This window comes from Symphalangus syndactylus, chromosome 24, assembly GCF_028878055.3.
Source record: "Symphalangus syndactylus isolate Jambi chromosome 24, NHGRI_mSymSyn1-v2.1_pri, whole genome shotgun sequence".
Taxonomy (NCBI): Eukaryota; Metazoa; Chordata; class Mammalia; order Primates; family Hylobatidae; genus Symphalangus; species Symphalangus syndactylus.
This window is the reverse complement of record NC_072446.2, coordinates 66,963,201-68,068,858: the sequence shown is the minus strand read 5'-3', so window position 1 is coordinate 68,068,858 and position 1,105,658 is coordinate 66,963,201. Positions and strand designations below refer to the sequence as shown.

Here is a 1,105,658-nt window from a genome sequence, read left to right as displayed (position 1 = left end):
CAATAAAAACTTCACATCCTCAACTGGATTTTTTCAGTATTTGTCATAGATGTAATTTATACTATTACGTCTATTACTATTACATTGTTTAGAGAAATGACATATTTCCTGTTTTTATCCTTTTAAGAGGCATTTTATTTTAAATGAGGGATAGAGTTTGGTTGAGTCTTAGTTATTTCCATACTTCCAGATATTAGAAGAGGTTAAGTTGTCTCAAGCACTAATGGCTGGGGAGAAACAGGTATCCTGGACAGCTGGAAAGAGTGCCCCTTACAAGTATAAAAACTATTTCATTGTGGTTTTACTTTACATCTTTTTTTTTTAATACATATGCACAACCTGCAGGTTTGTTACATATGTATACATGCGCCATGTTGGTGTGCTGCACCCATTAACTCATCATTTACATTAGGTATATTTCCTAATGCTATCCCTCCCCTCTCACCACACCCCATGACAGGCCCCAGTGTGTGATGTTCCCCACCCTGTGTCCAAGTGTTCTCATTGTTCAATTCCCACCTGTGAGTGAGAACATGCGGTGGTTGGTTTTTTGTCCTTGTGATAGTTTGCTCAGAATGATGGTTTCCAGCTTCATCCATGTCCCTGCAAAGGACATGAACTCATCCTTTTTTATGGCTGCATAGTATTCCATGATGTATATGTGCCACGTTTTCTTAATCCAGTCTATCATTGATGGACATTTGCGTTGGTTCCAAGTCTTTGCTATTGTGAATACTGCTGCAATAAACAGACGTGTGCATGTTTCTTTATAGCAGCATGATTTATAATCCTTTGGGTATATACCCAGTAATGAGATGGCTGGGTCAAATGGTATTTCTAGTTCTAGATCCTTGAGGAATCGCCACACTGTCTTCCACAATGATTGAACTAGTTTACACTTCCACAAACAGTGTAAAAGTTTTCCTATTTCTCCACATCCTCTCTGGCACCTGTTGTTTCCTGACTTTTTAATGATCGCCATTCTAACTGGTGTGAGATGGTATCTCATTTGTGGTTTTGATTTGTATTTCTCTGATGGCCAGTGATGAGGAGCATTTTTTCATGTGTCTGTTGGCTGCATAAATGTCTTCTTTTGAGAAGCGTCTGTTGATATCCTTTGCCCACTTTTTGATGAGGTTGTTTGATTTTTTCTTGTAAATTTGTTTAAATTCTTTGTAGATTCTGGATATTAGCCCTTTGTCAGATGGGTAGATTGCAAAAATTTTCTCCTATTCTGTAGGTTGCCTGTTCACTCTGATGGTAGTTTCTTTTGCTGTGCGGAAGCTCTTCAGTTTAATTAGATTCCATTTGTCGATTTTGGCTTTTGTTGCCATTGCTTTTGGTGTTTTAGACATGAAGTCCGTGCCCATGCCTATGTCCTGAATGGTATTGCCTAGCTTTTCTTCTAGGGTTTTTATGGTTTTAGGTCTAATATTTAAGTCTTTAATCCATCTTGAATTAATTTTTGTATAAGGTGTAAAGAAGGGATCCAGTTTCAGCTTTCTACATATGGCTAGCCAGTTTTCCCAGCACCATTTATTAAATAGGGAATCCTTTCCCCATTTCTTGTTTTTGTCAGGTTTGTCAAAGATCAGATGGCTGTAGATGTGTGGTATTATTTCTGAGGGCTCTGTTCTGTTCCATTGTTCTGTATCTCTGTTTTGGTACCAGTGCCATGCTGTTTTGCTTACTGTAGCCTTGTAATATAGTTTGAAGCCAGGTAGTGTGATGCCTCCAGCTTTGTTCTTTTGGCTTAGGATTGTCTTGGCAATGAGGGCTGTTTATCAGTTCCATATGAACTTTAAAGTAGTTTTTTCCAATTCTGTGAAGAAAGTCATTGGTAGCTTGCTGGGGATGGCATTGAATCTATAAATTACCTTGGGCAGTATGGCCATTTTCAAGATATTGATTCTTCGTATCCATGAGCATGGAATTTTCTTCCATTTGTTTGGGTCCTCTTTTATTTCATTGAGCCATGGTTTGTAGTTCTCCTTGAAGAGATCCTTCACATCCCGTGTAAGTTGGTTTCCTCTGTATTTTATTCTCTTTTTAGCAATTGTGAATGAGAGTTCACTCATGATTTGGCTCTCTGTTTGTCTGTTATTGGTGTACAGGAATGCTTGTGATTTTTGCACATTGATTTTGTATCCTGAGACTTTGCTGAAGTTGCTTATCAACTTAAGGAGATTTTGGGCTGAGACGATGGGGTTTTCTAAACATACTGTCATGTCATCTGCAAACAGGGACAATTTGACTTCCTTTTTTCCTAATTGAATACCCTTTATTTCTTTCTCCTGCCTGATTGCCCTGGCCAGAATTTCCAACCCTATGTTGAATAGGAGTGGTGAGAGAGGGCATCCCTGTCTTGTGCCAGTTTTCAAAAGGAATGCTTCCCGTTTTTGCCCATTCAGTATGATATTGTCTGTGGGTTTGTCATAAATAGCTCTTATTATTTTGAGATATGTCCCATCAATACCTAGTTTATTGAGAGTTTTTAGCATGAAGGGCTGTTGAATTTTGTCAAAGGCCTTTTCTGCATCTATTGAGATAATCATGTGGTTTTTGTCTTTGGTTCTGTTTATATGATGGATTACATTTATTGATTTGCATATGTTCAACAAGCCTTGCATCCCAGGGATTAAGCCAACTTGATTGTGGTGGATAAGCTTTTTGATGTGCTGCTGGATTCAGTTTGCCAGTATTTTATTAAGGATTTTTGCATCGATGTTCATCAGGGATATTGGTCTAAAATTCTCTTTTTTTGTTGTGTCTCTGCCAGGCTTTGGTATCACGATGATGCTGTCCTCATAAAATGAGTTAGGGAGAATTCCCTCTTTTTCTATTGATTGGAATAGTTTCAGAAGGAATGGTACCAGCTCCTCTTTGTACCTCTGGTAGAATTCGGCTGTGAATCTGTCTGGTCCTGGACTTTTTTTGGTTGGTACCTATTAATTATTGCTTCAATTTCAGAGCCTGTTATTGGTCTATTCAGGGATTCAACTTCTTCCTGGTTTAGTCTTGGGAGGGTGTAAGTGTCCAGGAATTTATCCATTTCTTCTAGATTGTTTAGTTTATTTGCGTAGAGGTGTTTATAGTATTCTCTGATGGTAGTTTGCATTTCTGTGGGATCGGTGGTGATATCCCCTTTATCATTTTTTATTGCGTCTATTTGATTCTTCTCTCTTTTCTTCTATATTAGTCTTGCTATAGGTCTACCAATTTTGTTGATCTTTTCAAAAAACCAGCTCCTGGATTCATGGATTTTTTGAAGGGTCTTTTTGTGTCTCTATCTCCTTCAGTTCTGCTCTGATCTTAGTTATTTCTTGCCTTCTGCTAGCTTTTGAATGTATTTTCTCTTGCTTCTCTAGTTCTTTTAATTGTGATGTTAGGGTGTCGAATTTAGATCTTTCCCACTTTCTTTTGTGGGCATTTAGTGCTATAAATTTCCCTCTACACACCGCTTTAAATGTGTCCCAGAAATTCTGGTATGTTGTGCCTTTGTTCTCATTGGTTTCAAAGAACATCTTTATTTCTGCCTTCATTTCATTATGTAGCCAGTAGTCATTCAGGAGCAGGTTGTTCAGTTTCCATGTAGTTGTGCGGTTTTGAGTGAGTTTCTTAATCCTGAGTTCTAATTTGATTGCACTGTGGTCTGAGAGACACTTTGTTATGATTTGTTTTCTTTTACATTTGCTGAAGAGTGCTTCCAACTATGTGGTCAATTTTGGAAAAAGTGCAATGTGGTGCTGAGAAGAATGTATATTCTGTTGATTTGGGGTGGAGAGTTCTGTAGATGTCTATTAGGTCTGCTTTGTGCAGAGCTGAGTTCAAGTCCTGGATATCCTTGTTAACTTTCTATCTCGTTGATCTGTCTGATGTTGATAGTAGGGTGTTAAAGTCTCCCATTATTATCATGTGGGAGTCTAAGTCTCTTTGTAGGTCTCTAAGGACTTGCTTTATGAATCTGGGTGCTCCCGTATTGGGTACATATATATTTAGGATAGTTAGCTCTCCTTGTTGAATTGATCCCTTTACCATTATGTAATGGCTTTCTTTGTCTCTTTTGACCTTTGTTGGTTTAAAGTCAGGTTTATCAGAGACTAGGATTGCAACCCGTGCCTTTTTTTGTTTTCCATTTCCTTGGTAGATCTTCTTCCATCTCTTTATTTTGAGCCTATGTGTGTCTCTGCACATGATATGGGTCTCCGGAATACAGCACACATGGGTCTTGACTCTTTATCCAATTTGCCAGGCTGTGTCTTTTAATTGGGGCATTTAGCCCATTTACATTTAAGGTAAATATTGTTATGTGTGAATTTGATCCTGTCCTTATGATGTTAGCTGGTTATTTTGCTCGTTAGTTGATGCAGTTTCCTCCGAGCATCGATGGTCTTTACAATTTGGCATGTTTTTGCAGTGGCTGGTACTGGTTGTTCCTTTCTATGTTTAGTGCTTCCTTCAGGAGCTCTTGTAAGGCAGACCTGATGGTGACAAAATCTCTCAGCATTTGCTTGTCTGTAAAGGATTTTATTTCTCCTTCACTTATGAAGCTTAGTTTGGCTGGATATGAAATTCTGGATTGAAAATTATTTTCTTTAAGAATGTTGAATATTGGCCCCCACTCTCTTCTGGCTTGTAGAGTTTCTGCCAAGAGATCTGCTGTTAGTCTGATGGGCTTCCCTTTGTGGGTAACCCGACCTTTCTCTCTGGCTGCCCTTAACATTTTTTCCTTCATTTCAACCTTGGTGAATCTGACAATTATATGTCTTGGGGTTGCTCTTCTCAAGGACTATCTTTGTGGTGTTCTCTGTATTTCCTGAATTTGCATGTTGGCCTGCCTTGCTAGGTTGGGGAAGTTCTCCTGGATAATATCCTGAAGAGTGTTTTCCAACTTGGTTCCATTCTCCTTGTCACTTTCAGGTACACCAGTCAAATGTAGATTTGGTCTTTTCACATAGTCCCATATTTCTTGTAGGCTTTGTTCATTTCTTTTTACTCTTTTTTCTCTAAACTTCTCTTCTCACTTCATTTTATTAATTTGATCTTCAATCACTGATACCCTTCTTCCACTTGATCGAATCAGCTACTGAAACTTGTGCATGCATCACATAGTTCTCGTGCCATGGTTTTCAGCTCTGTCAGGTCATTTAAGGTCTTCTCTATGCTGTTTATTCTAGTTAGCCATTCGTCTAATCTTTTTTCTAGGTTTTTAGCTTCCTTGCAATAGGTTCAACTATCCTCCTTTAGCTCAGAGAAGTTTGTTATTACCGATCTTCTGAAACCAACTTCTGTCAACTCATCAAAGTCATTCTCCATCCAGCTTTGTTCCATTGCTGGGAAGGAGCTGCGATCCTTTGGAGGAAAGGAGGCACTCTGGTTTTTAGAATTTTCAACTTCTCTGCTCTGATTTCTCCCCATCTTTGTGTTTTTATCTACCTTTGGTCTTTGATGTTGGTGACCTACAGATGGGGTTTTGGTGTGGATGTCCTTTTTGTTGATGTTGATGCTATTCCTTTCTGTTTGTTAGTTTTCCTTCTAACAGTTACGACCCTCAGCTGCAGGCCTGTTGGCGTTTGCTGGAGGTCCACTCCAAATGCTGTTTTCCTGGGTATTAAAAGCGGAGGCTGCGGAACAGCAAATATTGCAGAACAGCTAATATTGCTGCCTGTTCCTTCCTCTGGAAGCTTCGTCTCAGAGGGGCACCTGGCTGTATGAGGTGTCAGTCAGCTCCTACTGGGAGGTGTCTCCCAGTTAGGCTACTCAGGGGTAAGGGACCCATTTGAGGAGGCAGTCTATCCATTCTCAGATCTCAAACTCCATGCTGGAAGAACCACTGCTCTCTTCCAAGCTGTCAGACAGGGACGTTTAAGCCTGCAGAAGTTTCTGCTGCCTTTTGTTCAGCTATACCCTGCCCCCAGAGGTGGAGCCTACAGAGGCAGGCAGGCCTCCTTGAGCTGCCGTGGGATCCACCCAGTTTGAGCTTCCCAGCTGCTTTGTTTACCTAGTCAAGCCTCAGCAATCGCAGACGCCCATACCCTAGCCTCACTGCCACCTCACTGCTGCCTCCCAGTTCAATCTCAGACTGCTGTGCTAGCAGTGAGCAAGGCTCCATGGGCGTGGGACCCACCAAGCCAGGTGCGGGATATAATCTCTTGGTGTGCCGTTTGCTAAGACCTTTGGAAAAGCACAGTATTAGGGTGGGAGTGTCCCGATTTTCCAGGTACTGTGTGTCATGGCATCCCTTAGCTAGGAAAGGGAATTCTCCAACCCCTTGCACTTCCTGGTTGAGGTGATGCCCCACCCTGCTTCAGCTCACACTCTGTGGGCAGCACCCACTGTCCAACCAGTTCCAGTGAGATGAACCTGGTACCTCAGTTGGAAATGCAGAAATCACCTGTCTTCTGTGTTGCTCATGCTGGGAGCTGTAGACTGGAGCTGTTCTTATTCGGCCATCTTGGAAGGATCCTCACTTTATATCTTTTTATATGTTTATTGGCCTTAAATTTTTTCACCTTTTTGAAATGTCTTTAGCCTTTAGCCTTTTTTTATATTAGAGTTTTTGTTGTTGTTATTGATTGGTAGGCTTTCTTTATGCTTTTTTGGCCATAGATCTTTGAGATTATATGTGTATGAGTTACATTTTTCCTAGGTTTACTTGTTTTCACATATGAATAATGCCAATGTCAGCCTCAAACCTGCATAATTGAGAGCATGTGGTAGGATATTCTGGTTTTTTTCTCTTTCTTCCTCTCTCTCCCTCCCTCCCTTCCCTTCTATTTCTTTCTTTCCTTACTTTTTCTCTCCTTGTTTTCATATTTACTTATTCACTCATTTATTTTTAAAACGGGGTCTCATACTGTCACCCAGGTGGGAATGCAGTAGTAGCACAATCGAAGCTCACTACAGCCTCAAACTCCTTTGTTCAAGCCACTCTCCCACCTCAGCCTCCTGCATAGCTAGGAATAAAGGCACATGCTACCACACTTGGCTTGAATTTTTTTTTTTTCTGGTAGACACAGGGTCTTGCTATGTTGCCTGGCCTACCTGGTCTCAAACGCCTTGAGAGATCTTCCCACCTCTGCCTCCCAAAGTACTGGGATTACAAGCATGTACCACTGTGCCACCCACTCTTCATCTTTAACTTAATGTTCTTTGTCTTCTTTTATTTCTTCTTCCCTTTTCTCTCCCTCCTCACCTTTATTTTCTTCTTCTTGTTCCTCTTTCTCTCTCACTCTGTCTTTCCATGTTGCAATTATAACCTAGTCCTAGATAGGCAAGTGGCCTTTAGATAGATTTTTTAGGGTTTTGTTTTTGTTTTTGTTTTGTTTTTCTGGTTCACACTGTAAATGTGTTGCCCTTTGAGGTCCTGAATTTAAGCTAGGCTGAATAGGTATGCCAGTGGTTACAAGCTTCTGGGAAAGAACCCCCTCTTGTATGCTCTATGACAACAATACAACTTGGCAAGCTGTTGCCTGGGGGGTGGAGTGAAGAAAGAAATCAGAGTGAGAAGTGTTTCATGTACTGCTCAATTAGCTCGAATTAACAACCTTTTCAGTACTCACCTTTAAAGTAATGTGGTTTGCCTGCACCTCCCCCAACACCCACGAGGCCATTAGAAATAGAGCTCCAATACAGGATTGGGTTCAGCACATGCTCTTGGGGGTAAAGCAGCTTTAGGACTCTGCTTACTTCTCCAGGTTCTTACTCTCACAGATTTTGGTCTGTTTATTCATTATTATTTTATGAGCATTTTGATATCTTCAGAAATATAATTTGTTATATCTAAAATAACTGTTTTTAGCAGGATGATTGAACTGGTATATTTTAGATCCCTCAGTATGAATATGGGAAACCATTTCACTACTAACTACTGGTCATAAATTACTAGTTTTGTGTGTGTGTGTGTGTGTGTGTGCAATAAAGCTGTTTATTTCACCTGCGTGCAGGTGGGCTGAGTCCGAAAACAGAGTCAGCAAAGGGAGATAAGGGTGGGGCCGTTTTATAGGATTTGGGTAGGTAAAGGAAAATTACAGTCAAAGGGGGTTTGTTCTCTGGTGGGCAGGAGTGGGGGTCGCAAGGTGCTCAGTGGGGGCAATTTTTGAGCCAGGATGAGCCAGGAAAAGGACTTTCACAAGGTAATGTCATCACTTAAGGCAAGGACCGGCCATTTACACTTCTTTTGTGGTGGAATGTCATCAGTTAAGGTGGGGCAGGGCATATTCACTTCTTTTGTGATTCTTCAGTTACTTCAGGCCATCTGGGTGTATACCTGCAAGTCACAGGGGATGCGATGGCTTGGCTTGGGCTCAGAGGCCTGACATTCCTGCCTTCTTATATTAGTAAGAAAAATAAAACAAAATAGTGTTGAAGTCTTGGGGCGGTGAAAATTTTTCAGGGGTGGTATGGAGAGAGGATGGGCGATGTTTCTCAGGGCTGCTTCAAGCGGGATTAGGGGTGGTGTGGGAACCTAGAGTGGGAGAGATTAAGCTGAAGGAAGATTTTGTGGTAAGGGGTGATATCGTGGGGATGTTAGAAGAAACATTTGTCATATAGAATGATTGGCGATGCCCTGGATACGGTTTTGGATGAATTGAGAAACTAAATGGAATAAGAGAAGGAGAAAAACAGGTATTAAAAGTCTAAGAATTGGCAGGACCTAGGACATCTGATTAGAGAGTGCCTAAGGAGATTCAGCATAGTCCTGCCAGCAAAGATTATTTATTTACTTCAAGAGCTAAGAGTGGCAGTTTGGGGAGAGCACTAGGAGATATCAGCTGTGATGGCTTGGAGAAACAGTGTAAACCCACAGTGTAAACAAGAGCAGGGCATGTATGAGTAGTTGAGAACGGTGAATAGGAGTATGACTTGACAGAAAATAGTAGGGATGACAAGTTTTTTGGGGGCACATTCTAAGTTGGTCCGGTGTCTGGAATGAGACTGGGGCCTAATAAAAAGGAGTGTCTATACAGGAGCTTAAATGGGCTGTATCTTGTAGCATTCCAAGGACAGGCCTGAATTCTGAGAAGCGAAAGTGGTAAAAGTATTGTCCAGTCCTTTTTAAGTTGATGGCTGAGCTTGGTGAGGTGTGTTTTTAATAGACCATTAGTCTGTCACTGAATACTAAGAGCCTGAAAAAATGCTTGGCTGATTTGACTAATAAAGGCTGGTCTGTTATCAGACTGTATAGAGGTGGGAAGGCTAAACTGAGGAATTATGTCTGACAGAAGGGAATGACAAGGCTAAACTGAAGAATTATGTCTGACAGAAGGGAAGAAAGGACTGCGGTGGCCTTCTCAGACCCTGTAGGAAAGGCCTCTACCTATCCAGTGAAAGTGTCTACCTAGACTAAGAGGTATTTTAGTTTTCTGACTCGGGGCATGTTGAGTAAAGCTAATTTGCCAGTCCTAGGTGGGGGCAAATCCTCGAGCTTGATGTGTAGGGAAGGGAGGGGGCCTGAAAAATCCATGAGGAGTAGTAGAATAGCAGATGGAACACTGAGAAGTTATTTCTTTGAGGATAGATTTCCACGATGGAAAGGAAATGAGAGGTTCTAAGAGGCAGGATAGTGGCTTGTACTATAGCATAGCCTGCCTTTGCTGGTGTGTGGCGATTAGACCTGGTGGAACTGCTATCAATAAACTAAGTGTGATCAGGGTGAGAAACAGGGAAGAAGGAAATGTGGGGAAATGGGATGAACGTCAGGTGGATCAGAGCGATGTAGTCATGAGGGTCAGGTGTGGTATCTGGAATAATGTGGGAGCCCAGATTGAAGTCTGGGGCAGGAACAATGGTAATTGTGGAGACTTAACAAAGAGTGAGTACAGCTGAAGGAGCCGGGGAGCAGAAAGTATATGCGTCAGGTGTGAGGAAGAAAATAGATTTTGGAAATTATGAGAGCTGTAGAGAGTGAGTTGAGCATAGTTTGTGATTTTGAGGGCCTCTAAAAGTATTAAAGCAGCAGCAGCTGCTGCACGCAGACATGAGGGCTAGGCTAAAACAGTAAGGTCAAGTTGTTTAGACAGAAAGGCTGCAGGGTGAGATCCTGGCTTTTGTGTAAGAATTCTGACCGCACTAACCACGCCTAGGAAGGAAAGGAGTTGTTGTTTTGTAAGGGATTGAGGTTTGGGAGATTAATTGGACACGATCAGCAGGGAGAGCCCGTGTGTTTTTATGAGAATTATGCTGAGATAGGTAACAGATGAGGATGAAATTTGGGCTTGACTGAAGTAATGGGAGCTGTCTGTGAAACCTTGCAGCAGTACAGCCCAGATAATTTGCTGAGCCTAATGGGTGTCAGGGTCAGTCTAAGTGAAAGCAAAGAGAGGCTGGGATGAGGGGTGCAGGGGAATAGTGAAAAAAGCATCTTCAAGATCGAGAACGGAATAGTGAGTTGTGGAGGAAGGTATTGAGGACAAAAGAGTGTACGGGTTGGGCACCACAGGATGGAGAGGCAAAACAATTTGGTTGATAAGGTGCAGATCCTGAACTAATCTGTAAGACTTGTCTGGTTTTTGGACAGGTAAAATGGGGGAATTGTAAGGGGAGTTTATAGGTTTTAGAAGCCCATGCTGTAGCAGGTGAGTGATAACAGGCTTTAATCCTTTTAAAGCGTGCTATGGGATGGGATATTGGCGTTGAGCGGGGTAAGGGTGATTAGGTTTTAATGGGATGGTAACGGGCATGTGATTGGTTGCCAGGGAAGGAGTAGAGATGTCCTATACTTGTGGGTTAAGGTGGGGGGATATGAGAGGAAGACACAAAGGAGGCTTTGGGTTGGGGAGAAGGGCGGCAATGAGATGCAGCTGTAGTCCAGGAATAGTCAGGGAAGCAGATAATTTGGTTAAAATATCTCGGCCTAATAAGGGAACTGGGCAGGTGGGAATAACTAAAAAAGAGTGCATAAAAGAGTGTTGTCTAAATTGGCACCAGATTGGGGGAGTTTTCAGGGGTTTAGAAGCCTGGCTGTCAATACCCACAACAGTTATGGAGGCAAGGGAAACAGGCCCTTGAAAAGAAGGTAATGCGGAGTGGGCAGCCTCCGTATTGACTAAGGAGATGGACTTACCTTCCACTGTGAGAGCTACCCGAAGCTCGGCGTCCGTGATGGTCTACGGGGCTTCTGAGGCGGATCCGGCAGTGTCAGTCTTCAGGCGCTAAGCTGAGAAGGAGTCTGTCAGAGGGCCTTGGGCCAGAGTTCCAGGGGCTCTGGGAGTGGCTGCCAGGTGAGTTGAACAGTCCGATTTCCAGTGGGGTCCCGCACAGATGGGACACGGCTTAGGAGGAATCCTGGGCTGCAGGCATTCCTTGGCCTGGTGGTCAGATTTCTGGCACTTGTAGCAAGCTCCTGGGGGAGGAGGTTCTGGAGGAACGCCTGGCCACTGCGGTTCAGGCGTTTGGAAGTTCTTGTGTGCTGGAGATGTGGCTGGGGTTTGTCTCACAGTGGAGGCAAGGAATTGCAACTTTTTTTCTATTATTGTACACCTTGAAGGCGACGTTAATTAAATCCTGTTGTGGGGTTTGAGGGCCAGAATTTAATTTTTGAAGTTTTTTCCTAATGTCAGGAGTGGATTGGGTGATAAAATGCATATTAAGAATAAGGCGGCCTTCTGGCCCTTTAGGGTCTAGGGCTGTAAAGTGTCTCAGGGTTGCTGCCGAACGAGTCATGAACTGGGCTGGATTTTTATATTTGATGAAAAAGAGCCTCAACGCTATCTGATTTGGGATAAAGAAAAAGAAGCATTAACCTTGACTATGCCTTTAGCTCCAGCCACGTTTTTAAGAGGAAATTGCTGGGCAGGTGGGGAAGAGCTAGTCGTGGAACTAAACTGTAAGCCGGACCGGGTGTGAGGAGGGGAGGTAATAAAAGGATTATATGGTGGAGGAGCGGAGGCTGAGGAAGAATTGGGACCTAGCTCGGCCTGGCGAGGAGCAGCCTGGGGAGGAGGGGAGAGGTCAGATGGGTCTGTAGAAAAGGAAGACTGGAAAGACTCAGTGACGCTTGGGGTTGGGACTGAGGGGACAGGAGGGAGGGAAAGAAGGAGGATCTGGGAGGAATCGCATTGGGAACAGAGACTAGGAAGGGAACGAAGTGTGAAAAATGCCTGGATGTAAGGCACCTCAGACCATTTGCCCATTTTTCGACAAAAATTATTTAGGTCTTGTAGGATGGAGAAATCGAAAGTGCCGTTTTCTGGCCATTTAGAGCCATTGTCAAGTTTGTATTGGGGCCAAGCGGTGTTGCAGAAGAAAATAAGGCATTTAGGTTTTAGGTCAGGCGTGAGTTGAAGAGGTTTTAAGTTCTTGAGAACACAGGCTAAGGCAGAAAAAGGAGGAATGGACGGTGGAAGGTTGCCCATAGTGAAGGAGGCAAACCTAGAGAGAAGAGAGTGTAGAGACACGGAGGGAAGGGGTTCGGAGGTTCGTACCCTCCAGAAAAGCGGGAAAGGGGTTGGGGCACGGAAATAAGGGATCGGGGCGCAGAGATAAGAGGTCGGGGTGCGGAAATAAGCGATTGGGGGTCCTTGCCCCCTAGAAAAGTGGGACTTGCTGCTAAGGGTGAAGGAGAAGGGGTTGAGGGGTAGTTGCCCCTGCCCCAGAAAAGCGGGACTTGCCGCTAAGGGTGAAGGCCCAAGGCAGGCGTCCCTGCGTGGTCTGACACCTCTGAAACATGGGTGAATAATCAGAGAGGCATCCCTGCAATGATTAAACACCAAGGGAAGGCTGCCTTCCCAGTCCGTGACCGGCGCCGGAGTTTTAGGTCCACGGATAAAATGTGTCTCCTTTGTCTCTACCAGAAAATGAAAGGAATTGAAATTAAGAGAAGGGAGAGATTGAAGAGTGGAAAGGAGAAAGTGGTTGAGGGATAGTGAGAGAGGTTGGAGAAGAGAGTAAGAAGAGGCCGCTTACCCGATTTAAAATTGGTGAGATGTTCCTTGGGCTGGTCAGTCTGAGGACCTGAGGTCGTAGGTGGATCTTTCTCACTGAGCAAAGAGCAGGAGGACGGGGGATTGATCTCCCAAGGGAGGTCCCCCGATCCGAGTCATGGCACCAAATTTCATGTGCGTCCGTGTGAAGAGACCACCAAACAGGCTGTGTGAGCAATAAAGCTGTTTATTTCACCTGGGTGCAGGTGGGCTGAGTCCAAAAGAGAATCAGCTACTAGTTTTATTTTGTTGTATTTCATTATCCCATACCCAGTATGGAAATTTTCCCTTGGATCGCCACCTGCATTGAAGGATTTTCCCCTACTATCCTTCTGCTGAGGATGTCGTCTTTCAGGTTCCCATCGTTATATACTAGTCTCCACATCCACATGTAGCTACACACAGGTGCTCTATAAGGGCTTAGTAGATGATCTTGAGGAAATCGTATGCTTCAGTGCCATTTACCTGCCTGTTGAGGTTGTACTTGTTTTTGGTAGTTCTTTTTGTTTTATTTTATATTTGGGTTCTTCAGAATATCCATTACTTTCTTGCCATTTCAGCCACACATTGTAAAATACGCTTATAACATTTTATCTCACATCTGTAGATGTTTTGTAAAAGACTTTACTTCAGTAAAGCTAGTCCACGTATTTCTAAACATTTTAATTATGGTTTTAATTGTGTACCTGTTGTACAGAAATTTAAATGTTTATTATAGTCAAATATATCAATAGTGCTACCGAGGATCTGGGCTTTTTAGTCTCATTTGGAAAATCCTTCTGCAGTCTTAAAAACATTTCTCATGTTTTCTTCCATCTGGAGCTGATCTTTGTGCACTGTGGAATCACTATTTTATTTCTGTTAGCAAAGTGGGCCAAATATTTGGTTTAACAAATATATCCAGCTGTTTCCTTCAAGGCACATAGTGAAATTGCATGTTCTGGTTTCCTTGTGGATAGGGCCATGCTGGTTCTGGGCCATATGACCAGTTCTGGCCAATGAATTGTTAATGTCTGATGATCATCAAATTGGAGTTGAAGCATTTAGTTGCCCGTGCAAGACCTGTCTTAGCTCTCTTTTCCTTGGCAGATCAGCAAGCTCTATTCTAATGGTAGCTGCTTTGTCAGCCTGGGTGAAGATGAGAAGAGCCCCAGGCAATACATGACTGGAAAATAGTATGTGACTTTGAATGCCAAAAATTATATCTTTGATATCCAAAGTCACATAATGTATCCTAGTCTTACTGATATACATAAGGTCCAAAATAAGAATTAATTTATTTTTCCAATTAAGTAACAAATTATCTCACCCTTACTGAGTGAATAGCCCCTCTTTCTCCATTCATTTAATGACACTTGTTAAGACAGAATATTTCATACCATGGATATAACCAAAAACTAATTTTCTGTTTAATCAAAAAAACATTTCCCATGTAGACATAAACATATTTTCAAGGTTAATGATGAAATAAGATGGATAATGGATGCTAGAAATTGTGTTTTCTGTAAGCAGCATGTAGAAATCTCCAAAGGAGGCGATTTCTAAAATACAGTTGTAACCGGAACCAGTGAGTGAGAGTAGGCTGCTAATGGAATGTCAGGCTTTGATTTTAGAGACCAGGAATCCAAATTGAAATGACCTTAAACAGTACAGTTTTGTTTAAACTATAGTCTTCTGCTAGGACGAAAAGTTCCCAATATTTAAAATTCGACAATTTCTTCAGGTAGATAATTTGAATTTAGAGAGGAAGGATAGCTTTACCTGAAAGGTGATGCTGAAAGGAAATCACTGCACTTGGAGGCACATCCTGGAATAGATTCTCATCCTGCAGGCTGCTTGTCTTAGAGGATGAGACACAGATGTGTGTGGTCTTCCTAGAGGTATTGAATTATTTAACCCTTTTATGAATTTTATTGACGACTTTTTTTTTTTTTTTTTGAGACAGGGTCTCACTCTGTCATCTAGGCTGCAGTGCAGTGGTATGATCATAGCTAGCAGCCTTGAACTCCTGGGCTCAAGTGATCATCCAGCCTCAGCCTCCCAAGTATCTAGGACCACATCACACCTCTGCCCCCCAACATGCCCACTGCCCAGCTAACTTAAAAAAATATTGTAGAGACTGACTCTGAGTCTCACTGTGTTGCCCAGGCTGGTCTGAACTCCTGGCCTCAAGCAGTCCTCTCACCTCAGCCTCTACAGATGACTATTAATAGCATATTTATAAATATAACACTTAAAAATATATGTAAATTATTTCTGATCACTAAATGCTGAGTCATATTGAAGCATATTAGAAAACTAGAAAATAGTTAGGACCAATTTCTTTTGGAAATCACTAAAAAAGAGTATATTGTTATGTGAAATATGTGTGGGAGCCATGCAAATGTATTATAAGCAAATGGACTTGGGAAAAGTAGCACACTGAATGAATTTTTAGCCCTCCTCTCTTCATTTTGTCCATAAGTGTAAAAAATTAAAAACTCGTTCTTTTTAAGACATGTAAAATGGTTTTAAAAACATTCTGTTTCTCCACATCCTCTCCAGCACCTGTTGTTTCCTGATTTTTTAATGATGGCCATTCTAACTGGTGTGTTCAACCATTGTGGAAGTCAGTGTGGCAATTCCTCAGGGATCTAGAACTAGAAATACCATTTGACCCAGCCATCCCATTACTGGGTATATACCCAAAGGACTATCAATCATGCTGCTATAAAGACACATGCACACGTATGTTTATTGCGGCACTATTCACAATAGCAAAGACTTGGAACCAACCCAAATGTCCAACAACAATAGACTGGATTAAGAAAATGTGGCACATATACACCATGGAATACTATGCAGCCATAAAAAATGATGAGTTCATGTCCTTTGTAGGGACATGGATGAAACTGGAAAACATCATTTTCAGTAAACTATCGCAAGGACAAAAAACCAAACACTGCATGTTCTCACTCATAGGTAGGAATTGAACAATGAGAACTCATGGACACAGGAAGGGGAACATGACACTCCGGGGACTGTTGTGGGGTTGGGGAAGGGGGGAGGGACAGCATTAGGAGATATACCTAATGCTAAATGACGAGTTAATAGGTGCAGGAAATCAACATGGCACATGGATACATATGTAACAAACCTGCACATTGTGCACATGTACCCTAAAACCTAAAGTATAATAATAAAAAAAAAAAATTCTGATACTTCAACTCAATTCCTGGAAATATCCTTTGTCGTAAGCAAAGATGGTTGCCTATTCACAAAAGATAGCATAATAAGAAAACAATATTTGGCCAGGTGTGGTGGCTCATGCCTGTAATCCCAGCACTTTGGGAGGCCGAGGCGGGTGGATCACCTGAGGTCAGGAGTTCAAAACTAGCCTAGCCAACATGGTGAAACCCTGTCTCTACTAAAAATACAAAAAATTAGCTGGGCATCATGGTGGGTGCCTGTAATCCCAGGTACTCGGGAGGCTGAGGCTGGAGAATCGCTTGAACCTGGGAGGCAGAGGTTGCAGTGAGCCCAGATCATGCCATTCTACTCCAGCCTGGGCAACAGAGTGAGACTCCGTCTCAAGAAAAAAAAAAAAAGAAAGAAAGAAAACAATGTTCATCTTCTACTTTATTATTATGAAGGGATGGTTTGGCAGGACGGTTTCTTTTATCTGCTTTCGTACCATTAGTAGCAAATGTTCAGTGTGACCAACATAAGTTAATGATGTGAGGACTGATACTAATAATTTTTTAAAACTCTCAGTGGAAATCATGAGTTTACCCAGCATTAGGTTTCATAAGCTGTAATAATATAGTCTCTTTGCTTTTCACTGTAAATATATTCATTGAACATTATATTGGTATATATTATATAATATGATTATGCATTCATTGTCATTATAATATATACAATTAATATGTAAACTCACTCAACAAAAGATATACAGATCTTAGGCTAAGGCAAAATTGGAAAACATTAATTTTTCTTATGAAAGGCAATTTCTGTGGTTGTCCCTTCTTTAGAAACATTGGGTCCAGTGGCGTGAAGGGTGATGGAAATAATAAATAAAGTCTTCATTCCTCAGTGGCAAACAGTGGAACTACCACCCTGATCTATGCAGAGAATGTTTCAGTATCATTCTCTGCCAGTTAAGTCCAGCATTCATATATTACCAAGTGGCTTTTTTTTTTTGTGAATTAATATTAAATCTAGGTACATCGAGTATCTTCCAAATTTTATATTGTCAGGTCCTAGGAAATAGAAACTATGGTTAAATCTCATATTAGTACACTAGACTACCCAACTGGCATGTGTTTTGTTAATAAATAAAATTTTAAAAATGCTCTCCAGCTTCCACAGGTCCCCTTGTCACTCCCCTAAATAATTTAAGAGGGCTGGCTTGGCTGGGAGGCCCACTCTTTGCCCTTCCCTTCCTCTTTCCCTTCAGAATGCGGAAAGATCCAGCGGCGTCTTGGGATGATAAGATGCCACGAGAGTGGGGCCCAGAGATAAACATGACACGGCAGAAAGAGACAGTATCCTGGGTCCTGAGGCCCACAAAGATGCCATACAAACCCCCAACCGCTTGCCTCCTGACTTCTTTCACACAGCAGAACATGACCTCCCATATGTTTGGAGTGTCTTTTTTTTTTTTTTTTGAGATGGAGTCTCGCTCCTGTCACCCAGGCTGGAGTGCAGTGGCACGATCTTGGCTCAACGCAAGCTCCGCCTCCTGAGTTCACACCATTCTCCTGCCTCAGGCTCCGTAATAGCTGGGACTACAGGCTCCCGCCACCACGCCTGGCTAATTTTTTTGTATTTTTAGTAGAAACGGGGTTTCACCGTGTTAGCCAGGATGGTCTTGATCTCCTGACCTCATGATCCGCCCACCTTGGCTTCCCCAAGTGCCGGGATTACAGGCGTGAGCCACCGCAACCGGCCTGGGGTGTCTTTTACTAGCATCCAAACGCAGCTCCTCAGTGACCCAGATCTCAGTTCACTGTGATGCCCAAAACAGGATGTAATAAGGTTAACAAGAAGATATATATTATATACACATACATAGATACACGCACATATACTATACACACAATGTTTTATATATACCAATAAATGAAATTGCAGTTTACCTTACATATAAACGAAGCTGTAATTTATGGTTAGCTGAAAGTTAATTGTAGCAATAGTCTAATATGGTATCTGTAAGACCAGAGACGCTAGAAGTCACTGAAATTAGTCTCATGGAGTAAAATCCCAGAAATACGCGTTAAAAGTGATTCTCGTTTTGTTTTCTCTAGCATGGGTGTGTGTATATGTGTGCATATTCTGTGATTTTTATACTCAATATTATAAGAAAAATATTGATTTGACAATTCTATTCTGGTTCTTATCAACTGAAATATTTTCTCAAACTCCTGGCCTCAAGTAATCTTCTTGCCTCGGCCTCCCAAAGTGCTAGGATTACAGGCATGAGCCACCGTGCCCAGCCTCAAGTGAAATTTTCTAAAGCAATCAAACACTGTCAGTGAGGGTGGAACAGAAACTCTGAGAATATTCGAAGTGCCCAAGAATGTAGCTTCTGATGCCAAAAGAGTAGAATGATGGATTGCCCTCCAGTTTCCTTGTAAAATCCTATTATAAAACCATGTGCCAAAAAAATGGAGGACCTCATAGTTTGTTAACCAACTGCTAAGACAGGTCACTTTGCATTTTGAAATCCTAACTGAAGAAGTTATCTGCTCTACACAAAAAGATAGATACAAGACAAATATTCTAACCTTGAACCCCAGCATCTAAGTGGATATTAACCCTAACAGTTGTGTCAGGGTACTGCCAATGGGATTCTGTCCTGAGTAATGGGCCTTATTTCTTAATGAACCCATTTAACAGCTGTCAAGTTCAAAGAAAGACTCAGTGTGTTAAATGAGACCATCACTATCCCAGATCTCTCCTGGATAATAAAAAACAAAAGAATGTTCCCAAGGTTCTGTAAGCTATTATGAATTTGCCTTATGTGAATAGCCTCATTATAATAAGGAAAACAAAGACTGCCTGTCAACTTCTATGTAGCACCTAGGGAAGTATACCTAATTTCATTATAGAAAATAAAAACAGACCATTTTTCAGGTGTTCCATTTTTTATGTCTCTGTAAAGCCCCAGCAATGGGTAACTCAGAGGCACATCATAGGTTTTTCCATGGTTGGCTTTCTTTCCAAGTTGCAATGAGACAATGTTATAATAAAACCTTGTTGGTGGGCCAGGTGTGGTAGCTCACACCTGTAATCCCGATACTTTGGGAGACTGAGGCTGGAGGATCCCTTGAGGCTAGGAGTTCGAGACCAGCCTGGGAAACACAGCAAGACCCTATCTATTCAATTAGAAAAAAAAAAGAGAGGCCTCGCGCTGTGGCTTATGCCTGTAAACCCAGCACTTTGGGAGGCCGAGGCGGGCAGATCACGAGGTCAGGAGATGGAGACCATCCCAGCTAACACAGTGAAACCCCGTCTCTGACTAAAAATACAAAAAAAAATTAGCTGGGCGTGGTGTCGGGCGCCTGTAGTCCCAGCTACTCAGGAGGCTAAGGCAGGAGAATGGCATGAACCCAGGAGGCAGAGCTTGCAGTGAGCCAAGATTATGCCACTGCACTCCAGCCTGGGCAACAGAGCAACACTCTGTCTCAAGAAAAAAAAAAAAAAAAAGAGAGAGAGAAAGAAAGAAAAAGAAATCTTGCAGCTGCAGCTCTTTTATTTTCTCAGCCTGTGGAATAACTCGTGAAATTTAAATGAACAGAGATTTAAGAATTCTACCTTACCCCTTCCTTAAGAGAGAAAAATCACACACAAAATAGATTGAAACATTGAAAATAATACAGTGAATTTACTGCAGAAAGAGAATTAGAAAAAAAAATCTATCCGAACATTTTCAATATCAAGCGACTGTCAAATATTATCTAAGTCAATTGTTGCCTCTGACCTCTTATGTCACTTCTAGAAACGATAACATTAGCCTCGTTTTCACACAAGTCCTCAGCACACACACTTCTAGCTTTTTCTCCACTTTAGTATCTGCATTTATCTCTTTAGTTAGACAGTTGTTAGACAACATTGGGAAGCAGGCCAGCTCACAGTTCTTACCCCTTTTATCTTAATAGGATTTTCCAGAAATCATGTGGATAGATATGATACAAATTATTCTGCCTCTTCAGCTTTCAGTAACAGGAAAGTTTCTGTTAATAAGGTTTCAGTATTGATAGGCATCAGTATTTTCCAGAAAAGAGATAGCATCATTTCCAATTTACAGGAAACAATTTCTCAATGGACAGTTGTAAAAGCACAGAAATATAAAATGATGGACTTAAAAATTACGGTCATATAGTCAGATTTTTATTTTAGTCAACATTTCTAAGTAGAAAGAAAATGCATTTTTATGATTCTTCTAGTCTGGAGTTATCTACTGCTGAAAAAATCTAATAATATTATTAATAAATGGTTCCTGCACATAGAGGATACGTAAGGTCTCAAAATGTTTCGATACAAATAAAATGAGCCATACTTGGAATTCAAATTCGACTAGTGAGGCACATAATCTATCTGTCTATCTGCCTTTTTTTACCTCTTCTGTTTGGCACACTTATAGAAAAGCAACAACTTCCAAAGTAGTTTCCCAAACTAGGTTCCACAGATTTCTAATAAATATTCCTTCACAGAGAGTATCTATATGTAGGAAAAAAATATATGTGATTCAATGGAAAATTACGATTGTTTAGATCACAGCACTCCAGATTATCTGATACTTATCTGCCATTATCTTTGAGCTATTTTACAACTCTATCAGTTGTAGATGTCTGATGGAAATACAAAATAAGATATTCAGTTCTAACAGTAGCTGAATCCAATAATTTCATCTTTCATGATCATTCACCCATGATGCACAGACCAAAACCTAGGAAACGTTACTAATTATTTTCCCTTTCATCATCTACATCTAATTCAGTAACAAGTCCTATTTGTTTTAACATGAAATTATATCCCAATTCCCACCATTAAATAGCGTGTGAATTTCAACCATCCTCATCCAAGCGTCATCCTCTCTCAATTGAACTGATGACCAGATGATGAAACTTAAAAACTTAAGTCAGCCAGGCATGGTGGCTCATGCCTGTAATCTTGGCAGTACAAGAGGTCAAGGCAGGAGGATCCCTTAATGCCTTAAAATTCGACACCAGCCGGGGCAAGAAAATGAGACCTCCTGTCTCTTAAAAAAAAAAAAAAAATTTAGCCGGGCATGGTGGCATGTGCCTGTAGTCACAGCTACTCAGCAGGGTGAGGCATGAGCCCAGGATGTGATGTAATGGTGAAAGTAAAGATTGGAATGATAGAACACAAGCACAGAATGCTGGCAGTCTCTAGAAGCTGGAAGAGCCAATTTCTTCCCTGAAGCCTCCAGAGGGAATACAATTTATTGACACTCTGATTTTAGCTGCCTAAGACTCATAACTTCTGACTTCCAGAACTGTAAGATAATAAATTTGGGTTGTTTTAAGCCACTAAACTTGTGAAAATTTGTTACTGCAGCAATAGCAAATCAATATAGATGCATTCAGTAGATATTGGCTTAAGGAATCCATTCCTCAACAGAGGCAATATATAGTCAGGTGCTGCAAAACAATGTTTTGGTCAGCACATATACAGACAGACCTCATATATGACAGTGGTCCCGTAAGATTATACTACTATATTTTTACAGAATCTTTTCTATGTTTTGACGCATTTAAATAAACAAATACCATTGTGTTACAATTGCCTACAGTATTGAGCACGTTAATATGGTGTGCAGGTTTGTAGACTAGGAGTAATAGGCTACATATAGCCTAAGTGTGTAGTAGGGTCTACCATATAGATTCGTACACTCTGATGTTCTTAACAATAAAATTGCCTAATGACATAGTTCTCAGAATGTGTCTTCATCATTAAGCAATGTGTGACTGCAATAATGATTTGGCACACAGATTGAGAACTAAGACTTTTGGGGTTCAAATCTCATCTCTTAATGAGACAGTGCATGTAAAACACTCAATAAATGCCAGCTGTATTACTGTTGTGTTTTATAGCTAAATGAGAAGTCCTCGTCCTGTTTCTTAACCCTGGCTGCACATTAAAATCACTTGAAGAGGTAAAAAATGTTCGTGCTTTTATCTCCGGAAAGCAGGGCCAGCTACATAATTTGCAAGCTCCATGCAAAGTGAAAATGCAGGGCATGGCGGCTCGTGCCTGTAACCCCAATATTTTGGGAGGCCAAGGTGGGAGAATCGCTGAAACCCAGGAATTCAAGACCAGCCTGGGCAACATAGCGAGCCCCCATCTCTACCAAAAAATACAAAAATTAGCCGAGCATGGTGGCAAGTGCCTGTAGTCCCAATTACTCAGGAGGCTGAGGCAGGAGGGTTACTGCTTGAGCCCAGGAGGTCAAGGCTACAGTGAGCCACAATTATACCACTGCAATTCAGCCTGGGTGACAAAATGAGATCTTGTCTCAATAATACTAATAAAATATAATAACATCAACAACATAGCATCTAAGCACAGCTCTGGGCCCTTCTGGGCATGGAATCCTATGGGACTGCAGTCACATCCTTAGAGGCCCACCTTGCTCAAGGGATTCTGAAATAATTCTGAAATAAATGATCTGTAACATTTAAAAGCCAAGTTATTCTAGTATAAAATCCCAACTGAGAACCACCAGTGTAGTCCAATAATATCATTTAATAAGTAAAAAATACTGAGCCCCATGTCCAATGCTGGCTTCCCAGAATCTCCCTAAAACAACCTATTGATAGGACAAAGTTGAGCTTATTGCTTACTATGGTATCACAGCACTACCTCAACTGTCTTGATTGTATCTCAGAGGGAGGAACAGCAAAATCGGGAGATTTACTGATATTTGGAAGTTTCCTTTAAGTATTTCTTTGAGAGTGGCAGGAGGATTGGTTAGGCCTGGGTAAGGATCAGAGTACAACAGCGTCAGTGAACACTGTAAGGCAAAAAAACTTGAACCCTATCATTTGATGCCTTCTATTGAAGAGTCTGATGAGTCTTTTAGAAAGTTTCTGGAGAAAACACAGTATAGTTATTTGTAACTTTCATCTTTCTGGGCAAGTGTTTTCTGGAATAAAAAAATTTTGTTGATGAAGACTGTGGAATAATCAAGTCAGATTGTTTTGGATACTAAACCATAGATAGTTTGTATTCTGAACAGAAGGGTTAAATGATTTACGTAGTATTATGCAAGTAGTGGGTAAGTCGAGGGAGATCTTAAGTGTTCTGACTCAAAGGTAGTGCTCACACCAGGCTGCTTCTATAGAACACATGAATCTAAATCAAACCACTCACGTTATCATAATTTTCACAAAAGACAGTATCCTCAATTGCCATTACACTTCCAAAAGAATTGTTAAGTAGCAACTTTCAATTGGATTATTATAACAGAAAAGCTCAAAGTATTCATTTTTCATCATTAAAGAGCTATTTTCCAGTCCAAAGGTAAATTATGAGAGTTTCTGAGGATTTTGAAATGGTGCCACACTTAGGTAACAACAAATCTGTAAATCTCATGGTTAAGTTTATAGCAGAAAACACTGAGTTGGTTCAGGAAATCAGAATTCAGAAGGCTTCATAAATTATTATTTTATGGCGGTTACTATAAATTGAAACATATTCTAATCTTTCAGCCTAAGTGCTTTCTTTCTTTCTTTTTTTTTTGGTCAAATGATGCAACAATGCATGTTTTAGAAATTTTTACAAGAACTCTCAATCTTTCTGTGTTCACTGAGTTATGTCAAGAATAGAAGTCTTTGTTGAATTTTAGCTAAACTAGAGAAGTTGTAGTTCTAAAGAATCAGCCCACACTTGTGCAAACTTTCACAATAAGTTTTGTCGAATTTCCCTTTGGCTTTAGATTTTTTTTCTTTTACAAAAAAGAAAACTAATTAATAATGATCTCTGTGACTAGAAGATTATTTCCTTGAGTAGACAAGAATGAAATGAGACGAACGAATTCCTCTGGATAAATTTTTACATATAAAATTAAATAGCTTTCAGAATTAAATACTTTAGCCATTCCATACTCTTGTTTGGTAACATTATGACAGTGACATGGAGAGGAAAAACAGTGGCAGAAGGACAATTCTTTTCCTATGCTGGAGCAGCAAGTGTGAGATTTTCTTTTTCTACACCCTCAAGGCTAACTCACTTCTGGGCATACAGGAAAAACTGAATGGGATTAATGTCACTAACTTGGAAACACAATATAACATCTTTCACTCAAATGTGAACTTGCTATAAGTAAATGTTGGGGAAGGAAGGAAGAACAATTGTCTTACTTCTGGTTTTAGATCAAAGACCCAAAGATGGTGATAGTGAGGCGGTAGTCAGTAAAAATATAGTCCACAGAGGTAACAAATTATATCAGCTTTAATTTGTAAGTGTTTGATGACTTCCTCCTGGCCTCAGCAAGGAATAACATAGCTTTCTCCTGTTTCTTCCTTCGTCCGCTCCACCTACCCTTAGACCCTATTATACAAACTCAGGGCAGTCAGGTAAAGAGGAAAGAGGAAAGAGAAAAATAGAAATATTTGTAGTGGAAAAGGTTGAGACTTGCAAAAGGAGAAAAATTGAGGCTTGAAAGGGAAGGAGAAGGAGAAGGAAAAAAGCAAGAGCTTATGCAAAAAGCATGGAAGGGAAGGTTTGTGAGGGAAGAAAATGGAGAATGGGAAAGAAGATAGAAGTCGAAGAGTAGCCCCAGGGACCCCTGTATGAGAGAGTAGAATAATAAAAGAAATGCATGGAGCTTTTAAGAAATGTTAGTCTAGATAATAAATTAGGCTCTCTTTATTTTTTCCAGAGATAAAATAATTTATGTTTCTGGCTCCTCGGCTGAGTTTCATGGGCTAGAAATACTGGGCCATGAAGAGTCATGGAATTTAGATGGGTTACATTCTAGACGTGAATCTCCAGGTCTTTGAGTGTATGTTGTGATACCCAATTGCACCTTGATTTAAATTATTGCCTGAGTCAATAGTGTATACTTGGCATGAAAACCAGACTCTTGGAACAATGGAATAAATAAATGAGAAATTAAGAGTGAGTTCTTATAACTCCAGAAAGCCCAAGCAATGTGGTTGAGGCTTTGATAAAATAAAAACTGTAATTTGGTAGGGAGGAGGACAGATGCATGGTTCCAATTTAAAAATCAGACTTATGAAACAAATATAATGCAGTAAAATTGAAATTATCTTTAAAAGAAAAATATCCCTTGTGAAACTGCAAACTGGATATTAAGTTTAAGACAGCTTCAGTGGCCCTCTCATTTCTCAAGAACATACACTCTGCATTCTTAAGAGAGGCAGACAGCCCATGTCAATCCTGCTTGGAGCAGTCAAATCTGCTGCCTGCCCTACTGTGCTGAGCACATTCATTCCAAAGGCATCTGGCTGCTGCCATGGAAGTCAACTTCAACCAGGCTTTGGAACTGTTGCAACAGGCTAATAGCTCCCAGAAACTTGAGAAATTTGTGGAAAATAACAGGCCAAGGAAGGGCCAAATCAAAAAACCTTGAGTTGTGATTTGAGCATTGCACTAAAATGTTATAAGATGTATGGACACAAAAATAAGAAATGCAGCACCTACTATCCTAAACCAGGGGCAATTTATAAAGTTAAAGCTAGAAAAGCTGCCATTCATGTTATAGATGTTTTTGAGAGGATGTACCCATAAGAAGTAAGTGGCTAAAACAATTCCTAAGGTGGAATGTCTGCCAGGAGTGATGGAATGGGGCTTGGCAAATGTCCTGGTTGGAGCAGATGAGTGAGCAAGCCATGATTTTCTGGGTTTTAATCCTGAAGCAAGAGTCATATGACCTCTCATTATTGGTAAAGATGACCTAACCTGAGGAGGAAAATGAATGAAATGTAACAGCCTCCAAGACCATCTAACGGGGCTCACACTGGAGGCCTTGAGCAGATTTAGGGAGCTAGAAGTCATAGTAAAGACACTCATCTTCATTAGTCTTTTTATAAGGGTGAACATAAGCAGGATCCAAATCCCAAGCATGGGCCCACAGAGAGCTCTTCTTGGCGACTGGGCACCAATTTGCCTCCAGGGCAAGCAGGTTTCCTGCAATGAGAGATTTTAAGAACTCAGCATGGATGAGTCCACATGAGGATCACCCCAGTCTGCCTAGCCAAACTTGGAGGACTGGACATGATCAGTGTTTACTTCTATCATGGAGAAGAGGAGCATCTAGTGGTAGTTTCCACCCTGAGGGTATTTAATACTGAATCATCTTTCCTTACTCGAGAAATGGGGACTGGAGGAGAGGACTAGAGAGTCTCCAAATGGGGAAAGGGGAAGGAGAGTGTCATTAAATCCTAAATGTAATATGTTGGCCATCAGGGAGTTCTCCCATTCTCTGCCTCCAATGTTTGCAGAGAGGACAATGAATTTTGGTGGAGGAAGCTAAGCTGGAACTTCTTTGCGAAGTGCCTGACAGGAATTTTGATCTACCCAGTATACATTAGAGAAGTTGGGGGGCAGCAGATGTAAAGTGTAATAGACACATAGGCATAGCTCCTTTTGACACATGGATATTCATGGCCTCCCACCCACCTCCTCCCCAATCAAGGAAAATTCTGGCAATGCCATTTGGTATTTACTACTTTCCTGGAGCTCCATGGCTTTATTATGCGGTGAGAAGAATCTTATAAGCAGAGATGGGATATCTATGTTAGAAGGGAACTGTGGAGAAAGGAGCTTTCTCTCAGGAGTAAAGACGGAGAAGTAGTAGGTAAGAGGAGAGTGGCTAGGAAAAGAGAAATATTAGTGTTTGCACTTTGGAAACACCCTAGAGAAGTTTCAGGCATAAAGACAAAAAGAGGGGAAGTGGAGCAGGGGGATAGCTTTGGGGACTAAGAGAGGCAAAGAATGAAAGAAAAATAAAGAGTCAATTTCACTTTTGATAGCTAGATTACAGTCATTTGAATGCAATAGTCCACAATGATAAAGCTTTATGAACCTTGGGATTTATTGAAACTATGGCTTTCTATCTCATAGCAAAAAAAGGTAGAAAACCCGCCATCCAACCTAGGAACTCAACCTCTACCAGTTAACTTCCCCCAGCATTTACACTTACTTCCAGGATTGCATCATCCTGATTTCAGAAGTTGGATAGACCAAGGCTGAGTTTCAGTGTCTATGGGGTCTGCTGACTTATGGTTCATCCTTATTCCTAATGTGAGTCCTTCACAGGCCCTCCCATCCTTAGCCAATCCCTGCCCCTCAGAAGAGAAAGCCCTCATAACCATCACTCAGCCTCTCAACACACCCCTTACCCCTACTCCAGGAACAGTAAATGCCCTCAAAAGAAAAACAGCCCCAAACAACAGGATCACATTCCTGACCTTACAATTGCTCCTAGATCTTGGCCTGATATTCTTCATCATCTTGTAAACTTTGATGCCTTCAAGTGTGTAGCTATACATATATTTTAAAATCAGCTTTCCTAGTTGTCTTCATTGGGAGGGGTGGTTAAAATTGTCTAGACCTTCATTAGTGGATGTGGAAGTCTTTTATTATCCCCACTGCAAATATGAGGCACAGAGAAGTTGGGTAACTTACTCAAGTTCACACCGTTGGCAAGTGGCAGATCCCAGAGTCTTCCTGGGATCCAACCCCAGGAAGACTCGCTCCAGTGTTTGTGTTCTCAAACATCTGCTCCTTGCTAGGGTAATATATGTTGCTTTCTGGTGATACAAGAACAAATCTTGGAAAATCCTGAGGAATATATTTCTAACATTCTGGCATTTCTCCCAAAGATTATTACTAAAATAGTCCAGGGAATGTCTCACAATCAAAATATTCAAAGGACCAGCTAAGAAATAGAAACTCTCTATATGTCTGTCAATAGTGGAAGGTATAAGCAACACATTGAATATTTATACAATGAAATACTATACACCAGTAAAAAGAATTGAACTACTGATACATGCAAGATGGATGAACCTAAAATACATTATTTTGAGGGGAAAAAAAGTGCCTAATTCTTTTGTGTTATGTGTTACGTGCTTATTTTTATTTTAATTTAAAGCTTCTATTTAACAATTTTATCCCAGGGATTTAGGCAAGTCTCACCTTGCTATCTGATAAACAGTTTCCTTGTGTGATTTGTAATTTTGCATTATGAGTTTAAGTGAGACTTTATCTATGGGAATCTTTAAGCCAGACTGAGGGTGTTTTCAAGAGCAGCTCTGTGCTTGCTTCTGCTGGTATATCCACCCTGCCGCCCCACCATGTACACATCCCGCCAACCCCATTAGCCTTTTTATGAGAATTGTTTTGGTTTAGGTCCTTTTGAGACTATGAAGTTGCTGTAAATTCAAACTCCAAGTTGTGTAAGGTCAGACCACTCATTGTGATTTCTTAGGGAAGTCTATTATTTTTCAACACATAGACCAGGCCAAGACAGAAAAGGTTTCTTCAAGTGTCTATGTTCTAGTGAGATTTTTCTATTTCACCAAGGATGTAGCTGGGAATTTTATGTAGTTTCAGTTCCAGCTTTCTAACTTGGCTATAGTCAAGACTTTGCATCCTATACCTACATGGACAATAAAATGTACTCTTTCTGGTTACCTAAGGGAGCAGCTGCTCTCTCCACCACTACTGGTCGCAGTTCCGATATCAGATCATATTTATTGACCTCTTGGTTTTTGGCTTTGTGAATTTTTCTTACTCTCTTTTGAGCTCAGTTCTATCTTTAAAAAGATACTGGTTATATTTTAGCCTGCATTTCTAGTTTTTGTAGTGGGATGGTTTTCAAATATATTTCACAATATCACTTTTCAAGTAAGTTTGGAAATGCTAGAAACTAAACTTATCCTTGGAGATTCACATGATTAGCCTATTAAAGGTCAGGCACCACCAAGCCCGGCTAATTTTTGTATCCCTTGTAGAGACGGAGTATTGTCACGCTGCCCAGGCTGATCTCAGACTCCTGAGCTCAAACAATCCACCCACCTTGGCCTTCCAAAGTGCTGGGATCACAGGGGTAAGCCACTGCCCAGCCTACTGACTGGGATATCAAAGATATTGAAATGAGAAAAAGCTCATGCAAAGATTAGTAAGAAACTGTGCCTCCATCACTCCCTCATAAAAAAGAAAATGAGGGCAAGAATCTACCATGATGGCTTAGTAACAACATTCTCTTTGAGATAAATGTTATCCTCTGTTTCCACACATGCTGCTTAAAGGTTGCTTGTGTGTGCCTAAGGGGTCCCGCACCACTTCAGCCTCCAGTCCCTCATGTAGCCCTCCTGGTCACACATACCATCTACACCCTCAGCCTAGGTCAGGTTCCTTTTTATAAACTCATACAGCATTTGTTAACTTTTCCACTTGTAACTGTTTTCCTGCTAATACTCACCTTCCCAAGTAAAATACAAACTCCATGAAATGACAATCCTTGGTTTGAAAACTCTGGTACCTTGAAGACCCACAGTGGTCAAGTCCAGCAGGAAGACCCCCAGCACTGGGGCCGTATGTACTGTGTCCTCTCCTGCCATATGTGCATTCATACTAAGTCCCAGGAGCTTACTCTATAGAAGGTCCTAGGCTTACAAAGGTGGGCAAGAAAAAGTCATTGTGGCAAGAGATTGCTAGCTCTCAAGTTCCCTTTGTTCTTAAGCACACAGCAAGATTACACATCCTAGTCTTCCTTTAAGTTAGGTATGACCCTGTGACTCTGTCCTCTCACAGGAAATGTGAACATAAATGACGCATGCGCGGCAGCCTCGCTTTAAAATCTCTCAGCAGTGTTCCTCTATCTCGTACTCCTGACTGACTGGGATGGAAATGATCACAGCCACCTTAGCAGCCACGTTTTTTTGGTTGGTTGTTTTGAGATGGAGTCTCGCACTGTCACCAAGGCTGGTGTGCAGTGTCATCATCTCAGCTCACTGTAATCTCCGCCTCCTGAGTTCAATCAATTCTCCTGCCTCAGCTTCCTGAGTAGCTGGAATTATAGGCACCTGCCATTACGCCTGGCTAATTTTTGTATTTTTAGTAGAGACAGGGTTTCACCATGTTACTAAGGCTGGTCTCGAACTCCTGATCTCAGGTGATCCACCTCCCTCGGCCTCCCAAAGTGCTGGGATTACAGGCGTGAGCCACCATGCCTGGCCCAGCAGCCACATGTTAAACAGCAAAGCCTCCCTTGCTTGACCTTGGGGCCCAGAAAAACCTGCATGGGACAGAGCCTGCCTGGGATGCCTGGCCTGGGCTATGTGAATCAGTAATACAATTCTTGTTCTTAAAGCCCCCGAGATTTGGGGGTCTGTTAGCACAGGCTGGACTATCGTAATACATTTATCAATCTCAAGAAGCTCACATGTTCTAAGAAAGAATTTCTATTACTGTGAAATATGTTCCAAAGAGCATTCAAGACTAGAGCAAAGCAGGGTGTTAAGTTTGTAATTCAGTGTTGTTGACTTGAAAGCTGTGTTTTGCTATAGGCAAGGATGAATAACCAAAGTCATCTAGGCAGACAGCATGACAGACATTCTTCTCTGTATAGGCAAATAAGCGTTCCAAGCCTTGGTGGTATGCAGGTTTAATAACTGTCTTCTCACTACACACATCCTCCACCATCTTCCAAAAGACAAAAATCAAATCTCCATTGTTTCAGTCTCTGAGGGTGTCTCAAGGACCCACCTTACCTCCTTGATGCTTTTCCACTATAGTGGTGGGGAGAGTTAGGTGTAGAAGGGAGTTTTCTGAAAGCCCCAAAGACAAGGCCAATCCACAGTGTCTTGGGGGATTAGTAGCATCCCATGCCATCTGGCTACCCCAAGACCTCAGGACAGAGGGAGACCCCAGAGGTTTCTGAAGGCAACACACTGGCTGGAAGGGCCTTGGATCTTTGGACCTGGCCTTGGTTTTGTGCACTTTCCAGAGCAACTAAAGGGCATGTGGTCTGAGTTTCACTGAGTCAGGAAGGGAGAAAGAGAGAGAATGAATGAATGAACAGACTAGATGGAGGATGGACACGAAGGAAAATTTTTTTTAACAAATTAATATTTTTTGCTGCCTAAGCAAATGGCTTTTGTGAAAACACTTGTATGAAAAGCAATACATCATTTGTTTTTACTTACCAATCACTATCATTAGGTTTTGATGCAAATGGGAATTTACAATAAAATGAGACAAATAGGATCAGGGATTATATACAATACTGTGATCAAGTGATTTGTGATTCAGGCAATGTACTACTTGAAACACATATCTGGATTTCTCATTCCAATTGCTGCAGATGCTATGTGAGGAAGCAAAGAATACAGAAAGAAAAATAATTAGGTTCATTAGGCTAAGACTAATACAAATGATATAAACAACAAATTTATAACAGACTACATTGCAAATAAGCAATGCTTTTAGTATAAAAATTGCATTTCCACAAAGAAGCTAATAACAAATACGATTAAACTACCTCAGAAACACGTCAAAGTTGTATGAGTCACACATACACAGTGTCACAGTCTACATAAAGCTTTACTGAGAATACGCCATCTGAAGGCCATGTCCCGGGCTGAAGCAATCAAAGGGCTTTTCCACTGAAGTTCTTGCTTCCAGAAAGCTGTTCAAAAAGCTGCCCCATCAGGTTCAGCGCAGGCTTGATGACTCCAAATTTGGCTTTTTAAGACAAGCTAAAATCTCCTCCAGAGAATCAAAATGTAGGACTGAGGTAAAGAGATATTACACAAGAAGGAACTTTTCTGTTGGCATAAGAGATTTGAATCAATTCTTTCGAAAATGTTGGTACATTTGACAGGATGGGTCAACCACATATTTATAATACTGACAAATAACACTGCAACACCAAGATGAAGGAAACAGATAGCCTATTGATATGAGCAAGAGAACCAGCCTCCCTCTTCTTTCTCTCACTTCATACTCAAGATTTTATGCTGAAATCTCAGGTTTACCCTATCTTTTCCATCTTTTTTTAAAATTTATTTTTCTCTGGACTTTTAATGTTTCCATCCTATAAAACAACATACCAGCTCCACTACTGATGCATTTGGTAATAAAAAGTTACATGGTAAGTACTTGCCTTAAAAATGACTTTTATCATCTACCCCAAAGGAGTTTTTACAGGATACAGGTTCTGTAGACTGACATATTCCCAAATCGTATCAGAATATCACAGCTGTCAACAAGGAATTTTGGCCATAAAAAGTCAAATTTTGTTTTTTTCCACAATCAAAAGCTAACTCAGCTGAAGCTTATCTATTTTCTACTACAGTAGTTATTTTGAATGTATAGCGTTAAAGAGGCCTGTGGCTAACAGACAGGGATTCCATGCACAAGAAGAGCTTTTAAGTATGTGCCCATGCAGTGCAAGGCCCTGTGAACCCAACAGGCCCTGTCCCTCATCCCATCCGATGACTGTACTTCAAAGGGAAAGAAAGATGTGGATTGCCTGTATGTTGCTTCAATATGAGATCTCTGAGCAAGCTGGGTTGGTTTAGCAGATCTAGCAAGAGATAAATAATAAGAGAAACCAACATAAAGGTAATCAGAAGTTTCAAACTTTCCTTCTAATTGATGAAAAGGTACCCTGCTCCAACTCCCCAGACATAAAGCACTGCACATTCCCATTCCAAAACCAGTTACCTGCATTGCATTCACCTAATTTGTATTTACATAAAATACCATTCTGTGACTACATAACTGATATTGCAATAGAGGGAAACATGATTTTAATTTTTTTTTTTTAGATTTAAAAAATCAAAATCATGTTTCCATGCACTTGAGTTCTGGATCAAATATATTATCTACAGAAAAAATCCACAAACTCTTATTGAAATGTTCATGTAATTTTAAGTTTAAATGATTTTAGGTTGACTTTTCTCCTTTAGTTTTATATTAATTAAGTATTGAAAACAAACCTAAAATCTTCAAGTGGAAAGAAATTAAATTAGTTATGTACTTATCAGGTCATTTGGAAAAAAAACCATCTTTGCCATGATGTTAAAAAAGGGAAAATCAGGAAAAATGGTTCCCACAGATATTTAAAGTTTTAATGGGTCCTCTTCTCCAAGATGTTTTTTCCTCACCCTTCAATTTTTTTAAAGTATTGCTGAGAAAGAAAGTACATTTTCTGCCAGGTGTGGTGGCTCACGCCTGTAATCCTAGCACTTTGGGAGGCCAAGGCGGGCGGATCACCTGAGGTCAGGAGTTCAAGGCCCGTCTGACCAACATGGTGAAACCCCGTCTCTACTAAAAATACAAAATTAGCCAGGCATGGTGGTACATGCCTGTAATCCCAGCTACCTGGGAGGCTGAAGCAGGAGAATCCCTTGAACTAGGGAGGCGGAGGTTGCAGTAAGCCAAGATTGTGCCATTGCAGCTTGGGCGACAAGAGTGAAACTCCATCTCAAAAAAAAAAAGAGAATACATTTTTCTTATTATATAATTAGATATAGGTCAAATATCCCTTATCCAAAATGTGTGAGACCAGAAGGGTTACAAATGTTTTTGGATTTGGGGATTTTTGTATATATAATGAGGTATCTTGGGAGTAGACCCAAATCTAAACACAAAATTCATTTGTTTTATATACACCTTATGCAACATAGCTTGAAGGTAATTTTATCCAATATTTTTAATAATCTTGTGCATGGAACAAAGTTTTGATTGCATTGTAACTGCCACCTGTCAAATGAGGTCAGGTGTAAAATTTTCCTCTTCTGAAGAATGTTGGAACTCAGTTTAAGATTTTGGAGCATTTGGGGTTTTGGACTGTTGGAACAGGAATGTTCAACCTGTACTATTTGGGGTCCAGTTGGAAATTGGCTTTACATTTGTAAAAGCCAGTGTAGACTGTATTTCTGCCTTTCCTCCCCTCTAGTCAAATACTCCACTAAAAAAATGAATATTTCAGTTTGAAGGGGAGGCATCATATAGAAAAGCCAAACTATAAAACCATTCTTATTCCATAATACCTCTGAACCTGAGTTTACTATTCTTTGAAAACTCTGTTTCAGCTGATTATAAGAGAAAGAAATCCAGTGACACGAGGGCAGGCAGGCTCCGCTCTGCTCTGATCCAGAAAAGCTTCCTGATGTCAGGGAGATGGAACTGCCACCATCAGAACCATGGCACTTTGGGTGAAGGTGTGTCAGCGACCAAGGGGGCAGGAAATGGGCAGTGACTAAGGGGGCAGAAAATAGGCAGGTACATGGCAAGGTTCTCCCAGTCCATCAGCCCAGTGATGGCCTCGATCTTGAAGCTGCACTACTGTCTGAGAAGCACAATTACTGGTGACTCTTAACAAACTTTAGCATACTGGGGAAGGAGACTGTCAAGTAACTGAATTGGAAAGATGAAAAAGAACCATCTCTAAAAGTTGATGCTGTCAGAAGAATAACCTCCTTTGTGCAAGTCTTGCAACATATCCTCATTCAACCACAGGAGGGCAGAGAGTTTCAGAACCTCCCCCACCAGTGAGCTCCCTGCTCACAATTAATAAAAGGAAAAGGTTATCTAAACAGCCAGATAAAAATATACCACATGTGCTTTTTTAAAGATGACAGAAACTTTTAGAATTTCATAAACCTCTACTCATTATTCTGTCTGGATCCAAGGGGCATAGAATCAACTTTAGGCATCTTTCGTATGCTTGGAATCTAATTTCATGAATTTATTCTAACTTTTAGGCATCTTTCGTATGCTTGGAATCTAATTTCATGGATTTATTCTAACACATAAATCAGGTAAGAGAGAAGTAGATGGATAGATTTTTTCTTTTTTTAAAAGAAATTAGCCTCCCTGGGTACTCACAATAGATTGAGTATTGAGAGATTTACAAAGATATAATTCTTTGGAAGATTACAGAAGATGGAAACAAAATCAAATCTTTCACTTTCAGGTACTGGAGTTCATTAATTCTTTCACCAAAAGCACATCACTGAAGGAAAATCAGAAGTGGTTTTTTAGTTATTATTAAAGTAGTTCAAGACCCAGGGAACCCCTTGAGATGAAAACAAAACAAAACAGTATTCACCTTTCCTTCACAAGATTACCTTGTACTGGCAAGACTTAGAGGACTTCTGGCTTGAAAAATATTGCTAAGAAAACTTAAAAAAAAATCAACAACAACAACTATATTTTGGACAAAACAATTTTTTTTTTATCTGTCTTGTAAAATCCTTACTTCCTTTTGAGTCTCTGATGGCTGCAACATTTCATTTGAGATGTTTGGCAGTCATGGCTTCAGGGTTTTTGGTTACTGATTATCTAAACCCCTTAGGTCAGAATAAACAAACACAGTTCATGTAAACCTGGCTGCTATTGGAGTCCTCTGACCAAGAGATAATAGTGAAGAGTGGAGAGCCTGAATGCCCGTGGTGGAAAAGTTGGAAAAATTAAAGGTAAGAAATAAAACATAACACAGGAGATTCAGAGGGCTGGGATGACTTCTGAGCTGCTCTCTATACCCAAGGCCCTTTCAATTTCAAGCTGTAAAAGATTTTTCATGCACTGTGGTGCCTGATGTTTCTTGCAATTTGACGAAAATAAATACTTTACACAAGAAAAGGAAGCAAGGCTTCTACGTTACACTTTGAGGACGCTCAGGAGCCAAGGCTCCTGCTTGGCTTTCATTTCACAGGGCCTGCAGCCTTGTCTCTGGAAGGTGCTGATTAGGACTGGAAGTGGACTCCTCTGGTCAAGACTCTCTGACCCCTAAGTAAATGAACTTGTTTCCCATCCCAGTCTCCAAAGATCCCAACACTACATTTGTTTTTCTATATCCTGATTGTCACACCTGAAACACTCTCCTTAGTATACATGAGGCTTACTGCCATGAGACCAAATGACTAGACAGCATCTTTTAAGAGAGAAGCTTGCTCATTCAGGAAAAATTAAGGATTTGGTACAAACTGCAGGCCAGAGGGAAGCTGACATACTGTTTTGGTGCATATTCTTGAAAACGCGTCATTAAATCTACAGTCCCTTGTCAGCATGCTGACTTTTACGCTGCCTCAAGGAGTCTTCCACCACCTCTGTGTCAGCTGGGCAGGGTTGCTCAGAGATGCCTTCTTCAGCCTCTTCAGGCTCTACTTCCTCACGGGTCGCAATGTCCTCTCCTGGGGGCCCCTGGTCATTGGCCTCACTTCTCTCCTCATCCACACCAGCAGCCAGGTTGTCCTCCTCCTCTTCTTCCTCTGCTTCATCCTCATCGCCAAGATCTTCTTTTTCTTCTTCCTCATCTACAAGGCTGTCTTTGTTTTCTTCTTCATTTGAATCATCTTTTTCTTCCTCTGCATCCTGCAACTGTTCAGCCCTATGAGCCTCCTCTGACCTCCGATTCTGCTCTGTGGAGGGAAGAGGAATATCCTCTGAATAAACAATGGTAATTCAGTAATCAATTGAGTGTGTTTAGCTGTGAAATAAAAATAGAGGGTAAGTGACAGTTTTTTCTATCTTGAAGCTATGGTCACACAGGACAGATTCTCTGGTTGGCACCCTAGCCCCATTTAGGGCTTCTCCATCTGTCTCTGGAGATTTCATGGACCATAATGACTTCAGCAGGGCATGTGGGCAGCAAGGGCAAAGTTTCCTTTACGCTCTGTATTTTGTGTCCTGTAGAAAGCTCAGTGACCCTATTGGTCATGGTGATTGGTTCAGAAATTTGACAAGCTAAGCCACTCAAAGTACTCCCCAGGGGTTCTGGGCCAGAGTCAGGAGAAAAAGCCTGTTTTTCTTCAGGGATTTTTAAACAGAGAAAATGCGCAAGGACTATCAACAGCTCTTATGAAAAAGCCACAGAGAAAGAGAAATCTAACATCACTCGGGCCGCTCTTGAAGCTAGAATGTCCCTGGGCTTTTCAGTTATGTGAGCTAATAAATTTTCATTTGTTTTCCTAAAATGCTTGATATTGGGTTTCTATTACTTTTAAGAATTCTAAGAATCATATTTTCAAATTATCAATGGAAGTCTCAAAGCCTCAAAAGCTTCAAGAACTAAAAAGAAACATGAGCTTATTTAAACTCCCACATAAAATTCAACAATTAGAAAGTCTCATGAACATCTTTATGCAGTCTCAAAAATAGTCTGGAATAAAGACATGCAAATCCAGGGGCACCTGGCCCCAGAAGAAGTGTGGAGCAGTGCAAGGATTTGGGAAGACTGCTTTTAAAGGACTTAGGAGAGTTACTAGTACACAGCAGACTCAATATATATTGAGTTTCCCTTCTTCCCTTCTAGTTCTAGTTAGAATAAAGGAAAATATGACACTGATTAATGAAGAGCACATACTTAAAAAGAAAAAGCAATTGCCAAAATGAAATATTTCCTAATTTAAGAAAGGGAGAAAAATAATTTTGTTCAAATCTACCTAGAAAACATATTTTAAGAAATTTGGTAGTGATGATTTGGTCACCTAGTAAATCACAGAGAAAACCCACTATCTGTATGAGCACAAAAAGGCACATCACAGAATTCCAAAAACACTCTAGATCACAGGAGCTTATCATACTTACCAGAACGTTCAGATAAATGCCTTGGAAGTGGCACATAGAAACATTCTGATATTACCACCAAGACCTGGAAGGAAAAAAGTGATTTTACAGTGAATAGATAGGACATTTATTACCAAAGGGCCTCAAAATTAGGCCTTGCTTCTATAATCAGATATTCTTAGACTAATAATTAGCAGCTAGTCAAAAGTCTTCACAAGAGACAAGGATATAATTAAGAATTTCCTACTTTTCAAATGTGACATAATACAGGAAAATATTAATTTAGAAAGTGGTCACAAAGCCAAAAGTCTACAGAGAACCCACTATAAATAGATGAACCAAGCAGGTATAAGAAGATAGACACTATGAACCAAGTCTTTTAAAATACACTATTCGGGACAACCAAACCACTCTGTATATAGGCTGCCCCTCACCAATGCCCCTGATTGAATGCAAGAACGTTTCACAAATGTTACAGCCAGCTGTGGGTGGGGAAGGATTGAGGATGACTTTGAAGGAGGAGGCATTTAATGCCCTGGGAAGTCAGGAGAGAACAGCAGCACCGCCTGGCTGCTCTAAGCTAAACTAAGCTGGGTCTCCATAGGGCCTCTTGGATCCAGAGAAAGCCCTGAATGTCAAACTGAGGAGACCCAGGAGGTGGGGCAATGAGTTGCAGGAAGGCTTGGTGGGTTGGGGAACAATAAGCTCTAAGCCATTAAATCAATTTGAACAACAAAGAAAAAAAAAACATTCCATCTGATATCATTCAGGTTTGAAAACCTTACCTTTTAATGTGATAGTTATATGTTTGCTGGCTATTCCAGGACATAATGTTTTTTTCTGACTTTTCTTTTTTATTTATAATTGACATACAGTAACTATATATATACTGATGGGGTACAATGTGATGTTTCAATGCATGTATATACAGTATAATGATCAAATCAGGGTAATTACCATATCCATCACCTTAATTTATCCTATTCTTCTATTCTGGAAAATTGTACACTCAACAATTTTATCTCAGGTTTAATCTATCTAACTTACTCATTTAATTTTGACTCAGTTGGTGAGGTTACAAAAAAAAAAAAAAACACAAAATTTAGATCCTAGCTTCCCAACAGACATGTCATCCTTCAAGGAGTCTGGGCCATTCAGAGCCAGCCTCAGGCAGCTTTGTCCCTCAGTATACCTTTACCCTGGCATGCTACACAAATATTCTCTATGTGGCTAAGATATGAAGACAATTGAGAAACACTTTTCTATCATCCTACAAGTTAATAAAAATGTCATTCTGGAATAGATGATTTAACATGGAATAACAATGCAGCTGTTTCAAATTGTATAACTCACAAAACAGAAGTTGAAAGTACATAAGAAATTAAAGGTTACTAAAGGCAAAAATTCTAGCAGTTGTGTGTTTAATATACTTAACAGTTATAGAAAAGGCATTCTGTGTGTGTGTGTGTGTGTATATATATATATATATATATATATATATATATATTTTTTTTTTTTTTTTTTTTTTTTTTGAGACAGGGTCTAGCTCTGTCACCCAGGCTGGAGTACAGTGGCAAGATTATGGCTCACAGCAGCCTCGAACTCCTGGGCTCAAGTGATCCTCCCCTCTCAGCCTCCCGAGTAGCTGGGACTACAGGTGTGTGCCACCATGCCAGGCTAATTTTTGTATTTTTTGTAGAGACAGGGTTTTACCATGTTGCCGAGGCTAGTCTCAAACTCCTGGGCTCAAATGATCCACCTGCCTTGGCCTCCCAGAGTGCCAGGATTACAGGCCTGAGCCACTGTGCCCAGCCTAAAACAGGCACTTTGAACACAGATATGTGTTTTGTTATTTTTTGGAAACTCATCAACAATAAATGTATGAATCTTTTTAAATTTATGATTCATATGCTTTCAAATTATTATTTTGTTAATAAAGTTAATAATATTTTATTAAATAAAGTTACTTTCTTATTAAGGAAGGGTAGTCTATCTCACTTAATCACTTGAACAGGCTAGAATCACTCTCTCCTTTCTTCAGGCCAAGCCTCCAATAACCTGTCTGCACTGGTTATCTGAATCTAGGTTTCCAAAGGAATCTAAGGCGTAGGCAGGCAGGCCTGACTCAATTTCATGGACTTAAAGTCAACATCAAAAATAATATTCTAAAATTCTAAGCATTTTCACTAGTCTTCCAACAGGTTCACACACAACCTACATTCCCTAGAACTCCATCACTGACTCACCTAAGACCTCATACTGTTCCCCTACAAGAACCTCACACTATGGTAGCCCCAAAATATATTCCTATAAAATCTAGCACCAGACAACAGATGGGAGAAGCACAGACAATCACATTCTATTTATATCCGGTGTTGAATCCCTTTAGATGAGAGCAATGGGGACATGTTAATTAGCAAAAAGATTAATGCAACAGAACAGAACATACCCAGGACCTAATGAAGGACATATACAGATATCTAAGTAAGTCCCATTCCTATCCCTGAAGTTAACATCAGGAGCCAAGTTTCAAAGATAAGCCATGATATGTATTAAGCATGTTCATGGAAAAGTCAAATCCAGCCTCCTTGGCCTCTTGGGGTTATGACTTACTATAAGTCAATTGTTAACATTCTTAAGAAGAACTTGCTAAAGAGCCAAAATTCATTATAAAATATAAGGAGAGACTTTAAGATAATCTTATCTTAAAGTCTGTTCTTGGACATAAATTTTTAGTAATCGTCAATTATTCCCATTATAGTGTTTAGGAACTATGTGATTAGTATACAATATAAAGGTTTTTAAAAACTTTTTGGTGTAGTTAGGGTTTAAAATGCAATCAAACTCATCAAGACTAGGTTAAGAGAAATAAAAAAATAACAAAGTACAACGTGCTGAACATTTATAGTTGCCTATATAGTTAGATAAATAAATTTATTATTCAACTCTTGCCTGAAATACCAGGGGAGAAAATACACAGATATATACTGCATACTGATTTTCATGCCCAAAGAATAATTGTGTTGTTTTAACTACATTATCTGTCTCAGGAAAACCAGAGTGTATGCATAAGCAGCTAGTCAGGATTAGTTTAACTGGAGGATAAGAACAACAACAACAAAAATCTTGCATCTACCCAAGGAATGAATTCAAAACATTGGCCTTATCACTACAGTGTTTTAATTAAGTAGGTAATGTGTGAAATCACAGCTGACTCAGTTGTCTTAGAAACTATCAATTCAAGTACGGTCTCTTTTTTTTTTTTTTTTTCTTTATCACTGTCTATAGTCTAGGCAGCACACATCTTCAAAATACTTAAGGGATAAGATTAGGGGATAAGAATTTAATAAATTTTCTATTATATTTCACATTACCATTGAAAGCAGTCTCAAATAAGCAAATGCTATTTTTAGATTACACAAAATACTATTTTTTTATGTGCTTTTTCTTTCTTGGCTGCCATTTAGTTGTACACGAAATCCATTTTGCCTTAAAGATAGAAAAAGGTTTGGTATTATCTCTTACCAGACCCATAAAAAGGCCAAAAACCAAGGTGGCTATGACGAAAAAGACGTAAGAACACCAAGCAGGAATTCCAAGGGTCACTGTGAAATAGTTGTGAAGATGCTGGAATCAGAAGAAAAAAAATAAAATATTAATTTTTAAGAGAACCAAAAATATTTCAATCTCCCTCTCTAGCTGCTGTTTCTATATACACAGGTTCCCACAAAGGTTTATATATCTAAATGATTCTTAAAGAACAAGTCAATTTTATAATATTGGGAAACTGAGAGTAGTAATTAAGGTCATTACTAAAAAAAAAGTTAGACTTGCTTAGAGTTCATAATCTGGATAGAATTCTGGTAGAATCGTTTTGATAGTCCTTTCTTCCATCATGATGGATGCTTTTGGCCCTCCTCCCCTAATAAGTATATATATCTCAATGGTTACTTATAATAGGGCATTCATTAAAAAAGTAAACTTTTTGGGCCTCTGACTTTTTAGTAAAACTAAATTATGACTTACAGAATGTCAACCATTTAAAATGTCTCCATACCTCTTTTTTCTAATTAGACTCTCATTGCTCTACACCTATTTATCCTTTCAAAGTTTAGTAAATTACCGGAAAACATAAAATGTAACAGTAGACAAAAGAAACAGTTTTTCTGGTTAATTATGAGCAAATGAGATTCCAGCAGTCTTTGAATAGAGTGTATATCCCATCACTTCATGCTTAGTGTTCCCTAAGACTCTATTTGATGACAAACACTCTAAAAATGAGTGAAGGGACATAATCACAGCTAGAAAGTATTTACATGCTAAATCATAAAGAAATTAACAGATATGAACTTGCTATTTCAAAGTTAAAACCTACTTAGATGTAGAGTTGCAGGAGCCATGCTTCCTCACAATGACTTAGTCATTTGTTTAAGACCCTGACAGCTTCAAAAATGGCCATTAAAATTTAAGCAACTACTGGACACAGGATGACATGGCTCCAAATATCAGCAAGTGAGGTAATGACAATGACTTCCCTAGAACCAGTAAGGCTGATGAAAATGAGTCCAAGTTTCTATTTTAATTTCCTATTTCTCAAAATCTAAATCACTCCCATTGGTTCTTAGTTTATGTCAATGCAATTAAATAACATTTTATTCTGGCTTAATTTGGAATGATAAAGAAAAAAGCTTATAAACTGATTTAGCAAAATCTGAAGTATCTCTCTACAATTTCTTATTCAGCATTAGAGATACAGCTAAAGACGCAGCCAGTATTTTAAACACTGACACGCAGAATCAAAGTGTTCAATCAGTATTTGTTAAATAAGGAAAAGATGCATCAAATGCCTGAGCTATTTATTCATAGGAAAGGCAAACACACTCTCAAATTGTAAAGCTGGCATCTGTCCTCTGTTGATGGCACTGGTCATCAGTGTGTGTTTAGCCAGGACAACTGTTTATTAACAGTAACTTGGCTGGACACGGTGACTCATGCCTGTAATCCCAGCACTTTGGGAGGCCGAGGTGGGTGGATCACGAGGTCAGGAGTTCGAGACCAGCCTGACTAACATGGTGAAACCCTGTCTCTACTAAAAATACAAAAATTAGCTGGGCGTAGTGGCAAGCGCCTGTAATCCTAGCTACTCAGGGGACTGAGGCAGGAGAATTGCTTGAACCCGGGAGGCGGAGGGAGTGGGCTGAGATTGCGCCACTGCACTCCAGCCTGGGCGACAGAGCAAGACTCCATCTCAAGGAAAAAAAAAAAAAAAAAGTAGCGTAGCATTTTACAACTCAGCAAGCAAAAGGCGTATTTGAGATATCAAAACATCATTTCATTCAAACTCTTTTCGAAGGAAGTTTTAAAATTTACTGTATAGTTTCCTACTTTAGAAAATACTGTGTATTATGCTTTTCTCGGAGGACTCAGTATCGTCAAGATTAAACCCTGAAATGTGCCAAAGAATTAGAAGATGGTCAAAGTCAATCTGCCTCTGTGCCAATCCATGAATGTATTCTAGAACTTGCTTTATAAGTATCTGCTGATTTATCTTACTCATATGGTTAGGAAAAATAATGTGCAGTTTTAAGTCCTTCTATACAGTATCTCATGCCCTTTCCGCAAAATAAATGATTAATGCAACTCTCAAGAAACTTTCTAAATTATTTTTTAATTTCATTAAATCATTTGCTTTTGAAGCACTGCATTCTGACTCAAACAGTACTTTCAAAACATTCTCTTATTTTAATAAGCTGCACTTCAATTTTCTTGTATCAATTTCCTCTTGAAAGGGATTTGAGTTTCTTGGAGAAACTCTGCCATCTTCTGGTCTTTTACGTCATTATTAGTAACTATTCATTAATCAGGTTGTGCCTTCACAACTCCAGATATAAATACTTATCTGTTTGCTTTGTCTGAGTCCACAATGGCTTTAAAGTCCCTTACGAGTGTTAGGATTCGTGGTATCATGTCCTGGAAGCTTTGCTTTATATGTTTCCAAAGAAATAGCTTATTCAATAAAATCCAATTCAGTTTTAGATCATTGTGTTTCTGTTTCTTTAATTACCAGGAAAAATGACAGTTTTCACTTGTGGAAAACTGATCCTTGTTCAATATTATACGTGCTTACCCCAAGGAAATATCCCATGCTGTTCACTGAAAATGCACAAAAATGTAACCTGATGGGCATGATACCTTATACTATTGTACTAGATGAGTTAAGAAAGTATCTTACTCGGGCTGGGTGCAGTGGCTCACGCCTGTAATCCCAGCACTTTTGGAGGCCGAGGCAGGTGAATCACGAGGTCAGGAGTTCGAGACCAGCCTGGCCAATATGGTGAAACCCCATCTCTAACAAAAATACAAAAATTAGTGGGGTGTGGTGGCGGGCGCCTGTAGTCCCAGCTATTTGGGAGGCTGGGGCAGGAGAATTGCTTGAACTCGGGAGGCGGAGGTTGCAGTGAGCTGAGATCGCGCCACTGCACTCCAGCCTGGGCAACACAGCGAGACTCTGTCTCAAAAAAAAAAAAAAAAAAAAGTATCTTAGTCTGTTCACTGAAAATGCACTAAAATGTCATCTGATGGGTGTGATATCTTATACTATCATAATACATGATTAAGTTAGAGCTAACTTTTGGCTACCTACATATTTGAGTGAGAAGATGAAATTAAAACATCATTACAACAGAATAAATGAGAAGAGCATTCTAATCAGTGGTCAGACAGACTTAAGGAAGACAGCCAAGCCAAGGCCTCCATGCATCTGAGGTAGAGCCTTCCCTCCCTAGAAAGGCAAGCACTCCCTCTGGAAGTCTAAACTATTGCAGGTTGGATTAAATACTGCTTAGTCACACCCACTCGTCCAGCCCAGCGTTGCACAGTCTCATTCAAACCTAGACTGGCCCTGAAGGACAGAGAGCCTTTGGATTTAGAGTGCACCTGTGTCATAGGATATACTCTCTGAGGAGTTCTGGAACAAGCCATTTATCTCTTTCAGACACAGATCAGAATCCCCAAAATATCTTCCCTGCAAGGAAACAGCTAGAAAAGACTCTCCAGTGATGGCCAAGGGTTCACCTCTTTCATGCTTTAGCTCTCAGCACTTGTAACAAAACATAACCTTGCAGCCTCTTGTAGGATCTATGAAAGGTACCTTACAGATGTGCACCACTGTCTCACTATAACATTCTACAAAACATTCAAAACATTTTTATATGAAAAAAACATTGAGAAGAGACATGCTATGTAAATCACAGAGGAATGTTTTCAAGTTTTAAAATACACTTTGTTCTTCTCTAGTCTAAATCCTGGCTTTTAATTCTCATCATCAGATATTTTAAATAAAGCCTTAAGTCTTCTGTGACGTCATTCTAATAAAAAGGGAAGGTAGCATCTATCACACGGATTGTCCTCCCAAGGATGCAGCACATCTTATTTTAGCTAAAATCTGCCATATGCCTACATCCTCTCAAAACAACAGTAACATTTAGGAAAGGGAAGTTACATCCTATATTATCAGTGAGCAGCAGAGATTCACCAAATCCAATAAAAAACGCTTGAAATACATTTAAATGCTAAACTTAGTTTGCAAAAGCATATACAGGTTGAGTATCCCTTATTCCAAATGCTTGGGACCAGACATGCTTCAGATTTCTGATTTTTTCGGATTTTTGCATTACACTTACCAGGTGAGCATCACAAACCCAAAAATCGGAAATTCAAAATGCTCCAGTGAGCACTTCCTTTAAGTGTCATGTTGGTGCTCAAACAGTTTCAGATTATGGAACATTTTGGATTTTGGATTTTTGGATTTGGGGATGCTCAACCTATATGTTGAGCGACTGCCACGGAACCCTATTTTAAGCCTGCTATCAGCATTGGCTAAAAAAAATAACAAAAGTTAAAGTATTCCATGTTGGCTATAAAGAGAAGGGAAAAGTAAAATAATGAAGACAATAATGATTAATACACATAACTAACAAAAAGCAATTATCAAACATATTAACTGGGTACCAGATTCTGCACTAGGCACTCAAAGGGTTCTAGGAACAAGTCTATGGCAGGAAAACAAAATAGGATTCAGGGGCCTACACACAAGGTGTGAAACAATGATGTGTTTCTGGAAGAGAAGGATAGTGCCACTCTAGCACTGTAGCCAACTGTGAAAAGAGGGAAGACAGAATACTGGACAGTCTCTCTTCACACGTGTCACACACAAAACCCAAGGACTTCTAATCCTAACTATGCCACCAGACTTGGCAGTGATGCTTCCTGAAGTTCAATCTTCTGCACATTGCTTTTATGATATTCACCTCACCTTGTACCATCCATTAGAGTATTAACATTTTTCATTTAGTCACTTTAAGTTGCATACAATTTTAAAGAAATTGGATATTGCTACTATAATATAAAATCAAAATCAATTTTGTCCTTTGAAGATGTCAACTCTCTGAGAAACTCCTCTAACTGTCCCATCTCCTAGGCCTCAGTGACTCCATCTGTGAGATGGGTAAAATGTTGAGACTATCTGTGAGGATAGATATTAACAGCTAATGAGGTAATTACTTCTGTGAGTTTATATAAAAATTAAAAATATACAGGTGAGCGCCATCGTGACTGAATTGGAAAGAAAATTTAAATTTAGTGATGGAAAGAACACTGGAGATCATCTACTCTTGTCCATATTGTGGTATGAATGACATATCGAGGATCCCTGGGATTCAGGGTAACAGCAGGAAGCTGACAGGAACTGCCTCATAAGACTATTCAAGGGACTTTCTCACCTCAAGGGTTCACTCAAGCAAGAACATAGGGGAGGTTGGTATAAACTTAAGAAGTCCAAATGCAAACCAAACCAACTCCTGAGTTGATAGGAATTCGGCCATGTGAATGTCTCATCACCAGGGGATCCTAGAATCTTGAGGACCAGATTTTATCTCCAGAATGTGCGACCTAGCAAGTTGGCTTCACTTCTAAGGCAGAAAGAAACTCAAGCCCCTTAAGGAATCACTAATTCAGTAGACTCTGATCTTCTAGATATATCTCTGATCTTCTAGACATCTTCTAGATAATTACTAGTTCAATAGGCTGTGATCTAAATATATTGTTTTCATTTTTTCATTACAGAAAAAAACAGAAGTTATAGAAAAAAGGTTTTTAAAAATCACCCATATCAGAGAAAACTACTGTTGATCTCTTTCTAAGCATTTTCCTATATACACACAAAAATGCCATATAAACATCCATTATACTGTTTTGTTACCTTCCCTGTAGATATGCTTAACATCTAACCAGCTACCCATCCAGGGAAGACTGTTGCTGAGGAAAGACTGATTTCTATCTGTACATGTATCCAGATATTTCAGTAGGATAAAGAGACTATGGATAGGCATAAACAATCTTGTCTCACTGGCATTAGCCATTCTACGTCTTTCTTTCTTCCACTTTTTAAATCTTCTTTCTCTGAGACTTTACAGTTTTTTGGTTCCACCTCCCATCCCTAGTCTATTTCTGTCTCACCATGTACAGCTGTTTCTTCTGTTCATTATTAATATATTTGCATTGTAGTTTCATATGATCTAGACATGAGTTAAAAAACAATTAAGTTTGCCACAATTATACATTCAACATTGATTTGATGAACTGTGACTAAAGGAAGAGTCAGCTGAATGAGCTAACTGAGCAGGCAGGGCAGTCAGCTGGAAGGATTGGCTGAGTAAGTGGCTCTATAAAGACAGGAAGGCAAGACCATAACTAAAGGTGGAAGTGGGAACCAGAGACCTGATGGGTAGCCAAGGACTAGGTCTCTTCAGGTCAGAGATTATATACCTTATAAATAGGAGGACAAGAGCCAAATTCTAGAAATACAGGTGGCAAGAGACCTACCTAGAGATTTGATGAAAGGATGGGACTTATTTCTAAGAATAAACCACAAAAGTTGGCAAGAGGCTTGGGGAGGCTACATGCTGATATGGAGGGCAGTATCAGATTTCACAAATTATTAAGGTAATGTCCACACATACACACACACACACGGAGATCCAAATAACACTGTATCACTTGCGTTCTTTTATGTGCAACTCTCTTCCATTCCCCTACAAACACACACCCTACAATCAGGACAAATGTTTTAGTGATCCCAATATAAACGGATTAAATTCATCAGTTAAAAGAATTATTTCCTGCTATATACTTTTTATAAGATTTACTTAAAACATAATAAAAAGGTTGAAAATAGAAAAATTATTCCATGCAAATGCTTATAAAAAAGAAAAAATATGGTATTAATACTAGATAAAACTATTTTACAATTATACATTTATATAATTGTACATTTTACATTTTACAATTATAAAATGTAATTACTTGTGTGCCAAATTTTAGTTTATCTTTTTTTTTTTTTTTTTTTTTTTTTGAGAAGGAGTCTTGCTCTTTCACCCAAGCTAGAGTGCAGTGGCGCGATCTCGGCTCACTGCAGGCTCTGCCCCCCCGGGGTTCACGCCATTCTCCTGCCTCAACTTCCCGCATAGCTGGGACTACAGGCGCCCGCCACCTCGCCCGGCTAATTTTTTGTATTTTTAGTAGAGACGGGGTTTCACCGTGTTAGCCAGGATGGTCTCGATCTCCTGACCTCGTGATCCGCCCACCTCGGCCTCCCAAAGTGCTGGGATTACAGGTGTGAGCCACTGTGCCCTGCCTAGTTTATCTTATAAAATGATCATTTTTGGTTCCTTTTGGAAATATCTGGAAAGAAATTATAAATATACATTTATATAACACATATATTCTACTTCTCAATCATTAAGAAAAACATATTCATTCGTTATTCAGAAATGGATCACATCCTATTCTCCAAACGGCTCTTTCTCTCCAGTTTAATGCATCCACACAGAATACCTCTGTGTTGCCCATAGCTGGGCACTGTGTGTACAAAGATAAAACACCCACTCCTGGCCTTGACACACTCTAAATGTTACACATTGTAATCATCTGCATGACATAATGAAAAACTGTAACTCCTTATTTAAACTTGTTTATCTAAGCTCCAAATTACAAGCTATATGAGGTCTGAGCCATTATGTATCTTCCCTGCTATCGTCTTTGAAAGTAAAACTTTTCTTTTACAGTCAATGAAGGCCATAATCAGCTTCCATCTAAGCCCTTCTTAACCTGCAGAACAAATTCTATTGCACTTATCACAGATTTGGTGCTAAAATTTCACAGTCAATACTGCCTGACAACCATCTATTACAATTTTTCTGTTGAATTAGACAGTATAATGCTACACGGCTCAAACAGCCGGCAGGCTACATGACTTTGTCAATCTTTAATATCGACATACTGCAAAAGGCAGAATCTCTTTTCAATTCCCAGTTTGCAATTCATAATTCTTAGCCCTTGATTAAAGTTCTCACCAATGTTAAGAAAGCAGCAGAAGGAAACCACATGAAACTCAAACTATCTGGAGAGGGGGGAAATATTAGTTATTGTTTACTGTGATAGACAAATGCCAAAAAAGTTAAATTTTAACCTGAAAGACTGAAACCAAGTCTTCAATTAGCCTCTGTTGTAAAAAAAAAACAACCAAAAAGCCTTGTGGTAGGTATTCTATCTCACAAGGCAGAATATAAATGGAACTGAGAAAGTAGAATACAAAAGGTTTTTCTTAAATGTCTTTCAACATATATGAATGTGTATGAGAAAGAGAGTCTTCACAAACTCTTTGAATATTATGTTCCAAACATGACACCATAACCTACAATCACAGCATAGAAAAGACATATATAGGGAGACTCGCTTCTAAGACTTTTTGAAATATTTTGAGCTATATTTAACTCCAGAGCAATTCTGTTCAATCTGGTTGGATTTAGTCCTCCCCTACAGAGAAGGGAAATAACAGGTTATGGGACATACTCAACATTATATAATGGTACAAAAATTAAACCTGAATAACAATTTTAACCCACTGAAATGACTCAGAGAAATTATGCGATCACATATAGCAGGGGTCTACTACTTAAAGGCCAGATTGTAAACATTACAGGCTTGTGAGCCACAATTCTCTGTGTCTAATTCTCTGTGTCTGTCACAACTATTCAGCTGTACCATTGTAGCATGGAAGCAGTCATAGACAATAGGTAATGAATAAATGTAGCTGTGTTCCAATAAAATTTTATTTACAAAAACAGGTAGCCCATCCACAGGCTAGAGTTTGTTAACCCCTGACATACAGAACTACTTTCAGGCTTAGACAATCTTTCCTTTGTAGGGAGATATGCCTACAAAGAAATACATAATATAAAGTAAAATCACATAAGCCCTTTTGCTTGGATGAAAGACTCCATCACTGATTTAAAAAAATAAGACTTTGACACAGTAGTTACAGGTTCCTGTTAGATTATGCCCTTCTACATGAAGACATTACCACTGGAAACCCCACATGAGAGTAGTTGCATGGCTTAAGAAAAAAAGTGAAATTATAAATGTACTTATAAGTGTTTGTTTTCCTATTGCTTAAAAGCTGTATTTTTATTCTTAACAACCTCTCTGCAAATATAAATGTTTTATTTAAGATTACTTACCCATATTTTGCCAGAGATGCTAAAAAGACCAGCCATTCCAGACATCCTTAAAAAAAAATAGAAGAAACAGTGATCATATATACTATTTAAAAAAATGAAAATCAGGTCGGGAGGACTGGTCCTTTTCCCTCTACTTCTTGCTAAATATTGCCCCCTCTCCCAGATTCATATCTGTTCTTACAGAGCTTAGATTAAGTGGCTATCATTTGCATCACTCTGCTGCAAATCTATTCCAACTCCTTGGTCCTTTCTCCTTTCATTGTTCCTACCTGGCAAAAATCTCAACCCTGAGCAGCTGAATGTCTCTGGGGAAAAAACATCACATAACCAGATGACAGTTCTTTCTGCTTCATAGTCTCAAACCTAAGTGGACACTTAATACTGTCCAGCATTTTCTAAGCTCTAACTAAGATAACAGCTCATTTCCTTTTCCTTCTCTTCAAAACTTACACATCTTCCCATCCCCATGTACTCTCAGCTAACAAGCACTCCTCATGTCACTATGAAATCAGAAGCCACCATGTGATCTCTCTCATCTTCCCGTTACCAAATCTGAGCCTGGCGTCCACCTGCATCCACCTTCTCTTGTTGTGACAGGGAAAGTCTAACTCTCCTATCACAGTCCAATTCCTCCACTTGGTGCCTTGGATCCTATCCATTTTGTCTTATTAGGACTTGGTTCTTTCTCTCATCCTCCCTTCCTGCACGAGCAACTTCTCTCTCTCCTAGAACAGTCTCACTGGCATATAAACATGCTCTACTCTCTTTTACCTTTTAAAAAGAGTATCCCTGGACCTCACATGATCCTCCAGCTTCACAGACAAATTTCTCCAGATTACTCTACACATGCTGTTTCTTCTTTACTGTGCCTTTAATCCATTCAAATCTGGCTTCCACCCTCACCACTACAGAACACTGATTGTCAAGGCCATGATGACCTCACCATGCTTCATTCAATGTCCATGTCTCAGACTTGATCTCCCTTTGCCTCTTAGTAACATGGGATACAAGAGACGACGCCCTTCTTCTTGAACACTCTCATTTGGCTTCTGGAAAATGGCAGACCTTGGTTTTCATGTTGCCTCTCTGGTACTCATTTTCAGTTTCCTCTGGCTGACTTCTCAACACAGGTTCCTAATTTGGGGGTGGCCCATGACTCATCCCCAAGTATTCTTCTCTTTTTCCATCTTTCTAGGTGTTCTTCTCACCTCAACATTGTCTGTAGGTTTTTTGTGTTCCTGAATTCTTCATGGGGACCCAGTTCCATGCATCTGATATGCTTTGAATCTGTATTCCCACCCAAATCGTATGTTCAATTTGTGAGATATGATAAGGTTTCTCTTCAAATAGCCTAATCAATCTTTTAATTCAGAGTTAACCACCCCCTCTCTTTTTTTCCTTTTTCCTTTCTGCCTTTGTTAAATGCCCAGGCACACCACAGTACCAGGCGTTATCAGTACCAGCTCACATTACTTTCCTTATTAAAAAAAAAAAAAAAAAAAAAAAAAACTATCTGACTCACTACAGACACCTTTCCCCTTTCCTCTTTCTTTCACGTGCCCACCTTATCTAAAAAAATTCAAATGTTTAGCCAACTAAAATTAGTTTAGATTATACACCTGACCCCGGACAATAAAAAAAGGATACAGGGGCAAGACTTGCATCAAAAATAAAGGCTCTCGTACCCCTTTGTTCAAGTGTGCTCTCATGGCGACTGGCCAAAAAGGCACCCCTCTGTGCAAAAATAAAATTGCTTTGCTAAATATCCTTTGTTCAAGTGTTCAATTTCCTTAAAATTGTAAGGGTTATTCCTAACAAATTGTAATCCCTAATGCTGGAGGTGGGGTCTGGTGGAAAGAGATTGGATCATGGGGGCGGATTCTCATGAATAGTTTAGCACCATCCTCTTGGTGCTGTTCTCTTGATAGTGAGTGAGCTCTCAGCTCTGTGGTGCCTCCATCCTCCTCTCTTGCTCCTACTCTGGCCATGTGATGTTACGTGCTTCCCTTTTGCATTCCACCATGATTATAAGTTTCCTGAAGCCTCCCCAGAAGCCAAGCAGATGCCAGCATCATCCTTCCTGTACAGCCTGTAGAACCAAGAGCCAATTAAACATCTTTTCTTTATAAATTACCCAGTCTCAAGTATTCCTTTATAGCAGTGCAAGAATGGACTAATACAGCATCCAACGTGACAGTTCTACAAAGTCTGCATCTCAAACCCAACAAGTTTTACACAGAATCCTTAATTTTCTCTTGCCCAAGGCAATAACAAGTACCAGGATCCATCATGTACTCAAACCAGAAACTTCTAAGTTTTTATTAATGAAGACTTCTTCTCCTTCACCTTGGCCAAGCCTACCTTCAAAACATATTTTAAATCCACTCAGCCTCTCCATCGCCACATCCCCACTGCCGCCACCTGACACAAGCTACCACTTTAAGGCTCGACTCACTTCATCCATTCTTGCCCTCTCCAATCTCCTCTCCTAAGGGTCACCTTCTCCTTGTGTGTGCTGATAACTTCCAACTTCTTTCCTGTGGCCACAGGCCCTGCATGATCTGGCTTCAGCCTGCCCCTCTTACTCAGCTCATACTACATTCCCTTTCACTATGCTTGACCTTGGTCACCATTCTGCTCCTTAAGTACACCAAGCTCCTTTCCAAACTGGGGCTTATGCATATGCCATACCCATTCCTGGGAATAATCTACCCTCTGCTCTTTGCCTAAGCTAGTTCCTTCCATCCTTCAGATCTCACCTGGAGGCCTCCCTTCAGAGAACCGTCTCCTACTCCCTCCATCTAGAAGAGCAGGTCCATAACCCCACAGCTATCCCCCGTCTTTGTAAAATATGTTGTTGTGTTTTTTATCCACCCTTGTCCCGACTATGACTCTCTGTACCTGAGGTGAATGTCTGTCTTGTTCAGTGTTGAATACCTAGCACCTAGAAAAGTATCTGGCTAAATCAGTGTTCAAATGGTTGTAGAATGAAATGCAAGAGGAGTTATTTTTAGAGTAAGCTATGTGTTTCCTTAATATAGATGCCACTAGATGATTTACTCCTGAAATATTGCTTGATTTGCTCCTTTTTCAGTAGGGAAATTTCTTACATTTGTATATACTAATACAAAATTATCTATATATATGACAATCCACTCAAAATTAAAACCAACCGTGGAAAAAGTTGTTATGGTTTGGCCTAATCTACCTCACCAAGTATTACACAGTTTGCCATCAAGGCCACAGCTGTCCCCTGTGGTATTCTGCTAGGCAGCCAAAGACTCTACAGGTTTTGTTTTCCACATAATATATAACAGCAATTCCTTCATAAACTATAATTCAATAAAGAGTTACTCCTCTGTCTCATCAATAACTTAAAAGGAAGAAAGAATGGTAAATCACGTTCAATACCATATTTTGTAAAGAGAAAAACAGTCATTGTGGCTTAGTGCAAAAGCTGGAAAAGAGGCGTTCTGTAACCCACTCAAATCTGGCTACTTAATTCCCAGTATACTAAAAACCAGCCGAAACATATGTGGGTCACAAAATCAGAAACACTGCATGGGCTAAGCATGGCCATCAGTAATCTGGGTAATCAGAAGTAAATGTGAAGAAAAACATAGGCTTTTTCGAGACCCACAGGCTATTAACTTAAAACCTCCTGTTTTATTAATAACACCTTGTCTTTAAAAAATTAAGTTACGTTAGAGATGCCGGGGATTTCCAGCCAGTCAGAGGCTCAACTGATTGCCATTTCTTCTCTAAGATATAATTCTGCAGGTCTTCGAAGATTCCTGGGCCACGATAACGGCGGAATATCCCATCCTTTGCACTATAAATTATGAAAACAAGTAGAAAGCAAATGCATTAAAATAACAGATGTTACAGATAATAAAAATTAAAATAGCTATCGGTGATACATCTGAACGCCACTTCAATTTTAAATTGACTCAATTGAAAACTATACGTAGACATAAATCAGAAAGTGTTAATAAGCTTTATTACAAGTGAGAAATCCAAACCTAAAAGCGTTAACAGTCTATGTTATCACCGTACAATGTGTGACTAAAAGCAGAGTTCTTGGCAGTGTTTAATATGCCAAGTTACTTTTTATTATTTTTGCTACCAATTACTTTAATTTTTCTCTTACAATAGCAAAACAGCCATTGTTATCAAGTTTAAAACATTGTATCCACATTTTCAAATTCATGTCATTCAAGGCCCTCTCCTCAAACATCAACAAAAAACCTCATACCCCCCTTCAACCTGGCCTCCCTCTCACCTACTTGCTGCAATCAGGGCCCCCAGGGAAGAGTCCAGCCTTGCTGTTCTCTCCTCTTTATGTCTCGTTCATTACTTGGTGCAACTGGGGGTTCTGCTCCCTGGACTCCCTTGAAACCACTCATATTGGGGGTCTCCAAGGACCCCTAAGTGCCGTATCCATTTCTGTCTCCTTCACCTGTTACTGGCATTGTTCATTCACTGCTGAACACCAACCACTTCCTTCTTCCTCTGGCTTGGCTTTTACGACAGGAGCTCGCTGGACTTCTTCCTACTGCTCGGAGCATTCCTTCTCCATTTCCTTCACTCACTGTCTTCCTTTGCAGATGTCCTAATGTTGGCCAATCCCAGGTTCCATCCTTGACCTGCTTCCCTTCCCCACCATACGTGTTCTCTCTAGATACATTTCAATTGTTATTTACCTCAATGCTGAGGAATTCTCAATATGTATCTCCAGTCTAGATCTTTCTTCTGAACTCTGGATCCTGACATCAAATTGTACCTAGACTTCTCCATTTGGAACTGGCAAGGGCAAGTCACACTTATCTTTTGGATTTTTGTCTCTATCTTCCAAACCTCCTCTTAGTTTAATGGCTCCTAATCTTGAAGGCAGGCAATAGCTTTTACTAGTTAGTTACACATGGCCTGTTGGTAGTCATAGACTCTTCCTTCCCATGGCTAATCAATCACCAAGTCCCACTGATCCTACCGTCTACGTATCTCCGGAATCCACTACTTTGTCTTTCCCCTGCCTGTACCTGAGTCTCTCTGGCCTCATCACTCGGCATGATCCAGCTATACCTGTGGCCCAGCCATAAAGAACTATTTTGAAGTTCTCAAAAGGTAGCTCATTCTCTCTTGGGCTTTTTTATGCTATCTCCTTTAACTGGAAAGGCTTTCCCTACCTTGTTGGCTTAATGCATTCCTACTTAGATATTAAGAATTACCCCACCTCTGATATCACCAGAGAAATCTCTGACTTCTCCTGCCCATCTACCCCTGACATTAGGACCTCCGTCTCTGCAGCAGTCCAGGAAAGCTTCTCTTGTCACAGCTCTCACTCAGAGCACACCAGCCTTGTTTCCCTCACATGTTAAGCTGAATGAGTGGCGGTCATGGAAGACAACTTAGAATTCCCGGTACACATCTATTGATTTCTAATCTTTGCAAGATTAGAAGATTATTTAAACTTACTGAAAAAATGCTGGGAGAGTGGTGACAAAGAAGCGGCCACTCAAACCTACAAGAAGCATAAACAGAACAAAAGTTACACTTAAGTCCTCCAAAAAAAGCAATAATCACATTATTAAAATCATTGCAATTATTGATTCACATTTACCATTTTCTCTGACTTACAGAAATTTCATTTCTACCCATTTTTATTACCTAACACTTTCTAGTAACTGACATACAACTTGCATCACTTAGATTGTAAGAAGGCTGAAAGGATAGGATTTAGAGTCATGCAAACTAGGGTTTTGCAAAGTTAAATACCAACTTCCCCATTTACTAACTTTGTAACTTTAGATTATTTAACTTTCTTAGTCTCAGTCACCTTTTTTTCTGTAAAATGGGTATATAAAAGCCTAACTTAATGGTTCTAAAGTTAGATTAGGGCAAGTATTATTAGGCTTAGCATGGTGCTGGGTACATAGTGAAGGACTCAACAAACTATAGGTATGATTACATCAGTTATCAGTTTAAAAAGAATAAGTAATATGAAATGCTTAAGATCATATATAATGTTTGTACATTTATAAAATCTGTAAGTACTGTAAAGGGAATATATGTATGTGAAAAATATTTTTTCCAATTTGTTTTAGCAAATCTTTACTGAACACTAAGTACACATCAAATGCTATGCTATGAGCATGTAAAGACAAAGATAAATAAAACCCTTAGTACCTCAACAAATATTTACCAAGCACCTTCTTTGTTCCAGAGACTGTGATTACCGCCCAAGACACATGGATGAATAAAAACATGTGCAACCTTTATTCTCACAGAGCTTACAGTCTAGTAGCAGAAGGAAATAACTTATTCAAATAATCACAATCACAACCACAAACAGAGAATGATAATATCAAAAAAAGAGTAGGTATGCAAAAAAATGCTGAATGAGACTAGGAGTAAAGAACAGATCCTTGCCCTTTAAATGTTACAAATAAATAATATTTGCATGGGCACCAAGAATGAGTAAAGAGAATGAAAGCTTAAGTATCCTCTTGGCCAACATGGAAAAATGACAGAGGCATCATTTTAACATTTTCCATCACAGCTGCCTTTCCCACTGTAGAACAATGTGGACAAAATCAAATATCTATTCAAACTAAGCTGCTCAAATCATACATCTCTGTGGTAACTTGCAATTCAAAACACTGAAGCTTTACTTTTAATAACATGGGAAATTTACTTTCACCCATTTTATAAATTAAATCCACATTCAACACAATTTAGTAACAAATGATGAGTCTTCTCAAAGAATTATGTGTTTTATTTCATTTCAGACCAAGTGGATTCCAAAACATCTCAATTGTATTTAAAAGGAAACACAGTACTCTGGAGTAGTAAAAGTCAATGTCACAAAAAGAAACATTTACTACAAAAATTTGTCATCGTACATTGGAAAAAAAAGTTGTGTCGCCAATAACATAAATGCGAGTGACCCAAAAATAGGTCAACTGAGGATTGTAACAAGTACTTCTAAGCGCATTTTCATCTCTCACATTGCTCAGGATTTCACCCTGGAGGGGAACAAGGGTATCCTACAGTATACTTCCAATTCTAAATTGCCAGGGGAAAAAGTACTGTTATTCCTAAATAGTTAAAAAACTAGTATATGCCTTTGGTTTAAGATAATTATTATGAACAGTTTCATACATTACTTCTTACCTAGCTATAGATCCTTATGACCAGCCAAAAATTTTATCTAAAGACAGTTATGGTATTAAGGATGTTTATTTTATTTGTATGGTTTTTTAAAATGGAATGAAGAAATTAAATAGTATCTCATCACATCTTAAAGTTTTTTACTTAGATTTTATTTTTATCAGAATAAAGAGGCAAGATTTCTATTACATGTCAGGTGTCACTTAAAGTGATTTTTTAACTTGCTCTTTTGTATGTCCTTAGTCATCACTGGCTATGACAATAAATAAAGAAGTAAATAAGTAGAAAAATATTTCATAAAACACATTTAATTATACAATATATAAAACATTTCCAGATTCAGGAGGCTTTAGCTTAAGTCTTTTAGAAATTGCACCTTATTTCACAAAACATAAATTATCTTTACAAATAAATGTACCCATGAAAATCAGTGAGTACCAAGAAAAAGTATCAAAGTCATGGCTGGTCTCTGAGGTTTTTCTGCATCTTTCTGGTTCTGGCTAAAAGGAATAACAAGAGAGTTGTTCCCAAAATTGCCAGATTAAAGGGTATAATAACTTTATGTCTCTTGATATGAACTGCTAAGTTGTTTCAGTGACCACTGTACCAATTCACAAGGCCATCAATTAAGGTTTATTAAAATAAAGACCAATAAATCATATCACCTCAAGATTACTTTCATTTATGTTTGTCAATATTTCTACAAATGACAACCTATGTGGAATATTAACAATAAGGTTGCAGCATCCAACTCAGACACAAGTTCAGTTTGCTGTCTGGAATAATATTCTGTCATGTAATGATATATTCAGTAAAATCAACAACAACAAGATCCAGAACAGTCAAAGTCCTCCTGGGATGATGACACACTACTAAATCCTTGTAGATCCAACACCATAAGAAATTCATCTCAAAAAAAAAAAAAAAAAAAAGTAACTTCTGGGAGGCTAAAAGACATCTGAAAACTCTAGGTCTCATCTCAGTGCTCCAAAAATGTCTTCTAACTTTTAACACTGATTCTATGACGTGTCAAGAGAAATTTTCATTACCTGAAAATTAAAACATGACCACTTGGAACACAGAAGCACCATCTGAGGTTGTGGCTTCAGGGTTTAATAACATTAAGTTAAATGTGGATCTTGACAAAGAATTTGAACATCATAATAGCAGCTTGTTTCAGGATAATAGTTTACTGCAATAACTTCAGTAAGCTTGGAAGAAACAAGTATACTCCGAAGCTTTTCAGTAAAAAAGATAAAGTCAGGCCACAAAGCCTTCCAAAATTTCTACATGCCTTTTTTACTTTAAGGGTAACTTCCACTTCCAAATGAAGACTGTGATGCCACATAAAGTGGGCACAAATGGAGAATGCAGGGTAGATTTTAACATTGTATCAGAAACCTTATCTTAAACACATGCAGCAAAAGAAAGAAAAATCAAAAGCTTAGAGAAAGAAAAAAATTATGGAAGAGAATTACATTTTGATAAGCCAAAACACAACAGAAATTATTTAGGTTCAGTATTAAGAAAACAGAGATAGCTAATAGCTATCTATTAGCCATTGTTGTACTATTTATTAGCATGTTATCTTCGTCATGTTACTAAACCTATCCTAGCCTCAGTTTTCTGAGTAAGACAGAGATAAACAGTTTGTTCTTCACGGGGTTGTTATGAAGCTAAAATGCATGTAAATGTATAGCACAATTACAGGCTGAAGTAAATGCTCACTAAATGTTGTTATTATCACCAAAGAGGGTAGCAGAAGGAAAATACAATGAAAAAAAGGAGAATTAATGAAAAAAAGGAGAATTAACCTTACCTTTGAGATTGAAATAAGGTTGTCAACATATTAGAAAACAAGATAAAATTTACAATTATAAAATTAAAAATATAACACTAACTAAAGTTCAGTAAACTAAATTGGCTTCTGCATTAATCAGTAGTTTTGAAGACAATGCTTACTCTTGGCTGTGGCAGGAGTCTGGCTTACCTCTAATCTAGTGAAACAGCCATCACTCACAGGGGATCTATGAGCAGCTGCTGTTTTCCTGACCTTGACAACTAAGCTCATCTGCATGGAACAGAAGGTTCAAGTATATACTCATTAAATTTAATTTCCCACAGTCAACTCAACTGAAACATCACCTGATCTATGCAGTATTAAACAGGCAATGTAATGTAACCTAATCTAAGGGCTGCCCTTTCCACGGCTTCTACATCTCAGCCATTAAAATGCAACATGATTATAGTCTCTAGTCTTGATGACATGGGAGAGGGGCAGGGAAGTGCTGGGAGGGGAAAGACGGGCCCCTGGAGAGGGCTCCACCCTCGGGGCTGTGCCCATGGACCTAGGTGAGGACAGGCATTTCTGTTGTTGTGCCCACATGTTGCATTTCCTAAGACCACCCTGGCCCGCCACGCCCCCATCCTGTGCATATATAAACCCCGAGTCTCTAGCAGGCACACAAACAAGCAGCTGGGAGTCAAGAGGAAGACATCGGCAGAAGAACACACAGCAGCTGGACATCAAGAGGACCTTGAGAGGAGCACGCCAGCACAAGAACACACCAGCAGACACTGGCAAGTCGACCCGCAGAAGAAAGGAGAGTTTGGCCAGGGTAGTTGGAGGACAGCCCAGCCGCTGGGTGGCCCAACTCCAGGGGAAAACCACCACCTTCCCACTCCATCCCCCTTCTGGCCTCCCCATCCACCTCGCTGAGAGCTACTTCCGCTCACTAAAACCTTGCACTCATTCTCCAAGCCCACATGTGATCCGATTCTTCTGGTACACCAAGGCAAGAAGCCCTCTGTCCTTGTGATAAGGCAGGGGGGTCTAATTGAGCTGACAAACACAAGCCACCTACAGACGGCTAAACTGAAAGAGCACACGATAACACACGCCCACTGGGGCTTCAGCTGTCAACATTCACCCCTTTATGCTGCGGTGGGATGGGATCGGAGCCCCACAGCCTGCCCATCTGCATGTTCCCCCTAGAGGTTTGAGCAGCAGGCACAAAAGAAGCAAGCCACATCCCCATCGCACACCCTGCGAGGGGAGAAGGGAACTTTTCCCGTTTCATTGATAATCTGAAATCTTACCTTGTTTAAAATACTTAAAAGAATATCTTAATAGATATACTGATGGAAGAGTTATAAGAATAACTAAAGAGTATGCATGACACTTCAAAATTATTGTTTCCCATCTTTAAATTTTACTTACAGGGAAAGAACTGAAATTATTCCTTACTAGCACTTCTGTGGCAAGGCAAGAATATACTAATGATCGGCAACCAAATAGAAATTTGTATACAGAAATACACAGTAAAGTGCTCAACTGTGGGGAAAAGTAGTATCATTTCAATGAGTTTTTACTGTTCATTCAAGACGTTAGCGTTTGTAAAAAAGGAAATAAATAAACTGCTTCCAAGATAGAGGCAAGCTGCCCCGAGGCTTGCCAGTAAGTTAGTATCACATTAAGACAATCTTTCTTCACTTGGCTTCCAGACCCTCCTACTTCTCCCTCTCTCTCTTATCTCACTGATTTTCCTTCTCCTCTGATGGAACTTCTTTTTTTTTTTTTTTTTTTTTTTTTTTTTTTTTGAGACAAAGTTATGCTCTTGTTGCCCAGCCTGGAGTGCAATGGTGCTATCTCGGCTCACTGCAACCTCTGCCTCCCGGGTTCAAGCGATTCTCCTGCCTCAGCCTCCCAAGTAGCTGGAATTACAGGCACCCGCCACCACGCCCAGCTAATTTTTTGTATTTTTAGTAGAGACAAGGTTTCACCATATTGGCCAAGCTGGTCTCGAACTCCTGACCTAAGCTGATCCACTCACCGCAGCCTCCCAGAGTGCTGGGATTACAGGTGTGAGCCACTGCACCTGGCTGCAACTTCTTTTTTCTAAATGCTGCAGTGGCCAGTTCTCACTACTCTGGCACATACAGATCATAGATAATCTGAATTTTTCTTCTAGCTCCAATGCCCAGTATATTGATGGTCCTCAAACTTACATCTCTAGTTCATCTCTATTTGGATGTCTATTTAACATCCCAAACTTAGCCCCTGTCCCAAACCTACTTCTCCTCAGTCTTCTCCATTTTCTCCTTTTCCATCCCATCTGGCAACCAATCCATCCGAAAATCCTAGTATCTCAAGTCTCCCACCACTTAACACTGCTGTTACTAGTCCAAGCCACCATCTTCTCAACTCTGGACTACTGATTTACCTCCTAACCATTCTCCCTGCTTTCTTCTGCTCCCCTGTAGTCAATTTTTTCACATAGCTGCCAAAGGAATTATTTTAAAATATAAATCATACCATATCTCTCTCCTGCTCCAATCTTCCAGTAGCTCCCTATCATACTTTGTAGAAAATCTAAACTCCTTGCCATAGCCAACAAGACCTCACAGGGTGTGGTCCCTAGCTACTTCTCCAGCCCCATTTATCTCAAGTACTCCACTGGGGGTCCTATTGTTCTCCAAATAAGCCAAGTACACTCCTACCTGCACAAGGCGTTTGCTCTGCCTGGAATGCTCCTCCCACAAAGCTTTTAGAAATTTACTTCCTCAATTTATCAAGACCTCTGGCTAAATAGGTCTTGATGAATTGAAACCTATTTATCTCTGGTCCTTCCCTGGCCATCCTAATTTAAGAGGTAGCTCCAATCATTTTGTACATTTTTATCCTACTTTTTCTTCATATCCCTTACCACCATCTGACATTATTTGCCAATTTTCTTTTGTTACTATTTATCTCCTCCACTAGAATGTAGCTCCATGAGGAGAGAGGCCTCTGTCCTCCTTATCCACCTTTGTATCACTGGTATCTAGAACAGGGCCTGTTTACTGTAGAAACTCAAATACTTGTTGAATAAACATGTTACTTCTAATCGCTATTAAAAGATTAACTGAAAGCATTAAATTTGTAATTCAAAGTAAAATTATAAATTTAAAACAGTATAATATGAAATGAAATATTTTCTGTCTCTTAAATAATCATGCATGTAGAAGTTTATCTCCTAATTTTTATGAGTTGCACTTTTAAAATTTTTATCATTTAAAATAATTCTAGAGCCTCTGCCTATAAAAAATTGTTCAAACACATAAAATAATAATCTTTTATTAGACTTTGTTTTTTCAATATTCCTACAGAATACCAGTTTTTTCCTTCTTCTTTAATGAGTATTTCAAGTATATATATCTCAGATATACATAAAACCGAGTCAACACTAAATGTATTAAAAATATTTCTTAAAATCAATTTATTTCGTTATCAAGAAAACAATCAATTCGTAATGTTAAAAATTGCTGCAAGTCTACATTTTTAGAAGGAAAGACTATATTTAATTAAACATAAGATTTGTGAACCCATCACAAGGCTGTTTAATTCTTTTAATTCAAATTATGCTATAAATTCTGAGCAGGTGTGCCAAATTACTGAAATGCAAATTGACCAGCTGCATTTTTAAAGAAACCCATCATAAAATGTGCACGGTGCCCAGTAATTAACAGGTCTTATACCTGATATTTTATTTTACTTAAACTCTAAAGATGAAAACAAGTTTCTGGCAAAAATGTATCTGCAATGACTTAGCCTCCAAAGAGAATTAACTTATTGTAACAGCCAAAACCATGAACTAATAGCTTTAATTGTCCATCTCCAGATGGAGGACAATGCTTACAAAGATAGAGGCATGAGGATTCATGGCTTTTAATAGAAATCTCACTCCATGGGTTTGCTGACACATCAATTTTAACATGTACCATCTATTCTGTTATCCAAGTAACTGGTACTTCATTACTTCAGTGTTTTTTGAACTCATAGTTTATTATAGAAAATGACTGTCTACACTTCTACACCCATCTTCTTTTTGCCCTTGTAAAAGGATGAAAGGATGCAGTAGGTGTAAATTGAATGTCAATGAAAAAGATGACTGTTAAAATTTGAAAATAGCCACATTTTAGAGATTTAGATTATAAAAGGCCAACTTTTCTTCTCAATTTATATATAATATACAGTTATTTTAAAACTACAAACACAAATTTATTATATATATCTTTTCAGAATTTCAAAGTCTCTGTATCACTCCACTCTTTGGGGTAAAAATGATTCATTCTCGTGAAAAATTGTATCATTCACAGCTAATCAGTGTAGACAGAATGACAGAATTAGAAATTCACTCTCTGGAACCACAGTGAAATATAATATCTGATTCAGACAAGAGCATCATGGATCTTAAAACCCCCAAAAATCATCCCAGAGGTTACTTGCTAATCACAATGTGAGATCCTTTGTTCATAATTGAGATACTTAGTGTCACCACCATATCCAAGTGCTCAAAATTAGTATTATTAATTGTGATAGCATATCCCTTCTAATGAGATGTAATATGAAGTCACAGCATCGTCTTAGAAGTACTCTTGCCATAAATGTCTAACCTAAATCATGCACCTAAACTCTCAGTTTGCAGAAAATACTAGTATAAGTTAACATTCTTATAAGTTACATGTCACCATAAGGAAACACCTAGGAAAATCCTAGCCTTTTCAGAATATCAGTGTCATTTTAAAAAATGGGGGATAATTGTCGATTGCGAGAGACTAAAAAGACGTAACAACCAACTGTAATTTGTGAACCATGACTGGGTCCTCAGTCAAAAAACTGTAAAAAAAAAAAAAAAAAAAAAAAGACACATGGGAAATAATTGAGAAGCCTTTAACGTGCTAAAGAATTGAAGGGCAAATTATCATGATGTTGATAACTTTCAAATAATTCAGCAAAATAAAAATAGAAAAAATAGAAATATATATGCAAATATGTATGTGCAAACACATACATGCAAAGGCAGATCCAAGTACGCAAAAAATGTAATCTGCTAATTAAAGGTGGCCAGTTCATGGGTAATCAATATCCCAGACTCTCAACTTTTCCATATGCTTGAAAAAAATTCAAAATAAGAAGTCAGTAAACTTTTGCATTTTATGTTCAACATTTACAATACCTGGTTCTTGAATGACATCTACCTTCCCCACACTGATCTGAAGTATTTCACCATTCTTTGCAAAAGCCTCCCATTCTGAATCAGTCTGCTGGCAGGATGGACACCATGGGGCGTAACTATAAGAGAAGAATAATAATTATACTGATAAACATACAGAAGAAATCTGCAAAACAAAGTAATCAAGTATTTAAATTAAAAAATAAATTCTTAAAAAAGGGAAATTATAAAAGGAGGCTTTTCCAAAGTCATTTGATATCAAAAAACAGAAGCACATTGTCCCCACTAGGATTTAATGTATGAATGTCAATTCTATAGGAAAAAATTTGGCCAAAGTTTGAGAATATTTCCAATAATTATTATTATCCATAAACATTTTATTTCAATGCTATTCATACAATTTTTTTTCTCTCCAGATAGCTTTTGATCTTTGAGGGTAAGCACTCTTTTTAGTGCCCCACTAAAGGAGAACAATTTTCACAGGGTGACCCTAAACTAGCCAAACCAGTTTCAAATCCATCAAAACTACAGATCTGATGGGCAGAGACCAAATCTGTTGTTTGAGCATCCTCAAGAATGTTTCCAAGTTCGGTGGTAATTCTGAAACTTTCTTAAAAGGAAAGTAGAAGCTATAGGCTAAACCAGCTCTACCCAACACTTTCTCAAATTCAGCAGAAGTTAAAAATACCTTGGCTTTCAAGTCAGAACCCTACTTTTGACAGTTATTTTTCATTCAGTAAATACTAAGAAAGCACTATGGTAGAAGATGAGGCTACAATTGTGAAGGAGATTTGGTGCCTCCTCTCCTTGTGGATGGTACAATCCAGAAATGAACAGAGATAAGCATGGGGGCAAACACTATACTATTCTTATTTTTGTGTCTGTTTAAAAGTTTTCAAAATAAAGTCTTGAATAAATAGAGAAATATACCAACTTGTGGGTGAGCAGGCTGAGCATTTTTAAAATGTCAATTCCCTCCAATTTATTTTTCATTTGTTCCATTCCTGAATTGTTTTTACAAAATGTGGTACCTATTATTTCTGTATTAAAGGAAGAAAGGGGCCAGGGGAGAGAAAGAGAAGTAGAAAAGAATGCCTGCCAATAGAATATAACACTCACCCACACAAAATGCCTTAGGAAGGGAAACAAAGTAAGGGGAAAAGTACAAAATTGATCAAATCCTGTAACAAAATTTAGGCTCAAAGGTGCCTGTCAGCTCATCATTTACAAATCCCTTCAAAATTTTGAACTCTGCAAAAGCATGCTGGTAAGTACCATTAAAAAAGAAAAATCAATGCAATGACACATATAAACCAACTTTGCTGAATAACAAAACAAAAACCAAAAACTGAAATTGGGCAAAATTTTGATCTTTCACATTATAAAAGATGAGTCAGGGGTTAAAAAGCCAAGACTAAGGGAAGGAATGCATTTATTTCACAAAAAGTATTGAAAATTAGGCAGAACCCAGAAGAGAACGGGCTACCCAAAGCCAAAGCATTCATTACTTTCTCCAGACAGGCCCCAGAAGCAGCACAAGTAGCTCACCATCTCTAGAAAAGACTACTATATAGCTAATTCCAAGATCATGCTAAAACGTCATTAATCTTCCCATTACAACTCACTGTCCAAATCCTGAGATCCAGAAGACAGGAACAACAAAATAACCTGCTGACATCTTTGAATGTAGATTTTCTTAATCCTTTGTGTCTCTGTATTTCCAGGGCAAAGTACATTCTTGATATACAGTAGGTGTTCAATAAATGTTTGCTGAATAAACAAGTGTATCAACTTTAATGAAAATCATTTTCTTCATCTGAGAAAATAGTTATTTTCTATGTAGTTTCTAAATATCCAAGTAACAGATGAGACTCAGGCAGTTGGCAAACTTTAGGAAAAAGAGGAATTCTGAATTATTAAGTACATTTCAACAAGCATTCCATGATATTGGATAAGAGCTCTGCCAGAACAATCAGAAAGATCAACCAGGAATTAATCATGATATTCTGGGCAGGTTAATAATCTCTCCATGCCTCAGTTTCCTCAACTGTAAAATGGGATAATAACAGTAGCTACCTTAGAAGGTTACTGAGAGATGAGATGAAATATGAAGCAGGCACATATTTATTTAATAGGAGCAACCATTAATACAAATTTCATTTGTAATATTGTTTGGGGTTCAAGACACCTTTACGATGCATTAGCTCATCTGACCTTGCAGCCTCACTGCCAAACAGACAAAGCAGGTATAGAGACGTGCTTAAGAACACTCAGAGCAAGAACCCAGATGGAGGTATTTCTTTGATAAAAATCATCAAGGAATATAAAACTCAACACCAACATTCAGAGGGAGAAAGACAGAAGTTACAAGAAAGTAACAAGAATAAAGAAGTTATCTTGAAGAATAATATAATGAACTTCAGAACCTCTTTATTTCCCTAGGACGCTCTTTGCATATAAATCACAGGCACATTTGATACATCAGTAATTATTAAATCATGCATGTTTCATAATTTAACAAATACAGGCCTTAATCTCTAGATAGCCTATTACTAAGTTGGTTTTTCGTGAAACCGACCTTCGGATATACAATTATAACGCATCCTCAGATATGCCATTGAGGTCATTTTAGATATTTCTAAATAGTGGATAGTAGCTGCTATCCACTGGTCTGTGGCATTGTTAATACCATTATTGCACAGATTTAATCACAGCTGATTTGTGTTGGAATGCACCCAGGTGTTCTTTCAGTGGTAGAGATAAGCCAGCTCTGAGTCTTTAGCATGGGAACTGGTCCATTGTTGCTGCAGTTTTTAAAGTTTTTAATATTCTTTTGTATCTAAAGAACAGTAATTTGTACAAGAATTTAGAAGCTAAGTAAAATATCTCCAGGGACAAAATGAATGCAAGGATCAGCCATGTGACCTTCATGCTCGTCTCTTGCTCTGTGTACACATAGATACATATATATATAATTTATGTATATATGCATAAATTAAACACATCAGAAAGAACTGAACATGATCTTCATTAATATTTATTTCAAACTAGTTCACATTGGCAATCTTCTCCTGAGAACTATAAAAGATATGACCTGCCATAACTTTGTCTCTTACACATAATCCTTAAGAGCCTCCAAGAGCAATTAGCTCCATTATAGTCATATAAACTGTAAATTGTTATCTTTTCTACTGAACTTTTGTTGACTTGTTCGTAGGTCACAGTGGTATGTAAAATTAGTAAACTTTATAAACATATTTGAAATATATTCCAGATAGCCAAAAAGCTTTGGTAAATTACACCAACTTATATGTCAGTGCAACGTTTTTAACCATTTCTGGGAAACAAAACTGAACAGCATGTTTTTGTCGTCCATGTTAGTATTCATATACAAAGTGACCTGAGGTTCTGCTTGATGTAACGAGGGTGAAGGACGTTGAATCTTTTATTCCATGAACTTGCTGAATTTGGTGTAAGATTTCATTAGGTGTGCTAAATATTTCAGAGAAGGACTTACTTAAATATATTTCCTAGAAAGGAAATGTTATTAACGATAAATTTTTATTTGCCAATAATGAACAACTCTTCTTCTGTCTCGACTCTAAGTTCACCAGTGTCTCTCAGTACACTCTCTTTTCTCCTGACTTTTTCTTATCTTTGCAGAAATGACATGGTCAATAACAGATCCAGTCAATTTTCACTTAGTAGAACTTACTTTGATCAAAATGCTCAGAATACTCAACAACAATGAAGAGGAAAGAGGTATACTAGGTTCATCTTTCCATGACTTAATGAGGAAACTAAATCAAAGTGTCAACAAAAGATGCCTTAACTACATCAAGTGTTATTCTTCCTTTTGGCAAATGTGGAATGACCCATGAATTGAAAGCCTTATGCTCAAATTTATTTCTTTGGACAATAATTTCTAGAACGTGTTATCACAAAGGTAGAGGAAACATAAAAACTGGCAGCTCTATGAAAATCATGACACCTGCTACAGAAAGTGGAATTCATGACTTTCACTAGAATTAACACTCCACGAAAGCAGTGACTGCTGCATGACTTGTACCACAGAACAGAGCCTGGAAGGTCCTAGGCCACCACAATAAATATTCCATCAGTGAACAAATGGGAGATAGTAATTCTCCTTAAGACTTCAGAAAATATATAAAGATGTCTCTTTCAGTGATATGCTTGAAGAAATGCCTGACTAAAGAACAATTAGTCTATTATTCACTCATTTATCTAGTCACAAAGTATTTTTGGAACACAAACTACTTGTTAGTTATTAAAGCTTTGGAGATAAACAGGTAAGGAAAAAATAACCTTGTTCCATTACTTAAAAGCTTATAATAGAGGTAGTCAAAGAAAGACCTAGTACAAAAGCATATAAATAAATCTATAATTACTAGTTGTGATAGGACCATGCAAGACACAACCAAGCATAGCGAGAAGAATTTTCCTGGGAGATTGCGATGCTGGGAAGGCAGGGCACCTGTTTAAGTGGTGAACAGTGTCAGGAATGAGTATACAGTAAAAATGTTCTTTACTTGCAGAAACTAGAGAGATCGTAAAAGCTTGGATGGGCCTTTGAACCCTGCAAGAACAAGGCCTGCCCTCATGTGAGTCAGGGTGCTGGCCAGCTGAGGGCCTAAGCAAGAGTCCACCAGGCCCTGTGCCTTTGTCCAGGCTCCCCTGGAGAACTGGGAACTGCAGATCAGAAACTGCAAAGCTCAGGCCTGCATTATACTTACGGCCTTGCTCACCACTTACTAAGGATCTGGCATTAGCCAAAGCTTAAATCTTTCTTTTTTTTTTTTATCTCCACTAGTCAGTAAGAATGGGAATAATGCTGCACTAGATTGCTGGGATGATCAAATAAAACAGTTATTTGGAACATGTGATGTAAGCAATGTAATTGTGAATTGTGATTGTGATGATGAGGAAGTGGAGGAGGTGGATGGAGGCGATAAGGATGACAAGTTTTAATGAGGCTTTAAACCCTTTGTGGAAACTATCTAAAATCAAACATTTGCATGTTTTTAAATACCCATAACAGTACCTAGAGCAGTGGTTTTCAATTAGAAGCATTTGGAAGTGTGCACAGGGGATGGGAGTTATACTTTTTTGATGTCGCATGACTGAGACTACTACTAGAATATAATGGGCAAGGATGCCAAAGGTTCTGCAACATGTGGGCCATTCATTCCCTCACACCAAAGAATTGTCCACCCAAAATGCCAGTAGTTCCCTGTTGGGAAGCACTGATGAATGTCCAACACAGAGGAAGCATTCAGTAAACATTTACTAAATAAATGAACATAACTTATACTACATATTTCCTTCAGAGCACACAGTAGGCCAATCTCTTGGAAGACTCATTCTTCTTCACGTTCCCAGCTCCCCAACACTGAACCTGACACACAAGCATTTAATGACTATCTCTCAAACATTCCATCAAGACATCAAGACAATCTATTAAACTGCAAGAAATTCTGTTTGACATGGGCAAGTTAAGGTAACGATCTTCAATACATTCTCTCCAGGTATAAAGGAAGGCTGGAAAGATAATACGAAAACCTAGATGTCCTATGGAAAGAAACAAAGCTTTGCTCCATCACCAGGTGTTTAATTTAAATTTTGAAACATGATCATCCCAAGAACAAAAATAAGAAAAGGCAATAATTTATAAAGATGTATATGCTTTACAGAGGTAAATTAACCCAAAGACATACTTTTCCTCTGAGTATCAGCTGGAACGTCAAAATTAAGCCACTTGGCTATCTATTTCTTCTGGGGGAAAACGCCACCAGAATGTATCATATTACATACTTCTGTGTTTCAAAAGAACAAAAGTCATTTTCTCCAGGACTGACATAATGAGAGCCAAGCAAGTGTTGAAAGTAGCAAAAGGTTGCAAAGGAACTGAATGAAGAGTAGTATAAAACAATGGCAATAGAGAAAAGCATGCATCAGACAGTATTTTAAAGATTAGATCATTTTTCCTAATTCAGAAAAAGGGCAAATGAGTATACAACAAGCCCATAGCCAGGTGCCTGTAATCCCAGCTACTTGGGAGGCTGAGGCAGGAGAATCGCTTGAGCCCAGGAGGCAGAAGGTACACTGAGCTGAAATCGTGCCACTGCACTCCAGCCTGGGTGACAAAGTGAAACTCTGTCTAAAAAATAATAATAATAACAATAAGCCCATAGCATTAAAGAAAATGTATGTAGCAATGGGAGAACTTTTCAGATTTCTAAAAACATCCGAATAGAAATGGTGAATTACTGCAAATATACTTTTAACTGATACATTTTTAAAACACTGGAAATTCAATTGCAAGAACCCAAAAAATTGACTGTTTGAAAGACTAAGAAAAAATAACCAAACTTAATTTCATAATAGAAGCTTTTCATGTCTCAGGGCTGCCAAATACTGCTAGATTCTTAAGAATAAATTATCTATACCAATATAACCAGAAACTGCATTAAAGGGGATCTGTATGACATGGGGTATAAAAGAAAAAATTCCCAGATGAAAGAGAGCATAGAAGCAAATGAACAAATAAAGAACTGTCATTCAAAGTAATGAATACATTTTGATACTAGCGGAAACCTCAATCTGTGTCTTTAAAGAAGTTAACTACAACAAAAGCTTCTCAATCTGTTTCTTTAAAGAAGTTAACTACAACATCTTTGAACTACTAACAATTTCCATTTATGTATGACCAGTTCATCTGAACTAAGTGTTAAGATGACTCTAATTTTAATCCATTTTGTTATTCTCTGTTATATACATCAAAAAAAAAAAAACAAAAACTGGTAACATATAGGCTATTTAAATGAATTCTTAGAAATTCACAGCAGGCCTATAGTGGTACTGAGGATATAATGAATCATATATTTTTAAGTATTGGATTTTTTTTCACAGCAAGGAGGAAGAGTATCACCTGATAATACAGAAAAAATAGATCACAAATAGATAAGAACCAAAATATTTCTTCAGGATGAGCACTTGGGTTTTAGTATGTAAAAGGAAGTTGGATGGAATGGCTTGGATCAACATTCCTTTACAGCCTTGCTTCCTGGCCACCTATTCTGAAGTGCACTCGTTAAAAAGAGAACGTCTACTAAAATGACCTTGTGTCTACACAGCTTACTTCCAGATTACAAGACTCATCTTGCATCACAGCCCAAGCATATTCCATACAACTGGGCACATGACAAACTCAGAGCAATTGATTACTATGTTTAGGTTTATACATTCATAAAAAAGTAAAATTTGAACCATCAACATGGCCAAGCATAGGTGTCGTTGGCTCTCACTCATTTAAAAACTTATTGAGGCTTTAGTGTTCTTAATTCTATTACAAAAAAAAAAAGCAATTCCAAAAGGAACCATAGAGGAGTTGATGTCATTAAAAATGAGGAGGCCTTTCTGTTTTAACTTTCCTTAAATACGTATGCAAACTCAGTTTTACCCTGAAACATGACATCTAGGAAAAAGTCCATTTTGTAAGCACCTACTGAAAGAGAACTTTCTGTAGTAGTGGCTGACAAAATGCAGTTTATCTCAAACTCTTAAATTACAAACATGGAAGTCTTAATACAGCTCCACTTATTTTAAAAGTTTCTCAAATAGAATATGACCCCCTCACCTCCTTCCAAAAATAGTTAAGTGGAATATTTTAATAATTCATGTCTACAGCTCCCTTTAATAATTTCATTGATTTATTATGATACCAAGGGTATTTCATTTTGAGGTCTAAAATATCCCCTTCTTTGTGGCTAAGAGGTAAATGCACATTTGAAGGGGTGATATGCCTTACGTTCTTTGAGCAGTGTCATCTACTGTGTGATATAACTTTTGGCTCTGATCTCACACTGAGGTTTTTATTCCATAGGCGCCTGCTTGCAATCTAAATTGAAAGAATCAAAATTTGGTCTTGGATAAAGGAAAGATCCAATTTTCTGTCTGTGTCCTCAATGTAAAACAAATATTCAATAGTAGTATACAGATTGCCAGAAACCACAGGCTAAAGAGAGGTGGCAATTTCCTGAAAGATTTTATGTTTGGGGGTGGTGGTTGGGGGGTGGGAGGGAGAGGTGAGAGGAGGGGAGGAGAGGGGAGAGGAGAGGGGAGGGGAGAGGAGAGAGGGAGAGGGAGAGAGGGAGATAGAGATGGGGGGGGGGGGCTCAGCAATCATTTCCCGGGACATTCTTCATTTTCCCTGCAAGCCCACCATTATGGTCTCCCAAGCCTATTCAGACATCTGCCCACCGTCTACTGCAAGCCTCTTTCAAACGGTCACTTCCTATTATAAGTTTAAACTATAATCAACAAATCCCTTTCTTTCTCCTAACTCAAAACTGTAGTTTCCCATCTCCTTAAAGAAAAGGCACTATCCACCATTTACCTTCTATTGTTAAAAAGGGCAGTGTGTATGTTCTTTTTTTTATGACACAAGCACAATTATTAATATTACCCAGAAAGTCCTACCTTTAAAAATTATAATACCAACATTTATTTGAAATCTTATTGTAAAATTTAAAAGGCATCCATATTTATGTTTTATTTTCACAATGACATCTCAAGGTCTTCAAACGGAAGACTACGATACAAGTGGCCTGCCTTCACCGTGCTGCAATTTCTTCAGCAGGTAACTTGCTCAGCCTGTGCTATGTATTCATACTGCACCTGGATGTCACTGAATGTCCTGTCTCTTCCAATACATATCTGTATCTAAAAGCACACGGTGTGCTTGCAGATTTTCTCCCTTCCTTTCTCTTCCCTTTGGGAAGCTGCCCACTCCACCCCGAAAACACTGTCCCCCAAACCAAGGGGACGCGCTGCACCCTCGGCTGTCACCGCGAGGGCTGGGCGCGCATGCGCGGCGCGAGCGGCCCGGCCCCAGCGCCGCAGGTCGTCGGTAAGGCGGGTCTGCGGACCCCAGGTCGAGCCCAGCGGCAGTGCCTGATCGCTGGAGGCCCGGTACCGGCGCCGCAGGTTGTTGGCAGGGGGCGTCCGGGGTTTTAGGTTGAGCCCAAGCGGCAATGCGGGATCGCGAGCGGGCCGCGCGGGCTTGGGAGGGTGACGCCCGCGAGGACACTGCGGCGTGCGGGGCGGGCGGGCACACTCACAATTTCAGCATCCACTCGCCCTCCATCACCAGCGTCCAGTTGGAGGCGGTCATGGGCTGGACCCGGCTCTGCTCCGCCGGCAGCGCGGCCTGCTCGGGGCCTGCCGTCGCCGCCACAGCCGCCACCCAGGCGGCCAGGAGCGCCGTTAGCTGCGGGCCGCAGCGCCCACCCGCCATGTTGGGCGCCGAGCGAGGCTCCTCGGCCGGGAGTGTGGGGAAAGGCAGCGGCCGGGCCCCGCAGCCTCGCTCGCCCGCCCGGGTGTTTCAAGGAAGCGGGAGACGCAGGGGCCACACCGCCAACGCCCGGCGGCGCACACGGGCGGTGCTCGCAAAGCCGCGGCGGACGCCACCTCTTATCGTCGCCTGCCCGTCGAGGCCACGCCCCCTCCCGCCTCACTTGCCGTTGCCCGGGGTGTCGGTTACCTCAGCAACCGCCGCCCTTTCTTCCTGACCGCCAAGCTGACAATAAACAGATGACCCAACGTTGCCTAAGTTAGAACACGCACCGCTGCTGCCCAGGCTCCAGTAAGGGCAGGGTTGGCGCGTGTCTTCTCTAAAGGGAAACATGGCCAGTAATTTTAAAATCCATCCCCTTTTCAGTGATAGCAAACAAAAGCAACGGGCTGCAAAGTACACGTATGTTTAATGAAAAATGGAGGGACATGGTGCGTATCTCTTGCTGAAGAGAGGAAAATTTAAGTATTCTCTGCATGTGTATATTGAAGCATCAGTAATTGAGGATATTGATGAAACTAGGCTATGCAATTGCATTTTTTTTACAAAAAATGTTAATTTCATAGAAACTCTTAAAAACATGGGTACTAACCGATAAAATGAGTCAGTTAAGACTATTGCCACCTGCAGTAAAATGGACCTCACATTTCTCTTGACTACAGTTTTGTCAGATCTAAAATGAGGGTAGCCTTAAGTGATTTCCAAATTTCTTTCCAGGTCACGTTAGATGAATCTGTACCTTGTGACCACCACACCGTTAGTATATAAGACTGGATTACAATTAAAGGATGAGGAAGCTTTCTCAAAGGGTGCTTTGTATGTGTTTACTAGTTGTGCAAACCATGAACCTCGGTAATGTGGTTAATAGATCATGAAAAGGATGTGGTTTCTGCCCTCGGCTTAAAACAAAGACAGCTGTAAGACTAAAAGTACTTCAGGGCACATGAGAGCAAATTTCAATCAATACTTATAGGAGAGGGAAATTAATTTTGCCTGAAGAGAAGATCTGGCCTGGATTATGCATTAATTAGTATTAGCTAAAAACTATGTGGACCCAGACCTTATCATTAAAATAAAACACTCAAGAGTTTACAAACTATTGAAATTTAAGAAAATGTCTTTGCAGTGAATGCTACTAAGACTCACTGTTATTAAGTACATACATATCAATCCCATAAACTCGATGGAAAACATTTTACTGTGCTGGTAAAAAGAAGTGACTCATAAACAGGAATTCTATCATTCTATCACTTTCAATGAAACTTTTTTGTATAGAATATGTAATTGGTTTTAAAACGTTCTTAAAATAGCATCTGATATTAAGGAATTACTATTAATTTTGCTGAAGGTGATAAAGATGTGATAACTATGTTTTTAAAAGGCTTTATTGGTTATAGGTAGTGAGATGTTTATGGATGAATTTTGCCTAAAGAGAAGATCTGGTCTGGATTATGCATTAATTAGAATTAGCTAAAAACTATGTGGACCCAGCCCTTATCATTAAAATAAAACACTCAAGCGTTTACAAACTACTGAAATTTCAGAAAATGTCTTTGCAATGAATGCTACTAAGACTCATTATTATTAAGTACGTACATATCAATCCCATAAACTCGATGGAAAACATTTTACTGTGCTTGTAAAAAGAAGTGACTCATAAACAGGAATTCTATCATTCTATCACTCTCATGATAGAATGATGTGTAGAATTTGTTTTACAGTACTCCAGAAATAAAATGTAGGGAATGGAAAGAAGATAGGTGAAAGAAAAGTGGTGCAACATCAGTCAGTGTTGAAGCTAAGTTCATTTTGCTACTTTACCTACTCATGCATATGTTGGAAAATTTACAAAATGAAAAGCTAAAAGGAGAGAGAGCATCTGCAGCATAAAAGACAGCCATTACCGAAGCATTCCCTATCTTTAACAAAAACTGAAGTCTTAGCCTTCAAAGGATGGTAGGAAGAAAGTAGCAAGGAAGTATGGGACTGACCTCGCCGTGAGGAGTCGCAGACCAGGGTAAGGGAGCTGTTGCTATCAGACCATGATTGGCATCTCAGCCCTGACACTTCCTAGCCATGTGATTTGGGGCTAAAACTAGTCAACACCAAAGTTCTGTTAAAATGCAGGTAGTAATAGAGCCTGCTCCAAAAGGTGGCTGTGAAGATTATATGAGATAAGAATAATGCCTAGCACATATTCTGACTCAAAAAGCTTATGTTTAGGTTGGTGCAAACATAATTGTGGTTTTTGCCACAACAATATTGCCAATACTAATATTATTATTTGGAGGCAACAATACGCTGTAATGTCTATTTTTCCTATACTAAAGTTAACTTCACGTAGCGTGATACACAATGACCGTCCGGGCCAGCTTCAGTTTTGCCCACTTTACATTCCACTATTCCCACAGTTCCCTGTGTCCTAGTAACACAAAGCTACTCCCCATTCCCAAAGCACATTGTGTACTTCAGTGTCTCCTTGCTCCTTCATTCTGATTAGAACACTCTTTTCCAGTTGTCCAGTGAATCATTCAGTCTCTGTCATGTAGCCCACACTGTACCTCTGATAGCTCATGCAGAATGAGCTGCTGTCTCTTCTCAGATCCAATTGCTCTTCTGTATAACTGATATGGTTTGGCTCTGTGTCCCCATCCAAATCTCATCTTGTAGCTCCCCTAATTCCCACGTGTTGTGGGAGGGACCCCCTGGGAGAAAATTGAATCATGGGGGCGGGTCTTTCCCATGCTGTTCTCGTGATAGTGAATAAGTCTCATGAGATCTGATGGTTTTAAAAATGGGAATTTCCCTGCACAAGCTCTCTCTTTTGGCTCACTGCCATCCATGTAAGACATGACTTACTCCTCCTTGCCTTCCACCATGATTGTGAGGCTTCCCCAGCCATGAGGAACTGTGAGTCGAATAAACGCTTTTTCCTGTATAAATTACCCAGTCTCAGGTATGTCTTTATCAGCAGCGTGAAAATGGACTAATACAATAACTTCACCACATACCTTTCATAGTATAATGCATTTATATGTAGCTATCACCCTCTACCCTTATTCCTCCAACCACTACTAAAAACTCTTCAAGGTCAAGGGCTTTACCTTATATATCTTTGTGTCCCCTATATTGCAGAATACCCATCCCATAGGTGTACTTGGGATAGGCAACTTCTGCCACTCCTCCCAAGATCTCTCCCTCCTGGTATTCAGGCCCTTGTGTGATCCTTTCCTCTTGAGTGTGGGTTGGGCCTGGTGACTCACTTCTAACAGAAGATGGGAAAACTGATGGATTATCACTTCTGTGATAAGATTACAAAAACCTGAGACTTCCATTTTGCTGGAACCTTCTTTTTCTCTTGCACACTCACTCTGCAACTCTGTGTGGAGAGCTCCATGTGACAAGGAACCAAGGGAGGTCTCCAGCCTAAGCAACTGAGACCTCAGCCCAACAGCCCTCAAAGAACTGGATCTTCAAACAACCACATGAGTGACCTAGAAGCAAATCTGTCACCAGTGCTCTTGAGATGGGTGAGCCTTATAAATGACCCAGAACCAGGAGGCAAAGCTCAGCTTAGCTGGGACCTCCACCCATGGAAACTGTGAAGTAATCAATGTTGTTATATAATATCAAGCCACTAAGATTTGGGGCAATTTGTTATGCTGTAATGCTATGCTAGGTCAGTATGTGATCCATGTTTATGTTTAAAACATGGATTTACAGTTTTAAGAAGACTGGTACCTGGTACTAGGAGAAAGGGCTTTTTTCCCCCAGAGTAATGGTGGCACTGCAGGGCAGCTATGGTTACACAAAAATATGTGGTTCCTAGTAGGCAAAGGAATTCCTAGGACTCTGATGAGGTAACATCATTAGCAGGAGAGAGGGGAAGAAGAGTGTGGTAGATCCTATCTAGTCCCCCTCTCTTTCCCTGCCCCACAGAGGAGGATGCTCCTACACCCCTCAGAAGTTAGTCATATTGATATGAATTGGCCAATGAGCTACAAATGGAAGGAGTGGGTATGTATCATTTCCAGGCTGAAGTATTTAATCACCGGCACAAAATGTCCCTGTGTTCTGTTCTCGTGCTGTGGAAATTTTAGAGAAAAGATCACGATCTAAGAGTCTACAAGACCAGAGCAGCCTGAACTGCTGAGCTGCCTGGCGGAGAATAGCAGCATTGGGTGGTTCCCAGGATTCTTAAAAGGACTTCACATAGGCAAGAAATACGTTTTCACTATGAGAGACTATTCAGGTTAACTATTTCTGCCTAATCAACCATCCCAAAACTCACCTCTCATGGTTTTGGGGGTTAAAGAGCTCAGCTGGGCTATATTTGCTTGTACTTTTTTATATGGTGGCAGACCCCTGGAGGCCGAGGGCAGAATTAGTTGAAGTCCCTTGCACCCACATCTGGCACTTAGTGTAGGCTGGCTGGAACAGCTGGAGACTGCACAGGCATTGCTGTTATCCACGCAGTCTCTCCATTTGGCTAGCTTCGGCTTCCTTCAGCATGGCAGTTTGAGGGCTGTCATACTTAATTTCTCTAGAGCAAGAGTTCCCAGAAGGTGGAAACTGCATTGCTCTAGAAGTCTAAGAGTGTCATTTCTACCTCATTCTATTAGTCAAGGCACTGAAGACACACCAGACTAAAGGGGAGAGGAATTAGACTATCCTTTAGTAAGAAGCAGCAAAATAAATTGCAGCCGTACTATCAAAAAGCCACTCTGAAAATTTGGAATTGTCACTGAAGCATAGTCTAGCCTGTTTTGACTAACTCACTGTCTTCCTTTGAATACTTATTTATGAACAGCTGAGAGTTCTTTATTTTGGAGGGGAGGTGATATTTTCAGAGAGCAGAGTAAGAACTGCCTCTCCATTTTTACCTTCTGTGAGTAGGTCCTGTAAGATGCATCTTATGCAAAAGGTATTGGAGAAAATGATTTTCAAGCCTGTGGGCAGGTAGATGGATTGATGCCTTGGTATTTAAGTGTTCATTAAATGTTACAGAATTTTTGTTAAGCTTATTGAAAAAAAGATTCAAAAGCATATGCTGAGAATTATGTAAACACACCTATTTTACCCTTGAATAATGGAGTAGGAAAACGATTTACCAAGAGGGATAAAACTTATATTCTAATGGTAGAAAATTTTAATACATAGCTATAGACGATGCCTTTGATAAAAGTAGGTCAGGACTTGATATTAAGAGGATAATCAATGAAAGATAAGGAGATGGTATTCAGATTACAAACTCTATAATAATAGGGTATAGTTACACGATGGTTTTCCTAATGAAGATGGTAAAACCAGTATGGAAATATTAAATAAGTTAAGCAATGCTGTAAAATTAGTCCATAAAGTAATAATAGTACAAAAATTTAATTACACAAACAGATTTGCTAAATGCCTTACAGGAACAAGAGGTAGAATGGAGAATTTAAATAGGACACAGTAATATTTCCTAGAACAGATGGTAGAAGAAACTATGAATGATGAAAATACACTGAATTGCGCCCAGGCTTGTGCCTAGAAACAAATCCAGAAGACTTGATAAGCCTCTAAGAAACAACCCCAGGACAATGTCGTGGTGCAAGAAAATCATCTAATTATTTTCAGAACTAATGAATGAGCTGAGGAAAAGAGCAGTTACATGCAAGAGAAACATACAAATCAATTATTTTCCTGTACACTGCTTAGAATTAATTTTAAAATGTAGACAAAGATCTCATTCAATAGCAAAAAAAAAACCTTTATGTTTCAAAAAACTAATAGAAATATAAAAGACATAGAAAAAACTACAGGACCTTATATGACAATTATCATAAATTAATCTATAAATCTAATGCAATACCATTGCAAATCTCACCAAGTTCTCTTCTATAGAATTCTAAAAATCTACCTTAAAAATAATGCTTAAAACCAGCCAACAGGATTTTGAAAACGAATAATAATGTAGGCCTTGGCCCTCTTAGGTATTAAAATCTGCTATAAAGTTACAATTAAAGAGGGAAGTATTGGCATGAGAAGAAGCAAATAAATAAATGGTTCAGAATGAAGACTCAAAAAACAAAACCATATGTTTACGGGTATTTATATATGTTAAAGGTGGTATATTAGTCAGGATAAGATAGACTTAGGCAGCAGTAAAAAAAACAACCCCTAAAATCTCAGAGGCTTAACTCAAAAAGCTAAGTTCTCTTTTGTGCAAAATTGACCTTGGGACGAAGAGGTTCTGTAGGGAAACTATAACTTGGGGAGGGTCTACACAATACACATTGCTTAAATCTTGTATCTCTGCTTTCTCAACATGAAACCTTTTCCATGTTCACAGAAATATAAAAGGCTGCAAGAAGCTTTTTGCTTTCTTATCCACAAGTAACACCTACCAATCCAACTCATAGGCCTTTGGTCAGAACTAATCATAAGACCTCGCCTAAAAGAAAGAAAAGATGGTCTACCATGGGAACTAAATATTGATGAACATAATAATGTTCACACGTGGCATTTTAAACCAGTGGGAGAAATTGGACTAATATACAATAGTGTTAGAACAACTTCCTCTTCATTAAGAAAAAAAAGTATATCTCTACCTCAATCTATATCCAAAATAAGTTTTAGATCCACTAATGAAAGAGCACAAAATTTAAAATGCTCTTGGAAAAGTGTTTGGAAAATAATTGTATAATCATCTAGTGGGCAAAGTCTTCCTATGTAACATATGAAACACAGAAGCTATAAAAGGGCTTTGGGAAATTTGCCACACAATTAAAACATCAAAGTCAAACCAGGTGAAATGATCTGAACTATAGATAGCACTCAAAGGTTTAGTATCATTGAAATTCAAAAAGTTCTACAAATAATTAAGAAAAAGATATTCAAGCCAGCTGGAAAATATAGAACATTATATTACTTATAGAAGAACAAAAAACAAATGACATATGAATATGAAAAGCAGCTCACACATACTGCTGATCAGAAATATACATTTTATACCAATACAGTTTGTTGGATGATTCCTTTTGGGGTTAAAGCAATTGTGATTAGGACTAGCCATGCTGTTATTGTAAAATCTTCAGTGGACTCAAATCACAACAACTTCCCTTTTGTAACTATTTCCGCCCTTCATTTTTTTATTATACTTTCTGATTACGTGATATTGGGAGCCTGGCTTGTGTGTGTCAATTTTAAGGTAAGAGTAAATGGAAACGAAATATTGGTATAATATTCTATACCGATTGTGTGCCTCAAATTGTACATTAAGGAAACAAGAAAAACTACTTAAGTGTACAAAAAATTTGCCTCAGTAATGTTTGCTGCTCTCTAATGATCACCAGTCCCTAGATATTGGAGCATATCAGGTGGTGTCGTCATTTCATTCAGCAAATTTCATCAAGCACATAATGTGCACCGGTCTTGTGCTTTCCTGTGAGATGAGGAAAGGTATGAATCTAGGATCTTAATGAGCCAAAGCATTAACTAATAAAACATTAAATAAGCAAGTTAAAGAAGGTAGGGAAAATTGTAACACAAGAGATGCTATGAAGGATATATGAGAAGTTACTAAAGGAATTTCTTCATATACTAAGTGTCTAGTGATTTACAGTATGTCAGAAGAGAAAAGCAAATATACTGTGGAAGATATTAAACTCTAGAACTACTCTGATATGTAAGTAGTGTTAAACCAAAGTAAATATAGCCTGAGAATAACTTAAGAGTATGTGCCTGTAACAGTGACTGAGTCTTGGCCAATCTCAGTGACCATTCTTGAACCACTCATAGATGCTAAGTATTCAAACTGTGTTGAAATAAGGCAAATGCCAACCTGTAACCAGTCAAGCTGTTTCTGTACCTCACTGCTAATTTTTGTATATCATTTCCCTTTTTTTAGCTATAAGTCTTCTTCCACCACATGGCTATGCTGGAGTCTGTGAATCTGCTGTGATTCTGGGGGCTTCCTGATTTGCGAATTGTTCATTGCTTAATTAAACTCCTTTAAATTTAATTCAGCTAAAGTTTTTTCTTCATCAGATAGTGTCAGAAGTGGGATCCAACGTAGAGCTACTAGCACTGAGTGAACACGCAAGGCACCTGCAGGACCCACCAGTGTCCATTTAACTCTTGGAGCAGCTAGGGATTGTGGGTAAGCCTAGATTTCAGAGCTCCACAGATTGTGTTTTGAGCTCTCCAAGTTTCTTTGGAAGACACAAAGGAAACTGGACTGGGTCCAGGATGGTATTTGATCTGGGAATTAACTGGCTTGGATCCAGTTAGACGCCTTTTACATCTGACTGGGTCAGAATTGAGCTGGTAGTAAACAGTAATATGCAGGGGTTATAAAATTTGGCTTTTGAAAATTCACAGGGATTTTTTTTTTTTTTTTTTTTTGTGAGAGTCAAGGTAAATTATTTATTGATAACAATACTATCTTAGTCCAGTTTCTGTTACTAGAACAGAATAGCACACACCAGGTAATTTATACAGAAAAGAAGTTTATATCTTACAGTTCTGGAGGCTGGGCAATCAAAGGGCATGGCTTTAGCATCAATTCACAGGGATTTTTGTGTTCTCCCCGTTTGTTTCATTTTTCTTGCCCGCTTAGGTAGGAAAAAATCACTGGCTAAGTTAATCAAGAGAACCTGAGAGTAAAGGCAACATTTTAAGTAAAAATGGTATCCTTAATTTCTGGAAAACTGAGTTCCTTCTGAATTATACATTAGGCCCAGGAGGCAGCAGTCTTACAGAAATGGCAAAATCTTACTAAAGATAACTTATAGTGCAATGTTCCAAATGAACAACAACACACTGAAGGCATTAAAAATATATATATTTCTTTTGTGTTGTGGCTTGGACCCCCAGGGCTATCATACAGTGAGCTGTGTCACTAGGGTGGCTCAGGGAAAGGGAACCCAGAAGCCTGGCATGCCAGCAAAAGGGTAAAAATTTCTTACCAATCAGATTTCTGACTTCTCTCTCTCTGCAAACCAGTTGAATGAATGTTAAAAATCACTATTTCCTCTGTAAAGTTTTGATTAATGTGAAAAATAATTCTGAGGCTAGTCTTAAGCTATAGTGAATCTGGTATATTTTGTGCTTTGAATTCATTTTTCTGTATTGAGGGATACCTTTGGATAAAACATGGGCATAGGACCCTATAAGCTGCTCAAGATGGCCCAGCAAGCTGGTCAGTAACAAACTTTGCTGCAGGTTCCTGAAGCAAACAAAAAACTGGATGGGGCCTCCATCTTGTTTTATGTCCTGGGGAGCTTGACTTTGTAACCAAGTGGTGGTACTTTCTGTTGGTCTCCACCTTCCAGGGAATGGGAATTTTAGGGTTCACATCATAGTTAGCTCTAAAAATTATCTTGAGTAAGTTAAAAGCCTTTACAAACTCAAAATTAACAACTCTAGACTCCTAGGAAAGGGAATAGAGACTGCCCCATGCTGTAGCTCAGTAGCTGAGGTATTTCCCTTTCATATGTGGTGGTCTGGGTTTGATTCCCTGGTTAGAAAATGAGTCCTTTTGGGTTTGGTATCTGCTGACCTTGTTGATTCTCTTCTCCACAGACTGTCTTTAATTTTCCTTTCTCTTAGCACCTGGGAGGTTACCTTTGGTAAAGTTCCAAAGCCAGAAATATTGGCTGTTTGGCCTGGCTAAAGTCAGGTAATAAGAAATTTTAAAAAGGACTTTATTCAAGAGTGCTGTGGCTAAAAGTCAGCTTAATTAAAAGCATTTATTCAAGCTCTATCAGTTTGGGCTGCTTGGGAAAAACAGGAGGCACCCGAGACCCTTTCCTGGCCCTGTTCTTCCAATAAAGCCAGTAACCAATTAATGAACTTACAAACTGGCAAAGGAAAAAGCTTACAACTACTATAGTAATCTTCTGTTTTTCTGTCTGTGTAGTTACATATGTGTTGTTTGTGTAACGTTTATATAAAAGAGCTCTAATTAATTGGCTTAAAAATAAGTGCTTAAATCAAATATTTTGAAAGAAAAATAAAAACTGTAATGCCTTTAAGTTCACGTAACTTTAGTAATCTTTGGGAAATAAAAACAGCTTTAAAGATTATTGACAAAATGAAAACATTTGGTCTAAATTATGCAGGTCAGATATGAGGTTTGCTAAATGCTTTAAGATCATAAACTGTTTTGACATTTTAAAATTGTTCAATTTATTTTAGAGACATTACATTCTAAATAACGCCTGGGGATATGTGGAATTAGCCGTGCCCCTAGCTATGCAAAGAAGTTTATAAAGAAAAGAGATTTTATACAATAAAGGATCTTGTATGATAAGTTCTTATCCTAAAGTAAAATGATTGGTTGTTTAAGAGAGGGATATTTAGGACAAGTCAGAAAGTCCAAGCATGTCGTAGATGGTCTGTGTATGTTGGGATAGGATTTGTAAAAGAAAATTTATGCAACAAGACTGAAAGTTGCTAAAAATTACCCTTATAACATACAATTGAGACTACTGGAAAAATAGGTTTACATGCAAGGTGTGTAAGGAGAATAAAATGTGTTTTTGGTAAGAGATTATAAGAAGGTATTGGAATGTAAATTTTTGCCTAGTTTAGAGGGTTACAGGATTGTTTTAAATTAAATAAGGTTAAAGGATTAAACAAGTTGTGGACTAAATTTAAAGAGGTATTGTTTGTTTTTTCCAATTTAGGTGCATAGCACTGATAACTAATGGGTTTTCGTAGGTAATCTGACTTAGACCAGGAGTTCATTCAAATTGTATAGCTAAAAAGTTTTTGCATTAGCTGATTTAGCATGATAATCTGTCAAAGTATTTTCTTGGTATTTAATTTTTGTTCTTAGGTTAGCAGTTTTATAAACCAGTCTTTTTATTAAAGTTTCAGGAATTCTTACTGAGTCCAATTCTTGGGGAATTGGGGAATTCATGGAAAATTCTTACTCATGATATGATTTTAAAGTTATTAGAAGCCTGTATTCAAGAGTGCTTTCTAGTTTTCTTTCCATCCTTTCACGAACCTCTTAAAAGACACCATATTGGCCAGGCATGGTGGCTCTCACCTATAATCCCAGCACTTTGGGAGGCCGAAGTGGCCAGATCACTTGAGGTCAGGAGTTCAAGACTAGCCTGGCCAACATAGTAAAACCCCATCTCTACTAAAAATACAAAAAATATGCCAAGTATAGTGGCATGTACCTGTAATCCCAGCTACTCAGGAGGCTGAGAAAGGAGAATTGGCTTGAACCTGGCAAGCAGAGGTTGCAGTGAGCCAAGATCACGCCACTGCACTCCAGCCTAGGTGACAGAGTGAGACTCCATCTCAAAAAAACAAAAACAAAAACAAAACAAAAAACAAAAAAAGACACCATATTCTAGGATTTTGTGTGCCTATGAAGTTTTCAGAAACTGCATCATCATTAAGCAATTAACTGTGGAAATGACTTTAAATAGTGATAGTTAAAAACACAGTTGGCAAGGGAATTTAGTTATCTCTGTGGCCTATAATAACTTTAATTATGATTCATATCATATACTCAGACATATTAAAATTTTAGAAATCTTATACAATTTTGGAACATATATTAATATTATTTACTAAAATATAACCTAAAGATTAACTGTTATTTTTATTTTTACAATGCTTCCTATGTAACTTAACATGTTAAATAATTCTGTTCACCTCTCTTTTGGATGCTTCAGGAGCTCTCTGTAGCATTCCAAATATAGAGGTCAGAAAAGACTATTTTGAAGCTGAAATTTGATTTTGGGAAGCCTATTCAATATGCTAAAGTTTAAAAGACTTGATATTATGAACTAAAATTCCAGGTCACCAAAAGTCATCCATTTAGCCAAAATGATGACTCAAAAATTTTTTTAAAGGCAAAAACCTTTGCTCATTGATAGAAGACAGCCTTCCAAACAATCTGTCTTTTGTCTTTCTCTTCTTTTTTTTTTTTTTTTGGTATTACATTTAAAAGGTTAAAAAAATTTCATTATTATTATTATTATTCTTTGAGGTGGAGTCTCATTCTGTAACCCAAGCTGGAGTGCAGTGGCACAATCTCAGCCCACTGCAACCTCCGCCTCCCAGGCTCAAGTGATTCTCATGCCTCAGCCTCCCAAGTGTCTGGGACTATAGGCATGTGCCACCATGCCCAGCTAATTTTTTTTTTTTTTTTTGTATTTTAGTAGATACAGGGTTTCACCATTTGGCTACCTGATGGGCCATTTAAACATTTATAAAGGGGTTTCATTCAATTGTCATTTTAATTGCATGTTTTCTGATTCTACAAAAGCTTTCCCATGCAAGAGCGCTGATGTTATAATGGTAGATTATTATGCTACAATGTATTTTTGCCAGGTAAAGAAAGCTTTTTATGGTTCACTGAGGACAACCCCTTTACAATCTAGAGCCCAAAGTTTGGATCTTCTGAAAACATCAGAGAAAGACTGTCCTTGCCACACTACAACGAAACTTCAGGACGTTGAACTTTGGATTCAGAATGTCACAACTGGGAAGAGTCCCCTCCACACTCTTGGAACTGAATACCCATTGGAACCCTTAAGATAAAGCTAACCAGGACAGTTTCTCGCCAGAAGAAGATGGCATCCTTAACGTGAACAGCTTTTTCCAAAATCATGGATCAAGACTTCTCTACTATCATGAAACCCTTATCTTTGAATATATTTTTTTGCTTATGCTTCTATGAACAATAGAAGTGAAAAGGGGGTCTATTATATGCACTTATAGGGTATACTTTTATTGGTGAAGGATTTTGCAGCCAGCCTTATACATGAATAACCTTATACTTTGGTAGATAAAAAAAGAAGACCCAGTGTAGGTGAGAAACTTTACTGGTACATATGTTGCCTCATAATCAGTCAAAACTCCTGTTAACCCACATCATGGGTTAAAGAGAACATTGTCATCAGGAGGCCTTCACTCTTCTAGCAGGCCATCATTTGTTAGGTCCTTTTTCCATGATTTGGAATAAAAGAGGCAATAATTAGAAATGTATCCCTCATTATATGCTCTATAGCGGATTCTACTGTAAAGCCTATGGTTACACAACAAAGTTTACGTTCTCTTGTGAAAGTTATGCTAAATAATAGAATTAGCTAAAGAGAAAAGTACCTGTGCAACTGCTGGCACTTGTGGCCTATGGAGAAACACATCAAATGTAGATTATAAAACTTCAGTTCTAGGGGATTAATGAAAAGACCACATAATCATTTGAGTAGACTCTTCAGCTAGCTTATTATTTAATCTATTTAATTTTAGGTGCTTTGGTTTATAGGGACCCTGGATAAGGAGCATATCCCAAACTGTTGGTATTATCCCCCTGATAGTCATAATGATAGTCTCCCTAGTATGCTGTATTCTTTCAAAGGTTTTAAATGTTCGCATGCAGCCATCTCTAGAACATCAAATGGTCTCTCTTCAACTGGAATGACAAAAGCTGAAAGAGGACGCCATAACCTATGAATGACATGCTGAGACCGGAAACCTAAAAAGATGTAACTGAGAGTGGCGCTAAGGCCCTATGTTTTGGTCACACTCTCACCTAAGTGACAACCTGGCCAAAAAGGAATTTTTTTAAAACAAAATTATGGGAGGTCATTGTTTTGGACTGAGCTCATGCACTAGGCCCCAGTAGACCAAACTAAACTAAAATGGAGTCACTTATGCTAAATGTGACATAATCAAACTAAGAATTTAAGGAATTAGATCCTAGAACAGACTAGTTTTTGTTTTTCTCCTGTAGACAGAACATTCCAACATATAGAGGTATCCTCTACTCAGTCCTTGTTCCCTCCTTGGAAAACCCACTGTTCTACTGTTTCCCAGTGGGTTTCAAGACCATATAAGTACATTTACCATGGTGTTAGTGACATCAATAACTAAGGTTTTGGTCATTCTCTCAAAATTGAGAGAATGACCAAAATGGGGGAATTGTTAAAGCAAACTAAATATGGCCTGAGAAGGACTCCATACTTCTACATTTGAGTCTTTGTGGATGAAATGTAACCTAGCTTAATAGTTAGACAAGACTGAAAACCTAACTTAGGAGTATGTGCCTATAACTGTAACTGAGTCTTGGCCAATCCCAGAAGCCATACTTCAACCGCTCATAGATTGCTAGTTGTTCAAAGTGTGTTCAAATAAGGCAGACGCCAATCTGTAACAGTTCAGCTGTTTCTGTACCTCACTGCTGATTTCTGTATGTCATTTCCCTTTTTTTGTCTATAAATCTTCTTCCACCACATGGCTACGCTGGAGTCTCTATGAATCTTCTGTGATTCTGGGGGCTGCCTGATTTACGATGAGGTTGCTGCTCAATTAAACTCCCTTTTTTTTTTCAGTAGGAAAATAACATGTGAACATGACAGGCAGAGAAAATTTCAAGTGGGGAAAATGGCCTAATGACAAGAAAATATAAGAACCTCAAAGTTTAATTCTCAACCTAAAAAATAAACAAAAAAACCAACTAAACCATATTTATGATGAAAATACATCTGTTCTTGTCTTTTGGCAGTTGGAGATTGAGAAATCAGGAACTATTTATGCACCTAATGCATTTAGTTAAGATTTGTTTTTACTGAAGAGAAGAAACTGGAAAGGAACAAAGATACTCATTGCATTTACTGCTTTGCTGCAAGGCAGTAAAACATGTTAACTAAACCATCAGTTCTTGTGTGTCTACCAAGAATTCACTTTACTTTACAGATCTCATTTTAGAAAATATTTATTGATATTTGAAACAGATATCGTTTAATGTACTTGTATCATGTATTTTTAAACTTTGTTTTGTTTATATTTCAGTGAAGGTAGTAAACAACCGTTCACCATTTAATAAAGGTAATTTTATATTTCTAACTTAGTATCTTTGTCCTGTTTCAAGCTACTCTCCCTTTGTCTTCATGTAAAATTTTGAAATCCAAAATTAGATACAAATAAGCACTAAAATTTTAGGTAATACAGGCCAAGAATTTAATATTTTGCATTTTAATAAAATACATTGGGGTAATTGCTAGGCAGTGATTTCTATGTTCTTGATAGAAGCTGGGAAAGCAGTTAAGATAGATTTTGTAAGAGAAAACAGAATTAAATGTAACTAAAAGTCCATATTTCACATAAATCATTAGTAAATTTTACTACTAAAGCATAAATATACTTTAAACTTTTAAATATAGTAGGATAGAGTCTATATAACACCATTTAGCCTAAGCAACAGTGGCATGTTGTTAAATGCTTAACAACCCATGTTCCTGAGACTGGGGAGCCCTGATTTGTTAGGTTTGCTGACTTCTGTGGTCTAAGTATTCCCACCATGACTGATTTCAGACTACCAACTTGATATCCACCAGCTAGTAAAATTTTTAAAGCTTATCAATTGGTTCTTGCAAGCTAGTACAAGTTAATTCCAGAACCAGACTGTAAACACTGATAATAGTATACTACCACTTAACAAAATATTTACCCTTTTCTTATTCTAAATGTTAATGGGATAAACTAAAAACTCTGAAATGCATTTATAACATATATGAATATAGGGCTGTATGTATTGCATATTTATAAACTTTAAATATATTACACTAGACTCATTTAAAAATACTACACTCAACCCAATCCTATGCTTTTAGGCCCTCATTAAATTTATTTCCTTAAATTTTTTAAAAAACATAACCAAAGAACAAACATTATTAAGTGAATTCTTATGCTACATATAAACGTTACTGCTGTCACTGCTTGTGTATATTCCTGCACACACACACACACACACCCTTGATTTTTTAAATAACGCAGTTTAGTACAGGTGGTTGGGCTATGGCAATGATCCTCTTTCAACATAACTAAATGATGCTTTTCCCTATGTTCCATGGCAGATTTACGGCACTGCCTAAACCCTAATGAATCACAACATTAATTTTTTCTCAAAATGCACTTACATAAAAGACAACATGTACTTTAAAACATCTGTAATATAAAACATACACTGTGTTGTCAAGTTTTCAGCTTCTACCTTTTTTTAACCCATAAAAATGAATGTAAATCTAACTAACTTAAAAATAGTGTTTTCCTAGACCAAAGGACCAGGAACATTAGGCTAGTTTTAAAATGTTTAAATTGAAAATAGAAGTGCTTTCTCTATCGATCTTATTTGATGCTATGCACAGGGAAAATTTTCATCAAATCTTTGAAGATGATTAAAAATTCTTCTCCCATTAACTAGTGGCCTGTAAAACCATCACTGAATAAAGGAGCTGGGCAATGAAAGCAGTCTCAAAACTAGGATTTGCATAAGCAGCAGCAAATGCTGCTGTGACAAAGTACAGAAATGTTCTACCATTTCTCACTTATGCTAAAATGTGGTAGGTTCAAGTAAAAATCATGTTGGCTTTTGTGAATGAGTAACAGCCATTCTTGGATTATATTAGTAGAGATTTTCATCAGAGAACACCAGTGGTTCTCAAGGAAGGGTGGGAGGTGACCTTGTTCCCCGGGGGACATTTGACAATGTCTGCAGATATTTTGGTTGTCAGAACTTGAGGTGGTTGTAATGTTACTGGCATCTAATGCATACAGGCCAAATTTGCTGTGAAATACCCTATAATGCACAGGACAGCATCCTACAATAAAAAGCCAAAATTTCAATAGAAACCTAGTACTATACCCAAATATTTGCACACATGTAAAAAATCACAGAGGTGAAGAAATGGAGCATGACTAGCACCACTGAGGCCCCTCACATGACCCTCCCCAGTCACAACACCCTCCATTCCCTCTGGAGGTGATCTCTGTCTCAACTTATGTGGCAATTGTTTCCCTATCCACATTTATAGTTTTTCTGTCTCCTCATGTATCACTAAATATTAGAGAAGAGTATTGTCAGTCTCGTATTTTATATGAATATAATTTTTAGATGAATATTATACTTTCATCAGATTTTCTTTAGCATCTTGCTTCTCTCATTCAACATTAGGTCTGTGAGGCTTATGCATTTGATTGAATGTAGCTGTGGTCTCTTCTTTTAAATTGCTGTGTACTATTGCATTGTATGAAAACAACATGACTTATGTGTCCAATTTAATGCAGATAGATGGTTAGATTATTTCTAGGTTGAGTCTACCAAAGACAATGCCACTATGACCATCGCTGTACATGAACCCTGGGGCAGATGTGGACCAGTTGTCTTACATTATGTACATAGGATAGAAATACTAAATTCTGGGGTGTGTGTATTTTCAGCTTTACTGGATAGTATTAAATTATTTTCCAAAATTGTTGTACCAATTTATGCTCTTATGAGCAGTCTATGAGAATCCCTATTAAATGACATCTCCTCCAATATTTGCTATTGTCAGATCTGATATCTACCAATCCAGTAGGTCTATATCTTACTGGGATTTTAATCTAGTTGTCTGATCACTAACAAGATGGATGATCTTTACAAACATTTATTGGCCAATTTCTTGTCTTTAATAAAGGGCTAGGTAATTTTTATTCTCATTTTTTTCTACCAGGTTGTCTTTTATTGTTTTGTAGCATTTCTTTGTATATCTTGGAAATTAATACTTTTCAGTTACATGTAGATTTCCTTTCAGTAATTTTATGATGTCATTTTGATTAATACAATTTCTTGAAGTTTTTAACGTATTTGCCTACACTTTTCTTTTTGTTAGTACCTTTTGTGTCCTATTTAAGAATTTTTTTTTCCTTAATGTAAGGCTACGAAGCTACTTTTCCTATATTATACCTAAAAGTTTTCCAATTGTGCCTTTATTTTTTCAGGCCTTTTCACTCTTTAATTCTTTAATACTGTGAAGTAGGAGTTTAATTTAATCTTTTTTCAAATGAGTCCCCAATTGTACCAGAAACACTTAATGAACTGTATTAACTTTCCCTAGTAATCTGCCACTCTCTCATAGTCTATTGGTACATATGTAATTCAATTTCTGAGTTGTCTATTCTGTTTCATTGAAATATTTGTCTTTCCTGTACTAACACCATACTGTTTTAATTAGTATATTTCATGGCACATCTTGATATCTGATAGATAAAATTGTACCCCTTTGTCTGTCTTTTTTACTATTATGGTGTGCTTGTTTTTCTATTTTTTCATATACATTTTAGAATTATTTCATTTTAGCTAATCCTAAAATCAAACAAACAAAAATTGCTTATTAGTTTTATTGGGGTTACATTGGTTATAAAAATTAAGGTAGAGTACTCCTTTTAATACACCTTAACATCTTTCATTTAAGTTTTATATTTTCTCTATATAGATTATACAATTATTTGTCATATTAACTACTAATTATTCAACTTTTAATTCTATTTTAAATGGCCTTTTTATCATTTTTTTCAAACTGTATTTCTGCTACATAAAAATACAAATGTTTTTGTATATGTATATAAGTTTTGTAAACACCAAACTTGCTAAACTCTTACTAATTTTTAAAAAATTGTCTGAAGCTTTGTGGCCAGAAGAGTTCTAAGATGATCCCTAAGATTTCTGCCCTCTGGTGGGCACTCCCTTTGCGTGGGGGCAGGGCCTGTGTGTATGATGGGATATCACTCCATGAAAAGGTTTAGCTGTGTGGCAAAGATAAAAGGATTTTGCAGACATGATTAAGGTCTCCAATTAGCTGACTCTGAGCTAATCAACACAGGCTTATTCTGGACAGGCCTGGCCTAATCAGTTGAGAATTCTTAAGGAGTGAATGGGCTCTTCCTGAAAAAAGAGCTTCTGCTAACCCTGAAAAAGCAAGCAACCACCCTGTGAACTGCTATGGAGAGAGATGGCTTCTAACAGCTGAGGACCTCAGTCCTATAACCACAAGAAACTGATTTCTGCCAACAACATGAATGAGCTTGGAAAAGGCCCCTGAGCTCCAGATGAGAACACCCGGGTCAACTCAGGTCAGGAGCAGAGAACCCTGTTATATTCTCCTTGGCTTGTGGCCCTTAAACAATGAGATTATAAACGTGTGGTTTTTGTTTTTTTTTTATTATTATACTTTAGGTTTTAGGGTACATGTGCACAATGTGCAGGTTTGTTACCTATGTATCCATGTGTCATGTTGTTTTGCTGCACCCATTAACTCGTCATTTAGCATTAGGTATATCTCCTAATGCTGTCCCTCCCCCCTCCCCCCACCCCACAACAGTCCCCGGAGTGTGATGTTCCCCTTCTTGTGTCCATGAGTTCTCATTGTTCAATTCCCACCTATGAGTGAGAATATGCGGTGTTTGGTTTTTTGTCCTTGAGATAGTTTACTGAGAATGATGTTTTCCAGTTTCATCCATGTCCCTACAAAGGAAATGAACTCATCATTTTTTATGGCTGCATAGTATTCCATGGTGTATATGTGCCACATTTTCTTAATCCAGTCTATCGTTGTTGGACATTTGGGTTGGTTCCAAGTCTTTGCTATTGTGAATAGTGCCACAATAAACATACGTGTGCATGTGTCTTTATAGCAGCATGATTTATAGTCCTTTGGGTATATACCCAGTAATGGGATGGCTGGGTCAAATGGTATTTCTAGTTCTAGATCCCTGAGGAATCGCCATACTGACTTCCACAATGGTTGAACTAGTTTACAGTCCCACCAACAGTGTAAAAGTGTTCCTATTTCTCCACATCCTCTCCAGCACCTGTTGTTTCCTGATTTTTTAATGATGGCCATTCTAACTGGTGTGAGATGGTATCTCACTGTGGTTTTGATTTGCATTTCTCTGATGGCCAGTGATGATGAGCATTTCTTCAGGTGTTTTTTGGCTGCATAAATGTCTTCTTTTGAGAAGTGTCTGTTCATGTCCTTTGCCCACTTTTTGATGGGGTTGTTTGTTTTTTTCTTGTAAATTTGTTTGAGTTCATTGTAGATTCTGGATATTAGCCCTTTGTCAGATGAGTAGGTTGCAAAAATTTTCTCCCATTCTGTAGGTTGCTTGTTCACTCTGATGGTAGTTTCTTTTGCTGTGCAGAAGCTCTTTAGTTTAATTAGATCCCATTTGTCAATTTTGGCTTTTGTTGCCATTGCTTTTGGTGTTTTAGACATGAAGTCCTTGCCCACACCTATGTCCTGAATGGTATTGCCTAGGTTTTCTTGTAGGATTTTAATGGTTTTAGGTCTAACATTTAAGTCTTTAATCCATCTTGAATTAATTTTTGTATAAGGTGTAAGGAAGGGATCCAGTTGCAGCTTTCTACATATGGCTAGCCAGTTTTCCCAGCACCATTTATTAAATAGGGAATCCTTTCCCCATTTCTTGTTTTTGTCAGGTTTGTCAAAGATCGGATAGGTGTAGATATGCGGCATCATTTCTGAGGGCTCTGTTCTGTTCCATTGATCTATGTCTCTGTTGTGGTACCAGTACTATGCTGTTTTGGTTACTGTAGCCTTGTAGTATAGTTTGAAGTCAGGTAGCGTGATGCCTCCAGCTTTGTTCTTTTGGCTTAGGATTGACTTGGCGATGCGGGCTCTTTTTTGGTTCCATATGAACTTTAAAGTAGTTTTTTCCAATTCTGTGAAGAAAGTCATTGGTAGCTTGATGGGGATGGCATTGAATCTATAAATTACCTTGGGCAGTATGGCCATTTTCACGATATTGATTCTTCCAACCCATGAGCATGGAATGTTCTTCCATTTGTTTGTATCCTCTTTTATTTCATTGAGCAGTGGTTTGTAGTTCTCCTTGAAGAGGTCCTTCACATCCCTTGTAAGTTGGATTCCTAGGTATTTTATTTTCTTTGAAGCAATTGTGAATGGGAGTTCACTCATGATTTGGCTCTCTGTTTGTCTGTGATTGGTGTACAAGAATGCTTGTGACTTTTGTACATTGGTTTTGTATCCTGAGACTTTGCTGAGGTTGCTAATCAGCTTAAGGAGATTTTGAGCTGAGACAATGGGGTTTTCTAGATATACAATCATGTCATCTGCAAACAGAGACAATTTGACTTCCTCTTTTCCTAATTGAATACCCTTTATTTCCTTCTCCTGCCTGATTGCTCTGGCCAGAACTTCCAGCACTATGTTGAATAGGAGTGGTGAGAGAGGGCATCCCTGTCTTGTGCCAGTTTTCAAAGGGAATGCTTCCAGTTTTTGCCCATTCAGTATGATATTGGCTGTGGGTTTGTCATAGATAGCTCTTATTATTTTGAGATACATCCCATCAATACCTAATTTATTGAGAGTTTTTAGCATGAAGGGTTGTTGAATTTTGTCAAAGGCCTTTTCTGCATCTATTGAGATAATCATGTGGTTTTTGTCTTTGGTTCTGTTTATATGCTGGATTACATTTATTGATTTGCGTATGTTGAACCAGCCTTGCATCCCAGGGATGAAGCCCACTTGATCGTGGTGTATAAGCTTTTTGATGTGCTGCTGGATTCGGTTTGCCAGTATTTTACTGAGGATTTTTGCATCAATGTTCATCAAGGATATTGGTCTGAAATTCTCTTTTTTGGTTATGTCTCTGCCAGGCTTTGGTATCAGGACGATGCTGGCTTCATAAAATGTGTTAGGGAGGATTCCCTCTTTTTCTATTGATTGGAATAGTTTCAGAAGGAATGGTACCAGTTCCTCCTTGTACTTCTGGTAGAATTCGGCTGTGAATCCACCAGGTCCTGGACTCTTTTTGGTTGGTAAGCTATTGATTATTGCCACAATTTCAGAACCTGTTATTGGTCTATTCAGAGATTCAACTTCTTCCTGGTTTAGTCTTGGGAGGGTGTATTTGTCGTGGAATTTATCCATTTCTTCTAGGTTTTCTAGTTTATTTGCATAGAGGTGTTTGTAGTATTCTCTGATGGTAGACTGTATTTCTGTGGGATTGGTGGTGATATCCCCTTTTTCATTTTTTATTGCATCTATTTGATTCTTCTCTCTTTTCTTCTTTATTAGTCTTGCTAGCGGTCTATCAATTTTGTTGGTCTTTTCAAAAAACCAGCTCCTAGATTCATTAATTTTTTGAAGGGTTTTTTTGTGTCTCTATTTCCTTTATTTCTGCTCTGATTTTAGTTATTTCTTGCCTTCTGCTGGCTTTTGAATGTGTTTGCTCTTGCTTTTCTAGTTCTTTTAATTGTGATGTTAGGGTGTCAATTTTGGATCTTTCCTGCTTTCTCTTGTGGGCATTTAGTGCTATAAATTTCCCTCTACACACTGCTTTGAACGTGTCCCAGAGATTCTGGTACGTTGTGTCTTTGTTCCCATTGGTTTCAAAGAACATCTTTATTTCTGCCTTCATTTCATTATGTACCCAATAGTCATTCAGGAGCAGGTTGTTCAGTTTCCATGTAGTTGAGCGGTTTTGAGTGAGTTTCTTAATCCTGAGTTCTAGTTTGATTGCACTGTGGTCTGAGAGACAGTTTGTTACAATTTCTGTTCTTTTACATTTGCTGAGGAGAGCTTTACTTCCAACTATGTGGTCAATTTTGGAATAGGTGTGGTGTGGTGCTGAAAAAAATGTATATTCTGTTGATTTGGGATGGAGAGTTCTGTAGATGTCTATTAGGTCCACTTTGTGCAGAGCTGAGTTCAATTCCTGGATATCCTTGTTAACTTTCTGTCTCGTTGATCTGTCTAATGCTGACAGTGGGGTGTTAAAATCTCCCATTATTATTGTGTGGGAGTTTAAGTCCCTTTGTAGGTCACTCAGGACTTGCTTTATGAATCTGGGTGCTCCTGTGTTGGGTGCATATATATTTAGGATAGTTAGCTCTTCTTGTTGAATTGATCCCTTTATCATGATGTAATGGCCTTCTTTGTCTCTTTTGATCTTTGTTGGTTTAAAGTCTATTTTATCAGAGACTAGGATTGCAACCCCTGCCTTTTTTTGTTTTCCATTTGCTTGATAGATCTTCCTCCATCCCTTTATTTTGAGTCTATGTGTGTCTCTGCACGTGAGATGGGTTTCCTGAATACAGCACACTGATGGGTCCTGACTCCTTATTCAGTTTGCCAGTCTGTGTCTTTTAATTGGAGCATTTAGTCCATTTACATTTAAAGTTAATATTGTTATGTGTGAATCTGATCCTGTCATTATGATGTTAGTTGGTTATTTTGCTCGTTAGTTGCTGTAGTTTCTTCCTAGCTTCGATGGTCTTTACAATTTGGCATGTTTTTGCAGGGGCTGGTACCGGTTGTTCCTTTCCATGTTTAGTGCTTCCTTGAGGAGCTCTTTTAGGGCAGGCCTGGTGGTGACAAAATCACTTGGCGTTTGCTTGTCTGTAAAGTATTTTATTTCTCCTTCACTTATGAAGCTTAGTTTGGCTGGATATGAAATTCTGGTTTGAAAATTCTTTTCTTTAAGAATGTTGATTATCGGCCCCCACTCTCTTCTGGCTTGTAGAGTTTCTGCTGAGAGATCAGCTGTTAGTCTGATGGGCTTCCCTTTGTGGGTAACCCGACCTTTCTCTCTGGCTGCCCTTAACATTTTTTCCTTCATTTCAACTTTGGTGAATCTGACAATTGTGTGTCTTGGAGTTGCTCTTCTCGAGGAGTATCTTTGTGGCGTTCTCTGTATTTCCTGAATCTGAATGTTGACCTGCCTTGCTAGATTGGGGAAGTTCTCCTGGATAATATCTTGCAGAGTGTTTTCCAACTTGGTTCCATTCTCCCCGTCATTTTCAGGTACACCAGTCAGACGTAGGTTTAGTCTTTTCACATAGTCCCAAATTTCTTGGAGGCTTTGTCCATTTCTTTTTATTCTTTTTTCTCTAAACTTCCCTTCTCTCTTCATTTCATTCATTTCATCTTCCATCAGCGATACCCTTTCTTCCAGTTGATCGCATCAGCTACCGAGGCTTCTGCAATCTTCGCGTAGCTTTCGAAACTTGGCTTTCAGCTCCGTCAGCTCCTTTAAGCCCTTCTCTCCATTGGTTATTCTAGTTATCCATTCGTCTAATTTCTTTTCAAAGTTTTTAACTTCTTTGCTATTGTTTTGAATTTCCTCCCGTAGCTCGGAGTAGTTTGATTGTCTGAAGCCTTCTTCTCTCAACTCGTCAAAGTCATCCTCCGTCCAGCTTTGTTCCGTTGCTGGTGAGGAACTGCATTCCTTTGGAGGAGAGGTGTTCTGCTTTTTAGAGTTTCCAGTTTTTCTGCTCTGTTTTATCCCCATCTTTGTGGTTTTGTCTACTTTTGGTCTTTGATGATGGTGATGTACAGATGGGTTTTTGGTGTGGATGTCCTTTCTGTTTGTTAGTTTTCCTTCTACCAGACAGGACCCTCAGCTGCAGGTCTGTTGGAGTTTACTAGAGGTCCACTCCAGACCCTGTTTGGCTGGGTGTCAGCAGCGGTGGCTGCAGAACAGCGGATTTTCGTGAGACCACAAATTCAGCTGTCTGATAGTTCCTCTGGAAGTTTTGTCTCAGAGGAGTACCCGGCCCAGTGAGGTGTCAGTCTGTCCCTACTGGAGGGTGCCTCCCAGTTAGGCTGCTCAGGGGTGAGGACCCACTTTAGGAGGCAGTCTGTCCATTCTCAGATCTCCAGCTGCGTGCTGGGAGAACCACTACTCTCTTCAAAGCTGTCAGTCAGACAGGGACATTTAAGTCTGCAGAGGTTCCTGCTGACTTTTTGTTTGTCTGTGCCCTGCCCCCAGAGGTGGAGCCTACAGAGGCAGGCAGGCCTCCTTGAGCTGTGGTGGGCTCCACCCAGTTCGAGCTTCCTGGCTGCTTTGTTTACCTAAGCAAGCCTGGGCAATGGCGGGCACCCCTCCCCCAGCCTCGCTGCCTCCTTGCAGTTTGATCTCAGACTGCTGTGCTAGCAATCAGCGAGACTCCGTGGGCAGAGGACCCTCCGAGCCTGGTGCGGGACACAATCTCCTAGTGTGCCGTTTTCCAGGCCCATTGGAAAAGCGCAGTATTAGGGTGGGACTGACCCGATTTTCCAGGTGCCGTCTGTTACCCCTTTCTTTGACTAGGAAAGGGAACTCCCTGACCCCTTGTGCTTCCCGAGTGAGGCAATGCCTCACCCTGCTTTGGCTCGCGCACAGTGCGCTTCACCGACTGTCCTGCACCCACTGTTAGGCACTCCCTAGTGAGGTGAAACCGGTACCTCAAACAGAAATGCAGAAATCACCCGTCTTCTGTGTCGCTCAGGCTGGGAGCTGTAGACCAGAGCTGTTACTATTCCATAAATGTGTGGTTTTTAAGTGATTAGGTTTGTGGTAACTTGTTACACAAGTCTCTTTTAGATTCTTTACATACACAAAGATATTCTAAATGAATAATGAGTCTTCCTTTCCCATCTTTATACCATTTACTTCTTATTCTTCCCTTACCGCTTTAAGACCTCTAGTACAAAGTTGACTAGAAAAGGTGGTAATGGCATTACTTTGTAGTTCTTTATATCAAAGGGAAGATTTTCAGTGTTTTGATGTTAAGTATGACATTTGCTGTAGGTTTTTCACAGATACTCTTTAATCAGTTTAAGTAATTCTTGTCTATCCCTAGAATTATTGTCAGGAATAAATGTTGACTTTTATTGAACACTGTTTCTGCACCTTTTAAAAATATCATCTTTTTTCCTTCAAATGGCTACTTTGTTGAATTATATTAGCAGACATTCTAATGTTAAAGTAACCTTTCATTCCAGAGAAAAGGAGTTGACAATAGCAGTTTAGTTATAATGCTGTATCCCTTTTATAAATTCTTGGATTCAGTTTGCCAATATTTGGTCTAAGATTTTTGCATTATGTTAGTGTCTGGAAATGAGTCTTAATTTTCCTTTATTTTTCTGGCTTCTTTGTGTTTTGATATCAAGAATATGCAAGTCTCATGCAATAAATTCTATGGAAGAGTTGGTTAAGATTGCATTTTTTTTCCTTACATGTCTTATAGAAATGAGTGGTAAAATATCTGAAAATGGAGGACTACTGAAGAATTGGATATGGTTTCTTCAGGTTGTAAAGAAAAATATGTTAAGTATGCTAACACTTAGAAACACTCAAATATAGCAAGCTAAAGTTGTTTAATCAATTAACCACTTTTGTAGAAACATATCTGCAGAAATGGGATGAGACTATAAATTAGTGTTTCCTGAACATATTTCACTATCAAACACTTCTTCAATTTTAGTTTGTAAAATAAAGTGTATTTTATTTAAAACTTCCTTCTTTCATTCAAAGATCCAAGACAAAGAATGTGTTTAGTCTAGCGTTTTATAAACATGAAATCCTGAATATGACAAATGCATGCTGAATTTAAAAATTTAATTGGCATACATCAGTTTGTTAATAAATGCTCCTCATGTATTAAAGCTCAGATTTTGCATTCATGATGCATAAAGAATTATAAACCATGTGGTTTCATCCTGTTGCAAGAAGAATACAATGCCACACTCAAAAGTAATCTCAAAATACTTGCATTTCTCAAGTCCTTTGAAAGGGACACTTAAGCCACATAGTGCTTCTTAAAATAAATAAATAAAAAAATAAAATAAAATTCGATTTCTTTTCCTACCCGATACCTTCTACACCAAAGCTGTTCTTAAGTCTTTCTCTAATGCATGCACACATACACACACACACCCCTAAAAAACATAACACTTTTCTTAGACCTTGGCCTCTTGTTCCTCTCTTCCTTCAACAAGAGCCACTGAAGTTACACATTCACTCAAGGATGGGAGAGAAGAGACTGAAGAAGACAAAACAGATTTCACTTCAGCAGCCAAGTTGAAGGCTGGGAACACTGATAAACATGAGCCTCGTGGGCTTCCTATTGTACATGGATCGACCACACTATTTATAAAGGCGAATTATGGCACGCTAACAAGAGCAATTACGTGTACTAATTTGGCAAATTTTACTTGTATTTCTGAAGATTTTCTAGATTATTTTTTCCTCTTGACTAATTTTTCCTTTGATAATACACCTATCAATTTTCTATGACTAGTAGGTTTCCTAGAAACATGATTTCCACAAAATATACTGTTTTTTAAAGCATCGTTTAGTATTTGGACATCTTTTTAAATTATTTCCTTCAAATCACTATCTTTCAGGTGACTTAGAAATGTCCTTGTTGAAGATGTACTGAATAATAAAGTTTGTAGGTGTAGCATATAGCCCAGTGTCAACCATATAAAAGATATTTGAATATTGTTTATGGCTTTAATTCATCACAGGCCTTTATGACTTTTAGTCATGTGAGTTTATATGGATAACTTCCGCTTCACGTATGTCATAGACATCTCATAAGTTCATATTTGCAAATGATCAGCTGAGGTTTTAGTAAGAAGAGCATAGTAAAATAAGTTGCAGTTAATTTATTGACAGAAATTAAAGCCATAGCTCACCTTCTATTGCTAATGAAAACTATTTTGTAGTCTCCAAAAGACAAGATTTAGAATATATATCGAACACTTCCACTTGTTAATATGGGATTCTATTTCTGAAAACACTGTGAATTCATGAACAAGTTAAGAGAGAGGATGTAGGGTTATCATGGATGTTCTGAAGTGGGTTGTTCACTCTTTCATAATTTATCGAGCTACATGCTTGTTGTTCGTATACGTTCCAATATTTGGATTTTCCTTTAAAGTATTTGAAATTCATGTTGTTGAAGTTTATTAACATGATATAATGTTGATCATTTAGGAAATTATAATAGGTTATAAAAGAGCACATTTAGTGTGATATGTTGGAAAAATACATGTTTAATCAGAAAGAAAAAATAGTTGAAGGGTATACACCAACAGTTTGCTAGTGGTTAATGAAATTAAAAGGTTTCCTAGTGGTTAACAAAAAGCATTGTAGTGTGTGCTGTAACTAATAAAGTTAGTTGTAGACATTTCTTTTTTTTTTTTTTTTTTTGAGACAGAATCTCTGTAGTCCAGGCTGGAGTGCTGTGGTGCGATCTCGGCTCACTGCAACCTCTCCCTCCTGAGTTCAAACGATTCTTCTGCCTCAGCCTCCTGAGTAGCTGGGACTACAGGCATGTGCCACCACGCCAGGAGAATTTTTTGTAATTTTAGTAGAGACAGTTTCACCATGTTGGCCAGGCTGTTCTCAAACTCCTGGCCTCAGGTGATCCACCCACCTCAGCCTCCCAAAATACTGGGATGACAGGCATAAGCCATCACACCCAGCTCATTTTGTAGACATTTCTACATCAGGACACAAAGAGCTTCCTCATTTTTAAATGGCTTCTATGTATTTATGACTAACTGAATCAACTTTCCATTGATGGCATTTAGGTAGTTTCTAAGCTTTTACTCCTGTAAATAATGTTGCAAGGAAAATCTTGTACATATACTGTATTGCATGTTTGTAAGTACATCTGTAGAATAGTTTTCTAGAAGTAGAATTGCTGACTTCAAGGAAATATGCATCTTAATTTTGACAGCCAGGTGCTCCAACGCAATGGTGCTCCATGGAGTTTGTCTCAATTTATGCCCCTGTTAGCAATGTATGAAAGTGCCTGTTTCCATGCATCTTTGCTAATGAAGTTTGTAGTCACCTCATTTGTCTCTGAAACTTAAAGCAAAATATGTGAAAAGCACAAGGACAAATATTTTGGTAGTATTATAAGTGATTGACTCTCCTTTTGTCTTTTTAGCTTTTTTAAGATTTTCAAATTAACAGGAAAAAAATCAAATTATAGAACAGTATTTATACTATACCACCATTGGTGTAAAAAGGGGTAGGAAAAGAATAAAAGTATGTATGTATATGCTAATCATCCTTTAGGAGTCCAGGTAACATACAGACTGTCACGAATCAGAGATACATTTCCCTACAGCATGCTTTATTTCAGAATGGCAAGGGCCTATGCAATTCAAACACTCAGATGCAGCAGACAGGCCTGGGGAGTCATGGTGGCTCCACAGGTGCTGTCACCTAGAAAGCCTTTCTTTTGGCGAAATTACAGAAATGTGAAACATTTCCTTTATAGACCTGGATACTGCCCAGGCCCAGCCTACTTGAACTCATGGGATCTCCCCATCCTCAGTGATTCAGGGTTCTATTTACTATGGGATATCCTAAGCCAGGACTGCCTTCTAATGGCCCTTCAGAGATAATGCCTTTTCCTCCTATAAATATCAGTTAAGTCTGTTTATCTTAAGGTCCAGATGACTTGGAAGTTAGACCAGATTCCCTGCCTTTCTCCTGGGGACATGTGCCCTAAACAAAAAAAAAATCCAAAACCGAGTGGATTTCAAGTAGCCAACTTAATCCTTCCTTCTAGAAGGATACACAACAGTATTTTAGGGATGCAGGAAAGCTGAGATCAGGATAAGATGGAGATTTTAAACTGAGTTTTTGTTGGGCCATGCAAGTGTATTACTTATTTTAAAATGATTACATAACTATAATTAACAAAAGTAATAAAGTAGAAGCCTGCAATTTATAACCAATACCACATGATATTTCTGGATTCCAATTGTATCTATATTCATAGAAAATGCTTCTATGCATGGCTAATCTAATTTTGGTAATGGAGTATTTGGCATAGAGAAGATTGGGACTGAGGAGGAGAATGTGACAAGATTAAAATCCTTGGGAACATTATAGATTCTTGGGTTTGGTTTTGGATCTCTGCCTAATCAAAGCCTTTTTTTTCCCTCCTGAAATATATTAGTGGATTTTATGTGCTTTTTGAATGTGTTAATGACATTCCCATTTTTAAGTTTGCCCATTGTATATGTAACTGTGCTTTCCGACATAATGGAAAGGCTTCAGGATATCATCATATTAATCCTGTCTTTGTTACCTTATGGCCTTAAGAAAGACATCACTTTTTGTCTCGGGTGCAGACATAGTATGGGATGATGAGGAAAGCCAGACAGACCTAGGATTTAGGCTGGACTTGGCCTGCACTTGCTATTTGTGTGACTCAACTTCTCTGGGTTTCACTAACCTGATGCCCATCTGTAAAATGGGAATATCCGTGCCAACCGTTTTAGTCTACATTCCATAGAAAACAAAGCCTATGGCCAGGATGAAAGCATCATTATTTAATTTGGAGGGTAGGAGGGCAAAAATCTGGAGCAGCAAGTAAGGGAAAGAAGAAACATGAGGCAAAAGGATATAGAGAGGCGTGGTAATCAGCAGCTGTATCCACTTGGCACAGTATCTCCTGGATGGCTAAAAAGATAATCCATGCATCCAAGGAGGAAACGGGAATACAATCGGCTGAGCTTCACACATCTCTTTCCCACTGGCCAGAGTTTGCCTCCGTGGACTTTACCTCCCTGCACCGTCCAGTGACATCCTTTGGCCCCGTCAGCTGCATCTTGGAATGCCATATGCCAAGTTCTGTGATGTGACATTTCGCTGAAGTCCTTGAGTGGCTGGAGGAGTCAGAACCCCAGATGGGTCTGCCTGGCTGCTTTGTGGTGGCCAAAAGGGAAGTTCCAGCATTCATGGGACAAATATGAATTTGTCTCAGCCCCAGGAGGTGGGCATGAGCCGGAGCAGAGTTGGCATTGTGTGGAAGTGGCTGAGACAGAGAGTAGCTGAGGTTCTGGAAGGTGGATGGTGCCCAGAGAATTGTCGACATGTATAATAACATTTGCATCCAATATACCCAGCTTGCTTTGTGTGTGTGTATAGTGGCTAAAAATAAAATAAACTATTTCATACCTCATATATAGAGGTGCTCAACAATGCTAGTTCCCTCAAATGCTGTTTGGTGAGAGGCCTGTCTATAAAAGCAGCCATCAAATGCCGAAAGGAGCGAAGAAACCAAAGAATGAGGCAAACAAATCTAGTTTATTGGTGAAAGATATTTTATGGGGGGAATTTACAGACTGAAGCAGTGGTCTTGGGTGGCCACAGGACAGGTATATCTCTGCACCTTTACTCCCAGACCCAGGGCTCATATACCATACAGAAAGGTATAAATGCTTTGTACAAGGCAATTAAAGGCAACCCTCTAGGACAGGCAAGAATACTGTGTGCATCATAGCCTATAATTTGTGCAATAACATCAAGGATGACCTGTTCTTAACTAGGGACAGTAAATAAAGTAGGAATCAGGAGGCATTCGCAGGACTGGGGGCAATCAGAAGTCAACATGGTGGATTAGCATCCAAGATGCAGTCACCTTTGTCTCCACAAATGGATATAACAGCTATTGTAATTATTTATTAGGGATACAATTAAAACTAAGAATATATTAGGTATGTTTTCTTTGAACATTCCAGAAAAGTCCTCTAGTAATCGCCTAGTTTTAGTAATTAGCAATGTTTTCTACACCTCCATCTTTATTGCAGGACTATTCACAATAGCCAAGATATGGGATCAATCTAAGGGTCCATCAACAGATTAAGAAAATGAGGTGTATGTATACACAATGGAATATTGTTCATCCATAAAGAAGAATGAAATCCTGTCATTCAAAGCAATATGGTTAAGCCTGGAGGACATATGCTAAGTGAAATAAGTCAGGCATATGCTAAGAAAAATAAATACCATATGTCCTCACTCATATGTGGGAGCTTAAAAAAGCTAAGCTCATAGAAGCAGAGAATAGAATTGTGGCTATTAGAAGCTGGGAAAGGTAAAGGGTAGAGGAAGGGGAAAGATAATGGATACAAAATTACAGCCAGATAGGAGGAATGAGTTCTAGTGTTCTACAGCACTGTAGGGTGATAGAGTTAACAATATAGTGTGTTTTCGAATAGCTAGAAGAGGATTTTAAATGTTCTCAATATAAAGAAATGATAAACATTTGAGGCAATGGATATGTTAATTACCTTGATTTGATTATTACATATTGTGTATAGGTATCAAAATAGACTATACACTATATTGACACAATTATTATTCAATGTTTAAAAAGGAATAATAATTAGCCATATTGTTATTCTTGCTTTGTTAATATCTCCCTTCACATTGTTTTTGCTACAAATTTTAAAGCAAATTCTTAGTATAATACTTTTTTAACAAAAAATTCAGAGCTTATTACTAACAAATAAGGACTTTTTAAACAAATAAAATCACCTTGGTATTATCCTATCTAGTAGAATGAACAAAATTTATTCAAGATTTGGGGGATTTTTTGTTTTGTTTTGCTTTATTCTCCACAGATAATGTGTCTTCCTATCAATGCAGAAATAGATGATCACAGGGGAGGATAAATGTCCCAGGAGGGCAGACACCAGTACGAAAGGGTCTCTATTGCCTTCTCTTTCCCTCCTTTTTCTACCTCCTCTACCTGTAGTTCCATCTCAGCCTGCTGAGCCACGACCATCTCTTCAACCACAATTGACTCTTGCCTCCACTAAATGCTGCTTACGTGGCTCCTGTCCATTCAGCTTCCATGACCGCCACTTCTGCCCCTTTTTGCTTCGCTTTTTCACTGGTATAACTTCCACATTTTGGCGGCCAATTCGACTACAGAGTCACTTAGCTTCAGGAGATCAAGTAATCTCATTACCTACAAGAGACTTAAGCCTAGTCATGTCCATCTATTACATATTAGAAGACACTCAGGTTTGGGAAAGTTAAACAAATTATTCAGCTCTTCCAATTAGATATATAAGATTATTTTTTTCTCTTATGTAGATTTTTTGCTTGAATCCAGCACTTTAGCCCTTCAATATCATGTTAAAGCTTGGCTTTGTGCTTGTATAGATATTCTTCCTAGCTTAGATTCATCAAAAAATTTTTCTAAGCCTGCCTTTTATATTTTCAACCAGGATTTGTTAAGAATATTCAGAAGCCTAAAGTAGTTAGTCCACCTGAGACCTTTCTTGAGGATGCCATCTGGTCATTGGTTCTGACGGTTCAATCCAAATTGCTTAATGCTATCTGATATTCAAATCACCCCAGTTTCTTAAACATGTCTTCTAACTGTTGATATGATCAGGTTATAAGGTTGACACATTATTTTTGGTTGATGTGTCTATAAATTTTAGCAATAACAGATCCTCTTTCCATACCCCACAATTCTATATCATTTATGTTTTGAAGAAATGTGCCAATTTGTCCTGAAGAAGTTTCTCAGTTTTAATTAATATCATGTCGTCAAATCCACTTCCATCTTTCACTCCTGGCAACTATGACCTGTTATTGGTTGGTATAATTTTGTTTAACAGAATGTCATATAAATGGAATCATAATATGTAGCCCTTTAAGTTTGGCATGTTTCATATAACATAATGCATTTGAGATTCATCCATGTTGCTGTGTGTATCAGTAGTTTGCGGAATATACTCCATTGCTTGTGTATCTATTCTCTAGTTAAGGAACATTTAGTTTATTTCTAGTTTTTGGCAATTGTGAATAAAGCTACTACATACATTTGAGTAGAGGGTTTGGTGTGAATTTATGTTTTCATTTGATTTGAATGGGATTTCTCTGTCAGATAATAAAGGCATGTTTAACTTTATAGAAAACTGCCAGTAGGGAGTACCATTTTGTATTCCCATGAGCAATGGATGAAAATTTGAGTTGTTCCACATCCTCATCGGCAATTGGAATTGTCGAGGTTTTGTTTTGTTTTAGTATTTTAGTTATTGTAATAGGAATGTATATAAAGGACTATTATTCTAGCATAAAATGAAAGAATCGATACATGGTACAACATGGATGAAAAAGCATTATGCTAAGCAAAATAAGCCAGAAGACGCAAAAGGACAAACATTGTAGGATTTCACCTTTATAAAATAGCTACAGCAGGCAAATTCATAACGACAGAAAGTAGATTAGAGGTTACTGGAGGTGTCTGTCCTCTCTGCATCTACAGTTTCATTCTCAGCCTCAGCACTCTCCCAACAGGCCACAGCCACAATACCAGTGTCATAGAATTGGTCACTCCCGGGGTAAAAGGGTGGAGTTTGCCCCACTTAGGGAGAGATGAGTAATGTTTTTCATCATTTTAAAAAACAGTTTCTGAAAAACTGATAGAACATTAAGGTGACCATAAGAACTCTGAACGTTCTGTTCTCTGATGTGAGCAAGAAAACATGCTACACATTTTCAGGTAATATATAAGGTATTTAGGAAGTCTTTTATTTTGTTGTTGCTGCTGCTGTTTTTAAAGCACGAATGTGGAGTTCAGCTTAAGGTGTGTGAAAACTGAGCAGCCTTTTCTTTATTGGTAAGTAAAATAATAAATAGAAGGTAATTAAACAAGAGAAAACATGTTTAAGAAATATACATGCATAGATATATACACAAGTTTTATTTTTAAGTTTAGACTTACTAGTATACAGTTTCTATTTGGGGTGATACAAAAGTTTAGCAACTAGATATTGGTGATAGTTGCACCACATTTTCAATATAATTAATGGTGCTAAATTGTACACTTAAAAGCTATTCAAATGGCAAATTTTGTGTTATATATATTTTACCAGAATTTAAAAATAATTATAAAAATCTAAAAACAAAAATAGATTTTTCAGATCAATTTTAATCAATTTTAGGAAGACAGTAAATGGAAAGAATTGTTGGCCAGGACTGGTGGCTCATACCTGTAATCCCAGCACTTTGGGAGGGCAAGCAGGGCAGATCACTTGAAGTCAGGAGTTTGAGACCAGCCTGACCAACATGGTGAAAACTCATCTCTACTAAAAGTACAAAAATTAGCCAAGCGTAGTGGGGGGCACCTTTAATCCTAGCTACTCAGGAGGCTGAGGCAAGTGAATCGCTTGAACCTGGGAGGTGGAGGCTGCAGTGAGCCAAGATCATGCCACTGCATTCCAGCCTGTGTGACAGAGGGATACCCTGTCTCAAAAATAAAAAAGAATTGTTGAGCATTCTAAGGTTTCATGCACTGTTGGACTGCACTAACAAGATAGAACTCATAGGAAAAAGAGAAAAAGGATTATAGGAAGAAGTGGGAGACATTCATTGGGTTTTGATGACATTGAATTTGAGATTGTTACAGGCTATTGGTAATAAAATCCGTTTGAAAATCATTAGCATTTAGCGTTAGCTGAAAAAACTAGAATGATAATTACAAATCGAGATGATTTCAGGAAAAGTTAACCTCCTCTCCCAGTCTAATAAATTTGGTTACATTATACAAAAAAAAAAAAAAAAAACAGATGGAAAACGGCTCCCTTCTTACAGTAGTCATAATTCTTTTATTGACTTTTCTCAAAATGGAAAAATTAGTCAACATTGTTGTGCCACTTCATAGCAACAATCTAATTTGGTTTTCTTTTGTTTATTGCCAAAAACTTAATTAGATACATAATCCAGGGTCATTATTTGTCTATTAACTCCAGGGGACAATAGGCTTTTGAAGGCTGGTTTAGAGAAACAACTTAACGTGCCCTTGTGCGTTCTGTGTGAGTGGGGATTGTTGCTAAGACCGCTAGATACATATCACCAGAAAAGATGAATGGGCTTTGCCCTGGAATGACCTCACTGTGATAGCATCCCAAGCCAAGGTTCAAATGAGGTAACACATGACCTTGGTATAGTTTAAAGCTCTATATAAATGTTATTTATTATTATTGTTGTTATAATAAACTTAGGCTGGGTCAGTGGAACAGCTTGTATCTTTAGCAAAACCATCTTAAAAGGAAGCTTAGTAGTGTGAAGACTTTATGTGTGTGATACTAGCAGGTTTCCCTAAGGACTAAATGTCTCTGACATAGTTCCTTAACTAGTACCTAAACAAACTGAGCCATTAGTGTATTGAGGGATCTTCAGCCTCAGCAATAATAACATTTTGGGCCAGATAGTTCTTTGTGTGATGGGTTGTTCTGTGCATTGTAAGATGTTTACTAGCATCCTTGGCCTCTACCCACTAGATGCCAGTTCCACCTCCCCAGTCCTGACAATCAAAAACATCTGCAAATATTGAGAAATATTTCCTGGGGGTCCTAATTGCCCCCTGCTGAAATACCTCTGTAGACATTTACATCTTGTCTCATTTATAACGGAGATGAATAGTATTCAAGAGCAACGCTCCAATTGTTATGTAATTGGACTATTGACCTCCAGAGATGCTGAATGAGAGATGCTTAACTACTGGAGAGCAAGGAAGTTGTTCAAAGTGCAGCAGCTGATACCAGAACACCTATCAGCACAGAGTGCAATTGGAGCAATCCAATGGAGCTATTATGTAGGGTGATCAGGTAAAGATTTTCTCACCACTGGAGGCGCCTGTCCTCTCTACATCTACAGTTTCCTTCTCAGCCTCAGCACTCTCCCAACAGGCCACAGCCACAATACCAGTGTCATAGAATTGGTCACTCAAGGGGGGGAAAGAGGTGGAGTTTGCCCCACTTAGGGAGAGATCAGTAACGTTTTTCATCATTTTATAAAACAGTTTCTGAAAAACTGATAGAACATTAAGGTGACCATAAAAACTCTAAACGTTCAGTTCTCTAATGTGAGCAAGAAAACATGCTACACATTTTCAGGTAATATATAAGGTATTTAGGAAGTCTTTTATTTTGTTGTTGCTGCTGCTGTTTTTAAAGTACAAACGTGGAGTTCAGCTTAAAGTGTGTGAAAACTGAGCAGCCTTTTCTGTAATGGTAAGTAAAATAATAAATAGAAGATAACTAAGCAAGAGAAAACATGTTTAATAAATATACACGCATAGATATACACATAAGTTTTATTTTTGAATAAGTTTAGATTTACAGAAATGTAAAAATAATATATGTATAGTTCCCATGTGGCCCCTCTTCAGTTTCCTCTGACGTTAACATATTATAATCATCAACACAAAGATATTAACATTGATACAATATTATTAACAAAGTTACCTTATTTGAAGTTCACCAGTTTTTCCAGTAGTGTTTGTTTTTCTGTTCCCAAACCTAATTCGAGGTCCTACATTGCATTTAGTTGTCATGTCCACTTGGTCTCCTCCAATATGCAACATTTCCTCAGTCTATCCTTGTTTTTATGATGTTGGCAGGTAGGTGGTTCCTCCATTTGGGCTGATGTGATTTTTTTCTCAGGATGAGGTTGAGGTTCTGCATTTTTGGCAAGAATACCACAGATGTGATGCTGTACCTTTCTCAGTGCAGCCTATGAGGTGGTTCACGAAGAAAATGTATCATATTATCAGTGAATGTTATCCTCGTTGCCTTAGTGAAGGTGTCCTGCCAGCTTCTACACTGTAATGGTAATATTTTTCTATTTATATTTTATTAATATCTTGGGGAAGACACTTTGAGACTATTCATATATCTAGCTTCTCAAACTTTTGCCTACAAAGTTCAGTATTTTATCAGTGGATCTTGCCTACAACCATTATTTTTCTGGTACTTGACTAGAAAGATTGTCCATTTCCTTCATTCCTTCTACATTCATTAATTAGAATTCTTCTCTAAGTAGAGCTTTCCACATGCCCACCCTCCATTTATTTATATCCTCCAATAATTACTCTCTCAGCCTAAGTGCATGGATATTTCCTAATTCTCTTCTATCATTATTTGTTTAGTTGTACAGAGTGTCCTAGTTTGCCTGTTGGGTGCCTTTTCGAGTTGTGCCTGTGTATATGTGACATGCCCACACCCTTTTCTGAGCATCTCTTGACTTCTGGCACCTTCAGAGGTTCCAGGCTCATCTTGTATTTTAAAAATTAAATCTTCTCTCTTTTTTTTTTAAATTTAAAAATGCATGTTGAAAGGGTTTTCATGCGGTAAATAAAAAAGAACTAGGATTTACAAAAGCCAAGTAATTATCCTAAAAAAAATGATAATTTTGAGGCTGGTCGTGGTGGCTCATGCCTGTAATCCCAGCACTTTGAGAGGCCGAGATGGGCGAATCACTTGAGGTCAGGAGTTCAAGACCAGCCTGGCCAACATGGTGAAACCCCATTCTCTACCAAAAAATACAAAAGTTAGCCGGTGTGGTGGTGCACGCCTGTAGTCCCAGTTACTCGGGAGACTGAGACGGGATCGCTTGAACCCGGGAGGTGGAGGATGCAGTGAGCCAAGATCACGCCACTGCAGTCCAGCGTAGGCGACAGAATGAGACCGTCTCAAATAATAGTAATAATAATAATAATTATTATTGTTATTTTGAAAGAGAAGTGGTAGATCTGGGGAGGAAAATATGAAGAAAACCTACAGAAGGACAGCGCCAATGGCATGTGCAAGAAACAGGTGAATCTGGGAAGAGGAACAAGTGAGAGCAGAGAGAAATAATTTTTCCAAAAAATTTAAATACATTAAAGCACAGTAAATGAAAAAAGAAAATTAAACAGAAAAGGGAAGTACACTGATGTTTTTACAGCAAGGAGTAATTTAAATCTGAGTTAATATAACATTTGGGCCTTTCATAATATTATAATTAATATTCATTTGCACTATGATAACATATATGATAATTTGAGGAAATATCCAAGATTCCAGTCTTGGATTGCTCAGAGTCTTTTGATTTTAGAATTTGTTAAATTTGTAGATGGCTCCCTTCTCTGAGATAAAACCTACTCTGACTAGATTTTTTTTAAAAAAAATGAGATAAAGGAAGAAAAATGATCAGAAGACTTTATAAGCCCTTTCCTCCTTATCAGTTACAATGCCAAGCCTTGGTTAGCCATTACCCGTTCTGCTTTTGGTCCCTTCCCTGAAGGTAGTAATCTCAAGTTCTAACTCTGGTCTCAAGCTGGTGTTGATGCCCCCAGTCACTAGGGAATGATGGCTCCGGAGGTGGCTCTGCCCCTCTAACCATGTCCCTGCTGTTTCCACAGAAGCTCTGTGCTAGAAAAGTTCTCCTTAGGGTAGGAATTGTGGGCTCTAGATGAAATCCAGTCCCACCAGAAACAAAGACATGCTACAGGGCATAATAATAAAAACAAAAGTCTTAGAACAGACTTGGTTGCACTTCCAATCAGTGGGGAAATGATGGCTTTTGTACTGGAAGATGTAATGTTATTAAAACTGGATAAACAAAGTCGGATTTCTTCCTGACACTATATGATCAACTGAGCGTGAGTAGATAATGATTTTTTAAGAAGTATTAAAAAAAAAGGAACAAGTAAAATTTGCCTACAACAAAATCGTGAGTTCTTGTTCAATGTAGGACATCAGAGACAATTTCTGGGAGAAGTTAAATGTACTTCCAAAAATATTAAGATATTAATATCAATAATATCCAAAGGTATAAAGAAAAGAGTAGGTACCCAATAGAAAAGTGGGCAAAATATATGAATAAGGAATTCACAGTAGAAACAAAAATGACTAACAATTATATGAAGATAGAGTTTACCACGCTGGAAATCAGAATAATGAGATGTAACAATAAGGACTTTGGCAAAGACAATCCCCCACAGGCATATATATCAGATATTGATAAGGCTGTGGGGAAATGGGAAGCCCTTCTGCACTCAGGGTAGAAGTCTGGACAGTATAGTATACTGAAGAGAAATCGTTACTTTGTGAAATCATATCTGTAAAATCCCTATAGTTTACAGACATGAAAATCCCTGAGAATATAAACCAGGAAAATTCCTGCATGAGGGTCATATGTAAAGGTGCTTTATGTAAACATTACTTGTTGTACCAAGAAGAGGAGGCAACCTGGTTTTCTATCACTAGAAAAAATGGAAACAAAAAAGTGGGAATACTATGTACACACTAGTCACAAATAACTGGAAGTAGAAACAGTAAGGGGAAGAACCTAAGAAGAGTTTAGGTGAAAATAGATAAGAAACCGAATGAAATTGAGAGTGAAACAGTGGGGGAGGGGAGAGTGTAACAAAATAGAGGGGCTTTGTATAAAATAAAGATCGTGTCCCAAGAATTGAGATATGTGATTATTGTAACTCTGCACCCTGTAAACCCAAACCTAACAGTTCTGCATTTTTTCCTCTGTGCAGATATGCAACTTGTTTTATTTAATCTATGTGATGCCTCTGTGATGAATGAACATTAAGGTCAAGGCAAAAATAATTTTATATCCCATATACTTCCTGTTTTATACTCAGCATATTTATTTAAAAATAATTTTGAGTCACTTAGCCAGACCAAAAAACAATAAATTCAATTATAATGATCAACATACATGTTTATAAATTTAAGATAAATTAGAAAACGATGTTATGGAAATGTATTCACTTAATCACATGGCTTTTCCTACAAGAATGAGTTAAGGCTCATATGTCTTTCAAAGTTTAACTGGTGTGCCTTTTTGATATTATGACAAAATAACCTTAAAAGCAAAATTTTATTCTTATTTTATTTTTTCAGGATATTCTTATTAAATCTGATTATCACTCTTCTAATTACTACTGAAACCAGGAAAAAAAAGCTCAGAAAAGATGTCATATATCTTCAAATTGTTAAAATAAAATTAATCATAGATAATTTTCACATTTTTATCTAAAAGAAGATATTACAAAAATTGTTTCTGAAGCAACATATACCTTTGATGTGCTAAGAGGAAAATGAAAATTGTTTCTAAAGTGGAGATAATGTAGGTTTCTAAGTGAAATAATGCATAAACATGTTTTATATTCGCTTTCACACCCTTCTTTTAAAGTCTAAATAAAAAAGCTTATAATTAATATATAACTGCCCACATCTCTCATTCTACTGCATACTGACCAAGAACAAAGAGAGAAAATCACATTCGATGGCATGTGGTTCCTGCGGTAAGGTTGAATCCTCCCGGACAGGTGAGTTCTGAATCGCTTCCGGCTGATTGGTTCTAGCTGATTTTAAGATTGTTGCCACTAGATGGCGATAGAGATTAGAACTACGCAGTCAAATCTTGCATGCAGTGGGATCTTTTCAGTACTCCATTATTCATGCACTGATTTATTTATTCTAAAGTATTCTTTATTATACAAATATAATTATGACTCAGATAACTGCAAGTTACTATGAATTCCTAGAGGACAGAAATCTTTTCTATTTTTTTTTTGCAATTTTTAATACTTCACATAAGCATAATATCTGTATTTAAAATGCTATTGCTGGGCGCAGTGGCTCACGCTTGTAACACCACCACTTTAGGAAGGCAAGGAAGGAGGATCGCTTGAGCTCAGGAGTTCGAGACCAGCCTGAGCAACAGAGTAAGGCCGTCTCTACAGAAAAATTTAAAAATTAGCTGGGGGCTGGTGGTGAACACCTGTGGTCCCAGCTACTTGGCGGGCTGAGACAGGAGGATCGCCTGAGCCCAAGAGATTGAGGCTGCAGTGCGCCATGATCATACCACTGCGCTCTAGCCTAGGTGACAGTGTGAGATCCTGTCCCCCCAAAATGTTAATATGTGATAATAATAAAATAATATAGGTTTATATGTATAAATTATATATACTATATTTATGCATTATATACAAATTTAAAGTAATACAGAGGGCAAGTGTTAAACAGCAGCATATATACCTTTGCTTATTGTCTTGTAAATAAAGGCTAAGTCCAGAACTTGGCTGACTTTCCAACTTGCAGAATGAATTTTTTGTTTACCCACCTAGGACAGAGTCTGAAAAACAACAAGAACTCAATAAATATTTGTCAAATGAATGAATGTATTCAGTTGGCTGTTGTCTCTCCATTCTTCTTAAGCTAATTATCATTCTAGTAATATGCTATTTCTTTTAAATGGCAATTAAGTGATACTGAATTTGCCACTTGTAACAGGGTATCAAATGCAATCACTGAGTCACTAAATTGTGTCTTTGTTTCATCTCCTAAATAATCATATTTTCCCACACTTGCTTTAAAAGTTTCCTTGTCATAGTGATCAAACACAAAGGGGAGTGAAGAAACTATAATTCTTCAAGTGTCTAAAATCAGATGATGCTGAAATGGATCATATGGTTACTAAATAAGACAGAGAGTAAATTCCACATCTGCTTGGAGCATGTGACTTCCTGTGTAACATGGAGAAGCCACTCAAAATCACTTAATCACCATATAACAAAAGAGGCCCATTTAATTATGTGAGGATGTGTAGAATATATTTAGTTAATAGCTATATATTTCCTATTATTGTCTTCTCATTTCCAGTGAGCAGTCTATTTCTGACCCGGTATTACATTTTAGAATTAACTTTAATATGTAGCCAACTTCTCACGCCATGAGGATCCCCCTCTGAGCTCAGAGACACCAACATCCGCTACTGATTGTCCTCGTCAGAGGTCGGGGTCCCAGCCCCATGGGGATCCTTCTCCAAGATGAATTAACATCCCTCTATAGAGGCCTGAGTTTCAGTTCCACGGGGTCCCTTCTCTACAGTTCTCGTTTTAATCAGTCCGCTACTTTGTTCTCCTAACCCATGGGATGGTCCTTGTTTTCTGCAGCTCCAATTCAGTGATACCTTCTTTTGCCCTTTATTTCTTCACTGCTGCGTTAGCACTTCTTTACGCTGAATTCCTCACTGTCAACAGAACTGGTGCATTTCTGTCTCCTGAGTAGACACTGACTGATAAACCCCTCTCTTCATCTGAAGTGCTCTTCTAATCCTCTGTATTGAAATCTCGAAATCTTGGTGAATTTCTCATCTAAGACAATAAGAATTAAACAAATACATAGTAAACATTTATATTTATTCTGAAAATAAAAGAGCTTCCTAATGATAGGACAGAAAAAACACAAAGGGAGACTTAGCAAACATGTTATCAATTTTGGCTAAATAGGTACCTTGATTCTACAACAAAAACATATTTTTACAAACATTATTACTTAAACTGACTGGAAAAATACAGTTCAAGAACTCCTAAAAAGAGAAGACACTTTGATCCTGAAACTGAAAACATTAGTATCCTATATAATCGTGAAAGGAAATTGGATATGTTTAATGAATCCTGGCTATTACATTGTTCATAGTTAGCAAGAACAGATTATATTTTATAAAACTTCTTGCTTCTCAGGGTCAAACTAAACCATTTGGACATTTCTTTCTCATTCACCAGCATGACTTTTTCAAAAATTAGCCACAGTTTAATTGGAAAGAAGTTTTGTCAGGAAAATTAAATTAGCTGGGATGCAGATTCAAGGATTATGATTTCTTATCTATTTTGGTAGCTTCTGTTTATCTCTAACATTTCTCAGATAATGGTCTACAGTAGATGGCTCAGTTTTATTTTGTTTAATGAGATGTTGAGCTTGCTTTTTTTATTTAGCATATAAATTACTGTAACTACTGATTTTTGAAGAGTCACATTTTTTCTTTTAATGAACCTACCTTTACCGAACTTTTTTCAGATTACATAATGCTTGCTTTTTAAAACAATTTGGAAGATACATCAAATTATACAAAAGAAAGTAGAAGTTCCCTGAAATCTCACTACCCTATTATGTATGCACATTAATTTACATAATTTTATATAAAAATGGAATATAATGGAATGTTTTCATATTGCTTTGTAAAGCTTTTTTGGCATTATCTTTTAATGCTGACCATGAGGACAGCCTGCAACCCAGCAATCCCAGCCCCAGGTATACACCCTGGAGACGCCCTTGCCCATATGCCCCGGGAGACACATACAGGCATGTTCATAATAGACCCAGAGAGAGTAAAAGGAAAATAGAATCTCAGGACTCCAAACTCACTATGCTGAAGAGAAAGTTAAGCTTGGGAACTGAGTCATGCAAAAACCTCCTTCCTTTCATTCACAAAGTGATGGCTATAATTTCATATGCTTACTTCATGTAAAATGTAGATTTACTGAGCACAAGATGAGTGCATAACTGACTTTTTCTTCTATTCCCTTCTTTTCACGTGTAAAATGTAGATTCACTGAGTGCTAATCAGAACTTCACAAGAATGTAACCACTTGCTTCCTTGCCTATCCACCCTTCTATTTTTTTTCTTTTTTTTTTCTCTCTCTCTCCTGCTTGCTCTTTCCCCTTTAAATATTGAAATCCCCAAGCTCTCAAGCCTTTTTTCCTGGAAAAAGCACAAGCTCCCCAAGATTTTTTGGGGAAAGACACAAGTCACAGGTTCTACTGTGACTTGAATTTCTTTTTCCCAGGCATGCCCTCAACCTCGGCAAAATAAAATTCTAATTGACTGAGATCTGCTTCCATCACTTTTTGGACTACTGAAGGGGCAACACACCTGTCCATCAATAGGACTGGAGGCACCAGACAACTGTGCCTTTCATCTTATGTGATATTTCTTTATCCTGTTAGGGCTTTCAATCTTAAACTCTGTCTCATGTGCTATTAATATTGTAAAACTTGTGTTCTTTTTATTTTTGTCTTGGAACTACAGTGTCAGTATTAAAATTTCCCTTTTTCTTAAAGAAATGTTTTCCTCCTTTCTTAAATTTTGTACAAATTTATTCTTCAAGTTCAGGAAGTTTACCAGGGAATTCCAGATTTCACTTATTCAGCTCTGTCAGGAGCTCATTTCGTCCTTTAACCATGAAGAAACTATCTTGCCTCCACTTAGAATAGTTTTTTTCTATTATTTAATTATTTCTTCCCCCTCATCTGTTCCTATTTACAGCATATTAGAGTTTCTGGAGTTTCATTCCAAATTGCTTTTGGTTTACCTCTTGATGGCCAAATCCTTGTAATGTGTTTGTGTTTAGAGAAATTTAAAAATACGGGTCTCCATCTCTTGACCTCGTGATCCTCCCGCCTTGGCCTCCCAAAGTGCTGGGCGCAAGCCACTGCACCAGGCCTGCTCTTGTTTTCAATATTTCTCCTGAATTATAAAATTTGAAAATAATTTGTTTTTGTTTTCAAAAGAACTTTATTTTGTAATTAAATCTTTGTACATCTCTTTATTTATTGACTTACCGACTTTAGATTATTAGTTAAAGTTGTCATCTGTTTCCTGGAGTGGTTATTTTTGCTGGAAGCTACCTGTGGAGGGTGATGGGACCCATACCTTCCTTCCTCTGACTTCTGGGTTCACCTCACTTTATTATTATTTTTCTGCTGCCTGTGGATGACTCATCCTTAAGTCTAGCCTTAAGTAAATATTTGGTATCTACCAGGAGCATTCAGGAAAAGAAATCACACTTATTGGCGATAGATCAGAGGAATTCCCGTTAAAGTCTTCAACAAGGCAAGGATAGTTGCTATCATGGTCACTGCGTTGGTGATCATAACCAAAATAATATGACAAGAAAGAAATTAGGTACATTGATTAGAAGTGAAATGAAAAGACTGACATTATTTACTGATGATATCATCTGCCCAGAAAATCTAACTGTATCAACCAAAATATTGTTAGAACTAGTAAGAGAATTTATCAAGATGGTCAGATCTAAGATTAACCTACAAATCTCAGATAGCATTCGATAGCAGTAATAAATATTACAAAATAGCTGGAAATAAATCCATCAAGAAATAAGTATAAGACATAAGAAGACAATTATGAAACTCTACAAAAGGGAAGAAAAGGTAATGAGTATATAGAGAACCATGCAAAAATCTTAGATAAGAAAATTCCATATTATAAATATTTCAATTCTCCACACATTATGCTATAAATTCAATGCAATTACAAATAAAATTCACATTGGAAATTGTTATAAAATCTTGAGAAACTATATTTAAATCTCATCTGGAAGAGAAAAAATAAAGATAGAAATAGCTAATGTACTTTTTATACAAAACAAAAAAAATAAGGCATTACTTTCCTGGTCTGCTATCAGAACTTATTCTAAATCTGCAGTCATTAAAACAGTGTGGCAATAATTTTAGAAAATATGGAAGAGTCAGATTGACTAAATAGGCCAAAAGCCAGACGTATTTTCAGTGAGAAATTCAATATGTGATAAAGACGGCATTTTAAATCAGAAACAAAAGGATGAATTCTTCAGTAAAGTATATTAAGATTGTGAATTCCGCATTTGGAAGAAAAATAAATTCGATTAACTACTTCAAATTTGTTGCAGATCAGGTTCTTCGGGAAGCAGTTTATGAGACAGGGATGTGTTGGCAGGAAGTTTTTTGGGGAGTTGCTCTTTAGATTGACACCTGGGAATGTAAAGGAATCAGCAGCGAGCCCTAGGAAATGTCGAGCTGCAATTGAGGCTCAGTTGAGGCCCGGGCCAACCCTAAATGGAGCTGTGAAACTGGGGTGTTCCTTTAGAGCTGTACAGTGCTGGGGTCAAAGGGCCAGCATTTATAGTCCCATAAAGATCAGTCATTGGATGTGGGCTGGCCCCAAGAAGGGAGCATGAACTTGGGCGAGGCAGCTCTCCCCCGCTGAGAGGGTTGACACTACAACATTCACAAAATGAATTCCAGATGTATCTAAAAAACAACAGTAGGAAACTGAGATATGGGGTGTTAATTTTTTAAAAAGTAGAATGTATCATAATCTAGGGTAAGAAAGCATTTCAAATGATAAATGAATTTGACAACTAAAAAATTGAGAAAGTCTATAAACATATTTTAACATAAAGAAAGCCAAATGGCACACCGGGAAAAAAAAAATATTTGCAATGTGTTTTAATCAGTGTGTGATGCACAGAATGCAACAAAAAGTAGCTTTCCTTTTGATTTCCAAAAGACAGCCTCAAAATTTTTTTATTCTTTTTTTGAGACGGAGTCTTACTTATTGCCTAGGCTGGAGTGCAGTGGTGTGATCTCAGCTCACTGCAACCTCCACCTCCTGGGTTCAAGAGATTCTTGTGCCTCAGCCTCCCGAATACCAGGAATTACAGGCGCCCACCACCATACCCAGCTAATTTTTGTATTTTTAGTAGATAAGTGGTTTCACCATGTTGCCCAGGCTGGTCTCGAATTCTTGACCTCATTTGATCTGCCCACCTTGGCCTCCCAAAATGCTGGGATTACAGGCAAGAGCCATCACACCCAGCCTCTCAAAATTATTGAGTAGAAGCTTCAGAGGGCCCCACGACTTTTCTGTCCTATGTTCATGTGAAGTCGAAAACACACTCTCATTTTAGTTCAGGATATTAATCAACACTTCGAACTTCCTTCTGCGATAAGATTTCTCCTCCTCCTCGCCAGCTCTGTGCTGCATTTGGTGGGGCCCCCGGCCATTAGAGAGGGGGATATGGTTGGCTTCTGTTTGTTCTTTTATTTCTTCTTCCCTCATACCCTCCAGCTAGCTGTAGCTTTAGACCCTGCCTGGCAGAAAAGGGTGGGCAGGAGGAAGGAGAGGTGAAGATATGGAGCTGGAAAGCTTCCACTTTGCTGGGGATGGGTTTTGTCAATGCTGACTTCTTGTGTTCTGGGGCTGGCTGATGTTTAAAGAGAACTCTCTTACATAAGATATTTGGTGGGGTTTTTGGATACCCCAATGGCCTCTCTCAACCCCAACCACAGCATTCTCCCCTTCCTGGTTCATGCCTCTGGTTCACTGGTGGACTCAACCCCAGCCACAGCATTCGCATCTTCCTGGTTCATGCCTCCGGTTCACTGGTGGACTATACCTCACACTCTTGCTGTTAGAGCTCCCACATCCTTCCAGGTCATTTAAGCACAGTTGAGAAAGACACTCACATTCTTGGGCCCACTGTGAGTGGAAAGATATTTCCTTCCCAAATGTAGCCCTTTACAGTCTCTCTAACTAGTTTGTCACTGTCTAGACCTCTTGAAAAAGAGGCAGACAGTAGTCTGCTTTTTCCCACCTGCAACCGCATGGAGAATGTTGCTCCTTGGTGTGAAGAGAAGGAAGGAGCTTCGCTGGTTCTGTGGGGCCTGAGCTCAGGCAGGAGGACTCACACCAGGCAGAGCCTCTGTTAAGAAGCCCCTTACAAATCCCTGTCCATCTTCTCAACCTGCTGTGCACAAAGATTTTCATTTGTTTGTTTTAGGTTCAAATGTATTCTTTTTGAGAACATCCTATCCCAATATATAACTGAAAAGTGATTGCCTTCCAGAACTCACAAGGAGCTTCTACAAATCAACAAGAAAAAGACAAATAGCACAGTAGAGGAATGTGGGAATGGTATATACAGACAAATACAGAGGGAGAATTCAACAAAGAAAAGATGCTCAAAGTCACTGATCATCATCAGAATAGAACTGAACTCAACTGGCACTTGGATTGTCAAAATTAAAGAGATTTAAAGCATCTAGTTTGGCAAAAATGTAGGGAAGTAGATGCTCTCATGCACTGTAGTGGGAGTATGAGTTGGCATTTTGACAAGGACTATACAAATTTTTGGAAAATGTTATTTGGCCATATAATTAAAAATTCAAGTCCTCATACCCTGCAATCCGTTAGAAGAGACTATATTAAGTTTTCCAGTGATGAGTGAAAATGGATCATCAGAGATCAGGAAAATATGCACAGTTGTGAAACAGAGATTTATTTTTGTGCACATCTGATTTGTGATTATTGAAGTGTTTGCAGCATCTGTTTTACCCATGTTTTTATGAGAATATATTCCTGCAACACTTACACACTTAAATTTAAGAAGTCACTTCATTTTATTGTTGTTTTGCAGTAACGTAGTTCCACAAATACAACATTTGTTTTACAAAACATAAAATGATTTCATCATCACACTCTGCTCTTTCCCAGGCTACTAGCTTTAGAGGTGGTAAGCAACACCTTCTTAACAATCATTTAATTGCAGCTTGGGAAGAATCACAAAATTACAGAATTAGACAAGCATGACATTTCTTTAAGCCCTGGTTTACCCATTTCACTAGGTCATCACCTATATTCTTTTGAGATTTAAAAAATCAGATTAAATTCTAATTTTCATATTAAAATTGTTTCTATAGCCCTGAAATTAAAATCGTTTTATTTCTACAGCCAATCCATATTCAAATAATCTTCTGCTTAAGAAGGTGTCTCCGTGGCCCATTTCCTCTTCCACAGAGTTGCCCTTCTAAGAGAACTTGGGCCTCAACAATCATATTTCTATTAAAACGGGACCATGTCCAACCTATTTCTACAGCTAATTGGATCTTGATGTTCAGGTGACCCAAGGTATATTAATCAAAATATCTCTCTTCAGTATCTGGGAGTAAGATTGAGACACTAAAGAGTCTGGACTCATTGCTTGAACAGGAAACAGAAACAAGAGAGTTAGACATGTGTATGCAGAAGGAGTTCAAATTATTCTGCAGAGAGGAAAAAATAAAAGACACACAGAGAAGTTGAGAGGGAGACAAGGTACAGCTGCTTACTCCCCTAATTCCGTAATGGTTTATTCCATAACGGTTCATAGTTGTTTTCTTTGTATTGGAAATAATCACTATCAGTAATAACATTTATTGAGCACGTACTGTTTGCCAGAAACTATTCTAACCACTTTGCTTATGATATACTGTCTCTTTCCATCTCTGTAGCAGCCAGATGACTAAGTACTCTTATAACCCTATAAATGGAGGCAGAGTTTATCTACCTGTGGCCTCAGAACTAGTAATGCAAATAGCAACAATCTGAACCCAGGCTGAAGGACTCCAGAGCCTAGATTTGCTCTCTCCTTATCTCTCTTAATTAGCTTTTCTTTTAATTTTGCTCCCTGCTACCACAAGTCCTTCTTTTGAAAATTCCCTCTTTGTCCCTAATATTTGCTTTAGCATCACTCCCACCCACCGAGGATAAAATCCGCATCATGTGTTGCTTTGAGTTGTCACGTTCTTTTAGTCTCCTTCAATCTAAAATAGACCCCGATGTTTTGTTTTGTTTTGTTTTGTTTTGTTTGTTGGTTGGTTTTCTGTCCCATGCCTGCTCACGGTTATCTACTGTTGCATAACAAACTACCCTAAAAGCTTAGCAACTTAATGCCATTAAAAAACAACCATTTAATTTTGGTCATAGATACTGTAAGTATAAAAAAAATGGACAGGGCACAGTGGAGATGGCTTGTCTTTGCTCCACGATGCTGGTGCTTCAGCACCTGAGTAGCTGGAGGCTGGAATGCCCTGGAGTATTCTTCATTGACATGTCTAGGGCTTGGGCTTGAGTGATTCTAGGATTGGATTCAGCTGTGACTATCACTCGGAACACTCACACATGGCTTTTCCATGTGGCTTAGGCTTCCTTACAACATAGCGGCCGCAGAGTAGTTAGACATCTTACATAACTGCTCATGGCTTCATGACCACATGACCACATATTCCAACACTACATTTAGAAGCTGCAAGGCCTTTAATAACGTAGCCTCAGAGTCACATGCTGTCACTTCAGCTCTACTGTGTTGATCAAAACAGTCACAGAGGAGGGAACGCAGACAACCCTCCCCCCATATATTATTGGGAATAGTGTCAAGGAATTTACATCCATCGTTTAAAACTACCACAATATCCTTGATATTTTTGAAGCATCCAGGTCAGTTAAACAGATTTTGAACTGTCATGTCATATTGTTGCCTTCTACAAGTTATCCTGTTAACTTTCCAATTTTCATTTTCTAACTCTTGTTTGAAGTGGATTTCTGTTAAAACTTAAAGAGCTCTAAACAATAATGAAGAATATTTCAAATGTTTTAATTCTGCTGAACTCTAAGTATATTGTGCTAATAATAAGCAGGCAGGTCTTCAACAAAACTGCTGTTTATTGTTGAAGAAAAAAGCTATGACCTTCACTTTCTCTTGCTCACATCACCAAATCAAAAAACAACATGTAATGCCTATAACTCAGAAGGAATATTGAATCATAACATCTTCTGGCATGCATCACAGCATATTGCAGGAAGAAAAAGAAGGCTGGTGTGCCATTTTTTTTTTACTGTTATTTTACTTTAAGTTCTGGGATATACATGCCGAAAGTGCAGGTTTGTTACATAGGAGTATATGTGCCATGGTGGTTTGCTGTACCTATCAGCCCATCGTCTAGGTTTTAAGCCACACGTGCATTAGTTATTTGTCCTAATGCTCTCCATCCCCTTTCTCCCCACCCCCCAAAGGTCCCTAGTGTGTGATGTTCCTCCCTGTGTCCATGTGTTCTCACTGTTCAGCTCCCACTTATGAGTGAGAACATGCGGTGTTTGGTTTTCTGATCCTGTGTGAATTTGCTGAGGATGATGGTTTCCAGCTTCATCCATGTCCCTGCAAAGGGCATGAACTCATTCTTTTTTTTGGCTGCATAGTATTCCATGGTGTATATGTGCCACGTTTTCTTTATCCAGTCTATCATTGATGGGCATTTGGGCTGGTTCCAAGTCTTTGCTATTGTAAACAGTACTGCAATAAACATACGTGTATGGTGTGCCATTCTTTTAACAAAAATTCGAAGGATATGAAATTCTCAACCAAGAACAATTTTTAAAATAAGGTTTATTGATGTATTATATAAACGCATAACTTATATATGGTAAAATTTACCCCTTTGTAGTATGATATTCTGTGAGTTTTGACAAAATGTAGTGTGTAGTCAGTCATGGAAACACCACCACAATTAAGATACAGAACAATTCCATTTACTTCAAATAATTCCCTACTGTGCCTTCATAGTGAATTCCCTTTACCCACTCTCAGCCTCTGGCAACTACTGATCACATCTTTAACACTGTAGTCTAAAATTTTCCAGAAGGCCATATCTATGGGATCAAACTGTATGGAGCTGTTTGGGTTTGGCGTCTCTCACTTATCACAATACATTTGAGATTCACTCATGTTGTTGCATTTATTCGTAACTCATTCTCTTTTATTGCTTAGTTGTATTCCACTGTATGAAGGTACACATTTTTTTCTTCCATTCTCCCACCAAAGGAAATTTGGGTTAATTTTAACACAGAACTTTTTTTTCTTTTTATAAAATAGCAGACTTGGGTAAAAACGAATCTTGTTATAGAATCTTTAATTTCTTAACTCTTCACATTTTCAGGTCATCCTGAGTTTCTTATTAATAAAATTTAGAAATGATCAGTCTGAAAGGACTGATGAAAGTTTTGAGGCAGCACTGGTCTTTTCCTAATCAATCTTTTTCCCACTGAATTCTTTTCAGTTTGATGCAATTGCTCCTGTTTCTCAACAAGCATGATTATGGAAAGTGTTAAAAGAGGATTATGTTCTGATTGGTGACAGCTGGCTTCATAACAATTGGATGAACAAAGGATTATCTAAGTGTACAACTTTAAAAAATAGGGCCAGGAGCTGGGTCGGAGGATGAAACAAACACCCTCTTTGGCTGACTTTTAAGCTTTAGGTCCTCAAATGATGCTGTTGCTTGGGTAATCGTGGACTTGCTGCAGGATCAAGAGGGAACAGGCAGTGGGAGGCACTAGAGAGAAAGAACATGATGAATATTTCGTTTTTTTCCATTATCCAGCTCCCTTTCTGCAATAATCAGAGTCATTTCACATGGTGTGCATGATTTCAATAGGTTAGAAACTAATTTTAAATCCATTAAAAATGAGCCCATGTCAGCATTGTTTCCATGACCTCTTGCCTTTAAAACAACTGAGAACAATGCTGCCTCACTGATTTTCTTATGCTATTGTATCATTTGGCATAAAACAGGTGTGCCATAGATGTTTCATTGTCAGCTCAACATAATGTACCTGCACAATTCTCTAATTTCACTGTCAATGGAGCAGTCTTTTCTCCTTTGTTAAAAAGCTCTCAAAATCACTGTAGGTAATGCCAATGCGTATTGAATTTAAGTCAAATAATACATTTTTGCCTTTCCCGCTAACTTTGAATCTTTAAAAAGCAAAATCTGAAAAATTAGAGATGAGCACTGGTGTGAGTCACTCTGTGCTAAATGTCTCTGGTTCTGTGACAGTCAATATTTCTAAAAAGAAGAAAAAAATAGTGGGAAAAATTTTAAAAGTTCTTCATTATGCTTGAAGTCTCAAGTCTTTTGTCTTTTATTTATTTTCAGTTCTTTTTTTTTTTTTTTAACAGTAAACTTTTCCTTAAAGGAGTTTCCATTGAAAAACAAAATGAGTATCAATTTGGATTCACATGCCAACCCTCTGTTTCCTTTCCCACCTAACTTCCTAATAATGCTACTTTCTTAGTACCTCTTGAGCAGTGTCTTGGTGAGGTACATAACTAGATACTTACAGAGTTATTCACAGTTACCTCAGCCAGGATCACGAAATGCACACTTATTTGTCTATGCTGATCAGTTTTTGTGCAATGAATGGGAATGAAAATTGATTCCATTATTTTTGTTATACATACAAGTTAAAGAGTCCAAAAGAGAAAACACAAAAGCACAATGAGGAAATGAAAAAGACAACTGGGGACTTTGGGGGTTCCAAAGTGATGTTTCAAAATGTATCTGAAAATTGAGGACTCAATTTCTGAGAGGAGGATTTTTTTTTCTTTTTTCTTTTTTTTTTTTTAATTTTACTTTAAGTTCTGGGATACATGTGCAGAATGTCCAAGTTTGTTACATAGGTATACATGTGCCATGGTGGTTTGCTGCACCTATCAACCAGTCTTCTAGGTTTTAAGCCCCGCATGCATTAGGTATTTCTCCTAATGCTCTCCTCCCCTTTCCCCTGATCACACCGACAGGGCCCTGGTGTGTGATGTTCCCCTCCCTGTGTCCACGTGTTCTCATTGTTCAACTCCCACTTATGAGTGAGAAACATGTGGTGTTTGGTTTTCTGGTCCTGTGTTAGTTTGCTGAAGATGACGGCTTGAGAGGAGGATGTTTTGAGAGCGAAGAGGCTATTTGAACATTCACATTGTGAGAGAGGTCTTGAGAAGAGTCGTAGAGAGTGAGGTAGGTGGGTTGAGGGACCTAATACTTCTAGCAACATTTCTCTGACTACCTTTCTCTTCTTCAACTTAGCAGAAAAAGAGGGACTTTTGGATATGCTGGAGATTAACAGTGGCTTTAATAATGTGTTAATATCATTCAATAAAAAATAGTTATCATATACCTGTTATATATTTCCAAGGACGATTTTATGCATTGAGGTTATCATAAGCCAAACAACACAAAATCCCTGTCCTCATGGAGCTTACATTTGAGTGGTCAGAGGTAGTTAAATGAGCAAAACTTTAAAATGACATAGGTAATAATATCATTGGTGAAAATAAAGTAAGGTACAGAGGTGGACAGAAGTTGCTATTTTATTTTTTCTTTTTTTTATTATACATTAAGTTCTAGGGTACATGTGCACAACGTGCAGGTTAGTTACATATGTATACATGTGCTATGTTGGTGTGCTGCACCTATTAACTCGTCATTTAACATTAGGTATATCTCCTAATGCTGTCCCTTCCCCGCTCCCCCAACCCCACAACAGGCCCCGGTGTGTGATGTTCCCCTTCCTGTGTCCATGAGTTCTCATTGTTCAATTCCCACCTATGAGTGAGAACATGCGGTGTTTGGTTTTTTGTCCTTGCGATAGTTTACTGAGAATGATGGTTTCCAGTTTCATCCATGTCCCTACAAAGGACATGAACTCATCATTTTTTATGGCTGCATAGTATTCCATGGTGTATATGTGCCACATTTTCTTAATCCAGTCTATCGTTGTTGGACATTTGGCTTGGTTCCAAGTCTTTGCTATTGTGAATAGTGCCGCAATAAACATACGTGTGCAAGTGTCTTTATAACAGCATGATTTATAGTCCTTTGGGTATATACCCAGTAATGGGATGGCTGGGTCAAATGGTATTTCTAGTTCTAGATCCCTGAAGAATCACCACACTGACTTCCACAATGGTTGAACTAGTTTACAGTCCCACCAACCGTGTAAAAGTGTTCCTATTTCTCCACATCCCCTCCAGCACCTGTTGTTTCCTGACTTTTTAATGATCGCCATTCTTTTTAAATAGGGACATGAGGGTGGGTCTCTCTGATGAGATGACTTTTAAGCAGAGGCTTAAAGGAAATGAGGAAGCGAGCTTTGTAGCTATCTTTGGAGAGACAGCATTTGCTGCAGATGAAAGAGTTTGGGGCAGAGGCTCTGAGGCTGGAACAGGCTTCATGTGTTTGAATGGCTGCAAGGAGACTCTGAGGCTGAGCTTGGTTAGGAAGAGCAAGAGTGGTGGAGGATGAGACCAGAGCATAGCGGGGACCTTTTGTTGTGGCATTTAAACTCTACACTATTTCCAACTCACCATGTGACCTCAAGTCACTCTGACAATTGTGCATTAACTGAAGAGCTATTTTGTGATGAAGTTGCTTCAGGTTCACAGTTTGACTGCTGAGTTTCAGCTTCAGATCGCAATGTAAGACATTAAATCTTCACTCTTACCTATATAATTTTAATTGAAGAACAATATACATATTGAAAAGTGCAAAACTTCTATGTGTGAAGCTTGGTGAATGTTCACAAACTGAACACATCCATATAGCCAATATCCAGATCAAGAAATATAACATTATTCTACCTCTCGAGGGTAACCACTGTTCTCACTTCCACCATTTGTATTACATTTACCTCTTTTAGAACTCTATATAAATGGAATAAAATATGTATTCTTTAGCATCAGACTTCTTTTGCTCATTATATTTATAAGGTCCATCTACGTTATTGCACATAGTTAAATTTTGCTCTTTCTCTTTGCCGTGTGTGAATTATGTTGTAAATATACCATAATTTATTTATTCTTTCTGATATTGGTGGGCATTAGTAATTTTTAGTTTGAGCTATTACAAATAGTGTTGCAATGAACATCCTTGTCCATATTTTTTTATGAACATATTTGTACATTTTTGTGGGCATTTAATTGGGAGTGAAATTTGTGCCTTAAAGGGTATGCATATGTTTACCTTTAGTAGATTATGCTGAACAGTTTTCTAAAGTTATTTACCAATTTTTTCTCCTATTAGTAGTGTGGGAGAATTTCTATTATTCCATCTGAGACAACTGATACTGTTGTGTGTCCTTTTCATTTTAGCCATTCTATGTAGAAGTGTATGATTGTAATTTTATTGTTTTCTTTTTCTTTTCTGGTTTTTTTTTTTTTTTTTTTTTTTTTTTTTTGAGACATAGTCTTTCTCTGTTGCCCAGGCTGGAGTGCAGTGGTGTGATCTTGGGTCACTGCAACCTCTGCCTCCCAGGTTCAAGCGATTCTCCAGCCTCAGCCTCCCAGGTACCTGAGACTACAGGAGTGTGTCATCACACCCAGCTAATTTTTAGTAGAGACGGGGTTTCACCATGTTAGCCAGCCTGGTTTCGAATCCCTGACCTCAAGTGATCCATCCGCCTCAGCCTCCCAAAGTGCTGGGATTACAGGCATGAGCCACCATACCTGGCCTCCTTTGATGATTAATGAAGTTTTTTACCTCATATTTTTGCTGGCAACTCAGTGTTTATTTCTGAAAAATAGTTGATCAGTAACTTCAAAAGTGGTTGTGAGAATTATAAATAGGAGTAATAACAACACAGGTGAGACAGGACTGCATGAAAGTGTCCATGTGAAAATACTTAATATGATGCAAAGCAGAGAATAAAAGCTAAATTAAAATTATGTATTATTGTTCTTATTTTATGAGATAAAGAATAGGTGCAAAATATGATGGAAGCTTTGGTACTAAATATTCCATTTGAAGAAATCCAGAAGCAGTGGTGGGTGAAAACAAAGAAAAGATGAATCACTTTGATAGAACAAATAGGAACAAAAATGGCACTGGAACAGAAATAAATGAATCAAAATAACTTCAGAGGCTGCACTCTTTATTTCAAATTATAAATTCAGTGTTGAATATCCAGTAAGAGTCAAAATAATGACATTTAATAAAGTTTCATCTTTAACAGCTTCTATGCACTTTAGTTTTCATTATTGACATATCTTATTGAACTAGATATTTTCATCTTTTGCCTGTGAATTCATACTCTTTGAATATAAGTGAAACACATTTTGTTATATTCAGTACAATTCATCTGTGGCTTATTTTTATAATTTATCATCATTAAGTATCAATTGAGTCATTAAGTGGAGTCTGGCCCGAATTAGGCCAACCCAATGCATAGGTAGAAGAAACAGGAATCAGCATGGTGGAATGTTAATACCAAAACTTTGTATCTGATCACAACATTAAAGGACAAGGAGAATTTAATGGAGTCAAAGGCAAAACAGACGTATCAAGCCACTAAAATAATAGCAATAAAAGAACAGACACAATATTGCACATGTTAGGTGCAAGGAATGATGCAGTCTAGAAATACAGCTGTGTAATAGGTGAGTGGAGGGATGAAGGCTGCAAAGGTGTAAGGGAGCAAGATTATGAGCGATCTTGACTTCATGCTGAATTTGTTCTGTAGCCTTTAGGGACTTGTGAAATGATTCTGAATTGAGAAATGAGGAATGACATGTACATATTCTGGGAAGGTTACTTTGGGAACCTTGCACGTAATAGATGAAGCAGCCCTTGGGTTAGGAGTGACAAAGTTTTAAAGACTGCAAGAGAAGAGTGGGTATATAATGAGAGCCTGACTGTGGGCAATAATAGAGAAAAGGCAAAAGAGATGGTTAATTTGAAATATATTTTTGAAATAAACTTGGTGACTTATTGAATAAAGACAATTGAAGCGAATACTAGTACTTTCTAATTCTAGAAAGTATTAACAGGACTGGATGAGGACCAAATTTAGGAAGAAAGTGATGACTTTAGTTTGAAATTTTTTGATGTTGATAATGAAATACTTTTGCATTTGTTAACATGGCAAAGATAGTAATTAAAACTAATGGAAAACCAAAAGTGGAAGAAATTTTGACCGTACCTGAAGCATTTGTAGGGGCAAAGATAAATTACAGGAGAGAAAAGAAAGATAAACAGTAACAACAGTGAGCTTAATTTATGAGACAAACATGTTTGGACAATGAAATGATAAATTAACATTCTGTAAAGATTACAGACACGATAGAAGACTAAAACACATAGATTTAATGCGTAGATTTTTCTATGTATACATAGATTCTCTTTCTTGGCATCTCCACTCCAACCTAATCTAAATGAGGAATCATCAGCACCATATTAAGAGAGTAATTAAATGAAAGCATAATAATTAACATATATCCATATTTTTAATGCCCTTAAAATAGAAAAAAGTAATCTTCCAAATAATACATACATTTAATGGGACTCCTTACACTATTCTTTTGTCAACTCTTTGTATTACTATAATTTATTCATTCAAAAAATAGATATATTTTAAAATCTCTTACTATGTTTCAGGCACAGTTCTAGCACTGGAACGTAGCAGTATACACAACAGACTGAAAAACCTCAAGAAATTTAGTGATTATCCAGAAAATAACTTCCCCTCCAAAATTCACAGCAACTTCATTGTATTTACTTTCTCCTTCCCCTTGTCAAGGACAACTACAGCTAAACATACCCATTATTGTAATATACAACCTGCACTAGGCTTGGCAACTGCCATAGGCCAAGAAACACCTATCTCATAGAGATAAGTGGCCATTATGATTTCAGCATAACTCTGCTAACTGTAAAATGCTAAATAAACATTTAACGTGTCTCTGTAATTCAGTAAGTGAAGCCTATATTTTACGGATAAAATTTAATTCGTGTTCAAAACTGCTTTAATTTTTCACATCATGAGAGCTTTTGACATTGCACAGTTCATTTTCCCAAAAAGGACAGTGAGTCCTTAAAATAATTATTTAACTAACCTCTGAGTGAACTGGCTCTGCTGTCACTGCTAAAATTTGGATGTACTCATTGTATTAATAGGTTTTGGCTCATTTCTGCTTCTTCCATCTTTGAAGAATAGATCTTTTTCTCAGTGGGCTACATTGTGAAAAGATAAAAGGCATTTTTAAAAATAAATCCCACTGTTACTTCTATTATTTCCTCTTAGAATTTCATTCTGGAATCTAACATAGTTAAATCATAAAATAGATGGCATTGAAGATGCTTCATCATTGTGAGAAATTCCCTTATATAATGTTAGCTGGCTCACACTGTTAAAACTGGCTGATATTTTATCTCAGTCCCAGAAAAGTTCCCAGGATTAGAAGCAAATACAGTAGAGGCTTTTCTTCAACTGATCATTAAAATTCAAAATGTTTACTACTAACATGTTTGCAAATTTGTATTTGAAAATCGTATTTGGACACGTTTTGATCTTATCTGAACTATGACCTCTGTGTATTATAAATCTTGCTTTGAAAATCCATTGTTGTTACTTATTTTCTGCTGCTTTGATAAATATAATTCCTCACTTCCATAAGACAAATTCCTGCCAGAATATCAAGATTCACAAGTTGCCCAAAACACTATAATTTCACTGAAATAAAGCAAAATGTTTCCGAATAGCCATCTGGAACAAATCCAGAGTTTAAGAAATATTCTTAACTTGGATGAGCAAAATTTCTGTGCAATAGGGTTCTGTTCCATTGTATTTATAGGTTTAAAGATGCCTCCACATATGTTCTTTTCCTCTGAGAGAACATGAAGAAAGCTAAATATCTATAGAAATTCCTGAGAAAGTATGTTTTAAGCAAAACTGTCTATGTGGAGAGAAAAAAATAAAAATAAAATGAACAGATTTTTGTTTTTCTCAACACTGACTAGTTTCCTTGAAAAGGTTCCAGTAGGGGAAATCGTAAAATAAAATTACAAATAAGGTAGCTTGCTAAAATTATTATGCATGAAAAACTTCCTCTACAGTGTGTTCCAGATGAAGGAAATTTATATCCATATTTCAATGTTAGTCATACCTTCACTACATAATTCGTTCCGTTCCATTATGTATTGCACCACCCTCCCATGAGATCCTGAATCTTTTTATACACTAGAACTCCAAGATTTTATTTGCAGTATTGGCTTAATATTTTTAAACATATGAATAAGATGTTTTGTATGCATTTTTATTTTTAACACCATGCTGAGTATATTCCAGGCACATCATGTCTATATGAGATGGTTACATAAAAAAAAAAAAAAAAAGAAAATCGCATGGTCATGCTTAAAGAAACGAAATGCATAGTTTACTTCTCACTCTACTGAAGGTCAAAGTTTATTTCTCACTGTACTGTAGTTCAAAGTTTAAACTTCTCACTTTGCTGACGTTCTAAATTTATTTCTCACTTTACTGAACACTTCAAGATATAAACAAATCTCTTTAAAAATAAACCACCAAGAGTGTATTGGAGATGAGCGTCCACTGTGTTATTTCTTTGAGTGAAAGTCAATCATGTGACTAGAGCTGAACGGACTTTAAAAACAAGCTGATTGAATGTGGTGTTTAAAATACCTGAAAAATATAGAGGCATGCATATTTTAACCTTGGCTTTGGATATTAAGAGTGAGCCCAAATCATCCTAATTGTGTAAACCACCACGTGGTTGACTGAAGCTATCAGGATGGTATTCCACAGTTTATGACTCCTGCCAAGCCACGGTATTTCCAGGCTCCAAGGTCAGCAATCATCCAGTACTTGTTGCCACAGCACCCGTCATTGGAGGAGGGTGTAGAGAGACTTATGTCCCCTTTTTACTTCTGAGAGCTATAACGTTGCCTGTTCAACTGCATCACATGAGACAGAGACCTTCAGAGTCGCTGTTTCCCCATGTGGAAACCGAGGAAAGCAAGCCATCAAATGATTCTGTAACGAAAGAGAACAAATTAAACAAAATAATTTCCTTCCACTGGGATATAAAATTTTATAAGAAATAATAAGATTTAAGTAGAAAAATATTTTCTATTTTTAACTGGCTACATACACAGGAAAATTCAGTGAATAGATTGCAGATGCATTATTTTAGAAGTTTTAAAGAGCATAGCTCAAAAATATATTTGTGAATTCTTTTCAAAATTCTTTCATTTCTCATAGAGAACTTTATATGCTACTTGATGTTTATTTTATACTGCTTTCTTCTTATTTTCTAAGGATGTGAACTCTTTTAATAAAAATGAAGGGCAAGTAAATTTATCACTCTTATATGTTAAACTTACATGTTAAACTTTAAATATGAAAAAAATTTCCTTTATTTACAGTAAGATAAGTTAATGTTTTTGGCATGTCTACTAAGTGCTAGGTACTGGGTTGTAGAAATTTATATCAAAATTTTTTCATAACAGTGAGGAAATGGATGAGAAAGTATATAAATAATAAGAGGTAGGATGTGGTTATTGCAGATAGCTGGCATAGACAATACATAAAATGAAAATTTAAAGGAGATAAATTACTTGAGGTTAGGCATGCAGAGAGGGTTTTATGGGAAAGTAAAGAATGAAATAATATTCTAAAGTGGAAAAACATTCATTCATTCCACAAACTTCTTAAAAGTACCTCATGTACGCAAGGAAATTCTCAAACTTCTGTGGGAACAGTAGTAAACATGTATGGCTGTGGCCTGAAGACACTTAGAGTTTGGTAGGTTCATCAGTTGTTTATTGCCAGACAATGCTGCATTATGATACTCATAAAACCTTGGTGGCATACAACTGTAAACATTTATTTAGTTCACAAGTTCATGGTTTTAGATGATCTTGGCTGGACTCACTTGCTCCCACCTGGGCTTGTTCCTGTGTCTGAGGTCAGCTACGGGTTGCTAAGGTTGCTCTGTGGGTCTTGGTGGGGCCTGCTTATATGGATTGGGGCAGAGGGCAGAAGGGAGCTGGCAGTTGCCAGATGCCCTGGGTTGACATAACTTTGGCATATTTCATCTGTCAGCAGGAAATTTTCTACTTATGTCACTTTGACTAACATCCCATTGGTCAAAACAAGTGACATGGTCATGTCCAGTGTCAGAACAGGAAGATACAGCAAGATTAACAAGGCAAAGAGCATGGATACTGAAGGGGGCAAAGCACTGGGGCCTTTGATGAAATCTCTCTACCAAAGCGACGGAAATGCGAACTACAAGATTTGTTTACTTAAGGAAGGGATACATTCACTTGGGATTTAAGAGTAGAATCAGGATAAATTCAATCTGTGGTGGGTTTGTGAAAAAATCTTCAAAGTAAATATTATTTGAGTAGGATTTTGAAGAAAGGGTTCGATGTGAGAAAATTTCTGTAGATTTAGTGGAGCAAGGACACAGAAAGCAGGTCAGAAAGCAGTCTGCCAAGCCAGGTGACAAAAGAGACACCAATTTGACTCCAGCATTAGGTTAGCGTAGTGAAAAATCTTGAGAACAAGATTTCCAACACAGACTCAAGTGAGAGTCTAAATTTTTTGGAATGCTTAGCTAAGGGGTCTGGATTTTATTTGTAGGCAACAGGAGTCTTAAAAATTTGCAAACAGAGATGTGCCTTTTCTCAGGATAGCTGATATCCAAAGGGGAACTTGTGTTCAGCTATATAAGTTTGCTACTACTTATGCTCAAAGTATTTATTAGCCCTAACCAGAGCATCCCCACTGCATGGAATTTCTTTAATAATGATATAAACTGAGGTGGAAAGAGTTAAGATGTTGATGGACACTGATGCATGCAATTTTGAAAATGACTTCTGAAGTAAGTTGTGGCTCATTCTTGTTTCATACACTGATTTTGCAAAGTCTTGAAATGTTTTTAGGGCAAATAGAAAAAATTAAGACTACTCCAGATAAATAGGAATTATGGTTACTAGTTAAAAAGTAGGAACTGGAACAAAATACAAAGGAATTTTAGAATAAGATATACTCTCTTATGTGATATACGATCTAATGGGAAGAGAAAGCATGTAGTTAAAATATGTTACAACAATTTTATGTGATAGAGGTGCTTGCAAGAGTTTTCAGATCACTAATAAGAGAGGTCTTATGGGATTAAATTTTTAGTAAACTACATAGTAATTTCATTTGTACTTATTCTAGGACAGCCTAGGACAGAACAGTTTGAATTATAGAGTAGATGCCATCAGTACCCTGTCTACAACCTTCAGATCTTATCGCTTCTGTGTCCACTGGCCTACTTTCAGCTGCAGGTATCTGCATCACTTTGCTGGAGAATCTTATCCAAAGCTGCTTATGTCCTTTCTGCTTTACTGCCCATGTACATGGAGGTCTGAAAATGACAAGGAAATAATACCCGTAGAGAGAATCCTCAATCCATGATTGAAGGAATTGGCATGTAATAAATGCCTTGCTCCTCAATTGGGGTAACTCTTGGGTGTGTGTTCTACACTGTCTCCTAGAGTTCCTCAGCAAGATTGATTTTCAGTAAACTCAGAATGGTTACTTGCCGGATAGCACACCATTTATTGACTTCCTTCTCCTCCATGTCTCACTTCCCCACTTCCGTATGGGTACCTCCTGGATCACCTCCTAGATAAGCTTCTTGCAGCCAAATGCTTATATTGGAGTCTGCTAATGCAGGAACCCAAATGAAGACATACGGTATACATGTCATTGACTTTGCATTAGCCAGTCAAGTCATGTTTGACTAATACTGAAAATGATGCATGTGTGTATACAGAAGTGATGGGAATGACTAGAGAACTACTGGAACATAAAAGCTCTTCTAAGCCACACTTGTACCAATTTTCTCTCTTAAGATGCTTAAGGCTCCACTTTATCTTCACCAACAAATTAGCATAATATTATCTTTTATGGTCAATGATATTCCATTCTAGCTCATTCTAATACAATTAGAGCCTACTGAAACTGATTTTTTAAATGTAGAGAGAGTTATTCGGAAAAAATACAATTCCATTTGCATTGCTTTTGTTGTCTAGGCAGTACCAAGCTTAAGGTGGGACATGATAATCATAGATATGTTCCATAACTGGTGATGAAAGACAGCCATTAGCATAAGTGAAAGACCATTTTCACTTGGTCTTTCACTTAGGACTCATTTTGTAGTCCCTGTCTTTTAGCCACGAAATTTCCAGAAAGAATCTCAAATTTGATTTTATAAGAATGATCTCAAGGGATGCTTAGTAACACCTATTTTTGTATTTTTTTTTTTTTTTGTGAAGTGATAATAATTCCCTTATCTCTTTTTAAAATCAGGAGAAGTAAAGGCAGGAGCTACTACAGGGTCATATATGAGAAGCTTATTCATTGGTCGTAGTTAATTATCTTCTCGATTCCTAATTACGTAAATGGAAGAAAATAGCCTTCTAGTCCAAGAATCAAAGCTGCCGTGGTTTTTCTCAAAATGAATGCCCTTATTAAGACAAAATACAATGAATTAAAAATTTTCCCAATTTTAACCCCATAAAATTATATTCCCAAATTATATTTATTTGCCAAGTCAATTCACAGTTTCCAAGTCAGTTTGTTTCTAGCCCCTTGCAGCTTCCTTATCACAAGCACACACAAGAGTAATGAGTAATGTACAGACCTAGAAAATGTGGGAAAATAGACCTCCCATTAAAACAACCAGGATAAATAAAAAAGTCCTCAAAGGCAGGACTGAAGAGATGACACATTAAAAAGTACAACGACTTCCTTCCTATCCCTGGAACGTCAAGAGTACTTCTGTCAAAAATTGAACTGGTATCCTTCTTAGCTGTAAAATATAATGCCTACATTAAATCAAGATATGAAAAAAACAATTTTAAAATATTAGTAATTCTTACGCAGCATGACCTAATTAAACAAATTACTTTTAGAAGTGAGCAGTGTCTGTCAGATGTCCAATTTTTAAAGTTGCTATTACTAGTTCCATTTCCTAGATAATGAAATTGAGAAGTTAAGAAACTCTCCCAGAGCTTGTACTTCTGGAACTAGAAACCATGTCATAACCATCATATGATAGCTAAAAAGAAACAGGGTCCAGGAAGAATGTAAGATACCATCTGTTAATTTGAAAAGGAGATGAAGAGATTGGGAACATGAGGTACTGCCCCACTGGGCTACAGTAACTCCTTTGAACAGAGAATAAGCCAGTCTTAATTTCATTAGATTAGCTTCACTTATTCATAACTTATGGTACACTCTTAAATTTTTGAAAAGAATAAAAATTCAAAACAGACATTGCCTCTGAAAATACATGAAGTGTTTCTTTTTCATGTCATTTGTTATGTCCTTGTCCTGTGGCCAATTATATATATTTAGGGAGAAACAAACAAGTGAGGGAAATCTCATTCCAGAAACTTGCTACTCAGTTACTTTTCAACCTTTCATTATGTAAGGTCAATCTTGAAAGCAAAACACCATCTGATCATATGAGAGTTTTCACGTTAATGAAATAACTGTGATAATATCTAACTAATCATCAAAAGGGGCACTAGTTCTTACTTTTACCCAGTCCCATTATTTTTCTTTTTCCATTGTTTGTTTGGCTATATCTCATAGATTTCGTGAAAGATAAATGGCTGAGATAAAAATGTAAGCCATCAACACATTGTAAATATCTTTTAGTGATGTTACTTACTTTCTGTAAGGAGCAACATACCATAGTCAAGTTGTGCCAAACCTACTGCTTAAATAATATCAGAATCTTAATAAACCCTGGTAACTTTGTCTAGTAGTAAATACACACTCATCAAAGAATGAAAAATGTTAAAGTCATTGAAATAGGAACAATTTCATAGAACTTCTCTCCTGGTACCCTTGGTGACAGGGATACCAGTCAGTCACAAAGATAAGGAATTCACCTAAGATTAAGCAGTAAAATCCACAAATAATTGAAGTCCAACAAACCAGACACTGGGACTGAACCTATTAGTGGCACTTGACATATAACATGGGTCTTAGATGTTCTCCAGAAGCAAACTGTGAGACCAGGGTACATGTGCAAATGATTTATTAAGTGGGTGTTCCCAGAAAAAAACTGGTTAGGAAGAGGTAGAAAGAGAGTAGGGAAGGGGAGGAAGTTAAGCAAAGGTATAATTTCAAGTGAAGTCCCAACCTTCACTTGAAGGTACCCTGATCCCAAGGGTACCTCTAGAGCTTAAATTGTGTGGTGGAGTTTGTCCCGCTTTAAGACAGAAGAAGTGGGGTTTTTGTTTGTTTGTTTGTTTGTTTGTTTTTACTCGAGTGGCAGTCAGTTATTGGCTACAGATTGCCTCTAGGGAGATGTGAAAACCTAAGTATTTCTGACACCTTAAGAACCTGATGAAATAGCCTCATGGTGGTCCTTCGAAGAAGGTTATAGGTGTGAGTTGTTAGGAGTGAAGCACATAAAAGCAGAGAGGTAGGGATGGAAAACCTGTAAAGGTTACCCAAAGGCTTCTGGAGTTGGAGACAGCAACAGCACCTACTACATATACAAGGGGACATGATCGCGCTAGTCATAATGCCAATTAATATTTGAGGTTAGTTTTGCTACATTAGCTAGCTGTCTTGGTAAAATAGAAAACCCAGTGTGGCCCTCTTATTGCAAAAAGGGCTGAATTTGCCCCATGCCGTGAGCCAGCCATAGTTTGATGATCTCTGATCAAGATTAATGGTAAAAAATAAACTTGCTACACAATGGGTACCACTGTTAACACTGAATTCCAGGATTTGCTGCCTAAGCTAAACAAGGCAAATCTACCGTGTGACCCCATTGATGAAGTGTTGCCCATAGCACCAAAAACAGAAATTCAATCCATAAAAGTCAAAGTAATTATTTTTTTCTTTTTAAAGTTTTCTGTTCCCATTAACTCAGCATTTCCCTGCACTTTCAACAAGACAATTTGCAGAAGAAAGAAAACCTCTAAACTAAAAAGGGAAACAAAATTAAATACACATGTTTCTGCTGTAGGACTTCTTACTAGTATTAACGTACATTGTAAATCCCCAAGAAGGGTGATACTAAATACAAAATTGTTATAATGAAATGACTGTGTAACCCTTATTGTGTGGGCATCTTTTAAGACTAATGTTCCATGGGTCTACTTTGGTGGATTCTGCTATGAATGGTTAATATAGAAAAATTACAGACCCATTTGATTTATTTTATAGATGCAAATATCCTAAACAATATATATGCATATTGAACCAGTGTATCAAAATGATAATATGCTATGACCAAGATGAGTTTAAGCTATAACAATATATAAGCGTATTTCATCACAAGAAGACATTAAAAGAGAAAATATATATAATCATTTTGATAGTGGTAGGATAAGCACCTGCAAAATCTATACCCATTCATTATTTTTAAAAATTTATTAAAGTAAGAGTAGAAAGAAATTTTAAGTTCTGACAATTTTTTAAAAACCCTAGATCAAACACCATTCTAAATGGAGAAACATTTAAAATATTATTTTCAAAATTAATTTTGAGGACTTCTTCTATCATTACTTTTACTTATTGTATTAGAAGTCTTGGCCAGTATAATAAGAGAGGAGAAAGAAATGAGAAACATAAGAATTTGAAGCAGTAATTACAGTACAACTCTCACTAGTTGCACGGGATAGTTGTTGACATGGAAAGCATTGTGAACTCACAGACGGATTATTAGATTTAATAGAATTTATTAAGTTGGTTAGTTATGAGATTCATAATAAAAAGTCATTTATATATTTATATATTAATAACAGTGCAAACTATTAGCAAACATAAAGAAAAATATACCACATCTTATAATATAAGAGAATAAATCTAATAGAAGGTATGCATGACCTCAATGGAGAAATTATAAAGTTATATTAATAGATATTAAAGAAGACAAAAATAACTGAAGATTTTCAAGATTAAGAAGAGTAATATTATAAGTATTCTATTTTTTCCCCAATTGACTTACAGAGTCCATGCAATTCCAATCAACATACCAACAGAATTATACTTGGAAATTGACAAGATTAATGCTACAATTTTAACAGGGAAATGTAACAGGCCAGGAATAGTCAGAATCCTTTTGAAGAAGTAAGCAAAAAGAGAACATGAGCTGTACCAGGAATCCAGACATATTATGAAAAAAATGGAATTTAGGACAGGAAGGTAATGAGATAGTGGCATAAATATTAATCAAAGGAATTGACAGAAGCCCAGTTCCCAGTAAATAATGAACTTTGGTTCATAGCAGAACAGAAATGGATAGACTGTTCAATAATGCTCACAGAACTACAGAAAGTGGTTAGTAATTCGGAAAACAATGCAGTTGGATTTTACATTCCACATCATATAAAAAAATAAACTCCTGTCAGATTAAAGTCTCAAAAGTTTTTAAAATTTAGAAAATATAGATACATATCTAGAATCAGGAAAAGAAAACCAAGAAAAATTATGAATATAGGATTCAGGATGACGGTCATCTACAGCGATGAGTGGTAAGAATGGGACGAGAAGGAACCATATTTACGTAGGTAGTTATCAAAATTTTAGCTTTTTTGTTGGACAGTTGGCTGATGAGTGTATATTATTTAAGATAATAAAATAACAAAATAAAACCACAAAAGCATGTTATATATGAGAGTATCACAAACTCAGGGTTGTAATTAATCCATTTATGTAAAACTAAGGTCCTAATTCATAAAGGTACTATTGTGTTTAACATATTTATGCTTCACCATTCAGTATGTATGAGAAAAGAAACAACATAATGACTTTTAGCATGGACATTGGGGTTAGGGAAATATGGGTTGACATCCTGAATTTGCTCTTTAAAGCTAACTGGCTCTGCAAAGTTTGTTAATAATTTTAAAGCCTCAATTTCTTCACCTGTAAAAAAAATAAAAATAAACAATACCTTACTTGGCTTGGTTTTGAGGTTTTAAAACAAGAACACAAAATCATTGTTGCCAATGATTCCCAATATTTTCACAAAAGCTTTTCAAATAGAAGAGGAGAGTCTGCATAGGCATCTCTGAGTAGAAGTAGAAGGAATCTTCCACAAGCATAAGCTATCTTTAGACTCTGTTCTACCTCTCTCAAATTTCATGCTAATTTTGACTATTTTAAAGTTCTCTTTCTAAAATGTTTTAAATCTCTTATCATGGGTGGAAATAGGGAAAAATAAAACTAAGAGAAGACACAGTGATCTTCAGTTTGTGAACTCGTGTGTGCGTGTGTGTGAGTGCACGTGCTGTAGCAGGAAGGTCCCAATTTACACTTGGCTCCGGGGGTGAGGGGCCACAAGCTAAAAATGTGAATCATCAGGACAGTGCCGCCTTCTGGAAAGGTGGAAATGTCTTTAGCATATCTAAAGGCAGTCATGTTCAGTTGGGCCATTGAATCATGCTTTGAAGTTTGATGGGATTCTAATGAACTCTCAGAGGACCAAAAAAGAAAGTAGTCAATTCTCCATGTCTTACTAGAATAGATAAGAAAAGATGTTTTAAAATTTGTAAAAGGTGGGTAGATGCAGTTCATCACTTCTGTGGTGACAGGGCCTTTGAGGAGCAGGGCTGGCTTCCGTGGGTGGAATCCTTGGAGGTCCCAAATTAAGAGGTCATGTATTCAACATTCAATACGAATATAAACAGAGTAATAGATCCTTGCTGGACCAAAATGATCCCAGTCACAGCATGTCTCAGCAGAAAGAATGGAGGAGATCTCAAAAATGGATGCACTTTGCATCAAGCAAAAACAGTAGCAAGAGCCAAGTTAGAGCTTAAGACACCACAATTCCTACCCACCTAGGAATGTAAGTCTGAAATCCACTTTATGGATTACCAAATTCTTTCAACTTCAGAATGCTGTGATGTGGAGACAGCTTGAAGTCACAGGAATTTCACATTGGATCTCCATGGGAGAAGGCTTAAATTCTAATTTAACTTTAGCAAGAAATTAAAATGATACTCCTTGTACTCACATTTTCACGGAACAATTTATATCTGTTTCTATTATGTTAATATAGGAGACATTATGTTGAATCAAGTCTTGCCATGTCAAAAAATTGGGCTAAACTGAAGACAGCTGATACACAGGCAATGTCTCTTTTCCATTTTCATAATCCAATTTGTAAGAATTCAGACTTGCCCAAACAGAGCATTGGAACCAATTATATATATAAAGACATAATTTAGAGTAGTAACAAAATCTGTTAAGTACCTAAGAATAAATGTGAAAATGGTATTTCTAGTTCTAGATCCCTGAGGAATCGCCACACTGACTTCCACAATGGTTGAACTAGTTTACAGTCCCACCAACAGTGTAAAAGTGTTCCTATTTCTCCACATCCTCTCCAGCACTTGTTGTTTCCTGATTTTTTAATGATGGCCATTCTAACTGGTGTGAGATGGTATCTCACTGTGGTTTTGATTTGCATTTCTCTGATGGCCAGTGATGAGGAGCATTTCTTCATGTGTTTTTTGGCTGCACAGCCATCCCATTACTGGGTATATACCCAAAGGACTATAAATCATGCTGCTATAAAGACACATGCACACGTATGTTTATTGCGGCACTATTCACAATAGCAAAGAGTTGGAACCAACCCAAATGTCCAACAACGATAGACTGGATTAAGAAAATGTGGCACATATACACCATGGAATACTATGCAGCCATAAAAAATGATGAGTTCGTGTCCTTTGTAGGGACATGGATGAAACTGGAAACCATCATTCTCAGTAAGCTATCGCAAGGACAAAAAACCAAACACCGCATGTTCTCACTCATAGGTGGGAATTGAACAATGAGAACTCATGGACACAGGAAGGGGAACATCACCCTCCGGGGACTGTTGTGGGGTGGGGGGAGGGGGGAGGGACAGCATTAGGAGATACACCTAATGCTAAATGACGAGTTAATGGGTGCAGGAAATCAACATGGCACATGGATACATATGTAACAAACCTGCACATTGTGCACATGTACCCTAAAACCCTAAAGTATAATAAAAAAAAAAAAAAAAAAAAAAGAATAAATGTGAAAAAGCTGCGTAAGTCCTTTTGGGGGAAAAATCATTTAAACAAGTTGGTAAAGGAACAAAAGAAGTCCTGAATAAATGGTGAGGTGTATCTTAACCTGGCTGAAATATTTCAATATAAAAGATGGCATTTCTCTCCATTCTATCCATAATAGGGAATATATTTGACAAAATTTATCAAAGAACTTGACAAACTCATTCTAGAATTAGGGAAGAGAAAAACTACAAGAGTAACCAAGATACCATTCCCTTTTTTTTTGTTTTTTTTGGAGACAGTGTCTCACTCTGTCCCAGGGTAGAGTGCAGTGGCACAATCTCAGCTCACTGCAACCTCTGCCTTCCGAGTTCAAGCGTTCAGGTGACTCTCCCACCTCAGCCTCCCAAGTAGAGACCACAGGCACATGCCACCATACCCAGCTAATTTTTGTAGTTTTTGGTACAGATGGGGTTTCATCATGTTGGCCAGGCTGGTCTTGAACTCCTGACCTCAAGTGATCCACTCACTTCAGCCTCCCTGCTGGGATTACTGACACGAGCCATTGCACTGGGCCCCAAAACTATTTTTTAAAAGTAGAAGAAGGAGGGGTAATTTGCCTACCAGTTACTAAGATTCGTGATATACCTATAATAATTAACAGAATGTATTTTTAAAAGATAAGGTAACAATGGTGCTCAAATAGAGAAAGATACCAGAAGAAAAAAAGAAATAAAATCACGTATGGGGCATTGATACACGAAAGTAAAGAGACTTCAAATTTGTGGGGGCAGAATGCTGCTGGGATATTTGGTTTTCTGTATGAAACAGGATAACTTGTAATTCATATCATGAAATAAAACAAAACTTGATAAAGATTAGCTTTAAAACAAAGTAAAACTATAAAAGTCTAGCCTATTATCTTAACTACCTCAGAATACAGAATGATTTTTGAAAAAAGAGATAAAGAAAAAATTAAAACAATAAACAGAGATTATCAAAACAAAAAACTGATATATTGAATTGCATCATAATTAAAAGCTCTGTACATGTAAGAAACTGCAATAGGCAAGTTCTATGATGTGCTCCTATTATCTCTTTCTCTTGGTATTCAGGACTTTAGATAATCCCCTCTGGAGTAACTTGCTTCTAACAAACAGAATACCTCCACATGAGGTCATGTCATTTCTGTGATTAGATTACAAAAGATTCTGATTACTATCTTGCCAGCACACTTTCTCCCTTGCTTACTTTACTGAAGCAAGTTGCCTTGTTGCCTTGCTAACAACCAGGCAGGAAGTAAGGCCCTCAGTTCAGCACTCAATACTACCAAAATCACGTAAGTGAGCTTGGAAGCTGATCCTTCCTCAGTTGATCCTTCGGTTAAGCCCCAGCCCTGAGTAATACCCTGATTGCAGCCCTGTGAAACACCCTGAAGCAAGGGAGGCCTCAGCTAGGCAAAGTCAGATTCCTGACCCACAGGAAATGTCAGATAATAAATGTGTGTAGTTTTAAGCTGCTAAGTTTGTGATAATTTGCTTCACAGCAATAGATAACTCCTATAGAGGCCATGAACAGGTAGGTATGAGTCAGAGTGGAACAAGGCATTGCAACACATATTACAGTCAAAGTTAAACCTATGACTTAAGATTACATAAGAAACTTCTACAAGTTATTATAACATAAAACAACTCAATAGGAAAATGGGCAAGTGAAATGATCAGGCAATTCATAAAATAGAATCTTGCGTTGACAATAAACATGAAACAACAGTTATCCTCACTAGCATTCAGGGAAATGAAACTTAAAGAACAAATAATATTTCATATCTGTCTAATTAGACAAAATTTTAAACAGTTTGATAAAGTCAAGTGTGTTCTGAATATGTAGAAATGAGAATTGACAGACACTGTTGGTAAAGTGTAAATTGTCCCAACCGTTCTGTGAAGCAAGTTAGCACTATTTTGTAAAAATTAAAAGATGTGTAATTATGACCCAGCATTTTCATTTCTAGTATATGCTTAAGAAAATATGAGCAAGGATATTTATTTTGACTTTTTTTTGCAATAGTGAAAAACAGGAAACAGCTCAAATGCACATCAATAGTAGAATGATCTGAACATTAGACATGCTTAGCCGTTACATACAGCAATTACAACAAATACATTGGATCTGTAATATTTATATAGATCTCAAAAAAGGACATTAAAAAAATAAATAGCATAATACATGACATGACATTATTTATGTAATTAAAAAATTAAAAAATAATATGAATTAAATAATGTGATGATATATCATAAGAACTTTATTATTATTATTATTCAAAAACCAACCAAATTCATCAGGGTCATCACCTTGGGAAAGAAAAGAAAAGAGTGATCCTGGGGGAAATCCAAATTTTCTTATTTTATTTTTATATCTGTTTTTATTATTTTTATTTTATTCTTTCAAAGGAATTATATTTTATCTATATTAATTATATTTATCTATACAAAATATAAGCTTGTTCAAATTTTGGGTGGTGGTACAGAGATGTTTGTTATCCTTGCCTTTTGGGAGGAGATATTAATTTTCAAAATAAAATAAATTAAAAACAAAAATATTAAAGATAAAATTATTGTGTGGCAATTATTTCCTCATTGTATGAGTGATGCCCAAGAGTGCCATTGAAAAGAGATTTCCAGAAAATGGCTGAAATACATATATGACAAGGTTTCTGACTGCTGTGAGTGAAAATGTCAATGAAGAAATTTCCTTGAAAGTCTTATCACATATCGCCATAATGTCAGACTGGAAAGGTGGTGTGTGTATATTTGCTGTTTCAACACTAATGTAGCCCTCTTTTCACACTAAGGGATTTGGAGATAAATATTCCTCATAATCAGCTCTCTTTAACTCACAACTTCACACATCATTGCTATAATCTGATTGTATGATTTTTCATTTGCTATTGTGTAACAAACTACGTCAAATCTCAGTGGTTTAAAACAACAACTTATTATTTTTCATGGGTGTATGATTCAGCTTAGTGGTTCTGCTGATCTTGGCCAGGCTCATTCATGTATCTGATGCCAATTTTGGGTTTGGCTGGGACTGGATGATTTAGCATGGCTTCAATAGGACCATCTGGATCCAGTCCATAAATTTCTCATCCTCCTTCAGGCTAACCCAAACACATTCTTATGGTAATGCCAGAGGTCTGAGGAAGAAAGTGGAAATACCCAAGTGCTTTTTCAAAGCTTGCTTGAGTCAAGCCACCGGTTCAAGGAAAGAATCAGTACAGGATAGCACTATCACAGTATATAGTTGCCAGGAGGTGTGAAAAAATGGGGACATTCACATAGCCAATCTACCGTAATACTTAAAAACAGTCGGTTTTCCTTGTAGCTCTTGTAGTAAGATGTACTAAGTTGGTCAACTTTGGAAACCACCACGCTGTTATTAAATCGGCAACTTTATATTATTTGTGGATAAATAACACTCCAGTCAGTCCCCAAATTAACATATTTTCTTTCCTGATGTGAATAATGGAAGTCCTGCAGGTGAGTTCACTCCCCTCCACAGTTCTAGTCCACTCCAATAGAGACCAGGAATCACAAATATAAGAGAGAGCAGTCCTGTCCACTTTGGCCTTACGACATTGGAGGGTTTTCAGCTGCCAGTTGAGGTTGCCATGTCCTAATTTTGAAGCAACTCTGGATGGTGGGGTAGCACCTTGCCTCGTGCTAGATGCTCCTCAAGGTCAAATTGACCCTCTGAGGGGTAGATCTGTGTTCTTTTAGCCCCTTACTTAGATATTTTCCAGGTTCTATTGGGTCTCAAAATGGTAGAGAGACACAATTTGCTGTTGGTAGCCCTTTGGTGGAGATTAAGACCGCAGTGGAACAGAACTTCTAGGGGCCACCATACGTCTCGCTGATACTCTTCTACGGAAGGGTGTCTGTCCTACAGGCAGGTGAGATGCTATCCACACTAGTGAAAGGATCATTGCTGGTTAGACACCTGGCAAGGAGAGACACTAGCTACCATCAAAACCATAGCTGAAAACATCCTTGGGTTGTTAGGACCAAAGAGAAGAGACATAAATCCTGGCTATTAGAATTCTCAGTGCCCAGGCCTTTCAGTTCATACACAGTAAAATTCTTTGGCTTGAGGCAGACCTGGTTTTACTATTTAACTAATTCTTACTTCAGAAACACTAGACTCCTCCGTGGATTGCTCTGCTAAACTCAAATAGTGGAGCTGATTTTTGGATCAACTTATCTCTGGACTTACAACTTTATTTCAAGTTATCTGTAGCTCTCTGCTGCTACTGATCTTTGTGGCTGTCACTGTGGTTTCAGCCTTACAAATCTCTCATTTAGCAGGAAGCATTTAGATTCCTTCCTCCTGGGAGATCCAGAGCATCTTGTATAAATTAACACGCCTCCTCTATCTGAGACTAGCTCTGACAATCAAGCAATTATCTGCTCGCAGCACCTTCCTTTGACATTACAACTTTGCCTAAATGATAAGTATTTAAAACACACATTAAAAAACCATTTTTATTATCCCAGTCATTGGATAGACAGAGAAAACTAGGTGACAGGCTCTTCGAGGTTAAGTGTATAATTTTCAGAGGATTGAAAGGCTTCATTCAGGATGAATACAAGTTAGTTCCATTGTAGATGTGGTCCCACATTTCCACACATAAATCTTAGTCCATACTTCATTCACTACAAATACACACATGACAATAACACACACACACATATATGAACACATGTGAATAATACAAATTCAGCCTTAATCCATTCATGAACAGCCCTTTGCTCAGTACCCACCTCGTGCCAGGTACAGTGCCAAGTGCTGAGTTATATCAAAAGAAAACGAAGACAAACATGATATGGTTTCAGTTCTTAAGCACCTGTGTGGTTTTAAGGCAGGAACAGCTATAGGAAAAAATGAGCATTTTGGCATCAGTACATTATTTGTAATTTTGCATAAATATACACACATGTTGTTCATCAGAATTCAGAGAACATGGATAAGTTGTTTGCAATTCACAAGGCTAAAGCAGTTTTTAAGCCTTCAGAGATGCTTTAAATAAAGGTTTCAGGATGGAATTTATCAGAAGCAGGCCTATTGCCTACTTGGAAAAGATAACTAAGGTGAGTCAGCTCCTGGCTTTCTCTTTTGATATAACTCAGATGACTGTGGTTTTGCCAAAGTTATAAATGGCCAGCAGGCCCTTTGCTGAAACATATTTTCTTTATCCTGAACTGTAAGTTTTATACCTTCTACTTTGGTAAATTTTATGCACGTCAATTAGAAGAGGCATTTTAGAGAAAAGGCATAGGTGCATGTTGAACAGTGATACCTGTCTCACTACTCAACATCCTCATTAGTACCTTGTTTAAATTACATTTTTGGAAATTCTCCGTATGGATAATTATGAATTGATAAATGATTCTTTCAATCGATGTCTACATTCAGCACTAGAAAGATTATTAAATAATGTCTCCCACATTTTTGCCATTAATGATTTCACTTTGAGCCAGGTTTGATACTTATAGAAACAATTGAGTGTTAGCACATCATTTCACTTTCAATACTTTGAAACATAGGGTGATACCAACTTCTGAGATTTATAATCAGACCTCAAGTAAAAAAGACAGAAGCAGAGTAAAAGAATGGCAGACAGAGAGAGAGAGAGAGAGAGAGAGAGAGAGAGAGAAGGAATGAATTTCCTATCTAGATTCCAGAGACAGAAAAGGGCTTAATTCTTTAACAATATTAGGACGTAACTTTTCTTCCCACTCACTAGAGTGACCCTTGAAATATGGAAAGAATCTATTATCATTATTTTAAAGGCCTAAAGCAGAACTGTATATTTAAAAGCATATGCCTAACACTTTTAGAAAGCATGAGACATTACAAAAGAATGCAAGCCATAAAACATAATTATTTTTCAGCATTTAAGGAATTGACTTTACTCACTTAAGGAGTTGGGAATGGGTATAAATCAGTCCCTAATAATTAGTAATATACTTGGCAAAACGTGATTATATAATACCTGAAGTCAGGCAAACATGGGCAACCTAATATGGTCAGGAAAAGCAATAACCTTTAGGATGCTAAACAGGAGGTGTGGTCTACATTTTTAGAAGGGATGGGAACACAAGGTTTAGTATTTCATGTTGGTGTCTCTAAACTTAATATGGGTATTTCCCAGGATGTAAAGAAAGCTAATCATTTACTCTGTAAACATTTGTTTTATATGTTTATTCTAGTAAATAACAGGAATATTGAGCATTGAGTCATTACACAGAATGAATTTTTGTCATTGTTTGGAAGGACACTTGTTTATTATAAAAAGTTTTTGAAAATAGATATTCAATTGAAAGGACCGCATTCCTATCTATTTCTGAAAATGGTCAATTTTCTAGTTAATTACTGGACAAGATGTGTTCTGCTGGAGGACACTGGTCATGAACTCCCTTTGGCTCTCAGAAAAGTCAAGTGGCTGCCTTCCTGTGTCTGCCTCTCCCCAGGAAATCACCGACTAAAGTCAGAATCCTGAACTCACTTATCAAAAACCTTAAGTGCTGGGAGCAAAATCTGAAGTCATGAGTGTCCATATCTTTCCTGCTTTCTGGAAATGCCTGTTGGATCACCCATGGAAATGTGTAGGAGGAAAATGAGTAATAGGGATTTTTCAATTTGTTAGGTAGAACTAGTGCTGGTTAATTATTCATTTATATTCCCCCTGTGGCTTTTAGATACGTTTTATATTATTTATTTTTATTACATGAATTCATATGTAGATTCTATTGCCAAATTTTGTTCCTAAAATAGCAAATAAAACTAAAGAGCTTTTGAGTGATCACCAAACCCATACCCTTCATACTATATCTTTTTATTCCTTTTGCTGTGCACATACATTGTATGTGACTGTGTATGGATGTGTGTGTATGCATTCATATACTTATAAACTATATGTAAAACATATGGTTAAACATTTTTTCCATATAGTTTGGCTATTTGCATTTCCTTTCCATGAATTTCCTATCTATAACATTCAAATGAAGAGCTTATCAAAATATAAATATACAGGGATTTTTGATATATGAATTATTTCATAGGTTGTACATCTTTCCTTGTCAGAGCATAGAGAACTACCAATGTCTTTATAATTGCTGAACAGGTTTTCCATAGAGTATATTTAACAGATTTCATTCAAATATTCCCTTTTTGTGCCTCTTTGCACATGTTTCAGGTTTTTCTAGCATAACCAGAAGTAGAATTGTTCAAAAGAAATACATATTTTAATTCTAATTTTAAAGGAATTCTGTGAAATTCTCCTTCAAAATAGCTGCACTAAATTATTCCCAGCAGTCATGCATGAAAGTTAATGTATCTCTCATCCTTGCCAACACTTGAGACTGACAAAGTTTTAATTTTTTGCCAAGCTGATGCAAATTATCGCATCGGATTTTGTTCAAATTTTCAGTTCCCTGGGTAACAAGTGCAGCTGAGCATATTTTCCATATAGTTACTGGCCAGTTGCATTTCTTACCTTAAATTTCCAATTTATGAAATTCAAATAAAATGCAATTATTATTATGTTATAGTATTATTTTTGTCTATCTTTTACCTATATTTGGTGAAATTATTTTCTTGTCAAATTGAAGAAATTACTTATATATCTTGAATATCTATTTAATTTGTGTTATAAATGATTTCCCTGTTTTATGGTTTGTCTTTTAATTTCAATAACCACATATTTTATAATATAAAACCTTAAAATTATGATTTAAATTTGTCAAACTTTTTCTTTATAGCATTGTCAGACCTTTTCAAAGTCACAAACATACTCTCACTTTTGTTAAAGTTTATTTATATATGTTGATTTTAATCCATCTGGACTTACTTTTTGTAAGTGGTGGGTGGAAGGTAGGGTTTGAACTTTATTGTTTCCTGATGGAAAATCTGTTGCCCAATATCATTTAGTGACTACTTTATTCTCTTGCTGATAGGAGATGCCACCTCATTTACATATGAAATTCTCATAGATGCACATGTACTCTTGACTAATTTCTCCCATTTAAATTTATAAAATTATACCACTTACAAATATTAGAAATTTAACTATTATTGGCAATAATTATGCTCTTCATTTAATAATGTTTATTGCATGTCTATTATGTGCCAATCCCACTATTCTAAGCCTTGGGAGACAGCAATTAGCAAAACAGACTAAGGCCCTGCACTCATCGCTATTATGTCTCTAAGGGGTGGTGGGCCAGAGAGCACCACACAACCGGTAGGTGTGATGTAGCTGAACTGCATGGTGTCAAACTTAAAAAAATGTTGACATTCTCGTATATAGTGTTAAAGATCTCATCCATTTTATTTTCACCAAGATAAGGCATTGTTTTTTTTTTTTTTTTTTTTTTTTTTTTTTTTGAGACAGAGTCTCACTCTGTCACCCAGACTGGAAGCAGTGGTGTGATCTCGGCTCACTGCAACTTCCGCCTCCCGGGTTCAAGCAATTCTCCTGCCTCAGCCTCCTGAATAGCTGGGATTACAGGCATGTGCCACCACACCTGGCCAATTTTTGTATTTTTAGTAGAGACGGGATTTCACCATGGTGGTCAGGCTTGTCTCGAACTCCTGACCTTGTGATCTGCCTGCCTCGGCCTCCCAAAGTGCTGGGATTATAGGTGTGAGCCACCCCACCTGGCCTAACTTACATTTTTCTAAACTTCACATCAGAGGTGATCACTATGCAAAACTCTGAAACTATAGAAAAAGTACATGGCAAGTCCTTTTTCCTCAAAAAATTTGAAATCAATCCGAGAAAACAAGACAGCAACAATCAAAAGGATATGATATAAATAGTCAAAGGGTCTAATAAATGAAAGGCTTCAAGATAGTACAATGTTAATTTTAATATTAATAAAATAAACAACGAAAACCATGCCAACCTGAGGGACCAGGTCTTTGTGCTGTGGACAGATTGGTCTAAACTCTACTCTAGTTATAAGTATACAAATGATTGGACACAAAAGCATGACATTCTTGATCGGAGGAATTTCATTAGTTTTACTGGAAAAAAAAAAGGATGTGTCATTAGAGAATAGACTGAAAAAAGTAGTATAGAGAGAGCTTTTAGAGGTCCTTAAATAGCTAAGTAGTTTGTATCTTATCTACATCAAGGGAAATCAAAAGAAAACTTTTTAGCAGAAGAACATGGTCAATGTGTGACTTCAATGAACCAGTGGTTTTGGAAACCTTGAAGATAAGACTTCTCTGGACAAAAATCTGTCTTCTTTACCTCAACTTTTCTTTACATTTTTCTCTTCTCCCAAAGATGCTCTGTATCCTTGGGCTGACCTTTTCTCTATATTAGTGCCTTTTGGTATTTTGGACACTCCAGAAATACAAAATATTCTCTATTTCTCAACTCCCATGGAAAAATTAAATAGCCTCTCCCACATATATAATGAATCTAAAGATAACCCTCAAGCACAGATTATCATGGCTGCTTTTGAACCTATATCTCCTGTAAAACACACTTGCAGGTAACATAAGTTGCTGAAGAAAGTCAAGAGACAAAAATCTCTTTGCTCAAAAGCGTATGAGAATTTCTGTTTCTGGGGTAGCCTGGCAGGAGAGATGTTTTTGTCTCTGGGTAAGCTTTAGGTCTTGTGGTAGCCTCTAAAATGATTTCCAATGATCCCCACCTCTGGGCTTTCCTCTGTTTATGTCATCCCCTTTTCTGAAATGTAGCCTGGACTTCTGACAAACAGGATACGGTGAAATTGATGAGATGTCACTTCCAAGATTAGGTTATAAAAGACTGTTTTCCATCTTGCCTGTTCTCTCTGGCTCTCTCTTTAGGTCATAATGAATGCAAGTCAACTGCTATGTTGTAAACTGAGTGATAGAAGGCCCCCATGAAAAGGGACTCAAGGAGGACTCAGTCTACCAGCTAATGAGGACATGAATACTGTCAACAAACATGAGAGTGAATTTGCCTCTAGTGGAGGCTTGAGCTGGCTGCAGCATTGGTTTGATTGCAGCCTTGTGAGAAACTTCCAGACAGAAGACCCAGCAAAGCCACACCCAAATTCCTGACCCAAAGAATCTGTGAGATCATAAATAATTTGTTGTTTTGACAAGTTGCTAAATTTTGGGTAATTTGTTGTTCATCAAACATAACTAATACAGGCCACCTCCCAGCGGAACATTTTGTAGCTATTGTAGGACTCACAGAATGTTGGCATAGGAAGAGATTGAAATCAACTGAATTTATGCCCTGTTGGATGTTTGAGACCCCTGTAATTTCCTGCTTATGATGGTCAAGTCAGACTTGCACATCTCCCATGCCGTAAACATCTTAACACAATTTTCGGTTGACTCTGGAAATTTCCCCTGTAATAGTCTGTTAATAATGATCAACTTTTATGTCTCCTTGATCAACTATCATTCATGTTGGCTTCTCATTTGTGATAAGAAAAATTATATTATCTATTAAAATTGATGGGAAAGGAAAAGTATGTCATTTAGAAGATCATCATTCTTGGTCTAATTCGTCTTTCTGTAGCTGAGTTTCCCGTGTAAAAACATGTAATCTCAGAAAATTGAAATGGAAAATGTCAACATAAATGTGCTCTGAAGCCATGATAAAAAGTGAAAAATGAATTGTCTCTGTATTTGTAATAAATACCCACAAATATTTCTTTTTTAAAAAAAGATAAAATACATCTAACAACTTGTATACTCATGTCAGTGATTTGGCTTTTCTAGGAAGAAAATCTGCACAATGATAATCCATAAACTCATAACGTTAATAACAAGCTCTCCATTAATAACAAGCGTGAGACAGCTGCACTGTATCTTGAAATCCCACAGCATTTTCCAACTGCACTGCTAACAAATTGAAGTCATACACCCAAATGTGGTGAAGCAATCCATTTACTAGCAGCTGTGAAACACCGGTCAGCTGAAATAGACTCTGAAGATAATTTAACTGGCAAAGGCAATTGAAAAAATACTGCACTCATGGATGATTTGTGAATCTGAGGCTATTGATAGCCTGCCCTTATCCCTTGGGACTCATCCCTGCACTATGAAGGCTGCTTATTTCAAACACCTGCTGCTCTCTGCCTGTGAGCTTTAATTCTGACCTATGTTCAGGGCAAACTAGAAATGCCGGAGGAAGGATAATGTTCTTTATCCAAGCTTCAACCAATGTTGGAGTAGAAGTTGGAAGATAGATACAGCATCTCCCTTCATTTCTGTTGGTGTAACTTCAACGTATATTCTACATTGTCTCCCAGAGTCTCCCCTCCCACCTACACACATTTAAGCAGCAGTTGCCCGCAGTAGGAACTGCTTTATAATGTAGCCTTTATGGCCTGACTTTCCTTCCTTATTTTATTTTTCTACCCCACTACTAGTGTTTCCTGAGATCACTTCTAATAACTAGCAATGTTCCGAATATCACTCAAAGTATTTGGACTCAAATCCATGTCTCCACTTCAGTTGCTAGGGAAACTCAACCTAAGACAACTTATTTGGCAGTTGTGCATTTAAACCAGGTATTGTACTCAAAGACTTTGGGAAGTTTTATACCCACTGAAATGCTTAACAACAGAGGACACAAAATGCAGCAAGTTTTCTCGAGTAAGGAGCCAAAACCAGACTTGGGACATTACCTTTTGAGTTTTTGTTACATTTTCTTTTACCTATCTTCAATTTTGAAGTGGTTTCCAACATAGTCTTCAAACCTTCATGAAACAGAGGGTTAAATATAGTATTCCACAACCCAAAGACACTGTGGATATATGTATCCACAGAAAGGTTCACAATATTAGCAATAACTATACCTTAATAAATTCTGATTATGGGACAGGAAATGTGTTACTATACATATTTACCCATTCTGTGTTCGAAATAACCTTAAGCTTTAGGTACTGTTCTTGTTGTTTTATTTTGTCATTTTGTAACAGATTTATTGTTGACATAAATGACATAAAATATTTACATAAAGTACAATTTGACAGCTCTAGACATATGTATATACCCATGAAATAATTATCATCATTAGGATAGTGAATATACCCCAAGCTCCCCGAAGCTTTCTCACGATCCTTTGTAATTCCTCTCTATTCCTTACCTCTTCTCCCCCACCTTCCTCAGGCAACAGCCAGTATAGATTAATTTACATTTTCTAGAATCTTATGTAAATGAAATAATACAGAATGTACTCTTGCTATCTGACTTCTTTCATTCATAATTATTTTGAGATGAATCCATATTTTATATATATATATATAAAATTCAATCTTTTTTATTGTTGAGTTTATTCTGTCATATGGACATACTACAATTTGCTTATCCATTCACCAGTTGAAAAACTACATTTTTTTAAATCCATTTACCTGTTGACTTATTCTTTCCAGCTTTTGATTATTATAAATGTAAACATTTTTGTATAAGATTTTGTATGTATATAGGCTTTCATTTTGGAGATATAAATAGCAGTGCAATTACTAGATTGTATTGTAAATATATGTATAACATTTTAAGAAATTGCCATTGTATCATTTTATGTTCCCACCAACAATGTATGACAATTCCAGTTTTCCACATCCTCACCAACACTTGATATTATTAGGCCTTTAATTTTTAGCAGTTCTTACGGGTGTGTAGTGGTATCTCATTGTAGTTTGAATTTGCATTTACTATTGATTGATATTGAGCATCTTTTCATCTGCTTATTTGTCCTCTGCATATCTTCTTTGGTGTTCAAGTGATTTGCCAATTTTTATTGATTTGGAGTTTTTTGTATTATTATTTGGATTTGAGAATTATTTACTTATTCTACATACAAATCCTTTATCCAATATATGTTTGTCAAATATTTCTCACATTCTGAGGTTCGTTTTTTTCATTCTCTAAATACCGTTTTTTGAAAATAATTTTTAATTTTGATGAAGTCCAATTTGTCAATGTTTTCTTGTATGAGCTATGCTTTAGGCATCTTACCAAAGAACTCTGCCTAACCAAAGGTCATAAAGGCTTTTTCCTTTGTTTTCTTCAAGATGTTTTAAAGTTTTAAGTTTAATATTGAAATCTACGATTCATTTTGAGTTAATCTGTATATATACTAAGAGATATGGATCAAAATTTATTTTTTGTTTATTCAATATATCCAATACTGCTTGTTTAAGAGACTGTTCATTCTCCACTGATTTTCCTTTGCGCCTGTTCCTAAAATCAATGGTCAATGAATGTGTAGGTCTATTTACGGAATTTCTATTCTGATCTATTATTATCTTTGTCTACCGTAACACAAACATGACACTGTCTTAATTATTATAGCTTTATAAGTATTGAAATCCAGTAGATTTACTCCTCCAAATTTGCTTTTCTTTTTAGTTATTTTGGCTATTTCAGGTCCTTTGCACTTTCCTTTGAATTTTAGAATCTTGTCAATTTCACAGTAAAATGCCTACTCTGGTTTGGTTGAGATTGTGTTGAATCTATTCATCAAATTGGAGAAAATTGCCGTATTAACAATGTGAATCTTTAGATTCATGAGCATGAGATATCTTTCTATTTATTTAGATCTTCTTCCATTTCTCTCAGTAATATGTTGCATTTAAAATTGTAGTTTTCAATGATTAGCGCTGCCACATCTTTATTCAGGCTTATCCTTAAGTACTTTGTATTTTTGATGCTATTGTAAGTGGTGTTATTTTAATTTCTGAATATTCACTGCTAATATATAGAACAATAATTGATTTTTGTGTATTGATCTTGTACTCTGAAATCCTGTTCAACTCAATTATTAGTTCCAGGAGCTTTTTTTTGTAGATTTATTTGGATTTTCAAGATATAATCTAGTTGTCTTTAAATGAAGACAGTTTTACTTCTTCCTGTCCAGTTGGAACAATTTTAATTTCTTTTTCTTGCTGTATTCAGTAGATGAAATCTCCAGTACAAAGTTAAATAGAAATGGTGAGAGTGAACATCATTGTCTTGCTCCTGATATTAGGAAGAAAGCATTTAGTCTTTCACCATTAACTATGATGTTAGTTGTGGGTTTATTGTAGATGTCGTTTATCATATTAAGTAACTTCCCTTATGTTGCTAGTTTGCTAAGAATTAATCTTAGGAATGGATGCTAGATTTTATCAAATCCTCTTTCTGCATTTGTCGACAAGGTCATGGGGTTCCTTTTAGGTCTACTAATATCGTGCATTACATTGACTAATTTTTTTAATGTTACTTAAACCCTGCAATCAATGGATAAAACCTAATTATCCATGATATATTACCTTTTTTATTTATCAAATGATTTCATTTGCTAAAATTTTGTTTAGAATGTTTGCACATGCATCTCTGAGGGATACTGGTTTATATACAGTATAACGTATCTTGTCTGTCTTCTGTATTAGTAGTGCTACTTCATACAATGGGTTGGGAAATATTCCCTGTTCACCAATTTTCTGGATGTATTTGTATGAAAATTGATATCATTTCTTCCTTAAATGTTTGCTAGACTTCAGCAGTGAAGCCAGTTCAGTCTGGAGTTTTCTTTGTGGGAAAGATTTTAACTACAAATTCAATTTCTTTAAAAGATATAGGGCTATTCCACTTACGTATTTTTCTTACATGAGCTTTAGTCATTTGTTTCTTTTAAATTATTCGTGCATTTAACTTTTTGTTGAATTTATTAGCGAGCAGTTGTTCATAATATTTCCTTGTTATCCTTTTAAGATCTGTAAAATTTGCAGTAATGTCACCTCTCTAATTCATAATTCTTATAGTTTGTATCTTCTCACTTTTTTTTCCTGGTCTGTCTGCCAAGAGGTTTATCAACTCTATTAATCTTCTCAAAAAATAACCTTTGGTATTTATCTTTCTCTGTTATTTTTCTGTCTTTTATTCCATTGATTTCCGGTATGATTTTTGTTATTTCCTTTCTTCTGCTTATGTTAATCTGTTCTTTGTTTTCTAGTTTCTTAGATGGAGGTTAACGTAATTGACTTACGATCCTTCTTGTTTTATAAAACAGGATTTGAGTACTGTAAAATTACCAGTAAATGATGATTTTAGAGCATCTCACACATTTTGAAATGTTTTCATTTTAATTCAGTCTAAAATATTTCCTAATTTATATTTTTATTTTTTAACCCATGGATTATTAGAAGTTATTACCAAATAATTGTAAATTTTTTAGAGTTTTTTAATGTTAATGATTTTTACTTTTCTCCCAAGTTGACAGAGAATGTATTTTGCATGATATGAATCAATTTTCATTTATTGAAATTTATTTTAATGCCTAGAATATTATCTATCTTAGCAAATGTTTTCTGTGCACTTGATAGTAATGGGTATTCTCCTATTGTTGGGTTGGGTTTCTAGAACTGTAAATTAAATCAAGTTGGGTGATTATGTTGTTCAAACTTCTATATTCTTACTATTCTCTGTTTTGTTCTACCATTTGTTGAGAGAGACATATTGACATATTTGACTATAATTGTGGATTTACTCATTTTTTTCCTATGGTTCTATCATTTTTCACTTACGTATTTTCAAATTCTGTTATTAAATGCATAAACAATGAGGATTGTTACATCCTCTTGATGTGTTGACTGCTTTATCATTGTGAAATGATCTTCTTTATGTCTGTAATATTTTTTACTCTAAAACTGCCTTTTTCTGATATTCACATAATCTCTTCAGCTTTCTTTTGCTTAGGATGAGCACAGTATATTTATATTTTTTCACTCTTTTAGTTTTAACTTGTTTATTATTTCATTAAATTATATTTTGTTTTACACAATATATAGTTGGGGCCTTATTGTTTTCCAATATAGTACATTTGCTTTTTAGTAGGAGTGCTTGAATCATTTGCATTCAATGTAATTACTGTTATGCTTGGATTTAAGTCTGTCACCTTGCTATTTATTTTGCATTTGTCTCATCTCCCTTTTTCCTTTTTCCATTGTTTGGATTAAGTATTTCGTGATTTTATCTCATTTGTTGGCTTATTAGGTATAATTTCTTGTTGCATTTGCCTAGTGGTCTCTTTTGGGTTTGTAACACGCATCTTTAACTTAACACGTTCTACCATCAACTGATAATATACTCAGTATAGAGTTTAACACTCTCAGGAATAGTATATACCATTTCATATCTCCTCTCCCAAATCTTGATTGTTACATTTTTACTTACGTTATAAATCCCACACTACATTATTATTTTTGTTTAAACAATAAATTTTCTTTTAATACAATTTAAATAATGAGAAAAATAATTCGCTTATATTTACCCACATAGTTAACATTTCCAGTGTTTTTTATTTCTTTGTGGGTCTATATTTCTTTTTTTTTTTTTTTTTGAGACGGAGTCTCGCTCTGTCGCCCAGGATGGAGTGCAGTGGCGCGATCTCGGCTCACTGCAAGCTCCGCCTCCCGGGTTTGCTCCATTCTCCTGCCTCAGTCTTGTGGGTCTATATTTCTACCTGCTGTCATTTTTCTTTTGTTAAGAGAACTTCCATTAAGATTTCTTGTAACATAGATCTGTTGGAGATGAATTCTTTCGACCATTGTGTATCTGAAAAAAATTCATTATTTCATATTTGTTTTTAAAATATGTTTTTTTTTCTGGGCATTTGGAACTCTGAGTTAACAGGCTTGGGGGGAGAATGGGCAAGGTTTCAGAATTTTCAAGCTGTTGCTCCCTTGTCTTCTCTCTTGCATTGTTTTCTGAGAATAATATCTTTGTTCATCTATATAGATATCATTTTTCTTGCTATTTTAAAGTTTTTCTGATTATTACTGAGTTTGAGCAATTTGATCAAGCTGTACCCAAGTATACTTTCTTCTTCTTCAACTTCTTTTTTCTTTGGTGTTCATTGAACTTCTTGGATCGTTGGTTTTTCAGTATTCATCAAATTGGGAAAAAAATACCAGTTTTGTTTCTTTAAAAACTCTGCCTTTTGGCCTATTTACTTGTGTAGGTGAGCAATGTGAAGTTGTTCCTTAGCTCCTGGCATTTCATTTCCGATAGTTTGGATTGCTGTGTCTTCACATTTTCTAACAATTTACTCTGTAATCCTCAATCAGCTATTAATCTCATCCAGTGTATTTTTTATCTCAGACATTATAGGTTTCATTCTTAGATTTGTAATCTGATCTTTCATTTCTCTGTTTATCTTTTTGAATCTGTGGCAACTGCCTTAATGTCCTTGCCTGCTAATTCTAATATCTGTGTCAGTTCTGGATTATTTTCAATTAATTGATTTTTCTTCTCATTGTGAATCTTATTTTCCTGTTTCCTTCTAAGCCTAGCAATTTTCTATTGGATAGCTGGCATTGATTGCAAATTTTATCCTTTCATATGTTAATATTTATGTATTACTATAAATGTGTCCTGTAGCTTTATTATAGAAGAGAGTTAAGTTACTTAGAAACAGTTTAATCCTTCCAGGTATTGCTTTTATAACTTGTTAAATGAATCCATAAGATACTTAGTCGAAGGTTAATTATTCTCTACTGCTGAGGCCCACTTCTGAGTACCTTCTGGGTACTGTATCCAATGTTATATGAATTTTGAGGTTCTCCAGTCTGGCTAGTTGGTACAGCCACTGTTCTCAGTCCTGTGTAAGTGTTAGACAATGTTCATTCTAATGCTTTTGAATCATCCTTTCCTTGGTCTCAGGTAATCTCTATAGAAGCAAGTGCCGATCACTGCTCTGCTGAGTAGCCACGGGACACCCCTTGCATATTTCTGGAATGCTGTCTCTATTCAGCTCTCCCGTTTCCAACACTTTGTCAAGAGAACTGTAGACAACTTGTTCTCTCCAGACACAGCTCCTTCTCCTCAACTTAAGGCCAGAATATTCTGGGCTTTCCCTGGGATTCTCCTTCTCTTTGCCAAGGCATAAAAATTCATAGGATGGGGCCACTTAACGACTCATCTCCTTGGTTTCATGTCTCTCTGGGATCACCATTCTTGCTTGTTTAATGTCCGGTGTCTTGAAAACCATAGTTAATGTATTTTATCCAGTTGGTTTTATTGTTTCAGATGGAAAGATAAATCTGATCCCTATTATTCCATTGTTGCTGGAACCAGAAGTCCCCTGCAATTCCTTATTGCAATTTAATAAATGAATAAACTAAAACACAGGGAGTATCTTGCTTAAGGTCACACAGTATTAAGTGGTAAGGGCAGAATTCAAACATAGAATTTCAAATTCCAGAGCATTTACTCTTCACTACTACTCTCTACAGTTTACGTATTTCAGTCCCTGCCACCTAGTTAATACCCAACAACTATCACTTACTTTAATATTATTGATAATAACAAGAAAGCTATTAAATTGAGGCAAAAAACGTACATGGAACAAAAACATTAAAAGATCAGATTACTTACATACAGGCAAGGGACTCTAAATCACATAAAATAATAACATAAAGGACAACAGTAATTCAGGTACAGACATTAAAGAATTTTTTTCAAATAGTTAAAGTTGAGCAAGAAAATATGGATCTAAATCTTAACACAATAAATTCAGATTAGGCTTCAGGAAGAAACTAATTGTGGAACATTTTAGAAAGCTTTACTTGGGTTGCAAAAAACTAACAAAACATTTTAGAACGTTTAGAAACAAACTGAGCTCCTCTGCATTTCACACTGAGGCCATTGCATGGCGTCCGGGTCCTTTTTCTCCTCTTGGAAGTCCCTTTTTCACAGTTTCTGCCTTAGGGAAAGGTCATCATCCCAGTTTTTCTCTTGCATTATTTTCACCTTTATCTGTTGCTTCCAGAGATTCTAGTGAAAAGCTGAGAAGACTGCACTGTGAATCAGATATACATACATATATCCCTGAAGATGTTCTCCAGTGAGGACTCCCCCTAAAGCCACTGACTTGAACCTTCTCAAGACTGATTCCTGGAAAATGTAACTAGCTCACTTTTTGGAAATCATGTGAATGAGAAGCCCAGATGATAGTGTAAAGGCATTACCAGAGTTAAGGGGAAAAAAGAAGTTAGGTCAGTCGCTAGTTCATCATCACATGTGTTTCATATTTTTTTAATGGGGGCATCTTTATCATTTTGTTTCTGATGAATATATAAAAGTATATACTGGACTACGCTCGCTATATATGCACATATAAGTACATACATAACATACACACACACATATGCACACACGCACACACACATGCACGCACACACAGACGTGCACACACACACGCACACATACATATCCACAAAAGGCTGAGAAACTTGAAGTGACAGCTTTCGATCTCTCCTCCAGTCCTTTGATTCTGTCTAATTAAATCTAGCCATTTCTCATAGATTGGAGTAGCTGGCAGGTAATACTCCTCATTTGGCAGCCAAGCAGGTGATGTTTATTGCAAACCTTGAAAGTAAGAAAAAATACTATAATAGTTTCTTTTCTTCCCTATCTGCCTCCATACAGCTAGAGATTAAAATTAATTCTGTAAAACATCTGGCATAGGGCCTGGTATAGAATAGGAGCCTAATAACTGGCACCATACATTTCTATGAGTGAAAATTTTGGGGAAATAAAAATATTACTGATGGAGGGAATGAAGTCAATTAGAAAGAAAAAGAAAGAATGGGGAGGACAGGGTAGCATGGCACTCAGAACAATTTTTTGCTCAATCAGAAATTGGAAAATGAGTAGAATGTATAGATAAGACAATGATGAACATAAGCAATCAATTTTTTGGTTTGATTAAGGTCACGTTAACAACCTATCCCAGGGGACTCAAAGTTACAAGGCGCTCAGTAAGCGTAGTTAACCACCATCTCAATGGACCCCTGGGACAATCTCCATTTTCAAGAGGACTTGGAAGCTCCTCAATCAAGAAGCGAAGCGCAAAACTAAACGTTTCAATCAGACCAGTGGAAGGGAGGAGAGGGCAAGTATTTTTTACAGAAGATACTTCAGGATAAATGATAAATCAGGCTTGGAGGACAAATGCCTCTCTCACTATAATCTTTTCTCATCTTTGGTAATTCCATACTGGCCCGAGTGGCTTTATTCTAGCTTGCTTACTAATGCTTCAAATTTTAAAAAATGTTTTGCTGATTTAACCTCATTGAAACAGGAATCAAGTATATAAAATATAACGAATATTTAATGGAATACTCACATATTTTATCAAACAATTTTACATGGTAAATATAAACTTCCTGTTACTTTTTCCTTTTAAAAAAACTACTCTCAAATATATCATAGCGTATCTCATATCCCCAACACCATGAAATTTTTTGACTGAGATTTGCTCTTTTCTTTTGCACCCGATTAGTCGTTTTGTTTCTGAATCCACTGTACTGAGTCACTCACATCTGTAGAGCCCTCGTGGTTTTTCCTCACTTTTCAGACAATAGAAGCATGATCATTGCAGGCAATGGGTTGTTATCTGCAACTCCCAGGAGGCACAGTTCCTTAGATCTTCCAAATATTTAATCACAGGCCACAGCAGTGTACATTTAGGAAAGAATGGGAAAGAATTGCATATCCACCTGTGCATGATATTTCTGTAGTTGCAAAAATTATTCTAGAGAAATTGCATTTTTCCTCCCCCTTCTTATCATTTAATAGCATGCTTTGAAGTGCATACACCCTCTGGGAAGATATGCTGTCTGTCCAATGGGGTTGCTGTTAAGAAAAGGCCCTGACTGACCCTTTCCCTCAAACCCACATCAACCCTTTTTGAAGACCGAGCTTTTAATCATGTATGTATTTAGCTCTGAATTGAAAAATAAATGGTATCCAGGGCTCAGTGACTTAGCAAACAAATGATGCGTGGAAATTACGTAGCCATGTGCTCTCTTGAATTGTCCCACAGAACTGGTTTAATGAGATGGAGATGACAATTAACTTTTTCCAATTAGCATGTCTCTAATTCAACATTCAGTTGCTGAATGTCAAAGAGAGCTCCACAGATCATTCAGGGGTCAACAACTAAATGCTATGAGCAGAGTTTTTAATGATCTTACTTTCTCGTTTCAATATGAATTCAATATTACATTCACATCCTCTTCCCATTTTAAAACATTAGACCAGTGGGCACTGCCCCTCCTTTGCTCCAAAAATGCAGAGAAAATAATAGCATTTAGAAATCTGAGAACTTCAAAGAACTTCTTTATTTTTGTCTAGATAGGAATAACTGCAACAGTCCAAGACCATGACATTTGGGGTCAAAAGAATTGGATTTGAATCTTGATTCTTTCCTTCCTAGCCGAGAGGCATTCTGCAAAGTGCATAGTCTCTGGTTCATTTTCTGTAAAGTGGGAGAAATATTAACCATTTTTTACAGAGCTGTCATGAGGATCAAATAGGTTAACATACATAAAATGACTGGCAATGTCGATTCCTCCTATTTTAATGTAAACACACTATTGTGAGTTCAAATCTTATTAACTGCCAAAGTTAGAGGAATCAGGGTGGTGTCCATGTTTCCCTGCCAGAATTTATAGGTTGCAGTGACACATGTGTCAACTTATTATTATAAGGAGTCTTGTCCTCTGTGAGTAGATTTTCATAATTTTTCTTAGTGTTTCTCAACTCATTACAGTTCTGTAGGCAATTGTCATGCTATATACCGAAAAGCTAGAGAAGTACTTGACAATTTGTCCAAAGCTTAGCAGATGCTTTGACTCTTCTAGCCTACCCTGTGGCGTGTTCTGATTCAACTGTACTTTTAGCTTCTGGGTTCCCCCAAATCACACCTTATCATCTAAATCTATAATATTGAACATTTTAAACTCCAAGTGCTCATAAGTAAAAAATAACTTATACATACCATCTATAAAATATATTTATTTATAAATGATATGTATGCACTTCTGTATTAATGCAATCCATACATTTTAAAACATGGATTACAAAATAAACATAAATAAAAGTGCTCCTATTTTCCTTACATATTACAGTAGACCACCTTGCACATCTCTTGGTGTGCATTTCTTTTGAGATATAATGCTTCTCCTGTTGAAGGTTGTATGATGGTGGGGAATGAATGAGGCAGAGCGGTTGATGCTAGAAGCTATCATTGCTTTGTTTTAAGTTGTTAAAACTTCTTTATAAGGCTATACATTGGCCATATTTTTGCTGTAGCAGATTCTTTTACTCTCATTTTACAGGCAGCCAAATCAGGCTTCTTTACTTTGCCAACAAGAACTGGAGGGAACTGGGCTCTTGGCTGAATGCCAGCCAACACTTTTACTGGCTTCGTGTTTTTGTTACCAAACATTACATCGTGTCCTTTGAGACTTACGAAGTTGGCTTCGATCCCCAGACTGAATCCTGTGCAAATGTTCTTGCCCTCTCTAAGATTTCCACAAGTTCCACAGAAGGTTTATATCCCCATGGTTACCTCTCCCTTCACTTTCTCATTGTGAAATTCTCTATGTTGTTTACTTCTTGCTACCCTGCAGGGGTTCTGTCCTCTCACCTTGAACATACCCAGGAGAGAAACATGGGTCACTAGCATAGGAAATGACTATAATAGCTGGAAGAGCTATATCACACTGCAGAGGAGCAGATATTTACAAATAAATGTTACTTATCTTCTCATCTTTATTCTTAAATATTCCCCCAGTCTTGAGCAAACTTTTTCAAAGAGGTGAATTGCAGGACAAGGGAGGCCAACATTAGAGTTGTGCAATATATATAGCACTTTAAATAACAATTGTTGATCCTTGTGTCACTATACCAATATGCCACAATCAGTTGTGACGTGTGATACAAGTAATTTATTCTTAACAGACTATGACTAACACATATTGTTACTAAATCAGAATGGAATCAGGGCTACTGTCATAAAAATGCCATTTTCACTTCCTCAAATTATACAAATTACAGAGTAGGAGAGAAAGTGGTAGCATTGCAACAAGTGTGCTGGGAATGGTGCATAAAACTGGTGTATCTCTGAGAGTTGCCCCGTATGTGAACTTTAACCATGCTTAAAGCTTCAGCAAGAAAATGTTAACTCTCACTCATTTAGACCGACGAATCTCCAGTATGCTATCCATAATCAATGAGCAAGTAAGTTGATTCAGTGGGTCAAAAATGAAATATTATAACTTATACTAATACTTATTTTTATCTCATACTTTAAAATTTATCTTTTGTTTGCATGTAAATGTAAAAATACACGCAAAAGTTTTAAAACACAGCCATAAGTTATTTGACATTTTTCTCATCAAGAGTTAGGTCTATGTTCCCTCCCCTTGAATTTAAATTTTTGTATCAATAGAGGGTGGCCAAAGAGATGCTATGTGACTTTCAAGGCTAGGTCATAAAAGGTGATGCAGGCTTCATCTTGTTTACTGGAACACTTGCTCTTGCAATCCTGAACCACTATGTAATGAGTCCAAACATCCTGAGATCCCCATGCTGTGAGGGAGCCCCACCTACAAGGAAAGTTCTCATGTAGGCACTCTGGTCCATCACAGATCACAGGTGAACCCAGCATAAGCACCAGACGTGTAAGCAGAGAAGCCTTCAGAGGATCCCATACTTCAGCATTTTGAGTCACTTTCAGCTCTTTGAGATTTCCTGTTGAAACTCCAGGCATTATGGAGCCAATACAAACCATCCTGTGTCCACATTTCTGACTCAGAGTACATGAGCATAAAAAAAGGTTTGTTGTTTTATGCTATTAAGTTTTGTGGTTTTTTAAAATGCAACATTAGATGATTTAAAATCTAAACAATATATCAATATATTAGTACATTTAAACAATTTACAGATAGATTTACATTGTTACAGTGTACACAAAACAAATTTTACTGATGGAATGAGAGCAGGATCAAGAGGCTTGAAGACCACTGAGCTCCATAGCAGAGAGTGAGCCAGGGCATATAGAAACTAAAGGTAGACAGGAAGAATGTGTAAACAGATGGGCTAATATGATCCAAGAATAGAGCTGAACATCAGAAAGGAAATAGCATATTGGTTAATCAGTAATCATAAATCAAATTGGCAAATGCAAGAATCAAAGACGTGACAGAGATTAGGTAAAACAAATCCAGTTGCATAGGTAGAGAATTAGGTAACAGATCTCAGAGACTTTCAGGTGACCTAGAGACAAAGACAAAAATTCAGTGCTGCCAAGAGCTTACACGCACTTTCTCTTAGAGTAGAAACAAACTTCAGGCTTGTGAAGCAGTGGAAGCAAGTGAATAAAAGCACCACATTGAAACGAAGATTGTGGAGGCAGCACTGAGAATGCTGGCAAGGATTTTCTCGACCCGGAGTAACATATTACTTTGTCTTAGGGCTCTGCACATTTCCTTGAAAGTAATGAGATATAATTCATTGATCCTACACTCACTCCATCAGTAAAATTTATTTTGTATCCACTGTAACAATGTAGATCTATCTGCAAATTATTTAAATGTACTAATATATTGATATGTTGTTTGGATTTTAGATTAATGTTGCATTGAAAAATACCATAAAATATATACCACAAAATTTTACCTATTAAGAAAGTAGATTCTAATAGGTAAAAAAAGTTATGATATTTGCATAACTTTGTGAATATACTACAACAAAAACAGTTTTTTAGTATATTCACAAATTTATGCAAACATCACCACTATCTAATTCCAGAATATTTTCATCATCCCTAAAAGAAACTCTATCCATTAGCAGTGACCACAGTCTCTCCTCCCAGCTCCCACCAAACTCAAATCTACTTTCTGTCTCTTACATTTTGCCTATTCTGGACGTTTCATTATAAACAGAATCATACAACATGTGGCCTTTTGTATCTGGCTTCCTTCTCTTAGCATACAGTTTTCAAGGTTTATCCATGCTACAGCAGGTATCAGTACTTCACTAACTTTTGTAGTTGAATAATATTTTATCGTACTACATTTTGTTTATCTGCTCGTCAGTTGATGGAAATTTGGGTTATTTTCACTTTTTGGATATTATAAATCATACTTTTATGAACATTTGTGTACAAATTTTTGCATGAATATATGTTTTCAATTATTTTGGCTATACACCTAGGAGTGGAATCACTAGATTGTATGGTAACTTTAACTCTTTGAGAAATATTCTGTTTTTCAGAGGTTGAAAATTTTACATTCCTACCAGCAATGTGTACAGCTTTCAATTTCTATACATCCTCACCATTTGTCACTTATTATTATCTATTTTTTAAAATTATAGTCACTCTAGAAGTTGTGGTATCTCATTGTGGTTTTGATTTGCATTTCTCTGATTAGCTAATAATATTGAGAGTCTGTTCATGTGCTCATTGGACATGACTAAGTCAAGTTTAATTTAGCTTTTGAAATGTATGTTTTGTACAGCAGGTGATAAAATTAATGGGTGAAAGAACCATGTCTGTTTTGCTCACCTTTCTTCCCTAATGCCTGGTGCACGGGAGAGCTGTGTCTATTCACTGACTGAGCAATTGATAAGACAAATGAGTGAATGGACAGGCATCCTCCTTTATAATGGTAAACCAACTCAAAGTTGCTCATCATTAATGGTGTGGGAAAAGAATAAAATATTTTGTCAGTTTGTCTAGATTCACTTTTTCTTGAAATTCTAGCTCAGGGTTTCTTTCCAGTACGAAGGATACAACTGTTAGGAATTACACAATGTTCTGTGTGTCCCTATACTGGTCAGTCTTTCTCAACATATTTCAATAAAGGGAGAGAAATTTATCTCAGACACTGTCAAATATGACAGGGTTGTTTGCTGTGGCAAATGATCCCCAACTACAACATTATCATTCTGTGTTCACTCTGGGATCTGCCACACTTGGTCATAGAGCCCAGTGGGGGTTATAGTCAAAGACTCACCTATTTGGTGCTTGTTTACCCACCTTCTCCCATTCAGTTAAACCTAGCAAATATCCCACAGAAGGTGCTTAATATCATTGAGGGACAGCTGATTTAGGTCTATGGCTGGCCTGTCTCTATTACAGATTTCTTGCTGTTACTGCAAAGCATGGATATTTTCAGCATGCTGAAAATATGATCTGTATTTTCAGCATGACACAATATTCAGGAATATTGAAAATGATTCAGTTAAAGAGATGACCAGTTCTTACTGGAGGACCACTTTCCTTTTATCATGGCTGTTGTAATAAATGGCATTCTTATACACTCTTTGAAACAAAGGATTAAAAATGATCTTTTCTTCATGCCCAACAGCAGCAAGAGTTACCTGCTTGCCCTACATTAAAACAATAATGGATAGTACCAGGTTGTTCACTCTTTTACTTTTAAAACTTACTGCAGCCTTCAAAAGCTTTTTGCTCTTTGATAGAATATTTCAACGTGATCAGAAAGATTATCTTGCTTTGAGATGAAGTTTAGGTCTGTCTTTTGAGAAGTATACCCAACCAGATGGTAAAGCCAGAAAACTGCAGTTGTTCAGATTTAATGCATTGAGTTTGTTTTTCTGTTGAGCAGTTGTTATATAAAGCCACTCTATTAAGCCAGGAACACTGGAGGAACTGGTTTATCATTGACTTTTGAATTTTGGGGAAGTTCCAATTTCCTACAACTTTTAATCTTTGTATGGAAGTCATGTTGTTTCATTATCACTTGAGATATTACTATCTATATATTATGAACATGAGCCTGAATCCTCCAAACATTTTTAAAAGGATGCCAGCATATCTAATATGAAGTTGAACTTGCTACCTCTTATATTGTTTTTCCCTATAAACACACAGAATAGTGGATACCCATGCATTTTCCAATACTGCCTAGTGAATTGCAGGGCGTTCTTTATATAATCTATCAGCAGTAAAACATCCTGAAACATGTAGTAATTGCTTAGGTCAAATAATGTAATATATATTTGATGTGCTGAAATAGACGATGAAGAGTACTAGCTTTTCAGTGATGCCTAGGTGGAAATACGCTTCCACAAATTTCTGTTGAGGCCACGTCTGAATGGGTTCACTGAGGGGAGACAGAGTTACATACCAAGTATATTAAGAAAAATTCAACGGTGTTAACTTTCTGCTACTAGCTCTTCATGAACTATTATTTTTATTTTTTTCCAGTGGACCCTTATTGGAAAAATCTCATGCTCACATTTTCCTGTAGGCGGATCTAGCACTGGATTGGATCAATGTCTTTAGGGCTCATTGATCAAGAGTTTTTCAATGATTAGAAGAATAGTTTTCTGTCATGCTTATGGTGGCTAGGAAATGACATTTGATTATGAGAGTTGCTTTATTTTTTTCACATTCTATAAAGGCAGCTGGCACTCAATAGTACTTTGGAACAGTGACTGGATATTTGCCAGTGATCTGATGACATAATGGAATCAGAACATTTTGATACTCCTTTGTTTGTCTGGGATTTCATCTTCAAACTCCATCAATCAACATGTAAAGAAAAAGATGGAAATTCACATTCACAATAGCTTACTTTCAACTGGCTTGTACTAGTATCTATTATAAGTTTTTAAATGGTATCCTATAACCTTCTTTCAAGGGGTGCTTAAGCTAATGGTATGCTTGGACCAGCTCACAGTGTCTTGCAAAGCCAATTGGATGCATCTCTTCATGACTAAGAATTCACTTACTTCAGGTTGGCAACTTGCAGTCACCAATGGATAGAGTATTAACATAATAGAAATTGGCAAATGCTACAAATCAGGGTGCTACTTTCCTCCAGAGTGTTAGTTGTTAAACATTTAGTGGTCCATCGCTGATTATACCACTTGTTTCTAAAAAAACTATTAGAAGAGGACCTAATGCATGACATTGTGATTTGTGTCATATGACCTTCATATTCTGCAGTCTTAATTTTGATCCCTCCAGACACTAAGGCAAGTATTCAAGTACGAGTAATTTTTTGAGAGTTTAGAAAACAGCAGCTGGGGACTGGGAGCTGAGGCTGGGAACAGAAAGCAACCAACACAAGATTCATTCTTAAGTCAGCTACCAAGGTGGGCAACTCCTAAAACTAATAATTGAAGTCAACATGGTTACAGGATTCAAGACAAACATGTTAGAATCAATTGTATTGATATACTAGCAATAAACACATGAACACTGAAATTAAAAATGTAACATCACTTAAAATTGCTCAAAAATACAATTCTTAGGAGTACCTCTAAAAACCATGTACAGTACTTATAAGGTGAAAATTCACAATGCTGATTAAGGAAATCAAAGAAAATCTGAATAAAGATGCATACTACATTCATAGATTGAATGAATCAACACAGGAAAGATGTCAATTATCCCCAAAATTACATACAGTTTTAATGCAATTCCCGTCAAAAGCCCAGCAATTTCTTTAGTAGATATGGATGAAACTATTCTAAAATTTGTATAGGGAGGGAGAGAAACTGAGAGGGATCAGTCTTCTTGATTCTAGGAATTTTTAAAGAGCTATAGTAATCAAACCCGTGTAGCACTGACAAGAGGAATAGACACACCAATCAATGGAACAGAATAGAGAATCCAGAAATAGATTCATGCAAGTATGCCCAATTGGTATTTTGACAAATTTACCAAAGCAATTCAATGGAGGAAAAATAGCCTTTCCAATAAGTGGCAAATGGTGTTGAAGCAATTGGAAGTCCAGAAAGAAAGAGAGAAAGAGGAAGAGAGAGAGAGAAAGAGAAAGGAAGAAAGACAAAGGGAAGAAAAAGAAAAAGAACCTCAACCCAAACCTCACACTTTATTCAGAAATTACTCAAAATTGATCACAGATTTAAATATAGTATACAAATCTATAAAATTTTAGAAACCTAAGAGAAAATCTTTGGCATATAAGACTAGGCAAAGCATTCTTAGACTTGACACCAAAAACATGATCCAAAAAAGGAAAAAATTATAAATGAAACTTCTTTAAATTTAAAAGCTTTTACTCTGCAAAAACCCTGTTGAAAGGATGAAAAGAGAAGATGCAGAGTGAGAGAAAATATTTGCAAACCACATATGCAATGAACGACTAGTTTCTAGAATATACAAAAAGAACTGTCAAAACTCAACAAAACAAGCAATCAAATTAGAACATGGTCAAAAGACATGAAGAGACATTTCACCAAAGAAGATATACGGATGGCAAATAAATACATAAAAAGTTGTTCAACATCATTAACCATTTTGGAAATACAAATAAAACCCCAATGAGACATCATCGCATGCCTGTCATAAGAGCTAAAATAAAAAATATTGATAATACCAAATGCTGGCAATATTGTAGAGAAATGAGATCACTCGTACATTGCTGAATAGAATGCAAAATGGTACAGTTACTCTAAAAAACAGTTTGACAGTTTCTTTAAAAACTAAGCATGCAACTCCCATATACAACCCTGCAGTTGTACTCCTGGGCATTTATCCCAGAGAAATCAAGATTTATGTGTACTAAAAAATCCGTATACAAATATTTATAACAGCTTTATTTATAATAGCACAAAGCTGGAAACAATCAGGTGTTCTTTAACAGGTTAAAGGTTAAGCATTCAGTTATATATTCAAACCATGGACTAATAATCAGCAATAAAAACAAGCTATTGATACATGCAATCTCCACAGTATTATGCTGAGTGAAAAAAGGCCAATTTGAAAAGTTCGTATACTACATGATTCCATTGAGATAACATTTTGAAATGACAAAGTTAAAGAAATGGAGAACGGATTGGTAGTTGCCAGAGTTAGGGAGGAGGGCCTAGAGTCCAAAGCTAAGGGAGTGAAGCTACAAAAGGACAACGTGAGGGATTCTGGCAAAGAGATTAACCTGTTCTGTATTTTCACTGTATCAATGTCAATATCCAGGTTGTGATATTGCATTTTCCAAGATCTTATCTGTAGGTAAACTGGGTAAAATGTACACAGGCTCTCTCTATATAATTTTTAAAAACTGGATGTGAATGTAAAATTATCTCAAAATAAAAAGTTAAATTTAAAAAATTTGGTAAAGGTGAAACTTTCATCTACAATAGAAATAATTTAACTTTTGTCAATTTTGTTTTTATTTTTGGTTATTGTATTGATTATATTTCAAATAATATTTTTATTTCTGGTTCTTATTATTTTCTTGCTTCCAATGCTGTCAACATTCTTGAATTTCCTTTGTATTCAGCTTAGCTATATTCTCCAGCAAAATTTTCGGAAAATCTAGTTGAGTCTTTTCATGTCAGAAAACCTCTTTATTTTCCCTGACGTGTATTTGATTGATAGTTGGGCTGAATATGAAATTATTTTAAAAATCCTTTTTTATGGGTACTTCGCAGATGTATATATTTATGGGGTACAGGATGTATTTTGATAAATTTATACAGTATTTAATGATCACATCAGGGTAAATGGGATATCCATCACCAAAAGCATTCCTCACTTCTTTGTGTTACAAACTTTCAAATTGTAATCCCTCAGTTATTCCACAATGTACAACAAATTATTGCTGCCTGTAGCCACCCTGTTGCGCTATCAAACACTAGACCTTATTCATTGTATCTAACTATATTTTTGCACCTATTAATCATCCCCATTCCCAACCCCCTGCCCCAGCCCCCACTACCCTTCCCAGCCTCTGGCAACCATTATTCTGCTCTTTATCTCTATGAGTTCAATTCTTTTAACTTTTAGCTCCCACAAGTGAGTAAGAACATTTGAAGTTTGTTTTTCTGTGCCTGGCTTATTTCATTTATCATAATGTCCTCCAGTTCCATCCATTTTGTTGTAAATGACAGTATCTCATTCATTTTTGTGGCTGAATAGTACTCCATTGTCTATAAGCACTACATTTTCTTTACCCATTTGTCTGTTGATGGACACTAGTTTGATTCCATATCTTGGCTACTGTTAACAGTGCTACAAAAATCATGAGAGGGCAAATATCTCTTCAATATACTAATTTCCTTTCTTTTGGGTATATACCTAGTAGTGGGACCACTGGATCACATGGTAGTTCTGTTTTTAGTTATTTGAGGAACCTCCACACTGTTCTCCATATTGGCCATATTTATTTACATTCCCACGAACAGTGTATGAGGGTCCCTCTTTCTCCGTATCCTCACCAGCATTCATTATTCCCTATCTTTTGGATAAAAGCCATTTTCACTGGGGTGAGATGATTTCTCATTGTACTTTTGATTTACATGAAATTCTTAGTTCAAAATAATTTTACCTCCAAACATGAAAGGCATTATATTATATCATCTTCTGGCATGTATTTTTACTGATGAAAAGTCTGATATTATTCTCATTCTAATTTCTTGGAAAAATAACCTTATTATAGTTTTTATTTTGAAAGCTTCTAGGCATATACATGTGTGTGTGTATATATATAATGTATATATTATTTATTATGCAATTTCCATATGTGTAACTATGTATAGTAAAAGCCTTCTCATGTGTTTGGGCCCTATAGATGGGTGGCAAATCAAAAGTTATTTAAAGACAGGAATACCTTAAACATTTGTTTAAGTTAAAGCATACACGTGTGTATTAGCCAATCCTCAGATATAAACTGAGGACCTTTTCTATGAGTATATGTCTACTGTTTGGAATTCTGCGTCATCTTTCTTGAATAAATCACACATAAAATGTGTATTTTAAAAATTCTAGTTTCAGTGTCTTAGTGTCTTTAATGTATAGAAAAAAACATGTACTTGTGAAATTGAGTGCAGAATCATCCTACTTTTTATGATTCCCTCATCTATCATCATTTTTATAATAATTTTTATAATCTATACAACAAACCCCCATGACACAAATTTACCTATGTGACAAACCTGGACTTGTACCCCTGAACTTAAAATAAAAGTTGAAAAAAGAAAATTCAACGGCTTTTTTCAACTTTTATTTTAGATTCAGGGAGTAAATATGCAGGTATATTGCATCATGCTGAGGCTTGGGTTATGAATGATGCCATCACCCAGGTACTGAGAGATACTGAGCACAGTGTACAATAGTTAGTTATTAAACCCTTTCCCCACTCCTTGCCTCCCTCCCCAGTAGTGCCCAGTTTCTATTGTTGCCATCTTTATGTCCATCAGTGCTCAAAGTCTGGCTTCCACTTAGAAGTGAGAACATGTGATATTTGGTTTTCTGTGTTAATTTGCTTATGATAATGGCCTCCAGCTGCATACATGTTGCTGCAAAGGACATAATCTCATTCTTTTTTATGCCTGTCTAGTATTCTATGGTGTATATGTACCACATTTTCTTTTTCCAGTACACCACTGATGGGCATCTAGATTGCTTCCCTGTCTTTACTATTGTGAATAGAGTTGCAGTAAACATGGGAAGGCATGTATGTTTTTGGTAGAACAATTTGTTTTCTTTTGGATATATACCCTGTAATGGAATTGCTCGGTTGAATCGTAGTTCCTTTTTAAGTTCTTTGAGAAATATCCAAACTGCTTTCCACAGTAGCTTATTAATTTACATTCACATCAACAGGTAAAATATTTCCTTTTCTCTGCAGCCCTCGTATCTATTGTTTTTTTTTTAACTTTGTAATAATAGCCATTTTGACTGGTGTGAGATGGTATCTCATTTTGGTTTTGATTTGCATTTTTCTGATGATTAGTGATTTGGAGCATTTTTTCCTATGTTTGTTGGATACTTGTATGTTTTCTTTTAAGAAGTGTATGTTTTGCTGGGTGCGGTGGCTCACACCTGTAATCCCAGCACTTTGGGAGGCCGAGGCAGGCGGATCACCTGAGGTCGGGAGTTTGAGACCAACCTGACCAACATGGAGAAACCCCATCTCTACTAAAAATACAAAATTAGCTGTGTGTGGTGGCCCATGCCTATACTCCCAGCTACTGGAGAGGCTGAGGCAGGAGAATCGCTTGAACCCAGGAGGTGGAGGTTGCAGTGAGCTGAGATCACGCCATTGTACTCCAGCCTGGGCAACAAGAGTGAAACTCTGTCTCAAAAAAACCAAAAAACAAAAACAAAAAAGTGTTTGTTAATGTACTTTGCCTATTAACTTTTTGGTGTGCTGTTGGATTCAGTTTGCTAGTATTTTGTTGAGGATGATTCCATCTATGTTCATCAGGGATATCACCCTGTAGTTTTCTTTTTTGTTGTTGTGTCTTTGCAAGGTTTTGGTATCAGGGTGATGCTGGCTCCATAGAATGAGTCAGGGAGGAGTCCCTCTTCCTTGATTTTTTGGGAATAGTTTCAGAAGAATTGGTACTGGCTCTTCTTTGTATGTCTGCTACAATTTGGGTGTGAATCCATCTGGTCCAGGGGTTTTTTTGGTTGGTAGGGGTTTTGTTAATTACTGATTTAATTTCAGAACTTGATATTGGTCTGCCCAGGGTTTCAATTTCTTCCTGATTCAATCTTGGAAGGTTGGGTGTTTCCAGGAATTTATTTATTTCCTCTAGATTTTCTGGTTTGTGTGTGCAGAGGTATTCATTACAGTCTCTGAGGATCTTTTGTATTTTGGTGGGATCAATTGTAATGTCACCTTTGCTGTTTCTGATTGTGCTTATTTGGATCTTCTGTTTTTCTTGTTAATCTAGCTAGTGGTCTATTGATCTTGTTTATCCTTTGAAAAAGCCAATTTTTGGTTTTGTTGATTCTTTGTATGAATTTTTGGGTCTCAATTTCATTTGGTTCTGCTCTGATTCTAGTTATTTATTTTCTTCTGCTAACTTTGATTAGTTTGTTCTTGTTTTGCTGGTTCCTCTAGATGTGATGTCAGATCATTAATGTGAGATCTTTCTAACTTTTTGAGGCAGGCATTTATTGCTATAAACTTTCCCCTTAACATTGGTCTGCAGCATCATAGAGATTTTGCTATGTTGTGTCTCTATTTTCATTTTATTTCAAAGTTTTTTTTATTTCTGCCTCAATTTCATTGGTTACTCATAAGCCATTCAGGAGAAAGTTTGTTTAATTTCCATGTAATTGTGTGGGTTTCAAAGATCTTCTTGGTACTGATTTATATTTTTATTTCACTGTGGTGTGAGAGTTTGCTTGGTATACTTTTTATATTTTTTAACTTATTGAGACTTGCCTTATGGCCAAGCATGTCTTTACCAAGCATGGTAAATCTTGGAATATATTCCATGTGCAGATAAAAAAAATGTATGTTCTATGGTTGATGGGTGGAGTGTTCTGTAGATGTATATTAGAGCCAATTGGTCAAATGTTGAGTTTAAGTCCAGAATTTCTTTGTTAGTTTTCTGCCTCGATGATCTACGTAACACTGACAGTGGGGTGCTGAAGTCCCCCACTATCAATGTGTGGCCGTCAAAGCCTTTTTATAGGTCTAGAAGTACTTATTTTATGAATCTGGGTACTCCAATGTTGGTTGTGTATATATTTAAAATAATGAAGTCTTCTTATTGAATTCAACTGTTTATCATTATGTAATTCCCTTCTTTATTCTGTTTTTTACTGTTGTTGGTTTAATATCTGTCTTATGTAGTATAAAAATAGTGACCCCTGCTCTTTTTTGTTTTCCATTTGTATGCTAGATCTTTCTCCAACCCTTTACTTTGAGCCTATGGATATCGTTACATGTGAGCTGGGTCTCTTCAAGACAGCAGAAGGATGGGTATTTTTTTAAAAAAATCCCATTTGCCATTCTGTGACTTTTAACTGCAGTGTTTGGACGATTTACATTCAATGTCAATATTGATGTGAAGTTTTGATCCTATCATGAGATTGTTAGCTGGTTGCTTTGTAGTTCCTACGGTGTGGTGGCTTTATAAGTTGTGTATGCTAGGCATTTAAGTGTGTTTTTGTGGTAGCAAGTATTCTTTTATTTCCATGTTCAGAACTCTTTTCGTGATTTTTTTTGGAAAGCTGGTCTAGTGGTAATTAATTCCCTTAGTGCTTGCTTGTCTGTACAAGATTTTATTTCTCTTTTGCTTATTTAGCTTAGTTTGGTGAGATATGAAATTCTTGGTTGAAATTTCTTTTTTTAAGAATGCTGAAAATAGGCCCCCGATGTCTCCTGGCTTGTAAGATTTCTGCTGAGAAGCCTGCTGTTAGTCTGATGGAGTTCCCTTTGCACATGATCTGACATTTTCTCTAGCTGCCTTTAAGATTTTTTTCTTTAGTGTTGACCTTGAATAGTCTGGTGACTATATGCCTTAGTGATGTTTATTTTTTATTGTAGCTTGCAAGTATTCTCTGGATTTCTTGTATCTGGACATCTACCTCTGTAGCAAGATAAGGGAAAACTTTATTGAATTATTACCTTACATATGTTTTCCAGGTTGTTTACATTTTCTCTTTCTCCTTCAGGAGTGCCAATATTTTGTAAGTGTGATTGCTTTACACAATCCCATATTTCTTGAAGAATTTGTTTATTTTAAAAGCTTCTTTTTTCTTTACTTTTGTCTGACTGGGTTAGTTTGAAAGACCAGTCTTCAAGTTCTGAAATTCTTTTTTCTGCTTGGTCCAGTCTATTGACAACAGTTTCAATTGTATTGTGAAATTCCTTAAGTAAGAAAATTCAATTCTAGAAGCTCGAATTGATTTCTTTTTAAGATGTTTATCTCTTTCTTCATTTCCTGGATTATATTACGAATTCCTTTGTGTTGATTTTCAACCTTGTCTTCTATCTTACTGAGCTTCTTTGAAATAGATGCTTTGAATTATTTATCTGTAAGTTGTGAGTTTTCATTTTGGTTAGGGACTTTTGCTGGAGATTTAGGGTGATCCTTTTGTGGTGTCACTACATTCAGATTTTTCATGGTGCCAAAATTCTTGTGCTGGTTCCTTCTCATCTGGAGATGCTGGCACTGCTAATTTTTGTAATTATTTTCATGTGGGTAGGATTTTTTTTCCTTTGTACTTCTTTACCTGTAATATTGGGTTTTTTTTCCTTTTCTTTTCCCTCCTGTACCTCCCATTGGGGCTGCAGCTGTAGAGAATGCTGGGTAGGGTCTTTTGGCTTTGCTTCTATAGCCCTATGCACTTCTTTTGGCAGGTTTTATTTTGGGCTGTGCAATTTGACTACCGGTGCAGTTTAATCCAGGTGAATATGAAGTCAGCCATTCCTTGGTGATCTGGCAGTGTGGCTGTGCAAGGATTTTAGTCTTGGGCCAGAGATTGGAGCACTTGCTCTAGAACAGTGTACAGGCATGCACAGCCAGAACTGTGGAACATGTTCCAGTAGGCAATGGAATTGTGTTCTCCCCCATCACAAGCCTGGGGTGGGAGGAGAACTGCTACAGCTGTAATTTCTCCTGGGTGGTGAGACTTGCAGCCAGGGCCACCTTGGTGACCTGGAACTAGCCTGCGTGTGCCATTTCTGGGTGCCCTAGGCTGTTGCCCTTAGACTTGGTACAGCAGGACACTCTTCACTCCACCCACAGGCAGAAATCCAGGCATTTGGACACCCACTTGGCTGGACCAGCAGCCTGAATTGCCCCACCCTTCTTGGACATAGATCATGGTGCAAAAGGGCCATTGCTGATCCATGCTCAGGAAGATCTCTAGGCATTTGGAGCACCTGCTTTCCTCGTTCAGCAGCCTGAGTCACCCCTTCTGTGTAGAGATCCTGACGCAGAAGATCCAACTTTGCTACATACCCAGGGAGATCTCCAGTCATTCAGAGCACCTGCTTACCTGGATCAACAGCCTAAGCTGTCTCACCCTTCATGGACATAGATTGTGGTGCATCAGTACCCTCTCTGCTCCATGCCCAGGAAGATCTCCAGGCATCTGGAGCACCCACTCTCTGAGATTAGGAGTTTATGCCACTCCCCATCCATATGCAGAGAATTTGGAGCCAAGGAGGTTTTCCAGCTCATCCCTAGACACTTCTCTGTGCACTTGGTGGTTGCTGACTGGATTCTTCCTCAGTACTGATGCATTCTGCTCTTAGTCTTGGGTTTGGGAAAATGTCTGCAGCTTTTCCCACTGTCTTTCCCTCACGGCAACTCTGAGCCTCTCCCCAAGTTAGCTCCAGGGCTTGGGAGAAACAAAGTGTTCTCCCTTGGTCTCGGTTGCATAGTCCCCAGTGGAAAGGTGAGTTACAGTGGAAAGTTCTCTGCCTTTCTCATATACTGAAGTTTTTCTCACTTTCTTTAGCCACATGCCATCATGGGGGCTGTTTGCTAGTGTTTTCCTCCCTGGATGTGTGGTGTCCTTCACAATTCCAGTGGATTCCCATTTTCCTTCTCGAATTAAAGCTCACAGAGTTGATTCATACACACGATCTCGCTTTTTGCAAGTGGCTAAGGCACGTTACAAGCCTCAAGTCCACCATCTTGGGGGAAAAAACACAACACACTCTTTTTTTATTGATTTCAAATATGAATCTCTTTCAATTTATCCAGATTTCAGTGAGCAGTGAGGCTTTTTGGGAAGACAACATATATTTTAATTTGGCAATGGAAATTGCGCCATTTGGGAATGGAAAACTGTTGTTATAATTTCTGTGGTTATTTCTACTAGTTCTCAATTTCCCACCCCCTATTTCTGTGTTATCTTTCTGAGTCTTCTATTATGTAAATATTGTCCCTCCTCAACCGACCCTTGATGATTTTAACTTTCTTTTAAAATAATTTTTCTCTTTTTTTTTCCTTTATATTTGTGCTATTAGTTTGGGCATTTCATGGTGTCTTCCTAACACAATAGCCACAGAGTGAGCCAGGTTTAACATAAGTCAGATTAGAACATTCTTCATGCAAATCTTCCTCCCTATTTTTCTGAGAACCAAAACCAAAGTCCTAGAATTCACCTATAAAACTCTTCATGATTTGCCTCTGGAACCTCTCTGGCTCCACTTTCCACTACTCTCACCCTCACTCATTCCACTCTAGCTATACAGCCTCTTTGCTCTTTCTCCAGTGCCCCAGCACACCACTGCCTTATGGATAAATTCTGCACAAGGTGTTCCCTCTCCCTGGAACTCTATTTCCCCTACATACTCTCTTGATCCCACTCCCTTGTTTCTCACAAATCTTTGTTTGCATCTTAATTTCACAATGACGCAGACATGAGAGTGCCATTTAATTCCAAAATCTGCCTCCTTCCCCAGTGTCTCCCATGTCCATTTCCCTGCATGTTTATTTGTTGCCTGCCTTACTCTGATTTTCATTTGTTCATTATGTTTGTGTTTATTGCCTGTCTCCTGCAGCTAGTAGGTCAGTTCTGCAAGGATGTGATTCTGTGTCTGTGTCGTTCATTTGTATAACCCAAGCCCCTTGCACATGGTACCAGAACAAGGCACATAGTAGGTATTTAATTAATATTTGTTGAATGAATGAATAACTTTTTGTCCTAGGAAATGAAGTTATTTGTTTTACTTCTAACTCTTCAATTAAACTTATTCAGTAATTCTATTTCAAATGTACATAAACTCTTTATTTTTCTTGAATCATTTCTTAGTCATAGCTTCCTATTTTGTTACAGTTGCAAAATTATTTCATATTACTCTGAAAATTGTAATTAGAATATTTCAAAGTTCATTTTTCCTTAAATTTTCTTAAGAGAAAAGGTGAATTTAAATTTAAATTTCTAATTTATTTAGTCCTTTTCATTTTAAATTAGATAATCAAGACTTGTCAGTGCTAGATACTTAAATAAAATTTGCTTAAGCAAAGAAAGAATTCTTTCATTCCCCGCTGATGTACTAGAAAAGTCCATGGGTATATATGTCTTCATGTATGTCTGAATCATGTATTTCACTGTCTGTCTTTTGGATAAGCTCTCTCCTCGTGGTTAGCAGGTTGGCTACCAATAGCATAAGATTTTCATCTGTCAATGTGCTAACTTCAGGGTTATATGGGAGTTTTTTTCTGTTGCAGCAGAATAATTTCAATGCAGATCTTGATTAGCCTAGCTTGAGTCACATGACTAATCTTAAGCCAAACCTTGTGGCCAAGTGTTTGGGATTCTCTGCTTTTTCAGGCCTGGGTCTCATGTTCACAAGGTAGAAAGAGGTAAGTGATGAACAAGCCCTGCTAAACTACACAGATTAAGTTCTCCAAAAGGAAGAGATATTTTTATTACTTTAAGAAAGGGGAGGCAAAAACTGTGCATCAGACATAATCTTTGTGCATTTTAAGAGTTGAAAACAATTCTTATTTTTTGATCAGATATCTTTAGCTGTAATGCTAGATAAGGATACAGAAGAGTTTATCTTCAGGGATAGCTACTCAAATACAACCAATTAACTATTTTATTAATTACTATTTCAACTAATAAATGCAGTATACAGGATCTTCAAACTCCTATCTGGGAAGTTATTTATTGCTCAATAGAATCATCACGATTCCACTAACTTCATGACTTCATATTTGTAGTCTATCACAAATACTGCTTGCTGAATATGAGATTAAATTTATATAATTAGATGTTCAAGGTATTCATTCTTATTTCTATAAACCCACGCTAAACAAAATTGTTCCTGGAGGACTGTAATGTCTAAGTTGCTGATAACTGTCAGAAACAAACAATATAACTAATTCCTTTTAAATCAGTAAGGAGTAAAGCAAGTAACATAATGACATAACATGATAGTAATACTTCTAGTAGTAATAACTTTACTGTTAAATATTCTTAAATATTTCAAAATATTTTCACCTGTATCATCTAATCACTGAGTATCTCATTTCATGAAAATTGGCAGGAAAACTGAAGGTCACTGTGAGTAAATATAACATTTATACATACCACGACATAGCTTTTATCATATTGTACAAGATATCTTTGTTTTTATCTCTATCTCACCTGTTAATCTTAGGAGCTAGAAGAAGGTGAATATCTTGTATTACATTTTTTTTATTTGCAGGTCCTAGCCAGTGCCTGGCATAGATCAGATGATTTTTCCCAAAAAAAGTTTTCAAAATAGAATTTAGTTGTCTGTGGTCGCAAAGCTAAGTCACATATGGCAGGGATGAAAACCAAGTTCTTGTGCTTTTCAATACAGCATGTAGATTGCTCTTTGAAATGCAATCAACACATCACACCTGCTTTTTAATAAGTGAACACAAAAGCCTGGAGTGGGTCTAGTGAGATGCCATCCAACAGAGTGTGAATCAGGGGTCTTGGCAGGAAGCAGATGACACATTCAAGCTGGGTGATTGATGAAGGTTGATAAAAGGACTATCACAAAGTTTAGAGTGAAAAACAAGGGATGCAAGACACTGGCTGAGCCACATAATAACATCAGGGAGCTACTACCACTCCTAAACCTGAAGAAGTGAAAAGAAGTGGCTCCCAGAACCTGCGGAGAGAGCTGTGAGGGCAACTTGACTGGAGCTTGACAGTAGATGGGACCAGCAGATTTACTGAGATCCAGCTGGCAGGCAGCCAGGGGAATACTCTGACATCACACTCCTTCCTTCCTCCCACCTCATCCTGATGTACGCTTTGGCTGAAGCCACCAGAAGACAGAGAGCAAGGTACCCCTGCTACCTTGAGATATTCATTCAGCTTAGCATCCCAAAGGCTAGGGCAGAGAACAGGGTAGAGAAGGGCAGGGTCAACAGAAGAACTTCAACATGAGGAGTTTGCTACCCCAAGCCTTAGTGATAGAAGTCAAAATTCACTTGACTACTTGGCCTATGCTTGATTGTAGATTGAGGAAGCTGATGTACTTGGAAGGACCTGGTGTGCTAACTGGGCTGCTGCCAATCTTTGGAAGAGTAACTTGTTCTTGTTAAGAAGCATAACCAGATGGGGTCCACGGTTTAACTTCCCACTTTCATGGTGTGCAGCTGTCAGTTGTGGCTACAATCCTGTGTTGCAGAGGGTTGCAGGCTGTAATTTTGTGTCCAAGACCTTCCAGAGAACAACTAGCATACTCTGTGCACAATAAGTACAGGCTCGATCCAGCCATACTGCTAGTATCAAAGCATATTCTTCATTAATTGAATGTGACAGTGCACTTACCCCTCCTTTTTGAGAGAACAAAATACTGATTCAAAGATTGTTCTGACTATGAACTCCAACAACACACACAATAGAAGCCAATGAATCAGTTTGGTCTATTTCTTCATGAATAGATTCTTCTGTGTAGTGTATCACAGTGAGTCCTAACTTGCAAAGTCTTAACACTGCTCACTCTAGTTAAGCCAGCAGTAGACTTCCCTTTAACTTATTTGGCATGGTTTTTCCTCTTGGGCCATGATGATCTCAGCTACATTAGTGTGCAACTTGTACACAGAGAATATTAAGGAAATGACCTGAATAAATCTCTTTCAAGTAAAGGGTCAGACTCAGGCTTCTGGTATTTGTGTCTAAAAACTGGGATGAACCATATCTGGTTCCATCATTGTATGATCCTGGTGACCTCATTAGCCCCTCTAAACTTTGGTATTTCATTCTATGGAAAGAGACATTTAACTTCCCTTCCTACATCCTCAGGGTTTGGAAATCTCACAAGTGCCACCAAATTATGAGATAGTATAACCATATAGCATACAGTTATCAAATATAAATATTAATATTAAGTATCTGAAAATGTGCGTTTGTCCTTTGTTTTCTGCTGAATAGTTCATGGGACTCATAAGGTATGTCTTTAAACTAGACTAAAGGAAAGGTCTTTTATTTTATGAAAAGTTGCATGAAAATGGAAAAGACATTTACTTCTTTTAAGATTCAGATTTCCTATGTAAGAAATAGGTATGATGAGAATATTTACCTCCAGAATTTTCTCAGAAACTAAAAGAAAAGAAAAAGTACTTAAAAAAATCAAGTCATAAAAATGAAAGTTGCTCCTAAAGTTACTGTAGGTGATGCATCAATTTATTTTCATGTTACTTAAATAGTGTTTGTTACCCTTGACTAATATTAGAGTCAGGATCCTAGTCTATAAAAATGGAAGGTTTCAGAATTTCAACAAAGAACATATGAAAGTCATGACCTGAATAACTTTGGTAAAGTAGAAGCAAACTCTGGATTTGCAAAGAGAAAGAACACCAAAGAACTAATGGAAAACAAACAAAAAAGTCTTTTACAGGCTTAGTGAGATTTTGGTTTAATAATTAGTGATATCCATATGCATATCTTTTATCCATTTCTATGACAATGCTGTGTTATAACCACCCCAAAACTCAGTGGTTTAAGACAAAAGACACTTATTACTGCTAATGAGTACGTGGGTCAGATGGACCGGTCTTTTGGTATTGGCTGAGCACACTCGCACATCTGCAGTCAGATGTGGGGTGGAAAGGCAGCTCCCTTGAACTTGGCTGGGCTGTCTCACATATTTGGGAGTGGGCTGGCCTTAAGCAGGTTTAGATTAGGATCAGCTGAAATGACTAAGCTTTTCTTCTTTGGTTTCTCACATCCCTCCTGCAGGCTCGCTAGGGCTTATATCCTTATGGTCCCTGGGCATGACTGAGGCTTAGGCTCAGAATTGACCTATTTCACTTTGGCACCATCCTTCTGAACAAATCAGTTACAAGACCAGCCCAGATTAAAGAAGAAGGCAAAAAGACTCGACTGCTGAATGGGAGTAGGTGCAAAATTACATTGCAAAAGGTGTAGATACAGGGAAAGGAGAATTAGGGCCACTTTTGCATTCAGTCTACCATACTATTCTACTTGAATTTCCTTATGAGCAGAAGTCAAAGGCTTATAAACATCTGGAAAGCTTCAGAAATCTGGACACTGCTGCAGCAGCATGCCACCATAACCGGCAGGCTGTGTAGAGCAAGCCAAATTTGTACTTAGAGGGATCTATAAGACTTGCCAACTATTTTTATGAATGTACAAGTTTGGCTGACATACATTTTCTAATATCTGAAACATCCCATTTGTGCCACTTGAGCAAACAAATCAGACACAATAACTGGTGGTGTGATGCCCTTCTCAGCCATCCTTATCACAGAATTAAGTTGCTATTTATTTTACATATTTGATTTAATTTACGGAATACATTTATGTCATTTTCATTTTTGTCTTACTTGCTTATATTTTTTAAAGGAAAGAAAGTTATCTTTACCTACTCATATTTGGAAACATGGCCCCTAATACAAAGGGTAGTTGTATAGCACATTTACTCGTATTTATAGACACCAAAATAGTATGTGGTGGGGAGGAGTACTTACAATTCTTTGCTTCTGCGGCTGTAGACAATTTCTTCATTTAAACCTGGAGTTCTAAAGAGGAATTTAGATCAATTACAATAATATTTTGATGCCTGGCCTTGTTAATAACAAAGTTTTTGCTTGCATAAACTGCATACAGAGAAATAGGATTAAAGAATATTCTGGGGAAAATGAAATGAATAACGACAACGGAATCACTTAAATCACTGCAGAAAAATGTAAAATTATATAATTAAGAAAGCTATAACCCCACTGATTCTTTCAGATATTTCAGAATATAGCCAAGGCAGCTTCTCAGCCACGGTCACTCCAAAGATAAGATTTGAAGTTATGAAATGTAGCAGTCATGCATTTAGAGGAGTTGAACATTTTCTAACCAGTCATGAAGTGAGAAAATAATCTTACATGTTATGCTTCAACTTGCAATGTTTTTACTAGTTCTAGTCATGATTTAAAGCATCAGAATATTGTACGTGTTATGTATGTAGGAAGAGTCACATGGGAAAACTACTGCTACTTCAGCAGTTCATTTTCCAAAGTTTGAATTAAAATCCCTGTTTCTCTCAATTTTTCTTTCTGTTTGCCTGCTGAATCGCTTTTGAGTCCAAAGGCCCGTGCCAATCTACATGCTCTGTGTAGAGATTAAAATCTTGTGCAAGCCTTGGATTTAAGAGTTCTGTTTTGGCTTTTATCTCCCCAATGTTACTAATTGTCTATTTTAACCTCCTATTCACTGAATTCATGTATTTATTTAAGTAGAATATTTATAACATTTTAAAATAATAATAATAATGTTTAAATCTTACGTTGGAGAAAGCTAAAATTTGCAGTTAAATCCTGGCTCCTACCTTACTAATTATATGACATTGATAAGGGTTTACCTCCCAAAACCTTATTTTCCTCACCTTTAAATTGGAGATAATAATGTTGTTTACCTCAAAAGATTGTTGTAAATAATACAGTCAGGTGGCATTCGTAAAGTAAACATGTAGCAAAAATTCTATAAGTAATGATGGCCAGAAGTCACACCTTCAAATACACCAGTATCTCAATCCACGGAAGAATCTTTGCTAGGGAATATGACCGACATAAGAGAAAAAAACTCAAAATATGGATATGGAAGTTACTCCTCCAGAAGCCCAGTCTGATTATCCTACAGTATGAGCCACATGTAATGAGCCCTGTCTATGCACTTCAAGCTTTCAATCAGCATTCTTTTCTTGTTTCACTTTTTGAAAAATAAACTGGCGGCCAAAAAATCATCAGATATTTTTGCGAAGTGTCTAACTGACACTTGACATCGTGATGACATGAGGAAAATCAGAGGCAAAGCAAGCAGGAGGGAGCAAAGACCAGGTGAGATAAAGACCAGCCTTTAGAAGACTTTAAAAATAAACAAAGTAGATCAACATTATGGAGACAACTCGAGATGAGACTAGGATGCTATAAAAATGACCATTCAGAGAACAAAAACAGCTCTTCAAAATTAAATACATGATAGCAGAGAGGAAAACTGAAGCAGAAGAGTTGAAAGATAAAGTTAGAAAGTGCCATAGAAGGTATAACAAAAAGATAAAAACATGGAAGACAGGAAAGAATATATAATAAAGTTAGAGGACCAATCTAGGAGGTCTGATATCCAAAACATGAGTCTTCCAGAAAGAAAATGAAGGAGAAGAAGTAGGCAATGAAATAATTCTAGAACATTTCCCAGAATTGTAAATCATGATTTTCTAAATTAAAAGAGCTGAATTAATGTTCAGCATAGTGAATGAAAATAACCCAAACCACAGTCCAAAGCTCACATAAAATCAGAACTCTAGGGACAAAGAGGAATAGCAATAAATTTCCAGATATAAAATCCTAGAAAAACCAAACAAGTTTTCATATGGAGAATCAAGGAAGACAATTAGTCCTTTCAAAAGCGGTATTGCTAAAAGACAATGGGAGAAAGAAAGCCTTCCAAATTTTGAGAGAATATGATTTCTAAACTAGAATGTTTCTGTTTGGCCAGTGTATAGATTAATCATGAAGGGCAGAATAAAGGCATTTTGGTACATGTCAGCTTTCAAATATTTTACTTCCTTTGCACAATTTCTCAGGAAGCCATATAAAGATAAAACCCATGAAATCTTGTCGGGTTGAGCAAAAATGAAGGCAAGAATTAGGAGTTCCAATAGAGCCACGAGACGAAGGGAATTCTCAGCCTGATGATGAAGGAGACCTCCAGAAGATAGTGGTGCAGAGACCCAGAGAACAAAGAGAATCCACACTGGAGCAGGGCAGAAGTCTCCAGAAAAGACCTCGTCCAGAAGGAGAGATTGAGAGAATATTCAACCTGTTTGCATTTATCACAAGGAGCTTTCAAAATGGAGGCTATCTCTGCCCTGAATTGGTGGTAAGGACAAACGAGCTGATCAAATGATAAAACAAAGCATGCAGAACAAAGTATACAGGAAATGAAAAGTAATTATGGCAACTGCATAATTCAGACTCACCTGTATATGTGTGTGTGTGTGTGTGTGTATATATGTGTGTATATATATATATATCCTTATAAATACTAAGGAACTATATATAGTATTATAATTATATATCATATCTAATAATCACAATGTGAACATGAAATATTGAGCTAACAAAAATGAAGATAAATCCATCTTTATGACGGTATTATAAGGGCAGGAGAAAGAGGGAGAGGGTGGTGAAAAAAGACATTTGTCGTCTTCTATACCAAGAAGGCGACAGATAATGAACAGAGTGAATCAGTAATCAGCAGTATATTATTTTGCAATATGTGGCTAAATGCCAAAGAATCAGCTAGAATAATTAAAAGTACCTACATCTGAAGAGAGGGAAGTTGTGTAGATGTAGGATAAAAAGCTGCTTCTATTTATAAGTATCTTTGTAGATTTATTTGATTCGTAAAAAGTGTTGGTATAATTTGATGGAAATAAAGCCTAAACGCTGGAAAAAATGCATCTATGACATTACTCTTATTAGTTCAGTGTTTTAAAAAATAAAGACAAATATTTTTCCAAATAAACAATTTGTTGGCATTTTTAAACATGAACATATTGACATATAGACACACACACATGTGTGTTTGCACACAAATTTACATCATCATCATACAAAGCAACTATTTTCTAAATGTAAAACATATTTTTTTCTGTGAGTACTGCAGTGCTTGTCTAACCTTTATCTGTAGGTTTTATTGTACATTCTTGAGAACTCAAACCTGTTAAACAACTTTACAGCTAAGTCTTGGCAGCAGGAAAGCAGTGACCAACATTATCCTCTGCATCCTTCCTGTGGAATAAAAAACAGAGTGAAAATGTAAGATATATTTTATTACTAAATATATATACACACACACACACACATATATATATATATATATATATATATTTGGAAGCATGCATATGTATGCTTCCAAAACCAGACCAAAATAATAATTGGCCTCACTAAAATATATAAAAGCCTTCAACTAAATGAAGGATCAAAAATTAAATATGTATAAAGGAGACAAATAATTATGTAAACAGTTAATCTCACGTTTAAAATTCAAATATCAAGTATTATCAACTTACAATCCTGTAGTGCCATTTTTCTAAGTAGCACTGGTCATTGTACTATGGGGCCAAAAAAGCAATTCTCTCAACATTCAGGCATAAAAAAGAGGAAAGGCATTAAGATAAATTAACTCTCTGAGTATAGAAATTAGGCAGTGTGTTGGCTTTCTCATGTGGTTCAATCTTAATTTCCACCACAGCACCTCAAACGATATTCTAACATCAATAACTAAGTGATTAGTATGTTTCCCATGCAATGTGGTATCAACGTAGATATTTTTGCCTGACCTCAATAGCCCATCAAATCTCAGCATGTTACTCCAGTAAACAGAGTTGGTCTCAGCTATTCTGTAAAGCATAAACATCTTGGGAAACGAGGCTTGGTGTGCATGCCTAGAAGACACTGTGATTATTTTATGTATAATAAAATAGTCAAATTTTCTGCAATGCCAAGATATTCTTTGATAAGAAATTAGTTCCTAAGGAAGTTGGAACAAGGATGCCAGGACACTAGAGAATCACTTACCTGACTGTGGTGCTAATAGACCCCACAAGTGCTTCATAACTCCAATGTGCACACAATCCCCTGGGCTTCTGGTACCAGAGGTACCCTCTGATACAGTGGGATTGGAGTGGGGTCCAAGATTCTGTATTTCTAAGAAGCTCCAAACAATGTTGATGCTGCTGGTCTATGGACCACGCGCTGAGTAACCAGGCACTAAATGATACCATAAGCTGCTCATTTACTACATTGCCAAATTTCGTATGTTGGCACGGAAGGCAGAAATCTAATAATAGATTCCATTCGATTTTCTATCACATAGTAGGAACTCAGCATATTTTGGGTAACTATACTACCCTTGGAAATGTATAGGGAAATCCTAGAGAACAGGTCTTAGCTATATTTAATGAGAGCTAGGCTACTATCTGTATATGCTTGGTGCAGTTTTACATTTACAAATAATGCTAATGAGAAGTGCTATTAACAGAATTTCTCAAGTATTTTTGAGATTAATTTGCATAGTTATAAATTAGATGTCCCAAATATTATTTTATGGGTAACGTGTATTTTCCAAGATGATCTCTTTAGAGAGAGAGAGAGAGAGAGGGAGAGTGTGTGTGTGTGTGTGTGTGTGTGTGAATTAGCTGTTGTCAGGCTATTTTTGTTGCTACATGGTTGTTATGGGCCAAAATCTTATATTCACTCATCTTTACCTAGTTTAGTCTGTTGCCTATCTTCATATATAAAACATATTCTGCTTCAGATCTGCTGTAGTATATGGTTTTACTTGTTTATAGTATAGTAGTGGAATTTACTAAAGCTGCATATTATATATCACAAAGAAACAAATAAATGAGACTTTTATAAAAGAGTAAATGCTCAATTATTTTAGGGTAGACTGTGAAAGTTTCAAGAAATCTTGAAATTACTTCTTCTTGTAAGGGTTGGCAAACTATAGCCCATGGGCCAAATCCAGCCTGCTACCAGTTTTTGTAAATAAACTTTTATTGGAATACAGATACACTCTTTCATTTACACATTGTCTACAGCTGTTTTTAGTCTACAATGGAAGAGTTGGGAGAGTTGGGTGGTAATGACGGAGATCATATGGCCCACAAAGCCTAAAATATTTCCTCTCTGACTTTTGCTGAAAATGTTTGTCCATCCTGCCATACAACTAAAGATTATATTCTAATTCCTTAGTTTGAAAAGGTAACAGGAGATAGCTTTATAACCTTCACTTGGTAAGATTAGAATTAGACTGTAGGATGATTACAAATCCTACCTTTTCTCTCTCTTTGGAAGATGCAGTGGCAATATAGCTCAAATCACAGAATAGAATCTGTTAGGGAAGGGGGAGATTCTCTTCATTGTCTTTATTTGCAACTTAATTTTTCTTTACCACTCCAAAAAAAAGGGACTATTTGCTTTTTTTTTTTTTTTTTTGAGATGGAGTCTCCCTCTGTGGCCCAGACTGCAGTGTAGTGGGGTGATCTAGCTCACTGCAAGCTCCGCCTCCCAGGTTCACGCCATTCTCCTGCCTCAGCCTCCCGAGTAGCCGGGACCACAGGTGCCCACCAACACACCCGGCTAATTTTTTGTATTTTTAGTAGAGACAGGGTTTCACCGTGTTAGCCAGTATGGTCTCGATCTCCTGATCTTGTGATCTGCCTGCCTTGGCCTCCCAAAGTGCTGGAATTACAGGAGTGAGCCACTGCTCTCTGCCGTGGGGACTATTTGCTTTTCAAGTGTTTTCAATTATTTTTATCTATAGTCAAGAAAAAAAGGGGTGTTTTATGCATCTTCATCTTGATGATTTGAATTTTTTACTACAATTTTAATTTAATCATTTTCCAAGTTATTTTTCTTTTCCCTATTTGTAACATAACCAATGCCATCTGTTGCTTGACTTAGCTGTTGTTTCCTGCTCTTTGTACATGTTTGCATGTGTGCATTTGATATTTAATAGGTACCAATGGGCATAAGATATAGTAAGGGAATGTATATACATTTAAAACTTATCTAGATTTACCCAACATACATAGGTACAATTTGAATTCAATTCAGTTGATTCAAAACTTTAGTGTCTTCAGGAAGCGGAACATCACACTCCGGGGACTGTTGTGGGGTGGGGGGAGGGGGGAGGGACAGCATTAGGAGATATACCTAATGCTAAATGACGAGTTAATGGGTGCAGGAAATCAACATGGCACATGGATACATATGTAACAAACCTGCACATTGTGCACATGTACCCTAAAACCTAAAGTATAAAAAAAAAAAAAAAAAACTTTAGTGTCTTAAACTACTAACCTAGAACCTCTTTTTGTGAATGCAAAAAAATCCCAGCTCAACATTGTTCCTTATCTGTATGATTCAGTTTGGCATTACAAAACTAGGTCAACAATGATGTAGGATTATTTACTTATTTCAGTTTTCACAGTCTGAGAGAACCTGGAATAAATTTGAGTCATGCTATTTAGTTAAATGAAGAATGAAATTGTCCAAAGCCTTGTTCATCAATTCCCTAGCATATTATAATATCAACATTAACATAAAAGATGTGTATTCAAGTGAGAAAAAGCTAAACTTCATAATAGAGTATCTGTAAATTACCATAGATTGACATTCATGGTGACACCTACTTTAATTATGTAGCTGCTACCATAGCATTGGGACTAATTTTTAAACAAAATGCATCACTATGTAAGTTCCTTCGTTACTTATCTTTGCAAATACTTTGAGTACAATTATTCTCCATAAAAACCAATGTTTCTATACTGATCCTGATGAGGCCAGGCAGGGCAAAATTATTTCAAATTTTGGAGGAATGAATGAGAACCAGCAATTTATTCAGGAACAGAACCTTGGGGAAATACTTGAAAAAAACAAAAGACATTTTTTCCCAACCTGCTGGCGCAGAGCTTAGAAAGGTAATTGAAGAGCTGACGTAGAACAAAGCAATAGCACTAGGAGCTGCCAGTGTTCGGTATTTGCCGCTATATCAGTGGGAGTTGATTGTGGATGCATAGGATGAAAACCGCTAAATTATAGGGGTTTAAACAAGTTAGGAACTTTTTTCCCGTCATTTAAAATCTAGATGATCCAGGATGGTGTGGTGCTTTGGAGACCCAAGGATTTCGTTCTTCTCTACTAGTCTAGCTCCTGGCTTTCATGCTCAAGGTCACCTCCTAGCTGGAGCTTCAGCCCTTGAGTGGCCATTCCAGGCCACGAGAAGGAGGAAGGGGGAAGGTGAACAAAACACATTGCGACTTCAAATTGGGAGTCCTGCTGCTAATGGACACTAGGAACATAGGTATTGGCTGGCAACTAGAAATCTCTAACACAGCTCCTTTGAAAAGTGACTTTACCCCCTCCTTTGTATGCTTTAAAGAATAATAGGAATAGTTATAACCAATAAAAAAGTCAAAGAGTTTGCTTTTAGTTTCCTAAGATGGTGTCACTACAGTGAAATGAGGGAACACCAGAAAGAGAAGTCTTGATGAAGCAAAATCATGTTGTTCTTTGTTAAAATTTCTAGAAAAATGTGAAAAGGTGATTATTCATATTTTACAATTGTCACTGTATCAGTAATGGTGGTTGAAGTCTTTGTATACAAAAGGGAGGCAGTGAAGTGTGGAATTTAACTCCAGCAAAATTTGGAAGAGGATTTTTACCCCAAACAAATTGAAAGGCAAAAGGATGTTTTTTAAAATGCAAATCTGTTTATAGTGCCCCGAAGTGAAAATAAAATGAAACTTCCTTTAAATCCTGTTGCTTACAACAATAGATATCATTACAGACCTAAAGCTCAGTGATTTTATTTGAAGTGAGAGAGAATTGGGGGTATGCTGGTGTTTATTTTTACAGAACAGGGAAGATAAGTATCTGGAAGATAAACTGACTCATGAAGATTATATATTTACACTGGTGTGTCTCAGTCACTTTGTCTGAGGGCCCAGAGATGACGGAGAAGGAAATAGGGTGAGGTGGGTGCTTCTTGCCATCCTGAGGCATCGTTTCCGCAGTCTTCTCTGCAAACACCTGCATTTTCCGTGAAATCTGGATTGTACTGAGAGTGTCTCTCCTTAAACATTTTTGGATCTGAGCTTCCAAATTCTTTTTCTGAAATTGCGTTTAAGGCGATTAGCCAGATTTCAATGAAAGCCTTTGCTTTATATGAAGCATAAAGTAGAGCTTAAATGAACAGAAGGTCATTTGTCTTGTTTTTCAAGAAGAAAAAAAAAAAAACCTCACCATTTCTGTAACATAACTAAAGCAATCTGAAGGTTTTTTTCTTTTGTGTGATAGAATTTAGAGAAACATACTGTGCTATCAAGAAAGGGTTCAAATAAGAGCTTCTAAGGAAGATGTTCTTCTCCAATGTGTGGGTGATAATTTTAAGTTGTCTTCCTTTGAGTCTCTGCCTCTGTCAGTGTTTTACTTGATAGCAGAACTCACTGAGTCAAAAGCTGGCAATTTCATCATGATGCATTTTCTTATTTACCATTCAAGAGGTGTAAGCCTTATCTCTTATATTAATGTGAAAAGTAATGAAAATAATGATGCCAATGGCATTTAATTCTTGGCTCTAATACTTTATAAGTGTGCCTCTTGTTCACATAATTTACTGGGCAAGTGAACAAGTCATCAGGGTGACCTTTTTCCATGGAGTTAATCAGGGACTCCAACTAACAGAAGCTCTGCCTTCTTCAGTGCGTGGCTTCCAAGGTCACCACTGGGATCACCTTCATTCTGGCCAGCTAGGCAGGGAAGAGCATGGATCAGCACATATGGGAGGGTTTCATCTGCCAGAGGCTACTGACTGTAACCCAGATGTGGTTATTATAAAGCTGGTTCTGGGTAGTTTTTCTCCATATCTCTCTTATTTCAAAAAAGGTGAGTTAAAGGTGCCCTGATTCTTAGATGCAATTAGAACCCATTTATTCATGATGGAAAAGAGCTTTTCAATTCTAGAAGGTTAGAGACGAAAATGAATACGATTAAAGTTTATAGAATCAATGCAGCTAAAAAGAAGTTTACTAAATCTCAGACCACAGAATTAGAATGCTGTCTTTTAAGACTAAAAGAGTTATTCTAGGGCATAGAAAGGGAATGTAGTAGAATTTTAGAATAACCATATGTGTGTTAACTACTATTGATTCCCGCTGTGACAGGGACTTAGATATATGATTTCATTCAATCTTTGCAATACCTCTTTAAGACAGCTTAGTGTGGAGGTTAAATATGCAGGCTCTGGGGTCAAACTGCCTGGTTTAAATTCTGGTTCATTCACTTATTAGCTGGAAAATGTTAAACAACTACTTAACACTTCTCTGACTCAGATTACCCAGCTGTGAAGTGGAGATAATAGTATAATAGTAACCCAGCTCACAGGGGTTAATATGACAGTGAACGCATTAAAAATGTAAAACCCCGAGAAGAGTATGTGACATAAAAAGCTTTGACATTATTATTATTTCTCCATTTACATAGTAGGATATTGTATTTCAGAAGAGATAAGAGACGTTCCCAGGGTCCCATACGTAGTAATCGGTAGAACCGGCTGTTAAAAGATATGTCTATTCAAATCAAAACACTGTCCTTCCCACTGTGGCAGGCCTCAAGTGAGTTATGAGCTGACAAGAGACTGGAGTACATACCACAATCTAGTTTCTAGGGAAATTAGGACTATTTATATTACACTGTGGTTAAAAGGAGAGAGAAACTACTCATATCTGCCTTGTAAGTTCTAGAAGTATCTACCATGGTAGTTAAGAGTCAAGGTTCTAAAGTCAGACTTCCTAGGTCTCGATCTCAATTCCGAATTTTGTAACTGGAGGAGGTTAATCCATCCTCCAAGCTTTAGTATATAAATCAGTAAACTAGGATACAATAATATTATCTACCAGATCAGCTTGCTGAGAGTAACAATAAAGCTTAAATAATAAAGAGATTTATTATCTCACTCATTAAGAAGTCTAAAGAAAATTCAAAGGGTTTAAAAAGCTCATAAAGTCACACCTGTAATCCCAGCACTTTGGGAGGCCGAGGCAGGTGGATCACGAGGTCAGGAGATGGAGACCATCCTGGCTAACACAGTGAAACCCTGACTCTACTAAAAATACAAAAAAATTAGCCGGGCGTGGTGGCGGGCACCTGTAGTCCCAGCTACTCAGGAGGCTGAGGCAGGCGAATGGCGTGAACTCGGGGGGCGGAGCTTGCAGTGAACCGAGTTTGCGCCACTGCACTCCAGAGACTGGGCGACAGAGCGAGACTCCGTCTCAAAAAAAAAAAAAAAAAAAAAAAAAAAGCTCATGAAGGACCAGGTTTCTTTGCATCTTTCTTGTCAGTGTCCTCTTTACATAACAATATGAGACAGAGAAAGAGAATTTCCCTGAAGACATTAGTCAGAACTGAGCCCCTCAGGTAGCTCCTAAACCAGTTACAGACAAAGAGGAATGGAATTATTGTCATTAGTTGGGGCCAATCATAGCTTGTTCCTTGGAAAGAGAGAGGGGCCACGTTTCCTAAGCATGACTGCCACCCAAATTAAGTCAGGGTTTGCTTACAAGAAAAAGAGGGTGGAGAGTGGTGTTGAATAGGAAGGGTTATGTTTTTGAGTGTCTGCGAAGTGCTTAGCTTAGTGCTCTGACCCACAGTGAGTGCTCAGTAAAGGTTAGCTTTGCTAGCTCCCTGAGGTTGACATTCCCAGAGGGCAATTCTGTGCTCTCACAAAAAACAGACCTTCCTATTGTTTCAAAAAACAGTACACAGCACCGAACTTGATGGATCACAGGCCTGGCTCACACAATTTTGGATTTCTTACAGATCCCTTTGCATAGCAAAAATCTCCACACTTTAGAAACATTTCTATCTTGTATACTGAACAAAAGGTGTGGAAAATGAGGGAGTTAAAACATGTTGCTTCAAGCCTCATGCTACATGTTGAAGGGATTTATCCTGTAGTTCTCCTTTAAGAAGCTGCGTCATTTTGCTGGCTGAAGAAACTCTTGCAGCCCATGTTTGTCTTGAAGACAAATCCTGTTCAGATTTCTACAGCGTCCTCTCCTTTTTACATCCACGTTCACAGCAACAGCTGGGAGGAATCAGGGATGCTAGATGAAATACTCAACTATCCATTGCCAATGATGGTGGTTACCAAATTACTCCCAACTCAGTGCCATTCAACAATGAACTTTTATTGTCACGTTCATGAGTCTGCAGGTTGGCTGAGTCTGGGACATCTAGGATGGTTTCTACAGGACTTGCTTCCAAGCTGTAAATGGGGCTTAGGTCTGTCCTGATTGTCTCCTTAGATCAGAGGCTCCCTGAGGCATGTTTATCTCATGGAAATGATAAGAAACCCAAGAGGGAAAGCCCAACCTCAAAGCATATTTTGAGCCTTTGCTAATATCACATCTTCAAACATCCCATTGGCCAAAGCAAGTCACATTGCCCAACATCAATGGGATGGATAAATAAACAGCGTGTCTAGTAAAAACTGTAAGGTCACAAAGAAAAATGTGTGGACACAGAAAGGAGCAGGGAGCAGAGAACTATGATGCAATAAACTACCACAGGAGGCTCAGTCTACTTTCTTATTTTGCTTAGAGCTCATTGTAACTCTCCAATCTCCTCTTCTAGTGAGCGCAGCCCTGTCTTGCCTTCCTAAGCCACTGTGATAGGTAAAAACTATTTGCCCAATAATCTTTCCAGTGAATAACAAAGAGATAGAAGGAAACAGGAAAGGAAAGGAGAACAATTAGGTATGATCAGTTGTAAGGACAATTGAGAAGTTCTGGAGCCCTGGAAGCAGAGTTTCATTGCAGTACTCTGAAGTAGAGAAAATCGACTTGAGAAGGTGACTGGTACCTTCTGTGAGGTGATTAGCAAGCCAAGGCTGCTGGCTAGAGGGACTGTGGACCATTCAGGTTTTAGTTTAGGGACATGTGATCAAAATGAAACCAGTCAGTTTTTCATGAAATTCTTTGTAGCAAGTGGCTTCCAAGCACAAGGCAAGACCCTCAAATGACAGCAGGAGTCATGGGTCTTGTTCACCAGGTTATCCATGGTGATTACAACAGTGGCTAGTATACAGCTGGCTACCAATAAGTATATTTTAAATGCATTGAAATATTTAATAGCAAATTTCTGTATTGGATTTTGGTAATGTTTTGACTGAGTTCATAAGCATTGGGCCTTGGAGTCCTGAGGGCAGAGAACAGGGAGAATGAAGAATTGAGAGAAAGTCATTTTTCTCTCTTCATAGTCTTTCTTCTTTTTAAAAATCAACCTTTCTGAGATATAATTTACTTAAAACAAACTGCACTCAATTTAGGCGTACTTACAGAACTTACAAGTTTTGATAAATACACACACGATACAGAACATTTCCGACATGCTCATCAGGTGCTGGTAGCTCTTCCCTGTCCATCTCTACCTACCTGTGGCCACAGGCAAGCTTTCTGTCAACATAGAATATCTTGCCTATTCTGCAATTCCTACACATGGAATCATGCAGCATACAGTCTATCGTGTCCGGCTTCTTTTACAAAGCTTAAAGTCGCGATTCATCCCTGCCCATGCATGCCCACTCATTTTTATTGTGGAATAGTATTCCAATATTTGGGTATACCACAGTTTGTTTATCCATTCACCTGTTGATTGACATTTGCGGGCTACTAAGAAGAAAGTTATTCTCATCACTTTACAAGATCCTGAGGACTTAAATGTTTTCATTTCTTTTGGACAAATACCTGGGAGTGGAATTCTAGGTTGTATGATAAGTAAATGTCTTACTTTATAAGAAACTATTCTCCAAAGTGGCTTTACTATTTTATATTCCCTCCAGCAACGAACAAGAGTTCCAAGCTATTTCTCCCTCTCTCTCTCTCCGCCCCCCCCACCCCCCGCGTGTCTCTCTCTCTCTCTCCTCTCTCTCTCCTCTCTCTCTCTTCTCTCTCACTCAGTCACTCACTGTCTCTCTCCCTCTCCTCTCCTCTCTCTCCTTAATAAAAAAAAAAAAAAAAAAAGAGTTCCAGTTGCTCCACACCCTTTCAAGCATTTGGTGTTACCAGTCTTTAAAATTTTATCCATTCTGGCCCCGCTCTTTCCCTTCTTCCCTCCCTCCCTTTCTTTCTTGAATTGAGACATGTTTGTGGAAGGAGTGAAGACAAACATTCCTGGACCTATGTTCCTAAATGAGCAAGTTTCTATTAATAAGACTCTCCCCCACCCGCTACACATCCTACATACTCAAGGAGAGGAGCCGGAGAGGGGATCCTCTTTCTTGCTTGGAAAATAAAACCTTTGCTTTCTTTAGGGTGGGCTTTTTGTCTCAAAAGCACAACGTAACCGTTTGCCCGGGTTTCAAGATCAGCGCGCTGCAAACTCTCAGGCGCGGCGAGGTTTCCTCAAAGAGCCTCTCAACTGCGCTCTTCTCTGCTGATAAATGATAATTCTCTTTTCAAAAAGCTGGTTTGTGGCCGGCGCTGGAGAGCTCCAGCTAGAGCCAAAAGCTAGGGGTTGCCTCTTTGGTTCCTCCAGATGGGCCCCCTTTCCCACCCAGTTGGGATCCAAAGACGCTCCGGAGCTCGATCCCAAATTCCCAAGAAAACCCCAAAGAGCGTAAGGCTCCTGGGGACCCCTAGCACCCCTGCAACCAGGGCACGGGGCATGCTCAGAGCGAATGCGGGAGGCAGGCGTTGGCTGCAATGGGGCTCGGGAGCCAGGAGGTGCCGCTGCGTCCCCGCTTCCTGGCGCCTGACCCAGCGTGCAAAGTTGGGCTGGGAGCCGCGGGGGGAAGGAAGGACCCAGCGAGCGAGGGTGGCGGGAAGGGGGGCGGGGGGGAGGAGGAGGGAGGAGGGAAAAGAGCGGGGAGGGGGGGCGCCGGGCGTGTGTCACTCGCTCTCTCCCTCTGTGTATAGAGGATGTGCTGAATGGTGCGCTTTGAGGCGGCGGCGGCGGAGGAGCAGAATCCGCCGCGACTGGCAGCCTCGGCTGCCCGGCTCGGCTTCTCTTCGCCTTCCGAGGCTCCTCGTCCACCGCGGGCTCCAGACCTCGCGTCCCGCCCGGGGCATGGCCGGGCGCTGCGCCCCCGCGCGCTCTGCCTGCTGAGCTGCGCCGGAGGGAGGTGCGGAGGCCGGGAGGCCCGGGAGGCCGGCGGGGAGCAGAGTCGAGCGCCTCCGGAGCGGAGAAAGGAGCCCGCGCCCCCGCGCCCCGCGCCCCGCGCGCGGTCCCCGGTCCCTGCCGCGCTTGCCCGGGCCGCCCGGAGCCCAGATGAGCCCAGATGGCCGGGGCTCAACCCGGAGTGCACGCCTTGCAACTCAAGCCCGTGTGCGTGTCCGACAGCCTCAAGAAGGGCACCAAATTCGTCAAGTGGGATGATGTAAGTATTGGGGCGGCCCGAGTCGGGGCGCTGGCTCGGGCACCGGGCAGGGCGGGCGTCGTGGGGGTGGGGCGAGGGGCGCGTTATGCAATGGGCGCACTGGGAGCGGGCAGGGGCCGCCTCGGGCGCACAGGTTGGCATCTACCAAAGCGGATGTCCAAGGGCAGAAGCTTTGCGCGCGCTCCTGTGTCATCGTGCTTTAGTAGTTGCCATCCTTTCTGGGTCTGGCAAGCGCCCCCTGAGGGTCTTAAATCTTTTGGGCCAGTGGAGAGGGAGGGGCAAGCTTTGCCTGGTGACAGGTCCTGAGAGTTCGCAAAGTAGGGAGTGTGAAGTTGGGACCAACTGGAAAGCTCCTGGTGTGAACAAATCGCGTCCCTCTCCGCCCGCGGACGCACCCCCTATTACCTCTTTTGCCCCATTTCAAGAAGGAAGGGCCTGAAGTCCAAAACACTTTAGTGATTGCGAACCCTCTTGGCGCTCTTGTGGGAGCCCACGCGGTGGAGGACACAACGGTCCAGCCAACAGGTGGTCGTTGATGCCAAACTTCAGCGCCTGACTCCGGAGTGAGGGTCCCTGAAAAGGGCTGCGGGGACACATCTGGGGAGGGCGTGAACAGAATGGGGGCCCTTGAGGGGTCCTGGAGGGCTCATGGGCCCGCAGGCAAGTGGGGAGGGCTGACTTTTGAGAACTGAGCTGATTGGAGTCTTCTGCCTGAAATATACACGTTGAGGGGTTGCCCCACGATTTACCTGCACCATTTGCCAGGTAGGGCAGAGCCTAGCCCAGCGCCGGGGTCTCTAATGCTTTACGTGCAGCCCAGACCCCAGGACTTCAAATGGCTTCACCTTCCCCTCTACCCCAGTTGTCTTCAAAACACGTAAATTAGCTATCCAGCTGAAAGCATGCGAATCTTTGGATGGAGAACATATGGTATCAATTTTATGTCTTGGGTGTCATTCTAAAGATTCGATAAGAAAAACCTACTGAAATAAACCCGAGTTGCCAGGCTCTAAGCAAATTTAAGTCCAAATGACTAATACATCTCTTAATCAGAAGGAATTATAGGAGAATGAGGCGTTCTTCTTTCCGAAAAGATTTTCCACCTGGTAAATTATAGCCTGTTATCCTCTAGGGTATTTTTCTTTAATCTTCTTAAGCCATTTTCCAGTGTCTGAAAACAATTTAAATATTCCAGGTAGTGAATCCAATTACTTAGCTGAGTGCATCTGTGACTATATTTTGTCCAGCTGGAAGCGCTAACGGAACTTGGAGTATGAACCACAGCTTCCTTGAAAGCTCGTGCCAATTATTAAATGCTGTAGGCAAGGATGTAAACATACATCTTTTTACCATGGGCTTCACAATTTTCTCCTTTCTGTTCCAGTCTAATTGGACTGAATGTTTTTTAAATGGAATAGAATCTAAACAATAAATTCAGACGCAGATTAAATGCTTTGTGTCGGGGGAAAAAAAGACAAAGAAAATGCAGTTCAGCAATAAATAAGATGGTCTTGCCCATTTTGAGATCCTTGAATAGAGAGGTGATGTGATGATGGATTTACTGAGGAAGAGTGTGAAGGGCAGAGGGAAGAGAAAGAGACTTTGCAGAATTTAGAAAAGGGAGTTTCAGCGTAAGCTCTGGATTTGTATACAGCGATGATTCTAAACTGTATTTTAAATAATTCTCTATAATTTCTTGTTTGGGAGAGAATAGCCAACATCACATTGAGAAATGAAAATATTCTATGAAAACACATTTTGATATATCCAGGTAGATGACTTTCATTATGTGCATTTCTGTAACACATATTTCTTGCTCATCTATTACTGCCAATCCTAGACTGGATCCTGGGGTGGTGAAAAAAGTAGACAAAATCCCTGCTGTTACGGACCTTACATGCTAGGTGGAGGAGACAAAAATCATCAAAAACACCAATGGGAGAGAGATTGGGTGATGCATTGAGGGTAATAGAGAGGATGAGTTTCCGAGGAAGCCCTCCTGGAAGGAAGGACGTAGGCACTAAGGAGAAGACCAGAAGAATTTCAGGTCTTAAAAAAAAAAAAAAACAAAAAAACCTAGACTGCACTCAGGAGTCAAGTTTTCTGGAATATAATGAGCTATCCTGCAGGCTCTTTGGTTCTCTGGGTCTTCATGCCGATCAGTGGACTACAAGGGACCCAGCCTTTCTTAGGGTTGCCTTTTTCCTCCCCAGGCATCCCTTTTCTACTCTTCTCAGCTCCTATCTGCCCTTCCAGAATCAAGCCAGTTCAAGTTATCTGGCTATTTATATTGTGCCTTAGTGAGACAGTGTGTTGAAGACGAAAAAGAACCAGATCTTGAATCAAAGTCCTGAGTTTACCTCCTAGTTCTTTCACCAGTAAGCTGCATGACTTTAGGCAAATCACGTAGCTTCTCTGTATTTTTGCTGCTTCTTGTGTAAAAGCGTGGTAATGTTACAGGACATTCAAAAATGATGAATTTGGGGCTGTTTAGGATGTGAAGAAATTACCTCTTGTTCCTGAAGTGATTAAAGCACCATAATCACTGGTCTTGTTGTCTTGACCACCATATGGAATGGAAGATGTCACCCAGAGGTTGCAGTGCCATGCATAATTTGTTGGCCACCTACCAAGACACAGTGAGGCTGTGGATGCTTTAAGGGTGGTAGTCAAAAGCTTTAACATGGGCACTAAACAATCACAACAGACAGCAGGGGGTAATAGAGCCTGGAGATACCCTGTTGTACCAGGGCCAGGCGCTAATGTTTTTGCTGCTTGATCATGGGGAGGTCTGGGAGTCCCCAGGGTCTGTGGATGGGTGGGTAGGTAGCTGGAGTTTTTTGACTATTTCAATATTTTAAAACTCATGGTGTATATTGTCTGAACATCAAGGCTATACGTGTCCTCCTGAACTTGGCATGAAGATAAAGGACTGACCTAATGATATTTAAAAAATTCAACCTCATGTCTTTGCTTTTGTTTTGCATTTGTCTGTTAGCAGCCTCTAGTGGTAGGAAGTGGGTGTAAAGGATTGTGGGAGAATTCTGGTGAGGAAGACAGTGGAAGGAGAGTTACTTTCTTGATCTAAGCTAGGAAGCTTGGGAGATTGTGAGAGAAGCTCCTCTCTCTTCTGGATCTTGGCCTTGGTCTATATTGGACAAGACATGGAGAGAAAGAGCAAGGACTGTAAACTGTACAATAGGACGCCCAACCACTGATTTGGCCCTGTTTTCCATGCCTAAGTACTCTGTCTCACTGCCCCATAACCTCTGAGGGATGGAAGGGTTTCCATTTGTTTATTCTTTCTGTTTCTTCATTCTTACCTTTCAAATTCAGATCTTACTGTGGGCAGGTTGCTTAATGCATCCCAACTTCAGTTTCGTCAACGGTAACATGCAAATTGTAATATCTCCTAACTCAGAATAGCTGTTGAGCTTAAATGAATGAATGCATATGCATTGCTTTGTATAAAGCCTGACATACAGGCAACCTTCAATAAAACACGTTTTTAAAAGTTATTGTTGGCCGGGCGCGGTGGAAGCCTGTAATCCCAGCATTTTGGGAGGCCAAGGTGGGTGGATCACAAGGTCAGGAGATCGAGACCACCCTGGCTAACACGGTGAAATCCCGTCTCTACTAAAAATACAAAAAATTAGCCGGGCGTGGTGGCGGGCGCCTGTAGTCCCAGCTGCTGGGGAGGCTGAGGCAGGAGAATGGCGTGAACCTGGGAGGTGGAGCTTGCAGTGAGCTGAGATCACGCCACTGCACTCCAGCCTGGGCAACAGAGCAAGACTCCATCTCAAAAAAAAAAAAAAAAAGTTATTGTCCCTCAAAAATAAGATGGACGTGAATTGTATCAAGGTGATTAGCAGGTGTTCTATGGCTCTTTTATTCTACTAGTGGAAAAATTCAGACCTTACTTCCGTTCCCTTTAATGTGTGTTTTGATTTTATAATTTGGAGAAAAATCAGGTTTCTTACCTTATTTTAAAAATCCAGGTGTTTCATGGAAAATAAGTCTACGTAATTTAGAGCAGGATCCATTCTCTACAGCAAGTCAGTTTACAAATAATCCAAAAGTTTATTTTTACTTAAATTCCATATAGAGTATATTTATGTATATATGTGTATATAATTTCACATTGCACGTTCTGTCTTACAAGCATATTCTAACATGGAAAAATAATTGCTAGACTAAGTTGTCTGAGAAGTCTGATGAGACTCAGAAGTTTGGATTTGCATTAATGCCATCTGGAGTTACTTTTAATCAAGTAACTCCCTCCTTTACCACACCTCCAACCCCCACAGCTGAAACAGGTAATTTAAGAAATACTAGTATATTGCACAGTTCCCAGCATCCTACACAAAAGCTTAGAACTTTTGCATTATGTGGAATCTGCTGTTCCAGTTTCCAAATGATGACAAGAAAATGATGACAAGATGACACTCACAAGATCAATGAGAGAGCAGAGGGGGAAAGGGTTTGCGAGGTGGGAATTTAGCAGCATTCACTTTGGAAAGGTTACGGGAAACAGGGAGGAAACTTCTCTGAGTTGGTAGCCGGCTGATGTGGATGGAGCAACTACAAAGTGTAAGGTGGATTTTAGAATGGAAGGCTAGCAGGTGCCCTCTAAGGAGCCACTTAAATATGCCCAGTTATGTCCATTTTTCTTGTCCAAAGAGCTTTGAGAATTTCTCGTTGGCAGTCAATAATTACTGTAATGTAAGTGTAAGAGCATAACTTTTTTGCAAGCAAATCAATAAAGCTACTTGAAACTTTTTAAAAAATCAGTGTAACATGCATACAACAAAACACACAAATCCTGTGTCCAGCTGGATCCATTTTCACAAAGTGGACATTGCCATGTCATCAGTACCAGATCAAGAAACAGCATCACTTGCCCCAGAATTCCTGAGCGCTCTCTTCCAGTCTCTACATCCCCTCCTAAGGGTAACCCTTATCTTGACTTCTAACTTTATAGTTTGGTTTTGCTTGTTTTTAATCTAATAAGCTATTTTTACTTTGAATGAAAACTTAAAAAAAACCTCTTCAGCCTAAAGCATTTTTATTATTGCTGAACTGATCCTCTTGAACAATAAATAGCAACAAAAGTGACTTATAGTCAGTTTAGATGGCCGTTGATTCGGTTCTTGTCTGTCCCAAGTCCGGGAAGTGCAGCAGGTATAGTAAATGCCCTGAAGGAGGGAACAGTTCAGCAAAACCCTAGTAATTTACAGAGGAAATGTAATGCCTACAGGCTGTTATTGGCATGGCAAAGCTGACTAGTACAGTACTGTTGCTGGAATATAATTTTCTCTCATAGGTTTTCTCTCTTATCTTGCTTAACACTAATATTTCCCTACCTATGGTGAATGAGGATAATTTGCACTGGCTATTAGCTTCGTTTGAAAGTTTAGCCTATCAATAAATAGCTTCAAGTTATATTTACCTGCAATGATGTATAAATGGAACGGGAACAATTTTACTTTTTTATGTGGGATTTGGTAACCTGTAAATGTTTCCTTATCAGAATTGTTTCATGTTATCATGAACAAGAAGTGCCAGCAGAAAATGGAAGGGGATTGATGGTGAATGATTGACTAACGCTATGGGTCTCCACTTAAATAACAAACCCCTGGTAACTGAAATCATTAGTCTTCTTGTTACTGGAGCTAATAATTAGGTTCATGCAACCTTTCAGATCATATCATAAATTCCAAATGCTCAGGCATATTTCACAGTCTATTCCATCAAATCTTTTCCCTGTCTATTCTATGTCCGATCCCCCTAATCAGAGCCTTGTGCCCCTATGTGTAAGTAGGCAAAGGAAATATAGACATATTTCTGAGGTCATTTACATATATGACCATAAAAAAGCCATTGATCTTTGTAACTAACTAACTGAAATAGGATATAAAGGAACTAACTAATTGGAATAGAACATAAAGGTTGCTTATGTTCTTTAAGAGTGTCTCTGGTTTTCCTCTGATCTCTTTAAGATCTAATGTTTGATTTTATTATCATTACCACGTGTTAATTCTCAAAATTTTTATTTAAATTTGTATTCCAAAAATGGTTTGCATGTCCTTATTAATTGAGATTGTCTAAATCTGTACATTTATAAAGAAACTAAATTATTATAAATTGAGTAACAAGCTATTATATAAAATTGGAAGAAAGTTATTTTTATTTATATTAAAATTATTTTATTTATATTAAAACATAAATAAAAGCATCCTACATCTGTCTTTTATTTCAAGGTTTTTTTTTTTTTTTTTTTTTGAGACAGAGTCTTGCTCTGTCACCCAGGCTGGAGTGCAGTGGCACCATCTCGGCTCACTGCCAACCTCTGCCGCTGGGTTGAAGCGATTCTCGTGCCTCAGCCTCCAGAGTATCTGGGATTACAGGCACACGCCACCATGCCTGGCTAATTTTTTTTATTTTTATTTTAAGTAGAGACGGGGGTTTTGCCATGTTGGCCAGGCTGGTCTGGAACTCCTGACCTCGGGTAATCTGCCCACCTCAGCCTCCCAAAGTGCTAGGATTACAGGCGTGAGCCACCGCACCCGGCCTTCAAGGGCTTTTTTTGTTTACAATATTTGGTTAATGTTCTGTTTCTTTTTACTGAATTGACGTTTAATGTACAAGATCACAGAAAGTGGATTAGTTAGTAAAGAAAACATTTACCTGAAGTAGTCACATGGATATCAATATATAGCACTGATATCTAGAAGATTAAGATTATTTTGCCACTTAAAAAAAACAAATTTTTTTGGAAGTTGTCTATGAAATAGTTAAGAGTAAGGGAAATTTAATTTAATTTTAATCCATTTTATAGAAGAAGCCATATGAGCTCATGAAGCTGGAAAACCATAGAGCAAATCAGCAATTGATCTGGTCAAAAAATGTTAAAGATGCCAATCGTGATCCTCCTCAGGTGTGCTGTGTTGGATATGGTTAAATCTCATATAGCGTCAATTCCTACATCCTCTTAGTAGGACTTCTTATAATATAAAGTCTCGACTTCTAAAGCTACATTTACCAGACTCCTTTCTGATGAACATTCTTCTTGAAAATTAATTTTTCCACCAAATAAATTCATGCATATGAGATATGTGGGGCAGAAACATTAAAGGGGCCAACTTCCTGCATCCTTTGGGTTGTTTCTACAGATACGTGAGATGCTAAAAGAGGTGGGACTTTCTGTGATAGTTCTTCAGTGTCTCTGAGAGGCAGTGGTGACAGTGGCCACTCCATGTTGGCAGCTTACACTTCTTTGGCTTCAGCAAAGCTGGTGTTTTGTTTGGACCCCGGGAGTTCCTTCTTGATTTCTCACCTTTCTGAATGTGGTAGATACAATAGCTCTCCTCAAGGGTCTGTGCCACTATGTTCTGGGTTCATTCATGGAGACCCAACCTAAAGCCTGCTCCTCCAACCCTTCCAGTTTTTCTGTCAAGTGCTTAATTTATATCAAGTCCCTTTATCTTCAAAATTCAAGAGAAATGTCTGTTTCTCACACCAAATCCTGGTTGATATGGCCTTTTGTGGTTCTAGGATTTCACAGCTTTCAGTCCTAAATATAATAATCATCTAGGTATCCTACATAGTTTTCTCCTTCAGTACTACAGTTGAGTAAAATGCAGTTTTGCTGTAATATTTCCTCTGGAATTCAATATCCAGACTGAGTCCTAATAGCAGGCATTCATGCTTATATAGCAGCCCTGCTTACCCCTGTTCAGTCATTAAGACCACCTCGGGTGGTAGGAAAAAGAGCAAGGGTTCTTCTTTTGCATTTCACATAGAAGTAAATCGAGGCTAGTGATTGTGATTTGTCGAAGGACACACAACTAAGTAGATCCGGAATAGGAATTTAAAACTACGTCTTCTGGCCAAATTCAGTGTCCTTTCCAGTCTACTATGATGTCCCCAAACAGGGTCCTTTTAGTAACAACAACAACAACAACAACAAAACTTTTTATTTTATTTTTTTTTTTTTTAGATGGAGTTTTGCCCTTTTTGCCCAGGCTGGAGTGCAATGGCGCAATCTCGGCTCACCGCAACCTCTGCCTCCCCAGTTCAAGTGATTCTCCTGCCTCAGCCTCCCGAGTAGCTGAGATTACAGGCTTGTGCCACCACGCCCAGCTAATTTTGTAGTTTTAGTAGAGATAGGGTTTCTCCATGTTGGTCAGGCTGTTCTCAAACTCCTGACCTCGTGATCCACCCGCCTCAGCCTCCCAAAGTGCTGGGATTGTAGACGTGAGCCACCGAACATTGCCAACAAAAACTTTTAATAGAGTCTAAATGAATACAAGTTTAAAGAGATTGATAGACTTTTCCAAAGAATCTCTGTTATTTTTAGGATTCATACATATGAAGCTTAGATCCCTGCAAACTCAGTTTTTGAGCTATTGTCTTCAAAATAGCTATTTTTCATGGTGTATGTACAGTCCGTTTTTGTCTACACTGTGCAAGATGTGTGAGCACTGGAAAACCTCATCGCTGCTTTGAGACGGAAAGGGCAGGCCAGCCGCAGTGGCTCACGCCTGTAATCCCAAGCATATTGGAAAGCCAAGGCAGGTGGATCACTTTAGGTCAGGAGTTCAAGACCAGCCTGGCCAACATGATGAAACCCCGTCTTTACTAGAATACAAAAATTAGCTGGGTGTGGTGGTGCACACCTGTAATCCCGACTACTTGGGAGGCTGAGGCAGAAGAATCAGTTAAACCCAGGAGGCAGGCAGAGGTTGCAGCGAGCCAAGATCGCACCACTGCATTCCAGCCTGGGCGACAGAGCAAGACTCCAAAACAAAACAAAACAAAAAAAAAAGGAGGGGGCAATGTATGCTCTATAGTCTTTAAAGATATTCTACATCAGTCAGTCAGTGCAGAAACATGCACGTGGAAAGACAGGTATTCAGGTATGGTGTTAAAGGTCTTTTTTTCATTGTCGAGTAAGTGACATTGTATTCAGCAAGACTCTTTATATCTGTTACTCCACCTTTTCTTCTTCTCGACATACGTGCAAATGTTGTCTTTTGCCGATTCCTATTAAGGCTGGTCCCATGGCCTTTCATAGAAATCATGGATCATGGGAAGAATAAGAATATGATAGGCATGAAGGAAGTGTAGAGGGTAAGTTGCCTGCTCTCAAGCACGATGCAGAATGCAAGACAGTGTCAACTGAGAGGCCAGATCTATATTACTTGTGCAGGGAGGTGGATATGCTTTGTTTATATTACAACTAGAGCAGGACTTCTGGAGGGCTATAGCTTTATAATTATCATTATTATTTTTTTCCCCAAGGGAGAGCATAGGCCCGGCACTGGGAGGTGCTGATGCTCAGGGGATATTTGTGGAATGAAGGAAATGTCTGCTGTTTGGCTCACAGTGGGTTCACACAGGGGAGTGTGCAGCCTTGAGGCAGACCTGGAGGGCAGTCATGCTCCCATGAGACCTTCATGACCTTTGAGGTGTTGTGTTGCATTGGTTGGAACACCTTGCTCCTTGTCCTTCCATTCCATCTGAAATCTCCTAGGGTCCTAAGGGACTCTGTGGCCTTCTTAAATGAGATTTCTCCATGTGCGTTTGAGAAGCAAGCTATTTGTTGGCAATGCAGAGCTCACTGTTGTTACAGTGCTGACTTCATTTAAGGACCAAATATGTCTTAAGATTGAGTGTATACTACACTGCAATTCAATATTGGTTGAAGATGATGATGCTTAATGTATTTATTTCTCATATTGTAAATTTTACCATTAGTTCCTATTTTCTGAAAAATATGCTCATCCATACACCCAAATATTGCAATGAAAATTGCCCTTAAAGAAATTCAGAAGTGTTGGGAGTGACAGAACAAAAGATGCATGGTTGTGAAAACATTCTATCACTATAATGATTCACAAAGAGAAAAAAGAATACTTGTGCTTTATTGTTAAAGTGAGAAAAGTAACAAGACATAGTTCTAAATCTGATTTATAATAAACTTCCACCTACACTATTCTTTGTGTACAGAGGCAATGGAAGTCCCTGGAACGATGCTTTTAATTTCCTCCCTTCTCCACTCCTCGTTTAATGTACTTGGGCCACCTCCATTATTCCAGCTGCCCTCCTGTCCATGAGAAATACCTCACCTTCTGCATTTATATTTTGGAGCTCGACCTTCCTGGCATCTCTGAATCCTGACTTCATTATTATCTGACACCACTCCCCTTTCTTTTAACAGTGTCTATGTGAGTTTCCCCTCAGTTGAAGCTTTCCTAAGAACATAGCAATATGCCTTTACTAGTAAAAATCCCAACCTCAAAACCAACACAATGTTCCCCAGTCCCTTTTCCTCCTTTAGTTACTGTCTTCTTCTTCATCTCCTTCCCTCTACTATGCAAGTGTAACTTATAGTCACTGTCTGCCTGTCCTCACCTCCTACCCACTTCTTCTCAGCCCTCCAAAGCCTTTTTCTGCCCTCACCACTACTTTGAAATTTCTTTATCATGGCTGTGGGCAACATGGCTCCCAGCAACCCCAACAGATGTTTTTCAGAATCTTCCTTGTTTTTATTTGCTGCAGTACCTTCCACCCCTTCATCCATTCACTCACCAGTCATGCTTTAAAAATGTACTGATGTCTCTTTTAAGCATTGTGCTAGTGTTGTGGATTGATGATGATTAATGATTTCATGCCTGCCCTTACTGGGGAGACAGATGCTAAGCAAATAGAGGTACAATTATTTTCATTATAACTGCTATGAAGGAAAAAAAGTACAAGTGAGTATAGGAAGCATGGAAGGTTTCCCTGGAAAATTCTATTTATGACAAGTGGGATTTAGGCCAACATGAGTAGAAGAATGTATCAGGTGGAGGGAACAGCAGGTGTGGGTATTCCAAAGAGCCAAGGAACACAAGATTTTGAAGAAGAGAAGCAGAATTAGCACAGGGGAGTGTGGCTCAGATAATGTGGTTGGATGGCAAGGGCCTGCATATGTACTGCGTAGGTCCTTGCAGGATTTTAGACTTATAAAGTCAACCAGAAACCATTAAAACCATGTTTTCAACCCTGGCACCATTGACATTTGGCCCCAGTAATTTTTTGTTGTGGAGTCTGGCCTGTGTATTATATGATATTTAGCAGCATCCCTCACTCTAGATACTGGGTGTCAGTGGCAAAACTCCCCAGTAGTGACAACAAAAATTGGCTCCAGACATTGCTGAAAGTCTTCTGGGGTGCAAAATTGCTCCCAGTTGAGAACCACTGATGAAAATGATAAATGATATACTATGCTTTTAATAGTATCCGGCCAGTTCACCGCCCTCCCCGCAACCCCAAAGGCCAATAAGTACATGAAAAGATGTTTAACATCATTAGGCATTGAAGAAATGCAAATTAAAAAACACAATGAGGTGCCACTGCATACCCACCAGAGCTATATGTTATTGAAATTATTGGTTTTTCTCATCTGATGCCCCCACTAAGCCAGGGGCACCTCGGTTGATTTGGGATCTGGGCCTTTATTTGGTTCTGTCGTGGATTATGTGAAGTATCTTGCATGGCACTTGAAAAACAATTCTTCCAACATTTCCCTACATTGTATTAAAAGGGATTTTTCTGCTTGTTCTGTAGGAAGCCAGTATCTTCACGTTGCTTCTCTCCACTGTTTTGCGTCCTTTACTCTGGACCTTCTTCGTCTCTTCTGCTGAAATTTCTTTATTTTGGGAAATTTCAGAGTAGACATACCCCTGGAGGAAAAGTCTCATCAATGCTGATACACACGGATGTTTTACTTCAATGATCTTAATTCCTCATCTGGCATCCAAGACTACATTTATTTCATTTCATAGTCGGGGCTGTATTGCTCATGTTTAGTTTGACAGGCATCACATCTGATTTTGCGACTGTCTGTTGCGTAGCTGTTTTCTCCCCAGTGTCTTTATTTGCTGTATTTGGCTCTGCTGCTTCCTGATGCAAGTCTTGGGCAATCCCTGTGGAACATCGCTTGTTACTTTTCCTGTTGACTCTGTGGTGTTGATTAGTTTAGAAGTGCATGCCTGTATTCATGTGTGTTCTCTTGTAATACCATCAAAACATGAGAATCGCTGTGGAGTGAGAATTGTGGTCAAGCTTGGCCAGGAGACTTTCTGACAGTGGTGCTGAGGAATGGGCCATGGGTCAGGACTGGCCCTTGACATAAGCCTTGAGGTTTAGGGTTATACTTTGTAGTAGTTTACTAAGACTTCCATGACAAAGGACCATAGCCTGGGTGGATTACACAACGGAAATTTATTTTCTCACAGTTTGGGAGGAAGTGGGAGCTAAAGGTGTCAGCAGGGTTGCTTCCTGCTGAGGGCCCTGAGGGAAGGATGTGTTCCAGGCCTCTGGTCTTGGCTGGTAGATGGCCTGCTTCTCCCTGCATCTTCACATCATTTTCCTTCTGTACATGCCTGTGTCCTGATGTCCTCTTCTTATAAGGACACCAGTCATACTGGATTAGGGCCCACTCTAAGGCCTCCTTTTAACTTAATCATATCTGTAAAGACCCTATCTCTAAATAAGGTCACACTTTGAGGTACTGAGGGTTAGGACTTCAACATGTGAGTTGTTGGGGAGGAGGCCACGATAAACCTGGCGACATACCTCAGCCTGGTAAAGCGTAGCTCAGAGGGTAGCAGCATGACGGCTCTAGTTAGACATGGAAGAACTGACACTTAGAGAAGAAGTTAGATTTATTTTGTACTATTTAAATGTTAAAAATTAAATGGTAGCTGCATATGTGGATAAAACCATAAACTGCCTTGCTGGAATTGTGTGACAAGAGCACTGAGATTGCTTTGTGAGAAATCTCCCTGTTAAAGAGTGTCCCTGTGAAGGTTTGGAGTTGCCCTGCCTAACAGAAATATAACGTGAGCCACATAGGACACTTGTAAATGTTCTAGTAGCCTCATTAAAACCAGTAAAAAAGAAACAGATGGAATTAATATGAATACTATATTTAACTTAATCCAGTGTAGCCATTTTGACATGTAATCAATGTCAGAAATCATTAGAGAGCTATTTTCTATTCCTGTTTCCATTCTTAGTCTTTGAAATCTTGCAGCACATCTTAGTCTCAGCGGTCGCATTTCAAGTGCTCAGTAGTCACAAGGGAGCCACAGCAGCTCCTGTATTGGACAGCACCAGTATAGGGCATCCATTCTCAACAGGGGCCATGTCGCTTCCAAGGAAATGAAAAGTGGTTTTGGGGAACAAAAAAAATCTTACTGGTTTTTTTTTTTTTTTTGGTATAAAGCATAGTTATACATACAGCATATAAACAGATATTCACCCTATCTGTAATATTGAGATGTCATAGGGGATGATTAGAAAAATAAAAACCTAAAAAGGCTCCCTTGCAGGGCAATAATGGAAAAAAGTTGAGAAGCACTGTTATAGAGCGCGTACTTGAAGGTTTAATTTCCAGTGCTTCCCGTACCAGCTTAACTGGCTTTCCTTGAGCAAGTTACTTAGCCCAAGCCTTGGTCTAGGTATCTGTAAAATGGGAATAATAATAGCGTCTACCTCTTAAGTTGTCATAAGTATTAAAGGAGAAAAGCCATGTGAAGTTCACCACAGTGGTTGGCTCAGAGCAAATGTTGAGGATGTATCGGTTACTATTCAGTCAGGGATTTTTATAAAAAGGGATACTGGTATTAGAAGTGAGTTTGGATTAGTAGTGCCTTTGTCATTTCGTCTCAGTTTCTTTAGTATTTATTATTGACTTCTATCAGTGCACTGATGAGCAGATCATTGTAATGTTAATGTTGATTCCAGTGACTCTTTGTTTTCTTGCTGAGTTGTTTCTCATTCTTCAGGATTTCGAGGTTTTGTTAAGGTCTTTTGCTTTGCCCCTTGATCGTTTTTGATTTGGGTAAAGACTCTTTAGAGATTCTTGTAAATTACTAAATAACATCTCCTTAATGACTATATTAGTCTTCACTATTGATGATACAGGAATGACAGTAAAACGTATTCTATCAAATAAAGAGCAGCAAGTAGAAATTGACTGAACATTATCTGCTATTACTAACTTAAGAGAAGTATGTTTATTAGTTTTCTTTTTTACAGACAAACATTTATCAGAAAAAATATAACTTTAAGTAAATTAGAATTGAATTCTTAGAAGCAATATACTCACAAGATATGGTTTGCCTGCATTCTAAGGTCACAAGTGTTCTTGGAGGTAAACATCATCGTATTCCTGACCCAAAGCCTCGCCCATTGTAGGCCTACATCTGTGGTTTTATAAGTGTGGCCCCTGGACCAACAGCATCAGCATCACCATGAGCTTCTTAGAAGTCCAGATTTTCAGACTCCGTCCCAGAGCTACTAAATGAGGGACTCTGGTGAAAGAGCCCAGCAATCTGTGTTTTTACAAGATCTCTCAGTGAACTTGATGCATATGCAAGTTTCAAAACCACAGTCTTATGAAATACACGTTATAGATGTTGATGAAGAGGTAAAGGATTAAAATATAGACTATCTGAGAGCTGTCTTCATCATTCTACAGTCAAAGGTCCCAAGAGTCGCAACCCATCTGCAGCTCCTTTGTCAATGAAGGGTGGTCATATATTTCAAGTTTCAAACCTGGGCATATGTTCTGACAATTAAGAATATTTGGGATCTGGGTTGAGTGGCTACTTTGGTATGGGGAGAATATAGATACTAGCAGCTATGTGGGAGGTGGGAAAACAAGCAGGTGGAATTGAAAATAGACATTCATATATTTCTGGGTCAGATCCTACTTTGCATGGCAAGAATGCCAAGTTCCAGCTGATCTTGGAATGTTAGAGGTGATTATGAAGGAAGCGGGCAGGGAGCCGAGATAAATGATCACCTAACAGGAACTGTGGCCGGAAGAGTGGGGTCAAGAAAACATTGAACAAAGAAGGGTTAATTTTGAAGGAGGGGAAGGAATAAGCTAGAAATGGAAGTATCTGAAACAAACTAGGCAGCATAGAACAGTGTTCCTAAATATAAATTTTGAAAAGTTTTTTTTTTTTTTGAGATGGAGTCTCGCTCTGTCGCCCAGGCTGGAGTGCAGTGGCACAATCTTGGCTCACTGCAAGCTCTGCCTCCCGGGTTCATGCCATTCTCCTGCCTCAGCCTCCCTGAGAAGTTTTATTCTGCTCACTTAAATGTTTGGTTGTCTGGGATCCTTGCAGGGAATTGCCACCAAGATTTTGATTAGAATTTTGTCAGATGCTCTGATAAGAAAAGGAACTGACCTGAAAAAGATAAGTTACACCTACAGTTTATTCTAAATTCCTCTAGAAGTGGGAATGTGTGCTGTGTGCAGCCTGTCAAAACTTTTATTTTGCCAACTTCTAGAAGTAACAAAACAGGACTGAAAATATTGCTATGATTTATTGGAAACATTGGTGTGAACTGTTATGCATGCAGTCTCATGAAAGAAGCCTCAAATATTTTAAAAATTATTCTTTCATTATAATATCAAGTTTATTTCCAAATGTCTTTTTTTGACATTTAGAAGTAATTGGGAAATTTTAAAATTCTAGCTGAAATTCCTTGCAACAGCACAGTCCTTGTAAAAGATATTTTTCAAACTGCATGTTAAGGATGTGTATATGGAATATCAGCATAAAACAGAATGGCAGTTCCTCAAAAAATTAAACATAGTACTATCATATGATCCAGTAATTCCACTTCTGGGTATATACTGAAACCAAAGACTCAGATAGATATTTGTGCCCCTATGTTCATAATAGCATTATTCGCAATAGCCAAAAGATGGAAACAACCTAGATATTCATCAGTGGATGAATGCATAAACAAAACATGGCATATACATAAATGGAATATTATTCAGCTTTACACAGGAAGGAGATACGACACATGCTCCCTGAATGAAGTTTTAGGATTTTATGCCAAATAAAATGAACCAAACACAAAAGGACAAATATTACATAATTTTACTTATATAACTACTTAGAATAGTCAAATTATTTAATTACCTGGAGTAGTCAAATTCATGGATACAGAAAGTAAGAATGGTGGTTGCCAGGTTATGGGGGGAAGAGGGAATGAGGAGTTAGTGTTTAATGCATGTGGCATTTCAATTTGGGAAGATTTAAAGTTCCGAAGATGGATGGTGCTGATGGCAGCACAGCAAGGTGAATGCATGTAATACCACTGAAAGGCATATTAGAAAAGAGTAAATGTTATCTTCTGTATATTTTACTACAGTAACACAGAATATCCTGATAAACTTACATTTAGTATTTTGATACATCTGTTTTTAAATATAATCCACTATAATAATAATGAACATTTTTATGTGGCAAACATGCCCAGATGCTTTACCCCAAATTATCCTAGCTAATTCTCACAACAACCTTCTGAGTTAGGTATTAGGATTATCCCCTTCTTTTTTCAGTCGTGTAAAGCTATGCACCGAGACGGGACAGGCAGGAATTTGAACCCAAGAGAACATCTTCCAGAACCAGGCTCTTACGATAAAACTTAATATGTAGATTAAAATCATTCATACTGCTCTGCCCATTAGGAAGAAAAAAGTCCCAAATGCCAAAATTATCTCTGGAAGTTCTAATTTTCATTACAAGTTCTTTTAATAAGCTGGATGATACGACACACTATGGTTATGTGTATGAAAAAATTGAAAAAACTGGCAATTTATGTCTCTAAAAAATGCAATTCCTGCAAAGGCCTGAGTGTTTCAGTATAAAAATTCATATCCAGTAACATGTATTTTCTTGTGCATATGGTATGTCTTTCTGAAAATTGCTAAGAGAAAAGAACACACATTTTAGAAATGTTTAATATTATAATTACAATGTATGCAAGTTTTGCTTTATACTATGCATGCTTTAAACTCAGAAGACTATTTACCTATGTTTTATTTTAGCATGTAAAATTGAAATTTGCAGCAAGTTTGTATATATCTTTCTGAATATGTAGAAGATGGCCTTATTTACTGTTACCTTGGAAACAGTGATGCTCAAATACTATGTTTTACTCTATTACAATTAAAAATCATTTTATGGAGTAAATGTAATTTAAAATCCTATTCTTAAGCATGGATTTTAGTTAATATTAATCATAAAAGTATGTAATGATGTTTAGTGTTAAAATTATTTGAAAAACTAAATATAGATTTTTAATAGAAAACATACCTTAATCAATAAATGCATAATGCTTTTTCCTTTACAAGTTATGTATAAGTCTTCTGATTATTAGGAAGTCTTCTGATTATCAGTTACGTAATGGATAATTCCATGAAGTTAAAAATGCCATGTCTAATTTCTTTCGAAGTTTTTCTTAATAATTGACTACTTTGGAGAATCTCTGCAATTATTACTTCTTAAATAACTCCTGGACAGATTTTTCTCCAATGATATATGTTGATATTCGTGTTTCTTCTTACATTTCTAGGACTCAACTGTTGTTACTCCAATTATTTTGAGGACTGACCCTCAGGGATTTTTCTTTTACTGGACAGATCAAAACAAGGTAAGAAATGAGATATGCCTTTCTTACATTTTTCAGTTGTTTATTACTTTGAAAAGCATTTATGTATCTTATCTATAGAAGAACATCCATTTCACAGATCTTTGGCAGTTTATTTAAAGGTTCTACTTTTAAAAAATATCTAAGGTATTCTTAGGACTTTGGACTTTTCAAAGTCACTAGTTTGAAATATTAGATTTGCTAAATTCTAGAGCAATTGGTATTTTTGGTTCTGTTTATATTATGTGTTAGGATAAGAACAGGGAAATTTCAATTACATTTGGTGTAGAACATAATTAGTCAGCGTTACTGATTTAAGTCCCCACCCATAAAGGATGAAGAAAAATGATGAGAAAATAACTTTTGACCCAATAGCCGTACCCCTTGGCTTTTCTTTCTGTCTCTTTTCCCCTGTGCTGTTCATTAAGGACTCTCTCAGAATCAGCAGGAATTTGGCCTTGATAATTTGTTCATGTCAGAAAACCAAGAATAAAATTCCTTTAGCTTATTCCTCCAGTTGTCAGGAATTTCTTACTAAATTAGCTTTCTGCCCACAATAGCATGAATTTATTATCTCATTTGTTATGAAACCAATTGATGATTCTGTACTGAATTATTAAAAAGTAGAATATCTGCTGATCGTAAGATTTATTTGGAGTTTAATGGGCAGTTAGATGAGAACACTCATGGAAAGTGGTTATTATTTCAAGCATCGTTGCCACAGTCCTACACTTGAACCTCAGAGGCCGCAGAATATAGAATGTTTTTGTTCTGTAAGTTTTGATATATGGAGAAATGAGATAGGGTTTATTGAGAATGCTAAATACATATTGAAAACAATAGAATAGTAATAGTATACCATTAAAATAGCTGGAACCTCCACAGTTACTGATGAAGGAGTAACAAATTGTTAGCTCTTTCAAAACTCTACATTAGTTTCTTATATCCAGAGTTCCTGGAGTTGCCTGTCAGCTTTGCCTTCTGTCTCTGAGGCAAGCTCAATTACACCTGTGTCTGGCCCCAGGGCCACTCCTGAATGAGCCTGTTTACACATCATTCAAAAGGCGAATTTCAGTCTTGTTGTCCTGGAGTTAGACTCTAAATCAGTGTGCCCTGGAACCATGTGTGGCTGTAGAAGTGGAGGTAAACCACAGACCCTATGCTAATGTCAAAAATTGTATGAGTAAGATTTCCTACTTAATGCTCACATTTATTATTGGGTGTGTTAATCGCTTTGGCTTAGACATTCTGTTTGGTTTCCTGCTGTTATGTGTGAAACAATGGCTTGCAAGAGGTTTTGTTTTTTGGGTGTTTTTTTCTTCTCCTGAAGGATATTTTTAGAACTGTTGAAACTATATTCATGAAAGATGTACTTATAATGCCTAGAGCATTTCTAAAGGTTGGGTGTTTGTACGAGAGACCAAACTGTCAGTTTGATTTTTCAACTTGTAGATCAAGCTTCTATAAAAGCAACAGAAGATATTCTGGGATTTTTAAATAATTCATGGCAACTCAGTTAAGGTCCCCTCTAGACCAATCATCAATATTTATTTCCTTAATAAAGAAAAAGGGTTTAGGACCAAAGGCTCTCTGTTGCATCTCTATTGTGAACCCAGTATCTTGACCGATGCTTATTTTCAAATGTAGGAAAATTTGTTTTCATTTTTTACACAAACTTTTTAGTCTTGGTTGTAATGCTCTTTATGACCAACTGAAACAGATAATGTGGTAGCAATTCCTTTTATCCCATTACTGCTTTTCTTTTCATGGGTATTACTTTTACAGTTCTAGCCAAGAGATAGAAATAGTAAATTTTACTTTTCACTTTCTAAATACCAAAGTCATCTCTCAGTCGTTTATCAGAATTTGGAGGCTTATTTCTTAGTGATCATATATCTTAGAATCCAAAAGATGAGAGGATTTAAGAAAAAAAATTAAACTTACCATGCTTTCAAGTTTGTCATTTTCTTTCTGGCTTTAAGCCCAGTCCTGGAACCAGTAAGAGTGATTCATCCACTTTTAGGAGATGGACGACTCTAAGTGATGAATTAGAGTAAATGTGTGCTAGAAGAAATGGTGCATGCACATAAAAGATGACACGCCAAGCTTTTAGTGGGCATTTTTGCATAAGATCATTTGAAGGTACATGAATGAATGGTACAATCATGATGCTACTTAGAGGGCCACTTTAAAAAAAAAATATATATATATATATATATATATATATATATATATATATATATTTTTTTTTTTTTTTTGAGACGGAGTCTCGCTCTGTCGCCCAGGCTGGAGTGCAGTGGCTGGATCTCGGCTCACTGCAAGCTCCGCCTCCCAGGTTCACGCCATTCTCCTGCCTCAGCCTCTCCGAGTAGCTGGGACTACAGGCGCCCGCCACCACGCCCGGCTAATTTTTTTTTGTATTTTTAGTAGAGACGGGGTTTCACCGTGGTCTTGATCTCCTGACCTCGTGATCCGCCCACCTCGGCCTCCCAAAGTGCTGGGATTACAAGCGTGAGCCACCGCGCCCGGCCTTAAAAAATATTTTTTATCTGGCAATTAGTTTTAGGAATCTGCCACATGTACCGTAGAGATAATCTCTCAGAAAACAAAAAAATGTGATACCTTTAAGTTTATCCCTTGATTTTATACACTGTGTTTTCCATTGTGGGAAGCTTGCATTGGTATTTATTGTAATATGCCTCTCTTCTTCCTTTGGGCCTCTTCCAATATATTCCCCTTTGGTCCACAAAGCTTATACCAAAGCACTTGGGTTAGCAATCATCTGAGGCCTAGTCTGCTCAGAGGTGAGCAGAAATCCCTAGCAGAGGGGATTTTACAAGTGTTTTTCTTTTTTATAGCATTGGCGGTAAATGGTCACATTGTATGATGTTCTATGCATGTCCTTCTCTTCTCATGGCTACATCAGATCTTGTATCAGAGCCACTTATTTCAAGCCACTGGCTTTTCCCCTCTGTAGACAATGACATGCTGCCTTCCAAAACCCCTCCTTTGATTTGTCACCATAGAAATGATAGGTGACAAAGAAAACAGCACAGATGATGAATTTAGGAATTAAAAACTAAAGAAGTAGCAAGTCATTTTTAGGTAGCAGAAATGTGCTTTAGTGAAACACTGACAGAATGTTTGGAGTTGCTGGAAGCAGATAAAGATGAATATCATTATTAGGGATAAATGTTCATGCTTTGTACCAGCTCTGGACTTATTTTAATAATTCTTTTCACTGTATTGTTGGCTCTGTAAATCTTATTGAATAAAATGAGCAAAAATTGAGTTTCTGAATATGGCTATTTTAAGCAGAGCGGTTTTTCTTGTGTAAGTGTAGGTGATGTGAAGAGGATGAATTTATTTGTAAGTCATGGGTGAGGAGGGAGTCCTGCACAGCCTGAGTACTCGAGAGGTGGCCTACATTAGGCGATAACTTTTCTTTGGATCCGTGCCATGTGAACACTGGAAACCAACACAGGATGTATTAGCTGTGAAAACCACGTGAACTATAAGAATCTGCTCCACCGGTTTTGAAAGAAAGGCTATAGAAGAAAAAAATGTCAATGTTAAAGAGCTAACCAAAACCTATCCTGCTAGAATATGAAAAAAATTAGACCTTTGCCTTGCAACTTGATGCCCTGCTTCTGTGCCAAGGTTGGTGTAAAAATAAAACTGGTCACCACTAGTTCAGATCCAAGAAGTTCAATATAGTTCAGTAAACTCTTCCTTGTCTTCATAAAACTGGAGCTTGGGGGAAGGGAAAAGGAACACATCATTAAATTTGAAAAGGAATGGGAGGAAAAACACACGTTTTACATGAAGAACTCCCATTACTTTCTTTTTTGTTACAAATTTTATTTATTTTTAATATTGTGGATAATATACAATAACTTTTTATCTGTAAAAGAGTAAAGCAATGTAACTATCTTTAAACCGCACTCTCCCACTGACTCCAATCCTAGTTCTCTATTCAGAGTCAACTAATAGTAATAGCTTCATGGTTTCTTTCTAGGACTCTTTTGAATAAATTTGTGCACGTGTAACTATGGACATATTTCATTTTGTTTTGCTTATGTCCATTTTTATGCTAAGTCACATCGTATTAACTATTCCACAATTTCCTTTTTACCATATAGTGTGTTTTAGAGAACTTTTCAAGTTAGTACATGTGTGTCTATATCATTCTGTTAAATTGGTCCATCTTAGGGAATTTTTCATGTTAGTACATGTGTATGTATCACATTCTTTCATATTGCTCTATCATATGTTAAAGAATTGATTACCAAATTTTATTTAAGAATACAGAAGTTCTCACTGATGGATTCTTGGTGTTTGTTTCTAATTTGGGGTTACAAAGAATCCTATAATATGGAGTCATAGTCAGCTGTGTGTAGCCCTCTCTGGGAATATGGGTCAGGGATTCCCTAGGGTAAATGCTCAGAAGTGCGATTGCTGATTCAAGGCTACACCTATCCTAAATTATAATGAATGACTGTACCATTTTATAACCCTACCCTTCTTATGAGTGGAACTGTTTTCTTAAGCCCAACCAACAGTAATAGGAAATATTTTAATTTTTGCCCAACTGATTTCTGCTACCTAAATATATCACCTTGTTTTAATCTGCCATTGCCTGATTTGCTAGTAAACTGTGTATCTGCTACAATTTCTGCTACCTAAATATATTACCTTGTTTTAATCTGCCGTTGCCTGATTTGCTAGTAAACTGTGTATATTATCATACATTTATTGATCATTTCAGTTTTTCCTTACATGGATTGCCTATTTATATTTCTTGTCCTTGTGTGGACAGTTCTCTGTGTATTCTAGATGTACTCCTTTGGCTGTTATAAATGTTGCAATTACACTCTTCCTGTCTGTGGTTTGTCTTTGACTTTCTTAACATCTAATTTATGGGTAACAAAAGATGACTTGAAGCTTTAAATTTTGATGTAGTTACATTCCAACTACCTCCCCACTTTTTGCTTCCTTTAAGATATTTCTGATTCCTTCTCATCACCATTATTAATCTAGGGTTTTAATCCATATGTAATGTATTATGAGGACTGGTGTAAGGTGGAGCTCTAACTTCAGTTTCTTCATATCACTCATAGAGCTGACATTTCACCACCTGGTTTGGATGGCCCAAGGATCTGTTATGTTTTAATGCCTGTGGACTGCTGGGTTCTGATTTCCTACTTCATTCTTATCTCATTTATTTTCTGCGTTTCATACTTTGTGGTTCAAAAAGTGTAATTCTTTTTGTTTACCTGTGATCCTAGATTAGAGATTTAAATTTATACCTGCATATTTAGTCATTTCTGGAGACTTAGGACAAGAAAGATTGGTTCTACCATCCATGCCATCTGCCATCTTGTTCTGGCCTGTGAATTTGCATGAGACACCATTCTGAATGTTTGTACAGGGTGATGATTCAGTTTCCATTAATGGCAACCATAGATAGTCTTCTCTTATGATAACCTTAAATTTCTACAGAGTTCAAAAGCAAAGTTTAAAAGTTAAATATTTACATAAGTCACAGTAACATTTTTCAGCATGAGTGCAGAGTTCAAAAATATTTTGAATGATGCATCATAAATGTCAACAAGAAGATCTAGTGATTTCCTATTAAAAATAGTCTGGCTTCCATAAAGAACTACTGGGCACCACACATTTCATTAATGATTTTTAGCAGTGGGGCTTTCTCTTTGGGATATACTTCTCTAGGGTATCCCAAAATTGTCAACTTTGACCCTTCTTGTGTATGGTAAATGGGATAGGTCATTCAAGAGTCCACTGAGTGATTAAATGCAATGATGTAGTTATAAATTTAGAAGATAAGTGCTGTTTATTTTATTTGGTAGCTTTCTCTAAAAGTTGAAACAATAACTTACATTATCTGGAAAAAAACCCCAGCAAAATTCACATGAGGATTGCTTTGTGAGGGCTGGGATTGTTCCCTGGCCTGGGGCAGTGTGTCAGTCATTGTTGACTAAGCAGCAGCATCTGGGGACTAAGTCCTTTCCTTCACCTTCCTTGAATTTCCTTCACCAGTATTGATGATATTAATAGCTAGAACAGACACAGTGCCATATCCGCACCCTCTTCCTCACCACTCCTGAGAACATAAGCTGAGCTCCAGTGGCTGGCCAGTGCCTGCATTGTTTTGCTTTGTCTGGCTACTAGAACTCACGTTGCTACCCATGCAGCTGCCCAGAAGTTCCTGGCAATTCATACTCACCCTCACCAATGAGATTCAGTGGATAAATACCACAGCTCCCTCACCTCTTGGGTGGGATAACTTAAAGGTGCATTCTTTATATTATATCCCAGAACTCTCTAGTGGGATTAAGCCCAGTTACCCACAGTGGTAACTGGCTTGAAAATGTTCCCCTTATGGGCTTCCTTCCCTTCCTGTCTCACTTCTCCACTCCTGATTGTGTTCTAAAACCACCTCTAAAATAAACTACTTTTGCTGGAATCCTTACCTAGGAACTGCTTAATGCAGATGCATAGTGCTTAACAACTTAACATAGATGCCTCCAAATGAAGGGTTTTAAAATGATTCCTTGGTTAAGAGAGATTGGAACATATTAGGTGAACACTTTTGTTTGAAGCCAAGTCTGGTTTTCCTAAAACAGTCCTAATTTGGGAAGCCCAAAGTTGGTTGAGGAAACCAGCTTTGAAGCTGTGACAGATGTGGATTGTCACAATCTGGCTCTGCTGTGTATTTAATGAGTCACCCTCAGTGAATCTCTTTAAAAATCCAAGCCTTGGTTTCGTTATTATCTATAAGGTGGGTATTACTCTCTTAGTGTTGTTGTGAATATTCGATGTGTAAAATGAATGACTTAACCTAACACCTGCTACTTTGTAAACTCTCCATCCTTTGTGGTGGCTTTTATTATTGCTACATAATAAACAATTACTCTCTGACCAAACAGTTGTCCATAAGTATTAGAGACCACAAAAATGTGCTGTTTTGAAAACCAAGTGGCCATTTATTTATGTATATCTTTTTATTCCTATTTTCTTCTTCAAGGCGACACTGACTTGTTTTCTATTTAGACTCTGCTGTGGTCTTTTGATCTGAAACATTGAAGCTTAGGTCTGTTTGGGCAAATAAGATGTTTATTTCTGTATTTCATAATGTTTTGGGGACAGAGCCATGGAAGACAAAAGAAGGATTTATTATTTAAAAGACTTTCCCTCTGGGGATAGTTCGCTAATAAATACTCCATCATAGGTGAAAGTTTCTTGGAAACTTGGAAATTTGAAGCATCGTGTGGAACAACTTTTAAGATGATTTAGAGGACTTTGATAGGAGAAAATTGTATTATTCACAAGAAGAATTGGACATAATCATGGTTGCCTGTGCCTTTTTCCTAAGATAATCACTTTAGGATTATGACAACTACATGGGCATCAGGCCACTCCTCTTCCTCCCTACTGACCAAGACCTTAGAGATTAAACTTTTAGTGTTTTTGAGGATAGTTTAGCCACTAAGCCAAGGTTCAGATTGCTGAGGAACAAATCTATCCTCACCAAATCAACTTCCAGGTTAAGTTTTTCCGTTTTTATTAACGTTACCTTCTTTTCACTTCTGTGACTCCCCAAAGATTTTGCACCAGTGAACTCTGGCTAGCGTAGAATAGACATGTCGTGATGCCTTAGCTTATGTAGACACAACATACAAATAAATGTTATTAGAATGGAATCATTTACAGGTTCTTCTTAGAGACTGTGATACATGATTTTTTTGGCAGAATTTCTAATTGAAGTGTAGCCTCTTAAAGTATATTTTAAAATTAGGCTGGTCATTTTGAGATGGTTTCATTGCAGCTTCTTTGGAATCATTTTTAGAGTAGAAATGTGTTAATATGATGTTTATTTCACCATCACCACACTTCATTATGGGCATAACAACAGCAATGCTCGTTTTAATACATTTTAACCAGAGTTTAGAAACATGTAGTACCACAAAAATTCATTACTCCTAATATAATTTAATTACAAAATTATTCCTTGGTTTCGTAAGTTGCATATATTTAGCTCTTCCCACTATTTTAGGAGAAATTAAATTGGATACTTTCCATGCTATCAAGCTATTATAATGGAATATTTGTACTTTTTGATGCCAAAAAATGTTTTGAGATATTGGATTGGCAGAATATGTGAAGGAAATGCATTCTGCATATTGTTCATAATTTTACTTCCTGTTATGGAGAAAATTCCTTTGACTTTGTTACAGATAGAATCCCTGGGTACTTGGTATTGATATAATGCCATGCTCTTTTGTTTGAATTACAAATGCTGTAGGTAGAGTAGGCATTTTTGGTTGTTCTGTAGTTCATTTTCTTGCCAACTCAAGATTGTTGATGGTACTGATGGAGACATTGTTGTATTAGTCCATTTTCTTGCTGCTGATAAGACATACCTGAGACTGGGCAGTTTACAAAAGAAAGAGGTCTCACCCACAACAAATGGGAATTCAAGATGAGATTTGGGTAGGGAAAGAGCCAAACCATATCATTCTGCCCCTGGCGCCTCCCAAATCTCATGTCCTAGTATTTCAAAACCAATCATGCCTTTCCAACAGTCACCCAAAGTCTTAACTCATTTCAGCATTAACTCAAAAGTCCACAGTCCAAAGTCTAATCCAAGACAAAGCAATTCCCTTCTGCCTATGAGCTTGTAAAACTGAAAGCTAGTTACTTTCTAGATACAATGGAGGTATAGGCATTGGGTAAATAGAGCCATTACAAATGGGAGAAATTGGCCAAAACAAAGGGGCTACAGGCCTCATGTAAGTCCAAAATCCAGTGGGGTAGTCAAATCTTAAAGCTCCAAAATGATCTCCTTTGACTCCATGTCTCACATCCAGGTCACACTGATGCAAGAGATGGGCTCCCACGGCCTTGGGCAACTCTACCCCTGTCGCTTTGCAGGGTACAGCCCCCCTCCTGGCTGCTTTCGTGGGCTGGCATTGAGTGTCTGTGGCTTTTCCAGAGGCATGGTGCAAGTTGTAGGTGGATCTACCATTCTAGAATCTGGAGGATGGTGGCCTTCTTCTCAAAGCTCCACTAGACAGTGCCCCAGTTGGGACTCTGTATGGGGGGCTCCAACCCCACATTTCCCTTCTGCACTGCCCTAGCAGAGGCTGTCCATGAGAGCTCCACCCCCGCAGCAATCTTCTGCCTGGACATCCAGGTGTTTCCATACATCATCTGAAATCTAGGCAGAGGTTCCCAAACCTCAATTCTTGACTTCTGTGCACCCACAGGCTTAACACCATTTGGAAGCTGCCAAGGCCTGGTGCTTGCACTTTCTGAAGCCATGGCCCATGTTCTATATTGGCCCCTTTTAGACACAGCTAGAGTGGCTGGAATGTAGGGCACCAAGTCCCTAGGCTACACACAGCACAGGGACCCTGGGCCCAGCCCACAAAACCATTTTTTCCTCCTAGGCCTCTGGGCCTGTGATGGGAGGGGCTGCCACGAAGACATCTGACATGACCTGGAGCCATTTTCCTCATTGTCTTGGGGATTAACATTTGGCTCCTTGTTACTTATGCAAATTTCTGCAGCCAGCTTGAACTTCTCCTCAGAAAATGGGATTTTCTTTTCTATTGCATTGTCAGGCTGCAAATTTTCTGAACTTTTATGCTCTGTTTCCCTTATAAAACTGAATGTCTTTAACAGTACCCAAGTCACCTCTTGAATGCTTTGCTGGTTAGAAATTTCTTCCACCAGGCCGGGCGTGGTGGCTCATGCCTGTAATCCCAGCACTTTGGGAGGCTGAGGCATGCGGATCACCTGAGGTTGGGAGTTCGGGACCAGCCTGAACAACATGGAGAAACCCCGTCTCTATTAAAAACACAAAATTAGCCGGGCATGGTGGCACATGCCTGTAATCCCAGCTACTCGGGAAGGCTGAGACAGGTGAATTGCTTGAACCTGGGAAGCGGAGGTTGCAGTGAGCCAAGATCGCGCCATTGTACTCCAGCCTGGGCAACAAGAGTGAAACTCCATCTCAAAAAAAAAAAAAAAAACAAAAAAAAAAAACAGAAATTTCTTCCACCAGATACCCTAAATCATCTCTCTCTAGTTCAAAGTTCTCTAAATCTCCAGGGCAGGGGAAAAATGCTGCCAGTCTCTTTGCTAAAACATAACAAGAGTCACCTTTGCTCCAGTTCCCAATGAGTTCCTCATCTCCATCTGAGACCTCCTTAGCCTGGACCTTATTGTTCATATCACTATCAGCATTTTTGTCAAAGCCATTCAACAAGTCTCTAGGAAGTTCCAAACTTTTCCACATTTTCCTGTCTTCTTCTGAGCCCTCCAAACTGTTCTAACCTCTGCTTTTTACCCAGTTCCAAAGTTGCTTCCCCATTTTTGGATATGTTTTCAGCAACACCACACTGCTGGTACCAATTTACTGTATTAGTCCATTTTCATGCCACTGATAAAGACATACCCAAGACTGGACAATTTATAAAAGAAAGAGGCTTAATGGGATTACAGTTCCATGTGGCTGGGGAGGCCTCACAATCATAGTGGAAGGTGAGAGGCTTGTCTCACATGATGTCAGGCAAGAGAAAAGGGTTTCTACAGGGAAACTCCCATTTTTAAAACCATTAGATCTTGTGAGATTTATTCACTATCATGAGAACAGCACAGGAAAGACCTGCCCGCATGATTCCATTACCTCCCACCAGGTCCCTCTTACAACACAGGGGAATTCAAGATGAGATTTGGATGGGGACACAGCCAAACCTATCACTTGTCAAGCTCTTTCTACATTTAATCAGCAAGACAAGTCTCTTTTTGTCTTTTGGTAAAATAAATTTAGATTGATAGTTGGATTATTTAAACATTTATCACACACACAAAATATTACAATAAATAGTATAATTACTTTCTTCCACTTTAAAATATTTTAAATTTACTTTAAGTAATTTAAAAGGCAAAAATGCAAACTTTGAACAACTGACTTATTAGGGTGTTGGTACCTATTATAAATAAGTTTCTCAAATCTAGCGATGTATGTAATATTCACTAATTTACTTTGCACATACCTTTTCATCATTGTTCTTATTATCTTCGTTATCCTTAGCCCCACCAACAGCAAACACATATATGCTGTTTTATCCATGCTAGGCACAATTCTAATAATATATAGTCTGTATATTTATAGCATATACATATTTTTATACATATATTTATATAGTATATGTAGCATATGTATACTTATAGTCTATAATAGTATGTATATTGTGCATATATGCTACATATATACATACATAATGTGTCTATATGCTGTGCTACATATATACACACATAGTGTGTGTAAACTTACACATATATATAGTATGTGTTGGCAGACATACGCAATTTCATCATTTCCATAATCCTATGAAGGACAGTGCTACTATTATCTACATTTAAAAGTGAGTAAACTGAAGTGTGCACAGAGGTTAAGTCATGATCCCTGGTCATACAGTTGGTTAATGACAGAGTCAGGAATAGAAACAACAGTGGCAGCTCAGTCTGGCTCTATGTTCTGGCTCTTAACTTTTTGCTGTTTGAAGAAGCCGTTTAATATGTAAAGTTAAGTTTACCTGCAGGATGTTTTTCCTTGGATTTCTTTGAAAAAGAAACCTCAGTAGGCCTAGTACATTTGCCAGAAACAGACAAACTGTGTGAAGAAGGTATTCTCAAGTTGGGCTGCACACTGAAATCACAGGGGGAGCCTCAAAGGACGCTGCTGCCTGGGCTTCCTGCCTCCAGAGAATCTGACTTAATTGGTCTGGGGTGTGGTCAGAACATTGGACTTTTTTTTTTTTTTTTTTTTTTTGAAAGCTCCTCATTTGATTCTAATGTACAGCCAAGGTGAACACGGATAGAAAGCAAGCTGACCTTACAAATTAATTCAGTAAACTTCCTGAAAGGATGTGCTCACTTTGCCTTTCCTGCCTGTAACGTGGCCTACTTTCTACTCAGAAGTAATTCTCCACATGAGCAACTACAGGCCCTACCAGATTCTGAATTATTTGACTATGACTGGATAATATTCCTTACACTGTGCTTAGTAAGGCAATAAATTCCTAGCATTTTTTAGAATGAGTCTCAATATCTGAGGTTGAATCAAAATAGATTTTTTATTATATTCTGTTGATTAAAAATTTTTTAACTTTCCATTCCCTGAATGTTACAGGTATTAGCTGTTTGTTTTATCCTTACCAACCATGTCCTCAGAATTCAAGTCCTGTTTATTAACCTTATATTTGTATTTTTTGAGACCCTTGTTTAGATCACAGTACTATGTAAATTCCATACTTAATTAAATTAGCCACACCCTTGAATGAGTGAATGTGGTTTTAAGAATGACCTTATGTAACTATTTTACTTTATAGCTAATTTTTCATTTCTGGATACAAAGGCAGATATTATCTTATTAAATTGCAGCATTATGTCATTTCTTACCAATTTGTAGGAATCCTTCCTTAACTGAGACATACACTCAACTGGGCAAACCAGAGAGAGCTAGATAATTTCAGGTGTGATAGGAAGTGTGCCTTTCATCACCTCTACACGATACATTTCAGAATAGTAAAATTCACATTTCTCCTGTTAGAATGTTTGGTTTTTTGTTCTGCTTCCATAGGGAATGGGGATTGTGGTAATGATTTTTCATGAGATTTCTCCCTGGCATTGTGCAAAGTCCCCACTTAGGAACAGTGGTCTGGAAATTATATTGCATCATGGCAAACAATGCACCTGTGTGAAATGAATGCTTCAGTGAAAAGTTTTATGGGACAGAACTACTTGCTATGCTAAGGAACTAATGACTGTGCTGGTATACATAATGGATTCTATTTTTAGATGAACATTTGGTCCTATAGCATGGCTTCATTATGCAAGAGGACAGAAGTTTCAGCATTATATTGTGAATACTGAGATATTAACATATCAGAGTATATGCCTTCTTAGATACTAAAGTGACTTTTTCATATATTTTAGCCCTGACATAGTTCATAACTAGAGGAAAAAAGTAAAGAACAAAAACAGAATTTCAAAATAATTTCACATTTCTGGTGTTTGTAGGTTGAGTTTTTCCAACAGTTGACTGCAAGGAAAGGATTCAAGTTCAAGTATTTTATTTGGGAGGTGACCCCAGAAAGTGTGGGCAGGGCCGTGGGGAAGTGAGATAGGCAAGGGAAGACAGCCATTAAAGGGTGAGCTATCAAATAAGTTACCATGGTGGACAAGTGAAGCTCCGTCCCATTGGAGAGCCCTGGGAGACAGTGCAGAGAGGAGAGGGAGCAGTGGTATACCCACCAGTTCCCAATAATCAGTGACTGGGGGCAGCTGTCTCAGAGGTTATCTTCTCAGCTCTTTTGCCAGCCTCTCCTAGAGACTGAGGGGCTTCCAGGCCAGCGGGCCCCAGGCTTTGAGAAATCCCTCAGACATAGATGCAGTTGGAAGCTGTCAGTTGGCATACATGAAAACACATGGGCACCACCAGCAGCAGCCACTCTGGTAGCTTTAATTTCTGGTAAGTCAGACTTTTAACATCTATATCACAGTGTGCAAACTGGAGCCTGCACCCATTCACGAACAGTTCTTGCTTGGCCTGTGCAAATAATTAAATACATAAACATGAGTTGCCAGCATTTAAAAATCTGCAGGTTCATACACAGATCTGGATTTCTCAAAAAATCAGAAGGCATGGCAATGCCGGCCGACATACCCCCATGGCCACATTTGGCTGGGGCAGTGCAGCAGCTGCCTGCTTTAGACAGGGCGTGTGGTATGCAATCTGCCACTGTTCCCACTAGGCTAGCCTACCTAATTTACATGACCTTTTAAGCTCATTTAGACATTTGAGTATAAATATTGGGCCTCTATGGTAACATCCTATACTGGAAGCTTCAATAAGCTAATGATTGCAAAGCTTCATATGGAATGAGGTCAGTTCTGACACAGTGGGCCTATTGGAGTGCTGTGGCATAAAGACTAGATTTTTACAGTGGAAAAATGGCTGAAGGTCAGCATATCCAGGTCTTGCTCATAATGGCCATAAGCAAAGCAATTATGCTTCAATCCCAATTCTTCTCTGTGATATATGGATCTAAAGCGTAGGAGCCCTGAGGTCCCTCTCTGACTTAAAAGGCTATTATTCCAAAGTGACTTTCAGGTGTCATTTTGCTAGGTAAGATTTATAAATATCAGTCCTTGGCAAAGGATTTTTATGTCGAATTGGGCCATTAATCTAGGGAAAATAAGAATGGTGGACTCCAGGACACCAGGCAGAATGACTTCCCTTGGTTCCATCGGTCGAGTGAATGGGATTAACTTCACCCCCAGATCAAGGCAGTGAGCATTGACTGGTTTAGCCAACCAATGTAGTCCACCCTTTTCTCACCGTAGAGCTGTGCTGTCTCATACAGTAGCCTCTAGACTCATGTCACTGTTTACAGTTGTTTTAATTAATTAAAATTGAATTAAAAATTCAGTTTCTCAATTCCACTACCTACCTTTCAGGTGCTCACTAGCCACCTGTGCCCAGGTGCCATTTCCATCATTGCAGAATATGTTATTGGACATCGCTGCACAGAGCTTGGATCAGGAATGGCTCTTCAGAGTCAGTGCAAAGTTTCTTGCAATAAGAAGCTTCCTTGAATTTGTGGGGAAAGAAACTTTCCTTCTTTTTCTGGATTATGTGCTGCAAGGATGTAATATCTGGACTCACTTTTGTTATCTTGTTCCCATGAAAGAAGATATTGGAGTAGCTCAGATGCCAATTTGGGAGCCCAAAGGAGAAGCTAGCCCTGCAGAAGACAAGCCAGTGAAGAACGAAGTCCTTAATGATGTCATTTGAGATGCCAGATCAGTCCATTTCAATTCCATGAATGAATCAGTCCCCTTCATAGGCTATGCCAGTTTAAGATAGAGTGTTTGTCCCTTTGCAGTTAGAGTTACTGACTGACACATGGGACAATCATTTATTTGAAGGAAGGCAGAGACTCAGGTGTTGAGGATCCAGCTAACATCTGGCCCATAAACTTGAAAGAGAAATAAAAGCAGGAATAGAATGTGTTAACTCTGTCAGTGGCTATCATTCCCTGTACAAGACATTATTGTTAGTTTTGTATAGTCTTCTAATCTGGGCTTTAACATTTCAAGGATAATTTTAGTGGCTTCTAGCCATCATGAGGAAAGAATATGTCTTGAGAAACGTGGGGAAAATTGAAAACTGTACAGAGAATATAAGTTTTTGGCAATATTGTATGTTAACCTAATAGCCTTAATGGTACCACGATAATTTCTGGGGAAGGAAAGTCGAACTTATTAATAAACTGTTGTGCTGCAGACTTTGTGCCAAGGTACCTTATGTGGACAAACTGTCACATGAATTCATCAATTGATTGATTTTTTTCCATTTTGCATTGAGGAACCTGAGGCTATGGAGAGGGTGATTTTTACTCTGGAAGACTTTCTCTAATCCTGCCAATTTAGAATGAAACCCTCTCTTCTGTTCTTCTAGAATACCTTGTGCCTTCCTTTACCTTAGCACTTTTAATGCTATGTTGATTCTGCCTGACTCTTTTTCCTTTCCCAGTGGATGATGAAGGCCTTGAATTCAGGGACTTTACCCCAGTTGTTTGGCATTTTGAATACGCTGCTAACATACAGTCATTGCTCAATCGATGTGTGTCAAATGAATGAGACTTACAAAGGCTGTGCATCTTGTCCAAGGTTACAGGTTACTAAGTGTTGTAAAGCCAGATCTGTCAGGTCCAAAGCCAATGACCTTTCAATAGTTCATTCATTAAAACCCTCTCCTTCTTGTTTAAATCTCCAGCTGTCTTACTCTTAGCAGTTTATGTGACCTCTGTCTCCTGGAGAAGAGAAGAAACACAGTATTCCCTGCCACCAGATGTAATAGTACACTTTCATTTACAGCTGCTTTCTTCTGTCTCCCTCTTCCTTTCCCAGCCCATCCTTTCCACTTTGACCTTGGACCCTAGCTTCCCAATGATTTCACACTAAAATTGATCCCTTCCCTTTGTTGTGTTGTCAATATTTCCCCTGTAACCAGATCTGTACATCAATATTAAACATGACATGCTTACCCATCTTAAAAGAAAACCCTATATCCCCTCTTGACTCTCACTGGCTACTTCCTTCCTTTCTCACTTTCACTCACAGCAAGCTTCTTGAAAGACCTGCCTATGCTCTCTCCATTATTCTCACCTTTCACCAACTCTTCAATCCATATCAACCCGGATTCTGTACCCACTACTCCTCCAAGTTACTCTTTCTTAACCCATCAATGACCTTCACATTTTAAAACATGCTGGCCGTCTTGAGCTCTGTGTGCTTGATTATTTTTATCATAATTTTACATTGTTGATAACCCCATTTTCCTCGAAACACTTTCTTTTCTTGACTTTCTTTTTCTCCTACCTCTTCCTACCTCTCCAGCCACACATTCGCAATCTACTTTACTGGCTGTAAGTTGCAGTCCTTCTCTACTCACATTTTAGGCAATCTCACCTGCACTTACAACTTCTTTTACCATCTGGATACATTGGCTCCCAATTTCACATCACCTTCCAATACCCTGTTCCTGAGATACCAGAAAGCAAGCATTTCCAAGACTGGTATCATGCTCTTCCTCCCTTAAACCCTGACCTGGTCCTGCTGCCTTATTAAAGGTACCACGCTTCACAGAGTGGCACAGTCCTGAACCCTGAAAGTCTTCCTTAACACCTTCTTTTCCACCTTCCCTCCAACTTCTTGGCCCCTTTCCTTTCCTTTTGTGCTCCATCCACAATAGCCACAATAGCCTTCTTCTGTTTCCCTAGACACGGCATATTTCTTTCTGCTGAAATTTTTCACAATACTTTTCCTCTGCTTAGAACATATGTTTTCTCCCCATGCATTAGCCCCTCCCCTGCTTCACCACACTTCTCACAGTTGTAATCAAATGTTTTTTACATAGTTGTATAATATCTAGCTCCCGTATTAGGATGTTGGCTCAATGAGAGCAGAGTCCAGAGTTGTCCTTGTCCGTGTTTAAGACCTGGCTCTCTTGGTGGGGAAAGTAACTTGTAGCATTCGCTAATTTCCATGGTGTAAATACTGTAGTGTCTGATTTCGAGATATGGACACTTCATCACTGAACACAGATTTGGAAAATGAAGGGTACAGTTGGCTCTCATAAGCTTACAAGCTTGCCCCAGCTCACCGCTAGGGCAGATACTTGTTTGTCTTATTGACTGCTGTATTTTCATGAGTTAGGGCAGTGCTTGGCACGTTGTAGGAACTCAAAGACTATTAGTTGGAGGAGTGAATGTGGTGTTTTTATTCCCACTGTAAATACAGTAAAAAATGCTAATGTTTCAGAGAAAAATGAAATAATTTTTTAAATTTTAGAATTGGACCCAGCCTGAAAGTTTATCATATGCCATCCCTTTGTTTTTCTTCATTAGAATTGAGGGTCAGGAAGTGAGATCTGCCACAATCACATAGCTCTCTGGTAGATGAGCCTAGGTTAAAATGCACATCTTTTAATTACCCACCAACACTCCTTCTACTGTAGTGCATTATCACTTCTAAAAGGAAAGTAATTTATTTCTACTAGTCATTTAGTTCAGATTGCATTATTAGATAGTGATGTAGTTGGATGTATAAATAAATCTGCTTTATAAAAGAAAAACCAATATTTTATAATTTCTTTTTAAATTATGAGTTGTCTCTTAAGAGGGATTTCTCTTTTATATTTTTCTTCTTTAATATTCTGATGTACTTATTTATAGAACAAAGATATTAGTCAGCTTTTGTGGTGTAGCAAACCACCCCAAAACTTATGCCTTAAAACAACAACCATTTTTTTGAGGTCACCCTTCTTTGGGTTAATAATCTGGTGCAGGCTCTGGGGAATCATTTTTCTGGTCTCAGTTGGGCTCCTTTTGGCTTCTGCAGCTACCCATGGGTTGGATGTGTGGCTCTGCTGATATGGCTGGCCTCTCCTGTCTGAGGCTTCAGCTAGGATGGCTAGGCTGGCTTGTATCTGTCCCATGTGGTCTCTTATCTTCCAACAGGCTAGTCCAGCTTGCTCTGGTAGATCACTGGCAGAGTTCTGAAACAGGGTGGAAGCTGCAAAGCCCTAGAAGCAGAATGGCCACACTGGCACTTCTGCCACATTTTCTATGCCAAAGTAAATCATTCATAGGTTGGGGAAATAGATGCCACCTATTGATGACAAGATCTGAAAAGTCACACTGCGAAGAGGCATGGTTACAGTGAAAGGAATAATTTGTGGCTGTTTTTGAATTAAATACAAAAAAGTAATTTCTTCTTCAAATTAGTAGAGGATTGTCTCTGTGATGGGACAGAACTGACTGCTAGCTTCCTCATCTTTCTGAAATATTAAGGCAATATGAAGTACCCCACCTGGACAATTGTGTTAATTATGTATGCCCAATATTAGAGCACTTATGCTGCAGTGAGGTGGGTGTCTCTCACCATACCCTAGACTTGGAGGTCCCTGATTGGTGTTCTGAAAGAAGATCCCTATAAGGTTACAGGGAAGTAAAGCCGCATCCCAACGTGGTGCACAGACAGCAGCCTCCTAGCAACATCTCTTAAAGAACAAATGGTGTTTTCAGACATATTGAGGAATGAGGTGAGTTGGGAGCAATTGCAACAAGAGAGGGAAACCTTAAGTCATCTTTGAGGATACTAGTTTGTTGTGCTATTTTTTTTCTTCCTAAATGATTTGGAAGTGATTTTTCTGTGCCTGATGTAGTCTTTTTTTTTTTTTTTTTTCCTTTTCTTTGTATCCTGTGTTGGGAAATGGAAATAATTCAAAATCTGTAAAAACACTGGGAAAATGGAAATTAAACTTTGGAATTCTTTACTGCTGAAAAATGATGATGGGAAATGTTCTGTAGTAGAGAGGTGGAAATCATTTCAGACCGCTTCTCCTAGCTGGGGCCCACAGCATGCATTTTTCTGGGATGAAAAGCACATGAGTTTGACCAAGGAAAAGTTTGGTAGATTTTGTCAATGAAGCATGAAAAGGGATGAGTCCTTACTCTGAGCTCATCTTTTTTTTTAAGCTGAGTGTGCTCTTGGAAGTTGCAGGCATCAGTGTATTTATATCTGACTGAGCTGACAGGGCATGCGGTGAAGGGGAAGGAAGGCCATTACCTAGTGAATGTATATTGGGTGGGGAGCCACTGAGGTTAAAAAATTCAGCCTACTGCCATCTCTTCACTTTGGGCTGTATGGAAGTTGTTCATGACCTCCATAATTGTTCTTTTGTAGGATACCCTGTATCAGATTATAGACTCTGAAATCCAACTCCCGGGGTTCAAAACCTGCCTTGAACACTATGTATCTCTGAGGAAGACATTTAACTCACTCTGAGCTTCCATTTTCTCTTCTACAAACTAGAAATAATAACTAGGAATCTCATGAGGATTAAATGAGATAACACATCTGAAACACTTGGCACAACACACATGCTGATAGGTGCTTCACAACTGCTACTGATTTTTAGGATAAATTTTAGTAAATTTTAATATATATTGTGTGAATCTGAACTAAGACAGGTATTTGGATACTTCTGATTCATATTCTGAGTCTTTTTGCACCCAATTGGTTGAAACATCAGGGCCCCCAAGGAATGACAGTGTCTCAGGTTGCAGATAATACTGCCAAGTTGCAGATAAAGTCCTTGATTGGACAACTATCTAAGAGTTAGTAGATCCACTCAGACTCCCAGAAACTTGGAGTGCAGATTTCGATGCCTGAATTCAGAGAGGACATGGTGCGTGGTGCATGTGGCTTAGGTCTACAATTGCTTCTGGCCTATTGAATCTTAGGAATGGAAGGCTGAAGGGGAGAAGATAGTTTGTCATCAAAACTAAGGTTCTGGACAAATTTGGAGGGCTCACTTGCTGGGCTGGCCCTGGAGAATGAGACTGAATTCTCAACCCTTTGAAAACAGGTGCCATGTTTGATTTCGTTTTGAGTCAGCAAGGCATCTTCTATTAAAAGAATGGCATTAGGGTCTCAGTCAAGATGGCCTGAGGCATTCAATTAAAGGTACACTGATTTATTCCTCCTGCTGGTCGGTGTCAAGATTCTGCTCCTGTTCTCCTTCATCCCTGTGTACCCACCTTAGATATATTTGAGTGCCCATGATGTCCTCTTTGTTGTGGTATCTGAGATCTCTAGTTGGGGAAACCTACCAAAGTAATAAACTATTCTATCCATTGTAAGGACAAATAGGAAAATCTTACTGACTCTAGGAGAACATAGCAGGTATTTCTTTCTTTCTTTTTTTTAAATAGACTATTTCGAATCCTAAAGTAGTTTTACTTGATATTTACAGAGCACATGTCATAAACTCTATTTAAAAACAGAGGTAAGAAGGGGGAAGCACTCAAAAATATAACTCGAGTAATCAGTTTCATTCAAAATGTAAGTGGGAGAATCAGAATAGAAAATAATGTGATTTGCAGATTTATTTTAAATCAGATCTAAATTTTTAGATTTGCAAGGTCTGAGCGGAAGAAAAGAGTGTCATTGCTTAGAACTTCTTAGTAAAACACATCAATAAATCTGTAGGAAATAGGCTGTGTGGTGAACCTTATTTGGTTTCTGCTTTTTGACCAAGAAGAAGCATATTATATTGAAAGGGTATATACTTGGTACATAGAAGGAAGGAGACCTTTAATCTCTGACTTTATATAAACATAAAAACCACGAATAGAAAAGACTGAGCCTAGGAAGAAATAAAAAAGGAGCCCTGACTCTATGAGGCTGAGCCATATGAAATAGCCATAATTGTAGGCGAAAAATGGCCAAACACAGGCGGTTTCTCATAGGCCAACAATACAGTCGTTCTGAGAGCAATAGCATTACTTTTGCTTAGCTGACCATCTGATTCTGACAGTTTAGAACCTCATATTGACGTGGCAAACATGAGTTAACTTCTCTATTGTTAATGGATATGATTTTATTCTAATTCGGATCTGATTTAAAATAAATCTGCAAATCACATTATTTTCTATTCTGATTCTCCCACTTGCATTTTGAATGAAACTGATTACTCCAGTTATATTTTCGAGTGATTCCCCCTTCTTACCTCTGTTTTTAAATAGAGTTTATGGCACATGCTCTGTAAATATCAAGTGAAGTTATTTTAGTATATGGTGCAACATTTTATAAATAACAAGAAAGAGTATGCTACTTTCGAGAATATCATGTTTAATATATATAAAATATATAAGCACGTAAAATATATGTCACATATGTACTTAAAATGCATATAAATTATATACATTTAACTAAGTACAAACATAAATGTTGCCTAAGAGGTCAGCTTCAAATTGGAATTTGAGGGAAATAAGCTTCAAATTCATTTCTCATATATTCATCATTTTATTTGTTCATATGTTATGTTTTTTTGTTGTTGTTGTATGGGAGAGGTACCGATTTAGGTTACTTCTTTTGTAGTAGAGGATGGTAGTTAAAAGTACATACTCTGAACCCTATCTGCCTAGGTTTGAATCCCAGCTCTATCCCTTATGAGCTGTGTGATTTTGAGTAAGTGACTTAAACTTTCTGCACCTCAGTTTTAATATATATGAAAAAAGGATAATATTAGTACTCCCTTAAGGTTGTGTTAGGGATTACATGAATTAATATAATGTGTTTGGATCAGTGCTTATCATGTTGGAAGCACTAGGTAAGTGTTTATTATTATTACTTCTCATTGTAGTCTCCTTTATGAAACTTGCATGCATAGACTGTCTGGAGGATGACTTTTTGTCTTTTAAAGAGAGAAGCTGTACTACTTCTGTTGTACCAGAAATTCATCTGAGAGCAGGTTACTTTCTCATCGTAAAGTCCATGCAAGCCAGATAAACCTATAGGGTAGCACTTCCTTAATTAGTTTACAATTTCTGAGGATAGGTTGGTGGCAGTAAACTGCCTGTGAGTGTTCACTTGTCTGGGAACTGTCCCATCTGTTGTTGCTTATCATATGTTCTAGTGCATTTTTTTTTTTTTTCAGTTATGTCCTTTCCCACAAAGCGGTTTGGTGTAACTGCTGTAATTCCAGTAAGCGATGGTTGGGGTCTGTGTATAGGAATGTGCACTCTGAAATTCATTCACTTATTCAGCACAATTGTATTGAGCATCTACTAAGTGTTAGGCACTCTCTGTGTCAGATATATTATAGAGAATATACAACTACCTAAATGCATAGTAAGCAAGATATTGTACTATTAAGAGTAGTAAGAGTGATGGGAAGAGTTCAGGGAGGGAGTAGTAGTAACCGTTTTACATAGGTACTCAAGAAAGGAATCTCTAATAAGCTGACCTTTGAGCAGAGATGTAAAGGCTGTGAGGGATAAGCCGTGTGGTTGGTTACCTGGAGGAAGAATGTTCTAAGCAAAAGAATTGGTAAATGTGAAGGTATGTGACTTCTGGGATAGTTAGACAAACAGTTCAAGAGGCCAGTTGGCTGGAGCATAGTAAATGGGGATTGGGATCAGTAGTAGGAGGTGAGGTCAGAGAGATGGCTGAAGATGAGGGCGAATTGTATTAGGTTTTTACAGCCATTGTAAGGGCTTTGACTTTTCTCTGCATGAAATTCAAAGATGTTATAAAGTTTTGAATACAGATGTGATGTGATTAGACTTGCGTTTTTTAAAAAAGGATCACTGAGACTCCTGATCTGTACAAGATGGCCAGATTACATATTGGACCTGAACATTTTTCGTTGTTCTTTTTCCCTAAGTACAACTATACATCCCGGACATAATGTGAGAGGCAACCAGCAGAGGACTCTGAAAGGTGCTAAGAGGAAGGCAAACTGATTTCTAGCATCAGGACCAGAGAAGCAGCATGGGGCAGGGTATCTTCTGTTTCCCCCAGCCAGTAAAAGAAGGTGATCAGGACCAGCATTTTATAGCTTCTGACCTAGCAACAGAAGGTGGCTCAGGGAAGCTCCTTCCTTTCAGGGAATCCGTCCGGTGTCAACAGGGAAGCCCAACACCATTGGCAAATGGATCAGTCGGGAATTAAGTTATGGCTAGCCATATACGGGCAGGGTAAATGCTCTTCTTCCTGACCAGGCCTGGGACTTCTCCCTCTACCAAGAGATACAACACAGGGTCACCAGGTTGTGCCAGCAAAAGGGAGCCCAGGCCTGTGACAACAAGCAGCCTGGCCTGGGATACCTCTTCCTCCATGGGCCTGAAACTCCTCTCTCCTGCCCAGAGACACTGGGACTATGAAGCCTATTTGTCTCTGTAGACCCAAGATGCTGTTCCCTCACCAAGAGACACTGGACAGTCAGACTGAAGAAACCTGTCAGCCCTCTCAGGCACAGGGACCTCTGGAAGCCCCTCTCATATCATATAAACCAAGCAGACCAAAATAACACAGCAAAGGTTCTGAAAATTAAACGCATTTGTGGAATGACAACCCACAAAAGTAGACCAGAACTCATGTGATAAACTTAAACCAGGGTGACTACCTGCTAGAAGGAAAGATTTGAATAGAATTTAGAGTCTTCGAATATACAAAAATAAAATGTCCAGGATACAATTGAAAGTTGCTCATCATACAAAGAACTGAGAAGATCACGGCTTGAGTCAGAAAATTTAGTCAACATCAAGATGAATCAGATTTTGGAATTATCTTACAAGAATTTTAAAGCAGCCACCATAAAAAATGTTTCAGCAATCAAAAACATTATTTTGAAACAAGTGCAAAAATAGAAAACTTCAGCAAAAAAATAGAAGTTTTTAAAAAGAACCACATGTAAAGGATAAAACTGAAAAATATAATGGCCAAAATAAAAGAACACAATAGGTGGGTTCAATAGTAGAGTGGAAATGACAGAAGATAGTGTCGGTGAATTGAGGACAGATTGGCAGAATGTACTCAATCTGAACAGCAGAAGAGATAAAATAGATTTTAAAAATGAACTGAGCTCCGGGGACCTGTGGAACAATAACAAAATTTCTAAGATTTCTATCAATGGAGTTGCAGAAGAGACCCAGGGGAACTGGGCTGAGGAATATTTGAATAAATAATGGCTGAAAATGTCCCAAATTTGGCAAAAAAACACAACCTAAGAATCTGAGCACACCTCAAACAGGATACACCTTAGGAAATCTACACCAAGATACATCATATGTAAACTTCTGAAAACAAAAGCAAAGGAAAAAAATCTTCAAAGCAGACTAAGAGAAATGATGCATTAACTACAGAGAAGTACCAATTCAAATGATAGCAATTTCTCATCAGGAAACATGGAGGCCAGAAGGCAGTGCATCTTTCAATGGCTGAAAGAAAGTATCTGTCAACAGTGACTTCTGTGTCCAGTGAAAATATCCTCCTAGGATTTCTCTCAGATTATGAAAACCGGAATTTTTCAGTAGCAGACCCACCCATTAAGATTGACTAATGGAATTTTGTAAAACAGAAAGGAAATTATAGAAGAAGGAAACTTGGAGTATCAGAAACAGAAAATAATGGAAAGAGCTGAAATATGTGTGCAGGCAATAGACCATCCTATGCCTCAACAGTTTGTAAATCATATTTGATGGTTGAAACATTATATCAGCATCCAATACTCAAGGCAATGCTATTTAAAAGTAGGAGTCGGTAAAGGGACCTAAATGAAAGGCAGATGATTTCCACTCTTCAGCTGAAGTGTAAAATATTGATACCCATAAAATGTAACAAATCACATACGCATATTGTATTAGGCCAGGTGCGAGGGCCGATGCCTCTAATCCCAACACTTTAGGAGGTCATTGCAGGAGGATTGCATGAGGCCAGGAGTTTGAGACCAGCCTGGGCATGATAGCAAATTCCACCTCTACAAAAAGTTAAAAATAAAAATAACAAAATAAATAAATAAGATGGGTGTGGTGACGTGTGCCTGTAGTCCCAGCTACTTGGGAGGCTGAGGCAGGAAGATGACTTTAGCACAGGAAGTTGAGGCTGCAGCGAGCTGTCACTGTACCACTACACTCCAGAATGAGTGACAGAGCAAGACCCCATCTCTAAAAAATATTAAAAGTAATAATAAAAACTGCAATTACTTTTGCACCAACCTAATAACAAACAAAAACCTTACACTTAAAAAATGTTTAAAGAAATCAAGATAAAATCCTAAAAAATATTTGACTAACCTCCAAGAAGGCAAGAAAAGGAAAACAGCAGAACAAAAACCAGAGTAAACAAATGGAAAATAAATAATAAAAAGGCAGATGTAAGCTCTAATGTATGAATAAATACCTTAAAGGTAAAAGCAAAGAGAACCCAGATATAGACCCATACACATATGCTCTGTTGATCTTTTACAAACACACAAAATTAGTTCAACAAGGCAAAGGACAGTATTTTCAACAAGTGATGATAGAGAAATTGGATATTCATAGGCAAAAAATAGGCAAAAATAAAAAAAGTATAAAATGAAGTTCAACATAAGCTTCACACTTCATACAAAAATGAATTCAAATAGATCCTAGATATAAATGTAAAACATAAAACTAAAACTTTTAGGAAAACACATAGGAAAATCTTCGGAATATGGATCTAGGCAGAGTTCTTTGACATCAAAACCGTGATTCATAAGAAGAAAAATTGGATCTCATTAAAATTAAAATAATTTCTCTGCGTAAAATCCTAAAAAGAGGATGAGAAGACAAGCTACAGACTGAGAGAAAGTGTTTGTAAACCACATATCTGCCAAAGGACTTGTATCTAGAATACATAAAGGACCTTCAAATTCACAGGAAAAAAAAAAACAAAAAACAAAAAACCTAAACCAAACAATCCATTTAGAAAATGGGCAAAAGGTCTAAGTAGACAATCCACTAAAGAGGATACACAGATGGCACATAAGCATATGAAAAGATGTCGCCTTCATTAGCCATTAGGGAAATGCAAATTAAAACCCCAGTGAGATCTCACTGCACACCTATCAGAATGGCTGGAATTAAAATAGTGACATTACCAAATGCTGGCAAGGATGTGGAGGAACAGATCAATGGTAGGTTAAACAGTCTGGCAGTTTCTTATAAAACTAAACATGTAGTTACTATATGATATAACTATTGTACTATGGAGCGTTGATCCCAGAAACATGTTTTAAAAGTATGTTCACACAAAAAATCTGTACACAAATATTCAAAGCAGCTTGATTAATAATAGCCCAAACTAAAAATAGACCAGATGCCTTCAGTGAGCAAATGGTTACATAAAGATGGCATGTCCATACTGTGACATATGCTACTCAGCAATAAAAAGCAATGAACTATTGGTGTACATAGCCTGGATAAGTCTCCAGTATGCTGAATGGAAAAAGCCAATCTCAAAAGGTTTCATACTGTATGATTCCATTTACATAAGAGTTTTGCAATGGCAAAATTTTAATGAGAGACAATTTTGTGTCTGTAAAGTGTTAGGCACAGGCGTAGGCAGGGAGGGAGGCTGCTGTAGTTATAAAAGAGCAACATGAGGAATGCTTGCGGTGACGATACTGTTCTATATCTTGACTGTGGTGAGGAATACATGAACCTACAGATGATAAACTTGTATAGAATTAAATACACACACATGCACACCCACACATGCAAGTCAAACTGGGGAAATCTGGATTAGATTAATAGATTGTATCAATATCAATGTCCTGGTTGTGATATTGTACTGTAGTTTTGCAAGATATTACCATTAGGGAAAATTGGGTAAAAGGTAAAAGGGCTCCCTCTATATTATTACTTACAACTGCATATGAAATCTGTAATTATCTCAATAAAATTTCAATGAAATAAAAAGGAACCTCCAGAGTAGTGCCTGAGGACTCTCAGTAATAGCCTTGACCTCAGAACATCTCTAGACAAAAGTGATAGAATGAGTATTACTTTATTAAGAGTTTTTCATAATATGATATTATCACCACTCCTTTCTCAGTAATCAGTAGTATAATATTATATTTATAGAAAAATATCTCATGGTTTGTCAATGTTTGTTGGTATTAAAATCAAATTAAAATAATTTTACATGAGAGTGCAAATGGCTGACAGATTTAACTCTTATGTTTGTGTCCCCCCAAAAAATCATATGTTGAAACCTAACCTCCACAGTGATCGTATTAAGAGGTGAGTCTTTTGGGAAGTGATTAGGTCATGAGAGCTCTGCCCTCATGAACGGGATTTTTGCCCTAATAAAAGAGGCTTGAGAGTCTTTTTACCTTTCCACCACATGAGCATTCATAGAAGGCACCTTCTCTGAGAAATGGGCAATCACCAGATGCCGAATCTGCCAGCATCTTGATCTTGGACTTCTCAGCCTCCAGAGCAGTGAGGAATACATTTCTGTTGATAAATTACCCGGTCTAAGTAAGGCATTTTGTTATAATAGTCTACCTGGACTGAGACGATGATGTTAATTCAAATAAATATGACTGCTCTGGGAGAAATGATGTTGGGCAATATGGCTTTATTGCTGCTGTTTCTATTCTAGGCTGCTACTCCCTCCTATAAGACACAAGGGTGGAAATCAGCAGCTTCACCCTCTGTTTATGAAGGGTGCTATGCAGGGCCCAGGTATTATTATTATATTATTACTATTTTTAAAATTTTATTTTACTCATGTTTGTTCTTGTATGTGATTCAGCTTTTTAAAAAACTTTATTTTCAGGGGTATATGTGCAAGTTGGTTCTATAGAAAAATTACAGGTCCCAGGGATTTGCTGTACATAGTATTTAATCGCCCAGGTAATAAGCATAGTACCCAATAGACAGTTTTTCACTCCTCACCCTCCTTCCACTCTCTACTGTCAAGTAGGTCCCGGTGTTTATTATTCCCTTCTTTCTGTCCGTGTGTACTCAATGTTTAGCTCCCACTTATACATGAGAACATTCGTGATGTTTGGTTTTCTGTTCCTGCGTTAGTTCGCTTAGGATAATGGCCTCCAGCTCCCTCCATGTTGCTGCAGAGGACATGATCTCACTCTTTTTTATGGCTGCATAGTATTTTATGGTGTATATGTACCATATTTTCTTTATCCAGGCTACTGTTGATGGGCATTTAGGTTGATTGCATGCCTTTGTTTTTGTGAATAGTGCTGCAATGAACATACATGTGCATATGTCTTTATGATAGAATTATTTATATTCCTTTGAGTATATATCCAATAATGGGGTTGCTGGATTGAATGGTAGTTCTAAATTCTTTGAGAAATAGCCAGACTGCTTTCCACAGTGGCTCGGAACTAATTTACATTCCCACCAGTAGCATAGAAGTGTTTTTTGATTTTTCTGACTGGTGTGAGATGGTGTCTCATTGTGGTTTTGATTCGCATTTCTCTCATGATTAGTGACATTCAGCATTTTTTCATGTGCTTGTTGGTCATGTATTTGTCTTTTGTTGAAAAGTCTCTGTTCATGTCCTTTGCCTACTTTTAATGGGGTTGTTTGCTTTTTCTTGTTAATTTAAATTAGTTATAGATTCTGGATATTAGACCTTTTTCAGTTTGCAAATGTTTTCTCACATTCTGCAGGCTTTCTATTTACTCTGTTGATAGTTTCTTGTGCTGTGAAGGAGCTCTTTGGTTTAATTAGATCCCATTTGTCAATTTTTGTTTTTGTTGCAATTGCTTTTGGCATCTTCGACACAAAATTGTTGCCAGGGCCTATGTCTAGAGTGCTATTTCCTAGGTTTTCTTCAAGGGTATTTATAGTTTTCGGTTTTACATTTAAGTCTTTAATCCATTTTGAGTTTATTTTTGTATATGGTTTAAAGAAAGGGTCTAGTTTCAATCTTCTGCATATGGCGAGCCAGTTATCCTAGCACCATTTATTGAATAGGCAGTCCATTCCTCATTGCTTGTTTTGTCGACTGTGTCAAGGGTCATATGGTAGTAGGTGTGTGGCTTTATTTCTGGGCTCTCTATTCGGTTCCATTGGTTTACGTGTCTATTTTGTAACAGTACCATGCTGTTTTCATTACTGTATAGCCTTGTAGTATAGTTTGAAGTCAGGTAATGTGATGCCTCCAGCTTTGTTCTTTTGTTTAGGATTGCTTTGGCTATTCAGGCTCTTTTTTGATTCCATATGAATTTTAGAATTTTTTTTCTAGGCCGGGCGCGGTGGCTCACGCTTGTAATCCCAGCACTTTGGGAGGCCGAGGGGGGCGGATCACGAGGTCAGGAGATCGAGACCACGGTGAAACCCCGTCTCTACTAAAAATACAAAAAAATTAGCCAGGTGTGGTGGCGGGTGCCTGTAGTCCCAGCTACTCAGAGAGGCTGAGGCAGGAGAATGGCGTGAACCCGAGAGGGAGAGCTTGCAGTGAGCCGAGATCGCACCACTGCACTCCAGCCTTGGCGACAGAGCAAGACTCCGTCTCTACCAAAAAAAAAAAAAAAAAAGAATATTTTTTTCTAGTTCTCTGAAGAATGTCATTGGCAGTTTGATAAGAATAGCATTGAGTGTGTACATTGCTTTGGGCAGTATGGCCAGTTTATCAATATTGACTCTTCCTATCCATAAGCATGGAATATATTTCTATTTGTTTCTATCATCTCTGATTTCTTTGAGCAGTGTTTTGTAATTCTCACTGTAGAGAGCTTTCAACTCCCTGGTTAGCTGTATTCCTAGGTATTTTATTCTTTTTTTGTGGCTATTGTGAATGGGATTGCATTATTTATTTGGCTCTCAGCATTGATATTGTTGGTGTATAGAAATACTACCGAATTTCATACGTTGATTTTGTATCCTGAAAATTTGCTGAAGTTGTTTATTAGATCAAGGAGCTTTTGGGCAGAGGCAATAGGGTTTTCTAGGTACTAGGTATAAAATCATGTCGTCTGCAAACAGAGATGGTTTGACATCTTATCTTTCTATTTGCATGTCTTTCATTTCTTGCTCTTGCCCAATTGCTCTGGCTAGAACTTCCAGTACTGTATCGAATAGGAGTGGTGAGAATGGGCATCTTTATCTTGTTCTTGTCCCAGTTCTCAAGGGGAATGCGTCCAGCTTTTGCTTGTTCAGTATGATATTGACTGTGAGTTTTTCATAGATGGCTCTTATTATGTTGAGATATGTTCCTTCGATGCCTAGTTTCTTCAGGGCTTTTAACATGAAGTGATGCTGATATTTTTAAAAAGCCTATAATCATGTGGTTTTTGGTTTTAGTTCTATTTATGTGATAAATCCCATTTACTGATTTGCGTATGTTAACCCAAATTTGCATCCCAGGGATAAAGCCTATTTGATCATGGTGGATTAGCTTTTTGATGTACTACTGAATTCAGTTTGCTAGTATTTTGTTAAGGATTTTTGTATCTGAATTCATCAAGGATATTGGCCTGAAGTTTTCCTTTTTCGTTGTGTGTTTGCCAGATTTTGGTAGCGGAATGATGCTGGCCTCACAGAATGAATTAGGCAGAAGTCCCTCCTCCTCAGATTTTTAGAATAGTTTTAGTAGGAATGGTACCATATTCCCAGGGCTATATAAAAAACAGTTGAATTTGGTTGAATTTGGAAACAGGGATTAAGGAATAGGCCAAAAGTGATGAATACAGGGGCATGTGATATACTTTCAGCAATCCAAAGTCCAGTTGGTTGACAAAAAAATGTATTTGTCAATTTCCTTTTAAATTCCAAATGAAAATTTGGGTTAACTCAGAAGAATATATGCCATCTAGGATAACAGTAAATGAGGCTAACAGTCTTTAACTATCTGGTGATATGGGATTGCCTGAATCATGGTACCTCTAAACATTGCAACCCTTAAAACTCATGCTATGCGTGAATAATTAATGCCACAGGAAATACTTATGAAACATTAAATTTAAAAAAGGAATTGCATTTGGCATTTTTTCATACATTCATAATGTAAAAGTGTGTGTGTGTGCGTGTGTGTGTAAAGAAGAATAAGATTGGGAGGCCATGACAGGCGGATTACCTGAGGTCAGGAGTTCGAGACCAGCCTGGCCAACATGGCGAAGCCCGTCTCTACTAAAAATACAAAAATTAGCCAGGCTTGGTGGCATGCCTGTAATCCCAGCTACTCGGGAGGCTGAGGCAGGAGAATTGCTTGACCCTGGGAGGTGGAGGTTGCAGTGAGCTGAGATCATGCCACTGCACTCTAGCCTGGCCGACAGAATGAGACTCTGTCTCAAAAAAAAAAAAAAAAAGAATAAGTAAAAAAGACTAGAAAAATATATGTCAGAATTTTGACAGCGCTTTGCTTTGGGGAATGGTAGGAATGTGTGGAGGATTTATTTTCTTTCCAATGCCATTGTGCATCTTCAGATTTCCTTATGATTTCTTTACCTTATTGTTGAAATAAAAAAAAAAAAAAACAATACACCATTATTTTTTAAAAGGAAGAAGTTTAAGCAAAGGAAAAACTAGCATATGACAAAATAGCTGAAACCAGAGGTACAGCTTATAAGCCAATATGCCAAAAGACCCTGCACTTGGCCTTTTTAGTCCAAGTGATCTATATTTTGGCTGAGTTTCCTAGAGGTATATGCAAGGATTCTCAGTGGTGACTGGAGTGAACAGACTAGCTGTTCAGGAATCTAATGCCTACCATGGCTATTAATAGCTACCACTGGCTGTTCGTGGTGGCTCACACCTGTAATGCCAGTGCTTTGGGAGGCTAAGGCAGGAGGATCACCTGAGTCCAGAAGTGCAAGACCAACCTGAGCCACAAAGGAAGACCCTATGTCTACAAAAATAAAAATAAAAAATATCTGGGCATGGTGAATCACACCTGTAGTCCCAGCTACTTGGGTTGGTGAGGCAGAGAATCAGTTGAGCTCAAGAGTTACAGGTTACAGTGAGCTATGATTATGCCACTGCACTCTAGCCTGAGCTACAGAGTAAGATCCTGTGTCTAAAAAGAAACAAAAAAGCTACCACTAATACTGATATTTAAGAGATTTCTCCACTATATACCCATAAAGATGAAAAACCACATCTTTTAGTGAGTGACATTCCTATAAGACACAGGGGCAATGGCATTCACAGGAATTAGTCTCATATCATTCTGAGACACAGATCAAAAGTTATTCATTACTAGCAATTCTAGCAGATATAAAACCATGTGAACCAGGTGTGCAGCAGCTTTCCAGTGTTGAGTGTGAAGGATGGGTAGCTCTAATATTCCCTTTCCTGTGGCATACCTCTTTGCAGTTTGACTTTGTAGATCCTCCCATTGAGAGTTGGAGACTATTTCCTCGCCCCTTAAAACTGGGCTGGGGTTGTGAGTTTGTCTGGTAAAATGTGGTAGAAGTGATGGTGTGTCATATCTGAGCTTGGTCTTCCAGTTGCCTTTTGTGTTTCTGTTTTATCCTGTGGACCCCTACGTCTGTCAAGAGAACAAGCTCAGATTATCCTGCCATCCTGCCAGAAGATGAAAGATCATGTGGAAGAGAGATAAGTCATCCTATACCATCAAGCTCCCATTTGACTTGCCAATTGATCACAGTTGATTATCTTTTTTTTTTTTTTTTTTTTTTTGAGACTGAGTCTTACTCTATTGCCCAGACTGGAGTACGGTGGCACGATCTCGGCTCACTGCAACCTCCGCCTCCCAAGTTCAAGCGATTCTTGTGCCTCAGCCTCCTGAGTACCTGGGATTACAGGTGCCCGCAACCATGCCCGGCTAATTTTTGTATTTTTAGTAGAGACAGGGTTTCACCATGTTGGCCAGGCTGGTCTTGATCTCCTAACCTCAAGCGATCTGCCCACCTCAGCCTCCCAAAGTGCTGGGATTACAGGTGTGAGCCACCGCGCCTGGCCGCACAGTTGATTATCTTATTTGCAGCCACTGAGATAAAAGTTGACGCTATATCCTTAACTTACTATTAGAATAACCACAAATATGACTCTATTGGTTAAAAAAGAACTGGTTTTTGGTATTTGAGCTCATGGAGCTGCATTCAGCTGAGCTGGGCCCAGATCAGCAGAACCATTGATCTGTCCCATACAAACATGAGCAAAGATGAGGCTTTGCTGCATGCTATTGAGATTTTGTAGTTGTTTGTTATGTGGCATTGTTGCGGTAATAGATACATGATCCATCCGCCTTCATCCTTGTAGAGAAGGAGATTGGCTATCTTTCGTTCGGGGTTCCAGTCCTGGTTCTTCCTTTAACTAGCTATGTGGCTTCAGCAAATATTTTAACATCATTAAGTGACATATGTAAAATGCAAAAAAACTTATTTTTGTCTAACTCACAAAATTGCTAAAGTGAAGTGAAATATGTGTAAATGTATTTATTATCTATACATCACAATGTAAAATTTGATTAATTTAAAACTCTCTGCTCTGTAATAATGAACTACATTTAAGTTTTTTTCCAATGCATTTGATCTTTCAGCTACTACATAAAAGAAATAAACAAACATAAGGACTATTCTAATGCCATGCCAGTCACAGTGTTAAAATAACTTAGGCATATTTTGATACCCTTTGATATGTTTATGATGAATTTGAAATTAACTAGAGAAGAAATTTTGTTTAGTTTTATAAGTGTGGCTTACAGAAGGAGACTTTAAATAAAATAAACCCAAACAAGTTTTGATTTACTCATGGACATGTTTTAGTTCGGAATGTCAAGTATGAATGTCAGTCTCCAGGGATATCAGGGTGTGAATCAGATGCACATGTTTCACAATCCACAGGTTTCCATATGATTTTGAAATATAGAAAAAAACTTCACTAATTTAAGCTTATCAGCATTCAAAGTTATCTTATTTGCAGCCACTGAGATAAAAGTTGACTCTATATCCTTAACTAGCTTACTATTTGAATAACCACAAATACTGGTTAAAAAAGAACCAAAAATAGTTTTCTTGGTTTGACTGTAAACTGCATTCTTCCATCTTGAATATTTTGAATTTTTCTAGATTTTAAATATGTTTTTGGGGTAATAATATGTAATATTATAAAATTTTAAGTAATAAATAATGAATGAATAAAATTAAATAAAATGTACTCCAGATACCTTCACCCAGAGACTTACACTGTTAATTAACTTTTAGAGACTATAAAGTCAGGTATCAGCCTGTGCATATATACACATAGAAAGATAATGAGTAAATAGGAGTGCTTTTAGAACAACTAGAATATATGATGCCTACTAATTTAATTAACATCTTAAATTTAACTTTACTTGAAATTAAGCATAAAAAAAGAAGCTAAATATAATCTAAGTGGCTGAACTCTAGTAACAATTTCACTGCAGAATAAGTTGTTTCTAAAAGATCCCTCTAAAGTTCATAAGAAATGATTGTGAAGAAATTGAAGTTTACGTCGTTACTTACGTAACTAAAAATTTTCCTTTAACCAGCTCTAAATTTTGTTATGAAAGACAAAGAAATTAGATTAGGTGGGCTTCTTTTTTACTTTACCGTCTCAGCCTCTGAATTTGTCAGTTATATTATTTTTATATTTTTGAGGCTTCTGCCATGCTAGGATGCTTTGTGGCAATAATTTCTGAAATTCTTCAAAATTTTATCAGATTTTATAAGAAACTTAGCAATTCAATTAAAATTGGAAATACAGAAAGTCTTCAGGTGCATAAGAAAACCCATTCATAATAGTAGAAATGTAAATTGTAACCACACTGAGTTTCCATTTCTTACCTATCAGATTGTCAACATTTTGAAAGTTTGACAATACCTTTATTATTACTATTCTTATTCTTATTATTATGCTTTAAGTTCTGGGATACATGTGCAGAATGTGCAGGTTTGTTACATAGATACGGAGTATATATGTCCCATGGTGGTTTGCTGCACCCATTGTGTCCGGAATTGGTGGGTTCTTGGTCTCACTGACTTCAAGAATGAAGCTGCGGACCCTCGAGGTGAGTGTTACAGTTCTAAAGGTGGCGTGTCTGGAGTTTGTTCCTTCTGATGTTCGGGTGTGTTCGGAGTTTCTTCCTTCTGGCAGGCTCGTGGTCTTGCTGGCTTCAGGAGTGAAGCTGCAGACCTTTGCAGTGAGTGTTACAGCTCTTAAGGCAGCACGTCTGGAGTTGTTCGTTCCTCCTGGTGGGCTCGTGGTCTCGCTGGCTTCAGGAGTGAAGCTGCAGACCTTCACCGTGAGTGTTACAGCTCATAAAAGCAGTGTGGACCCAAAGAGTGACCAGTAGCAAGATTTATTGCAAAGAGGGAAAGAACAAAGCTTCCACATTGTGGAAGAGGACCCAAGTCGGTTGCCACTGCTGGCTTGGGCAGCCTGCTTTTATTCTCTTATCTGGCCCCACCCACGTCCTGCTGATTGGTAGAGCCCAGTGGTCTGTTCTGACAGGGCGCCGATTGGTGCGTTTGCCATCCCTGAGCTAGACATAAAAGTTCTCCACGTCCCCATCAGATCAGTTAGATACAGAGTATGGACACAAAGGCCCCACCAGGGCAGCTAGATACAGAGTGTGGATTGGTGCATCCACAAACCTCGAGCTAGACACAGGGTGCTGATTGGTGCGTCTGCAAACCTTGAGCTAGAGACAGAGTGCCGATTGGTGTATTTACAATCCTTGAGCTAAACATAAAGGTTCTCCAAGGCCCCACCAGAGCAGCTAGATGCAGAGTGTCGATTGGTGCATTCACAGACCCTGAGCTAAACACAGGGTGCTGATTGGTGTATTTACAATCCCTGAGCTAGACATAAAGGTTCTCCACGTCTCCACCAGACTCAGGAGTCCAGCTGGCTTCACCCAGTGGATCCTGCACCGGGGCTGCAGGTGGAGCTGCCTGCCAGTCCCGCGCCGTGCGCTCGCACTCCTCAGCCCTTGGGTGGTTGATGGGACTCGGTGCCGTGGAGCAGGGGGCGGCGCTCGTCGGGGAGGCTCGGGGGCACAGGAGCCCATGGAGTGGGTGGGAGGCTCAGGCATGGCGGGCTGCAGGTCCCGAGCCCTGCCCCGCGGGAAGGCAGCTAAGGCCCGGTGAGAAATCGAGCACAGCGCCGGTGGGCTGGCACTGCTGGGGGACCCAGTACACCCTCCGCAGCCGCTGGCCTGGGTGCTAAGCCCCTCATTGCCCGGGCCGGCAGGGCGGGCCAGCTGCTCTGAGTGCGGGGCCCGCCAAGCCCATGCCCACCTGGAACTCCAGCTGGCCGCAAGCGCGTGCGCAGCCCTGGTTCCCACTGCGCCTCTCCCTCCACACCTCCCTGCAAGCTGAGGGAGCCGGCTCCCACCTTGGCCAGCCCAGAAAGGGGCTCCCACAGTGCAGCGGTAGCTGAAGGGCTCCTCAAGTGCCACCAAAGTGGGAGCCCAGGCAGAGGAGGCCCTGAGAGTGAGCGAGGGCTGTGAGGACTGCCAGCATGCTGTCACCTCTCACCATCAACCGGTCATCTACATTAGGTATTTCTCCTAATGCTATCCCTCCCCTAGCCCCCTACTCCCCAACAGGCCCTGGTGTGTGATGTTCACCTCCCTGTGTCCATGTGTTCTCACTGTTCAACCCCCACTTATGAGTGAGAACATGTGGTGTTTGGTTTTCTGTTCCTGTGTTAGTTTGCTGAGAATGATGGTTTACAGCTTCATCCATGTCCCTGCAAAGGACATTAACTCATCCTTTTAATATTAAGGCTATGGGGAAACAGGTTTTATCATGCATTGCTGGGAGGAGGGTAATTTAGTGATATCTACCAAAACTACATATGCTTAGCTTTTGACCCAATAATTTCTTTTCTGGGCATTTATCTTTTTATATATATCTGCACGTGCACAAAAATGATGTGTTTACAAGGTTAGTCAGCTGAGCTGCTTATAACATTCTAACTTACAAAGAACCTAAGTGTCCATCAGTAAGGGACTGGTTAAATAAATTATGGAACATTCATACAGTGAAATATTTTGCAGCTAATGGGGAACAGAAGGAAAAGGTAGAGAAGGGAAAAAGAAGAGATCTCTGTATTGATTTAGGAAGATCTCTAAGGTATATTGATCGGTAAAATGTTCATGTCCAGAAAGTGTGTGTAAATAGATAAAATTATATTTGTTTGTGTATATATACATATATTTATTTATTACTTATATATATAAACACTTTATATATAAACACTTTAAGGAAAATGTTTACCTTGTGTGAGAGGGGACAGAGAGGAAGGGCACTGGGAGACTGGTAATTTTAATTTGTCTCTTTAATTTGTTTTTATTTATTTATCACTAATAATTACTTATTACAAAAAAGAATGTTAAAGCATTAAGTGGATTCATTCTGAACAGCACTGCTTTGTCTCAGACTCCTCATTCATGACTTCTTTAATTTGATTGACTTTTTGATTAGCTAGATTTTGCCGTCTAGTTAATTTTAAAGGAAATGAATGAATGTTCTGTTTCCCAAATTGCTGCATGAATGAGGATGTCTATCAAAATTGTGTGTATCAATTCTCCCTTGAAAACCTTTAAAATCTTTTGGTCTCACTTGTTTTCTACCTCAAAATGTTGTTAGAACTATTCTAGTGTCCTCTGGAATGAGATTGTGGCACTTTCAAAAAGTAGAGTTTTTCACCCCATACTTTGCTTTTGTTTTTGTTTTTGTTTTAGTGAATTTTTTTTGAGGTGGAAAAGGAGCTCACTAAAATGGTTTATACTTTCTAATTTTACCCCAAAGTTTTTTTGGGTTATCTTTTAATGTTGCATTATTTTGTGGATTTTAGCTTTCTAACTTTCTATTATGGAATATACTCAGGGAAGTGTTTTACATCTTGAGAGATATAATTCAAAATTTTCTCTATGCGATTATTTATACATTTTTCCTGAGTATGGGAAATAAATTGAAGGATAATCTGAAGTTTTGTGTTTGTTTTAATTGCATATACCTTGAAATTGATGTTAATTGATGTTGTCTTTACTCTTTACTATATTGTTTAGGTCATGAATTGTGTGAGTGCTCTCTAATAGAGAAGTAGGCTGTTTCATGTCTTTCTTCTGTATTGACTGTGACATAAGCCTTGTAGATAAAGTTTTTCTATGTGCGGAATGTACAAAATGTCTTGCAAATCTCTGTGAGTTTGCCCCCATGATGCTAAAACAGTATGACTGAAACAATAAAAGGAGGAACATCATCTAGTTTCTCTATGTGCCTGTGATAGTCCAGATTCTCTGAGAAGCAGACATCATCATGGGATTAAATGTGCAAAAACCTTATTAGGGAGAAAACCTGTGCGAGTGAAAAAAGGGAGGCAGCTGGGGGCAGCTGACAAGAGCCCTCAGACTGTGATGCACATTTGACCCTGAGTGAAGGAGAGAGGGAGACAAGGTTGGTTGGAAGTCTTCTGGACTGGCATGCAGTTTCAGGAAACCTGAAGGAGCATCCAAGTTCACAGTTAGAGGAGTCCCATGTCTCCTAGGAAGAGGCATGCCTTAATCTCTCTGTTGGCAGTAGTCATTGCTGGGAGTACTAGATGGCCCCAGCCTAAATGGGGTGATGGCTTTCAGAGCTAAGCAGGCTGAGCCCCTTGGTCAGCTGAGATCCCTCTAGGGGTTCTTACCAGTGCATCTTTCTAAAGCTTATATGGGCCTCTTCTTACTTTTTTTGGATGACCTCATCCACTACTATGAAGTGGATTATCACCTAGTCTCAGTCTGTAGTCCTCATCACTATCTTTACCTGGCATGCCAAGCCTATTTTCCAATTGCCTTCTGTGTACTTTGCTGCCTTGCAGACCCTCAAACGCAACACCCCATGATGAACTTATGATCCTTCACCTCCTCCAGTCCCACCATTTATTCCTGTATTAGTTTATCATGTCTCCTTTCTTCCCCTTTCCCATATTGAAAACTAGGAGTCATCTGTACCTCTTCCTCTCCTTCACATCAAATATCCAACCAGCCACCATGTCCTTTGCATGTATCTAAAGTTCTAAACTCTGGTCCCTCCTCCCATTTCTGTTATGACAGTTCTAATTTGGTTCATAGATTCTTCTTTAGAATCACATACTTTAAGATGGAGTTTGCCACTATAGGTCCATCGTCTATTTTTTAACAGTAGTGACTGGCAGGTATCTCTCCACTTCTAGAGTTTTCATTGCTGATCTCATCCTCAGCCATTCTTCTGCACCTTAGACTTGTAGAAAAGGTCCAGATCTGCAATGGTGAATGCTGTTGGAGTGCTGGCATTTTTTCCATCTGCTTGTCACACAGATATTATGAATGATAAATTTTTATGATGGATGAGTTCCTGACACCAGAGCCAGCAATTCTACTCCCCACATAGTAATACAGAAAGCATCAAAAGTAGATAACTGAATCAATAAATGTATAGGACCACTACATATTTGGTGGTGGTGGTGGTGGTGGTATGTGTGACTGTGCACATATATGTATGTTAAAACTAGATATGATAAAACCTTACCAGTTTATTGCTGTATGAATCAGTTATTTGTGCAACCAACAACCACAGAATCTCTGTGGCATGAAACAGTGGTTGTTATTTCTAGCTCTCTCATGCGTGGCTTGGCTGAGGTTTGGCTGATTTAGGCTGGGCTCACATAAGCTTCGCATCAAGCTTTGTCTTAGGCATTTTCTGTTCCAGGCTCAGGATGTGTATGAGGCTCTGGTCTTCTCAACATGTGTTTGTTGTGGGGCCCAGGTTTAAGAGCCAGCAGCCATGTGAAGAAGCTTCTTTTCATAGATGGCAAAATACAAGAAAGCAAGACCAATGGCACAAGCACATTTGAAGTCTTTCCTTATGTACTGTCCACTAACATTCCTTTGGCCAAAGCAGGTTACATGGCCAAGCCCAACATCAAATGATCTAGTGGGAGGGGCTACAAAGGAAGTAGACACAGGGAAGGATGAAGTACTGGGAACAATAATGCAGTTGAACACAATTACGATGATTGCTTTCCATAAAAAGAAAATAAATAGAAAAAACTTGGGGTTAGTTACGTGCAAATGTCTTTCCTGTTTTACGTTTAAGTCTAATTAGCAGAGGAGATGCATTTTCCTCTTAAAATTAGGAACCAAAAGAGGAGCAATGTGGATTGCTAGACATAAGTATATTTATGACATTATTATGTGCTAATTCTTTCTTAAGAGTAGCCATCAATTTATAAACTTCCACAGTTCTTTCGGAAACTTCCTGGGAATTGTCTATTTTCATCCATGTTTGTAATCTCTGAGCCATATAAAGAGTGAAGTGTATTGTGACGTTTTCACCTTCAAAACTATTCTTAGCCAATTTTGTTAGGGTCTTATAAAATGAGCTAAAGAGTCAAACATTAACATATCAGCTTTGAATATATCAAGATACAGAATGTCAGAAGTTAAACTTAGAATTCTTACGGTATTGTGTAGCAGACTGCTAAAATTAGTATATGATTGATGACATTGTGATTTGATAGGCAATTCAAATATTTTGTAAGTGTTTCAGAGGAAAATATTGCTATAAAGCAACTGATTTAGAAATTGAAATGAGAAATGTCCCAAGAGGTGAATAGTTGTAATATTTATTTAAAAGTAATGTTGCCTATCCTGCTCCTGATAACCACTATTTCATTCTCTATCTCTGTACATTTGACTGTTTCCTTCTAGGATTCCACATATAAGTGAATCATGCAATATTTTTTTGTGTGTCTGGCTTATTTCACTTAGCATAATGGCTTCCAAGTATTGTATTCGAGATTTTTGCTAAGTGAATAGCTATAGCTGCTCTTGCCATTGGAGAGTTGGGGGATGGGTAACTATGTGAGATAGTGGATATGATAATTTGTTTGACTATAGTAACTATATATATATGTATATATAACATAACATCATGTTATATACCTTAAATGTGCACAATAAAATGTATTTTAAAATCTGGCCTAAATGAACATGATGTAGGGTTTCCTTTATTAGTGTTAGGAAGGATTTGAATTGTGCATGTAGATATAAGACATTTCCATAGGAAATTTATATAATAACAAAGATATTACACCAGGAAAATGGGTCTCTTTCACTTCTACACCTGAAATGTAGGCGGCGACACTTTTATCTAGTCATAGAAAACACAATGAACTTGTGGTTGAATGTACTCAAATTTTCTACCAAATTACAAAATTTGTCAAAACTGTAACACATTTATCACCCAAATTGTCTTAAGAAACATGCATATGACAATGTCTTTAATTTTCAGTCACCCAAATTTTCAACAGTTGTATTATTCACAGTGAGATTCATCCAACAAATGTATATCCGTTTCAACTTGGAAAATTTTAAGAACTGACAACTTTCCATGTCTCATATTTGTCATTCTCAGAATCCCCTAGAAACCTCAACACTTAACCATTTACCGTGTTTCAAGGGAATGTTTTGCCAGGAAACAAAATGCACAAGTGTGAAAAAGCAGGAGAAAGAGAAGTGCGGTTTTAATAGAATGTCCAAGATTTAAGGTTATGATATGAAAACTAGGTAGCATGTTCTTAGCAAGTCTTGAATTAATGGCAAACTTATGACTTCACTGATTTTCTTTCCCCCATACCTTGACATATAAATATATGAGAAATATAGCTTCCATACCAACACCTAAAGACAGAGTTCTTATTCAATTTATTTGAAAAACTAAATTCAATGGCAGATGACAGCAATACCAGTGTGCTGCAGAAATATCCTCTGCGTTCCCGTGTTTTGTTCATAGTATACATTCTTAATGCCCTTTTTGTGAAACCTAGTTAATAATTAAGCAAGTCAGGGTGTATAAACCACCTGAAATTCTCGGATAAGTAGTTTCTTAATATCTCTTTTTGTACTTGCTATTGAAAGTATTTAGAGTTATTTTTGCTTATTTACAATTTTACACTTTGTTTATAAACTAATTTTTCCTAAATACCCTAGTGTGATTTTAAAGTTTGAAATGCCTTAACATTCTCCATCAGGGACAAGTTATGTTTTGTAGTTAGCGGCTTGATACCCACATGTAGCTCTGTGTTTATGATGGCAGAGCAAAGTGAAGATTGCAGACAATTATCTTGATGGTCAGGCCTCCAGGTCAGCTGGCTGCTGTGTTTACAGACAAAGTGAGCTGGACATTGGGAAGTCCACAGGCAACTTGTTAAATACATAATGGTCTAAATTGCCTTCTATTCTCAGGGCCCAAGCCACTTGCTGGTGTAAGTTGGCTATTTAAGGGCGAGCATTAACTCTCGTGGGTCACCAGGGAACCATTTAATAAGTAACTAGAGGCCTGGAGATGTTCATGTATTCCTCTAAATGGCCTGGTTTTGCTAATGGTGCAGTTCACTCAAGGTCATTCTGCAGCTTCAAATATTTAATGTCCTTTCTCAAGTGAATGACCGGGTCCGGTGGAGAAGCTGGCTGATTTGTTATTTGTAGTCACCCAGTACATAGTAAGCTAATCAAGTTCATAATAATTATATTCTGGCAAGAAAAAGCTGATTAACAGATGTAGTAGGAGTTTAGAGAGGCTGAAATAAATCTGAGTTATGATAAAACAACCTCATTAGAGAAGAGTGTATACATGCATAAGGATTTTGAGCTGAATACCTTTATGGTTTTTTTGTAACCTTTAATTTTGACATAATTTCTTATTTTTTATTTTATATATTTTTAATTTTTATGGGTACATAGTAGGTTTATATATTTATGGGGTACATGACATGTTTTGATATGGGCATACAATGCGTAATGATCACATCGTGGAGACCTGGGTATTCATCCTCTCAAGCATTTATCCTTTGTAGTGATATAATTTCAAACTTACAATTTGTAAGATCAAGAGATTGAACAACTATACACCCTTCACACAAATTCACTGATTGTTTCTCATTTTTTCCATCTGCTACCTCATTATATCTACCAAGATATCAATCTACTTAATATATTTTTTTTCCTGAACCATTTCACGGTAAGTTGCAGACAGGATAGCCCTTCACCTTAAATAATTCAGTGCCTATACTCCAAGAACAAGAACATTTTTTACATGACCACAGTGCATAATTATCAAAATCATAGTGGTGCATACTACTATCCAGTTGTGGTGTATGTTTTTAATATGTTATATAGAGAGAAACAGAAAAACGAAAGTGAATGACTACTATATTCCAAAATGCCAAAGTATGAGTTGCATTGGGACAGATTAGTATGTTCTGTAAAGGGGAAATTAAGCTGACTTAAATTATTTAAGTCATGTATTAAGCTAAATTTCAATTATGAAATTACTGGATGATCCAAATACATATTAGATGAGGGTCAGTCACTTATTCAATAACTCATTTGCCTATTTTAGTCAACGCTCAGGTGTCTTGTTTTTCCTAATGACTTCCAAAAGTGATGATTATTGGCACTTACTCAAGCCTAACTTTCACATACCACTTGTAAAGAGGTTGGAATAAAAGATGCAAGGAAGGTTGACTTCAATATTCAGCCATAACTGGACCTCTTGGTGTGTTGGCTTTCTGGTTTTCAGTATACAACTCAGTATAAATATAGTTAGGATACAATAAAAGGCTGATCAAATATGGCTAAAATAAGGAGAGAGTCAGTATAGTAACGTAAGTAATACAGACAAGGCATACTGTTTGAATTTTGGATTTTAAAAAAGTCATCCTTTTATTCAGACTTTCTAATGGTGCACTGTTGTAGCAATAATTAACAAGGTTAAAACCCTCTTCCTGAAGACTTTAGGGAGATGCTTGCCATTAGAATAATCTGTTTATAGTTATCTCATATTTGTTTTTACAGCCTGTGTTTCAAAGAATAGTATTAAGTCTGATGGATTTTCTTGCCCGAGAAGCTAATTAAAAAAAAAAATCGATTCACTAGGTGAACTGCAGACTGCTAACAGGTGAGACTAAGATGAACACTAAAGAACAACATAAAGGACAGATATCACTCACCTGTGAGGATTTGGTTAGCGATGTGGGAGGAGAGCCTTCCTGAGTATCTTAACATCAGTGCTTCTCTGAAGGCATTGGTAGATTTTTTTTTTTCTTTTAAAGAATGCAACATCATCTGCAACCTGAATTCAGTTCTGGAGGCAGGATGTGCATCATCTCTAAGCCAGTTATGGAGGCAAGACTGTACTCACATCACTGTACTCGCATCATTTACAAGGAGTAAATGCTACATAAGTGGCACCAGTGTAAGTACCTAAGGATTCAGGGGATGGAGAGATATCTTAGAGACAAATAGAGCAGACTTAAGGAATTGGGTAGGTAGAAAGGAGGGAAGAGAATAAGAAATGATGTAAATAAAAATATATAACTGCAGAGAAGCAGATAACTGTTGAGGAGTGGCCAAATATGGAGGGGTGTAATGTGTGTGTCAGGGATTTCCAGTTTCCAGTTCTCATGAAACAGGATGGGGGCTAAAGGAGTGGTCTCTACCATCCAGTTAGTAGAACAGGATGTACATAATGAGTGGATACCTTTCAAATATTGAATTACATTCAAAATTTTGCTAAAACATTTGTTCATGCACATCTTGCCATAGTGAAGTCCAGCCCAGGAATTTCTGCCTTTGCATATGTAATAGGATATAACCAGAGACTGACAAAGAACATTCAGGATAAAGAGAACTATTAACTTGACACATACTTTGTAGGAGATGCTGTGGGAAAATAGGCACATTCACATATTGCTGGTGGGAGTATAAATCATTACACTACCTATAGGAGGGCAACTTGATGATAACTATCAAAATTACAAAATTACAAATATGCCCTTTGCCCTGAAAGTCCAGCTTCTGTATGGAATTACTTCTGCATAATGCATAAAAAGCAGAATATTAAATCCCAAACCAAATATTTGAAAATGGAAACTGGTCCAATAAACCCTGCCAGCCATAGAATACTACGCAGCTGTAAAAGAAAAAATCAAAAAAAAAAAAAGGAGAAGAAAAAGAGGAGGAGGAGAAAGATGTGCTCTATGGGTTGATTTAGAAATATCCCCTAGAGAGAAGGCAAGAATAATCGCATTTGCATATATTTGCATAAAGGAACTAGAAGGAGATATAAAAAACAGAATAAAAGTGTTTTGTAGTGGGTGGAAACTGGTAGATGGAGACAAGGGTGGGTGTGAAAGTCTTCACTCTGTAAAACTTTGTATACTTCAAAATTTCTGAACTGTTTCTGTACTAGTTAATGGAAAAAATGAAAAGAGAACTACTGTGTTCTTATAAGAATAGCAAGGACTGCTAATTTTCTACCCTAACATTTACTCTCCCAATTGTTTTTTATTTTAAACCAGAACATTGCCCTGTAGACTTAAAATAATGTTTCCAGCTTCTCTTGCAGCTAGGTGTGGTTGAGGTCAATGAGGTATAATAAGTGCTGTGTGGTACATCTTGGTACTTTTTAAATGGATCTATTCAGCTATGAGGGTCTTTCTGCCTTGCTTTCTTCTTTCCAATATAGATGTGATGTTTAGAAGCTCAGCAGACATCTTGGCAATGAGGGGGCCTTGATATTGGAAACCATGTGCTAAGAGGACAGAGAAAGACAGACCCATGAGTCCCGGGTGATACTGTGGTGCCAACATACCGGCTGCTTCCTGGATTCTCTTATATCCAAGAAAGAAAGCCCTACCCTGTGTACCTCACACTTATTTTGATCTTTATGGTATTGATTAGGCACTGGAGTCTGCTCCAGTATTTGCCCCAAATGTAGAATACTGTTTTTCTTTAAGATCTTTTCTTTGCGAACTTTGCTTGGGCCCTCTAAGCTTGTGACTTTAGCTCAAATCCAGTTCCACTTTAGGTTGATATAATTATGGCATGTGAAAAGTGTTTCTGGAGAATCATGAGATGTGACTATTATCTGGTAAAGTGTGTTGCAGTCCAGAGTGCCAATGAAAACTTCCGTAAGTGCACCCTGTTCTTTTTCTTTTTAATTTAGATGTACAGCTGAATTTTTAATATTTCATATGCAGTTAAATTAACCATACTTCTTGTGTCAAAATAAATATGCAGAATCTCAATCATGGACTTAAAGATACAGAAACAAATTGATTTTAGGAAAAACATATGTCTCTTTTATTACCACACATATAATTCTGGTAAAAATTATGATGAATAATAGAGAAAAAAATATGGAAACATGGATGAAATTTGTTTTATAGATTTGCAGGATGCTTGCTAACATGGTGGTAGGGAGGGCTGATGTATTTTCAGTCTGACATCTGTTAATGTGACTATAATAAATGAACTGTATTTACTAAGTAAACATTAAACTTTTCTCTCAAAAAGATTTGGTAGTAAAAGAGTATGTCATCGTCTCATTGCTGGAAGCCTCATACTTTTTCATATTGGACGAGGAAGGGAATTCCATTAGTGGTAGCACAAGTCCATCTGTCTTACATTAGACATCTGTCTAAACCAACTTTGCTCACTGAAAAGCAATGTAATAACACCACTGAAGAGAGTTCTTAATAGACTGAGGAAGCAAACAAATTCAACTGGTGTTTCATAATATCTAAAGTTTTAGACTTGAGATCATTTCTTTGGATTCCCTTCTACAGATTTTAATTTGCATGCCTGATTTAGCAGCCTCTTTCCCTGCTTTAAGTAGAAATAATATTTTAAAACTCATTTTTACATCTTTTTTTGTATTATGGAGATGGACTTTCCTGCATGCTATTAGTAGAAAATCTTTTAGGAAAGTAAGGAAGAAACCATGCAGAGGGACATGATTTTTCAAAAAAGGCTCAGAAGATATAGCAGTTTGTATTTATGTTTTTCAAGTTAAGATTCTCCTATAGATATATTAAACCTAATCCCCAATGAGAAGTTATTTGGATTTGGGGCCACTGGGGGGTGATTAGGGCATGGGGGCAGAGCCCTCATAAATGGGATCAGTGCCCTTGGAAAAGAGGCCCAAGAGAACTCCCTTGCCCATCAGCCAGGTGAAGACACAGCAAAAAGATGGCTTTCTATGAACCAGAAAATGGCCCTCATGTAGTGTGTCTGCATCCTCTTCATCCAACTTCCCCTAGCATCTTACATGACCGTAGTTCAATTTTTTTTTTTTTTTTTTTTTTGAGACGGAGTCTCGCTCTGTCGCCCAGGCTGGAGTGCAGTGGCGCAGCATAGTTCAATTTTTAAAAGCAGAAAATTAACATTGCTACAATACTGTTAAGTAAACGAGAGACCTAATTCAAACATTACCCATTTGGCAACTGATGGATTTTTTGTTCTAGAATCAACTCAATTTTCCCACATTGCATTTAATTGTCATGGTGTTATTTAGTCTTCTGAAATCTGTGACGGTTCCTTAGTCTTTCCTTGTCTTTCACATCCTTGGCACTTTTAAAAAGTATTGGTCAGTTACTTTATGCAATGTCCCTCAGTCTTGATTTGTGTGATGTTTTCTCATGATTATATTGAGGTTCTGCATTTGTATTAGTCGATTCTCACACTGGTGTGAAGAAATACCTGAGACTGGGTAATTTATAAAGAAAAGAGGTTTAATTGGCTCACAGTTCCGCATGGCTGGGGAGGCCTCTGGAAACTTACAATCATGGTGCAAGGTACCACTTCACAGGGTGGCAGGAGCGAGAATGAGAGCAGAGTGAAGTGGGGGAAAGCTCCTTTTAAAACTACAAAATCTAATGAGAACTCACTATCACAAGAACAGCATGGGGGAACCCGCCCCATCATTCAGTTGTATCCACCTGGTCCCTCCCTTGACACATGGGGATTGTGACAACTCAAGGTGAGATCTGGGTGGGGACACAGAACCAAACCATATCAGCATTCTTGGCAAAAATATCACCGAAGTGATGCTGTGCCTTTCCCAGCTCATTCTGTCAGACAGAAAATGATATTTTGAAATACCATTTGGCAGTTGGCTCTTTGACCAATTTGCCTCTAATTCAAACTCTGCATCATTATTGAGCAAGCATTTTGTAGCTTGAAATTTTAGCTGCATATTCTCCATTTTGCTCACAAGTGTATCACATTTAGAAAGAAAGATGGGATTATTTTTACCAACTAATCTGGTGTTTTTTTCTACCTCTGTAGAAATGGAAAATAAAAGCTCAACATCTGATTATTGTAGGTGTTCTTACTAGCTGGGTTAAGAAAAGGGATAAAGACACATGTGCCACAGTGCGTTTATAGAAGCAGGTGATGGTCAAATATTCCTTGGTGGTCAAGTACTCCTTCCATCTAGCAGCCTCAAAGAAGCTCCTTTTCTTTATATATATATAAAAAATATATTATATATAATATATAATATATATTAATTATATATAATATAAATAATATATATAATATAATATATAATATATTGTGTATATATTATATAATATATATTATGTAATATATAACATATTATATGATATATATAATATATATAACATAATATATAATATATATAATATATATAATATATTTTTAATTGTACTTTAAGTTCTAGCGTACATGTGCACAACATGCAGGTTTGTTGCGTACGTATACATGTGCCATGTTGGTATGCTGCACCCATTAACTCATCATTTACATTAAGTATATCTCCTAATGCTATCCCTACCCCCTCCCCCAACCCCACAACAGGCCCCAGTGTGTGATGTTCCCCTTTCTGTGTCCAAGTGTTCTCATTGTTCAATTCCCACCTATGAGTGGGAACATGTGGTGTTTGATTTTTTGTCCTTGTGATGGTTTGCTGAGAATGATGGTTTCTAGCTTCATCCATGTCCCGACAAAGGACATGAACTCATCATTTTTTATGGCTGCATGGTATTCCATGGTGTATATGTGACACATTTTCTTAATCCAGTCTATCATTGTTGGACATTTGGGTTGGTTCAAATCTTTGTTATTGTGAGTAGTGCGGCAATAAACATACGTGTACATCTGTCTTTATAGCAGCATGATTTATATTCCTTTGGGTATATACCCAGTAATGGAATGGCTGGGTCAAATGATATTTCTAGTTCTAGATCCCTGAGGAATCACCACACTGTCTTCCACAATGTTTGAACTAGTCCCACCAACAGTGTAAAAGTGTTCCTATTTCTCCACATCCTCTCCAGCACTTGTTGTTTCCTGACTTTTTAATGATCACCATTCTAACTGGTGTGAGATGGTATCTCATTGTGGTTTTGATTTGCATTTCTCTGATGGCCAGTGATGATGAGCATTTTTTCATGTGTCTGTTGGCTGCATAAGTGTCTTCTTTTGAGAAGTGTCTGTTCATATCCTTCGCCCACTTGTTGATGGGGCTGTTTTTTTCTTGTAAATTTGTTTGAGTTCATTGTAGATTCTGGATATTAGCCCTTTGTCAGATGAATAGATTGCAAAAATTTTCTGCCATTCTGTAGGTTGCCTGTTCACTCTGATGGTAGTTTCTTTTGCTGTGCAGAAGCTCTTTAGTTTAATTAGATCCCATTTGTCAGTTTTGGCTTTTGTTGCCATTGCTTTTGGTGTTTTAGACATGAAGTTCTTGCCCATGCCTATGTCCGGAATGGTATTGCCTAGGTTTTCTTCTAGGGTTTTTATGGTTTTAGGTCTAACATTTAAGTCTTTAATCCATCTTGAATTAATTTTTGTATAAGGTGTAAGGAAGGGATCCAGTTTCAGCTTTCTACATATGGCTAGCCAGTTTTCCCAGCACCATTTATTAAATAGGGAATCTTTTCACCATTTCTTGTTTTTGTCAGGTTTGTCAAAGATCAGATAGTTATAGATGTGTGCTATTATTTCTGAGGGTTCTGTTCTATTCCATTGGTCTATATCTGTGTTTTGGTACCAATACCATGCTGTTTTGGTTACTGTAGCCTTGTAGTATAGTTTGAAGTCAGGTAGCGTGATGCCTCCAGCTTTGTTCTTTTGGCTTAGGATTGACTTGGCAATGCGGGCTCTTTTTTGGTTCCATATGAACTTTAAAGTAGTTTTTTCCAATTCTGTGAAGAAAGTCATTGGTAGCTTGATGGGGATGGCATTGAATCTATAAATTACCTTGGGCAGTATGGCCATTTTCACAATATTGATTCTTCCTATCCATGAGCATGGAATGTTCTTCCATTTGTTTGTGTCCTCTTTTATTTCGTTGAGCAGTGGTTTGTAGTTCTCCTTGAAGAAGTCCTTCACATCCCTTATAAGGTGGATTCCTAGTTATTTTCTGTAGAACCTCTTCTCCATTCAAGATTGCAGAAGGCTGTTACAACCAAGGAAAAGAGACAGCAATGGGGTTCTCTTACCTGTGCCTAGGAAGAACCTTACCTAGTATCTTCTTCTGCTAGGAAGAGAGAACAGATGTATAGGATGAACTATCTCACCTTTTGGGATCTTTTTTAAAAATAATCTCAGACTGTGTAAACTCCAGCCATCAAGGGAAATGTGCTGATTCCCACAGACCGTATTTCTTTTCTTTTTTTGTATTGCCTCAGAAAGAGAATGCATAGAACTGCTGCTGCTTCAAACTAGATATCTGACACTAGTGCTAATGGCTGGTTTCTCAGCTAATCCACCTGTCCTTCACTTCTGAAGAACTGAATGATAGTCTTTGTATTTCCAACTACAATTACAAATTACATGAGGCAAGAACAAGTTTCTAGTTTTATGATTATGTGGTAAGCATTTCAATAAAGCTCCACAAATAATGGAAGGTGTGAAGGAGAGAAAGAGGGAGAGAGAGAAAGACACATAGACAGACAGACACACACACACACACACACACACACACACACACGGACCCAGTCCCCATTATCTGGACAGAAACATCTTAATTTGTGGGAACATTAAAATTTTTTTTCTATGTGGCTATAGATAATTATTTATAAATCTGCAATTTTATTTACCAAAAGTGTGTGTGTGTATAGTGTATAATTGCTTTTAATAATAGACATATTTTCCTTGACAATGAACATCGAGCAAATATTATCATTTTTAAAGGCTGAACAGTAGCCCCTTCTTTGGATGATCTGTACCTGATTTAAAAGGTCTCACATTGATGGAAATTTCGCCATTATCAGCAGTGCCGTAGTGGACATCCTTGCATGTTGATTGTGCATTCTACCCAGACGTTTCCCTTTGGGTAAAAGTCTAGAATTGGAATTATTAAATCAAGTATATAAAAAATTGAGTCTGATTGCATATAGTTAAATTGACTCTCAGAATAAAACCGCTCCAATTTCAACTTCCACCACGAATGTATGAATGTGCCTATTGCCATGAATGTTTGCCGAAATAAATTTTTGGCAATATCAAAATATATCCTTGTAGCCTCTATTTTATTTCTTTATTTTGAAGTTGAGCCTCCTTGCCTAAGTTATTTTTCCTATTATTTCAAGCTTATTTGGTGATTTGTTTCTTGTATTTTAATTAGTTTGTATGTGAGATTCTTAATGATTTTATATATTAAGGAACTTAATGATTTTTCAGTTATTGCAAATAATTTTTCTAGTTTGTAACTAATCTTTTAACTTTATTTGCTTAAAATATTACTTATGAAATAATTAAAAATAAATTACATAATGAAGATCTTTGTACGTACTAATATTTAATATATGATAATGCAACAAGTATTTGTGAATACTGTAATAGGTAATATCTTAAGCATTTACAAATATTAACTTATTTTATCCTCATAAAATTATTTAAGGTGTATCCTGATACTATCTCTATTCTACAATGAGCATACGTAGGCACAGAGAGGTTGAATGTACTGCCTAAGTTTACATAGGACCGAGTATTCAAAGCCAGGCAATTACCTTTAGAGTTCTTGTTCTTGCCACTGCATTTTATAATTGGTTAAAAAAATATTTATTTATTCTGGATATTAATTCATTGTCACTCATTTGCACTACTAGTATCTTCTCCCTCTTGGAAGTCTCTCTTTTAATGTTGTTTATGCTATATTTTGATATACACAAGTATGTCATAGCCATTATATGATTATAATAATGTGATCAGCCTTATCAATATTTTTCTTCCTGGGTATTGTTTTTGTAGCATACTAGAAAATCCATTGTTACTCTTATGGCATGAAATAGGCTTTAATATTTTCTTCCAAAAATCTTGAATTTTTATTTTTAACATTCAGAGCTTTCATCTACCTGGAGTCGATTTCTATGTTTGATATGATAGGAACTGAATTATATCTATTTTGTTACAGAAAGTGTGTACCATCAGCAATATTTATCAATGTAACTAACTTTATTAAGGCCTTGAACTTCCCATTTTATTTGTATGTGCTTTCAAAATTTTATTATTACAGAGAATGAAATTGTTTTATTGCCTTTCAAAATTGGTTATTCTAGTATATAGGAATGCTATTGGAGCTTAGAATATTGATCTAGTAACCCAGTAACCTTGCTTAACGATCTTTTGAATTTTAATAGTTTTTTCTGAAGATCCTCTTGAGTTTTCTGTGTAGAAAATTCATAATCTATACATCACCACACATTTTTCCAACCGTTTTACCATTTTATATTTTTCTCCTTGAATTATCTTGGGCCTCTGATAAAATACCGAATAAAAGCAGTATTTATCTGGACCCATGTAGTTTCCCTGATCTTAGAGGGAAGGCTTCTTGTGTTTTAATATTAAGCATAATATCAGCTTTAGATTTGTAGAAGATATTTCTTAACAGATTAAGATCAGTTCCCTTTTATGCTTGATTCGCTGAAGGATTTAGAAAAATTATAAATAGGCTAAATTTTGTCAAATGACTTTTCTGCATATAATAAAATAAGCTTTTCTCCTCTGCTGCAAACTGCTTGCTAATATTTTATTTTGCATCTATATTCGTAAGGCAGGCCCACCTAGGATTATTATTTCTTAGACTTTCCTTGTTCAATATCAAGATAATGCCACTTCATAGAATAAGTTAGAATAATTGTCTTATTTATTTGGGTTTCTTTTGTTAGTTATTTAAGCTTTGTTATCTTCCCAGTTCTTCTCAGCATTTACTATTAGTTTCTGTCTTGTGTGTTTTATTTATTAAAAAAGGACCCCCCTCCAGCAACAGTATAAAAATAATCACCTCTGTTTTTCTTATATTTTGAAATATTGTGGGTTTTTTTAACCTTTAAATCTTAAATAGATAACTTAGAATTGGCCTCTCCATGTATATAATCAAAATAGGGTTATACAGTTCTTATTTTAAAACCAGAGGAAAAAAATCCAAAAATTTTTTTTAGCAAAAACCTCAAATGTATTCTTCATGATGCCAGCTGGGGTGCCCAAGGGAACTGCTATTGGTTTCAGGTTTAAAATAAACCTGAATCTCTACCTAATTCAACATTATGATTTAGTACTTAATGCAAAAGTAAGCCTTCAACTCAACATATAACTGGAGAAGAAAAATTTAATTCCAGAAGCTTTCCATCTCATATGGGTTACTACTCAGCCAGAGTAAGGATTTACTTTAGCAAGCAGTTGGAATTCCCAAGCATACTGAATCAAGTTATAGATAGCCTGAAAGTGTTCATCTCTGGAGCAAAATTTCCTCTTTCAGCTTTACAATCAAAGATGCTATCAGTGACATAGTTTTTAAATTCTCATTGAGAAAATTTAAAGGAAAATGTTAATTTTTTAAATGAGCAGACATGAAGAACACAGTTTACCTACAACATGAGTGAAGAAGTATAGAGTTATTGCCTGTGTTGGGTTTTGTAGATCCTTCTTGATTCCTGCTTATATTTAATAGAGATGTCAGAATGAAAATGTCCAGCATGGTTAATATTAATCTTATTCCTCAGCCAGTATATTCAGGAAGGCAGTATAGTTATTTTATAATGTTGTTCTTTTGTTTTGTTTGTTTATTTTGCTGTTGTTGTCGTTTTGAGACAGTGTCTCACTCTGTTGCCCAGACTGGAGGGCGGTGGTGCCATCTCTGCTCATTGCAAACTCCACCTCCTGGGTTCAAGGAATTCTCATGCCTCAGCCTTGTGCGGTAGCTGGAATTACAGGCATGCGCCACCATGCCCAGCTAATTTTTGTAATTTTAGTAGTGACAGGGTTTCCCCATGTTGGCTAAGCTGGTCTCCAACTCCTGGCTTCAAGTGATCCGCTTACCTTGGCCTCCCAAACTGCTGGGACTACAGGCGTGAGCCACTGCACACAGCCTATAATGTTGTTTTTGCAGCATTTATTTCTTGGCTTACTTTTTATTCCTGTTAATGTTGATGTTATACCACTTGGAAATTCAGCTATTTTATGTGTACACACATATGTGGGCACTTCCTACATAGTCTGTTTCTACAGTGATATCAATCTGTCTGTGGATATTTATGACAGATACGCAGACATTCAAATGCAGAATACATCAAGGTATTTGTTGGACTAGATAATATCAATATCACACGGAATAGGTTTGCTTGCTTGTTTATTTAATTCAATCACATATGTTGAGAGTACAGTGTGTGCCAGGCAATGCACTGTGTTCTGGGATCCCACACAGGGATAAAGACCTCATAATGGTGGGAGGTAGATGGTTTGCCTGCAATAATCACATCAGACAATATGCTGACCGATAGTCCAGTGTCATAAACAATGTGTCGAGGGAGCACAGGGATGGAAATAATTTGTTTTGCAGGGACTTGAGGGTGAATGTGGGAGCAGAGATGATGAACACACAGAGAAAGTAGAATTTGGTCTAGGCCTTGAAGAGAGTTGTATTTCATATGAGGGGGAGCGAGTCAAAACACTGAATCACCAGGGTACTTCGCTTCTTTAATGAATGGGAAATATTATAGTGCACGTGGCAAGTAGTGAGTAGTGATTATGGAGCAGGAAAGTTTAAGCTGGAAGAGCTCAGTCATTCTGGGTTGTATACACACACACGCACACACACACACACACAGGCAGTGGCATGGAGGATCATTTGGAAGCTGGAGAAAGTAAAAATCACTAGAGTTGAGGATACAGATGAGAATCTGAGCAATGGTAGTAGTCTGAACAATAGGAACGTGGGACGGACATAAGAAAGGGATGGAATTGATGACAAATTTAATATTGGAAATAAGGAAGAGGAAGAAGCAAAGATGATGTGGAAGGATCTAGCTTGTGTGACCAGATGGAAAGTGACTCATTAATGGAAGAGTATTAGGATGGAGAAATTGTTTTATTTTTAAAATAATTTCCAGTGTAGTGATGAAAAGAAAAAGATACTGAATTTTATTTTGAACATACTGAGTTTGAGGAGCCTGCATAACTGTTTAGGTGGAAATGTCACTTTACATAAGGAAAATGAGTTTGGGCTCTGAAAAGAGAGAAGTACATGTCACCAGGCCGGGGGTGGGGCGGGGTGGGGGATGATTGAAGCCGAGGGAGGAGATGTGCTTGTTCAGGGAGAGATGCACAGACAAATCAGGTTCCTGAAAAACAGAAACATTTAAGGCATATGATGGGAGGGATCTCTTGTCTTGCTGAAGAATGATCAGTGAGATGCAGGGAGAAAACTTGGAGGACATTTTATTGAAAATTAAAGGACAAATGTTTCTAGAGGGAAGAGGCAACAAAATAATAGATGGAGATTGTTTAATGCATGCCTTAGTGTTCTTGCCCTTGAATTGGTACAACCCTGAAGCACATTGCACACACTCTTCCAGAATCTCCTGCAGGATTCAGCCCCAGTTCCCCATAGCGAAGGACTTGAACTTTATAACACCTTTCATTGCCTTCCATCTCCTCTCTGTCTCACTTCTCACCTTCCCTCTTGGTGCCTTCTGGGGTCACCTCAGGATAACCTACTTGCAACCAAATCCTTGCATTAGGATCTACTTCTGGGGGACAAAATACCTAAGACAAATAGAATTTTGGTTTCTTTCTTCCTAAGAATGGACTGGAATAGGTTAGAAGGAAGATGAACTGTGGAAAGAGAGAACTAAGAATGACAGGGTGGAGAAATAATTGAATAGGTAGTCCGGTGTCATAAGCAATGTGTCAAGGGAGCAGAGGGATGGAAATAATTTGTTAAATTATTAACAACTAAATAATTGGAGTTGGAGGATTAGGGGCTTTTCATCTCTGGAGAAACACAGGAAAAGATTGGAGTGAAGGCACATAATGTTAGTGATGCGATCATTCTTGATCATTCATTCTGGCATTTCTCATAGAAGGAGACAGAATTGTTTACTGAGCTCAGGCATCTTCATAAGCACCCTAGGTGATATAGTTTGGATATTTGTCCTGGGCTCCAATCTCCGGTTGAATTGTAATCCCCAGTGCTGGAGGTGGGGCCTGGTGGAAGGTGTTTGGCTCATGGGGGCAGATCCCTCATGGCTTGGTGGTGTCTTTGTGGCACCTCCTTCCACCCAACCTTGCTCCCACCATGTGAGATGCTGGCTTCCCCTTTTGCTTTTCACCATGATTGAAAGCTCCCTGAGAGCAGATGCTGGCACATGCTTCAGGTACGGCCTGCAGAACTGTGAGCCAATTAAACCTCTTTTCTTTATAAAATACCCAGTCTCAGGTATTTCTTTATAGCAATGCAAGAACAGCCTAATACACTGGGATAGTCCATTCATTCTAAGTCTGTTGTCCTTAGTCATTCAACAAATATTTATAAATCATATCCTATGTGTCACACCTACGATTTCCTGCCTTAAATAATAGGGTTCCCTTTCATCATTTTTTTTCCTTGCCACTTATTTGACAATACTGGTTGCTTCTACTTTCTGACATTGAATTCAGTTAATCTTATTCTGCTTTTGCCATCTGTGATAATAAGTTATTATCCTAGAAATATGTTTTGAATTTAAACTGAATATCCATCTTGAAGTTGCCTTAAATTCTTTATGCTAAAATCCATTTAGCATAATAATCCGAAAAGACAGTGAAAAAACATTATTTAAAATAGTTTATTTAATATTATTATGAAATATAACAGGACTCTTGAAAAGGTGATTAATATTCTTACACATGTTGAAACAGAACAAAATGAGTTTTTTCTTATCTACTTTTCTTATCTGGTCTTCTCTGGCTTCTAACTTTATTAGCATTCATATATTTTATTAATTAAAAGTCTTCTTGATATACATTCTGTGAAATACTTATACCAAAACAAATATCAAACCTGAAATTCTTCAAGCTTCTAGATCCAGCTACTGATTTATTGAAAACACTGAAAAGAGAAATGTATGATTAAATGATGAAGGATGAAATTGGTCCATACTATACTATAGGAAGTAGGAAAATCTTCAGAACAATCAATCTGGTTTAGTCAACAAATAAATTCCAAGAAAAAAATAAGACAGAAGGGGAAACGATAGTTTAGAATACATACAGCTCATTTTAAACAATTCCAATGTATGGCTATCATTTAGATTGGGATTTTTAAAATTATGGCACTTGTGAGATAATTTGAATATTGAGTATTTGATGATATTTAGGAATCACTATTAATTTGCTTTAGGTATTTTAGTTATTTGCAAGAGAGGGAAACTACAATGTTAGAGATACATTCTGAATTATTTACAGGTATAATTATATGATATCTGGGATTGGATTAAAGTGGAATACGGGCACGGGAGAAGGGGATGGGGCTGGACAGGATGGCCATGAATGAATGGTTTTTGAGGCTGGTTTATGGCTTTGAGTGTGCATTATACTATTAAGTTTACTTTTGTGTATATTCAAAATTATCCATGATAAAAATGGAAAAAGTTAAATTAACATATAGGTAGATCATCCTCAGTGTATGAATAAATTATAGTTTATTTTTTCCAATAAAAACTTTGTTATGTAATAGCATGGTTTCTTAAATTCACCTGTTTGATAGAAATAAGGTTAAACAAGTTCAAGAATCAACTAACATCCTCCTACAGTAAGCTTCATTGCAAATCCAGTTTTGACCTTTGCTCAAAGAAGAGAATGAGAAAATAGCACATTTGTGTGTGCTCTTTTCCTGACCTATGACTTGTATAGATGTTAGCACAGTGGCTTTGATTTTAAGGTAAACATTCTTTCAGCATTTCTCATCCTTCTCCCACCTTCCTGGTATTTTAATCATTTATATATTGTGAACATTTTAGATAAGATGTAAAAGTCTTATATAGTGCCCCTCAGTTAAATTTGCTTAGTTTCAGAGCTGTGGGATTCAATAAAATGAGACAGGAATTATGGGTAACCTCATAAAGGAGTATGAAGGCATTGTTATCGTTGCTACCTTTTTGAAGGAAATGTGCCGTCACTGTGACTTGGAAATTATTAGTCTTTCATATAATAATTTGGTAAATTTAATAAAATTCATTTTTGGACCTGCATCTAGATTTGCTTCTGCCACAACTAATATGAAGTATAAAATAAATACTTACTATACTTACTATATTTTAACTAACATACTTTTTCATTATTTTTATTCCTAAGAATGGTAAATATTAAGAATCATCTAAATTGCTGTGCGGAATCATATAAATATATCCCAAGAAAATATTTCAAAAAAAGAAAATATGCACAAAGGTAGTCATTATAAAGGACAACAAAGTCAGCAGAAAAAAAGATTGTCATTATAGTATTTTCAGGACTAAAACAATTAGACATGAATCAAATGATAAAAAGTTTCAAAAAGTAAATACATAAATCATGATATTTCAGCAACAGGAATTATTGAAGTACCATGAGAAATAAATTTTTAAAATGCAACAATATGGAAATATTGAGATGTAAAATTAGGGAAAAATATAAGGAGAATAAAAATTGTGCCTTCACTCTGATATAAATATGTGAAATATGTTAGTTTATAGACAAAAGACTGTAAGAGGATGTTCAAAAATGAAGCCAGATGTTGCATTGTAGTGTTGGTATTAAGGATGAGTTATTTTTCCTTTAAATTCTCTTCTGCTGTTATATGATATTTATAAAATGTTAAAAGTGCAGAAAACAAAAAAAAAATTCTGCCATGAAAAACTCTAATTATATTGAAAATACCATCCTACAGGGAAAAAAATGCAAGATTACTTTTAAGTTAGCTCTAATAAATACAGTGAATGATATGCAATGAACTGCCACATATTTTAAAGTGTAGTTTGTATTAAACGGAACAATGCAGAGAATCTCCTGGCTCTGTCTTTCTTAAACAGAAAGGAAAAGTGCTGTTATAAATCTTACACCCTTAAAGAAGCATTGCATCACTATGAAGATAAGCTTCACCTAACGTCCAGTACAGTGCTGGACCCTGGTGGGTACTTACCAAACACTGGAAAGTCTGAAGGGATGCTGGTGAGTGCCTTAGTCACTCATATAGTGCCTCCCAGAGGTGATATTTTCTTTTCCATTGCCCCATTTTGTTCCTCTATAATATTATTTTGCTTTTTTAATTTTTTTAAGACACGAGATCTTGGTCTGTCACCCAGGCTGGTGTGAAGTGGCATGATCATAGGTCACTGCAGCCTCAAACTCTTGGGTTCAAGGAATTCTCCCACCTCAGACTCCTGAGTAGCTGAAACTAGAGTCATGCACCACAACGCCCAACTAATTTTTTAATATTTAGTAGAGACAAGGTCTCACTCTGTTGTCCAGGCTGATCTCAAATTTCTGGGCTCAAGTGATCATCCCATCTGGGCCACCCAAAGCACTGGGATTACAGGCATTAGCCACCTGCCTGGCTAAGTTCTTGTTTCAATAACTGCCTCCTTTCTCCTCCTGCAGCTTTTAAATTGTAGATAAGTATTTTCAGGTGCTAACGTAGAGTCTTACTCTTCCATGTTCATATGGGGTATCTGCATGCTGGGGGAAGGAAGAGGTTGAGGAGGGAATTAGCCTTTTGCTCGGGGTTTAGTGCACTGGAAGGCATTTTTAGAACATCTGGAGATTTGCTTCCTTTTGTCAGGATCCCAAAGACTAGACAGATATTTGAACTACATCGTAGATAACTGTTTTGATTTTTTCTTTTTCTCTTTTTTTCAGAGACATCGTAGGTCCTATTCTGGGGCCCCAGTGAATTGTTCCATATACTTTAAGAAATTCTTGGGCTGTGGGACGGGAAGGCAAAACCATATAACTGGATGGAGTGATTCTTTTTTTTTTTTTTTTAATTATACTTTAGGGTTTTAGGGTACATGTGCACAATGTGCAGGTTTGTTACATATGTATCCATGTGCCATGTTGATTTCCTGCACCCATTAACTCGTCATTTAGCATTAGGTGTATCTCCTAATGCTGTCCCTCCCCCCTCCCCCCACCCCACAACAGTCCCCGGAGTGTGATGTTCCCCTTCCTGTGTCCATGAGTTCTCATTGTTCAATTCCCACCTATGAGTGAGAACATGCGGTGTTTGGTTTTTTGTCCTTGCGATAGTTTACTGAGAATGATGTTTTCCAGTTTCATCCATGTCCCTACAAAGGACATGAACTCATCATTTTTTATGGCTGCATAGTATTCCATGGTGTATATGTGCCACATTTTCTTAATCCAGTCTATCATTTTTGGACATTTGGGTTGGTTCCAACTCTTTGCTATTGTGAATAGTGCCGCAATAAACATACGTGTGCGTGTGTCTTTATAGCAGCATGATTTATAGTCCTTTGGGTATATACCCAGTAATGGGATGGCTGGGTCAAATGGTATTTCTAGTTCTTTAGCTTATTTCTTTTTACTCTACAGTTAAGCTAAAATTAGAAACTCTGAAAAGCTGGCTGCTTTTAAAAGGAGGTAATGGACACAACCTTTGAGAAGGGCTGGTGATGGAAGGGGAAGGGAGGAGGCAGTCATTTTTCCATACATCAATAAAACATAGGCATGCTTGGTTCATTCCACCACTAGGTTATTGCTGCTGGGAAGCAAATATTACCCTGTCTCTTGTTTATGGAGTAGCTTTTTTTTTTTCAAATTAATTAAAGGGTTTATTATCTCACTAAACACACAGATGTCTTAATAAAATGTAGAGCTATGTTTAGTATCATGCATCTATTTCCTAGATGTCATGTGGAGTGCTCTTGGAATATAAAAATATGGTCCCTGCCCCAAGGAGTCTGTATATGCTTTCTGATGCACATACACAAACATAAGAAAATTGGCAAGTCAAATTATAGATGAGGATGATAGCAATTTTTTTCACATTTCATGAGATTATTGAATATAATTTAATAAAAATGAGAATGCTCTTTCAGATAAAAGTGTGCAAAATATTTTATTTATGAATGTAAATTTTTCCATCCAAAGCCACTGATCAATTAGTTAAGTAAAATAGAAAGTGGAAGAAATTTTTGTTCTGAATGATATTAAAATTTTTCTCAGTTTTTGTCTTGGCTGTCTTAAAAGTAAAGATTATAATCAGATAGTCAAGATGGTATTAATGTGTTTGTTTCTAAAAATGCTTTGCAGGCAGTTATCTTTGAAGAGGATGATTAATAGTGGTAGAGATAACATTAAAGAAAAACTGGTTCTACGGATTGTACAGATGGTCTTCAAGGGGTGGCTGTCCTGACCACAGGAACTCTGGCTGCTATTTTAATTAAACTTGAGGCAGAAGAAAAGAAACTGTTTTTTGTTTTTTGTTTTTTTTTCTAAGTAAGTAAGTATTGAGGTTACACAATGTGTTTAACCTCGGGGTTTGTCAACAGTCGTAGAAAAACTGAACAGTTTACAGGAACAAGCCAGTGTGCAGTTTTTCAGTTCAGTAACCCAATGACTTTCCTATTGTAAGTGAAAGTGGGAAGCAGCTTTTCTTAGCAAATGTAGACTTTGTTCTCAGAGGAGTTAGTTATTGTCTTCAAACAATTGGTATATGTAAAATGTAACTTAGGAACGGAAAAGAAGTGTGTAATCTTATGGTAATTTTATTGTGATGTGTTATATTGTTTTAAAACGTTATTTTATTTCCTTAAAGTTATTTGTTTTTCTTTTTTTAAATTATAAAAGTAGTACTTGCTGGTTGAAAATATTTGATGATTTTCAATTCTGGCATCATAATTTCTGTTGGGAAAGAAGAACTAAATAATACAGAAGTATGTGAAACAAAAAGGAGTTTCTCTCTTCGTTCCCTGATCCACCCAGTGGTCATGCTTGTGATCAATTTGATATGTCACTATATAGAACATTTTATTCTAAGTAAAGGCCAACATACTGACATAGAAAATCATCATATATAACATGCACAAGTGTTCATCCTAGCCCTGTTCCTATTTAAGTGCTTTTATACACTTTAGCCACTTTAATTTTACTCACTCTGTCACCCATGCTAGAGTGCAGTGGAGCGATCCTAGCTCTATATAACATTGAACTGCTGGGCACAAGGGATCCTCCCACCTTAGCTTTCCAAGTAGCTAAGGCCACGGGCTCGTGCCACTACACCTGGCTAATTTTTAAGTATTTTGTAGAGATGGGGTATTATTATGTTGTCCAGGCTGGTCTCGCACTCCTGGCCTGAGCCACCGAGCCCAACTTTATAAATATTTTTAATGTGAAAAGTATAACTTAACTGGAAATATATCTCCTAATAAGATAGATGAGACCATCTTTTCAAAAAATTATTTCATGTGCCTGGGGTGAAAATTATTATTACTAAAGTGAAATAAGCATTAATATCAATAGTATTTCTTTTTCTTTTTCATAAATGTACATGCTGAAAATAATGCTCACATAAATAAATGGGTGGTAATGGAAGCATGTTTTATAGTCATGCCTCTCAAATCTTTGAACTCTTAAGTTATATGTAAAAAAAATCATCAGTGCTCTGTCACCAAAAGTCATTTTATTAATCTGTTGATGGATGACTTAAGTAGGCTTACCTTTAAATTCATTAAATCTAAGAAATTGGAAACAACCTGACTTGTAGAACGATTTATTTACCAGTATTGGGGTCTTTTACTTTCTCAATTTGGGGCAAGGGATCAAAGGATCATTCTCTATATCAGTTACTTTTTCACATAGCAGAATCATGTAAAACTTAGAAAGGCTCAGAATATTGGTAATTTCAGTACACTTTTGCTCATGTAATTTTTTTTGAGGAAAGCTTTTATCTTAAATTTATGGGTATTCAATCCTTGGAGTTGTAGTTTTAATTCATTCAATTCATGGGAAACGTTATTTACATATAATCTAATTGGAGAACTCAGCCCTCAATGTCAGACAAACTCTGATTTCATTTCTCAGTTCAAGTGAACATGTTAATATGTACTACAATGATCTTCATTTCATTTCTGAAATTTTGAATTGAGATAGAAGAGGCACAAGGCTTGGTGACGTGATGCTCTGCTGCTGTCAAGGTGTCTTCCAACTCATTCCCCTTTGTCCTCCTGGGACTATCCCTCAGGATGGATGCATGCATTCTCAATAGCAGGGGATAAAGAGGCAAGATTGTTCAATGAAAACTGTTAGCTCTACCGCTGCTTCACTCTGTAACCTGTCTGCACTCTGGGCGTGTGTATGATGCAGGGAAAACCAAAGCACCTTTATATGCTTATGGTGCCTTGGATGGAAGAAACTTATTACATCCCTTCGTTTGGTGCCCCGGATGATTCTACTTCCTGAGATTATGCCCCTTAGCAAGATTCTGGTTAGATGAGAGACTTGGCTTTATTTTTTAAGGGATGAGAAGGACACCATTTTAGGGCGGATAAGAAAGGAGCAGGAGTGGCCAACAGTCCCACAGACATCTCAGGCTTATCAGACTTGGGAAAGTTGAAAACCTACTGGAATTTCATTCACTTAAAACTCTCCATGCCCATGTTTCTCTTGAAAAATATTTATGTATACTTCTATCTCTATTTGCATAACACCATTTTAGACCATTTACATGAAAGAGTTTGTTGGCTACTATGAGAAAAATGCCAGTGATGAGCGTTTACAAATTTTACTGAATTTGGACTTTTAGGTTCTTTACATATAATTACACTCAAATGAAGTTGTAGGGGTATAGATTGGTCTATAAAAATCCTCAGAGAAAGGAGAGGATGCAGAACGATGGATATCGATGATGAAGTAAGGTAGGAAAATATAGACTACGTTGTTTTGAGTTGCCGAGATTCCTTAAGTTTTACTTAGTTTTGTGTTTTAGAGCAGAAGATGTATTCATTTCAATTTCTGTTAACATCTATTGCAGTTCTTTTGTGAATTATGATTGGAACAGATTGCAAAATCTCCCAGTGTATCAGTTTTCCTAAAATAAATCATTAAAAGCAGTTCATTATCTATAAATCTTTCCTGGGTTAAAATAAAAATCTGCTTTCTAGGTCAATCTTCATTAAGCTCTTAATATCCTTTTCATATTATAAGCCTTTTAGTTTCTTTTATTAGCAACTGAAAGTAGCTGAAATATGAATGTCATTGTTTTGAATATTAATTGATGTTTGAATTATTTTTAGTAATTATGCTCCGATGTCAGTGAACTTCATTCCAGCCCACCCAGGGACAAGGAACTTCTCCAATATATTTATATTTACTGAACAGTATTTATATTTGTATATTTGTATTTTACTTCTTGTGATAGATGTTCCTGGTTTCTATGATTTTTATTGCAGTAAAATTCAAGAATTGTCACAAGGATGCTTCATTAGTGGTACATTAGAAAAGCCTGATTTTTGTTTTGCTTTATTTTCAAGCAAATCAAAACTTCTTCAGCATAAATACATGAGAACTCAATTTCCTAAGTCTAGAACAGCATTTGAATTTTTAGTTCATCATAGTAATTGTTCAATTTTTTCCAGAATTACTATCTAACCATTTTGTATGCATTTTATTCTAAATACAATTGACATCAAGAAAATATGGTGGGTGAAAAGAGCCCTGGAGTAAGAGTCTGACAGCAGACTTCCTCTTTCTGCTCTGTGACCTTTTTCAAGTAAACATGTCTCTGAGTCACTTTGTTACCATTTATAAAATGAAATGGTTTAGTCATGGTGATTCTTCTTAATTGTTACTGAGATTTAGAATTTTAAAAGCAATATAAAATTAGAGAAAACACAAACCACGTAGATATGCAAAACACAGAAGATGAAACATCTCTACAATTTCAGACCTTGGCCAAAAGCATTGTTCACTGCTGATGGCTGAATGATATACCCTTGCATGAGTATACCATTATTTATTTGCCTCTTGAAGGACATTTGGAGCACTTTGAAGTTCCAGTTGCACTCCACATGCAGAGACTCCCAAAGAACATTCAAGTACATATTTTAGAATTTATATATGAAAATACGGAATCAAAGTATGTGAACATTTTAATTTTCACCTTTGCTACCATGAAAGCTATATCAAAAGTTGACATTGTAGATTTTTTTTTCTTTGCAAATCTGTATGAAGAAAAACAAGGTTTCTTCCTTCCTGAGTTCTCTTCCTCCACTCCTGTCTTTGTGAATGGCCACTTCATTCAAGCCTCTCCAGGTACCTTTTAGATTGCACACCATGTTTCCCTCTGAGTCTTCACAACTCTATTGTCTCAAAGCTTGATGGTGACAAAAAGTGTGTTCACTAATTCATCCAAGAATTTTGGGGGCCTGGTGTTACACTGAAGGCTGCAGTGGTAAACAAGAGCATTATGTTTCATAGTTGCTTTTGTGAAGCTTAAGGTCTAGTGGATTAGGAAAAAAAATGTTAATTAGATAATGGCAGGAATGCCTGTGCTTTTCCAAAACAAGAAGGGTGAATACAGAAGGACATGATTCAGTCTGATGGTGACTGGCAGTGACCAGGGGCTTCAGGGAAAAGCTCACTGGGAAGTGATCTTAGCTCCAAAGGTGAGTAAGAGCTAATTATCCAAAGTAATGGGGGTAGGAAGTGGGCTGGGGGGAAGAGCTTTGAAATCAGAGACATACAAAGGCCCTGCAGCAGGAGGTAGCAGAGCAAGTTAGAGTTGTTGAAGTTATAAGGCCCAGTGGCTGAGCCCAGAACACAAGGTGAAGTTTGGTCAAAGATAAAGCCAGAACAGGGGTCAGAATAAAGCTTGCCCTGCTGTGCATTTTTTATTACATCTGAAATGCAATAAGAAGCCAATGAAGAATTTGAGCAAGGTGGAAATAGGGGAAATGGTGGTGGTGGTGGTGGTGTGTGTGTGTGTCTGCATGAGAGTAACATGATTAAGTTTGCATTATCACAAATTGTCATGAAATAAAAAAAAATGCTTAGAATTTAAAAATTAGATCTTGCTTATCTCGTATGAGTTGTAAGCAGATTGTTCATGATTCTTTTGGAGGAACTTCTCCCCAATAATGCGGTTACTTTCCAGCATTTAGCAAGGAAATACAAATAACGCCATTTTCCTACAGGGCAGAGAGTCCTAGTCTAATTTAGCATCACAACTAACAGTTCTGTTATACTTTAATCCTTAAATATTAGACCAAACAGGGACAATAGAAAATGTGTTTTACAAATCCTCCTGATTAAGGTGACTAAAAAGCAAAAGTGAAACAAAGGAGGTTGAGGTAAAGAGCAGTCTTACACGTAAGCTTCCAGCTTCAGGACTGATTTACAAACCACAACTGAGTAGATGGGTATTATATATATGCTGATGAAAGTAGCTATGTAACATAGTTTAGATCTGTGTCCCTGCACAAATCTCCTGTTGAACTGTAATCCCCAGTATTGGAGGTGGGGCCTGGTGGAAGGTGATGGGATCATGGAAGCGGATTTCTCATGAATGGTTTAGCACCATCCCCTTAGTGCTGTCCTCACGATAGTGATTGACTTCTCAGGAGATCTGCCTATTTAAAAGTGTGGCGCCTCGCTCTTTCTCTTTTGCTCCTGTCCCACCATGCGAGACCCCTCCTCCCTCTTTGCCTTCTGCCGTGATTGTAACCTTCCTGAGGCCTCCCCAGAAGCAGACAACTGTGTGATGCTTTCTCTACCACCTGCAGAGCCAATTAAACATTTTCTTTATAAATTACCCGGTCTCAGGTATTTCTTCATAGCAATGCAAGAACAGCCCAGTGCCCTGTGTCTTCATTCATTAAAAGGCTACTGAACTATGCCTACTACTGCATTTTGCAGACTTGCTTTTCCTCCATTTAGAACTAACGTCTTTTATTTCAAGACCTAATGTCACCTCATTCTTTTGTGATAACATCCTCTGATGTGGCCTGTGAGTTGCCCGTAAGGAATCGTGGAGTTTGGGATGATAGTTTTGGGGGTGTGTGCTATTTTGCCTTCTTTTTTCACTCTCAAATATAAAAAGGATCTAAGTGCTACTCCCAAAGTTATTTGAGGGGACTATCTGCACTTTCTTGCTTGAGGTGTTGTGGCTATGGAGGGCAAGACAGAGAAAAGGCCAAACTAAATGGAAAATGGTGCAGTTATTGCTGAAATAGGTTTCCCACCATCTAATTCCTTTGTGTGCTACTGGCTGAAAAAGTCCTTTTCCTTCTCAGCTCCACAGCTCCTTTTTCAGGACAGAGTCTGATTTACAGAGATAGGCTGAATGCAGAAGCTGTGTGTTTACCATGTGAATTTGAGGCCACTGAGAAGATTATTTTGTTGTTCTGATCTCTTGACCTTCTGAAAGCTCCCATCAGACCTTTCTCCTCCTACCTTCCACCACACTATAAATAAAAGCCAACCCATAGGCACCCAACTCAGATGTATCTGCTTCTTAAATTTCGGAATCAATTTGTTAATCTCAAAAGGCCGTAAAAACCTGAAAACTTAAGTAGCTAACAGAGAAAAAAAAAAAAGTTCAAACAGATTCTTGGAAGACTTTGAAGCTAGGATGCTTGGGGAGCATCTTTGTAGTCTGTTGAGGGATTAGAGACAGCAACATCATGTCGCCTCGCAAGCCAGAGGACAGCTTTGAATTGCAGCCAATCAGAAGCCATAGTATGTTTTTGGAAGGTGGTGGAGGCCAGTTTTTTCCCTTCAAATAGCTGACATTTTGCAGCCCCCGTCCCTCTTGGAGCACGACAGCCAGAGATTATGCAATTTGTTTGGAATTCTCTCACAACAGTCCCAGTCTGAGGCTAAGGCTAGGTTGTGAACATTTAGAGTTTTTGTGAGTCTTGACAAATTTGTGTTCATCAGGTGCTCTGTGACCGTCAGTATTGTTTTGGTTATACAGACCAAGTGTTCTGGGCTCAGATCCAAAACTTGCACAAGTAAATCAGCCTCAGAAGGCAGCCTTAGACATCTTTGAAAAGTGCTGATATAGGGCAAAATATTAGACAATCTGCCATCATTTAAGTTTTATATGTATGTATATATATTTATATACATATTTAATTCATAGCAGGGAGCAGTACACACATCATAAGAGAGAAATCTACTTTATGCAGAGTTAATTGGATGATACCCTAATTTGATGATACCCACATCATTCAATAATTCAGTTTTACGCTTTCTTTCTTTTCATGCTTTTCATTTAAAAAGCCTATTTATATGATGTTGAGGAGTTTGTTAAAATTAGCTGATATTTTAGGATCTTTTTGACATTTTATATGATTATAGGACATGGGGACATGAGTTCAGAAAAATTGGAAGGCTCTCACAGTTGAAGAACTGCCATATTTGGGAGTCCTTGGCAAAGTTTTATGTAAACTGTATGTTTTTTACTTAGGGAGTCTTTATAATTGAAATCACCCATCATACTTTGTGCATGGACTTCTATTCACAGAATGAATTTAGCAAAGCTATTGGGCAATATAAAATTTTAGGATGGAGAAAACATAAGAGAGCTCAAATGCTATGGTCATTGTGGATCTCAGACTGAGTACAAGGCTGCAATATTCACTCCTGAAGCTAGAAACAAACCTCAGTCTGAAACCATGCTGGAATTCTGTAATTCTCTTCCACAAAGCTAAAGTAGAATGTGTTGTGTTCTGTTTTGGTCTCCACAATTTAGAAAGGACTTCTAAAACAGAGGCAGAGTTCAGAGATGAATTTGAGTTTAAAAATACGATTCTAAGTAAAGATAGAAAGTGGGTATGGTTGAGTAGAAATAGAAACCTGATCATGACTCATGGTGTCCACTCAACCAAAGGTAGTTTCCTGGGAAGTAGGAGATCCTTCCTCTCAAAAAGGTCAGAGAAAAGGCCCCACACATCCGCATATTTAAAGATATCTTATAAAAGTACACAACAATGATATAGCATAAGAAGGAGAAATTCAGAGTATTTCTCTTGCTATAGATGAACATAAAAATATTTGACATCTGCAGTGGCTATATAGAAACTCAAGTACATGGAGCTCTAAGTCTATTCATTATAGAGCATTCAGAACCCTGAGCAAACCAAAACCAAAATAGTGGTGTCAGCCCACTTCTTTGACATGCCACAACTAGTGGCAGATACCTCCTGTTCTTCCCCTGACCAGAGACATTCTCCCAAATGTGTCCTCTTGTGCATGGCTCACCACTGAGGTGCTTTGTCACTCCCCTTCTCTAAGTGATTTCTGTCTATCTGACGGTGAGTGGATGCTGTGAAGCCTTTGTCCACCTCTCCTATACCTTGTTTTAAACCCACTTTACTGAAGGTGACATTTCCCCAGTTATTCCTTATTCACATCTCCTTTGTAAAAGCATCTGAAACCTTGACACAGAAGCCAAAGTGTGTTACAGTTCTGAGTAAAAGACCTCATTAAATATGAAGATTCTAGGGCTAGTGGATCTCTAACCCTAGGTTATCTCTGCAATAAGTGCAGTGAAAACGTGGGGTCAGAGCCTCAGGAAATGGTAGAGCTGAAGGCCAAGATCTGCTGATTGATAACTTCACAGAGAAGAAAGCTCAAGAGGAAACCAAGGGACTGAATGAAGAAGAAAGAAAAGAGATGAGATGGAGTACCCCATCTCTCCCTGAGGATGGAAGGAGGGAGGACAGAGGAAGAGCAGCACAGAGGCTTCCAGGTGGAGAGAAAGGTGTAGCTGTTCAATAATCTGATGAAAGTGATAGGAAGGAATTTGTGAGACTGTGATATCAATGACCTTGGACTTCTTACCAAAGTATGAAATGCAGTGTGATTTTTCCAGTAGGATGATGCATACAGCTGAAGATCTTGAGGAAAGTTGTAAAGGAAAGGTGCTATGGTTTGAATATGTCCTCCAAAGTTTATGTGCGTTGGAAATTTAATTCCCAGTGCAACAATGTTGGCTTTTCAGAGGTGATTAGGTCATGCATGCTCTGCCTTTATGAATGAATCAATGCCATTATTGCAGGAGTTGGATAGTTATTGCGGAAGTGGGTTCCTGATTAAAAGAATGAGTCTGGCTCCTTTACTCTCTTGTTCTTGCTCCCACTTGCACTCTTTTGCCCTTCCACCTTCCATCATGGGATAATGCATCAAGCAGCCCCTTGCCAGATGCAGGCACTTGATCTTGGACTTCCCAGCCTCCAGAATTGTAAGAAACAAAACTCTGTTTATTATAAATTACCTAGTCTGTGGTATTTTATTATAGCAACCACAAAATGGACTAAGACAGGCGGGCTAACTATTGAACTGAATTTTTGATTCACATTTATTCATTCATCTATCCAATAATATTCATGCTCTTCATTATATAACCATTATATATGTTAGGGGCATGTGCAGTGAACAAGGCAAATGTGTTCCCTGTTTTCATTGGTGGGGAATGCTCTTGCAAGTATGGCTTCTGAAAGGGCAGTGTTTTATCCCCTGGGAGAGTGTTAGAGATGGGAGTATCTAAAGGTGCTTTGGGTCTTCCCTGCATAATACACATGCTCAGAGTTCAGATAGGTCATAGAGTGAGGCAGTGGTAGAGCTAACAGTTTTCATATGACAAACTTGCCTCTTTTTCCCCAACTAGTAAGAACAGAAAAGCGTTGATTCTGGAGCCAGACTGCCTAGTTCAAATTTCAGCTTCCACCACTTACCAGCTCTGTGGCTTTGGGCCAGTGATTTAATTCCTCAGTTACCTCTAATGTACACTGGGAGTAATAATAATACCTACTTCACAGAGCTATTTTGAAGATTAAATAAGTTAGTGTTTATAAAATGTCTTGGCACATAGTAAGCACTCTATAGGTATTGACAAATAAAAATAGGCCCTTAAACAAAATCTAGTATGTAAGAGGCAACAGAGAGCATGAATTAGTTGGTCTCAAGGAAGGGGCAATGCTACTCCCTAGAAAATATTTCAGAATTTTGTGGGCATTTTGGTTGTTCCATGGATTGGGGAATATGGTGGGAAAAGGCCAGCACATTCCTGCAGAAGTTTCAAATATTCTAGCAGATATTTATGCAGATGCAAAAAAGCCATTTTAAAATGATCTGAACTACATGTAATTCCACTTACATGTAGGTGTGTCGGTGTTTTATTGAGCTGTGAATTGGAAGTTTCGGAGTTTTATCCTACACTGGATTTCCAGGACTGTGACTGCCTTGTAAATTGAGGGATGATTTCCTTTGTTTTGTTAAGAACATTACCAAGAGTTACTCACTATTTCAGAATGTCACTGATACACCAATCCTAGCATTTGAATCCCTGTGTAATGCACCTCCATCAATGTGTGACACTCATTGTGGTTCTCCTTATTTGTACAAGCATCTCAAGACTTCACTGTGTTTTCTGGTGAAGCTGTAACCAATCACTAATATATTGAGATGCATATGCTGTTAGAATAACTTGCTTTCCTTTTATGTCTTCATATTTAAATGAGAGTATTATATTGGCTTTTAAGAAATCATATCAGTGGCTAGATAGATTACATGATGAATACATTTTATTTTCTTATACATATTTGTTAGTGGCAGTGTTGGGACTGATATGGGTGGGAACCTCTGCTGCAAGCAAAGTCCCTGGGGCAGGTGTCAGTTAGAGTTATAGAGCCTGGATAGTTGTTAGAAGGTGGGATGCTCTCTATAAGGGAACTACTGCTCTCCATAAGGAAAGCAGTTGTCAAATTGGCAGGAACTGTAACCTGAAGGATTTAGCATAGTCTTAGCTTTCCAAGCTCTGGTTTGTTGATGTAAGATACTGACAGTTCTCTTTAAACCTTTGTAAACAAGGTAGAAGCTCATGTCTTTCTGATAGAGAGTAGTCACTACACCTAAACCAACAGCTCAGATTTATGTCCAAATCTATTTACATACTCACACAATTCTAGATTTAAGTTCACTTGCTCACACAAATGTGTGTTATTTGACCCATTTCTCCCGCAAATAAAAGTTACATTATTAGAGGGATAGATAAGAATTTGAATTGTTATATGTTAAAAACTTATTTTTTCACATTGATGCATTTGATATATTATTATTTATAAGTAGTACATGTGGCCCATTTAAACAATGTGAGGGTTTCATAAGTGATTTTTTCTTTGGGTTGCAAACTATTGACAGGTGGGGAGTCAAATTTGAGTATCTTTGTGCTCTTGTTAACTAAAACAATGCCTGGCAATACATCTTTGATAAATGAATGAGCCCTTATTTGTGGGGTGGTGGATTTGGGAATGTAAATGGAGTTAAAGTTATACATTCTAGATCCTACTTCCTGATCTGTCACTTAACTGAGTTTTGAAGTTTGAGAAATGACTTAAAATCTTGGTATCATCATCCAAAAACTGAGATTGGTATCACATGCCTAGGTTATGTATGACATTTTTAATATCAAAAGAGAGAAGACAGATAAAACCATTTGAAATCCACAAAGTGCTAATCAAATACAAGGTTTACTAAATTCCACAAAAACAATAGAATCAGATTAGGGCTTATTCAGAGAGAGATGATGCATTCGCTAGGGGTTTAGTTGGTTGAATAGTGTTCCCTGCAAATTCACATCCACTTAGAACCTCAGAATGTAACCTTATTTAGAAATATATTTTTTGAAGATAAAATTAGTTAAGATGAGGTTATATTGGATCAGAGTGGACCCAAAATCCTATGTGGCATCCTGATAAGAAGAGGAGATGATACATGGGGAGTCATAGAGAAGGCCATATGATGGTGGAGGCCAAGATTGGGGTGATACAGCTGCAAGCCAGGGAATGCCAAGGACTGCCAGGAGCCACAGAAGCTAGGAAGAGGCAAGGAAGGATTCTTCCCTGGAGCCTAGAGAAGGAACATGGCCCTGCTGACAACTTGAGCTTGGACTTCCAGCTTCTAGAACTGTGAGAGAATAAATGTCTGTTGTTCAAAGTCACCCAGTTTGTGATACTTTGTTATGGGAGCCCTAGGAAAGTAATACAAGTGATCACCATTTTTTCCTCTTCTGAAGAAAGGGACAGGGTCAGAGGTGAAATAATGCTTCTGGAAATTTGCCTTGTGTCCTGGCATCAGTACAATTGGCCAGACCTTCATGGAGATAGAAGCAGTTAGCCTAAAGTTTAAAAGTACTGGCTTTGAGACACAGATGAGACTATGGTTGCATCACTGGCAACACTCCGGGAAGTTGGGAATCTTCCACTTCCCACCTGTAAACTCCAAGTGATGATAGCTGTATCCAGTCCTTTAGTTGACTTGAAGGTTAAATGAAATAATATATGTAGCTTGAATATGTGCATACATATATCTTGGAATAATACCTTCTCAATGTTAATGATTTTTACTATAGACTAGGTAACTTGAGGCAACCATAGTTCAGTTTCAGATAGCTCTAGTTTACAAGACTGTGAGCCAAGAACTTAAAAAAAGAAAGGTGACATTTTTCATTTTGATTCAGGACTCGATCACCTCTTTGTCAGAGCATCTGAATTAGTGTTTGTCATCATGATGATAATAACCAAAACTGGCCAATTAACTTCACTTGGCTGATTTGCATTCTAATTGCAATTTTTTTTATATATCTTTTAAGTAACTGCAACTTTTGGACACTATTTAATAAGAACCAAGAAATTGAAAGTGAAGAGCTTGAAAAAGTCCTTGAACCTTACAATTTCTTTACAGATTCTGTATGTTTCACAGTAAAGGCAAGGTTTTAAATCTCAGTTATCATGAGAAGGTTCCAGGCTGGCTCTTTGCCATTGTGTTTAATTGAGAGATGAACACGTCAGATTCATCTCTCACACACTATCACTATCACTGCCCTCTCTGAGCTCAGGCTGGGCTCTTCTGTCCCCAGTTAATAAATAATTCTTCATTAGATTTAAAATCTCAAATAGCAACCTAAGTGCATTAACAAAATATGTATTATATAAGAAACATTCAGAGAAGTTCAAGGTCAAAGCTAAAATTTACACTGACTTTCAATATTTAAATGGGTCTGAAAACTCCATATTCCATAGCTCTGTACATTTACCTATATTCCTCAAACATCTCTTTGCATAATTACTTATGCGGAATTGAAGCAAAAACATCAAAATGTCTGGAAATTTAGGTTTCACTTTCCATTATTTTTCCAAGAACTTTTAATAAATGTTTTGAAAACAGCTTTAATACTATATCTCATCATGTAGAAATCATGCAATCATAGAGGCTCATTTACATGCTTCTTGGTTCCATAGTGGTTGTAGAACCTAACAAGACAATGTTTATAGTTTTGCTTCAAATGCTAATATGTATTTTAAAGAAATTCAGATGGAAAATCATCTTTAAAAACACCTCATTCACATATTTACCACTATCAGTGCTTGTTAATTTCCGAAGTTCTGAGTTTCACTTATCTTCAGCCCAGCTTCCTTTAGCATTTGCCATTGTACAGATCTGCTGGAGAAAAGTTATCTTTATTTTATTCTGTTTAAAAACGTCTCCATTTTCCCTTCATTTCTAAATGATATTTTTTTCTAGATATAGAATTCTGGGGTAACATAGTTGTTTCCTTTTAATACGTTTATGATATTTGTCAACTTATTGTGCCCGTTGTCATTAATCACTCAAATTCATAGTTCACGTCTAAGTAATATTTTGTATTACTCTAGTGGCTTTCAAAATTTTCTCTTTACTTTTGGTTTTCAGCACTTATACTATGATGAATCTAAACATGAATTTCTTTGTATTTATTCTACTTGGTTTTTGCTGAGTTTCTTCAGTCTGTAAATTCATGTCTTTCACCAAATTTGGCAAAATTTTGTTCATTTCTTCAAATATCTTGTCCCATTCTCTTTCTTCTCTTCTTTTGGGACTCCAGTTACATGCTGTTAGACTTTTTTATGTTGCCCTATTTTACATTATTTTTAATAATTTTGTTCAGTATTTGTCTTCAATATTGTAATCAGATGCAAATAAACTGGCTTTCTTAACCTTGATTACATCAGCCTTCTCTGTGAAATAAATTCAATCCTTTACTATACAGTATTTTTTTTTTACAACAGCTGTTCAACAAATGTGTATGTCATCCTTTCTGTAAATGTGTCATGGTAATAGTATTTGATTAGCTAAATTATCATTTCACTCATGAGTGATTAACCTATGTCCATATGTCTACTGCCTGTCCTAAATTGAACAGTTTTGTCCACTTAAAACAAGCAAACTTCCACTGATAGGTAAATGTTTCAACTTTACTGTAGCTTGCAGCAGTGCCTCTATTAAGTGGAATTCTATTTCTGCCACAGCATCAATAAGCTTTCCTGTGTATGTCCCATATAAGGACCTGGTTGCATTTCTATTATAGAAGCCATAGTTGCCCTGCCAAGGAGTCTTGCCCTTTCAGGGAATTTGTGCTTCAAATAAACTGCCAAAACCCAGGCCTTCTTTGAACATTTATATTGTCTCACAGCTCTATTTAGAACAGGCTGTAAGATCACTCTGTCTCGAATAAGACTTGAAGATTCATTTTTACCATCACATTGGATAATACCCTGCAAGCCAGCCCTTTGGAGGAATCAAAATTGAATAATCAAGCCTGAGGACTTGATAGAGTCTCAACTTTGACCTTTGAGTTTTTTTTTTTCTCTCTCAATCTTTTTCTTTCTTAGAAAATAGAAAAATGACTGCTTACTACTGATTGTAATGTGTCTCAACTTTTGAAATTCAGCCTTAAACTTGTTTTACTGTGCACATTTGCTTTTGTTGAATTAAGTCCAGGTCTCTTCATTTCCCAGGGCAAAAAATCTTGGTTAAATTCCATGGGAAAGGATTGTGTTTTGGGTATGTAAACATCTATCCAAATACTTGTTGAATTCAAAAAGAGCATACATTCTTAAGAGTGACTCAATTCAAACACATGCATGCAGATTAAACGTCTTCTGTAAGGAAGCATATAGTTAATAGTTTTAAAAATGAATTTCCCCAACCTGATGCAAAGAACTCTCATTCTTCCAGAATAAAATATATCTTAAGTTCAAGTAGGATAACTAGCCTCACCCCTACAGTGCTTGCTTGGTGACTAGCAATTATGCTCTAGAAATCACAAAAGGGATAGAATTAATAGATAAATTTTAGTGAGATTTGGCATGTGTGAAGTTAAGGGAATTTTTCAAAGTAGCTTATAAAGTTGCATACAGTTTCAAATTGTTTTCATTTTGAGTTATTTTGGTTAAAAACAGAAACCACATTTTAAACAAGCAGTCTGCTTAATGTAAAATAAACATGTAACTTAATTTGCACATTTGTTGGGTGCTTGTTTTGGAAATCATTGTGGTAAAATGCAAATAATCACAGAGGCTTCTGAGCCAGGTAGATGTGGATTTGAGTCCTGGCTTACTAATTCTGTGGTGTGGGCTAAGTTTCTGAGCTCTTCTTAGCCACCATTTCTTTTTCTATAAATTAGAAATGATCATATCTATCTTTAAGAGTGGATTAGAGGGTTAGCAGTTCAGCACCCACAGGGTTTTTAATAAGTACTTTGAATTTTGAGAATAGACAAGACCAAAACATTAAAGTATTTTGCTTTTGACTAATAACTTCTAGATTATTAGTCTAATAACTTCAGGTTGTTCATAGTGATCTTGCTGGGTTGAGGCAATTGAGACTATATTTTGAAATCTTTTTTTGTGAAGTATACACCACACATAAAATGCATAAACCATAAATGTTAATGAATTTAATAGTAATAGACACCTATGTAATCATCACACAGCATATCAGCTTTAAAAAAAACTTTTAAAGAACTTTTTGATGGTGTCATAACAAAGATATAGAAAAGTGAACAAATCATAAAGTTTATAATTCACAATAATTTTCACAAACTGAACAACCTCATAACCATTGCCTGATCAAGAAATAAGACATTTCTGGCACCATCCCCCCGCCCACCATGCCACCCCTAGAATCTCCGTGTGTTCTTTCTATTCACTATCCATCCTCACCAAAGTAGAATATTCTGACTTCCTTTCATTAGATGAATTTCGCCTGGTTTTGAACTTTATATACACGGAATCACAGTGTGTACTCATTTATATCATGGCTTCTTCAGCTCATTATGCTTGTGGTATTCATTTTTTAACCACTCATTATGGAAAATTTCAAATGTACACAAAAGATGAGAAAGTATAGTGAACCCTAATGTGTCCATCACTTCTTTAAAACCATCCTTAACTCATAAATACTTTGATTTAAACACCGACTTAATTCTCTGCTGTCCCCAAGGCAATGGATTATTTTCTCCAAACATCCTATCCTTTCATCCATGAATATTTTAGTATCTCAGCAAGAAAAGGATTCTTTTTGTCACATCTACGAACTTAACAGTAATTACATGTTTTCAATATCCTGTCTTGGATCAGCATTTCTCCGTTGTGTCATAAGGGTTTTTTGTTTTGTTTCTTCTGTTTTGTTTTTTTCTACAGTTGGATTTTTTACAATAGGGTCTGAATGAAGTGTGAAGATACCTTATTTTAAATGCCTAATTGTAAATTGGAGGAGGGTCCCATTTATATAAACTGAGTCTTTGAGTTCTTTATGGCTCATGTGAAGAAAGAAACATTCTGCATATTTTCAAATTAAATATGTTGAGGCTTATAGTATTTTAGAATATTAGAATTTGAGATAATCGTATAGTTTCTTGATATCTTGTGTCTTGGCATACTTGGAATCCCCTCTGTGTTTTGAAAGTGAACTTTTAGCTTCACCGACTTTTTCACCTTTGGTATGATAGAGTCTACTTTTTGCTATTTTTGCTCTCTTGATTTACCTGCCAAGTGGCAGGCACAATGGGCAATTTTAGCTCAGCTCATCTGAAGAAATTCATCACTGAGACCTACAAAAATTCCCTGAAAGGAACAGAGAAAGCCGAGGCGTTCTCACTTTCAGTTCTCACTTTTGCCAGTTGGATGGGACAGTGACTTTAAGGATATAACAATACAACTGACACGATTAGGTGTTTGTTTAAATGATTTTTCATTTCAAGTTTATCTTTGTTTAAGCTGACCACAGCAAATATTTGATGTTACCAGTTAAATATCTTGCAGTCTTTTCACACTTAAAACTTTTTCAGCCTTAAGTTTCTGCCTCCTTATCTGTAACCTGTACAAGGGTTTTCCTCTCTGTCTCTTCCATCACGGGATGGTGTCTAGGCACATGGGAAGGGCCATCTTGTCCTTGCAGTTGTCACTGGTTGGTTGAGGGCTCTTATATTGTTTAATGTCAAGCCAGGTCTTCTGTGGTTATTGAAAATTAAGTGTCTTTTGCAGGTCATTCTCACACCTCTGTTGATCTTCACTGTTGCTTCAAGCCATAAGCTTACCTTTCACTGTGAACTCTGGCCCCAACCCCAGACCTACTTCTGTCCACCAATCCTACAGCTTCCCTTGGTACTTGTGCACTCCCTGCTGCTTTCTCTCCACTAGCTGTTCTGTGCTGGACCCTGTGAGGTCAACTTTGCCTGGTCACCTCCTTCACCTTTGCCATTTGACTGTGCCCAGGTCATATTGAGCACACTGCCAGGAGGAAGATTGAGCTTGGAGGACATGAATGAGGAGAAGCTGGGGGTCTATAGCAATGATTTTAGAATCATTGATCCAAAGTTGGATGCTTTCCTCATATCTTCTGCATTTCCCTGAAGAAGTTTCCAGGACCTCTCTATCTCCTTTATATTATAACCTCCTACTTCCTTCTCCATGGCTTGTTTCAGTCTTCCAGAATTGATGCAATGACTTCGTTTAAATTAACGGGTAATGTGAAATAGTCTAGTTGCCAAATTAAAGAGAAATAAAAAGGAGCAAGTAAAACTAATTTTTTTTTTTTTTTTTTTGAGACGAAGTCTCACTCTGTCTCCCAGGCTGGAGTGCAGTGGCGTGATCTCGGCTCACTGCAACCTCCACCCTCTGAGTTCCAGCGATTCTCCTGCCTCAGCCTCCTGAGTAGCTGAGATTACAGGCACCTGCCACTGCGCCTGGCTAATTTTTTGTATTTTTAGTAGAGACAGAGGTTCACCGTCTTGGCCAGACTGGTCTTGAACTCCTGACCTCGTGATCCACCCTCCTTGGCCTCCCAAAGTGCTGGGATTACAAGTGTGAGCCACCGCGCCCGGCCAAGGAAAACTGATTTTTTAAATATTTTTATTTAGCCTAAAACATCTGAAATATTATCATTTCAACATGTAATCAATATAAAAATTTATTGAGGTATTTTACATTCTCCTTGTCTTCTTTTTTTGGGAGGGAATGGGTACAGAGTCTGGATCCCAGAGTGTGTATTTTTCCCTTACAATACACCTCAGTTTGGACAAGCCACATTGCAGGACTAGAGGCTACCATATTGGACAGAATGAGTCTCGGTCATGAATGAGGAAGCTTCTAGATAATTTTAAAAGAAAAGCAAAAACAATAAATAAACTCTTAGGATGGTGCGGCTTTGCCTGTCTACCTTAGCATTTCATTAACTCCAGGTGCCTGTTTCCCACTGCCACTTGATATGTAAAATTTGTCTTCCACTCAACCAGGCAGATTTTTGATCACAGAAATTAAGCCTCTGGTTTCCTCTCAATCCACCCAAACACATAGCACACTGCTGACCTCACAGCAGGTACTCCAACCAACCAATCCCTGAATTAAAAACTGATTACAGGCAGTTGCTCGATGCCTTGCCACTTCCACTTTCAGTGAGTCCATTTTATTTGTCTGACAGCAAAGCTCCAATTCTGTCTTCACCCCTACCAACCCATACTTTTACAAATTGCTTTTTAGCTTAATGTTGAAACAGCCACGCTTTAAAAATATCATTTCATTATGTACAGGTTGGCAATCAAGAAAGAAAAATTCCCATAGGACTCAAATGAAGCAAATCTTAAAATTTCGGACTGAAGCTCTGGAATGGTCAATCTGATTTTAATGCTCTCAAGAGTCCACATAAAATATATGGGCTTAGCAAACTTTCTGGGAAAACCCACTCAAAGAGATGACTTATTGATGTATGGATGAAGCAAAAGTGACTCCCAGATTTTATCCAAAAATATATCTAATGATATATGAAAATGATCATTCTAGTTAAATATATTCTAATGATTTGAACATATCTAAATAAGTCGGTTCTATCCCTCATAAAGTCTAATGACAAACTTTGGAGACTTAAAAAAGTATGAAAAATAAAAGTCAAACTCTGGAGGGTGAGGCAGGAGAATTGCTTGAACCTGGGTGAGGGAGGTTGCAGTGAGTCGAGATTGTGCCATTGCACTCCAGCCCTGGCAACATCCGTCTCAAAATAAATAAATAAATAAGATAAGATAAAATAAAATAAAATAAAAAAAGATGAATAACAATTGGCCCATACAATTTTTACCCCAGCAAGAGGACGTTTTGTTAAATGGCCAGCATTGGTTATTGATACAAGTACCCACCTCCCCACTACCTCATACACCCACTCAGTCACCAAACTTTATAGAGCACATCTTTTTAATTCCCCTTAAAGCTGCACTTTCCTCTCTGTTCCCTGCCATCCATCTATCCATCTGGATTGCTGGAATGGCCTCCTGACAAGTCTCCTTGCCTTCTCTGTGCATCCCCACCCGGACATTTGTCCTCCAGGCCAGTGTTTCAAACTGTCTGGTTTTTGGTTTGTTTCATTTTTGAGACCGGGTCCTTCACCCAGGCTGGAGTGCAGTGGCATGATCATGATCACAGCTCATTGCAGCCTTGACCTCCCTGGCTCAAGTGATTCTCTCACCTCAGCCTCCCACAGAATACTGGAATTACAGATGTGCACCACCACGCCCCAGTAATTTTTTTGTGTGTTTTTATTTATTTATTTATTTGTAGAGACAAGGTTCGTGTTGCTCAGGCTGAACTCTCCACTTGTTTTTCAGTTTCTAATTTTTTAATTGGCATATAATAATTGTACATATTTATGAGGTACATAGTGAGTTTTGATATATGTCTAGTGATCAAATCAGGGTAATTAGCATATCTATCACCTCAGAAGGTCACCATTTGTTTTGTTGGGAACATTCAAAATCCTGTCTTATATATATTTGAAAATATACATAATTTTTGACTACAGTCATCCTACATTGCTATCGAACACTAGAACTCATTCCTGTCATCTAGCTGTAATTTTGTGTCCTTTAACAAATTCCCCCATGCACCCGCCCCGCTACTCTTCTCAGCCTCTAGTAGCCACTGTTCTACTCTACTTCTAAGAGATCAATGTTTGTAGCTTCCGTATGTGAATGAGAACAAGCAGTATTTATCTTTCTATTCCTGGAGAAGAGCAGGCTTTTTCCTGAATACATTGCTGTCCAATATTACTATAAAACATAATACAAATGAATTATTAGAAAAATTAAATGAGAAAAACCCAGGCATGCAAAATATTAAAAAATATTTAAAACATTATTTTAAAAATTTAAATAATTATTAATTTAAATAGACTAAAATTGCTCTCTCAACTTGCTCTGTAAGTTCCCCTATTTACTCTCAGTTTCTATACTTATCTTCCTGTGGAATTTTAAAACAGCTTGGTTCATAATTCAGGTAGCATTGATATAGATCCGCACAGTCCAATGCTGTAGCCAGTACTCACATGCAGATGTTTAAAGTTAAATTTCAATTAGTTTAACTTAAATTCATTAAAAATTCAATTCCTCCATTGAATTAACCACATTTCAGGTATTCAGTAGCCACGTATGGCTAGTGATAACTATATTGGACATCACAGATATGGAACATTTCCATCATCGCAGAAAGCTTTATTGAACAGTATTGCTGTAGACCCTTGCTACTTACAGAGTGGTCCATGAGCCAGCAGTTCTTACTTCACATGAGAGCTTGCTAGAAATGAAGAATCTGAGCTGGATGCAGTGGTTCATACCTGTAATCCCAATATTTTGGGAGGCCAAGGCGGGGGTGGGTTGCTTGAGTCCAGGAGTTTGAGACCAGCCTGGGCAATATGGTGAGAGCCCATCTCTATAAAATAAAATAAAATAAAATAAAATAAAATAAAATAAAATAAAATAAAATAAAATAAAATAATTTAGCCAGATATGGGGACACACACTTGTAGTCTCAGCTACCTGGGAGGCTGAGGTGGGCGTATCACTTGAGACCAGGAATTCAAGCCTCCAGTAAGCCATGATCGCATCACCACACTTCAGCCTGGGCAACAGAGTTGAGACTTTGTAGCAAAAGCAAAAGCAAAACAAAACAAAACAAACAAACAAAAAACCTAAAAAACAAAAAACAAAGTAGGCCTAAACCTCTTGAAAGAGAATGTACAATTCAATAAGTTTCTTAGGTGACCCCTATGTACTTTAAAAGTAGAAGCCCTACTCCGGGATGTTTCTAGGACAATCTAAAGTCCAAATCTGATCAGACTATCCTACTAATCCTTTTAAAATGATACATAATATGTGTACATATTTGGGACACATGTGGTTATGGGATACATGTGATCTTTTGGTACATGCTTAGAATGTGTAATAATCAAATCAGGGTATTTAGGATAGCCATAACCTTCAACATTTATCATTTTTTTGTGTGTGTTGGAAATATTTCAAATCTCTCCTAGCTATTTTGAAATAATATATACAATGTATCATTGTTAGGTATAGTTATCCTACTGTGCTGTCCAACATTAGAATTTATTCCTTTTATATAACTGTATATTTGTACCTACCACTAATCTTTCCATAGCTTTCAAGACCAGCTTTATCTAAAGTGGTAGGCATTAGCCACATGTGTTTATTTCAATTTAAGCTAATTAAACTTAATTTACATTAAGTTTAATGTCAATTAAACTTAATTTACATTAAGTTTAATGTCAATTAAACTTAAAGTTTAAAAATCATTTAAAGTTCAAAAATTATTTTCCCAGCCCCCCAGTCACATTTCAAGTACTCATTTGTCACATGTGGCTGGTGGCTACTGAGTTGGACAGTGTAGATATAGAACATTTTCTTAACTGCAAAAAGTTTGATTGCACGTTACTGATTTAGACTCTAGTTTAACATCCAGAGATCTCATCGTCTAGCAGAACTACCCCCTGCCTACCTCTCAAGCCTCCAAACCATGGTGCCCCAGGTTGGCCCTTGTCTCTAACACAAATAAGTTATGTAATTTAGTTCCTATGCACCATCACCCCCATTGTTCCTTCACCTTGACCACTATTTTTCCATTCCCTTCTTTCCATTCACCTCCCCATGATCTTCAACTAATCTCTGTGTCATGGTCAGCTGCTCCAGAAAGCTTTTCTAGAAACCATCCCATGCTCCAACCCTGCCACAATTTAGATTGTCCCCTTTCATGTCTTAGGTAGAAGCCTGTGTATGCATGTATCACATGCTTTTGCAGTTGATTTATTCTCTCCATTTAGATCAGCATTTTTCAGCCTCAGCACTATTGACATTTGGGGCCAGATAAGATAACACTTTCTTGGGAAAGTAGACAGCTGTCTTGTGAGCTGTAAAATATTTAGTCTAACCTCTACTCACTGGATGTCGGTAACCTCCGCAGTTGTGACCATCAGAAATATATCTGCATATTGTCAAATGTGCCCTGGGAAGCAAAATCACCAATGCAGAAGAACCACTACCTTAGACCTGTCTGTTTTCTAAGGAGAGCCTCTTGAGGTCTGTGAGACACTTCAAACCACAGCACAGTACATAGGTCCTGCACACAATTGGCACTATGTTGGTATACCTGCTGAATGAATGATTGATTAGGAAATCTGTCATCAGCAGGTGTTTCCTTTCTTCTTTCCTTGCATCCTTTGTTTCTTCTTTCTTTTATTCTGCTTCTTTGCACACATTCCCAAGTCTAATTCTATTTCATGAGTGAGCCCACTGACCAAACAGGAGAGCCCTGCAGGGCAGTCATTGATCATAGGTGTCTCCCGTGGCCAGTTGGTTTGGTTGGCTGATCCACAGTAGAGGGATAGACAGAATTATCAACCTCTTAAAATGAAGACTGGGACTGGGAATGAATTGGATGTAACAGCCTTTCTGTGATGCTCAGTTTTGTTAGCTATTTTATATATACTGTATATATGTATGTAAAATAGCTGTATCTTATGTAACTATTTTATATAGCTTTTAGCTAGGGGTCAGAGTCGCCGATCTATCGGCTTTTCAGCCAGCTGTCAACACACGGTTTCAGAATTTGGAAGAAACCTAAAAGATCATTCATTCCAGCAGGGCTTGGTGGTGTGCATCTGTAGTCCCTGCTATTCAGGAGGCCAGGGCAGGAAAATTGCTTGAGCCCAGGAGTTCAAGGCTGTAGTGCACCATCATGGTGCCTGTGAAAAGCTACAGCACTCCAGCCTGTCCAACATAGCAAGAGCACATCTCTTTAAAAAGAGAGAGCGAGGGAGAGAGAGAGAGAAAAGATCATGCTTTCAGATTCCTCATTTTTTCCCCATCTGGACACTTTCCTTAGGTCCTACTCCAGCCATCATTAGCATCTTAAGATATACATAGAATTTTGAGGTTCCATCATTTATAACCAATCAAATGCAAAATTATAAGACAGTGATGTTCTTGATTTGAAAGCTCTGAACTCTGATGTCTGCTGCTCTGCTCTTCACTATTAAGTTCCCTGGCACTAGAGCAATGTTATAGGGTGGTGGCCTAGTTCAGCTCTACCATATTTCTCAAGCCAAGTAGAGAAGAACTGGAAGTTCTCTGCCATCCAGGCCTGCAACAGCTTTGGAGTCTCTCATTTGCTTTGCTCTTCTTCCATCTAGAATCCTCTCAGAAGCCTGATCCCCCACTTCGTGCATTCTGAAAGTCTGGGCCTTATAGTATTTGTGCTTCTTGCTGGGCACCATTTCTGCCCGGTGTTACCTGATATGTCTTTATATACCTAGCTCTAATTGTCTTAATATTGGCATTCTCTTGTTTTGGACTGGAGGAAAGATGGTTAAGTCCTCTCTCCTTTCTTGGTTTAGCACTTCTTGCAATGTTTTTCTAGATTTGACCTACCTTTAATCTCTGCAGGCATGGTCCAATACCCTTCTAGCAGCTGGTGCTGGCATTGCAATGTGAATCTGCCACTATGCCATGGGCTGGGCTCTAAGTGGAAATATGTATACATTTTTTCACTGCAAAGAATCAGCTCCCTCTCTCACTCCAGGAGATGCGTGCCTCAGCCCTGTCACACTCTTGGTCCTAGGCAGCTTTCAGCTTCCTCTGTAACTCAACCACATGGCCAGTTAGACAGATTGAGAGCATGACCACCAAATCACCTGGGATCCTACTAATCACAAAACCATGAAGCTTTGTTACAGTCATTTATTCAATCCCATCAAATATTTATCAAATACCCGCTCTGGGATAGCTCCAGTGAATACAGTAAGACGTCATATTCATCAAGCTGCTGGTCATCTAATGGGAATAATAATGAAGCAAAAACATGAGTATTGTACAGTGAGAAATGGATATACAAAGGGATATGGAGCACAGATAAGGGGGCAATCAGAGAAAGACAGTAAGAATGAATCCTTTTTAGTAACAGTGTACTGTATGCCAGGCAAGGTGCTTGTAATTTCTTTATAGTTTACATTTCTATTTAAAGTCTCATAACTACTTGGTGAGGCAGACAGGCATTCAAAAATAGTGGAAACCCTCTTTAGAAATTGATGCTTGGTTAAGTTGATTATTTTTTTCTTTCCTTTACCTTTTCTTGAAATATAAAATGCAGTTAAAAAGGTACACTATGCTAAATAGTATAGCTCAGTGAGTTTTTACAAGATGAGCACATCCCTGTAACCAGCAGTCTGATAACCACATTATGAAACAGGACATTTCCTGCATCCCAGAGGTCCTCACATCCCCCTAACTGCACCCTCTTCCCACCACCCAGCACCTTTCCTGAATTCTGCTGCCTCTCTACCCAAGGCAAATCTCCTGGCTTTAACAGCATAGATAAGCTGTGCCTGTTTTATTCTTTACGTCAATGAAACAAACTCATCTACTCTTTTTGTGTATGTGTCCGCATTTTTTCACTCAACGTGGTGTTTGTAAAATTCATCCCACATTGTTGCATGCGATTGTAATTCTCATTGCTGTATAATATTCCATTGTGTGGATGTTCCATGTATTCATTCTACTGTTATAGGCAGTTGGATAGTTTCATTTTTGGATCATAGTTCATAGCATTGCTATGGGTATTCTAGTGTTCATATTTTCTTGCACACATGTAAAAATTTCTGCTTGGTATGTGTCTTAGAGTGAAACTGCTGAGTTATAGGCATTTATGGGATTGAAGGTGGAATGGGAAAGAGACGTACGCAATCAGCGCATGAGCTGGTGACACTGCTGGTAAAAGGGAGTGCCTATACTTAGCTTTAGTAGATACTGCCAAATGGTTTTCCAAAATGGTGTAAAAGTGTTGAGTTTTGAGGAGCATGCAGGAGTTAACCAAAGGTTAAAGTAATAATAATAATAACAACAACGATAATAAAAGGGAGCAGGGTGGAGTTACAGAAATAGTGTTACAGAAATACGCAGTGTATGACTGTCAAATTTGGTTGTTACTGGTTAGCTGGGTGCATGAATTTGCAATCCTGTCATGTGTTCATTTTGCTTATTCTTCCCTGAAATTTCCAGCCACTAATGGAATGTAACACTTTACCCTTTTTGAACTTCTTCCTTCTCAATGCAGTACCACATTAAAGGTCAACTGTGAAATTTCCACATCCTATTAAATACTATTCCTAGAGCTGAATATAATATTTCAGAATGCTACTCCTGTTCCAAGACGTATGCATACTTTAGTGAACATGAAATTCTGTGTTTGAATATCCAGATTTTTTTTTTGCCTCTATTGTCTTTGCTTTGACTTTGTGGATCTGGCAATGGTTGATAAATTGTTTTAGAGTAGAAGATCACTAGATTAAAAACAGTATTTAACTAAAAATAGACCTCTTGGCTGATTATCAGTGTCTCAAGAGACAGTGTGAGTGAATGTCTGTTTCTCTTTGCCATGATGCTAACTATCACCCGGAATATAATGCTTACTGGCTTAACCCCTTTTGTTTTTTATATTTTGTTTAGAATGTATATGTCTCCTTGTAAGAATCCAATTTGAGGGGTTCAGAATCACATAGTGAATACGCCTGATGAGTAGTGATTTTTCAATAATGATTTTTACATGTTATGTCTCCTCAAAGATAACAACAGAGCACCATGTTGCCTAAATTCATGTAACTTCCTTCTGGGTTAAAGTGTTTATTGGACATTTCGGAATATATGCACCATATGTGGTTATCTTTGAAAGTATGTGCCTGAGATACTATTCAGAGCCTTTTCCAGTCATTTAGAGATATATGTGGAGCTTAGAGAGAATAAAAATAAAACATGCATTATTTACTAGTAATTCACATATCCCATTTCTAAAGCATGTTGCAGAATTATTCCACTGGGTAATTAAGATTGAAGTTGTCCTTAGATAATAGGTAGCAGTATAATAAAAATACCACATAATAGAGATTGATTCTGAAATGTAAGAATGTTTTGTTATTGGAAAATATATCCACATAATTATTACTTCTACAGATGAAAAGAGGAAAGCCACATGATCATACTGATAAGGCAACAAAAAGATGTGACAAAATTCTAATAATTTTAAAAATCTCTTACAAATTAGAAATAATAAGATGCTATCACAAACCAACAACATCATACATGATAGTAACATTCTTGGGCATGTCTCTAAATTGGGAAAGAGCCAAAGTTATTCACGCATGTCCCTATTATTGAACACTGCTTAATAAAATGAATTAAGCACTCTAAATATTAGAAATGTCTTTTTATAACTTGCATATGACATGATTGTCTACCGTGAAAAAACAAGATCAACTAAAATGTTAATCCCAATGAAGAGTTCAACACAGATATTATTTCTAAAATACTTTTATAAAATGAGAAAGTTTTTTATGTCCAGTAATCAAAAGTTAGTGAAGCTGACATTCAAAACCTCAACCTCAAATATAAAAGACCTATATTAAAAAAAAATCTTAAGGCGTGTATAGGATTCTTGTATTAAATTGAAACTCTCAAGGCAATCCAAAGTAGTTTTAAATAAGTAGAAGCACTATATTTCTGGAAGGAATAATATTTTAAAGATACATGTTCTTTCCAAATTAAATTACTGCAAATTCGGTTAAAGTTAGGAAGGTATTTTTCAAACTTGGAAAATGACTCAAGTTAATTTGAAATTTTTTGAAGAAACTACTAAAAAATGCTGAGGGAATTATGCCAACCAAAATTTCAAATATAGTGTAAGACAACTAATATAGCACTCTATTGATATGGAAATCAATTCATCAGTAAAACAGAATAGAAAGTTCATAAATACACTAATTACTATAAAAGAAAAACACAGGCACAGTGACTCACACCTGTAATCCCAGTAATTTAGGAGGCTGAGGCAAGAGGATGGCTTGAGGCGGGGAGTTTGAAATCAGCCCGGATAACATAGTGAGACCCCTGTCTTTACAAAAAATTCAAAAACTTAGCTATGGGTAGTGGTGCCTGCCTGCAGTTCTAGCTGCTTGAGAGGCTAAGGCGGGAGGATCGCTTGAGCCCAGGAGTTTGAGGTTGCAGTAAACTATAATCTCACAACTGCACTCCGGCTTGGGTAACAGAACAAGACCCCATCTCAAAATATTAATTAATTAATTAATATAAAATAAAGATACTAAATCAATTGGGTAACACAGGATTATTCAATGAGAGGCAGAAACTACAAAACGAGAGTAAAGACAAACTTGATAGCACCGTTATTTAATAATACTTCTACGCAAAACAATTCACAAATGCCAAGTCCAAACAAAACAAACTGGAATATTTTTGCAAAATAGATGACATTTTAGAAACTTTAAATCCTTATTCTGTACTAGCCTTTATAAATTAAAGAGTAGTAGAAATATGGGTAAACGATATGAATGGGCAAGTAAACACCCCAAAGAAAGAAAGAAATACAAACATAAATAGATATGAGAAAGTTATTAATTTCAGCAATAATCAAAGAAATACATACTATAACAATAATTATTTTCACCCATAAAATTTCCCTTATTTTCAAAACTAAAAGTTCCAGTGGTTGGCAATGGGGAGGTTAAATACCACTCTAAGGTATTTTGCAGGTAATTTACATTGGTTCAGCTTTTCTGGTAGCCTTTGGCATATTTATCACAAGCATGAAAGTCCTCAAGCCCTTTAATTCAACAATTTTATATTTAATGCATTATTCTAAGGAAATTATAATGAAGGTAGGCAGATATTACAAGGAGATTCATTGTAGTACTGATCAATAGTATAACAAATTGAAACATAAACTGTAAGTACTCAGCCAAAGGAATAAATTAAATAATCATGATATATGTCAATAGTGGAATCGTAGGCAGACATTAAGAAAGCTGTTACCAAATTAAATAATATATAAATATGTTCATGCTCTAGTGTCAAGGGAAATATGCAGATTACAAAGGAAAATGAACAATAAGATCTTATTTTTTTAAAAAGAAAAAATGCCCAGAAGTCATATGGACATGCACCAAAGTAACAGTGGTTTTCTCTGTCTTGTGTGATTATAAATGATTTTGATTTACTAACTTGTACTTGCCTCGCATTTGCAAGTGTTTTTCTGCAGCCAGCATATATTACTTTTATAACATCACGATAAAAATCATATTTCATTGTATTTTACAGTAGACGTTTTGTTTTCTAAAATCAGAAAACAGAAATGAAATAATTACAACTGTATCTTAATTCAGAGTTTAAAGGAGAAATCTCCATTTACTGGTTTCCCCATTACTACTTAATTGGCTAATCTAGTTTTTCATTTACCCTGATGTAGACACAAATAGAATCTGCAATATAATCAGGCACCAACCATGGGATTAATTAGCTAACTAATTACGTAAATGGGATCCCAGTTTTAACAGCCACACCTCTGCAAAAATTGTCTTTTTCTTTGCAAAAACAATCAAGTGTCAACTTTTAAAAATTAATCCTGCCAACTTCTTATGAAAAGATTGTGTAATGTCTTGGGGAAAGATTTAAGATAGACAAGTTAAAGATGACCTTTGAAAGACGGATTTGAATTTAGTATTTGACTCTTTTCTAAGAATCTAAAATTATTCTCAAAGAAGAAAATGAATGGTCTGAAACTCAACGAAATCTTTTCCATGTGAGTTATGCACTCATGGTGGCCCTGTAGGAGTTAGAGAGGTGAATAAATTGAACGAGTAATGATTTGTATTCTTAAACTTACAGGAAGGAGAGGTGGCTTGGAGGGTGTTGGTGGGAATAGCCAAGGTATGACTGTGATTTCAGGTAAGATAATTTGAGGAGCTGACAAGTTACCTGGGTGGAAGTATCCAGCAGGCATTTGGGAATATGTAATTGGCTCCTGAATCAGACATGTCAGTGAGGTGATACTCATATAGGAGTCAGTTACCTAAAAGTGACAGCTAAACCTTATGAAGGCAATGAATTCCAGGTTAGTGCAGAGCCTCCATTTGCACAGTTCCAAACCCAGGGGATGCTCTTCTCATTCTCTTATCTGAAGTTATGCTCCAGGGCTTATCATTCACATAAACTACATTATGAACAATGCTGTTTCCATCTCTCTATCATGCCAGATGTCACATACTAGATGAGGGCTCTCAGAAGAGCTAGACAGAAGTATAAGGACTCACCTTTATATATACAAAGTGAGGAACAAGACAATATATACGAAGACTCATATTAACATATGCAGGACGAAAGGGGAAAAAGAGGTCAGTTAATTGGTTTTAAGAAAAAGATGAAATAAGACAGGCTCAAGGAAAACGGAAAGGGGGCAAAATTGCAGGAAGTGTTTGGCCTGTGGTTTCAAATGTTATAGGCAGACCTGAGGCAATGAGAACTGAGACAAGCCACTGGGCCTAAAAGTAGATAGAAATGGGTAATCTTAGAGACAGTGGGGTCCATTGAGTAAATGGGTTGGGGGGAAGACATCAGACCCCTAGAAGCAGAAGCTAAGGCCTGGGGAGGAATGGAAGACCATGGACTTAGAGTGTAGCATCATTGATTAAAAGACATTTATTTATATTTAGGGAGACTAAAGCATGTCTTTAGGTAGAGCAAAAGGAAGCAGGAGAGAGGGGAACACTGACATACAGGAAAAAGAGGGGATGGTTAAGTAAACAGAAAGAACCCTAAGTGAAAGCAGGAGGAGATTGGAGCAGTATACCAGGACCGCGATGAGCCCTGGAAAAGAGAAGGAGCACCTATTTCTCAGAGCTAGGATGATACTGAGGTGGACAGGGAACTAACGCCTTCCAGAACAGAAATATGTGGTCCGACGAGTCATTGAATGCAACTTAAAATCTAGTTGGGATGTGATGGATAAGAAGAGACCCAAAGTCATCAACAAGCCTTCTCATGAACTTTCAGTCATTAACCTTCCTATATGGTAAGGACAGAAATGATGATTTCAGCCATCTTAGGCAAGGCAGTGCTAACAATACGCTTTTGTAAAGTCACCATCCTGTGTAAGGAATAGGCACCAGCTTAGTGATGTTTGCAAATAAGCTGGTGGTGGGTGTGGATAAATTAGAGAGAGTACCAAATGCAGTTTGCAAAAGTGTTAAGTTTTTTTTTTTTTTTTTTTTGAGACGGAGTCTCGCTCTGTCGCCCAGGCTGGAGTGCAGTGGCGCAGTCTCGGCTCACTGCAAGCTCCGCCTCCCGGGTTCACGCCATTCTCCTGCCTCAGCCTCTCCGAGTAGCTGGGACTACAGGCGCCCGCCACTACGCCCGGCTAATTTTTTTTTGTATTTTTAGTAGAGACGGGGTTTCACCGTGGTCTCGATCTCCTGACCTCGTGATCCGCCCGCCTCGGCCTCCCAAAGTGCTGGGATTACAAGCGTGAGCCACCGCGCCCGGCCTAATTGCATGTAGTTTTACCAAATAGTGTTTCAGTGTTCTCTTTGTGTTTCCTCTTTCTGGTACTTAAAAAAAAAAAGTAAAGTCAGTTCAAGTAGCTCTGAGATAAATCTTGAGAAAAGGAGTATTGAATAGAGTACTGAGTTTATTGGTTAACACTTAAGAAAGATACGATGCTTGATAGGAGATCCTTTTTATTAAACACAAAGAATAGCATTTTATTCTATGCCTTAGAATTTTGTGATAGAATTGGCAACAGTTCAGTTCACAAAGAGCCTTAGCACTGTAGCCACTAATGCACTGTAAAATGGGTTTTTGTTGATGTTGATTTGGAGGCTGTGTTAAATATCTTGCCCACAGCTCTAAGGTTTTGGGTACAAATCTATAAAACTATTTCACATTTATGCTACTTCCTTTTAAGACGATAGGTAATTCCCAATGATTTGCTTATAAACCAGTTATGGTTTACAAAGCAGACCGAGAGACATTAAGATTTCTGAAAACAAATTATCCATAGTTTTCTATTAAACATAGAAATGGGAAAAGACTTAATGATTACCTAGACTATGCCTCTGATTTTTAAAACAAATTGTAATTACAACCATAATCTATGATTTTTTTTTCATGAAAAAAACAAAAGCTGTGTGAATGAGGTCAGTGTCTCCTTCAACACCTCTCAGTGTCTCAAACAACCACACAGGTTAACCGTTATCAGTTTGCTGTGAAACCTTCCAAAATTTTCATGATATTGACATACACACACACACACACACACACACACATTTGCTTAATATGCAGTATTTAATATATGTCCAATACATAGCATTTTTTTGCATTTTGCTTTTTATACTTAGTGATGTATCTTAGAGATTTTTGCATGTCAGTATGCCTAGAGCTACTTCACAATTTTTATTTGATGCACAGTATTTCATCACATGGATGCGCCATCATTTTTTTCACTTTCTCCTTAAATGGATATTTGGCTTGTTTTAATTTTTTTTCTGTTACCAATGATGCTGGAATGCACACACCTCCTTGTGCATAGGTATTGGCCTTCTTTGGGATACATAGGGAAACGTAAATGCATTTTACATTTTAAGTGGCATTGCCAACTTATCCTTCAAGATGATAGTATAGCAGCCTTTTAATTTTAGAAATTAAGAAGGTTAAGAAGGTAAGGCACAGATATTTAATAGCTTTCCAAATAGGATAACAATTTAGGAACTAGAAATCAAATATCCTGTTTCCTTTATAGATTTCTAGTGCCTACATCAAATTTTTTCCAAATTTATAAAAGAAGAAAATAATGTATATTAAACTAGCCCCATGAAATTTTGCTTCATACTTTTCCTATTCTTTACCAACAAAGCAAAACCAGTTCTGATTGGTCATTTAAATCAATGAGTTGAATACAAACAGAAGTATAATTGCCAAATTATGGGTTATGGGAAACTATGATGAACACAAGATTCTTTACTTGTCTGTTTTAGGTTATTTTTCCGGGTTGTGTGATCCTGTGATCACACATCTGCCAACATTTTCATGGTTTGGGTATTTCCTAATGTAACTGAATTTCTCCTGGTTTAGAAATTTATCAACAGGATCATCTTTATTTCTTCCCTTGATGTATTCCCAAATGTAAGAAAAATATGCATAGTGAGTTGATAAAAAGAATGCAAGTAATCTACCTGAAAAATTAAGCCTCTGCTTTCCAGGAAAGATAATTTTAATGGAGTTTGGGTTCATTCTCTATGAGTCCTTCTCTATCCTAATGTCATGTTGGGTCACAATTGTCTGATGATCCTGGCCAAGCATTTGGTTAACCTCATTTTGGGTCCTCTTTCTCTCTTCACATGGAGGAGCACAGCACTTGAACTCTCTCGTGTTTGAGGACAACTGGGCTGACATCGAGTATATTTTTGGAAAACTATTATGTCTTTGTAGTCACTTAATGTCAGCTTGATGTTGAAGCAAAGTTCTGTAGGAGTGAAAAAATACAAGAAGTGCAATGAAATATTAATTAGGCACCGAGTAGAGGCAAGGAACTGGGCTAGGCATTTTTATGTATGTTATCTAATCTGTGCTCACAAGACTTACAACCCATGTTGTAAGTCTTGTTTTGTTTGATTTCCGTATCAGGAAATGGAGGCTGAGAAAGAGAATAACACATCAACTAGTACATACAGAGGTTCCCTAGCTTTCCCTACTTCTTTCTACCACCCTTCCTCCCACCTCAGTAGGAATCAGTGAACACTGGGGCAAAGAGGGCCTCTTGGAAGAAGCGGAGTTGGAGCTAAGTCCCAAAAGGTGGCTGAGATTTAGATGATTGAAGGAGGAGGGGTCCACATTTAAAGAGGGAGAGTAGTCTGTGTAAAGGCACAGATGAAGACAGGCATAGTACACACATGCTTTCACTGGGTTAGTGTACAAGAACAGAGCTCTGTTCAACTGGCTTTGGGAAGTATAATTTTGGAGGATAAAGGGCATTAGCAAGAAACTCATTGAGGTCTCATGATAAACAGCCAGATATTAGGAGTCAGGAGCTAGAAGGACTCCCTGTGTCTTTCCAGAGAACTTAGTGTCTCTTCTTTCTCCCTTGACCTTCCTGCTACATGTTTTTGTTGTTGTTTTTATTTTTTTTCTCTCTGCAGAATGGCTTATTTGCTCTACCCAGCGTGCGGTCACATCAGCTGCAGCAAAGATTCCAGCTACTAGCATCACTAGGCCTCAGTGCCAGATTCCACGGGCCAGATGTCTATCCCTGGTCCAATCAGCTATGATGAGGATAATGCTTTCAGATTCTCGTTTACCTCAGCCTGGGAGCAGGTTCTTTGATATCATGGCACAAGCAGCTCCTCTAAGAAGGCAATGATTAGTATTTGAACCACAAGGAACAGGAGAAGTGAGGGGTCAATGTGGTCAGACTTACTATGGAGTATCTTAAAGGCCACTGCAAAAGCAGGCACTTGATCCTCTAATTGAGAGGGGAAGTTTGCGAGGGAAAGGTGTTTGATATATGGCAAGTTGAAAGGGTGGAGAGACTGAGCCCCAGAGGTGAGCTGAAAGGTAATGGTAACAATAGACGCCTAGGGATAAAATTACTAGACTTAGAGAGAAAAGAGAGGAATGGCAATTGCTGAGGATGCAAGGAGTTACCTTGAAAGAAGGAAAAGCAGGATTTATTGACTGGTTATAAAGGCAGCTTTTAGCTCCAGGGATAGGGACAAGGTTGTGTGGCTTTGGGACATAAAGAAAGGAGAAGGAGGAGGAACCTGAATGTCAGGAGAGACATAATGCTTCTGGTTTGGAAATGTTGTGTGTGGTTCAATTGTGCTATGGGAATAATGGCCATAAGGCTACAAATGGGGTGTGCAGAGTGAATTGGATAAGATGTGAAGCTATGTTAATTGGAAGTTAATGAGATGATAAGTGGGGAATTTGGGAGAAAAACAGGAAGTCAGTGGCCAGTAGCCTTAAATCTAAATTTGCATCATTACGGGCATGCTATCTGTGGGCTTGTGATAGGATTTCACTCAACTTCCAGGTGGCTAGGTCATATTATCAGGTGGTGAAACAGTTAAAAAATATCACGACCTAAGATAAAGTCTTGGTGCTTGCTGGAGCACAGTAATAACAGATGAGTTCTGTTCGGTAGGGAAAACTCTAGAAGCAAGCCCAGCACTTCTGTGGATAAGACCGATTCTGGAACCTGCTTTAAAGCTTGTGCTAGGCAAATGGCCGGTGATTGCCAACGCTTGCCTTAGACTACAAATGCAAACGGGAAAAGGTTAATTTTTTAACACAAACCTAAATATTTCCTTCTTGTACTGATAGGACCTAGCCATTCTGTAATGCAGGCAACATAGGTCTGAAAGAATGGTTGTATTTTGGCCAAACCACAAACTTCTTTTTGAGACCCTGCCAGTTCCTGGTGGAAGCCAGGAAATATATTTTTAGGTGTCTATAACTCCGGCTAAGGGAACTATGTACCTCCTAATGGTTGTCATCCAATGAATATAAATAGAACCTTTAAAGAGACAAGCCTACGGCTGGGCGCGGTGGCTCACGCCTGTAATCCCAGCACTTTGGGAGGCCGAGGTGGGCGGATCACGAGGTCAGGAGATCGAGACCATCCTGGCTAACACGGTGAAACCCCATCTCTACTAAAAATACAAAAAAATTAGCTGGGCGAGGTGGTGGGCGCCTGTAGTCCCAGCTACGCGGGAGGCTGAGGCAGGAGAATGGCATGAACCCCGGGGGACGGAGCCTGCAGTGAGCCGAGATCACGCCACTGCACTCCAGCCTGGGTGAAAGAGCGAGACTCCTTCTCAAAAAAAAAAAAAAAAAAAAAAAAAAAAAAAAAAAAAAAAAAAAAAAAAAAAAAAAAGAGACAAGCCATATGCTTTGTGGTGCTTACTTTATTTAACTCCAGATCTGATTTACAAGCACTTTAATTCCTAAAAACCACTCTATTTTGTTCATTAAGAATATGCAATGCACATAGGAATGCTTTGTAACTTGGAGATCAAGAATATTTTCCGCCCCAAAACTTGTGATAAGGTCAAATGCTAAAGGCCTATAGTAATAGTTTTTAGCTGTTCTCTTAGAATTGAAAACAAATGTTTTCTAATACCACCAAAGGGGTGTGCTGTTAGTAATGAATCTGTATGGCATAATTTCAGTTTCCTCATAATTTTTATGCGTGACCTCAAAATTAAATGCGGTTCTCTAATTTTTTAATAATTAAAAGAATAGGTTTTTACTAATTAAGATCAGATTTATACTCTTTTGTATCAGAGAATGTCATGGTGAAAATTAATGTAACAAAGTCATACTGACATTTACTTTAGATCAGTGTAAAGATATACTACACGTCCACTGGAATGGCAAAAATTGAATGACTGGCAATACCAAATTTGGCAAAGATGTAGATAATGAGAACTCTACTGCATTGCTGGTAGCAGTGTAAATTGGTTACTACCACTTTGGAAAACTATTTATTAATGTTTGTTAGTGCCCTGCATATATCTACTGTATCAGTCTAAGATAAATGATCATATGTGTCCACTAGAAGACGGTTACAAGAATAATCATACAGTTGTATTTGTAATAGCCCCAAACTGCAAACAATAAATTATTTATCAACAATTGGATAAACAAATTGTAGTATATTCACAAAATAGAATACTGTTCAGCAATAAAAAGAATGAACTATTAACCCATGCTACAATATGGATAAAATTTCAGAAATGTCATGTTAAGTGGAAGAAATAGGACACAGAAGAGAAATATGATTCCTTGTATATGAAATTCAAGAAAGGCAAAACTAATTGAAGCTGGTAGACATCAGAAGAGTAACCCACTCTCTTCCTGGGGAGGGTTTTACCAGGAAAGGGGTGCCTGATAATTTTGGAATTGTCTAAGTGGTGCTTTCATGAGTGTGTACATATGCAAACATTCATCCCACTGTGCATGAAGGTGAGATACTTCTCCATGTATGTGCTATACCCCAGTAGAAGTATGAAATATGTGTTTTATACCTCAAAATGTTTCACAACACGTTATTTTCTCCTTTCCAATTCCACAGAGAAGAGAGAGGCTAAGTCTAGTACAAAAGGTTGGTTCTGGGCCAAACTGGAGAGGAGATGATGCAATGGAAGTATCCAGGCAATGGAAGTATCCAGGCAAATACAAAGGGATTTTAACTTGTCTGTGTTTATTGCAAAAAACGAAATTTGCTCTATTGTGAAAATAGTAAAATAGTGTGGCTCAGGAGAGCTTCTATTTTGAGGGGGATGTATGACAAGTAAAATTTTTATATTTTATATCATATCTAATCAGATACATTGAAGAAGAAAAAAATGTATTTTAATTTTAAGCAGTTTTTACTTTTAAAATGTTTATATCTCTATAAATATATACCCACTCTTGTAAATAGAGTCTCATGCATGCTTGTGGAGCATTTTGGTGCAGTCTTTTTTAAAAATGTTTTCCCTGTTTCTTCTACCTCTTTTACTTTACCTCTCTATTGTCACAACCTATGTGTGTCCTACTCAATATTTAAGCTCATGTAATAAGGCATACTTCTCATAGAAATATGTGTGTATGGGTGTATATGTGTACACCCACACATATTAACATTCATAGGTAAGTACAGCTTTATTTGTCTGTGCTATAAAAATGATATTATAGTATGCAAACTTCCCTGCATTTTGCTTTTATTCACCCAGTAAAACTTCATGGAAATTCCTGTAAGTCAACTTGTATGTTACGGCAGCCCAGTAGTCCATGCTGTAGATATAGCATAATTTACTTAACCAGTTCTTTGCTTATAGGTTTTGGTTGGGCAAGGTCTTTTGTGTACTGCAGTGAGAAAGCTTTGGCCTCAGAAACAGCAATCAGAGTTTGTCACTTAAATGGTCTGAGCCCATGTCTCCTCATCCATCAAAGGGAGATAAATTTATACTTGGCCACTCACAATACAGAGCAATTATAAGAATCAAAAAGACTATGTATAAGAATCTATGCGTTTGGTATGATGGAAAGAGCATTGCCATTGTTAACAATCAAATTTGCTTGTATTTCGTACTTGCTGTAGGTGAGGCACTGTTCTAAGGTCTTTTCATGTTTTTATTTAATATTTACAGTAACGAAATGTGGTACTGTGTAGTAGTATTCTTTTAACTTTTTCCAAATGAGGGAATTAAGAAAAAATTGAAATAATTTTCACAAAATCAGCAAGAGACCTCAGATTCAAATCCTGGATTTTCCATTTGAGTGTCTGTGATTTTATCTACTATGCAATGTTACTTCTCAAATACGAGGTTCACCGTACCTTTTATTTTGTACATGAGCATTCATTGGTAACATGAAATAGGGTGGTTTATAGGAAAATGATCTCATTACACTGTCAATAATAAACAATACTAAAACTTAAAACGCAAAAAACATGCATCAGATAGCTATTTTTGTGCAAAAGCCATCCCAAAATGTAGTGATTTGAAATGACAACTACATATTTAGTTTCTGATTCTGTGATCATCTGGTCGGGGCTTAGCAGCAGGGTTCTTCTGTTTCATCTGGGCTCATTCAAGCATCTATGATAAGCTGCTGAGTCAGCTAGGCTGCTTTGCTCTGAAGATTGACTTCAGCTAGGAAAATAGCGGCAATTGAGCCACGAAGCACTTATCCTCCAGCAGGCCTTTTCAGGCTTATGCACATGTAGGGGTATGGTTTCAAGACAGAATGTAGAAACATAGAATAATTCTTGAGACCTGTTGTTAGAACTGACACAGCATGGTTTCCACCACATTTTCTGTCAAAGCGAGTCACAAAGTGATCTCAGATTCAACCACTTGATGGGAATTACTACCAGGACACATAGCAGAAGGCAAAGCAAGAGGCTGAGGAATAATTGCAGCTATTTCATTCAGTGTAGGAAGCAAAGCAAAATAAATTTTCTTACCACTTTATTTAATTTGTCCCATAGAACCTGGACACTGATTTTTTATTATTACTGTGTAAGTATGTGTGTGCATATGTGTTTCTGCTGAGAATACCTTCTATATAGTTTTCATCTTTTAATTTGCAAATGGCTGGTTTTCTTTTCTCAGGGAATTTTTTTCTGAGATGAGGATTTGCTTCCTCTGAATGACTAAGCTGAACTGAATCTCTCCACTCTTTAGAGCTACCCTCATGCTCTTGAAGCCCTTATGTCTGCGATGATTTTAATCTCTATTTCTCAGGTAGCCAGAAGACAGGATATTATATTGTGGTTTTCCACAGCAGCAAGTCTGTTTGGCTAGATAATCAAGGTATCAAAACTAATTCTTTAATGCAGATGGCTTACAATACTTGTGAATTGCATTTTCCAAGGAGCACTGTCATACTTCTCAATATTACCACACTTGCTACACCTTTAGCATCCTCTCTCAATACTATCAGTTCCCAAAACCCTTGCCCTATTGTGCCAAGAAAAGACATTTATCAGATGAGTAAACTGAGGCACAGGAAATATCTATCAGTTTCATAAAGGGTTCATCACCTGAGATGCATGGGTTTCTTATTTCTTGGCCGTCAGCCATATGAATTACCCAATTTGATTTTCAGATTATTCCAGGTTTTTCTTTTTTTCTTTATACAGCTTAAAATGACATATTCTCTAACTTATTCATTCAACATATCATTTCTTCTTGAAGGCCTAGTGACGTAGAAATGAGGATATCTTTAGAAATCATTAGAAATTTTAAATGGTTAAATGAAGGAGCTTTAGGAAACCATCTTAAATTAGGAGCTCAGTGAATGTTGCTCTATTTTTTAATTCGCATTTAGTAAATGAAAACATGAATTTAAGAATTGGCCAGGCTAAGGTTCAAATTCCAGTGCTACCATGTATAAATAACATGAGTGAACTTAGTTTAATACAACACACATACACACAAACACACACACGCACACACGCACTTTTGCCTAATACCTGGAACATAGTAGTAAATGCTCAATTTTTTTATTAGTATTATTACTCTCAAAAACAAGGGCAGCATAGGAAATGACCTTCTCAAGTCAGATCAGGAGTGGTGACTAAATGACAAAGGACCACTTGTGCAGACGTCCTTGTGCTTCTTCATCTTAGCTTTAGGGTTTTCTTTCAAGTGTCCAGATTGCACCTGTATTACCCTTGGGTAAGAGCCAATGAGATAATCCATACAGAATGCCTAGGGCAGGGTCTGGAAGGAGTAAGTGCTGTATAAAATTGTCCTTCTTCTTCTTTCACTTCCTCTCTTTCTTGGGGCTGACCAGCTGATAAACTAGTCCTCTGTCCTAGATTGGGTTCCCCAGAAACAGACCTTGAAATGAGGATTATGTGCAGGTGATTTATAAGGGAAGCATCTCAGGAGAGACTGGCAAAGGAGCAGGCCAAGGAGGGGAAAGAAGACACATCTGGGTTCCATTTCAGGTGAAGTCCCAGCCTCTTCATGACCTCATAGCATACTCTGGAACATAAATAGCACCTCAGAGTATGTCCTGCCTGGAGGCGAGGTACCTTGGCTTTTATACTCCTTCATCCATCTGTCACTGGCTATGGGCCCTCCTGGGTGGGCTATCACCTCCTAAGCACTTCCAGCTCTCCATAGTGTTAGGGCAGTTGCAGTGGCAAAAGAGAAATTTCTGAAGAAGGCTGCTACAGATACTGCTGCAGCAGTATCTTCTGTTGCCACCCAGATTCCCATTTCCATTCTCAGCCTTCTGAAGAAGGCTGCAGTTGGAAATAAAGCATGTAAAAGCTGGGAATGGGAGCACAGACCCTGCAAAAGGGACAGAGGTGTACGAATCTGGGTGGCAGTAGTATCTGCTACGTCCTCTTGGGTTTTATAGGCACCAGGAAAATACATCTCTTGTTAAAATGGTGGCCTTCTGATGGGAAGGGCAGGTCTACTACTGAGGTCAAAATTCATGTGTTATTTTTGTAAGCAGCTGCTAAAACAGTATCAGTCCAGAGAAATGAGTCTATCTTTGAAGACCAAATACCCAAAAGATCTACTTCAAACTTCCCCAGTTAATCTTCTGCTAGAAGATTCACAATCTGAATGTGGCTGTGAGTATTTGATTAGAGTATTAGTAGGTGAAGGAAGGTGGTATGCAAGAATCAGCTTTAATATTATCCCCGTAGAAGGGAATCATTGGTGATTAGTTTTCAGGCTATATAGGACTATTCCTCCGAAATGAATGGATAAGCTGAGAGATTTACTTCTAAAGAGGTGTGGTCTTTTCATTTTAACTCGAGATTTTAGGAAAGAGCAACTTAAAAAGAAAGCAAAGGAAGTTTCAGGAGATTTCAGAATTTAGAAGGAATTCTGAAATTCTCTTCTGGGAAAATGAAATCCTAAGACTTGCATGGATATTTCTGAAATTCAAAATGAAATATTTTGGTTGCATAAATCTTCAACTGTAGTTTTTAACTAAGGAAATGTAATAAAAAAATCCAAGTGTTCGATTTACATAAGAAATAGAGTTATTTAAATAGAAGATTTCCAAAACCAAAATGCTGTTAGTGGTCTTTGACATCTTTAAAAAAGCGTTTATATTTGTGGAAAGATGATCTATTTTAAGGTGTAATTATTTCTAATGTGCCTCATTTTGGGGTCTCTTGAGAGATTAGAAATTGCTAATAAGCAATTTTAAATATTTTCGAGGTAAGTTAATAAAACACTTCGTCGGTAATTCATGACTTGTTATCATTTTCACATTATCCTTGTGTGGGTAAAGACCTGTCCATCATTGGAAGTAATTGGAAAGAAAACTAGGCCTGAAGCTACATGAGAACTGGAACCATTAAATCATGAATGGTGGCAAGATTCCAAAATTAATTATGAAGACTATTGGAATGATGTAGCATCCTTTAACTCTTATTGTGATCGACAGAAAGTATCATAAATGGACAACTCACTTTCCCTTTGCTCTGTGCTTCCTGGTGATTTTAGGTCACGTCCGCTCTGAAATCTGAGCTGTCATTAAAGCCATGTCTTCATGTCTGTCTGTCTGAAGCAGCAAAGATGAGACAGTCTGTCGCTGTGTGTGACCCCAGTGAGCCCCATAAGCAGAAGGCCCTGAGTCTCAATTTGTTTCCTTTGATTACTGGCAGATCACTGACTGTACGATTTCTCTGATGTGACTGTTTGAGCATATTAGCTGTGCCCTCCCCTAATTATCCATGCTTCCAATGTTACCCATTCAAAATTTATGACCATGAGGATGGTGGATTAGAAGCCTGAGGAACTGAGGCTCAAGCCTGTTGCCAGAGATTTACTGTCATTGTTTTAAGTGCAAAGTATTAACAGGCAGGCCAAGTCACTTCAATTCCTGACTTAGTACATTTAGTGGAGAATTAGTTGAGAATGAGTACATTTTCCCTGACACAGCTGCAAAATCAAACACAGGAGTTACTGAAAAACTGGGGTTTAAGCTTAAACCTATCACTTGTATATCTGATGGGCGCCATCCCATATCTGTGAAAATCTGACACTGGGGAAGTGAAATGCAGGCTTAAAAGAATGCTTTCAAGGTGCATAGCAAAAGCAATCTTACTCCTTTAGTGTTTCCCATTTGATACTTTTCAATTTTTAGTTAGTTAATTAAGGAAAAAATCACTTAATAATCATATAATATAGATTGCTACTATAAATACCTGTATTGTCTATGTTATAATTATCGCATCTATTTTACTTTATTGTTTGTAATCTGTTGGGTTTTGTGACCTTGTGCTCCAAATGATTTTGCATCTGTAAGGTAGTTGGGAGTTAGATACCCTTCATCATATCTTTTGCCATCTTTGAGTGGTTTTAACCTTTCCTTTTTTTAAAAAAACCCTTAATCCACAGTCTAATAAAGTAGGAAAAACGATCAATGAAACATACCTGCAAAAGTTCCATTTTATGATGAGTTCATGTCCTTTGTAGGGACATGGATGAAACTGGAAATCATCATTCTCAGTAAACTATCGCAAGGACAAAAAACCAAACACTGCATGTTCTCACTCATAGGTGGGAATTGAACAATGAGAACACATGGACACAGGAAGGGGAACATCACACTCCGGGGACTGTGGTGGGGTGGGGCGGGGGAGGGACAGCATTAGGAGATACACCTAATGCTAAATGACGAGTTAATGGGTGCAGCACACCAACATGGCACATGGGTACATATGTAACAAACCTGCACATTGTGCACATGTACCCTAAAACTTAAAGTACAATAAAAAAAAGTTCCATTTTAAACTTTTAGTGAACTTAAGTTTACTCACAGTGCATTTAATCTTTCTTTCTGTCTGTCAGTTAGCAAATATTTATTAAGCCCGCACAATATAACAGAGACATTGCTGGCTGCCAGGTCAGGGGGCAAGAGCCATGATGCATTTCATCTTACTTTGAGGCTGTCGGTCTACAAATATTTATTGAGCTCCCAACAATATGCCAGGGACTTTGCTAGCTGCCGTGGATTCAGAGATGAAAAGACATAGTTCCTTTTATTCACCGAATTTATAGAAGTGATACAAACAAAACAACACAGGAGACATAAGATATGTACTCTGATTGTCTTAGTCTGTTCAGGCTGCTATTACAACAATACCTTAGACTGGGTAATTTATAAACATTAGAAATTTATTGCTTACAGTTCTAGAAGTTGGGAAGTCCAAGATCAAGGGCACCAGCAGATTCAGTGTCTGGTAAGGGTCTGTTCTTCATAGATGGGCTCCTTTAAACTGTGTCTGCACTTGTCAGAAGTGCAAAGGGACAAATAGGCTCCCTTGAGTCTGTTCTGTAAGGACACTAACCTCATTCGTGAGGGGTTGTCCTCATCACTTATTCACCTCCCAAAGGCCCTACCTCTTAATACGATCACATTGGGAGTTAAGTTTAAACATAGGAATTTGGGGGGAACAGAAACATTCAAACAACAGCAGTGATGATGGTTAGGCCAAGAACAGTGCAGTCCTCAAGGAGAAAAACTTTATATCTGCTAGGGAGAGTAAGGAAAGTAGCCTTGGAGCTGAGGCTTGGTGCACAGAGAGGAGTTTGCCAGATGGATAAGAGCAGGAGAGGTCTTTCAAAGCAGGGGAAACAACATGGTCAAAAGCATGAAGACCTGCCAGAGCTTCCAGAATCTATCAGAGACTTTGAGTTATTGGAGAATGAAGTATAAGGCAAGGAGTGACTGCAGCTGAGGCATGGTTGGATGAGGGTCAGATTACAAAGAAACTGTATATGCTGTTCAAAGTGGTTCCTATATTTTCTTCCTGCTTGTTATTAGAAGGGCATGTGCCCCTTCTAGGAGGCATCTGCTATGGTTAAGATAATAGAAAAGGGAATTTTCCAACAACTCAGATTACATAGTTGCGAGTGAGACACATTCCTAGGTCCCTCTCCCCAAAAAGCCTTCAGAATTGGAACAGATTTTTTGATGGTGAAGTTTGTGGTGGCATCACTGGTTTGCTGTTCTAAAGACCACTGGAATTAGGAATGCCCATGGATGAAAGATATTTTTTGCCATGGACTTAGGAACCTGGGTGTGAGTATTTTCTCATTGGTGGGTCAAGACTGACGGCTGCCCACTGCAAGCTCTTTGAAAAGGTAGGAAGCCCTGAAGGGCCTAGGCGATGTTATTACTTGGTGGCTCAAGCATATCTTCACAAATTCAATACATGAAAGATAGGTAGTAAGACATATGAGTGATGGGGGAGTGAGGTTAGAGTGGTACATCTATCATAGACTGGATAGAAAAGAAAGAAAACCAGAGGAGGGGAGGATACACAACTTGTCCAGCCATCCAAACAAGCATGGAAGCCCTTGGTGAAGCTTGACTCCCAAGGGGCATTGCTTAGCATCAGGCACCTGCTAGTCTCTGTGTGCAAAGACAGCATGGCTCTTCTAGACTGTAATGAATAGCCACCAAAACCTCTTGCATGTGAACCTGCTGACTTCCCTTGTGAAAACTATGCCTAAAGGTCAGTGAATCCTGTTTTGGAGCTGCTTAGGGTCACTAACACCAAGAAAAGTTCGTACTTCGCTTTTCTCTTATCCCTGAAGAATGCTGGAATGGAAGAAAAAAAAAGATGAAAAGTAGGTCATATAAATTGGTAATGCCTAATTCTAATCCAGTGATCTCATATAACATTAGAATAAATTAGAATACATTTTGATGAAAATTTCCATTTTATTAAATAGCTGCTTCGTGCATAAGCAGTGCAGCTGGACCACACTGTTTCTAAGATTGTTTTCAATAAAATCTCATTAGCTCACAATGCAAATTGAATTCTCACTTGCTTAACCCATCCACTGTCCCTTATTTACCTCTGCTGTATAGAACACTGAGTGTAGAATTTCACTAGCCAGACCACTTACTGTTTGACAGAGATGTGTATGGAGGGAACAACCTTTAGCTACGCCATGTCTTCCTCTCATGGCTATAATTAGCATCAGTACAATAGGCTTGAGTTAAAATGGTTTCTATGGTGCCATTATAGCTTTGTTTTGCCTTACTTATATTTAGGTGACCACATGTTCAGGTTTTTCTGGGACAGTCCCTTTTTATGTCTGTTTTCTCAGTAGAAATTCTTAATAATGCCCATTCTCACTCTCTGAAGTATTCCAGTTTGGATTAAAAATAATATGGTCTCCTATAGCAAATACTATGAGTGTGTCCTCATAGCCCTCAGACCTAAGCATTCGAGAATATTCTTACTGGCATCAGCCTGTTGATATCATGTGCAGAGTGCTCTACTGAAACAACAGAAACTCTTGGCCCACTCACCAAGCTGGAATTCAGAGGTACTGACTTCCCTAAGAGCATGCTTCAGCCAATAACTGATAGGAATTGGTGGTCAAATTTTATTTGTTGTTGTTGTTGTTTTCATTGTGGATGTACAGTTACTCTAGCACTATTCACTTAGAAAATTTCCTTTTCCTAGTCCATTTCATTGGCACCCTTGCCAAAAATTAAGTGATTTTATATATGGCAGTCTATCTCTGGACTCTCTTCTGATCCATTGACCTACTCATATACCAATACGAGACAGACATATTTATCCTCAGGTGACTTTAATTTGCCATTAGGTCTGAGAATCACCATTTTCGACAAACCATGATTTATTGCCTGGGGCTAAATGCATTTCTGGTCTACATGAATTTGCAGTTTTATTCACAGAGGACAGGAAGAATATAGAGTTGACATCTAGCAGTGTCTCTCTTCACATGTATTTATTTATTTTCAACTTTTATTTTAGATACAGGGAGTACATGTGCAGATTTGTTACCTGGGAATATTGCCTGATGATGAGGTTTTGGGTATGAATGTTCCCATAACCCAAGAACTAAGCCTGGTACCTGAGTTTTTCAACTCCTGCTCTCTTTCCTCCCTCCCCACTCTAGTATTCCCCGGTTTCTATTGTTGCTATCTTTATGTCCACCAGTATCCAATATTTAGTTCCTACTTATAAGCTAGAACATGCAGTATTTGGTTTTCTGTTCCTGCATTAATTTGCTCAAAATAATGGCCTCCAGCTGCATCTATGTTGCTGCAAAGGACATGATTTCGTTTCTTTTTATGGTTGTGTAGTATCCCATGGTGTACATATACCACATTTTCTTTATCAGATCCACCCTTGACAGGCTCCTAAATTAACTCTAGGACTTTGCTATTCACACATATATTTAAAACATTTATACTAAACAATATGTTTGTTATGAATAGTGCTATATTGTGCACATTTCAGAGAACCTTTTCCCTGCTAAATCTTCACATGACTCTTGGACACATTGCCTTCGTGACCACTGGAGCACCTTTTGAAGTCATCTAGTAGACTTTTCCAGAACACATATTTTTCACTTATATTTATATTGTTTGAGGTGCTGCAAACCTCTTTGTGTACAACATTTGCAATTGTTAGGTTATACCCACCTGGGAATAATTACTAAGTCTGTGCTTATTTTTGTTTAACTTTCTGATATATTTGTTTCATTTAAGTAAACCTCTAGAAGTATCCAAACTAGGATTAATAGAGGTAATTTTGGGCTAATGTATCTTCCCCAAACATTGTTCTGTTGTTCAAAATAAGGTAATTACGAAGACACTGGTAACATGAGTGACTTTGTTAGGACTTGAGTATAAATCAGGCTCCTCTTACCTGAGGAGTGCTTAATCAAGAAAAAAAAGGCTTTTCTTTATATACAGGCTTATGTAATATACAGGCTACCAATCTTTGGCTTTGTAACTTCGTTTGACTATGGTGCAACCTGATATGGTTGACTTATTAGGTTGAATTATTTTATACCGCTACGAGGCATTTTTTGTTTAAAATAATGTATGCCTCTTCCAGAAGATCCCTGCATATCACACATTCAAAACTAACTAGATTACCAGGACATGGGAAAATGGTGTCATATGTCTTAGTTGCTGAAGGTTCACTTTATCTTGAATAATAAAATTACAGGTCTACCTAGAATTGAACTTAATTGCATAATATTGTATTTCCTTTGCCAATTAACCCAATGGAGGTTTGAGGTAATATATATGAAAAATGCTTTGTAATCTGAAAAGCACCAGGCACTTGTTAATCGTTGTCATTACTATATTGGAAAAACTACCTGTGGCCACTTGCAATGGAGAAAAAAGTCTTAACACTGAGAAAAGAACAGCTCAACCCTTAGGCAAGTACTTTATCATCAAAACATTTTCCAATGACCATGATTCACAGCAGATGTAAACTAACTCCAGTGTTTTTCAAACTAGTGGTCTTGACCCACGAGTAGGTTATGACATCAGTTTATTGGTTGGACATCAGCATTTTACAAAAATGAACAGTGCAATAAAACATGACAGAATATACTAGAAAACAGTAATATCAGAGCTAGTAAGGATAAATATTGTTTTGAGGAGATCTCCATATATATACATATACACAAACACACGGATACAAACACTGGATGGAAGTAGAAAATGTTCTAATTGTGACTCATTGCTCAGAAACAAAACAAAACAAGATGAATTCAATAACAATGTCATTGCCCTGATCCTTATTTAAGATTTTTAAAGAATGTTATAGTTGTCCTTCAGCTTAGCAGTTACTGTATTACTTAAGGTATTTTTAAAAATGTTAAGACTTTTATATGTCATATGCTTATAACTCTTGAGTCCATAGAGGGTCTAAGATTTTACCATTAATATCCTTCTAATAAAGCATTGCATTATTGAAGACAACCAGTTAGCCAGTTCAAGTCAACACATTTATTAAGAATTAGGAATGTATAAAAAATATATCAAGGAAAATAAATTAAGCTTATACAATTATACTTTATGTTAAATGACAGTTTAATTTCTTCTATGGGGTGTAAATATTTAATAAATTGTTGATATTCTAAAGACCAATACATATTTTAAAATATTCTGGGGATTATTTTTACATATATCGTCATGATCCCCATAATGACATTTCAATCAACGACGAACCACATATATGATGGTGGTCTCATAAGATTATAATGCCACATTTTTACTGTACTTTTTCTATGTTTACATATACAAATTCTTTCCATTGTGTTGCAGTTGCCTACAGTGTTCAGTACAGTAACATGCTGTACAGTTTGTAGCCTAGGAGCAGTGGGCTATACCATATAGCCTGGGTGTGTAGTAGACTACACCATCTAGGTTTGTGTAAATACACTCTGTGATGTTTGCACAATGAAGTCAACTAAGGGCACATTTCTCAGAAGTTATCGCCCTCATTAAGTGATGCATGACTATATTTCCTGTAATAGAGACTGTATCTGTTAATTATTGCTATATAACAAACCATCCCAAACATAGTAACTTCAACAACAACCATTTACTTAGTGCCAATTCTATGAGTTAGCAGTTTAAGCTGGCCTATCCTGGGTGGTTCTTCCTGGCTTCCTTGTGTGTATGGTCAGCCATTCTGCTAAGCCACTGTGGTTCTGAGAGTCTTTTGGCTGTTTGCCTGGAGCACTTCATTTCTCCTCTATCCTGGTCGTCTCTAATCCTCAACAGACTAACTAGCCCAGGCCTGTTAAGGCATGTTAAGGCCTAAACTGGATCAGGTACAGTGTCACTTTGACCACATCCTGCTGGCTATAGGAGGTCACAGGCCAGCCCAGATTTAACGGGAGGGAGAAATAATCTCCAATTTTTTGATTGGAGCAATGGCAGAGTAACAAGGCAAAAGGTAGAGAAAAAAATAAGGAGGCCATTAATGGAGGCCATGAATGCAGTCAACTTATCAGATGCTCTTCTGCTCCCTTCCCTTTTCACTGGAGCAATATAAAGAAATCCTTCAGTCAAGTTTCCATAAAGACCCTCTTTCCTGCTTCTGGCTGAGCTCCTACTAAAAAGAAGATTAATGTGGAAATTAATCTAATCCAGGATTAATAAGTGGAAGACTTACTTAAACTGGGCAATTTTGTGTCAATTTGATTATAATAAATATTTTGCATTTAAGAGTTTACTATTGCTAATGGAAGGATTGTGTTTTCTCTGGGAGCATTGTGAATCTTGCGTTACTGAACAAATGGTTTCCTAAAAGGGTATGGGTAAATGGAACTGTAAATCAAACCAAATTTTTTATTTTGAGCCCGCAATTTAAAGGGATCGTTTTACATGTGTTCTCTCTCCAGAGATACCTCTAAAAGTTCTAGGTTTTAGATGAACGATTCCCCAAAGCAACCTTCACCTGGAGAACGTAATTCCTATATTTAGCTTAATACTTGGGCCAGAAAGGCTAACATGTCATTTACAGTTTACAGGTAAGATGAATATCATCTCCTTAGAGTAGTTTCATCCACCAAGTCTAGAAAAATCAGGTACTAGAGTGATTTTTACACAACTGTCTCTTGTTGAACAAATTACAAAATTAGAGAAAATGAAAAAGAAAATTACAAAGGATAGACTTAAATATCTACTCATATGGTAATAATTTTATAAGAAAAAAATTAAAATATAACATCTGTTTCTACCTGCCTGGCCTGTGAATTTTGTAGTCTAATATAATGAGAGAGATAATATTACAAAATAGTTAGGATGGCTGACTTCAAAGACAGATTGCTTGCGTTTGAATTTAAGCTTAGTTGTGTGTTACTGGTGTGTTCTATATTATTTAATCTTTTTACACCTCCCAGTAGAACAAGGATAATAATGGTTCCTACGTCACAGGGTGATTGTGAGAATTCAGTAAGTCAGTATGTGTGGAATACACAGGACAGTGATCAATGCCTGGTAGGCAATAAATGTTAACTCTCACTGTCAACACTGCAGTTGGTTTCTATTCCAACCTTCATGAATTTTCACTGATTTTTTTCACACTTGTTTAAACTTACATGCTGTGTGCCTCTGCCAGGGGCCTGGGAGACAGACATAAAGGACAAAGACACTGTTCCCAAGTAGCTTGATGTATTGGATGAATACCCCTCACCACACACAGATGCACAGATAGTGATGCCACTTGTAAAAGGGATATAAGACTTGAAGGTCATTCAGAATGTCCATGAGGCTCGTTTATTTTTAAGGTGATTTCTAATATATAATTTTGTGAAGCTATATGCATTTTTTAGGCTGTTAGCTAAAATGCAATGAATTACCTAGATTTACTCAAGCTTACACTCATTCTGCATGTTTTTCTAAATACAGAAATTTCTCATTATGTATGGCATGATTTTTTTAAAAAGAAACATTACATATAAAGAGTACATGAAGCCTAAGAACAGTGGCACATTCTTTACTCTTGTAATATGCCAGCATCTTATTCTTTATTTGGTGGTTTCTAATTGTTCCCTAAAAATGTACCAACCATAATATTGACTGAATTATGCCACAAAGAAAAGAAAGTGATTATAGTTCTCTTCATAGATCCTTGGACCCCATGTAAAGCATTGATTGATTGCGGAGCCTGCCTAGAGAACAGGCTGTATCAGTGCTATAGAATCTTTACTACTAACTTAGATACTCTTGATTTGGTCTCATTCATGGGTTTACATTTGCTCTGGAAGTGGTGAGCTTAGGTGATAGAAAAACGTTTGGTATGTGAATTTCATACACTTGAAGAAATAGGTCTTGCATTCAGTTTTTCCCTGCAAAGTGCTAGACCTTAAAAATCTGATTTGCATACACTGGAATTCATTGATTAAGAAGAGAAATTTATTATAGATTAATAATAATTACTTCTGAAGAGAAAATACTTCGAATTTGAGATTCTAATACTCATTTAAAATTGGCGATAATTTCACTGTTACCAATAAATATACTAATTCTGTTTTTAAAATTTCAATTAATGTTATTTTTGGCTTAATATGCACATTGTTAAGCCATGTGGGTTTTTTCTATTTTTAAAATTTAAGTATACTCTGCACAGAGTGAAATGTACCTGTATGTGTCTACAGTTGTGCAAGTTTTAACAGTTCTGTACATTCATGTATCCATCACCAAAGTCAAGATATACAACAATTCTGTCACTGGCAACATTTCCGTGCATTCTTTTGTCATCAACCCCTTTCTCCAGTCTCTGGCAACCATAGATTTGTTTCCTTTCCCAAAATATAAATGGAATCATACAATATGTAGCCTTTTGAGTCTGGCTCTTTTCATGTAGCATAATGCCTTTTAGATTTATCCATGTATCAGTAATTCATTCTTTTTCACTGATGAGTAATATTTTATTGGATGGATACAGTTCCCATTCCCCACTTGAAGGACATTTGTTTCTAGTTTTTGATAATTACAACAAAAGCCATTTAATTATGTTCTTACTTGTTTTGGAAAAGATCCAATAAAATGGTAAAATAATTACTTTGTGTGTATAGGAGTAGGGTGTGGTAGGGAAGTCTGAATCCAAAGGTGTTACTGAAAGTCTCTGCTGGCATGGTGGGTAGTGCCTCTAATCAAAGCGCTTTGGGAGGCTGAGGTAAGTGGATCACTGATGTCAAGACTTAGAGACCAGCCTGGGCAACATGGCAAACCCTAGCTCTACTAAAAATATAAGAAGTAGTCAGGAGTGGTGACAACTCCTGTGGTCCCAGCTACTGGGGAGGCTGAGGTGGAAGGATCGCTTGAGCCCCAAAGGCAGAGGTTGGTGTGATCCAAGATCACACCACTGCACTCCAGTCTGGGTAACAGGATGAGACCCTGTCTCAATAAATAAATAAATAAAGTCTCCACTAAAAGCAATGATCTGTTGTCTACTGGTATAATAAGGCACATCAGTAGATCTCAGACTGTGTTCCCATTTGATTACCATTGTTCTGTTGCTTAAATCCAAAATACGCCAATTTTAAAAATAATTTTCACAATTAGTACATTGCATTTCATCAATCTTAAGTTTTCCTCTAGTAAATCATTTGAAATACTTGGGTATCTCACAGAGAATCCCGTGTTACCTGGTTTACAGGTATTACATTACACTAATTTTCCTGAAGTTGAATCTAGTAATTTTTGGGTGTCTCACATAAGCATGTAACTTTCAGGCTGTCTCCCTAAAAAAGGAGTGTCACAGGAACATATTCGAAATCAGTCTATCTGGATGTGAAAATAGGACTCTTCTTGTGTTCACAGTGGCCAAGGAATAAAGACCATGGCTACTACATTCTTTTTCTTTTCATTTCTTTTTTCTTTTTTTTTCTTTCTTTTTTTTTTTTCAGACACTGTTGCCCAGACTGGAGTGTAGTTTTGAGATCATAGCTCACTGCACCCTCAAACTCCTAGACTCAAGCAATCTTATAGCCTCAGCCTCCCTATTAGCTGGGACTACAGGCACACACCATAGCACCCAGCATTTTTTTTTTTTTTTTTCTGTTAGAGACAAGGTCTTTCCATGATGCCCAGACTGGTCTCTAACTCCTGGGGTCAAGTAATTCTCCCCTCCTCAGCCTCCCAAAATGCTGGGATTACAGGCATGAACCACTTCACATGACCTACCACTACATTTCTTAATGAAAATCACAAAGTAAGACTGGGAGGCTTGGAGAGGCTGAGAAAGCTGAGAGTGGGTCTTGTGGGGGACTTTAGGGAGAGTCAGGAATGTTGTCTGAGTCCCCTCTTACACCTCTAGTACAGTGAGATGGGGCCTAACAGGACCACTTGCAGGATGGCGTGTGACCAGTGTGGGAGTATTCTTAGATTCTGTCCAAGGTGCTATTATAAGAGCAAGCAAATCCTAGCTTAGATAAGCTAGAATCATCTATGCCTGGTGCTAAAGAGGGAATAAACAGTGAGCTAGAGGGAAGCACAGCATGCCCATCCAGAGAGCTTCTAAAGAAAGAGCTCTTGTGGGAGCGTGGTTAGCAGATGTTGTTCATGTCATCTATAACTTCTATACCCAAGGCATGTGCATTCATTCTCAAGCTGCTGTGGGTACCAGTTACTAGAAACTCATAGCTGCCCCCATTCTCTGGCCAACTGCCCTGGGCTGACAGGAGCCCCCTTTCCCAGAGATGCCTTGTAGTTTATGCCTTCCACCAATCTGGAGACTGCCCATGGTCAGCGACTGAAAAATGCAGAGGTATAAAAGAAAGCACGGCTGCCTTGCCTCAAGACCTGACAGCTGTTGTGTTGCAATCCATGCTCCAGAGCTCTCCAAGAGATCGGGTGGAGACTAAATTTCATCTGAAACAACATGTTTGTCAAGCTCCTTCTACTGCCCCCTTCTGCTTCTCTTGATCTTTTAGAGGGTTCTTCTGAGAGCTCTCCCCAAAAATCATTTGCACAAGAATCCCTGTCTCAAGCTCTATGTTTAGGGAACCTAACCTGATATAGGGAACTCTGAGGAACCAAAAAAAAAAAAAAAAAACATTAAGAGGAGAGAGAGAGAGAAAGAGAACTTCATACACTTGCCGCACTTAGCGTATTGACATGTTACTACTCTAACAATCAGGTAAGAACTCCTCTGCCTCCCCTTATCTCTTCACTAAGCTCCTCTAAGTGCCAAAATTCATGTTAGCAAGGTAAAAAAGGAGATGTCTAACTAAGCTATTTAGGGAAACATACCTTAAGGCTGTTAAACCCTTTCCTTCCTATAAGATTCTAGCTTTGCGGTTGATCTTGAGCCTTATGAAGAGAAGCCTTAACATGAAATGAACGTGATCTTTCCATGAGCCATTAATTGTTGACCAGGGGATCTGGGAGAGTATAACTAGAAAATTTATGGAGACTTTTATCTAGGAGCCCAAGAATAACCAACCCACCTAATTTATTGAAGGTGACAGTGGGGTAGACTGCATGATATCTCCTGAGTCTTGCCTATTTGGTTACCTGTTATCCTAAAACAATTGAAAGGACAAAAACATAATAAATGCTGAATTCTGACAACTGAAGACAGAAAACTTACTTTTCTTCTTAAACCAAGAGGATAAGCATTGCATTTAGTATTGAGATTAATTCTCATTGAAATAAAGTCCATCAGACACACAAGTCTCCATGTATTGGTCATCCGGACATTGAGATCTAATCCATCACACAAGTCTATGAGTTAGACATCCAGATAGCCCCACATACATCTCAGACAGGGCACTCTTAGCTGCTTTCTTCTTGATGGCAGCTGGGGATTTTTCCTTCCCTTCATTTTTTGTTTGTTTTCATGTGTGTTTTTGTTTGTTTGTTTGTTTTTGAGACAGAGTCTTGCTCTGTCACCCAGGCTGGAGTGCAGTGGCATGATCTCAGCTCACTGCAACCTCCACCTCCTGAGTTCAAAAAGAAAAAAAAAAAAAAAGAAAAGAAAATTAGGGTAAAAAAAAAAACCAAAAACTAAGTAAAAATAGGTAATAATTAATATGACACTAAAAAAATTCTCTGTGGCTATTAAAATTTTGGAAAGGATATTCACACTTTTTTTACTTGTACAAAAGAAATGTTAAATGTTCCTGTGTTTACAAATTAAAATTGTGAAAATTGAAAACAAAAAGAGATTCACCTCTTTCTCCTGCCTCGGCCTCACATATAGCTGGGACAACAGGCATGCGCCACCATGCCAGGCTATTTTTTTTTTTTATTGTATTTTTAGTAGAGATGGGGTTTCACCATGTTGGTCAGGCTGGTCTCGAACTCCTGACCTCAGGTGATCCACCTGCCTTGGCCTCCCAAAGTGCTAGGATTACAGGAGTGAGCCATTGTGCCCAGCCTTTCTTCCCTTCTTAACACAAGGAAAATACCCAAATATTAGAGGGATGGAGCAGTGGGGAATGTATAATCCATAACGTCTTTGTTTTATGAGAACCCCAATGAAGAAAGAGAAACAGGGAGACATAGTTTGGAGCATGCCGCTCAGCAGAATTTAGAATTGCCTTCAGTCACTGGAAGAGTCTGTGTGTACCTGGCTATTTCAAATATATAAATACCCAGCTTCATTATCTGAATGTTTTATGCTCCCCAAAATTTGAGCTCTCTTTTAGTACAGGCTGCCATAACAGAATATCATAGATGGAGTGGCTGGAAGAACAGACAGTTATTTCTCACCATTCCAGAGGCTGGGAAGGCTAAGATGAAAGTGCCGGCAGATTCAGTTCCTGGTGAGGACCTGCTTGCTGATTTGCAGCTGCCTTCTCGCTGTGTGTTCAACTGACCTTCCTTTTGTTTGTGTATGAGGCAGAAAGAGAATAAGAGAGAGAGAGATTTGTCTTCCTCTTTTTAAAAGGGCTCTAACTAACTCCATCATGAGGGTCCCACTCTGATGACCTAATCTAAACCTAATTACCTCACAAAGGCCCCACCTGTAAATATAATCACATTGGGGATTAAGGGCTTCAACAAATGAATTTGGGGGAACACATAAGCATTCTTAATGCAGGACAGGCAACATTTCAGCCCTGCCACTGACTGCCCAAATAATCCTGGACAACTTACTTAACCTCTCTAAGCCTCAGTTTTGTCATCTGTTAGATGGGAATGAATGAATTAATATCTATAGTACCAAAAAAAATGTGTCTGGCACAGAGTAAATGTTCAGTAACTGGTAACCGTTGATTATTAGCCTGGGTTAAACTCTGGAGTAGTTAAGAAATGAGGCAATTTCTCATTACCAGAAGAAAAATCAAAATGACTGTATTAAAAAGGAGATGCTGAGCATCATATCATCAACAAAAGTTTTAATTGGTTCAATATTCTTTCAAATTGTGACATTAAACAAACATCACTTTCAAGTGCTGAGGTTATTTCCTCAAATATGACATCAGTTGACTCAATCCCATTAGGAGAAATTTGAGCGCCTTCACTATGTAACATAAAAATTGCTAATTCTTTCCTTATTATATATTATAATCGTGTGTCACTTAATGCTGGGGATTCATTCTGATATTGTGTGAACATCAGGGACTGAACTTATGCAAACCTAGATGATAGAGCCTACTACATACCTAAAATATATGGTATAGCTTATTGCTCCTAGGTACAAACTTGTACAGCATATTCCTGTGCTGAATACTGTAAGCGACTGTAACATAATGGTAAGTATTCATGTATCTAAACATATGTAAACATAGGAAAGGTACATTGAAAATATGATATAAAAGATAAAAAACAATGGACCTGTATAAAACACTTACCATGAATGGAGCTCCTAGGCCTGGAAGTTGCTCTGGGTGAGTTGTTGAGTGACTGGTGAGTGAATGTGAAGGCCTAGGACATTAATGTACACTACTAGAGAATTTATAAACACTGTATACTTAGGCTAAAATAAATTTATTTTAATAAACTTTTTCCCTCAATAATAAATTATCCACCTTAGCTACTTTAACTTTTTTACTTTATAAACTTTTAAATTATTTAAACTTTTGACTCTTGTAAGAACACTTAGCTTGAAACGCAAACACATTGTACAGCTGTACGAACTTATTTTGTTTCTTTATAGACTTATTCTATAAGTTTCTTTAAGTTTTAAATATTTAGTTTTTACTTTTTAAACTTGTTTGTTAAAAACTAAGATGCAAACACACGCATGAACCTACTCAGACACAGAGTCAGCATCGTCAATATCACTGTCTTCCACTTCCACATCTTGTCCCACTGGAAGGTCTGCAGGGGCGCTAATATGCATGGAACTGTCATCTGATATGATAGCAATGCCTTCTTCTGAAATTGCCACTGAAGGACCCACCTGAGACTGTTTTACAGTTAAATTTTTTCTTTAATTATTAGGAAGAGTATACTCTAAAATAATAATGAAATGTATAGTATAGTAAACACATAAACCAGTAACATAGTTGTTTATTACCATTGTCAAGTATTATGTACTGTACATAATTTTATGTACTAGAGTTTTATACAACTAGCAGCAATATAGTTTTGCTTGTACCAGCAATAACATAAACGCATGAGTGATGTGTTGCTCTGCGACGTTATGACAGCCATGACATCACTAGGTTATAGGAATTTTTTCAGCTCCGTTATAATCTTATGGGACCACCATCATGTAAGCAGTCTCTCATGGACTGAAATGTCATTATGGGGCACATGACTGTGTGTGTGTATGTAGGTACACACACATATGTTCATCTCTTATGCTTGATTTTGATTATTAATGTGGTGTAAGTCAATATTTATTGACAGCAAAGGATGTTTTCACCTCAGCAAAGGACAGATACGAAGTTTCATTCTAAAGAATTTTGGTGCTTTCCTCCTACTGCCCTGGGGAAATGTAGCAATCCCATGTAATCTGCCAACATGCATGGTTGGAGATGCATTTCAGGGGGTCAGGGAGATAATTAATGAGGAAACCTTGAGAGTCGTCCCCCTATTTTTAGCTCTTACCTCAAAAGGAAATTACTCGTAAGTCCGGGAAACGGCTACGCTGAAAATACTTGTCATTTGTCTGACACTGTACAGAATTCGAATGTTTGAAGATCATCAGTTTTAGTGACAGGTATTCTTGGACGTAATCCTACCTCTACCAATTACACCAGTCATTAGCTGCATAATTTTGAACAATCTCAATCTTCTCATCCATAAAATGGGAACAGCAGTGTCTATTCCTTAGAGCAGTTGTGAGGATTAAATGAGTGAATCCATATAAAAAACACTTGGTCCTGAATCTGACACATGAAAGCACTGGGATAGTTGTTACCATTAGAATTGTCTAATTCAGGGCCTTTTCATTCCACAAGCAAATGATGAAGTACCATTTAAGACTTGCCAATGGGTGGGGGAGGCATTTACTATTCAAATAATTATATCACTGATCATTTCTAACTGAGCACATTTTTGGCTAGAAGGGAACTTGGATAAAATATAAAAACAGAGCTTTCACAGGCATTTTTGGTCTTTCATTTATGCTTTGAAAAAAATATTTTGGGGCACCTACTATTATGCGTAGCTAACTACATCTCAAATTTATATCTTAATGTGTTCTTGTCCTTGAATCTTTATTCTGCAGCATATGAACTTCAGTAATTTATAATTTCCAGAATGGTGGAACATAAATACATGTCTCCAGTTCCCATCAACTTTGCTAAGTCATAATAATATTATTAACAAAATCATAGTCTTTTTCTTTAACCTAGCAACAGCTACTTAACAATAAAAACAGGCGCCAACACAGCAGGAACCGTATTTAGTGTTTCGTGAGTCATTGTTTTTATTATTTTTAACTTTTTTTACCATCACCTTAGGAAATCATACAAATGTCATTGTGGAAATCAATCATTAGAGTAAGATGGAGGACTAATTTTTATTGTAAAAATAACCATATTTACCTGGATACTTATTTACCGTCTAAGTAAGAATGCCTGTCTTCTTGAATCCCTCGCTGTATTTAGTCAAATGCTAAGTTAACTTGCTGTTAAGGCTTTGGGTTCGTCTTTTTCAGTCGATGTCAGTGTTGAGGCTTTGTGTGTTGCAATTTTTAGTTGCGTATCGATTAACCATTGCTACAATAATGCTATGTAACAAGCCACCCCAGAACTTTAGGCTTACAATACTTACTTGTAGTTTCTAGTAATACGGTTGCATTGGTTCTACTGATCTGAGCATAGCCCATCTGGGCTCATTCACATGCCTACACTCAGCTCTGTAATAGCTTGTTGGTTTCATTTGACTTGGAGGGGCAATGATGTGGCTGGGCTCTCAGCAGAGAAGAGTGGGCTCTGCTCCACATGGTACCTCATTCTCCAAGAGGCTAGCGTTGGCTTTTTCTCAGGCTAGTCCAGTCATAATATCATGGCAATCACATAACAGCAAAAACAAAGCATAAGTGCTCAGGCATGATTTCTTCTTGAATCGAGTCAGCTAATATCTTGTTGCTTAAAGAAAGTCTATGGCCAAGCCAAGAGCAAGACTAGGAGGGAGCTACAAAGTTATAGGGCAAACAATGTGGCTACATGGAGGCTATTAATTGGGGTGCTAATGAAACCAATCTACCACAGATGGCATGGATCCACTGCATATGGAAGCCACCACCTTTCAGGAAGACCTCCCCAACTGGACTTTTAAAATAGCCTTTCTTTCCAGATGCCCTACCTATCATCTCATCTGCCTGTTAAGAATGGGTACATCTGGGCCGGGTGCAGTGGCTCATGCCTGTAATCCCAGCATTTTGGGAGGCTGAGGTGGGCGGATCATCTGAGGTCAGGAGTTCGAGTTCAGCCTGGCCAACACAGTGAAACCTTGTCTTTACTAAAAATACAAAAACTAGCTGGGTATGGTGGCAGGCACCTATAATTCCAGCTACTTGGGATGCTGAGGCAAGAGAATCGCTTGAACCTGGGAGGCGGAGGGTGCAATGAGCCTAGATCGTGCCATTGTACTCCAGTCTGGGCAACAAGAGCGAGACTTCGTCTAAAAAAAAGTAAAAAAAGGAAAAAAAAAAAAAGGATGGGTACATCTGGGATGACCAGATAGGTATGCTGCTACTGGTACCTTAAATACAATACATGACCTGTTAAAACTGCCAAAAAGAAATGCTTCAGTGATACCTTCTAATGGTGGAGGAACACAACTTGTCAATACTCAGCAAGCAATAATCATGCCTTAAGGTTGATGTTGGCTTTGTGCCCAGATCCCCTTGGGCTGATGATTCTCCAGCTGCTGCTAGGCTGGCTTTTATTAGCCCCCAACTGAGTCCTATGGAGAACTGCTCCTAGCCCACGGTTCACATCCCACCCACCGCCTTCTGAGGGGTAGCCTGTCTGACGCAGTGCAAACATCCCAACCACTTTTCCTCAAGATGGGACATCTCTGTGGTATAATCCATGCTCCAGAACTCCCTTGAGTCCACGCTCAGGGTGGACTCCAGCTGAGGCCACAGCCTTGCTCAGCTCTGGCCCATTCACTTTCTGCTTCCCTCCACCTCCTGTTCCTGAGAGTCACTCTCAAGAAATCACAGGCATCCTAATCCCTGTCTCAGAATCTGGTTTTAGAAAACTCAACCTGAAATATATGTTACAATGTTATTTTCTGTCATTTTCTTTTTTTTTTTTTTAAAGCAAAAAAAGCATAGATTTATTGAAACAAAAGTATACCCCACAGAATGGGAGCGGGCTTGAGCAAGTGGCTCAGGAGCCCAGATTACAGAATTTTCTGGGGTTCAAATACTCTCTAGAGGTTTCCCATTGGTTACTTGGTTACACCCTATGTAAATAAAGGAGTGGCCCATGACCAGTCTGACTGGCTCTAGGAGAGGACCAATCATTGGCTGAAGCAGAGTTACAAAGTTACATATGAAGACTTGGCCCACAACCAGTCTGATTGGTTGTGGGACAGGACCAATCAGAAGTACTTTCCATCTTTCTTTATTATTATTATTATTATACTTTAAGTTCTAGGGTACATGTGCACAATGTGCAGGTTTGTTACATACGTATACATGTGCCATGTTGGTGTGCTGTACCCATTAACTCGTCATTTACATTAGGTATATCTCCTAATGCTGTCCCTCCCCTCTCCTCCCACCCAAAGACAGGCCCCAGTGTGTGATGTTCCCCTTCCTGTGTCCAAGTGTTCTCATTGTTCAATTCCCACCTATGAGTGAGAACATGCAGTGTTTGGTTTTTTGTCCTTGCCATAGTTTGCTGAGAATGATGGTTTCCATCTTCATCCATGTCCCTACAAAGGACATGAACTCATCCTTTTTTATGGCTGCATAGTATTCCATGGTGTATATGTGCCACATTTTCTTAATGCAGTCTATTATTGATGGACATTTGGGTTGGTTCCAAGTCTTTGCTATTGTGAATAGTGCCACAATAAACATACGTGTGCATGTGACTTTATAGCAGCATGATTTATAATCCTTTGGGTATATACCCAGTAATCGGATGGCTGGATCAAATGGTATTTCTAGTTCTAGATCCTTGAGGAATCGCCACACTGTCTTCCACAATGGTTGAACTAATTTACAGTCCCACCAACAGTGTAAAAGTGTTCCTATGTCTCCACATCCTCTCCAGCACCTGTTGTTTCCTGACCTTTTAATGATTGCCATTCTAACTGATGTGAGATGGTATCTCATTGTGGTTTTGATTTGCATTTCTCTGATGGCCAGTGATGATGAGCATTTTTTCATGCGTCTGTTGGCTGCATAAATGTCTTCTTTTGAGAAGTGTCTGTTCATATCCTTTGCCCACTTTTTGATGGGGTTGTTTGTTTTTTTGTCATTTTCTCTATGTATATTTTTTAATTCTCAGTGCCTTGAAAAAATAGAGAAAACCTCACAGATACAAAATGAAATTAAATTCAGATGTTTATGAGATATATTTTTAAAGGCCCTATTTCAAAATTTTCAGTGCACATGTATGTATTGAGGCAGTCTTGGAGGAAGGGACATCAACTTTGCTTCGGAGAAAATGAATTTATCTCCTCAGTCTCCCTGGCTCTGCCACTTATTGATCCTGAGAATTTATGAAGATCTTTTTTTAGATAATTTTTTTATTATGCTTTAATTTCTTGGGTACATGTGCAGAACGTACAGGTTTGTTACATAGGTATACGTGTGCCATGGTGGTTTGCTGCACCCATCAACCCATCATCTACATTAGGTATTTCTGCTAATGCTATCCCTACCCCATCCCCCCAACCCCCAACAGGCCCCGGTCTGTGATGTTCCCCTCCCTGTGTCCATGTGTTCTCATTGTTCAACTCCCACTTATGACTGATTACCAAAAAGTCTCTATCAAAATATAATGAGAACATGCAGTGTTCGGTTTTCTGTTCTTGTGTTAGTTTGCTTAACTTGATTCTCTATATTCTCATATGCAAAATGGGAATAATAATTAATATTGCAAGGGATTTTGTTGAGAATTAAGTTAAATGAGATAATGCATGTCAAAGGAGTTTCAAGGGCTATGGATATGATATTTATACTTGTAGACTATATTTTCTTATAACTCAGAGCTTTAAAAACCCGATACAACTACCTAATGCCAGTAAAATAGAGTCATAAAATAATAAAGAAAACTGATTGTCTTGTTTCCTATTTTTTTTTGAAAACTGATTTTGTTGCTTACAGTTTTTTTCATTTGGTCAAAATTGAAACCTAAGTTTTGTATCTCTATGCAGGGGATACAAAGACAGAGTTTTGGCTTTCCTTACAACAGCACAGTAAGATACAAAACTGTTCACTTCATTTTAATGTTATATTTCGACTTCCTCTCCTGAATGCTACTTCAGGCATGTGGCAAAATAAACTTTCAAAATTAGGAAGCTCTGAGAAATAAATAATAATTTAAACAGTCTTTATTTGTGAAATGTAGACCTTTTCCTTAAAAAAAATCTCGGCTAATCTTATTTAATTCTACTGAGCTTTACAATTTGAGGGTATTATGATCAGCAGATTGCAGATTTGAGCTGAAAAGGACACTTTTCTTGGTACCACATCAGTGGTAAAATTCACCTGTATTTTGGGTTAGGCCAGGGTTAAGCTGAAAATAACACTCTTTAGTATTTGTGGCCAGAATGATTACCAAACAATCTCTATCAAAACAGCCATTTCTTCTTAATAAAAATAATATTCTGGAGATATTGCATAGTACTGTGACCCAGATTCACACACTTGTGCTGAGTACCTGTGTGTGCAAAGACTTCTCTTGTCATCACTTTCCTAATCACATTACATTGACTTTCTTCATTTCTTTCTCCCCCACACCCTGCCCTTCAACTTGCTAAGTACACAGTGTATTTTCTTCCTAAAAGACTTTCTTTTTGGTTCAAAATATTTTTTTCAGGAATTTGAAAGATTCAAGGGAAGGGAAAAGAGTTAGCTGACTTAGATTCAAGTCAAGGTTGATGCTGATTGTTATGTAACATGGGCATGTAATAAATGGGAATGCAAATCTCCAAGACTGTTGATACTGGACAAGGTTTGGGGAATTTTGGACAGAGATTTTCACGTATGTTACAGCATCTTCAGTTAATGAGGAGAAACTATATGTGCTTAGATTGATAGATAAGTAGATTGATTAATCGTCAATATACTGATTAATCTGAAAAAAATAGGAATCACATTCTTCAAAGAAAACCCAGTGATGAGAATTCTTAAGATGAAGATCTTAAGTTTTCATTCTTTGATATTTATTCTTTAGTGTGTGTTTATCCTGCCGTCTGTGATTTAAATCCAATGTTTCCTCTTCTACTTTTTGAAAGTGAATACTGGTAGAAGATTCTTGCTTATTTCTATCTATAGGGTTTGAAATAATTAATCTGACTTGATTAAATGCCTCAGTCATATAGTAGCATTTAAAAAATTATAGAGCCACTGTTACATAATTGGCCTCAAGCCCATCTTGTACCCCTTTTGCTGATAGAGCAAAACAAACCTACGCGAATATGGAAGAAATTATCCACAGCAGTTACCAACCCCCGTGCTGCTTAGAAGAATGCATTGTTGTGCATAAACTCAGGATAAAAATACTGAACATTCTTCAACCATGGCTGTGTGTTGATTGCTGTGCCATTGTGTTCTGTTTGCTATTTTTAATTTTTGTCTACAATGTTTCACCGACAGTGGTAGACATCATTCCCTTAGATGCTTTTGGTTTGCCTAGAAGAAATGTGGGAATAAAAGAGATGAGGATGATTATACTTTGGCTTCCTTCAATTTTTCTTTTGGCAGTTTACTCTAACCTCATCTTCTTTTGTTGATTTTGTAATATGAGAATTTAAGTCATTCAATAGTAGGTTATATGATTGAAGCTGTTGGCCATCTCTACTTCCATGAAGTGTGTGTACATACCGCCCTCCAGTAGAATCTCAAAATCCCATTTTAATTCCTGATAGAATTAAGAATCCATGCTTTAGAATGAATGAAAACCTTAAAACCAGGTTAAATTTATTTTATAGAAAACCATTTATGTTACTTTAAGTTCATGGTTCTTATTTGTTGCTCTCATTGTTATTACTTTCTGAGTCTTTGATCTTAAGTGGAGAAATTTCTGCAGAGGCTCCTCTAAGAAATAGCACATATGTAATAGCTGGGTCATAAGAGAGCTTGATTTATAAAATGTTTGATTAATAGAGAAAAGAGGCAAGGTAGAGAGTCTTGTCTCCAAAAACAAAGTTGTCCTTAAAAGTATGTAAAATTAAAGCTTGAATCTCTTGGAATCAACCAAGACAGAAATAAAATTAATATTCGTGTAGGTGTATGGGCTGAAGCATCCTACAATCCAATTACGTAACAGGGACAAACTAAGGTAACCCTGGTGTAACGTCTTGTAAAAGAAGAAGTGAGGTTATATAATTAGACTGCATTTATCACGTAGCACATTCCACCTACACAGGCTCTGAAGAAAGAAAGAGGAAGTGGGGAGGGAAAGATTTCTAAGGAATAATGACGAAGAACAGTTTGATGTGTACATTTGTGTCATCCTTTCAAGATTTTTTTTTCTTTTAGTATTATGCACAGCATCACTTAAGGGTCTAATGGCTTACAGTTTTGTCCTTCAAAGACCTTGATCAAGCCAGTCTTTGGGGCAAAAAGAAGAGCTTAGATATGGGTGGAGGGAAAGCAAAACTGGACCCTTTAAGAATTGTGTCTAAGGAAAATGGTCAAGAACAGTTAACTAAGAATATGTTTATTTGGAAAGATCATTTTCGTATTGGTAAGTAGAGTTGTTAGGTAAATAGAGAGCATATGTTTTGTGCCTTGAGAGGATTAGACTAGGGTAATATTATCACTGTTGATAATGCAGATATTGCAGTATGCTTTGTTAATCCAACAAAGGTATCATAGGAAGGTACAAAAGACAGAAAGAAAAACCAAGATGGTAATAAGGAGCTTTATTATGGTGACCAGTGTACAGGAGGAGCAATGGATAGGGCAGAATCATTCCAACCACCACCTTTATGGGTGTCTCTATTTCACTCGTTCAGCATCAGTCCTTATGTTTCTCAGTGCTGTGCTATTAAAGCTGAAACAACAGTAATTCCTGCTGAAGAAGTATATTTAGCCAATTGACTTCGAGTATAGCCACATTAGAAAACTACACTCCAAACCAGTTTCCCAGGTTGTTTTCTTCTATTCTTTCCAGTGTTGGAGTTTGTTGGAAATGCTAAGGAAATGTCCCCACACCAAATTTATCAGACATCAGAAGTGTAGTACCTTTTGCTTGTTTCAAACTTGGGGTGATAGCTGTTGATTGAAGAAATAAAAAATATTGAAGTCCCTGCTAAGTTAAGTGTAATTGCTGAAATGGCCAACATTTCGTGCAATCAGTACAATCATGCAATCATGCAGTCATGCAATCAGTACATGACTACTCTGCCATCGTTAGTGTTTTTGCTCCCTCTGAGTGCAAAACATCTGGTGAGGTGCATGCAGCACATGTATGTATGACTTTCCCGTTTTCAGTGGATATACTCATTCCTGACACAAAGGAGAGCGCATAAAAGTAAAGCAATGACAATTAAAATGTACCAATTCCCCAAATACAGACGGATGCAATAATAAGTTTACGAGACAGCAATAATGGAGAATAAAGATTGTTGAATACATGAGAAAATTTGTTTCAAATTCTACCCTTTGGAAATAATCATCATTAAAGCTGGATGAACTAAATTTTAACAAGGAAGTTGGCAAGTAACCAAATCTATATTTAAAGGCTTTCAGCCTACCAAATCTTGCATGTATGTAACCCTCATTTTATGACTTGGCTTTTCATCTCATTAATATTAACCAACAATAACTTCCTTTTGGCTCTGACGGACTTAAGTCTAAAGGTCTCAGTTGAAATGGGAAAAATTGAATTGCTTTTTATACTAATTTCTGATTGTTAATTTTACTTCTTTTAAGGTAGAGGCTATATTTTATATATACATCATTTGGCAACAGTAATTCACTTCTAAACTTTTATGGTGCAAAATCAATTGCCAATTTGGTGATAATATAGGCAGGCACTGATAGGGCTGCTTTGCCACTTCAAAGTATCCAGCCCGAAAAATTTCATAAGCAGGAAACCTAACCCCGCTGGCTGAACTGATATAAAGAACTGCCTCTTATGTGTTCCCTTAGATTTGAATTTTTCAAAGCTCCTCTGGAATATTGTATTTTTGGAGCAATCACAATTTTCATTTATTTCAAGAAGTTGATTTCCTGTAGGCTTCAAAGATATTACAGTTCTGCATGGATTAGTTTTAAAAACCAGAGTGAGCATATGAATTGTTTCTAAAACGTATGGTGTAAATGCCATGGGCACTGGTATGGAATGGATATGGATTCTGATCTTCCCTCTTCCATATAGAGTGTACTTGGGAAAATCTGTTTCCTGATCTGTAACATTCAGACAACAATAGTTCATAGAACTAATGACTCAGAAGATGCAAAGGTATCTCCATATGTAAATACTATTGAAAATAATAGGAAGATATAGGAGAAAAAATCATCATATTGAAATTAGTAGAAGTGATGAATGGAGGCAGAAGAAACTGGCTGGATATTTTCAATGGAAAAACTCATTTTAAATCATGAATAACCACTGTTAGCAACTTTCCATGTTTGCTCTCAGTATTTTTTTTAAAGCGTGTCATTGTTTTTGCACCACACACACGCATTTGTGTTTGTATGTGTGTCAAATACTGAAAAAAATCACAAAATCAGAGCCCCAGGTCTACCACCCAGAAATAACCATTATTTCATTGGTTTAACATCATTTTAAATATATATGCAATTATCAATATAGATGAAAGCATATAAAATAGTTTTATAAAAAATAATTATACAGATATTATTTTAACATGAAGCCTTAAAATTTGTTTTAATATTGATTTTCTCTCTATGAAGCATGAGAACATCCGTCCCCTTGTGTGTCCCTCCCTCTCCTCCTCTGTTTAGATTTTTGTTACTTGTGTCTTTTTTTTTACATTGTGTATCCCTAAAACATTCATGGTGACTTGAACCATGATTTCCATATTTCATTAGTACTAGCACTATATTTAAATAAGATCAATGTTCTCCTGCCTCATTTGCCAGGGCTTTGGATTCTTAAATTATTCATCTTGCTTCTTCTCTAAATTGGCTCTATTTCATCATCAAGGTCTATTTTTTTTTAATATTTTTAGGAAGGGTTCAGAAGTGTATGTGTTTTATGAGATCTCCCATGTTGGCCAATGTCAGTCATTTGCCTTAAAAATTAATACTTTAGCACAATATAATATTTTTGGAGTCAGATATGTAGCCATTGCTCCATGGGCTTCTAGCACTAAATATTGCTGTGCAGAAGTCTGAGGAGAACCTGTTCTTTCCCTGAGATGAGTGATTTGCTTTTTGTGCCTCGATGCTTGAAAAAGTCTTCTCTTTATTTTCCTCTGGACAAGGATATTTTGCATAGTTGTTTTGCCCTTTTTTAAAAATCTTGCTTCGATGCCCCTTTTCAAACATTCTCTCTTGTCTTTTAAAGTATTGGTGACTTCTTGACTTTCTTTATCTGAGATCAGAATGTTTGTTTTTCACGGGCTTTGGTTTGAGAGCTGAATATTTCACGTTCTCTCTGATTTTCTTGAGAAGGGAGGCTGAAGGGAATACTGATGTCATATATGTTCTTTCTAGAATTTCAGGTCTATTTTCTCTCCCGATACTTTGTTAAATGTCCTGTACCAGGTTTGCATCAGCTTTTGTGTGTGTGTGTGTGTGTGTGTGTGTAGGTGTTAAGCGGCACATGGTCAGGCTTTATTAGCTTTCTCAAATCATTCTGAAGCAGTGGATGAATTCTTCCCTTAATTCAAAGAAATTATTGTTTCCTATTGTCCTCAGTGAGAAGCATCTTTGCTATTACTCACACTAGGGAAACTACCAGGACACCCATTCAACTTGTTTCTTTCTCAATTTGTGGTTATGAACAAGAATTCTCGGTAAGTTTGGACTCAACCATTGACTTGGAGGAGGCATCAGTGTTAGGAGTCAGTGGCTTGCCCTGCCCTAGAAATTTCTGTTGTTTTCTTAGCTGTCAGAGTTACTGCATTAGGTCTAGCTTTGTTTCTTGTATGTTCTTGTTTTATTTTGTTTATAACTGTTTTGCCTATGTTTAAATGTATTCTGTGAAGTAGTTTTTATCTTCTGTCTTAACCTGAAAATCAGTACAGGGTTTTAACCTAAGCCCGGAAAGTTACTGCTATTTCCTTTGCAGATGGTGCATTGTCCCTGTGGGGGAGCTGTCTAGAGGGTATAACCAACTGTGTGAGCTAGGCCTATCAGAAGGACATTTCACTGAACACCCGCTGGCTTTTCTTTTTTTACTTTATCTCTTGTCAGTGTCAAGGGTATTATATTTTTTCCTTTTTTTTTTCATCACCACTTACAAGCCAGATAAGACAGAACATTCACACCTCACTGACTTTCTTTTTATTGGGAAATTTTTATTTTTCCTCTTGATTTATTTTTTCTTGCTCTGAGGAGGTTTTTAAAACTAAAGTGAGGAACGTTCAGATAAGATGCACTATCGAGATTATTCTAAAACCCAGCATCTTTACTATTTTGAAAGCAAAACTTAAAACAAAAAAGATTAATTAAAAATGTTCTTAAAATTTGAAGGTGTTTTCCTTTCCAAAATGTATTTCTGCAGGAATTCCAACTGATTTGAAAGATAAAATTGTATCAGATCAACATCTCCAGTTAAAAAGCTAGTTTTCCATGTTTTATTTCCAAATGCTATCAAGGGGATAAAATTTAAACTTTTTTTTGTACACACATGTTATTCACATGTGAGAATAATGAAACATAATATTCAATTTTTCTGCTGTATCCTTTGCTACATGTAGAGTGCTGCTTGGGAAACCTGCCTCACAGTATGGCTGTGAGGATTAAATGTGCAATTATATAGAAAGTACCTGATAAGCACTTAGTACATATTATCTGTGGCTGCTGCTCCTTTTGTTATGTCATCCAATGGAAATTTCCTCATGGATTTCTTCTTTTGAGTGTTTTTTTTTTTACATTCTTAACTCCTTAAATGAGATTTTTGCATAATATTTACAGTACAAATTCTATTGGTTTTCCAAAGCTCTATTTGAGCTTTTTTCCAAAATATGTTGTTTTGTTTGATAAAATGGGATGTAAGGGAAGCCAATGGGCTATGTTGGAGATAGGCCTCAAGTGCATCCTTTGTGCCCATCTTCAGAAATTGGCCCTCAGCCTGAGTCACCAAGCCCAGGACTGTAAGGGATTCATATATACAACAGCACAACCATAGCCCCTCCATGAAATACTGCTGGAATTCAGGAGTTGGACTGCTATATCCTTGATTTTAATCTTAACCCCACTCTTGGGTAGCTGCTTCTTCTTCTTCTTCTCCTCCTTCTTCTTCTTCTTCTTATTATTATTGTTATTATTATTATTATTATTAGAGATGGAGTCTCACACTGTTACCAGGCTGGAGTGCAGTGGTGCGATCTTGGCTCACTGCAACCTCCGCCTCCCAGGTTCAAGTGATTCTCCTGCCTCAACCTCCTGAGTAGCTGGGACTACAGGTGCACGCCACCAAGCCCAGCTAATTTTTGCATTTTTAGTAGAGACGGGGTTTACATTGCATTTCTCCAATAGTTCAATTCCCTTTGCACACATGAAAATTATATGTGAAATCACTGTATATGAGGATCCCATCATACCAAGCCACGTATAAAAGAGAAGGTATTTTGAGCATAGCATCCTAAATCTGGATTATTTTAAATGAATGGCTATTGTACTTGATGATTTATTTCAAGTTTCCTCTTTAAATTATTGCAACATATTATATTCACAACATAAATGCTACTCTAACATATTTCTTAGACTCACAGTTTTGACACTAAGTTTGTTACAAGTGCGGAATCTCAGACTCCAGCCCCAACCCAGACATATTGAATCAGAATTTGCATTTTACTGAGATTCCCCAGAAATTCCTAAGCATGTTAATGTTTAATATTACAGAACTAATGTAGTTGATACTGTTAATAGGGAAAGCCATAAGACTCAAGAGAAATATGGATTTAAAAGGCCTTTAAACATATGAGACTGAAGCTCTCCATTCATAATTTTAAAAATTACAATCTAAAACTACAACACAATACCAATGTTCTCTTCATAGACTGGTAAAAATGCAAAGGGGTGACAATATGCTGTCAGTTGTCCAGAAAGAGCACTAGCATTGCTGGAAGTTGGGGAATACAGGGGGAATCATCCCTAGAGGTTTTTGGCATATCTATCAAAAGTGTATGCTTTAACCCACCAGTCCTACCTCTGAAAATTTATCCTACAGATATGCTTGCAAAATGAAATATGTACAGAAATGTTCATTGCAGAATTATTTGTAAATGGGAGTTGCATAAGGGTCAATGAGGGACTAGTGCAATAAATGCTGCAATAGAATATTATACAGCTATACAAAAGAATTAGAGCGTATCCCCTTATACTGATTGGGGAAACTCTTCAAGTACATTGGTAAGGGAAAACAAAAGCAAGGTGCAGAAAAATACGTATGATACTGCTTTTTGTGTGAACAAAGAAACAAAATCATATATATAAATAATATTTATATAGTATATAAATATTTATATATAATAAATATATATTATATAAAAATATATATTTATATATAATAAATATATATTATATAAAATATATATTTATATAATGTATTTATATATTATATATTTATATTATATCTATATATATGTGTATTTGAATTAGCCTGTATGGACATTTTAAAAACAACTCTGCAGACACACATAAGAAACAAGTTAAGTATCTGTGATACATGTAACTGATGAAGAGCTTGCCAAGACGTAAATGTAACTTCTGAAACTATAAAGGAAAATGACAGATAATGCACTGGGAAGAAAGTAGACGAAGATTTTTGACCAGTCTATTCATAAAAGAGGATATCAAACAGCCAATAAATGTATAAACATGTTCAACATCATGAATAACAATGCAAATTAATACCAGGAGAAGCTATCACTATACGTCCATCAGCTGGCCAAAATTAAATTTTCTTACAATAGCAAGGGCACCAGGGACTTGGATGCATGCTGGTAGGGTGAAGATTGGTGTAAACACTTGGACAAAACCGTGTTATGAATATATTTTCTATTAAAGGTGAACATGCACATGTCCTATGGCTAAGCAACCTCAATTCCAGGTATGCACTGTTGGAAATATATTCTCCTCCACCCTAGGAAGCAGGCACAAGAATGCTCTTCTTAACATTATTCTCAATAGCCTCAGACCAGAAATAGCCTAAATTAAATATCCACCAGCAGCAAAATAAACACGACTATACAGTGTTTTTTCGTTTTGTTTTGTTTTTTAAAAAAACAGAAAATAGCAAATGTTGGCAAGGATGTAGAAAAATTAGAACTTTTGTGCATTGCTGGTGGGAATGTAAAATGGTCCAGCTGCTGTGGAAAAAAGTTTATCCATTCCTCAAAAAGTTAAACATAAAATCACCATATGATCCAGCGTTCCATACCTAGATATATTTGCAAAAGAATTGAAAGCAGGGACTCTAACAAATACTTGTATGCCAGTGTTCCTAGCAAAACTATTCACAATCAACAAAAAGTGGAAACTCAAATGTCCATCCCAGATAAATGGATAAGCAAAACTATTTAGCCTTAAAAAAGCCATGAAAGTCTGATATTTCCTAGAAGATGGATGAAGCTTGGAAACATTACACTAAGTGAAGTAAGCCAGTCACGACAGACAAATATTGTAGGATTAAAATAGGCATATTCACAAAGACAGAAAGTGAGGTTACAAGGGACTGGGGAGAAGGAAGAGTAGGGAATTATTATTTAATAAGTACAGTGTTTCTGTATGGGATGATGAAAATGTTTTGGAAATAGTAGTGATGGTTACACAACGTTGTAAATCTACTTAATGCCACTGAACTGTATGCTTAAAATGGTTAAAACTGTAAATTTTGTTACGTGTACTTTACCATAATAAAAAAACAAATTATAGTATGTTCATATAAAATAGTATTATACAGTGATGAAAATGAATACACTATAAATACACTCCACAGGTTGAATCTCTCAAATATAATGTTGAGTGAAGAAAGTCATATACAAAATAATACATAAAATTAATTGTACGTAAGTTCACTTACATAAAGGGCACAGAGGCACAACTAAACTATGATGTATCGGGATGCAACTATCAGGATGAAGTAAAAAGAAAAGTAAGAAAGGAACTGCCCTAGAAGGCAGGTTAGTGGTTATCTTTGGTGAGGAGCAGATGAGGCGTCTTTGGGATGCTGGCAGTGTTCCACCTCTTGATCTGGGTATTCACTTCATAATGATTTGTTTAGCTGTACATTTCTTAATGCATTTTACATATGTGTGTTACATATCACAATAAAATGTTGTTCAGGCAGGGCGTGGTGGCTCACGCCTGTAATCCCAGCACTTTCGGAGGCTGAGGCGGGCGGATCACCTGAGGTCAGGAGTTCGAGACCAGCCTGGCCAACATGGTAAAACCCCGTCTCTATTAAAAATACAAAAATTAACTGGGCTTGGTGGCAGGAGCCTGTAATCCCAGCTACTCGGGAGGCTGAGGCAGGAGAATTGCTTGAACCCGGAGGCAGAGGTTGCATTGAGCGGAGGTTGCACAATTGCACTCCAGCCTGGGCAACAAGAGCGAAACTCTGTCTCAAAAAAAAAAAGAAAAAAAATGTTTTTTAAAAAGAAATGAAAAAAGTGGTTATGTGTTGAGGATGGTAATACAAGAACTGGATGGCGTGGGCATGATTCTCTTAACTATACTATTTTCTATTTGGGTTTTTAACTATAAGGCTTATGTCATTTAATTTGTTCAATTCAAATTACTAAACCAGTAAACTACAAAATGACCTAGATCAAATGACTGCAAGAAATTTTGATTCTACACATTTAAACAATATAGCCTTCCCAGAAATGTAAATACTTGTTTTATATAAATATAAAAACAAGTGTCTTAAATATAAGTATTGAATATGATTTGTCTTCAGAATCCAACATTCGGTACTAAGTTCCACTTTGAAACCCTGTTTTTTGACATAGGTTATTAAATATTAAACATTTAATCATTACAAATTAAACGGAAAATATAAAGGAAGATGGATTTGTTTGTTTCTTTTTCAGATTGAAACTGCTTGGCCAAGGCCTAGCCAGGGTAGCTGGCCTACCCATGGCAAGGACTTGCAGCAAGCCAAATTAACTTCGTTTGGCTCACACATTAAAGTTCGGAATAAAGCCATTTCCCCAGAAAGGATCAGGAAGCATTAAGCAGTAGTGGGCAAGAAGATTAAACTTCCATGTTGAGAATCTCACTGGTTATCTTTGGCCTTCTGGATAGCTAGTTCTTTTCTGGCCTATGTACCTTTTTATAGCTACATAACAAAATTAATAACCTTTCTAAAAGTAAAAATCCTATTTGGAGTAAGATGGCATTGCAAATTAAATAAATATTGAAATAAACAACATTAGCATATTTTTTTCAAAGCTATGTGTTTAGGACTCAAAGCAATGTCATGTTGGGCATCTATAAAACAGCTTATCAAGCATTTGCAGTTGACAAATAGGTGTGTATTGGAGATGTTACGGTTCGTATAAGGGTAGCCCTCCTTTTAAAATCACTAAGATTTCTTATTAGTGTAAAGAAACATCATGTAAGTAAACCCAGAACTCTTTTTAATACATTTTATTCTGTTTTCGCTTGTGCTACTGTTTTATTTTTTTAAATCTTCTTAACATAGATATCATGGATTCTATTCATAATTCAGTAGCAAAGATCAGATTTTTTTTAAAGTTCATAGAAATTGAAGCTGTTTTTTTACTAGATCCCCTGAAACCTTGAGACTAATTTTTACCAATAAATCTTTACACACTAAAGAACAATGATCTATATAAATAGTTCAATTAGGTAGCCCTTCTCTCTGCTCCTTAATCTGTTTCCAAAGAGACTTTGTAACTTTGGCTTAGAACTTGTATGAAGATGTTTTCTAGTGTTATTTTCTTGGTTTGGTTGCATTGCCTTTTACTTTTTTTTTAATTTTAAAGTAACACATAATTCCTGACATACTTATCATTCAACACATAAGTGCTTCTATTTAGAAGTCTACTTTCATTTTATTTTTTAACATTGTACTGTAAAAAGACAAAACATACCTACTACAACAACAGGGATTGTTCTAAATGCTGTCTACCTACTAACTCAATTGTAGGGAGGTTTGATTTTCCATTTTATTTGTGTGCACTTCTAATATACTTGGCAACTCCCTATCATATTCATTAAAGAAAAAACTTTAGATAAACTATCATAGGAAAATCTAAATGAAATATTTAAAAAATTTTTAAACCAGCCTTATTTATTTACATACATATACAAATACACATACACACGTTAAAATGCTCAAGTTATCCATTTTACATTCCATACCTCGTAACTATTTTATACATTTAGTATTACAATGTACTATATATTTGTATGTAGTGCAGTTTCTCCAACAGCATAAGTCATACCTTCTGGGAAGATGAGGTGTATGTCAAGCATTGGTGTTCTGCTGCCTGCCAGGTTTAGTTTTTAATAAAAACAAGAGAATCACAAAGATGAAACAGAAGAAATCCAAAGTGTATAAATCGTGCTTCTTTCCCTTATGATCCTATTCTTGACTTTTATTACCTCATTGGAGGACAAGGTTATACATCTCACTGTTAATCCTGGGCTAGGTCACCTGTTGAGTAAAAGAAAAGCCTTTTGTTCTCAGATTTTAAGTCATCTGACATTTTAAATTTGCATTTGGAGGCAATAAAGGAATATAACCAACTTTTTCTGTTTCTTTAGATCTTGAAAAGGAAGTTGTTTGAAGTTAATTATTTGTTTTGATTTTTGGTCAATAATGAAATAATCTTCATTTTGTGTTATATCCGGCAAAGAAAAATAATAAGAGCAATATGGAGCCAGGCTGTAAATAGATTTTATTGCTTGAAATCCAGTTGGGTAAAAAATAAGCATGCAAAGCAAGGGAAAATAATCAATCAAAGGGGTTGGTAGCTGTTTTTCTTGTTTGTGGCTTTTTGGACTATAAGCCTCCAAGTTGGATCTTGTCCCAACTGCTTTTAATTAAACTCTTACTTCTTTTTCTTTTAATACTATTTTTTCTCATAAAATTAATAAGGGATCATGGTAGGACTTTTGGGAAGTATGAGTACTAATTAGGATATGGGTCTAGCTACTCTAACAGACATCCAAGTGTCTTATGATTAGAGTTTATTTCTATCCCACACTACTCTGAGATAATTAGGCAAGAGCTGACGTGGTTCTCCATGGTGTTCAGGACTCCTAACCTGGACTCCCTCCATATTGTTGCTATGCTGCTGTCCTCCAACATTGCTTCCGCCTCCTAATCTAAGATGGCTGCTTCAGCTCCAGACTTCACAGTCACCTTCTAGTAAGAAGGAGAACAGAGAAAAGGATACTCTGGACATTCCTAGAAGTGACACATATTATCTCCATTTAAAATTCATTAGTCTGTGCTCAGCCACAATGGAAAACTGGGAAGTTTCATCTTAATTCTAGTTAATCCTTTGCCCATGTAAAATTGGTGGTTCTATAGAAAGAAAGGAAGACTGGATTTTGGGAGAGAGCTAGCAATCTTTCCCAGAATACAAAAAAGTATAAAGAAGAAAATAACTATTACCCATAAACTCAAAACCTAAAGATACTGTTACCTTTAATTTTTGGCATATTTCATTTCATTACTTTACTATGTTACATATTTTTAAAAAGAATTATACTATATATTATAATATGCTGTTTTGCTTTTTTTAATAATAAATGCTCTAACATTCTAACAGTCTTTAAAACATTATTTTAATGGCTGCATAGTATTGTATACTTATAATAAATAAAATAAATAAATAAATACAATAAAAAATTATTTTTCAGTTCTCTAAGATACATAACTTACAGGTTAAAATACTCACTTTAATGTTTTTATTTTATTTTTAAGATTACCTCTCAAAAAGGTGGTGTAAAATTATACTCCCATAGTCATATTTGAGTACTCCCTGCATCAAATATTTCTCACTACTAAATAGTACAAATTTTAAGATGATTACTCATTTAATAGTTAACAAATGGTCTCATTGTTTTGATATGTATTTCTTTGTTTGTGAACAACATAGAATCTTTGAAAAAACAATTCTTGGTAATTTGTCTATCTGGTTTAAATTTTCTCTATATGACCTTTATCTGTTTTTCTACTTATAAATTTATGAAAACTCTTTCAATAATATGGATACAACTTATCTTTAACCATGGTGAAATATTTTCCCAGGTTTGAGTTAGCCTTCTCTTTCAATATTTATATTCTTGGAAATTTTTTCTGTTATAATATTTAGAATAAATATCTATTTGTATCTAGTAAGCAATCAATCAATATTAATTTAATGAGGGATTGAAAGAGTGAATAATTAGATTTATTACCACATTGTATTACTCTTAATGCTTACTGCTAGTCTTTTCTTCTTTTAACCAGGTCTCCCCCTTTTGGATGCTTTTCATTTTGGTTTTCATCTTGAATGACTAGAACATGTATTTTAGCAATACTTTTGAGATGCATATATGCTTCATATACACATGCGTATCAAAATATCATTCTATTGACTTTACCCAAGGACTTGGGTGATTGTATAGAATTCATTAATCCTGTTTTCCTTCAAAACTCTTTATACCTTTTCCTACCTTCTGGTATGTGACATAAGGTGTAAGAGTGGCCTGAGTTTTATTTCTTTGTAAGAAATTATTGGCCAGGCACAGTGGCTCATGCCTGTAATTCCAGAGCCTTGGGAGGCAGAGGTAGGAGGATCTCTTGAGTGCAGAAGTTCCAGACCAGCCTAGACAACATAGCAAGACCCTGTCTCTACAAAAAGAAAAGAAAAGAAATTATTGCTCTTTTGGTTTTATCTTCTTGGCAGCTCTAAGGTACTTTTTCTCTCCTCTTGAAATTGCCCCCCAAAATTAGCTCAATATAATATGAGTGGGCATTGATAACATTTCATAACTTCCCCTGGGAATATCAAGAATTATATTAAATAGACAGATCTGGAAATGTTTCCTTCCGCTTTGCCCTTAATTCTTATTTCTCTTGGGTCTGCTTGGCCTCTTCCTCTGGAGCATCAGTTTATACTACTTGAGTTTGCTTTTCATATCTGTTATCTTCTTTCTTAGTCTAAGAATCTGTTTGTCTTTTTTGCCTCTTCATTCTGGGAGAATTTAAAGGGTTTGTTCCCGTACCAGTGGTTTGCTTTTTCTGATCTGACATTTATGTGCTTCTTTTCTAATAAAGATTTTAATATTGTTATGGTATTTTTATTTCTCAGTGTTATCTTAGCCTACCCTGTTCTTATTTTGTTTCTGCATGTGTCTTAGCTCCTGTTTTATCTCATTCTCTGGCATTTTTGTCTCATTGTTTATAGAGTTATTGTTTCAAGGAATTTTATTGATCCTCTAAACCAGATGCTTCAGTTGTGTTTGCTCTAGTAAATATTTTCCCAAATGTATGCTCTTCCTCTTCGTTTTGCTTGTATATATATATATATTTCTATATATATAAATATAAAATATTTCTAAATATAGAAATATATATATTTCTAAATATATATTTTTATATCTATATATATATAAATCATAGTATCTTCAGGGCTCAATCTTTTAAAATGTTTTTATTCCTTTTCATATTTATTCAGAATTGAATATAGAGACTATGAAGTAGGCCAGATATTTGACCATAAACATGAAATAATGGTGGCTAGATTCTAGTATATTTTCACATCCAATTTTTAATTTTTATTTTTTAAGAACCCTATCTCATTTCTTAATCTGGAAGACTGGATATTACAGTCACAGGTTCATGTGGCTGGTTCATTGATCCAGACACTTGAAGGACATGGCCATTTTCTGTATTTAATTTTCTGTTTGGACTGGCCTCTGTGTCAGGTACATAGTGTGACCATGGATACATGACCCTCCTTGAGCAGCTTCCCACGGCATTATTGAAATGAAGCTCCAGGTCAGGAAGATGAGCCAAAGTTTACTTGCATAGCTGCTTCATAAGACAGAGCAACCTACTCCTATGGCCTTCACACCTGTACCCACCAGTGCGGGGTTTGTAGGATACTGCGAGCATTGTCATGTAATCATGCTGTGTTTATTTCTCAAGTAGCAGGCTTCCAAGATAGTTCCTGGTGTTTCCCTTCAAACAATTTCTCTTCTCACTAATATTTAGCTAAATGTTTATGTTTCTCAAATATTGATGGTATTTTTTCAGGGCTGGATACATTAGTCCTTTCATATAGTAGTCCACTGGTCATTTTATAAGGAATCCAAGAAGCATAGCATAAGAGAAAAAGATAAATTTTCATCCTGGCACGGTGGCTTACGCCTGTGATCCCAGCCCTTTGGGAGGCCAAGGCAGGCAGATCACCTGAGGTCAGGAGTTCAAGACCAGCCTGGCCAACATGGCTAAACCCTGTCTCTACAAAAATACAAAAATTAGCCGGGCATGGTGGCATATGCCTGTAGTCCCAGCTACTCAGGAGGCTGAGGCAGGAGAATTGCTTGAACCCTGAAAGCAGAGGTTGCAGTGAGCCAAGATGGTGCCACTGCACTCCAGTCTGGGTGACAGAGTGTGACTCCATATCAAAAGAAAAGGAAAAGATACATTTCCTCAGCACCAAGTTTACATGAATGCCATTAACTTAACCTGTGTACTGCCCCGATTCCTGATTTCTCATATTATGTAATGATATTTCCATATTATTCAATATACTGACAAAAATCATTTTATATTACTATTTCATCATAGAAGCAATATATACATACTCTCAGAAGTTTTTGAGCCAGAGGATACTGGACTGTTGGCCAGTAGAGCGGATCTGGGCACGGGACCCACAGCATCCAGTACATTAATCCTTTACAGTTCCTTCCATGTGGATCGTCTGGGTGTGCTCTTTGCCCATTCCTCTTCTTGTTGATTAATTTTTAACAATTCAACAGTTATTGTCTACTATATGTTAGAGCTCTTGAATCTTTCTAAGAGCTGTCATTCAATGAAACACAGGGATTTATTTGCCAGTTCCTTATATTAAAGAGAGGATCTCCTTATAGTAGCTGCTATATAATATTCTCTTGTCTACTTTATTTTTAATACAATACTTCCCCAGTTTCCTCTTCTCGTTGTAAGTAAGTATCATGGTTTTGGCCTGGACAGGGCGAAAATTCTTATACTGTAGAAATTATCGGTGGATCTTTGTCTATACGTCTTCCATTTGCTTTATATATAATAAGACCGGCCAAGGATATAAATTCTCATATCCAAATTTTTCATCTAATTATTTTAATATTTAACTTTTTAATTCAACAGGATTTTATGTTGAATTTTTTGTGATAAGAGAGATTCCAAGGAATGTATTTTCCTCAGAAAGCAAGACAAATTCTACAGTCGTGTCTATTAAATATTTCCTACCTATTCATGTGTGACTCTTTATATCCCAAAACAATCTCACCTCAGTATAAGTAAACTTAGTCCATATTTATATGTATAAATATATATAATATTTAATAGTGTGTTATATATGATGTAGTAGCCTATGATATAATGTATACATGTAAATTGATATCTTTTTATATATATTTAGCACAGTGTTTCTGGGATCAGGAATATTTAATAATATAAAATTTGTGATTAGAATAAAGAAGATAAGATGTCACCAGCTTACTGATGATAACTGCCACCCCCAGTACCTCATCTTGTCCCCAGGAGGCTTGCTGAGGCATGTGGAGGAGGAATGGAGAGCCAGATGGTGCCTGTGGCTCCATGTAGATGATTCCTACAGGGCTGGAAAGCAATTACTCAGTACCAGTCCCCTGGGAGGCTGCCGACAAGGCAGGCATGTTCCCTGCATTCATCTTTACAAGGTGTAATAATTAAGCCAGCAGAATCGTAGCATTGCCTGATGGATGTACAAAGAATCAGCATGGACCCTCTTGGCTTGTTCATTACCTCAACGTCACCTACACAGACTAGTAATTACTCACGGAATTTATGGCATTTACATGTGACGATAATCTTTGCTGCATTAACGCCTCCTAAAGCTAAGGTCCCGGGGCCAGTTAAAAACCTGTTTATTACCAATGAAACTTAAGCATTGAGGATTTGAGTAGATTTTACTGACATTACACTTAGAGAAAGATTTTAGATGTCTTCATCAAGAAGAAGACAAAGATGTGTGTTGGACGCAGCCATTTTGAATATATTTGGCAGCAGCTTATGAAATGCCCTAGAGTTAACCTGTCTAACTCTGCTTTAAACAAGCACTTGACATGTACTAAACCAAAGAACTTCTCTATTTGAGGTGTAACTGTCTATTATATTTCTCCCACTGACTTAGGCTAGTTGCAGAGACTGGGCAGCAGAGGACCCTCCAATTGGTACATTGGGAATTCTTGGCTGAACTCGAAGGCTGTGTTTTAGGTCTGCCCTTCTCTATCTTGCATTTCTATCCAGATGCCAATATGAACTAAAATAGAGCTTCTTGTTACTCAGCTTCTTGTGCTTGAGGGGCCTGGAGGCTACAAAAAAATGAGAAGTGGCCATTCATCTTGATATCTGGAACTCTTGCCCCGGGATGCTGTCAAAGAAAGAAAATTCTGGAGACAAGAGAAGAAGTTACTATTTTTTGTCAGGTGATCTAGAAGCAGAGCTTGAGATGGAGATTCTGATGCAAGTGATTTTTGGAGGGAATGCTCTCTGGAGAAAGAGAGTGAGAAAGAAAAATAGGGTAGGATTAGAAATAAAGTAAAGATGGGACAGAAGGTCTAGCGTCAACCTGGTCCCACAGGGAGCTCTGGGGTAGGAATTGCACCACAGAGCTGTCCTGCAGAATGTCATGGACTATCAGCAGCCTACCTCTCCCAGAGGTGCATGCATAAACTTCCAGGCATCTTCAGCCAGGGTGGTACTCCTCAGCCAAGAACAGTCCTTCAGAGAACGGTAGAGGTGCCAGCTGTTAGCAGCTGACACCTGCAGCATCTGCAGGATGGGTGCAATGGCCCCATCAGGTAAAGGGAACCTGAGTGGGGCACGGAAGTACTAACTACAGTTACTGACCCACCTTCCTTTTTCTTGCCTCCAACAGTCAGTCACTCTATTACTCTGTTATGTATAGTCATAGCATTTATCACTATCTGGAAATAGCAGGTATATTTATATATTTACTGCTTATTATCTGTCTCCTTTCCACTAGATACCATAAGCTCCAGAGCACATCAGTGTTGTATCATCAGTTTCTAAACAAGTGCCTGGCACATAGTTAGGTACCGGGGACACAATTTGTTGAATGAGTAGGGGCGGGATGAGGTAGGAACCTTGGAAATCTGTGTCATGCCCAACTGTAGTGGATGCTATCAGTGTCCTATCCAGATCACCTCAGATCCTGACTTTTTCACCCTGGGTTCCCATTCTCCAGCTTCTGCATGCTTCACTCCTAACAAGTGTCATCTGCTTATTAGTCTGTGTTTTATTAGTTGAGATAATAATAGCTAGAATTGATTGCTTTCAGCCTGTCTAACACTGCTTTAAACAAGCACTTGACATGAACTAACGCAGTGCTTCTCGGGCTTTAATGTGCACACAAGTCCCCTGTGGATCTTGGTAAAATGCAGACTCTTTCGGTGGGTCTGATGAGGGACCTGAGGGACTGCATTTCCACTGAGATTCCTGGGAAAGCTGATGCTACTGGTCTCCAGACCACACTATGAGTGGCAAGGGATTTGCTCATTAATCTTCATAACAGCTCGGTGAAATCGGTCCTATTATTATTTCCATTTTACAGATGAGGAAAGTGAGGCAGAGAGAGGTTAAGCCATGTGCTCAAAATGACACAGGTGTTAAGAGATGGAAGCAGAATTTGAATCCAGGCAACCTGAATCCCAAATGTGTCACCTGAAATACTCTGAATAAAGGCCTCTCTTGGAAGATGAAGTTATAAATGAGGTTGACCAGGCTAACAAGTAAAGACAATGCATCCCTCTGGTGGATCTCACAGTGAATAAAGTCTATACACTGCCCTAGGACACTCGGAATCTTAAGCGAGCGTGACTCAATGGGAGACTGTTCCACGGTCAGTTTCTCTTCCAGCCTCCCATGACTCCAAACCATTAGGCTGCAGTTTTGACAGTGTTTCCCAATGGCTTGAAAGTAACTAATGAGTGAATGCCAGTGCCTAATAGAGGTGGATGACAGCAGTTATAATTTCTCGAAGATCATTTGATTCATCTTTTGTAATATTTCAACATTTAATGTAAAACAGTAGGCAACTGGAGATTTATAACTTGATTCATTCTAATTGATTTCTTGGCTTCCTTGGGTCTAATTAATTTTTACTGTGTACCCTAAAATGGTGCAATAGGCTTCCTAAAAGCTGTTAGAAGGCAGCTGTATCATAGTTTATAAAAAGCTGAAACTTGGCTTTTATTTGATAGGTAAATAGAAATTGATTTTGCTGTTGAGGTCCAGACATAAAGGAGGAAAATAGACTCCAGAACTCAAGAGAAGATCCTGGATTACTCTGTCTTGGTTTGTGTTCCCCCAGGAGGAGATTCCGAGACAAGGACTCTGAATACAAGTAGTTTTCTGGAAGGTAGTGCCAGGAAACCTGCCAGGAATGGGAAAGTGAGACAGGGAGAGGAGGAAGCCAAATAGGGGATGCATTGTCAAGTAAGTCATATTGTGGGCAGCTGGTGTTCAATCTATGGAGTTGTCTAGGAGACGGCACAGGTTCACACTTAGGTTTTATTCCAACCAGGAACAAGTCACCAATCGCATCAGTCCTGGGTTGAGGGCTACTTTTTCACATTAACTCCAAGCATTCTGGTCATAGGCCTGGCTGGTTTTGACAGCCAGAGAAAACTCCATCAAAGAGATGAAAGTGCTTGCACTTGGAGCTGTAGGGTTGGGTCTACCTGGGAAAAATAAATGGCAAGGGGATGTAGACAGGGAACACAGTGTCTGTTACAATGTCTAAATATAAACTGTGCTGCTTTGACCTTTTGTGCACCAGTGACTTCCCCCCAGTTCACAGCCACTTGCTCCCAACCTTGCATAGAGCCCATAATCAAGACTCCTGTGCCACTGACCTGAAGACCTTTAACTAAGGCAGTTGTCCATCTTACATTTTATAATACCACACTGTATCACCATTTGGGAGAACATAAATTATAACTATAAATTATATAAATTATAAGTTGCAACTATTGACAAGATTGTGCATACTGTAAAGTGCTTTGGGATTTTATTCATCAGTGTTCAGAATACCCCTCATGGTGACTTGGCTTTGAGTGGATCCCCCAGTAACAATCTTTTTGTGAAAAAAAAAAAAAAGAAATGAGAGAAGAAATGCCCCATCAAACTGAAAATTGAGTAGAAGCTTCTGTGTTGCAGTAATTTTTTGCAGGCTTAAGATTTAATCTCGAAAATGCAACATTTGTATTTAGCATTGTCAAAGGCAAAAGAGGAATCAAATAGTGCCTTCCAGGTCAATGAAAAATAAATCCAGCTCCTGATCAGGCTCTGCTGCTTGCAGGATGTTGTTCTCTGAGTGTTCTGATTGGCACTACACAGGCTTTCTTGCCACCTCCCAGGCCCAGCTGCTGTTTGCCCACCTGTGAGCCTTATTCCTGCCCAAAACAAGGAAAACAGCAAAAACAGTGTGGCCACTGAAACTGGGCTCAAGGTCCAAGAACAGCTTTCCCTTTGGGTTCTGTTATTGCCACCATGAAGCTACTCGTGGAAGCCCAGGAGCAACTAGTTATTAATCTGTTCCTCTCAACTATTTCTTTAGGAATCACGTGAGTGTATAGACACTACAGATGACGAGGATGATTTCAAAACCAAACCATGATTTATTTGTTGATATTTGGAAATGTAGTTTCAACTTCTTGTGTTTTGTTACACAACTTAATGACACATTTTCATTTTTGCTTTATTTTAATTAACAAAGGGTGTGCTCACCGTGTGCCAGACCATACCAGCACTTGGCAAGTTAAACTCATTTAGTCTTCATAAAACTTCACCATGGTGTAGGTACCGTTTTTATTCCCATTTTACAGATGGGGAACTTGAAGCACTGAGAAATTGTCATGGTGGTATTATCATGAAAATAACATTAAGATTGATGAAATGTATATATTAACTAATTTTGACTCACAGGTTAATCCTTCTGCCCTTCCCTGATCCTATCCCAGATGGCTTTTGGAATCTTTTCCAATACATATTAAAGGGTTTATCTGTGCTATCTCTGGATTCTACTCAGAAGAATGTTGCCCAGGCTCTGTTATGGTGAAGGGTTGGTTATAAAGTCAGCACATAGTGGAGAAAATGCCATAGAGTCCAAATTAATTCTGAAAATGCTTTCAAATACCTCCAAGTACTGCAGGGTGGTTTTATGCTTATGACCCTCTGTGGTAATTCTAAGGGAGCTGAAGTTCTAGCAAAACTGAGCCTGACTGAAGAAAGAAACTTTCAAATCACTCAGCTTTTAAGATAACCCTAGGGTCGAATGGGGATTGGATGAATCAATCAAAAAGCTTCTGCTTGCCTGCAAAGTTGATTCCTTTCTAGTTACACATCAAGCTTCTTTAATCTCAATGTCTGGTAATAGGCTTATTTGTTACCTTAAACATATTTGCTCAAGCACAGTTGTGCTTTTTGATGAAGTGTAACCAATTGCTTAAGAAAAGGGTCTCAAGAAGTAGAAGGCCCGAGTTTGATTCCCAGACTCTTCGTGGATATTTAGCATTGACAAATTACATGAAGTATTTGACCTTCAGTTTGTTCATGTTTAAAATGGGTGCATAATCTGTACCTAACCTTACAGGTTCAATGTGAGGACTAAATCCCATGAAGCTCTTTGAAGGGTGCGTGTCACTTACTAAGGGTGCTCCAAATGTCAACTATTCCTGTTATTCTAAAGTCAGGGGGAAATTTAAAGAATAGGTTATGAGATTCAGCTGTACCACATTGTCCTGCATAATGCTATCATTATGAATTGACTTAAAAGGGGCCTGGTTCCATTACTTACAAGCTTATGACATTAATCAAGTTACTCAACTCCTATGGCTCAATGTCCACAACTACAAAAAGAGGTTTTCAATATTACATTTCTTATAACATTATTGTGAGCATTAAGTTAATTAACATATGTAAAACTCCTTGGACAATGTCTGGGTTTTCAAATCTGTTACCACTTCTGTACCCAGAATGTAGCACATAGTAGGTGCTTTTGTTAAGTGGGTGAATACACTATCAGTAGCCATACTAGGAAGAACTTATCACTTTAAAGTGTTATGTTTGGATTGATACTGTAGTTCCAAAAACATGGTTTTTGGTCACAGTGTGATTTGATGTCATATGTGGTCACATTCATTAATGTCGCCACTGATCTCATAAAAAAAAATCTGTAAATATTGAGAAGCCATCAAGCTCACAGTGGTGGATACAAGCTTCCCAAAATTCTAAGTTTTGCTTGGTAGCTTGCATTTTATTATTGGCAACACATAATGTCAGTTATTTACTTTGATGGACCCACTTTATTCATTTTCAAGAAAGTATCTGTCACATATCCAAGTCTGAATAACCCTAGTTTTCCTGTCAGTTATTCTTTCAAATAAAAATGGTGTTACTTGGGAAGAATGACTGGTTCAGCTTGAAACTCAATCTCCTAAGTGTTTCAGTATACTGGAGAATTATTTTATGCATAGTTCTCATTTTGTCATACGGAACATTTTAAAAGCCACAAAGAATCAAAAATTTAACAAAATTAATAACTTTTAGCACTTCAAGGATGACATTCTTGAAGTGTGTTTTTAACAGTGAGTGTGTGGGATGAATAATCAGATGATTTCTGGTACACTGGAAGTCTGGTGCCATGGTCTTGATTTGTATGAAGATATCAGCAGTTTTTTTTTCAGCATTGCTTTTGTATAAAGTGCAGGTTTCATCTCAGTGAAAAAGGCAATAACCTCTTAGTATCATTATGAAATTATTTTGACCTCAGGCACCCTCAAAGGGTCTTGGAGAAACCCAGAGATCTGTGTACTGTGCTTTGAGAATCACTTAGCTATGGAAACATTCAGTAGATAAAACTGGCGGGTGAAAGGGGTAGCGGAGTCAAGGATGACACCATTTCCCATTCTAAGAAAGTGAGTGGGCACAGATGCCATTGCAGAGAAGTGAGGGACTAGAGAAAGGGCGGGCTTGTGGCAGAACAGATAGATTCATGTTGGTCATGAGGCATCTAGAAGAGCTATTTGAGTTGCACATCTTAGGACATCTTGTGCAATTGTTCGTTCAAGAAAGATGAATAGAACATCCACTGTGTGCTGGAAATGAGAGGAATGTTTTTCATTCCCAACCTTTTTAATGCAGAAGTCATTTTCTTAGTGAAATTGTAAGCTTCTTTAGAGGATGACCTAAATTATATATTTAGAAAAAAAATTGTATGAACCTAACACAATGCAAGACATTGACAAAATATCCCAGTTTACAAAAAATGATATTCTCCGTCCTGACTTCCCACAATGACATACACTTTTTCTTCCACCCTTTATCCAGGTCAGACAGTAGACACAGTCATTCTAAACTTCATCATTAATCAGGATAATGCAAATTAATGTCATGGTGAGATATTGTATATACCCAATAAACTGGTGAAAATTTAAAAATCTGACAATACCAAGGGTTGAGGATAAAGTGGGTCATTAGGGATATGAAACATCCCCTATGACTCAGCATATGTACACACAATATATATGCATATATATAGACATACTTACACATATGTGTGCATGTATGTTTATACATATTTATACATGTGCGTGCATATATATGTGTGTATATCTACATGTCTATATGTGTATGTATCTAAGTATAAAATTGAAGATAAGATGACCCTGGACTAATCTTCCAACTAGCAGAACACAAGCACTCCTAATGAGATGGACTTATCAGAAGTGCTTGTTCTCTGCTCGTTGGAAGATTAAGGTGACACCACCATTTGGAAAACAATTTCACGCAATCCTGTACAATTAGACGTTACACTCCCTACAATCCAGAAAATCCAGTTTTAGGGATATACCCTGCCAAAAGCCCAGCACAAGTTTACCAAGGGAACTGCACAAGAATGATGATAGTAATATGTTAATAAAGGCAAATTAAATGACCATCGATAGGAAAATTACTAGTGGTATAGTCCCACACTGGAATACTACAGTGCGGTAAAAAATGAATGAACTACTGCTACATGCAGCAACATCTTGAAACCTTAGAAATACAAGCCTTGAAGAAAAAAGAAAAATCCAAAGGACTACATGCAGTATGATACATTATGTTCAAAGCAAACATAACTATAAACATATTATATTGGATAATACCTATTTGATAAAACTATACAATGAAACAGGACTACAGTTAACACAGAATTTTAAGAAGGTGTTTTCTCCTGGGGGGTGTGTAGACAAAAAGATGTGATACAGGAAGAATATATAGGTCAAGGCAATGATATAGGTAACCTTCTATGTTTTAAATTGGGAGGTAGATAAATTGGTTTTTATTATAATGACAGAATACACACAAGTGTGTGATACACATATTGCTGAGTATTTTTATATTTATAACAAAATAATATTAAAATACAAAAGGAGGAAAGGTTTCTTTGGTAAGCCTTTAAAATTTTGTAACTTTCATGTTTTACACATGTATTGTAAATGTGAATTTTTCTGCATGTCTCTTAATAAATTATGAGAGTTTCCAGGGCAAAAATCTTATTTCAGTCATGTTTACATCTTGCCTTAAAACAAAAGAATTTCTAGGCTATATTATGGACCAAATCTATGTTTGTTAACCAAAAAGAATTAATCCGAATAAATAAATAAATAGAAGCTGCTTTCTAGATTGATCTATAGCCAAAATAATTCACTGATTTTTTCACTTATGTGCTTGCCGAAGGATATTAGCTATCATTTGGCATTTAGTCTCTCTCTCTCTCTATATATGTACATATATTTAAATATATATATAATATATGTATATATAATCCTCTTTTTATTATTTTTATTACTATTTTTATTATTATTTTATTTTATTTTATTTTTGAGACAAGGTCTCTGTCACCCAGGCTGAAGTGCCGTGGCACAATCATACCTCACTGTAGTTTTGACCTGCCGAACTCAAGTGATCCTTCCACCTCAGCCTCCCGAGTAGCTGGGACTACAGATGCACACCACCATGCCTGGCTAATTTTTTTCTATTTTTTGTAGAAATGGGGTCTGACTTTGTTGCCTAGGCTGGTCTCAAATTCCTGGGTTCAAGCAATCCTCCCACCTCTACCTCCTCCAAATTTACTTATTTTTAATAGGGGAAAGATTACTGAACCAATTTTGACTAAGTTTATGGGGTGAGTTCGCCTCAACCAAATATTGCAGATGATTGAAATCTATATTAAGATAGTCACTGCAATTATTTTCATGTTAAGACCAGATATCAGAACATTTTTAAAACAAATATGTGGTGTTCTGTCAGTAATTAGCCATTGAATATGTCAAGTTAATCACATCATTATCTCTTGCCGTAGCTTCACATGAGAAACTTACAAGTCTGTTTTGTACAATGTTGTGTCTTAAACACTGTGTGTGATCCATCTGTCCTCTGAAATTACTTGGAGTCACCTCCCATCACCCATCAGTGTTCTTTCAGGAATCATACAGATTAATAGAGTCCTCACTTCCGTGCTGTGCTCTGAACCTTTTTAACTTTAATATAGCCCTGACAGGGGGGAACAGGGACAAGTATATGCCCTCCAAGAACCCGAGAGCGCCCTGCATTTTGTCTAGCTGAGGTAATAACCAAGTTTATTGGCCCAGGCAATGTCTTTTAGGTCCCTTTTCCCGTTAACTTTGTAGTTGTGAACAGTTGTCTTGAGGTTAGGAGGAAAGGTGATTTAAGGACAAAGAAGGAGCAGAGGGATGGAATGTGTCCATAGCCCTTTCTTTATGAATTATGTCTCCTTGTTTGGCGTTCCTTCCTCTGGGTGTTTTGTTTCATTGGCTGTGGTTGAGCCCAGCCTTTATTGATCCCCCTGTCCCACCAGCACTGTGTGATGTAAATGCAAATGTCTGGAGTCATCGGGGATGCTTCATAAAGTGTGGAGCAGACCTAGAGAAAGGTCATGAAAATGCACAATGCTTTTCCGTTGTTGTAGCTTCATGCAGACATTATATATCATGAAGTGACCATATGTTTGAGTAACCATTTATATGGAAGATGAGAGAGTTTGAAAGTTCATTTTTTTGATACAAAGTATTTTTTACTCAGTCACAGCGCAGCCTTTTCTATCTCAGTATATCATCATCTATCTTGCTTTGAAAGAACTTGAGTATATATAGTTGTGTGTAATGTATATATACACACACACACGCAAACACATGCATACACATACACCTATATATACATCTGTATAGATGTATGTATATGTACATGTACACACAATATATATGCATACATATATACATGCATACTCCTGTATGTGCATATGCATGTATACATGCATGTATATATTTATACATATGCATGTATATATATATCTATATGTGTATGTTTATAAGTATAAAATGTACGTATAAAATTGAGGATAAGATGGACCTAGTATGCCACTATACCACTTGTGTTTCTTTCCCATATTGAAAATTATCAATCTTTCCCCATTTCTGTAGAAAAAAATGAATTTACACTCAAAAAAGTTGATTAGCAATGTTAAGAGTAATAATGTTCAATATCTGGAGATTAGCTGAGTACATTGATATACAAATTAGTCAATACAAAAGTAGTATATGAAAAAGCCACTAAATAACATGGCCTCTTTGTTTATTGATAAAAAGTTCCAAAAGGGAAGTGGAGAAAATGGAGAAAGGCAATTGAATGCCAAGTAATAATCATTATAACCACTGAGGGGTGGCTGAGAGTGGATAGTATTGATTCGCAAAAGAAAGCTTTCTTGGGATTCTGAGGATGTCAGTATCATTAATGCACAACCACTGAGAAGGATTTTAAAAGGTGAGGCATAGATATCAGTGTTAGAAATAACAGCAGGGCATTTTTTCAGGAAGCTTCTGGCCATTTGGTCAGTCAAGAGCTATTAATTTCAGTGAATTCTGCCTGCATAATATGTGCAGCCACTAGAGAGGCCACCTTCAATTCTAAACCTCAACACTCATTTGCTGTCTTACCACCTTAGTAGATTTGTCTTTGGGTTTTTGTTTTTGCCAAAATCTTCACTGCATGATTTTGCAGGCTCACATGCTTCTTGTTTGCCATTTTAAATCACAGTCCCATCAAATGCCCATTCTCTTTAATAAGGTGAAGCAAGAGGCTGGGTGCTTTGCTCACATCTATAATCCCAACACTCTGGGCGGCCTAGTCAGGAGGATTGCTTGAGCTCGGGAGTTCAAGACCAGCCTGAACAACATAGTGAGACCCTGTTTCTACCAAAAATAATTAAAATATACAGATACAGTGGTGCACATGGGTGGTCCCAGCTACTTGGATGGCTGAGGTAGGAGGATAGCTTGAGTCTTGGAGGTCAAGGCTGCAGTGAGCCATGATCACACCACTGCACTCCACACTGTGTGACAGAGCAAGACCCTGTCTTCAAAAAAAAAAAAAAAAAAAAAAAAGATGCAAGAACTTGAATCAAGAATATAAAGCTCTGCGTCTGCACCACAAGAGACAAGAGTAATTGATAGAGTTTGTGTTATCCTTTTAAGAGTCCTTGTGACTAGCAGATGCTGAGAGAAAAACCAACATGTTTTTCTTGTTCCCCAAACTACTCATTATTATCTTGATAATATTTCTAATATTTATTTTTTTTAACTGACGTACTTTAAAGTAAATATACTGAAAAAGACCTTATTCACTGACTGAACTAAGTATTCCATTTAGAAGTGGGGAATTGGGGCTTTTTTTTTTCCTCATCATGGAATGAGTCAGTGTGGAATATTGATTATTCATCTGAATATTTAAATCTTGTTTTGTTTTTGGTTTTGTTTGCATGTGGGTTTTCTTGGCTCAGAAAAATAAATAATTGCATGTAAAAACCATTTATTCTTTAATTTCAGAAGTATTTATTCAGCACTTCTTCTATTCAAATCTCTGATGGTATTACATAGCACACAGGAATTCAAATGCAGCAGAGCATCTAAAACATAACCAAACAGATGCGTGGGGCATGTGTTATGCTAATGGGGAAGGCTATGCACAGCATCACTTTAACCATAAACATGCTTCATTAAGATTATAGACATAGACAGGTAGGTATTAGGTTGGTGCAAAAGTAATTGCAATTACTTTTGAACCAACTTATAGGTAGGTAGATAGACAGACAGACTAGATTCATTCATTCATTTATTCATTCATTTTTACTGAAGAAGTAGCAAAAGAGAGACTGCAAAACTTCCTAAAATCTTCTTGAGGCAAAGCCAACACATTATAGCACCTGTACGTCCCCTGCTGCATTGCACACCAAATCTCTTTTCTTGCTGGAGTGGCCCCATGTCTTTCTGCTGGAATTCTGTTTAGACTCTCTTAGTCTGTTCTCCCTATCCATTATCCTGACCAACATATAAAGGCGTACAAGCCAAGCTACCCAATAATTATGCTGTAAAACAGTGGTTTTGAGTACTTTCTTTGTGTTTTTGATGAATGCACAATAAAATCTACATTTTTGTCAGGTGCCTTGGCATACAAGTAACCATCTCTCACACACACACGTAGATACACACACAACTTTCAGGCCCAGGCTGTCTCCCATTCTCAATCAACATTCTTCCTCAAGGGCATATCATTCAATCTCATGGATGGAAACATACGTGCTGTCCACTCCCAAATTCACATCACTGTTCCTTCCATATGCCCCTTTTGAGTTGAAGGCTGTCTGTCTGACATTTCCACTTATATGTTTCTCATGCACCCGGATTTCTCAACTGCAACTGAATTCTTAATTTTCATGTACCTCCAAAACTGCTGTTCCTCAATCTTTCCTTTTTAGTAAATTCGTTAGCTATCAACTTAGTTGCCCAAACTGGATGTCAAGGAGTCTCTTTGGGTACCCCTAAGGTTCTCATCTTCTATGCAATCTATCACCACGTCCTGTTGATTTAATATCCAAAATACATCTAAAATCCACCCACTTCTCTCCATTTTCACTTTTTCTCAAGGCTCAAGGACTTCCTCTTGCTTAACTTGGCTCACTGCTCCTCAGGGCACAGCTATAATATTGCCTTATGTATCAGCTATCTCTTGTCACAATAATATTGTGTAACAACCACAAAACCTCACTGACATAAAACACAACGGTAGGCATTTGTCACATTTGAGTGGGTGGGGTTCACCTTGATGACTCTACTGACCTTGGCTGAGCTCACTCACATGTCTGGGGATCATCAAGCTGCTGGCTGACTTAGGATGGCTTCAGCTAAGAAGACTGGGATGACTCAGTTCTGCTCCATGTGTCTTATCCTCCCGTAGGCTAGCTAGGGAATGTTCTCATGGGAATGACAGAGGCACCACAGCACAAGTAGAGATATCAAGTACGAGTATTTGTTCAATGCTCTGGTGTGTTACATCTTCTAATATTCCATTGGCTGAAACAAATCACACTTAACTTGTGATCAAGGGGCAGAGAATTAGACTTTACTTCCTGAATGGAGATCTGCTAATTCCATAATAAGGACAGGGATATAGAGAGGATGATGAATTAGGATGATTAAAGCCATAAATCCACCACACTAGGTCAGAAAGGCCTTTCTCCCCAAATTAGAGTCTCACTTCTCTCCCATTTATACTGTCTCACAGCACCCTTTCTATGACTTCATAGCCATTTGTTTGGAAGTGGTTATTTTTAAAGAACTATATAATTTGTAAGCCTCATGAGAGCCCAGGGAAAGGAGCTCCCTTTTGTTTATTCACTCACAGAGCCTAGCACAATGCCTGGTACATTGTTAAGGGCTCAGTAAATATGGAATGGAAGACAGGAAAGGATTGGCAGTGGAATTCTCAAGGTGCAGATGATATATCCTCACTATAGCCCCAGGCTAGAGTGCTGCTTACACCTGCAGGTAAAGACAAGGACTTCAGCCAATAAATTGACCCATCTACTACAAGGCCTCTGGTTTCATTGAGCCTTTTGGGAAATGTACCAGTTCCCGAGGCTGTGATTGTGATGTACTTCTCACCCTGGACCAGAGTCAGGGCAGGAGGAGTCAGTTCTACAAAGTTGCATTCTGGAGAGCCTTGCCTGCCTATTTCTGCTGGTTAAAATTCCATTATTACAGGACCCAGTCAAAGCAGCTGGAGAAACTCTATCCCTGAAAATTCAGCTGTCCTTTGAGGAGTGTAACCTAAGACAATGTATACTCTGGTAATGCCATGTTCCGCAATATCTTCCATGCCAAGGGTGGCATTTTTGTTAGCAAAACTTTCTTATAGTGCAAAGAAAAGAAGCTGCTTTTAAAGAGCTGAATTTGGCACCTCATAATTTAATAGTCAAATCATTTGCTGTCTATTTTCAAAGGTTTTCTGGGGAATTTAAGAACCAGGAAGGACTGAAAGATCCATAATACTTTCTTTTTCTAGCAAATTATTAATGCAAACAGCATTAGTACAATTGAGTACAATTGCAAGGAATCAAGGGGATTATAAATCCAATGAGAGAAAAGGCAGCCAGAATGCTGGTAAGAGAGCCACCACCCACTGCTCCACCATGACCCGCCATTCCACGTCCCATGCTATCCTCTACACACTAGACACATGCAACTCCTGCTGCCGCTGGGTTGTGATCCCCATTGTCCTTCTGGTCATGCTGTTTCTACCATCTGGAATACCCTCCCCCACCTTTCGTGACAGCCCAGGCTCTACTCAACATCTAGGCACTAGGTATAAATTTAAAATGTGCAAATGCTTTGACCCAGTACATTTGCTTTGAAGAATTTTTCCTCAGGAAATAATTGGAGTTGTGCCTTGAGTTTGCATGGCAATATGCCAGGACGTTTGCAGTATTTACGTCATCTCCAGGAGTTAGGATTTGGTGGTCAAGAATGTGGCTTTGGCATCAGACTGCCTTGATTCAAGTCTTGTCTTCACCATTTGCTGGTTCTGTGACTTTGGACAAATCGTTTAATCTTTTTGCCTCAACTGCTTCATACCTAAGATAGAATTGATATCAGCAACTAACTCCTAGGTTTACTGGGAAGAGTAAAAGTGTCAGTAAATGTGAAATACTTTGAACAGTGCATGGTGCTCAGTAAGAACTCAGTACGTGTAAGCACTGAAGCTTTCAAATGGACTCTCATTTGTTGATAATTTTTCTTCATTTTCTTGCTGTAGTTGCTATTAGTGGAAGCGTTAGAACCTTCTCTTTGTATTCTTTGCAAGGTTTAACCTAGTGTTTTAGATATATTTGATGTTCAGTGAACAGTTGTTAATATGTCAAGAAAAGTAATGAAGGTTCTTAAACTAAACTAAATTTTTTATGGAGGAACACAAGCCAATTTGCTAATTCGGGGATCTACTTCTCTTTCGTGATAGCATCTGCAGATGTCATGACAGTTTTTCAAGACCCTGGCAAGTTGATAATGTGGCCCAAATATGGGGCCAATTTCATTCTGCTATGAGTCCAATTTAAACAGGCTCGATTGCGTCAAAATTAGACTTTTAATTATACTTTATCTAATGTCAGGAATCAGTGTTGTGCTTTAGCTATTTAAAACTTTGGCTTTCAATTAGAAATTTGATAGCAATGCATTGAGTGCATCTCTTCATCATGTTTTCAGAATGTAAATATCTAGCTTTTTTCTCCTTTGATTAAAGAGGATTCCAATCATTGCTGCTTGTATACATTGTAAGTTGCATACGCTAATGCCTCTTCAATTTTTAATTTTTTAAATTTTATTTTTTAACGTGACCCTTCATTTATCTATATACAAATTGTGTCAGAAGACAAAACTGTTTCTGTGTTTTTTCAAATAAAAAATAGGATCCCTTTTATTTTTCAAGGAATGGTCTTCTTTATTAAATATTATATTATACCATAACATAACATCTAGACATTGGGATGGATGTTTGAAGATGGTGGAAGATAGTCTTGATATAATAAGATTGAAGATGAAAATAGGCTAATAGAATTGCAACCAATTATACTGGGTGTACCCACTGCTATGCTGTGAGGTAGGGATCAGTGAAAAAGCTTTGTGTACTTCTAGAGATTGGAAATATCCATATAAAGAGAGGTAAGGAGTAGCCTTTCCTTGTAAAAGTAGAATTGATTCCATATTAGATATCCTCTGTATGTCCCCGAAATAGAAGGTCTGCTCCCATGAGCAGCTTCTCAGAACATAAGAAGAGCATCTGGGCTGAAAGAAGGTTTCCTGTTTCCTCCTTGTTACCTTATTCTTTGTATAGATCTGGGGTTTCAAAGTAAAGGTCATGATTTTATCTCCTCAGTCATTTGTTGCTGGGCGCAATTTGCCTTTATGGCAAGTGTTGTTGCTAGTTCTTAAAAGTACCAGAAGAGATACTTACCCTCCTGAGCAGACGGAAGCTCAGGAGTGCCACAAAGATGAATACAGATTTTAAAAGAAATTTGGGTAAGAAACTAGGGAAGTGATAAATCATGGCCCTCTGTTAAACAGAAAACTCATTAACTGGAATACTGCGCTCCAGTTAAGTGACATTTTACTATCCTTTTTTTGTACATAGTGCATTAGTTCTTTAATAAAAGGATTACAGAAGCACAATATAAAGAGGGTAATTTAAAAATCTCCAAACAGTGAAAATACTACTTTTTACCCTTCAAAATGGCTTTTTATGTCCAGTCTGAGTGACACTTTTCTTCCTTAGTAAAATCAGCAGGAACTTCCAGGTGGCTGAAATCTACCCTGTGCATTGTTGCTGAGAACATTTATAGCACATTGTTCAGAACAGAATAGCTGAGAACGACAGGGGACTCTTCAAATGTGCCTCATCGAGCCCCAAATTGGAGATGTGTTTTTGTCATTTCAACGTTTCAGCAGTAGGGTCTAGGATTCAAAGCAAATACCAGTTCCTGCAGAACACAAGCCTTAATTAATTTCCAGCAGGAAATGAGTGATTGCCAATAAGCCATGAATTAAAATGGAACAGTGCACCAAAACCCAGGTCCTCATCTCAAATGAATAGCATTTCTTGCTGTTTTCTTGAAAGATCATCTCAGACTAAGAGGTGAGCAAGCTCCCATGACAGCTCTCTGTCTGTAAGGGGGTAATTGGTATGGACAAACACCAAACAGTAAGTCCTGGCCCAGTAAAAAATGGGGACCAAATCTGATGGACTCAAGGGCATTTTGTCAATATCTCTATTACATAGCCTGCGATTTTTATGGAGAATCTGTCTGTCTTTCTGGCTTCATTATTTATCGTGTTGCCATTAAGATTCAGTCTTGAGAAGGTCCTTAAAGGTCAGCTGTTTTCATCATTCAGTCAGTGCTTACAGTACACTGGGGCTACTTCTGCCAAAGGGGTGTCCAGTTGCTGCTTGAACTCCTCTTGTGGCCAGAAACTACCCCCTCCAAGAAAAGCCTGTTTCATCTCTGAGCAGCTCAGCCAGTTTTCATTTTTTCTTAAAATTGAGCAAAAACGAATCCCCTGCTGCTTAGATCCATTGAGCCTGGTTTATCCCTGAGGGCCAAACACAATGAATCAAAAACCTTCTTCTGCTTGATAGCTCTTTAATAAAAGGGGAAGGCAGGTCTCACACTCCCCCTGAGGGGCCTCTTCTGTGGACAAACATCTCTGAGCTTTTCATATCTTCTTTGAGAGTGCTTTGCGTGTGTGTGTGTGTGTGTGTGTGTCCACTTGCTCTTATGTAAATTCTAATTACTATTGTAATAGTAAATAGCCAATACATACAGAGTGCTTCCAGTGGGCCAGGCAGTGTTCTAAGTGCTCCCATAATCCTCACAACAACTGTATGAACTGGTTACTAGGATTATCCCATTTTACAGAGAAAATATGAGGCACAGAGAGATTAAGAAACTTGCTCACCAGGATCTGAATCCACTATTCCACACTCTTAACCCCAGCACTATAAAGTTTCTCATGTCCTCATTTGTCTGTTTCAGCCATACCTGTCTGGAGAGAAGAGCCACTGCTAGTTTTCTATGGGGGACTGACATTGCTATCATCTACTCCACACTGGCTATATGCTAGGAACTATAGATTAGTTGGTCTGATTAATCCTTTCAACAGTCAGCAATCATTCTTTTCGAGGATGTGTTGTTGTTATTGTTGTTTGGTCCAGCACTTCCCCATCCCATCCCCATTAATCATTAATTATGTTGTTAATTAAGAACACCTGTACTTAACTCATGGCCATTTATTCCTTTTCTAGAGCTATTTATTGTCTGTATTTTAGAGAATCTTAAATATGAAAATGGTTAATCCAGAATTTTTTGCTTGGGCCAAGCAAGCAAAGTGCATTGCTGCTTTATGAAGAAGACCTTCTTTTGGTAAGAAGACAGTTTTTCTTTCTTTCTTTTTTTTTTTTTGAGACGGAGTCTCGCTCTGTCACCCAGGCTGGAGTGCAGTGGCACAATCTTGGCTCACTGCAAGCTCCGCCTCCCGGGTTCACGCCATTCTCTTGCCTCAGCCTCTCCGAGTAGCTGGGACTACAGGCGCCCGCCACCATGCCTAATTTTTTTTTTTTTTTGTATTTTTAGTAGAGACGGGGTTTCACCATGGTCTCGATCTCCTGACCTCGTGATCCGCCCGCCTCGGCCTCCCAAAGTGCTGGGATTACAAGCGTGAGCCTCCACGCCCGGCCGACAGTTTTTCATATTTTCATAGCCAGCAATTAAAACCACATGAGATAGGAAAACCTTCAAATTCTTTCTGAGCAAAATACTCTTCCTAGTGAGAAATGTGCTCCAAGTGGTTAAAGATAATGGGAAGCAGCAGAATTAGGATTTGAACTCGTGTGCTTCTGGGCCAAAACCATGGAGTTCCCATTTTGCAAACTCACCTTGGGGTCTGTAAGCAGGTGCGGCTCCCTGCAGGTGCCAACCACCTGTGGTAAAGGCATGATGAGTCCACTTCCTGTAAGGCTCAGCCCTGCTAGTCGCGACTAGTGCCCTCTAGTGGTCTTAGAGAAAGGGTGAGGTGAGTTCTGGTTTAGGATTTGACTTGAGGCATTCAGAGGCTAAACATCCACAAGGTTAGTTCCCTGAACCCCCATAAACCTTGCTATTTATAGCTCTTCCTCAACTCTGAGGCCCTCACCCTATATCGGCTGCAATACAGATTCAGCCTTTGGCGACGGAATTATGTACTGAAACGCTCATTTCTGTGCCGCTGCAGTGGTTAGCTTTGATTTTTATAGAGATGCACATGGGAAAACAGTCTGAGACTGGAGAGTTTGACTTGGGGGCCGCTAAGGTAAATTGAACCCATGTGTGTGGTATCCTCATGATTGGGAGCAGCAGCAGATGGTGGGCTAGGATGCCTCCGGAAAGGAGCTTCGGAAGCATAAAAATAAGGACTTGTTCTTTTACATCTGCCTCTATTGGGGTGTTTAAAGATTTGGTGGGATTAATGCATTTTTCATTTGAAGTTTAAACACTCTCAGAGGATGTTTAGCTGATGGACTATTCTCATTATAGAATGAATTGCTTCATTGGGTTGTACTTTGCAAAGATTGGCTGCAGGGAGTAAGTGATTTGTTGGAAAAGAAGGAGCAAAAACGGGTGGAAAGAGCAAAGACTCAGTGTCTCAGACAAGTCTTCAACTTTTCCTCTCCATCCAAAATGAATTCATTATAACTGAGAGGTTCCCGTTGGACTCCTGGAGACATTTAGAAGTGCCCCAGAGATGCCACCTGCAGGTCAGTGGTCATGTCAAACTAGAATCTTCTGCACAAGTCAAATATAAGAAGGAAACTTGTTTCATTTTAGTCAGATTTAAGTTTTGGATTGACTCCTCACTTTGGGCAAGCTCCTTAATGTCTGCAATCCTCATTATTTTCATCTGTAAAGTGAAGCTTGTCATGCTTACTTTGTGAGACTGTCTTTGGAATCAAACGAAATAATGTCTGTAATGCGAATAGCCTAGTGCAGGCATACAATAGATGCCCCATCTAATGGGATTATATTAAAATTATTGTTGTTTTAATATTAGTTATGAAAATATTGCAAAGTGAATGAAGAACTCTCCTTTTACCCAATTTTTTTGTTCAATTTTGTACGTGAACAGTTTAAGGAATCTTTTAAAGGGATTTTTAAAAGCAGTTGATTTGGAGGCAGTGACTCTTTCAAAGCTGAACCATGAAATGTTACCATCAGAAAAGAGCTGCCGCTGCAATTTACAAGCATTAACCAAATCCCCAAGAATTAAGCTAGAACTGAGCACATTCTTAACAAGGCGGTTTGGAGTTTTCAGATACATCTTTATTTCTTCAGCTCATTTGCAAATACTTATCTCTGATTTAAATCATTCAAATGACTTCAGAAACACAATGGAAGCAGAGCAGAACTAAGTGTTTCCAACTGTCAGGTCTGGTGAGGGATGATGTAAAACGGGACATTTAGCTGGCATCTTGCATAGTCTCTAAATAGAATTAACAAAAGCTTCCACGTTTCAGTGGCTAAAGATAGTGTTTATTGTAAAGGCAGCATGCCTGGAGACTTAAGGGTGGGAGTGGGGGGTTGGGCATGGGCACATGTGGGTGCAGGCAGGGCATTCTGAGGGGTCACTTGAAAGGCTCTTTGTCTCTGGATTCAGCTTTAGCTGGTTCCAAAATAATGAAGCAGAAATGGCTTTCCTTCTCTCTCTGGTGTCAGCTTCAAATGAATTATGGATACTGAACCTACAGATGTAATGCTGATTAAATAATTGAACAATCCATTGATTAACTACAGATTGTCAGTTGGAATAATCTGTCGATGACCTGACTGTCCACCTTTAGCATTTAGACAGTATTTTAATGTTAATGAGGTTTTGAACTTTTTGTGCTTTTAGTTTGGTGGGGTTTTTTTGTTAGTTTTTGAGGGTTTTTGGTGGGGTTTTTTTTTTTTGGTTCAGCACTTTCCCACCTAATCCCAATTAATCATTAATTATATTGTTAGTTAAGAACACTGGGCCCGGCATGGTGGATCACACCTGTAATCCCAGCACTTTGGGAGGCCGAGGCGGGTGGATCACCTGAGGTCAGGTGTTCGAGACCAGCTTGGTCCAACATGGTAAAACCCTGTCTCTACTAAAAATACGAAAATTAGCCGGGCATAGTGTCACGCGCCTGTAATCCCAGCTACTTGGGAGGCTGAAGCAGGAGAATTGCTTGAACCTGGGAGGCAGATGTTGCAGTGAGCCAAGATAGTGTCACTACACTCCAGCCTGGGAGCAAGACTCCATCTCAAAAAAAAAAAAAAAAAAAAAAACAAAAACAAAAAAAACACCTATACTTGACTTATGGCTGTTTATTCCTTTTCTAGAGCTACTTATTGTCTGTATTATAGAGAACTTTAAATATCAAAGTAGTTATTCCTGAACTTTTTTTTTTTTTTTCTAATACTCTTTTTTTTTTTTTTATTATACTTTAGGGTTTTAGGGTACATGTGCACAATGTGCAGGTTTGTTACATATGTATCCATGTGCCATGTTGATTTCCTGTACCCATTAACTCGTCATTTAGCATTAGGTGTATCTCCTAATGCTGTCCCTCCCCCCTCCCCCCACCCCACAACAGTCCCCAGAGTGTGATGTTCCCCTTCCTGTGTCCATGAGTTCTCATTGTTCAATTCCCACCTATGAGTGAGAACATGCGGTGTTTGGTTTTTTGTCCTTGCGATAGTTTACTGAGAATGATGTTTTCCAGTTTCATCCATGTCCCTACAAAGGACACGAACTCATCATTTTTTATGGCTGCATAGTATTCCATGGTGTATATGTGCCACATTTTCTTAATCCAGTCTATCGTTGTTGGACATTTGGGTTGGTTCCAACTCTTTGCTATTGTGAATAGTGCCGCAATAAACATACGTGTGCATGTGTCTTTATAGCAGCATGATTTATAGTCCTTTGGGTATATACCCAGTAATGGGATGGCTGGGTCAAATGGTATTTCTAGTTCTAGATCCCTGAGGAATCGCCACACTGACTTCCACAATGGTTGAACTAGTTTACAGTCCCACCAACAGTGTAAAAGTGTTCCTATTTCTCCACATCCTCTCCAGCACCTGTTGTTTCCTGATTTTTTAATGATGGCCATTCTAACTGGTGTGAGATGGTATCTCACTGTGGTTTTGATTTCCATTTCTCTGATGGCCAGTGATGATGAGCATTTCTTCATGTGTTTTTTGGCTGCATAAATGTCTTCTTTTGAGAAGTGTCTGTTCATGTCCTCTGCCCACTTTTTGATGGGGTTGTTTGTTTTTTTCTTGTAAATTTGTTTGAGTTCATTGTAGATTCTGGATATTAGCCCTTTGTCAGATGAGTAGGTTGCAAAAATTTTCTCCCATTCTGTAGGTTGCCTGAAAGTCCTGAACTTTTTACTTGGGTCAAATAAACAAAATGCATTGCTGCTTTGTGCTTTATGCAGAAGACTTTCTCCTGGTACGGAGATAGTTTTTCATATTATCATAGCCAGCAATTAAAACCACATGAGATAGGAAGACTTTATTCTAATTCTTTCTGAGCAAAATATTTGCTCTTTTTTTTTTTTTTTTTTTTTGAGACGGAGTCTTGCTCTGTCGCCCAGGCTGGAGTGCAGTGGCGCAATCTCGGCTCACTGCAACTTCCGCCTCCCAGGTTCACGCCATTCTCCTGCCTCAGCCTCTCCGAGTAGCTGGGACTACAGGCGCCCGCCACCACGCCCGGCTAATTTTTTGTATTTTTAGTAGAGACGGGGTTTCACCATGGTCTCGATCTCCTGACCTCGTGATCCGCCCGCCTCGGCCTCCCAAAGTGCTGGGATTACAAGCGTGAGCCACCGCGCCCGGCTACTTGCTCTTAATTTATTATTTAATAAACACATATATAGCACATACCATCTGCCAAATTATTTATATTCTTTGTAAATATTAACTAATTTAATCTTCATAGGGACTTTCTGAGTAAAGAACTATGAATATTCGGCCGGGCGCAGTAGTTCGTGCCTGTAATCCCGCACTTCGGGAGGCCAAAGTGGGCGGATCACCTGAGGTCAGGAGTTCGAGACCAGCCTGGCCAACATGGTGAAACCCTGTCTCTAATAAAAACACAAAAATTAGCTAGCCGGGCGCGGTGGCTCAAGCCTGTAATCCCAGCACTTTGGGAGGCCGAGGCGGGCGGATCACGAGGTCAGGAGATCGAGACCATCCTGGCTAACACGGTGAAACCCTGTCTCTACTAAAAATACAAAAAATTAGCCGGGCATGTTGGCGGGCGCCTGTAGTCCCAGCTCCTCGGGAGGCTGAGGCAGGAGAATGGCCTGAACCCGGGAGGCGGAGCTTGCAGTGAGCCGAGATCGCGCCACTGCACTCCAGCCTGGGTGACACAGCAAGACTCCGTCTCAAAAAAAAAAAAATAAAATAAAAACACAAAAATTAGCTGGGCACGGTGGCAGGTACCTGTAATCCCGGCTACTCGGGAGGCTGAGGCAGGAGAATCACTTGAGCCTAGGAGGCAGAGGTTGCAGTGAGCTGAGACTGTGCCACTGCACTGCAGCCTGGGCAACAGAACGAGACTCCGTATATCGAAAAAAAAGAAAAAAAAAAGGAAAACTATGAATGTTCCTGTTTTACAGATGAGAAAACTGAAATACATGGAGGCTACATAACTTGTCAGAGATCACTAGTAAGTGGAAGAGGTGGGATTTGGACCCAGGTTGTGTCCATAGCTTAATCAGTGCTCTCTCAGTACTTTTTGGTCATAACTCTTAATTAAGTATAATAATAATAATAATGTCTGCCAATCATAGCATTGTACTTCTTCTGCCTTTCTAGTGTAGTTCATTTTGAATCCCAGATAGGGACTCATAGATTTTTTTCTTTTTAATATTTAAAAAATCTCAGGCCGGGCGCGGTGGCTCACACTTGTAATCCCAGCACTTTGGGAGGCTGAGGCGGGTGGATCACGAGGTCAGGAGATCGAGACCACGGTGAAACCCCGTCTCTACTAAAAATACAAAAAAAAAAAAAAATTAGCCGGGCGAGGTGGCGGGCGCCTGTAGTCCCAGCTACTCGGAGAGGCTGAGGCAGGAGAATGGCGTGAACTCGGGAGGCGGAGCTTGCAGTGAGCCGAGATCGCGCCACTGCACTCCAGCCTGGGTGACAGAGCGAGACTCCGTCTCAAAAAAAAAAAAAAAAAAAAATCTCAAATTTGGTGACTTAAAATCCATATAGTTTTTTTTTAAAATGTGGACCTAGAACTGAGTATTATTGGGAAAAAAAAAAACATTGTGAATAAGTAAGTAGTGTGGTTCATGGGATCATCAACTGTTAGCACTGGGAGGAATAGTATTTTTCTGACCCATTTTATTTTGGCAATGAAGAATCTGAGGTGGGAGAATCTCTGGTTTTATACAACCGTAGGTTGCGCACGGCTTTCTTTCTGAGGAGACTGGGGGAGACACTTGCATAAGAGAAGGACTTCTGTGAACAAGGGGGTATGCTTTTCTAAAAATGATTTGATTAATCCTTGGAAATATCCCTCTACGAGGCACAGAGGGAAATCCTCCCTACCCCCAGAATAATGCACAAGACCTTACTGGTCTACAAAGGTCCTGCAGATAGAACTAAGGACAAGAGAATTCCTATGCCCCTGTAATGGCCTACATAGGAAAAGCATTTTTCTTGTTGTTGAATAAGAAAACATAGCATCCTCCAGATTTCTACCAATGTGTTTCTTATAACTGGAAATAGTAAGTAAAACAATGTCATACTTGGACGACCATATTCAAACTGGCTAATAGTTTTGTTAATTGGGGCTACGAATGAGAAATAGAAGTCCCATGATGACCCAGTCCATTGAAGTGTCAAGTTTAAGTCTCCTAGTTCAGAATCAAAGGGAGCAGCTATAGAGTGATAAGCAATCTGTGTCCATAATTCCGTTGACAGCAATTGTCTTCGGGCTTTGATTCATAGCTCATCTGCTCCCTGCTGATTGCCCTGAGCTCAGCAATGCCATGCTGGTTTCCATGGTGCTGATTTGCATACCAAACCAGGACTTGTATTTTTGTGTTTGCCTCACACATTTCCAGTGCTAAGTGTTCTTCTAAGAAAGGGATTAGCACGCTAGCCAATTAAGGGAGTTTGCCAGAAATAAAGCACCCAGGGAATTTTTCTTCAGGTTATATATTGCTACTGCTATGCCTAAGTACTAATAATGTTGATTGGTTTCCTTAGGCCAGCAATGACTCTTAAAGATAAAATGTCTACTGTGTAATCTTTAGTGTTTTCTTTTTTTTTTTTCAACTATCTTTTACTCAGTTTCAAATAATTCAGTGATTAAAAGAGAGATTTGTTGTGGTTTTGTTGTGGAGCAGAAATGGATTTCAAGGAGTTTACCTTCAGAGCTTTTGTTTTTGTTACGGCGGGTCTCTCTAGTGGAAAAAAAATTTCCCCATCCCTTTGGAAATATTTCCTTTAAAAGAAATCATGTTTTTAAAACAAATTATCTAAATCAGCGTTCTAATCAACTTGAATCATCTGAACAAAAGCTGGAAAATGTTTAGTTGTAAATTTCACCAATGAATACTACTTAGCAACACAAAGTTGAATGAAGTTCAACTGTTAGTCCCAAGCTTATGGATCAATCTCAAAACATGATTCTGAATGAAAGAAGCCTTTTACCAAGAGTATATACTGTTTTATTGCATTTAGATGAATTATAGGACAAACCAAATTAATCTATGGTGAAAAAAGAAACAGCAGTTACCTCTGGGTGCTGGGGCAGGGATGGCTTGGAAAGGGGTATTTGGGGGCTTTCTAGGGTGATGAAAATGGTCCATTAATCATCATTTATCTTTTGTTTGTTCAATTTCCATTTTTATTTTAGATTCAGGGGTTACATGTGCAGGTTGGTTACAAGGATATATTGCATGATGCTGATCCCGTCACCCAGATAGTTTTCTATTGATCCCATCACCTACATAGTTTTTCAGCCCTTGGCCACCTCCCACTCTCCCTCCTTTTGGAGCCCCCATGTCTATTGTTTCCATCTTGATGTCTGTGTTTACCCAAGATTAACTCCCACTTATAAGTGAGAACATGTGATTTTGGTTTTCTGGCTTTGTGTTAATTTGGTTAGGATTAAGGCCTCTAGCTGCATCCATGTTGCTGCAGAGGACATGATTTGTTGTTTTTTGTGGCTGCTGCATAGTATTCTATGGTGTATATGCACCCCCACTGATGGGCACCTAGGTTGATGCCATGTCTTTTCTGTTGTGATTAGTGCTACAATTTTATACCACTCTCACCAGCAGTGGGTAAGCTTTGCCTTTTTTCTACAGCTTCACCAACATCTGTTATTTTTTGGCTTTTTAATAATAAAAAATGGTCTATATTTTGTTAGGAGTTTAGGTTATGTGTGTGCATTCATCAAAACTTGTGATGTGTTCATTTCACTGTATATAAATTTTACCTGAATGTAAAAAACAAACTGTGAAAATAATGTTCTTCACTGTAAAATCTAGAGTGATTGTTATCAAAGACTTAGAAAAACTAGAAACTGAGAAAAGGTGGTACGATTTGTGGCAGTTCAATTGGCAGAATTTAGAAATCATGTATAGATATGTTTATTCTGTTATTTCAAATACTTATGTCAATCTCTAGAGCCATGTGGGAAGATATCTGCTTCCAGAAGCTCTGCATTCACTTATAGTTTTATGTGGTCAGGGAGGATTTGATTGAGTTGGGAAGTGGATCATTTGTACTTCACTTTGATCCATCTTCCTTTTTAGAAATGAGAGAAAAGGCACCTGTGATTGTGCCTCTGATTGGGTGGCATCCATAAACCTTGTTTCTCAGGGTGAGCTCAGGGTTCATCTCTATTAAACGTGTCATTTGTCGGACATTGGCATGTCCAGTGATTTGGAAAGCCCTTGGAGTAGCACAGAAATGCTACCATAACCCCGGAGTGATCTTTTGCCCTTACCAGTACTTTGGCTTTTTTAAGTTGCCACTTGAACTTGGGTAAGAGGCCGAGGAGGTGGTGGCTGAGGCAGTCAAATCTTGTGGAATGTGGCTGTCAGTTGATGCCCTGAAGTTAAGGTCGGTCTGTATTCCACAATTGACAAAAACACATATACAGTTGTGGGCCCAGAATTGGAGTGATGGAGAAGACCTTGCCTAATGTCTACGCAGGAGGAGAGCAAGCCTTTAAACTCCAACCGCCTTGTGAATGTTCTTCTCTTTTGATGTCCCCTCTTCCCTCTCACTGCTCAACCTCTAAATCCATGCTGCTTGCATATACAGATAACAGTGAGTTGCGGAAGACATTATAGGTGGCCTACCCAGATCCATGTCACCTGGCCTGTGCTTTTAGAGCCAGCTGCTGTGAGGATTAGTTGGGAAGACTCACAGCTGCCTTCACTCTCAGAGAATTATCCTTGATTGCTGGAAGTTATCTAGCCAGGGTTGGTTATAGATCTACCCACCCACCAATGACATCCCCTCTCCCCGCCTCCTCACGTCCACTTCTCAGGCACGCACACAATTCTTCTACCCCCGAAAAGCCTACAGGACTATCCCATTCCCACAATTAGGAATGACTCCATGGTACTTTTCATGGTCCAGAGCTCTCTGTGGGATCAGGCCAAAGACTGCACTTTATTTATCTTCTTCATGAAGATGGTAAAGAATCTCAACAGACCTTCAAAGAGATCAAGGCTTGCATCTAAGACAGGATCAATGATTGCCTCTAAGAAGAAATTGCACCTGGATATTTGGGTACCTGTAATTAGATGTTGGCTATGTTAATGTTTTGCCTGCTGTGAAGCTACTGCATGCGGTGCTTGGGGAGTGCCACTCTTCATACATGAGGCAGAACCAAGAGGAATGACCCTCCCACATAGTAATGAGGGGGAAAAAACAAGGCAAAGCATGTTTATTTTTAACATTTTACTCTTCTTAAAAGGGCATCGTTTACACTCATTCCATCTGTAGAACTTTCAACACAAGGGACACATATCGAAGTAGTATAAACTCTGACCTTGAGTTATTAGGCTATGACAGAGACTTTGTAGCTCCTGAGAGCCACAAGCCTCCATCTTTTCTCTATAGAAAAAGAAAAGGCTTAAATCGTTGGTCAGCTCTCCTATGCTTGAAATTGTCGCTGTTTGAAGAGTGGCTGTCCGCTTCAAAATATTTGGCATTATAGAGTCACAGAAAAAGTGTAACTATTCTGTGCATTTACTTATGTTGAAAATGATGTCATGTATATTTGTATTTAATAAAATGTGAAAGGAAAGGAAAATAATTTCTTTTCAGAATAAAATTTTGGTGCCCTGGAGGGTTTCTCAGCCTGCCTGCAGCATGAATTTTACTTAAAGCAAAAAGCACTAGCATTTTTTTTTAATATAATGGGATGCAATAGAAGATAACTATATCAATCATCTCTTTGTAAAATAGTGCTGTGTAACAAACTGTCTCAGATTAAAATAATTAAATTAGCTCAGGTATTTTTAGTTTGTCAACACAGACTGGGCTCAGCTGGCAGTTCTTCTGGTTCTGGCTGGGCTCCCATGTGCCTGGCAGCTGGCTGATGTTTGAGACGATGGAGACAATGAAGCTACATGGTTCTCATTCTCCAGCAGGCCACTCTGAGCATGTTCTCATGGTGGTGACAGAAGAGCAAAGATGAGAGCATGCAAGGAACTTACACCCTTTCAAGCCTCCACCTGTGTGTTACTTCCTAGGATCTTATTGACTAAAGAATGTCACCTAGTAAAGCATAAGGTCACTGGAGGAGGGCAATACAAGATTAATGATCAAAGATGTGAATGCTGAGAGGAGCAAAGAATTGGACACATTGAGAAAATCTACCTTATACAAGAATATACATACATATGAAATTTTATCAAGTGAAACATGAAACTCACTAGCTAGAACCCCAAAGCTACAATGTATTTCACATTTTCTCTCTGTTTTCTTTCGAGAATCTTGCTCCTACTCACTGACCTTGACCTTTCTCATTTTGAACACTTCATTTTTCTTTCTTGGAATATCTGTTTTTCTTTTCTATCCAAATCCAAAATATTCCCCAAAGCCCAGCTCAAGTTTATACTTTCCTGGAAGCTTAATATCTGTGTCATTGTTCAAGTTTGTTTTTATATTACTTTGTAGTCATGATTATTTTTATCTCTATAACAATGTCTTGTTGCTTCAATGTAGTCTAAGCTCCTTCAAGTAAGGAACCATGTCTTATACTTACTTGATTCTCCCGAAGTAGGCTTATTGTATAGTAAGAGTTTAATAGTAAGTTGATTGACAGGTAGTTCCATTTTCAAAGTTCTACGGTAATCCCTTTTTCCTTCGTCTCTACTGACATTATCTTCCTCTACATCTGAGATGGCATCTCGAGAGTCATCTTCAGTCCATTAGTAACAGCTGTCTTGGAGAATTATATAAAGAACAACTCTAGCCATAACTAGGAAAAATTGGAATGAATGCTACCATAGATTAGTAATGTCTGCCATGAATAGAGGAAGGGGATAGGCCATTCATATTTACTACCAAAATAGCTCTTCATTTTTTTCAGAGTTGTGTCTTATCTTCTAAACTCAGTGGAGAAATAGTAATGATATTCATTGGAGGGAAATGATAGTGATGGCAAAATGTTAGAAGTTATGTAAGAAGCCATATATTCAGGAAAAATCACATAATAATAGGCAGTGCTGTGCCCACAGAAGGGCTTTCAGCCAATGGACCTGACTTCAAATTCTGGTTCTGCTGATTGCTATCACTGTGACTTTAGGCAAGCTATATAACCTTTGTCTGTCTCAGTTTCCCTGTGTGCTAATAAATGGCTCCAAATGAGGGTTGTTTTGAGGATTTAATGAATTAATATACCCAAAATGCTTAGCATTTTTCTTGGCCCATAGTAAGCACTGAATAAAATACTAGCTACTATTTTTTATTAAGCAGTGGTAAAAATTACAAATAGGTAAAACATGCCTTTAAAGTTAAGATACAATGTAACTCCTCCATTTGGAAATCTTAGATGAGGGCAGTTGATGAGAGGAAGGGAAGGTGAGTGACCCTGGGCCTAACAGAGGGCTAGGCTATTCCCATGATACCAGGAACAACTTTGATCAATGATTTTGCCAGCTACTGGCACTTTATTTCAGTCATATTCAGTTAGAGACACAGAGCCACTAATCAGGGTTGATTACCAAGATTTGACCTTATGCAATTGTGGAAGCTCTGAAACAGTCCCTATGAGTTGGTAGTCTTCACATCTGAGTCTGGAGGTCAAAGTCCACAGGGAAGGAAGGAAAGATGTCAAGTGGGGGAGAGCAAGGCAAGCTGGGCTCATGAGCTAGAGCCAGGCCTTATGAGAACAGACTAGAACTCAGGTCAGTTCTTACTTCCTCCATCCTTCGATTAAGCAGGGATCTTGCAAGAGAAACTGGCTCCCTTCATCATGGAGCTGAACACATGTCTGATCGAGGAGGTAACATATGAAGGGGCAGAAAAAGGTGAAGCAATTGCATGCAAAATAAGTGAGCCACCAAAAAAGTGACAAGGGGCACCTGCCCTGACCTGAGTGGGAAGAGCAATGGGGCCACTTTACTTTGTTTTTCCAGATTTCCTGCAAAATGTCTCTTGTGGCTCATGGTAATCATAAATAGTGGGAAATCTTGTTAACCCTAGTTAAGCTGACACATTGAAGAGTCACCATACTCCTCTAGTGACCGTGTGGTACAACAGAAAGAGAAAGAACTGGCCTTCAAGTCAAAAGATCTGGAAGTGTAACCTTGGCCAAAATCACTTACCCTTTCTCACTTTTGTTCTTGTGTTCTTAGTTTTCTTATGTATAAAATGAGGGAGGAAGGTGGGCTTTTTTATCCTTAAGGTCCCTTCCAGCTCTTAGTCTGTAATTTTGTCACCTTACTGCCTACCTTCATTAAGTTTCTTGTGTCTGCTGGTCTTGCTTACATATTTCCTGCTATTCTGCCCCAAGACAGCCAGCCAAGCCAAAATGAGCGTCGGCAAGGGAAAGAAGCCTGAGTGTTTGCCTAAACACTCAGGGCTGCTGAAGTCAGATGCTGAGGGCAAAGGGCAACCGTAAGTGATGGAATTAAATATTTACTGTGTTAACTGTGACCACTCATGGATTTCAGAGAAAGCTGACCATATTGATTGGAGTTTTCACTCCTGTTTTTCTAATGATATGCAATCTTAACTAAATCTGCCAGCTCTCAGGGGGTTGAACACTATTCAGCAGCATTAATTTCTTTGCCTACTTCCAGTTACAAGCAATTATAATCTTGGCAGTTTTACTCACCTTGAATAAGCACTTGTATGGTTTATTGATATCCGGCAGAGCTGACTCCTTCCATGCAAAGACCCACTTATGTTTCTGACACTGCTAGCTCTACAAAGCGCTCAAGCTGCAGATCAACATTTGCTGGATGTTCTGGGGGAAGATGTTATTTCTGAATATGGTGGGACAGAAGGTTCCAAGAAAGCTCAAAGAAATTGTGTTTATATGCTCTTAGACACATTTTTTTTTCATCCCCTCCCCTCAAAATCAGTGAATGAACCAGTCCTGAAAGACACTTGGCACAGTTTCACAGTCTCTTATTGACAATTTCCTCTCTGGGAATTCACCTAGCCTGGAGAGAGCGATCTTGCCTATAATGCCTCCTTATTTATAGCATACGATCAATTAGTGCTTATCCCAGTATTTAAGACCCAGCCCCCTCACCCCAATTCAGGACAACTCTGTTGGTCAATCTCAACCTGGAGTTCCCATGAGGTTGGCTGAGACTTCTTTGGCAACTGTAACACAGCCAAACTTCTTCTTTTACCCCAACTACTCCCTTCCATAGTTATTAATCCCAGAACTATTCTCTAATAAATGCCTATATACAAACCCCTATCTCCAGGTTTACTTTTCCAAGGAATCAGTGATATAACTTCCATGACAATGAAAGAGATCAAAATTTGGGAGGCAGAAAGACCAGGGGTGGGAAGTTGAATTTCTTTCCTCATTTATAACATGATCTGGTTGGGAGGATTCAAGGCAGACCAGTTAGTACAGATCCCCAGTCCCCTTTGGAGATCATAGGACTCTTGTTTTATCCCCTCACAGCATTTATCACTTTCCCTCATATAAAATTTATTCATTTATTATGTTTTATGTTGTTTGCCTACTTTCTGTCTATACCCACCCTCTGCCCAGATACCCTCAAACAAGAAAGTAAACTCCACCAAGATAAAGTTCTTTGGTTTGTTCACCAATGGATTTCAAACACATAATAGCTGTCAATAAATGCTAAGTGAATGAATGAATGAGTGAATGAATACAGTCAGGGAGAAGAGCTGGGAGGCTGTGACAGTAATGTAGGTGAGCAGGGATAGAGGCTGAATGACATCAAAGAATGGGGATGAGAAGTGGATAGAGTCTAAGGTTTTGTGGATAATAGAATGCATAAAAGTGCTTTAGAAACACATAAAGTTCTCACACTTGAGGGTACATCAGATTCCCTTGGAGGGCCTCTTAAAACACAGATTACTGGGCCTTATCCCCAGAATGCATGATTCTGGATGTCTGTAATCAAAGCCCCATTTGGGTCATTATTTATTTTAGCAACATCCACCATCATAGATTGTGAGCCCCATGGTAGGAGGGGCTGTGCCACTCTGATCACACAGGCTGTCTCCCATCACTAGTGGAGTGTTTGGCACAAGCTAGTACTCAGCAAGATTTGTTAAGTGAGTAATTTACACCCCCCACCCCCCTCCCGGACACACACACACAACGCCATGCAAATCTATGCAGTCGGGGCACTTGCAAATCCTTAGTATTATCAAAAGAAAAATGCAAATTCTAAGGCATTCTTATGCCTCGGTTTTGACCAGAATTGATGTGTGAAGATGAGCTCAACATCCGATCCAGATTATTCTTAGTGCTGTTCAGAGTGGGAGGATCAACAGCCTCTGCTGGTGTATGCTCTCACTAATCATTATCGTTATTTCCACTTAATAAGGTTTTTGGCTATTTTATTCATTGTAGAAATAAAGAAAAGATTTAGTGTTGACCTTGTAACAATAAAGCTTCATAGTTTTAAAGTCAATTATTAAATAACCCATTCATCTTTCTTCTTTTAGTTTGTTTGAAACTCTCTTTTTTAAAATTATTTTCTCCTAGGCACTACTGGCAACATTTATTTTTCTTCCATTGAGAATTCATTAAGAATTATTTCTTTTCTTTTTTTTTGTTTTTGAAATTTAACATCTCAACTTCTTTATTGGAATACAGAGACCAACACTGAACTTGGAATTCATAAGTAAAATGGCAGTTACAATCAGACATTATTTCTCTTAAGCCTTATCTCTGTGATGCATCCTAGTATTCATAACTAGGTCTTAATCAAAAAATTATTTTGTAAATTTTTAGGCAGTGTATGATGTTATATGACTTCTAGGACTTAAAAGTCTTTTGACTTTTCACAGTCAAAGATATGTATTTTCCTTTTTGACCTTACAGTCTGCCACATTCATTATTAATTCCTAACTTGATTTTCTAGTGGCAGAATGGGGAGGAATGAAACTTTCAAATGATATAATACACCTGAATTAAGACCATTTTGACTAGTCAAATGCAGATATGCAGATATTTTTAGGCCTTTTGAAACCTTTCATTTCATAGAAATTGCCCACTTTTTTTTTTTTTTTTTTTTTGGTAGTCATCCAGGTTGTTTCTCTGTTGTACAAATAAAACAGAAATTAGGACAGGGCTGAGATTGTTTTATTCATCCCTGATTTCTCAGAGGTTAGCACAATACCTTCCACATAGAAGATGCACGGAAAATGTTTGTTGAGTGATTACCAATAACGAAGTTTTATTATCATTTTTATCCAAGGGCACTGTATTTCATTCTGTCTATACCCACTCCTGTGTTTATTTTTGGGGGGGTTGTGTGACAATATTATGTTCCTTGAAAACCAAATAAGAAAAAGTTGAAAAAATAAATGTTTTCAGTGGGCCAATAAGATGCTTACTTTTGTGCATATTTTCGTGGTCTGATGTTCAAATAATACAATAGTCAGAGAATAAAATCCTTAAAAAGAATGATTTATAATCTATTAAGTGTCAAAAGTGAAAGTAGTCATCCCTTCTTACTTTGATAAAATTGCCACTCTTTTTTGTTTGGTAAAAGTGATATTTTCTTACCAGTCCTTCCAACAGCTAATTCCTTCCACTTCCACTTAAAGTAGCCTGTGTTTAGCTGTATTACATCTATACCTACTCAACCTATCTTTTAGTAATGTAGAGTGTATTATATATAGGCACCCATACACATATGTTTAATTATGCAATGACTGCTTTCTTACAGCTTTGAGGACATGGATCTTAGAGTCACAAAACGTACTGTTGAAATCTTACTTCTATTATTGCATCAGTTATTTATTGCCAAATAATGTTGCATAACTAATTACTCCCGACCTCAGTGGCTTAAGATAGTAAGCATTTATTTAGCTCATGTATCTGTAGGTTGGAGATTTGAGTGGGGATCACCTGGGCAATTCTGGTTTTCTGGTCTGGCTCACTCATATGTCTGGCGAGTGGCTGACTTCTGTGACAGGGGTGACTGGGTCATGTGTCTCTCATCATCCAGAAGGCTAGCCCAAGATTGTTCACATGGTCGCTGGGCAGGGCTCCGACAGAGAGTGGAGAGCATCAGGCCCTTTGAGACCTAGGCTCAGCATGACACACTGTCACTTCTGGTGCATTCTTGGCAAAAAAAAAAAAAGAAAGAAAGAAAAAAATCACAAAGCTAGCTAGAATGAAGACTCCACTTTTTGAAGGCAAATGGCGTGAGTACAAGAAGGAGGGGGTGACTTAGGGCCATCTATGCAGTCCACCAGAGCTATTCACAAGCTGACTTGGAACAGTTTACTCCAATCTCGGCTAGATAAACAAGGAGAGTTCATGCTTTGCTTTTCCTTATTGTGACCCCATGGAGGGTGCATTACTCTAGTGAAATAAAGATTCTCCTTATTTACCACCAAGGCATGGGAGCGAACCAGCATACATAATGTCACTATCCAATGCTGGGACGAAAGGAGAAGCCTCATTGAAAGTGTTTAGCACGAGGTTTAGGGTGAAGATGAGACGTGAGGTCCAGAGGCATGGTATTTTGGCTGCCTGGATATCTCAGGATTTAGGGGAATGCATAACTTTCTCACTAAGTATATGATGAATGAATGAGTAAATATGCTTCTCTATGTGTTGTTATTGTGTTGTTTTTAATAAAGTGTGTTTTTCACACTGTAATCTTTCAGGGTAACATAGACTCACATACATATGAAATTGAGGACTCTGGGTATCAACTACAAAACATCCATGTAATAGCAGTTAATACTGAGCATTGGTTACATGCCAGACTTGGTTCCAGGAGCCCCCTTCTGGTAACACAGTTAATTTTTAGGAGGTAAGTATTAGGTAATACAAACTTCCCTATTTTGGAGATGAGGAAATTAGGTTCCTAGACATTAATCGTGTGGCCCGAAATGACACAACTAATAAATGACAATGGCAAGATTTGCCCTCAGGCAGGAAAGCTCCAGGCTCAGAACGCTAAACCCCTATTCTACAGCTGTGGCTTCAGTTAGGGTTTCCATATGTGGTCACTGTTGTAATTCTGGCTTTCTTCCTTTGAACCAACTCTCAGGAAAACCAAATCATGACTTGCATGTTGTTCCATGGGTGTTTTTCATCCAGCTCTGGCTTTGTCTTGACAAAGTCATTTGGTACATACCTAATAAGACTTTCCTTTGCCATCCATTCACGTGTCATCAAGGAATGCAAAACAGTTTTAATGGAAAATACTTGTAATATTAGGAAAGAAAGAAAGGAAGGAAGGAAAGAAAGAAAGAAAGAGAAGAAAGAAAAAGAAAGGAAGGAAGGAGGGAGGGAGAGAAAAAGAAAGAAGGAAAGAAAAAGGAAAGGAAAGAAAAGAAACGAAAGAAAGAAGAAGAGGGAAGGAAGGAAGGAAAAGAAAGAAAGGGAAAAAAAGGAAGGAAAGAAGAAAAGGGAAGTAAAACAGGGAGGGAAATAGAGACGGAAAGAAAGAGAAGAGGAGAAAAAATATAATGGATTGCAATATTTTTCTGTCATCCTCAATGTTCGGCTCATACCCTGTATTTCTGTGTTAGCAAACATAATTGAAATAAACCGTTTAGGTAGTAAGCTAATTCTGCAGCATTCAAAAAAGCGTGCAATGCGCACAATTTGCAAAACTGTTCTCCTTTTTTTGTTTGCATAGGTTTATACATGTTCCCTTTTTATAGCACAGTGTAAACACGTGAGAAAAACTGATTTGAAACAGATTTTAAACCAGGCAGCCCTTTTGCTGGTTCCTAATTGGTATTCGTCATACCTCTTATTGTTGTGTTCTAAGCATTTCGTACATTGGTTTTTCAGTCCTCAGTTTCCTCATATAAACTTCCATGTTCTGCTGCCTAAGAATTTGTTATCTGTTAATGAAAATCAACTTTTAAAATAAGCATTCTTGCTGCCCTGGCAATTAGGAGAACCTTTGAAGACACTGGGGGAGTGATATGGGTCCTGGGATGGGAACAGTAGGCTTCTGATAACAAGCCAAAGAGATCAGAAATTCCTTTAAGTATTTCACCAGTACCCTATAGTCCTCAAAATCTCATATACAAAATATCATGGGTACAGATCAACAACAAACTTAGACTGGCTTTATAATAGTGCATGGTCTCAAACTTTGTTACCAAGTCACCAAAATATTCCCAAATAAGTAAAAATCCCACATTAAATGCCACCATCCTTTGTCTCCTCTCTCCCCCGCATTGGGTTCTGGAGGACTTTGGTCATCATAGCCGACATGTCAGTGTCCCCTCGATAGACATTCCCTTGACATGCAGTATATACTGCTAGCATCTTGTTATGAGTACCTGTGGCTTTCTAAGAGATTTCTCTGGGTTCCACAATGTTTTCAGTCACATTCTGGGCAGGCTGAAGGTATCAAGGAATTAAAGCTTCTGGAAGCAGCCATCCACTAGTTACTAAGGGATTTGGTAGAAAAATACCCCAAGTCCATCAGGTTTTAGTGGGGGAAGATCTGAGGCATGTTCTCCTGAGTTTTCTAGAATTCCCTAGCAGAACTGAGCCCCCATTGCCAACAATGGTTGCCCATTTATAAGTATTCTTTATTTTGGCTTCTTTCTCTTCATTGCCTTGTATTCCCACTCACCTGTCATTGCTTCCTGGGGTTCCTTTCCCCAGATAAACTCCCTCCACCTCAGCTCTAATTCAGAGTGTGTTTCTGGGGGGACTTTATAGAAGACATCTACCATAATATTACAAAAATTAAATTACTGAAGCTATTCAAATTATTTTCTCATATTTTCATTCTGTCCTTTTCTTACTTCTATCAACCCATCCCCATTTATCTTTTTTCCTTGCAGTCCAAGATTATTTAGCCTCATCCTACAAGGTCAAGTATTTTATAAACCAGCTAAGGAGTAAAGTATAAAATTTTTAAAAAATCAGTAGGTAGAATATTACACTGGAATCTTAATAGTTATTGCTGATAGTGCCCTCAAGGTAAACAAAAACAAAACAAAACAAAACCAAAAAAAAATCTCATTAAATTCCAAGAGAGAATATGGTTATAAAAACTGAAAAGATAGAAGATATTCCACAAGCATTTCTTAAATTAGTTTTTTAAGAGCCTTAGATCATCAGACATCAAGTAGAAAAACACTTATCCAAATCTACAGAAAGTATTTCTCAGAAAGTGAAAGAATGCAGAAATTCACTTCCAAAGTTTTGAATTAAACATGACAGAAGAAGGCATCAATTTGGAAAACTTTCTCAGAACTCTCCCTCGCTTGGTAGAGTGGGCAGCTTACTTGATCTGTCAGAGGAAAGGAAGTAGCTGTTACCGACTAGACAATATGTGTTGAATTTTTTGAGGCTGTACCGCATGTCAAGCTTTGACAGAACTGACATAAAAAATATACCTCACATCGTGTTAGAATTGAAGAGAACAGCTCTTGTTCATTAGAAGGTGAGGCTCTTCAAAGAAGCTTCCTGGTGCAGCCCGATCTCCAGCTCACAGAATGAAAAGGGTTTCCTGTAAAACTCGGTTAACTGATTGCTTTGGAGACACAGTCGCAAGAGGGATTTGAAGCCAGGATAAACTTGGTTATATGCACAACTTGCGAGATTTGGTCATTCTCTTTCTCTCGGATGTGTTTTGTGTTCTTTCTAAAATATAGTCAGTGATATTTTAAGTTGTGTATAAGGTCTTTATAGGAAAATTTATTTATAAAATACACAATGTTCCAATTATCAATTGCTATATAACGTCCCATCCCAAACTTAGTGGTGTAAAACAGTAACCATCATTTGTTGTTATTATCTATTGTGGTTCTGGGGGTCAACTAGGCCCGGCTAGGTAGTAATCTTTCCAGGTCCCTCAGGAATCTGCACTCAGAGGGTGTCTGGGGCTAGAGCATCTCAAAAGTTTCCTTCCCCACTCACATATCTGTTGTCTTGTGTGGGGAGATCCAAACAGCTGGGCATTGGTGTCTGTTCCTATAAACTCTCTCCCTATGGCCTCTCCAGCAGGATGGATTAAGGATAGTTGGGCTTCTCATTCGGAGGTTCAGGGCTCCAGAGATTCGTGTCCTACGAGGGGGCACCAGGCAATGGCTGTGTTGCCCTTCACAATCTAGGCTTCTGTAGGTTAAAAGCTGTGTTGCCCTTCACAATCTAGGCTTCTCTAGGTTAAAAGCAAGTCACTAAAGCAGCCCATATTCAAGGAAGGGGCATCAATTTTACCTCTTGATGGAAAGATTGTCAAGAATTTGCAGACTTTTTTAAACTATTACATTTAATGATTACCTTTCATCATCATAGGGCCTTATTGGTGTTTGCAAGCCTACTTCACTTAACCTAATACCATGCTTAGTCACTGCCAAAAAAAAAATCTGGCTAATTAGTATAATAATATACCAATGATAATAATATAGTGATACTTTTACTAATTTTTATGCTCTATTCAACTATCCTTTAAAATATACTTATCTAGAGGGAAGAGTTAAGTGAGAAAACTAAAGATTTAGAAGTATGATGTTGATTTCTAAATCAAGAAAAACATATGTACTATTGCTTTTTCATTGAATTAAACTGATTTTTACAGAGTGACTGCTATAATCATAACACTATGCCAGACTACTGTGATTAGTACAGATAAGTAAAGACGGTTTTAAAATTATGTACAGAACTTAGTCCTAGTTCACAGTCTCTAAAATGGTAGGGGTGTGTGTGTGTGTGTGTGTGTGTGTGTGTGTGAAACTACTTGACAAGGATTATTTATACACCATTATAGAAGTCACACTAATTAAATCTAATGAAAGACATGTATTCAGTTTTGATATTTTCCATAAGAGTCAGGCAAGAGTTCCCAACAACCTTCTAAATCTATAATCAATCCAAAGGAAATTATAAACAATAGGCCTTGTATAGAGACAGTAGGTGGATCATATTAGGCAATAATCACATAGTTGATTTCTTTTCTTATTATAAATTATGATTTATGTATCATAAATAGCATACAAATGTTTGTTAAATGAATGAGGTCTTACAGAGTACCACTGGGCAAAACCTATAATTGGCAGCTCTTCTCTGATATGGGGACTCCATGGGTCCTTGGAACCTGGGGACTGGGGACTTCCTGAATTATTTTCAAGTAGAAGTGTTTGATTTGTAGTTGAAAGAGAATAAGACCATTAATGTTCTCTCATTTTTTTAAATAAAAGTGTAAGCTCTGCCAAGGGGCGTTTTCTCATTGGCTTTCAGTGTTAATTTGGTCTCATGAATTCATAAACATCAGCGTCTCTACCTATTTCCAAAGAAAAAAAAATTTACTGGTGCTCAAATCCTTGTCACAGCCACTGCTTCTAGGGAAACATAAACTAAGGCAGGGTGATTGCAGTTCTGGGTATTTGAAAGAGGTTCTGATGGATTTTTCCATGTGGGAATAACTTCTAAGTAATTTTCCAAGAATGAAAATACTGAAGTTTTTGATGATTAAAGATACTGACACAGTACAGACACAAACAGGTTTCTCGGGTGCTTTTCTTGTGAAGCTTTGCATTTAAACTGAAGTTTTCTTCGTGTAATAATCATGGTACCAACAGTAGGATGCCCCTACTATCTGCAGGAGTAGGGATAATGGGAGTTAACTGGTGAGGCAGAAAAGAAAGGACATTTCAGAGATGCTCTGTAATAAAGAAGTGACTGAAAACTATAGCATTGGTTTTTCTTGGTTGGATGAATTAATGCACATTCTGAAAAACAGTGTTTTAGATTTCAAGTTCCAGTCTTCCAGAAGGAGCTACCATCTGAGCTAAGATTGATGCACTCTAGACCATTATTCTGGACTCTTCTCTGATAAGCCTGTGAGATAATTTTGTTGAGATGTGATCATCCCAGCATTTTAGTTATGTTTCACTGGAAAATTTAAAATATTTTAATAAGGAGCATTTGTTTGGGAGAGATACACCATCCCTGAACTTGGCCTACTATGATGGGAATCCTCCGTGTTCTGTTCAAAGGTGGTTTTCTCAGGCATCTATGGAGTCAGAAACTGATGTGACACTTAGGTGGTACTTACTATGTTCCAGCTACTGAGCTGAGAAATTTATCATGTATTAATTCATTTAATCCTCACAGCCAGCCATTTAATCATTTCATCTATTTTAAAGACAAGGGTCAGGAAGGTTAAGTGACTCGTGTAAGGCCACACACATACGATTTGCTGGAACTTGGATTCAAACCCTGTCTGTCCTTAGAGTCCATGCTTTTGTGAGACTCCATCTCCGGCTGTTCCTGAGGAGTTCCTAGTTAAGCAGGAATGGGGGTGGGCAAGCCAATGATGACAGGGTTAGGTGGATACTGGAATATTCAGGAAGTGCCAGAAAGTACAGAGGATGAAAGGCTTGACTTCACCTTGAATATTTAAAAGCTCCAGAGGACAACACCTTCATTTGAATTGGAAAGGACATAGCCCGATGGAAAACTTGTTGTTTCCAGGGAACAAAATGTTTTAGACTATTCTGAAAATCTGTATGAAGCTACAAGTACTTGTATTCAGTTTTATAATCTAGGTAACAGTAATTAAAATTGATTATTTTAAAAGAGATTTACCCTTCGAGGTTGTTTAAGTAAATATTTTGCTCTCTGTTAAGTGTTCCTACTTGGAAGTGTAAATATCTGCGAATGTATTTGTGTGAGTCTCTCTAACTTCAGGAAGAGTCCTAACCTATTTTCTTCAAGCTCTTCATACTAAATATTAATTCTCTGGGAAATTATATAGCGATACATTTACCTCTACAGAATAGATGCTTCATATAAATCAAAATATGTGGTTTAATTTTCTGTTGTTGCTCATTTCTGTAGCTTGTGAGTGTTCACCCATGTCCTGAGTGTAAGATTGTGGGGTTGGAAAGTTTGCATTCCAGCTCAGCTCTTACAGCACAGCACAGGGAAGCTGAAGGCCAAAGAACAGGCAATTTTCAATTGTTTTTAAGCTTTCTAGAAATGATAGGTTATGATTTCCCTTGGCCTGTGATTTTCCTAGTTTCATAAAAAATATATTTTCCTTTTTTATGACTGACAAAATTGTTCCTAGTGTAAGTTACCTGCTTCTTCCGAAAGGTTTGTTGGTAGCTTAGTTTAACTATTTACCTGTGAAGTCTCTGAACAAACAAATGCCTATTATTAATCATATCTTTTGTCTAGGAAACTCCCAATGTCTTTTACTTTTTTAAAAGAAATATGTATGTTATAAATCAATGCCAGATTGCATCCTTACTTTTATTTTACTTCTATGACCCTCCAGAATTTTCTCAAAAGTATACCTGCTTATTGGGTCTGAAACACCACACTGAAACAGATGCTGATACTTGCTAGAATGTTGACAGGCCTGCTTTGACAGCGTCCAAATGAAACTGACTTAAACAAGATGGAGGTTTTTTGTTTTTTGTTTGAGACAGGGTCTTACTGTGTCGCTCAGGCTGGAGTGCTGTGGCACAATCATGACTCACTGTAGCCCCAACTTCCTGGGCTCAAGCAATTCTCCCACCTCAGCCTCCTGAGTAGCTGGGACTACAGGCGTGCCCCACCATGCTTGGCTAAGTTTTGTATTTTTTGGAGAGACTGAGTTTCGCCATGTTGCCCAGACTGGCCTTGAACTTTTGAGGTCAAGTTATCCACCCACCTTGGCCTCCGAAAGTGATGGGATTACAAGTGTGAGCCACTGTGCCTAGCCTGTTTGTTTTTCATATTAAGGTCTGAACCAGAGGGCAGTTTAATGGGACCCTACTCCATTTGGTTGTTGAGGTGTCCAGGCTTGTTTTATGTTGTTCCACCATATGCTAAAGTATTTGTGTGTCTGAACATGGGTTACAGCACCATGTCCTCATTCCAGGTGTGGGGAGGGAGAAGAAAGGGGAGGAAATTTTTCCCTTGAAGGGCATAATGCAGAACTTTTATAAATCACAGATGTTCACATTCTGTTTTGGCCAGAACTGAGACAGATGCCCATGCTTAGCTGCAAGGGAAGTTGGAAAATGTAGCTTAATGCAAGAGTTCAACCAACAGACTCAGAAGTTGCTCTTGCCGAAAGGAAGAAAGGAAAACCTGGGTATTGGAAAACAGCTTCTGCCATAGAAGCGTCCTCTGCCATAGAAGCGTCCTCTGCCATAGAAGCGTCCTCTGCCATAGAAGCCCTCTACCAAAAAAGGCTTGTTAGCGGCCTCTTCCATAGAAGGCCTGTTCATCATAGCTCAGTTCAGAATATCAGGGTCTTCCTAAGTTTATGTCATGATAATTCTAATTTCTAATGTTTAAGTTAACTTGTAGTTCACTGAGGCCTTCAGGTAGTTTTCTGAGGGTTTTCTGGCTGTCAATTTATTTCTCACATTGTTGAAAATTATGTTATCTTCTAGTTGCCACCATAGAAAATTGATTATCTTGTAGTTCTTTTCACTAACTACAAATATATATTATATATGTGTACATATGTATAGTTTTATATATGTATGTATACACACACAAATTAGTGTTATATACATATACAGTAATACACATGCTTATATACACATATACACATATATAAACACACACAAATCACATAAATGCAGGTTGCGTATTCTTTATCTGAAATGCTTGGGGCCAGAAGTGTTTTAAGATTTTGGATCATTTCAGAGTTCGGAATATTTACATTATACTGGTTGCAAATCTGTAATCCAAAAATCTGAAATGCTCCAATGAGCGTTTCTTTTGAGCATCATGTTGGCACTCAAAAAGTTTAGGATTTTAGGGCATATTGGATTTTGGATTTTCAGAGGAGAGATGGTCAGCCAGTACATGATAACATGACTAGGGGTATTTTTTTAATATTTCGTTCGCCAAATCTTTTTTTCTCTCATTTATCTTGCTGAATGCCTTTATCACAGCTTAAATTTGAATTTTCTGCTTCTGAACAGTGCTTAAAATGGAACGAGGAGGCAGATGCTGGAGTCGCTGGTATCTGCAGCCAGCTTCTCTTGTCGCTGTGTTGGCTTTTCTTAATTTTTAAGCATATGACATATGACTAGTTGTTTTTTGTTTTTTGGTTCATTGACTGATTTTGGCCCGAACTATTCCATTTCAATTTTAGTTATCCTGCATCATTTCTGTAGGTGTGTTTTATTTGTTATTTCTTTATTTCTGGGTGACTAATAAATATATACATTTATATATTATTATATATGAATTATATAAACTTTACAAATTAAATGAGCATGTATATATATATAAAAAATAATAGCCTACTGCCACTCTAATATGCAACTTTGGGTATATGAAAGTTGATTCTGTTTTGAGTATTCATATGCTCTGAGACAGATGCCTCAAAATAAGATACCTAACAGAGTACTTGCTGCTCCAGGCTTCTAGAGGACTCCCTGGGGTGAGGATTGTTCAGAAAGGAAACACGGAACATAAGCATGACGTTATGTTATGGCCAACTAATTAGACATGTAGTCAATTGACTAACGATGTGTGTGTGAGATCCTGTGCTGGGTACAGAGTCAGGGAAAAGCTACCAATCCTGAATAGCCCCAGGATCTTCAGAATCAATTACTGATGCTAACAATATCTTCCAGTGTCAAATGAGAATACAAGATTCACATGACTTTCCTAATTACTATGACTCAATTGGTTAGTTTGGGGAGGTCTTAAATGACAACATTTAAATCTGTATTCCTGTATATATAGCCAGTATTTTATAAAAGAGAAATTTAGTGAAATGGTTCTATATGTGTTTCTATGAATTGAAACAAATTCCAGCCACTTGAAAAGATTTTTTAAAGTCTTATTTGCTTTTCTACCAGATGTGCTTGGAAGTGAGAGAAAGTCTCTCAACTAGAACTGCCAGGTCTTTGAGTATAGGTGGCATTTTGTCTTAGCCTAAAATAAATACTTTTTTTTTTTTTTTTGAGATGGAGTCTTGCTGTGTCACCCAGTCTGGAGTGCAGTAGCATGATCTCAGCTCACTGCAATCTCCACCTTCTGGGTTCAAGTGTCAAGTGATTCTCATGCCTTGGCCTCCCAAGTAGCTGGGATTACAGGCGTGCACCACCACACCTGGCTAATTATTGTATTTTTAGTAAAGACAGGGTTTCCTCATGTTGGCAGGCTGGTCTGGAACTCCTAGCCTCCAGTGATCCACCTGCCCCGGCCTCCCAAAGTGCTGGGATTACAGGCGTGAGCCATCAAACCTGGCCAAAGACTTGTTTTTATCCACCACATCTATAGCTGTTTGTTTTTTTCTGCTTGTTTGTTCGCATCCCTGCATTCAAACAATCAAAATGTTTTCTTCTTTCAATTTCCGGAAAATTCCAGTGATCCAGGTTCTTCGCTGAAGCTGCCATATCATTGTTCCTTGTGCAATGATAATGTCACTGATGGCATAATGTCTTCCTCTGCTAGTGGAGCCTAAAGCCTGATTTACAATGAAGCTGTTCAGCATTGCTCTCTTTCTAAAATCCTCATTTGATGTGGGCTGTGGTTTGCTTTTAGAGTTTGCTTCAGAGTCCACCTATGCAGTTCTCAGAGCAATGCCACAGCATGTTCTGAAATCAGAGTTGGGGCTGTTTAGTCTAGCAACCTCATGAGGACCTGTCTCATGATTGCATGAACTCTCCTACACAGTAGAAATGTGTATTTCTATAGGCATTACTTAAATGTTTGCAAAGGAGCTGTGTTTCAGTTTTCCCTCTTGTAATTAAATGCTGACATATTTTGCAATTGAAAATAGGAAAAAATAAGTAGGTGGCAAGCAGGTGTTCAAGAATAATTCTTTCCTCGGGTGAAAACCACTAAGATCAAGATTCCATCCCCCTGATTCTTCTGCTAAAAAATGTAGGACAAAACCATGGGGCCTTAAAATGAATGAGAACAATAACATTGAATCAATAATAATAGCTATCATTTATAATTGTTTATCATGTGCTGGGCCTTGTTCTTAGTACTTTACAGTGCATTAACTCATCGTATCATTATAGACAATGTAGAGAGCAGATATTACTCTCATTTTCCTTTTTAGATGGGAAGCTGAATCAGAGAGAGGTTAAGCAACGTGCACCAAGCCTCACAGCTGTAACTGGTAAAGGTGAGGGTTTAACCCAGGCAGTCAGATTCCAAAGCCTGTATTCTTTTACCATCGTTACAGGGACACAGTTCTTCTAAGCATTGCATATAAACACTCAGGAAGCTGCATTTTATAGCCATAGAAGAGCCATGCTGCATTGATAAAATGTGTTCCTTAGCAGGCTCACAAATGTTACACCAGCTCGCTGGCTTGGGTAATCAGTCCTCCTTTCATTGGTTCAGTTGCATCAGACGAGTGTTTATTTTTCACACCCAGCAACCACTCTCAGTTCTGTAATTCTGATGAATGCGTGTCAGGCTACGGAGCTTTCTTGTTTCTGAAGAAGTTGTTGGCTCAGGATTCCTGTTTTCTTGATAGCATTCAAGGAATCCCGCGAAGTCAGCAGAGTGTTCTACAAGTCTGCTTTGAGGACAAACTCATTGACCTGTAACAGATTCTGAAGATGGTGTCTGGACATTTTCATGCCATTTGTTAGTAGTTGAGTTGAAGGAATGCTGTCGGCACCTACAACATTAGCATCTACATCCTTTGCTTTGTCATAAAGGATAGATGTAAAATAGAATGAACTATGAAGGAGGGAGGTAGGAAATATGACATCATATTCTCTCAGGGCATAAAGTAGATTTACAGTATACATTGCACATTTAATATGCACATAGCACTTCTGGTACATATGAGGTTAAACTATATAAAATACCATTTTGTTAGGTCAAAAACAGTGGACTAGCAGAAAATTCATCCACACATATGCACAGATATACACAGATTCATGTGTACACACTACACTGTGTAAAGGTATTTATGTTGTCACTTTAGTTAATAAAACAAATAGACAAAGCTCAAAATTACCCAGTGGAATTGGGCTTAACCTCCAAAGAACGATAAAATCTTGTATAACTGAAATTAGAAAGTGGTCTGAGGACCCATTCTTAAAATTCTGTCAGAAAAGAATGTTTTACAGACAAAGACTTGCTTTTGGAATACTATGCCTGCTACCATATTCTCAAGGCAAAATTCACACACTGAAAGAATGAGATTCAATATGTGTAAGGTTTTTTTTTTTCTATGTTCACATCGGGAGAAGGGCATTATCCAAAGCTGACATATTGAGGTTTCTTTGTTTTTTGTTTTATGCCAGTCTGCTGAAGGCAAAGCCTTTTCTCTTGGCAGGCTGATGCCTTTTGCAAGGTTTTGTGGTTAGGGGCACGCCTGTGCTGCAGTGATGTGAGCAGTTTATCAGCACCATTTTTCTGACAGAAGTCACTGAAGCATGGTGTCTGAGTCCACCAAACCATTACATCTTCAGTTACTAGGCCCTTCACTAAAAGAGGGGCTTTGGAATATTTTGATCCTAAACAAAGAACTTGTTGTTAAAGTGGTGTTATTTTGTTTTATTAAAGAAATGAGGGCAAATGCTCATAGAAGGTGGAAACTCACCTTCAGTTTGGGGGAACTATCCCTTAAATTAGAAGAGGTATGTGGAAGAACTTGACACCTTACTAACAGGTATTCTGTGGATTTTTTGTGTTTGCTTCATATGGCTTAATATCACTTCACCCTGCAGAATTATGGAATGTAAGGTAATACACATCAAAGCAGCATAGGTAGGACAATTGGAGCGAGAATTAGCAAATGTAGGATTTAGGCTCATGTGTCCCATGTAACCATGGACTTTTCTGGACTTTTGTCTCCTCATCTGTAAAACAAGTGATTCAAGACCATGAACTGGAAGATGTGATTGGGTGCTGGGTGTCTGTTCTTAAGAGGCTGTAGAATTTCTGGCCGCTGAACTGGCAGAGGAACACACAAAGCATTTGACCTTGCTCCCATTTTTCATAATGCCTTGTGCTGCCCTTGGTATTTAAATGAACATGATTCTACTGACTTGCTGTCAGCGGGACTTACACTTTGGGCTGCTTTCCAGCAGTGGGGAAGGATTTATGCTGATTCATCGACACTTGCTTTCCCAGATGCCTCTGCTCCTGCGTTCTACTGTCAAATTGAGCAAATTTGCCAAAGTCAGTGACAGATTTTATTTGTTCCTTGCAAACAGGCTAAGGTGGAAAAACCTAAATAGATCCCAAAACACATAGAATTTCAGTGTGATGTATATTAACCAGAAAATTCTGTAAATGTATAGATTAAGTATTAGTTATCACTTGTGGCATATTATCAATAAGCAAAATGTACTGGACACTATTTTAAGTGCTTTCCATGTCGCATCTCATTTAAACTTCATGACCACTTTATAGTATGGTAACTATGATTATCCCTAGATGAGAAAATGGAGATGCTGAAAGACTAAATGACTTGCCTGACGTTACACACAGCCACTCAGTGGCAAAGCCAAGGTTAGAGCAGTCAGACTCTAGTGACAGTGCTTATAACTGCCACATTGTCCCTCTCTTTCGCTAATGGTGCTCCTTACCTGGCTTTTGAGGTAGGGACTCTCAACTCATAGCCAAAGTGATGGAGTCTAGCCCTAGGATGTCAACCCAAGTCAGAAGAACTGTTTGTGTGCAAACTTTACCATGTATAAGATGTGAAAATAGCACATACATGATTAGAATCATACTTGCTTAACTTTTAGGGTTCTTATTTGACTAAAATATTTATGTAACTGCTTTGGAAAGTGCATAGCTGTGGAACAGATGGCTAGATGATCACTAAAAATACACATGCCTTTTCATGGCGTAGGGCAATTGCTGGCAAAAGTCTTCTCGATGAGGGAATACGTGACCATTTCTCACCAATAAAATGTGAGGAGAAGTGATGTGTGTTACTTCCAGGATGACATGGTTACAGAGATGTGCTTTCCTCACCATCTTTTCCCCACTCCCTGATTGAAAGGAGGGAATTCTAGTCATGTATTGAAGATTATGGAACCAAAGACATTGGAGCCTGAGTTCCTCAATGATCACCTGCAGGAAAGCCATCTGACCAGGAATACCCACATTGGATTTTCACGTGAGTAAGGATAATCTTGCAGTGAATTAAGGCACTGAGTTCTGTGTTATAGCAGCTAACTAGTGCCAAAAGCACAGTAAAAAGTGTTGTTGCTTTCATCTAGGTAGGGATTCCATGAATGTCCAGCCTTTACAATGCTCAGTAAGTCATTGAACTTAGCAGTGTCTTCTGTTATGTTTTGATAAAGAAAATTTTTATTTTTATTTCATGGCCTCAGAGCAATGTTTTCCAACGAGGGGCAATATTGTTCTTATCTCCAAGGAACATTTGGCAATGTTTGGAGACATTTTTGGTGGTCACAACTTATGAGAGATTGCTACTAACATCTAGTGGGTAGAGGCCAGGGATACTATTCAGCTTCCTAGAATGCACAGGATATACTCTTATAACCTAAAAAGCATCTGGCCCAAAATGTTGATAGTGCTGAAGATGAGAAACCCTGTCTTAGGAGCATGTTTGCAGCCACAGCTGTGAGCATCTTTACTGCATTCTTGTGACATGTAGTTCAATTCAACTGGTAGAGACCCTGTGTGGCCCCTGCTCTGCATTGGGTCTTACTTACTGGATACATCATTCAGGGCACATATTCTTTACAACAAGACTGTTTTGGTTCTCAGATCGCATTCTGTGGTGGAATAAACATTGAGAGGAATAGAAAACATTAGCTTTGGGCCTGGTGCGGTGGCTCACGCCTGTAATCCCAGCACTTTGGGAGGTGGATGGATCACCTGAGGTCGGAAGTTCGAGATCAGCATGACCAACATAGAGAAACCCCATCTCTACTAAAAATACAAAATTGGCCGGGCGTGGTGGTGCATGCCTGTAATCCCAGCTACTCGGGAGGCTGAGGCAGGAGAATTGCTTGAACCCGGGAGGTGGAGGTTGCAATGAGCCGCGATCACGCCATTGTACTCCAGCCTGGGCAACAGGAGTGAAATTCTGCTCAAAAAAAAAAAAAAAAAAAGAAAAGAAAAGAAAACATTAGCTTTAAAGTTAGATCTTTCTGTTAACAACTATATGATTTGAGGCAAGTTAATAAGCCCCTGCAAGCTTCACTTCCTTCACCTGTAACTGAGAATAATATCACCTGCCTCATAGATTTATAAGCATTAAATTGAATGATATACATAAAACATTTACCATAATCACTAGCAAATAACAGGCACTCATTATAAATATTCTTTTCCTTCCCCAGACTTCATAAATGTGACAAAAATAACTTGTCAACAAAATTTGAAACCATACAGTGGAATAAATTAGAAATAATTTACTGAGTGCCATAATGTACTGACCCATATTTTTATATATTCTTACTTTATTGGTCAAATAAATAACTGGTTTCCAAAAAAAAAAAAAAAAAAAAACCACTCAAGTTAATATCCAACTCCAATTCATGCCATTCCAGTTTTAATTCCAGTCACTTCTTGACAAAGAATTGGTGAACCTTTTGCCAGCAGTGACTTAGAGAAATGTTGCTATCCTGAAACAGGTCCAAATTCTGTCTTCTGTGGTCATTCTGGTTCTATGTGGTCTTTTGTTCTTTCATATCCTAGGCTAGTCTGTGACCCAGACCTACCTCTGCCCCATGCTTTTCCATCCATAGCTGCTTATTTCCTTGTAGCGAGGTCAACATGCCATTGCAGAACATTCTCAGGTGCTCTTGGCAATTAGTCAAAGTTCAGACATTGAGTTTCAGACTCTTCATAAAATTTCCTATAATCATACCTATTTCTGTACCAAATGCTATTGACACAGATGAATGCAATGCTGAGTCTTAATGAATGAAGCTCTATTCATCAATACTTGAAGTACGAATGTCTTTTCCTATTGCCTGGGGAGTGTTTGCTTTGCTCCAGTGCTATAATAAATGTTTTCAAAGTGGCCCTGAAAGTTGATGGAAAAAGATAATATTTTTATACCAGTGCTTGTAATTTTTTGGTGACATCGTATACATAGTAAAAATATATATGCAGACCATTTGGTGCTCGAGGTGACAAGCTGGGACTTTGTACTCCTGAGGTCTCACCCAGCCAGGGCAAAGGGTCAGTATCTAGGCAGAGCTGTCACAGCCGTTCATGACATGCTGACTTGTTGAGGAGCTCTATTCTAGACTGCCTTAGTGATGAACCATAAAAAGGACAATTTTAACACAAAGTCCTAGACACCTCCCTCCAACCCGCAACCTCCTAAATAGTTCACATTAAAGTCTTGTCCTTTATTTTTATGTTTTGTGTTGTTATATGAATTGTCACCTTATGTTTAGGAACTTGATTCATGTTTCATGATTGTCCCTGTTGGCTACACTTGAGCGTCTCTGTGTATATATGAGTAGATCTGGTCCCCACCCATGGTTGCTCTCCTCCTGCCTTGGAGATTGCTTGGTGCTCCTGCAATATCTTCCTTCAAGCATGATGCACATTATAATTATTCTGTTCTGCTTCAGGAATACATATCAAGTTCTATGCAATTAATGCCATTACAAGGCAAATACAGAGCTCTTCTTGGCATCTCCAGTACATCTGTAACACTGCAGAAGCAAAGCATTGTAGTAATTTATGTGACTTAGGAACTTCTTTTTTCTGTGACTCTTAAAATGGCATTTTTAAATGAAGAAGTTATTAGTCAAGAAAAACGGACTTCTGGAGAACAGCTGACTGCCTACAATAATGCTGGTCAGGGAGGATTGGGTTCTGATGCTGCTTCTAGAGGCCTGTTGATCACAGCAGGGAGGGATTCAGAAGGGTGAGGCAAGGCTGGTAGAGCAGCAGGATCCAGTGGAACATTTGGAGAGTCTTTAGCCTGGAGAAAAGTAGTCCAAGTGGATGCAGGAAGATATTTTTAGCTCTCTGAGGAAGAATTCCTAAAACTGATCTTGAATTCTGCAGTCAACAGAATTAAGACTAAAGGGTGAAAAGGTAGTTACAGAAAGAAATGCAAACAACACATTTAAAAATTGGTTACTAGTGTCAACAGTTAGGTGTTATCCTCCCAGAAGATTTTCTATGTAAACCTAAACCTACACCTACATACATACATATTTTTAATTATGCATATATATTTAAGAATAGTTTTACAAAAATGGGATTATGGCCCATGTGTTTTCCTTAAACTGGGAATCAAATTTGGATTTCGTATAATAAAGACATTCTATGAATTGGGAGTATCTAGGATTCTCAGTGGAATAGTATTACCAGTGGAACAGACTGCCTCATGAGTAGCAGGCTTGCCATGAGTACAGTAGCATAGGCCAGCAGGTCTCCGCATTTAGTATTCATGCGCATCTCCTGGGGATCTTGTTAAAATGCAGATTCTGATTCAGGAGGTCTGGGCTGGGGTGTGAGATTCTGCATTTCAAACAAGATACCAGGTGATCCCAGTCCTAGGACTACACTTTGAGGAACAGGGGTCTAGCTTAACATCCCTAGGGATGCTAGAAATAGATTCCTGTCTTAGGATGGGATAAAATAACCCTAAATTTTCATATAACTTGAAGTTTTTATTTCATCTTGATTTTAACTTTATTCTTTTCTATGGAAAAGAATGTTGATTATATAGGTGTTTCATTTACTGTTTCACCATTATTCATCATTTTTTTCTTTTCTATTTCTCCCCGTTCTCTAATATAGCCTACAACACTGTGATAACTATGATTATAATCTTTCCTTTTTTAACATTCAAAACAAATATTATAGCTCTTCTACTGGTTGCTTATATCTTTATTTAGAAAAACATGTATTTACGTATTTTAGGATCATTTCTATATGTCTAATTCAGTTCCCATAGTAAAATGAAGATTATATTTAAATTATACCCCAGTAATGCTAATAGAAGGAACCAGAATGAAAAATAATAATAAATAATAATAACTAAGACCAATTAAACACAGCTTATGTGATAGACATTGCTTTAAGGGGTTTATATGCATTAAATTATTTAATCCAGAGTATAAACTTACGGAATAGGCATTATTTTTATCTCAGTTTATTGATAAACAATGTGAGGTATAGGAAAATTAAATAATTGGTGAAAGTCACCCAGTTTGTATGGTAGAATTGGAACTTGAACCCAAGCAGTCTAGCTTCTGAGTTGAGGATCTCACTGTTGTAGCCATATTGGAAGAATTCATTAGGATGATGCAAAATAAGATGTTACCTTATATCAAGATGTGGGTTTTCATTTTTGTACCATTAGGGTACCATCTTTGTTGATAATTTAGTCTTTTAAGTAGACATTTAGCCTTTGAGAGCATCCATGCTGCATTTTGTAATTTCTAACTCATTTATTGAATTGCCTTAGACATATGGAAAATGTTGGACTATCCTATTTAACTTTCATGAAATAGGCCTTAAAATAGCACTTGTAAGATACATCTGAAACTTTTGTAAATTCATAATGATAATTTGGTGACCCTTGCTAAACTAGAGAATGCCAGGATTTCAATGTTGGTTTGAACAATTTTGCAAAGTTACACCAGGTTTTTGCAAAGTTACACCAGGTTTTTAAGCATTCTCTCTTAAGAGACAAGTGGAGATAAGTGATTTCTTTTCCAAAGAGGTTTATCTTCTTGGTAAGTTAACTATGTTTAAGATTTAGTATTCACTCCTTAAAATGTTTTTCTATAAGGAAAATGAAAAGGATTGATTAAATGAGTAAGAGTGAGGTCCTGGCATCTAAAGTTGTAGAATTGTCCGTGGCAAGGAAATGTGCTCATTTCAGCACATGATGACCATTGCTGGAGAGGAGGATGAACAGAGAGGAATGAATCATGCCCAGAAAGGTGCCTGTAACCAAGGCTGTGGTTCTCAGGCAGCCAGAGACGTCCAGGAGTCAGAGATGTGAAGGCAGTGGCGGTACTTCCGGAGTGATTCACAGTTCTAGGAATTAGCAGGGGCTGTCTGTTTCTATTTCCCAAACACCTTAGTTTATTAAATTTTAATAATATGTAATATGTTCTCACACTTCCAAAAATACAAAGGGCAGGATTTTAACAATGAGAGACATGTTAATTATTCACGGAGTTTTGCACATTCATAAGGAAAGCTTAGATATGTCCTATTTCTCTGTGGGAATATATTCCGCCAGTGGAACCCAGCATTATAATTATTTTGTTAACATTAATGGGAGGAATGTCTTTTCATCAATACCCTTTTCCTGAAGAAAGCACTAAAGTGTTCTGGTACCATGATAATTGTTAAATAGAAAGGGCACCTCTGGTGGGTATTCTCTGTTTCATTGATTCTTCTTCCATCTTGTGATGTTGGTGATGGTGAAGTCTAAGGAGCAGAGCTAGAACAAAGATGAACTTAAAAGTCATCAATGAAGAGGTATTTCTTACCCAGCTGTTAGAACAAGAAAAGTTTTTTGTATAATTTTTAATCTTGTATATTAATGGTTCTTCTTTAAGATATAATTTATATAGAGTAAAATGCACAAATCTCAAATATAACACTCAGTGAATTTTGACAGATGTATACACCTGTGTAAACACAGCATAGATTAAGATAGAACATTTCATGGTCCCAGAAAATTCTCTTGTGCCCTCTTCCACTCAATACCTCTCCCTCCTACCCCTGCACGCACATAAAATACCGAGTGATGACTATTATCTTATCACCCAGCTTAGTTTACTGATAACTACCCTTCATCTAGGTGGAATCACATGGTGTGTTTTTGTGTTTGGCTTCTTTCATGCAATGTAATTTTTTTGAGATTCATCCGTGTTGTTCCATGTTGCATTCCTCTTTTTTATTGCTGTGAAGTATTTCTTTGTATGACTACCACAATTTGTTTATCTACTGTCCAGTTGATGGATATTTACATTCTTTCCAGTTGTAAGCTATGATGAGTAAAGCTGCCATAAACAATTTTGTACGGGTCTTCTCATGGACATGTATTTTCATTTCTCTTGGGCAATTAACTAGGAAGGGACTTACTGAGTCATGGAGCAGGTGTCCATTTTGCTTTATTAGAAACCTCAGTTTTCTGAAGTTCTGTGTCACTTTGTATTCTAACCAGGAGTGTGGGAGAAAACAAAGATGGTCTTGATCACAGTGGTATGCTGTCACTTGCTCCTCATGTGGGCACTTCCACAGTCTTATATATCACTGAGCTGGAACGAGTAGGACAGAATGATAGGCTGGGGACAGGAGGCAATGGAATTACGGAGTTAGTGTATTGGAGAGGTAATTGATCCTGCCCCTGCTAGCAAGACCAGCTCATTTACTCCCAGAACTGCCCCTCAGCCCAGCGATGCCTGCCAACCTTCCATGAAGAGTTACACCATGCAGACTGGCTGTGTTACAGAATTAATTCCGGGACTGGCTTTCAGTCCACTTGCACCTTGACCTTACCTCTGCCTGTTTTCTCTCACGCCCAGTTCACGTGTATTCATGCAGCTTCACAAAAACTCTCTTCCGTTGTTGGTGATTTTTTTGGTTAATCCTCATCACTGAAACTTCATAGTCATGAGCTGTCTCTTAAAAGATACATAACTTTGGGCCAGTTACTTAACAACCCCAAGTTCCTGTTTTCTTGTCTACAAAATGGGGATCAGAATGCTATATTAAAAAGTTAATGGGGCCAGACACTGTGGCTTATGCCTGTAATCTCAGTACTTTGGGGGGTCAAGATGGGAGGATTGCTTGAGGTCAGGAGTTCAAGGCTGCAGTGATCACACCACTGCACCTCAGCCTGGGCAACAAAGTAAGACCCTGTATCTTCACAAAAATAAGTAAATAAACAACTTTTAAAAAGTTAATTCAATCATTAATGCCTATAAAGGGCTCAGCACATAGCATGTGCTCGGTAAACACTACTGTAACTCCCAGCACAACCCCTCCTGTTGTACTTCCTACATATGATTGGTTTTCCAACTCTCTAATTCCCCTTAATTGATAATTCTAGTGAAAGACCCTCCTGGGAACGGACCTAGGAATTCCTGCCCAGGCCCCTGCCTTTCCAAGGCGCATCCTCAAACCGTTACTCTGAGACAATTATAATGAAACAAGCACCATTTATACGGCAAACTTTAAAGCTCCTGCTAGCTTGAACTGGGGCCCTTTGGATTTCCTGTTTCATATTTCCCAGGATGAGGATTAGATTTTAAGGATTATATGCTAAAAATGGACCTCTATTATGCATTTTCAAGGATTTTAATATGTTGTTAAACTCTAGTTTTAACACATAGAGTACCTCTCCTTTAAAAATGAGTTGTTACCACCTGCGGAATACCTAAACATTATTATTCTGTGCTCCTGATGTTCCTGTGATCTCATGGAGTCTAGGGTGCCTTTCCCAGTCTCAACAGAGAGGACTTCATGAGCCCTGGGTGCAGAAAGGTCATTGGTTTTATCTTAAACAATGTCAGCTACCTGCTGCCCACTTTGTTCCAAGCTCTTCCTTGACCCTGCTATTTTCAGGCAAGATGCCCATGAACCAGTACAGCTCTTCACACTCATCCCTTCTGCCTCTTGCTCCAGAATCATGCTTGGGTATCACAAGCCTACATGTGGACCAACCTCCTTTCCCGCTGTCCCACCATGCCCCCCTCCCACATTCACTTCACAAAGCTTCTCTTCTCCATGCTTCACTCACGTTACCCCTCTCTGGTTAGTACTTCCTTATCACCAACATGACATCAGCAGGTACTACTCATTCCCTGACTTTGCTGCTCTCCTGTACAGCCAAACTCCTTAGAAAGTCTTCAATCACTTCTCTAAAGGAAGACTTTGTAGGGAGTCTTCACTGTGCTTGCTCTCCTCCCGGTCTCACCCCAATACACTCCATTACAGCTGTTGTCCCCTCCACTCTGCTGAAAAGTTGCCGACGTCCAACATCTTGTCATTCTTTTTCATCTAACTTGACCCCTTAGGCTCACTTTATACGCCTGATGGGCCTACCTCTTTTTTGAAAGGTGCTCTTCTCCTAACTTCTGGGACACTGGATTTGCTGTTTTTTCTGCCTGGATTCTTTTCTCTCAGATCTTCATGGGGATGTTCCTTCTCATCATGGATATAACCTCTTTGCAGAGGCCCTCCCGGTCCCAGGCCATCCTAATCAAAGCAGCTTCCTTCAACCTTTGGCCTGACTTTCTAGCTACTTTATATTTTTAATAGCACTAATTATATCTGATCTTCTCATTTATTTATGTAGATGTTAACATTTCATGGGGAAGTTTGTAACAAATTGCACATTTGTCAATAATGATCCCTGACATTCATTAATGACCTGCTATGTGCTAATTCCTGTCCTAAATTAACTCATCTAATATTCAAAATAATGTTATGAAGTAGGAACTATTATCTTCATTTTTTGTATGTGTAAACTGAGGTTCAGAGAGGCTAGATAACTTTTCCTTGATCCCAAAGCTGTAAGTAACATAATAAGAATTCACACCCATCTATTCTGATGCCAAGATCTGTGATACAAATCATTGAGGGGGAAAAAAACAGTGAATTAAGCTGTGTCCCCTGCTTTCTAGGAGCACAAAGAGAGATTGGGTGAGACAGAACATCTTTAAAGGAACCACCTGGAGAGAACTAACATTTTATTTGCTCTGAAGTGTTGAGAATTTAAAGGTTTGGCTTTGTGATGGCTCAAGCAGTAAATAGATCACACACATCTCATTTTGCATTGAGTGTGCAAAGCAGTCATAAATGATGAAGAACTGCATTATGGGTCTTATGTAAGTCTTAGAGTAAGACTATAAATTTCTAAAACTTGAAGTTTGTAAACAAAATATACATTAGTTTACTCATTAATGAATTCATAATCTAAGATGAACTGAAACTAGATCCTAATTAAAGCAAAATAAGGAAGATGCGCTGGTATATATTTTCCTTCCTTTGACTTTCACTTAATCATTAAAGCCATGGCCTTCGTGGATTATTGGCAAGGGAAAGCAGATTGTAACACATTTTGCAGATAGAGAGAGCAGGTGTTTCCCACCTGTTCAGTTCCATCTCCGGGATGAACTTTGCCTTCATTACATGAATCCAGAGCATACTCTCCCAGCTTGTTGGTGCTCCTGTGAACTGTTGATCTGTTGCTGGCAAGCCCGAATAGCCCGGTGCAGGAGCCAGTCTGCCTAGAAACCCTGAACTGAGTCTAACCTGTTCTCAGCAAATCCCATCTCTGCCTCTCTGGTGGGTCCTCATGGCACCCTTGTCTCCTGCCTATTACTTCCCAAAAGAAAAGAGACAAAAAAATCCTTGGAAGTGTTGTACTAATGACTTTACATATAAAACCTCTCTCAGAAATGTTTGCATTTTTCTGGAAGAGGATGAGTAGAAAGGCCAATATTTGCCTCACAGAATGAAAAGTATTATTCAGCTACAGTAGATGCTGGGGGCCCTCAAATGCCAACAGGCCAATAAATCCCATCCACATGGGTTTCCAAGGAATAGTTTTATACAACTGGATTATAAGTCAAGTATTTGAGGGAGAAGCTGTTCACTAATCGCCCAAAACATTCCTCCAGCCTGCACCTCCGTCTCATTCCCACAGCGACTCTCTCTTTTAGGATCTTATTATTCATCTCCTAGTCCACTTTTCAAACTTAATGTGCATACCAAGCATGTGGGGCTCTAGATAAGATACAGATCCTGGCTCAGCAGGTGTGGGATGGGGCCCGAGATTCTGCATTTCTAGCCAGCTTCCAGGAGATGCCAGTGCCATTGGTCCACCAAATTGCACATCGTATAGCAAGATCCTAACCCAGCACTTTCCAAGACAGAGGAGGCCTCAAAATCCCCTGTAGGCATCTGAAAACACGGATTTCTAGGCCCTATGGCAAGATATCTAATTGAGTAGGTCTAGGATGGTGCCCCAGAATTTGTATCTTTAACAAGTTCTCAGGTGATGCTGCTGCTGATGGTCTGGGAACCCCACTTTGAGATCCACCATCCTAGATTATTGTAGTAGCCTGGACTTCTTTCTGTCACCTCTACTTCATTATATCACTGTCACCAGAATTATCCTTTAAAATTCTAAAAATAATTACTTTGTACATGTTTAAAAAACTGCTGACGATTCTCAGTGGATGATTTAGTATACTTCCAGGCTTCTTGGCATGCTGTAACACACAGTTAGATATAAGCAACCCTAAGAAGTTTTTCAGAGGCCTGCCCCTCTGGTTATCTCAATAGCTACTATGAGATATAGCCCACCCAGTTCACATGCTTATATTTATCAGTGATTTAGAGAATTCTTTATTTCAGGAACTTGTACAGACCACAAAAGCATTTATTGAAAATGAATAAACATATACTATAGAGTGATGTGTACAAACTTTTTAGTAACCTATAATAAGACAATACCAAGTACAAAGCCGTCATGCTTTGTAGGATATCAGGATTGGCTGACGTACTCATTGACATCAGGATTCCACTGTCAACCACCATGTCTAATGTCTTAAGAAAGTGGCTAGTGTCAAGCCAGAGAGAGGCTGTTCTGTCCTGCTGTGACCTAACCTTCACATTGCTCTGCCCTATTTTTGTTAATTGTCTTCGTGGGATCTCATGCCATTTCTTTTCCAGGCTGCTAGATGCAAGGATTATTTGTTGTTGCTGATGTTTGTTTTGTTGTGGGGATCTTGGTCCTAATTCTTTTTCTTTGAATCTGTAAATACTCCAAGTGCAGTCCATAAAGAAGCTTGACTTGCCTCCAGAATGCACTGCCAGATGCTAGCTTCCAGCTTTACTAACCAACCCGAGAGATGGATTTTGCCGGTTTGTTTGGTCTCGCAGTTTGTGCCAACTGGGCACCGTGTCCTTAGTCCACCCTCTTCTTTGCACACAAGTACAAAAGGGAACATTTTATTCTGCTTCTTTGGGTGGGAACAGTCACTTTATTTACGGGGTCTGAACTAAAATTTGATTTCTCTGTTGCATGGTGCACTGGCTTTATCTGTGTACATCCACATCCTTTATTATTTTCCCATTTCATGCCCAAGTTCTAGGCTTCTCATGATGTTCCACCCTTTGTGGCTTCAGCCTTCCTTTCCAGCTTCACCTCCCAGTACTGCAGCCCATCTGCTCCAGCGATGCCCTGAAAAAGTCATGTCCTCTGTAGTATATCCTCTCCCAGTGCTCACCCCAACAAGATGAGGCCCACACATGTAGGCCTACCCAGATCCTAAACTCAATCTTGTTAAGCCCAATGAAAATCAGGTGGTGTGACTCACAAAGGCGATTGACTTTAACTCCTCTAGGTTTTACTTTTGTCTGGTTTTCAAAGGAAAGTGCATGAGGGAGCAGGGAAGTGTTTGCCACAGGCAAATGTTTGAACATTCAGGACAGTTAAGAAAAGATATAAGGGTTAGTGAAAGTGAGCACAATTGATGCAGATTTGGCATGCTGAAAGGAATTTTTGCCCCCTAATGATCTCTGTTTTCTTTATGCAGCATAACCTGAGGCAATTAAAGGTAGGAAACTACTCTAACCAACTGGCAATTATATTTTAGTATATTTGGTACAATGCCTACTCACTCTCCGTATTTTCAGAATTTTTGAAAAGTAAAGAAGCTTCAAAACTGTCAAAGTTGGCTCTTCTTTCACTCTTCACGACGCCTTAGTAGGAAAAAGGAAAGAGCTGGGCTGTTAGTTCTGGGTCCTTTTGTGTGCTGACACGGATGCATTTGAAGGATTTGAAATGTGCTGCAGTTTGAAACTTGGGTTCCTTTTACTGTTTATTCCTTTTTGTGTTTTCACCCATTGGTACCCTTGATTGATAGTGTTTAAGTCAGGGGACAAGCTGGGGGTTTAGAACATTGAGGTTCTCAGCAAATGACCCTAAGCTTAAAAGGGAGCCCAAACTCATCAGGCCTCGTGTTTAAAAATAGTTTATTTTTGATGATGTTCATGTGAGTGAGCCATAGTCCTACTCCTCAGGGCTGTGGAATGGAAAGCCTTGAGTAGCAAATGATCATAGTTGCCTGGCCAGACCCTCTTTCTGGTCCAGGCACTATCCTCCAGCAGTCACAGGTGCTGCCCTGGGCATTGTAGGATGTCCAGCAGCACCCCTGCACTTGACCCCTTAGATGCCAGCAGCATCCCACCAGGGTGGCATCCAAAATATTCCTAGACTTTGCCAAATGCCCGGGACTGGAGAAAGGGCAAGGTGGAGGCAATGGGAGGCAAAATTGCCCCCAGTTGAGAACGATTGGTCTCTAGGGATCCTGAAGATGTGCTGGGTGAAAGCCAATTCTCTTCCTAAGCTGATCCAGGCACAAAGGAGAGCAGAGGCATCTGCAAAATGAAAACTACATTCTTTTAATGATATCACTCTTTCCTCTCGACCCAATTTTGGCCAGTTTTTAGAAAATCACATCTTCCTCAAGCATCTAAACTGGCAGAAGAGAGAAGATGCCACGGTTTCTGCTTTGAAGGGTCCAGTGAGGTTTGGTATGGTCCTCACATAAAGAGGCCAAGGATATTTGTGTTTTACGTTAGGTCTTGGCAAGATAAAAATTATAAGAGAAGTTTTATAGTGTACCAGATTTCTATCGTGTTTTTAAAAAGAAAATAACTTATTGAATATAATTGCCAGACAAGGTGAAGATAGTAAAAGTATTCAGGTTGTCACCCCAAACTGCAAAGCTGACTAATTTCAACCTTTTCCTGCTAACAAACTTCACCCTTCTGTGTTTTCTCTCCCTCCGTTTTTGCCTGCCTGTACAACTCAATCCTTTGTATTTACCCATGATGAAAGGACTACATGCAATAAAGAAAATTAAGCAAACCTGATTTTCAAGGCTTGAGTAATTTTAAAACTATGATTTTGATATTTTAAGAATGTTATGTTGACCTCATTCTTGATCAGTCATGAAAATTAAATGCAGGAGCTTTGCACCAAAGCAAGGCCCCTAGCTTAATAAAGATTTAATTTATACCGTTTCCTAACATTCTCTTTCTTTTTAGTCTACACAGCTCACATTTGTACCTTTTCTCAAAGTAATCATGGGTTATAATTTAAACTGTTAAGTACACACTGCCTTAATCTTGTATTTTGTTGTTACATTAATCAAGGCAGTGACAAGCAAAATTCTGTTCGAGGACTCTTAACCTGCCTTGCAAGAAAAGTAATGTTCACTTTTTAAGTGAGCCATTAAATAAATCCACTGACTTTTTGAGTGAAAAGCCTCTCCCTGTCCCAAGAGCTCAAACTGCATTCAACAGTTGCTTTTGGATTCCCAAAGAGAGCAGCAAATAGTAGGAGTTATGTCTCTGGAAGGCTTCTTGAGTTCCAAAAGGCAATTTCCTTCCTCTCCAGAAGGAAATCAAAGAGGGAAAAAACAGGAATCATCTGAAAGATAACTCAAGAAGTAAGTGCATAACTCAGTGGAAAGCTAGCTAGCTAGACAGATAGAAGGAGGATACAGGCTCTCTAGTGAAATTGGGATTTTAAAGCATTTGTGGAGTGGAGAAGAAATGACTACAAACAAAGCCAAGTGCTAAATATAGAAACTGGAAATAAATAGCCCATGCTCCCAGGATAGCCTTAGCTTTGATGTTAAGCAGCAAAGCAGATCCAGAGGGTTCCTGTGTAAAGCTATAAACAGAAAAGAATTAAGACTATGCTGATTGAGAGAAACAAATGTGGTTTACCTTGGGAATTACCTCTGTATTGTGCTATTTGTGGAATAAAAGACAATAATGTCATAGCAAGCACTTTGTAAAATTAAAGTTCTATAGTTTATAGTGGAAAAAATATGCAGTCCATTGTCTTGAAATGTCTATTTCATATTTTGTTGTAAGGGAGCTTTACAAAGGTAAGTGCCTTATTCTGACAGTGCTAGCTAACTAATAAAGTAATCAAGAACATGAACTCTGATAAGAAGACCTGAAACCAAACCAGAAGGCAGAAAAGGGAAAGAACAGACTCCAACTGGAGCTAGGTGATGTGTCTAAAATAAATTTCATGTGTGCCTTATTTTTATATTTCCTTGGATCCATTTAAATGGAAATTTCCACTAGTGGGGCAACCTACATAAGTAATTGATAGATATACTTAATTTATTTGCTGGTAAGTTGAGAATATAGCCATATTAATGGAATTGGAATTGTCAAAAAATATTGTTGGAGTTGTCCATGAAAATATTGCTATACTCAGTATTTCTTTTAGGGCTACTCATAATGTTACTATAACAACCAATGAATGGACTACGCCTGAAAGATAAAATGAAACATAAAGATGATGAATTTTTTAAGTTAAATTTTTTATTGAATTCCATGAAGAAATATCTCTGAAATCTCAGGATTGTTCTAGCTTCAAGTGGTTAGAAGACAAAAAGAGCCTGAGGCAGGAAAATGGCATGAACCTGGGAGGTGGAGCTTGCAGTGAGCCGAGATTGTGCCACTGCACTCCAGCCTGGGTGACACAGTGAGACTCCGTCTCCAAAAAAAAAAAAAAAAGAGCCTGGCTTCTTAAGAAACCAGGTAGTAAGATGGTAAATCGTGTAACTGGAGAAAACAATTGGGAGTATTTTGGGGAAAGATACGGTTGCAAACACTGCAAGTTTCTGTTGGGGAAGAGGTGTTTGTAGTCATGACTGCAAAGATGACCTTCTGGAAAAGTCTAGGAAGCAGGTCATAGGACAATTCCAGAAAGAAGGAAAATTATTCAGTCAGTGACTCCACTGTCTTTCAGCAAATGCTTGCCTGATTACTACAGAACATGCAACTTTTGCTGATACAAACATGCACGAAGGAAGCTACTTCCTCTAGATAGAGGGACCTTGTGAGTAATTGACCTTGTGTCTATTCTCCCCTTATACTTCCCAGCATCCCTTGCAGCTAGATGTGCCTCTGAGCTAAATTCTGGCCAAGAGGTATCAACAAAAACCTGTGAGAATTTGGGGATCTTTTCTTAAAGGTAGGGACATGGGCTGCTTCTTCCTTCCCTCTTTGCTGCAGGCTGAAATGTAGCCAATATGAATTGTGTTGGAGCAGCCCTCTCTACCATGAGGGAGATGCTGCATACTGGGGATTGAGAGGTTGTCAGAGGGAAAAAGCTGAGACCCAAACAACTGTGTGATGCAGCCCTAGTGGCCTGGTCTCCTACCTCCAGGCTTCTTTCACATGGAAGAAATAAGTCTGTATCCTTTCTAAGCTGCTCCTGTTTTGGCCTTTTTAGAAACTTACAGCTGAGCTTAAACTTAACTCATACGCATTCACTGTGGTTATAAGTAGAACTAAAGATATACTTAACTCATATTTAGCAGTTGGTTTTAATTCCCCAGTTCATACTGAAACTAAAACAATGCCTTTGCTTAAAAACAGAAATCAAAATCAATCAAACATAATTGATTGAATACAGATTGCAAAGAAGTATAAAATAGAATTTTGGCCCTCAAGTGGCTTTCTTCAACATGAAGAAACAAGACATTTAAAAAGGTATATGCATATATTTTTGTATATTTATGTGTGTTTACGTACATATACATATATACACACACACATAAATATATACATATCTACATATACACATCCATGTACTACACACATATACATATAACAAAACAATATTAAAAACTCCATTGTGTAATAGTTCAATAGAACCAGTGGTGCACAGACAATAAAATCCTTGGGAATTCAGAGGAAACAACTGAAAGAGATGGGAGTTTGGGCAGAGAACCTGGTTCTGAAGATTAAAAGGAAAGATTAGACAGGTGACAAGAAGAGGAAATAGGGCACAATGAATATATTGTCAGTAAAATGAAAGAGTTTTAGGTTGATATCTTAGTATGACATATTTACAGTCACAATTCAATATAAAGGGTCTTTTGCTAGCGTTCATGTATTTTATCTGGTCTTAATGAAACGTATAAGTGACCATGATAGACCTCACTGTTCCACAGGTAGCGTTTTCAGGAAAACTGTGCAATTAGTGTCTGAATTTCTTCTATGAAGAGTCCTTACAGTTTGTCTTCAACTTGCAGTTCTGTGGTCAAAGGAGCTGTCTGAATAATTGCAGTGTAGTAATTGTGTCTGCAGAGGACATAAGCAAAGCACTTTGCTTAAGCAAAAACATTTTGTTTTGTTTTGGTTTTTTGTTTGTTTGTTTATTTTTGCCGGCAGTATTGCTAGTCAAGACTGAAAAATTAGGGCATTTAAAATAGTGGAGTAAGAATGGTGGTTGTTACAGAGGAGCTGAGTAAGATAGAGCAATGTGACAAGCAGGTCTTATAAGACTAGGTAGAAGATCAATACTCTGAGAAGGAGATATGGAGGGGTCAGAATGGTCTGTGGAAAAAGTACTGAACATGGGCCAGTTGAAGAGGAAGAGAATCAGTACATTAAAAAAGACCCAAATGAAAAAAAGCAATAAAGCTGTCTTTATTTGCAGATAGCATAATTTTCTCTGCAGAGACACCAAGAGTCTGATAAAAAAAACTTTCTAGAACAAATAAGTGAGTAAAGCAAGATGCAAGATCAATGTATAAAAGTCTATTGTTTTTCTATGTTCCAGAAATGAGCAATTGGAACTTGAAATTTTTTTCCTTCAACTTTTATTTTAGCTGGGGTACATGCACTGGACGTGCAGGTTTGTTCCATAGGTAAATGTGTGCTTTGGTGGTTTGCTGCACAGATCAATCCATCACCTAGGTATTTAAGCCAACCATCCATCAGCTCTTCTTTCTGATGCTCTCCCTCCCTTGACCCCCACCCTGGATAGGCACCAGTGTGTGGTGTTTGCCCCACAGTGTGTCCGTGTGTTCTCATCATTCAGCTTCCACTTATAAGAGAGAACATGTGGTGTTTGGTTTTATGTTCCTGGGTTAGTTTACTGAGGATAATGGCTCCATCTCCATCCATGTCCCTGTAAAGGACATGATCTTGTTCCTTTTTATGGCTGCGCAGTATTCCATTGTGTATATGTGCCACATTTTCTTCATCCAGCCTGTCACTGGTGGGCATTTGGGTTGATTCCATTTCTTTGTCATTGTAAATAGTGCTGCAATGAATATATGTGTGCCTGTATCTTTGTAACAGAATGATTTATATTCCTTTGGATGTATACCCAGTAATGGGATTGCTGAGTCAAATGGTATTTCTGCCTCTAGATCTTTGAAGAATCACCACACTGTCTTCCACAATGGTTGAAATAATTTACACTACCACCAACAGTATAAAAATGTGGAACTTGAAATTTTAAAAATTACTATTAAAGATATCACCAAAAAATGAAATACTTAAGGGTAAATTTGACAAAATACATCAAGGAACTGTATGTGGAATACTACAAAACTCTGATAAAATAAGTCAAAGAAAGTCTAATGAGATTGGGTGATATTTCATGTTCACGGATGGAAAGATTTAATATTGTAAAGATATTAATTTTTTTCCAATTGAACTATAGATTCAATGTAATCCCAATCACAATCCCAGAAAACTTTTTTATATGTTGGCATAATTGTTGCAAAATTTATATGGTAATGCAAAGAACCGAGATTAGCCAATACAGTAATAAAATGGAAGAATGAAGTTAGAGAACTCACATGATTTAAGACTTATTATAAAGCTACAATAATCAAGAAAGCATGGTGTTGGCAAATTAGATACATAGATCAATGGAAAATAACAGCGAGCCCCCAAATAGACCCAGATAAGTATAGTAAACTGACTTTTTTACAAAAGTGCAAGAATAATTCAATAAAGAAAGGATAGTCTTTTCAAAAAATAGTGCTGGAGCAATCGGGTGTCCATATGCAAAAATATGAACTTAGAGTTCATGCTTTACAAAAAAAAATTAACTCAAAATGAGTCATAGACATATATGTAAAATGCAAACCAATTAAACTTCTAGTAGAAAAATAGGATAAATTTTGTACAATCTTGGATTTGTGGATGAGTTTTTAGATACAACACCAAAAGCATAATCCATGAAAGAAAATTTTAGTAAACTACACTTTGCTTAAATTTAAAACTTTTGCTATGCAGAAGACAGTATTAAAAGAATGAAAGGGAAAGACATAGACTGGGAGAAAGTATTTGGAAATCACATTGTGATAAAAGAATAGTATTCTGAATATACCGAGAACCCTTAAAACCTGACAAGAAGAAAATAAATAATGCAAATTAAAATTTGGCAAAACGTATGAACAGATATCTCATCAAAGAAAACATACAAACATAGGAAATACACATATGAAAAGATGCTCAACATCATTTGTCATAAAGGAAATGCAATTTAAAACCCTAATGAAATACACTACACACTATCAAAATAGCTAAAATTTTAAAAATTGACGATACCAAGTCTTGGCAAGGATGCACAGCCACAGTATCTCTTATTCATTACTGATGGGGTTGCAAAATGGGTATAATGAAATGAAATACAGTTTGGCAGTTTCTTATAGAACTAAACATACTCTTACCCCATGATCTAGCAATTGTGCTCCTAGGTATTTACCTAACAGATTTGAATATTTATGTCCCATAAAAACCTGCATGCAAATATTTATAGAAGCTTTATTCTTAATAACCCAAAACTGGAAGCCATCACGATATCCTTCAATAGGTGGACAAACTGTGATATATACAATGGAATATTATTGAGTGATAAAAAGGAATTAGTGTTCAAACCATGCAAAGACATGAATGAACCTTAAATGCGTAATGCTAAGTGATATAAGTCAGTCTGAAAAGACTGCATGTTGTATAATTCCATTTATATAATATTCTAAAAAAGGCAATGCCATAGAGAGGGTTATCAGATTAGTGGCTGCTAGGGGTTGTAGAGGATATTGAAAAGGTGAAGCACAGTGGATCTTTTTAGGATAGGGAAATTTCTTTTGTATGGTGCTGTAATGGTAGGTACTATGCGCATACGAGTTACTATGCATTTATTAATGTACTGTGTACTTTTAAATGTACAAATGTACTTTGCATTTATAAAAATCTATAGAATTTGCAGCACAAAAATAAACTTTAATATATTCAAATATTAGAAAATTATTTAGAATGTCAAGAGAATCCCAGGATGGAAAGCAGATTGTGACAAATAATATCTATATTATAAATATATAAAACAACCTTATGAAGGCAATAAGGGAGGAAGTTGCTAACTGAAGTAACTGGGAATGAATGGAATCTGTGAAACTAAAAGCAAAAAGAACGGTCGTTAACAACCGTTAACAGTTTAGAGACCAGTATACATATATACCGGAATTGAATAATTAGTTGGATGGCTGATGGTGGAAGCAAGGTTTCTCACTGTTGGAGCAGGTAGTTGTAGAGCAAAGGAAGGGGGCTAGAATGATCCATGTAGACATAGGCTAGAATTGTGACATCAGTGTGAACTCATTTTTAGCGTAATATACATACAGATGGATGAATATAGAAAGTTATAGATATTTGTGTGTATACATGGGTTTGTATACACACCTATATTTCCAAACGGGGTTCTTGAAGAGGACCTAGAAACGATAACACTTCAGTATCAATGAGCATAACCAGCCCCCTGAACTTGGTTTCTAATGCCGTTCTTCAAGAAAAGTAACTAGGGCTCTTGGAGAAATGGCTGATTCTAGAGCTGGAGAAGGGAATTTACAAGATGAGGCTGGAGCATCTAACAATGCCAGGAAGCAAGAAAGTTTGTCAGAGGAACATATGGAGCCAACTAAAAGACCTCTCAATGGTCAAAGCTGGGACAATTTAAGCAACAAAATAAAGATGTGATATTAGATTGTAACTCAAAGTATAAAATAAGTATCCATAGGCCACATTATTATAAATCAGTCACTGAATGAATAAATAATTGGGAAGAATACACAATTCTCCTATACAGGATACCAAATACAGACTGCCTTCTCTTAAGTGTGGGATTCACATAGCAACTTCCTTCAAAAAAAGCACAATATGGAAAGAGGGGATAAAGAGTAACTGTGGTGCAGGAACTGACAAACACTGCCTCAGTCAGCTGACCAGGATAATATCATCAGTATTAAGTCATGTTGATAGTAGGTACCTTTGACATGATGTGATGAAAACGGCATTTTACCTCTGTGGTCTTTCTTCTGAAACCCACAATTTCAATCCAATCATTAGAAAAACATCCTGTACCCATATTAAGGGATATTCTAGAAAATACCTGACTAGTACTCCTCAAAACTGTTAAGGTCATCAAAAGCAAGGAATGCCAAAGAGAGACCCTAAGATGACAGGTGGACTAAATGCAGTATGGTGTCATGGATAGGCTCTTGGCACAGGAAAAGGACAGTAGGTCAAAACTAAGGAATATCAATGAAGTATGGGCCTTAGTTAATATTAAAGTATCAATATTGGTATATTAGTTGTATCAAATGTATCATACTAATGTAAGATATTAAACATAGGGAGAACTGCCTGTGCCATACGTGGAAATTCTCTGTACAAATTTTTTGTAAATCTAAAATTATTCTAGAATAAAAGGCTACTAAAAAAAAAAGACCCAAACTAAACATATAATCATGGTGGCCAGGGGCTGGAAGTGAAGGTTGGAGAATGGAGAGTTATTGCTTAACGTGTATAGAATTTCTATTTGAGAAGATGGAAAAGGTTCCTGAGATTTATGATGGTGATGGTTACACAACAATGTGAATGTACCTAATGCCACTGAGTTGTATACTTAAAAATGATTAAAATTGTAATTTGTATCATGTATATTTTATCAAAGTAAAACAAGTATTTCAAGAAAAAAACTCAAAGACACAGAAAACTAGAGAAGAGAAACATCAGAAGGACTAAAAACAAAATTTTAAAAGTGGACCAACAAGAAAGCAGTGGGATAGGAAGGAAAGCTGCGTAAGATGCACAGGGCAAAACACTTCCATTACTAGAACTCCAGGAAACAAAACACCTGTTTAGAAATCACAGAGAATAAATTAGTACTCACGGTTTTCTCTTTACTTTGTAATTTTTTAATTGTACACACCCTCTTCCAAAAACCACAACACAAGGCAAGAAATAAAAAAAAAAAATTTGTTTATTAGTAAATTAAATTCTGTATTGAATGTGGAAAAACAGAACAAAAAGTGGAGGCTCTGATACACTTTGGCCCCGAATACTGGCCCTCTGAGAGGAGGAGAGTTGGGGTAACCAGATGTTATATTAATGGACTGGCATTTAGAAGCCAGGCATTGAACTCTGCTTATTTATATATTATTTTAACCCTCACAACAGCATTATATGCTAGTACTATTATTTCTCACTACAGAGCTAACATTTGAGATGATAGTTTTCTGCCAATGACTTGAATTTAGTAACAGTGAAAATTCCATACACATAGGAATATAGCAAAATTTTTTCAGTAAGGCTGTAACGTTTAAGTGAACTTAGCTGATCCTACATATATTAGAGAACGCTTGCTATAAATTCATGGTATTCTGTCTACCAAGTCAGAGAACTGGTTTAAATGTGTTGATGTATCTGGGGTATTAGAGTCTACAGTCATGGCATGGAACCCTAGTTGTACAACTCATTAGCTATGTGCTGTCAAATTACTTAACATGTAGAGATCTCAGTTTTACCATCTATAAAATGGGGATAAAACAGGTTCTTTGCTTATAACATTCTTTTTCCTTTTCTAATATCCCATGTGCTTGTGACTTTTTATGATCAGAGATAGTGGTATTTGTCTTAAAAAAAGAAAGAAAGAAAAGGCCATATAAGCCCTATATTAATTGGAGTGTCATAGGTACAATAAAAAATAAATGCCAGAGTTTCAATGGCTTAACACATTAAAAAGTATTCCTCACTTACTTAGAGGCCTAGTGTGGGTGTTTTTGATATAAAGGTGATTTTCTTCTACCTGGTGATTCAGGGACTTAGACTCTGTCCAATCTAACAGCTCCAGTATCTCCTAGGGTCTCTCTGTCCTCTGTAAAAAGGACACAGGGGAAAGAAAAAGACCTGAAATGACCCTCATCTCTTCCATTCACATTCCATTTGTGAGAACTAGTCATATGACCCTCCTTAAATGCAAGCAAAGGGTGATGTGAAATGTGGCTGTATTCAGGCAGCAATTTCCCTGTAATTCTTTGAACTGCGTGAGGCAAAGTGCGAAGTTTGGTGGCGAATGAACAACCTTTGCCTTAAGCTCGGTGCGACCCCAGTAATGCTGAACTGTGCAAACCCACGCACCTGTATGGGGAGAAGAGTAGCACCATTACAGTAAGGACTCCTGCAGTAATCACCAAGTATAATGGGGGCACTTAATGCTCAGCTTTTTATGCACCTTAAATGGTTTAATAATAATTGCAAGCAAAAGTATTTATAAAGCATTTGGGAATGCTTACAAGGGATTAAAGTAATATTAAAGAAATCACTAGAGTCTCAGCATTAAATGATTTTTAATGCAACAAAATCTCATCATACTGTATTTTTTCTTCTTCACTTTAAAAATAAACCTGCAGAATAGATATGGTATAAAGTGAGACTCCATAGTGTCTAGAATTTTTTTCTTTGTATTTGTACTGATATTCTCTCTCTCTTTTCCAGTGTATCAACTTTTAGTTATATATTTTGTTCAAAAATAACATCTGATCATCATAAACATGAATTATTTAAATAGGATAACATGCCTCTTCTGAGTGCTTTAAAGTAAACTTGAATGTTTATAAGTAAGGGAATTATTAAGAAGAAACCTTGGTATATCCACAAGATAAATGTTACCAGTCTCTAAGTGTGCATCTCAGTGGTTCTCAAACTTAAAAGTGTATCAGAATTACCTGTAGGATTTGTTATAACACAGATTGCTAGGTCCCAACCCCTGGAGTTTTCAGTTCAGAAAGTCTGGGATGTGGGCCAGGAATTTGTGTTTCTAACAAGTAACCAGATGATGTGATGCTGCTGGTCCAGGGACCATACTTTGAAAACCACTGATTTTTCTATAAAATAATGCCAAATAAGGTAAGGAGGAAGGTATCAAATCTATGCAGTTTCTCTGAGGTTGGACTACTTGATGTGTCCCAGCTTTTATGTTTAAAAAAAAAATAATGCCGAAAGACATACAGTGCTTAAGACTCAGGTTAATTTAATTCCATAATCATATGGCAGAATAGCACCAATTTTGGTACGTAGAGTCTTCTGTACTTAATTTTGACTGACCCACATAGAGCAAATGTGATTTATCTGACTTGAAAACCCAAATAAGCTAGGTTGTGAAACACAGTGGGTTTTTATGATGGGGCCTATACGGAGACATATGAGTTATTAGAGGGATAGCAGTGGTTAGGCTAAGGGTATACAGAGAATACGTTGCAAAGATATTAAGGAAAATAAGAAAATTATGGAAGACTTTAAGGAAAAGCACTAAATATGAGTTCAGGGCCTGAGCTAAGTGGATTTTCAAAAAAATTTCCTGGGTATTTACTTTCTTAATACAGAGGAAGTCATTTGGAGGAATATTTATTTTTAGGTTTTACTTTCATCTGAGCAAGAAGAAATATATTGTGCAATAATGAAAAAGTGATCTATCTTCTTGGATGCTCAAAACTTATGTTAAGGATTTATGAATTATTTATTTAGAAAAATTATATACCCAGGGATAGTGACCCTGGTCAATATTTAAGCTTCAAAAAAGATAGTGAAATTCGGTTTTTCTAAACTCTAGAAGATAAAGTGTTCTATCATAACATTACAAATTGTGGAATGAATGAATAAAAGTCACAGTGGGTTCTTTTTTGAAAGTCTGGGGTTACCTGGAATCAGCATACAGGACCGAACTTCAAAAGGTGAACAATGATATTAACCAATAATGTGTTTCTTTGAGGAAATGATCTGAACCAAAAAGATACCTCACAGACCAGGGAGGTAATATTCAAGCAACTAAAGAAGCTAAGGACTATTTGATATGACTATCTTGCCCTTGGTGAAAAATCCTAATACAGTGATTTTTTTTTTCTCCACTATATTTACAAAGGAAGCATAAAAATAAGAATGTTGGCTGGGTGTGGTGGCCTACACCTGTAATCCCAGCACTCCAGGGGGCCGAGCCAGGAGGATCCCTTGAGCCCAGGAGTTCAAGATCAGCCTGAGCAACATAGTGAGACCTTGTCTTTACAAAATAAAAAAGGAAAAAAAGAAAGAAAAAAGAAAAAAAATGAGAATGTCTGGATTTGAAGGAAGAAAAGGATTCGAAGAAATTCTGCCCTGCATTCTGCTGATGGCAATTTTATTAGAGAACACTTGCACTGTCAAATGTTTCTTAGTTCATCGCCCAATTTAATATTTCAGAAAAGTCATCCAAGGACTGTTTTCTTTTGTGGTTTTCTTTCTGGCAGCATTCTATGGCTTCTCTGTTCTTGGAGTGTTCTTCTGCCTTGACAAGGTAAAGTTCATGCCTAAGCATGTGCAGAAACTCAAGGTCAAGTGCACTACTGAGCACCTTCAGAGTGAGTTTTTAGGGGACAGTGTTGTCACAACTGTCTTCATCATCAAACAGCAAGCCTTCATGATAGGCCTGCCAGGGAGGTGACCCTGCCAGCCTGCTGCCTCTTGTCCCTTTCCCAGTTTACACTGTTATTTCTCCATCTTGCCCTGACTTTTGCCCAGTAACAGCAAGCCTTTGGGTTGACCCTAGCGTACCTGCTTTCCTTGTACTCCAGGGCCATACGCTTGCAGAGCTACCGTGGTGGCATGGCCCATGGTTTGTCCTGCCCCATCTTTTTTGTTTTTGAGACGGAGTCTCACTCTGTCGCCCAGGCTGGAGTGCAATGGCACGATCTCAGCTCATTGCAACCTCCGCCTCCTGGGTTCAAGCAATTCTTCCGCATCAGCCTCAAGAGTAGCTGGGATTACAGGCACCCTCCAACATGCCCGGCTAATTATTTTTGTATTTTTGTACAGATGGGGTTTCACCATGTTGGCCAGGCTAGTCTTGAACTCCTGACCTCAGGTGATCCACCCGCCTTGGCCTCCCCAAGTGCTGGGATTACAGGCGTGAGCCACCGCGCCCAGCCTGTCCTGCCCTGCCCCATCTTGCTTCCTTCCTCGTTCTCTCCCTTTATTCCTTCCTTCCTTTCTCTTTAGAAATATTTTTGATATGTAACAGAAAAATATAGAACATGATAGGAAAAAGTCCCTCTTAAATGTTTTCGCTTTTATTTTTTGCGTTATCTCAATAACCTGTTTCATTTATGTGCTTTGTCTTCAGGGTGCAATTGTATGCAATATGTTTGGATTGTCTGCCACCCGCACTAACATTCTCTTGCCTTAATGCTGTCTCTTCTTATCTACTCGTTTTCTATTTCTCATCCTTTAACTTTTTTAAAGATTCTATGCTTCTCACCAATTTATTGCAATAAACTGCACTGTGCTTCCACCTTTCAGCCTTTTTAATGAAGGGAGTAAATTTAAGAATTTAACTTGTTTCTCATGAAGGTCAAGTCAAGGATGTGTTGGAAGAAGACAGATGTCTTCTATTAGTTGTTCTTCTTTACTTTGTTTCAACCTACTGTTCTGAAGCAGCAATAATAGTAAACATAAGGCCTTGTAAAAGAGTTTTTATGCAATATTGTTTCCTTCCTCATTGTTACGGAGTGCAGATGAGAAGCATATAGGCATATTGCTCTGTAGCTCTCTGTTCAGAAGCTAAAGAATTACAACAAGAGTGTGTATTTAAACTTCCTCTTGACAGCAACTAATCCACTGCCCACTTTCCAAGTCTGTTCACATTTTACCCTAATAACTTAAATTCCTACACTCCCTCTTTAAAACATTTCAATGTTTAATTAACTTACAGAAAGGTCATAAAAATCCTTCCTTTTCATATTAGCTATATTCTTCCTTTTAAATCTGTGCCATCCCTGAGTTATCCCAAGATTTCTGGTGGGTAAGCTTTATGTAGATGCCTCCTTTATCCTTGAATTTTAGCCTTGCGGTAAACATCTAGTTTGATTCCTTAATGATGAAATTATTTTTCTTTTCCCTCTTCCTACAGGATCTCCTCTCAGGAACAGTCATTCTTTCATTTCCCAGTCTTCCTATCATTGTCTTTAAAATCTGTCCCCATCCCACTTTTGATCTGACAGTGACTGCTTTTTACTTACTCCCTCTCTGTTCATAAAGAGGTAGTAATACTAAATTAATAGTGTTTGTGAAAATTCCTAGAAAAAATGTTATTCACTTAAGATCTTTTTAAAAATTATCCTTATTCATTTTTAAGTAAGGTTTTGATGAAATGATAACATGAATTATGCTTATCAACTTTGGAGTAGAGCTTTATGTATTCTGTTATGGATAGTTTTTTTTTGTTATTTTAATGAAAGGAAAGTCAGAGTAGGGGGTAGAAAATAGAATAAACCTTTACCAAGAAGAAAGTAAAATAAAGTGAATATGAACATATTTCTTTTTAGCTATGGGTATGACAAAAATGAACTCTGATTAGGTAAACTGATGTTTTTTATAGCTTTTATTTATTTATTTTTAGTAAGGAATATTTCTTTTTTAAAATCAGGCACTGTCTCTCACGTGATGATGAGAAAAAGCTTTTGGGAAAACTTGCACGTTCGATTACAGGGTATTTATGCATATGTTTTCCCAGTAGTACTCAATATATTTTAAAACCTGATTAAGATGACATAAGATAAGGCCGGGCGCGGTGGCTCACGCTTGTAACCCCAGCACTTTGGGAGGCCGAGGCGGGCGGATCACGAGGTCAGGAGATCGAGACCACGGTGAAACCCTGTCTCTACTAAAAATACAAAAAATTAGCGGGGCGTGGTGGTGGGCGCCTGTAGTCCCAGCTACTCGGAGAGGCTGAGGCAGGAGAATGGCGTGAACCTGGGAGGCGGAGCTTGCAGTGAGCCGAGATTGCGCCACTGCACTGCAGCCTGGGTGACAGAGCGAGACTCCGTCTCAAAAAAAAAAAAAAAAAAAAAAAAATGACATAAGATAAAATGTGGTGTGTTGTGACTGAGAAACCTTAGTCTCGAATGCTCATATTTAGTGGGTATAATGATGAAAACTATTTTCAAGGAAATTTTTTAAACATTCCAAAAACATACAGAAATATATCTAAAGCCAAAAAAGTAATTAATATAAAAATATGAGTTTAAAAATAGTAATATGTGATTCAGAATAATTTCAAGTTTAACGTTATTTTCTAAGTTGATTATTTGCAAATGATAGCTATTTGGATCCTGTTCTCTGAACAGACCCAGATGCAGGGGGTTGTATACAAGTGATTTATTAAGGAAGCTACTTCCAGGAGACATCAGTAAGAGAGTGGAGGAAGCAAGACATGGATGGAGAAGAGTTAAGTAAGGGTGAGCTTTCAGGTGAAGTCCCAGCCTCAACCTAAGCTACTGAAAGCTGCAGAGCACAAATTACACTTGGAGTTGCTTCTCCTGCGTCCGTCAGACATGAACTATCAGCTCTCTGGAGAGATCTAGCATCTCAGGCACTTCCTGCCCTCTGCACATCTGAGTGAAGTGGCTCCAAGACTCCGAAGGTAGTCAAAGGCTGCAAGTGTCACTTGTTAGGAATAAAGCTGATAGACACTGGGGGATGGTGTCTAGCCAGTAAGGGAGCCTAGCAGGGAACCAGGTTAGTATCAATAGAGGTTCCTGCAGGAGCTTTAGGCAAACTTCCTGAGTAATTGGAAAATGGCTCTACATTGATTTTTTTCAATCATTCATAGTTCTTAGTATGAACAGCTAGCTTCATTTTGTGTACTTACATTAGTGTTGAGATTGATCAACAGTCGAATGAAAAGGAGAGTTCCTTTTTGATAAAATTTACAGCACTTAGGCAAAACCTTGGGGCTGATTTATTGATTGACTCAGTGAATGTTCTTCTCAGGAAAATTCATTAAGCATGATGTTCCCTTTTAGACATATCCAGCCCCTACCCCCACAAATTAGCATCAGAAAAGATTCGGTTGGATTCTGTCTGTCTTGCCAGAAAACCAAAAGCAATGTTAAGAAGCAAACTTCTTTGAAAGGGAAGGGAAAAAAGACATATTATTACACACTTGTCAACTTAAAATATCTCATTTTGGAAAATAGATTAACTCATTACATATTCACAATGTCTTACGAGATGAAAAGGTCGTCAAAATGCAAACCTTTGGCAGAAAAAAAATTGTGATACATTTTGGAATAAATAGCTGGAGAAAATGAGACTATCCAGATGGAGATAACCAATCAGCTACTAAGGTAAAGCAAGGATAAATGCTGTCTATCTATACTTCAGAAAATATGGAAGTCACCAGATATGCCATACTGTGTGATGAGAGAGAAAAGAAAATACGTTGGTTGAGAAAATGCGTTGGTTGCTCACTCCAATGTATCATGCACAGGGCTGAATCAAAACGTGGAAATCAGCCAAGCATTTTTGGAACCTCTCCTTGACACAGTCTGGCCTCTAGGGCCCAATGTGGAAATTGCTGCTTTAATCTACAGTGATATTAGAGCTACTGATAAGCACAGTAGTCTGAAGAAGACTTCTCAGTTTTATTAGTAGTTTTCTCATTGCTCTTAGAATTCGGATGCAGCTACTTTATAACGGGCTGTAGGAAGCCTGTCCAAGTGTCACAATACCTTACCTGTTCTAGACCTAATTAGCCTTCTCTGTGGGCAGCCATTGCCTTCATTTAATATCTAGGGCAGAGATTCTCAAACTTCAGATTGCATCTGAATCACTGGGAGGTGAATCACCCAGCACAGATTGTTGGGCCACCCCAGAGGTTCTAATTTAGTAGACCTAGAGTTGAACCAGAGAATTTGCATTTTTCACTTGTTCCCAAGTGATGATGATGCCATAGGTCAAAGGACCACACTTGGAGAACCACTGGTGTGGAGAAATGAAAGCATTGAAGCCCTATAAGCAGATAAGTGATGGGTTCAAATATTATATTAAGGTAAGATTGAGGGAGTAGTTTGCACTGCCAGATAAAAAAACTTGGCTGGCTGTTCAGCCACAGTGAAATAGGCGTAAACCAGAGATAACATTTTAGATGATTCAAAGGGGAAATCTGGCTACATTTATGTCATCTGGAGTTTTCAAGTGGAAACAGCTTGTTTGCCTGATGAATCTGTATCATTTCCATATTTCTTATCAAAAGACCTTTTATGAAAATCAGATTCTATGCTCACCCAAAATATTCAGGAAGATAGTTTTTAGCACTTATGAAACTACTTGCAAAATGATGGATGCTGCTTCTAGTTAATCTGATTAGTCCGAAACGAGGAATTTAGCTTATCACAGTCAGTAATAGAAAATTGTAACAATGCCATCTTTATCATCATAGTTGTCATTTTTTTTGACTCTGATTTCTGAATACATGCAACATCATTCTTCATCCATAAAGATGTGGAGAATTCCTCTGTGATAAGCCTGTAATATATAAGAACTAGAAAAATAAAGCACATTGCTGTAAAGAGCCAATATATTTCTGAAATTATTCATCTTTAAATATATATAGATTATCCATGGTGATTATGGAACTTTTTCCCAGTTTTTTAATGTCAGCCTAATAAGTTGACATCTCATTCAAATGAAGGCAGTTACTAGCATGTTAAATCTCGCCTGTTTTTCATTCATCATTTGAAAAAAATTACTAAAATATATCTCTTAATATAATGTTTCCTAGAATCCAGAAGCAAGTGTGGCAGTTTCTTCCCTCAGAGTCATCTGTGACTCTGTATATGCAACTATACCATAAATACTGTTACAGTTAAGTTTTATTCATTTTACGTCTTAATAAAGCCTTGGTGCTATACGTATAATTTTATGTTTAGGTGCATTTAACTTTCAACTTCGGAAATGTTTTACTCTTAGATGAGTGTATAAGAGTTTCTAAGGTTGCTGAAGAAGGAAGTAAGAATGAGAATATTTGGCTATTGCACAACCAGCCTCCAAACTGTCTCACCTGGCAATCTGCAAGGAATAAATTAACTGCATATCCGCTGATATATTTCACATTGCCTTGTGCAGACACAGCCTCTGAAAACTAGTGTTATATTTATTTATCATATTTTTTCTTATACATGAAAAAAGACTTAAGTGGTTTTCTTTCATTTATATGACACGATACTCCTGCTACCTTATCAATATCCAAAATTTTTAGAAAAAAGTAAGTTTGGGGATATGTGGATTATTTCTTCTATTATGTACGTAGGGTCAATGATCCTGGGCAATTAACATATTTTCTCTGGGACTTAGTTTCCTCATCTGTGTTCTCTTTCCATTCCCAAAGTCTGTGATTCTATTACAGTAATTGTTTCTGTTTAGGCACATTCAATAGTGGTGACAGCATTGCAGTCGTTTTTATGCAGGGTGGGTGGAGTGCCAAGATATGTAAATTCATTTACATTCCTTTTTTAATTAGTTGCATTAGAACTTGGAAACAATGGGGTTAGTGTATTAGTTATCTATTGCTTCATAACAAACTACCACAACTTAATGGCTTAAAACAACAAACATTTATTATCTCACAGTTTCAGTGGGTCAGGATCTCACCTGCTTAGGGTCTCTCAAGGCTGAAATCAAGATGTCTCCTGGGCTGTGTTCTCATCTGGAGCTCAAGTTCCTCTTCCAAGCTCATTTAGGTTGTTGCCAGAATTCAGTTCCTTGTGGTGGTAGAACTGATGCTCTGATCTCCTGGAGGTCTTCTTTTCCATTGTCAGTACACAGCACAGCCAGCAGATTAGTGTCTCTGCTGCTTTGAGTCTCTCGCTTCTAAACCCTCTTTTGAATGGCCCACCCAAGATATCTGTCTTTTGGCTAACTTTATGTTGTCTGATTGGGAACCTTAATTACACCTCAAAATTCATTCACTCTTGCTGTATTACATAACATAATGGTGGGAGTGATAGCCCAGCACCTTTGCCATATTGTGTTGGCTAGAAGAAAGCTGCAGGTCCCTCTCACACTCAGAGGGAGGGGATTACACAGAGGCGTGGAAACCAGGAGACCCAAATGAGGGTGGCCATCTTAGAGTTCTCTCCACCAAACAGGCAAAAATGTAGAGATTTGTGAGGAAATTGTGCAACTGACCAACAGTAGTCAATAGTAGTCATAACTATCTCTGTTAGTTCTCTCATCTGCAAAACAGAGAAATATGATAATTGTGTGACAGTATTATTGCAAAGACTACTGAGATAATACATGCAAATTTTGTTTTACAATTCTTGATATGTTGGTTCTCTATTGTAAATGCATATGATGATTATTGCTGTTATTATTAAGGATTTTATTTGACTTTGCCACCTTTAGTGTAGGAACCTTTAATCTCATCAACAATAATTTCTCAGTTTTTATTTTATTTGTACTGAGCAGACTCTTTAGATTAAAAAGTGCATTAAGAGATATTGTCTGGGTTTTTTTGGTTCAGTATCTTCCTGTATACTGACCTTGGCTCCCGGAAGAATGCGTGAACTCCAGATGTTGGTGGATTCCTTATCTCCCTAGGACAGGCAATGGGACAATGAAGGAAGCAAGGAGATAAATTAAAAATGAAAAGTTATCTTCCACATTATCTGCCGCATTCATATACTTGCCAATAACATTGGGCCAAAGACTTTGGAAGTAGGTCCAGGGATAACATTCAGACTGGAGAATGGAACCGATAATATCCACAGGCATTGGATCACCCACGTTTTCCCCAGTTTGTGCTATGATATTTATGAGAACATGAGAGCATGGAAGGTAATTCCAATTGCTGTATTAATGAACTTTCAGTGTCCCTAGGTTGCTTGCAAAAATAAGGTATCTCGTTGGTTTTCTGGGTAAAGATGAGTCTGACTTGTATTTTATGTACTGTATTCCTGTTAGGGCCAAAGTCTGAAATACCTAACATCTTCAGCAGGGTGTCATTCATTCATAAACCAGGATGAAATACAGCCTCTGTGCTGAACTTTGTGTCAAACACAATAAAAATCGGGATAAAAGTCCAAGGTCTTTTTGTTGAGGGATTCACACCAAGTGGTGAAACCCCATGTCAATTGACAGTTACAATACAACCTATAACACATGAATGTTCTCATTGCTTTTCCCATTTCAAAATGTTGATCCTATTTTTCATTTACCTATAACACATAAAAGTGAAAATTAGTTTCTCTAGAAGTTTTCTCTATTACTTAGGTTTTAAGTTTTTATGAAATATCTATAGAGTCCCAGGTTTTCAGATCTTTTTTTTTTTTTTTTTTTTTTTCTGTGTTTATCTGCATTCCTTGTGTTTCTTCTAGATGCTTTATCTAACAACTTACAACTTTTCTGCTAGGATCTTTCCCCTTTCACTTAGAATGGGAAATCTTGCAAGCATAAGAATTTCTATATATTGAGTACTCGCTGCTTGCTAAGTGGAGATCTTAATTTAATATTTCAGTTGATTTAGCAGCAGCCAAACGAGGGAGATGTTGTTGGCATCTGCACCTGTGTTTGACAGACGAGGATACAAGGCATGCATGAGCATCTGAAGCAACTTGTTTAATACTACATTGATAACAAGTGATAATTTGAGGGAAGAACTTATATTTTCTGCCTCCTACTTCTATGAAATTTGCACTATATTAAATCTAAGTGTGTTTAAATAAAGAAAGCCAGATGTGTCATCTTCCTCTTTTCTGTGTCTTGGTTCTTATTGATGACCTGTACCTCTCATTTCCATTGGTGTTTCTTACTGTGGGTCTCCATTGAAAGTTGTGGAAATAAAGATGACAATCATGCTTAGGAAACAAAGGAAAAGAGAGACCAGGTGGCAGACGGTGCAGAGATTTCTTTGAGAGGTACATTGCACAGATTTTTCACCCCCTCAGAAGTGGAATAAAGTTAAGGAACAAATAATTGAGTCTAAGTCCATCTGCTTCTTTTTAAATTAAAACTCTTCATGAAAAGACTCTAAAATCATTTTTTTTTTAAATTGTGCATTTTAAGAAGGTTTGGCAGTCAATAAAATATATTAATGTATTCTACTTTTGGTAAATCAAAATAGACCAACTTAATGACTATACCACACATGTATGTGGAAGTATACATAATCACAGTGCACACACCCAGCCATTAATATCTTTTTTGTGAAATGTTTATGATTATAGTTGCTGTTCTGATTATATACTGTGTGAACCTGAAACACATTATTATATTGGGTGACTAATGGAATTCAATAGCAATGCACAGAAATTGGGATTCTGGAAAGAGTTGAGTTTTAAATTGTATTTCCTCCTGAGTTTGAAGTGGATTTCTTGTCTCATCTACCACACAGTATGCTTATGGCTGATGGATTGAAATCTCTCTGCTAAATAATAAACAACAAAGACAATTTAGTCCTCTCTTAGCTTGCCTGCTTTCTCATCACTCATTCAAGATATTTTTGTTAAATACCCAAAACCCATTAATTAGTAATAATGGGCTTTAGGTATTTTATTAAATACCCAATACCTCAGTTTGTTTAAGAGTTTAAGAGTTTCTGTTTTCCAGCTTTGTGGAATTCATTATTTCTTTATGACTTTCTTTGAAAGAGAGATCACAGGGTATATATGCGGGAAACTTGGGTTTGAGTGAAGACCCTAAAATTAATTATTCGTGTATTCAGTCAATAACTTTACCACACTAACAATGCACAGAAATTGGGATTCTGGAAAGAGCTGAGTTTTAAATTGTATTCCTTCCTGAGTTTGATAATTAACATCTTCAGCAGAGTGTCATTCATTCACAAACCAGGATGAAATACAGCCTGTTTGCTGAATTTTATGTTAAACACTGTACAAACGGAGATAAAAGTCCAAGGTCTTTTGTCGAGGGATTCACACCAAGTGGTGAAACCCCATGTCAATTGACAGTTACAGTATTATTGTAATATTACTGTTAATTCACTTTTATCCATGCTGTTAATTCATTTTTATCCATACTGACAAAAAGAGAGGGCATATCCATCAATGCATCAGTGGATGCATCTGAGGTCCTAAGAGTGTGTTCTCCAAGCTTTGCAGGGTGTCATTAATGGCCTTGGAAATAAAGGGTTCTTTTAGTACATTCCTCTTTTAATGACTCCGATAGGTTATGTGACTTTAGGCACTTCAATTCCTTTCTCATTGTTGGATGGACTTAAAGGTTAGAGAGAACAAATTTAAATTTCTTTATTCCATTTTTCTAAAGATGTATCTAATGTTATGAAGTATAATGCAAAGGTTCTACAGGAGAACACCTGTGACAAACAAAATGATTTCAATGGTTGCTTGAGTTTCTGAACACCTAGGACATTTGCTGGGATAGAATATGATTTAATCCTAAAGAGAAATTATTAAAATAGCAGTCAATGGCATTTGTCATTCAATAGTTTTTTCTTCAGCTAAATCTCACCACTAGGCACACTTTTACATTCAGTAAGTGTAATATTTTTATTCGACAGTTCCCGATATAAAGAAATGATAGTTATAGATTCTTCATATTAACATAAGTAATGTATTGCTTTATCAATGATGTTCACATGAAAGGCCTTATAACAACATGAGTGAGTATATAATTAGTGCTTCTCAAAGTGTGGTCATCGGACCAGCAACATCAGCATCAACTGGAGGTTTATTTGAGATGCAGATTCTCAGGCCTGCCCCAGACTCATGGAATCAGAAAGTCTGACAGGTGACACGGAGCAAACCTGTATTTTAATAAGTCTTTCAGGTGACTGTAATGCAGGCTACAGTTGGAGAGCCACTGATATGGAAGGTATGATCATACCCATTTAATAGATGACAAAATTGATGCTCAGTGTGATAAAGTTATTGACTAAATACATTAATAATTAATTTTAAGGTCCTCACTCAAACCCAAGTTTTCTGCAATATACACTCTGTAGTCTCTCTCTCAAAGAAAGGAGTAAAGAAATAATGAATTCCACAAAGCTGGAAAACAGAAACTCTTAAACTGAGGAAGGGCAGAAAGGGACCATTTCACTGCTTTATTGTAATGTGTTGTTAAAACTATTGTCACAAGAAAATTAACCTAGAAAAGGTTTTAATGATACAAGAAACACTTTTGTGGTCATGCATTGGGTTCCTCATTTTCTTTTTAGTAGCAGAAAGAAAGGGATGCAGTTAAACTCCAGAGGGGTGGCTGTGGTATGTTAATAGAAGTGGGAGACACTATTTGAATCATTGCTTTCTAGCCAAATGAGTCCGTGGACAGCTTTTCCACCGGGGTCTTCCCCACGCCACATTACCCTGGATGATAGTGCCCTGTGGTGGTTTTCATGGACACACTTGGCGTTAACTACCCTTCCATGGCTTGGGGAATGAATCCTGGAAGTGGAATACAGAGTTCATTATCTGCAATGCAAAAGTCTATATAATGATGCCTGCTAAGATCTAGTTCTTTGTTAATTCAATTTGGGCTTTGTGTATATAATCAAACAAGTTATGTTTATGTCTATTGTTTCTTCAGTTGGGAGGAATTTCCTTAAATAGAAAATATTACAGGCCGGGCACGGTGGCTCATGCTTGCAATCCCAGCACTTTGGGAGCCCGAGGCGAGTGGATCACTTAAGGTCTGGAGTTCGAGACCAGCCTGGCCAACATAGCAAAATGCCATATGTGCTAAAAATACAAAAATTAGTGGAGCATTGTGGTGTGTGCCTGTAATTTCAGCTACTCGAAGGCTGAGGCACGAGAATCGCTTGAACCCGGGAGGTAGAAGTTGCAGTGAGTTGAGATTGCACCACCGCCCTTTAGCCTGGGTGATGGAGTGAGACTGTCTCTCAAAAAAAAAAAAAAAAAAGAAAAGAAAAGAAAAAGAAAATATTACTATTAATTAGGTAAAAATACTGTGTGTGAGAGAGATATTTTTATCCTACATAGATGTAAAACATCATGCAACATACATGGAAAATTACATCAAACATAAATGTTAGTGTTTTATAAATAATTATAAAGAGAACACCCATGTAATGACCACCAAATACCAAAGTGATTGTTGCTAATGCTCCATATAACTCTGTGACATATCCTAAGTGGGTGGTAGTTTTCTGCACACAATTCCTGCTTCTGTGAGTTTCTACCCACAATTTCCTCTCTCTGAAACCACCACCCACTCTCCCACCCCGATCACACAGTTATAGGCTGGCAAACTCTGTCTCATCCTTGTGTACTGGCTGAAATCATGCCATAGCTCTCTGTAGCCAGTGTCTGTAGGGCACTTTGAAATACTTCCTTTAGCATATAATATTTGACTTGCTTATGAGCTCGTCGAAACTGGAATCTTATCTTCGTATGTTTTAGTTTCTCAGTACTAATGTATGCCTGATACATTGTAGGCATTCAATAAATAATGCTCCAGTGAACTAATTACTGGCATTTCCACTTGGATAAACCCCTCAAACCAACATCCCCAGAATGCATTATCATTTTGCCCAAACTTCTGAGTCTCAGTGTAGGAAAGGTGGAAACTGCAGCGTGTTTTATGACTGCCCTCTTTCCTTGAGTCAGTTCCTCCATTGCCATCTCTCTCCTCTTTCTTCCAATTACTTACCTTCATTTTGTCTCTCGTCTTTCATCTCTCAGATCTGCATTTATTTCCCATCTTCTAGATTAAACTTGTTCAAGCTTGGTTCCCTTACTGTTTCTCCTCTTCCAGCACATATTTTGGTTGTCATTGCTGTAGAGATGAAGAAACTTGGACATATGCTTAACTTACTCATGTCTGGTTTTTCCACCGTTTCTTCACAGAGGGTTCTGTAATGTGCATTTGCTGAAGTGAAGCATTGAACATGGTTGAGACCATTGTTTTCTAACACTCATAAGGTAACCTCCAATATTGTGGATGGTGTGGCCTTCAGGAAACTGTGGCACCAGTCACTCTGTCCTGCAAGTTCCTTGCTGGGTTGCCACCTGACACACCCCAGGGGTTTGGGAGGATTTCCACAGGGTCAGACACAGCATGAAATGGTCTAAGGAACCCTCTAAAATGGGGAAAATGAAACTTACAAGGTCAGAGTGAGCAAGAGCAGAGACCCACTGTTTCCTCTCCACCCTTCGTCTCACAGAGAGGTGTATCAGGAGTTCTGTTGGACCTTCTGTGTGGGTTTGCATTCGAGGAGTGAGACGTCACCTTTAATTTGGCCCTTATTACAAGGCAATCTTAGGTGCAGAAAAATAATCAGACAAGTTTGCACCAGACATTTGGAACTGGCAGCAGCTGTTTGAAGAAGTTGACTAAGAACAAAAAGTGCTGGTTCTTAGGGAGCTTGGCCTAAAAGAAGTTACAGCCACTGCTATCCAGAGGTTCTATTGGCAACTGAATTAGGATGCAGTGCCTCCTGCTGGGAGAAGGGGACTCGATGCTCCATCCAACTTGCTCATTGCCCAGGAATCATAGTTAGGACATCTGGAGTCACTTTAAGACAACTGCTCACTGCGCCACAGTCCTACCTGGCTGGTGGTAGAGTCCACTGTCTAATGCAGCAACCTGTGTGTGTCACAAACCTCATGGCTCAGTCTCCTTAGCCAGACATTTAGGGTTTCCATTCTTTGGCCCATATTCCTTTCTGATGTCATCTCCCATAACTTCTTGTCACGTGTTCTATGCTCTAGCCAATGGAATATTGAATGTCCTCCCACGTGAATCTGCTTCCATCCTTCTACAGTACCACTGTACCTGCACCTTTGCAGTTCTGCCCTCCTGGATGCTTCTCTATCCTTCTCCCTACCTCCTTTACCTGCAATGTTCTCTGTCTCTAAGTGTCTAAAGTCCATGAATACCTCAAGGTTCAGCCCAAACCTCTGGGCCTTTCTCATTTAGGCATTTGCTCATATTTTCCCCTCCAACTGGGAGGAGCCCCTCCCCAACTTCTTTTTTCCAAGCTTAATGATTTCTCATAAACTTTTCTCTGAGCCCCTAGGAAAAAAACTGTGTTTTCTTTGCTGCCCCCCAACCATAGTAGTTAACTTTAAAATTGGCATTAACACATTCTCCCTTGTCTTACACATATACATTTCTTTACACTCCGATTTGATGACAGGTCCCTCCAGGAAAGCAATCATATCTTCTATGCCTTATTCCCTAGAGTAACTTGTGTATTACAGGTGTTCAATGATGGGTAATGATTAAGTGAAAAGATCAGGGCATGAGGTATGTGTGCAAAAGGCTGGGGGCTGTCGGAGGCAGATTCGTATCTCTGCCTTGGCCAGATAAGCTGGGTATGTATGTGAGCCGATGGGAGCATCTCACTCGGTCCTGCTCCCTAATCCTTGTCTCCACTGACATACCCTCCCTCATACCCTCACCTACGCTCAGTGACTCCAAGGATTATATTCAAAAGGAAGAACAAGAAGACCTGATTCTTCATGATTTAGGAATGGCTTGTAGGATAGACTGGGGATATAACCACACACTTTTTGCTTTCAAAATGTATAACTGAGCAGTTAGCAGTTAGCTGTCTTTTTGTTTCCATCCTAATTCAATTGAGAAGTGATATAAGAGGAAAGAAATATCCCAACTGCAGAGAAGTCTTCAGTCAAGTCTCAAGATAATTTTTTTAAGTGATGTCAATGACATAAAACAAAGAGGAAAGATCTGTGTGGTTGCTTGATGATTTCACGTTTTTGCCTTCCAGGAGACGGAGCTACTGGATCTCAGCCTTGTCAAAGATGCCAGATGTGGGAGACACGCCAAAGCTCCCAAGGTAGGAGGCTGAGTGCGGTGCATGCACCAGATGCTGCTTTGATTGTTTAGCTGTATCACAATATCAATTAATTGCCCCAATTAAAAGTTTCTATGTTGTAGATGTTGTAAAACACAATAGCCAGTATGCCCTAAACACTTTCTCTTTTATTAAAAGATGGAAACAGTGAATAAATATGTAGGTTCTTGGACATAGGGGCTTGCTTTACGTCCTCTAATTTTGCCTTTGTTTGAAAAAAAAGACAGCAACAACAATGCCCAAGTTACTGGGTAATTCTAAATGATTAAAAAGTACTTGAAATTATTTGAAAAAATCTTTGAACCTCGTAAACATATGGGAACTAACCATTAGACATAGAACTCCCATATAGGTGAAATGCTCTGCAATGGAAATGATTCCATCCACAATATCAAAAGGTGTATGGTTTTAATTCTGCAAATGTTACTAGTAAAGATCAGCATACTTTGGGATGAGTTGTGTGCAGTGTCATTTGTTTTGGTTTGAAAAACTTACTGAAGAAATATTCAAAGAAGTGTTTGCAGTCTATTTATTTTTTGAAGATAATTTTTAAATATTGGATGAAGAACATAATTTTTTAAGCTTAGATGATCTGGTAGGATATAGTAGCAGGATGCGTTGTTTTGCCATCAAAGTTAAAAGCTATTTTTCATTTTATTTAAAATTTAGTAGTTTACATACTTCATTTCTGGCAGAGAGGGTATTGGCAAACACAGAAGTACAGTTGCCATTTAGGAGCTCAATGCGTCTTTCCATAATTGATGTAAAACTAGCTATTTTCTATTTAAGTGTCTTCCCACAACTTTTGTTTTATCTTTTAAAAGTCAAAATTCTTTCTCTGACGTTAAAATGATCTGTTGCTTTGGAGATGCGAGAAAAAAAAATCACCTGGAATAATTATTCTTCAGAGGCGTAAAAAGGCAGTAGGTGCCAGCAAATTCTATGACACAGCAAACACACAGCTGCTGGGTTTTTTAATTTTTTAATTTTTATTTTTTTGCTGAAAGGGTTAAAATAATCTGTGGTAAAATGCAAAAAACAAAGATTTTTGAAAGAAAAATCAGCACTGTATTTAAGAAGGCTTCTATAAGTGTTTCATATGAAACTAATCTGTTATTTACGTTTATCTCCTTAGTAACATGGAATTTCAATAGTTTAGCCTCTCAGTTTTGTATCAGACTTACCATAATTAATGCTTTGTTGATGATTCAAAATTGCTCACAGTTTTTAGTGTAGGAAAGAATATTTTTTCTTCTTCCCCCAACAACATTTCAGCCAAATTTCATATAAGCCTGTTAGTTCCAAGAACTATATTGATAATGTAGCTATGAAATTTGTCTTTGAACCTGAGTTTATTGGCCTAACCTGCAATTTCAGTATCGATATTAGTTAAAGACAGTTGCTGACACTGCATCAGAGACCCCTTTGTCTCCAGGCATTGGGAGTCAAAGTGAATTCTGCTGCCACATGGAGGGTTTCTTTTAGGCTTGGATCTGTCTCTTTTATTGCAGTACACAGCTTGCTTATCAGTTAAGTGTTTTGTTTATGGATGTGGTTTGATAAATGTCTACCGAACGGTGACAAATGAACAGCAGTAGGGCCTGTACTGTGCTCAGCTGATAAACCACTGTTAGATCCTCAAATGTTTCTCGTGAGGATGGATTTTTAACACTTAGAATACTCTGACTTTGTCAGCTTTTCTCCATCAACTCTTTCTTGAAGGGACTGATTACTTCCTCTTTGGATTATCTATGCTCCTGGTTTCCTTTTTTCCCCTCCTATTCATTGCTGATGTTCAAGAACCTCACTCTCCTTTAATATTTTCAAAGCCTGGTTCTATTAAATATTACCTGTGTGGCTTTCCTGAGACTCCAGCTTCTTCCTTGTTGGCTAAATGGTGATGATAATGATAATAATAAGTACTTGAAATGGTTGCTATAAGGATTAAATGAAATAATTCATTAGGAAACCTTTAGCACAGGAGTTCTCAAATTTAACTGCTTATGGAATTACCTGGGAAACTTTCAAAAATGCTGATGTGTGTTTTCCGCCTCCAGAAATACTGGTACCATAAGAATCAAGTTGATACAGGTGTGGTGTGGGCATGATGGATTTGAAAAACAAATTTGCAGCAAAATTTGAGCACCACTGCCTTAACTTACTCTTGGTGTATAATAAATACTTACTAAATATTAGCCAATATTATTGGTAGTAACACTGTTGTTTTTGTTATCACTAAAAAATTCAAGTCAGAATTGTAGAAAGCCACTTTTCATTTCACTCACTTAATTTGGAAACGTTTATGTCAGCAAGAGGGATCAGAGGAGGGGCTTATCTCAAAGGGGGTTGTGGATTGACAGGCAAGAAAGGAGTTTCTATTACTATCAGTTTAAAATCCTCAAATTTCCAGAGAAAACCTCAGCTCAAATTGGATAAATAAAAATATAATTTATTGAAAATGACTGGAATATATTGAAAGTTTCAGTGGAATTGCCAGGTTCAGGTGAAGTTTCATTGCACTGCTCAGTTAATGTCACCAAGGACTAGGTGCCTCTTTTTTTCGTCAGTATGCCATCCAAGGTTCTGGTAGGGGTTCTGATATGGCTTGGCTGTGTCCCCACCCAAAATCTCATCTTGAATTGTAACTCCCATCATCCCCATGTGTCGAGGGAGAGACCAGGTGGAGGTAATTGAATCATGGGAGCAGTTCCCATGCTGTTCTCATGATAGTGAGTGAGTTTTCACGAGATCTAATGGTTTTATAAGTGTTTGGTAGTTCCTCCTGAGTTCACTCTCTCCTGCTTCCTTGTGAAGAAGGTGCCTGCCTCCCCGTCGTCTTCCGCCATGATTGTAAGTTTCCTGAGGCCTCCCCAGCCATACAAAACTGTGAGTCAGTTAAACCTCTTTGTTTTATAAACTACCATCTTGGGAGGTTCTTTATAGCAATGTGAGAATGGACTAATACCAGGTCCTTTTCCATCTTCAGGTTCCCCTTAGATACTACCCTCTGCACACCACCCTTGTCAGCTCCTGGCCTTCCACCTAACAGTGTCATATGGGGTGGCCCAAAAGAGAGACTAGCTGCCTATCACAGAATTGCATCAGGATTACAGTGTAACTACCTTGGAGAAGAAGGTGTACGGCCTGCAAGAGGAAAACTAGACCATTGAGTTGGTTAGAACAAAACTTAGAGTAGATTGAAAGTATAAAGATATCAGGATAAAGTGAAGAAAGCTTGGAAACTTGGGACAGAAAGGCAATGTAACAAAAGGACAGATTGACTGCAAGACTTTCTGCGGGGGCTTATAGACCATAAAGGAAGGAAGAACATTTGTGAAGCAGATATTTATCAAAATACCCAGACACCCCACAAATATTTATCTCTATATTCATATTATTTTTGTTTTTTACAGCATCTCATTACATAAAAATTCAAGATCTGGTTGAAAATGAACTGTTTTTTGTGCCTGCTGTGATTTGAAATAACATTTATAGGAAATGGAAAAGCTTCCATGTGTTACCCTGTTTATGAATTTAAATGTCAATACCCAACACAATACATGCAGTTCCAGATCTTCTTTTCTGTATATAACCTTTGTTCAAGTTGCCAGTTTTAAAATTTCACATTAGAGAGAACTTGGGAGATCTTTATCCAAATGTAATAACCAAAAGAAAAGAAACACTGTATCCTTTGAAATCTAAAAGGTGCCTACTTTTTTTCTTGCTCGCTCTCTCCCTCCTTCCTGCCCTCCCAGGTTTATGAAGCACACGTAAGGGCAAGATGCTGTGGTATATATACCTTGTCTGTGCTATATACATGTACTTTCTGGATCGTCACTTCAAAAAGATCTTTGCTTTTAAAAACAGTGTTTATCACTGTGGCCTCTGATCTATTAGTAGTTCCTGACCCATCAGATCCATTCAGTGGCTCACGTGCAGTTTTCAGGAAATAAAATAAACTTGATGAGAGTGGATAATAATCTTGTCTTGTACAGAACAAGTTGTTTTGTGAAACTTTTTTCATGTATGTGACTGTATGTTCTGAGTCACAACATGAAGTGTAATTTTTACTGTGGGCAATACGTATCAGAGAAGTTTTAAAAATGATGCTGAACAAGATCATTTCTTCATCCTCATGATTCTCAGCATGTATTGAGTGCTTAGGGGTATGGAAAAGTGGGGAAAGTGGAGATGTGGGTTCAAGTGCCAGCTTTGTCATTAACAAGCGTAAGGAAGTTGTGCTGTCTGCCGGCATCTCTACTTCCTCATCTATGAAATGGGGCATGGGATACATGGTTTTAGGTATGTAACTTTCGTTAGCCCTTGATTCTAGCTTTTAAATTGAGAATTAAACACCCATGACTTTCCACCTTACAGATTGTAAAACTGATATTGAATAAGTTTACATAACCTGAAGCTTCTTACCTCCATCATGCAAACCAAGTGAACCAAAAAAAAAAAAAAAAAAAAAAGTCACACTCTAGCCAAGGTAAGGTGCTATGCCAACAAAAAGGATTAAAGACTTGTGTCAAGCTTCTTTATGTGTGACTTCTCAAAAGCATTCTAGGATTGCTTTTGGACACCACAGGAAGCGACCTCACGGTCACAGAGGCTCTCCCAACTTTAGTACATGAAAACCGTGTGCTGCCAACTTCCAGCTCTCAAGAATGCATGCAGCAATGCCATTGAAAAATATTTTTATAGTTACACAAAATAAACTGCTTGTCATGCTGATCTGACAACTAGTTTATTCTATTGGTAAAGGGCAGTTATTTCAGATATGTAGTGTTAATTTTAATGTAGATTCTTTGTAAATATCTAGGCTACAATTAAATTCTAGGTTGTATGTAGTATCACCAGAATAAGGTAGATTAGAGTAAAAGCAAATTTTAAAAATTGATTAGGCTTTTCTTTCCTAATCTCTACATAAACATGATAGCTTTTTTACTTCATTCTTTATTGATTCATTGATTCATTGATATTCAATGACAGAAGTCATTGAGTGACTCTTTCTGCCAGGTACTGTTATAGGTGCTGGAAAACAGCAATGAACAAAAAGACAAACAGCTATGCCGTCATATAGCATTTTATTTAAGAGTGAGAAAGTGGTGGTGGTTTTAAACTGGGTCTTAAAAAAAGAAAAGAAATCGGCTGGGCGCAGTGGCTCACGCCTGTAATCCCAGCACTTTGGGTGGCTGAGGCGGGCGGATCATGAGGTCAGGAGATCGAGACCATCCTGGCTAACACAGTGAAACCCCATCTCTACTAAAAATACAAAAAATTAGCTGAGCATGGTGGCAGGCGCCTGTAGTCCCAGCTACTCAGGAGGCTGAGGCAGGAGAATAGCATGAACCTGGGAGGCAGAGCTTACTGTGAGCCGAGATCGCACCACTGCACTCCAGCCTGGGTGAGAGAGCGAGACTCCGTCTCAAAAAAAAGAAAAAAGAAAAAGAAATCCCTGATTTGCTGTGTTGGCTGATTTCCTTTGGGTAACTATTTCCATGGAGGCAAATTTCAAGCTACCAACCTGATGTAATTCAATGAAGATTTGGAAGGCAACACACACCGTGGCCAGTAGACCTATCAGCAGGTTCCAGCACCTCATGGGATAGGGGAAACGGATAACAGATAAGTCCCACTGAGAAGCATAAAGTGGGATTGGAGACCTGAGAAAATGAGTGCTGGGAAGGGGTCTCCTGCTTTACAGAGCCATAGTGGGGAAGGTCTCTTGATAGGATGCAGTTATATGAGTAGAGACATGAATTTAGTGAGGGAGAGCATTCCTCTTTGCCGGTGATACAGCAAGAGCAAAGCAGCATGTTTCAGGAATAGAAGAAGGCCCATGTGGCTACAGTAGAGTTCAGACCTTTTAGGCCACAAAAATGACTTGGGCTTTTCTTCTGATGGAAGAGGGAAGGCTTCTGAAAGTTCTGAGCACAGAAGTGACAAGATCTGAGCTTTTCAAAGTTCCACTGGTGGCTGTTGGGAGTAAACTACAAAAGAGAGAAGAAGCAAGCAGACCAACTAAATGGCTGCTGCAGATATCCTGGGGTGATGATGATGACTTTGCCTGAGGTGGTAGCTGGAGAGGTGGTGAACAAAATGACATAATCTGAATATGTTTTAAGATAGAGACACAGGGTTTGATAATGTATTGGATGTGAAGTGTGAGCAAAAGAAAAGATCCTAGAACAACTATTAGTGTTTTGGCCCAGAAAATTGGGAGAATTGGGTTGCCAGGTCCTCAGATAAGAAGGAAGGAAGAGCATATTTAAACAGAAAAAAATCCAGAATTTGGTTTTGGATATTTAAATGTTGAGATGCCTGCTAGGCTTTTACCTGATAATGTCAGTACAGTTAGACACAAGTCTGGAGTTCAGGGAAGATGTTGGCCCTGGAGATATAAATGTGGGCATTTGAGGCTCAAAGCCTGGGTGAGGTCTCTTAAGGAATATAGGTGTAAAAGAAAGAGGTTTGAGATCTGAGACATGGGATTGCCAGCATTTAGGCTTTGAGGAGACTTGGAGGAAACAGCAAAAGAGACTGAGAATGGTATATACCTAAAAGAATAGAAGGCAGGAACTTGAACAGACACTTGTGTACCAACGTCCATTGATGGATGAGTGGATATACAAAATGTCGCATACACTTACAATGGAATATTGTTTAGCCCTAAAACAGAATGAAATTTTGACACATGCTACAACCTGAGGGAACCTTGAAGACATTATGCTGAGTGAAATAAGCCAGACATAAAAGGACAAATATAGTATGACTGTTCTTATATGAGGTACAGGCACACCGCAGCAGCATTGCAGATTTGGTTCCAGAACACCACAATACAGTGAATATTGAAAAACCATAAGTAATACACATTTTTTGGTTCCCCACTGCATATAAAAGTTATGATTACACTATACTGTAGTCCATTACATGTACAACAGCTTTATATCTTAAAAATCAGTTATTTTTAGACATAATTTTACAATTAAATAAAAAATATTTTACTGCTAAAACATGCTAATGATCATCTGAGTCTTCAGCAAGTCACAGAGGGTCTTGCCTGGATATCAAAGGCTGCTGGCGGTTCAGGGTAGCGATTGGTGAAGATTAGGGTAGTGGTGACAATTTCTTGAAATAAGACAACAGTGAAGTTTGCAACATCAGTTGACTCTTCATTGCATGAAAGATATTTCTGTAGCATGAAATCCTGTTTGATATTTTACCCACAGTAGAACAGTAGAACTACTTTCAAAATTGGAGTCCATCCTCTCCAACCCTGCTTCTGTTTTAGCAACTGAGTTTATGTAATATTCCAAATCTTTTGTTGTTGTTTCAACAGTGTTCAGTGCATCTTCACCAGGAGTAGATTCCATTTCAAGAAACCACTTTCTTTGCTCATTCATAAAAGTAACCCCTTGTCTGTTCAAGCTTTATTTATTTATTTTTCTTATTTTATTTTATGTTTTTAATTTTACTTTAAGTTCTCGGATACATGTGCAGCACATGCAGGTTTTTTACATAGGTATACGTGTGCCGTGGTGGTTTGCTGCGTCTATTGACTCGTCCTCTAAGTTCCCTCCTCTCACCCCCCCACCCCCCAACAGGCCCTGGTTTGTAATGTTCCCCTCCCTGTGTCCACGTGTTCTCATTGTTCAACTCCCACTTATGAGTGAGAACATGCAGTGTTTGGTTTTCTGTTCCTGTGTTAGTTTGCTGAGGATAATGGCTTCCAAATTCATCCATGTCCCTGCAGAAGACATTATCTCATTACTTTTTATGGCTGCATAGTATTCTATGGTTTACATGTACCAGATTTTCTTTATCCAGTCTATCATTGATGGGTGTTTGGGTTGGTTCCCTGACTTTGCTATTGTAAGTAGTGCTACAATAAACATATGTGTGCATGCGTCTTTATAGCAGAATGACTTATATTCCTCTGGGTATATACCCAGTAATGGAATTGCTGGGTCCAATGGTGTTTCTGGTTCTAGATCCATGAGGAATCACCATACTGTCTTCCACAATGGTTGATCTAACTTACATTCCCACCAACAGTATAAAAGCATTCCTATTTCTCCACACCTTCACCAGCATCTATTGTTTCTTGACTTTTTAATAATCGCGATTCTGACTGGCATGAGATGGTATCTTACTGTGGTTTTGATTTGCATTTCTCTAATGATCAGTGATGTTGAGCTTTTTTTCATATGTTTCTTGGCTGCATAAATGTCTTCTTTTGGGAAGCGTCTGTTCATATCCTTTGCCCACTTTTTGATGGTGGTATTTGTTTTGTTTTGTTTTTTTCTTGTAAATTTGTTTAAGTTCCTTGTAAATTCTGGATATTAGACCTTTGTCAGATTGGTTGATTGCAGACATTTTCTCCCATTCTGTAGGCTGCCTGTTCACTCTGATGATAGTTTCTTTTGCTGTACAGAAGCTCTTTAGTTTAGTTAGATCCCATTTGTCAAGCTTTGCTTTTGTTGCAATTGCTTTTGGCATATTTGTCATGAAGTCTTTGCACATACCTATGTCCTGAATGGTATTGCCTAGGTTTTCTTCCAGGGATTTTTATGGTTTTGGGTTTTACATTTAAATCTTTAATCCATCTTGAGTTAATTTTTGTATAAGGTGGGAGGAAGGGATCAAGTTTCAGTTTCCTGCATATGGCTAGCCAGTTTTCCCAGCACCATTTATTTAATAGGAGATCCTTTCCCCATTGCTTGTTTTTGTCAGGTTTGTTGAAGATCAGATGGTTGTGGGTGTGTGGTGTTCTATTCCATTGGTTCTGTATGTCTGTTTTGGTACCAGTACCACCGTTTCGGTTACTGTACTATTGTAGTATAGTTTGAAGTCAGCTAGTGTGATGCCTCCAGCTTTGTTCTTTTTGCTCAGGATTGTCTTGGCTATACAAGGTCTTCTTTGATTCCATATGAAATCTAAAGTGGTTTTTTCTAATTCTGTGAAGAATATCAATGGTAGTTTGATGGGAATAGCATTGAATCTATAAATTATTTTGGGCAGTATGGACATTTTCATGATATTGATTCTTCCTATCCATGATGATGGAATCTTTTTCCATTTGTTTGGGTCCTCTCTTATTTCCTTGAGCAGTGGTTTGTAGTTCTTGACGAGATCCTTCACATCCCTCGTTAGCTGTATTCCTAGGTATTTTATTCTCTTTGTAGCAGTTGTGAATGGGAATTCATTCATGATTTAGCTCCCTGCTTGTCTGTTGTTGGTGTAAAGGAATGCTTGTGATTTTTGCACATTGATTTTGTATTCTGAGACTTGGCTAAAGTTGCTTATCAGCTTAAGGAATATTGGGGTTGAGATGATGTGGTTTTCTAAATATAGAATCATGTTGCCTGCAGACAGAGACAAGTTGACTTCTCTCTTCCTATTTGAATACTCTTTATTTCTTTCTCTTGCCTGATTGCCCTGGTCAGAACTTCCAATACTAGGTTGAATAGGAGTGGTGAGAGAGGCCATCCTTGTCTTCTATTGGTTTTCAAAGAGAATGCTTCCAGTTTTTTCCCATTCAATATGATATTGGCTATGGCTTTGTCATAAATAGCTCTTATTATTTTGAGATATGCTCCATCAATGCCTAGTTTATTGAGAGTTTTTAGCATGAAGTGATGTTGAATTTTATCAAAGGCCTTTTCTGCATCTATTGAGATAATCACATGGTTTTTATCTTTGGTTCTGTTTATGTGATGGATTACATATATTGATTTGCATATATTGAACCAGCCTTGCATACCAGGGATGAAGCTGTCTTGATCCTAGTGGATAAGTTTTTTGATATGCTGCTGGATTTAGTTTGCAGTATTTTATCGAGGATTTTTGCATCGATGTTCATCAGGGATATTGGCCTGAAGTTTTTTTGTTGTTGTTGTGTCTCTGCCAGGTTTGGGTATCAGGATGATGCTGGCTTCATAAAATGAGTTAGGGAGGAGTCCCTCCTTTTCATTTGTTTGGAATAGTTTCAGAAGGAATGGTACCAGCTCCTCTTTGTACCTCTGGTAGAATTCAGCTATGAATCCATCTGGGCCTGTGCTTTTTTTGGTTGGTAGGCTATTAATTACTGCCTCAATTTCAGAACTTGTTATTGGTCTATTCATGGATTTGACTTCTTCCTGGTTCAGTCTTGGGAGGGTGTATGTGTCCAGGAATTTATTCATTTCTTCTAGATTTTCTAGTTTATTTGCATAGAGGTGTTTATAGTATTCTCTGATGGTAGTTTGTATTTCTATGGGGTCAATGGTGATATCCCCTTTATCATTTTTTTAGTGTGTCCATTTGATTCTTCTCTTTTCTTCTTTATTAGTCTAGCCAGCAGTCTATTTTGTTAATTTTTGGGGGGGAAAAAAAAAGAAGCTCCTGGATTCATTGATTTTTTTTTGGAGGGTTTTTCGTGTCTCTATCTCCTTCAGGTCTGCCCTGATCTTAGTTAGGTGTTGTCTTCTGCTAGCTTTTGGATTAGTTTGCCCTTGCTTCTCTAACTCTTTTAATTGTGATGTTAGGGTATCAGTTTGAGATCTTTCTAGCTTTCTGATGTGGGTACTTAGTGCTATAAAGCTCACTCTTAACACTGCTCTAGCTGTGTCCCAGAGATTCTGATATACATTGTCTCTTTGTTCTCACTGGTTTCAAAGAACTTCTTGATTTCTGCCTTAATTTCATTATTTACCCAGGAGTCATTCAGGAGCAGGTTGTTCAATTTCCATGTAATTGTGTGGTTTTGAGTGAGTTTTTTTTTTTTGAGATGGAGTCTTGCTCTGTCGCCCAGCCTGAAGTGCAGTGGTGTGATCTCGGCTCTCTGCAAGCTCCGCCTCCCGGGTTCATGCCATTCTCCTCCCTCAGCCTCCTGAGTAGCTGGGACTACATGTGCCCACCACCACACCCAGCTAATTTTTTGGTATTTTTAGTAGAGACAGGGTTTCATTGTGTTAGCCAGGATGGTCTCAATCTCCTGACCTCGTGATCCACCCGTCTCGGCCTCTCAAAGTGTCTTTTTTTTTTTTTTTTTTTTGAGACACAGTCTCACTCTGCCGCCCAGGCTGGAGTACAGTGGGGCACAATCTCAGTTCACTCTTGCACTCCACCTCCCGGGTTCATACCATTCTCCTGCCTCAGCCTCCTGAGTAGCTGGGACTACAGGCGCCTGCCACCATGCCTGGCTAATTTTTATATTTTTAGTAGAGACGGGGTTTCACCATGTTAGCCAGGATGGTCTCGATCTCCTGACCTCGTGACCAGCCCACCTCGGCCTCCCAAAGTGCTGGGATTACAGGCATGAGCCACTGCACCTGGCCTTGAGTGAGTTTCTTAATCCTGAGTTCTAATTTGATTGTACTGTGGTCTGAGAGTCTACTGTGATTTCAGTACTTTTGCATTTGCTGAGGAGTGTTTTACTTCCAATTATGTAGTTGATTTTAGAGTAAATGCCATGTGATACTGAGAAGAATGTATATTCTGTTGATTTGGGATGGAGAGTTCTGTAGATATCTGTTAGGTCCAGTTGATCCAGAGCTGAGTTCAAGTCCTGAATATACTTGTTAATTTTCTATCTCATTGATCTGTCTAATATTGACAGTGGGATGTTAAGGTCTCCCACAAGTATTGTGTGGGACTCTAAGTCTCTTTGTAGGTCTCTAAGAACATGTTTTATGAACCTGGATGCTCCTGTATTGGGTGCATATATATTTAGGATAGTTAGCTCTTCTTGTTGAATTGATCCCTTTACCATTATGTAATGCCCTTTTTTTGTCTTTCTTGGTTTAAAGTCTGTTTTGTCAGAGACTAGAAATGCAACCCCTGCTTTTCTTTTTTCTTTTTGCTTCCCATTTGCTTGGTAAATTTTCCTCCATCACTTTATTTTGAGCCTGTGTGTGTCTTTGCACATGAGAATGGGTCTCCTGAATACAGCATACCATTGGGTCTTGACTCTTTATCCAATTTGCCAGTCTGTGTCTTTGAATTGGAACATTTATCCCATTTATATTTAAGGTTAGTATGGTTACATGGGAATTTGATCCTGTCATCATTATGCTATCTGGTTATTTTGCACACTAGTTGATGCAGTTTCTTCATAGTGTCATTGGTCTTTATATTTTGGTGTGTTTTTGCAATGGCTGGTTTTCCTTTCCATATTTAGTGCTTCCTTCAGGAGCTCTTGCAAGTCAGGCCTGGACAAAATCCCTCAGCATTTGCTTGTTTGGAAAGGCTTTTATTTCTCCTTTGCTTATGAAGCTTAGTTTGGCTGGATATGAAATTCTGGGTTGAAAAGTGTTTTCTTTAAGAATGTTGAATATTGGCCCCCAATCTCTTCTGGCTTGTAGGGTTTCTGCTGAGAGGTCTGCTGTTGGTCTGATGGGCTTCCCTTTGTAGGTGACCTGGCCTTTCTCTCTGGCTGCCCTTAACATTTTTTCCTTCATTTTGACCTTGGAGGATCTGAAAATTATGTGTCTTGGGGTTGATCTTCTTGTGGAGTATCTTAGTGGTGTTCTCTGTATTTCCTGAATTTGCATGTTGGCCTGTCTTGCTAGGTTGGGGAAGTTCTCCTGGATAATATCCTGAAGTGTGTTTTCCAGCTTCTTTTCATTCTCCTTGTCCCTGTCAGGTACTCCATTCGATCGGAGGTTCAGTCTTTTTACATAGTCCCATATCTCGTGGAGGCTTTGTCTGTTCCTTTTCATTATTTTTTTCTCTAATCTTGTCTGCATGCCTTATTTCAGCAAGGTGGTCTTCAAACTCTGATGTCCTTTCTTCTGCTTGGTTGATTCAGCTATTGATACTTGTGCATGCTTCACAAAGTTCTTGTGCTGTATTTTTCAGCTCCATCAGGTCACTTATGTTCCTCTCTAAACTGGTTTTCTAGTTAGCAGCTCCTCTGACCTTTTATCAAGGTTCTTAGCTTCTCTGCATTGGATTAGAACATGCTCCTTTAACTCAGTGGAGTGTTTAATTATCCATCTTCTGAAGCCTACTTCTGTCAGTTCGTCCATCTCATCCTCTGTCCAGTTCTGCTGGAGAGGCATTGAGATCCTTTGGAGGAGAAGAGGCACTCTGCATTTTGGGTTTTCAGTGTTTTTTTGTTGATTCTTTCTCGTCTTTATGAGTTTGTCTAGTTTTGATCTTTGAAACTGCTGACCCTTGGATGGAGTATTTGTGGGGACTTTTTGTTGTTGATGCTGTTGTCGTTGCTTTCTGTTTGTTTGTTTTTCTTTCAATGGTCAGGTCCCTCTGTAGGGCTGCTGCAGTTTGCTGGAGGATCACTTCAGGCCCTATTCATCTGGTTTGCTCTTGTGCCAGGAGATGTCACTCAAGGAGGCTGGAGGACAGCAAAGATGGGTGCCTGCTCCTTCTTCTGGCATCTCTGACCTCAAGGGGCACCAACCTGATGTGGGTAGGATTGCTCCTGTATAGGGTGTCTGACAACTATGTTGGAAGGTCTTACCCAGCTGAGTGGCACAGGGAACAGGACCCATTTAATGAAGCACTTTGACTGTCACTTGGTGGAGGGGATGTGCTTTGCTGGGGAGAAACCCACTCGTCTGGGCTGCCTGGATTCCTCAGAACTACCAGGATGAAAGGCTAAGTCTGCTGGTCCACAGAAACTGCGGCCACTCCTCTCCCTGGGGCTCAGGCCCAGGAAGATCAGGGTTCTTTCCCTGAGCCTCTGGCTGGAGTTGGAGTTCCTGCAAGGAGGCCCCACCGAGTGAGAAAGGATGAGTCAGGGTCAGGCCTGAAGAGGCACTCTGGCTGCAGTCTGCCACAGCTGGTGTGTTGGGCTGTGGGGGAACCTCTTGGGACGAAGCCACCCAGCCTCCCTGGCCCCAGGAGAGGAAAAGCGTGGCCTGGAACTGTAGAGATGGATGCTGCCCTTCCCCACCCAGGGAGCTTAGCGTGACAGGCAGTTACAAGTCCCAATGCTGGCTGCTGCCCCTCCTGCAAGGAGTTCAAATGGCTTAGACAGCAGGCAGCCACAGCTGTGGTGCTGGTGGCCCCTCCCCCTGGGAACTCAGCAGCCTTTAGCAGATTCCAGCCGAGAGGCTGTTGAGAATCTGCACAGCTCTGGGGTTGGGACCCTAGGTCCCAGGGGCGTGGGTTCACGAGTGGGATCTTCCGACCCATGGGTTGCACAGTTCTGTGGAAAAAGCATGGTTTCCCCAGCTGGGTGGCATGCTCACTCACTGCCTCCCTTGGCTGGGGGGTGAGGGCTCCCCTGTCCCATGTGGCTCTCAGGTGGACCACCACACCACACTGCCCTTCCTTCCTCTCCATGGATCATGCCAGCTGCCTCGTCAGTTCTGATGAGAGAACCTGGATATCTTGATTGCTGGTGGAGGATTCACACACTATTATGGTTCTTTTTGATGGAGCCTCTCTGATGGCTGCTGCTCCTAGTTGGCCATCTTGGCCCTGCCTCCCCGTTCAAGTTTTATTATAAGATTGCGGCAAAGCAGTCACACCTTTAGGTTCTAATAATAATTATTGTCCTCTAGTAATTTCTACCACAACTACGGTGACTTTCTCCACTGAAGTCAAAGTCATCCATGAGGATTGGAATCAGCTTCTTCCAAACTCCTCTTAATGTTGATATTTTGACCTCCTCCCATGAATCATGAGTGTTCTTAATGGCATCTAGAATGGTGAATTAATGTTTTAAATTTACTTAGCCCACATCCATCTGAAAAATCCCTATCTATAGCAGTGTAGCCCTACCTAAAGTATTTCTTGAATAATAAGACTTGAAAGTCAAATTTATTGATCCATGGGCTATAGAATGGATGTGTTAGCCAGTATAAAACAACATTAATCTCCTTGTATATCACCATCAGAGCTCTTGAGTGACCAGGTGCATTGTCAACGAGCATTAATATTTTGAAAGGAATCTTTTCTCAGCCTTAGGTCTCAACAGTAAGCTTGAGGTATTTAGTACACCACGCTGTAAACAGATATGCTGTTATCAGATTTTGTTGTTCTATTTATAGAGCACATGTGAAATAGGTTTAGCATAATTATTAAGGGCCCTAGGATTTCCAGAACAGTCAATGAGCATTGGCTTCCTACTTAAAGTTATCAACTGCCTTAATGCCTAACAAGAGAGTCAGCCTGTCCTTTGAAGCTTTGAAGTCAGGCATTGACTTCTCTCAAGATATGAAGGTACTAGATGGCATCATCTTCCAACAGAAGGCTGTTTTGTCTACATTGAAAATCTGTTGTTTGGTGTAGCCCCCTTCATGAATGATCTCAGCTAGATCTTCTGGGTAATTTGCTGTAGCTTCTCCATCAGCACTTCCTGCTTCACCTTGCACTTTTATGTTACGGAGAAGCCTTCTTTCTTTAAACCTCATGAACCAACCACTGCTAGCTTCATACTTTTCTTTTGCAGCTTCCTAGCCTCTCTCAGTTGTCACAGGACTGAAGAGAGTTAGGACCTTGCTGTGGGTTAGATTTTGGCTTAAGGGAACATTGGGGCTGGTTTGATCTTCTATCCAGATGGCTCAAACTTTCTCCCTATCAGCAATACGTTTGCTTTGCTTTCTTATCATTTGTGTGTTCACTGGAGTAGCCATTTTAATTTCCTTCAAGGACTTTTCCTTTGCATTCACAACTGGGCGGCTGACTGCTTGGCACAAGTGGCCTGGCTTTTGGCCTATCTTGGCTTTTGACATGGCTTCCTCACTGAGCTTAATCTTTTCTGGCTTTTGACTTAAAGTGAGAGGTGCATGATTCCTCCTTTCACTTGTACACTTAGAGACCATTGTAAGGTTATTAACTGGCCTAATTTCAATATTGTTGTGTCTCAGAGAAAAGGGTGGCCCCAGGAGAGGGAGAAAGATAAGGGAACAGCTGGCCAATGGAGCAGTCAGTACACACACATTTATTCATTAAATTCAACATCTTATATAGGTGCAGTTCCTGATGCTCTAAAAGAATTACAACAGATCACCATAACAGATATGTTAATTATTAAAATATTGTGAGAATTATCAAAATGTGACACAGATACATGAAGCATACACATGCTTTGTAAAAATGGCACCAACAGACATGCTGGACTCAGGAATGCCACAAACCTTCAATTTACAAAAACAAACAACAAAAAACCCCCACAATATCTGCAAAGCACAATGAAGCAAAGTGCAATAAAATGAGGTGTGCTTGTAGCTATTGTAGTCAAATCCATAGAGATAGAAAGTTGTGTGGTGGTTGCTGGGCCTGGGGGAGGAGAAAATGGGGAGTTATTGTTTAGTGGGTACAGAGTTTTAGTTTGAGAAGATGAGAAAGTTCTAGAGATGGATGGTGGTGATGGTTGCACAACAGGGTGAGTCTACTTAATGCCACTACTTAATGTACTTAAAAATGGTAAATTATATATTATGTATGTTTTACCACTTTAAAAAAAAAAAAAAAAAGGGAAGAAACTGAGAAGGAGCAACCAGTAAGGAGGAAGAAGAACCGGAAGAGTGTATATCCTGGATGCCTAAAAAATATTTCATGGAGGGAATCAAATGGTGAATTCAGGTCAAATGATGAATTTCCTTCTAGCTTTTCTTTTTTTATTGAGACTTCACTTTGGCACACTTGTAACTTTACTGACGATACCCTTTTGTATATGCTTTTTTTCCCCTTATATCATGACCATTTCCTGCTAATATTCAAATTAGGCCATTTATTTAAGGGTTGTCAAATCTCAGATAGCTCATCATAGAATCTGGATGCCAATATATAAATCGTATAATGAGCTGTTATTTGGATGTTATACAACAGTGGTTTCAATGAATCATCCATGAGGCCTGGAGTTGAAATGAATGCTTTATTTATTGTCTCCCATTGCTGATTATAAGCTGTTTCCATGACTTTGTACAGATTTCACCATTATGTGAAGCTACAGTCATAAAATTTGGTATAGATATTTGAGGTTTAGGAAAGAAGAAGAAAACTCTTTATACAACAAAGTAAAGGTTTCTCCTTTTTTCTCCTGATTGCTAAGGAGATCAACCTTTGACCCTTATTCTTGGTTCCAACTATTTCTTAATTTACCTAACATGCTTCAATAGTTTTTTTGGTTTGCTTTTTGGTTTGTTTTGTCATTTTGTTACGATAAATATGTGTTTATTTACATCTTTACTAAATGGAGCAAAATAGGGCTAAAAACTTACTGAATGATCTGTGTGTGTGTGTGCATGTGTGTGTGTGATGGTTTTGACAGCTATTCACATTTATCTTTAGATGTAAATTATATGGCATAGTTCCTTTTTTATGTTCATTAAATTCCATAGATGTCAGTGGTTTCCTTGGAAACAAAAACCTTTATATAACTAGTCAGAGATTTGGTAGCAGAAATATCAGGATGCTGGCAGGGGTTCAGGGGTGGTTAAGGAATGGTTCTCTTGGTAGATGTTTGCATTTAAAACTCTTTTGGCTTTTCTCCCTGCCCCTTACCATCATGGCCATTCAATAGTGAACAAGAGAAGAGTTTTAAAGCTACTATTAAAATGTAGAATATTTTCTTTAATGGCTAATAGCTTTTTACTTTAAAAAAAATCGCAGATATGCTAAGTCTTTTCTGGGATGGTATAATTTCCCAAATTTGAGAAGAGGTTGGTGTATCTCCTTTCAACAGTTACATTTGCATGTTTGGGCAATGCCTACATTTTTCAGTATGTATGGTGTCCATTTGTAAAATACGGTGAATGGAGTATGTGTGTGGTTGAATCAAGAGTCTATATCATTTATAATGGCCAGCACCTGTCCTATTGCCTTATTGCCAAAGGGTTCTAAAGCGCCTGGAGAGCTTGTAGGTGGAGAAGGTAAGGGAAAGGCCACGGTTCTGCTCAAGGGTAATAGCAGGTGAAAGGCCTGGCAGCCAAGAACATTCTCATGGAGGCCCAGAGTCGACCTGTTGTTGAAGACAGAGTTAGTACCATGAGTTAATCAAACCCAGGTCTTTTCAGAAGATTGTGACTCATTTTTATCATTGCCCCTGTCTGGTGTAATTTCAACATAAATCCAATTTGTTCTACATGCAATGGTACATAGTTGCATTTGGGAAACAGTTCTCAATTTTAATTCTTTTAAATGCAATAATGCGCCATCTTGTGGACATATCTGATATTAAATTCTTAAATTAATTCTACATAGTGAACTGCTCTCTAAGCCAGGGTTTTCAATCATGGGTTCTAATAGAGAGATATGAGAAGCACTCGGGGAGCTTTTAAAATCCTGATGTGCAGGCCACACCCCGATCAATTAAATTGAAATGTCTGCTGTGGGGCTCCAACACTGATATTTTCTTTAAAGTTCCCAGGAGATTCCAGTGTTCAGCCAAGTTTCAAAACCGTTCATCTAAGTAAAAAGAGTACCAGCTTAAGTGGACGATTTCTCTTTTGAAAATAGAGATTTTACACAGAAAAGTATTGAGAATTTTCCTACAAAATTTGCTTGTCAAAAGGACCACTTTTCAGTCTAGTTTTCCTTAAACTTGACCACTATACTTAATGTAGAGAAGGATGCCACGGTACTTATATCAGTCTTCCCTGGTTACCACAGGAAAGTACCACAGACTAAGTGGCTTAAAGCTTAAACAACAGAAGTTTATTTTCTCACAATTCTGGGAGCGACAAGTCTGAGACAAAGGTGCCAGCAGGGTTATTTTCTTTGGAGGCCTTTCTCCTCAGCTTACAGATGGCTGCCTTCCCTGCATCTTCACATGGTCCTCCCTCTGTTTCTATTCCTAATTTCCTCTTCTAATAAGGAACAAGTTGTATTGCATTAGGACCCACCATCATGAATGCATTTAACTTAATTACCTCTTTAAAGCACTGTTGCTAAATACTGTTACCTTCTAAAGTACTGGGGGTTAATACTTCAACATATAAATGTTGAGGAGACACAAGTCAGCCCTTAACAGTGTTCGCTCATTACATTACAAAGCCTAGTTTAGGATTTGCTTCTTTATAAGGAGTAGCAGTGTATGATTATTTTGCTATCGGTTTAATATAGAAAAGTAGATTTTTTTCTTTATAATCAATACAATGGTCAATGTGGATAAAACTGCGTAGTCAGAATCCTTTCAGAAATACACGATTGCTTTTGCAGAGTGGCTTTAGTGCAGAATATGTTGATTTGGCATTATCAGCACTAATTTCTGCATGCCCCAGGGCACCCAGTATGTGTCTTTGTGCATTGTAAGTGCCTGTAAGAGTATAGTTATTAAGGGCACAAGTTCTTGGGTCAGAGAGCCAAACCACAACACCAATAACAAGCTGTATAATCCCGCAAGTTATATCACATCTCTGAGACTTAGTTTCTTCATCTGAATTATAGGAATAATCTCGATGTTTATATCATCTGGTTGCAGTAAGGACTCAATGACAAAATGCACGTAAGGCACCTAACACAATTGTCACATCCGTTGTTTGTCTAAATGCATTTTAGCCATCATTATTATTATTAAGTAAATAAAATATATAACTTACATGTATGTGATGCAGTGGGGAAAAGCAAGTTAAATAGGCATAATTTTCCTGTTTACCATAGAATTCCATGCACTAATATGGATTATCACTAAGAGATTTATACTTTTGTAGCTGTGGCATTTAAACCTACTGATTAAAATCTAACTTCTGTGTATTAGCTGTAGAAAAATGAACTTGAGGCATATTTATCTTTGCAGCCAAACACCTACCCCCAGAGAACTATCACAGCAATATTGTTGTACCAAGACTTACAGTTCTTATTTAGAAAACTGTCTAGATTTGCCAACAGTTAAATAGATTTTCCAACCATCAGAATAATTTTAGAGCAATTTACTTTGAGTTAAGAACATGCAAGTATCTTTTTCTGCACTATGAAGTCATTGAAGCAAAATCCAAAGCACTGTTTTGAAATGGAATAACAAGGTTAGGGGTCAGAGAGACCCAGATTCAAACTCCAGTGCACTTATTAGCTGAGAGAACCCAGGAAGGTTTATTGGTTTCTCTGTGAATGATAATACTTGCTGTATTGATTTGTCTTGCTAGTTGGATTTTAACTGGTAACAAGACATAAATCATAATGTTTGATACTACTTACTTCCTTATGGGCCTTAAGTTCACTTTTCAGTTTATTCTTCTTAATGTTCCGTAAGACTGGCAAATAATGAAGTATATACTTGAACTTCCTCAATTTTGGAGATTAGGTCATAAACTAATGTGGCATGTAATTTGATACATGTTCCAACAGGGGAAAATACTGGGATGTAATTTAACAAAAGAAACATTTTGAAATGGGAGTATTCTCTGAAAATATGGAGTATATCATTATAATTCCTTTTCAGCCTTAGGACTCATAATAGACTGGGCACTGTCCAGTTTATGAGCACTGAGGTGCTATAGTTTGAAAGTTTGCGTCCCCTCCAATATTCGTGTTGAAACTTAATCGCCGATGCAATAGTATTTAGAGTTGTGGCCTTTTGGAGGTGATTAGGCAATGAGAACTCCTCCCTCATGAATGTAATTAAGGTCCTTATAAAAGAGATTTCACTCAAGGTTCAGTCTTTTTTGCCCTTCCTCCTTGGCCCATCTGAGGAAACAGCATTCGAAACGCCATCTTGAAACAGAGAGCATCCCTCACCAGACACGGAACCTGTCTACGCCTTGATTTTGAGCCTCCCAGCCTTCACATCTGTGAGAAATAAATTTCTAGAAAAATTTCCCACCTGACAGATCTTTGCTTATAAATTGGCCAGTCTGTTTATTATAGTAGCACACATAGACTAAGATACTAGTTTTTAATTTGGGTACTGCAGCTGATGGAATAACTTGGATAGAGTCATACCATCTTTTAGGAATCTCACCTTCCTCATCAAAAAATGAAGGAGACAAGCAGGATGATCCCTGAGGACTAAAGGTAATATTTGTATCCATCATGGAGCAATTGTGAGAACTAAATGATATACATCTCTCAAATGGATTTGCCAGCCATAATGTGTGATATAGTAATATTAAGTGAGCAAGTTGGGTAGAGTGGAAGGAACTTAGGAATGTATACCAGTTTATTCTGCGAAATTTATCTTTTGTCATCTTTGAATGGGAAATGGCTGAAAATTCTTAAATTCGTTCAAAGTACCATAAAAAAGTGAAATCCTATATCACTGCCTTTGGATGTGATACATGACCCATAGTAGGTATTTTCACAGATGAAAGAATTCCAATGTATGGCATTTATCTTATGTAAAAAGTGGCAATTAAGATAGTAACATATTTGCCACTTAACAGATATTTGTTAATGATGAAGTAAAGTTTTCCAGAACTCCTGAAATTAATGTCCATAGAGATTTCAAGAAGATGGAATAACCTAACTAATTAGACAGTATGTTTGTTGGTGTTTAAAGGGGAGACAAGACCACTGAGATTAAAAGATGAGAAAATTCTCCTCACACACCTAATACATTTTCTCTATGCCACCTGGTACTTCTGTACTCAAATGCTGCTTGATTTTTAAATTTATACCCAAGCATTACTAATTTCAGGTAAGACCAGAGGGCTTGAGAGAAGAATTTGCTCATCACTGCCTGCCATGAATGGGCGTAGCTCTGTGAACAGTTATTGTATTTTTTTCCTCAGGTATATAGAATACTTTATCAAAGCCAAAACTCACTATTTCTCCAAGTGAGTTCCTTGGAATACTAATAGATGTTATAAAAATGTCATCTAGGTGTGGTGGCTCACATCTGTAATACCAGCACTTTGGGAGGCCAAGGCAGGAGGATTGCTTGAGGCCAGGAGTTTGCGACCCAAAGCCCTATCTCTTAAAAAATACACAGCTGGATGCAGTGGTGCATGCCTGCCTATACTCCCAGCTACTCAGGAGGCCGAGGTGGGAGGATTTCTTGAGTCCAGAGTTCAAGGCTGCAGTGAACTGTGATTGCACCACTGCACTCCAGCCTGGGTGACTGGTCAAATAAGTTTGGGAGATGCTAAGGGTTCCTTTATTGCAGGATTTCTCACAGCTTTTGATGTGTTGGACATGGGTTAGTGTCACTTCTTTCTTTTTCCTTTAACTATGGGTCTCTTGGTCACAAGCATCTCATAGGATTAATATAAATGTTCTAAAAGCCATTTATTATGAAGTTAACCACACTTAATAAACTGGAACACCAGTTTATGAGTGATGCTTGTCTTCAGAATAGCACAGATCCTAATTAAAGATGTTTAGAGAACAGGTTCTTAGGTGATCTAAACCAGAAAGATCTTTTTCATATATCTTGATAATATCAATATAATGTTGAATTTTGTCTTGTATTATATTATGATTTTTGAATTTTAAAGTTTACTATTTGCATTATTCCCACCTAATTTATTTTTTCAATTTGAGACCTTAGTTTATGACAGAAAACCGTCAGCATTGCCCACATATTACTCAAAACACAAGAATTTCATTTATTCCCATAGGACCTGGAATCTACGCTGGCATTTAGACAAGCCTAATGCCTAGTGTACCACTAGAGTGAGATTCCCTGTCTACCCATAACTATTTCTAGAGCCTATTTTTCTGTGGTTTCACATCTTATGACTTATATAAAATTGGTACTACTTGGCCTTTGTGGAAGGATTTTAAGTCAAGGTAAACCTTGAATTGAGGTTAGATTTAAAGTGGTAGAACTTACTTAGGAAGCAATAACTTTTAATAGTCATAGTTTCTTTTCGGTTCCTGGTGTGTGTGTGCAGCAAGAAAGAAGTCTGATGATTCTCTGGTTCATGGGAGTTGACTTTTATGCCCTGAAAGTGAGGCTTTGCTTCTGTATCCTCACACTGGGGAACAGCAGTGATTAAGAGGCTCCACCAGTATTACCCATGTGGTCATAATCAAGTTGCTTAACTTCATGTTGCTTTCTTCACCCATAAAATGAAGTTAATAGTACTATTTCTCAGGATTATTGTGAGGACTAAAGGCCATAACATATATTTCATAATAGGGGATCTGTAAGTTGTAGTTACTGTTATCGTTAAAACTACAGGCCATTAGTGCATATGTTTAATAGGCTTGAAGCTGTGCCATTATTTGACAAATTAAACTCTTGGCTGCATCATCCATATTCTCAATGTTTTTCTTTAGGTATCTGCATTTGCCATGTATAGTATATAGGCTTCTATCTGGCAAAGTTTTCACTTTTAATGGTATCTTTAACAATATTTTTCAAAAGCTTTGAGCATTACTCATATTTCAAAAATAGTAAGGTCATGTTAAATTTTTACATTAAATCGTTTCTTCCTAGACTATTTCGAGATTTGTAATACCTGGTTAAAATCGTTTAGCAAACACAATTTTTCTTTTTATGAATGTTAATTAAAAATTAAATTTGACTCTCTTTAGTTGAAATAAGTCATTTTGTATCTGTGCATGAATTACATTTTCCTTGATTCTTATAGGACCTTAGTGTAAATAAATTTAGTAAGAGTTTAAAAAGAAGTTTCATTGGTTGATACACATACAAACGATATGGGAAATTAAACACCTATTGACTTTATTATTTTTGCCATAGATAAATCTCTACTGTAGAAAGCAGTAAGGAGCCATTTATTTTATTTTATGGGTCTCTAAAACATGCTTCTATATTAATCAATTTGCTTGCAATTTTGTTTGAAGATTAAAGATTCTTTAGAAGGCATCGTCTACATATTATTACTTATACCAGATGAAAATCTAAATAAAATTAATTTAAGATCTCTTATATTAGTTCTGTCCTACACATATACCAAAGAATGTGGAATGGCTGAATAAGGAAAATTAAATTTTAAGTTTACACAATTTTAAAGTCAATAATGCTTTCAAATAAATTATCTATACATACTATTGAAAAGGAATAGCTCTTAGAATATCTACAATAAAAATAGATGATTGAGTGGGATAGTTCACGTGAGTTGGTGGTTGATAAAACTTTGAGAAAGTATGTTAAAGAATAAATTGTGTAAGTAATAGTGAACTAGATTCTGTATTTAATTTTATGCTTAGCTGCTCAAAATTTCATGGTTTGAGTTGGAAATTGTTAAGTCAAATAATTTATTTGAAGGATACTGTAGAGCATTTGAAATACTGTGAAAGTGTGACTAGAAATCTGTTTTTCCCATTTAAAAAAAAACAAAGTAAAATGTTATTCTAGACTATAAAATATAGAAAGTCATAATAGATGGATACCCTCCTCTGTAAATATCTTTTCCCCTGATACTTAACTGTACCATGTTATTCTAAATTATTTCTAGTAAATGCTTAGAACTGTTCCAAGTGTCTGGAAACTCATCAAGCTTCTTTTAATCTTGTCCCTCAAATATTCGGCTTGTAATTTACTAATATTCATGCCCTGTTTATATTGTAAATGGAGAAACTACAAAGTTGTAACAGAAAAGTAATATATTGAGCTGAATCATGCCTTACTTTTGTAAGTTGAGCTTGTTTCTCTGGCAACAAGATGTTAGACAATAAATCATATATCTAAAACCATATAACTACAGAAGTGGGGAGCTGAAAGTTCAGAAGTATCATCTGACTGTGTTGATGGCATTTTTGCCTAAATTAATAAGGTGCGGCAATGTTGACTCAAGGACAGAAATTCAAGCTGTGGTGGATCCAAGGGGATTCAAAATATTTCTTTTAATCCTAACAAAGCATATTGCTTTAATGGCATTAGTTGGTATTAGTCGCATGTGGCAAAAATTTCATGCACTATTAATCCTAGCACTACACTGCAACACTAGAATTATGTGTCCTTGGCCTTAAATAAATTATTCGGTTGTATGATTGAGAAGAGAAAAACCAATTATTTTAGAGGCCAGTCCTGAATTATTGCCTTAATAAAGATTCAGTTTCAAAAAAATGGGAAGTTGCTGAGTTCAGTTTAAAAACAAGGTGGGAAGAGTAACAGCAAGTGAGTCTTTAATTTTGTCAACATCTGATGCTACTATTAATAGAAAAAGTTGCTTTGAAAAAAATTCAACTAAATAAGTTGCCTTCGTGGTTTAGTAATTCCAGATATACACAATCGTGTGTTTATTTTCCCAAAGATCAAACTGTGTCCATCTATGTATTTGCATACATAACATATTAAAGTTTCCTCATCTACCATGACATTGTAAGCATGGCCATGATTCTAAATATTTTTAATATTTATCAGTTGTATAGCTGAATAATAATGCATTGATCGGAAATCATATTAACTACTTACTATTTACTTTTGAATAGACAATTTCTGTTTTATTTTTGCTATTATAGGTAAATCTGAAGCAGATGTCTCTTCTTCATTTGGCATTTTTATTCTTCAGTATTGCCTCGAATTGTGATCCTAGCAGTGAGATTACAGATCCAAATAGATCTAATTCAATCCATTATCACAGGTTTCTTACTCATTTCCTCTCCTTTCACATATTTCTGGTTTTGTATGACGGCAATTTTGATTCCTTGCTGCATTAATATATTCACTTCTTTGTCACAGTCTACACAAAATAATTCTAGAATAAAAATACTGTTGCTACTAATACAAGTCCACTAGAGATAAGCCAACATTTCTTTGCAACTATCTTTATTTCTTATTGTATGCTTCACTAAGAATATACACTCCACGATTATTAAAATTATTTTATATAGAGTTATATTATTAATTTGCTATACATTTAGATTGATTTGTTTATAGTTACATTCAATTTTGAAGATTAAAATGCTCTCTTGCTTTTATCAGTTTTACATTTGGAAAGTATAAAATTCCTATGGCTCAAAATTCGAAATTATATAAAGAAGAAGGCTCAGGGAAGTCGCTCTCGTCCATATCCTTCCACCCTATTCCCACCCACCTTCTGATTTTCCTTACCATGTTTCTGTTTACAAAAATAAGGAAACACACACACAAACACATACCCAGCTACCCAGTCCTCTCATCTCATTTAATAAAAAGTCCATCTTTCCCCAGTGAATTGAGACACCGGTTTTTTCAAAATATATATAAATTGCCTCAGTCTTTCTTACACAAAATATAACATTCTATCTATATGCTTTTATATGTTGCCTGTTTCACTTAATATAATGTCAATACCTCTTCATATGGGTCATGGGAATCTTTTTCATTCTTTTGTACAGCTGCATATTGCTCCACTATATGGAGGTTCTGTAGTTTTTTCAGTCTTCTGTGGATGAGCATTTAGGTTTTTTCCATTATTTTTTATTATGTATAAGGCTACAATTTTTTTAAAAAATGCCTTCCTTTACATATGCAAAAGTTCAGTTTCAGGATAAATTCCTGGATTTGTTTGTTTTGCTAACATCTTCATACACTTTTTCTTTGTTTAGATTTTACCATTTTCTACCTCCCTTGCAATGTATTACAGAATCTTTATTCACACACAGTCTCACCACAAAGTGTATTGTTAAGCTTGTTATTTTTGCCACTTTGGTAAGAAATGTGATTAATAGATTTTTAACTTACCTTTTTCTTACCTATGCATGAAACTAAGAATCCTTCCACATGTTTAAGGACCATGTATGTATATACATACATATATTTCTAAAACGTCTTAATATATGTCATATATTTTAATATGTCATAATATATGTCTTAATATACATAAATATGTCTTAATCACTTTGGACTTCTATAACAAATTATAAATATGTCTGAGTCACTTTGGGCTTCTATAACAAATTACCATAGACTGGTGGCTGAAATAAAAACCTTACCCGTAGTTCTGCAGGCTGGGTAGTCCAAGGGCAAGGTGCCAGCAAATCTAATGTCTGCTGAGGGCCCATTTCTTGGTTTGCAGATGGCTGCATTCTTTGAGTCCTCACACAGGGGAAAGCAGAGAGAGGGAGAGTTGACTCTCTAGTCTTTTTCCAAAGATACTAATCCCATTTTGAAGGCTCCACCCTCATGGCCTAATCACTTCCCAAAGTCCCTACCTCCAATACCCTATCACATTGGGGTTTAAGCTTCCATATATGAATTTTGAAGGGAGACAAACAGTCAATAGCACAATGCTCATTTGCATACTTTGCACTTTTTTTTTTTTTCATCTGGTATTTGGTCCTTTTTTTTCCCCCTGGATTTTTTTAAGCTCTTTATATATTAGGAGAATTAGCTCTCTATCATACTCTAGAGGTGCAAAAATGTTCTCCCAGTTTATTTTTTCCCCTTTTGATTTTGCTTTTGGTGTTTTGTTGTTGCTGTTGTTGTTTCTGCCTTGTAAGTTTTTGTTTTTATTTTTATCTAGTCAATTTATCAATATTTTATCTTATTGCTTTTGGAGTTTGAGTCACAGTAAGTCTTTATTCATGCCTAGTTTATAAAGAAAATTCACCTATAGCTTTTTTTTTTCCAGTATGACTTCATGCTTTTCCATTTAGATCTTGGAGCATCTTGGGGTTTTTTTTTGTTTGTTTGTCATGAGGTATGAACCCAATTTTATTTTTCTAACTTACTATTCTTTTGTCCCAACACTATTTTTTTTCAGACCATCTTTTGCCCTATCCTGGTATCTAGTTGTTCCAATAACATTTATTTAAAAGTCCAATTTCATATCTCTTTTTATTTGCTATACAGTTGTACCAACACCACTTATTTAAAGTCTGTCTTTTGTACTACTTATCAAAAAGTCCAACTTTCGTCTAGGTGAGTTGAAATACTTACGTTTTTCATATGTAATGTTTCCATGTGTACCTGGATTTATTTCTGGACTATTTTTTACTATTTCATTTTTCAGTGTGTCTGTTAATGCTTACTGAAATACTTTAAATTCAAGTTCTATAAGGGAAAAGTGGATTCTTATTCTAGAATAACAAATCAATCAGAAATTGTCATTTTTTACCAACCCATTATATCAAAGTTTACTCTCAATACTATTCTCTCTTTTCCAACAACCACCTCCCAAGAAAAAACTATTTTTCCCTAAGACAATTTTTGTTTGTTTCATATATTTTATGTAGGTAGAGAATGCCATTTTCTAGTTTTCAAAACTTTATTTTTTTTACTTTTTCAAATTCCTAGAAAATGACAAAATCATTACTAGTTAAACAATTAGCAATATCTTGTAGATTTACCCACAAAGTCCAGAAAATAAAAATAAGAAAAAAACACTTGTGGTTACTCTGCCTTATAAACTTTCATTTTTAGAAATCCATGCCATCATATAAGTTGTTTGTTCTATAATTTCTGAGCTCATTTTATGTAAAAATAACTCCTGTGCATTATTCATGTTGACAGGCCCTTTAAATAGCCATAAAGCCTGTGGGAACAGATTAATGCTGCATCTGCCCTGTGCTTTTTAAGTCTATCATTTTTATGGAATGGAAATCTTGCATAATGTCAGAAGTTTTCTGACATTGTCAACTGCTTGTGGTGGCATAGGGAAGTACCTTAGCTGCACTATGTGGGTGACAATGTCATATCTCCTGATTGGATTTTTATCTGAGGAGGGTGAGAACTGTCAGTTTCACTTCCTCTTAGAAAGATATTCTAAGTTGAATAAGTTTTCTTTTAAGTGAATTGTCACAGGTGGCAACTGTCTGAGCCTGTATATTCTATTCTTTGTGCCAGAATTTTCTTACCACTGATTACCAGGCACATAATCACTCTTGCCATTTATGACCTTTGGGAAATGAAAATTAAAATGATATTAGCCCATGTGGGTAGCAGTGGAATTGGTCTGATTTAATGTTTTTAAATTGTTTTTATTTTTTGAAATAAATATTTTTTACATCTACTAAAAAGTAAATTACAACTATTAAAGGTTGTCTTATCAAAAAGTATTTCTCCTTCTCCATTTCTTCTGTTCCCTTCCCCTGAGGCAAGGATTCATAGTACTGCAGTTTCTTGTTTTCATTTCCCAGAAAACCTGTAAATGATGACATGCTATCAAATGCTATTTAAACTTAGCAATATGTTGCAGAAATTATGCCGTGTCAGTACAAATACAAGTCCTCATTCTTTTTCTAGAGGTTGTAGAATATTATTTCATTTTATAGATGTGCCATAATTTATGTACTGAGTCATTTGTTAATAGGCATTTTGTTGTTTCCAGTTTTTTGCTGCCTCAAACAATGCTTTGATGTGTATATATATGTATATATAAAATATCATCTTTGGGCATAATACAGGTATATTTGAATTTCCTGTTGGTGAAATTGCTAAGTCCAAATGTATGTGCATTTTTAATTATGAAATGCATTGCCAAATGGCTCAGCTAAGAGATTATATAAATTAATCAATTACACTCCCACCAACAACAATCAAGGTTACCTGTTTCTTCATACTCTTGCCAACACCATGTTTGATTGAATTTTTTTGATCTTTGAAATGTTATAGATGAAAAATTGGGAGCTCCTTATTACTTAAATTTGCATTTCTTCTACTGTGAGTGGAGAGGAAACTTTTCGTATATGTCATTTGTATTTCTAACCATATCCTTTGCCCATTTTCCAATACATAGTTGTTCTTACTGTTTTGTAAGATATTTTGATATATTAAGAGCTATCATATATTGGAAATATGATCTCCAGCTTTTAATTTTAATTTGACCTTGTAGAATTATTGCCTTCCAGAATTATGTTTTGTAGTCAAATTTATTAGTCCCTTTTTAAAAAATGTACTTCCAAACAGAGTGCTGCCTGGAATAACTATTCTAAAATAATAAAGATCATTTTGTGATTTCTTCCAGTGTTTTTATGATTTTAATTTTTATGGTTGTATCTTTGAGCTATCTGGACCTTATTTTATGATAGTGACAAAGGAATCTTTATTAGTCAGGATTAAAGTAGTTCATGATAACAAACAACTCCCAAGTGTCAGTGGAATAACACATCAAAAATACATCTCTTGCTCAAACCATCTGCTGAAGGTCTGCAAAAACATTCCAAGATAGCTACCCTTAGTGATCTAGGGATATTTCTGTCCTGAGCTCAACCATCTCAGCAAGAGGCCTTGCATTTGCTGTAGCAGGAGAAAACAGCTAGAGAATCAAAGAGGATTCCTCAATGCCTCAGCCTAGAAGTGACACGCATCCCTTCTGCTTATTGACCGTGTCTAAGTCACATGGCCCAGCCCAATTCAAGGAGGCTGGGACATGCAGATTCCAGTATGCCCAGGGGTGAAAGGAGAACCAGTGATTAGTGAGCTCATAATGTTTACCATAATATCTATTTTATGTTACTCTAGATGGCTGCCGGGTCATCTAACATTACTTATTGCATAACCTATTTTTTTCTCATTGATTTGGAATGCTATCTTGGTTATACACTGAAAGCCTCTGTATCTTTCCATTTTCCCCTGAGATCATTGACTTTTCTATATAATTTTAGACTAGTAATAAAATGTTTTAATTATTGTGGCTTTACAATATGTATTACTTGGTATAGTCCTACTTTATCAAGTTTTATTTACATTTATTTTAATATTCATTTGAATTTCAGAATCAATTTATATTGTTCTCCTAAAAACCATGTATATTTTTTATTGGTATTTCTTTAAGTGATGAGATTAATGTTATAACACTTTATGTCTTTAGCATACTACTTTTACGCAAGCAGAAAATATGTCTTCATTTATATTCAGGTTGTCTTTTGTATTCCTTAGTAATGTTTTAAGGTCTTTATCATATAGATCTTACAGTTAAAATTAAGCTTCCTCTGAGTGTTACATCACTTGGATGTTTTAAATGGAGCTTTCATTTATATTTCTAACTATCTTTTATTAAATAAAAGGAAACTAATTTTTGACATAATATTATGTATCCATGTACTTCACCGAATCTTTTAAAAAATAGTTTTCAGGCCGGGCGTGGTTGCTCACGCCTGTAATCCCAGCACTTTGGGAGGCTGAGGCAGGCGGATCACAAGGTCAGGAGATGGAGACCATCCTGGCTAACATGGTGAAACCCTGTCTCTACTAAAAATACAAAAAAAAAAAAAAATCAGCCAGGCGTGGTGGCAGACGCCTGTAGTCCCAGCTACTCGGGAGGCTGAGGCAGGAGAATGGCATGAACCTGGGAGGCGGAGCTTGCAGTCAGCCGAGATCACGCCACTGCACTCCAGCCTGGGCAACAGAGCAAGACTCTGTCTCAAAAAAATAAAAATAAATAAAAATAAAAAGTTTTCATTTGATTTTTTTCATTTTAACTCATACTCTCTGTAACAATTACAGTGTCACCTCCTTATTTCTAAATTTTATGTCTATTTTTTGTCTTTGAATTTAAGTTTATATATTTTGATGACTTGGTAAAATTCTCATCCCTTTGCAGCTGGGCAAAAATTAATCAATGTTGTATATGATATCATTTTATTAGATTCTAAACTCTTTGTGAGTTAGAACTATTTAATTCAATAAAAATATTTGACATCTCCTATAGGAAAATCACTGTGTGAGGTCCCAAATGATATAAAAAAAAGAAATAAAACATAGTTCTTATGCTCATGATTCTTACCTTTGAAACCCTCCCTCCTCAGCCCCGCAAAGCCAGGCACAGTGGCTCATGACTGTAATCCTAAGGCTTTGAGGGGCTGAGATGGGAGGATTACTTGAGCCCAGGAGTTCAAGGCTTCCATGAGCTATGATCGCACCACTGCACTCCTGTCTGGGTCAGTGAAGCAAGACTGTGTCTCAAAAACCAACCAAACAAAAAACAACAGGGAGTGTCCAAAGGCTGTAATACAAGGTCAGATGTAGTAAATGATGCAATTGGGAATCATAAGAAGTGTTTGGAAATATTAGATTTTAATTTGGCCAGTGGTGCCGTGGGTTGGAATGGAGAGAATGCAGGAAGATGGGCAAGGCTTCACAGAGAAGGAAGCATTTAAGTGATATGTTGATGTTCAGAAAGAAGATAGCATGTGAGCAGGGTGTAGTGACATGTACCTGTAGTCCCAGCTACTTGGAAGCCTGAAGCAGGAGGATCACTTGAGCCCAGGAAGTTGAGGCTTCAGTGACCTCTGATAGTGCCACTGCAAGACAGATTGTGGATTGCAGAAATGGCCATTGCATTCCGCAGGGGAAAATCTATACTCATTTTTAAAGCTTAATTTTTTTCAGCATCTAGAATAGGTGTACCCATGAACATTCAGTATCTTCAGGAGACTAACCATATGGGAATGGTTTACTAGTAACTCATTTGTACATATCTTATTTAAAAATTGAGTATCCATTGTATTGGAAACTAGGACCATTTCTTTCTCATTAATCGAGAGTCACGATTTGTCTATAATTTCCTTTATGACGCAGAATTTATCTGATACTTTGAGTTAAATCAGGCTTGTTTTTTGGCTCATAAGTATTTACATATAGACAGAAATTGTGGTTTTTGTCTATTTTTATTAAGTAAAATTGTGACTGATTTTGTAGCAATTAAGATGAATTTTTCTTTGCAGACAAATTTTATTTAAGGAATATTGACTGTCGACTTTCATTGAAAGCAATGGGTTTTGATTTCATGGAATAAATGCTCTGTTCTAGGAGTTAACTGACCTATGTTTTTGTTTCAGGGTTTTGGCTAAATAGCTGCACATCTGTGGCACAAAGCCATTTTTCCTCAGTTTCCTATTGTGTAGAAAAAACATTTGGGATCACAAAATTCCTAGGTTCCTTCCATTCTGAAACGTTTTACACCAATTCCAACTTTGCCTTGAATGTCTAATGATTTGCATTTCTCTATGTAAAGCACATCTCCTGGCACTGAACTGAAAATGGGATTAGAAAACACCTAGTATAGAGGATAAAAGGTACAATTCCTAAGTTTATTTTGCATTCCCTTTCTTCCCTTTTTCTCCCCTGAGAAGCAGGATGTCAAGCTCCTTGGAAAACTAATATTTCGAAGGAAATATCAATTTGCAACTGGAGTATGGAATTGAATGATTTCATTGTCTCAAAATGATATGGTGGTGAGGGTAACATTCTATAATTTAAATATTCAAAGTTTTGAAAATGTACAGATCCTTTTAATAATTCTTCCCCAGAAATACTAGTATTTACTAATAGTATTTTTTAAAAGCAAATCTTCTTTGCAAGGTATAATCAGTATTGAATCCATAAAACACAATATTTTGGAAGTATGGCTTTAACACCATGGCGTAATTATTGCTGATTATGACCAGAGTTTTGGATTCAAGTAACATTAACACACCACAATTATTGAAGTTGTATGTGTCCAGATTAGCAAAATGAGCAATATTTTTCTCTCAACCCTTAATTCCTACATGTTAGTCCTGTTTCCTCTGATATTTTCAGGAGTCCTCTTTGCTTTCAGTTAGATATTCAAATGATGACTCTTTCAGTTCTCCATATAGAAGAGAGAAATTAGTCTTATTCTTAAGCTCTAACAAACCTTCCCAAAACCCAATGACGTAAAACAATAAACATTTGTTATTGCTAATGAGTTTGCAGGTCAGCTGAGTGTTTCTGGGTTCACGTATGTGTCTGTGGTCAGCTGTGGGTTGATGAAGTGGCTCTGCTGATTTGGGCTGGGGTCTCTCACATGTTTCGAGGTCATCTGGCTCTAGACTAGTCTAGAGTTGTCCCTACTCATCTCTGCGTGTTTTGTTCAGCTCTCCCTTAAAATCAGCACTCTTCTGGTTTCTCCACCCTGGGGATATCCTCACAGTGAAAGCAGAACAGTAAGAGACAGAGTGGAAACACACAAGGCCTCTTGAGGCCTAGACTTGGAACAGGCACTCCATCAATTATGCCACATGCTTTAGCCCAAAGCAAGTCTCAAGGTCAACCCAGTTGTCCCCTGATTTAGCAGTAGGGAAATAGAAAGGAGCTGCAGTCATGTTGCAGAAGGATGTGGATACAGGGAAGGTGAAGAATTGTGGCCACTTTTGCAATCAATCTACCCCACTTTCCTTCTGAGAAGCTGGTTGTTTCCACTGAAATTAAAGCCAGCTGAAACCTGGACAATCAAGTAGCCAAAAACCTTCCCTGTTAGACTTCATCATATTGAATTTGGCTTGTACCAATTTACAGAACCAGTTGTTAAACACAGCTATTAAACTACATAAACTTCAACCTGAATACATTATATTGAAAAAAGATAATCATGTTAATACTGTCACTTCCTACTTTTTATTATTATCCATGTTCTCAAAGTTATTTATAATCATTATATCCAAATGGTAGGAATGCTATATAATGATGCTACTGACATCTCTGCCAAAATCTGTGCTCAGTGACACCGTGTTGATAGATTGGATAGATTGAAATTGGCCATGAGAGTATTTACACAGGAGAAATTGACAAACACTACTAATTAGGGCTTTTTTTCTTCCTTATTTTTGATAGCTGCTTGTTAACATTTACCAGCCCATCATTGCCTGTATGTGTGCTGGAGGATTTGAAGGCCCAAGTCAAGTCATTCCTGCATTTTATAGCATGAGTTACAGATTACTTTATTGACTTTTATGTGTTCTATGGCTTTGATGGAAGAAGGAAAATATGTGGATAGAGTAATTGAAGAAACGAAATTGCTTAAACCTACATTTTAAAATCAGTAATGACCATGGTGATAAAAGCTTTCTTTAGTAAACTTTCTTTCTTTAGTAAACTTTACTGGATGTAATGAAAACAAATTTATTCAACTTACTAGTGTCAATGTACAAGAATAACCTTAAGGAAAAATGAAAGAACATGCAGGTGATATTTTAAATTACAGCTTCAGTCATTAAAATATGGCATATGCATTCAGGCAAAAATTGTCTTGTGTTAAGTGTTTTCAACACATAATAATTTCAGGATGAAATTATTGTGAATTGAAAAGCAACAAAAGGAAAGTGAGGTTCACTATCTTCTATCTCCTTGCTAATTGAGACCAGAACTTACATATTTTTGTGAGTCAGATGAGTCGAAATTTGCCTTCCGGTATTCCAAAGCAGCAAAAGGTCATTCCATCTACATAAGAACCTGTAGAGCAGAGAGCCCTTTTCATAAAGAAAATTCATTGAAGAAGCACTAGAAAATGAATATAATGCAAAGAGTAAGGCTGTTCAAATTCTATTCTTCAGTTTTACCAATATTACAGTAAATTCCCAGAAAAACAAGAATTATAGTGATTTTATATGAGGGATCAACTTATCTGGGCTCTTTCTGCCTTTTTAAAATCCACTTATTGAGGGTATTTTGATGAATTGTTAGAATGTGGTATTGGACAGTGGGAACTTATAATAAATATTTGAGATGTGGTGTTTCAGAGTAGGAAAAACGAGACTGCTAAGTAAGTAAAGAATCAGGATTCTATTTATAAGCCCCCGACAATCCTAAGAAAATTGTTTTAACTTTCAGTGTAACTTCTGAGGCTACACAGCCCATTGCCTCCTGATATTTTAACTGTTATAGATAACCAAGGGAGGAAAGCTAGAATGAATCATGTGACACTAAAATGAGGCATGTGTAGCTTAATATAGAAACAAATGGATAAATTTGAAAATAAATTTTTTTTATGTGAGCAAATAACAAATCTTTCATACAGAATGGTCCCAAGTAAGTTATATGGCTAATGCACCCTTGATAGGCTGGAACAAAACTCCCCAGCCTTTAAATCGTAGATAATGAGTATCTTCCAAAGAGTACAATATGGAGAAAGGGAAAAAGAGTAACTTTCTCAGTGGAGAAACCTGACAAACACTCTGTATTAGTCCATTTTCACACTGCTGATAAAGACACACCCGAAACTCGGAACAAAAAGAGGTTTAATTGGACTTACAGTTCCACATGACTGGGGAGGCCTCAGAATTATGCAGGAGGCGAAAGGAACTTCTTACATGGCGGCGGCAAGAGAAAAATGAGGAAGAAGCAAAAGCGGAAACCGCTGATAAACTCGTCAGATCTCATAAGACTTATTCACTGTCACGAGAATAGCATGGGAAAGACAGGCCCCCATGATTCAGTGATCTTCCTTTGGGTCCTTTCCACAACATGTGGGAATTCTGGGAGATACAAATCAAGTTGAGATTTGGGTGGGGACACAGCCAAACCAAATCACACTCCCTCAGCCGGTGATCAGGTCAACATTTTCAGTATTAAGTCATGTTGCTGGTTTGTAACCTTGATGTGATGTAATAATGACATTATCTGCTGGTCTTCCTCCCCAGAATCTATAATTCCAGTCTAATCATGAGAAAATCATCAGATGAATCCAGATTAAGGGATATTTTGCAAAATACCTGAGCAGGATTCCTTAAAACAGTCAAGGTTTTCAAAAACAAGGAAAGTCTGAGAAAACTCGTGGTATAGGGGAACCTAAGAAGGCATGATCAGTAAATGCAATGTGGTATCCTAAATGGGATCCTGGAAAAAGGAAAGGATACTAGGTCAAAACTAAGGAAATATGAATAGAATATGGACATTAGTTTTTTAAAAATATCAATATTGGTTGATTGACTGTGACAAATATATCATACTAATGTAAGATATTAACAACAGCAGAAACAGTTTCCCCTGTTGTAGAAGGTATAGGAGTATTCTGTCTATTCTCTTTGCAACTTATTAACAACAGCGGAAACAGTTTCCCCTGTTGTAGAAGGTATAGGAGTATTCTGTCTATTCTCTTTGCAACTTTTCTGTAAATCTATTTACAGACATCTAAAATAGTTCCTGTAGTAGGGCATGGTGGTGTGAACCTATAGTCCCAGCTAATCATGAAGCTGAGGCGGGAAGAATACTGGGGGCCAGGAGTTCAAGGCTGCGGTACATGAGGAGCCCTCCTGTGAATAGCCACTGCACCACACCAGCAGCCTGGGCAAGACCCCTTCTTAAAAAGAGGAAAACAGAAACAAAAGAAAAGAAAGAAAAAGAAAAAATGAAATAGGTACTGTAAAACTGTTCTGAATTGGAAGTTTTTTTAAAAAAAAAAAAAAAACAGATTATGGCGACATAAATATTAGACATCCCTTAGCAAATTCTCTGATATTTTAAATCAGATGCATAGGACATACTGTAAATTTGTAGGTAGCTGAATGCAACGCATATTTAATACAACGATTCTTAACTCTGGATAGCTTTACACCTTTAAGCATATTAGCATTTTTGTCTGAGTAGCTGAAATCACACTGTAAAAAAATGTCAACTGTGTTAGGATCTATTTCTAGCTGTGCCACTACCCAGCTGTGGCATCTGAAACAAATTACTTCATCTCACATTCGGCAGCCTTTCTGCCCATGCCACAAATATATTGCTGTGTGTTCAGGACACTGGAGAAGTCATGTAACAGTAATAATTTTTTTTATTGCTAATAGCTATGTAATTTCATTACTAATATTAACTGTTCAAGGTCTATTTGAATAAAGGGCTCTACAATCCAAAATATAGTTGATTTACTATCAAATAAACTTAATTTTCAGTATTTTACATGGTATTCAACATTTTAATTTAAACATTTCTTTTAGAAACAAGTAGCATTTTTGTGGGTTAGAGATTGATTTGGAGAGACCACATCCACATTCACTTACCATGTGTTCCCAACTAAATTAACTGAAGATGCAAAAACCCAGTGGACATAAAGTCAGGGCTAAGGGAGAGAAAATGTGTATTATCTAGGCTTTACCTGGGTAAGGAAAGGGCTTTTCTGTGATGGCATGCAGCTGCCCATGACATTCTTTCTACAAGTAGGGTCTTGACAGAATTAAAGACCGTAACTCAAGCTTGCTATGCTACAAGCCTTTTCTATGGGGGACTATATTCCCATTCCACATAAACAACATTAGCAATCAGGGGTCTTCAGATATTTTCTTGAATGAAATTTGACATCTCTGAGGACCGACAAGGATACTGCTCATATGGAATGTATATTATTATTATTATATTTTGAGATGGAGTTTCGCTCTTGTGGCTCAGGCTGAAGTGCAATGGCACAATCTCAGCTCACTGCAACCTCTGCCTCCCAGGTTCAAGTAATTCTTCCTCAGCCTCCCAACTAGCTGGGATTACAGGCGCCCACCACCACGCCTGGCTAATTTTTGTATTTTTAGTAGAGATGGGTTTTCACCGTGTTGGCTAGGCTGGTCCCAATCTCCTGACCTCAGGTGATCCACCCACCTCAGCCTCCCAAAGTGCTGGGATTACAGGCGTGAGCCACTGCACCCGGCTGGAATGTATATTCTGTTAAGAGTGGGGATCAATAATAGGAGACAATAAACAAGCAAATAAATAATATTATTTAAGAAATTGATATGAACTATGAAGAAAACTAAAGCAGAGTCACAGGAAAGAAGATGATGGGGGATGAGGTCCCCCCATTGAATCTGACTTAATACACTTTTTTTTGGGTGGTGCAGATAATGAGTTGAGTCTGAGGAAAATGATCATAAACCCATTCTCCTGATAGCTAAAAAATTAGAGCTAATAAAAACTGTAATTTTATATAAATAAATTCACACTGTGTATGCTTTTTTTCTCTCTGGGTCGGTTCACTCAACATTATATGCATATATTGTTGGGTGTTACTGTAGATTGTCCGTTTTCTTTGCTGTGTAGAATGTTTTATTGTATGAATATACCAAATTTATTTATCCATTATACAATTGACAGTCTTTTGTATAGTTCTCGGTTTGGTGCTATGACAAAGGGTGTTGCTTTCAGCATCCTAACACATGGGTCTAACACAAACACCTATGGGTGGAATTGCTGAGTCATAGAGTGTGGGTATATTCAATAGAGCAAAACATTTTCTCAAAGTAGTTGCCCTAATCTACATTCCTATTAAGAGTACAAGAGAGATCTTGTTCTCCACATCCTCACCAAAGTTGATAGTGATCCTTTTGTTCATTTATGTCTTTCTAGTGAGTGTTCCATGGTAACACCTAATAAACGATCCTTTTATTATTAATCAAATTTATATAATTTATTTTTATTGAATTTGATGTGCATATTATGCCCAGTTATAAGTCTTGATGCATGAACCACACTTGACACATGAGCCTCTACTCATAGGCCCATGCAACCTGCTTTTTTTTTATTTTTAAGTTAATTTGTAATTTTTAATTGTAATGGGGTTGAATAGTAGTCCCCAAAAAGATATGTCCATGTCCTAATCCTCAGAACCTATAAATGACACCTTATTTGGAAAAAGGCTCTTTGCAGATATAATTAAGTATTTTGAGAGGAAAAGATCATCCTGCATTACCCAGGTGTGTCCTAAATCCAGTGACAAGTGTCCTTGTAAGAGACATACTAGGAAGATTTGACACAGACAAAAGAGGAGGAGGCAATGTGAAGATGAAGGCAGAGGTTAGAGCAATGCCAAGGAATGCCTGGAACCACCAGAGGCTAAAAGAGGCAGGGACCTGAATCTCCTGTAGCAGTGTGACACTGATGACACTTTAATTTTGGACTTCTGATCTCCAAAACTTTGAGAATCAATGTCTGTTCTTTTACACCACCAAGTGTGTGGCAATTTGTTATGGCAGCCTCAGGAATCTGATACATTGAAAGAGACAATTTATCACATCATCTAAAACTGCACCAGTGTGCTAACCAGCAGCCAAATTTGAAATGTAGCTGCTCCAAACTGGATGTACTGTAAGTGCAAAATACACAGTGAATTTTGAAGTATTAGTATGAAAAAAAGAGATGCAAAATATATCGTTAATACCTTTGCATGTTATTAATAGGTTGAAATAATAATATATTGGAAATATTGAGCTAAATACATCTTAGTGTTAAAATTAATTTCACCCATGCCTCTTTACCTTTTTAAAAAATGTGACTACTGGAACATTTTAAAGTATATGTATAATTCACATATTCTATTAGATAGTGCTGCCTAAACAAGAGTGGCAACATTTAGAGGTCTGTCTATAAGAATTACAGCCTAACTGTTGTCAGTACGTCATAAATTCATTCTTTTAGTCTTTGTTCACCCAATGAAAGAGTAGACTTTACTGGGCTTCTGTTTTCAAGTTCTGTTGCACAGATTGGGGTACAAATATAGAGATCCTGCATTCCATTTGTGTAAACTATTGGGGTCTATACAGAATATTTTTTTTTTAGCAGAAGAGCATGTGGATCTGCTACCTGACAAACAGAGCATTTTCCTGCATAACTCTTTCAAATAGAAGACAATTTCCTGGCCGGGCCTGGTGGCTCACTCCTGTAGTCCCAGAGCTTTGGGAGGCCAAGGACAGTGGATCGATCACCTGCGGTCAGGAGTTTGAGACCAGCCTGACCAACATGGTGAAACCCCATCTCCACTAAATACAAAAAATTAGCCAGGCGTGGTGACGCATGCCTGTAATTCCAGCTTCTTGAGAGACTGAGGCAGGAGAAGCACTTGAACCCAGGAGGCAGAGGTTGCAGTGAGCCGAGATTGCACCACTGCACTCCAACCTGGGCAACAACAGCAAAGACTCCATCTCAAAAAAAAGAAAAAAAAGAAGACAATTTCCTCAGTAAAGAAATTGACTCTTATAAATAATAAAATTATGGATCAACTTACCCTAGTTATTGCATGTGGAGGAATACATTGTAAGGTATTATTAGTTATTGCTACAGTAAAGCTGCATAACAAAACCCATCAAACACAATAGTTTACGATAACATGCATTTATTTTATTGTTCAGGTACATATATGCTGCTGAGTTATGCTGTGTGCTGGCTGAGTTTGGATCCAGATAGCCAGGATCCAGTTAGCCAAAACCAGTCACATGGTCTAACCCCAAATCAATGGACAGAGATGTATACAACCACCTACTCGACCCCACTGTGGGGTTCCAGAGGATGGGACTGAGGAATTGAGAACAATTATCACATCCACTATGCAAGAAAACATCATTTTCCTCTTCTGACTGCCATTTCAATAGCAGGTTCACATTCATTGATTATCTAAGATGTGATCAAATTATGCAGTAAAAGAAGCGGGAAGTCAGAGATGAGTAACTAGCTAGGCCCTGTCTTAGAGGATTTTATGGTCTAATAGAGGACACAGGTCCATTATTTGACCTCCTTGTGCTTCCTCATCTGTAAAGCGGATAGCACTACTGCTTGCTTTACATGGTTATCCTGAAGATTCATATGAAGGGCAACTCATCAAGATTATAAGATTATAAAGATATAGCTGTTGTCTGTATCTGTCTATCTAGTTGTCCATCTAGTTATTTGGTTTGGCCTTGATTTTTAGAAACTAGCTGCAGCTATATTGATATGCGCTTTGGAAATAAAACAACATGGAGGAAACACAGCATGTTAACGATGCCTATATTTGGGTTTTGGCACAATGAAGAATTTGTTTTTCTTTTTATATGTTTCAGTATTTCCTAAAATTTCTTTCATAATCATCTGTGACCAAAAAAAAAAAATCAATGTACATTTTAAAAGATAATTTACCCAGTGAATTGGTTTAACTGGGGAATTCCAGCTCCAAAATTTGTTTTATTTGCTAAAGACTTTGACCAAATTGTGTAGATAATTATGCAAACATTAACGTTTATTTTGTTTTCATAGCTACCACCTTGGAATTTTCTAGAAAATGTTTTATTTTTAATATACATTTATGAATTTGATTTCTAATAATTTGCATTATTTTTATTTTAATATTACATATGTTTAAACTATAAACAATGAAGTCAGACATGTTTTTCTTGCCTCACCTTATTGTTATTTAGAATCATCAAGTATTAATGTTTTCCTTTCGTTGACAAAGATGGAGTGTGCTGCCACAAGAAACCCTTCTTATATGGAGGCTCTTCCAGGTTTATTTAAATTGTGAACATTTGTACTTAATAACACGAACAATGAGCAGTCTGGATTCTTCTTTTTCAAGTTGTCAGTGCAAGTAAAGGCATTTTAAAATCTGAATCTGCTTCCACCAGCAGTTTTGATAATTAAAGTACACAAAATGTATCAAACATTTGAGATAGGCCAAGTATTCTATTGAATTTGTTACAGATCTTGAAGTTGACTTAATCACTAACTGCTACTTTTCAGAGAACCTTTCCAGGTATGCTAGCTAGGTATGAATATCAGAAGGCTATTACCACTGTTTGACCACAAAGGTAAAGAACATCCAATAGACAACTAAATTCTAGATCTTTCTTTATTTGCGGTATGGGAAATTTTTTAACATATTCTGAATCTTTTACTTTTTGCAACTTTCACTGTCTCAGATTAGATTTTAAAACTCAAGAGCTAGAATAATTGATCTAGCACCATCGCTGGTGTCTTCTATGGATGCGTTGCCTACAGTATATTCTGTCATCATCTGTGGTTTTCTAAACTGAATCACATTTAATTACAATCAAGCAATTCATGCTGTATTTGAACTTCAGGCATATCTTTATTTTCCAGAAAGCCTGTTTATCATATAGCCACTCCTGACTTCCTGAAACTCTAACAGATTAACTGAGAAGAAAACAAATATTATATTTCTAAGGCATTTTCAGCTAGTGGAAAAGATAAATGACTATATGAGTCAATAAAAAGTATAATTTTCATTGAAAGGTAGATTAGAAGAGCACTATCAAGAAAAAAAGAGTCTGTTTTTAATGAAAATGAAGAGATCTGTTTTCTCAATTGTCATACTGAAAAATGAGTGGTGTCTGCACATATTTTTATTTGGGATAATAAAATTGAACAAGATTATGGCTATAGCCAGCATACGAAGGAAAGAGGACATATAAGCCGTATCAAATTTAATGTAATTGCCCCAGATTATCTTCTGCGAGAAACAAAAACAAAAAACAAACAAAAAAACCTTGGAAATAAGATTTGTGAACTGCACATTGTCTTGATGACCCATGGAATTTCAACCAGCTCTTTTAGAAGAAGTTTACCTATAAGATGCCTTAGACACATCCTCCCTTTCTGAATCCTGTATGAATGTGTAAGAGAAGAAAAAATACCACAAACATAGCATGGGATGTTGGAAAGAATTGGGGAATGTGAGAAATAGAAAGGAAAGATTAAAAGAATCGAAAATCAAAGAAATGTAAAATATTATTTGAGAACATTTCTGCAATGTTTAATATTCTATCCAAAGCTTTCTGTACTACTAGAAATGTTCTGTATCTGTGTTGTCTGTATAGTAGCCATTAGCCACATGTAGCTATGGAGCACTGGAAATGTGACTTTTGTGACTGAGGAACTGAATTTCTAGTTTTATTTCATTTTAAGTGTAAATAGCCACATGTGGCTAGTGGCTGCCTTATGGGAAAGCACATGTTCACAGCTCTACCTCTCAAAGTATGTTTGGGAGTTTATTAGAAATATAGCATCTTGGCTCCCACCCAGACCTACTGACTCAGAATATGTGTTTTAACAAGATCTCCAGGCAAGTGGTTTGCTCCTGAAAGTTCCAGAGGCCCTGCCCTAGAGCAATGTTCACTTGCTAATTAACCACCCATTCAGAAACACTGAGAATTCTTTATTTTTATCATGAGCGAGTGAACATTAGCAGTGTTGTCATTTTATCCACAGAGCAGTCCCTTGATGCAATAGGGTGAGTCATAATAGTGCTTGAACTGCTTACTTTAAATCTTTTCCCAAATGTGAACAAAACTTACCCTGCTGATTGATCTGTTGATTTTCCCATTCATGAAACAAACACAGAGTCCTTACATGGCACGTGGAAGGGCATTAAGGTTTACCCAGCATCTCTAGTTGCATTTGGATATGTACCTTATTTCTCTGTAGTAAAAGAAGTCTTGACACCTGAATTTAAAAATTATCATTAAAAAATTTTAAAGGAAGGAAACATTATAAGTGTTCGAATTAGAAAATGATGTTGACAATTTATTGCATTTGGCCCCTTTCCATAGGTCTTAATTTGGAAGCCTGCAAAAGCTGACTCTGAGAAAAGCGCTTGTATACAGGGGGATTATTTGAAAGTGATCCCAGGTACCATAGTGAGTGGAGTAGGGGGAGTGAAGCAGAGAAAGGAGAAAGGTCATTAAAGGGTACTTGGATGAGTGGGCCACTGGTACGAACAACTGGGGCTCAACCCCTCTTGGGGCTATGTGAGAGGCTGGGCACGTAAGGGAGGAAGACATCAGCATGTGTGGGAACTGTGCATCTACGCTGCAGGAGTCCCCTTAGATGGTGGACATGGTGTAGGACACCAACAGGGTCTTGTACACCGTAATAGGAATTGCTTATGTAATGGGATCCTACCCTTAATGTGGGACAGAAAAATATCAACGTCTGCTGAGGAATGAAAACCAAGATCCAGGTAACACCACGAATCTGGTAAAAGTCTGCCAGTGGTCAGTTTGCCTTAGGTAGGTTATTGCTCTTGGCCACAGGGTGTCATGGAGGCTTTGGACTTTGTGATCCCAGAGGTTATTCCCTGCTCTCATGCCAGTATTCTTCTGCAGCTTTCCTCATCAATGTTTATATATTTATTTCTTTTTTCTGAAACTTGCTCTTTCACTCTATCTCTCCCCTAGGGAACACTAAAAATAACCTGTAGGTTAAGGAATCTCCAAAACACAGGTATGATTTGTTTGAAATTCTGTTTGACTCATGTGTGTTGAGTGACTTCTAAATTCAAGGTATTGCGACTACTTGAATGATACTTTTTAGAAACAAAATAACGAGAAAGCTTGGTCTGACAAGGGAGATTTTTCTGATCCTTGTATGCATTTATTTATGATTATCTGAAGCGTGATGTAAAATAACTTATGTATATACATAGCACAGTGAGTTCTGGATGGAGAGAAGACTAATTATTTATAGAAAAAGTCTTTTTATGTAAAAATATTACGTTAAATTAGATTTAGTTACATATGATCATGTTGTCATTTCTAAATAAAACAAAATTCTGAAGGCTCTGCTTGAAAATCAAAGAGATGTGTCACACTAGCTGTGGAAGGTGCAAAGGTATGCTCACTAACATTTAGCAATTTACTATCCCTTTGGAAGGTAATATATATTCCCCTAAACAGGTAAAATAAGTTTACAAGGGAGCACGGTTTATGTACAGTCACAGGAGTAAGGCTTGTAAAAGATTCTATAGATATTGAGGAGGAGGTATGTGGAGACAGAGCATGGGATTTAACATGGCTAGTAATGACCTGCTTGGAGATGGAAGGATTTGAGCCAAGTTTTGAAATGCGAGGGTTTTGTTTAGAGACTCTTTCAGGAAAGTGAATCAAACAGAACTGAGCATGATCCTGGTAGCCTGACTGAAGAGTACTTGGCAAATTAGAGAAGATGTAGTTGCAAATGCCAGGGAAGAATGTGAATGCTGGGCATAGAGCTTTTGGGGAATAATCCTTGATGGTGTCTCTTTTACAGTTGAAGAGACAGAATACACACGCACACACACACACACACACACAGAGTCACTTCAGCTGGAAACACATATATATGTAGTTTTAAATACATTTATGTATACACACACACACACACACACACAGTCACTTCAGCTGGAAACATATATGCAGTTTTAAATACATTTATGTGTATACACACACACACATATATATATATATTTTTGTTATTATACTATAGGCTTTAGGGTACATGTGCACAATGTGCAGGTTTGTTACATGTATCCATGTGCCGTGTTGGTGTGCTGCACCCATTAACTCGTCATTTAGCATTAGGTATATCTCCTAATGCTGTCCCTCCCCCCTCCCCCCAACCCACAACAGTCCCCGGAGTGTGATGTTCCCTTTCCTGTGTCCATGAGTTCTCATTGTTCAATTCCCACCTATGAGTGAGAACATGTGGTGTTTGGTTTTTTGTCCTTGCGATAGTTTACTGAGAATGATGTTTTCCAGTTTCATCCATGTCCCTACAAAGGACACGAACTCATCATTTTTTATGGCTGCATAGTATTCCATGGTGTATATGTGCCACATTTTCTTAATCCAGTCTATCGTTGTTGGACATTTGGGTTGGTTCCAAGTCTTTGCTATTGTGAATAGTGCCACAGTAAACATACGTGTGCATGTGTCTTTATAGCAGCATGATTTATAGTCCTTTGGGTATATACCCAGTAATGAGATGGCTGGGTCAAATGGTATTTCTAGTTCTAGATCCCTGAGGAATCACCACACTGACTTCCACAATGGTTGAGCTAGTTTACAGTCCCACCAACAGTGTAAAAGTGTTCCTATTTCTCCACATCCTCTCCAGCACCTGTTGTTTCCTGACTTTTTAATGATCGCCATTCTAACTGGTGTGAGATGGTATCTCATTGTGGTTTTGATTTGCATTTCTCTGATGGCCAGTGATGATGAGCATTTTTTCATGTGTTTTTTTGGCTGCATAAATGTCTTCTTTTGAGAAGTGTCTGTTCATGTCCTTTGCCCACTTTTTGATGGGGTTGTTTGTTTTTTTCTTGTAAATTTGTTTGAGTTCATTGTAGATTCTGGATATTAGCCCTTTGTCAGATGAGTAGGTTGCAAAAATTTTCTCCCATTCTGTAGGTTGCCTGTTCACTCTGATGGTGGTTTCTTTTGCTGTGCAGAAGCTCTTTAGTTTAATTAGATCCCATTTGTCAATTTTGGCTTTTGTTGCCATTGCTTTTGGTGTTTTAGACAGGAAGTCCTTGCCCACGCCTATGTCCTGAATGGTATTGCCTAGGCTTTCTTCTAGGGTTTTTATGGTTTTAGGTCTAACATGTAAGTCTTTAATCCATCTTGAATTAATTTTTGTATAAGGTGTAAGGAAGGGATCCAGTTTCAGCTTTCTACATATGGCTAGCCAGTTTTCCCAGCACCGTTTATTAAATAGGGAATCCTTTCCCCATTGCTTGTTTTTGTCAGGTTTGTCAAAGATCAGATAGTTGTAGATATGCGGCATTATTTCTGAGGGCTCTGTTCTGTGTATTTTTTTTTCTTTTTTTTGTGATGGAGTCTCACTCTGTTGCCCAGGCTGGAGTGCAGTGGCGCAAACTCGGCTCACCACAAGCTCCGCCTCCCAGGTTCACGCCATTCTCCTGCCTCAGCCTCCCGAGTAGCTGGGACTACAGGCGCCCACCACCACGCCCAGCTAATTTTTTGTATTTTTAGTAGAGACAGGGTTTCGCCGTGATACACATATACATTTTTGTCTCTGGTGTGTGTATATATTATGTATACACACACATATATAATATATGCACACACATTTATAACACACACATATATGTATATAATAAATCAAAATTGATCTTAGCACTAGGACACTGTTGTACCAATAGTTCAGGGTTTTTTTTTTTAATTCTATGTAAAAACAGTGTCATTGATTTATTATCAGTGAATTCATGCAAATTCATATATTTGCATTGGTCGAGTGCCTTGGGTACTAGAACTACAATGTTGAATAGAACATGTTCTCTCTTTTAGAGGAGTTCAAGATACAGGCAAACAAATGATTGCACTTCAAAGCCATGTCATAATAAAAGTGCCCATGAAATGATATACAATCTAATTCTAATCAGATTCTCCAATTGACTTGCTATTTAATTCCTTTTCTCAATGGACTCCCATGTACTTTGTAAGGAGACAGAATGTCTGAGCAGAGAATCTTTAGAGAGAAAATCATCAAATACCATCTTGGATACCAAATGTCCATCTTGTACTTGTGAATAATCATTCAGTCTAGCAGGATGTCCTCTTACAAACTGAAATGAGCTTACATTCCCATCTGTAGGAAAACAAGAGGACTCCTAAGCATTACACACAGGATGTTGCTGATCTTGGGTCACCTCGCTAGCACAGGGCAGCCATCTGCAGTCCTTTACCTCTGGCTGGTTTTCCTCCTTCAACTTCTAAAAGTCCAAGGCTTGGGGACAGTTCCCTGGTGAAGATCACCAGCATCTTCTGTGGGCCAACTGAATTGTTGAGGTGGGAAGTAGTAAAAGTCAGAGTTAGGGTCTAGTTTGTCCTCCCTCTCTCTATTTTGTGTCCAGCTTTCTTTCCCAACTGCCAACCTTGATTTACAGTTCAGTTAAGTCCCAAAAATAGATGCAACAGCAACAATCTTCAATGGACTTCAACAGTTCCCTCAGTTTTGTAAGAGTGAATTGCTCTGAAAATCCCCGATTCTGTGTCACTCTAAATGTCTCTGCCTCCCTGATCATGTGTCAGCTTCTTTAAATCCTAGCACCTGCCCAACCTTCAGGCCACCTCCATCACTCACTGGGCAATGTGTTCTGTGCTTGAATATCTTCAGAACATGTAGATTTGTCCTAAACAGGCCTAGGAAATGAATACACAATTATACATACATTTTTATTTTATTGAAATTTGTTGTGAGTAAAATGGCAGTCCCTCATCTATTGATGGAGTACCTTCTAAAAGCTTTCCTTGTTCTTATTCTTTATCAAATAATTCATTTAATATAAATTACTTATATATTTTTATGTATTTTTTCAAAGATGATCATTTGGGTTTTGAAAAATTATATTGTGATAAAAAAATCAAAATATTTACATTTCTGTGAGGATAATTACTTTGTCCATGAATTTCTTATTTAATGGTAGTCTAATTTTCATAAAGCACTAAACTCTAGAGGCATAGGTTGGCTGAAACACACAGATGACTTTGTTGACTCTAACCCAACTATCCTAGAGTAAGATTGGTTCTACTGGGTGAAATGATCCCTCTTCTCCAATGCTTCTGATACCCCATTTCATTATCTGCCTACACAGAGGGGAGAGGGCAACAGTTGAGATTTCTTACAGTCCCAAGAGAACCATTTTTAAAACTCAGTCTATATAAAATATTTCCTGGATGTTTTCACCAAAGCTCATTAATGTAATTTTCACATCATTATTGCAGCTAATGATCATGTAAGCATCCCTGATCATGTGGAAAATTAAGGATGTTAAATTAAAATATTGACACCGATGTTAGTAAGTAATGACTGTTTATAAGATGTCTGGATTTAAAAGCTTTGTTTACTTAATCTGTTAAAAATGGAAGTTTACTTGTCTCTGGTGTAGAAAATTAAACACGTGACTCTGAACTTTGTAGAGTGCTTAAGAGCTTTTATAATACTTTTATAGGGGATTTACATTTGTTATGGGAATAGTCTTTTTACTGACTCTGCTTATATTTTCAGAAATGTGTCTTTAGCCACTAGCCGAGGACGGACGAATAAAAAGCATCCAAAAATGTTAATGACTATAGATGGTTCCACAATTTACAATGGTTTGTGTTATGATTTTTTAAAATTTTACAGTGGCTGGAAAGTGATACACATTCAATAAAAAAATGTATTTCAAGTACCCATACAATGATTCTACTTTTCACTTTCAGCACAGTATTCAATAAGTTGCAAGAGATATTCACATTTCACTATAAAATAGGCTTTGTGTTAGATAATTCTGCCCAACTGTAGCCTAATGTAAGTGTTCTGAGCATGTTTAAGGTGGGCCAGACTAAGATATGATGCTCAGAAGATTAGGTATATTAAATGCATTTTGATTTATAATATTTTCAACTTACAATGGGTTTATCGGAACATAGCCCCAACATAAGTGGAGAAGCATTTTTATTACAGTGATTTTACATGGAGGCAATGGCAGGAAATGGAACCAGCTGTTCAAAAGCATACTTTGTTTGTAAGTTAAATGTTTATATATCCAATCTTCTTATAAAGTTTGGATTTTTTTAAGGTAACTATGCTAGTCTTAATGTTGTAGTAGGTTTGTGACTGTCCTTGATTTGTGTCCTTAAATATCTATAGGAGCAGCAGTTTGTATCTGAAGTTATTACAAGGGGATTTGCCTATTAGAAATATGCCTAAGTTCCATTATTCAATAAGGTCACAGCAGCAATTCTGATTAGTGGAGCTGATTCTTGACAGCTCTGAGGATACTTCCAATACATATTATAACTTTTACAACAGAGAAAGCCCTTAATTTCCTTACCTGTAAAATATGAGTAATAATTCCTGCCCTATGAATTGTAATGAAAATGAGAGAAGCTCCCAAAATGATCTAGATGAGACAATCAAGTGGAGATAAGACCAAGATGCTGGGAAGTCAGCTAGCCACTTTCGTCTAGCAAACTGCTCCTACCTGCTATCCTTGCAAGAGGCAGAACTCAGAATTGTCATTTTTAAATATTCAGTGAACCACCGGGCTTATTCAGGATTATTTGAAACTATAGATACATATATTTTTTAAAATTCTTGGATTCAAGGGGTACGTGTACAGGTTTGTTACATGGATGTATTGCAGGATGATGACGTTTAGGTTTCTAATAATCCCATGGCCCAGATAGTGAACACAGAGCCCAATAGATAATTTGTCTACCCTTACTCCCCCCGCTCTTTTGGAATCCCCAGTATTTACTGTTGCCATCTTTGTGTTCATCTGTACCCAATGTTTAGCTCCCACTCATAAGAGAGAACATGTAGTGTTTAGTTTTCTGTGAAACCATAAATATTAAATGTAAGAGTAACAAGAGTCTACTGAATAGCTACAGCAGCATTCCTTAATGTTATCTTTTTGAATAAATACAAATTTGAAAGCTTCAGCCCTGCACATCAGGTCAATGCACTTAAGTAGCTAAACAAGAATGTCATAATATGGTGCAAGACTGCACTTCAGATATTCCAAGTATACCTGTGAGAGTAGCAGAAAGGTCCAATTCAGAAGAGAAAATTTGCCATCTTCATTCAGAATTTCTTAATCTTACTGGAAGTATATAAAGTCTGTTTTTGTTTTAAATACCCTGATGGAATAGACCAATTTGACAGTCTGAAAAAGAACTAAAAAAGCCCAGCTGTCAGACAAAGTCATGTCTCTAGGAAGAGACACACTGAGGGAAGCATGTAACTGAGAGAAATAAGACATAGGCCTCAGCTTTCCCAGTTAGGCCAATGAAAAGAATGAACAGCATCATTATGTGGAGAAAATGAATTATAGAACCTGATCATTATTTGTCAGCTCATTGATGTAATGAATTTGCTTACGCAGTTTGTATGTGACAAAGTTTTGTATGTACACTTCTCCTTGTCCTTAGGCAATAAATTGCCAAGAGTGTACAGACTTGGCCTTCTTACTGAGAAAATTTGTGGAAACTACCGTTTCAGAAAGAAGCAAAAATTAGTACAAAACATTGGGACTATTTTTTTTGTTTTGCCTGGTTTAATTTCTTTTTTTAAGACAATCAAACCCCTGAGGGTGCACCCTTGGAATAACAGAAGTTTAGGAAACGAAAGAGTCTCTATGGTCAGCTTATCCTATTGAAGGAGCACCCAAGACCATCAGATGGTCTGCAGAGAAAGTGTTTATGATGTAATATCAATACATTTGTGAAACCTCATATGTCATAATGCTCTCTTGAAGAGTGACAATTCATGTTATCATGTTAAAGGCTTTAAGTCCTACATTAAAGAAATCACTTTAAGTTTACCCCAGTGGTTCCCAAAATTTTGGCCAAAGATCCCTTTAATCCCTAAAACCATTGCGTACTTGTAACTGTTTTTTTAATCCAAGCCTGAATTTGTCTTTAGTAACTTCCTGCTCAACATATGGCCCTCAGATGAACAGCATCAGCATCACCAAGGGCTTACTAGAAATGCCAGTTCTCAGGTCCAGCCTCAGATCTATCAAATCAGAATCTGCATTTTAACAAGATTCTCAGGTAAAATGAGTATGCATGCTGAAGTTTGAGAAGCACAGGCCCAGTATTCCTTCTGACTCACCACCTTCACTTCTTTGAAGTTAAAGACTTCCTGAGGAAATGTCTTATGCACAGCGTTTAAGCAATATTAGAACTGCAGGCAAGTTGTACCTGCAAATGGTATTTGCACATGCTGCCTCTCTAGTTTCTGTGATGCTGGGGGATGTCTTTCAGAGGCCTGAGTGAGTCTTTACAACCTGCTCAATTTGTTTTGTGAATTATGAGTGATGAAATTCTAGATTACAAATTGCAGACAAATTACTCATTATGCAAAATGCCTGCAGAAATATCTCTATCAGAAGCAACTAAAATGTATACAGTTGACCCAGATGGAGAACAAGGGCCCCTTTTCAGGTATTAGAAATGGTCTATATATTGATAGGGGTTACATGGGTCTATGCATTTGTCAAACTCAGCAAATTATTTAAGGTCTATATATGATTTCACTGTCTATGAATTATACCTCAATAAAGACGTATAACATTTTTCTTATGAAATTTGAGTGCAGCTGATATTAGATACAGCAACATGGGCTGTCAAGAATACTTTAATGGAAGTGTGCATTTGGAAATGAATGCCCTTCACCTGGTATATGGAGAGATTTTTATGGGAGGGAATAGCCACTGAGTAGTATGTGTTCCAGTGACTTCATGGTCATGCCAGTCAGCGATGCCAGCTCTCCAGATGGCAGAGGGGGTTGTAGCATAGACTCTGAATTATAGACTCTGGGTTCAAATCTCGCCCTAGTTCCCAGTGACTTAGCACATGTGATTTGACCTTTCTGTGCCTTAGTTTCCCTATCTATAAATGGCAATGATAAAAATATTTCCTTCACGGGAACACTTGGAAGACCAAATGAGTTAATATTTGTGAAGGACTTAGAATACTTCTGGCGCACAGCAAACACTATATACATATTTATCGGGTGAACAAAGTGACTCCAATAAGCTAGCTACAACCACCGTAACTGTCATCTACAACTTACCCTGTTTTATTTTTTTACAGCACTGATCCTTCTTTAAGATGATCTTGTTTTGAATAATTTATCTGCATGTCATTGTCAGTTGCCCACCCACCTGCTTCATGAGCCCCAAGACATAAGGGGCTGATCTGCTTTGCACTGTACTCCTGAAGCACCAGAACAGTGCCTGACACACAACAGATCATAACACACTGAATGAATGACTGACTGAATGAATGACTGAATGAAGGAAGGAAGGAATGATGTTTAAAGCAAAACAGGTTCTTAAAGGAGTAAGTCCTATGATATTAATGTTCCACCAAAATCATTTCCTTAAATACTGGTTAAATTATTATGTGCCTATCCTGTGTGCTGAGTGGTACGTAAACAGCTTACTGGGGATGAGGTATCTGGATTGATATGACCAAGGAAGTTTCCTGAGCCAATAATTGGAAAACCCCTGAGAACCTAATGCTTATAGCATGTCCCAGGATCTGAAGAATTTTTTATATATCAATATTTTGAATAAAATCATATTTGTCCTCAGAGAGACAAAAACTTCTGCTTTTAAGAATACTCAGAAGCTAAGCTAAGACGTTAATTATACCATTTAATTGTGCTTGATTTACCTTTTTTCCTTCAGGATAGTAGATCAAGTAAGATTAAACAATTTATACTATGACTGGGAGGAAACTCGAATTAACAGCAGACTAGTTCTGCCCCTCAAATTTGGCAGATGCTCTATTTCCATTAATCTGTGCACCTGGCTTCAAATTTCATGAGGCAGGGTCCTAATCACACTCATCTATGCATTGCTCAGAGCTTCCCAGAGTGTCTTGTATTTAATACATATAATAAATAGACGATCAAGCTAAATGAATTGAATTTGGAAGTGTAAATACATGCACAAGAGCTTGAGACCAACGATTTAAAGTAAGGCTTTGTGTTTTACCAAGACTCTGCCCGCTGGAAGAACAGAGGGGTCACCCACACAATCTGGAAGTTAGGCTTACTCCTTCCATTTTACAATTCCTTATTGGCCTTGGTAGGCCTACAGATTATTCTCACAAACTTGACACACACACACAAACACACCCACACACACACACACACACTGTAGCGATGGATTTACTTCAAGGACCGTGAGTTATGAGATAAACCACACAGGGCAGAGCAAGAGTGTACAATACTGAAAAGTATGTTGTGGAGAAGATTCATGTTTGAGTCACAGGATGGGAATCCAGATGTTTATTTGTAGGGGTCTCAGATAACATATCTACATTTGAAAGGCAACAGGGTATTTGCTCGGTTACACAATAATGTATTATTTTGTTGAGACTAAATTACTTTGATTTCTATGATGCAGCACTCTTTTAGTATGGAGGGGCTCATTTGGCAATTCTCTCACCTTTTTAGTGGAAACGAATTTTGATACAAGACCAAATGAGTGTCTCTTTCTTTTCACTAACTTCCATGACCTGCATTCTGAGTTGTTTTTTTTTTAACTTGAGATACATGAGTCCTCTGTGCTGCGTTCTGTCATCCCCAACATCATTTCTACAGAATGAATTGAGCAAAGATGGTCTAGCGTTAGTATTTAGCAAGCAAATACTATGTGTTTAGCAAGTCTTCCACCAAAATACTTAGAAAGAGCTGATCATGTTAACGGTAGAAGGTGGTGACTGTATGTTGTCCAGGTTCTTGGCGTTTTGCACAAAGAATTGGACAAAACGTCCAGCAGAGCAAAGAAGGAATGAAGGAACAAAGAAGGAAAGCAGGGATTTATCGAAAACAAAAGTTAACGCCACAGTGTGGGAGCAGACTCGAGCTGCGAGCAGCAGCCCAAGGGCCCAAACACAGAATCTTCTTGGGTTCAAATACCCCCTAGAAGTTTCCCATTGGCCACTTCGTGCTCACCTCATGTAACTGAAGCGGTAGCCTGCAATCAGTCTGATTGGTTGCAGAAAGCAGCCAACCAGAGGCTGAAGTGAAGTTACAAAGGTCACACTCCCGTGCAAACATCTGACTGGTTGCTTTTTACAACCAATGACCTGCATTCTGAGTTTTTTTTTTTTTTAACTTAAGATACATGAATCCTCTGGGCTGCGTTCTGTCCTTGGCTGCTTTTTGCAACCAATCAGAGGCTAGGGTGAAGTTACAAAGTTGCCAAGGAAGACTGGACCTGCAATCAGTCTGATTTATTGCAGACCGCCAACTTCCCATCTGCCTCATAGAAAAGGTCAATTTAGGCGTGGAAAGTTAGGGTTTTCCTTTCAATTTAGTTCTAGGAAGTTGGCATGAAACAGCCTTATGTTCCCTGCCTCCAAGCCCTATTCTCCTGCCTCAGTCATGTTATCTATGGTAGTGCTTCTAAAACTATGACATGCATCCACATTCCTGGGGAGACTTTTAAAATGCCAGTGTGGATTCACCAGGTCTGGGGGGTACCTGAGATTCTTTATCTCAAACTGGGCCCCACACTCTGAGTAGCAAAGTTCTAAAGGGAAATATATTTATCACCCTTCCACAAATAGATTCTATTTAAAAAAAGAAAAAAGAAAACAAAATCATGTTCTCTTCCTTAAAACATAATTTCACATTCTTTGCCTCTAAATTAGGTGACTGTAAACTCCCTAGGCAATGAGGAGATTCCCAGCTATGCTGGTCTAAGTGCAAGACAATTTTTACACACCATCAGCAGCAATGTCCACGCTCATTAAGGCTGTATTTCTGGATTTTCCTTTGCAATGGGCTTCCATGTTCGATCTTCACTACATCCAATTTCAGAAAAAAAAAAAAAAAAAAAAGTTTTGAGAAAAGTTCTCCATGTGAGAGCACTTCTGTGCTGTTTTTAAAACTTCCTTCTCATTTTTCTGGTATCTTCCAGCAGGCAGTGGGGAAACCTGCTTAAGCTCACCCCTCTTTCACTTTGAGCTTTATGGTGACACTTTTCTGGCACATACGTCAGCAGAGCCCGCTTTTTAGCCGAGTTGAAAGGAACACGGGAAGCACTGCTTCATTTCTGCCTGGAAAAGCCAGGGACACGATGAAATGTGATTTCGTTTCCTGAAACGTGGAAGGATGGTTGGCGAAAAATGAAACATAGCACAGCCATCACTCTTCACTAAGGGCCAACTCCTTGAGAAATGTGCTACTTTAACTCTCAGTAGTTTCTGGACAAGCCCTAAAATCAATCATAATCCTAAAGGAACAAAAAGTTCTATTTCTTTTCCAGTGGTATTTAGAGAATAGGAACTCTGTTACAATTTGATTTGCACTCTTTTCGCAGAAAACCGACCACGCATGCTGGTTTTGCTTATTGATTTGTTTGGATACACACGTGCGTGCACATCCTCAGACCACAAAATTGAAGCTCAGAATGGAAAACAGAGGATTCCATTAGGGTTTCAGCTAAAATAAATTTAAATTTAAGCCTTTCTTTGCCAGTTTGTGCTTCAAAACTTGAGAAAGTGGGGAGCTGCAGGTCAAAGGGCATAAAGCAGCAGATATGTAGGATGAACAAGTCTAGAGATCTCATTTATAGTAGTTAATAAAACTGTATGGTATTGGGGTTCTTTGTTAAATAAGTAGGTTTTAGCTGCTCTTGTCACAGACTCAGAAAGTAACCATGTGAGATGACAGATATGTTAATTTGCTTTAAAGTAGCAATGATTTTACTGTCTACGTATCTCATAACATCGTATCGTAAACCTCAAATATATGCAATAAAATATATTTAAAAATACATATAGGCTGAGTTTTTCAGAACATAGAAAAGAAATATGAACTGGATAAGAATGAGAAACTCACATAAAATGGAAGAAGATTACCATTATTATTATTACTTTGAGACGGAGTCTCGTTGTGTTGCCCAGTCTGGAGTGCAGTGTCGTGATCTCAGCTCACTGCAGCCTCCTGAGCTCAAGGGATTCTCTGACCTCAGCCTCCCAAGTAACTGGGATTACAGGCATCTGCCACCACGTCCGGGTAATTTTGTATTTTTAGTAGAGATCAGGTTTCACCACGTTGGCCGGGCTGGTCTCGAACTCCTGACCTCAGGTGATCTGCCTGTCTCAGCCTCCCAAAGTGCTGGGATTACAGGCATGAGCCACTGTGCCCAGGCAGAAAAAGATTATTATATCAAGGTGGTTTTATAATAATGAAGAACAGGAATCTGGACATACTCAGATTTGTAGCATAGACTGATGGAAAGTCCTGTTTGCTCTCCCAAGCAGAAAATCTAAAACGAAACTTGGCTTCTAAGGATTTGGAGATTTAAACCTTGAATTCTGATTCTCTAATTACAAGTGGCCTTCAGTGAGTTAAAAATGCAGGCATCAGCTGGAACTTGAATGGAGGGTAGGGGCTTTGCTGGGAGTTGCCTGGTAAGGGAACTATTTTAAAAAGACTTTGAGTAAAACTGTTATAAGACCAACAGGTTCGTATGCCCATTTGCACTGTAACAAACCATTTGCTGCAGAGAAAGAGTTTAATCATTGCAAGTGCAGATCAGGGAGATAAGAAGAAACCTTCAAATCCATCTCCCTGAAGGAGTTCTGGGCTGGGATTTTTAAAGGGATTATGAAGAGGGAGGGGCTGGAAATTTGGGATTCTTGATTGGTTGGAGTGGGGAGGATGAAATCGTCAGGTTTTGGAAAATGAATTATTTGGTTAAGTCAGCTTCTCTTGGAGCCCTACAGACCAGCTGGAGTCAGTAGTTTTACTGGTATGCAGGACCTGAAAGAATATCTTAAAGGAAAAACTGAATGTTTCATAATGTTCAAGTTGTTATCTGTACAGCAGTTGAGGGGAACTGTAATCTTGTGTAACAGGGTCTATGTGATTCTAGAACAATACACAAACATCTATGAGGAAGCAGGTCAGAGAAAGCTGACCTAATAATTTGTGCTGAATGTGTGGCAAGTTTGGTTTATTTTCTTCCCCCACAACCTTCTTCCCTGATTAATTTTATAAAGTTTATAGGGATGGTTTCAAAACAAAGGAAAACGGATACAACCAGGATGGGTCCAAATGATTCAGGACATTCTCAGCAACAACAGCCCCCATGACTTGAGTCTGTCTAAAAAAAAAAAAAAAGGAAAAAAAGAAAAAAAAGAAAAAAATCTGAGGACAACTGTAAGGGTAGACAGGGTTTTTTTGTTTTTGTTTTTTTTGTTTTTGTTTTTGTTTTTTTCTGTGACAGAGTCTCACTCTGTTGCCCAGGCTGGAATCCACTGGTGCAATCTCGGCTCACTGCAACCTCTGTCTCCCGGGTTCAAGTGATTCACCTGCCTCAGCCTCTTGAGTAGCTGGGACTACAGGTGTGTGCCACCACACTCAGCTAATTTTTGAATTTTTAGTAGAGATGTGGTTTTACCATGTTGGCCAGGCTGGTCTCCAACTCCTGACCTCAGGTGATCCACCCACCTTGGCCTCCCAAAGTGTTGGGATTATAGGCATGAGTCACCATGCCCAGCCAACTGTAAGGGTTTTTATAGATGTGTTTACATAATAGAAAATAGCACAGGAAAAAAGTGTGCAGTGTCAATAAATGGGACAGGATTATTCACTCCTGGTTTGTATTCCCCATCCCAAGAGAACAACCATTTCACTGCAAAGGCATTTTAAGAGCCATGTAGAGGAACTGTGGCAGATTGAATAGGAAGTTCTACCTGGTTCAAATGAGTTCAGATCTTCAGGGAAGCTGGTGACTGTGAACCCAGGTAGTCCAGGTCATGTTTGAGAAATGATGGAGAATGTAGTGTCAGAGGTGAGGGTATTCTGTGGCCTACATCTAGCATTCTGCTTGGCATCTCCTACAGAAACTTCTCAGAAATATGAGAAATAAAGGGTGAAAATGTTTGAATGCTATCCCATGGCAGCTAATATGGAATCTGTTGTGGTTTGTGGATTAGTTGTGTGATTCAGGTGCCATTGGAGGTTTCTGGAAGAGAAGGGTCTTTTAAAAGCCTCTGAGAGGCCAATATTATCCCCAGAAAGAATGAGAGGAGGTTTATTGTATGTACGCAAGCAATATCTATGAATCCCTTTACTTGCTTATATCTTACCCTCTTCTGCCCTAGGAACAGGCTCGTGGGAGAAGTGACCGAACTACACCTTCCTGCCAGTCTCGAGCATTTTAGGTGTTAACCACCAAAGTGGCTGACACATGTACTTACTCATTTGATTTTAATTTGCAGAGTAGGAACAATGCACTTAGATTTTTTAAAACTTCTCTAACTCTTTAATCGCTGAATGAAATAACTCATGGTGGGAAGACAAAGAATTTCCTGGTAGACCTTTTGAACAAGAGCTCGTAGATTTCAGTGCCATTGGTAGCCAATGTGAAACCATGGCATTGTTGTCTATTGTGTTTTTTAGGTTGTGACCTATTTGTGGGTTATGAATTCAATTTTGTGGATTGGGACCTGCAGTTAAAAAAAAGATGAAGGAAATAGAACATAATAGAATCAAGCACCATGCAATACAAAATGTCAGAGGTATCCCAACTAATAAGGGTGAATGATGGTTTGTAAAACTTCAGTTACGTATGTATACGTGCATGTGTGAGTGTTCTGAGTGATAATATAAAATGCATTTTTTACTGAGGAGCATGATCAGAACAATATCAAACCACTGACCAACATCAATGTATTTCTATTAGGAAGATATTTAAATGAAGCTTTTATAGTAAAAGGAAGAAAGAACACTAAAATATTTGCGAATCTACCCTGCACAGCCACTTTAATCTTTTCAGCTTCTAATTGAGATAGATGCTCTATATTACCCTGTTTATTAATAAACCCTCAAAGATCTAAAAAAGTGAATTAACTCTCAGGGGCTTTAAATGATAAATTAACTTGAACCTGCCTAGTTGTCTATTTCAGAGCCAGAATTTGAACATGGATTCATTTTAGCCGCAGTAAGCACCTGTGTTCGTCAGAATTCAGGGTCGGTAACAGAAGGGCAGGCCAGATTGGAGAGAGCTGGAAGCATATTCCAGGTAGAGACAATGGTGCCTGATGAAGCCTGAGGGTCTGAATGCTGGAGTAAAGCCAGGGGTTATTTACATTGTGACTGGGTGTGAATCTAAAGATAGATCTGAAACTAGAAGATAAGCCCATGAAGGAAATGGGAAAATGTGCCCTGATTTTGAGTTACATGAGCAAAAGAAATCGAAGCTGAGTCCAAGATGGAAGAATGTCTACATAATTAGAGAAGACAGAAGTGATCACGAAGACCTAGGGGAAAGGGAGAGGCCTCAGGTAATGCAAAATCTGTACATAATGATTGAGGTCAGCAGAACAGATGCTCTTCCCGGGTCAGTTTTAAGGCTGAAAGGTTTCAGGAAAACTGGGAACAAGGCATGGTTGGAAATAGCAGGCTGAGCTGATGCATCAAGAGACTGCAGACTCAGCGTCACCTTGCCTGGGAACAGGATGGGCCCCAAGTATGGCTGAGAATGCAAGTCTCACGGGTATGCGGTTAATGAACCTGGTTGGGAGATGTTAGGAGGAAGACTGGTTCTGATGTGAAAGTTTTCTTTCAAAGAATAGGCCAACCTAACTGCAGCAGTGCTGATTATGATGGAAATTTCCTATTTTGATTCTTCATCAAAAGAAAGAAGAGCCGGTACCATGGTTCTTGCCTGTAATCCCAGCAATTTGAGAGGCCAAGGTGGGAGGATCACTTGAGGCCAGGAGTTTGAGACCAGCCTAGGAAACATAACAAGACCCCATCTCTACTAAAAATTTAAAAATTAGCCTGGCATGGTGGCATGTGTCTGTAGTCCTAGCTACTCAGGAGGCTGAGGCAGGAGGCTCTCTTGAGCCCAGGAGTTGGAGACAGCAGTGAGCTATGATCACACCACTTGTACTGTAGCCTGGGTGACAGAGCAAGATCATGTCTCAAAAACAAGAAGAAAAAGTAAAAATTAAAAAGTTTTTCCTTATGGTTTATCTTTATTAGTTTGACATATTAAAGGGGTTTATATTTTATTATTATATATGCATTAATATATAATCAGATATTAAATATGTATTAATATATTATACATTAACAAACTTATGTTGTCATCTTCTTCAATTAATTCTAAGCCTCAAATGAAGTGTAAAAGAAAATTGAAGCATCAAAAAATTAGTCAGCTTCAGGCACTATCCCAAATGTTGAAGTTTTCCATGTAAATAAATAAAACCTCTAAAATTAACAAGAAGCTATTTTCACTGTTGCCTGTTGGACACAAGCCTTAATTATGACAGTGATCTGAATAGCCAAGTTACACTGTAAGGCTGTTTCCCTGAATGGAAACATCAACCTTTTTTGCTTTTTTGAAAAAGAAGCAGAGGCAGAGGCAGAGGGAAAAGAATTCTTTCTGACAAAATGTATCAAACGTTTGACTCTTCACTTCAGGTGCAATTTTTAAATACCGAAAATTGTTTCACATCTATTCCCAATAAGGTTTGCTACCAAATGAGCTTGCTCTAAATTCGTGACCGGATGTTTGGTTTTCAGAGGTTTCAAGATTTCAGAATCATGGTAAGGGATTGTAGACCTGTATTTGGTATGTACAATACTGGGGGACTTGAATATTAAGTCTGATTGGGAACATCTCTGGGTTTCTGTATGTACACACATTCTACACAATAGTGTAAAGTTTTCTAGAAAATTTAGAATGTCAGCAAAAATTATGCTGGGGTCTGAGTTTTTATGTGAGAATCTTATAAAAATCAAAATATTAGCTAAAATTTAAAATTTGAGTTGAAAGGGCTTGAATGCTATATTAGTCTGCTTGGGCTGCCGTAATAAAATGCTGTAGATTAGGTGGCTTAAACCACAAACATTTCAGTTTGGAAGGCTGGGAAGTCCATGATCCGGGTGCTGGCAAGGTAGGTTTTAGAACATCCCTTCTCTTGGCTTGTAGGCAACCACCATGTCACTGTGTGCTCAGATGACCTCTTCTTTGTATGTGGTGGTGGGGGTGGGAGCTGGGAGGTCTCTCTAATATCTCTGTTGTGGGATTTTTCCTTAGTTCAGCTGAAGACGGGGGTCCTTATCACATGGCCATGAAAAATTTGGCTTGCAGACAATCTGAAGCGTGAGGAGGACAGGGTTTATTGGGTGAAAGAGGGAAACAGGGATACTCCGCCAGGCCAGAATCCCTGCTGCAGTGCTTCGTGCCTGAAGACTGAATCCCACGTTCCACCCAGGAATAGGAGGGGCCAGGCTTCCCCCGTTGCAAACAGCACCAACTCCTGTGGCTCCTGCCAGTGCGCAATCCTCCCGGTGTGCAAGCTGACTGGAGTTTTTCCAAGGACCTCTTCCCACCTGGCTGTCTCGTCTCATTTTGTAAGGACGTAAATCCAATCCTATCCTATCCCATCCCATCCCATCCCATCCCATCCCATCCGAGCCCCACCCTTATGACCTTATTTAACCTTAATTACTTCTTTCTAGACCCTGTCTCCAAATACTACTGCTTTAACATGTAAATCTGGGAGTGGGGGAGAAAATTCTATCCTTAGCAGATGCGAAAACTCAGAACTTGAAACTGCTTTACCAAATGATTATGTGCTGTGGTCTGAAGCAGTTTTTTTTTTTTTAACCCAGCGTTTTTCATTCCCGTGTTTTTTTCTTTTCTAAGAAATTATTTTCTTCATGATCAAAGTGACGGAAACTTAGAAGTGGCATTTGAAGTTGCCAACATTAAACCTTTGATCAATCCGGCCTAGTCACCAGCCAAACAAGGAGGAGAGAGATTGTTGCTCATCCGTCTAAATTCACAGCTCAAAGGTGCAGAAATCCAGCTGGAGTAGAAAACATTTCCTGTCCTGAGTTAAATTTAACTGAACTCCATGCCTGGATGATTTCTCCCAGTGGCGCCCGTGGGATTGTGTGACCCCCTCTGGCTTTGCTATCTGCAGGTTTCCTGATCACACATAGTATCCATTTATCAGTCCTGGCTGGAGCCAGTTTCCCAGAGCTAACAGATTCAGGATGATCAGCACTATCAGCAGAGGTTCACCAAAGTTCTAATTAGACCAGGAAGGTTTATTAATACAATTAGCTTTAGGGAGGACAGTTACAACAGGAAGCAAATTCCTCGCAGCATCCGGTCCTCTCTTAGCCATGTTAGTTGATTAAGAGGAAAGCCTCAGACTTTCAAAATCAGGAGCAAAATTGAAAATGTCTGGGAATTTAACTTTCCAATAACTGTAAAGTTTTAACCGTGAACTTTCTATTAACTGTAAAGTAAAATTTAACTTTCTAATAACTGTAGAACAAGAAAGGATTCTAGAAAAATCTTGGGGAAAATTATTAATGAGGGGCCTGAGGGCTTAAGTTTGGGGAGAGTGGGATCGTTTTGATTTGTAATGTGGAAGCTGCTTTTGCCCATGCTTTCTGAAGGTCTTCCATAAAGAGGGGAACTGTGAATTGCAAAGTAAAGCCCCTGCTGTGGAGTGAATTTGCTTATGTCACGCTCTATCTGTGTGACCCTTAGGAAGTTCCCTCATCTCCCATGCCTGTTTTCTGGGTTGTAAATGCAAGTAATAAAAGTAACTGCCTCATAGGATTGTTGCAAATATTAAATAAGAAAATTTATAAAGGATATAAAAGGGAGTTGGCACAGAGTTAATGTTCAGTAAATGACGAGTGTATCCTTCTCCTCTTCCTCCTCCTCCTCATCCTCCTCCTCCTCCTCCTCATGGACAATTGGTTTCATCCATCTGATAATGAAATACTGTGAATTTCCCCCAGGAGTGCTATAAATGATGTCTACTTGTACATAGATGCTCAAAGTTGTTGAATTCTATCAGTATGACATCTAGAAGAGTCATGGGTAGCACCAAGGGATAAGCTCTTTCTGTGGAAGAATAGTACATTTCTTTCTATAAAAAAACATGAATTAGTCAACCCATTATGTTTTTGTTTTTGCCCTTATTACCAGAAAATTACAAGATGATTTTCAATCACAGTGAGGATTAGTTTCTGTGACTAACATGTTTATTTCTTTCTCATTCTTATGAGTTTGATTTCCCATTCTTAAGCTAAAAAGCACAATAGGTGTGATTGTGTGTACCATTTTTTTGAATGAGGCAGGAAGATAGTTGACAGTTGGTTAATTCACGCATTCATTCTAGTTAGTTTTGTGTCTGCACTTCCTTCTGGAATTTAAACATTTTTGAAGATACGGTCTCTGTTCTATTTTTTATTTTTCATTCCTATAAAATGTTATTGAATGCCTATATGTGTCCAACGTACCAGATCCTAAGGTTTCACATAAGTCAGATTGGTCTCTGTCCTTAATGGTGTTATCACATAGCAGAGGACAAAATCATAAGCTAATAATAATATATGGAAGGTATGTAAGCATGTAAGGTCAAGAGGGTGGAAATTTCTTCTGTCTTATTCACTGCTTTATCGCTACTCCTAAGGGAGTGCCTAAAACAGATTAGATGTTCAATTAGTATTTATTCTGTCAATTACTATCCCAGGCATTTTACACATACTAGAAATATGAGAACTAATGTTTATTGAGTAATTCATATCTGTATACCAAACATTCTACTGGTATTTCAACACCACGAACTAGAAACAATTAGTAAGGTTATGAAATAGGAGTGAACACTGAGGTCTAGAGAGGTTATGCAATTTGCTTATGGTCACCCAGCTAATAAGAGCTAGATAGAGGTCTCCTCTAGAGCTCATGCGCTTAACCAGTACCTCCATCCATGACACCGTCTTACCCTAATACTGAAGGAGTTGAGGAATAGGTTTCCCCACATCGTGGATAATAAAGCTAAAATTTTCTAAGGCGGGACCTGGTTAATGGAGGGCACATGCAAGCTGACACTCTTAGGACTCCAAAGTGTACACACTTTTCACTATACCACACAGCCTCTCATGCACATAGACAATCACACACATATAAATGTTCTAACAAAAGTTTGTAGAAATTGTGCTGGGACCATGCTATATAGCTGTAGTCCATGGGTCCATGGTGTATAACATCCCTGCAGTAGAATATCTATTGAAATGAATAGAGCTACAAGGTTAATCCATTGGAGAAGGAATTTGGTGTGATACTTACAAGCTCCCCAGTGGCATGAATGTGTCACTCTTCACAACACTGCCAAGTTCTTGTGTAGATACACTATAAGCATTAAGACAATTTATCCTTACTGTACAAAACTATGGAGCGTAGATGTGGTAGACCTAATTCTGAGATGGCCTCCAGAATCCCATCCGTTGGTGTTCATGCCCTGCCCATTAAGTGTGGACAAAACTTAAGGTTTGCTTCTGCCCAGTAGAATGTGACAAAGGTGAAGGGATTTTGCAGCTATAATTAAAGTGTCATGTCAGTTGATTTTGAGTAAATCAAAAGGGAGATTATCCTGAGTGAGCCTGACTTAGGTGAAAGCCCTTAAAAAAGGAACTGGGCCTTTCTGGAGGCAATAGACTGTTCTTGAAGACTTGCTGAAATTAGTGGCTCTTTTGGAGAAGCCAGCCTCCGGAACTGCAAGCAGCCTCTGGTATCCAAGGCCCCCACAAAAAGCCAGGGCCCTCAGTCACACAGCTCAAGAAATTGAATTCTACCGTCAACCTGAATGAGCTTGGAAGTGGATTATTCCCCAATCAAGCCTCCAGACATTAACCCAATCTGGCTGATCCCTTAGTTACAGTCTTATGAGACACTGACAGGAGAGTCGGTTTAGACATTAATATCCCATTTCCGTTACCAGATATACTGCAAAGACAGAGATCGTTTTTTCAAGGAAGTTGTGACTAAGCACCATTTGAAATATCACTATTGTGGTTTTGACTAACCCCAGATGAAAAGATGAACTCTCATAAGATTTCAGGCATCTTTAAGGATAGATTGTAATGAAGCCAGGTGATTCCTAGATGAGATACACTAAAATTCCTCTCCACACAAGGAAAATAACAGTGTGTTCTCTACCTCTCTTGGAAGTTCCATCATTAAGGATATTGAATATGACCAGGCACAGTGGCTCACGCCTGTAATCCCAGCACTTTGGGAGGCTGAGGCAGGTGCATCAGTTGAGGCCAGGAGTTCGAGACCAGCCTGGCCATGACGAAAACTGTCTCTACTAAAAACACAAAAAAGTTAGCCAGGTGTGGTTAATTAACCCTGCTACTTGAGAGGCTGAGGCACAAGAATCAAGAATCGCTTTAACCTGGAAGGCAGAGGTTGCACTGAGATCACGCCACTGAATTCCAGTCTAGGTGACAGAGTGAGACCCTGTCAAAAAAAAAAAAAAAAAAAGAATATTGAACATATGTTTACATAAATTAATTATTTTGAGCAATGACTATTTCTGCTTCAGAAAATCTAGACTTCTTAAGTTGTGTTCAGAAAAAAACAAACAAGAAAACAAACACTTCAGGTTTATCCTTTTATGTTGTGACTGTATGGGAAGAGATTGTTAATTTAAAAAATCTGTTAACACCAAACTTTTTTTTTTTTTTTTTTTTCTCTTTTCCTCTTTTTTTTTCGTCCTCTCTGTCTCTCCTCATTTTATAGGTTTTGGTATCTATTTTTTTTCTCCATGTATTACCACCCTTTGCTCTAGGCTTACATACTTTTAACTACAAATCCAGGAAGGATCCCTGATTCCACCTGTTCCAGTGAAAACCCTGATGTACCTTTCATTAGACCAACATAGAATATGTGTCAACACTTGACCTAGCCACCGTAGCCATGGAATTTTATTTATTTATTTATTTATTTATTTATTTATTATTTTCTGAAACAGAGTCTCACTCTGTTGCCCAGGCTGGAGTGCAGGGGTACGATCTTGGCTCACTGCAACCTCCACCTCCCGGTTTCAAGTGATTCTCCTGCCTCAGCCTCCCAAGTAGCTGAGATCACAGGCGTGTGCCACCACACCCGGCTAATTTTTGTATTTTTAGTAGAGATGAGCTTTCACCATATTGGCCAGGCTGGTCTCAAACTCCTAACCTCAAGTGATCCACCCACCTTGGCCTCCTAAAGTGCCGGGATTACAGGCATGAGCCACCGAGCCTGGTCTGTAACCATGGATTTTAATGATCTGTTCAGCCAGGCCTGGAATGCATGCCTTCCCCTGTAGCCAGGAGTAAAATAAGCCTATCAGAGCCATGCAGGCTGGAGATATGTTTTCAAACAGGAAAATGGATAAAAATGTTCCATTACTGAGACAACCTCAGACATTTTCCTCAGAGTGGAAATCAGGAAACCAACTTAGAGTCATCTCAAGATTAGAGGGAATTTGGGCTAGAAGGAGAATATTCTAAAGCTACTATTTACTAAAATATTACCTAATAGTACAGGAATAGACAACTGTATCAATGTAGTAGAAGAGCTTAGAAAGTGTTCAAACAAGCATAACTCATTTAGAATGGATGCATGAAATGCTATTTCATTGTAGCGCTATTGTTTTAGAAATGGTTTTATTAAAGTATACAAAAATATATGAACACAAATCCATTACAGTACTGAGTAGTGGAGTTACTATTTCTCAAATAACTAGTCATCCAGTATAGTAGACTGACATCTTACTGTTTCTACCATCTATTTGTTCTCTCTGGTATGGTGTTTATTTCTACCATTATTTGGACTCTTATATGAACATTTTTGGGCTAAGATGTCTATCAAAAATGTGCACCAGAGTGGCAAAGAAAAATTCCCTATTCAATATAAAAATACCACTTTTACTGGGGCTCTGGGAACCTTCAAGACAGTGAGCAAGGAAGTATTAGGTAAAATTACCAATTCTATAGCTAATTAGATATGAGGGGAAATCCTTGAAAAGTTAGTAGGCCACATACATATCACTGCAGCCTCCAAAGACTGACAAGTAGAGGGAAATAAATTGCCAATAAATGATACTGAGAATATATGTCCAAACAGACTATACCATTATGAGGTAATCATTCCCTGAAACATAAAAAAGTCTATTTTATAAATTTTTTATACTTATAAATATGGTTTATCTATTTATAGAACTTTTAAAATTATATCTTCATATATGAATTTTATTTTTATTTTGTATGTTCTATCTTATATATTTATAAACATAATTTCATAAATGTTGATTTTTGCTAGTTAAGCATCTGATATAAATGACATTTCCAATTAATAGTGAAATGGTCGTTTTCTGGAAAGGTATTGGAACGATGAATATCCATATATAAAAGTAATTTTGGCAACCTACTTCACACCATATAAGCAAATAATTTCCATATTATATACATACCTAAATATTGAGGGAAAACCAAAATTGCTGGAATATGCAAAATATACTTTTTATAACTGTAGAGTGGGAGAAAACATTTTTAGACATAGCACAAAACCCAGAAGCAAAGTAAAACACTGGTAGATTATCTGCTTAACACTGTTAAACTTCTAATGGGCAAAAGACAAAGTAGACAAAGTTAAAGACAAGTCACAGGTTGGGAGAAAACAGTTACAAGATATATCAGAAAAAGGGAAATATATATATCATCTCTAACATACTCTTACATGGCTCTTACAACCCAATAAGAAAGTAAAGTTCCCAGGTATCTGTGAATGCAAGACACAAATGTCTCTTAGCCACAATGTCTAGGGTGCGTCAGGATTCAGATGACTGCAGTTCCTGGCCAAGTACCCCCTAGCTTTGCTGGATGACATGCCTCTTTATGGCTTATGGACAGCAACCATTGGGTTCAGGTCTTCGCCCCATTTCCTGACCCAAGAGGCCACAAAATCCTTTGTCCTCACCCCAGGCCACAAGAAGAGCATCTCCTCAGAAAGTGGCCACTGGCTATCTCACCTGGCCCCAAGATGATGGAAGGCCCCCACTCTGCTTTTTTGTGATGAGATGGAGCATGACTGGCCTTGCACATGACCTTCAGGCACTGCCTGTTTGCTCTTTGGTTGTTGACTTTGCCAGCAGGGAATTCGGAGGGAAGGAGAGTCAGCGACGTGCTCTCATAAGGTCATCTTCTTAGAACACGGCTCTCTCCAATTATTTTAAGCAGCTCTTTAGAGCTTTCTACATTGTAAATTTCTTTATTCTACCTTTGTATCCCTAGTGCTTTACACAGAGTGGACATTCAGTAAATATTTTGGCAAGAGTGAGCAAATGATTTAACAGTCGATGGAATGCAAATTGCCAACAACTTACTGTAGCGTTTCCATCCACGACATTCAGGGTCAGTGGCTAAAGTACTTGTAGTAAAGGTGCCAAGCCTCTAGGCATCTAGCAGGGCATTAGCACACTGAAACATTTATTAGACTCAGGAATATACTCTTTTATTGGCTCATTTCAAACAATACCTAAAAAAGAAACCTCTTTTTTTAAAGGCTTCAAAACATGACAGGATGTATTTTTTCCTAAGACCCATAAAACAGGTAACATAAACTGTTACTATTTCATAAGAAAAACTTCGGTACAGAAATACTCAAACACTTACCCAAGGGAGCTGGAATTTGTGTCAAATTTTCTTGAGGAATTACATGGCTTGTACTATTTAGACCATGTTCTAAACAGGCATTTATCGCTCTTTGAAGTTGTGTCATATTTAGAAATTTAGATTCATAATAATTAGATATTTCGATAGATTATACTGGAATATTTGGGTGGTATGTGGATAGCAGGTCTGTAAATAAAATTTAAATCTTCATTATTATATTTTCTACATTCTGCCTTATGCTTGATTTAAGCCTTCATCCCTTCTTTTGACTGGTTAGATTTTTTTTCATTTATTTTTTCTTCTAGGTCATTGATCTTTTTATAGGCATAGAAAATGCTTTGTAGCATGCACCAAAGTTCTTAAAATGTTAAAAGCTTTCTTTGACTAAGTCATCCCTTGCCCTCTTTCAAAACTATTCTGACCTCTATTTTCTATTTTATTTTAATTAATCATATCTTAGGATTTGTAGGCTTATATGTGGATGCATGTATATTATCTTGTTAAGGGTACGTAAGGCAGTTATACAAAAGATTATGTTGGCTTCAAAGAATGTTAAACAAAAGGAATGACAAGATTCCTGAATAATATAGTTATGCATATTCAGAGCTTCTTTCATAAGGGCATTTGAAATGTATGCTGATCACCTCAAGGTCGCCATGAAATAGGAAGATTTAAACTAGTGGTGTTTGGACAGAAACAACTTTTACCTTGAAAGCCAGCAATCAATGACTGAAAAATATATCTCTAAGGCTGGAAAATCATTTCAGTAGTATTAAATGTTCTGATGACAAAAAAGGTTCAAACATTTGTGAATCCCATAACTAATATTGATATGGGTGATGGGAAATAAGGATTTATTTATTTTATTTGGACTTTAGTCATGTTTTTATTGTCTATAAAAACGACTTAACTGTTATAGCTAGAACATTGAAGAAAGAAGGGAAACAGGTCAAATGGATCCCCAGTGATTCCCTGTGGTACCTGGACTTTCTGCAGGAATTGATCATTACATATTATTCCATCAAACACCTTTTAACCAGTCCAGTTCTTGTCTATGGATCCAGACAATTCAGTCTTCCCAGGGCTTACCCATGTTTCCACATAACCAGAAAGTTTGTATATTATGGCTAGAAAAGCAAGTAAACCACTTTGGAAGGGTTGGGGGAAGGGAGGGATAGGGAGAGATTTGTTAAAGGATACAAAATTATAGCTAGATAGGAGGAATAAATTCTAGTATTGTATAGCATTGCAGGATGACTAAAGTTAACAATCATATGGTATATAGTATCAGATAGCTAGAAGGAGGATATTTAATGTTCCCCACACAAAGAAATAATAAACATTTTTGATGATATATGCATATGGTAATTACCCTAATCTGATCACTGTACATTATATGGATCAAAACTTCACTATACTCCATGAATATATACAATTATTATGTGTCAATTTAAGAAATTAAATTAAAAAGAGAAATTAACCCAGCCTCACCATTTTACAGTAGAGGGACTTACTTGAGGTGGAAAAAATTCAAGAAACTTTACTCTCATCATTCAATGGAGTGATCTTTTGAAAAAGGTAGCATTACAAGAAATCCGGTATATACCTGCAAATAAGTGGCCACATTTCTTGACAATGTTCCAATTATTACTGATGTCTACAATTAGAATTAAATCATTGTTTCTAACCAGTAATATTCCAAGTAAAGTAGTAACATTGTTTATTCATTGGCATTAGGCATCTATAGTTAGCTCTACAGAATTTATAGTTGAAATCTATGTGAAAATATCAATTTTTACACTTACAGACCATAATAGGATACTTACATAAGAGCTTGATACCCGACTGTCAGCCAAAGATTTTCTGAATTTGATGTGAATTTTCGAAAGGTGGAGTGATTTGCTACGAGAGAAAATTGCTTTGAGTGCATTTTGTAGTCAAGGACTTTGACGCCTTGAAATTTACTTGTTGCAAAGATAATCTGATCACAAAGTAAAAAATCTGATCATCGTAATTCCAATTTATATCAATAAGAAATAATAAATAATCTTTATTTTGAAGGTTTGTTAAGTGACTTAAAGTTTATCTAAATACGGATGGTTTTGCATGAACACTAGGGACTGAATGAAACACTGTTTGCCTACCAATTAGCCAGGCAGGTATGAAACATAAGCAGTGACCAACCACAACAGACGATCTCTCAGATATTGATCACTCTTTTAACAGAAAAATTCCTATTGGCAGATAGAGGAGGGGGAGAGGGGAGCATTCTCTTGAGATTGTCTTAGGGAAGGATGATCATGAAACTCTTTATGTCTGAAAAAATTTTTAAATCCTTTTAAATATCAATCCAGGAGGATTAGCTACGCAGCAACAAGAAAGCACCTTATAACTGTTACATAGTTAATTCAAAGAAGCATTGTATCAAGATAAATAAATATAGAAAACAAGGAATCCATTTTCAAGAAACATACTTTGTTCTAGTTCTGGCTTCAAATTTAAAACACACACACATACGCAGAAGACACACTGAATATGATTGAATCTAGAATATAGAAATAAAATAATCGAATATATTCCATTTGTTAATGTGTGCATGTGTTTTCAAGACATGGCTCAATGATTCTGTAGTTTTTTCCTTATTTTTATTTTGAGAATTTTCTAGAAAAAATATGTTTTAAATACTTAATTTTTACTTCTTGGTTATCTTAGTCCATTTGTACTGCTATAGCAGAATACATGAGATGATAATTTCTAAAGAACAGGAATTTATTTTCTCACAGTTCTGAATACTGAGATGTTCAAGGGGCCGGCAGGTTTGGTTGTCTGGTGAGGGTGGCTCTCTGCTTCCAAGATGGTTCCTCTAGAAGAGGGAACACTTCGTCCTCACATGGTGAGATGTGGGCTCAAACCCTGTATGAAGCCTCTTTTATAAAGGCCTTAATCTCATCTTTGAGAGAGGAGCCCTCATAACCTAATCACCTCTTAAAGGTTCTACCTCTTAATACTATCACACTGGCCATTAAGTTTCAGCATCTGAATTTTAGAGGGGACACACTGAGGCAATAACAAACATCATGTTTTTGAGAAGGTCCCATTTTTTTTTAATTTAAAGCTCAGTCCAATGAATATCTGTAACAAAGGGTTACTGAAATCCTAGACCAAAATTATCATCTTTTGAAGGTAATTCAGATGGACCTTTCTTGAGTTATCAAGATGTATAATATTATCTATTCAAATATTTTCTATTTTATTAATAAAACTCAGGAGATTAAAGTACCTTGCCATGGCATTGAAACTAGTAAAACAGCCACATAGGAAAACCAGCATCCTGGGAAAATCCTAATAATGATGGAATGGCTACCAAGTCTTTGTTATTCCCTTGGATCGTAGCACAACTTGGAAAGACTTAGCAAAGCCCAGATTTCAGGAAAGTAGAAAAATTGCATTTAATGCTTTGATTATAAAATTATCTTGTGAGTTTCTTGGTTTTTTTTTTTTTGAGATGGAGTCTCGTCCTGTTGCCCAGGCTGGAGTGCAGTGGCATGATCTTGGCTCACTGCAATCTCTGCATCCTGGATTCAAGCTATTCTCCTGCCTCAGCTTCTCAAGTAGCTGGGACCATAGGTGTGCGTCACCACTCCCAGCTAATTTTTTTGTATTTTTGGTAGAGACAGGGTTTCACCATATTGGTCAGGTTGGTCTTCAACTCCTGACCTCGTGATCTGCCCACCTCGGCCTCCTGAAGTGCTGGGATTACAGGCGTGAGCCACAGCGCCTGGCCATCTTGTGAGTTTTAATGCAACTGGGAGTTGACTCTGGGTCCTAACCCCGGGCTCTGTTTTTCTCAAATGTAAAAGTATTGGCTGATGTGGAAGACCATCCATCTTGTAGGATGAGGCCCTGCTTTTAATAAGATAATGGAAGAGTATGCTATTCAATATCAAGTTAAAAATAACTTTTACCAGTGTGGAAAAGCAATGAGCAGGGAAACCTATTGACCATTAGGCTTAGTTTTCTGTTTGGTGCCCCAACTTCACTCCATCCGCTGTCTTTCACGTCTCCAGGGTTTTCTTTCCTACTCCTTACCCCAGAAAGCTGCATTATTCTGGCTCCCTGACCAATTGACTTCAGCTTGAGTTTCACCAGTGGGAGGTACTGTCATGTTATTGGAGGGCAGAAAAAGAGAGGCATGAAATGGTTATTTGGTTATTCCCTACTCCCTTCTGCTTATGCATCACATTTCTGGCAATGGCTGAATATCTCCCTAACTACAGCTCCCAACAGGCAACCTCTCTTCCATGGTTCCAGCTCTTACCAGTTACAATAATTCTATTTCTATCGAAACCTCTTCTTCCACCCCTACCCCAATTCTTCCAGTCCAGGGGTCACAGTAGCACCCCGCAGTGGCTATTTCCTGGGTGTACCAACTTCTTTTGTTGGTTCTTCCAACCTGCTTACACCTCAGTCTTTTTTCCTCATTAAAGTCTCTTCACTCAATTTATCTGATTTGAATTTGTCTCTTTACTGAGATCTTGACCATACCTGATTTTTCTTTTTTTTTTTTGTACTTTAAGTTCTAGGGTACATGTACACAATGTGCAGGTTTGTTACATATGTATACATGTGCCATGTTGGTGTGCTGCAGCCATTAACTCATGATTTACATTAGGTGTATCTCCTAATGCTATACCTCCCCCCTCCCCCCACCACATGACAGGCCCCGGTGTGTGATGTTCCCCACCCTGTGTCCAAGTATTCTCATTGTTCAATTCCCACCTATAAGTGAGAACATGCAGTGTTAGGTTTTTTTGTCCTTGCGATAGTTTACTGAGAATGATGGTTTCCAGTTTCATCCATGTCCCTACAAAGGACATGAACTCATCATATTTTATGGCTGCATGGTATTCCATGGTGTATATGTGCCACATTTTCTTAATCCAGTCTATCATTGATGGACATTTGTGTTGGTTCCAAGTCTTTGCAATTGTGAATAGTGCTGCAAAAAACATACGTGTGCATGTGTCTTTATAGCAGCATGATTTATAATCCTTTGGGTATATACCCAGTAATGGGATGGCTGGGTCAAATGGTATTTCTAGTTCTAGATCCTTGAGGAATCGCCACACTGTCTTCCACAATGGTTGAACTAGTTTACAGTCCCACCAACAGTGTAAAAGTGTTCCTATTTCTCCACATCCCCTCTAGCACCTGTTGTTTCCTGACTTTTTAATGAGGGCCATTCTAACTGGTGTGAGATGGTATCTCATTGTGGTTTTGATTTGCATTTCTCTGATGGCCAGTGATGATGAGCATTTTTTCGTGTATCTCTTGGCTGCATAAATGTCTTCTTTTGAGAAGTGTCTGTTCATATCCTTCACCCACTTTTTGATGAGGTTGTTTTTTTCTTGTAAATTTGTTTGAGCTCATTGTAGATTCTGGATATTAGCCCTTTGTCACATGAGTAGATTGCAAAAATTTTCTCCCATTCTGTAGGTTGCCTGTGCACTCTGATGATAGTTTCTTTTGCTGTGCAGAAGCTCTTTAGTTTAATTAGATCCCATTTGTCAATTTTGGCTTTTGTTGCCATTGTTTTTGGTGTTTTAGACATGAAGTCCTTGCCCATGCCTATGTCCTAAATGGTATTGCCTAGGTTTTCTTCTAGGGTTTTTATGGTTTTAGGTCTAGCATTTAAGTCTTTGATCCATCTTGAATTAATTTTTGTATAAGGTGTAAGGAAGAGATCCAGTTTCAGCTTTCTACATATGGCTAGCCAGTTTTCCCAGCACCGTTTAGTAAACAGGGAATCTTTTCCCCATTTCTTGTTTTTGTCAGGTTTGTCAAAGATCAGATGGTTGTAAATGTGTGGTATTATTTCTGAGGGCTCTGTTCTGTTCCATTGGTCTATATCTCTGTTTTGGTGCCAGTACCATGCTGTTTTGGTTACTGTAACCATGTAGTATAGTTTGAAGTCAGGTAGGGTGATGCCTCCAGCTCTGTTCTTTTGGCTTAGGATTGACTTGGCAATGCAGGCTCTTTTTTGGTTCCATATGAACTTTAAAGTAGTTTTTTCCAGTTCTGTGAAGAAAGTCATTGGTAGCTTGATCGGGATGGTATTGAATCTATAAATTACCTTGGGCAGTATGGCCATTTTCACGGTATTGATTCTTCCTTTCCATGAGCATGGAATGTTCTTCCATTTGTGTCCTCTTTTATTTCATTGAGCAGTGGTTTCTAGTTCTCCTTGAAGAGGTCCTTCACATCCCTTGTAAGTTGGATTCCTAGGTATTTTATTCTCTTTTTAGCAATTGTGAATGGGAGTTCACTCATGATTTGGCTCTCTGTTTGTCTGTTATTGGTGTATAAGAATACTTGTGATTTTTGCACATTGATTTTGTATCCTGAGACTTTGCTGAAGTTGCTTACCAAAAAAAGTCCAGGACCAGATGGATTCACAGCCGAATTCTACCTGAGGTACAAGGAGGAGCTGGTACCATTCCTTCTGAAGCTATTCCAATCAATAGAAAAAGAGGGAATCCTCCCTAACTCATTTTATGAGGCCAGCATCATCCTGATACCAAAGCCTGGCAGAGGCACAACAGAAAAAGAGAATTTTAGACCACTATCCCTGATGAACATCGATGCAAAAATCCTCAGCAAAATACTGGCAAACCGAATCCAGCAGCACATCAAAAAGCTTATCCGCCATGATCAAGTGGGCTTCATCCCTGGGATGCAAGGCTGGTTCAACATACGCAAATCAATAAATGTAATCCAGCATATAAACAGAAACAAAGACAAAAAACACATGATTATCTCAATAGATGCAGAAAAGGCCTTTGACAAAATTCAACAGCCCTTCGTGTTAAAAACTCTCAATAAATTAGGTATTGATGGGACATATCTCAAAATAATAAGAGCTATTTATGACAAACCCACAGCCAATATCATACTGAATGGGCAAAAACTGGAAGCATTTCCTTTGAAAACTGGCACAAGACAGGGATGCCCTCTCTCACCACTCCTATTCAACATAGTGCTGGAAGTTCTGGCCAGGGCAATTGGGCAGGAGAAAGTAATAAAGGGTATTCATTTAGGAAAAGAGGAAGTCAAATTGTCCCTGTTCGCAGATGACATGATTGTATATTTTGAAAACTGAGTCGTCTCAGACCAATACCTGATTTTTAAGCCTAAGGTTAGGAACACATAGGAAAAAGCAAGGTGAGTATTAGAAATTAGTAGAAGGAGACCATTTCGTGTACTACTCAGATTAGTAGCTCTTTGTACAGTCATCCTCAATAAATGGGTGCTTCTGATGACTTACTTTTTTTCTTTCTTTCTGATAAATTGTTCTTATTAAGGAATTCTATGAAGTCATCATGGAAGTTGTTATCTTCTAATTTTACTTGATGCACAGTTTAGAAATATGATTAATTTACTGAATAATATTATCAAGGTTCAAAGAGGTCTCGGTGATCTGGAATTCTAGATATGTAGAATAGAAATTCTGAAATTGCATGTAAATCTTAAGTATGTGTGTATAAATATACATATACTCAGTGATTTGCTTTGCAACATGGTGATTTGGCTGTTTAGAAATATTAATGATATTTGAACATCATTAAAAGAAATCAAAGGCCAACTATACCCTGCAACAGTCAGACCACATATGGTAACACGCTGCCACTTAGGGGCACTATGATAAACAGGTAAACAACCAAGAGAGCTCTGTGGCAACTAGTTTCAAGCTCAGGGTTTTAAGAGCTAGATTTAGGGGCTTGGGTTTTACTCACATCTTCCTTCAGTGCTAGCTGTGAAATTTGGACAAGCAGCATATCTTTTGCTCCTCATCTCTGAAATGGAAGACCTAAGATCCTTGGAATACTTATTAAGCGAATGTACGTGAAGTGATGCCTGACACATTCCAAAAACTCTCCAGACAATACCTAGAATACTACTAATAATTACCAGTGTGTAATGGGTCTGGAAACCACATGTTGTAACAGTCTAGGGAACTAAGAACAATTCAGCTTGTGGACAAACATACTGAGGGATAGAGTAGGCTGCTTTCAAAATGTGAAAGATTGTCCAAGAGGAGAGAAAATTGTTCTAGGAAGGCAGAAGGAGACTCTCAGTGAAAGGTACAGAGGACTATAATTTGACCCAGTAGCAGAAATACCTTTCTAACTCCTAGAGCTGTCCAACAAGGAAACAGGCTGATAAGCAATGTCCTTTTGAGCCATTTGTCAACAAAGGCTGGATAATCACTATGTGGAATATGATCTTAGCAGGAACTCCTGCAATAAGGGCTGAAGTGGGGGAGGGGAGGACAGGGGAAAAGGTCACACAACATGACCCTTAATTTCCCTTTGCACTCTACGATTTCAGACTCTATGTGTGTGTTGGACAGAATATCAGGAAAATGGCTGCCACCTTTGTTTGCATTTATGTTGTCCTCTTTCAAATCAGGCCCTTGGCAAAGGTCCTGAGACACATCGTCCGAACTTGCTATTGACAATCCTACATATATTTTCCTGTTCAGATGCTTTGGCCTGCCAGAGGCTCACTGGGTGTCATACAATAGTCTTCTGTGTCACCAGCCTTGCAGATTTCTTCAAGAAACTGTTGAGTAGGCACTTACTAGCTGGAACAAATCCCTTTGCAAAGGTGTACCTTCCTTTTCTTGAACAGAATGAAAAATGTGTTGAGCAGGAAAAGAAACTTCACAGTATTTGTGTTTTTCTTTTGGCCCTTCCTGCTAGGTATCCTCACTCTAATTGAGCAGGCTCTGGAAACCTGAAACGCACATCAGTCTTTTGCCTTTTTCTGTTTCTTCCACTAGCAGTTGTTAATTACAGCTTTTCATAGATACTCAGCACATTCCACGTTTTTGATGGGAGCAGAGCCTTTGTATGGCAAAGTTGCTGATATACTTTTAACTGAATCTGTAGATGTGTTATGTTTAGAAGGCAGCGGAAGAAGCCTGAGCTGGCAGAATAATTGCTGTGTTAGGGCGCCACCGAAGACAAATAGTGTGCCCAAGATTGTGAAAATCCTTTCTTATAAAAACTTTTTCCAACACCAGGGTTCCTATTGGGACAGAAATAACAATATCTGTTCTTTCTGAGAAAACTTGGAGAGAATGTCAATGTGATATCTCAGGGATAATTCATTTTTGAAAAAGGAGAGTCCTTTCTACTGAATACTTTTTATAAGGGACATTTTTAGCTTTGGAACAGCATTTCTCCTCCCTGTCTGGATGTTAGCTGTTTGTATGAGCGGTGATGACAAAAAGTAAAGGATTGCATCCCACACAAACCAACCTCAATAGTTTAAGGTCACACAGATGGCTTCGAGGTAAGAAAGGAAATTACATCTCCTGAAAGGCAATGTACAGGCTATTGAATAGGATGAACTTGGAGGTCTCTTCTAGTCCTGAGATTTTATGATTCCATGATCACAGAAACTACTAGTGAATGTGACACTTCGTATCTCATCCATTGGCTATTTCAAATGCCAACTAAAGTGAGAAGGGAAATCATTTATTCTTAAATGCAAATTCAAACTAACAGAAATTGGATATATTTCTTGGTGTTGATGAGCATTGCTAGTAGTAAAATATATGTTTAGAGATAAGAAAATAAAAACAATTTATACTTATTGAATGCTTATTACATACCAGGTCCTTTATCAAACATTTTATATGCATAATGGATTCTATTATTGTCAACATCTTATGGAGGAGGTAACTGAGGATTGTAGATATTCTGAAGCAATGTCATGAAGCTGACACTAAACACTCTTTTGGCTACCATAGCATTCTGCTTCTCTATAGCAGACGCTGGTGATTCATCACACCACATTTCTTTGGCACTCTAGATTTCAGCACAAGTGCTGTAGACAGTTAATTGCCTATTGCTAGTGCCCCGCTTCCTTCAAGTGCATGTGGGAAAGACGGAGAGGGAAGAGAAACTGAAAGACCGTTCAGCAGGCAGGTGCAACTCAGAATGAAGAGAGAATAATATACTCTATCTAAGGACAGCCCTCAACCAGTGGAATGGTGGGGATGGTTTCCGGGTAAACTCTGAGCCTCATTGTCCCCAAGGAGAACACTTCCGGGGCACATACTACAATAGTTTCTTAGAGTGTCCCTAACAGGGGTGAGCCCCCCACTCACTACACAGTGGTAAGAAACTCATTCCTGCGTTCTTCTAATACATCTTCCTTCCCTATCTCATTGTCTATGCTCCTCATTTCTGCATCCTAGGATCAGCTCCCAAATAAACTTCCTGCCCTCAAGTCCTTGACCAAAGTGCTGTTTTGGGGAGGAGTCAAAGTAAGATATTTTTAAAGAACACACACGTTACTGCTATGTAGTTACAGGCATAATCTTACTAATGGACTATAATGTCCATCATACCATGGGGTTGATGGTCATAAAACCTAGGTGTATTTGGGAATATTTCTGTGACATTAAATCTCTAACTATATAATAGAAGCTAATGGTAGTATATTGAAATTTGTTCTTTGGAATTCAATTATTCAATAAAATGAGAGAAATCTCTACCACACATTAGCATGACCCCGTTGAAGTCTTCAGAAAGCCTAATGATTTAGCATGACTGTTTCAAGATCATTTTTCCTAGGCTTCCTCCCATCCTACTCCTGGAAGTGCTCTGCTATTAATTTCCTTTGTGGTCTTAGATGAGTCTCAGATTGCAGATGAAATGATTAAGTTCTCATTTCTCTTGAAAAATTTCACACCAAGTCTCTTTTCATCTATTTCAATACCTGATATTTAATTTGAATGGAGTATAACAACTACATTGATATAGGGAAAGTTTTATTGAATGAACAAAGCCATCACATAAATTTTTCTTTCATTTTTTTTTTTTTTTGTCAGTCTCTGAAATTAGTGAATAGGTAGAGACATCCATCAGTTCAATCATTCTTAGGTGACATTTTGTTTATAAGAACAGGGAAGTGCTGGAATGTGGATTTACCCACAATTCTCACATGAGATTTCTACCATTGTACTGCTGTTTTCTTCTTGTCTCTGATTTTTTCAATCTCTGCTCCTCAAACATCCAGGTTGCTTTGATCAGCGCTTCAAGCAGAGTACTGGAGTAAGTAATATACTTTTCTATAACCTTATAATGAAAGCATGATCTCTTCTTAAGAACTCTGTACTTAGCGGGACATCTACCGGTGATTGTATACTTTGTAGATTTTATTTGGGTGGTTCTACCATCCTCCATTTATTACATATGACAAACTCAGTAAGATTAGGCTAAGAAGAACTGGTTCCTAGAAGCTTAATGTTACCCTGGACAGTTAACAAAATTTTTGTGAAAGTACTGTAGAGTTAGAAAACACACCAAATAGTACAATTCTCCACACTGGATTTCATCAATTTACTGTTAAGTTGTAAACAGTAGGCTTGTACCTGATGAAAACATTTGGCAAATTTGTATGCAGTACCAGTGAAAAATATGCACAAATTGGCAAAATAAGGCAAGATTCTAACTGCTGTCCATGTTCAAGAACTATAACAGTAGTGGGGTGAATGCTAAATCTTTACAATAATATATAGATTGTACATTTGTTTTTCATGGATTATAAGACTTCATTTTTCAGCCACATGGTATTGATTTATCAATTCCATATTCAGCTATGCCTATATATGTCCATGTCACTAAGTTATTTTCCCATTAAAAATTTACTCTGTCCTTGCAATAAGAAACACAAAAGAGTTAGTTCAAAGGAAAAAAAATGACAATTTGCATTTGGATAAAAATGGTAAATAGATTTATTTTTGACTCATCCTGTGAATCTCTTTCAGGTTGCCTTCTGTATTTTCTATTTTTTGAGACACAGTCTCACTCTGTCACCCAGGCTGGAGTGCAGTGGCATGATCTTGGCTCACTGCCACCTCTACCTCCTGGGTTCAAGTGATTCTCATGCCTCTGCCTACCGAGTAGCTGGGACCACAGGTGCGCGTCACCACACCCAGCTAATTTTTTTGTATTTTTAGTAGGTATGGGGTTTCACCATGTTGGGCAGGGTGGTCTCAAACTCTTGACCTCAAGTGACTCACCCACCTCGGCCTCCCAAAGTGCTGGGATTACAGGTGTGAGCCACTGCACCCGGCCCAGATTGCCTTCTTTAGATAAGTATTTTAAACCTCTTATGAGCTGTTTCCTTCCTTCATCCCTTCATTTCCTCCTTTTTCCTCCCCTCCTGGGACTCTCTTTCTCTTCTTTTCATTTGCCTCTATTTTCCTTCCTTCTTTTCTTCCTTTCTTCCTTCCTTCCTTTGCTCATTCCTTCCTCTCTTCCTTCTGTCTTTCTTCCCTGTCTCCCTCTTTTTCTTTCTTCCCTCCCTTCCTTTTTTCCTCCTTATTTCTTACTTTCCTTCTTTCTTTCACTCATCTCAAAAAACCTGTAGTATAGATCTTTGAGGAAATTATTTTAGTTTTGACATTCATTGCACAGTTGTCTGTAACCCAGTTCTGGAATTATTTCCTATTTTTGAGATGAAAACAGCTAAGAGATTTGTGAGGAAAATTTGAAACAATGTTGATTCTGAATGTTTTCAAAAATTTCTAATATTTATAAAACAACTGTATCTCAGATGAGCCTCAATTTGCAAGGCATCATTCTATTTTCATTTTTAATTCTCTGTTCCAATGCCTCTGCTAAGAAATAAGCATTTTCTCATAGGAAGAGATTATTCCTTTTAACTTTTTTTTCTATTTTAATTTTTATTCAGCCTCTTAGCCTTTTTGCTAAAACCAAAAGTTCAAAAGAAAGGTGATCAGGGCACTCCCAGGAATTTTTTAGCCATGTGAGAATATATGGTAAAATGATTCAAGTAGATACAACATGATCTACTGGAAAAGCACTGAGATTTTGAGGATAAAACTTAGCTCTGCTATTAGTTAATTGTCATCAAGGTCTTCCTATGAAAATTGTAGTTCAATTTTCAAACATTTATTGTTTTTCTCCAAAGTGCTAGGCATATGCTTTTGTGCTGGAGATGAAAGATGAATAACATGTAGGTGCTGTTTTTGAAGAACCTCATTGAAGAGAGAGTGAGCTAAAACAAATAATGATTTGTGTGCTAGAATAGAGCCAGGTTGTACAGAAAGATTCTATTAATAGCGCTCAGTGATCCCTGCAAAAGAAGCATTTGATTCTGTCCAAAGAGATGAGTACAGAAAAAGCCAAAGAGAAGAAATGATATTTGATTTGGGATTTTGAAGGATGAATAGGATTTAACCAGATGAATACATTGGAGGAAAGATATTCTGGTAGGAACACTATGAGTAAATAACTGTAGGACTTTGGGAGGGCTTGTGAGTAGAGTGTCCAAGATGGAAAGTACGTTGGCATAATAGTGATTCATCATCAACAACACCGTGTTTGCTTGCCTGGTTGAATGTCCCTGAGTACCCCAGCTGACGTGGATGCCAGAATTCCAGCTATGAGAATTTCTTCTCTATTTATTTTAAACCTAGGTACAAATCAGTTCTCTTTGAACCCTGCCTGACTGCATCATGGTTTCTTCTCCTTATCTACTTCTTTGTGAATGTGATAACTCAACTTTGGAATTATAACTTTGTTTCTGGCATTGCATCCTTCCTAACATGCTCATTCCAAAAACTACTCTTTCACTGCACTACTTAAGCAAGAAGCCCCGGCCATGAGTCTCAGAGTTCTCCTCCTCATATCACCACAGTGTCCCATGGGTTCCAATGGAAGGTGAGCAATAACAGTAGCTCCTGCAGCCACCTCACAGAACTGTTGTGAAGAATAGATATGATAATAAATGGAACACGTATTCACTTTGGAGGTAAATAGACTTGGATTTAAATCCTGAGTCTAACTGAGTAAGCCAAGTCAAGTTGTTTAGCTTCTATGATCCTCAATATTCTCGGTTTCCTATGATGGGGCTAATAGTACCTACTTGGTAGAATTGTGAGAATTTTCATTCAACAAATGTGGACTGAACAATTGCCATATATAGGCTACTATTCTAAGGCCTGGGGATGTAAAAGAGAAACAAGTCCTTGCCTCCTTGAATTCAGACTGTAAATAAACAATTAACTACATAATATATCAGAAAGGGTTTGGTGGCTGGAAGAATAGAAAAGGGTAAGGGGAGAGAGAGAGAGGAACAGAGTGAGAGTAGTGATATTGCAGAGAGTGGTCAAGGAAAGCATCTTACCTGCATGAAATAAAGGGATAAACCATGTAGGAATCTGGAAGAAGAGTATTTCAGGCAGAGGGAAGAGCACATACAAAGCCTCTGTTATGGACTAAATTGTATCTCTCTACAAGGCATGTGCTGAAGCCCTCACCCACATTGTAGCTGTATTTGAAAATAAGGCCTCTAAAGAAGTAATTAAGGTTAAATGAGGTCATAAGGGTGGGCCCTGATCCCATGGACTGATGTCCTTTTAAGAAGAGGAAGACATCAGAGCTCACTCACTCTGTGCACACACAGAGGAAAGGCCGTGTGAGGAGACAGGGGAAGGTGGCCGTCTACACGTCAGGAAGGGAGGCTTCACCAGTAACCACCCCTGAAGCCACCTTGGTCTTGGTCTTCTCACCTCCAGAATTGTGAGGAAATAAATTCCTGTTGTTTAAGCCATCCAGTCTGTGGTGTTTTGTTATGGCAGCCCGAGCTCACTAATACAGGCTCTGAGGCTGAAATGACCCAGGCATGTGACTTCAGCAGAGTCAGTGATGGGAGGCAGTGCTGGGAAATGCCTTGGAGAAGTAGCCAAGATCCAGGACACCTTTGCCATCATGAGGAGCCAGGATTTGATGCCAAGGGAGATGGATGTCTTTGAAGCATGTGCTTCAAGGAGTAAAATGACATGTGTTTTTAAAAGATCAAACTGGCTGCTATGTGGGGAATTAACTCTGGGCCAGAGACCATGGTCTTGAGGGCAGTTAGGTAGAAGACAGGAGCCCCTAGTGCAGTTGGTGAGAAGTGGTGGGGATAAATTTTGGAGATGAAGCTGACTGAATCTGGTGATGGACTGGATGCAGAATGGGAAGAAACGAGTCAGGATGACTCACCGGTTATTGGGCTGAGCATCCGAGTGAGTGATGGTGTTTTTGTGGAGACTGCCACTCTCACGTCTGCAATGCGATTCCGCAGACACCAGTGTGGCTCACTCTCTCCTGTGTTGCGTGTCTTTACTAAATGTCACCTTCTGATTCAGACCTTCCCTGGGTAGTCTCTTAAAAATTGCATTGTCTCTCTGTTTCCCTGTCATGCCTTTCTTTTCTCTATAGCATTTATCACTGTCTAACATATTATATATTTTACTTACCAATTTTGTTTATTTTATTCTAAAATGTATATTTCATGCATTTTTATCATTTTGTTCACTGCTTTTTAGTTCACATGTCTTGAACATGTTCTGGTATACAACAGGTGATCCATATTTCTTGAATATAAGGATGGATGAATGAATGAATGAATGGGTGAAACCTAGGGAAGAGCAATCAAGAACTTTGTTAAAACGAGTACTAATTGGCTGGGCGCGGTGGCTCACGCCTGTAATCCTAGCACTTTGGGAGGCCAAGGTGGGCAGATCAAGGTTGGGAGTTCAAGACAAGCCTGACCAACTTGGAGAAACCCTGTCTCTACTAAAAATACAAAATTAGCCGGGCATGGTGGCGCACACCTGTAATCCCAGCTACTTGGGAGGCCGAGGCATGAGAATGGCTTGAACCTGGGAGGTGCAGGTTGCGGTGAGCCGAGATTGCACCATTGCACTCCAGCCTGGGCAACAGGAGAGAAACTCCATCTCAAAAATAATAATAATGATAATAAAGTACTAGTCAATTGGAAATATCTGGAAGGTAATTGGCTATACCATTAAATGCGATATAGATAACAATTATTATTACAAGTATTCTTCCTCTTTTTTTTTTTTTTAAGACAGAGTCTCGCTCTGTCACCCAGGCTGGAGTGCAGTCTCACAGTCTCGGCTCACTGCAAGCTCCGCCTGCTGGGTTCATGCCATTCTCCTGCCTCAGCCTACCGAGTGGCTGGGACTACAGGCACCCACCACCACACCTGGCAAATTTTTTGTATTTTTAGTAGAGATGGGGTTTCACCCTGTTAAATATTCTTCCTCTTCTAAGTGTGCTGCACCCACGTCTTAGTAGACTTTGGTTGGGATTATCTGAGACTAGTCATTTTTAGTTCTGTGGCTGTGTGAGCACATGGTTGGGAGAATGTGAGGAGGATGTGGCCATGACCAACTTTATCCTTTTGTAGCCACTCACTCCCCACCGTCACACAAATGAATGCTTACGCAGATTTCCTATTTCCTCCATGAGCTCCTATCTTTGTGCTGAGTATTAATTCCCACCTGTGTTCAAGGACGGTAATCAGGCAGGGACAGTAATCAGAATGATGTACACAGCAAAATCAAAGCTATTGCATCATAACCAAAACCATGTAGTAAATTATAGGAATACGTGTTCTGGTTTAATCAATGACTGATCTTGCTTGGATGCTTGATACAGAGAAAATCAAAGATTTGGTTTCAGATTAGCCAAGGGGAACATATTATGAATGATCTCATATAACTTAGCATGCTATCACAGTGATTATTTTTTAAATAATAAGATTTTGCTGTATGTCTCACCACACTACTATTTTAGCACAGGACGATCAAGAAAAATTCTTTACTATTTGTCTTTACATAGTGTCTTGAAGAATGACCTGCCCTCCAAAAGCTTGTTACAAGAGAGATGATATAGGCATGAGCAAAAAATGGTGAATGTGCTTGTACCCAGCAGTGTTAAGTAAATTCCGATCTTTGCTCTGAATTGTGAATGAAAAGTTTGGGGTGAATATTTTATTTTTCATTGAGAAGTGAAATAATTGTTAGTTTGCTTAGTAGCACTGGTTTTTGGGGATTTTTTTTTTTTTTTTGTCTTTACACATTGCAGAGTAGCAGTAAAGAAATAGGTTGGTCTTTTAAAGGGTGTATTTTCTGCTTTTAATAAACACAGAAGTTTTATGAAAAAAATAAATAAATTTCAATATAAAATTAAGATGTACAGAATATAGATTTAACAGGTATAAAAAAGGAAAAAACTCATTTTACCTTCACTTTAGCCTGGGCTGATTTAACAAAACACCATAAACTGGGTAGATTTTTAACATCAGAAATTAATTTCTCAGTTCTAGAGGCTGAGAAGTCCAAGATGAAGGTGCTGGCCGATTTGGTGTCTGGTGAGAGCCACTACCTCACAGATAGCCTTCTTCTCACTGTAACTCACGTGGGAGAAGTGGCCAGGGAGCTCCCTGGGGCCTCTTTTATAAGGGCACTAATGCCATTCAGGAGGGAGGGCATCACCCTCAGGACCTCATGACTTCCCCAAGGCTCCACGTCTGAACATCATCACCTTGGGGGTTAGGATTTCAACATATGAATTTTGGATTGGTACATAAACAGTATATTGCAAATTTCTTCATGTCAGTCACATTTTAACCAAAATCATCTTATATGGACTTCTCTAGAGGTAGTTATATTTTTTAACCAACTGCACTTTTATATGATAACATATTTTTATATGCCACCTGCAAAAGGACTACCTAATGAGGCCATCTATTTTTTGTAAGTGTAAGAGAACCAGCTGGAAGCAAGTTCAAGTGTGAAGCACTGTCCCCTCTCTACCTGGGACATGGTGCATGCAAATGGGAGTAACATGAGCTTTGCAGGGGTCATTTTGGACTCCTGTCCCACCTCTACCACTTACCAGTCATCGTTCGTTATTGTTATTTACTTCCTAACCTGTTCTCCATGAACAGTGCCACCCAGAAACCTAGAGTGGCTCTCAGTTGATTGCTTGTCTTCACCCAACGTAATGCCAGTTGTGTGTCCTTAACATCTTTCTCATCTCCTTATTTTTTCCTCACTTCTCTCCCCACTGCCAATGTTTAGGCCTGCAGCAATGATTTCCTAAATTGCCCACCTTCCATCCAGCTTCCATCATACTGCTAGAGTAACACTTCAGAAAATCCAAGTTCGATCCTGTTAAAAACTTATTTTAATAAGTCGACTATTTAATTATTTTTTATTATTGCCCATTACTAGGATAGAGAATTCCAAGTTTGTCAAGTAATGAACTGCATGATATTCCTGGTCTCTTTATTCAAAGTCATCTCCTACTTATACCCCTAATGCGTGCACGCGTGCACACACACACACACACACGCACACACCATCCTGCCTTCCAGGCACCCTCAGCCACCTTTACCACTCCTGGCATGCTGTCTGCTGCACAACTCTGATTGCCTTTACCCTCTGTGGAATTTCCCTCTCTGTCCTCTTACCAGATCATTTTATAAAGTTATTTTTAAATATGTGCTTGTGAAAATAATGAAGATCACACACACAAAATAAATGAAGATCACACAAACAAGAACAGAGGTGATTTAACAGAGGTTTGCAAAAGTCAACTACTATCAATTGCATTTGGCACAGACTTAAAGGAACACAGAAAGATACGAAACCTTTCGAGTGAATGAAACAAAGAGCAGGTTCCAGGTATGCTGTGGCATGAGGAAGCTGGAGTTGAGCTAACTAGATGTGAACATCTGATGTGGTTGGTTTGGGAAGTGGATCTGGCTTCCTCCGGTTGATTCTGAGTTGAAAGGAGGGAGCCAAGAATAGGGAAGCTGGCAGTCATTGACTGTATCATGATTGTTGGGGCCAGTTGCTGTAGAGGTTGTGGTTTGGCTTCCAGCTGGTTGCTGCAGAGGTGGTGCTCAGAATTCTGTTTTCATATATTGTCTGGCCATTGTCCATTTGTATATTCCATCTCTCATGATCAATCTATTTTTTGAATGAGTACATGAATATTTCATCTCAGTAAGTGATTATTCTCTCTTCATCCATCTTAATGATAAAATTCTAATGTCCTAGGTTCTTTATCTTTCAACAAATTATGTTTCCCTTTCTTAATGGATAGAAAAGGAAGCTTCCCCATAGGCCTAAATGTGCTGATTTCAAGAGAAAGCATACTTCTTTGCAACAAGAAATTTCCCAGGCCTTCACTCTTAACCACTATGCTACATCACCGTCCTTAGATGAAACAGAGACTTGGGGGCATATATTTCCCAATTTTTCAAAATCCATTTTTATCACATATTCAGTTTGGCCTGCTTACCTTATTTACATTACCTGCCTGGGATGAAAGACATTTGAGGTTGTCATTCTGGACTCTTAAGTAAGTTCTTCCCTTAAAGTAAAGAAGCTGACCTTCCAAGCTAATTTATCCCACTTAACAAGAGTAATAATGATAACACACCACCCACTCCAGAAAGGAAATCATGCAGATGAATGAAATAATGTTTGTACAGAGCTTGACACTCCATAAAATACTCTAATAACATGGTGTCTACACTTTGAAATGTTCAAATCCTATTTCAATAGAATTAAAAGCCATGAAGAATAAAATGTGAATTGCTTGTCAGACTTTTACATAAAGGCACGGGGTGATACTGATGCCATTAGACAATTTAAAAGCTGGGTTTAGCAAAGTTTCTGAGGAATCTGATTGGTTTGTGGGGGAGGAAGTGATGGTGGTACTTATTCATATCCATTTTTGTAGAAAAACAATAGGTTATAACATGAACCAAGAAACACTTATGCAGCTAAATTTACAGAAATCTGTCTACTCATCTCCGAGGAAAAGTTTTGGCTAAGCAAGTTAATTTTGTCGTTAGACATTTGCATAGTAATTGTATTGAGTCTGAATGTGCATCTGCATGGAAAGCATGTTTTTTCAATCCTGTTCTTTGGACATGGATTAATATAGATCCTGGCGAGTCCTTAAATAATAAATTATTGATGTTGAATGCTTAATTACTTTACATTTAGATCTTTTATAACCAGATGCTTGAACCCCTAGTCTGCCATGTATTGCTGCTGCCTTTATTGGTGTTACCAGGTAATAGTCACCTGAGTTTTTCACATGGTCTTGGTTTGAGGGTAGTCTACTAAAGAATGCCCACATATAGTGTTTCAAATATTATTAAAGAGTGATAATTAAATGTGCCTGATGTATAAGAAGCATGTGAGGTCATTTAAACTAACACTTTTATTGTGACTGTTGTGAGGTTATGAAAAACTTGATCATGTAAATTATCTAAAGGGATTGTTACAAACCTCAAGTGACTTCAGGTCATTGAAACCATTGCATGTGGTGACCAGCCACGGAGGCTATGACATTTTTTCCTTGCCTATTGTATCCAAGGTTATTTTGCAAATCACCACTTTGCATGGTACAACCATTGGAGTTTCTAGAAATTGCCTGGAGTGATAAACCAGAGTATATTCAACAGTAGGATTTCCTAGAATTAGTGGGAGAGGTGTAATTAAGTTACTGTGTAATATCTTTTCCCCAAATGATAAATATCAATATGTGAACACTGAATATGTGCTCCTATGAAGCCAACTTAAGTGGCAATTTTTAGCTCAGAAATTGTGACCTAATGTTTTGTCTACCTGAACCAGTTTGGGTGATGGAAAAGACTTAAGGGCAGATTTAAGAACTTGTTTTTCTTTGTTAATTCAAAAATGATTCTACTAAATTCTAGATGAGAATCAAGTAGTGATAGAGATATCAGCTGAGTGAGTTCTGTTTTCTGGAACTTTCTTGAATCGTTATTAGTAATTCATAGCATTTTTCTGGATTTCATGGCTGCAGTTTCATATTGACATCATCCAGTATCACTCTAAAGGGACTCTAAAACTACCCTTCCTGGCATTCATCTAAGAGCTGGGAAGCCATCTGCTTATACCTGGCTTAGAATATCATTTTTAGAGACATGACCACAAGCCTGCTGACATTCAAGAGCATGGCTTGAGTGCATCCCACTCAGAGCTTTGTGAATTCTTCTTGTAAATTATGATGCCTAGTCAAGGTTCAGTAGGAATACTCCCTCTTCTCAAGCATTTATCAAAACACAAGGTGAATGCATTATTCACATTAACTACTGTTCAAAAATTGTCTAAAAGTTTGATTTAAATATAGGCAAAGTTTCTGTGTGATGCCTGGCATGTTGCCAACCATATAGGATGGCCATGATCTTTATTACTGATTTCTTAGTGTTTATTTTGATTGTAAAGTTCTTTATGTTTTTCCTAAAAGTTCCTCACTGTTTCCCTCACTCACCCACTAGCCCACATATTCACGTATTTTACTTGGTTGTGACTATTTGAAGAAAGCCCTTAAAGCTTTATTCTAAAGCACCCCATTTAAGATTTTCAAGTACATAGGAATCACTGGGGACTCTTACTACCATTCTGATTCTGTAGGCTGGGGCCTGAGAGTCTTCATTGCTAACTAGCTCCTAGGTGATAGGAACAGTGCTGAGAGCACACTCTGAGTGGCAAGTATCTAGAGCAGCGCTATCTAATAGAACTTTCTGTGATGATGGAAATGCTTCATATCTGTGCCATCCAAATGAGTGGCCACTTGCCAGATGTGGTTAATGAGTATTTGAAATGTGGCCAGTGCAACTGAGGAACTAGAATTTAATTTTATTTAGTTTAATTAATCTAAATTTAAATAGATACCTACCTTATTTGACTATGCTAGGAGACTTAATTAAAGTCTTCATGGCTCCTTGGCTTTCCCCAGTCTTGAGAAAAAGAATCTGAAAGTCGAGGGCTCTTTCTTATCTCCAATTTTCCAGAATCTTGCATAGGGCCAAGAATGTTATGTATGCATAGTAAATGCCATTCCTATTAAGAGGTCTAGTCTGCAGTTTTGGGGGCAGACTCATAGAACTGTCAAATAAGAAAAAGATTTGACTTTGAAGCTATAAGACATGGTGGGTAGGTGGCTCAGCCTCTACCACTTACAGGATAATTTCTGACAAGTCACTTAATCCCTCTAAGCATCAATTTCCTCATCTCAAAATAGCAATCATGATTATGGTAATGTAATACCTATCTCACAGAGTTGCTGTGTTATGCACATAAAATTCCTGGCAAACTATTTTTTTCAAGTGATATTTGCTCTGCAAATGCTAGTTTTTGTGGTTATTTCAGCATGAATTTCTTTTTTCCCCTAATTATTTATATTTCAGTAAAACAATAGAGGAAGGTGCCCTGTGTGGACATAGTTGCAATCTAATTGAGAGGCTAAGTAATAACACAAAACTATATGCAGTTTTGTATCATTTCTCCTGTGGAGAAAGTAGTTTCGAGGGTCAAGGAGGAGGGCTTCAGCATGTTGCTTTGATTCTTTGCATTTTATATTATTTTGTGTGGAAATAAACAATATTTTTGGCCTGGGATTTTGTGTTGTTTGATTTAATTCCCTCATAAAAATGTGTCATAAATGCTTTGCTAATTGTGATTGAAATGTCATAACTCTATCTCATCTTAAAAATATCCCATTCCAATTTGCCGAATACATAATTTCCCCTTGTTTAAAGTGATATAACAGACATATTTTCTCTTTGTTTTTCTTGAGTATATTTTCTTTGAAATAGCTTTTTTTGTTTTTCATACCCTCTGTTTATATATATGTATATATGTAAATATATATGTGTGTATATATATAAACATATATGTATTTACACACACACATATATATACACACATATATTAATCAAAAGCGTTGCCTACTTCAAGAAAATAAGAAAAATCACAAGAGGTAACATTTGGCAAGCGTGCAAAGCACTATTCTAAACACCTTACATATATAAACACATTGAGTTGTCACTGAGGCTGAGTAAACCTTTAAGCTCTTTTACTGTCTGCTGTGGTGTTGAGTTCTGAAAATATTGATAGTCCTCTTATCACTGGTAATGACATGAAGTGCCATCCAATGACCTTTGTACAATCATGATTTATGTATAGGTTGAACTAGGGGTGTCACCATTTAAGAACGATTAAGACAAATCAAGGCATTTCTGAAAGAGAACAGATTGATTTTGTTTCTTAAAGTATTTATAGCTTGTAAGGCAGCTGTCTGCTTTTGTATATTCTTAAACAAGCATCATAGACCTTATTAAATAATTTAAGTGTTTTGTTTAGAACTATTTCGCAGCAAACCCAACTTCCCATTTGCATTGATCAGTGTTTGCACTTTCATTCTAGATTACATTTTAAAGTAAACCAACCAATTTGGATAATTGTAAAAGCAATCACATGTTAATCTTCTGAGACTGAATCGGTGCTGGGTATTTCTGAGTTTCTATGGAAGGAAAATAGTTCAAAATTCAGACTGGCCCTCTCACCACCTGAGCTCCATGCCTTGCCCCTTGCTTCCCTCCACAATAAGGCTTAGACGCAAAACACTTAGTTTTCCTAATCACCACTCAGGCATGAGAGACCAGGTGATCTATGGCTGGCCAGTAGGCCAACAACAAGTAGGGAGAACATCCTTTCATTAGTAGAAAGGCAAAGCATTGTGAAGGGAGCACCTTTCTGTATTATTCCAACCTCAAATAAATGAGAATTTACTTCTTTATTTTATTCCAGTTTGTTCATTTATTTCTTATACACTCTAAGAGGCAACTCAGTATGTTGATTATTTTTTTCAGATTCATGCCCATTCATCTTCTTACAGTTTCTGCACATGCTCCAGGATCAATCTGACCTAGTACAGAGCAGTGTGTGTGTGTGTGTGTGTGTATGTGTGTGTGTGTCTGTGTCTGTGTATGTGTGTGTGCTCCTGCATGCTTTTAATTATATATTGAAGATATGCTAAAATATTTATAATGCCTCTCAAAGATACAAAGAATAATAATAAAATAAGCAGCTTTCCCTACCTTAGAGAGCTTCTGTGTACCCTTCCCTTATCCCTTCGTTTTCTTCCCTACCAACGTAACCACTGATCTGAATTTTGCATTTACTTTTCTCATTCTTCTCTTACAGTCATACTACATACCAGGCACCTCTAAAGATATATTGTTTAATTTTACATGTTTTCGACTTCTTTAAAAAAAAAAATCATACTGTACAAAAATGGAATCATATTGCATGTATTCTTATGAAACTTCATTTTTCATTCAATAATGCTACTTGAAATGTATTTATGTTGATGTAGTTACTACAGCCATTTTTCACTGCTCTATATTTGTCTCACTTTTGCCAGGTTTAAGTTTTCCTATTTTATCCTTTGAACTAGCTTGAAATTATATACTTCACTCTTTTTTCTAATCTCTTGGTTACTCCAGAAATTTTGGCTTGTATACTTAACTTTAATAAAAATCTTTATGATTCTCTTGAATGATAAAATATGTTCAGCATTTTAGCTTCAGCTATTGTTGTCTGGTATTCAATTACACCTTCCTAAACCACACACATTAGACATTTTTACTACAATCAATGCTTATAGAAATTCACTCACATATGTTTCAGCATTTTTTTAATTTACCTCTCCTTCATGCATCTCTGACTTCGCATTTGGGATTGTTTTCCTTCTGACTGTAGTTGGTTCTGTAGGAATTCCTCCAGGGAGGATTGTTAAATATTTTCCATTTGTTTGAATGAAAAATGGCCTTTTGAAATCTTTTGTATTAAAAGTTGGATTCACTGGGTTTTCAGTTCCAGGTTGACAGTTGTTTCTTCTTGGCACATTGGCAACAGTTTCTCCTATACTCTAATATTCACTGTTGCTGTTGACAAGTCATGGCAATTGTTATTGCTCTGAAGTGATCTCTTCCTCTGGTTGCTTTTAATATTTTCATGTTGTACTGGGTGTCCTGAAATTTCACTAAGTCTCCTGGTGTAGATTTCTTTCTAAGTTTGCTCCTCAGGATTTGTTGTGCTTCCTAAGTCTGAGGTTTGAGGTAATCAGTTCTCTAGCATTTATAGCCCATTGCTACTTTGCCTCCCTCCCATTCATTCTGTTTTCCTTTTCTCAATAGACTTTTCCACTCTGTCGTGCCCTCCAACAACTTTCTCATGATTCCAACCTAGCTGTCTCACTGTGCTGCCTTCTAAATCACTTTTTCATAACTATCTTCTAGGTCAATAATTTTTCCTTCAGCTGTGTCTAATCTGCTGATAAAACATCTGTAAGGAACATGACTGTGTTGCACCCAAGCAGGCATAGGCCAAGGTAAACAACCTGGATGACTCGGCAGGTTTGTGGTACAAGTGCATAGTCCCGTGTCTTATATAATCATAGCTGTGTAGAGATAACATAGAAAAGCTCACCACCATAGCCATAACATAGAGAAGCTCACCACTTCGCTCTCAGCCACTATTGTTTGTGTAATGTATAAAAGTAACACTGACCCTGTGAGGCAGCTGCTGAATAAAGCCATGTCTCATCTACCTGCTGTTTCTCAAGTGTTCTTCCAGCTCCCTGCCCCACATCCACCCACTCCCCTCAGCCCTCAGCTGGGGTTGGAACTTGACCCCAAGCATGACAGCATCCATTGGTTTTTAATTCCTAGATATTCTTTTTGCTTTATTTTAAAATTGATTTGGCCATTTTTTAATAGTTACTTCTTCCTTAATCATATTATCATCTTCTTATTTCTTTCCTGAAATGTGTTAGACATTCTTAGATAATTCCTATATCTCTTAGAATTATGGGTTGAAGTTGTTTGTTATTTGTGCTCTTCTTATTCATGTTGACTTGTTATTTTATATATTATGTATTTTCATGGAACTTTCTTTTAAGTGTTGTCTGAGACCTGGGTTCACATCAAGGATGATTTTTGTTTGCTTCAAGTAGCTGTCCACAGAGGTAGAGGTGGGAAATCAATCAGTGAGCAATAAATTCGTACCCTAACTCCCTACAAAAGTAGTATGATACAAGCCATAAACTCAAATACCAACCAGGTTGTGGGTATGAAATCTGATTGGAGATTTTTTTTTCCTTCACTTAGTGCTCAATTCATCAGGCAATTTCCCTTCTTGTTTTCTGAAAGAATTTATTGCCAGTTCCAGCTTATGCTGCTGTTCCAATTGTATAAGGGATCTCCAGTGAGACTCCCCACACTGGAAAGTCCTTAGACTTTTTCTCTGATTGCTCCAACTCACACATTTGAAATCATACAAATGGAAGCTCATGGTTGCCAAGACTCAGCAGATATCTTCAGGGTGAAACCTGGAGTCAGTGTTAATGTCTCTTCAGAGTCTTTAGTTTGTTTTCATCCTTTTCCAGCAGAAGAGCTATACAGGGAATCTAGGCTGGCATAGTGTGAGAAACAAAACACACATGGCAGCTTTTTTTGCCATCCACAACGAAATACTAACAATTGAGCCTGTAATCAGCTAAATCCAAAGCAAAGATAATGTTCTTCCCCATCTTTTACTTGTGCAGTTGTGTTTTGGATCCAGATTAAAGACCTTAAATTTAGTACTATTAAGTTTATTGTTTGTAGGTTTGACTTAGCTCAGTAAAACTTTTTCGATCTTAATTCTATCACTTAACAGTCACAATTTTCCCCAATTTCATGTCATGAATACATTTGGTCATCACAACTTGAATGTTTTTACTACACTGTTGTGAAAATGTTGACTCAGATGAGATTAAAGCCTCAATATCCCCTCTAGGTAGAGACTTGTGTATGATATGGCATTGACTAGGTCTGCTGTTAGGAATACTTTCTCTTTCTTTCCTTTTATTTTTGAGATCTCCCTCTGTCACCAAGGCTGGAATGCAGTGGTGCAATCTCAGCTCACTGTAACTTCTGCCTCCTTGATTCAAGCGATTCTCATGACTCAGCCTCCCAAGTAGCTGGGATTACAGGCGTGTGCCACCATGCCCAACTAATTTTTTGTATTTATAGTAGAGATGGGGTTTCACTATGTGGGCCAGGCTGGTCTCAAACTCCTGGCCTCAAGTGATCTGCCTGTCTTGGCCTCCCAAAGTGCTGGGATTACAGGCATGAGCCACCGCACCTGTCCATACTTCTTTATCCTCAAGAACGTATTCTGCCAAATGCCTTCCTGAAGTCAACACACATTGTATTTATGATTTTTTTAGCCAGAGAAGAATTAAATCAGTTAACATGAATTTGACTTATAAATCCAACTCTGTATTAATCAAAGGGCTCCATGGATAGCCACACCAGGTCATCATTTATCATCTCCATTTATTCCTCACTGGGGTCATTTGAAGATTCTGACTCAGAATTACATCCTCGATACCCTGCTAATAGTCAAGTTAAGCTATTATGGAATTGTGCCTATTTTCATGAATATTTGGGCAGCCTCTTGTCCTAAAGCCTGTAATAAAGGCCTGTATGAACTCCATGGACAGTAGGTGTACCGTGTTATATCTGAGTTCCTTCCCTTTTCACCAGATGTCCAGGTAATCTGTACTTTATTTCTATAATGACATAGCATCCATCCCTTTCTCCTTTTCTCTTTTGAGCATTTTCCAGGGTGCTTTCATCATCTTGGTTTTGGATTTTTATCAGAACATATGTCCTTGAACTTGTACACAAGAAAGACTTTCAGCGATTGACACATCTGAGGCTTCTTATTTAGTTTTTCTTCAACTCAACCACATTGCCTAATAGAAACCAGCCAGGCTCTGCTGTCTGCACCATTAGGATGATTATGAAAAGAATTTAACTAGTGTTTTCCTATTTATCTCTCAAATATAAAAGCTTCTACTTAGCAATATGAAATAATAAACCACTGCTACAGGAAAAATGTGGATAAATCTCACAGAGATTGTGTGGAACAAATAAAACAAATGATGTAATGTGCAAAAGACTACTTATTCTGTTGTTCTGTTTATAAGAAATTCAAGAACAAGCAAAACTAATAAATGGTTCTGGATGTCAGATACAGTTTTCCCCTGGGACTGGGAAATATTGACTGGAAGAAGCATGAGGGAGCCTTATAATGTTCTATATTTTGATCTAGGTAGTAGTTATAAGCCTGTTTACATACATAAATATTCATAAAGTTGTACATTTAATACGTGTGCATTTTACTATATGTATGTTATACCTTAATAAAGAAGAAAAACTCATTTAGGTTACAAGTGAGAATCAGTTTTAGTGCAGTACTTATATGAGTATGGACTCTGGAGTCTTGGATATATTATCAGTTGATTACAATCAACATCTGAATGATTTTGGAAACTAAGTTTCCTCATCTGTAAAATGGATGATTTTCTGTAATAACTGTACATTTTTACTTTTTGTATAAGGCATAATGGAGTGATGTGTATAAGTCACTTGCCATCATGCCCGCCACAATACATGCAAGTTTTAGTATAATATCGTCCTGATTGAAAACATTTCCTGCTTTTTAAAACATCCTGCTGTTTAGACAGATGACTGACATTATTCAATACATCAAATGGTATGTTTTTATTAGTTATCTATTTGTGACTTGCTTAGTAATTATAATGGCAACTGATATTTATGTAACTCTTTATATTTAAAAGCTAATTTATATACATTATCTAATTTAATTATTCACAACAATGCTATAAAAATGATATTAATTTTATCCTCATCTTGCCAACCTAGAGCCTGAGATGCAAAGACCTGAAGTAACTTACCCAAATGACATAGTCAGGAAATATTAGAGAGAGTCATAACTCAGTCATTTATCTTTCCCTCTTCAAACAGGAGGGTACATTGGAGTCACCTACAGAGCTAGTTACAAGTTCCACCCCCCGTAGTGTCTGATTTAGCAGGTTTGAGGTGGGTCCTGAGATTGCTGCATTTCCCAGGCGATGCTGACACTACTGTCCTATGGACCGCACTTTGAGTAGCAAAGCTTTGCAGATGAATAAAGCGTAAGCTTCAGACCTGAGTTCTGCCTTCAAAAAGCTTGCATTTCTTTTTTCAGGAAACAGGACTGAAGTATGAAATAATAGAAGCCTCCCTAAAGTGGTTTATATCCTGAGAACACCCTCCTTGCTGGAAATTTTCATAGTAGAAGAGAACTTCAGAATACTCAAATTATATATAGGAGAACAAAGTATGCTTAGATACGCTAATTTTAATGGTGCTCAATGACTTATATGACAAAATGTTAAAATGGTGGGAGGCCCCTAAATTAATGTTCTAATTCAAGTATCCTAGTCATGTTATTCTCACAAATTGTCATTTCATTGTGTCGAGTAATATTTTAGGGTGTTTTAACCATCGTTATTTAGGTCTTTGATTGATGTGAAAATTAGTCTCAGTGCTGTAACCCCAGGTTTTGTCAGTGTAACCCTACTTAGTTCCAGCTTCTTTTTTTTAAAAAAAGTACATATATGTACCCACAACCATTGTTACTAACTGAAATACTTGAAGAAAAGAAAAGAGAGAAAACAGTGACCAAAATTCTTATAAAAATAAAAAGCTTTCAATTTTTTCCAGCTTTCCTTTGTTTCACACCAGCCATGTACCAGAGTTTTAACAAGTAGCCGGTCACCTATTTTTTAAATAACAGCATTATTAACATATAATTCACATACCATACAATTCACTCATATAAAATGTACAATTCTATGGGTTTCAGTGTATTCGTAGAGTTATGCAACCATCACTACAATGTAATTTTAGAACATTTTGTTACTTCCAAAAGAAACCCTGTACCCGTTAATAGTCACTCCTCATTTCTGAATTCACTCTGCCCTTTGCAACCGCGAATCTACTTTCTGTCTCCATGGATTTGTCTGTTCCAGACATTTCATAGAAATGGAATCACAAAATATGTGGTCTTTTGTGACCAGCTTCTTTCATATAGCCTAACGTTTTTGAGATCCATCCATGTAAAATGGATCAGTTTTTTATTCCATTTTATGGTCAAATAATATTCAATTGAATGAATATGCCACATTTTATCTACCCGTTCATCAGTTGATGGACATTTCAGCCACTTGCACACTTTGGCTATATGAGTAAGAACACATTTATGTACAAGCTTTTGTGAGGACATATGTTTTCATGTATCTTTGGTATATACCCAGGAGTAGAATTCCTGGGACATATGGAAACTATGTTTAAACCATAAGGAACTGACAGTTTTCCTAAAGAGTTGCATCATTTTACAATCCCACTAGCAGTGTATGATGATTCCAAGTTCTCCACATTCTCACGAGCTCTTGCTAATATTTGTCTTTTTGTTTATAGTAGTGGGTGTGAAATGGTATCTTGTTGTGGTTTTGATGTGCATTTCCCTAATCCTAGTGATGCTGAGCTTCTTGCATGTGCATTTGCTTACTTTTTTTTCTTTTTCCATCCTTTGAGACACGGTCTCACTCTTAGTCCAGGCTGGAGTGCAGTGGTGCGATCACAGCTCACTGCAGCCTTGACTTCCCAAGATCAAGTGATCCTCCCACCTCAGCCTCCTGAGTAGCTGGGACTACAAAGCACAAACTCTTTAGTTTTTTAGAAAAGGGGTCGCGCCATATTGCCCAGACTGGTCATTCATTTATCTCTTTTGGAGAAATGTGTATTCAGATTATTTGCCCATTTTTAAATTTTTTTTTTCTTTTTAAAATTTAATTGTAAAATTTGAGTCACTTTTTTGTGCTCTTCTTTGTTTTGGTCTTGTTTTGTTTGATTTGGTCTTGTTTTGTTTCTTAACCTTTTGGTGACTAGTGAGTAGCTATTGGTAGAAAGTGGGTAATTACTAAACAAATTGCAATGAGAAAAAAAGAATTAAATAGTGTGGAACACTTGCAAATATGATAACTACGTTGTACCAATTATGAACAGGTTAATATTTGGTTTACTGTTTGGAAAATTATAATGTACAATTTACACATTGGTTCTAATACAGTATTTAATCTGCATCTTTGTGTCATATTTAATACCACCATTTTCCAAATTGTTCCATGGAATGTTAATAGGTTTTATATCAAAAAGGGGTCTGTGGCTTAATAAGTCTGGAGAACCATAGGCTCAATAAACGGGATGGAGTGTTCTAACTCAAGGGCTTCCTTGAACCTTTAATATGTAAATAGACATTGTAAGTGTCCAGAGAAAGGACTGTACATGAAAATGAAACCCTTTTCTTTCCCTAATCATTTCTTTTGGGACTTGTGTTCTGTGGAACACACTCAGGGAAGCATTGCTTTAAAGATGTTAATTTTTCTTAAAGAAAATATATTGCCCTGGAGAGCTCAGATTGTGACAACTGGACAGGTACAAAGGCTGGATGAAACAGCAGCAATTGTTAAGTTACATGTTACAGAGTCAGAATTAATATGTGAAGGAGCCTGACATTTTATGAAATTAAAATTAATATTAGTTGAACAGAAAGAGAAAAAAACCTGGGAAGACTTGAGACAGTTTGTGATTCTTCTCAGCGAGCTGGCGTGTTTATTTTTTATTACAGTGCATAATTGACCGCCTGCTAGGTGAATTGGATTTTGCAGGCTCGCCTTGTTATGTATTTCAAAGAGCTCTAAATTTAACACATGCTGCTCCTCAGGGTTCAAGCTTTGAATCACCCTCCTTTTCCTGTGTTTTAGCTGGGTAAGTTTCTCTCTATTCAAGAACAGTAACTTTTTCAATGCAGACAGTTTAATTATAAAGATCTTCTCATTTCGGTAATGTTTTAGTGAATCTCATATTTTCTCATAAATTTAGGGAGAATGGAGCTATTTCTAGAAATAGGAATTAATAGTTGAGTTGTTACTGGCTCTTTTATTGTCCTTTCCAGAATTACAAAAAAAAATAGTCTTTGGCAGTTCACATTGCTTCAGGTTGAAAGTATACAAAATTTTTAAACTATTCCATATTCGTAATAAGTGAAAAAATAATTATTTTTGATTTCTCCCCTAAGGTACTAGCAATGTGTCCATTAGGAAATTTAGCTCTTATTTTTGGTGAAGTAGCAGAATTTTTGTTTCAAGGCAAATTAAGCATAGATACTTGATTGTAAAGATATTATTGTTTGCAAATCTTTGTGGAGTTTTTTGGGGGCCAAATTAAAGCATTAACTCAGAAGAATGGCCCTTTTCTTTTATTGTTATGTTCTTTTCATTTTATTTATTTGCTTTTATATATTTTCTTATTAATTTTATGTTTTTACCAATACCAGCCCCATCACTGGGGTTCTGGTGACCACTTAATTTTACTGTGAAGTAGAAGCAAGATGATGGATAAGTCAAGCCCCAATATAATAAAGCCACCTTAACTAGCTAAACTGATATAATAGAGCTTAGCTCTGACTCCAGATAGACATATATACCATTACTTTACAGAATGACTGTCTCTGGAATAGCCATGTTCTCTTTAAGCCAGGTATGATGGTGCATGCCTGTAGTCCAGCTACTGGGGAGGCTGAGGTGGGAGGATTACTTGAGCCTAGGAGTTCAAGGCCAACCTGGCCAACATTGCAAAACCTTGTCTCAAAAAAAAAAAGTTATCTTCATCATTGAGATGTTGCATCGATCACCCAAGTATGGTGAAGAATTGAAGAGTAGCCAATTAAAGTGCTCGATTATGAAAATATGATGCAAGATAGGGGCCAGGAAGGTCACCACAGTTCTTCCTGGGGCTAGTTGCTATGAAAGATAAACCCCCACATCTCAGTAGCTTAACACTATTGAAGTTTGCATTGTTGTTTACAAAATGCTCTTTCTGGTAGACTGTTTCCCTTCAAGCCATGATTCACATGGCCAGCATTCTTCCATCTTGTAAGCCCATCATCTACAAGTAGAGACATCCAACTTACCCTGCTAGGCTGCATCAAGCCAGAAGGAGAAAGAGTATGGAGGGTCACCAGTGGAAGGTTTCTGTGAACATGACTCTAGCTCTAACTCTGTGGGCTAGAAGTCAGTCATATCACCAAACCTCATCCCAAGGGACACTGGGGCACGTAATCCAACCACATATGCTCAAGAAGATGAAATGGATTTTGGTGAACATGCAGTGATCTTGACATACGCTGCCGAATATTTGCTTTTTTATATTTGCAGTGTTGAAATTAATCTGACTAATGAGATGGAGTTAGTTATCTCCAAAGGAAAAAAAAATTACTCATGCATGCACACATTAATTATACATTAGTCTTAGGCTAATAATTAATATATCCACATGTTAAGTAATTTCTTTAATAAGTTCTCTTCAAATTAGTTCAAAGATGTCTTTGGCATTCCTGGAAGGCACATTTTATTGATCTGTTCTCAATTTACAAAACAAATAACTGACTCTTTGTATCTCCTGAATCTCCTTTCAACATTAAACTGAGTAGCAAAGCATCACACATAGCAAGAAAATTGATTTTGACAGTCCAGCCTTGTTAGTTATCATTTCAACAGGTGCCATTAGTATCAAGACTAAGGTGCCTGCCACAGCTCTAATGCAATAATGTGAAGTAAATATCCATCCAAGCACCCTGGCCTCTTGTCCAAAATAGAAAATGACATCATGTAATTGGTTTTGTCTGAACTGCTCAGTGAGTGAAAATGTGTTTCAGAAGAGTTAAGGCATGATGTCATTATTCCTGAAGTGGATTCTTGCAAAGGCTGGGCACTCAGCAGCCTGAGTCTTAAAACCAGCAGCAGTACAAAAACCTGATGCAGAACCTTAACCCCATTTATATAATATGGTGACTTTTTTCTCAAATGGGAATATGGTGCATTATCTTTAAAAACAAGAAGTGATCACATGCTCCAGAACACCACTGATGCCTCTGAGAAATCTTATTGAATTAAGACAGTTAATTAATTGTCTGCAATAGTCTTGACTCTTGCCTGTCTCTCACATGTGTTGTAAATTAGGCAAGAATATCATTAGGTCATCCAATTCGTTCCCATGCCCCAGTGGCAAAGAGGGGCAGGACATGAAGATGATTTTATTTATTTAACAAATACTGACCACCTGCTATGTGCCTTGTAATGATCTTAGTACTGGGTATATAGCCATGAATAAAATGAGATTCCTCTTTTTATACATAATAAGCAAATAAAAATACAACCCAATGGCAGGTAGAGCTTCGTGCTAGCAAGAAAGACAAAGCAAAATGATGTGCTAGAGGGTGATGCGGGAGTGGCATGGCCTGGAAGATGGGCTGTCAGAGTATGACATTTGAGCAGAGGCTGAAATGCTCTGAGGGAGAAAATCATGTGGATATTTGTTGGGGAAATGATTATAGGTGTAGGGAACAGCAGGGGCAAAGTCCTTGGATCGGAGTGTGCTTGGCAAGTTTAAAGATGAGCAAACATGAATGAGGGATAGAGTGGTGGGGATTATGGTGGAGGAGGGGCAGAAGGAGCAGAACAGGAAACATGCTGGATGCTGCTATAGGCCCTCATAAGGGACTGACTATTGATCCATACAGCCACTTGATTTCAGACTTGGCATTCATGCTTTAGCACCAGAAGTGTAATGCTGGGTGGTCTACGGGCTCTGCATTTAGGCTGGGGACTAAGATGTGACATTTCTGGACCTTGGATGATTGTCAAAGGAGGGGAAGTTGGTTCTGGGTTCAGAGAATGGGGAAGTACATTGCCCATTAAGAATTTTAAGAGGTCTAAGTGTGACCACAATTGATGATTTTATTATCATCACTTCAGTGATAAAATTCTTCACCCTCCTCACTCCATAATATTCTGCTGCTTTCACCTGAAGTTCGGCAGGTGTGATTAAACATTGAGTAATTCAGACCAAAGCTTCCAGATATCTAGTAACAAAATACACTTGTCAAAAAACAAGATCACACACACACACACACACACACACACACATTCTTTAGTATATTTAGCAAGGAGAAATCATTGAGTGCATGAATTTATAATGGGATTGTATATTTTTAATCAAAGATGTTACATGAAAAATGTTCAATCATTAAGATAAGGGAGACATTTATGTTATGTGATACCCAAGACATGCCAGTAAGGTTTTTTAAAATACATTTTATTCATTTGTTCAAAAGCCATTTGGGGTGGCGGGGGCTTACTCGGTACTACCGAAGACATAGTGAAGATCAGGAGATACCCTGGCAGCCGAGAGCTGTGGTGCATGCCTGTAATCCCAGCTACTCAGGGGGTTGAGGTGGCAGGAGTGCTTGAGCCTGTGGGTTGGAGACCAACCTGGGCAACACAGCAAGACCCTGTCTCAAAAAAATAAGTGGGAAAAAAGAGAGAAATGTCCTTGCAACAAACCAGAAAGTGAGGTATAACTATTCTAACTTTACAAACAAGGTAACTGAGGCATGGAGGAGTTCAGCCTATGCTCAGAGTCACACAGCTGGTAACATGAAGTTGAAACACAAATGTAACTTTTTTCTACACCTTGTCTTTTTAAAACCAACAACATTGTTCAGACACTTGCACACTTTTTTTCGGATAATTGGTATATGTAAAATATTTCACTCCACATAGACTATTTGGTAGATATATAACATCTTAGATATAGCCAATATCTTGTACAGGAACAATGTTTGTATGAAGTAAAGAAAAACAATAGGATAATCAATGCAAGGTAGAAAGTGATAGCACACTTCTGTGATTAATACTAGGATAACTGGTAAAGAGCATATGCTGTTTTCTTTAAGAACAAGTCTTCATCCCACCCGTGACCCTTGTATTAATATTTCCGTAACTTCCAATCATTCACATGGCTGCTTCTCTACAACTCTACAAAGACAGTATCTAACACACTGTCATACACCACTGCTTCCTATCTTGTTAAAATGCCAATTCTGACACAGGTCTGGTGTGGGACCTGAGATTCTGCATTTCTAACAGACTCCAGGGATGCAGATGTGCTCTTAAATGTGGAGTTTAAGGCTGTTACAGTCATTTCCGGCACCAACCAAAACACTGTGCCTTGGGCCCCACCCCTACTGTTGGTCACTTTTGCAAGACTGTTTCCTGGGAGACCTAGTAGAGCAGCTTACAGGAGTTCACAAAGACACAGAATGATGGTAGAAAGGAATAAAGAGGAGAAGTAAAATTATTGCAATGGATTCTGTACCTCATTCCTGAAGGGAGACCTAGTAGAGCAGCTTACAGGAGTTCACAAAGACACAGAATGATGGTAGAAAGGAATAAAGAGCAGAAGTAAAAGTATTGCAATGGATTCTGTACCTCATTCCTGAAGAAACCACAGATCAATCACTTTCTCCTTGTTCAAGTGTGTCAGCCTGATTTGGCACAGCTGACTTGATGAAGCATGATCTCACACAGCAAAGCTGTTGATCACCTTGAAGAATATGTATTTTGCTCCTTGGTGTAACCTAAATTTTACCTCGCTAAAACAAAACAAAAAGAATCTACTATTCTACTCCTATTATTCATTCTGGCTGGATGCTAAAGTTAATTTCCTTAAGTGCTTCAGATACTATATTAAAACTATCCTTTTATCAAATATTTTAATATAAAGCTTTTGAAAACATGCAAGAGAATTTCTTCATTAGAGCCTTCTCCAATTTTAATGAGCACACAAATCACCTTAAAATCTTATTAAAAATATAAATCTTGACTCAGTGAGTCTGGGGTGGGGATTGAAATTTTCCATTTCTTAAAAGATCTTAGAGAAGGTGGATACAGCATCCTTGGAGCACTCTGAATAGACGGGCCTTGGAATGTCTTATCTTCACTTGTATTAGGATGGTTTTTTTGTGTGTGTGATGTTCAAAATGATGAGGAAGCTATATGTTTACATATCACCAGAATCTTAAAATGATGGAAAGGAGGCTCCCACCCTATCATATAGGCCACTGATCAAAGATGCTGCAGTCACACTATTTCCTTACCATGATGGATTATTCAAACACCAGTTGTAGAAAAAGGATTTTTTTCAGCAAACTGATGGTCCATTGTAGTTTTTCTGAAATCAGGCTGTACTTGAGGATTACTCAGCGGGTTCCAAAGAGTACAGACATTTAAGATCCACCCTAGACCAACTTGGGCATGAGTCTAATGAGTAGTCTCTAGACCAGCAACACCTGCAAGCTTATGAGCCATACAGAATCGCAGGCCCCTCCAGATCTACTGAATCAGAAGTACAGCTTGAAAAGATCCCCAAGCAATTCCAACGCATGTTCAATTTTGAGAGATGCTGCTAACCGGGAGGCAAAGCTGTAGAGTTGCCACAGCAACTTAATTGTAAGGTATTAAAAGTCTCCTTTCCTATCTAATAGTTTGGATGTCTGCCGGGTATTAGGACCAAAAGAAGACAGGCAGACATAAGGACCCATCCAATGGTGGTTATATTGATTATATCCTTCCTGAGTCATCTGGAATAGTATAACACAACAAGGAGAGAACACCAAAAATGTATCAAGTTCCATGTAACTAGTGTGTATTAGTCCATTTTTGCTTTGTTGTAAAGGAATATCTGAAATTTAGAAATTTAGTAATTTAGAAAGAAAAGAGGTTTATTCGGTTCATGGTTCTGCAGGCTGTACAAGCTTGGCACCAGCATCTGGTGAAGCCTCAGGAAGCTTTTACGCATGGCAGATGGCAAACGGGGAGCAGGTGTGTCACATAGCAAGAGAGGAAGCGAAGGAGTAGGGAGGATGTGCCAGGCTCATTTAAAGAACCAGCTCTCGCATGAACTAATTGTGCAAGAACTCACTCATCACCAGGGGGATGGCGCCAAGACAGTCATGAAAGATTTGCCCCCATAATCCAAGCAGCTCCCACTAGGCCCCATCTCCAATACTGGGAATCACATTTCAGCTTAACATTCGGATGGGACACACATCCAAACCACATCTTAGTGCTTTACACAGACTGTTCCATCTATCTCTCCTCTTCGTCATGGGTTTTGGTTGACTTTCTCCCAGAAAGTCTTCACTGCTTGTTTCTGGCTTTAAATCTATTGAGTAAAAGTTTATCTGAAGGAAATTTAATCAATAATTCAAGACAGGAATAGGTTATTCATAGGGAGAGCTGTGCTCACAGTTTTGTTAATTTGCAGTGGTAGCATTCTTTATCACTGGCTGAAACTCAAGTAAAGGAGTGAAAGATCAAGTATTTGTTGAGAAACTATTTTGTGCCTAGCGTCATGCTAAGGATTATGGTGACAACAGCAAAAGGTTAATTTCATGGCATTTGTTGGAGATGCATGTATTTAACTTGCAAATAATATACACAACTCATGTGTTATTAAGTTATGAAATATTGAAAAAGCATAACATGGGGGTTTAATAATGGAACACAGACAGACTGAGCAGAAAAAAAAAATTAGTGAAGGGAGGTGTCATTTTGAATTGAGTCTTCACAGAGCCAACAGAACTTGAGTAGATTTAAGATGTGGACATTCCATTTAGAGAAAACAGCTTCAACAAAAGCAAAATATATAAATATACATATATAAATAACATACAGATGACAGGAAACAAATAATACGAGAGCTTATCCTTAAACATGCAGCACCATTTTATAGTTTGCATTTTTAATTTTGGGCATAGAATTTCACGTATGTTGGGGAAACTAGAAATTCTTCTTACTCTAATTAAGGTAGGTAGTTTTGAAAATAAGCATATTTTAAATAGTTATAATTTTCATTATTTTTTCCTCAAAGTTATAGATTGTGGTGCTTTTTTTTGTAATTTTTGCTAACTTCAAAATGTAAAGTTAAATGTTTTATGAAATATCAATTCTGAAAAAAAAATTTTCTGCTACTAATGATCTAAAAACTGCTATGTTAAGCAGGCTCTTTTCATAGACTAAAAATGCTCAAAATTACTTTGATGTAAACTTCATTCATTATACATGTAAAAAGCTTGGTTTACATGGCTTATAAGCCAGTTTTACAGTCTGGCTGTTAAGCCTAATTCTTTAGATAATTACTATGTGAAATTTCCGTTGTCATTAATTCCTCATTGTGGAAAACTGGATTTATAACTTCAGTTAACATAAGTATTCTCTATTATGGAGTAATAATATTAATAAGAAGTGCACATATTCAAAATATTGTAGAATTATATGCACTATAATTTACATATTTGTTTAATATCTTTATTTTTTATTATCAACTTTGCTTGTTTATTTGTTTTATGTCACCTGCTGTAGAATGCTAATTGTTAACAAATTATATCATTATAGAATAGGTGCAAGCCATCAAAGTGTGCATTTGTATGTAAATATTTTATTTTTATTATAGAATGAGTAACCTAAAGATAAATGCAGTGCATTCTCAGCATTAAGGTAATGCTGAAATATATTTCAGAAGATACAATATTTTTAAACCTGACAGGAAATTATAAAACATTAGCTTACATGAAATAAGTTTCATTCTATATGAGCTTTAATACTGCAAAATCTATGTCTATTAACTGACAGTGGAAAGTTTTGTGAGGAGAATGGTTGTATGCTATATCTTTGCTTCCACTAACAGGAAACATTACAGAGTCACAATTCTTAATAGACAGCAGGCTCCTTTACAACTTAGCCATCTATATTACTCACTTTTATGTCCCTAGCATTGGTGATAGATGGTGTTCTTTATTCACAATTCTTTTGCTTTCCATCTTTGCCATGAGTGTAAGTGGAGTTGACAATCTACTGCATTGACTTGGCCCTGTGACTTGCTTTGGCTAGTCAAACGTTAGTGGATGTAATGACTTTACATGTGCCTGTGTGGTATGACTCCTTCTCTTGCTTTTCTGCCATTTACTATGAGAAAAATATCTTCTAGGTAGTTGACGATTTCAAAATGAAAAGGATATGAAGATCAGAACCCAACCTGTAGCATAACACAAACCTATATGCACAAAGCACGTTCCATGCAGTCATGTCTTAGTTCTGGGATTTCTAGGTATGGGATTTCCTTGAGCTGAGCACTACATGTGATAGTGATGGTCAACTATCTAGGTATCAGTTTCTAGAGGTTTTCTCAGTAGTGGGACAGTAGCTGAGAAATAAAGGAGAAATTGGCTAGGCCAGGAGACTTCTCCATCTCTGGGGTCGCCAGGTAATAGTTCAGATTACTTCAGAGATTCAAAGATGTGGCATTAGAACATGGTTTTCCAGGTTAGCAGGGTCAGGCAGTTACCAGAAGATTCTGCAAGCATGACTTGGTGCCTGAGTGGGTGGCAAGCCAGGGGTCCCTGTCCAATCCCCAAGCTGAACAGAGAATAAAATCCGGAGTATGATTAAGCTCATATCCACCACCACAAAATGGAGAGAAAAACACCAACACAGGTTTGGTTAACACCCAGTGTTCAAGGACTGAGAAAAGGGATAGGAAACAAACTTGAAGCATTGAAAAAGTATGTCCGGTCCTGAAACTGGGGGGAGGAGAAGTGGGAAGGAGATGTTCTGAAGAGCGTCACTGAGAAAGGCGTATTTATACCTGAATAAGTTCTCTCCAATCTGCCTGCAATTTTTAGCTAGTTTGCCTAGTGTAGCCAGATTACCGCCTTTGGGTGTGTTCTGTGTCACCAGTGAAGAGGGCTCTGTAACTGTTGATGATTGCCGTAGAAGGGTGGGTTTCCTGTCAAGTCCTCCAGGTTCTACCCAGGTGTTCCCCCGGGATCTGACAGAGGCTGGAATAAGGGAGCCTTCTGAAGAATAGAGTAGCACAAAGTTTGAGAACTGCAATGTGGACTGAACTTGAAGCTCAGATACATGGTGTTCTAAGCAGACTTACAGAACTACCTCTCGGTTTGGGGAACTGAAACTGAAAGTTTACTATTGAACATAGACAAATTTTGGCCAGGCACCGCTGTGGCTCATGCCCAGCACTTTGGGAGGCTGAGGCGGGCTGATCACCTGAGCTCAGGAGTTGGAGACAGGCCTGGCCAATATGGCGAAACCTGGTCTCTACCAAAAATACAAAAATTAGCTGGGCGTGGTGGTGCGTGCCTGTAGTCCCACCTACTGGGGAGGCTGGGGTCAGAGAATAAGTTGAATCTGGGAGGCGAAGGTTGCAGTTAGCCAAGAGCGCACCACTGCACTCCAACTTGGGCGACAGAGCAAGACTTAGTCCTCCTACACCTACCCTCCCAAAAAAGAAAAAGAAACATGTAAAATACATTTTCATTTAAAAAGTTAAATTGTAGTATATTCACCTTTAGTAATAAATTTTTTATAATATGTCATTACCAGGCAGACAAAAAAAACTTCAGATATTTACTTTCAAAGTGCCTTGAGTGCCTTCTGATAGAACTGCTAACCAGCAAGACTAGTACTAGTTAAATAGCACTAATTTGATAATACTAATTATTGTGAATTGTTTGGATGACTTCTGATACATATATTTTACTTCGAAGGGGCTTTTTCTAGGAATATTGATATTTAATACTTGTTATCTCTTCTATTTGTAAATGATTATTAAGTTTGCTACTTGCTCTGCAGACTATTAGGAATTTCAGTTTTTACTCGTTGGTGGTTGCATTTAGTTTTGCTAAACAGAATGCTTAATAAACATTTTAAGCTTGTTCTGCCTTGGCTGTATATTTTAGTTCATTTTTTGTAAATTTTCTCAAAATTAATTGTAGGCTAGCTTACCTATAATAGTCCTTAAATACCATTTTGGGGGGGAATTCTTTTGTATAGTAGTTGTTCTCCCCCAACTAGAGTTTATGTGGCTTCTCTGTCCTTCTCTGTCCCTCACCTGAATAATATAATGCTGACCATCATGGAGTAAGCACTGAACTTATAAATCATTTGAACTGGTTTTTGATCTGAAATTCACAGCTGATGAAAGCAACTGAAAGTCGATGTTTTCTGTGAGTCGTGATTTTTTTTTCCCAAGCTGGAGTTGAAATCTACTTGAATATCTCTCTCCTATGACAAAGGCAAAATTAAGTGCCATGATAACTTTCAGGCTTAGAATAAAATAATCACTTAATAGGGATGTGAATTTTCATGAACATTTGCAGCTTAAAGAATTATTTTAGTATGCCGCCTATTTATAGCTTAATAAAACGTGTGTTTCTCTATAGTTCAATTTACTTTGTGCTTGAAGCAATTTTTTTTTTTTTTTTTTTTTTTTTTTTTTGAGAGGGAGTCTCGCTCTGTCGCCAGGCTGGAGTGAAGTGGCGTGATCTCGGCTCACTGCAACCTCTGCCTCTTGGGTTCAAGCAATTCTCCTGCCTCAGCCTCCCAAATAGCTGGGACTACAGGCACATACCAGCACGCCCAACTAATTTTTGTATTTTTAGTAGAGATGGGGTTTCACCATGTTGGGCAGGATGGTCTCGATCTCTTGATCTTGTGATCCACCCACCTCGGCCTCCCGATGTGCTGGGATTACAGGGCTGAGCCACCATGCCCAGCCAGAAATTATTTTTAAAACTGTGGTTCTGTATTCCCACGATAAAATGTGTATCTTTTGTACAGCTTCACAAATTAGTATGTCCATTTACCTATAGCAGTGCATAAAAGGATATTTCTTTAAAGATCTATTTGTGTAACATTCTATAGTTCCCTCTTTATTGAAAGTACTAATAGCAATATTTCTAAAATTATTTAATTTTCCAGTGAATGCCAAACAGTCCCAATTATGGGAAAATGCGTTCCATTTTGGAAAATGCTACATGCAGTTCTCATTTTCACTCAGAAAAATAAAAGGCAATTTAATTACAAAGGACGCAATTTTATAGATTGGAAAAATATAGAAATCCAGACTGCTCGCCAAGTGGAGTGAGACTGTGTGTAATAAAGTGGATTTTGAAAACTTATGCTCAAAACACAATAAAAAAGTCACAGAGCGTGAGGATATTATGGATGGCAAAGAGATATTTGGCAAATGTAAGCAGGGCAGGCAGTCCTTCATTTTTTTTTTTTTTAATCTCTTTTTTTAAATGCCCTCTGCTGAAGTGGGATAGTTATGTAGGGGTAAGGAAATGATGGTGGGAAAAAAATGTGGGAGACATTTTTCTCTCCACGTGCCTGAAATCTTAACATTGTTCTCTTGATTGACGGAAACAATAAAAAAAGGAGAAGGCCATAGCCCTGGTTAATTAACCAGCTCACTATTTAAGAGCACAATTCTCCAAAACAGCCATTATTTCTATCTAATAAACATTAATCTCAAATAAATAAAAACATATTCTCTCTCTAATTCTATTGTAAGCACCTTAAGACAAAACCTGAATCTTCTGTTTTGTCATAACAATGGTGCAATGTGCCCTCTAGAGAAGACCCTTCCTACGTGTGATTGGCTGGGCTTAGCTGTTCTACCTTTTTCTAAAGGTGGCACTCCCACATACCTTATAAATGCACATCTAGTTTCATCATTCCATTAATCACATGCTGACATATCAGCTTCAATTATTTAAATCAAATATTTACAGTTAACATTAGTTATATGAAGTCGGTCCTCAGAAATCACTGTATGGAACACACTTTTATAGTTGACATTTTATTGTTTAACAATGTCCTTCTAAATGTTGGCCAAGTAATTTGCCTGAAGAGCCCTTCTCTGCCTGAAGCCATAAGTACTTGAACAGAGAGTTTTTTGGGGAGATCTTCCTAGTTAAAAATATTGAGCTAATATCTAAACTTACAGATAACTTTGGGACATTTGATTTGAGTTAAGGTTAGAACAATGCTGCATAATTCTGGCCACATATATAATTAATTTAAATTCTTCTAGATAAGAAAAAATGTTGCAGAATGCTACAGAGCTGCAAATGAAGACTAGTATCCTGTTAAAAACATTTGATCTTTAAACCGGCTTGCTTCATTTCATAATGGATCGAAGGCAGTGGACACAAAGTGTATAGGCAGTAAAATAATGATAAAATAAGTGTTGGTACTCTAAAATAGAAATAAATTAGAAAATTAAGAACAAGGAAAACAAAACACAAACGCACACACATAGCAGCTAAGCTGGCTTATACCTCAGGGCCTTTGGACCTGTTGTTCCCTATTCTTGGACCCGTTGCTTCCTCAGATCTTTTATTTTGTTTCGTTTTTTGATAAGGAATTTTGCTCTTGTTGCCCAGGCTAGAGTACAATGGCACGATCTTGGCTCACCACAACCTCAGCCTCTTGGGTTCAAATGATTCTTCTGCCTCAGCCTCCCGAGTAGCTGGGATCACAGGCATGCACCACCATGCCCGGCTCATTTTGTATTTTTAGTAGAGACAGGGTTTCCCCATGTTGGTCAGGCTGGTCTCGAACTCCCAACCTCAGGTGATCCGCCCACCTCAGCCTCCCAGAGTGCTGGGATTATAGGCGTGAACCACTGCACCCAGCCGCCTTCTCAGATCTTTTGCTAGCTGCTGCTGCTGCTTCTTTTTTTTATTTTTATTTTTTTTTAAATGGAGTCTCCCTCTGTCGACCAGGCTGGAATGCAGTGGTGTGATCTTGGCTTACGGCAACCTCCACCTCCCGGGTTCAAGTGTTCTCCTGCCTCAGCCTCCCAAGTAGCTGGGACTACAGGCACCCCTCACCATGCCCAGATAATTTTTTCATTTTTAGTAGAGACAGGGTTTCACCATGTTGGACAAGCTGTTCTCGAACTCCTGACCTCAAGCGATCCTCCCGAAGTGCTGGGATTACAGGCATGAGCCACCAGCCTGCTAGCTTCATGTGTCTCTTTTGAGATATCGCTCTTCCAGAGATGCTCTCCTTGACCACCTTATCTGAACTATCCTTATAGTCCCCTTGTGTCATCTCCCTTTGCTTTCTTTTCTTCAGATCATTTATCAAATCAAGTTGTTTCTTGTTCACTTCCATGTGTAAGTATTGTTGTCTGTCTACCCCAATTCAAATAGAAACTCCAGGAGTGTTTGCTGACTGGTGTATCCCCTAGTTGTGCCTGTGGGTACCAGGTGACACTTTCTAAGTAGTTTAAAGTGAGTACTTGTTCTTAGGAACTTGCTATGTGGCCTGAAGCTTTCTAGAACTCAAAATGAAGAGAGAGAAATTAGAAAGGCAGATGCTTACCACTGCTCCCCAGGGAATAATAATTTGAAACTGGAAACCATCATTCTCAGCAAACTATTGCAAGGACAAAAAACCAAACACCGCATGTTCTCACTCATAGGTGGGAATTGAACAATGAGAACACATGGACACAGGAAGGGGAACATCACACACCGGGGATTGTTGTGGGGTGGAGGGAGAGGGGAGGGACAGCATTAGGAGATATACCTAATGCTAAATGACGAGTTACTGGGTGCAGCACACCAACATGGCACATGGATACATATGTAACTAACCTGCACGTTGTGCACATGTACCCTAGAACTTGAAGTATAATAATAATAAAATTTTAAAAAATAATAATAATAATTTGAAAACCAGCACTTAATTATAATAGACTTGTATTGCCAGGAACCCCATGCAGTGGGTACTGAACTGATACAGTGAGAAAACTGTCAAAAAGAACTTTGTACGGGAGATACTCTTATTGTGGTCCAAACCTGGAGGGTTCTGTTAGATGAAGTCCATCCAAACATAGAACTTAGATTAAGGGAGTAATGTATACTCCACAGTCAATCCTTCACAAAACTCATTTGTCTCCATTGGGTTTTTTATAAGCTCTGGAAAACAAACAAACAAATGAGCTATTTAATAAATAATCTATTTTTTTCCCAAAGTTTCCCTTGTTCTCATGCTGATGATTAACTCTTCAAGTCAATTGTAAGCTGCCTAAAGGCAGAAAAGATAATGTATTTAAATATGTCTTCTTATTCTTAGGACAGAAGAAGGTCCCTATACATGGCAGATGTTCATTAAGGATCAGGGTTTAGTGATGTTAATGCTATTATGTAGGTTCATTCGTCACATAAAAGTTCATTATGTGCCAGGCTCTTTCAAGGCAAGTTCTGAGAAACAACATTAACGATTGAGCACAGAATCTCAGACTAGAGGACCTCATCTGGTGAACTTGGGCACGAATGAGCACAGCGTATTAGTGGCAGAGGCTAGGGCTTATTCTGCTAATAGGAGCAATTCCAGTGTTGGCATGCACTCACACAGGGAAATGTGTGATATATGTTTCCATCACATAGGGAAAGCATTACAAATCTGCATGCTTGGACTTTACTCCTAAATCAGAGATTTGGGGTATTCAGAGGTGCTGAAACCCTCCCTCAATCTTGGAGGGTGTATTAGTCTGTTCTCACGCTGCTATAAACAACTGCCTGAGAATAGGTAATTTATAAAGGAAAGCGGTTTAATTGACTCACAGTTCCACAGGGCTGGAGAGGCCTCAGGAAACTTACAATCACGGCGGAAGGGGAAGCAAACGCATCCTTCTTCACATGATAACAGGAAGGAGAAGAATGAGTGGGGGGAAAGCCCCTTATAAAACCGTCAGACCTCAAAAGAACTTACTACCATGAGAACAGCAGCATGGTGGTAACTGCCCTCATGATCCAATTACCTCCACGGGGTCCCTCCCGTGACACATGGGGATTATGGGAACTACAATCTAGATGAGATTTGGGTGGGGACACAGCCAAACCATATCAGAGGGATACACTGAGATACAAGAGGATAAAGCAGATAAAAAGGCAAACTGTAGTCAATTGAATTTCTCATATATCTTTCATTCTAACCCGTTCAGATGTACTAATTTGTCAGATGCCATGGTTACTTTTCCCTCTTTAGACTTTCAAGTTGGAAAAAGCTTTTTTCAGATTCAGAAAGATAAAATATCAGCCATCTATTAAATGCATTAAATTTTTTCTCTTAGCTGCTTTTATTCCCAAATATTTTCTTAAGGGTGGCTGACAATCTTGCAAGGATGTAAATGACAAGCTGTATTTGTTTGTTGACCTTATCTATCAAAGAGGCTTCTAAACACTTTTGTGTTTCTGATGTGAATAAAAGAAATACAACATTGAATAATAATCCAGGCAGGTTGCAGGTAGCATAAGGCTTCAGAACTCCACAATACAAATGAACGTGATTGGAAATGCAGCAATCAACATTTTGACAGAAAAGTGAATGTTTCAACTGCTTTATGTTCACAAATTGTTTCTATTTTCTTTTTATATTACAAAATATAAGCCATGTGAGTTTGTGTGCATATGTGTATGTCTATGTGTGTAAATTCAAAGGTTTATCCTGTAATAAGATAGAATCAGGGATAGAGTCCTTGCTATTCTCAGGTTATTTTTTCCTTGTTCACATTTTTTTACACTTGGGTAAAATACTTCTGCAAGACATATTGGAATAGTTTTGTGACTAAATCCTACAATTTGCAAAATAGTGAATCATAAGATAATGTTTCCTTTGGATACTATTTTGGCCATACTTGGTTGGCTTTCTGGAAGTATGAAGTGGAGGTTTCCCAGTGACACCTGTAGCAGCGCTTCTGGGGGACATAGAATGACACCAAATTCTCTTATACTGGGATTCATCCAGGTGACCAGCATTTGCTTTGCAACAATCATCTGTGGCGATTGCTCAAGTGTAGAAGGGGTTTCAAGAACTCCGTCATGGAGTTTTGTAATGGCAGATTAGCTGTCCTCTACTTCTCCTGGAGTGGCTGGGATTCTTCAACACCAAAAGAGGCACCGAGTCTTTCTTAATTGGCTTCAGTCAGAGAGGGTGGGGATACGTGAAGCTTCTCAGTCTGATCTGTTCTTCAGCTCCTCAGAAAATTTCTACAGCTACTCCAGATCTGTTTCGATAAAGGGGCGGTGGTGCAATGAAATTATTCATAACAGCCCACTTTAGAGGTGTGCCTGAAAAAGGTGGAGTATTTTTGACAGTAGATGTGTTGAGTGTCTTATCCATGTCCTTTTTACCGAGGCTAGTGCCCCCAGTCCTTGAGATGCTGGGTACATTATTATGTTGCATTCCTCCCAGGGGTGGCACACAGGCAGTGACTGACTTGTATGAGGGTATAAATGTGCAGCTCCCTTGCCTCTAGGTGAGATGTGGGATCTATGCCAGCACTGTCCAGGATAAAGTCATTAAATCTAGAAAATTTACTGGATTCAATGAATTCCTCTATTTGAAGTCTTACTATGTTTAATAGCAGAACAAAATAGTTACCTAATGCAGTTGAATACATTTTGATATGATGTTATGATGCAGAAACATGAAAATTCTAAAAATGCCCATTTGTTGATTACAGAGCAATTAAGTTTTAAACAATTCGAGTGAGTCTAGGAATATAAATCTTAACAATTGCAGAAGTGAATTCCAGCATGTTTAGAGAAATCACAATTAGTCAAAAAAGGTAAGGTAGATTATTCTACCTTACCACAGGGCTCAACAGGCAACTCCACAGGGATCAAGCTGATCTAGATGCCAAATCTTTGCCAGCTCCTTCCTCTGCCCCATCCTACATCTCTCACTCCCTTACAGGTTTCCCATAAATGCATTCCCTTCATAAATCATGGAACAATTATTTCCATCTCAGCCTCTGCTTCTGGGAAACCCAGCTAACAATATCGAATATGGAAACATCAAACCCCTGAATATAATCAGGGCTGCCTCTTACTTAAAAAAGAGCTTCTGCACAGCAAAAGAAACTATCATCAGAGTGAACAGGCAACCTACACAATGGGAGAAAATTTTTGCAACCTACTCATCTGACAAAGGGCTAATATCCAGAATCTACAATGAACTCAAACAAATTTACAAGAAAAAAACAAACAACCCCATCAAAAAGTGGGCAGAGGACATGAACAGACACTTCTCAAAAGAAGACATTTATGCAGCCAAAAAACACATGAAGAAATGCTCCTCATCACTGGCCATCAGACAAATGCAAATCAAAACCACAGTGAGATACCATCTCACACCAGTTAGAATGGCCATCATTAAAAAATCAGGAAACAACAGGTGCTGGAGAGGATGTGGAGAAATAGGAACACTTTTACACTGTTGGTGGGACTGTAAACTAGTTCAACCATTGTGGAAGTCAGTGTGGCGATTCCTCAGGGATCTAGAACTAGAAATACCATTTGACCCAGCCATCCCATTACTGGGTATATACCCAAAGGACTATAAATCAGGCTGCTATAAAGACACATGCACACGTATGTTTATTGCGGCACTATTCACAATAGCAAAGAGTTGGAACCAACCCAAATGTCCAACAACGATAGACTGGATTAAGAAAATGTGGCACATATACACCATGGAATACTATGCAGCCATAAAAAATGATGAGTTCGTGTCCTTTGTAGGGACATGGATGAAACTGGAAAACATCATTCTCAGTAAACTATCGCAAGGACAAAAAACCAAACACCGCATGTTCTCACTCATAGGTGGGAATTGAACAATGAGAACTCATGGACACAGGAAGGGGAACATCATGCTCCGGGGACTGTTGTGGGGTGGGGGGAGGGGGGAGGGACAGCATTAGGAGATACACCTAATGCTAAATGACGAGTTAATGGGTGCAGGAAATCAACATGGCACATGGATACATATGTAACAAACCTGCACATTGTGCACATGTACCCTAAAACCCTAAAGTATAATAAAAAAGAAAAAAAAAAAGAAAAAAAAACAAAAAACAACAAAAAAAAAACTCATGCTTGAAATGACCTGAAGTGCTTAGAATAATCTACCTTACCTTTTTTGACTAATTGAGATTTCTCTAAACATGCTGTAATTCACTTCTGCAATGGTTAAGATTTACATTCCCAGACTCACTCGAATCATTTAAAACTTAATTGCTCTGTAATCAACAAACGGGCATTTTTAGAATTTTCATGTGTCTGCATCATAACATCATATCAAAATGTATTGAACTGCATTAGGCAACTATTTTGTTTTGCTATTAAACATAGTAAGACTTCAAATAGAGGAATTCATTGAATCCACGTAAATTTTCTAGATTTAATGACTTTATCCTGGACAGTGCTGGCATAGAGATAAACATTTAATTGATAGCTTATTTTATGAAAAATATAACATGGCAAAGGTTTACAGTTCTGTTTAATCTCAGCAGTGGCACGTTAAGAACACAAATGGAGATTAGGAAACATTTTTTCTAAATAAAATACCTCATTTTATGTGGTACTGATAAGCAGTATTTACAACATGAAATGAATTATTCCTCATATACTTATTGAATACCTTAAAAGTATGTGCAACTGTGCTAGGAGCTGGGAACCCAGAGTAAAATATAGGTCTTGTTCCTAAGAGGATATGTCTATTATGGGGAGATGAAAGGGGGGTTAGGGGCAAGCACAGACTTGTAAATAATCTATGAGTAAACATCTATACACCAGATTTGCCTAGAGGATGGTGTATTTGCATGGCAGGATATTGGGTATAGCTTTAGCAGTGAAAAGAACAAAGTGCAAAGAGAACCTAGAAGAACGCACCACTGGGAGCTGAATATTATTATTTTCATTAAAGGTGAGTATCACATAACTAAAATATTTCAGCTGAATGACCTAGTTAAATAAATAGTTGTAATAAATAAAAATGTCTTCATGTCTTTATGTAACTGCTTATTTTGTGAAAAGCATAACTTGGCTGCACACCTTTTTTCCGCCTTCTTCTGATAAATTCTTGGAGTCCAAAAGGTATCTTTCATTTAGCAGATTTTTCGAAATGTTTATATTCATAGCAAGTTCTGGTTTGGGCCAAGCAGGTGGTAGAAATCATAACTGCCTCCAGAAATCAGGAGGACCCACGCAGTACAGGACTTGGCAGGCCCCGGTGGCCTAAGGTCAGCCAGAGTACAGATGCAATGCAGCAACCACAGTACCAGCATTATTCTAGAAAGTTCTTACTTCTTGGAAGTACTGACTTGTAAGTAAAAGAGCATTTTAACTTGATCATGTTCACCCTGGAGTCTTCTACATCTGAATCTAAAGGGGAACTGTATTCTTCCTGCAAATTTGGGATTCTCTAAATAAAGCTCCAGGGCACCAGAGGTTCCATTGGGTTAGACCTTTGATTTATTTTAATGAAGAGCCCTTCTTCTTTGTTGATGTCTGACAGCATATTCACAGTGATCCAGTCATTTTTGGGGTGAGATAGAAGAAATCCAGGTAGAATACAATATAAAAATGTCTCAAACGAGGCAAGAGAAGAGTCTAGTTCTGTGGTAGGTCGTATTTGTCAAAATATTTGCTCCCCTCTTAGCTGTTCATCCTCACTGAGCCTCTCTCTTCAGAAGATTATCCTTCATATCCCACCACTGTGAGGCTTGAGCACGTGCTTTGCTTTGAACAGTGAAATACAAGGGAAGCAATGTAATCCATTTCTGAGCCAAAAAAATGAAGAGCCATTGAGTGATTCTGCCAGGCAGTCTCCTGGGTCATCTCCAGAATCTGGAGTGCAGAGCCAGAGTGACCCATAATGGACATTGTGTAAGCAAGAAATCAGTATTTGTTATTCATAAATTACCAGTTTTTTGGGCTTGTTACTGCAACATTGACCCATTGGTGGAAACAACTCAGCTTCTGGTTAATAGGATATTATTTTAAAATCTGCTATGAACATTCATGTATAGTAAGTCTTAGTGGATGGACACAGGCTTTCTATTTCTCATAGATAAATTTTGTAAGCAAATGACAAACTGTTTTACAAAGTGGGCCTATGATTTTACTGTCCCACTAGCAGTGTATGAGACTTTCAGTTGCTCCACTTTCTTACTAACACTTGGTATGACAGCATCTTTTTAATTTTAGTCATTCTAATACATGGGTAGTGATATTGCAGTATGGTTTTAATTTGTATTTCCCTAATGACTAATGATGTGAAACACCTTTTCTGGTGCTTATTTGCCATCCCAGTTTCTTATTTGGTAAAGTGTCTGTTTATGCCGATTTTAGGAGAATAGTTTCTTTTCTTATTTTCAGATTTTGAGAGTTGTTGGCTTATATGTATAGGCATATATATATATATATATATATGTATGTATAGGCATATATATATATGTATAGGCGTATATATATGTATAGGCATATATATATGTATAGGCATATATATATATGTATAGGCATATATATATGTATAGGCATATATATATGTATAGGCATATATATGTATATATGTATAGGCATATATATATGTACATATATATTAGCATATATGTGTGTGTTTTTCTCAATACGAATCCTTTCTTTAGACATATGATTTTTCAAATATTTTCTCCAAGTCTGTGGCATGTCTTTTCATTCTTATAACATTTGTCTTTCAAACAGCATAAATATTTTACTTTTATAAAATCTAGTTATCAATTTGTTCTTTTATGGATTTTGGTGTTAGTGTCACATATATATATATATAAATATTTGCCTAACTCAAAGATTTTATCCTCTTTTTTAATAATTTATTTTTTAGTTTAGGTTTTATGCTTAGGTCTTATAAAAAAATATTGAGTCATTCCATCTATGAGCATCTCTTCATTTCCTTAGTTTTTAATTTCTTTCAGTATTGCTTTTTAGTTTTCAGTGTATAAATCTTTCCGGTTTCTTGCACTTAGGAATGCATTCAGCTCCTTGATCTATCAGTTTAAATTTATTCTCACCAAATTTGAACGTTTTTCAGACATTCTGTTCTCAAATATTTTTCTGCCTCTCCCTCTCTTTCAGGGACTCTAATGACTTTTACATTAGACCACTTTTCTGGGATCAAGTTCCAGACTGGAAAAGTGGTCTAATGTTCCAGTGGGAACAAGTACTGTGTGTAGTGCTAACCATTGTTAAACCTTGAAATCTTGAAATCTTGTGGGTAGTCTTTCCTCAACCTTGGGAAGTCAGTACTCAAGTGAATACTCACCGGGATCCTGTACAGATCTTCAGAGTTATTGCTCTCTGAAGCTCTTTTCCAATACTCTTTTCTGTGAACTGAAACTGCCTTAATCTTCCTGGATTCTCAGCAATATCTCCTCAACTCAGAATCCCCGTGTTCTTCTTTCCTGTACCAAGGATTGCCAACTCTCACAAGACAATAAGTTGAGTTATGATAGGACTCATCTCATTTGTTTACCTGCACCCCAAGGATCACTGTCCTTTGTTATCTGACATTCTGTGTCTTAAAAACAGTTGTTTTGTATGTTTTGGCTGTTTTTTGTTTGTTTTTGTTCTTGTTTTTTTTGGCTGTTGTGGTTTCAGGTTGTTGAGGATAATTCTTATCCCTGTTAATCCATTTTGACAGTAAGTAGAAATAACAAAATTGACTTATAAATTAGTATATGTATTCTCGGTTCAAGGAGTAATGGGCTAAAGTAATTTTCTCCAAATTGTGTTATTTGTCTTGGCCACATCATTAACTAGCAAACCTACTCAGTTTTAATAAATGGTTTCTTTGCCAACCATTTTTTTTCAACCAGCCCCTCTCTGTTATAAAAAGAAAATTAAGCTACCCACTTTCTGTTTACTTACATAGAGTTCCACTATTTAGTCTTTTGAAAATAGCCCTTCTGACTTGTAAATAACTTATTTGACTCTGTGTGTGAGTCACTCACTTTTATGTAGCTTGCCTTGTTAACTGCATCTACCAAATTGAATTCTGGTGATGCTGATAAACTGTTCAAATAGGTCTTTTGTATGTTTGCATCAAAGAAAGTTTTACGGGTATGTTTGGCATAATTAAGTGCTTTTTCTCTGCGTATGTGTTTGTGTGTGTGTGTTTTAAATAACATGGCATAATGCTAAATAATCTAAGCAGGAATGATTTGTTTTTATTAAGTCAGATTGCCTTCTGTACATATGTTGGGGAGTAATTTAGTAGGTTATAGTTCCAGTGTAATAAAAAATGGTGGGGTTGGGGCTGGTGGAAATGATGCCTTTCTTCTGTGCCTAAGTGATAATGTAAACATAAGTCAGGAACTAAGAATATCTGTCTGGGAATATATAATAGGATCAAACCTAAGCACAAATATTCCCAGAGGTAGATTTTTCTTATACTGATTTAGTTATGAACTGGTAAATTTGTTTTCATGAATCAATTTCTACAAAGCAAACTTTATTTTATATATGTGTGTGTGTGCATTTTTAATGTATGTTCATTTTTTTCTGTTGATTTTTTAAATTATGTTCATTATATAAGTTCTTAAGTGATAGCATTCTCATTGTAAACAGGTCAAGCTGTTCAGATAAAATAAAATTCCCTTATATCACCTTCTTATCTCCAGCTGATTTCTTTCCCAGAAGGTAATCACTGAAATGAGCTTAGCGTGGGCACCTCCCAATGGGGACCCCAAGATCCCCTTCTGTAACATACCTTCCGCTTTTGAGGTTTGAATACTCATGGGCTGCTCTCCCCTTTTCAAATGCCTATCCCTGCACCATGATTTTCTGTTTTAGTCACTCCTATATGTCATCTATCTTTCACTGATTTCTCTCATTTCTGGTCGTCAAGGGCACCCCTTTTTGTTCTATCATTTGGCTGAGAAAGTGGCAAAAATGAACACTGACTTAAAAAAAATACTCCAAAAATAATTTGAGTTTAGAGCAAAAGCAAATATATCATTGGTTAAAATTTCTTGTGTAGGTTGTATAACAAATTTATACATGAATTTCATGAATTTCTAAGGTTGTGTTTTACATCATTTGATTTTAGCTAATAGTTTAATTTTATGGTAGGTTTTATTAGAGGAGATAAGAGGCTTTGTTTTGCTTCATGTCTCTGGAAAATTTATTAAATCTCCATAGTTTTCAGAACCTAGCAAATGGTAAGCTTGTTTCCATTCCAACTTTGTGAGATGCTTTGTTTCTTGTAAAGTGAATTTTCAGAGTGCTGTGTGCTTTAGCACCATTGGAAGCTGAACCTCAGGTAGTAGTCCTTACCTTGGTGTATGAGAGTCTGCATTTCCACCTTCAAAGATTCTGAAAAGGAATTAAAAAGTAGTGTCTTGAATATTTGATAAACTTAAGATTACAAGAAAACATTCTGGAACATGACTTTCCTCCTGCTTTTGAAGTTTTTCACTTCTTTTTCTCTAGATCTTTTTATAGACGTTCAGAGGCATTTTAGGTTGAATTATTATGTGTTTAAGGAATTCTAAGATAATAATTACCCGGAAATTAACTCAAATTACATAATCATGTATTCTAGATAAGATATGTTGTATTGTTGTGGTAGGCAAAAATGCCATGACCTGGCAGAATATTTTAAAATTAGCAGTGTATTTTAAATACTTGAAAACTCTCTTTCATTTCAGAAGCTAGCCTGCACTTAAGTCAGAAAACAAAAGCTAGCTGCCAGAGTGAATGAAATACTTTAGGAAGAGAGGAGGGAAAAACAGGCTTTTCCCATTCTGTAATTCTGAGTGTTCTTTAAATGTGTCAGAATATTTGCTTTGTCCAATTTCTGTGTCAATTTCTACTTCTTTCTTCTTGCTCAAAAAGTTTCATAATGCTCCCTCTAACATAATTAAGTCATTTATCTTTCCTCCCTCTCTTGCTGTTTACTTCCTTGCTTCCTTCCTTCTCTACCACTTCCAATTTACATAGTAAGGGACTCTTTTGGCTTTTGGGTAGTAATTTAACCTCCAAATTTCGGTTTCATGTTATGTAAAACAGAAATGATACTTACTGTATTTCACATGGTTGTTATGGTGAGGACTGAGCCGCATTATGTGAGAAGGCTAAACATCATGCCCTTAATACTGAATATACGTTCTTTTCCCCTTTCCTTTCTTCTTTGCTGTCCCACTCTGAGACTCATTTCTTCCAACTCTGAGATGTAGTTTTAAATCTTTTAAGAAAAAAAAAAACCTTATGGAGAAAGGGAGGAGAGGTGGATTCATGAGCAGGAGGAGAATAATAACTGAACTTCTGGCATCAGCATTTACTATGGCTGGTCACCATTTTAAGCCTGTCACTTTCATTAATTCATGTAGTCTCATTACAATTCTATGAAAGTGCTATCATTATGTCTATTTGATACTTAAGGAAGCAAAGTCTTAGAGAGATTAAGGCAAGATCACATAGCCAGTAAGTAATGGGGTCAAAATGCAGACCTTAACATTTTGGCTTCAGACTCTGTACTTTGAGTTCAGCCGGTGTTTGGAACAGGATTGATAGCCACAAAATGTGGACTTTGCCTTACCTTCCTTTTTTTTTTTTTCTTTTTTGAGACAGAGTCTAGCTCTGTCGCCCAGGCTGGAGTGCAGTGGTGCGATCTGGGCTCACTGCAAGCTCCGCCTCCCGGGTTCACGCCATTCTCCTGCCTCAGCCTCCCGAGTAACTGGGACTACAGGCGCCCGCCACCACGCCCGGCTAATTTTTTGTATTTTTAGTAGAGACAGGGTTTCACTGTGTTAGCCAGGATGGTCTGGATCTCCTGACCTCGTGATCTGCCCACCTTGGCCTCCCAAAGTGCTGGGATTACAAGCGTGAGCCACCGCGCCCGGTCGATTTACCTTCCTTTCTTAACCAATCATGCCACTAGCTTGCACTGGCCTCAATACCCAACGTTTTTCCTACCTTGGGGCCCTTTTCCTACCGTGGGGCCTTTGTATTCTCTATTCCATCCTTTCTGCAATTTTTCTAGATCTTTCCAGCTCAGCAAAATTGTCATCTCTCCACATTGCCTTGTTCACTCTATTCGAAGTAAGGAAGGGTACTTCTCCCAAAGCAACTCTTATGTTCCCGTGGCTTGCTTTATTAATCACAATAGGACATGATCTCCTACATTAGGTTTTCCTCCATGTTATCTGGCAGCCCCTGAAGGATATGAGCCGTAACAGAGCATAGACATTGCTTTCTTCTTTGTAGCTTGATCTCCAGTGCCTAGTATTGTTCCCAGCATATAATATGTTTAATGTGAACTGAGTGAGAAAACTAAATGAGAGGCTTAATTTTATACAGCAGTGAAGGCATGTACCAGACTTATAATCTAAGGAGAACTTATTCTCTAGAAATGTGGAGTAGCTGGACGTGGTGGCTCAAGCCTGTGATCCAAGCACTTCCGGAGGCTGAGGTGGGTGGATGACTTGATCCGAGAAGTTCGAGACCAGCCTCGGCAACATGGCAAGACCCCATCTCTGCAAAAAAAAAAATACAAAAATTAGCGAGGCATGGGATGCGCCTGTAGTCCCAGCTACTCGGGAGACTGAGGTGGGAGGATCACTTGAGCCTGGGAGATGGAGGCTGCATTAAGCAGTGATGGCGCCACTGCACTCCAGAGAGAGAGGGAGATGCAGAGTAATTGATTTGTACCTTTACTTTGAAATGTTTAATAATTAGTGATTTTCTCAGTCCTCTCTTTTTCTCATGGGCCCCTTTAGTAAATGCTGATGGACAAGATTCACAGGCCATACCTTAAAGCCATTGATGGAGGTAGATTTTCTTCCCAGGGTGCTTTTTTGGCATAGAGTTGGCTAAGAATGTGCTTAAATGCCATCATACATTGGTGGAAGGTAGAAATCAGTTCAAAGAAAGACTGGCAGAGCAGATCATAAGTCAATACATGAATCAAGTTGGCCTGTATCCTACCAAGTACAGTCTTTTGTTTAGTGGTGTATCTACTACCAGATTCTCCAATTCCTAATGATACTTTAAAATTAATCTTCATGCTCATTTTTATAATAATATTGAAGGTCAGGCAAGAGATAATATCCTCATTTTATAGGTGGAAGAACTGAGTCAAAGAAGTACAGGACTTGTGTAAAGAAAAGCTAGCCTATCTGATGTCTCTAAATCCTGGGTCTGAACTACTTTGACGATATTAAAAGCTTACTTGACATAAAATTTTAAGACTGTTATGATTAGAGTGAATGTCAGTAATATATGTGTCTAAGGAGTTTGATAAATATACATTAGATGCTCTAATGAATTCAATTGCTTGGAAGTGAAGGGGAAAATGCACAAAATTTTTACTTAGGTTCATGCTTTTCATGTAGAAACAAACATTGAAATTTGGAAGTGAAAAATCTACCTCTTATACTGGGTATATATGCTGCCTATGTATATGCATATAGTAAGATGTTTAAGTTTTTAAAATTAACTGCATTGTTGAATATTTGAAATACACATCTGATATTTGTTATTGAACTTTAAAATGATATATGAGGATTTAGGTAAATACTGTCTGTCTAAAATTAATATTGGAAAGTAACTCATAAGATGATATTTTCGATACAGTTTTGCCAGCAATTATTAAATATGTTTTGAGAAGAAAATTGCTATTCAAATTACCCATCTCATCCTTGGCACTTTCTAAAAACCAGACAAATATTTTTCAGTTTGTGAAGGCTGCTCATAACAGTTACAAGCTAATTAATTATAAAAGATGTAGCCATGCATTTGACCATAAAATAGATTGGCTCTGGCTGCTGGATTATAGTTTTAGATGATTTTATGATCCAAGCATTGCCTTGACTTACTGATGATTTAAATGATTGTGTGTGGGTGATTTAAAAAGCAATAAGATTAATAAAATATTTATTTTGGGTAAAGGTACAGAATACGTTGTGAATAAACAAAGTATGGAAAAAGTATCTAAATTCCTCATACATTTTTAAAATCAGTTAATTAATAGTAAACATGCAAGAAGCTCATTAACTATAGAAATTTAGTCTATTTATTAGGGAGTGTTCATTTTTAACCACTATGTTCATTTTCTAGTCTAGTACATAATATTTTTCACGGGTTGTCAGAACCTCATTTTTCCTTTTATATAATAATGACTCTCCAAATACCTTTTTGTTTCTTGGTCATTATTGATCTTTTAATAAGACAATAAAACCAATAACAGAAGTGTATTCCTATAGCCAAATAGCCAAGAATCAAAATATGCCTTTATGGGTTTTTCTTTTCTTTTCTTTTTGAGATAGAGTCTTGCTCTGTTGCCAGGCTGGAGTGCAGTGACGCGATCTCAGCTCACTGCAATCGCCGCCTCCCAGGATAAAGCAATTCACCTGCCCTAGCCTCCCAAGTAGCTGCAATTACAGGCACGTGCCACCACGCCCGGGTAATTTTTTGTATTTCAGTAAGACGGAGTTTCACCGTGTTGGCCAAAATGGTCTCGATCTCCTGACCTCATGATCTGCCTGCCTCGGCCTCCCAAAGTGCTGGGATTACAGGCGTGAGCCACCACACCCGACCACCTTTATGTTATTTTATTTAACCTTCAAATAATTATATAAAATTGATATTATTTCCTTACTCCACCAGTGCTTATTGGGCAACTAACAACTATGAACCCTTCTGAGAATTTGGGGTACAGCAGAAAAATAAAGTTGTCAAAGGGCCTTGTCCCCTTGGGGATCACAATCTCAAGGTGGGGGGGAACATCCAGAAATAAGATAGTTATAGTTGGTGATGCATTACCAGAGACATGTGATGCCATAATAGTGACTAACCCAAGGACAGTGAGTTAGCTTTTGTTGCATAAATTACCCCCAAAATTTAGTGACTTAAGACAACTCTTTGTTTAGGCTCATGTTTCGGCTATTTGAAATTTGGGGTAGGCCCAGCTAACTGTTTCTGCTGATGTAGGTCAGACTAAGTTCAGTTAGAGGAACTTAGAGGAGAGCTGTGAACTTCCAGATGAGTCGAAGATGGGCTGAGGGTATCCTCAACTGAGATGGCTTATTTCTGTGTCACATGGTGGTGGTAGGGATCCCAAGTGCAGCATGGGTCATTAGTAAAGCAGACGTTCTGGCCTTCATTTCATTCTTTTGAGTATATGCTGTATAAAAATTGACCAAATTATCCGCAAATCCTATACCGCTTGTGAAGGTTGAAAACCCAAGAGAAAATAAGATTCTTTCTATCACTGGAGTGATATTACTGAGCTTTTCAGAGTCTATTCTCATGCCAAGATGTATGTTTGTTAAATTTTGAACCGGTATGTGGTTTTCATTCAGAAAGTATTTGATGATGACTTCTCAAGCAAGGAATAACTATAATAGCTTATGTGCTTATGGGATATTTTAGGTAAGGGTGAAAATAATAATTCTGAGAAACATGCAAGTATTGCTTTTTTCTTCACATTCCCTAATTTTCTTCTCTTGTACATTTCACGGAGCAATGCCATCTCATATATTCACCTGGCGTGTTGAACATCAGTACAGGATTGAATGAAGCAAAACCTTATGTACGAGTTACATTTGAGAAAATCAAATAACTATATATTTTTTTCTGGCATTAGGAAGTCAGAAAGATATACAGAATTAGTGCCAATGGCTGTATCAGTTGTTCACTGAAGAGAAGATAAGGAGGTCGTATAGCAGAGAATCGTATTTGTATACTCTTGTCTATAAAATTTAGAACATTTTGGTTGTTGTTTAAATTTATATAAGCTTGTTTTATTCTTGGTATATTCTTGCCAATATCTACCCTTTAAAATCCATGCCATTCAGGTGGCTCAAAGGATACACTCAACTCTGACGTTGGTAATAAGTGAATAGGCTAACTTGCTGCAATTTGATAAAAACAGAAGCACACCTTAAGTTAAATATTTGTGGAGATTTGAGTGTGATTCACAAAATTTTTCTCTCTCATTTTATTTTTCATTAATTCATTCAACCAATTTATACTAAATATGTATTATTTGTTAGGCATTGTTTTCGGTGCAGGGAACACTGATAAATAAACAGATGATGTTACTGCTGCCTTTGAGCTTCCAGTCTATTAAACATTAGATGGACAAGTCAGTCTTTCTACTTTTTAGAAACAACCAGCAGATAATATTTGTTAACAAAAGTCATGATGTAAGGAATTTACTAAGGGAATTCAGAAAAGATTACATTTTTTCCTGGTTACATAATATAAGAAATTTACTGAAAGATTATAGAAAAGATTATGACTAAGCTGTATCCAGTATTTTAGTGATTTGTTTAGCAGATTATTAATTTAGGTAAAGGTCATTTTGATTGGAAACATCTATCAAATCAGTCCATGAGGTAAAAGAAAGCAAAAGAAAGCAGAGTCTAACAAAGGAGACAGAACATTTTAATAAGAGATACCTTTAAATTATATTTTATACCATACAAATTGGTCTCTTTGTTTGAGAATTCAAATACTTTACAGCCAATACAACACACATTTACATTCGGATTCTATATACTCTTCTAGTCTCTAATTATATACAGATATTTCAGATAATAAGAACCAAATCTTGCCTCAAATGCTAACATCATGGATGAAAACATAGAGCCTAGTGTAATCCATTGTGATATGACCAATGATGGTAGGTTTGACAGCTGCATGGGGATCACAGGAGAAGCTGTACCTGAGCTGTACATGTATCAAACAACTACATAATTTTTTCTGTCATTAGGAAGTCAGAAAGATATACAGAGTTACTGCCATACCTGAGAGTTCAGCTGTGTGCAAATAGCTCACACTGTCTCTAAGTGTTTAATTTCTGTAATAAGAAAGGTAAGCTTTTACCAAACTCTTTCTTCTTTATTTTTATTATACATCCTTTATTAGTGATTACTAGCCCATGCTCAAATGTTAGATTGCCTCAAATCAAATCCTAGAGTCACTCTTCATTATTTTTTATGGTATTAGGCAAGTGATGTCACCTCCCTAAGACATAATTTCTTCTTCCATAATATGAGATTCATGAGGAAGGTCCTAACTTGTGGTAGGGTGGTCAGGAGGCTGAAGTGAAATCATAGCTAAAACAGTTAACCATTCCTGGAACCACACAAGTACACTGGATATCCTCACTGTTGGTACTTGTATTCATACTTGCATTTATAATACACATTTCTCAGAAACCCCAACAGTTCATATCCAGACACCCCCGATGGATGCACCTGAGACTGATACCAGGTCATCCTTTTTCATTCTCACGCTGCCAGCTAGACAAGAGGCTAGGATCCACAGACCAACCAGACAGATGCTATGTTCCATTCAAGAGCTGGAACAGATGATCCCTTTTCCACGACAAGGACCAACCTCTGCCAAAACAAATCACTTGGCACAATTTCTAACTCTAAATTAATGTCTTCACTTATTTGCTTAATAACTCCCTCCATCCTCAGCTGTCAGATCAGGCTAGGAGAGACTCTATTGGACGAGCAGTGGACTGCTCTTCCCCAGGTGCCTAGCACAGTGCCTGATGCACCGTAGGCTCTCAGTGTGTGCTTGCTGAAGAAACAAAGACACAGTCTGCCCTTTACATTGAAAGCAGTGCCCCAAGGCAGTGGGTCCAATCCAGGTCACCTCCACTGTGCCTTTCCATGAGGGCTTGCTCAACTCTCTCCCACCTTCTGTGGCCGCCTCTCTAGAGAAGCTTCTTCCAGCTTGCCAAACAGTCTAGCTTGGACTGCTGAACAGCATCCCTGGTCCTTCTGAATTTTCTAGCTGGGGAAGCAAAATGTCCGTCTATGATTAATCCCACGCAATAGGTGGTAGGAAACATACCGATACCATATCTTGGCCTGAGGCACAACTCTTCTATGGAGTTGAGTTTCCTCTAAATTCATGGCTTTTGATTGTTAGTGTGCAGTCTTAAGGCCTTAACATGTATTTATAAACAGTCTTCTTTTTAAAAGTGCAGGAGTGGTGTATATAGTATGCAGTATGCCACTGTTTTTTTTAAAAGATATATCACATATGTATATGATTTTTTCTTGCTTGTATTATCCGTATGTTTTATTTTATTCTCCAAAGTTGATAGTGTTTTCTTCTAAGGAATGCAATTCCAAAAAAAGAAATATTGAAACCAATAATGAAATAAAATTTATGGTTAATAGCTTCCTTTCATTTGTTAAATGTAATTAACATGTATCCTTTTATTACTAAGATTACCTACCATTTTAATGTATATAATGACTATTGCATTAGATTTTATTTTTAAAATGCTGTTACACAAACTTAAAACCAAAATTAACAGTGTTCCATGGGACAGCTCTAAATATAGTATAGCTATTAACAATATATATTCTTAAAGTGTGCTAGGAAGAACCAAATACTTGACATGAACTATTCTGACATTTAAATCTTCTCTTATTCTTGTCAGCACTGCCACAGCAAATGATAAAGGTGGTATTAATAGCCATATAATTTTCTGAAATTTTTTTCATTTTTCAACTCACAAGGCAGCTGGACATGTTTACAACTTGAAATCTTTTATTGCAGTATTTGTGAGATATTAATTTATGGATAGCATTTATGAAGGAAATAAAATGCATAATTATTTTCTGGCACATTGACTTGCATTTAATTAAATAGTTTTTTCCTACTTAAGTTCATCTATCTATTGAACATTTTCTTGTTCTAGTTGTTCTTTGAACAACTGCCTTCTTATAGACAAGAAAATTTTCAGTTTTGCTGATTGGTAAATTGGTAATTACTACTCCATTTTTGGTTCTTAGTAGTTTTCTAACGCTAGGTTCAAACTCTTGAAGAAAATATTTTATTCTGCATGCGCCTTTGCAGAATTCTTAGAAAATTTGCTGGCAGAATAGTTGTAGAAAACCACAATTACAGATAATAATTTTGCCATTTTCCTTATGATCCCTAGAGAGGAATAAATTTACAAAATTAGTTTAATTTTGTTTTATTCCTGTGTCTTGTGCTTTCTCATTTCCTTTCCTCAAGTTACAGAAAATACATAAGCCCAGTACAGATTCAGTCCCCTCTTCCACTCTGGCCAGTCATCTCTCTTCATCAATCCTGGGGATGACTAAAGAGAAGCAGGGAATATATGATCCATCCACTGACCAGCTATGTGCAGGGACATTTGGCTCCTGAGTTGACGATTATCTGGACAATGATAGAATGAGAACCCCTCTTAGAGGTTAATGTGAAGATCAAATTAGTTAATAGAAGGGAAGACACTTTGGAAAGTGAACCACAAAGGCCACCAGTAGGAGTAGAATACTAGGAAATGATCTTTCTAAATGCCAATCTGATCAAGTGCTGCCTCCAGCCTGCCTCCAACAATACAAAGTATCCAAGCTCCTTAGAATGGCATTCAGATCTCTAAGGATAGTTGATGGCTTCTTGGACTGCCCTTTGATTCCTAAGAGATACTGCCCATGGTTTTTCCTTTCCTCAAATTCCTGGTAAGACACCTCTGTCTTCCTTCTACACACAATTCAGTACCATCTTCTCTTTGACATGACCTTTTCCTTCCACCTCTTTTCACTTCTTTTTTACCTGCAGGGTTAGGAGACACCTGCTATGTGGGCGTATGTAAACCATACTTCACAGAGCAAGCCTTAAAAAATACCAGCTTTCATCCTTTTTCCTTCCCTTCCTATTAAACCCTATACAGTCATATGTACAATGTATTGAATGAGTATGGTGAGAAAAGAAAGTGATATATTTGTATTTCTTGTACAGTCTTCTACAAATCTCTGAAAGTAGACATGACTGTGATTTTTTTTTTTTAAAAAGTGGGTGTTAGGATCTGAGCTAATAGGTTTGGGGGTATGAGGGAGACTTTTCATTGTATACATTGATTTAATCTTTGAATTTTTAATCATGGGAATCTATTTCTCATGTCAATAGTAAGTAACATAAATAAAAATTTAGTATAAAATTTTAAGTCTAGAAAAGTCGAATGTAAAAGTTTCATTCACTCACCTAATATCTAAATTATCTGACTTACAGGCATATGGTGGAGAAAAGAATATGGCTCCCGTTATCAACATTTCCTCTCTTCCCCTTGTCCTATTTCTCCTCCATTACCCAGTAGAACACTCTAACATCCTTAGGGTTGAAGCAGAATGGAGAGGAGAGTTAAGGAGCATAAAGATTTTACTTGAAAGACATTGGTTTAATCAGTTTTTGGCAGCTGAGCTTGACAGAAAAAACAATGTATTTCCCAGTCTGGCTATGGTCCCATTGCAGATCAAGAGGGGGCTGTGCTCTGTGTCACCTCCACTCTAAGGCGATGGAGCCTGCACCCTTTCTAATGTTGCCGGTTACTGTGGCAGAAGGAAAAAGCACATGACGAATCACACACTGGCTCTTCAAATGTCTGCCCAGAAGTGACACAGGCCCCTTGAGCTATAAGTTCCTGGTCAAAACAAACAACATGGCAACACCTAACTTCAAAGTGGGCAGAGACATGCAGTGGCCCATGTATCTAGAAATACTAAAAATAATGGTAAATAGCACTGATAAATATTTTCTGAAAAATATAAATCGAGTGGAGTCTCAAAAAAAAAGAGTGGAATTCCTTTTAATTTTTTATTTAGTTATAGTTTGGGCTGCGAGATGGTTGTGTTACAGATGAAATTCACATAATTAGAAAACTATAGGTGAGTATGCTTTAACCTCCTGCCCCAACTTCCTCCTCTTTCTTTGTTCTTGTTTTCTTCCCCTCCTCTTTCGCTTATATTTTCCTCTGACCTCACCCTAAAAACACAGTTTAACCTACAAGGTACCAGAATACCAAACCAAACCAACCAAACAACAACAACAACAAAAATTGGGTGCCCTCTGGAATATTTGGCTCCTAAAAAAATATTGAAATGTACAGTACCACTGAAATGTCTAATATTACCAATGTGGCATTAATAAATGGACAGTTGTGCTCTTTTGTAGCTTTTCTCTCTGGAAGGAAGATGTTGGATAGTTTTTGTTTTTTAGAGACAAGGTCTTACTTTGTCACACAGGCTGAAGTTCAGTGGAATGACATTGGCTTATTGCAGCTTGACCTCCTGGGCTCAAGTAATCCTTCTACCTCAATCTCTAGAGTAGCTAGGACTACAGGTACACATCGCCAAGCCTGGCTACTTATTTTGAAAGTTTTGGTAGAGATGGGCTCTTGCTATATTGCCCAGGATGGTCTCAAACTCCTGGCCTCAGCAATCCTCCTGGAGGCCTTGACCTCCAAAAGTGCTGGGATTACATGTGTGAGCCCGTGTACCCAGCCAGATAGTTCTTACTGTGACAAGGGGACAAGAAGCCTTTTCTCAGGGCGGACCAATGGCAATTCTTTTTACCCCACACTGTCAACAGTGGTTCTTCCAGGACCATTTACATTTCTTCAGTCTGTTGCCTCCTTTCTCATTGAGTGGCGAGCACTCTTGAGACCCAGCAGTTTGCTCCATCTCAACGCACTGTGACTAATAGGAACACACAGGCTGGGATGTAAGGAATGGATAATGGATACTGGTTTTAGTTACCCCATCAGAGACATTTTGAGTTAATGCAATTAATGAATAAAGTAATGTGTATGGTTCTCTCCCACCAGGAGAGGAAAGGAATAGAAAGAATAGAGAAATATAGCCTACTAGTCAGTTTGGCGTTTGTTCCAAAATAAACCCTAAAGTCTTTGCAGAGACAAATTTCTTATTACTGTACCATCAAGTGAAATGCTCCATGAAATATATTCTGTTTTGCTAGACAAAACAAGTGTGGACAACTTCCTGAAACTGTTAAATTGATCAATGGTATTAACTCTTCTCCAACAGGCCATTAGAAATTTTAGCATTTAAAAGAGAGAAGAGGGAAAATACAGTTGGCTCAGTTGAGAAGCAATCTCTTGGAGCTGGTAATTATGTCACATCTGTTTGGAGAAACAAGTTGGCCTTTAAGAGAGTGAATGGGGTAACAATTTAATTAAAGATAGATTAGATTGCATGCAAATTACTTGCCATTATTATTGAAGAAATCTATCAAAATGGACCACTGGGAAAACACTGTTTTCCCTGTTTCTTGAGGAAATTGTTCTTGGCATAACAGTAGAATTTAACTTCCTTTTCTGAATGTAAGTTTCAGCCCTGCTGTATGGAGTGAGATCATTGCATAGGGTGTGTGCACTTCCCCAGTTTCTGTTTTCTTCCTTTCTTATTCAGATGCTGTTCTTTTATAACTTTGTTTAACATAACACTTGAGCCAACATGGTATGATCTGCTTTGTGGTTGCTTTCTTTGGTTTGCAAGAATTTTGGAAGGTATTATTCGCCTTTAAAACAAATTATTTGCCTATTGGCATCTGGCCAGTAATTCCAACGTAGAATTCTTAGCTCTGTGAACTTGAACCTAACTCAATTGAACTTCCTTATCTAATAATAAGTCTATTGCCCCACTTCAATATTACCAATGGGATAGTAGAAGATTTTATAAGCAACTCAGTTTTTTTCTCAGTGTGAAATCATCTATGTCAATCTTTTTGGTGCTGTACCCTATACTGAACATGGAAATTCCACCATTTAATGTGCTAAACAGCTAGCAGAGAACTATTCCATAGATATTGAACTTGAAAACTATACATTTTAATAAGCCAAAGTATATCTCAGGAAAAATCAGAACTTTAATGAAGCTACAATTGTAGATATGTTAAAAAAGACACCGAGTTCATTGTAAATGAATTTCCATTTGTTGGTTGATTATTTATAGGGTGAATTGCCAAAAAAGATAGTTAAATAATCAGTCCATCTAACTGAACTTAACTAATGTAAAATTACTTTCTGTAAGCCCAGGTTAGTTATAAAAAGATTGACCCTTTACCGCAGTTTATCTGATACAATCTCAGATTAATTAATCTTGATTAGTTCGTTATTTGCCTCAGATTTTTAATTTTAAAAGGATATTATTGGAATTTTACTTTTTAAAATAGTTTTAATAAAAATATTACATAGATCTATTCATATAATAAAACTATAGTAGAACCTTGAACAACATAGAGGTGAGGAGAGCTGACTCTTTACATAGTCAAAAATCCACTTATAACTCTTGACTCCCTAAAAACTTAATGACTAAGAGCCTACTGTTGACCAGAAGCCTTGCCAATAACATAGTCAATTAACACATATTTTGTATGCTATGTATTATATACTGTATTCTTACAATAAAGTAAGGTAGAGAAAAAAATGCTACTAAGAAAATTACAAGGAAGAGAAAATATATTTACTATTAGTTAAGTGGAAGTGGATCATCATAAAGGTCTTCATCCTGTTTGTCATCACGTTGAGTAGGCCAAGGAGGAGGAGGCAGGGGAGGACTTGGTCTTACTGTCTCAGGGGTAGCAAAGGCAGAAGAAAATCAGAATATAAGTTAATCTTGCAGCTCAAACTCATGATTTTCAAGGATAAACTGTAATTTCTTAGTAATAAACTCTTTAGTCTCACAAGTGTCATGATTTGAACAATAAATTATATGGTCACGTTGGTCACCCTAGGTAGAAATTTGCTGATTTCAACAAATTGGAGGTTACTGCATGATTGTCAGGATCTGAGAAAGCAACTGAGAAGTAACAGTTATAATAAGTTACAAACCTTTTAGGACAGTGAACATTTTAAGGTGTATGTTTTCTCTATGTGTCACAACCAACAGTAAACAAAGATCAGAATCATGGTAGAAAAGCAGGATTTAGTGGACATCAGAGAAATTGCAGATCTGGAATACAAGGCAATAAAAATTTACTTTTTATCTGGTAAGCCAGAGAGAGCTGCTTCATGGTGGTGGGCCCAGGGGGATTGGAGAGAGTGGTACCAGAAAGTTGGATAGAAAAGTTAATGCAACAATTATAAAGAGGATAAGAATGTAGTATTTGAAAATAAATATTTTAACAAGATAAATATAATACAAAACATGGAATAAGAAAAATACATTATTATCGAATATTCTGTATTGAGTTTTGGAAGTTTATGTGTCTCCTTTTCTAATGCCATGATTTTGCAGTGCATTACTGTTAATAATTTTTAGGTCTGCCTATCCAAATTAGGATTTTGCAGCATCTAACACCCTCCACCCTAGCTCACTTGGTGGGTGAGCCTCCAATGACTACACCCAAGGAGGATTTAACACAGGGATTTTATTACTTGCAACAAGTCAGGAGGACATGGGGTTGGGGTAGTTCGGCAGTGCCTGATTGAACAAAGGTGAAAATTGGGCTTTTATTGGGCTGATCAGCTGAGTCATTGTATATAAAGGGGGAGTAAAGGCAGCCAGGAGCAGTCGCCTATCACGCTTCTACCTCCATTGCATGTATAGAAAAGGGAAAATAAACTCATTCTTGGGCAGGGTTTTAGTATGCTAACGAGGGGAGTTATCCAACTTCAATCCAACTCAAGCATCAGCATCGCTGCGTCCATCCCGGTTTTGTTTTGCTGGGGCTGAGCTTCTTCCTATAACTTTTTGAAACAATAAGAACTCAAGGTGTGACAGTTACAAGTGGGTACCTTTTCACAGTGTGTACCTTAACACATGAGGACCCTGGGTTACAGAATGACAGGCTCGAAGTGACTCAAGTTCTAGTTGTTCATCTTTAGGTGGTAAAGATGACTGTATGTACTATCCTTGCCTATTTCCAGTCTATTGTTTAAACTCTGGTATATGTAATACCACAGAGATATAACCTTTGACCAAAGTGAGTGAATTCAAATAATCCATTACTGATGTGATCTGGAAACAAACCTGGTGTTGAATGTGCATATGTCAGCTCTATCTTGGGAGTTCACTGTAAGTAGGAGTTCTCTAAAAGCACTTCCACGTAGAATGCAATGCTTATTTAAAAGTAAGTAATAAAAATTTGCAAATTTAAAACATGTATATGCTTTGAATTATATATATAGATGAATTATATTTTACTATATATACAATGAAAACTGAACAGTAACCTCAGCCATTGTATAAAAGTGAAACCAACAAAAGATTTTTTGGGGAGGAAGAAGATTATTTTACTACTGACATAAACAATTGCCAGGAAACAATGACAGCAAACACTACCAACTTTTAGTGTAATTTAAGAAAAATTCTTTCAGATAACGCTTTCCTTTATTACTTGAACGGAGGGCAGACCACTCCGTCCATTCTACCCTTGGCACACATCACTTCCTAAACTGTCTTATTGCTTTTAATTATATATTTTTTTCCCTTAATATCAATTAAAATCTATAATTCATTAGCCATCAAAACCTGACCTGTTTGAAGTAGTAGCAATTCAACATTAAACCTCAACTAGTGTTGAATAATATTTTGGGGCTTTGTTTTGTATGCTACAAAGTGACCCCCCAAGTTCCTTGCCCATGTGTGGCTAGATAATGGAAATAGTTCCTTGCTTCAACATGTTCCTCAAACACATTCCACAGGAGTCAGTGTGCGAGCATCAATTCTTGTAAGACAACTGGGAAATGATGTCATAATTTGAGCTGAAGCTGGGAAGATTATTAAATATATTTTCCATGTGCTTTGAAAATATATGCAAAGTAAAGCAATCAGTGCTTGCCATTTTGTTTGTACTCTAAAAGAAAGCTAGTTAAGGTTTTTCATCAAACTATATTCTTCTTTAGGCTTATAAAGTACCATGAGGAGGAAGTAAAGAGAGAGTGGATGTATCAGTGGCTAAACCCAAAGTTTTTTAGCATTTCGACTATGGCACCCTCTAGAAAAGCCATCAAAAATGTGAAAAAAGAGAGGTCAGTTAAAAAATAGATTAGATAGGTAGATAGATATATAACAGGTAGGTAGACAGATGAGTGATAGAGAGATAGGCAGATAGATAGATAGATAGATAGATAGATAGATAGATAGCATGAAGATGGTTGAGGTGACTACAACCTATGTTCCTTCTGAAGTTTCGGAAATAATTGTTCATTTTCCAAGTGACTGCTCAATACAACATTGCTCTGTTAGGTAATTTAAAGACTGGTGCAAGTACAAAAAACATTGCCATCTGCTTTGTTTCGTTTGGCCTTAATTATAATGTTATCTTCTTTTCAGAGGATATATTGTGAAACACTTATTATTCACCATTATTTCTGGCCGTGATTATAATTTATGACCAACAGTGCAGCACTGAATAATGTCTTGATTGATTGACTGATTAATGTAGATTTTGTAGGTCATAAGGGACAAAAAGCCTGAGAAGATTTTCTGGAAATGTAAAAGTAATTATATTTTCTACTATGTTTGAGGCCCAAAGATCACTGTACTGATAGTTTTAGTGAATAAAGTGTCAAATATAACCAGGAGCTTGTTTACTCTATCAACCATGTGATTTCAAACCTGGAGCTTGCTTTCACTTTTGAAATTTTCCACAAGCTAAATCTAATCCTCTATATTTACAACGAAATAAATTTTCCGAGTTATTTATTTTAGGATAACCCTGATCTTTTTCTTTTCTTTTTTTTTGAGATGGAGTTTCACTCTTGTTGCCCAGACTGGAGTGCAGTGGCGTGATCTTGGCTCACTGCAACCTCTGCCTCCCAGGTTCAAGCGATTCTCCCGCCTCAGCCTCCCAAGAAGCTGGGATTACAGGCATGGGCCACCATGCCCAGCTGATTTTTTTTTTTGTATTTTTAGTAGAGACGAGGTTTCGCCATGTTGGCCAGGCTCGTTTCAAACCCCTGACCACAGGTGATCCACCCGCCTCGGCCTCCCAAAGTGCTGGGATTACAGGCGCGAGCCACCGCGCCCAGCAACCCTGATCTTTTTCAAACTGCAATTTAAAATTTACTGATCACACAGAACTGAACTCATTTTTAATTGTCATTCTGAAGAAGTAATTAAACTGTAATTACTACTTCTGAAAGAGAGGGTTTTTGCCAGTACTTTTTCTGACAGGATAATAATTATTGCATTTTTTGAAATTTTTATTTATAATTGAGAAATAATAATTACATATGTTTATGGGGTACAATGTGATGCTATGTGTATATATTGTTGAATGATTATATCAAACTAGTTATCATATCCATCACCTCACACACTAATCATTATTTTGTAGTGAGAACACTTAAAATCTGCACTGTTAGCAATTTTGAAATATATATTATTATTAATTATGGTCACCATGCTGTGCAATAGATCTCAAAAATTATTCCTCCTGTCTAACTGAAGCTTTGTACCTTTTGATTGACATCTCTGCCTCAGCCTCTGGTAACCACCATTCTACTCTCTACTTCTGTAAGTTTGATTTTTTTAGATTCCACATATAAGTGAAATCATGACAGTATTTATTTATCTTCCTCTACCTGGCTCATTTCACTTAGCGTAACTTCCTCCACGTTCATTCATGTTGTTGCAGATGACAGAATTTGCTTCTTTTTTTTAAGGCTGAACAGTGTATATATATATATATATATACATATATATATATATATATATATACATATATATATATATATATATATATATATATATACATACAAAACATTTCTTCATCCATCCATTAACTGATGAATGGAGATAAATATATATAAAACATTTCTTCATCCATTCATTAACTGATGGACACTTAGGTTGGTTCCATATCTTGCCTGTTGTGAATAATACTTCAAGAACATAGGAGAGTAGGTATTTCTTTAACAGTTGATTTCAAATCCTTTGGATATGAACACAGAAATGAGATTGGTGAATTCTAGGGTAATTCCTTTTTCAGTTCTTTGAGGCACATCTATACTGTTTTCCGTAATTGGCTATACTAGTTTATATTCCTGCCAACTCCTACGGGGGTTCCCTTTACTCCACATTCTCGCCAACATTCGTTATCTTTTGTCTTTTTGATGATAGCCATTCTAACAGGTATGAGCTGATATCTCACTGTTGTTTTAATTTTAATTTCTCTGACGATTAGTGATATTGAGCATTTTTTCATAAACTGGTTGACCATTTGTGTATCTACTTTCAAGAAATGTCTATTTCAATTCTTTACCCATTTTTTAAAAAAAATTCGATTCTTTGTTTTCTGCTATAAGATTGTTTGAGTTCCTTATATATTTTGGATATTCACTCCTTATCAGATGTGTGGTTTGCAAATATTTTCACTCGCTCTGGGTTGTCTCTTCAGCACAGAAATGGACAGTCGCAGGTTACCACCTGTACGATCATTATTTTAAACACAAGCAGGAAAAGCTTTTGGGTTCCAAAATTTCAGTCCATATGATTGAAAACCTGCCAAACTGGTAGTGAAACATTTATTGGATTGGGGATTAAGCTATTCATTCTTTTGGCATTAAAACAATGATGTAGTTTTATTCATAAATCTATAAAGTTAAGTGCACAGTCATCACTTTTAGTACATTCTGATTCATTGAAATCTTGTAAAATTTTATGGAAAAATCTATGTAAACAAGCTTTAAATAAGGCAATATTCCAGTACCAAAACTCAGGATTTAGGCATAGGTGCTATATTTACAATTCTTCAGTAATTTTCATGTATTTCACATATTTTTAAAACTCATGTTACAAAATAGCCTAATTCTCTTTACTTTCTGTGTATGAGGGAGGAGTTAACATTTTGTAATATAAACCTCCCAAAAGTTATTCAGAATATTTCTAAAATAAACTTTCTTAGATTCTTGGAGAAATTATGTAATGTCAAAATCTCTTTCCTTTTTTTAAACAATAAAAAACATTGTGGCTTTGTTTTTTTAATTGATAAATAATAATTATATACATTTATGGGGTGCATTTATGGGGTGCAATGTATACATATATCAAATTTGACCCCATATTGTACATTGGGGTACAATCTGTACCCTCATAATACAAATTGTACCCCAATGTACAATATGGGGTCAAATTTGATACATGTATACATTGTGGAATGAGTAAATCAGACTAATATATCCATTACCTCACATACTTACCATTTCTTTGTGGTACAAACATTTCAAATTCATTCTCTTAGCAATTTTGAACTATACATTATTGGTAACTCTAGTCACCTAATGTTTAATGGATCACCAGGAATTATTCCTCTTGTCTAACAGAAACTTTGTACCCTTTGACCATCATCTCCCCTTTTACCTCCCACCCTCTCCCAACCTCTGGTAGCTACCATTCTACTTTCTACCTCTATGAGTTCGAATTTTTAGATTCCACATACAAGTGAGATCATGTAATATTTGTCCTTCTGTGCCTGGCTTATTTTACTTACTATAAATGGCTTCATTTTTAAAACATGTTTAAACCAAAGGTTTCAATACATAAATCTAGACACAAAAAAGTACTGTGTGATTCCATTTTTTATAAAGTTCAAGAACAAGCAAAGTTGATTAAAGAGACAAGAAACTTTCAGTAGTATTGGACATATTCTTTCATCTTTGTGGAGGCCACACAGGGATATAGATGTGAAGAAATTCACTAAGCTATGCAGTCAGTATTAGAGCCCCTGGATGTACATGTGTTATGCAGTAATGAAGGGCACGCACACACTCATTCATTCACACACAGGAAAAGTAATCTATGAAGTGACAACACAACACACAGTGAACACTATTTTCATGGTAAAGTTGCAATAAGACAAATTACATTATTTTTACAGTATAAACAATTATCTTCAATTAAATGCACGAAGTGTGCTAGAATATATTGGATAATTCAGAATGAATACCTATACTGCAGGTGCTGAAACCAAGAGAGAAGCATCCCCATTGAAGTATTGTAAGAATTCTGTCCCCCCTGCCAGTTGCTATCATGAGATATCGCTGAAATATGGTAGTGTTTTCTAAAATCTACTGCATGAGGATAGGACAAAAATGCTTTCAGTGAAATGATAAAATGCTCAACAGAACTAAAAGAAACAAAAGTGGTCAGGTGCAGTGGCTCATGCTTGTAATCCCAGCCCTTTGGGAGGCCTGAGCAGAAAGATTGCCTGATCTCAGGAGTTCGAGACCAGCCTGGGCAACACGGCGAAACCCTGTCTCTACTAAAAATAGAAAAATTAGCCAGGTGTGGTGGCGTGTGCCTGTAGTCCCAGCTACCAGGAGGCTAAGGTGGGAAGATGGCTTGTGCCCAGCAGGTTGAGGCTGCAGTGAGCCAAGATCATGCCACCCCATTCCAGCCTGGGCAACACAGCCCCTGTCTCAAAAAAACAAAAAAAGAAGAAGAAAAAGCATTTTATACCTGTCATTAAGAAGAAAAAAGATGTAATTCCAGCACTTTGAGAGGCCAGAGTGGGCAGATTGCTTGAGCCCAGGAGTTTGAAACCAGCCTGGGTGGGCCAGGCGCAGTGGCTCACGCCTGTAATTCTAGCACTTTTGGGAGGCCAAGGCGGGCAGATTGCCTGATCTCAGGAGTTCGAGACCAGCCTGGGCAACACGGCGAAACCCTCTCTCTACTAAAAATAGAAAAATTAGCCAGGTGTGGTGGCGTGAGCCTGTAGTCCCAGCTACTCGGGAGACTGAGGCAGGAGAATCACTTGAACCTGGGAGGCAGAGGTTGTAGTGAGCTGAGATTAGGCCACTACACTCCAGCCTGGACTAGGCAACAAAGCGAGACTCCATCTCCGAAAAAAAAAAAAAAAAAAAAGGAAAAAAGAAACCAGCCTGGGCAACATGGCAAAACTCCATCTCTACAGAAAAATACAAAAAAAATTAGCAAGGCATGGTGGTGTGCACCTGTAGTCCCAGCTACTCAGAGGCTGAGAAGAAAAAAGATTATCTACCATAATAAAGCAAGAAACCCAATCCCTAAACAACACTGTGCCCCGTAGAGTTAAGCCGTTTCATTTCTCTTTTAGTACTTTTTCTACCCTAACGAAGAAAATTGTGGCTAAAAGTTAAAACAAAAACAGTATCTTTTTGCTAGTTTCATGATATATCTTGTATGTATGTATGGGTGAATGTTCTTATATTATTATTTTTGGTTCATGTAAAGTAATTTTTCAAAATGAATAGCTAAGACCAATGCTTCTGAAACTTTAGTAGTCATACAAATCACCTGAGGATTTTGTTAAAACTAATATTCATCTGCAGGAGTTCAGGGGTTAGGCTAAGATTCTGAGTTTCCAGTAAGTACCCAGGTGATAGTAATGCTACTGGCCTACACGCTACTCTTTGAGTAATAAGGTCTTAGATTAAAGTGTACTTGGGCCCACTAACATTGATTAGCTTATGACAGGAAGACAAAAAAACAAAAACAAATGAACAAACAAAAACAATGTTAAAATCAAGGCACAAAGTATTGCTGTATGGAAAGTGTCTGAATTTTCAATCTATTCAGCCCTGGAGGAACAGCTTCCCTCTACCACTTATTTACTGTTTCTGTTCTAAACTGACTATAATAGCCCTTCAATTATAGACTTGTTTCAGTAATAGCATCTGCTTCATTATAACAGCAGTTTTATTAAACTAATAGTTGTTAGCATGAAGACACCATTACAGTAAATTACATTTATAATTATGGCTCTAAATATACTCAGGTTGCATATAAAATTATTAAAAATTTCCACCCTAATCATTTACCTTTCCTGAAGCTTTCCTCCCATCACACAGACACTGTGAATGTGTGTTGGTGTATGCAGGCTTTTCTATGAGGCTGCTTTCCTATGTCCCATACAGTTATTCAAATTGATGCCTGGTGTGTCTAGAAACTTGTGTTCCTAGCTCAGAGAGTAGCTAATTAGAACTTCCTTCCCAATCTCTACTTCCCATAATCTGGGTCATTTCCATGTTTAGTGCCTTGATCAGAAATAATTTATTGTCTGGTTGTGCATGGCTTTGAGGGAGGCAAAATATAAAGAGAAGTTCATATAATAAATGTGCACATTTAACATCAATGCATAACAAACACCCCAAAGCACAGTGGCTTAAGCTAAAAACTATCTATCGTTGCATTTGGGACAGCTGGGAGTGCTTATCTACATTTGGCTCAGCTGGGCAGGTTAGTTAAGGTGGCTCTGTTCCACAGCGTCTTTATTAGTCTGTTCTCATGCTGCTAATAAAGACATACCCAAGAATGGGTAATTTATAAAGGAAAAAGGTTTAATGGAATCACAATTCTACATGGCTGGGGAGGCCTCACAATCATGGCAGAAGGCAAAGGAGGAGCAAAGTCACATCTTACATGGCAACAGGCAAGGAGATGCGTGGAGGGGAACTTCCCATTATAAAACCGTCAGCTCTTGTGAGACTTGTTCACTAACATGAAAACGGCACAGGAAAGACCTGCCCCCCTCATTCAATTACTTCCCAATCAAGCCCCTCCCACAACACGTGGGAATTATGGGAGCTACAATTCTAGAAGAGACTTGGTCTGGGACACAGCCAAACTGTTTCTTCATCTCACATGCCCCCTCTGAGCCCAGGCCCTCCTGGCAGTCACCCAAGCACATGAGAACACATTCAACCATGACGGCACATTTCAAGCCTCCACTTCATTGCTTCTGTTAATATTACACTGGCCAAAATCAGTCACATAGTTAAGCTCAACCTGTATTCATTTTGCCCACAATGAGGCCAAAGCAAGTCACATGGCCAAGATCAACATAAATGGAGCAGAGAAGTGTCATCTCCTATGGAAGTGAACAGAAATGAGTGATCATTTTGGAATAACAACCTACTCTATCAGAGATAGTTTCCCTTTTATACATGTAAGTGCAATAATGTTTAAAGTCTCTGAGTTTATTTTTATAACATGCTAAATAGCCACAGCCATATTTAGCCAAATTATAAACATTGGAATTGCTTGGTTTCTTTTAGAATCTTAGGTTTTTATAGAAAGTGAGAAATTATGGTCCTAACATCATATATATATTCTATTTTGATGCTATGTACTACTAGTCAGTCACCTGTAAGAGTTTTTGACTAAAGTTTTTGGCAAGATAGATATAGTTGAGTCAAGGTGACAAGGGTATCCACTCAACAAGAATAGTTGAGTCAAGGTGACAAGGGTATCCACTCAACAAGAAAACCATTCATCAAAGATTTTCTATGTGCCCTTTGTTATTTCTACGCAGCTAAGTACAACACAGTTCCAGGCTTTACAGTTCTTAGAGTGTTTACAGACAAATAAGTAAGATGCTCAATATGAGGTGGTAGGTCCTGTGTACTGGGTGTATGCCAGATTTCACAAAGAGTGAGTTTAACCACTGGGCAGCAGAGTGGGTGCTAGAGCTGACTCTTGAAGGATCAGAAAAAATTCCCCACAATAGAGGGGTTGGGCATTCCACATATAGAGATGACATTGGGCTGCTTTCGGGGATCCCACAAGTAACGGCATAGAAGTGTTTGTGTCTGATATCCCCTTCCTGACATCCCACAACCTAGAGAGCTAGCCACTGATGTACAAGGTCATTCTAAGGTTATGCTTAGGCTATTGCTGTCAGGTATGTTTATCCTACACCAGGTTGATAAGACAATGATGTCATCAGTCAGAGCCACATAAGCTTGACAGCCATCAAAAGTTTATCTTCCTGCCTGGGCGTGGTGGCTCACGCCTGTAATCCTAACACTTTGGGAGGCTGAGGCAGGTGGATCATGAGATCAAGAGATCAAGACCACCCTGGCCAACATGGTGAAACCCCGTCTCTACTAAAAATACAAAATTTAGCTGGGCTTGGTGGCACGCGCCTATAGTCCCAGCTACTCAGGAGGCTGAGGCAGGAGAATCGCTTGAACCCAGGAGGTGGAGGTTGCAGTGAGCCGAGATCGCACCACTGCACACCAGCCTGGTGACAGAGGGAGACTCTGTCTCAAAAAAATAAATAAAAAATTATCCTATTTTATTTGTTTTTAAGATAGGTTCTCGCTCTGTCACCCAGGCTGGAGTGCAGTAGCAAGATCATAGCTTACTTGTCTTCATTGACTAATGAATCCCAACATGCTGAGTTTGATTATCACCTTTTCTCTCCCAGCTTCAGCAATACTGTATATTTAGGACTATAGAATTTTTTCACAGCTCACAAAGGAGCCTCTCAGAGGTGGGATGTAGGATAGGACTGAAGAAAGAAAACCCTACTGGGGAGAAAATATCAAGTGGAGACTGGGTATTCATTTCTACTCTTTGCTAAAGAGTAGTTAATGTACTCACAGTTTATGTTCAGAACATTGTCAGTTTCAGAGAAAGATTTCATTAGTTCATTAGTTTATCTATAAATTTATCCATCCTGTACTTATTGGGCATCTACTACAGCAGGAGTGTCCCCAGCATTTTTGGCACCAGAGATGGGTTTCATGAAAGACAATTTTTCCATGGACCAGGGCAGTAGGTTGGGAGGGCTAATGGTTTCAGGATGATTCGAGTGCATTAAATTTATTGTGCACTTTATTCTATTATTACATTGTAGTCTATAATGAAATACTTGTACAACTCACCATAATGTAGAATCAGTGGGAGCCCTAAGCTTGTTTTCCTGCAACTAGATGGTCCCATCTGGGGGTGATGGAAGACAGTGAAAGATCATCAGGTGTTAGATTCTCATAAGGAGCATGCAAAGTAGATCCCTTGCATGCAAAGTTCCCAGTAGGGTTCTTGCTTCTATGACAATCTAATGCTGGGGCCAATCTGACAGGAGGCAGAGCTCAGGTGGTGATGGGAGCAAGGGGGAGCGGCTGTAAATACAGATGAAGTTTCACTTGCTTGCCTGCTGCTCACCTCCTGCTGTGCCGCCTGGTTCCTAGCAGGCCACGGACTGGTAGCGGTCCATGGCTCAGGGGTTGGGGACTCCTGTACTACAGCATGCCAGACAAAATGCCCGCTGAGGTTGGAAACGAAGCAAAAATAGACACAATCCTTGCTTTCTCAGTAGCTTAGAGACTGGAAAGTAAGAAGGGCATTACTACAGTGGTGAATACTATAGAGGAGTAGTAGACAACGTGTGTGAGTGCATTTAGTATGGAGCTGGGAGACATTTATGGGAGGAAAAGATAAGGAAAAACTTCTCTGATGAAGGGACTTTAATCTGACGTCAGAAAGAAGAGTAGTAGCAAACTAGGTAAACAAGGATGGGGATGAGGAAGTAGGAGGTACAAAATACAAAACGAAACAAAACACAGAATATTGCCCACAAAAAAGCCCTCTTCATCCTGCCTGCTCTCTCTCCCGGATAGTGATTGACAATTTGAGGAAAGGGGTTATTCTTAGGGATCAGAATATTTTTGTATAACTGCTTCCATTTTGTATAATTGCCTAGTTTCCCAGGGTAAATAAAGGCAGGAGACACATTCGGGGCCAAATACAGAACTATATTCTTACTTGAGAAACACACCAAAATGATATGCAAATATTACTATGTAGTATTTATGTCTTGCTTCTCTCCCCAAAATTCCCATGTGAAAATAAATTTTCTATGACCTATATACTGTCATTTTGCTTAATCATTTTAAGGCAATATGAGGACATCATGTGTTAAATCCTGGAGAATTCTTAGTTTTCAGATTTCTTGTTGGATATTTCCTGATCAATAATGTGCAAAAGGAGATGATATTCGGGCCAGAACCATCACTTTAAGCGTCTCTATATTATAAGAAATTCTAACTCAGGCTACTTAATGTAGTTTCTTTTTTAAAGCATGAATGCTTTAGAGTTCATGTTTTAGTCAAGAAGGAATTGCATTTTCTCAAACCTGGCAGGCCCAGAAAAAAGCTACTTAGAAAATCACACTTAGGTGACAGGATGATAAGAAAAGTCCCTTTAGGGGCCATTAGCACTTTGCCTGAAGAAAAACTGTCAGTGGTTCTTCCTAACTTTTTAACTTACAGAAGCAGCACTGTTGGAAAGCTCTTGGTAAAAACAACAGAAGTAAAGCAGTTTATTTTGGAATCTCGTGTTAGGAATTCCAGAATATCCCATTGGTTAATTTTAAGTTAGAGTCCTTATTATTGCAATTTCCATCATAATAGACATATTATATTTGTAATAAGTGGTGGGACAAAGACTAGAGTTTGGATATATCATAGAAATCTATATACTAAACTTTCATTAACTATTTTGCCAGTTAACCATGGCCAACTGATTTTTTTTTCTCTGTTCACCTCCTCCACAAAGTTAGATCTAAGATTCAAGTAACAACCTATGCACCTGTTTCTAACAGTACTTTATTAAAGTACAATTTACCTTCAGTAAAATGCACAAATGTTAAATGTACATCACATAGAACTTTAACAAATATACAAACTCATCTAACATCCAGATCAAGATATGGAATGTCACCCCAAAAGTTCCACGTTGCCTTATTTTAGCTAACCACTCCACGACCAAAGGCAACTGCTATCCAATTTCTATGGGTATAAATAACTTTTATTTCTTTTCAACTTCGTATCAGTAGGACCATACAGTCTGTAGTCTTTGGGGTCTGGCTTCTTTTACTCAATATCTGTGCATTCTGAGGATTTCTGAAATACTAAGGATAGCCCAGGGCTTCTGCAAATGTCAGATGGATATACAACTCAATTTATATAAACACTGTCGGAGGTAAGCTAATATTTGTTAACCTGAAAGTTTCTGATTATCATGAAATGTCCCTAGGCAGGGACTATGTTGTTAGCTGCACAATATCTAAGAAAACTATCCTAAGGCAAATTAAATATAGAAATAAAATCACCGGCAATATCAGATATATCTAAGCTTCTTATAGATAAGCTCATCCTAAGTACTCTTGAGGTACAAAAAGAAAAGGCTAATTATAAATTATTCTTATCCATTTATTGAGGCTGTTCCCTTAAGGGCTAATTCTAGGTAATGCTTCATTAACCTTGTATCAGTTACTTGTTCTTGTATTTCAAAAATTCATTTTTTCCATAATTTTTATTAATTCAGTGAGGCCCTCCTTCTCATTTGTACAAGTTAGTAAGATGTCAACCTACATGTGGAGTTCTGGAGATTCATCTTCAGACTTATAAAAGGGAAAAAAAAAAAAAACAACGAATAAGTAAAGGTATTGAGGGCCTACTACGTGCTGTTGGCCAAGGTACTTTCACCTACATTAACAAATCAAATCATTTCAGTAGGCCCTGTCGGGTGGCTCATGTCTGTAATCCCAGCACTTTGAGATGCTCAGGTAGGTGGATGGCTTGAGCCCAGGAGTTCAAGAACAGCCTGGGCAGCATGGAGAAAACCAGTCTCTATAAAAAGTAGCAAAAATTAGCTAGGTGTGGCGGTGTGTGCCTCCCTCCCAGTTACTTGGGGGGCTGAGGTGGGAGAATCACTTAAGCTCAGGAAGTCGAGGCTGCAGTGAGTTGTGATGGAGTGAGACTGCCTAAAAAAAAACCCTTTTAATAAATTATGATTCACAGAATCCAATACATCCAATGATCCAAAGGAGTTCTAGTTCAAATACATTGGTACTTAAGCATGGACTGCATTCTAAAAGTTCACCTCTAACTCAGCTGTTTTATCAAAGAAACACAGATGTATAAGTAAACACCACTTTTTCAAGAAAAGGTAAAATTGTGAATTGCATTTCAACCACACAGAAACCAAACAAAGTTCGGGAGTGCAAACTATATTCTCCTTCTTTCTTAACATAAGACTTTTCCACTGTAGCAAATGTGATTAGGCAGGGCCTTCACTAAATCACTAGAACAGTGGGTGCTGGCACTAAAGCTGGAACCTGAAAATGCCTCCAGAAGATTGTCCTTGAGAGACAAGAGTCACCTTCTCCTGTGATAGGCAGTCCGCTACTATCCCCATGCACCCTAAAGCTGGTATGCAAGGACTCTCTAATCCTGTGGTATGAAAACTCAGTCACCTCGCCTCAAGTCTAGACAGATACAGAGATGCAATGTAGAATCTGGAGCTCCCCTTGGATTGAACACACTTCTTCCCTTACAAGTTTTTCCTGCGAGCCCTTCTTCAATAAATCATTTTCTAAGAATCTCTGTTACCTCCCCATCTCAGGCTCTGCTTCTAGGGGAAACCAACTTAACACACCCATTTTATCTATGACATCATCCTCATTCTGGCCTGTGGTTACACTAACAATTATCTTCTCCTGGAGTCCACTGAGAAGGACAAAAGCCATTCAGAATAGACCAATAAAATTCAAAGCCTAGTCTTCTTCCAGCACCCCATGATCTACACTTTCTCCCCAACTGACACGCATGGTCAAGCAGAATGCAACACCCTTTTCTTGGAACCCAGAAAAGTCAAATTAAGGAAAATGAGTTTGGAACAATGAAACAGTCTCCTGTGCAAATAAAGCAGACACTACCATTTTAAGTATGAATAATTGGAAAACAAGGCATTGAATAGTCTTAATTACAGTAAGTATACGAAGCTTGCATTAGTCTTAATTACAATAAATATAAGAAGTTTTAAAAATAAGTGTTCTAAGCCACAGAAAAGTAAAATATGTTCTTGCTTGTACATTATTTCAAAATAGGAGGATAATTAAGATAAGAATATGAAATAAAGGCTTATCTTTATTTGAGACTAATTTACTGAGGCAAGGAAGTTGGTGGGGTGGGGTGAGGCCCCTGCTTCTCAAATAAGGAAATCTTAAATTAAATCAATGCCAGTCAATTGCCCAGGCATTTTAGTCAAACTGGGTGTAATCTGCTGGTTAAGCTGTCAAATAAAATGTTGGCCATAGAGCATGATTCGTGGTCCTCAATGGAATCGGCAGTTGAGGATAAGATTGCTGTAGATGCTCATCATCCTCTGCGGAAGTGATGAACTGAGAGCTTGTATCTTTGAAAGGGTCATATAATCCTTGGACAAAGGGGGTAGTAGGCCTGTTATCTCTGCTGCCTTTATGCATCCACCCATCTAAACAACCCTCCCCTCAGTGTTTACTGAATGCCAACTCTGTGCCAGGAACTAGGCTAGACACTAGGGCTATGATGGAAACAGAATGTATAAGGCTCAGGAAGTTGTGATTTAGTGAGGATTCAAAAGAAAGATTAGCAAGTCTTTGGAGCAAAAATTAGAGTCAAGAGGAAGTTTTGCAAGTGATCCTGATCATACCAAATATATGTGTGTGTGTGTGTGTGTGTGTGTGTATATGGGGAGAGACAACACCTCCAAAGAAAAGAGAAAAAAAAGGAAAGCACATGACCGTGAATGAATCTAGCAGTATGAGAATTTGATTGAAAGTCTCAGGGAAGACCTGAGATATAGTGATTAGTTGGCCACAGATATGGTGTTAGTAGCGGGCATCAGTTGGGTTACTGAACAACACTTTTAAATCCACTAAAAGGGGACAAATGGAATTTACTCAGAGCTTAGTGTGTTAAGATTACTCAGATCATTGTGCATTGGGAGGGAAGAAGATGCTTGTGCATTTTCAGAGTTGAGAACTAGAGACTGTGTGCCTGAGAAATGCCCAGTGAGACACAGAGGAAGCAACTCCAGGGATGCAGAAACCATGCCACCCAGAGGGCTGCGTGGGGAGCATGTGTTGTATGGAATCAACTGGGCGGAGTTAGTATGTGAAATTTCACAGTAACTGATTAATTAATTGGCTAATCAACTAATTGATTTTAAAATACCAAAAAAGCTTCCAACGAACATTTCAAAATTTGAATATACGTTGAAAAATACAGCAACAAAACAAAGTATAAAATACAAACAAAATCTTAATTTATTTCAATGCTATATATTAAAAGCCTTCATATCCAAAAAGTAGCAAGATTGTTATTAAATATATTTACATACTCCAGTCACAACTATAATATTATATAAACTAACATTAGAGAAGACGCTTAAAGAAAAATAAACATTAAAATGCAACCATATGGCTTTAGCAATTCAGAAAATTCAATAAATCGTGAAAAAAATGAATCTCCTGGGTTTTTTTTTTTTTTCCTTTGAGGGAGGGGAGGGGAACACTACGAGTTTTCTCTTTCTTTTTATTTGTTCAGTTTCTTTCTACAGGATACCTAAGCCTAGGTCAATTGTTTTTAATGACTTTGTTTTGCTAATGGGTCATGGCACTTGTTTCTCCCCTTAAATGCAAATTAGGATGAAAATAACCTTGTCAACCTGTTTCTTTGTCTTCTCAAGGTCATGTTTGGCCAACAGTATCAGTCAGGGTTTCTTTTTCCTTTTTTAAGCAGGCAGCCATGTTCTGATTAAATATTTATAAGTCTAGTTGAGTAAAGTTAAACGGAGCAGACGAGGCAATTAAGAAGTAAAACCAAGTGTCAAACTGCAGGGTCTCCTTAAATGATGCAAGACCTTGGGATCCTCACACTTTTCATTGGCAGTCTTTCTAAGCCAGAGTTGTTTTGTTTGTATGAAAAGTGGCAGTGCTGTCTAAGATTTACTGATCCCTGTTTAGAAGTCATCTAAAAATAATATCTGAGTAACTCAAACCTTCTCCATTTTCCCCAGAAATAGTTTTACTGTAGGGGTGAGATGTAGGAGAGGGAGGGAGTGTCTGTGTACTGCCACAGCTGAGAACATTACTGCACCCACTTCCTAGTGCCTTGCAGGCACCTTTGGGGCTTGCTAAGAACATTTGGAGAAGTGTAAGCAGAGGTTAATTGTTTAACCACCTGCTTTTAGAAAGATATAAATTTTGTATACGTAAAATAATTTTTAAAATCATGATTAATAGCCTATATCCCTTCAGTTACTTTTACAAAGCCTTCCAATGTCCAGAAGGAAACTGCTGACAGTGACATTTATGTAGCGGGCGGGAAAAAAGTAATTTTTCAATCTCAAATTGAAGGACAGTGGATAGAGAGGGAAACATAAATTCATTATAAAATATCCTCTTAACCCATGTATATATATATATGTATATATATATATAGCCAAAAAAAAAAAGCTAATTGCAGACCAATTATGGAAAAAACCTGACCTTGGGAGAAAGGCATGCTATTTATATATAATCAGTATTAAGGATTTAGAAGCATTTTCAAGGTTTGCATTTATTTGGGGTTGAAATGTCATAAATATCTGTCAGCATGGCAATATTCTAGTTAATTTGATTTTGGTGTTGATAAGGCCAAGTTCAAATAATCAATCTCAATTAGGCTGATTAGTTTCACACTAAAAAACTGTACTGAGGAGACACAATTTACTTAAACCCTAATTGACCATGTGGTGCCTTTGGGCACAGAGAGCTCTTAAAAAGGAGAAATCAGGGAAATCACTGTACACAAACCCTGGGAAAACTGACTTAATTTTCTTGTTTTTACCGACAATTGGTTGTGTTGCTGTCAAATGGATAAAGTAGAACCTTAAAGAAAAATCGACTCTGTGCAGTCTCTTAAAAATACCTGAATGAAATGAAATAAAATTCATAAAATTCTATCCAACAATTGAAAAAAAAAAACAACTTTTTTTTTGGCTCGGAGGCTAGAGAGTGATGATGAGTAGCCCTATTCTGTTCGCTCCTTTTGTAGCTCTGTTCTATTCATGGTTATGACCTTTGTTCAGCTCCTAAAAAACAAAAATTGGGATTGAAAATCCATTTTTAGTATTTTTTTTTCCAAAGCATCAGTATACTTGAAGCCTGTGTTACTATGAATGGTTACCCTTAAAATGAAAGAATAGTTGTTACTTTTGGAGTGGGATAGTAACCAGGATAGGGCATATGAGTGGCTTATGAAACACACTAAATATTCTATATCATGATCAGGGTGGAGATACCTGAATATGTTAATTTTGTGAAACTTCATTGATTTACACACTAATGATTTATGCACATACAATTTTACTTCCTTTATACTCTAATTTTTTAAGTTGTAAAAAGGAATTTATATTTAAAAAAAGGTTGAACTCCTATGTTCATTTCTATAAATGAAGCTGTCACACAGACTTGAAATTTTATCTGAGCACTGGCTCTATCATTTTCTTTTGATGATGATGTTTCTTTGATGTATGCATTTTTATCAAATATATCTAATTTGATGTTTCTTTGATGCATTTTTACCTAGCTTTTAACTGGGACCTGGTTTCTGTAGTGTAAAAATCTATTTGCAATTTCTAGTGTATTATACTATTTAATGCCTTCTTCTCATTTGGAACTAGAAAACCACTTGGGTTAAATGGTGTCCAGCTGCCTTCAGAGACAAGCCCTGGCTTTGACTTATTAATACATTTCCATTGGCCTTTCCTGGTAATAAACATTCTTACTGTCCTCCAATATGGTAAAATATTTAGTGTAATAAGAGTAGTCTTGGCTCACAGTATAGTTGTTGAATCCATGCTGTTTTTCAGAGATTGGCTGCTCTGTTCATTATATTCTATACAATTTTGTATACTGATGTCTTGGGGTTTTAATTGAATTTTAATGAAAAAATGGCCCCGATTAGCAGTAATATGGCCAGCTGTGGGCTGCAATGTTAATACGCACCTAGTGTTTCAATTTACTGGTAAAGCTGGTAATGGCTGAAGAGGGCAGCTAATGCAAAAACTATGCCAGGCAATTACATTTGTCATCAAGTCAGCTTTTCACCCCTCATCTTTAGCAGCTTGCCTCCAGCTTTTATTAAAGAGCAGAGCAAAACAGGGCCAGTTCAAGCATCCTCTGATGCTTGTTTAGACTTTTCTCTGTTGGCTGAGCATTTGTAATTTTAAAGGTCTGGTCTCTAGTGTAGTTATGGGCAGTGGTGTCAGACACATCCGGGTGATGCCAGACACACTTGAGTACACCATTCTTCAGCCATACAAGCCCTATAAGATTTAGTGAGGTAATTTTATATCTTTTAGCTTCAGATTTCTTATACAGAAAAATGGGTATAATTGTATCTTTTTCTTGGATTATTATTAAAAAGATTAAATGAAATTATGGATATAAATTCCTTAAGTAGCACCTAGTATCCATTTCTGAGCTCAACAAATGGTGACCATTATTTTTGTTAAATATGCTTCAGGTTTTCCCCGTGAATATCAAAAATTAAGATTGGACTTGGAATAAAAGTTCTATTTTATATTTCAAATCTTACATATGAAAATAAATAAACAGCACGGATTCAATAACTATACTGCGAGTCAAGACTACTCTTATTACACTGAATGTTTTACCATATTGGAAGACAGTAAGAATGTTGGTTGCCCAGGAAAGGCCAATGCAAAGGCAAGTCCAAGCCAGGGCTTGTAAAGTATATGAGTCCACTTATATGAAGTATAAACACAAGTACAATCATTTTATGGGATTAATGTCAAAATAGTAGTTCCCTTTGTGAGGCATAGGACAGTCTGGAAGAAGCTGAAGGTTTTCCAAGATGCTGAAAATGTTCCATTTCTTCATCTGGGCCGTAGCTGTTGTATTTTATATGTGTAAAAATTCATCAAGCTGTAAACTTAAGATCTATGCACATTATTGTAATTATGTTACAACTCAATAAAAAGGAAAGGGCTTAGCAACAATTTTTTTAATTAATTGAAAAAATAAACTAGTACAGACCTTTGGGAAATTAAAAAGTCATAACGGTGCTCAGTAATCCCACCCCTAGTTTCTCTACTAAATATTCCAACAGCAGAACTATTCCAGTAACAGATAAAATATTGTTTACGTGAAGGTGTTCAATGCAGCATTTCCTATTTTAGAAAAGCGACACAGAAGACAATATAAAATAAACGTCTAATAATGTGGAAACAATTACATAATTGATGATGCATCAATTCCAAAATTATGCAGTCATCAAGAATAACTACGTTATGTAAAATGGTGCAGCCACTTTAGAAGGCTCTTTGGCAGTGTCTTATAAAACTAAACATACCTCAGCCCTATGACTCAGCAATCCCACTTCTGCATTTCTACCAATATAAATGAAGACATATGAGTCCATACAATGACTTGTACATCAATGTTCATAACAGCTTTATTCATAACAGCCAAAAACTGAAAGCAATCTAAATGTCTATCAATGGATAAAGAAATGATGATGTATTCATACAGTGCAATAAAACTCAGGAATATAATAACATGAATAGATCTAAAAAAAAGTTGAATGAAAGAAGCCAGACACAAAAGTTATTCCATTCATAACAGGTTACATCCTAAGTTATTCCATTCATACAAGGTTCTAGAAGGGGCAAATTAGTCTATGGTGATAGATATTAGAACAGTGGTTTACCTCTAGTGGGAAGGTCAGGAATTAGCTGGTGATGAAGATACTCTATCTTCTTTGGCAAGATCTACAGCAGCCATCGTTATGACATTGAGGGTCTGCCCAGTAAAAATGTATAAGTTTCAGTCCTAAAATTGTTGAGCTGGTGAACCAATGCCGGGATTTCCATAACTCTTACGTAAAAGAAAGTAAAGCCTTATTTGTTCAATCCATTATAGCTGGTAACATTCTGTAAAAGAGGATGCAAAAGGCACCCATGACCAATACTGGATAATATGTATTCAATCATTAGACCCTTTTTTGAAAGTAAGGGGCTAAAAGTGCCGCGACAATTCCCAGAGAAATTGAAATGGATATTTCCTATATAATGCTAAAAGAGCATCAAATGTGAAGTAAGAGGGTGTGAGGAGAAGCTGGTAACTATATAATGCTTCAACAGTGAAAAAAACAGTTCTACACAATAACCTTCTAATGATTCCTCATTGTGGATGTGTAGGTGGTTTGTACTTCCAGTCCCTTCAGTATCAGATGTTTATCATATGTCAACATCACACACTTGACGGTTTTCCTTTGTACTGAAATTTTTAACTTGTTTTCATTCTATTTCAAGAAATATTGATGAATCATTTTGAATTAGGCTTTTATTAAGACATTCATGTAACTCTGTAGTAACATCATAATTATATTTAATTATGTATCCATTTATCATTTTCCAAAAGATTAAACCATGCACAAAAATACCCCTCTGTGTTCTTTATGGCAGTATTAATAGTTGCATATACCTAGGAGAAAAAGGCAATTTAAATTTTCTCCCATGTTATTTTAGATGTATTTTACTCCTCCTCCTCAAAGTGGGTATGAACAGCAACACTTCCCCCAGAACCTCTCGCATATGCTCAAGGAACATTTGCAGGGATTTTATATAGTCCGTCCTCTCTTTGGATATGTTTTTAAAAATAAGGAAAAGTTTCATCTTTTAAGGAAGTGCCTTTTATTGACATTCAACTAGTTACTGACAGATTTTTACTGTTCAGTCTCTTAAAAGGGTTTGAAAGAATTAGAAGGCTGGGTAGTTGTGTTGCTGGTCATTTTAACGTTATTTTATTTATTTTATCAATAGTTAATACAAGCATTGTACTGCAGTCACAAAATTCAGAAGGAGGAAATAAGCTAGTCTCCCTCACACCCTCCTTCTCCAGCCATCCTGTGCCCTTCCCCAGATGTAATATTTTCAAGTAGTTTAACATACGTTTCTGTGCTGATTACTTTTTTTGCTATTTCCAACAATATTGCTATGAATATTCTTGTCATTGCCCCCAAGTGCACATGATTTCAAGAGTTCTGTCACTCTTGGAGTATAACAAGGACTAGAATTTTTGCATTGTATGCTATGAGTATTTTCAACCTATCTATGTAAAATTAGTTACTGTTTTCCAGATAGTTCTCATTTATCTTCCCATCAGGAGTGGAGGAGAGCTGTGTGGCTCCACATCCTTGCTCATAACTGTCAGTGTCAAGCTTTTCAATCTGGTGTGTATGAAATCATATTTCACTGTGATTAAAATATGAATGTTCTGGACTAACAAAGTTGAGCATCTTTTCGGATGTTTATTCAGGTTTTCACTTCCATGAATTATCTTTTCAAGTGTTCTGCACATTTGTTTTTCTCTGTTGAGTTTCTTGGATTTTTTTCTAATTGACTCATAAAGCATCTCTCATAAACTTTGGATGTAGGTATTTGTCAGTTATATTTTTAAACGCCTAAATTGGATGCAGCATTCCCTAACTTCAAGCCTATCTTATTTTTTAAAGTAAATATTTAAGACCATTTCTTCTTAAGTCTAAACTACATCTTACAAGCTTTGATACCTAATATATTTGCTATAATGCACTTGTTAATACAGTCTGATTTCCATTATTTCTCCTTTGATCCATGAATTGTTTAGAAGTATGTTTTTGTATCTATAAAAAATGGAGTATTCCTTGTAATTTTTTGATTATTTATTTAAACTAAATTGCATTATAATCAAAGAATATGTTCAGCATGATACCAATACTTCAAAATTTGATAAGACTAGCTTTATTACTAAAATGTGGTTAGGTTTTACGAATGCCCACATGTACTTCAACATGTATATTCTCCACTAAATCAAAACAGTACATTGTACTTTTCAGCTATTCTATGTCTTTACTGTTGGCCTATAATCACAAGAGCCTGATTTGTCCATTATTAATGAACACTTCAGTTTTTATATTCAAACGTTTGGTTTGATCCGGGTTTATTTTTATATAAAGTGTGAAACTAAGTTCAGGCTGTTTTTTTCCCCAGATTCCAGTTGTAACAATAGTTTTTATTAAATAATTATCTTTTTCACTACCAGTTTGTTTTGTCAAGCTTACTACATACCAAATTGTCTTATTTTTATTTACTTATGGATTTTTATTTTTTTCATTATCTATTCATGCAAGAATGGGACATTTTTATTAGGTGACAGTAATGAAAATTTAAACTGTGTTTTGATGCAGTGATATACTGACGGACCCAAGGTATAAAATTAAAGCAGATTTAGAAGAGAGAATTTAGAAAAATGGATAGGGTCATGGTCTTTTTGTCTAAAGGAGAGTGTGTGAATAATAAGTGGAAATGAAAAACCTCAGCAGAGGGAAGTACACATTGTTAACAATTATTTAGACCCATGTAACAAGAGACTATAATTCTCTTCTCTGTAAAAGAATTATATTAAAGAGATAAATGTCACACTAAATGATACTTGCAGGACTTACACAGGTCTCCAGAGAAAAGAGTGAATATAATTAGTACATGTGTTATGATGTTTTGACTCTAGTCCAAACCAACTAGACTAAATACATTTACTTTTTCAATAACAATGGTGAGACATAATGATTACAATTGGAATGTGACAGTAATATATATAATATGTATATCTTAGTGTGTGTGTATTTATATATGTATGTATGTATTCCTTGTGCCTAAACCACTTCCTGCTAGGAAATTAAGCCAGCCTTCTATGTTTGTACTTATCATCTATCCTCCAAGATATGTAGAGTTGATAAAAATTAATTCTTGCCTATAAAATTTCAGCAATGCTTCTCCTAGCTCTGTACCTCCCCTCTGTATACATTTGAAAAATTAATGCTGACCATCCCAGGAGGTAGAAAGGAAAGGGTGGTAAAATAAATGGTTCCCTGAGATTTTATAAATTCATCCAGATTAAAATATATATATGGGCCGGGCGCGGTGTCTCATGCTTGTAATCCCAGCACTGTGGGAGGTCGAGGAGGGCGGATCACGAGGTCAGGAGATCGAGACCACGGTGAAACCCCGTCTCTACTAAAAATACAAAAAAATTAGCCGGGCGTGGTGGTGGGCGCCTGTAGTCCCAGCTACTGGGAGAGGCTGAGGCAGGAGAATGGCGTGAACCCGGGAGGCGGAGCTTGCAGTGAGCCGAGATTGTGCCACTGCACTCCAGCCTGGGTGACAGAGCGAGACTCTGTCTCAAAAAAAAAAAAAAAAAAAAATGTACATATATATATGTATATATATGCACACATATCTTGAAAAAGTTGTGATGATGTTATATATCAGAAACAAAATTGTTTCCATTCATCCAAAAGTTTAAGACTCATGAATTTTTTTCAAGCATAAATAATTTTATTTCATAAATTTGGTTTAATTTCTTTTGATTACATAAAAAACTAGAAATGGAAATTCACGTATACAGCAATGTAAAAATGATAGTGAGTTTAATGCTAAAATCTGATCTACTGGGCTCTGTTTAGCCTAATACCCAAAGCTTAAGTAATGGTTAAATTGGGGTTTAGAGGGGCCTATTACCTTCTTCAGGGCATTGGTATTTTGTTTCCTACCTTAGTCTAAAATTAGTGTCTTATTTGCCAGTCTAATATATTTTACAATCAATTCTACATTGCCTACCTTTTGGAGTATTTCTATTTAAATAAAACAAAATGAGCATTTAAACTGGGAGCCTATTAGATTCTTCTGAGCTTTTGGGCAATGTCAGATCCTTCAGCAAGAAAGCTGTTTTATCATTTACTAAGTACCTAGGCACTGCATCACCTTGCCCATTAAAAGCCATGTCGGGTACACATTTTGGTTGCTAGGCAGCTGCTGGGGAAGCAATCTCTTCCACACCTATGGGTTACGCCACCTGGCCTGCATTTCACACCAACCTCCCCAGACTTCCCAGGGAGTTGCAAGGGAGTTCCTGTGTTCACTTTCCATTTCCCTGTCATAAGCACTCCATTTGTTTGTCAGCTTTCATTAAGGACATTTCCAGGAGCTAAATATGGTAGATTTCTATTAACTGATTCTGAAGATTCACATTAAACAGAAATAGAGCAAAACCATAAAGCCATCTGTGGAATTTGAGAGTATGGAGGGGAATATATTAAGATTAAAAGACAATCCCGGTTACACTTCCATTTTCATGAACTTCGATAAAAACACTTGGGAGGAAGGAGAAGAAATGGGCCAGTGAGAGGGAGGAAGAAGAAAGAGACCTGGAAAGGAAAAGAGGCAGGAAGGCAGATGGAAGGAGAGGTAGAGACGGATGAATGAAAGAAGGAAATGCACTTTTAAAATCATCTTTGAGATGAATGTGAATGATCGTGGAATATTCCTTCTGTGACAGACTTTGTTTTTGAGACAGGATCTCACTCTGTCATCCATGCTGCAGTGCAGTGGTGCAATCACAGCTCAGGGCAGCCTTGAACTCCTGGGCTCCAGGAACTCTCCTAGCCTCCCCAGCAGCTGGGACCACAGGTACAGGCGCTGCTATGCCCGGCTATTCTGGCTTCAAGCAGTCCTCCCGCCTCAGCCTCCCAAAGTGCTGGACTTACAGGCAGGAGCCACTGCACCCCTGGCCCTTGTGACAGACTTTTAATGAAACCATTATATTTACTTCTTTGACAGCCTGTTACTATGTCAATTCCTCCCGCCGCTACAAAGCCTGTCCTCATGGTTTAGAGCCTTGGCAGTCACTCCCTAAAATTGGAGTGGAGTGAGGAAGGCAGTTCTGTAGGAGGGGCTTATGGGCCCCTTAAGGGCAAAGGCTGTTGGAGTCCCTGCTGAGAGATCTCCGCCCTACCTTGTGGAACTGGAGTGAAACAACAGGGGCTTTGCTTCCAGCCATCTGGGCGAGAGGATCCAGAGTTTCCCCTCAGAGAGCTGGGATGTTGTCAGCAGGCATCAGACAGCGCAAAAAGTCATTTTTCTTGATTCTATTCCTGATACAAAGCAACTGAGATCTGCATTTCTCTTTGGAAGTGAGGAAGGGAGAATAATGGAGCTTTTGCAGTGATGGACAGGGGAAAAGTGAGGGAGCAGTTAGTTATCCATCCTGACAGGTGTAGACACAGGCTGGGAAGCTGGGTGTGTCTTCATCCCTGCTCCTTAACCACCATGGGGAGCAGGAAGCCTACAGTTTCCTTATATCAGCAAATGCATCATGTTGAAACAATTTTACTGCTTGCTTTCTGAATTTAAATATAGACTTTCCCTGAGAAGGGCTCAAGCGTGCAGATGGTAAGAAAAACAACAGTCTAGAAAGATATCTTCAAGTTCCTTCTCCTGGTTGGTGGAAATAGAGCAATTCTTTTCCAAAATATAATTTTTAGAGTTTTCAAGTAAAAAAAAAAAAAAAAAAGATAGAGTCAATTTGGAATTCCTTAGCTGACCATTCTATTAGAGTATAGGTTTTTCAGAAAATAGAGTTTATGGGCAAAAAAAAGAAAAAAGAAAACTGTTTTAAGTACGGTATCTTCAGTGCAATATATAGTTAACATATACTATTTTGTTGTAATTAGTTAGAATATGCAATTATTATATATTAAACATATCTACATCTGTAGTAAAATGTGTTGTCCTATATTTCAGGAAACTATAAGGCTTTTGGGAAGGAAAATTTAGGAGTATACATTAAAAGCCATGTCAATGCCATTCCCTTTAACATAGTTCCATTTCTAAGGGAAAGAAGTTAAAAAATTGAATAAACTCACATGCATGAAAATGTTTCAATTATAATCATGAAAAAGGAAATAATATAAGTAACCAGGATAGAGGACTGATTAAGGTAGTTGCTCTCAATTTTGCCCCCCAGGGGACATTTGGCAAAGGACAGTGCCCCTACAACAGAGTTATCCAGCCCAAAATGTGAATAGCTCCAAGGTTCATAAACTGTACATTAGTGTAATTAGAGTGTACTGACTCAACAAAAGAATGTGCAGTCTTTAAAGCTCATATTATAAAGGCTAAGCTTCAACACGAAAAATTATTTTGATACAATAAAAGAGAAAATAACAGGATGCTGTTTCATATATACATTATTATGGTCAAAGGTAGTTTTACCATGATGCTGGTGAAACTTGAGTTGCAGGATCTCTCACTTACCAAAGCCCTTCAAAGGCCCTTATGGAAGCTGTAACTGTGTTTCATATGGTTATAGGCTTTTGTATAAATTTTTAAACTAAGATTATTTTAATTTTATTTTAATATAATTTTTTTTTCCTCCTGAAGTTATACAAGTTTCAGGCACCACTAAACTTGATTTTCCTTCGACTATCATTTTAAGGAAGTGAAACTTAATGCACATGATGGAGGAAAAAGAATGTGATGAGAAATTACCAAATAGCTAACTGAATGAAGTCGTGTAAGGATGAGGCGATAATGGAGAAACATTTTTCTCTTCTCTAGTTTCCAGAGCTATTCTATTAGTTTATAATTAAAGAAATGATTCTTAAGAGAAAGAAAGTTCATGGATATACAAGAAGAAAAAAAAATATGGAAAAAACCCACCATGTTAGGCACCAGATGAGTTTGTTGTGGTTTGAGTTTTGATCTTCTCATGCTGATCTTTCCGGCTTTGTAGTTCTCTCTCCTCTCACAGTTCTCCATCATTCATGCTTGTGTCCAACCACAGTATTTTACTAAGAGAGCATGTGTTCTAGTGCCCTATTGCTGCAGAGCAAACCACCCAAAAAACCTACTTGGGCTCTGCTGGGTGGTTCTCACTGGGGGCCTCTCAAACAGTTGCAGCAAGATGGTGGTTGAAGCTGAAGCCATCTGAAGGCTGCACTGGGCTAGACATCCCAGGTGATCATCACTCAAATGTCCCATATCTCAGCGCTCCTATCTGTAGCATCTCTTGACAGCAGAGTAGCCAGGTCTTCCTACATGGCAACTTGGTACTACAAAAGGCAAGAAGAAAGTGCCAGTCCTCTTAACAACTAGATCGAGAACTGAGAGAGAATCCTTTTTACCATATTCAGTGGTTCCACACAATCCCAAGCCAGCACAGATTGAAGGGGATGCAAGAGTAGACTCATTCGCTGCATGGGGGAATATCATACAGTGCAGCAAAGGAAGGGCTTGATGGTGGCCTTTGAACACAAGCTACCACAGCAAAGAACATTTGATTTCCAAGATTCCCATAAGGTAGGGAGGGATATGCAATATAGAGCAAGCATCTTCCCTAGAAATATGCATGTGATAAAAATGTCTACCTACAGAGATACTGTTAGCAGTGGAAGTTATTCAAGTTACTGGTGGCAAATTCATACGGGTCTGCAGCAGCCTCAATTTTGCTTCCTCAGAAGAAAGAATTTGACTGAGGGGCATAAGGCAGAAGACGAGATAGAGGCAAGTTTTAGAGTAGGAGTGAAAGTTTATTAAAAAGCTTTAGAGCAGAAATGAAAAGAAAGTAAAGTACACTTGGAAGAGGGTCATGTGGACATCTTGGAGATCAAGTGCACTGTTTGATCCCAGACTTACGGTTTTTACACGCTGTCCTACGTCCTGCATCTTTTGTCCCTTTTCTGGTGGAATGCCCTCTGAAGGTCATATACCGGTTAAACTTTGCCATTTTGCCTCTTAATGTACATGTGTGAGCTCACTCGCCCAACTCCTGAGATCTCATCAGGAAGCTGCAAATCACCAGTTTCAGGTGTTTCCTATCTATATAGGGAGCCTGCCTTTCCCTGGTGCTGGCTGTGACCAATTATTATTTTAGAGAGACAGTTAACAGCCACCTGCACAGGGTCACCTGACTTTCTTGGTGGGTTGTGTGGGGAGCCCTCTCCTGCCCCGCTCATGCCTGACTAGCTACCTACTGTAACACCATGTGTGACACCGTGAACACAAAATGAATCTTTCTGACAATCAGCTGTAGAGTGTAAAAGCTTTTAAGTAGCACTTTGCCAATTAGAATGCTCTAAAATGGAGCCTCCTAAAATTCTCCACTATAATAATTTTCTGTGGAAATCTATCAGAATAGAGCAGTGACACCCAAAGGAAATTTGGAATGTTTAGTAGTATAGCGTTTTATGCATTTTAAAATAAACAATAACTAATATTTTAATAGGAATTTTTTAAGAAAAGATACAAGCTACTTTCAACTGAAGAAAAGTGTCCCGAGCTAAAAAGACTATCTTTGCATCATCATAGACTGACTGCTTAATAGAATAACTAAGGAAGTAAATGAAACGGAACTCACTAGAGGCCACCTGAATCATCAACAAATTAGTCAATCAGAAATGTTGACTAGGGTCCCTCTTTGATGAATAACAAAATTCTTATTCTGTTTCCAAATGTAAGAATAAATGACCAGGGCTATTATTTGCTCTAGGGGATTAATATTCTGTACATTCAGTTAATCTTGCTTGTGATTAATCAGCAAATAGTCAAGACAATTAAAATATGCACATATGTTATGAAATAAAGATATATTTGCAAATATCAACAAAGAAGGACGTTATGTAAAAAGTCACTTATTAGAAGCGTGTCAGTAGGCCACAAATTAACTAGCCCTAAGCATTATTTTGCTTTCTTCGTAGCACATTCCCCTTATGTGGTACTCTTTTCTGGGAAACATGGTCTTGCTCTGCTGCCCAGGCTGGAGTGCAGTGTTGCAATCATGGCTCACTGCAGCCTCGAGCTCCTGGGCTCAAATGATCCTCCCACCTCACCAGCTTTTCTAGTAGCTAGGACCACAGGTTATGCCACACCTGGCTAATTTTTAAAAAATGTTTTGTAGAAATGGAGTCTCCCTATGTTGCCCACCCTTGTCTTGAGCTCCTGGGCTCAAGTGATCCTCCTGCCTTGGCCTCCTAAAGTGTTGGGATTACAGGTATGAGCCACTGTGCCCAGCTGATAAGGTACTCTTTTATGCCAGACATATTAAACAACCCTATTTATTGATATCAAAGTACAATGCACCAATTCTGTGACCAGAAAATGAGACAATAAATTAAAACTATCTTAAACTTTCTATTCCCCATTTTATTTTTACAGCTAACTTTTTTCTTTTTTTTTTTGAGATGGAGTCCCACTCTGTCACCCAGGCTGGAGTGCAATGGTGCCATCTCTGCTCACTGCAACCTCTGCCTCCCAGGTTCAAGTGGTTCTCCTGCCTCAGCCTTCCGAGTAGCTGGGATTACAGGCACCTGCCACCACGCCCAGCTAATTTTTGTATTTTCAGTAGAGACAGGATTTCACTGTCTCAGGCTGGTCTTGAACTCCTGACCTCAGAATCCACCCGCCTCAGACTCTCAAAGTGCTGGGATTACGGGCATGAGCCACTGTGCCTGGCCTACAGCTAACTCCTTAACTACCCCTCTCCTTAAAAAAGTAATCAAATATTTTCATCGTGCCCTTAATTCTCATTTTCAGTTTATCATAGCTGTAGAAGAAATGGAACTTAGGATTAATACAGAACAATTTCTTCAGTTACTTACTCTATATGACAAATGGAACCAGTTATATGAATGCTAAGACCTAATATCTCGAAGACTCTCAAGTTAAAAAAATTCTCTGGGGAAAATAATTTAAAACCATTTGTCTCTGGTTTTGACACACTTCAAACAAACTTGTGCAATACATTTTCCCAACCCGAACATATTCATTCATTCAAGGACAGATCAGTCACCCAATGGGCATATATTTAGCAATGATTCTATGTGCAATGATGATTCTGGGAACATAGAATTAAAGATGATTAATAAGTTAAAACCTCTCCCTTTGAGGTTGGGAAATATTCACCTGACTTTGCTGTTATACTGTTTTATCCCCCCAGTGCCTAATATTATGCTTGGTACAGGGTAGATACTTGCCTCTTTTCTTTATTTTCTTTCTTTCTTTCTTTCTTTCTTTCTTTCTTTCTTTCTTTCTTTCTTTCTTTCTTTCTTTCTTTTCTTTCTTCCTTCCTTCCTACCTTTCCTTTCCCTTCCTTTCTTTCTTCTTTCTCTTTTTTCTGTCCTCTTTCCTTCCTTCCTTCCTTTTTCTCTTCCATTTGTTGTTCTTTGGTTTTTTGTTATTTAAATGAGTGACATTAATAAAACACTCACACTGGTGGAAAAAAAACAGAAGTAGGAACATAAAGAGCTTAGGTGACTGGGATTTAAGCGTATGGCTTTCTATGTCTTAGCAACCCTCATGTGGTTGGAGGTTGCCAGTCTTATTCCCCATTTGACCTCCAGCATTAGCCCAGTGGCTGGACAAAAGAAGTAATCAATTAATAATTGATATCAAAATAAATGATTCAGTGTCTTTTCCACATAGGACAACACAGTCAGTGAGGCTAACAAGAATATCATCAATTTTTCAAGATGTTAAATGCTACGCATTATACTATACTAAAGAAAAAACAAGAAAGTTTGCATCTCTTTTTCTTCATTTATCTGGAAAATTTATTTATATTGAAGTTCTCGTTTAGTTTTGGTGCCTGATGAATGAGCTATTACTTGATATTCTCTTGCTTTCTCAATAACCATCTCATCTAGAAAGCAGGGTAGGACTTCTCTTTTTTTTTACTTTTGTGACGTGTCGAAGCGTCTGTCAGAGCATCTTTCCTCTCATTGGCAGCTCACTATGCAGCTTGCAGAGGTTCACAGGTGGATGAAACCCAACCCAGTTGTAAATCACAACATGGGTACATCCTGCATATTTTAGAAGACAGAAAAGAAAATACCTTGTCAGCCAGCAATCAGAAGCACATTATGTCTCAGAAAGTCTGCCCCTTGTGCCTGTCAGCCTGAATGGGACCTTTCACGCAAACCTTCCTGCCAATTCACTTAGAGCAGCCAGACAACTCCCTCCCTCCAATCTTTCAAATTACTCCACATGTCTAAGTTTTCCTTTAAAATGTTTCCAAACCACTGGAGCACACCTCTCATCACAGACCCCCATTGATGAGAGACAGGATTGAGGTTGTGTCAGATATAACTGATGATTAGAGTTATTTCCACCTTCTCCACAGTTGTTGACAGACAGCAAATAAAGGCAACATTGTTAGACCTACAATTGATCTATTGAAGTTAGGACTTATTTTTTGACTCCTGAAAATACAACCTTCTACCAGGGCTGTTCTAAGCCAGTGATTTAGAGCCCTGATGCCCTGTATTTATTTATTTTTTTTTTACTAATTTTTCCACTGCTTATGCAATGAGGCATATCATTATTATTATTATAACCGCCTGGGTCTCAGTGGCATGTGCACAAACACCTGGAAGGTAAAGGCATACAGAGTCCTCCATTAACGTTGAGAAGGGACAGACACCATAATTGTTTTCCACTGTTCCTTCCATTTTAAGCAGCGGGGATCTTACCTATGTTAAGCATTTCTAGGTGAAGCATAGACTGCTTAAGAGCTGTATGAGTAGAAATTAGGAATTTAGGCTTCAGATCCAACCCCACCTGGGTGGGTATTTGGATTTCAACATATAGTAGCTCTGTAACTGCTGGCATGCCACTAATGCTCTCCAAATATTAAGGGAGGCTTTGAATTCTATTCCAAGATGTTTAGGCTTTCTTCCACAGGCAGAAGAGAGCCTTTGAAAGCCTTGGAGCAGATGAGTAACATGGTAGAAAAAATGCTTCAAGATAACTTGCAAAGAGGAGATGTCAATCTCCAGGATTTGCTCAGCTCCATTCTCCTCCTGGGCACATAGAAGCTGTCTGTGTCTGTCACTGCATTGGTTCTCCAAATCTCACAAACAGAGCACTGAATGACTGTGATGATTGAATAATTGACCAAGAAACCCAGATAATGAAAGAAAGAAAGAAAGATAGATGAAAGAAAGAAAAGAAAGAAAGAAAGAAGAAAGAAGAGAAAGAAAAAAGAAAGAAAGAAAGAAAGAAAGAAAGAAAGAAAGAAAGAAAGAAAGAAAGAAAGAAAAAAGAAAGTGAAATGTGGGCATGGTTGACTAATGTATGAGAGTTCATCAGATGTATAACTTACTTTTCTTTTGAATAATTTGTATTTATTTATTGAGCATTACCTAGATAAAATACATAACTAGTTCCATGCTTCACTTAATGGTTTAATTATCAAGAAGTTTTGGATCAATACTGACCTGCAAGCAATGTCTCAAATCTAGAAGCTACCAAGACTTCTGAGATCCAAGTTTTCTTTCAAATTTCCCTCCCTTTTGCATTTTGAAGTGGTAGTACAGTTTAGATCAGATAAAGAGGAACAAGGTGGTTTCAGCTAGCTGCAGAACACAGATATGACTTCATTACCCAGCTGTTAGTAATTTTCTTCCCAATCAGAGGTACAATTTTGAATAGACCGAAAGCATGTTTGTGCAGGGTTCTAAGATGCTATATCAATTCAGATGTTCATTCATTTAATTCGTATAATAGCCTCAGATGATATCTTTCTAAAAGCAGAGGTCGGCTGGAAGACTGGCAATAGGCTGATGAAACTGACAGTCACTTTTGACCATTTTAAACAATAAGTTTGTTGCCCCTACATCCTCCACATTAGCTGCCCAGTCTTGTCAAGTGTCACACTGGATATTATGTTGAATTTTTAAGGTGCTTCTTGGCTGTGAATACGGCCTGGGAGCTTTCTTTCCTTTTAATAATACTTAGCACATAATTGTTCTGAAATCACATGTTGGAAAAGCTCTTGACTAGAAATGTTGAGAGCAGGGGAAAAAAAAAGAACAGCACTTAAGAAAAGAATGGAAAAGTTTCAGTGACATTTGCAAAATTGCTTTTCCTTCTGATTTGGTTGGGACAATTATTTTTCAGATTCTAGGGAATTATTGTTTCTCACACACTTCATATAAGAATATATTTCAAGCCAGAAAGGACCTTAGAGGTGGTGCTCAGTGTCCTTTGTTCAGATCAGGAAAGGAAACTGAAGCCCAGAGAAGTTAATTGACTTGCCTCGGTTGTGGCTGCAAAGTCAGCCAGTGAAAACAAAAATTCTCTAGGAAGCCAGCTTTGTTTCCTTATATTTAAAAGTCATTCACTCATGTATTCATTTGGCCACCGACTATGTATTGAGCAGCTATTAATATTATGTGGCAGGCCATATCAAGGCATGGAGAATACAGTGGTAAACAGAACAGATCAAACAGAACAGATCAAACCTCTGCCCTTATGTTGGTGATAAATGCTAGATAAATGTTAGATAAATGCTAACCTCCGTATTAGCAGTTTGTCAGAAATGCAGAATCTCAGGCCCCACCCAGATCTATTGGATCAGAATATCCTTTAAACAACATCCCCCTGGAGTTTCATATGCATTTTCAAGTTGAGACGAAATAGATAAAAAGATAAATAAAGCAAGGAAAATAGGAAGAGTTTGGGGAGCTTAATGGGAGATGATGTAAGAGAGATATGTGGAGGTCAAATGCCCAGGGCTCTGTGGGTTGTTTGAAGGACGTGGGCTTTTGCTCTGAGTGGGGTGGCAAAACTGGAGAGGGTTTTGAGACAAGGCATGGTGTAATGTGACTAAGTATAAATTCTATGTAGCACAGCCTTAAATGTTAGACAGATAGAAAACAGATCAGTGGCAGCCTGGCAACAGGGGATAGGCCACAAAAGGGCACAAGAAACTTTTAGGGGTAATAGAAATATTCTGTAACTTGACTGTAATGGAATTACACTCCTGTATATATTTGTCAAAACTCATCTATTGGTGCACTTAGAATGAATGCATTTTGTTATTTGCAAACTACTTCCAAAGAGTTACAAAAAAAAAAAAAAAAAAAACCTGTTGGACACATCTGATATGGTTTGGCTGTGCCCTCACCCAAATCTCATCTTGAATTATAGCTCCCATAATCCTATGTGTCATGGGAGGGACCTTGGGGTTGGCGACTAGATTATGGGGGCAGTTCCCCCATGCTGTTCTCATGATAGTGAGTGACTTCTCACAAGATCTGATGGTTTTCTAAGAGGGCTCACTCTCATTCTCGCTCCTGCTGCACTGTGAAGAGGGACCTTCCACCGTGATTGTCAGTTTCCTGAGGCCTCCCTAGCCATACAGAACTGTGAGTCAATTAAACCTCTTTCCTTTATAAATTACTCAGTCTTGGGTATTCTTCATAGCAGTGTGAGAATGGACTAATAGACAACATCATAACCGGGATATAACTTAAATTGTGTAAAAGAAATAAGCGGGATCACCTCCTTGGGTGGGTACTATGCTCACAACCTGGGTGACAGGTTCAATCACACCCCAAACCTCAGCATCATGCAACATACCTCTGTAACAAACTGCAGATGTACCTCGGGTTCTAAAGTAAAAGTTGAAAAAGAAAAAAAAAGGCAGATGAGAGAACAGCTGTTGCAAAGAGTATCAGTTGAAACCAAACTTCTCTCTAAGCCAGAAGAATAGGTGTGTGTGAGCATGTGCAAGATTTTGCGCTGCAAAAGCTCATTTCAGGACTCCAGAACACATGAGAATATGCAGAATAAGAGTGGGGAATTCAAAGTGATACCGAAATGCCAAAGCACACTAGGTCAGTATTTATGAGATAGATTCTATTTTCACCTCGCTTCTACTACTGCCTAACTTTGTGACAGTCACGTATTATTCTTGGGAATACAATTTTCTTCTCTTTCAAGTGGGAATCAGAGCACCTGTTTCCACATTGCTATGTGGGGGTCAAGTGCAATGTGAATGCTGGAAAGGTGCTTTGAAAATGAGAAGGCACTGTGTATGTGTAAGGACTGCTAAAATGGCCTTTTCCGAGATGCATTCACATCAGTGAGGCCAAGAAGTTGGAGAGGACACCAAACATTATTAGATGTTTCTGACACTGCCTTAACTTCAGAGCATGTGCAAGTTTTCCTTATGTGCATGCAAAACTGTTTCTATTACATATGCTGAAGTTTTCCCCCAAATGGGACCCACGGTGTCTGATATATTCCTTAGGTAGAGCCATTCTTCTCAATAAAACAAAATAGTGAAATACAGAAATGTCTGATTTGTAAATAGAGGGCATCTGTAACAAAATTGAAAGTCACAAAATAGATTTGATATCTACTTTTACATTCCTGTATCCAGTAACATTTTTTTGAGCATCTGCTACTGAGTGAAGCATGGAAGGATACACAAAGATGAATGAAACACCGTCTTTATTGTCAAGCAGATGACAGTCTAGAAGAATGGATAAGATGTGTCTAAAAGTAACTTGAATGCAAAGCCATATGTGGAAAATATAAGACAAAAATTAATGCAATGGAGTTAGACAGGGGGGAAAATAAACACTTGTCTCTTGGAAACCTTCCTGAGAAAAGTGGTGTTTGAAGTGAGCATTAAGAATAGATTAAGTCATGTCATAGAATCAGGAAAATACAAGGCATTTCTGGAATGATGTGGTGGCCTGTTTGGCTGGGAGACAGCTTATGTTTGGGGCGCTAGTGTGATATGGAAGAGAAGGCTAAAGAAGGTTAATTGAAGACAGGACTGTGGAAGGTTTTCCATGCTAGCCTTTCTAGGCTGGAAATGGAAAACCAATGGAGGTTTCTGAGCAGAAGTGTGGTATCACTCAAAGTGTGTCAGCGGAAGAGGACTTTGGCAGCTCTGTTGAGTATGCACTAATGTTGGGACAGACCAGTGGTAGGAAGGCCAATTAAAAAACAAATGCAATGATTTAGGGGAGAGAAAATGAGGATTTCAACTAGTGTAGTAGATTATAGGTTTGGACAGATATGAATGAATATAAGTAACATTGTATCAAAAAATTGGCTGGACCTTAAAACCATCTGGATGTGGGAGGTGAGAAAGAAGAAAGTACCAAGGATGACTCTCAAATTCTCAGCCAAAGTAAAAAGCCCTGAAAGAGTGCATGGGTGAAAGATAGTGGATTTATTTTTAAGACATGCTGCCTTAGTGGTGCTAGTGGAACAGCTAACATTATTATTTCTTCTATACTGCACACATTTACATATATTATTCTATTTAATAATCAAAACAGGCTTGTGAGAAGAGTAAGATCATACCAGTTTTACATAGAGGGATTAAGGCTAGAGAGAAGTAACTTGCCTAGGGTGGCAGAACCACCATTGGAGAAGAAACATAAATATTGTGTTCTTTGTATGCCATCATTGCAAAAATCTAGCAGATTGTTGGACATAAGAAACTGAAATTCTTGGCTGGGCGCGGTGGCTCATGACTGTAATCCCAGCACTTTGGGAGGCCGAGGCGGGCGGATCACGAGGTCAGGAGTTTGAGACCAGCCTGGCCAATATAGTGAAACCCCGTCTGTACTAAAAATACAAAAATTAGCTGGGCATGGTGGCGTATGCCTGTAGTCCCAGTTATTTGGGAGGCTGAGGCAGGATAATTGCTTGAACCCAGGAGGCAGAGGTTGCAGTGAGCTGAGATCATGCCACTGACTCCAGCCTGGGTGACAGAGCGAGACTCCGTCTCAAAAAAGAAAGAAAGAAACTGAAATTCTTGATTTCCTGGTCCAGTGATCATTTCTAATTGATACCAATGAATCCCTCTGATGAATATTTCACTGGTATTTTTCTAATATATGATACATTCATAAGTTGGTTCCTAAGCTGTATTTTAGGAGAACATCATGATTTAGATTTTTCTTATACTACCAAGAATGCCACTCTGATTCTATATGGAAACTGAGACCATACACTTAAGCTCTAGGGGGGAGGTAATGTAATGCGACCTGTGTTTCTAAAGCACAACCACACTATAAACAGACCTTGCTGCAAAAATAAGTATATTCAGCACAGAGCTGATAAACCTCAGATCTGTGGCTGAAATGATCAGTTGATGATATTATTTACCAGTGTTGTGTTATGGATGTTTTTCTTCAAACTGTGTGTTTGTAGGAAATGACTAGTATCATAAACCCTCTTGACAAAAAAAAAAAAAAAAAAAATCACATTTCTATTTTCCAAAAAGAGTTTTTTTAATATCATAATAAATGAGTTCTTTTGAATTCATCTGTGCTTTTCTAAACATTATCTTGTGTCAATGGCTTCGCCTTATCTCTGCTCTGCTGTTTCTGGAGAGCATAATTTTGCTATATGTATCTGAAGATTTATAATTGTGCCTCTTAATTGGAAATCAAGGCTTGGCATTAGTTAACAGTTACTGGTGAAATGGCCCACTGATAAAAACAAATGCTAACATTTCTAGAATAATAACTGGAATTCTTCTCTGAAGAACCCAGAGTGGCAGACTATCACTTCACAAAACTTTCTCATTTCCCCAAACTTGTAATAAAGCCAGCTCATTGTTTCTTCAGGCTACTAAGCATCAAGCAATTTGTTTTCTGTGTTCAGTCTGTCATCTTAGGGCTCGCTCTTGTGTTCACTGAAGCCCCACGGCAGACTCTGGGACCATTGTTTTTTTAAATAAACAATTATGGCATCTTCAGATATGGATATTATCAAAGGAATGATCTAATTGTCCACCACAGATTTGGATCAGGAGTTGTTCCTCATAATACCTCAAGCTGAGACTCAGGAAACTAGTCCTGCGTGGGGACATATGTCAAATGCGTTACAAAAGCATCACCTCCTTAGTCTGAATAACGTCACCACCACCCACCCAGTTATGCAAGCAAGGAACTTAGACAGCACCCTTTTTACCTCCCTCTTCCTCATTGCCCACATCTAACCCGTTCTATGTTCTGAAATCGTACTTCTGAATTCATTCTGTCCTGTTGTGTTTTTGGATCCATCCATTTTTCTCTTTCTCAACTACCCCACTTGTCAGTCCACCTTGACATTCCACAGTGGCCTCTTCACTGTTCTCTCCATCTTTCATTCATGCTCCTCTCCAGTGTTTTCTCCACCTACATTGAGAGCAATGTTTCCAGATTAACTAGTATATCAAGTGAGTCCTAGGTTTAAAAACCTGCAATCACTTTCATTGCTTTTAGTATAAATATCAGAATCCTTATGCAGGACCTTGAAGGCTCTACATATTCTAGCCCCACTCACTTCTACAGACCATTTGTTCTAAGTCTCCTTTTCTCTGGGAAGAAGAGATCCCCTCCACTGAGAATGCTTCTCTTCTCCCATCTCTTCCCTTGGTTAATACTTTTCCTCCACCTTCATATCTCAAGTGCTAGTTCCTCAGAGAAGCCTTCCTAGCCACCCACACACTCCTGGTCCAGGGACCTCCCTTCCTTCCTTCCTCCCTCCCTTCCTCCCTTTATTTCTCCCTTCCCTTCTTCCTTCCTTTTTTTTTTCCATTCTCTCCTTCTTTCTTTCTTTCTTTCTTTCTTTCTTTCTTTCTTTCTTTCTTTCTTTCTTTCTCTTTTTTCCTTTCTCAACATTAGCTTCCTTTCTTCCCATTTTCCTTCCTTCCTTCCTTCCCTCCCCTTCTCCTCTTTTTCTTCCTTCCATCATTTTTTCTTTCTTTCTTTCGTCTCTCTCCTTCCTTCCTTCCTTCCTTCCTTCCTTCCTTCCTTCCTTCCTTCCTTCCCTTCCCTTCCCTTCCCTTCCCTTCCCTTCCCCTCCCTCCCTTTCTTTCTTTCCTTCCTTCCTTTCTTCTTTCAACCTGTTTTCATTCATTTGTTCTTTCTTTCCATCATCTATATTTCTATCCTTCCTTCCTTTCTTGCTTCCTCCCTCCCTCCCTCCCTCTCTCTTTCTTTCTTTTCTTCTTTCTTTTTCTTCTACTATCTACTATCTATGTTTTTGTCTATTATCTATCCATCTATTAATCTATCTATCTATCTCTGTGTGTATATATTCAATAGAACCAAATCTCTATATTTCAGATCACTTATTTCTACTTGGAATCTTATATTTATTCATATCTACAGTTGCAACTCTAGGCTGTAAGCTCCGTGAGAACAGTGCTTGTATTTGGTATTACTTAATTTTATATTCTCAAACCTAACTTTGTATCTTACAGGTGAGCTTTCAATAAATATTAGTAGAATAAGTTAAAGTGCTTTACTGCGCTCTGAATGTTGAGCAAGAAGTAACCACTGCAAAATATTGGATGCCAAGAAAATAAGCTATTTAACATTTCCCAGCAAATGATTTTCAGTGAAGCAGTGAGGATGGGAAAGTCACAATTCCTGAAGACTAAAAGAAATTTAAAAAGCGAATGGGAAGGCAAATGAAAAGCACATAAAAAAAATACCTAATGCATGCAGGGCTTAAAACCTAGATGATGGGTTGATAGGTGCAGCAAACCACCATGGCACATGTATACCTATGTAACAAGCCTGCATGTTCTGCACATGTATCCTAGAACTTAAAGTAAAATTTTAAAGAAGAATAACCAGAGAATAAATAAATAAATAAATAAATAAATATGTTTTTTAAAAAAACCTGTTTTGTCAGGTACTGTTATAGTTGAAACAGATGAAGTGAAATCTAAGAAGAATGTCTAGGCCCAAGACGCCTAGTGCTTGCTTTTAACTATTTTCATTTTTTAGCCAATTACGAATTAACAGAGGACTAGTTCAGGACTCATTGGAATGTCCAGATGGCTAAGGGGCTGCACAGTGTTTGCTTTTGATTACAAAAACAAGCCTTAGCTCATGCATTTCCTGATAAGTTTGGTTCTGTGTCCCCACCCAAATCTCACCTTGAATTGTAATAATCCCCACGTGTTGAGGGCAGGACCAGGTGGAGATAAATGAATCATGGGGGCGGTTTCCCTCATGTTGTTCTCGTGATGGTGAATGAATTCTCATGAGGTCTATGTTTTTGTTTTTGTTTTCTGAGACAGAGTCTCCCCCTGTCACCCAGGCTGGAGTGCAGTGGTGCAATGTCGGTTCACTGCAACCTCTGCTTCCTGGGCTCAAGTGTAGCTGGGACTACAGGTGTGAATCACCAATGCCTGGCTAACTTTTGTATTTTTGTAGAGACAAGGTTTTGCCGTGTTGCCCAGGCTGGTCTCAAACTCTTGAGCTCAAAGCAATCTGCCTGCATGGACCTCCCAAAGTGCTGAGATTATAGGCATGAGCCACCACACCCACAGAGATCTGATGGTTTTATAAGGTGCATCCCCCTTCCTTTGGCACTCATTCTTTCTCCTGCTGCCCTGTGAAGAGGTGCATTCTGCCATGATTGTAAGTTTCCTGAGGACTTTGGCTGGATTTTGGACTTGCATGGGGCCTGTAGCCCCTTCATTTTGGCCAATTTCTCCCACTTGGAACAGGTATATTTACCCCATGCCTGTACCCCCATTGTATCTAGGAAGTAAGTAACTTGCTTTTGACTTTACAGGCTCATAGGTGGAAGGGACTTGCCTTATTTCAGATGAAAGTGTGGACTTGGACTTTTGGGTTAATGCTGGAATGAGTTAAGACTTTGGGGGACTGTTGGAAGGGCATGATTGTGTTTTGAAATGTGAGGACATGAGATTTTGGAGGGGCCAGGGATGGAGTAATATGATTTGGCTCTGTGTTCCCCCCACCCAAATCTCACCATGAATTGTAATAATCCCCATGTGTCAAGGACGGGACCGGGTGGATATAATTGAATCATAGGGGTGGCTTCTCCCATGTTGTCCTCTTGGTAGTGAGTGAGTTCTCATGAGATCTTATGGTCGTATAAAGGGCTTCCCCCTTCCCTCGGCTCTCATTCTCTCTTCTGTCACTCTGTGAAGAAGTGCCTTCCACCATGATTGTAAGTTTCCTGAGGCCTCCACAGCCGTGCAGAACTGTGAGTCAATTAAACCTCTTTTCTTTATAAATTGCCCGATCTCAGGTATTTCTTCATAGCAGCGTAAGAATGGACTTACATACTTCTCCAAGACCTCTTCATTGCTGGGCCATCACAGTACCTTGAATATGTTCTTAAAAGCAAACTTTAAACTAGTTAGTTGCTTTTAAGTTTTTCTATGGTGTCTTCTGCACCTTACATCAAATTCAACATGTATAATGAATTAAAAAGTATAACTCCTAGCAACAACTCCTAAAGAGTTTGGAGACTTCTTCTGGTGGCTCATCTCTCTTGCTCTTGTACTCTCTCTCTCTCTTTCTCTCTCCCTGTCCCCAAGTCTCTGAATAATAAAATTTCTATCAGGAGTGGATTAAAAGATACATCTATCAGTTCACCAATTTAGATTCTATAACACAAATGACAGGCATTAAGACATTGTATCTTTTTTTTCCGCTGATTAACACAAATAATTGAATTAAGTATAATTTCATAAGCTATGAATGACTGCATTTCATCATAAATCACTCATAAATTCTTTTGCTAAATTGTTGGTTTTCAATTTAGGATAACTGAAGGATAGGAATTTTACCTTCAGGTTAGCTATAACCAAAAATATGAGGAAAAAAGTGATCTCTGCCAGAAGATCACTGGAAGAGATTTAGTGTGAGATCTTCCATGGAAAGATCAGAGCAATACAGACTGGCTCAAACAGAGCACATAGCCTCAGACTTTTATTCTAATGTATAGGAAATGGTTTTTATGTACTTTGTGTTCATTGATACCTATTTTCTCTCTTGGCTTCAGCCAAAATGTGAATATACCCTCAGCTTTCCTTCTTCATGGCAGTCATTGATTCTAAAGGCCTGGCACAGATATGTTCTTTGAAGGGTGTGACCTTTACCATCCTGTGCACATCAGGTATCTCCCCACCCCATACCTGCATCCCTTTGCCAGAGGGCTTTCTCTGGTAGACTGTCCTTTTGCATGCTGGAGAGTGAGCTCTTCCAGAGGCAGCCCTCAAACCATGATCTATGGGAGCTGACAGATCCTCAGCTGTGTCATCCCTGGAGCATCTCACATGGCGAAGTCTTGGTTCCCACAGTGGTAGCTTGCTCAACAGTGCAGCCCTTATTGGCTCTGTTCCATCCCCTTTCTTGCTTCCCCACTCTTCTACCCGTATTTTCTCTGATCACCTCCCAAATAAACTATCTCTCTAGAACCCTTGTCTCAGGCTTAATTTTTTTCCGCAAAAAGGAATGCCTTTGGATTTCTGTAAAGGATCTGCTTCAAGGAGGAATGCAACCTGAGAGAGAAGGCCATGGTATTCACAAAAGGCTGCGGTTACAATGAGATTTGAGGCTTCAATCCAGGCTTGTAAGACTGTTAATGTGTTACTAGTTGTTAAAATATTGAGTGCTTTTATGCTTGTTTGCAAATAGCTTCTTCTCCCAACTCTGCAGTGGTCATGACCACTTCATGGTCCCCTATTCCTTCCCATGATTCAACAACTAAAGTTTATTACTTGCCACAATAGGGGCTTCTAAGACCCTCATTAAGTGCTATGGGCACCAACTGTTTGAATGATTGGTGTGCGTGTTATGTGAATTATTAAATATGTTAAATATTATTTATGTTTAATGTGGTGCCCACCAGACCCAGATGTAAAGTACAGCTTTTCTTTTGACTATGTAGAGAAGACCTTGAAGTTATGTTCTTTTAACTCAGTCTTTAGTATTTCTCTGCATGAAATCCTTCAGCTCTATGTCCAGTTGCACCATAGTAGATTTGCAGGGAAGTGGATGGATGAAAGAGACAGGAGAAGGAAGAGTGGACAGAACAATCAATACTTGATGATGAACCTCTGGGAAACTGCGAGCATTTCCATTTGAAACAAATAGAGTGTTTCTTATACAGTAGCCAGATCGTATTTGTAAACAATAAAATGTCTGCTAGTGTGCAATGGATTGCACTTTTCTGATATTATACTTATATTCTTGGGTCAGCTTTTTTTCTGGATTCAAAATATTCATAAGAAATGAAATATGGAACCAAAAGTCATACATACATACACACACAGATACATTTTATAGTAGATACCTGCTGCTTGGCTCAGATATGTTTGGTGGATTAAATTCTAGGCCCCATGCTGGATGCCAGACCCACTACCCATGTTTAGACCCCTAGACATCAGACATTTAACGCCTGGCCCTGTGCTCCCAGCCGCCCATCCAGGTTGTAGGTTTTATATCTCGAAAAGCTTTTTCAGGCTGATTTCATGGTGAATATGTGTTAATCACCTCAGGGAGTTATTGAGAATTTGGGATAAACTTGGTTGGGTGAACAAGCAGCATGTGTCCAAATGTAGCTATTCCTGAGCTGTATCTTTGATATATTTGATTTGAAAACAGTCCGATTTACATCCATCGCTGCATTATAAAGAACAAGGCTGAAGATTTGTAAGTTGAATTTTGTTGCAAATGCCAAAGCATGGGCCACAGATAAATCAGTTACCAGAATAAGGGTGATTTTATAACCTGCATGTGTTTTATAGTTTCTCATGACACAATAATCATAAAATTCAAAAGGCACTCTTGCAATTGTGAAAAGGCAATTTCAGGGTTGCTTTTGGTTTCTGCTATTGCAAGGCAGGATATAGATACAGTTTCTCACTATTTAGATTTGCTGTTGAAGTTTTAGTGGAGTGCCAAAGATTTCAGTTAGCAAGTGTCAGTAAATGATATCAACACAGCTCCAAGTTCAAGGTGGAATCGTTTCTTGAAATAAAGTGAGCATTTGGTGCCCATAAATCTTGTTTTAAGATACACCAACTTCTCGGTTTTGGAAGAACTCTTTATGTTTTAAAAATAGATTCTTATTATGTAAGCATACTTTTCTTGTATGTTCCTGTTGCTGGTATTTGTACACATACACAGTGAAAGTTATTTTTAAATCTTTTATTCTTATCTGTAACTGCTGACAGCATTTGGGGTGTGGAAACTTTTAAGATTGAAAAATCAAGTAAAGGAAAATTCAAGCAAATGAATACAGAAAAACATTATCATTAGGAGCCTTAATAAAACTGCTGTTTAGCTTGGCACGGTGGCACATGCCTGTAATCCTAGCACTTTGGGAGGCTGATGTGGGTGGATCACTTGAAATCAGGAGTTCAAGACCAGCCTAGCCAACATGGTGAAACCCCATCTCTACTAAAAATGAAAACAATTAGCTGGGCATGGTGGTACACGCCTGTAGTCCAGGCTACTTGGGAGGCTGAGGCAGGATAATCATTTGAACCTAGCAAGCAGAGGTTGCAGTGAGCCGAGATCACACTACTGTTCTCCAGGCTGGGCAACAGAGCAAGACGCCATCTCAAAAACAACAGCAAAACTGCTGTTTAACTCCACAAAAGCCATTACACCACTATACATTCACTAAAATTGCTAAAATTAAGGAAAAAAACAGTAGTGAGGCCAGGTGTTGGCAAGATTGTAGAATAGCTGAAACTCTCATACAGGGGTGATATAAAATGGTACAACTGCTTTGGAAAACTCTCTGGCAGTTTCTAATAAAGTTAAATATGTACTTACCTCTCCTATGGCCTAACAATTCCATTCCTAGGTATTTACCCAAAAGAGATGAAACTTATATCCATATAACAACTTGTAAAAGAATGCTCATAGCCCCTTTATTCATAAAAACCCTAAACTGGAAACAACCCAAATTTCCACCAACTGGTAAATGAATAAACACATTGCGATATAATCACATAATGGAATACTACTCAGCTATAAATAAAAATGAATTGCTAATGCATTCAGTCTAGTGATGAATCTCAAAATTATAGTGTTTTTGAAGAGAGCTGAAGAGACACAAAATGGACCATATTCTACAATTCCATTTATATTAAGTTTAAAGACAAGAAAATATTCTGTAGTGATAGAAACCAGAATAGTAGCTGATTGTAGAGTACAAGAGGACTGATTGGAAAGGAGAACATTCTAGAGATAGGAAGTGTATTATACCTTAGCCTGGGTGATGACTGCATGGTCATATACACTTGCCAAATTGCATTGATCCATATGTTTATGATTTGCATTATTTGTATATAAATTATACCTCAATAAAGTGCTATTAACATAAAAAAATTGCCCAGCTTCTGAGTTCTTGCTTAATAATATTAGTATCACCTATTGTTTTTCTGTGTTAACTCAGGAGCTAAATTCAAATTCAGTGTATGACAAAATCTTATTTGTGTGAAATTACTGGGACATGTACTTTTCCATTTAAGAAAATGCTCCAAAAAACTGAAGATTCTCCCTTCATGTAAGAAACTTAAAAATAAAATAAATTAACATAAAGATTTTTTTGGGAGGAAGGGAATCTTAATTTTGGTAGGGTCTCATGTTTGTGGTCTTCTTGTGTGGCACTGACAAAAAAAAATTCCCACATATTTAATATTATTTCAAGATAGCCAGAAAACATTTTCTAAACAGTAGGATATTTCACAGTTTAGAAAAAAATTTCACTATGTGACGTTACACAATTCCTTTTATTTGTGTCTTTCTTTAGCCCTGTTGTTTAATGTCAACTAACAGGTAGGTTGGGGGGTTTGAGAAAAGCAAAATGATCAAACCACAGATAGAAGAGATGGATGTGATGGTTATGACAGCAGAATCAGGTTGAGGCACCCTGAGGGGCACTCACATGATTAGACCCATTCACTCTGGAAATTTATTTATTATTATTATTATTATTATGAGACAGAGTCTCGCTCTGTCGCCCAGGCTGGAATGCAGTGGCGCGATCTCGGCTCACTGCAAGCTCCGCCTCCCAGGTTCACGCCATTCTCCTGCCTCAGCCTCCTAAGTAGCTGGAACTACAGGCGCACGCGACCATGCCCGGCTAATTTTTTGTATTTTTAATAGAGATGGGGTTTCACTGTGTTAGCCAGGATGGGAAATATATTTAAATTCTAAGACTAACCTAGATGTTTTGAGTATTACTGGGTAAATCTTTGATCAAGCAAAGGTGGGCTTCCCAGCACATCAACAGACATTCACGGTCACTTATTAAATTTCACTTCATTTAAAAAAAATCATTTCTGTGACTCAGTATCTCTTTCATGTAATTTGTCAAGTCTAAAACGATTTTAAAATTTGTCTCAAAATGATACGCGTACATTTTATGGAATAGAAAAAATTGGTTCCATCTTTATTGATAAGAATTTTCTAAGTTGTCAGTGACTGATTATTTGGGGCAGACATGGAAATTATAGTCTATTCTCCTCCAAGTCAAGCAATTTTCAGATGTTTTGATGAAGCCCTGACAAACAAATAGCTCCTGTAATATTTATGATAAGAGCACATGCCATATTGTACTCTGACATACACATTTGGCTTTACCTTATCATTAATATAAAATATTTCCACTTGATTTTTTATTTGTCGCATTTGAATGTAACACTTAATAAGAGAGGTAGATATTTATAGGAAATACATGGAGATAGATGACCTTTCCAGGGAAGACTTAAGACCAAACAGGAAGTGGAAAGTGTGTTTTCAGAAGTGCTTAAATCATAACAATCGAAGCCCCATCCCATGTTGAGTGAGGTGCAGCATTTCAGGTAGTGGTGGATGGCCTCAGTCTATGAGTTTGTGTTTTCCTCTTGCTTCTGAGTTGTATGATATGACGGAGGAAGAGGAGGGTGGGTGGAGAGTGTGCATCTACTTTTTGTTAGAAACACCTCTTTCACTTCAAAGCTCCTATCATTGGCTTAGTATCATGATCCATTGCCTACCTTGCCTTTTGAAACCCATTCAACCCTATTAAGGATACAGAGTTAAGAATATGAGGGTTGGTGGTGAAGTCAGCAAAAATAGCAGAGTAGGGAGCCCCAAGGGCCCATTTCTCCACAAAAACATTGATAAAACCAACAAGAACTATCAAACTCAACTCTGTCAGAACTCTGGAAAATAGACAAAGGCAACCAAGCAAATGCCAAGTCAAGAAAAAAGTGACTAACATGATAGGAGAGATTTGTGACATTTTAACTTAGCTTTGCCACACACTGTCCTCAGCATGGCAGCAGTAGGAAAGATGGCAGCCACATTCTTTCTATGGGTACCTGATTCTGGAAGGAGCAGAGCAGACCTTATTACCAAAGAATTGTGTTTGTCTGTTTTGACCTGAAGAGTCCCTAAAAGTACTTTCCTTAATTTTACCTAACTTGGAACTCTCTTAGGGCAGAAAAGCAGCCATGTAGAGGACATTCCTCCAAAACATAGAAAGGTAAATGAATAAGTCTCTGCCACTTAGGGAAAAAGATGATAGTTGTTATAAACAATAGATAGCCCTAAATCCCGGAAGGAAAAGCTGGAGAATGAGTTACTTTGGGGAATAATTGCTTTGTAAAATATTCCATATAACAGAGAACCTAAAAACTGATGCATATGCCCAGGATAGGACCTATGCTCAAAAGATTTGAGAAGACACTAAGCTTTCACCTTCAGCTTGAGATCTTAAGGCTTCACAACAGCAGAACATGAAGGCTAAGGCAGAGTTGTAAACAGCCAGGCTAGGAGAGGGTTAGGGGTGTGTGTGTGTGTGTGTGTGTGTGTGTGTGTGTGTGTGTGTGTGTGTTTGCTCTAGGCATTTAGGGAAATCTGCCAAACCACTAGCTAACCACAAGCTAACAAAATAGAGACTTCAGAGTCCATACAACAAAATACATAGCCTTTAAAAATAGTCGAGAAAAATGAGCAAAGTGTTTGAATAGACGTTTATCCAAAGAGATATTTAAATGGAAATAAACACATGAAAAGATGCATAACGTCAGTAATCCCTCAGGAAATGTGAATCAAAACCACAATGAGATACCACTTGACACCATTTGGATAGCTATTATTGAAAAAAATAATAAAAATGGAAAAAAACAAATGTTGGTGAAGATGTGGGAAATTGCAACCCATGTATGTTCCTAGTGATGATGGGAAATGGTACAACCACTGTGGAAAATGGTACTGTATTTTTTCAAAAATAAACAGAATTACTATATAATTCAGCAAGTTCACTTCTGGGTATATATCTCAAACAATTAAAATCAGGGACTGAAACAGGCATTTGTACACTGATGGTCATAGCAGCGTTATTCACAGTAGACAAAAGGTGGAAACAACCCAAATGTCCATCAGTGGAGAAATAAACAAAATGTGGTATATACTTACAATGGAATATGATTCAGCCTTTAAAAATAAAGAAATTCTGACACATGTTAGAACATGGATAAACCTTGAAGACATGCTAAGTGAAATATGCCAGAAACAAAAGGACAGATATTTGTATGATTCCACTCGTATGAGATAACTAGAGGAGTCAAATTTATAGAGGCAGAGTGGCAGTTGCCAGGGGATCGTCGGAGAGAAGTATAAGTAGTTATTGTTTAGTGAGTACAGAGTTTCAGCTTTGGAAGATATTAAAAAGTTCTGAAGATGGATGGTGGTTGGTGATGATTGCACAACACAACATTTTGAATTTACTTAATGTCACTCAACTGTACACAAAATGACTAAAACAGTAAAGTTTGTGCTATCTATATTTTATCACGATAAAAAATAGTTTAGAAAAGTCACTAAAGAAAGAAACAACTCCAACCCACAGCAAGCAGCCAAAATAAACCCCAAGGAGTAGGAAGAATCTGGTTTCTGGAGTTACCACATAATAATATTCAAAATGTCTTGTTCTCAACAAAAAATTATGAGTCATGAGAAGAAACAAAAGAGTATCCCACTCACAGGAAAAAAATGAACGACTCTCCTTGAAAAAGCACACATATTGGATCTACTAACTAAGACTTTAAATCAACTCTTACAAAAAGGGTGATTACCAGAGCCTGGGAAGGATAATGGGTAGCGAGGTGGAGGGGGAAGTGGTGAAGCTTAATGAGTATAAAAACATAGGAAAAATGGATAAGATCTAGTATATGTTAGCACAAGAGGGTGATTACAGTCAAAAAATAATTTAATTACACATTTTAAAATAACTAAAAGCATATCATTGGATTGTTTGAAGCCAAAGGATAAATTATTGACGATAAAAATACCCCATTTACCTTGATGTGATTATTATGCATTGCATGTCTGTATCAAAATATCTCATATAATACATAAATATATACGCCTACTATGTATCCACAAAATAAAAAATTAAATAAATAAATATAAATGAATCAACTGTTATATATACTCAAAAAGATAAATGAAACCATGGACAAAGAACCGAAGGTTAAAAAAAGAATAAAGAAAAATGAACAGAACCCAAGAGACCTGTGAGACACCATCAAGCATAACAATGTAATGGGAGTCTCAGCAAGTGAGGAGAGAGAAAAAAAGGCAGAAAGAATATTTGAAGACATAATGGTTGTAAAACTCTCAAAGCTGATAAAAGGCATAAATCTACACATTCAGGAAGCTTGATGAACTCCAGGTAGGATAAATACAAAGACAGCCACACTAAGAGAAATTGTAATCAAACAGTTGAAAGCTCTAGACAAAGAAAGAATCTTGAAATTAGCAAGAGAGTTGCAATTAATCACATACAAATGATCTTCAATGAAATTAGTAACTGATTTCTTATCAGAAACAATGAAGGCAAGATAGTAATTGGATGATATATTTAAAATGTCAAAACAGGAGGAACAAAACAACCTGTCAACCAAGAATTGTATACCTGGCAAAATTCGTCTTCAAAATTTAAGAAAAAAGTAAAATATTTCCAGATAAAAGCTGATAGAGTTTATCACAAGTAGACCTGTCCTACAAGAAATGGTAAGGAGACGCCTTCAGGATGTAATGCCAGCAAACTTGATAGTAACTTGAAGGTGTACAAAAAAATAAAACCCACTACTAAAAGTAACTACATAGTCTTATATAAAGGCCTATTTTATTATATTATTGGCTTGTAACCCCTCTTTTTTCTCATATGATTTAAAAGACAAATATGTCAAACGATGAATGAAAATCTGTGTTAGTTTACATACAATGTCTAAAGATATAGTCTGTGACAAACACAATATAAAGAAAGAGATATGGAGACTATAAGAGCAAAGTAATTGTATACTCTTGAAGTTAAATTGGTGTTAAATCAACCCAGATTATAAGTTTAAGATGTTAGTTGTAATCCTCAAGATAACTACTAAAATATTAACTATAAAATATACAGAAAAAGAAATGAAAAGGTAATGAAAAATACACTTCAAAAATCAATTACACACAAAAGAAGGCAGTAAGGGGGGAATTGAGAAACAGGAAAGATAAAACATATAGAACACAAATAGTAAAAATGTCAAAAGTAAATCCTTTCTCACCCATAATTACTTTTAAATGCAAATGAGCTAAACTCTCCAATTAAAAAGCAGAGATTGTCAGATTAAGAAAAAACAACAACAACAAGATTCAACTCTATGCTGTTTACAACACATTCACTTTAGCTCCAAAGATACAAATAGGTTGAAAGTGACGGAATATAAAAAGAGATTTCATTCAAATTCTAAAAGAGAACTAGAGTAGCTATACTAATATCAGTCAAAATAGACCTTAGGTCACACATGCTACAAGAGACAGAGAACATTGTGTATTGATAAATGGGGCAATTCATCAAGAATATAAAACAATTGAAAACATATATGCACCTAAGAGCTTAAGGTTTGATATAGAAAAGGGAATGAGCCTAGCTTGGTCTTGTACTAATTCAATTTAATTTACCTCTCTGAGTTTCATTGTGTATAACTCTGCAAATCCTCTTTTTTTACAACACAGAAATTCCTTCCTACCTTTCTTTCTTCCTTCCTTCTTTTAGGAGGCAAGTTTTTAGTACCTGCTTGTGACAAGCCCTGTGCTAAGTTCTGGAGATACACATCTCAGTAATTAGAGCCCCTGTAATTGTAGACTTTATAGTCCAAGTCATTAGCTTTCAAATTTTAGTTTATATGAGAATCCCCTGGGAGACTGATAAAAAATACAGACTACTGGGCCTCACCCAATGTGTCTGATTCAGTAGGCCTGGAGTGAGGCCCTAAGACCTGCATTTCTAACAAGCTTCCAGGAGATGCTCATGCTGCTGGTTTGTGGACTGAACTTTGAGAACCACTGGTCTAAGTCATGGATTCTCCATTTTGGCTGTACATTGACATCACCTGTGAGCTTTAAGAATACCGAGGCCCAGGTATCATCTTCAGACTTAAATTGCTTGGGAGTTGCCTGGTCATCTGGATTTTTTTTAAGCTTCTCACGTCTTTAATACAGAACTAAAGCTGAGAACCACTTCTCATTTCTGGCTGCTTATTACAACTACTTGGGAAGGTTTTAAAAAAAATACTGGTGTCTAGAAAGCATTATGGATTAATTCAATCAGAATCTCTGAGAATTGAGCCCCAGCACTAGTATTGTTGAAAAATGTCTAGTGTTGTTCAACTGATTTGAGTGTTTAACCAGAGCTGAACTCCATCTAAGCAAAGGTAACATACCAAGAGTGAAGGAGAGAGGTAATTTTAAATGTCATTTTTTTTGTTTGTCCTTTTAAATTATCAAGAAACAGACAGGAACATAAATGGAAAACCAAGTCTCCCATAACCTACCACTATAGTATGTCTATTATATTTGTACATTTTTCCTATCCAGTCTTTGACCATATGTGTGTATTTTTACATGGATCGTATATGTGTAATTTGAGATTCTGCCAAAAAAATTTCTTTAAGCCACAGAATAACCTTTTAAAAATAATAACTGAAATGGGTGGCATTGTTGGATTTTCTCCATGTTCACTGAGGAAAGATAACGAGAATAAACTTAATCTCAGCAGGATAATTTAGACTTGTCACTGGAAGGACCTTCCTAGTCAGCAGAGTTAAACTGCTCAAGGAGAAAAAGTGGTGATAAACTAGGATATGGAATGAGGAAGCAAAGTCCTATCTAGAAGCCAGATGATGGGAAAATGGCCATGGAGAGATGATCTGGGACTTGGCAGGGACTGTTCCACGTAGAATGCTGAAGACCATTAGTGGAGAGAATTTGTCTCTTCATCTGTATTTCACTTAGAATCTCCTGTGTGTGGTTCAGCATTTTGTTGTGGTTTGTGGATATACTTTCTAGTCTAAAGGAATAGAATTAGATTAATATTTTCTATTGTAAAATTTAGTATCTTTAACTTAGAACATAATATAATTATGAACCATATAACTAAGTTTTGCAACTCATGCAGGGGGATTATAGATAACCCTAAAGCACTCATTCTTTATCTGTTCTAAGATAGTCGGGATATGAGCAGTTGAAGACACTCCTCTTAGTTAACCCAAGTGGGTGCCAAGACCCACGCATTGGAGAGTTGAAACAAAATACAATGAGTTTGAAATTTCAAGCAGAAGTTCAAGCGTCTCTTTCTATTCTGTCTTGATACATTGCATTGCAAGAACTGCTGTGGTTTAATTCTATCCGTGAAAATAACAGGGTTTGTGGGGTTTCTAATTTATTTTTCCCTCTCCACATTAACGTTCCTCATTTGTGTTCAGTAAATTTGCTTCAACTGCTCAATTTGCATGAGGATGAAATTTCATTAACAGATGCAATTAGAAAGTGGAATTTATAGAATAAATCTTCTTTATACCCTAACCTAATTGACATAAAGATTACCAATGTAATTGACTAGAAATCCTTTCAAGATAGTCAAGCTGACATTTAATAGTGGTTTTTTTTCTATAAAATTAAGAATGTTCACTACAATCTACATATAAGAACTAATAAGCCTATTCCCTCCACCCATCACCTGAAATTATAGAGCTAGGTCAATTTTATATTCTTGCAGCAAAAAAGCTCCCCCAGCATGAGATTGAACAAAGTCTAGTTAAGCTTGCTATTTTTTTCCTTTTAGCAGACTCTCCCTTGAGTAAAGAAAGGCAGAGAAGAGCAAAGGGTTTTCGCTGAGTGCACTCATAGCTTAGCCAAAGTCTTTCAGAGCTGAGTACAGAGGGGCTGCCTCAGTGGGAAGCAGAAATTAAGACCTGCCCCTCCATACATCCTACTTGCATCTTTAGCCTCGTTTCTTTACAGCAGTTGTTTGCAACCTTGGCTGTACATTGAAATCACCTTAAAATTTTTAATGACAAGACCCCACTGTAGGGTTCTAATATACTTGGGCTGAGATGCAATCCACACTATGTGAGTGTGAAAAGCTGCCCAGCGGTCCTAGTGTCTGGTCATGGTTAACAGCTGCTGCTTTACAGTAAGCAGTACCTTACCTGTGGCCAGGTAAGGCAAAAATGTGCCTGGGGACTTTGGGAAAAAGAAGGGGGTTCTCTCAGTAAAAGCTATGCTCCGGCAAAAAGCAGGTTAAGTGTTCCATGCTGCCTGTTTAAGAAGTAACAGTGCCAAGGCAATCCCATTTGCTCTGGCCATGTGATAATTAACAATTGATATTTGTGTGAAGCCAGCCTGCCTAACAGAATGATGTGCAGTCTTTCAGCCAAACAGTACACTGGCTCCTCTGTGGACTTAAAATTACATTCTAAAAAAGTAGATGGCATTTTTAATAAGCAAAACCCCAGTTTAAATATAACCAACTGAAATTCTAAGTAATTTGGCAATATGACTTCATGTGGGGGTCATCTTAACATTAATAATACCTGAAATGGAGTAATTTCTAAAATATTTCTAATCTCAAATTACTACCTTTGGTGACATTTTGGGTGATAGACTATTTTTACAAACTAGAATAGATTCTAAATCAGGAAAAGTACGTAACTGAGGTCTGGCTTTTTGAAGCACACACTCACTTTTTTAATGAAATACATGTTTGCTGACCATGGTGTAGGCCATTAATGTCATTACCTCTACCACTTGAATAAAAGTGAATCCTTTTGTAGCTTATAGTGTGTAAACCTATGAGACTTATAGTATGTAGATATTTGATACTGACAGCCAAAACGGTATGCGTGTTATGTTAAATCACTGGGTAATAAAGTAGCCAATTTGGAAAATTCTCAGTTGGAGTAGTCCTGTGTGTTGGCAAATAAGACTTGCGTTTACACAGTGAACAAAAAAAGTTTGCTTAAGAATTAGAAGCAAGTAATTGATTTTTTTTTAAATGATGTGGTTTAGGTGGAAGTAGTATAGCCCTACCAAGTAGAAAAAAAACAATCAATTGAATTAAAAAGTCTCAGCTGAAAAAAAATTTAGTTCCCATCTATCGACAAGGGCTCTGTCCTTAGATACAGCAGGAAGATTCAAGGCCCCATCATCTCTCTCCTCCCACTTCTCAACCTCCTCTTGGTGTGTTTCATTGTCCAAACTCAAAGGAAAGCCAGGAGGTGAAGGCTGGCTGATGCAGTTCAGAGAAGTTTGTCTCCTGGACACAGTGCAATATGGAGAAGCTAGAAAGTAGGTCTGAAAACAGAGAGAATTTGACTTTGTGCAGATGACATGATTGTATATTTAGAAAACTCCATTGTCTCAGCCCAAAATCTTCTTAACCTGATAAGCAACTTCAGCAAAGTCTCAGTATACAAAATCAATGTGCAAAAATCACAAGCATTCCTATACACCAATGATAGACAGAGAGCCAAATCATAGTGAACTCCCATTCACAATTGCTAAAAAGAGAATAAAATACCTAGGAATACAACTTACAAGGGATGTGAAGGACCCCTTCAAGGAGAACTACAAACCACTGCTCAAGGAAATAAGAGAGGACACAAACAAATGGAAAAAGATTCCATGATCATGGATCGGAAGAATCAATATTGTGAAAATGGCCATACTGCCCAAAGTAATTTTTAGATTCAATGCTATCCCCATCAAGCTACCATTGACTTTCTTCACAGAATTAGAAAAATTTACTTTAAATTTCATATGGAACCAAAAAAGAACCCATGTAGCCAAGACAATCCTAAGCAGAAAGAACAAAGCTGGAGACATCACACTACCTGACTTCAAACTATACTACAAGGCTACAGTAACGAAACAGCATGGTACTGGTACCAAAACAGATATATAGACCAATGGAACAGAACAGAGCCCTCAGAAATAACACCACACATCTACAACCATCTGATCTTTGACAAACCTTACAGAAACAAGCAATAGGGAAAGGATTCCCTAGTTAGTAAATGGTGTTGGAAAACTGGCTAGCCATATGCAGAAAACTGAAACTGGAACCCTTCCTTACACCTTATACAAAATTTAACTCAAGATGGATTAAAGATTTAAATGTAAGACCTAAAGCCATAAAAACCCTAGAAGAAAACCTAGGCAATACCATTCAGGACATAGGCATGGGCAAAGATTTCATGACTAAAACACCAAAAGCAATGGCAATAAAAGACAAAATTGAAAATGGGATCTAATTAAACTAAAGAGCTTCTGCACAGCAAAAGAAACTACCATCAGAGTGAACAGACAACCTACAGAATGGGAGAAAATTTTTGCAGTCTATCCACCTGACAAAGGGCTACTATCCAGAATCTACAAAGAGCTTAAACAAATTTACAAGAAAAAAACAAACAACCCCATCAATAAATGGGCGAAGGAGATGAACAGACACTTCTCAAAAGAAGACATTTATGCAGCCAACATACATATGAAAAAAAACTCATCATCACTGGTCATTAGTGAAATGCAAATAAAAACCACAATGAGATACCATCTAACGCCAGTTGGAATGGCAATCATTAACAAATCAGGAAACAACAGATGCTGGAGAAGATGTGGACAAATAGGAACAATTTTACACTTTGATGGGAGTGTAAATTAGTTCAACCATTGTGGAAGACAGTGTGGCAATTCCTCAAGGATCTAGAACCAGAAATACCATTTGACCCAGCAATCCCATTACTGGGTATATACGCAAAGGATTATAAATCATTCTACTATAAAGACACATGCACATGTATGTTTATTACGGCACTGTTCACAATAGCAAAGACTTGGAACCAACCCAAATGCCCATCAAAGATAGAGTGGATAAAGAAAATGTGGCACACATATATCATGAAATACTATGCAGCCAGAAAAAAGGATGAGTTCATGTCCTTTGCAGGGACATGGATGAAGCTGGAAGCCATCATTCTCAGCAAACTAACACAAGAACAGAAAACCAAACACCGCATGTTCTCACTCATAAGTGGGAGTTGAACAGTGAGAACACATGGACACAGGAAGGGAAACATCACACACCGGGGCCTGTCAGTGGTTGGGGGGTTAGGGGATGGATATCATTAGGAGAAATACCTCATGTAGATGACATGTTGATGGATGCAGCAAACCACCATGGCACATGTATACCTATGTAACAAACCTGCACATTATGCCCATGTACCCCAGAACTTAAAATATAATAAAAAATAAAAAAAGAAAGTAGATCTGAATAGGCAAACAGAAATATATGGTATATCTGTTTAACCAATAGCTTTCCTCTCCTTTCTCTGGAAATGTAACCAGCTAGAAGACTGGAGTAGCCATGTGACTAATTCCGACTAATGTGATGTAAGTAAGAGTGGCAAGGTAGGACTTTAAGGACGATTTTTTTTCTCAAGAGGATATAGACCCCAGAACCTGTGTTTTGTCCTCAGTCATTTCCTCCTTCATGATACCTGCAAAACAGAGGTGAAGATTGAGGTTCCAACTGCCATTTTGGACTGAATTTAGGCAAATTTGCAGTTGGATGTCATTGCTAAGGATGGAAGAGCAGAAATTTACAAGAATGTGTGCCCTAGTGACTAAAGCCACCACAGCAGCCCTGGATTCCTCTTCTGAATTTATTCCCTATGAAGGAAAATTAATCATTATGTATTTAAAAAATCAACAGTTCAAAAGTTTCATCTCATTATGTATTTGCTATCAATTACGTAATTAAAGTATGATATAGGAATTTTTAAATCATCACTTTTAAATTTTAAAAATTAGTTCTAAGACCCCAAACTATGTGTAATTTTACAAAGTATATTTGACTGCCTTACAACAGGCTACTATCTACTTATGTATTGTGCTTACTTCAGATGAAAATTGTGCCTTATCAACAGGTGGAAACAATCATTAAATATTAAAAATATTTGCTTAATGTAGCAAGTGAATGGGTGGACGAATCATCTCAGTTTCTATCGGGTTTTCAGCATGTGAACCTAGTGTATACCTTGTCAAAAAGTTGATTGTTTCTAATAAGCAGGATAACAGATACTCTAGCACCTTCAAAGTCAAACAGAGTTGAGAAATGAAGTGTGACTTATCCTTTGGAATGTAAAAAACAACATTTTTTAGGAAGCATGTGAATATGAATGAGAGGATGATCATCATTTAAATATCACCAAATAAACATAACATTTCTGTTGGGCACCTTTTGAGCAGTTAGATTTTCCATGGACTATGTTTCAGCTTTGTTTTGCTTCGTTGGTAATCATAGCACTGAATTTAATAAATAGATATTATTGAATTTCCTTGGAATGTTCCTGGTGTTGTAACATAAATTTAGTGCTTAACTGGCTATGATATGTGGCTACATATCTATAGTACTTACAGGTGGTGAAGTCTGTTTTAGGTTTTCTGGACTTCGGTTACCCAGCTTGAGCTATCTTGAGATTATAAATCACTTTTTTTTTTTCAAACTACACATTCATGAAATATAGCATCAATAGAAGATGATTTATTCTGTGATCCTACTGGCAAAAGAATATATTGATACTATAATTTTGCTAGGTGTCATTTGTTCTTGGGGGTTCCTTGTGTTGGTATGCAATAGCAAATTAATCCAGAATTGCAAGGTAGAAGGAAATATAACAGAACTCATAATTCTGATCTTGAGTCAGTTAGCTGAATAACTTGATCAGATCACATCTAATTTTTCTCAATGAGAGCACTATTGGCATCTCAGGCCATTGTGTGATATTGGCCTGTGCATTGGCCTCACAAACACTGAAAAGCAGTAGCACTTTCAGCCAGTTAAAATGCCAGGGACTTCTGCAGCAGCCTCTTGATTTGTGTGTTCTGAACTTGAGCTCCAGGGACGATGGGCCAAGTTTGGGAGCAAGTGCTAGAGTTTGGGAACAGTATTGCACTTAAAGTTAAAAGCAGAGGGGTGCTAAAATGTTGACTCTGCTACAGGTCTGTGGCAATTTAATTCCATTTCCCCCTCTGTCTTGAACCCCTTTTACTTGACCACTAACAGTTTTTAGCCTAAATTATCCGGATACCAAGTCTTCGCTTCATTCTCCCCTGTGGACAACCCAATGCCTGGGAACATGATGTTCATAAGTTTAGTATTCTCCAATACATCAAGATCTTGATGGAAAATCTCTCTAAAATAGTAATGGGAAAAATCTTCCCTCCAAAATTCCAATTATTTTGAGTGAACATCATCATGCATAGAAAACCAATGTCACTGGCATGCATCAGAAACTTTAATTTAACATAGGTTAGCAATAATCATTAGTAGTCAAAACTTCATTGCTGATCAGTAGTGGGATGGTGCCTGTGAATAGCCACTGCACTCTAGCCTGGGCAACATAGCAAGACTCCAACTCTAAAATACATAAATAAATAAATACTTAAAAAAAAAATCATTAGTAGGCGGTATGTTCCTTCTCTACTTAAAAGCAACCAATGTTAAAATGTCCATTTGAAGTTGTTAAAAATTTTTAAAGACGTGACTTAGAAATTGCGACTTAGCAACTAAAGCTGTGGCTTTGAAGTCAATTTATACTTTAAAGGGAATCTATTATCAGTTAAGTTTTCAGATCTCATAACCAAATTGGAAATCTGAAGAAGCCAGAAGTTCTAAAATACAGTGTTTTGAAAGGACATTGATATATAGTTGTGATATTGTCTTAGCAACACACTTTTCTTTAAAAGAATAATTTCTTCTTATATTATCAATCCTTAAAATGGGTCACGTATTCTTGGAAAACAGGATATTCATTCAATCTTTAAAACACCGTCTAAACTTCAAGTGAACTTCAAACAGCCCAAACCAAATATATGCTGGATAAAGTGTATTGTGGTTACTGGAAAACTTTAAAATATGAAACATTCCTATTGCTGTTGGTATTTTACCTCTGAGAATTTTCTAGCCAAAGTTCTATTTGAACTGAGGTCAAAAATCAGTTACTGCGTGGGCTTTTCTTAAGGGGTGAATTTAATGAAAGGGCCTAGTTATTGCAACATATGCTGCCTTCATTTCAAAAGATTTCCTTGAAGCATAATGATTAAAACCTGTGGAGAAAAAAATTTGTACTTTTCAAAAGCTCCATGAAGTACCCCACAGAAGAAAAAACAAAGTTCTGAATCCACATATAGACTGAATAAATATTCCTTTTAGCTTAAAAGTCATAAAAAATCATTAGTTATCTTTGCTCCTTTTTATTGGAAGTGTTTTAAGAGTTTTAAAAGACCAGTGTACATTGTATCAAATATTCCTGCTTATTTCCAAAGAAAAGTGAACTCCTTTATTTTGAATCTTTTTTTTTCTTTACACAGAGTAGGGAAGAATTCAAATGTTCAGCAAGTATTCTTAAGCGCCTAAGTCATTGCACTAAAGCAAATCTCATTTGATGGCTCTTTTAAGGTGGATTCTCTAGAACCAAAGACTGAGAGACACTTTTGGGTACAAAGAGTTTATCTGGAAGGTGATGTCAACAAGCACCAGTACAGGCGTGGGCAGAAGTAGAGAGAAGGAAAGGCAGGAAGGCAGCCAATATGGTGTGAGTTAACAAGCAGGTTACTATTGTGGACAACTGGAACCTAATCCCACTGCAGTATTGGGGGTGAGAGGTTATAACACAGACTTTACTGTTACCCCACATGAGGGGCAAGGGAGCAGAGGTAGTTATCCACCAACAGGTTTTGATTGATGGATGCATTTGGTTTGTAAGGGAGCTCTCCCTTGAAATGCTCTTTCATTCAACCACTGCTGCTCATCCCATACTTGGGCCTACTGGACACCAGCAAGAGTGCCTTTAGGCAGAAAGCTTCAGTTGTTTGCCTCAAAAGTCATCATAGGAATGATGGGAACTCAGAAAATATTGCCAGGACACTGACTACATCTGCCACAATGAAAAGCTGTCTATAAAATCCAACTACAAAGTAAACAAGTATTTCCCCAAAAGATAAATATTAATAGTAAAATACATATCAGAAATTACCCAAACTGTCTAGTAATCAGAAAAATACAAATTAAAACAGGATTAATCCAAGTTGAGGGGTATTTAATTATCAAATTTTTGTAAAACTGTGATAAAGCCTAATATGGCAGGGTACTGTTGGTACTAAGAATATTATTTTTAAAAGCCACTTGGCATTGCGTTTCAATAGGTAAATCAATGTTCACATATACTGACTTAATGATCAAATTTCTAGGAGATAAGTATGAAAGAAAGGAAATAAAACTTGAAGAGAGTGACAATAGCTTGTGTGTCCACAAAAATAGGGAAATGATTAACTAGATTATAGTGTATGGAATCACTGATATTATAATCAATAAGATTAGGGTTGTTAAGGTAAGTATTAGCATGAAAATAAATGCTTATACTGTAACAATAAGTAGAAAAATGATACACAAAATTATACATGCATTCCATTTGCAGCCATCTTATTTTTCAACAGCATTAAAAACTACTGGAAGGAAATACACCCAAAAGGCTAATAGTGATTAAAATTTACTACCAGTGTCAATTACAATGTTTTATTTGCAAGGAACAGAAAATCCAGCTCTCACTGGCTTAAACAGTGAAATGTATTTCTTCATATAACTGTGTAACTAGAAAGCCCAAGGGCAGGGCTTCAGGTTTGAACCAGCCAGCAGCTCAGCCAGGTCATTAAAGGTCTAGCTGTTTCTCTTCACTCTTCCTTGATGTTTGCTTCGTGCCAAAGGAGGCTCTCCTCTTGGTTGTCATTTTGATGCCAGCAGAAACTAGAACTAGAAACTAGTTGCTTCCATGGTCACACTGAGGGTCAGAATGAGGGCTTTTATCCCTCAGCCACTGAACAAAATTTCAGAGGTCATCTTACTATCAGTTGCGTGCCCGTCAGTGAATCCAAAACTGTGGCTGGTGGATAAGATTGGTTTTAAGCAGATCAGGGCACCCCTCTGCAACAGTGGTGGAGTCAATTTCCCTCTAAGTCTGTGGCTTCCACCCAGTGAGGAAGGTAGAGAATGGGTGAAGAGGAAACAATGCCAATATCTACAGTAATATATAAATATATATAGGTATATATGTCATTTTTGCATGTGGGTGCATATATGTAAAGATAGATATATACAAACACACCCATCAACAGAGGAAACACAACTGCACTTACCACGCTGATTAATTCTTTTATTTACTCATTCAATTGACACCTACTCCAGACACTATCCTAGAGACCCCAGAAACAACGATAAATAAGACAGTTAAGGTCCCTGATCTCACAGAGCTGACATCCCAGTGGAGGAAGACAGGCAATAAGCAAATGAGTTCATGATCAGGAAAAATGATGTGAAGTAACTAAAGCAAGGTGCCAGTTGGAGTAACCAGGTGTGTTGTGTTTTCTTTTGAGTGGTTAGAGGAGGACTCTTTGAGGAGGAGACATTTAAGCTGAGATCTGTATGAAAACAAGCGCCATCCAGGCAAAGATCAGGGGTCTGGATCACACAGAGAAGAAAGCTCATTAGTACAAAAGGGCTTTCAAGTCAAAGTAATCCTGGGATTTTGGAGAAATCACAAGTCCTGTGAAGCAGAGCCATGGTGGATGAAAAGTGGAATGGGATAAAGAGAGTGGGGAATGGTATGTAGGCACCAGGTCATGTAAAACTTTGGAGACAATGGTTGGAATTTGGGTGTCATGCAAAGAGCAAGGAGACTCGTTTGAATGTTTTTAGTAGAAACAGGGAAATATCTATTTATGTGTTTTAGAAATCTGTTTGGGAGGCCAGGCATGGTGGCTCATGCCTGTAATCCCTATCCCAGCCTTTGGGAGGCTGGGGCAGACGGATGACTTGAGGTCAGGAGTTCAAGACCAGCCTAGCCAACATGGTAGAACTCCATCTCTAATAAAAATACAAAAATTAGATGGGTGTGGTGCCACATGCCTGTGATCCCAGCTACTCGGGAGGCTGAGACAGGAGAATCACTTGAACTCGGGAGACAGAGGTTGCAGTGAGCTGAGATCATGCCACTGCATTCCAGCCTGGGTGACAAAGTGAGACTCCATCTCAAAAAAAAAAAAAAAAAGGACCTGTCTGAGGATGGTTTATAAGATGGCTTGTGGAGAGACAACAGGAAATTCAGGGCTGTACTTGTCTAGGCAAGAGATGGTGATGACTTGAACTAAAGAGTAATAGAGGATTGAGAGGAATGGACAGCCTGATGTATACTGTGTGGAGATAATGCCCTATGTCTTAATGATGGAGAAAGTCATGGAATAAAGGCTAACTCTCAATTATTTTATATGAGCAACTGGTGGGTTGATGGGCTGTGACCAAGATGAGGAAAATGAGGGAAGATTTGGAAAGAAAGGGAAGAACTAAGAACACTTTTGGACATTTAAAGTTTGGGGTGTCTGTTAGTCATTAGGGCTGATTACATATTTGCTGGCACACTCCAAAAGTGAAACTGAGGGATCCCTTTTCCAAAAAGCAATGGGGGAAGTGCCAATAAAGATACTAAAATAGAACACTTTTCTTTCTTCTGCATTCTCCCTCTTGACTGGTCATGGTATTTTCTTAAAAATTACTATTTAATGTCATTCTAAGTAAAAACAATTAAAATTGTACATTACGAGTTTTAACATTCATCCTTATATTGTGCAATGCCATTTTCAGCAAATAGAATGCATTTTAAGCATTTAATTTATATACAGAATCACAAAAATTATACAATTCACATTTCATAGGTAGTACATGCCTATGTTTTTTGTTCTTATCAAGATAGAGGAACTACTGTACAAAACTAGTATCATTGTTTTTATTTTACTTCTTGATACATGAACACTCTACCAGTCTTCTCTACCTTCAGCTTACTGATGAGAAAGGAAGGACTGGAAAGAAGGGGAACTCTGGGTTGTTCGATCTTTCTCACTTTTTCTATGTCATTATATTCAGTGTAATGGTTGGCTAATAGAAATGACACATAATGATTAGGATTATTGGTGTTTCATGTTTTAGAGTGCTATTTCTGCATTTGAAGCAAGTTCTGATTCTAATGGAAAGCATGACTTTTCATAGATGTGAGAACCTGGAGATGTAACACTTTTATCGTGTAGTTGGTTTGAGCCTCATTGAACTCTTATTGAGGATCCATGGACATTCTGTGCACCTGAGCATTGCAAATTCAATATGTGAGCAGGGCAGCAAAGAACAATGGACATGTATCTTGCACATATCTCCCCTGCTTATGTGCATTCTCCATTGTTCCATCAGGCTTCAGTTACAAAACACAAGTTCAAAGATAAAATGATGGAGAATTTCAGGACAATGACTGCAGAACATTAAACTAAGCATGGGTCCTTCTGAGTACCGGGCCCTGTGTGACTGCAGAGGCCTCACACTCATGAAGCTGACCCTGCATTCATGTGGAAATGTGTAAAAAATAGATATTGAAGTCAGGAGTGCCGGAGAAAGGTCATTTTTGGAGATGTATGCTTGGGAATTATTAGTATTTATATATTAAATATTTTAGGGCATAGACAGGGTGAGACCACCTACAGGGAGTGTGGAGATGAAGAAAATTTCTCTGAAAAGAATCCTAGACACTCCAGTAACACAAAAGGCCATGGACCTGCAAAGTATATTGAGAAGGAATGGCCAGAAAAGTAGGAGGATAATGGGAAAGTCCAAAATTCTAAAACCCACTAGAAGACAATAGTTAAAGTAGAGGGATATGATCATTTATCTTGAAAGCTACTGAGATGTCAAGCAAGATGAGAAAGGAAATGTCATTATTGGATTTGTCAACATGGGGGTCATTGGTGACCTTGGTGAATACAGCCTCCCTAGAAAAAGGAGGACAGACATTCAAGTGAACATTCAGGAGAAAATGAATGGTGAGAAAAGGCACAGCAATGTTGACAACTTTTTCAAGAACTTTAGCTAGGAAATGGAACAGAGAAATGATGCTGTGCTTGCAGAAGAATGTGGTACCAAGGGAATGATGTCGATATGTTTGGCAGTAATTATTTTCAATGCTGTATACTATTCCATTCTCTGGACCTATTGTAAACTATATATTCATGAGTGTTTAGTATATACACATACCTCTGTTTTGCAAAGCAGTTTGTCATGCTACTACCATCAACAGGGACAAGAGGTCCCAATTATTCACATTCTAATTCAAAATGTGAGATTCTGGCCAAATGATCCTTCTGACCTCTCTGTAAAAAGACCAAGTTCTAAATGACTTTGGGTTTCACTTTGATCTCTGTTAATCAAGATTTACTCTGAGCTCCCAAAGGCATGAAGAGCTTTTTCTTCTGGTTTCTTGCTTCTCTCCAAGCAGGACTTTGGAGTATCCGTGGGTGATTACAGTGATAGTTTCCTTCATGGCTTTCAGGCCATGAACAAATGAAAGCAGAACAAAAAGCCAAGAATTCCATGCTTCTGTAAGTCTGTTATTTCAGGGTAATTACACATTTACATTTTTGCAGCTAGTGGCTGATGGACATTGTGCAAAAGGGAAAAAAAAGATAAATGTAGATTTTTTTAAGGTTTCTTTTACGACTTTGTTTTTAAAGACTACTTTGTGTTTGAAGCATATAAATTAGAGCTCAAAAGTTTCCAGCAATTAGTTTACAAGCAAAAGAGAAGGAATCAAGGCCAAAGAACAATCTTATTTAAAATGCTGTGGTTGGCCTGGCACGGTGGCTCATGCCTGTGATCTCAGCACTTTGGGAGACTGAGGTGGGCAGATCACGAGGTCAGGAGACTGAGACCCTCCTGGCCAACATGGTGAAACCCCATCTCTATTAAAAATACAAAAATTAGCCAGGCATGGTGGCGGGCACCTGTAATCCCAGCTACTCTGGAGGCTGAGGCAGGGAAATTGCTTGAAGACAGGAGGCAGAGGTTGCACTGAGCCGAGATCATGCCACTGCACTCCAGCCTGGGTGACAGAACGAGACTCCTTCTCAAAAAAAAAAAAAAAAAAAAAAAAAATGCTGTGTTTAAGAAGAGGGTATCTGAGGATCATAGAATTTTAGTCACAGAAAAAAGAAACAGAAATACTAAGTGTTTATGATTCTTAATCATTTTCATCACATGTAGGTCCTGAGTCAAGGACTTGAATGAAAATAGTTTATTTTGAAGAAGTTCCCAGGAAACAGCATTAGAAATATGCAGAAGGGAGGGAGGGAAGTGATGTAGTCGATAAAGGATATGTTATCAAGCCGTTGCTACTGTGGGCAACCAGAGTCAACCCCACTGGGAACTGGGAGGCACGATCAAATACAAGCCTCAGAGTTTCCCCACTGGAGGTGCAAGGGAGCTGGGATATTTATCCACCAACTTCCTTCAGTCATTGGTTGACGGTTGTTTCCAGGAGACATCAACTCTCTTGCACTTCCAGCCTGTTAGGCCTTAAGCAGGCTCTGGCCATGGAAAAATCACTTCAACAAAAAAGATACAAAGGCTGGTAGTTAGAAGTTGAGTCCAAATTCAATAAGATGGTAAAGACAGACACAGCTGGGGAACCAAAAGAGGCTTGTAATTGGGATGGAAGGGACAACAGTAGTTAAAACAAAGCTCCGTCTGTACTTGTTTCTGACACTAATCCAAATGAGGACCTCCCATTCCCCCTTAGGAAATCATCCATTTAGTCCAACCCATAGATTGGCTTATAAGGACATGGAGGCTCAGTGATACTTAGTGACTTGCTCAAGGGTGCACAGATGCAGTAGAGAAATTGGACATCTTGATGTATTAATATGTGAGTTTGATGAACATGAGTAAAATGTGTCTTCAAATATTTAGACAGAGAGAAAGAAAATAGCTGTCTCAGACATTCAAGTGAAGCATTTCAAATGGAAACTTCTTAGCTTATACTTAGCCCCAGCCAGACTCAGAAACAGATATAGGCACTAGACTAGACAGCATCAACATTCCAACAGGAGTTTTCCCTTCGCCGTGGAAGATTAGTATTGTGCCCACAGAAAATGTCTGTGCATAGACACAGCCCATATGACTCTTGTATTTTCTTTCCTGACTTAGACATAAATTTGGCAAAGAAGCATCATGGGAAGTGGACAGAACGTTCCTTTTGTCCTTTGACCTAGACAAGAATCAGGCAATGACCCTACCTTAGCACTTTATTTAGAGATGGATTCCCCCGCTCTAGGGTTTTGGTGGACAGGTTTACTTCACTGTAAGTGGGAAAATTCCTGGCTGTTTCTCACCTCACCCAAGAGTGCTAACAGAGGGATTCCCATTGATCTGATTTGTTTGCACTGTAAGGCTGGATTCAACTTCAGCGTGAAATCGTCTTGCAATCTGAAATAATCTTGATTGGATTTCCATTTGGATTAACATCAGGTAAGAGTTGATATCCACTCTAACATCAGAGATTGTGGTCTATGCTACTTCTTTTGTCCCTTTGTTTTATGCAAGTAACGAGCTTGGAGATGTAAATCAGTCACCATTTTAAACTGATTGATCAAACTCGTAAGAAATAAAACCTCTTGCTTCACGGAACTCACTCAGCCGTCAAACATTTGCAGATTAACTAAGTCATAAGTACTCTAGATCAATTTATAAAACACAGTTAAAATATCTCAATTAAAATCATACATACATGTTCAAATAAACTGCAATAAGCTTCTATAAAATTGCTTAGAAAATATAATTTCTGTTTTAAATTTGTCAATTATTTCCCAGCTCATCAAATTAAGAATTGAAAAAAACCTTCTAATAATTGGTGGGCATTTCTGCCTAATTTTCATTAAAAGTGGTAGTTTAGTCTGTCCTCCTGAAGCACTTAACCTGATTTTGTATCTTAATAAAGGAATACTATTTAGGAGTTCGGGGACTGTGCTATGCTGTTAAAGGCATTCCTTGGAGCCCATTTTTGTTATTGATGAAATTCCTCCAGTCTGGGATGAACAAACTCTAAAGCCATAAATAAAAGGCCAAGGAGAAGAAAGACACTCGGACCAGACATTCCTAATTCTAAATATAGTTTAAGAATCTCTCTCCTGTTCATTTTAGCAAAAGGTTTGGAGATAACATTTCACACTGACGTATTTCCATACAATCATTTAAATTTATTATTTCCAGTTTTTAGGGTAAGTATACATATACACATAGTCTCTCTTTATATATAATTACTCTAAAAATCTAAGCTCATTCTAGAAATATTTTGGGAATATGTATCTTATAAAGAAACAGAATATAATTTGTTACTCATCTCTCTTTCCAAAGGCAACCCAAGTTAATTTCCTGGAATCTCTCCTAGTAGTATTGTTAAGCACTCATTTGTCTTTTATCTAGCTGAAATTAAGTTAAATGTGGGATTGTGTTTCATGCCATTGTTTTATATTGTAAGATATTAAAACATAATATTACATAATATTTTTAAGTTGTAGCCATCAATTTAATGATTAACTACACAATAATTCATACATTACCTACATTTCCATGAGTTTTTCAAGTCTACGTGTGATGGTGAGACCTGCATTTGAGACAGGGAGCAAACCGTGTGCATGGAAGGAGGTACAGAAGTAATATTAGAGAGTTGACCTTAATCCTGTAGAGCCAGGTCATGAAAAAGGAGTAGAGAACCTCAAAAGAAGAGCAAAGAGAGAAGGAATGTGAGTTTGACGACAAGTTGCATTAATAAAAAACCAACAATCAAGTCATGTATTATTTGTAGACATGTAAGAGGTAAATACTTTTTGAGAGTCTTGAGGCCGGGTGCGGTGGCCCACGCCTGTAATGCCAGCACTTTGGGAGGCCGAGGCGGGCGGATCACGAGGTTGGGAGATCGAGACCGTCCTGGCTAACATGGTGAAAACCCGTCTCTATTAAAAATACAAAAAAAAAAAAAAAAAAAATTAGCTGGGCGTGGTGGTGGGTGCCTGTGGTCCCAGCTGCTCGGGAGGCTGAGGCAGGAGAATGAGGTGAACCCGGGAGGTGGAGCTTGCAGTGAGCCAAGGTCATGCCACTGCACTCCAGCCTGGGCAACAGAGCGAGACTCTGTCTCAAAAAAAAAAAAAAAAAAAAAAAAAAAAGAATCTTGAAAATAACAATGTTGAATCATAGAAGCATTTCACATTTTCCTTGATAACCTTCTAACTTAAGCAATCTTAACTGACAAAACTAAAAAATCAAAATATTAATAATTCCCCCACGATATGTGTCCTAGTTTAGTTTATAAGTCTTGGTACTTAAGGGATCTAATGAGAACTTAGATTTAAAACATGTTTTAAAATAAATTTAAAAAGCTAGAGATAAATCCATGGACAAAAACCATGCTAGAGGTAAATCCATGGGCAATAAACCATGCCAGTTCTCTTTTCTGTGCTAATTATTAGATTATCAATGCCTTTATTTTTCTCCCCTTTCTGTCTTCCTTGTTTGATTTTGTTTTCAATGTTAAAATGCCAAGGCACTTATAATGCTTCCTGTATTAGGTTTTCTTGTGAAGAGCATTTGTCCCTTTCTGTATACCAGATTCTCATTATAACTGGGTCTGTGCGTGTGAGCTGTGGAGCCTCCACCTTGGTAAACAAGCCTAAAAAAATTGCTTCTGTAACTAATAAGCCTAATGCCTTCAGCCCATAGGGATCTCTTTCATCTCTGTTCTAATACAACTTACTAACAATTAACTCATAATCCTAACCTCTGTAAGCCTTTGTAATTTATTTTTGGTGTACTCATTTCTTTGTCTTCACTGCTTAATAGCTTAGTAAGAATAAGGACTATGCAAACTTTTGTGTGTGTTTTTCAGACACCAACCCAGTATTTGGCACATAATGTACCTGCCATTAATTAATATTTTTGTTGAGTGAGCCAACTTCCTTTGGATGGGCATGAGATAACCACTTCTGTATAATACATTCTCTCCAGGGCAATTAAAGCAGTTTTTCAGTGTGTGAAGGTTGTGAATGATCAACTCTCAACAGTCCTTGATCTTTTAAAGCACAATGAGTGAAGGAAACAAAGCTGTTGACTCATCAAAATGAATTAATAAAAAGTAACCTCTCCTAAGTAAGAAATGGAATATAAAGGATAAGTGTTGAGTGGCCACAAGGGCCATAACTGGAAGTTGTGATGGAGAACACATCTGAGTTATTTGCAAGAAGAGTAAACATATTAAAGATGAAAAGTTATGTGCAAAGAATAGTCCTAACCCATACTGTTTAAAGGACTATCCAGAGTAAAGACATTAGATGGAATTCTTAGGGAAACAGCCTGTGCTTGTTGCCCCAATTATTTCTCTGGGCTTTGTAAACACTGCATATTTAGTGTTTGTCCATTACCATTCAGGGTCATTACAAAAGAACTCAGCCTTGACCTGGATTCCTGAGAAATAAATCACAGCTTTTCTTATTACCTTCCAGTAGAACTTGAAGCAATAATTCAAACTCTGCTTTAAGTCATCATATATAATCACAAGTGAGTATGTTAATAACAAAATGGATATTCATATACAGACCCGAGTAGATTTCTGATGGCAGTCACGTCTTGATAGGAATAAATACTGGTTCATTACAAATTACTTAATAAATGTGCATCTGGATTCTCAAGCATTGTAACAGATGATAGAATATTAATCTTGTTTGTTTTCAGAGCACTTCTTTTTCTTTAAGTTATACTTGCTGGTATTTACTTCGCCAGAAGATTGATTGCATTATTGGCCCCAATTCTTCATCATTACTACCTCCCTGGATCCATGCCCTTAGACATGTAACTTTATAATTGCCTTCTACTCAGCAATGTGACACATTGCAAATGAGACGTTGGCAAATGTCACATATACAGAGAAGTAAAAAGCACTTGTGCAATTGGGCTTGCTCTTAGGGTTGTCCTCTGACACGGCCATGAGAAGGATAGGCCCAGGCTATCCGGCTAGAGGAGGAATCACATGAGGTAGAGCTGAGTATCCACAGTTGTCTCAACCAAGGCCACCCTAGATAAGCCAACAGCAAGCCTACCTTCACACGTGTGAGCAGGCTCACTCAAGGCAAACATGACCATGCAGTCAACCCATACAAGTGTAAGCTAAACAACTACTTATTGTTTCAAGCCTCTACATGTTGGGTTAGTTCGTTACATGGCATTAGTATGAAAATACCTAATTGATACACCTTGATTTCTCAATATTCAAATATAATTGCTTCTTACTAATCATAAGTATAGAAGCATATAGACAGTGACCAGAAAGACTTTGAGTGGGTCCCATTCATAGGATGTGATATCAAATTAAATTAAAAACACAATGTATTTTTCCCACAAAATGCTGAGAAAGTTTGAACCATTCTGTCTTCATTTTCATTTTTTTTTGTCCCTACACCAAGAACCAAGTGACTGCAGAAGAGTCTAGCTGGCCTTATATTGGGTTCTCTAGGATCATGTATGGAGGGAGCATGCCATGCCATGCCACAGGGGCCCACATAGGGAAGCACCAGGATCATCAGGAGACAGAGGGAGCAAGGGGAAAATGTGGGCAAGGTCTTTTATTGTTGTTTCCACAGGAACAAATAGGCAAGCTAGTGTAAGGCAGGCTTAGGATTGGCTTGTTTGAATAATTTCAGCAGGCTCTGGGGTGTAGGAGCTCTCTCTATTGTCTGGTACCTGGCCCTGGGTGATGGAGCAGTAGAATATTGGCCCTGAGTATGACAGCCTAATGAGGAGGTGGTGGGTATGTGGGCTCTGGATTGGTTAGTTTGTATATGACAGGTGTTGTCCTTGTTCACTGTCTCCAGGAATTAGCTAGCCCACTGGGGCAGTGCTTCCAGTGTCAGCAAAATCCAAACTGGGGTGGCCTCACATGTCAAAGCATCAAAAATACAGAAAATAAAAAGGCATGACTAATACAAACTTCCCTGCAAAAATATATTCCTAAAGCAATAATATATTACTGTTCTTAGAAAAGTTAAGGGAGTTGCACTGTACTTAAAGTCATGTAGATGTGCCGTGATAATGATACAATGACCACAAGAATCTCAAAATATTTTTAAAGGAATCCTCAGGCTTATATAAAGTTTGCAGTGTTAACTTCTTGCTATACTGTCCTCTTTCGACGGTTTTCTTTCCAATGATCAACATTGATTGATGTAGGACCTTCTTAGCGTTCTGCTAAATATGTGGGAAAAATAGATGGCACGTTTCCTGAATTTGTGGAATTTTTGCAGGGGAAGCAATAAGAGAGAAATAGAAGGCAATGTGAACTTAATATGCTTTAATAATGATTGACTGCACAACTGCTAGGTACTAGGCACTATGATAGGTGCTGGGGGATTTCAGTCAGATGCCATTATGCTCTCAAGGGACTCATAGTTTGATGAGCACAAATTATATGAAAACAAATGATTGAGCTATGGTGAGCAGTCGACTCTGTTGGAATTAGTCAGAAAGTTTCAGGGAGGAGATCATCAAGGTGGGCCTTCAAGGATGAGTTTGACACAGGGCTGCAGGTGACACTTCAGGCACAGGGAACTGTATGTGCAAAGGCACAGAGTCAGGAATTAAAGTGTCGTAAGAAGCTACAAACATTTCCTTTACAACCAGGAACTGGGGTGCATGTGGGAAAGTGGTAAGACATTAGGCTAATCCAGAAGCAGGTTGTGATCAAGGAGGAGCTCAAAGTCTATACTAAGGAGTTGGGGCTTTACCCCACTAACAATAAGGAACAATTCATGAGTCTTAAGCAGAGAAATAATATAAACAACCTGCCTGCTTAAAAGGTTATTCAGGCTCTACTATGAAGGACTTTAAGTTATCTGAGGGTAGGAATTCTATCCATCTTTTTCACAATCGGTACCCCAGCACCTAGGGCCTGGCACCTAGGATGTATTCATGTGGCTGAGAACGCTGTGCTACTTAAATATTCCACTGCTCCCGCATACTTCCTAGTTCTCCTTGCAGTTAGACTGGAGCCCTGTGATTAGTTCTGTCCAATGGTTATAACCAGAAGTGACTTGGTGACCATTTGGATATAGGAGGTGAAGATGAAAAGTAAACCTAGGATGACATTTGAAATCTTGCTTGGGGTGGTTCAGAACTGGTTATAAGGAGCAAGTATGGGACAATTTTTGATGTCCTGAGTTCAAAATGACTGTGAGATGAAGTTTTTAATTACAATAGAGCTAAATGTTACAATGTTTGACATAGGCAACAGCTACTATGGGCAATCATGAAGGTAAAGTATTAAACATGTAGCATTTTGTGGGTTCTGCTAGAGTGACTCACTATCCAGGTTTGCCCAGGACTGAGGAGTTTCTTGGGATGCAAGAAGGACTGTCAATGCCAATACCAAGAGGGTTCCAGGCAAACCAGGATGATTGGTCATCCTAAGTCCGCTATACCTTACCACCTGCAAAGAATAGCTATTGAGTATTTCTACTCTGAATTCAGAAGTTTGTATTCCTCCAAACCTCTGTATCTCAACTACCATTCAGTTGTACGGAAAATGAATCCAAATTGGCCAGAGTAGGCAAGAAAGTATAAATTCTGTAAACCAGTGTTGTGCGAGAACCAATTCACACCAGTTCACAAGGCTGATTTTACTCATTTCTTCACAACTCTACATTTGCTGAGTCATGCGAATAGGTTGCAGTTGGCCATGGTGGGAGAATTGACACTATGGAAATTAGCAAGTTCTACATATCAGAGTTTCTCTCCCCTATCCCCAACCCCAGAACTGGTTGTTAAACATTTACCAGCACACCTCTACTGTAAGCTGAGCTGAAAAGATTTGGAAGACATTATATTGTGGGCATAGCCCAATGTAGATGCTATTGGTACCTCACCCTGCATCCCTTTACCTGGGGAGTGCACTTATCCCCCAGATGCTACGAGTGTTGGCAGCTAACAACTCACAGGCACCCCTTTTTCTAGGAATTGTCCTCAGCCAACAGGAGTTGCCGTGACTGGAATGCGTGGGAGGTAACGCCCTACACCCAATAGTGGCCCGTAGCCCATGATTGACTCATAGAGTGGTGTCAAAGGTCAGGCTTTTTACCCCAAGTTGGGACAGCACTGTGGTACCATTCATACTCCAGAACTCTCCGGGATCAGGCTGAGACCAATCTCCAGCTGCAACTCCATCCTTGCTTAGCTGCCTCTGTTTCCCTATCTTGCTTCCCTTATTCCCTCATCTGTTTCCCCTGAGAGCTTCTCTCAATGAATCCCTGCCTTATGTTCATATTAATAATAGCCAAAAGTGGAAGCAACCCAAATATCCATTGATGGATGAGTGGATAAACAAAATGGAGTATATCCATACAATGTAATATTATTTGGCCTTAAAAAGGAAAATTGGCTGGGCGAGGTGGCTCATGCCTATAATCCCAGAACTTTGGGAGGCCATGGCAGGCAGATCACTTGAGGCTAGGAGTTCCAGACCAGCCTGGCCCACATGGTGAAACTCTTTCTCTGCTAAAAATACAAAAAATTAGCCGGACATGGTGGCACATGCTTGTAATCCCAGCTAGCTGGGAAGAAGAAGCAGGAGGATTGCTTGAATCCAGGAGGTGGAAGTTGCAGTGAGCCGAGATCACACCACTGCACTCTAGCCTGGGTGACAGAATGAGACTCCGTCTCAAAAAACAAAAAAAAAGAAGAAAAGAAAAATGATTCTAACACATGCTCCACCATTGATGAACCTTACATTGATGAACCTTGAAGATATTATGCTAAGTAAAGAAAGCCTGTCATAAAAAGACAAATACTGTTTGATTCCATTCATATGATGCATATAGGGCAGTCAAATTCATACAGACAGAAGGTAGGATGGTGGTTGCCAGGGGCTAGGGAGAGAAAGGAATGAGGAGTTTTTGTTTCATGGGTACAGAGTGTCTATTATGCAGAGTGAAAAGAGTTCTGAGGATGGATACTGTCAATGATTGTACAACAACGTGGATGTCTTTAACACTGCTGAACTTAAAAATGGTAAAAGTGATAAATTCTTATGTTATTTCTATTTTATCACAATAAAAAATAAAATGCATTAGTTTTTTAAAAAAACATAAAATACAAAATAAGTAAATTATTTAAAAACCCTCATCTTAGGCTCTGCTTCTAGGGAATCTAACCTAATACAATCCCCCCAGGAGAATTTCTATGGAATTAACATATAATCTCCAGTACATATGCCATGTGCTAACAAACACATGAGAGAACTTGATGATCTGCATGCTTTCGTTGAGCAAAGAACATCCCTTTGATTCCTGAGCTTACTGGAATATCATTATGTAATTCTCCCCCATTTCCTGGTGCATACCTACAAGTAGTCTCAAAAATGCTTTCAAGGAGAGTTTTCAATTTTGCATTTTGAACTTTGGATCTGCCTTCATTTAACTAAGTGAGAGAAGGAGAAACGAAATTCCAGTGTATTCGCATGACATTTAAGGTGGAGAAATTTAGGCAGCAGGCAATCATGTGGAGCAGCAGTTTACAGCTGAATTGTACCATTTGTAGCTACTTAACATGCTGAACCATTCCTCTCTGTCTGGAAAAATCATAAAAAGGGGCCCGTCAGCACTCTGAGTCACTGCTAAGAAGCTTATGCAGCCTCACACCTGCATTTAAATGAGTGTTTCCGGGGCAAAAATGAAGGACCTCAGAGAAATGAAACGGAGCACTCTTGCAGAGGAAAACCATATTGGTTTCTGTCTGCATTTGTAAATTAACTGCAGGAAGAACACTTCTAGAATTAGTTTAATTATTAGTAGAAATCGCTTTGAACAATTCTTCTGCTTCACATTTTATTTTAAATGAGGACAGTCGTAGAAGGCTTATCATTAGGTGGCAAAATTTGATCACACCCAAAATGTAGAGAAACAGCCACTGATGCCAAGGCATGGTGCCCCACACCAAGTGGGAATTCTGTACATATGGGGTGAATTCATAAATTATGTCAAACTCAAACATAGGTTTCAAACTCAGGACTTGTGAATACGTCATCTTTAGTTTCTTCTTTCTCAAATTTTACTTCTTAGTAAGGCATAACTTACATAGAGTACAGTGAGTAAATTTTAAATGTTGTGTTTTAACTAATTTACACAAACACACACACACACACACACGTGGAGTTCCCATCCATATTGAAATAGAGAATTTCTAGTGCCGCAGCAACCCTCCTTAATTACCTCCCCACCAAAAGACCACTACTATAGATCTTCCTAAATTTTCATGCTTCCATGGAAGAATTGTTTTTCCAAGTTGGAGCAGGAGTAATCTAGTCATAGTATCCCTTGATTCTTATTTCAAGATTCTCCTGTTTTTTTTGAGACTGAGTCTCGCTCTGTCACCCAGGCTGGAGTGCAATGGCACGATCTTGGCTCACTGCAATCTCTGCCTCCCAGGTTCAAGCGATTCTCCTGCCTCAGCCTCCTGAGTAGCTGGGACTACAGGCGCCCGCCACCACACCCAACTAATTTTTGTATTTTTAGTAGAGACAGTGTTTCACCATGTTGGTCAGGCTGCTCTTGAACTCCTGACCTCGTGATCCCCCTGCCTCAGCCTCCCAAAGTGCTGGGATCACAGGGGTGAGCCACCACGCCTGGCCCTCAAGATTCTCTTTAACCCAACGTGATCCCAAGAAGTCATTAGTCTTTTACTGCTTACCCTCAGAAGGGATCACCCTTGCACTGCCCTCACTGGGTGCTCTTGCCCATGCCATGGCCAGGTTCTCATTGTGATCCTTGGAGCTTCGGCTTACTTTTGGGGGGCAAAATGCTTCCAAGACTCTCAGTATTATGTCTCTAGGTGCATTTCTAGATGCATGTCCTAGGTGCTGAAGTAGGTCTTTTCAGACATCCCTACCTGCCAGAGGTAAGACTTTCTCTGTGCATGTCCTGGAGCCAGTGCCACCATGCTGTCCCATAAGCTGGGGTCTGATGGCAGAGGCAGACTCCATTGCCAAGACTCCAGTTCACTGACCCTTAATCGTGCATAGCTTAGAAGAGGTCACAGTTTGGCTCAGCCTTCTTGAATAGCTTCTTGAAGAATTGTTTGAAATGAGATGTTGGAAAGAACTAGAAACTCTTCTCCTTTCATGATCTACACACACATTTCACTCCAATAATACTAAACAGCTTCCAGTTCCTGGTCTACCATGTCCGTTCATGTCTCCCTGTCTTTGATCACGTTATTAACTCTTTTTAGAATATATCACGTTTTTACCCCTCTTGATGTGATGGTATTTCTTTTTCCCTGAAGTCTCAGATGAGGTGTCATATTCTAGAACCACAAGTTCAGCTAAGTCCCTCTTCTCTAGGTCCTCATGCTAATGAGTTTCTTTAGCAATGCTTCCACTGTCTCCTAAATGTGAGGTGGTCTCTGCTCCTTGCCAGCTCCAAGTGACCAAATACGATTTTTTTATAAACTCAAATGTAGACACTGTCTCCATGAAATCTTTTCACCTCTTCTCCAATGAAGCGCTTTGCTTCTTCTCTATGTATATTTGACAGTTCATTAATACCTCTCAGTGGTTTTTCATATTTTTATTTTTCCCGTTAGATTGTAAAACCTCCTTCAGAAGAGTTTTGCTTGACATTGAATTCCAGTCTACTCCAGTGCCCAGCTCATTACCCCAGATTCAAGAAATGCTGGCTGAATGAATGCATGCAGAGCTGAGTGGATAAGCAAGCCTCCTTGATTAATCACATCAATTAAACTGGGTCAAAGATGTTTTGTTATATTGGTTCCATTATCTGACTTTTGGAAAAGCAATGTGACCTATAGAGTTGACAAGCCCTTGATATGGCAAAAGATGAATTTCATCCTCAAATATCCCATTAGCATTTTATTTTCCCTGCTTAGAATATATGGTTGACTTATTCCTGTCACAGACCTAAGTAACTACTAATATTGTGATTTTCTCTCTAATTCTTCTGAAACTTCTTCTTTTTCTTTTTTATTTATTTATTATTATTATTATTTTGCCTAAACGTCATCTTTCTGGATCACGTCACCAACTCTAGCCTTTGGCTTTCTATCCAGGGACATTTTTCACAAAGAAACAAAACTGTTTGGTGATGGTAGCAGAGTTATCAACATGATAAATAAGGAAAAACATATTTGCATTTCAAAGCAAATCCTGGACCTGTGGCAGAGCCAGGCTTGCTAATTACCTCCCTTACATTGGCCAGCCTGATAAAGGTTGGATATTCACAGTGACAAGTAGCAACCTGCTATAGACCTTAGTGGTCACTCACAAATAGGAAAAAAATCTTGGAATATTAAATTTGCAGATTAAAGAATCCCCTCTTCACATTTTCTGCAAAATCCATTTTGATGCAAATTAGATTATAGAAAATTTAAGATTCCCATAAATGTACATCATATTTCTGTAAGTGACATTTTACCCTTATGCCTCCATATCTTTGTGTTTAGACTCACACATTTCAATTTCAAAACCCAAAACCATGGTATTAATTCTAAAGTCTGAGCTACTAAAGCTGGAGCCCTCAAATAAGTACACCATGGAATCTGTGAGATAGAAATTCCTAGCCTCGCATTTTAGTTTAAAACATTTTAGTTTGAAAGTATGGGGGATGAGCTGGTGGCATAAGCTATGTAACAATGATATTTTTATTAAATTTGGAGGCCAAAAAATATCCTGTAGTAGGGGAAAGTACTTTTACCCACCATAAATGTTATTAGGTTTGTGTAATTGTGCCAAAATTGTAAGAGCAAAAATGATCTGCTTTCTTTGCTATTGTCTAAAACTAATGCCAGCACTATCAAGTTAAAAAAATATATATATATATATGATCTCAAAAAGGGAGACGATGTAGAATCTACTTAGCTTTGAGCAGTACAACAGAGAATTCTCCTAGGACTCATACTAAATGAGTTGGGTTATTATTAATTAGTAGGAATTAAAACAATTATCAGATCATGTACAGCACTGTTCTTAATGCAGCCTGCCTAGGGACCCTGTTAGGAGGGTGTGTGGCCATTTGACTCTTGCTTTCTTTATGTAATAATATCATAATGACCCAAGCTAGGGGGATTCCAACAATGATATACACCAGCTTATACAAAAGAGGACTTCACGGCATTCCAAAGAGTGAAAGAAAAACAGGAAAGCAGTTGTGAGAGCAAAACCATTCCTTACTGAAGACATCATGAGTCCTTTGTTTTTCTTTTTCTATTTTCTATTGTCAAGAATATTTATATTCATCCAGGCAAGTTTGCATGGGGCGGAATATCACAGTTGTACATTTGTTGCCATTGGGTTCTGGTTTACAACTGTCTTGCCTGAGATTATAAATTTTCAGGTTAAGGCAGTACTAATGCAGAATTTGTTCATCCTGGAATTTGTGTATGTAGCATATTAAGTAAATCCAAAGAGACAAGTAGCATATGAGCTAAGGAGTCCTGGGTTTGAGCTTTTTCTAGTAGAGTAGCCATAGATCGTAGTTAGTAAACATTTCTGAATGTTCTACAGTACATAACTGTAAAATAGAATGATAAATGAGGTGACTTACCAGGCCACTTCCAATTTTGAAATTGTAAGATTTCATTCAGTCTCTCCCAACCCCCACCAAAATAAAAAACTTGTGAAACCAAGTCTGTACCAGACTGACGTGTATTGAAACTGTCACTCTGGTGTTGGGATAAATAGCCATAACTCTCAGTTACTGTAAAAAATAGTTGAGAGTTATGGAGGATATGATTTAATACATGCTTATTCAATATATACTTCATGTAACGCTCTGCACTGGGAATTACAGAGAAGTTCAAGTATATTTAAAACACAGCTTCTTACACAGTACCTGGTCTGAAGAGGCCTCCAGGGGAGGTGGGAAGATGAAAGAAATAATTTTCAAAATTATTTTGGAGAAGGGTAGAATAGCTCACCATAGTAGTGGTCTGTCTCTTCAACAAATGACACTTTTAAATTGCTTTGAGTTTTGTTTCTAACTTCTTAAAAAATTGTGTATACAACCGGGATTCATATTTTATTACTTATACAGCCAGTGTTAGGAACTAAACTGTGCTCACCCCATATTCATATATTGAAGCCCTAACCCCTAATGTGACTTTATTTGGAGATAGGGACTTTAAAGAGGTAATTAATGTTAAATGAGGTCATAAGGGCAGGACCCTAATCCGATGAGACTGGTGTCCTTATAAGAGGAAGGATACCAGTCCCTCATCTAAGAGGAAGGACACCAGTCCCTCATCTAAGAGGAAGAAACATCTGAGAAGCATGTGCACAGAAATGAGGCCGCGTGAGGACACAGCAAGAAAGCAGCTCTCTGCAGACCAAGGAGAGAGGCTGCAGGAGAGACCAAACCTGTCCACACCTTGATTTTTGACTTCCAGCCTCCAAAAGTGAGAGAAAATACAATTCTCTTGTTTCAGCTACCAAGTATGGTGTTATGTTGTGGCAGCCCAAGGAAACTCATGTAGCTGATTTCATGAACTTTCATGTTTTCTGCACTGTGGCTTTTCTGATGTTTATAATTTTCCCCATTCCCTCTCCAGTCACAAAACCAGAACACAATCTTGGGAAAGAACACTTGTTCCCACCTCCCATCCCCAGCACAAAAATCTTGAAACACATATCTGACAAGACAACCCACATTGGGCCAGTGTCTTGTGAGGGGTGTCTGACATCATGGTAAGTCAGCAAGGGGGAGAGACTGCACTTCTAAAGTGCCCAGTACGGGCTCCAGGAGCAGGTGGCATTTGAGCTAGGCCAGGTTAACTCCCATCACTGTTTTGTCTTTGGGCTTAGTTGTGCACTTCTCTCATTTTATCAGGGTAGACAGAATGAATTAGGACATGAACATGTTTTGAAACTCACTCCTTCATTCGTTCAACCAATAATTGAACACTGGGCACGGTTCTAGGTGACTGAGTTACATCGGTGACCAAAACAGACTCATATTCTACCTTTGGAATTTACACTCTAGTAGCATGTGGAGAATTAGACAGTCCTTGCCTTTGAAAAATTCAGCATCTTATGGGGAGATGGTCCCTGTTACAATCTGTTCGGGCTGCTATAACAAATGACCATAGATTGGGTGGCTTACAAACAACACAAATTTATTTCTTACAGTACTAGAGGCTGGGAAGTCTAAGATCAGGGTGCCAGCAGATTTGGGGTCTGATGAGAGCCCACTTCCTGGTTCGTAGATAGAAGACCATCTTCTTATTGTGTCCTCACATGGTGGAAGGGGTGAGGGCTCTCTCTGGGGTCTCTCTCTTTTTTTTTTTTTTTTTTTTTTTTTTGAGACAGGGTCTTGCTCTGTCACCCAGACTGAAGTGCAATGATGCAATCGCAGCTCATGCAGCCTCAACCTTCTGGGCTCAAGCGATCCTCTCACCTCAGCCTTCCAAGTGACTGGGGCTACAGATGTGTGCCACCATGCCAGGCTAATATTTTAATTTTTTTGTGAAGATGGGAAGTCTCATTATGTTGCCTAGGTTGGTCTCAAACTCTTGGCCTCAAGTGATCCTCCCACCTCAGCCTCCCAAAGGGCAGGGATTGCAGGCATGAGCCACCACATCTGGCCCTGTGGTCTCTTTTATAAGGGTACTAATCCCATTCATCAGGGCTCTACCCTTATGACCTAATCAGCTCCCCAAAGCCCCTCCTCCTAATATCATCACTTTGGTGGTTAGAATTTCAAAATATGAGTTTCGGGTGGGGACATAAACATTCAGTTCATTGTAGTCCCACTTAAACGGATGGTTTCAATAATATAATAAATGTAGAGAAAGGGAAGCCTGAACATGGAACTTTGAAAGGGCCTGGTAGGAGCCTGGGAATGACTCAACTGAGACATCCTTGAAGAATTCCTGTTTTGTTTTTTTTTTTGTCCAGAGAGTACCAAGGAAATTCTCAGCACAACGTACCTATGACAAAGTCTGAAGTCGTAGGTTGGGAATTAATCCTGCTTTATTTTCAACTCATCATGTGAATGTAAAATATATAAGAAGTATCAGTTGGGTTAATTTTAGCTCCTTTTATGGAAATTTAATTATTTATACAATAAATTTAGTTCATGAAAATATAAAACCCATGTCACCTTTTTCTTTGCTCTTTGGTATTTTTTCTTGTTGCTATTTCTATTGCTGCTGTGACAAATTATCACAAACTCAGTGACTTAAAACAACACACATTTATTATTTTACAGTTCTATAGGTCAGAAGTCTGACATAGAGGTTACTTGGCTAAGATCAAGGTGCCAGCAGGTGGATTTCTTCCTGGAGGCCCTGGGGGAAAATCTGTTTTCTCACCTTTTCCAGCTTCATAGACCCCTTCCTCCAACTTCAAAGGCAGCAAGGTTAGGCTGAGTCCTTCTTATGCTGACATGTCTCTGGTTCTTTCTTCAAATTCCCTCTTCTACTCTAAAGGGCCCTCTTGATTCCATTAGGCCTACCTGGATAATCCAGAATAATCCTACTTTAAATTTTTTTTTTTAAGTTCTGGGGTACATGTGCAGGATGTGCAGGTTTGTTACATAGGTAAACATGTGCCATGGTAATTTGCTGCACCCATCAACCCATCACCTAGGTATTAAGCCCAGCGTGCATTAGCTTTGTTTCCTAGTGTTCTCCCTCCCCCTCCCCGACCTTCCAACAGACCCCAGTGTGTTGTTCCCCTCCCTGTGTCCGTGTGTTCTCATTGTTCAGCTCCCACTTATAAGCGAGAACATGAGGCATTTGGTTTTCTGTTCCTGCGTTAGTTTGCTGAGGATAATGGCTTCCAGCTCCACCCATGTCCCTGCAAAGGACATGATCTTGTTCCTTTTTATGGCTGTATAGTATTCCATGGTGTATAAGATCAGCTGCTAGCATGCTTAATTTCATCTTCAACCTTAATACTCCCTTGCCATGTAACCTAACACATCCACAGGTTTCCAGGATTAAGACATAGACAACTTTGGGGAGCCATTATTCTGCCTACCACATGGGTTTATTTAATCACCAGGGAGATAAAGTAGATGATAAGCACGAAGTAGATAATAAGCAAAAGAAGTCAAAAAAACTTCTGTGTGACCTGCAACACTAAAGAACATAAAGAATCAAAGAGCTTTATTTTTCCTCTAACTCAGTTCGGTAAGATTCCAATTTAGAAGGTAAGGTAAAGGAAGACTGACTTCCTATGGTACAATTTAAATTCAGTATAAATTCAGTGCTTGCCCAAATAGAATGTCCAGCTGTGGGTACGGAGCAAAGGTGTCAGTAAACTGTATTGACACCCAGGGCACTTAAGAGACGTTATTTTTTGAGACTTGCAATAGATATGCTTTGCACTGCAGATCCCACGTGGGAATTTCCACCTGAGAAGCATTTGTTGTTAAGCACTTTTTTCCCCCTGTCTTTGCTTCAGATTGTACACCTTCCAGGGACAGATATCAGTATTATATATAGCTCTTTGTATATTTTGGGGGGTGACTGAGAAACATGTTTCATTACATGTAACTTGCTGGCCATCCCAAATATTACAGTAACAATAACCAATACAGCTTGGGTATCCCATATCTGAAATGCTTAGGACCAGGAGTGTTTTGAATTTCAAATGTTGTCAGGTTTTGGAATACTTGCATATACATCGTGAGATATCTCAGGGGCTGGAACCCAAGCCTAAACAAGAAATTCACTTATGTTCCATATGCACCTTGTACATGTAGCCTGAAGGTAATTTTATACACTATTTTAAATAGTTTTGTGCATGAAATAAAGGTTTTGTACATTAAACAGTCAGAAAGCAAATGTGTCACTACACTATCTCAAGCCCATGTGGCCAATCACTGACCACTATCATCCCTGTCTCTGAATTTATATGTTACTGATGAGCAATCGTTTTCTTACACTTGTTCACACCTGAGTACCTAGTAAAAAATATGACAAACCATTAATACAGTAAAAAAAAAAAAAAATGTTCAGGATAACTAAGCAGCACAGTAGCATTGCCAGATTACTTGTATTTTATCACTATTACCCATAGAGGTATCTATAAGCCTTTTTGACATTTTCAACAATATCTTTACAGAGCAGAGAATAAGCAAAAAGTAGTGCATGCAGGTCTTGGCTTCATATGGGACATCATGGGGAACCTATTGTTGTCATGTCCGGCTGGCATACATGCCATTTTATTAATTGTTCTGGGCAATGCTTACATGAGGGAGTCTGGATAAGGGCAGAAGATATATATTGCAGCTGAAGGGGCCTGAGAGGGTCTTTTTTTTCCCCTTGGAGAAGCTGAATAAACTGTGTGTTGTGCACCTGCATTTTGACGGTGACTTGTCACATGTGATCAGGAGTGGAATTTTCCACTGTGGCATCACATCAGCGCTCAAAAAGTTTCAGATTTTGGAGTTTTGGATTCAGGATGCTCTTTTTGTTTTTAATCTAGCAGTTACACTGAGGGTTAAGACTCTGTGTTAAATGCTTACCATATATTATCTGATTTGAACATCACAGTGATGCTGCAGGGAAGGCCCTGCAGTGGCCATACTCAACATTGATTGCACATTAGAGCCCGCTGAGCAGCTCGTGAGATTCCAGAAACCCAGGCTGCACCCAGGCCAGTTAATCAGAATCTCTGAGGGTGGGATCCAGGCCCCTCATTTTTTAAAGCTTCCAGGATTTTCTATCACACAGGCCAGGGTTGAGCCTAGATTCATTCGTCTGATTCCAAGCCCAGATATTTTTGCCTGCTGAGTAAGTATTATTGCCCAGGCCTTCCCCCATCTTTTGCCCCAACTCTCTCACTCACAGGCCCCGCCCCCCACGTCTTACACGTATGCTTTTTTTTAAGAGATAGAGTCTTGCTCCGTCACCCAGGCTGGAGTGCAGTGGCAAGATCATGGCTCACTGCAGCCTCAACCTCCCAGCTTCAAGCGATCCTTCTGCCTCAGTCTCCCAAGTAGCCAGGACTACCTGCACGAGCCACCATGCCCATCTAATGTGTGTGTGTGTGTGTGTGTGTGTGTGTGTGTGTGTGTGTGTGTGAGACAGAGAGAGAAGACAGGGTCTTGCTATGTTCCCCAGGCTGGCCTTCAACTCCTGGCTTCAAGCAGTTCTCCTGACTTAGTCTCTGAAAGTGCTGGGATTACAAGTGTGAGCCACCACACCCAGCCCCATGTAGGCTTTTATTCCCAGTTACATTTTTGCCCACAAAATGAAAATTATAAATTTTCATAATGATAGACTGGATTAAGAAAATGTGGCACATATACACCATGGAATACTATGCAGCCATAAAAAATGATGAGTTCATGTCCTTTGTAGGGACATGGATGAAACTGGAAACCGTCATTCTCAGTAAACTATCACAAGGACAAAAAACCAAACACCGCATGTCCTCACTCATAGGTGGGAATTGAACAATGAGAACACATGGACACAGGAAGGGGAACATCACACTCCAGGGACTGTTGTGGGATGGGGGGGGGGGGACAGCATTAGGAGATACACCTAATGCTAAATGACGAGTTAATGGGTGCAGCATACCAACATGGCACATGGATACATATGTAACGAACCTGCACATTGTGCATGTGTACCCTAGAACTTAAAGTATAATAATAATAATAAAAAAATTTTTTTGAAGTCCTTAATATAATACCAATGATAATCTGACATTGTTTCTACTGAAAATAAACATTACTGTTATTGGCATTTTACTTTTGTTTTTATTTCATTTTTTGTTTTTTTTTTTTTTTAGTTGGGAGAGGGACGTGTCTTTATAAGTAACAGCGATAGTAATTTTGCAATACTAATTTTGATAACTAAGAATGTATCGTTTTATATACCAGGAATTTTATGGACTTTGCATGTTTTGTGACATTTTTTCGGGGAAGATTCTATTATCAGGAGGAAACTGAGGCTTACTTTCTCCAAAGACACAGCCCTGACATTTAAGCCCAAATCTGTGTTATTTTATTTTATTTTATTTTAGAGGCAGGATCTTGCTCTGTTACCCAGGCTAGAATGCAGTGGTACAAACATAGCTCACTGCAGCCTCAACCTCCTGGGTTCAAGTCATCCTCCACCCTCAGCCTCCTAAGTAGCTGCGAGTACAGCTGTGCACCACCATTCCCAGTTAACTTAATTTTTTTTTATACACAGGGTCTTGCTATGTTGCCCATGCTGGTCTTGAACTCCCTGCCTCAAGCAATACTTCTGGCCTCAAGCAATCCTCCACCTCAACCTCCCAAAGTGCTAGGACTACAGGCATGAACCCTCATGCCTAGCCCAGATCCATGTTATTTTAGAAATCAGTTTATAGCTTCTGTTTGATGTATTCTAAGCTTGACTGAAAATAAACCTCTCTTGAGAAACTTGTTGCCCTCCTGAAAATTCTGTCTGGAATGGGACTTAGCGATCTGGATTTTTAAGTTTGGTCCTTGGTGTTCCTGGGCTACTCCACCATGCTACAATACATTGCCTTCAATCAGGGCTTCTCAAACACTCAGGTGCTCGCAAGTCACATGGGGATCTTGTTAAAATGCAGAACCTGATTAAGTAGGTTAGGGGCGGTCCTGAGATTCTGCATCCCTACCTAGTTCCCAGGAGATGTGATGCTGCCGGTCCACAAACCACATTTTGAGTAGCCACTTAGTGCCTGGTAACTAACTTAAGTTTTCTGAGAGCAAAGTTCTGAGAGCACTGTTGATTCCCCACTCATTGCAGTGTCTTTTTGCACATTGACTTGCAAAGACTCCTTAGTGTATCTTTGAGGAAACCAAAAAAAAAAAAAGCACTTTTAAGACAATGACATCAATATGAACTCAGTGCTTTAAGTGCATTTTATAAATAGCACAGCAGGTAAGTTACCTCTTTTAGAAAGAAAATATTTAACCAAGTGTATCTTGTCTCCATCAGACACTAAGCACATCTCTAATTCCTTCTTAGATAGCAGAGTTCCTCGCCCAAATTAGGGGTTTAAAGAGGCATTTCTTAAAGGAATAAATCATTTTACAAACCTTTGAATTGTTTCTAAATTAGGTCTTAAATTTTGTATCCCATATTCTAACACCTAGGTGCCTTTTTAAAGATGCATCTGTGAATTTTCATTCAAAAGTATATGTAGACTACATAACATATGCATCTTAGGTGTAATACAAAGACATAGATTTTTTAAAGGCAATTAATATGTCTATACAAAATATAAGGAGCAAAAGAAGACTGTTAAGAGGCTAAAAATAACCTAAACATGCCAAAGAAGTAGAGAGAAAATTGAGGGTGTTTTTAACATTTATTTTAAGTTCAGGGGTATATGTGCAGGTTTGTTACATAGATAAACTTGTGTCATGGGGGTTTGTTGTACAGATGATTTCATCTCCCAGGTATTAAGCCTAGTACCCATTAGTTATTTTTCTTGATCCTCTTTCTCCTCCCACCCTCCACCCTCTGATAGGTCCCAGTGTGTGTTGTTTCCCTCGATTTGTCTATGTGTTCTCATTATTTAGCTCCCGCTTCTAAGTGAGAACACGTGAGTTGGTTTTTAATTTATTTCCGAGACTTGTGATGCCCATTGTGAAAATGTATATTATGGGTTTAAAAATAATAATGGTAATAACAGAAATGCTAAAAGCTAACATTTCTTGAGCACTTCCTATGTGCTAATCTGTACTGATCACTGACTGCTGAGCAGCAAGCCTCTGAAGGGTACTGTCTGAGCCCTTGTGTAGATGAGGAAATGGAAAAGTTGAGTGACCGCCCCCACTAGCATGGCTGTGATGTGCAAAGCCAGGACTCACCCAGGTTATTCATTCCTAAACTAGAACACCTCTGAGCAAGTTTTCTTTGCACTTGAGTAAAGCAGATGGATTAATGTTTGCTAGAAAGCTACCAGACATTGATAGAGAGCCAAGTTTGAAATGGAAAATTTGTCTAAACCTGCTAATGTTAACTGGTGTGATCTCCCCTTGTTTTGAGACAGGGCTTGTTCTGGAAGTGTTGCGGCTGTTTTCTTCTACAGCTCTGTCTATCAATCCCTTCCTCTTTCCCTCCCTTGCAGCCCAACACCTTCACCATCATCACCCTTTTATCTCTTAGGTCTTGATGGCTTCCACATTTTAGGATATCTGATGGTCCTCCAATGTCACTTCATGTATTTTCCATTGGGCAGCATCTTCTCTAGCCTCAGACAAGAATTAAAGTTCTCTCACGAGGCTAGTTTGAAAAGCTGAACCTATGAGACAAAGTATAATTTTCCAATACACATAATGATGGATATTCTAAATAAAGAAGAGTATATGACACCAACACCAAGTTTTTTTTTTTTTAATCAAAAGCAAGGTTGACTCTTGATATTCCTAGAATAGAGGCTTTTATAACAGACCTTAAACTGCCTTAATTTAAAGCAGGTGTATAAAATACAAAATGGTATTTAAAGAGGTGTAGAGATATTAATTAAAATAGGCTTGCTGAAATGCCAGGGATATCATCACTTCTGAAAATTGAATTAAGCCCTGAATGTCAATGGTGAATTAACATGAATAGACTTATCTATCCATGTCCAAATATATTTTATCCACAAGCTGTGTAATACACAATGACTAACCAGAGGTTACAGATTCTAGCTGAAACCCAATCAAATTCTTCAGAATCCTAATTGAGGAATGCATTCAGGTTAAAGAATATTAACAGAAAAGCCTCTGTCATTTAAAGGGCAAGCAAAGCGAGTGCTTAAAAAAGTGTTCAAAATTTTGCTTAATTGTTCTCTTCTTGAGCTATTGTTCTTGATGATTTAGAAGACCTGTGTGCTGCAAGTTAAACTGCTTTAATTACAGTGATGTCAAATATGTAGGCTTTTCTATTTAAAGGGAGTTTAATTTCTGTGGCTTATGAAAGAGAAACTGAAAGCACAGTTAAAAGTGAACATGTTAGTTGAGAAAGTTCCTGTTCTTACCAAGCAATAAAATTTTCCTAAATGGATGTTTGAATGAGAGCTGGCGTTCAGAGGTGTGGTGCAGTTGAAGCTCCTCTGGTAGAAGCCCAGCATTTTGTTTGTCTAGTTTTTTTGTCCTTAGCATTGCTTACTTTTGTAAAGCCCCAGATATATAAAACTCATTGTTAAAGTATCACATGGTTTGTACAGCAGGATGATTTGCATTATATTAAGGACACCGAAACACAGAAAATGAAAGGTCTACTGTGTATGAAAAACAGGACAAATGCTCTAGCAAAAATAAATTCGATTTTCTCTCAAAGTTACCATACTTGTTATTTAAAGAAATGCACCAGGAAAGAAATACAAGATTTTCTTCTCTTTTTTCTCATTGACTAACTCTCTCTGAGTGGCACCTATAACTAAAAATACATCTCAGGAATCAAGTACCCCTCTTTTATATACATCCCTCTAAATCTATGGCTAAGTTCAATGTTTAAGTTTGTCAAAGTGGCTCCCGTCCAAAATCAGGTTAACATTTGCACTTTGCCTAAAGTGGAACTCCAAGATGCAGTTCAAACGACCTTTCTGGTAATCCCAGGGTGTGGGTTTTAGCATCACCAGCTGGCTCCAAATGGGCCACGGCTCTCTCTACAAAGAGGAGGGGGCCTTCAACACAGAGGCCGTGCTTGTCAATTCAGCTGTGTCTAAATTCACAGATCAGTGTTTCTCTCAGTCCCTAGACCAGCAACATCAGCGTCCCTTGGGAACTTGTTAGAAATGCAGAGTCTCAGGCCTCGCCTCACTGAATCAGCACCTCTGGGGTTGGACGTAGCAATGTGTGTTTTAACAAATCCTGCAGGTAGTTCTGATGCACACCTAAGTTTGAGAACCACTTTTGTAAATTTGTGTTTCAACTTGACACTAACCAATAATTCTACCACTTAACATTAACAGCTTTCAATTTTATGATCCTTCGTGTTGGGCAGGTCAAAGTGGGTGACTTCAACTGCTTAATGGGTACAGAATTTTATTTTGGGGTGTTAATAGTATTTTGGAACTAGATAGAAGTGGTGGTTGCACAACCTTGTGAATGTACTAAATGCCACTGGATTCTTCACTTTAACAGTGATTACTTTTGGCCGGGCTTGGTGGCTCACGCCTGTAATCCCAGCACGTTGGGAGGCTGAGGTAGGTGTATCACATGAGGCCAGGAGTTTGAGATCAACCTGGCCAACATGGCGAAACTCTGTCTCTACTGAAAACACAAAAATTAGCTAGGTATGGTGGCGTGTGCCTGTAATCCTAGCTACTTGGGTGGCTGAGGCACGAGAATCCCCTGAACCCGGGAAGTGGAGGTTGCAGTGAGCCAAGATCATACCACTGCACTCCAGCCTGAGTAACAGAGTGAGGCCCTGTCTAAAAAAAAAAAAAAAAAAAAAAAAAGGTTACTTTGATCTTTTATGTTATGTAAATTTCACCTTGTTTTAAAAAATATGTAATATAAATGAAACTCAAGTGTTTTAGATGTGCCAGTCTAAAGAAATCTGCAAATTAAATAATTTCCAATTCTTAATCATTCTTATTTTGAGTACATCCTAATTCTTTTTTTACACATATGATATGATGCATTCTAATTACACAATTACTAAGGTTTCCCAAGTAAACATATAAAACAGAGTATCTGTAAAGCTGTGATTTGAGTGCTTTTCATGGACAGTTTCTCATTAGAATTTCTTGATCAGCCAAACAACAGTTTTCAACTACAAGCAAAACAAGGGAAAGCATTGTTTGGCTGTCTGTCATTGCTAGGGTGAAGACTATAAAAGAGGCAGGAAAAGTAAAAACCAGGCTTTTAAAATTAAATTTCAGTCAATATCTTATAGTACCACCACCCTCATGTTGGGCAATTCAAGAGGTCTATTGACATTGTATTGTATGAATAGAATTTTATTTCTTATGAAATGTAATATAGAATATTTTATTTTTTATTTTTTTTTTTTTTGTGAGACCAAGTCTCGCTGTCGCCCAGGCTGGAGTGCAGTGGCGCAATCTCGGCTCACTGCAAGCTCCGCCTCCCGGGTTCCCGCCATTCTCCTGCCTCAGCCTCTCCGAGTAGCTGGGACTACAGGCGCCCGCCACCACGCCCGGCTAATTTTTCGTATTTTTTTTTTTAGTAGAGACAGGGTTTCACCGTGTTCTCGATCTCCTGACCTCGTGATCCGCCTGCCTCGGCCTCCCAAAGTGCTGGGATTACAAGCGTGAGCCACCGCGCCCGACCTAGAATATTTTATTTTATAATATGATCTGAGGATGCCTCCTGGAATTGTGCAACACGAAGGTCTTGGGTGTTGTCCTTTCTGGGTAGAGGGTTTGTTAGCTACTGAATATATTTGTTATAAATATCACTGGGGATTTTTTTAAGTAAATTTATTTTTTTAAAAACCCTAATCCTATGAAGTTTCACTAAATGTAAAAAGCATAAATCAATTAAGGCTTGAAGTAACATTTTATTTTACTGTATAACCCTGTAATCCCCCCCACACACACATCTATTATAGACATAATACATTACTATATAGAATACTGGAAAATATCATAAAATACATTAAAAAAAAAATTTCCCTTACTCTCAGGACGGAGAAGTAAAATCTGTTGTATCTTGAGAGCGTATATATGTATGTGTGAACACATATCACACATATATACAGTTAATAACATAACAGCATATTCCATTTTAAAACCTATTTTCCCTTACCATATCAGATTTTTTTTCTTAACAAGATATATTCTTCTACAATATCAATATCATTTTAAGGCCATATAGTATTTCCACCTATAGACTTAGTTCACTTGATTAATTTTGAATTCCCCTTAATTGAACACACTTATTACTTCGTTTTTCTTTAAAATATAACAACCTTACACCTATATTTTGTGCTTTTGCTGATTATTTGTCAAATATATTGATTTGTAGTATCTCTGTTTATACTAGAAACATCAAGCTCTTTGTCAAATAGTTCTTCCAGTTTATTGTATTTTTGTTAATTTTGATTTTAACATGTATTTTATGTTTGGTGTTTCTTTTTTTTTTTAAAGAAAAAAAGCTCTCATTCTTTTTTAAAAAATAGACTCAGGGTATATGTGCAGATTTGTCACATGGACAAGTTTCATAATGCTGAGGTTTAGGCTTCTAGTGTACCCACCACCCAAAAAGTGAATATCATATCCAATAGGTAATTTTTCAACGTTCACTCTCCTCTCATCCTCCCCACATTAGGAGTCCCCAGTGTCTATTATTGTCATCTTTCTGTCCATGTGTACCCATGGTTTAGCTCTCGCTTGTAAGTGAGAACATGTGGTATATGATTTTCTGTTTCTGAGTTATTTCTTTTAGGATAATGGCCTCCAGCTTTGTCCATTTCATCCATTTTCCTGCACAAGACATGATTTCATTCTTTTCATGGCTGTGTAGTATTCCACAGCACACATATAGCACATTTTCTTTATTCAGTTATCCATTGATGGGCACTTGGCTAGATTCCGTGACTTTGCTATTGTAAACATTTTATGTTCAGTGTTCTCTTTCATAGTGTTGCCTTCCTATTCCAATATTATACACAAATTTTCCTATAGTTTCATCATCATGGTTTTGTTGTTTATATTTAACTCTTTATTTGAACATCAATGTGATCTGTGAGATAGTAAAAAGATCTAAGTCAATTTTTCCAAACAGTTAAAACATTTTTTGTCATTTATTAAATAACACAATACTTTTTTTTTTTTTTTTGAGACGGAGTCTCGCTCTGTCACCCAGGCTGGAGTGCAGTGGCGCAATCTCGGCTCACTGCAAGCTCCGCCTCCCTGGTTCACGCGCCATTCTCCTGCCTCAGCCTCTCCGAGTAGCTGGGACTACAGGCGCCCACCACCACGCCCGGCTAATTTTTTTTGTATTTTTAGTAGAGACGGGGTTTCACCGTGGTCTCGATCTCCTGACCTCGTGATCCGCCCGCCTCGGCCTCCCACAGTGCTGGGATTACAAGCGTGAGCCACCGCGCCCGGCCAACACAGTACTTTCTCCATGGATCTGCAAAATAAGTTTATCCAACTAGGGGCATAAACAGAGCAAGTTATTTAACCTCTCTGTGCCTTCATTTCCTCCTCTAAAAGAAGAAAGCCAGTAACAGCATCTCCTTCAAAAAGCTGATAAAAAAAATCCACAAGGTGCCTGACACAGAATAAACTTCATCAATATTATATGACTACCACTAGTATGATTACAATTATTATTAGTGCCCTATCTACCCAACTCAATATGCTAGAGTCTTTTTGAGGATGTTTACAATTATATTTGTAAGTGAGATGGCCTATGTTGTCTGTGCTTACATCAATTCTGTCAGGCTTTGAATGAGGGACTTGATGGCTTCATAAAATTAAAAAGTTCTGCATCTGTTTATTTTATTACTCAATGTAGAATTTATCCTTATTGTGATAGATTGACAGAATTTCTCTCAAACCTTTATGAGCCCTAAACATTTCTTTAAAACAACACTTTGAAAAGTATTTCAAGGTCTTTCTTAATTTTTGATCTGTTGTTAAAAACTTCCCTTTCTTTTGGATCAGTTTTGGTAATTGCTACAATTCTAGAATGAATTGTTGGGGAGCATGCCTAAAAGTAGACACCAATAAGGGAGTTGTTCTAACAGTTTAGGCAGGAGATGGTTCCCAATTCTAAATCCATAGCTTTCCCTAGTATCAGGCTTGATAAATAACAACACAGTACCCCCCATTTACAATGCCAAAACCGGGGAATTCTCCTGAATTTCTTTCTTTCCCTTAGCGCCACTTACCACAGTCCCACATCCCATTCCTCAGCCGGGCCTGTTGCCTTCATATCCAAATTACATCCAACGCATCCACTTCTGTCCATCTCCATAGACCTCACATTAGTCCAACCTCCGTGAAATAGACTCAATTGAAATAGCCTCTTCATTGGCTTCCTGCCTCCGGTTTTGCACATGGCAGACAAAGTGATCTTCCAAAAATATAAATTAAATCATTGCACTCCCCTGCATTAAACCCAACAGACTTCTTTTGTGTTTCAGATAGAAATCTAAACTCCATCTGTCTAAGAGCCCTTGTGACTCGGATTAGAATTTGCCCTTTGCCCCAACCACCTCATCACAGATCGCTGTGCCGCTGTCTTGCTGTGTTCCAGCCTGTCTGCACTCTGTGTTCCCGGAGCAAGCCAATCCATTCTCACCTCAGGGTATCAGCACTTCCTGCAACTTTCTTCTCTTCTCTAGACTTTGGTGTAGCCCCTTTTTCTTTTATCTAATGTTCCTACCCCAATCCACTCAGTATTTTACATTACCCCATTTTATTTTCATCCTTGACTTCTTCTCTGAAATGTTCTTGTTCATTACAGTTGTGTGTTTATTGCTCTTCTACCTGTAAGCATTATATGCATTATTTACATGTGCCTGACACATGTTTTGCCTTCATTAAATATGTATTGAATGAATGAGTGAGTGAGTGAATGAATGGATATAGTCAGAATGATTTTAAAAATGAATAGATTGAGAAATTTAAGAATTAGAATTTTTAAAAGTTATAAAAATGATCCCCCAAACTCATATGAGGTAATGCTTGTGTTAAATAGCTTGATTTAGCCATTCCACAATGAATACATATATCAAAACATCATGTTGTACACCACATATATATATACAATTTTTACTCGTCCAACAATTTTTTTAATGACTAGAATATACAGGGAGCTGGGAGTGTGTGCTCTATCTCTGTGTACTTGGGTGTGATCACAGGATGTGTAAAATGTAAAGATCATCAAGTTGTGTACTTAAAATTAATGCATTCTGTGCTCTTTAATGCATGCATGTTATTTCTTTAAAAAATAAACCCATAAATACATGTTTAAAATAACTAGAGAGAGCACAACATTTAAATCATATGTGTAACTTAAAAGCTTCCATTTTTACATAGTCTATGACCTAATATCACATGCAAATTTAAAATTTCTTTGAAAATGAGCTTTGGGATTCTGTAAAGATTTGGGGCTCTACCATGTGGTTGATAAACAAAATTACTCTCTTTACTCAAGGTCCTAAATGGACTTAAAAATGAGCTGGAAATCAACTCTGGCTTCAAGGAAAAGGGTATACCCACAGGGCAAACTTGTTTTGCCTCAAAACATACTTTATCAGGTGACATCCCATTCCTCACCCAAATTAGATAGCTTTACATTATCATGTGACATCTGTTAAATAATTCAAATAAGAAAATAGTTCCTGATATTTAGATAAGGATACTTAGATTTATAGGGTATTTTCCTGCATAAGACACTAATGCCTTTTATAAAATGTTTCATAAATGTGTTTTATGAAAACACAAATATGAGTCAGTTGGCATAGCAACATGCACAGTGTAGCAACTCAAACACTTTCTGAATAAATAAATGAAGGAATGAGGATAAGAAATAAAAATATTAGAGGTAATTATTTGGGTTCCAGATAGAGCTTTATTTTAATTATAGTTTCTTGAATTTGAATGAATTCACTATTTTACCACAATCAGAAGACTGCAGCAATCATCAATTGCACAACAGTGATGGCCTCTGTAATTTGGCACTATTAGCTCCTGAAATGTATCGAGATGTATAACTATAAGCATCTTAATCTTTCAAATATACCCTAGCAAACTGGCCTTAGCATCCCTAGGGCTTTCGGAGCTAAGGGGAAGTTAAATGCCCTTCTCTTATTCCCTGCCAAAATAAGAGGAACTTTATTGATTTGAAAGTGTTAATTTCCTCCAACTTTTCATATATGCAGTAGGCATGTCAACAGAGCAAAAATAGTCTTAGCTATTGGAGATGAGGCTACAGAGTTTATTAGGTTGGGGCAAAAGTAATTGCGGTTTTTGCCATTACTTTCAACGGCAGAAGCTGCAATTACTTTTGCACCAACCTAACAGATTGACTTATGTCATAACTATACATTTCCCAAAAATATAAGACATGGTTCAAACATTAATATTTGTGACTTAGAGCATCAGAATGAGGAGATTAAAAGTTTGAAAGTGCTCCAGCACTTGGATGAGGCAAGAATAGTGAGGTACAGTTTAAGAGAGTTAAGAATTAAAAGTCATTATGCCAAGCTAAATGTGTCCTTCAAAAGCTGTGCATGTTATAACTGCTGACTCCAACGCATCTATCTAGTCAGTCTCTGCTATTTTAACCATCTTTTTTCTCTTCAATTTACCACCTATTATTAGGCCAAGAAAACTTGAGCATCTGTCAAGCGTAAAAATATTTTGAAGTTTTCTTCAAACACACTAAATTCCATGATTTACACATGGTTCTTTTTTTTAAGAGATGGGAGTCGTGCTGTGTCAACCAGGCTTAAGTGCAGTGGTGTGATCATAGTTCACTGAAATCTCAATCTCCTGGGCTCAAGCAATCCTCCTGCCTCAGCCCACTAAGTAGGTGGTCAGCCACCTACAGGTGTCAGCCACCATGGACAGCCTCATACATGTGTTCTGAAGCAACTTTTTTGAAAGCATGGTATACACATCACAAAGGGTGCACAGGTACTTTAGGGTGAATATCTGTATTTGCACACCAGTAAATTAACCCTTCTAATGTGAACAATTCAGTGGTTTTTAGTATATTTAGTATATTCATAGATGTAAAATGAGCATCAGTACATAATTTTAGAATATTTTCGTTACTCCAAAAAGAAACCCCCTATCCATTAATAAGCACTCTTCCTTCCTTCCTCTTCCCAGACCCTGGCAACCATTTATCTTTCTGTCTCTATGTGTCTAACTATTCCAGAGATTTCATATAAATAGAATCATATAATATTATGTTGGTGCAAAAGTAATTGCTGTTTTTGCTTGTGAAAGTAATGGCCAAAACTGCAATTACTTTTGCACCAACCTAATACCTGGTATATAGTGACTGGCTTCTTTCACTTAGCATAATGTTTTCAAGGTTAATCCATGTTGTAGCATATAACAGTACTTCATTGCTGTCAATTGTCAAATAGTACTCAATTGCATGTATATACCATATTTGATTTTCCATTCATCAGTTGATAGACATTTGGATTGTTTTTATTTTTTGGCTATTATGAAAAATGCTGCTATGAACTTTCAGGTATAAGCTTTTGTGTGGGCATGTTTTCATTTCTCATAGGTATATACCTAAGAGTGTAATTGCTGGGTCGTATGATGGCTGTGTTTAACATCTTTTTTTTTTTTTTTTTTTTTGAGACGGAGTCTCGCTCTGTCGCCCAGGCTGGAGTGCAGTGGCGCAGTCTCGGCTCACTGCAAGCTCCGACTCCCGGGTTCACGCCATTCTCCTGCCTCAGCCTCTCCGAGTAGCTGGGACTACAGGCGCCCGCCACCACGCCCGGCTAATTTTTTTTTGTATTTTTAGTAGAGACGGGGTTTCACCGTGGTCTCGATCTCCTGACTTCGTGATCCGCCCGCCTCGGCCTCCCAAAGTGCTGGGATCACAAGCGTGAGCCACCGCGCCCGGCCTTAACATCTTAAGGAATTGCAAACTGGTTTCCAAATTGGCTGTGACATTTTACCTTCCTACCAGCAGTTTATTTGATAAATTCCTTTCAGATAGAATTCGTAAATATTTTCTGCCATTCTCTTGGTTGTCTTTTTACCTTCTTCATAGTGTCCTTTGTAGCATGAAGTTTTTGTTTTTTAGAAAATTCAATCTATCTGTATTTTCTTTTGTTACTTGTCCTCTTTGTTATGTAAGAAACCACTGCCTAACCCAAGATCTCAATGACTTACACCCAGGTTTTCTTCTAAGATCTTTAGAGTTTTAGCTCTTACATTTAGGTCTATGATAAATTTCAAGTTGATTTTTGCATATAGTATGAGGTAAGGGTCCAAGCTCATTATGATAGTGATGAGGAGTTTTATTTTAAATAAACATATTTTAATGTATGAAATTTGCTAATTTAAAGAAAAATCTTAAATAAATGGTAAACTAAGTATCTAAGAAATGTATCTCTTTTCAGGTTTTCTAGGAAAATCAACCTAGGATTTATATTAGTAAGGAAATTTATACTTAAAATTTTACTTTTTACTTATAGAAGGTAAGAATGAAATGATGAAGTGGGATAGAGGTTGACACCTATATGTGTGCCAAGCTCTTTGTGAATGTAAAATTCTACTTTAAAGAAAAAAATATTGTGTTTTGAAGGCTAAGAAAACATGTATACAAGAAACTAAAATGGTGCCATTGGGAGCCATCTTCTTTAATTCTTAGTTTTAAAATGCAGGGAAATACTTTGGTTTTGATAAGCTTAAGCCTAAGTGTTAAAAAATTCTTAAGTAAGGTTTAAAATTAAAACGACATCAGTATTGTTAATAAAGGGATCACCAAAAAAGGCTTCCACTATAGTCAGTTCATTCACATCAAGTTACCTAGTCAGTCTGGGTTGATTACCTTAAAATATAAGAAGCCTGTATTATGACTTTATTTTAATAATAAAAAAGTCCTTTAAGTTCTAAAAACATGGCTTTCTCATGTTTTTTACTTCTCTAGCCTATAAAAACAATTTCTTTATAAGGACTAGAATAACCAGGGGGCGTAGTAATATCAAATAAAAAATATTTTATTGATCAAATAGTTTACAGAGTTTTATTGACTGTGCAGGAGATATTCAGGGACTCTTCAATCAACTCTCTTAGTATTTCCAATGGTAGTTTGAGAACATTCCCTTAGCACTATTTTTATATCTGCAAACTTTTAAGAGATGTATTAGCTGGGCATGGTGGTTCATGCCGGCAGTCCTAGCTACTCGGGAGGCTGAGGCGGGACGATTGCTTGAGCCTGGGGGATAGAGGCTACAGTGAGCTGTGATGGTGCCACTGTACTCCAGCTTGGGTGATGGAAGGAGACTCTGTCTCTAAAAGGATAAATAAAACAAACTAGAGATATATTCACCTCAAGTTTTCTCTGTTGAAAAACCAACTAGCTTTTAAGGAAGTTGGTAACTTCCTTAAAAACAGTTAGGTGGCCTTCCTCTGTGCTCCAAAAGCAATTATCCCTTTATCCTAAAAGGATCTACGTATTTTTCTCTTCTACCAGATCATTAGAAGCTTGAGGGCAAAGACTGTGCCACATTCATAAACATAACCCTGGTATAGAAAATGGCAATAAAGGCATAAAGTTTGTTGAATGAATAAAAAACACAAATGAAAAAGTATGTTAAGTATGTTTATGGTATTGGTAGAGCTCCTGGAACATTCATTTGCATATAGGTGAATCAACTATTGTAGGAGAGGTCACTTCAGTAAATGTTCAGAGTTTTCCTGGGATTCTATGACATAAAGATCCACAAGTCAGCTTTGAAGAAGGCAGCTCTCAAGCCCTCATCTTTGCCATCCATTGGATGGAGGAAGGGTGGCATAGCAACAATGGTTGTTTCACTGCTCAACCCAACTCCCTGTAGTAAAATTCCAGAGATTTCACCAGGAAGTCCAACTACACTCTAGTTTACATATTCCATAGGGATTAAATGTCCTGTGCTCCATAGGTGCATTGGATTATTGCGCATCCCACTAAACCCCATAGATCTGTAGGTTACCTTAGACCCTTCTGCCCCAGTTACTGATTGAGCCACACGTATCAGGTTGTTTAGGTTTCCATAGCCTCCCCTGTGCTCTTGAGAGCTTAAAGCCCCTTCCCTAGCAGAGCTTCATTACAGGAAAATGGAACTACCAGCCTAATTAATGACACAGCCATACTTCTTTCTATAAAAAGGACATTTTCTGAAGTCAAATACTCTAACCCTGAGCTGTACCCACAAGAAGGACATTTTCTGAGACAATCTGAAGAAAGTCACCATCTGTTAATGACTTTTCAGGAAGAATTTGGGGTTCTAACTAGATAACCACATTTAAGTGTTACCCTCCAACATGGCCCAGCTTAACACATGAGTGAGCAGAGACAGATCTGGATGTGACATGTGTGGGTGGGTAAAAGCACATTCTGTTTGCTTTATTTTTAATGATAAAGCAGTAGCACTTGGAACTGTGGATATTGGCTCTATTGCATACACGAAATGTCTAAATGCTCGTCTCTTTATTTATCTAAAAGAAAAAATAATATGTTGAAAGGCACCACAATAAGTGCCCAATACTGTCCAATGCCATGCTGAATTTGTAATTTCTTCTATGTATAAGGAACGGTGTGCCACATACTTAGCCTAAACAGCAATCATAGAAAATGACATCAATGACCACAACTATCAATTATGATATTTTTATTCAAGTGCTCAGGTGTTAGAGCATAACAATTGCAGAGCCGTTTTAGGGTTTTCTGGGGGTGATGAGTTTAACAATGGACAACATTTGGGTACTGAACTTCAGGGACATTAGCCGTGTCTGTTTAGCATGCCTGTGTGTATTATAAATACCTCACAAGGGGAAATTCAGAATACAGTCTAATAGGTGGCTCCTTTCTGTGCTAATACGTAACTTTCAATCCCTGTCATAAGATTCTTATAAAAGGTTTAGCATTTGTAAGTCCTCATGTATAGATTGAAAAGAAACTATCAGCACAAGTTTGCACTGAAAAGAAAACTTGATTCTTAGTTGTTTTGAAAAATGATTTTATTTTTATATTTTTCTCAATATTGTAGTAAAGAAATGAGTTCATAGTCTTGTAAACATTTATAAAGTACATAAAATGATGAAGAGAAAATAAATTCCTGTAAACTGAATATTTTTATAATGTCAAGGTAAGGAAAGCCTTTTTATACATGGCAATAAATCAGAAAAATTATAGTGAAAATATTGATAGAACTAAATATTAAAAAATTAAATTTCTATAGGAGAAAATACCACCTCATTTGGCATTAAACCAAATGATACATTTGGAAAAAATTTTACAACATATATATCAGGCAAAGGTTCAATAAGCACTTAAGCAGCCCAAAAAAAGGCTGTTTATAAATAAATAAGAAAAAAAAATCCTACTTGAATAGGGGGATTATAGCCTTAACAGACTGTTTCTACTCTAAAAGACATGTGAATAGCCATAAATAAGAAGATATATTTCAAATAACTAGTCATTTTAAAACACAAATAAAAACAGTAACAAGATATTCTGTTTTTTTTTCAGCAGACTATCAAAGATGAAAAAAATTGTCAGTAACCCATGCTGGTGATCTCATACGCTATAGGTATCATAAGTTGAAGTATCAATACCTTTGGCCCTGCAATTACACACCAGGAATTTATCCTAAGTAAATTATCATTCAAATATTCAATTATATATACATACACGTACACACACACACAGATGCTCATTGAAGCATTGTTTATAACGATAATACCTGTCCAATGATGAGAAGTGTGTTAAATAAATTATGGTGCATCTATATAGTAGAATACCACAGAACCAAATTAAGAGAGAAATATATTTCTATATTTATAAATATTTTATCAGTATATCACTAAGTGGTCAAGTTACAAATAAATATGTTTACTTTGATTCTATTTATGTAAAATTATCTGTGTGTGTGTGTGTGTGTGTGTTTATGTAGAGAAATGTCTAGAACTGCACCATTCAACTTGATAGACACTGGCCTCATGTTGCTACTTAAATCTGAATTAATTTAAATTCAACCAAATTAAAAATTGCATTAGCCGCATTTCAAGTATTCAATAGCCATGTGTAGCTAGTAGCTATCATATTGGACAGCTCAGATTTGGAATGGTCCCGGCATCACCAAAAATTTGTATTGACAGCACTGGTCTGGAAAGATGTTCTCCACCATGTTTTTAATGGTTGCTTCTGGCTAGTGGGATCTGGAGTTAGTTTCATTTAATTTTCTAAATTGCTTGAACTTTTTATGAGCATGCAATTAATTCATATTCAGAAGCTTCTTTCATCTGAAAAAAACTCACCTATGATTCCACCATGTAGAAATAAGCATTGTTAATATCACGTTGTATTTCCTTGCATCCTTTGTTCTAAATGCTCATACTTGTGCATAATTAAAATATGTACAGGTTTTTAATGTTGTATTTATATCTAATACACCGTAAGCATTGTATTTTATTCTTTGAAACTCTTCATAAACATTACTTTAAAAAACTGCATACTATTCTGTCTAATGTCCTTAAATGATTTCTGTTATATATATTGCCTGGAATATACTAAAATATTTAAGAATTTTGCAAATTAGTTGGGTTTGGGAAAATCAAATTTATAAGGAAGACAGTGATTTATAGTTATTTTGTTACATGTAGAGGACCATCTAATACATCACACTTTGGAGATGCTTTTTTTGTTCCAAATCACTATTCAAAACCACCTTCACAAAACCTAATAGCTTTAGAAATCAATGTTTTTGATAAAGTGCCTTTATTTTCAAGTATCCACTTTCCCTACTGAATGCAACAATGCACAGAAATCTTTGTTACTATCCATCTTCTGAGGAGATTTATCCAAAATGTGTCACCTCTCTTTGAGTCCCTTTAGAAACCATTCTTTGATGAACGTACTTTATTTGGCTCTCCTGGACAACATTTTGATAAATATGAAATGACTTTAACACAAGAATCAAAGGGAAAAAAATTTCAGGATTAAAGAACAATGACCTGAAATCCATGAGAGAGGAGCATGTGTAACAAATTTACTTGACATCTTGCTCTGCAAGTTGCTTTTGCTGTATTTGGACTTCTATCCGGAATAAAACTGAAATCAGGGGCTTTGTGTTCTATACCATACCCTGGTACATAAAACCTTTCCAATTAGATTTATGTTCTGCAAGGAGGGATGGCCCCAAAGGCACCTCAGACTTTGCATATCAAAAACCAAACTCATAATCATAATCATATCCTCTACTCCTCCCCAACAGGGTCCTTCTCCAGATCTCCCTGCCTCTCTTGACTACAACTCCTTTCTCTCAGTTATGCAGTTCAGAAACCGGGGGTTATTACTGACACCTCCATTTCTTCAACCCCAAAACTGAATCCAACATCAAGTCAAGCTGATTTTGCCTCTTACATATCCCTCCAAATCTGTCCCCCATATTCTAGCAAGTCACATTCCATCCTTCCCCCATTTAAAGCCATTTGGTGGCTTCCCCTTGCTTGAGGGCTTAGAATGCCTTGACAAGAACAAACCTTACCTCCTTGCAGAATCTGGCCCCCTACCTATCCAGCTTAATTTCACCCAACCTTCTCTACTAGCTTTTAGTTTTCTCACCCTTGCTGCTCTTCCTCCTACCACAAGAAATTTGCATAACATGCTACTCCACTGCCTGACGTGCTGCTTACTATCCCCTCCTTCATCTAAGACTCTTCTCCATCTTTCAAATTTCAACTCATCATATGCTTGTTTAGGGAAGCCCTCTCTGATTTCATTAATTATGTTAGACTCGCCTACTCTTTTGCACACATTAATGAGGCTGTTTGATTAATTTAATGCCCATTTCCTCGCCAGAATATAAGCACCACCAGGGTGTAAGCATCTGTTTTTGTTCACTGATGTAGCTCCATTAACTAGCACAATGCCAGATAAATAGTAGGGGCTCAATAAATATTTGATTACTAGATGAATAAAGACCATGAGGCAGATACTCCCAAGCACAAGGAAAATGCTGAATCTTCTACAAGAGTCTTGGAGCATTGGTCAACAGCAGAGCCTCTCTAAAGAATCAGATTCCCCCATGAGGAGAAAGCTGCATAAGTCATCAAACTTTATAGTGAAATACCCTAATTACATTTCCCTTTGAGTTGGACTGTACTGTATGTACTGCACTCAGTATTCCCCAAGAATAGTCTGTATTGGAGATATAGAGCCCAGGAGGCTAGGCCCAACAGGGCTATTCTTGGGGAATACTCAGAGTGGATTCTATTTATGTATCTCAGAGAAGGCCTAAGGAGAGAGATCTTGAAAGCATTCATGATGCAATCTCCTGCTGGGAAGAAGAAAGCCAGATGGGAGCTAAAAATTGATGCCAATAAGAGATTTGGAGCAATGCTGTTCAAATTGAGGCCTTTTCCTGTTTCCCAGGAGCATAGAGTCGTCCTTCTAGTAAGTTTTAAGACTTACAGACCACCTCTAAATGTAACTGGCAGTGTGTTGAAGCCAGCTTGTACCAGTTCATGAGAGCCAATTGTTAAATGTTTGCTAAATTTGCTACAGATTGATACATACAGCCATTATGATAAATTAAATAATTTAAACTTAAAGCTAAATAAATTATACTAAAAATGCAGGTAATGAATACTCAAAACTCATCACTTTCTAATTATTTTATTAAATGTTATGATTAAGTATGATTTTGAGGCTGTTTATAGTCTTGCAGCTGTATGGTGAAATAGTGCGCTACTGCTGATCTTTTTTCAATTCTGAATTCAGTGACATCATCAGGGTGGCTTGAAATTGGCTATGTTGGGAGTATTTACACCATGGAAAACAGTAAATGCTAACATTTGGGGATTTGGAGGCTTTTGTTGTTGTTTTGGGTTTTTTGGTTTTGTTATTTCTTGTTTGTTTTGATTTGCTAAAAGCCTGTTGTTGAACATTTGCCAGCATACCGCAAGAGGCAACCAATTCATGGCCCAGTGTAATCTGTCTTTTTCTACTTCATTGTTGAAATTACCTAGCAATACTAGGAAATCTTAGGTTGAAGTGGAATTCAATCTTCCAATCATCTAAACCACATTTCTTCTAAACTACATTTCACAAAAAGGTATTGGGTGGGACTCGTTCGAGAAAAAAAGAGAGTATATAAATATATAAAATACACATTATATATATTTATATGATATAGATAATATACATTATATATATATATACTCTTTTTAATCCCACATCATATACTATTTTTTGAGTACCTAAGATAGTGTTTGGTATAAATTAACCATATAGAAAATATTTGAATAAATTAATTATAGAAGTCAAGAAGTATAATAGTTTGAGTTAATCCTTGACAATAGGATGATTTGAATTCTCTTTATATAAAATGGGTGGCATTATAATTCATTTCAAAATATTTCATGCATTAAATATCTTCTTAGGAAGATGCAAGAACACTTGACTTTCCAGTTTCCAAAGGATTTTAAAAATCCCCTGGGAAAATATTGGTTGGGGAGAGAAATGATGGCTGTGAAGAGGGGGATGAAGAGAAAAAGGTGGAAAAAGTGAATGAGATTTGAGAACAAAAGGAAAAAATAATTGCCTAAAAATTAATCAGTGCAGGCCAACAACTAAAAGAAGTGACTAATGTCCTGGGAATATTTACTGTTTTTTTTTGTAAATTTTTTTTAAAATTAACAGAGCTTTACACTCCTTAAATTTCCTTTCCATTCCCTATTTAGAATTGTACTGGCTGGGTGCAGTGGCTCACACCTGCAATCCCAACACCTTAGGGAGGCAGAGGCGAGAAGATAGCTTGAGCCCAGCAGTTCGAGCCCTGCCTGGGCAACATAGTGAGACCCCGTTTTCCACAAAAAGGAAAAAAAAAAAAAAGAATTGCACTAACAATTCTGTTGATAGCTTTTACAGTCACATAACATGACTAACAATAGACAAGTCACATAATTCACAAGACTATTTTTTTCTTATTGAAAGTTGAGGTCTTAGAGATGACAACTTTGGTCTTCATGTATAGTGTGTTTTGATGGATCAATAGTAAGGGATTTTTAGAAGACATTTTCTTACTTTCACCTGAAATGAAGCACACACACACACACACAAAGGCATATTGAAGACACGGCTTATTTAGATGCAACTAGTTATTCCTTATAAAAGTAGACATCAAACCTTATGAAGGCTTTGAATTGTTAAGATCTTTATATCCCTGTGTTTCTGAAGGTATATTATTGATTTTTATGAATTATAGAATATGGTTAACCTATGTGTATCTAGAGTAAAAGAAAAGATATAGAAATAAAACAAAGGAAATAAATCTGAAAATTAAATAATATTTACTCTTAGAATATTTTTATAACTTTCAGCAAATGCACATTCACATCTATATTTAGCTTTATAGATAAATTACCCATTTACTTCAAACTCCTTCAGTTACCTGTAGTGAATTGGTGGGAAATTTTCTCGCTCCTTTTAACTCCTACAATCATTTATAATTTTAATAAGAAAAAGATAAGTGACAGCTAACATTTATTTCACTGCATTTTTTCATGGCATTCTTAAAATAAGTAATCATGTCAGTCTCCACAAAAATACATTAATTCTTTATGTACGTGTGATACATTAGAGTTTGAGGATTTAATTTTGATCACCACACTAATGATATAAGGTGAACAGACATTGCTATTATCATCCACCTTGGGTGGAAACTAGTTAAAGCTTTGAGAATATTAGTTGCCTAATTTGCAAAGCTAGTTAAATGGAAGAACCAGAAACGGAAAAGATCTAGAAATGACTTGTCCTTTAGCACTCTTTAAATTAAGCTTCCCATGGAAAAATGAATTAAAGGAAAAACAAAATGAAAATGCAAATGTTTAGAATATAGGCAGTCAAATATAAACAAACCATGAATGTATACCTAAATGCGCACACAAATATATATACTGATCGACAAATCTCAAAGTAAGTAAATGGATATACATAGATAGACTAAAATGTTCTTGTCTCTATAAGAGATTAAATTATTCAGTATGTTCCCCCCATATTGTATTTCATTTTCATTTGTAGAACTTTTCAGTGTCTGGTTCTTGCATTTAACTAGCTTTGAAAATTAGGCAACTCGTATTCCCTGAGCTTCAACTTAGTTTTCCTCAAGGTAGATGATAATAGCAATGCCTGGTCACCTTCCAGCATTAGTGTGGTGAGCAAAATTAAATCTACAAACTCTGATGTGTCACATGTACATAAAAAATTAATATATTTTTGTGGTGACTGACATGATTGATTACGTATTTTAAGTATGCCACCAGCTATTAATTTTTTTCAAGTACTCACAGCTTTTTATGTGCAGCTCTGAGCTCTTAACATATAATGATTTTTTTATTTCCTGTAATAACCTTTTTAAGGGGACACTGCTATTATCCTCATCCCACAGTTTGGAAAACTGAGGCACAGAATGATTAACAAAACTTTTTAAGGTCACACGGCTTCAAACGACAGAGCCAGAACTCAAAGCCAGACAGAATGCAAGCTGTCTGGCTGGGCACAGTGGTTCACACTTGCAATCCTAGCATTTTGGGAGGCAGAGATGGACAGATCACTTGAGGCCAGGAGTTTGAGACCAGCCTGGCCAGCATAGCAAAAACTCGTCTTTACTAAAAATACAAAAATTAGCCAGGTGTGGTGGTGCGCACCTGTGGTCCCAGCTATTTGGGGGCTGAGGCATAAGAATCGCATGAGCCCAGGAGGTGGAGGCTGCAGTGAACCCAGATTGCACCACTGCCCTCCAGCCTGGGTGACAGAGCAACCCTGTCCCCTGCCCCTGCCAAAAAAAAAGAGAGAAAGAAATAGAATACAGGCTGTCTGCTCTTTCCCTCCACGTGTGATTTTCTGAACAAAGGGAACATTGTGTTTGTCATTATTAATGAATTGTCATCCTCCTTTTTTGATATGTTTGATTTTAAATTATGCTCTGAGGTTCTAGAAGCCCCTTTGGCACATGTAACTATAGCAAAGTACCATGGAAGGAAGCAGATAACATTACAGAATAGGAAAACTTGAATCTCACCAATAAAGGACTCATGATCTAGGGAGATGCTGCGGACTCACTGTAAAGGTGTCTGTGCATTCTATTAACAAATAGGCCTCATTATGATAGCTAGAAGCATTGACCTCGGATGAAAGTTGAAGGGGAATATAAAGCTTTTCATGCTCTGTGGGGGGTTTAAACAGGAAGGCACATAGGATCCTAATTGTCTGCTTTGCACACACCGTTACCCCTCAGGGCATGTGGATTTTTTATGCATCGCAGTGGTAAGGGCTGTGCATACAAATTTTGCTGGCAGACAGGTGGTGGCATATGTCAAAAAGACTGGGGGGATAGTTTAAAACATGGCTGACAAGTTGTCTACACTTTAGAATTTTTAAGTTTGAAAAATACTGACTCGATGAGGAGGAAAAAGCTAACTACTTTGTCCATTGACTAGTTTTCAAATTGCTATAGTTCATGCACTTTTATTTTCAGCAAGGATGATTGTACAAATAATGATTAAAATTGACCATTTAGCTTCAACTCTTTCCTAGGAAGGCAAGCACTTCCATTAGACCACCTTTCTTTCCTATTTTGATTTCTCATATGCATTATTTTATATTTTTAACAAACTGCCTAAAATATCGCTAAACAAGGTAACTTGAATGATTGCCATTTAAGTTTTATTCTGCCAATTGAACTATTTGCGCTATTTTATATAAACTGCATCAAATGGGATATACTTTGTAACACAGTGTGATATGGAGAGGGCTTAGAGTTTACCATCAGGTATACTTGGATTCAAATCTCCCTTTACACCATTTTATAAAACTGAGCAAATTACTTCATCTTTCAGCACCTCATGTGAAATTGGAATAACAATAGCTATCTCTCTGTGTTAGTTTGCAGTTTAAATAGGGGGAAGAAGACACAGAACAGCTAGTGTGGTGGTTGACACAGTCACTAATTAGAAGAACTTGTTGTTATATGTATCATTTTTATAGAGAAATGAACAGAGTCAGCACTTTGGGAGGCCGAGGCAGGCGGATCACAAGGTCAAGAGATGGAGACCACCCTGGCCAACATGGTGAAACCCTGTCTCTACTAAAAATACAAATTTAGCTGGGCGTGGTTGGTGGCATCCGCCTGTAGTCCCAGCTACTTGGGAGGCTGAGGCAGGAGAATCGCTTGAACCTGGGAGGAAGAGGTTGCAGTGAGCCGAGATCACACCACTGCATTACAGCCTGGTGACAGAGCAAGGCTCTGTCTCAAAAAAAAAAAAAAAAAAAAAAAAAACTTAGTAGCCTATCTGATGAAATTCTTTCAGTTCTAGATCCCATAGAATACATGAGGATTAATCAATATCAAGATAACATTTCCTTATTTCTTATAATCACTGCTTTAATGTTGTAACAGGTGTATTCAATCCATTGATATTCTATTGGCTCACTCACAGAGGTTACATAAAGAGAGTTCCCATATAGTCCTGAGGATGTTTTCCGGCTATGGAAATGCAAGAGAGTTAGCACCCCAGGAATGACTGTCCACCAATGATGGATGAGACTGAACAGATAAATGCTGCAGTTTCCAGGCTACTTAGGGACATCCTAAGATGTGTTCTTCATACTGTCTCCAAATGGCCCTACTGTTTTGAGCCTCAGTTGCCCAAAATGGTAAACTGCTAATTAACTCAGTCTTTAAAGACCTTCTTCCCTCCTTGTCTTACTTCCCCACTCCTCACTGTGCTTTCTGCAATCATCTCCAAAATAAATTACTTGTCTCCAGATCTTTGACTTGCGTCAGCTTCTGGGGCATCCAGACAAAGATCCTGTCTGCCAAGCATGTGTATTGCAACCTGGGAAACTATTAGACTGGTGCAAAAGTAATTGGGGTTTTGCCATTACTTTTGCACCAACCTAATAGCTCAGGCAATGCAACTTTTTGAAATAGGTAATAGCATTTTCCCAGCTCTGAAGTTGTCTCTCCACATTCTGAGCCTAATTTTCTTGGTCCAAGGACTGTGGATACTTTATTTCAATCCTATTTTCTGCTTCTTCTATGGTCAGCCTGCCTGAATGCCCTCCAGCAGCCCCTTATCTTTCCTTCCTTCCTAGCTCTCAAAACTGCATTAAACCAGACCCTGAGCTTGCTCCTGGAGATGAGGAAAATCTAGGACGCCATTTATGGATGCTCCTTTAACTTTATTTTTCTCTTCTCTGTGACCACTTCCAAGAACAACCAAACTTTTAGCTCCATGGGAACTCCAGGGAACTTTTAGCTTCTCTGTTTGTGAACCAGGAAAATATTATCAGGATGATTGCCTTCCTGTTTCTTCTAATTTTTTTTTTTTTTTGGTTTTAGACTTAGTGTGTTCACTTTAGCTCAATCAATTCAAGCCTGACAGCTTCAAACCACTTTATTTTGGATGAAGATGCATGGCTAAGCTAACTATATTTTCTCTTCTTCATCAACAGATTTCTATACTTATACAGTGACTTTACAAATTCATCATTATTCTATCCCAAAACAAATATGAATGCTCGTTACGGTGACGCCGTTGCGGGATATGAAAGGGCAGTCCTCGACCAGCTTTCTTTTTCTAGTATGTACCCAGAGTTGCCTTTCTTTGACATAGTCAGTCTGTTCTCCTTCTACTCCCTCATAGTTAAAAAAAATAGCTAAAAAATATTTAAAGATTTTCCATCTGTTACTTGCAGGAAAGAAATACTTAAGCAAGTAACATCCTCCAAGTCTTTTGCTCTATTTAGAAGAATATTCCCAGCGCCATATTTCAGAGTCATCATCGATGCAAGTGGATAGGTGTCTCCTCTATAAAGGCTTGCTGGCTGTGTGAGCCGCCTAAGCCACTGGTACACCCTGGTGAACAGAGTGACATCCTTCATCACACTCATATGTAAAGGAAAGAAACCTTGAAAATGAGATGTATTAGGATAAGCATTGATTCAAAGGGAATTTGTTAGTCTGTGTTTTATTTTCTGAGATGCAAATGTTGAATTCAAGGGCTTGATGGGAAACCAGCCTGGACGTAAATTTATATATTTCCTCTACAATGAAATTTGAATAAAGCATACCAAGCCGGCTCTGCCTTCAAAGAAAAGGTAGCTTTATCGGTGTGAAGCTGAATCATACAAATCTCACTTAAGTATAAGGAATCCATCTCTTTCATTTCCAACTGCTGTATTGAGTGCTACCGGAAAGCCTCTTATATGCTTGATGATTGATAGGAATGGATTCGAGTTCCATCCATATAACTGTAATTCGGATTGAGAATATTGCATTAAGTGCAGGGGATCAAATTAACTTATACAAATCATTAGATAAGCCTACAATCCAATAAAGATACATTTCATGAGTATGAAAAAATGAGTAAGATATATCTTCTGCACCAAAAATGTTTCTGGTATCAAAAATAAAATCTAAAGGTCTTGAAGAGATGTTTTATTTTATAGATACTTGACATACAAATAACCTTTTTAAAAAGTGATATTAAAAAGTAAGGATTCAAACCAGCATTTAAGTCTTTTTTTAAATCATCTTTTAGCCTGTGTTTATTCCTTCCATTAATTTTGAATATTTTAAGTGATATAATACAGTAACACTGCTGTAATTGAGTCCTTGCTTCTTAGGTGTAGAACAGTCTTTACTTTCTTCAGTGGCCAATTACCTGAAAATGGGAATCATTAACATGAACTTTAACAAGAGCAAAACACAACTTTCTTTGCAGCAGACATGAAGTAATTTAATCACAAATCCTGATGATTGAGAGAAAATGAATTTACTTAGTCAGACAGTCTCTATTTGGTAGCACTTAGGGGAACAGAAATGATCTAGATTTAACTTTAAAAGTGGAATTCAATTATAGCTGCCAGTATTCTGAGTTGGTCTGGTTAATTCCAGCTGTGGAGATACATCTAGGATATTCTCTGCAGATATTTACCTACTTGAGTAGGACGTAAATCCTTCTCTGGAAACTTCTTAGGAAGTTGAGTCTATAAGAAATACTCAGACATAAAGCTCCTTGGTAGAATAGGTTTGGGAAATAAGGTGGTTTGCATGCAAGTTGTCTATCAGTTTTTGTTATTGCTGCTATTTTGATTTTATTTGTTTGTTTCTGAAACACAGCCACCCATTTCCCAAAAACTGACAATGTCATACTCTAGAAAACAACCACTTTTTACACATCTGTTTTCATCAAATTCCTTCTACCTATAAAGTCCTCTAAAAAGTTGGTGCAGTTGCAGTTTGTCCTTCCAGACAATCCCCTCTTTGTGTATTCTCTGAAAGTCTGAAAACACCTGAGGACAACTTGAAGGTACAAGTGTCTTTCCCGGTCTACCCCTTGCGTATCAATATGCTCAACAAAGAGTCGTATTCAAAAATAGATGAGTTATTGAGTACAGGTCAAATAAAAAGTGAACTTGTTTCTTAAAAGAGAATTCTAACATAATCAAGGTTAGTGTTGATAAAAATGAAATAAATGAAGAAAAGATACAGTTTTAAAGATAAAATGACCAGTGGTGGAAAAGAAAGTAAAGCATAGTTTAAATCAATGTGCTGCATCACCAAAAAAGGACGTTAGTAAGAAACTTGGCTTGTTACATACTTTATATTCTCTGTTTACATTCAGAACTATATGGTTTTAAAATATTGTGGTTTCTTCTGAGTAAGTGTTTCTCAAATCTAAGTGTTCCTTTAGTTCATACACAGAAACCTTTTTAAAATTTTTTTCCCAAATGTTAACCATCCAGATGCAGAATCATGCAATGAGTCCTCAAATACTTACCCCTCAGATTCAATCAATAGCATCATTTTACCAGCCTGTTTCATCCACCCGATTCCAGACATCACTTCTAAATACTTCATTATAAATTTCTAATTATATAAAGACCAATAGTCTTTTAAAAGATATAAAACACCTGTAATCCCAGCACTTTGGGAGGCTGAGGTAGGTGCATTAGCTGAGGTCAGGAGTTCGAGATCAGCCTGGCCAACATGGAGAAACCCCATCTTTACTAAAAATACAAAAATTAGCCGGGCGCGGTGGCACACCCCTATAGTCCCAGCTACTCGGGAGGCTGACACAGGAGAATTGCTTGAACCCGAGAGGTGGAGGTTGCAGTGAGCTGAGATCACACCACTGCCCACCAGCCTGAGCAACAAAGCAAGACTCCATCTCAAAAAAAAAAAAAAAAAAAAAAAAAAAAAAAAAAAGATATATGAGCAACAATTACTGATTACTGGGGAAACTTTTCAAACAAAGATTTCAGAAAGAGTTGGTCATGTTTCTTATAAATTCTTAGTGGAAATCCCAGAAGCTCTTTTCCAGAATTGTTTTCTACTCTGGGCACCTACTCTGAGTGGTCTTTACTTGCCTTGCGTTCCTTTATCTTAAGGATGATTCAAGAGAATCCCTGACCCCCAAACCTAGTGTCTGCAATTGAGAGGTGGCCATCTTTAACCAATCATCTGTTTATCAAGTTTTGAGCAAAAGTTTTTTGAATGGACATGCGAATTAGGCAGTAAAATAGTGTAGACTGAACAAAAAATGCTTGGGGGAGAAAAAAGCCAGAGAATGAGTTGTGTGGCTGTCACTGGAAGGAAAAAAAGGGTCCAATGTATAGATCCGATTCATCTCCAAATATTTTCCCGCTAACGATTGTGGAGGTAAATATATTGATGGACTTTGTAATCACTGATTTAAAACCTGTGATTTATAATTACAAGTTTCAGGTGATTTCTGAGAATGCTTTTTCTCTTCTGAGTATACCAAAAAGAACCCCACAAAATTACAAGTACTAACATGTTTTCTCTTTGAACCTTGTCTCAATGGTGTTCAAAAACTTTGATGCAATTAATCAATTCATAAAACACCTTGTTATCAAGTTTAATTAGTCTTCAGAAAACATTCATTCTTCCCGAACATTCTCCTTTAATCTTTCATTAATGGTAGAGTGCTAAATGTTTCCCTTTTTTGCTATTATTGTTTATTTAATAAAACTTTTGATATAGAACTCTCCTTTCCTAGGTCATGCAAATTGATGTTTTTGTGGTAGCATTTGATCTTTCTGGGAGGCTTGATGTACTTGATAAGCTTTCAACTTGTTAGTGAAAGTGAGATTTCAGTTATATTAGGCAGAGCTTTGAAACAGGGTTTTCTTTCTTCATAACTTTCCTGAAAATGTGACTCTTCATGCGGCCAAACAGAGAAAGTTTTATTAACTAAAGAGAGAATTAATGGCACCAAGTAAAGTAACTCAGCTGGAAAGGTTTTGTTTGTTTTCTTTCTTGGTTGTGTGTGGTTTTTGTTTTTTTTAAACATCTACTATTTCTTCATAAGGATGATGTATATCAAAACCTCCAAAAAGAGGTCAGAATAGCCAGTCTAAGTAATCAGGACCTGTTGGCCCAGTATTTAGCTAAGTAAATAAGAATGTAAGTGTACTCCTGGCTCAGAAGCTGGCCAGCAAATTTGCTAAGTGATTGATTTGATGCTAATTTTCTGCATGGACTTCTCATTTCCTTCAAGGCCTGCCCTATGGGAGGAAATAACTTCAGCCAAGCTGACTGAGCCCTATTTTAGGTTTCACTTTGAGCTTTGAATGTTTGGAAAACTCCCTTTCCCAGCAGCACTGTATCTCCAAAGGATTTCCATTTATGATGACCCAAAGAATGCAACTTGCTCTGAAAAGACTGCAGAAGTTCCCTGTGTCCAAATCCCAGTACATTCCGAGGACAGAACTGAAATCAACATATGCATGGCAGGCACTACGGTTTTGCTCACACTAATTCTGTGTCTCTTTCCATCAGTACTGACTGTTGGAGCAGGTCTACGCTGAGAGCCAGGGCTGTGTTTCTTCCCTAGCCCTACGTAGGCATTATCATATTTTAATTTCAGAATAACCACCTTCTTTGTCTTAGTGCATTCAGGAATTAAGGAGAAGAATAGAGATTTTTCATTGCAATACACAATTTATGGGATGATTGGAGGAAATAGAGAACCATGGCACATAAAAATGTGTGATAGGATCACAGAAAGAGCACTTAACTAAAGGCTATAGTATTGAGCCAGAAATTGTCTCCCCACTACCTCTGGGCAAGTTGCTTCATCTCTCTAGGCCATTTGTGGGATGGGAGCCTTAAACTCCTACAATTTTCTAGTAACAATAAAAGCAACTCTGTTTTGAAATCATTCTAACTCAACAGAAGTTGAAGTTATGCTATCACGTTGGAATCTCTAGTTATAGATTAATTATTTTCAATATTTATTATCCAGGACCCCAAATTACGTGAACTTTTGGATGTGGGGAACATCGGGCGCCTGGAGCAGCGCATGATCACAGTGGTATATGGGCCTGACCTTGTGAACATCTCGCATTTGAATCTCGTGGCTTTCCAAGAAGAAGTGGCCAAGGTATGGTGGATGGAAACTGCTAAAGCTTATCATCATGATCTGAACCCTTGAGCTATCATACTAATGCCTGCAAAAGACTGAATTTTTGTCATATTTAGCATGTGTTAAAATTTCACCTAAAAATAATTCAGCTGCCAAGTAAAGTGCAATTAAAATACTTCCAAATAATGACATCAACTTAAGAATTATGGAGATTTTTTTCATTAAGAATAAGCCATTTGTCCGGGCACGGTGACTCATGCCTATAATCCCAGCACTTTTGGGAGGCTGAGGTGGACAGATGACTTGAGGTCAGGAGTTCGAGATGAGCCTGGCCAACATGGCGAAACCCTGCCTCTACTAAAAATACAAAATTAGCTGGGTGTGGTGGCGGGCACCTGTAATCCCAGCTAATTGGGAGGCTAAGGCAGGAGAATTGCTTGAACCCAGGAGGTGGAGGTTGCAGTGAGCCAAGATTGTGCCACTGCACTCCAGCCTGGGTGACAGAGTGAGACTGTATCTCAAAAAAAAAAAAAAAAAAAAAAAAAAGAACAAGGCATTTGATATAATTTCTTTGCATAACAAAATACAAATAAAACTACATTCTATTTCATCTAAACACTTTCTCCCAAGTCATTCTCTCTCAGCTTCATCCCTATGCCACTTCTAAGTCTCTAAGTCCATCTCATTTCCAGCCCTCTCCTAGGGGACAGACATCTTCATCCCTCTTTAAACTTCTTAATCCCTGGGCAGCACCTAGCCCACCATAATCCGTGTAGTAGTTACTCAATTAATATGTAGAATAATGAAAAACTAACACTTTAAAATAAAAATTTTAAATAATAATGAAAATAGTATTAAATAAGAACAAATAATATTTATTCAATTATGGATTAGAATGATAAATTAGATATGGCCCACCCATTGAGGAGCTGCCATTTCACTAGGAGCGAGCCTTTCAGATACTTACAAAAATAGCTAGAAAACAGGTATAATATGGAAAACAAGATGCTTTGAACATCTAGGACCCCTGGATTCAAGTGCAATGCTTTCTCTAGAAATGTCCTATTGTCACTGAAAGAATACTGAAATGAACATATTTAAAGAAGAGCTTTCTTTTTCCATTTTTATAGTTTATAAAATACTAGTGATAGTCCTTCTCCTTCATATAACTTCCTTCAAGAGTTGAGAATATGAATCTAAGAATACTTTGAGTTCTGCATATAATATATGTGCCTTACAGAGCTGCTCATGTCATGCATCACAACTACAGGGTCACTTCATGTCAGTGTGCGTTGTCTAAGTATTGTGATCTCCAATTTTTTAACCCTCAGTGCTCTGGTGATTTTCTGAGCTACACCAGATGTTTTGGCCTGGTTCCTTCCTTCCTTCCTTCCTTCCTTCCTTCCTTCCTTCCTTCCTTCCTTCCTTTCTTTCCTTTCTCTCTCTCTCTCTCTTTTTTTTTTTTTTTTGACGGAGTCTCACTCTGTTGCCAGGTTGGAGTGCAGGTAGTGGCTTCTGCACTCTACTTGGCTCACTTCAACCTCCACCTCCCGGGTTCAAACCATTCTCCTGCCTCAGCCTGCCAAATAGCTGGGACTACAGGCGCATGCCACCAAGCCCAGCTAATTTTTGTATTTTTAGTAGAGACGGGGTTTCACCATATTGACCAGGATGGTCTCAATTGTCCTGGTTTCTATGTCATTAGTGATTATTGGCAGGGATTTATTTCTAACACTTACCTAATATTGACTTTAATTCTTATAATGGGATGCATAAAATGCCAACCAGTTTTAATATTCTAATGTCTTTAGAAACTGCTCCTTCCAAGTATGTTGTAAACAGAATCTACTTTCTCTCTTTATGAGCCAAGTTACCCATTTATTTCTATAGTATCATTTATACTTGGAGAGATTTCAGTTCAGTGAACATTGTCTATGTGACATATACTTTATTTCCCTGTATATGAATGGATAGTTGGATGGATAAATGAATACAGAAAAAAACAGATTCTAAATGTTTACAAAATATTTTAAAAATATCTTTCCCCAAATGAACTATATTCCTTTTTTAAAAAGTGACCAATTTATGGGATGCATTAAATCTCAATTACAAACATGCAATAAATGGCAGTGGCTTTCAGGGAAGCTTTTGCTAAGAGTGAATATATTTATATTACACATCAGTCTGCATATCTCAAGTTGCATTAAGCCTTTGTGCAGTCCTATCTAAAATATATTTAATTTCCTCCTCTCTGTTGCTTCCTGCCCACTAATTTTCCTTAGGGATTTTTATCTCCAAACCCTGTAATACTCCCCATCAGGAGTGCATCTGTAGAGATTTTCCCAGGGGCTACTCAATGTTCCCAGTATAATTAATGAAGCTATGGAGAATATTTTGCCTTCCCTGGCTGTGATGTTCTATAGAGTATTTTCCCACCCCCCAATGAAACTGCTCAGCCAGAAACTTAAGATTTGCAAGTACCACTGTTATCTTGGAGCATCACGTATCACAGTCACATAGGGAGCCTGTTAAAACACAGATTGTTGGGCCCCAGCCCCAGCAGGTCTGGGATGGAGCCTGAGCATCTTCATTTCTAACTGGTCCCCAGGTGGTGCTAATGCTGCTGGTCCAGGCACCACACTTTGACAGTCTCTTCCTTAGAGAAGCTTGGGCACAGTATTGCCAGATCTTGAATTTTCTTCTAAAAGGAGCTGCAGAATCCATGAAAGATGTTAAATATTGGCAACAGTTGTTTAAAAACCCACATGAACCAAAAAAACACAACTACGGTCTGAGTGAGACCTGGGGGCTTCCGTTTGGCAGCTTTTTGGTCTAGATTCACATTAAGTAAGAAAAACATTGTGCTAAATAAAACCTCAGGTCCTGACCACTGAATACAATGGGGGAAGCATGTAATGTTATCTTGCAGAGTAGAATCAGCACTCTCCACCACATTTGTTCATTCTCTAACTTCCAAACCATTCCTAAAGCCCTCTGGGTGCCTAAGAAATGTGACCTTTTAGCACAATATTTTTCAATAGACAGAGAACCATCTGCCCCATTAATGGTCATTGTGGAAATTTTTCAGAAGTTTTATAATAGGCCACTTTTTTGTGACTTAGATTGGATCCTATTCTTAACCACAGCATCTCTCATCCCCTATAAAGGAAAGAGAGACAGAATAATGTAAAAAGAAAATCTTTTGGATGTCTCCAGGTTCCATTTTTAAACATGTAACTTGAAAATTAAAGAATAAGAGAGACAAATCATGCCTTTGGGCCAAATTTAAAAGTCAAGAAGAACACAATCGCTACACAATGTTCTACAAGTTCACCTTACAACACTCAACCCATTAATTCAACAAACGCAAACCAAGCAAACGAGAAATTACTGCTGGAGGAGACAAATATGGGTTGTAGTTTTTTTTTTGCTTGCTGAAAAAAGTAACACTTTGTTGCAAATAAAATATGCTTCCCTGAAAGGCCATAATTTTGACTCTTTTTGAGAAGGAACTAAGTGGGACAGAACTCATACTCATGAGTTCTGCAATTTGGGCCCCAGGAAGGAACACAGTAAAGGGGAGAGAGCAATAGAGATGATGTCTATACATCAGAAATGTTAACAATACTCTTCTGCCAAATGGATATGAGCCGTCAAGCCTTTTGACAGTTTGGGTACATTCTTCATCCATAAAATGAAGAACTTGGATTCGTTCACTCATTTATTCAACAACATTTTGTTAAGCCTTCTGCAATGTGCCAAGTCCTATTCTAGATGCTGGGGATCAAGCAGTGAAGAAAACAGATAAAGACCCTTGCCGATGTGGAGCATACATTCTAGTGTGGGAGACACAATAAGTAAAGTAAAGAAGTCAGCCACGCAGTGTATTAGGAAGAGAGTGATATTGACAAAAATGAGGTAGGGATGGAGAGTGCAGTGGAAAAGGGCATTAAATAGGGTGGTCAGTGCAGCCATCTCTAGGAAGTGACCCTTAAGCAAAAGACTGGAAGGAGGTGAGGGAGCAAGTCAGGAGGATGTCTGGAGAGACAGCACTGTGCTTGCACGACAGCAGGTGCAAAAGCCCTGAGGCAAAAGATAGTCTGATGTACTTTAGGAACAGCCAAGGGGAAGCGTGACAGCAGCTGGGTAAGCAAGATTGAGGGAAGGTAGTAGCAGAGGGAACTGAGGAGGCAGTTGCAATTGATTTTGCTGTAGGGTGGCATAGGCTTTTGAAGGACTTTGGCTTTTACTGTGAGTGAGATGGAAGCCACAAGAGGGTTTCAGCTGAGGACAGATGTGATTTGACTTAACATTTAATCAATAATGGATTGCGTGGGGGAGGGGAAATAATGGAAGCAAGCAGATTCATTACCAAACTATTGAAATATTTAGGTGAGTTGCTAATGACTTAGACCAATGTGGAATGTGGAGGACATAAAAAGGAATCCAAATTTGCATGTATGTACACACACACACACACACACACACTTTATTATAAAGGAGGAAGTGACAGCATATGTTTATGGATTTTATGTTGCATGTGAAAGAAATATGCATGGAATCAAAGATGATGTTAAAGTTTTGGCCCAAGAGGAAAAGATAGAAATATCATTTACTGACATAGAGAAAATATAAAATAGAATACAATTTTTTGTTTAGGAGTATGTAGCAGAAGTTCAGTTTTGGTTATGTTCAGTTTGAGATTATTATTAAATACTCAAGTGGGGATTTTGAGTAGGTAGTTGGATATATGAGCCTGGAGTTGAGTGCCAAATATAACACGTAAATTTGGGGGTCATTGGGTATTTGATTGTATTAAAAAGTCATCATACTTTTTAATGAAGCTAGATGAGATCAGCCAGGAAGTGACTGTAGATAGAGGAGATGTCCAAGGGCTGAATCATTGACACTCCAATATAAAAAGAAAGAATCAGAAAAACGGAAGCTGAGAGGAGGCAGCCAGTTAATGCCATGCTCATGGGAACTGAGCCAGATTACTTACTGTTTTACTGAAATGTAGCATACACAGAAAAGTGCACAGTTTCTTACTCTATACCCTGATGGAGGTTTGGAAAAGGAATATATCCACATAATCAACATCCAGATCAAGAAACAGAGCATAACCAGCACCCTAGATATCCACCCTACTAACATCTCTATATCGGCAGTTAACATGATAGATTAGTCTTACTTGTTTTTAAAATATCTGTAAATGAAATCATACAATAAAGTCTTTTTGGTCTGACTTCTATTATTCAACATTATATTATGAGGTTTATGAGATTCTTCTATGTTTCCTGTGTGATTGTAGTTTGTCCATTCTCTGCTAAGTAGTAGTCAGTAATCTACTTACAGTTCATGGGCATTCATGTAGTTGTGAGTTTAGGGCTGCTACAAATAATGATGCTACAAACATCTGCCTTTCAGAGAGCTAGATATTGGAGTGTAATGACTGCTCATAGATCTTATGTGTACTGCTTTGATAGATACTGTCCTTTTCTCAAACTTGTTGAGCCATTTTGATTTTTTAATATTATTTCACACATAAAAGAAAAATTTATCAGAGGATCTCTGTACGTTAAATTATTACATTTTGAAGTAGCTGTCACAGAAGAAACGCGCTCTCTAAAAATATGTTATATAAACTGAACATTAGTCTTTAGTGTTTGTAATTTTAGATTCTTCCCCCTCTGTAGCTGTATCTTGGAGAGTCTAATTCACTTATTTCAAGGGTATGAGTGAGATTTTCTGGAAGTTTTCGTTAACTTCATCTATAACAATTTCTTGTGCACAATCTAGACAACACACCAGCTCTCTGAATTTCCTAACTAGCTCTCACATCTCTTTCCTGCTCCCGCTTCTTCCTGCCATCTTGTTAAGCCCTTGACGGGTCTCATGTACAGTCATTACCTACCTATTTCCTGAAATTCTCTCACACTTTGCTCTACAAATCTGCCTGCTCATCTGCATAAGAATGGCCTTTTAAAAAAAACAAACTCATTCCTGATCATATTTTAAATCATTTTCATTCTCTATTACCTGCAAAATGAAGTTTCTGTGCATTTAGTGAACAAATATTTATTGAGGGCCTAGTATGTGCCAAGCACCTCACTGGGCACTGAGGATTCATCAGTGACCCAACATAGTCCCTACCATCAGGTACTGATGATTCACCACTTTGACTGTTGCACCATTCTGTCCTAGCGGTTCCTAACTACTTGTGATTCTTCTACCTTTACAATTTTAATATTAATGCCTTTATAATATGGTAGTTTCCTAGACTGCCTTTCTCTCTTTTGTCCACCAAGAAAAGTCCTAGGCCTCCCGAGGGACTCAGCATCAACTCAGTTCATCCATCTCTCGCTCCATCTCATGACTTCCATGAATAGCCCATTGTTCTTTCATCTGTTGTTCTGTGAACCTTGAACATATTTTCAATTACAGTTATTACACTGTAATTAGCAGTCAGTGTGTCTGATAATCTATCCTGTATTTGCGAAATGATGAAAGTTAAAAACAGTAGTTTAGTCTGTTTTGTGTTCCCAGGATCTAACTTAGTGCTTGGCTCAATAAATGCAGGAGGTGTGAGAGAGGAAAGGAAGGGAAAGGAAAGGAAGGAAAGGGGAGGAGGAGGGAAAGGAAAAGGAAAAGGAGAGACTTTTGAACTCTTGAAAATAAGTGATAAGTCACGTACAATCTTAGAGTCATGGTGTCTTTTAACATCATGTGCTCCAATCTTTTCATTTAGAGTTGGGAGAAATTAAGGCCCCTTAGCAGATTGGTTGCTTAAGGCTTTTCCCAGAATAATTCTCTCTCCAGCTTGCCAGGATTCTCAGTAGGAGGACCCAGGTGGCATTCATTACGATAGCTTCCATTTTCCTAATCTTTTTTCCCAAAGCTAACCTTATTCCCACTTAGAGTCACTGTGACTGTCGCTTCCTTACCCAGCAGTTACTCCACGCTTTCTTAAGCAAATGAAAAATAGCTTCTATTTACCAAATAGTTGACACCTTTCAGGACAAGGAAATGAGAGAAGATGTCACAGAGAGGGGAATTGCTTTTAAGCAAAAGAAATTATAGTCTATGAAATGAAGTTGGGAAATAGAAAAGAAAGAGGGGCAAGTGAAGGGTTCTGCTAAGGCCACCTCCGGGCCATTCATCAAAAACTTCAGCTATTTTCTTAGAGTTGCCCTAAAATAATAGTATTAGCTATTTAAAAATGACCTCAAGAGACATGAGGTTCTTATATTTATTTTTATTCTGGGAACGTATGCATTGAGGTAAGAATTTTCAAACACTTGCGTATATTCTGTACAAAATGTGAGCTTTATCTCGTTTCTATTTTGAATTTCAAACAAATTTATGATGAGTAAGCAATAGCTATAAGTTTGACTTTAAATGAAAAATGATTAAGAAAAAGAAAAGGTGGTGCCATAAGTTGTGTTCAGCAATTTGTTTTGGGACATAATGGAAAACTGTGCATGACTTCCTTGCAGGTAGAATACATGTGCCAAAAAGATCACTGTTTACAAACATGAAAAGTTAGATCCCTAAGTTACTGTGTTTTGCGAGATCATCATTACCTGCTATTCCTGACCTTATTATATTAAAAAAAATGCCTGTGTCATCTTAGGCTATTCTTCCACCCAATCATAAAAAGGACCAAATTCTTACTATGTCAATACATTGCACTTTTCGTCTTGGAATTTTATACTGGTAGGTGTCCATTGTTGGAGAATGAGATTTACTCTATGTTCTGCACGTTTTGGATATGTGTCAGGCAAATGAAGGATGCACAACTTAAACTTTTATATTGTGAAAACATCGTCTATCTGGAACATTTGTTTAAAAGCTCATAAGTCAAAAGAAAGACATTCATACTGAAAAGATTTTTATAAAAAAAGGGGCAACTTGGATTTCAGTCTCTCCCTTATACACACAGAAGCAGCAGCAATTGCTATTCTGGTGACTGTGGAAGAAAGCACCCCTGCCTTCTGTCTCCTGGGTGTCTTTTCTGCATTTGCTAGACAAGAGCTTTTTTGGAGCAAGACAGTGCTCAATGGTGCCCACATAAAAACAATGTCAAACTGAAGGGAAAATGTCAACGCTGAGACATAGAAATGACTGTGATTTCAGACTGTGGGCTACTGTTAGTACAAGGCCACCTCTCCCCAGAAAGAGAAAACAGAAAACTGCATCAGCAACAGCATCTCTTTTTTCCTTCCATCCACTCTATTGCACAGAGACAAGCTACTCTTCTGCATACCTCCATCTGCCTACCTTCTGATGCCTGGCAGCTAAGTAAGCCCTGATTGCATTACCTGTGTGCCTAGCCTGGAAGCAAGAACACGGGCACTACAAAAAAAAATCACCATGACTTTTTGGAAGGAAGAAGAGTTCTAAGAAAATCTGGCTTTCTTGTTTAAATTTCTCCCTCCACATATAAAATATTGGCGGTGGCGGGGGAATACTGACATACTTTGAGAAAGGCAGGTTGATCTGTTTCACCTACTACCTTGATATTGGTTGTCATCTTTAGTAATTAAGCCAAATGATGCGCAATGAATAAGCTGGCACTAAGGATTAAAAACACTTTTCGAAAATACTTTGCTAGTAATTTTCCTAATGACTATATTTTCATTCATTCAACAAGTATTTACAGGCATAATCAGCCCATGAAAAGGAGAAATCAGAAGAGGGAAATTATGGAATATATTACAAGAAAATATCTGAGAGCTAAACTAAAGTACTGGTCTTAAAGTCTAAATAGCAAGTATAGGAATGGAGTAGGTTTGGGTAATGCGTAGGAAACTGGAAGATGACAGATAAATGAAAAAGACTTAATTTTTTTCTCTCCAAAAGAAAGTTAAGGTAGAAGGGTGGGGATAAATGTACCAGAAATGTATTATCCAAATATAAACCATGCTAAAACATGTAAGATTTTCAACAACTGAAGAAAGAACGTAAAAAGATACATATATGCTTGTTATTAGGAATGTTCCCTTTGGAAAGCCATGTGGGTTATGGTGTTGGAACTGAAACAAATAATCTGATATATTCTAACATACGGCCTAGCAGAAAATTATAGTTGCAATTTCATACTCATGTAAATTTTTATTGTATTTGCTTTAAACTTTCAGAATCAATTTACATGCAAATAGTTAAAGTCATAATTATGACTGCTGAACAAGATAAAAACTGACCATTTATTTTATTTATTTATTTTTTTTTTGAGATGGAGTCTCACTCTGTCCCCCAGGCCGGAGTACAGTGGCGCCATCTGGGCTCACTGCAAGCTCCGCCTCCTGGGTTCACCTGCCATTCTCCTGCCTCAGCCTCCTGAGTAGCTGGGACTACAGGCACCCACCACGATGCCTGGCTAATTTTTGTATTTTTCATAGAGACGGGGTTTCACCGTGTTAGCCAGGTTGATCTCTATCTCCTGACCTCGTGATCCACCCACCTCAGCCTCCCAAAGTGCTGGGATTACAGGCGTGAGCCACCACACCTGGCCAAAAACTGACAATTTAAAAGTGAATTTAAGCTAACGAGAGTTGGAAGTAAAAGGAATTGGCAGGTAAATGTCCTCCTGTCATAGAGGAGCCAAGGGATACTGTTTTTAATAAGTGAATCAAGAGAGTTTGAGTATGTTGCTTGAGATTGTAGAGGGGACAGGGAGGAAAGGCCACTAGTGATAGAACTCTATCACAAGCAAGGAGAAAGGGCAGATGAGAGATGGAGTCAGAGATTTAAAGCCTCCTCAATCAGAGCAGAATATTATAGTCAAATTCTAAAATCAGTTAAGAAAAATCATTATACATGCACACACACACACACACACACACACATGAAAAAAGCATTACACACACACATATATAAATAGAAATGTGTAAGTAAACCCCAGAAATTTAGGAACAGAAATGCTAAAAATAATTGTCAAGAAACAGAACTAGGACGTAGAAGTGATCATTGCCTTTCCAACCCCTCTGAACAACTTTTAAGAAACTCTGTCTCTGTTTCATTGATAAATAATAGTTTTTTAGGTTACTATCATTTAACAAGCATATATTACACCTGTCACTGGTCTAACATGAATTATCCCAATTCTCTCAAAAGCCCTATGAAATAAATTCTATTATTACTTCCATTTTTTAAGATATATGAATATTGGAGGACAAATTTAAAAAGACTTGTCCAACATGATTCTGTCACTCAGGACTTGCATTTGGCCTGGAGTAACAGAAAACTAAATCAAATAATAGCTGAGACAAATTAAGGATTTTTAATTTGTGTTTTGTTCAGTTTTTATTTTCTTTTCTTTTTTTCTCATGTAGCCGGAAGCCTGAAGGTAGTGTCTTGGATGCCACTGGCTGGGGTGGGCATTGTGGGTGGTAAGAGAATTTACCAAGACAGTAATAGGTAAAGAAAGGCAGATTTATTAGAGAAAGTATGAAGATATGTTGCAAAGGTGCAATGGGCAGCACAGCAGAGAAGGGGCTGTCTGCAAAGAGGCAGGGATTGGAGGGAAGTTTCATAGGGTCATGATGGAGGGGTTATGTGCAGAATGAGGTCATGCTGCTGGAGTTACCAGGACTACGTGCTGAAGGAGATATTTGGGAACAGAATGTTGTGCCAGCGGGTTGTCTGTGATTAGCTATCCCAGATTGTTCTCCCCAACCTAGGGCCCTTTCCTCATTGTTGCTTACTTATCTTATTAGGACTCTACAGGTGGTTTCTGGCGCTGATTCAGGAGCTCAGGGATAACAACGCTGAGTAAGGCCCCTATGATTCTTGTGGCCTTTTTCTCATAGATCAAGATGCCTCTGTAGCTCTAGCCGTTCCACTTACATTCTCTACAGTAAAAGGAAAAGAGATCTATATCAGGAAACACATTTTCCCAGAACCCTCCAGCAGCCACCTGCTTACATGTGATTTGCCATGTGGTACATGTGGTCACCCAGCTGCTAAGGACATTGGAAAATGGATATTTTTTTTTCAGTTGGACATATTGTTGGCCTGAGTACCGTTGGGTCTCTGTTAGACAAGAAGGATAAAATAGATAGTAGATAGCATTTAGCAGAAGTTCCCAGCTAGAAAATGGTAGAATGGTGTTCTGAAATCCAATAAGTTATATTCATAATAAGCTAGAAAAAGGATCTGCAATATGAAAGTCAGGAAGAGCCATTTTACTTTTAAATTAGAAGACAAGAAAAAAAAAACTGTGTTTAACAGTCACTATTCCAAGGCCTTCACAGGCAGTGAGAATGGTCAAAGATGGAACAATTGAGGCCAAAGATAAAGAATCATTCTCACAGCAGAGGAAGAACTAACGGGATTGAGTTACCAAGGGCGAAATACCCTCTTCATTTGAAGAGAAGAATCTAGCTTGCAAAAAGGTTTAAAATAAAGTTGGAAGGTATAATTAAGGTAATTTAAAACAAATTTATTTCCAAATGAGAAAATTATATTTCAGCAGAATTGTCATTAAATTATAAGTTAATGAGGAACTACCTGTGCCTAGTTCACTAATCAGTTTTCAAGTAATGCAGTTTTAAGTTTGTCGAACTGATTTCATAATAAGCAGATAAGCAGCATGCTTAATACCCAAGAAATTGCGATTGCTCCCCTTTTTCTGTTTCACATACATCTTACTAAGGAAATTAGCAGTGCTTTTTTCTTTTAAAATCCTTTTTTATGTGATCTCTTCAAATGGAATTATTTTTGTAATGAACAACGATTATCAGTTATAATTACAGACCCCGCTTACATTTATTGTCTATGGTACACAGCACCGAGGCAGATACAACCAAAGTAATAATTAACACTGAGACTGCTAGGATTCAAAGGCATAATAGCAAGTGTTTTCATAAGAGTGACATGAGACTGTTGGAAGAATCATTTCAGAAATGTGGAGGATTGACATGAAATCCACAGAAATGAAACTTTGGGGGTTCCGTATATGAGCACGCAATTAGCATTTTCTCAGTTGTACAAATGAACAATGACTCAGGAAAGTAGCAGGAGGGAAGGGAGGAGGTCTCCCCAGTGGATGCTAAGAATACACCTGAGACTCCCAGTGATACAGCTGCAATCGTCTCATTGTGAAAACTTCAACAGAAACAAACATCTCTCCGTTCTTCTACTCTGTGCCATGGACGTTGCTCTTTGGGGGAGTTTTAATTTTTCCCGTTGAAGAATTCTCTTTAAGTTCATTTTCATTTCATTTCACCACGTTAAACTTTTCCCATTTGGAAGAGGAATGTCAAGAGGACTAGGACATAATAGAAGTGACAGCCTGAACTCTTCCTTAGACTATCAGAATACCATTTAGCACAATAGTGCTTCACTTATCTGAAAAAAAGATACTTGAGCAACGAGTTCTTCAGAATACAGCCCAAAACATCAACCAAAGCATAATAAGTATGTCTACATAGCCAACATAGATGCCCAAACCCTTACACAAAAGCTTCTGTACTTTATTAATTGGAGAGCTTGCTAGTCCCATGTTATATCCAGGACTCCTAATGTTTGTAAACTATTCCAGTATAGTTCACATTACAACAGAAATGCAAAAAAGCCAGCATTAAAAGCCCTCCAGCCAAGAATGGTTATTGAAACTTATAACAATAGAGGAGATATAAAAGTTAATTTCAAAAGACATAAATCATAAAGCATGGAACTCAGTCTCTTTCATTTACACATTCATTTATGCAGTCAACTCAGTGATTATGAATCTATTACCTATTTTATAAAAAGGATGCGAGGCAGAACTATGAGATCCCACATAAGTTATGAAACAACACACACCCTTTCCTTCTGTCTACTTTCCCACAGGAATCCTAGGTAGTGGGCATATGCCATGTTTGCTATACTATCCCCTCTTCTGGTCATTGCTTCCTTCCCAGATCCAATTACTTGGTTGTCATGGACACTGCTAAGTTCTTACCTGATTGATTGTTCAAGAGGTAGACCAATCAGACCTTTCCCAGCATTCTTGTTACTGAAAATGAAGGAATTAGCCAGACCTTTTCTAGTGGTGAAAGACACCATATGTGACAACTCTTGGTGAAGTTGGTGGCCATGGGGAAGAACCTGTCAGTAGGGAAAAGAAAAATGCCCTCAGGAAGAGAGCAGAGTGATAGCAACCAAAAAAGCCCTTGTGCATTCAATCTCCAAATTCCTGATGATCTTGTATTATAAATGCATTCTTTGGCTGCAGTTTGTCCAGTTTTTCCTTCAATTACAGGAAACGACCCATTGCACTTGATACTTTCTCCTATTTCTTAAGTTAGTTTGAGTTGCACTTTTGTCAACTGTAGCTTGAAGACATTTGAATAACATGATCTGAAAATAATTCTGCATCTTTCTTTGATTTGAGTAATATTATTATGCTAGTTGTCCTAATCATGACAATATTGAGTCCTAGTATGTTTCCTAGCTTTTTGTTTATTTGGGTTTTTTGTAATTATGTATGATTGGCAATCATTTCTCTTTCGGTATAAGATAAAAAAGAGAACACTTTGACTATGATATAAGATCTTCACTGCTACCTAACACAGAGAAACTATACCAGAATTTTTTCCAAAATTCTAGATGTTCAGTATAGTATCAAAAGTGCAGTAAGTTATCAGATAGTCCTTTCTGACTTTAACAAAAGGCTTTCCAGCTCATGTACCATCTTTCACCATGAAAAGATTCTTCACTGCGTCATTAAGACAAATGCTCAGCAGGATGAATTCTGATGCACGCCAGTAGTGAGAGAAATGTGTTCAGCCAGCTGGGACAACACTGACTGAATCACACAATGTTCCTCGTTACTCACATCACACACTGCCACCCTCTTATGAGGAGAGGTAATCAGAATGACACCAATATCAATGACAGCAATAGTTTACCAGTAAATAAAAAATAAATATAAAACATTAAAAAATAGGACCTTTACATGTCTCACCAATATTAAAATATCTTGTTTAAAATTATTATATATCCCAGTAACTTTTAAGTATTAAATCAATAGAGGACGAGATAAATAGTGAAACACAGAGAATTTTTAGGGCAATGAAACTACTCTGTGTAGTTAAATCTCCTCAACTCTTTCTAATGCTGTACCTATTTCTGGTCTGAAACTAGCCTCTGGTAAACATAAAAAACTGTATCTTGCCCTCAGTTATAGATACTTTTACCAGTGCAGAAAGTTGGCATGGAGCTAGAAATGTCTAAAGCTTGGCCATGAGCCTACAAAATATTATACCACAAACATATTTTTGAAATCAGTGGTTATTATTCTTAGTTTAAAATTATCTATTTTGAGGAAAATTGATTTTTAATTTGTTAGATAATTATTGTGAAATGCTCTTTTGTGTCTGCATAAAGCTTGGTGAGCAATAATTTTGCTTCTCTCTTGCAGCTATTCTGTACTGTCTTTTTAAGTCCTCCGCCAACATATAGAGTTCAAAGTCTCAGTATTTCTCACCTGGACTACTGGACTATTACAGCTTCCTAACTGAGTTACTCTTCTTTGGATTCTCAGCCTCAAATCCATCCTTGACCTGGCTGCCAGATAATCTGTCTGAGATGCAGCCTAGCCCTGGCATCACATTTTTTTACTAATTTATCTCCAGACACCTAAATGCTCTTTATCCTCTGACCACAACTCTAGTTTGTTGTCGCAACCCCCTCCCTCTTTTCTAATTCCTATTGGACTACTTTTTGTTTGCTCTAACTCCTGCCATGTTAGCTCTCACCTCTGGTTCTTTTCCCAGTTTTCTCTGCTCAGGATTCCCTCTTTTCTTCCCCATCACTCTATGTTCCCTGCTTCTCCAGTTCCATCTTGAATGTTACTGTATACATGACAGTCTATTATCCGTGCCTTAAGTCAGGAAGCAAAAAAAACAAAAGACAAATCAAACAAAAGTAGAAATAACAAAAAAACAGGTGGCAAAGCAATTAAACTAAAAGATATTATTTCATTGAAGAGGGAGCCAAGTCAACTATAGCAATATCAGATGATGACCTAGCTCTTGTGTCATCTTCTCTTGGAGAATTTTATAGGGGTTTCGGCCCAGAATGTGTTGTGTGTTCCAAATAATCACCCAGAATGGAACTTCTGTATTTTTTTGTAGACTTGCTCTTTTCCATTATCTTGGAAGCCTAATGAGATCATTGCTTTGTGGTATGAGGTAGGGATTAAGATTAGGAGATTAGTGAGACATTGACAGACAGTGTTGGGAGAAGGGAGAATACTGCATATTGTGTGGCATTGTGACTACCTGGTATAGAGAATTTCTAGAACTGTAGTTAATAGTTAAAGATACCAGATATAGCTGCTTTGGCATGAGTAGTAGCGCAGGAAGATTATGTTTGCATGTTCTTTTGGAAACATATTTGATCATATTTTAAACTTTTTAATAACTCTTTATCTGTAATTCAAGGAAATAGTAAAAAGTGCTTAGTTATTGAAGGGAAACATAGCAATTTTCTATTTATACAAATTTTGAAAAGCAGAAAAAACTTTATGTACAAAGAACATCTCCTTAGGAAAAGAGTAGTCCCTCAGGGACTTAAATTTACTTATGTCATTTTTACCCAAAAAAGGGATAATAAAACAAAACAAAAAACCTTTGGCATGCACATTGAACTAATGTGTCTTCCTGGAAGCCAAGCTAAAAGCATGTGTCTAATGACTGTGCAGTATTTAAGCTAATGCAAGTGTTATTTACATTTTTCAGGAATGGACAAATGAGGTTTTCAGTTTGGCAACAAACCTGCTGGCCCAAAACATGTCCAGGGATGCATTTCTGGAAAAAGCGTAAGTCACTCTAAGTTTATTGCTAAGGGCGTTGCTTCTTCTGAGTCAGTTTCCTTTCTCCTTTGTGAGTCTTCTATTTATGCCACACTGACTTCTCACATTGATAAACACAAATTTTCCTTTGGGATTTGTTAGACAACTGATACCTCCCCTTTTCAGAACTGGAAGACTTCCAAGAAAGATTGCTCTCTCCTCCAAGCTGCACATCCGTGTTATACACCTGGGCTGAGCTCGCATGAATGTCAGTGCTTTTGACACACAAAACAAAGAGCCACTTCCAAATCCTGGCAGCTGCGCTCAGAACTAAAAATTATTAATTTCAGACAATCTTCTGCTTCTACATCTGTGTGTGTCCTCTCAATTATTAATCTGAGGAACAGCATATGTTCCTCATTTATCTAGTTACAGATAGATGCTACAATACCTTTCCTGACTACTTAAATCAATAGGCTGACATCCTGATTCCATCCCATGTAGATGATCCCAGCAAGTATTAGTAAGAAAAGAGAAAGGATCTAAAGGAAAGAGAAGAAGGAAAATAAGGAAAGAAAAACAAAACAAATTGCCAGATCACTCTGGAATTGCCACAGCCTTTCTAAAAATTGTTTGACCAAGGAAAATAATGACTTAGGCAAGAGGAACAGCAAGGAAAGCTGGTTGTGTTCATTTTGGAAGCTGTGGCTGGTGAGGAGGTTAGGAAGTCTTTAAATCAAAACCACAAGTGGAAACATTAATAGGTGGTCCTCTATTTTGTTTAACAGAGTTCTGTCTTCCCTCTTCTTATGTAAGACATACCCATCATTCCAGACCTAAGACCTCAGCCACATTCCTTTGTTTTACTCTTCTATGAATTCCTTTTGCTTTTAGTCAATACCTCAGGTCTTCATTTAAGGGCTTTTTTATGGGATCGCCTCCACCCCTGAGTTAGTTGCCCTAAGGACTCTTCATGCCTCCACCTCTTCCCTTCCTTTCTTCCTCTTTCTTTTTACCTTGTCTTTGATTTTATCATCCTTCTTCTAGAATATGTTTTCCAGACAATGTTTCTAGAACATTCATTCTTCCATGAAATGTTAGTGAAAGGGGACACAGAGGTAAATAACATGTTTTATCTGAAACATAGCATGTTATTGCTAGTTGGCTAATCAATCTCTACTACAAATGTCTATTCCAGAAAGATGTCTTCCTATGAATAGCTACTATGGACATGTCTTTTGGTGAACATATTGTTAGTATTTTTGTTGTACACATCTAGCTTTGGGATTGCTGGGCCTTAGAGTGTGCAGCTTCCTGAAGTAGAATTCTCAATGTATGCATCCATCAACAGTGACCTAGAGTTCTCATTCTGAGAATGAATACATAAGCAAACAATAAGCAAAATATGGTTAGTTCTCAGAAGCATACTATTGAGTGAAAGAAGCCAAACACAAGAGTATGATTCCCTTATGTAAGGTGCAAAAACAGGCAAAAGTAATCTATGCTATTTGTAGTCAGGATAACAGTTCCCTTTGGCAGGGGGTTTTGGAAGGGCTTCTGGAATGCTGCTAAAGTGACGATGTTCTATTTCTTAATCTGGGTGCCAACTGTGGAGACTTGGGCAGTTTGTGGAAATTCAGCAAAATGTACAAAGGCATGGGCTTTTTCGAGTGTATTTTATTCTTCAAGAAAAAAAGCTTTTTTTAAAAAATCAAACCCTTGTTTTTCTGCTTCTCCAACAGCTATACTAAACTTAAGCTGCAAGTCACTCCAGAAGGGCGTATTCCTCTCAAAAAGTAAGCTTTGTGAGCATTTCTCATTATTCATTTTATTTTCCTTAAAGATCTGAATCCATGCCATGGCTCTGTTTTGTTTCTCCAGCAGCCTAAGTGGGAGTGTGGAAATGCATGGTAGCCCCGTCCTCCCTCACACGTCTCATGTCAGTGCAGCTGCTTTCCTCATACACATCTCCCCGGGACTTCCCTTTCCTCTGGCATTATTTTCCAGAAATACCAAGGCAGGAAGTGGGTGGAGGAAGTGGAGGGACCCTTGCTACTATGCCCAAAAGGCCATCTGAGATTCAGATCTGTTCTAGGAGTGGAAATTGGCTGACCTCAGTGCCTCTTTCTACCAAGATGGCTGTAGCCCTCAAGCAGGGTTTGCAACCTCAGATGCTAACTGGAGCCAGGCAGGGAATGTAAATGATGAAACAGGTCAGGAGGAGGAGGAAAAACTAAACAGCAAACCCTGTCTAAAGGAGACAACAGCTCATCTCCACCATATATCATGTGGGACTGGTGAGCACCTGACACTAGGTTGTCTAATGTCTTTATAGAACCCATAAACCTAAATTAGTATATTAAATTGTCCAGTACTTAAGTTCTATTTTTAAATCAAATTAGTAACCAAAAAAAGTCCATCTCTAGGTCATATTCAGCCAAAAGTCTTTAACTTTTGACTTACTAGCTATTAGCAAGCTTCTGCGAATACACAAATTAAGCCAAGCACAGTGGCTCATGCCTGTAATCCCAGCACTTTGGAAGGCCAAGGCAGAAGGATTTCTTAAGGCCAGGATTTTGAGAGCAGCCTAGGCAACATAGTGAGACTCTATCTTTGCAAAAATTTTTAAAAATTAGCCAGGTGTGGTGGCACATGCCTGTAGTTCTAACTACTAGGGAGGCTGAGGTGGGAGGATCACTTGAGCATGGGAAGTGGAGACTGCAGTAAGCTGGGATCATGCCACTGCACTCCAGCCTGGGCAACAATGTGAGACCCTGTCTCCAAAAAAAAAAGGAAAGAAAATAAAAGAAATTAATTTAAAAATAAATAAAAATTAAAAATTAAATTTATTAATAATGCAATGTACACCTTGGGGCAATGGGTAGTAGCAGCAAGGGGACAGAATTAATAAGGATGTTTATTTTAGTGCTTAATATTAGAGATTATTTAATGCAATATGTTTTAATTGGGTCAGCACCATAGTCCTAAAATATTGATTTTATACTAGACACCTTAATTTTAAAAAGCACGCAGTTGATCTTTCAGAAGACAGATGCAAATGCATGGAGGAATGGTTATCTTTTAGTTCGTTAAATATGGATAATAAATAGATTTGACTGAATGTAATATTTCGAGTTGGCATCATCTGTTAGTGCTGTGATCCATGTGCCATTTAAACCTCTCTCCTTTGTTGTGTTCACTTCACAGCATCTATCGCTTGTTTTCAGCAGACCGGAAGCGAGTTGAAACTGCTTTAGAGGCTTGTAGTCTTCCATCTTCAAGGGTGAGCGTGTTGTGTTATGCTATAGTTTGAATGTTCAGCCCCTCCAAAACTCATGTTGAAACTTAATCCGCAATATGACAGTTTTGAGAGGCAGGGCCTTTAAGAGGAAATTAAGAGCCTCCATGATTAATGGGTTAATGAATTAATGGAGTATCATGGGAGAGGAACTGGTGGCTTTATAAGAAGAGAAAAACAGACCTGAGCTAGCATGTTCTTCCCCCTCACCATTGGATTCCCTGTGCCACCTCTGCCAAAGTGGAGAGTCCCCACTAGCAAGAAGACTTTTGCCAGATGTGCCCTCTCCACCTTGGACTTCCCAGCCTTTGTAACTGTAGGAAATACATTTTGATTCCTATATATTATACAGTTTCAAGTATTCTGCTATATGCATCAGAAAACAGAGTAAGACTGAAAATTGGTACCAAGAGGTGGGGTTTTTGCTGATAACAAATATCTGAAAATGTAAAAGCAGCTTTGGAACTGGGTAATGAACAGAGGCTGAAAAAAGTTTATAGAGCCGGCTAGAAACAGCCAAGACTCGGTGAGGCCTCTTTTCACTCCTATAACCCCAATATTTCAATCTAGAATGACCCTTGCTTTTTGTAGATAAAAAAGTCACCTAATCAGGTAATATTTTAAAAACAGTCAAAAAAGGCTAACATTATCAAGATGACAATTTGAAATGTGGTTTCAAACTTATTAACAATAAACCCTTCTCGATGTTTTTTTTAAGATATTAGCTAATGATAGTGTTGAGTTAGGAGGCAAGACTCAACTCTGGTGGTGGGGTATGAATACCAGACCAAATTAAGGACCAGCTAAAACAGGGGGAGCAGAAGCAGCTTTCCATAAGATATGCCCATGTCAGTTTACCATTGCCAGGGCAACACCGAGGAATTACCACCACTTTCCACAGTAATGATCCAATGACCCAAAAATTGCCACTCCTATCATAGAAGTTTCTGTATTAACCACCCCTTAATCTACATATGATTAAAAGTAAGTATAAATACAACCGCAAAACTGCCTGAGCTGCTACTGTCAGCACACTGCCTATGGCGTAGCCCTGCTCTGCAGGAACGGGCATGGAGCTGTAACACCGCTGCCTCAGTAAAGTTATTTTCTTCTACCCAACACTGGCTCGTCCTTGAATTCTTTCCTGAGTGAAGCCAAGAACCCTCGCAGGCGAAGCCCTACTTTGGGGCTTTCCAGCCCTGGATCAGTGTGAAGCCATTATGTTTAGGAAGATATTTGAAATATTAATTTCATCTCACCTTAGCATTTTAAAATGTTTAGTGTTAAGATTTATAAGCTATGTAAGCAATTAGTATGGTGCTATGTGCTTATAAATAAATATATTTACATACTTGACAGAGCTGTGCTCAGAAAGTTTTTACTGAGAGGGGTGTGGGATCTAAACAGTTTGGATAACACCTACTCTGCTCATATAGTGGTAAAGGAGGTGAGAGGACAAGCATGTAACATGCTTTTTGTTTTTGTGCCTGACACATACAAGGTACATCATAACATTAACCACCTCAAATAAAATAATTTACTTTCATTTTGATTAATTTCTACATGACTTGCTCTAAAATGAGTTGTTACTATTGTTTCTGGAAGTCCATTGCATAAAACTTTTTTCTCGTGCAGAGCTCTCCTTTCATTATTTTTATCTTAGTATCTAAGCAACAAGGAAGCATTTACCTAAGGATGACATGACTTTATAGGAAGGACCTTTGAGCCCCTCAAAATGTGCCAGCAATGTTCATGTTGCACTGAATAAGTTTGCAAAACCATTCTTAGACTTATGATTGAATTATAAAAGTATTGAGTGCTATGGTTAAATTTATCAGCCAATTATTTTTGTGAAGACTTTTCAAAACAGCCAAGTTCATTAACAACTTTGGTAGGTCACAAGAAAGAAATAAGAGCACCTCTTCACTGTCACCTTTCTTCTATAGGTGGAAAAAGCTAATGAGGCTGCAAAAAGTGAGCAGAGCTGTGGAAAGGCTCCCCCAAAACATTTTCACCTTCATTTTATAAAGCAAAATAAAATGCTTGAAACTGCTTGCTATTGCTTTTTTGTTAGGTGCTTTGGAGTAGGAAAAATACAACAGTTAAGGTCCTGTCCCCGACTGCAACAAATATTTCTTGAGCTCTTACTGTGTGCCCATAGGCATTGAGAATATGGTGGTGAAGAAAATGAAACTCAAGGTTTCAAGGACGATAGAGTCTTCTGGGGAAACTAGCCAATAAGCATGCCAACAAATGCGTCTGTAAACTGGGGGAAGTGCTATAAAAAGAAAGACTGGAGAGCTACTATTGAGAAGAAGGGAAGCTCATTCCAGAAAAAGAAAACAATGCGTGCAAATCCCTGAGGCTGGAAATAATTTCCCTGCTGGATTTAAGCAACTGAGACAAGACCACTGCATTCAAGTATAAAGAGAAAACATGAGAGATGGATTTGCAAAGACATGCAAAGAATTTTTTTCACTTTGCAATCACTTCTGATTTTACCTTTTCTGGATAACGTCTGGTAAAATATAATAATCAAAATTCTTACTTTATGAATCTAGCTAAGGGAAAGAAGGAATAGAAAATTATATGTATCAACCAATTCCCCATAAATTGTAATTTTCTAAACAACTGGATTCTGACCATTCAGTCAATAAATATACATTGAGTAATCTACTATGTGTATTATATGTTCAAACTTTCCAACCAATGTCAACTGCAGACAAATTTAAAAGGAAAATGAGATTCAAATAACATGAGTTATGTTTAAATTGGAAAAAATTATCTCTAACAAATGTAATGATAACTATCTAAAGTTGGAGATAACTTTAAAAAACAACCTCTATGCTAAAACTTTGAAAAATTATTATTCATAGTAAAGTATAATTTACTTGGACGACTTACAGAATTAGAATGCTTTTTAAAAATCTAAAAACCAAAGACAGTTTCAGAGCTAGGAAATAAATGTTTCTGTGAACTGACTATGATGAATCAAAACTCCGTTTTAAATCTCTGTGATAATTTCGTTTCCACATAACAATGACTCTAGAAAATATCCACTAATTAGCAAAAAATTTTGGCCATAGTCACAAGAGGTATTTTAAACAAGCCACGGAAGAAAAGGGTTATATAAATCATAGTTGGTTCTGCATAAATGGGAGCATATTTTGTAGCCAAGTCATTTAAACTAGATTTAATTGTGCTCTGTAAATAGATATATTACCAGAAACACAGTGGATATCCTGTTGAAATTTTTTTTTAAAACATGATCTTTGTGCACATTGTTAGGGATAAATAAGGCACTTGAACTTGTATCCTGGCCGACATGATCCACTAGAATAACACATTCCTTTAGAAGATATTACTATTTAGAAATTACAGTTGCTAGCCTGAAGTTACCCTAATTGTTAAAAGGTAGTACTGTATCCAAAGAGAGAGACAAAGCAATTACTGTCCTTCTGTTAACAACCCAAACATATTTTCCAGTGAGACCCTTGGTTCCATATTCAAAAAATTACCACTTTACCCACAAACTTTCTGAGAACTGAAAATAGTTTATTTGCACCAAATTCCCTTGATTTAAGGCTTATTAACTTGAAAAGAGCTCAGTGACATTTGGAATTGTATAGTAGTCTTGCCACAGCACTGGCATATGCAGTTGCATTTTAACGAGAAAGATCAGGAATAAACCCATGTATTTGCTTCAAATAATAACGTTTACTGTAGTTGATGGGTACACATGTAAAACAAAGAGAAATTAATTATTTTAAATTTGAAGAGTTGTATAAATTTTACTAAATACTACGAATAAAATGTATAAAATAACTTCTGTGTGTAACTTTAGTATGTTGCCTTTCTTCTATGCCTTACGTCCTGAATATAAATCAGGAACAATCACTTTTGTAGTTGTGATTCTTAATATGACTAATATCAAAATTCTACTTTAAAACCAAATTAAGTATTCAGTTCATTATGAGTGATTTACTTGTAGTTATTTCATGTATTCCATGGCTAATTCAATGTTTTATTTATAGTTTCAGAATAAAAATATTGACAATATGTTGAATTTCTGAATTTACTGGGAAATTGTCCATCAACTTATCAAGAAAAACAAGTGTATTTGTGGACTTTATTCATTAGAGTCTGCTTCAATGAATTAATATATCTTAAAATAACATTTTTTCTGATTTTTTTCAGAAATTTAAGTACCCATTTCTCATACAATTATTTTTTAAATCTAGAAATGTATAACGAAGAAAATGCAAATCACCATCCCAAAACTAATAGGAATATTTAGTGTACTGGTTTACAGTATAAGTTATAGAATTAAGCAACTCAGATTCAAAATAGTCATTGTCACCTCATCACACTCATTTGCTCACCCAGGACCTTAGACAAGTTTCGTAACCTCCTAGCACTTGAGTGTTCCTATCTATAAAAGTGGTACAGTAATAATGCCAACTGCATAGAGCTGATGGGATTACATGAAAATATTCAAGTAAAGCTCATAGAACTATGTCTGATATACTGTAAATGCTAATTATTATTCTCATTTTGAGTATTTTTCATATGCATGTATTGGGGGAATCTTGTTTCTATTTTTAATTTGGCATTTGGATATGACATTACCAGGTCTATGAAATCTAGAAATGCAAATACCACCAGTACTACCACCAAAATTGTTAAAATCCTTTCCCTTTTGAGAGTCCTTGTATATAAGCATGGTATTGAAACAATTCCATTTTTTCAAGTTTGCCAATACTTTGCAGTTTCTAAAATAAATGGGCCTTGTTCAGATTACTGACTTAGATTATACTAGCCTTCTTAAGTCATCCTTCAAAAAGGCCAAACAACAACAAGTAATCACTGACAGTGCATTTTGTATTGGGTGCCCGATGTGATGGACCAAGTCCTGGATTAAAACGGAAGACCCAAGATCTGGTATCATCTCCTGGGTTCATCCAGCAAACACTGATTAGGTATCTATTATATGCCAGGCACCATGCTGGGAACACAAAGGAATTAAATAAGAGATTGTCATGTCACTCAAAAGCTCATAGTTCAGTAGAAAATAAGAAATATAAAAAATAAAGGAAAAGCTGTGGAATGGATGCAATGACGAAGATAGATACAGGGAGAGTGTGAACACAAAGAAAAAGTAGTGTCATGTCTAGCTGATGTGGTCAGGAAGGGTTCACAGAGGACTATCTGAACATTAGGCAGGATCTTTAGAGTATTGGACCTTGGATTTCCTCCTAGACAAACGAGAAAAATGAGTCCGTGTCATTCACTTCACCAAGTTGTGAGATCTGGAAAGAGAAAGTCTGTGAATCAGCTTTGTGAATTTCAGTCTTGTTTAAGTTGCAAGGAATTAGGGATTATCCATAGCTTCTACCTAAACATCTCCCCTATACCCTTTCATTTCAGCTTTTAATAATGCTTACTTATTTTAACTCCTCTTTACGGAACACTTTTTCTTCCATTTTCACCTACTAACCCCAAAGACTTTGAGGTATCCTCATCAGTCAAGATGGGCAAGAGAAAAATGAGACAAAGAAAATCAGCTGTATTGAAATGTTTTTTTTTCAATATGCTAACATCCAACTCTCAATGAAAATAATGTTGTGTTTATTCAGATTATCTCATTAATTTGACCCCTCCTAATTCACAGCTGGTATATAAACAATGGTAAGATTTTAGTAAAGCATACTGTTCTATCAAATTATGTGTCAGGACTCTTATGTAAATGATGTTAGTTAAATCTGATATTTCAAAGGAAATAACAGCACATGAGTGCTCGTTATCAATTTCTCCACACTTCTCAATAAATTACATCCATTCACTTAGTAAATATTTATTTATACCTACTCTATGTGGCACACTGGAAATAGAGCCATTAACAGACAAGACACATATCCTAGCTCGTGTACATCTGCAGATTAGCAAAGAATAGAGAGAATTGTATAGCTGGGAGCACAATACATTGAGTGTGGAAATGTGAGACATGAAAGGTGTGATGTGTGCACAACTGGAGGACAAAACCCAGTTCAAGGGGAAGGCAAGGCTTTCCAGAAACAGAAGTTATAAACAGACAGGAAGGAAAAGAGAGGTCAGTAAGTGAAGGATGACAATTATTGCTATCGTTAGATCAAATTAATTTATGTGTATGTTGGGTGAAGTTGGTGGAAGGGGAAACGAGGTGAACTCTATTTAGTAGGGAAAATAGGAGAACACCCTTGGGGTTCATAAAATCCAGTAAAGCTGGAGGCACTTGAGTTGGCCAGCAGTGCCACTGAGCATGTTCTTGCAATTGATTTTAAATATTTCTCTTCCTTTTGTCTAATAGCCAATAAGTAAGGTAGGTAGGGTCATTTTCATCTATTAAAACCATTTGCAGAGCTCTAGGTGTCCAATTTAGAGAGAGGGTGGCACTGAAAAGTGTGCACTCTACAGCTAAAGAGATTTCTCTCTTTCTATAAATCAAGAGGAATTTTGGAAACCTGCTTGCATGTTATACTTGTTCCCTTTTTATGAATGGCAAAATACTAATAAAACAATTCACAAGAAGTCCCCACTGCTCTTGGATCTGACCGCTTGTGCTTATTTCAGAGTTTGTGCCCAAGTAGCCTAAGTTATAATGATACAACACATCTATGTATAATGATTCATGTATTGTTTGGTTGTCTCAAAATTCTGTTTTGCAAAATAGATTTTTTTCTATCTCTGTAAATGGATTTAGTAAAGGAAATATTACTTCATTCACTCAATCCACAAACATGGCTCTTCTGCTATTTGCTAAGTGGTGAGCTAAGTTCTCCTATCTGTTTGCAAGTGAACAACTTCAGAAAATAATTTCTAGACATTTGTATAACTGTACCTTTCAAAACATACAAAAATAGTGAAAGGAAGGGTGTGTTCTTCTGTTTAAGGGCTTGAAAAATAAAAATAATCACATTAACACATACCTGAAAGAGGAAGACTGCATGAAAAATGTCCTTCCTATTAACAAAGGCTTGAATACATGCTTCCGGTTTCCATGGCAGCCCAACCAAACAGAAAAATAAGTCATAGAAGTGGCCTTTTATATCAATGACTTGCTTCCTAAACAACAGGACCAGGAGCAATCAGTGAAAAAATAATGACTGGTGCTGTCATTTTTTTACAGCTTATCAGATTATTTAATATAATCTGATTTATATATATATTTATATATTATATTTATAATACATAAACTGTTTTACAACTTATCAGATTATTTAAACCAGAGGGAACATAGTTTGAAAAAAAGTGACGCAGAATTGGAATTTATGTTTTCATTTTGACTATGTCTGTCTCTAGGGTCATTACTTAAAAAAAAAAAAAGATTCAATTAAAAAAAAAAACCTAAAAATAATTCTGTCAAACAGACTATCTTTCCTAGGTCTAACTTACTTTAGAAAATGTATGTAGGAAATTACATTAACATCCCTTTAGCAGGAGACAATTCTTAAGCTTAAATTAAACTGAAAAAGCCACAGAAAAAAGGGTTTGACACCCTAAAGCCAGTGTCCAGATGAATGCTACGGCTGACCTCATAGGTGTGTTATGAATGTTTACCCTGACCTCCTAGAAGAAAAGGAAAAAGAAAGGAAAGAGAGAGGGAGAAGGTGAGGGAGGGGAGGAAGAAAAGAAAGGAGAGAAAAGAAGACAGAGAAAAAACAGGGAGGGAGGAAGCTGGGGAAAGAAAAAGACCATTTGCTGACTCTGTTGTTTTATTCCCCAGAATGATTCAATACCTCAAGAAGATTTCACTCCAGAAGTGTACAGAGTTTTCCTCAACAACCTTTGCCCTCGACCTGAAATTGATAACATCTTTTCAGAATTGTAAGAGTACACATTTTAACCCATATCTTTTTCAGCTTGCATTGATTCTCAGGTGGCTAGAGCAGGACTTGGAGTGGTAATTGGAGATGGAAGAACATCATACACTATGTCTAAAAGCAATATTCCTGTGTGATGTTTTGGATGGGATCACACAATCTTGTCCCTGAGGTGCAACCACTGCTTTTAATGAGTACAAGTTTGCTGTGACATATTGCTGGAGGTAGTTGTTTTTGTATGCTCAGATAACTTCGTGTGGTTGAAGGATTATGGGTAGAACAGGGAGTCATCTTGGCTTAGCAGAGATAGACTCATGTCGCAGGAAGAACTCTGGATTAGGAACCAGTTATTTTATCTCTCTGAGCCACGTTAGCGACATGAGAAGTTTGGATTACTAAGAACCCTCTCAGCTGAAGAATTATTTGCTTTTATGTTAGAAATTATAAACTTATATCAAGGCGTTACCTTTTTTTGAAAGATTAGAAGAAAAAAGGAAAAAAAGAAAGAAAGAAACCAAAGCACTAAGGCAAATATGGGGAAAGTAGCAGTTTACCTTTCTTAAAATATTGAAATCTACATGACAGAAAATCAATACAAAATGTGGTAAACAAAATGAGGATTTCTTCAGATGGAAGACAGGCAAACAGTACTGCTGAAAATGACATTGCATATTCTTGCTTTGCGCTGTTCATTGCCATCATATATTTATTGAACATCTGCAACATTTGTACCACTGAATTTCTCTTTAGATGATCAGTACAATTGAAATGGGAAGTTTGAACGATATGTTGAGGAATTATAGTCTCTTGTTGAAGCCTAACTGTAACTTTTAAAAACACTCAAACAGGTTGTTTACTTTAAGTTATGACAATAAATACATCTTTAAATGATTACAGAGATATGGAGTTGGATGATTAAACCAAAAATTTACTGTCATAATCAAAAAAACTCTGTGTTCAGTTTAGAGTGGTGCACCCTTATGCACATGATGCAGTGTTTTTCTGCTGTGGGTTTTCTTACCCATTTGGTATTTTTCGAGAGCGTTGGGTTTTAGCGGTAGCAATTGCACAAGATATTTGTAGCCCATAGAGGTATCGAAATTATGGTGGAGCAGCACAGTGTTTTCAGGGCAAGATAGCAGTTTCAATATAGCATTTTCTTATCAAGTATAGCAGGATTTTATTTCCCTAGAGTTAAATGCAAATATATGAATGAAACTTAGTTTAAAAAATTCTTATTGCTTGGTTTTTCATTGTTTTTAGTGGTGCCAAAAGCAAACCATATCTTACCGTTGATCAGATGATGGATTTTATCAACCTTAAGCAGCGAGATCCTCGGCTTAATGAAATACTTTATCCACCTCTAAAACAAGAGCAAGTCCAAGTATTGATTGAGAAGTATGAACCCAACAACAGTCTCGCCAGAAAAGGTCAGTACTTTCTTTCACACCAAAGGGAAGCTCTTGTTTCTGATTGGGGGTAGTCACACGCTGGGAGTTAGGAACACCAGTGATCATTAGGTTAGTTTCCTCTGTTTACAAAGGCATTCCTTTCAGTCTGAAATCACTTGGTGATTCAGGGCACTAGGTTTTTCTTTAAACTTTGGTGTGTGATTTTTTTTTGTCGTTGTTATATGTATAGATGCATGTAACATATTTTTAAAATGTCTAATCCTTCATTTTGTTTCAAATTCACCCAGTGACTGAATGCATATTTCATGCAGGAAATTCACTATCTTTAGGTTACCCTTTTGTGTCTTTTTCTAGTAAGTTCTGTGAAGTGACCCACAGATTTTTCTAAAGTTCTAAAACTGAAGAGAATATTTAGTCTGTGAGACCCTTGTCTTTTTCCAGTATATACTCTCTGATAAATACTATCTGATAAATTTTTCTACTTGGGGAAATAGTCTAAAATTTGGCTCTCTATGTAGAAAAGCCTAGTGTTGTAAATACAAAACAATCCAAAAATTGATAGCCCAAAGGCAGCTCTAAGTTACCTGGAAGTTTTTAAGAAATTTATATTTTTGATTCTGGGAAAATGAATTGCCAAAATGAGATCATAAAGATGTAATTACTGCAAGTTTTCAACTATATGTGGCAGCACTGTCCCTGAACAAGATCTTCCACTGAGAAGACTAACTCTCATCTGGATTGAAATATCTTCACCAAGAAAATTAGCATGTTATCACTGGTGTTATTGCAGATTGCCTAGATATTCCGTAGGGAGGAAAATAAAGTACAATTAACCAATTATTGAAAAGAAATCAATTATATATTAATATGCAGGCATTTTCTAAAGTAACAAATAGTTCTAGCAAGCTTATAGTCATCAGTAAGAATGATTATCATAAAAGTAAATTTAGAAGTCTTTTAACCCATTGTGTTTAATCTGGAACTGGTCCTCTAAATTGAAAATGAAAGCATGAACTATAAATGGGCCCAGGCGCTGTGGCTCACGTCTGTAATCCCAACACTTTGGGAGGCCAAGGCGGGTGGATCACTCTAGGTCAGGAGTTCAAGATTAGCCTGGCCAACATGGTGAAATCCTGTCTCTATTAAAAATACAAAAATTAGTCTGGCATGATGGCACACGCCTGTAGTCCCAGCTACTCAAAAGGCTGAGGCAGGAGAATTGCTTGAACCCAGGAGGCGGAGGTTGCAGTGAGCCGAGATTGCACCACTGCCCTCCAGCCTGGGTGACAGAGGAAGACTCTGTCTCAAAAAAAAAAAAAAAAAAAAAAAAGAAGAAGAAGTATAAATGTAAAATCTGTTAATTATATTCTACATGCTACTAGTTGGGAATTTTTAGATGCAATTTTTAGTTTTCATTTGTTTTCTTGGTGAAGCACTTTGCCCTTGTTGTTGTCATCGTTTTCACTGATGCTGTGAAGGTGAGATTAGTTAAAGGAAACAACTAGCCCAACAGTATGTCTTGGCATGGCCAGGCCTGCCCCTCCAAACCTACTTAAAGAGGTTGCCCTTTCTTCCCTAGTACACAAGAGGTGAGATTTCCCCTTACCATGAAGCAGGGAACATCTTGGAGGTTTTGCCCATGTAGCTTAGAAGTTCTCTTCTAAAATCCAAACTTGTCCAAAAACAACAAACGCATTGTTACAACAAATCCAACAACACTTCTAAAAACCAGTTAGCCCACAACACTAGGAAAACAAAAAGCTTTTGTGAAACCAGTGAAGCACTCCAAAGTGTAAGCCTTTTCCTTTTCTCCTTCCTTCACACCACACTGCTGATGGCCCAGGCTTCAGCTGGTATCCAATGCCTCCATATATCATCTTCTGATGACTTGCACGATGTAGAGGGTACAAAGAGAAAAAACTGTGATAGATTACTGTAAAACCCCATAATCCTAGAAAAACTGATTTTGACTCTAATGGAAATTAAGATGATGTCTCCTAGCATTTGCAAAATTATTTAGTGCCATTTTATGAATTTCAAATCAAAAGAGGCACACAAAATATTTAAAAATTTAAATATTTTTAAAGGCAACTTTATTTGTTTTTCTATACCTTCATATGACATTGATCACAAAACCTCTGTGTCAACCTTAATAGCAGCATAAAGAAGCAACATAGAATACTGGTTCCACTTTTGAGTTTCAAAGCTGAGATCCACCTCACTAATTATATAGCCTTGATGCTTAACTTCTCTATGCCTTAATTATTTCATCTTCAAAATTAAGGACAGAAGAATTCTTGATTCGCTTTTTGTAGATTTGAATTAAATAATACCTGCAAAGCATTTGGAAAGAAGAATCTGGGCCTGTGTAATGCGATGAATAAGTGTTAACTCTTCTCAATGTTTTGAAGTGTAGTATGTTGGTTTTCATTCCTCAGGTGTCGTTGTCCATTTTTTCTAGGAGATCCCATGATTTCTGGGCCTTAAACTTTCTTCTGTTTTCCCCAGCACCTAGAAGATACCCCTGCTCATGATGAAATCCTTAATGTAGACTTGTAGGTGTAATCTAATCAGTGATCCAAAGCATTTGTGCCCCAACTTATCACTTAAGAATGTTGCCTAGTGGTCTCTGTACAGAAAAATTTTGGCTAATGCTATCTCTGCCTAAAGCCTTATCTAGCACGTGGGAAGGACAGAGGCTTTGGAGTCCAACAGCTGGAATGTGGCTAAAGGGCCAGCCACCTGCTACCATATAACATGCATCCTCAGTCACCCCAGGGGACTCCAGCACCCGTTCAGAAGTTCTGGCTGGCTGTATCTGTAGCTCTTTCTTCTCTAGAATCCATATGAAAGAAATTCAACTCTTGAGGAGTTAAAAGTCAAATTACAAAGACCTTAGTAGGGTCATTTCAGCTCTAAGGCATGTACACAAAAACGGACTCATGATCGCTGCCTTGTTTTAGGATAAAGTGAGATTGCGTCTGTTAATGTTTAGTTCAGCACACAATAGTCATTCAGTAAATGGCCTAAATTGTTATTATCACTGTTTAAAGCAGGCTAAATAGTACTAGAGGAAGCACATAGTCTCTGGTGTTCTAGTCTTACAAACTCAAACTTACAAGCCAACCTACATTAAGTCATTCAGAACTTCAGTATTTAATAAATCTTCAGTGAAACGCAAGAGGCTACAGACAGTGACAGACCCAGAGATAAACCCTGTGCCCCTAGAGATTTGCACTCCTCTTAAAAGTATATATATAATATATACAATTATGTATTATATAATTATATATAATATATACAATTATTTATTATGTAATTATATAATATAATTATTATATTATAATTATATATTATATAATAATATATAATAATATATATTATATAATATAATATATATTATTATATTATATAATTATATATAATAATATTATATATAATTATATTATATTATATACTTAAAAGTATATAATATATATAATTAATATTATATATTATATAATATATATTATATTATACAATATAATATAATATATATTATATATAATATATAATATTATTTATAATATAATATAATATATAATTATAATATTAATATATTATATACTTTAAAGTATATAATATATTTATATAATATATAATAATTATATAATTATATATAATATATGATTATATATTATATATAATATATAATATATGATTATATATTATATATAATATATAATATAATCATTATATATTATTTATTATATAATTATAATATATATTATTAACATAATATCAAATATATTAATAATCTAATATCTATAATTAATATAATATATAAATATTACTTCTTGAAATCCAATGTGCACCTGAATCACCTGAGCCCTTGTTAAAATGCAGATTTGAGATTCTGCATTTCTGACAAGTTACTGGGTGAGGCAGAAGATGCTTAGCAAAGGCCCACACTGAGTAGCAAAGCTCTAAGAAATACAGGGAAAGCGCAGTAAGCATGAAGATAAAGAGATTTCTTCCTGTAGGGAACAGTTCATGGAAGAGATAACATTTGGGCTGAATTGATTTTAACACAGATGAGCTACAAACTTTAAAACTTTAAACTTTTAGTCAAGTAGTTAATACATTTGGATCAATAAACACATAAGAAAATAAGTAGGGAAGTTTAGTATTACATTATAATTTATTCTTCTGCTGCTTTCATTTTAACTGTTTACAGATGTGCCCAGGTGTTAGTTAAATTGGTGTTGATCTCAGTGCTGATCCGGAAATTGAGTTTTATTTACCTGAGAAAGGCACTTCCATATAGCCTATACTTGTTATAAAATGCTAAGCATAAGATACACACATAATATACATAATAGAATATAAACATATGTATAACATATATATACACAACATATAGACACAACATATAGTTACATGTGTATACACATACACAGGGGCACACACGCACTCTCTGATATCAATAAACATATCTTAAAGTAGGTGTTAAACAAATAAATAATATACAAACCTGACATATGCTGTTTAGCTTTTATGTGCATTTTACATAATTTTTACATAAAAGATAGACTTGAAATTAAATGAAAAATTTTTAGTGTCACCAAAAGCCCAAATGCCAAAGCCGACCATAGTTTAGCTGACTGAAAGTATGACACATGGAAGTATGAAATGAAACTCCAGAAGAGACAATAGACTTTGACCCTCTGAGGACCTGCTGTAATTAGCATGTCAGCCACATCTCCATGCTGGAATTTCTGTTTCGGGAGATGTGTATATTGGTTATAAATAATCAGAGGATTTCTGTGCAGTCTAAGGCCAAATGGGTCATGTGTGTGGGTTCCACAAAGAGAGAATTTGAAGCTTGTCACAGAGGATACTATTCTCCTGGGAGTTTGGTTTATTTTTACTATTTAAAAATTACACATTGAAAAATGCCATGGCCTCTGGTCAGCAAAAGTTTCTTCCTTTCCATGTTGTTTGCACTGTAGACTTAAATATTCCTGGCACAGGAATATGCAATGACCCCTGCCTCTTCCAAACAGAATATTCATGAATATCATACTTTCAAGATCAGTGTCTCCAAAACAGTTATTTTTTTAATCACTTAAACTCTACAGATGAAAAACAGTGAGTAAAATTAGCATGAAAAATAAAATAGCTCTATAGGTACCTTTGGTAACAGAATGCTGACTTCAACTGATGTATCTATAAATGAAGGCCAAATTTTACTTAAACTGCCAAACCAAAAGAAAACAGTAATTTTTCATGCTTTTATTCTGTGAAGATCAGGTGTTCATGAGTGTTTGTTAAATAACTGAATTAATGTAGCAGATTATAATAGCAGATGTTTCAAACTACATTCCTTTTATCATCAGTTCTTCCTCCTAAATTTTTATAAGGTAAACTACATTCCTTTTATCATCAGTTCTTCCTCCTAAATTTTTATAAGGTATACATTAGTATTATAATGTAATACTAAACTTCCCTACTTATTTTCTTATGTGTTTATTGATCCAAATGTATTAACTACTTGACTAAAAGTTTAAAGTTTTAAAAGCTTCCCCATTTTGTTGTAATTAAGTCATAAAAATGAAGCTATATAATCCCTTTTAGTGATCACTACTCACTGAGTTAATAGTTTAATAGTTGAAATAAACTCAAAATTATAATGGTGAAGCAATTTGGTTTTAGGCAAAGCAGTAGCAGTTCAGATATAGCAAGTGCTTTAGCTTTTTTTCCTTTAAATAGACCTAAGCCAATAATGATTGTATCAGTAGGAAAAAAACTCTATTGCATTTTCAATATAGTTTTACTTAAAGTATTATGCAATTAAGCTATGTTCTCTCATTGTCAACACCAAGAAATAGGCCGAGAGTGATAGAAAGAGACCGGACTTGGGAAACTTGAAAACTGTAGTTTTAGGTGAGACTCCTTCAATTGAAAAATGGCAGAAATTTAACTCAAACTAAAGCACTGAATAAATTTGCTTGTGCATATAAGCAAAAAGTCAAGGTGTTAATGGTTTCAGGCATGACTATATCCAGGAGCTCAAGTCGTGTCATCAATAATTGTCTTTTTTCATCTCTCATCATTTTCTCATACTGGCTCTAGTTCTTGGGCAGATTTTCCTGAGTGACAAGACAGTCACCAGCAGCTCCAAGCCTATAGCTCACCAGTCCTAGTATGCAGAAATCCTTTTTACTCATGGTTCCAGTGAAAGTCCCAGAATCCAGGGCATGGCTTCGGTCACTCAAGGCCACTTCTAAATTAGAATCACAGTGTCCTGAAGGATGGGATAAAAATAAATGGACAGGCTTAAGTCATATGACTCCCCCTAGAGCCCATAAGGGGTCAACTACCTAAAGCACAAACCACAGGGACTGACAATTGGAGAGAGATGGTTCCCTAAAATTCAGCCAGGATGTGCTTCCTAGAGGAAGGAATAGTGGTCTCTTGGCAGATAAAAAGAGTAGATCACGCTAAAACTAGTTCAGAAATCAGTCATTCATTAGGACTTTTTATTTGGCCTTACAATGCCATTTAACTTCTTTGACTAGCCCTGCTCCCTAGTTTTCTCAACTTTGAAATTATTTCCTGACAGAATTAGTGGAAGAATTAAATAAGATGCTTTTGTTAAGAAGGTTACATATGTTCATTGTTGTTGGCTAAATCGTCATTTACCTGAACTAATGAAAAGTGATCATTGGCATTTATGCCAAATTATTTTAAAACATTTATGAGTCTAGAGGTGAGACTCAGAGCCTTGGGCTGAGGCATTCCTGAACACTGCTGTTTCTCACCTAGCAGGCTTATTTAATGTACTACAATTAAGGATAAGTATAATAATTTATTAATGAAACTTAAAAATATATGGCATGTCATATCTGTGCACAAATGGTCCTTTCTGACTCAATCATTCTTTTCTATGCCTTTTTATTAAAATGGAATTATAATTATAATCGTAAGTGTAAGGATGTACACTTGACTCTTACTATTTACTTCATTATCACTTCAATTTCCTAGTAGGTTTTTTGAATCATATTTTTCCAGCACCATTTCGCTTTACTAGGTAGAGGTTATAAAAACTAATGATGGTGGTGATTATAATCTCTATTCTCCATCCTTGAAAGATCACACATGCCCTAATTAAAGAAAGAGGCTGGCACAGTGTCATGAAGCCAGTAAACCTCAGGCAAGAGACTTTGCTTGTGTGAGCTTCAGATTCTTCATCTGTAAAATGGGATGAGTCCAGCAATGTAGCAGCCACCTGTGCTATTCCCATGTCCCTTGGCAATCATGGTTCCAACCCAGCCACCTACACACTTGGCAACTCTCCAGGGCCTTCTATCAGTCCATCCACAGCCAGGCTACAATTCCCAGGAATTGCATGCCTCAGGAGTAGTCGAAGAATAAATACCTCATCTTCCATGCCCCTTGGGTTGCAGAGTTCTGATGTGTGTTCTCTGCTTTCTCCCAGAGTTCCTCGGTGAGACTGAGCCCTAATTGCCCACAGCTGTAACCTGCCTGATACCCTGCTTCTTAGCTGCCTTTCCTTCTTGTCTCACTTCTCTCCTCTACTGTTGTTTCATAGGGTCAACTCCCAAAAAAGGTACTTGCACTCAAATCCTTGTCTCAGATCCTGTTTTTGGAAGAACCCAAACTAAGACAAGCACTTTTCTATAAATGGCCTTAAGGGAATCAAAAGTGAAAGATGGGTAAGGTCAGAGTTGCTGAGCCTTGAGAGAAAAAAAAATGGAAAGAGGCTGTGCCTCATCATTCCTGCCAACCTATCACGTTATTGTCTTCGTTGTTTCCAATCACGAAGCCCTGGCCAGTGGCCTCAAATCATAGATTTCCAGTCTACAAAGGACTTAGCCATTTAGCTTAGCCAAACTGTCAGGTTATTAGAAGAGGCAGTTTGCAGAAATGGCAATGTTGGGACCAAGACCATATATTCTTTGTCCCGCTACTCCAGACGTCCACCTAGGCACTCCATCAGGACTTGCTTAGAAAAAAGTTGCAACACAGACGATTTAGAAGTTAGTGATCAATATCTATAGCAGTGGTTTCCAAACTGGTCCTAGACATAGCACCATTTGTTTATTTCTTCTAACAAAGTCTCGTGAGAAAGGCCAATATATAGGGAAAAGCTTTAAAGGTGCTGTCTTGGTGGAATAGAGGGGAGCCTGGAATACAGGTGATGATGGCTGTTGCCCTACCACTCTTTCCCATTCTCTGCAGGGACGTCTGCCCAAACCCTGGAGTATTCAGGATACTCAGTTTAAGCACCACTCCTCTGAAGGAAATACTGACTAGTTTAAAGATCGGCCTCACAATTAAGGTGGCATCCATTTAAGTCATTTTATATAGATTACCTACAAAGTAGTTAAGGAAACAGAACCGAAGTGAATCAACAAAGTCAACACAGATGAGATCAATTTTCTTCCCAAAAGACAAAAACAGAGGAAAACTATATGATGTAGCCAATGCTTTCATGCCTTAATTAAGTTACTACACTGAAAAAGCTGCTGAAAAGCTACTCTAGGATATTATTGATCGAGATCTCATTTAAATTCCACCTGTTGACTCTCCGGCCTCTGCGGAAGGTTACAGAAAAATGGCATTGTCGTCCCCGAGTGCATTCCAAGTTCTTCTTAACTTCATGTTTGGTATGTTCATAGACTTCTCTGAAATATTTCAGACAGCCTAAGAATGAAAAAAAAAAATTTCAAGATAGTCATTGTGGATCTATTGTTCGTTGGTTGACTTGGCAACTCCCTTTGCTTTCCTTTCCCTTATTACATTTCCTTTATTCCCAGAAGGCAGGGCCTGGGCCTGAGGAAAGGCAAAGTCCTGGCCCAGGAATTCTGTTTCTTTTCTCCTTTATTTCAGTGACCTCAGCGTCTGCTCAGGCCCACAGCTCTGGCCAGAAAGTCACAGCCCTCTCTACTCACAGCTGAAATGTCCTTTTTTCAGAAAATAACCAGACAGGAAAAATATAAATAGTAAAAGGCAAAATCAAATGCCAGTCCACGGGATAGATAAGTGAGCTTGGTAGCCTCATCAACCCAATAGTCTGCTGAGTCTTGTTGAAACTTCTTTCTTTCATCACACCTTTCAGAGGTGCCTTGCCATTTCATGTGAGAGCTATTGGGACAGAGCAGAGAATGGCTTCTTTCCCCCAAGATGTGACCTCCCAGCAGAACACAGCATTGACAATTGTTGGCTAGTATACCTTTCCCCTTGTCAGCAGGGTCTAGGAGCAAGTTGCAGTGTGTGTGGGGTGGGATGGAGGGGACTCTGGCTCAGTCAAAACTGCCTGGCAGGTTGTACTGTGTTGGGAGGGAGAGAGGCCACAGGGCCACAGGGCCACAGGCGTTGGGCTCCTAACTTCGGCATTATCCAGGGTCTTGTCAATAGTCAATGTGATACAACAGATAAGTGAAAAGGAAATAGGTCGAATGCAGAAAAAAAAAAAAAAAAAGCAAACCACAGAGAAACCAGATTAAGTGAGGGATGGACCTTCCACCCTAACCCTTAATAGAAAAGCTGAAAAATGTACCATAGTAGGGAATCCTGCCAGGAAGTGGAAAGTGACCAAGGGTTTCAAAAATCTCTTATGGAGATTCTGGAAGGTCTGTCTTAACTCTGAATCACTGCAGTCTCTAGGATGCCAGCTGTGACAGCAAAGATTATCTCCAAGCTAGGGATAGCACTATTTTAACAGGAGAGTTAATTGAGAATGATGGACAAAATCAAGCTTCTTACCTAAGCATTCTACCTTATATGTAGAAAGTGAGCCCAAAATGCTTCTGAACAATGTGGCTGTATGTCTTTGTTGGGGGTTTTCCCAGAAGCCAACTTTGAAAGAAGATTCAAGTCCATAGAGTTTGAAAGGTGATTCCAGGAAGTACTAGTAGGGCAGTAGGGAGTGTGAACAAGGAAGAGAAAGCAGCTTACAAAAAAATGTGTTGTCAAGGTAGTCATTCCCAACCACAGCCATTGGTTGGAGGATGCTCTTAGAAAGTGTTAATTCTTAGGCCGTTCCAGCCTGCACCACATAAAGTCGACCATCAGGCAGAGATGCAGATACAAGTCCAGCCCAGCTGTATCTCCTGGAGCACCAGTACAGTCTGCTATGATATTATTACCAGCAAAACACTATCCACGATACTATAAAAAGGATATTCCCACCTCACTCTGCAGCTTTAACAAGAATCTCCAGCATGTCAAAAAAGAGATCCTTCAAAGTACCTGATGCTTATTGAACGCATTTCTTTATTCTAACATATACCTAATGCAGTTGCGTGGACACTTTAACAATCGTGTATTACCCATCTAACTTATGAACTGCTAGAAAGGGGAACAAAATCCAGATAAAGTATTTGCTCTCAAGGAGCCTATAATTAGAAGGAGAAAATTCTAATATTACAAATAATTATAAAATAAGTTATAACAGGATTCACTTCCATTTCTTCATCTAGCTAATATCCATTCATTCGTGAATGTACTTCCATTCATTCATCTAGCAAATATCTATTGAATAACTATGTGCGAGGGAAGCTTGAGGGAAAAGGGAAGTTTTGTTTATTGACATTATGGGGAGTTTCCGGAATTGCTCTAAGCTCTTTACCTGCAAATTGCCATGGTACATTTTTCAGCTTTTCTATTTCTTGTACAAAACCTCAGCCAAGTCTTCAAGTCCGTATTATTATTCCCATTTTACAATGAGGAAACCGAGTCTTTGGATGGTCCAGACCTTTGACTCGTTATACTGTTTGAGAATGAATTATTGAGCGGTCAGTCTAAAAATGTAACATTTGTGAGCTGAGTGGAAGCCTTCATGCTATTCTTGACTTACTCGTTGGTTTATTGACTCAACACACAGTTTTTTGAGTCTTGCTACCTGTGTCAACCCTTGAGTCAGACAATGAAAAGGCATCATTCTTCACGTATCTGGGCTCTCAATGTAGTAGAACCTCCTCTGTAGTCAGTACAGTGGGGAAGGATGTGCTGAAGGCATCTGAAGAGGAAACTGACATTCCATGCTGTGCTTTTTGCTGCAGAGCAGAGGGCCAAATGAGAGACAAGTGGCACTTAGGGCACTAAAAGATGACATGTTTTAAGTAGCTCATCAGAAAGCATTAATGAGAACATAATATTCCAGGCCTGCCTTTATGCTAGACTATGGAAGAGATGTAAACAAAGTGAAGGCCATGGTCCTTGCTCATACAAAGCCAATGTCCAATTGGATCAAGGAACATGACGTTCTGGTGAAGGAGCTAGAACATTTTTCCTCCTTTGCATTATGGTCAGGAACCACTGTGGAGGGTCTCCTCTCATAAAGCACCGTGACAGTGCACTCATAAAAGGCAATGGAATTGGTTTCCTACCCTCTGAGAGCCTCTAATTTTAAATGATAAATCAGTACTTATACAAATCTGTGTTCCAAACACAGCTCTAAAGCTGTATTTAAGAGATACAGGTTCTAATCTGGATTCTGTTCTTATCTTTCTATGTCATTTTAAAGGGGTTATTTAATCTCTCTTGGGAAAAGTTTGCTTCTCTGTCATGTTAAATAATAAAACTGTCTTCTACCTACCAAATAGAATGGTGAGGAGTAAATAAACTCACAGATGTGAGAATACTTTGAAAAACGGAAAGTGCTAAATCCAAGTAAGGTGTTATTATTAAGAATTTTCACACAAAACCACATCAAACAGTACAACTTAATACAGGGAAACTGCAGGCACACAGAAAGCTGTGAGCACTGCATGAAGAGCTAATCTGCAGGAGCTTTTGAGAGCACATAGCCATTTAGGGGCCATTAGCACACCACATCTTGGAGCTGTATTTGCACATAGTTATGGTAATAGCCCAGTTTTTGCAATCAAGATGGAATAACAATATATGACACTTTCCAACTTAAGATAAAATAATAACACATGAAAACAGGTGCAGAACATACTGACTCCAGACTTAGGGGAAAAATGGTAAAATAATGAAAGAAGCCAGTGCAGTTCATATAATGTACAAAAGCACAGTTAGCTGGCCAATGTGATAGAAAAGTTTGTGCCCGGGCAAAGATAACTGAGAAGGGAACATTTAGATTATTTCTTAAAATAGGCAAATAGACTTTGTTGAGCCATGGGATATTAATGCCATCTGCACTTACTTTCTCTGAGCTGATCTAGCAGAATTCGCAAGGGCCAAAGCACCAGGAAAAAACGTGAGCTGAGAAATTGCTTTTCAGTGCTGTGCTTAGAAGTGATTTAAGGAGGTGCTAAACCACTGGGCTGGTAGCTTTCCAGTTTGCTCTGGTATTATTGTATTAAGAGTGAAGATTGAGCAATGATGAATGGATTCTCAACCACCTAATCCCAGTGACATCCAAACATCTGAGTGCCAGATCCTGCCTAATTGGCATTTGGCACAGTAGAAGGAGGCTGGTGTCCATGCGAGCTGGCAGACACATTGTCCAGTTTTCCCATCTTGACTGTGATTATTCTACGTGGATTTATGGGCCATCTGTCTTCCAAGTCAAAATTTATAGATTTCTCTGTGCTGCAGAGCTCTGAAGATGTTATTTGCATGTGTTTAGCTGTTTTTATTTTTTAAAGCTAACCTGCATATTTTTTGCAAAGCCCACAAAACAATGTCACTTCTTGTGTTCAGCATTTCTCTTGTCCTCATGTTGGCATGACAAGTTTTCTATTATATTCCATTTTTCTTCCTAAAAATCAGATTCATGGGTTGGGGGATAAAAATGCTAGAGGATGCCTTTAAATGACTTGCAGAGATTAGAATGTAAATTAAGTCGGGAAAAGAATTTGGACCTGATAGACAAATTCAAATCAAAGAGCTAATCCTCACACCTCTGCCAGATGGGTCATTTGTCCACCAGAGCTCAGCTTCTTTACACAGAAAGATTAAAGTAACACGTTTTAGAGAGATAAGTAAATCATGGGAGAACTCTGCCTTGGTCACATTCAGGATTATTTTTAGGACCAATGCAGAGTGCCCAGATTGAAGCCAACTGCCAAGAAGGCAGGATACCTTTCCTTCCCATCATCCATGCCCCCCATCCAGGCCAGTGTTAGGAAAGTTATGTGGATAAGCACCATCAACCACACCCACCACTGTCTGTCTTTCCATTGCCCAGGCATGATATCCAGATCCATTTCACACTAAATAACCCTGTGCCCTCAGACAAGTTGCTAACATCTCTAAGCCTCCGTTTACTCAACTGAAAATTGGAATTTAAAAGTACATCTCTCATAGGATTTCTATGCCTGGCATGTGGTCAATGCTCAGTAATAGTAGCTCCAATTATTATGATAATTATTGTTATTTACCTTCTTCTATCACTAGATGATGTGTGATGTCTTCTACAGCAAGCAGCATAGCATCATGTTTAATGGCATGAAACACAAAGCCTGACTGCCTGGGCACAAATCCCAACTTATTCACTTATGAATTTGTAACCTTGAGCAACCTTCAGCAAGCTACTTGAGCAACCTTATCTTTGCTTGGGCACAAACCTTGAGCAAGCTACTTGCGTCAGGTTTCCCATCTATAAAATAGTCATAAAAGTACCCACTTACAGAGTTGCTGTGAGGATAAAATGAGTTAATACTTGCATGTAGCAAGTAGCATATCATAAAAGATTGTTAAACACTATGCTGGAAATATTTTAAATCATGAAACTCTTCTAAGGCTCTCTTCTTCCTTGCACTTTCCTGTCATAGTCTTTTTTTTTTTTTTTTTTTTTTTTTAGTACTGCATGTGTAAGCATGGCCTGCCACATTTTCTTTCCTTGATTCTTTTTCCTTTAGCACTTTGCTGCTGTTGCCTTAAACTGCTTTTAGGACTAGCTCAGGAGCAGTTCCATGCTAGTTCTTTGATGCCATGATGGGGGCATTTCCTAGCTAACCATCCAGATATGCATATCGAGCAGGGAAGAGCCTCAGTGGGGGCCCTTCCAGAGACCTTAGCAATGTGCCATGAGTTATATTTAGGGATTAGTTTTTGACTATGCCCTATGTACTCTTTTATTCCCCTGGGTCACAGAGCTCATGCAAAGTGTAATGAAAGAATTAGATGCCGAGGACTTGCTACTGAGCTCAGAAATTATAATTAAATGAGGGACATCAGCTTGTGTTACCTGACCTTATTTAAAGTTACATTCAGCTGGGCACAGTAGCTCACCTCTGTAATCCCAGCACTTTGGGAGGTTGAGGCGGGTGGATGACTTGAGATCAGGAGTTCAAGATCAGCCTGGCCAACATGGTGAAGCCCCATCTCTACTAAAAATACAAAAATTAGCCTAGCATGGTGATGCGCGCCTGTAATCCCAGCTACTCGGGAGGCTGAGGCAGGAGAATCACTTGAACCTGGGAGGCAGAGGTTGCAGTGAGCTGAGGTCGTGCCACTGCACTCCAGCCTGGATGACAGAGCCAGAGTCCATCTCAAAAATAAATAAATAAATAAATAAAGTCACATTCATGAACTCGGTGGAAAGTGAGAGCCTATTAAATTATTTCAGATACTTTACTTGTGAATCTAATAGGAAATTCTACCAGGGCTGAGCAAAGGAAGCTAAGAAGAGATGGCCCTGATGGAGCAGGTGGCTCGCAATGTGCAATATCTTGAAGTACAGCCAACTCTGCTGTCACTTAAGGATTGATTTGGCTTATTCTGAATTATTCTAGTCCCCTTTTCCGGTCTATTTTGATAGCTTTGAGCATTTAATGCTGTCTGGTTAGCACTTCTCCTAGGCAGAGGTAGGGCGTAAGGATAAAACTTTCAATCTCTATAAGACTTTGATAGGACTCAGCCCCCGAAATCCCTGTCTTTCTTCCGCATATTTGTTGGGCTTCAAGGTACTGTTAGTCAGCACCGGCGAGGCCTCTTGGTTCTGGTCTGTGAGCTGTTCATTGCATTTCTTTGATGTTTTCTTCTTGGTCCTTCCTTTGTAGTGTCCTTTACGGCTGAATTCGGAATTGCCGTTTTTAGTTGTCTATGATACGATATCGTTTGAGATACCTGGTTGCCAAGATGAAGCACAAAACCACTCACAATATAAATTAATACATAAATGTTAATATTTGGGGACAAAATAATCATTTTTTCAATTAATATTTATTGAGCATTTACAAGCCAGGCACTGTTATGAGTTCTAAAGATCAGCAGCGAACTAGAGAAACACTGCCTGTCTGCCGGACTTCCCACTGAGTGCCTGCATCTCTTTGCTGAAGGCTCTCTTTAGATGCCACAGCCCCCTCTTCCCAAGGGTGCAGTTGGCCAAACAGTACTGGGGAATTATCCCCCTGGAAGCAGTCCTTAAACAATGACTGATGGGACTTGGTGTAAATACTCCAGCTCCCTCTCCCCTTAAATCTTAAATGGGATCACCTTCAAGTACATGTTTTGTCTCATTTCCTTCAAGGGAAACACAAACTAAGACACTCCATCCTCGTGAAACTCACAATCCCTGGATGAAGAGACCAAAACTAGCATACCAGCAATTGTATCTATTAGTAGAATGACAGAGGGTGATAAATGCTATGGAGAAATATTAAACAGCATATGAGACAGGAGAGCCAGCAGGAGAGATTGCTATTTGTATGGGCTACTCAGGAAAGGCTTCATGTTGTGTAACATTTGGGGAGGCTCTCAGTGCACTCAGAACAAGTCTCTCTCTCTCGCTCTCAATTTCTATTTTGAAATAACATAGAGTGGCGGCTAAGCACTAAGAGCCTTCCCTAGTGCCTGGGCATCAGAGAGGGAATCTGGTCCAAGCTGGTAGCCCTGCATCATCTCATTCTTTTCTGGTCTTGGTCATTGACCATCTTTTTCATAACCACAGACTCAGCTCCATCTTTGCCACCCTTGAGTGGACGGAGGAGGAACTCTCTAAGGCTCAGGCCCATCTACTTAGACACTTCTGCTTCTGTGGGTTCTGGCTGCTGGGAATACCAGCAGCAACTTTCTGGAGCACCTTCTGGGAAAGGAGCCACAGAGCTTCTCTCTTCAGGACATCAGGCTTGTCTGCGGTTTCTCCTAGACTTGAGGACAAGGAAGCCTTCGTATGAGAATGTCCTCAGGACCAAGCAGAAGAATGTACCTTTTCATTCTTCTTTCTCTGCCATCCCTTTCTTCCCTGAAGCAAAAGGTCAAATGCTTTGTTGCTGCTTGTTTTGGAAAAGAGTAAGAGGGACTGGTGAAGGATAAAGGAAGAAATATGTCAACTCTCAAATATGACAGGATTGAACACATGATTTATTGTATCACCTTAGAATTTAGTTCTAGAAGTCTCCTTAATTTTTTTAGATTTAATGGTATAATTTCTCTGGCAGCGTTTTGAATTCAAATTGCAACTTTACATGACAGACTTAGGGTACAGAATTACAAATCTGGACATAATTTCCTGGAGATTGAATCAAGTATCAGCATATCCGATGACCACCATGATGGGAGTTGGACAAGTCACCAGCACTCAGAAAATCAAAGGTCAGCTTGACTCAATGATCACTCCTTTAGAAACGTGGGGAGTTGACTGCTTCTTGCACGCACCACTGCACCTGTTCCACACAAGCGGCCTTGTGAGATTGGCAAGAGAAGCCAAGATATCCAAGCTATTTCCAACCTAATAAGTACCTGGGAGCTCAAGCTTCCTCTGTGGCTCTGATGGCACTCTACCTGGGAGAAGATATAGCAAGGAAAACCTGACAGATCATCCATACAGTGCCATCTGTGGTAAGAGATTAGTCACTGCATACTTTTCATTAGAAAAAATACAAAGAAAGCCAGGGAATCCCATGATAAGTCCCTGCCAGGCAAAGCAGAAGACCTTCTGCTCTTCCCATCTGATTCAACATTACCTACAAATACTAAGATCAAAGATAAGGAACGTAAGATCTGACTTTTAAACTTAATCACCAAAAATATCTGCAGTATGGTATAGTAGAATCATGGAACTTCAGGATAAATATGGTAGATTGAACATATTCAACTAACTGAACTTTCTTGAAACCACACCAAAACTCCATCAAAAGAGACTTTCAAGGGCATAATCTGGCAAGGGTGAGGGATAATAGATAAGAAATGACCATTACATAATTTAGGCATCTGGCTATATATTTACAGCAGTTGACAGATCTGAGAACCTGATCATTGATCATCCGTGTGAATACCTGGAACCAATCCAAGTTTTTTTTATAAAAAAACTAAAAGTCTCAGAAATTGATGATGTTTGTTTCCTCTGGAAATGGGATTCAAGATAAGGCATAAAACAAAGAGGATAGTTGACAGCTACTTAAGGAACAGTCAGAACTCCCACCTTAGAGGGACTATTTATGTATTTATTCTTTGGAGTCAGGAAAACAGGGTGTGAGGATGACACAAAGCCCAGATGAAAGCAGGCTACAGGCTGGGCGCAGTGGCTCACGCCTGTAATGCCAACACTTTCGGAGGCTTAAGCAGGCGGATCACCTGAAGTCGGGTGTTAGAGACCAGCGTGGTGAAACCCTGTCTCTACGAAAAATACAAAAATTAGCCTGGCATGGTGGCACGTGCCTGTAGTCCCAGCTACTCAGGAGGCTGAGGCAGGGGAATCACTTGAACCCAGGAGGCAGAGGTTGCAGTGAGGCAAGATAACGCCACTGCACTCCAGCCTGTGTGACAGAGAGAGACTCTGTCTCAAGAAGAAAGAGAAAGAAAGAAAGAGAAAGACAGACAGAAAGAAAGAAAGAAAGAAAGAAAGAAAGAAAGAAAGAAAGAAAGATAGAAAGAGAGAGAGAGAGAGAAAGAAAGAAAGAAAGAAAGAAAGAAAGAAAGAAAGAAAGAAAGAAAAGAAAGAAAGAAAAGAAAGAAGGAAGGAAGGGAGGGAGGGAGAGAAAGAAAGAAAGTACCATTTTGACAGCAAGGAGATAAAGTGATCGTAAGCATACGAAAAAATGCTGAGACCTCCTGCATTCTTCTCCAATCTTGCTCTAGAATGCTGGCATCCAGGCCTTCACTTTATCCTGGCAAGAGATTAGATAGAAGTTCTCCCAAGAATCTAATCTGCCTAAGAGGAAAGACCTAAAGATATCAATATTAGGGGTTACTCCGAAAGAGAGAAAGACAGATCCCTCTGCAGTGATGCCTTACCAACTCTTATACTTTTCAAGCGCAGCAAACACATCCAGAAATCCAATCAGCTTTTTAGTCTGCCAACTTGAAATATGAACAGATAATTGTTACTAGACATATGAGGAAAACTTCCTTAAAAATAGGAAAAAGCAGGGAAAAAAGTAACTTTGTAGGAAATAATGACTATATAGTGAGAATTCGTTAAGTATACACATATCTTTAATGTCCATAGAAAAATAACCAAATATATTATGTCCATGAAAAAGAACAGAATGCTAATTTTTTCAATAAATGTCAGAGAACATAAACTGGCTGTTAAACACAAAAGCAAAGCACTCCAAAAAAAGGTGGAAACACAGTTGAGGAAATCTTTTAGAGCATAAAGCAAAAAAATTAGATGAAAGATTGGAGAGAAAATGCATAAAAGTTTAAAATCCGGTCAGGCGTGTTGGCTCATGCCTGTAATCCCAGCACTTCGGGAGGCTGAGGTGGGCGGATCACCTGAGGTCGTGAGTTTGAGACCAGCTTGACCAACATGGAGAAACCCCATCTCTACTAAAAATACAAAAATTAGCCGGGTGGGGTGTGGTGGCGCATGCCTATAATCCCAGCTACTTGGGAGGCTGAGGCAGGAGAATCGCTTGAACCTGGGAGGTGGAGGTTGCGGTGAGCCGAGATCGCACCATTGCACTCCAGCCTGGGCAACAAGAACAAAACTCCATCTCAAAAAAAAAGTTAAAAATCCAGACAAATAATATTCCAGAATGAAAAAACAGAGGAAATTATCATAATAATTCATAAATTTCTTTCCAAACAAGACAACAGCTTTCAGACTGAAAGGTTTCAAAGGGTGTCCAGCACAGGGGATAGATAAACCCATGCCAAAGCACATCATTGTGAAATTTTAAGAAACGGGGACCAAAAGTGCTAGAAGTTGCCAGAGGGACAAAAACCAAAACAAAACAGGCCACACACCTGTTTTTAGGATGGTGAATCACAAAGTCTTCAAACCTCTTAACAGAGCTAAAAGACCGTGGAGCAAATTTTCCCATAAAAATCTTAAAAAAAAAAAAAAAAAATCCAACCCAAAATACTGTGTCCAGCAAAACTAGCAATCAAGTGTGCAGGTGTAAAGAAGTCATTTTTAGACGTGCAAGGCTCAAGAAACTTAACATTCATTAACTCTTTCTCTGGAAGCTACTGACCAATGTGTTCCAACTAAAATTAAAAAATTAACAATTAAAGGGGAAGACATGGTATAAATAAAAGAGATTTAGCACAGAATAGAAGTGAAGAAAACAGAAATTAATCAATCTAGATTGGAGCAGGTAAAAGGCTCCAGAAAAGGCTTCAAGAGAATCTAACCAAGAGAACACTTGTTATATTTGTACATATTGCAAAAACATTTAGCTAACCGGTGGATACATTGGAGTTGGACTGGAGATATATGCAAAAAATTAAGCAAATGATAAAACAAGATAATTATTAACTAGAGGGAAAATTTTTAAAAATTGTGCATGAAGATAAAAATAATTGTTAGGTTACTGTATGACTCAACCCTGAACACACTGTGTAGTCATGATAACATAAACACTGAACACTGTAACTAAATTATAGTATTACTATTTCTGAAAGAATGAGAGTAATGTATACATGTGCTACAGGAGTAGAGATAAGAAAGAGCAATATTCTCATCTTTCATGGTGGTAACTCAAAAATAGCAATACATGAGTATTATTTTGAGACACAGAAGTAAATACCAAAACCTTCTGCTAAAAGATTTGAAAGTGTTTGCTTCTAAGTAAGGAGACATGAGGAAGCTGGGATTACAGGCATGAGCCAACATGCCTGACCGGATTTTAAACTTTTATGCATTTTCTCTCCAATCTTTCATCTAATTTTTTTGCTTTACACTCTAAAAGATTTCCTCAACTGTATTTCCACCTTTTTTTGGAGTGCTTTGCTTTTGTGTTTAACAGCCAGTTTATGTTCTCTGACATTTATTGAAAAAATTAGCATTCTGTTCTTTTTCATGGACATAATATATTTGGTTATTTTTCTATGGACATTAATGATATGTGTATACTTAACAAATTCTCACTATATAGTCATTATTTCCTACAAAGTTACTTTTTTCCCTGCTTTTTCCTATTTTTAAGGAAGTTTTCCTCATATGTCTAGTAACAATTATCTGTTCATATTTCAAGTTGGCAGACTAAAAAGCTGATTGGATTTCTGGATGTGTTTGCTGCGCTTGAAAAGTATAAAAGTTGGTAAGGCATCACTGCAGAGGGATCTGTCTTTGTCTCTTTCGGAGTAATCCCTAATATTGATATCTTTAGGTCTTTCCTCTTAGGCAGATTAGATTCTTGGGAGAACTTCTATCTAATCTCTTGCCAGGATAGAGTGAAGGCCTGGATGCCAGCATTCTAGAGCAAGATTGGAGAAGAATGCAGGAGGTCTCAGCATTTTTTCGTATGCTTACGATCACTTTATCTCCTTGCTGTCAAAATGGTACTTGTCTCCTGAAGTGGTATCTGCACATCAAGAGCAAATCACACAGGTGGCTTCTTAGTTCCCCTTGGTGACTCCACACACTGGAGACATTCAGCCCCTCCCTATTCCTTCCTTCTAAACTTAGCCCATCAGCAATCAACGCTGACTGATTTTTCTTCGTCTTCAGCCAGACTTGGGCAGCAGAATGATAGAAAGGAAACTGGAGCAGAGCTGGATCAAAACGAATTGCTTCTTTCAGAAGAGTCCTGAAATTTACATCCCCAAGAAGGTTCCTATCTGGCCAACATGAAATTAGTGTGTCCACTAACTGATTGTGTGGGCTGCAACTCCAAACTCTTTAGTGTTGTATGCACTAAGAACTACACTAAATGAATAGAAACCTGAACTGATCAGCAGCAGGAATCAAGGAGGAATTTTATGTGCCATGTTTTTAAGTTCTTGAAAGGCAATGCTCTGATGGACACATCCTTGATTATTTCCAACCCTTGACACATAGAGATGCACCCTCAGTAAAAATGTGTTCATTGGTAACCATCAGTAAGGAGTGCCCCAGCTCCAGAGTGCATTCAAAACATTTTGCTGTTCCTGCAGAAATATGAGCTGAAAACATCTTTTCCCATGTACCTGAAACAGGAGAGTCAACCCAGAATGTCTCCTTAAAAGTAGGTTTTTAGAAGCCAATAGATAAAGGGATCGGAACCTGAGAAGATGAGAGAAGCACTCCACAATGCTCTCCCAGACCATTCTTCCTTTCTCTTCTCCAGGGTTCCCTTTTCTGGACACAGATCTTCCTCATTCTTAATGGTTGCAAGGCCAATGGGATGGCCCTGAGTGGAGAGGAGGCATCGGAGTAGCCCATAGCCCAGTAAATACTCAAGGGCCTTTGTATGCATTTGCAAGCATGATGGCATCGAGCTGAGTGTCACTGGATACACTGCAGGGTTTTAAAGCATGATTTTAAAGCATCCCTGGAAGGTATCATTACGTCATAGCAGAATTTTGAATTGATGTCTTTCTGACATCTTTAGGAGCATTGTTTTTTCCATTCCTTGAGGGATTTACATTTTTCTTACTTCAGCTGGAAGTGGTACAAACACCATGTATGTTTATAAAGACCTTTAAATGCCGTTATATGAGTGACATATCCAATTGGAAGCATACTGATTTATTATTAACAAAATATATAAGGTAATTTATTTTTAACCTTTGTCAACTAACTTTATCCTTCTGAACTCAACTTCTCTTTCTGGTGATTTTATTTCAGAAAATAGTAGCATTGCTTTTATTGTGGTTTGATGTTTCATAATCTCACTCAAATATGGGACATTTTGTTTTAATTTAGCTAGAAATAATTCCTAATGTATTAGCCTGATTGAATTCATAGACTTTCAGAGCTAGAGGAGACTGAGGCATCCATATAGTTTACTCATCCTATAATTAAGGAATTTGTCCCTGACCAGTGACCACTGGCAAGAATGGAAGAAAACTGGATTTCTTGTGCTGTTACTAAGTGTTTTAGAAAAGCAATGTGTTTTCTTATCTTAATTCTCAAGGTTTTTCATTCTTCTATGTGCCTCAGTAGACCAGAAAAAAAATTGTAAATTTTTCACAAACAGTGCAAGTTTGATAGAAAAGGGCTAATGCATTTAAGTCAGTGATGACAACAGTATTCCAGCTGAAGGTTATACGGAAGGAAAATCCTCAGAGTTTGTTTTCTGCCCCAAGTCTGTACTAGGCAGAACTATTTTTTAGGCTAATTCTTTGTGACAAAACATCTGTATTTTTGCAAATACTCTTGACCCCTTAGCTGACACCTACAAGATTACAAACTGACTGCTCTTTATCTTTACATTTTATTGGCTTTCCTTGACTTTGACATATCTCTGCCTAATCATTTAATGTATCAAAAATCTTCAGCATTTGCTCATTTTGTTAGCAAGGCAAAGCTTGGGGATTGAAAAGTTGATCCTTGGTTCACAGTTATAGTTCCCTGATCGCACAGTTATTTTATTGCTGTGATATGCATGTGTTTACAAGAAGCTCACTGGTAGTCTACAATCATCTTCTACCCGAACTACCCTTCAAACTCAATCTTTCTTCTTATTCAAGGTTAGGTAAATTCCTTCACTAGGGATTTTTAAATTCTTTAATATAATTATAGATAATCCTCACACTCACTCACCAAACTATTATTGTTTATTGGTTTTAATCTATACTAAAAATTATGTTGAAATATTTTATTCCAATGAGATAATAAAGGTAGAGAAAATAACCAAAAAGGTTATGGTTTAATTGACCTGTAGGATATTAACTAGTCTGTATTCAATTTAGTAATATCCGTCTAGGTTGTGTTTTTGGTTTTTGGTTTATTTGCTTGGTTTTTGTTGACAAAAATATAGAAACACATACATACAAACACATACACATACAAACACATACATATATTTATGTATATATGTATATATATTTATATGTATATATGTGTATATATATTTATATATATAAATATATGTATATATATTTTATACATATATTTATATATATAAATATATATATTTATATGAATATATATATATATATAAATATATATAAAATCAGTGTCTCATAGCCTCCTTTGACCTGGCTTTGACATCTTCTGGATTCCTCAACAATGGATTAAATAAAACTTGGATACACATTCTTCGCATGTTCCAAATTATACCTTGACCTTGATTATAATATCTTCATTTGAGTATGACAAATATATGATGTGTACACCCTCACTTTTCTATCCTGTACCCAAGGCAGACATCGAAATTAATCACAGGCATGGTTCGGAATCTTTCTCAACACAAGCACCCAGAAGACATTAACAATAAATGGAAATTGGAACTAAAGTTAAAATCCATTTGTCATTTCTGCCCTATTGGCCTATGTTGTTTTTTTCTTGCTTTTAAAAGTTGCTGATAAACCAAAGGATGTTTATTCTTGCATTTCATTCTTGTTCTTCTTTCGTGTTCAATAAACCATTGTATTAGATTGCACGGTTATTTTATTGCTATGATATGCATGTGTTTACAAGCACACACTTGCCAGTTTTCCATACCCTGTGACTCCGCCAGTATGCACACTCATCCAGCAGTTACATTAGTTTCCTTTCCTGGCCCCTGAACATACTTGCATTTATTGCCTGTCTTTTAAGGAATTGCTATAGTTAGAGACTGAATTGTATGAAATTGCCTTTTGCATAGGTGAAAAACAGCAAATATTACAAATTTCATATCATTTGACCTAATCAGAACATAAGAATCCAACAAAATGCTGCTGTCTTTGGTGATCTTCCAGTTTTGAAACAATTTATTTTCTATTTTGAATCCCAATAATCATCCAAAAGAAGTAGTGATTTAGCACCCACTGTGCACAAAGCATCTAGTAGACACCAGGGACGACAAAGATACATGCACATTCCGCTTTTAAAGGTGCTTGTGCCTGGGTTTCAAGGGGTGAATGGCCTTATTTCCTATTAGATGGTGAGCTCTTTGAGGGCAGAGGCTGTGTTTTACGTGCTTTATTTTTCTGTGCATTTATTATATCGTGGATGTTCAATAAACCTTTGTGAAATTAGTGAAAGGAAAAGAGATAGGGGAGAAGGAAAGGAAATAGAGAGAAAGGGAGGAATAGAGATTCTAGTGTGAAAAGCACGTGCCCAGGCCCAGCTCAGTGGCTCATGCCTGTGACCTCAGGACTTTGGGAGGCTGTGGTGGGAGGATCGCTTGAGTACAGGTGTTCAAGACCAGCCTGGGGAACATAGGAAGACCCCTGTATCTACAGAGAGAAAAAAAATTACCTGGGCATGATGGTGCATGCCTGTGGTCCCAGCTACTCGGGAGGCTGAGGCAGGAGGATTGCCTGAGCCCAGGAGGAAGGTTTTTCTTGTGTGAAACAGCTCCTCTCATCAAAAGAGCCAAAACAAACTTTCCTTCTTATTTTTTATTCTTGGACAATAGTAAAAGCAATTTAGCTATTGAGTTTCCAGAACTTGGGAAAAGCAGTCATAGGTCACCTTGAGAAATGTATTGAATGTGAAAAGATTTCTACTGTGGTAAATAATCAGTGCTAGCTTTGCCATTTAGAAATGACACATCTCTTAGCAATCAAGAATAAATAATGGTTACATCAGTGAAAATTAGAATTGTTAAATGTCGTCATTTTACTGATAGGTTCGGCAGTAGGGGAGAAGAGAAGGAAAACAGATACTTTTATATACCATTGGTGAAAGTCCTTTGCTAGGACTTTAACAGAAAGAAAATTGGTTATGCGTATTAAATTACTCAAAAATACGCAAAGTCTTTGAATCAGAAATTCTATTTCTGGGAATTCATCCTGAAGAAATGATTAAGTATTTATACAAAGATGTAACCATCAGAGTAGTCAATGCAATGTCATTTATACTAGTGAAAAAATTAGAAACAACTTTAATGATCAATGATAATAGAATATTATTTCATATTATACTGCTATATTTTATGATATAAAAAATATAGATAGTTGCATATTTTATGCTATAGTTAAATATTTATCTGCATAGAATTTATTTTTACATTAAAAATGTTCATAATATATGCTCAGTTAATACAAAGGTTACTAAATTATATATATAATTATATGTATGTGTGTATATGCATGATTACAGCTTCATAAAAGAATTATACACGCCCACGGGTATTTTTCTGGAAGGATACACACCAATATTTTAGCAGTAGTTATCTCTGAAAGGAAAGTTAGGGATATTCAAAACAAGTTTTATTTTTTCTCTCTGTGTATCTCATTTCCCAATTTTTCTTTAATGAACATATTCCACGTTTATAGTAATAAAAAACTGTTTCAACAAGAAAAAAAAAATGCTACCCTCCAACATTTGTTGGCAACATATTTACTACCGGCAAATATGTTGTTTGAAGCTTTGATTGTCAAGATTGAAGAAACAAATTGTAGTGATAGACCAAAATACTTCAGATGATCCTGTGTATCTATGAAGATTATTATGACAAAAAATTGTCTCAATACATGTATCAAAACATCCAGTTGTACACCTTATATAGTTTTTTAAATTATACCTCAATAAAGTTGACAAAAGAATTTTGTCAATATTTAGTATTAGTCAACTCAGAAAGGTTACAACATAGAAAAATTTCTAAATAGAATCTGAGTAAACTAAATTACCTGGGTCATATTTCTGCCATCTGAAGTAAAATAATTCTTAATATGAGATTTAAAGATCTTTTTTCATGAACATTCAAATTTTTATTTTCAAGAAAGACTCATTTGTGGGCATCTTTATTTTCTGTTTCAGAGAAAAATATCATTATTTGAAAACACCTTTTTTTTTTTTTTTTTTTGAGACAGAGTCTCACTCTGTCACCCAGGCTGGAGTGTAGTGGTGCGATCTCGGCTCACTGCAAACTCCGCCTCCTGGGTTCAAACAATTCTCCTGCCTCAGCCTCCCAAGTAGCTGAGACTGCAGGTGCCCACCACCACACCTGGCTAATTTTTCTGTATTTTTAGTAGAGACGGGGTTTCACCATGTTAGCCAGGATGGTCTCGATCTCCTGACCTTGTGATCCGCCTGCCTCGGCCTCCCAAAATGCTGGGATTACACGTGTAAGACACTGCACCCAGCCCCGAAAACACTTTAACATTATTTTAAATAATAAAACCACTTGTAAATTATTTATTTATTTATTTATTTTTATTTTGAGAAGGAGTCTCCCTCTGTCGCCCAGGCTGGAGTGCAGTGGTGCCATCTCGGCTCACTGCAACCTCCACCTCCTGGGTGCAAGTGATTCTCCTGCCTCAGCCTCCTGAGTAGCTGGATTACAGGCGCCCACCATGCCCAGGTCATTTTTGTGTTTTGGGTAGAGACGGGACTTTGCCATATTGGCCAGTCTGGTCTCGAGCTCCTGACCTCAAGTGATTCACCCGCCTCAGCCTCCCAAATTGCTGGGATTACAGGCCACTTGTACATAATTTTGATTATAAAGTAACATATATTAATAAGAAAAAAAATTGAAAAATCACCCCAAATTCTATTACACAGAGATAAGCACTGGTAACATTTTAGTGCCGATCCATAAAGTTAATGCCCAATCTTATATTGGAAAACAGGAGGTTGGCGTTTATTTAAATCCTGTGAAAAGTTGGTGGGGCTCATGTAACTACATTTTTTCTCTATTATCTGTGACATTTGGAAATAATTGTAGTGAAACAGCATAATCCTACACTCTTATTTATCCATACTAAAATGTCTTCTACCTTGGACACTACCAGATATTTCTGGAAAAAAAAAAAAAAGAGGCGACTTGACACCCATAAAAAGAATGCATTCACATCCTTTCTAACTTCATTTCCTCCAGGACAAATATCAGTGGATGGGTTCATGCGCTATCTGAGCGGAGAAGAAAACGGAGTCGTTTCACCTGAGAAACTGGATTTGAATGAAGACATGTCTCAGCCCCTTTCTCACTATTTCATTAATTCCTCGCACAACACCTACCTCACAGGTATGAATTTGCTAGTTCTTTGTTACTTTAACCAGTCTCAACAAATTTCACCAACCTCTACTTTCTATTGTTCAGAAGTTGAGGTGTGTTTTCTTCCATTTCCTGCGAAATGCCTCTGAGAACTCTGGGGTTCCACCACCAAAGCCTCCCGCCCCCCATGAGCAGTCATGTCCACACGTGTATGAAGCAATAGCATCATTTCTCCATAGCCTAAGTTTTCAAGTCTTCCAAAATGCAACCATGGCTGACATTTTCAGATCAACGGGATTTTTGTGTAACTGAACTCATTCTTCAGTGTACTTGAAGCCATGTCCAGTCCTACCCAGTTCTCTGGGCTGTGTTCATCTACATGACAGCTCGCAAGTTAAGTGGTGGCTCATGCCTGTAATCCCAGCACTTTGGGATGCCGAGGTGGGCGGATCACCTGAGGTCAGGAGTTCGAGACCAGCCTGGTCAATATGGTGAAACCCCTGTCTCTACTATAAATACAAAAAAAAAAAAAATCTGACAGGTGTGGTGGCGCATGCCTGTAAACCGAGCTACTTGGGAGGCTGAGGCAGGAGAATCACATGAACCCAAGAGGCAGAGGTTACAGTGAGCCGAGATCATACCACTGCACCCCAGCCTGGGTGACAAGAATGAAACTTTGTCTCAAAAAAAAAAAGAATTAAGTAATTGCTTTTTGTTCAAGGTAGGACAGGGCTTTAGGCAAAAACAAATTGACCTGTGAATGGCAACTTATACTTTATTGTAAATATTATAATAAAGTAGGAAAAAACAACAATGTGTTCCCTAATCTGATCTTAAATTAAGCCTTGACCTATTCGGCAGTCTGGTGAAGTGTATGCACCCTTCTCAGAATGCCAAATGCATAAATTAAGTACCTAGAATTAAAAAGGAAATAAATTTCATTGAAATATTTTTATAAAATGTTATGATATATATCCTTGTATATCTTGGTATTAACACAATTTAAGTAAGTATAAGCAAAATGTTGTGATATTTGCAACAATTGGAATATAATACACAGATCTTGCTAGTGACTTGTAAACTACATAGTTAACTGAAGAGAATGTTAAATTTTGTGTAGAGGTTAAAATTACAACTGTAACCATTTTTTCTCATCCAAATTCAAGGAGGTTCATGGAATATCACTTTAACAGTCTAGATCTTTGACATGATAAAATTCAAAGAAGTATAATTTTTAAAATCTGAGCACATTATAGAATCTTACATTTATCCTATATTTAGGACCACAAAACTCAAAAATACTTAAATATGTGTCCGGTTGAATTTTGGGTATTGTGTGTGATTTTGTTTAACTGGAAGTCACAATATAGAGTAGATTTTTTACCAATAATCTTTTGAGTCCAAAATACCTTCCAACTGATATATTTATATTCATTACATTCTATTTTATTTGTCATATAATAAATGAGTCAGTAATACCAAAATGATTGAATGACAAGACTGATTGGATATACATTTTATTTTTTCACCTTCTTTCAGAATATATTAATTTTTCCCTTTCTGCATATCACTAGGGTTTTCAGATTTTATGTATGTTCATTCAATCACGGCTGCCATTCTCCTTTTGAGAGACCAAATTGTCTCAACTTTGGTTGGTAGGAGACATTTTTCGGCTATCATCTGTGTCCTCTTGACATGACCTATTAATCTTTGAAAGTGTTCTGGCACATAAAGATCTTCCAGACTCACCTTATTCCTTTCTGCTCCAGAGATGGAAACAGACTATTCCCCAGTGAGCCCTGGTTCTTTTTGATGGGAAAGAAAGTATGAGTAACAGCAATTTGGACCCTGAACACTGCCTGGACTGTTTCAGTGAACAAAGGAAGAAAAGATAATTTTTTTTGTCTTTTTAAGGCACGAGTTCACATAAATATTTCTACTTCTACCTACCAATTTAAATTATTATTATTATTATTATTATTATTATTATTATTATTAGAGACAGGGCCTCACTCTGTTGCCCAGGCTGGAGCACAGTGGCATGATGACAGCTCACTGTAGTCTCGATCTCCTGGGCTCAAGCAGTCCTCCCACCTCAGCCTCCTGAGTAGCTGAAACTACAGGCACGTGCCACCACACCTGGCTAATTTTTTACTTCTTGTAAAGGCAAGGTCTCACTATGTTGCCCAGGCTGGACTTTCCTGAGCTCAAGCAATCCTTCTGCCTCAGCCTCCCAAGGTGCTGGGATGAACAACATGAGCCACTGTGCCTGTCCCCAATTTAAATTAGTTTTTTAAAAAATTATTTTTCCATAAGTTATAAGGGTATTGGTGGTATTTGGTTACATGAGTAAGTTCTTTAGTGGAGATTTGTGAGATGAGAGCCTGGTGTACCCATCACCCGAGCAGTATACACTGAACCATATTGTTGTCTTTTATCCCTTACCCCCTGCCCCAAGTCCCCAAAGTCTATTATATCATTCTTAGGCCTTTGCATCCTCATAGCTTAGCTCCCACATGTCAGTGAGAACATATGATGTTTGGTTTTCCACTCCTGAGTTACTTCACTTAGAAAAATAGTCTCTAATCTCATCCAAGTCATTGGAAATGCTGTTAATTTATTCCTTTGTGTGGATGAGTAGTGTTCTATCATATATACATACCAGTTTCTATATCCACTCATTGACTGATGGGCATTTCAGTTGGTTCCACGATTTTGCTATTGTGAATTGTGCTGCTGTAAACATGTGTGTGCAAGTATCTTTTTCAAATAGTGACTTATTTTCCTCTGGGTAGATACCCATTGTGGGATTGTTGGATCAAATGGTAGTTCTACTTTTAGTTCTTTAAGGAATCTCCACACTGTTTTCCATAGGGGCTGTACTAGTTTACATTCCCACCAGCAGTGTAGAAGTGTTCCCTGATCGCTGCATCCATGCCACCATCTACTGTTTTTTGATTCTTGGATTATGGCCATTCTTGCAGGAGTAAGATGGTATTGCACTGTGGTTTTGATTTGCATTTCCCTGATCATTAATGATGCTGAGCATTTTTTCATATGTGTGTTGGTCATTTGTACATCTTCTTTTGAGAATTGTCTATTCATGTCCTTAGCCCACTTTTTGATGGAATTGATTGTTTTCTCCTTGCTGATTTGTTTGAGTTCATTGTAGATTCTGGATATTAGTCCTTTGTCAGATGTATAGATTGTGAATATTTTCTCCCACTCTGTGGGTTGTCTGTTTACTCTGCTGACTGTTCCTTTTGCCATGCAAAAGCTCTTTAGTTTAATTAGGTCCCAGCTATGTATCTTTGTTTTTATGCAATTGCTCTTACCCAGACGCAATTTTTGGTCATGAAATCCTTGCCTAAGCCAATGTCTAGAAGGGTTTTTCTAATGTTATCTTCTAGAATTTTTATAGTTTCAGGTCTTAGATTTGGGTCCTTAATCCATCTTGAGTTGATTTTTGTATAAGGTGAGAGATGAGGATCCAGTTTCATTTTCCTACATGTGGCTAGCCAATTACCCCAGCACACTTTGTTGAAAAGGGTGTTTTTCCCCCACTTTAAGTTTTTGTTTACTTTGTCGAAGATCAGCTGCCTGTAAGTATTTGGGTTTATTTCTGGGTTCTGTATTCTGTCCCGTTGTTCTATGTGCCTATTTTTATACCAGTACCACACTGTTTTGGTGACTATGGCCTTAGAGTATAGTTTGAAATCAGGTAGTGTGATGCCTCCAGATTTGTTCTTTTTGCTTAGTCTTGCTTTGGCTATGTGGGCTCTTTTTTGGTTCCATATGAATTTTAGAATTGTTTTTTTCTAACCCTGTGAAGAATGATGGTGGTATTTTGTTGGAGATTGGATTGAATTTGTCGATTACTTTTGGCAGTATGGCCATTCTCACAATATTGATTCTACCCATCCATGAACATGGGATGTGTTTTCATTTGTTTGTGTCATCTATGATTTATTTCAGCAGTGTTTTGTAGTTTTCCTTGTAGAAGCCTTTTGACTCCTTTGTTAGGTATATTCCTAAGTATTTTTTTTTTTTGCAGCTATTGTAAAAGGGTTGAGTTCTTGATTTGATTATCTGCTTGGTCACTGTTGGTGTATAAAAGAGCTACTGATTTGCATACATTAATCTTGTATCTGAAAATTTTGCTGAATTCTTTTATCTGTTCTAGAAGCTTTCTAGAGGAGTCCTTAGGGTTTTCAAGGTAAACAATCATATCGTCAGCAATCAGGGACAGTTTGACTTCGTCTTTACTGATTTGGATGCCCTTTATTTCTTTCTCTTGTCTGATTGCTCTGGCCAAGACTTCCAGTACTATGATGAAGAAGGGTGGTGAGAGTGGGCATCCTTGTTTTGTTCCCGTTCTCAGGAAGAATGCTTTCAGCTTTTCCCCATTCAGTATTAAATTGGCTGTGGCTTTGTCATAGGTGGCTTTTAATTCATTAAGCTATGTCCCTTGTGTGCCGGTTTTGCTGAGCTGTGCTCTCTTTAGTAATCTTGATACCTAACAGATTATACGTACTAACTCATTTGCTTTACTGACAACCTTATAATAGTATTAAGAAAATTTTCAATATTAATACAAATAATAAAACTATAAAATGTAGTTCAAATTTGTATATGCAGTTTTTAAATTACATTTCACTAAAAATTTACAATCAAATTAATTTCTTCTAAGTCATTCATGTGCCCTTCCTATGTATAACTTGGTAAACACAGATGTGATAAAAAATTTGGCTCCATTTTGTCAGGTTAGATTAAATTTGAGGGTGTTGGCATATTAACAGCTAATCAGACTAAAAAGATGATGTGATACTTTCTGCTATTAGAAAAGAAAAGGCTTTACCTTTTTTATGAAGAAAGAACTCTAATAGCTGTCTCCAAATTTCTGTACAATGGTTTTGTATCACCACCATCTGATTCATATACCTGGTTTCTGGTCAATTATCTCTTCAATTATTTAATTTCTAGTACTGTTAGAATCCACATATTTTCAAATCCTCAGTTTTTAAAACTATATTAACTATGTTAAATTGTATTCTCATCTAAGGGGTTTTGTTTTTGCTGTTGTTTTTTATCTTGCTCTCTTTTCTGAGCTCTGTATTATTATACCAAGGTTTGCATTAGATAAATCTGTAACCACCCAATTGGGTTCTTCTTGCCTGCTGCCTAGAAAAAGCCAATACACTGAGAACAGCAGGTGTTACAGCAGACAAAGTTTACTTATTACAAGGCAGCTGAGCAGAAGGATGGGACATATTTCTCAAATCAGCCTCTGATAATTCAGAAGCTAGGATTTTTCAAGGATAGTTAGGCAGGAGGGGGTTGGGAAGTGGTTAGGAAATGGGGAATGCTGATTAGTGGGTCAGGAAAGAAATGACATGGGGGTCAAAGCTGTCTTCTTGGACTGAGACAGTCCCTGGGAGAAGTTAAGTCTGTTTCTTGGCATGGGTCACAGGATGGGTGGCACTAGTTTGTCCATGAGAATTCAAGGCCTGAAAAATACCTTAAACACCAGTCTTAGGTTTTATAATAGTGATGTTATCTATAGGAGCAATTAGGGAGGTTACAAATCTTGTGACTTCAGTCCTAAACCATAATTCCAACCTTGTGGTTAATTTGTTAGTCTTACAAAAGTTGTTTTGGTCCCCAGGAAAGGAGGGGATTAGTTTTGGAAAGGGACTGTTATCATCTTTGTTTTAAAATCAAACTATATATTAATTTCCTCCCATAGTTATCTTGGCCTGTACTCAGGAATGAGCAAGGACAGTTAGTTTGTGAGGTTAGAAGCAAAATAGAGTCAGCTATGTCAGATTTCTCTCACTGTCAAAATGTTTGCAAAGGCAGTCAAATCTACATTCTCACAGGATTACCTTGCCCCAGTACCAGTCATTTATTTTCCTGCAAGGAAATTAAGGAGAATTCCATATAATTAGAAAGAAAAACTATATAAAAATATAAATACAGGCTCTTGAAGTTTTGCCTGAAATGCTGTTTTGACTCATGGGTCAAAATTTGGTTTTACTTCACATATTATTGGTAGAATCATTGTTTTAATTACAGATGAAAGTAATGTAGAAGTCCTGTTTCTCAGAAGCCTTTGGATAAACTCAAATTTCTATGATATAAACATTCAAGCTACCCCAAACCAATTAAGAATGTTATAAAATAAAAATATAACCAATGCCTAATCCAATTGAATCCTATTAAATTTTTAAATTAATATCTAGAAAATAATTTAGTTTTTATACTTTACAGCCATTTTCAGAACAAGTAAAAACTGTATTTATGGAAACATTATTTCATATAAAGAGTGATTGGTAGAAAAAAGAAAGATTTCCTATTCAAATGAGTTTAAGAAATGCTAGGTGCAAACGAAGGTTAGCACCTACCATAATGTGTTTTGAATATAAAATAAAAGGATCAGAGTCTCACAGTCATTAACTCTTCATCCTCCTTGTCACCACCCAACTTATTTTCTTGGAGCATTTTAAGGACTAATATTCCTGAAAAATGCTGTCTAAATCCAAATAGGAAGAACTTCAATATTCAGGATATGTTCTTTGAGCATCCAAAGGGACTGTAAAAATTAAATATACAGAATGAAACCAATCAGTTTAGCAATGCATTATTATTATGTCTATTTCTCTGCTCATTATTGCCCCTTTGTTGAATATCAAGATGCCCAGAAGTAAAAATAAATTGGATCATTAAGAGAAATAGGTGCTCTGAATGAGTGGTTTTTAATTACCATGGTCACTTTTTGGATTTGGGGTGATTTTGGCAGTACCCTCAGTACTGATTATGTTTTAAATTATTGCTTTTCCTTGAGGAATCCACCCTTATGACTCAAGAAAAAGAAATCCTCCCAGGAAGAAACACTATGCAATAAATACAACCTATACTTGTGCACCTCTTCATAAACCTTCCCATACTCCCAACTATATGGGAGATAATGGCTTCAGAAACACCGGAAAGGCAAAGCAATATATCTCCAGACAGTTAATATCTTCATTCAGATAAGAAAGAAACCATTAGATTTGAGGGTTTTGCTATCCCCAATAATCTGATGAATTAAATTATCTGACTGAATGTTTCTGTTAATTATTCAACTTCTCTCCTCATGTGTAAGTTCTTGGCTGAAGAAAAGTTCTAAAAATGATTTAAGACCTAGCTGTACCCTTGCCAGTCATATGCTACAAACCCAGACTTTGAGCATCCCTCCTCTCTTTCCCGTCTCTCCCACTCGTTTATCCCTTAGCATATGCAACGTTTTATTATTTGCATTTGCTTTAGAGCACACACAGACCTAAGAAAGTCAGGTGGTAGAATGAAAAGAAGATGAGCTTAGGAAATAAACAGGGCCCAGTTTAAAATGGCCTTTAAGTAAATGACATACTTAACTCATTTGAGCCTTGGTTTGTTTGTAAAATGGAGATAAATTAAAACAGCCAGGGTTCTTGTGGCTGAAAGTAATAGGATGCTATTATTTAATGGCTTAAAGATTTAAGCAGTGTATTACCTCACACAGCAAGGCACCCAGGAGCAAAGTGGTTGAGGACTGGTTAAATCAGGAATTCATTAATATCATGGAAGACCCAGGTGCTTTCTGTCTTTTTGGTCCCCTTATGGTTTCAAGATGCTGTGTACCCTAAGCATTACCTCCCTATGAACCAAGATCCACAAAGGACATGGCGAAAGTTCTTGTGACCCGTCTAAGAGTGAAGAAAATGTTCCTAGAGGTTCCCTGACAGTCCCCCACCTCCGTCCCCTCAATCTGGTAGGCATTCTTTATGCCATGTTATATATAGCTCAGAGTCACACCACACAGCAAATGCCCACAGTAATCGCTAACATGGGCCATAGAACTACCATGACTGACTGAGAAGAATCAAGATTTACCCCAAGGCTGCAGAGAAGACCCTGAAGCATATCAGAACCTAGATAAAATATTTTATTGGCAAGGAAAAAGAGAAAGAAGAGACAGAAAGGGCAACCAGAAGTGTAAGAATGGGAAGAGATTTATGTTTGCCTCCCCACCTGGATGGTAAGGGTAAAGGAATATGTCTCATGTCATTTTCATATCCCCAGTAACCAGTATTTTGCCTTCCACAGAAAATATTTTGGGGAATATGTACAAACACATAATGGTGAAGCTCCTATAGTCAGTAAAGTATATACTTGAAGTCGTTTTCTCAAGAGTGGAAATGACTTTAGGCTCTTACATAGACACTTTGTCTCCTAAGCCATCTCATGGCAATTGCTCTGTGTTCAAGCGAGCACCATGGTTTCACTGGGGCAGCAAGCAGATACCACGTAAGTGAGAAATCAGATCAAACAGATGCATCTAGAGAGGGTCAAGACAAATAATACATTCTCTGCATTTTGGACAGTTTCCTCAGGTGTAGCCATGAGATTATATGCCCTGAATGGTTGTCATAGCATGGAAAGCAAGGAAATATAGTCCTCATCTCCATCTGTTGAAGGGGACAATGACTATTGAAGAAGGCCACTGAATTAACAAATATATCACATTCTGGAACCTTCTTACCCTGGAGGTTGGAGGGAAGACATTAATGATAAATATGAAAACAGGCAATTAATCATCAGCCACTGCAAGATGAGAAATTCTTCAGAAGTTTGTGTTAATGGAGGGATTGCTATTTTCGATCTTCTGGTTTTTTCTATCCCTGGATGCCTTGGGTAGTCTGAGACAAAGCTCAAGGGAGTGTAACCAGCCACCCAAAATGAACGCAGTCAAGTGAGAAGTTGCAGAGCTGTGACTTGGAGCAGTATTATGAATTACTCTGAGAAGGAGCTTCAGCTCCCAAGTTCAATCATGGGCTTGGAATGTATTCCAGAGGGTGTCCAGAGCCAGGGAGAGATGATGTCAAATACTAGTTTCAGAAATACCAAGGGTTGAATGATTCATGACCTATCACTAATCTCAACCTTCAGCGATCCCCTAGCCCCAGAAGCTATATTTATTCAATAAATTCAAATGGAAATATAATGGGTAGATGAGATGTAATAATGAGGAGTTAAGAATTTTAGGGAACAAAAATAAATCAGCTTTGAGGCTTAAGGCAGAAAAGAAGAGAGTAACAGAGAATATGAATACATGCGTTTGAAAAATATTTCCATAAATGAAGTAAAACATACAGGGAACCTAATATGCATTCCAAGGAATAGGATAATTATAGATAAATGTGAGTTTTCTCAAAGTATGCTTTCTTTGGGAGGCTTCCATTTCTAATAAAAAGTATTCATTTTAAGAATGAACAATGAGTTTACCTTGGAGGGATTCTGTTGGTCTTAGGTGTTGGACAATAAACTCTTTCTCTTTTTTATTCTTCAGTTTTTTTCCCCACATTCCTTTGCATCTCATAAACCCAACCTCATGCCTTATGATGATTTTCAAAACATTAACTGATCAACATTCAAAAAATACATCAAATTCCTTCTAATTGTTCTTTGATCAAAAATATTCACAAGAAAATCTAAGGAAATGTTTCTCAAAACTTTGAACCTCTTATTGCAGAATGCTCTAGTGTCTGTTAGGTATTTATCTACTTTGATACACTGTTAAATCTGATTAAATTCATCACACTATCCTTACTAAAGTTAGTAACACTCAACTAGTATTAATGAAATTGATTCAGAAATTGTACAATATGTAATTGTGTTGATATAGCCAGTGATGTGCTTAAACAATTCTCTAAACAGTACACACAAAAATCTGCTCTATTCTTTAATACTGGTGCAATTTTCTGCAGGAGCAAGTATTTTAAATTAAATAACCTGATAATATTGAATTATTCACTTCCTTTAGCTATGGTAGCTCCCCTTTAAGTTTAGAAATAACATATAAATGTTTGTCTTTTCCCCTTTACTCCTACTGTCCCCTTGTCCCTAAAGCAGAAAAGACCTTTGTAAATCTTTGCCATGACAATGAACTTTGAGGCAATTAGGAATGGCAATTTGATTATCCAGCATCAGGAAGTTTCTAGATCATTTTGTCAGCATTTCTGCTTTTCCAAATGCATCTTTGTGTTAAAAACATCCCATTTTTCCAGTAGAGAAAAGTTATTATGCAGACTCACTTAATCAGCCTTTCAGTGCATTTACCAGGGCTCTGTAGAACTCAGAAATGTCATCCTTTTGTTATGCTGGTGGTTGAGTATTATGACATGCATATAAAAATAAAATTAAGCTAGAAGGCTTAATCCCATTTTCTTTGTCCTGTGTGTCTCCACGGGGCACATCTTGTCCATTTCAAAGTCATTGTAAGGGTTTGCATCAATATGCCATCTTTTAACTGGCTATTTAAAAAAATGATGGTAGGCCAGATGTGGTGGTTTATACCTGTAATCTCAGCACTTCCTGAGGCAGAGGCAGGAGGATCAGTTGAGCCCAGAGTTTGAGACCAACCTGGGCAACGTAAGAAGACCCTGTCTCTAAACAAAATACAAAAGTTAGTTGAGCATGCTCTTGCACATCGGTGGTCCCAGCTACTTAGGAGGCTTAGGAAGGAAGATGACTTGAGCCCAGGAGGTTGAGGCTTCAGTGAGCTGTGATCACACCAGTGCACTCTAGCCTGGGTGACAGAGTGAGATCCCATTTCAAAGAAAAACTTCTAAAAACATGATTGGGGCTTATAGAGTATAAATCAAAGAAAATCTTTAATAGGGAAAACCAAAGACTTCAATTTGCGTGTTGCTAATGGGCCTGCTGCCGGAGCTATTTATTATTACTCTTTCAAAAATAATTTATCCTGAAATTAGTGACTTCCATTGACTTAAGTAAAATAGGAGCTTTTGGCTTCCATGCCCTGTGTATTATAATCAAGGACCTCAGACCTTTCAGGTGCCTTGATTATAATAATTCTCATCACTTTACTAGGGTATGTTAGTTCTATTCACAAAAGTCCAATTCTGGTGAAGTTTATCTTTTTCTTCTGTTGCTTGTGTTTTTGATGTTGTATCTACAAAACTATTGCCTAGTCAAGGTCACAAAAATTTGTTGCTGTTTTTTCTCCTAAAGGTTTTGTAGTTTTAGCTCTTACATTTGTACACTTGATCCAATTTGAGTTTAGTTCTGTATGGTATGCGGTAAGGACCCAAGTTCTTCTTTTTTTATTTTTATGTGGCTATCCAGTTGTCCCAACACTATTGAAAACACTGTTCTTTCTGCACTGAATTGTCTTGGCAATTGTTGAAAGTCAATTGACCATAAATTGAGGGTTTATTTTGGAAATCTCAATTCTATTTCCATTAATCTATGTCTATCTTTATGCCAGTACACATGGTCTTGATTACTGTAGCTTTGTGGTAAGTTTTGAGAAGTGTGATTCCTCCAAATTTGTTCTTATTTTTCAAGATTGCTTTTGGCTGTTTAAGGTTCCTTACATTTCTATATGAACTTTGGATCAGCTTGTCAATTTTTTCAAAAAAAGCCTGGTGAGATTTTGATAAGAATTGAATCTTTAGGCCAATGGTGGGGCGTAGTGTCATCTTAGCAATACCAAGTCTTCTGCTCTGTGAACATGAGATGTATTTCCATTTATTAAGGTCTTCTTTAGTTTCTTTCAACAACATTTTGTAATTATTAGAGAATAAGTTTTGCACTCCTTTGTTTAATTTAATTTTTTTTTTTTTTAAAGAGCACTTTTTAAAACAATGTTTAGCTTTTCTCAGCATTTGTGCCTTCGGCAAGCGTGTCAGAGGCAGCTGACTTATATAATAGTTTCCAACAATAAATTCTCATCAGGAGGCAGTCAGAATTAAGAGTGAGTTTTGATGCTATAATCCTGGATCTTCTACTTCCTGGCATTGGAAACTTGGGCAACTGAACTCTGTGCCATTTTATTATGTGAAATGGGTATTTTTTTTATTAAATAGTTATGCCACAGAGATTTTTTGTGAAGATTAAATGTTTAGTATATATACAGTCCAAAAACCTGTAATTGGCACATGGTAAATAGTTAATAAACATGCATCGTTGTTATTGTTACAATTCCCTATCTTTCCCCAAAGCACTACTACGGATTCTATTTGAGATTGAGCCATTACCTTCTGGTATGTTGAGACAGAAGAAAGGCAAAGAATAACTGCTTCTGCTCTTAGACTCTTTGTTTTCCCGTTATTGAGGAGCCTTTCTAAGAAAGCACCACTGTCTTCCTTGCTTCATGGGAATCTGGGGGTTTGTTTTGTTGGTGTTTTATAGCTGGCCAACTGGCTGGAAACTCCTCTGTTGAGATGTATCGCCAAGTGCTCCTGTCTGGTTGTCGCTGTGTGGAGCTGGACTGCTGGAAGGGACGGACTGCAGAAGAGGAACCTGTCATCACCCATGGCTTCACCATGACAACTGAAATATCTTTCAAGGTAGAGTATATGAATGTTACTAAGAGAGGCAGTGGGGACACCTGATTCCTTTTGGTTAAAGCCTCCTAAGGTAGAAAGTCCCAGTGGTCACAATTAAGTCCAAAGGCTGTTAATCATCTTTGCAATTTCAGAGGCTAAAATTTGGCTGTTTCTTCATGAATAATTGGCATCAGGTGAATTAATTCATGCTAATCAAATTCTAAGGAAACTGTCTTGTGAAAGGAAATATCAATGTTTTTGTCTTGTCCTCTTTAGCACTCTTACTCCTAATTTCTTGCATTTTATTTTTGTGACATATACATAAAGAATGCAGACAACTGGTTGATATGCTTTAACTAATGGCTATAAAGTATGCATCCATGTAACTGTCATCTAAATCGAGAAATAGAAACTTGGGGGGTACCTGAAACACTTCCACGTATCCATTCCCATCAGAATGACCTGTTTACCCTCAGAGGTGACAACCATCCTATTACAGTAGTCCCTACTTTGCACTTCTTTAGAGCACAAAGTACAAATTTATGTGCAGCCCTAAATGATGTAGCTTCACTAATTTTTTTCACTTGTAAATTGATTCACACTATAGTATACATCATTTTATGACTTGCTTTTTTCACTCCACATTGTTTAGAAGATTCATTAATATTGTTTCAGGTAACTCTAGATTTTTTGGCTTTCTTTATCATGATGATAATAGTAATTACTACTGTTAATTAATATATAAGATTCCATTCTGTGATGCTAGCTTTTGGAATGTTGATGTCTATCAGTCAAAGACCCCTAGGAACATACCTACGGTCAAGTTGGGTTTGTTTGCTCATACAACAAAGGAGAACACATGTTGTAGGGAGCTGGGATGTCTCAGTAAAAGTGTACTAGAGAGGACTTACAGAACTTGGGCTTATAGTAGGTGATTTGGGGGATGGTTCAACGGAGAAGGGTATTGCAATGGATTGGGTGCTGTCGGGCAGCAGAAACAATCCTATGAGAGGGTATCTTAGTAAATCCTATCTAGGAAGCAGGACTAAAGCTGTTATTGGTAAAGATGCATCAGCCATTCTTGTTAGTGAGAAATGAGGTGCATTTGGTCTCTCTTTCCACCCTTAGCTCTATTTTGCACCACAAAGGGCCACACATTCATGTGTATGGACACCCAAGCCCAAATATCTAAAGTCTGTCCACATGTCCTGCAAAAGAGCCTTCCCCAGGGGGTTGATGCCGTTGGAGTAGGGGAAATCTGGGGTCCTAGGTACTTGGAGAGTGACTGGAGAAAGAAGTTGTGGGCTTCAGGGAACATGCTCTCTTGGCTGACTCAAGCTTTTTCACCCCTTTAAATGGGAATCAGAAGAGAAGGGCCAGAGGACAACCTCTCGCACTAGGTCCCAAGGCATAAGCCCTATTGCCTTGGATACCTGGGTCTCAGGGAAGTGTCACCAACTCTTATCTGAAGAAACCAAGGAAACAGAGTCCAAGTATGTAAGTAACTAAGGTGAGTGGAGACAAGGCCATTGAACATGGCAGGTCAGACTACTGAGAAGCTAGAATATGGGATGAATTCAATGTTAATATCACCAAGGTTAGCGATGAAGCTTTGGGTGAAGAAACTGTGAGCCACTTGCCAACTCTTTGCTGAATGAGGGTGGCTCAGTAGATGGCCAAAGCGAAGAAGAGGTAAAAACTCTTTTGGCTGCCTCATGGGAACTAGGATTTTTTTTTTTTAAGATTGAAAGGTAGTTTTTCAGAAGTAGCATTGAGAGCAAAAAGATCCCAAACCCCAGCTTCTTACTGTGAAACAGCTGAGATGTGAGAAAATAAACAGTGATCACTGAAGAAAGCAGCTAACAAGAAGCAAGATTTTCAAGGGACAGCCAAGTTTCTGTTTAGACAAAAGGATTTTTCTGATCGAAGTTGCTGTATTAGACAATAATAAAAATGTTTTCAGCAGTAATATCATTCACACCTAAAAATATGTGTATTATGTTGTGCCTAAGGAATACGACTTTTCATTTCTTCAACTTAGCCTCCAATGCAATAATTAGAGAAAATAGCACCCTTCACTTAAATTTTACAACAAAGTTTAATATGGGGTTGACATTAATTCTGATCAAAATCTTTAAAAGCTGTGTCTGTTCCTGAAATTGAGCATGATTATGACCCTTGCATTTTCTTAAGTGGAAAATCGATGTTTAATTCATTTCCATAGTCCCACTTCCTCCCTCTCAGACCTTGCTATGGTCCTTTGTCAACTACCTAAGATGCGGTCTAACAGTTGGGCTCTTTAAGAAAAAGTGGAGACAGGTGACCCCCATGTGGAGCCAGTGCAGCTTGGGCGCATCTGTCTGTTGATGGATGATGATGCACCTGGAGTGGCAGACAGCACGCCCTGATGGAGCTGAGAGCTGGTGGCACCGCACACTGTCCATCCGTCAGGAAGACCTGCCCCACTCCCCAGGCCACTGCCCTGTCTACCCTCCAGAGACATTGTGGGAAGCTATTGTTGTTTTCTTAATAATTTAAAATCCTCCAAGTTCTCTGAGTTCCTTGTGGGAGAATAAACACCAAGCACATCCTAAGGCGTATTTATTTTATGTGGAGCATTTGCTTCTTGGCCTCTGCCTGCCATTGAGTCAACTTGGAGTGACTGTCCTTATGCACTCGATCATAGAAGTGGTTCTTCAATTACATCTGTAATCCCAGAGTCACGGGCTGATTGAACATCTCTTCCTGGGCTCTGGAAGCATGGCTTCTCAACCATGTCCACACACTTGCCAGTGGGTGAGAGGCTTAAAGACTAAAATCTAGCCCAGAAGGCTGCTTTCTCTCTCTGCCTGCTAGAGTCGGGAGTGGGGAGGTGACCAGGATGGCTAAAGAGAGGAGTGAATTCATCATCCCTGTTGGTTTTTCCAGCTATTCCTCCTGCTAATGCACATAGCAGGATAGACAGTTCTGGCTGAGATGTGGGTAGGTGACAGTGGGTGAGGATGGATGTGGGGAGTGGAAATGCCAACCTGTTCTGCAGACTGATATGCAGTAGCAAGGATGCTTTGCATCAGGACTGAGACTAGGAAAGGCAAGTAAGTCTCCCAGCAAGTAAAATTTAAGGACGTCTTTGCTCTCAGGGCTGTGTAAGCACAGAGTTGGCACTAGAGAGTGAGTGTCTCTTTAAATTTTGCACTTAGTCGCCTCTCTTGCCTCATCCTAGTCCCAACACTGCTGGCATGATTATCAGCATGCAGTCTGCTTTCCCTGAACCCGGCGTGTAAAGGGACTTTGTAAGTAAGAAGAGAAACAGGGCACAAGGCCCTACATAATCTGCAATCCCCCCATTACCTTGTTTCTTACTGCTTTCCCCCTCACCCACTGGGCTCCAGCAATACTGGCCTTGCTGTTCATCGGCTGTGCCAGGCTGGTCCCACCTCACAGCCTTTGCACAGGCTCTTGCCTCTGCCTGGAATGGTCTTCTCATAGGTATCTGCCTGGTTCTTCCCTTGCCTCCTTGAAGCCTTCCTCAAATGTCACCTTCTCAGTGAGGCCTCCTGGGACCGATCTATTTAATACTGTCACCAGCCACCACTCCCAATCCCCACACTACTGACATAACCCCTGACACCCCCACTTTTTAGTAATGTATTTTCCTAAGGCACTTAATCATATCACCTTCCAACAATCTGCCTAATTTGCTCAATTCCTATGTTCCTTGTTTATTGTCCCTTCTACTAACGCGTAAGCTCCACACAGACAGGGCTCTTTGTTCTGTTCCCTGATCTGTCCCAAGTTCTCTTCTTTGAGCAGAACCTGACATATAGTAGGTGCTCAATAAATGTTTTTGAATGAATTTTCCCTTCCCAGAGCAAGTAGATCAAATACAGCATAACCTCCATTTTCAGTCTTTCTTGCCTCTGCTCATCAGATAAGTGAATTTTTCTTTCTCCAGCCTACACATAATATGTTGGTAGAGGCAGGGAAAACATTCCCCCAACATTTGCCAGTTTTAGCTGCCCTGAACATTTGGGCCAGATATTCACAGTATAATTAGTCTATATTCTATAGCTACACTGCATAGTGCAGCAGCAAAATAAACTGATTGCAGAGTTCATTTGTATGTCACCCAGTGTATCTGCTTTCAGTATGTGTGACCTGGAAAGCTTCTGTGTGATAGATCCCAAAAGCAAAAGATCCTATTGGCATTTGCTCCCTGTTTACTGTACGGGTCAAAATAAAAAGTTACGTTCTGGGAAAGGAGACATTCAGCTCGTTTATGAAGGGCTTTTTGTTGTGTAGTCTGGCTTTATTATTTATCCCATATATCTGTTTCTATGCCTCATCACCTTAGCCTTCCTGGTGGCCATGACATAGCAATTCACCACTTGGTTTTCATTCTCTCTTCTCTCACCCAATATCCTTTCTCCTTACACTTGACACCACCCACCCACCTCCTTCCCAGGGTGGTTTTTCTCCCTTTAGGCAGCTTCCTTTTAACCAGCAATTATATAAGATGGAAAGCTGGATAATGTAATAAAATATATGAGGAAAATATATTAAATTTGAGTAGGTTAAATCCAGCATTTCTGAAAATAAAGTGTCATTCATTCCCTGAGAGAAACAATAATTTAGGATGCAATTTCACTGCTACCTAAATGCACATATAAAATGAATATCCAAATACACCCTACTGTTGTCTGTCGAGGATAAAGGATTTCAAGGCCAGTTTGTCTCACAGAAGTTTAGTAATTGAACCATATGGCTTATTGGTTATCGAATCTAGTGTTACAAGTCTCTGAAAAACAATTTTGGCTTGATAAAGAGCAATGGAGCATTACCATACTTTCACATCCAATGTCCACCAATTATAGCAAGTATGAAAGAATGAAACTTAAAAGCTATAACTGGTTTTCTCATCCTAACTGATCACGCACACCATACAAAATATTTCAAAGGCACGAAAGCATGAAAGTTCTCCAGTGGAACTTCTGAAGTTTTCAGTTGCCCCCAACTAAAATTATTAGATGAAATTTAGTAATTTTTTTTTGGTTTAATAATTGAAAAAGTTTTCCTAAGCTGCTAGCTAAAGTTATGGTAGAGATGGGGAGAGGTGGACAGAGGGAGGAGGGAGAAGGATGGGTGAGAAAGAGAGAAAGATGAACATAGAAGGTAAGGATGCTACTCTGGAGATGACTGCCAGGGGTCCAGTACAAGCTCTTCCATTCAGTCACTGCAAGGCCTTGGAGAAGCTTCCTTCCCAGTGCAAGTCTCCTTTGTTATCAGCAAAATGGAGATGATAATAGTGCTTACCTCCTAGGGTGGTTGTAAGTAATAACACTACTTAATACACAAATATTGCTTAAACTATGCACGGCATGCAGTGACTACTCTATAAATGTTAGTTTTGGATGTTATCATTGAAATGCATAAAAGCCAAATGTTAGCTTTCTTTCTGTAAATATAATGGTTGTGTATTACATAGGCATGGACTTATTAAGCCAGAGTGAAGGTGGGGGGCTGAATTAAGTCATCTGTAAGGCTACCATGGTAGAAGGTGTGGGCATCCTCTACGCTCAACCCGTGGCATCCACTTCACCTCCAGGAAGGTACCAGAAGCCCAAATTGTAGTAAACTAAACACAGCCCAGGCCTCGGTTAGGGGCCCAGTAGGAGCAGAGAAGGGAACAACAGATGAGCTTGGATGCTCCACTGCAAACATGAGTCCTAAGCTAAGCACACAAGATCAGAAGTACACAATGTCAAGGCAGGACAAAGGGAAAAGCAGGGGAAGCAAGACAGGAAGATCTAGGAACCCCAGTGGCCCAGCTATAGTTCAGATCACACTAGCATCCCCAATGTGGGGAGAGAGAATGAAACCCAGGGAGCCAGGAAGATGGTGGGCATGGACTCCCTACAAGTCTAAGAGGCCCAGAGAAACACTCACATTTTATCAGCCAAAGATAAAGATATGAGAGAGATTTGACCTGGAGCTAAATACCCACTTCCTAAATTAGAGGAGGGGAGGAGGGGTCTTACCCACCTTCAGATTTGACTCTCTTTGGCCTAAATACCAATGAGGCGAGCCTACAATCCACTTTCATTATTAAAGGCAGCTGGAGAAGTTCTCAAACAGACAATGAGGAGAGCCATCATCAGAAAAGTTAGCAAAGATGGCCAGGCGCAGTGGCTCATGCCTGTAATCCCAGCACTTTGGGTGGCTGAGGCAGGCAGATCACTTGAGGTCAGAAGTTTGAAACCAGCCTGGTCAACATGGCGAAACCCCATCTCTACAAAAAATACAAAAAATTAGCTGGGTGTGGTGGTACATGCCTGTAGTCCCAGCTGCCTGGGAGCTGAGGCACAAGAATCGCCCGAACCAAGGAGGCAGAGGTTACAGTGAGCCAAGATCACGCTATAGCACTCCAGCCTGGGCAACAGAGCAAGACTTCGTTTCAAAAAAAAAGAAAAGTTAGCAAAGACTAATTATGCTTTTATTTACATGTGTATTTGAAGGACTTTTTTAATGTTTATTGGAAATTTCAGCCATGAAGTTGTTAAGAAGTTAATCTGGCTATTAAGTGTGAATCAACATTCAACCTTCTGTAATACAAAATTACATTTATCTTTGGTTACAATCAAGTTTTAAACTTTGCTTAAGCCAATGATCAGACTAGTCCAAGGGTCAACAAACTGTCTTCTGCAGGCCACATTTATCCTGCCATCTGCTTTTGTGAATTAAGCTTTATTGGAACACAGCCACATCCAATTGTTTACATAGTATCTGTGGCTGCTTTGGGGCTATGCATTAGTCTGGACCGTCTCTCTCTCTAGAGAGACAGAGTTATTAAAAGGAACTGGCTCATGTGGTTATGGAGGCTGAGACATCCCAAGATTTGCAGTTGGCAAGCTGGAGACCCAGCTGATCTAATGGCACAATACCAGTCCTGATCCAAAGACCTAAGAATAAGTAGAGCTAATGGTGTAAGCTGCAGGCCAAGTCCAAGTCTCAAGGTAGGAGAAGACCAGTGTCCCAGCTCAAAAACAGTCGGGCAGAAACAGCAAATTCTCCTTTACTCTTTTTTTTTTTTTTTTTTTCCTATTCAGGCTTCCAGTGGGTTGAATGAGGCCCATCCACATTAGGGAGGGCAGGCTGCTTAACTCAGTCTACCAATTCAAATGTTAATCTCATCCAGAAACCCCTCACAGAGACACCCAGAAGAATGTTTAACCAAATATCTGGGCACCCCATGACCCAGTCAAGTTGACACGTAAAATTAATCATCACGAGCTACAAAGGCAGAGTTGAATAGTTGCCGTAGAAATAGAAACCATATGGCCAGCAAAGCCTAAAATACTACCTGGTCCTTTATGAAAAATGTGTGCTGACCTCTGAGCTAGTCAGTAGAAGAATAAATGGGAACACAACTAGATAAATTCTGTTTCTCTTCTGTCATATATTAGGGGTTCATTCATTCATTTGAAAGTATTTTGTGAGCATCTAGAATGTGCCTTGGCAGAACAGTGAAGAAAACAAGTTCTTACCCCAAGAAGTTTACACTGTCTAGTGAGGAAAGATAGATCAAAATAAACACAAAGATATGGTGCATAGAAACATCTAAATCAGTGGGCAAGGAAAAGAGAGAGCTGAGTTATGCTGTCTGGATGGTGGAGGCAGGCCTTTGGTAAGGTGCTGTTTAGGCACAGGTGCTGTACTTACTCCCAAATCAATGCAGTAAATCATGCTTTCATGTGAGTATTTTTGACTGAAGGAACAAAGTGCAAAGATGGTGAGATGAAAGCATACTTGATGTATTCAAGGAAAAGCAACAAGATCAATGGACTGTATCCAGGTGACGGAGAGGGAGAGGAAAAGGAAATGAATTTAAAGAAATGGCAGGTGCCAGATCAAGTTAGGCTGTGTAGATTATGATAACGAATTTGGATTTCATTCCGTGTGAAATGGGAGGTCATTGGAAAGTTTATAAACAGGAGCAAAACTGTCTACTCATGTTTAGGAGTAATGACTCTGGCTATGGTGTGGAATACAGCAGCAAGTACTAGAAGCCGGGAAAGCAGTAAAAAGACTCTGTCAGTCAGCTTCTCCCAGGTTTTGCTGCAATAAGAAGAAACCCCAGGATCACAGTGATTTACAACCACAATGGTTTACTTCTCACTCAGGTTAGATGTCAGCTGTTGCTCTGATTGCTATTGTTTGGAATTCATATTGAAAGAACAACCCACATCTATGATATCACTGGACTCATGGGAGAAGAGAAAGATAAATGGCTGGACAACAACATGATGGGTCTTCAAGACTCTACTCAGCAGCAGCACATGTCATTTTCACACACAGGCCCTTGGCCAAAATAAAACTACGGCCAAGCCTATGGTCAACAGAGTGTGTAGATAGAATCCTCCCAAAGGAAGGGGGAAGCAAATACGTGGGAATGATGATAAAATCTACCACAGCAGTCACTGCAGTGGTTTTTGTATCAGGATGATAGCAGTGGAGGTGCTGACACTTGACTGTACTTCGGTTCTATTTTGGACAAGATTGCTGATGAATTGAAAGGTATGAGAGAAGGAGAGGAGGCAAGAATGGTTCTGCTGTATTTATCCTTTACCTGATACACTAGTGCCAAATTTATGAAATAAACAAAATCCAGCCCTTTTTTTCCACACTTAGTATCCACATCCTTGATGACCTCTATTCTCAGTCCTTTTGAGGGCTTTGCTTTTAGCTGGCTAAGATTATTAGCTGCATGGAAGTTACTGCAATGGTTGGGTATTAATAAGCTCTAGAGTCAGACAAATCTTCCTGGGGTTTAATCTTGGATTCTCTTCTCTGTGACTTAAGGTAAGTCAGTTAATATCTCTGCACCTTAGTTGCATCAAGAATATATAACCATCATTTGCCTTCTCTTGCTGCGTCTTCACAACAGATCTGTGAAGTGAGGTTTATTGCACTCTATAGATTAGCAAACCAATACACAGAGGCATGAAGTGATTTTCCCAGGGTCACACAGCTTGTAAATCTCAGAGGCAAGGATTCAAAAGTCTGTTTGAATCCAAAGCCTATGCTCAAATAAATCAAATATAGCATTTAAAATCTGGATGTTGCTTGCCTTTTATAGTGCTTGCTTTTTTTGACAGACTCAACTATCATAAAAGTTAAACTGATTATGTATGAAAGATAATCTGTGAGTTCATTTCTAAGAAACAGTAAAAGTGATTCTTCTCGCTCCATGCAGGCAAATCCTTCTTAGAGGATATATGCAAATGTAGTACAGAATTAGAAAGCCTTATTTATACTCTGGGGCCAAGGAAATAGCTTTCAGGAGTGGATATAAAGAACGCTATATATTGAATGCGGAAGGTAGAGACGATAGCAGAAAAGGCTCAGGCATAAAGAATAGGAGTGGAAATCCCTACTTAAAAGGAGAATATGAAGAAAATAAATGTAACTAAAAACAAGTCTATGGGAATATGAAACCTCACTGCTACTGAAAGTGATATAATTAAACAATAAATGAGACTGCACTTTACTACCAGTTAAATAAGAAAAACATTTTTAAGAATAATGCCCCAAACTGGTGAATATGCACTGAAATCTGGTCCTGCATGCATTACTCTGGGCAACCTAAAATGAAAAGTAATTTGAAATACATGAGGGACTGTAAGAGTATTCATATTCTTAAATCGAGAATTCCCCTTCTGAGAATTCATTCCCAGAAAATCAATCAAGATATTAGGGGAAAAATGAAGATGTTCTTTGTAGAATTATTTGAATGACAACCCTGAAAATGTAGCTGTCCAACAGTTGGGGAATGGTTAAATCAATTTTAATACCTTTACTTTCTAGAATTTTGTACATGTATTGAAACTTGTGACATATACATTTTAAAAAATGCAGATTGAAAATGGAAGTACTGATACATGTTACAGCATGGATGAACTTTGAAACCATGCTAAGTGAAAGGTGGTCGGCACAAACAACCATATATTGTATGGTTACATTTATATGAAATAATTAGAATAGGCAAATCTATGAAGACATAAAGTAGATGAATGATTGCCTGGGACTAGGTGTGTGGGGTGGGGTGCAGGAATGAGGAGTGACTGCTAGTGGGTACATGGTTTCTTTCCAAGGCGATAAAAATGTTCTAACTTATATTGGAATGGTGCTCGCATGACTCTCTGAATATACTAAAAACCATTGAACTGTACACTTTCAATGGGCAGATTATATCTCAAAAAAGTTCCATCTCAATAACAATGCTTTTTAAAAATACAAGTTGAGTATATACTGTAATTAAAACTAAGCTACATAAATACATGAGAGACAGACTAGAAGTGAATATAATGAAATGCTAACAATGGTTTGGTTCAGAAAGTGGATTTGTGGGTGAAAATTTTTGCCTTCTCCTGCTGTCCCAAATGTTTATAATATGGTTAGATTTCTTTCGTTATTAAAAAATAGATACAATTAGCAAACAGGAGAATCCTCTCCTTTGCATTTCTCTCTTCCCTCCACAAAAATCCAATCTTCTTATAACTTTCCAGAATCAAGAGTCAGAATTAGCACCATCCAGCAGCCCTCAAAATCCCTTCTAGCCATTTCAGGCCTTTTTTTACAATTCTCTGAATGGAAAAGACAACTATACTAATAGATTTAATATCCTTCAAGAATATACAGATGAAAAATTCTGGCATACTGAATATACACGTGTTCTCATTTTTAGGAAGTGATAGAAGCAATTGCGGAGTGTGCATTTAAGACTTCACCTTTTCCAATTCTCCTTTCGTTTGAGAACCATGTGGATTCGTAAGTATTCAACACATTCAGGAATGAGTCTTTTTCCCGAATGGGGCATACTGAGTAATTGTTTATCAGATTTAAGATTATTTGACATTATTAATGGTGTTCTTCAATCATGTTCTATATAAACTGGCATGTTTTCATTTGTCAGTGATGGAATTCACTTAAAATAATCAACATTAAAATTATCCATTGGACTTGTAGGATCTATTTTCATACCATAGTATGGTTTTTAAATTAAAAACTCTTCTTTTTGCAATGCAGTGGAACACGTTTTTCTACACAATACATATCTGTTATAGATTTGGGGTGCTGTGGGCCACTTTTATAACCCTCCTTCATTAGCTTCTTCTATTGCACGAAATTTGAGACCATTTCATCACTTTGTGGCAGGTGGAGAGCTGTGAATTCCATTTTACCAATTTGCACTTATATAGAACTCAGTTCAGCTAACCTCCATATTCCCCCTTTTCACTGGCTTTCCCTCGTTTGTTAATATTTGTATTTGCCAATTTCAAAATGGCCTGCATGTATTGCTGAGCTACACAAAGAAAAGGTTATTTTGACTTCACTGTTTTATATTCATTTTATCACACATTACCAAAGAGAGACACATATCTAAGAGATGTATATTAGTTTATCATCTAGTTACTCACTTTAAAGAGCTTTGGAATGAAAGATTCTTACCCGTATTGAATGAAAGCCTCTCTTTCGTTTCAGGAACCTAAACCAGATTTTTCAACTAAAAGCCAGCAACACCTGTCCTAACTTGGATTACAAGTTTCTTTTTACCCTCCTTCCTATTAAGAGTCTTTCCCAGGTCACTGAGCCTCTTTGTCCAAGTAATTTGTAACACGTGCTTCAATCCTCTAAGTCTTAAAGAGTTCACTAGATCTTAAAGATGCAGATTGGTCATGAGCAAATTTCAACTTGAAGAATTTCTAAGTAGTTAAATGTGACAATTTTATAATTATCTGTATTTTTTCAGTTTGCCCTCCAGAAATCCATATTACATTTACTGGCTTGTGATTCTGCTTCATTATGCAACAATCATCCAATGAATGATGTAATCCTTTGGCTCATAGTTTCTCCAACGCTTCTGAGGGTCAAAGGAAGAGAAAGGAATTTATTCTGTTCCACGCTATTTCTGTTCTTACTCAAAGGGGCATCTCTTTAGAGGCTGTATTTAATACCTAGCTTGCTGTGAAGGTTCTGCTTTGCAACTGACTCTGTTAAACAATTTCTCATCTCTGTCCATTCATTTATAATTGGCCTGTAACAATACGTATGAGTCCATTCTTGTACTGCTATAAAGAAATGCCTGGGTAAGAGACTGGGTAATTTATGAAGAAAAGAGTTTTAATTGGCTCACAGTTCCACAGGCTGTACAGGAAGCATGGTGGCATCTGCTCCTGGGGAGCTTTTACTCATGGGAAGACAGAGTGGGAGCAGGTGTCTTACATGGCAGGAGGAGAACTAAGAGAGAGTAGGGAGGTGTCACACACTTTTAAACAACCAGATCTCATGAGAACTCACTATCACAACAACAGTACCAAGGGGAATGGTGGTAAACCATAAGAAATCGCCCCCATGATCCAATCACCTCCCACCAGGCCCTACTTCCAACATCAGGAGTTACAATTTGACATGAGATTTGGGCAGGGATGCAGATTCGAACCATATCACAATACTTGAGCACTTTTCTTTCAGGTATTATAGTTTCAACTTGAGGATGCTTTTTTTTTTTTTTTTTTTTTCCTGAAGTGGAGTTTCACTCTTGTTGCCCAGGCTGGAGTGCCATGGCACAATCCTGGTTCACTGCAACCTCCGCCTCCCAAGTTCAAGTGATTCTCCTGCCTCAGCCTTCCAAGTAGCTGGGATTACAGGCATGCGCCACCATGCTCGGCTAATTTTGTATTTTTAGTAGAGATGGGGATTCTCCGTGTCGGTCAGGCTGGTCTTGAACTCCCGACCTCAGGTGATCCGCCTGCCTTGGCCTCCCAAAGTGCTGGGATTGGCATACTTATTTTCTTAAAGAGAAGTTTCTATTTAAATTAGACAAAATGAAAGGCTATGGTTCCATTCTGTATTGTCACACCTGCTACACTGAGCTTCCCCTTGACATAGCCAGAAAAATAACCGCCGCCACCACCAACAACATAATAGCTAACCTTTATTAATAGCTAACATTTATTAAACATTTTTTGTGCCAAGCAGTTTTTGAAATATTTTACATGCCTCAGCTCATGTAAGCCTTACCACAAACCCAGGTGCTTCTATGAGTAAATATTATGATTGTCGCCATTTTACAGATGATGAAACTGAGTCCTAAAGAGGATGAATAACTTGCTCAAAGCCATGTAACAAAAACATGACAGAGATGGGATTCCAATCGAGCTACTGTGGCTTCAAAACGCACACTTTTAACCAACACATCTCCTACGCCTAAACAGAAGCATCACAAGCCTTCAAAACATCAAATTCAAACAACGAGAGCATCCACCAGGCAATGGCCAGCAAATGTTTGCCTCTGCGGCTTGTAACCCTTAAACACAAGATAATTTTTGCAGTTCTTCACACTAGTCATTTAGAGATCCAAAACTGGACATGAAAACTAATTTCTGCACTGTGCATAAAGGCAAAGAGACTAGTGCCATTGTACTGCCCTTACTGGCTTAAAAATGATAAATTTAGCTATTAAAAGTTCATTAATAATTTCTATGTGACAAAAGAAAACAGGAAAACAGCCTTTCCAGGATGCCAGGATTGTGTCCCAAGCTACTGAGATGATGTAATGGCAGTGAAATAGCAAAAGATAAAATTACATTGTGGAGGAAGTGGGTGGGAGTCGCTTGCTTCATATTTCCCTTGTGCTTCAGATATCAAAATTGTTCAGCCACCATTCTTTCCTGGGAGGCTAGCACACACCCAGAGAAAACCGATAATCTTTCCCTTCGCTGGTGAAACCCCGTGCTTGACTTGTGAGCCACCTCATCTAGTTCCTGAGCCCACAGTAGGCAGTAGCAGCACTCTTTCCCACTAAACCTAGAAGTAACCTCAGAATCCTTCTCAACACAGTGACCTCGCAATAGACCAGCAAGACATCTGACACCTATTTGCCATCTCTGATGAACTATTTTATTCCCCTGTGTGCTGCATATATGGAATTTCAGATTCAGAACTCTGGCCCCAGGTCACTTGGGCCACACGTCCAAAACAAATTTACACTAGAAAAAAGGAGAAAAGGACTGGGCGCGGTGGCTCACGCCTGTAATCCCAGCACTTTGGGAGGCTGAGACGGGCGGATCACGAGGTCAGGAGATCGAGACCATCCTGGCCAACACGGTGAAATCAGTCTCTACTACAAATACAAAACGGGTGTTATGGCGGGTGCCTATAGTCCCAGTTACTCAGGAGGCTGAGGCAGGAGAATCGCTTGAACCTGGGAGGCAGTGGCTGCAGTGAGCCAAGATCACGCCACTACACTGTAGCCTGGGCGACAGAGTGAGACTTTGTCTCGAAAAAAATAAATTAATTAAAAAAGAAAGAAAAAATGAGAAAAGCCACTGAAACTTCTGGTTTTCTCTCCCAATATCTGAAGTCACCTATCCATAGACAATAAAAGGGAATCTGCTATTAGCTGCTTTCAGTGATTCGTGTTGCTACATCAGAATCCCATGAAGTGTCTTCAAAATGCAGATTCCTGAGCTACACCCTTACCCTGACTGAGAATTTCTAGAAATAAGACTTGAAAATATATTTTTAAAAGCCCTACTTGACTCTGACATCCTACTTGTGAGCTAGCACTTTTATAAAAAGAATTCTACACCAAATTCAATTGAAGTAATCTTTACCCATGTTCAGCCACAGAAAACTGTGCAATTTTGAACAAGGTTCTTAATTTCCATGGATTGCAGATTCCTCCTTTATAGGGAAAGAGGTTGGTTTAGTTCAAATTGGAGGATTTGCTCCCAAGAAATCAAGTGAGTTCCTCAGTCAGAAAAACTGACATCTGCCCCGGATGCTCACACTTTGGGAGTATTTTATTATGCTCAGAAATGTCTGCTATGACCTGAAGTTCAAAATGCATTTGTGATTTTTTTTTCCCTCTCACTTCATCTCCGTGGTAGCTGACATTGATGCTCTAAACACTTCAGGATTTTGTTTTTTGCTAATTGCAATTTTAATGCCTTTTATTTCTGCAGTTCTGACCTGCAATTAAAGTTGGTTTGTTTTCCTCTGACTTTTTCAATTCAATTTGCTCTCTGCTCTGATTTAGTTCCATCAGGTGGGTATGCATGTTTATTGAGAACATGAATAGCCTGATTACCAAATAGCTCATTTTACTTTTTACTTGGACACCTACCTCTTGTTCTGTCCATCTCAGTTGATTCTGAGGCAGGTTTCGTTTTTGTTTGTTTGGTTGGTTTGAGGGTCTCACACTGTCACCCAGGCAGGAGTGCAGTGGTGCAATCTCGGCTCACTGCAGCCTCCGCCTCCCAGATTCAAGCGATTCTCCTGTCTCCTGAGTAGCTGGGATTACGGGCACGCACCACCACAACTGGCAAACTTTTGCATTTTTAGTAGAGACAGGGTTTCACCATGTTGGCCAGGCCGATCTCGAACTCCTGACCTCGGGTGATCTGCCTGCCTCAGCATCCCAAAGGGCTGGGATTGCAGACGTGAGCCACCACACCCAGTCCTCAGGCAGGTTCTAAACGTCTACATTAGACATAGATTCTTGTTCTTAAAAGTGTGGTCCTCAGACCAGCAGCATCTGCATCACTGGAGAGCAAGTTAGAGCTGCAGCCAAGTCCTGGGCCCCACCCCGGACTCTGTGTTGGACTCTTCATTTTAATAAGACCCCAGGTAACGTGAATGAAATAGAAGAGCTAAGCTGTAACCACCATGGTTTATTAACCACCTGCATCAGAATTATCTTCAGGCTGGCTTAAAATGCATGTTTCGGGGCTTTGGTCCCAGCTACATGAGTCAGGGGACTGTGGACTTGATCCTGTCACCTGCAGCATTAACAGCTTAGGTGGTTCCTTAGTGGAATTGAGTGATAATCATGGCTCCAGTAAAATCTGTATATAGGCCTGATTTGGGGACTTCCTGACAGAGGACACCTGTTTGGGGATATTTGGGACATCTCCCTTAAATTCCTCTAATGGAGAGAATATGGTTCCCTGGAAAATCCTGAGAGCAGGGCATTCAGGTAAAATGCCCTGCTTTCACTCCAGGTGTTTGATCAAAGATAATTCGGGGCTCCCAATTTCCAACATTCAGGAAAAATGTCATCTACTTTGGCACATGGTTGACTTACTTTAATCAATCACAGTAGTTTTCAAATTTGAACACACACCAGAATCAAGAGGGCTTGTTAAGATGCAGACTCCTGAACTCCACTGTCCCGGAGTCTCTGATTCAGAATCTGCATTTCTAACAAGCTCCTGGTGTGATTCTGCTGATGGTTCAGGGGCCACACTTGGAGAAGTAAAGCTCCATGATACTGAGTAGCATCTTTCTGTGAAAGGGAAATGGAGGGTTTGGCCATTTCTTTAGTGCACTTAGTGCTGATAAGAAGTGCCAGTGTACTTCTTATCAGCAGCAGCCACAGTGCAGGCTGACCTGGTTGAACCCCTGTGCAAGTTGTCGTTGGAGGAAGAAGACCTGAACCCGAGGATGCCCGGGGCTGGCCCTACCAAATCAGCCACTTCTCTGCCTGCTCCCAAAGGTCTCATAGACACAGTTGCTAATGACTTGTCCCTCAGCAACAACCTCCAATGCTTTTCAGGATCAATTCTCTGATTAGCAGTTTTTCTTCTCTCCCTAATACTGCTGAGGAATGTGGCAGTGTATTCTGATGACCACATAAGCCATTTAGTAAGCTCCCATACAGACCAAGAGAGGCCTGGTGAGAAGGGGCAAGGTTGCTGTGGAGGACTTCGCAAATCCTTTGAAGCTCTCCTTAGCCTCTCCCTGCAGTTCCAAGGAAGCAGTGACTTTGGGGTTTCATATTCAAATGCCAGAGAACTCACTTTCCCCGCAAAGCACATACTTTGTTTTTTAAAAAGAAAAATATGAATAAAAAATAGTGACTTTTCCTGTGGACCATTTCAATATGATTTGAACCCTCAATACCACCCCCCTAACCCCAGGAAAAAAAAAAAAAAAAAAACAGCCCATGATCCAGGCTTAAACATTCATGGAAAAGGGAATGAAAATAAGAATCACATTTTATGATCAATTTGAATTTTCATCAAGAAGGCTTTTCATCGCTGTTACTTATTCTTAGTACAGTCACAGTCCTGCTAAAATGTATTATCATTGCAGCATATAGAGGTAACTATTGGAAATCAAGTTCGACAGACTGTAGATCAAATTCAAAGTCCATAAAACCCAAAGGAATTGGATAACTTTATAATGATATTTAACATTCCACGAAATGAGAAAAAAAAATTATTGCTTTTGAAAGGTCAAGGGGAGCAGTAGCATTGAAAGAATATGAATGTTCCCCTGTATCAGCTGTGTTTACAAGTTACTGGGCGTAGGATTTGTCTAGTCTATCTGGCGGACGCCGCCTTGTAACAGTGGAGTCATCTTACATTTGCCCTGCTCTTTTAATGTTTCAAAGGCGTTTGCATCCATTACTTCATTTCATCTTCTCAGCAGCCTCTGTCCCTTTCCAAGAACAGTTATTATTCTCCTCATTTTATAGACCCAGAGTGGTTCAGATCCTGTCACTCAGCTCAGCAAACCCTGCAGTGCCAGCCTTTTTCCATTATACCAGGTCCCTACTGGCAACATATTCAGAATGATACCACTTTTGCTTTTCTATTATGTACATATGAGTTGCACACACCTTTCCCCAAGGTGTCTGCTACTTTTATCTTTCCTCCAGGACCGCTTCCCCAAGTGGACACACTGTTTGCCTGCCCTTTTCTACATTTTGAAATTCTCTCGCTCTCTTTTTCTCTCTCCGTTGTCTCTCTTTCCCTATTCAGCTCCCTCCCCGCCATCCTTCCTTATCTATCCTCTTTCATCTCCTCATAAACACTCCTTTGCAGCAGTGGTTTACAAATTTCACTTGATAATTTACATGGAAATGTGAAAGGGTTCTTTCTCCAAATGTCTTGCGATTGACTTGGAATCAGTAAGTTAAACAAAAGCGACTGAGCCTCTCCCTCTGGGAATTTCAAGGCTCCAGTGACAGCAAATGACCTGCTGTCCCCTCCACCTGTGACTATGCAGGTCTACCTTGGGAACCACCTCACACATCAATGCCTGCACCGTCCACCTGTGTATGTTATTCAAATTCACATTAAGATAAAGATCTAGGATGATAAAAACCAATCCTGATGGGTGGGATTAGAGAATTACTTCTTTCTGTAGTTAATAACACAAAGCAATCATGTTCAGGTTCTTTGGATAAGCCTCCCTGCTTTCCTTCTTCTGTTCTTGTTCTCCCTTAGCCCAAAGCAGCAAGCCAAGATGGCGGAATACTGCCGACTGATCTTTGGGGATGCCCTTCTCATGGAGCCCCTGGAAAAATACCCAGTAAGCAGTTTTGATGTTTGTCCTTGAAGGAATGTGTGCATTATTGATGAATGAGGTTGAGGGAAAACTTACTTCTTTTTCGTATTTATGTTTCTTGGTAAGATTAATGCAGTTGATGATGAAATCTTTGACAAGGAGGACACCAGCAATGGGCCCCACTAAGGGTAGAGGAATGCCTCTGCTCTCTTCCTCTTCCCACACTCTTCTCTCTCGCTGGCTGCCTGATGAAACTCAATCAAGAGTGTAGATTTCCCAACAATTACATTCAGCCCATAGAGACAGTCCAAGAGGACAGGCCTCTGCTCACTCCCAGGGAGCCTCATCACACCCCTTTGAGATGAATGGATTGGCAAAACAGGGCACTGCAGGTGGCACAATGTCTTCTTGGCCTGTCCCTTCTGGCTGTTCTCTATTTCCTTGCATGCACCTTTTGGTGTGGCACAACTCAGGTTGCCCATTGCCATGATGATATCTCTGCTTTGGGAAGGAAAGCAGCAGAAATATCCTAAAGTAGCATTTTCCTTCCTGCACCCTTTTGCCCAATCTCCATGCATTTGTAAGTGAGTTTATACCAGTCCCTACACTCATTGCAAGCCAAGAATAGAGGACTAACTTAGGCATTCTATAGATTTTCTTAAAGTAACCTATCTTGTGGCTTGCACACATGCTCTCTGATACAATATCTAATGACCCCCTGATGGGAAATTGATTTTCCCATTAGATATACAAACTTGAAACAGTCAAAATAAGGCTTGCAAATATGGTAGCTTGAATCTTAGGGCTGGGAGGAAATCCGAAGCCACCTCATCCACTTCTGTTGATGCAAGGGACATGTGCAGCTAAACTACCTAGTACCAGGATGGGGATTTTGCCAATTTTAAGGGGCATCTGAAAAAATGATTTCATGGGCTCACCTGGAAGCTTCTGCCCATCTTTACCAACTCCTCCTGGCAGATGCCTGGCTTCCCTTCTTCAAAAATTCAGGCCAGGGCCTTCTTATGTGTCCTAAATCAAGATGATTGGGTTTCTATGGTCCATTGGAAAATTCATAAATGTTCAGATTTAGTACATCAAATCTACCAGTACATTTCTATGGTCTTCTTCATGTAGAATATGTTGCAAAAAAAAGTATAGTAATGAAAATATATCTTTGACATAAAAAAAATTAGCTCCCATGCAGGATACACTAAGAGTTTAATGAGCAGTGTTGAAGGTAGGGAAGACCAGTCTAGACATTTGGTATCCACAGCTGAGCTGGGGGTCTGGGGAGGGGATCTGAAAGAGGGAGCAGTATTTTTAAAGAATATGCCTTTCATTTCTATTAGCTGGAATCTGGAGTTCCTCTTCCAAGCCCTATGGATTTAATGTATAAAATTTTGGTGAAAAATAAGAAGAAATCACACAAGTCATCAGAAGGAAGCGGCAAAAAGAAGCTCTCAGAACAGGCTTCCAACACCTACAGTGACTCCTCCAGCGTGTTCGAGCCCTCATCCCCAGGAGCCGGTGAGGGACTGGTGGGCTCTCCCCGTCATGTTTTGTGTTGGTTTAAGAATTGCTGCTCTGGGCTGTGCGCGGTGGCTCATGCCTGTAATACCACTATTTTTGGACCCAGACGCAGGTGGATCACGAGGTCAGGAGTTCGAGACCATCCTGGCCAACATGGTGAAACCCTGTCTCTTTGGTGGCCAACATGGTGAAACCCCATTTCTTTGGTGGCCAACATGGTGAAACCCTGTCTCTTGCAAAAATACAAAAATTATCTGGGCGTAGTGGCACGTACCTGTAGTCCCAGCTAGCCGGGAGGCTGAGGCAGGACAATCGCTTGAACCTAGGAGGCAGATGTTGCAGTAAGACAAGATCCAGCCACTGCACTCCAGCCTGGTGACAGAGTGAGACTCCGTCTCAAAAGAAAAAAAAAAAAAAAGAATCTGCTACTCTGAAATTAGCTTAGCAGGACTTTGAACATTCCTATTTCTGCGCAGTTTTAAACTACTGGTTTTCTCTTGCTGCTACAAACTTAGTGGCTTAAACCAGCACAAATGTATTATCCTCTAGTCCTGTAAGTCAGGAAGCCTCCTGGGTTTCACTGGGCTACACTCCAGGTGTCAGCGGGGCTGTGTTCCTTCCTGGAGGCTCTAAGGGAGAAGCTGTTTCCTTGCTTTTTCCAGCTTCTAGAGGCCACCCACATTCGTTGGCTTGGGGCTCCTTCCAGCTTCAAAGCCAGCAAGGCTGCATTTCACTAACCTTTCTTTTGTGGTCACATCTCCCTCTGACCACAGGCAGGAAATGTCCTCTGCTGGCAAGAACTCAAGTCATTACATTGGATCCGTCCAGATAATCCAGGATAATTGCTCCCATGTCAAGGTCTTTAACTCCATCTCACCTGCAATGTCCCTTTTATCATGCAAGCTAACATATTCATGGAGCAGAGACATCTCTGGGAGGTCATTATTCTGGCTACCGTGTAAGCCAAATAGTCTTCAGAGTGACCATATGACTTTAAGCTTCATAATGGGAAATATTAACGATAGAACTGGGCACTGGGTGCATTGTCATTGATGATATGCTGAAGAGTTCTAGGCATTTCAATTTTTTCATGTTTTAAAGAACTTTTTAAAATCTGTGACATAGCAAAATTACTTAAATTATCTTTTGAAGCTCCTAGAGGATGCCTAATATCATTTCTTTTCCTTTTAAATTAAGGTTGAAATAGATTTCTGTGGTTGATGAGAAAAGAATTCAGTGGTCACTCATTTCCTTTGGATTATTTGTCATTTAGTCTAATTTATCTTCCAAGTTCAGTCAGAAGCTTGGCAATCTGAAAATCGCATTACAGACATCTCCTGATTGCAGGGTGATTAAGTGGAAGAAACTTTAAGTTTGACTCTAGGAAGTTTTTCAATTGTTAAGTTAAATACAGGAACAATCAATTGGAAAACCACTTAGCAGTGTCTACAAAAGCTGAATATATGCACTCCCTGTACCTCAGGAGTTCCATTCCTAGGTATATGCTTGCTAAAGATGTGTATTTAGGTTTACCAAAGAGACACGTACAAGAATTGCTTAAAGCAGCGGTATTCAGAATAGCCAAACCCTGGAAACCAAATACCCATCAACAGATAAATGAATTATGGTATATTCACACAAAGGAGGAATATGCAACAATGAGAATGATCTATAACTAAATGAAAACTATGGATGAATCACTATAAATAAACATAATGTTGAGCAAAGGAAGTCAGGTACACAAAAACTACATACTGTATGATTTAATCTATATAACATACAAAAACAGGCAAAACTAATTTATGCTATTTATTAGAAGTCAGGATAATGGGTTCCCTTGGGAGAAAAGCAACCAGAAGGGAGCCCAAGAGCCTTCTAGAGATTGGTTATATTTTGTTTCTTGATCTGGATATCATTTACTCAGACACGTTTATTTGGTGAAAATTCTTTGCGCTGTGGACTTACGACATGTGTACTTTTCTGTACGCCTGTTATACATCAGTTATAAGATTTTAAAATAATTAAAATATAAACTCTAGGACAATCAGGGTTAAAAAAAAGTAGCCTGAAACTCTGATTTATCTTTTCTTCTATTTTTCTGTCTCAATTGCCTGTTTTTTTATTGTTTCAATTAAAATCTTTATCGACAGACATTATATAATTCTTTGAAAGGGTTTTGTCTTGTAGCTTTTGAATGTGTACTTTCATCATTATTGTGCATGTCTTTCAACATTTTTTCAAAAATAATTTTTGTACTCAGTAAAAATGTCCTCTTTGAAGTTTGGAAGTGAGTATCCTTAACAGGCCTATCGTTCACACCTATTTCCTCACACAACTCTATCCCTTGAACGATAGCAAGCAAACCTTGTCATCCTTTGAGTGTGGGTGCTTGTGTATTTTACCATCTGCCTTTCCCACTACCAGTTCTCTTCCTTTTATTAACAGGATGCATAACACAAATGACGATTTTTACAGGCAGTGAACATTATTGCTTAATACAGAGAAAGGGCAACAGTCTGTTAGTTATTCAGTAGATTTCCTAAGCTAGCCCTGTCGTCTATTATGCAATCAGTGGAAACTTTTGGACATTTTAATATGTAGGTAGGCCCCTGAATAAAGAGTGCCGCTAATTTACCATTTGGTTTGTAGATGTTCACAGTATTGGGAACTCAAGTGACTTGAAAAACGTGAAAGGTATTGTATTTCAAAGCTAGTTTACTTATCGTGGCCCCCGTTGGCCAGATGCCTCTTGCAGGATTCAGCCCTTTGCCAGTAGACTTGTCCTAACGAACCAGGGTAACGTAAGGTATCTTTTATAGTTCAACAAGATTCCCCCAGCATCCCTCCAAAGATTTACAAGAGAAAAATCAGGTTTCTGCTTTTTACAGTAAAGAAAGATAAATTCTTTCTTTCCCACAGAAACTAAAGGATGACCTGATTGGCTATTGGAAATGACTGCGAATTGTTGGGTCTCATGAAGTATTTTGTAGAAAGCTCTGCCAAACAATTTTTTTAATTACTTAATTAAAAGAATCCCCTTTCTGATTTTTTTTTTTTTTTTTTTTAAAAAAAGGTAATAAGAACTTGGGACAAAAATTTCATTATAAAAATGCTTGAGTGGCAATACCCTAAAAGAATGTGTCTCTAATGTAGTAGTGAGATACGTTTTCTATCCAAAATATAATCGATTCACCTTATTAACTAACACAATATCAGCATTATAAAGTGGTTGTATGTGGCTTTCCTTAATAAACAATCCAATACATAATAACCCTTGTTGGTCCCAAAAATCTTTTTTCCCCTGGAGATTTTTAAGCAATACTTTTTCCACTGCTGTCATTCAGTAATTGAACTGTGTCAGCCAAATGAAAACATTTATAAGCTTCTCAGAGGACAGTGCAGCGGTACTGTCTCCATTTATATAAATCGAGTAGGGCAGGTAACTTTCAGAAGGCTGGCAGTGGGCGGGGGGGGGGTGGGGGGGGGTTGCAAGTTACTTCATTGTTGAACCACTATTGCCATCTATTGGGCTCATCGTGTTGTTGCATTGTGTGAACCCTGAAAGATAGTAGTTAAATCAATTTAGAACCTTCGAACAATTTAGAACAAACTCGTTGAATTTTTACTTGAAAATCTTTTTTATAGAATGGATATTTCTGGGTCTGACTGAAGCCCATAGCTATGGAAGAATGTAATGCTTCATACTGATATGAATATTTAACCTAGCAGAAATGTCCATTAATTCTTCAGGGGAAAAACAATTCATTTAAATGACTGTATATTGGCTAAATATGAAGCTGAATTATTTCTGATGGAGTTAGGTTTCCAATCATGCTGATATTTAAGGACTCACCCATGTTATCCTGCCCTCTTAAAAATAACATCAGCATTTTCTACGATATGTGCTTCGTTGTGATGACAATACATCCATCAAATAAGCTTGCAGACAAATCATAGGATAAAGTTGGCCCTTCACGATTTTTGTGTAGTGACTTTGCTGCCAAAGCCCCAGAGTTCCTGCCCCAGCTCCTAACTTCTTTGACTTCTGCAAGGTCCTCTCTGGCCTTGGGAAGAATGTCAACACAAGATCACTGAGCTATGTGCTGGCCAAGCATTGCGTGGAAGAGTCGGGGCTTGGGAAAGGAGAGAAAGATGAAGGAGGGATAGTTTATCTGTTTTGGGGTCATAGAGACCCTGAGAGAGTGTTTGTATATCAAAATAGAATACATGTACCATAGAAAGCAAACTGTATTCAGTGCCAGCAAACTGTATTCAATGCCATGTTTAAAAACATGTAGAGAAAAAATATTAAGCATTTTTTATAGAATTTTGACATTTTAAGTGGTATTTATTAACAAAGACAGTTTAGGAAAAAAAAATCTATGTTCAAAATGTCAGTATACTTTTCTATAACGAATAAAGTTTAAATCCCTGAAAAAAATAATTTTAAAACAAACAGAAAGCCCAACTTCGAAGGAAATCTGTAATTGATTTTAGGTAAAATATGTGTTACAAGTGCTTTAAAGCTAAATGTTGAAATGTTGACATCATGAGCTGTTATTAAAATTTGACAGGAGAAGCTGATACGGAAAGTGACGATGACGAAGATGATGATGACTGTAAAAAATCTTCAATGGATGAGGTGGGTACTTAGGGCTTCTGGTCCCAAAGGCATTCCACCAACCTGTACCCTCCTGGATCTGTCTCATGGTCACTTTCTGCCATCTAGTGGCAAAACGTAGATTTGTGCCTTCCAATTGCCAGCTTCAATTTTTGAGGCAATTGAATGGCTTATGAAAAGTTCCAAAGTCCAGAGAAGATATGGGGTTTAGAAAAATGATCAGAACTGTGACATTCATTGCATTGTTTTAATTTTGGAACACTAGAGCTCTACCTATTTATATAAACTTAGGCATCCCGAGTAACTTGATTAGCTCAAAAACATTAATTGCACAGAACCTAGAAGAGAATCAGAAGCAGATCAACTGGAATTTTAGAATTTTGTCTTAGCAAAAGTTTATACTGAAACAATCTGGGCAACAGAGAGAGACCTCATACGTTTAGAAAACAAGTTAAAATGAAAGATAAAACACATCCAGGTGCAGTGGTGTACACCTGTAGTTGCAGCTACTAGGGAGGCTGAGGCAGGAGGATGGCTTGAGTCCAAAAATTTGAGGCTTCAGTGAACTATGATCACACCACTGTGCTCCAGCTTAGAAAACAGAGCAAGACACCGTCTCTCTTTAAAAATACATATTTTTAAGTTTATATTGAATCTGCTTTCAAATTTGTTAGATATGTTCTGTCTCAGCACTTGTAGCTCTACAATTTAGTAAAAATGAAACAAACAATAAGCTGCTCTGACTTGACGTCCTTCCTCTTAGAATTATTTTTTAATGTCTAAAGTTTTGCTTAATTATGTTCCCCCACTAAATTTCAATGTTTTATTTCCAGGAGGAAAGCAGCTTACCATGTCTGGCAAAGTATATGTTCCTGAGAATGATTTCAATTGTGTATAATTTCTGATCAGTGATTCTAAATAATTTTTAAACTCTTTTACTAATTGGATAGTCCATTTGCAAACGAATGTTTCCAGTTAACATTTGACCTAAACAATACTACCAGAGTTTTTAAAAGAAACTCATCTCCATGCATTCTCTCTTCTAAAAATGTGAGAAAATAATAAATCACTCTACAGAGGCCCATCTTGTGCCAACACTGCATTATTGGTTTTCTTTTTCATTAAAAACTCTATCAAAGTAATATGTCATAGCTAATAACAGCAAAAGCAACATGAGATTGTACCACTTGCCAGGCACTGTTCTAAGCTCCTTCACATAAATTAACTTATTTTTTAATCAAAAACTCCTATATGCTGTAGAAACTGATTTTATCCTAATTTTACAAATGAGTCAACTGAGGCACAGAGCAGTTAAGTAAGTTGCCCAAGGTTGCCCGGTTTCTAACTAGTGGACCTGGGATTCGAAATCAGGCAGGCTGGCTCTAGAACCCGAGCCATTAATCCCTGCACTATACTATCCTGCTTGTCTAAGACACATCAAGAACCAAGAAGGCAGGGAGGGAGGAATGTTGATGAAGGAAAGCAGGAGTTGTTTACCCACCCCTGCCCACTTCCACAAAGCAACCTTTTTATTATTATTAACCATTTTCAGTTCATTTGGTGGCCACCTACCTAATAATTTTCTTATTGTACAGTGAATTCTTAATTTACGAATCCAATGAGAACACATGGACACATAGAGGGAACCATAGACATGGCGCCTACCTGAGGGTGGAGGTGGGAGGAGGGAGAGGATCAGGAAAAATAACTAATGGACGCCAGGCTTAATACCTGGGTGAAAAGATAATCTGCACAACAAACCCCAGTGACGAGTTTACTTATATAAAAAAAACCTGCACGTGTACCCCTGAATTTAAAATAAATGTTAAAAAAAATTACTAACCTTAGACAACACCTATGGACACCCTGCAATGGAAGATGAGCTATAGCTCAGTGCTTCTCAAACTTTGATGGACGTTCCAATGACCTTAGTAAAATGCAGGATCTGAGTCTGAGGCCTGTAGAGGGGCTAAGATCAGGCATTTCTAAATGGAAAGGAGGGGGCAGAGGGTAGGGAGTGATTATGCTGGGGCCATGCTACCAGCCACCATTCAACCTCCCACCTCCCTTCCTCCCTCCCTTTTATAAAATGAGGTGTTGCTGTTGCCTTTCTCCTGTAATGAATTTTCATTTTGTAATTTTCAAAAAGGGAGGGATGATTTTCTGCATGCTTGAGTCAGGTTGTCATTTTCCCAGGAAAATAACTGATAACATAATGCTGACTCTGGAAATGTTTTCTTTTTTATTCCTACTTCTAGGGGACCGCTGGAAGTGAGGCTATGGCCACAGAAGAAATGTCTAACCTGGTGAACTACATTCAGCCAGTCAAGTTTGAGTCATTTGAAATTTCAAAAAGTAAGTTTTCCCTGGAGAAAAACCCCTCTTGTAGCATATAATGATTATATTTTAAATACGGAGTAATGGGACCAAAGAATGTTACCCTTAATAGATCGATTTATGCTTTTGAAGTCTTAAATATATGTACATTTTTACTGTCTTGTTACCTTTACACACATAATAAATATACATATATTGTACTATATAAAAATAACCATGTGAGAAAGTATTCTATGGTGTTCTCCAAAAATATTTAATAGGGCTACAGGCCATACATGGCTATCTGAAAGACACATGACCAGAGTACAACTAACTGGGAATTGAACTTGGCTTTTTGTTCGCAACACACAGTAAGATCCATCTATTACATAAGTGATAATGTTGAAATAAAGTATCTACCTATTTCCCAGAAGGGAAGCAGGCAGAGACTTGATGAACCCTGATAATTAGAAATAGAACCAATTTATCTATATTCCATTTGTCCAGCACATTTTTATATTTAGAAGAAAATGCATTAACTTCACATCACTTTGTGTTTTCCGTTTGTTCAACTGTACATCCATACTTGTGCAAAGAAAAATATCATCTTTACCCAGACAAAAGGGTTCTTTTATGAAAATGCCCCTTGTATTTGCATGAAGTCTAAGATGCTATCAGATTAAGGGAATCCTTGAAACTTACTAGCCGCTTATAAGGGTGTGCCCTTAAAAACAGAAATGTTGCCTAAATGTACTAGCTTCTAATCAAGGATGGCTTTGCAGCTATATCAAAATCCAAGCCTCTACCAAACACACTTGTTTATATTTGTATAATTTTACAAAAAGTCTTCACTTAGTGGTATATGCAATCTAGATCTCTACAACAAAGAATTCAACTTCCAAGAGTTTATATATAATGATTTCTCAACATTTAATTCGATGTCCTAATTTCTGATGTTTCTTACAAGTTGTTTTCTTTGAAACATCCTAGCGTAGTTATTTTGATATCACTGTAATTTCATTGGCTGCAATGAGTTTCTCTAACTCATTAGTTAAAAGTTCCAAGACAAGTAGCCAAGTGTGAGAAAGAGCCAATATATTTAGATTCTTCAGAACCTGGAAACAACAGCGCCAGCTAGACTCACAAACAAGCACTTTTCTCCTTGTGTTTAATATCATTTTATAACCTTAAAAAAAGAATATTCAACATATATTGCCAAGTACTTATTAATGTTGACTGAATTTTACTTAATCGTTATGCTTAATTTAATAAGTCATATAAAGGTAGATTTATGATGGACCAAAATAAGAGAAGCCAAGGTTTGCCTTAGAGTGGATTGGAGAAGGTGAGAAGATGGATAAAGAAGCCTGGAAATCATTAAGAAGAACGAGGTTTTAATTTTGAAAGAGAGGTCAAAGAGGGAAAATATCTCAAAGATAACTCAGTTTAAAAAATTCAGAGCTATATAACCACCCTGTGCAATACTTATCTAAAATACTGCTCATAATAGTTGGTTTTTAGTGGGGACGAGGGTAGAGAAAGTGACTCTCAGTCTTTCTAAACTAAGATAACTTTGTTTTGTTTCTCTCACTCTAATTGGAGGCTTGAATTTCACTTTCAAAATGTTTCGCTTGTGTTTAGCACATCCTCCTCTCTGGCCTCTATTTTATTTTATACTTTATTAGTCCGTTCTCATGCTGCTATGAAGAAATATCCGAGACTGGGTAATTTGTAAAGAAAAGAGGTTTAATTGATTCACAGTTCTGCATGGCTGGGGAGGCCTCAGAAAACTTAACAATCATGGCGGAAGGCGACTCTTCACAGGGCAGCCCGAGAGAGGATGAGTACCGGCAAGGGAGATTGCAGATGCTTATAAAACCATCAGCTCTCACGAGACTAATGCATTATCATGAGAACAACAGGGGGGAACCACGCCCATAATTCAATTACCCCCACTTAGTAACCCCCCCTTGACACTGTGGGTTTTACAATTCAAGATGAGATTTTGGGTGGGGACACACCCAAACCATATCATGTATCTAATATGAAAATGAAGCCATGAGACTGGAAAATCTCCAAGGATCTTTCTGTTTCGTAAGACCATAATTCTGTCATATTAGTTATTTGAACCAAAAAAGTATATACAAACTGATAAGGTGACAATGTGGGTATGAAAGAGATAGTCAGTACCTAGCACAAACATTCCCATGGTCTCTTTTGTTAAATCCCATATTGGCCCTAAGAAAAAAATCTGGGTAAATTTAGAACAAAAGATTCCCACGGGGTCCCTGCTCTTTTGACAAATTTTTTTATTGCCACACTATACCCATCTAAAATTCATTCATGTCCCTAAATTACAAAAGCATAAGTAGTTCTGACCCAAGTAGCAAATATTAGAAAAGACAACTAACAAGACTCAACTTTTGTTACAGGTAAATAGTGCACTAGAAAAAAAAAATTAAATATTAAAGTTACATTGAGGATTATTTGCCCTCAACTTCACTGAACATTTACCCATTTCTTTTATAATGTTATAATTTATAACAATGAATTGTATTTCTCACCTTCCCTTTTTTTGTTTTGTTGTTGCTTAACTCAGAAAGAAATAAAAGTTTTGAAATGTCTTCCTTCGTGGAAACCAAAGGACTTGAACAACTCACCAAGTCTCCGGTGGAATTTGTAGAGTATCCTTGATTTGACGAATGACTGCAGAATGAACACAGCTGAAGTCTTGTACTATTTGTTCATTTGGTTTTTTAATAGGGAGAAAGATGCATAAAATAGCTTAAGTATATAGCCTGGGGTGGATAGTATCATATACAATGCTGGGCGGGGTAGTCTGGCCTATAGAACAAAAAGCTGGTCTTGGAATAAAGGAAGCCTAGATTTCAAGGTTGCCTTTCACACCACCAAGCTCTGTGTCTTTAGGCAATTTGCTTAATCCTGACTTTCCTTGTCTATAAAGCACAAATAATGATACTAGCTTTATGGTTTGCTCTTTGGATTAGGTACAACATATGTAACATGAGTGTGCATACTTTACACATATATAAGATATATGTAAAGAAATATATACCTGATTTGGCATCTTACATACTTATAGGTACTATATGTCCAAATAGTAGGGATGATGATGATGACATTGTAAATATAAACATACATTACTAAGAATGGATTTATTGATATTACTGACAACAAAAATTTTTGCTATTATCCATGAACTAAAATAAAGTGAAACAGGCTATTAAATTTCTTTCATAAAATTAACACTAAATATCACAAAGCGCCCAATTTCATGTAATAAGTCCTAGAATAAAGTTAACCTTTAAAATTCATCAATGGAAGAAGAAACAAATGTTGACTCCATAAATAAAGTCCTGCTAGAAAATTATCCTCGTTAGCATTCATTATTGACTGTGTGATAGATCTTGTCTTATCTCATTTAATCCTCACAATAGTCCTATGACGTAGAAATTGTTAAATCTATTTTATAGATGAAGAGACTGAGGCACAGAAAGACAACTTGTCCAAGGTTATTCAGCTAGCAAGTTTGAGAGTTGAGGTTCAGTTTCATTTTGCCTAGCTCAGAACCCTAATCAACCTTCACCTAACTTGGTGACAGGAACTAGTCAGTCATGTTTTAAAGATATAGCATGGTCCAACAACTACAAGATTCTTAGGATGGAAAACTGATGATGATAGGAACCAAAATATTAAGCAAGATCAGAAACTTCCATGCTACATTGACCTTGCTATCAATTATAAAGAGTACCACAGTCTTGGCAAATAGCATTCCCAGAGAAAATTAATAAAACGAGCAGACAGCATTTCAAAAATAGCTATACAGTGCATATTATCTGCTTCTGCCAAACACAGTATCATTCTTTCAAATGATTTAACACATTCCAGCCTCCTTGTGTGTCCTTAGTCATTAAGTCCATCCTGAATACTCTCCACAAATCACATTGACCTTGGCTCAGCCACTTTTTGCTACCCCATTGGCTTTTACCCATGGGGCTCTGCAAAGGTGACGCTATGCCTGTGTGATAAGAGCATACTTACTCTGTTTGTCTAGAAAGCTTTTTGCGTATTTGATATACTGACAACAAAAATTTTTGCTATTATGCATGAACTAAAATAAACTGAAACAGGCTATTTAATTTCTTTCATAAAATTAACACTAAATATCCCGAAGTAGCCCAATGAGATGATCAATATTTACTTCATTTTCCAAATGGAGAAAGATGGAAGGTAGCTTCTTAGTTACTATTATTAACTAAATATTTTTATAGTTGTATTCACTACTTAACATGATGGTCCAGATATAACAAAATGCAGCTTAGCAGGATATATCCAAAAGGAACACGTGTGGATTCATCCAACTATATGCCTCAGCTCTTCTGGAACGCAGGTTGTCAGATGGTGGCACTTAATTTCCAGACAATGGGTAAGTACATGCTCGTTCCCATTCTGCTATAAACTCACATTGCCATGTGTCCAAAAGCCATTCTTACATAATTAGGGGAGAGAAAATTGCCAGACGTCATTGAAAAAATAAATAAAAGCAAATTTCAATGAAGGGAATATCAATGCATAAAAAAGTGAATTTTGAAAATCGAGACATTTTCTTCAATTATTCTGTAAATGGATCTTTATTTCTATAGGTTTTGCATTATTTTTCAAACAAAAATTTTTATACTTTTTAAAATAATACATATTTATTTTGAAAATAATGGAAAATTCAGTAAGTATTTTAAAAACAAACTGCCGGGAATGCTACCAACTCAGAGATTCCACAGTGTTGACTTTGAGCTTTGTAATCTATGTCTTTTTTGTCTACATATAAATGCTTTTTTACGTAACTACTCGTTTAAAATAAATACATATATATTCATATGTACGTATATAAACACACACTCACTTAAGTGCCATAGACAGACATGAATTTCAATAGCTGCATACTAAGCATATTTCACAATTCACTATAAACTTATTTCTATTCCCTAAATTTCTTTTGGAAAATATTTTAAAAACAGAATTACTAATGTTAAAAGATTTGAACAGTTTAAGTACCTTTATGAATATTGCCAAATTGTCTGTAAAAAATGTTGTGCTACATTACTCCTCTGTCAGCAATGTTTAATATGATGTGGCCTCTCATTTGCGATCTTGGTTAAGTACTATCATTAAATAATAATAATAATTAAACCAGACAAAAATGTGTTATTTCACTGTTATTTTAAATTCATTTCTTGAATCATTATTAAGGTTGAACTTTTTAAAATATGTTTCTTGGTTTTTGTATTTCTGCTTTTATGAATTACGTATTCAGGACTATTCATCAATTTTCTTGTTGATTTATAACAGCACTTTTTATTTAAAGGGTATATTGTCTTTTGTGAAACAGAGACAAATTCAGCGGATCAGGTCAGGCTGATTAATGTTTAATTAAAGTTCCTGGTTTACTTGTATGATTACAGTCTCCTCACCCCAGGATGAGAGCCTTATGCTCCCATTTTTCTCATGGTTTCTTTTTTATTTAACCTTTTCATCCAACAAAATTTAATTTTGGTCCATAGTCTCAGTGAGATCAATCCTTTTTTTCATCCTAAACAATCATCCCACTGAACTGGAATTACACGTTAATAGATACAGCCTTTTTCATTGTTGTTGTTAATTCGGACCCATTTTTTCACTTTGTATCTTTTCCATTAATAAATTTGTCTGCCTTCCTGGATGCAATAACTCACTGTTTTTACTGTATTTTATAATATGGATTAACACCTGGAAGTGGTGATTCTCCTTTACTACTATTAATTTTCAATTCCTTTTTTGCCATTGCCAGTGGAATTCTTATTTCAAATCAACTTAATTTAATTGTATTATGTTTCCCTTGACCACTAAAAAAAAGAAAACTATTTTTTAAATCATATTAAATTTATAAATTTATCTGACAAAAACTGACACCTTTTTAATTTTTAGTTTTTCTGTCACAGGAAAAATGCTTTTCTCTTTACTTTAACATTTTTTGTATTAAGTCCTCAGCAAAATCACTTGTCTTCATTAGAGGTCTAGTTTTCTTAAATTGAATCTTTCTTTTTATTTATATTATATTTTTAACAGGTTGTTTCTGGATATTTATATTTGTATATTTATTTATTTTATAAACGATTGTATTTTACAAATGATCATCTTCCTAAACTCTTATAATAGCCTATTTTTTGCAGTACATTCCGTTGGAATTTTTAGACACACAAAGACAGTAATTTAATCATATCTCAGTTCTCCACCTGCCTTATTTATTGCTTTGGCCTGACCATTCTAAGATATTAAATGAGGGTTCCGAGTGGGCATCTTTCTTTTTTATTCAATAGGAAGTTCAACATTATGACTTTTATTAAGTATCTATCAAGCTCTAGCCACGATTAAGAGTAATTTGCTAGATATTTATGGCTTTTTAAAATCAATTAATTTATTTTTATTGATACATAATAGCCGTACAAACGTTTGCAGTACGTATGATAATTTATACATTTATATAATCAAATCAGAGTAATTGGGCTATGCATCACCTGAAATATCTATCTTTACATTAGAAACGATTGAATTGCTCTCTTCTAGCTATTTTTACATGTACAAACTATTAATGTTAACTATAGTCACCTCCTTATCTATCAAACACCAGGTCTTAACGTCTTCTAAGTGAAGAGTGGGCATCTTTCTCTTCATCCTGATCCTAATACAAATTTCACTGTTGTGATATCATCAAGTCAGATACTGGCTGTGACTTTGAGTCAGATATTCTTTAACATACTAAAGGACACGGGTCCTATTTGACTAATGTTTTAGAAGTTGGTATTGAATGTTATTAAATGTCTCTTGGACATCCATTAGAATGATCATATGTTCATCTTTCAGACATAAATGTGATAAGTTATCTTAATAAATCTCATTTGCTAATATATAATTATCCTTTTGTTCCCAAGATAGGCTCTACTTATTTGTTGTGTATTATTTTTAGAATATATGACTTGCTAATGTAATTTTTAGGTTTTTGAAGCTAATTTTTTCAAGTGTCATAAATTCATTATTTTTTTGAAATTTTCTCCAATTTTGACATCATAGTTATGTTTATAAAATAATAGTTTAATAAGAGAGAAAATTTCACTTATTTTTTCTGTTCTAAAAATGATTTGTTACATGAAACTTTAGAATAATTCTATCATCACCTCTTTATTATCCACATAGAGATGAGTCGTGACACAGATAATCTGGAACCGTTGACAACTTCCCAGATTCTTTACAACTTTAACATGTATTTTTTCACCCTATCAGTTGCAATATGTGTGAACATTCATCTGATGAACTGACTGAGTCTCAGGAAAATTTTGGCCAGTAACCTTTGTCCACTGGAAAAGAGTCTTTGTAGAATTAGATGTTCGTTGTAAGTAATCACAGACGTGCAAATTTAAAAAAGAAATTTTTTGTACAAATTAAAAAGCAAGAAAAGGAATGATAGAATCCTCTTTTAATGAGGCATGGAGAAGTCCATTCTCAAAAACATGGCTTAGTAGTATAATCTGGTTTAAGCTTTCTGAAGGGCATTTTAGCAAGGCATCAAAGAAAGCTTTTCCAATGTGGACATCATTTGTCCCGGGAATTCCTCTCATAAGAAAATCACTGATGATGGCTTCAAAGATTTCACCACAATGATGTTTATCAAAACATTATAAGGGTGAAAAATGAGAAAAAACATAAATGTGCCCAAAAGGGGACTGGTTAAATACATTATATTCTAATATATGCTTTATATATTAGAATAATATATTTAATATATTAGATATTAGATATATTAGAATAATATATCTAATATCTCATATAAATTATATATATTTTATATCTAATATATAATATATTAGATATTAGATATATTAGATATTTATATATACTATATTTCTATATAATTATATATTATATATTAATATTTAATATATATTATAATATACAAATATATTATTCTAATATATTTAATCAAAGGAATTTCAGACAGCTGTTATAATTAAGGCAGATACATATTAAAAGAAATCAACATACTGTATGTCAAAAATATATTTGAAGTGGAAAAGCAGACTGTACACCCACCTGTTGGCAGTGATTATTTCTGGATTTGGGGATTAGAGGTAATTTTTTTTTTTTCTTATCTGTGTTTCCTACATTTCTACAATGATTCTCTTCTAAAGGAGTACAGTCGGCCGGGCGCGGTGGCTCACGCTTGTAATCCCGGCACTTTGGGAGGCCGAGGCGGGCGGATCACGAGGTCAGGAGATCGAGACCACGGTGAAACCCCGTCTCTACTAAAAATACAAAAAAAAATTAGCCGGGCGTGGTGGCGGGCGCCTGTAGTCCCAGCTACTCGGAGAGGCTGAGGCAGGAGAATGGCGTGAACCCGGGAGGCGGAGCTTGCAGTGAGCCGAGATTGCGCCACTGCACTCCAGCCTGGGCGACGACAAAGCGAGACTCCGTCTCAAAAAAAAAAAAAAAAAAAAAAAAAAGGAGTACAGTCACAAAAGTAGGCTGTGATCAACTTTACTTTACAATCTTACTTTCTTACCCCAAATATAGATAAACTCACAATAAGGCTTGTGTTTTTGATATTCAGACCTGGCTATGCAAATAAATATGGGGATGTATGAATACAACGGGAAGAGTGGCTACAGATTGAAGCCAGAGTTTATGAGGAGGCCTGACAAGCATTTTGATCCGTTTACTGAAGGCATCGTAGATGGGATAGTGGCAAACACTTTGTCTGTTAAGGTAGGTATACCCCATCACAAAATTGTTCCTAACAATAGTGTTGAATTTACCTACATTGCATAAAGAAGTGGCTTAGTCATTAAAAATTTAGTAACTAGCAAAGATTCTACTTTCTTCCTACATTTTTTTTCTCTAAAGATCAAATACACATTAAAAGTTTTCATAGGGCCGGGCGCGGTGGCTCACGCCTGTAATCCCAGCACTTTGGGAGGCCGAGGCGGGCGGATCACGAGGTCGGGAGATCTAGACCAGGCTGGCTAACAGGGTGAAACCCCGTCTCTACTAAAAAATACAAAAAAAAAAAAAATTTGCCAGGCGTGGTGGCGGGCGCCTATAGTCCCAGCTACTCAGGAGGCTGAGGCAGGAGAATGGCGTGAACCTGGGAGGCGGAGCTTGCAGTGAGCCCGGATCGCACCACTGCACTCCAGCCTGGGCGGCAGAGCAAGAGAGCGAGACTCTGCCTCAATTAAAAAAAAAAAAAAAAAAGTTTTCATAGCCCACATGGATAAGATAAAGGGGCTGAACTTCATTCTTAATGATAAAAATCTGACTCTAAATCAATAAAATGAGTTGGAGAGACTCATCATAACCAGTCCTCTTTTTTGGTGTCACTATCCTACTGTGAAATTTACATGATAATTAGTGGCCCATATTGGAGAGATTTTCTAGTCTTTTTTTCCCCCTTTGGTTCTTAGAAAATTAGAGACAGAACATTCCCTCAATAAATTATCAAATATTAAACAAAAGCTTTCAAGTTACTTTAAATGGTTTTTGAAAATTTTCCAGTGTATTCAGAGATTTTAAAACACATATTAATGATCTTTAAATAAGAGTTGCTTTATTAAATATATATGTATATATACATATATATCATAAATATATAAAAATCATATATATACACATACATATGTATATCTGATCCTAAACAATTCTAAATTTTTTTAGTCTTTGAAATTGATTTTATATCAGATATAATTTTTTAGCTATCAGAAAATATTTTTAATACTATGAAAAGAAAATCAATTTTTTAGAATACATTTTTACATGGATTCTTCGTTGTTAAAGCTTTTCAAAAATATTGTCTATTTTCTGTTTAACTGAATAACTAGAGAACTAAGAAATTTTTTTACTGGACATAAATGCAATTTTTTGATTAACCTTAAACAAAGGCATTTGAAAAACTATTTAAAAAGCTTTCTATAATAGCTTCACTAATTTCTTTCTACCCTAGCAGTTGAGCACATTTTTACCTTAAAACTTTCATCACTTTATATCAAGGGTTTAAAGAATAAAATGTCAATGAAGTGTCTCATAATTATATCTTTTGAAATTGCTTCAAGCCACATATATAGAGAGTTCAAGTTGGCAGAATTAGAGTTTATTTTAGGAAATTATTTTCAGAAAAGGCTGTTTAATTCCTGTCAGGTGTGATTAAGATAAACTCGTAAGCTTCATGTACTGATAGAATGCTACTTTTAGAATCTTTGTCAAGTGTTGTTATAGTTTGGTTGAATTAATAATATTTTTGCTTTGTTTGCAGATTCGTCTTGTTTTGAATATATTTGTTTGCTTATTTTTTTTGGTCTTGAAAATCCTACTGTGACAGTAAGCAATTATAAAACAATGACACAGAGGCAGGAAAGTACATTGAGTTGTGAAGGGGAAATAGTTGAGCCCTAGACAAGTGTAACCTGCTGCTCCTGTCCAGAATGGAGACGCTGCTCCAGAGCTGTCAGTCTCCCCTGAATGGACAGTTCTCACTGCATTAGAGTCCTACCTTTGACATTATAGCCAGAGCCAAGATACAGATCATAACTTTCCAATTATGCCTTTGTTTTCATCTTCTGGCATAGATTTTATAATGCCAGAATAGACTTGTGAGCTCACATGATGTTCTACCATCCTGTGTTACTGATGAGAGCATTGTGGTTTAGTGTCATGAATTTAGTTTAGGACTCCACTTTGGTCAAACATCTTAAACATACAAAATCTTCTGTGCATCTGAATTCCAAGTAGGACTTGCATAACTTAGAAGTTTCAAACATGTTTTGAAATGCTTGCTTATTTTATAGACATAGTTCTCACATAGAACCTCAAGTTAAACAAAGAGATTGTTGCTAGCAGGTCCCATGCACTCAAGCCAAGAAGAACATATAAGGGAAATGAGTTGTCCCAGGGCAAATTCAGAGAGCCTTCCTGATGACTTTCTCTCTGAATTACTCAGAATTTCTGACCACATCAGCACATAGCTGACTTTGACTTTACTCAGCCTTTGATGGCTATTCTTATGCCACCATTTTGTCTGATTTCTGGCCCCGCCATAATTCTGTCCCTTTTCACAATCTTGAGCTCAGATTGTGAGCCCAGCCATAATGCTGTCCTCTTTTCACAATCTTGAGCTCAGAAAGTTCTTGACCAGCAGGCAATTTTCTTGTAACCACATAACCCAGATTCACCAGGTTTGCTCTGTCAGCACTTGCTTCCTGCTTTCCCCTTCCTGGTATACAGCAGAAGCACATCTTGTTTGCCTCCACTAACCTTTATGACAGCTGATGGATAGCTCAGATTTTGAAAATTTGGATAGAAACAGAGGCAGACATGGAAGACATTTATAAATATGTAATATTAAAAATCTCTTTTAAGTCTATAATATCCATTAGTTCTGTAGCTAGACAAAGATGGTGACACCATGTGAGATTGGGGTAATGATAAAATTATCTTGATGGTTTAAAGTGAATACTTGTTCATTTATTCCTCCTACAATACTGTGTCTTATTAATTGGCTACTTCTAACCTCACCATTTTCAATATCCCTCTACCAACCTGTATTAGTCCATTTTCACACTGCTATAAAGAACTACCTGAGACTGAGCAATTTATAAAGAAAAGAGGTTTAATTGACTCACAGTTCTGCATGGCTGAGGAGGCCTCATGAAACTTACATTTATGGTGGAAAGTGAAGGGGAAGCAAAGTACATCTCACATGAAGGGAGGAGAGAGAGAGTGAGAGGGGAACTGCCACACACTTTTAAACCATCAGATCTTGTGAGAACTCACTATCATGAGAACAGCATGAGAGAAACCACTCCCATAATCCAATCACCTCCCACCAGATCCCTCCCCAAATATGTGAGGATTACAATTCAAATTACAATTCAACGTGAGATTTGGGTGAGGATATAGAACCGAACCATATCACAACCCATTAAGTGAAATCATATTTCTGCTCTTGCATCTATTCCATTTTGCTTATAATTCAACATTCGCTGAAGAGCATTTGTGGCTCTTTAAAGTATTCTCTTATGTCTTTTTTATTTGCATATCAAAATTCCTTATGGATTGATTGATTGATTGATTTTCTAGATTATTTCAGGTCAGTTTCTTTCTGATAAGAAAGTTGGGACTTATGTGGAAGTGGATATGTTTGGTTTGCCTGTGGATACAAGGAGGAAGGCATTTAAGACCAAAACATCCCAAGGAAATGCTGTGAATCCTGTCTGGGAAGAAGAACCTATTGTGTTCAAAAAGGTTGGTCACATGTTCTTGATATGAGTTATAATTGCATTTTTCAGGTGTTTTACACTGATAAAATAATGAAATGGTGAATTATTTGTTGTTTAATTTGAAAATTTACACATTTATAAAGTAATTACCTTTTGAAAGCCATTCTGAAAACCCTTCAAGAATTCTGTTAATCACTTGTTTGAATTTTCAGAATTGTATTGTAAATCAATTCATTCTAGTATGCCTCAAATGGATGGCCATAAAAACATATACATTTAACTCATATCATCTGATAGTACAAGTGATAAATGATACATTTTAATTATAACTCAAATGAAGTAGAGTGGAAGTAGGGAATAATATAGTGGCTGAGATAAAGAAAATTCATATTTCCTTTAAAAGGAATATTATTTAAATTCCCCAAAATCTCTAGCCTCTGAGAGCTGGTCATTCAATCTTGTCTGGGTTCTATCTAATAAAGTTGAAACCTTTCACACTCAACTGGGCCCTTCTCTTTCTTCACCAAAAAGCAAATCTTCACACATGCTTAGCATGTAAAGGAAGAAAGTAAGTTCAGTGGGAAGTAGACTTTTTACCCTACTCTTTGTTTTTTCTGGCCAAAATATCTACAAAGCCAGTCTTCTGCAAAGAGAATAGCTATATGGAAACTCTGTGCTCTGGGATTTTTCCATATGTTAATTGAGTTTAATAATAATGTTTACTATAATGTTTACTTCTTACAGTTATTATGAATATTCCATAAGTAAATACATTAACCACACTTAAGAAATATCTAGCACAATGAAAATATTCAATAAATGTGAGTTTGCTGATTTTGTAAACAATACATTTTTAAAGAGATAGTTGACTTCATGTTCTTGACATAAGATATAACTGCGTATTTTAGATGTTTCACACTGAGGAAAGAAAGGAGTAGTTGCTCTTTGCTTACTATGGGAATTTACAAATTTATAAAGCAATTGTATTTTGAAAGCTATCCCGAAAGTTATTCTTGTTTTTCAGTGGTGGTTGTTTTCACTTTTTTTGCTTTCACTTTGAAGATGCAAAAGTCATTTGCTTTGAAAACATAAACGAAATATTCACATGGTGATAAAACCACTAAACTCTTTTTATTTAAAGATAGAACTTTTGTCATGTCCACATTGAGAATGTCACGTAAAAATAAAACAGCCTATTTTTTTAACAAATGCCTCATTAAGGCAAGGTGATAAACCATAGATGAAGCCCTATCTCTGGCAACCCATGTCTTCTCCTCTGAAAATGAAATTTATAGGGCAACATCTCAACTATTTGTCTAAAGTAGCTAAGTAGAAACTTTTACTTGGATCTGAAAAGCTGGTCCTGGCCAGGCGCAGTGGCTCATGCCTATAATCTCAGCACTTTGGGAGGCCAAGGTGGTGGATCACCCGAGGTTGGGAATTCGAGACCAGCCTGACCAATATGGTGAAATGCCGTCTCTACTAAAAAAATACAAAAATTAGTCGGGCGTGGGGGCATGCGCCTGTAGTCCCGGCTACTCGGAAGGCTGAGACAGGAGAATCGCTTGAACCCAGAGGCAGAGGTTGCAGTGAGCCAAGATCACGCCACTGCACTTCAGCCTGGGTGACACAGCAAGACTCTATCTCAAAAAAAAGAAAGAAAAAAGAAAAGAAAAGCTAGTCCTCATTGAACAATACTTTCTAATTATTTCTTGGAATTGTTCATTCTTATAACCAGGTGTGTCCTTAATGTCCTTTGTAGGTGGTTCTTCCTACTCTGGCCTGTTTGAGAATAGCAGTTTATGAAGAAGGAGGTAAATTCATTGGCCACCGTATCTTGCCAGTGCAAGCCATTCGGCCAGGTATGTGTAGCGTGCTGAGAAACTTTTTATCAAAATTGCAAAGAAAATCATTACTGCTTAAAATATTACTAGAAAATGACTTAAGAAACTATTTGCTGCTTTGTAATTTTGTTATGTAACAAGGGCTATGAGATTTAGTTACATGTTTTTGTGACATGTTGTAGTATTAATATGTTAGTCAACTCTTTCAACAATAATTATGTGTAACAAACAATCTGAAAACTTATATGGAAATATTTATCTTCATGCTCATAGGTCTGTGGGTTGGCCAGGTTTGGCTGATCTAGCCTGGGCTCAGCAGCATAGCTGTGCTTCAGGTTCTGGTTTGGGTCTATGTCTGTCCCACATGCACTCACTCTGGGGTCCAGGCTGAAGTGGCAGTTGCTTCTACAGTATGGACTTCTCTTGGCAGACCATTGGAATACAAAGGGCAAGTCTAACTCTGCATGTGCATTTTAAGCCTCTACCTACACCAAATTACTAATATACTGTTGACTAAAGCAGAGCTTAAGCACAAGTCCAGAAATCATGTCAAGGCTGGGCATGGTGGCTCACCCCCAGAATCTCAGCACTTTGGGAGGCTGAGGCAGGAGGATCTCTTGAGGCCAGAAGTTTGAAACCAGCCTGGGCAACAGAATGAGACCCTGTCTCTACAAAAAATAATAATAACAATTTTTTTAAAAAAAGAAGTCATGTCAAGTATAATTCAGTTATGGGGCAAGTTTGGATCAATAATTCAGTCTATGACATATGATTCTGAATTATCTTTTGTGGGAAAAAACATATGGTTGGAAAGGAAAAAATCACAATGAATGTTTTCTTGTCTGATGAGAAAAATAATACCTTATCATTCGTAACTGTTATTAAAATGAAAAAAGTGACCTGTTTTTCATCTAAAGTAACCTGAAATACATGCTTTCGTCACATAGATGCGCATAATTATAACTAACATTGGAAAGGAAATATGTGCTACAGAGCATTATTCTCACCTTCCAGGCTATCACTATATCTGTCTAAGGAATGAAAGGAACCAGCCTCTGACGCTGCCTGCTGTCTTTGTCTACATAGAAGTGAAAGACTATGTGCCAGACACATATGCAGGTAAACAACTTAACTCAAATACTCCTTTACGCAAAGGGGTATTTCTGTCTGAGTCACCATATATTTTTGGGTTAGTGAAAGGAAAACTGAACCAAACAAAGCAGGAGATTCTGGCTTCAGAATCACCCCTACTTTTGTATGTAAGTTTAGAGGTAAATTGCTTGAGCCATTGTGAATACATTTTAATTTAATGTATTTTAATTAAAATCACCTCAGTTTTTTGAATATTTATTCCCTTTTAGTCTTATTCTCATGGGCCCAGCACTTACCAACTCATGTTATCCATTACAACAGACGTCTAGGTCTGTACACTGAATTTGTCTTCCACCAGTTTTAGAATGCTGATTCTTTTCATGGGTGACATCCTAAATGTAAGGAATTAACCAAGAATCATAAACGTAAATGCTTCTAGTGCCAAGTAGCTTGGGTGTAAGATACTGGGGAGTAGTGGAGACCATAGTAAGCTTGGGGCACATGGTCCATCCAAAGTTGGCAGCCTTAACTCATTCCAGCTAGGCACTGCCCTTCAAATGATAACTATATTGGCAAATCACTGGGTTATCCCAACAGTCCAGAAAGCAGGCTTTTTATGTAAAATGTCTCCATTTACGAAACATCATTTGGGCCAAACAGGAAAATTGTGTGGGCCATTGCCGGAATGGATGGGACCCTCAAAAGGAAACTAAAGAATCAAGAATATTGAAGGATCCTGAGTTGAAGCCTGTCCAGTTTGACTCTCAGAACTAAACTCTTAATTTCTCTCTTCCTGAAGTTTCAACAGAATCCTAACCCTTGTCCTTGTTCCAAGTGTTGCATAGAGGAGTAGATAGTTATATGGATAGATGGAAGAATGGAAGATGGATAATGACTGGGTGGATGGATGGATGGATGAGTGGGTAGATGGGTGATGAATGAATGCATGGACTGATGGTCAGATAGATGAGTAAGTAGATGAATGATGGATTAATCAATACCTCCAGGACCTTTGATCTAAAATATCTCTTCCCTATTTAGATGTCATTGAAGCTTTATCAAACCCAATCCGATATGTGAACCTGATGGAACAGAGAGCTAAGCAATTGGCTGCTTTGACACTGGAAGATGAAGAAGAAGTAAAGAAAGAGGTGAGAGGGTGTTTTAATCTCACATATAGCATTAAGCATGATCTCCATACCTACTTGTTGGCTTTGCCTAAGTAATATCACATACCTTGGGAGAAGAAAAAGCACATTGGAACAACACTTTCATGGAGTTCAGCATCATGTCACAGAACATCTAGATGATTGACTTAAATTTTTCACATTTCATTTTCTTTTGGCATTCTGTGGATACCACGAGCATCTTATCTTGTGATAAAATTAAACTGCACACATCTTGCTATTTCAGATGAAACTTTCTACATGATTTCATGCTTATTAAAGGTGATGAAGGCACTTAAAAAGGAAGATAATCATCAAATCATTTAGGGTTTCCCTTTGTCTTTAATGTAGTATGCAGGATTTTCAAAGTGCTTTTCTGATTTTTTATAACACATAAAATAGTTAACACAGTACCTGGAAAATAGTATGAGTCATAAAGAGTCTACTGTTATTATTAGATGGTATATTTATGTATTATAATGTATGTCCTGCAAATAATTGATATATTATTCCAAATTAGATATCACAATGCAAAGCATAATTAAGGAAGGGTCTAAAAATAGTAGAAATGAAGTTTAAATATATAAAGCTTCTATGTAGACTGGCAGTCTTTTTGCTTTTAAAAAAAAGTGAATTATAACTTGATTATTAAGGGTGACACTAATATTAAAAATAGTGATAAAAATTTGCTATTTTCATGTTTTATTCAGAGGAAAAACTCAAGAAAAAAGATAGAAAATGGAGAACTGTCAGTATTGGGGGAAAAAACCTTGAAAATTATTTTAATAAGTATAACTAATAGTTATCCATTAAATAGTCCATTTAAATAGTCTATTAAAGTTGATACTGTTAAGTAATGTTTTTCTTATTTCTAAAGCATCCTAGATTTATTATAGAAAATTTAAAACGTAAAAATGACAAAAGAAAACAACAAACAAATCAACTGTAATTCAAACATCCCATCCACTCAGAGATAGCCACATTAAATGTGGGGTGTATACATATCTAGCCGTTTTATGCACAATTGTTACTCTTTCATAAAATGGGATAATATTCACAGTCTGTGTTTCAAGTGAAAATAAAAATAAAAGTATTAAGTATCTCATTGTCCATGTCATTAAATATTCTTCTGTGACATGACTTTTAATAACTCATAGCCTTCTACCATATAGCTCCACCATAATTTAATTACTAAGTCCCCAATTATTGGATATTTGCAATGCTGCACTATTTTATTTTATTTATGGGTACATAGTAGGCATGTGTGTTACGGGGTGCGTTTGATATTCTGATACAGACATACCGATTTTTGTACACTGATTTTTAATCCTGCAACTTTACTGAATGTTCATCAGTTCTAATAGTTTGTTGGTGGAGTCATTGGGATCTTCCAGATATAAGATCATATTATCTGCAAACAGGAATGATTTGACTTTTTCCAATTTGGATGCCCTTTATTTTATTTTCTTGTCCAATTGCTCTAGCTTGGATTTCCAGTACTATGTTGAGTAATAGTGGTGAAAGTGAGCATCCTTGTCTTATTCCAGTTTTTCTTCATTCAGTTTGATACTAGCTGTTGAACTGTTATATATGGCTTTCATTGTGTTGATGTATGTTCCTTCTATACCCAGGTGGGGTTTTTTTGAGGGTTTTTATCAGAAGGGATGTTTAATTTTATCAAATGCTTTTTCAACATCAATTGAAATGATCATATGGGGTTTTTTTTCCTTCATTCTGTTGATATGATGTATCACATTGATTGATTTGCATATGTTGAACCATCCTTGCATCTCTGGGATAAATCCCATTTGGGAGAATCATAGCTCAGTACCTTGCTCGTGGTGGGCAACTTCTGTGTTGCAATTCATGCTCCAGAGCACCCTGTGGGATCAGTCTGAGACTGGAGTTTGCCTGAGGCCACATTTCGACTTATCTTCCTCCCTGTCTTAACCTGCTTGCCTCACCTCCATGCAGTTTTTTCCTGAGACCATTCTCTCAGTAACTCATGTGCTCAACATGTGCTCAAGAATCCTCATGTCCACTTCTGCTTCTAGGGACACCAGAAATGCTAAGTAGCTTGCTGTTTTATAAATAAATACAAGAATGAGTTCTGTTTCTGAATTAATTCTTAATCAAAATTAATTAAGAATTTAAATATTTGAAAATAGTTACATCTCTCATTCTGATATTTCTTCAGTTATAATAGTACTTTTTCTCTTTTCCATGGCCTTTAAAAGATTAAGACTATTCTATGAGTTTCTTGTTTTACTCATATGACCATCAGTATGAAATTAATTTCTCTCTTTGGAAATCCACAAAAGGTTCTCAAATTCTTTTCTCTTTTTCCTGCTTTACTTAATAGCATATTTAATAAAGTATAATTAAAAGTAAAGATAATTTACATAGATATAAATAAATCACTATTAATAGCATTCTTCTCTAAATAGAAAACAGGACCTATTAGGTACAACACATATTACCTGAGTGGCAAAGTTATCTGAATACCAAACCCCTATGACACACCTATATGACAAACCCTTGTGTGTACCCCTGAACCTAAAATAAAAGCTAAAAAAAAAAGAAAACAGGAATGTCTTCTTTCAACTGGATGTATTTTATTCAGTAAGAAATAGAGGTTAAACAAAAGCATTTTCAAGTGAAATTACATGTATTTTCAGTATTTAGAGGAAATACTTTTTAGATTATCAACCTTAACCCATTAGTTAGCCATTGTCTCTAAGGAATAAGCACTTGCTTCAAGAGAACATTTCAACACTACCGTATTTCAGCCTACTTTTTATATTGTCTGACTCACATGTTCTTGTGAGTGAGGTGAAATTTATCTAAAATTATTTCAAATAGCTGGGTGTGCTGACACATGCCTGTAATCTCAGCTACTCGGGAGCCTGAGGCAGGGGAATTGCTTGAGTCTAGGAGACAGAGGCTGCAATTAACTATGAATGCATTACTATACCCTAGCCTGGGCGACAGAGACCATGTCTCTTAAAAATAATAAAATAAAATAAAATAGTTTGTAAATATTTCCTGATTCAGTGTATGGCCCCAATTCGATATAGCAATTGAGCTAAAGGTCTCATAATGGAACATTTTACTAATGGTGCTTCAGAGATCGTTTCTGTAATGACTAGGGGAAAATGTCACTCTAAAGAATGGGAGATATAAGGCCTTTGAGGTTGTAGGGCTCTTTTCACAAATTGATGTCCTCTGAAAACCTTATCTTTGCACCATCAAAAAGTTATTTTAGGAGGAAAAAATGTACAAAAATACAGAAGTAGAGTTTTAGGTCAATCTTATTTTTGTTTTTCTTTTCTTAAAGGTGATCAGAAAGCATTTTTAGAAATGTATAATATTGTTTAAATTTGGACAGTATTTGGACATTTTTCAGTTTTAGAAAAAATTTTAGAGGCATTGAATCACATGGAGTCTATATTGGTCTAATAGAGAAAATATGATTTTTTTTCCTTTGACATGTCCAAACTCTTAACTGGCCTCATTTTTACAACTCAAGGAAAAAAAAAAAATCATTTGCCCTTAACACGTAATGCTAGGAAAGAAAAGTCATTTCACACTTTGAGCATCAGTGTGTCTTTTATCTTGTCTTGGAATAATGTAAGTTTGCTTGAATGACGCCACTGAAAATAAGTAACTGTGGTTTTCTCTAAAGAAAATTCTATCTAGGACATGGCAGGCACTGGGACACTATTTTAGCAGCAAAGACTTTTTTAGTATCATCATTTTAACGTGATGCTTCTAAAGGTCATTTCTATTTGAACATTAAAAATGTCATTGGACTGCAAAATATTACCAGATGTTTAATAGTCCTATAAATTATCTTTCTAGGTAATTTATAAACCAAATAGATAAGAAAGTGGAATTTCCCCATGATTTGAACAATAGATATTTCTTTCAGATAAGGCGAAAATACATTATTCAGATTATATTATACATCTATTATGTGTATAATAGATGTATAATATTTGGGTTACATATTATCTGAATAATGGTTGGAAGTTAAGGAATAATAAAGATTCGTTATTGGATTTATTTTGTCTTTGTAAATTCAGAGTGGTAGATTAGTCAAGTTGTAGAATAAGTGCCTAACTGAATCCTAACAAAGTATAACATTCACAGTTAATTCCTCTAAATAAAAAGTCACGTAGAAAAATTTAAAAACATAGTAAACTAAAGAAATAAAATTTTAAAACCCTCTAATTCTGCAAATACTGTTAACATTTTTAATGTATATCCTTCTAGCATGTTTCCTATGTACATTTTTGTTTGTTTTTTGAGACAGAGTCTCATTCTGTCATCCAGGCTGGAGTGCAGTGGCATGATCTCGGCTCACTGCAACCTCCGCCTCCCAGGTTCAAGTGATTCTCCTGCCTCAGCCACCCAAGTAGCCAGGACTGCAGGCACCCACAACCACACCTGGCTAATTTTTGTCTTTTTAGTAGAGATGGGGTTTCACCATGTTGGCTAGGCTCTTCTCGGACTCCTGACCTCAGGTGATCCACCTGCCTTGGCCTTCCAAAGTGCTGGGATTACAGGTATGAGCCACCGTGTCTGGCCTCTATGCACATTTTTTTAAATAATTTTTTAAATGTTTTACAGACCGAATAATGTAATTACAGAGATGCCTAGTGAAATATCATAACACTTTTTTTTCTATTTTTAAAATACCTGTAAAAGGAAAAAGTAAATATCCAATACATTTATTAGGAAATGTTGTGTGATAATTATGTCATAAATGCAATATTTGAACATGACTTTTTTAATGTTAGAGAAGCAAAGAAAAAAATATAATGAGCATTTACTGAGTACTTACTGTATATCTGACACTATATTGAGCCCTTTATTTTATTTTTCTTTTCTCAAGACAGGGTCTCAATATGTTGCCCAAGCTGGTCTTCAACTCCCAGCTCAAGCAATCCTCCCACTTCCGCCTCCCAAAGCACTGAGATTACAGGCGTGATTCACCATGCCTGGCCATGAAGCTTTTACTGTATTCACTCACTTAAGTCTTAAAACCTCCGGATGTCCTAATTACCATTATTTCCATTTAACAAATGAAGAAACTAAGGCACTGAGGAGTTAAATTGCTTGCCCTGTGCCACACAATTAGTAAAGAAAGGAGTTGGGATGGAAACCCAGGCAATCTGGTTCTACAACTCATGTTCCACATCAGCACTTCTGCACATTAAGTGTGAAGACCAGGGCATCATGATAAATTGCTGATCCTGGTTCACTGGGTCTGGGGTAGGGCCTGGGACTCAGCATCTCTAATAAGCTCCCAAGTGGTGGGATACTGCTGGTCCTTGGAGCACAGTTTAACAAGCATCTCCACCACACACACACCCTACCTCTGTAACAAAGCTGTAATTTTCTGGTAACCTTTAGCAAGGATGGGCCATTCATTCATCTTTCTGTCCTCCATAGCAGGTTACCTGAATGAGTGAGCAGAAGTTATAAGAACTTTACCTTAAATAGTAACATCTTTTGATTGAATTTTTAGTTGAATGTCAAGAACTTCCCCCCTTTAATCACTGGATGTTGTCAGAACTTATTCTTCAGAAAGTTAGGTTTATCTTTGTGGGTTCTATTTGATTGATTTGTGCAATTGGCTGGCCAAAATACATATCCCTCGACTTGGAAGTTACAAAAGCTGTATTCATTTGCCAAGCATTCATTTCCATACTTGGGAAAGTTGTCATCTAAGACAGAGTACCTGATACTACAAATCTTACCCAGCCCTCAAGGCCAAAATTGTTCACAAGAATTCCCAACATCGTCTGTGTTTCATCCTGCAAGTGGAAGTGTGTGAGTGGTCTTCGTGTGATATTGATGTTGAAAAGGAAAAGTTGTTTGTTAATACTAAAAGTTTATTTATTCCAAAGGGCCTACTTTTTATATTGTCTGACTCACATGTTCTTGTGAGTGAGCTGAAATTCATCAAAAATTGTTTGCAAATATTAGCTGGGTGTGCTAACACATGCCTGTAGTCCCAGCTTCTCAGGAGACTGAGGCAGGAGGATCGCTTGAGTCTAGAAGGCAGAGGCTGCAATGAACTGTGAATGCACTACTGCACCCTAGCCTGGGCAACAGAGACCATGTCTCTTAAAAATAAATAAAATAAAATAAAATAAAATAAAATAATTGGTAAATATTTCCTAATTCAGTGTATGGCCCCAATTTGATTATTTTAATAATGATATTAATTCTACCAATAAAATAATGTGACATCAAAAAAATCCAAGATAGTGCTTTCATAAGGTTACAACCTTTTGCCCAAGGCCTTGGATACCACTTAATTATTCAAAACAGAAACTTGATATTTCATTCACAATTTAAGAACTTGACACTAAAATCAAAGATGAAGTTTACAGCTCATTTTGGATTCTCTTTAAATAAAATTCTTCCTCCTTCAAATCTTCCTCCTCAAATAATAAATTTGTAAGATATTAATTTATAGAAACAATAGTTTATCAAAATCCCTGAACTTTAAAGCATCCAATACAGTAAAAAGAAAATGTTTTCCTTTAAATAATGACGCTATCTCTTTCATTTCTATACTGTACAGATTTGGCATTCACAATGCACTTTCATTGGATGCCTTGGATAAAACTGGGTCCTAACTAGGAAAACCATAGTAATCCCCATTTTTAGAGAAGGGAACAATTGCTCATTATGGTAGAGTGATTTGGTGCCTCATATCAACGGCCAATAAGTTAAAGAACTAGGGTCTTTTTAAATATGTATCAAGAAAAAACCATTCATTCATTTGAATTGAAACTGGTCAATGATTGGTTCAATTCAACTGCTTTTGCAAATATCCTCCATAAACATTTCTAAAATTTCAGTGGATTCTAATGAGGGGCTTTGGGTTCATCTGCCTAAAGTAGGGATGAGTACAGTAACTTAAATATCCATGTCATGTCCAGTTATAAAATCGTGGCTCTCAATTAATGATGAAGTTTTGCACTCTGCTTTAGAGCAGGGCTTCTCAAATTTTAATGTGCATACAGGTGTAGGAAATGGAAAGGTGTAGGTCAACGCATACAAAGCAGGAAATGTGTAGGATGAACAAGTAAAAAAATCTAATGTACAGCATGAGGACTATAATTAACAATCGTGTATCATAGTCAGAATTTTTTCTAAATGAGTAGATTATAGCTGTTCTTGCCACAGGGGGACAAAGTGGGTAACGATGTGAGATGATGGATATGTCTATTTGTTCCCTTATAGTAACCATTTTACCGTACATAGGTATCTTATAACATCATGTTGTATGCCTTGAATTTACACAATAAAGTTTATTTTTTTAAACGTGCATACAGATCCCTTGAGAATCTTGTTACAATGCAGATTCAGATTCAATGGGTCTGGCACAGATCACAAAACACTGCATATTTAACAAGCTTCCAGGTGATGCTTGTGGCCCATGGACCATATTTGGATTAGCAGGGCTCTCAAACTTTAGCATGTACCAGAATCACCCAGATGGCTTCCTAAAACACAGATTGATGGGCGTCATAGCCAAAGTTTCTGATTCAGTAGGTCTGGGGTGGACCCAAGAATTTGCATCTCTAACAATCTGCAGTGAACCTGATGCTGGTCTAGGGCCCACACATTAAGAACCGCTGCTTTGAAGCCCTGCATCTTTCTTTCCCAAGAGCGTGGCTCTCCCCAGGTGAAACCCATTAATTCCATCCACTCTAAAATGTCAGCTTAATCACAGAAACCTGGGAAGGGCTCCAGGAGACACTTTTTCTGGGAATTATCCAGAATTTGTCCTGCGAGTGATTGACCATAGTCCTCACCAAATGAGTTGACTTAAGTAATTTCATGATATATTTCCACAAAATTAATGTAAAGAGTTTTTGGTCTACTTTCCTTTAAAAAGAGAAATCCATGATTTCCACCCAACAGCCAAGAGTTCACTCCTTCTGAATTATTTGTAAACTATCAAAACGCTTCTAATAAATTCAAGTTGCTAGGAACTTTTTTATATACATATATATTAAAGTTTATATATGTAACACATATAAAAGCGTCAGCAGAGCTATGGTCTTTTACCCTTTGATAGCCTTCTGAGTAACCTGCTGTTATTATGCATTAAATACAAACTTGTTACAGACAGCAGAAAGCAGCATCTTCACTCTTTTCATTCATTGATTTATTCATTCATTCAAATTTTTTTTATTTCAGCATAACATTTAGGTAGTTCTTTACTTTCAGGACCTTGCCATTAATAGTAGAGCTATTTATTATGTACTAACAGGAAACTAAATATGAATTATTTATTCATTCACTCAATATATTTTTTTTAAAAAGTACAACTATGTGTCAGTCACTCTGATGGCCATTATATATGTAATGCTGAGGAAAATCAGGTGCTCTCATAGCCCTTACAACTTGGAGGAAGAGAATGACATTATAAAATTTATACATCTATGTGTAAAATTGCAGCTGTTACTAATGTTCAACAGAATGATACCATGTGAATGCTGTTGACTCATGTGAGTGCTTATATGATGACACAGCCATGCTGTGTCAAGATTCACTTGAACCCATGCTCCAGTTACCGCTGGAAGAACTTGCTGGACATTCACTGTGCAAAACACCAAAAGTACTTTACTTGGTGTTAATGAAGAAGCTCAAAAAAACCGAAAAACCGAAGTCAACAGATGAATTTATCCAGCTCATTAAAGCTGTCTCTTGCTCCTAACTCACCCTGGTAGACTCTTCAAAATTAGATGTTTTAACATATTTCATTATGAAAAATTCTAAGCTAACATTGAAAGAGCTGCACAAGGAACACCTATATATCAGCCACCTGGATTCCATAATTAAAATTTTGATGCTTTCACTTGATCACATATAAATCCCTCTATCCACTTATCTATCCATCTTGGTTCAATATGAAGCATTTTAAAGTAGGTTGCAAACATCAGTATACTTCACTCCCAAACATTTGGGAGTGCATACAGCAGGACAAAGTTTGTAAGAATGATTCTGAATTTCTTAGAAATATGAGGCAGATACATTATCTAATTTCATTCAACTAATAGAAATTTAAGGTACAAATTGTACTCATGTTTGAAGAAGCTCCTCCTTGAGGGAAAGGCTGGCTCTAACAAAGCTGCTTTCTGACAATATTTGTCCTGAGTAGAGAGGATTTCTGCATGATGAAATTACGAGACTCACCCGTAATACGCTGGAAAAACTGATGGCCTTGCCTCTTAGCCATGTGGTGCCCATCCAAAGCAAGATGCTGTCATCCTAATCAGCTACACAGAAGGAACTGCACTCTTTTTTTTGTTTGTTTGAGACGGAGTCTTCCTCAGTCGCCCAGGCTGGAGTGCAGTGGCGCGATCTCGGCTCACTGCAAGCTCCGCCTCCCGGGTTCACGCCATTCTCCTGCCTCGGCCTCTCCGAGTAGCTGGGACTACAGGCGCCCGCCACCACGCCCGGCTACTTTTTTGTATTTTTGGTGGAGACGGGGTTTCACCGTGGTCTCGATCTCCTGACCTCGTGATCCGCCCGCCTCGGCCTCCCAAAGGGCTGGGATTACAGGCGTGAGCCACCGCGCCCGGCCGGAACTGCACTCTTTAGATCACTCAGACGAGGAAATCATGATCCAACACCTCTAATAGCCCAGTAATACGTATGATATTTGAAGGACCCTTCACTTACCATGTTAACCATTCAGCTAAATCCTCCAAATCCTAATTATCTGCCGCTCGACCATCAGATCCAAACTTTCAATGCCCAGGGTGGAAATCTTTTCAACCAGCACATCAAGTGGCTTTTCCTCCTTCTATGAAACTTATAAAAATGATCTTTTCAGTTACCATTTTACTGGTCCATCTGTATTCTATTTTCAATGCACTTCTGTTCATTTTGGAATTAGGGAGCGTATAAATTCTTTTTATATTTAATTTTAACATTCAAGTTAGGCATATTTTGAAGAAAAAGATATTGCAATGATTGCATTTGGCCACTAGAGGGCAGGAACTTACTGCTGTGGTTCATTCTGCACTTTTCACTACCCACCTAAGAAAAATCTAGTTAATGCGACTGAAGTACTACCACCTTCTGAACCTTCTTTCCTTGATAATTGCTTAATTGGAATTTAAGTCTTTGAATCAAATTAAGAAACTAGGCATTCCTAGTTTCTGTTTCTATCACAATTTCCAGTACCAGATTTTTATTCACTCATAAAACCAAATAATGGGGGAGAAATAAAATATTGACTTCTGCTGATTCTCTTGAATGGGATAAGGAATTTGGTTTTTGCACTTTGGCTTACAGATCCATATAGTGGAATTATTCGATCTTTCAATTATAATATCAGAAAGCTCAATTTTAGTATTGTACTCCCATAGGTGCTTTTTTCATTTTTCAGCCATTGTTTTGCTTAACTTATTTAACTTTGTATATACAGATGCCTTTTTAGTGCAACAGGGTAGTTCTTTGAGAATTATGTTTACATGTATACATCTCTAGCTCAGCAGCAAGTTAAGTTATTATTACGGTTCCTTAAGCTGCTGTTATCATAAAGTGGACTGCTGCAATAGAAAAATTTAGTCTTTAGCATATAGTACTTGTTCAAATACTTGTTCACAGTTTCCTGTGTGACCTCTGGCAAGTTACATGACTTTTAGTAAAGTTTTTAGTGAAGACTTTTAATAACACCTCCGATTTTTTTGCTTTATTATGGTACTGTGCGTGTTGCCTACACTGACTGGCTGTGAAAAAGCTGTTGTATATAAGTGTCTAACCCAGGATGATCTACAGCCACTTCTAATTGCAGTCTCCATTCGGTAAATGGATTCAATTAAAATATGTATCTATGGGCCAGGCAGGGTGGCTCACACCTGTAATCCAGCACTTTGGGAGGCCAAGGCAAGCAGATCGCTTGAGGTCAGGAGTTCGAGACCAGCCTGGCCAACATGGTGAAACCCTGTCTCTACTAAAAATACAAAAATTAGCTGGGCGTGGTGGTGCATGCCTGTAATCCCAGCTACTCGGGAGGCTGAGGCAGGAGAATCGCTTGAACCCAGGAGGTGGAGGTTGCAGTGAGCCAAGATTGCACTAATGCACTCCAGCCTGGGTGACAGAGTGAGACTCCATCTAAAAAAAAAAAAAAAAAAAAAAATGTGTCTACAGCCCTTAGCAAAAAAGTTTAAACATTAGTGACATATATATGTTATAGACCTTACTAAACTCAGGCATCCCCACTGGTCCCTAGCCTATTAGGAACCGGACCGCACAGCAGGAAGTAAGCAGCAGGTGGGCAAGCAAGCAAAGCTTCATCCGTATTTATAGCCGCTCCCCATCACTCAAATTACCCCCTGAGCTCTGCCTCCTGTTAGATCAGTAGTGGCATTAGATTCTCATAGGACTGTGAACCCTATTGTGAACTGCACATGTGAGAGATCTGGGTTGTGGGCTACTTATGAAAATCTAATGCATGATGATCTGTTACTGTTTCCCATCACCCCCAAATGGGACCATCTAGTTGCAAGAAAACAAGCTCAGGGCTCCCACTGATTCTACATTATGGTGAGTTGTAAAATTATTTCATTATATAGTACAGTGTAACAATAATAGTAGAAATAAAGTGTACAATACATATAATGCACTTGAGTCATACGGAAACCATCCCCTCAATAACCTCCTCTCCCCCTGGTCCATGAAAAAATTATCTTCCATGAAACTGGTCCTTGGTGCCAGAAAGGCTGGGGACCACTGACTTAACTTGTATACAACATTTTTCTCCAGAAAATCATGAGGTCCCTGACAAGATCAGACTATGCAAGGATCTCCAAATTCCTTAGCCCAGTGTTCAATGTCCTCGTTACTGACCCTCTTCTCTATGCCTTTGCTTGGCCACTGGGGCGAGAAGGTAAGGAGTTGTGGGCTGCAGACTAGTTGTCTCCTGGCCTACCAAGTTCCCAGCACAGCCCTGTCCCTTCAGTATTGCTAAGGATGCATGGCTCACTCTTGCACCATCTCAGAATTCCAGGCAAACTCTGCTCCTCCTGGCAGAGGGTACAGACTGGCAACTTCTGGGCCAAATGCAGTCTGAAGATGTGCTCTGTTTGGCTTCTCAGTGATTGGAAACTGGGAGAGTTCACTTAAAAATTTAGTTTTTCCATTTTTCTCAAAACCTGGGCGGCAATAGGCTAAAAATGAACAGCAACAACTGCCCCATTTACAGGCTGTCTCTCTCCTGCTCTGGACATGACCTCACTTTGCCCGATTGCATTAAATCTACTTCACTGGTTTCTATCATTTCCATTAACTGCCTGTTACTCTACAGTGTGAATAGTGTCCTTAGGCGTTGTGTCCCGAGAGTGACACAGTCCACTCTACATGGAGACATCACCAGGTGTGACCCCTGGACTAAGAATTTCTCCAAAGCCTACTTCAAAGTCCAGCACCAACCGTTGGTGCCCCCTTCATCCCCAACTGCAACCATAAAGTGTTTGCCTAAATGTTAACTTAATGTCTATCTGCTTTTTAAAAATATGTTTGATTTTATATATTATGTCCCTTTTTGGAAGGTGGAGGCTTTGTCTCACATGCCCTTGATAAGCAGAGATTTATTTTTTCCTTTATTTGACTCAAATTGACAATTGAACTTGGTTTCCCAAGGGCATACAGCTACATGGAGTATCTGAAAACCTAATGCAAAGCTAAAAATAAACTTGTTGGATCCAGTTTGAATGCACCTCCAGCCTAACACCTCAAGACACTAATTCTAGTTGCCAAAAAAAAAAAAAAAAGCCACCATTATTACTTTCACAGAAGCTGGTTTTCCCTAACTTCCATTCTTTCCTCCATCAAAATTTTCTTTTTCTCTATCCTTTTTCAGAGGGCTAATTTTAGTGAGCTGTCACATTGGGAAGAATCTGTTTCATTCCCCACATGGTTTTAGAAACCAACTTGGATATAATGGGGAAGGTCAGATCCCCATGGAACAGAGACATCTTCCTACCTGCTTTCTAAAGCAGCTAAGTTTGGTAACCATGGGCACCCTCTTCAGCTGGGAGGCCAGGAAAGCATTACCCCTGCTGTATTTAAGCCAAAGAACCACCCACTGTGGGTGTGTAGGTCCCATGTAGTCAAATCTAGTTTTCAAGGGAAGCAAGAAATCCATTGTTTCAGTGTAAGATCACCTTAATTAAAAGATTTGACAACATTGGTTGAGCCAAAGAAAACGCATCCATGTACTCCATTGGGACCATGAGTTTCCAGTGTGCAATGTCTTGCTGAACAAAACATACACAATCCGTTCCCTTTGCATATAATTCTAGGGAGAATTTTTCTGATGGATGTAACTAAATAGTGTGATCATACTGGCACTTACCCATCAGAAGTAGTCATTTTTCAAAAGAAAGATTCTGCCATGTTGAGCTATACAAGCTGCCCCAGTTACTTGTTTAGGCTCCTGTCTCCCCTAACTGATGTCCAACCACTGCTACTAAGGGCTCTTCCAGCACTGAGCAGGGTGCAGTAGACAAGCAGGGATGATTTGTTGAATTGAAATAAGTTCTGCCGTCACTTGCTGTTTTGGAAGATGCTTTAAAGATGATTTGGGAAACAGATTAAAAGCCACTGGTGACAGTGTCACTATTTTCACTCTTATCTTACTTTTTATAAAAATGTTATTATAGGTCATTTTTTCATCTGTAATGACATGCCAAAATGTCACAATGTTGGGCTCCAAATGACTTCTGGAAAAATATATTTCCTACTGTATTTTTAAAATGTGCTACAAAGTAGAACATTGGGATAGCCTCATTGTCAGTAAAACCTGCCAGGGACTTTGAAGGCAATTCTGATGAAGTGTTACAGAGAATTTAGCACATTGAAAAGCAACATTAAAAGAGTATGTAGGCAATTATTTTGTAAGGATCAGCATTTATTCAACAAACATTTTTAAACTGTTTACTCTGTATAAGGTATGTTGAATTAGCTGCTGGAGGGTGTCGAATGAAGATTTCACATTTCAATGCATTTATTATTATTATTCATTGATAGTATTCCACAAGCTTAAATGTTTTATTTGTTTTATGTCAACATAAATAACAAACAGATGCTCTCTAAAAGAAAATGATATTATTTAAGAATAGGGCATACTAAATTATGTGCTTAGTCAGGGAGGGAAGGAAGACAAAGGTTTTTAAAGGATAAATGAGGAGGATTACACAATTGTTTTGAGATTATTATCCTTGGCTACAAGGATCAATAACAAGAATGACATCAGTCTAAGATTGGACAGGGAGTTGCTAAGCAGGTGTCCTCACAGAAGTATTTTTTGTGTAAAGTTGCAATGGCCTTTGTACAAGGTGATGGCTTTTGCAGAGTCTTTTGTGAGAGTTTTTCTTATCAGGCATTTATGAGTGAGAACCTTCTCTTTATGACATTCCCTGGCTCTTTTTGTCAGGGGTTTTTGAGTTTTTGTTGTTGTTGTTGTTGTTTTAATATAAGGGACTCCATTTAGATTCTGACAACTTTCACATTATTTAACATCCACATGTTTACTCTGTGCCAGAAACAATTCTAAGTACTTTATAAGTATTAACTTGTTTAATCATCTAAACAATCCAGCAAGATAATATTATGATCCCCAGTAAACACCTGTCTTCATCTATAAGGATAAAGAAATGGAAGCACAGAGAGTTAAGTGAACTGCCCCAAATCACGCCGCTGGTAAACTGCGGGGCCGGAATCTGAACCCAGGCAAGCTGTGCTCCAAAATGCGTGTTCTTATTCATCACATCAATTAGCTCATTCTGTAAAACAACCCCAAACTGGGCAGCTTATAACGTCAACTAGTTATTATTTTTCATGCATTATCTGGTCAGCTGGTCAGGTCTGCAGATCCAGACCAGACTCATAGTCTCAGCTCATCTCAGCCGGGTTCACTCAAGTGTTTGTGCTCAGCTGGGGACTGGCTGGTCCAGGACATCCTTGACCAGGATGACTCAGCTCTCCTCCAGAAGAGCTGGATGAGAGACCAGGATGACTCAGACCTCTCATCTTCCATTGCTGTAATAGGGCCCCGAGGAACAGTGGAAAAATTTGCAAGGGTCTTTTGTATCAAGTTTGCGATTCTCTGATTGACCAAAGCAAATCACATGGTCTGGTCCAGAGTCAGTGTGGAAGGACACCACCAACAGGCATAGACGTAGATTGGTGTAAAAATTGGAGACTTTAATACAATTAACCTCCCATGGTCGTGGCTCAACACTATGCTGTTTTAACCCTGCTTTCCAGGGAGCATCAAATTTGATATTTCCAACTCCAAAAGAATTGTGAAGATGCTGCAAAATGTAGCCTTGTTGGTTTAGGAAGGCAAGAAAAGAATAAAAAGAAATGTGGAAAATGAAAGGATATTTATAATTTTAGGCTGATCCTGGAGAAACACCATCAGAGGCTCCAAGTGAAGCGAGAACGACTCCAGCAGAAAATGGGGTGAATCACACTACAACCCTGACACCCAAGCCACCCTCCCAGGCTCTCCACAGCCAGCCAGCTCCAGGTAAGCCATCTGGAAAGAGCTGGACAACATGAGCAAGATCCTTCAGTTCATTAGTGCCACTGAAGGAGGCGCTGTGATGTGGGTAGCTAAAGCATCAAGTGAGGAAAGATGTGTGGACTTAGCAGGTGCTCCGTCAATGTGCAACTGACGAATGAAAGCCAGAAGAGATTCATATGTGCTCATCTGGCTCTACAGATAACTTATGAAACCACAACAAAAAAATCACTCAGATTTCCTGTGTCCTTTTTCAGTGATGAATTATGACCCATCTGCTGGCACGGTTTGAGAAGAATTCTCCAAGCAGCTTATAGACAACCATGCCTTAGAAGTGCATTCTTAGTCCTGCTTCACTAATTCCGTGCCAAGGGCTCCTTTCCCTCTTTCTCCAACTTTCTTTTCAGCATCTTGGAGTGTCTGCCATGTGCTGGACACATTGCTAAGCCTTTCATATGGATCATTTCAGGTCCCCCCCATACAGGCCCAGAGAGTAGATTCTACAACTGTCCCCATTGTGCAGATGAATGAGCTGCCATTTTCAGGTGATAAAGTACTTATTGAAGGCCACAGAGCCAGGGAAGAGTGAACTCAGGCCTGATGCGGTTCCCGATGATACTAACATCCTTGCTTTTAGCTCCTATATTCCAACCAAAGCCACACTCATGTCTCATTTCTCTAAATAAATAAATAAAAATAAATAAAAGAAAAATCCTTTGATTTCTACGCAGCTAACTTTGACATTTAATCTTATGCAGCTTTGTGTAACTATTCCTTGTGTGTATGTCCGGTTTACCCCAGTAGATGGGAGGCTTCCTAGGTAGAGTTCGGTTTGATGCCTCCTCTGTACATCACACAGTGCTGGGGAATAGCATGTCCCTGATAATTTCTTGTTGAATTGGTTAATAAAGTAAACAAAAGGGAACAGAATCTCCTTCCATAAAGGTGTGGAAAGGAGCTCCTTTCTTTGTCATACTAGGTCAGGGTGCCAATAGATCCAGATCTTTTATTTAGGGTGGAAGGGTATTTCTCATGGGAGAGAATGAGAATTTAAAGAAAAAAACAAATTATGTTTAATTCGTATCAGACGTGCTTGAACTGCTTTCTAAAAGGTTGCCGGCCAGGCATGGTGGCTCATGCCCATAATCCCAGTACTTTGGAAGGTTGAGGGAGGTGGATCACTTGAGGTCAGCAGTTCAGGACCAACCTGGCCAACATGGTGAAACCCCCATCTCTACTAAAAATACATAAGTTAGCCTGGCATGGTGGTGCATGCCTGTAGTTCCAGCAACTCAGGAGGCTGAGGCAGGAGAATCGCTTGAACCCGGGAGGCGGAGGTTGCAGTAAGCTGAGATCGCACCACTGCACTCTAGCCTGAGTGATAGAGCGAGGCTCCATCTCAAAAAAATAAAAATAAAAAGCTGCGGAAGTCAATAATAGTAAGAAGATGACTTTATAAACAAGAAGTAAATTTTCAAATAAAGAGTTTTATATACCAAATACAAACATCTTGAGTGCTTCTGAAATATAAATCCATCATTTAAATGTGAGTAAATAGTCATGTGTTCCTGAAAGTAAAAGAGAATTTAGCATTTTCACATTTAATTTTTTTAACTTGATATTTTGGAATAATTTAACTTACAGAAAACATTTTTTAAATGGCACAGAATACATTGCAAAAATAGCCTCTTCTTCCCCTAAAGTTAACATCTCACGGGATCGTGGGGCAATCATCAAAACCAGGAAACTAACATTGGCACGATACTCTGACCTGAACTGCACACTTTATTTGGACTAACCTGCTTTCCACTAATGTCCTTTTACTGTTCAAGATTCCAACGCAGGATCCCAAATTGTATTTTATTGTCATGATTCTTTAGTCTCCTTTAATCTATGGCAGTCCCGCAGTCTTTCGTGTCTTTCATAACCTTGGTACTTTGGAAGAACTCTGGTCAGTTATTTTGTAGAAGGTCCCTCAGTCTGGGTTGGTCCGACGTTTCCCCATGATTAGGTTGAGGGCATGCATTTTGACAAGAGCACCACGCAAGTGATTCTCGCCCTTCTCAGTGCATCACATCACAGATATATGGTGTTGCTGGGTCTCATCACTGATCGTATGGGATCACTTGGTTAAGGTGGTTTCTCCACTGAAAGTTATTATTTTCCACTCTTAGACATATTGGGAGAGCTACTTTGAGACTATATAAATATCCTGTTCTTCCTTCAACTTTTACTTACTGATTTTAACATTCACCAATGGATCTTTCCTGTAACAGTTATTACTGCCTAGTGGTCAACATTTGACTTTTATTTTTATTTTATTTTATTTTATTTTATTTTATTTTATTTTTTTATTTTTTTTTTTTTGAGATGGAGTCTCGCTCTGTCGCCCAGGCTGGAGTGCAGTACTTTATTTTATTTTGAGACAGAGTTTGGCTCTTGTTGCCCAGGCTGGAGTGCAATGGTGTGATCTCAGCTCACTGCAACCTCTGTCTCCTGGGTTCAAGCGATTCTCCTGCCTCAGCCTCCCAAGTAGCTGGGATTACAGGCGTGCACCACCACACCCAGCTAATTTTGTATTTTTAGTAGAGATGGGGTTTCGCCATGTTGGTCAGGCTGCTCTCGAGCTCCTGATCTCAGGTGATCCATCTGCCTTGGCCTCCCAATGTTTGACTTTTAAAAGGCCCCTTGTCATTCCTGATTTAGCCAGAAGATGGCAATAGCATTGCCCAAACTGAATTTGTTTCACCTCCAAGTGGATGTCTTTTCTCTTTTCTCTCCTTATAAACGGGGCATATAATATCACTTTTTTTTTTTTTTTTTTTCCTTTGGAGACAGACTTTCACTCACTCTGTCACATAGGCTGGAGTGCAGTGGCATGATCTCAGTCCACTGCAAACTCCACCTCCTGGCTTCAAGTGATTCTCCTGCTTCAGCCAACCAGGTAGCTGGGATTACAAGTACCCGCCACCATGCTCCGCTACTTTGTTTATTTTTAGTAGAGACAGGGTTTCACCATATTGCCAGGCTGGTCTTGAACTCCTGACCTCAAGTGATCCGCCTGCCTCGGCCTCCCAAATTGCCGGGATTACAGGAATGAGCCACTGCACCTGGCCTAATGTTACATTTAATTAGGTTTGTCTCAAAGCTGCAAATGAAGACTTTTTAAGAATAATTTTTATAAAGAATTTTCTCACACAATTTGTCATTTCTCTGAAAAAGAGATTTAGATTCGGGCCCAAATATGTTTGTTTGTTTACAGGAAGAATAAAATTTAAAAAGTTGAAGAGGCTATTTATTTTATCTTTTATATTACAGGTTCTGTAAAGGCACCTGCCAAAACAGAAGATCTTATTCAGAGTGTCTTAACAGGTAAATGCCACCCTTTCCCCCCATGGAATTAAGCAGCTGAGCATTACACAGTGGAAGTATTTAGAGGAGAGGAAATTTCCATTCCTATCTGACAAACAACATCATTAATGTTTCTTCTTCTAAAAAATCTAGAGACATACACTTTTAGTTTAGTCTACATGATATGATATAATCACAGAGAAGTAACCATACTTTGTGGCTAGAACCCTACTGCCGTAAAAATAATGTAGTTTCACAAGATAGCTATTTCCGCATCAAAGAATAGTTTCATCCTGGAAATGTAACCCAGTGAACAAGAATGCATGTCTTCCCAAATTGCCAACAATAAACTATATTTTAGATATGCAGAATATGATCCATTTGTGAGCATAAAATGCACAGTGTTTAAGAACTGTGATACAGTTTGGAATTATTTTATATTTGGTTAGTCACATAAACTAGTAGAACTAAAATTGGTACAAGCTTTGTGCAGTACAATTAGCAGTATGTAGTGGAATCTTAAAAATATTTATAATACTCGGCTCAATATACAACAGAAATGTACACACATGTTCACCAAAAACAGCACCACTGGTAAGGGCCAAATCTAGAAACAACCCAATGTCCATCAGCCGTAAGGTAGGTAAATAAATTGTGATAAATTCCTAGCATAGAACAGGAGGCAGCTGCAGGAATAAATAAACTCAAGTCACACACAACATGGATAAAACTCCAGCATAATGTTGAGGAAAAAAGCCAGACACAAAAGAGCATGTTCTGTAGGATTCCATATACACCAGCTTCAAAGACAAAACTAATCGTGCTGTGGAAACCTGGATTTGGATTATACTTAGTGGGAGACAGGACCCAAAAAGGAAGGCTTCTGGGATGCTGGTAAAATTCTGACTTCGACCTAAGTGATGGCTATTGAAGCACATTGACTTTGGGAGAATTTACAAGGCTATACTTTTGTGATTTATGCACTTTGATGTGTATATTTGCATTTCATCAAGAAATGCATAAAACATGCATAGAAAAATTACTTGAGGAAAGTATTCAAAGAAAACAAAACATGGTTTGGTTTGGTTTTGTTTTTGAGACGAAGTCTCACTCTGTCACCCAGGCTGGAGTGCAATGGCGCAATCTCGGCTGATCGCAACCTCCACCTCCCGGGTTCAAGCAATTCTCCTGCCTCAGCCTCCCAAATAGCTGGGATTACAAGCACACGCCACCACTCCTGGCTAATTTTGTATTTTTAGTAGAGACGGTGATTCGCCTCGTTGGCCAGGCTGGTCTCGAACTCCTGATCTCAGGTGATCCACCCGCCTCGGCCTCCCAAAGTTTTGGGATTACAGGCGTGAGCCACTGTGCCTCCCAACAAAACATGTTTCAAAAAAATTTAGTTCTAGGCTGGGTGTGGTGGCTCACGCCTGTAATCCCAGTACTTGGGAAGGCCAGGGCGGGGGCGGATCATCTGAGGTCAGGAGTTCGAGACCAGCCTGACCAACATGGAGAAACCCCATCTCTACTAAAAATTACAAAATTAGCCACTGTGGTGGCATGCACCTATAATCCCAGCTACTCAGGAAGCTGAGGCAGGAAATTCGCTTGAACCCAGGAGGCAGAGGTTGCGGTGAGCCAAGATTGTGCCATTGCACTCCAGCCTGGGCAACAAGCACGAAACTCTGTCTCAAAAAAAAAAAAAAAAAAAAAAAAAAGATTTAGTTTCATGGGAAACAATACCATATTAATGCATACAACAAGAGACAGAAGTGTTCCTAGAATGTTATTTAAAATAATGTAAATGAATGGACAAAAGGCAATGGTCTGTACCAATACATTAGCTGTGATTATATCTTGGTGGCTTATTTATAAATGATATTTGTGTCTTTATAGAAGTGAGCATTGCCTTTATACTTAAGAGCATATTCTAAGGAACAGCCTCTCATCTACAGACTTTTTAAAAATAATAGTTTAGGTGGATTTATTTCTAATCCTAGGTTAGAACATCTAGAGCCTTATTTCCAAACTGCCTATAGCTGATATGCTATAAACCACTTTTAAAGAAATAGAATTGCATCTGCCACCAAGAATGCAGCAATTCCTTGGGATTGTAAATTCTTAATGTAATAACTTATTATGCAACCATAATGAGTCAGTTTGGGCCTGAGGGAAACCATTAAATAAATGTACCTGATTTTCTCCATGGCCTCATTCTCAAAAGAAATCGAATATCAGGAGAATAGACACAGTATAAGAAAAGGAAACATATTTCTATTGCTTAAAGACCTTAACATTTAATAACATAAATTATTATTCTAGTTTCAATGTTTATTCACTAGACATCTTATTTTCTATTCAGGTCTCTTCTTATTCACAGCATATGGTATTTCTGAATCTCTTGATAGTTTTAAATATTTATGGTAACATTTTTTGTTCCTAGAAGCAGGACATTCAATTCAAAGCATGGAAACATGTGAACTATGACTTGATCTAGGTCCATATAAATGATAATTCACTGAAGTTAAGACACCATCAGTTGTAAAGCATTCTATGTTCATGTATTGCTAAAAAAGAAAAGCACTGACCAACCGTCATACCCCACCAACCATAAGATGCATCTTGATTTCAGAAATGTTAACATATTTTTAAATGCACATTCTAGAATTGATTGAATATATCAGTAAAATACAGATTTGTTTTGTTTTGTTTTGCGATGGAGTCTCACTCTGTCGCTCAGGCTGGAGTGCAGTGGTGTGATCACAGCTCATTGCAATCTCCATCTCCCGGGTTCAAGTGATTCTCCTGCCTCAGCCTCCCGAGTAGCTGGGATTACAGGCGCCCGCCACCACACCTGGCCAATTTTTGTGTTTTTATTTATTTATTTATTTATTTAGAGACAGAGTCTCACTCTGCCGCCCAGGCTGGAGTGCAGTGGAGCAATCTTGGCTCACTGCAACCTCTCCTTCCCCGGTTCAAGCAATTCTCCTGCCTCAGCCCCTGGAGCAGCTGGGATTATAGGCGTGTGCCACCATGCCCAGCTGATTTTTGCGTTTTTAGTAGACACGGGAGTTTTGCCATGTTGGCCAGGCTGGTCTCGAACTCCTGACCTCAGATGATCCATCCACGTTGGCCTCCAAAAGTGCTGGGATTGCAGGCATGAGCCACTGCACCTGGCCTAATTTTGGTATTTTTAGTAGAGACGGGGTTTCACCATGTTGGCCAGGCTGGTCTAAAATTCCTGACCTCAGGTGATCCTGCCTTGGCCTCCCAAAGTGCTGGGATTACAGGCATGAGCCACTGCGCTCGGCCCAGAATGTTTTAAGGTCAGGCGCTATCACATTAAAAGTTTTCTCAGCGTGGGATAAAAAAATCAGCCAGGCATGGTGACTCATGCCTGGAAATTCCAGCACTTTGGGAAGCCTAGGAGGGCGGATCACTTGAGGCTGGGAGTTTGAGACCAGGCTGGCCAACATGGCGAAACCCCGTCTCCACAAAAAATAGAAAATAATTATCCGGGCGTGTTGGTGCATGCTTGTAATCCCAGCTACTTGGGAGGCTGAGACATGAGAATCACTTGAACCCGCGAGGTGGAGGTTGCAGTAAGCTGAGATCACGCCACTGCACTCCAGCCTGTGCAACAGAGCAAGACTCTGTATCAAAAAAGAAAATAATAATAATAATATAGTAATGTGGGGTGCTAGTAAGCCTCTGGTGACTTTGTGCAAATTATATTAAGAGATCTTCCCTCAATATACTTTACTGCTATATGCTTTTATGATAAATGTACCAACTTACGATGTTTGTACTGTAAATGGTACCTTTTAGAAAGGGTGCTGTAGAACCTGCAGTTATTTTCTAAGCCTCCACAGGCACAGTACCAGAAACTGAGTTAAATACTTTCCATGAATTCTTTTATTTCATCATCTTAACAACCCTATAAAGTTATAGAAGTATTATAATCCTTATAGCAATGCTGTTGGTGCCCTGCCCAGATTCCCAGTACTGCTGGTGCACCTGTCTCCTGGCTGGTGGTGAGGGTTGGCTGTTAACAGTTCATAACTTCTCCTTCTCTGCAAAATTGCCCTCAACCAACAGGAAGCCCCCTCTGCAGATGGTTATGCCTCCCTGCACTGAATGTTCCAAATATGCAAGAAGCTCGCCTTCTTGCCTCAAGATGAGACCAGCTCAGTGGTACAACTCACACTCCAGCACTTCCCCATGGGATCAGGCAGAGACCAGACTCCATCCTTCTGAGACCACACCCTTGCTCAGCTCCTTCCCCAGCCCCGTCTGCTTCCCTGGCTCCCCTACTCTGAGAATCCCTCAGTAAATCACGTGCACCTGAATCCCCACCTTGCATTCTGCTTCTAGGGAACCCAAACTAAAAATATGTGTATTCAAATGAAGCAATTGGGCCTCTGCGAAGTTTAGTAACATAGTCTCAAAGTTAGCAAGTGATAGAGCCAAACTGGAACCCAGACAGAGCTGACATCAAGCTTTGCTCTTAAACTCTAGCTGGGCAAGATCAACCATTTCTTCCTAAGAAGGTGGCCGCTCTTCTTTCCATCTGGACATTCAGCCCTCCCATTCCCTTAGCTTTCATATTAATTTGTTGCAGAAGTGGAAGCACAGACCATCGAAGAACTAAAGCAACAGAAATCGTTTGTGAAACTTCAAAAGAAACACTACAAAGAAATGAAAGACCTGGTTAAGAGACACCACAAGAAAACCACTGACCTTATCAAAGAACACACTACCAAGTATAATGAAATTCAGAATGACTACTTGAGAAGGAGAGCAGCTTTGGAAAAGTCCGCCAAAAAGGACAGTAAGAAAAAGTAAGTTCAATGAATATTTTTAGTTTGTTTCATAGCATGAAGAGTTGTTCACATGGATTTTTAATGTTTTATATCATATTTTTGGACCTGTACCATGGCAAGAAAACCACCTAATCTCCTCCGTTCTCCACAGCTTTTGAGGTACCTTAGCCCAGATTTGCTTGTGGATTGAATTTTTTTATTTGACCAAATTCTGAGAATAACTATGCAGGAAGTCCTCCTGTGAGTCTAGCCTGCAATCCCAATTCCAATTAACTAACTTCCTATTATTACAGCTGCCAGTCTCATGGGTATGAGACTTTGCCTGGGGTACCTAGAACCTAGTTGGAGAGGCAGCTGGTTTTTTTTTTTTTTTTTTTGAGACAGAGTCTTGCCCTGTCACCCAGACTGGAGTGCAGTGACATCATCTCGGCTCACTGCAACTTCTGCCTCCAGAGTTTAAGTGATTCTTGTGCCTCAGCCTCCAAAGAAGCTGGGATTATGCCACTACACCTGGCTAATTTTTGTATTTTTAGTAGAGATGGGGTTTTACCAGGTTGCCCAGCTAGTCTTAAACTCCTGGCATCAAGTGATCTGCCTGCCTCGGCCTCCCAAAGTGCTGGGATTACAGGCATGAGCCACCACGCCCGGCCACAACTGGTCTTATAGAAAAGAGAAGCTTACTATCCTCTCTGAAATCCATAATGCCCTACACAGGTGACTCTAATGTTTGGGCCTGGGTTCCCACAGCCCCATATACCCAAACGTTGATGATGAGAAGCATCTCTCACACATTCACTTAATTTTTATTGAGTGCCTACTGTGCCCTGGGGACACAGCAATAAACATGACCTACCCAATCATCTTAAATAGCTAACATGGTAATGTGGGCAACATAAACAATAAACAACAAACACACAGCATCATCTCAGGCTGTGATGGGGACTATCAAGGAAAGAAATAAACAGGACCATGGGATAGAGAATGACTAGAGATAGGAGATCCCTTCTGACATGTTGATCTGCAATAAGGTGGCACAGAAAGAATAAAGCCTGGTCAGCTCTGCAAAGAACTAGGGAGACTTATTCCAGGCTGAGGAAACCGCAAGTGCAAAGGCCCTCAGGCGGGAAAAAAATGCGCTTGTTCCAGGAACAGTAAAGCTGGCAAAGTGGGTGAAACATTGTAAACCATGAGAGGAGTGAAACAGGATGAGATCAGAGAAACAGGAGGGAATCCCACTGCTAGGTTCTCTAGAGCTGGAGCAAGCAACAGTTCAAAATGTGTTGAACGTGCAATAAGATTCTACTGAAGAAAGAAATTGATATGGCGAAATTTGAGAGTCTCAGAGCAGTGACTCTAGCTGCTGTGTGGAAGAGGGACCCTCAAGCTGTGCATCTCAAATGAACATGAGTCACCGGGGATCTTGTTAGGTGCAGGTTCTGACTCCACGTCTGAATTGGGGCCTGAGCAGCACCAGGTGATGCTGATTCTGCAGTTCCATGGACAACATTCTGAATAGTGAGGATCAAGGGCTCAGAGTGAAAGCGGGAGACCAGTTAGGAAACTTTTTCATGAGGTCCAGCTGAGTAATGATGGTGGTTTGGTCTAGGATGACGCTGGTAGACATGGAGAGAAGGGGATGAATTCTTGATTTGTTTTAAAAAGAGCGTAAAATACGGGGTCAGAGGCCTGGAAGAGAGAAGCCTGTTTGTACGTCTCTGCAATTCCCAGGTATCCTTTAGAGAATGAAACTCGTGGTGTTACCCACACCAAATGTGTTCATGACACCCCATTATCTAGACTAGATCGGCGCGTCTCAAATTTCAGTGTGCATATGAATCACTTGCAGCATTTGCTAAACATAGACCCTCAGGCCCTGACCCTAGAGTTTCTGCTTCAGGGGCCTCCTTCAGTAGGGACTGAGCTTCTGAGCTTCTAACGAGCTCCTAAGGTTTGCTGATGCTGCTGGTCCACAGACTTTCCACTGATGGGCCCTGGTCTATAATCATTCAGGAGCATCCTAGAAATTGAAGGGTGGCTGAAAGGCCTTCTTTGGTCTAATCCCTGCCTCTCTTCCCAGCTGCCATCTCCCAGCACTTCACATGAAAACCTGTACCTTCTGCCGAGTTCTCACCGTGATGAGATAGGGCAGTTAGGATTCTCTGGGCTCAGGGCCCTTCTTCAATTGCAAGACTCTTGTGTGAACAATGCAGGCGCTGCTCTAAACTCCCAACAAAGACCTGCTTCCAAATGTGAGGATGCCGTGTGGATTTCGGAGTGTCATCTGCTCTCAGAACCCCACATGTGGACTGCTCATCATAGCTTATCACAGGACCTTGTGGACACAGGGTCTGGCGGACCACAGGGGGCTTCCTCTCTTGCACCCTATCAAGGGCCGTTCCCAGTTCTGGAATAGCATTTCATTGAGTGTCAACAAAGTGCTGGGCATATGTGTCATATCAGTTTCCTAGGGTTGCTGTAAAAAGTACAGCAAACTGGATGGCTTAAAACAATAAAAATGTATTTTCACACAGTTTTGGAGGCTAGGAATTCAAAATCAAGGTGTCACCTGGGCGCAACGGCTCACGCCTATAATCCCAGCACTTTGGGAGGCTAAGGTGGGAGGATCACTTGAGGCCAGGAGTTTGAGACCAGCCTGGGCAACATGGTGAAAACTCATTCTCTACTAAAAAATACAAAAATTAGCCAGGTCTGGTGGCGCACACCTGTAATCCCAGCTACTTGAGAGGCTGAGGTAGGAGGATTGCTTGAACCAGGAGATGGAGGTTGCAGTGAGCCAAGATGGTGCCACTGCACTCCAGCCTGGGCAACAGAGAAGGACTCTGTCTCAAGACAAAACAAAAGAAAACAAAAAAACAAAATCAAGGTGTTGGTGGACTATGCGCTCTCTGAAAAGTCTAGGGGAGGAATCTTTTTTTTGTTTCTTCTAACTTCTGGTTGCTGGCAATCTTTGGCATTCCTTGGCCGACAGACACATCACTCCAGTCTCTACCTCCATTATCACATGAGTTCTCCCTCGTAGGTGTGTCTCGGTCCAAATTTCCCTCTTCTAATGACAGACACCAGGCATTACATTCAGGTCCACCCTAATCCACTATGACCTCATTCTATTTCATTTGCAACAACCTCTTTCCAAATTAGATCACAGGCTGAGGTTCTGGGCAACACCTGAAGTTTACAGGGATGTTATTTAACCCAGTACATGTGCTAATCACTTCTATGTACTATTCCATATATTTCCCACAGCAGCACTGTGAAGTAGGTATAGGCATCACCCACACCGGATAAGAGAAGACCTAAAACTCATTGAGGCGAAGTAACCTGGCCAGGGGCACATGCAACACACAAGGCTATAGTGACAGTGAGGTCATGGCATGAGATACTACTTGTGTCGGATGACATAGCAGATCTGAAATCTGCATCTCTGTAGACCTGTGACTGCTTCTGGTCCCTATACTTACAATCTTCTATCTCTACGCAACAAAACAAACAGATATGTGAAATAACTATACCCAAATAAATTCCCTCATTAACTGCCCCAAATATTATGAGATTTCTCTTCTAAATTTAGATTGCTGAAATGTCTCTGAATATCTCTTGCAGGTATATAGTATGAACTTCTTGACAATAAATAATGTTCTGCAACATGAAGTTCTGTAATCAACAGCATTAATTTTTACATAAAAATATTTTCTTCAAAGTTGAATAATTAGGGAAATGAAAATAAATGCAGTGAATTTAAATTTTGTTGTTATCTTTTGAGGTCACAGACAGTTCTTGTCTTCCTCAGGGCTTATTTAGCTGTCAAGAATTTTTTTTTTTTTTTTTTTTTTTGAGACGGAGTCTCGCTCTGTCACCCAGGCTGGAGTGCAGTGGCGCGATCTCGGCTCACTGCAAGCTCCGCCCCCCGGGTTCACGCCATTCTCCTGCCTCAGCCTCTCCCGAGTAGCTGGGACTACAGGCGCCCGCCACCACGCCCGGCTATTTTTTCTTTTTGTATTTTTACTAGAGACGGGGTTTCACCGGGTTAGCCAGGATGGTCTCGATCTCCTGACCTCGTGATCCGCCCGCCTCGGCCTCCCAAAGTGCTGGGATTACAGGTGTGAGCCACCGCGCCTGGCCAAGAATATTTTTAATTTCAGTTATTTAGTGAGCACTAACAGCATTGTGTAAGACATTGTTCTTAAGTATCTTTAAACATCAACTCGTAACATTTTTAAAATAAAAATTTTAAAATAACATTTTATTTTTAAAATAAAATGTTATTTGTGGTTTTAAAAAAAGTGTATTGTTTAGAAGATTTATAACTTTCAAAAGCAAAAGTATCCCTTAGTTCTATTTCAATATATATATAGCATTTTAATGAATTGTAGCATCAAGAGAAGTGAAAAAAAGCCTTTTAAGTTTAAATTATTGTTCCACTTAATTTTCTATACTATAGTATATAAATTACTCTTATCAGATAGCCTATTTTTCATATGTTGGCTAACCAATGGACAATGTATTGCCAAAGATAATCCAACAATCTTCACAGCTCTAGGAAATCTTATGTAGAATTGGTTGTACATTTACTCAAAACTTTTTTGGAATCCTTGTCATCAGCTTTCTCTGTAAAGATTATCTCAAAAGCTTGACTGATAATAATTGCCACTGAGAAGTAAAATTTCATTCTTTAACTGAAAACTTTATAAATTACCCTGAAACTATGTAAGTATATAAGTGACCTGTCAATGAGCAAAGTATAAGACAAACTATTACATCATTCCTTTACTGAATAGTCTTCTTTTGATGCCAAGTCATAGAGATAAGATGCATTTTTTAGATTTATATTGTGACATGTGATTTAACACATGCTTAAATTGAAAGCACTATCAAAACCTAATACTTGGGCTTTAAAAAGTAATAAAATCATCATTTCTTTTTTTTTTTTTTTTTTTTTTGAGATGGAGTCTCGCTCTGTCACCCAGGCTAGAGTGCAGTGGTGCGATCTCGGCTCACTGCAAGCTCCGCCTCCTGGGTTCACGCCATTCTCCTGCCTCAGCCTCCTGAGTAGCTGGGACTACAGGTGCCCGCCACCACGCCTGGCTAATTTTTTGTATTTTTAGTAGAGACGGGGTTTCACTGTGTTAGCCAGGATGGTCTCGATCTCCTGACCTCGTGATCCGCCCACCTCAGCCTCCCAAAGTGCTGGGATTACAGGCTTGAGCCACCGCGCCCAGCCAAAATCATCATTTCTTAAGGCTGGAGCGTCCTTAGAGGCCATCTAGGTGACATTTGTCACTTTTTCAAGGAGGAAGCTGAAAGTTAAAGGTATTACCATTTACCTGTAGTTACACAGCCAGTTCAAGCAAAGCTTGGCCTATAACTTCTCCTGAATTTCTACTTTAGTCATATGTACTAGGAACCCCGAAAATCTGAGACAGTTAATTTAGCAAGTTTATTTAGTAAGTTCATTTTTCCAAGGTTCAGGACGTGCGCCTGTGACAGCCTCAGGAGGTCCAGATGACATGTGCCCAAGGTGGTCAGAGCAGTTTGGTTTTATACGTTCTAGGGAGACAAGAGACGTCACTCAACCTATGCAAGATGAACACTGGTTCTATCTGGAAAGGGGGGACAACTCGAAGCAAAGGCAGGAAGATGGGAAGGGGGTTTCCAGGTCATAGGTAGATAAGAGACAAATGGTTGCATTCTTTTTTTTTAATTTTATTATTATTATACTTTAAGTTTTAGGGTACATTTGCACAATGTGCAGGTTTGTTACTGAGTTTCTGATTAGCCTCTTCGAAGGAGACAATCAGATATGCATTTATCTCAGTGAGCAGAGGCATGACTTTGAATAGAATGGGAGGCAGGTTGGCCCTAAGCCATTCCTAGCTTGACTTTTCCCTTTAGCTTAGTGATTTGGGGCCCCAAGATTTATTTTCCTTTCACTGTACGTATTTGTTTATTCGGTTTTGTATTTACTTATAAGTCATATCCTGCAAACTTCCAGTAGAATATTGAAGGTAACATCATAGAAGATTTGTATGTGAAAATCCCATGAAAATAGAAAGAGAAACAACACACATGCCTAGACTTTGGACAAATTATCTAGACCTGCTGCCCAATACAGGAGCCACTAGCTACCTACCAGTGGCTCTTGAGTCCTTGAAATATTGCTCGTGAGATGTGTTATAACTATAAAATACACACCAGATATCTAAGACTTCACTTTTTTAAAAAAGAATGTAAAATAAAAACAAAATTCAACTTCGTTTGTATAGAAGATGCAGAGACGTTGTTCACTTGTTTTTTCTTGTATTGTCCTTCAAAACAAAACAAAACCCAAAAATCCCTTAGTACATAGTGTCTAAAGATATGTCATGAGGAGCTTTTCTTCAAGTAGCAAAGCCAGTGGGTCTGATTATGTCTGCCTGTCTTCCATCTCTCTTGATATGCAATAAAAAAGGAAACAATGGAAAGAAAGACAGAGTATTGGGAACAGGGTACAAAGAGCAGGTATGCTCTTTTCATTTATATGGAATCCCTTCCCAAAAGACTACCTAAGATATTCAACACATCAGACTCTGCCTCCATATTTTTCACCTGTGGTCTGATGGGCCGGGTAAAGTTTCTTAGAATCAGCTGTCCGTAATTCTGGTTGCCTTTTCTTTGAATTGGGCCAGCATCAGTGGCATCACATGGAGAAGGGTGTTGGTTGAAGCTGGTGAAGGATCACTCCTTCCTTCCTTCCTTCCGACAGGGTCTTGCTCTTTTGCTCAGGCTGGAGTGCAATGGCATGATCACACTCACTGCAGTCTCGACCTTCTGGGCTCAGTCAATCCTCCTGCCACAGACTCCCGGGTAGCTGGAACTACAGTCGCATGCCACTAGGCCCGGCTAATTTTTTTTGTTTTTTTTTTAGAGATGGGGTCTCACTACCCAGGCTAACTTTGATCTGCTGGGTTCAAGGGATCTGCCCACCTTGGCCCCTAAAAGTGCTGGGATTACAGGCACGAGCCACTACCATGCCCGGCCTGTTCCTAATACTCTGTCTGTCTTTCCCTGTTTCCTACAGATGATAATATAGAGTACAAAATTGGAATGAATCACACCAATTTCTTTAATGTTCATCATCTCAAGTGAGCTTTCTACATAATGTGAAGAACAGGTTATTCAAAAATAGTTTTGGTCCAGACATGGTGTGCACTCATGCTGTGTTGCTCTTAAGGGCACAGGTGTTGCCCTTCTGCCCCTGTAATCTTTGACCTTGGGCAAGTTGCACTACTGCACCTCATGCTGTGTCCTTGGCCAATTATCTCACAGAGCCATGGTTTCCTCAAATGTAAGCTGGAGATGGGTATACCGACTTACTGGGATATGAGTGTGCCTAGCACATAGGGGGATGGTCAGCAATGAGAGCTGCCTCTGCTGGAGTGGTTGGAACTGATTGAAGAAATGCCTTTATGCCCTGGCTACAATGACTTCTTGCTATATAAGATCATTGAGGCCGGGTGCGGTGGCTCACGCCCGTAATCCCAGCACTTTGGGAGGCTGAGGTGGGCAGATCACGTGAGGTCGGGAGTTCGAGACCAGCCTGACCAACATGGAGAAATCCTGTCTCTACTAAAAATACAAAAATTAGCTGGGCATGGTGGTGCATGCCTGTAATCCCAGCTACGGCGGCCGAGGCAGGAGAATCGCTTGAACCTGGAAGGCGGAAGTTGCGGTGAGCTGAGATTGTGCCATTACACGCTAGCCTAGGCTACAAGAGCAAAACTCCATCTCAAAAAAAAAAAAAAAAGAAAAAAGATAATTCAATGTTAACTGCGTCATGCCAAGAGGTAAGTTTCCCTCAACACTGCAGTGAGGAGCCTTATAGAATGTCCGTCCTCATTTGGCATTGCACATAAAAATGCAAAAAGAAACTTGAGAAAATTCTGCATCCCTTATTTGACAAAATCTGATCCTAACACCAGCTTCAACCAACTCCCTTCTCCATGTGATGCCACTGATGCTGGCCCAATTCAAAGAAAAGGCAACCAGAATTACGGACAGCTGATTCTAAGAAACTTTACCCGGCCCATCAGACCACAGGTGAAAAATATGGAGGCAGAGTCTGATGTGTTGAATATCTTAGGTAGTCTTTCGGGAAGGGATTCCATATAAATGAAAAGAGCATACCTGCTCTTTGTACCCTGTTCCCAATACTCTGTCTTTCTTTCCATTGTTTCCTACAGGTGATAATACAGAGTACAAAATTGGAAGGAATCACACCATTAAGTTAATGATAATTGCTTTAATTTATTTTGACATTCATCCTAACCTTCTAAGTATCTCTAATTCTCTAAGAACAATGCAGAGAAAGTCATGCTGCTCAGAGGAAGCATTCGAAATATTTTAGAATGAACTAACGCATCTCTTTCCCCTTGCAAGCTTTGTGTGGAAAGTGCCATTTGGGTAAAGATATCAGTGAAGTTGGTGAAGCCTCCAAAGAGCTTTACTTTCATTGTGTGTCTTTGCTGTTAAAAATCTTGTTAAGATACCGGGCACAGTGGCCCACGTCTGTAATCCCAGCACTCCGGGAGGCTGAGACGGGCCGATCACTTGAGGTCAAAAGTTTGAGACCATGCTAGCCAACATGGTGAAACCTCATCTCTACTAAAAATACAAAAATTAGCCAGGCATGGTGGCACATGCCTGTAGTTCCAGCTACTCAGGAGGCTGAGGCAGGAGAATCACTCAAACGTGGGAGGTGGAGGTTGCAGTGAGCCGAGATCATGCCACTGCACTCCAGCTTGGGCAACAGAGCAAGACTCTGTCTCAACAACAACAACAAAATTGTTAAGAAACAGAACTCAGATGTCAGCCAGGAGGGTTATCTGCACGCGGCATCTACATGTGCTTTCCATTTATAACCATCACCTCTGATGCTAAATAGGGCACATCTTTAGCTTCCTCTAACAAAGTCGACTCACTGCAGCGTCCACTGAAGTCTTCATATGTGAAAGGTAACTGGGAATGCCATTACATTTGTCACATTTTAAAATAACAAAAAAGATTAAAACCTGCAAATTTTTTATTAGACACTGTTTTTCCCAAAGGGAGATTATGATTCTCACCACTGCCATGCCTAGGGCCCCCAGCCTCTCTGCTTTTCTTTCTGCCCCTTCCTCTTTCTGGAGCACCATGAATTCCATTCAGTCTCTGGGACTGGAGACACTCTGTTGCTAAGCTTGTCCTTGGGGTCTCACCCTCTACCCCAAGTGGCTTATGAAAATATGTATTTCCGAACAGAGAACTTTCTCTAGGAGGAACTCTGGTGAATAACCTTCCCTCCACCTTGTTACGGCCTGTCTGTTTTGTGAGTCAAGCTCTGTGTCTTTGCAGATCGGAACCCAGCAGCCCTGATCATGGTTCATCAACGATTGAGCAAGACCTCGCTGCCCTGGATGCTGAAATGACCCAAAAGTTAATAGACTTGAAGGACAAACAACAGCAGCAGCTGCTTAATCTTCGGCAAGAACAGTATTATAGTGAAAAATACCAGAAGCGAGAACACATTAAACTGGTGAGCCTGAGAAACACGATTTCTGTTTGTGCAACTGGAACTCTCTTATAGGAAACTTTGGATACTTTTGGATAACTAAAAGGAGACAAGGGCAGGTGTCACTGGCACCAACTTGAGAGATTGTTTAGGTGACACAGTGTCCATCACACTATTATTTTTATAAGCCCCACTATCTTCTTAGCATCTTTACCAAGCTTCTCTGTCTTCTGCCAATAAGGCTATATTTTATCATTTTTTTTTCCACTAACTTAAGTTTATAATTGCTTTTGGGAATCTTTGAAATCTCATAAGCAAATAGAAAACACTTATCTTTGTTTAAGAAATTAAGAACATGTTGCAAACAAATTTTCCCTTTTTTTTTTTTTGGTAGCACTGGGCTTTGTAAGAATTTTTTTAAAATTATACAGTCCACTCTTCTATATTTAGAAAAGTCAGTACCTAAATGGCCAACACAGAATGTTGGCTACCTAATTCGTAAGGCTCCCTGTGAAAGGGAATGCCATCCTCACCATTAATAATCCGTTTTATTTTCCAAAATGTTTTCTCATGAATTGAGACATTCTCCCCATTTTTGTTGATTCCTTTATACATAGTAGGGACACAATAAATATTTGTGACAGATAGATTAAATAAATTTAGCAATAAAATATCCTTGAAAACAAGCTTATGCCAAAACCAAAGAAGTAAGTAAGATTGGTAGAAATTAAGGTAGTGTATCCAGAAGAAATGGGTTTTAAGAGATATTTGTATAAACTGTCCATTTCTTTGCTGAGGGTCTGTGCATATGAGAGAATTCTGAGCTGCTTCAGCTTGTAAGGTCGGAAGCCTATGGATGATTTAGCCATCACTGTATAATAGGTGATTCAGTGTAATTCTGCTGTTCTAGTACAACAGTCCCCAGTGACTGTATGCAATGAGTAGATCAAAATCACGTGAATTGCTCATTGAAAATCAAATTCTAACTAGGCCAGTTATTCTCAACCTGAGCATGCATCAGAATCACCTGGAGAACTTGTTAGAAGCGATTTTTAGGGCCTACCTTAAGTTTTCAATAGATCTCTCGTAGGGCTGGTGTTTTCATATTTCTGATCCCAGGACCAGACTTCAAGAACTACTGCCCAATACCTAAATGTGAGGCTCAGCATTTGCTTTTTAACAAGCCCCACATGATTTCGAGGGGTTGCCTTATTTGTGAACTACTGAAATAAGATCAAAGCAGTGAAAGAATGGCTGGGCAGGGGTTGGATCAGACATAGGGAGGGATTGCCTTGACAGACCTGAGAAAGTCAAAGTAAATTTTAACGGGCAATAATGGCTTTGAGACCCGGCTACAACCACTGCCATCTGACTTTCTCCAGCGACTCATCCCCAGTACTCCAGAACATAACAAAAATTAAAATAGTGGCCGTATACCAAACACTCACCATGGGGCTATATTCTGTGCTGAGTCATTTACAGGAAACAGCTTATTTAATTCTCACAATAACCATTAGAGTTTGGTACTATTGTCAGCCCCATTTTGCAGATAAAAAATGTATATAGCAAAATTTAGTGACTTTTCCAAGGTTCCACAACTAGAAGGTGGTGCAGTTGGGATTTGAACCTTGGTCCTCGGGTTCTAGTGCCCCTAGTTTATAACCATTGTGTAGATGCCTCTGCTAATTCAGGTTTCAAGCCAATGTCATCATAATGAAGGGAGTTGCACTGGTGTCCTGCTCACACAGAGAACACACAGCAAACTTCCTCTTTATGATATCGGGAATGCCATGCCTGTCTCTCTTTAAACAGCTTTATTTCCCATATCATACAATTCACTCATTTTAAAGTGTGCAGTTCAATGGTTTTTGTATATTCATCGATACGTACAACCACCACCAGAATCAATTTTAGAGCATTTTCATCACCTTAAAAAGAAATCCTAATAAATTAGGCATTCAGCCATTCATTCATTCCTTGAAACAAATGCTTATTAGACACCTGCTTGTTAAATATTTTTAAACAGTAGTAAATAAAAATAACAATCCTAGGCTTTATGGAGCTTATATTGTAGAAGGATGAGTCAGACCATAAACAAAATAAGTTGGTAAAATATGTAGTATGTTAGGTAGTAATAAGGGCTTAGGAGAAAAACAGTAACAGAAATGGGGGAATAAGGAGGGGCAGTTTGGGGAAGGATGATGAGTATGCTTGGCAACTTTAAATAGAGTAGGCACAGAAAGGTTTATGCAGAAGGCAACATCTGAGTTAAGAGGTGAAGAACTGACAATAGCCAACACAGGGAGGAGGATTCCTCCAGGCAGAAGGATTGGCATGCAGAGACTCTGAACTGGAAATGGGCCTGAGCGTTGGGGGAACAGCAGGGTGGCTCTGCCTGAAGAGAATTATAGGGCATCAGGTCAGAGAGATGGGACTTTTGAGGTGGGAGACAGATCTTTTGGGGTCTTTAGGCCTCTGTGTCTTCACTAGGAGTGAGGTGGGAGCTGTTGGAAGCTTTCGAGCAGAGGATTGATGTGATCTGAAGAAACTTCCACAAGGATCACTCTGGGGCTGTGCTTCCTAGTACATTATGGGAAGTGGTCTCCTAGGAAACAGCCGTCCCAAAGTTCAGGCCAACAGCAGCCCAAGGGATTAAGGAGTCCTGGGGTCTCCAGCAGATGACTCAGGTTTACTAACAGGTTGAATGTTGCTTAGAAGTCTGGACATCCCAGCTGAGTGCGGTGGCTCACACCTGTAATCTCAGCACTTTGGGATGCCAAGGCAGGTGGATCACCTGAGTTCAGGAGTTCAAGACCAGCCTGGGAAACATAGTGAAACCCTGTCTCTACTAAAAATACAAAAATTAGCCAGGCATGGTGGTGGGTGCCTGTAATCCCAGCTACTCTGGAGGCTGAGGTACAAGAATCACTTGAACCCAGGAGGTGGAGGTTGCAGTGAGCCAAGATCACGCCATTACACTTCAGCCTGGGTGACAGAGCAAGACTCCATCTCAAAAAAAAAAAAAAAAGAAGTCTGGACACCCCAGTATTAGTCCATTTTCATGCTTCTAATAAAGACATACCTAAGACTGGGCAATTTGAAGGAGGTTTAATTGGACTTAAACTTCACTGTGACTGGGGAAGCCTCACAGTCATGGTAGAAGACAAGTCACATCTTACATGGATGGCAGCAGGCAAAGAAAGAGTGCTTGTGCAGGGAAATTTCTCATTTTAAAACCGTCAGATCTCCTGAGATTCACTATCATGAGAACAGCATGGGAAAGACTTGCCCCCATGATTCAGTTACCTCCCACCAGGTCCCACCCACAACATGTGGGAATTCAAGATGAGATTTGGGTAGGACACAGCCAAACCATATCACCGACTATAATCATCTGGAGTTTCCCCAGGGCCCAACCCTTGGGCAAGACCATTCCCCAAGGAAAGACACATGTCAATTCAGAAGAGAGGTGGCAGAGTGAGAGGGAAGCCTAATACTCACGGGAGATTCCTGAAAGAGGAATTCAGAGTACAGATGAAAACAGAAGCCAAAACATCCCAAGAAGGCCTCTTGGGGAGATTTGAGCTGCAGAAATAGGGTGCCAAAGTCACAAGAAAGTCATGCAAAACCTAAACATCCCAGGAGCAATGACTGAGCACGAGGCACCATATGGAATCCCACTGATGAGGGTGTGGAAAGCAGCTCAGGAGCTTTTCTCCTGGAGGAGAAGGTTGGTTGGGAATTGGGGAAAACCAGCTGAGCTTGTAGGTGGGAAAATTGCACTTGAGGAGCTAGGGAGGTGGTAGAAATCCTACTAGAGGTGGCAACTCTACCGTATGCCCTTCCACTTACTTCTCCCTAAGAAGGAATGTGAGTACACGTTGTAAAAGTTTTGAAGACTGTTTAGAGGGACATAAATACATGCCCAAGCCAAATGTAAGCCACTCACTCAAAGTGCTCACCCCTGCACCACTGTGATTGTGGATTTGGGTTTCAGATAAAGCCCCAGTGCCTGTTACACACACCCTATCCTGGCCTTGTTAGGAAGGCTAAAGCCTGAATATCTTGGAATTAGAACCACACAATGTTTATTTTATGGCCATTTGGGAGCATTTACAATTTTTACTACCTGCCTTTAGCTGCAACGTGTGTGCCAAAGCTTCCTACTGCCTCCATTTGTAATAATCAGAGATTGTTTTGTCAGGAAATCTTTTGACTGAAAGGCACCCAGAAGTGCTAGTTCTATCTTTGCTGGTGGTTCTAAATAATGAACAGGCCTCCCAGGCTAAATTAGACAAACCGAAGTGTAATTAAAAAAGAAGTAAGCCCCAGGTTAAAAGGAGTATTTGGGTGATGAGGAAAATTAAGCCGACAGTATTTCATCTCCCAAAATTGCTTTGGGGATTAAATACCAACGTGCTTTGGTGAAAGATTATGCATTTCAAATGCCACATCCACAGTTCAAGAATTAAGAAAGAAAGCATGGCATCCGTAAACTCCCTGTCAAATGTTTATTGAAAACTTAATATTTGCACAACATTCTGATAGACACTGGAGATGAAAATAAATAAAACACAATCACCACACACACGCAGGGGGTGTGTATAATAAACAGTACTAAGAAATGAAATAATAAAAGCAGGAAAAAATGGATATGAAAGCACAGATGTAACTATTTGCCTAACTCTATCAATTGATAAGCACCTAGAGGATATTTTTCATGTAATTGTTCATATCATCATAGGAGATGTAAAATGCACACCAAGCTCTGTAGACTCTACTTCTGTGCAAAGAAAAAAAAGGGATCTGTGTCCCTAGAGCTCTACATCTAAATAACTCTACAGTCTGTCTACTCAAAGTGTGAAGTGTGGGCCCTGAATCACCTAGGAGTGTGTTAGACATGCAGAGTCTCAGGCCCCACTTCAGACCTGTTAAGTCAAAATTTGCATTTTAATAGGATTCCCAGATGACTTGTTATATGGTCAAGTTGAAGAAACAGTTTTAGAGTGTGTATCATTGCTCCAAATGCACTTTAGAGTAAGCCTACAATTTCTGTTATTTGAAATGGGAAATACAGTGAGATCTTTACAGCTTGGTCATCAAGTTGAGTGTATTATCTGTTGGTGACGAAGTCATAGTTCCTGTGGACATCACCCCTGTGGTTCCCTCCCTACATCCACAGTAAAAGGTACTGGTTGCTTTAGTCGGAAGTGAGTGAAAATAAAGATGGAAGTTCCTCCACCCCATTCAAGTGCTTGTGCTCCATGATATCTCTCAATGAACAGCTTGGGGGTCTGTAAACCCCAGGTAAGGACACTTGCTCCAGAGAAGAACTACAGGGTGGGGAATCTGTTCTAATTCAGTTATCTGTTTTTCATCAACTGCCACTGGTTAAACTTGTGTTTCGTCTATACCATTAGGGTAAGGTTTTAATTTTGAAAGTGACTTTGGTGAGGGGTGGAAATTCTTAGGGATTTACCTGAGGGTCCCCAATCACTCTGGGTATTCAGCTCTAGCATCGCATTCTACTAAACACCCACAACCCAGTGAGCAGGGATTTTGTGGTAATGTTAAGGAGTTTTTGCTTCTCAGCCACAGATGTGTTTGACCCACCATTTTGTCTTCTTTCTTCTTCCTCCTTTTTAGCGGCTTCACAAAGAGATTTCCTCATTTCTTTCGCAGTCACCATATGCGTTATCCTCTGCAGAGCCTTGCTTTGCCTTCACTTTGCTTTGCTTCCTGTCTTTTCTCCCCTTTCCCGTATCTCCCACATGTTCTAATCATATCCATTCACCTCTTTCTTTACGTCAACCTTAATGGCTCACGTTCTTCTTACAATCCTCGTGTCTGTCTCACCAGCAATCATTCCAGGACCCCAACCAACCTTAGTACCATCAAACTGAGTTCAGCCCCAGAAAGTTAAAAAGTTGTGTTTCAGACTGCAAGCTCTGGGCAGATACTGATCAGCTATGAATAGACAGGCCCATCAGGATGTGAATGGTGTTGAGTTGGGGGTCTAGGGTCATATGTCCTCATTTCAGGCCACTGCTCCTCCACCGAGTCACTGCATGACCACCTGAAAGTCAATTTTCTCACCTGTTCAATGGAGATAAAAATATCTCTTACCTCATGAAACTGTAAGGAGGAACAACAAGATAATGCACCTAAAATATTGTTTTTAATGAAAGCCTTTTTCTGTACAATACCTGAATTGACTAGGAAATCTATACACACTTCAAATATAAATATGTATTACAGTTTTTTATATCCTGCTACAGCTTGAGGGAACTCATTGTCTCTCTTTGAATGATTTCTACAAGCACCATGTGCTCTCCCAGCTATCTGGGAGACACACTTGAATGTTCTCCTTTCTGTGGTTGCCTACATGAAGAATATGTGCCAGGAGTAATTGCAGTGTCAGGAAGTATCCCCACTGTCAGTTGTGGTAGTGCTATCTGTCTTCCTCTGATATTCGGACTTTACATAGGGTCATTTTTTTTTTTTTTGAAAAATAATTTAGCTTTCCCAAAAAATGTTGCATTTTCTACTAAACAAGAAATGACAAATAAGCAAAATATTTTAGTAGTGAAATGTGAAATAAAATAACTGTCAACATTTTTGTCAACTTTCCTGATTATTACCCTAATGGGATTCATACACACACACACACACACACACACACATACAAAGATCCAAGTCCATATAGTTTTCAATTTGCTTCTTTTACTTAGTATATGTCATGGTGATTTTTCATGTCATGCTTTTTAATGCTTTTTCATGGCTTCATATTACTTTATTGTATGAATGTAGCTTAATTTATTTATCTAGTTCTCTACTTGAGGTGGTGTATTAGTCCATTTTCACACTGCTGATAAAGACATACCCAAGACTGGGCAATTTCTACCCAAACTATGAGTTTTAATTGAACTCATAGTTTCACATGGCTGGGGAGGCCTCACAATCATGGCGGAAAGCAAGGAGGAGCAAGTCACATCTGACGTGGATGGCAGCAGACAAAGAGAGCTTGTGCAGGGAAGCTCCCCATTATAATACTATCAGATCTTGTGAGATTTATTCACTATCACAAGAACAGCACAGGAAAGACCCACCCCCATAATTCAATCAACTCCCACCAGGTCCCTCCCACAACACATGGGAATTATGGGAGCTACAAGATGAGATTTGGGTGGGGTCACAGAGCCAAACCATATCAGGTGGCAACTCCACATTGAATAGAAGCCTTGGTCAGACTTTCACTTTCATTTTTTCTTTGCTCAGCAAGGAAAAAAAATTTCAAAGATTATTATAACATTGAGACTCAAATAAGCAGCTATTTTAATATAAGTTCTATTTAGCTATGGAAATTTTAAAAATAATAGTTTTATAGGTGTGAAAGAATATCTCATAGAATGATCAAGATGCTTGCCCTTTTTGTCCAAGACTTTCTCCTTCCGAAAAGAGAAGGGAGTTAGTAGAGATTGTAACTCTGGGTGGACAGGGCCCTCTCTGTCTTCTCACAGAGAAAGGTTGGACCATCAATACTAGCATAGTACTGGCACATAGTAGGTAAATATTCTTTGAATGAATGGTCAAGTCACACTCCCATATAAACATCTAACTTGTTTTTGCTTTTGTTTTTGTTTTTTTAGAGACCAAGTCTAGCTTTGTTGCCCAGGCTGGAGGGCAGTGGTACAAAGACTGCACTGCAGCTCCATCTCCTGGGCTCTAGTGGTCCTCCTACCTCAGCCTCCCAAGTAGCTGGGACTACAGGCATGCACCACCATGCCCAGCTAATTTTCTCTATTTTTTAAGAGACAGGTCTCACTGTGTTGCCCAGGTCGGTCTCAAACTCCTGGCTTCGAGGGATCCTCCTGCCACTACCTTGTTTTCAAATTGTCAGTGATGTGCTTGCTGTGTAGATCATTACTTAGTTCGGATGTTTTGTAAATTAATTTCTTGTAGAAGAAAAACAATGTATGGTGAAAATCCAGAGTAAATGCTTTGACTAACAGGAAAGAAAGAGGCATCTTCTTTAGACATTAGTGGAAGGAAAAGGAGGACGTGTTGAGCCTAAGGTACGAATATTCTAGACTCGGCTTTTCGCCTGTGTTCCAAGATTATCCTTCTTAGAAGAGACTCCAAACATACAAATTTCTGTCCACATATTTTTTATCCCTTTTGAGTTAGAGTCGAGAAATTATTCTCCTCCGTGGAAACCATTTGCTTTGCCCTCAAATGACTAAACCAAGTGAAATTTAGCAGAGTTGAGAACAAGTGTGAAGTTTTATTCCCCAGGGCCTTTCTTTTAACTCCTTAAAAGGTTTGGAACATTGAGCTGGGAGAGTTATCATGAATGGCAAACAAACCAGCAAAGTAATTGAGATGTGTCTGTTCCTTTGGGACAGAAAAAAAAATACCAAAAATGAAAATTAAATGTTGTTTACTACCATTCAGTTTACCACATACCCTCTTAATTTATTTCCTAGGAAGTCCAAGTGAATTTTTGCTTCTTCTCTACCTTTAATAGTCAGTTTACTTTCAGAGTTTTGTGACTAATAAATGATTGAATGACTCTTTGAACAGAGCCAGCCTGCTGATAAATACACCAAAAGTTGCTATACCTTGCCTTTAGGTTAGTCAAAAAGCACTTCAACAATTATATGAAAAATCGCTCTTCTGGGTACTATTTTCACATCTTATGCAGTAAGAACTTTGAGCCCAAAACACAGAAGTTTATCTTGTTTAGAGATTAAGCAGAGTTGTTTTATTTCTGTTTTTGTTTGTTTTTATTTTGTCCTTATTCTTTTGATTGCAAGCCACAGAATTCCATGCTGGACTAACTTAGGCCAGAAGGGTATATACTAGAAAAGTACAAAAGGTATATCACATAAGAAAGGGGGCGTCCAAACTCTGCCCCTGCTTTTCTCTGCATATTGGTGTTATTCTTTTCCAAAGTGGCAGACAGACTTCCCCTTGTTAGAAAATACAGGCACTGATCCCTTCTGAGTTTTATTTCTCCATTGACATGTAGGAAAAATCTTGGGGAAAACCTTGTTTGGGTCCTATGATGACCAAGCCTGCAACCAGAAGTCAGAGTATGACTGACCTAACTTGGATTAATGCCTCTCCTGGACCAATTACCTTGACCAAGAGATGGGGGGTAAAAAATACAGCAGCTCCCAAGGGAAGCATGTGGGAGAGGCCATTCTCAGAAAGCAGAGGAAGTTCTTCCTGGAGAAGTAGTTAGTATTGGGTAGAGAAAACTACAGTGTACCCCAAATCCTCTTTTTGTAGCATAAAAAAGAGATTAAATTATTGATGCCTGTATAAAATCCCATTGCCAATTTAATGTGAGTTGGACAGCAGTGGCATACTATTTAATATTAACAAAATCATAATATTAATTATTCTGTCTCCTGGAGCTTCGGTAGACAAAATTTAAATAAAAATGGTAAATGCCGTATGGGCAGAATTTCAGTAATAGTGAGGGTCTTCTAAAAAATAGCTGAGGTTGGGCTCGGTGGCTCACAACTGTAATCCCAGCACTCTGGGAGACTGAGAAGGGCAGATCACATGAGGTCAGGAGTTTGAGACCAGCCTGGGCAACATGGTGAAACCCTGTCTCTACTAAAATTACAAAAATTAGCTGGGTATGGTGGCACACGCCTGGAATCCCAGCTATTCGGGAGGCTAAGGCACGACAATCCCTTGAACCCAGGAAGTGGAGGTTGCAGTGAGCTGAGATTGCACCACTGCACTGAAGCCTGGGCAACAGAGTGATGCTGTGTCTCAAAAAAAAAATGCTGAGATGAGCAGAGGTGGGGCTGTGTAGTAAGGCAGTATGAGGGAGATGAAGGTGAACTGAGCACAGTAGGACATTTACATATTTTACATATTAAACAGAGATATCCTTTTAAAACATATACTCCTTGGGATTCTAGGGAAGCACCATTTTCATTTAATTGCATGCAAAAGCCTCAGTTTAAAAAATTCACCTGGATTTCACATTAAGATGCTTTTTCCTAAAGGAACAAAATTTAGCTTGTTAAACACCAAACCTATATAATTTTAAAAGTATTTCCATTAAGGCAGCCTGTGGCTTGAATGTGAGCTTTCATAGCTATCACTGAGGTTGGGTCCAGTGTAGTTTTGAAACTTAAAGATTTCATCCACAATCATTTTTTTCAGTGCCTATTTTGTATAGCGCCTGGGATTCTAAACATTTATTAAGAATGGAAGGTTGAAATGGTGACATCCCTTTGTGGGAGCGATAAGAGGGTATTTACATACAAAAGGTATGTCTGTAAATGATACCCTATAGGAAAAGCCAATTAGGGGGCCAACCCCCAGAGTTATCTGGGCAGTCAAAGGGGAGAATCACCTAAGGCTGGCTTAGAAAGGGAAGGGGCAGAGAGAAATTGAAATGGTTTCTTCCAGATTGTCTCCATCTTCCACAACCACCTAGACAATGCTTTTCAAACTCTAATGTGCACTCAAATCTCCTGGGAATTTTGTTGACCATGTAGATTCTGACTTAGCTGATCTGGAGTAGGGCCTGTGAACTTACATTTCTAATGTGCTCCCTGGTGATGCTCTTGCCACGGGTACCTGGACCACACTTTGAGTAGCAAGATCTAGAAAGCCAGGTCATCAGCTCAGAGTTTCTAGAACAGTGCCTGCTATTTAGTAAGTGTTTAATAAATATTCATTGCATCGTGGCTGAATCGAATAGTTTAGATAAGTGTGTGTTCTGGGACCACAGGAGGTGGGAACTAGTTCTACAAGGGGTAAAGGGCAAATGCAGGGGGTGTGATGGGAGCCAAGAGGGAGGCAAGAGGACACAGCAGACAGGGAACTTCTGGGGAGCCTGGAGGGAGTGCGGCACTGACAGTGGTGTGGAGCCTGACACCAAACCGATGTAAAAGTCAGAACTGAGTGGGAGAAGGTCTGTGAGTTCTCAAGCTTAGTCTCATCGTTGACTAGATGCCGATGCTGCTAAGGATGAGGGCAGTAGGTGGAAGGAAGACAGTACATGTGAGCAGTGAGCAGATGCTGGCATAATCAAGAAAATATTCTGAAGTCAGGGGAATGATAGAGATGAGAACATGGAAACAGAAATATAATTGTTACTGAATTCAAAAGAGTTGCTGGGAGACTTAGCAGTGGCTTGTAGAATGAGGGAGGGTCCACCAAGACAACCTCCCACTTCAAGTCTGGCACAAAGCATCCAAATCACCTCGGGAGATTTTGAGAATATTGATTCCCAGGCCCTACCCCTAGACATTTGGAGTCCATAGGTCCCGGAATCTGTATTTGTAAGAAGTTCCCCCACGTGATTCTGATGTTGCAGCCAAGGAAGGTGATCCCTGGATAACTCTCTGTAACTCCTTCAAGTGATTGGAAGAGGAGAAAAGCCCTCTAGGGAAGGGAAGGTGCTAGTGAGAGGACACTTTCAGCTAAATAGAGGCATTGCAGGAGACCCCAAGGAAATGGCCAGAGTCTTTGCACATTGGAATTTTACATCTGGACAGCTTGATAAATGGCATGACTACAAAGTAATGCCTCATGATTTCTTTAACTGTGATAATCATGATTAGGCAATCCCTTTTGAATGATCAAATAGGTTTTCTGCTGGCCCAAGTCCTAGTTAATATTTGTTCAGATTTAATCCACTTCACAGATGAATGCATCAAATTTCATGATAATTTTAAATGAATGTGGATTCCATATTGTAATTCTCTTGCAAGCCATGCAACCTGATTTGTCTGGGTTTGTACCCGTCTCGGCCACTTACCAGCTCTGGGGCCCTGAGCCCAGAACTTGAGCCAGGTGTGTCAGCGTGTTCTTATGTAAAACAAAAATAATAACACCAACTGCATAGGGCAGTTCTCAGAATTAAATAAATACATGTGAATCTTTTGTTTTTTTGAGATGGAGTTTTGCTCTTATTGCCTAGAGTGTGCCCAGAGTTGCTGGAGTGCAGTGGTGCAATCTCGGCTCACTGCAGCCTCTACCTCCTGGGTTCAAATGATTCTCCTGCCTCAGCCTCCCAAGTAGCTGGGATTACAGGCGCCTGCCACCAGGCCCGGCTAATTTTTTTTTTGTATTTTTAGTAGAGACAGGGTTTTACCATGTTGGCCAGGCTAGTCTCAAACTCCTGACCTCAAGCGATCCACCTGCCTCGGCCTCCCAAAGTGCTGGAATTAAAGTGTGAGCCACCGTGCCCAGCCACGTGTGAATCTTTTAAAACTATGCCTGACATATAGAAATTATCAGTTAAAGTGTTGTAGGACCCTATCCTTAGCTCAGCTAAAGACGGGGTCCTTGTCACATGGCCACAAAAAGTTAGGCTTGAAGACAATTTGAAGAGCGAGGAGGACAGGGTTTTATTGTGTTAAAAGGAAAAGAGGGAAACAGGTTCTCTCCGCAAGGCTGGAGTCCCTGCTAGTGTGCTTCCCACCTTGCAGATTGAATTCCAAGTTCCACCCAGGAAGAGGAGTGGCCAGGCTCCTCCCTGCTACAAATGGGGTGGATTTCTGTGGCTCCACCTCAGCGTGCATTCCTCCCGGTGAGCAGGCCCGTTGGAGTTTTTCCGGGGACCTCCTTATACTTGGCTGTCTCAAAAGTTTGTGTTATTATGATTTGTCTTGTCACTATTACAGCTACCACTTGTACAAGACTAGTCAGCTTAGCTTGCCTGATATGTTTTTGGGAAAGAGAATCTCCATCTATAGGAAAAGCAGTGGGGGCTTTCAGAGGATGTCCACACCATCTATGGTGCTCCAGTAAGAAGGGTTGAGTCCAATTGCTACAGCCACCTGAAAACCTTGCAGAAGGTTCTCCAGGTTCCTCATGAGGAAAAAAGGAAAAGATTAGCAGGCAGAATTACCTTTATGTAATTGGCAAACACTTACTGGGCATCAAGTGAATATTAGGAATTGTGCAGAGTACCAAGGATACAAAAACACAATTGATGCCTCCTTGGGGCTTGATTTGATAATAGATGTATGACAATAAATACTTGTGTTCACAGTGATGTAGTGACAGTTCAATGAAAGCACAAAGAGAATTTCTGATGTTCTTTATATCTACTGGAAATTACCCACGCAAGAACATAAATGTCAACTTCTAAGATGGGAAACTCATGTCATCCTCAAAGCAATTCGACAATGAATGATAGTTGTGAGCCAAGAATTATAACTTGCTGTTGATTATAACTTACATTTGTGTCATACTTATTTTTATTTTGATCTTCACAGTACCTCCAAGACCTAAAGACAATGATTAACTGAGAAAACGTAGGTTCTGAAAATGTAGGGTCTTGCCCCAAATTTCACTTTTAAGAAGTCATAGGGTAGAGATTGGAACCAGGTCTACACTGTAAGTTGTCTTCGCACTGAGCTGGGCTATAGTAACTGCCACAACAATCTAATGAATTGTTTAATTAAAAAGAGATAATGAGAAGAATTTCATGTTAAAACCCATAAGCCTAGATAATATGATGGTTCTAAATTGTCCTCATTGCCAATGTTAGATGTCTGACAACTTTAACTATTGTGAAACATCCATCACAGATTTTCTAACTATAGATTCTGTTGTTTGAGGGAGGTGGGAAGGAAGCTCTGTTTGTGATCATTTGAAATAGCAAACTGACATTTTCTTTTTCCAGCTTATTCAAAAGTTGACGGATGTCGCAGAAGAGTGTCAGAACAATCAGTTAAAGAAGCTCAAAGAAATCTGTGAGAAGTAAGCCTTCATTCCCATTACAATTGACATGTGCATCTAAATTTATTCAACACAAATTCTCATCTGATTTGCCTTTTTTCTCTTTTACTTCCATTGTGACTTCAGAGAAAAGAAAGAATTAAAGAAGAAAATGGATAAAAAGAGGCAAGAGAAGATAACAGAAGCTAAATCCAAAGACAAAAGTCAGATGGAAGAGTAAGTCAAAATGTCCCTTCTCCCCAACAGTTCACTTGGGAATTGTTTTATTCTGTACATCAGAGTCACAGGTTCATAACCAGTCACAGACTCCTTCCTGAAGTTTCTCCTCTACTCAGCCTTTCAAAAGATTCTTTTGGTAAGGTTTTTAACAGGGAAGGCTCAAACAAAGAGTGGTTCAATAAAGGAGTGAGGCACACCCAGGGCCTTTTAGATAAAGAGTAAGCAAAGAGCTTCCCTCAGGGAAAGGCTAAATCCTCACTTCCTACCCATAACCTTCCTGGCATTTAGTGAAAACAGAGCCTGTGCCTTGGGAGGAACCTGACCTTTGTCCCGAGGCTGGCAGATTATACCTTTCTTGTAGCAGTATTAAGAATGTTGCTATGGCTCACACTTGTAATCTCAGCACTTTGAAAGTCCTAGGTGGGAGGATCGCTTGAGGCCGGGAGTTCAAGAGGGGCCTGGGCAACACAGGGAGACTCTGTCTCTACAAAAAAATTTTAAAATTAGCTGGGTGTGGTGACGCACACCTGTATCCCCAGGTACTCAGAAGGCTGAGGCCGGAGGATGGCTTCAGCACGGGAGGTCAAAGCTTCAGTGAGCCATGATGGTGCCACTGCACTCTACCCTGGGCAACAGAGCGAAACCTTGTCTCCAATAAATAAATAAATAAAAATAAGGAAAAAAGAAAAGGAATGTTGAGAGTTCTGTAACCTTTCATCTAGAAGTCTGAGATTCCCATTTGTCAATTTTGGATGAGTTGGTATGATGATGTATTCATCATTTGCTTTTAGGGAGAAGACAGAGATGATCCGGTCATATATCCAGGAAGTGGTGCAGTATATCAAGAGGGTACGTGGGCTCATCACGCTCTTTCCTTTGCGAACCATGTGTGAACATCTGGTGAGCTCGCTGTGAGCTTCTGGAAGGAAATGTCATGCCTTGTCATATCTTTTTGTCACTAGCACCTAGCAGAGCTATTTCACAGAGTGGGCACTCCTTAATCAACATTTCTGCAAGTTGAATTGCAAACCACTATGTAAAAGGATTCACCTAAAAATAGACACTTGAGTCATTTCCAAAGTCAAGGGCCCAGGAACATATTGTAAGTGATTGTTTTCCCAAAAGAACCTTTCATTGTCGTCAGTGATAGAGATGATGGCAACCTCGAAGGGCTGTCCTCTTTTTTTTTTTCAATTTAATGTCATAGAAATGTTTACATATTTATAAAAAGCTAAGAACAGTACAGTCCATTGATCACCCCTCCCACCCTTATGTTTCTGTCACCTAGCTTCAACACTTACTACAGTTTCCTATACTTGTAAGTGTAGTTCTTGATCAGGAGATGAAATAATCAAATGTAAGCCATAGATCTGAAAAGCTTTCAGTATTCTCGGAAAATGTACACTTTTAAACGTTTAGATGAAAATAATGTTTCTTGTAACTTTTCTTATAGCTAGAAGAGGCGCAAAGTAAACGGCAAGAAAAACTCGTAGAGAAACACAAGGAAATACGTCAGCAGATCCTGGATGAAAAGCCCAAGGTAAGCGGAACTGAATTAAAATACACAATTATTTTATTTGATTTCCATTTAGTAAGAATAAAACCTTGCTAGTTTACCTAAGTACCTTGTACACAGTCTCAGATCAGTTCTTGCATATGAAACCCGTATCTTTCTCAATGAAGGTAAAAATATAGCAATATTCAGTAAGCATTTATCATCACCTGGTGAACTTTTAAAAACTGCAAATGTGCAGAACCCAGCCCAAGAGATTTGGCTTTAACTAATCTGGCGTATGGCTCAGACAAAGGTATTTTTATAGTCCCTTTCCCCTGGAGAATCAGAGACTAACCAAACCTTCAGTTTGGATACTACTAAGTAAACTTCTGTTCTAAATAGCTGATGTAATGCTGTAATGCCACCCTCTGTCCAGCAGAGGATGCCCTGCACCAAAATCACTTTGGTTTTTATCCAGCAAAATAGTCTCCTAAATCACAGAAAAGCAAATCTTTGGTTTCCCATAGTAACAGTTGATTGGGGCTCTGCTTTAAAATTATCTTATGTTCATTGTTTGGTTAAAATTAATTGTCTCATGAATATTAACTTTGAATGAACTGAATATCTGTAGATGAAATACTTTGAGATTAGCAAATGGCATCTCAGTTTTAGAACATTCCTTCCATTTTGATTCATCACTGAATAGTTTTCTGTTTGTGGAAATTGTGTTTTTCAATTTTCCTGCCCTTCTATTTTCAATTTAAAATATCGACGCTAACAAGTACTGCCATTCCACACAAGTATTTTTTGTGTCCTCAAAGTTAAAAAACGTTAGTTTTATTTAATTGTATGTTTCATTCACCAATTTACTTCTTATAGATTTCTTGTGGATAATTCTAAATATGTTTTCATGGTTCTTTGTGCTCTTATGCTTTCATATTTATTATATAAGACATTTATTTAATATTTTTAATTTCTAAGTTTTTAGGGTTGGCAATATAGATTCTCAAGCAAGAATTAATAATTACTTAGATATGGTGCTAATTTTTATGTTTCTCATATAAACATATAATGTAGATCTTCTCAGCTACCCTCTCAGGTTGATTATGCACTAATAAAGTGGAATAATTTTTAACATAATTTCAGAAATTGCTATACTTTCCAATCAGGATTGATCTTTTTAAAATGCTCAAATTATTTAGAGCCAAAGATCCAGTTTGACTGAAATTTAAGAAATACTTTAATAACAGTCAGTCTCAGGTGATATATTCAGATACATACATTTCTAATCTATGCTGTCTGGATTTAAATTTGTCATTACTTTGTACACTGCCAGAATAGACTTTGCTTATGGTCGATGGCTCAGCTAGTTTTTGTATTTCAAAAAAATTTAGGGAATATGGTTCTTTTCAGAGTTTCATTTTGCTTTTTTTTTTTTCATGTATGTGTTTTGGTTCAATAATGTTAACTATTTTACTTACAGATAAAATGTGAATGTAAAATCATTACTGTATTTAAATTCTATAACTCTCAGTATCAATAACCCATACAAAGATTTTCGTGTTACTGCTCTAGGTCATCATGATTAAAATCAACCTCAGTAAATGTGGAAGCACCCTTAAACTTCTTCCCTGGATATAACTGGACATGAACAGAACTAATAACTTTTGGCCGATTTATTAGCAGTCAGGGTGCATTCAGCTGCAGTTTTACAATAAGCCCAATTAAAACTGGCTTCAACAGTTAGAGTATTTATTAAGCCACATTACTGGAAATTCGGTGGTACTACAGTTGTAGGAATGATTAATTTAGTGGCTTAACAATTTCATCTCCAGGTATTTTTAGAATTTCCACTGTTGTTGCCTTCTAGCTCCAGGCTGTGAACTCAGTCATGAGATGGCTGCCCTAGCTCCACACATCATAACCTTACATAAAACCACTCAAAGGCCGTGGAGCAAATGTCTTCATTTTGTAACCCTTTCTAGGATTGAGAAAAACCTTCCTACATCCCCCCTAGCTGGTGTTTCCTCATTGGGTACAATGGCCTCATATTCCCATTCTTAAACCAATTATGGGCAGTAGGGTATAACTTTCATGATTGGCTTAGAGTAATTAAGATTCACTCACAAGGCTAGAGAGAGTTCAGTTTTCCTCAATTCCATGGTCATCAGGTACCTGAACAAAATTGATATTTTATCATCAAAGAAATAGAGGGGAGATAGCAATTGGGTAGATAGGTAACATACAGTGTATGTTACAGCCATGTTTATAACAATTTTTTATTTCTTCCCTTTTGGCCCCTTGGAAAGAGATCTGAAGTGTTTCTATGAATTTTTAGTAGTTCTATTGTCTGCATTTTTTATTGTAAATAGGTACCGTGATGAATTCCTCTTTCCTCCCATGCTTTTCTTCCATGAGGTTGCTCCATGACCATCTTTTTGTGTCTGGATTTGAAGGTTGCCCTTGAAGATTGTTGGTTCCATGTCAAACTAAAGCATTTCTTGAGGGTTTTTCTTCATGGCTTAAAAACGTTGTGCCTTAGAGCTGTGATTTTATTAACAAAATAATAGATCATGACTGTTAACATTGTAGGACATGGTGGTTAATAAAGGGAAATGACAATGATAAGAGGAGCAGTAATAGACGGTAGAGTAAAACAACAAAATCAAGTGTGAGGTATGTGAAGAAAGACCAAAGCACAGGACAGCAAAGTAGGTGTTAATAAATGGGCGGGGAGGAGAGGCCAGGCCAGCGTAGCAGTCGCTGATGCTCCTGTAACTGTGGGGCATGGATCGAAACTACAGTAACATTGGCTTTGAAATAATCCCTCTCCACATGTAGTACTGAAATAGGCTTTGAATCTTGACATAGACATGAGGGAAATTAGCAAAAGCAGAAACAAAACAAGGAACAACCCAAGGAAATGAAACTGATCAATAGTATCTCTAAAACAAGTCCACGGAGTCAGTTCCATTCAGTCATATAAGAAAACAGAGTGGGCCGGGCGCGGTGGCTCAAGCCTGTAATCCCAGCACTTTGGGAGGCCGAGGCGGGTGGATCACGAGGTCAGGAGATCGAGACCATCCTGGCTAACACAGTGAAACCCCGTCTCTACTAAAAAATACAAAAAATTAGCCGGGCGTGTTGGCGGGCGCCTGTGGTCCCAGCTACTCGGGAGGCTGAGGCAGGAGAATGGCGTGAACCCAGGAGGTGGAGGTTGTGGTGAGCCGAGATCGCGCCACTGCACTCCAGCCTGGGGGACAGAGAAAGACTCCGTCTCAAAAAAAAAAAAAAAAAAAAAAAAAAAGAAAACAGAGTGATTTCGTGACATCTAGAACTTTATGAATGGTTCCATTACTGGGTTTTGGATGAGGAACGTGAGCTGACATTGCAGCAGGTAATATTAAAGACAATTGTAACCTTCTTATGAAGAAGAAAGCATGCCAAACTTTGCCACAGGTTATTGAGGAGAATAGAGTTCCTCCCTCAACTAATTTACAGATGGGATGAAGTTTTTTCACTAGAAATTAATCATAGTTAAGTTTTTGCAGACATCAAAAGTATGTATAGGCTACATGACGTCATATTTCTTCCTGTTCTTCCATTTCTTTCACCATGTAGTTGTATATAATAATTTACTTTCTCTTCATCCACTTATTCTAACTAATGTAATAATGTGTTTCATGTTCCCAATCTTGTTCTTAACAGGGAGGAAGCTCTTTTTTTACATTACTGTTTGCTCTGGGATATTACTATTTTGAGCTATTCTGAACCTTGATCAACCCCAATCATATCGATATAATCTTCTAAGCCATTGGTAAACAAACAACTCCTTTGAAAGTAACAAACAGATATTTTGTAAATCTTTCAGCAAGAGAAATTTGAAAAGCCAATGGCTCAAAGTTAACAGTTTTTCAGTGGCAAAGAAGTAGTTATTCTGGCTCAATTTAGAGCAAACTACACATGAAACCTCAGTCAAAGTGTGACTTTGCTAGCGGTTTACTCAACAATGTGCATGTCATCTAGAGTTCCCAACATTTTTACCATCCTGCAACAGCGGTCATAGGAGAATATGCCTCAATCAAAATCAGGCTAAAAATTTGTTTCAATTCTGCATGTGAGCCAGGGCCTTCAGCCTTTCTGGTCGCTATTTGGTAGGGGACCAAATGTGGCCAGTCACATGTGAAAAGTTTATTTTAGATTGTCCCACTTTGTGACATGCACTAGGCTCTTTTCATATGGGGAGTTCATTTTTTTCCCTACGAAAAAAGAGATTCCATTAGTTTATTCCTTTTGTAAGTAATTTTGAGGGCAGTGGGGAAAATGGAAGTAGGTGGTCCCTCGAAGCAACTTGTACAATAAAATATTATGGCCTCAATTTGACACAAAATGATGTTGTACATTGTTGCACATAAGTCCCACGGAAACTTGTTATGTTATAAACAACAATCGACACTCTTAGAAGGGAATACTTAGCTCCTTTCCAGTAGAGTTCTGAATTCTGGAGAAACATTCAACTGCATGTTTTGTAGCAGTGAGATATTTGATTCAGTACTTGAGTGTATGTGGGTTTCAGTTTTGTTTGAGGTGTGCCTTTTTATGAAATCCACAGTGGTAGAATTTTCAAGACAGATGCAGTAAACACTGGTCAGTCTTCTGACTCGGTGAAATAATTGGTTTCCTAGAGATTTCCATACCTGGGTTTGCCAAAGCCGATAGGAAGTTGTTTATGTGTACAAACAATGTTAGGAACAACTCAAGAACCCAACTGCCAGTGCAGAGAGAATCCATACCTTTTGTGGTCCTGCTCAACCCTGAATCGATCCATTACAAAAATGACCTTCTGCCTTTTTCCTGAACACTTCAAAGATATTCATTTTAACATATGAAAACACGGTTGGCCGGGCGTGGTGCCTCATGCCTGAAATCCCAGCACTTTGGGGGGCTGAGGCTGGCAGATCACTTGAGGTCAAGAGTTCGAGACCAGCCTGGCCAACAAGGGGAAACCCCGCCTCTAACAAAATACAAAAATTAGCCAGGCGTGGTGGTGGGCGCCTGTAGTCCCGGCTACTTGGGAGGCTGAGGCGGGAGAATCACTTGAACCCGGGAGGCAGAGGTTGCAGTGAGCCGAGATCGCACCACTGCATTCCAGCCTGGGCGACTGAGTGAGACCACCCTGTCTCAAAAAAAAAAAAAAAAGAAAAAAAAGAAAACACAGTTAATCACAAGTTGCCTTGAGTCTGTTGTGAATATGCCAATGTTTATTGATCACTTTGTAGCTCCTGACTCTCTTTATAAGAAGAATCATCTTTTGAGGGGAATTTTTAATGAACTATCTCCATAACCTCACAAAACAGTCAATAAATGTGTAATTTACTTTTTCTCTGATGCTTAATTTGTCTTTGATGCTTCTTAGAACACAGGTTTTCTGTTTTAATTTAGCTCATCAAAAGAGAATTCCGGGAAGCTTTAGGGCATTTTAATTTATTCCCAAAGAACATTTCATCATGTAGCTACTGGCTCTTTTTTTTTTCCTCCACTAAGGGAATATAGACTGATTTTCCTTATTTCCCCTCTGACATCTTTCTAACAGGGTGAGTGACTCATCACTCTGCTTGAAGTTAGTCTTGTTAGACCTACCGCTGGGCTCTGAGACAGAACCTTAAATGCGGCTGATATCTCCAGTGTTTGGGAGAGAAAAGGCAAACTTAGGGATTTAAAATAAAATATTTTTTTAAAGTAATGCATTTGTGCCTCCTCTAATCTTTTGAGGCTTGAAGGGGAAATGGATTCTTCCTTGCCAGTACCTATTGGATCTTCTCCCAGAAGGCAAACTGCAGAGTGGAAACTGGCTGCCTATAGACAGTGTTTCTGCTCATTGTCAAGTCTCAATTAACCACACAGTGATTTGTTTTTGTTTGTTCTGTAGAAGAAAATCTTTTTCATTTTTGTCAATATAAAGATTTGCCTTTTTAGGAAACAAACATAGTTATGCCTTATTTTCTTGAGTATAAAACTTAGACATGTTTACTCTCCTTCTGGGCAATACCAGGGCATTGGAACAATTTTAATTCCACTGGTCCCTCATCAATTTATTTTTGAAATTTAATCTAATAGACTTTTAAACACATAAGACATTACTATTCTATGTTATGATCATGGTTCATTTAGATATGTCTACATATTCACATATTCTTTGTGAAACGTTTTTTCTTGTATCCTCTGCCCATTTGGGCTTATCATCTTATACTTCCTCGAGAAGTTCCTTTCATGTGGTCTACTGGTGGGAAACTCTTTGGAGTTTTTATTTTTGTTTTTGTGCAAAAATGTCTTTATTTGTTTAATATATCACGTTTCCGCCATTCTGGAATGATATTTTCACTGGATATAAAATTTTGTGTTGGTGGTTATTTTCCTTTAGCACACTGAAGATAAACTTCCACCACCCTCTAGCATCTATTGCTGTTGTTGAGGAGTTAACTGTTAGTCTTAATACAGTTCTTTTGAGGATAATTTGTATTCCCCCCACCCCCACTGACAGCATTTAGTATTTTTTTCTTATATTTTGTGCAGTTTTTCTATAATGTGTCTAAATATGTGTTTGAGATGGCTAGATGGATCACTTTCCTCAGTTCTGCAAAAACTCTAAACTATCATGAAAGCAAATACGGCGTCTGTCATTTTTTTTCTTTCCATCTAAAATTCCATATATATATATTTGCATATAAAATAAAATGAACCTTTTTACTCCATCTCCTCTGTCAATGAATTGTTTTTAGTATTTTCCATCCTTCGTCTTTCTGTACTGCTCTGTGGGCAATTATTTTTCCGACCCTTTTTGTAGTGCACCAATTTTTTGTTTAAACTGCTATTCTATACATCCACTGAGTGTTTAATTTCAGGTTTTGTATTTTATTTCCAGGTATTCGATTTGGTTTATTTTCAAATCTATAATCTGCATGTCTTAGCTTGTTGCAGGGAAGCTTTCCTGTGAGATTCCTCACTCTGGGAAAGCCTCAGCTCTTGACTGTAGGCTCCTCACCTTTCAAGGCTAGCAAAGGGTGAACACACAATTTCCATCATGAGCAAAAGCCTATCAGGGCAAAAGCAGCTTCCTTGCTTATTACCTGTCTAGGTTCAATGTCCCCTTCAGTTTGACCCTGATCATTAAGTTGTTGTAGTTCTCTGGGTCTTTAAAGATAGTTTTAATGGCCAGGCATGGTGGCTCATGTCTGTAATCCCAACACTTTGGGAGGCCAAGACAGCAGGATCACTTGAGGTCAGGAGTTTGAGACCAGCCTGGCCAACATGGTGAAACACTGACTCTATTAAAAACAGTACAAAAATTAGTCAGGCATGGTGGTATGCACCTGTAATCCCAGCTACCCTGGAGGCTGAGGTGGGAGAATTGCTTGAACCTGGGAGGTGGAGGCTGCAGTAAGCCGAGATCGTGCCACTGCACTCCAGACTGTGTGACAGTGCGAGACTCCAGATTGGAAAAAAAAAAAAAAATTTAGTATCAAACCCAGCTTCTTAATTTTTTTCAGTGGAAAGGATGGTCCAAATAACCTAATCATCCATTACCAGAAATAGAAAGTCCCCACATTGCGTTTCTGAAATATTTGAGTTAGTTAACATCTGTATCAGTCAGGATTCAACTAGAAAAACAGAGCCAGTAAAAGATTGTGTGTGTGTGTGTGACAGTAATTGGCTTATGCAATTTTGGTGGATGGCTATCTGCCCCGTTCTCAAGGCTGTCTCTCTTTTTAATGATGGACTCTGGCAGGCAGGAAAGGAAAATTACAAGTAGGCTTGGTGACTAGAGTAACCTGCAGAAGCTGAGCCTCTTTGTCACGGAGTTGAACATACACACACATACACACACACACACACACATATCGGGCCCATGAGTCAGACAATTAGAGGAAGACCCAATGGGCATGGGAAGTGATTGCAGGCTTAGCTGCTTCTTCCCATCAACCAGACACATAAATCAACAGATCAGCAACAACGCCTGTGTGTTACACAATGACCGCTGCCTCCCTCGTCAGCCCTCCAATTCTCAGAAGAATCTCCATGGAACCCACAATAGCTGGAAACATACAGAAAGGGAACTCTGGGAGATATAGTTTGGCTGAGACAGTTGGCACAATAAAAAGCATCACACTGTTATGTAAAAATCAGAAAATGTTTTATTTCAAAAATACTCTGTGTCTCTTGAAAAATTAGATCCTAAGATTACAATAGAAACATGCAAATAATTTCTAAAGCTAAGAAGAAGCTGTCCCTTAGGGCTGCATGGTACTCCCTAGGCTGTTTCATAGATTTCTATTGTCTATTGGCCCCATAAGGTAACTGAGTTTGAGATTTAAACAAAAATTAAAACTTAGATTCTCATGGATGCCGTTGATTCCTCCCCCTTTTCTTTACCATATCAATTTTCTTTTCCCCCCCTTTGTCCATATTTTTCTTTCTTGAGGATGAGAAAATGTGGACATATGGTGATAAATGTACTGGATAGAGGGCAGAGTCTCAGAAGAGAATCTTCCCCACCTGGTAGAGTGGGGGTGCTACATGTTGGTGGGGTTCAGTGTCTTCCCAGCAAACAATGATTTTAACACCGGGAATAGGATGAGGTGGACTTTTATCACATTGGCTTTCATCTGCCCACCTGCCATACATGAAAAGTCCACACAACCACGGATGGAAAACCTTTTGGGTCTATTTCCACTTCTACTTCTGTGTGCCTGTCATTGGGTGTGATTTCTATGAATTTTGCTAATACTCATTAGATTTTTTTTATCCTCAATGTATCTCTGGTTTTTTTAAAGCCCTATTTTGGTATAACTAGGATAGTGAAAATTATCAAACACACACATCCCAAACACTTCAAAGCAACTAATGTAAAAGTATAATTGATTTCCAGAAACCATGATGTGATTTTACTATGACCTTCAATATTTTAAAGGGAAAAGATGGCCAACTTCAAACCAAGAGAAATACCGTCATCCCTTGGTATCTATGGATGATCGGTTCCAGGACTCCCCTCAGATACCCAAATCCACAGATGCTCAGGTCCTTTATATAACATTGTATAGTATTTGCATATAATCCATGCATATTCTCCCACGTACTTTGTCAATACTAGGTTATTTATAATACCTAATACAATGTAAGTTCTATGTAAATAGTGTTATAAAGTATTGTTTAGGGAATAATGTCAAGAAAAAATGTCTATACATGGTCAGTACAGACACAACCATCCACTTATGGTTCTTCTGAATAGTTTTGATCCAAAAGTGGTTCAATCCACAGATGTGGAACCCATGGATATGAAGGGGATGACTGTATTTACCTACAGAAAATCCAAAGAGGAAATCTACTAGATGCTTTGAAATATTTGATGAAGAAGTACTTGGAGACGAGAGAAAAGGCTATTGCATGAGGGCAAACACAGGAATACTGGGCTGAAGAAAACACTGAAGAAAGTTTTCTTTCCAAATAGGAAAGCAGTTGCCAAGAGCAGGATTACAATCTCTGTTTTCTATGTATTATATTATATCTAAGGCCATATTCATGCAGCAAATTCACCACTTGGAGTACTGTTTATACGTTTTCTGTCAACAGAAATCAACAGACACGAGTGTTCTGTGTTTATTATAATCATTAGTTGAGGTTAATCTTTGAATTTGTCAAGGAGGTGTTTGAATTTCCTCAAATAATATTTTCAGATTTTAAAGAGTCACACACACACACATATACACAATAACACATTTATACAGACACACAAACAACTTTATACAATTGGAGAGAAGCTTGGCAGATTAACCATTTTGGCATCAAAATGGATTTTGCCCTATCTAATTATGCTGGTATACGAAAATTTGTGTCAAAGAGAGTAGCCAGCAGCATGTGCCTGTGTTTGGTACATAAGAGAGAATAGAAAATACATTGTTTTCTATCTTTGGCTGAGGAAGATTTGTTTCCTTTTTCTTTGCACCTTTCCTATTATCCAAAAAAGAAAAAAGCTAACTCTTAGGTTTTACAAAATACACAGTGAGCTGTTACAATTCTTAAATTTCTTATTGGATCTGTGTTTGAGGTGGAACCAAAAAACCCTAGGACTTCAAAAAAATATTGTAAAGCAGTCAAGACATCTTTGTAATTGTTGAGTACCAACTGCAGTGCAATCACTTTAGTCAAAGCCTCCATCATCTCTCCCCTGGATTTCTAAGTAGCCTCCAAACTGGTCTTCCTGCTGCCACATGTACACACTCAAAATCTATTCTCAACATGTCACCCAGAGGCATCCTTTTAGAACACAAGTTAAATCAGGTCGCTCCTCTGTTGAAGACCCTTCAATGGCTCCCATAACTCTCTAAAAGTCCAATACGGTCTAACTCCATTTTTGCTGCATTTTTTCTTCCTTTCCTCCTTGATATACTCTCTGCTTAGACCACACTGGGCTCCTTGCTAGGCCCTAACAAGACAGGCGAATCCCACCTTGAGCCGTTGCGTGGACTGTTTCCTCAACTCCGAAGTGTCTGTCTGGGCAACTCTCTCCTGTCTTTCAAATGTTTGCTCAAATCTGTCGGAGGCTTTCCATGACCACTTTATTAAAATTTACAACCCTCCATCCACCACTCTCCCATCCCTGCCATCCTCTCTCCTGTTTATTCTGCTGTGCTTTCTGTTTTTCATAGCATTTGTCACCTTCTCTCATTCAGTCATACCCTTCTTTCCTAAGTGTGTCCTTGAGTACTGCCCCACCCATCAGAATGTAAGCTCCACAACGGGAAGAGGCTTTGTCTCTTTCGTTCCCTGACGCTCTTGAGTTCCAGACACCCAAGAACAACGCCTGCCATATAGTTGGTGTTCAATAAATATTTTTTGAATGCATGATGTATGTAGAGGGCTAACAACATTAACTTTGTATGTTAAAAAATAGTTCTGGCTCTTTGCGGGGAGAAAAGTAGTGCCCTTAGGCCCAGACTCCTTGGACTGTGTTGTTCACTGAACAAACAGCTGTCAATCATTCATCACTATCTTTTCTCAAGTTTCTTGATGGTAGTGGGATTTTGTGGAGAATATCTCAAAAGTAACAGTTGTGATCATTTTTAACAACTAATTCTTACAGAGAGTGGGGAAGGCCAAGGAGAACTCAATGCAAATTCCATTGCATGTGTGGGAGGCCAGGTGCCAAGCCACACTGGGGGTGTTGGAGCAGATAAGGGCAAACAGAGGAATTAAATCTGTACTCTAGAAGGCACTCCAAGAGAAGTCCCAGACAAATAATTGGAAACACCAGGTGACTTAGAAATCAATTTCATTGCCACAAAAATGACAGCCTCCCTTTTTTTCCACACAGGGGGAAGGTTCCTCCTCATTCTTGTCGGAAACTTGCCATGAGGATCCCTCTGTTTCCCCCAACTTTACTCCCCCCAACCCTCAAGCTCTCAAGTGGTGACCACCGTCCTTCCGGCCAGGTAGGACTGGATGGGAGGGGTCGCTTTTGAGAGAAGGGTGGTGTGTAGCCATCCGGTTTTCAGGCATCAGGGACTTGCTCCTTTGTCCTTCATCCTCCCTTTCTCTACATTCCCATCTTTTTTTTTCTGCTAAAGTTCCCAGCCACACCCATGATCATTTCCTCATCCCTTCTGCCTTCCTCTGGTATTGATTTCTCCATCATTGTGCTCTCTCTTCCTGACATAAATCTTATTCTTCCATATTGTCTTCTTCCTCTTTCTCTGTTTCTCTACTGGCAAATTTGGCTTCCTTTTTAATCTGGATTTTCTCTCTTGCACTTAGACTATTGTTCCCACTTTGGAAACATTTTTTTTTTTTTCCATTTCTGCTTCTCAATACACTGTTTTCCCGCAGTCCTATTATCTTACAATCCAGTGGGATCAAGTTAACGCTCAAGGAGTCTTTTTCAATCCACTCCACTCAACTTACTACAGCCCTCCTTTTGGAAGTCCAGCAAAATTTACTTTATTCCCACATGGTATTTGGAGTGAATGGGGACAGCTTGTGATTTCCTGATTCTCTAGAAGCAGGAGCTCTTGGAAATATCTCACTAATAGGGATGCTTGGGCTAGGAGCTCTTTGTCAGAGCAAACTTCAGCTTGAAAATCAGAGCGGACTTTAACTTACCCAAGGAGATGCATCACGAAAACTATTATATTCCCTTCACTAATAAGAAAACTAGCATAGGCCATTCCAAAGAGTATGCAATTCTTAGAGAAAAGAAGCATTCTTGTGATTATAAATAAAGCAAACTTTATTCTGATGTAATGAAAATAAAATTCTACAGTGAGACTTATACTGTTTTTGTCTTCAAGTATGTGTTGATCTGTGAAATAATGCAGTTTAAAAACATGTCAGAGAATTACTGAAAATAACTTTACTGAGAAAGAGGTATGAGTTATTCCTCTTCCTCGACATCAGTTGTTGCTCTGGCTCCGAGGTTTTCAGACCTTTATGGGTATCTGAATTACTTGGGCATCCTGTTAAACTGCAGACACTGATCTAGGATGTCCGTGTGGGGCCGGAACGTCTGCCTTTCTAAGTAGGTCCCAGGGGATGTTGATGCTGCCACAGTTCCAGGGAGCACATTTTAACTGGCCAGGATCTAGTACATTCCTACCTCCAGGCTTAAGCACCTGGAAGAAGCCTGAAGCAACAGTCATGGAGTTTTAATGTATTTTAACTTTTTGACCCAATCACAAGCCTGGGCCTTTGATTTTTTTTTTTTTTTTTTTAATTTTCTGCTGCCTGTAACACTAGAAAGAGAGACACAGGGAATGCCATGTCAGAACAAAGTCACAACATGGCTGTGAATTCTGTTCATGTCCTCTCAACAGTGATCATTTTGTTTCTGTATGACCTTGTAATGAAGGCCATATTGGAAGGTGAGTAGAGGACAGACATATAATATCAATTTCTCGCTTCTACAAGGAGGCATCAGGGAGACCTTGAAAATGTCTTCTTCATTTGGATATAAATGTTAAGACTGTCTTTTAAATCACCAATGATGAGCATCATTCGATTTTTTGTTGTTGTTACACTTGTTACTGCCCTGGTAGTTTTGTGTTTTGTTTGTTTGTTTGTTTGTTTTTGAGACATTGTTTCGCTCTTGTCGCCCAGGCTGGAGTGCAATGGCGCAATCTCAGCTCACCACAACCTCCACCTCCCAGGTTCAAGTGATTCTCCTGCCTCAGCCTCCCGAGTAGCTGGGATTACAGGCTCCCGCCACTATGCCCAGCTCATTTTGTATTTTTAGTAGAAATGGGGTTTCTCCATATTGGTCAGGCTGGCCCCTAACTCCCGACCTCAGGTGATCCGCCTGCCTCAGGCTCCCAAAGTGCTGGGATTACACGCGTAAGCCACGGTGCCTGGCCTGCCCTGGTAGTTTTCAAAGCTATTGTGAAACATCTAATACCACAAGTAGAATATCATATTTTCTCAGGGGATGCAAATGACAGTGGGTGGAGGAGCTAAGAACACATGACTTGGGTTTTATTTTTCAAAACAAATGCAATAGAGACAAAAATGCTGCATTTTTGTGGCCGTGCTCTTTCAGGCTTGTAATAGCGTGTTCACAACTTGTATTCCCTTTAGAATGTCAACTGAGACACCCACTGGGGAAAAATATTTATTTTAAAAAAGAGACAAATATCCCCGCAATACCTAGACTTCAAACATTTAATCATATTGTTAGTTCGTTTGGTCCCTTTAGCTTTCCACATATAAAAGATGACATAAAAATAAATATTTCACACTTTTCATGTCAAAATAGGCCTCATGGCTAAAGCAGAAAAAGAAAATCCCATTATAGCATTTTATATTCGAAAAAAGAACAAAATGTTATTTTATAATAGTGTATGGAAAAAAGATTTTTGTACTAATTTTAATATTTCCCCAAATGTTTTTTGCATTCTTGTTCTTTCCTTAAACATCATCATTCATACACTACAGCTGAAAACAAAATGATGAATAAAAAGTAATAGTACATAAGGCCAGGCATGGTGGCTCACGCCTGTAATCTCAGCACTTTGGGAGGCCGAGGTGGGTGGATCACCTGAGTTCAGGAGTTCGAGATCCGCCTGACCAAAATGGTGAAACCCCATCTCTACTAAAAATACAAAAAATTAGCTGAGCATGGTGGCAGATGCCCGTAATCCGAGCTACTCAGGAGGCTGAGGCTGAGGCTGAGGCTGAGGTGAGACAGGAGTATCCCTTGAACCCGGAAGGCGGATGTTGCAGTGAGCCAAGGTCCCACCATTGCATTCCAGCCTGGGGAACAAGAGCAAAACTCCGTCTCAAAAAAAAAAAAAAAAAGGAATAGTATATAAAGCTATAAAGCTATCACGTGTTTGCCAAAAGATAATGTTTTCCATTATGATAGAAGATTGGCCCCAAGAGTAGTCATCACATAAATAGTTGGAATTTTGAATTTTTTAATTTGTGAATGCAAATCTTCATTGGTGAAAAAATATATTCCTTGTTATCAGCTAGACCTTAATAGGTGAAGCTAAGTAGGTGAGTTATACTTTTAACTGTGGTAACCCATTTTTTAAATAGCTACAAATCACTGTAGAGTGAGATATAAAATAAACAAAGAAGATGTTTGCTCATTTTATGTATATGTAAGTCTTTAGATAGAGAGCTATAGAATGACCAATTTCTAAAAACACCAATGAAACATTGGAAAATTATAAATATATGCCAAGTAATTATTAATGCCTGCTTTATTCTAGGATATGCCAATTTCAATAGAAAGCACAAAAGAACAGAAAACATAGTTCCTACATGCTTTAAAATAATAAAGGTCAGTTTAAGGCCATAGAAAGGCATTAAAATATTTTTCTGACACATAATAAAAACAAAAATTAGCATTTATGGAGCACTTACTGCATCATCAAGCACCTTTAAAGCACATAACATGTGTTATCTTCTTATTCTTACCATTGTACATTTGGAGAAACTAAGGTTCAAAAAGGTTAATGAACTTTACTAAGGTCAGACAAGAAGTACCAGAACTTGGACACACCGTGTGTCTTTCAGCTTTCTAAGTAAATGCCTGAAGCTAAGATTTTATGATCTAGATGTCAGAGTAGGTGACTTCTCTTTCTTATGTTGACATGGATAAACAAGCAATAAGGGTACACCACCTGTGCCTCAATATACTTATCTGTAAAATGGAAGGATGAGGAGCCTCTTTGTTAAAGAAGCATATCTCTTTGAGTGGCTAGAAGGGATACACACCACACATGTATACCAAACACTGTTTCATTTGCCGGTGGCATAGCCCAGCCTCCACAAGATCATGGCTAAATTGTGCCAGAGATTTCACCCCCAGACTGATCACAACAGCACAAGGCATTAAACATCACAGGCAGCATGTTCACATTGCTCAAAGTCACTTGTTTTTAACAAAAGTCTGGGAGAAGAGCATCTCTGAGGACTAGATTTTAGAAAACTTCAAGCCCTGTGAAAACAGAACTCACCTCTAGGAAACCACAATTAGTCATAGTTTCTATCACTGAGAGGTGGGCAGCTGTTTTCTGTGTTCGTCGCATCTGCTGGGGAAGCAATGCCAAGCAGAGGGAAAGGGAGACACCTGAGGCACAGTGTGGCCTGCATAGTGGGGTTAAGATAATTTTGAGTCAACCTTCCCTGTCTATGGCTGCTGAAAACTCACAGTTCCCCTCTCTAAAGCAGCAGGAGTGAGGAAGGGCTCACCCACTCTCACCTCTTCCAACCTTGGCTTTCCTGCTTCCTCTCTTCTCCTCTACTTGCAAGCCGTTCAGCTGATGCATGTCAATGCTGTTTCAACAACAGACTCGGTGGGTTTGCTTCCCTTGAGGTCTTCTTTCTCTCTCCTCTCCCCATTCCTCCTCTTAAGTCTGTCTCTTGCCCCAGCATTAGAACAGAATCCTTGATAACTAACCCTTCTTCTGTACTATACAAGAGAGGAGTTAGAGTACTCATTGGGCTTTGCAACGGGTCTGCTTTGATTTGTTACGCAATTGTTTTTTATGTGGATTTCATTTATTCATTTTAATATTTATGAGGCCCTACTACTTACCCTGAGGATGCTAGGAATTCTAAAGGAATATCTTGCTAGAGAAACATCTCCTTTTAGATTGTACTTTAAGTTTCAGTCATAGCACAGAAAAGGTCTTCTTTGGAACCTGTGACAGATGACCCTCTTCTCCTTTTCCTCTGCAGTTAGATTCAGGGCAACTGCTTTGGGCTAAATTATGAAAGACTTAAGCAGGAATAAAGAGATTTTTCTGAAAGTAAAAATATCTAAATACCTAAATAGATTCCCGAGGGATGTTGTGTGTCTCTTTGAAGATCTTTAAATGCGGAGACAAAGAAGGCATCTACCAGCAGAGGGTTGTATATGTCTGAGTGACCTTTTTATGATCTCCTTTGAGTCCGTGAAGGATGCGATTAATTAAAGTCGGAAGTTTGTCACTAAAATAATAGTTATGAGATCCAGAGAATTCAAGGTGTTGGAGGACTCATTAAGTAGTTGCATAAATATCATGCTGAAAGATTTAATGAGACCATAGGGTCACTTATAGAATGATGGTGCAGAGATGGCCTAGAAAAAATAAATTAGAATCGATATTGTGCTTCCGAATTAACAGCTATAGATTGCTATATTAACACCTGAGACATAAATTCTATAATTATATCTTAATGGTGAATATTGATGTTCTTGTCATGGGAAAAATGAAAATTGCTCACATTTAGTATTTTACTTATCAATAATAAAATAAATTTATATATGTGTGCTTATTTCCGTGACACCTGGGAACCATGAATGCTTTAAGTAGCTACAATTAAATGAATAGTGTTTTTTTCCTTTTAATTCAATCAATAGTTATTGAATGCCTACTACATAGCAGGCACTGGGCTAGGTGCTGGGAAAAAACACAGATGCACCCCTTTCCCCCCTTCAAGTTGATTATAGTATAGTGCTATCCAATCGAATTTTCTGCAGTGATGGAAATTTTCCATGTCTCAGTGTCCAGTGCAGTAGCAACTAGCCACAAGTAATTATTAACCATTTGAAATGTGGCTGATGCAACTAAGGAGTTGAATTTTTAATTTAATTTTATTTTAAATATTATATTTTAAATATAAATATAAACAGCCACATGCTTAATCTTAATTTCTAATGTGTAATCCACCGTTGTGTCAAAAAGGATTGCACTGGGACAAAAGACTATGTTCATCATTATAAAAGAGCTATTTATATGGGAGGAAAGGCTGACACATAATTGAGGAAACCAAGGAAGGCTTCACAGAGGTGGCAGTCATTGAGCTGAGACCTAGAGGGGCAGATAGGAAGGACTTCCTCGTGACAATAAGAAAAAGCCTGAGATGCGAGTATCATGTTACTGTTGTGGAACTACATGTAATTTCATCATTTACATGTTGTGTTACCCTGCTCAGCTTCCATAGTAAAATATCACAGACTGGGTGGCTTCAGCAACAGAAATTTAGTTTTTCAAAATTCTGGAGTCTGGAAGTCTAAGATCAAGGTGCCCGCGAGATTTGTTTCTGGGGAGCCTTCTCCTCTGGGTTTGCAGACGGTGGCTTTTTGCCGTGTCCTCAGATGGCCTTTCTGTGCACATGCACAGAGAGAGAGAGAGCGCGCATCCACGCGCGGGCCCTTCTTCCTTTTCTTAGAAGGACACCAGCCCCATCAGATCAGGGACCTACTCACATGAGCTCATTTAACCTTAATTACTTCATTAAAGATTCTATCTCCAAATATAGTCACATTGAGGGTTAGGGCTTTGATAGATGAATTTGGGGTAGACACAGTTCAGTCCATAAAGGAAGTATATCTCTCACACATGGCTCACACAAATTCTGTAGAAAACTATCATCTATTTACCTAGCATCTGGTGATTTTAATCACTGCTTTTGATTTGCATAGTGATAGATAACATAGGGTTCTAGAATATTAACACGTATAAAAAATATCTAAACCAAAGTATCCACCTCACAGAACTCGAATGTAATTAAATATTGCTTAAGCAAATATTAATTTCCCTTTATTCTTTGAGTACAAACCAGTGTGAGCTGGAGCTTACTATCTAAGCTCATAAGAGTTAATTTCTAAATTTTTCAGGGATTTTGTGACCTGGTTATTAAACACAACCATTACTACAAATTATATAAACTTTCAATGAAATAAATTTATTCAAAACAAATGTAACAAATACTTATAACTCATCATTTACCAATTTTTTCCTAGAGCTTTGTTGAAGCACTTTTTAAATTTTTTTTAAGACAGGGTCTCACTGTGTTGCCCGGCTGGAGTGCAGTGATGCAATCACGGCTCACTGCAGCCTCAATTTCCCGAGGTCAGCTCAATCGATCCTCCCACATCAGCTTCCCACGTAGCTGAGAATACAGGCTTGCCACCACACTTGGCTGAATTTTTATTTTTAGTTTTGTAGAGGTGGAGTTTTGCCATGTTGCCCAGGCTGATCTCAAACTCCTGAGCTCAAAGCGATCGTCCCGCCTCAGCCACCCAAAGTGCTCAGATTACAGGCATGGGCCACCGTGCTCGGCTCACTTACAAATAATTTAATACCTCTCACTATTGCCGGTGCTCTGGAGGTACTTTGCATTTTTACATCTACTACGCACCATCGGTAGTGGTGGCACTGACAGTCTGCTCCTGTACACCTCCTCCCAACTCCTTATTCAAGGTCACCACTTTGTGCGACTGGCTCTGGGCAAGTATTCACACCATTGAAAATCAGCAATCTCTAAAACTACCTCCTCCCAACTCCTTATTCAAGGTCACCACTTTGTTACTTTGAGACTGGCTCTGGGCAAGTATTTACACCATTGAAAATCAACAATCTCTAAAACTGGGCCCTTTCATTTTCCAGGAGAGCCATAATATTAATCATTTACCAGCACACCGCTGGGACAAACCTTACCCTCTTTCATGGTACAGGGTTTTCCCAGTATTTATCTGGAGTTCCTGTTGCAGCTTTCTGTGATTGAAACATTATTACCCATCCTTTAAAAACAAAATGAAACTTTTTACTGAAATAGATTACCTTTTTTAAAGCGTTTTTTTTTTTTCCTACACTAGACAGAGCCTGTACTGCTCTGTTGATCTACGAACTTTCAGGCCCTCAGTATAAAATGTTTTAAGGATAACAGAAAAGTCCCCTAAAACTTAAACCTAGCATTGACGACATTTTTTCTAGCCCCCTCAGCAATGTCTTCTACCTGAAAATTGCCTCAGCTGTAAGGTAACATACCTCCCACTGCTAGTACTAGCTCACAGCTAATACTAAGCGTAACACTTGACTCCAGTTTACAGGGGCCACTTTTTTTTCCTCTAAAAGTTTTGTGTAGCAGTAAGCGAAATAGAGCTGGAGTAAACAGCAGTTTCCAGATTAAATGTTATTTTCTGTAGGAAACATTTATCTCCAATGTTGCCCCTTCACACCATCCCCAAACAAGTAAAAAGTTGCTCAGACTTTGAAAATGTAATACCATCTGGCAGAACTCACATTCGAGCTTTTATTAAAACTACAATTATGTCACACCTGTGAGATTTAAAATTTAAGGCTCCGGAAGTTCAAGCGATGTGTCCAAGGTTACATGGAAAATACTTGAGAGCGCACAGTTTCCTGCCCTGGCCTTTCCCTTCAGATGTACACCATAGTGCATGTGTTTTCTGATTGGAGCTCTCTTCAGTTATGATTTATTTTACCGTTGTCACATTTTGGGAGGCTGGTATGAGTGTGAGTATAGAAGAAGGAATTCAAGCAGAAAAGGTTAAATGATTTACAGTTTTCACCCTTTCTCCAAGGGAAATTTATGTGCCACCAAATTTGAGAATCATTAATTTAGATTGAATAAGAATGGATAAAATCCGTTTACAATCAATTTAGATTGCATAAGAATGGATGAAATCCTTGGCATATCTAAAGAATGGGAAAGGGATCCCAGGAGGTAGTTCTGGACAACTTTTAACTTGAAAATGTCTGGTAGAGGCCAGGCATGGTGGCTCATGCTTATAATCCCAGCACTTTAGGAGGGCGAGTCAGGCAGATGACTTGAGCCCAAGAGTTTGAGACCAGCCTGGGCAACATGGCGAAACCCTATCTCTACAAAAAATACTAAAATTAGCTAGGTGTGGTGGTGCATGCTTGTAGTCCCCGCTACTTGGGGGGCTGAGAGATGGGAGGATTGCTTGAGCCTGGGAGGTCAAGGCCACAGTGAGCCAAGATCACACTACTACACTCTGGCCTGGACAACAGAGTGAGACCCTGTCTCAAATGTAAATAAATAAATAGTCTGGAAGGATAGAAAAAGCAAGTGAGAAACAAAAGAGGGACCACCTATGAGGTAGGAGGAAAACTATGAGTGTCAAAGAAACCCAGAGGAAAAGCAGTGCATGAGTATGAATGGCATGATCCCCAGTCTCTAAAGCTGGTGAATGCTACAGAAGAGTCTTCTTTGGTTTTAGTATCCAATGAGGAATCAGCCGAAAGGTGGGGAAGGGAACCAGATAAGAGTGGATTAAACAGGAGACAAGGAACAGGAGACAGCTTATCTAACACTCATTTGGAGGCTTAGACTCGAAGGGAAGTAGGGTTCTGGTCTAGTAATGGAGGAAATAGGAGGGAAAATTCATTTGAGAAGAGATTAATGAGTCCTTCTAATTCATGGTTTGGTCTAGTTTATCATGAAACACTAAATCAAATGAAAGAGTTGCTTCTATAGCCCTGTGCACTTCCGTCAGCAGATTTTATATTGGGTTGTGCAGATCAACCTCATTCCCAAGGAAGAACAGGAAAAAGATATTTCACCTACATTAATGGTTGGCAGAGTGGTATTTCCCTCTGATAAATGAATATTCAATGGAGGAACAATATGTTAATGAGTATACAGCATATATTATTCAGAACAATAACAATAAAGGATTTCTGTAGACCTCGTTTAAATGTTAGATTGTTTTCTTTTGCTGTTGAGCACATGAACGGCAATACTTATACAACTTACATCATGATCGTCAGAGCCGATACAGAAAGCCACAGGCCTGCATGGCTGCTACACTGAAGTGTCTACAGACCAAGAGGCTTCACATGTGCCTTTCTGTAATTAGTATTTACTCAGCCTCCTATAGCAGGGAAAATATTTTGCACATAATAAACGCATGTATTTCCTTACCCCTTAAGGGGTAATGTACTTAAGCACATTTTCCTGTAGGATTTTTACCAGCAAGGTTGAGTCATAGCTCCAGGAGAGGAAAGAATGGGACTCCCTAGAAGAGAAGATCCTCATTAGCAAGTGAAAAATTTTGTAAAACTGGGATCACAAGAGAGGAAGGTATTTTTTTTTCAAATTTTTCAAATTCCTTTAGCTTCTTCTAACAAAGAAGCCAGGTCTGGGGGGCTAGAGCCTTGCTTGCTATATACCCAAAGATGACAGAGCTCAGGATAAGACACAGAAAAGGAGGAAAGCCTGCTCCTCTCTTCCCCAGCCCTGGAATTGTTGGAGGAAGAAGCGGGGAGAGAGAATAGAGCAGGAAATGAGACTTTGTATGTACCTCTCTGACTTCTACCCTCCAGGCAAAAATCTGGAAGATTCTGGAGCAGGCTCATGACTCCTCATATCTTGTGTGTCTTAGAAGGGACGGGAAAGCACTTGCATGTCCCGGTGATGGGAAATGGTAGTGTGAGCGGGGGCCAGTGTGAGCGGGGGCCGGTGTGAGCGGGGGCTGGTGTGAGCAGGGGCTGGTGTGAGCCAGGGCTGGTGAAAGCTGGGGACAAGACAAAGAGTCTCCCTCTGGTGATGACTTCATAACTGAAGTCAGCTGGACTCAAGTAATGAGTGGACTTGGCCAGACTCTACTGGGGCATCTTGCCCCAAATGGCCAGCAGTCTTGCGTCCATGGAGAAATCTAGACCAACCGTTTCACAGCACAGACCTGTGAGGATGCAGAGAGCAGTCTGGCAGGTCTAAGCCTGTGCCTTTCTCCCCCTTGGAAGACACACCGAGTTCCTGGATAGATTTACCCACCGTTTGGGAGAGCTGGAAATGGGAAGGACAACTTTATAAGCTTCAACTTTACCCAAAGAGACTGACTTATGCAAAAAAACGTGTAAAACCAATCCTATGGGGAGTGAAATGTTGAAGAAACCATAAGGAAATTCTCTATTTCCTTTAACAGTTAGAAGGGCTAGGGCAGCTTCCCTTCCTGTCATGGGAAGTGTGGCTCCTACGCCCTCTGGGAGAGTAGTTTGAGAAGTGTTTCCGCTGTGACTTAAATTATAGCCATTTCCTGAGCAGGCAGCCCAGGGACTGTGGTAGGCAGTGCCAGCTACTCGGAGTCAATTGAAAGGGAATTGGTCGCCTGGGAGGTTTCTAACCTGATTTCAGGTTTCCTGGACACCGTGTCCTCTCCTGACCCAACACCTGCTGTGACAGATAGATGTTTGTAATGAGGTGAATAACAAACAGTCTCATGAACATTAGGTCACACAGAACAAAAGGCACACTGGCTTAGGTGGAGCCTGCATTTTCCTGTTTTTCTAATACATTTCTCTACCAAATCTACTCACTCCTGGAAAGCTTTGGCAAGATTTTTTAGGCAAAGCCTTTAAACTCACATTTTTTTGAAGAAAAAAATGTTTGCTATTTCATGGCTGAAAGAGAGACTCAATTCTGCTGTTACATTCAGAAATCTGTTTTTTGTTTTTAAATGTCTGTTTCACACTTAAAATCTCAGAATATCTTACTGAGACCAGCTCTAAAGTAAACTATTTCACCACACTCAAAGAAGACCCAACCATCATAATAAAGGGGGCAGAAAGAAACACTGGGAGGTGATGGATTTGTTGTAAAAATGAATGAGGGCCAGGTGCGGTGGCTCACACCTATAATCCCAGCACTTTGGGAGCCCGAAGTGAGAGGATGGCTTGAGCCAAGGAAATCGAAATCAGCCTGGGCAACATAGTGAGACCGCATCTCTACAAAAAAAATTTAAAAATTAGCTGGGCATGGTAACACATGCCTGTAGTCCCAGCTACTGAGGAGACTGAGGCGGGAGGATCACTTGAGCCCAGGAATTCCAGGCTGCAATGAATTATGATCACACCACTGCACAGCCAGGGCAACAGAGCAAGATTATGTTTTAAATAAATACATAAATAAATAAATATTAATGAATAAAATCAAATATTCCTAATAGACAAACTGGCTTTTGACTTTTCTGGTGGTATTTCAATTGATTTTTCCTGTAGAGGAATTAATAGGTGAATGCCTGCCCCAGCAAGGGTCCAGTGTGAACGAAGCTTTCTATGTGATTTGTAGGTTTTTCCTCTGCCCTGATGTGACTACCAGAAGTGGGGCTCAGCTGGGAGTTTTAGAAATGGCTTTTTCTTTTTATTTAAATTTTGTGCCTAATTATATTCTTAGATGTATTAGTCAGAGCTTTCTCATGATCATTCTTATTTCTACAGTCCCTCGGTATTTAAGTCTTATTAGCAAAAGTAAATGTGAAAAAGGTATTGTGTGAGATTTTACAAGAGCCCAAGATGAAGAGTACAGATGTGTGTGGTGTTCGTCGATGGCATTATGCTTCTATCCTTGTTCTGACAGGATTCTGGCCTTTTGGAACTTTCTGTTTAAGGATTGAAGCTAATTTAGTTGAGAAACCTAAATATTACATTTCGAGAATGATTTTAACACCTAGATTTCCAATCTTGAAATTACAAGTCACTCACTTATCAAAGAGTAGGGTAGAAAATAGGTCTTTCCTTTTAATATCTTTTCTCTCTTAAAATTGGAGGACAGGGATTTATAAGTAGTGTTCCATCTATCCATCCATCCATTCATCCATCCATCCATCATCCACTCTTCCATCCACCTATCCACCTATGGTATGTACTTGCGTGAGTGTGTGTGTGTGTGTGTGTGTAAACATATTTAAAAGGCAGGTTTACTCATTGCTTTTGGTACAGTTCTCTAAACTGAAGAAGCTTATATTGGTACTTTTATTGTCCATGAAATTATCTTATGAAACAATAACAGGTAGGAAGGATGGGTTCCCATAAATATCCTCTTACTCTCTTTGCATTTTGTATCATGTGCACTACTAATCTCTTACATTTGTTAATCCATTGCTATAGTTTTGACATAAGTTGGACTGACACCTTCATTTAGCAGATGTGGAAAGAGGCCCAGAGAGGTCCACTTACAGGCAGGAGTAGGGCCAGGCCAGAAATCTAGTCTCCAGTCTTTTTGCTTTTCTTAGCAAACAGATTCCCCAATGAGCAGACTTGATTGTGTCTTGCTGCACAGCAATCCACACTAACTATACAGGTGTAATGTCCATTATTTAAAAAACCCAGTCCCCTTTGATTTTGGATCATGTGCTTCCCTTCTCTACTGTGCAGATGTCAGGTAAACGGGTCATTGCTGCACTGCTTCATTGTTTGTTCCAGTCTTCTTTTCTCTGTGTTCCTTCCTTTATTCATTTTCAGCTGTTATGAATTTATACACAATTAAAGGGGGAGGGAGGCATATTAATTGAAACATTGATGACATAACCTTGAGGGCTTTGCTTTAATTACCTCCAGTGTCCAAGAATGACAGTTCTTCAGATTTATCTTCTCTTCCTTAATAGAGGATTTTTCCACTGGATGGACTTCTGGCGATATCTGGTGTTCAGACTGTAGTGCCATGCTCTGCTATTTTTATTACTCACACGAAAGTGAATTGACGGGCCATGGGCAAGTTAAATTTATAATCATGCAATGGTGGGATAAAAGAGCCCTTGCTAACCCTGGCAAACCTAAGGTATACAATTTCACAAAATTACATAGATGGTAAGAGGTGGTTTTGACACAATTTGAGCTGACACTTTCATTTAGCCGATGTGGAAAGAGGCCCAGAGAGGTCCACTTACAGGCAGTGGTAGGGCCAGGTCAGAAGTCTAATTTCCAGCCTCCTTGCTTTGTACGCCCAACCTCAAACCCAACCACTCTCTTCTCCCAACAATAATGCATCTTAGTGGGTTACAGTGCAACACAAGATCTAGAAATATCTGACTATTAAAAAATTTTCTGCTGATCATAAAACAATTGAAAACATAGAGAAGAATTTAGTTAGGGGCTAGATGCAGTTTAAAATTTGAAAATCAGTAGTTTTCTTCTATAGCATCAATAATATCTATCTATCTAATTATGTATAATATGAAACAAAACAACAGAAACCATAAGATATATTAATAGAACACATATTATATAACCTGTTTATACATATTCCTAAGGAGGATTGTGGCAAAGATTTCTGGAAGTGATATTTAGTGATATCTTATAAAATGGTAGTGAAGAGAAAAGTAAAACAGTGGCAAAGAATACTAAAGATGAGATACCAGTGTACAAGAGATCAATAAATAATTAAAAGCAAACAAATGGGAAGGAACTGATCCTTCAGAAAAAACCGGGAGATACAGTGAAGTGCCCAGAGCACAGGATCCCAAATGAGAGGGGCACTGGAAAGAGAAAACCAAGGGAAGTAAATTATCAAAGAAATATTATAAGAAACATTTTCACAACTGAAGAATGTTAATTACCAGACTGAAGGGCCAAACTGAGTGCCCAGCAACAAGAAAGAAATGACCCACGCTTAGGCTCCAAACTGGAAAATTTTGAATACCAAAAACAAAGAGAATTTTTTTCAACCTTTCCAGAACACAAACCACCACTCACAAATTGAAAGTCAGAATGAGATCAGGCATCTCTACAAAAACTGACAGTTTGAAGAGTAAAGCAAAGCATTCAAAGTTCTAAAATAATTTAATGGGGAATTCTGAAGCCACACTATCAAGCCAGAGAACAAAAACATGTTCAGACATACAAAATACTGGCCCAGCTATGTACTTTATTAAAATGCAAAACAAATTCTGTTCTTTCTATAAGCATATATATGAATATGAATAAACAGAGAATTTCTGGACATCTACATAACAAACTTAAACCATGGTTTACCTGGGGGAGGGGACCAGGATTATGGAGGTGGCCAAAGGGTGCTTTGCAGCTATCCGTATTGTTTGTTTGCATGTGTTTACTGAAATAATGTAATTATGTATTATCTCGGTGATTAAAAGTATTCTTCATGTTAATGCAAGATAATCCATTACTGATAAAAGTTAGTTTTAAATGAGAGCTTGTTTGAAATTCTAAGCTTTCTTCTAACTGTTCATCTGGAACCACTTCTTTCAAGTGCGCTTTCTATTTCTAGCTTTAAAAAGAAATCCAATTCAGACCAAAAGGAGCCATTATAGTTTCTTGATATCATCACATTTCTGTTAATGAGCCCTTCAAACTTGATTAGTTCTTAGTAGAATTACAGTGATTCTGAAGCAATCCCAAAGTCACCTGTTTCCCTCTGCCATAGAAAATGCCACATCTGTTGCTGATATAATCTAAGATAACAAAATATCAAGAAAACAAAACAGAGAGACCTGAACTTCCAATGAAAACTCTGTATAACTTTTAAAAATATGTTTAAATGCATCAATGAATGGGAAAAAAGTAGGGAACGGTCAGAGGACAAGGTCCACGTGAAAGCAGGTACCAGAGAGGTGAGCAGAGCATGCAAGCTGTCCTTTATCTTGAAGGTGTCTATCAGTGTCAGCTTGGTAGAACTTGGTATTAAAACTTGGTGTAGAATAGAGGAGGAAAAAATTCTCCCTGAGAATTCATGATTGCAGGCTGGTCCTCACTGGGGGTTTGAAGCCTGAATTCACCCCACCTGACAAACTCAGGGCCAGACTGAAGGGCCAAACTGAGTGCTCAGCAACAAGAAAGAAATGACCCGCGCTTAGGCTCCAAACTGGAAAATTTCAGAATACCAAAAACAAAGAGATTTAATTTAAATCTGTCTCATCCTGGAAATCCTCTGGGCTCCTGACATAATTAATCAGTTTGTTTAAAAAGGAACCCATCTTTAAACCAGGCCTTAAACTATTACTACAGATAAAGTTCCAGGAAATTCACCACAAGAAAGCAATCGCAGTGAATACAAAGTAAGTCCATGAGTGAGAAAGAGCAAAAATAACAGACAGCAGAATGACCTCTACAAAAACTTGAGATTTTGGAATTACGAGAAACAATATTAAGCAAGTACTTTTAAGGTTGACAATATGAGTAAAGAGCAACTGACTAAAAAAGCAATGAAGCACATTTGCAAACAAACAAATTGATTCTCTGTAAGTGAAAAATATATTTAAAGTGCAATGCATAGTTATAGCAACAGAAAGAGAATTAGTAAATTTTTAGAGCTCTATATAATTATCAAGAATATAGCAAAGTATCAAAGACATGGAAAATATGGTAGAGAGATCAAGAGGCATGAAGGATAGAATGAGAAGAAGAGGTGAGAGCAAATAGGTACAGGAGATTATTTGAAGAGGTTATGTTTCAGAATTAATACAATTAATTCTGGATTAATTCATAGAGTCACAAATTCATAGATTAAGGAATCTCAAGCATAGTGTATTTTAAAGAATGCCATATCTAAATATATCATATTTAAGTTCCAGAAACCCAAGTATCATTTAACGATGAAAGCAATAAAGACATTTTTAGCACAGCCCAGGAAGACAAAAGATGGGAAGCAAGGGTACAGTGAGGACTGAGGGTTTCCCACCAGCAACTCTTCACTAAAGGAAATCGTATCTCCATATACTCGTCAGGGGAAAAGATGACCCCAGATGGAAAGTCTGAACAAAGACCAAAGAAAATTGTAAATGGCTAGATAAATATAAATGAACACTCATGGTATAAAAGAATAATAATGTTTTATGGAGTTAAATAAAAATAGAACTAAAATATAAAACAATACAATATCAATTTAAAATAGATAATTGGTATTAAAGCACTCTAAGTCTTTGTGATGTTCAGGAAGAAGGCAAATATTGATTAATTCTAGGATGTGATAAATATTGAAACATCCAATGCTGCTACAAGAATAAAAGAACAAACCATAAATTGCAGAGGGAAAAAATATGAGATTACAAAGAAAGTCCATGAGTGAGAATGAGCAAAAATGACAGCAGAATGAGTCCTAAAAACTTGAGATTTTGGAATTCTGAGAAACAGAATATTAAGAAAGTACTTTTAAGGTTGACAATATAAGAGCAACTGATAGAAAAGTGATGGAGCATATTTGGATGAAAATATTTTCTTGCTTTCATCCATATTTGGATGAAAATATAATCCAAAAGAAAGCAAGAAAAAAGGAGGAATTAAACACAGAAAGGAAAGTAAAACATAGAAAGTATAAAAATGAATCTATTAGTATCAGTAATTACAGCATATGCAAAAATGTTCCATTTTCAAATATCAAAGATTGTCAGCTTGTATTTATTTTTTAAATTCAGCAATATACTGCTTCAAAAAGACGTCTATGGAGTATAGGAGTTTAGAAAACTTGTAAGTAAAAAGGAAACAAAAAATATACCATGCAAATACTAACCAAAAGAAACCTGCTTCAGCTATGTTCATATCAAATAAAATAGACTTTAAGGCAAAAACAAAGTAAGCTGTTACATAATGACAAAATGTTTAGTTCTCCAAGAGCATATAACAATTTTAAACTTATGTGCACATAATAACATACTGTCACAATATGTATAGTAAAAATATTGACAATACTGAATCTACCTCTATAGTCAAAAATGTTCAACACACTTCTCTCAGTAATTGATGCATCAAGAAAACTGCAAACAAATATTGTCACAGTATAGATTTGAATAAGACAACACAATTAGAAACTTTACTAATGTATGTGTGTGTGAAACTCAAAAAACAAAAGCAAAATCCAAGGAAAACCATATAATTAAAACATTCTCCTTACAAAAGGATGCCCACTATTATCCCTTTCTGTCCAATGCAATAAGACAAGAAGAATAAATAAAAGATATATTTGGATATTAAGTGGAAAAATATTTGCAAATGATGTGAATAACTATTCAGAATAATCTACAGATAAGTTAATTGATGAGTTAGCAAATATGCTGAATATAAAATTAATTTATAAAAATCGATTTCATTTCTATATATAAGCAACAGGCAGATAGAATAACTTTAAAAATATTTAACATCATAACAAGTGAAGTTATTACTGGGTATAACATCAAACAAGGTCTATTATAACATGCTTATGAATTGGAAGAGCCAATAGCATAAAAATAAGTTCTGGCCAACATGGTGAAACCCCGTCTCTACTAAAAATGCAAAAATTAGCTGGATGTGGTGGCATGTGCCTGTAATCCCAGCTACTTGGGAGGCTGAGGCAGCAGAATCACTTGAACCCAGGAGGCAGAGGCTGCAGTGAGCCGAGATTGTGCCACTGCACTCTCCAGCCTGGGTGACAGAGGGAGACACAGTCTCAAAAAATAAAAAAAGTTCTCCCAAATTGACCTATAGATTAAATGCAGTATCAAAAAAAAGGCAACATTTGTAGAATTTGACAAGCTGATGCCAAAATTTTTATGGTAAAGCAATGGCCCAGGAATTACCAAGATGTTTCTGAAGTGGGACAGAACATAAAGATTCATCACATATCAAAAATCATTCTGAATATATAGTAATTAAGATATTAGTGGGATATTGGCCGATTTAACATTGGCACAAATAAGTGGTCTATGGATAAATGCACACTGATGTGAGAACTTGATTTATGATAGAGATGGCACTGGAGACGTGGAGAAACTCAGGCTTTTCAATAAATATTGAAAGACCTATTATTATTGATATGGAAAAAAAACTAAATTGGATTCCTACCTCACCTCACACACAAAAATCGTATCTATGTGGTTTCAAGAATTAAATATGAAATATAAAACTATAAATCTTTAGAATATTATGTAGAATACCTTTGTGCATTTGGGAAAAGGAAGGTTTTTCTTTACCAATATAGAAAAAGAACAAAATTTAACAGAAAGATTGATAATTTGGGCTAAATTAAAGGTAAGATATTCTGTTCATCAAAAGACACTTCAAAGAGAGTAAAAAGACAGATAACTCCTACACTTAAACTTAATCAAAAGTTAGTATTATACATCATCCTTTGCTAGCTATGAGGGATTTGTTCTAGGACCCTCCCACAGATACCAAAACCTGCAGATTCTGAAGCGCCTGATACAAAATGGTGTAGATAGTCTCCAATTGATTTCCAGAGGGTTTGAACCGATATTTACTTCCACCAACAGTTTCAGTTGTCCCAGATGCACCATATCCTTGAAAATTACTTAATATCATTAGACTTAAAAATAAAAAGTAGCAAAACACAAATCCCTGGTTTAGTTGGTTAAATAATGGTCCCTCATCTTCCTAAACACTTCCTCAGATATGCCAGTGTAGAGGTATAAAATAGTATAACACTGTGGTTTATTTATATGTATTATAAATGTATATTATATATATTATAAAACCTATTCATCCTCCTATGTGTATTAAATCCTCTCCAGATTACTTATAATACCTAAAATGCCATATAAATACTTGTTACACTATATGGTTTTTAATTTGTATTATGTTTTATTTATGTATTTTTTTTTTTCAAAAATTTTTGAGTTACAGTTGGTTGAATTGGTGGATATGGATTCAACCAATGGATACAGAGAACCCATGGATACAGAGTCAACTGTATTATATTGTATTATATATACTCTTTATTATAGTAATATATTATAACATAGTATTATATTATTATATATGAAATTCCTACAGATTAAGTGAAAGACAAATAGTAGAAAAATTTGGAAAAACTCAAACAGGTGCTTCCAATATGGAAAAACACAAAAGATTAGCAACATATAAATAGGCTCAAGCTCATTAGTAATCAAAGAAATGCACATTGAAGCCACAGTGTTATATTATTTTGTGCCTTCAGACAGGCAAATTTTTTAAGTCTAACAATATCAAGTGATTTGCAAGGATATGGTGCATCTGGGACAACTGTAATCTGCAGGTGGGAGTAAAAATTGGTGCAAACACTCTGAAAAACAATTTGAGATTATCTAGTTAAGTTGAAGGTGTACAGTCCTATAACCAGAAATTCCTCATCAAGGTAGAAACTCCCTAGAGAAATTGTAGCGTATGTGTATCAGGAGCGTTGTGCCAGAGTGTTCATAGCAACACTCTCTGTACTAGAAAAAGAAATGAAAAATAACCCACTATAATAGTAGAATAAAGCAATGTTAATATATTCCTAGAAAAGAATATTACACAACAACTAAATAAATATGACTTGTAGCTACACATAACAACTTGGATAAATTTCACCAACAAAATATTTAGTTAAAAAACCAAGTGGGAGGAAAATATATACAGTATGATTCAGTCTGATAAATATAAAGCATGCAAAATGAATCAATATATTGTTTTAGTATACAAATATGATACAAATAAATTGTTTAAAGCATGGGAACAATAAAACCAAAACTTTCTTTTTTTTATTTTATTTTACTTTATTATTATTATACTTTAAGTTTTAGAGTACATGTGCACAATGTGCATGTTTGTTACATATGTATACATATGCCATGTTGGTTGGCTGCACCCATTAACTCGTCATTTAGCATTAGGTATATCTCCTAATGCTATCCCTCCCCCCTTCCGCAACTCCACAACAGTCTCCGGAGTGTGATGTTTCCCTTCCTGTGTCCATGTGTTCTCATTGTTCAATTCCCACCTATGAGTGAGAACATGCAGTGTTTGGCTTTTTGTCCTTGCGATAGTTTACTTAGAATGATGATTTCCAGTTTCATCCATGTCCCTACAAAGGACATGAACTCATCATTTTTTATGGCTGCATAGTATTCCATGGTGTATATGTGCCACATTTTCTTAATCCAGTCTATCGTTGTTGGACATTTGGGTTGGTTCCAAGTCTTTGCTATTGTGAATAGTGCCACAATAAACATACGTGTGCATGTGTCTTTATAGCAGCATGATTTATAGTCCTTTGGGATATACCCAGTAATGGGATGGCTGGGTCAAATGGTATTTCTAGTTCTAGATCCTTGAGGAATCGCCACACTGACTTCCACAATGGTTGAACTAGTTTATAGTCCCACCAACAGTGTAATAGTGTTCCTATTTCTCCACATCCCCTCCAGCACCTGTTGTTTCCTGACTTTTTAATGATCGCCATTCTAACTGGTGTGAGATGGTATCTCACTGTGGTTTTGATTTGCATTTCTCTGATGGCCAGTGATGATGAGCATTTTTGCATGTGTTTTTTGGCTGCATAAATGTCTTCTTTTCAGAAGTGTCTGTTCGTATCCTTCGCCCACTTTTTGATGGGGTTGTTTTTTTCTTGTAAATTTGTTTGAGTTCATTGTAGATTCTGGATATTAGCCCTTTGTCAGATGAGTAGGTTGCAAAAATTTTCTCCCATTCTCTAGGTTGCCTGTTCACTCTGATGATAGTTTCTTTTGCTATGCAGAAACTCTTTAGTTTAATTAGATCCCATTTGTCAATTTTGGCTTTTGCTGACATTGCTTTTGGTGTTTTAGACATGAAGTCCTTGCCCATGCCTATGTCCTGAATGGTAATGCCTAGGTTTTCTTCTAGGGTTTTTATGGTTTTAGGTCTAACATGTTAGTCTTTAATCCATCTTGAATTAATTTTTGTATAAGTTGTAAGGAAGGGATCCAGTTTCAGCTTTCTACATATGGCTAGCCAGTTTCCCCAGCACCATTTATTAACTAGGGAATCCTTTCCCCATTGCTCGTTTTTGTCAGGTTTGTCAAAGATCAGATAGTTGTAGACATGTGGCGTTATTTCTGAGGGCTCTGTTCTCTTCCATTGATCTATATCTCTGTTTTGGTACCAGTACCATGCTGTTTTGGTTACTGTAGCCTTGTAGTATAGTTTGAAGTCAGGTAGCGTGATGCCTCCAGCTTTGTTCTTTTGGCTTAGGATTGACTTGGCAATGTGGGCTCTTTTTTGGTTCCATATGAACTTTAGAGTAGTTTTTTTCCAATTCTGTGAAGAAAGCCATTGGTAGCTTGATGGGGATGGCATTGAATCTATAAATTACCTTGAGCAGTATGGCCATTTTCACAATATTGATTCTTCCAACCCATGAGCATGGAATGTTCTTCCATTTGTTTGTATCCTCTTTTATTTCATTGAGCAGTGGTTTGTAGTTTTCCTTGAAGAGGTCCTTCACGTCCCTTGTAAGTTGGATTCCTAGGTATTTTATTCTCTTTGAAGCAATTGTGAATGGGAGTTCACTCATGATTTGGCTCTCTGTTTGTCTGTTATTGGTGTATAAGAATGCTTGTGATTTTTGTACATTGATTTTGTATCCTGAGACTTTGCCGAAGTTGCTTATCAGCTTAAGGAGATTTTGGGCTGAGACGATGGGGTTTTCTAGATATACAATCATGTCATCTGCAAACAGGGACAATTTGACTTCCTCTTTTCCTAATTGAATACCCTTTATTTCCTTCTCCTGCCTAATTGCCCTGGCCAGAACTTCCAGCACTATGTTGAGTAGGAGTGGTGAGAGAGGGCATCCTTGTCTTGTGCCAGTTTTCAAAGGGAATGCTTCCAGTTTTTGCCCATTCAGTATGATATTGGCTGTGGGTTTGTCATAGATAGCTCTTATTATTTTGAGATACGTCCCATCAATACCTAATTTATTGAGAGTTTTTAGCATGAAGGTTGTTGAATGTTGTCAAAGGCCTTTTCTGCATCTATTGAGATAATCACGTGGTTTTTGTCATTGGTTCTGTTTATATGCTGGATTACATTTATTGATTTGTGTATGTTGAACCAGCCTTGCATCCCAGGGATGAAGTCCACTTGATCATGGTGGATAAGCATTTTGATGTGCTGCTGGATTCAGTTTGCCAGTATTTTATTGAGGACTTTTGCATCAATGTTCATCAAGGATATTGGACTAAAATTCTCTTTTTTGGTTGTGTCTCTGCCCGGCTTTGGTATCAGGATGATGCTGGCCTCATAAAATGAGTTAGGGAGGATTCCCTCTTTTTCTATTGATTGGAATACTTTCAGAAGAAATGGTACCAGTTCCTCCTTGAACCTCTGGTAGAATTCGGCTGTGAATCCATCTGGTCCTGTACTCTTTTTGGTTGGTAAGCTATTGATTATTGCCACAATTTCAGAGGCTGTTATTGGTCTATTCAGAGATTCAGCTTCTTCCTGGTTTAGTCTTGGGAGGGTGTATGTATTGAGGAATTTATCCATTACTTCTAGATTTTCTAGTTTATTTGCCTAGAGGTGTTTGTAGTATTCTCTGATGGTAGTTTGTATTTCTGTGGGATCGGTGGTGATAGTCCCTTTATCATTTTTTATTGCATCTATCTGATTCTTCTCTCTTTTCTTCTTTATTAGTCTTGCTAGCGGTCTATCAATTTTGTTGATCTTTTCAAAAAACCAGCTCCTGGATTCATTAATTTTTTGAAGGGTTTTTTGTGTCTCTATTTCCTTCAGTTCTGCTCTGATTTTAGTTATTTCTTGCCTTCTGCTAGCTTTTGAATGTGTTTGCTCTTGCTTTTCTAGTTGTTTTAATTGTGATGTTAGGGTGTCAGTTTTGGATCTTTCCTGCTTTCTCTTGTGGGCATTTAGTGCTATAAATTTCCCTCTACACACTGCTTTGAATGTGTTCCAGAGATTCTGGTATGTTGTGTCTTTGTTCTTGTTGGTTTCAAAGAACATCTTTAATTCTGCCTTCACTTCGTTATGTACCCAGTAGTCATTCAGGAGCAGGTTGTTCAGTTTCCATGTAGTTGATTGGTTTTGAGTGAGTTTCTTAATCCTGAGTTCTAGTTTGATTGCCCTGTGGTCTGAGAGACAATTTGTTATAATTTCTGTTCTTTTACATTTGCTGAGGAGAGCTTTACTTCCAACTATGTGGTCAATTTTGGAATAGGTGTGGTGTGGTGCTGAAAAGAATGTATATTCTGTTGATTTGGGGTGGAGAATTCTGTAGATGTCTATTAGGTCTGTTTGGTGCAGAGCTGAGTTCAATTCCTGCATATCCTTGTTAACTTTCTGTCTCGTTGATCTGTCTAATGTTGACAGTGGGGTGTTAAAGCCTCCCATTATTATCGTGTGGTAGGTCTCTAAGGACTTGCTTTATGAATCTGGGTGCTCCTGTATGGGGTGCATATATATTTAGGATAGTTAGCTCTTCTTGTTGAAATGATCCCTTTACTATTATGTAATGGCCTTCTTTGTCTCTTTTGATCTTTGTTGGTTTAAAGTCTGTTTTATCAGAGACTAGGATTGCAACCCCTGCCTTTTTTTGTTTTCCATTTGCTTGGTAGATCTTCCTCCATCCTTTTATTTTGAGCCTATGTGTGTCTCTGCACGTGAGATGGGTTTCCTGAATACAGCACACTGATGGATCTTGTCTCTTTATCCAATTTGCCAGTCTGTGTCTTTTAATTGGAGCATTTAGTCAATTAACATTTAAAGTTAATATTGTTATGTGTGAATTTGATCCTGTCATTATGATGTTAGCTGGTCATTTTGCTCGTTAGTTGATGCAGTTTCTTCCCATCCTTGATGATCTTTACAATTTGGCATGATTTTGCAGTGGCTGGTACTGGTTGTTCCTTTCCATGTTTAGTGCTTCCTTCAGGAGCTCTTTTAGGGCAGGCCTGGTGGTGACAAAATCTCTCAGCATTTGCTTGTCTGTAAAGTATTTTATTTCTCCTTCACTTACGAAGCTTAGTTTGGCTGGATATGAAATTCTGGGTTGAAAATTCTTTTCTTTAAGAATGTTGAATATTGGCCCCCACTCTCTTCTGGCTTGTAGAGTTTCTGCCGAGAGGTCAGCTGTTAGTCTGATGGGCTTCCCTTTGTGGGTAACCCGACCTTTCTCTCTGGCTGCCCTTACCATTTTTTCCTTCATTCAACTTTGGTGAATCTGACAATTATGTGTCTTGGAGTTGCTCTTCTCGAGGAGTATCTTTGTGGCATTCTCTGTATTTCCTGAATCTGAATGTTGGCCTGCCTTGTTAGATTGGGGAAGTTCTCCTGGATAATATCCTGCCGAGTGTTTTCCAACTTGGTTCCATTCTCCCCATCACTTTCAGGTACACCAATCCGATGTAGATGTGGTCTTTTCACATAGTCCCATATTTCTTGGAGGCTTTGTTCATTTCTTTTTATTCTTTTTTTCTCTAAACTTCCCTTCTCACTTAATTTCATTCATTTCATCTTCCATCACTGATACCCTTTCTTCCAGTTGATCGCATCAGCTCCTGAGGCTTCTGCATTCTTCATGTCGTTCTCACGCCTTGGCTTTCAGCTCCATCAGCTCCTTTAAGCACTTGTCTGTATTGGTTATTCTAGTTATACATTCATCTAAAATTTTTTCAAAGTTTTTAACTTCTTTGCCTTTGGTTTGAATTTCCTCCTGTAGCTCAGAGTAGTTTGATCGTCTGAAGCCCTCTCCTCTCAACTCGTCAAAGTCATTCTCCGTCCAGCTTTGTTCCGTTGCTGGTGAGGAACTGCGTTCCTTTGGAGGAGGAGAGGTGCTCTGCTTTTTACAATTTCCAGTTTTTCTGCTCTGTTTTTTTCCCCATCTTTGTGGTTTTATCTACTTTTGGTCTTTGATGATAGTGATGTACAGATGGGTTTTTGGCGTGGGTGTCCTTTCTGTTTGTTAGTTTTCCTTCTAAGAGACAGGACCCTCAGCTGCAGGTCTGTTGGAGTTTGCTAGAGGTCCACTCCAGACCCTGTTTGCCTGGGTATCAGCAGTGGAGGCTGCAGAACAGTGGATTTTCATGAACCGTGAATGCTGCTGCCTGATCGTTCCTCTGGAAGTTTTGTCTCAAAGGAGTACCCGGCCGTGTGAGGTGTCAGTCTGCCCCTACTTGGGGGTGCCTCCCAGTTAGGCTGCTCGGGGGTCAGGGGTCAGGGACCCACTTGAGGAGGCAGTCTGCCCATTCTCAGATCTCCAGCTGCATGCTGGGAGAACCACTACTCTCTTCAAAGCTGTCAGACAGGGACATTTAAGTCTGCAGAGGTTACTGTGGTCTTTTTGTTTGTTTGTGCCCTGCCCCCAGAGGTGGAGCCTACAGAGGCAGGCAGGCCTCTTTGAGCTGTGGTGGGCTCCACTCAGTTCCAGCTTCCTGGCTGCTTTGTTTACCTAATCAAGCCTGGGCAATGGCAGGCGCCCCTCCCCCAGGCTCACTGCTGCCTTGCAGTTTGATCTCAGACTACTGTGCTAGCAATCAGCGAGACTCCGTGGGCGTAGGACCCTCCGAGCCAGGTGCGGGATATAATCTCCTGGTGTGCCGCTTTTTAAGCCCATTGGAAAAGCGCAGTATTAGGGTGGGAGTGACCTGATTTTCTAGGTGCCGTCTGTCAGCCCTTTCTTTGACTAGGAAAGGGAACTCCCTGACCCCTTGTGTTTCCCGAGTGAGGCAATGCCTCGCCCTGCTTTGGCTCGTGCACGATGCGCTGCACCCACTGTCCTGTGCCCACTGTCTGGCACTCCCTAGTGAGATGAACCCGGTACCTCAGATGGAAGTGCAGAAATCACCCGTCTTCTGTGTCGCTCACGCTGGGAGCTGTAGACTGGAGCTGTTCCTATTCAGCCTTCTTGGCTCCCTCCAAAACCAAAAATTTCAAGACTGCTATTACCTCTGAGGAGTCAGGGAAGGAGAGAGGATTTTATAAACTAGTCAGTAGGTGTTTATGCTTCAATGTTCTTTATATTGTATCGTGTGACTATTTTACCCTCTTTTATATGTACTCAATATTGAAGAGATCAAAGCTATCTTGAGTAGAGGTAAAAGAAAAATTTTTTTAATTAAAAAATATATTTAAGGCCAGTGCGGTGGCTCATGCCTGTAAACCCAGAACTTTGGGAGGCCGAGGTGGGTGGATCACAAGGTCAGGAGTTCGAGACCAGCCTGGCCAAAATGGTGAAACCCTATGTCTACTAAAAATATAAAAATTAGCCAGACGTGGTGGCCCGCGTCTCTATCCCAGCTACTCAGGAGGCTGAGGCAAGAGGATTGCTTGAACCTGGGAGGCAGAGGTTGTGGCGAGCTGAGATCGCACCACTACACTCCAGCCTGGGCAACAGAGTGAGACTCTGTCTCAAAAAAGAAAAAAAAAAAAAATATATATATATATATATTTAAATGACACTTTTAAAAATGGAGGGAGGAGAGTAGCTATGATATATCAGTTTACTGTTAGAATAATTTTGACAGATGGGATATTTTCGCATGTCAGCATCATTCAAATTTTTTATTATGTTAAACTGATTAACAATAATTACATATAAAAAGTGGACATTCATGTCATTCAGATAAAGCCACTACCCTGCTCTGTGGGTTTATCAGGTGTCAAGTCCTACCTCCTCAGTAGGCGTCTACACAACCTGGCCCTGTATCCCTCTCCACCCTCCCCCTTGCAGTGCACACTATACTCCCACTGTTCCAGCTCTTTGTCTGTCCCCAGATGGAACCATGCTTCTCCTGTTTCTGCTGCTAGGCCAGAATTCCTCCAGATATCTCCACGCTGGTACCTTTTTCTGCAGTTCTTGGTTCAAGTGTTTCTGTGCAGAGAGACTTTCTCAAATGGCAGAGTAGTTTCTTTTTTCCTTTTTTTGTTTTTAATGTGTGGCACCATCATTCTGAAAATATCTTATTCTTGTGATTACTTGTTTATAAATTGTTTTGTCCCTACACAGGGGCTGCATCTCTGTTATTTCTCCAAGCACCTGGCATAGAGGAGATATTCAACAACTTTATAGAAGGAGTTAATATTTTGCAGACTAAATAGTTGGGCAATAGAAAGTTGCATATATATTCTTATTTTTTAATGGGCAAACAGTAAAGTTCAGACCCATTCACTTTAAATATTCATCCAAAAGATATTTATTAAGCATTTACTATGTGTCAGGCACTGTGCTACATACTAAGGATACAGAGTGAACAGGAAGGTAGCCAGGAACCCTGTGCTGGGAATGGACAGGCCTCCAGGTGCCTGAGAAGATCAGAGTAAAATCAGGAACCAAATGATCTGGAAACTAAGTTGCCAAAATACTGTGGGTGGGATTCTGGGCATTTTTCTTCAATAATCTTATAGTGATACCTAAAGCCAGTGCAGTGGGGAGATTAAAGGATGAGACTATCAGAGGTAAGGGGAGCTTTAGGACACAAAGCCAGGCATTGCACAAATGCCAGAGTTTCCACGAGAAAGAAAAACTAAAAAGCAGCAAAACACGAGTCCCTGGATTAGTTGGTTAAACGATAGTCCCTCATCTTCCTAAACACTTCTTCAGATGTGTCGTTGAAAACCCCAGCTGGGAAGACCCCTCTGAGTTCCAAGACTGACTGATGAAATGATATTTCTACCTTTGATCTGTTGCAATAAAATTAAGATGTGAGTAGAAGAGAACAGAGATATCTCTATAAAGTTCTCTGTTACAGCTCAGTCAGCCCTTTGTATCCATGGCTTCCACATCCGTGGATTCAACCAACCGCAGATCAGAAATATTTGGGGGAAAAAACGGTGTCTGTACTGAACGTGTATAGATTTTTGTCCTTGTCATTATTCCCTAAATCATTGAGTTAGGTATTATCATTATTCCCTAAATTTACATTGAGTTAGGTATTATAACTAGCCTAGAGATGATTCAAAGTGTGTAAGTGGATGTGCAATGGGTATATGAAAATACTACACCCCTTTTTTGGTTTTTATTTTTTTGAGACGGAGTCTCGCTCTGTCACCCGGGCTGGAGTACAGTGACGCAATCTAGGCTCACCACAGCCTTCGCCTCCCGGGTTCCAGTGATTCTCCTGCCTCAGCCTCCTGAGTAGCTGGGATTACAGGCATGCACCACCATGCCCAGCTAATTTTTGTATTTTTAGTACAGACGGGGTTTCACCACGTTGGCCAGGCTGGTCTCAAACTCCTGACCTCAGGTGGTCTGCCAGCCTCGGCCTCCCAAAGTGCTAGGATTAAAGGCCTGAGCCACCATGCCCAGCCAGAGCCATCACCCCTGCCTGCACCACTTTAAATAAGGAACTTGTGCATCCGTGGATTTTGGTATCCAAAGAGGGTCCTGGAACCAATCCCTCATGGATGCCTGGGGACAACTGTATTATATTAGGTTGCCAATCAATTCGTGTACACTTTACCCAGTTTTATACCATATTGAACTATTGATATTTGATTTGACATACCTGTGGCCATTTTTGAACAAGGCGATTCTGAACTAATATGTCTTGATGTGAGAGCATATTCCCTAGTCGCATCTTTGTTTCTATGGAATGCACTGATTCAATTTATATCCCTTTGATTTATATCCTGTTTCCATCAGGGAACAAGCTCTTGGCACTAACACCTGCTACACAGGAATGCCTCTACCATCTCTTTTAGATAGTTCAGAAGGCCCTTGAAGATCTTACACATTCTAAATACCCTGGGACACTTCCCACCATATCACAAGGTTATTACAATTGTCTGACAGTGATAATTTTGTTCCTTAGGTTCCTAAGCATTTACTCCTGGTTCTCAGTGGCTTTGTCAGCCTCCCACAGGGTTGGCAATGACACCCACCATACTTCTCTCTATCCTGCCTTGGGGAATCAGTTTAGCATCTTATCTCCTTGCTTGTTGGAATGGACACATCCAGCATTCAGACTGTCCATGCTACGTGTAGGATAACCAACAAACAAAATTGCATTTTTTGAAACTTAAAGGCTCAATACCTTTATTTAGTATTAGGCTGCAGATTGTTGGGCCTGTAAGTAGGACACACGTTGCCTAGAGTGGTCCGGCTCTGTCCTTTGCCATCTGGCTGCATGAATCAGTGTCAGCTGGATGCAAATATATCTCTCGAAAGGGGACATTGGGAGAAAGGGTAGATACACTAAGCACAGACCCCAGAACCTGTTCCCAGAAAAATATTTTCATGGTAAATCCTAAGATATTAAAGCACAGGTTTAAAATGCAGGCTGCATGCTTTCTCTTTTATTTTCATTGGATGCTAGAATTTGAATGGGCCCTGTTTCTGCTTTATTAATCCATATTTTATTGCAGGAGAAATTCAGGAGAACTCAGGAATGGCAGGAAGTGGATGAGAAAGAGTATGTGATAGAAACTACAAGTAGACTTAAGGGCAAAACAAGAATAATGCTACTGAGACGATGAGGCTTGCATATCCAGCTGGCTACTGTATTGCCATATAGCCACCAGAATTGGATCTCAGCTTGGATTTTCGAGGCTTAGCAGTACAATGGGGATTGGGATTCATAAATTATAAGTGTAATTTATTAAAAGGTAGTTTTGGTCTCAGAAGGAACACAAATAATAATAATGCATGCATCACTGAAAGGTAAAAATCCATAAAAAATAATGGGGGAATATGAGATAAGGGGAAAATTGAGAATAAGAATAAAAAGGTAACTTGGAGTAAGGGAGGAATAAATTAGTAAGCCAATCATAACACACACCCCATAACATCCTGGATATTGGTTGATGTCTGGATATTGAGTTCATAGGTCAACACCAGCCACAGAGGTGAAGTATCATTAGAGTAGCTTGGGCTTGCAAGGAAGGTCGGCATTATATCCCTTCCCATCCCTAGATGCCACCATAGACACCTACACTATCCCCAGGTCCTCATTGTACTCATTTTATTCATTCACATGTTTTTTGAATGTATTCAGTATGCCAGTGACCAAGTTCTGGAGAAACCATACTTTGTAAAAAGTAGACATTGTCCTTGCTCCAGTGAAACTTACCCCCCCAAAAAAGGAGAGAAGGAACCGATAAACAAATGATCTCATGAACTAATTGTCTAGCTACAAACCCAGACAAGTTCTGTGGAAGAAAAGAGCATGGTGCCAGGAAAACCCAGACTGGTCTGAGCAAGGTAGGTATAGGGGATTGAAGATCAGGCAGAACATCTTGGAGCAAGTGATGTTTGAACTAAGAGCCAAAGGCTGAGTAGGAATTAACTAGGTAAATGATATAAGGTCTGGTAGAGTGAGAAAGAGTGTGTGGACGAAGAGAAACCCTTTCAGATACAGAGAATAATACAAGCAAAATCCCTGTGATAGGAGGGACCATGGTGTGTGCAAGGAACTGAAGAGTCATGGTAGATAGACCACAGAGCATCAGGAAAAGAATATACAGTGCAGCCAGAAAGGTAGACAGAAATGAAACCCATAAAGCCTTGGCTGCTGCATGAACAATTTTGGCTTTTATCCTAATAAGACTTAAGGCTGGCGGAAGGTAGTGATCTGATCAGATTTAGGCTTTGAAAATATTTTTATTGATTAATGTGGGGAGCAAAGTAAAGGGCAGAATGGGCAAGCGGGGTGCAAAAGATTAGCTAGGGATATTATGTTAGCGCAGACAAGAGACATTGGCAGTGTGGAGTCAGTTTATGACAGTGGTGATGGACAGAGGTAGAAGGATGTGAGAAGCAGGGCCTGGAGCCGGATTGGCTGTAGGACACAGGGAAAGGGAGGAGTCAAGGAATTGCCTAGACATGTGGTTTGTGCAACTGAGTAGATTTTGACTCCTATTCCTGGGCTAGGTGTCAAACTGCCAAACTAGGAATAAGGGGGAGGGAGCCATGACAGCGGCATTGGACATAGTATGATTGAGATGTTTTCAGGCATCTAGAGAAGTCATGTAGACGGTAAAATTAAGAAGAGAAGTCTTAGCTGGAGATAAAAGATTTGTGAGTCATACATATTGAAATGGAAGGAAAGTGAAGAGAATATAGCATGACAAAGAAAAGAAGGCCTCGCCGGTCGCGGTGGCTCACGCCTGTAATCCCAGCACTTTGGGAGGCTGAGGCGGGTGGATCACGAGGTCAAGAGATCGAGACCATCCTGGCTAACACGGCGAAACCCCGTCTGTACTAAAAATATAAAAAATTAGCCAGGCGAGGTGGTGGGCACCTGTACTCCCAGCTACTCGGGAGGCTGAGGCAGGAGAATCACTTGAACCCGGGAGGCAGAGGTTGCAGTGAGCTGAGATCACGCCACTGCACTCCAGCCTGGCGATAGAGCGAGAATCCGTCTAAAAACAAAAAAAAAGAATGAAGCAGCCCGGCCCTAGAACTCATACGCTCTAAACCACTACCCTAAACCAGCTCTTTAAAACACGTAAGTGTAAATGTGCACAGATTTCAATTTAGAGCTGTGTGACTCCCAGCAGATTTCTTTTTTCTTGAGCAAAGGAGATGCCGCTGTGAATGTTAATGTCTGTCATAGCCAGAGCAGACACTCTTCAGCTTTTGGGCAAACTAAAATGCTCAAAAATACCCACAGGCACAACATTTTCTAATCGTGCTTCCAGAGCCAGGCAGGGTGTTCAAGCATGTAAGAGGCTGTATAAATGTATGTAGTAGCACCAACAGTGCTCATGAATTATGGATGAAGAGGAACATCCAGAGTCAAACATTCCTGAGAAAGCAGACCAGGCTCCCTTTAGTTGGTTAGGAAAAGATAAAAGACTAAACTTCCCAAGGCAGTTGACTGGTGATTTTCATTCAAACATCTGAAAACATAGGAATAAAGTTGCTATGGTTTGAATATATGTGTCCCTTCAAAATTCATGCTGAAATTTAATCCCTAGTAAAATAGTATTAAGTGAGGACTTTAGGAGGTTTAGGTCATGAGGGCCTTGCCTCCATGAATGGGGATAGTGCCCTTATAAAAGGGCTTGAGGGAGCCTGCTTTGCCCTTTTTGCCCTTCTGCCATGTGAGGACACAGTAAAAAGGTATCATCTTGGATGCAGGAGATGAGCCCTCACCAGACACCAAATCTTCTGGTGCCATGATCCTGGAATTCCCAGCCTCCAGAACTGTGAGAAATAAATTTCTATTATTTATAAATTACCTGGTCTAAGATATTTTGTTATAGCAGCAGGAATGAACCGAGACAGCAGCCTATTGCAGAATCCTGTCTCTGATGCTCCTATTCCAACCAAAATCTTTAAGCCGGAGATCGCAACCAGTAACCTGGCTGAATAATCCACAAACATGGTTTATTCTACTCACATATTGTTATAATGTTTTTTTCTGTTTTTTTTGTCTTCTTGTTGAACAGGATGCCAACTTTAAAAATAAGGAGATATCCTTTAAAAATGTTTCCTTGCTTTATTTGAAATATTCAAAGACCTGGCTCACAGGGGCCATGTTCCAATGAACTTGGCAGCAATTAGCTGGATCTGAGGAGTGGAATCCCCGATTAGGTGACCTTGTGGGCTCCCTTTTGCCACAATCGCCATCGCTCTTTGTTATCTTAGACTCACATGCCACCACCACCACCAGTGCTTTTCACTCTTTCTTTACCTCTCTTCCTCCTAAAGTCATTTGCGTTTAATAACTGCTAATTTCCTGTTATTCAGGGTCCCTAGCAATTTATGATATATGTGTTTGCTTATATAAACTTGCTTCAACAGGCCACACTAGCCTAGGAGGTAGTCATTGCTTGAAGATTTACACTGGGCTGCAAAATAACCCTGAGTGTCTACTCAACTTTCAGTTCGAAGTGCCTTATCCTGTATGGTAGTGGGCTACTTTTTGCATGCCACCTCCATCGTATGGTAGCAGATGCCTGGGACTTTTTGTTGATAAGGATTCCAAGGCTGTCTAGATGGCCTGGAAGTGCCACTAAGATTGATCAGTGATGTCTGCCATAGTCACCCCAGCTGCTGCTCTCCATCAGAAGCCATCAGCCCTGCGCTTCCATCTCCATTTCTTTTTTTGTTTTTTTTTTTTTTTTTCATTTTGTGTTTTATCTCTGCCTCCTAATTATTCTGTCATTTCAGCCACATCTGGGGTTACTAAGTGTCATTTCTAAATTGTAGCTACTGACATTAGTGAATATCTTTTCGTTGGGTCTCCCAAAAGAAAGATCCATCATTTTTCTAACTGCTAATTGAAGAACCTAAGAAAATTGCTCTGTTACAAAGTGTTCCTTTTCATCAACCACAAAACAATCCTCCAGGACAGAGCTGAGCAAAACCAATTCTGTCCAACCCAGTCTGAGTCTAATGACAGAAACTACTCTGAGTTACCTTGTTCCCGATACTCCAGGACTGACATCAGGGCCCCTGTCCCAAGAAGTGGAGGAGGGCAGAACTCCCGCTAGCCATATCCCAGCCTCCTTAAGATGGGCCTGTGGTCCTGGGAAATCTGCTCTTCTAACCTTTCCTTTGTCCACAGAAGCCACATCAGTAGAGGGTCAGTCACAGACAAGGGGCACACAGTGAATAAGGAGGCACTCACTTCTTGGACTAATTGGCTTAGTGTGAGAAGGCTCACTTTTACATCCTAAGATCGGAAAGTGCCAGAGGCCCCCACGAATCTCCAAAAGCATAGTTTGCTCTCCGATTTTCTCAACTCTTTCCTGGTCTGTAATGTTTATTGTTTTCTTATAATATTTACCAACCCTCTTACCTCACCAATGCTAGATCCTACAGGTAACAGAAGCACAGTATACCAGAATGATCACATCCAATAGCCCCTGGCTGGCTCCAGGTGTCATGAAGTGACCTCTGATTTTGTCACTGCCCCTGAGTGGTGGCTAGAAGTTACACTGTGTCAGTTTACAGTGTGGCAGCCCCCATGACCATTGGGGACATGAGTGTCAGGCAGGTCAGGTGAGTGTCACCACCTGGAAAGTGGAAGCATCTCTAAAAACAACTTCCACAGAATGCATGAATTTACAGATGATATGAAAACATGTGCATATTGAATTTTCTGAAAAATGGCTTATCACAAAATTTAAAAAAACAAGTATTTATCAAAGGAACTTTGGGCACATAAGGAAATAAATCCAATCGTATGCTCATGACAATTAGTTATATAAATAAAATAAAGTAGGTTATTAGTCCATATGAGATAGCCTCAGGAAAAAATTAAATGCCCAGATCAAAAGTATGCAGCCTGACAAATTTTTACAGAATTTCTGAAATTACCACTTGTGTCAAGATGCAGAACATTATCAACACCCCAGAAAGTTCCCTCGTGCTCCAACCCAGTCAGTACCACCCCCATCCGGAAGTAACAGCTATTCTGATGTCAGTCAACACAGAGATTAGTTTTTCTGTTTTGCAACTTTATATAAACAGTCATACAGTCTATAGTTCTTTGCATCTGGCTTCTTTTGTTGTTGTTGTTGTAGATAGCTGTAGTCGAGTTTTTTAAAATTGCTATAAAGTATGTGAATACACCACACTTCATTTACCCATTCCACTGTTGATGGACATCTAGGTTGTTTCCAGCTTTTGCCTGTTACATGTGGTGCTTCTATGAACACTTGTACTGGGGTAAAAAAATGCCAGGGTTAAGGGTAGCTGCCTCTAAATTGCAACTTCAGTTCAAGCAAGGAAAAGAGAACATTTCCCTAGAAAGATTCTCTTACTTTTGTGTGAGTCTTCTAAATGATGACACTCAGAATAAGACGCTCTCTTCTCCTTCCACAATCCCCTGTGCTGAGGCATTTTATGTGATTGTGTGGGCAATCTTCAAAGCGTTATTCAACAAAGAAGTGCTGTTCTCCCAAGCTCTAACCGTTTACTCATAATGGGCATAAAGTATTTCGAGTGCTGTACTTTACTATTTCACCACTAGAGGGCAAGAGCAGCCCCACAATGCTTGACATTGCCAGATCTGCAGTCAAAATGATTAATCATGAGGCAAAAACAAGAAGCCAGAAACAAAAAAGGAAGAGCTCACAAAGGCAAAATAAACATCCATAAACTTAAACTTTCCTGGGTAGGGAAGATCTGAAAAATGTCACCCACGAGCCACTTTCTAACACTCGTTCCATCTTTCTTTTTCCAGTGTGCAAAACTCAATTGCACAGTCCTCACTTGCTGAAACTACCACCCAACAGGGTGGGACTAGGTCAGGCAGACAGATCTCAGAGGTCGTTTTTTTAGCACTGCCTAGAGCCTTGGTTATTAGGAAGGCGAGAATCTTGCAAAGCTCCCAGGCCCCAGGGGCTCTGAACAAGCAACAGAGAGTTCTGTGATTTCTTCTTCATTCAAAGTAATATTTCTTCCAATAACACCATGGTGTTTACTAAAATCAAGGCACTAATGAGTAAGGCTACCAGCCCCAACACCTCTGCTTTTTCCTCCTCTTCTCCCTGGGTCCAGCCCCTTCTACCTGCCACAAACTTAACCAAGATTACAGAAAGGAGATATGTTGTTTTTTGCAAGGGGAGAGGAGTAGGGAAATTAATTACGAAGCCAAGTTGCTGTTAAACTATTTATAATAAATTTCTACTAGAAAAGGACCTTTGGCTGACAATCGTTTTCTTCTGCCTCGGCATGACCAAATACAGTAAGAATTCAAAAGGAAAACTGAAAAGCCAGGAAGAGCCCACAGCTGGAGCAGTCTGTTTTCACGTCTCCACGCTGGCGAACGACAAACTCGGCAAGGAGCCTCCTGTGTATTTCCTGTCCTCGTTATCTCAGTTCTTGCTCTGAAGGGCTAAGAAGCCTTCACCGTTAGCCAAGACTCCTTCGTGCTTCAGCTTAATTTTCCTTGCATAATTTTAAATACAGATCGTGTCTACAGTGCAGCAATTAATGGATAGCCTAAAGACTTATTATTTCAAACTAATTGATATGTAGGAAAAGTTTAAATAACATAACAGGGAGAGGGGAAATTTTAAATGATGTGTGCACAATGAATTTAAAATTTCTCTCTGTTGCAGATGGTAGCAAAAACATCTGATTAATAGGGGGATGTGATCAAAATGTAGAACTGACTTGGAAATCTTTCTGTTTTTGATATTCTTGAGCACGTGATTGGAAGGAAGAAAGATTCAGACATTTCAGAAATGGGGTAAGGGGTGCAGGGGAGAGCAGGTTCTTCCCCCCACTCACCCCCACCAATTCTAGAGGATTATCTCACAAGATAAAAGAACACCTGAGTATATTTTGAGTTGTGCTGTTAGGTAAGAAATAAGAAATGGGAGAAGAATGCCATTATTTCCATTCTAACTCTTTGGCCAAATCCCCCTCTTGAGATAAACTTGAGAGAAGTCTACAAAGACCAGTTCACCCAGCTGCAGCAGAACCTATTCCAAGTCGGCAGCACTCCCAGACCCAGGATTCCCTCCAAGTTCTAAGAAATGTGCTCTGATTAACCACCTCACTGACACAAAAAAACAAGAATCTTTCTAATTTCCCCATTCACATTCCAGCAAGTTTAATAGGAAAGTTTAGAAAACTCATCTGAAGAAAGAATACTCTTCAAATGGGAGAGGGCAGGAACATTTTGTTCTAAGAAGGGATTGAGACCTAATGATGCCAGACAACATTTTAAATATCAGAACACAGCATTCGTAAGAAAATAGAATTTGCTTCAAGCATAAACCATAAGGTGGGAAAACTACCTTTAAAATGTATTTTCTTCATATCAAATTCATGTCATAAGAATATCTGAATGACTTCTGGCCAAGTCATTGTGGTTTTCAGTTTTTAAGTTTTTAAGTTTTGTGGTCTTCAGTCTTTTTGGTCTTTTCAAATGTAAAATTTGCCACAGACTGGTTATTTTTTAGAACCCTTTCTTCCCTTCTGTTCTCCTACTTTATTTAGGTAGCTCTACACACACACATTTTGAAAACTGGATAAACAACCTCCTTCTCATTGGTCCATGCAAGACCATATTACTCTATTTATAATATAATACACACCCATAAAATAATTATACGGCACAAAAACTACAATACTGGTTTCTCCCCCTCTGGTACCCTGGCCTTTCATTCTCCATCCTCTACCCTTCAAGGTAACAATGAATCTGAAACTTGTGCATATATATATTTCAGTTCTTTCATATTTACATGGTTATAGATATACATGTGCATATATATCATGCATATGTATTCCTATAACACTTTATTTTTTATCTTAGTTGTTTTAACTTCATAAAAATGGTATCATATGGAGTATCATACTGAAATATGATAACGTAAGTTAAGGGACCATACTGAACCTATACTGTATATAATTTGGGGGAGCCTACAATTTTTCACTTAAAAATATGTTGCTTACTGTGGGAGGCTGAGGCTGGTGAATCACTTGAGGCCAGGAGTTCGAGACCAGCCTGGCCAACATGATGAAACCCTGTCTCTACTAAAAATACAAAAATTAGCTAGGCGTGGGGGCGCACGCCTGTAGTTCTCAGCTACTGGGGAGGCTGAGGCATGAGAATTGCTTCAACCAGGGAGGTGGAGTTTGCAGTGAGCCGAGATCACACCACTGCGCTCCAGCCTGGGCAACAGAGCAAGACTGTGTCTCAAAAAAATAAATAGATGAAAAGAGCCAGACACAAAAAAGCACATACATTATTATTCAGTGTATATGAAGAGTTAGAAAATATGCTATCTTGGGTAGGGGACAGGATGTCTAGTGATTGAAAGGTGGCATGTAGACGTCTTATGGAGTGCTGGTATTGATCTGAGTGCTGGGTAAATGGGTGTGTTCACTTTATGGAAGAAAATCCTAAGTCCATGCATTTGTTGTATCAGTTAGCTATTGCTATATAACAAATACCACCACAAAACTCAGTGGCCTAAAACAATAAGCATTTATTATTATCGACAAGTTGGTGAGCTGGGAAGTTCTTCTGGTCTTAGTTGTTCTCACTTATGTGTCTGGAGTCAACTGAGCATCAGGTGGACAGCTCTGCTAGTGATATTTGTTGGACCCTCTTTCATGTTTGAGGGTCACTTGGATGTAGGTTGGTCTGATATGGCCTCTGCTAGAACGACTGGATCTGTCCACTTAGTCTGTAATCTGTGAACAGGCAAGCCCAGGCTTGTTCACTTGCTGGTGGCAGGGTTTCAATAGCAAGAGTAGAGGCACATGTGGCCCTTTGAGAACAACTCAGCACTGGAACAGTATCATTTTTGTCATATCCTATTGACAAAACAAGTCACAAAAGAGGAGTGAAGACTGGTGGGTTTTTGAAAACTCAATCTACCACACTTCTCTTATATGAACTTCTCTCTGTGTACTAATGAAAAAAAAGTAAATAAAGTATATCTGTGTATAAGGTATCTATGTTGTTAAATGTTGCTGTAGTTTATTTTGACTTCTATATAACATTCTATTCCATGAATGTATTGCACTTATCCATTCTGCTGTCAATGTGCATTTGGTGATTTGCAGTTGATTGCTGTTTTAAGCAGAGCTGCTGTGAACATGCCATCTCATGTCTCCTAGTATGCAATCTCTGTACCAGAAGCTTTCTTGGTTGTATACCAAAGTGTGGAGTTACTGGGCCATAGGGAATATGAACCTTCAGTTTTACATGATGATGCTAAATTGTCTTCTGAAGTAACTGTACCACTTTACACTTCCTTCAGCAATATATGAAAGACTCTATTACCCTGACACTTGCCAATAGTTGATACTAATGTCAGACTTCCTAATATTTCCTACTAAGATGAGTATGAAATGATAGCTCAATGTGGTCTTGATCTGCCTTTTTCTGATCAGTGAAGAGACTGACCATCCCTTCTATTTAGTTTGTTTTTGTTTTGCCTTTAGCCATATGTTCCTTCTTAAGCAAAATGCCTCTTTGTATCTATCTTTTGGTTACTTTTTTCAATTGAGTGATTGGTCTTCTCATTACTTCATAACAATTCTTTATATATTCTCAATACTATTCTTTTGTCAGATGTTTTTGTTGTGAAAAATATTTGCCCAGTTTATCACTTGCTTCTCACTTTATTGAGGGTGTCATTTGAATAAGTCTCATAATTTTAAGTATTTGAATTAAATTTTTATTTAATTTTTATTGTTAGCTGTACTTGAGGCCTACTTAGCCAATCCTTAACTACCCCAGGATCTGAAATAGATTAAAGGTTTAGCAGTCAAAACATAACCAATACTGTTTCATTTGCACAGACACACACACACACAGACACACACACAGACACACCATGGCCTGCTCTTGTTATAAGCAGTTTTGGTAATGCTGCTCCTGTGTTCATTATGAAATATTTAGGTATGGACTTGTCCTCAGTAATAGCATCTAAATATCACAAACTCAGGAAATCTAAATTGTTCTGACAAGTTACAAGAATAAACATTTTCTTTTGGCACCAGACCCTGATGTTGTATAGTAACAGAAATGTTTAAATTCCAATGATAGGGCAGGGCTGGCCCTGGCTAGAATAACACAAAAATCATTCAAATCTAAATGGCATAAGGCTGCAGCAGCCCAAGTGAGATCCCTCAGGGAGTCTTGGACATTTTCCAAGATGTAGGCTCTCTTCAGCGTGAGTGTGCAGAGATTGTATGATTCTACTGGGGTCACTTCCACTGATGGATTCAACGGACTACAGCATTGACCTTCACGTGGCTTGTTTTCATAGCTTCGAGTCCTAAAGGGAGATAGGGTCATAGGAATATTTCAACAGTGTAAACAGCTCACAAGTCTTCCTTGCTCATACTTAGAGGTGACCAGATGAACTGAACATACCCCAATGCTAGGCTCTTCAAATAGGATCTTGTTTTAAAAAGGGGTTCAGTAGACAAAGAAGGCCATTCCCTTTTTCCCAACTCCTGTTCTTAGTGTAGTGTTCTCAAACTCTGGCAATTTGAGTGTGCAAAAAAAAAAAAAAAAATTAGAGTGGTGGAAGCGGGACAAATAGTTCCTCTTTAGCCTCCTGACATACCTCTTGTTTGGAGGGATAAGATAATCTCTCAGATTGCCACCTGGGCGAGGAAACTGGGCAACACACTTCCAACTTAGAAGCCCTGAGGATGGTGGCCTGCTACCTCTTTGCTGGTCCCTCTTCCTCAAGGTTTCTGCTTTGGAAGTAGGGACTGATTCTTAATTGGTTCATCTACTTCTAAGGCCAGCGCTTGGGAAGAGTTAGCTTGTTCTTGATTGGCTCAAGAACTTTAATTAATAAAGAAGCACCAAATCCGGAATATTTATAAATAACATCTGCTCACAAATAGAACATTGTTCCAAATAGTTCAGCCTGAACACTTTCAGCCTCATATCCACATTAAGAAAATCATAACAATTACCTTTAAACTCGTGTTTCCAGAAATGTGATGTGTATGTGAATTGCCTGTGGATCTTGTTGATATGCAAATTCTGATTCAGTAGATCTGGAGTGGGCCTGAAGTGATACTGCTGGTCCCAGGACCACACTTTGAGTAGCAAGGCTTTCTAAAGTTCTGCCCTCCCGCACAGCTGAATTGAATAACTTTTCCTTCTAGAGATGGCATCATGGTTAGCTTTTGAAAACCTTTTGGTTTTTTTTTTTTACTTCAGTCTTCTATTAATTCAAGAAAGCTGGCTATTTTTTCCATCTTTCTGGATGTTTTAAGGATCTCCTTCTAATTCTGGAATGTTGCTCAGGTATTTCTTGTTGAAGTCTTTTCCATAGGGTAGCCTCTAGCTTGGGGTCTATTAGAGCAAGTTAAATGTCTTCAAAGGTGTTGGGTTATCCAACTGAATAAATGTTTGCTAGAATGTGGTGAAACCTGGAAAATACAGTGGGAGTAGGAGAGGGAAGAAAAAAAAAGACATAATATACTTTTCTCCACTCTACCTACCATGATAATACATATTAATCTTGCCTTTATTCTTTCTTTATTGTATATAAAAGCTTCCACTAACTTTCCATTCTAGGGAGTCATTGAGAGAATACGAATATGTGGGCTTTTTGTTAAAGCCTGATAGGAGAAGAGATTATTATACATAATTGGAGACTGTGGAGTCAGAATAACTGAGTTTGAATTCTGACTTCATCATTTACCAGCTGTGTTGCTTAACCATAAAATGCTCATAATATTTACTCCAGCGAATAATGGGAGAATTCACAGAGATAATCCTTGCAAATAATCCATGCCAATCATTTAACCTAGTGCCAGGATATAGTAAATGCTCAATAAATATTTATAGTAGTAGTCATTGTTATTTGATAACTATTACAGAATAGCTCCCAAAGGCCTACTGAAGAAAAGCTTTGTGCTTAAGACACTGGCAATAAGTTTATTTCCATGTAGTGTAACTTGAAACTTTGGTTTTACAGATTAACTCAGAGACAAGTCCTACCACAGTGATTCACAGTTCCTGAATTCATAACACTCTGCATATCACTGATTTGGCAATTCACCTTATATGACTAGCTCATGTTATTATTTAACTTTGCCTTGGCTCACTAATTATATTTTAAGTTTCTAACCTTTTTTTTTGGAGGTAACAGTTTTATACTATTCAAGCCTCCCCAAACCAAATACCACAGAGCCATTTGTTTACATTAGTAGGTCCCCAATAAATATTCATTAGTTATTTCACTGATTAATTAAAGTAATCCATTCATCTCCACAGGGACTCAGGCTGGCTGAATCAGGAGAGACATCTTCAGATCTATTCCTCTTTGAGAAATTAGTATAATGTCAGTGCATTCTCATGTGTTTCTTGAATTATGAGCTCCCTGATGTCTCAAGAGGACTCACAGGGAAGAGTTCATATACTGATAGAACAATCATTCATTAGTTCTCAAACTAGTTTTGATTTGAAACTAAGTAATTTCAATCAGTTTTTTGACTTTCAATTCAGTGTTGTGACATCATGGTGGACACACTTTCTTAGAGGAATCAACACCATCATCATGTCCATGTTTGATTTGACAGACAAATATTGCAATTTTATTCTGTTGGACATTTTCCAAATAAGTTGGTTACCGATTTATTAAATAAATATGCATATTTTAGGGTAGTGGAAGAAGAAGGTGAATAGAAATTAATGGTTGAGCAAAGGTGAGGGAAAACCAAATCACCAGTTTTCCTTCTGATTATATTTTAATCTAAAAGGCTATGTTTTAAATCAGGTTATATGTCTTGATAAGTGGCATTTCTACTTGAAAAATGTTGGTTGTATTTGTATCCCAAGTAGGAAATGCAAACATACTTGTATAAAGCAAACAAGTTTAACTTGTGTGTTTGTATTAATGATATGTGATCAAGGCACAGGAAATGTTAGTAAAGAATCATACACTTATTATGTTTGTTTGGGACAGAACAAAGGATAAGTCATTAGTTGGTGAATTCGGTCATTTTCTTTGAGATAAAACATTTGGTTAAAAGGCAGGCTAGCCCAGGCATCATGGCTCATGCCCGTAATCCCAGCACTTTGAGAGGTTTACGCCTATAATCCCAGCACTTTGGAAGGCCAAGGCGGGCGGATCACGAGGTCAAGAGATTGAGACCGTCTTGGCCAACATGGTGAAACCCCATCTCTACTAAAAATACAAAAATTAGCTGGTCGTGGTGGCACACGCCTGTAGTCCCAGCTACTCGGGAGGCTGAGGCAGGAGAATCACTTGAACCCGGGAGGCGGAGCTTGCAGTGAGGCGAGATCGTGCCACTGCTCTCCAGCCTGGTGACAGAGCAAGACTCCACTTCACAAAAAAAAAAAAAAAAAAAGAGATCAACTTGGACAATGTAGCAAAACCCCATCTTTATAAAAATCTAGAACTTAAATAAAATTAAAAAGGCAGGCTGATGAAAACAATTTAATTAACTTGATTTACTGGGAAACATTGATTTATTAGAAAAACAATGAAAATGTACATTGATTTATTGGAACTTGATTAACTTGACTTATTGAAAAACATTGAAAACATACATTGAGACAACTGGATATTAGATATTTATTTTAATGCAGAAGACTTTAAAATTGTATTTAAAAATAGACTGGCATGTTATTATTTGATTATTATTTTAATGCAAAAGCTATTTTCTTAAGGATACCATTTATATTTCTGCTACTGAATACAGCACAGTAATATATTTCCTCTTGTAGAATACATTTAGTCTTGTTTTGATGGGATAAACTGCTTTTGAATATACTCACTATGTCATGCATGATTTATTTATTTAAATTTCAGCATAATTTTTCTTGACAACCTGTTCTTTCACTTGAAATGTTACGTAACAAAAACACCAGGACCAACTGGCATTTTAGTTTATCCGTCTATTCCATATGCTGCTGGATGAAGCGGAAAATGAATGTGTATCATCACTATGCTGGGCACATTTTATTCGCAGCCTATCTTTTCTCCTGTACATCAATTTCTGTTCTCCATTTGGAAATAGCTTCATAGCAGGTTAGGTCTATAGACCTTAACCTGAGTGATCATATATAATGTAACAGGAATCTAGTTGGCTATGGTTAGAGTCAGGGACCAAAAGATAGTCAAACTAACTTGGATTGCTGCTTGAATATAATCACTTCGAGTCCAGGTAGAACTATTTAGACTCAGAAAGAAATGGATTTTTTTATTCTAAACATAGTGATTAGATAATTTATGATAGCTCTCCAGCCCAAACATTTCATAAACAAGTCAAATAAGGTCAGCATGCATCAGGCACTAGGGCGCATCAATCCAAAACTACAAGAAAACCCTGCAATGTGTCCACTCAATATATGCCAGCCAATAAATTCAAACTAAGGACTAAGTTAAGGTCTTCATTTGGTTCCCCCAGAAACAAATCCTGAGATGAGGATTTGAGTATAATAGTGTTTCTGAGCAGTGGTCCCAGGAAACCAGCAGGGAAGTAGAGAGGTGAAGCAGGAAAGGGAAGGTAGCAATTAAAAGGTGTGGCTTTTCTCAGAAAAGTTACAAATGTGGGCAACTGGTGATCAATCCCACCATGGAATTCTGGGAAACCGTGTAGACTATGCACCTTAGAGTTACTTCTTGCAAAGGGCGAGGGAGCTGGAGTCTATATACACCAACTGAGCAGGTAGTTTCAGCCATTTTTGCACCCTGCAAGAGAAAGCAAGCTGTTGGAATTAGGACAGTCTGCATGACAATGGTTAGGCCAAAGAGCTATAAACTGGGCACTAACAATCATTAGCTTCAAATTGGATGAGAAGTTCACCAAGATTATAATGCTGTAGTCTCCATAATTCAAATTTCAGTGGCATTAAACCCGCACCTGAGTCTGACAATAATCAAGTATGTTTGGGTTTAGAAAATATTCTCCAGACTGACACTACCTTTTTGGCAAGACTTAGCCATTAAATACATGAATGATTCTCAACAATTCATGTAAATGAGAATCACCTGCAAGGCTTCTTCAAGCTCTAAATCAGTGGTTCTCACGCTTTGGGATTCATCAGAATCAGGTAGGAGACAATAAAACACAGATGACTGGGCTCCCACCCCCAAAGCTTCTGACTTAGTAAGTTTGGGGTGAGCCTGAGAACATGTATTTCTAACAAGATCCCAGATGAAGCGATGCTGCTGTTTGGGAGACCTCAATTTGGGAGCTTCTGCTCTGTATAACCTCACACACTGTACCTGCTCCTGCCCTGATCAGTTTTGTATTTTACCATTATAACCAAAAGAAGTACATTATATTCTTCAGATAAAGAAAATGTTAAGAGGCCTTGATTTTCAATCTACTTCTAACTGGAAGAGTTAAGCAAAGGAAGTTTTTTCTACCTCTGAAGAAGGCAAACCACAGAAAGTTGGAATCTTCTATCCAGAGTTGAAAACCCTATTATACTTATAATCGTTTTTTATTAACACATACTGAAAGATGGTCATTCATAGCAAGAACTCATAGGTAGAGATTAAGTTGGTAGGGTTTCTGAGTGGCATTTTACATAGCACTATGAAAAATTATGCACATGACTGTCTTTTCTTATTGATCACTGATTTATCAAGAGGTATCTTCAATTTTCAGAATGTTTTATTCTTCTTGGCATACAATTAGACAAAATATTTCAGTTTTCAAAAAACAATTCAGAGTTCTTATTTTTCCTCTTTTAGTTATTTTAAAATTTGATTTGATATGCTGCAAAGAGAAAGGGGGAAATGATGTGGTAGGCCTTTGATGAAGTTAAGTGGCAGTGGCCTGGACAAATGTGCAAAAAGACTGGCATTTAATAATATCCAGCTCTTCTGGCCTTAGGTAAGTTCTATTCTGTGATGCCAAGGAGAGGTAGTCACTCCCTCCTTTGTGTTACATTTGTATGTTGCATATAATTTTCCCATGTACATTGCAGTATACCATGCATATTGCATATAATTGTACATATTTCAGCACAGAACCTTATTATTTTATGTTTCACATTCTCCTACTAGTCTTGGGTCTTCCTGAAGCCAGGGCTGTGTCTCACTCATGTCTCTGCCTAGCACTTGTCACAGTGCTAGGTTTGTAGAAGTACACTTGATAAATGTTTGGGTACGTGAATGAATAAATCAATGAATGTGTGAGGGAGAGGAGGCCACAAAAAGCGAGTAGATGTCAATAGAGAGAATGAGCCATGAATCAGTGGTATTGGCCGTTCAGTCCAGTATTCCAAGTATTGCAGCACGTTCCCATGATTTGGAATTAGGATGGCTCTCTGGCTGCCATGCCAACCAAGAACCAGAACAGGCTTGTTAGAACTGGAACCTAGAAGATTTTTCCTGTCACCAGTAAGATTAATTGTAGTTTTCTCTAAAGCCATTTACCCCTGTGTAAGTAAGGATGCCTATGATGCATCAGAATGGCTTTTAATCTCCTAGGTTGAGTGATCTGAAGAAACCCCCAAGTTTTGGGAAGCAGCGCCAGAATTATTTATGTCAGAATATGGTTATCTGATGGGAAGATGGAAGGAGAAAGTAAGATTTAGCAGACCAGCTCTGCCTTGTAAATCTAAGCAGAAGAAAAATGAATAGTGTTTTAAAACTTATTTGCAATTGTACTGAATTGAAGTCACCCATTCCTGTCCTTATAAGAGTAACTTCACTGCGGCCATAGCTTCTGTATATACCTTAATCCAGTGATAACAATGGAAGAAAAGGGAGTTTTTTTCATTTTTGCACTTTCCTTGTAGAGGAGAAAGAGATAAACATTGATGGAAAGTAAAAGTGCCCCTGGGCTTTATAACACTAGCTCTTTCTTTCTTATAAGGTAGTTATAAAGTACTCAAGATTTATAGTTAGGATTACTCTCTAATTCTACTTTAACTTCAGAATAACCAAAAAGTCCCCAGAAATTTAAGAGGCCATCCTTATGACATAAACATTGGCTAATAAGATTAATCATAAATAAAAGAAACACTCATATCTATCTGCATGTATATTCATCATTCCCCTGACCTCAAAATAAATCATGCAACACAAAATATGTACGTGAGAATGTATTGGTTAGCATAATACTAGCTGCTGTGACAAACAGTACCAAAATACCAATGGCTTCATACAATAGAATTTTATTTCTTTTTTGTACAACAGTCCAACATAAGTGCTTCCAGTTGATGAACAGTTTATCTCATCATGGCAATTCAGAGAACCAGGTCCCTTTCATAATGTGGCTCCATCATCCCCTAGGATCTTGCTGGAAAAGGGAAAGAAATAGAAGAGATTCTCCATATGTCTCCAAAAAGCCCTGCCCTAACTTTTCATTGGTAAGACTTTTTCAAATGGCTATGCCTGGTTTAAAAAGTGGTAGGGAGGACTTGTAAACATTGTCCGTGGATTTGGCAGCTGCACCCAGGCACAGCAGACACCGTGGACAGGTGCATGCACATTTTGAGGATACCGAATTATTTTCTGCAATGTAGACCAAAATACTGGAATCCAAATCTGCTAAATGTAGAATTATTCTAAATTGACTGCTACTCACAAAGACCCTAAAGATAAAATCAGTAAAGTGACGACTTTGTATTCCAAGTCACCTCTGTAGACCTCTTTGAGAAATGGATCCATTAACAGAAGGATCTGGGCTAGAAGACTTACAAAAGAGGATTTCTATAAAAACAACTTGCAATTCAGTTTATCTGACTCTTCATTCCAAACCCGGTGTGTTTAGCACAGTTACATCACCACACTTACATGACGAATAAGGAAATGGGAAAAGAGGCAGATGTCCAATATTCTCTAGCAGAAGCCTTTTATTCAAGAATTGGATCGAAAATTTACCTGGGGGTAAGGAAAAGTGCCTTCCTCTTCCCAGTGATAGTTGCCTTGTTAAAGACTTTAGACACCAGCACAATGTGGTGAAGTAAGTCTCCACTGGTGCAACAAGGAAAAGGATAGAGGCCAGTCCCTGAATAGTGAGGCCCCAGCAGACTTTCAGGTGGTTAACTATCAAGTCCAAAGTCAGACAGATGGAATACATTACCCAAATACTCCAGAAGTTGCAAATCGACCTGCATGGTGTTTTGTAAATTTCTAATTTAAGGCAACACTGACAAATTAGAAGGTTTAACACAAAATCCAGATTTCTGGATTCTTTTGAAAAATCAGATGTGGCACCTTGGGCATACACTTCCATGTGGTAGTAATCTAGTTAGAAGAATGGGTGTCTGCTGTCTGTAACCACCCAGCTCCTGTCACTCACTTTGCCTTTTGGTCTGGCCCTGCCTCAGTTTGCTCTCCCTGAGAAATCCCATCATTGTTTTCAGCTTCACCTTGGGGGGAGAATTCAAGCACAACAAGCAGGCTTCTCGAAATGCCTGTGAGGCCAAGAAACAAATGTCTAGTTTCCTTTCAGATAAAATTGTAAATACCCTAAAACCACAGCAATTTAAGCAGGAGACATAAACATCATATTTAGAAGGAGGGACTATGTAATTAGGACATACTCCCTTAAGCATCAAAATCAATTATCCTGATAAAACCCTAGGATGGCTAACCACTCTTGAAATATACATTTATAAAAAGAAAAAGAAAAACCAAAACTAATTTTAGGTGATCGGGAGAAAGATGTTCTCCAGGGACATAGCTGAGTTCATTCTAGGACATTTGATTCAGCCTGTCCCTTGTTTTGTAAATGCCATGCACAGGCTTTGAGTTGAGAAAGTGGTTGTAGCTAGGGCTCAAGTTCGGTAATTACTAATCCTTGGTTAATCTGAAAAGGAGTTATCATAAAGGCATGCACCAATGAGGAGACTCTGATCCGAGCTGAGGCCCACGCAAGGGCAGGACCCCCACAGGAAAAAGCCTTTGGAGACCCAAGACTTCCTGAAGAGGCTGCTTCATGGGACTCCAGATTCTCTGAGGTGGTTGCTTGCACTGTCTGCGCTATTGAGCTTGCTTCTAATGTGACTCGACTCAGTGTAAGAATTGAATTCATAATGTATGTTCAGTTCTTTCCTGTTGGTGGCATTCCACCTGATTGAAAAGAAATACATCCTTCATCTAAAAATAATTGGCCTTTGAATGGCCTTTTATTTCAATTGCCCGGAGGCCTTTTATTGATTTTTTTTTTCCAGGGTTCGTGTGGTTAAGAGAATGGGATTCTTCTGGTGGTGTCTTTCTTAGCCTCTCTCGAATAGGCTGTCATGCCCTTGCTCCTCATGTGCGGCTAAATCAGAAGCCACAAAGTAGTGACTTGCAGACTCAGTTGGGCCTTTTTTATTGGACTCTTGGTATATGTTAAAATTGCTGAATTTGAGTGTTTTACACAAGAAATACAATTCCACTTGGCTACAGATTCCATTACTTCTCAATTGCCTTATACCAGATCTCATTCACAGATTTGTGTTGTTTCTTGAGCCCCATAGATATTTGAGTTCAGAGATTCTGAAATTAATGTACATGTATTAAGTTAATACATGTAAGGTCCTAGGAACAGTGCCAGCCACACAATGAGCACTTAGTTAATTTTAATGTTACTATGAGTGATTATAGTAAATATTTTATGGTTCTATATTTCCTTGTTTATTAGCAATTTACTAGGTTGGTTATAACCCAAGAGATTTTTTTCTTTTCCTTTTAATCTATGATTTTTCCTTATTCCAGTTTTCCATTTGCTTGTTCTTTTTTATGGTATCTGATTCTTTACAGAAGTATTCTGATTAAATTAGACTGTACTTAATGGAAAACAGAAAAACAACTAGCTGATCAAATAAACATTTCCTAAACTGAAGAATGACACAAAGGGAGTGAAAAACCAGGATCTTCCAAGTATGACAGACACAAAGAAAAGCCCGTGATGATTTAGAAATGTGCTGGGCTAATTGCAGCTGGTGGAGGGTCCTTGTTGGTTCCCATAAAACCGTATTGTATTATGAAGAGGGCAGCAGGTCAATAAGACCCTGGGCCATGGGACCCCTCTTCAGCATCACTTTTCAGTAAAAGACAATTCCCGATTATTTTGTGAGAGCAACTTTGAAATCCTAAACATGAAAGGAGAACACATTGGAATGTTTTGTTATTTTCCCCTCAGCACACAAGAATATCAGGTTCCTGAGATCTTCACACATCCTGTTTTTACATAGTGAACAGTTGGCCTGGAATGGTGGGGATGGAGCCCTGGATAGGAGGCAAGAATTTATTTATTTTACGTATTTATTTATTTTGAGACAGCATCTCACTCTGTCACCCAGGCTGGAGTGCAGTGCTACCATCTTGGCTCACTTCAACCTCCGCCTCCCAGGTTCAAGTGATTCTCGTGCCTCAGCCTCCCAGCTAGCTGGGACTACAGGCGCCAGCCACCACACGCAGCTGATTTTTTATTTTTATTTTTAGTAGAGACGGGATTTCACCATGTTGGCCAGGATCGTCCCAAACTCCTGGCCTCAAGTGATCCACCCACCTCGGCCTCCCAAAGTGCTGGGATTACAGACGTGAGCCACTGCACCTGGCCAGGAGGCATGAGTTTAGTATTCAGATCTTGATTCTGGGCTGAACCACTTGGATGGCAGGCTTTAGTCTCCTCACTTCATGATTGATGGGATTTGATGAACAATGTGCTGAATGTTTATTCTCTCAAGATTATAAAACAAGTATCTTAAGCTTCCTTACCCCAGAGCACAGGATCTTCAAAGACTTAGAACATCTTTTGGTATTTCAAATACAATAGTAACTTTCTGTTTGACAAATGTCTTTGGGTTATTATCTTGATTTTTTTTATTATACTTTAAGTTTTAGGGTACATGTGCACAACGTGCAGGTTATTTATCATTTTTGTAAAATCACAATTTGTTTCCTAATTCACAATCATTTTTATGCCCAGCTGAGTCTTCCAAAAGAAAACACCTAACTAAAAATAGAAAACTTCTAGGCCTTAATCGCAGGCCCCTATAAGGAGAAAGTACTCCAGTGCTGAAATAAAAAGTTCAAGGCCGGGCTGGGCTGACGTGGCCTGCTGAGAAGCATAATTATTGTCCTAAATTGTAGTATAAGTTGCTTTTAGGGTAAGTGGCTTGGGTATGTATATAAAGCAATAAGAATTTTGCTCCTGGAAAATGGTAAACAAACAACTCATTTCATGTCAAGGCCACAGAACTTAATGCACACTTTTGAGAGAAATTATAAGAGTCATGGGGAAATGCAACAACAATACCATATAACAGACACAAAACTTCACTGGCTTACAATAATAAACATTTATTTAGTTCATAAGATTGTGGGGTTCAGCCGATCTTGGCTGAGTGTGGCAGAGCTTAGCTGGACTTGTTCATACATCTGTGGTTCATTATGGGTCAGGCAGGTGGCTCTGCTGATCTTGGTTGACTTACTTACATCTCTGGGTATCAGTTGGATGTTGATGAAGCTAGGATAATTTGGGGTATGGGACTGGGAAGACTGAGGTGACCCAACTCTTTTCCTTGTGTTAAATCTTCTACTAGAGTAGTCTAAGCATGTTCCCATGACATGCCATAGGAATAGGAGTGAAAGCTAAGTAAGGGCTTTTTTAAGGCTCTGCATAGGCCATGCCTGCTAACATCCTGTTAACCAATGTCATCACATGACCACATCATCTTCAAGGAATGGAGAAATAGACTCCTCATCTCTCATAAGAGAAGCTGAGAATCATAAAGCAAAGGCTCTGGGTACAGGGAGGAGCCATTAATCCAGTCAATCTACCACAGAGGAGAGAATTGATGAGGTCCTGGTCCTGGTTTTGCTACTAGCCAGCCATATCCTTGAGAAAGACCCTAACTTCTCTGGGCCACAGATTTTCACTATGTAAAAGAAAGGATTTGAGTATAATTGCTAAAGTCATTTTCTGAGACGTCGAAGTCATGAAGGGTTTGACTATGTAATTGTTAAATGTTTTTTTCAGGTTCCTACGGTAGTCTCTAGACACCTGTGAGATGATTAGAAATTTTGAAATATATTTCAGGACTCAGAGGAGGTATAAAAGCGTGGACTATGTTAGGAGTTTTCCTCTGTGGCAGTTTCATGGAATATATGCATATAGAGAGGAGTTCACACCAAAGAACTATGTCAGAATGCGTTTGGCTTTTGACTTGAAATAAAGTTTAAAAAGGAAATGCATGTTAGGAACTGTGCTTGGTAAATCACATGGTCTCTAGTTTCTGTCTTTCCTCTTTTATTGATTCAGTATTTGGATCTACTTAGCACTTTGCCTACTTTGTCCTCGACTCCTCCATCCTTCCTTTCTGGCAACTTAGCAACCCTCATTCTGCCCTTCACCCAATAGCCTTATCAACACTTTGAATCTAAATCTGAGCATTAGCATTCCAGAAGTCTGAAGATATGAGATCTACAAAAGAATTGTTTAATATTTATCTAGACCCTGAAGTAATGTTGTTGAGGAAGGAAGAGAATGCACAAAAGGAGAAACTTGTTGGAAGACCTTTGTCTAAAGTGGTGCTATTCACAGTGTGGTTCTCAGACCAGCAACAACAGCATCATCACCTTGGAGCTTGTTAGAAATGCAGGGTAGCATGCCCCACCCCAGATCTTCTGAATCAGAATCTGCATCTTAACAAAATCCCCAGGGTCTTTGTATGTACATTACCTTGTCACTTTCAATGTGCATCCATCTGTGAAATTAGCCATAGATTATGAAAACAAACAGAGTATGTGAGAATTGTAATCCCTCCATTGTAATCTATGGCTAATTCATGAAAGTAAATGTGTGATAATTTAATTTTTATGTATTAGAGCAGATTCAAAGTTGAGATTCATGTTTTCTATCACATCTACATACTTACATATATACCTGTAGATTGTGTAGGGAAGAGGGAAGTTACAGCTAGAGAGCTGTGTCTCCCCAGTGAATGTCACCTATTGTATGTCCAGTGGAGGAAGTGTTGAGAGCTTCTGCCCAAAATAAGGATAATGCTAAAGGTACTGGCAGATTCTACAAGGCTCAATTTTTAAGTCTAATGTCCTTCATAAAGTATTTCCCATATTACCTTAAGGCTGCAATACAGTCTTCATTTTCAGCATCCACAGTCCATCTTGTGTGTGGCACTCATTCAGTCCAATGTTTTATTTTCCCCGTATCCATTGCTTCTCACCTTGGACGGATTCTAATTTCTTCAGTCACCACAACACCAAACAGGGCCTTGCATGAGTCAGAGTGTTCAAAATACCATTTACTGACAAATGCATCAAAATCAACAACAAATCAGAATATAGTCCCAAAAGAGAAATCCACCAACTACCATAACTGACCAAATAATGACTCAGATTAGCTGGAAAGAACAAGGATCGGTTCATAGACTTCAGATTTTTTTTGCTGTAAGTGATTTTTTCTCTCTTTTTAAAAATGAGGTTACACAATATTTATTAATAAGTCAGAGTATGCTAAGCATTTAATATGTATGATCTTGTTTAAACCTTTTAACAGCCCAGGAAAATTGGTTTTATTATTCCTATTTTATACATGAGACAGTTAAAATTCCAAGAGATTAAATAAGCTGAGCAAGGTCATATTTCATAAAATGCAAGCATTCTAAACCCTATGTGGAGGAAGAATCTTATCTATCCCAAAGTGAATTGTCTACTTTGTGTAGATCTATGGCATCAGTTTAACTTATGTTGCCTTCTTAGCCCTGTGTAACAGGTTCTATTGCTAGTTGGTATTTGTTCGCAAGATAAAAATTAATTTTAATATTATTTTGAAGCAAATATAATTATTTAGGAAAATCTACCCAAAATATAGGCATGCACCAAACTCCAGCACCCAATAAAAAGCAGCAGTAATTGATTTCCATTGTGAATGGCCTGTATTCGTCTACATTGGCATGAACTATCCAATTTGCTTCTGTTTACATCTGGAGTATTTTCAACTTTGACCTAGAAATACACTGATCACCATTTCACTCCTTATCTTTAGATTTCAGTTGCCAATGGCAACCTTGAATTACAAAGTTGAACAAAAGCTGCATTTTACTTGAGTGGTTTGTAATTTTGAACTTGAGTTCATGTTTCCTAGGAGTTGTTTGTCTATAGGTGTCAGTCCTGCCCTTGGTTGCCGAGGAACCCAAACATTCTGAATTTGCTATGCCTCTGCTGGGAGTCAGTGGGCTTTATCAGTTTCTGAACAGTTTTGGCTTTAATTTATTGGGACTGGGTACTCAATTCATAGGGGTAATATGAATTTGGAAACTGCACTCATTCATGGGTTTCTAATTCCCTTTGTGGATGTTTTTCCTCAATGTGCTCCATGAATCATTTGCTTCCTTGCCTCATCCCCAAGGTTGTGGATTGGGTTTTCCTAGTTCCCATTTCAAGGGTGGGCACCCCTGGCTCTATTCAGGGACTTCAGGTTCAGCACTCCAACAAACACCCGGCATCCTGAGGCCTCCTCTTCCAATCTCTCCTTGCCCCACAAAATGGAGAATCAACGCTGTTAACTGTGAGTTCCTTTATTATTTCTGCAACTTAGGATTTCTTTTCCTTATATTCAAACTCAGCTGTAAACTTAAGTGAATATGTATGTACTGTTTTACTATGTTTGGAATAGAAAAGGAAATTTTCAGTCAGCCATATTGACTCAAAGTCCCATGGCAATTTATTCTATGGAAACTTACTTAGTGGAAAACAAATTAACAAACAAAAACTGAAGTGGTTAGGATATGGCACGTGGTCCCATTTTCCCACATGTCACTGTCCAACAATCCTTGGGTAACATGACTAACCTCGCTCTGTAAATTTCTTATGATCCTGTTATTTTTATTCTTGAAGCAAAATTCATGAGATTATTCTAAAAATAAGATGAGGCCTTGCACATTTGCTCAGGCTTAATTTTGAAACCATTCATTCTATGAATGTATTATTTTAATGCATTTCCCATTGCTTTTAATATCCACTTAGCTAACTGATGATGTTGAGGTTAAAATACTATAGTCCTTGCAGTAATTCTTTCTTTGTAAAATTGTCCTAGTCACTGTATCCCACATTCAGAGGTCTACATTTTTCTTTTTTGTATTTTATAGTAATTATCTTAGATTTTGTTTTCATTTTAGAACGCTATTTTTATGCTAAAAATAAAATAATCACATTACCATGAAAGTGAGAAATAGAAAACATAAAAATACTCATAATTCTAACAGTTTATATTTTAGTGTTTCTTTTCAAAGTAGTTTTGTATTCTTTAAAAAATGGTCATAGTTATTATCACAGTACGTATACAACTATAGGTAAATTTTTTCATTTATCACAAAAATATAATTATTTCTCCTTGTTTTCAAAGCCATTGGTTTATATTATTTGACTACAGCATAGTTCTTGAAATGACAGCCTTATGATTTTTTTACAGAAACATTTAAGTTTTATTCATGTTTTTGCTGTTTCTTGGCTTGTTAGTTTTACTATTTTCCCTAATCTTGAGCAGTAAATTCCAAAATATTCTGAGCAAGATAATTACAGTACCATATTATCAATCCTGCCTCTCAAAGGCTAGGAGATATATTTTTAAAGTGTTAAAAGACTATAAGGAATTACATTTTAAATATATGCAGCATGTATTTTACATTTCAAAATTGCTAAGAGATTGAATTTCAAATGTTCTGACCACAAAAAATGGTAAGTATTTGAGGTGATTAAAGCCAATTAACATATTTATTACTCCATGTTGTATTTATAAATCATGGCATCACTCTGTACTACCTAAATACATACAATTTTAAATTGTCAATTTTATTTATATATATTTGTATGTACACACATACACACACACAACAGATGCTCCCAGAGAAGAAAAAGAATAAAATAATCGAAAATATCTACTGAGAAAACAAACTGAGACAAGTGATCGTATGTCTATATTCAAGGTAACATAACCATACAAAGAATATAATTACTTTCAGTGAATTTTGGCAGAGTAATATAATTGTGCATCCTTAGTGGGATATAGCCGATGAATAAAAAGAACTTCAAAAAAAGTCTCAAGCTTCATTTGCTTATTTTATTGACAGGTCATAATATTGAAACTATTTCTGTATATATTAATATAAAGCAAATAAATAAACATGCTAATGCTATCAGAAAGCAACCTTTTTAGGAGACGTATGCTTCAGTCTTTATGGGTGAAATGTCATGATGCCCGAAACATTTTCAAATGACTCAGCAAAAAATATAGAGATAGACAATACATAATGCATATGTGGCAAAACATTGAAATTAAGGTAGTTTTCACAGGCTGGTTTTGTTTTCTTTTATTTTTTGGTTGCTTTGCCTGTACAAACAATGCTAAAACAATGCTATTTTTCCTGTACAAAAATAAATATCTTAGTGTATTCATTCTTGTATGTTGGTGGTTTTGTTTCTACAGGCCAAATTCCCAAAAATGGAGTTGCTGGGTTACAAGCCTATGTTTGCCTTCTTATAAATTTTGTCAAATTATTGCCCAGTGTTTCAAAGTGTCAATTTCTCAGAATGCTATTTCTTCTTTATAAGAAATTTCTTTTAAATTTAATGAATTAAATTAACTTAAGCAATATAATAAATGTCCCTTGGAAAGGTATTGTGCTATTGCATTTCTCTAATTGTTAATGAGATGCTTTCATCTATATTTCAAATATATATATATATATATATTTGTATTGTATTTTTGTATTGTATATATATTCTTTGTATTGTATTTCTTTTCCTATGAATTGCTTTATTTATGCTCATTTTTCAGAGAAATGGATTATTTTCATCTAGATAAAGATATCTATATTTTTATTATGTTTTTCTGTCTTGCTTAAAAAGGTCTCTGTACCCCATGATTATATGATTATTCACAATCACAATTATGCCTTTGGCACATTCTCCTAGACAGAAGCAAATAACAAGCAAATAACAATCCTAAGATTGTTATTGGCTTCATATTTTATATTATAAAATGGTATATATACTATACATAGTATATATAATATAAATATTAATCTATGTAATATATTGATTATATTTATAAAATATAACATTAAATATATATATTAATATTTATATTATAAAATACATTGGCCTTATATTTTATATTAAGATCTTTCATACACTTCGTTGGGCAAAATGACCTGAGTTGGACTCTGGAATTCCAAATTTTGAAAACCTCGCAAATATCTGCACATTCTCCAGCTGCATTTTTTTAAAGTTTTCTCAATTCTTCTTTGTTATTCCACTGTGGCTTATTGTTCTGTGGTTTCAATTTGTTTCCTTAGGAAATTGGTTTGATGTCTCTGATTCATAACTCAGTAACCTGTCTTATATTTATGCCACATTTATGTTATACTGGGTTTTGTTTGTTTTCTGATTGTAAGCTAACCTTCAAGAGTAACTTTGCTTGCTCCTTGGCCTTCACTTATGTTTTTTTATCTAAAAGCTTTCCTTAACTAGATCAAATCTCTGCCTTTTTTAAAGACAGAAGAAAAGAATGTCAGAGTCAGAAAGCATCCCAAGTACAAAAATCTTTGACAACATAGGAAGAATTGAATACATTTGAACTTGACCATATTGCCTTTTCCTGCTTAACTACCCAGAGTTCACAAAAATGACTAGTGGGCAATGTCTTTTGAAAATCAAGTTAACTGAGAAATTTAGAATTTGAGCCTGACTAGTCAAATTGAAGAACTGGGCCTATAATAAAACAAACTCTGACAACACTCTTCTTTATTACTATCTGAGTATAATAACAACTCATCTTAAATTTAGAGGTTAAATTCAATCATGTTCTTTCCTCTTTCTTGTTCATTTTCCAAAAAGAGGTCTTATGAACTTAAGATTAAACAAACTCATGTTTGACAATGTTATGCTAGAAAGGCTCCGAGGCATAGCCTACAAAATCACATTTGTCTTGAAAATCTATCTATCTGTCCTGTGGTGATTTTTTTCCCAAGAATATGCTCTGAGGCCACAGCAATGAAAGGATGGGGCCAGCTGAGTTAGCTTATGAGTATTTTATGGGGCCAGGCCACATAATGAGACTCTTTTCTGTTCCCCTCACTCAAAGTTATAGCCATAATACTGCTGCCTAACAACCAACCATAGAAATCAGTCACAAAACAAGCATTTGCTAGTTTTCCTTCTACCAGACAGGACCCTCAGCTGCAGGTCTGTTGGAGTTTACTAGAAGTCCACTCCAGACCCTGTTTGGCTGGGTGTCAGCAGCGGTGGCTGCAGAACAGTGGATTTTCCTGAGACCACAAATTCAGCTGTCTGATAGTTCCTCTGGAAGTTTTGTCTCAGAGGAGTACCCGGCCCAGTGAGGTGTCAGTCTGTCCCTACTTGGGGGGTGCCTCCCAGTTAGGCTGCTCAGGGGTGAGGGACCCACTTTAGGAGGCAGTCTGTCCGTTCTCAGATCTCCAGCTGCGTGCTGGGAGAACCACTACTCTCTTCAAAGCTGTCAGTCAGACAGGGACATTTAAGTCTGTGGAGGTTCCTGCTGACTTTTTGTTTGTCTGTGCCCTGTCCCCAGAGGTGGAGCCTACAGAGGCAGGCAGGCCTCCTTGAGCTGTGGTGGGCTCCACCCAGTTCGAGCTTCCTGGCTGCTTTGTTTACCTAAGCTAGCCTGGGCAATGGCGGGCGCCCCTCCCCCAGCCTCACTGCTGCCTTGCAGCTTGATCTCAGACTGCTGTGCTAGCAATCAGCGAGACTCAGTGGGCATAGGACCCTCTGAGCCTGGTGTGGGACACAATCTCCTAGTGTGCTGTTTTCGAGGCCCGTTGGAAAAGCGCAGTATTAGGGTGGGACTGACCTGATATTCCAGGTGCCGTCTGTTACCCCTTTCTTTGACTAGGAAAGGGAACTCCCTGACCCCTTGCGCTTCCCGAGTGAGGCAATGCCTCGCCCTGCTTCGGCTCGTGCACAATGCGCTTCACCGACTCTCCTGCACCACTGTTTGGCACTCCCTAGTGAGAAGTGAGATGAAACTGGTACCTCAAACAGAAATGCAGAAATCACCTGTCTTCTGTGTCACTCAGGCTGGGAGCTGTAGACCGGAGCTGTTCCTATTCGGCCATCTTCGGTGTTCCTATTGTTTGATAGCCTTGCCAGCATGTAATCAGTGTTAAGTTGTCATCAGTTTAAAATAGTGGGTTATATTATCTGCAAGCCTCATCCCTCAAATCTAAAAACATACAATGGATACACAAAAACACAAAAAGCAAAAAATTAACATTGAGCACAGACAATTCTTTCAAGGAGTTCTTTCTGAAGAGTGAATAAGTCTTTATTTCTTGACATGTTTTTGTGCCACGGTTGGCCCTCATTCCCTTGTGATGTTCCCCTTCCTGTGTCCATAAGTTCTCATTGTTCAATTCCCACCTATGAGTGAGAACATGCGGTGTTTGGTTTTTTGTCCTTGCGATAGTTTACTGAGAATGATGTTTTCCAGTTTCATCCATGTCCCTACAAAGGACATGAACTCATCATTTTTTATGGCTGCATAGTATTCCATGGTGTATATGTACCACATTTTCTTAATCCAGTCTATCGTTGTTGGACATTTGTCTTCTTCATAATTGTGTTAGTTTCCTGTTGCTGCTGTAAAAAATTACCACTCACTGACTGGGGGAGGGGTGCCCACCATTGCCCAGTTAGTTGTTTGATCAGGTAAACAAAGCGGCCAGGAAGCTCAAACTGGGGGGAGCCCACCACAGCTCAAGGAGGCCTGCCTGCCTATGTAGGCTCCACCTCTGGGGGCAGGGCACAGACAAACAAAAAGACAGCAGTAACTTCTGCAGACTTAAATGTCCCTGTCTGACAGCTTTGAAGAGAGTAGTGGTTCTCCCAGCAGGCAGCTGGAGATCTGAGAACAGGCAGACTGCCTCCTCAAGTGGGTCCCTGACCCCCGAGTAGCCTAACTGGGTGGCACGCCCCAGTAGGGGCAGACTGACACCTCACATGGCCGGGTACTCCTCTGAGACAAAACTTCCAGAGGAATGATCAGGCAGCAGCATTTGCAGTTCACCAATACACGCTGTACTACAGCCACCGCTGCTGATACCCAGGCACTAAACAGGGTCTGGAGTGGAACTCTAGCAAACTCCAACAGACCTGCAGCTGAGGGTCCTGTCTGTTAGAAGGAAAACTAACAAACAGAAAGGACATCCACACCAAAAACCCATCTGTACATCACCATCATCAAAGCCCAAAAGTAGATCAAACCACAAAGATGGGGAAAAAACAGAGCAGAAAAACTGGAAACTATAAAAAGCAGAGCACCTCTCCTCCTCCAAAGGAACGCAGTTCCTCACCAGCAACGGAACAAAGCTGGATGGAGGATGACTTTGACGAGTTGAGAGAAGAAGGCTGCAGACAAACTACTCTGAGCTATGGGAGGAAATTCAAAACAATAGCAAAGAAGTTAAAAACTTTGAAAAAAAATTAGAAGAATGTATAACTAGAATAACCAATACAGAGAAGTGCTTAAAGGAGCTGATGGAGCTGAAAGCCAAGTTTCGAGAACTACACGAAGATTGCAGAAGCCTCAGTAGCAGATGCGATCAACTGGAAGAAAGGGTATCAGTGAAGGAAGATGAAATGAATGAAATGAAGAGAGAAGGGAAGTTTAGAGAAAAAAGAATAAAAAGAAATGAACAAAGCCTCCAAGAAATTTGGGACTATGTGAAAAGACCAAACCTACGTCTGATTGGTGTACCTGAAAATGATGGGGAGAATGGAACCAAGTTGGAAAACACTCTGCAAGATATTATCCAGGAGAACTTCCCCAATCTAGCAAGGCAGGCCAACATTCAGATTCAGGAAATACAGAGAACGCCACAAAGAGAGTCCTCAAGAAGAGCAACTCCAAGACACATAATTGTCAGATTCACCAAAGTTGAAATGAAGGAAAAAATGTTAAGGGCAGCCAGAGAGAAAGGTCGGGTTACCCACAAAGGGAAGCCCATCAGACTAACAGCTGATCTCTCGGCAGAAACTCTACAAGCCAGAAGAGAGTGGGGGCCGATATTCAACATTCTTAAAGAAAAGAATTTTCAACCCAGAATTTGATATCCAGCCAAACTAAGCTGCATAAGTGAAGGAGAAATAAAATACTTTACAGACAAGCAAATGCTGAGTGATTTTGTCATCACCAGGCCTGCCCTAAAAGAGCTCCTGAAAGAAGCACTAAACATGGAAAGGAACAACCGGTACCAGCCACTGCAAAAACATGCCAAATTGTAAAGACCATCTAGGCTAGGAAGAAACTGCATCAACTAACGAGCAAAATAACCAACTAACATCATAATGACAGGATCAGATTAACACATAACAATATTAACTTTAAATGTAAATGGGCTAAATGCTCCAATTAAAAGACACAGACTGGCAAACCGGATAAAGAGTCAGGACCCATCAGTGTGCTGTATTCAGGAAACCCATCTCACATGCAGAGACACACATAGACTCAAAGGGATGGAGGAAGATCTATCAAGCAAATGGAAAACAAAAAAAGGCAGGGGTTGCAATCCTAGTCTCTGATAAAACAGACTTTAAACCAACAAAGATCAAAAGAGACAAAGAAGGCCATTACATAATGGTAAAGGGATCAATTCAACAAGAAGAGCTAACTATCCTAAATATATATGCACCCAACACAGGAGCACCCAGATTCATAAAGCAAGTCCTGAGTGACCTACAAAGGGACTTAAACTCCCACACAATAATAATGGGAGATGTTAACACCCCACTGTCAACATTAGACAGATCAACGAGACAGAAAGTTAACAAGGATATCCAGGAATTGAACTCAGCTCTGCACAAAGTGGACCTAATAGACATCTACAGAACTCTCCACCCCAAATCAACAGAATATACATTTTTTTCAGCACCACACCACACCTATTCCAAAATTGACCACATAGTTGGAAGTAAAGCTCTCCTCAGCAAATGTAAAAGAACAGAAATTATAACAAACTGTCTCTCAGACCACAGTGCAATCAAACTAGAACTCAGGATTAAGAAACTCACTCAAAACCAATCAACTACATGGAAACTGAACAACCTGCTCCTGAATGACTATTGGCTACATAATGAAATGAAGGCAGAAATAAAGATGTTCTTTGAAACCAACGAGAACAAAGACACAACATACCAGAATCTCTGGGACACATTCAAAGCAGTGTGTAGAGGGAAATTTATAGCACTAAATGCCCACAAGAGAAAGCAGGAAAGATCCAAAATTGATACCCTAACATCACAATTAAAAGAACTAGAAAAGCAAGAGCAAACACATTCAAAAGCTAGCAGAAGGCTAGAAATAACTAAAATCAGAGCAGAACTGAAGGAAATAGAGACACAAAAAACCCTTCAAAAAATTAATGAATCCAGGAGCTGGTTTTTTGAAAAGATCAACAAAATTGATAGACCACTAGCAAGACTAATAAAGAAAAGAGAGAAGAATCAAATAGATGGAATAAAAAATGAAAAAGGGGATATCACCACTGATCCCACAGAAATACAATCTACCATCAGAGAATACTACAAACACCTCTATGCAAATAAACTAGAAAATCTAGAAGAAATGGATAAATTCCTCGACAAATACACCCTCCCAAGACTAAATCAGGAAGAAGTTGAATCTCTAAATAGACCAATAACAGGTTCTGAAATTGTGGCAATAATCAATAGCTTACCAACCAAAAAGAGTCCAGGACCTGATGGATTCACAGCCGAATTCTACCAGAGGTTCAAGGAGGAACTGGTACCATTCCTTCTGAAACTATTCCAATCGATAGAAAAAGAGGGAATCCTCCCTAACACATTTTATGAAGCCAGCATCATCCTGATACCAAAGCCTGGCAGAGACATAACCAAAAAAGAGAATTTCAGACAAATATCCTTGATGAACATTGATGCAAAAATCCTCAATAAAATACTGGCAAACCGAATCCAGCAGCACATCAAAAAGCTTATCCACCATAATCAAGTGGGCTTCATCCCTGGGATGCAAGGCTGGTTCAACATACGCAAATCAATAAATGTAATCCAGCATATAAACAGAACCAAAGACAAAAACCACATGATTATCTCAATAGATGCAGAAAAGGCCTTTGACAAAATTCAACAACCCTTCATGCTAAAAACTCTCAATAAATTAGGTATTGATGGGACATATCTCAAAATAATAAGAGCTATCTATGACAAACCCACAGCCAATATCACACTGAATGGGCAAAAACTGGAAGCATTCCCTCTGAAAACTGGCACAAGACAGGGATGCCCTCTCTCACCACTCCTACTCAACATAGTGGTGGAAGTTCTGGCCAGAGCAATCAGGCAGGAGAAGGAAATAAACAGTATTCAATTAGGAAAAGAGGAAGTCAAATTGTCCCTGTTTGCAGATGACATGATTGTATATCTAGAAAACCCCACTGTCTCAGCCCAAAATCTCCTTAAGCTGATTAGCAACTTCAGCAAAGTCTCAGGATACAAAATCAATGTACAAAAATCACAAGCATTCTTGTACACCAATCACAGACAAACAGAGAGCCAAATCATGAGTGAACTCCCATTCACAATTGCTTCAAAGAGAATAAAATACCTAGGAATCCAACTTACAAGGGATGTGAAGGACCTCTTCAAGGAGAACTACAAACCACTGCTCAATGAAATAAAAGAGGATACAAACAAATGGAAGATCATTCCATGCTCATGGGTTGGAAGAATCAATATCGTGAAAATGGCCATACTGCCCAAGGTAATTTATAGATTCAATGCCATCCCCATCAAGCCACCAATGACTTTCTTCACAGAATTGGAAAAAAACTACTTTAAAGTTCATATGGAACCAAAAAAGAGCCCGCATCGCCAAGTCAATCCTAAGCCAAAAGAACAAAGCTGGAGGCATCATGCTACTTGACTTCAAACTATACTACAAGGCTACAGTAACCAAAACAGCATGGTACTGGTACCACAACAGAGACATAGATCAATGGAACAGGACAGAGCCCTCAGAAATGATGCTGCATATCTACAACTATCTGATATTTGACAAACCTGACAAAAACAAGAAATGGGGAAAGGGTTCCCTATTTAATAAATGGTGCTGGGAAAACTGGCTAGCCATATGTAGAAAGCTGCAACTGGATCCCTTCCTTACACCTTATACAAAAATTAATTCAAGATGGATTAAAGACTTAAATGTTAGACCTAAAACCATTAAAATCCTACAAGAAAACCTAGGCAATACCATTCAGGACATAGGCGTGGGCAAGGACTTCATGTCTAAAACACCAAAAGCAATGGCAACAAAAGCCAAAATTGACAAATGGGATCTAATTAAACTCAAGAGCTTCTGCATAGCAAAAGAAACTACCATCAGAGTGAACAGGCAACCTACAGAATGGGAGAAAATTTTTGCAACCTACTCATCTGACAAAGGGCTAATATCCAGAATCTACAATGAACTCAAACAAATTTACAAGAAAAAAACAAACAACCCCATCAAAAAGTGGGCAAAGGACATGAACAGACACTTCTCAAAAGAAGACATTTATGCAGCCAAAAAACACATGAAGAAATGCTCATCATCACTGGCCATCAGAGAAATGCAAATCAAAACCACAATGAGATACCATCTCACACCAGTTAGAATGGCCATCATTAAAAAATCAGGAAACAACAGGTGCTGGAGAGGATGTGGAGAAATAGGAACACTTTTACACTGTTGGTGGGACTGTAAACTAGTTCAACCATTGTGGAAGTCAGTGTGACGATTCCTCAGGGATCTAGAACTAGAAATACCATTTGACCCAGCCATCCCATTACTGGGTATATCCCAAAGGACTATAAATCATGCTGCTATAAAGACACATGCACATGTATGTTTATTGCGGCACTATTCACAATAGCAAAGACTTGGAACCAACCCAAATGTCCAACAACGATAGACTGGATTAAGAAAATGTGGCACATATACACCATGGAATACTATGCAGCCATAAAAAATGATGAGTTCATGTCCTTTGTAGGGACATGGATGAAACTGGAAAACATCATTCTCAGTAAACTATTGCAAGGACAAAAAACCAAACACCGCATGTTCTCACTCATAGGTGGGAATTGAACAATGAGAACTCATGGACACAGGAAGGGGAACATCACACTCCGGGGACTGTTGTGTGGTGGGGGTAGGGGGGAGGGACAGCATTAGGAGATATACCTAATGCTAAATGACGAGTTAATGGGTGCAGGAAATCAACATGGCACATGGATACATATGTAACCTGCACATTGTGCACATGTACCCTAAAACCTAAAGTATAATAAAAAATAAAAAATAAAAATAAAAACAAACAAGTATTTGCTAAGTTGATGAGTCTATGAACTGGTTCTGGTCTGGACCAGGCTCACCCGATCTCAGTAGGCTTGTTCATGCCTGTGTTTAGCTGGTGGTCAGCTAGGGGGGAGCTGGTTTAGAATAGCTTCACTTTTATATCTGATAGTCAATTGAAATGATGGAAAAAGTATAATAACTGGGCCATGTGTCTCCTCTTCTGGCAAGCTAGGCTGAGCTTGTTCACATGATGCCTGAGTAAACTTCTAACTGTGAGAGCAGAAGCACACACGGCCTTGTGACGTCTGGACTCAGAACAGCATATACTTTTATATTACATTGTCCTAGACAGAACCAAATAACAAGGCCTTCCCAGATTCAAGAAGATGAGAAATACACTCTGTTCTTTGCTGGGATGGGATAAGCTGCAAAGTCACACCACAAAGTTTATGATTACAAGGAGGGGTGAAGAATTACTGCCATTTGCACAACCAATCTACTATTCCCACCTAACACACTGTTTCACTTGCACAGAATAGAAGTTCAACACATATTAGAGTACAAAACCCAGAATGTGGCAATTAGATACGATGATGCTGAACCTCAGAACAGAGGCAATCTAGAGGAAGCCCTGGTGATCTGTGGAGGACCATCTACGCCTAGGATTGTGGGGAAGGAAAATTAGGAAGAATCTAAACTGGCCTTCCACAGTTGGACCTAACTTCGGGAGTCCCCTGGTTAAAGCCAGATTTAAATCTGCTAGGGTAAAGGTTATCGATTCTCCATGAGCCCGGTGGGGCTGATGAATACGATTTGAATTGATTGCCAACAATAAAAACTCAGGCTCTTACCTGAAGATGTGGATTTCTGACTTCAGTTTTCAATCTGACACGCATCAGCTAGAACTGAGTTGTTTGTACTCCATTTAGACAGGGTCTGTCATCTCTAGCTCTTCGGAACCCTCACAACCCCCTCTTCCTTGCACACAGCCTGCTACTTATTTACATGACTTGCCTGGCCCCTGTAACATCTGAGTTTGCAACCCTTGGGCTGGAATAGCTCTAGACCACCGATGGATGGGGCTTTGTTGGAATGGAGCCAGAATTACCCTGCATTCTTTTCATATTTTCTTACAATGAACAAGTATTTAGTTTATAAGAAGACAAAGCAAAAGTTCTAATTTGGAATGTAATAAATACAATTTTGAAATTAATTCATTAATAATTGTATGGCTTTTTAAAAAGAGTGAAATATATGGCACTTAATATGTCATGAGGCAGTGACTTAGTTTAGAATATAATAAAATCCACTACTATCCCATGATAAAAGTCTACTACAGTTATAACTTAGCCACAACTGGGTCAATTATTATAAATTATTAAAAATGATTATCAAAATTAAATTACTAAAATGTAAGTTTTTCTTAGAATTAAATTGTTAAAAATGTTAAAAAACATTGGTTTAGGTATTTGACATTTTCTTGTATTTTACTTCTTTTGTTAATAATTAAAGAAATAGTAATTATCAAGCACTATGGGGTCTTGTCCACCAATGAGCATTAACCTGAGAGAAATTATCTGCTAGGTCAGGTACAATATATCCATAGTTGAAGGTCCCCTAGTTCAACCTATAAGAGAACAGCAATCTGTTGTTTTCTTAAAACAGGGTCACTTGCTTTTCTCCCTTCCCTATCTTCCTTGGAAACACATGTGTTACTGAATTAAAATTGAGGTGAATTGATGATGACGTCTGAATGGTAGTACATGGAAGCTGTCAAACACCAGGCTAAGATTTCACTCATGCAAAAGAGTATGAGATTGTAAAAGCCCCACTTCCTTCTAAATTGTTGGAACAGCAGGGAAAGAACTGGCAATTGTCTTCTTCGTGTTTGATGCTCCAGTGACTCGTAGGTGCCAACATGGAGAGTAGGGCCTCTACAAGGTGCTCCGTCATAGCCACATGAGTCCAGGGTCCTGAGCGCCCCCTCACAGCGTGTTTCCTCCTCGGCTTATAAGAATTTATATGCTAGCAAATAGATTCATAAATACCCCACATTTTATATTTGGGGAGAATAGTTGACTTTCAATACTCAGCCTAAGCAATTTTTACCAGATACCATTTTTATTTATTTTTTTATTTTCTATTTTTATTTATTTTTATTTTTCTTTGATATTTAAATAATTTTTATAAATTTTTTAAAATTTCAACTTTTATTTTAGATTCAGAAGGTACATGTACGGGTTTGTTACATGAGTATATTGTGTGTTGCTGAGGTTTGGGATACGAATGATCCTGTCACGAAAATAATAAACATAGTACCCAGCAATTAGTTTTTCAAGCCTTGTCCCCGACTCCCTCTCCCCACTCTGTTAGTCCCCAGTGTCCATCATTGCCATATTTATGTCCATGAATACCCAATGTTTAGCTCCCACTTACAAGTGAGAATGTGTGTGGTATTTGGTTTTCTGTTCCCACATTAATTTGCTTAGGATGATGGCCTCCAGCTGCATCCATGTTGCTGCAAAGGACATGATTTCATTCTTTTTATGGCTGCCTACTATTCCGCTTTATAAGTACCATATTTTCTTTATCCAGTCCACCATTAATGGGCACCTAGGTTGATTTAATGTCTTTGCTATTGTGAATAGTGCTATGATAAACATACAAGTGCATGTCACACACCTTTTGATGTGGAAAAAAAAAAGTCATTTAAACTAGATCCATAATCCATTATCTGAGATTCTTGGGGCTTGTTGTTTTTCAGAATTTTCACTTTTCTGATTTTAGAAAGGCAATGTGATGCGTATACCATGAGCATAACACTCCAGGGAGACCTGAGTAATCCTCAAAATCAAACAAATTAATATGTCTGCAGTTAAGTTCATGAATAGTCATATGACAGGGGATACATGAAATTATACGTATTTCATGTATCAGTATCATCCCAATATCAGTTCATGTCAATGAGTCTGCCACAAATTTGCAAGGAAAAAGAAAAGGAAAAAAAAGGAAACTTCTGGATTTCAGAACTTTGGGATAGATAAGGGATTACTTAATATAAATTAAATAATTTAGTATTGGCACAATTTATCTGTCACAGAAGCGAGAGTGAAAGGAGTTGAACTAAAGAGGATGTTCCCAAGCTGCTGACACTGTCTAGAAGGAGGCTAAGACTCAGGAATACAGATGTCCTGGAGATTGACTTCACCCTGGCATTCCAGGGGTCAGAACAAGCCCCAGAGGCCTCCCTGAAAGCTGCAGATGGAGGATGCACAGCCAAGATCAAGACAAAAAGTAGAACTGGGGGCTAAGAGTAGAACCCAGACAGGGAGCTATCAGAGTGGCCAAAGCAGATCAACCACCTTGGCATCCCCCAAGAGCTGTTGAGAAACGCAGGAGCTCAGGCCCCACTCAGGCCTCCTGAGTTGGACAGAATCAAGATCAAAATTCCAGACGATTTGTGTGCACCTTAAAGTTTGAAAAGCAGGGGGAACAAATCCAGGTTTTAAGGCCATATCTTAAAAATTGCCTCCAAGCTAATAAGGAGGTGTGGGGGAAGCCTTGCATCGTGTTTCAAGGATTATTCTCCCTGCTTACCAATTGATAAGCAGAGATAATTTTCTTTAAAATTCAAGGTTTTCTCTTGGACTCAGCACAGCACAGCTCCCTACCAGACAACTCTCCCTGTTGCCCCCGTTCTCTCCCTGTCTACCGGAGAATCCCAGCTTTTATACTATTTTATGACTAAGACATCCACGTAAGTCTCCATTTGAAGAAAGGCTTCCAGGACTTTAAAACATCTGAAAATTCTCCAGGGCATAAAATAGACACATTAAGAGACAGTTTAAAGGGTAGCTAAAATAGTTTACAAGGCAAATAAAAATTAGAATGAAAAATGAATCAAAATAAAGAGGTGGCAAAATAAGCCAAAAGAAAAGTTCAAGTTGGTTACACGAGTTTGTTTACTTTGTGAAAATGCATCAAGCTGCTCCTTAGACCCCAGCATTGGCTTCCCGGCCTCTGACTAAAGCACGTCTCAAAGTCCACTCCACACTGCTCTGTCTACTCTACTCAGCTTCTTAGCTTCCCCCAGCCAGGTTCATGGCTGACCTTGGAATGCTCACCTATCAATATTTCTCAACCCCTAAATGTAAGAACTTCAGATCATTTTATATTATTTCTGACACATTTTTCTCTTTTTCTTTCTTTCTTTCTTTTCCTCTTTTTCTTTCTTTTTTCTTTTTTTCATTTTTGTTTTTGAGACGGAGTCTCACTGTCACCCAGACTGGAGTGCACTGGTGCGGTCTCAGCTCACTGCAACCACTGCCTCCTGGGTTCAAGCGATTCTCCTGCCCCAGCCTCCCAAGTAGCTGGGATCACAGGTGCACGTCACCATATCCAGCTAATTTTTGTATTTTAGTAGAGATGGAGTTTCACCATGTTGGCCAGGCTGGTCTTAAACTCCTGACCTCAAGCAATCCACCTGCTTCAACCTCCCAAAGTGCTGGGATCACAGGCGCACTCCACCACACCCAGCTAATTTTTGTATTTTAGTAGAGACAGAGTTTCACCCCATGCTGGTCTTAAACTCCTGACCTCAAGCAATCCACCTGCCTCAACCTCAACCTCCCAAAGTGCTGGGATTACAGGTGTGAGCCACCACGCCCAGCCTCTGACACCTTTTTCAAAAGACCCGTGTGTGTGTGTGTGTGTGCATTTGTAGATACCACTATTCATCTTATTCTGTCTTTAGCCTTATTGTGCCACACATAACTTGAAGTTGACTTTCAGCTACAGACAAATGACATGTCCAACTAAACTTCGTTACATCTCCTCTATAGGTGACCAGTGAATGATATTTTAAGTTAATGTATTCATCGGCCCCCTTTGTATATCTCTTTCAGAGAGTTTCTATGGGAGTGGGTATAGAAACATAAACAACTTCAAGTCTTCTCCCCTCTTGATGTCTCCCAGCTGCAGGTGGAGCTGGAGCAAGAATACCAAGACAAATTCAAAAGACTGCCCCTCGAGATTTTGGAATTCGTGCAGGAAGCCATGAAAGGAAAGATCAGTGAAGACAGCAATCACGGTTCTGCCCCTCTCTCCCTGTCCTCAGACCCTGGAAAAGTGAACCACAAGACTCCCTCCAGTGAGGAGCTGGGAGGAGACATCCCAGGAAAAGAATTTGATACTCCTCTGTGAATGCTCCTGCCAGGCCTTCAGAAATTGCATGGCCACTCCAGCGTCATCGGACTCTCTCTTATTACAAAGATCACTGCCCAGGACCATCTTCCCGAGAAGCATCCCTTAGCCTAAAATCCACACCAAAGGGAGAGTTCCAGAGGAATCCATGAAGAAGTCCCATGCCCAGGCTCCATGTGTCATGTGGAAACCTCCGCAGGTCTGCTAGTGAAGAATGCATGTATGTGAGATTTTTGTTTTCTTTCCAATAGTAAATTCAAAGCAAGCGACTTGCAGGCTCCATGGAACTTTTAATGAAGGACAGTGTCTTCTTTGAAGAAAATCAAGCTCATGTTTTTATTCGAAGCTCTGGTGTAAAATATTTCAAAGTCATAGAAATAGTTTGAGAAATGCATAGCATTATTTAACACTATCGAACAGCCGACTTTGAGCATTTTGTTTTCAAACTGCCCCTCAACTACCATTATCTTCAAGTCAAAGCGCATATTGCATTGTTTCATCCTTTGCTTTGCAAGCACTGGTGGCTTGCAGTTTGCTAATTTATTTATCATAGAGTCATCAATGTATTTGTTGCTGACATGGTTTTATTAGATACTGTAGCGATTCAAATAAGTTTGTTTTCTATTTGAAAAAAAAAAAAAATCACTTGATTGTATCCTTGCCCAGTGAAGCCATCCTAAGACTTAGCAATATGGTTTGTACATTTGGCTGCATGAGCAAGTCAGCCACACACTTCCAGACAGTGTGCTGTTTGAATTGACTATTTGCACTCAAAGTCTGGGTATTCATTGGTTATTGGCCTGAAATGATCAAATAACTACAAATGGTCTGTTGAATAAAAATAGTTGAGCTGATATATGTTAAGCAGATATTCAATCAGAATGAACAGGTTCCAGTGGTTATTTTGCTGTTTGACGTTTTTTATGGTTCATTTATTTTTAATATAGAGAGGAAGATTGAATATTTATCTAGAGAATACAAAGACCCCATGTAAATGATAGATATTATCTCCATGTATATATGCACCCACTTAGTCATGTAAGTGCATATACACATACACACACACGAGTGTAGATATGTGTTTATTAATTGACAATGACCCAAATCTCTTCCGCAAGACTTAAAACCAAATTCAGGGACAAATGGATAGAGAAGAAAAGGGTCAAACATCTAGATTACATGGATGTTAAATTATATGGAGATGCTAAGGAATAATTGATGGAGCCATTGCTGCAAACTGAAGTAGATTTAGAACTTATTATATGAATTTGATTTATATTTTGCAAGATCAAAAATTAGATGTTAAGTATCAGATTTTAAGCTTGTTTTAATGGTCAAAAAATTAGGACAGAAATATGGACATTTATTAGTATGTTCCATAATTTTTAAGTCTGACACATTTCTATTTTATTCTAACATAAAAAAACTTTCATTATATATTTACTAAGTATATTTAATTCACTTAACTCTGTCTTTATAAGTTCCTATTTTAGATGGCATAAGAGAAACAAATTATATCAAGGTAAAACTGATCAAAAGCATGATTGAAAGTTCTGAAAAAAGAAAAATAATAATATATAGAAAACTGTAACTTAGAGAGTAACACATGAACATTGAAGTTAAAACCCAGAAGCCAGATGCTCACAGTTTTATTTTACTTTAAAATAAACCTGTCTGATTGTAGCTTTGCAAAATATCTTAAAACGCAAAAACCAGTTGTGTCCTGAAAATTGTGTTTCAAGAATTTAATATTTTTATGAAAATTATTTTATTTAACTTTAAGCAATAACTAGAGATTACAATTAAATTTTAATCAAAATGAAGGCTTAGTTCAAACATAAGGAAATAGTGTTTGATTAAAAAAAACACATCTAGTAAGACATAAGGGGAAAATCACATCCTCTTTGGAGATGATTATATTTTGATCTGAAGGGTTTGGGGTGTTCATTAGACACAATAAAACTTAACTTCCACTGAAAAAGAAATCTTTTGTAAATCATTCTACTTTTGCACTTTGAAAGAAAGGCATTAATCATAAAGAAGCAAGAATGGTCAAAATCGAATGCTGCATTTTTATAAACAAAATTACAGACTGTCTGAAATTGAAGAAGAATGAACTAATAATAGCATTCATAACCAAACACAATGGTGATTGTTGCAGAACATTGTATCACATTTTAGTCCAGAGATAGAATAAAGTTGAATAACCTTGACTTACACAAAACTGTTTTGGTAGTTGGATTTCATTATCTTAGTGAATTTAATCATTTTACCATATGTTTGTATTTGGCCATTTACTGTAATCACATTTTTATATCTGTACAATGACACTTTTTGCAGTTGTGGGGTAGTGTGTAACACTGTCCATCTTGCATCATTGAAACTACTACAATGATACTATCATTTAATAATATTAATATTACTTGAAATAGACTAAGATAAAGAAAAGGGGTCTGTATGATGTGCAGTTTTGTGCCTTTATGTATTTGCCTTGTTCTTTGTTGAATGTGTGAAATTCTGTACTGTGGTTTTTCCTATAATAGACAGTAGAGCTGTGTATTAAATTAGACTGTGTCTCTCTGATACCTTTACACTACTGAGAATAGCATACCAATTTTCAAAGTTCTAATGACATGCCATGTGTTTTTGGTTTTTTACATTTCATTTTAAAATTTGAGTATCACCATACATTAATTAATACTCCTGTAGTAGATAAGCTGTCATTAAATAATTCCAAAAAAAAGGGCCATTGCTTGCATTACTTTGAATTTAATGTTGCACTTGTGCACTACGTTAATATTGTTTGTGATGGATTGGACATTGTGACTCTTGCCTTTTAAGAAGAAAAAAAAGATAGGACAAAGTATTTGAAGCTCTTAAAATGTACATATTTTGGTTCTTCTATCTCAAATTATTTAAAATGCATAATTCACATTTTTGTAATAATTCTATGCAATTTTGTGGCATGATGTTTCTTCCACTTGTAATTTTATGTGCTTTCATCACAAATCCAAAGGAAACAATAAAAATTTCTTAACACAACCCAGCTGTTATTTCTTGGTGTCAGAGTCAACCTTCTTTTGACAGGGAAAGTGGTGGGAGCGGGCATAATGCCAGTCTTTAGGGCCATCATGCCCACCCTGACAGGGCACATCTATGCCCGTAAAGGATATTGGGATGCTGCAATATGTGTGCCAGAGGACACAGTTGTCATTGCTATCATTCCACCACCCTCCATCCAGGAGTGGAATTACACTTGCCATTGTTTCCATAATGGAGACCCTCTCTTCCTTTCTCTCTTCCTTCCTTTCTCCCTGTCTCCCTTGACCAAAGTTAAGCAAAGCAAAACAGTCAAAAGTTTTTTGACAAATAGTTGCAGTGACAAGAATTGACAGAGCACTTGATGTAAACTTTCTTATGAAACATTTTTTTTTTTTGAGACGGAGTCTCGCTCTGTCTCCCAGGCTGGAGTGCAGTGGCGCGATCTCGGCTCACTGCAAACCCCGCCTCCCGGGTTCACGCCATTCTCCTGCCTCAGCCTCTCCCAGTAGCTGGGACTACAGGCGCCCGCCACCACGCCCGGCTAATTTTTTGTATTTTTAGTAGAGACGGGGTTTCACAGTGGTCTTGATCTCCTGACCTCGTGATCCGCCCGCCTCGGCCTCCCAAAGTGCTGGGATTACAAGCGTGAGCCACCGCGCCCGGCCAATGAAACAGATTTTAAAAGTGTTTACAATATTGATAGGATAAGAAATGTGTGTGTGAGCTTGATGTAAATGTTCCAGAGGCACCCCAAATGCAGTATATTAGTTACTTATTTCTGTGTTACAAATGGCTCTAAAATCTAGGGGCTTAAAACAATCAGAATTATCTCTTATCTCTTAGCTTTTCAAAAAAAAAATGTGTGGGTACATAGTAGGTATATATATTTATAGGGTACATGAGAGAGAGATGTTGATACAGGCATAAAATGTGTAATAATTACATTAGGATAAATGGGGTATCCATCACCTCAAGCATTTATCCTTTCCTTGTATTAGAAACAATCCAATTATACTCTTCTAATTATTTTTAAATGCACAATAAATTAATTGACTGTAGTCACCCTGTTGTGCTATCAAACACTAGATCTAATTCATTCTATTTAACTACATTTTTGCTCATATTAATCATCCTCAGTCCCTCTTTTCCCCAACTACCCTTCCCAGCCTCTGGTAACCATCCTTCCGCTCTCTATCTTCATGAGTTCAGTTATTTTAATTTTTATATCTTATGAATAAGTAGGACATGTGACGTTCTTCTTTCTGTGCCTGGCTTATTTCAGTTACCGTAATGACCTCCAGTTCCATCTACATTGTTGCGAATGACAGGATCTCATTTTTAATGGCTGAATAGTACTCCATTGTATATATGTTATCACATTTCCTTTATCCATTCATCTGTTGATGGACACTTAGGTTACTTTCAAATCTTGGCTATGGTAAACAGTGCTGCAACAAACATGGTAGTGCAGACATCTCTTCAATGTACTAATTTCTTTTCTTTTGTATATGCCTAGAAATGGGATTGCTGGATCATACGGTAGCTCTACTTTTAGTTTCCCGACGAATCTCCAAACTGTTCTCCATAGTGCTTGCACTAATTTACATTCCCACCAATAGTGTACAAGGCTTCCCTTTTCTCCTCATTCTCATCAGCATTTATTTTTCCCTGTCTTTTGGATAAAAGCCATTTTAACTGGGATAAGATGATATCTCATTGTGGTTTGATTTGCATTTCTCTGATAATCAATGATGTAGAGTATACCTGTTCGCCATTTGTATGTCATCTTTTGAAAAAATGTCTGTTCAGATCTTTTGTTCATTTTTAAGTTGGATAGATTTCTTTTCTATAGAATTGTTTGAGCTACTTATATATTCTGCTTATTAATCCCTTGGGAGCTGGGAAGTCTTAAAATGTTTTCTCCCATTCTGTGGATTGTCTTCACTTTGTTGATTGTTTCCTTTTCTGTGTAGAAGATTTTTAATCTGTGTGATCCCACTTGTCTGTTTTTCCCTCAGTTGCCTGCACTTGTGGGGTATTCCTTAAGAAATCTTTGTCCACTTCAATGTCCTGGAGAGTTTCCCCAATATTTTATCTTAGTAGTTTCATAGTTTCAGGTCTTAGATTTAAGTCTTTAGTCCATTTTGATTTGATGTTTGTATATGGTGAGAGACAGAGGTCAAGTTTTATTGTTCTGTGTATGGATATACAGTTTTCCCAGCACCATTTATTGAAGAGACTGTCCTTTCTCCAACATATGTTCTTGGCACCTTTGTTGAAAATGAGCTCACTGTAGATGTAGTGATTTATTTCTGGGTTCTCTACTCTGTTCCATTGGTCAATGTGTCTGTTTCTATGCCAGCACCATGCTGTTTGGGTTACTATAGCTCTGTAATATAATTTGAAGTCAAATAATGTGGCCTCCCCAGTTTTGTTCTTTTTGCTCATGACAGCTTTGGCTATTCTGGGCCTTTTGTGGTTCCATATAAATTTTAGGATTTTTTTTTCTATTTCTGTGAAGAATGTCACTGGTATTTTGATAGGGATTGCACTGAGTCTGTAGATTGCTTTGCGTGATATGGACATTTTAACAATATTGATTCTTCCAATCCAGGAACATGCAATATCGTTCCTTTTTCTTGTGTCCTTTTCAATTTCTTGCATCAATGTTTTGTAGTTTTTATTGTAGAGATCTTTCACTTCTTTGGTTTAAATTTATTACTAAGTATTTTACTTGTAGCTATTATAAATGGGATTATCTACTCGATATCTTCTTCAGATTGTTCACTGCTGGTATATAGAAATGCTATTATTTTTTGTATGTTAACTTTATATCCTGCAACGTTACTGAATTTGTTTCTCAGTTCTAATAATTTTTGGTGGAGTCTTAGCTTTTTACAAATATAAGATTATATCATCTGCAAACAAGGATAATTTGATTTTTCCTTTCCAATTTGGATGCCATTTATTTCCTTCTCTTGTCTGATTGTTCTCGCTAAGACTTAAAGTACTATATTCAACAACAGTGGTGAAAGTGTGCATCCTTGTCTTGTTCCAGATCTTAGAGGAACGACTTAGCATTTTTTTCAATTCAGTGTGATACTAGCTATAGGTTTGTTGTATACGGCTTTTCCTTCTATATCCAGTTTTTTTAGGGCTTTTATCACAAAGTGATGCTGAATTTTATCAAACGTTATCTCACAGCTTTTTTGAATCAGGAATTCAGAGAGGGCAAAGCAGATATGGCTTGTCTCTATGATATCTGGGGCGTTTTTTTAGGGCTTTTATCACAAAGTGATGCTGAATTTTATCAAACGTTATCTCACAGCTTTTTTGAATCAGGAATTCAGAGAGGGCAAAGCAGATATGGCTTGTCTCTATGATATCTGGGGCCTCAGCCAGAAGATTAGAGGTCTAGGGCTAGAATCCACTCACACGTCTAGTGGTTGATGTTGTATCAAACGGGAGCCTAGCTGGGGCTCTGGGGTGGAATACTTGCTCATGCCCTTTCTATGGAGGAGCCTGGGCCTGGGCTTTTTCACAGTATGGTAGCTGGATTCCAAGGAAGAGCCTCCTGAGAGAGCCACACAGAAACCATCAACATTTTTATAACCAAGCCTCAAAGTTACATACATAACTTATGCTAGACTCTATTCATTGGTATTATCACAAGCCCCTTCCCAGATTCAAAGTGCAGTAACAAACATAGACCCCATTTTACCTTGGGAACACAGTTGATCACCCTGAAGAAGTACATGAGGGATGGAATGAATATATAGACATGACCATCTTTAAAAAATATAATCTGCCACCTACACTATGCATGAAGCTGAATTTGTGTTACCTTCAAAGCTGCTTCACCTCCTTTGCTTTCTACATCAGTGAACAAAACCAGTATTACAAATCACACTCCAGCCTATGCAACCTTATGGACCATTGCACCTCATAGGCTTTTAAACTACCATTTCTTTCAACTGCTTCATCCATCCTTTCTCTTTCTCTTCAATCACTCCCCCAGTACACACACACAAACACACACACACACACACACACACACACACACACACACACACACACACAAGTTGCTTTGGTTCCCTTCTTTCCCTGGCTAACTTCTATTTATCTTTCGGTTTATAACATAAATGTCAATTCCTCTAGGAACCCTTCTTGGATCCACCAAAGCTCTGTCAGGCCCCTTCATCTATTCTCCCAATGCATCCTGTATCAGTCACCCACTGCTGCATAACAAGCAACAGCAAAACTTGGTGTTTGAAATAACTACCACTTACTATTGGTTGTGAGCCTATGGATGGGTAGATAAGCTCTGCTGGGCTGGGCTTATCTCAGCTGGGCTCATCTATTCCGCTACAGTAAGCCAAGAGCTATCTGGTGGCTGATCATGGCTAGGCTCATTGACATGTCTGGGGCCTTGGCTGGAACAACTGGGCTGATGTGACTCTAATTCATAGGATTTCTCATCCTCCGGGAGACAAAATGTGTATCCAATAAAATATTCTCCAACTATTAAAAAGAGTTAAATACTGATACACGCTAAAACACAGACAAATCTTTAAAATTTTATGTGAAGTGAAAGAAGCCAGATGGAAAAGGTCACATATTGTATAAATCCAGTTGTATGAAATGTATGGCTTTTTCACATGTCAGAGGCAGGATATAAAGAACACCTAAAAGTGCTCAAGGTCTCTTGAAGTCTAAACTCAGAACCGTACACCATCACTTCTACCATATTCTATTGGTGAAAATAAGCCAAAAGGCCAGCCCAGATAAAGAATAAAAGGAGCCTCCAATGTCACAAGGAAAAGGATGTAGACACAGGGTTGTTACTAAGGTAATCCATCCAGCAATGCCTTGTTATTTCTTCCACATAGAGAGTGCATGCCAACTCCGTGTAATGCTAATGGCCTTCTCTCTAAATACATCCTCCACAGACACCTTTGATGTCAGATGTCATGTCTCATTTATGATGAATCTGCACACTCACCCTAATGTCATAACTTAATAAATACTGCATTTACAGTGAATAAATCCATTTGCTTATCTAGCTATTAGTGCTACATTAGAGGAAAATAAACAACTGGCTAGGTACAAAGGCTCATGCCTGTAATCCTAACACTTTGGGAGGCAGAGGTGGTTGGATTGCTTGAGCTCAAGAGTTCAAGAGCAGCTTGGGAAGCATGGTGAGACCCAATATTATTTTTCCTATTTTAAATATAATTTTTTTCCCTTTCCTAAAATAGAAAAAATTAGCTGGGCATGGTGGCATGCACCTGTAGTCCCAGCTACATGGGAGGCTGAAGTAAGAAAATCACTTGAGCCCAGAAATTCAGTGCTGCAGTGAGCCATGATTGCACCACTGCACTCTAACCTGGGAGACTTAGAGCAATACCCTGTCTCAAAAACAAACAAACAACAGCAACAAAAACAAACAAACACAAAGCAAAACCAGAAAAAGAAACAACTGATATCTCAATTATCTCAATAATAAATGTCAATAAGTCAATGCTACAATGCTATTTAGGTACCTTCTGAGTCAGCAACACTATAATAGTAAGGCTAGACTACACAGGAGCCACACCTTTGCCTCTGATGGTACCAACTCCAAAACATGAAAGAGCTAGTAACTGATGAAACCAAATATTATTTTCTGAGACATTGGTGAAGAAAGTGGGGCTTACCTTAGATCCTGGGGTTACCAAGCAGCCTCTTTTTGCCCATAAGAGACAATTCAGGAGCAATTCTTGCCCCTGAACGTTCATGTATTGTTAAATTGCTTCTTTGAACACTCTGGATATTGTATCTGTTTATTTGTTTTATGTTTCTCTCTGATTCTGGATCTTTTATTCTTTTTAATATTGTATTTAATTTTTTTAGAGGCACGGGTTAGGGTTAGGTCTCTAAAAAGGGCATAGTCTCACTCTGTCACCCAGTCTGGAGTGCAGTGATGCATTCATAGCTCACTGCAGTTTCAAACTCCTGGGCCCAAGCAATCCTCCCACATCAGCCTCCTAAGTAGCTGGGACTACAGGTGTACACAACCTAGCTAACTTCTTAAATAACAACTTTATAATTCATGTTCCATAAAGTACACTGTTTTACAAAGTACACACTTCAGTGGTTTTTAGTGTAATCACAGTTTCTCATTAATCATCACCCTAATTTCAGAACATTTTCATAACCCCAAAAAGAAACCTCATACCCATAAGAAAACACTTCTCATTCCCTCTCCCAAGCATTCTCTCTTCAGCCAGTGAAAACCATTAATTCTTTTTCTGTCTCTGTGGATTTGTCTATTCTGGACATTTCATACAATTGGATTTATACATTATGTGACATTTTCCATCTGGCTTCTTTCACTTAGCATAAAGTTTTCAAGATTCATCTATCAGTATTTAACTCTTTTTAATAGTTGGAGAATATTTTATCGGAAATATATTTTATTTATTCATTCACACCTGATGGACATTTGGGTTGCTTCCATTTTTTGGTTATCATGAATAATGCTGCTATGAACATTTGCATACAAGTTTTTATGTGGAAATATGTTTTCAGCTTCTCTTGGATATCTACTTAGGAGTAGAATTGCTGGGTTATATGGTAACTCTATGTTTAACCCTTTGAGGAACTGCCAAACTGTTTTTCAAAGTGGCCGTACTGCTTTAAATACCCAGCAATGTATGAAGCTTCCAATCTCTCACATTCTTGCTCACACTTGTTTTCTGTCTTTTTGATTATTAATATCCTAGTGGGAGTGGAATAATGTCTCACTGTGGTTTTCATTTGCATTCATCTAGTAACTAATATGTTGTGTATCTTGACCATATGCATATCTTCAGTGGAATATCTGTTCAAATCCTTTGCCCATTTTTAACTGGTTGAATATTTATTTTTAAATCTGGTCTCCTTTCTTGATTTTTGGCCTCTGGTGATTTTGTGGCTGTCCATCACAAAACCTCATCTTAGGAAGGCTCTTTCCATTATTATTTTTCCGAGGCTACTGAATAGCTGTAGGTTGCATAGGAAATTGTCCTGGTTGCTTTCTATGTGAATCCAGAAAGCCATTTGTCTGCTTATTGTTTTACTAAATGTCAAATATTTGTTTTTTTCCCCAGACTTCTCTTTCTTCTAAAATTAGAGTACAAAAAATGTCTGATAAATGTGAGTTGCATTAACTTGGATCCAGTAAATTTCTTACAGAAGAAAATGTATTTATTAAGGGCAAGTGAAAGTTTGAATATTGCAATGGCGATCTTAGCCCCACAGACTTTAAAAGTTGAAGCAAATTACGTAACACATTATCCAACTGATGCTGTCAAGAAATTCAATGTGTCAATAAGAAACACACCAATAACAAAGGAAAACAAATTACCAATTAAATTATGACTCCTCATCAAGCATAAAGGCATTTAATTCAATTTCAGGAAGGTTAAAAGCAAAAGTATATCTTAGAATATCAGTGAAATATCATAATTTTCTTTCTTTTTTTTTTTACTTCCAAAACTACCTGTTCTATAAGAACCTATGGTTGTACATTAATTTATTTAAAACCAATAGAAAGCACAATCTCCAAGCAGGATTGTATTCAAAGCAAAAATACCCCAAGACCAGAAAAATAGTTGGAAAGCAGAGATAAGTTTGTACTAAACTTGCTACAAAAAGTGCCCAAGTAAGACTTGATTCATAATCTACCATAGAGTCTCTTAAAATTGCTTTCATCCCCTTTGTCTCTCTCGTGATTGTCACTGATAAAGAAACTGCCACCAAAACCACCCTTAAAACCCAGCTCGTGCAGCTCTTGCCTTTTCTCTCCTCACCCTCATCTCTGCATTTACTCTATTTTCTTGAACCATCTTTAATCTTTGCATGAACCCTTTAAGCTTTCCAATGTGAATCACTGTATTCTGTCTGAATGCTCTAGTGTTGCTTCATTCAGCCCCCAAAAGGCTCACAAATAAGGCAGGCAAAAATAGAAATATCTTTACACTGGGAAAGGCTACAGCTACACCTTCGTTAACATATTTTCCAGTAGTATACTCAATCAACACATATTTAATAAACACCTACTATATTCTAGGCATTGATTCTGCCATAGGCTCAGTCAGATTTAAAGTGCCTGTTTCTTGGTGATAATCGTTCCCAGGTAAGCATATCTTTAAGTCCACTCTCTGTGCCTCTACTCAGACTCTGTGTCTCTACCCCAACACAGTTTGACAGAAGGAAGGTTGTATTTCTCTTTTCTCACAGCTGGGCTAATGCTATGCAAGTATGCACTCTTGCACACTCACACACACACACACACACACATACAAACCCCAGATTGTGGCAGAGGGTCTTCAGCATCGAATGGCATTTACCATCTTTTTATCCTCACTTGCAATTTACATGCAGCAAAGGGCCACCCCAAGTTTTGGAACCTAGGATATAGCCCAAGAGACAGTTTATGTGTTCAAGTAGTTTATTTGGGAGATGAATTTGTACTAAAATCTCTATTAAAAATGCCAAACTAGGATTGATTCACAACACATTACAAAGTCTCTACTTTCCCCATCTTTTCATCTCCCTGTTTATTACAGTCACAGATTAAAGACCTGCCCCTAACATTTCCCTCAATTCCCAGTTGATTTATTCTATTTTCTTTCTTTCTTCTATTTTCTTTAAGGGAGGTGGGGGTGTGAGGAAAGTTATTTTGATGACTGGGTTATCACTGTGAACAAAAGTGCTCAAGCCCCCCAGTCAAACTCAAAAGGCCTTAGGTGCACCACTCACAGTTAACTCACCAAGACATGAAGAAGCTGGGACATTTACCCACCATTTCCCATCACTCATTAGTTGAGGCTTTCTACTCAGGCACTAGCTCCTTAACACTTCCAACTTGTGCAATCTATTAGCCAAGCATGCTCCTGTGGCGAGAAAGCATCCTCAGGCAGAAATGAAAAAACTCTTTAAGTGAATAGAGATTTTTCTCAGGTGGTCTCTGAAGAAGGCTAAGGGCTACATCCTAACACCCAACATGTCAAGAAAGGTTGCATTCCGTCTGTAAGTAACATACACAGAAGAGTTAGGTAAACTGGTTTCCATAAAGCTACCTATGCACTAGGAATTATAGATCTTTAATTGTTAAACGTCAAGGCACCCCCTCGCCCAACTCTGAGACTTATATGTGACCACAATTATAACTTGACTCATCCTCAAATGGAAGGACCCAGTGAAGAAGCCTATGCCAGCCCTAGAATTGGGCTTGGAAATATTTGAGCCAGGAATTCTAGGGTGCTGGTTATAGTCTAAAAAGGGTATGTTGCCTCCAGTTTGGCATTAGGCCAAACCGATTTCTCCTAGTTGAGGAGGCACAACCAGGCAAAGGCCAGAGTTAAGACCTCTAAAACATGAGGCCCAAGGCAAGCACTTTTCTTGCCTGGATCCAGGACAGTACTGCTTCCAAACATAAGCAGCTGGATAATTTCAAAAATATAAAATAATATGATATTGTCCCTATCTGATATGGCTTGGATGTTTGTCCTGTCCAAATCTCATGTTGCTCATGTTGAAATGTGGTTCTCAATGTTGAAGGTGGGGCCTAGTGGGAGGTCATTGAATCATGGAAGTAGATCCCTCATGAATTGTTTAGCACCATCCCCTTGGTGATAAGTGAGTTCTTGCTCAGTTAGTTCAGATGAGACCTGGCTGTTGAAACATCTGAGACCTCATTTCTCTCTCTGTCTCCTGCTCCCACTCTGAACATGTGACATGCTGGCTTTCCCTTTGGCTTCCATCATTAGTAAGAGCTCCCTGAGCCCCTCACCAGAAGCTGAGCAGATGCCAGCACTATGCTTCCTGTACAGCCTGCCAAACTGTGAGCCAATTAAACCTCTTTTCTTTGTCAATTGCTCAGCCTCAGGTATTTCTTTATAGCAGTGCAAGAATAAACTAATACACCATATGATCTTTCATTTACTCAAAAGTCAAGCCTTTCTGTGTTTCATGTCTCAGAGAATAAAAGCAGTAAGGTGGAAAGCTGAAAGTCTGTGAATCTCTTCCTGGCCTTTCTCATTCAAAAGCCTGAATAATTGGAGGACTGGAAAGGATTCCAGTTATGGACAAAATGTTGAAAGAAATCATGAAACAAAATAATGTCTGCCTGATCTGAGAAAAATAAACAAAATAAACAGACATGGGGGGCAGGTATATTAAAAGCATAGATGTCAGAGTTTCTTGAGAAAAGAATTTAGTCTCTTTATGCAAAACACCAAAGAAAGAACGAGATCTCAGAGGGACCACAGTCAACCTTAGCAAATTGTACTAAGGCAGCTTCAATAAATTCCTATATTCTAGTGTGGCATGGAAACAACAGAAAAATTCCAGGATTCCCAAGGTGGAAACAGACAAAGCAGTGAGAACTATTGAATATAAATGGACTAGGAGGACAGCAACAAAGTAGAGTGGTGGATGTCTCAGCAGAGGCCTGCACAGAAAGATGACATTGAGGATCAGTGGGTTCTCCTTCTGGCACATCTTAGCACTATGTAAGCCTCTTGGAATTTAGCTACAACTGAAAATAAGTGAGTTTCTCTTAGCAGATGGGCACTTAAAAAATGAACTATCGAGTTACATAAAAACATCCTACCAAAAGCTTCTGAATCATGAAGATAGTCGTTTATACCCCAAATGACTGAGCTTATCCAAAACGTCCTTTAAGACCTGAAGGAATATACACGTATATGACATGAAAGATAAAAGGTTGTTCCACTGGCCAACTATGATGAAGAGCTCCCTTAGAGATTCTCATGTTGACCACTGATTTTTCTTCTCAGTGCTTGAAACCTTGCTGATAATGTTTTCTTAAATTTCCAGATTTGCCCTTCTTCTTCTTCTAAGATTTGGGCATACCTGAATATTTACCTTAATATGCTTAATGCCATACACTGTCCTTCCTATTCCAATGGCCCATTATGGTAGTCTGTGGTCCAGGATATTGGATTATCCTACTTATTATGTGCTGGATTCTAATTCTGAGGAAAGAAAGCCATTGTTTATGCTGTTTATCTTATTTACTGCCTGTCTAAGAACTGCATAATGCAAAGGGAGATTAGATAACCACTCATGTTAGCTATTCCAGCTGTCCATGGCCTCTCAAATCCTCTCTGCTTTTTGCAAGTTCCTTCTTACCTCATTCAGCACATCAACTTTATAATGGCCTCTGAGACAGCTACCATTTTCAGTTAGCTTCCTATTTCCAATTTTCCCAACCTATCTTCCAATTTAATGATTCTCTTTTCAGCTGTGTCTAATTTGCTGTTAAATCCGTCTATTGAGTTGTTTGCTTTTTATTTCAGCTCTTGCATATTTTTATTTCTAGACATTTCTTTTGGTATTCTTTTAGAAGTGCTAGATCACTTTTCATAGTTTTCTGTTCCCTGAAAATTATTTCTACTTGTCTTTTTTTCCTTTAAGTATGGTAAGATGTTTTATAAATGTCAGTTTCACAGGTTAGTTTCTACTAGTTCCTGCTTAAAGTGCTTTATTTTCTTGTGTATTTAATTTTTACTGAATAATACTTATTTTCCTTGAAAAATTATTTACGGCCATTCTCTAGGATGTAGGATGGAAGTGCCTTCTGGCAGAAAGAATTCATGTTTGTTTCTACATGGTGCCTAGGGGAGTAGCTAACCTAGATCTCTTTAGTGTTTGTTTATTTTTTATTTGGTTTGGTTTTTTAATGTCTCTAAACCACTAATGTGTACAATATCTCATTTTAAGAACACAATTTCTGATCTCGCCACTGCACTCCAGCCTGGGCGACAAGCGAGACTACGTCTCAAAAAAAAAAAAAAAAAAAAGAATACAATTTCCTGTGAGGCCAGTTTTGCAGATACAGCCTTTTTGGGAAAACTTTTTCCCTAGCTGAGAATCAAAGAAACTTTCTTTGCAGGCCCTATCATAAAGACAGTGTTAAAATTACTTCCAATTTTTCTTTATCCTAATTTTGAACCCTTTGGGACACCTGCATAATGGTCAAATGGCCTCTTATTAGACTTTCTGATTTTAATTAACTCAGACTTTCATTTTTATCTGTCCCATGGGGCCATCAAAATTGAAGTTCAAATTTGCCAGGATTGGTAAACAATGGCTTCAGTGCTCTACTTACCTCTATGGATTCTAGATTTCCCTTAGAGTTTGGCCTGATAATTACATGCTATCTTGTATCTTCATTATTTTTAAAAGGTTTTGTTTTCTACTTTATCTAGTACTTTAGTTGTTGTCTCAGAAGAGTTTTTGAGTTTCTACTGGATATATTTGAACATTTTCAACTATTTTTCTGAAAAATATATTCAGTGATACCCAGACCTGGCCCTGCATCTGGTTAACATGAAATTTTTACTCTTAATCTCCTAGGGAAAGTAGCCAATCAAAGTCTAAAAATGAAGTGGCTCATTTGTTGTCTGGGGACACTCCATAGCCTCACACTCATAGCAACTAGATAGAAAAATATCAGGTAAGGATGGCAAAACCTTCTTCTATAATCTAAAGACCTTCAAGTTGTCAAATGTATGTATGATATCCTTATAAGCTAAATTTAGCACCTAGAGATCCAGTTTCTCTCTAAGATGTGTAAAAACTCATCTAGCCTGACAGTTCCCTGTTGGCTGCACCTCTGAGAAGTCAATTATTCTCAACAATGCCAATTTTAATTTATCCACCCTAAATTACTCCCTAATTTCTATGTGTATTTTTAATAGAAGGTATAATACCAAATTTAAGTGCTAATGGCTTTCTGGGCAGTGATATAAAATCTGACCCTTGGTCATCAAATTGCCTGAGGAAACAGATGTTTTGATTACATTATATTTTTCACTAAGAAATAAGTATAAGATCAATTATTCTTTATTTTATCCCCAGGGCTTATAGTAGCACTGGGCCAGGCACAATTAATGACAATTAATAAAGGTTGAATAAATTAATTAACCTGTGGTAGATTGGTTGCAAAAAAAAAAAAAATGGCACTAATTCTTCACAGACTTCCTGTATTTTTATAATGTGACTTTGCAGATCTTGCCATGAAGAGGCCATGTTTCTTCTCTATCCCTGAATCTGGGCTGGTCTTAAGATAGGCCTTGGCTAAGAGAGTGAGTTACTCTATTATTCCAGGACCCAGATTAGGCCTCTTTTTTTTTTTTTGGACTCCTGTTACCCCCATGAGAACAGGCCTTTGCTAGCCTGTTGGAGGAAGAGAAACCTCATAAAGCAGAGTTGACCTCATTTTCCCAGCTGAAGGACCAAACATAAGATAGAGCCCAACCAGGATTAGTTCAGCCACCTAGCCAAGCAGCAGCTGACAGCCCAGCTGAGTGAGCCCAGCTAGGGTAGCAGAGCTGGCCCAGAGCAGCAGAACTTTCTAGCCAATCCACAAACTTGTAAGAATTAATGAATGATTTTTTGTTTTAGCCACTAAATTTTGGAGTGCTTCATTTATAGCAGTAACTAACTTGCACAAAATCATTGTTACAAACCCTTCTAAGGGTATTTTAAAAGAAAGGACACCAGATTGGGAATCAGAAGTCTTCAATTCCAGTTGACTCTCTGCCATGAGTTTGCTGGTCTTGCACAAAACATGCCTTCTCTGTGCCTTAGATTTGAGATTCCTTTCAGTTCTAATCTTATTTTTCATGTGGAATCTCCCAAAAAGTTTTACTCTGCATTCCTGCCATCCCTCATGATACAGTGAGAAAAGTTGATTTTTTTTGTATACTTGAGCATTTATTGAGTCTCCAAGGGATTTGCTCGCATATCAAGTATTGGAAATTCTAGAAAATTGAGCTGATGTATTCTTACTCTAAGCCTTCTCTAAAAGCATATTTTTAGAATGAATCCTTATTGGGAGCTTTCAGTGATTTGTGTTTTCTTTTGTTTTTGTTATGTTATTCTCAAAGTAGAAGTCAAACAAACAAAATCTATTAAAATAAATATCCTTGTTAATCAAGGCTTTAGTGAACTTTGTTCTTTTTCGTCATCCCAAAAAGGAACACAAAACAGAGATTTAATAATGGAACAAAAATATCACTCAAAAAAAGAAAGAATCCTGGCTAACACCTTGAAACCCCATCTCTACTAAAAATACAAAAAATTAGCCAGGCGTGGGGGCGGGCGCCTGTAATCCCAGCTACTCAGGAGGCTGAGGCAGGAGAATGGCGTGAACCCAGGAAGCGGAGCTTGCAGTGAGCCGAGATAGCACCACTGCACTCCAGCCTGAGAGAAAGAGTGAGATTCTGTCTCAAAAAAAAAAAAAAAAAAAAAAAAAAAAAAAAAAAAAAAAAAAAAAAAAAAAGCACTCCAGTATTCATCTGATTTTTACTAATTGTTTATATTATTGGAGTAGAGATAATTGTTGTACCTCATAGCCCTCAATTCTGAAAAGTATAATGAATTCATATGTAATGGACTCAAGCACACAAATTTGTGTTTATACAAGGGGAGCCCATGTGACAATGATTCTTAGTAGTGGAGATTAGGGATCTCTTAGAGATTCTGATGAAAACTAAGAACCTTGATTCAGAAAATCACAGAAATGTAAACATTCACATAGTAGACTTTTTCATGATTTTTGTCTCCTCAGCGCTTTATAAACACTGTTCATGGTTTTTTTTGTTGTTTTTTGTTTTTTTGAGACAGAGTCTCACTCTGCCGTCCAGGCTGGAGTACAGTGGCACGATCCCACTTCCTAGGTTCCAGTGATTCTCCTGCCTCAGCCTCCTGAGTAGCTGGGATTACAGGCATGCACCACCATGCCCAGCTAATTTTTGTATTTTTAGTAGAGATGGGGTTTTACCATGTTAGCCAGGCTGGTCTCGAACTCCTGACCTCAGGTCATCTGCCCGCCTCAGCCTCCCAAAGTGCTGGGATTACAGGCGTCAGCCACCACACCTAGCCTAAACACTTTTCTTATGTTTGAGAATTTTTTCCCCTTCTTAATCCGCATACCTCCAGAGTAGAATCTAAAAATTCACTTCCCATGACTGCATCTATGACACAGACACATGGTCCATAATCAACTATTCAGGTAGATATACATAGGACATCTATTTGAAAGCAAACGATATTCAAACTCATGCACTCACAGATCCACTCTGGCTAGGATGGAGTGAAGACATTGAGATTTCAGACACAGCAGTGAGTGGGCAGCGGTACTGGTACATCATGGTGCATGGCATCTAAGTGAGGTGCAGCGACTCTGTTCTGGAGTCAGGGCATCAGAGTATTCCCTGAAGCATTGTGCAGTGTAACTTTAGAGATGTTCCTAGCTGTACAACTTTCAAGCCTAATTCTTAGACCCTTTCTGAGATTCTGGGAGTCATCTGATGCCCTTCAATAAATGCTTAAACTATGTCTGCAACAGAGAACTCTGACTAATATATGCATATCAAATAAAAAAAAACACATTTTGCACTTAATTTCAAGATTTTTACAAGATCTTCTGAAGATCATGCATGGCTTAGCTCTCAGAATACATAGATGCTCATTTGTTATATTGTCAGTGGAGAGGTGAGAGGGAATGATGTTGCATAAGTCTTCTCGGTACAGAAGAATTAACACTGAATAGAGTAAGCAGTCTTGGCCCTAGCCTTGGCCTTGCTACTATTTACCTAGTCATTGCACACTAAGTGGTGTCTATGTCCCCTGTCCTGAATCTGGGCAGGATTGTGACCATTAGAATAAGGTAGCAGTGGTGCTGTGTGACTTCCAAGGCTAAGTCAAACAAGGCAACAGATACAGCTTCTGCCTTGTAGCTTGGGACACCCTGAGCCACCATACAAGAAGCCTGATTACCCAGAGGCCTCTATGCTGTGAGCAAGCCCAGACCATACAGAACAGCCATGTGAGGTGCCCCACTTGAGTGGCTCAGCTGAGGTGCCAACTGAAAGCCAGTAACAACTGCCACATACAACTGTATAACTTCTCATCAAATTGATACATGAGCCCAGGACATCAGGTATCACCCAGGACTGTCTTGGGAGAATTGATGTATGGCCACCCTTTCGAGCATCTACTCTGTGCTAAGCACTTGTGCCTTCCTTTACCTCTGTGAACTCCTTAAAATGGGATGAGGGTTGTTGAGCTAGTATATGTCACAAATCTCAGTGCCACAAGGATAAGGCAAGTAACAAAAACACATGAGACAGCTGAATTTGAGTAACAGAACATGTCAAGGACTTCTGTAAACTGAAAGGCACACACGAAGTCTAGAGGGAACAGATACTCAGCTCCCACATATATTATCAGAAAGCAATGCAGGCGCAATATCTCCTAATACTCTGATTTTTTTTTTCAAAAGAAGTCAAAAATATACATTTTTCCATTGAAATTTAAAACGTTCTAGACAATTTTTAAGGTAGTCTTTATGGGTTGGAGGATTTCAGTGGACTCTCCAGGCTAATAGGCCAAAATAAATCAATTAATGTAAATACCCCACAACCACTCTTAGGTATCTGCTAATCCTGGCTCCCCAGCAGGCTCACTTTGGGGACAGCTGTCATTTTTGTTAGAGGGGAAACCACTTCTATAAAAAGCCATTCTTTTGTCTCAGAATTCTAGATTGAAGATAATTAAAGCTCCCCCCCCCTTTTTTTTTTTATCTTGTGTGAAGAAGTTTTAAACTATCATGTTCAGTTATATAAATGTCCACCCAGGTACAGAAAAAAAAATACCAATCATGAACTCTGTGTATTAGTCAGCTATTGTTGTAAAAATGTTATGTAACAAATATCCAGATAAATTACAAGAAGCATTAATATCACAGTCATAGATTTTGGGGCTGGCTAATCTAGTCAGGGCTCAGTTGGATGGCTCTGCTTTAGGCTGTGAGGCAGCTAAACTATGGCTTACATTCAGGTTTTCTCCATCTGTGTTTCTTCTGAGATTAAGGGAGAAGTAGCAGCATCTATCCAGCAGCAACTCTCCTCACGGCAGATCACCAGAATGCAAGAGCTAAGCCTAACTGAACAAGTTCAACTAAGGTCTCTGTTTGCCTCACATCTGCTAATATATCACTGACCAAAGTAAGTCACAAAGCCAAGCACACCCTCAAAGGGCCAAGAAGGACACTCCACCAGCAACGGAAAGGGGAAAGATGTGAATGCTTACTGAAATTAACCCAAACTCTCACATCCTACATGTCTTTTTGAAAAGCTGGGTTCTTTTCTAAATCATCCCCAAACAACCTCTCTCTCAGGCCTCACTGGCTCCCCATGGAGCTGCTGGACTCTGGGATGTCACCCCAAGTGGATTTTGGCCTGCTGTGAGCGAAATACGTGGGGGGTGGAAGCAAATGCCGAAGACGTGGAACTCTCAGGACAAGTGCTCTAAATTAGGAACAAAGCATTCCATGAACTACGTCAAAACTTTAAAAATAAGCCTTGCTCCATACACAGCTAATGACCTTGCTGAAGACATTCAAAAATGCCTCATTTAAGATGTTTAAGTAATTACTCAGGAGGAGTGACCATAAGGTTTTTCCATCCCATCTGTGCCCTGCCTCTACGCCCTCTCTTTCCCTTCATTGCCATGGGTCCTGGTTCCCTTGCAGGCTGTTCTCATGTAAGACAGCAACCTAATGTAAGAAATCTACAAATCAACGGTGCCTTTGGGTGGTTTCTTTGCTAAGAGTATTGTTTCATTTAGTCTGCTCTTTTGATGCCTTCTAAGGAGAAAGAAGCCAACTACTGTCACAGAAAGTATTGCTTTAAGGCTGAGCCATAGGGGACTAGAGGATAGAGAATACCTAAAATGGCCTCTGACCACAAACTCCTTTAAAATATTATTTTTTAAAAGAACCATGAAACAAGGTGAACATGCTGCAAATTCAATGCTGAGTAAATAAAAAACCCCACATAATACCTGATGTTTTGTAGGAGACGCAAGAACCAGGGTGCATTGAAAACCTAGAAGTATATATTAGTCAGAAGTAGACTGAGATAGTAGGATGGACAGACCCAGGCTCTCAAGTTTCTTATTTACTCTGTAACTCAAGATAATTGGGCTACCTCATGGTCAATCTTGGTACATGGTTACATTCTGAAGAAACACAAGTGTCTCATCAAACAAACCAGCCAAGAAATATGAAAATCTTCCATGAAGACTCAAAGAGATGTCAAAGATAGAGGCAAATTGTATTGCATAACACAACACACTCCTCTTCCCTAGCTTCTTGAAGTCCTACATCTCACAGCAACGATTTAATCAAATTTATTCATTTCAATTATTCCCATTTGTTTCTCCACAATTTTTTTTTTTTTTTTTTTTTTTTTTTTTTTTTTTTTTTTTAAAGACCTGGGGCCAAGCACAATGGCTAATGCCTGTAAGGCCAATACTTTGGGAGGCCAAGGCAGAAGGACTGCTTGAGGCCAGGAATTTGAGACTAGCCTGGGCAATACAGCAAGACCTTATCTCTACCAAAAATAAAATACTTAGCTGGGCATGTTGGTGCATGACTCCTAGATACTCAGGAGGCTGAGGCAGGATGATCACTTGAGACCAGGAAGTAGAGGCCACAGTGAGCTATGATTGCACCACTGCACTTCAGCCTGAGCAACACAGCAGGACCCCCTGTCTCAAAAAAAAAAAAAAAAAAAAAAAGGAAAAAAAAAGAGCAATCTGGGACCTAAACAGATACACAAAGGATGCACTGGAAGGTAGAGAGTCAGTGAAAATATATCAGCAGAATGTATGCCTTGGTCACGCTTGCTAGGACAATTTTCATACCTTAGACAAGCACTGGCTCTCATATTGGGTCCAGAGTTCCCCTGGTTGGACATTGTATTCAAAGCCACACTCCAGTTAAAAAAATAGAATTGAGGCCTAAAGGCTTTGATTCAAACCCCAGTCCCATCACTTAACTAGCAGTTTGCACTTGGACAAGTTACTTTGTTTTTATGAACCTATTTCTTCAACTATAAAACAGGAATTAAAAAAAAACCTACCTCAAGGTATCATCATCAGGATTAAATGATATCATGGAAATGAAACCTGGACACAAGTGGGGACTCAACAAGCCTGTGTGAATTCTGAACAACAGTGAGGTTTAGAAAGTGCTTTATCACCTAGAGAGGCCATTTTTCAAATTTCTCTTTTATTTATATTCATCCCCTAAAATTATATTAAGGCTTCCTTACTGCTGTGGACTGAATGCTCCACAGCCTGCCACAAATTCACACATTGCAACCTAAATCCCCAATGTGATGATATTTGGAGGTCAGGACTTTGGGAGGCAATTAGGTCGTAAGAGTGGAGCCTTCATGATAGGATTTGTGCCATTATAAGAGGCACAATAGAGATGATCTCTCTCAGCCAAGGTGAGAATACAGCAGGAAGGTGCCATCTGTGAACCAGGAAGGGTACCCTCACCAGACACCAAATCTGCTGGCACCTGGATCCTGGAATCCATCCCAGTCTCCAGAACTATGAGAAACAAATGTTAGTCATTTAAGCCACGCAGTCTATGGTATTTTATTACAAAAGCCTGAGCCGAATAAGACAGACTCATATAGTGACAGTCCACTGAAGTGTCTTTCGAATTTCTATAGGTAGGACATCCAGCCTTGATTTCTTTTCCACATATGATGAGGACAAGTTAGTTAAAAAGATGACGGAGGATGACTTGGGCTACTCTAGATGATCTTTTCTCAGGAAAGAATGACAAATCCCAAGGAACCAGGTACCTGTTCTCTGAGACACTTCCTCCGCTCCTCGGTCCCATTCATACGTTTGCCCTGTTGGTGGCTTTTATAAACTTTATTGAGCTTTAGTTCATCTCTGCCTGCCTTTATTGACTACTTAAACATGCCTGAAACATCTGGTCCCCTGAGAGCTTTTACCAAGGTCTCTGGAGTACAGATTAGGTTGTCATTTGTCAAATTCAAAAGAAGTTCTTCTAAACTGAGGGGATTCAGGACAGCTGCATGGACGCATCTGTGAGCACCCACTGAGAGGGTACAGGAGGTTGAAATTAAGCCCTGAGTCATGATACTGGGTTGAAGCATGGTGAGAGGGATGTCTTCTTTGTAAGTTGACTGCCTGGGGGAAATGCTTTTTTTTTTAATCTGGTAATTCTCACAAAGGTCCTGTAGGGCTGGCTGCAGTCCTAAGGACTTTTAGTACACGTTCTGGTTGTTCATCTGAGAAAATTGAGATTGGAACTTATCAGAACTCCTTAGAGGGAAGATGTTACTATATGGACAAGATCTATAATTGCTTTCAAGGCTTTTCATGGAAGCTATTGTCTATCCAAGAGAGAAAAATCTCAGCTAATGTCCACAGTCCAAGCTAACATATTGAGTAAAGGGCCTCAGAAAAAGTAAAAGAAACATATGCCATTTAAAAACTACAAAAGTTAGTCTTCACAGGAGATTCAAGTTGTCAAGAATTGGTGGTTTCATTACATTCGCTTAAGTTATTTAACAAAACAGGATATTTATCAAAACAAAATAGTGTCTTCACACTATTAGACATTCTCCTCTATTCAATAGCCATCTGCTAGAGTCATATGTTTACTAGGACAAGAATTTTTGGTGGGGTGTGGTGGTTGACGCCTGTAATCTCAGCACTTTAAGAGGCTGAGGCAGGCGGGCCACTTGAGGCCAGGAGTTTGAGACCAGCCTGGCCAACATGGCAAAACCTCATCCCTACTAAAACTACAAAAATCAGCTGGGCATGGTGGTGTGTGCCTATAGTCCTAGCTATTTGGGAGATTGAGGCACAAGAATTACTTGAACTTGGGAGTGGGAGGTTGCAAGCAGCTGAGATTGAGCCACTGCACTCCAGCCTGGGCAACAGAGTGAGACTGTATCTCAAAAAAAAAAAAAAAAAAAAAAAAAGAATTATTTCTCATTCTACACCTGCATTATTGACCATTTCAATATATGTTTGTAAACTGAAATGTCTTCTCAGGCTTGGTAATGAGTCAAACTCTTCTTCAATATAGAAAGAAAAGTTTAGCAAAGAGATCTGTTGTCAAAGTTGCCATGTTCCTTAGATATTTATGTTTGCTTCTTGCACTAGAGTCTGAATCCCCATCTCCCATCACAGAGTGTGGATATTACCCTGATTCTTTTCCAGTGCCTGATATAAGATGGACACTAAATAAATGCTTCCTGTTTTAATGAATGAATAAACTAAAGTTATGTCATTACATTGTCTTTCTTTTCAAACCTTGATGTGAAATTTGTTCTATATTGGCCTGGCAGGAAAGTCTCCTTAATGCTGGAATTCTCACATAATATAAGTTATAGTATATTCCATATACTGTATAATAGTATATGTTACATATGATTATACTATACAATAACATACTATTATTATAATAATAAGAAGCAGTATATTCTTGCTGGTGAAAAATGTTTTTTATATACATATATTTGAATGTGCGTTTTATGTTTGTTATACTCTTTATATATAATACACTTTATAAAACACACACACACACACACACACACACATATATGAAGATTTTCTGTTACTTTATCATGATCCCTAACAAATAAATAGTCTTGTCTAGCCATTGTTCGGAATTGGGAAGTAGACAACATTTCTCATTGCTTTCAATTGATGAGACAGATGTCCCAAGTATTGTCTTTCCTGTTCAGGTAGACATAACCTGGTAAATGTATGCATTTTAACACAATAAGGATGCTTCTCTAGACCATTTTTCCTTGAAGCGTGGTCCATGGACATCATCTGGGAACTTGATAGAAGTGTAGAATATTGCCCCTATCCTAGACCTACTGAATTAGAATCCACATTTTAATAACATTCTGGGTTAGAAGAACATAGTTAAACCAAAGTTTGGAGACCTCAATGACTGCTCAGCCATACTGTGGGAGGTAGTCAATGCCTCCGACAAGGAAGTCCCTACCATCCCTCCCAGTTCCTGCATCTTCCTCCTTGAATTTGCAATAGATGGGAGGGCAGTCATTCCTAAACCCATCCTCTTCTCTCAGAACTGGTGACTGGGGCAAAATATGTGCTTTAAATGGAATGAATAATAAAATATTAACTCTTCATGAATTTGTGAAAATATTTCATCCTATGTTTTCTGGGCTTGTCAGCCTGGGCTCTCCTTCTTAGAATGAAGTCACTATTTATCCTGCTCTTATGCTCAACCTTGAACAGACTGCTTATGAACATTTAGTTTTTAGTGTTTTCTAAAGATGAAGATGATAATGATAATGACAGTGATGGTAATGATATGCTGAGAGTGCTTCAAATGCCTCCTCCTAATCATTCTCAACAATCTGCTTAGAATTCTAAGTAACCAGTGATTTTCAAACCAAGACCTGCAGAGGCCTAGGCACTGGGTCACTGCAAGGGGAGAGGAAGGCAGGAGGTAGGATGGCTGAATGGCATGGCTGACCCACAGGGACTGAGGTTAAGATCCAGCGGATGGGGGACACAAACCCGAGCATCTTTACTTTCGTCTGTTTTTACATATTAAAGCCTGGCAAAGCTGTTTTTTTAACTTAAATTTCTTAGGACCTAATATTCTCCTACTAAAGTAACCTAGATTACTACTGTGATTCATAATTAGTATATCTTGAAATAGTTAGTATTCGTATTTTCCTGGGAAGGAAAGAGAAACATTTAAGAGAATAAAAAATTATATTTTGGCTTGAAGCATATTTTTCAATCCATGGAGGTTGATAGACTTTGTTTGCATATTTCAAATTCAGACTTAGGTTTTAGTAATACCATGAGATGTTATGATGAGGGAAATCCAGTACTGACAACATTTTAAAGTTTTAAAGGCCCTGAATTCTTTGAAAGAACCTGGAACACACAACCAAGAAATGTCATGGAAGAGTCTCCTTGTATGGGTACATTCTGGGAAGGGTGATGAAAAGAAAAAAATCTCCTTGGAATGTGTTAAATTCAGTTTAGTCTGGCATCAAAGGAATGGGCTAGATACTTATTAGTGACCTGATCTATTACAGTAATTCTACACTTCTGAGTTTACTTTTGAATTCCTGAAGTAGAAATCCATTTTGGTTGAGAACTACAAAACTGGCAAATTAATTGTATTGACAACAAGACCAAATTTCCAATCTTTCCATTGTCCATTCCTTTTGCCATCACTTGGATTCATAATCTTGTCAATCCTTAGAAACACATTGAAATAAGAAGGAACAGGAATTATATTCATTTCAAAACTGTTCCTAGGTTATGTGTGCGGCAGACTATATTTTCCAAAGACAACCAGCAGATCTTGCTCCTACAGTGCGATGGTGACACCACTTCCATCCAATAGGGGACTTATGTCCTTTTCCCTTGAACCTGGGCAGACCTTTTGTGACTGCCTTGATCAACAGGGTATGGAGGAAGTGACACTATGAGATTTTCAAGACCAAGTCAAGAAATACTGGCACTCAATTCTGCCTTGGTCTCCTTGATCACTAGCTCTTGCTAATGCACCTGCCATGCTCTGAGGAAGTCCAAGCCATGTGGGAGGACCACATGTAGGTATCCCAGCTTACCAGCATCTACCACCAGACATGTTCCTCAGGGAGCCTTTACATGACTCCAGCATCAGCCACAATTTGACTGCAGCCTATAGAGGAAGAAAAATATCATTTCCTTCTACCCATCTTAGGTTATTGGCTGAAGGCCTTGTAACAAAAGACAGATGAACAAGAGAGAAACATGCATTTTTATGTAATATAGGTTTTACATGTCATAGGAGCCTTCATTAGGAAATGAAGACTAGAGAAAGCAGCTAAACATGGGTGATTGTATGGTAGGTTTGGTGAAGAATGGAAAGTCATGGAGAAATATGACAGGATAAAAAGGAGAGTCTGAGCTAACTGGAGAAAATGGCAAGATGTGTTTGTTCAGATTCTTGTTGGCATCCTTTATCTTGGAGGTAAAGATGTTCCTTTACTCTGGGTATAGGGAGGGCACCTCTCACATGAGGGTCTTATGACCTGCTTCAAGGGAGAAGGGTAGGGGAAGGTCAGAGAGACCTTCCTGCACATGCTGTTTCTCAAATTATTTCAGCTTAAAATGTGTAATATGCCAAGGTGCCATATTTTGGAATAGCATGTCACAAACTCCATCAAGATCCATGACACACCCCACCAAGCTGAACCCCAGTCAACTCTCAAAACCATGAGAGGTAAGAAGAAAATGCTTAGAGTTGGTTTAAGGTATTGATTTTGGAGTGATTTATTACACAGCAAAAGAAAAGTTAACAGTCTGTTAACTGGGGCAGAAGACCCTGTGATCCTGAACGGTCAACTAAATTTTCTTCCCTGAATAATTAGCTCATCATTAGAAGTAGATGGTATTAATTTTAGGCCTTAATAGCCTTCATTTCCTAAGGGAGCTGCTGGGCTTAGTTTATAAACCAAACACATCATTCTACCCTCAAAACTAGCACCTCTTTACAACTTTCCTACTGCTGTTAATGACACCAATTTTCCAGGCACTTCAGGATCATCTCTGACTAGAAATGTCACCATTTTCAGCATACTAACCACTCAGTTATCAAGGTCTTTTGATACTTTATATTTGCAATGTCTTCTAAATTCAGATACAAAAATTTATCCAGCAACTTTCAGCCCGTTAACCTCCTGCCTCCACATCCCCAGTCCTACCGCCAGAATAGCCTTTTTACACATTACATTTATCACGTCATTCTATTGCCCCCCAAATCCCCTCTCCTGCAAACAGTTCCACTACTTAAACTAGTGTTGCAGACTAATATACTGATAAAGGCTAATCAAGTAATCAGAATGAGTAAATTAGGGCAGGTGTAAGACAATAGTGAGTGAGGGAATTGCAGTAAACTTGATTATGCATTTCTCCTCTAAGAGAAGTAGAATCACCCAGGTCACAATTGTTCTCAAACAGAAATGCAGGCCCAGTATTTTCACATCATGTGATTTTTTTTTCAAGGGAAGATGGCATATTTCTATGAGATATCACCCATCAGATGTTGGCATCTGAGTCAGTCCGTTTTTACTGGGTAATACACCATTCCAAAACATAGCTTAAGGCAGCAAACTTTTACATAGTGGATGATTCTACAGATTAGCAATTTGGGCTGGACTCAACTGGGTAGCTTTTCTGATCTTAGCAGGGCTTCCTTTTAGATCTGTGGTTTTTTGCTGTGTTGGATTGGGGAAGGGATCAGTTCGTTTAGGAAAGGGTCAGCCATGAGGGCTTGTCTTTGCTCCGCAAGTCTCTCATGCTCCAGCAGACTAGCCCGGCTTTATTCATACAGCAGAGTCAAGGTTCCAAAAATAATTGGAAACAGCCAAGGCCTTTTGAAGCCTAAGCTTGAAACTAGCACAGCATCATTTCCTCTGCATTCTATTGTGCAAAGCAAATCACAAGGCTAGCTCTGATTCACCTAGCGGAGAAATTGACTACATCTATTGAGGGGAGGAGATAAAAAGTTACATTGTAGAATGAATGGATATTGGAAGTGAAAAAAGGATTAGGATCCTTCCTACAGTCTGCCAAAATATTTTTTTAAACTTTAAGAGATTCCTGCTAAAAAGAATATGAATCAAAATTATATGTCTCCACTTGGCCACCTGTGCTTCCTTCTTACGCCCTCACTCATAGAGCCACACTTTTCTCTTACCCTTTCTCTTTCTCCATGCCATTAATGCATGGGCTGCAAGTACAGTTCCATGCAGGTCATTTGTCCTTCATACCTGCCCTGTTCATTTTCATATTTGAATGTGAATCCTTTGCTCACTCATTAGGAATGGCTTTTATTACCTCTTCTGTAGTTCATGTTCTCATTTCCTCAAAGGCTTCCCCAAATCTCTGCATTTCCATGAAGCATTCTTCAAATGCATCATATTTAATCTCACCCATTCATTACATTAGCTCGTGGGGTTTTTTTTTTTTGCACGTTATTTATACTTTGATTGACACTACTTTATATCGTTCTTTAATATTTTTGCTTGTGAATGATTTGTTTTCTCACCAAAATTATAAGTTTTTAGAATAACAAAACCATGCAATTTTCTCATGTAGTAATCACAAACTGGGATATGTATTATCAATTAGCTATTGCTGAGTAACAAATAGTCCCACACTAAATGATTTAATTATAACCATATATTTAGTTCACAGTTCTATGAGCTAGCAATTTAGGGTAGACTTAGCTGAATGATTCTCCTTGTCTTAGCCAGGCCGCCTCATATGAGTTGGTTTTGCTAATCTTGCTGTGCTCTCGCACATGTCTGAGTCCTCAGCTGCGTGAAATGGACACATTTGTCTGTGCTCCAAGTATCTCTCTTCCTCTAGCTTGGGCTTGCTCACCATGTCACAGCTAGGAAGAGTGGCAAGAAAATGAGTGAAAGCTGCCAAGGCTTATTGAGCCTAGGCTGAGAGCCGGCAAATTGTTACTTCTTTGAATTCTGTGGATTAAAGGAAGTCACAGGGCCAGCCCAGATTTAAGGAAGGAGAATATAGACTCTTGTCTTAAGAGCAGAAGCTAATATCACATTGCAAAGAAATTTTGATACAGAGAGGAGAATAGTTGCAGCCATTTTTACAAATAATCTACCAAATAATGCTGGCCTGGCTCCTATGGATTCTTGGAGGAACCACATCTGTTTATCTTTCTCATCGTGTGGAATTTCTCTTTCCTCAATTTGAGCTATGTCATTAGTGTAAAAATTGTATCTTCTTCCACAATCAATGCTCCTCTGGACAAAGTAATTGGATAAAGTCTGGCCTCCTGTCCCAAATGTGTTGATCACAATAAGTCATCTACCATTTTTCCTCCTGATTCCTATAACAATGACCTCCAAGACTGGTCTAGAGATGTGCATACGATCTAAGCTTTTCCAGTGAGAATACTTCTCCAGGGCTTTTATCATTACAACTGGTGATAAAAAGCTATGTTTTTCTCCTTTGTTCTTGGACTAAGAGCCCAGCCCTGCCATCACCCATGTGCCCAGCTGCATAAAGAAGCCTGCCTTCAGTAGAAAAGCTAAAACTGAGAGAAAGCAGAGCTGAAAGGCCAAGAAAGTCCTGATGATGTCTAGGTTCCTGCTAGCTTCTTTTCTACAGATTACTTATGCAGAAGATAAATTTTTCTGGTTTCACTTGTGCTGGTTCAAATTGAGTTTCTCTCACTTGAAAGCAGAGAATCCTGGCAAATACATTAGGAGTATCCTTCATAATCCAGCACAGTGCTAGGTCCACCATGGGTTATTTAATAAATACATGTCAAATACAAATAGAAAATAATATGATGTGATACTATACAACCCAAAAGAATGACCAAATTTTTAAAAGACAGACAATACCAATGTCAGTAAAGATGTAGAGCAATTGGGACTTTTATACAGTGCTGGTGAAAATAAAAATTAACACAACCATTTTGAAAACCTCTTTGGTAGTATCTAGTAAAGCTGACTATATCTGTGCTGCACCCTAGGACCCAGTGATTCTAACTCTAAGCATATATACAGCAATACTGTAAAGATATGTTCAATAAGACATGTATAAGAAAACACTACTCATAGTAGCCCCAAACTAGAAACAACCCAAAAGTCCATCAACAGTAGAATAAATAAATTGTAGCATATTCTTACAATAAAATACTATACAGCAATCACAATGAATGCACCACAGTTAATGTAACAAACATAGATGAATCTCAAAAACATAATGATATGATTTGGCTGTGTCCCCACCCAAGTCTCATTTTGAACTGTTGTTCCCATAATCTCCATGTGTCATGGGAGGGACCCAGGAGAGGTCATTGAATCATGGGGGTGGTTACCTCTATGCTTGTTCTTGTGATGGTGAGTGAGTTCTCACGGTATCCGATGATTTTATAAGGGGCTTCCCCACTACTTTGTTCTGCACTTCTCCTTGCTGCTGCCATGTGGAGAAGGATGTGTTTGCTTCCCCTTCTGCCATGATTGTAAGTTTCCAGCCCTGTAAAACTGTGAGTCAATTAAACCTCTTTTTTAAACAAATTACCCAGTCTTGGGTGTGTCCTTTATAGCAGCATGAGGATGGACTAATACACATAATATTGAGCAAAAGAAGTCAAATACAAAAGAGTACATCCTGTGTGATTTTATTTATAGAGTGCAAACAGGAGAAACTAATTTTCACTGCTAGAAATTAGAATAGTCATTATCCTTGTGGGGGAGTTGTTACTGGAAGCAGAACAAGGGCCTTCTATACTGGCTCCATGGGTGCATAAACTTATGATTTGTGCACTATTCTATATGTATGTTAAACATCAATATAAAGTTTACTGAAATAAATTGAAGAAGAAATGGTTCTGTGGATCTTTGGACAGTTATATATGCTGGCCAACTTCTTCCTCTCCCCCCGAGTGCTGTGCCTGACGCCTCCTTTCTCTGTAGTAGAGGGGCGAGGAGGTGAGAACTGTAAGAAGCACAGCTATCCCCATAAAAGAGCAAAGCCATCAAGAGAAAACACTTCTGTGACAAGGGAAAAACATGTTCCTCGACTTTCCCCATCTGTCACACCATATGCCGCACCATCTATCAACACTCAATTTGCTGTATGTAGTTGAGGACATTCCTTCCACGTAGGAGAATAACTTACCCCAATTAGATCTTAACATTAATTCTTTTTGAATCTTGATGCTTTGTGAGTCATTATCATTTCAGGCAGCCTTAACTGAACAGAATTGGATCTTGAACTTAACAAAACTCAGAACTCCACACCTAAAATCTTAAATTCCAAAAATCCCATGACAGTCCATAATCTTTTGACTTTCATTTCTTTCTTCCAATTTTTCTACATTTGGACTTCATTTTAATTTTAACGCCATAGGCCATTCTACTTCCAGGCATTATATGAGCACCTTCTAAGGGTGATAATTTCCCTAACCCATCCTCTTTCAATAGCTAATTAAAACCTGTTAATTTCAATTAGTTTAATCATTAACTTTTATTCCTTTGTTCCTTTAATCTTCAATCACATTTGCCCAGATAAACTTTATTCCTATCATTCTTCATTGTTTTAAGTTCTATATTTGGTCTTTTGAGAACCAATGGTGAAAAATTGCAGTGATACTCCTACAAATTCATGCTCTCCAACCAATGCCTAGCGTTCTTCCTTGCCTAGTAATTCTCTTTCAAGTCCATAGTTGATTTTCTCTCTAATTCCCCTCAAGGACAGTTCCAAATTTCACCCATTCTCTCATTTCAGCAGCTTTAGTACCTCCTCTCACTTCTTATTTCCATAAGAAAGCCCATCTGGTGAGCTCTGCCTCCTCCAGGGCTAGTTCATAAATGTGCAAAACCTGTGTAACCACACAAAGTTTCTAAGGGTCTTCTAAGCCCCACACTTAGAGGAGCCCTGTGCTTGGTTTAATGCTCTGCAGTAACTGTCTTGAAATTCTTAATCACTGTGAAGAAGGGGTCCTCAGTTTTCATTTTACACTGAATCCCACAAATCATGTAGCTGGCCCTGCCTCCTGCCAATGGAAACATGTCATTTATACTCCTCTTGGCATTCCTGCCTCAGGATTAAGAAGGCTCTCCTCCCACCAAAGTGAATTCTTTTTTTTTCCTTTTAAGTTTTTTTAAATTGAGATAGAATTCACACACCATCGCATTTATCCATTTAAAGTGTACAATGCAGTGATTTTTAGTATATTCACAAAGTTGTGCAACCATCCCCACTACCAAATTCTCAAAAACAAAAAAACAAAAACCCTATATCATTAGCAGTCATTCACAATTCTCCCCTCCCAACAGCCCCTGAAAACCACTAATCTACTTTCTGTCTCTATAGATTTGCCTATTGTAGCATTTTATACAAATAGAATCATGCAATATGTGGCCTTTTGTATCTGGCTTCCATGGAAACCACCTTTGCAGAATTAAGTCAGTGAGAGAAATCTGACATACCTGACTCCATCTTGCTTCTAACCTTACAAGCTGTCTTTGCTCATTCCTGAGCATAGGCCAAACTAACTATGGGAGGAATTTAGTTCATGTTTTAACCATAAAGCAAGGATAATAATAGCTCCTTCCCAAAACTACTCCCTCCTTGTTTGGGAACTGAAACCACCTTTATAAAACTAATGAGAAGTCACAAAATTAGAATTATGGGAGAGGTCTGAATTTTGCTAAGACCTGCTTATAGTTAAAAGATAACTAGTCATTGTGTTTGCTCAGGAGTCTCTTATGGGTGGTCATAAGATTTGTAACTTCCCTAATTGCTCGTACAGATAACATTGCTGTTGCAAAACCTGAAACTGGTGTTTGAGATATTTTTCATTATTTTTCATTCTGGCAATTGATTAACTACCCATACCAAGGATCTGATTCAACTTGGCCCTGTGACCCCCACCTAGGAAATGGCTCAGCCTAAGAAGACAGCTTCCATCCACTATGATTTCATCCCCAACCCAACCAATCAGCATTGTCCATTCCCTAACCCCCTGCCCACCAAATTATCCTTGAAAAACTTAAGCCTCTGAACTTTTGGATAGGCCGATTTGAGTAATAAACTCCCATTCTTCCATCTGGCTAGCTCTGTGTTTATTAAACTCTTTCTCTACTGCAATACCACTGTCTCAGTGAATAGCTCCATCTGTGCATCAGGCAAGAAGAGTCTATCAGGAAATTACACTTTCACCCAGCATAATGTTTTCAAGGCCAAGGTGAATTCTTGTGTTCCTTCTGTAGACCCTAGCCTCTCCTACTGTGGAGACAAACTCAGAGTTGTTCTCACTCTCTATCATTCCTTTTACAGATCCTGAGTAGAAGATGAGTCAGTGTAATTCAATCCTTTCCAATCTTTACAACAAAACCAATTCCTTCAATCTCACAATTGCTTCCATGAGTCCGTGCTCTCTCATTTTCTCCCTAGCCAAGCTTCTTAGTTCCCTCTGCTTTCTCATCTCTCATTTACTCACTGCCTTTTCATGTCTGGCTTCTGTTCCCACCAGGCCAAAGAAAATGCACCTGTTATGTGACAAATGGATTAGCTACCAAACCAATGATGTTTTCTGCCCTTGGCTTTCTTGACCTTGCTGCAAGGTTTGACATGATTGACCACTCCCTTGTTGACACCTCCTTTTCCATTACCTCTTGGTCTCCCCCTAAATCTCTCTGGCTATCCTTCTCACTATTTTTTTTTCCAGAATCTTCATGTTTCTCTTGATCTCTAAATTCCAGCACATCTCAGAATTCTCTATTTGGTTTTTATTCTCATTCTATATATTTTCATTGTGACCTTCATCCAAACTGAACTATCACATATATGTTAAAAATTCCCAAGTCTGTGTTTCTAGACATGCTTTTTATTCTGAGTTTCAAACCTATATGCAAAGGTCTATTAAATATCTCTTTACCTGGATATCCACCACTTCCTCAGCCCCCTTAAATATGCTTGTCATTAAACCCACAATCCTTTTCCAAACATATTCAAGTGAATTAGATCCTTTTCTATCATCCAAACTATTCTATGCAGAAGCTGGGACTCACCATGGACTTCCTCTTACCCATACACGATTAATCTCCATTCTCCATTAACATCTCCCAAGCATTGTGTTAGTCTGCATTCTCTTCCTCCCCACCCCCACACCACATCACCATTGGTAAAGACCTCAGCCTCACCCTATCCCAAACAACCCATCCCACAGTGCTTGCAGAATAAGCTTTCTGAGGCTGGGCACAGTGGCTTATGCTTGTGATCCCAGCACTTTGGGAGGCCAAGACAGGTAGATCACCTGAGGTCAGAAGTTCAAGACCAGCCTGGCCAACATGGTGAAAATCAATCTCTACTAAAAATACAAAAAGTTAGCCAGTCATGGTGGCACGTGCCTATGGTCCCAGCTACTCTGGAGGCTGAGGCATGACAATCATTTGAACCTGGGGGGCAAAGGTTGCAGTGAGCTGAGGTCACACCACTGTACTCCAGCCTGGGCAACAGAGTGAGACTCCATCTCAAAAAATAAAAAATAAAAAAAGAATAAGCTTTTTGAAACACATGTCTTGTTATTCCTCTCCTCTGCTAAACTCTTAGCTTGGTAACTAAGGCCTAAACTAAACTACCTCTATGACTTTCTTTTCCACTGCTCTAATCAGAGCATGTCATATGATTTCACAGCTCTGTCTTTAAATACATATTTTTTTCTCTACCAGAATTATCCCCATGCACTACCCCATTTCTCAGACTAAATAATGTTCTATAACTTTGTAAAATATTTTCCCAAGAGTTTGCTCTTCCCAGAAGCCTAATTGGCACAATTTAGATTCTCCTTTTTGCACTCAACATGCACATCTCTCTAATTGCATGCTAGCAGCATCTATTAATTTACTTGCCTTTTTCTCCTACCTGAGTGCAAGTTCTTGATCAATCATATACCATTTTAGTCTTCATACACCAGTGCCTAGTCATGTGAATGGCACATAGTAGATGCTCAGTTAATGCATAATAAATGAAATGATAAATCATTTCTAGAGGTCCTATGTGATTCTTTGTCTCTTTTTTTTAGCTGATTCTCAAAGAACATTTTACACAGAAAGCAGCACAATATACTCAATGGATTGGAGACTTGATGGAAAGCAATAGAATCCTGAAAACTTAACTGGTTTGTGGTCATCAACCCTTTAAGAATCTGATTATATCTGGATTCTGCCCCTTAAAAAAATGCTCACACATACCCAGGAGTTTGTGTACAATTTTGGTAAATTCCTGAAACTTATTCATAGGCTCTGCTTGAAATTTTAAACCTGAGTTCTGCTTTCTCCTGCGCACTTCTGAGCAGACCTAGCTCCCAAGAGGAAGTCCCTTTTCACTACTGGAATTGAAATAAGCAGACTAGCTTGAGGGCATGAGGACTTGATTAAATGTACTAACATATCAAAGGAAAGATGTGCAAAGTGGAAGGGAAATAGCTTAGCCCTGGAAACACAAAAAAAATATAGAGTTGTTGTTTGTTTGTTTGTTTGTTTTTTGGTTTTTTTTTTTTGAGACAGAGTCTCACTCTGTCTCCCAGGCTGGAGTGCAGTGGAACAGTCTCCACTCACTGCAGCCTCAAACTCCCACGCTTAAGTGATCTGCCTACCTTTGCCTCCTGAGTAGCTGGGACTACAGGTGCACACCACCACACCAGCTAAGTTTTCTATTTAATTTTTGTTTGCTTTTCTGTGAGACCAGGTTTCTCCATGTTGCCCAGGCTGGTCTCAAACTCCTCCTAGCCTCAAGCAATTCTCCCACCTTGGCCTCCCAAAGTGCTGGATTTACAGGCATGTGCCATAATGCCTGGCCAAAACCACCTTGATAATGACAAAATTTAGCAGTGTCCACCTCAGCACCATTGGATCAAAGTGAACATTGCAGTTGTAGCCCACAGAAAGCATATCCGATCCCAGAGACAGGAACTTCCCTGGTGGGAGACAGAAGCATCAGGCTCTTCCAAACCTGAGCCACTAATTCTAATTCTCCTTTATCATTCAGTTACATGACAAATTTTTATTGAGCACTTACTATGTCAGCTACTGTGCTGGTGAAATCATCCTATCCCCACAGAGTTGACAAGAATTTCATGCTGGGTTCTGGACAGAAATATCGTTAAAATTAAGCATTAATCAGACAGCATTTTGGCCCACTTCCTTGTTGCTAAAAGTCATATAGCACTAGATGCTAGCTATTTGCATCCCCATTTTCCCCACGGATAGGATTTCCAAAGTTTTAGGACATTGGAAGTCTTATTATTGGAAGAATTGATTTGCAACCCATCATTCCCATAGACAGGATCTCTGACGTAAGAATCATAAGGATCTTGTTTAAGGATTCCTTAAAAGATTTTTTAGACCCTGAATTCCAGCAACCAGTTTGAAGATCCCCACAGAGGAACTGGATCAGCATGAGAATACAGCGTCTTTATCTCCCTGTCCCATGACTTCACCCTGCACTCTTCAACCAATCGATGGTCTCCACACGTTGGCCCACTCCCAAACCCTTAGAAACCCTAACCCCCAATTCCTCTGGGAGGTGGATTTATGATTCCCTCCTATCCCTCGTTTGGTGACCCTGTAATTAAACCTTTCTCTGCTGCAACCCAGTGTCTCTGCAAATTGACTTTCTATGTTCATGGGGCAATGAATCTATTATAGTTATAATAGGGATGGAGAAACAAGGGTGAAGATGATAGATTTGAACTCAGCTCTCCTGGAGTTTGCCTTGTGTTTTATTTCCTTGCTTACTCAGCAACCCTCTGATTCCAATACTGCAGCAGCCTTTACTAGAGATTTGGACTATTAGATATTACAATCCAATTATTTTCTTCTCTTTAGTGAGAGATATTTCTAGCTGCTCTGAGTAGAGACTCCAAAAAATACACCACAAAACAGATCTTCTACCAGTAAAAAAAAAAAAAAAAAAAAAAAAAAAAAAAAAAAAAGCCACATAAGTGATATCCTTACTTACATATATAAATGGAGGTCGGTTGGTGCCATTGTTCTAGAAAATGGGGAATTAAAAGACAACAAAAACAAATTTGTGTTTTGAAAAGCTCACGGGGGACAAGGCGCAGTGGCTCACGCCTATAATCCCAGCACTTTGGGAGGCCGGGGTGGGCAAATCACGAGGTCAGGAGTTTGAGACCAGCCTGACCAACATGGTGAAACCCTGTCTCTACTAAAAATACAAAAATTAGCCAGTCCTGGTGGCACGTGGCTGTAATCCCAGCTACTCAAGAGGTTGAGGCAGGAGAATAGCTTAAACCTGGGAGGCGGAGGTTGCAGTGAGCCGAGATCACACCATTGCACTCCAGCCTGGGTGACAGAGTGAGACTCCATCTCGAAAAAAAAAAAGAAAAAGAAAAAGAAAAAAGAAAAGTTCGGGGGGAAAAGACTCCTGAATACCTTGTGGTAGGAGATAAAGGTGGGGTAATGGTTGAGATCCTAAGGAGGAAGTGGTCCTGCTCCAGTGTGAAGGCAGCAGTAATCCTTGGGGCTGCTGCAGATCTAACAGCTCACAGCCTTTGATCTGAGAAACACCAGGCATCACCTTGAAGCTGAGCAACAGGAATTTAGGTTTTACTACCACACTTCTGTTAAAAAAAAATTGTCAATGGTTCTGCTAGCAAAGACAGGACCAGCATTCACTGGAGAAACATACACCCCAGTCACCAACTTTTTCTCTAAGTCACTCTCCCCTTTAACACAGCATTGATCGACCTTGGCCTATTTGGCAGTAAGCACCACAGCTGGGCCCATTATCCAACCCTAGGTTGAACCCAAGGAGCTTTGGTCAGCTGAGATGAGACCTCCCTATACTGAGTTTTGCCCTGCTGACAAGGAGACCACTATCAGAGTTGCTACTGCTGAGGCAACACATTGGCATTTGGGGCTAATACAGGAGCAAGAAGCCCCTTGCCCTGCACCAGCTTCCCTCCCTTTAATGATTCAACGAGGAGAGCTTTGACTCAGCAAGCAGGCTCCCTCCAGCATGGTCTGGGTGCTGAGATGGGATAAAGAAGGCAGGTACTATTTCCCTGAGGTATGGCTGTAAGCACACAGGGACCCCTGAGCAGACACTCACAGGAGTGGGAGAGACCTGGCCATTATCCTTCCTACTATGACTGGCATTTGAAAGTTTGAAGTAGTGATCGGGAAACTTTTTCTAAAATAGCAGATATTTCAGTTTTGCGGGCGATATGGTCTGCCGCAACTACTCAACCTGCCTTTGTAGCAGGAAAGCAGCCACAGACAATGTATCCAGGAATCGGCATGGCTGGATTTGGCTGCTGGTTGTCTTTTGCCAATCCCTGCTTGAGAACTACACTCTGGGAAATGGCTTGTGGCACCACAAGATGTGTTTGACTACCCCAGGACTCACTCCATCCTGACAATTCCTCAGCCTCCACCTTTGCTCTGCACAGGGAGAAAGCAGAAATAAGTAAATCCTGATTTAGCATGTTTAGATCTTCGTGCCTCTTAAATGAACAAACTTGGCTAAAGGAAGCCCATCCCTGGGGGATTGGACCTGTCCTCACTGGTTTTTGAGCTTCAGAGCCCAGGGTCATTTTAAATTCTCCAAACTAATGAATGCCTCACCTTCCCTCTGGGGGAATGGCCAGATTTTGTTTGTTTGCTAGTTGCATTGTACTGCTAGTATTATTTGTTTGCCTTCTTGTGAAGGCAATGATTCTGATATAGTATGTGGAGAGAGAATGAGATATTGGGACTCAGGCAACATGGTGCCAAATCTCAACCCAGTCTCTAATTTGGGGAACCATTTGTCCTCCCATGTTCAGCTCTGTCACTGTCTATCAGGGATTCCAGCCCAGGGCCCTGGGATCTCACAGAGCATCACAAGGCTCTGGAAAGAGCATGGGGGAAGTGCTCTGCAAACAGGATAATTCCGATTCTTATACTGAATTATTCAAGATGTGCTATACCTTTGGTTTTCTCATCTTTAAAATAGTGATAGGGCTGGGCATGGTGGCTCATACCTGTAATCCCAGCACTTTGGGAGGCTGAGGCAGGCTGATCACCTGAAGTCAGGAGTTCAAGACCAGCCTGACCAACATGGTGAAACCCCGTCTCTACTTAAAAATACAAAAAGTGGCCGGGCGCGGTGGCTCACGCTTGTAATCCCAGCACTTTGGGAGGCCGAGGCGGGCAGATCACGAGGTCAGGAGATCGAGACCACGGTGAAACCCCATCTCTACTAAAAATACAAAAAATTAGCCGGGCGCGGTGGCGGGCGCCTGTAGTCCCAGCTACTCGGAGAGGCTGAGGCAGGAGAATGGCGTGAACCCGGGAGGCGGAGCTTGCAGTGAGCCGAGATCGCGCCACTGCACTCTAGCCTGGGCGACAGAGCGAGACTCCATCTCAAAAAAAAAAAAAAAAAAAAAAAATACAAAAAGTGGCCAGGCATGGTGGCGGGTGCCTATAATCCCAGCTACTTGGGAGGCTGAGGCAGGAGAATCGCCTGAACCCAGGAGGCAGAGGTTGCAGTGAGCCGAGATGGTGCCACTGCACTCCAGCCTGGGCAACAGAGTGAGACTCTGTCTCAAGAAAACAAAACAACCAACCAAACAAACAAACAAATATATATATGTTTGTTTTATATATGTGTGTGTGTGTGTATGTATATATACATACACACACACACACATATACAATAGTGATGGAATGTGCTATGTCCTCATAGAGCCGTGGTGAGGATTAAATGAGAAAATCCATGTGATGTTATCTGCATGCTCTCCTGCACATTCCAAGTATTCGATCCATGCTTTTGTCCTTTCTGTTGTTTTAGAACAGTTCTCTGCCTCACCTTATTTTAGCATAGTCGTGAAAATCTTCTGGGGTGCAGTCCAAGCTATGCCCAGTCTGTAACCAAGACTAGTTTAAGGTCAGTAGCCATCATCATAAGTAACCAGGTCCTAAGCCTACTCTCAACAATAACTACAGCCCATCAGAGATTTCCCTAAATCAGGTGGCTTAGAAAAGCAGGCAATGCCTTCTGCACCATCATCTACATCATTTAGTTTAAATGGCAGAATCTAAAGGTTAATTGCTTTATTTATTCATCTGTCCTTCAAAAAAGCCTTTCATTATTTATTATTGATACTTTTTATCAGGTGTCAAGAACATCCTCTAAAATGGAACCTGTTTTGTTTTGTGCTGTGGAGGGTCTAGGAATGAAGAAGTTGTTTTTTTTTAAGAAAAAAGAAATGCATTTCTAGCTTATCTTGGTTCTCACCTCAATACTTGAGTATCTTCTTCATTCATTCATTCCTTCATTTATTCAGCAAGTTTTAACTGAGCTCCTACTATGTGTAGAAGCAATCAGAGCAGTGAGTAGAACTCATGTTTCAATGTGGCTAATAGATAATAAACAAATAAAAATATAAGTGTATAGGAATCAGCTATCAAAGGGTGCTATGGAGGAAAAGTAAGTAGAAGGATGGGAATGCTGGAGATGGGGGAAGACTTGCTGTTTTATAAAAGATGGCTGAGGAAGGCTGCACAGATATTCAAGCCAAGATCCCCAGAAATAAGACAGCAGGCTATGCAGTTGTATGCAGGAAATGCAAAGAAGAGGCTACAGCAAGGTTTGCAAATGGGAAATCAAGGAAGCTTGGGTGGCTGGAGCAGAGCAAGCTTGCAGTGAAGTAAGTGATTTAAGGTCATAGAGGTAAGGGCACAAAGGGGCCATCATGTGGCACCTTGTAGTTTTTTCTGAGTAGATTGAGAAGGCCTATGATGGTTTGAGCAGAGGAGTGACAATGTCTGTGTGCTGGCTGGCTGCTGTGTGGAAAACAAACTGTAAGGAGACCGGGGGGGACATAGGAGTCTCAACAAATCCAGGGAGAAGAGATGGAGCTTCAGTACAAGGTAGTAATCAGTGGAGGTCCTGAGAAGTGGTAGATTCTAAATATACTTCAATAAACAGTTGCCAGAATTGGCTGGATGGATTTGGATGAAGCCAATCCAATTTGGTGGATTGGGTGTCACATGTAACAAAGAAAGAAGAGTCAGATGGTTCTGAGGTTATGCAAATATAAGGTGAGCAGGTACACATGACTCCAGAGCAGTGTTTCTCTACCATGAATGAGCTCACAAACTACCTGGGGATCTTGTTAACATGAAGTTTCTGAGTCAGCAGGCCTGGGGAGGGCCTGAGAGTCTGCATTTTGAACCAGCTTCTAGATGCTACTAATAATGCTGGCCCATGGACCAAACTTTGAGAACGACTGTTAGAGAAAAGTAATGCATCTTAGTCATTAACAAACTGGTCTTTGGCTCCAGAATACCTAGGTTCATTTTCTGGCTCCACCATTTCCTACCAATGTCACCACAGGTAAGCTAGGTATTTACCTGTGCCTCAGTTTCTTCATCTGTATCATGGGGATCATTGTGAGAATTTTATGAGTCAGAAATATAAAGTACTCAGGAGATGCAAGAATAGTTCAACATATGCAAATCAAAAAACATGATTCACCACATAAACAGAACTAGGAACAAAAACCATATGATTATCTCAGAAAAAGCATTTGATAAAATTCAACACCATTTTATGATACCTTTGACAAACTAGGCACAAACAGAACATACTTCAAAATAATATGAGCCATATATGACAAACCCACAACCAACATCATACTGAATGGACAAAAGTTGAAATGACTTATCCTAGTAACTAGAACAAGACAAGGATGCCCACTCTCACCGCTCCTATTCAACATAGTACTGGAAGTCCCAGCCAGGGCAGTCAGACAAGAGAAAGAAATAAAGGGCATCCAAATTGGAAAAGAGGAAGTCAAATTGTATCTGCTCACTGATGACATAATTCTATACATAGAAAACCCGAAAGACTCCTCCAAAAGACTCCTAGACTTGAAAAGCAACTTCGTTAAAGTCTCAGAATACAAAATCAACATACAAAAATCAGCAGCATTTCTATATACCCATAACGTTCAAGTTGAGAAACAAATTAAAAACTCAATCCTATTTATGACAGCCACAAAAATAATCTAGGAATACATTTAACCAATGAGGTGAAAGATCTCTACAAGAAAAACTCCAAAACACTGATGAAAAAAAAATTGCAGATAATGCAAACAAGTGGAAAAACATCCCATGCTCATGGATTGGAAGAATCAATATTGTTAAAATGATCATATTACCCAAAGTAATCTACAGTTTCAATACAACTCCTATCAAATTACCAACATCATTTTTTACATAATTAGAAAGAACAATCTTAAATTTCATATGGAACCAAAAAAAAGCCCAAATAGCCTAATCACTCCTAAGCAAAAAACAAACAAATCCAGAGGCATCACATTACCTGACCTCAAATTATACTACAAGCCTCTAGTAACTGAAAACAGCATGGTACCAGTACAAAAATAGACATATAGTGATCAATGGAACAGAGTAGAGAACTCAGAAATGAAGCCACATACCTGCAACCAACTGATATTCTATCAAGTTAACAAAAATAAACAGTGGGAAAAAGACACCCTATTCAATAAATGGTGCTGGGAAAACTGGCTGGCCATATGCAGAAGAATAATCTAGACCCCTATCTCTCACTACACATAAAAATTAACTCAAGATGGATTAAAGACCTAAACATAAGACTTGAAACTATAAAAATACTTGAAGAAAACCTAAGAAAAATTCTTCTGGACATTGGTCTAGGTGAAGAATTTATGACGAAGACCCCAAAAGCAAATGCAACAAAAACAAAAAATAGGCAAATGGGACTAGAGTAAAAAGCTTCAGCACAGAAGAAAAAAAATCAGCAGAATAAACAGACAATCTAACAGAATGGGAGAAAATATCTGTAAATTATGCCTTTGACAAAGGACTAATATCCAGAATCTACAAGAAACTCAAATAACTCAACAACAACAACAACAAAAATCCATGACTCCATAGTGGGTTATTGTAGTAGTCTGTTTTCATGCCACTGATAAAGACATATCCTAGGCTGAGCAATTTACAAAAGAAAGAGGTTTAATGGACTTATATCACGAGAACAGCACAGGAAAGACTTGCCCCCATGATTCAGTTACCTCCCACCGGGTCCCTTCTACAACACATGGGAATTCAAGATGAGATATGGGTGGGGACACAGCCAAACCCTATCAGTTATAATGTCAATTTAGTAGCTCACATTCATCATGAAAAAAAGAAGAATAGGTTTTTAAATATTAAGGCTACGCATTGTTCCATGACTTTTTTTTTATATGTGTGTCTGAGATCATGTTGTGAAATGTATTTCTTCTATGCATTTCTTCTGAGGGTCTTGGTCAAAAAATGTTTGAAATCACTTGCTATAAACACCAAACCAATGTAACTGTCAAAGATTAACCTGGTGTACAGCACCACCCCATAACAAATTCAGACCAGCATCTTATAGCAACGGGCAGGCGTTCTTGGGGCTGTGCAAGGTTTGTGGTCAGCGGTGACCCAGTGACCCCATATGATAGCAAAGCAAATGCATTAGACTGGTCAGCGCTACCAGTCCCCTCTCTGCCTGGTGATGAGAAATAGGTTTGATCCCATTGAACTGAGCTAGTGACCCATATGCACTGAAATTCTGGACAATTTGGGGAGGAGAGAAGCCTCAGGAGGCATCTTGCTCAGCGGGGCTGTAACAAACATGATATAATAATAGCTATACTCCTCGCTAGTTCAAAAGTTTATGTTAGTTGCAAAAGGTTTTCTTAAAGACGTTTGTAGGGAGAAACCAAGATCTTCAAAATTGTATTGTAAAATATGTTGTTTCTCAGTGAAAGTCCTTCCAGAGTGGAGGGAGCCAGATGGCAGCAAGGTGTATGCCTAAGAAGCTGAGAAAGGTTGCAGGTAGAAATGGACTGAATAATCAGTGACTATATTTCAGGGGTGGTTGCTGTAATATGATACATGTGTGACATCTGATGTTATAAATTACCTTAAGTTCTCTGCTAATAATTCTATAGTAGGACAAATAGTTAATACAGTCGTGTGCCTCGTAATGACTTTTAGTTCAAGAATGGACCGCTGATGTGATGGTGGTCCTATAAGATTATAATACCACATTTTACTGTACCTCTTCTATGTTTATATATATGTAGTTACTCAAATACTTTGCATTGTGTTCCAACTGCCTACAGTATTCAGTACAGTAACATGCTGCCCATGTTTGTAGCATAGGAACAACAGGCTATACCATATAGCCTAGGTGTGTAATAGGCTACACTATCTAGGCTTCTGTAAGTGCACTCTAGGATATTTGCACAATGACAAAATCACCTAATGGTGCTTTTCTCAGAACATTATCCCCATCATTAAGCAACACATGACTATATGTTAATTTTTGGTTTCATATTAGTAAATCCAAACAAGGAAACTTGTTTTAGGAGAGCAGAATTTTCCTTTTTATCATTATGCTGCAACTATTAACACTAGTACTAGTTGTGACAGCCTAGGTTTTTGTCCCAAGTCGCTATTTAAAAACCCAATATTAAATGGAATAAGTAGAGAAACCATTGCCTCAATTAGCTTAATAGAAAGTGTAGGTGAAGAGGGAGTGTAGAAGGCTTTGTTGGTATAGATTCAGATCCCAGGCATGCATAAGGATAGCTTCAGCCTTATCTCAAGTAGTTTCCCTAAATAGTCCCATATATTTTGCAAGACCAGATACCACTTGAAAAAATCTCTCTTCCAGATAATAATCATGGTAATTTTAAAACATGTCCTCAAATTCTGGGGGCTCTGCCTGTCAAAAGATGGGTTCTATGCAACCTTCACTTGAGTCTGGAGCAACGCTGGTGACTTGCTTGTAGTCAGCAGAAAACAGCAGAAGTGACACCAGGTAACTTCCAAGGCTAGCTCGGAAAAGGCTATGTGGCTTCTGCTAGTTCTCTTGTGATGCTCGTTCTGGGGAAGCCAGTTATGATGTAAGAAATCCAACTACCCTGAGGCCACTATGTTGGAAATGCCATATGAAGGTGCCTCCATCAAGAGCCTAGGTGAGCTCCCGGCTGACAACCAGTATCCTATGTCAGCCACAAGAGCCACCTTGGACACCTCGCCCAAGTACAGTGGTGTGGTCATGGCTCACTGCAGCCTCCACCTCTTGGACTCAAGCAATCGTCCCACCTCAGCCTTCTGAGTAACTGGAACCATAGGCATGTGCCACCAAGTCCCACTGATTTTTAAAATTTTTCGTAGAGATAGATTCTCCCTATGTTGCCTAGGGCGGTTTTAAACTCCTGGGCTTAAGTGATCCTCCTGACTCAGCTTCCCAAAGTGCTGGAATTAGAAGTATGAACAGCCATGCCTGGCCAATCATCTTTCATTATAAAAATCACAAAAGTAAAATCTTCCTAAGATTCCCTAACTGGCTTCAGGAGGTAATGTTTTCTGGTTAAAGCTAAAAAGAAGCACCACAAATAAATTTTGCAAGACCGGACATCACTTGAAAAGTCTCTCCTCCAGATAATAACCGTGGTAATTTTAAAACACGGCCTCAAACTTGAAGGGACTCCTCCTGTCAAATGATGGGTCCTATGTCCTCTCCTCTTGAATCTGGGCCAATCTCCGTAGTTAGAAATTAGGGCTTTTTCTAACTACAGAGAGCTCAGAGAGCCAAAAATATATGTAAAAGTAAACTGTAGCTAATTCTTGAAAATAGGAACTATACTAGCTTAGCAAATTCACTGATTAGAGTCAGGTTTACATTTCTGCTTTCAGCTGTGGTTGTCTGTGTATTTGGACAACAGATACCCTTTGATCCAGATTCAAGGCCCACAATGTCAATGTGTCACTCCTCACATCTCACACTGGGGAACACACACGCAAGACTGAAATTGGAGTCAACACTAACAAGGAGGCATGAGGCAGAATTAAACCTGCAAAATTAAACCAACTGTCAAACAGCACAATTAGAAGGGTAGGGGTCACTTAAGGGAGCAAAGGATGATGTTTCTGGATGAGCGAGATGGGCTAATGATCCCCATTGGGCAAGGGTATGGTTCTGAGGTTACTGGCATTAAGATAAAAAGAAAACATGCCAGTTTTAGGATCTGATACCAGAGTTGCTTCTTCAGGCAAACTCCTCCCAGGAACTGAACTCCCGTATTGTCTGGGTATTTGTAGAGTAGACAATGCTTCCAACCACAACTTTGGGCAAGACACAGAAATTTACATTTCATTTAAAATGACTGAGAAAATAAGGAGGTGGGTACAGTAGGGTGTGCCTGGAGGCTAAACGCTGGAGGATCACTTGAACCCAGGAGTTAGAGACTAGCCTGGGCAACACAACAAGACCCCATCCCTTAAAAATAAAAAATTAAGAATGACTGAGAATATGGTCAATAATCCAGATATGCAGAGAAGGGCATCTTGCTGGTGCTGCTGCGATACTGCCCTGTGTGTAGGGTGCCCACAGGCTGACTTTCTGGTGGGAGCCTGTGAAGATGTTTCCAAGGGCATAGTTCCCTGGCAAGAAGAAGCTCTCTGCTCTACAGGGACCTCATCAGACTCTTCTCCATCTCTTTATCTTCTACCCCCAAGGTGTACTCCACAGCTCATGTTGTCCCCTCTGACTCTCTATTGGCTGGGGTACTGAAAAGATGGCTCAAGATCAGGCCCCTATTGTCCATTTGACTCATCCAGAAACTCAAGAACTTCCCCTATTCAGAAAGTGGAGGTGGGGCTGCTCCCTTCCCTCTCTTATCTCTCACCAATCACTTTAATCTGCTCAAAAAAATCCAGAGATCGGGCAACAAATGCACAGAGCAGTGAGGCAAAGAAAGCAAGTCCCTCTTTCTTCCAAGTAACCAGACTTATGGTGCCCTTTTCACCTGACTGGAGGAAGGGAGCGCCTTCCCTTCCCATATCCTATAGGAGGGAGTAAGTTTCCACCTGAAACTCAATCCCAAAGTCTCCAACAAAATCTGCTAATTCTTTTTTTTTTTTTTTTTTTTTTTTGAGACAGAGTTTCACTCTTATCAGCCAGACTGGAGTGCAGTGGTGCGATCTCGGCTCACTGCAACCTCTGTCTCCTAAGTTCAAGCAATTCTCCTGCCTCAGCCTCCTGAGTAGCTGGGATTACAGATGTGTGCCATCATGCCCAGCTAATTTTTGTATTTTTAGTAGTGACAAGGTTTCACCATGTTGGCCAGGCTGGTCTTGAACTCCTGACCTCAAGTGATCCACCCACCTCAGCCTCCCAAAGTGCTGAGATTACATGCGTGAGCCACCATGCCAGGCCCTGCTAATTCTTTTTATATAGGCTGGCAGTAGGGGAGTAATGGGGAGATAGTTGGAGATGCAAATCATCTGAGAAATATCTAGCAGCTCTTTAGTTTCCACATGGCATTTATCTCCTCCTCTCTATCGTTCAAAGACAACTAAAAAAGTTATATGTAACATTCTCTTGTACCTGCCCCAGTTATTCTTGGTATTGATCTAGTTATCTGCTTCACCTTCCAGACTGTGATCTCCTTGAAGGCAGGCATGTATCTTACCATGTAGCATATCTGAAGAACTGCATAAATATTTTAGTGAATAGAACCAGTCTGGACTTCATTTACCTTGAAATTTTACTGCCGGCTTTCATTTCAGCAGAGCTTTTTATGATGCAGATTCTAAGAAAAATTAATTACCTAGGTATTTCTGAACTTGCCGAACTGGAAGAAATGTGTTCTTAGGATAATCAAAGGCTGGCTGTGTGGCTCAGTTAGAATCAGAGAGGGTACCCTCACCTAGCCTCTTCCAAAATACCGGGCCAGGTGGCTGGATGAAAAGAGGGTTTGACTCCCTGAACCTGCAGGCAGGAGATGAGTTCCTAATAAATAGGTCTCCTTTCGTTATTGTGAAATAAGATCAGTAACAGCCTCAGAGTGAGCAGAGATAAGTCTTTGTGCCTGTGGGGACTTGAGTTTAAGGGGTCCTACAGCAACACTACCTATCATCCACATAGCTTGGAATGGCCAGATACAGATCAGGAAAGCACAATTCCACTGTGGTCCTTGAGGAGGCAGTCTCAAAAACGGGTCAGGTATTTATTTTCTTTCTCTTTTTTTTTTTTGTGTGTGTGTGTGGTTTTATAACTTTATTTGACAAGCAGCAATTAGCTCTCATCCACATTGACTGTTTGTAGATTTTTGGTAGTAACAGGTACATAGGGAACCCAAGTCTAGAGCTTGTTTGATGAATCTTTATCCTCATTACATTTGTGGACAATTGCAAGTGGATGGAACAGGCCTTATTCCTTTGGTCCAAAAAGCTTTGTTGAGCCAGGTATCAGGGTGGTGGCTGCTGAAAGCTGGGGTTGCTGTGGCACTTACTTAAAATAAAACAATGAAGTTTGCCATATCAGTTGACACTTGTTCTCACAAAAGATTTCTCTTTAGCATGCGATGCTCTTTGATAGTATTTTACCCACAATATAACTTCTTTTGAAATTGGAGTGAATTCCCTCAGTCCTGCCTTTGTCAACTAAGTTTATTTAATATTCTAATTTTTTGTCTTCATTTTAACAATGTTCACAGCCTTTTCACCAGGAGTGAATTTCATCTCAATAAACTACTTTCTTTCTTTGCTCATCCAGAAAAAGACAATTGCTCATCCACTGAAGTTTTATCATGAAATGGCAGCAATTCAGTCACATCTTTAAGCTCCACTTCTAATTCTAGGTTTTCGTTGTTGTTTGCTATTTTCACCACATCTGCAGTGACTTCCTCCAGTGAAATCCTGAACACATCAAAGTCATCCATAAGAGTTGGAATCATCTTCCAAATTCCTGTTAATGTTGATATTATGGCCATGTTCATTAATGATCTTAACTAGATCTTCTGGATGACTTGTTGCAGCTTCTCCATCAGCACTTGCTGCTCCACCTTGCCCTTTTGTGTTATGGAGATGGCTTCTTTCCTTAAACCTCAGGAACCAACCTCTGCTAACTTCTAACTTTTTTCTGCAGCTTACTCACGTCTCTTAGCTTTCCTAGAATTGAAGAGAGTCACAGCCTCACTCTGAATTAGGCTCTGGCCTGAGGGAGTGTTTTGGCTAGTTGGATCTTCTATCCGGACCACTCAAACTTTCTCCATATTGCCAGAGGCTGTTTTGCTTTCTTATTCATGTGTTCACTGGAGAAGCACTTTAATTTCCCTCAAGAAGTTTTCCTTTGAAAACTTGGCTAATTGTTTGGCACAAGAGGCTTAGCTTTTGGCCTGCCTTGGCTTTCAACATGCCTTCTTCTTTAAGTTTAATCATTTCTAGCTTTTGATTTCAAGTAAGAGATGTGCAACACTTCGTTTCACTTGAACACTTAGGGGCTATTGTACGGTTGTTAATCAGCCTAATTTTAATAATGTTGCATGTCAGGGAACAGGGAGGATCAAGGAGAGGTAGACAGATGGGGAACAGCTAGTTTTCGGAGCAGTCCAACCACACTCAACATTTATCAATTAAGTTTGCCATTTTATGTGGGTGCAGTTTGTGGTAACTCCAAAAGAATTACAATAGTAACCTCAAAGATCACTGATCAGAGATCACCATAATATGTATAGTAATGAAAAAACTGTAAGCATTGTGAGAATAACCAAAATGTTACCCAGAGTCACAAGGTGAGCACATGTTGTTGGAAAAATGATGCTGATAGACTTAGTTGACACACGGTTGCCATAAACCATCAATATGTAAAAAACGCCATATCTGCAAAGCACAATAAAGCAAGGCACAATAAAATGATGTATGCCCATATTATTTAAGAGAACATATCAAACCCAGAGTTTCTCTCTGTCTCTCCCATACCAGGAGACTGTGGAGTTCACCTAACTCCCTTTGTCTTCAGAGCTAGCACAATGGAGAAAGGTTAGGCAATGAGCAAGGTCAATTAAAACACCCATGCTGTGCCCAGTATACCTAGGGTCCTTGCCCTTGTGCAGTACAAGGAGGAGCTTGGTAGGTGCCCCAGATCTCTGTGCTGATGGATTTTTACCTACGACCCCAAATAGAGAAATGCTTAAACCTTACTTGGAAACAAGAGGGTGATTTTCCTTTTTTCAGAAGAAAGGGAAAGTGACACACATGTTGGTAATCTACTAATTGTAGACATATGGACAGTTAGGGACAATCTCCAGTCAGAAAACAGGCCTATATCCCCTGAGGGGATTCCACCCACCCTTCTCCTTTCCAGAGAGTAGCTAGGGATTCATCCAATGAAACAGAAGGGAAAGAAGCTAAAACAAGTTTATGAAATAGCTTCCTGAGGAATCGTTAAGAGGATTCCAAGTTTTAATATGCCCCAATACACATTAGATTGAACTAAAATGTATTAATTACTGTCAAAGATTGATCCCATTAATGGCCCAATTATTTTCTCTATATATATCTACGCCCCTTGCCCTGTGACTTTGAAGTCATCCTACTGAAGAGACACAGTCAATTCCCCCAGCCTTTAAATAGGCTAGACTATGTGACCTGCTTCAGTCAACAGGATGCAGTGGAAGTGATGGTGTACTACTTCTAAGCCTTGGCTTCAGAGAATTTATGTGTTTTCATCTGCTCTATTGTGCCTCTGCTATCACCATGACAACATTCTTGGGGTAACCTGCTGGAGGATGAGAAATAAATGGAAGAGATGAATCACCCAGTCATCCAAGTGAAGGCCAGCCTAGTGCAGCTGACAGCCAGCCTAACCCCAGATACATGAATGAGTCCCGCCAAGATCAGCAGAACTGCCTAGCTGGACCCTAGCTGACCCCAGTTGTGTAAGGTATCAATTGATAGTTTTATGTCACTGTGGTTGCATGGTTGTCTGCTTCACTGTTTTGTATGGTGACCATGGATAACTGACATAACTACCTATCTTCCCAGTGCTCAATTTATCACCATCTAAACCTCCCAATCATCTGTGAGAAATGTGTCATTATTTGCACTTTGCAGATGAGGAAACTGAACCATATAATGAGATTAAGTGATTTGCCCAAAATCACAAATACAGTAAGACAGGGAGTTTTATATCCAAGTCCAGGATTTTCTCTAATGCATTACAGATGAATTGGAAGAAAGCAAAGAGTTTTTAAAATAAATATGGTTGCAGACTGACTTCCTGGGTTAAATTCCTGGCCGTCCCATTTACTAGATTTGGAACATTTTGCAATTTTCTTAGCCTTTCTGAGTCCCAATATTCATTTCTGTAAAATGAGGATTATGTCATCTGCCTTGAAGGACATTCATCCTATAAATATTATTGAGTGATGACTATGTGCCCAGTACTGTTCCAAGGGCTGGTGAACCATTACTAATCAAAAGTAAAAAGATCTGGATGTGGGAATCTATCTTGCATGTTTGGCTTGCATGTTTGAAGTACAGCTTAAACTTCAGAAAAAAAGGGAGCATTTGGGGTATAGACAAAACATTTTGGTCAGTGTCTTGGTCATTTTGCATTGCTATTAAGAAATACCCGAGGGTGGGTAATTTATAAAGATAAAAGGTTTGTTTGGCTCACAATTTTGATAGCTGGAAGATTCAAAACTGGGCATGTATATCTGATGAGAGCCTCAGGCTGCTTCCACTCCTGGCAGAAGGTGAAGGAGAGCAGGTATGTGCAGAGGTCACAAGGTGAGAGAGGAAGCAATAGAGAGCAGGAGGGAGGAGGGCACAGGCTCTTTTTAACAACTAGCTCTCTTTTGGGAACTAATAGAGTGAGAACTCATTAGCCGCTTAGAAAGGGTGTTAATCTATTCATGAGGATTCCACCATCATGATCCAAACACCTCCCATTACAGCCCACTTGCCAACACTGTGACACTGGGGATCGAATTTCAACATGAGATTTGGTGGGGAAAAACAAACCATGTCCAAACTTAGCAGCCAGAAACTTGAAAGAAGGATTTCCCTTCCTAAGATGTATTGCTACACTCCTCCCTTTGGGATTAGGATTGGAGAGTAGGGCTGGAAAAACATCTGGGATCTCACAGCAAAGGGAAACAACATCCTTCTACCTCAGTGCCTGCATTCTAGGGGACTGGTTTGTGAGAAGACACAGAAAAATTCCCATGCCCTGAGAATAGCATAACAAAATCACTAGAACTAAAGAGCATGACTTCTTCTCTAGTGGCCATCTCATGAGGACCCATGTCAACAATAATCCATCAAAAGATTTCTGCCTCAATCCCCAACATTTCAGAAATTCATTCCAGAATTCTGACATAAATTCTGGGAAGGAAACACTTTAGAGACCCCAGTTAAATTTTCTTGCTGTACTGAAGGGATGATGCTTCAAAATGCAAATTATTTTGAGTTATAGGAAATGAAATTATATTTTTGTAACCCAATTTTGTAGCCTTAGATTCACACATTTTAATTAACATTAAACAAATGTCGTGTTGTTGTTTCTTGTAAAATAAGGTAAAATGTAATGTCCAACACTTTCTGTAGAAGAGACAGCTAGTTCTCCACCAAAATATGTGCTTTCTGTTCCATGATACAGTGTTTAGCTAGAAAGCAGCTGCCCAGCAAGAGATGACATTTCCCAGAACCCTTTGCATCTGGGCAAGACCATGTGATTCGTTTCTACAAGTAGACTGCGAGTAGACATGATACATGTCTTTTCCAGATTGAGGTCTCTTCTGTATTATCTCTTTCCTCATCATCATCTAAATTACATAGGCCCCTGAGGCTCTGGGGAGGCAGAAACACAAAATGGAAGGAAATTGAGCTTCTGAACATTTCCTGGAATGCCCACCTTTTGATCAGGAATGCCAGCATCACATTGCTACATAAGCAAGAGATAAATGTCTCGTGTGTTAAATCACTGATATTTGGAGGCTTATTTTTTTATATTAAACAATCTTTATTTGAAAAATAGTACCTTGCAATCGTAACACGATCTATCAAACTTCAGTGAAAGCAATTTCAGCAACAACTAACGAACAGTAGCTAAACTGACAAGAGATCAATCAAAAGTATTTTAAAGTGAGCAGCACCAGCTGATGTTCTGGTGAGTCTCTGGGTGTTTAGGACCTGGCTACAGGGAAAACAGAATCAAATCAGCAGGTGCTCTGGACCCAAGCTCACACATCATGACCAGCCTCCCTCCTTGGGTCCCTAGTGGACCACAGTCCCCCTGGTACTTCCAGGCCTCTGTGGGCTATAGGTGGAGCCGTAGGAGCCAAAGGGCCTCTTGGAAAAGGCTGGAACTTGGCCTCTCAGTCAGCCGGCTTCTGCGTGTTGCTTTTATTTTCTTTCCAGAGTACCTGGAGCGGTCTCTCAGTGGATAAAGTGGCCACCCAGCCTTCCTGGGCCATTTTCTCAGAGAAGAGGATTTCTCTCTGAAAACTGGAAGTGTATTACTTCCATTCCTCGGCCAGGTCTTGGGCCATCTTCCTGTAGTGATTGCAGGTCTGTAAGACACAGTTCAAGTTTTAGTACACCTTACTGAGGTCCAAGCAGTAGACTTCCTGCTGAGACCCCATCGTGTGTTCTTGGTGCAGTCTAGGCAAAGTGGGAGTCGCCAGCTGTAGCTTCCGGAGGTCCCTTTTCAGCTGTCCACTTGCACCCTACAGAGAGGTCTGCTGGCTGAGCCGACTTTGGATTTATGCTATGAGTACTTTACTCCTTTGGTTTTCTTCCCACAGTTGCATGTCTGCTTCTCCAGTCTCCCCCTCAGGACATTTAAAGAATGCACCTAAGTCACTGTCATCATCCACACTCTTCAGAGGGACTTGTGCCCAAGACGCTGGGTGACCACTGTGTCTTGCTTCCCTATTTCCCTTCACTACCAAGTCCTGATGGTCCACATGGTCTCTACTGCCTCCGAGCAGATGCGGGATTCTCAGTGGGGTGTGGGCCAAGGAGGTCAGTCACCTCCCTCCAACACTCACTGGCACTAGTCCCAGGATTCTGTACGTCACTAGTTCTGCCATCCTCAGGTGGGCCAGCAGCAGCTGAGTATGCATCTCCTAGCGGGCAACAGGCTCTCCATGGCTCTTGAGGGCTCTGAAGCTCTGCCTCCACTTGCCAGTTGCCTGTGGGCCACAACTGACCACTTGGAACCCTGAGGACTGTCTCCTCTCCAACAGAAACAAGGGCCCACCAATCAGGGTAGACCGTCTGTTGGGCTGGACTGTGGGGAGGGGAAGCACCCTGTGTTTGAAAAAACTGTGCCCCTGATTTTGTGTTAATAGAAAGTGACATTACTTATGCAGTGCCTTGGGGGCGTGGAAAGAGCTCACTGCAGCCCCTATCTCAGGCCGCACCAGGCCCTACAGCACAGCTAGAGGAGCATGCCACAGCCCAGGGTTCACACATGATCCTCTCAGGGCAGCATGCTGGCCCATCCCTGCTGAGGCCCATGACCCTGATTTCAAGTCTTCTGCTGCTGCAGGGAAGCCTGGTCCTGCCTGTAAAGAGTCTATCTACCTTGCTAGATTGAGCTCCTTGAAGAAGGGACTATGTTTTCTTCATCTCTGCATCCCCGGTAGCTAACCAATGTCCAGTATACTCTAGGGGGTCAGCCATTGTGTTGTTTTCTTGTTGACTCTACTCTGACTTATGACATGACACTTTCCCCTCTTGACCTCTATATTCAGATTTTTTTTTTTTTTTTTTTTTTTTTTTGAGATGGATTTTCGTTCTTGTTGCCCAGGCTGGAGTGCAGTGGCGTGATCTCAGCTTACTGCAGCCTCCACCTCCTGGGTTCAAGCCATTCTCCTGCCTCAGCCTCCCGAGTAGCTGGGACTACAGGCACGCACCACTATGCCCAGCTAATTTTTGTATTATTAGTAGAGACTGGGTTTCACCGTTTTGGCCAGGATGGCCTTGATCTCTTAACCTTGTGACCTCGAGCTTTAAAACCCCTCCAATATAGACGGAACTCAAACTGCAGCCAGACCTGAGGAATGGTGAATGGAGCATTTTCCCTGGTGTGATGAGAGGACCTACAGATCTGGCTGTCTTGTCCCTTGCATCCTTCTGCAGAATTTGACTCCATTTTCAAATCAGACTCCATTTTCAAATCAGACTCAAGAATGATCTTTAGTGTTGAGGATTTTGCGGGTGTTTTTTTGTTTTTTGCTTTGTTATTGACACAGCTTCTGGAAATCTTTTTCACAGAGAGTATGGGGACGTTTTTGGCCAAATTGGGCAGATGCAGGCTCCATCTGCTCCACCGCCACTGTCTGGGCCACAGCATGTCCCCTGCGTCCTGCTCCTCTACAGGGGTTTCTGCAGCGGAATCTGCTCCCTCGCAGGCACATCCACAAGGTGCTCCTGTGCTCCAGCCCCGCTGTTTCCAAGAAGACAGGCCCTGGGACGGCCGGGATCCCTTTCCCTCACACAGCGCAGTCAGTGTGGGTAGCAGGCCGGAAGTGGTGACAGCCACCATGACAGTCAGGGCCGCGGGCAGGACGATCGCGTTAGAAAACAGCATCCGGCCTCCAGGGGCGAGCGGAGTGACTCGGCCTTCATCTCCCCCCTGAGGCAGCCATCTTGTCGCCGCTTTCCTCAGGAGCATTGCGAGCTCCTCCCCAGGTCCCGCTTCTCGGCTTTTCTTCTCCCAACTCTTACCAGGCAGTGGCGCGGCCTCTCTGGCCCAGCAGGGAATGCGCGCAGGGAAGGGAGGGGTAGTAAGGACCGAGGCATGGAGGCTTTTCTGTAACAGCAGTTATGTTACCCTGATTAATACAAAATTGCCTCCACGAATCACAAAATTACGCAAGCAAGAAATAATGTCTAGGTTTTAAGAAACTAACTCCTGAAAGAATTGATTCGTCCTGGGACAATGTACAGAGTTGATGCCTGGTTAATTAGAGGTCACTGGGATAGAATTCTTCCTGAAATAGCGCGGCATAGAGGTGTGTATTAAGGACTCTAGGTAAAGAATCACGTGGAGAGAATCTTCATGTTTAACACAAAGATCCCAGTTCTTCAACAAAAGAGAGGTAAACTACTCAGATGGGCATCTAAGTTGTAGCCCAATGTCACAGCCTGCTCCTGCCACAATTTCTTATTGATGCCAGGAGACTGCCTTTGTTTACTGCAGTCATCATGGCTGTTTAAAGTGTTAATAACTTGCTTTTTATTTTAAGCGGGTGTGAACTGCATGGATTCTATTTCCTAATAAGAGTCTAGTGTCACCTGATATTTTCACATAAAGAGAGCTGCCTCGTGGCATGGCTTCTGAAGCTAGCATGTGCTTATCCTTCACAAGCCCACAAAAACTGCAAACTGTAATTCAGAAATTTGATTTGATCATTCCACTAAACCTCTAAGCACAATGTTTTCTTCAGCTCAGTGTTTTCCTTGCCATAAACTTACCCTCAACGGGAACCACTGACATTTTAAGAGCTGAATCCTCACAGACACTGAGGCCAAAAGGACTTCAGTGACTCGCCCAAGTCATTAATGTGGTAGAGGTGGTGCCAACTGTGCATTTTGAGGCCATTAAAAAAAAAAAATCATCAAAGACAGGGGTTGCCAATCAGAGGTTCTCCATAGTGAGTGTCCAACAATAAGATCACAGTGACTGCTTATTCCAAACCAAAGTTACCACATTCGATACTCAAGGTTTTCAACAGAATTGATTCCAATTAGAACTTCAAATTTTCCATTAAGCTGTATGAAATATTATAAATCTATTGAGAACACCAATAGAAGAATGGGTGACTAAATCGCAATATACTGGCACAAGGGAATACTATACTGCAATAAGAATGAACAATCTTCAATTATACCTGACCACATGTATGAATTTCATAAACATAATATGGGGCACAAGAAGGCAGACAAGAGAGTATACAATGTGTGAGTCTCATTATATAAAGCTCAAAAGCAGACCAAATTAATCTATTGTGTTAGAAGCCGGAATGATGATTAGATAGAGTACTTACTAGAGGAAGGTATAAGGGAACTTCTGGAGAACTGGTCATGTTCTGATTTCAGACTTGGTCTCTAGTTCCCCAAGTGTGTTCAGCCTGTAAAAAATTTACTAAGCTGTACACTACCTCCTAGCACACTTTTCTAAATACATTATACTTAAATACAACGTTTACTTAAAAGCCAATAAAAAATCTTAAGGACCCCTGGAGAGACACCTCAAAGTTTAATGATCCCAGGTAATGAATCACTACCTCATATACTTTTGAAAAAATTTCATTTTGCATTTTGTCATACATTGCCAATTAGAGTCTGTATTAGTCAGCTCTAACACTGCTATAAAGAAATACCCAAGACTGGGTAATTTAAAAGAAAAGAGGTTTAACTGGCTCATGGTCCCACAGGCTGTACAGGAAGCATGGCAGAATCTGCTCAGTTTCTGGGGAGGCCTTGGAGAACTTACAATCATGGTGGAAGACGAAGGGGGAGCCAGTACTTCACATGGCTAGAGCAGGAGGAAGGAGTGTGGGGGAAGGTGCTACACACCTCTAAACAACCAGATCTCTTGAGCAGTCACTCACTGTCATGAGAGCAGCACCAAGAGGATGGTGCTAAACCATTCATGAAGGTTCATGAAGATTACCCCCATGATCCAATTACCTCCTCCAAAGCCCCATAGCCAGTATTGGGGATTACAGTTCGACATGAGATTTGGTCAAAGACACAGATCCAAAGCATATCAGGGTAAATCAGGTTAAAAGAGTTTTACAAATGTGAGATTTGGAAAGACGTATTTATGATTGGATTCTGTTTCCCCCTTTTTCCTCATGTCTTTCAATTTTTGCTTATAAGGAAACATACATGTTTTAAAGTGGTGGCTAAGATTCAGGTGTGGCCTGTGCTCTTGGCAAAAGACAAAATTTCAACAAATTTAAAGATCTAATTGGCTTTTTCATGCCTTGGGAGTCATCTCATCTAAAGAGTTAGAAAAGGCTCTCTGATGACCTGAGCAGATGAAGTTGGCTTTACAGGCAAAAAAGGGCTGAAGAAAGCAGAAACAGGGAAAAAAAAGCAGATTAGTTAGCATCAGGTTACTTCACATTACTCTTTTTGTAAGAGTTGAAGTTGAGGGGACTTCCTTATCATGCTGGCTAAAACTGGCCTTTTGGGGAGTTTGGCTACTAGCTATCCCTCTCCTGATTTCTTGGAAAGTCAGATAATAAAACTTAGTTTTATTATCTAAGTAATAGAGTAATGGAGAACTTGAACATGACTGACTCCATTTCGGTTTGCTCTGTTGGAGCCTAATGTAGGAGCTCAGTCCAAATCAATGGCCTTATAAATTTTATGTAACACTCCATAGATAATCTATGGACATAAAACCAGACCTTGCTTGACAGTGTTAAGCAGTCATGGCTATTATGTGCTTAAGAGTCGGTACAGCCCTTAAAAAGTTACCTCCATCACCTCAATGGGAATAAAATGTAACAAAGATTTGTCCCTCATTGCTTCCATTATGTTTCTCTCAACTCATTGCTTCCATTATGCTTCTCTTTTTGATTCTGTCCTAATGACACAAATAAGTCCCAACCAATATGTATCCATCTAATATTGCTAAGCTGTGTTGTTTCACCACCACCAGCAGCATCTCCACCATCACCCTCATATGGTTAGAGTAATATTCACTTGCTATTGTGACTGTATTTCTTGTTATTATTGTTGGTATTATTGCTACATAACAGATTGCACCCAAACTTAGCAGCTTTTATTATTTTATCTTGTTCTTGGTCTTGTGGGTTAGGAATTCAGAAACAGCCCAGCTGAGCCGTTGTCTCTTGGAATCTCCCATGCAGTTGCAGTCAGATGTTGGCTGGGCTGCAGTCATCTGAAGGACTGGACATCCAAGATGGCTCACTCAAGTGCCTGGCAGGAGGTGCAGGCTGTCAGTGGACTTAGCTAGGGCTGATGACTGGGGCATCTACATGTAACTCCCCAGCATGTTGATGTCAGGGCAGTCAGTTTTCTTATATGGTTAACCTTTAACTTCCCCACAGCAAATGTTCCCCGAGAACCCAGGGGGAACTGACTTTGCCTTAGAAATCATACAGCATTGCTTCTGTTGTGTTAGGTTAATTATAAATGAGTCACAAACCCAAGCAAATTCAAGGGGAGGCGATTATATCCCACCTCTAAATGGGAATAATATCAAAGGATTTTTAGCCGTTTTTTAAAACCACCACCCTGTGTGACCAGGACAATAACCAAATTAAATTTAGTTGATTGTTTTTCTTATGCCGATGTCCTTTGGGTCTTCACCCAGAATGTTGCATGTAGTCATAGAAATGCAAACCAATTAATCCAGTTGCTGCATTAGACATATTATCAAAGAAGCCACAAGATGTTTCCATTTAATGAACACAGATTTTTATAGACCTTGCTCCTCCAATTCTGTGGGAAAGAACTTGTTATTCACCTGTTCCATTTGAAGAAATGGAAACCTAGAAGGGCTCACTGTTTCCTGTCTCTTAAGTTGCAGGGCCAAAATTTAAGCATATTTTCTGCCTGTAAGTCCAAGATTTACAAATACATCTCTGATAGTTTCAAGTTTAAATGAGCTTCATTCATTTCAGTAACATATTTTGCACCAAGTACCTGGATGTTTTGAAGATGAGTATATCTTACATCCTAGCATTATATCCTGGGATATTCTGATCTATTTGTTTAAGCTAGGAATTGTGCTAGCGCCAATGGATTGAAGTATCTGCTGCTCTTCTGAGCAAAGAAATGGAATAAACAATTTTAAGAACTTTAACAGAACCATGCACCCAATAGGAAGGACATTTTATTCTGGGTGCAGAATATCTTTATCAATTGCCTGGCTGAAAGAACTGGAGATTAATAAGGATTAGAATGGCAAGCAAAATGAAGATAGATGGAGTTGCTAAGGGATCAAGAGACCAGACTAGAATTCAGTATGATCCTGGGTAAATTAAAAAGACAGCTTGATAGAAATGAGGAAAAAAAATCAGTAGGAACAAATGCAAGGTAGCTCATCCCAACAAAAATCCACATTGCTGCAAAGGTGGGTAAGACTGGCTAGATATAACCATAATAGACACTTGCCCCAGAGCCAGTGAGTACCATGTGATGGATGAGAGTCAGCAATATTAATTTCAGGTGTGGAAGTTCATAGGCAAGACAAGAAGACTTTAGCTCAATAAATGGGGAATTTCTCTAACCCCATCCTCAAAGTAAATCAACTCTTCTTGCAATACATAATCAAAACTCCTTTATCTTCTATTTCATGGACATTATTACTGTTGTAATTTTTAACATTTTGATGTAATTATGTGATTAATATCATCTTTTCACTAGATGGTCAGTTCTATGAAAGCAGGGTCTGGATCTGTTTGCGTCATGCATGCAATGACTGCCATGCAGTGCCTTCCATGCGCCTAATGTGCAGCTGGTATCTTCTCAATAGCTATTGAATGAGTAAATTAATGTTAGGCTGAAAATAATGTATACTAGTGCTTGGCAAACGATGGCCCACTAACCAAATTTGGCCCATAACCTGTTTTTGTATGGCCTGTAAACTAAGAATGGTTTTATATTTTTAATAGTTGAAAAAAATCAAAAGAAGAATATTTTATGATGTGAAAATTATATGAAATTCGTGTTTCAGGGTCTATAAAAAATGTTTATTGGAACACATCCCACATTTGTACCTATTGTCTATGGCTGCTCTTGTGCTAAAACAGCAGCACTGTGTAGTCACAACAGAGACCATGTGGCTCACAAAATCTAAAATATTTACTATCTAGCCCTTTATAGAAAAAGTTTGCTGGTCCCTGGTGTAGACAATCTGGTTCTCATCATCCTTGGGGTTTTGTCAACTCATGGGCATGTATTCCTAAGCTTTTGGCTGATATCTAATGGATAAAGTGACTTTTGTGCCCTCTCTCCCCCCATTGAAACAAAATAGCCACTCTCTTGTTTTCTGAAAGACTGAAGATTATAAAATAAGAAACTGCTCAGGTCTCCAGAATGGAGGCAACAATTATTGAATGAATAAATTAATATTAAGATGAGAATAATGTAGACTAGGGATTGGCAAGACCAGGAGCTCTGGAGGCATATGGAATTGGTTTCAAATCCTAATTCTGCTATCCAAATGTGTAGTCTTAAGCAAAATAATTGTCTAAGCCCCAACTAACCTTTTTGTAAAATCCTCATAGGAAGCTGTGGTGGTTAAATAGGTATGATAGACACCTTTTAGATGAGTTTGCCCATCCAAAGTCCTTTCTCTGAGAACTGTTCCCCCACTTCCAACACCAGGAGCAACCTGGTGTTTTTTTTTTTTTTTTTTTTTTTTTTTTTTTTTTGCAAATTATAATATTTTACTGAAATAATTAAGTCCATCCTCAAACGTTTCTTTTTAATCATCTAACCACAATTTTCAGGTCAACTAAAAAAAAGGTCATTTTAAACTCCCTTCTGTTGTCTACAGATTTAAATTGTGAGGAAAAATCTTTAAAACTTAATTTTGGACTAATTAAAATGAAAGCAAGAAAGAAAAATCAGCTTGCAGTCAGATATGAAATAAAGTCCAACAAGCCCACTTGAGGCACCTGGACTAGAGCCACTTGTTTGGGCAACAAGCAAGGATAGAAGCGACTGGTTTGCAGATGGAGAAAAATGAACACAAAATGAGCAAGATATTTGTGTAGAGAATGAAAGTAGCCCCGCTCTGTTGGGATGGGAACCCTTCTGAACCTGTTATGAATGGCAGCAGGCATTTTCAACTCACGGGTAGAGGTCTAAGTTCATTAAGTCCTGCCGATGGAGCCAGCCCACCTCCGTCTCCAAGCTGCTTATACAATTCAGCCCCTCAAGCATCTACATCTCCCTGTGGATAAGCTACAGAAACAGGGGTGGTTAAAGGTGCCCTGCATTCCATCATTTGTGCTAAACATTTGGTGCAGACTTCTTTGTTCTGAATTCTTTAGCATCAGAGGGAAAAGACTGGAAAAGAGAACAACTACACACAGAGGTGAGTGATCCCATTCCATAAAACCAAAACTTTGGAACTTGAACATCAAATCTGTCAAGTCTTAGGTATGATGTGCTAGCAACGTATTGTTAAAAATTGAGCTTCAGATCCAAACTGCCATAGCAGCTCCCTGATTGCCAACTCTCAGAAGACTGAGTTCCTTCTGCAGCTGCATAGAAATTGGATATACGCAGAGATTTATAAGAGAACAGCAGTAAAGGAGCCAGAGATTTTCCTTGCTACAGATTTTTCAGGGAAACACATGGCAGTTTGGGGAAGTCCCTAATGCTAATGACTTTCCACTTCCTAGTTTCATTCCCTTGGTTGCAGCCTGGCTACTTTTTTGTCCTTGGTTCAGGGAGGTAGTCATGCACAAAACCCTGTTTTAAAACTAGCTCTAATGGAGTTCAGTCTATTCTCACAAACATGCCTGGACTGAAATAATGAATTTCCTGGTACATACTTGTCATTCAACAATGTAATGATTGTCATATTTTTCAAAGTATTATTAGTTGGCATTATTATTATGGAATAATGGAATATTGCTATGGAATATCCAGTGAAAACCAATGACCATAGTTTTTATAGATTCAGACTGCAGTGTGCAGGCATTAAATGACATGGTGTCTGGGATTTGCTTCAGAACAATTCCATGATAAAACTTTCTTTTTGTTTTGTTTGTGTGTGTGTGTGTTTCCATGATAAAACTCTAAAAACAGAAAAAGAAAATGAGAAAGAAAGAAATAGATAAAGCAATTTTGGTAAACTCTTGGTAATTGTTGAGTCTGGGTGATGGGTATATGGGAATTCATTGTATTATTCATTCTGCTTTGTTTATATTAGAATATTTTCATAAGAAAAATTAGATTAAGATTATTTTTAGAGTTAAAATAATTAGATTTTAAATATAGCAATTTGCTTACATAAAAGCTCTAAAAAGTCAGTTCATTATACACGTTGCAAAGAATATTTTAGAACTATTTATTCTTTCAAAATAGAAACCTCTCTTGGATGACGTAGAGTCGCCCTGAGACAGGGAAATGGACCAAATGACATTTTAAGACACCCTCCGAACACACACATACTTGTCACCTCTACTATTCTTCATTAATGCATTTCTTCCTAAACAAATGGTAAAGCATTCTTCCAAAGAATATTTAGAAAACCATCGATAATCCATATGTGTCAAAGATTGCAATATGTCTTTAAACCTCAGAAGGAGTGGGAAATCACATTATAGATTTCTTCTTTTTCCAATACATCATGCTAATGACAACGAATTATTGGGTGCTCTTTATTCTCATGGGATGAATCAGGCCAAGGGTTCTGTTCTCTATGGCTGGTAAATCAGACCCTGGAAACTGTGTCATCCTGGCTGGCCTCTTTCCCTAAGTGCATGCAACCAGGCACCCGCTAGTTCTGGGCTAATGAAGTCCAATTGCTCCATAGGCTGAGGTTTATTCAGTTTGTATAAATGGGAGAAATAAAGACCAAATATGGCCTGGCCTAAGTAAGACATACTAGTGTGAAGCACAGAACTGAGCCAAGAAAGGGAAGCATAGGAAGAAAGGGCATAAAACAAAGGCCCCAGCATGCTCTCTGCTCTAGAGGCAGCCAGCGGAGGAGCTGCTTAGTCCACCCCTGAGAAAAAGAGGCTACCCAAGGTTGGCAGAGAGGGTGTGCTGATGATGGAAGGAGAAACCTTGATGCCTCCTTGGTCCTTTTATTCCACCACCTCATGACCATGGCCTGAAACTCATAACTCCCGCCCATGCAGGTTGGAGAATTGAGAAGGAATTCTACTTGAAGAAAAGGTGGTACGTGGGGGAAAGTGAACAGAACTGGATGACTGAACGTCACCCTAAAGAAAGGAACAAGGCAGCACCTAGCACAGAACCTGGCACATAGGAGGTTCTCCATAAATTTATTCATTCATTAGAAAAAAATGGAGGGGGTGCCTACTGTGTGCTCTGTACTAGGAAATTCGCCCCTGAAGGAAATAAATATAAAGTTCTTGGCCTCTTGGAACACAGAGTCTGTTGGGAGGATTGGTAGTTATGCAGATAAACATATAATCGCTAAGTCTGATAATCAGAAAAACACCGATCTGGAGGGGCTATGGGAGTCTTTAAGTGTTTTGTGCCCAAAGGCACCCAATGTCAGAATAACATGATTAACTAGGAGTCCAAGCTCCAGAAAGAGGCTTCCTGGATTCAAATTCCAGTTCTATCATTCCCTTTCTGGGTGACCCTAGGCTGGTTACTTAACCTCTCTGTTTATCTGAAAAACAATCATGTTAATAATAAAGTGGGCCAGGCGCGGTGGCTCACATCCGTAATCCCAGCACTTTGGGAGGCCGAGGCGGGCAGATCACGAGGTCAGGAGATCGAGACCATCCTGGCTAACATGGTGAAATCCCATCTCTACTAAAAAATACAAAAAATTAGCCGGGCGTGGTGGCAGGCGCCTGTAGTCCCAGCTACTTGGGAGGCTGAGGCAGGAGAATGGCGTGAACCCAGGAGGCGGAGCTTGCAGTGAGCTGAGATCGTGCCACTGCACTCCAGCCTGGGCGACAGCGCAAGACTCTGTCTCAAAAAAAAAAAAAAAAAAAAAAAATAATAATAATAATAATAATAATAAAGTGAATGTGAGATCTAGCCTCAGCCCAGAATAGGAACCTGATCTATAACGGCTCTGCCACCTGGCCCTCTTGCCCTCTGACTTCTGGTTGGATTTGACCAATGGAAAGCATGTTCAAGAGATTAGAAGGCTGTGGTTTGGCAATTACCAATTTCTTCTGTCTCCTGGCCCTCCCCTAGAACTCTCACTAACTCTGAAACCCACCCCCTCTAGACCAGTGTCTGGTAAAGGCAAAAAGCTCTCTGCTGTTGCTAGAACAGCAACGTACCCTGTTGGTTTCTTATAATAGTCCCTTCACTAAACACCCTTCAACTACTCTTTTTAAATGTACCATGTGCTTTCCACTGAGGCCCTGACCAGGGCACCTGAAAATAATGCTTGGCCCTTGATAAGCACCTGATAAACAGAAGCTAATATTATCCAAGTAAGACACTGTTTTAGATTTGTGTTATGTTATAGACAGTGTCTATGACACCCCCTATCATTGAAAACATGTTGAGAGGAGATGGTCTAACTCTTCCCAAACTCTCTAGAAGCCCATCAAAAGAGGATAAGAAAATAAGGACCCAGCAAAACACTAACACAAAGTGGCCATTCATGGGTGAAGCAATAATAATTCTGGTCACCAGCAGCCCTTGCCTGTGTGCAAAAATCACGATGCCGTTATAAAAAATAAAAACACTGTTGGCCCTTTGACAATGATGAGAAAGGGGAGATTTTCCAGCAAAAGAATCTCATCCAAATTTGAAGCTGTTATTTACCCGCTTAAGACAGAAAGTATCCTCTCTGGGTTCCTTGTGATCTAATCCTTTAAGCCTTCTGCTGGCACTGGAAACAATGTTAAGCTTTGGGATCAGGCCCTTTGGTTTCTATAATCCATGGGAATTTGAAGATGATAAATTTGTGGAGAGCCTGAAAGTTCCTAACATGTAATGGAGCCCAAGGGGGAAATAATTAGGATACAGTCATGTAACTCCATTAACTCTTCTGGAAGGCTCTGAATTATGTAAGTCCCCTGCTGCAGCTTTCCTCCCCTGCAGCCCCATTTTGCCATGCAGCAAGGAAAAAGACAGAGGCAATGAAAGCAAATGAAAAAAAGGAAAGATCTTTCCAATATGACTATTTATTTGCATTTTCTATGAGAAGTCTGGCGGGGAAAGAATTCAAACTGACAACACAAATGAGGGGCAGAAATCAGCATTAGACTGAACTTACTCAGGCTCTCCGGGCCACCCCCAACCCTTGACCATCCTTGCCAAGGGTAACTGACAGCTACACACAACAAAGAACACATCCAACCTATTCTCATTAATAAGATTTGTGGGGGCAAGATAGTCCTAATTTATGCTGGTGTGGGCTGAACTATTGAAAATAAAAGGATGAACAAGAAGTTTCTTTCATTTCAGCTGTGACTGTCACTATAAATAGGACATCTACAAAGAGAGTGGACTTTTGTGGGCTGTTTGAGCAATGCCTGTGAAAGGTTGTAACAAAACCTCAAAAAATAAATTCTTATTTCTCTGTTTATCGGAGGCACTAACCTAGATTTGCCATCACACCCATGCCAAGAAGAGAGCCTGCACCACTGCCTCTGTGTGGGTACCACTGAGGGGTTGGTAGCAGGGAGTATCAGCTGGTGTCAGAAAAGAGGGAACCTCCTACACTTGGTTCATGCTGTGTGCTGCTTCATCTCTTCTTCTCTCACCTACAGTCTCATAAGACATTATCCAACTCATTTTCATTCCAGTAGACTTGGTAGAAGTCTATGGGGGAGCCAGAAAAAAAAAGATAATTGAAAGCCATCTGTGAATTTCAAGCACAAATAGCTCTAAACAATAACTGGCACAGAGTATGGGCTTAGTAAATGTTGGTCCGACTCAAGTGAAGTCAGTGTGCAAGTTTTTGTTGTGGAGCAGACCAAGGCATGCTGGTGCACCTGCAGATTTGCCATAACTTGAGATAACCAACATCCAGGTGGGTTTTCAAGCCATGAGGAGAATGGACCTAGCCATAAGCAAATGTGAGACAGGTAAATTCAGGTAGGTGGCACAATCTGAAGAATTGTCAGGACTGTTCTATTTCCAGGCTCTTGCAATTCTCCTATTAGTGGATCACTTCTGGGAGCAAATGTTGCCTTCCCAGAAGAATTCATTTGGGGAGCAATTTCCATAAGATCTCATATTTTTAAGCATTTAGGACTTCTCTGTTTGTTTTCATATTCTTTAATATGCTTAAATCTCAAATTGTTTGTTTTCATCTAGGTGGATTCTTTACTGGTAACCACTGTACAGGTGAGGAAATTGCCATCTTGACTTCGAGGAAAATGCTTTTTAGAAATTTGACTCAGATATTCCAGGACAGGTAGTGTGTAGGGTGCTGATCTATTTTGCAGAATAATTTCTCTCACTGGAGAGGTAGATCTGTGGGAAGCCTCCGACCTCTTGGGTTGGGAACTGAAAGCAGAATCTATCTAAAAGCTCCAAAAAACTTTGCACTCTGCATATGGTTCATTATGAATAATTTAGTAAAGTATTCTTAAATTCAAAACAGAACCTGGACCCCAAAATGATGGATGGGTCTTAAGAATACTTGATGTGGGCAATGTCTGTGCACTCTGACAGAAATGCTTTCAATGCAGCTTTCTTTTCAATCATTTGGCAGCAAATGTCCATGTTTGCAATCTCATCAGGGAGACTAACACTTGTGTCTCCTGCTGATCATGCCATTGTGCAGACAGACTTCATCCACAGGCTTGATTGAATGTTCTGATTGGAAATTTTCCTAGAAAGTTTCTGTGCAGAACATGTGGATACTGCCTTGCTTTCAAAACATTTGTCTACACATAGGCAGAAACCAGTGGGCTTAGAAGGAAGAATTGAAAGAATTATTGCCAAGCCTATGTTCTTAAAGTAATGCAGCATAACTACAGGAGACAGCCCTTAAGTATACTGAAGAGGCATTTCTTTTTTTTTTTTTTTTTTTTTTTTTTTTTTTTTTTTAAGACAGAGTCTCGCTCTGTCGCCCGGGCTGGAGTGCAGTGGCGCAATCTCGGCTCACTGCAAGCTCCGCCTCCCGGGTTCACGCCATTCTCCTGCCTCAGCCTCCGAGTAGCTCTTAAGTGTGCTAAAGAAGCAGATCTTGTCCAAGATATTCCTTGGGCAACATCTGCTCAGTAAGAATTCATCTTTTGATCTGTTCCTTCAAGGATTCTTTACTTCATCTCATTTCTTGGCTTCTATTTTGGCTTGACCTGAAATAGTGGTTTCCTCTGTTAACATCCCATCTTCAGCTTCCTCCACCTAGGCGTGCTTCCCCATGGCCCTCTTTCTAACACTGGGGATCCAAAAAGAGTTCCCAATATCTCTCTGAAATTTCCTGATGGAGAACATGATACTTTACAAAGAAAGCAGCACAGAGATAGGAAAATACTGCTCAGAAAGCTTTTGTTTCTTGACTGCATCAGTTATTTATTCTGTAAAACAACCATCCCAATTTAGTGGCTTAAAATGGCACCCATTTTAGCTCATGACTTTGTGAACTGGCAATTAGGCTTGGCTTGGCTGGGTGATTCTTCTGGTTTCTACTGGGTTGGCTCAGAGATCTACAGACTTGTGCTTATCAACTGGAAAATCATATCTAAGGGGGGCTAGCTAGTCTAAGATGCTCTCACTCAAATATCTCATGGTTAGCTCACTCTTACCTGGGATGACGAGGGTGAATGAACCATGTGTTTCTCATTCTTCCATAGAATAATCTGGACTTTTACATATGGCAGCTTAAAACAATTCTGAGAGGATAGAAGCATATAAGTGCTCTTGAAGCTCTATTCAAAACTAGTATGTAAATTCCACCACATTATATAGGCCAAAGAAAGTCAAAAGGCCAGCCCAGAATCAAGACTTGGGGAATTAGATGTCTTGATGGGAGTTGCTGCAATGGAAGGTGGTTACAGAGATGAGTGAAGAATTGAGGACATGTTTACATGACTCAGAGGAAGTTTATTGACTAGAGAACAGAACCTACTTACCTAAATACAGACTTATTTCCTGACCCCATGCACCTCATTCTTTGCCCTTTGAAACTCCAAGAGAAGTTCAAAGAAGTCAGGGGACTTAACACAATTCTGTCTGAATGAATTAGCAAAATATGGGTCAGAGATAACTGTGTTTTTCCAAAAGGTGGAGTTTCTCATTAATGATCTCACAGAGCATGGAGAGCTCTAGATTATGCCATACAAGACTAAACAAAACCCCTGATCTAGCCATCACAAAGCCTTGGCATATAAGGACTTTTTCACTTTAGTCACAAAATATGCTTCATCCAGCACTTGTCCTTACTAACTAAGCCTTTCAGCACTGTAGACTTTTTGATCCTATTCTTGTATTCTTGATTCCTGCCCTTCAGGGTCAGCTCTGGGATGCCCAGATATTTAACCAAACTCAATATATGAGGGCTATCAACCAGTCTAAATAGAGAGGCAGATGGAACAAAGACAGATTAGGGAGGCTAGTTGAAATTTGGTGTTGTTTTTTTGCCCTTCACAGTACAATCGTGTTCTCAAGACTAATGAATGATATTTTCCACAATCATCTAGACTGAAGGAGGCAGAGAGGAGTATAATCAACTTCTGTAACATCCTCAGCTATTCCTGTGACTGCTTCTCCAACATACTGATTCAGATGGGCCTGGCTCTTCCGCATGAGGACCAGAACTCTATACATACGGTCTCCAAAATAGCATCCTTTATCTGTCCTCCATTCACTCTCCCTATACTGACAGTTCTGTGACTGCTTACTTCATTTCTACAGGGTTTGCCTGGCTGGACAAAGAATATCTGGCTGAGGCCCCCAGTTTGCTTTTGGTTATGAATGGTGCTACATCAAATTCTTCTCCACATACTGTCTCCTGTCAGATGAAAGGGAATAATCAGACAATAGAAGATGTCTCACAATTACAAGATATCTACCTCTATTACTTATAATTTCTGTAAAGTAACTGTCATCCCACTTCCAAGCAGGATATCACCTCACTCTAGTGGGGGTTTTACCTCTAATCACCTCACCCTACGGGGTTTTCCTCATGCCAGCCTCAATTGCTACCCTTTTTGAAAGGCGCTCAGCCAAGCTTTGATTTATTTATTTATGTTTTAAATTTTTTGTTTTGAGACAGAGTCGCGCTCTGACACCTACGCTGGAGTGCAGAGGCACAATCTCGGCTCACTGCAACCTCTGCCTCCCAGGTTCAAGCAATTCCCATGCCTCAGCCTCCCCAGTAGCTGGGATTACAGGCACCAGCCACCTAATTTTTGTATTTTTGGTAGAGATGAGGTTTCACCATGTTGGCCAGACTGGTCTTGAACGCCTGACCTCAGGTGATCCACCCATCTTGGCCTCCCAAAGTACTGGGATTACAGGCATAAACCAATGTGCCCGGCCCAAGCTTTGTTTTAAAATGTAGGTTTTATAATGATTTAGATATGGTGAGACCAACAGATAGGAGACAGCTGCCATTGAAAAGATAGTTTATTACTCACAGTTCTCAAGAGGAGGGGGCAGCTGTGCCCTTCAGGTCCACACCAGGAGAAGCAGCCGGGTCCATCAGGAGGCAGAGGGAGCAAGGGGAAAGTGTGGGTGAGAGCCTTTTTTGTGGTTTCCATGGGAAGAAACAGCCAAGGCAGGGTAAGCAGGCTTAAGGTTTGCTAGTTTGAATAATCTCAGTGGGCTCTGAAGGGCCCAGGCTGTCCTGAGTTGTCTGGGATCTGGTCCTGGAATGATGAGGTCAAGGGAATATTGTCCTGGAGTGGAAGATCTAAAGGAGGTAGTTGGGGTTATGAGCTTTGGACTGGTTGGTCTGCATATGAGAGGCATACTCCAGTTATTTTTTCTGTCTAAAGATGTGCTAATCCTAGGAGGGGCAGTCTCTCCCTGGTCAGCAAAGCCAGAGCATCATTAATATAGATTCCAGCCCCTTCTAACAGGCCATTTTCAGAATGAAGGGGCTACTCACTGTTGATGGCCCCTAGTGAGTCCTTGCACATCGGGTACCAGCTACTCTTAAGACTTGGGGACCCTCCCTCACAATATGCAGAGTCAGATATAGCTTCCCAGCTCCACCTCCCTCTGTCCTTCCCTTTGGCTTCTCTGTGCTTTGTTTCAAACGGCCTGCACCCGGGACTCTATTTCTACAACTGCCTTTGGGCTACCAGAGCTGCTCTGCCCACTCACCCTGAGAGCTGTAAGTTCCTAGAGGACTATGCATTCGCCCCTCTCCTGGGTCCCTGTGTCCATTAGCCTAAGACTAGCTTATATAAAATACAAAAGTCCAGCTCCTTTCCCTCCAGTGGGGACAAACTCTGAGGCATGCGTAGTTTATGTTCCTAAGCTCCCCTGCGAGGTCAGGATCAGGCTGAGGCTGAGGCCGCACCTGAAATCAATCATAGCTTCCGCTGGCTTCTTCTCCTTCCTTTTCATGCCTGCCTGTCCCAACTCCTTTTGTGGTTTCTCCTAGGCACACTTCTTTTGAAAAAATATCACTACACATAAATCCCTATCTCAGGATCTGCTTCTAGGGAACCTGACCTAAGATAAAGAGGAAACCAGATGCATTTATCTGAACCATGGTAGACTCTTAGTGCATCTATCACCATCTGCAATACAAGTTAGTGTGAATCAGCTTTTTATATCATCTGCCTAGGAAAATTGGTTTCCTAGATGGGTCTTGTGGTGTTTGATCTCTTGGGGAAACATCCTACTGAGAGTCACAGGGGTCCCTCATTACCCTATTCCCCCAGATCATAGCTTATTGCACCCATCCTGACCCAAAGTAACCCACTGGTTGGCATTTCAGCAGCCTGCATGGCCAAGCCTGATAACATAGTGGACCAATGAGATGCTATATTAGTCTGTTTTCACACTGCTGATAAAGACATACTGAGACTGGGTAATTCATAAAGGAAAGAGGTTTAATTGACTCACAGTTCCACCTGGCTGGAGAGGCCTCACAATCATGGTGGAAGATGAAGGAAGAATGGCAGCTGGTGATGACAGAATGAGAGGCAAGTGAAAGAGGAAACCCCTTATAAAACCACCAAATCTCATGAGTCTTATTTACTACCATGAGAACAGTATGGGGGAAACTGCTGTCATGATTCAATTATCTCCCATTAGGTCCCTCCCGCAACACATGGGAATTATGGGAGCTATAATTCAAGATGATATTTGAGTGGGGACACAGCCAAAGCACATCAGATATATTTCTTGGGATTCTGAATTTGTAAAACAGAGGGACTAAAGCTGTTAACAGCAGGGTAGGCACTGAGTGAACTAATCCCACATTTCCTTGATGAATAAACCCAGGGATATCATTATGAGTGTCCAGTGGAGCCCATTTTATTGACTACACATCATGTAATGTTTTTGCCTCCATCCTTCCTGAGTGCATAACATATAGAAAAAGTGCAATCAAAGTTGCCTTTCTGCAATCCTCTCACAACACAATCTAGACAACCCTCTGCCCTTTCCTGTTTTCCTGGCTACATTATCTTTTACTGTGAGAAAGACTTTGAACATCGCTTTGGGGAATATTAACATGTCCAAAGTGTGCTTTGTTTTAAGAAAATGTTAGGGCAGCTTGACAGACACTGAGAGACATGAAACTGAGGGAGAACAAAGTACAAATTCCAGATACTTAATAGTAAAACAGCATAAACTGGACTCCACCTTTGGAGAAGAGGGACTGCAGGCTGGGGGGCAGAAGATGCTCCCAGCAATGACTCCCCTTGTACAGACCTGTCTTTTGTTTATTTGCTCCTGCAGGGCAGAGAGAAACCCCTGGGAAGGAGAATAGGGCAAGGTGGATGGAGTGCTCTCATTTTGTGTTTTGACCTTTCAGTTCTTCCCTTTCCCTCAGGGTTTGAAAGGTACTTTGTGGGTGGTAGACTATAAAGCCTAAGATTTTACTCATTTGAAATACTAGATACAAGAATATTTTCCCGAGTGTCCTTGTCCATCTAGGCTGCTATAACAAAATATCATAGATGGGGTGGCTTATAAACAATACAAATTCATTTCTCACTGTCCTGGAGGCCAGGAAGTTCAAGATGAAGGCACTGGCAGATTTGGTGTCTGGTGAGGGCCCACTTTCTGGTTCATAGACACCGTCTTTTCACTATAATCTTGCATGGCAGAAGGGACAAGGGGTCTCTCTGGGGTCTTCTTGATAAGGGGACTAATCCCATTATAACGTCTATGTCCTCATAACCTAATCACCCACTAAAGGCCCCGCCTCCTAACACCATCAACCTGTGGGGTGTTCGAATTTCAATATAGGAATTTGTCAGGGATGTATACATTCAGTCCTTTGCACCTACTTACACCCATTCTGGGTCTAATCAAATAACTTATTAGTACGACAGCTGCATGCTCTATGCCATGGTCCCTTAATCCATCCCTGACTTATCCACAGCTGTGATGGGGACAGTTCCTGATGGCTCCATCAACTCGCCACCTGAAGTACCTGCTTCTCTCCTTTTCACTGCAAGAAGTCTTTCTCCAGAGCCTTGAAAGTGTTCTCAGACTACCTGTGATGCGGCCAGGAAGTTGAGAATTTAATGCTGCCAGGGGTGACCCTCAGCCAATGAAAATCAGAAGTCAGTAGATAAAGGCCTCAGTTTCTTCATTGCTCAGGGAACAGATCTAAAGCATGTTCCACGCAATACCATAGTCTCCAGAGACATGAGTGCCAGTTATAGCAGTAACCTGCTCATTGGCACACCTTTTATTGGATTCCCTTCTTTTCCTGCTTCTTTTCCCAACTCCCTCATTAGTGCTTTCCTGGAATCACCTCAAAAATAAACTACTTGCACCCAAGTTCTTTTCTCAGGATCTGCTAATTAACTAAGACACTTGTGGTTAAGCGGAAAAATGTGACCCTTTTCTCAAAGTCCACTGACTTTGTCCTAAGACAATGCACTGAGTACAAGTTGAAATTAGGATGGAACAAAAATTCTGAGCCCGAGAAAGCCAGTTGACAGCAGAGACAGTAAGAGAAGTCCAAGTTGCCACAACCACTACAGCCTATATGATGCCTTTTGCAAATTTCAAAAATATTTTACCTCCTCAAGACACTTTTCACCTATTGAAACATTTTCTGATATAGAACAAGGCACATTATTGCCATATGCCAGGAAATTGTCATAATAACTATAAAAATGTACAGTCTCTAAGATGTGAAAGGCTAACCCAAAGTCCCTCACTTTCACAACTATATATGGTAACTCTGCCTTTACTTGGTTTCAGTTACAATTCTTGTTCCTCTAAGGCCCAGCCAGGTCTTTATTCCTGCCCTTGAGAGAAGGCAGCATTGCATTCTCCCTGTCCTTAAACAGAGCTTGAATGCGTCTCTAGCCTTTAAAGAAACATTAGAAAGAGTCCTAAGTCAATTATTACATGTAAGTCAGGACCCTCCAAGCCAGTGGTGCAATCAGTTTCTAGCTCTAAAATTTGTTAAATAGATACTGATGAACTCCAGTTAGAAAAACAGTAGGATAAGTTAGATCAAGGTCAGTGACACCAACTAATTATGTAGCACACAACTGTCAATGTAAACTAGGTGTTTAAATATGTATTTCTTTACTTAAAAAAAATTTAGGTGTATTAGTTACGTTTGTCTAGTGATAATGCTCCATAACAAACAATTCCAAAATCTCAGTATCTTAAGACAACTAACATTTATTTTACTATTACAGCTGTGGTTTGGCCATTTTCAGCTGGGTTTGGCTAGGCTAGACCCCAGGCTGACTTCAAGTTCAGGTCTGCTCTATGTTTTTTGTTCCAGGATGTGGGCTGAAGGAACAGCATCTACCCAGAGGACCCTCTTTTCATAGCAGAGGGTGGAGAATAAAAGGCCGAGTTAGGCCAGGTGCGTGGCTCACACCTGTAATCCTAGCACCTTGAGAGGCTGAGGCAGGCCGATCAGTTGAGGTCAGGAGTTCAAGACCAGCCTGGCCAACATGTTGAAACCTCATCTCTACAACAACAACAACTACTACAACCATATATATATATATATGGCTGGGTGTGGTGGTGGATGCCTGTAGTCCAAGATACTTGGGAGACTGAGGCAGGAGAATTGCTTGAACATAGGAGGCAGAGGTTGCAGTGAGCCAAGATGGAGCCACTGCTCCAGCCTGGGTGACAGATTAAGACTCTATCTCAAAAAAAAGAGAAAAGATTAATAAATAAATAAAGGGCCAAGGCGAGCAAGCAAGCACATTTAGTCTTCATATTCATAGGCTTGATTTACTCATTCCACAATGTATACCTATTTCAAAACAGCATGTTGTACACCACAAATACATACAATTTCTTGTCAATTAAAAATAAATAAATAAAAATTATATATAAAAAAGAAGTCTCTGCTTGGACATTGCCCATGTCAGGTCTAGTCACATTCCATTGACCAAAGAATGTCCTTGGGCTGAGTCTCATCTGAGAAGAAGTGTATCAGTGCCTAGCAAAGTGGGAGGCACTGCACAAACAGCAGAGTGTGCATATGTAATTCTATTCAATGGAGAGTAAAGAATTGGAAATCTACCACGAAGTGGAAATTCTTAAACATACCCTATACAGAATGTCATAACAAACTCCAATGTACCCTATCACACAGCTATAACCATCACCTCATTATTAATCTTCTTTCTCTCCCATATAATTTCGAAGCAAATTCTGGATATTATGAGTATCTTTTAAGGGAAGAAAATGAATCTATATTTTTGAAGATGAGAGTTTATTTAGACCTCAAAGAGTTTACAAAACAATACAAAGGATTTACTACTAAGTCAACTTGATATAAAATAAGACACAAATACCTATTCAACAACATTAAGAAACAGTGGGCTGGGCACAGTGGCTCATACCTGTAATCCCAACACTTTAGGAGGCTGAGGCAGGCGGATAACTTGAGGTCAGGAGTCCAAGACCAGCCTGGCCAACATAGTGAAACCTCATTTCTACTGGAAACCTCCCCCAACACACACACACACAAATTAGCCAGGTTTGGTGGTGCATGTCTGTAATCCCAGCTACTTGGGAGGCTGAGGCAGGAGAATCACTTGAACCCAGGAAGTGGAGGTTGCAGTAAGCTGTGATCGTGCCATTGCACTCCAGCCTGAGCAACAGAGCAAGGCTCCATCTCAGGAAAAAAAAAAAAAAAGAAACAGTCAATTCCAGGATGCTGTACATGGGTGTTTTACACTGAATATTGATGACTTTTATACTTAACTGCCTGGTCTAGCTGACAGAATGAATACTACCGAAAATTAAAAGTAAATGCCCACTGTTTATCTAGTTCATTAATCTTAATGACAAAAGAAAAAAAAAAGAATTTGCAATAACAGAATTTTAAGATGCAAGCCAAAGTTACTTTTCTTATAAGAACACGAGTCATATAAATTAGGGCCTCAGTCTTATGACCTCATTTAACCCTTATTACCTCTTTACATTCATATAGGGGGTGCTAGTGTCAACGTGTAATTTTGGTAGGGACACAGTTCGGTGCATAACAATTATATCAACCAGTAAGTATTATTACAGCCTCTAACAACTGATACCACTACTAAAAATAGTTAATTAGCTAACAACGTAACTAATAGTTAACAGGCCATAAGATAGCACTCACTATGTGCTAGGATCCTTTCCATGTGCTTTACAAATATTCACTGCTTTAAAACTTAAAACAATCCTATCATGTTGGTATTATCATTTCCCCTGCCTTACAGATGAGAAAACTGAGGCTTGGAGAAGTTAAAGAAGTAGGCCAGGTGCAGGCCAGGGACAGTGGCTCACTCCTGTAATCCCAGCCCTTTGGGAGGCCAAGGGGGGGCAGATCACGAGGTCAGGAATTCAAGTACAGCCTCACCAATATGGTGAAACTCCGTCTCTACTAAAAATACAAAAATTAGCTGGTCATGGTGGCATATGCCTGTAGTCCCAGCTACTTAGGAGGCTGGGGCAGGAGAATCACTTGAACCCAGGAGGCAGAGGTTGCTGTGAGCCAAGATTGCGCCACTGCACTCCAGCCTGGGTGACAGAGCAAGACGCCATCTCAAAAAAAAAAAAAAAAAAAAGTAGGCCAGGTGCAATGGATCATGCCTGTAATCTCAGCACTTTGGGAGGCTGAGGTGAGCAGATCACTTGAGTCCAGGAGCTCAAGATCAGCCTAGGCAACATGGCAAAACCCCATGTCTACCAAAAAATACAAAAATTAGCTGGGCGTGGTGGCATGCACCTGTAGTCCCAGCTACTCAGGAGGCTGAGGCAGGAGGATCTATTGAGCCCAGGAGGCAGAGGTTGCAGTGAGCTGAGATGGTGACACTGCACTCCAGCCTGGGTGACAGAGTGAGATTCCCATCTCAAAAAAAAAAAAAAAAAAAAAAAAAAGGAAGTAGAGAGAGAGTAGCCAGTTAAATTAGGATGCCCAGTTACATTTAGATTTCAGATCAACAATGAGTAAGCTTTCAGTATGTGTATGTTCCAAATATTGCATATGACATGTCTATGCTAAAAAAAAGTACAACTTGCTGAAATTCAAATTTAACTGAGCATCCTGAATTTTTACTTTCTAAGTCTTATAACCCTAAGTTAGAGGTAAGATTTTTTTTTTTAATTATACTGGAGCAGTGAGTTTTAAATTGCTCAAGAGACCCTGGAATTTTCAAGAGCTACATTAGGAAATTGCTGAGAGGGCAAAAGAGAAGATAAACATTGAGATTCTCCCTTTCGAATATAGCATCTCCTTTATAATATCTTTTTATATGTTACTGAGATTTGCTATGAATATTCACTTGAGAAAAATATTTCTTTGACTTTAAAAAATAAATGTGCAAAACTGCTGTTTTTCAAGTAAAATTAACATAACTTCTGGATGTTTTGTTTTTTGTTTGGGGCATTTTTCCCCCAAAATGGTGCCTTTGTCTTTTCCAAATCTGATATTTTGTAACTTTCTCTCTCCCTAAAGAATTCCCTAAGACTGGCTCATTTGCTTGGAGGACCCTCAAAGGAGAGGTTTGCAAACTCTGGCCAATGGCCTACAGGCTTACTCTGTTTTTGTAAATAAAACTGTGTTGGCATTGTCCATTAATTTACATGTTAGCTCTTGCTGTTTACACATTGCAGGGCAGAGTTGAATAGTTGTAACAGGGACCATGTGGCCCAGAATGCCAAAAAATATTTTCTATATTATTTACAAAAAAAAAAAAAATCTGTCAACTCCTAATCCCTATGTATCTGCTTCTGATTGCTGAAAGAATGGCTTAGAAACAAGTTGTCATGAAGAATTTTTTAAGTTTAAAAGAGATTAACTGGGCAGATCGATTTTCTGTGGTCACTTTTAACTACTTTATGTCACTTGGAAAAATTGTCTCATAAAATAGCCAAGTTATCCAGACAAAGTGTTCTTATTGAAGATTCAGTCACATGGGTTGTTGCTGGTAGTGATCTTTAATTCTGGAGAGATGAAAAGGACATGAAGCTTCTACTGAGACAAAGTCTATCGATATTTTTCTGCACTGATGACGACTCTTTTCAAAAGTGAACCTTAAAGCAGAAACCCGTTAATTTCTTCCCTGTTTCCACATCACTCTCTTGTCAGTTCTCTTAACAAGTTACAATGGCCTGTAACGTTAGAATTCCAGACAAGGCGTTTAAGGCCATTGGACTCTTACAATAATCTACAAGGGTTTAGGTTGATAATCCCAAAATCAGCCCTGGAAACTGTAATAGAACTGCTGTGTCTCTGAAGTCATATCTTAGTGACACCTTAGTCTTCCTTCGTGGAAAGTTGTCCATAAACCCATTATCCACCTCTTGGCCCTGGAGAATCAGTTCATTATTGCTGCCTCATTTTGCATTTTAAGCAGTTATCTTCTGTAGCTCCCAGATTCTTCCTGAATCACCAATAGTCATAATTCTTCCAGGGCCATGAAGGACTCAGGAGAGTGAAACCACTTAGAAAAATGTTCCTCTCTGAAAGTTGAACTCTACATACTTAGTACTATAAAAATCACGCTGTCAATCTAGCTGGTATGCATATCAGTAATATTATAATTTCTTGCATTTTTCTTATTTACACTTTCTTGTGATGTGGATCATGTATGACTTTTTAAAATTTAGAGTGTCCAAAAAATTAAAAACATATTTTAAAAGAAAGATGTTATAACATAATGAACCACATGAAAAAACAGGCCTACAGTCATATCATAGAAACATCAACTTTTCCATGATTATCATGGTTCAGATTTTTTCCCTTGAAACCAAAGAGCCACATTAATAGTATGTTTCAAAAACACATTTATTGTGACAAGACAATCTCTTTACATCACTTATAATGTCTACATCATTTATGATATCTATTTATGATAATAGAAACATATTTGTCTTAGTCTCTTTTGCATTGCTGTAAGAGAATACCTGAGGCTGGGTAATTCATAAGGAAAAAAGGCTTATTTTGCTCATGGTTCTTGCAGGCTGTACAAGAAGCATGGCACTGGCATCTGCATCCAGTGAGAGGCTTACAGTCATGGTAGAAGGTGAAGGGGGAGCAAATGTGTCCCATGGTGAGAGAAAGAGCAAGAGAGAGGGAGGAGGATGTCATGCTCTTTTAAACAACCAGCTTCCACGTGAACTAATGGAGTGAAAACTCACTTATTACCTCTGGGAAAGCACCAAACCATTCATGAGGGATCTGCTTCCATGACCCAAATACCTCCCACCAGGCCCCACCTCTAACACGGAAGACCAAATTTCAACATGAGATTTGGAAGGCACACATATCCAAAGTATATGAACATTAGAAACCACCTCCTTAGGAATGAGACATCCCTTTGGTGCAAACAAGGATCAATCCATCATTTTAGAGACTTTTTGAATGTGTAGAAAATGTTTGGGTGGTTGGGGAAGGCAATGTGCACTATCTTACTTGATTGATGTTATCCACAGTAACCTCGGCAGTGTCTGGCATTTGGTGATTCATTTGAGATTAGTGTTGGTCCTGAGATGCCTCTTGACGATGAAGCAAATTGATGTATGTCTAGGGCTTAAAGAATAATTGGCCAGGCGCGATGGCTCACGCCTGTAATCCCAGCACTTTGGGAGGCCGAGGGGGGCAGATCACGAGGTCTGGAGACGGCTAACATGGTGAAACCCCGTCTTTACTAAAAAAAAATTAGCCAGGCGTCGTGGCAGGCGCCTGTAGTCCCAGCTACTCGGAAGCCTGAGGCAGGAGAATGGCGTGAGGCTGGGAGGCGGAGCTTGCAGTGAACCGAGATCGCCCCACTGCACTCCAGCCTGGGCGACAGAGCGAGACTCTGTCTGAAAATAAAAAAATAAAGTAAAATAAAGAATAATTTCCCCTAAGGACCTCAATAAGAGGCACCTGAATTTCCAGGTAGAAGCTGGGAAGAAGTCACCCCAGGAGATACTGGGAGGCTGAGTGTTTTTTCAGACAGAATGAACCTTCACTTTCTTTCTCTAACAGTCATGGCAAGAAATAATTGGCTTGTGAGAATCAACATTGAAGCTGGAAAAAATGATGGCATCCGAACAAGTAGACACAGCCCTAGTCAAGGCAATAAACTACACTAAAGACAGAGGAGAAAGACTCAAAGTTGTTCTAACATGTGAGTACCTAGGGATGCTGCATGCCGTTGTATGGTTTGTGTACTGCATAGTTGTACTCAGCCAAGGAAGTGGATGTGGCCACAGCTTTAACATGGGCTGCTGTCTGCCTAGAAGGATAATCTTTTCCTTATTTTATATCTCATTCCAAGGGTTCTCCAACTTCTGAAATCCATCCAGAAACTCCCTGTATTTGGGTAACAGTATTATAACTTTTTGCACCAGGGCTTTTTTGTTTGTTAATATTGATTTTTCTTATGTTCTTTATGAAAGAATAACTCATCCATTAATGAAACCAAATGTGAACTTAGTGCCTTCTATGTAGAAAAGGCTAGGAATACATATTGTGGGAGATTCATTACATCACTGGCCTTAATACTACACCTTCTCATGTTCCCCCTTGGCTGTGTAAATTTCTAGTGTCCGTATGCTCTCTCTTGGGCTTGGCCAGTGTGACTTGCTTTGGCCAATGGGATATTAGCAACTATGACATAACCTGAGGCTTAGAAAGTTGCCTGCTCATTGGGGCTTGTTCTTACTGTTGCATCCCAGTTATTCACATCACTCCAGCTGACAGCCAGCCAACAAACAGCCAGACTCGTGAGCCCAACCAAGATCAGAAGAAGCATCCCACGGAGCATAGTCTAAATTGCTAACATGCAAATGCATGGTAAGTGCTACTTGTTTATGACATTGAGGTTTTCTTGGTTATTTGTTACACAGCTTTATTGTGGCAGTAGATAACTGATACTGATACACATGGTGAACATGACAGATAAGGTCTCTGTTCTCCCAGGCTTACATTTTAATGGGGAAACAAGATAATAAATGAACAAATAAACAAAGGAACAAATGAACTAGAAAAAATAGCTAGTCCTAAGTGATATCACAGAATTACATCAGAACAGGGGAGGGGTGGTAGAATTAGTTAGGGCCTACACAATGGCTTTACTTTTGATGCTGAAGGATGATCTTAATTAGTTCAAGATCTGAACGAAAAGAGTCAGCCAGGCAAAGACCAATGAAAGTAGCAATCTAGACAAAAGGGCTAGCTAGTGCCAAGGTCCTAAAAAGGGAATGAACTTGGAGAATTCTAGAAACAGAGGAAGCCATGAGGCTTGTGGTGTAGGGAGTGAGGGAAAGAGGAGCAGCACAAGATAAGATCAGCGAGGAAGACAGGCCAGATTACACAAGGTTTGTAAGCCAAACAAGGAGATTAGAGTCCCCACCAGAGATGGCCTTTATGTTCCCACCAGAGATGGCCTTTATGTCCCCACCAGAGATGGCCTTTATGTACCCACCATAGATGGCCTTTATGTCCCCACCAGAGATGGCCTTTGCATTCCCACCAGAGATGGTGTTTGATGTCTTTTGTCTCAGGCCTAGGTCAGAGCATGAAGCAGCAATAACAGAGAAGCAAAAGAGACATTGTTGGAAGAAAACCATCCCATTCCTGGCTTCTGTAAAAGGAATAGGAGGGAACACAGAGGCAGATTCCTGAGGATGGGAGAATGGGAAGGAGGGGAAGAGGGAGGAGATTCCCCTAGACTGGGCAGCAAAGGGAGGTCTGAAGGTCTGCCCCTCCTGAAGGGGTCAAGGCACAGCCTTCAGGAGGGACAGGAACTCCTGGGGCACCTGCAAGGACACCTAGGATACCTTCTCTAGGCACTGCAGCCCTGGCTTTGGCAGGTGTACTTTGTCTAGAAATTGCAGGGAGCCTCCATGGTCTCAGTTTCCAAGCACCATGGAAACTTCACAAGATGCCATTCATTGTGACTCTGGCTCAGACAATGGGCATATTAGGGAAGCCAGTGTGCACCATCTTGTTTGATTGATATTATCCACAGTAACCTCAGCAGTGGCTGGTGTTTCGTGATTCAGCCAGTGTGGAATAAGGAAGAGAGAGGCCTCGCCAAATATTTCTGTGCCTGAGACCTCCCCTCCTTCGTAGCCAGAGTTGCCATGACCTTGTAGCTGAGGCTGGGGCTCAGAGCCCCAATTCTGACTCAAAAGACTGTCCAGGAACCCAATGCCATGAAGCTCAAGGTCAGGTAATTTGATTTTTAAGAAAATTAAGAAAGGTGCCCTCTGCATCTCAAAAACACTATGTTGAGTGAAAGAAGTCAGACACTTAAATGAAATTCAAGAACAGGAAAAACTCACCTATGACGATAAAAATCAGAACAACGGTTTCCTCTGAGGGTTGAGGCGGGGGGCAAATGACTGGTAGGAGCATGAGGAAACTTTGGGGGTGATAGAAATGTCACTCTCTTGATACACATGAAGCTTTCAGGTCTTGAGCTAAATGTCACCACCAAACTGTACACTTAAGATTTGTCCATTTCACTGTATGTAAATTTTGCCACTCTAAAGTATTGACTTGAATCTCCCATGGCAAGGAAGGAAGGAAGGAAGGAAAGAAGGATGGAAAGAAGGGAGAAACAGAGGAATGAAGGCAGGAAAGGAGAAGGAAATAAAGGTGCACGTGATGCAGATCCCAGGCTGTCACCCATTGCACACTTTCCACCTGTTTTTTCCACAAAATAAGCACCTAGTTTGTGAGAGGTTGTGCCAAGCATCTAGTCTGTGCCAAGTGGCCAGAGAGAAAAAATATGTAAACAAATAGGTAAAAGCACACAGAGCTCAGACCTGGGCAGTATTAGTTCCACCCAAGGGTGAAGGAGACAAGCTCTCAGAAAGATATAAAGGGGAGAGAAAGGGTCATGAGGGCTGGAGGGACGGGGATTCTCTGAGATCTGAATTCACCTTGCACTTCTTTTTCTTCTTGAGAAACAGACCACAGCAAGGTAATCTTACAGCCCAGGACTCAGCTGCTGCAATCTCTGTGAAAGGTATTTATGCCTAATGCTGATGCCACCATGAAGCCCAGGAAACAGTTTACAGGGAATGGGCTGTTCTGAGACCCCACAGCCATGAATCACCTAATCATTCTGACAGATTTCTGCAGATGCTGTGCTCAGGTCACTGAGTTTCCCAGTTGTCAATGGTGAACTGGAGCGGAGGCAGAAGGAAACTCTTCAGACACACTGTTCCCTTCAGGAAACAAGGGACAAAAGGGCTGCCCTGAGGAGACTTGGGAAAGTGACATTTCCTCAGGCTTGAGGACATCCCGAGGTGACTTTCCAAAACACTGGGATAAATTGGCCTGATTGTTTATTTTCCTCAGCTCGCTTTAGAAAAAAAAAAAAAAAAATGTCCATCTGTCCTTTGATATCAATAAAAAGAGCATTTGAGATTATTAAAAACACTGATAGAGATTTGTTTGGGAGAACAGAAAATCGTGCCATCATTGAAAATGGCAACACACACAACCTTCTATGTGGCCATTTCTCTGCCTCGGTACTTCCAGGCTGAATTTCTTGTCAGCTCCAGCTTCTCGCCACTTTGTTCTCAGGGAAAAAAACTCAGGAACTATCCATTCCCATGCAGTTAAATGAAAACTTCCCAAGATGCCATTCATCTTGAGTCTGGAAGCAAAATGTAAACATGTTTCATAAGGACTATTTTGCCGACACCCTATAATCTGGTTTATGACACTGCTTTGTCAAGAGGCAAAGGTTTATTCCCTCCTTTTCAAATGAATTGGAGATGTTCTAAGTCAGTGGTTCTTGAAATGTGGTCCCTGGACCGGCAGTATCAGCATCACCAGGGAACTTGTTACAAGTGCAAATTCTCAGCCAGGGGCAGTGACACGCAGCATAGCAAGACCCTGTCTCAAAAAAAAAAAAAAAAAAAAAGAAAGAAAGAAAAGAAAATCCTCTGACTCCAGCCTAGACCTACATAATCAAAAATCCTAGGGGTGTGCCCAGTAATCTGTGTTTTAACAAGTTCCCTAATGCAGTTTCGGAAATGCTGTTTTGAAGAACCAAGAAGCTAGGGTCTCTCAGTTCAGGATTGAATTCAGCTTTGATTAAAAACTATCAAAATAACAGTGACTTAAACAAAGTAGAAGTTCATTTCTCTAACACATAAAAGAAGTCCAAAGATAGATGTTCAGGGCTAGTATGAAGGCTCCATGGTGACAGAGGAAACCCAAGTTTTTTCTATTTTTCCGCTCTGCCATCCTTTATGTATGGTTTTTTATTTCAAGCTGGTTTCATGGTTCAAAATGGCTACAGGAGCACCAACCATTACATCTCTGTTCCAGGCAGAAAGCAGAAGTTGGGTGATAGAGCAAGCAAGTAGGGTCTACTCCTGCTGTTTGTATCCCTCTGCAGGAATTTTCTCAACAGTCTCACCTAACAATTCCATTTATATTTTTGGCTACCTATAGTTGTTAAGAGAAGCTTAGAAATACGGTCTTTTATCTTAAATTAAAATTGTCATTATTGATAGGTAACTCACTTTCTCTGCCACCATGATTCCAGACCCTCTTCCATATAAATAAGCATAATTCCAAATATAAAGCGAGGTTAAACTCTTATATCCCAAGGAAGTATCCAACATGAGTATGACTGCATTTTTAGTAATTTTATGAAAGAATAGTAAATGATATATTGAGAATCTCGTAAATGATCTTATTTAAACTTTTCATTTCACAAATGAACAAACTGTGGCCCAGAGAGGGAGATTTTCATGTCCCTAAGAGCTGGTGAGAAACAGACCAGGATGCTAGAACCTGAAGGAGCTAGGAATAAATCCAAAGCTTCCTGAAATGTATGCCAAAGCAGTCATCTCATAGGAGACTCCATGGACAAAAATCTCCACGATCAAGTGTTGTCAGTCAACATTACAAAGAACTTGGAGCCCATTCAGATTAAATTTTTTAAAAAAACAGGCTGTTCTTCATACTCAACACACATATTATTTATCACTTAAAGTGAGTTCTTAGAACATTAAAAGTAAAATGGTTGTATCGGGAATAAATTTTATTGCAAATTCTCAGGACTTATTTCAGAACTCCTGAAACCTGCTTTGATGATTTCAGGTTCTGCTCATGAAACAGAGACAACCATGTGTGGTGCCTGCATTCTTGGCCTGGGGGGAGTGGAAAGGAGACAAAGAGTAAAACAGGGTGGGAAAGAAGAAAAAGAGGTTAAGAAAAGCAAATGTGCCTACTCCAGGTAATTTTGACTTAGGAACCCTGATTAACTTACACACTAATTAAACCATTTCCAGATTTTGTACAGTCTGAAAGTAGGCCATTTTCCCCAACACCAGGTCGCTCAAGATGACCACAGGAAGGTTGTCATCTCCATGTCCAAATGCCAGTTGACACTCAAGGATGTCATTTCACTTCAGTGAAATGAGAAGCTTCACAGATGTGTAGACTCTGAAAAATCTAACTGGAAAACAAGACAGGGAAATAGCAATACTATGCAGCAAAGCAGCAAAAAAACTGCTCAATTATCTGATATGGGGATTATCAATGGAATAAATGTGGGGTTTGTTGTTTGTTGTTGGGATTGTTGTGGGTTTTGTTTGATTTTTTAGGGTCTCACTTTTCTCCACTAATTAGATCAGTGCTGTGAGCCACACAGGTTTTGAGTACATGTTTTGGGACTTTATATTGGTCAGACTTTGCCATGGTAACACTGTGTAACAAGCAGCCCCAAAAATCTCAGTGGTGGTCAAAAACAAACATTTATTTCTCATTCATGGGTTTTCAGTTTGTTCAGGCTAAAAGTAAAATACACAGATTCTTCACCTGTCTTTCATTCCATGCTGAAGGAGCAATTGACTGCCTGGGACATACTTTTCTCATAACAGAAACCAGAGTGAAAAACACCAAGTCATCTTGATTATGCAATCCCATTTTTAATGTAAACAATGTCATGTCTGCTTCTATTTCATTGAGCAAAGCAAGTCACATAGGCAAGCCCAACATCAGTGGGGTGATAAAGCACACTCTCCAGTGGAAGGAGGAGGGGAGCACGAGTATTTGCTGAACAATAATGCAAGATAGCACAAGACTTGTCTGGGGTGAGAGAGAGATCAAAGCTGTGGCTCCCACCCAGTCTTCAACCAAAGCAATGTGGCTTTGACCTGTTTTCTGTCTTGGACTTGAATAATATTTTATTTGAAAGAAGTGTTAAATTGTTTATTAAAAAAAAAAATTGAAAACCACTGTTTCCAAGTCGCTTATTTTGCCAATAAAGAATCTGGGGCCAAAGGGTAAATGGCTTGCTGATTGTATCTGTCTCAGGACGAGGGCTATGAGATTTGAAGTCAACCAAATCTGGATTTTTAATCCTAGCTCTACCATGTTTTAGCAGAGACACTTTGGACATGTTCACTGTCCTTTCATCATCACAGGCAAGGGTCTGTCCAGTGCCCTAAGTCCTAGGGCTCTCCAGTTGCCCTGGGCTCATCCCACACCGAAGGGATGAAATGTATGAGTGGGCCCTCCACTGATGTGATCTGTATTCAGAATGGGAAAGACTCTCTCTGCTCCACCGTGCCTATGGGATGAGATGGAAAAGTGCACCATTCCTGACTGTGACGCTTCTATTTAAAATATTGCTAAACTGAGTTTCCTTCCTTGCTCTTCTCTCTCCCTTTCTTTGACAAACCTATATGTGACTCGAGTATACAGCTATCTCCCCTAGTGTAGCACCTGCTTTTTGGAGGATAAGGGTCACTCTTTCCATGTTTATTTCTTCCCATGCCTACACCTCACACCTCATTCCAACTCCACAGCACGATAACAATCCTGTCTTCACAGCAGCAGAGATTCTGTAAATGGTTATCAATTAAATAGTATGTTTGACTCTCCATGACCCTATGTAGTGTTTTGGAGAAGACATGACTTCAGAAATGATTTCCCAGAAATTTTGAAGGTCCTTAAAACTAAAGAAGAAAGTCCTCTGATATCTGCAAAGGCTCATTTGCAGAAACTGGCCCAGTCCAAGTGTACAGAAACAAAGAAATGTTACAGCCAGTCAAAACCATTTGGCTCATTGGTTCTTATTTCAAATCAGCAGAATAAACAAACTGCAGTCCAAGTAGGAACTGGTTCTGCTGTCCTCTTCTTTTAAGCCAAGGTACAATGTTTGAATGTTTCAGAAGTTTCTTTCTAATGGGTTTCCTTTTATTGTCTGTGCCAGATGGCCAATGGATCCCAGGCTAGTAAATCAACATGCTCACTTTAAACTCTGACTTCATTTGTTTAGTACTTTCCTGGCATCACTTGTGCATATTATAGGAAGAAAGGTGTGGCTATTGCATTGTTCTGTAATAAATCCAGCTGTGTTTTACCCATATTTCTACTCCAAACATTATGACTTCTGGTTATGCACAAGTTGACAATAAGAGCGGGGTGTATGTATACATACATCCCCCATCCACCCAGCACTCCTGGTAAGTAACCAAATCCATCCTCCACCCTAAAATTCAACAACCTGGTAGTTAAAATGAATTCTTCGAGGCACAATGAAAGACTCATGTCCCCACTCTTGTTCTAAGAATTCATAAGCTGGGATACATTTTACTTTTCTACATCCAGCTGTCTTTTTATATGTGCTTTTCTAAGACCAGGACAATTGATCAAATTATTTATCATGAAAGAGCTCTTCTCACCCTACACATTTCAATTTCACAATGTAAACAAGAAAGAGGTAAAATCACCAGTGAGTCTTCAACTCATGTTGTCACTGAAAATATGGGGATTACTCAGACAGCCTGCCCCAAACTGGACAACACACTGATGTCATCCAAGAGAGCCTCATATCTGAACAGACTTGTATTTTTAAGTAGTCAAGGAAAAAGCCTAATCAATAAGAATGAACTTCAAATATGTCCACCATCAGAAAAGCAGGACACCCACAAATGCCCACAACTTAATTCTGGAGGTAAGATGGCAGAAAACAGGAGAGCCTGCATAACTGAGCCCTCTGCTCCAGCAGGGGAGGGTCATCTTTTAGCTTTCCTTACAGATTCAAGATGGTGGACTGAGGGTCAACCTCGTAAGGAGAATCATCTTAGAAGAGTGTTTCACTCCATACTTGGCCTTCACTTTCCAGCCCAGACATCCCCTTCTTTCTGAAGACTTTCCGTCCTATGTTGGATCTATGAACCTTGCATATGTTCCTGTTGCAGCACTAATCACACAGCACAGTCATTTTTCATGTATACGATTGTCTCTTCTACTAGGTTCTGATCTCCTTGACGGTAAGGACAATGCCAACCTGCCCAGAGAACTTAGCACCATGCCTATTGCTTAGCATAAAATTCTGGGGTGTTCAAGCAGCTCACATCACCTAGTGTCAGTAGATTTCTTTTTCCTTTTGCAACAGTGAAAACTGGCAATCAGCAACTGTAATCTCCTATAAGGATTTAGAATCAAGAAAACATGGACAAAATTCATCAATGGCTGATTCTATGGAACTGAGGTACTAGTTTACTTGCTTCTTCTTAGCCTAGCCTAATCTCACCCTTTCCCCAACCCCCCTACCCTGTAGCCACAGGTAACAGATAGGATCACCTGTCAATGCTCATAGCTCATTGGACTAGCATGGTCATTTAACCCACAAGATAGAAAAAATTTGATTATATAATTCAGGATTTTGAATGAAGAAGCCTATAAATTGGTCACGTAGCATCAAGATGAAACAGCCATTTATTCTCTTATGGCCACAAAGGATGAAGGATGATTACAGAGAGAACTGGGATGATAAAGCTGGCACATAGAAGCAGAAAATTGTCTGCTCCATGTGTCTCCAGAGAAATATAGACAGAGAGAGATAGAGAGAGAGAAGGGAATACCCAGAGTTTTCTTTTTCTCAATTCTTGTCCAATAGGGAGCTGGTTATTCTCATAACATTGAATTCCATATTACTCTCTTCCACTATATATTCAATATTCATTTTAGCTTATTTATGTGGGTCTTAGTTTCCCATACAAACTAAATTATTCCTAACTAAGCCATTGTAAAAGATAGCATTCAGCCTTGACCTAACATATTCATTATTGGTATATACCCATAAATTGGGGCTTAATTATGTTCAGAGCAGTAGAAATTCTCTCTACAAGGGCTGCTTATGAATAAACCCTAATTAAAGATCATTTATTCTGCATCATATTGTTTACAATGTAAAGGTCACCAATTTTTTAGTCAAACTAATCTAGGTTATAATCCCTGCTGTGCTTAGTTAGTAACTAAGTCAATTTTAGAAAGTTATATAACCTCACCCTGCTTTATTTAAAAAAAAAAGTTACTTCTACTATGGAAAATTTCAAAAATACCCAAAAGTAGAGAGAATAATATAAGAAAAACCTAGATATGCATCACCCATCCATAATAATTACTAGCATAATCTCAGTGTAATCATGAAAAAAACATCAAGCAAGCGCAAATTGAGGAACAGTCTACAAAAGAACTAATGAGTGCTCTTCAAAAGTGTCAGGGACACAAAAGTCAGGAAAGGCCAGGGGACTGTCACAGATCACAGTAGCCCAAGGAGACATGACAAGTAAACGCAATGTGGGAGGACCGTGGGTTGGATTCTGAAAAAGAAAAATGACATTCGTAGGAAGAAAAGGTGAAATTAGATAACATCTCTAGGTCAGTTAATAGTGCTGCCTTGTTAATTTCCTGGTTTTGATCATTGTACCATGGTTATGTAAGACATCACATTAGGGGAAACTAGGCAGCACGTATTTGGGCCCTCTGTGCTTAAAAAAAGTACAACTTCTCTGTAACTCTCAAAGTGTTTCAAAGTTTCAAAATAAAAAGCTTTTAAAATAATATTTATCAACATTCTACCATTCTTGTTTCATCTACTCCTCCTACTCTCTATTTCTTTTCTCAAGTATTTTAAAGCAAATCAGACAGGATATAATTTCACCATTTGTTCTCTGACTGATAAGGACTCTGTTTTATAGCTTAGTAACAGGACCACACCTAACAAAATGGGCAACAGTTCCTTAATACCTAATACTCAGTTTATATTCCATTTTACCAAATGTCTCAACAATGTCTACTGATGAGTTTTTTGGTTAAATCAGATTTTAAACAAAATCTGATATTGTAGTTTGATATGTCCCTTAAGTCGCTTCGTCTGTAACAGTTTCTGCCCCTCCTCTTTTTTTTCATGCCATTCTTTTCATAAAAGAAACTGGGTCATTTTTCCTGTAGAATTTCCCACACTTTGCTCTGGATGGTTGTAAGCTTGTGGTTCAGAGTTTTATTATATGAAATGGGGACAATAATGCTCAAAGCTAAGAGAGCTTTTATAAGGCTTACTTGAGAAAATGTATGAAAATAAAGGTCTAGAGTTTAGTAAATGTTCATCCCCAGGCCCTACTCAGCACTTCATCCTCCAATCCTTTCTGCAGGCTTGTAATGAATTTGGTTTTGAATAGTCACCATTTATTTAACACAAAGTTATCAGCAGACTCATTTGCAGAGAATACTCACTAAGGCTAGCAGATAAGTTTTCACAAATGATATATAATAAAGATCTGATTCTAGAAAGAGAAAAATAAAATTGCATGCAACCTCTAAAAGTGACCATGTAACCACACTACTCAAGGTGTGGTCTGTGGACAAGCAGCAGCTCACCCTCTGGAAGTTTGTTAGAAATGTAGCATCTCGGGCCCCTTCCCAGAAGTGCTGAATCAGAATATGCATATTCACAAGATTTTCCAGGATATTTGGGTACACATTATAGACTGAGAAACGCTGATCTTTAGAGCACTAAATGTGGGTTTTAGTTTAGAAATTGGGGATTCCCTTCCTTCAACCCAGGAGAGAAGATTCTGGTCTCAAACCCTGGTAGCCTTAGAAAATCTTGTCTCCCTGCCCTCAATTTCTGTCTCTCTACATTCCAACAAGGAGCTGGACAGCTGTACTTCTATGGGAAAAGGGCAGCAAGAAGTGAATCACTTCTTTCCTTTCTTTCTCCACTGACTCTGTCAGAGGTGTTTGAACCACAGCAACTCCATCTTGAATCGGAGCTGGGTAAAATAAGGCTGACACTTACCGAGCTGCATTCCCAGATGGTCAGGCATTCTAAGTCACAGGATGAGATAGGAGGTCAGCACAAGACACAGGTCAGAAAGACCTTGCTGATAAAAGTTGCAGTAAAGAAGCCAGCTAAAACCCACCAAAGCCAAGATGGCCACGAGAGTGACCTCTGGTTGTCCTCACTGCTACACTCTCACCAACAACGTGACGGTTTACAAATGCCATGGCAATGTCAGGGAGTTACCCTATATGGTCTAAAAAGAAGAGGCATGAATAATCCACCCTTTGTTTAGCATAATCAAGAAATAACCATAAAAATGGGCAAGAACCCTCTCTTGGGGTGTGGATCCGGACCCTTTTCCAGTAACAACTCCTCGGAAAAACTATTGAGAAAGAGATAGGATTTCTTAGGGTTTCTTAGGCAGCATTTGGGTAAATGATCCATGAATTTGCACATTCCTCAGCTATATATATATACAAGGAAGGGCTTTCAAAAATCCTTGAAGATAGCTGTCATTTTGCCTGTAGGTTTTACTCACTTCCAAGCTTCTGTAAACCAAAAATAAAATTCTAAGCCCCCAACTGACTGAACTGACTCCCCTCTCAGCCAATGGGGATTCCAAAGAAGCCTGAAAAACTAATTCAGGCCATGATGGGAAGGGGGATTCAGACATGCTTCATTGTACCCTCTCCCTTTTGAGTTCAGGGACAATTCTCCAGCTTTAACATTAAAACAGATCTTAAGACTGACAAAGTAGACTCTCCTTTTTTTTTTTTTTTTTTTTTTTTTTTTTTTTTTTTTGAGGCAGAGTCTTGCTCTGTTGCCCAAGCTATAGTGTGATGGCACAACCGCAGTTCACTGCGGCCTTGACCTCCTGGGCTCAAGCAATCCTCCCACCTCAGCCTGCCAAGTAGCTGGGACCGTGGGCATGTGCCACCACAACTGGCTAATTTTTAAATTTTTGTAGAGACAGGATCTCACTGCAATGCCAGGGCTAACTCCTTGGGCTTAAGCAATCCTCCCTCCTTGGCCTCTCAAAGTGTGTGAGCCACTGCGCCTGGCCAAAACAGACTCTATGTAGCAATAAGAGACCAAATTCCAACCTGACTCTAGTATAATATCACATGAGAGATAAAGAAGGAAATCAAAATGTGTTTCTTTGCCATATTTTGAAGTAGCCTTCAAAGCCACCTTTAGTGGGGGAGAATTTGCATCTGTAAAGAATCTCCATTAAAATAAGGAGACCTTTCCCTGTCCAGATCCCTCCCAATCCTAAAGAGATTAACTGAGATTCTAGCACCTCTTAAAGTTCTAAATAGGAAACATTTACCCCATCTTTTGTCTCTAAGGGCAGCCACCTATGAGACTTCATCTACATAATAATAACCTCAGTCTCCACAATCCCTTATCCTTACCTAGACACTCTGTTCTATTGATTTCAGGTCTCTTTAGATAATAACTTAATTCTTTCAACTAATGAATTGCCAATCAGAACTCCCCTCCCTTCAAGTTGTCTCCCTCCTTCAAGTCATCCCACCTTTCTGGACCAATGTATACCTCACATGTATCTATTGATACCTTATGTCTCTCTAAAGCACATAAAACCAAGCTGTAACCCAAACATGTTGGACACATTTTCTCAGGACCTCATGAGACTGTGCCTTGGGCCATGATTATCATATTTGGCTCAGATTGAGAGTTTGGCTTTTTTCATTGATACTATGACAACACTATAGAAGAGAGACATTCTTGCTTTGGGTGAAAGAGATGCTTCCAAATGGGACATCTCAGGTAACCTTGGAGGGTTTGCAGTGAGCATGGGCCATTGTGACCCCACAATGACAGCTGCCTCCCAGGGGAAGAGTGGAGTGTTTCCATTACACCTGAGCACATCAGTCCACAAACACTTTTGATTTTAGAGAAATTTGATTTTGTTGTAACATGCAGTCATATTAAACATATATGAGGAATTTTCATCTTCCCTCAGAATCCATGGTAGAACTGGTATCTGAACTTAAAGCCAGACCAAATTAATGGCTCTGAGTATTATGGCTAAAAAACAAACAAAAACAACAACAACAAAAACCAAATACCAACAGCAGCAACAACAAATGCTTTTAATTGTACAAAGAGAAGAACACATCTGAATGTTTTTAAGTAAGTCACAGACACTATATCTTTCCACCTATAATCATTTAAAAATGTATCTGTAACACATTATTTTTAAAACATAACCAAAATAATAGTTTTATATCAAAAAATAATTCATAATAGTTCTTGCTATTTAGTACCAGTTCATGTTCAACTTCCCCAGTTTTCTCAAATTATTTTCTTTTTACAGTTGGTTCACAAGTTATAAGTCATGTATTATATAATGGTCCCTATCTTTTTTTTTTTTTTTTAGACAGTTTCACTCCATTGCCCAGGCTGGAGTGCAATGATACCATCTCAGCTCACTGCGACCTCTGCCTCCCAGGCTCAAGCGATTTTCATGCCTCCCAAGTAGCTGGGATTACAGACATGCACCACCACGCCCAGCTAATTTTTGCATTTTTAGTAGAGACAGGGTTTCACCATGTTGGCCAGGCTGGTCTCGAACTCCTGGCCTCATGCATCCACCCACCTTGACCTCCCAAAATGCTGCATTACAGGCATGAGCCACCACGCCCAGCCCCTATCAATTTTTAAATGCCATTTATGTGTTGAAGAAATGAGGCCATTTGCCCTGTAGTATTTCCCTAATTCTGGATATGGCTGATGATTTCCTTGTCATATGTTGTAACATACTTCTCTATTTCTGTATTTCTCATAAATGTGTTGTAACATACTTCTCTATTTCTGTATTTCTCATAAATGGTTCGTTAGGTATTATGTGATTTTAAGTTAATATCAGGCAACACAAAGTTCTTGTACTTAGGGGCTACTATGAACTGAAAGTTTGTATCCCCACTAATCCCCATCAAATTCATATGTTGAAATCCTAACCCCCAATGTGGTGGTATTAGATGGTGGGGCCTTTGGGAGGTGTTTGGGTCATGAGGACCCAGCCCTCATGAATTGATTAGTGCCTATATAAAAGAGACACCAAAGAGTTGCCTCATCCTCTCTGTGCTACTTTAGGGACACAAAGAGAAGTCAGCAGTCCCAGAAGAGGGCTCCCACCAGAACCCTAACATGTTAGCACTCTGCTCTCAGACTTCCAACATCCAGAACCATGAGAAATTAATTTCTGTTGTTCATAAGCCACTCAGTTTCCAGAACCATGAGAAATAAATTTCTGTTGCTCATAAGCCACCCAGTAGGTGGTACTTTGTTATAGCAGCCCAAACCAAGACAAGACAGGGGCTGCCTGGGAAGGATGCAAGGAAGTGAGCATGGCTTTGAGGCCCCACAGAACCCACTCTTCTCAGCCCTGTAATTAGGCTCCACCTGTCACTTGAAGTCAACCATGCCATGATTTCTCACTTTATGCTTCTATTCCTCATAGCAAGTGGTGAGTATGCAAGAGGTTACCATGAAGATTTGACATTTGCAAAGCCCTGATCTAGCATACAGTTGGTATTGTATAAACGTTTATTTTTCTTTGCTCTCTTAGTCTCACATTTCTTGATGGTTAACTGAAATGACTAGAGCGCATGGCCTAAAATTCCTCTCCAGCTAGGAAATGCCATGACCTCTGCTAGATTTTAGCATCAGGGACTGGGTCAGTTAAATTGGCATGGAAGAAAATCCACTGCTTACACTCTCTTTCCAATATGAGGGGCTTAAAAGTTATTTTGAATTATTTTTTCATTCTACAAATGTTCACTTGTCCCCAACTGTGTGCAGAGACATCCCCCTGGGGGCATATAAAGATAATTGAGACATAGTTCTTCCACTCAGTCAGCTCACAGTTTGGGAGTGGGGGAGGAAATGAACATACAAGATAAAGAAGCTATACTAGGCTGCGCGCAGAGGCTCATGCTTGCAATCCCAGCACTTTGGGAGGCTGAGGCAGGTGGACTGCTTGAGGTCAGGAGTTCAAGACCAGTCTGGCCAACATGGCAAAAGCTGTCTCTACTAAAAATACAAAAACTAGCCAGGCATGGTGGCACACGCGCCTGTAATCCCAACTACTCTGGAGGCTGAGGCACAAGAATGGCTTAAACCCGGGAGGCAGAGGTTGTAGTGAGCCGAGATCGAGTCACTGCATTCCAGCCTAGGTGACAGAGTAAGACCCTGTCTCAAAAACAAACAAAACAAAAACAAACAAAAACGCACCTCCCTCAGAACTCTAGTATAGATTTTTCTTTTTCTTTTTTTTTTTTTTTTTTGACAGAGTTTCACTCTGGTTGCCCAGGCTGGAGTTCGATGGCATGATCTCGGCTCACTGCAACCTCTGACTCCCAGGTTCAAGCTATTCTCCTGCCTCAGCCTCCCATGTAGCTGAGGTTACAGGCACGCGCCACCATGCCTGGCTAATTTTGTATTTTTAGTAGATTCAAGGTTTCGCTATGTTGGTCAGGCTGTTCTCGAACTCATGACCTCAAATGATCCACCCATCTTGGCCTCCCAAAGTGCTGGGATTACAGGCATGAGTCACCGTGCCCGGTCGGGAGGTGCGTTCTTTAGAAGAGCAATATCGAAAACAAAGACAACATCAACATTCAGCTTGTGTTTGAGTAACTCTTCTGTCAGTGGGGGTGGGTTTGAGCTGGTTGTGATTAGGAAATAGTCAACAGATAGAAATAAGAGATTGGGACCAAAGGACACTGTGTTTGTGACGAGGCCACATACTCACGTTGCCAACCAGGGGAGTTCATGAGAATGCTGCCTCCAAGGCTGGCTTCGTAGAAGACAGCACTGAAAAAGTTGGGAATGGACAGTTGGGATGGGCGCAATGTTTAATGATTTGGAGAGTTAGTCAAAGTAAAAAGTCAAGAATACAATGTAAAAGAAAGGAAGAAATCTATCTCTAAAAGTTCTAAACAAGCAGGGTAATGAATGTTTCATTTTACACCATTAGCATTTTCTACGCTTCACAAAGATAGCGGAGTCAGGATAACCAAGTTCAGTTACATCAAGAAAGAAACATCTGACCTTGACAGGCAGTTTCCTATGTCAAGGTCTTACCATCAATTTTGTTTATAGATTACTGCTTTTCACACACTGTACAATAAACATACACCTATAAGCACATAGAGTTTACACACACCCATACATATATACACATTTATATTAGGGATATTTAATGTTATATTACACATGATAATACTAATAGTGTGATAAACTATTAAGTATAGTAGAGCCATATGGTTATGATATATAAGTACTATATAGCACATATGTTAAAGAAGACTGGGGTCCTAAAATTTTTTTAAATTATGTTTTCTACAGTTCTTAAATCCTCTCAAGCATGATATTCAAAACTATTTTAGATAACTTGAGACAACATAAATGCACAGAAGCATCATAATATAATTCTATCACTGACTTTCCCTGAATCAGAAAAGAAAAATCAGAATTAAAAATTCCATGAAATAACAGGACAATCATCTTAGTGACAAACGGTAGACCTCAAAACAGCTGCCTGCCCTCCTTCCATATGAATACACTAAAGAACCCATCTGAAATTATTTCTTGGTATTAAGAAAATACAAGCAATGTTCAAATATCAAGAGTTTTTAAGAAAAAGAGAGAATTGCTTATTCCATGATCCATTTCAATGCTTGATACATTTTATTGACACATCATTTAAAAAGGTATAATTGGATGTGAGATAATTTTATCAGAATGCAATGGTATGTTTAACCAAGATCCCCTCGTGACAATCATCTAGTACATAAGTAACGTGGATTCATCCATTGAGAAATACAACGCCCTACACCTCAACCAATGGGTTGGTGCCCAAGTAGCTAACACAAAAATCAGATCACTTGTACTATGGCACGTTCAGAAAATTACCAAAATAACTACTACAACCCTCATGAACATGAAATGAGGACTTGAGTATACAGTTGCTAAAAGGGTCTGTGGCTTGATGTAACTATGAATTTAAATATTTGGAAGCCCTCTGTAGTGACACCCTACATCCCCGAATCTCCTATATCAGGGGTCAAAAAAATTTCACGTAAAGGGCAGATAGTAAATATTTTCAGCTTTGTGGGCCATTCAGTCTCAATTGATCACAACTATTCAAGTCATAGAAAATATGTAAATGAATGTGCATGACTGTGTTCTAATAAACTTTATTTACAAAGCACCGGGCTGGCTGGATTTGGCCCATAGGCCATAGTTGGTTAACCACTGTCTATATTTTCCTGACTAATTAAAATGAAATTTCTTCTTTAATATGCACTTTTGCAAAAGAAGAATAAAAGGAAAAAAGAGGCAAAACTCAATAATGTAGATTTGATTCATTTGGGGTAAGTGGGTACCTTATTATTTTAATATTATTTTATTAAGGGGATCGTAAAAACATGATTTCAAGTGGACTCTAGTTTCTAGGAGTTAGCCACATGCTGAAATTGGGATTAAATGTAACATTCATTAATCTCGATTTTGGTGGGAAGTATTTCCTTCTATCTTTTTTTCTTTTTTTTACTTTAAGTTCTGGGATATATGTGCAGAATGTACAGGTTTGTTACATAGGTATACATGTGCCATGGTGGTCTGCTGCACCTATTAACCCATCATCTAGGTTTTAAGCCCCACATGCATTAGGTATTTGCACTAATGCTTTCCCTCCCCTCGCCCCCAACCCCCGACAGGCCCTGGTGTGTGATGTTCCCCTCCCTGTGCTCATGAGTTCTCATTATTCAACTCCCACTTATGAGTGAGAACATGTGGTGTTTGGTTTTCTGTTTCTGTGTAAGTTTGCTGAGAATGATGGCTTCTAGCTTCATCCATGTCCCTGCAAAGGACATAAACTCATTCTTTTTTATGGCTACATTTCTTTATATTCTTAACATTTGCATCCTATTCACAACTTTGGATTTATAACACCAAATTGATTTCTTATGAGTTAATGGAATGAAAATCATGGTTTCATTGAATGCATTTTATAGAATCGGTGCATGAGATGACAATTTTTCTTGGATATTTGGTTCTAAAATACTGGTCAACTGCATAATGAATTCTTCCCTAATATCAGCCTGATACAATATGAGAACACAGATTTCTGATTTTACCTCCCATTGCGATTGTGAACAAACTCTTGCAAGGCTAGAACCACCATTATGCACAATTATGGTATGGCATATAATATAAAGGAGCTGCCTCACTTTGCATTTTATACTTGTTTTAACAGCCCAGTGAAGGATGATTCAGTTCTGGGTCAACAAGTGAGACTGACACATGCTGGGACTAAATGGTATCCAGTGTAACAGTGGTTCTCAACCAGAGGTGGTTTTGCCCTCCAGGGGACATTTGGCCACATTTGCCAAACATTGTCTATGGATACTTTTTTTTTTTTTTCTTGAGACGGAGTCTCGCTCTGTCGCCCAGGCTGGAGTGCAGTGGCGCAATCTCGGCTCACTGCAAGCTCCGCCTCCCGGGTTCACGCCATTCTCCTGCCTCAGCCTCTCCGAGTAGCTGGGACTACAGGCGCCCGCCACCACGCCCGGTTAATTTTTTGTATTTTTTAGTAGAGACGAGGTTTCACCGGGGTCTCGATCTCCTGACCTCGTGATCCGCCCGCCTCGGCCTCCCAAAGTGCTGGGATTACAAGCGTGAGCCACCGCGCCCGGCCAAGGATACTTTTTAAAAAATTATTATTATACTTTAAGTTCTAGGGTACATGGATACTTTTGACTATCACAACTAGGAGGATGCTATTGGCACCTAGCGGGTAGAGGTCAGGAATGCTGCTAAACATTCTACAATGCACAGGACAGCTCTCACAACAAAGCAGTATCTAATCTCAAATGTCAATTGAGAAATGTTGTCCTTAACCATTCTTGAACTTAGTCACCCCGACCCCTGTCCTGGGCCCCAAGCTTCAGAGAGCTCTGGACCTCCTTTAATTATGTGACACCCCATGGAGCAAGTAGTCTGTAGGCCAAGAGGACAGGTCTGCCCAGAGCCCACATCTGCTCTTGTAGACCACATCGTGGGTACGCAGAAGCCCAGAAATCTTGAGCAGGGCTTGTGTGGGCCTCTTCCTGCATCTGTCTTTCCTAGGGAAGACCTCTCTGGTACCCTTATGCCCAAGAAGTTACATGCCAGCCGGGGAGAGGGTATATGTACACAAAGTCTCTCATAGTAGTGGGAACATTAGGGATGGAGTGGTTCTCAAGCTCCATTTGTAATTTTGGCCCTACCACACAATTGTTTGAAGTGGGTCTGATCAATTTATCCCACGGAGGGACTACAACCCCAGCTCACTTCCCCGCAGGTTTTGGGAGCCCCCACATGGTGGCCAACAGTCTCTTCAAGTTCCAAATGCCCAAGTGCTTCCACACTGATGTGTGTGTATATGTGTATTTTATGGGTGAGAACCGGGTTAGCACGTCATGTCAGCCCAAATATTGTCTTGGTCCAAATTGGATTAATAGCGATCCAGAGTTATCAGATAAGACTCAAGTCTGCAGAATCCCCAGATATCTAAAAAACACAGGGGATTTTCAGTGCATCCTGGGCCCAGCTGATCTGGCTCTGGGCTTCTCCTAAAATAGTTCTGGGGATCCTGTTATGGGTCTAAGTTCCAGGGTAGACATTTGCAGAAAGGAATCCGAAGACCTAGCCATGGGCCCAATTCCCAAGACCAGTGTTCTGTTTGGCCCTGTTCTACGTACCACTAAAGAGTCAACAGTCTCTATCCCTATGAGAGATGGGCAGTGGGCCACTGTTTATTACTTCTAGTTGACATTCAAGCATGCACTTGCCAGTTATGAACTGGCTTGCCTGCAGGCATGACTTGCTGAAAGCAAAAGAAATGTTCTGAAAACACGACTTGCAATGAATTGTCAGTGGGATCCTATTTAGGTGCAAGAGGGAAGATCAATATCTCGACTCAACTACTTGTTGAACATCTTGGGCCCCTGTACTAATTTATCAGGTCTAGATTTTTATATATAATGTTTGTTTAAGCATGGTACAATAGGGTTGCATAAAGCATATTTAAACAGAGCCCTCAGAAATAATGCCGCATATCTACAACTATCTGATCTTTGACAAACCTGACAAAAACAAGAAATGGGGAAAGGATTCCCTATTTAATAAATGGTGCTGGGAAAACTGGCTAGCCATATGTAGAAAGCTGAAACTGGATCTCTTCCTTATACCTTATACAAAAATTAATTCAAGACGGATTAAAGACTTACATGTTAGACCTAAAACCATAAAAACCCTAGAAGAAAACCTAGGCAATACCATTCAGGACATAGGCGTGGGCAAGGACTTCATGTCTAAAACACCAAAAGCAATGGCAACAAAAGCCAAAATTGACAAATGGGATCTAATTAAACTAAAGAGCTTCTGCACAGCAAAAGAAACTACCATCAGAGTGAACAGGCAACCTACAGAATGGGAGAAAATTTTTGCAACCTCCTCATCTGACAAAGGGCTAATATCCAGAATCTACAATGAACTCAAACAAATTTACAAGAAATAAACAAACAACCCCATCAAAAAGTGGGCGAAGGACATGAACAGACACTTCTCAAAAGAAGACATTTATGCAGCCAAAAAACACATGAAAAAATGCTCATCATCACTGGCCATCAGAGAAATGCAAATCAAAACCACAATGAGATACCATGTCATACCAGTTAGAATGGCCATCATTAAAAAGTCAGGAAACAACAGGTGCTGGAGAGGATGTGAAGAAATAGGAACACTCTTACACTGTTGGTGGGACTGTAAACTAGTTCAACCATTGTGGAAGTCAGTGTGGCGATTCCTCAGGGATCTAGAGCTAGAAATACCATTTGACCCAGCCATCCCATTACTGGGTATATACCCAAAGGACTATAAATCATGCTGCTATAAAGACACATGCACACGTATGTTTATTGTGGCACTATTCACAATAGCAAAGAGTTGGAACCAACCCAAATGTCCAACAACGATAGACTGGATTAAGAAAATGTGGCACATATACACCATGGAATACTATGCAGCCATAAAAAATGATGAGTTCATGTCCGTTGTACGGACATGGATGAAACTGGAAAACATCATTCTCAGTAAACTATTGCAAGGACAAAAAAACAAACACCACATGTTCTCACTCATAGGTGGGAATTGAACAATGAGAACTCATGGACACGGGAAGGGGAACATCACACTCCAGGGACTGTTGTGGGGTGGGGGGAGGGGGGAGGGACAGCATTAGGAGATATACCTAACGCTAAATGAGGAGTTAATGGGTGCAGCAAAACAACATGGCACATGGATACATATGTAACAAACCTGCACATTGTGCACATGTACCCTAAAACCTAAAGTATAATAAATAAATAAATACATTTTTAAATCCCCTTAGTGAACCTAGATATTTAGTTACTTGAAGAAAAGGGTACTAAATACATACATACACTTAGACATATGCCTTTTATTCAGAGGTACTGTCTCTCCTAAAGTAACATTTTCCAGCTGCAAATGCCTTTTGAGACCACTCTGAATTACACTGTAAACTATGAAGTGTGATCAAAATGGTCATTTTTGTTATTACAAAGTAGTCTCTGAGATTGACAGGAAATTCGTTCTGTATTAAAATCATCATTAATCTGCCCAAATGATCTTTAAAAATATAACTCAAATTATGTCCTGCCCCAGACTGTGACCCCTTGCGATCTTATAAGAGGCCAGCCATGGCCTATAGACCAATATCTTCGGCACACCTGCAATCCATGAGCAACATCTGGAAATAAGCCAATCGTAGAGAGCTAAATATACTGCATGACTCCACTTATATGAGGTATCTAAAATAGTAAATTCATAGAATCCAAGAGTGGAATGGCTGTTGCCACGGGCTGGGGACGGGGGCAGGGGAAATGGGGAGTAACTAACGAATGGGCATAAAGTTTCAGTCAAGCAGGATGAATAAGTTCTAGAAGAAATCTCTTGTACAATATTGTATCTAGAGTCAACAGTAATGTATTGCACACTTAGAAATTTATTAAGAGGGTAGCTCTCGTTAAACATTCTTGCTAAATATTCTTAGCCCATGAATAAGTTCTGGAGATCTGCTAGACAATATTGTGCCTATAGATAACAACACTGTATTGTACACTTAGAGATGTAGAGATGTAGATCTCATGTTAAGTGTTCTTACCCCAATTAAAAATGTTTTAAGCGGCCGGGCGCGGTGGCTCACGCTTGTAATCCCAGCACTTTGGGAGGCCAAGGCGGGCGGATCACGAGGTCAGGAGATCGAGACCACGGTGAAACCCCGTCTCTACTAAAAATACAAAAAATTAGCCGGGCGTGGTGGCTGGCGCCTGTAGTCCCAGCTACTCGGAGAGGCTGAGGCAGGAGAATGGCGTGAACCCGGGAGGCGGAGCTTGCAGTGAGCCGAGATTGCACCACTGCACTCCAGCCTGGGCGACAGAGCGAGACTCCGTCTCAAAAAAAAAAAAAAAAAAAAAAAAAAAAAAATGTTTTAAGCTCAAAAAATTAAAATAAAAATTCGATGCATTGCAGGCAATATGGTCTCTGTTATAGCTGCTCAATTCTGCTATTGCTCTGAAAACAGCCACAGATAATATGTAAATAGATGGGTATGGCTGTGTTCCAATAAATCTTTGCTCACACACACACACAGAGAAAGGTGAGGGTGGGATTTAGCCAGTGGACTATAATTTGCCAAGCCCTGGCCTATGGAATAGAGGGTCCTTAGGTGGGATCCTTCATCTTACTTTCCTGTGTCATTCTATGCTGGACTCTAGCCACAACAGTCTTCATGCAATGCCAACCATGCCCATCTCTTTCACCAGAGTGTGTGTGTAATCTTGCTGATAGAGTCAATATAATATCATGTGGCATGTGGCAGGAAGGGAAAACAGGAAAAGTTAATAAGAAAAGTAAAGAAAAAGAATTAGCAAGGAAGAAAGCATTTTAACTCGCTGAAGTGATCCCAAACTCAAAACATTTAAAAACATCTTTTAAATATTCCCCTCATCCTCCAACTCCTTTTCCTACTATTAATTCAGAAATCAGACACTCTTTCCAGTAAAGCCTTCTTTTGGATTTTACTTCATTGAGCAGCGTCCTAAAACTTCAGTTCTCAAATATCATAGAAAAGCTTATTCTGAGTTATATGCTGCTGCTATCACAGAAAATAAAAAGAGAGACTAAAAAGCAAAGCAAGAAGAATATTTAATGGGAAATGAAGGGAGGCTGTGGACTTTCTGCTGCTGTTGTCTTTGCGATATTTCTGAAGCCCTTCCATGTGTCTAAGTTTCATCTCTGACCTCTCAAGAAAAAAGGCAATTTCAGTTCCTCCCTTGTCTTTATCCTTCCATTCAAACAGACAAACCAAAAATATATTACAGACAACTTGTATTTTTAGTTCACCCGAAGGTACTAATTCACACTGAATAAGAAGTCATATTTCAGTTTCTACAGTTCTATTAGAATTAGGAAGAACAAGAATGAGGTAATTGGGTGAATTATTCATGTATGTGACCATAGAGTCACTTTCATACTTGCACTAGCTCCATAAATAAGTGTCACACATTAAAAATGTTAAACTGTTGTGAATTGTTTTACTATTTTTCATTTAAATAAATAACTATCAATGTTATCTTCCGGTTAGAAAGTCACCTCAGCAGTATAAGAAAGGGTCAAAAAGATTAGTAACAATACCTGGAGCTAATTACATCTCTATCATTTCCCTTTTGAAAATACCATCTCATGTTAAATTACACATTCTACAAACGTACGTTATACAGTGTCTTCCCATAGTTTCAGTTCAAAATGGATAATAGTGTTCCCTGAGCAACGACTGTGAACAGCAGTTTCGATCCCTCCTTTGATCTGGAACACGGCACAGATTATCGAGAGGGTTTCTATTCCTCTGAATCAGGCAGACACTTTGATAATTCAATTCCCGACGTTAGTACCAACAATTGCAACAAATACTGAGGCATTCAATGTAGAGCCTTGAATTAGCAATATAGTTTTAAAACAAAGCAGAAACTTTCTGAAATTAGCCATAATTATAATGCACTGATTATAATGTAATTAAGGTAGTATAACAGGCTGAGGAGTAAGGTACACATATTTTTGAATGTTCATACATCACCTATGTCTGAAAAAGCACATGGGAAACAATTTGGAGCTCAATATTATTCAAAAGCAGGAATGAATGCATGCTTGAGTCTCTCTAATCCCATCATACTAGAGTTACACATAACAATTACAGAACAAATAAGGAAATTCCATACTTCAAGGCTTATATAATAAATATAACTTATCTGTTGTCTTCAATAGCAGTAATTCCTGGTTCTGGGTCCATTAACCTGTAGGAGTCCAGAGATTAAGCACCTCTGACAGCTCTTTGTCTTGCTTATCCATTTTAGTCTCATGTTGTCTTTCATTTTGTTCTGAAAATCAAAATTCTTAAGGGGAAACTTCTGTAGATTGTTCCTCAATGACATTACAACAATTGAGCTTTGGTTCAACTGGAATACGCTCAATGGCAAAGCCGAGGGAACTGCACTGCTATATATAAACGTAGCTTACCTTCTGTGCTTTGGATATTGGAACGTTTCTTTTTAATGAGTAATATCCTTTTTCTTCATTATAACTGGGATTTTAGTTCTAAGGGGAAATCACATAAAAAGTAGGTTACCATATATCGTTCGTGCAGACTGTATAGAATCACCAATCTTATTCTCTAAATATGCACGCAAAATTTTTTAATTTTAGCCTTCAAAAATCAGTTTCTTGATTCAAATTTAATTTTATATATTACCATACATTTTGTTTTTAGGTGTGTCTTCTTAACATAAGTTGAATTAATTAATCTGCCAAAGTGTTAAAATCTATGTGGTCTGCATTTCAAAATCGACAATTGATCCCTAATTGCATGATTGACCCTAATTATATCAGGGAGTGTCTCAAAGCCCTAAATCCATTTATTTCCTCTTAATTTAAATATATGTATATTTATATATATATTTATATGTATATACACACATACATGCATGAAGCACAGAGTACTTTGAAGACAGAGGGATGTTTGTAAAATTCAAGCCACAAACTGACACAATCTAAAGAAACCACAATCATGTCTATAGATATGAAGTACAGTCATCTCTTGGCATCCACAAGGGATTGGTACCAAAATTCTCAAATGCTCAAGTCCCTTACATAAAATGGCATAGAATTTGCATATAGCCTACGCACATCCTCCCATATACTTTACGTCATCTCTAGATTACTTATAATATCTAATACAATGTAAATGCTATATAGTTATTAAACTGTATTTTTGAATTTATCTTAGTTTGATTGACTTTTTTCTCCCAAACATTTTCCATCCACAGTTGGTTGAATCTGAGGATACAGAACCCATAAATATAGAGGGCCAACGGTATACTCATTCTCAGATTTGCTATTTTAAAACTTCTTTTTACAAGTGTCAGATTATATAAACACTTGGCCTGTATTCTTCAAAAATATCAATGTCATGAAAGACCAAAAAAGGACAGGTTGATGAAATTTTCCAGATTAAAGCAGACTAAAAGGATTAAAAAATTAAATAAGAGACCTAGGAACTGTGATGAAGGTGGGAGTGAGAAAAGAAAAAAAATTTTTTTTTTTTTTTTTTTTTTTGAGACACAGTTTTGCTCTGTCACCCAGACTGGAGTGCAGTGGCACAATCTCAGTTCACTGCAAATTCCGCCTCCTAGGTTCAAGCGATCTTCCCACCTTAGCCTCCCAAGTAGCTAGGATTACAAACATGCATCACCATACCTGGCTAATTTTTGTATTTTTAGTAGAAACGGGGTTTCACCATGTTGGCCAGGCTGGTCTCAAACTCCTGACCTCAACTGATCCGCCCACCTGGGCTTCCCAAAGTGTTGGGATTACAGGTGTGAGCTGCTGCATCTGGCAAAATTTTTTTTAATTAAATAAAATGCCTACACTTCTATAGTGGATACTGGATGAGGAAGAATATTATTATGAAAGACATTACTGAAGAAACTAGCAAAATTTGGATATGTATTCTTGATAAGACCATTGCATCCATGTTAAATTTCCTGATTTTGATCACTGTACTGTAGTTATATTTAAAAATATACATTTGTCTGTGTAGATGCATGCAAAAGGTGACATCATGGCTTACTCTCAAATGATTCAGCAAATACATGTGTACATGTCTGTGTTTATGTGTATACACATATATATATACATATGTGAAGGACAGACACAGATAAGGGGAAATACAGAGAGAGACAGAGAGGGGAAGAAAATGGGCCAAAAAGAACAATTGGTGAATCTAGGTGAAGAATATAAGAGCATTCATTATGCTATTCTTAGCACATTGAATTTTTCAAAATAAAAAAAGTATTTTAAATGTCAGTACAACTGATAGCTAATTCTGATGCTAGAACAATGTTATCAAGATGTTTTCACATATATCTATGTTTAAATTTAAACTATTATTTTCATGTTTATAATGAATGTGATGCATTTTTCCAGTCAAAAGACATGGTCAATAATGCAAAGTCAGGGCCCACATCTTGGTGTTATGGACAGAAACACAGAGATTAGCACCGTAACTTCCACCTACAGAATATCCAATAGTTGCTGGTTAAGGCCATGTAGTTTAGGGAACATTGTTAAGGACATGAAAGATTTTTGTAATCACTGTGACTGATTCCCCAGTTGAGAACAGGAAATTACATAAAATATGGAAAAGTTTTCCTTCTTCCCACTTCAGCTACCAGATGGCAGAAGAGAAGCAGATAGTCTTTAGGGAATGTTAGCAGCCCCAGAGGAAAAAAAACCAAAGACGCTGTCAATGGAAGTTACCCAAGACACAGCCATAATATCCACCAGCTTCCCCTCCACATTGGTTGAGCATCGCCATCTTGCTGGAAGGCTAAATAGATTCCCAAGGCTCTAGATAAATCTCCAAGGCAGAGAGCTGAAAAATAGAACTTTCTCCAGATGCAATGCTGCCAGCAAGGGGGCTGAGCTCACACAAACTATCCACAGCAGCTGCAGCTGAAATCAGGTGAGCCAAGAGATTGTGATGTGGAAAACCAAAAGTGTCTATAGGCTGCTTTCAGGAGGAGACTTCTGCCAATACTTCACTGCTCCCCACCCACCTCTACTCATTTGCTCCCCCATCCCCCAAAAAGAAGATTGATTGATCCAATTGGAGAAACAGTGATCTTTATTGGGCCCTGTTTCACTAGTGGGCTAAGTTGCTGCATCTCAAAAGCAGACACCTCATTAATATTTTCTCTTTAACCACTTAAACTCAGGCACAGCTGGCCCTCTTACCTGCTTTTTCACTTTGCAGATTTCTGACCTGCATATGGCAGGGACACTTGGCAAGGTCTACCTGAAGAGACTTTCCAAACTTTCTCTCTGTTCTGCCAAAGTGTAAGGTTAACCAGGTAGATCTGTACCATAGACAAAGATGTCTTTAATTTAGTGGGAGGGAGCAGAATCTGAGATCTTTAGTTTTAATGGGTGGACAAAGGACAAAGGAGAGTGACAGGTCACCAGAATAAGACCTATTCAAAGAGCAGGTGTTTAACTTAACAGATGTGGAACAGGAAATAAGTTTGTTTAGTTGTTTTTGCTTTTTTTTTAAGTTCAAAGGATAATGAAATTACGACAAAGAAACAAGGGACTATTAATATTTATCAAGCAGATTTGAAAAACAATCACACAGATGTTTTAAAGGTGAAAAATATAACAGCTAAGTGAGAAATCCAATAGATTAAATAGTAGATTAGACACTGCTAAAGGATAAGATAGATATCAAGAAATTATCAGAAGATCAACCCCTAGAGCAAACAATGGAAATTACGAGAGAGAAGTTAACAGATGTGGATGGTAGAGTGAAAAGTTCCAGCATATATCTATTCAGTGTCAGAAGGAGAAAACCAAGTGAATGGGGGAGTGGCAATATATGGGAGATAATGGCTATCATTTTCCAGAATTGGGTAAATTTCATAAAGTGCAATAAAATGTTAGCAGCATAAATAAAGAGAATTCTGCACCTAAACGTATTTTAGTAACCAGAAAAGAGAAGGTCTTAAAAGCAGCTGGGGAGAAAACATATATTACCTACAAAGTAGTAAAACTTAGACTGATAGCTTATCTCTTCTAAAAACAATGGAAGAGAGAAACAAGTGGAATGATATGTTCAAAGAGAAAATATAGGCGCACCTCGGCTATATTGCATGTCAACTTCCAGACCACTTCAATAAAGCAAGTCATACAAATTTTTTGGTTTCTCAGTGTATGTAAAAGTTATCCTGAGTTGTACAGTTAATAGACTACACTATTTTATAGTCTATTAAGTATGTAATAGCATTATGTCTAAAAATATGTACATATCTTAATTTAAAAAATGCTTGATTGCTAAAAATTGCTAACAATCATCTAAGCCTTCAGCAAGTTGTAATCTTTTTGCTGGTGGAAGTTCTCACTTCAATGTTGATGGCTGCAAACTGATCAGGGTGGTGGTTGCTGAAGGTTGGAGTGGCCGTGGCAATTGAAAAAAAACAAGACAACAATTAAGTTTGCCACATTGGTGGACTCTTTCTTTCATGAAAGATACCTCTGTAGCATTTGATGCTGTTTGATAGCATTTTACCCATAGCAGAACTTCTTTGGAAATTGGAGTAAACCCTCTCAAACCTGCCACTGCTTTATCAACTAACTTTATGAAATATTCTAAATCTTTTATTGTGATTTCAACAACGTTGAATCCTGCATCTTCACCAGGAGCAGACTCCATCTTAAGAAACCACTTTATTTGCTCATCCAGAAGCAGCAGCTCCTCATCCGTTCATTTTCTCATGAGATTGCAGCAATTCAGTCATATCTCCAGGATCCACTTCTAATCCTAGTTCTCTTGCTATTTCTACAACATCTGCAGTGACTTCCTCCACTAAAATCTTGAATCCCTCAAAGTCATTCGTGAGGGTTGAAAGTAACTTCTTCCAAATTCTTGTTAATGTTGATATTTTCACCTCCTTCCATGGATCGTGACTGTTCTTAATGGCATCCAGAATGGTAAATTCTTTCCAGAAGGTTTTCAATTTACTTGGCCCATATCCATCGGAAGTATCACTATTTATAACAGTTATAGCCTTATGAAATGTATTTCTTAAATAACAAGACATGAAAGTCGAAATGATTCCTTGATCCATGGGCTACAAAATGCATACTGTGTTAACAGGCATGAAAACAACATTACTCTCCTTACACATCTCCATCAGAGCTCTTGGGTGACTAGGTGCATTGTGAAAGAAATCCTTTTTTCTGAGCAGTAATACTCAACAGTAGACTTAAAATGTTTAGTAAACCACACTGAAAACAGATTTGCCATCATCCAAGCTTTGTTTTTTTTTTAATTCACAGAGCACAGGCAGAGTAGATTAAGCAGAACTCTTAAGGGCCCCAGGATTTTCAGAATGGTCAATTAGCATTGGCTTCAACTTAAAGTCGCCAGCTGCATTCGCCTCTAACAAAAGAGTCAGCCTGTCTTTTGAAGCTCCGAAGTCAGGCCTTGACATCTCTCTAGCTGTGAAAGTCCCAGATGGCTTTCATCCAATACAAGGATGTTTTGTGTATGTTGAAAGCCTGTCGGCCCAACATAGTGACTCATGCCTGTAATATCAGCACTTTGGGAGGCCGAGGCAGGAGGATTGCTTGAGACCAGCTTGGGCAGCATAGCGAGGCCTCATCTCTACAAAACAATTTTTTGTTGTTGTTGTTTGAAATTAGCTGGGTGCAATGGTGCATGGGTAGTGCTAGCTACTTAGGGAGGCTGGGGTGGGAGGATTCCTTGGCCCCAGAAGTTCAAGGCTACTGTGAGCTATGATTGTGTCACTTCACTCCAGCCTGGGTGACTGAGCAAGACCCTATCTCTAAAAAGAGAGGAGAGGAGAGGAGAGCAGAGGAGAGGAGAGGAAAGGAGAGGAAAGGAAAGGGAGAGAGAAGGAAGGAAGGAAGGAAAAAAGGAAGTAAAGGAAGAAAAGAAAAAAGAAAAGAAAAGAAAATTCTTATGGATAACTTGCAGCAGCCTCCCTCTCCATCAGCATTTGCTGCTTCACCTTGTCCTTTTATGTTATGGAGATGATTTCTTTCCTTAAACCTCAGGAACCAACCTCTGCCAGTTTCAAATTTTTCTTCTGTAGCTTCATCACCTCTTTTGGTCTTCCTAGAATTGAAGAAAATCAGAGACTTGCTCTGGGTTAGGCTTTGGCTCAAGGGAATGTTGTCTGGTTTGGTCGTCTATCCAGACTACCCAAACTTTCTCCACACCAGCAATAATGCTCTTTTGCTTTCTTATCATTTGTGTGTTCACTGGATTCGCAGTTTTAATTTCCTTCAAGGACTTTTCCTTTACCCTTACAATTTGGCTGTTTGGTGCAAGAGGCCTAGTTTTAGGCCTATCTTTGCTTTCAACATGCATTTCTCACTAAGCCTAATCATTTCTAGCTTTTGGTTTAATGTAAGAGATATGCAGCTCTTCCTTTCAGCTGAACACTTAGAGACCACTGTAGGATCATTAATTGGCCTATTTTCAATATTGTTGTGCCTTGGGGAATAGAGAGGCCCTGGGGAGAGGGAGTGAGATGAGGGAATTGCTGGTCTGTGGAGCGGTTAGAATACATACATTTATCAACTAACTTCACTGTCTTTTATGGGCATGGGTCTTGGTGCCCCCAAATGATTCCAATGGTAACATCAAAGATTGCTGATCACAGATAACCATAACAAATGTGATAATTTTAAAATTTGAAACATCGCGAGGATTACCGAATGTGACACAGAGATATGAAGTGATCACATGTTGTTGGAAAAAATAGCACTGATGCATTTGCTTGACCAGGGTTGCCACAAATCTACAATTTGTAAAAAACACAGTGTCTGCAGAGCTCAATAAAATGAAGTGAAATAAAATGAGGTATGTCTATATTTTTCAACCCCGAATTCTATACTCAGTAAAAATATCTTTTGAGAGCAAATGTTAAATATAGACATTTTCAGACAAATAAAACTGAGAAAGCATAAACTGGGTGGTGTTTGTTTAAATAATATAGGAGAGAGCTATATAGTGAAACTGAAATAACCTTATTAATTATATAAACATATATATTATATGCACTCTTATGTCATACTTTGTGAGAGAGAAAAAATAGTGAATCAGTTTACTGGCAACAATTTTATTCTAAAAGATCATCTAACGAATGTGTTTAGGCAGCAAGAATGCACAGTTTCCCCACTGTTATTCAACATAGTACAAGAAGTCCTAGCTACAGCAATCAGACAAGAGAAAGAAGTAAAGGACATTCACACTGGAAAGGAAGAAGTCCAATTATCTTTGTTTGCAGATGATATGATCTTATATTTGGAGAAACCTAAAGACTCCACCAAAAAACGATGATAATTGAAAAACAAATTCAGTAAAGTTGCAGGATCAAAAATCAATATCCAAAATCAGTAGCATTTCTATATGCCAACAGTGAACAATCTGAAAAAGAAATCAAGAAAGTAATCTCATTTATAATAGCACAAATACAATTAAATTAAAATTTTAAAAGTGGAAAGATATTCTGTATTCACGAATTAGAAGAATCAGTATAGTTAATATGTCCATACCACCCAAAGCAATCTACAGATTCAATGCAATCCCTGTCAAAATACCAATGATATTCTTCACAGAAACAGAAAAAATAATTCTAAAATTTATATGGAAACACAAAAGACCCAGGACAGCAAAAGCTATCCTGAGCAAAAAAATAAAGCTGGAAAAATCACATTACCTGTCTTTAAATAAACTAGAGTTATAATAACAAAAACAGCATGATACTGGCATACAAACAGATACATAGAACAATGGAACATAATACAGAACCTAGAAAAAATCCACACACCTACAGTGGACTCATTTTCAACAAAGGTACCAAGAACATATACACTGGGGAAAAGACAGTCTCTTCAATAAATGGTACTAAGAAAACTGGATATTCATATGCAGAAGAATGAAACTAGACCTCTATCTCTCACCATATACAAAAATAAAATCAAAATAGATTAAAGACTTAAATCTAAGACCTGAAACTATGACACTATTACAAGAAAACATTGGAGAAACTCAGAATATTGGTCTGGGCAAAATATGATTCCAGAAACATAGATACGAGATGCAGGAAGTGATTTTGAGCAAGAAAAATGGATGAAATATGCAAAGGGCCAAGCAAATATTCACAGTGCAAACAATAGGAAAATACAAAATTCAAGATAGAGCAACAAAATATATAACTTGGGGAATAAGTCAACTTAGTTTCAAATATTTTATTATTGTGCAGGAGCAGATAAACACATTGATACTCATTTTGAACTCTTCAGTTAAATAGTGATATTAATATTTCCAGGATATTTGCTTTAAAAATGGAATTTTCTAAAGAATAGACACTATTAGTAGAGAGAAAAAGTTAGAATGAGGTGAAAATTCATTAAAAACAAAGTAACAAAAGAAAACAAAAAATGTTTTCTAAAATAGGTCAAATAGAAAGTGAGAACTAAAATGGCAGGAATTATTGAGATATACCAGTAATCAAAGTAAATATAAATGAGGTCTCTAGATAACAAATAAATAAATACAAATGAAGTTTCTAGATAACAAAGATTGTTAGGCTAAACTTATTTTAAAATACTACAAATTTTTTCAATCAAATATTCAAATTGGTCACATCTGAGTTTGCCTTTATACAAATAAAAGAAATATGGAATCAGCAATCTTAGATAGAAAAGAGTGGTAAAGCCAGATCTTGCAAATTATTTGTTTTTTTCTTTTGAGAAATTGAGTAAATTTGAAGCTAGAAAGCCCATCTGAAACAATGTTTTCAATCTCAATGTTTTTGTTCTATGCAGTGTAGCTTCTGTGAAACTCAGATGTTAAAATAGCTCCAAGTTGACTGGCTTGAGATAAACATGTTACTGGGGCTCCTACTGACCCAAGGCCCCCCTACAAGTGGTCCCCCATCTCTTCATTCCACACAAATAGTCATTTACCCAGTGAGTGTGTGTAGTAAATAATGTTAATATTATTAATTGGCCTCATTCCTGAGATGCCTGGGTTACCCACACTCTATTGGTTTATTGGACTGACATTTTCTTTCTTTCTGTTTTTTTCTCTTCTTCTTCTTCTTTTGAGACAAGTTCTCTGTCACCCACACTAGAGTGCAGTGGCATGATCATAGCTCACTGCATCCTCGAAGGCTGGGGCTCAAGCAATCCTCCACGCCCGGCTAATTTAAACAAAATTGTTTTTGTAGAGATAGGATCTCACTATGTTGCCCAGACTAGTCTTGAACTCCTGACCTCAAGCAATCTTCCCATTTCAGCCTCCTGAGCAGCTAGGATGATAGGCACCAGCCACCATGCCTGGCTAATTTGAACTGACATTCTCTTAACGAAAATACCGCGGTGAGGTTTGTGGCCATGTCATAGCAGAAGCTTAGATGTGACAATAAGAAGTAAACAGTCTACTTCCCCTCACCCTCCACTCTACCGCCATGACTATCCTGCATCTCGCCACATCCCCTAATATGTATGTGGCTCAGGGTGACCAGGAAGAAAATAATTCCAGACTAAAACTTCGTAAATCAGACATATGCAAATATTTGAGTCTTTTAGAGGGGAAGAAGGGAGACCATTGGTGGGGAGGGCAACAGTTCTGCAGAAATTGACCTAAATTGGGCTAAACCTGGCCTTGCTGAGGGATCCTATGCCTGGGGAACTTGATCTTTAATCCTTTCAGGCTAATAAATTTAAATACCTCAAAATGAGCTGAGGTTATTTTGTTCCAGGTACTGTACCTGCTAAATAGTCTCCAGAAAAGACAGGTGGGATGGTGAAGTGTGGAATGCAGGAGTGTATAAAAATGCTTTGTGGAAGAGGAAGGGTAGACTTCTCACTGCTGCTACAACCTTCTCTTTTTGGGGATCAGTGTAGCAGCTGATTGTCCCGGTGGCTACTTGGGGATTTTAGAATTCTGCCCTTCAGGTTAGGAGCAAGCTGCAGGGCTCTCTTGCCTTTCGTCACTATCTTCATGGATTTCAATATCCTTTGCCTTTAAAGAAATGTTTCATCTTCTAACTGAGCTTCTTGGCTGTCCATAAGTTATATCACCATTCCATCATGATACAAAATAGGGATCTTGAGATGAAGGTTTCCTGAATTGTGGAAGAATCTGAGACCATAGCCTACACTCAACAGAGCCTGCGTATTGAAAATGGCAGTGGGTCTGAGTTTAGTGGTTATGCCTGCAGATTCTGTGAGAGGGAAATTTGGAAAAATAGGAGTTTCCCTGTGCTTGTTTCCTCATCCATAAAATGGGCATCATAATCTCTTACTATCAGACTAAACATATTAATTCCCTATAAAGCATGATAACCAGTAAGAATTCATTATAGTGTTCCCTAATAAGTTACTTTTATTATTGTGATATCATAATTATTATTATTATTATCACATTAATGTGTACTTGAACCAATGTCCCAGGTCATTCCTATATGCACATGGAAGGAAAGGGTTGTATGATAAAACAGAAAGAGCTATATTAACTGACGCCCAAACATCTCTGCTACAGGAACTTATTTTCAAAAGATACGAAGTTTAGAGGGAGATAGTTTTTCCCGACTGGCCAAACAGATACAAACATTGGAGATTTAGGGGCACGTGGAATAAGGAAAGACAGAAGCCCCCAAGGAGAAGAAATAGAGGTCAAGAGCAGATCAGCATCATCTCAGTGGCTCAAGCTGAGCACTGATTCAATTAATTGGAGTTAGGGTTAAGGTAGCAAGCTGTGGCAAAGCTGGCAATGTCACTTTGAGCAGAAAATCAGAGTATCAGCCAATGGCACACATGTTATATAAAGCCATCCTTGTCTCCTTTGGAAATTCCCATAGAGAGTGAGCTGCTGGTCTAGCAGACTATTGAAGTCCTGTTACCTAATAAGTGGGAATACTTAGATGGAATACATATTTTATAAATAGATTCCTGATTACATTAAAGAATAGAAAATAATTTTCTGGCCAGTACTGATAAGAGCCCCTTCATTCTCCATTGCAATTATCAGGATAAACCAGAGTGTTTTGTTCATTATGATCAAGGCATGAGCTGCAAATATTGCCCTTAAAAAGCATTTGCTCTTATCTCAAAAAGAGCAAGTGGTCTGTCGCTATTCTTACTAGCTCCCAATTTGTAGAAGGTCAGGTTCATAGACTCCCCAGGGATACATTTGAGATTTTCATGCATTCTGGATGATATTGTTAACTGGACGACTGAGTTCACTGTAATAGCTCTGACTTTTATTGTTGGGGACTGAAGACTTCAGGCTTCTTTGCTGCAGCTACTTCAAATCCTCATCTTTTCTGATAATTTAATAGAAGTTGTGAGGGAAGGCAAAGCATGGAATGGTTGGCCAAGCGGAAGTCCTATTGAGGTTTTTAATGGTCTCAGGCAATTGGAACCATCTCTGGTCCCGGAGGAGACTCCTTCCCCTGTAGTAATGATTACTTACTCCTTAGAAATACTTAATGCCCTGGGGTTAAAGGTTTTGAAAACTACTGCTAAGGTCACTTTAGCCACAGTGCTTCTACGGGGCAATGAGACTAAGCTGGTTATGCATCATACTTAATCGAGGCAGTATATACATGAGTAGTTTCTCAAAATATCATCCCCAGTCAGGAGGAGCTGCATCACCTGAGTGCTTGTCAGAAATGCACATTCTTGGACTTTACCCCAGACCTACTCAATCAGAATCTCTGAAGATGGGGTCCAGCAGTCTGTTTTTAAAAGACCTCCAGAAAATTCTGATGCACACTAAAGTTTGAAGAAACCTGGTTTACAGAGACCAACAAGTCTTGACTGTTTTATCAGAACTGACCTGACAAGTCAGCTAGACCAAAATCATGTTGGCATATCAAAAAGTCCTGAACTATGGAAAAATTTACCAACTGTAAAGTAAGTTTCTCAAAGGGACTAACTCTCTTCTATAAACTGGTGCCCCAGGCTAGAGGAAGCACTGTAGGCCATTAGCAAAAATAAATAAATAAAAAATAATACACCAACTCCAACATTCAGGAATTGTGATGCGATTGGTGTGGTGTGCTGCCTAAGCCTCAAGTATTATCCCCAGTTGATTTCAATGTGCCACTGTGGTTGGCTGATTGCTAAAACTGACCACACGTTATGCCCCTTCTAGCATCCATATACTTTGCAAGGTGCCTTTGTCATTTCTCCTGTTAAGAGAAATCTGTTTCTCCACTCTCTTGAAGGTAATGTTGGCCACATGACTTGCTTTAGCCAGTGGGATAGTAGCAAACATACTATAAGCAGAAACATGGTGCTATATGTTGGATGTTTGCCCCCTCCAAATCTCATGTTGAAATTTGATCCTGAATGTTGGAGGTGGAGCCTAATGGGAGGTATTTGGGTCATGGGAGCAGATTCCTCATGAATAGATTAATGCCCTCCCCTGGGGGAGAGGATGAGTGAGTTCTCTATTAGTTCCCAAGTTGGTTGTTAAAAAGAGCTTGGTACCTCCCTTCTCTCTGGCTTTCTTTCTTGCCATGTGATTTTCACACATGCTGGCTCTGCTTTGCCTTCCACCATGAGTGAAAGCTTCCTGAGGCCCTCACCAGAAGCAAACGCTGGTGCCATGCTCCGTGTATAGCCTGCAGAACTCTGAGTCAAATAAACCTCTTTTTAAAATAAATTTCCCAGCCTCAGATATTTCTTTATAGCAACACTAAATTGACTAAAACACTTGGAAGGTACTTACACATTGGAGCTTGCTCATTTATTGCTTTTGGAGCCTGAAACTGCTGTATGAAAAGTTTGGAGGTTGAGAGACTATGCAGAAAAGACCCCAGTTAGCCCACCTGTCGCAACTCCAGACATCACAAATGCAGACAGCTCCAACCCACTTGCTGGCAACAAATGCGTGAGCAAGCCCAACCAAGATAAGCCAAACGTGAAACAAGAACTGAACCACCATATTATGAGCTAAAGAAATAGGGGTTGTTTTAAGCCACTAAATTTGGGGGATGTTCATTAAGCAATCATGGGCAGGTGGAAGTTAATGCTTGCTGTCAATGAATGGTAAAAGGAGCTGGAAGGAGAATCATCAAGTCAAGGTCATTCCAAACACCCCTCTCTTTAGGATTGCTTGGTTCAGCCCACGAGGCCACTCTGAGCCTCCACATTCCCTCCTTTCAGGTAAGAATACCCAATAACCAGTAGATTCCGTGAATCTCCTGATTCACTCAGCCATCACTAAAGGCAAAAGGAGAACTGGATCATAAAAGCCTAAAGAATTTGGAGAGCTTCAAAGAAGATATAACACAGATTTGAGTCCAAAATATGTTTTTACAGGAGAATACTGAATAGAATATTTATTGTTAAGCATCTGAGACAGCTTTGTTTCTGGATTATCCCCAGAAGGGATTACAGAAACCTTATGAGATTTGTATATTAAATCATCACAAAAATTTTTCAGTATGTATAAGGAGATGTATTTGTTAATAGAAAGGAAACCAGTAGGGAATAATAATTAAACATAATCCTTCACTCATGATGTATGGTGGTTCCAATATCCTTCTGCCACTCAAGGTATGATAAGGAGCATGATATTTTCCGTAGGGAGTAGGTTTGATTTGACTCACCTCTGGTCCTTAGTTATGTCTCATCTCTCCATTCACATTTGGCTTTTCTCCCCTCCCCTCTTCTAACTCTATTATCTTATTGCTATCTTTTCTAGCTGGGCCTCTATCTAGTTCCCTTAACCCTTTACCTAAACTATTCCTTCTTTTACAATGTTTTAAAATTTTATTATTTTAAAAGACAGGGTCACTCACACCTGTAATCCTACCACTTTGGGAGGCCGAGGTGGGCAGATCATTTGAGGTCTGGAGTTCTAGACCAGCCAGGCCAACGTGGTGAAACCCCATCTCTACTAAAAATACAAAAATTAGCCGGGCATGGTGGTGGGCGCCTGTAATCCCAGCTACTCGGGAGCTGAGGCAGGAGAATCGCTTAAACCTGGGAGGTGGAGGTTGCAATGAGCTGCACTCCAGCCTGAGTAACAGAGTGAGACTCTGTATCAAACAAACAAACAAACAAATACATAAATAAATAAATAAAAGACAGGGTCCTGATCTATCACTCAGGCTGGAGTGCAGTAGCATGATTATTATAGCTCACCGCAACCTCAAATTCCTGGCCTCAAGGGATCCTCCTGCCTCAGCTTTCCTAGTAGCTAAAACTACAAGGGCATGCCACCACACCCAGCTAAACTTTTTAAATTTTTTTGTAGAGACTGGGTCTTTCTATGTTGCCTAGGCTTGTCTCAAACTCCTGGCCTCAAGCAATCCTCCTGCTTTGGCCTCCCAAAATTACAGGCATGAGCCACTGCACCCAGCTCTAATTTACTCCTCTTTACTTCCAGATTTTATCTTGAATTTAACTCTTCCAAAAGGCCCAGTCTAGACTAAGTTATTGGCCTGTTTTCCATATTCATTCTTCCTGCATTTACTTTTATCATAACGCTGTCACCTATATTGAGGTGACTGTAGACGTTGGGTAGCTTCAGAGTAGAATCAATATCTTATCCGTTGTTGCATGTTTTCTATTAGAAAAACTTTTGACTACAAGTGACAAAAACCTGACTAACACAGCCTTAACAAAGAAGGTTTATTCTCTGCCTGCTCAAAGTAAAAAGCAATCTGGAGGTAGGCAGTTGGTGGCTGTGATTCATACAGTTTAAATTGCAAATAGGAATTCTAGCCCTTTCTGCTTTGCTGCTTCAACATCCTGAGGTCATGACTGATTTTATTTCATCTTTATTATTATTAATAACCTCACAGGTGCAAGATGGCTACTGTGCTTCCGGGCACCATGCTTACAATCAAGTCAGGAAATGGAAACACCAGCCAGGTTTACCCGTTTTTCCATGAAAGCAAAAGTTTTTCCGGAAGTTGCCCAGCAGAGGTCTGTTTAGGTTTCATAATTTACAAATGTGTCTTATGGATTTCCATTGCCACAAGAGAGTCTAGAGTAGCAAGTAAAAGCAGAGTATTTATGTGTGCTGCATGTGTTACAGTAAGTAGCTAGTCAGACATGAGCAGAGCAGGAGAGGGCTTCCCGTGCACACATACACACACACACACACCGGGAATGTCAGGCGACCATTGGGTGATGGTCAGATGGTTGTTAACTGTCTCTCTAAAGTAATAATTGGTCATAGCCAGCACCAGGGAAAGGCAGTTTCTCAATAAACAGAAACACCTGAAACTGGTGATTAGAAGCTTCCTAAGAAGATCTCAGGAGTTGGGCAAATGGGCTCATGCATGTGCATTAAAAGGCAAAATGGTAGAGTTTAACTGGTATATGACCTTCTAGGAATATCTGACTGGTAAGGGAAGAATACCTCAAGTGAGCATGTGTACAGCTCCAGCAAACACACTGTGGATGCTCCCCTCCCAAGTGCTAGCAGGCCACTGCACATGCACACAGCCCACCCCACAGAAGAATCAGGCGAGAAGGACCACAAGACCCTGGAAACATGCCAACATATAAAACTTCAAATCAAAAGGTCAAACCATGGACTTGATCTCTCAAGTCACTCTCTTGGCCCTCTTGCAAGTGTACTTGACTTCTTTTCATTCCTGCTCTAAAGCTTTTCAATAAACTTTAAATTAAACTTTAGACAACTCTTGGTCTAAAACTTGCCTCAGTCTCTCCTTCTGCCTTATACCTCCTGAGTCAAATTCTTTCTTCTGAGGAGGCAAGAATTGAGGTTGCTGCAGACTTGTATGGATTCGCTGCCAATAACACATGCATATTTGTTGAATAACTATATGAAGAAATTGTATTGCAGATAAGGGAAGATAATACTGAACTTCTCCCTTGAAGAGTCCTTGACTCTCACATCATGAATGCTACAGGATAGCGATATTAGGCAGAAGGTTGTCACACCTGACTCACTGGTGGCAACTTTAATAAAATCCAAGGATTCATGCATTAAACTTTTTGCAGGACATTGGGTGAGCCATGTAGGTGGTATAAATTATGGTATCCAGCTATTCTATAGTCTAATGGAGAGGCTATGTATAGAGGTTGAACTGGAAACGGTTATTTCAACTTTAGAAAAACTTCTTCTAAGGAAAATTCATGTGGGAATTTAAGGAAGTTAATGTCTAGCACCCATTTTTTAACCCATCCAAATTTGGAACCAACAAGGAGATGGATGCAGACATCAATCAGAATTCAAAGTATAAGTTTTATGTCTGAAAAATGCTAAATGCAGGAAAGTGCTTTCTATCTGCTCTCCAATATGGCTTCCTGAGTAGAATTTGTGTATGAATTACAGGTTCTTGGGAAAACACCAGTTGCCCCATGGGGGCCTGTTCCTGAAAAACTTACATAATGAAAGGGATGAGAATGAATGATCTTTGCTAGCAAGCTGGTACCACAGAGCAACTTGACACCAGCTTGGAATTGAGCTTCTTCTGAACTCACCTATCGATTGAGTCTTTTCTTGTGTCCTTCAGAGGGACACGAGAAAAGGGACATGAGTAAGGGAATGGAAAAAGACCAGAAGTGTTACTCTAGTAGAAATTTCTTTAATGGAAACATGAAATCAGTGAAGGGAGACTCCATCCCCAGCAGACAATATGAAAATGCCTTCTTACCTCCTTCTCTAGGTACACTGATAAACTGTTTTCTTAGCACCTGCTGCTAAACTAGCAAGGTTTAAGAGACTTGTATCTTAAGAGATGCCATGGCAAAAAGGATAAAGAACCTGTGGCAGATGGGACATGTTTATCCAGAGACAGTGTTTGCTAGTGTCACCTTACAAAGAGTAAATAATGATGGTGATGATGATGACGACAATATTCGTAACAATCCTACTCTGGAAGTTACTACAGAAATGAAGAGAGACGAGTTTTATTTTGAGTGAAAAATGGAAAATAGAAACCAGAAGCATTAAAGGATATAAATTAAGATAAAAAATAAATAATGTGAGAGGGATATGATGAAGAAATTATTAGCCATGACAATTTGGTGTTAGCTTCTGTTTAGAATAGTGTTCCTCAAACTGCTCTTTATTACTGCCCCCATAAAGAGACTTTTTAGATGTTTTCATACTAATCTCCTCCCCACTCTACACCCAATTGATAAAATCCTAACATCACGATATCCCGCGTATCTGTTTATGTTACTCTGGTCCTTTGATGGGCCAAAGGCCACTATTACATCTAAAATCCTGCCCCCCACCCACAACACCACACACACACCAAAAACCAATTTTATTTCCTTTGGAAGCAATATTGCCCCTGTTGATTGAGAATGCATGGCTTAAGACAGTAACAAATACTTTATATTCTGTGTCCATTTCTTCAGGTCTTTTGGATTCCTTCAATTCCTCATAAAGAGACCTAAAACTCATGACCCAGGAAGAAACTAAAAACTCTTTTAATAAAATGACTAGGTATTTTTAAAACATTTCACTGCTTGAATTAACATTTTAGCAGCCAGGTAAGGTTTTATGTCTCATAATAGCCCATTCACACACCCTGCCTTAGCAACCAATACTTCTTCATATTACCACCATACAAAGCTACACAGTCCATAAGTCAATCAGGCAAGCAGTCTAGCAACTTTTAAAAATCAGTTTAGAGGGTTTTTAAAAGGTAGATTCCAAATTTATCATCCTTTAAAATCAACAGTGCAATTGGTAGAAACTATGGTGGTTTGTCTGTGCCAAATCTGTGACACAGGCCCCTAAAATAAGGCATTGTATCAGTTAGCTACTGCTGCATAACAACACATCCCAAAACTCAATACCTTAAAGTAGTAAAAACTTATTATTGCTCACATGTCTCCACGTCAGCTGCATATACTTGTGGTCTTGACTGGGTTCATTCATGCCTCCAGATTGTATTTTCAAGAGGCAGCTCTGCAGTTCTTGGCTAGGTGCTCTCATATGTTTGGAGGTTAGCTGGCTAAAGGCCAGTCTAGGAAGGCTTTAGCTGTTACAGTTGGGCTCCCCTCCATGTGGGCTCTCTTCTTCCAGAAAGCTAGCCTGGGCTTGGTAGCATGCAGGTATCAGGGGTCCAAAAAGAGAGTGGACACTACACTAGGTAAACTAAGTAGCTTTTATGATTGTAAGATAAATTAGTAAATCACCAGTAAACAAACACACAGCATTGATGCCCATAAGTACTGATTTCCTTATGAAAAAGAGAAACAGAGTGGCATAATGGAAAGGGAATTAAAGTAAGGGCCAGAGGCTGGATTTCTTATTCTAACTTTCCTAGGATGTAACTTTAGACAAATAACTCACGCTTTCATTCTCCATTTCCCCACCTGTAAAGTGTTATATCTTTTCTTCCCATCTCCAAAGCTTGTTCTGATGAGCAAATTATATATATATATATATATATATATATATATATATATATTTTTTTTTTTTTTTTTTTTTTTTTTTTTTTTTTGAGACAGAGTCTCACTCTGCCACCCGGGTTGGAGTGCAGAGGGGCGATCTTGGCTCACTGCAACCTCTGCCTCCCAGTTTCTAACAATTCTCCTGCCTCAGCCTTTTGAGTAGCTGGGACTACCATGCCCTGCTAATTTTTCTATTTTTAGTAGAGATGGGGTTTCTCCACATTGGCCATGCTGGTCTTGAACTCCTGACCTCAGGTGATCCACTCGCCTTGGCTTCCTGAAGTGTTGGGATTATAGGCATGAGCCACCGTGCCCGGCCTGAGATTTTAAACGGTGAAGCTCCATATAAACGTGATTTATTGTCCCTTCCCCCATATGTTTGCAATCTCTGAACCGTTTCTTTTACTAATTGCTATAATTAATAAGCAGAAATTTTCTGTGTTACTTGAGTAAAAGGATTGGAGAAACTGTTCTTCAAGGAAAATGAGGATACTGAGCTTTAATGTTTGGCTATGTTGGTAAAAAGCCAAATGACTTTGGGAAACCCCTATGACCTTGGGAAACCCATATGACTTTGAGAAATCCTGTGATGCTTGACCCTTAAATTCTTTGAAGGGAAAATCACAGTCCCAGATTTTATTACTTCTGAGGTTTCTTCCATCACTCAGATTCTAAATGAACCGAGCTTTTACTACAACAAGTTAAAATCTACTATGTTTATGTTAGTACAGTTAAAAAGCAAAGGAGAGAGAACTAACTGACCCAGGCATTCTGGTGGATTAGAAGGAATAAGAGAATATTCTTAATTACAGTGAACCTTTGGAAATGAGAGGAAAGAGAGAGGAACAAAAAGGGAAACAAGATTTGGAGAGGACAATAAGGAGGAAGAGTACTGAAGAGCTAGAATGACAGGAATAGGCTTAGATTACGGCATTATCCGCAGGTCTTAAACTAAAGTTCTATCAGCTGAAACCCACAAGAGTGTTGAAAAACCTGCCTCAGCCTCCCGAGTAGCTGGGATTACAGGCACCTGTCACTGTGCCCAGCTAGATTTTTTTTTTTTTTTTTTTAGTCCATGTGCATCCAAATGTTAGGAGTTATTTTTCTTTTTTTTTTTTTTATTATTATACTTTAGGTTTTAGGATACATGTGCACAATGTGCAGGTTTGTTACATATGTATCCATGTGCCACGGAGGCTGAGGCAGGAGAATAGCTGGAACCCAGGAGGCAGAGGTTACAGTGAGCCGAGATTGCACCATTGCACTCCAGCCTGGGTGACAAGAGTAAAACTCTGCCTCCAAAAAAAAAAAAAAAATTGCAAAAATCATGTAGTTTATCCACTGCTGTCTCTTTTCCCTGCTAGCTTTCCAATGACACGTTTCCCTAGTGCCTGATGGTATCAAGTAATCAGGGATATTTGGGGGCTCCAGAAAAGGAGGCGTTGAATGAAGATACATTCGGTTTTGGTTTATAGAATATATTCATGTGATTTCCTGTCATTTCTGCGCATACCTAAGTGATTGCTAGTTGTCCTGGGCTAGGAATGGCTTGCAAAAATATTACTCACTGCCCTAACTCAGGCTAGTGACATGAATTTTCAGGACTGACTAAAAACTCATAATAATAAGTTGGTGAAAAACTGGTTAACAAATGTTGTCAATTCAAAGAGAATTTGTGATTAGTTACTGCACATGAAAACTTGCAATGAACTGAGATCTTACAACCCATCTGTAAAAGACACTTGTAGAAGCTTTCCCAAATTCAACAATAATTTCAATAATATATATGTCATGACCAATAGCAAACTTTTAAGACATGGGAGATTTTTCAAAGCTTTCAGTAATGAATAAATCAGCTGTGCAAGAGGAAAAAAAAAAAAAAAAAAAAAAAAAAAGTGTTGAAAAACCAGCACAGGACTTTTACAAAGTGGAATGCTTTTAGTTGGGGCAAACATATTCAATTTGGCCATAGCTCCCAACACTCAACCCAAATCATACCTTCGTGTTACCTGCTTGCTTCCTTTTAGGAATCTAATTTTGCAATCCCTGGTTGTTACTGAGCAGTAATTAAAACACAGCTCCCCACCCCAGCAGCTCCAGTTATATACTGGATGGAAAAATTACCCTATGTCTCTATTTTCTCTAAACTGTAAGCAGTAACATCTAATTTAGGGGGTTTGTGGGAATAAAGTGGATTAGCAAGTCTAAAGAGCCTAGCACAGTGGCTGGCTCATAGAAGGTACTCACTCAATCTTCGTTCCTTCTTCTTTTCCTTCCTTCCTTCTTTCCTCTCTCTCTCTCTGTCTCTCTCTCTCTCTTTACTTTTGAGACAGAATCTCCCTCTGTTGCCTGGGCTGGAGTACAGTGGCCGGATCTCTGCTTGCCGCAAACTCCGCCTCACAGGTTCAAGTGATTCTCTTGTCTCCGCCTCCCGAGTAGCTGGGATTACAGTCATGTGCCACCAATCCTGGCTAATTTTTGTAGTTTTGGTAGAGGTGGGTTTTCATCATGTTGGCCAGTCTGGTCTCGAACTCCTGACCTCAAGTGATCCACCCACCTCAGCCTCCCAAAGTGTTGGAATTACAGGTGTGAGCCAGGGCACCCGGCCTTCACTCCTTTTTTCTATCTGTCTCTTTTGTTTCTGTCTCTTCCATTCATTTCTCTTCTGCCTATTTTTTTCATTTGTCTGTCCTTTTTCTTTCTCCCAGTCTTTCTCCTCTCTTCTCTCCTGCCTCTGACGCAGGGGCTCACACCTCAGGGACCTCTGAACTCAGCTCCTACTCCTCAGAAAGGGAAGTACTTCCTCCAAGATTAGAATCAGCTCCTGCCCCCATCCCTACCTTTAGCAGAATTTTACTTCAAGATTCATGCCACAGTGACAAGAGGAGAATGAGGGTGTCACAGAATACCTTCGACTGGATGGCTTATAAATAAGAAGTTTATTTTTCACAGTTCTGCAGGCTGGGAAGGAAGCTCTCTGGGCCCGTTTCACAAGGGCAATAATGCCGTTCACGAGAACTCCACCTTCAGGACCCAATCACCCTCTAAAGGCTGCACCTCTTAATAGCATCACCTTAGAGGCTAGGGTTTTCAACATATGAATTTTGGAGAGACGAATATTCAGACAATTGCAGAGGAGGCTTCCTTTTCTGAACTTGGGGCTTCTAGAATCAGTTTCATATCCATGGACAAAAGTTTTATCAGAAAATCAGGATTCCAACTACCAAAAGTAGAGAACAAAAAGTGATTTGGGAAAAAAAAAAAAAAGCCAACAGCTGCAGCTACTTACCTCCCATATCAAAGGAAGTTATTTTAATTACTTTACTCCCTCTTCTTTTAGTTGAAATTGTTTGATATGGCCAATACCGAAATACAAATGGAAAAACACCATGGTTTTGGTTTTTAAATGGTGATTTTCTTAAATAATTCTTCACTCAATGCCAGTTGAATTGTTTCATTTATTTCTTGATGGTGCTGCTCTTTATGTAAAGTTAATGGTGTGAAATGCACTAAAGAAATATAACTTGGATTTCTGTTAATAGTTTCTGGAACAATCTAGAAGATGATTGTAAACATTAATGAGATTCCTTTTTATTTTTTATTGTAATGGGTTATTTATTCTCTCTACATGGAATTTTGCTGGGTAATTGATTATGTCAGTTTCATTCCACTTTGCGACTTTGAGGTTTTTTTTTTTTTTTTTTTTAGACAGTCTTGTTCTGTCTCCGAAGCTGGAGTGCAATGGCACAATCTCAGCTCACTGCAACCTCTGCCTCCCAGGTTCAAGTGATTCTCCTGCCTCAGCCTCCCGAGTAGCTGGGATTGCAGGTGCCTGCAACTGTGCCCAGCTAATTTTTTATTTTTTAGTAGAGATGGGATTTTGCCATGTTGGACAGGCTGGTCTCAAACTCCTGACCTCAGGTGATCCACCCGCCTCGGCCTCCCAAAGTGCTGGGATTACAGGCGTGAGCCACCATGCCAGGCCTGTGACTGTGAGATTTATGTGTGTTCACAACATTGGAGAACCATTTATGTCTCTGTCATTTCTCTCTTCTCATTTTACATGCTTATATGTGCTCTTCTTAAAGAAAAGAAGTTTACCCAAAGTGTTAGGTGCTAAGATGTCTTCCCTAAACTCCACCTGATTGCCCTTCAAACCACAAGCTGACTTTCATGTCTTTAGGGGTTAGAGCCTCTGCTACCCAGAGCTGCAACCTCAATATAAAACTCTTCATAGAGTACTAGGAAGGTGAAAAGTGACTTTCCTGACGACTAGGCCATGGTGTTCCTTACTGAACATAAATAATGCTCACAGCTCAAACAAGATGGGATAAGACCACTTGGCACCCAGGAGAAATGATTAACCACAGCCTTCTATTGGTTAACAAATGACAGATGATTCTTTACGAAATGTACATCCAGCCCTGCTTTAACAGAGAAAATTATTCAGTTCCCCAGCTTCTAGACAATGTCCAATCCAGCATGGCCCCTGTTTTATTAAACCCTCCCTAGAGTCATCTGCTATGGGCTAAATGTTTGTGTCCTTTTGAAATTTATATGTTGAATCCTAGCCCCCAAGGAGGTAGTATTAGGAGGTGGGGCCTTTTGGAAGTAATTGGCTCATGAGAGCAAATGCTCATGAATGAGATTAGTGCCTTATAAAAGAGGCCCACAGGAGCTCAGTTACCCTCCCACCACGTGAGGACACAGCCAGAAGGTGCTGGCTACAAGGAATGACCCTCACCAGACACCAAATCCATCAGTGCCTTCATCTTGGTCTTCCCAGCCTCTCTAGTACTGTGAGAAATACATTTCAGTGGTTTATAAGCTACCTAGGCTAAACAGTATTTGGTTATAGCAGCCCAAACAGACTAAGACATCATCCAACATAAACCCATATCCTGTAAGAAGGATTTTCAACCCCATTACCAAAAACCCCTACCAAGAACCCCCCAACCCTCAGGGAGGGGTTCCTCCTTTGCTGTAACAAGCTAAATAAATCTCACTTTGGGCCAGGCATGGTGGCTCACACCTGTACTCTCAGCACTTTAGGAGGCCAAAGCAGGAGGATTGCTTGAGCTCAGGAGTTCCAGACCAGCCTGAGCAACATAACATTATAAGACCCCATCTGTACAGAAAATTTAAAAAGTTAGACAGGCATGGTGACATGCACCTATAGTCCCAGCAACTCGGAAGCTGAGGCAGGAGGATCACTAGGGCCCAGGAGTTCAAGGCTACAGTAAATTATGATTGTGCTACTGCACTCCAGCCTGGGCAACAGAGCAAGACCCTGTCCCTAAATAAATTAATTAATAAATCTCATGTTGTCTGACTCAAGGTGTGTTCCTGAAGGTCAGTGAGCTTTAACCATAGGCTTTTCATAAGTACTTGATTAATGAGTTTTCTTTTTTAAAAAAATCAACTAATTTTGTGAGAGTCTTCCTTGCCAAACTCCAACTCAACTTCTATGGCACCATTCTCTCCTGATCTTCCTGCTAGTCCCTTATCTTCTCTGCCTCCTTTTTTGTTCCTTTTCCTAAGTCTGCCCATTACAGGCTGGTGTTCCCTAAGATTCCATCCATTTCCTTTTCCTAAGTCACAGTTTTTCATCTATAAAATGGATATAAATGTTTACATATACTGTGGTAGAAAATTGCTAGTTTCCACCAATATTCATTCTTTCTCTCTTCCATAGAAATCAATTAAATTTTTTTAATATTAAAAACTTTACACATACACTAAAAAATAGAAGTTTGTATAATGTCCCCTATGTACATATCACACAATATTAACCATTATCAATTTGTGACAAATCTGGTTTCATCTGTGTCCCTCATCCCAACCTCACCATTATTATTTTTAGCCAATCCCAGAGACATCAGATATTATATAATTTTATTCATCAATATATTCGTATATCTTTCTAAAAGATTAGTAGTTTTCTCCAATGTATCACACTTAAAAAGTGATAATAATATCATCTAATACTCTATGTGCATTTGATTTTCTCATAGTGTTTTCTAACTTTGTTTAAATCAAGATCTAAATAAGGTTTATATATTATATTTGGTTGACAAAACCTATGCCTTGAATATTTTTGTCCTTGAAATTTTTGTTGAATATACCATTTCTTTTTCTTTTCCTTTTTTCTTTTTTGAGACGGAGTCTTGCTCTGTTGCCCAGGCTGGAGTGCAGTGGCGCCATCACTGCAACTTCTACCTCCTGGGTTCGACCTATTTTCCTGCCTCAGCCTCCTGAGTAGCTGGGACTACAGGTGTAAGTTACCACGCCTGGCTAATTTTTGTATTTTTAGTAGAGACAGGGTTTTACTATATTGGCCAGGCTGGTCTCAAACTCCTGACCCCAGGTGATCCGTCCACCTTGGCCTCCCAAAGTGCTGGGATTACAGGCATGAGCCACTGCTCCCAGCCAATAAACCATTTATTTTGTCCTGTTTTGTTTTCCACAGTCTGGATTTGATAATTAGCATTTCCTAGGTGTTGTTTAACATGTTCCTTTATTCACTGTGTTTTTTCATAAACTGGTAGTTAGATCTACAAGTTTAATAAAAATAAGATATCTTTTAGAAAAATTACTTCACAATGGTGGTATCTACTTTAATTTGGAAGCACATATGTTCTGCTTTTGTTATGATGTCAGCAGGTATTGCAGATCAGTACCTAGATCAATCAATCTATCTCTCAGTCATTTTTAGGGATTGCAAAATGGAAATAATTCTGATTCTTTTATTTCTTCTTCATTTGCTAGTAAGAATATGTTAGCAAGAATACATCCAAAGAGATAAAATGTGAATATTTTTAAGCCAGTGCTATTTTTGGTCTCAGCCACATGTGGCTGAAACCATGTTCTAATACAAGGATTGTTACAAGTATTAATTAAAATAACACAGGTAGCATGCCTAGTAAAGGAGGAACAAAACTCATCTGACACAATGGTTTCCTTTAGTGCCTATCAGCTGACAATTCCCAAATCTTAATCATCCACCTAAACCTTTCCAGACCCATGTATCCAATTCCCTAGTAACATCTCTACCCCAGAAACAAAGTGTCCACATCTGAACTTTCTCCATTCTTCTTCCTTTAATTGTCTAAGGGGAACAATCACCATCAATTTAGTTGCCCAACACAGCAACTTAAAACCATCTTATAGGCTTTCAACTCTTTTGCCTTCCAGGTCCATTTGGTTTCCATGTCTCATATTATTCTGTTTCCTAAAAGGACCATGAATCTGTCCTCTCTACCCCCTCTAAGTCTTCACTTTCTTAACCACTGCTTTAGTTCAGACCTGTGGCATTGCCCTTTTTGACTCCTGCAATAGACACTTCCAGTCTCTCCTTTATCATATGAAAGCACTTCTTGTCTTTGTTGGCATGACTGTTTCCCCATTAGACTAGAAGACATTTGAGGATAGTACATTTGTTTTTCTTTATATACCTAGTGCTTAGCAGAGTCACTGGCAAATAGCAGTTACTGAATAATTAATAAGAATCTGAAACACCTGCGAGCAGGTATCAGGGCTCTATGTGTGTTCACGTAATTCAGGGGTGTCCAATCTTTTGGCTTCCCTAGGCCACATTAGAAGAAGAATTGTCTTGGTCCACACTTAAAATACACTAACACTAATAATAGCCAATCAGTTAAAAAAAAAAAAAGTTACACTAACACTAATAATAGCCAATCAGTTAAAAAAAAAAAAAAGTCACCAAAAAAATCTCATAATGTTTTAAGGAAGTTTACAAATTCGTGTTGGGCTTCATTCAAAGCTGTCCTGGGCCACATGCGGCCCACGGACCGTGGGTTGGACAAGTTTGACTTAATTCATCTTTAATATAGCCCTATGTGGTAAGTACTATTACCCTCTCTTTACAGAGGAGGAAATTGAGGCATTAAGTGGTTACATAATTAACAAATTTATTCAACTAGGAAGGGACAGAATTAAGAATAGATCCCAGATATTCACTAATAGATGAAAGAAATAAGAAAGGGTGAATGAATTGATAAACAGAGATTATTCTCTATTTTATGAATATCTAGTAAACCTCTCATCTGGGCTCATTTGCAAAACATACTCTACCACAATGTCAGAGAGATATCTAGAAAAATCCATTGGACCCCAAAACATGTGCTTAACTTTTTACTAATGCCAGAGATTTCACCATCAGAACCCATTGCCGTCTCTTGAAGCTTTGCTCTCCTAAGTTACCAATGCCCTTTGGAAGACAAATACTTTTGGTTACTCACTGTCATGTATTCTTTAGTGTGGATGAATGAGGTCAGGATGGGTGGAGTTGGGGTGGGAAGGATCATGAGAGCTGTGGTCTTCTAAGTTGGGTGGTGATATCTCATGTTGAATTGTAACTCCCACAATTCCCACGTGTCATGGGAGGAACGTGGTGGGAGGTGATTGAATTATGGGGATGGGTCTTTCCTGCACTGTTCTCGTGATAGTGAATGAGTCTCACGAGATCTGATGGTTTTAAAAATGGGAGTTGCCCTGCACAAGCTCTCTCTTTGTCTGCTGCCATCCATGTAAAACGTGACTTGCCCTTCCTTGCCTTCCATCATGATTGTGAGGCCTCCCCCACCCACACGGAACTGTAAGTCCACTAAATCTCTTTCTTTTGTAAATTGCTCAATCTCAGATATGTCTTTAACAGCAGCATAAAAACAGACTAATATAGTTAGAGAAGAAGAAAGACTAGCAACAACAGAATCTAACTTCCCCTATGTCTGGATTCTTCATTAGTTTTTATTGCTGAATGTTTATGGGCTTTTATGTTTGTTTTTATTTTTTTTAATAGAAAGACTTGAGTTGCCAGAACTGGAAATGAAAAGTAGTAACATGGAAATCTACTGTGTCATTAAACTCACTATAAGGATGGAGGAAATCTCACAGCACCAGAATTTATGAGATCAGGCAGGGCCTGGCTACCCACCAGGAACTTTTCATCCACATGCCTGGGTGATAAATTACACTATCATTTTCAGGGACCATTTGCTATAGAAGAGCAAATTAACCCAGTAATTTTTAAATTATACCTCTGAGGCTTCATGAAGATGCATCCAGTCTGGTTATGTTTTGGTCCTAAGGCCCTGGCTTCCGGATTCTTCTCTGATCATACTAACTTCAGTTGCTGTTTGATTTGGGAGTACCATTATTTTTATAGGCTTGAAGCCTGTTACAGTGGAAAGCTAGCAAAGGTGAAGGTTTTAATTACCTCTCAATTTTCTCATGACTTTGAGTTCTACCTGTCACTACTGAGTTTCCTTAAACTAAGTTGACTCTGAAACCTGTATGTAATTTAAGAGTTTGAGATATTTGATTTTATTAGCTAAGTTGCATTTATGTTCACTTGAATGAGAAATTACAGCTTCTTTTATGATTGAATGCTTTATGCTATTAATTGATGACTATTTATTGATAATGTAGTATTTGAATCAATACTATATGATTTTTAAAATTAATGTATTTTTACATATGAAAATGCCAAAATATTCCCTGACTCCTCAGCTTAGTTGGACATTGTTCTCTTGTGTTTAGAAAAGGAAAGCAAATTTCCTCTGCTGTTCTTTTTCTTTATCCTTCCAAAGTCACTCACTCACTCATCCACCCATTCCTTCATTGGCTAAACACTCACTAGGCATCAAACATGTCCCAGACATTTTATTAGGGGATAGGGATAAACTGGTGGGCAAGGGTGGCCCTGTCCCAACTTCACATTTGAGTGGGTTTTACAGAAAAGGCAACAAGCAGTTGCAGAACAAGCATATGTAGGTAAGTACAGAGCGCTCTGGACAATTCAATGATGCCATGTAATCCAGCCTAAGCTCAGTGGGTGCTACCAGCTCCCTTTCTCTCCTTTCCCCTTCTACTCTCCTCTCCCCTTCTACTCTCTTCTCCTGTCTTCTGCTCTCCTCTCCCCTACCCCACATGGCTTTCTTCCCAATCTGTGTCAGCATCATTTATCTTTGGCGAGACATGCTTCTTCACTATATTTACCTACTGACCCCTATTCATATTCTCCCAGCATGGAAACCCTGGCAGAAAACTTCTTTTCCCTCTGTGTATATATGAATTCCAGGAAGGATTCTAATGGGACTTTCTTAAATGAATCCCTGTGACCAGTGCAATAGGACACTATTTTTGGCCTGGCCTGAGCCATATTATTTTCTGTTTGAGGATAGGTAAGGTAACATGATTGTTCATTCCAACAAACCACCTAGAATGAGGACCATCCATCACAAATCTCATCAGCATCCTTTACTCCCCTTCTGAGCACTTATCATAATTTGCAAAAATATTACTAAATCTTTGTTATCTGTTAAGTGTGAGTTTCTCTAGACACTAATGTCCATAAGAATAGGGACTGTGGAAAATACTGTGATACTGATCCACCCAGAAGATAATATCCTTATTCTGCTTGCATCCAATTTGTGTACCCCTGTATCCCTACTGCCTGGCACATAGTAGGACTTAAAACATATTTGCTGAGTGAATGACTAAGGGATACTATTGACTCACTATACTCCCTTGAAATGGTCCTCTTTATCTTTAAATTTCCTATTTTAATTCCACTGGAAACTTCATATCTTTTTGAACATGGGTACTTAGAGTTCAGTAGCAAAGAGAATGGGATTTCATCATGAATTCAGGCAGATAAGAGTTTAAATCCAAGTTCTGTCACTTCCTGCCTGAAAGTCAGCTTACTTCACTGTCCTATGAAGATGTCTGCTTTGCATTGCTAATTTGATAATTAACTGAGATAGTATGCAGCGTGCTTATGATTGTGCCTATAGTGGTTTTACAACATGCTTGCAAATTCTTTGTTGTTCTATCACTCGATAGAGTATAATTCTCCTCCCTGAGGATGTGCTGGCCTCAGTGAGTCTGTTCTCATGAATAGAATGTGGCAGAAGTGACACTGCATGACTTTCAAGTTTCTCTCAGGGCACATGCCTTTGGAGTTCCGGGCTACCATATAAGAAACCTGGCTACCTGAAGCTGCCATTCTAGAGAGATCACATAGATAAGAGCCCCCGCTGCTCCAGCCCACAGCTGCTTGTGCCTTCCTAGCCAAGGCACCAGGCATGAAAGTGAAGAAATTTCCAAGATGACCCAAGTCTGTCCTGTGCCTAATTACACAGCCACCATCAAGCTGCAACTGCAGGAGAAGCTGCAACCAAGAGCCTCCCAACACAGCCCATTTGACTTCCAGAACCATGACAGGTAATGATAATAAATGGTTGTTGTTTTGTGACACTAAGGTCAAATTGGTTTGATATAGAGCTATTTGTAAATAATCATAATAATGAGTTACATGGTAGATGGTCAGTAAATTGTAATTTTAAAGCATAAACTTTAAACCACAAACTACCATCTCAGAGTACAGGATATATCACATATCAAACAAGCAAAGGAGGTAAATGATGTTAGGACTAGCTGTCAATTGTAATAATCTCAACCTCTGTAAATAAACTAGAACTGACTTAGTATGCTGCATATTTGATTTAAAAAATAATGTGTCAGACAATGTAGCCCAGTGGTTAAAAAGTCATCAGTTTTGGAGACAGACCACTTAGTTTCAAAACTTAGTTGGTTATTTCCTAAGCGCAAGATATCCGACAAATTTCTTGTCCTCTGTAATATGGTCTTTTCATAAAACAAAGATTTTGTAATAAGCATAAGTGGAATAATTCATATAAACTTAGCCCACTGGTTAGAAAACAGTGCCTGATAAATGATAGTGATTATTATATTGGGATTCCACACCCAAGCAAATGAAAGCTACTGGGCCAAATGGTGATGGACTTCCAAACCGTGAGATACAGGCATTAAGGAGCCATTGAATTAATTCAGAAAGCCTGACACAGAGACAACAGTCCACACATAAGATGCATGCTCGACAGAATAGCCTGCAGATGCCATCTGAAGATGCCTAAATTATCCTATGGTAATAATTAATATTCTGTAGCATGTATTCATTATGCTTTTTATTAGATAATATTGTTGTTGCCCAGGCTGGAAATCTCATTGTGCCACATTCTTCTGGTAGTAAATTCTCTCCCTACACTTCATAAACTCTTTGAGAATTACATTAAAATTTTTATTTTCCTAGAACAAAATATATGCCCATGGTAAAATTCTTTCACTTAAATTAGTGAAATCAGAGCAGTAGCACATTAAACTTTCAGGATTCTGTACTGCAAGCACAGATTATTAAGCCTTGTCTACTCAAGTCAGGTGAAAATTTTCAGTGGCATTCTGTTATGTGTTGTTCATAAGTTTTCTTATACATTTATGGTGGAAGAGAGGAGCGTAGACATATTAATGCTGCAACTGCTGGATGTTCATTCAAGGTTTTGCCCCGGGACTACACACAGATAATTGGTAAGGTTAGAGCTTCCTATCTCTAAGTGGAATCAATTTTTAAGTGATTTCTAAAAAAAAAAAATCAGGCCGGGCTCGGTGGCTCACGCTTGTAATCCTAGCACTTTGGGAGGCCGAGGCGGGCGGATCACGAGGTCAGGAGATCGAGACCACGGTGAAACCCCGTCTCTACTAAAAACACAAAAAATTAGCCGGGCGTGGTGGCGGGCGCCTGTAGTCCCAGCTACTCGGAGAGGCTGAGGCAGGAGAATGGCGTGAACCCGGGAGGCGGAGCTTGCAGTGAGCCGAGATTGCGCCACTGCACTCCAGCCTGGGTGACAGAGCGAGACTCTGTCTCAAAAAAAAAAAAAAAAAAAAATCAGTGTTCAAGGTTTGCCTTTTCTTTCTTTTTGGCCGAAGATCTGTTCTGCTGGTACAGACAAAAATAATACTACTATTGAAAACTGACAAAACAGATGAACAAAGGAGGTTATTTAACAAAGGGAAGCCCCAGAAACTTCCCTCCTGTTCTCTCCAAGTCTTTCTGTGGCTTAAAAAAATAACCCTCCATCCCGGTTTTGCTGCCTTTTTCATTTTCCTTGATGTATCAAATGAGAACAATGGTTTCTTCATAGTGAGTAGATAAACACTGATGCACTGGGGGTGAAAGCTTTAGAAAGGTGGATGTTTCTGCAATTATTTTGTGGACAATACACACAGATATATGCCTGTTCCTTATTGCAGGAACAATATTTTGTCTATGAAAGGTTACAGGAGAGTGGTCATTTTATATTCACATGCTTCAGGAGACAGTTTTTTGATTGCTTGTCAATGGGTAATATGCAAAAGACGAATGAAATAAAAGCTTAAAGTCAAAGCTATTGAGGTGTCTAAGTTTTTCAGGATAGGTATAGATAGGGAAATTTTAAAGATGAATTTTTTTAATCATGGGGGTTTACTTTGTCGTTTTTAAAAAATTTATTTTTTATTTCCATATGTTTTTGGGGAACAGGTGGTGTTTGGTTATGAATAAGTTCTTTAATGGTGATTTCTGAGATTTTGGCACACCAAAAAGAAGGATATTTGTGGCAATTGAACCATCTCGGGCTCCCTCATATAAATATTAAGCCAAAGAGCATGCAGAGGAATGTCTTACCCATAAGTAACGGATAAGGAACGTCTTACCCATAAGTAACGGATAAGGAACGTCTTACCCATAAGTAACGGATAAGGAATGTCTTACCCATAAGGAATGTCCTCCCTGAGAATGGGCTGGCCTCAGTGACTCTGTTCTCATGAATAGAATGTGGCAGAAGTGACACTGCATTGACATATGCGTTAAGTAGATACCACCTGTGTGCAAAATACTCTTGTTACTTTATCAGTCTAATAATAACAGGCCTCATTCTCACCATTCTGAACTCAGAGGACACATATATTTGGTTTGAGGATTTGGCACATGGAATGCCTTCTTTCGTCATAGCCCACAGTACTCTGGCACAGGAAAATGAAAGTGGAACCCACGTCAAGTTTCAATCTCAAATTATGTCAAAGCATGAGATTATTTTCAGTGCAAAGAGGATTACAAGGGAGGGCTTACATTTTATGGTTGTGGAAAATTTAAAAATACCTTTGGAAGGCCGGGCGCGGTGGTTCAAGCCTGTAATCCCAGCACTTTGGGAGGCCGAGGCGGGTGGATCACGAGGTCAGGAGATCGAGACCATCCTGGCTAACACGGTGAAACCCCGTCTCTACTAAAAAATACAAAAAAATTAGCCGGGCGTGCTGGCGGGCGCCTGTGGTCCCAGCTACTCGGGAGGCTGAGGCAGGAGAATGGCGTGAACCCAGGAGGTGGAGGTTGCGGTGAGCCGAGATCGCGCCACCGCACTCCAGCCTGGGGGACAGAGAAAGACTCCGTCTCAAAAAAAAAAAAAAAAAAAAAAAAACCTTTGGAAGAGAGAAAATGGAAATATTATCATATCTTTATTTGACTTCAGCGTTTGTATTTTTCATCCCAATTGATAGATAAAAATGGGCAAGAAAATAAATGTATATATTTAGAGAACTGGTTTGTCAAAATATAGCCAAATGTCATATTAGTCACTGGGTTATTTTACAAATATTAATAAAATAATAATAGTAAAAATAACAAACTTAGGCACACTTACTATCTGCCAGGCACTGTTCAAATTGCTGCATACACATGAATTAATTAAATCCTCTACTAATGAGAAAACAAGTCATAGAGAGTTTAAGCAAATTTTATAATGTCTCACAGAGCTGTGGTTTGAACCCCAGCATTCCGGCTCCAGAGTCTGTTAACCACTACACGTGTATGGCCAAAGTTTTAATTGTAAATCTATGAAAAAGATGAGCCAAATGTTATGAACTGCCACATTCAGTGGCATTATGGACTTTTTTGGATTATAGATCTTTTTTGATGGTTGGACATACTAACCGGAGCATAAAAAGTTCTGAAAATATAGGCATTCACTCATTTGACAATTAAATCCTTCTTCAACAACTGTACTCAGCCCTAAGGACATCACAGCGAACAAGCCTTCCTTCCAATTCTTAAAGGGATTCAGTCTCCCAAGGAGACAGGAAAGCTGGGAATTTAAATACAGAGTTATAAGTGTTAAGATTGGGAGGCATCACGGGCATACAAAAAAGAAGCTACTGATTCAGACTTTTTGGTGGAAGGAAATCACAGAAGCCTTCTTGAAAGTGGTGACTTCCAATCGGAGATCCTGGTAAAATAAGACTTTCACCTGTTGAAGCAAAACTAAGGGGTTGCAGGTTTTGGAGAAGTGAAAGAGTCCAGATAAAGAAAGCAGCATATGAATGAGGCACTTCTCTTCCAATTAAAAAAAAAAAAAAGAGTTGAGATTTTAAAACCACCTAGAGTATACGTGGCTATTATTATAATAGTTTATAATTAATAATAATTAATACTTTAAATTGGATTTAATAAAATTAGCAGCTATTATTTTCTCATTTTGGAGGAATATGGGAATGGTAAAGATTATAAAATGACTATACCTTTTTCTCCTCTTTATTTTGATTTTTTATTTTTTGAGACAGATTCTCACTCTGTCCCCCAGGCTGGGGTGAAGTGTCATGATCTCGGCTCACTGCAACCTCTGCCTCCCAAGTTCAAGCAGTTCTCCTGCCTCAGCCTCCCGAGTGGCTGGGATTACAGGTGCCCACAAACTCGCCTGGCTAGTTTTTGTATTTGTACTAAAGACAGAGTTTCACCATGCTGGCCAAGCTGGTCTCGAACTCCTGACATCAAGTGATCCACCCGCCTCGGCCTCTCAAAGTGCTAGGATCACAGGCGTGCACCACTGCACCCGGCTCCTCCTTATTTTTAGAACATAGCACTTTAAGATGTGTAATTCATCTAGGAATGCATATACGTGTGTGTGTTATGCCCACGAGAGAGGTATTCAAAATCTTTGGGAATTTTGACACCACATCAACCCATAAGGCCAAAACCCAGGTACCATATAAAAATATATATATATTTCCCCCTACAAAGCTATTCTGCCCCAACATCGCTCACATAAATATTATTTTTTACATCATTATGAAAGGAACATCCATCATGTCTCTATGTATCCTCATATAAAAAGTACGGTTTGCTTATCTCTGAAAGGTTATATAACCACTAAACAAACCAAAAAAAAAAAAAAAAAAATTCCAGTAATGTGTTTTTCATTTGTTTCAGTTACATAAGTAGGTGTCCTATTTTGCAATAAACAAAAGACCACCATTGATAGTAAAACTGCAGAGAACATTTTGTGAATGTTTCAGGAATGCTTTTTGAAGCAACCCGTGTCTTTCTTTTCTGTTGCAAGAAGGTCTGTACCAAAGAGAACTAAAATACATTGAAACTGTTCTAGTCATTAGAGCTGGCATCTCTCTGTATTAGGTTAGCGGTATCAAGGTACTTACATACCCCCAGAGCTGTATTTAATAAGTGTAAAAGTACGGGCTCTTCCATTCAGGCAGGGTAAGTGTTCCTTTATCCTGGAAGCAGTCTACCCTGAATTAACATGTGTCTTAACATAATGTTATTTCTTTTGATGCTGGGGTTTAAAGGAGACACATGAACTTCCTGAAGCCACCAAGACATCATCCAGTTTTGTTTTGTTTTTTTTACGCTTTGATAATTTAAACAAAACACCAAGCAGTGCTGCCTCTGAATAATGCTCATAGAATAATGCATTTTAATGTACCCCCTGTGTATTTCTCCAATCTAAAGGACATTTTAGACCTTTTGTTTTAGCATTATCGCCCAGCTACAGACTTGGCAGAGCAACATGGTGTGCAATTTTGTGTCAGTCTACATAATTCATCAAAAATAAACAAGAAAAATTTAAGAAAGTGAAAGAAAATTATAACTAGTAATGAGTCAGTATATAACATAGGCTGAATTCCATTATGGTTTGTACAAATATTAAAATCGTGGTTTCGTATTTTTTAAAATTTTTCTATCTACTCAAAAATCAGTTGCAAACTAGAAGCTGACTATGGCTTATATAACTGGCTAAAAGCACAAAGATATGAAGGGAAAATGGGAAACCAAAATTGACATAATGGAAATATTGTTAGAACAATATAGAAAGAAAGTGTTTTGAAGAGAGATACAGTTATATTATAAACACGGAAAGGTGCCCTGAAATGTTAACATGACTGTTTTCATTTTCTGTGAAGATTTCTATCTCAAAGTCTCAAGTACATCATAACGGGTACAACTAGATCCTATTACAGTAGAGCCTTGTGTCAATGACTTCAGGGTTATCTACATGACATTGTTCCTGGTTTAACTGAATATAATAGTGCCGCATTTATTCAGCATCACTGGATAACCTTTAAATAATGAAATCCTCTTCCTGTAAGCTACAAAACTTTTTTTTTTCTTTTTTAATCAGGTTACTCTACCGCTTAAAGATTAAGACTCCACAGTACTTGGGAGTACAAAAGCCAAACTCCTTGAATAGCCTGCAATGACTTCCTCACAGCATTTCTAGCATCTTCTCTGTCTTACTTCAAAAAATATATGCCCCAGCCATGCAATTGTTTCATGACCCTCTGCTTACTAAAATCTACCCTAGCTCACCCCCTTAACCAAACCAAAATGATCCTAAGACTTCTCAGCCTGTTCAGTTCCTCTGTTTATTTGTCTTCCCCTCTCTTCCCTTGTCATCAGTTTCACTCTTCACTTCCTCCAGGACAATGGAAACAAAATTTGAGCATGCATCAGAATCACCTGAGAGGCTTGTTGAACCACAGGTGGCTGGATCACACCCCCACATTTCTATTTCACTAGTCAGGGGTAGACCCGATCTTTGCATTTCTAGCAAGCCCTCAGCGCATGCTGATGCCCCTGGTCCCAAGATTGTATTTTGAGAACTCCAGGAGATCACTTTTTCCCTTTTAATTGCTCTTTCAAATTTCCAGAAGGCTTTCAAACCAGATAACTCATCTTATTAGACTTGAACACACAGCTAAAAATAAATGTCAACTAAGAGAGAGTCTAAGGAGATTTCCTCTAAGACAAGTGAGTTTTGGTTTGTGGTCTTTGTGACATCTATTTTGGTTTCTCAGAGATCTTTTGCATAACACCCTCAGTGCTAGCCTGTGTCCTGGGTGGTTCAAGCTACAGAATCATTGATCTCTAGATGACTGAGTTGTTATTCTACCATGAGCTATAGTTGTTGTGAATTCTGTCACCTTCAAATTTTTGCACAGTTATTACAACCAAGCAGAACTCACCAATAGAACGTCTTTGAGCTAGTGTTCTCAAACTTTTACGTGCATAAGAATCTCCTAGGAGATTTTGTTGCAAATTCTAATTCAGCCAGTCTGGGTTGGAGTCCACAAGATTCTGCAATTTTTTTTTTTTGAGACAGAGTCTCGTTCTGTTACCCAGGCTGGAGTGCACTGGCGTGATCGTGGTTCACCACAACCTTAGCCTCCCAGGTTCAAACAATTCTCCCTGCCTCAGCCTACTGAGTAGCTGGGATTACAGGTGTGCACCATCACGCCCAGCTAATTTTTATATTTTTAGTAGAAACGGGGTTTCACCATGTTGGCCAGGCATGTCTCAATCTTCTGACTGCAAGTGATCCACCCAACTTGGCCTCCCAAAGTCCTGGGATTACAGGCATAAGCCATGCAGCCAAGATTCTGCAATTCTAATGAGCTCCCAGGTGATGCTGATGCTACTGGTCCATGAACCATACCTTAAGGGAGAAAAGGTATTAGGTTGTCTTTGGAGAACTCCACCCAAACTAATTTTTGACTTAGTTAAAAAATAGAGCATCATGAAGAAACTCAGTAGACACTCAAAACAATTGACACTTCTGCAGGTTAAAATCATCTTTTATCAAATCCTTGTAATTGCCATGTCTGTTACTCACTCATGTTGTAGTCATAGTTAGGTAGTATTTATCCACAGATTCAGCCTTGCAGCAATCTGTCATATTCAGGTGAGTGCCAAATACCAGCAAGCATCTCTTTGAGGGACAACAGACAGTTGTCAATTGTCTTCTACAGGCTCACTGCATGTTGCATTTGTACACATCAAGGGAATCTGTTTGATAGCACCAAAAATAGCAGGGCTTTTTTTTTGTTTTCTCCCAAGATAATGTGCTCCTCACTCTGGGATCAGGAGACCATTGTCTTGGGTTTCCTAGAAGCAGAGCCTGAACCAGGGATGTGTGTGCACATAATTTATTAAGGAGGTACTTTCAGAAGACCTATGGGAGAGAGAAGGAAGTAGAATAGAGAATTGGAAGAAACCAAGAAAGGATGAGGCCTCAAGAATGGTAGCCTCAACTGATCAGTGTGGGGGTGCTCTGGAGCACAAATTGCGTAGCAAAGTTGTCTGCTACTGGGTCAAAAAGACCAGGCTTTTGTGCCCTCTTACTTATTAGTCACGGCCACTTGGTCATGGGAGAGTTAACCTGCCAGGCATCTCCAGACCAGGTGACTCCCATCAGTCAAGGGCAATTCTCCAGGGAAGGGCGCAACTGTGAGCCATTAGCTGCAGCTCTCGTGGCAGCTGAGGGATGAGGGTGCAGGACAATAAACAGGATACGAGTGGAGAACCAACAGTGCCAATTGGGAGTGAAAATGGATACACCAGTGGACACAGATTGCTTAAAATTAGGGCTCCTCTTCATGGGCAGATAAACAAACACTTTCCATAGGAGGCCTTTAGGAGGGATGTGGGGGTTACGGGCTAGCATGGATACAGAGAGGCCACGTGAGAGAAGCAAACAGCTTGCCCGAGTCCTTGCTCATGACAGAAGAAACACGGGCACATTTAGGACCCAGAAGCAAATCTCTGGGTTTTAAATTAGGTCCCAGTCAGGAACTCAGCAGCGAGGAATAGGGAGATGTCTTGGGTAACTTGTGGACTAACAATGCAGTCTCTGTTCTGCAAATCCTTCCCCAGGAGAAAGCTTGGCAGGGCTGTATGCATTCTATGGGGCTTTCCTTTCCAGTTACCTTTCCACAGGCTTCACATTCTCCAAGTTTGTGCTCTCCCAAGAAATCAAAGAGGCCTTCTGTCCTATCAGATGACAAACATCTCGCTTTCTTGGCACCTGTCCAAGAATAAGCAAATGCCAGACTTCTAGATTTTCATAAATGAAAGACTCCAAAACCTAGAAAATCCTCTCTGGGGCTGATGGGAATATATGTATATATAAAAAGCTCTCGGTTATTTCTTGACCCCAATGACTGTGCATTTCAAAGTTAATTGCATTTATTTTCTATGTCGTATTTTTCTGGTTTTAAACAAAGTTATGTAAAACAAAGATAAATTTAGTTTTAAATGTCCTAACAGGCAATATTTTGTCCCCAGGATAAACATTCTAAACAGTTCTTTGTGCTAAAATTGAATAATGCTTTCTAGTTGTGGAAGGTAAGTACCTCTGGGAACAAACACAATATAGTCTATTCACCACCTTAAAATTAAGTTTAAAAAAACTGTATTAGCAAGGAGTGAAAGACATTGTCTAGAGAGCTTCCTTTAGGGAGAACGAACAGCGGCCAGTGCAGCTGGATGTTCTGCCCTTTGGGATATGGGCAGTCATAGACAGCTGAGGGTTCAGGAAGGAAAGGAGGTAGCTAGGGAGATTCTCCACATCTTGACAGCGCAGTAGAGCAAGCTTCAGAGCATCATGCTTCTCTGGGGTCCCAGTAAGATCCCATTAAGGATCCATCAGGGTGGGCAGCCAGTACAGGCTGCTACAGTGGCAGACTCCCGTATCAGTGGAGCTGGAAGCTCCAGAGCATGTTCATTCTGCATTCCAGATTTGGACGTTAATAAATGCCAAATGAAACTCTTGGTCTGCTCCCTGAACCTGCACCATCCACAGTGCTGTCCACCCTAGTGAATAGCAGCTCCATTCTTCTAGTTGCCCTGGCCAAAGTAACTGTGGTCATCTTTGCCTGATCTCTTTACCTCACAGTCCATGGCCAATCTGTTAGCTAACGATTCCCTTTAAAACCAGAACTTCATCATTCTCACCACCTTCACTGTTCTCATGGTCCCAGTCAGCACCATCTCTTGCCTGCACTGTTAGAATATCTCTCTGCATGGCCCTATGATATCCATCCTTGGCCCACAACATTCTCAAGAGGGCAGCAAGAATGATCCCTTGAAAACACAAATCAGGCCAAGTGTGGTGGCTCACACCTATAATCCCAGCACTTTGGGAGGCAGAGTCAGGAGGATTGTTTGAGCCTGGGAGTTACTCCCTGTGTAGCAACACAGGGAGACCCCATCAATACAAAAAATAAAAAAAAAAACTTTCCGGGTGTGGTGGCACACACCTGTGGTCCCATCTACTCGGGAGGCTGAGGCAGGAGGATCACTTGAGCCTGGGAGTTCAAGAGTGCATTCAACATCATACCACTGCACTCCAGCCAGGGTGACAGTGTGAGACTCTGTCTCTTAAAAAAAAAAAAAAAGACGGCCGGGCGTGGTGGCTCACGCTTGTAATCCCAGCACTTTGGGAGGCCAAGGCGGGCGGATCATGAGGTCAGGAGATCGAGACCATGGTGAAACCCCGTCTCTGCTAAAAATACAAAAAATTAGCTGGGCGTGGTGGCGGGTGCCTGTAGTCCCAGCTACTTGGAGAGGCTGAGGCAGGAGAATGGCGTGAACCCAGGAAGCGGAGCTTGCAGTGAGCCGAGATTGCGCCACTGCACTCCAGCCTGGGTGACAGAGTGAGACTCCGTCACAAAAAAAAAAAAAAAAAAAAGAGAGGGGTGGGGCTGGGTGCTGTGGCTCACACCTGTAATCCCCACACTTTGGGAAGCCAAGGCAGGTGGATCACGAGGTCAGGAGTTCGAGACCAGCCTGGCCAAGATGGTGAAACCCCATCTCTACTAAAAATACAAAAATTAGCTGGGTGCAGTGGTAGGCACCTGTAATCCCAGCTACTCAGGAGGATGAGGCAGGAGAATCACTTGAACCCAGGAGGCAGAGTTTGCAGTGAGCCGAGATCGCGCTACTGCACTCTAGCCTGGGTGACAGAGCAAGACACCATCTCAAAATAAATAAATAAATAAATAAAAATAAAAATAAAAAAATTTGAAAAAACCCCCCACAAATCAGATATATCACAGTCCTCTGTTCAAAACCCTCCAGTGAACCCCATTTCACTCAAAGTAAAGCCAGAGGCTTTAAAAAAACAAAAGCTTCCCAAGCCCTACATGCCCCCCTTCCCTCCTCAACACAGGTATACTAAGTTACCCTTTTTTTTTTTTTTTTTTTTTTTTTTTTTGAGACGGAGTCTCACTCTGTCACCCAGGTTGGAATGCAATAGCACTATCTTGGCTCACTGCAACCTCTGCCTCCTGGGTTCAAGGGATTCTCTTGCCTCAGCCTCCCAAGTAGCTGGGATTACAGGGGTACACCACCATACTTGGCTAATTTTTGTATTTTTTAGTAGAGATGGGGTTTCACCATGTTGGCCAGGCTGGTCTCAAACCCATGACTTCACGTGATCTGCCCACCTGAGCCTCCAAAAGTGCTGGGATTACAGGCATGAGCCGCTGCACCAGCCCAACTTTTTAAACTCTTTACCTAACGTAACTCCCCTCGTTCCCTCCAACACTGGCCTCTTGCTGTTTCTGGAACACTCCAGGCATAATCTCACCTTGGGACCTTTGCCTGGAACAATATTTCCTCCCAGCATGGCTAGCTCCCATGCCTCAGGCAAGTCTTTACTGGAATGTCACCTTCTCATTGCCTGATCTATTTAAATAATAACCCCCCTGCCCTAGCACTCACACTCCCGATCATTCTTCTGATTATTTTTCTCCTTTAATTCTTATCACCATTCAATATACAGTACTGAATATTTTACTGATATATATAGTTTAATTGTGTATTTTCCCCTGTAGAATATAAGTGCCATGAGAACAGTAGTTTGCACCTGTTGTGTTTGCAAGTTGATGCCCAGTGCCTAGAAAAGTGCCTGGCATATTCGTGGCCAGAGGAATATGGAATGGAATCTTGTAATGTGTGAAACACTCCACCAGTCACTGTCTAGACTTTGACCCTGCAACTAGATAATTAGCAAAACAGACAAGGCTTCTTGCTTTTATGGGGCTTAAAATCTACAGTTGTACTGCCCAAGTTAGTAGTACTAGTCACATATGACTACTTAAGCTTAAATTAGTTAAAATTAAGTAGAACTGAAATACTATTTTGGTTTTATTCTTTTTTTCTTCTTTATTTGAGATGGAGTCTTGTTCTGTCGCCCAGGCTGGAATGCAGTGACGTGATCTTGGCTCACTGCAACCTCTGCCTCCTGGGTTCAAGCAATTCTCCTGCCTCAGCCTCTTGAGTAGCTGGGATTACAGGCATGTACCACCACGCCTGGCTAATTTTTATATTTTTAGTAGAGATGGGGTTTCACCATGTTGGTCAGGTTGGTCTCAAACTCCAGACCTCAAGTAGTCTGCCTGCCTTGGCCTCCCAAAGTGCTGGGAGTACAGGCATGAGCCACCGGGCCCTGCCCAGATACCGTTTTCCAATCACACAGACCACATTTCAATAGTCTCATTGGCAACTGGCTTCCATGATGGACAGCCCAGAGGCAGAGCATTTCCAAGATCACAGGCAGTTCTGTTGGATAGTGCTGACAGACATGGAGGGTTCATCTACTCCAATCCCCTCATTTATAGGTGAGGAAACCAAAGCTCAAGGAAATGGTGACTTGACTAAGATCACACAGCTAGTCAATAACAAATCTAGTATGAAACCCAGTTCTTCCGATTCTATAGACCAATGTGTGGATAAACACATGCTGAAGTGCTATCTACTTATTTAAGACAAATCAAAATATGAAACAAGTAAATAAAACAGACAAAAAGCCCTCCCTCTGCCTTATTGGAATGAATATAATCAACTACAGAAACAGAAAGGAAGAATATATTTAGTGGGTATTCTCTCTTTTTCCCTGCTATTGTCTGAACTCTTCTTATTTGGGAGATATTTCCTGCTTTATGAGGCTTGGTAAAATGTAGAGCTTAACTCCTTTTTAGATGCTGGAAAAAAAAAAAAATGAATAGCTTTCCCTCCTTATGTGGTGGCTGAGTCGTGGTGAATAGGCTTGGTTAATCAGATGCTCCTACCTGGAACTGAAGCCACCATTGCAAAATTATAACTGAGACAGTGAAACAGCTCTGACCTAACCAACTCCATCTTGCTTCTAACCTCCAAGTTGTCCTTGTTTGTTCTGGGCGTAGGCTGAACTAACGTTGGGAGGAACGTAGTTTATCATTTGAAACAAAGACATTCTATCAGCCTTTTCCCAAAACAAACCTCCTTCTGGCCTAGAGACTAGACCGTCTTTGTAGGACTAACAAATTAGCCACAAGATCAGAAATTATGGTTTAGGAGTCATGCAGCTGGAGGTTATTTTATTTTATTTATTTTTGAGATGGAGTCTCGCTCTGTCACCCAGGCTGGAGTGCAGTGATCTCAGCTCACTTCAACCTCTGCCTCCCAGGTTCCAGCGATTCTCCTGTCTCAGCCTCCCCAGTAGCTGGGATTACAAGCGTGTGTGCCACCATGTCAGGCTAATTTTTGTATGTTTAAGTAGAGATGGGGTTTCGCCATGTTGGTCAGGCTGGTCTTGAACTCCTGACCTCAAGTGATCCACCCACTTTGGCTTCCCAAGAATTACTTTTTCTCTATTGCAATTCCCCTGTTTTGATAAATCTTCTCTGTCTAGGCAGCAGGCAAGGTAAACCCATTGGGCAGTTACAGAACTTTTCATGGGAAGCTATGGAGACAAAAACAGGAATGTAGCAGCCGCTTAGGTTCTCAGGTGACTGCAACTGCATACAGTGAACAGGCCACAGACTCAGATTCGCCTTGTTTCCTGTCCATTTTCAAATCCCAACTATCTATCCTGCCTACCATTTGTGTGAGCTATCTGCTATTCCTAAATGTTTTTTTCAGCTCAAATCAGCCAGTGTTCAATTCAGTTGCTTGCAGCTCAAGTCCCTGACTGATACAGTGTACCAATCAAATTAAACTGCATTTGATTTTTATTTAATTTATTAAAAAAAGGTTTATTTCGTTCATGATTCTGATATTTGGAATGTTCAAGATTGGTCATTTGCATCTGGTGAGGGCCTCAGGCTGTTTCCACTCTTGGTGGAAGGTGAAGGGGAGATGGTGAGTACAGAGAGAGAGGAAGCAAGGGCTAATATGCATTTGATTTTGGAGGGAAGAAAACTCATCTTTTTCCCTCGCCCCTCCTAGGTTTTCTGACTGGGGCTCTATTAATTAGACTGACAAAAGTCAGATTAACAGAAGAAAAACAAACAGAAGTTTATTAACATGTGCATCACACATACACATGGGAGCACTCAGTAACTTGAGGTGATTAAAACAATAAATTTATAGAGAAGTGATAAGGCAAAGGAAAAGGACTTTGAGTTTTTAGGGGTGGCAAACTGTAGGAAGGTAAATTTATGGGGAAACTAATGGTAGATAAGAGCTAGTTTTAGCAACGTCTGTTACCTGTATTTCTCTGGCACCATCTAAGGTGTCAGAAGAACTTCAGCTCTTCCTGGTAGAGATGGGAGGGGATACGCCTTTAAAAATTAATGTCCTGCAAATAGGGGAAGAGCGGATAATTTTCTTCTATCTGCTATTTCTCAATTGCCTTCGGTTCAAAATAATCCTTATGCCAAAGTGGCATATTTTGGGGCGGCATATTCCTATACCTTTCAATTTTAAACGAATGTTTCCAGGCGTTTTTGTTTATATTGAACCTTGAACATCAGGCCATCATTCTGGTTTATATGGAAAGTATAATTCATAACCGAACACCAGCAGTAGAAGATAGATTGCTTGAAGACTTGAGCTTCTTATTTATTTAGCACAATTAGCTGATTCGATTGATTGTGCATTCAGTGATTAAGAAGAGCAAAAGGTAAACATTTCCAGATTTATGGTCACTCTAGCTTTGTATAACCCTTGAAAAAGAAAATGCTTGGAAAACTGGGGCTTAAAGTGCTGTGATACTTCTGAAGTTCCGATGATAAATATTTTTTTGTGATTTGTATAAAGTTAGACATCAGTAACTGTGTTTAGTCATTCTCATCTACTCAGGAAATCTGTCTGGAAGGAAAAAGCAGTGAGCCATATTGAGCTAGTGAGAGAATTTTCCAAGTCTGAGAGTGTCAACAAAGTAAAATTGTTCATGAGTGCTTAGCAATAAAATCGTCTAGCACATGAATTTACCGAATTTAATTTCTATTCCCAAAATGATTAGGTATTTAATTTTTTTCTAAAACTAAAGAGACATTTTTTAAGTTTTTTCTAAAACTGTATTAACCACCTTGACCCAATTGATATTTATAGACCATCTTACCCAATCACTGCAAAACACACATTCTTTTCAAGTGTGAGCAGTGGGAGCAGCAGGTTCCCGAGTATAGACCAAGTGCTGGGGCATAGAAAACCTCTCATTTCAACTGGCTGAAATCCTACCGGGTATGTTCCCTGCACATGATGGATTTAGATTAATAACATATGGTGGAAAACTTCAAATCTTTGGAAATTAACACACTTATAAATAACCCATGGCTCATATCATGGGTTTTAATATCGCAGAGGGCATTTAAAAATATTTCTAACAGAATGATAAAAATGAAGGAAAGGAATTCAAGTGGAAGAATTTTCTAATATCATATCTCAAGATAATAACAATGATTAAAATATACCTAAGATTTGCATAGCACTTTACAGTTTACATATATTCTGACATTTTATCTTAACAACCCCTGTAGAGATGATGTTAATATACATGGATGTCACTCCAGTCCAGAGCAGTACATTAAACATCACTACACTTTTAAGGAATGACTAAGAGGCCTATCGGGCTGCTGGTCAACCCCCTGGGAGCATGATCTTGCCCTTCTACCCTGGCTTCCAGCCTTGTCCCATGCTCTCCCCCAGCTGGTCCTCTGCCTTTCTGTGCCTGAGCCCGTTCTGTTACTTCCTTGCAATGCATAATAATATTCAAGAACATTTGTGCATGAACTTGTATGTCTACCTAGCTGTTGGATAGTTTAAACCAAGGTTAGCTATCCCTACCCTCTCCTCCTCAGTAAATAGGCTAGCACACATGCAGGCCTTCACAGTGCAAGTCCACTGCTTCTTCATGACAGGAAAACCTTGCTATTAGAACACGCTTTGTACTGAGAAATTTAATTCCACTTAAAGTAGTGAACAAAATTTCACAGGAAGTAGTGAAAAATGATTTAATATTGAAATAAGCCTGATATATGAAAAAGAAAAAATTATGAATTCAAGTTTATTTTATTTTATATACATTTTTAAAAACTGGGTGAAAATAATAGTTTTACACTAGTTGCTAGACCAAACAGCAAGTAAATCAAATGCCGGCTGTTGTGTATAAGTAGTATACGTGTAATTATGAACATATACAGGTGATATAATGTTTTTCAAGTCACAAATGATTTCTGTAGCATGATCATAAGAAGGGCAAATTTTTAAAAATAAATTTGAAGGCTTCGCTAGCCTTCCCAATGGCTCCTCTTAACTTTTGATATTAAATTATTCAACTGTAAAGTACATATTTGATCAAAATTCTCGTCTCACTTTTCTTCTTCACTTGTTAATCCTTTCAGCTTTGTCTTTATCAGATTTTGGGGAAGAGTTGGGAAGTATGGTTCAAAAAGTTCACTAATTTCATGTTTATTAACAGCATAAAATCTAGCATCTTTTACAAAACGTATAATTTTCTGGCTGGGCACAGTGGCTCATGCCTGTAACCCCAGCACTTTGGGAGGCTGGGGTGGGCGAATCACCTGAGGTCAAGAGTTCAAGACCAGCCTGGCCAACATGGCAAAGCCCCATCTCTACTAAAAATACAAAAATTAGCCAGGCCTGGTGGTGCATGCCTGTAATCCCAGCAACTCGGGAGGCTGAAACAGGAGAATTGCTTGAACCCAGGAGGCGGAATTTGCAGAGTGGAGATCACGCCATTGCACTCCAGCACGGGCAATAGAGCAAGACTCCATCTCAAAAAAAAAAAAAGAAAATTATTTTCTTTGGCAATTGTTCGTAATATATTTACATTATACTATTAAATGTCATCCATCAGATGATTTCAAATTAATTTTACATATGCTCATAGTGACCTCTGTACCAGCAGGCAGATGAATCATTAATATTTAGAAAACAAAGATCTCTTCCCCCTTTACTGCAACTACCTCAACAAGAAACATTCAATATAGAAGGAAAGTGTGTTCTAATTAAATTGTATATTATTAAATGAGTGCCATTTTAGGATTTATGCAAGGAAACATGTTACAGCTAAAACTGCTTGCTCTTCTCTTTTTCTTGGGCACACACTTCAACTACCCTTCCCAGCCCTCTTGCAATTTGGTAGAGCCATGTGAAAAGTTCTCCCCGTGGGATGTGAGCAGAGTGACATAGGTCGTTTCCAGGCTAAGGTAGAGAAGAACTGTGAATATCATGTATATCGTCTTGCTTCCCTATCTGCCAGCCAAATGCAAAGGATCTAGGAGAGGACCGCAAGACCCTAGAGAATGGTGGTTCTCTCTCTAAAGAAATAAATCTCTAGCAGGTTAAGATATTAAGATTTTACAGTTTTTTGTTATAGCTTGGTATAACAAGGTACTTCTGTTAATCCATCTTGAATAGCATATTGCGTGAGTTCATACACGGAATTATTGTGTCTATGTAGGATTACTGCTGAATGGGCTAAATTTGTCCTGGAATTTGAAAGATTTTGAGCAGTTATAACAATTCCATTGAACAAAAATTTATTGAGTACTTATTCTATGTTTAGCAGTACATTGAACATTGCAGAGGGTGTCTGGAGAGAAGATGCTGGAAGGAAGGATAAATTGTTATCGAATCCCACTTCTCACCACCTCACCACCAATATGTCTTTCCTGGACCATTGCTGGTACCTACTCACTGCTCTTCCCAAAACCATGCCAGCTTAAATGCGATCCATCTTCTAAATCACACCACAGTGTTTTTTCCAAAGCTCCAATCCGATGGTGTAATACTCAGTTTAAAATCCTCAAGAGCTCAATCACCCCCAACTCCACCTTTGCTTTTGAGATAAAGTTCAATATAAGTCAGGAACCCTGAGCAAAAACCTGTAGATAGATACATTTTATATATATATATATAATATACACAAACACATATATTATGTATATGTTAATATATATAGAAACACTACATATATAAATTATAGTAATGCCAGCTGCTATAACAAATAAACCCAACATTTCAGTAACTTAACACTGTAAAAGTTTATTGGCTCTCAGGCAAATTCCAGTGTAAGTGTCTATGACTGTGGGAGCTCCACGCAGTCATTCAGGGGCTCATGCTGATGGAAGCTCTGCCATTTCCGACAGGTGGCTTTGGAGGTTGCCCCAGATGTTGACATTTAGATGGTGCACAAAGAAAGAGTGTAGAGAATCACACATGGGAAATCAGTATGGACAAGGCCTGAAAATGGGCCACATGACTTTTGTGAACATTCCATTGGCTACATTTCATTCAGGTGACTGCACATAACTTCAAAGGAGCCAGGGAAAACATAGGCCATCTGTAGCCCACATGAAAGAGGAAATGGATTGCTGAATATTTAGCCATCACTTTTGGTTTTCAAACATTTGTTCTTTTTCTCATGCTCCCTCTCCAAGGGAGACAACTCAAAGCTTTACCCAGTCACTATGCTCCACTCAATTACAAGATCACAGGTGATGGGAGAGACCACTCCATCCCCATGTGGCTTATGATAGTCCAAAGACCTATAATTTAAAAAGATAAATTATCTGCAAACCCTCACAATACACAATACACAGTGATCCAGTAGAGACCAAAGAAACCTCCCATTCATAAATGGGAATACTGCGAGATGCACAACTAGCAAATTTGAAATCCTGCTACACACACATTGTGAAGAGCTTCTCCCATGAGTACCCTTGGGGTTGTGGGGACTTTCTTGCTAGACCCTGATTCTAGCAAGAAGCAACTTCCTTCTTCATTTTCCTCATGCCCTAGATCTGCACTCAAGGAGTCTCTTGTCCATAAACCTCTATGGCCATATCTGGGGAGACTATATCTTCCTTGGGCGATACACAGTTTTCACAGCCAGATTCTAGCTGCAAATTTCAGATCTCTGATTGTTGTATTGTGGTGTTTTGGTTTCATTCATTCTTAACACATTTATTAGGCATATATTCTATGTGAAGCTCCATCTAGGTACTGGGTACAGTGGTTTAAGAAGACAAACAAGGTTGCTTTTTTCATGTATCTTACATTCTAGGTAAGGAAACAGACTGGAAGTTGTTTTAAAGTTCAAACAATCCAAACATTTTCAGTCCTGGCTTACAGTTTCTTTGGCAATGCAAGCGCTTCAAAAATGTAGTACACTCACGTCATTACATAGTTCTGATCCTAAACATAGTTCTCAAATCTGATTTTGTTAGTTTGTATTCTAGGCCCAACGTCTTTCTTTTTAGCTGAGGGCAACTACTTTGAGGACATATGGAACAGAGTCAGGTAGTAAGAAGGTCAAGGCGGTTTATCTGATCTTTGTGTCTGGCTGAATAACTTTGTTCAATTACAGAAATTTCCTGGAACTTTGTCAAAGTTCTTTCAGTTTGGTCTACCGCTATGTGAAAGTCCAACCCCATAACAGGGATGCTTTTGATTTCCTTTCATATTGACTTGAAAACCAGCCATTTCTTGTCTAAGCCTATTGTGATCATCTAATATCTTGCTAAATGCCATCTGTAGTGGTCAAAATGCTGACTTTTCCATCCATTTTTCCCAGAGCAGTGGTTCTCAGAATTAGGTCCCCAGACCAACAGCATCTGTGTCACCTGGAAAGCTGTTAGAAATGAAAATCTGGCTGGGTGTGGTGGCTCAAGCCTGTAACCCCAACAATTTGGGAGGCCAAGGTGGATGGATCGCTTGAGCTCAAGAGTTTGAGATCAACGTGGACAGCATAGTGAGATCCTCCATCTCTACAAAACAAATACAAAAATTAGCCAGATACAGTGGCACACACCTGTAGTTCCAGGTACTTGGGAGGCTGAGGCAGGAGAATCACTTGAGCCTGAGAGGTGGAGGTTGCAGTGAGCCGAGATCGCACCATTGCATACCAGCCTGGGTGATGGGAATGAAAAGGAAAACAAAAAAAGAGAAATGAAAATCCACAGTCCAAACCTATTGAATCAGACACTCAGGGTGTGATGCCCAGGAATTTGTGTATTTATAAGCCTTCCAGATGAGTCTCATGCACACTAATGCTAAGAACCATTGCTCCAGAGCAGGGAGCATATGTTTGTGGGTAGAATAACACAAAAACATACAGAGAAAGTGGGGCAACCAACCATTAGGTTAAGGTGATTAAATATCGGGATATTTTCAGACATTGAGAAAGTCAATATGTTTTTTCCCCTGAGCAAATTTTTAGGTAACCATTATAGGCCCTTTAAGGATAAGCTTATTTTTCTTTCTTTTTAACTTTTATTTAAGTTCAGCGGTACGTGTGCAGGTTTGTTACATAGGTAAACTTGTGTCATGGGAATCTGTGGTACAGATTATTTCATCACCAATACCGATTAGTTATTTTTCCTGATCCTCTCCCTCTTCCTTCCTTGTACTCTCTGATAGGCCCCAGGATGTGTTGTTTCTTTCTACGTGTTTGTGTGTGCTCATAATTTACCTCCCATTTGTAAGTGGCGGTATTTGGTTTTCCGCTCCTATGTTAATTTGCTAAGGATAATGGCCTCTAGCTCCATCCATGTCCCTGCAAAGGACATGATCTTGTTCTTTTTTGTGGCTGCATAATATTCTATGGTGTATATGTACTACATTTTCTTTATCCAGACTATCATTGATGGGCATTTAGGTTGATTCCATGTCTTTGCTATTGTGAATAGTGCTGCAAAGAACATATGCGTGAATGTGTCTTTATAACAGAACAATTTATATTCCTTTGGGTATGTACACAGTAATGGGATTGCTGGGTAGAATGATCACCTCATTTTGAGTCCTGCATCAACCATCTCACAGATTAGGTCCAAACTCACCTTTTGTAGTGACCCAAGCCAATAAGGTCCCTCTATGCTCAAACAACTTTGAGTTGAGTCCTGACATAGATAACCTTGGTCAACTGCTTGACTTCTTTACTGATGCAGCTTAGCATTAATTCCTAAACATTCTTCTATATCTCTGCTAGAGTGGAAAGAGAGAGGAAAGAGAGATTTCTTTCAGTATGAAGCAAGTAAATCTTTCTCATTCTTTGTTTTTTTACATTGCTTTATGGTTTAAAAACACATGCATTTGAAGTACAGATAAATCAAAATAGAAAATGGAAACATAAGAAACTCAGTTTTAAGAAATCACCATCTACTGTGTCATTAAGTCTTATAAAAATTTTTCTGCCATTGATAATTTTGGTGTCTCACCCAGACGCCCAGTTGATGTAAATGTTGGCCGTTCATAGTTCATAGATGTACCCTTCTCTGGAGAGCTGTCCTTGGCTGTGGGAGTCGCCTCACTTGCAATGCCCTGGGAAATGGTGGCTTCTCCTAGAAAAAGCCCCCAGTTAGTAGCCAATATGGTGAATTTTTAAAAGCCCGGCCCCCTTGCTTTAAGGGAAGACAGCTCTGTGGTGCTGCTCTTACTCCAGAGCTCCCTGCAGGAACAGGCTGAGGCTACCCTCTAGCTGAAATTGATCCTATCTAGTTTCTTTCTGGTGCTATCTGAGTTGTTCCTGAGAACATCTCAGATTTTGCCTCTACAGAATCCTAGCTAAGGCATCATCATTAGCGCCTTCATACTCCATATTCATCTTTTCATTTTTATTCCTACTGAAACTACTCTCAGCATTCTACCTCTCATGGTGAGAGTTAGCTAGAGTTAGCTCTAGCCTTTCCTGTATAGAATAGTCAGTTTTAGCATTTACATCCCTACTAAAAATGCTTTTGAAGAACTTGGCGGCTGCACATGGTGGCTCATGGCTGTAATCCCAACACTTTGGGAGGCTGAGGTGGGTGGACCACTTTGAGCCCAGAAGTTTGAGACCAGCCTGGCCAACATGGCAAAACCCCATCTCTACAAAAAATACAAAAATTAGCCAGGCATGGTGGTGTGCACCTGTAGTCCCAGCTAATCAGGACGCTAAGGTGGGAGGATCAGTTGAACTCAGGAGGTCGAGGCTACAGTGAGCCATGATTATGTCAGCATGTGCAACATAGGCTGTCTCAAAAAAAAAAAAAAAATACAAAAACAAACTTGCCTCTGGTTAAAGGTTTCTGTAAAACCCTCCTGAATACTCTCCTCTATCTCCCACACACCCCCAGTTTTTAAGCATTCTGCTTTGACCCTCATAAGGTTCTGCTTTGTAGTAGTTAGCCTTTAGCAAGCCTGTCTTATTTGAGAAGAGTTTGTGTATTTTCATCCATGTGTCCCTAAAGCGTTTTTCAAAATTTTCCCCTCAGGATGCACACCAATAAATGCACTGGTGAGGATACCTTAGCTACAGCCTTAGAGCCCTTTAAATGCCCCCTGCTTGGCTGGGCTTTGTGACTCATGCCTGTAATCCTAGCCCTCTGGGGAGAATTACTTCAGGCCAGTAGTTGGAGACCAGCCTGGGAAACATAACGAGATGCTGTCTCTACAAAAAATTTCAAAATCAGCCAGGCATGGTGACACATACCTATAGTCCCAGCTAGCTACTTGGGAGGCTGAAGCAGGAGGACCACCTGAGCCCAGGAGTTTGTGGCTGCAGATCATGCCACTGCACTCCAGCTTGGACTTCAGAGTGGGACACTGTCTCATAAAAATAAAAATAAAAATAAATAAATAAATAAGCAAATCCCCCTGGTGCAGAGCAGGGCTGGCACAAGAGCCTGGAGAAGAACAGAAGGATGAGGAGAGATTAATTCATCCCAAGTGACTATGGAGATGGTGGAAGCAAAGGGGACAGGGAAAGGGGTAAATTAGAGGGAAGCCCGGATTTGCATGAGTGTAACAATATGTTCATGAACAGAGAAGGCTTTGATTGTATGGGAAGAGGGTAGGCAGGTCTTTTCCTGGGCCAATCAGATAGTAGGAATGTGGTGGTGGTAGGTATAGCTGCTGGCATACTCATTATATAGTCAGGATGCACTAAGGTTGGTTCTAGATAAAAGACACTATGATCTCAAGGCAGGTAGGGCCAGCTGGAGACAAGAGGTACTGGCATGGCTCCCTATCTTATTTTTCTATGAGTTTTCAAGGTCAATACAAGGTGGGAGACAACTCTCCATTAGAGGATGTCATTCTGGGTTTTAACTCATAAAAAGAAGAATATGCCATTAGTATGTATAACTTCTACTTGTGTCTGAACTTCCCCTTTTCCCAAAAACCAGGGGCAAGAGGTCCCTCCCGCATATTCCTAGTAGTGATTAATCAGGGAACTGGCATTTTGGACACATGGGCTGGGCAATTTGGCATCATTTTTTTTTTTTTTTTGAGACGGAGTTTCGCTCTTGTTACCCAGGCTGGAGTATAATGGTGCGATCTCAGCTCACTGCAACCTCTGCCTCCCAAGTTCAAGTGATTCTCCTGCCTCAGCCTCCCAAGTAGCTGGGATTACAGGCATTCACCACCACACCCGGCTAATTTTGTATTTTTAGTAGAGACAGGGTTTCACCATGTTGGTCAGGCTGGTCTTGAAATCCCAATCTCAGGTGATCTGCCTGCCTTGGCCTCCCAAAGTGCTGGGATTACAGGCATGAGTCACCACGCCCAGCCCGCTTTTCAAAATCCTATCTTGACTTGGAAGTATATTTCTTCACAGCCATGCCTTTGATTATAAGTTACATCATTACATTGTTTTATGTACAGTAGCCCTCTTATTCATGGTTTCAGTTTCAGTTACCTATGTTAAACATGATCCAAAAATATAAAAGAAAAATTTCCGGAAATAAAAATGTATAAGTTTAAATTTCACACCACTTTGAGTAGTGTGATGAAATTTTTGCCTATCCTACTCCATCATGCCCAAGACACGAATCATTCCTTTGTCCAGTGTACCCACACTGTACATGCTACCTGCCCATTGGTCGCTTAGAAGCCATCTCAATTATCACATCAGCTGTGGAGGTATCACAGTGCTTTTGTCCAAGTCACTCTTATTTTACTTAATAATGACCTGAAAGCACAAGAGTAGTGGGGCTGACGTATTGTTATAATTGTTATATTTTATTACTAGTTGTTGTTTTTTTGTTGTTGTTTTTTTTTTTTTTTGAGACGGAGTCTCGCTCTGTCGCCCAGGCTGGAGTGCAGTGGCGCAATCTCGGCTCACTGCAAGCTCCGCCTCCCGGGTTCACGCCATTCTCCTGCCTCAGCCTCTCCAAGTAGCTGGGACTACAGGCGCCCGCCACCACGCCCGGCTAATTTTTTTGTATTTTTAGTAGAGACGGGGTTATCACCGTGGTCTCGATCTCCTGACCTCGTGATCCGCCTGCCTTGGCCTCCCAAAGTGCTGGGATTACAAGCGTGAGCCACCGCGCCCGGCCTACTAGTTGTTGTTTTTAATCTCTTACGGTGCCTGATTTATAAATTACACTTCATCATAGCTATGTATGTTTAGAAAACAACATACTATGTACAGAATTCAGTATTATCCATGACTTTCGGGGGTCCTGGAACATATCCCCTGTTATGATAAGCAGGAACTACTGTATCCTTAAGGGAAAAGAAATGTGGGCGGTGAGATTTTAAGACATCATTGGTTGTGAGTACATTCTAATCTCATAGCTATTAAAATGTGACAATATATATCTTACAACCAATATAATGCAGAAATATCTAGACTTTGGTTAAGAACTCCGGCTTTGGAAACTAATTTTGATTCAAGTTTCAGATTTTGGCTCTGCCATTTGTTAGTTGAGTGATCTTGCAAAATTTACCTCATTTTTCAGAATGAAATAGAAAATTGTGAGCCTTTAAAATGACAGGGCCATTGAGAGTATTGGATGAGTCAATACGGGCAGGACGCTCATCATAGTGGACAATGGCGCATAGTAAGAGAGGGTGAAGACATTTTCGTTGCCAATCCAACAGCCTTTCTTTTCTCTCCTCCTCATTAACAGAAAGCCAATGTTATTTACCTGCCTCAGAGAAACAGCCTGTTAAAAAGTGCAGGTTTCTCCTAACACAGAGGGAGAAATCATTATTTGTGTAAGCCAATCGGAGTTGTTTTATCTCTTGTCAAGTGACTGTTTAGACATTAGTATGTGATGTACTTCTGGCCAATGGGATATGATGGGAAGTGTCTTGTGAGGACTTTAATAGAGGGATGCATCATGGGAATACTTTGGAAGTTGTCATCTGCATAGAATTGCCATCTTGGTGCTATGAAGGTGCAACACCACCATATGACAGAACAGAAACAAAGAAGCCTTTGGATTCTTTTTTTTTTTTTTTTTTTTTTGGATAACAGCCAATTTTTTTTTTTTTTTTTTTAGATGGAGTTTTGCTCTTGTTGCCCAGGCTGGAGTGCAGTGGTGTGATCTCGGCTCACCTCAACCTCCACCTCCCGTGTTCAAGTGATTCTCCTGCTTCAGCCTCCCAAGTAGCTGGGATTACAGGCATGCACCAACATGCCTGGCTAATTTTTGTATTTTTAGTAGAGACAGGGTTTCTCCATGTTGGTCAGACTGGCCTTGAACTCCCAACCTCAGGTGATCCGCCCTCCTCAGCCTCCCAAAGTGCTGAGATTACAGGTGTGAGACACCACGCCTGGCCTGCCCTTGGATTCTTGAGAGATACTAATGAACCACTGGGAACCATACCTGTCATCTCCTTCCTCTAGACTTCTTTCACAAGAAGTAATTAAAGACATCATTAAAGTAACTTCAGTTGAATTTTCTATTATTTGTGACAAAAAAAGGCTTGAAACTGCTGCAGTGTTTAGTGGCTATGAGCTCATAACTATTTCTGCTACTGTTGTTAGTGCTTACTTTATCATCTGTTTCTAAGTTTCCTCATCTAACACATGGGGAATAAAAAGATATTTGCTTTTGAAAATTGTCAATAGGATGGACGACATAATGCATACAGAGAGCTTAGTCCGTTGGCTAGCCCAGAGAAAGCATTTAATGAAGTGTAGCTTTTCCTCCTATTATTCTGTTGTTTCAGTGCCACTATTAGGACAATGTTGTGGATTGTATTATTTTTTCACAACCCTATCTTTGCTCTGAGGTCACTTTAAACAGAATATACTTTTATATTCTGTTAAATTCACTTTTAACAGAATATACTATTCTACAACTTACTGACTTTGGGCTTGGCCATGTGTCTTGCTTTGGTCAATGGAATGTGAGAGATATAATCTATACCATGTCTGTCCAAAGGTTTTGAATGTGCTCATATAGTTCTGCTTGCTTTCTTGTATTTCTGCCATTTTCCTTGCAGAAAACATATGCCAAGTAGTCTCTATTTCTTCATCCTGGGTCCGTGAATGAGAGGCATATGGAGAAGATCTAAATCCAATCTGTAGCCTGAAGCAGAGCTGGCTCAGCTAACCTACAGTTGACGGTCCAGGAAGCTGCTGCGGGAAAAGAATCTCAACAGAAACATAAATTTTCCTTTGAGTCACTGAGACTTGGGAATTCTTTGTTATATAGCTATTATTGCCATGAAGAAAAAAAACTTTACTAATACAGTCAAAAAAAGAGAAAATACAAATTGAGCTTCAGGGTCTTCCCCAAATTTATTGCTTGGTCCAGGGAGACTTGTGACATCTGGGATAAATCCTGAAAGAGTAGAAGAGCTGATCGGACCAGTGGATTCTGGGCGCTGCTGATGATCTTCTAAGAGGTGAAAGGCTCAGGCTACCAAAGAGAACTCCTCTTTGCATCATTTAACTGACATGTATGGGCCAGATTCTTCCTACTTCACGTTTCTTCACGGCTCCCACTAATGGTAATTGAGACATAGTTGGCTAAGATTGGCTTGGGAGGAGGGGAATAGTTTGGACACCATCAGAGGCATCTTTTGATTAAGCTGTGTGGAACATAAATTACTTCAAGGGAAGTGAGTTTCAGAAACCGGAACTGGAGCCAGTGCAGAGGATAGAAGGAAGTCGGCTGGTGAGAAACAGGAATGGGAGACTAGGACAAGAAGAACCAAAGCTACAAAGCATGAGAAAGACAGAAGAGCAAGCAGCCAGATGCTCCATAATCGCACATTGGAAAAACTCCAGAGCTGAGTACTGAGTGGAGGTCAGTCCTGGAAAATAGGTAAGGCCAGGAGTGTGGCAAAAACAAAACAAACAAACAAAACAACAACAACAACAACAAGCGTTTGTCAGGGTCAAAGCCATGGCCCATTTGTTCTAAGCCACTGAGGCTGGATAAAACCTACTTTTGAGTAAGTACTGGAGCCAAGAAATTGGGTGGATGGATCATTAGGGTCCCAGGTGTCACAGGACAATGAGACTCTTCACTCTGGTTGTCTGGCTGCTACCCCCACGACTCTGGGACGCAGTTTCGGAGTTTCTCATCCTGGTTCTCTGAAAAACTAAGCCTGCCTTAAGCCTCAAAGTCGCGGTGGAGTCCATGGTTCCTGGCACTGCTGTCTGCTTGTCTGGATGTCTGCACATTGCCTATTACCAGATTCCTCTCCTGTCTGCCAGGACTCCCAGTGGCTTCCTCTTGCTGGGCCTCCCCTACACTCACCTTTGGAGGAGCTAGGCCCCTGACTTCCACCTGCCACCAAGCCTTCCCCTCCCACGCTCCACCTCCCACTATGCTGTGACTCACCCAGAAGCATCCACAATGTTCAGCCTGGTCCTCAGTTTCTGACTGTTCCTCCCAGGTCTTGCTGTGCTCCACTGCCCAGGGTCTGGCACACATGTAGGCTGGAGAAATGCTTATAGCCTCCTTGAGTGACCTTCTTTACTTAACTTTCTGATCCCTGAAATTATACTTTTATAGATATGGTCCTTTGGTTCACATTAAAATATAAATTCCCTGTGGGAGAGACCCTATTAAGCCTTGCAGGGAATTGCTAATTTACATCTTAATGTGAATGAGGTTATTGGATTTTTTTCCCCTCTTAAAGCAATCCTTGATGGAGATAGGGGAAAAATAGAGAAACCATGATTATCAGATAATGATTAAAAAATGGCTACAGAGACAGGGAAAGAAAACAAAAGAGGAAATTTGGGTTCATGGCTTTTTGTAAGGCGTTCAGTGTGGATAATTGTTCCAGATGCTTCTTTTGACCTTGATGGGTAAAGGTTTTGTTTTGTTTTGCTTTGTCTTATTTGAAATTTAACTCTTACTGCATTATTTCTATATGGAGTGATGCAAAGCAAAAGGATTAATGGTAAATATAAATGTGCCCTTAAAATGAAAATCGGTCTGCATAGGGAAGATGCATAGGATGACGGATATAAATGAATCACAAAACTGTCTGACTATTGTGTAGGCTGTAGCTAAAGCAACCCAAGAAAGTAGATTTCTCTAAGAAGACTGATCTCTCTGCTGTGATATGACAGTGGGCATGGTCCTAAGTGTGCATTTTCAGAAACTCAGTTTTGCAGGCACATGCAAATAGATCAGCCTCAAAGGATTGACTCATAGCTCTCAAGCTCACAAGAGTATGATGAGAGACCTCTCTAGCTTGCATAATATTATTTCATACATTGTCAGTGCACCTTCTCCTAGTATCAGGATCATTGGGAAGCCAACTCAGCAGCAAGATGGCAGTCTGTTGGAAATGGGTGTAGAGAAAGGCTTATCCTCATAACTACAACTGAGTTATTAGGTGCCAGGAACCACTTTATTTCTCATTCTCAAAACAATCCACGAGCTAGTTATTTTCATTATCTCCCTGTTACAGATGGGTAAATGAGGCTCCAAGAATTTATGTGTTTACCCCAAGTCATCAGGCTAGAAAAAGCCTGAGCTGGATTCAGACCCAGGCAAGTGAGTCAGTAAAACAAAACTATGTGATCTTGGGCTACATGGAAGAACTGAGGGAGGTAGCCATTGTCACCATGTGACTCCTGAGCACTTGAAACATGGCTAGTATGACTAAAGAACTAAAGCTCAAGTTGTATTTATTTCTAATACATTTAATTTAAATAGTTATCTATAGCTAGTGACTTCTGCAATGGACAGGATACCTCTAGATGCCTGCTTAGAGAAATCCAAAAGTGGAGAGAGATTTTTTTTTTATAAGAAGCCTTTGTCATACAACATCCATGAATCTTAAGTATTATTGTCCCCACTTTTCAGATGAGAGCACTGATATTCAGAGAGAATAATTGATTTGCCCAAGGTTTTACAGCTGGGAGAAGAATCTAGGTCAGAGACACCAAAACCCCAACTTTTTCAAAGAATCTGGACTGCTCCATAGTGCATGTAACCATGCGTCTCTAGTTGGACATTTAGGTTCATTTCAGTTTATTTTTCAGAATTCATCTTTCACTGAAATGAATACTTTAGTATATAAGTCATTGTCCCTGCAACAAATTATGTATTTTAAAGAGGCTACTCTAAGTGAATTTACAGTGACAGAGTATATAAGTATTACAAATAATTTCCAGGAAGGTTTACGTTTCCCTTAGCCAGGCTAGAGTGTTTGTTTCATCTGCTATAAGTGCGGCCATTTAAGGAGGCCTTTGCTAATTCAGTCATTGAAAGATATTATATTGTTTTAGATTTTTATATTTATTAATTACCATAAGTGAAGCTGGACATTTTCCTCTTATTTCTTCTGTAAATTAGCTGTTCCTGACCTTTCTTGAGACCATAACATTTTTTCCCATTGAGGCCTCCTAGATGGATTATAGATCTTCAAAAGCTACAAACTGTCAGAAAAGTGTATTTGGGATAAATCAGACCTCTCCTTAGGCTGTTTTCTTCTTGTATTCAGAGGAATAACTTTTTAAAAGGAGTCACTTTGGAAAGTTGCATGGCCAGCCGCCCAAATGTGTAGGAACCATTAACAATTTTACTATTCCTAGGCTTCTAAGAACAAGGAAGTTCTTAAGAAGCTTGTGGGTGTACAAAATGAAAACCAAATAATAATAATAAATTAATGATCGGTGATTCTATGACATCATGATTAAAAATGAGCCACCCTACACTTTTACACTGCTGGTGGGAATGCAAATTAGGTTTCCATAGAGGTACAACCACTATGGAAAACGGTATGGAGATTCCTTAAAGATCTAAAAGCTGAACTACCATTCCATCCAGCAATCCCACTACGGGGTATCTACTCAAAGGAAAAGAAGTCATTATATGGAAAAAACACACGTACATGCGTATTTATAGCAGCACGATTTGCAATTGCAAAGATATGGAACCAACCTAAGTGCCCATCAACCAATGCACCATGGAATACTACTCAATACTACTCGTAAAAAGGAACAAAATAATGTCTTTTGCAGCAACTTGGATGGAATCTGGAGGCCATTATTCTAAATGAAGTAACTCAGGAATGGAAAATACGGTATGTTCTCACTTATAAGTGAGGGCTAAGCTAGGAGGATACAAAGGCATCTGAATGATGTAATGGACTTTGGAGACTCAGGATGGGGGAAAGGCTGGGAGTGGGGTGAGGGATAAAAGACTACATACTGGGTACAGTGTACACTGCTTGGGTAACAGGTGCACTAAAATCTCAGAAATTACCAATGAAGAACTTATCCACATAACCAAAAACCACCTTTACCTCCCAAAACTATTGAAATAAAAATTTAAAAAAATTTAAATAAACTATGTTAGTATATTTTGTAACCCAAGAAGTATCTCTGATAGGTCTCAATCAATTTAGAAGTTTATTTTTCCAAGGTTAAGGACAATGAGAGAAAAACAAACAAATAACAACAACAAAAAAATACAGGGAAACCCAGAAAATGTGTATAGTCCGTGCCTTTCTCCAAAGATGACTTTGAGGGCTTCGATATATAAAAGGGAAAAGTGGGCTGGAAGGGAAAGAGGGAAGGTATCATCATCCACATATTTCAAGAGAAAAGAAGCAGGTGGAGGTATCATCAATTATGCATTTGTCTTGTGCTCAGTGAATGGGCACTTTATGTAAGATAAGGTGAACAGACTAGCTACCTATGGAGATATTTTACCTGTAGCTAACTGCTTAAGAACAAAAGGAAAGGCAGGTTCTTTCATGACTCAGCTTTCAGTTTAATTGTTTCCTTTTGGCATCGTGAATTGAGGTCCCAAGCTTTTAATTCCTCTCACAATTAAATGTGTATTTAGATCCTTAACTCCTTAGCAGATTAACCTGGGGACAGAGAAATTTAGTAGCTTAAAAGATGCTGCCACTTGAAGATGAATAATGCAGAAGATAAAACAGCTCTAAAGCAAAGATATGATTTGACAGTAAAAAAGAAATTCAAATTTTATAAAATGTCAGGAATGTATCACTGAGTTACACCTATGCATTGAAATTTGATGATGATGATAGGTGTGGGGTTAAGAGCTAATTAGTGAATCTTAAGTAATCATTATCTGTCAAATGAAAAGCAATAAGAAACTGGAAAAGTTAGTCTTTTTCCATTTGATTCTCAATTATATCAACATGAAGTATTAGGTTGGGCCCCACTGGTCATCACCTTGCTCAAATTTGTTTCTTTTTTACAAGAATAAATGCTGTCTGGCCAGGTGCAGTGGCTCACACCTGTAATTCCAGCACTTTGGGAGGCCGAGGCGGGCAGATCACCTGAGGTCAGGAGGAAGATAGATGGGAAATGGGCAGTTGGTAAAGCAGCCAGAACACACACAACATTCATTAATTACATTCGTCACTTTATATGGGCACAGTTTGTGGCACCTCAAAACGATTACAATAGCAACATCACAGATCACTGATCACAGGTCATCCCGATAATAACGAAAGAGTTTGAAATATTGTGAGAATTGCTAAAA

General features: G+C 38.4%; 2 protein-coding genes and 3 long non-coding RNA genes across 11 annotated transcripts; 3 read left to right on the top strand and 2 right to left on the bottom strand.

Moving 5' to 3' along the window:
* Window positions 1-30,995: 30,995 nt before the first annotated feature.
* On the bottom strand, window positions 30,996-73,761 carry TMX4 (thioredoxin related transmembrane protein 4). The gene is made up of 8 exons (XM_055265511.2): window positions 73,368-73,761; window positions 64,231-64,346; window positions 55,538-55,583; window positions 53,766-53,894; window positions 50,063-50,108; window positions 41,010-41,111; window positions 37,506-37,569; window positions 30,996-36,337 (listed from the first exon to the last, which is right to left on the bottom strand). The coding sequence occupies exons 1-8, from the start codon at window positions 73,541-73,543 to the stop codon at window positions 35,967-35,969; spliced, it is 1,050 nt and encodes a 349-aa protein (XP_055121486.1). The 5' UTR covers window positions 73,544-73,761; the 3' UTR covers window positions 30,996-35,966.
* Window positions 73,762-200,890: 127,129 nt separating this feature from the next.
* Window positions 200,891-942,436, top strand: PLCB1 (phospholipase C beta 1). Of its 2 annotated transcripts, XM_055265377.2 has the most exons (33): window positions 201,191-201,376; window positions 218,813-218,890; window positions 446,354-446,422; window positions 697,711-697,848; window positions 713,559-713,638; window positions 715,354-715,407; window positions 716,819-716,894; window positions 724,672-724,772; window positions 726,032-726,198; window positions 753,228-753,374; window positions 765,582-765,739; window positions 776,463-776,545; window positions 784,015-784,099; window positions 785,425-785,602; window positions 790,180-790,247; window positions 792,485-792,581; window positions 795,142-795,226; window positions 796,865-796,989; window positions 801,202-801,356; window positions 804,720-804,884; window positions 806,622-806,721; window positions 807,718-807,822; window positions 808,837-808,946; window positions 824,403-824,535; window positions 827,848-827,901; window positions 832,502-832,721; window positions 842,091-842,271; window positions 855,917-855,993; window positions 856,099-856,188; window positions 856,983-857,040; window positions 857,645-857,731; window positions 869,055-869,172; window positions 939,167-939,252. In XM_055265377.2, the coding sequence occupies exons 1-32, from the start codon at window positions 201,278-201,280 to the stop codon at window positions 869,151-869,153; spliced, it is 3,522 nt and encodes a 1,173-aa protein (XP_055121352.1). In that variant the 5' UTR covers window positions 201,191-201,277; the 3' UTR covers window positions 869,154-869,172; window positions 939,167-939,252. The 2 variants fall into 2 exon arrangements, with proteins under 2 accessions (XP_055121350.1, XP_055121352.1); XM_055265375.2 differs by lacking the exon at window positions 869,055-869,172 and having other exon boundaries at window positions 200,891-201,376; window positions 939,167-942,436.
* On the top strand, window positions 296,522-301,002 carry LOC134735933 (uncharacterized). Its single transcript, XR_010119540.1, has 2 exons — window positions 296,522-299,364; window positions 299,419-301,002. It is a non-coding gene; the product is annotated as an uncharacterized lncRNA (long non-coding RNA).
* LOC134735932 (uncharacterized) lies at window positions 607,137-723,957 on the bottom strand. Of its 6 annotated transcripts, XR_010119539.1 has the most exons (6): window positions 723,875-723,957; window positions 712,575-712,699; window positions 710,777-710,922; window positions 708,537-708,683; window positions 616,151-616,288; window positions 607,137-614,734 (listed from the first exon to the last, which is right to left on the bottom strand). It is a non-coding gene; the product is annotated as an uncharacterized lncRNA (long non-coding RNA). The 6 variants fall into 6 exon arrangements; XR_010119534.1 differs by having other exon boundaries at window positions 607,137-616,288; XR_010119537.1 differs by lacking the exon at window positions 708,537-708,683 and adding an exon at window positions 651,587-651,715 and having other exon boundaries at window positions 607,137-616,288.
* A 77,608-nt stretch (window positions 942,437-1,020,044) lies between the features above and the next one.
* Window positions 1,020,045-1,024,629, top strand: LOC134735941 (uncharacterized). The gene is made up of 3 exons (XR_010119549.1): window positions 1,020,045-1,020,170; window positions 1,020,739-1,020,838; window positions 1,022,965-1,024,629. It is a non-coding gene; the product is annotated as an uncharacterized lncRNA (long non-coding RNA).
* The last annotated feature ends 81,029 nt before the right edge of the window (window positions 1,024,630-1,105,658 follow it).

What these genes read in the sequence shown, in the direction of transcription:
- PLCB1 (XM_055265375.2), top strand. Translation starts at nt 201,278, where the DNA reads ATGGCCGGGGCTCAACCCGGAGTGCACGCCTTGCAACTCAAGCCCGTG. An exon ending in GGGCGTATTCCTCTCAAAAA is followed by an intron (nt 715,408 to 716,818) that starts GTAAGCTTTGTG and finishes TTCACTTCACAG; the next exon opens with CATCTATCGCTTGTTTTCAG. An exon ending in TGTGCCAGACACATATGCAG is followed by an intron (nt 807,823 to 808,836) that starts GTAAACAACTTA and finishes TTCCCTATTTAG; the next exon opens with ATGTCATTGAAGCTTTATCA.
- TMX4 (XM_055265511.2), bottom strand. Translation starts at nt 73,543, where the DNA reads ATGGCGGGTGGGCGCTGCGGCCCGCAGCTAACGGCGCTCCTGGCCGCC. An exon ending in AGATGTCATTCAAGAACCAG is followed by an intron (nt 55,584 to 64,230) that starts GTATTGTAAATG and finishes TGCTTCTTGTAG; the next exon opens with GTTTGAGTGGCCGCTTCTTT. An exon ending in ACTCTCCCAGCATTTTTTCA is followed by an intron (nt 53,895 to 55,537) that starts GTAAGTTTAAAT and finishes CATAATTTATAG; the next exon opens with TGCAAAGGATGGGATATTCC.